This window comes from Bos taurus, chromosome 15, assembly GCF_002263795.3.
Source record: "Bos taurus isolate L1 Dominette 01449 registration number 42190680 breed Hereford chromosome 15, ARS-UCD2.0, whole genome shotgun sequence".
Classification (NCBI taxonomy): Eukaryota; Metazoa; Chordata; class Mammalia; order Artiodactyla; family Bovidae; genus Bos; species Bos taurus.
The window spans coordinates 44,751,200-45,904,632 of record NC_037342.1 but is presented as its reverse complement, the minus strand read 5'-3'; the positions used below and the strand labels follow the sequence as shown (position 1 = coordinate 45,904,632).

Genomic DNA, 1,153,433 nt, shown 5'->3' with positions numbered 1-1,153,433 from the left:
GTAGAGCCTGGGAAATCCCATATGTCACTGTTACTAGTGGTGTCAGTGCTGCTATTGCTTAGGTAGATATAAAATAAAAGAGGAACCACACGCCAAAGTGGCCATATATATCCTTATGGTATAGCAAAGAGTGGGTATAATTCCCTTGATGTCACATAGGCCGCTCAAGCATAACATGTCTGGAAAATTTTTCCTAAGTCTATTTTCCTCTATCACAATGAATGATATTAGTTTCTCTGCAGTGTGTACCACACCAGAGATCTGGAGGTTTCTTATATCTTCTATACCTATTCTACCCACCCCAACCCCACAACTAATCCAAGTTTTATCTAAACTTCCTCTTTAATTAATCTCCTAAATTTGTCCCATTTCTACTGTCTTCTCCTTAGTCCTTTATACCAATCAGGTCCTTGTTATTTCTTGACTTATTTTTCAATAGCCTATTACCTGGTCTTTTTTCTTCCAACCTCAGCTCTTATCAATCTAATTTCTACTTGTTTCTGAAGCTGCTGCTAAGTCACTTCAGTCGTGTCCGACTCTGTGCGACCCCATAGACGGCAGCCCACCAGGCTCCCCCGTCCCTGGGATTCTCCAGGCAAGAACACTGGAGTGGGTTGCCATTTCCTTCTCCAATGCATGAAAGTGAAAGGTGAAAGTGAAGTCGCTCAGTCGTGTCCAACTCTCAGCGACCCCATGGACTGCAGCCTATCAGGCTCCTCCGCCCATGGGATTTTCCAGGCAAGAGTACTGGAGTGGGTTGCCATTGCCTTCTCTGTACTTGTTTCTAGAGTGAAACTTTATATAGATATCTCATCCCAAGAGCATATGATTTGGGGGAAAACACACAAAATCCAACAGTGTGTCAAAATGTATTTCCTTCAACTGTCCTGCAGTAATGTCATTGAACACTATTTTTCTTTTTCTAAACATATTGTGCTATTCTCTCTAATTCTGTGATTTGCGTATGTTCTTCTCTGTCAAAATTGCTCCCAGGAACAAAAAAAGAAAGAAAGAAAAAATAAACTGTTCTTAGGCATTATTTACTTTTCACGTTTTAGTTTCTCAATTGTCATCTTCCAAAACTACCCATATTTCTACAGTAAAGATTATTTACAGGAATTTTTGTCTCTTCTTTTGACAGTGATTCTCATTTTAGGGTCTGCTTAAGAACTGAATAGTAAAGGTATTATAATGGTTGTATGGACACATGGATGGAGGGGAAAATGAAGAAAGGAAAGATACGGATAGAACAGATGAATTGGAAATGATAGGAATCAAATATAAAGAAAGAAAATGGATGGAAATGATTGAACAGAGAATTTAAATGAACTACCAGAAAATTTGACAGAATTGGAATAACGTATAATGAAAACAGACATTGAATATAGAAGAATGAGTAGATCTACAGGGACAAGATAGAATATAAGGAAGTTAGATTAAGAGCAGAGAACTTGTACCTTCTGTTGATAAAAAGGATGGTATTTAGGTAAAATAAATGTGCTATAATAGATAAGAGATCCAATGAGAGAAGATTAGGTGAAGATAAGTATAATATAGAAAGAATTAGGAATGAGAGATCATAAAAGTTATAGGGAGGCTAGGCAGAGTGTGAATAAATACAAAGACAGCCTATGTGTGGAAAAGATAAAGAGAATTACATTGGTCTAAGTATCAGAATGGACCAGATGTGAGAAATGCTGATAAGGGTTTGGGTTTTATTAGATGTAGAGGCAACTAGGAAGATGGATGTATTGAGTAGAAAGAAAACATGGGAGACTTGACTACTAAAGAGGAATCAGGAGATAAAATCCACTTACTTTATTCAGATGTCTTTGACTCAGTGTCTTCCCAAGATGACCAGCTGGCTAGGAAACCACTTAAAGAGCACATATGAAGGAAAATTAAAGCATCAGGACAAAGAAAGATGCTACAGAGACTCCGCCTTCTCTTCCTCCCATGGTCAGAGAGCACTGCCACACCAGGAAAGGTTCTTTTATCTTGCACCTCCCTCCTGTAGTCTCCATTTGCCCTCCTCCTTCTGATGTTTGGGATGACTTTAAAGCCAGACCCCAAGAGACCAGTAGAGATACAAGGGTGGGGGGGGAAGCGAAAGAGAGAGAGACTGGGATAGAAGACAGGAAAAGGGTGTGTTTAAGAAACAAGAAATAGAAGTTTATCAGAAAAGTTCATCAGAATAGCAGACGGTGTTCACAATACTCCTACAACCTCGTAGCTTCTCCCCTTGCCCTCCCCTTCCTTCTTTCTATCCTGCCACTTTCCTGCTTTGGCTTTAGGCCAGGCCAGTCTGGGCTTATATTCTAGCTCAAGTATGTTATCTTGGGCAATTTACTTAAACTTTGTGAGCCTTAGATTCCTAACCTAAAAAATGAGAATAATACACCTCACAAAGTTGTTAAGAGAAATAAATGTCATGATATAGAGACAACGCTTGGAACATGAGAGGGTCTCAACAATGCTACAAAATTTCTTCCTTACCTTCTAAACTCATGGGTGACATCTCTTATTAATAGTTCCATGATGTCATAGAACGAGCACTGAATTGAGAGTTTCTGGGTTTTAGTTCAATGTTTGTAATTTATATTCTGTTTAATAAGGATTTTTTATATATCAGTTGATTTGCCATAAAATGATAATAACATATTTTACAGATGTTTTGAGGATTAAATAAAACAAAATTTGTGAAAAGGTTTGTCACAATCTCAGTCCCTAGGAACAGTGTAAGTAGAGATTAATAATGTGGTCTCCATCATCACACTGCTTGTTTTCAACTATGTGACTTGAAAAAATTATTTAACATCTCTCTGCCTCTTTTTTCTTACCTGTGAAATGGAAATGATTCTAATATCCATCTCACAGAATTATGAAGATTAAATATATGGATGGAAGTTTCTTAGAACACCTGGAACATAGTTTTTCTCAAAAAAATGTTAGCTAGGGTTCAAGAAATATTTGTTGAATTTCAGCCTGTTGAAACTAGAGAAGAATTATTAGTGGGAACATTTGAGATTAAGAAAAGGGTCTTTGAGATTCTGAGTTTGAGAGATTCTTTTAAGTAATTGGGAGGAAGCAGTTCCCAATGTTTGAATAATCAGGACAAAATAAGTATGATTGGACAGTTATCATTTTCTAGTTTAGTGTGCCATCCATAAACCTGACTATGTGATAGGAATAAGACTCATTCTCCAGGAACAGAAAAAATGCTGAGAAAGTCAAGAGGAAGTAATCACAAGAACATGATGCAGCAGTGAGGAGAGAAAGAACATCTACAAATACTCTTAAAATGAAAACCTAATTTTGAGTGCCATAGACATTGTATTAAACCCCATTTTGCATAAAGAAAAATATGTATGCACATAAATATTATTGCCATGCTTATTGCCATGCTGTTAGTTGGAAAAACTGTCAAAACCAACAGCTGCTTGAATTACATTGATTTGGTGGATATGGTAGTATTACTTAAATGAGGAATGTTTGCAAACCTCATTAAGACTTAGAAGTTGATGTCAGTTTGCCTTTGGTGATTATTATCAGCCAACAGACCACACCAACAGGATAAATAAAACAGCCATAATCATTTCAATATATGTACTATTTTTAAAACATACTTTTATTTATTGATTTACTTTTGACTGTGTTGGGTCTTTGTTGCTGCGTGGACTTCTAGTTGTGGTGAGCGGGAGCTACTCTCCAGTTGCAGTGCACAGGCTTTCACTGTAGTGGCTTCTCTCGTAGACCGTGGGCTCCATAGTCATGGTGCAGGGGCTTAGTTGCTCTGTGGCCAGTGGAATCTTCCTGGATCAGGGATCAAACTCGTGTCTCCTGCATTGGCAAGTATATTCTTTACCTCTGAGCCACCAGAGAAGTCCCAATATATATTTACTATGAAATCCATTTGATAAACACTCATGAGGATAAAGGGGATACATCCTTAAGATTAAAAAAAAAAAGGTACAGGTTTAAAATTCTTCATTCAAAACAAATGGGGCTCTTGAACTTTTCAGGTTTTAGAAAAATAATATGCTGCATACACCATTTGTTTCCAAAGAGTTCTATAATCAAATGCATCAACATATCTACACTTCCCTGGTGGACATGACTGAGCGACTTCACTTTCACTTTTCACTTTCATGCATTGAAGAAGGAAATGGCAACCCACTCCAGTGTTCTTGCCTGGAGAATCCCAGGAACGGAGGAGCCTGGTGGGCTGCCGTCTATGGGGTCGCACAGAGTTGGACATGACTGAAGCAGCAGCAGCAGCTGGTGGCTCAGCTGGTAGAGAGTCTGCCTGCAATGCAGGAGACCTGGATTCGATCCCTGGGTTGGGAAGATCCCCTAGAGAAGAGAACAGCTACCCACTCCAGTATTTTGGCCTGGAAAATTCCATGGATTGTACAGTCCATGGGGTCACAAAGAGTCAGACATGACTGAGTGACTTTCATTTCACTTCAATATATCTACAGCAAAATATATGACTATACAATGTGAATTACATCAGTAAATAATCAGTTTATAACAGATTTTTTAGTCCAGTGTCTTAAGACCCCAAACATAGGAAAAACTGCTCAGTTTCAAAGCTGCTTGGATTTTTGAATTGCAGATAAAGGCTTATGAAATCTATTCCTATTTATAACCAAATGTATGTGCCAAGTGGAAAAATGTCAGGTATGTTCTTTTTTTTTTTTTTAACTTTTTTTAAATTTTATTTTATTTTTAAACTTTACATAATTGTACTAGTTTTGCCAAATATCAAAATGAATCCACCACACATATACATGTGTTCCCCATCCTGAATCCTCCTCCCTCCTCCCTCCCCATCCCTCTGGGTCATCCCAGTGCACTAGCCCCAAGCATCCAGTATCGTGCATCGAACCTGGACTGGCATCTTGTTTCATACATGATATTTTACATGTTTCAATGCCATTCTCCCAAATCTTCCCACCCTCTCCCTCTCCCACAGAGTCCATAGACTGTTCTATACATCAGTGTCTCTTTTGCTATCTCATACACAGGATTATTGTTACCATCTTTCTAAATTCCACATATATGCGTCAGTATACTGTATTGGTGTTTTTCCTTCTGGCTTACTTCACTCTGTATAATAGGCTCCAGTTTCATCCACCTCATTAGAACTGATTCAAACGTATTCTTTTTAATGGCTGAGTAATATACTCCATTGTGTATATGTACCATAGCTTTCTTATCCATTCATCTGCTGATGGACATCTAGGTTGCTTCCATGTCCTGGCTATTATAAACAGTATGAAAAAATAAGATGGCAAAAATATTCTTATTCCCCATTATTTCATGTTGCTTTGGCAACTTTTGTAATAAAATATAACCTGAAAAAGTGAATAATAAATATTGAAAATATAGATATAAAATATTATTTGAATGTATGATTATACTTAAGAGAATTCTGACATACATCACAGCAGAATCCTCTATGACCCACCTCCCAGAATATTGGAAATAAAAGCAAAAATAAACAAATGGGACCTAATTAAACTTAAAAGCTTCTGCACATCAAAGGAAACTATTAGCAAGGTGAAAAGACAGCCTTCAGAATGGGAGAAAATAATAGCAAATGAAGCAACCGACAAACAACTAATCTCAAAAATATACAAGCAACTCCTACAGCTCAACTCCAGAAAAATAAACGACCCAATCAAAAAATGGGCCAAAGAACTAAATAGACATTTCTCCAAAGAAGACATACAGATGGCTAACAAACACATGAAAAGATGCTCAACATCACTCATTATCAGAGAAATGCAAATCAAAACCACTATGAGGTACCATTTCACACCAGTCAGAATGGCTGCGATCCAAAAGTCTACAAGCAATAAATGCTGGAGAGGGTGTGGAGAAAAGGGAACCCTCTTACACTGTTGGTGGGAATGCAAACTAGTACAGCCACTATGGAGAACAGTGTGGAGATTCCTTAAAAAACTGGAAATAGAACTGCCTTATGATCCAGCAATCCCACTGCTGGGCATACACACTGAGGAAACCAGAAGGGAAAGAGACACGTGTACCCCAATGTTCATTGCAGCACTGTTTATAATAGCCAGGACATGGAAGCAACCTAGATGTCCATCAGCAGATGAATGGATAAGAAAGCAGTGGTACATATACACAATGGAGTATTACTCAGCCATTAAAAAGAATACATTTGAATCAGTTCTAATGAGGTGGATGAAACTGGAGCCTATTATACAGAGTGAAGTAAGCCAGAAGGAAAAACATAAATACAGTATACTAACGCATATATATGGAATTTAGAAAGATGGTAACAATTACCCGGTGTACGAGACAGCAAAAGAGACACTGATGTATAGAACAGTCTTATGGACTCTGTGGGAGAGGGAGAGGGTGGGAAGATTTGGGAGAATGGCATTGAAACATGTAAAATATCATGTAAGAAACAAGTTGCCAGTCCAGGTTCGATGCACGATACTGGATGCTTGGGGCTAGTGCACTGGGACGACCCAGAGGGATGGTATGAGGAGGGAGGAGGGAGGAGGGTTCAGGATGGGGAACACATGTATACCTGTGGCGGATTCATTTTGATATTTGGCAAAACTAGTACAATTATGTAAAGTTTAAAAATAAAATAAAATTAGAAAAAAAAAAAATAAGAGTACTTAATGAAAAACTATTAAGTAATTGTAAGAAATACCACAGAAAGATTCCATGTGCTCTTTGCCTATTTTCTCATTTGAAACTATAGTACATTATCACAAACAGGGTATCCACTTGGTAATACGTACGGCTTTTGTCATTGTTCAGTCGTTCAGTCATGTCCAACTCTATGCGACTCCATGAACTGCAGCATGCCAGGCTTCCCTGTCCTTCACTAACTTGTGGAGCTTGCTCAAACACATGCTCATTGAGTCAGTGATGCCATCCAATCATTTTGACCTCTATCGTCCCCTTCTCCTCCTGCCTTCAGTCTTTCCCAGCATCAGGGTCTTTTCCAATGAGTTGGCTCTTCATATCAGGTAACCAGAGTATTGGAGCTTCAGCTTCAGCATCAGTCTTTCCAATGAATATTCAGGGTTGATTTCCCTTAGGATTGACTGGTTTGATCTCCTTGCACTCCAAGGGACTCTCAAGAGTCTTCTCCAGCACTACAATTTGAAAGCATCAATTCTTTGGCATTCAGCCTTCTTTATGGTCCAACTCTCACATCCATACATGACTACTGGAAAAACCCTAGCTTTGAGTGTAAGGAGGATACAGAATATCTTCATCACAAGAGTCTTCCTATTGCCCTTTGCAGGCAGACCCATTTCTCTTCTGACCTCTACTCCTTCCTTAAGCCCATTTCTATAATTTACCATTTCATAAATATTATATAAATGGATTCATATATTATATAATTATTTGAAATGAACTTTTTTCCTTAGCATAATTCTCTGGAGATTCATTCAGATTGTGTGTATTCGTAGTTCATTCTTTTTTTTTTTTTAATTGCTGAGTAGTGCTACATGCTGTATATACTTCAGTTGGTTTAAACATGCAGCAGTTGAAAACATCTGGGTTTTTTCCAATTTATGTTATTATGAATAAGGCTGCTAAAAACATTTATGTAGAAGTTTTTATGGGACAATAATTTTACTCTGATTTTGAGAAAAATAGTATTAAACTTGTATATCAATTTGGGGAGAATTGAGCATCATGCTACTTCAATATCTCAGTCCATGAACACAGTATGTTTCTCCTTTTATTTAGATCTTCATTCATTTCCTTCATCAGTACTTTATACTTTTCAGCACAAAGTCTTGTAAATATGTTTTTATATTTATATAACTTAAATATTTCTAAATATTGTTATTAATTTCAATGTCTTTGTGTTCATTGCAATTGCATAGAAATAAACTTGATTTTAAAAAATATTTTATTTTATTTATTTATTGGACACACAGCATGTGGGATCTTAGTTCCCCAACCAGGGCTTGAACCCATGCTCCCTCCCTCCATTGGGAGCTCAGAGTCTTAACATTGAACCACCAGGGAAGTCCCCACACTTAATTTATTTATATGTTTATTTTGTATCCTATGGTCTTTTTGAACCCACTTCTAGTTCTAAGCTTTTTTGTTGATTCTGATTTCCGAGACTTGATTCTCTGCATTTTCTGACACAAAGTTAGTATGGGATTTCCCAAGCAAGATTAGTGGAGTGGGTTGCCATTTCCTTCTTCAGGGGATCTTTCCAACCCAGGGGTGGAACCCACATCTCCTGCATTGGCAGTTGGATTCTTTGCTATTGAGCCACTGCTGCTGCTGCTGCTGCTAAGTCGTTTCAGTCGTGTCCGACTCTGTGCGACCCTAGAGATGGCAACCCACCAGGCTCCCTCGTCCCTGGGATTCTCCAGGCAAGAACACTAGGGAAGCCCATTAAGGACAAAGGGCACCTTGTCACTGCTCAATGGGTATGACAGTCTGGGCTCTCCACTGACACCTGGTGGCAGGGGAATGAAATTCCTGGCTCCTACTCACCATGGTGAGGATGAAAGTAGTCTCCCCTGCCTTTGACCACAGTTTTTCCTATTGCATTTGGAATAAGTAGAGTAGTTATCATCTAAAACATTTCTGTGTTACTAAGTTGCACCCTTTCTGGGTCGTTTGGCTACAGAGAGCACATTTTGGCTGGGGCTTTTGTGTGTGAAAAAGGGGATAAAGTGAAAGTCCCTCAGTAGTGTCCAACTGTTTGCGACCCCATAGATTGTAGCCTGCCAGGTTCCCCTGTGCATGGAATTCTCTAGGCATGAATACTGGAGTGGGTAGCCATTCCCTCTTCAGGGGATCTTCTCGACCCAGGGATCTAATCAGGGTTCGATTGCAGGCATATTCGTTACCGACAGAGCCACCAGTAAAGCCTTGATTACATTGACACGGCAACCGTTATGGTAGAAGGCAAAGAGGAACTAAAGAGCCTCTTGATGAAAGTGAAAGAAAAAATGAAAAAGCTGGCTTCAATCAACATTCAAAAAACTAAGATCATGACATCTGGTCCCATCAGTTCATGGCAAATAGATGGGGAAACAATGGAAACAGTGACAGAATTTATTTTCTTGGACTCCAAAATCACAGCAGATGGTGACTGCAGCCATGAAATTAAAAGACACTTGTTTGCTCCTTGGAAGAAAATCTATGACCAACCTAGACAGCATATTAAAAACCAGAGACATTACTTTACCCACAAAGTTCCATATAGTCAAAGATATGGTTTTTCTGGCTCTATGGTGGGTTAATGGCGACCTCGCCCAAGAGGGCTTATGCCGTACCCAGGTCTGCTGCATCCCAGAGCCCCTGCCCCCGCAGCAGCCCACTGCTGACCTCCTCAGGAGACACCCAAACACAGTTCTGTCTCAGTCTCTGTGGGGTCTCTGGGTCCTGGTGCACATAAGGTATATTTGAGCCCTCTGGGCGTCTCTGGCGGGTATGGGGTTTGATTCTAAATGCGATTTTACCTACTGTCTTGCTGGGGCTTCTCCTTTGCCCTTGAACATGGGGTATCTCCTCAAAGTCGCTCCAGCGCCGCCCAGCGCCGCTCCAGCTGGAGCTGAAGCAGACCAGAAGCTGACTGTGGCTCAGATCATGGACTTCTTACTGCCAAATTCAGACTGAAATTGAAGAAAGTAGGGGAAACCAATAGACCATTCAGGTATGACCTAAATCAAATCCCTTACAACTATACAGTGCAAATGAAAAACAGATTCAAGGGATTAGATCTGAAAGACAGAGTGCCTGAAAAACTATGGATGGAGGCTCATGACATTGTACAGGAGGCAGGGATCAAGACCATGCCCAAGAAAAAGAAATGCAAAAAGGCAAAATGGTTGTCTGAGGAGGCCTTACAAACAGTTATGAAAAAGAACAGAAGAGAAAGGCAAAGGAGAAAAGGAAAGATATACCCATCTGAATGCAGAGTTCCAAAGAATTGCAAGGAGAGAGAAGAAAGCCTTCCTCTGTGATCAGTGCAAAGAAATAGAGGAAAACAATAGAATGGGAAAGACTAGAGATCTCTTCAAGAAAATTAGAGAAACCAAGGGAACTTTTCATGCAAAGATGGGCACAATAAAGGACAGAAATAGGATGGACCTAACAGAAGCAGAAGATATTAAAAGGAAGGTGGCAAGAATACACAGAACTATACAAAAAAGATCTTCATGACCCAGATAATCATGATGGTGTGATCACTCACCTACAGCCAGGCATTCTGGAATGGAAAGTCAAGTGGGCCTTAGGAACCATCACTATGAACAAAGCTGGTGGAGGTGATGGACTTCCAGTTGACCTATTTCAAATCCTGAAAGATGATGCTGTGAAAGTGCTGCACTCAATATGCCAGCAAATTTGGAAACCTCAGCAGTGGCCACAGGACTGGAAAAGGTCAGTTTTCATTCCAATCTCAAAGAAAGTCAATGCCAAAGAATGCTCAAACTACTGCACAATTGCACACATCTCACATGCTAGCAAAGTAATGCTCAAAATTCTCCAAGTCAGGCTTCAACAGTACATGAACTGTGAACTTCCAGACGTTCAAGCTGTGTTTAAAAAGGCAAAGGAATCAGAGATCAAATTGCCAACATCCGTTGGATCCTCGAAAAAGAAAGAGAAATCCAGAAAAAAAACATCTATTTATGCCTATGCCAAAGCCTTCACCTGTGTGGATCACAACAAACTTTGGAAAATTCTTAAAGAGATGGGACTACCAGATCGCCTTACCTGCCTCTTGAGAAACCTGTATGCAGGTCAAGAACCAACAGTTAGAACTGGACCTAAAACAACACACTGGTTGCAGATTGGGAAAGGAGTAAGTCAAGGTTGTATATTGTTACCTTGCTTATTTAATTTATATGCAGACTACATCATGAGAAATGCTGTACTGGATGAAGCACAAGCTGGAATCAGGATTGCCGGGAGAAATATCAATAACCTCAGATATGAGGATGACACCCTAATGGCAGAAAGTGAAGAACTAAAGAGCCTCTTGATGAAAGTGAAAGAGGAGAGTGAAAGGGTTGGTTTAAAAATCATCATTCAGAAAACTAAGATCATGGCATCTGGTCCTATCACTTCATGACAAATAGATAGGGAAACAGTGGAAAGACTTTATTTTCTTGGGCTCCAAAATCATTGCAGATGGTGACTGCAGCCATGAAATTAAAAGGGATTTGCTCCTTGGAAGGAAAGTTATGACTAACCTAGACAGCTTATTAAAAACCAGAGACATTACTTTGCCAACAGAGATCTGTCTAATCAAGGCTGTGGTTTTTCTAGTGGTCATGTATGGATGTGACAGTTGGGTTCCAAAGAAGGTTGAGTGCTGAAAAATTGATGCTTTTGAACTGTGGTCTTGGAGAAGACTCTTGAGAGTCCTTGGATAGCAAGGAGATCAAACCAGTCCATCCTAAAGGAAATCAGTCCTGAATATTAACTGGAAGGACTGATGCTGAAGCTGAAGCTCCAGTATTTTGGCCACCTGATGGGAAGAACTGACTCATTAGAAAAGATTCTGATGCTGGGAAAGATTGAAAGCAGGGGGAGAAGGGGACGACAGAGGATGAGACGGTTGGATGGCATCACCGACTCAATGGACATGAGATTGAGCAAGCTTCGGGAGTTGGTGATGGACAGGGAAGCCTGGCATGCTGCAGTCCATAGGGTTCCAAAGAGGGACACAACTGAGCAACTGAACTGACTGACGAACAACCCTAAATTCGAGTGCCTCTATAATCACAGCTTCAGGATACACGAATCCAAAATGACAGAATTTAAAAGATAAATAGAAAATTCTTAGAATCCAGGAGGAAATTTGTCTAATTCTCTCTCAGTAATTGTTATAGTAGCTAGAAAAACTCAGTAAGGACACAAAAGACTTGAGCATAATGTGCATTTTTTCTGTATAGAGATAAGTGAGTATGCTAAAATAAAAAATCTAAATCTCTATTATCATTGCTTGGGCAGTCAAATTTAACATTTCATGTTATAGTTCATATTATTTTCCTTTTGTTTAAGAATAGAATTTCTGAGTTCCCAACTTTAATCTACAAGTATTTTTACCTGATATGCATCATAATATCATACTATCATTCATTTATCATCAATAATCCACAGAGTAAATTTTGTAGACATGAAGATATTACACAATGATTCCTTAATTATGAGATAATAATTATTTATTTTTGTGAACTTATGTCAGTAAAAAAAACAATTTTTGTAACAATTTGTGATTTGTCACATATACATTATTTGAACAGGTGTAACTTCAGATATAAAATACTAAGAGGTTAAATTTATTTCCAGATGTTAGATATAAATTTTAGTAAAGTATCAGTACTTGAAAAGAAAATATTTACAGGAGAAAATGAAAAGCTATTGGCTTATCAAATATATTTTTAGAGGAAATAGATGCAATGTTAAAAAAAAGAAAAGAAAAACAGAGCTCTTAGTTTCAATGAATGTAGCACAAATATATCATTGATGTAATAGTACTTCCTGCCTCTCAGTAAAATCATACTGATGCAACAACAAAGACAAGTGAAAAAACTCAGAAATCTATTACAAATGAACGTACTTTCTGCCAATCTAGTTACATGACTATATTATCCATATATTAAACAATAAGATATTTGTTGAAAAATACTGTTTCAATCAAGAAATTTTAACGTTCTAGAAGACAATACGGAGAGTAGGACACATTACATTACAATGTACAGTTCTTTTCTCTGTGAACCATTTATATATTCCTGCACTGCAAGGGTCCAACTTGACCATGTGACTTGCTGTACCTCTCCTCTGTGCAAGAATTTTACATCTCTCTCTGCTAATTTTGCCCATGTGACCTCCTTTGTTCTGTGAATGTGGGTTTGAAGTGTTTGTCCTTTCAGAGCTGAAACTTTTAACAGTTATTTTGTGGTTTACCAACTCTGTATTCTTCCTCAGCCATGAAACAATATTTGAGATAGAGAATGCTCCATTCACACAGGTCTCCTGTGAAAAGAACATGGAGTAAGACTGCAGTAAACCCACACTGAAAATGTAGCATAAGTAAAATATAAGTCAATGTTGATGAAAGTCACTGAGATTTTAATGGATGAGGTACATCACCACCTATGCTATCACTACTATCCTGACTTACAGCTAGATGACAGATACTCCTATGGACAAACGTGTTGCCTGCCACTTCAGTAAACAAAAGATGTTGCCTGCTATCAAGCCACCAGCCACTCCAGCCAAACCTGACAGTGAGGAGAGTTTGGGGGGAGAAAAGCAGGATATTGGCCTTTGATGAGCTCCCCTCATAGCTCAGCTGGTAAATGCATATCAAAGGAATAATTTCAATGAGCCCAGAGTCTTGCATCTTCTCATACATAGAAAAACACTAAAATCATTCATTTGAAATGTCTATTTCTTATGATTAGCGGTAATGTTGATCTTCAACTACATGGTGGGTTTTTTTGTTGTTGTTTGTTTTGTTTTGTTTTTCCCACCAAAACCTCCTGTATTTCCTAGCTCCTCCCTTACCTCTTTGGAACAGTTCCTCAGCGGTATCCGTGAGGCTGCATCCTGGGCTATAGTCCTCAGAAAGGTACTGAACAAAGCATAATTCTAAACTTTTAGGTTGTACGTTTTCTTTTCAGTTGATGCTTCCATAACAAATATTCTGAAAATTCTCTCCTTTGGGGCAAAATGTCTGGGGAAAAATAACACAGATGCAGGCCTTCAATAGATGACCATGAGCAATACTTCCAGTTAAATGTAAAGAAAGAGATTCATGGGAGCTCTGGTTCAAGATGGCCACATAGACAGGATCCTGAACTCACATCCTCCCACAGATGCACTAACTCTACAGCCACAGATGGAAGTTTCCTCTGAAAGAAACCCCCTAATTAGATGAGTGATCCCCGCACATTGGAATAATGAGGTAAAAACAAAAAATCAGCTAGGAGAGACTGAGACACAATCTTATCATAACCCAACCCCCAGCACTATGGCCACAGTTGGGAGAGAACTCACAATCCTCCACTTCCCTGAGGAGTGAAGAGTTTAAACGCTATACATGGTACCCCAATTTTAAGACTTGTGCCTAAGAGACAAGCCCTCAAAATATATAGCTGCAAATGCCAACAGAGCTTGTGTACATGAGGCCCACAAGGCTATAGCAACCTGAGAAATAGTTCTTAAATGGCTCACACAGAACCTCCCACCCCAAGGCCCCAGGGTTCAGCAGAGGCAGCCAACTGAAAAGTGCTCAGACTTTCCATGAGATAGACCTATTTGCTTATCTTAAAACATCAGCCTGAGGGGCAAGCATCTAATTTAACACACATCTAGAGACTTCCTGAAATACTCTCCAAAGATGGAGGCCAGTGGGCACTATCTTTGCACTCTCACTCTGCCTCACACCAGTTCCCAAGTATCTCTTGAGAAGGAGCTTGTGCATTTGTCTGGTACCCCGATTTGTGTGGGTGTCACCCCAGGGACACCTCTTGATCACCTGGCTCTGGTGGCCAGCTAGGTTTATATTCTCAGGTCCCTTAGGACTTAATAAACAGAGAAAGAGTTCTCCACTGGCCACATCCCAAGGCACAGCAGAAAGGCAATAGACTAAGGTGCCCAGTCTTTCTGTAAAAGAGGCCTGTTAGCTTATCTTCATAGGTGCAGCCTTGGGGACAGGCTTCATATTAAACACACATCTAAAGGCCCCTTGTGACCCTCTCCAGAGACCTCAGAGAGCAGGCACTATCTTCAAGCTCTCCCTCTGCTGCACTGCAGATTGCCAGTATCTCCCAGGAAGGAGTGCACATGTCCAGTGCCCTGGTTTTTGTAACTAATGCCCAGTGGATGCCCCCTGATTACACAGTGACCAGTGGGGTTAGGTTCATGGGCCCCATAGGACCATAACAAACAGAGAAATAGTTCTTAACCAGCTGCACCTTAGGGCACAGCAGAAAAAAGTCAATAGACTACGACATCCAGCCTTTCTGTGAAAGAAGCCTATTAGCTTATCTTTAAGGACGGTAAAGAATCTGCCTGCAATGCAGGGCGAACCTGGGTCTGATCCCTGGGTAGGTAAGATCCCCTGGAGGAGGGCATGGCAACCCTCTCCAGTATTCTTTTCTGGAGAAAGAGAATCACTATGGACAGAGGAGACTGGCAGGCTACAGTCCATGGGGTCGCAGAGTCAGACAAAACTGAGAGACTAAGCACAGCACAGCACAAAGCTTTGACCTAAAGGGCAGGCTTCTAATAAAATACAAATTTAAGGGCCAACTGTGATCCTCTTCAGAGACCTTCAAGGGCAGGCACTATCTTCACACTCTCCACCCACCACACTCCAGATGGCCAGTATCTCCCAGAAAGGATTGAGAAATGGACTACTGCCTGCCATATCAGCAAACACAGATGTCACAGTCATCAGGGATTGCAGCCTTCCAATGTGAGCTCCAGAACCCTCAGGGCACTCAAAAAGGAGAAGAATACCTGCTATCTGATAGCCATTAGACTGTCATACCCGTCATTCCTAGGATGAGCTCCAAGGAAGCTCAGAATGTGAAAAAAACACAGGACACTGGCCCGGGATAGCTGAGATGCATATGAAAGGAATGATTTCCACTGAGCCCAGACTCTTATACCTTTCCATACATAGAAAAGTGCTAAATTCCATAGCTTGGGATATCTGGTTTTCTTTCATCAACAGTAATCTATTGATGTTCAGACAACCTGCCATTTTTGCAAAACTTCTATATAACCTGACTCCTCCCCTTACCCTCACCTCCTCTCAGGGTCATTTGAGATGCTGTCTCCTGGGCTTGAAGTCCCACCAAATAAAACATAGCTCTCAAATTTAGTGTTTTTTTAAGTTGACAGGAGTCTGTGTGAAAGTCTTGTGTCCCGCCCAGTTGCTGTGGCTGCCACCCAGGTAATGCCCCTGGATTGCCTGGCTCTGGTGGCTGATAGTTCTTATGTTCATAAGTTCCCTCAGTTCAGTTCAGTTCAGCCGCTCAGTTGTGTTCGACTCTTTGTGACCCCATGAATCGCAGCATGCCAGGCCTCCCTGTCCATCACCAACTCCTGGAGTTCACTCAAACTCATGTCCATAGAGTCGGTGATGCCATCCAGCCATCTGATGCCATCCAGCCATCTCATCCTCTGTTGTCCCCTTCTCCTCCTGCCCCCAATCCCTCCTGGCATCAGAGTCTTTTCCAATGAGTCAACTCTTCAAATGAGGTGGCCAAAGTACTGGAGTTTCAGCTTTAGCATCATTCCTTCCAAAGAAATCCCAGGGCTGATCTCCTTCAGAATGGACTGGTCGGATCTCCTTGCAGTCCAAGGGACTCTCAAGAGTCTTCTCCTAGGACTATACAAATAGAGAAACAGTATTTAACTAGATATTGCCCCCAGAACATAGCATAAAGATAGCAGGCTGAAATATACCTCTGTCTTTCTGGGAAAGAGACCAATAAACTTATTTTCATAGCCGTGGCTTAAGGGACAAGATTCAAATTAAATATATATTGAAATGTATATAATTCTCTCCAGAGATTAAGGAAGCTAGTGGGTGCCATCTTTGCCTTCTCCCTTTGTCCCTCCCCCAGGTATCAGTGTCTCCGAGAAAAGAACTTGTACATAAAGCTCATACACTGACATTGTGACTGCCACCCTTGATAACCTAGCTCTGGTGGCCAGTGAGATTTGTATACATGGGTTCAAGGGATGGTAGTAAACAAAAGCAGCTCTGAATTGGTTATAGCCCCAAACAGTGAAGAAGGAACAGATAGAAATGTTCATTCCCAGTAGTCTCCTGAAAGAGGTATATTTGAATACTTCAGTCCTTGTTGCCTATGGGTCTGACTTCCAATTAACCTGAATCTAGGTGCTAACAGCGATCTTCCCCTTTGGGACACTGATAACTCTTAGCATACCCTCAACTACTGGGAGCCCACTAACAATAAAGCAGGTTACTTGGACAATCACAAGAGTCTGAGAGACAACCGAGGGCTAGGGCAACATTGAACAAGAAGTTTTATCTCATATATCTCACTCATATCTCATATCTCATATATCTCATATATCTCACTCACTCATATCTCACTCCTTCAAGACTGAGCAAGGTGGCTGTTTTATCTGGTGTTAAAAAACCCACACAGAGTCAAGGAAAATGAAACAGAGGGATATGTTCCAAATGAAGAGCAAGCTAAAACCTCAGGAAAAAAAAAAAAAAACTTATGAAATGAGATGTTATTTACCAAATGAAGTTAAAAATAATAGTCATAAAGATGCTCACTAAGTTCAGGAGAGAAATGGATGAACAAAGTGAGAATTTTAATAAAGAGACAATATAAGGAAGTAGCAAACAAAAGTCACAGAACTGAAGAATACAATAACTGAAGTGAAAAATATACTGTGACTGCTACTACTGCTAAGTCACTTCAGTCGTGTCCGACTCTGTGAGGCCCCATAGATGGCAACCCACCAGGCTCCCCGGTCCCTGGAATTCTCCAGGCAAGAACACTGGAGTGGGTTGCCATTTCCTTCTCCAATGCATGAAAGTGAAAAGTGAAAGTGAAGTCGCTCAGTCGGGTCCGACTCTTAGCAACCCCATGGACTGCAGCCTACCAGGCTCCTCCTTTCAGGGGATTCTCCAGGCAAGAGTGCTGGAGTGGGGTGCAAAAGGATCAGTGAGCTCAAAGATAGGTTAGTGGCACTTATCTAGTGGCACTTATCTAATTACAGCAGCAAAAAGAAAAGAGAATGAAAAATAATGGAGATAGCTTAAGGAACTTAAAGGACACATTGAAGAGAATAACATTTACATTAAAGGAATCCTCCAGGAGAGAGAGAAAGAGGTATGAATATAGTGAGACAGTAAAAAAGTTATCATATAATGATAAAAGGGTCAAATCCAATAGCATTTGTAAATATTAGTGTACTCAAATATGACCACCAGAATATATAAAGCAAAAATTAAAAGACCTTAAGAGAGAAATAAATAGCTATACAATAATACTGCTGCTGCTGCGGCTAAGTCACTTCAGTCGTATCCGACTCTGTGTGACCCCATAGACGGCAGCCCACCAGGCTCCCCTGTCCCTGGGATTCTCCAGGCAAGAACACTGGAGTGGGTTGCCATTTCCTTCTCCAATGCATGAAAGTGAAAAGTCAAAGTGAAGTCTCTCAGTCATGTCCGACTCTTCACAACCCCATGGACTGCAGCCAACCAGGCTCCTCCGTCCATGGGATTTTCCAGGCAAGAGTACTGGAGTGGGGTGCCATCGCCTTCTCCGATAATACTAGGTGACTTTAATACCACAATTTCATCAATGGATATATCACTCAGAAAAATCAATAAGGAACATTGCCCTTAAATAACATGATAGACCAGATTGCCTTAACAAACATATAGAGAACATTCTATCCAAAAACAACAAAATTACACAGACTTCTTAAGTGCACAAGGAACATTCTCCAGGATACTTCATAGGCTAGGGCACAAAACAAATCTTAATAAATATAAGACTGAGATTATATCAAGCATCTTTTCTGACCACAATAATATGAAACTAGAAACCAACTACAAGAAGAAAACTGGAAAATTCACAAATATATGGAGATTAAACAAACATCATCCTACTGAATGGGTCAAAAAAGAAATACAAAGGAAAAAAATACCTTGATACAAGTAGAAATGGAAATACAACATAAAAAAACTTATGAAATGTAGCAAAAGGAGTTCTAAGTGGGAAGTTCATAGCAATAAATAGCAATAATAAAAAAAAAAAAGAGAGAAAGATTTTTTATTGACCTAAGTTATTTATTTGAGATAAATACCCTAACTTTAAATCTAACCTAACTTTAAATTTCAAGAAACCATAAAAAGAAAAATAAATGAAGCACAGAGTTAGTAGAAGCAGGGAAATAACAAAGATCAGAGTAGAAATAAATGAAATAGAGACAAAAAGACCATAGAAAAGATAAAAAATTAAAAAAAAAAACCAACTATGAGCTGTTTTCTTGAAAAGAAAAACTAAGTAAATCTTTAAAAAACCCGAGGGAAAAAAGAGGCTCAAATAAAATCAGAAATGAAAGAGGAAACAGTGCAACTGATATTACAGAAATACAAAAGCTCATAAGGGATTACTACAAATAATCACATATCAACAAACTGGGCAATCTAGAAGAAATAGATAAGTTTCCAGAAGCATACAATTAAGATTGAGTAATGAAGTTGCAGAAAATCTGAACAGACCAGTTTCCAACTAGGAGCTTGAATCACTAATCAAAAATCTCAAAAAACAAAAGTTCAGGAACCAGAGAGCTTCACTGGTGAATTCTACCAAACATTTAATAAAGAATTAATACCAATCCTTCTCAGCCTCTTCCAAAATATATGTGGAGGGAACACATCCCAACTCATTATGTGAGGTCAGTGTTACCCTGACACCAAAACCAGAAGGAAAAAAAAAAAAAGTTTCTGAATAAGGACAAGAGAAGTGAAAATTACCTGTACAGGCAAGAAAAGGGCAGACCATTCAGAACTTCTTTTTGATCATGTTATAGAGTTTAAACATTAATCTAAATGACATGGACCACCATTGAAGCATATTAAGCAAGGGGCAATTATTTTAAAAAGATAACTATGTCTCTTGGGTGGAGAATTTATTGTAGGTAGCAAGAATGTAAAGAGAGAGACTAGTATGAAATGGCAGTAGAACAGAGCTGATAATGATTTAGTATTGGGAAGGTGCCAATGACTATACTCAAATTTCTTACATAATGAATCATATTGATAGAGATACTTTTTATTGAAATGGAAAAGTAAGGAGAAAGAGCATGTATGGCTACAGGGACATGGCTGTGGGAGAGAGGTCAAGAATTTAGTTTCTAATTTCTCAGAGAGAATACAATACAGTATGTGTTTAAAATAATATAATAAATACGAAAAGATTCAGTTAAGACCACAGTAATGTTTGGCTTCCTTGGTGGCTCAGATGGTAAAGAATTTGCCTGTAATAACCCAGGTTCCATCCTTGGGTTGGGAAAATCCCCTGGAGGAGGAAACGGCAACCCACTCCAGTATTCTTGCCTGGAGAATTCCATGGACAGAGGAGCCTGGCAGACTACAGTCCATGAGGTCAAAAAGACATGACTTAGCGACTAACACTTTCCCAGTAATGATTACTGAGCCCAGCTCAATCCAAGTGCAAGAACTTTCAGTTCAATGGAAGCAGGCTGACATATAAACATTAGGACAATAGAAAATAACACATGCATAATGATTAGAAGTGGTGGCAATGTAAGAAGTGTAAGAAGGAGTCAAGGTTTAAAATTGTATGCGAGATAGGCATTCCAAGACAAATGAGTAGTAAGTGCAAAAGGTAACAGAAGCAAGTATTCCTAGTTCGTAAAAGCATAAACTCAGAAGCCTAAATGCCTGGACTGTAATCCTGCCTCTCTTCCTGAATAGCTGTAAGATATTGGACAAGTTACACTGCATATCTTGACTCTGTGTCATCTATTGTTGCTGTTTAGTCGCTTTCGTGTCCAACTCTTTGTGACCCCATGGACGGCAGCACACCAGGCTTCCCTGTCCATCACCAGCTCCCAGAGCTTGCTCAACTCATGTCCATCGAGTCAGTGATGCCATCGGACCATCTCATTCTCTGTTGTCCCCTTCTTCTCCTGCCTTCAATCTTTCCCAGCATCAGTGTCTTTTCTAGTGAGTTGGCTCATCGCATCAGATGGCCAAAGTATTGGAGCTTCAGCATCAGTCCTTCCAATGAAAATTCAGGACTGATTTCCATTACAATTGACTGGTTTGATCTCTTTGCAGTCCAAGGGATTCTCAAGACTCTTCTCTTTTCTGAAATATCACATTTCAGAAGCACCAATTCTTCAGCACACAGCCTTCTTTATGGTCCAACTCTCACATCTGTTCATGATTACTGGAAAAACCATAGCTTTGACTAGATGGACCTTTTTGGCAAAGAAATTTCTGTTTTTTAATATTCTCTCTAGGTTTTTCATAGCTCTTCTTCCAAGGAGAAAGCATCTTTCAATTTCATGGCTGTAGTCACTGTCTGCAGTGATTTTGGAGCCCAAGAAAATAAATTCTGTCACTGTTTCCATTGTTTCCCCCATCTATTTGCCATGAAGTGATGGAACCAGATGCCGTGATCTTAGTTTTTTGAATGTTGAGTTTTAAGCCAGCTTTTTCACTCTCCTCTTTCACCTTCATCAAGAGGCTCTTTAGTTGCTCTTTGCTTTCCGCCATAAGGGTGGTGTGTCATCTGCATATCTGAGGCTATTGATATTTCTCCTAGCAATCTTGATTCCATCTTGTGCCTCATCCAACCTGGCATTTCGCATGAGGCACTCTGTGTATAAGTTAAATAAGCAGGGTAACAATATACAGCCGTGACATACTCCTTCCCCAATTTTTTTTTTCTGGTTTTTATGTTTTTTTTTTTTTCCTTTTATTTATTTATTTATTTTTTAAACTTTACAATATTGTATTGGTTTTGCCAAATATCAAAATGAATCCGCCACAGGTATACCCGTGTTCCCCATCCTGAACCCTCCTCCCTCCTCCCTCCCCTACCCTCCCTCTGGGTCGTCCCAGTGCACCAGCCCCAAGCATCCAGTACCATGCATCGAACCTGGACTGGCGACTCGTTTCATACATGATATTATACATGTTTCAACGCCATTCTCCCAAATCTCCCCACCCTCTCCCTCTCCCACAGAGTCCATAAGACTCATCTATACATCGGTGTCTCTTTTGCTGTCTCATACACAGGGTTATTGTTACCATCTTTCTAAATTCCATATATATGCGTTAGTATACTGTATTGGTGTTTTTCCTTCTGGATTACTTCACTCTGTATAATACGTTCCAGTTTCATCCATCTCATTAGAACTGATTCAAATGTATTCTTTTTAATGGCTGAGTAATTCTCCATTGTGTATATGTACCACAGCTTTCTTATCCATTCATCTGCTGATGGGCATCTAGATCGCTTCCATGTCCTGGCTATTATAAACAGTGCTGCGATGAACATTGGGGTACACGTGTCTCTTTCCCTTCTGGTTTCCTCAGTGTGTATGCCCAGCAGTGGGATTGCTGGATCATAAGGCAGTTCTATTTCCAGTTTTTTAAGGAATCTCCACACTGTTCTCCATAGTGGCTGTACTAGTTTGCATTCCCACCAACAGTGTAAGAGAGTTCCCTTTTCTCCACACCCTCTCCAGCATTTATTGCTTGTAGACTTATGGATTGCAGCCATTCTGACTGGCGTGAAATGGTACCTCATAGTGGTTTTGATTTGCATTTCTCTGATAATGAGTGATGTTGAGCATCTTTTCATGTGTTTATTAGCCATCTGTATGTCTTCTTTGGAGAAATGTCTATTTAGTTCTTTGGCCCATTTTTTGATTGGGTCATTTCCAATTTTTAATTAGTCCATTGTCCCATGTCCGGTTCTAACTGTTGCTTCTTGGCCTGCATACAGGTTTCCCGGGAAGCAGGTAAGGTGGTCTGGTATTCCCATCTCCTTAAGATTTTTCCACAGCTTTTTGTGATCCACACAGTCAAAGGCTTAGTGTAGTCAATGAAGCAAAAGTAGATGTTTTTCTGTAATTTTCTTGCTTTTTCTATGAACCAATAGATGTTGGCAATTTGATCTAAAAAATGCAGATAATCACAGCAGCTATTGCCTTGCATTGCTGTGAGATTTAAATGAATTAATATGTATAAAACACTGTTGAAGACTAAAAAGTGCTATGGAAATGTTAAGTATGCTGGTATAATCCTGACAATGATGATGGTGATACCAGCAGTAATAATAATGAAAATGATAACATAGGAGAAAAGTCTAGAGGAGATTAGGGTGGGGAGATCAAATATTCAAGTTTTCTTTGCTAGGACTTTAAATCTTACTCTGTGAACCATCTCCACTAAAAAGTTTTGAGTATGAAGTAACAATCGGCTATGTGTTTGGAAAGATTGTCCTGGTTGTGGAGAATGGGTGGCAAAGGAACCAAGCCTATGAGACAGATACAATTATCCATGAGCCGTAAACTCAGGGCAACACAAAATTACTTCTTAATCTCAAATTTTGTAGCCCTCCATCAAAATGAGTCAGCAGAGGAAGCATTAAGCAGACCTGACTGATAGAGGAAATCACTGCTGCCCTGGATCCCACCCAACCCTGTAAGCCTGCAGGCTATCAGGGGCTTGAGCCTCAGAGCCAGCCTGCTTGAATTTCATTAGATGTGAATCTGCAGCCTGAGTTCATTACCCTCTCCCCAGATCTGATCCTGTCTCTTCATCTAAGCTCTCCTTTCTGGCCCCCAGAGAGGCCACTGGGAGCCTCCCTCAGCTGTACTCCCTGAACAGCAGTATGTCTCATTAATAAATTTTTAATGAGGTCACAGCCTGTGACTGCTCATTAATAGGCTGGTTAGTCTGCAACCCCAGGGGTGGAAGAGACTGAAGATAGAAGCCAGTGAGAACAGAGCTCAGCCTATGGAGAGCTGAGGATAGGGAGAGAGAACTAACTTCCTTTTAGCAGAGATTCCAAGCTTTTACTCATGGGTCTCCCGGGTCCCTTCGAGCTCTCAGTGACTATGATTCTGCAAACTGAGGTCTGGACAGAGGGTGGGAGGATTTTCAACAGAACCCAGTAATCCCAGACTTGGACCAGCTCTTGGTCTTGAGAGACTCTTGAGGAAATCAAATGCTCCTCAAATTTTCTTTGATGATTGCATAAAAGGAATTTTGCTCTTGAAACTTTTTATCATCTTGCCTTACATAATCATGGATTCCTTTGCTATCTCCCTACATGTCTAAGTGGAGACTTTTTGTGCTATTTACCAAGTTCATTTAAACTGTATTTGTCCTGGGAGTTCAGTATTGGTCCTCTTCTAATTTTCTTGTGTACTATCTCTTAGAGATTCCACCATTGTCAAGATTTCAACAAATCACTCCTGTGGCAATGAAACCTGAGTGTTGGCTTATATCTCCCATGAGAATTATTACTAGTAATAACTGGCTTCCTAACTGGTCTCCCAGCCTTTGGTCATACTAAGTGTGTGTGCTAAGTTGCTTCAGTCATGTCTGACTGTGTGCAACCCTATGGACTGTATCCCACCAGGCTCCTCTGTCCACGGGATTTTTCAGGCAAGAATATTGGAATGGGTTGCCATTTTCTCCTCCAGAGAATCTTTCTAACCCAGGATCAAACCTACGTCTCTTGCGTCTTCTGCACTGGGAGGTGGGTTCTTTACCACTAGTGCCACCTGGGAAGCCAGTCATAATATAAAGACTTCTATATAGGCTCCACCCTCGTTCATCCTTCTCACCATCTCCAGAATTCTTTCTAAATATGCATGTAATGATCCATCAAAATGATGTCCTAAATCCTTACAATTCACCCTCATCTACAGAATGGAAGTATGTTCTTAGCATGTCATGCAAACCTATGTGTAATCCAGCTCAGGCTTATCTTTCCAGGCTCCATCTTTCCATACTCCAACAGTTGAGTGCATATCCAACAGTTGTCACACTGGTCTATTTTCTTTCTCCTTATATCATGCATTTCTAGTTTTTCTAAGCATAGTCTTTTTTCATTCTCTTCAACAATTTCAAATCTGAAAAACCTGTATTCAAATCCTATGCCTGCTACTGAACAGCTTTAAATATCTATCCTTATATTTAATAATCTGTAAATGGGATACAATATAATAATATAACATATGCATAACCAGATTTAATGTATTTTGATATACAATAGAATTAAAATTACATGAGCCAATTACTCCTATTCCTGGAACTGTTTGATCTTTCTATAGTATCTTTTTCAATTCAAAGTGGAGGATGGGTTATATAGAATTCTCAAGGATTTTTGCTATAATTGTAACATGAGAAATCTAATAAATGCTATCTCCTCCCAAGAAGCAGAGTGAATTAAGTAACTAACATTTATTGATAGGCAAATATGAGTTACACATTTTAAAATACAGTATCAGATTGTTGAGGAGCCAAGATGGCGGAGGAGTAGGACGGGGAGAACACTTTCTCCCCCACAAATTCATCAAAAGAGCATTTAAACGTTGAGTAAATTCCACAAAACAACTTCTGAATGCCGGCAGAGGACATCAGGCACCCAGAAAAGCAACCCAACTCTTCGAAAGGAGGTAGAAAAAAATATAAAAGACAAAAAAAGAGACAAAAGAGGGAGGGATGGAGTTCCGTCCCGGGAAGGGAGTCTTAAAAAGAGAGAAGTTTCCAAACACCAGGAAACCTTCTCACTGCCGAATCTGTGCCGAGCTTTGGAAGCACAGAGGGCAACTTAAAAGGGAGAAAAAATAAATAAACAATTAAAACCCGCAGATTGTGAGCCCTACAGTAACTCCCCCAGCGGAGAAGCAGCGCAGACACCTGCACACGCCACTGGCAAGCGGGGGCTGGGCAGGGAGGCGCGGCGCGGGCTGCATCGCTTAGAGTAAGAATCTGGCCTGAATAACCTGAGCACTATCTGAGCGAAATATTTTGGGCTAGCAAACCAGACTGTGGGATATCTACCACGCGAAAAGCCAGCCCCAACCTAAGACACCGCCAGGCCTGCGCATGGAACAAAGGACTGAACAGAGATAGCCGGCTGCAGACCTTCCCTCTCCGATGACAGGCAGCCAGAGCCAGAAGGGGGCAATCGCAGCCCCAGAGAGACATTATCTATAAAACTGTAAGCAGGCTTCTTTGCTAACTAAAACTTCTTGGGGGTCGGGACGGTCAACATCTGCCTGAGAAGGTGCACCGGTTTTACACCCAGATAACCGAGTGGCGAGGAGGCGATAAGTCGCAGCATTGGCGCTCGCCAAACACCTCATCACCTGAGCTGCTCGGACCTGGGAAGAGCACAAAACGCAGGCCTAACTGAGTCTGCGCCTCTGAGCACTACCCGAGTGCCTGAACCTGAGCGGCTTGGACCTGGGAGGTACATGCAGCCCAGGGCCGGCCTCGGATTGTTCCCGGCAGAACAACCTAGAGCCCAAGCAGTGTGGGCAGGGAGGCTACATGCGCCGTGAGCGGGGGCAGACCCAGTGTGGCTGAGGCACTGCGAGCGCACACCAGTGTTATTTGTTTGCAGCATCCCTCCCTCCCTCCCCACAGCGCGACTGAACAAGTGAGCCTAAAAAAAAAAAAAAAGTTTCCTCCACCATCCCCTTTGTGTCAGGGCAGAAACCAGACACTGAAGAGACCAGCAAACAGAAGAAGTTATAACAGAGGCAAATGCCTTGGAAGCTACAGGCAATAGATTAAAACCCTGTGGTTACTACGGACTACATAGGAAGGGGCCTATAGATCTTGAGAAATATAAGTTGGACCAAGGAACTAGCCAAAAATTAACTGAACCCACAATACTCACAACAAAACCAGAGAAAGTCCTAGATATATTTTTACTATTTTTACGATCATTCTTTCTTTTTTTTTAATTAAAAAAAAAAATTAAGTCCTCTATTGTTCCTTTAATTTTCACTTTTATAACCTATTGCTTTGCAAAAAAAAAAAAAGACCCTATTTTTTTCTTCTTCAGCAAACTTCATATATATATATATATTTTATAATTTTTTGACCTATTTTTTTTCTTCTTTTCTATAACATTGTATTTTTGAGATTCCAAACTCTACTCTAGTTTTTTAATTTTAGCTTTTTGGTGTATGTTATCAATTTTGTACCTATAGTTTTTTTTATAATTTCTGTGACTTTTTTTTTTCTGTTTCTTTCTCTTCTTCTTTTATATAACATTGTATATCTGAAATTCCAAACTCTACTCTAGATTTTTAATTTATGCTTTTTGGTATTCGATATCAATTTTGTACCTGTATTTTCTTTATAATTTTTGCGAAATTGTTTGTGTTTGTTTGTTTTCTCTCTTTATGTTTCTTCTTCCTTTTTTTTAACATTGTATTTTTGAAATTCCAAACTCTACTCTAGATTTTTAATTTTTGCTTTTATGTATTTGTTACCAATTTTGTACCTTTAAGAACCCAATCTTCAGGACCCATTTTTCATTAGGGATTGAGATTGCTGGCTTGACTGCTCTCTCTCCCTTTGGACTCTCCTTTTTCTCCACCAGGTCGCCTGTGTCTCCTCCCTAACCCCTCTCTACTCTACCCAACTCTGTGAATTTCTGTGTGTTCCAGATGGTGGAGAACACTTAGGGAACCGATTACTGGCTGGATCTGTCTCCCTCCTTTTCATTCCCCCCTTTTATCCTTCTGACCACCTCTGTCTCCTTCCTCCTTCTTCTCTTCTCTGTATAACTCTGTGAACATCTATGAGTGGTCCAGTTGTGGAGTGCACATAAGGAAGTGACTATTGGCTACCCCACTCTCTCCACTATTGATTCCACCTCATCTCATTTGGGTCACCTCTAACTCCCTCCTCCCTCTCCTCTTCTCCATGTAACGCTGTGAACCTCTCTGAGTGACCCTCACAGTAGAGAAACTTTTCATCTTTAACGTAGATGTTTTATCAATGGTGCTGTATAGAAGGAGAAGTTTTGAAACTACTGTAAAAATAAGACCGATAACTGGAAGCAGGAGGCTTAAGTCCAAACCCTGACTCCAGGGAACTCCTGACTCCAAGGAACATTAATTGACAGGAGCTCATCAAACGCCTCCATACCGACACTGAAACAAAGCACCACACAAGGGCCAACAAGTTCCAGGGCAAGACATACCAAGTAAATTCTCCAGCAACAAAGGAACACAGCCCTGAGCTTCAAGATACAAGCTGCCCAAAGTCACCCCAAAACCACAGACATCTCATAACTCATTACTGGACACTTCATTGCACTCCAGAGAGAAGAAATACAGCTCCACCCACCAGAACACCAACACAAGCTTCCCTAACCAGGAAACCTTGACAAGCCACCTGTACAAACCCACACACAGTGAGGAAAAGCCACAATAAAGAGAACTCCACAAACTGCCAGAATAGAGAAAGGACACCCCAAACTCAGCAATTTAAACAAGATGAAGAGACAGAGGAATACCCAGCAGATAAAGGAACAGCATAAATGCCCACCTGATAGTGAAATTGATCCAGAATCTTGAAATAAAAATGGAATCACAGATAAATAGCCTGGAGACAAGGATTGAAAAGATGCAAGAAAGGTTTAACAAGGACCTAGAAGAAATAAAAAAGAGTCAATATATAATGAATAATGCAATAAATGAAATTAAAAACACTCTGGACGCAACAAATAGTAGAATAACAGAGGCAGAAGATAGGATTAGTGAATTAGAAGATAGAATGGTAGAAATAAATGAATCAGAGAGGAAAAAAGAAAAACGAATTAAAAGAAATGAGGACAATCTCAGAGACCTCCAGGACAATATTAAACACTACAACATTCGAATCATAGGGGTTCCAGAAGAAGAAGACAAAAAGAAAGACCATGAGAATATACTTGAGGAGATAATAGTTGAAAACTTCCCTAAAATGGGGAAGGAAATAATCACTCAAGTCCAAGAAACCCAGAGAGTCCCAAACAGGATAAACCCAAGGTGAAACACCCCAAGACACATATTAATCAAATTAGCAAAGATCAAACACAAAGAACAAATATTAAAAGCAGCAAGTGAAAAACAGCAAATAACACACAAGGGAATTCCCATAAGGATAACAGCTGATCTTTCAATAGAAACTCTTCACGCCAGGAGGGAATGGCAAGACATACTTTAAATGATGAAAGAAAATAACCTACAGCCCAGATTATTGTACCCAGCAAGGATTTCATTCAAGTATGAAGGAGAAATCAAAAGCTTTTCAGACAAGCAAAAGCTGAGAGAATTCTGCACCACCAAACCAGCTCTCCAACAAATACTAAAAGAAATTCTCTAGACAGGAACCACAAAAAGGGTGTATAAACTCAAACCCAAAACAATAAAGTAAATGGCAACGGGATCATACTTATCAGTAATTACCTTAAACGTAAATGGGTTGAATGACCCAACCAAAAGACAAAGATTGGCTGAATGGATACAAAAACAAGACCCCTACATATGTTGTCTACAAGAGACCCACCTCAAAACAGGGGACACATACAGACTGAAAGTGAAGGGCTGGAAAAAGATTTTCCATGCAAATAGGGACCAAAAGAAAGCAGGAGTAGCAATACTCATATCAGAGAAAATAGACTTTAAAACAAAGGCTGTGAAAAGAGACAAAGAAGGTCACTACATAATGATCAAAGGATCAATCCAAGAAGAAGATATAACAATTATAGATATATATGCACCCAACACGGGAGCACCGCAGTATGTAAGACAAATGCTAACAAGTATGAAAGAAGAAAGTAACAATAACACAATAATAGTGGGAGACTTTAATACCCCACTAACACCTATGGATAGATCAACTATACAGAAAATTAACAAGGAAACACAAACTTTAAATGATACAATAGACTAGTTAGACCTAATTGATATCTATAGGACATTTCATCCCAAAACAATGAATTTCACCTTTTTCTCAAGTGCACATGGAAGCTTCTCCAGGATAGATCACATCCTGGACCATAAATCTAGCCTTGGTAAATTCAAAAAAATTGAAATCATTCCAAGCATCTTTTCTGATCACAATGCAGTAAGATTAGATCTCAATTACAGGAGAAAAACTATTAAAAATTCCAACATATGAAGGCTGAAAAACACGCTGCTGAATAACCAACAAATCACAGAAGAAATCAAAAAGGAAATCAAAAATTGCATAGAAATGAATGAAAATGAAAACACAACAACCCAAAACCTGTGGGACACTGTAAAAGCAGTCCTAAGGGGAAAGTTCATAGCAATACAGGCACACCTCAAGAAACAAGAAACAAGTCAAATAAATAACCTATCTCTATACCTAAAGCAGCTAGAAAAGGAAGAAATGAAGAACCCCAGGGTTAGTAGAAGGAAAAAAATCTTAAAAATTAGGGCAGAAATAAATGCAAAAGAAACAAAAGAGAGCATAGCAAAAATCAACAAAACCAAAAGCTGGTTCTTTGAAAGGATAAATAAAATTGACAAACCATTAGCCAGACTCATCAAGAAACAAAGGGAGAAAAATCAAATCAATAAAATTAGAAATGAAAATGGAGAGATCACAACAGACAACACAGAGATACAAAGGATCATAAGAGACGACTATCAACTACATGCCAATAAAATGGACAACGTGGAAGAAATGGACAAATTCTTAGAAAAGTACAACTTTCCAAAACTGGACCACGAAGAAATAGAAAATCTTAACAGACCCATCACAAGCACGGAAATTGAAACTGTAATCAAAAATCTTCCAGCAAACAAAAGCCCAGGTCCAGACGGCTTCACAGCTGAATTCTACCAAAAATTTAGAGAAGAGCTAACACCTATCCTGCTCAAACTCTTCCAGAAAATTGCAGAGGAAGGTAAACTTCCAAACTCATTCTATGAGGCCACCATCACCCTAATACCAAAACCTGACAAAGATGCCACAAAAAAAGAAAACTACAGGCCAATATCACTGATGAACATAGATGCAAAAATCCTTAACAAAATTCTAGCAATCAGAATCCAACAACACATTAAAAAGATCATACACCATGACCAAGTGGGCTTTATCCCAGGGATGCAAGGATTCTTCAATATCCGCAAATCAATCAATGTAATACACCACATTAACAAATTGAAAAATAAAAACCATATGATTATCTCAATAGATGCTGTGAAAGTCTTTGACAAAACGCAACATCCATTTATGATAAAAACTCTCCAGAAAGCAGGAATAGAAGGAACATACCTCAACATAATAAAAGCTATATATGACAAACCCACAGCAAACATTATCCTCAGTGGTGAAAAATTGAAAGCATTTCCTCTAAAGTCAGAAACAAGACAAGGGTGCCCACTTTCACCATTACTATTCAACATAGTTTTGGAAGTTTTGGCCACAGCAATCAGAGCAGAAAAAGAAATAAAAGGAATCCAAATTGGAAAAGAAGTAAAACTCTTACTATTTGCAGATGACATGATCCTCTACATTGAAAACCCTAAAGACTCCACCAGAAAATTACAAGAACTAATCAATGACTATAGTAAAGTTGCAGGATATAAAATCAACACACAGAAATCCCTTGCATTGCTATACACTAATAATGAGAAAACAGAAAGAGAAATTAAGGAAACAATTCCATCCACCATTGCAACGGAAAGAATAAAATACTTAGGAATATATCTACCTAAAGAAACTAAAGACCTATATATAGAAAACTATAAAACACTGGTGAAAGAAATAAAAGAGGACACTAATAGATTTCATGGATTGGAAGAATCAATACAGTGAAAATGAGTATACTACCCAAAGCAATTTATAGATTCAATGCAATCCCTATCAAGCTACCAACGGTATTCTTCACAGAGCTAGAACAAATAATTTCACAATTTGTATGGAAATACAAAAAACCTCGAATAGCCAAAGTGATCTTGAGAAAGAAGAATGGAACTGGAGGAATCAACCTACCTGACTTTAGGCTCTACTACAAAGCCACAGTTATCAAGACAGTATGGTACTGGCACAAAGACAGAAATATAGATCAATGGAACAAAATAGAAAGCCCAGAGATAAATCCACGCACATATGGACACCTTATCTTTGACAAAGGAGGCAAGAATATACAATGGAGAAAAGACAATCTCTTTAACAAGTGGTGCTGGGAAAACTGGTCAACCACTTGTAAAAGAATGAAACTAGAACACTTTCTAACACCATACACAAAAATAAACTCAAAATGGATTAAAGATCTCAATGTAAGACCAGAAACTATAAAACTCCTAGAGGAGAATATAGGCAAAACACTCTCCGACATACATCACAGCAGGATCCTCTATGACCCACCTCCCAGAATATTGGAAATAAAAGCAAAAATAAACAATGGGACCTAATTAACCTTAAAAGCTTCTGCACATCAAAGGAAACTATTAGCAAGGTGAAAAGACAGCCTTCAGAATGGGAGAAAATAATAGCAAATGAAGCAACTGACAAACAACTAATCTCAAAAATATATAAGCAACTCCTACAGCTCAACTCCAGAAAAATAAATGACCCAATCAAAAAATGGGCCAAAGAACTAAATAGACATTTCTCCAAAGAAGACATACAGATGGCTAACAAACACATGAAAAGATGCTCAACATCACTCATTATCAGAGAAATGCAAATCAAAACCACTATGAGGTACCATTTCACGCCAGTCAGAATGGCTGCAATCCATAAGTCTACAAGCAATAAATGCTGGAGAGGGTGTGGAGAAAAGGGAACTCTCTTACACTGTTGGTGGGAATGCAAACTAGTACAGCCACTATGGAGAACAATGTGGAGATTCCTTAAAAAACTGGAAATAGAACTGCCTTATGATCCAGCAATCCCACTGCTGGGCATACACACTGAGGAAACCAGAAGGGAAAGAGACACGTGTACCCCAATGTTCATCGCAGCACTGTTTATAATAGCCAGGACATGGAAGCGATCTAGATGCCCATTAGCAGATGAATGGATAAGAAAGCTGTGGTACATATACACAATGGAGAATTGCTCAGCCATTAAAAAGAATACATTTGAATCAGTTCTAATGAGATGGATGAAACTGGAACGTATTATACAGAGTGAAGTAATCCAGAAGGAAAAACACCAATACAGTATACTAACGCATATATATGGAATTTAGAAAGATGGTAACAATAACCCTGTGTACGAGACAGCAAAAGAGACACTGATGTATAGAACAGTCTTATGGACTCTGTGGGAGAGGGAGAGGGTGGGAAGATTTGGGAGAATGGCATGAAACATGTAAAATATCATGTATGTAACGAGATGCCAGTCCAGGTTCAATGCACAATACTGGATGCTTGGGGCTAGTGCACTGGGACGATCCAGAGGGATGGTATGGGAAGGGAGGAGGGAGGAGGGTTCAGGATGGGGAACACATGTATACCTGTGGTGGATTCATTTTGATATTTGGCAAAACTAATACAATTATGTAAAGTTTAAAAATAAAATAAAATTTAAAAAAATACAGTATCAGTTATTCCTCTCTGGTTTCATCACAGTTTGTAAAATAGGATAGTTGTTCCAAAAAAAAGCAGGTAACCTGTTCCATTGTCACAACTTTAAGTATCAGACTAAAAGTTTTAATCTTGGTATGAATCCAAAATATCAAGAAGTTTTAAAATATTGCATATGACTTCTCTAAAATATAAAGGTAGAACTTGAAAAGAGTTATATAAAATAAGTAAATTTAAAAAATAATGTTTAACACAAAGATTAAAATAGTTCTTAGGAGAGGGGTAATGAGCAAAGAAAATAAAACACAACAAAAAACAATGTTGACATCAACTTAAATGGAAATTATCTGATCTATTTGGTGATGAACGATTTCTCTGGGAGAATTAAAAGCACTTATAAAATTACTTTTATATTCTGACTGAAAAAGATATCTGGCACAGAATAAATGTTCAGTAAATGGCAGAATTTATGATTAAGCCTTGTGTCTTTATGCAATTTTTCTGTCTCAAATTCCTCCATCTCATAACTTCCTCCCTATACTAAGTTAATTTCAACTTATCTTTCAAGATTCAGCTCTAGTTTTATTCTCTGGAATACAATGCTAATGTTTTCCTTCTAGAAACCCTCTCTGATTCCCGATAGACAAAGGTAAGTTCACTAGCCTTTGTCATGCATATCTTGGGCATTTATTGCTGCTAAAGCATTTAAGAAAATATAGTTAATTGTATTTTACATGCACATCTAATAGATGAGTATAAGGACAATCTCTCACATTTATATTCCTTTGCCTGACACTCAGTAATACTCATAAATGTTGAGTGATTAAGTTCCAAATCATTACCTCTAGCAGTGACCTCTCAGCCAAATGTTTTTCATGTTTTCCAGGTGTCTCCAAGACATTTCTGCTTATATAGCAAAGTATCTATCTAGCACAATGCTCTCAAACTATAATCTGTGAAATAAATTTTATGAAGATGCTTCCTTCTCCCTGATGATAGTACCAATAAACACAGCAGAGAAGTTTCCACTAATTTCCTCCCCAAAATGTTCTTTAAATATGCTTTCCTCAAACAGTCCCCTCCAGTTTTAACCACCCAAACCCACCAGAATTGTTATCCAAAATGCCCAGTAAAAGATGTGAACATGGAAATGCCTTTACTGGTAAGCAATTTTAATAGTTTGTGAGGGTTTATTTGCATACACTGATAAAAACAACTCACCCATAAGTGATAACCATCTGCTGTACTCCAATGTACAGCAAGGTTGTTTAAAACAATTTACATTACCCATAATGAAACCCATAACAAAACATATGAATACCAACAATCAAATATGAATGATGCAACTATGATCCATATAAAGAGAAAGAGGTGCACTTGAGCACCCAACCACCCTGCTCAACATAAATGTCCAAACCATACAGAACATGGAGCAAAGATCTGAGCTTGTTAAAGGCATGCTGAACTGGTTAGCTAAGGGTTATGCACAGTTCATAAGACAACTCCAACCCCTGTGTGATATGCCTTCATGATGAAATTCTGAATTCATGGTTACTTAGAATAAAACACAATCTCATTTCCAGTCATTTTATCTAGACAATTCTTTCTTATTATTTACCCTTATTTTTAATTTAAATTTTCGTTGATTTATGTTTACATTCCATCAGGAAACACGTGTACCAAATTCTCGGAGTACAATGGTGAACAAATGCACTGCTGTTCAGTTGGTGCTTATCCAGTAAATGGATCAGAGAAGTAAAATTAAACATCATTCAATGTACTTTACTCTACCATTAATGTAATGCCACAACTTGATAATTGCTATTATAGGAGTATACAACAAGTCTTCAACTCTGAAATTCTTCCTTGGAGACACTTTTTATTCATCTCTGTTAATTTACATTCCCATTGCCAAAGCTGGTTATTTATTCCTCTTTTTGATTCCCCTTTTTGTTGCCATATCCTTTCACTTAATCAGTGAATATTTACACACTGAGTCCTGAAGGTACAACAAAAAGATAAACAAGATACTGCCCTCTAAGAGCTCCTATGCATAGTGCCTTACTGTGCAATAATTCTACACATTGGTAAGTGCTACACTGGGACTATTCAACCAGTCTCTAAATCCTGCTAATTCTTTCCTTGGCAAAACTCTGCCACATCTTTTGTTTGAATCCTCATTGACATTCCCTCTGTCAATGGCCTCAGTTCAGTTCAGTCCCTCAGTCGTGTCCGACTCTTTGCAACCCCATGAATCTCAGCACGCCAGACCTCCCTGTCCATCACCAACTCCTGGAGTTCACTCAAACTCACGTTCATCGAGTCAGTGATGCCATCCAGCCACCTCATCCTCTGTCATCCCCTTCTCCTCCTGCCCCCAATCCCTCCCAGCATCAGAGTCTTTTTCAATGAGTCAACTCTTAGCATGAGGTGGCCAAAGTACTGGAGTTTCAGCTTCAGCATCAGTCCTTCCAATGAATACCCAAGACTGATCTCCTTTAAAATGGACTGGTTGGATCTCCTTGCAGTCCAAGGGACTCTCAAGAGTCTTCTCCAACACCACAGTTCAAAAGCATCAATTCTTCAGCACTCAGCTTTCTTCACAGTCCAGCTGTTACATTCATACATGACCACTGAAAAAACCATAGCCTTGACTAGATGGACCTTTGTTGGCAAAGTAATGTCTCTGCTCTTGAATATGCTATCTAGGTTGGTCATAACTTTCCTTCCAAGGAGTAAGTGTCTTCTAATTTCATGGCTGCAATCACCATCTGCAGTGATTTTGGAGCCCAAAAAAATAAAGTCTGACACTGTTTCCACTGTTTCCCCATCTATTTCCTATGAAGTGATGAGACCAGATGCCATGATCTTCGTTTTCTGAATGTTGAGCTTTATGCCAACTTTTTCACTCTCCTCCTTCACTTTCATCAAGAGGCTTTTGAGTTCCTCTTCACTTTCTGCCATAAGGGTGGTGTCATCTGTATATCTGAGGTTATTGATATTTTTCCTAGCAATCTTAATTCCAGCTTGTGCTTCTTCCAACCCAGCGTTTCTCATAATGTATTCTGCATATAAGTTAAATAAGCAGGGTGACAATATACAGCCTTGACGAACTCCTTTTCCTATTTGGAACCAGTCTGTTGTTCCATGTCCAGTTCTAACTGTTGCTTCCTGACCTGCCTAGCCAGGCCTTTGTTGCTGAAATATTACTGTACAGGCCTCCTCACTGTGCTCATGGCTTCATTCTTTCTTTCCAATCATCCTTTACACTCACGACTAAGAACTGATTTACAGAATTTATAAATAAATATGTAATTATACAATGCTACCATAGCTATTAAGTAAAATCATAAAGTTCTCTGAAGAAGATTAAGTGAGACTTTTAACATAAGGGAGGCAGGAAACTCTTTTCTTAGAAAGTAATGACCAAAAATCAGAAAGTCATTTCAGAAAATCAAGTGGGAGTTAACCAGGCAACAATTAGTAGGAAAAACATTAGAAACAAATGAATTAACCTATGCAAAGATCCTAACGAAGGAAAGTTAATGAATTAGTTGAAAATAAGGAAGTCAATCTGACAAATACTAAGTGTAGTTGCAGAAACAGCGATGGTAGAAGTAATCAAAGTGATGCTGTCATCATACACTCAACTGGAAAGCCCCTTCCTCTCCCTTATGGAAACCTTCAAGTCTCCACTCAAATAGTGTCTTGATAAAGCCAGCTTTATATGACTCGGCATATTTTCTATACTTAATCCCTTTTCCTTTTCACAACAGGTATTGGGACATGGAGTAATTTTAAGATCTTTCTCTAGGTTATAAGGTTAGAAATTAATAGGGGAGAAACCAGAATGAAAGTATTATTTTGTTTCAAGTATCTTATTTTTATTAAAAAATTAATAAATTTGCGTGATGAAATTAATTAAGAACAAAAGAATATACTATCAAAATATCTCCCTCTCAGGGTTGACCCCTGTTCTTCCCCACTTTCCTGGCCCAAAGACAATGACTATTATCAGTTCTTCATGTATCTTTCAAAAAATTTACTGTTTACACATCGTATATGTCTGCGTATAATATGTAGCTCTATAAAATATATTTTATTTGTATACTGTGTATACAGTTTCTTTCATCTTGCTTTTTTTCAAATAAAATTTTATCTTGAAGTTTATTCCACATTAATATATTCACAGTTACATAGTATTGTAAGGGAGATAAGACTCCATTGGGCTTTCCCAGGGACAGGCCTTCCCCCATATCTCCTGCTTTAGCTCCTCCCTGAAGTAGCTAGGTAATAGTATTTGATCAACATTTCTTGAGTTGTTTTGCAGATGTGAAAAAACTTCCCTCTCTTCAACAGTTGGAAGATGTTACTATTTGACTCCTCCTGGAGCCTAAGGACCAATTATGCTACCCCCTGTGACACTACTCTGTTGCCTTACCATCAGCCATTTGGAGAATTGTGCACAAGTTGATCACAGACACTGCGACACCCCTCCCTTACCTGGCTTTTAAAAGTACTTTGCCACAACTTTTCGGGGAGTTCAGGGCTTTTTAGGGCATAAACCTCCCACCTCCTCGCATGGCCTTGCAATAAACCATTCTCTGCCCCAAACTCCAACGTTTCAGTTTGTTTGGCCTCATTGTGCATCAGGCACATGAACTTGCATTAACAGTATTCAATGGAAATCTACAATTTTTAATCAATTGTCTATTGATAGAATTAAGATAGTTTTTATATTCAGTTCAGTTCAATCACTCAGTCGTGTCCGACTCTCTGCGAACCCCATGAATCACAGCACGCCAGGCCTCCCTGTCCATCACCAGCTTTCGGAGTTCACTCAAACTCACGTCCATCGAGTCAGTGATGCCATCCAGCCATCTCATTCTCTGTCGTCCCCTTTTCCTCTTGCCCCCAATCCCTCCCAGCATCAGAGTCTTTTCCAATGAGTCAACTCTTTGCACGAGGTGCCCAAAGTACCGGAGTTTCAGCTTTAGCATCATTCCTTCCAAAGAAATCCCAGGGCTGATCTCCTTCAGAATGGACTGGTTGGATCTCCTTGCAGTCCAAGGGAATCTCAAGAGTCTTCTCCAACACCACAGTTCAAAAGCATAAATTCTTCAGCGCTCAGCTTTCTTCATAGTCCAACTCTCACATCCATACATGACCACTGGAAAAACAATAGCCTTGACTAGATGGACCTTTGTTGGCAAAGTAATGTCTCTGCTTTTCAATATGCTGTCTAGTTTGGTCATAACTTGCCTTCCAAGGAGTAAGCGTCTTTTAATTTCATGGCTGCAGTCAACATCTGTAGTGATTTTGGAGCCCCCAAAAATAAAGTCTGACACTGTTTCCCCATCTATTTCCCATTATTTTACTATTAAAAAAGATGCTATAATAAGAAAGAGTTTAACTTTTCCTGTGTTTAAGATTCTGTGACTCTTAAAGCTTGAATCACTAGCTCTATTTTGTACTGCTCTCTGCTGCTGCTGCTGCTCAGTCGCTTCAGTCGTGTCCAACTCTGTGCAATGCCTATGGACAGCAGCCCACCAGGCTCCTCTGTCCACAGGATTCTCTAGGCAAGAATATTGGAATGGGCTGCCATTTCCTTCTCCAGTACTTCTCTCTAGGCTTTTCAAAAGCCAGTAGCCTCAATTCACTTGATCAGCCTCTGGGTTGGTCATTATAACAATGACCAGCCTACTATTAGCAAAAAAATAAAAAGATCCTATAAGAGAGGAAGCCTGTTTGAGTCTTTTCAGCAGTTTTCTTTTTCTTCCATCCTGGATTTTGTGTATGTTGTTTGGTCACTAAGTGGTGTCTAATTCTTTGCCACCCCATGGACTGTAGCCCTCCAGGCTCCTCTGTTCGTGGAATTTCCCAGGGAAGAATACTGAAGTGGATTTCCTTTTCCATGGGACCTTCCTGGATCAGAGGTCAAACCTTTGTCTCCTGTTTGACAGGTGGATTCTTTACCACTGAGCCTCCTTGGAAGCCACAATAATTATATAAATGCAGTTTAAAAAGAATGCAGAGCAATACGAATTTCATTATACAGGTAATCTTCTCTATGATTGTAGAAAAAGTGTGACAATAGTTGAAAGAAATCACTGCAGTCTACCTTCTTCCTGCAGTAAGACTAGTTGAGGTCCCATGACACATAGCTTGGCCTCAAAGATAATTTAGCTTTCCTCTGCCCCCTTTTTCTCTTTCCAGATTTGCTTCTCAAGGCTCCATCTGGCCTCCATTTCCTTTCTTCTTCAATTTTTTTTTTTTTTTTTGGTCCTAGGTTATTGTTCAATCCCTTTGCTAGGAGTTCAGAGTCATTCTTTCCAAGCATTCTTAAGCTCTTTTTACAAGCCCCAGTGTTCAACACAAACATGGACAGGATGGATGAATATTATAGGTTACAGATCTCTATGGCCAAATTTTAAAAGTCACATAGGACCCACTATCTTTTCCAGTGAGGTTTTATTGCCTGATTAATCTACAAAAAATAGATATTAAGAGGCTTCTGAGCCAAAGCCAGGAACCAGTGAAGTTTGTCCATAGCAACTACTTAGTCTTAAATGCTTAATTGTTTATTTGTTCAGTGCCTAGCTTCCCTCAATCAAATGTAAGCTTTAAGAGCACAGGGACTTTGTTTTGCTTATTTCTCTCTTTGAGCGTCTATAACAATGCCTGGTATATAGTAATTACTCAGTATTTGTTAATGAAAAATTATTGGGAAGGTTATTATGATATTCATGATACAGTAATATATATGCTGTGTGTGTATGTTAATCTCTCAGTTGTGTCTGACTCCTTGTGAACCCATGGAATGTAACTCGCCAGGCTCCTCTGTCTTTGGAAATCTCCAAGCAAGGATACTGGAGTGGGTAGCCATTCCCTTCTCTGCGGGATCTTCCCAAGCTAGGGGTCGAACCCAGGTCCCCTGCATTGCAGGCAGATGCTTTACCATCTGAGCCACCAGGGAAGCCCCATATATGCTATAATAGAATATATTAACATCCTTGTTAATATATCCCATCCTGTTCATACCAATCCTATAAAATAAGCATATTTGTCTAAGCAATATGGAAATGGAAACTCAAAGAATTTAATAAAATTGCAAGGCATCAGCAACCAGAGAGTTCCAGTGCTGGGATTAAACTTAGGTCACTCAATTCAAAACACTTGTGCTTTTCTCTACACAATACTGCACTCCTCGAGTATGGTTTTCCTTTCTTGAACTTCATCCTATTGGCATCTGACATTCCTTAGGGACTCAAAGAGTAGTGGAATCAAGAAAGGTCAGGTACCCTTGAGGAAGGGCAGGAAGAGGAGCAAAGTTGAGCCCAGACACCCTGGGGGAAAATACAGGTGCCAGCCCTTTATGTGGCCCTGAGGACCAAAGAGGCACAGCTGGGAACAGATCTCCTGTCACGACTGGGTGCAGGGCCAACCCATCTGGTCTGCTCACTCACACCAGACACAGGCTGCAGTGACCTGGTTTCAGGGACAATCATTAATGACTCACCCAGAAAAGGGAGTAAGACTCCCTGGTACTTTTTCTGGTTCTCTGACAGCAGAGCCAGAGTTTGTCAAACACTCAGGGGCCTGCATGAAGTACAGGTATCAGGTAGAGCTGAACAAGGCAGATCTCCCTACTGGGCACAGGTAAGGATCTCATCAAGGGCCAAATCAACCCAGGCCTCTCTCAAGGTTCAGGTGCTCGGCTAGGCAAGTTTTGGTGGAACACCTAATTCCATTCCTCTGTCCACACTGGGACAATCTCATCAGTTTTCCCCCTTCCTGAGCCACAGTTTCCCCTTTCTTTGTCATAAGTTACATCTAAGACAACAAACAGATTGAGATTATCCAGGGTTTTTTTTTCTTTTCTCCAATTCTGTCCTGTAAATCTTTCTGGGTCAGAAAACTTCCAGTCACTGTAGCTTTGACAGAACATATGTCTCCTGAAGTCTTGACTGTCCTCTAATTAACTCAGGGAAGACTTGCTTCAGTGGAACAAGACAGTTCACATCAAGTACACTATTTGCTTAGGTCGATTCTGTGGGTGCAGAAAGGCTAGAAGGGTGGGTTCCTCTTCCTAGGACAAGTCAGTGAATGATTAGAAGAATGTTTTTCTGGAAGTTCTGGAAGGGACCGCAGGAGCCTGAAAGGTCTTTTGAGTGTGATATGTGGTCTTGCCTTTTTGTTTTTATTTATTACCTGTCTGACTGCTTAAAAGATAATTTCCCTATTCTAAGATTTTTCTTAAAAATAAATGACAAAGATCAAGGCATATTGGTATATTTCCATTTGTGTGTCTTAATACACACCTGTGAATCTGTGTATTAAGGAATGCTTTCAGTTAAAAAAGTTAGCTCTGTGATTTTTACTTTTCCCTAATTCTTTATTTTTATAATATTGTCACAATAAAGTGCACCCTAGGTGTTCTGCACACCTTCAGCCAACTTCATTTTCATCCTCATTTCTTAGAAAGCCATCAAAGGCTTTACTAGGTATCCCTTCTCCTTATACATTACCCCCACCAAGATGCTGTATATTTACTGTGTCAAGACCTTCTCTGTGATTTTAATATAACTGATTATTTAAATATATCCTCCATTAGATTCTAAACTTCATGGAGGAAGAAAGCTTCACATCACCAGTACCTCAATAGAAGTGGAATAGATATTGAATTTTTTCATATGATTTAAGAGTCTCTTATTTAATATAGTCCAGGTTAATTTTTTATGAATATTATCTTTTGAACATTCCCTCTAATCTTCCTCATATTTTTCACAGAATTTTTCTGAGGATCTGCTTCTTTTTTCCAATTTGTCCACGCTTGAAAGAGACGTAGTTGGACTTTCCTGGGACACAGTGTTTATCTACTTAGGTGTACTACAATTCTCCTCTCATATCTTAATGTTGAAAGCCAGTGCATATTCTGAATTCTGACAATCAATTATAGTTTTGCTGGAATGAGGAGAAAGATCCTAAGGTCATTACCTCATAATCTGGTTAGGCAAGAAGGAATAAGCATTACATGACTAGAAGTATTCTACAGTTCTTATACTGAAAGGGGAGAGAAAGTGCATTAAAACTACTACAGTCTGTAGATATCCTTCCTTTGCATCTCACTGCCACATTTTCTACTACTTTGAGTCATGTCAAAACAAAACATGATAAAACAGTTGACTTTTTCTACTCTATACCCTCTCAAATACTCTTAATGTTTGCAGTCCTTAAATGCGTGCTGCTGCTGCTGCTAAGCCACTTCAGTCGTGTCTGACTCTGAGTGACCCCATAGACAGCAGCCCACCAGGCTCCCCGTCCCTGGGATTCTCCAGGCAAGAACACTGGAGAGGGTTGCCATTTCCTTCTCCAATGCAGGAAAGTGAAAAGTGAAAGTCATTCAGTCATGTCCGACTCAGCGACCCCATGGACTGCAGCCTACCAGACTCCTCCATTCATGGGATTTTCTAGGCAAGAGTACTAGAGTGGGGTGCCATTGTCTTCTCCACCTTAAATGCATACATAAAGGTAAATCCTACTTTGGCAGTAGATGGAGAATATAAACACCATGAATCTTTACAGAAGGGGGGATATATAATAGGTACAAATGGAAAATTTCTACTGTTTTTCGATCTGACTCCACTCCATTGCCTTCAGGACCCATCTCACTTAACCCCACTACAAAGGGATTAAATGTGCAGCAGAAAATGAACGTGTATAGATTTGATCCAAGTTGTTTTAGTAAATATGGTAACAAAGTAGAAAATGGATCATAAAGAATAAGAGTGGGGAAGGATGAGACATTGCCCATTTCAGAACTCAGACTCCATTCTTTCTTCCTTGTGTTGATTCTTAGATAACACAAGGCACTTTCTGTTACAACTGAGATCCTGATTGTGCTTCTTTCCTGACACTAAGAAAGAGTCTGAAAACAAATCCAGAATCTGATTCTTCCAATCAAGAGTCTCTCTCCATGACCACACCTCCATTCATTTATCAATGGCTGAAGGAAACTGGACAAGAGTAAGTGAGTTTATCCTCATCAGTTTCTCTTCCTTACCTACTGAAATACAATCACTGCTCTTCCTGACATTTCTATTCATCTACCTGGTCACTCTGCTGGGAAACAGCCTCATCATTCTGGTTACCTTGGCTGACCCCATGCTGCACAGCCCCATGTACTTCTTCCTCAGGAACTTGTCCTTCTTAGAGATTGGCTTCAACCTAGTCATTGTGCCCAAGATGCTGGGGACCCTGATTGCCCAGGACACAACCATCTCCTTTCTTGGCTGTGCCACTCAGATGTATTTCTTCTTCTTCTTTGGGGTTTCTGAATGCTTCCTCCTGGCCACCATGGCCTATGACCGCTATGTAGCCATCTGCAGTCCCTTGCACTACCCAGTCATCATGAAGCCAAGGACACGTGCCAAACTGGCAGCTGTCTCCTGGTTTCCAGGCATTCCCATGGCTACTGTGCAGACCACGTGGCTCTTCAGCTTTCCATTCTGTGGCATCAACAAGGTGAACCACTTCTTCTGTGACAGCCCACCTGTGCTGAGGCTGGTCTGTGCAGACACAGCACTGTTTGAGATCTATGCCATCATTGGAACCATTCTGGTTGTCATGATACCCTGCTTGCTGATCCTGTGTTCCTACATTCACATTGCTGCTGCCATCCTGAAGATTCCATCAGCTAAGGGGAAGCATAAAGCCTTCTCTACCTGCTCATCCCACCTACTTGTTGTCTCCCTCTTCTATGTATCTTCAAGCCTCACCTACTTCCGACCAAAGTCCAATAATTCTCCTGAGATCAAGAAAGCGCTATCACTGTCCTACACTGTTATAACTCCCATGTTGAACCCCATCATCTACAGCTTAAGGAATAATGAGGTGAAGAATGCCCTTGGTCGGACCTTCCACAAGGCTATGGGTGTCAGAAACTGCTTTCTGTAGACATTTTGAGGTGGAACTATAGTTGTTGTTTTTTATTTTATTTTATTTTATTTAACTTTACAATATTGCATTGGTTTTGCTATATATCAAAATGAATCTGCCACAGGTATACATGTGTTCCCCATCCTAAACCCTCCTCTCTCCTCCCTCACCATTAGAAAGATGGAACTAAAGGTTATTAAGTGAGGAACAATCAATTCCATGTTTGGGATTCCTCTCTACCTCTGTTTTCATCTTTTCGGAGACAAAAGCCAGCTGGTGAAATGGTTGTTGAAAAGACCAGTGCGGGGAAGGAGCACAGAGGTATAGTCCACCTATCAGTATTATGTGCCATTTTCCTCTGTTTGCCCAATATGGACTTAACCTTCCTTATCTTACTGGTACAAATGCTATTTTGAAACTTCTACAACCAATGTATTCTAAGTATTTACTTTGCTAATGTGCACCAATGTGGCATACACTGGAGACAGTGTGAAATTTCTTCTGATGCGAACTTGGGGACCAAGAGTCTTCTTGATACTTTACTTTGTGTTCTGCAAGACTGACTCCATCAGGAGAAATAAAGGCATAAATCCCCCATGCATTATTTGTCCCGTTTATTCATTTCATTTCACATACGTGAGGCAGTTTTGGCTTTAAATTTGTTTGTATTTAGCATGGTAGAGAAAAGTGGATCACTAATCCCCACAGCTATCCTTTCATAACTCCAATATCCTTAATCACCTCCTTTCAAAATATTTTTCTGAGATAGAATTGTCAGAGTTTCCAATTTTCACTCTTGTTCTATATTGAGGTTTTTAAGCTTTGTCGAAATAATTCCAAATTTTCACAAACTTAATTTCAGGCATGGTGCTGCTTTCAAGCTTGCAATGGATCCTAGCTGTTCCTCTATGTCTTGTTAACAACTCTGTTATGCTTTGCTTCCTTTAGTGCCTTTCGGTTTTCAACCTTTGTGTATGTTGCTGTGAAAGTACAAAAGACCATAAAACACAATTACTGAGTTCAGAAGTTTATCATTTCATCAACATTTGAAATTATGAAAGAAAAACTATGAACTCCTGAAATAATGAAATATTATACAACATAAAGGAGCCTTGCCTGTGTTCATACTCCACTCTGCCATTTATTTTTTGGGTGAATAGAGGAAAGTCAATAACTCTTCACACCTTTTTCCTCATCTGTAAAATTATGCAAATAATAATCATATCTATCCTATAGGTTTCTTAAGACTTGCTATTAATAATGTATTTATGACAGCCCAAGCATATTGCAGGTTCATATATGGGTTTTGATTCTTAGCAATTACTTCATCTGAATACCTTTATGAACTTACTTCTAATAATCTCTGACAATTATAGACATACTGAATGCACATTTTTATAATTATTTTTATCACTTAATGTCATAACCAAGGTTAACAGATTAGGCACCCAACAAGTTATTAGGGTAGATAAAGCAGTTTTCTTATCTAAAAACAGGTAATCATGGTTAATTTCCACATAGAGTTGGTATAAGGATTAAACTGGGTAAGGAATATAAAGCTCCTGATACCAATCATAAACATTTATTTTCATGCTGTGACAATTATTTGTAAGAATAATACTTGAAGGCTATAAAACATGTCACCATGTATAAGTTCCATTACTTTATATGATTTATATTCTCCATAATTCATTGTTTCTTGTATTCCAGTATAAGCAGTCATGTAGTGAACATTTTAAAGTTTTAAGGTTTTTTTTTAAAGTCTTCTTCAGCTACCATATTGAGATAAAATTCCAACAGTATAATAGTGGGTCAAAGTCCCTGAAATTTTGTTTGTTTATTTTTCCTCTAATTATTGATCTATTCCTGTAATTCAAGCATTGTGTTCATTAGTATTTCCAGTGATAAATAGGCATAAGTTTTAATGGCAAAGAGGACAATTCATCAAGTAACCATAATCAGCCTAAATGTGTAATCACCTGATAAGTGCTTCAAAATATGGAGGAAAAAATGGTAAAGGTGAAATGAAAAATAGATAAATCCATATACAGTGGGAGATTTCTATACTCATTTCTCATTAATGAGTAGGACAAGTAGAAAGAAAATCAGTAAGAACATAAAACAATTGAGCAACACTAAAATAAACTAGTCTAAAATGATATTAAAAGATACCATACTATACATCTCATACCAAGTTAGTGTCTGCTGCTGCTGCTGCTGCTGCTGCGTCGCTTCAGTCGTGTCCGACTCTGTGCGACCCCATAGACAGCAGCCCACCAGGCTCCCCCATCCCTGGGATTCTCTAGGCAAGAACACTGGAGTGGGTTGCCATTTCCTTCTCCAATGCATGAAAGTGAAAAGGGAAAGTGAAGTCGCTCAGTCGTGACTGACTCTTCACAACCACATGGACCGCAGCCTACCAGGCTCCTCCATCCATGGGATTTTCCAGGCAAGAGTACTGGAGTGGGGTGCCATTGCCTTCTCCAAGTTAGTGTCTACGTATCATTTAAGAGTAAATTCCAGTGTTTTCTATCAATCTCTCTTAGATTCCTCCAAGCAAATCCAAATTCACTCTCCTTTGAACACATGTGGCATCTAGCATGTGTTAAGCTCGGTTAGCACTAAGTTAATAAGTTAGCACTGTTAAGCATTAAAGATATCACAATTGTATTTTTCATATGCATAGAGGACACAGTAAGGACAGTTCATCATTCATGCTTGTATTACTGAGGCCTAGTCCAATGCCTGGAATACAATAGGTACTTGGTTAATAAATCAATGATTAAATGTATAAATCCTAAATTGTTTCCCTAGCTCTGACCTCTCACTGAAATGTGAATTCCAGGTTTGCAGCTAAATCCAAGACATCTCTGCTTGGGTGTCAAAGCATATATCTAGCACCATCCTCCCAGAGAATTTCCAAATCTTAAAAAGCGTTTTCTTTTTAATTATCCCTCTTTTTGACCTCATCATTTGCTGACATTTTCTTTCATTTAATCAGTGGATATTCACAGACTGAATCTTGGTGTAACAGTAAACCAGGTGCTGCCCTCTCAGAGCTCCTGGTTGTGAGACAGACAAACTCACAAACAGCTACAGATATAAAAAGTGCCATGAAGAGTGCAGTACCATGTTGTAATTCTGCACTTCAATAAAGGCTATCACAGAAGCATTCAACCAGTCTCCTAATCCTGCTCATTCTTCCTTAGCAAAAGTCTTCTTGCTCTAACATTGACTCGATTCACATTTTCATTGCCAGTGCCATTGTACACTATTATATGACACTAGCTAGGCCCTCATTTCTAAATTATTTTCATGAGTCTCCTCAGTGTTCTCATTGCTTCTGAGCACTTCCCATTCCTGCTTTATGCTCACTAATAAGTACTGAATTTACAAGGATGAGCAAAACAGAGTCCTTGCCTCAGGGACATTACAGTCCAGTGGAGAGGAAAGACTGCACAAATAATTATAATTTAAAATTGATATCATCGTTATCAAGGAAAAGGTATATTGCTCTGGAGAAAGAATAAAAGCAGAGAGTCATAATTTATAAGCATGATTCAGAGAAGACTTCACTGAGGAAGTAATATTTAGAGTGATAAAAGAAAATTAAAAATAAAAAGGAAAAATACTCAAAGCAAAAGAATTAGTATAAAGATTCTAAATCAATGATTGCAGAAATAGTATTGTGGAATCATAATGATGTTGACTCATCATATAGTCCGGAGAAGGCAATGGCAACCCACTCCAGTACTCTTGCCTGGAAAATCCCATGGACGGAGGAGCCTGGTAGGCTTCAGTCCATGGGGTCGCTAGGAGTCGGACACGACTGAGCAACTTCACTTTGACTTTTCACTTTCATGCATTGGAGAAGGAAATGGCAACCCACTCCAGTGTTCTTGCCTGGAGAATCCCAGGGACCGCGGAGCCTGGTGGGCTGCCGTCTTTGGGGTTGCACAGAGTTGGTCACGACTGAAGTGACTTAGCAGCAGCAGCAGCAGATAGTCAACTGGAATGCTTCTTCCTCACCCTAATGGAAACTTTCAAGTCTCAGATCAGGTAGTATCTTGATGAAACTTGCCTAACATGACATTCACCTAGGTTTATCAAGTTTTCTGTGCTTAAACTTATTTACTCTTCACAACAGGTATTGGGACATTGAGTGATTTTAGTATCTTTCTCTAGATCATAAGACTAGCAATTAATAGTGGAGGGATGAGATAAAACTAGAGTATTATTTCAAGTATTTTTTATTAAAATTTTAATAAATGTACATGATAAAATTAAGTACAAAATAATATATAATCAAAAGATTTCCTTCTCAGGGTTCACCTCTGTGCTTTCCCACTTTTCTGCACCAAGGAAACAATTATAATTAATTCCTTGTGTATCTTTCTAACAATTTACTATTTACATATTTTATATGTATATATGTGTAATGTTAGTTCTATGAAATATATGTAATTATATTTTATAATTTTGTAATGTTTGTATCATGTGCTTTATTTGAAACGGCTTTATTTCAAATAAAATTTTATCTTGGAGTTTATTCCACATTAACATAATATATTCACAGAAAAATAGTATTACAATGGGAAATCTATAACTTTTAAGCCATCACCTGTTAATAATTATACTATAATAAGAAATAATTTAATCTTTCCTGTGACCTAAAACTGTATGATTCTTAAAACCTGAATCACCAGCTCTATCCTGTACTGCTCTCTAGACTTTTCAAAACCAGTAGCCTCAATTAACTTGATCAACCTTTGGACAAGGGCTTATATCATCTGCTTATATGACTGCTTTAACAATGACTAGCCTACTATTAGCAAAATGATCAAAAGATTCTATGATAGAGAAGTCACTTCTTTCAGCAGTTTTCTATTTCTTCCATCCTGAATTTGTGTATAGCAACTACTTAATCTTCAGTGCTTAATTGTTTATTTGTTCAATGCCTGGATTTCTTGTTCATTTCTCTTTCTAAGGGTCTAGAACAATGCCTGGCATGTAGTAATTAGTCAATATTTGTTGATGAATAAGTACTGGCTATTGGGAAGGTTGGAAGGTTATTATAACATGATATTCATGATATAGTAATACATATGTTATAATAAGACTTCCCAGGTGGCTCAGTAGTAAAGAATCCACCTAGAATGCAGGAGACCCAGGTTTGATCCCTGGGTTGGGCAGATTTCTGGAGGAGCGAATGTAAACCCACTCCAGTATTCTTGCCTGGAAAATCCCATGGACAGAGGAACCTGGTAGACTACAGTCCATGGAGTGCAAAGAGTCAGATATGACTTAGTGATTAGCATGTGCACACACATACATGCTGTAATAGAAAACATTAAAATCCTTTTTAATATATCCCATCCTGTCATATCAACCCTGTAAAATAAGCATGTTATCTTTGTCTCAGCAATATGGAAATGAAAACTCAGAGAGTTTAATAACATTGCTAGGCATCACAAACCAGAGATTTCTAGTGCTGGGATTACATTTAGGTCACTTAGAATCCAAAATGTTTATGCTTTTCTCTATACAATATCACACTCCTAGAGAACGGTTTTCCTTTCTTGAACTTCATCCTATTGGCCTCTGACATTCCTTAGGGTCCCAAAGGACAGTGAAATCAAGAAAGGTCAGGTACTCTTGAGGAAGGGCAGGACGAGGAGCTAAGCTGATACCAGAAACACCTGGGGGGAAATGCAGGTGCCAGCCCTTCATCTGGCTCTGAGGACAAAAGAGGCACATCTGGGAACAGATCTCCTAAGTCAGGACTGGGAAACAGGGCCAACCCATCTAGTCTGCTCACTCACATCTGACACAGAGAAGGCTGCAGTGTTCTGGCTTCAGGTCTAGTAGCTAATGGCTCATCCAGGAAAGGGAGTAGGACCTCCCTGGTACTTTTTCTGGTTCTTCTGACAGCAGAGCCAGAGTTCATCAAACTCTCAGGAGCCTGCACGAAGCATAGGTATCAGGTGGAGCTGAACAAGGCAGATCTCCCTACTGGGCCCAGGTAAGGATCTCATCAAGGGCCAAATCAACCCAGGCCCATCTCAAGCTTCAGCTGCTCAACTAGACAAGGTTTGGTGGAATGCCAGGATTCTATTCCTGTGTCCACAGAGGAAAAATCATATCTGTGTTTTGCCTCCCTGAGCCTTGATTTCCCATTTTTGGTCAGAAAGTAAGATCTGAGACCACAAGAAGATTCAGATTACCCAAGTTTTTGTCCAACTGTGACTCCAAATCTTTCTGATTCAGAAAAATTCCAGTCTCTGAAGCTTTGACAGGACATAACACTCCTCCAACTCTGGACTTTCCTGTAATTAACTCAAGGAAGACTTGCCTCAGTGGAAACATTCATGAGGCAGAGCGCACTATTCTTTAGCACAATTCTGTGACTGCAGAAAGTCCAGAAAAGTGAGTTCCTCCTCCCGGGACAGTCAGTCAGTGATTAACAGAAGGCCTAGAGACTGTCATACAGAGTGAAGTAAGCAAGAAAGAGAAAAGCAAATATTGTATATTAACGCATATATGTGGAATCTAGAATCTGGTATAGATGAACTTATCTGCAAAGCAAAAATAGAGACACAGATGTAAAGAATAAACATATGGATACCAAGGGGGAAGGGGAATGGGATGGATTGGGAGATTGGGATTAGCGTGTATACACTACTATTTATAAACACATAGCTAATAAGAACTAACTGTATAGCACAGGGAACTCAATGCTCTGAGGTGACCTAAATGGGAAGGAAATGCAAGGAAGAGGGGATGTATGTGACTGATTCACTTTGTTAGTTAGTTTCACAGAAACTAACACAACATTGTAAAGCAAGTATACGCCAATAAAAAATAAAATAAGGAAAAAAGAAGAATGTTCCTATGGAAGTTGTGGATGGTCTGGCAAGGAGTCTGTGCATTGACCATGGACCAGAAGGTTCTACAGTGTCTTCCGTCAAGACAGTCTGCCATCTCTCCTGCCCAGCAGTTTCCAGAAATTCTTTGGAAAGCCAATAGTCCATTTCATCTCTACTCCCTCCTCCTTCCGGTCCTTCTCCACCAGAACCACTCACCATGTTTTGTCATGAAATGAAACTTTTAGTGAAAGTCGCTTTCAGTAGAATAATGTGAGTGGACATGAAATCTAATGAAACTCGAGGAATGATGAACTTTCTGAAATTCTTGTAGTTATTTATCATAAATAGCTCAATCTGGATTTGCATTGGTCTTGTTCCAAATAGTAAACAGTTCCTTGTCTGAAAGAGTTTGCAAATTAAAGTAGGAAATTCCGATTCAATAGATAATTAACATAGAAAATTAAAGATAATTATTTTTAAAGCCAGGAATAACCCCATCTGGAAGCAGCACAGGGAAAACATATCTGAGTTTTAAAAAAGAGAAGGAAGAGGTCAGCAGGATAAAGGAGGCAGGTGTGCCAACAAGTGAAGTTGTGTGAAAAGATACAGAGCAGGACTGGCAAACTTCCAGCTAGCCTCCTGTTTCATATGGCCCATGGGCTAAAAATGGCTTTTAAATTTTTTAAATGATTAAAAAAATCAAAAGAAGAATAATAGTTCATGGCATCTGAAAATTATATGAAATTCAAATTTGATAAATAAAATCAGTATTCGGACATGCTCATTTGTTTAGGTTTTGTGTATATTTGTGTACCTGCCGTTTGTATGGGCTTCCCAGGTGGGGCTAGTGGTAGAGACCTGGATTTGATCCCTGGGTGGGGAAGGTCCTCTGGAGAAGGGCGTGGCAACCCGCTCCAGTATTCTTGCCTGGTGAATCCCATGGACAGAGGAGCCTAGCAGGCTACAGGCCCTAGGGTCGCAAAGAGTCAGACACAGCTGAGTGACTAAGCACAGCACATTATAATATAGATTCAGTATTTTGTATGTGTGCACTAGTTTAGATGTTGTATAGTTGCAACAGAGATCGTATGGTCCATATAGCCTAAAATATTTTATGTCTGTCCTTTTATGGAAAAAAAAAAACATCACCAACCTCTGTACAGAATCATGAAGGGAAGTAATTCATCCAATAAGTGCAGAAAAGCTGATAATGAAAGACAAAAGGTGAGACCTAAAATGTATTCTGTGTTCAAAACGTAGTCCTTGTTCAAAACTTGTGTTGCTTTTACTATTTTTTTTCATTATGATTCTAATTGCAGGACCTGCGTTTTCCTGCTGTGCAAACAATTTACCAAACTCCTTAACTAGGAAAGTACTTAACCTCTCCAAACTTCAGTTCATCCATTAGCAACATAGGGAGGATAATAATAGCATTAAAATCAGACAGTTGTTGAAGAGAAGCCTATTAAAGAAGTAAAAATACTAGCATAATTCTATTATGTATTCAGCAAATAGTAACAACATACAGTCATCATTTTCATTTTTATCATTACTGCTTTGTTGCTGTTATATAACAAAATGTAGCTCACTGTTGAGTGCTTGAATACTCAGAAAATAAAATTAGGAAGCAACTCATTCCTTTCCCCACCACTTAAAGGTGATTTTTGCTAAAACTGGCATATTCTTTCAGTTGTTTTTCCTATTTTTCTTATTTACAAAGTTAGAATTTACATGTACACATTTATTCTTGTTTTTTAATTTTCATATTATGTCATGGATATTATTCAATAGCCTTTCTTCAAAAAAGGTTTAGATGATTACATGATATTTAATGAAGTCTTAGGTCATAATTGACCTAGTCAGTTATTCATTAGTGATTGTTTCCAGTTCTCACACTATAGAGATACAACACTGAATACGTTTATAAGTGAAATCTTTGTCTAAGGCTCTGATTATTGGTTTAAATTAGAAACACTGAGTTCTTGAGACAAAGGTATGAAGACTTTAAGAGATTTCATTTAAATTTTCTAAATTGCTTTTCAAAAAAATTATACTATTTTTTACACCAAAATCAAAGATATTTTCTTCCATACCACCTCCCTTATTAGCACTGAGCATTATGATTATTTTTACATTTCCAAGTTTCATGAGCAAAATTGAATTCTAGTGTTATTTATTGATTTGTCTAATTTGTATTTATTTTTAGTACTGGGAAAATAGAGTAATTTTATATGTTAATTTCTTATTGACGTTTCTGGTGAATTTAATCTTCATTCCCTATGTTTTTAAGGGAGAGAGATCATTTTTAATTGAAGTATAGTTGATTTAAAAGGTTTTATTAGTTTCAGATGTACAGCATAGTGATTTATTTAGTACTTTATAGATTATATTCCTTTCAAAGTCATTACAAGCTAATGGCTATAACTCTCAGTACTATATAATAATATATCCTTGTTTCTTACCTATTTTATACATAGTAATTTTTTATTTTTAAAATTTTTATTTTATTTTTTAATTTATTTATTTTAATCGGAGGTGAATTACTTTACAATATTGTGGTGTTTTTTGCCACACATAGACATGAATCAGCCATGGGTGTACATTGGTCCCACCATCCTGACCCTCCCCCCACCACCTGCCTCCCTACCCATCCCTCCGAGTTGTCCCAGAGCACCAGCTTTAAGTGCCCTGCTTCATGCATGGAAACTGCACTGGTCATTCTGTTTTATATATGGTAACATACATGTTTCAATGCCATCATCCCACATCATCCCACCCTTGCCTTCTCCCACATAGTCCAGAAGTCTGTTCTTTACATCTGTGTCTCTTTTCCTGTCTTGCATATAGGGTCATCCTTATCGTCTTTCTAAATTCCATATATATAATCTATACTTTAATAGATTATATTCTATTCAAAGTCATTACAAGCTAATGGCTATAATTCTTAGACTATGTAATACATCCTGTTTCTTACCTATTTTATACATAGTAATTTTGTATCTCAGTCTCATACCCTTAGTTTGCCCCTCCCTATTCCCCCTCTCCTTAATAACCACTAGTTTGTTTTCTATACCTATGAAGTTGTTTCTTTTTTGTTATATTCATCAGTTTGTTTTATTTTTTTAGGTTCCTTATACAGTGATACCATACAAAGTTGTCCTTCTCTGACATCTCACTAATCATTGTTTTCTAGGTCCATGCACATGGTTTCAAATAGCAGAATTTCATTCTTTTTATGGCTGAGCAATATAGTCCATTATATATGTGTGTGTGTGTGTGTGTGTGCACACAAATACTTTTGAATCAATGTTTTTATATTCTTAGGATATATACTCAGCAGTGGGATTGCTGGGTCATACGGTAGTTCTTTTTTTTAGAGTAACCTCCATCCTGTTTTCCATGGTGGCTGCATGAATTTACATTCCCACCAACAGGGTACAAGAGTTCCCTTTTCTCCACATTCTTGCCAGCAAATTGTTATTTGTAGACTCTTTGATGATAGCTACTCTGACAGGAGTGAGGTAATATCACGCTATGGTTTTGATTTGCATTTATCTGATTATTAGCCCAAGAATACTGGAGTGAGTAACCTATCCCTTCTCCAGCAGATCTGCCCAACCCAGGAATTGAACCAGGGTCTCCTGCATTGCAGGCAGATTCTTTACCAACTGAACTATCAGGGAATCCCCCCAATTATTAGCCATGTTGAACATCTTTTCATATGTTCATTAGCCATCTGTACATTTTTGGGAAAAAAATACCTATTCAGGCCTTCTGCTCAGTTTTTGATTGGGTTGTTTGGTTTTTCTGATATTGAATTGTACAAGCTGTTTATGTATTTTGGATATTAACCGCTTGTTGGTCCTAATGACATTTGCTGGTATTTTCTTCCATTCTATGTGTTGTCTTTTTATTTTGTTGGTGGTTTCTTTTGTTTTACAAGGGATTTAATGTTTATTAGGTCCCATTTATTTTTGCTTTTATTGATAACAGTTTTCCTTATTGCTCTTGTGACCCCTCCACAGACCAATAGACAGTTTTTATTATTTGTTAAATAAAAATTTTAAATAAAAATTTTAATAAATTTATTTAATAAATAAAATTTTAAATAAAATTTAACAAATAATAAATTTGTTAAATAAAAATATTATTTTGTTGAATAATAATAATTTGTTTTATCTGTTACTACAGATAAAATTTCAAATTTATCATTGTATTTTAAAATGTTAAGTGTTGTTTTGGGTAGCATGAATATTTCATTATAATATTTGTGTTTATTCAAATACAAAGATTACAACATCAAGATAAATAATATAGATACAGGAAACAAAAGAAAAAAGTTAACACTTATAACCACTACATTAGTATTTTAACATTTAAATGAGTGCAATTGAGTTTTTCTATTTATGGATACGGTCTTCCCTCATGGTGATAAAGAATCCGCCTGCAATCCAGGAGACACAGATGTGGGTTCAATTCCTGGTTGGAAAGATCCCCAGAGAAGGAATTGATAATCCACTCCAGTATTCTTGCCTTGAAAAGCACATGGACAGAGGAGCCTAGCAGGTTATAGTCCAAAGGGTTGCAAAGAGTCAGACACAACTGAGCACATATACACAGAGCACACACTTATGGATGTAATTTATATTTTAAAATAAGTATCTTTACACTGAACATATTATTTTATAACATACTCCATTCACTTATATGCCTCCATGTTATTAAATATTATTTTATAACATAATTCTAAATTTCAGCTTAGAAATTCGTAGCAGAGATATAACAATTTATTTAACTGACTTGCTGTTTTTGTTCTTTTGGTTCATTTGTTTGCAACTACACTATCATAAATAAGGTTGAGAAAAACATTCAGGTAAACACAATTTTCACCCAAACTTAGTCTAAAATTGCAGAAAAGATATTGTTAGTTCAAAGTTTCTTTAATTTATATTGGGAGATTTATTTGTCATTTCTTACCTATCATGTTTATTTCCCTTAACTTTTAACATAACTGAGTACTGCAATTGTTTAGTCTTATTTTTAACTTGTACTTACTTTTTAGTAACTTTGAACATCTTCCCATGTTTTATAGCCATTTTGATTTCAAATGTATGATTATATTCTTTGCAAGATTTTTTTCTTTTCCCAATGTCTTTTTTTTAAGAATTTTTTTTATTGTGGCAAGAACACTGAACATGAGAACTTTGTAAAACATTTTAGTTATACAATACAATTTGTTAACTATAGCACATTAGATTTCTAAAAGTAATTCATCTGACAAAACTGAAACTTTATACCCTTTAAACAGAAACTCCCCTTTTTTTCTTCCTTCAGTTCCCTGGATGTCAATATTCTACTCTTACAGTTTCAGGCCTTACATTTAAATCTTAATCCATTTAGATTTAGCTTTTTGATTTGTGTAAGATAGTTTTGTGTTTTTGTGTGTAGTGGAAAAGGTCTTTTTGTTGTGGCTTTTGTGATTTTACTTTTCATTTTTATTTGTTTTCTATCTAAATGGTTAAAGAAAAATTTCCCTATCCTCAAATTTAACAGAAAAATAGCACAAAGATAAGGACATACTGGTATGAGTATATTTCCATTTATTTTGTTGTATACTGAAGGAATACTTTCAGTTCAAGTGTTAGCTTAGTTATTTTGATATTTTCCATAGTCATTTACTCTTGATTAAACTTCATAATTTCCTACAGCACCCTAGATGTTTTGCCTGTCTTTCAGCAAACTTCATATTCACGCCTGTTGCCTGTTGCCTAGAAAAGCCTTCATAGACTGCAGTAGGTACTCCTATTTCTCACACATCCCACCCAAGGTACCATGTATTTCCTGTATCATGTCCTTCATTGTGATTTAATAATTGATTATTTGAATATCTCTTCATTGGATTCTAAAGTTAAAGGAGGCAATCAATCATCATATCACCAGTGCCTCAAAAGAAGTAGAATAATTTTTTCATATCATTTAAGGCTCTATCTCTTATTCATATAAACCAGGTTGTTTACTTAAAACAGTTTTTCTTTGCACACTGACTCTAATGTTCCTCATAATTTTTGCAGAATTTTTGTGAGAATCTGTTTCTTTTTCTTTTTTTGATTTGTCCAGTCTAGAAAGAGAAGTAGTTGGAACTCTTGAGACACACCCACTATCTGCTTAGGTATACTAAAATACTCCTCGCAGATTTTAATTTTGAAAGCCAGTGGATATTCTGGGTCCTGATAATCAACTGTCAACTATAACTTTGCTGGACTGAGGAGAAATATCCTAAGAGGGTCACCTCATAATCTGATTAGGCAAGAAAGAATAAGCATTGTATGACATCAGGTACTCCACTGTTTGTACATTGAAAAGGGGGGAAACTTGCATTAAAACTGCTACATCCTTTCTTTGCGTCTCCTTGCCACTTTTTATACTACTTTGAGTCACCTCAAAACAAAACATGATAAAACAGTTGAGTTTTTCTATTTATATACCCTCTCAAGTTGTTTTAGGATTACAGTCCTTAAATATGTACAAAAAAGTAATTACTGGGACTTTCTGGTGGTCCAGTAGCTAAGAATCTGCCCTCTCAATGAGGGCAGCCAAGTTAGATCCCTGATCAGGGAACTACATCCCTCATGCTGAAAATAAGACCTAGCACAACCAAATAAATGTAAATGTTTTTTTAAGTTAGCATTATTTTTAGCAATAGGTGGGGAAGTCATACACCATGAATCTTTGAAGAAGGGGAAGACATAATAGGTATAAATAGAAATTTTCTACTGTTTCTCCATCTGACTCCACCCAATTGCCTCAGGACCCCTCTCACCTAACCACACTGTGAGGGTATTAAGTGTGCATCAGAAAATGAGTGTGTGTGGATATGATCCAAATTGTTTTAACAAACACAGTAGCAAAGTGGGAAATGAATCATAAAGAGTAAGATGGGAAAGATGGGACATCACCCATTTCAGAACCCAGGCTCTGGTCTTTCTTCCTTGTGTCTTTATTCTCAGAAAACACAAGACCTTTTCTCTTACAACTGAGATCCTGATTATGCTTCTTTCCCTGACACTAAAAGGAATCCCAACAACAAATCTAGAATCTGACTCTTCCAATCAAGAGTCTCTCTCCATGACCACACCTCCACTCATTTATCAATGGCTGAAGGAAACTGGACAAGAGTAAGTGAGTTTATCCTCATGAGTTTCTCTTCCTTACCTACTGAAATACAATCACTGCTCTTCCTGACATTTCTATTCATCTACCTGGTCACTCTGCTGGGAAACAGCCTCATCATTCTGGTTACCTTGGCTGACCCCATGCTGCACAGCCCCATGTACTTCTTCCTCAGGAACTTGTCCTTCTTAGAGATTGGCTTCAACCTAGTCATTGTGCCCAAGATGCTGGGGACCCTAATTGCCCAGGACACAACCATCTCCTTTCTTGGCTGTGCCACTCAGATGTATTTCTTCTTCTTCTTTGGGGTTTCTGAATGCTTCCTCCTGGCCACCATGGCCTATGACCGCTATGTAGCCATCTGCAGTCCCTTGCACTACCCAGTCATCATGAAGCCAAGGACACGTGCCAAACTGGCAGCCTTCTCCTGGTTTCCAGGCATTCCCATGGCTACTGTGCAGACCACGTGGCTCTTCAGCTTTCCATTCTGTGGCATCAACAAGGTGAACCACTTCTTCTGTGACAGCCCTCCTGTGCTGAGGCTGGTCTGTGCAGACACAACACTGTTTGAGATCTATGCCATCATTGGAACCATTCTGGTTGTCATGATACCCTGCTTGCTGATCCTATGTTCCTACACTCGCATCACTGCTGCCATCCTGAAGATTCCATCGGCTAAGGGGAAGCATAAAGCCTTCTCTACCTGCTCATCCCACCTACTTGTTGTCTCCCTCTTCTATGTATCTTTAAGCCTCACCTACTTTCGGCCTAAGTCCAATAATTCTCCTGAGAGCAAGAAAGTGCTATCACTGTGCTACACAGTTGTGACTCCCATGTTGAACCCCATCATCTACAGCTTGAGAAATAGTGAGGTGAAGAATGCCCTCAGTCGGACCTTCCACAAGGCTATGGGTGTCAGAACTGCATTCTGTAGGCATTTTGAGGTATAACTAAATTTATTAAGTGAGGAACAATCAGTTCCATGTTTGGGATTCCTCTCTGCATCTATTTACGTCTCCTCTAGGCCAAAAAATAGCTATTGAAAAGGCTGTTGAAAAGCCCAGTGAAGAGAAAGCAATATAGAAATAGATTAGTCCTATCTCACACCTGCCTCTTGAGAAACCTATATGAAGGTCAGAGCAACAGTTAGAACTGGACATGGAACAACAGACTGGATCCAAATAGGAAAAGGAGTACGTCAAGGCTGTATATTGTCACACTGCTTATTTAACTTATATGCAGAGTATATCATGGGAAACACTGGGCTGGAAGAAACAAAAGCTGGAATCAAGATTGCTGGGAGAAATATCAATAACCTCAGATATGCAGATGACACAACCCTTATGGCAGAAAGTGAAGAGGAACTAAAAAGCTTCTTGATGAAAGTGAAAGAGGAGAGTGAAAAAGTTGGCTTGAAGCTCAACATTCAGGAAACTAAGATCATGGGATCTGGTCCCATCACTTCATGGGAAATACTTGGGGAAACAGTGGAAACAGTGTCAGAGTTTATTTTTGGGGGCTCCAAAATCACTGTAGGTGGTGATTGCAGCCATGAAATTAAAAGACACTCCTTGGACGGAAAGTTATGACCAACCTAGATAGCATATTCAAAAGCAGAGACATTACTTTGCCAACAAAGGTCCGTCTAGTCAAGGCTATCGTTTTTCAACCAGAGGATGAGATGGATGGATGGCATCACTGACTCGATGGACGTGAGTTTGGGTGAACTCCGGGAGTTGGTGATGGACAGGGAGGCCTGGCATGCTGTGATTCATGGGGTCGCAGAGTCAGACATGACTGAGCAACTGACCTGAACTGATCATCACAGCTATCAAACTCCTCTGCTTGCTTGTTATGCACTTATTTTTTTTCTCATTTGACATTTCTGTGGCGAATACATTCCAGAGTAAAATACATGGCATATTTACTCTGTAAATTTGCGCCAAAGTGACTTACTTTGGGAGCAGGGCAAAATTGTTTGAAATGTGAACTTGCAGACAGGAAGTTCTCTTGGCATTTACTGTGTTTAAGACAAATCTAACTCCATTTAATAGAAAAAAAAAAAGTCTATAATCCCTTAAGGTCAAAATACTTCTCATTCATTCACTTCATTTTGCATGCCCCAAAGGCAGTATTGGCTCCTAAATTTGTTGGTATTTAGCATGGACAGAGAAAAGTGTATCACTAATCCCTGCAACTATGCCTTTCAGTTCAGTTCAGTCACTCAGTTGTGTCCAACTCTTTGCGACCCCATGGACTGCAGCACACCAGTCTTCCCTGTCCATCACCAACTCCTGGACCTCACTCAAACTCATGTCCATCACATCAGTGATGCCATCCAACCATCTTATCCTCTGTTGGCCCCTTCTCCTCCAGCCTTCAATCCTTCCTAGCATCAGTGTCTTTTCCTGAGTCAGTTCTTTGCATCAGGTGGCTAAAGTATTGGAGTTTCAGCTTCAGTATCAGTCCTTCCAATGATTATTCCTTTATAACCCAATATCCTCAGCCAACTCTTTTCAGGCTATTTTTCCCAGGTAGAATGATTGGAATTTCCAATTTTCTCTCTGAGTTTTTCTCCAAGTCTGTAAGCATTGTTGAAGTAATTTCAAATTTTCACAAACATAATTTCAGTCATGAGGCTTTTTTCTTCAAGGCTTATAATGGATCCTATCTACTCCAATATAGGCCTTATTAACAACTGTTATGTTTTGCCTGAAAAGTAAAAGTGTTATTTGTTCAGTCTTGTCCAACTCTTTGCAACCCATGGACTGTAGCTTGCCAGGCTCCTCTGCCCATGGGATTCTCCACGCAAGAATACTAGAGTGGATAGCCATTTCCTTGTCCATGGGACCTTCACAACCCAGGGATCAAACCCAGGTCTCCTGGATTACAGGCTGATACTTTCCTGTCTGAACCCCCAGGGAATCAATCCCCTATGTTTTGGCTACTGCTTTTCAATTTCAAAAATTTGTGTTTGTTGATGTGAAAATACAAAAGACTTTAAAACATAATTACTGCCTTCAGAACTTTATAATTTAATCAACAATAAAAATTAGAAAAGAAAAGCCATAAATTGCTAAAATAAGGGAATATTACTTTACATAAAGGAGCTTATATCATATTCTGTCATTTACTAGGAGGGTGACCATGGGAAAGTAAATCAAATTCTCTATGCCTCTTTCCTCATCTGTAAAATGATGCATGTAAGAATAGTGTCTATATGATAGGTGTGTTTTTAAGAGTAAATATTACATATAAAGCATTTATGATAGCACTAAGCATATTGTAGATCCAAATATAGGTATTTATTCTTAAGATCAGATCAGTCGCTCAGTCGTGTACGACTCTTTGCCACCCCATGAATCGCAGCACGCCAGGACTCCCTGTCCATCACCAACTCCTGGAGTTCACCCAGACTCACGTCCATCGAGTCAGTGATGCCATCCAGCCATCTCATCCTCTGTTGTCCCCTTCTCCTCCTGCCCCCAATCCCTCCCAGCATCAGAGTCTTTTCCAATGAGTCAACTTTTCACATGAGGTGGCCAAAGTACTGGAGTTTCAGCTTTAGCATCATTCCTTCCAAAGAAATCCCAGGGCTGATCTCCTTTAGAATGGCCTGGTTGGATCTCTTTGCAGTCCAAGGGACTCTCAAGAGTCTTCTCCAACACCACAGTTCAAAAGCATCAATTCTTCGGTGCTCAGCCTTCTTCACAGTCAACTCTCACATCCATACATGACCACAGGAAAAACCATAGCCTTGAGTAGACAGACCTTTGTTGGCAAAGTAATGTCTCTGCTTTTGAATATGCTATCTAGGTTGGTCATAACTTTCCTTCCAAGGAGTAAGCATCTTTTAATTTCATGGCTGCAGTCACCATCTGTAGTGATTTTGGAGCCCAGAAAAACAAAGTCTGACACTGTTTCCACTGTTTCCCCATCTATTTCCCATGAAGTGATGGGACTGGATGCCATGATCTTCATTTTCTGAATGTTGAGCTTTAAGCCAACTTTTTCACTCTCCACTTTCACTTTCATCAAGAGGCTTTTGAGTTCCTCTTCACTTTCTGCGATAAGGGTGGTGTCATCTGCATATCTGAGGTTATTGATATTTCTCCCGGAAATCTTGATTCCAGCTTGTGTTTCTTCCAGTCCAGCGTTTCTCATGATGTACTCTGCATAGAAGTTAAATAAGCAGGGTGACAACATACAGCCTTGACGTACTCCTTTTCCTATTTGGAACCAGTCTGTTGTTCCATGTCCAGTTCTAACTGTTGCTTCCTGACCTGCATACAAATTTCTCAAGAGGCAGATCAGGTGGTCTGGTATTCCCATCTCTTTCAGAATTTTCCACAGTTTATTGTGATCCACACAGTCAAAGGCTTTGGCATAGTCAATAAAGCAGAAATAGATGTTTTTCTGGAACTCTCTTGCTTTTTCCATGATCCAGCAGATGTTGGCAATTTGATCTCTGGTTCCTCTGCCTTTTCTAAAACCAGCTTGAACATCAGGAAGTTCACGGTTCACATATTGCTGAAGCTTGGCTTGGGGAATTTTGAGCATTACTTTACTAGCATATGAGATGAGTGCAATTGTGCGGTAGTTTGAGCGTTCTTTGGCATTGCCTTTCTTTGGGATTGGAATGAAAACTGATCTTTTCCAGTCCTGTGGCCACTGCTGAGTTTTCCAAATTTGCTGGCATATTGAGTGTAGCATTTTCACAGCATCATCTTTCAGGATTTGGAATAGCTCCACTGGAATTCCATCACCTCCACTAGCTTTGTTTGTAGTGATGCTTTCTAAGGCCCACTTGACTTCACATTCAAGGATGTCTGGCTCTAGGTCAGTGATCACAGCATTGTGATTATCTGGGTCGTGAAGATCTTTTTTGTACAGTTCTTCTGTGTATTCTTGCCATCTCTTCTTAATATCTTCTGCTTCTGTTAGGTCCATACCATTTCTGTCCTTTATCAAGCCCATCTTTGCATGAAATGTTCCTTTGGTATCTCTGATTTTCTTGAAGAGATCCCTAGTCTTTCCCATTCTGTTGTTTTCCTCTATTTCTTTGCATTGATTGCTGAAGAAGGCTTTCTTATCTCTTCTTGCTATTCTTTGGAACTCTGCATTCAGATGTTTATATCTTTCCTTTTCTCCTTTGCTTTTCGCTTCTCTTCTTTTCATAGCTATTTGTAAGGCCTCCCCAGACAGCCATTTTGCTTTTTTGCATTTCTTTTCTATGGGAATGGTCTTGAGCCCTGCCTCCTGTACAATGTCACGAACCTCATTTACTCTTAGCAAGTACCTTATCTGACTGAGTCCCTCATTTTATAGCTAAGGAAAGGAAGGTTCAAAGATATTTTATTACATATGTTTAAACAAAATTCAGATGCCTTGAATCTCAGTTCTCTCTTTTTTTTAGTACCATGCCCTGTGGGCTACAGTCCATGGGGTCACAAGAGTCAGACATGACTTAGTGACTAAACCACTGCCACCACTGAATAGCTAATTAAACAAGTAATTAACTCAGATTCAAAGTAAAAGAAAACTTTAAAAAATAAGAATGGGTGCTCACTTCGGCAGCACATATAATAATATTGGAATGATACAGAGATTAGCATGGCCACTGCACAAGGATGACATGAAAATTCATGAAGCATTCCATATTTTTAAAACCAGACAAAGACAATACAAAAAAAGAAAACTACATACCAATATCACTGATGAACATAGATGCAAAAATCCTCAACAAAATTTTAGCAAACAGAATTCAGCAGCACATCAAAAAGCTCATACATCATGATCAAGTTGGGTTTATTCCAAGAATGCAAGGATTCTTCAATACATGCAAATCAATCAATGTGATATACCATATTAACAAACTGAAAAATAAAAACCATATGATTATCTCAATAGAAGCAGAAAAACCTTTAACAAAATTCAGCACCCATTTATGATTAAAACTCTTCAGAAAATCAGCATAGAAAGAACCTACCTCAATATAGTAAAGGCCATATATGATAAGCCTACAGCAAACATTATTCTCAATGGTGAAAAACTGAAAGCATTCCCCCTACGATCAGGAACAAGACAAGGGGTCCAGTTTCACCACTATTATTCAACATAGTTCTGGAAGATCTAGCTACAGCAATCAAAGAAAAAGAAGTAAAAGGAATCCAGATCAGGAAAGAAGAAGTAAAGCTCTCACTGTTTGCAGATGACGTGATACTGTACATAGAAAACCCTAAAGATAGTATCAGAAAATTACTAAAGCTAATCAGTGAATTTAGCAAAGTTGCAGGATACAAAATCAATACACAGAAATCACTTGCATTTCTATATAGTAAAGATGAAAACTCAGAAAAAGAAATTATGGCATCAATCCCATGCACCACTGCAACAAAAAGAATTAAATATCTAGGAATAAACTTACCTAAGGAGACAAAAGAACTGTACACAGAAAATTTTAAGACACTAACGAAAGAAATCAAAGATGACATAAACAGGTGGAGAGATAGATATTCCATGTTCCTGAGTAGGAAGAATCAATATTGTGAAAAAGACTGTACTCCCAAATGCAATCTACAGATTCAGTGATCTCTATCAAATTACCAATGGCATTTTCCACAGAACTAGAACAAAAAATTTCGCTATTCATATGGAAACACTAAATATCCTGAGTAGCCAAAGCAGCCTTGAGAAAAAAGAATGGAGCTGGAGGAATCACCCTTCCTGACTTCAGATTATACTACAAAGCTACAGTCATCAAGAGAGTATGGTATTGGCACAAAAACAGAAATATAGACCAATGGAACAAGATATAAAGCCCAAAAATAAACCCATGCACCTATAGGTACCTTATTTTTGACAAAGGAGGCAAGAATATACAATGGGGCAAAGAAAGCCTCTTTAATAAATGATGCTGGGAAAACTGGACAGCTACATGTAAAAGAATGAAATTAGAACACTTCCTAGCACAATACACAAAGATAAACTCAAAATGGATTAAAGACCTAAATGTAAGACCAGAAACTATAAAACTCTTAGAGGAAAGCATAGGCAGAACACTCGATGACATAAATCAAAGCAAGATCCTCTAGGACCCACCTCCTAGAGTAACGGAAATAAAAACAAAAGTATACAGTGGGATCTGATTAAACTTAAAAGCTTTTGCACAGCAAAGGAAACGATAAGCAAGGTGAAAAGACAATCCTCAGAATGGGAGAAAATAATAGCAAGTGAAACAACTGACAAATGATTGATTTCCAAAATATACAAGCACCTCATACAATTCAATACCAGAAAAACAAACAATCCAATCAAAAAGTGGGAAAAAGACCTAAACAGACATTTCTCCAAAGAAGACATACAGATGGCTAAGAAACACATGAAAAGATGCTCAACATTGCTCATTATTAGAGAAATGCAAATCAAAACTACAGTGAGATATGACCTCACACCAGTCAGAATGGCCATCATCAAAAAGTCTACAAACAATAAATGCTGGAGAGGATGTGGAGAAAAGGGAATGCTCTTGCACTCTTGGTAGAAATGTAAGCTGACACAGCCACTTTGGAAGGCAGTATGGAGATTCCTTAAAAAACTAGGAATAAAACCACCATATGACCCAGCACTCCCACTCCTAGGCATATACCCTGAAGAAACCAAAATTCAAAAAGACACATGTATCCCATTGTTCATTGCAGCACTATTTACAATAGCTATAACATGGAAGCAACCTAGATGTCCATCGACAGATGAATGGATAAAAAAGTTGTGGTACATATACACAATAGAATAGTATTTAGCCATAAAAAGGAATGCCTTTGAGTCAGTTCTAATGAAGTGGATGAATCTAGAGCCTATTATACAGAGTGAAGTAAGTCAGAAAGAGGAAGATAAATTTCATATTCTAATGTATATATACGGAATCTAGAAAAATGGTACTGAAGAATTTATTTACAGGGCAGCAATGGAGAAACAGACATAGAGAATAGACATGGACATGGGGAGAGGGGAAGATGTATGGAAAGAGTAACATATAAACTTACATTACCATATGTAAAATAAATAGCCAATGGGAATTTGCTGTATGGCTCAGGGAACTCAAAGAGGGGCTCTATATCAACCTAGAGGGGTGGGATGGGGAGGGAGATGGGGGGAGGTTCAAAAGGGATGGGATATATATATACCTATGGCTGATTCATATTGAGGTTTGGAAGAAAACAACAAAATTCTGTAAAGCAATTATCCTTCAATTAAAAAACAAATAATTTTAAAAAATAAAATAAAAGAAGAATGGGGGAGAATATTAATTCTTCAATCAGTTTAAATTCATTATTAACTCTGAATAAATAACAACAAATGAGCAGTCCCAGTAACATCAGTAAATTCATCAAAAGCCACAGAAAACCACTCATAATCACTTGCTTTACTTTTTAATTGACTGGTACTGATACTGCTCCCGAGGTCTTCAATTCTTCAAGGATCAGTTCTCACCAAAATGATAATTGTTTTAAGCAAGTTTATTTTCTCTAGACACATTTGTTTTGGTTGTTCCAGTCAAACATAATTTTATCAACTCATCATTGGTAAAAGGCTTTCCTTGTTTGGCTAACAAATGAGCCACTTGGAAGCTTTGCTTGCAGCCCCACTTTAATTTTTTCTTTTTCGTAAAGACATTCTGCCATAATAAGATATTCCACTGAGTTTTCAAATTTCTCTGACCGTTGCTTTCTGTAAGTTGGGAATATTCCAGTGAGTACTTGGTGTAGTAGTGTCTACATGTATCATCTATGCTTGGCAAAGCCTGAATATCATTACATTATAAACACAATGATTTACCATCTAATTTGATGTCAGAATATTCTACACTCCTCTGCTCTTTAAAATGTGACATTTGATATAACTTTTTTCTCATTCTAACTTGATGTCTATGCACTGGTAACAAAATAAATGTTACAGTACAGAAGTACACATGGCACTCAAGATGTCAAGCAGTAACCTCATCACTGTGCATTTCTCTTAAACTTGTAATGTTTATTTTTTGCAAGAGTAATTCACTCTTAGCAGCAAACAGGGCCGTGAACATACTCTTATAACTTGAAAACAGCTACAAAAAAGAACTGACCAATTAAGCTGTGACCATTTCCCTCCTATGTTCACCTCCTGGCTCCTGGAAATTTTTTTCCAGTTTCATTTAGATATAATTGACATATAACATTTTATAAGTTTAAGGTACAGCATAGTAATTTAATACATGTACACATTTCAAAATGATTACTGCAATACGTTTAGTTAATATGTCGCTTCAGATATTTACAGCTTTGTTCTTGTGCACCCCCATGATTTTTAATGCCCAAGCAGAAGACGAAAGTACCACTAATGTATGAACTTCAAACAACCATTCAGTTTTGATGTTATAGCATGAAGTAACTACGATATGTAAATGAATGAGCATGGCTGTGTTCCAATAAAACTTTACTTCTAGGTACAAGAATTTGGATTTTATATACCTTTTTTTTTTGCAGGATACATGATGAATACACATAATTGTACTTTTATACACTTGCAGTGAACAACCTGAAAAATAAAATTTAGAATTTCTGTTTGCAATTACATAAAAAAGAATAAAACATATAGGAATAAATGTAACAGAAGTACAAACCTTATACTCTGAAAGTTGTAAAACATTGAAGGAAATTCAAGAAGATCTAAATGAATGTAAAAGTATCCAAGGTTCATGAATCAAAAAAACTTATTGAGATAGCAATGTGCTTCAGATTCATCTACAGAGTCAACACAATCCCTATCAGAATCCCAGATGACAGAGATTTTTACTTCACATCATAAACAAAAATTAACTCAAAATGGATCGATGACTTAACTGTAAGAGTTCAAACTACAGAGTTCCTAAAATACAGCACAAGTGTACATCTTCATGATCTTAGATTTGGAAATGGATTCTTAGATATGACACCAAAAGCACAAGCAAACAAAGAAAAAACAGCAAATACGTTCAGTTCAGTCGCTCAGTCGTGTCTGACCCTTTGCGACCCCAGGGACTGCTGCACACCCGGCTTCCCTGTTCTTCACCAACTCGCAGAGCTTGTTCAGACTCATGTCCATCGAGTCAGTGATGCCGTCCAACCATCTCATCCTCTGTTGTCCCCTTTTCCTCCCATCTTCAATCTTTCCCAGCATCAGTGTCTTTTCAATTGAGTCAGTTCTTCGCATCAGATGGCCTGGATTTTATATACTTTTTATGTGTCAAGGAATATTATTTTTTTAATTTATTAACCATTTAAAAGCCAAGTAAAAACCATTCTTAACTCATGAACTATATAATACCCATGGAGGGTTGAATTTGGCCTGTACAGTTTGCCAATACCTGGGAAAGAGCATGACCCAGAAGCTAAAATGCTTGGGTTTTATCCTTACTTCTGTAACTTGACAACTTCTGTGATATTGGGCAAGTTATTTAGCACCTCTGCAACTGTATTTCGTCTTCTGTAAAGTGAAGATAATCATAAAACCTATTCCACATTTTTGTTGAGAGAATTAAATGAGTGAGTATATGTAAATCACTAAAAACCAAAGCTGAGCACATAGTAATTTCTATGTAGAAAAGTTAAGCATTATGAAGATGCTGATGACAGTGGTGGTGATGTCGATGATGATGATGAGAATAACAAAAGCCAGGGTGTTTGAACACTGTTTTGTGAACTGGATGGACTAATTAAGAGGGTTTTTAGTATGAAGAAACTGTCAAGTGTGTATTTTGGAAAAATTACTTTGGTAGTGGTATGGAGAATGGGTGGCAAAGGGACACAGTCTATAACATAGACATCAGTCAAAAGCCCTTTGTAACTGGTCAGAGGAGAGATCATGAAACCAAAATTCAGTGCAAAGGAAAACCACCTCTTAATCTCAGAATTTTTTTTTTTTTTTAAATCTCAGAATTTGAAGTCCTCCATCATAGTGGGTGAGCGGAGCAGGCAGCAAGCAGAGCTGAGAGCTCAGAGAAAATCACTGCTGCTCTGGATCCCACCCACTCTGCAGATCAGCAGGGACTTGAGCTTTAAAATTGGCCTGCTTTCTAGCAGGATTTCATTAGGTGTGACTCTGCAGCCTGAGTTCATTAGCTGTGACTAATGCAGCCTGAGTTCATTACCCTCTCCCCAGATCTGATCCTGTCTGTTCACCTAAGCTCTCGCTCCAGGCCCCAGGAGAAGTCACTGGGAGCCTCCCTCAGCTGTGCTCCCTGAACAGCAGCATGTCTTATTAACAACTTTTTAATGAGGTCACAGCCTGTGACTGCTCATTAATAGGCTGGTTAGTCTGCAGCCCCAGGGGTGGAAGAGACTGAAGATAGAAGCCAGTGAGAACAAAGCTCAGCCTAAGTAGAGTTGAGGATAGGAAGAGAGAACTAACTCCCTTTAGCAGAGATTCCATGCCTTTACTCTTGGGTCTCCAGGATTCATCCCTTCCAGCTCTCAGTGACTGTGATTCTGCAGATTGAAGTCTGGAGGGACCAGGGACAGATGTGGGAGGAATTATAACAGAGCCCAGGGGTCCCAGGCTCAGACCAGCTCTCAGTCTGGAAAGACTGTTGAGGAAATCAAATCCTCTTCAGGTTTTCTCCAATGTTTGTGTAAAAGGAATTTTGCTTTTGAAGTTTTATCATCTTCCCTTCCATAATCATGGACTCCTTTACTATTCCTCCATCATGTCCAACTTACTATGAAAGCATTAAAGCTGGGTATCCTGTGGCAACAACTGAGGCCCCATATAGGCAAACATTTCCACTTGTAGAACTTTGCAGTTCATTATACTCTATACTATTCTTGCAATTTAAAGTAGGATATGAGTTTTCAATTAGTTTCCTTTTAATTATCACTTAGGTAAATTATTAGGTTCCCTCCTTTTGCCAGAGAGCAGAGTAAAGAAAGGAATTAACATGTGGTTACTGTCTGTTACCTATTTGTGTACAAAGCATCATTTACACCTCAGAGATAGCATCAGGATGTATAGAATAGGACAAAGGAATAACCAATAAGTGTCAGAGCTTAGGTATGAATCCAGGTCCCTATGATCTAAAATACCATGTTCTTTTCAATATAGTATAAATTCTCTAAAATATAAAGGTATAAATTATAAATAAGTTAGAAGGAAAAGGAAAGAATGATCTGTAACATAGAAGGCCAAGAGGCTTCAAAAGGATCATAGGAGGAAAATATTTTAAGATATATATAATCTATGCTGAGCTATTAATATTTCTTTGGGATCACTGAAAGGACTAATAAAGTTTTTTTTTCTCTAAAAAAAGCTACATGTGATACATTGTCTTCAACAAGAGGTAGACATCATTATTATTACTAAATTTTTACATCTTTACTCATCTCTCTATAATCCTACCTCTCATTCCATAGTCTGCATACCAAGTTAATATCTCCATATCACTTAAGAATAAACTATAGTGTTTCTTCTCTCTCTAAGCAAATCTAAGTTCACTTTCCTTTGAACACATGTGGCACCTTGCGTACATCACTATTAAGCATTAAAGACATTGCAACTGTATTTTTCACATGCATGGAGGACACAGTAAGAACAGTTAATAGTTTATGTTTGTATTTCTGAGGCCTAGTTCAGTGTCTGGACTATAATAGGTAGGGACCGACTGAATAAATGAATGTATAATTCCAAAATTGTTTCCCTAGCCCTGATCTCTCACTGAAATTTGACTTCTGTATTTACAGCTGCCTCCAGGACACGTCTGCATAGCTATCAAAGCATATGTCTAGCACCACGCTCCCACACAATCTCCAAATTTTGAGACGAATTTTCTTGTTACTTATCCATTTTTTGTGACCTCATCATTTGTTGACACTTTTTTTCATTTAGTCAGTAAATATTCACAGACTGGATCTTGGTGTACCAGTGAACTAGGTGCTGCCCTCTCGGAGCTGTGAGACAGACATATACACAAATCGCTGCAGACTAAAAAGACTGTGCCGTGTAGAGTGCTATGTGCACGTGTACACGTGCATGCTCAGTTGTGTCCGACTCTGCGACACTATGGACTATAGCCCACCAGACTCCTCTGTGCATAGGATTTCCCAGGCAAGAATACCTGAGTGGGTTGCCATTTCCTCCTCCAGGGGATCTTCCTGACTCAGAGATCAAACCCGAGTCTCCTGTGTCTTCTACATTAATAGGCAGATTCTTTACCACTGAGCCACCTGGAAGCCCAGAGTTCTGTACCGTGTTTTAATTCTCCATTTAATAAAGGCTAACATAGAAGTGTTCAACCAGTCTCCTAATATTGCTCATTCTCCCTTGGCAAAATTCTCCTTGTTCAAACCATGGCTTAATTCTCATTTTCATTGCCATTGTCTTTCAGTTCAGTTGAGTTCAGTTCAGTCGCTCAGTCGTGTCCGACTCTTTGTGACCCCGTGAATCGCAGCACACCAGGCCTCCCTGTCCATCACCAACTCCTGGAGTTCACCCAGACTCAAGTCCATGGAGTCAGTGATGCCATCCAGCCATCTCATCCTCTGTCGTCCCCTTCTCCTCCTGCCCCCAATCCCTCCCAACATCAGAGTCTTTTCCAATGAGTAAACTTTTCGCATGAGGTGGCCAAAGTATTGGGGTTTCAGATTTAGCATCATTCCATCCAAAGAAATCCCAGGGCTGATTCCTTCAGAATGGACTGGTTGGAACTCCTTGCAGTCCAAGGGACTCTCAAGAGTCTTCTCCAACACCACAGTTCAAAAACATCAATTCTTCAGTGCTCAGCCTTCTTCACAGTCCAACTCTCACATCCATACATGACCACAGGAAAAACCATAGCCTTGACTAGAAGAACCTTTGTTGGCAAAGTAATGTCTCTGCTTTTGAAAATGCTATCTAGGTTGGTCATAATTTTCCTTCCAAGGAGTAAGCGTCTTTTAATTTCATGGCTGCAGTCACCATCTGCAGTGACTTTGGAGCCCAAAAAAATAAAGTCTGACACTGTTTCCACTGTTTCCCCATCTATTTCCCATGAAGTGATGGGACCAGATGCCATGATCTTCGTTTTCTGAATGTTGAGCTTTAAGCCAATTTTTTCACTCTCCACTTTCACTTTTATCAAGAGATTTTTTAGCTCCTCTTCACTTTCTGCCATAAGGGTGGTGTCATCTGCATATCTGAGGTTATTGATATTTCTCCTGGCAATCTTGATTCCAGCTTATGTTTCTTCCAGTCCAGCGTTTCTCATGATGTACTCTGCATATAAGTTAAATAAGCAGGGTGACAACATACAGCCTTGATGTACTCCTTTTTTTATTTGGAACCAGTCTGTTGTTCCATGTCCAGTTCTAACTGTTGCTTCTTGACCTGCATACAGACTTCTCAAGAGGCAGATCAGGTGGTCTGGTATTCCGATCTCTTTCAGAATTTTCCACAGTTTATTGTGGCCCACACAGTCAAAGGCTTTGGCATAGTCAATAAACAGAAATAGATGTTTTTCTGGAACTCTCTTGCTTTTTCCATGATCCAGTGGATGTTGGCTATTTGATCTCTGGTTCCTCTGCCTTTTCTAAAACCAGCTTGAACATCAGGAAGTTCACGGTTCACATATTGCTGAAGCCTGGCTTGGAGAATTTTGAGCATTACTTTACTAGCATGTGAGATGTGTGCAATTGTGCAGTAGTTTGAGCATTCTTTGGCATAGTCTTTCTTTGGGATGGGAATGAAAACTGACCTTTCCCAGTCCTGTGGCCACTGCTGAGTTTTCCAAATTTGCTGGCATATTGAGTGCAGCACTTTCACAGCATCATCTTTCAGGATTTGAAAGAGCTCAACTGGAATTCCATCACCTCCACTAGCTTTGTTTGTAGTGATGCTTTCTAAGGCCCACTTGACTTCACATTCCAGGATGTCTGGCTCTATGTCAGTGACCACACTATCGTGATTATCTGGGCCATTGTCTTTACACACCATTATATAACACTTGGCGGGACTTCATTTCTAAAGTAATATCATGAGAATCTCCTCAGTGTTCTCATTGCTTCCAGTTCTGCAATCTTTATACTCATTGGTAAGTACTCAATTTACAGGGATGTGCAAAACAGAGCCCCTGCCTCAGGGACATTACAGTCTGAAGGAAAGGAGAGATAATAAGGAAAGAACTACACTAATAAATATATAATTACAGTTTGGTATCATTACTATGAAGGAAAAGAACATACTAATCTGGAGAAAGAATACAAGGAGGGAGTCCTAATTTGCTTTTGGGATCAGAGAAGACGTCACTCAGGAAGTGATATTTAAAGTGCTATCAAAAGATTGTGTAGCAATTAACCAGCTAAAAACAAAAAGGAAAAATATACAAAGCAAAAGAATTAGTATATACAAAGATTCTAAGTCAGTAATTACAGAAATAGTGTTGGTAGAAATAGTAGTAGTTGAAGTTGGTCATCATATAGTCAACTGAACTGTCCCTTCCTCTCCTTAATGACAACCTTCAAGACCCAGGGCAAACAGTATATTAATGGAGCCTTATCATTTATGCCTATTGCCAGCACATAGCGTATTTCCTGTACTTTGCTTCATTTCCTTCTCATAACAGGTACTGGGCATTTTATAGAAGAGTAACTAAGACATGGAATAATTTCCCCGGGTCTTGATATTAGGAATCAATGGAATAAACTAAAATGGTAGTTTCCTTTTTTTAAATTGAAGTAATTGATTTACAATGTTGTGTTAATTTCAGATGTACTGCAAAGTGAATCAGATATTGATAGATAAATAATGTGTGTATATGTATACATATATGTGTATATATTTATGGGCTTTCCTGGTGACTCAGTGGTAAAGAATCTGCCTGCCAATGCACAAGATGCACGTTTGATCCCTGGGTCGGGAAGATCCCCTGGAGGAGGAAATGGCAACCCACTCCAGTATTCTTGCCTGGGAAATCCCATGGACAGGGGAGCCTGGCAAGCTGCAGTCCATGGGGTCACAAAGGTGTTGGACATGACTTAGTGACTAAACAACAACATACGTATATCTATTCTTTTTCATTACATAGGTTATTACAAGGTATTGAATATAGCTCCCTGTGCTATACAGTAAGTCCTTGTTTATTTTATATAATGCTGCTGCTAAGTCGCTTCAGTCATGTCCGACCCTGTGCAACCCCATAGACGGCAGCCCATCAGGCTCCCCCATCCCTGGGATTCTCCAGGCAAGAACACTAGAGTGGGTTGCCATTTCCTTCTCCAATACATGAAAGTGAAAAGTGAAAGTGAAGTTGCTCAGTCATGTCCGACTCTTAGCGATCCCACGGACTGCAGCCTACCAGGCTCCTCCGTCCATGGGATTTTCCAGGCAAGAGTATTGGAGTGGGGTGCCATTGCCATCTCCGTATTTTATATACAGTAGCATGTATTTGTTAATCTCATACTCCTAATTTATCCCTTCCCCATATTACTTTTGGTAACCATGAATTGATTTTCTAGATCAGTGAGTCTGTTCCTGTTTTGTAAGTGAGTTCATTTGTATCACTTTTTTAGATTCCACATATAGGTGATATCATATGATAACTGTCTTTCTCTGTCTGACTTAACTTCACTTAGTGTGATCATCTCTAGACACATTCATGTTACTGCAAGTGGCAGTATTTCATTCTTTTATGGCTGAGTAATATTCCATTTTGTATATATACCACATCTTCTTTACCCATTCATCTATCAGTGGACACTTAGATTACTTCTATTTCTTGGCTATTATAATTAGTGCTGCTACAAATATTTGGATGTACGTATTTTTTTTAAATAGTTCTTGTGTTTTTCAGATATATGCCCAAGAGTGAGACTGCTGGACCATATGGTATCTCTATCTTTAGTTCTTTAAGGAACCTCAGTACAGTTCTCCCTAGTGACGGCACTAGCTTACATTCCCAACAGTGTAGGAGGGTTCCCTTCAGAACGGTAGCTTTCTTTTGTTTTAGATATCTTTCCATTTCACTAAAACCACAAAATTTGCTATGACAAAAATTCACCAGACTTCTTCCTCCTAGAGGTGGAAATTAATTCCCCTTCCTTGCATGTGGGTTAGACTTAGTGACTTACTTCTGTGCAACAGACCATGAAAAGGAAATTGTAATAAGTCATGTTCATATATCATACACACCCTGGTGTGATGTGATGAGAAGAATGCTTTACTCCTGTGATATGGTCCCCACCTCATTCCCCCAAAAAGCCTAATCATGAAAAAAACAGCATATAAACCATAATTGAGGGTGACTCTGCAAAATACCTTACCAGTTGCTATTCAAAAATGAAGAATAAGGGAATACTGAGAAAAAAATCACAGATTGGAAAAAATGAGAATATATGATGACTAAATACAACATAGGATTTTAGAATGAATCTTGGTACAGAAGCCAGACATTTGTGAGTAGAGTGAATTCAGCTAAGGCCTGCAGTTTAGTTAATAGTATTGTACCAATGTTAATTTTTTAGTTCTGACAAATGAACCACGTTCATGTAAGGTGTTTTACAATTGGATGGGAGAAAATGGATGGGGTATAGAAATAATTATTATTTCTGACTCTAAGTCTAAAATTATTTTAAAACTTAAAGTGGTTTACATAAAAATTCAATCAACATAAAATTGTATACAACCAAAACTAGAATTCCTTCTATTACCCAAATTCATTGCCTAGTGGCAACTATTATCAATTTTTTATATCCTTACAGCAAATTTTCTAATAAATAATTTCATTTATATATTTTATATATTTCATTATATATAATTTCATTTTATATATTGACATTTTCCTTATATAAAATAAATGCAGTTTACATGGTATAATGTATCATGTTCTCTACCTTGATTTTTTAATTCAAAAGCATAGCTTCTACTTTGTCCATTGGTCTTACACATATGAAGAAGTTAGGATATTAGAACCAACTCCAAACACTGTCCACAAAACAGAATCTGTTATTTTAAGTGGTCATTTCAAGAAGTTGACAAGCAAAGTCCTGAAGATTCTGTAATGGATATTATTGATCTTGTTCACCTTGATTTCTTAAGTAAACTTTTTAAATTGCTAAGCATCACAAAACAGCAAGGTCTAGTGCTGGGATTAAATTTAGGTCACTCAGAATCCAAAACATTTGTGCTTTTCTCTACACAATTCCACATTCCTAGAGAATGGTTTTCCTTTCTTGAACTTCATCCTATTGGCATCTGACATTCCTTAGGGTCCCAAAGGACAGTGGAATCAAAAAGGTCAGGTACCCTTGAGGAAGGGCAGGAAGAGAAGCTAAGTTGAGCCCAGAAACACCTGGGGGAAACTATATGTGCCAGCCCTTCATGTGGCCCTGAGGACCAGAGAGGCACAGCTGGGAACAGATCGCCTAAATCAGGGCTGGGAGCAGGGCCAACCCATCTAGACTGCTCACTCACACCTGACGCAGAAGGCTGTAGTGGCCTGGCTTCAGGTCCAGTCAGTAATGGGGGAGTAGGACCTCCCTAATTCTTTTTCTGGTTCTTCTGACAGCAGAGCCAGAGTTTGTCAAACTCTCAGGAGCCTGCACAAAGCATAGGTATCAGGTAGAGCTGAACAAGGCAGACCTTCCTATTGGGCACAGGTAAGGTTCCTATCAAGTGTCGAGTCAACCCAGGCCCTTCTCGAGGTTCAGGTGCTCAACTAGACAAGGTTTGGCAGGGTTTGGTGTGGCATCTAATTCTATTCCTATTCCACACTGAGAAGACATCATCAATCTTCTCTCTGGGCCTTAGTTTCTCCTTTGTATGGCATGAGTGAGATCTGAAACTGCAAGAAGATTGTGATTACCCAGAGATGTGTGTGTGTGTAACTTCCAATTCTGTCCTCTAAAGCTTTCTGGGTCAGAAAAATCTCACTCTCTGCGGATTTTGACAAAACATATACCTCCTCCAAGTCTTAAGTGTCCTCTCTTGCTGTGGAAGTTCTGGAGGGACTGACAAGGAGACTGTGGTCCCGCCATGGGCCAAGTTCTGCTGTGTGCCCCACCTCAAGTCAGACTGTGTCTCTTCTTCCCAGTAGTTTACACAAGTTCTGGTGTCAAAGGTTGACACTGAAATGTTTAGGATGGGTTTATTTTATACACTTTGTCAAAAACCCAAGTGTTGTTTTTATTACAAAGTTTTCTGATTATGGTTTTAAGTGCAGGTTCAGTCATTTCCATGTAATTTCCATGTAATTACAAAGTTTCTCAACCTCAAAATTATGTATCTGCATTAAAATTCTGCATTCATCTCCAGTATGGGTAGGATAATGATGGCATTTAAATCACAGTTGTGAGAAGAAAATGAGAGAATGAATGTAAAGCATAAAGCATAAATCTATTACATTTTTAGTAAATATTGCAGTTTCATCATCATTATGATCATCATCATTTTCATTTTTAATGTTATTACTATCATATAATAAATGTAGCTCATTGTAGAAAATTTAGTAATCCATAAAAATAGAAATAAGAAAGCACCTTTTTACAGAACTTGGAAATAGATCACTTTAAAATTTTGATTATAACCTTTCAGCCTTTTTATACAAAAAATGTATTTACAAAATTAGAAATTTAGCATGTATGTGCAATTTTGGCATCTTATTTTTCATTAATATTATACTGTGATTAGGAGAAGGCAATGGCACCCCACTCCAGTACTCTTGCCTGGAAAATCCCATGGATGGAAGAGCCTGGAAGGCTGCAGTCCATGGGGTCGCTGAGGGTCCGACACGACTGAGCGACTTCACTTTCACTTTTCACTTTTCATGCATTGGAGAAGGAAATGGCAACCCACTCCAGTGTTCTTGCCTGGAGAATCCCAGGGACGGGGAAGCCTGGTGGGCTGCCGTCTATGGGGTCACACAGAGTCGGACACGACTTAAGTGACTTAGCAATAGCAATACTGTGATTATTGCATTACACTATTAAGTGAAGTTGTGAAGTTGCTCAGTCGTGTCTGACGCTTTGTGAGCCCACGGACTGTAGCCTACCAGGCTCCTCCATCCATGGAATTTTCCAGGCAAGAGTACTGGAGTAGGTTGCCATTTCCTTCTCCAGGGGATCTTCCCGACCCAGGGATCAAACTCAGGTCTCCCGCATTGCAGGCAGACGCTTTACCGTCTGAGCAATTATTTAAATGATTGCCTGATTTCCTTAAATTCATGCTGTATAAGTGAACCTTTCATTCACCTATCTATTAATGATCATTTTCAAAGTATCACTGTAATGATCAGCATTGAACATACACGTAAGATCATTGCCTCCAATTCTTCTACCAGAGGAGTTCTTGAACCAAAATGTATGAACATTATAGGATCCTCACACAATTTGTGACAAACTGAGGCTAATTTGCATAGCCTCAAACAGAATAAATTGCTTACTAACCAACCCTTACTAGCACTATTATATTTTTCAATATTTCAAATTGAAAAGAAATTTAATTTCTATCTTAATTTTTAACTTTATTATTAGCAAAATAGAGTAATTTTCATATGCTTACTGGCCATTGGAACTTTTTGGTGAAATAAATCTTTGTGTCTTGTAATCTTCTTTTAAGGAGATTGTGTCATTTTAAAAGGGATTTCTATAGCTTATTATATATTAGGTAGCCAAACACTTTTTATTATTTGTTGCCATTATTACAAATATTTTCCCAGCTTGTCATTAAGTTTTCCCTTTTGTGTATGGGTTGTTTTGTGTTATAAGTATCTTGTTCTTAATAATACTCAAGTATTCGTTCTTCAAATTTAAAAAAATACATTTTCACTGTGGATAATGTAAAAAATATAAAATGTGAAGAAGAAATTTAAAACTCTTGGAATTATACCACTAAGATGTCAATGAAGAAACAGAACTGAAGGCATTCTATATGTATTATGTAATATATATATAAATTTCTATTTAAAATAAATGTTTTATATTAAATATACTATCTTGCAGCACACTTTATCAACTTAGCAAAAACTTATTGAATATTTTCTCATGTCATTTGTTATTCTTATAGCATATATTTTAATTACTTCATAGTATTCATAATATAGATGTGTAGATGTAACAGTTTATTTCACAATCTATTTTTATATAGTTAGATTGTTCTTTATCATTTATTTGTTTTAATTACACTGTTATAAATAAAGCTGAGAGGAGCATCCTGGTATATAAAATTTGCAGATAGTCTAAAATTGTAGATATGAAATTGCTAGTTCAAAGAATCTCTGATACATAGTGTAAAATCCACTTATTGTTTGGACCTATAGTGTTTGAATATTTATATTTCACATTTATCCAAAATAAATACCATGTTTAAAATTTTTTAAGAAAAAATGATCTCCTTTAAAAAATTGTACTTAATTTTTTTAACTTTGAACTGTTTTTCTCTTCTGGCATTTGATTTCTGATGATGTGAACTGAATGATTATAGATTTACCTAGTTTTCCCTTGGGTTATTTGTAACAATGTGTTGACATTTATCTTGTACACATTGTCTCCATTAAAATGTATCTTTTAATTTCTATGTTAAACTATTAGTGTTTAAAATTATTTGATTTTTATATGTTAAAATCAATGAATATTTTCTTTTCTGGATTCTGCTTTAGCATACATGCTGAGAAAGAACTTCAGAAAGCTAAAGTAAATAGTTACCTATATCTTCTTCAATTCAGTTAAAGCTTCATATTTACATTTAAGTCATTTTCCATGTTGGGTATATTTTATTGTGTTATTTAATGTAAGAATATGACATTTATTTTCCCCTCGAGTTGCCCCAGAGCTGTTTATATATGCATTGGTCCAGGGATTCATTCTGTTTCAGTTATGTGCCTAGAGTGATAGTCTTCAAAGCATGCACAAATAAACATAATAAAATATTATAATACTATGAGGAAATATCATATTGTATGGTAACATTATAACATGTTTAAACACCTGCCGATGTATATGATCCCCACCTTTCAGAATTTTATGTTTCTTTGATGAGTACTATCTAGGGTATTTAGTTATTTAGTTAATTAGTGGGAAGGAAAAGGAAAAGCCTGCCTACTCCATCTTATAGACACAGAACTTCCCGATTTACTTTTTTCCTTTGCAGTTGGGCCAGAGTTTTTGTTTGGTTGCAGTTTACAGAATTTGTTTTAATTTGTTGTTTTGTTTTAACCTTTTGCTATGTTGGTTAGTGAATAGAATTATTCCCCATCCTCAAAATTTTTAAAAATTCATATAAAGACATATGTCTGTGTGAATCTTTTATTTTTTTAATTTATTATTATTATTTTTTTTTTACTTTACAATACTGTATTGGTTTTGCCATACATCAACATGCATCTGCCACGGGTGTATACGTGTTCCCCCTCCTGAATCCCCCTCCCACCTCCCTCCTCATACCCTCTGGGTCATCCCAGTGCACAAGCCCCAAGCTTCCTGTATCCTGCATCCAACCTGGACTGGCGATTGATTTCTTATATGATATTATACATGTTTCAATGCCATTCTCCCAAATCATCTCCCTGCCCCCGTCCCAGAGTCCAAAAGACTGTTCTATACACCTGTGTCTCTTCTGCTGTCTCACATACAGGGTTGTCGTTACGATCTTTCTAAATTCCATATATATGCGTTAATATACTGTATTGGTGTTTTTCTTTCTGGCTTACTTCACTCTGTATAATAAGCTCCAGTTTCATCCACCTCATTAGAACTGATTCAAATGTATTCTTTTTAATGGCTGAGTAATACTCCATTGTGTATATGTACCACAGCTTTCTTATCCATCCATCTGCTGATGGACATCTAGGTTGCGTCTATGTTCTGGCTATTATAAACAGTGCTGTGATGAACATTGGGGTACATGTATCTCTTTCACTTCTGGTTTCCTCAGTGTGTATGCCCAGCAGTGGGATTGCTGGTTGTATGGCAGTTCTATTTCCAGTTTTTTAAGGAATCTCCACAGTGTTCTCCATAGTGGCTGTACTAGTTTGCATTCTCACCAACAGTGTAAGAGGGTTCCTTTTTCTCCACATCCTCTCCAGCATTTATTGCTTGTAGACTTTTGGGTCACAGCCATTCTGACTGGCGTGAAATGATACCTCATTGTGGTTTTGATTTGCATTTCTCTGATAATGAGTGATGTTGAGCATCTTTTCATGTGTTTGTTAGCCATCTGTATGTCTTCTTTGGAGAAATGTCTATTTAGTTCTTTGGCCTATTTTTTGATTGGGTCGTTTATTTTTCTGGAGTTGAGCTGCAGGAGTTGCTTGTATATTCTTGAGATTAGTTGTTTGTCAGTTGCTTCATTTGCTATTATTTTCTCCCATTCTGAAGGCTGTCTTTTCACCTTGCTTATAGTTTCTTTTGTTGTGTAGAAGCTTTTAATTTTAATTAGATCCCATTTGTTTATTTTTGCTTTTATTTCCAATATTCTGGGAGGTGGGTCATAGAGGATCCTGCTGTGATGTATGTTGGAGAGTATTTTGCCTATGTTCTCCTCTAAGAGTTTTATAGTTTCTGGTCTTATGTTTAGATCTTTAATCCATTTTGAGTTTACTTTTGTGTATGGTGTTAGAAAGTGTTCTAGTTTCATTCTTTTACAAGTGTTTGACCAGTTTTCCCAGCACCACTTGTTAAAGAGATTGTCTTTTCTCCATTGTATATTCTTGCCTCCTTTGTCAAAGATAAGGTGCCCATATGTGCGTGGGTTTATCTCTGGGCTTTCTATTTTGTTCCATTGGTCTATATTTCTGTCTTTGTGCCAGTACCATACTGTCTTGATGACTGTGGCTTTGTAGTAGAGCCTGAAGTCAGGCAGGTTGATTCCTCCAGTTCCATTCTTCTTTCTCAAGATTGCTTTGGCTATTCAAGGTTTTTTTGTATTTTCATACAAATTGTGAAATTATTTGTTCTAGCTCTATGAAAAATACCGTTGGTAGCTTGATAGGGATTGCATTGAATCTATAGATTGCTTTGGGTAGTATACTCATTTTCACTATATTGATTCTTCTGATCCATGAACATGGTATATTTCTCCTTCTATTAGTGTCTTTGATTTCTTTCATTGGTGTTTTATAGTTTTCTATATATAGGTCTTTAGTTTCTTTAGGTAGAATTTGTTTGCCTTTAGGGATTCTTTCAGTTCAAAAAGTCATGTCTTCTCTTAGCTCAGAGATGTTTATTTTTCCTCTGATACTTCTTTGAATATTCTTTGTCTTTTCTTCTTTGTTACATATTCTCGAATGCCTATTAAATTGATTTTATTTACCATATTTTACTTCATTATTCTTAATATTATTTTTGTCTCTTTATTATTCCTTCTCAATAATTTAGATATAAATTCTCTTGTGTTCTAACTCATTAATTCAGTTTTCTTAAGTTTCTAACACTGGACTCTATAATCTTTCAATTTTATTATCATGATTTCCCCCCAGGTAGTCTTTTCTAACTATATCCTTGTTTCTGTTTTACTTTGTGTCAACTTTGGTTTTTACTGCTCCTGGTAATATTTTATTTCTGTTAGTAAGTGTGTTTTTCTTACTGTAGTTCTCCATCTCCATCTACTTCCCTTTCATTTATCCCAGTCTCTTGGCCCACATCATTCTCCAACTTTATCTCATAATGTCTTCATTAAAATTTAGTACTTTAGATTACCAAGATGACAAGAGAAGAAGAACCTCTTGATAACCAGTTGCAAATTAGAAACAAATAATGTAAAATAAGGATCCAATTGAGTTTGGACACCTTGATGTTAGTGGTGTTGATTCTGCTCTATCTTGGCAAAAATTCCAATTGTAATTCTTGTAACCATTAATGACATAATCCCCAGATCAAGTCAAAACTGTTCAATGAAGCATAGTTTAATAGAAATCAGAGTACTTCAGAATCCAACAAATGTAGTTTAGACTCCAGATTTGCCACTTTAATTGTTATTTATTAACTTCTCTGGGGTCAGTTTCCTCACCTGTAAAATGCACATGTACAAGGATAAAGCAGATGCATGTGTTAATACATACTAGCTCCTCGTTCACCTCCCAAATTCTAACCAGGCAAAAAAAGATTTATGAAGAGGAGAAAATTAATTAGATGCATTGATCTGCATCATAATCATAAAGATACTTCTAAAATTATGATAAATTCACGTGTATGTGTTCTTTAATGAAATCATGAACATTGTGCTTGTTTCTCAAAAGTCTATGTGTTTTTAGGAATATCACTGCCTCCCAAAATAGACACTTTGGTGGCTCCTTCAGGAACGCATGGTTCTGATTAGGTATAAACTTTCCCTATATGTCAACGTACAAATAGAAATGTATCAACTCTTCTGAAACCTGACCTAGAGCCATTTCAGAGCTCATGCTGTGGCCATTCTTCCTTGTGCTTTTATTCTCAGTGAACACAAGATAATTTCCCTTGCAACTGAGATCCTGATCTTGCCTCTTTCCCTGACACTAAGAAGAATTCTGAAAAACAAATCCAGAATCTGACTCTTCCAATTGAGAATCTCTATGACCACAGCTGGGGGTTCATTCCTATATTTATGGCTGAAGGAAACTGGACAAGAGTTAATGAGTTTATCCTCATGAGTTTCTCTTCCTTACCTACTGAAATACAATCACTGCTCTTCCTGACATTTCTAGTCATCTACCTGGTCACTCTGCTGGGAAACAGCCTCATCATTCTGGTTACCTTGGCTGACCCCATGCTGCACAGCCCCATGTACTTCTTCCTCAGGAACTTGTCCTTCTTAGAGATTGGCTTCAACCTAGTCATTGTGCCCAAGATGCTGGGGACCCTGATTGCCCAGGACACAACCATCTCCTTTCTTGGCTGTGCCACTCAGATGTATTTCTTCTTCTTCTTTGGGGTTTCTGAATGCTCCCTCCTGGCCACCATGGCCTATGACCGCTATGTAGCCATCTGCAGTCCCTTGCACTACCCAGTCATCATGAGCCCAAGGGCACGTGCCAAACTGGCAGTTATCTCTTGGTTTCCAGGCATTCCTGTAGCTACTGTGCAGACCACATGGCTCTTCAGCTTTCCATTCTGTGGTAGCAACAAGGTGAACCACTTCTTCTGTGACAGCCCACCTGTGCTGAGGCTGGTCTGTGCAGACACAGCACTGTTTGAGATCTATGCCATTATTGGAACCATTCTATTTGTCATGATTCCCTGCTTGCTGATCCTATGTTCCTACACTTGCATTGCTGCTGCCATCCTGAAGATTCCATCGGCAAAGGGGAAGCATAAAGCCTTCTCTACCTGCTCCTCTCACCTGCTCGTCGTCTCCCTTTTCTATGTATCTTTAAGCCTTATCTACTTCCGTCCAAAGTCCAATAATTCTCCTGAAAGCAAGAAAGTGCTATCACTGTCCTACACTGTTGTGACTCCCATGTTGAATCCCATCATCTACAGCCTGAGAAATAATGAGGTGAAGAATGCCCTTAGCCGGACCTTCCACAAGGCCCTAGGCCTTAGAAACTGCATCCCATAAACATTAACAAATAATACTGCTGCTGCTAAGTCACTTCAGTAGTGTCCAACTCTGTGCAACCCCATAGATGGCAGCCCACCAGGATCCCCCATCCCTGGGATTCTCCAGGCAAGAACACTGGAGTGGGTTGCCATTTCCTTCTCCAATGCATGAAAAGTGAAAAGTAAAAGTGAAGTCGTTCAGTCTGTCCGACTCTTCGCGACCCCATGGACTGCAGCCCACCAGGCTCCTCCATCCATGGGATTTTCCAGGCAAGAGTGCTGGAGTGGGGTGCCATTGCCTTCTCCAGCCTCCCCTACTGAGAGCATCCTAAACAAACTGCTTATGGTTTTCATTAATATTTTCCAGTTTGCTTAGACAATGATTATTGAATTACCCTCTTCATGCCTCTTCTGACCTCTCCTGAGTCCAGGTCAGAAACAGTCCTAAGAACCAAGCCCAATAAGAATCAAAGTGAAGGGAAATGTAAAAGAATACTAGTATGGAAGAAATTAAATCACTACCTTGAAGATACCTGCACTCCCATATTCACTGCAACAATTTTCACAATAGCCAATTCATGGAAACCATCTAAGTGTCCATCAACACATGAATGGATAAAAAAAAATTGGCATATGTATACATATATGCAATGCAATATTAATCAGCTGTGAAGAAAAAAAAAGGAAATCTTGCTACTTGCAACATCATGAATGGAACTTGACAGCATTATGCTAAGTGAGATAATTCAGACTGAGAAAGACAAATATTGTGTGATTGCATTTATATGTGGAATCTGAAAATACCGAACTCAAAGAAACAGAGATTAGAATGATGGTTGCCAGGACCTGGGTATGTTGAGGTTGGTCAAACGGTACAAACTCAGTTATAAATAGTTAAGTTCTGGGGATCAAATGTACTGCATAGTTACTCTAGTTAACAATACTGTGTTATATACTTGAAAGTTGCTAAGAGACTATATCTTAAATGTTTCACCATACACACATAAACATACAGCTACTTATGTGAAGTAATGGGCCTGTTAACTAACTCTATTGTACTCATTTCACAATATACACATGTATCAAATCATCACATTATACACCTTAAACTTACACAATGTTCTATGTTAATTATATCTCAGTGAATCTGAAAAAAAAATAGAAAATACTGGTATGCTCCTCTAGTCTCTCTCTGGTGGAAACCTTGGAGAAGAGACAGACCACTGAGTTTTGTTCCTTTTCTCTAGTAGCCTCACAAGTGCAGGAGAAGTTGAAGCTGCAATAAAAATCTTCCTCCACGGAAGGTTTCATGCAGAATCTTCATGAGATTTTGTACTCTTGGGAACCTCTCAAAACTCATACTTGTCAGAAAGTGAACCTATGACTTCTCCTGAAGAAGAGGAAGTATTGGAGGAAGTCACTTCCTTAGAGTAAACAGCAGGGACCAGGGAGTCCTGAGACCCAGCCTGGAATCCTCTAGAGGGAATGGCACAGGCCCAGCCCAGAGCTTCTCTGGAGTGACTAACGCTGCACAGCTTAGACTGCTTTACAGCTGCTGGCCCCTCGTAGCTACCCGCAGTGTCTGAGACACTGGGACAAAGCTTCTTTGAGAATGTGACGAGGCAAACCGAGTTCACCAGCAGTGTGGACCAGGACAAGCACAAGCCAGAATGTCTTTGGAATGACGGGTACAGACGCAGTACAGGACTTTTCTGGGGTGGCTTGAACAGACATCACCATAATTTAAAACTCCCCTGGAGTTACCCATTCAGACATAATCCAAAGCTGTTCTAGAGCGACTGACACAAACCAGGGCTTCTCTTCAGTGTGAAACAGACAAACCTCACTCACAGGAGGTAAGTGAAGGATGAGAAGGCAGGGCTCAAACTTGAAATCTCCTGTAAAGAGGATGATGGCTCACCACCAACAAAGGTGTCCTCTTTGACACATTTCTGAGAGATAAGAAAGGTGATCAGAAGTCTCAAGTAAAACACATGGGGTTTTATAGAATTTGACAAAAGAAATAGGACAAAGGGAATCTGCTAAAGAACAGAAAACAGTAATAAAACGTGTATTGTGCTTTAGACTTTTCAAAGTGTTTGCACATGAATTCTCTCATTTCATACCCACAACCACCTGTCAGGTGGGTAGGGCATTTATAATAACTGCCATTTTATAGTTGGAAAGAAACAGAACTCAAAAAATGTCATGTCAGCAGCTCTGTGTCTCACATCTAAAACACACAATAACCAGAACTTGAGCTCCCCCCAGATCCTTGTCATGATAACTATGTGGTCTCAAAGTATCACTTATGTGGTAGTTTCCCAAAGTTCTCTTAGGTGCATTAACTAGTTCTTCCTTGTTGAAACAAACACAGAATCTCCAAGATGTCATCCTTGAAAGGAGACAATCTGGATAGAGACATAGCTAGTCACACAACCTCAACTGAGAGGAGCAGGATTTCAAGCTTCCCCATGATGTCCCCTTCCCCTAGGAAAGGGACTCTCTTCCCCTCTATCACCCCTTCCTTACTTACCGGGAGAAAAATATTACAAACAGAAGAGAAAGGTGAAAGGCATGGAAGAGAAAGAGAAGGAAGTCTAGGTCAAAAGAAATGAATATAGAGGAAGATGAAGGCAAATGAAGGATAACATGACATGAAAACTGTGGGAAGGAGGCAGACACAGAGCCAAGAGTCCTGCTCTCATATCGCGCTTCGTGCAGCCCCAGGGTCCTAAGGAGAGGCATGAGGGGGCCTTTTCAGGGGCCAGGAGAAAAGTGAAAGCCAAGCAAATTGGTCTCTTAGCCCGGTCCCTGCCTAGTTCATCCTCATTCGACTTCGAGTCTTGAGAGTTCCCGAAAGACTCGGTTTGAAAGAAAAGGGAAGGAGATCCTCTGCTTTAAAAGTCAGAAAAACTACTGTTACGCATATGCAAGTTCCCTCAGCTTCATTAACTAAGTGTTCAGAAATTCTTTCTGATAACTTCTGAATTTGGAGCCCGAGAACCTTTTCTTTTCTGGACTCTTGTCACATACTATCTAGTGTCTAAGTAGTATCACCAGGAAATTCTCAAACTCTGCTGCAATATTCCTCTGGTTTCAACCTGTCACACGACTTGGCCACACCTCATTGGATTGCTTTCTATCTGCCTAACACTGCTTTACCAAAAGGCTGGATTTAGAGGCTTCTTGTAACTATAGAAACTGTAGTATATATTTTTATATATGTATATATAAATTATATATATTTTTGTATATGTGTATATAAATTATATGTATTTTTATACATGTATATATAAATTATATAATGGGCTTCTCTGGTAGCTCAGCTGGTAAAGAATCTGCCTGCAATTTGGGAGACATGGGTTCCATCCCTAGGTTGAGAAGATCCCTGGAGAAAGAAATGGTTACCCACTCCAGTATTCTTGCCTGGAGAATTCCATGGAGAGAGGAGGCTGGAAGACTACAGTCCATGGGGTCACAAAGAATCAGATACAACTGACTAACACACATGTTATTTATCATAGCAATAATAATAATGACCAATAATTCAAATGTTTTATAATTTTACATTTATTTCCATATCTCTTCAGTTAAGTTCAGTTCAGTTGCTCAGTTGTGTCAGACTCTTTGCGACCCCATGGACTGCAGCATGCCAAGTTTCCTTGTCCATCACCAACTCCCGGAGCTTGCTCAAACTCATGTCCATTGAGTCGGTGTTGCTATCCAACCATCTCATCCACTGTCATTCCTTTTTCTTCCTGCCTTCAATCCTTCCCAGCATTAGAGTCTCTTCCAATGAGTCAGTTCTTCTCATCAGGTGACTGAAGTATGGAGCTTCAGCTTCAGCATCAGTCCTTCCAATGAACACCCAGGACTGATCTCCTTTACAATTGACTGGCTTGATCTCCTTGCAGTCCAAGGGACTCTCAAGAGTCTTCTCCAACTCCACAGTTCAAATGCATCAATTCTTCGGTGCTCAGCTTTCTTTATGGTCCAACTCTCACATCCTTACATTACTACTGGAAAAACCATAGCTTTAACTAGATAGACCTTTCTTGGCAAAGTAACATCTCTGCTTTTTAATATGCTGACTAGGTTGGTCATAGCTTTTCTTCCAAGGAGAAAGCGTCTTATAATTTCATGACTGCAGTCACCATCTGCAGTGATTTTGGAGTCCAAGAAAATAAAGTCTGTCATTGTTTCCCTATCTACTTGCCAGGAAGTGATGGGGCTGGATGCCATGATCTTCATTTTTTGAATGTTGAGTTTTAAGCCAGTTTTTTCACTCTCTTCTTTCATTTTCATCAAGAGGCTCTTTACTTTCTCTTTGCTTTCTGTTATAAGGGTGGTGTCATCTGTATATCTGAGGTTATTGGTATTTCTCCTGGCAGTGTTGATTCCAGCTTATGCTTCATCCAGCCTGGCATTTCGCATGATGTACTCTGCATGTAAGTTAAATAAGCAGGGTGACAATATACAGCCTTGATGTACTCCTTTCCCAATTTGGAACCAGTCCGTTGTTCCATGTCTGGTTCTAACTGTTGCTTCTTGACCTGTATATAGATTTCTCAGGAGGCAGGTAAGGTGGCCTGGTATTCCCATCTTTTTAAGAATTTCCCACAGTTTGCTGTGATCCACACAGTCAAACACTTTGGCTTAGTCAATATAGCAGAAGTAGATGTTTCTCTGGAACTCTCTTGCTTTTTCTATCCAATGGATGTTGGAAATTTGATCTCTGGTTCCTCTGACTTTTCTAAACCCAGCTTGAACACTTGGAAGTTCTTGGTTCACGTACTGTTGAAGCCTAACTTAGAGAATTTTTAGCATTACTTTACTAGTGTGTGAGATGAGTGCAATTGTTCAGTGGTTTGAACATTCTTTGGCATTGCCTTTCTTTGGGATTGGAATGATAAGTGACCTTTTCCAGTCCGATGGCCGCTGCTGAGTTTTCCAAATTTGCTGGCATGTTGAGTGCAGCACTTTAATAGCATCATCTTTTAAGATTTGAAACTCAACTGGAATTCCATCACCTCCACTAGCTTTGTTTGTAGTGATGCTTCCTAAGGTCCATTTGACTTCGCATTCCAGAATGTCTGGCTCTAGGTGAGTGATCACACCACCACACCATATCTCTTACCAGCTAATAATTTAAAACACTGTTAAAAGGATTTTTACAAATACCAAAAAAGATAGTGATGAGTTTAATCCATGATGGAATCCCCAAGAATTTCATGACAAAAAGCTCCATTAACTTTTTAAGATATTAGTGCACATGGACATGTTCAGTTGCTCAGTCTTCAGACTCTTTGCAAACTTATGGACTATAGCTTGCCAGGCTCCTCTGTCCATGGGATTCTCCAGGCAAGAACACTGGAGTGAGTTGCCATTCCCTTCTCCAGGGGATCTTCCCAACCCAGGAATTAAACCTGGGTCTCCACATTGCAGGCAGATTCTTTGCCATCTATTTACTGTTATTTTGTGGGTACTGGATAATGTAATGTGAATATAGTGATGGATACCTTTTGGTTTGTGGCTTAAAGAAGTGTACAGTTTGCAGGCAAGGGCACATATAAAGATAACTGTGACACAAAACCATTATTATAATAAGAGTATTTTAAAATCCTGGTAGAATACAGGGAAAGAGTAATTAGTTATATCCAGTTAGGGGTTGGGAATGATCAGAAAAAGTTTTACTAGGAACTTGACATTAGACTTTGGGTTAAAAAGTAAGTATTTATATGGTTTACATGTGTTTCACCTAAGGCATTTGATGAACTTTTTATGAGACCTTTGTTACTATTTTAAAGAGATGTATTCCAGATGAGAGTACATATAACTCTGTTTATTTATACCCAACAATGTCCAAAATGATTTAAGGTCGCTGATAAAAATATAAGGTAGTTTTGCTATTTGTCTAAAGAGTAAAGAACAAAAATTAGTTTCAAACCATTTGGGAATAAGCCTTAAGTTACGTGCCTTAGAGTCTTGGCTCTGTCCTAAGAAATATTTTGATTAAATATGCGAGGGAACCAGACTTTTATGGCACACTGAGTAATGCAATGCTGTTATAATGGAGTAAAGCCTTAAAAATGTCTTCTCAGTACACAGCAAAAATAAAAATAAACAAAACAAATATAACTTGGAAGATAAAATCTAATGTATCAGTTAGGATACACACACACACACACACAGGCCTTATATGACTATATTGGTTCAACTGGAGATCCAATAGTATCATCAAACTGCTTTGAAAATAGTTAAACCTTAGGCTACATTAATTATTAAGCACTTAGAGTTAAGCAATGGCAAACCACTCCAGTACTCTTGCCTGGAAAATCCCATGGACAGAGGAGCCTGGTAGGCTGCAGTCCATGGGTCGCTAAGAGTTGGATATGACTGAGCAACTTCACTTTTACTTTTCACTTTCATACATTGGAGAAGGAAATGGCAACCCACTCCAGTGTTCTTGCCTGGAGAATCCCAGGGATGTGGGAGCCTGGTGGGCTGCCGTCTATGGGGTCGCACAGAGTCGGACACGACTGAAGTGACAGCATAGAGTTAAGCATTCTGTTAGTTGCAAAAGATACAGTGATGAATGAATACATTTGTCCTCATGATGTTAATAATTACATAACAAAACAGATGCACACATACACAATTATAAAGATGCTCTAATAGCAGTTTACATCAAGTGTTGAAAGAATAAAAGAATAATCCCTTGATCTGGCCAAGGGAGGACAGGGAAACTTCACAAAGAAAATTATGTTTCCACTGAGACTTGCAAAATTAGCAGAAAGTTATACCTAGTTGTGAGAAGAGGTTCCCAGAGTAGAGAGCCGCAGGCACAAAGGCAAGGAGGGGTGAGAGAGCACCATGTGTGCACAGAACAGAAAGTATTTTGGTGTGATTAGAGCATCAGCTCTGTAGGGGATTTCAAACTGGAAAAATAAGCAGAAATCAAAGAAAAAGACCTTTTAAGAATTTTACTTATTCCAAGAACAGTATGGAGTGACTGAAAGACAGTTAGCAAGTAAAGAACCTGGTTTGAGCCACTATCAGATCACATCCAAGTCAAGAATGGATCGAAGAGAATGAGATAGAGTCGGATTCCTCGAAGATTCTAGGCCAAAGGAAATAAGAGCCAAAACCTAAAGCCATGGTGATAGAGATGGAGAAGGTGATGTTGAATCAGTATTTAAGAAGAAAAATAATCAAGTTTGGGGATTAAGAATTAAGAATGAATTAAGAATGAATTAAGATGAATTAAGAATTTTTAAGCCAGTTCCTGGGGACACAGCCAGGTGGCATCATTTCCTGAAATGAGGTACATGAAAGTGGGGAGGAGAGGGTGACGGAGGTTGGGCAGGAGGAAGATATGACTCATCAATGATGTATGCAGTCTTTTGTGTCTAAATTCCTTATGAATGTGGCTCACTGTGCCTATACACTCCCTGTATAGGTATTTCCCAATTATTTTCATATCTTCTTCATTCTTCAATTAATAACAAATTACTGGGCATCTGCCTTGCAAGGTGTTGGGACAAAAAGTTGAATAACACAATTCCTGCTCTCAAGGAATATACCCCCTAGAATATGAGATGGAGACATATATTCATGATTATTATAAGATAAGGACTGTGAAAGTGGTATTCAGGTCTCCAGTGGTGCTAACACCTTGAAATATTCTGCCTTTTTAGAAGTAATCTTGCTTCTTTTCTCCTATGCCAAGCACTCCAGCTTAGTCTCACATGTGAGTTCAGATTCATTTCCGTTCTCAGAGAGGGGCTGAAAGTTCCACCTAACAGGCAAACCCATGGTTTGCAGTCAGATGCCAACACTTGCTGGCTGCCTAACTTTAGGAAAATGATGCCCTTCTCTGGGCCTCAGATTCCTTGGATGTAAAGTGAAGCTAGTAATAGTCCCTACATCTTCTGGTAGTTGTGAAACAACCACAACACTTGCAAACACTCGGAGTGCTGTCTAGTACTGACTTGGTGCTCGATTTCTACAAAGTAAGTAAGTGATGCCCAGCTTGAGATTTTTAAAATGAATAGGAATCAGGAAAAAAAATTTAAAAGACTCTTTCTCACTATTTTTGCTCTTTACCTCCCTCTTTCTTTCACCACCTTGACTTCATGTCTTGCACCTGCTCAGGACATTACTCATCTTCTCAGTGAGACCTTCTGTGACACACCCCACACCCTAAATCCTGTCTTCTCCACTGCTTTATTCTTCTCATCATCTAACATAATAAACATTCTATTCATATAACTTAATCTAACCCACATTTCCTGTTAAAAAGTGAGTTATATGAGGGTGGAGATTTTTGTTTGCTTTATTTACTAGTATATTATCTTCAATATCTAGATCAGTGTCTGGCACACTAAAGATAATATTTATTGAATAAATTATTTTTTTCTCATAGGGATTGAAAATAAAAGGCTACAGTGATTTGGGGCAATAGATTATATAAGAAGTAGGTTTTAGAAGGTAGATCTAGCTTTAAATCATCATAATTGTAATGATTAGCATTCACTGAGAGTGTATTATAGGCCAGTCACCATGCTACGTGCTTTAGATTTATTCCTTCATTTAAGTTTATAGTCATTGAAAAAACTTTCAGGGTTCCAATTTTGAAGCTTAGTTATTGACACAATGGTGAAACCTTCTGATTCTTTTTCACAGGATTTAACATTATTAGTCACACTTGCATATTTGATTTGGTCTTTATTAATGTGTACAATTTGTTTCATATTTCCTGAGAGTCAAGATCTAAGATAACCAGTAGAAGCTGATGAAAGGGTTCATTCATAACATACCTGGCTGCTCTCTATGGTCTGACAGTATTTTGAGTCTATGTTCTCTTTGTCTGATCACATATAGCCACATGCAGGGTATTTAATCCTGTGATCAAGAGAAGCCACAGTTCCTATATTATTCATCTTCTTGTTTACAATTGTCCAAGTTTAGAAATGTCTGAGTTTAAAATTGATTGAGTTTAGAAATGATTCTTCCAGTATACTGAACTCTTTCCATGTATGAGCTGCTCCAAACTGGGACACATTCAGGTTTCCTCCTCAGGGATCATTGGTAATGGCTGACTCACTTTCCTTGACTTTCTCCTTCCCTCTTTCATTTTGCAGAAAACACACCCTCGCCATCTTTCTGTGCATTAAGACCCTTCTCTTCAGAAATGGTTGGCCTGGCTTCTTTTTTAGCACTACTGACTGTTGAAGACAGATAGGATAGAAGCACAAAAATGAAGCTGTGTCTTTGACCATCCTCTATTGAGTAAAGAAAAATTAGGACATCTATAGATATATATGGTATGCCTCAGTTCAGTCTGAAAAAAAAGTTGGCATTCTTCAAAAAAACAAGTGACTCCCATAATCAGACTTGTTTTTACCATTGGAAAGTATAGCTGTTTGAGCTTCAACAATAATAACAAGAGGATGAAGAATGAGGCCATGGGAATTTCCCTTTCTAAGGGTGTAATAAAGTCTAAATAACATATGGAGACTGCCACCTTCCTGGGGTGTGAATCTCCAGTGAAATCCTGAGCAGAGGAATGATGCAGGGAAACTGGACAGTTGTCAATGAGTTTGTTCTTGTGAGCTTCTCATCCCTGTCCTCTCAGCTACAAGCTCTGTTGTTTCTCCTTTTTTTGACCATTTACCTTGTTACCCTGATGGGAAATGTCCTCATAATCCTGGTTACTACAGCTGACTCTGCCCTCCAAAGTCCTATGTACTTCTTCCTCAGGAACTTGTCTTTCCTGGAGATAGGTTTCAACTTGGTTATTGTGCCCAAGATGCTGGGGACCCTGATCATCCAGGACACAACCATCTCCTTCCTTGGCTGTGCTACCCAGATGTACTTCTTCTTCTTCTTCGGAGCTGCTGAGTGCTGCCTTCTGGCCACCATGGCGTATGACCGCTACGTGGCCATCTGTGACCCTTTGCGCTACCCAATCATCATGGGTCGCAGGGCCTGTGGCCAGCTGGCAGCTGCCTCCTGGTTCTCAGGATTCCCAGTGGCTACTGTGCAAACCACATGGATTTTCAGCTTCCCTTTTTGTGGCCCCAACAGGGTGAACCACTTCTTCTGTGACAGCCCCCCTGTCATCGCACTGGTCTGTGCTGATACCTCTCTGTTTGAACTGGAAGCTCTAACAGCTACTGTCCTATTCATCCTCTTCCCTTTCTTGTTGATCCTGGGATCCTATGTCCGCATCCTCTCCACTATCTTCGGGATGCCCTCAGCCGAGGGGAAGCGCAAGGCCTTCTCCACCTGCTCCTCCCACCTTCTGGTTGTCTCCCTCTTCTACAGCACTGCCATCCTCACATACTTCCGACCCCGGTCCAGCAACTCTCCTGAGAGCAAGAAGCTGTTGTCGCTCTCCTACACGGTGGTGACTCCCATGTTGAACCCCATCATCTACAGCTTGAGGAATAGTGAAGTAAAGGCTGCACTAAGGCGGGCCATCCGCAGGACCTTGGGCTTTCGGAAACTATGACTTAGATGGAAACTGAGGGCTTAGAACACACAGACAAAGGAAAGAAAAGCAAGGTCCCCAAATATGCCTTTGGTCTCTATTCTTTCCAAGAGCCACGGTATACACACTGGGACTTTGGACTTTTCCATTGGGATCCATTAATGAGTGAAAGAACATGCGTGATGCAATAAAGAACTTCCGTAGGTCCAGTATTCTCTGGGACTAGGGTACCGATGTCTCTGAGGATGCTATATCGGTTTACACAGATTAGCAGTCTGGTGGTTGACAACTTCATTACTTTTTGTCATTTCTTATTTGCTTTAACTTTTCTTGAACTTCTTCATGTCATTTTATAATTTTCTGCTGTATTTTCTTTTGTACATCCAAGAATTCCACCAGTAACTTTCAAAGATCCTTCTGTTTAGGGGATAAATTGATGATAATTGTGATAATAAACAGTAGAGTTTGCTTCATTCTTTCACTTTTTTTTTCAAAATCTTTGGGTTTAAAATCAAACTTTCAAAAATTTAAGAACTCAAAATGTCAACAGATTTTTATTCAGCATATGTCAGACCTTATTTAGACCCTGAAGACATATGGGTGAATAAAACAAATTTCTTCCCTCATGGAATTTATATTCTAGTGAGAACGAGAGAAAATAAAATGATACTTTAAATCCTCCATTTGCTTGTAAAGTACCCATGTTTAGAAGGGTATGATTTCAGGACTTCCTCTGCTACCATAATTGGTCTGTGCCTCATATGGGGAAAACTAATTCACTACATGGAAAACTGCCTTAATCTCAAACTATCCACCTTGGATATGGGAGTTGCTTGACAGAAAGGGTGTAAAAGAATCCCAATTAACTAGATATGGACAGATTATGGGAAACTACTGTGGATAACCCAAAGATTTTTTGTTTCTAGATTTTTGGGGGGTAATGTCATTATGATTGGATGGAATCAACTGTCCTTCTTAAGCTTGCATATCCCTCAGCAAATTTTGCTGCCCCTTTATGACTTTGTCAGTGAACATAGCTCACTTCTAGACTCTTGGCAAATAGCAGACTTGGGACATGGGCATGGTAGCTTTGTGTAAAGTATTCATAAGAATTTATTGATAATTCATTGATATATTTATTGATATAAAATGGGAGTGTTTCTCAGGTGATTTTTTTAAAAGACTGACCAGAAGGAAGCAGAGCATCCTTCCTGATACTCCATGAATTATTGTCTTTCTTCCTCTACAAAGGGAGTGCTGGATAAAGGATGGAGCGTGGGTCCACAGACAAGTACCAAGGATGAAAGTTACCATATTCCAGTCTTGCAGAGGCACCTACTCAGCCAGTCTTAGAAGTAAACAACCAGGAGGTTCTCGGTGTCAGTGGAAAACTCCAAACCTGCATGGGAAATTCCTTATGACTACTTTCCTCAGAGCTCCCTTCACATCCTTGTTCCTCAGGCTGTAGATGAGGGGATTAAGCATGGGGGTCACCATTGCATAGAACACAGATACCAGCTTTTTCTGTTCTTTGTAAGACTTTGGTGTCATGTAGGTGATAATTCCTGACCCATAAAAAAGGATGACCACCACGAGATGGGAGCCACAGGTTGAGAATGCCTTGAGCTTGCCCTCAGCTGACCTCATCCTGACCACAGTCACTATGATGTGGCCATAAGACACCAGGATTAGAGAAACCGGTATGAGGAGAATCACAACCCCCATGAGGAAAATGGCCATCTCTGAAGTGTGGGTGTCTGTGGATGCCAGGATCAATATTGAAGGGGCCTCACAAAAGAAATGAGCAACGTTATTGCTGCCTTGGTAGGGCAGCCTTAGTGTGAAGGTGGTGTCCACCGCAGACACCAGAATGCCACTGGTCCATGATCCTACAGCCAGCTGGATGCACACCCTCCAAGTCATGGTGCTAGGGTAATGCAGAGGGTTGCAGATAGCCACATATCGATCACAGGACATCACCGCCAAAAGGGCACACTGGGTACACCCAAAAATGAGGAAGAGTAGAAGCTGAGCTGCACAACGTGTGAATGAAATCACTTTCTTTCTGGATAGCAGGTGGACTAGGGCTTGAGGAACGATGTTGGTAGAGAAACAGAGGTCAGCCAGAGATAAATTGCAGAGAAAAAAATACATGGGTGTGTGAAGCTGAGAGTCAACCTGAATAAGGAACATGAGAAGCAGATTTCCAAGCACAGTGACCAGGTAGACACCTAGGAATAAGGTGAAAAGCAGTTTCTGGGTGTGTTGGTCATCAGAGAGTCCCAGAAGGAGGAATTCTGTCACCTGCGTTTGATTGGTCTGTCTCATGGTTTTATCAGTGTGAAGTCACTATACAGTATATATAGGTGGGTATAGCCTATACGATTATACAATTCAGAACTGGAAGGCTTAGAAATTGCCCCAAGTCATACCAACTATTTTAAGAATTCCCTTTATTAGGCTGTTAGAAGATGACTATACTGCTTTTTTGGAATGTTTTCAATGTTGTAAAATTTAATACTTCATAAGAAGGTACATTCATTTCTAGTGTCATCTGACAAGCATATGATAGATCAAAAGAATCATCTTCTCTATCTGAACATCATACTTGTAATGATAAAAACAATAGGTTGAATTCACCTGTAAAGTCGTGAAATTTAATTTCTCTTTATTATCAGCAAAAATATGTGAGTCTTATTTTGCTCTTGTGACACCTCCCCCATCTCATGATGGTGTAGATATTTTTTTTAGTTTTTCAAACACTCAAATCTTCCTATTGTTTCTTCCCTGAAAAACAAAACAAAACAAACAAAACAGTCACCCACCAAGGTATAAGTAAAAGAACCAAAGTACCTTGTAGAATTGATTTTTTTTTTCTTGGACAAAATAGCCTATTTTGAAAGAGCTAGGAAACCAAGGGGTAACTCTGCACGGTGTGCTATAATCTTTCTGACAGTCCTGTCCCCCACTTCAACTGGAGCTCCTGAATATAAATCTTAGCCATCAGTGAACTTTCAAAACACCATTATAACATAATTTCCATTTTAAGCCAGCATCCCTGTCTGGTTTTGTTCAGACTAAGCAGCACTAATCTACCACTTCCAGCCCATCATCTCTCGCTTATTATTGCATTATCGTCTGTCTTGCATTATCTGTCTACTCTTCTCAGAGACTAAAAACTCCTTTGATAACTGTGTCTATGTTTTTTCATTTTTGTGTTCTTTAAAAGACATAGCATAGGACTGTATTCGATAAATTATGTTTCATGAAGTAAATAAAAATAATTTGACCGCATAGTTTTTAGTCGAGTTGTTTAGAAAGCCTAGAGAGACTTACAATAATGTGGGAACAATAATAAAATTTTTTGTGGAGCTGTTGCAAAAAAGAAAGGAAAGAAATTTACTGAAGACTAAACTTTAGAAGCCTTTGCAAGTTTCCGTCTACCAGTCCTTTATGTGTTTGGTAAAGGTGATTCAAAGTATTTTTAAAAATATATCACATTAAAAATAAATTTAAAAATACATGCATCAAGTAGAATGCATAAGATTACCAAGGAAACAGTTACCAAAATAGTTTTGGGGAAAAAAAAAACTATGTGATATAATAATACTTGTGGCTCTTTAACACATTAAAACTTAGGCAGATCTAATAATCACCTTAGTTTCAAAATGATGAACTTAAATAAGATTTTGAGGTAACTTCAACAACTGAAATATTATTTTAAAATACTTCTAATTTCTGTTGGTGATAAAGTCATGGATACTGCTATATCCAAACAAGAAAGAAATTTCAGTTAAAGTGAAAACAAAGAAGTAGCATTTATATCTAAATTGAAGAACCCTCATGGAATTGAATTTCAACTTAGGAAGTTGGGGGCTAAAGGAATTCCCAGGAGTTTTCTCAAAAAGTCATAATTACATTCTGTGTTATCAGATAGTGGAGTCTTAGTTTTCTGGATGGTTCTAGATGGGTCAATATGATGAAAGATTTCAATTCAACATTGAAATAATAAATGAACAAATAAAACATTAATAAGAACAATCTCATCTCTGCTTGATTTATGGCTTCCTTATCCGACCCCAAGTCACTTTTCTAGCTATTTTTCCTGCCACATACCCAGGACACACTGCATTTTTAAACCTCATTGGATTTTGCTCAGCGTAGTCTCTCTATTAACAGGCAAGCCGGCTTGCTACACAGAGATAGCATTGTTTTCCTTGAGCATTCAACACTCTTGCAATATTCAATTACCTGATTTCCGAGCATTATTGGCCAAGCGCATGCTTAGTAAAGGGGATACAGATAGAAGACCCAAAGCAGAGGCCCTCAGATAGGAGGGACCAAACTATAGCCGTGTTTCATCTCTAGTGCCATAGTCGTCCCTAGAACATAGATTCACAGCATATCGTGGTTTAATGAATGAATGCACTGGGCCAAGTTAGTCTGTATCACCTAACAATTCCTTACATCAAACTGATATAGAATTGCTTCTAAAGGGAAATATAGTCTGTTGTCAAAACAGCTGATATAAAAACAAGATTTGAGAACACAAGCTATGTTAAGATAGATACTTTTGGAATTGTTACCCATTTAGTGGAAGTTATTACTTCATAGGTTCTTAGTCTCCAGGATATAGTTCAGTTTGGGTCCTTTAGACTTAATTTATTTCTCTGCCACACATCCTTCCCAGAATAGAAATTAGTGCAACTGTATCAATCATGTGACTAGATCTCAGGGAAAATTAAATGGTAAGCAAATATCTTTGTGTTTTGATGCAAAGAAGTAGAGAGCATAGAACTAAACACTTGTTGCAAAGTTCAAAGTGATGCCTACAATCAGTGGTTAACTTATTGAATGGGCAGTTACAGGATATTGGTAATTTCTATGCCTTCTTCATCTGCTACAGATTTTTCAAGATCCCGTTTGGGAAAAAATATTATTTTGGAACATTTTCTTTTCTGACCCACACATTTTCCCCACTCCTCATTCCCAGCCACTCCCAACAAAACAGACATAGACACACACACAAATACACACATTCTCAAACATCTAGTCTATCCTAGATACATAAGTGTACCTATAGCATCATAATTCTTAATGAATTATATTGAAATTATTTTCTTTCTCTGAGACTGTAAGATGTTTGGGGGCAGGGACCTCAACTAAATCATCCTTATTTAGAGTAAATAAGATAAATCCTGGTACAGAAATAATTAACTCAGCTTTTTCAAATTGATTTGACCTGAGCCAAAGTAGCAGGAGACAGAGAGGGCAATGTGAGTCAGAGCTGAGTGTGAACTGTCAGTGGGCAGCAGCTCCCATGGACCCTGGGAGGCAGCATTAGAGGGCTACACTCTGACCTTGCTTGATTTACTTTTAAAAGCGTATTATTCTCCCATGCAAGCATGGAGAAGAAAATGTTCCCCCAGGTGACTGCAAATGTGCCCCTAGGGTCAGGAAGCCTTTGTAAGAAAATGATGTTTATTGTCAATCTTTCTCTTGTGTTATTGTGCCTTTTCCTCAGATTCAACATAAGATTGTAAGTTCATTTCTCTAAAAATGACATGTGTTACTGGATATGGAACAGGATAATAGGGTCACAGAGCCAGTCATTGTCTAATCTGACATTTCTTTTAGGAAGAGGACACTGAGGAAATCCATAGGAACCAACAAAAGAATATACTAAATTTATTTTCTGAGGCCAAGATCTTTTGGGCTCAAAATCACCTAGTCCCTGTTTCCCATATCTATTTACCGTCTTCCATGCCCAGCTCAACAGAAGCATGAGAAGTGTAACAATCCCCATGGAAGTCCTGCTTATGTTTCCGTCAGGTAAGAACCACAATTCCTCGTCACAAAGAATTTGACATTGTAATTGTGGTTTGATAAGGTAAATTCACTGTGGAAAAAACCTTGCCTAGATCTATGCCAGAAGATTTAGCAGTAAGAATCAGACTGTTGGGACAAAATTATTAATAGTTGAATTTTAAAAATCGAATCTATGAAGAGATTTAAACCAGTACACTCCCAATATATGGCAAGTTATCCACTTTGTTCAACTCATACCTTCTCTTTTCCTTCCTCTAACAATCATATCAGCATTTTCTCATCCAGTGGAGAAAAAAAAAAATCACGTTAGCATATTAAAGCCAGTAAAAACATCTCACTGTTGAGGGGGAAATTGCTGCAGGTGTATTGGTTGCAGAATTAGAAGAGTGGAGACTGGGGTATTGTGTTATCAAGTTAAATTGCTCAGTAAAATCTCTGAAGTCAAGATCAAGGACAAAGCAGGAAAGGGAATCCCCACATCTCCTGTGTCCTCCTGCTCTATCCAAAGCTCTTATTGATCTGGGGGCATATTGGCAACAATAGTTCCTTTTAAATGAGCTAAACACCAGGATACCAGGAGCAGCCTCTGGAGCAGCTGAAGTGCTCAGGAGAATTTGAACCATTAGGGTGGATCCTGAGCTGCATTCCTCTCAGAAGGTTCCCAAATGGTTATAAGGAGAACAGAAAATAACATTTAGTAGTAAGTACCCACATCTCCATTTACAAGCCACATTACCAGTTCTTCTAACATGTCTTTTCTTTGGAGAAGTGTTGTATTTTGTAATTAAGTATTATTTTCTGGGGATTCCCTGGTGGCTCAGATGGTAAAGCATCTGCCTGCAATTCGGGAGACCGGGGTTCAATCCCTGAGTCAGGAAGATCCCCTGGAGAAGGAAATGGCAACCCACTCCAGTACTCTTGCCTAGAAAATTCCATGGATGGAGGAGCCTGGTGGGCTACAGTCCATGGGGTCGCAACGAGTTGGACATGACTGAGCAACTTCACTCACTCATTCACTCATTGTTTTTTGGAGGAAAAATTATCAGGTTGCAACCCCAGGTCTATCACATAGTCTGTGTATGATTTTGAGGAATTTTATAATTTACTCCTTGGAAGGAAAGTTATGACCAACCTAGATAGCATATTCAAAAGCAGAGACATTACTTTGCCAACAAAGGTTCATCTAGTCAAGGCTATGGTTTTTCCTGTGGTCATGTATGGATGTGAGAGTTGGACTGTGAAGAAGGCTGAGTGCCGAAGAATTGATTCTTTTGAACTGTGATGTTGGAGAAGACTCTTGAGTGTCCCTTGGACTGCAAGGACACCCAACCAGTCCATTCTGAAGGAGATCAGCCCTGGGATTTCTTTGGAAGGAATGATGCTAAAGCTGAAACTCCAGTACTTTGGCCACCTCATGTGAAGAGTTGACTCATTGGAAAAGACTCTGATGCTGGGAGGGATTGGGGGCAAGAGGAGAAGGGGCCGACAGAGGATGAGATGGCTGGATGGCATCACTGACTCGATGGATGTGAGTCTGAGTGAACTCCGGGAGTTGGTGATGGACAGGGAGGCCTGGCATGCTGCGATTCATGGGGTCGCAAAGAGTCGGACACGACTGAGCGACTGATCTGATCTGATCTGATCTGATAATTTACAGAATGCAAATGTAGTATGTCTCAGAAAACAACTAGATCCTCTAATTAATAACATTTAATAACACTTTATTTTCACATACAGTATTTTAATAATTTAATAGTAAGCTATAGACATGATGCCCAGAATATATAAAGAACTTCTACAAATTGATTAGAAAAGTCAGACAATTCCAGTTTTTAAAATGGGTAAAAGACCTGAATATGTGCTTGCAATATAGAAAATTGTTCATAAGCACATGAACAGCATAATTAGACACCAGAGTGTATAAATTTAAACCATAGTGAAATCCCACTAACCCTTAATAAAAGTCCATAAAATGACTGAGGATGTGGAAAAATTTTTATTGCTGACTAGAGCATAAATTGGTACAATGAATTTTAAAAGTCCATTTGGAAGTATCTTTGAAAACTAACCTAAGCATATGTCTTCACTCCAACACCCTAGTAAATTTTTTCCTGGATATATACCATATAGAGATGCATGTTTATATTTATTGCAAGATATGTACAAGGATGTCATAACTCTATTCATAATAGCTACAGGTGGAAACAATATAAATTTCCATAGACAACAGAAAAGATACACTGTGGTACAATCAAGCACTGCGATACTATTAAATAATTTTAAAAGGAAGAACTACTGCTATATACAATCACACAGATGAAACTCACAGCATGATGTTCTGTAAAAGAAACCAGACATACAAAGAAGTATGTACTGCATGGTTCCATTTATTTGAAGCACAAGAACAGAAAAACCTAATCTTTGCTTTTATTTTTTTATTTTTTTTTAACTTTACAATATTGTATTGGTTTTGCCATATATCAATATGAATCTGCCACAGGTATACACGTGTTCCCCATCCTGAACCCTCCTCCCTCCTCCCTCCCCGTACCATCCCTCTGGGTCATCCCAGTGCACCAGCCCCAAGCATCCAGTATCGTGCATCGAACCTGGACTGGCAACTCGTTTCATACATGATATTATTCATGTTTCAATGCCATTCTCCCAAATCATCCCACCCTCTCCCTCTCCCACAGAGTCCAAAAGACTGTTCTATACATCAGTGTCTCTTTTGCTGTCTCGTATACAGGGTTATTGTTACCATCTTTCTAAATTCCATATATATATACGTTAGTATACTGTATTGGTGTTTTTCCTTCTGGCTTACTTCACTCTGTATAATAGGCTCCAGTTTCATCCACCTCATTAGAACTGATTCAAATGTATTCTTTTTAATGGCTGAGTAATACTCCATTGTGTATATGTACCACTGCTTTCTTATCCATTTGTCTGCTGAGGGACATCTAGGTTGCTTCCATGTCCTGGCTATTATAAACAGTGCTGCGATGAACATTGGGGTACATGTGTCTCTTTCAATTCTGGTTTCCTCGGTGTGTATGCCCAGCAGTGGGACTGCTGGGTCATAAGGCAGTTCTATTTCCAGTTTTTTTAAGGAATCTCCACACTGTTCTCCATAGTGGCTGTACTAGTTTGCATTCCCACCAACAGTGTAAGAGGATTCCCTTTTCTCCACACCCTCTCCAGCATTTATTGCTTGTAGACTTTTGGATCGCAGCCATTCTGACTGGCGTGAAATGGTACCTCATTGTGGTTTTGATTTGCATTTCTCTGATAATGAGTGATGTTGAGCATCTTTTCATGTGTTTGTTAGCCATCTGTATGTCTTCTTTGGAGAAATGTCTATTTAGTTCTTTGGCCCATTTTTTGATTGGGTCATTTATTTTTCTGGAGTTGAGCTGTAGGAGTTGCTTGTATATTTTTGAGATTAGTTGTTTGTCAGTTGCTTCATTTGCTATTATTTTCTCCCATTCTGAAGGCTGTCTTTTCACCTTGTTTATAAAGTTTACTTTGTTGTGCAGAAGCTTTTAAGGTTAATTAGGTCCCATTTGTTTATTTTTGCTTTTATTTCCAATATTCTGGGAGGTGGGTCATAGAGGATCCTGCTGTGATGTATGTCAGAGAGTGTTTTGCCTATGTTCTCCTCTAGGAGTTTTATAGTTTCTGGTCTTACATTTAGATCTTTAATCCATTTTGAGTTTATTTTTGTGTATGGTGTTAGAAAGTGTTCTAGTTTCATTCTTAGAATTCCAAATAATGTTTACTGTTGAAGGAGTGTTGACTAGGTGCATTTTGATATGCTGTGAATCTTCTACATTCTGACCTACATAATGGTTATGTAGGTATACATATATGTAAAAACTTCTTGAGCTATACTTAAGATTGGTTCACATTACTGTGTATAAGTAACACCTCATTAAAAGAAAGAGAGGTGAGAGAGAGAGAGGAGACAGAGAGGAGAGAGAAAATGATGCATTTAATTGAAGCTGCTGGGGGCAGAAGTGTGAAGTGGCAGAGCAAATTCAAATTCAAAAGAGGAGATCAATTAAATAGACAACAAAATATAAACATGATAAGATTATCAAAATACCAAACTGGTTCTCTGTAAAGATTACTAAGATAGTCAAAGTTCTGTCCAAAATTATTTTTAAGAGTGAAACAGTAAATAGAGGATCCCAAAGGGCCATCCCGCCAAAGAAATATAAAAGAAAAAATGACAAATACTGTCAGAAAAAAAAATCTTTATCTGGACTCTAGAAAACACCAGAAGCTTACAATAAACAGTTGCACGTTTAATCAAGAAAAAGACAACTGGAATCCAATTAAGAGAGCTTTGTGCTGTTTTAACCAAGAAACTGAAAAGGACAACCTATAGAATAGGAGAAAATATTTGCAAACCATATAGCTGATGACGGTTTAGTATCCAGAATGTATAAAGAACCCAGTCAACTTAAGACAAAAACAACCAACCTAATTTTAAAGTGGATTAAATCAATAAAGTAAAAATGCACAAAGCACTTAAAAGGCATGTCTCCAAAGAAAATGGCTAAGCAGAATATGAAAAATGCTCAACACCATTAGGCATTTGGGAAATGGAATTTAAAACCACAATGAGATATCACTTGACACCCACTAAGGTTACTATAATAATAATAAAGACACGAAGGAAGGAAGACAAGAACCAGGATTGGTGAAGATGTGGAAAAATTGGAACCCTCATGCATTGCTGTTGGGAATGTAAATTTGTGCAGCTGTTGTGAAAAAGTTTGGCAGGTCTTCAATAAGTTAAGTATAGAACTACCACACATCTCGGCAATTCCACTCCTTGGTAAACACCGAAGAGAACTGAAAACAAGAACTCAAACAAATACTTGTGCATAAATATTCATAGCAGCACTGGTCAAAATACCCTGAAGTTAGAGACAACCCAAATGTCCACCAACTGAAGACTGAAGAAGCAAAATATGTTATACCCATAGAAGGGAATTAAGTACTGATATTTGCGACAATATGGAAGGACTCTGAAAACATGTACAAGGCTCTCAATACCTTTATCAGCCTATGGTTTGCAAATATTCTTTCCCATTCTGTGACAAATTCATTTGAGGGAAAGAACTAAGAAGCCCCTATCCCATCCTTACATCCAAATACATTCTGGATGGAGCAAGATATAAATGCAAGCAAAAATATGAAAATCTTAGAAGAAAGAAATTAATATTTTTAAAAAGCATAATGATTTTAAATATCAATAGAGACCTTTTAAATATTAAAGACTGATTTGGTTAAATTATAAAAACATGTGTGATATAAAAATCCATAAAGTAGGTCAACCAGCAAAATGGAAAAATACTTATTTCTGAAGGAAAATCAAAGAGTCAATTTTTCAAAATATTCAAGGGTCTTACAAAGCAGTTAAAGAAAGTTGGGGTTTCCCTGGTGGCTTAGCAGTAAAGAATCCTCCTGCCTACGCAGGAGATGCAGTTTTGATCCCTGCGTTAGGAAGATCCCCTGGAGAAGGAAATGGCAATCCTCTCCAGTATTCTTGCCTGAGAAACCCCATGGACAGAGGAGCCTGGCAGTCTACAGTCCATTGGGTTGCAAAAGAGTCGGACAGTACTTACTGACTTGACAACAGAAAGAAAATTGAACAACCTAATAAGAGAAAATGAGTAAATAGTCCCTTTACAGAAAAGGAAATGAAAAGGATGAATAAACATATAAAATTATGCTCATCCTCATATATAATTGAAGATTATATAATAAAATAACAGTGAGGGTTTTTTCCCTAATGGATTAGCAAAATTGAAGAGCATGACATACCAACTGTAAGGAAAGATGTAATTAAATAGGAACTTGAATGCAATTAGGATGGAAGTATAAATTAATGAAACTGACAATATTTGTTAATATTTTAAAGAAATATACTTTTAGACCCTCAGGAAACTTACTCATCAAATATATTTGAAAAGGACACAAAGATGTGTATTCAAAAGTATTCATCATAGCACTGTGTTGATATCTAAAGATTGGAAATAACCCAGAAGTCCATTAACATGAATACAGTTAAATAGATCACAGCATATTTATTCCACAAAACAAAATCCATTTATTTTTAATGAGTTACATTTATATGTTCTGTGAAACCTCAACTAAACTACCAATAATGCCTAAGCCAAACCACAAAGCCAATAAAACTATAGAATTCAAATTAATAGCATTTCCTTAATGTGACAGATGATGTCTTGCTCAAACTAAATTGCCACTTGAACTATGATTGGAGAACTAACAGCTTCAGGACATTTTCTAGAATCTTATATGCCTACACTATCCTTTGATAACTCGATTCTTCCATCATTTTTATCTTGCATTGCTTGGCCTTTAGATAATATGTATGCCTCATTTAGATACATTTACTTTTTTTTTCTTTAGCTTGAGAGAACTGTAGCAGTAGTTCCATTTTCACATAGTCAAAGCAGTCTTAATAGTTTAAGAAACAAAGCTAAAGTTTCATTCTACAAAACTGTCTTTTGATTGTAAATTTTCTTCACAAAAGAAAAGCTTTGACTTTGTGTTCAGTAAAAGTATACAATTTTAATACAACAGCACACCCTGTTCTCATGTGATATCAGACAGCTCTAACCAAATTAAACTCTACCACTTAAGGTGATCACACAGCACCTAAACCACCATAAATTGAAATGAAAATACAAGCCCTTCACCCAAGTTGCATAACTCAATTAGAAAGCTAGCATCTGCATAGTCCAGTATCTACTCATTTTCACTTCTATTTAATTATCATATGAACGAAGACATAATTTTTGATGATTTATGAACCTCTAAGATTATATGTGCTGACATTATTTGAATAATATTATAAGGTTTAAAAGAGAGATGATTATGATTTGAAGGCTTTAGTCTGTGATTTCAAATATAACATGAAATGCACTAGGGTGCCTCAAAGGATGGAAAGTATTAAGATAATAAGGTAAAAAGGCTGAGGGTTCTTGGACTCCAGGGATTGCCCTGTTTACATCACTTTCAGGACCTCACCTTTAAATGTTCCCTGGAAGGAAAATCATCTGTTCGGAACTGGGACATAGAGAATGGGAATTCATACCTTGAATTAAGTGAGGCAGAGAAGCTTGGGTTGGAGTGACACTCACAGGATGACTCCAGTACAGGACCTCGAGAGGCACTGCTTAAAAGCCTACCTACAGTTCTTCAAGAATGGCTATGCAGGATACAGGAATCGCTCCTTCTGGCTCTTGATCCTCATTTCCTTTACCAATGACTCCTCAGCCTTTTTCTATTTTCTCTCTGCTCTCAGGTAAGAGTAGGAAAGTCTCTGATGGACCTCAGTCTACAGTTCTGCAGTACAGGTTGGGGACTGGGTTGTGGGCATGGTGTTGGCAAAGATGAGCTTTGTCACTTCTCTTACCCATTAATTTTTTCCTTGCTAGACTCCCAGAGACAATTCTATCTCCAGTCTTCTCCTCCAGAATCCCAGTCCCAAATCCTCTTCCAAAATTTGTCCTTCTGGGATGAGGTTGTTTCCAAAGATGTCACATTGACTTCCCTTTTGCTGTTGACAAACAACTCTGTTTGATTCTCCCCTGCCCTCTGCTGTCAGCCCTTTGGTCTTCACTGTTCCCCCACCGTCTCCTCTTGAATAGGCAGGGAGCTGGAAGGATACTGGGAATCTTGCTTTGAGGAATCCCTTCAAGAGTTTCTTGTCTGTGAACATGCTCTGGGTGTAGGAGACGTGAAGGAACCTGGACTAGGAATACACTGTTCTAGGAATGCTAGCACTGCCACCTCCAATCCCCTTGATGAGTCGGAGCAGATGGAGGAAAGCTACAGTCAGCACTGTCCTTCCAGGCTGGAGGAGGACACTAGCCCCCACTGCTGGGCCATCACACGTATACCACATATTCCAATACTCTTCTCATACGGTCAGGCACAGTGACTTCCCATATGACCCAGCCTTGGTCAGGATCCAGTTGGCCCAATACTTACTCTGCAACTCCTTTTGTTATGGTAAAGATTTGGGGGCTATGAGAGTAAGTATATAAGGATACAAAATACTCATGTGAGTCTATCTGTGATGTGTAGCTGTCTGTGTGTTTGTGTGAAATTGACCGAGTAGGTATGCATAGCATCATTATCTGTGTATGACAAGGAGTCATTCCCAAGTTTGCAGTTGTGTGTACATAAGATTAAATCACTAAGAGAAGATATCTGGAAAGACCATACTGGTTATGATGTTATTAGGGCCTCAGAGGTATAAAAGATTCACTGCCTGTCTTTTTTGTTTGGGAAAACAGCCAGACTTACAGATCTCCTCCTTTTGCTTTTCTCCACATCTCTGGCTTCCTGTCCTCTATGTTCAGCCTCCCCTCCCTACTTTCTTCTAACTTAAATTCCCATTAATATTTTTCCCATCCATTTTTGCTTCCTCATTTTCTATCTGTATTTAAGAGAATTATTTAGTCAAGTTGACAAAGTTATACGAAAATTTAGAGAGTAAAGGAATAATTTTCCCTGACCTTCCTTGGGATATAAAGGTACTACATTTCATCTTATTTGGCTCTTTTTTTCACTCATTTATTACTCTCTCTCTCTGCTTGGAGATTAAACCAAATTCTTCCCCAACCCACATATATACACACACGTATGTTAAATGTACAAATCCTAGCTTAGATAGAGAGATAACCATTCTTCATATATACAGTACAGTTTCTACCTGAATTCCTAGTTTTGTTGTGTGTTAAGTTTATCAATGTGATAAGGGTGTTATTTAAAGGATTCATTGAGATACACACACACACACACACACACACACATGTTATTTTGCAACCTACTTTTTTGATGCAACAGTGTCACACATCTTCCTATGGAAAATATAAATCTACTTACCTTTTAATGGTTTATCGCATCATCATCACCCTAACGGTAGGCAGGCATTTCTTTAATGTAGTTGCCAGACATGAGCAAACCATTTTCCATTAAGTTCTTAATTTAATCTTGATAATCATACAGTGAATTTGTGTTATGTCCATTCTATGTTAGGAAACTGTCACATGCAAGCAAGAGATAAATTGTCCAGGGATACAGAGTTAAGAAATAAGGGGGAAAGGACCCGTTACATCTGCGAGACTCAGACATCTTTACTCTTACCTGTTTCTCTTGCTATATTGATTACATTAAATAGTAAATCTAGAATTTACTTAACATATCACCTATTGTTAGACTTTAAGTGGTTTTCTTCTGGAAATAATTATATATTTGAATATCATTTGAGACAAAGATGTTGAATATCTATAATGATTTCCAAAATATAAAGATCTAAAATTAGCATTGTTCAGAAAAAAAGATAAGCTTATTTTAGAATTTTGTGATATTTTGAGATTACTTACCAGGGATATTTTGGTAAATGTACATGCTACATACTTCAAATCTGTTTGCCCCACTCTCCAATACACAGTGGGTGGCTTCAATCTATTTTCACTTTTGCTAATCTTCTTATACGGGATTATATTCTGAGTTGGCTATTGTCCAATGTCTGAAAAATGATTGTTCTATATATTGTTTTATATTTGCTTCCAGCAAGATGACCAGTTCTATACCACTTATTTTATCAAGACTAAAAGTAGAAGCAATAAAATGACCTTAGTTTAAACATCCTCAGTTAAATACTGAGATTTTCCTATTTTCATATTTTTTCCTATATTGTAACTATGTGGCCTTTAAAGAACAACTTTAAAGCATCACAGTATTAGAAAAGAAGAAAAATAAGCCACCTACAATTCCAGTACCCGTAGTAAACTGCTCTCAACATTTTGGAAAATTTTGTTCAATATTTTCTATACATTTTGAATGTGTGTGTGTGTGTGTGTGTGTGTGTGTGTGTTTGTGCTCAGTTGCTCAGTTGTGTCTGACTCTTTTGCAACCCCATGTTCTGTAACACACCAGACTCCTCTGCCCATGGAATTTTCCAGCCAAGAATACTGGAGTGGGTTGCCATTTCCTACTCCAGGGGATCTTCCCCACCCAGGGATTGAACTTGCATCTCCTTCATTGACAGGCAGATTCTTTCCCATTAGGACCACCTGGGAGATATTATTTTTCTCTCTCACACCAATGGAAGATTATTGTCCTCATTATCATTATTGATACTCACTATTTGTAGGGTATAGAAGAAATGGTGCTCAGATAACACCTAGACAAGAGAACGGAAAAAAGAAAATGACAGACTTGACTTTGAAGCTGAGCTGCTGAGAACAGGTAAGTTATTCCCTGTGGAATTTCAAAAATAACTGGAAAAGGAAATATTTCTTTGAATAACTACAAGAACTATGCTATACAGTACATCTCTAGGACTTATCTTGTCTAACTGAAACTTCGTATCATTTGACTAATACTTCCCCATTTCCTCCTCCCCACAGCCCCTGGCAACTCTCTGCTTCTATGAATTTGACTATTTTATATCCCTCATATAAGTGATATTACCTATTTGTACTCCTGTGTCTGGCTTATTTCACTTAGCATAATGTCTTCTCAGCTTATCCATGTCATCACAAATAGCAGGATTTCCTTCTTTTTAAGGGTGAATAATGTTCCACTGTGTGTATATCCAACACTTTCTTTATCCATTTTTTATTGAGGTATACTTGCTTTATGATATTATATTAGCTTCAGGTGTACAACACAGTGATTCAGTGTTTTTATATACAGATTATACTCTAAATTTACTATAAAATGTTGACTATATTCTCTGTGCTGTAAAATATACGCATGTAGCTTATTTACTTTATACACAGTATTTGGTTTCCTTTTAATCTCCTACTTCTGTCCTGCCCCTCCCTCTGTCTTTATCCCCTTCAGTGACCACGAGTTTGTTCTCTGGATCTGTGAGTCTATTTCCGTTTTGTTATATTCCTTCATTTGTTTTATTTCTTGGATTCCACATGTAAGTGAAGTCATACAGTATTTGTCTTTCTCTGATATATTTCACATGATACCTTCTAGGTCCATCCATCTTGCTGCAAATGGCAGAATTTCATTATTTTTCTGGCTGAGTAATATTCCTTTGTGTGTATATACTACATCTTCTTTATCCATTCATTTGATGGATATTAAGATTGCTTCTATATATTGATAAGTAATGCTGCTATGAACATCAGGGTGCACTTATCTTTTCAAATTAGTGTTTTTATTTCCTTTGGATATATACCCAGGAGTAAAATTGCTGGATTATAGGATAGTTCTATTTTCAGTTTTTTGAGAAACTTCCATGATGTTTCCTATAATGCCTGCACCAATTTACATTCTCACAGTGTTGAAGTGTTCCCTTTTCTCTACATTTTTACCAACAGTTACTATATCTGTTTTGTTTTTTTTATAATAGCCATCCTAACAAGGATGAGGTAATCATTGTGGTTTTGATTTACATTTCGATGTTGATTAGTGATGTTGAGCACTTTTTCATATACCTGTTGGCCATTTGTATGTTTCTCGGAAAAACATCCATTCAGTTCCTCAGTCCATATTTTAATTGTGTTATTTGCTCTTTTGACGTTGTGTGTATGATTTCCTTATATACTTTAAACATTAACCTTTTTTCTAATAGATGGTTTGCAAATATTTTCTCCCATTCCATAGGTTACCTTTTCATTTTGTTAACTGTTTCTTTTGGATGTAGAGGCTTCTTAGATGTAGTTTCACCTGTCTACTTTTGCTTTTGTCGCTTGCGCTTTTACTGTCATATTCAAGGAATCATTCAGTTCAGTCCAGTCGCTCAGTCGTATCCGAATCTTTGCAACCCCATGGACCACAGCACGTCAGGCCTCCCTGTCCATCACCAACTCCCAGAGTTTACCCAAACTCATGTCCAATGAGTCAGTGATGCCATCCAACCATCTCATCCTCTGTCATTCCCTTCTCCTCCTGCCTTAAATCTTTCCTAGCATCAGGGTCTTTTCAAATGAGTCAGCTCTTCACATCAGGTGGCCAAAGTACTGGAGTTTCAGCTTCAACCTCAGTCCTTCCAATAAACACTCAGGACTGATCTCCTTTAGGATGGACTGGTTGTATCTCCTTGCAGTCCAAGGGACACTCAAGAGTCTTCTCCAACACCACAGTTCAAAAGCATCAATTCTTCGGTGCTCAGCTTTCTTTATAGTCCAACTCTCACATTTATACATGACTACTGGAAAAACCATAGCCTTGACTAGATGGATCTTTGTTGGCAAAGTAATGTCTCTGCTTTTGAATATGCTATCTAAGTTGGTCATAACTTTCCTTCCAAGGAGTAAGCAACTTTTAATTACATGGCTGCAGTCACCACCTGCAGTGATTTTGGAGCCCAGAAAAATAAAGTCTGTCATTGTTTCCATTGCTTCCCCATCTATTTGCCATAAAGTGATGGGACCAGATGCCATGATCTTAGTTTTCTGAATGTTGAGTTTTAAGGCAACTTTTTCACTCTCCTCTTTCACTTTCATCAAGAGGTTCTTTAGTTCTTCTTCACTTTCTGCCATAAGGGTGGTGTCATCTGCATATCTGAGGTTATTGATATTTCTCCTGGCAATCTTGATTCTAGCTTGTGCTTCTTCCAGCCCAGTGTTTCTCATGATGTACTCTCCATATAAGTTAAATAAGCAGGGTGACAATATACAATCTTGATGTACTCCTTTTCCTATTTGGAACCAGTCTGTTGTTCCATGTCCAGTTCTAACTGCTGCTTCCTGACCTGCATACAGATTTCTCAAGAGGCAGGTCAGGTGGCCTGGTATTCCCATCTCTTTCAGAATTTTCCACAGTTTGTTGTGATCCCCACAGTCAAAGGCTTTGGCATAGTCAATAAGGCCGAAATAGATGTTTTTCTGGAACTCTCTTGTTTTTTCGATGATCCAGCGGATGTTGGCAGAGGTTTCCCCCCATATTTTCTTCTAGGAGTTAAGTCTTTATTTTGAGTTAATTTTTATATGATGTGATATAAAGGTCCAATTTCATTCCTTGGTGTGTAAGTATCCAGTTTTCCCAACAACATTTATTGAAGAGACTATCCTTTCCCCATTATATATTCTTGACACCTTATTAACCATATATGTGGGGGTTTATTTGGGGCTCTCATTATTACATTGCATTTGTCTGAATGTCTGTTTCTAACCATTATTTCACTATATGATATGAGAATGTACTTTCTTGTGAATATTTTCAGAAATTTAGAGTATTTATTTAGAATGGACTCTTAGAGTCGGATTTAGAAATTGGGATAATGTTTGGGGGAGTTAGAAGATATTAGGCTTAGGAGGCCTTAATACTACTCTATTCCTAATAAATCCTCCCCTTGCTGCTGCTGCTCAGTCACTTCAGTCATGTCCGACTCTGTGTGACCCCATGGATGGCAGCCTACCAGGCTCCCCCGTCCCTGGGATTCTCCAGGCAAGAACACTGGAGTGGGGTGCCACTGCCTTCTCCAATGCATGAAAGTGAAAAGTGAAAGTGAAGTAGCTCAGTCATGTCTGACTCTTAGCGACCCCATGGACTGCAGCCTTCCAGGCTCCTCCATCCATGGGATTTTCCAGGCAAGAGTACTGGAGTGGGGTGCCATTGCCTTTTCCGAATCCTCCCCTTAGAATTCTATAAAAGAAATACGAATTAATGAAAACTAAGATGCCACTTTTTATTAATCAGGCTAGTCCCTAATGCCACTGAAGTTCAGAGCTCTGAAGAGCATGGATTGGGCTACATGGTCTAGTCTAAAGTTCTTTAAAGTTCCCTTATGGCTTAAATCCATATTGTATCATAGTATTGCTTTCTGGCTGGCAAAGTGATGATGAGTACACCAAGGAACTAGTCAAAAACGAGCAAATAGAGCAAGTAAAGTTCTAAAGCACAACCTTGTTCAAGGTCCATTAAGGGACCTTAACAGTCCTCTCTTTGGAAGAAGAGAAAAAATAGAAATGAGCATGGCCTTTTAAAGCACAATAACTCTACTTAGTAGTAAACATGAACCAATCGACATCCTTAAGTTACAAATCAGATTTTACTCCTCCTGGGGAGAAAGGACTAGTAAAAAACTGTTTCTTCCTTACCCATACTACTGGAAACTGGGTCAAAGCATATGAGTATTTGAGTCATTTAATGTACTTAACAAAATTGCTTCTCAGAAATACAATATTAACTTTACTACTTACATTGTACAAAAATGCCTTTTTCTCTGCATTTTTGTTACACAGCTAATTAAATCTGACATTTATTAATTGGGTGATTTAACCTCTTTGTGCCTCAGTTTTCTCATCTGCAAAATAAGACAGTGTCTACTTCAAGATGCTATCAGGACAATTTTATCAAATAAAACCCTTAAAGGAATGCCTGATATGTGTTAAATGCTCAATAAAATACTAGTTATTATTTTTTGTTGTGACTTTTTCTATTAAAACCTTAGCTAATTTCCCAGGTAAAAGCTGTATCTCTCATTGTTGTAATTGTACTTAGTCATGATAATGTTGAATTTTTTTCTTGTAGTTAGTATTCGCATTTTTTTCTTTGTAAAGAGTCTGTTCATGTCCTTGGCCCATTGTTTCCTAGACTCAACAATTTTCATAGTGTTTTATATAGAATCATAATGTAATAAGTATTTTAAGTTTTTTCTGATATCTCCCTCAAATATTTTTCTCAGTTTGTAGTTTAATTTTATTCATGATGTTATTATCTCACTGAAGTCTTTCAATTTATGTTGTAAATTCTACACTTTTCCTTCAAGGTTTCTTAGAAGGCTTTTGTGATTTTCAAGTCTAATCCTAATCATATTTCACAGCTTTAACCTATTTTTCCTTTTTTGTGTTGTTTACTTTTACTATTTTATTCTTTAATCCAAACAGAACTGTCCTTAGTGCTGACATGCTAAGGCTTTATTTTTAAACCCAAGAAAGGTTTGCTGTTTTTTAAGAGGTCAAATTAAATTTGATGCCTGAAACTGTTTCATGCTTTTCAAGCATATTTTATAATTTAACACGTAGTGTTTTGAACAGTTAGGGTACAGTTGTTACACACAGTGATAATCCTAAGAGTACACACAGTCATTTCCTAATAATCTGTGTATAGCCATTTAGTAAAGTTCATATGAACTTTAATATCCTCATATCAGAACATACAAAACCCAAGAAGGTTTTAACAACATCATATTTTATCTGTAAATAAGTGGTACTGGGAAGGGAGATTTGGGGGAAAATAAAGTGAATTTAAATCATAGCCAACTAATAAGAATAAAATATTCTGCTTAGTATCAATTAGAACAAGTTGGATAGCAGAAAGCTAGAAATATCCAATTAGGTCTCTAAACTGAGCTTTAAATGAGCCTTTTCTACAGGTTGTTGTTTTAAGTGAGTCCACCTCTTTGCAACCTCATGGATAATAGCCTGGCAGGCTCTTTCTGCCCATGGGATTTCCCAGGCAAGAATACTGGCGTGGGTTACCATTTCCTTCTCCAGGGCATCTTCCCCACCCAGGGATTGAAACTGTGTCTCCTGCATGGCAGGCAGATTCTTTACCACTGAGCTACCCAGGAAGCCTAATATCATAAACCCAAAGTTTATTATTTTTGTTTGTGCCAAACAGGGAAACAAACATAAACTTCAATGGGAGAAGAAAACCACACTTTTGTGGCAGAATTTATCTTCCTTGGCCTTTCACAGGACTCACAGATCCAGATCCTGCTGTTTATTCTTTTTCTCATCATTTTTCTGTTAACTGTGCTTGGAAACCTGCTTATCATCGTTCTCATCTTCATGGATTCTCGACTTCACACCCCCATGTACTTTTTTCTTAGAAACCTCTCTTTTGCAGATCTTTGTTTCTCTACTAGCATTGTCCCTCAAGTGTTGGTACACCTCCTGGTGAAGAATAAAACTATTTCTTTCATGGGGTGTATGACACAGGTCATTGTCTTCCTCCTGGTTGGGTGCACAGAATGTGCACTTCTGGCAGTGATGTCCTATGACCGGTATGTGGCGGTCTGCAAACCCCTGCACTACTCCACCATCATGACCCAACAAGTGTGTCTCCAGTTGGCCACAGGGTCCTGGGCCAGTGGTGCAGTAGTGTCTCTGGTAGATACCACCTTTACTTTTCAACTTCCTTATCAAGGACAAAACATTATCAATCACTACTTTTGTGAACCCCCTGCCCTCCTGAAGCTTGCTTCAGCAGATACTTACAGGACAGAAATGGCCATCTTTGCAATGGGTGTGGTCATCCTCCTAGCTCCTGTCTCCCTGATCCTGGCCTCCTACTGGAATATCATCTCCACTGTGATCCAGATGCAGGCTGGGGAGGGGCGGCTCAAGGCTTTTTCTACCTGTGGCTCCCACCTCATTGTTGTTGTCCTCTTCTATGGATCAGGAATATTCACCTACATGCGGCCAAATTCCAAGACCATAAAAGAGCGGGATAAAATGATATCTGTGTTCTATACAGTGGTGACTCCAATGTTGAATCCCATAATTTATAGCCTGAGAAACAAGGATGTCAAAGGAGCTCTCAGGAAACTGGCTGGAAGAAAGTCCTTTTCTCAGAGACGGTGACCTTTAGGTTTGACTTTTGGAGGCATAGTAACATCCTTAAAAGAAGAACAGTCAATAGTTATGAATTAGGTAATTTCAGGAAGAAGGATAAAATTAAGGGACACATTTCAGAAACTGTGACTATCAACAAAGGGAAGAAATAGAAGGATGAAAAGTTAGGTTACTTCTTGATTATGAAAAGGATTAAGTGCTATTTTGAAGGTGCTTTTGGTTAATTCAGTTAACATGGATGTGTTCGAAGCATAGTCACTGTTGAATCTACAAGGTTTAAACTGGATTATCCTGAGATAATATCTAATATGAGTTGAATACATTATTTTAACATCAAAGACATTTCAAATTTGGATGTCCCAGTCATACAAACCTATGAATAGTCTGATCAAAACAATCAACGTGTTTGGAAGAGTCTTTAATACTGGGATCATTCACGGCCCAGAGCATTCCAGTTGCAAAAATGTTCCAGAGGCAACACTACTTCCTAGCTCATGATGTTCTTTTCTGAAAGCTCCAGAAAATTTACTTCATTACCCCAAAGTGCATCTAGCACAGATTATCAGAGTAAAAAGGGAATTCAGTCATCTAATCCAAACATATGTCTGAGGCTTAAACTACTCTATAATATTTCTATTAATTGTCCATCATCTGTCTAAATAAGAATGATACAGCTAGCTCCCTATGCTCTAGGATCATTCCCTTTCATATATAGACAGTTTTTTCCTATTAGAAAGGTCTTCCTTCAGTTTTCCTATGTTTTCAACCAACTCTCACTAGTTTTACTCCTAGAATAATTTTTCATCATCCTTCTATACTAAAACTCACTGAAGTCAATTTCTATATCTACCCAAATTCATTTCTCACAGCCGATCACCCACTTGTTCTTTTAAAATTCCTTTATCTAACATTCTTTGGTACCTTATATTCATTCGGATCATCTTCCTTTGAATGATCCCAATTTACCCAATGAATATCTCTTCTGAAAGTAAAATAGAATTAGAATTTTAGAAATTGGAGTTTACCAACTCTAGGTTGGTACCTCCATAAGCTTAGCTGTCTCTAACTACATCTCACCGTGGCTCATCTTCTTTAGAATGGTCAATTCTGGAGTTCACTTCAGGTTCTCGTGAAATCTTAACCCAAATAAACTGGCTGACAACTGCTTGGCTCTCTTACCCAAACTTTAATCAGTTACACATTTAGAGGAGATTCCATGGTAACCATTCCACAGTTACCATAAACATGGGTCAGGAACAATATGCCTCAGATTGATTTTGCAGAAGAATATCTCCCCAGTGAAGAGATATCTAGCAGCTAAAGTTCTTATTTCTTTCATTTATGTATCCATGCAATCATTTTAAAACCATTTATTGAGCTCTTATTTCATTTTATCTTATCCAACTCTGAGTGCATGCAATACACCCAAAGAAATGACTGACATGTAATATGTTTCCATACACATTTTTTTGCATTTGTCACTATCCTTTTAAAACTACTAGAACTGCACTACAATAGACAAACTCTAACTGGAGAATAAGGATCAGAGAAAACCCCTATTCAAGCTTTTGATAATTGAGGTGATATAGAAAAGGACAAAAAATTAATAGTTGAAGTTTGTGACTTGGCTTTGTGATGATCCAGATGAAATCTAATTCAGTAACTGGAGAAAAAAGAAAAAAAAAAAACAGAAAATGTACGCAGAAAATGCAGACACTAATTTGGAGAAGTTTCGCCATGAAGGCGAAGGAAGAAATAAGATATGACTGTGAAAGTGGGATTGTGGACTTTTAATTTTCCTTATTTTTCTTTTATTTATTTATTTTCTTTTAGATTTCTAGGCCCCTTCCCTTTTCCTTCAGACTTTAACCCCTTACTCACTGCCACTTTCCCTAACACACTGCTCTTTTAAAAGCTCTTGGTTACTTTAATTTTCACAGAGAATTAAATATTCAGATATTTTGCATTCTCATAATTCTTTGATCTTCATTCCTTCAATGATTTCAACTGTGGTCATATCTTAAATATTGTCGTTGCCAACAGTTGTCATCCCCACTTTCCAAATTGTGAAGCCGCAGAATCCTGAGCAAATAAAATGACTGCTGCTTTAAGGCACAAAGTTTTGAGATGGCTTGTTATGCAGCAATGGATAACTAAAGCTCGAGAGAATCATGCTCCATCCCATTCAAATAGATGTCTATGGGGCTTTTTCACATTACCAATGAAAACTACTATCTCTCCTGCTATGGAGGGAGATGGGGATAAAGGACCAAGAGGCTTCCAAAGAATTATAACAAAGATGATGTATCAGTCAGGGTTTTTAGTTGCAAGTAACAGAAACTGACTATGTATGATTTAAGCTAAAAGGAAAAATTACTGAATAATATTAATTCCTATCTTCAGCCAGAACCACAGGTCTAATTCATTTGTCACAGAATGGGTCAGAATCCCATGCACAGAGGAGCCTGGTGGGCTACAGTCCACAGGGTCACAGAAAGTCAGACACGACTGATAACTGCACGCACGCATGCACGCACTGGTCAGCTGAGGACATTACTGCCATTCAGCACTAGGTGGCGCAGTCTACACAGTCAATACCGTCTTCAGGCTGGCGCAGCAATTCGCTGAACCTGGAAATCGGACTATTGCGGCTTCCTCTACCGCTGACAGAAAAAAAGAAATTGCTGACGACACAACCTCAACCAAGTGATCAAGGTTAACATCAGATCAGGTTAACATAAATAGTGTTAAATCCTGTTAACAGTATGTTCCCTTGAGATGATGTGATGGAAAAAGCACTTTATGATCGGAAGATCTTCAAACCCATAACCTCAGTCTCATCAGGAGAAAATTAGCAAATTCTCATACATGGGCTTCCTGTAAAATGTATAACCTTTACTCCTCAAAACTTTAAAGGCCCTCAAAAACAAATCCAAGAAACTGTAACACCCAGGAGGAGCCCAAGGAGACATGACAACTTAATGTAATATGGTATCCTGAGTAGAATCCTGGATCAGAAAATAAGGATAAAAAACAAAACTTAAGGAAATCCAAGCAAAGAGTAAAGTTTAGTTAATAATAAGGTATCATTCTTATATTCTTAATTGTAGTAGATGTGCCGTAATAATGTAAATAATAATAATGGACTGTGGATTGTGACTGAAGCCATGAAATTAAAAGACTCTTGATCCTTGGAAGAAAAGCTATGGCAAACCTAGACAGCACATAAAAAAAGCAGAGACATCACTTTGCCGACAAAGATCCATATAGTTAAAGCTATGTTTTTTCCAGTAGTCATGTACGAATGTGAGAGTTGGACCATAAAGAAGGCTGAGCACCAAAGAATTGATGCTTCCATACTGTGGTGCTGGAGAAGACTCTTGAGAGTCCCTTGGACAGCAAGGAGATCCAACCAGTCAATCTGCAAGGAAATCTGTCCTGAATATTCATTAGAAGGACTAATGCTGAGGTTGAAGCTCCAACACCACAGTTCAAAAGCATCAATTCTTCAGCACTCAGCTTTCTTTATACTCCAACTCTCATATCCATACATGACTACTGGAAAAACTATAGCCTTGACTAGACGGATCTTTGTTGGCAAAGTAATGTCTCTGCTTTTTAATATGTTGTCTAGGCTGGTCATAACTTTCCTTCCAAGGAGTAAGCGTCTTTTAATTTCATGGCTGCAGTCATTGCTGCTGCTGCTAAGTCACTTCAGTTGTGTCCGACTCTGTGCGACCCCATAGACGGCAGCCAACCAGGTTCCCCATCCCTGGGGTTCTCCAGGCAAGAGTACGAGAGTGGGGTGCCATTGCATTCTCTGGCTGCAGTCACTATCTGCAGTGATTTTGGAGCCCAAAAATATAAAGTCTGACACTGTTTCCATTGTTTCCCCATCTATTTGCCATGAAATGATGGAATGATCTTAGTTTTCTTAATGTTGAGCTTTAAACCAGCTTTCTCACTCTCCTCTTTCACTTTCTTCAAGAGGCTTTTTAGTTCCTCTTCACTTTCTGCCATAAGGGTGGTGTCATCTGCATATCTGAGGTTATTGATATTTCTCCCGGAAATCTGGATTCCAGCTTCCTCCAGCCCAGCGTTTCTCATGATGTACTCTGCATATAAGTTAAATAAGCAGGGTGACAATATACAGCCTTGACGTACTCCTTTTCCTATTTGGAACCACATATAAATTAAATAAGCAGGGTGACAACATACAGCCTTGACGTATTACTTTCCTGACTTGGAACCAGTCTGTTGTTCCATGTCTAGTTCTAAGTGTTGCTTCTTGACCTGCATACAGATTTTTCAGGAGGCAGGTCAGATGGTCTGGTATTCCCATCTCTTTCAGAATTTTCCACAGTTTATTGTGATCTCCACAGTCAAAGGCTTTGGCATAGTCAATAAAACAGAAGTAGATATTTTCTGGAACTCTCTTGCTTTTTTGATGATCCAGCGGATGTTGGCAATTTGATCTCTGGTTCCTCTGCCTTTCTAAATCCAGCTTGAACATCTGGAAGTTCACAGTTCACGTACACTGTACTATAGCTTCTCATTTTTTCATTAACTCTAAATCTGACCTAAAAAATAAAGTCTGTTTTTTAAAAAGCAAAGGAACTGATGCTCTTCCTTTTAACGTCACTAGCTCTTAATTTACAGTCTAGACTGGGTATATCTAATTGATTAAGTCCTAACTCCAATGCAGACCAAGGCATTTAATATCAGATGTATTCAATTTCTATGGACAGAGACAGACTCTAACTCTCCACAACACTCAACAGAAGACTATAATTATAGAAAGGTTATTCAAATGATCAGAAGCCTAAAACTAACAAATATCCATGACACATAGCCCATGAAACTACCCCTTCTCGTATCTTGACAATCTACAAATTCCTGACTGCTTTTTGATTCCAGAAGAAAGGGGAGATGAGTAGGTGGGGCAGTGAAAACGTGTAAGAAAGATATCCGCCAGTTTTAGATGTAGATGGAGGAAGGCACAGAAGTTTGATAAGCCGTTTTCCCACCTACCGTAAGGACGGCCCTCGGTTCTAGGCCCTACAGTCGGACTCAAGACTACAAAGTGGGAGGGGCCTGGGAAGGGGGCGGGTCTGGGAGAGGCCCCACCCCCTGATCAACTTTACAAATGGGTCGCGGGTGCTGCTGGGGGCTTCAGCCAAGCCTGGTGAGCATGTGCAGGTGTGCCGGCCTGCTCCTGGAATTTAAGAGGTACGGAACCGGCGCCGGCGAGTAACGGTCAAGTGTGACCCACGGTACTTCAGTTCTGGAGTGTTTACCAACGCAAGCTCCCTTCCCCGACCGGGCGGGCGACTTGTGCAGCTCCTCTGAAGTGGCTCCTGGGTGTGACTGAACCCAGCCCTGGCTGGGAGCGGTACTTGCAGGTATCACGCGGCTCAGCGGGCAGTGAGGAGGCGGGTGAGTGGAATTGGGAATCTCGCTAGAAGGCATCCAGGCGGAACGCACGGGCCTCCGGTTTGTTTGCAGTTGCTCGGATTCCAGCTCTGCAGTTTCTGCTAGAGACGCTGGAGGAGGGCGCGACCAGACAGGGGTGGAGGCCTGGGCTGTGGAAGGAAGTCAGCGCGTGGGAGAGAAGTAAGCAGGGTATGGGTGGGCAAGGCTAGGTTCCACGTCCAGATCCCCTGTCTCCCCGTCAGTTCTGCGATGCGGGCGGTCTCCAGGCGCTTACCCTGGCAAATATATCTTGCGCATGCGCAGCTTGATTTTGGAGTGAGTCGTGGATTCCAGATCAATGGAGGAAAATTCATTCCAACTTGCCTTGCTTTCTCAGTAATTCCTGGCCACGCGCTGAAAGTAACTTACTAATTTTATATTTAGTAGTAAATATAATGAGTAATTTATTAATTTTTAATCTATAAATCCCTATTTTTTTTCTCACTTTAGAGTTGAATGTGTAATTCATCTCATTCTTGTTTATTTATTTATTTTTTTGACACTATGGAAACGCTTTAATGGTGATGGCTGTACAGCGCTTGTTTATATACGTAAGGCTTCGCCATTGCCTAACAGTAGAACTGGAGCTGTGCTATATAGATTTTGAAGTGCAATGTTTGAAGTGTTTTTAATTTGAGTTGTATTTTAGAAGCAAAAGTTAAATTTCAAAGTAGTTGAGATTGTTTTTTCTATTTCTACTTGGTGTTAAGATCTAGTCTTCATTCTGGTAATAAACTTGGTTTGTACAACTTTTATTTACTTTTTGTTTATTGAAGAATTTTTTGGTACCTTAATAAAATAGCGGCTTTTGTAAGCATTCTCTTTTCAAATGCTTACTGACACACTGCTTTATGCTCCTTTTTACAAGCTAATCTCGGAAGATAAGATTCTCCTTACCTCGGGGTATTGCTCTGCCTATGACGTATTGGATTAAAAACAACCCTTCTTACAGATACTACCTATTCCTCATAATTAGCGTCTGTTCCAGTTCCTTGACGCTGTAAAATCATTTGAACTTGTGTCAGCTGGCTATTTAATCTAACTCCCAGATTCCTGTCACCTGCGCCTTACTGCGCCCTTCCTTTAGAGTTACTGGCTTAGCGCCTTAACTCTTCATCCTGAGTTAACCATCGTCCTTAAAGGTGTCTGTTTAGTACTTTAGAGTTTAAACTTCAACAGTTCTTGACTATTCCATTGCTCGTCCCTTAAACAGACCACTTAAGCTATTTGCAGTCATGGCGGTACCTTGGTCCGTTTATCATCCAGACTGTTCCTCCTTTGAAATCTTCAAGAGCCAGCATGTCATCCTGAGCATCTCTAACCTGCCCTCGTAGCTCTATAATTATTTATACTGAGTAATTTATTAATTTTTAATCTATAAATCCCTAGTGTATTTTGATGCTTTTTCTCTCTTTGAGTTGAATGTGTAGTTCATCTCATTCTTGTTTAATTATATATGTAAAGCTTCACTATTTCCTAACAGTAGAACTTGAGCTGTGCTATATAGATTTTGAAGTGCGGTGTTTGAAGTGTTTTTTAATTAATTTGAGTTGTGTTTTAGAAGCAAAAGTTAAATTTCAAAGTAGTTGAAATTGTTTTTTCTATTTCTACATGGTGTTAAGAGCTAGTTTTCATTCTGATAATAAATGTAGTTTGTACAACTTTTGTTTACCTTTTGTTTATTGAAGAGTTTTGGTACCATAATAAGTAGCGGCTTTTTTAAGCATTCTCATAAAAGCTTGGTTTTATATATCAAAGTAAGCATATTCATGTCCACTGTGCTGTTAATTTTAGTTTATTTGCTAAGGACTGAAAAAGTTGTCTTAGTCTCCTATTTATATTGTGCTATTATTGATCACCTCTCTTGTCTGAAAGTTTTGCTATAAATATATTTCAGTTATGTGATTTGATACAGATAGTAGTAGTCATAATGTCATGAGTTGTGCCTTCAATCATTTAAAAGTTTTCCTCCTTGTCTAATTTCATTCATTTGAGCTTTCAATTCAATATATATCTTAATTCAGTTTATGCCTGCATATTTTATTGTTTACATTTGCTTGTTATTTTTGTAATCATCCCTTTAAGCTTTGGAGTTCTATTGGATGTCTCTTGAGTTTTTATGTAATTGAGTTAAATTTTTACTCAGTGCATTTATCATTACAATGGATATTCTTGTTAAATTTACTTTTTTTTTTTTAATGCTCCCTTGGTTTTTGTTTTTAACATGTGATCTGTGAACTGTTTCTCTTTTTTCTCCTTGTATATTGTTAATTCTTAAAGTGTCTGGGCCCATAGTTCATTCTTCTGCTGAAACTCAGTGAGTGATACCTCTTCAGCACTTGGAACTTTTTTTTTTTTTTAATAAACCCGTACATTCCTAAAGTTTTGGAGGTTTGTGTTGGATCAAAGACTCTCTCCTCAGTTGATCCACTTTGCCCTGTGTCCCCATTTAATGGGGATCTTAATGAGTATATAAATGGTTTCAAATATTTCTACAAGACAGTGAAAATATGGTTTAAAGAAACAGTTTAGCAAAGGCTACCACTTAGAATATGCTAGGAGGTGACCACAGTGAAGGTGGAAACTCATCTGCCTGTGTGAATCCTAAACTTTCAACAGAGCAGGCAGGCCGAGTCAAAAAGAAGATAGGGATTGAGTGAAGGGTTACATGTGAAACATCTATTCCAGTTATCTCCCCAAACTCCCAGCCCTCTTCACATGCATAGAGAAGCAGTTTAGCTCCAGCACCTTCTTCCCACAAAAGGTTCTTTCCTAAATAAATTGAATAAACCATCTGAGGATAACAAAGACTTTTAGCTTTGGTGTTGACATTTTTTATAGTAAAATCTTTTCACTCTGTTGTGTAGGGAGCCCATAGCTTGACAGCCAGCTCCTCCTCTCACCCTAAATCAAAGCCTGCCAATGTGTATGTCTCACTGATATTCACATCAGTTCAGTTCAGTCGCGTCCAACTCTTTGCAACCCCATGGACTGCAGCACACCAGGCCTCCCTGTCCATCACCAACTCCCAGAGTTTACTCAGACTCATGTCCATTGAGTCAGTGATGCCATACAACCATCTCATCCTCTGTCGTCCCATTCTCCTCCTGCCTTCAGTCTTTCCCAGCATCAGGGTCTTTTCAAAGGAGTTAGTTCTTTGCATCAGGTGGCCAAAGTATTGGAGTGTCAGCTTCAGCATCAGTCCAATTCAGCAACCAGTCTAATTCAGGACTGGTTTCCTTGCAGATTGACTGGTTGGATCTCCTTGCTGTCCAAGGGACTCTCAAGAGTCTTCTCCAGCACCACAATACGGAAGCATCAATTCTTTGGTGCTCAGCCTTCTTTATGGTCCAACTCACATCCGTACATGACTACTGGAAAAAACATAGCTTTGTCTATATGGATCTTTGTTGGCAAAGTGATGTCTCTGCTTTTTTATATGCTGCCTGGATTGGTCATAGATTTTTTTCCAAAGACCAAGCGTCTTTTAATTTCAAGGCTGCAGTCACCATCTGCAGTGATTTTGGAGCCCCCCAAAAATAAAGTCTGTCATTGTTTCCATTGCTTCCCCATCTATTTGCCATGAAGTGATGGGAACAGATGTCATGATCTTCGTTTTCTGAATGTTGAGTTTTAAGCCAGCTTTTTCAGTCTCCTCTTTCATTTTCATCAAGAGGCTCTTTAGTTCTTCTTCACTTTCTGTCGTAAGGGCGATGTCATCTGCATATCTGAGGTTATTGATATTTCTGCTGTCAATCTTGATTCCAGCTTGTACTTCATCCAGCCCAGCATTTCTCATGATATACTCTGCATTTAGGTTAAATAAGCAGGGTGACAAGATATTCACATAGCTCTTGGTAAGTCTCCCATTCAGGGCAAATACCCATTAGGAAACCAGTCTATTGATACAGAAGAAGTAGAAATTCATATGACAATCTAGAATAATCAACCTAATGCTTTATTCTTAAATATGAGCAGAAAACTGGGGAACACTAGATGTCTAAAAACCATGATGATTAAAAACCTTGATCACAGAATCAAAGGGAATTTAGGAAACAGGAAAATCTTCAGAGAAATTTGAAATGATATTGTAACTGTACAAGCACAATGCTATGGGAAGAGAACCATCAGTAAGGAATAGTTTATAAATTTAAAGTGACTAGTAGAAACATTTTTTGTTTCTTCATAAAAATAAATTCTTCAAAGTGAAAGAAATCCCCCGTAACTCAAAGAAAAAAACATAAAAGCTTTCATCAGTTTAAAAAAAAAAAAAAAAAAAAAACCACTTCTGTGGAGTAAATCTGGACATAGAAATTAAGGTAAGATGGAAATGGTTGATTTTTATCATAAAAGTTCTCATGCGCCATTTGATTGTTTTCCTTTTGCCATGTGCATGGATCACTTTGATTTGAAATTTTTTTCTCCTGTTTTATTTTTTACCGTAAATTTTTTTTCTCCCTTTTCCTCCATAGTTTGGGAGACATTTTTAGGCTTCTCTGTCATATCATTGGTTCGATGAAGTATCACTTCTGCTTTCTACTGCTTCCAATCAAGATTTTAAGTCTGCTAATCTACTTTGATACTTACTTTCATCTCATTCCTGTTTTACCAACAGGATTTTTAATTCTCTTTTGTTACAATACATCCTTTTGAATCTGTAGACATCAGGCAAATGTCTTCTTATTTTTTTAAATAAAGATTGTGTTTTAGAACAATTTTACATTTACAGGAAAGTACAGTTTCCATATACCCAAACCATTTCCTCTATTAGTGACAAATTAGTATGGTACACCTGTTTCAATTAATGGGATAATGAAATACTATTTATTATATTTCAATTAATGAAATAATATTGATACATTAACTGAAGCCCATACTCTATTCATATTTCTTTAGTTTTTACCTAATATCTTTTTTCTCATCCGTGGTCCCAGCCAGGATGCCATATTTTGTTTATTTGTTTTATATCGTTAAGCTCCTTGGCTATAACAGTTTCTCAAACTTGCCTTTAATGACCTTTACAATTTTGAGGAGTATAAGTCAGGTATTTTAAAGGAAGCCCATCTATTAGAATTTGTCTGATTATTTTTCTCATGATTAGATTGGAGTTATTGGTTTAGAGAAGGGAGCTCACAGAGAGAAAAGTGCTATTTCCACCACATTGTCTCAAGGAAACATACTGTCAATGTGACTTACCACTATTGATGTTACCCTTCGTCACCTGGTTGAAATAGCGTTTGTGAGGTTTCTCCTGTGTATGTGTGTTAGTTGCTCGGTCATGTCTGATTGTTTGCAACCCCAGAGACTATAGCCCACCAGGCTCCTCTGTCCATGGAATTCTCCAGGCAAGAATGGAGTGGGTAGCTATTCCCTTCTCCAGGGGATTTTTCTAACCTAGGGATTGAACACAGGTTGCCTGCATTGCAGGCAGATTCTTTGCTGTCTGAGCCACCAGGGAAGCCCTTTCTCCACTATAAATGCACTTTTCTCCCTCTCCATAGTGTACTCTTTTGGAAGGAAATCACTACAAAGAGCCCACACTCAATGGAGAGTTATGCGCTACCTCCTGGAGGGCTGAGTACGTAAATATTTGGAATTCTTCTCGTGGGAGATTTGTGTATTCTTCCACACTTATTGGTTGATTCAGTCATGTATATTAGTGTGGCTTAAGGGTATTTATTTTATAGTTTGCGTTATAATCCAGTATTACTTCATTCACTTGTTCATGCTGCTCCAGCTTTGGCCATTGGGAGCTCTTTCACTTAGCTTCTGTGTGCCTTTGACATGCCCCAGTAAATGTGTTTTGTTTTGTTTCTGAGCATTTCTTTTCTTTCTGGCACTTTAAGATGTGCCAGACTCATCTTATATATTTCCTACTGAGAGGGTAACAGGCAGGAAGGCCAGGGGTCTCCAAATGGAGGAAATAGGCTGCAAGTGTAAGACGTTTTTATCTCTCTTAAGCGGCAGGAGGAAACAAACTAGTGTATTTTTTCCTTCTCTATACAAATTTAAAAGGAGGTTTCTCTTAAAATAATGTGTTGCCATAATGACACCTGGTTTCACCTGAAGTTAACTATTCTCACACCTTGAGTTAACCAATGCGTTTTTCTTATGGAAATGTTTCTCTTAAGCTATGCTAATATACTATGCATTTACCCCAGACTCTGTCCTCAAGTCCTTTCCGCCTAATGGCTCAGAACCTACTTGACAAACCAGTATGTTATACTCAGATATTGTTCCCCTAATCTATGTAAACGAAACTATTTGTATGGTAATCTGCCCATCCACAAGATTCAAGTCAATCGTTTTATGGCCTGGGATGAATCATCTGGTGCCAAGATTATCCCAAAATGCATTTTATGGATGAGGGGCCTGGTGCCATTCTGAGTTTTAAGACATTCCTTTCTTTCGTTAACAGACTGCTAGTGACTATATAACATCCAGCTGAAGACTAGCAGGGGGGGTACTCTTTCTACCCCCTTCTGATGTCTGTGTCAGAAGCTTTCTCTATCTCCTTTAGACTTTAGTAAAACTTACACAAAAGCTCTGAGAGATCAAGCCTTGTCTCTGGCCCTGGATTGAATTCTCCTCCAGAGGCCAAGAACCCCCAGGTCTTTCAGCAACAACCTTTCACTACCCCAGTCCTCAAAGCATCCATTTGTCCATGGAACTCTGGTTCCTCTTATTGAAGAATGGTTTTAGAAACCAAGATCTGGGAGTTAAGTGTTCTTCTATGCCTACTCTGCTGACAGAGCAAGGAAATATATGTGTGTATACTAACCCCTATATAGTCATATATCTGTAAATATTTCTATATGTAACCTTCTTTAACTGTATTAAGCTAAACATAAGTTCATACTGATATCTCCAGCTCTAATTCATTACCACATGGATCATTTGGCCTCCTTCCCTTGGTTATCTGAAAACTCCCACTCAAACACTGAGAAACCTGGCTCTCAGAAACTGCACTCCATTTACTTATAATTCAGTTCCAGCACAGTGTATATCAGTATCAGAATTGTTCATTTCTGCCTTCGTGGAAAATAACTATCAACTGGAGCATGTTTTCTTATGCCTTAAGTCTTATGGATTCTGCTTATTTCCAAACTCCTTTTCTTTTCCCCCCTGGAATGTCGTATTCTAAAATGTTTTCTTGTCCTCTTTCGCATTGTGTATTTTTCCTTCTATTGCACCATCATTTCAAAGGCCTTCATATATCCTTCTCCTACTTTGTTTATTAATCCTTACTTGAATGTTGATTGATCTATTCAGGTGGACATTGCCAGTAGATGAGGTCAGGAAATACTTTTATACATAAACTTTTGGCCAGATTGTAAGGTATACTTATAGGCAGACATATCTGTGTTGTATATGATAATATATGATAATCTATTGAATGCTTACTATCTGCTGAGAAGTGAGGTGAGTGTTCTTTTAATCCCTATAATTCAATCAGACAGATTTTGTTACATTCATTTACAGTTGAGAAAACTCAGACTTTGGCTAAACAATTTGCTCAGGTTCATACATGTAGTAACTAGTACAGTCTGGATTTAACCTCATGTCTACGACTCCAAAGTGTGTACTCTTAACTACTATATATTGACTATATCAGGGTCTCTTAACTTCAGAAGTATTGACATTTGGGGCTGGATAATTATTTTTTATAAGGGGATGTATGTGCACTGCAGGGTGTTTAGCAGCTTCCCTGCTATACCCACTAGATGCCAGTAACAGCCCCCACTTGTGACAATCAGAACTGTCTCCAGGCATTGCCAGATTTTCTGTGTTGGCAGAATTGCACCTGAGAACCACTAGCCTAGTGGCTTACAATAAACATGACTCCTGAATGGTAAATTGCATCTGGACTGGGAGAACTGTAAACCAGATGGAAAGTTGGATCTGAACTTCTCTGACTGTAGTGACTCTTATAATCAGGCATGCTCTTTTGGGGAGCTCTGAGAGCTTCACTTGTAGAGTTGTTAGATATTGGTCCTGTGGAAGGAACCTTTCAGTCAAGATGCTTTCTGCCCAACCTGCATGGGCCACATTGCCTTGCACTTGAGCTATACTCTGTGAGAACTCCCACTGAAGAAAAATTCTAGTTCCTCAGTCCTCTGCTAGCAAGCTTTGTTTTCTGTCTAGTAGCCTTCTTAGTAGCTGGCGCCAAATATGATGTGTGGTAGACTTATAAGTCTTGAATGCTGGGTTGAGCCTAAGATCTCCCTGTTGCACATTGCAGACTGGTTCATAGCAAATCCTAACAAATGAAAACTTTTAATTATTATAGTCTAGGAATATACTTTTTGGCCTAGATCTCATTTGTGTCTTTTTTTTTCTTTTCCCAGTTTCTCAGTTACCTGAATATTGGCTGTGTGTCTGAAGCTCCTGGAACTTTTCTCACTGCATATATACATTGTACACAAGTGCTTAGCTCCAGCCTGAGAATTATTAGAATCTTCTGGTAAGACAAATTTGAACTGCAGTGGGAGTTCTGTGGAGGAGGATGCAGCCTTTGAGCAAGCTGATGACTATCTCAAAGCCTCATAACCTGACTCCTCATGAACAAAGTGAGGTCCTGAGAGCAGATACGTCTTGGCAGCAGGAAACCATCGCAGTCATGGAGACAGATGACTGTGAGGCCTCTCGTCAGAAATTCAGGCATTTCCAGTATTTGGAAGTGTCTGGGCCTCGTGAAGCCCTGAGCCAACTTTGGGAGCTCAGTCTTCAGTGGCTGAGACCAGAAATTCATACAAAGAAGCAGATTCTAGAGCTATTGGTGCTGGAGCAGTTCCTGACAATTCTCCCTGAAGAAGTCAGGACTTGGGTGAATTTACAACATCCGAAGAATAGCAAAGAAGTGGTGAGCCTCATACAGGATGTGATTGATATGCTTGAGGATGAAGGTGAGAATATAGAAAATTGGAGGTAGAATAGTTGACCCTCTCCCATATGAGGAAAAATTATCTTAAAAATTTTTTTATTTGTATATAGTTGATGTACAATATTATATAAGTGGGAGATTTATGATATGTTATTGTTTAGTCCCTAAGTTGTGTCTGACTCTTTGCAACCCTGTGGACTGCAGCATGCCAGGCTCCCCTGACCTTTTAACAGTCTCCCAGAGTTTGCTATACTATCCAGCCATCTCATTCTCTCTCACTCCCTTCTCTTCCTGCCCTCAATCTTTCCCAGCATCAGGGTCTTTTCCAGTGAATTCACTTTTTGCATCAGGTGGCCAGAGTACTGGATCTTCAACTTCAGTATCAGTCCTTCCAATATAGTGATTCACAATTTTATAAGATTATACTCCATTTATAGTCATTATAAAATATTGGCTATATTCCTTCTGTTGTATAATATATCATTGTAGCTTATTTTATACATAATAATTTTTACCTAATAATTCTCTACCCCTTTACTCCCCTGTTCCCTCTTCTCACTGCTAACCACTAGTTTGTGAGTCTGTTTTTCTTTTGTTATATTCAGTAGTTTGTTGTATTTTTTAGATTCCACATGTAAGTGATATCATAGAGTATTTGTGTTCCTCAGTCTGACTTATTTCACTTAGCATAGTAACTTTTTCTGAAGCTGAATGGTGTCAAGGGCCAGATCATAAAGAACTTTACTATACTAGGAAGGCTGAACTGAGAACTCAGAGATTGAGTAGGGGAGTAAAACAATTTGATTTGCCTTTCAAAAACACTCTGTTGGTTTCATTGTAGAGCAGGGGTCAGCAGACCATGACCACAGGCCAGCTGTTTTTGGAAATAAATTTTTATTGGAACACGGGTACATCCCATTTGTTTACATTTTGTCTATAGCTGCTTTCCTGCTATGACTAGAGTTGATTGTTATAGCAGAGACTGTATGGCCTGCAAAGCCGAAATAAAATATTTATAATCTGGATCTTTATAGGAATAGTTTATTAACATCTGCAGTAAAGGACAGCACTGAGAGCTCTGAAAATAGGAAAACCAGTTAGGAGCTATTGTAGTAGATCAAGTGTTAGAGAATGAGGAAGCATTGGGAAAACAGGAGACTGAACCTGAAGGATTTACATATTATCTGTGAATGGGATAAATGTTCTGGCTTGCATGAATGGGGTGTTAAATAACAGATTTTGTTGGAAGAGAGATTGATATATTAATTATGTGACACATTGAATTTGAGGTCTTTGTGCGACAGCCACAATGAACCATCTAATATGTAATTAGCAATTTGGCTTTAATGTTGAAGCCATTTTAGTAGAAGTTTAGTAGTTTTTGTTGCTGCTATAACATGTTACCATTAATTTTATTACTTAAAACAATATGAATTATAGTCCTAAATGTCTGTAAATTAGTGGGTCTTTTTGCACTAAAATCAAGAAGGAAAAATATGTAAACTTATAGGTATGAACAGGAGTAGAAGAAATACAGATTCTTAAGAAGACCCAGTATTTAAGAGTTGGTATAGATATAACTCCCTGGAGGAAGAAATGGCAACCCACTCCAGTATTCTTGCCTGTAAAATCTCCTGGACAGAGGAGCCTGGTGGGCTACATCCCATGGGATTGCAGAGTCAGACATGACTGAGCGACTGAGCACACACATAGCTTCAACTACCATTAGAGAAAACATAGATCGAGGATAGAGGAACATGTTAAACTATACCATGGGAATGCCATTAGTAAAATCTAATTTGTCACAAACTGCAAGACAATCCAGTTTCTAGAACAAAATTCTAAGGAAGTAGGGAGGGGCCTGGAAGAGGGATTTAGAGATTAAAAGAAACATGAAAGATATGTAACTGATCATGTGAATGTGTGGACCTTATAACAAACATGTGAGGCAATTGACTGGATATTTGACTAAGAATTATTAATTAGAAACAGTGATGATATAGGTGTTGGAGTTATATTTAGTCTTTATCTAAAAAGTAAATAAAATGAAGGACTGAGAAAAATAAGAAAACTCAAAATAAGGTAAGCAGGCTAGAAAGGTAATCCAGAAAGTCAAAGAACCAGGCAAGATTGGTGTCTTGAGCTAAGAAAGAAGAAATCTGAAAGAAGGGATTGTTGAACACTGTTGCAACCAAAAAAAGTCTTATAAAAATGAGTACTGAAAATAATTGACTGAAATTGTTGGTTAGATCAGTGGTCCAGCGTGGGTCTGTCTGGGCTAAAATCAAGGCTTCAGCAGTTCTTAGTTTCTTTTTGGGTCTCCTGCTCCCTTTCCCCCATCTTCAAACTGGCCATGGTGAACTGGGTTCTTTACACACTGCCATCTCTCTGACACTCCATTCTGTTGTCACGGTGTGTGCTGGCACACATGCAGTTGCTCACACTCATTCTTTCACTTTCTCTGTTTCACTGACCACAGCTGGGAAAGGTTTTCTGCTTTTCAAGAACTATGTGATTTGATTGAGACCACCCAGATAATCCAGAATCATTTCTTCATCTCAAAGATCTTTAATGTTACAGAATCCCTTTTGCCATACTATCCAAGGGTTTGGGCATGAATATCTCAAGAGGCCTATTATTCTGCCTATCACATGGGTAAAAAAAAAAATGAAATATGAGGTGAGAGTGTGATAATGATTATAGACTATTCCTGAGAAGTTTAGTTGGGAAGGAAATGAGAGGTTGCAGGGTAATACAGGACTGGGAAAGGCTTTTGGTTTCTTATAACGTGCTGTGGATCCCTGAAGAATCCACTTAAAGGGTTTGCCTTTATTTTTACTTAACTTAGGTCTCTCAGGAGGGCTTCCATAGTGGTTCAGACAGTAAAGAATCTGTCTGCAATGCAGGAGACCTGGGTTCAATCCCTGTGTTGGGAAGATCCCCTGGAGGAGGAAATGGCAACCCACTCCAGGATTCTTGCCTGGAGAATCCCATGGACTGAGCCTGGCAGCTACAGTCCATGGGGTTGCAAAGAGTTGGACAGGACTGAGTGACTAAGCATACACAGACCTCTCAGGGCTGAGAGGCTACTGGCTAGCATTTGTTGAAAACATTTAATGAAAACTATATTAACTACTGCCACCTAGAACAGCAAATAAACAGTTGGGACAAACAAAAAGATTGGGAGGAAAGGTGCTTTAGGGAGTAAAGGATTTGGAAGCTCCTACAAATTCTTAGAGATCTAGGAGGCTGGGTATGTGTTCTAAAAGACCTGAGGATTCCCTGATTCTCACCTCTGTCCAGTCTTCAGGCTCCGCTCAAGCAGAGGTGATAACTATCTGGCTAAATGTTGAAGGCATTCCCTGTGCAGACAGCCCATCTACAAAGGCTAGGGAATGGTTTTGAGGTTTTCCCCCCTCCACAGTTCAGTTCAGTCGCTCAGTCATGTCTAATTCTTTGCAACCTCATGGACTGCAGCACGCCAGGCTTCCTCTCCCTGTTTCAAGCATTTAAGGGAATCTCTGTGGAATCGCTAGCTAACCACTAAGCTGATGAAAGACACTTAAGTGGACACAGAAAACAAAGAATATAGGCTTTATAAAATTTTTTAAAAGTTGAAGATTAGCAATATTGATAAAAGTTTAGCTACAATGATCAAGAAAAAAAAAGACTAAAATCACTGAGATCAGGAATAAAGGTAGGGGGATTATTATTAAACTTGCATAAATCAAAGAGGACACTGTGAAAATTTAGATGAAATAGAAAATTTTCCAAAACGACCCAGACTGATTCTGAACCCATAGCTGAAGAGATTGAATCAGTAATTTTAAAAATGTCAAGCAAGTAAAAAATCTTTTTGAGGAAGTGGAGATGGAGAAAGTATGACTATATCTAAGCAACTACCAAGACCATAGTAGTGGAGAATGAGAAGAGGTGTGTTTGGTGGGCAAGATCCATTTTAAATTAAAAGGGAGAAAGAATATAAAAAGAGCTTGGGAATGTATTAATTTGTGAATTTTTCTTTGAATGGCATAAGAGTTTCAGAGAACACAGTTGTAAAGGTTTAGAAAGGAGGTCAGGAGGGAAAAGAGTTATGGAAAGGAAACAGTACTCAGTGAGAGTGATAAAATGGAGGATGGTTGATTTAAGGCTTTTGCATCTTTTCAAGATATATCTTGCATATTTCTAAGAATGACAAGACTAAAAAATGCAGTAGTCACTGTCTGAAGAATTATGGGACCAGGGTTTCACAAAGTGTTATAGGCCTGAATAAAGTTAACAGAGTATAATCTTACTGGCAACATTCAAATGGCATGTTGCTGAAATTTTGGGGTTTTTTCCCCTCAATTTTGCCTTTATTTACAAAACGGTCTCATAAATATTTCTTGCATTGTTTTTGTTTTTTCTTATTTCACCCTGAATCAATAAGGGTGAAATAGTTACAGACCAGTATTGGTCCATAGACTGACATTTGAGGATTAGTGGTGTAAGTAATGAATCTTGGAGTAACATTAGAAACTAGCCCTTGGGTGTATATATATATATATATGTGTGTCTCACCAAAGGGCTGGAGAACAGAATTGGTTGCTGCAAAGATTTTTATGTCATAGAAGAGTCATTAAGTCTGTGTGTAGTATACACAAAGCAACTTAGAGGAAAAGAATCCTTGCGCAAAGTAATCCCCAGTGTCTTTGAGGAAGTGATTGGTTAGGTAAAATATCATTAGCTCCCAGTAGAATTACAGCCTGTGGTGGCTCAGCCTTAATTAGGATTTAGTTTTGACAAGATTATAGTTATTATTTTTTTGATCTGCTATAACCACAGATGAGGCATCAAAGTACTATTTTCCCTCTTCTCTCTGATCTAGTAGTTCTCCACCCCTAATAGAATATCAGAATCACTTTTAGACCTTTTTAAAACTATAAGATCAGGGACTTCCCTAGTGGTCCAGTGGTTTAGACTCCTTGCTTCTACTGCAGGGGTTGTGGTTTCCATCCCTGGTTCAGTGAACTAAGATCCTGCATGCTGCATGGTGCAGTCAAAAAGTAAATCATAATAAAGAATTAAATAAAAATCTGGGCCCCACCCCTGGAGATTCTGGTTGCTGGTAGAACTTGACATTTTTTTCAAGCTTCTGAAGTAGCATGGTGAAACTGCTGTAATTATTAGAAGTTTCTCTGGGGAAAAATATTTCTCCCTAATGTTTTTTTCATCTTCAGGTATAACCTGCAAGGATTCTGTCCTACATCAGAAAGGGAGCTTCAAGAAAGAGAAAATGGAAGCTGACTTAATAACAGGCAAATCCCAGGTAAATTAGGATTCCAGTCTTTATTGAAACATCCTGCCTTTTCTCTCTTGGTCTTTGAACTTTTGCCAAACATAAGGGCATGACTGTTACTCTGCCACAGGACACTGGACCCATTTTAGTTGATGATACACTTTTTGGAAAATATTTAATTTTGTATATTCTCTGTGCATCTATGCCCTCAAGATTGTAGATGATAACTGAAACTGTAGGCATAGGGCCTCCCCAGGGAATGCTTAGAATTCAAAGTGAAGAAAGCCAAGGGCAGAATCCTGAGCAATGTCAGTTAATAGGCAAGAGCAGAAGAAACCTCAAAGGATACTGAAATGAAGGGACCAAAGTTGTAGAGGAAAACCAGGTCAATATGATGTCACCTTGAAAGCAAAGGATGAGCATTTTCAAGTACATTTCATATTTCAGTTCTTCAAAAGTTCAGGAAAGTACAGCTGAGTAGTGTCTGTTCTCTTAGCGTGAAGGAGATATACTCATGCATGCGAACAGAGGCCAGATTGTTGAGGGTTGAGGAGAGGAAAAGTGAGGAAGTAGGCAGAACACATGTAGACAGCTTATTCACAAAGACTGGCTCTGAGGTAGAGGACGGTTTGTGTGATTTGTATTTCAGTGTGATTGGTGGTGCCTAGAAGGACAAGGTTAAGAGTGCTGAACAGAGAAGTGCAACAACTAATGGGATGAGGACCTTTATAATAAGTATTTTTGCAGTACCTAACATTTCTAAGGGCTGGGAATATGACAGAAAACAAAACACCTGCCTTCATGGAGATTATATTCTAGTAGAAGTAGACAGACAAATACAAGCAAATAAGATAATTGCAGATAGTAATAATTATTACAGAGAAAAATAAACATAACCCAGTAGACTGATTAGGAAGAAGGCCACTTTGTTGGGTAATCAGAGGAAAAAAAAAAACGTATTTAACAGAGTGACACTGGGCTCTGAGACCTGAAGGATGAGGCATCAAAAGGTTGCATTTCCTAATTAGAGATGCTCCCTCTTCTAGCAGAGCCTACATCTTCATTACAAATTTCCTACAATTCTACCTTAAACTCTTCCTGTTCTGAACTCTTTGTGTAAGTTATTTGTACTCTATAGTAATTTTTTGTTCCACAGTTATTCCAACTGTTTTTTCTCTTCAATTAAAATATAAGCTCATCTAGAGTTAGGACGGCCCTTCATTTTCCTTTTGCAGCCCTCACAGAGTACCAAGTTGATAGGCCCTCATGTAACTTGATTTTTAACACTTAGAACTCCCAACACTGTCCTATCAATTATTTTTGTATATTTGTATATATTGTGACCACCTACCCTATTCTTTCCAAATTCATTTCTTCTCTAGTAATACTGATATTTTGGAGACCTTTATTTAAATAGGAACTTAATGTTTTAGGAACCAGTGAAATTAGAAGATGTGGTTGTGGAATTCAGCAAAGAAGAGTGGGGGCAACTGGACCCTGCTGTAAAGAACCTGTACAGGCATGTGATGCTGGAGAACTATAGGAACCTGAATTCACTGCATAAAGGTAGTATCTGTGTATTTACCTAATCTGCCCTTTAGTAGTCTCTTCATGCATGCGTGCTCAGTTGCTTCAGTCGTGTCCAACTCTTTGCAACCCTACGGACTGTATGTAGCCTGCCAGGCTCTTCTGTTTATGGGGATTCTCCAGGCAAGAATACTGGAGTGAGTTGCCATGCCTTCCTCCAGGGGATCTTCCTGACCCAGGGATCCAAGCCTCATCTCTTATGTCTCCTGCATTGTTGGGTGGGTTCTTTACCACTAGCGCCACCTGGGAAGCCCAGTAGTCTCTTCAACTTCTGTTAAAAACTAGGACTGCTGAAGTGGTTGAGGATATTTGAGTTTGGGTTTAGATTTTCTAATAACTTTTGGGAACAAGAGCAGATGCTCTTGCTGAATGTGATTCAAAGTCCTTTCTGATGCAGAGCTAGAAATGCACAGGTTCACTGGCCTTATCTTTTAGCAGCTCAGAGACTACTACTTTGGGATTGAATTCTCTTCCCTATAAAAATGTCTGAAATGTCTTTGTTTCCTTTTCCCCATGAAAAGAGCATCTACTTTCCAAACCAGTTGAGACCTCCAAGTTGGAGAGTAAGAAAGAAAGTTGGATAATGGAGCAAGAAATCCCAAGAACAGCTGTTTTTGGTAAGAATCAGGCAGATCTGAGGCATTTGTAAGAAGCTTCTGTTCATTAAATACACAGATAATGTATGACCCAGTTTGAGTTGGGTTTGAGTTGATAGTTAGGAGGTGACAACAAACCAGCTAAACTTTGAAGAAAAAAAGTCATTGCTTTTCATTCACAGACTTTTTTTTTTCTTATGTGAACAGGCAAAACAGTGGTGTGGGTTAGAAACACAGACTCCTTATTTTTTTTTTAATTGGTGTGTAGTTGATTTACAATGTTGTGTTAGTTTCTGGTGTACTGAAAAGTGATGCAGCTAGGCATCACTTATATTTATCAAAATATATCCTCAGTATCAAAATTATTATATCTGTTAAGGATTTTGTAAGATGGCCAGATATAAAAATATATTAGTAGGTTTTCTACATCTTAGAACTAAGTGACTTGAAAATAACAAAATACATTAAAGTGATTTTTTAAATAGGAGTAAAAAATGTGAGAAATTTATGTGAAAAATGAGTTGTACAAATGTAAGGAGAACATACTTATTAGGGAAATACAACCAGGAAATTTGCTGTTCAGTAAATACTGCTAGAACAATTATGGTTTTGATCATCTTTTACTTCTTACAGATCATCCTAAAACTTAGTGACTTAAAACAGTTATCTTAGTAATTCTCACAATTTTGTGAGTTGACTTAGGAATTCTTACATTCCATATGATGTTGGCTGAGGATGGGTGTTCTGGCCACTTGAGTGGGATGGAATGGCCAGGATGACTCATCACATAGCCGGAGGTTGATGCAGGCTGTCATGGGAATTTTGCTGGTCCTGTGGACCAGAATACCTGTACCTGGCCTCCTGAGGCAAGGGCTCCTCACAGCACAGCAGCCATGCTCTGAGAGGAAACTTCCTGAGAGGAGTTGGAAGCTGTCAGTCTTCTGAAGGCCAGGCCCAGAAGTAGCCTAGTATCACTTCTGCTACATTCTGTCGGCTAAGCAGGGACAGGACCAGCCCAAATTCCCGGGGAAGGAAAAAAAAACACTAAAAAACCCTGCACTTCTCTCTGAAGAGCATATCAGAGAACGTGCCATAATTTTGATCTGCTGTAGTTTGTCCTCTGACCACAAATTGACTTCATTTTCCTTGTTAATTACATTTACTCTCTCCCCAGATGTCATCTCATTATGGCATCAAGTTTGAAGTCCAGAAACTCATTCTGTGAATTAAGTCCAGGTTTGGAAGAGATTCCTCTTGCTCTGAAAACCTGTGACTTCAAGGAACAGGTTATCTGCTCCCACACATCCAACATACACTGGTGAGGTGGAGACAGGAAGACTGCAGTCAGGATTCCCAGTATATGCCTGGGCTCCACCCTGGGACACTCTGTTTAATAGTCTACGTTCTAGCATGGGCATTGTATAGACAAATGATGATTGCTCCTAGAAATTAGACTAAAGGAGGCTGAATTGATATATACTTGACAAAGTTGGATGTATCAGTGGGAGCTGCTTTGAGGTAAAAGTCATTTCATCAAGTAAAACAGTATTACCTAAGGACAGATTAGATGTGAGAGATGAAGAGCCGTGGTTATTCAAGTTTTCTTTATAAACTCCAGTGTAAATGTTAAAAGACCAGTGACTCATTGAACAAAAATGAGGATGTCAAGGGAAGCTGTTTCCACATGGAGGGAGATAGTCTCTCATTTGTTGAGTTTTGGAAGAGAGTAGGAATAGTCAAGCGGAGATGTCCTAGAAACTGTGTGAAACTGCAAAGCTGAAGATCTTATTTAGCTACTGATAAATCATGGAAGACAACAGTGTTAGACATATCTGAAATTATGTGGAAAAAGAGAAAGAAAGTTCATTTAAATTTAATTTTTAAAGAAATGCTAGAATGCACAGTTTACTGGGTGTGTGTATGTGTGTGTGTGTATATATATATATATACACACACACAGAAACTAAGTGAAAGGGAATTTAGAGAAGGGAAGTGAAACTTTATCAAAAGAAATACAGAAACTTAAAGAGAGGTGAAAAGAGAAAAACCCAACCTGAATCAGGTAAAGTTTTGAGTCCTAAGAAACACATAGAAAAATGTTTGAGCACTTTTAGAATCAGGAGTGATTTTTGCGCCCAGAATAAGAATAGTTTCCATGCTATCATATATTTCAGTTCTTTCTGCCTCTATTAAATACAGGGAATAACTGCTGCCATAAGGATAATAGGGGCACTATGATTGCAGGTTTGCTTTCAGATGGTTAAGGTACAGGGCCTATAAATTTAGACATGTTCCTAAAGAAATGATTAAATTGGTATTTTAGAAGGGCTTATTTTTTCAAACAGCTTGGGTTAAAAGAGACAAGTTATTGGAGAAAGCAATATTAGGTATAACTCTTACAGACTAGTTATGAACCAGTGATGGCTTGAAATGTGATATGCCATGCCATCTCTGTATATATACTGATATTCTGCCAAGTTCTGTGTATTCTCCTTAGTATTCCTAAATAGCTCTCCTCATATTTTATGATCTCATCCTCTTTTTAATATTTTTATCTCATTTATTTCTTCTATAGTCCTTGTTTTCTAACCCCACCTCACATTTCAATTCTGTATTTAAAGATCCATAAGATAATGTGTATACCATTATGTGGCTTAGCATTCCTTTCCTAATTAAGCAATTTTCCTTCCAGTTCATGGCATTTTTTTATTTATTTCTAGACAGAGAGAGAATTTCAGAAAATCAGGAATTAGTCCCAAAACAGAGAATTTCTGGAGAAGAATCATCCCATGCAGTGATTATGACAAGATTGACCGAAGGTGAACATTTTCCTGTAGATGCCTGGAACAGTGATGACTGGTTATATAGGAATCAGGAACCCTGGGACACAAATTTGCCACAAGAAGTTTTCATTCCTAATATAATGTACACTGAGGAGGGAGACTTTGAATATAGTGAAAATAAGGTAAGCGCTGATGTTAAGTCAGTTAAGTCAATTTTTGATACACAACAGGAAATTCCTATGAGAAAGGATTCCCCAAAGTGTGATCAGCTTAAAACTAACTTTGAATTTAATTTAGACTCAATAGGTAAGCAGCATTCAGAATATAAGTGTGGGAGTGCCTTGAGCCTGAGTACAGATATTCAGCACCCCAAAAGTCATACCACCGTGAATTTCTATAAATGTTATCAGTGTGGAAAGGCCTTCAGCCGCAGTTCATCACTCATTCGACATCAGATCATTCACACAGGAGAGAGACCCTATCAATGCAGTGAATGTGGAAGATGCTTCAACCGACGTTCAAACCTTACAAAGCATCAAAAAATTCACGCTGCAACAAAAGCCTGGGAAGGCAGTCAATGTGGAAAAGCCATCAGTGAGCATGAAGACAGTAATAAAAATCCAGGACTCCATTCTGCAAATAATCTCTATGAATGTGTTAAGTGTGGAAAATCCTTCACCCGTGGCTCCTCACTTACTCGACATCAAACAATTCATACAGGAGAGAAACCATTCAAATGTAAGCAATGTAAGAAAACCTTTAACAGAAGTTCAAACCTGCTTAAACACCAAAAAATTCATACTTGAGAGAAGTCCTGTGATAGCAACAATGTGGGATTCCTTCAGTCAGAGTGCAAAACTCGTTCAAAGTCTGTGAATTTCTTCTGGAAGGAATCCTGTGCATATAGTAAATGGAAGAAAATATTTGTCAGAGAGTATTCTTTAATTGATATGAATGAATTAATACTGGAGATAAATTGGATAGAAATCTGAGGGAGCTTTTCCAGGTTTCATATGAAGCCATAAGGGTTCGGAATTAAACACAGCAACGTGGTAGTGTTTGTTGTCATTCTGATGTCCATTTACCAATGAGAGAGTCATTTCCTAGGCAGGTTGATAAGGAGTCTAGGAGTCCCCAAGGAGAGAGGGGTCTGGAATTCTCAAGGAGGAAGGAAGGACAAACTTTTTTTCTTTCTCCACATTCCTTAGGATTATATAACAATAATGTATCCTGCCTAAGGACAGTCTCTGGATTAAACCTTCTGGCTAATTCTGTTATCTTAAAATGTAAATTATGGGAGTAGGTCAGGTGAGGTCTTTACAACCTCCAGACATTCTTTGGATTCATTGGAGAGTATATAACTTCATTGCTAACACTAGCAAGCGGGTACTCTTTCTGCCCCCTTCTGATGCCTATGTCAGAAGCTTTCTCTATCTCCTTTATACTTTAAAAAAACTTTATTACACAAAAGCTCTGAGCAATAAAGCCTCGTCTCTGGCCCCAGATTGAATTCTTCTTCTCCGGGGGCCAAGAATCCCGGTGTATTCGCGTGATTCAACAACAACCTTTCATCTTGGGGGCTCGTCCAGGATCCTTCAGGACAGGGTAAGGATGCTTGGAGCTTTAGTTCTTTGTTCTCTTAGTGAACACGTTTTCTGCCATGCTTTACTAACTCTACCATGTGCTTGTGTGAATGAATGGCATGCCCTGCATGAAGCAAGTAAGGAGCCCTGCTCTGCGGTTCCACGGTGATCTCATACAGCTTATGGCAGAAACCTGTCGGGGTGTTATACCGACCTGCCAATGCCAAGAGGCGCCCAATGTCTCCTTCGGGAACCGACCAGAAATGGGCAAAGCGTGTGGACCGAACTCTCCTTTCTCGGTCAAACTTTTCGGTCTCTGACCATTTCATAACTCTTTGGGAATTAGAAGTACTAACCTAATCTATTGGATCATAGACTTTCAAGGGACTTGTGATCTATACTGTTATTGTGTACGGTGGCTTAGGTCCCAAACTTGGATTGGTGGCCAGTAAAGCGCCTAGCCTCGCTAGGAATCGAAAGTTCGGAAGCTAGATGGAGCTCTAGCTCCCAGAACATCTCTGAGGTTAAAGGTTACTCAGATTGGGACTGCACTGGGTTTTTTTTCTTTGGTAATGCCGGCTCTTAGTGGATCAGAGGAGGCTGTTATAATGGTGTGGTGATGCTAGAAAAGAACATCTCAGTTTTATGTTCGTGTCAGTCTTATTGTGGTCAGGAAATACTCAGGGTCGTGCACAGGCACTCAGGTGATGAATGTTTCCCACAGCGGTCTTAGCTTGGGAGGCATTCCGGAAGGTTACTCTGATTCACCCCGGGTGACATCAGAGGCAAACAAGGTTAAAGGGGAAGAGCTGGACGTCAAGTAGGGATGCTATCAAGTCTACCCCTGGTACATCCCCACCCCATCGGTGGTAGAACCGGGAGGGACGAGTACAGCGCCTGCATCGGTAAGGGACAGACTAAGTCCGACCAGGAAGGAAAAGCTTTTGGTGTAACGTCTGTCTACACCCCCATCTAGAGCAGGGAGGGACGCCTCCGGTAGAAAAAATGGCGCTGGTCGCTTTTTTTTCTCTCTTACAGATGGGAGCTAACAATTGCAGCCTCACTCCTTTGAACTGTATCCTGAAAAACTGGGATAGATTTGATTCCCAAGCTCCCTCCTGTCCTCTTACTTTGCCCCTGTACCGGGGACTCCAAACTGGGATTCAAACTGCCCACATGGAGGTCCAAACAACTCCTGTCTCAGTACGACCTCGGACTACTCTGGTTTCAGTAGAAACTCAGACCATCGAAGTAAGAGATGAGATGGAGGACAGGAGGCAGAGAGAAAAAGAAAAACAGGTTTCTCCAATCTATCCCTGGGATCATATGCGCAGAGCAGCCAGAGAGACTGAGGAATAGCCACACAAGCTGTTGCCTCTTTATGAAACACCCACTGGGAAAAATAATCAGTCTGTGAGAGTTAATAAGCCTTTCTCTTATCAAAAAATACAAAGAATCAAGGAGGATCTGAGAGACTATTTAGATGACCCAGAAAAATATATTAGAGCTTTTAAAGGTGTTACTCTGCTTTATGACCTCACTTGGAAGGATGTGATGTATATCTTGGGACAAACGCTGGCTCCCAAGTCAAAGATTCAAGTTTTGGGAAAAGCGGTTGCTTATGGAGATGAATGGCTTGGTAATAAATCAGTAGGGAAGAGGGAGAACGAGATAGTGGCCCTCCTCACTGGGAGTCAGGCGGTCCCAACTATAGAACCAGACTGGGACTACAACACAGCTAAAGGAAGATGGGATCAGAGTCATTTTGTTAGATGTATTCTTGAAGGACTTAGGCAGGCGCGTTCTAAGCCTTTAAACTATGGCAAATTGGCAGACATAGAATAGGAGGAGAAGGAAGCTCCTGGTAAATTCCTAGATAGACTGAGAGAAGCCTTTCGCAGATTCACTGAGATTGATCCCGAAAGTGAAGAGGAAAAAGTGATCTTAAAGGATAGATTTCTCACTCAGTCGGCTCCAGATATCCGCAGTAAGCTATTAAAACAGGCCTATGGACCAAATCAGTCTTTAGATTCTCTGTTACAACTGGCTCAGACAGTCTTATTATGGTAGGGAATATGAGGAAAAGAAAAAAAGGCAAAAAAAAAAGACAGGAAAAGGCGGAAGCCTTCGCCATGGCTATGAAAAACGTTCTTAAACAGCCTGAGAAAAATGCCCAGAGGGGCCCAGGTGAAAAGGGATGGGCTTACTATTACTGTGCAAAGGAGGGGCACCAGAAGTGGGATTGTTCTGTGCTGTTTTCACACGAGTTTCTGATCCTGCCAAAATCTCCCTCACCCCTTTTGGGAAGGGATATACTGAGCAAGGTCCATGCCTCTGTTTTCATGAATATGGAGCCCTTCCTTTCTCTCCCTTTAGTTGAACAAAATGTAAATCCTAGAGTATGGGCTGATGGAAAATCTGTGGGTCGAGCACAAAATGCTATTCCTGTAGTTGTTAAGCTCAAAGACCCACACGTATTTCCGCATAACAAGCAGTATCCACTGAAACCTGAAGTTAAGAAAGGGTTAAAACCCATCATCAAAAATTTAAAGGAGCAGGGACTATTAATTCCCTGTAACAGTCCTTGCAACACTCCTATTTTGGGTATAAAAAAATCAAATGGTCAATGGAGACTAGTTCAAGATTTACAAATAATAAATGAGGCTGTAGTTCCTTTACACCCCGTGGTGACTAATCCTTATACTCTATTGTCTGAAATTCCTGAACGGGCCAAATATTTCTCAGTAAGTCTTTGAAGACCCTACGCAGCCAGCTTCTCAGTTAACCTGGACAGTTTTGCCCCCAGAGATTTCGTGACAGTCCTCACTTATTCGGACAAAGTTTGTCACGGGATCTACAAAACTTTAATAGCTCTGAAGCGGTGGTGTTACAATATGTAGATGATATTTTGCTCTGTGCTGAGACAGAGGAAGCTTGTTCGCAAGCCTCAGAAGATTTCTTAAACTTTCTGGCAGGCTGTGGTTACAAGACATCAATAAAAAAGGCTCAGTTTTGTCAACAATCTGTTAGATATCTGGACCTAATCATATCAGAAGGGACTAGGGCCATAGGCCCTGAGAGAATTAAACCTATACTAAATCACCTCCTACCTATGACTTTAAGACAATTGAGAAGATTTTTGGAAATCACAGGTTACTGTCACATTTGGATCCCGGGTTATGGGGAACTTGCCCGGCCTTTATATAAACTTATAGCTGAAACTCAGCAGGCCCAAACCAACAAACTGGTTTGGTCTCCAGAAACTCAAAAGACATTTAAGGTTCTTCAGACTGCTGTCCTGCAAGCTCCAGCTCTGAGCTTGCCCACAGGGTCAAAATTTAATTTGTTTGTCACTGAAAGAAAAGGTGTGGCATTGGGAGTTTTGACACAACCCCGAGGGCCTCACCAGCAACCTATTGCTTATCTAAACAGAGAATTAGATGTAGTTTCACATGGGTGGCCCCACTGCCTAAGAGTAATTGGGGCAGCGGCTTTATTAGCACCTGAAGCTTTAAAAACAGTTAATGGACAAAACCTTACTGTACTGACTTCTCATGATGTGAGTGGAATCTTAAATTCTAAGGTTAATATTTGGATGACAGACAGTAGGCTTCTTAAATATCAGTTATTGTTGTTAGAAGGACCAGTAACTAAGCTTAAAGTTTGTGGAAATCTAAATCCTGCCACTTTCCTTCCTGAAAAGGAAAATGAAACACCTGATCACGATTGTTCTCAATTCCTAACTTTATGCAGCTCGGGAAGATCTAAAGGATACCCCATTAGACAGTCCTGACATGGAAATATTTACAGATGGCAGTTCTTTTGTTCAGGATGAAAAGCGTAAAGCAGGTTACGCCGTGGTGACTGCTGAACAGGTTTTGGAAGCAAAATCTCTCCCCTAGGAAACCAGTGCTCAGTTAGTGGAGCTTGTGGCCCTGACCTGAGCCCTAGAGTTAAGCAAAGGGCAGCGGGTAAATATCTACACAGATTCTAAGTATACTTATTTGACTTTACATGCTCATGCTGCAATATGGGAAGAGAGACACTTTAAAACAGCAACAGGAGAACCTATTAAGCATTTCAGAGAGATTGAGAGACTTTTAACTGCTATATATTGTCCTAAAGAAGTAGCTGTTATGCACTGCAAAGGGCACAGCAGGGATGGGAGTAAAATAGCCGAAGGTAATCATCTGGCTGACTGTCAAGCCAGAAAAGTGGCCTTTGATCTGGACAGGTCCTGTGGAACAGGAAAAACCCCAATATACTGAGAAAAAATTAAAAGAATATGAGAAACGAGGAACAAAGATTACTGATAAAGGATGGTTACAGTCCGAGGATGGACGATTAATAATTCCTAAAAATGCTCAGTGGAAAATTCTTAAGGGTTTACATCAGAGTTTTCATTTGGGTGCCGAGAGTACTTACCAGATGGTTTCTCATTTGTTTAAAGATAAAAATGTAATGAAAACTTTAAAGAATATTATCAAAAGGTGTGAGATTTGTCAAAAAAATAACCTAAAGACTGAAAAGCTAACAAAATCTGGATTACAACGAAGTGAGAAGTATCCTAGAGAGGATTGGGAAATCGATTTTACTCATGTGCCAAAAGCTAATGGATATTCTTGCTTACAAGTTTGGGTAAATACCTTTACTGGATGGATTGAGGCTTTTCCCTGTCGTAGGCTAAAGAAGTTATAAAGATTTTAATCCATAAAATTATCCCCAGGTTTGGGCTGCCACGGAGCCTTCAGAGTGACAATGGCTCTGCCTTTAAAGCTGCTGTAACTCAGGGGGTATCTAAAGCTCTAGAAATAAAATATCACTTACACTGTTCCTGGAGACCCCAATCCTCCGAAAAAGTTGAAAAAGCTAATGACATTATCAAAAGACATCTGCGCAAATTAACTCAAGAGACGCAGGACAAATGGATTAAAGTCCTACCATAGCTTTAATGAGGGCTCAAACTACCCCCAAAAAGGAGGGACTGTCCCCCTTTGAATGTATTTATGGAAGGCCTTACTCACAGACATTGTTATAGACCCTGAAGCCTTGGAATTAACTAATTATGTACCTCAGCTCTTCAACAGGCGTTAACAGAACTCCGGGAGACGACTCCTGCCTGACCCAGCCTCCGAGACAAGCAAGCCTCTATTTGAGCCAAGAACCGAGGTCCTTATAAAAACATTGGGATCTGGGGGCCCATCCCTCGAGCCTCTCTGGGAAGGTCCTTACCAGGTTATTCTTTCTTCTCTCACAGCTGTCAAAGTGCCAGAAATTGATTCATGGGTACATCATCCTTGAGTTAAGAGGTGGCACCCTGACCAAAATTAAGTGACTTCATTTTATGTCTTTACTTTCTGTGCTCTGACTTTGTACCTCTTAGATGGACCTGATAACCTATGTGAGCTTACTTCTGCTGACTCCAAATATCCTGAGTCTGCCGTTGGCTCCTCAAGACAATGTCTTCCTGTCCTGGGCTCACTCCTATGCTGCATTCCACAATCGGTCTAACTGCTGGGTCTGCAGAGCGCTCCCCTCTTCGTCAGTAGAAGGCGTCCCGTGGTAGACATCCCCACTTCAAGGAAAAGACTTTCTCCAAGTCTGTGAATACCTTCGACAACAATCACATGCGATGCCTCTTCTTCATCTGATGACATGTACCAACCCTAAAATGGACTGGTGCAACACTTTACACTTTAACTATGGACATAATGTGACTTTTAATTTCTATTTTAACTTGTTTTAATGACTATGTTGCTTGCATCTGTAATTGTAAAACTGGATTTGTTTCTAGCCACATGAAAGCTTTTAAGTTACAAATGGTTGCTCAAACTCCTGCCACTGCTGTAGCTTCCTCCAACTACTATTTGGGGCCCCTGGATAAGATATCCTCAATATGAGGATTAGGAGAATATGTTGCCTCACCAATTTAGGGACAACGCCCCTTGTCAGCTCAAAAGTAGTTATGGAACGAGAACGACGCCCCTTTTCCCTAGACAACATAATTCTCCTAAAAGAAAAGGGGGGAATGAGAGAGTCATTTCCTAGGCAGGTTGATAAGGAGTCTAGGGGTCCCCAAGGAGAGAGGGGTCTGGAATTCTCAAAGAGAAAAAAAGGACAAACTTTTTCTTTCTCCACATTCCTTAGGATTATATAACAATAATGTATCCTGCTTAAAGACAATCTCTAGATTAAACCTTCTGGCTAATTCTGTTATCTTAAAATGTAAATTATGGGAGTAGGTCTGGTGAGGTCTTTACAACCTCCAGACATTCTTCTAGACTAGAGAGTATATAATTTCATTGCTAACACTAGCAAGCGGGTATTCTTTCTGCCCCCTTCTAATGCCTATGTCAGAAGCTTTCTCTATCTCCTTTATACTTTAATAAAACTTTATTACACAAAAGCTCTGAGCAATCAAGCCTCGTCTCTGGCCCCGGATTGAATTCTTCTCCTCCAGGGGCCAAGAATCCCGGTGTGTTTGCGTGATTCAACAACAACCTTTCACCATCATCTCTCCCTAGTTCATAAATGAAACCTATGGAATACTTACATTCACCTGATCTATTGATGAAGTAGATATTAGGGCGGAGCCAAGCAATACCCTTGGAGTTGACATCTAATAAAACTCAAACTTTCAGTCCTTATAAGAAGATCACAAGCAACCAGGAGCTCATGAGAATATAGAAGGACACTTCTAAGGACTGACTCTGAATTAATGCAAAGGCCACAGAGACCGCCAGTTACCCCACCCGTGGTGATGTCTTTGGGTGTCCTGGTGCTGAGTGGGGCCTGGAACTGAAAGAGTATTATCAGCTGCAGTGGTGGGTAGATATGTTATTAATCTACATGTATTCTCAATATCTGCATTTGTTTAAGTACTCTGGGATCTAGGCTTGAGAGACATCCATAACCCTAAGGCTGTCATTTATCCCAAACATTAAAAGGTCAACAGAGTCCTAATCCTCTGTGTACCAGAACTGCCTTTCTTCTGTAAGCTGCCTCGGGATCCCAGAGGATTCTTGAACCAATATGCTTATGTTAGTTTGCCCCCAAAGAAACACACTGGAGACATGCCCAATGAATGTTGATGGTGGCTTTTGTCAGGGTTCATACCTTATCCAAAGGTGGAAAATGTATTCTGAAGTGAACCACTCCCTGCTGCTGCTGCTGCTACTAAGTCACTTCAGTCATGTCCAACTCTGCGACCCCATAGATGGCAGCCCAGCAGGCTCCTGCATCCCTGGGATTCTCCAGGCAAGAATACTGGAGTGGGTTGCCATTTCCTTTTCCAATGCATGAAAGCAAAAAGTGAAAATGAAGTCGCTCAGTCATGTCTGACTCTTCGTGACCCCATGGACTGCAGCCCACCAGGTTCCTCCATCCCTGGGATTTTCCAGGCAAGAGTACTGGAGTGGGGTGCCATCGCCTTCTCCGGAACCCCTCCCTAAAATGAGTTAATAAATGTGAAAAATTATTGTGTGTTCATTTGTTCATCCTTTATACCACAAAACTTAAGACAAATCCCTACAGAAGTAATTGATAGGATTCTCCACAAGTTGTCTTTTATTTATATGAATTTCCCGAACAAAAGCAAAACACTCCAAATATAAATTCTTGAGGTACATAGTTCAGTCATTCATCAAAGCAATGATATGTTTAATATAATGGATTACGACATTCTCATTTTAGGCATTCTGAGTCTAATAGTTTACCTTTTTTATAAGCTATTTTATTTTGGGTAATTGAAAGATAAAAGTACTGTTTTCATTTTTTATCTTTTTTTCTCAGGAAAATGCTTATTTTACCTCCTAGATCTCTAAGCTTTCCAAAAAATAAAAGATATGTATACTAAGTTAAACATACTTAGCTTCAAAGAAAACCATAGATTTAATAAGTGAATTTAGATACACTATATACATCCCACTTCCCTCAAAAAAATACCTTGAGCAAGTGGGAATATGTTTCTAGATGAGAAGATTATTGTAGAGATGTTGAATCTCCCCACATTAAACTATTAAATTTTAATTAAACATTTCATTGGGAAGATTTCTTTCACAAAGTGATGTAAGGTTCATTTTGTAGAAGAAACACGTTAAAATAACTATAAACTTTTTATTAAAGAGAAGCGATAATAGGAACCTTAGTATATCATAAATTATCACTTCACATTGGTGTGGGGAAAAAAAACTAGTTAATATTACATAGTATGGTACTAACCTAGGAATTGAAATCTCTGGAACAGAACTGTAACTAGACCTAGGTGTTTGTAAGAATTTAGTATATCATAAATTATCACTTCACATTGGTGTGGGAAAAAAAACTAATTACATTTTTATCATGCAGGTACATTCATTAGATGAATTTATAATGTAGGTTGATATTTACTAAAAGCAAAAATTAAAAGTTGAACATCAGTGAAAGCTGGTCTAAAAAGTGAACTGTCAATTCATGAAAAAAGGATAACCAGTAAACAGGAGATATACTGTTTTTACTAATAATAAAAACATAGCATTTGGTGCTCATAACATATGAAAGGAATAGTAAAGCTTAATTTTAACAGGATTGTCAAGAAATGGCAACTATAACCATTGGCATAATGGTTAACCAAATGGCAACTAATAACCACTGACTTACTAGCTTTTCTGGATAGCCAATTTGACAACGTGTATGAAGAACCTTTAAAAAGAATACATTGAAGGGAACAGGTCAGGAGTTAAGGATTCAGGAACCTCAAGAATTCATGACTTTCCCTAGAGGGCAGGCAGCACAGGATCACAATCTACAACAGGAAAGCACAGAAGAGTTGCAGAAAGGACCAGGCATCCAGCCTATAAAGTAAGGGAGTAAGCAGAGCTCAACCTGAGATAGCAAAAAAACAAGCATGATTCAAGAACCACCTGACTCAGCAACAGCAGCAACAATCAGTGAGGGACTAGGTCAGAGATGAGCTGGGGGTGAGCACATCACACGGGTTCTCTGATACCTACTTAAATGTAACAGTAATCACTTAAATATTTGTCCATCTGCTTCATATTTAGGGAGCTGTGATCAAGTTTTCATTGGCACAGATTCCTCTGGATCAGAACACTGATAACTCCTACCTTCCCATAACTTATTTCAGTAATTATGATCCTTTGTCTCTAACACATGCCCACTATCTGTCATCTGCCTCTCTTGAATTATATGATTACCATTAAGATCAAGAAACCCATTTCCTTTGCAGCAGTTTTCACCATCATCTCTAGCTTAGACTGCAAAACTCTTCAAGAATGTCTTTACACCTTTTTCAAAACATCTCTTATCTTTGGAGAAGAGAGTAATAATCCATTACAACATTCCATCACCCTGTACCTCTGAACACTGTTCCCTATGGTATTTGAGAAGTTATTAGAAGTAGGCCCAGTTTGATTCCAGGTTTTAATTAACCAGTTTAACAGAATAGGTTGTTTTCTTGTGTTTAAAGTAACACATTAAACTCCAGGCCCCAGATGTTTGCACCCATGACAGTGAATTCATTCCAAGTGTAATTTACATTTGGTCCATCTTAGAATCTATTCCCACCATTTCTCTCATGGCTTTTGCTAAAACAGAGATCTTGCAGTTTTTACAGTGCTAACAACAGGTATCTCTAGGATCTGGGAATGCTCGCATTTTTTTCTATTAGGGCTAAGTTGAGATCTAAGTCTCATTATGGGCCTGGAGCCAGTGACAGTGGTAGGGGTGAGTAGTGGAGAGGTGTGGTATCAGCTTGTGAGGCAAATGCTCCAGGTGTAGTCAGGAGTAAGCTTGAATCGTCTGGAGGTGTGACATGCTCAAATAAGTAGATAAAGGATACTGTTTCATCCGAAGAGGTTCTGAGGAATGGGGTGGCCGTGTTAGCCTCATTGGTGTCTACCCAAGTGCCTTCCATTGTTCTTCACCAGTTTTCTTAACCGTATCTCATACCAAGTTCTGAATTTAATTGGTACTGCAATTCTGCAACCATTTCAATCAGAGTGGGGTTCAATCCTTAGTCATATTTGCCTTGCAATTGTTGAAAATCGGAACTACTTCAAAATTTCCATAGGGTCCTTCTGGTGATCCTCTTCTGGGTCTGAATTGTATGCTCACAGCTCTTGGTTGCTCCTGTTCTCTGTGTTTATTCTCTAAGGTGACTGAAAATCCAGACGGCTCCACATCTTTAAAATCATTATTTTCACCATAGCAACTAAATGCCATGGCCACTTGATCTCTTAACACCTTGCCCTCACCTGCACTTTTATTCACTTCTACCACTAGTGATAATTGGAGAAATCTCTATGCCCTAAAATTATTTTCCTCCCAGCAAGGAGGTTATCTCTGTGCTGCTCCTAGCAGCCCAATGAACCCCATTTAAAGGATCTGTTTTGTATGTCCACATTGGTCCCAGTAAATATTTCAGTCTGGGTCCTAGCCAGAAACAGATTCTAATTTTAGAATAATTTGATGACAGTTTGACAATATAGGACTATTTAGGAGGTATGGACAGAGTTTAGGGAAACCCCAAGAAATAGGGGAATATTCCAGGGGTAGTAACAAGGGGATATCTTATCGCTAGGCCTGCCTGAAGAGGCAACAGCAAGGAGAAGCTAGAAGGAGGTCATGTAAAGAAGGCACTTTGGTAAGAAATGTGACTTCAGATCTAGAAAAGTAGCCTGTCAAAATCAACCCTCCAGTCTGTCAGGGCTCCCCACTGGCCAAGCCTAGTCAAAGCTGGAGTCCTAGGGGAACCATTTAGGTCAGTCTTCTCATGTTAGAGAAGGATAAAGAGTGGATTTAGAAAGATTAAGCTAGAGATGATGGTGAAAACTGCTGCAAAGGAAATGGGTTTCTTGATCTTAATGGTAATCATATAATTCAAGAGAGGCAGATGACAGATAGTGGGCATGTGTTAGAGACAAATGGAAGACATCCTGGCAATGGACAGGATCCAAAATGATCTGATGAGAGACTTTTAGTGGACCTCAGTCTTTTCTTGATATATCTGTGATATCTATAGGGTGACCAGATCTCCTTGGAGTGGCTTCTGTACCCAATTAGATTATCTGTAGCATAAATAGAAGTGTTTTTGTTTTTGAGATACAGTTGACGTATAACAGCTTCAGGTGTACAACATGATGGTTCATTATTTGTATATATTGTGATGACCACAAGCAGACTAGTTAACATTTGTCACTGCACGTAACACATTTTTTTTTCTTATAATGAGGATTTTTAAAATTTACTCCTAGAAACCTTGAAATACCCAATACAGTATTATTAACTATAGTCTGTTCATACTGTACATTATATCCCCAAGACTTATTTATAACTGGAAGTTTGTGCCTTTTAACCACATTCATTCATTTCATCCATTCCCTGCTCCCTGACTCCTAATAACCACCAATCTGTTCTCTGTATCTGTGAGTTTGTGGAGTTTTGTTGTTGTTTAGGGGTGGTTAAATTTTTATTTTTTTTAGGATTCCATATATATGAGTGACATCATACAGTATTTGTCTTTCTGTGTCTAACTTACGTACCTTATCATAATGCCATCAAGACTTCCCAGGTGGTGCTGGTGGTAAAGAACCCCTCTGCCAGTGCAGATGATATAAGAGACATGGGTTCAGTCTCTGGGTTGGGAAGATCCCCTGGAGAAGGAAATGGCAACCTGCTCCAATATTCTTGCCTGGAAAATTCCACGGCTAGGGAAGCCTGGTGGGCTATACTCAGTGGGGTTGCAAAGAGTTGGACACGACTGAGCGCTCACACACAATGCCATCAAGATCCATCTGTGTGGTTGCAAATGGCAAGATTTCCTTCTTTATGGCTGAATAATATTCCATTATGTATAAATATACATACCACATTGGACACTTAGGTTGCTTCCATGTCTTGAGTATTGTAAGTAAAGCTGCTGTGAATATGGGAGTGCAGGTATCTTTCTGATTTAGTGTTTTGTTTTTTGGCTAAATACCCAGAAGTGGAATTGCTGAATCATACAGTAGTTCTATTTGTAATTTTTTGAGGAACCTCCATATTGTTGTCCAACAGTAATGGCTGTACCTATTTACATTCCCACCAGCAGTGCACAAGGGCTCCCTTTTGTCCACATCCTTGCTAATTCTTGTTATTTCTTGTCTTTTAGATAGCCATTCTAATAGATGTGAGGTGGTATCTCATTGTGGTTTTGAGGACATTTCCTTGATGATTAGTGATGTTAAGCACCTTTTCATGTACCTTTTAGCCATCCATTTGTCATCTTTGGAAAAACATCTGTTCCAATCCTGTTTTTTCATTAGATTGTTTTTTGCTACTGAGTTGTGTTTATGTATTTTTGATATTAACCCCTTATCAGATATACATTTTTTTTTTTTTTTTCACAATTATTGTCTCCCATTTGGTAGGTTGCCTTTTCATTTTGTTGATGGTTTCCTTGGCTGGGCAGAAGCTTTTTTAGTTTGATGTAGTCTCACTTGTTTATTTCTGCTTTTGCTGCCTCTGCTTCTAGTGTCAAATCCAAAAAATTATCTTTCAATAAGTCAGATAAAACTGTGAGATGCTTATACATCCTGGTGATTTGCTACCTGTACATTGTGAAAGGATTCCTCCCATCTAGTTAGTTAACACATCATCTCCAGGCCAGCCAAACTGCTTGAAGGTGTTGTCCATACTGGCTCTGGACTGATGATTCCACTAACATATACCAGTATTTTTTTCAAGTTTATATGTTTCTTTGAATTAAAAAAAAAGTATTTCTATTGTTCACACTAAATTATGACTGGATTATGAACAGTGGTCCTGGTATCTTCATGAGTGAGTGTGAAAGTTGCTCAGTTGTGTCTGACTCTTTGCGACCCCATGGACTATACAGTTGATGGAATTCTCCAGGCCAGAATACTGGAGTGGGTAGCCTTCCCCTTCTCCAGGGGATCTTCCCAACCCAGGGATTGAACCCAGGTCTCCCACATTGCAGGCAGATTCTTTACCAGCTGAGCCACAAGGGAAGCCCAATTATCTTCATAGATGTGATCTTTAAAGTTAGTAATTTACCAATACCAGTTGTGCTCTGTCAGTTTTCTCTTAGAACTCTTTGATATCCATGTTGACTTCTCTTGCTCTTATTACTTCATTTTGATGCAGTAATGGCTGAAATTGGTTATTTCTTACAAGAAAGATTTACTTTTGTTTGTCAGAGATAACTAGGTTACCGTTCTAGCAAGTGAAGAAAATCATAAGCGATACCACTTACTAAATATATCTGACAATGAGTTTAGTGACTAAAAAAAAGTTTCTGAGGAAAATATGTAGGATTTGTATTTTGATACTCACTTTTCAATGAAAATTTTTATAAAACACCTACATCTCCTAATATAGTCTTAGTCAAACTTCTAGGTTTTAATTCTCAATTTGCCACTTCGTTGTTGTTGACTGAGCCACTTCAGTTGCTCAGTCATGTCTGACTCTCCGTGACCCCATGGACTGCAGCACACCAGGCATCCCTGTCCTTCACCATATCCCGGAGTTTGCACAAACTCACGTCCTTTGAGTCGGTGATGCCGTCCAACCATCTTGTCCTCTGTTGTCTTCCTTTCCTTCTGCCTTCAGTCTTTGCCAGCATCAAAGTCTTTTCCAATGACTTGGCTCTTCGCATCAAGTGGCCAAAGTATTAGAACTTTTTGTCCCATAACCAGTTATTTAACTTGGGATTCTAATTTTTATTTGAAAAGGGATAGTGGGTCCACATTTTGCTTGTTATATAGCTCAAATGGAATAATATTATTATTTATTATGTAAGTACAGGAATTACAAATAAAATGCAGATATATCATTTTTAGCAGTGTTTGACTCATTGTAAATGCTAAAAAGTCACAGCCATTATAGATGTTAATCATTGACCAAAGAAGCAACAGCCTGGCTCAAAATTGTTTAACAGTCAACCCTCTAAAATATCAAATGCAATAAACAATAAATTCTAGCTCCAGGGACAAAGGATTCCTCAACTTATGTGTTCAGATTTTCTAAGAGTGAAATTTATTCTTCTCTGGGAGAACCTTTAGCCCTAGAATTCATCACTGATACAGCAATTCACTTTTGACAGGGATAGATCCCACTCTGCCCCCACTATTTACTTTAGTATATTTTCAGCTGTGAAATGGTTTTTTTTTTTTTTTTTTTCCAGAAGGAGAGAGGCTTACCTTTACTTTTCCTATCTATCACTGAACTAGAAAAGGAAGGTAACAACTCTTGGAGACCTATTCAGAGATGAATATCAACTATGGAAAAATCCATTCAAAAATCCTATGCCTGTGGCAGTACTCTCAATAAAGTGTGTCTGTGTTTACACATTCAGACTTTATTTTTGGGGCTCCAAAATCACTGCAGATGGTGACTACAGCCATGAAATTAAAAGATGCTTACTCCTTGGAAGGAAAGTTATGACCATCCTAAATAGCATATTAAAAAGCAGAGATACTACTTTGCCAACAAAGGTCCGTCTAGTCAAGGCTATAGTTTTTCCAGTGGTCATATATGGATGTGAGAGAAAGCTGAGTGCCGAAGAATTGATGCTTTTAAACTATGGCGTTGGAGAAGACTCTTGAGAGTCCCTTGGACTGCAAGGAGATCCAACCAGTCCATTCTAAAGGAGACCAGTCCTGGGTGTTCATTGGAAGGACTGATGCTGAGGCTGAAACTCCAATACTCTGGCCACCTCATGCAAAGAGTTGACTCATTGGAAAAGACCCTGATGCTGGGAGGGATTGGGGGCAGGAGGAGAAGGGGACGACAGAAGATGAGATGGTTGGATGGCATCACCGACTGGATGCACATGAGTTTGGGTGGACTCCGGGAGTTGGTGATGGACAGGGAGGCCTGGCGTGCTGCGATTCATGGGGTCGCAGAGTCGGATACGACTGAGCAACTGAACTGAACTGAATGTTTACACATGTGAATCCAGGCTTACCAAGGATAGCAGATACTGACTAGATCAAAGAAATTGTTTTAAAAACAAGAAAAACCAGCAGAAACTAACACATGGGAGCATACTCATCTGTTGTCTGACAGTCGGAAAGTGGGCATTGATAAGGATCTGCCCAGGTGGAAGACAACAGGAAAGCAAAGGGGCCTTTTGCCCATTGGAAGATAAAACCAGCTATCTGGTCTAATAATAAAATACAGGCATACCTTGGAGATACTGTGGGTTCGGTTTCAGACCACCTCAATAAAGCAAAAACTGTGGTAAAGCAAGTCATTTTTTATTTTTTGGTTTCTCAGTTCATACAGAAGTCATGTTTACACTGTACTATAGTCTATTAAGCGTACAACAGCATTATTTCTTTAAAAAATGTATATAACCTTAATTTAAAAATAGTTTATTGCTAAAAAATGCTAACCATCATCTTACAATGCAGGGTTGCCACAAACCTTCAATTTGTAAACAATTAAAAAAAACCCAAACCTCAACGTCTGTGAAGAACAGTTAAGGGAGGTATGCCTGTATGCACGTCATAGAGGAAATCGTAACTAAAAAGCACAAGAGATAAAAGGGTTGAGGGAAGAAAAGGAAGAGGCTATTAGATTAAAATTCCCAGAATAACAGGATTTTCCTTTGTGTTTTCATGGATACAAAATGGTAATATCTCAGTGGTTTTGATTTCTGAATGAAAATGTGTAATCCCTTGGAATTAAAAAAATCTAAATCAATATTCTGCATCAGCTACTATTTGATTCTTTGATCCTAAAATAATTCCTTCATGTTCACTATTTAGTGAATACAAAAATGGAGAGAGAAAGTGGACATGAGGACAACCTGCACAGTGATTTGCTTGATGCTGTTTTAAAGTTTTATTTCTTCTCAATTGCATTATGAATATAAAAAATGCTGTAGTTTAAAGAGGAGGAGAGTTTTTAAGTCAGGTTTTTCTTCCTATGACTCAGTTTTCATACAAAAGGAACTGGAAATACAGGCTTCCTTGGTGGTTTAGACAATAAAGAATCTGCCTGCAATGCAGGAGACCTGGGCTTGATCTCTGGGTGGGAAAGATCCCCTGGAGAAAGGAATGGCTATCCACTCCAGTATTCTTGCCTGGAGAATTCCATGGACAGAGCAGCCTGGTGGCCTGTGGGGTCACAAAGAGTCAGATGTGACTGTGCAACTAACATTTTAACTTTTTGTGGGGCACCTGTAAAGACTTTAATGGATTCTTGGCTCCTAAACCCCCAAAATTCTTTTCCTCTCAATAGACTTGAAATCATTCAAAGATGTGAAGTTAATTAAGATGATGTCTCTTTAACAGTATCCACCCCTAAAACATTTATAGTATGTCAACACTGTGCTAGAAGTTGGAGACCCTCCAGGAACTCATGATACCTATATAGAAGGTACTGTACAAATGATGTGACAGCACAGGATTCCAGAGACCAGATTTGGCTAAGTTTAAGCCTCCACCTTGGGGACAAGATCTTTGAGATGACTCTGAAACTGCATTTCAGCATGAAGAAAAGCTAAACTCATTTTTTAGTGACTGTGTTTTCCAGTTTTACTCTGGTAGGCATACTAATGAAGTGAAAAATAAATTCAACTTTTATAAAAGGAAACTGCTTCCTATTATAAAAACTCATTGACACCTCCTGGTTGTCATGTCTACTATATGGCCTCATGACCTCCATGCTTGCTCCTTCTTTGATAGCAGCTGGCTGTATACATCATGTAATTTCATTATTCCATTTCTTTACCAAATTATATTTCTGCTTCCTATCTTTTAACCCAATAACTGAATATATAAAATCATTATAGAAATTACCTAAAGTAATAGAAAACTTGATACATGAGCACATTTATGGTAGTTCAATTCATGATATAAAAATTAAAAATGTAAATCCCTGATAATATAATTACGTATTATGACACAGTCACACAATGGGATATGTAGCCACTATTTACATTTTAAATTTTATGTAAAAAAGTTTATATGAATCTAAGACACCAATAAAAATATAAAAGATACAGAAAAACATGAACATTAAGAACCACAATTCAGCCTATCAAACTAATAACATTTTTGTATATTTCCAATATTCTCTCCATGAAAATATAAATATATATTTATATATAAATAGAATCCTCTCCTATATAGAGTTCTATATGTATCTTGTACTTTTTCTCTTAATACCATAAGTATATCCTTATCCTTACAACATTCTTGGAAAATATAAGTTTTAATGACTGCATAATATTACATCATGTAGATGCATCATAATTTGACCTTTCATCTATTTTGGGGGGGGAGGACAGCATAAAAATATTTTTGTGAATATCTTGAACACTTATCTGTGTGTGTGTTCTAATGTAGTTCAGAATGCTTGGCCCAGACTCACCACTTTCTGGAGAAACCTAATTGAACATCAGTGCTAATCACAATTATATACCTTATCAGTTCTTCCCTGGGCATGTTTGAAAACACCAGAGTTAACATCTGAACAAAGCTAGCCAAACCAAAGGCTTACCTACTAGCCTATGGTTTGGCCCAGACTAAAAGACTTGTCAGGAGGTAGTAATTGTAAGTTGAGCCAATCATCTCCTTGCCACTCAGAAATCTGGAGACCAGAAAGAAGTTATAAGTTAGTGGTGGGCAAAAAAATTGAAAAAATATATGTATATTCAAGGGTGTGGTGCGATTATAAGCATGCACAGAGTGAGTAAACAGTCAGTCTGTAGAGGAGTGGATAACCAAAGAGAAACAAAAAGAAGTTCTTGAAAGAGTAGCCTCATTGTCTAATGGCTTTCTTAGAGCAAGTTCTTACATTTAAGCTTCTGTCCCTGTGGGTTTTGTTGTTTTGGTGAGATTCAGAAACATAATGTTATATAACACTTTTTGTATGAAATAAGTAGAGCTTTGCTCTTTGCAAATAGGATTTCCCTAATAGTAGGTAACTATTTCCATAGAATATATGCCTAGATATGAAATCACTGTAGGAGAATGAGTAATAATGATTTTAAGGCTTATGATTCACCAAATAGCTTTTCCAAAGTCTATCAATTTACTCTCAACAAAAGCAGTATATAAGTATCAATCATTCTGTACTCACTGAAAATAGCTTTTATAATTTTTGTTAATTTAAAAAATGGTATTTCATTGCTTTAAGGGGCTTCCCAGATGTCGCTAATGGTAAAGAATCCACCTGCCAATGCAGGAGACAAAAAGAGACATGGGTTTGATCTCTGGGTTGGGAAGATCTCCTGGAAAAGGAAATGGCAACCTGCTCCAGTAATCTTGCCTGGAAAATTCCATGGACAGAAGAGCCTGGTGGGCTACAGTCCATGGGGTTGCAAAACGCTGGAGATGACTGAGTGCACATATACACATCGCTTTAATCTGTTGATGTCCTGTGCCATTTTTTAAGCTAGCTGTCCATCTTTTATATTAATTTTATAAATTAAGCTTATAACTACCATAATCATAGCAAATATTTTCCCTGTTGTTTTAACTCCTGTATGTTCTTAACCTGTAGTTTAAAATTTGTTAATGTGGTCAGATTTCTGAGTTCCATTTCATCAAAGTTTAAAAAAGTGTGTGTTTTCAACTATATAAAACACACTTCAGTGAATTATAAATAGTTTATGTTTAAAGTGATAGGAAAGTGAAAGTGAAGTCACTCAGTCGTGTCCGACTCTTTGCAGCCCCATGAACTGTAGGCTTCTCCGTCCATGGGATTTTCCAGGCAAGAAGACTGGAGTGGGTTGCCATTTCCTTCTCCAGGGGATCTTCCCAACCCAGGGATCAAACCCGGGTCTCCTGCATTGTAGACAGACGCTTTACCGTCTGAGCCACCAGGGAAGTCTCAAAAGTGGTAGAACCTCCTCTAAAAAAAAGAGAAAGCAAAATCTTGGTCTAATATTGAATACAAATCAGAAGAAATGGATGGGGTTAACTTGTGATTCGTTTTTGATGAAGCAGACTTCATGAAACCATATACAGTTTCATGGAACACAGTTTGAAAACTTGTGCTTTAATCAATACATATTAGATCAACATCTATATGATGTTGGCCATGAGACGAAAGCCTAATTTTATTCTTCTCCAAAGAGTTAAATAATTTTCTCAGCACCACTTACCAAATAATCCTATTCATAAATCTTTTATCATATGTAAAGCATCTAAGCATTGTTATATACACATATGTAATCCACACACTGATTTGTTTTTTAGTTAATAATAACTGAGCATTCTAACCATTTTTTTCAAATGTATCATCAAGTTCTCAATATTTTAACTTCAATATATCATTTATTATGCATTTTCGTCTCTAGTGGCTCAGATGGTAAAGAATCTGCCTGCAATGTGGGAGACCCAGGTTCGATCTCTGGGTTGGGAAGATCCCCTGGAGAAGGAAATGGCAATCCACTCCAGTATTCTTGCCTGGAGAATCCCATGGACAGAGGAGCCTGGCGGGCTACAGTCCATGGGGTTGCAGAGAGTCAGACATGACTGAGCGACCAACACACACACATATCATTTACTATATGTTAGGGCAATCTCATTAATCTTTCTTATAATTGTCTTTGCTCTTCTCAATACCTATTTTTCTTAAACTTTTTTTCAGGAAAAAGAATACCTTTTTCAATTTCAAATCTCATTAGGATTTTGATAAGATCTGAAATAAATCTGTACATTAACATTCCAAGAAAATTATGACTTCTCTATTCAAGTCCCCTTTTATTTTCAATTAAATGTTTTTTCATTATTTTCATTCTACATTTTTGCTATTTGTTCCTTTTAAAGAAAACTTAGTATTACAAGGGCTTTCCTTGTGGCTCAGCTGGTAAAGAATCTGCCTTCAATGTAGAAAAAGAAAGGGAGAAGGAAATGGCAACCCACTCCAGTATTCTTGCCTAGAGAATCCCATGGACAGAGGAGCCTGGTGGGCTGCTGTCCATGGGGTCACACACAGTCGGACAAGACTGAAGCGACTTAGCATGCATGCATGCACTGGAGAAGGAAATGGCAACCCACTCCAGTGTTCTTGCCTGGGGAATCCCAGGGACAGGGGAGCCTGATGGGCTGCCATCTATGGGGTCACACAGAGTCGGACACGACTGAAGTGACTTAGCAGCAGCAGCTTAGCAGCAGCAGCAAAAAAAGAAAATACTTTAAAATACTGTCCTAAGCATCTCTTCTTAAAGCAAATGATTCTTAGTAGGAATTAGAGGAAATTTTAAATGATGCTTGGGATTATTTGGGTTATTTATAGCACTTTTTTCCAGCAGCATTTACTAGGCTTAAAGAGAAGCTTTGATTAAAGCTGTTACAACAAAATGAACAGAATTACAAGGTTTCTCTTCTGCAGTTATTGTAAAGATGTGAATTCTGATTGAACCCCTTGTAATACTCATGGCATTTATAAGTTTTCTCTCCTGTGTGGACTCTCTGATGAATTCGAAGAGCTGAGCTGTGGCTGAAACCCTTACCACACTTAGCACATTGATAAGGCTTCTCTCCTGTGTGGATCCTCTGGTGAATATGAAGATTTGAGCTGTGACTAAAGCCCTTTCCACAGTCATCACATCTATAGGGTTTTTCTCCAGTATGGACTCTCTGATGAATGAGAAGATGTGAACGCTGACTGAACCCTTTACCACACTGTTCACATTTATAGGGTTTCTCTCCAGTATGCACTCTTTGATGAGTGTGAAGTTTTGAACTCTTGCTGAAGCCCTTCCCACATTCATGACAAATATAGGGTTTCTCCCCCGTATGGACCCTCTGATGAATGCGAAGATCTGAGCTGTGACTAAAGTCCTTCCCGCAGTTGTCACATTTGTATGGCTTCTCTCCTGTATGCACTCTCTGATGGATTTGAAGATTTGACCGCTGGGTAAAGCCCTTACCACAGTCACCACATTTATAGGACTTTTCTCCTGTGTGGACTAACTGATGAATTCGAAGATTTGAGCTCTGACTGAAGCCTTTACCACACTCATCACGCTTATATGGTTTCTCTCCGGTGTGGACTCTCTGATGAACATGAAGTACTGAACTCCGACTAAAACTCTTACCACACTGATCACACTTAAAAGGCTTCTCTCCTATGTGAAGTCTCTGGTGAATGTGAAGCAATGAATTTCTACCGAGGTCCTTATCACACTGCAACTTATAGAGTTTCTCTTCCAGGTGGATTCTTTGATCATGGTGAAGCCTGGGGATCTGACTGAAGCTATTACTACACAGGTTACATACATAAGGTGCCTCCCCTGGGTGGGCTCTCTGATGAAAGTGAACACCAAAGCTCTGACTAAGGTTACTGGCAACTTCGTCACATCTGTACAGCTGCTTACCTGTGTGGATTCTTGGATGTCTGTATAGGTCTGATCTCTGAGGGAACCATGTGGGGCTGATGGAGCATGGATAGAACTTTTCTCCAAGTTGATTTCTCTTGTGGAGAACACACTGTGAGTTCCAGTAATAAATTTCTTTACATTTTTTACATCCACAGTATTTCTCTTCCATAGAGCCTTTCAGCAGGTCATTTTGGCATATCTCCCCAATGTACTCTGGAAAGGCTTCCTGTCCTGGGATAGAATGCTGACGTATGAGCTTCTGTTCTTTCTCCAGAGAGAGATTTTTCCTGGATATGCCAACAGGGTATCTGAGTCCTTGAAAACCACATGAATCACTCACATAGATTTTTCTACCATCATCTTCAGAGTGTTTCCTTTCTAAGGACTGACAAGGTATACACTTGGTATATTTTAAGTTCCTGGGACTTTTGCTTTCAAAAGTCAGTTCATAGTTCCCATACCCTGCTACTTGTGTGGGGAGTGTTGACCATTCTTGGTAGTGAGAAAGGTGTTGCTGCTTTAGGGCTTTGGAATCTATACCTTGAACCATTTCCACATAGTTTTTATTTTCATATATTGGAGTGCGGGCAGTCTTCCAGCCTTGCCAGCAGGAAAGATTTTCATGGTCTAAATATCTGAATCTTTCTTCCTGGGGTTTGCAGCTCTCTTTCCAATTTCCTAAAATATAAGCAGATAATCCAGTGGTAAGATGAGAGCTATGTTTAAAAATTTCCAAGTATCTCAGTCAACAAGCCCCAGAATTATAGGAATATATAATTTCTCACAAGTGAGAAAGAAGGGTTATGACTTAGACTGCTCCATATTTGGGTGTGAAATTCATTTGTTTATTCATTCATAGAGGTATTCATTTCACTCATTCATTCAATAAACATACCTTGAGCATCTACTACTTACCAAGTACTGTTAGAAATAAAAAAGAAAGTGATTGGCTGCATGGAAATCATCTTAAAGACTGAGATTCAATTAGATTACTCTATTTGGGAAATTATTATAAGAAATAAAATACCTGTTTCTCTTTTTTGCTCTAAAATAGTGTAGTAGATTGTGTTTAAAAAAAAAAACTCTGCTTATTTACATTTTTGGGTGTTCCTCTTACATACTGACTCTATAATTTGCTTTGGCCACTGGGACAAAAGTGAGACAAACAGAAATCTGTAAAGTACTTGTACGTTGGGGTTGGTCTCTTTTGCTGGTTTTGATAGTCCTGTGATCACAAAATGAACCTGGGCTGACCTCCTTGAAGAGAGACATATGGTCAACACATGGCCATTATAACACTGATACTGACCAACTGCCAGACATGTGAGTCAGGCTATTCAGCCTTATTTTAGACCATCTAGCCCCAATCAAGTCACTCCTGATAGAAGATCCATGTAACCAATTGGAATCATGAAACATAACAAAGTTTTAAGTTACTAAATTTAGGGTAGTTTGTTATATAGCAAAAGCTAACTCCTACAAATAGAACATGAAGCGAGAACAAATTTAGGACTGCACAAAATTATAGGTGGAAATCTGTGCTTTATGTGTAATCCAGAAAATATTCACAAATAATCACAGACACCTATTAATTACATAGCTAAAATGTTTTGGAAGATAACTTGTTTTCTTTATCTGTTATTTTTCATGTGATTTAAGACCCATTTTTGAGAATCTCTTTTACCTCAATACAGCAATCAGAAAGAACCAAAATACTCAACAAAACAGGTCCCAGAAAAAAACTAACCTTATTCCCTAAGAGTTGGGAAAACTTTACCTACTAACATGACATTTGTGTAATTCTCCCACATGACCTCTCTGTAGAGCTTTTTCTGAGAAGAATCCAAGAATTTCCACTCCTCCCAAGTAAAAATAACAGTCACATCTTCAAATGTTACTGCCATCTGGTCGAAGATTAGCTTTCCAGGAAGAAGCAATCTAAATAAGAAGATGGACAAGGAAAAAACATTCAGCATGTAGCATAGTGGTAAACCAAAAAGAAGTAACTCTAATAATGAAGAAAAGCAAGAAAAGTAAGAAGAGACATAGGTCAAGTGGTTAAATAATGTATACAATCACTGAATACCATCACCATCATAAGAAACATTTATATATATACCATTCGCCTGCTAACCACTGGGCCAGGTAAGTGCTTCACATATATCTCAAGTAATCCTCATAGTGATCCTTTCTTGCAGATACTATTATTACCCCCATTTACACATTAGTAAATAATGGTTGAAAAAGATTAATTCCCAAGATCATGAACCTGGAGGTATTGCAGCTAGGATCCAGGTCTACACACTTTGAAAAAGAACTGTGTGCCAACTAACAATATCGCTTCATGATTGGTCATTTTAGACATTATCTATTTACTTCCTACCTCTACTTTTCATCCTCCTATAGCATTATTGCTAATTTTCTGGTTAAATCAGTAAGCAGCACTTGTATAATTTTGAATATGATTATATACTTTTGGGGGGATTACCTGTTTAATTTTCACTTGATAAGTTTACTGTCCTCAGATTCTTGATTTATTTAAAAGGCTTTATATAATCTTTTTTTTTCAGGTGTCTCATTCCCTTACCCACCCCTTTTATTCTGGAAAGTCTATCTTCCTGCTCCAGTCAGGGCCTGCTACTCTTTAGTGCTCCATTATCAAAATCACACGACTCTTCCTCTTTTGTGATTTACTCCATTAATTGGGAGGCGCATAACAACGTGAGTTCAATCAAGCCTGTGAACATTACACTTTTTAGCCCCTGAAAAAAGCAAAGGTGAGAAACAGGTGAGGTTTTCTTTAAAGGAGAATCTCCAAACATAGTTACTAGGAAAGATACTCAAGAATCATTTGAATCACTGTATACCTGAAGTCTTTCTGTCCCTCACAAGTGGCTGAGTATAGAATTCTAGAGTGAAAATATTTTTCCTTAAAACTGTTTCACTGTTTTATAAGCTTTTACTGTTGCCAAGACTGATTTAAAAAAAAAAAAAAAAAAAACTGTAATTCCTTTGTAGGCAACTTTTTCTTTCCTCTCTGGAAATATTTTAGGGTGGTCTTTAATGTCTGGCCTTCTGCCCCAAATGATGTATGGATTTGAGCTTCTCCAAAGTTCACAGGGCTCATCAGTTCCTTTCTTGTCTGTATTACTCTGCTGTACTCTGGGATGTAACATCTTTAGCCCTAAATGGCTCTTATCACTATTCCTGTTGCCATCCAGGTTTTTGTTGAAATTTCTCATTTGCTGCTGGCTCTTCAGTTTCATCATTGTAAGTTCATAAATTTTTTGGTTTATTATTATTATACAGTTTTAGAAAGTTGAAGAAACATGAATAAATGCATGTTTTCTGTCTAAAAATAATTATTTTAGTAGAACAGATCATAAGTTGGTTATGTAACAAATTCATTTTATTTCTTTGATGACATATTCTTAATTGTAAAGTTAAATTTAAAATGTTCAATAAATATTAAGAATAAAAGAAATAGATACTTTTAAGGAGATTACAATAAAATGAAGAAAACTAAACTGTCATCATCATAAAATTATAATCATAGCAGCAGCTAAATATTATCTAGCAGTTAGGAGCAGTTATGTGAAATAGGCTATGTTATCTCATTTATCATCACAACAATCCAGTAAGGTATTATTATCAACACTAAAGGAAAGAGGAATCTAAAATTCAGCAAGATTAAGTAACTATTACAAGGTCCTGTAGTTACAAAGTAGTGGTTTTTTAACACAGGCCTACTGCTGCTTTACCTCCTAAGCAAAAGTGAGAGAAGTTAAAAACAACTTGTGAAGGGTGGTAAATCAAAATTTCCACATATAACCATATGATGTTAATATAGAAGGACAAAAGGAAGATATACTGAAATATTGAAGGATTCAAAATATACCACCCAGATACCATTTTCCAAATAAACTAAATAAAAACCCATGCCTCAAAAGTGAAACATTAATCACAAATATGAATTCAAGAATGAAAAAATACAGTGCTTTTTATTTTTTAAATGTTTATAAATGCTAAAAATTTTAAAGACAGCAAGTCTACTTAACACATACAAATTGGGATTCTCAGAAACTGACAAACTGGTGTCAGTATGAAAAATAAATGAACTCACTGGTCCTTCACTTTTTAAAAAGTACAGCATATAAAGACCAGTCTGCTGTTACTGGTTTTGATTGTCATTTTAAGAAAGATTTAAGAATTTATTTTTAACATATACTAGAGATAAAGAGTCTAGTATCTTTTACTGAAAGTAAGTTCATAAAAATTGTAACAATGCTAAAGTAATGTAAGTAAAAATTAAGTCTACCCTCCACAAATAACTTATGAAATAACCACTATTATTTTCATTGTGTCCTTTCTGACCTTATTTTCATACATACCCCACTAATGTTTTTTTCATAACAAAGAAATCATAATTCTGCAGTTTGCTTTTTCAGGTAATGTGTAGTGTACAACTTCCCATTTCAGTACATATAGGCCTGTGTTATTTGTGGTGATTTTTAAGTATGTCCAAAATTATTTGATTTTGTCCAAAAATTATTTGCTATGCTTCCCTTCAAAAGGTGGAGCCTAAATCCCCACCTCCTTGAATGTGTCCTGGTCTTAGGGACTTAGTTCTGATGAATAGAAAAAAATGCAGAAGGGGAAGCCATGGTGTGCAACTTTTAAGACTAGCCCATAAAAGGCACTACATCTTCCTCCTTGTGCATCCCTGATAGCTCAGGTGGTAAAGAATCCGCCTGCAGTGCAGGAGACCCCAGTTCAGTTCCTGGATTGGGAAGATTCCCTGGAGAAGAGAAAGGCTATCCACTCCAGTATTCTGGCCTAGAGAATTCCATGGACTGTATAGTCCATGGGGTCGCAGAGTCGGACATGACTGAGTGACTTTCACTTTTCTTCCTCCTTGTTTTTTTCTTGGATCAATTACTCTGGGAGAAGCTACCTAAAATACCGTGAGAATACTCAGGCAGTCCTGTGGAGAGGCCCATGTGGTGAGGAATTGAGGCCTTCTGTCCTCAGTGAGAAATGAGGTATCTGCCAATAGCTATGTGAGAACCATCTTAGAATTGGATCCTCTAGCCCCAGTGAAGGCTTCCAATGAACTGTAGTCCTGCTGCCGGCTTGACTGCAAGCTCATGAGAAACCCTGAGCCAGAACCACATTGCTATGCTCCCAGATTCCTGACTCAGAAACTGAGTAAGATAATAAATGTTTGTCATTTTAAAAAGCTTCTACATATAATTTGTTATGCAGAAATACATGGTTAATGCATTGTTGTAAAAGTTGCATAGCATTTCATGTTATAATGTTCTTTTTTTTAAAATATAAGTTTATTTATTTTAATTGGAGGTTAATTACTTTACAATATTGTATTGGTTTTGCCATACATCAACATGAATCCACCACGGGTATACACGTGTTCCCCATCCTGAACCTAAAATTTAACTGTTCCCATACTAATGGACATTGAGATAATTTCCACTTTTCTGGCTATCATAATATGGTAGTAAACAACTCTTAAATACATCATGGAACACTCACTTGAACCACAAGGCATGTGTATTTCAGTTTACCAAAAACAGTATAAGACTCCTCTTGAAAATACTTTAAAAAATATGTTGAAACACTTTCCTCCACTAGAAAAGTTAAAAGCTGAATACCTACATTCAAAATTAGTAGGTAGAAGTCTATAGAGGAAAAAAATGAATTATATAAAAGGATAAATTAAGATGGCAAGTAAAATTCTTAATAGACAAAAGGATACTAAAATAGTTTTAAAATATAGAGGCATACGGCGTAGAAGAGACACACATGACAAGACAGGATAATCTAACAGAAAATTGTAGACCAAAATAAAGTAGGCTTTGCAGTATTAATATTACATGAAGTAAAATCAAAGGGAAAAGATTACATTAAAATCATTTAATGAGAAATGAAATGACTGCCCTTCGAGTACCATCAACCAGAATTAAAATTTTGTCAGAATTTCTCCAACTTTATATTGGTAACAACTGAGTATAGAAAATTTCAAACAGTCATGAGTAATAAAGAGGACAATAAAATGACATCCCATATAACCACTCAATAATTACCAACGTTTTATGAATCTTGTTTTAATCCTCTGCTTCCCCTATTACTATTATTGTTGTTATTATTATTGGCTGGAGTATTTTAAAGAAAATCCCAAATATAAGGTCATTTCACATGTAATTATTTCAGGAATAGTCCAATATGTATCTTTCATTAACTGATAGGGACTTTAAAAAATGTAATTGCCTAACAAGATTACTATTCTATTACATAATATCATCTAACACTCACTTCATATTTAATTTTTCTAATGTAAAAGTATTTGTTAGTTGAATTGTCTAAGTCAGGATCCAAAAATGGTCAATTTGTATTTGGTTACTGTGTTTCTTAAATCTTTCTTGTTCTGTAAGTCACCTCCTACCTTTTAAAAAAAATTTATCACACCATTGATTTGTTAAAGAAACCCAGACATTTATCCTGTAAAACAATGGTTTTCAAACTTTATTAAGCATTGGAATCACCTGGAGAACTTGCTAAAACACAGTTTCCTGGGTATCATCCTCAGAGATTCTGATTTATTAGGTCCTAGATAGGAGTCAAGATTCATTTGTAATAAATTCCCATGTGATGACAGTGCTGCTGTTCCAGGGACCACAGTTTATAAATAGCACTTCTACAGAACATCCACATGTTTGGCTAATTTGGCTAATTGTTTCCTTGTGGTGTTTGAACTTGTTCTTTATTCCATTCCTGGTACTTGGTCCTTTTATTCCAGAAGCCTGTGAAGACTAAAGTTCTTTTTTTTTCTTTCTAGAAAGAATACACTTTCCAGAAGTATATTCTGGAAAGTGTATTCTGTAGTGTATTTCTGTTATACACTTCCTGTTACAATACTTGAGGGCTGCTAAATTTACTAAGTAGTGGGTTCAGGTGCTTTCAAGTTCCGACCTTCATTCTAATGTTTCCCATCAATCTTTCACTTAAAGTTTTGCAAGTAAATGATGATCATTTCTTAGATATGTCATTAAACATTGTAAATTGATTTCCTAATTCTCTCACTTGTACACATATAAGCTATAATTCTTCTAAAGAAGTCCCCATCACAAATTTTCTGGTTACCCTGAAATGTAGTCCAATCAAAAAAGTTAGGATAAATATTTATTTCCCAAACTATCCCCTTAAGAAAATTAATTTGCAGAGTAGTTAGATGGTAGATTGGGGCAAAGTAACCACCAAATGTGACTAGTATGATTTGAATTGTTTTGCTTTTAAGCATTTTTATGAATTCATTGATTTTTACATATTTGATGTGTTTCGGTCAAATTGCAGTCATTTTACTTTTAGATATTCAAACCTCTCTTATCTTAGGCTAGTGGGAATTCTTTCAGGTTGGCCTCAAGTTCTTGTGACATGACCATTTCTAGTGTTTGAAAACATCCTTACTTTCTTGCACAAGTGATTGAGTTTTGTTGCTTTTCCAGTACCAACCAAGATTCACCATTTCTCCAAAGTGTTTGAAAATCTCAGTTTTTTCTTTTCTATATAAATGAACCTCCCCAACAATATGTAAACTTGACAGCCCTCTTGTCTTCCCATCCATAAACATAGTTATCTCTCCAATAATTAAATTTTTCTTTAAAGGTCCTTTTCAAGATGTTAAAATTATTCTCTAAGTATCTGAAATTTTGATTCCTTATAATTTTGTCAGGTTTTGCTATATATAATTTGAAACACATTCTTAGCTACATGTTTTGTTCATGATTAATACATCTAACCTTTTTCATGGCATTACTTTAGCTAGGTCTCCAGTAAATAGCACAGAGCAAGATCATGTTTTTCATCAACTCTCTATGACTCAGTTTTTTTATAGGTAAGTTTTATCCATGTTCATTTATTGTGATTACTAATATATTTGGACTTATTTCTAAAATCTTATTATTTAAAAAAATTCTTCCATCCATTCCTGTCTTTAGTTTTTATTTTTTCATTTCCTCCCATTTTGTCCTCTATGATTTTGATTCCATACATATATTAGTAATTTATATTCTTTAAGAGTCAACCTAAATATGCTTTAAACATATACACTTACCTATTTTTCTAGTAAGTCATTTAAGAAAAGAAACAAATCCAGGAAAGGCTGCATGAGATATAATAAGGAAAGATGATCAAATGCCTTGGTAAAGTTTATTGTTATCATAAAACAAGTAAAAACCATAAAACAAAATCTAAGAACAAAAAAGGAAAAAGAGAGCACATCTACACCTACCCTACAGTTCTTGACAATACGAGCACTGATGAGTGGGAGATAAGAGAAAAGGGACGTGGTGGTGGGGGTTTAATCACTCAGTTGTGTCCAACTCTTTGCGACCCATGGACTGCAGCCTGCCAGGCTCCTCTGTCCATGGGATTCTCCAGGCAAAAACACTGGAGTGGGCTGCCGTTTGCTTCTCCAAAAGGGACATGAGAGTGTGCCAAAGTACTTGTCTGTTTAGAAAAATGACTTAGATATAAGTTTAAGAAGTCAATAGGAGTAAATAAAAGTCAACATGGGTTTTAAGAGCAATTACCAGAAGAACCATAGTAGAATCTATAAAAAATAAAGCAAGAACAGAAGACAGCCTGTTTCAAAGGAAAACAGAAAAGAGGAAAGGCATACGATAGTAAAAATAATAGTATAGCTCAATCTCACAGATTAAAAGACACAGATTTGTAGGTTAAAAAAAATAAAATTCAATATGTGGTTTAGAAGAGATACACTAAAAAGAAAAAACATGGGAATAAAGGGATGGAAAAACATATTCCACACAAATATGAACCAAAAGAAAGTTTTAATAACTAATTTCAGCTGAGATAAAATTTATAGCAAAAAATTTGTAACTGTGTATGGCAATAGATGTTAACTAGACATTGTGATCATTTTACAACATATACAAATGTAGAATCATTATGTTGTATACCTGAAACTAATATAAAGTTATATGTAAACTATATCACAATAAAAAAATGTATGGCAAAAATACCATAAGGAACAGAAATATAGGTTTTTATATATTAGTAACCCTGGAGAAGGGAACAGCTACCCACTCCAGTATTCTGGCCTTGAGAATTCCAGAGACTGTATAGTTCATGGGGTCACAAAGAGTCAGACACGACTGAGCGATTTTCACTTTCACTTTCACTTTCACTTTCAAATAAATAGTAAGAAAATATCCAAAATAGTTAAATTGCATCCACAAATAAAATTTCAAAATGTATGAAGTAACAATTATCGTAAGTTCAAGGAGATATATACATCATTGATGGTAATTATGGATATTAATACACTCCTCAGAAAATGATAGATCAAGCAAAACCAAAGAACTCAATATAAAGACTAGACAGTACACTACGCTAGTTATTTTATCTGTGTTGAACTCTACTTCTGAAACACTAAAAACACATTTTCATGCACCTACAATACTGTTACAAGATTGGCCATGTAGTGGTCCATTAAAGAAATCTAAATAAACTCCAAAGGATTAATATAATGCAAAATACATTCTTTACATAGAATGTAATAAAATTAGGAACTATTAACAATAAAAAACCAAGTAACATATTAAATAGCCCTTAAAAGGAAAACATAATGATAAGAAAAATTTGAATTGAATAATAATAATTACATATCAACTTTTCAAGATTCAAATAAAAAAGTACTTAAAGGAAATAAGAATGGCTACATATAATCAACCTAAGTATTCAACTCAAAAACTTAGAAAACAGAAACCCTCCCACTTTAAAAAAATAAGCAAACTTTAGAAATGGAGAATAAAGCTGAGAGTCAAAGGTACAATAAACAGATGATGAGAAAATCCATAAAGTCAAAAGATACTCTTAAAAATTTAAGAAGTCAATTCTTTATGTCTGTTTCTCCACTGCTGCTTTGCTTTGTTATGGACATGGGGAGAGGGCAGCAGAGGGTGAGATGTATGGAGAGAGTAACACTGAAACTTACATTACCATATATAAAATAGATAACCAAAGGGAATTTGCTGTGTGGCTTAGGAAACTCAAACAGGGGCTCTGTGTCAACCTAGAGGGGTGGGATGGGGAGGGAGATAGGGGGAGGCTCAAAAGGGAGGGGGTATAACGTATACCTGTGGCTGATTCATGCTGAGGTTTGACAGAAAACAACAAAATTCTGTAAAGCAATTATCCTTCAATTAAAAAAATAAATTTTTAAAAATTTAAGAAGTCAGATCTCTGCAAGTTTGATTTTCTTAAAAAGATGATTACAAACAAAATAAAAGACAAAATGAGGAAATAACCACAGGTATAAGCTTTTAAATAAGACAAGGGCATTATGAACTGTCTGCAAATACACTTGAACATCTATATAAAAGGACAAATTCCTAGTAAAGTACACAATGCCAATATAAAATGCCAAAATAGATTTTAAGAGTAATATATAATTATAGACCAGTAAGTATTAAGGAAACTGAAATGGCAGCCAGGGTTCTTTCTCTCTTCCCAAAAATCACAGGCCCAAAGAGTTTTATAGTTGAGTTCTAGCAAATGTTTAAATACTATTACAATCAAATTATTTTAGAAAATAGAAAGTGAAAATTATTGACTCATTATATGGTCAGTGTAATCTTGATTACAAGACCTGATAAGAACAATACAAAAGAATAAAACTATAGGCCCATTTTTAAGTTTGATAAATATGTAGAAAGTCCTAAATAGATATTAGCTAACTTAATTCAGAAATATATGAAAACTGTGCATCATGATAAAGCATAATTTATAACAGGAATGGAGAACACTTCAACATGAAAAATTAATCAACATAATTCACTCTAGTAATAGACTACATAAGAAAACCATGATTATCTCAACTGATGCAGAAAAATTGTGTACTAAAGATAATAATTTTTACCACCTATATGTCCTAAAAAAACTTTTAGCTAACTAGAAATAAAAAGAAACTACCTAAATCCGTAAAGATTATATACTAAGAATCCACATCAAACAATAAGCTTAATGGAGAAATTGTATATGTAGTCCTTTTATGATGGTACAAGATAAGGATATACACCATCACCACTGCTTTCAAAATAGTACCAAGGGTTCTGACAAATACTAGAAGAAAAAGAGATAAGCATAAGGATTAGAAGAAAAAACATAAAATGTCATTATCTGCATATATTATGGTCATTTACCTAGGAAAACAAAAGTATATGGATAAACCATAAATTAATGAGCAAGCTCAGCAAAATTACCAGACAAGATAAAGCAAAAGCATCATGATAGCAGCAATCAATTCCAGGAAATAAGATATCATTCACAACAGCCAAAAAAAAGCTAACTTATAAAAGTTTTATCTTTGACGACAACTTTCAGATTCCAATGAAGTAGTAAAAAGATTATCTGAATAAAAGAAGAAGCATGCCTGCATGTTCTTGGATGTGATGACTCAAATTCATATACCTCCAGTCAAATTTCTAGCTGGATTTTTTGAGGAATATACTTTTTCCCCTAAAATTTATAGGGAGGGAAAATAAGTCTATAAAGACTTAAGTAAACCAAGGAACACTTGTCCTCCCAAATATCAACATATCAACAAACAGCAGCAGTAAAATCAGAATAGGCCAGTAGAATGGAATTGAGGATTCAGAGAGTAAGGAATGTACTTGTTTATATATGAAAACTTATTAACAATAAAGATGGTATTAAAAAGCAAATAAGGAAGAATAGATTACTTATATTAGATAGTGGTAAAACTGATTATATGAGAAAAAATAAAGTTGGATTCCAACTTGATAGCATATACAATGAGAACACTAGATGGGTTAAACATTTAAATTTTAACGTTACAAAGTCAGTAAAATAAAGTGTTGGAATTGAGAAACATTTACCACTGTTAAATGAATCCAAGGGCCAGTTCTTTGTGAGAAAAATATTAACAGGAAAATATATCAATCCCTGACTAGCAACAACAAAAAAAAAGCAAAAGGGGTGGGCATAAACAAAAAAGTTAGAAATGAGATTAGTGAAAAAACAATAGATAAAAGTTTAACTGAATATTAGGTGGGCACTTTCCATAATTCTATAGAAAATAAATCTGAAAATCTGGATGGGAATTTATCTTCTCCTGGAAACCTTTTGATATGGCCCCAAGAAAAGGGAAAAGCCATGAACAGATCAGATATTTTGAAACAAATTGGTTAAGTTATTGAAGACGTGACTTTCACAATAACAACCCAAAAGTTTCCTTAAATAAATTCTTTCAAATTTTCAAAGAGCAGATTATATGATTCTATTAAATTATTCCAAGGTATATAAAAAATTAGCAAAATTTTAATAAACTCAAGAAAAGAGATGGCAACAGTCACAAGACCATAGATTTATATTACTAATGAATACGGACAAGCTTCAGAAGTAAATAAAGTAAAATATAAGGTCAATAAAATTCAGCAACACCTGTATTTATAATCTACTGCCACATAACTAGTTACTTCAAAATTGAGTGGCTTAAAACAGTGATTATTATCTTTCATGGTTTCTCTAGGTCAGACATTCAAGGGAGGCTTGGCTGGGCAGTTCTGATTTGGACCTCTCAGGAGATTCTGTGGAGTTGTCAGCTAGCTCTGCAGTCATCCATAGGCTTGAAGGATTCATTCTCAGGGTGGCTGTCTCAGTTTCTTTCTACTTGGTCCTTTCTTGTGGCCTGAGCTACCTCTCAACATGGTGGCAAGTTTCTTGAGTGAGACGGGCAAGCAAAAGTTGCATCCTTTTAATGACTTAGCATGGGAAGTCACATAGCACCACTTCTGCTGTTGTGGTTTTCTCCATTGTTCTTCAGTGTTCTCCAATTGTTCTCCAATGTTGTTCTCCATTGGCTGAGGCACACACTCACCCCAGCCAGATTTGAGAGGAGGGGTCATAGATCCCATCTTTTGGTCAGAAGCGTGAAAGTCATATTGTAGAAAGAGCATGAAGGATAGGATAAATTATAGGTATGGCCATCTTTGGAAAATGTAATCTGGTACAATACCAAAGTATATTATAGCATGATGAAATGGTGGCTCATTCAAAAAAAGCAAAGGAAGGTTCATAAGAGAAAATCTATTAGTTATAAGCCATAATCATAATGTCAAATAAGAAAAGCCATATAATTATTTTAATCAATGCCCAAAGGGTATCTCTTAAAGTTCAACATTGGTCCTTCATTTAAAGCTACAAACAAAGCAAGTTACCAAAACAAAGACGTGCAAAAACAGTTCAAATCCAAAGGTAAAACAATAAAGGCATTCCCATTAAAATTGGAAACAAGGATACTACAAATTCACTATTTTACAGCCATTAATATGAAAGTATTTACTAGTGCAAGCAGACAAAATTATCTGTAGAGGGTGTGATTGTTTTTTTCTGGGAAGTCCAAGAAAATCAACTGAAAATTATGAGCAATTGTAAGGGAGTTCAACATCCTAGAAATTCCACTACAAGGTTTGTATCCTAAAGAAACTTACATATGAATACCAGAGGATATGTGTAAGAGCATTTAGAGTATGACTGCTGTAGTAGCAAAAACACTGGAAATAATCCAGAAGGCACAATTTATGTTGGATAAATAAGCTGTTTTTTTATACTGTGAAATAGTACACAGCAGTGAAAATAAACTACAGTTACATGAATCAACATGGTTGCACTATAAAAATCTAACGTTATGCTAAAGTAGCCATTCACAAAATATATACAGTGATTCCATTTATCTAATGTTAAAAATAGGCAAAACTAAACAGTTTCGTTTAGCGATACAGACATAGGTAGTTAAAACTACACACACACACAAAAGCTGGGGAATGCCAAACACAACATTTAAGATATCAGTTGCCTCTAGGAGAAGGAAGAGTGAAGTTGCGGGCTTATCAGGGGGCTTTTAAAAGTATTTGCTGGTCTATATGGTGGGTACCCATGCTATCATTGTATTTTAAATTGCACATATATGTTTCCATATATTCTTTGTATTTTTTTCTCACACCAAAATAAATACCTGATAGGTTTAAGAGTTAAATTGTAAAAATACTTGAAACCATAAGAAATAATTGAGGAAAAGTAATTATGTACTATTAGACTTGGAATGAAGAACTTTCAAAGTATAAAACTATACATATAAATAAAAAGAAATAAGATTCACTTTATGCAAATTTAAGTTATATAAACAAAGTCCTTAAAAGTAAAAGACAGATAACTTAGAGTAATGCTTATAGCATACGACAAATGGTTGCTGCATTTTACATACAAAGTACACCTTTTATCATATGGAAAAAAAAATCAATAGGAAAAAAGGTAATGTATGTCCAGTGGTTTTATCAAAGAAGGAATCCAAATGATCAAGAAGTATATGTTTAAAATGATCAATCTTAATAAAGACTGAAAAGATGCAATTCAAGGCTAAATTTTAAAAATAATATTCAATGCTGGTAAAGGTTCAACAACACAAGATCTTTCATTATATGGTTGTACCGGTTAGTTTATGCAATATTTCTAAAAAAGAACTTAAGTTTTTTAAAAGCCTAAAACATGTTTGTATTCTTTGACTCTATTATCTTATTTCCTAGAACATATCCTGAAGAAATAGAAATACACTTGATAAATTATAAGAATATTTATTGGAAGTTGCTTATAATAGCAAAATATTGGGAAATACTTAAGTTTTTCCCAATAAAAGAAAATTTCAATAAAGCATGATATACACTTGGAATGAAAGATTATATAGCCATTAAAACTCATGCTACCAAAACATACTTGGAAAAATGTCCACTTCATATGTTAAATGAAAAAATGAAACATATAACAGCCATTCACATATTCAACAGCTATTCATTGAGTGCTTACTAATATGCCAGGCATTGTTCTAGATACTGGGAACATTCTCTGCCCTCATGGAGCCTATCTATCATGATTCGAACTTTTTTATATATACTTATCTTTCCATGTGCATGTGTGCTAAGTCACTTCAGTCGTGTCTATTTGTGACGCTATGGACTGATCCTGCCAAACTCCTCTGTCCATGGGATTCTCCTGGCAAGACCCCTCCAGGGGATCATCCTGACGCAGGGATCAAAACTGCGGTTCCTGCAGCTCCTGTATTTCAGGCGAATTCTTTACCACTGAGCCACCAGGGAAGCCCCTCATATTCTGCCGGAGACTAAATGATGGTCTTCTTGCTGGAATGATATCTTCCAATTCATAATAATAATTCAAATTTGAGTACCTGCTCCTGTCTTTTACTTAAAATTGCCATTCATTCCAGCACCGTTTAACATATGGTAACTTTAGAAATTCTTGTTAACCTCATGTGGTTTATTTGCCCAAGGTTAAGGAAATACCCGAGAAGGCGATGGCACCCCACTCTAGTACTTTTGCCTGGAAAATCCCATGGACGAGGAGCCTGGTGGGCTGCAGTCCATGGGGTCGCTAAGAGTCGGACACACTGAGCGACTTCACTTTCACTTTTCACTTTCCTGCATTGGAGAAGGAAATGGCAACGCACTCCAGTGTTCTTGCCTGGAGAATCCCAGGGACGGGGGAGCCTGGTGGGCTGCCGTCTATGGGGTCGCACAGAGTCGGACACGACTGAAGCGACTTAGCAGCAGCAGTAGCAAGGAAATACATTCTGACATTTATTTATCTCAGAGTATCAAAGGCAGTATGAATTATATAGTAGACCTGAATGGTTGGCTGGCTCAATGAGTAAATGTTAAGAAAAGACCCTGGGCGGGAGGCAGGGGCTTGCTGTGTAGGAGGCTTGAAAGCTTCCCAGGCGAACGAGGAACAAGTTCTACTCAGTCTGGTCCGTCCATCCCTGCTGCCACTTCTTCTCCTGCTATCCATGGAAAAGTCAGGGGAATTTTATAAATAAGAGAAGACAGTCCTACTCACCCAGGATCAGACTGTGAGGGAAAGAGTGACCATTCTTTCCTCCTTTGTGCTCCTTTTCTAGGGAAGTGTGGAGTGTTGAGAAGGCTGAGCTGAGAGAGGAGAGAGGAGGAATGAAAGACTGGCATGACTTGAAATTCCCAAACTCACTACAATCCCCATGCACTAAGATTTGAGTGTGACCCCCAAAACTCCCAGAAAGATGTCAGAAAGAGCCCAAGAACAGAAAGGAGACTTATATTAACTTACACTCAGGACGTCATTTATGAATATCTAGAAAAGTACAGTTCTAGCCTGGGCATGAAAACATAGAATTTGATCTCAAAGTTTAGTCTCTCCAGGAATACAGATGCTTTCCATGTAATTTAACCTCTCTGAGCATCAAAATTTGCCGAGTTTACGATTAACAAGAAAAATAAAAACAATTGGAATAACAGCACACTTAAAAAGCTTCTTTCTAAAAGTATTTTTAAAATTTTGTTCAGTCAGTTAAGTAGAAAGGTTAATTCCATCACCCTCTCCCGCCCCACTTCTTACAACATAAATATTGGATTTACTATTAGATCAGAGTAGAGAGTCTCAGCAGAAGATCCCAGATCTAGGGCTTCCACGATGTGATGATAATCCCACCAACCACTTGTAGAACTCTGAAAAAGACCAAACTTCTAAACCTTCTAGGACCTCACTTTCCTCACCTGTAAAATGGGGGCATTAGTCTTTGACACTCTGGTCCTCCCTTGCTGATCACAGGTCCCTGGAGAAAATGATAAACAGTTAAGAGCCCTCCTTCTCTAGAGAGAAAACTGATTCATGGTGTTCCAGGAGCAGGACAGGTTTGCACTCCCCTCTAGGCACCAAGGGCCGCCAGAGTTTGTAAATCTGAAGCTCCGGGTTCAGACATACAAACTGTTCTTGCAGAGCAGGATCCACAGGGCCTCCGCTCCTGCCGCGGAGACACGGGCGGCCTCCGTTCCGCATCCAGACCTCCGTCTCAGCACTCGCAGCCCCGAACACCCCGGCCCGAGGATCCAAGTTGCCTCTGCCTCCTCTCTCCTTCCCCTTCAGTTTTAACTTGGGGAGGGCGGTTGTGAAGGACCTACCTACACTGGAGTCCGAGATTTCTAAGCCTGAACGACTTCTCGACACCTGGCCCTCTCTCTTCCGCCACAGCTCTTCTCGTCCTTGTCTGCTTCTGGTTCGGTGCTCCTGAGAGTCCGCGTCACCTACGGAGCCTCTGGAGAGGAACAGGGACCAACTCAAATACTCCGTCCAAACAATGTCTGCCACCCTGTTTGACCAAAACCAAAGCCTCAGGCCTGGGACTGGACACTCAGAACGTTCCCATGGAGACGGGAGGGGGCGGGGCAGGAAAGGAGCGCGCCGGAGGACGTGTCTCCTGATTGGCCAGAAAGATCGGAGCGGCGGCATAGTCTTAAACCACCAGTGTTCTAGGGCGGGAGGACCGTGCACTACTGAATGCACTTTGAACCGAGGATGGGCTTGAGCCATCTAAGATATTACTAACGTTAATGGACAATTCTAGGAGGTTTTTTTAGGACCCCTGGGAAGCGGGGCAGGGCTGAGGATTCTGGGAAATAGTCACCCTGGGGGGCGAGGGGTGGTAGCGCTTGCTGTCCGCGCATCCAGCGAAATGGGCACCCCACTAGCCTTGGTTGTAGCATCCTCCCCAAATTCGAGTTACAGAGCCGCGAAGAGGGCTTTTCAATTTTCTGTTTATGGTTGCCGGAACCCGCTTCTCTCCTGCTAACTCGTTGGTCGGGTTGGGCTTTTCTCCGTCTTCTCTTCCTGCTAAGTCTTAGGCTTCTCTGGTATCATCGTGTTCTCTCACCTGGATTCAGTCTTTTACTGCCTCAGTCGTGTCCGATTCTTTGCGACCCCGTGGACTGCAGCACGCCAGGCTCCCCTGTCCATCACCAACCCCTGGAACCTGCTTAAACACATGTCCATCGAGTCTGTGCTGCCATCCATCCAACCATCTCATCCCCTGTCCTGCCTTTTCCCTCCTGCCTTCAATCTTTCTCAGCATCAGGGTCTTTTCCAGTCAGTCAGATTTTTTGCATCACGTGGCCAAAGTACTGGAATTCCAGCTTCAGCATCAGTCCTTCGAATGAATATTCAGGACTAGTTTCCTTTAGGATTGACTGGTTTGATCTCCTTGCATCCAAGGGACTCTCAAGAGTCTTCTCCATCAGTGTGGAGATTCCTTAAAAAACTGAACATAGAACTGCCATACGACCCAGCAATCCCACAGCTGGGCATACACACCAAGGAAACCAGAATTGAAAGAGACATGTGTACCCCAAAGTTCATCGCAGCACTGTTTACAATAGCTAGGACATGGAAGCAACCTAGATGTCCATCGGAAGACAAATGGATAAGAAAGCTGTGGTACATATACACGATGGAGTATTACTCAGCTATTAAAAAGAATGCATTTGAATCAGTTCTAATGAGGTGGATGAAACTGGAGCCTATTATACAGAGTGAAGTAAGTCAGTAAGAAAAACACCAATACAGTATATTAACGCATATATATGGAATTTAGAAAGATGGTAATGATGACCCTATATGCAAGATAGCAAAAGAGACACAGATATAAAGAACAGACTGTTGCACTCTGGAAGAAGGCGAGGATGGGATGATTTGAGAGAATAGCATTGAAACATGTTTATTACCATATGTGAAATAGATTGCCAATCCATTGTTGATGCATGAGTCAGGGCACTCAGGGCCACTGTACTGAGATGACCCTGAGGGATGGGATAGGGAGGAAGGTGGGAGGGGGTTTCAGGATGGGGAACACACATACACCTGTGGCTGATTCGTGTAAATGTATGGCTAAAGCCACTACAATATTGTAAAGTAATTGGCCTCCAACTAAAATAAATAAATTAATTAATTTTTAAAAAAGAGCCTTTTCCAACACCACAGGTCAAAAGCATCAATTCCTTGGTACTAAGCTTTCGTCTAGTCCAACTCTCACATCCATACATGACTACTGGAAAAACCATAGCTTTTACTAGATGGACTTTCGTTGGCAAAGTAATGTCTCTGCTTTTTAGTATGCTGTCTAGGTTGACCATAGCTTTTCTTCCAAGGAGTAAGCGTCTTTTAATTTCATGGCTGCAGTCACCATCTCCAGTGATTTTGGAGCCCCCCAAAATAAAGTCTGTCATTGTTTCCATTGTTTCCCCATCTATTTGCCATGAAGTGATGGGACCGGAAGCCATGATCTTAGTTTTCTGAATGTTGAGTTTTAAGGCAACTTTTTCACTCTTCTCTTTCACTTTCATCAAGAGGCTCTTTAGTTCTTCTTTGCTTTCTGCCATAAGGGTGGTGTCATCTGCATATCTGAGGTTACTGATATTTTTCCCGGCAATCTTGATTCCAGCTTGTGCTTCTTCCAGCCCAGCGTTTCTCATGATGTACTCTGCATAGAAGTTAAATAAGCAGAGTGACAACAAACAGCCTTGACGTCCTCCTTTCCTGATTTGGAACCAGTCTGTTATTCCATGTCCAGTTCGAACTGTTGCTACTTGACCTGCATACAGATTTCTCAGGAGGCCGGTCAGGCAGTCTGGTATTCCCGTCTCTTGACAAATTTTCCGCAGTTTGTTGTGATCCACACAGTCAATGGCTTTGGCATAGTCAATAAAGCAGAAGTAGATGTTTTTCTGGAACTCTCTTGCTTTTTTGAGGATCCAACGGATATTGGCAATTTGATCTCTGGTTCCTCTGCCTTTTCTAAATCCAGCTTGAACATCTGGAAGTTCACAGTTCACATACTGTTGAAGCCTGGCTTGGAGAATTTTGAGCATTACTTTGCTAGTGTGTAAGATGAGTTCAATTGTGCATTCTTTGGTATTGCCTTTCTTTGGGATTGGAATGAAAAGTGACCTTTTCCAGTCCTGTGGCCACTGCTGAGTTTTCCAAATTACTGTGGGCAAGAATACCTTAAAAGAAATGGACTAGCCATCATAGTCAAAAAAAAGAGTCTGAAATGCAGTACTTGGATGCAATCTCAAAAATGGCAGAATGATCTCTGTTCATTTCCAAGGCAAACCATTCAATATCACAGTAATCTAAGTCTATGCCCTGGCCAGTAATGCTGAAGAAGCTGAAGTTGAACAGTTCTATGAAGACCTACAAGGCCTTCTAGAACTAACACCCCAAAAAGATGTCCTTTTCATTATAGGGGACTGGAATGCAAAAGTAGGAAGTCAAGATATACCTGGAATAACAGGCAAATTTGGCTTTGGAGTACAGAATGAAGCAGGGCAAAGGCTAATAGAGTTTTGCCAAGAGAATGCACTGGTCATAGCAAACACCCTCTTCCAACAACGCAAGAAAAGGCTTTACACATGGACATCACCAGATGGTCAATACTGAAATCCGACTGATTGTACTTTTTGCAAAGATGGAGAAGCTCTATACAGTCAGCAAAAACAAAACTGGGAGCTGACTGTGGCTCAGATCGTGAACTCCTTATTGCCAGATTCAGACTTAAATTGAAACAAGTAGGGAAAACCAGTAGACCATTCAGGTATGACCTAAATCAAATCCGTTAAAATTATACAGTGGAAGTGAGAAACAGATTCAAGGGATTAGATCTGATAGAGTGCCTAAAGAACTATGGATGGAGGTTCGTGACATTATACAGGAGGCTGTGATCAAAACCACACCCAAGAAAAAGAAATGGAAAAAGGCAAAATGTTTGTCTGAGAAGGTCTTACAAATAGCTGAGGAAAGAAGAGAAGCGAAAGGTAAAGGATAAAATGAAAGATATACCTGTTTGAATGCAGAGTTCCAAAGAATAGCAAGGAGAAATAAGAAAGCCTTCCTCAGTGATCAATGCAAAGGAATAGAGGAAAACAATAGAATAGGAAAGACTAGAGATCTCTTCAAGAAAATTAGAGATACCAAGGGAACATTTCATGCAATGATGGGCACAATAAAGGACAGAAATGGTATGGACCTAACAGAAGCAAAAGATATTAAGAAGAGGTGGCAAGAATACACAGAACTGTACAAATAAGATCTTTACAACCCAGATAATCACAATGGTGTGATCACTCACCTGGAGCCAGACATAAAGGTTGTGCATTTATGTAAACTCAAATATGGCCAGATATTTGTAAATTAAATAAAAATGCAGATGTCTAATTCATTTTTACTAATGTACAGTTCTGGGATCCTCAGTTTCTCAAACTTTGTTTCTTTAACAGTTTCCTTTTTAAATTTTTCGTGAAATAAATGTTCTATTTTATGAGCATGTTAGAAATGGTTTCAGAACCAAAACTTCTAACATACATAGCTTCTCTTAAGATGTATGGACTTGTGAATATGATATTTAGCACATTACTTGGATAGCTGTTATATAGCCAATACATATAGTAAGCTGGAGTCAAACCAAGAGAAGGTACTTTGTTTTCTCTCACCCTCACACTATTGGTTATCCTTTTAATTTTTATATGAATCTTTACAATCTAGGACTCTCATCTCTCAGTGTGATTGAGGTTGTTGGATCCATCTTGCTAACCAGCATGCCTGAACCCTTAGTATCAGTTGTCTAGAGTTGTATATTTACTTAATGACAATGAATGCTGGCTCCTACTTTGCCAATAAGGTTTAAAACTCTCCATGAAGATTCCAGCTGGAGAAATACTACCTTAAATGAGATTATGGACAATTCTAGAATCTCCCAAATCTTTCTGCTGTGTCAACCAGAAAAGGTCTTTAGAATGGTTAATCCTGAGAAAAAGGAAGCCATCCTAAAGGGACACATGTTTGCCTTTTTGATCTAAGGTCTCCCATCCAAGAATTTGATGATTCTAATTCCATTTATTAGGGTGGAAGTCAACTTTGAAGGACCAAGGCCATATTCATACAAGAGCAGTTCTAGTCATGTGGGATTTGGATGAAATTGCACTATCTATATATCAACATGGAGTCATGGCGACCATGATGTTTGATTTAACTCAAATGTTCCTCATATCTATCAGTCAGGCTCTTGCTGGAGGGGTTCCCTGGCTGCTCCATCATCAGGATATCTTATCTGCATGGCCCATGCCCTTTCTGCAAATGTTACTTTAGCAGAGTGTCTTCCCTTTCCACCATAAGAGAATAGGACCCTCACTATCCCCCACCTACCAGGACTAGGTCCCTTACCCCACTGTTTTTCTCCTTAGCAAAGATAACATATGATATACTACAGTTCTGATAGATCTCTGCTGCTGCTAAGTCACTTCAGTCGTGTCGGACTCTGTGTGACCCCATAGACGGCAGCCCACCAGGCTCACCTGTCCCTGGGATTCTCCAGGCAAGAACACTGGAGTGGGTTGCCATTTCCTTCTCCAATGCATGAAAGTGAAAAGTGAAAGGGAAGTCGCTCAGTCGTGTCCTACTCTTAGCTACCCCATGGACTGCAGCCTACCAGGCTCCTCCGTCCATGGGATTTTCCAGGCAAGAGTACTGGAGTGGGGTGCCATTGCCTTCTCCGATAGATCTCTACTTCTTCAATAGACTGTAAACTCCATGGGAGGGGTGGGAGTAAGGGGGATGGGAGAAAAATTTGGATATTTTATTCCCTTCAAGAGAAGACCAAGAAAACTGTCAGACAGGAAACAGATGCTCAAAAATTACAGGAATTATTGGATGGATGAATAAAGGTACGCGGTTTATTAGGAATCCGCCAGTCTAGGAAAGGTCAGATGAGCTAGGGCCCAACTCCCAGACTCTCTCTTCCCCACGTTATTTATAATCTGGAAAGAAAGGAGGCCGTGTGCCTCCAAGGTGTGCTGCACACAGAGGATCCTATAATGAACAATGTATCTTTTCCTAGCAGCAATGTGTCATAAAGCTGTTCGGAGACTCAGGCAGGGAGCGGAAGAGTGAGAGCAGCCCCTTGCCCCGCTAACTAATGGGAAGACTCTCTGGGCCCGGCCTTGCGTGTCCAACCGCCCCAGGCGGTCCACGCTGCCCTCGGCGCGCTTTTGCAGCACTAGCAGCTCCGGAGGGAGTTTTAGTGTAACGATCTAAGAATGAGTTTCCCCTTCGCATTAGAGGGTACCCCTTCTCTTTTTCCTTTCTCTCTTTGGTTCGGGTTTTCAGAGCTGGAATTGAATCTTCGCCACCAATGTCCACCGTGTGACACAAGGTATGGAATTCTCGGCGTGTGTTTTGCCCGCTCTAAAATACAAAGTTAACATCCCGTGAGAGTCTTGCCAGAACCCGCATTCTGTGTGGAAGACAAGGAAGGGCAGGCCGACCCCAGCCCGAGGCCCAGGAGGGGAGCTGCTAGGACCCCCAGAGTGGAGAACGCAGCCGGCTGGAGGGCGCGGGAGACGACCCGGCGGGAGAGGCCACTTCCCAGGTTCCAGTCCGCCAGACCTGGGGAGGCGGGGAGCCCAGGACGAGGTGCGCACGTGGGTAAGGAGTCCAGATTGGTCGAAGACCTAGTGGCCTTTAACTCGAGTGCAGCGCCCGCTTCGTAACGGTCAGGTGGTATGATTTTACCCCCTTGCGTGAATCCTAATAGAGTCAGGCACTCCTCGGGCTCTCTGCCCCCGCAGGTGTTTGCCCTTCAATCCCAGAGTCTTCCCTCCACCTGTGCTTCGCCTTTATTCCTCCACCCCGTGCAGCCTCCGCCCCGTTCTCGCCGCACTGAAAACAAAACTGTCAGCTCTGCAGTCTCTGGGCTCCTCGCTGAAGTTGTTTCCCCCAGTAAGTAGCAAAGTTCTGAAAAGAATAGCGCGTATTTGCTCACTGCATCAGTCAACCTCTACCCCCATAGTATTGAGAGTTTATCACTCACACTCCTTCTCCCCCAGCAGAGACCTAAAATTGCTCTCTTCACAGAAGTTTCCCTTGAACTCCCACTGGCCAAATTCAAGTACAGGTATTCATTTCTGTCTTTTTTAACATTTGACAAATATATTGCCTTTCACCTTTTTATTTTTTTCACTTAAGTAATGTAATCTGATTAAAGAAAGTTGTCACAAATTGTCCGAAGCCCAAAACACAACCGTGGTTGATACTTTGGTGTATTTTTTTTTTTTTTTTTAATGCAGGGGTTTCAGTTCTTTGGTTGTAATCTTTACACTCTTGCCATTTGCTTTTAACCATGCATGTGTTGCATATTGCTGTATGAAGAGATCATTTTAATAGCTGAAAAAGTGTTTCATTTTTTATGCATTCATTGATCATCTTTAAATTTTAATTAGTTGACAATTATTTATGTTATGCACAGAAAATTATTCTGTTTTGCCCAATACTTTCTTTTCTGTATTTGTAATTCTTCTCATTGGTTAATTTCCCAGAGAGAGGTTACTGATTGAAAAGTCATGCATGTTTTTGAAGTGCTGCATAGTTGTGTTAAACATGCAGCTTTCCAAGAGTGTAGCAAATAACATTTACACTAACAATGTTCCATCCCATTCTCATTGTCAATGTGGTGGTGTTTTTAAAGTTTATTTTTGCCATTTTAGTAAGTGTGGAGTGGTATCACCTGGTTTGTGTTAGTTTGGTATCTGCTTAAGTTTGGCCATTTTCTGAAATATTTATTATCCATTTTCCCCTCTGTCTGTAGCGGTTATTTGCAATAATTTTATTTCAGTGCTTTTCTAATATATTTGTCTTATTTCTTTCTGATCATATGAACTAAAATCGTTGTTTTAGAGGAGACTATAACTCATATAGAAGACAGTATTCAAAATAAATGTGCATTTAGTGAGTGATAACTGAATGATTACCCATGTAAACCATCACCAGATCAAGGAATAGAATATTACTGTTACTATACTACACTATATTAACTTATTACCATTACTATAGAGTGCCCAAGAGCCCAGGGGATCTTTCCTGATTACAAATTCCTCCCTCCCTGCAGAGGTAACAATAAACCAGTTTTTATGGTAGCTACTTCCTTACCACTAGCCCATTTTTTAAATATGGCTTTAACACTTATACATATATATGTAAACAGTATACCAGTTTCGTTTTTTTTACTTTTTTAGTTTTGATATTTTTTATAAATTGAATTATATGGTATATAATCTTTGGGGGGTTGACTTCTTTCATGGGTTATGTTTGTGTGGTTCATCCTAATGGCATGTAGCTACAGGTCATATATTTTCTTTGCTGTCTAGGATTTTGATGTATGAATTTATTGCAGTTTATTTATTGGTTCTACTTATAGGTTTACTCTGGATCTTTTCCAGTGCTTACGAATTGGCAAACAATGCTGATGTGGCTATTTTTGTATGTCTCTTGGCATATACTTGCACACACACATTTCTGCGAGGTATATTCTGAGGACTGTAATTGCTAAGCCATAGGGTATACATAAATTCAACTGAAAATAACCATTTTGTTTTAGAATAGTTTTAGATTTACGGAAAGAGTTCTCATGCACCCATCACCCTATTTTCCTTATTTTTAACATCTTGTATTACTGTAGTATGTTTGTAACAGCAAAGATATGAACTAAAACAATTAATTCCCACTTAGTTCAGCTTTCACTATTTTTCCTGGTATTCTTTCTGCTCTTGAATCCTTTCCAAGACACCATATTGCCTTTAGGCATCTTGTCTCCTTAGTCTTCTCTGGTCGGTAACAGTTTCTCAGTCTTTCCTTGTTTTTTTTCAGTTTTGTGGTTTTTATGGGGAGGGGCAGGGTGGGGGCTCCAGGATGTACAAGTTACTTAATTAGGTTCTTTGTAAGAAGTTCAGAACACTACTTAGCAAGGATAAATTCCATTTGTGAAAGCAAAGACAGAGTGGGGGTAGCCCTGGAGCTGAGGAACAGCTTTGATTTCTTTGCAGAATTTGTGAGTCCACACCCTTTCTGATGAGCCTTGTGCTGCTCTGTAGTCTTCTATTTCTCCCTCTGTGGGTCAGAGATCTCACCTTCCTGTTGCCTGGACTTACACAGCTGCTTCTTGAAGTAAGTATCAGTGAGATGTTCTGGGATTTTCACTCCACTGATATCAATTTTAGAGGAGGTGGTAATGACAGATTTCTGGTGTGTTCTGTGCAGAGAAACTTGATTGAGGGACAGAGGCCCAGTCACAAGTAGCAAGCTGCTGCTCGGCTTGCTTCAGGAAACTGCCCCTCTTGCCTCTGTGGCGCCCAGTGAGGGTGATCTGTATGGCCCCTGGAGTGATGCTGGTGCCCTGCTTTCTCACAGGCTTACTGAAGGGTTTTCTGCCATGACTCAGCAGCTTTCCAGGCACATCTTCAGTACAATAATACCTAAGCATTTTGCGCAGTTTGACCACTCAGGTACCACCATTCTTGTCACCACCAACTGGTTTTGTGACAGTAGCAAGAACCTGCATCTTCTTTTTCTTTTCAACCTTGGATTTTGCCACTGAGTACTTCCTCTTGTACAAGGCCTTTCTGCAACACATAGCCGATTGGGAATATCTACCAATTCCTGTGATCTGGACAGGGTTTCAGCTGCAGTGGGGTTTCCCCTTCTTAACCTTCTTCACCTTTCAAATTTTCTCACCAGCATCAGCCTTCTTGGCTTTAGGTTTTCTTACCCTTAGTATCTGGCTTCTCAGCCTTTTCACCCGCCATCTTGCAAGATAGGAAAGAGCTCAGTCTTTCCTTATTTCCGATCTTGATAGTTTTGAGAAGTACTGGCCAGGTATTTTGTAGCATTTTATTTAAGTCTGTCTAATATTTTCCTCATGGTTAGACTGGATTACAGATTTAGGAGAAGAATATCACAGTGGTTATAAGCCTTTCTCATCAGTCACATCAGTGGTATATACTGTCAGTGGTGACTTATGGTTGATGATATTAACCTTCATCACCAGTGTTTGCCAGGTTTCTTCACGGTTCACAGTCCTAGGTGGTAGTGGGCTGGGGGTAAGATCTACCTCCTGGAGGAGGAAACTGCTATGTAAAGTATTTGGAATTCTTTTGTAAGATTTGTCTCTCCCCACCCCACCCCCATTAATTTATTTTTTCAGTCCTTTATCTATCAGTTTGGACTTATAGACACTTAGCCTTTAGGTTATAATCCAATACAATGTTATTTACTTTTGCCACTGGGAGCTCTTTTGGGTTTGTTCTTGTGTATTTCTGATGTTCCTAATCCTTTTCCTTTCCTTACTTTCTGGCATAACAAGAAGCTCTAGACTCAGCTCACGTACTCCCAGCCTCAGCTCTAGAATCAACAGTTTCTCCAAGGAGCCCTCATTAATAGTTAATGCCAACAGTTCTAAAGTGGTTTTACTAATTTAAACTTCAGCCCTTTACTTGTCAAATTTCCTATAAACATTAGCTGTTTTCAGTTTACTTTTTGCATTTGAATTCCTATGGACAAGAAGTTTTATTTTCAACATATTTAACAATGTATCTCCTGATAGTTATCCTGATTCTTGATCATTTCCCTTAATTTTCCCAAGCTGCTAAGTTCCTGATCTCCTAAGGTGTAATGAATATACTCTGCTTTATCCCAGTCTGCTTTAACAATGTACTGATTTATGTATCTGAGATTTGTTATGTGAGGATAAGAATTTTTGTCTGAATGGTTTACAAGTTGTCCTAATAATCTTCACTGAACGTTTCCCTTCACAGTTACATTTCTTGTCTTACATGCTGCCTTTTCCTGAGCTGTCTACTGTTTCTTTGATTTGTTACAGTAATGACATAGAGAAGGGCTGATGAGTTGTATATACAGCAGTGGAGGTTAAAGCTTTGAAATTGGTTTCAGCTGGGGCAATATGCTCCCCTGGGGACATAGGGCAATGTCCAAAGACATATCTTCACAGCTGTGGGAGATTGAGGTTCTAATGGCATGTGGTGGGCAGTGTGCATCCAGGAAGGCCACTGAACATCATACAGTGCACTTACAGTGTCCCCCAAATAAAGAATCATCTGGCAAAAGATGTTAATGGTGGTGAGGTTGAGAAACTGTTATAGGAGATTCAAGTGGCCCTATAAAGGAAGTCAGGCAGAAACACATGAAAAGGGTAGGAATATCCTGTTTCTTACATAGAATGCAACTTTTCCAAGACCTTGTCATCTCTACCCTCTTTGGAAAAGAATCCCTCCTTCCTTATGTTCTGCCATTGTATATTTAGAAGTCTTCCCTTTCCCCTAGCCCAGTGTTGAGCAAAAGTCAGGTATCAGAGCATAGTCATGCAGATTTCATTAAATCAGAATTTCCAGTCCCTGAAAAATAAAATTAAAAGGCAAGTGGTTGATAGTAGAAAGAAAATGAGCTTTGTAGCCTGATAAGTTCCTTGTCAACTCTGTAACCTGGGCAAACTTATTAAGTTCTAAGTCCATGTATCTGTAAAATGTAGATAAAACCAAGCTTTGGGGACTAGAGAACATTTTCATAAACTATCTCAGTAGGTTCTCAAGAAATATGATAATTATTAATACATGCTGAGAGAATAACTTATTTTGAGCAAATATTCTTTAATTATCATAGGTGGTAAAAATTTCCATCAATAAATTTGCAAATTGAAATAGATCCTCTTAGGCCATGGGTTTCTATTCTAGTTCAGAACATTTTGGAATTTATGAATGCCTTTCCAGAAACAAGAGTCACACCAGATAACATCTGCTTTCTTCTTCCCAAAAATATAAGCAAAGGATGATCACAAAACAGGAAAAAAAGAAAAATCCTTAAAGAACAACATAAAATCTTTGGAAAAGAGGCCAAGGCATATTGTACTCTATCAGAGTTGTAGATATCATTCTGTAGAAACCCAAGTGATTCAGAAGTTACAAATCTTGGCTCAAAGGAACACCTAGAAAGACAGGAGGAAGATGAAGTATGAGGTATTATAAGAGCCAAAGAGGACATCAAGAATTAAGACACTGTTAAAATTGTAATATTATATATATGGGACCCTATAAATTAGGGGCATGCATTATCTTCTAATCCTTGCAGAGGTAGGTAGTTATTTTTATTATTTAAAAATATAAAAATTGAATCCCCCAAATGCCTACCTATTGGGTTTTACAACAGTGATCATTGGTATGAGTTTTCTCAGTGAAACTGGGATAGCAAAAGTTAGATTACAAGGGACTGAGGAGGTATAATAGGGAAAGTATAGAAGACGGAGGATGTTTGAAGATGAAGGAGATGTGGAGTAAAGGAAATATTTGTAAAATACTAAGGTGGACTTGGGCATGTTTAAATGCTGGTGAGAAGGACCTAGAGGACAGGGAGAAATTGAGGCTCGAGAAGGGAAGAGAATTTTTGATGGACTAAGTCCCTTAATTCCTGATGCTGATAAGATTCAGATCACAGGTGAAGGAATGAGCTGTAGAAAAGGAGCTAGCGCTCACATCTTTTGTTACAGGAAAAGAAGGAACAGATAAGCCCCCCTGCAGTGATAACTGTACATTTCTGGGCAGGAAGTTGAGGGTGTGGTATTCTATATCGCATTTTCCCTCACCTACCATATTTTGTATGTTCTGGAGAAATTGTAGTGTTCCTTTGAAATTTCCTCAAATTGCCTCCTTTTTGCTTCTTTTAAAAAATTATTGTAGAACCTGTTTTGGTTGGATTCTATCGATAATGTAGAGTATTTCTACAGTGCCATTAAAACAAACAAAAATAATCCTGAAACAGCTGATAACTCACCAATTACTATATGAGAAAGTCCTAATTTACCTTGTAATTTTGAGATAATTCACCTTCTGTTTAAGAAGTAAAATTTCCCTCTGTACATTTTTTTCTTCCCCTATTCATCTTTTCCAGTTCCGCTGGCAAGAGTAGCAGGTGGCCTATGAAAGGCTGGAAAGGAGAGGAGGGCTTGAAGAAAGATCTAGGATGAGTTCCAGGTGTATCACTTACTAGCTCTGTCTCTTTAGGCAAATCACTGAAGAGGTAATGGGGAACTTGAACTTAAGATTTAAATGATTAACTGGAGTTCCTGTGCTAAATGAGAAATTGAATAAGGCTCTTAAGATGGCTGATAAATAAGGAAAACACAGGGCTCAGAAGACTAAGATTTAATAGCATCTGAAGAACTGTCATGGGAGTGAGGGGATGAAACTGTTCAGTTAACTAGAAAGTATTAGTTTAAGAGTTTAAAAGATTCTACAGAGTTTGAGTAGTTGTTGATGATAAAGTCTGAGTGAGAACATTGGAGTGAAGTGCTGGAGTGGAATGAGGTCATGAGAGTCGAGGTCAGGGATGGGTGAGAATGCTCTTTTGGAAGGGCTTTACATTTGAATTCACCTATAATAATTTTGGTATTGAATAGATGTGAAAGGAGCTTGTGAGCTCGGGAACACAGATTATCAGGAGCTGGTATGGATTTATGACTAGAGTTGACATGACCAGACTAGGAAAAAGATGACATATGCCAATTGCATGTCATGCTTTAAGAGTAATGGTGGAGGTACAATAATAACATTTTATAGTTTGAGATGTATGCTGGGTGTTGGTAGGGGAGAGAGTGAATGAAGAAATTTGCCAGTACTTAGTAGGAGCCTGTTCTGAGCCAGGTGATACATGAACTCTACCTCATTTAATCCAGACCATGGTCCTCTGAAATTGGTTCTGATGTCCTTGCTTTGCAGAAGAGTAATGAGAGATGGATTGCCTTCCTTGATTTCTTACAGCTCATAAGCATGGGGCTGGGAGAAACTCTGGGGAAGGTGAAAGAAACATAATTAGAGAAATGCTTTTATGATAGAAAATATATTACAGTAGACAGGAGGTTAGTACTGAGCCTGAAACAGTGGGCTTCAATAAGTTTGTTGAATTAGTCTGTGTTTTTAGAGGTATTTCATTCTCTAATCTTACTTTTCCACAGGTCCCAGTTATCCCATGTTCTTTGGATTATCTTCCCCACTGAAGCTTGAATATTAATCCATAGACAAGATGACGCATTTGTCGTCTTCCTCCTTCTTTTCTGATTTTGGGCTGCTGTTGTATTTGGAGGAGCTAAACAAAGAGGAATTAATTAGATTCAAGTCATTTCTAAAGAATGAGACCCTGGAACCCAGGTCCTGCAGGATACCCTGGTCTGAAGTGAAGAAAGCCAAGCGGAAGGATTTGGCTGACTTGATGAGCAAGTATTATCCAGGAGAGCAAGCCTGGGAGGTGGCTCTCAGTATCTTTGGCAAGATGAACCTGAAGGATCTGTGTCAGAGAGCAAAAGCAGAGATCAACGGTGAGTGATGTTGGAGACATACCTAGGGGTGGGGAGAAGGGGGTGCTTCCTGGAGCCCATTGATTCTGTGAAAGGGATTTGGGAATGCAGTCCAGGCCATTCTCTGGTACACAAGTTCCATGGTGGTCAGGTATATAATGGGGGTTTGTTAGGTCATTTGAGGAGCACTAAAAGGCTGAAGAGTTGTGAGTACTGTTGTTCAGTATGGCTCCTTAGGATATGCTATGCTAAGTCGCTTCAGTCGTGTCCGACTCTGTGCAACCCCATGGACTGTAGCCTGCCAGGCTCCTCTGTCCATGGGGTTCTCCCGGCAAGAATTCTGGAGTGGGTTGCCATGCCCTTCTCCAGAGTATGGCTCCTTAATTGGCAGTAATTCATCCATCTGGTACCGATTAAAATGATTAAAAGAACAGAATGATTAGAAAGAATTACCCCACCTAGTGTTCTTTTGCCTAAACTACAAATAAAGTAATTGCTGCTGCTGCGAAGTCGCTTCAGTCGTGTCCGACTCTGTGCGACCCCATAGATGGCAGCCCACCAGGATCCCCTGTCCCTGGGATTCTCCAGGCAAGAACACTGGAGTGGGTTGCCATTTCCTTCTCCAGTGTATGAAAATGAGAAGTCAAAGTGAAGTCGCTCAGTCGTGGCTGACTCTTAGCGACCCCATGGACTGCAGCCTACCAGGCTCCTCCATCCATGGGATTTTCCAGGCAACAGTACTGGAGTGGGTTGCCATTACCTTCTCCAAATAAAGTAATTAGGCTGGCCTAAATTTTAAGAATACTCAAATATGACCTTAAATTTTTGCTGAAATATGAGGAATGGGCAAAAAAAAATATTAAGGGACATAAAAACTATTTTTTGTCATTCCTAGGTGTGAAATACTGTAGACATCTAAAATTCCTTACTCACATTTAAGGCTTTACAGCTCCAAAATGTATATCCATTGTTTCTTTTGAGCCTCACCACATCCCTATGAGGTCAGTACAGACCCTTACTTAGGCTTAGACTAGACCACTTGCCTTAGAGTTACAGGATGGGAGGCATGGCGAGAAGTGTCCTGCTTCAGTGTTCTCACCACATCACTTTTCCGTCAGCTAAGCTGGTGGAGTCTGGGGCTCTGTTGGCTCTAGTTTCTTAAATCCAGGTGATCATAGAATTGGACCACTGAGGAAAATTCTGGCCCCTGTGTGGCTGTCAGCAAATTCTTGTGTTTGGTAAATCTCATGTTCCTTTTGGAATCTGTTGCAGGGACTGCCCAGACCATGAGAACAGAGGACACCGAGGCCAGAGAGGTACAGGGTGATCAGGAAGCAGTGCTGGGTAAGTAGGTGGGCTTTTTGTCAGATTTGGGAGGTTTGAGCTTTTGAAGCATAATGGGGGAAGATTATCTCTCAGGAGACTTTTGTTCAACTCCTGCTAATTTCTTACGATATACTACCTGCTCAGTGATTATCATGGAGAAGGCAATGGCACCCCAATTCAGTACTCTTGCCTGGAAAATCCCATGGTCGGAGGAGCCTGGAAGGCTGCAGTCCATGGGGTCGATGAGGGTCGGACACGACTGAGTGACTTCCCTTTCACTTTTCACTTTCATGCATTGGAGAAGGAAATGGCAACCTACTCCAGTGTTCTTGCCTGGAGAATCCCAGGGATGGGGGAGCCTGGTGGGCTGCCGTCTATGGGGTTGCACAGAGTCGGACACGACTGATGCGACTTAGCAGCAGCAGCAGTGATTATCATTCAGAAAGAATTGACAAAACCAGCTCTCTGGACAAAATCAGACACAGGACCGTGTTAATTCAGAGTCTTTAGAAATGACCCTGTCACTTGATGAACAAAGGTATCTTAATATCTTGTTTTATGGACTGAAGAGTTCATAAGAGTTCGTAAGAGTTGGCAGGGAAAATTTGGCTTGTTGCATCTCTTCTGTTCAAAATGATACTGTAATTGAGTTCCAGGATGGTGACCAACTAATCTACATAAAATGTAATTTCTAGGACCAGGTTTTCTTAGTCCTAATTCAATACCATTTCCAGTCGCCCTGCTTTGTTTTGAATTCTATATTAGCTGAATCCCAGTTTCTATAAATTGAAATATAATACACAGAAAATGGGACCATATGAGAAGCCTTTGTTCTTAACTCAGCTATGCTGCTTTTTAATGGGCTACATTATTTCATTCAAGAAATAATTGAGAGTCTACTTTGTTCCAAGAACTAATAAATAAAAATTTCCTATTGTATCAAATGATTCTGAAGATAAGTTCCTGCTTGGGCCGTGATTTCTGATACAATATAAGGAGCTGTAAATTTAGGAAACCAAGATTCTACCTCCATAGAAATTTACTTTGTAAAATTTGGAAGATAGATAAAGTATTACAAAGAAAGTAGATTATCCTTGTAACCCTGATTTTTATAAAGTGCAGCAACGTCTGAGATGTTATACCATAAAAAGGAGTATCTGACTTCTAATACCATACCTTCTCCTGAGGGAGAAATAAGGATAATTTAGTGGGATCTGAACTTTGTTAGATGTTTGTACTGAAGGCCTTAGTAGAACAAAGAAAAGAATGATATACTTTAAAAAAATTAAAGTAATTCCAGCTTGAGATGTGTGCTGTGAATGAAAAATATACTATGTTCTGAGAGAATGTATGGAGGAAGGAATCCCATTAGTATTCAGATGGGGATTGCATTGAATCTGTAGGTTGCCTTGGGTGATATGGTCATCTTCACTTTCTGGAGAGTTTTTATCCTAAATGGATATGAATTTTGTCAGAAGCTTTTTTGGCATCTAAATAATTGTATGATTTTTGTTATTTGTTAATGCAATCTCACACTTATTGATTTGCAGATACTGAACTCTCCTTGGGGATAAATCCCACTTGATCATGGTGTATGATCCTTTTAATGTGTTGTTGAATTTGGATTGCTGTGTTTTGTTGTGGGTTTTTACGTCTACGTTCAATGGTGATATTGGCCTGTAATTTTCTCTGGGATCTTTGTCTGATTTTGGTATCAAGGTTATGGTGGCCTCATAGAATGGATTTGGAAGTATTACTTCCCCTGAAATTTTTTGGAATTGTTTCAGAAGGTTAGATTTTAAGTCTTCTCTAAATGTTTGATGGAAGTCACCTGTGAAGCCATGGTCCTAGACCTTTGTTATGGTCCACAGTTTCAACTTCAGTACTTGCGATTCATCTGTTCATGTATTTTATTTATTCATGGTTCAATCTTGGGAGATTGTATCTTTCTAAGAATTTGTCCATTTCTTCCAGGTTGTCCATTTTATTGGTATATAGTTTCTTGTGGTAGTCTCTGCTTATCCTTTCTATTTCCGTGGTGTCCCATGTAATTTCTTCTTTTTCATTTCTAATTTTATTGATTTGAGCCTGCTCCCTTTTTTTCTTGGTGAGTCTGTCTAAATGTTTATCAATTTTGTGTATCTTTTCAAAGAATCAGCTTTTAGTTTCATTGATCTTTGCTATAGTTTTCTTTATCTCTGTTTCATTTATTTCTGCTCTAATCTTTGTAATTTATTTCCTTCTCCTATTTTTAGGTTTGTTTGTTCTTCTTTCTCTAGTTTTAGATGTTAGGTTGTTTGTTTGTGATTTTTCTTGTTTCCTGAGGTAAGATTTTATTGCTATCAACTTCCCTCTTAGAACTGCTTTTGCTGGATCCTGTAGGATTTGGATCATTGTGGTTTCATTTTCATTTATCTCTGGGTATTTTTTGATTTCCTCTTTGATTTCTTCAGTGATCCATTGGCTGTTTAGTAGCATATTGTCTAGCCTCCTCGTGTTTGTGTCTGTGTCTATGTATTAGGTAGGTCTGTCCTACAAGGCCCAGCAGCACACTTCCCCCTGGTCAGCAGAGCCCTATGGTCTGGGGGTGGCCCCTGTGCAGGCCCCATGGGCCCTTCTGTTGTGGCAGGGCTGGCTACTGTGGATGCACTGGTAGGCATGGCTGGCCCCTGGTCCAGTTGGTTGCTAGGCCCTGCCTCATGCAGAGGCTACTGGCTGCTGGTGGAACTGATCTCAGAGGAGCTGGAGGCATGGCCTGGGGGGTCCTTGTCTGGTGCTGTCCCACTGGTGAGGGGGGCTGGGTTGTGGCTGGCTTGAAGCCCAGGTTTGCTAGAGCTGATGTTGACCTGCCACTGGGTGGGGTTGGGGCATGTTGTGACTGGTTACAGAGTCTGGGATGACCTGGTGGTGGGTAGGGCCAGATCACAAGTGCCTGGCTTTGGGAGTACAGGGGTGCCAGGACTAGCTGGTCTGTTGTTGGGTGGAGCCAGATCCCGATGTGACCAGCTGTGGAGCTCTGCGGGGTTCCAGGGCTGGTGCTGACCCACTGATGGGCAGATCCAGGTTTGGCTATGGACTGGGGGTCCTACAGGTGGTAGATGAGACCAGATTCCAGGGCCATTGCTGGCCCACTGGTGGTTGGGGCTGGATTCCGGGGAAGCTGACTGAGGAGCCTAAGATATCTTAGAGCTGGTGTTTCCCTGCTGGTGGGTAGGGCCCCAGAGACTAGTGCTGACTAGCTGGTGGACATGGCTGGGTCCTGGTGCTAGTGAACTAGGGGAAGGATTCCAAAATGACTCTTGCCAGCACCCGTGTTTTCCTGGTAAAATCAACTCCCAAAGTGGCTGCTGTCAGTGTTGTGAGGGTAAGTCTCAGGTGCCTTCTGCCTCCCTGGGAGGCTTTCCAAGATCAGCTACTTACTCAAGTTCCTTTCATATTACTGCTTCTACTCTGGGTCTCAACATGTGAGATTTTGTGTGTGCCCTTTAAGAGCAGAGTCTGTGTTTCTCTCAGCCTTCCAGGCTCTCCTGAAAGTAAGCCCTGCTGTCTTCAAAGCCAAATGTTCCATGGGCTCATCTTCCTAGGGCAGGACCCCAGGGCTGAGAAGCTCAGTGTGGGGCTCAACTCTTGCTCCTTGAGAAACATGTTGGCAACTGTTCATGCCCATTAATGTTTTATCTGTATAAAGCAGATTACTTTAATCTGTAGTTCAGATCTGTCTTCAGATCCTGTCTGGCTGTTAGTGTTAATTGTTGCCTTTGTTCTCTTTTTATCTGGAGAATGGCTCTGTTCTCCATACATACCATTTTTTTTTTTTCTCTATAGAAGTACAAAGAAGAAAAAATACTTCTGGAATGAATCTAATTTTTATTTTCCATCATAAATTTCTGCATTGTCAATTATTTTTTTCCACAATTTATAATATGAGTTTTAAACCCACAGAAATATTTTTATTTACATTCTTTTCTCATCTAAACCAGCTGTGCTTTGATTTCAGCCTGTATCACTCCTACTCTATGTCCAATATTCTTAACATTGCAAATCATAGAATTAATTTTGATCATGTGTATCTTTTTTTTTTTTTTTTCAATCTCCCTCCTAACTGACTTAGGTGATGGAGCAGAATACAGAATTCAAATAAGGGAAAAATTTCGCAACATGTTAGATAAGAACCATTTGCTTGGGAAATCTGGAGATTTCTGTCATGAAATTGCTCAGGAAGGCCGAGAACTGTTGGAACGTTTGTTTGGTGAAGAAGTTGGAACCGAAGAGCAGCCACAGACGGTGGTCCTTCAAGGGGCTGCTGGAATAGGCAAAACAACGTTGGTGAGAATGATGATGTTAGATTGGGCACAGGGCAACCTCTACCAGCAGAAATTTACCTATGTTTTTTATCTCAATGCAAGAGAAATCAACCAGTTGAGAGAGAGAAGCTTTGTTCAGTTGCTGTCAAAGGACTGGCCCAGCACAGAAGGTCCCATTGAAAGGATTATGTCCCAGCCAAGTCGTCTCCTTTTTATTATTGATAGTTTTGATGAACTGAACTTTGCCTTTGAGGAGCCTGAGTTTGTGCTGTGTGCAGACTGGACCCAAGTACATCCTGTGTCCTTCCTCATGAGTAGTTTGCTGAGAAAAGTGATGCTCCCTGAGTCATCCTTGTTGGTGACGACAAAACTCACAGCTTGGAGGAAACTAAAGCCTTTGTTGAAGAATCGGCATTCTATACAGTTACTAGGTATGTCTGAGGATGCAAGACAGGAATATATTTACCAGTTTTTTGAAGACCAGAGTTGGGCCCTGCAAGTATTCAGTTGCCTAAGAAACAGTGTGATGCTTTTTAACATGTGCAAAGTCCCCGCAGTGTGCTGGGTCGTTTGTAATTGTCTGGAGCAGCAAATGGAAAAGGGTGCTGATATCACGCTGACTTGCAAGACAACCACTTCTCTGTTTGCCTGCTGTATCTCTAGCTTGTTGACACAAGTAGATAGAAGCTTTCCTGGTCTACCCAGCCAAACCCAACTGAGGAGCCTGTGCCACTTGGCTGCCAAAGGAGTATGGACTATGACATATGTATTTTACAAGGAAAATCTCAGAAGACATGGGTTAGTGAAATCTGATGTTTCAATTTTCCTAGACACAAATATTCTTCAAAAGGACACAGAGTATGAAAACTGCTACGTGTTCACCCACCTACACATTCAGGAGTTTTTTGCAGCAATGTTCTATGTGTTGGAAGGCAATTGGGACGCCAGGGACGATTCCCTTCAGTCTTTTGAAAATTTGGAGCTGGTGCTTGAAAGCAGCAGTTATAAAGACCCCCATTTGTCACAGATGAAATGCTTTTTGTTCGGCCTTTTGAATGAAGATCGAATGAAACAACTGGAGGAAACTTTTAACTGTACAATGTCACTGGAGGTGAAATGGACAATACTTCAGTGGATGGAAACACTGGGTAGCAGTGAACAGCTTCCATCACACCTGGTTTTTCTGGAGTTGTTTTTCCACTTGTATGAGACTCAAGATGAAGTATTTGTAAGCCAGGCAATGAGATATTTCCAAAAGGTTGTCATTAATATTTGTGAGGAAATCCATTTGCTTTTGTCTTCATTCTGCCTGAAGCACTGCCAGTGTTTACGGACCATGAAGCTGATGGTAACTGGGGTATTTGAGAAGAAGATGTTAAACTCAAGCTTCCCACCTGAAACTTGGTAAGTGGGTTAGGTCAGTTCCCTGGAAGTGCCCTGAAAGGGAATGCAGGACGTAGATGTTGTCAGAGGGAGGGGAGGAGTTGTTTAACTGAGGTCCCAGAGCCAGGATAACCTTTCAGAATTGTCCCACCTTGAGACAAGGAGGCCAGGCACTGAAACCCCCTATTGACCAGTCACAGCTACTGGTAAGGAATGGGCAAAATGTGCCTGCAGTTGCTGTCTTGGCCTGAGGGCAATCCCCAGAGAAGCACTTGGCTGAGAGCTTCCAGCAACTAGGGAATGAGTGTTTCAGGTCTCAAGGAGGGAGGCAGCACGGTGCTAACTTCCGTCCACTATAATATATTCTTTTTAAAAAAATAGAGACCAGGAATTTCTTGCTGAACCCAGAGTACATAGCTCATTTGTCTGGGCTGTTTCACTTTACTGACCTCACTCACCTTCCCTATTACCTTGATATAGTTTGGCCTTTGCATGAAAGATTTAGCCCTTTAACACCATAAATAGTGAGATAAGAAATAGTAGGTGCTGAAGGAGTGTTTTGAAAGACTAAATGCACCTTCAGCATTTTATGCATATTATTTTACCCTCTCTCCTTTCTCAAGTTACTTTTTCTAACTCTCTTGAACTATGGTATCAGTTCCAGATTTAATTGATTAAGGGCTTGGGGCTTCCCTGGTGGCTCAGAGGGTAAAGCGTCTGCTTGCATTGCAGGAGACCTGGGTTCGATCCCTGGGTCGGGAAGATCCCCTGGAGAAGGGAATGGCAACCCATTCCAGTATTCTTGCCTGGGAAATCCCATGGACGGAGAATCCTGGTAGGCTACAGTCCATGGGGTCACAAAGAGTCGGACACGACTGAGCAACTTCACTTCACTTCATGTGGCACACAGCTATATAATCACAGAATATTTAACATGTTATCCAAGCTCATGCTGGTCAAAACCATATCTCAATTTATTTTTAAGATTATAAAACTGAAACTCAGAGAAGTTCACCCAGAAAGTTACAGTTATTAGTTATTGATTCAAGCACAGATCAAATAATAGCTAACATTTGCTTAACACATACCCAGTATCCCTCTAAGTACCAGCTCGTTTAGTCTCCAATAATCCTACGTAGGTGCTGTTATTTCCATTTTACTTATAAAAAACTGAGGTACCAAGAAAGAACATAACTTGATTGAGGTTACACATCTGATTATAGGTATTTGGTTTTCCAACTTTACCCAAGTTTTCTCATTGCCATTACATACAAATGTATTCCTCTTATAAGAACATACATTTCATTTCTCTTGGAACTGTGGAAGTAGGAATTGTAGGCTGGGATGCTATGACCTTTCCTGTCCTTAGGGAGTTGTGAGTAATCACCTGCAGTCAATTTTCTTAATTCTGACTTCATAGTTCTACTTATAGAAGACATGATTGAACCCAGAACATTAGAATGTATTTTATGCCTAATAATAAGTATTAGGAAGGAATTCTAGCAACTGTATTGCTAGTCTTTGTGCTACTTTTCCCTCATCTATGTTATAGTGTTATCTGATACTAGAGTTGCCATTGTTGTGAAAATAAGAGACCGAGAATCCTGTGTTTTTTTAAGAGACATTATAGGTGACCTTAGCCTATTTTATGACATAACTACATTGTAAACCTCACAAGAGCGGGATCTCTTGTTCACCATTTTATACATCGTATGCAGTAAGTACTTGAATGTCTGAATGAATGACTTACCACCTCAATCTCAAATTTAAGACCCTGAGTGATGTAGAGACCACCCCTCTGCAATGTCATTCATCCCAATTTAAGCAAGGCATGGGGGAACCAATATTTATTGAGTAGTGAAGTGGATCACTATATTGCCATTTCAAACTACGCAGTTTTTACATATGAATTATTTTGAATTAAAGGCATCTGAGTTCTCAAAATTCCTTATTTGCCTAAAAGCAGAGCCTTCCAAAAGATCTCAGCTTTTTAAATTAGCTGTCATAAATCCCCTCCCCAGAGTAACTCTAATCTTGTCTTTGTGAAGGCAGCAGTTGGCACCACACTCAGACATTATTATCACCATGATATCTTCAGGCTCTCCTCTAAGGGGCCCGTTTACCTTACCAAAAAGCCATTTGTTTTCCTGTAAGTGCCCTTTCTCCCTCTGCCTTTCCTCTAGTAATTGAGGTATGTAGACTCCAAATTCCAACCACTCCTTTGAGTTACTCCTAACTGAGTAGCAAAGGACACTTGTTTTCACTCAGTACCATCTTCTGAGAGTTGCCTGAGCGGAAACAGATTTGTTGGTCTTTTCTTTTTCTAATCATTTAGGCAAAGGGCTGGCAGTCACATTTTTCATTGGTGGCAAGACCTCTGTTCTGTGCTTCATACAAACAAACACTTGAGAGAAGTGATCTTGTGTCACAGCAACCTTGATGAATTAGCAATGAAGATTTTTAATCTAGAGCTAAGACACCCAAACTGTAAACTACAAAAACTACGGTAAGTCTGGCATGAGAACATGGAGTTCTTCTTCTTTCTTTCTTTATCCCACCTCCCACTCCTACTCATTAGGGGGAACTAGTAGTAAACAGAAATTAAAATCTACTGCATAAAATACTCTTAAGAACACCACCTATGGAAACGTCTGGAGTTGTGGGAACATAAGTAACTTTTTCTGGGGAAAACTGCACAGAGCATAGAAGTGGTTGACCTGGTTTTTGAGGCTTGATTAGGAATTTTCTAGATAAAAAGGAACATAGAACTAAGGCATTCTACTCAGGTCAACAAAGCATTTTCAAAGATAAGTTCTGTTTTTTCCCCATTCAATACAATGCACAGATGTTAAGTGTTTAGTTCATTAGGTTTTGACAGTTGCATACACCTTTGTAACAAATACCCAAAACAAGATAGAGAGTAATTCCCTCCCCTCGTAAAGTTTCCATGTAATCTTTTCTCTATTTACTTCTCTCACTCTGTCCTGTCATAAAGGCAACCACTTTCTGACCTCTATGACTGTACATTAGCTTTGTCTATTCTTGGAACTCATTTAGATTGATTCATGTGTTCATCTTATTTTGCTCAACAAAAGGTTTTTTGAAATTCATGTTATTGCATGTTTCAGTCATTCGTTTAATTACTGATTAGCATTCCCTTGTAATGATATACTACAACTTGCTTACTTATTTTCTTATTAATGGATCTTTGGGTTATTTCCAGTTTATGGCTGTTATGAATAAGGCTTCTATGAATATTTTGTACCAACCTTTTTTTATGACATGTTCTTATCTCTTGGGCTAATACCTAAGGATGGAATTATTAGCTCATAGATATATATTTAACTTTTTAAAAAATTCCCAACCAGTTCTTCAAAGTGGTTTTACCATTTTATAATCTTGCCTGCATCGTGTATACGTTCCAGCTGCTCCTCATCCTTGCCAACATTTGCTATTTCCTTTTCAAAATTTTTATATCTTCATTTTATTTTAGATACCCTACCACTTTTTTACATTTGCTTGTTCACATCTCTCTCTCTTGTCTGTTGGCTCCACCAGGAGCTGGAACCTATCCTATTTGTCTCTGTATTCGATGCCCATCAGTGTGCCCAATGCCTGATTGGTGCTCAATAATATGTAGTGAATGCTGAACAAATAATTGAGACTTGTTGTTTCCATTAGCACTGGAGATGAATGTTCTTTTTTCAGGAAACAGGTTTCTCTTTAAATATTTCCCTTAGAATCTCAAGTAAGTAGATGAAGTCTGGTCTTGCATATATTTATAAATGTTGTTGACATATGCCCATATGTGATGATGACGTAGTCAAGTCCTTTTCACTTACCCGCCTTCATCTCCCCCACAGTGACCCTTCACTGGATGCCACCAACTCAAATTTCAACAACAGCTGATACTGGGGCTTCCCAGGTGGCGCCAGTGGTAAAGAACCTGCCTACCAATGCAGGAGATATAAGAGACGTGGGTTTGATTCCTGGGTCGGGAAGATCCCCTGGAGGAGGGCATGGCAACCCATTCCAGTATTCTTGCCTGGAGAATCCCATGGACAGAGGAGCCTGCTGGGCTACAGTCCAAGGGGTAGCAAAGAGTTAGACACAACTGAGGCAACGCAGCATGCAGTGTCTTCTCTGGGCTTAAATGGCTCCCTCTTTTAGAATGCGAGAGTCTCTTATGGGGGATAACACCATGAAGACGGCTCTCAGTCTTTCTCACCTTAGTATCACCTTACTCAAATCCCTTTTCCCTGACAAGGGATTTCAACTTACGTTTAGTGAGTGCATTAGGCACCTTTACTATATGATGATACCTAGCACTCTAAATGGATATAAAGCTTTATTCTTTTGGTGTGCTTGGCTGGATGAGGGGTGAGGGTGAAAGGTGCTGCTGAGTCACTTCGGTCGTGTCCGACTCTGTGCGACCCCATAGACGGCAGCCCACCAGGCTCCCCCGTCCCTGGGATTCTCCAGGCAAGAACACTGGAGTGGGTTGCCATTTCCTTCTCCAATGCATGAAAGTGAAAAGGCAAGTGAAGTCGCTCAGTCGTGTCTGACTCTTGGCGACCCCATGGACTGCAGCCTACCAGGCTCCTCTGTCCATGGGATTTTCCAGGCAAGAGTACTGGAGTGGGGTGCCATTGCCTTCTGCTAAAGTGAAGGGAGATGATATCACAGGTTTCTGAACGGTTAGAAATATGACTATACTGGGCATTTGGGGCCAGCAGTGGCACTGGAGGACCCAGGCTTAAGTCTCTGACAAAGTTAGATGGAAACTTAAAAATTGGCCGATTTAACTTACTTCATATTTTGCTTTCCGTTGTCTCTCTCTCTACACCTAACAAAGCCCATGAGGTGACAGGAAATATTTTGAAAAAATGTGTTTTGCTAATTATGCATATCAAATAGTTGATATTAACTGTGAACTCACGTTGGCTTATTTAAAGGATTAATGTTGTGAATTAATGTTGTCATGCAGTATTTGGAATAGCCCCAATAATATTTGGTCATTGTTCCTAAGACTAAAGAGTTTAAAAAAAAAAACAAACAAAAAAGAACCCTCTTCTGCTTTCCTTATGTTACACCTTCTTTTCCTTCAAGGTTGAAAAACAAATTGAGAGTATTGGTTGTCAGGATATAATGGACATCTAAGTCATAACTCAGTCTTTTTCCTAGGCAGCATGCTGAATCCTGAGTATATGATCTTGACCTGGAATATGAGAAACCTAGTGTCAAATAAGAGATGGCAGAAATAGTTAGACAGTGTCTAAGAGCTGGGCTTGAAAAGAAAAGGATGTTGTAATCAGGGACAGAGATGATGATGTAATCTCTCCTGTGTATTTTTCTTCTGAAGGTTGAGATTTACTTCTTTCCCTGACCTTTGTCAGGGTATCTCTGGTTCTTTGACTCACAATCAGAATCTGATACATCTTGACCTGAAAGGGAGTGATATAGGGGATGATGGAGTGAAGTCATTATGTGAAGCCTTGAAACACCCAGACTGTAAACTACAGAGTCTAAGGTAAGTCATGAGTTTTGTGCTTGTGTGTGTGTGTTTATAATTGAGACTTTTGTCTGTCCAAATAGACTCTTACAGCCTGGACTTGCTATTCTTTGGGCTAACTTAAATTTACTTTCCTGATACAAAATAGCAGGGATTAATAGATTCAGGCTTCTTTCCTCCCAATAGGACCTACAACTCCTCCCACCTCCCCCACTGAAGAACTCCATTGTATAGTTCTCTGTGTCTCCATCTTCTAAGTCTGGGGGAAAAAATGGGAGCAGACCCAGAATTTGTAAGTTTTTCATATTTAAATGCAGGCATACTCACTGTATCTTTGAACTCTCACAGAAAAGAATGCACCACAGGTGGGTGGGGTGTGCAATGCTGTGGTGGACTAAACTTTTTTAACTTAATTTTGGATAATGAATCCCCCTTACCTTGTAATTGCAACACAGTGACCAGGTCAGAAAGTTGAGGAATATCAGTGCAGCAGCTGTCAAGACACTTGCTAGCTCTCACACACTACTGACAGGCCTGACCTTCTTTACAAAAGTGAGAAGGTTAGCAATCATACTTGGTCTCCACATTGTATAACAGGTTTCAAGAAAGATCTTATTTTTCCAAGGAAAGGCACTTAAATCAACTTCTCACAAAATAAAAACAACCAAAAAAGAAAAAAAATCATTACAGTAAGTTTTACCTTAGAAGTTTTTGAAATCCTTAGGTTCAGTTCAGGGGAGCAAGACTGAACCTTGATACATGAAGGGCCAAGGTAAGGCTGTATTTGTGGGGAGCAAATTATAATCTCTATGTGGACAAAAACCAGTGAAATCTGAAACAAGACCTTCTTTTTAACAATAGGCAAAAGTATCATTGGGATTTTTTAAAGTCTCACCAGTTTTTATGGGATGAAATTCACAGGATATCTGCAAAAGTTTTTGGTTAATTCTTAATCATGTGTAGAGTTCAATTGTCAGCAGGCCAGCCTAGGGTATTGGTTTTACCAACTACAAGGACATTTTAGGTCACTTTGAGGAAATTTCTCCTCTGTCCAAGCATAAAACATATTAGCAGCAAAGGGTTGTTAAATGGAGGGAAAGATGTTTTCTTGTAGTGGGACCCATGGAGCCAAGAAAAATGCCTTGGCACTTGACAGATCAGCAGGCTGTGATAAGATTCCTTTCATCAGTTGAGATTTGAATAAGGCATTCCACTGATGAACCTTGATGTAGGCCCAAGTATTAGACTTTCAAATAGGAAACCATTTCTCCAAGTCAACTATTACAGGGCTGTTGCACCAGTGCGTAGAATGTTTGGAGGCAGAAGTCATCAGAGCTTTGTATATTGTCTAACACTCTATTCTGTAGGACTGGATGTTTTCTCAGTGTGGGTGGCCACTGGGGAGTAATCAGTCTCATAAACATTTCATATCATGAAATATTCCTAGGAAAAACTCCAGTTCTGTGTTTGCTTTAGGCCTCCTGTTATGAGAGTTAGAAACAGCCTGAGTGGCCACGATTGCCTTGTTCAGGCATAGATCATGCTGAGCTTAACATTTTAGAATTGCATTTTGATATTTCACTCCCCCTGCTGAATGTAGATGATGCGGGCAGCGAAAGTGTTGATAAATTAGTGGGTCTTTGCCAGTTTGTTTCACCAAATATGATCCCCAATTGCTACAGGGACTTAGCAAATTTAGAAATAGTGTTTTAAAACGATTTAAATTGTAAAGAGACTCATATCAGCCCTTGCAAATGAACATATTGGAAAGGTACACACAATCACTAATTTTCGTGTGAATATTTCACGATGATATTTACCAAAGGTTTTCCCCCACAAGAAAAAGATCTTGTCTCCCTGTCTTAATAACTTCTTCCACATTGTGATAACAGGGTAGCTCTTAAAATATGTTGAACACATGGGAGGGGGAATGTTGGACATGCATTTACTGCCTAATTGTACCCGGAATCCTGTCTTAGTTTGCCTGTACTCTGCTGTTGTGGTTACAAGCAAGGTGAGGGAGCAATCATTGGTTCCACCAAACAGCCACCTGAAGAATGCCAAAATGGTATAAATGCAAAACACCCCTTAGATCCTCAAAGGTTTTGAGTTAGGACTAACATTCTAGAAAGAGAGCATCTAAAATGGTTGCTAGAAGAAACTGACTAGTTGCCAAATATAAACAGAAGGTACTTGAGAATGTCAGATATCCACTCTAATATCAAATAGAGTCACAATCTTGGCTCTATTATTAAGTAGAATAGAATACTTTATAATATAGGTAGAGTGCATATGGTCCAGTAGAAATGTTTGCTTTTCCAGGCTTGAAGAACTTGCAGTTTATTACACTTGTTTACAGTCCTTAAGAGCCCAAAGCATAATGAGCCATGATAAACATGCACAGACTTTGGCAAAGTGAGAGTATACGCTTTGAAACTGAAAGTTCTGCCATCTGCATAGGTGATACAGCAGGCAGAGACTTGAAAACTGAACTGCCAATCCTCTCTTCTCTCTCACAGAAATCTTTCATTCATCAGATTTAATAAACCTTCATATGTATATTTATACAGCTTCATAATCACCCCAAATAAGGTTTAAATGAAGTATCATTTAAACATTTAAGCCCTAACTTTTAAAATGCATATAATATGGGACATAAGACAATTCATTGATTTGGGGGAATTATTTGATCTATAAGGGAACTGTAAGATTTTGCTACTATAATTTGAGTAATATGAACAAGAAATGGTAACAGAGTATTGTTAAGAAAGTAATTTATTTTCTGTCTTTGAAGTTTAATTTCTGTATATGCATTTATCTAAGCACACATAACTAATTCTTAAAATGTTACATTACTCTGAGCCTCCAAAATCAATGAGTAGGTTTAGAAAATATATTTGACATTCAGTTCAGTTCAGTCGCTCAGTCGTGTCCGACTCTTTGCGACCCCATGAATCGCAGCACGCCAGGCCTCCCTATCCATCACCAACTCCCGGAGTTCACTCAAAATCACGTCCATCAAGTCAGTGATGCCATCCAGCCATCTCATCCTCTGTCGTCCCCTTCTCCTCCTGCCCCCAGTCCCTCCCAGCATCAGAGTCTTTTCCAATGAGTCAACTCTTCGCATGAGGTGGCCAAAGTACTGGAGTTTCAGCTTTAGCATCATTCCTTCCAAAGAAATCCCAGGGCTGATCTCTTTCAGAATGGACTGGTTGGATCTTCTTGCAGTCCAAGGGACTCTCAAAAGTCTTCTCCAGCACCACAGTTCAAAAGCATCAATTCTTCGGTGCTCAGCCTTCTTCACAGTCCAACTCTCACATCCATACATGACCACAGGAAAAACCATAGCCTTGACTAGACGAACCTTTGTTGGCAAAGTAATATCTCTGCTTTTGAATATGCTATCTAGGTTGGTCATAACTTTCCTTCCAAGGAGTAAGCATCTTTTAATTTCATGGCTGCAGTCACCATCTGTAGTGATTTTGGAGCACAAAAAAATAAAGTCTGACACTGTTTCCATTGTTTCCCCATCTATTTCTCATGAAGTGATGGGACCAGATGCCATGATCTTCGTTTTCTGAATGTTGAGCTTTAAGGCAACTTTTTCACTCTCCACTTTCAATTTCATCAAGAGGCTTTTTAGTTCCTCTTCACTTTCTGCCATAAGGGTGGTGTCATCTGCATATCTGAGGTGATTGATATTTCTCCTGACAATCTTGATTCCAGCTTGTGCTTCTTCCAGCCCAGAGTTTCTCATGATGTATTCTGCATATAAGTTAAATAAGCAGGGTGACAATATACAGCCTTGACGTACTCCTTTTCCTATTCGGAACCAGTCTGTTGTTCCATGTCCAGTTCTAACTGTTGCTTCCTGACCTGCATACAGATTTCTCAAGAGGCAGGTCAGATGGTCTGGTATTCCCATCTCTTTCAGAATTTTCCACAGTTTATTGTGATTAACACAGTCAAAGGCTTTGGCATAGTCAATAAAGCAGAAATAGATGTTTTTCTGGAACTCTTGCTTTTTTGATGATCCAGCGGATGTTGGCAATTTGGTCTCTGGTTCCTCTGCCTTTTTTAAAACCAGCTTGAACATCTGGAAGTTCACGGTTCGTGTATTGCTGAAGCCTGGCTTGGAGAATTTTGAGCATTACTTTACTGGCATGTGAGATGAGTGCAATTGTGCGGTAGTTTGAGCATTCTTTGACATTGTCTTTCTTTGGGATTGGAATGAAAACTGACCTTTTCCAGTCCTGTGGCCACTGCTGAGTTTTCCAAATTTGCTGGCATATTGAGTGCAGCACTTTCACAGCATCATCTTTCAGGATTTGAAAGAGCTCAACTGGAATTCCATCACCTCCACTAGCTCTGTTCGTAGTGATGCTTTCTAAGGCCCACTTGACTTCACATTCCAGGATGTCTGGCTCTAGGTGAGTGATCACACCATCGTGATTATTTGGGTCATGAAGATCTTTTTTGTACAGTTCTTCTGTGTATTCTTGCCACCTCTTCTTAGTATCTTCTGCTTCTGTTAGGTCCATACCATGTCTGTCCTTTATTGAGTGCATGAAATATTCTGTGCATGAAATCTGTGCATGAAATATTCCTTTGGTATGTCTAATTTTCTTGAAGAGATCTCTAGTCTTTCCCATTCTGTTGTTTTCCTCTATTTTTTGCATTGATTGCTGAGGAAGGCTTTCTTATCTCTCCTTGCTATTCTTTGGAACTCTGCATTCAGATGTTTATATCTTTCCTTTTCTCCTTTGCTTTTCGCTTCTCTTCTTTTCACAGCTATTTGTAAGGCCTCCCCAGACAGCCATTTTGCTTTTTTGCATTTCTTTTCCATGGGGATGGTCTTGCTCCCTGTCTCCTGTACAATGTCACGAACCTCCGTCCATAGTTCATCAGGTACTCTATCAGATCTAGTCCCTTAAATCTATTTCTTACTTCCACTGTATAATCATAAGGGATTTGATTTAGGTCATACCTGATGATAGTATAATCACTGTTGGTAACTACGAATTTAGCAAAACAGTTTTATATCTCAAAGCTTGACCCAGATATCATGATGTTTATAATATTATCTGATTCCAAGATTTATAAAATTATAATTTATAAAGATGTCATTTATTTAACTCATTTAAATTATACACACAGATTTACATTTATATTCTTTTAAATATTAGCATAATAATTTGATCTATAAGAGAACTGTAAGAGATTTAAGTTCTTTAATTTAGATTTATTGTTAAAGAGATGGAAAACCTTGTGTGATCTAAAAAACCATGTGTGCATTTTTATTTCTCACTTTCGTAAAATCAGGGAGAAGTCCCATAGACATTTTAAGTCTCAAATTTTGGACCAAATTAACTTATCCCATGATTTATCTTGTTTGTGGTGCAGACGGTAAAGCGTCTGTCTACAATGCGGGAGACCTGGGTTCAATCCCTGGGTCGGGAAGATTCCCTGGAGAAGGAAATGGCAACCCAGTCCAATATTCTTGCTAGAAAATCCCATGCTCGGAGGAGCCTGGTGCAGGCTACTGTCCACGGGGTCGCAAAGAGTCGGACATGACTGAGCGACTTCACTTTCTTTCACTTTAGAACAGGCCCATGAAGCCTATCCCACTAACGGAAAGGCCCTTTCTCTTGTGAGCATCATTTCCCTGGCACCTGTGGTACATTCAGCCCCTATGTGGATAACAGACAACTTCTGCAACCATTCTGCTTTGGCAACAACTCCATTCTGCTGTATCTCAATTTCTAGTTCATATCAGAAAACTCATCTCATACTCAGCAACAAAAAGAAATAACCTGCAAATAAAACACGCATTTTTAGAAAAGATAAATACACTCATACAGCTGTTCTGAGCTCCCCAAGAGTTCATGCTCTAGGACAGCAGGTCCTCCTCACCGAGGAATGGTGGCTTTCTTGGGTGATGCCTTTTGAGTGGCAGTTTTCTTACCGTAATCCTGTAGCACAGGACAGCTTAACTCCACTGGGTCTCAACTCATGAATGAAGCTGTAGCAGCTTCCATCAGATAAAATTCGACCCTGACCACCTCTTGAACTGAGATAACTTATTCTAGGAGTGTAGATTCCTTCCTGTCAGTCCCATTGCCTAAGGACCATTTTATGGACCAGTGTCCCATGACAACTCATAAGAGCCACAGACAGCAATCAATAAGAACAACAAAAAAATAAAAATTATAATGTGTCTACTTTAAAGAGGCTTTGGAAGTTTTCAGCCAAGGGCCTCATTTTAGTGGCAACATTAAGAGACTGGTTCTCCAGCAAGACCTAAAAGTAAGTTAGTGCATCTTCTCTGTTTTGCTGGTTCATTATTTAGGGGTTAAGTATGGAGTCAGAAACCTCAGCTCTCACCTTCCCTTTGAGTCACTGGTGATTGAGTCACTGGTGATTGATATTACATATTAATAATAAGACAGGGCCTTCAAACTCTAGAAAAAGATTATACATTTTTATTATCGTAATGTGAGATGAGAATACTGATAAATCTTTTTTCTGATTTAACAAAATTCTTTCAATATTTGTAACATTTAGGAATTCCAAAATATCAATTTGAGTATTGAAAGAAAGACGTTATTATACAGGGCAATCAAAATTACAGACTTAAAAGCACTTAAAGGTTGATCTCACAAGACATAGCAACAATCGGTAAGGTTCAGGTACCCTATAAGATTCCCTTGTTATGATAAAACAATAAAACACAGCAAAAATGTTCTTACAAAATATTTTCTGATTTATGATACCATCTACTTTTCTTTGCAGATGCAAGGGAATGAGGGATCATTTTCTTTTTATGAGGCTGATATTTCATTCATCAAGCATTAGGAGGTCCATAGCTTAAATTCTATTAATTGGCACAAAGAAAAGAGATTGAGAAACTCAAACTTATAATATGGAAAAGATAAGAGCGAAATAGATTATGAACAAAGGGACTCTGGGTCATGTACTGTTTATATCTCCAGTCAGAAGCATTTTTTAACGTTTCAGTGCCACTTCTATTTCTTGATTCATAAATGAGCTGCATTTTGTCTCATGTCCAGCAAGTTATAGTGCCTGCTTTTAATTGGTAATTATTAGTTATTACTCTTCAGGGTTCCCGCTCATATGTATGCTTGATCAAATTCAACAGGATTACAGCATTTAAAATACCCTATGTAAAGCAATACATTTAGTATACCTCTGTCATATAATTTCCAGTATGTTCATTTAATCTAGGATTACAAGGGCTAGATATTCTACCTTTTGAACTCTTCTAAAACTTTCTATCATGGCAAGACACATGATTCCAGAAATTATTTATACTTAATTCTTTAAATTTAATTTTTAATCAGTGTGTACTGCTAGTTTTTTGGTTTTGTTTTCTTAAACTCACCTTTCTCACTGTATAAGATCTTAATTTTGATTCATTGCACCATTGGCTAGTACAATTTTAAACTAATGTTTTCATGCAGTGTGTGTGAATGATACATTTGCCAACTTCCTTTATATACTTGGATTGCCTTCATAGATGAATTACAGCATATCTGGGTCTCAGGCCTCCACTCTCTTCTGCACACTTTGACTTAGCTATATTACTTTCTAACATCTAGGTTTCTAAAGAGAAGTCTGAGAATAATCTGCCACTTCAGCTGTACCTTCCCAGACTTTCTCACTCGTGTTCTCAGAATTTTTTAAAATTAGCTTTACATTTTGTTACTTTTGACCCTGATGCTAGGAAAGATTGAAGGCAGGAGGCGAAGGGGATCACAGAGGACCAGATGGTTGGATGGCATCACTGACTCAATGGACATGAGTTTGAGCAAGCTCCAGGAGTTGGTGATGGACAGGCAAGGCTGGCATGCTTTAGTCCATGGGGTTTGCAAAGAGTTGGTCACAACTGAGCAACTGAACTGAACTTTTGAACTGCTGGAAACCTTTGTTTTTTCCCTGTCAGAAATGATTTCTTTAAATTTTTTAAAATGACTTCAGGGCTCACTCTCTTGCATGTGCTGTCTCTGTGTCTCTTTTTTAAGAGCATCTGATAGTCTTGAGAGTCCCTTGGACTGCAAGGAGATCAACCATTCTAAAGGAGATCAGTCCTGGGTGTTCATTGGAAGGACTGATGCTAAAGCTGAAACTCCAGTACTTTGGCCACCTCATGTGAAGAGCTGACTCATTGGAAAAGACCCTGATGCTGGGAGGGATTGAGGGCAGGAGGAGGAGGGGACGACAGAGAATGAGATGGCTGGATGGCATCACCAACTCGATGGACATGAGTCTGAGTGAACTCCGGGAGTTGGTGATGGACAGGGAGACCTGGCGTGCTGTGATTCATAGGGTCGCAAAGAGTCAGACATGACTGAGCAACTGAACTGAACTGATAGTCAATGGCTGTAGCTTTCTTCCTATATAATTCTTACTTTTGTCCTCTTAATCTTTTATCCTCTCCTACTAGGGGAGTTTCTTAGATTTATTTATGTTGATTTTTCTCTGTTGTGTCAAATACAGATTTCAGTTCTCTGTTTTTGTTTTTCCTTCATTTTTGTTTTTTTGGTTGATTGAACCCATGTGAAGCATTCTCACTTCTGATGTGCTATTCTTGTTTCACAGAGTCTGCATTGTCCTATACATTTAAAATGTAAAAGAAGCCTTTCTAAACATTTTCTTCTGTTTCCTAGTTTTGTTTTTTATATGTGTCCTTATTTTCTGTCCCTTGGTATAATGTATCTTTTTCTGTTAAGCTTTAATATTTTATCCACAGATCCCATAATACTGGAATATCTTTTCTGTCTGGAACAGCTCTATCTATACCTAGTTTATAAGATTTCCCTTGTTTCCCTAACTGCCTGGTTGGCTGCTGATATAATATCTTTTTGCATTAATCTACTCAGGATCCCATAATAAAATACCCAAAATAGCACAGACTGGCAAGCTTAGAAAACACAAATTTATTTATTACAGTTCTGGAAGCTGGAAGGTCAAGATCAAATGCTGGCAGTGTTGGTTTCTGGTGAGGCCTCTCTCCCTTGCTTATAGGTGGCTGCCTTCTTGTTTTGTCTTCACATGGCCTTTTTGGGCATGTACTCACTCCTGGTGTCTCTTCCTCCTCTTATGAGGACACCAGTTCTATTGAATTAGGGAGTCTACTCCTATGACCTCATTAACCTTAATTACCTCCTTAGAGGTCCCATCTCCAAATACTGTCATCCTGGATAGGGAACATACAAATTTGGGGAGTGCAATTCAGTCCATAACAACTTTTCAGAACAAACTAAGGTTTTTCAGCTTTAGGTCATGTTCTAGGTCATCCACTAAGGACTAATTCTGGACTGAGGAGGGAGCTGCTCCTGTTCCTACCGCTCTGTACCCTGATTTTGATGTAGAGATCCAATTCTCAAGGGACTCAAGTTGATAAGTCCTTGATTAAAGGGAATAAGTAGAACAAGTACAAGTTCCAGGAATGTTACTGCCTGACTCTGCTTACAAATAGCTGATATTACTCTCAGCCATGTTTAAAGCCCAAGTTGTATGTAAATACGAGTCTCTAAAAATAAGTGCTCTACATGCACTTCTTACTTTCTTGTTGTTTCCCTTCCTCTTTTAAGAAATACTTAATTTTATTTCTAATTTACTTCTTATTTTCACTGTTAAGGACAGGGTTACTCAGAAAACACAGGTTGGCTGCCATGAATAAATGAAATCTTGACAGTAGTTTATGGTTGCTTCAGCTTTCGCCCCTGGTTTCCTGCCCATCTCAGTTCTGTTTCAGAAGTCAAAGTGTGCAAGGAGGATAAGGAGGATACGGCCATCCTTCCGTCTACCTTCTTCATGTTGTTGTTAAAAGAAATTCCTCCCAGATAAAAAAACAGATTATTATTTAAAAATACTCTTTTGAATGCTTTCATACATATTTTGTAAGGAATTGGGGAGGTAGGGATGGGAGAGACAAGCTTCCTCCCCTCCCCTTCCTAACTGTCTGTCAGAGCCCTGTGCTTCAGATGAATCACTCTCATTCTGTGTAGGGAAGCTGGGTTTTCAGAACAGGTCCCAAAGACCGGGAAACCACACCCTGTGGCTGAGTGAGTTGGGGTTATAATTCTTCTCTGAGGAGTGGTCATTTCTATTTTTCTGTATCGTTTTCCAGCTTGGAATCCTGCGACCTAACTACGGTTTGTTGTCTGAATATCTCTAAGGCTCTCGTGAGAAGCCAGAGCCTGTTATCTCTGAATCTGTCAACTAATAATCTATTGGATGATGGAGTGAAGCTGTTGTGCGAGGGCTTAATGCATCCAAAGTGTAACCTGGAGAAACTGTCGTGAGTCTTTCTGTACTGTTTTCTACAGAGACATTTTGTTCAGTTTTTTTTTGTAACTTATAATTATGAACTGAGTGGGGAAACTGGGTCTTGACATTAATCGGCTCATTTGTCAATCCTGGATGACTTCCTCCTTCTACCTCCTTCCCCCTTTCACTTGACTTTTAGACGTTTCTTTTGTTTATGATAGAGGTCTTATTTTCATTCTTTTCCAGGCTCTTCTCTGTCCTCTTATATTTTGTTTCACCATACCTTGTCCATGGCTGCAATGAAATTCATGATTTAAGTAGGTTTGATGAGGTTGCTTCTATAGTAGAGATTTAGGGGTTGTTGGTACCAGCTAACTTCCCTCTAAAAGGGGAGAGAAGCATGCACTTTGGGACTTGACTGACCCCTCTTCATCTGTGTTTCTGCTTCAGCTTAGAAAGCTGTGGCCTCACAGTAGCTTGTTGTGAGGATCTGTCTTTGGTTCTCATCAGCAACAAAAGGCTGACACATTTATGCTTGGCGGACAACATGTTGGGAGATGGTGGAGTAAAGTTTATGAGCGAGGCCTTGAAACATCCACAGTGCATTCTACAGAGCCTAGTGTAAGTGTCTACTAGTTTTTAAAATATATATATATTTATTGTTATTTACTTGGCCATGCTGGGTCTTAGTTGTGGCATTCGGGATCTTCGATCCTCATTGCAGTGTGTGAACTCTTAGTTGCAGCTTGTGGGATCTAGTTCCCTGACCAGGGATCAAACCCAGGCTCCCTGTGTTGGCAGTGCAGAGTCGTAGCCCGTGGACCACTAGGGAAGTCCTAGTGTCTACTAGTTTTCATCATTCCCATGTAATAACATTTTGAAATATATTTAAACTAGGAAAATATTACGGACATGTTATGTCCCTTGCTTTTTCCCTGTTGTCTACAATGATGAGGATGATGAAGATGATGATATTAATAATTGCCATTTATGGTGACCCTACTCTGTGCTGGGCCCTGTGCAAAATTTGTTTAACCTGCACAGAAGTACCCGTTGGTGTCAAATTGGTCACCTGAGTTCTAAGTGCCTCACTGAATAGGTGAGGATTGTGAGGCTTAGAAAGGTTATGCAACTTGCATAATGCTTACAAGAAAATGATGTATTTAATTAAAGTCCACCCATCCAACTCCATATTCTGGATTCCAAACAGTTAAATATGTATCACTACCATTAAACAAAGACAGTATTCCACGGTGTGGCTGGGTTATGATGTGACTATACTGTTCATTGCTGTTAGGTAATGTGAGAAGTATGTGAGTTCTTGTTGCTGCATAGGATGAGAGAAGACAACACCAAAACAATGATTTTATTTGATTTTTGGTCAGCTCACAAGGCACCCACTTATTGAGCTTTTTCACCTTTCCAATTTGCTTCAAATGCTGAATGACCATAGAATGGTCGACATTGAGTTCTTGGGCAAATTCTCACATAGTTGTAAGAGGATCAGCTTCGATGATTGCCAGCCACTGCGTTCCTCATCTTCAAGGCTCTTGTCGCCTTTGCACCAACTTCTTGAACCAACACTGCACTGTACATTCATTAGCAATTCCTGGGCCAAACATGTTGTTGATGTTGTGAGTTGTCTCTACTGCTTTATGATCCATTTTGAACTTAAATAAGAAAATTGCTTGAATTTGCTTTTTGTCTAACATCAATTCCATAGTCTAAAATAAATATAAAATAACCAGCAATTAATAAGTCATTAGCAAAAAAACATAAAGTGAGAAATGTGCATTAAAATGATGTATAACATAATCACATTTAAGAATCTATTCTGATATCAAATGGCAAATTTCAACACTGCAAAACCCACAATTACTTTTGCATCAACCTATACAAGATTCTTTATCAATATTAATTAGTTGAAAATAACTTTAAAAATGATTTGTGTTGAACATCTTTTCAAATTTTTTGGTTTCTACTATTCTGGAAATTTCCTCTTCCTAGGCTTAGCTTTCCCCTGATTTTTTTTTTTGTTATATCTATTATGGTTATTAATGTCACATATACATTATCACTATTATTTTTATATATTATAAATAACTTACCTGTTGTATTTCTAACTTTCTTTATGGTTATTTTTAGAATATAGAAGTTTAAAGCTTTCGTGATGTTGAATTATCTTCCCCTTCATGACTTAAGAATTGTTTAATACATTAAAAAAAACCCCACTTCTGTCATCTTTTTCATACTCATGTCTTGTGAAAGTCAGCCTGCCAGGCTCCTCTGTCCATGGAATTCTCCAGGCCAGAATGCTGGAGTGGGTAGCCATTCTCTTCTCCGGGGGATCTTCCCAACCCAAGGATCGAACATAGGTCTCCCACATTGCAGGCGGATTCTTTACCATTTGAGCCACCATGGCTTAATTTTTAACATTTATTCCAAATTAATTTTGTCATAAGATTTAAATTTACTTTGCCTTACATATTAGGGGACATTAAATGTCCCCTACATAAAGTAAAGGACATTAAATGTCCCTAAATCATTTATGGCATAATGTATCTTTTCCCTTCTGATTGAAAATGCCACATTTAATATGTACAGAAAGTCCTCATTTAATTATGATTCCTCCCTTTCTACTCCATTTGCCTGCTCCTCTGCTCCACAGAGCTACTTCTGTAATAGGATACTATATTTATGTACAAGATAGGGAAGTTAGCATGGTCTTTTTAGTAAGAAAAATTCTGAAGAACAAGAATCCAGTTTGAAGCCAAATTTGGCACAAACTTCAGGATCCCAAGTGAGACAGCCAAAGAGGCAATGAGGAAGGGGAGGGTATTTGATCTGAGATAGATGGAGGGTTGGCGAGAAAGATAGGGGATTAGAAACCTCTTCAAAGATGTATAAATCTAAGTAGTAGAGCGGTGATTCCATCTTTCCTCACATTGTCCTTCCCGCAGGCTGAGGCGCTGCCATTTCACTTCACTCAGCAGTGAATCTCTCTCTGCCTCTCTCCTGCACAACAAGAGCCTGATGCACCTGGATCTGGGGTCAAACTGCCTGCAAGATGATGGAGTAAAGCTTCTGTGTGATGCCTTTCGGCATCCAAGTTGCAGTCTTCAAGACCTGGAGTAGGTGTTCTGTGACCTTATTTTTGTGTAGCTTTAAGTACAGTGAGGGCAGGGAAGATGGAAAAAGAAAGTCTGAGAGCAGAGTACCTGTCAGAGAAGAATACACAGCCAATTCTCTCTCATTCTGCATGAGAAAAGCTGGAGGAGTCTATTTATCAGATTTTTGTTAAACAATTATTACAGTAATTACAGTCAGCTTCTCTCATTCCCTCGGTTAAGGAGGGTCAGAGACATCAGGTTGATCTGCGTGTAGCCATTTCATTTTTGCCTTGGTTGTGCTTCAGGGAGTCTGTTGTGTGTCTTCTACCCAAATCCAGGAAGCTGAATTGTGCTTTACTAGTTTTTCTTTCTTAAACTTGGGTTTATACTTAGGTCAACTTTGAAAGGAACTGGGAATGAAGTTTTCAAGAATATCCAAGAATCCAATCATTCTTGAGCAGCAACCATTTTTAATTCCATTATAGCCTGTCTTACTCTGGGAGTGGGTACACAAACATTTGCGTTATATGTGTATGTATAATTGGGATTACATGACTTTGAGGTTTCCTTTTTACATGATCGTATTTCAGATAAATGTATTTCATTTAAATACTTACATATAATTATTTATTTTAATGGCTACATAATACTTAGTATTTCATTAGGTAAATATTGTGGCTCAAGTGAAGCAAGATAAGAGATGTCACTTAGAAATCTCACTTTCCCACTAGGGCCTCCCATGGGACTAGTAGCCTGGGTGAGTCATTAAGGGTCTAAGCCCAACACTGTTTTCCTAGAACTATAAACTGAAGATCAATGGTATACCTAGAAGTGTTTGGCCAGATTGGATTGACTTACGATAACCAAATTTTCAAATGAGTTTAATAGTTGATTGTCATTTCTATAAACCCTGAGGTGACTGAACTCTTGGATTCAATAAGTACCTGTACTTCCTGTGAGAAAATGTATATGATATGGGTTACGATGTGATTTTCTGGTTTCTTTGATTATTATTCACCTGGAAGGCAGAAATTTACTTCATGGAGTTTATCATTAAATCCAGTGCCTTCATTTCAGCTACAGAGATATAATTTCTATGTGGCCTATGCACACAAGATGTTTGCTTAGCCTGCTTTTTTCTCCTAAGCATTGCTGTAAACACATAGACAAATTTGTGCTTCCTTAGCCACTTTCAAAGCCTCTGCAGGCATGCCTATTCTCTCAACCAATCTTAACAACAGATATGAGCTAGATGCTCAGAGGACTAAAGGCTTTCTCTAAGGTTATGCTCTTGTCCTAAGGAATTTACAAAGTGCTGACAGCAGGGAAATAAATATAAAGCCAATTATAATAGATTCCATATGTTGTTATAAGGATGTGGCCAAAGTCCCAAGGAGCAAGGAATGGGACAAAGGAAACTTATTTAATTTAGGCTTGAAAGATAAAGAGGATTTTGTTATGTGCAGATATTCTAGGCAGAGAGAAAAGATGGAGAATGCAGATAGATGTGATATATTTAGGGTAGGTTAAATGGATGTGTATGGTTGGAAAATAGGGTGGGGACAAAATATGGAAAGAGAAAGAAAGGCCAGATTGTGAATGCTCTTGAATGTCCAAAGGACTTGAAGGAAGTACCTTTTTGTATGTAGCTTGCTTCTTTCTTCTTTGGAAACAGTACTTTTAGATTCCTTAACCACATTTTAATTTGAAAAATATATTGGAAACTGAAGACATAGAGATCTGTGGATTCCTCAGGGAAGTTATATCCGATCCTTTTTTTTTTTTTTGGCAGAGGTAGAAATAAGTGTTTATACCCTTGACTTGGGAAGCTTACTAGAAAACAGCCTATTTGTGGGAGAAAGCAGTTTTACCTGTTGGTTTTTTCTTGCTTACTAAGCAATCCCATCTGTTTTTAGTGGTTTAACATTAGACCTTCCCGTGTGCATCCTAGGTTATAGATAGAAAAGGCTTAGGGAAAAAAAGGCTCCCCTGGGCGTGCCTTCCAGGAATAAACTAATAAAGCCTCACAACTGAAAATCTCACTTCTCTTTTTTATTTCTCACAGATTGATGGGCTGTGTTCTCACTAGTGCATGCTGCCTGGATCTGGCTTCTGCTATTTTGAACAACCCAAACTTGCAGAGCCTGGACCTCGGGAACAATGACTTGCAGGATGATGGAGTGAAATTTCTGTTTGAGGCTTTGAGACATCCAAACTGCAATATTCAGAGGCTTGGGTGAGTTTGGTTTTCCTTAGGAAAATGATACCTATTTGGTGGCTTGTATACCTAGAAGAAATTTAGATATGCAGAGAGGATGAAAAATTAATGGGGCTAGAAGGTAAATTATTCTCAAAAATGAAAATCTGAATTTCATATATATAAATTGGTGTATTACATGTTATTAGTATAGAAGCCACACTTCACATTTCTTTGTGTCCCCCTTAGTGCTTTGGACACGGTATGCTGCTAAGTCGCTTCAGTCGTGTGTGACCCCAAAGACAGCAGCCCACAAGGCTCCCCCATCCCTGGGATTCTCCAGGCATATATTAAGTAAATAGTGCTAATTTAAGTCTTCTATGTTCTATTATCCTTCAGATATTCCATCTGTCCTTGAATTAATTTTTCTTAGTAACTCAAAGGTTTTACTAATCATTTTCTACCTGGAAAAAGGCTGTCTGTGGTCTCAAGGAGCTTGTAATCTAACAAAATCTCATCCTATATTCTGAGTACTTTTTATGTTGAATAATGTTTAAATTTTTATTTTCTTTAAATCTTGAACGGATTGCTATTGGCTAGTATATTTTTACTTACACAGCATGAATTATTGACCTCTGGGTCAAGAAATTTGCTCTACGTGTGGAAACTAGACACTATGATATATCTTCCTGGCTCTTCTAAGAAAGTGTTGCTTTTTCTATGTTTCCATTGACAATTTACAAATACACACACACATACAAATACATATAAATTATATATATATATTTCACAATAATTATGATATTACTTCTGGGTCTGACTTTTGATTTTATTCTGCCTGTTTTAGCCAGTCACTGTTTACTGCATCCTGCCAGGAGAGTGGGGTCCTATCAGAGACAGAGGACTTGATTACTCAGAGGATAGCCACATAAGCATAGGGCATGTTTGTTGGCAGTCTCCCTTGCGTCCCAGATCCCACAGGGTCGATGTGGAGGACTCGATGGATGCCTGCGCAGGCAGGTGTTGCATTCCAGGAGAGGAGCGTTGAGTTTGGGGGACCCATCATTTCATAGTAAGCAGGGAGCAAGCCTGCCCTTTGTCCTGGAGGGAGACATTTCTTCATCCCTCCAGGTTGCTCACTGCACACACATCCCAGGAAACGATCAGGTAAAGTGTTGTCAGGACCTTGCATTTTTGTCAGTAAAACATGTAGGAGGGTGACATAGCCATAGAAGAATGTCTCCCAACAATTTCCAACAATTTTTCTACACAACAGAAAAAGTTTTCTACAGAAGTCTTGGCTTCTGGTGAATTTTCGCACAGATATGCCACTCCTCTGGCCACTCTGATTAGTCAGACCAACAAAGGCTGGGCCCAAATTTGTTCAGTTTGCCTCTATGCCATTTAAGGTCACTATCAACTGGACTCCCAAGCACAGGATGAGGCCAATTTGCAGTATTGATTTAAAACATGCCCCAGGGCCCTGGGCTTTGCCAGCTGAGTAACAATAAAAGGAACAATGTATCCAATTTTTTATTATAATTCAAGAAAGGGAATTTAGAATGACTGCTGCTCCTGGTCTCATTGGCAATAAATAAAGGAGGCAAAAGATGGGCCAGAAGCAATGCTTTCACCATTAAAGAGCCATTCAGTGGTCTGCACTCCCCGCATGCAAACATGTAACCTGAAGGTGCACAGGTGGCTCCAGTGTGGGGTCTGTTGTTATATTCGATTTGGGTCACCATTGCCTTGCTTTGGTTGTATCGGGCAGGCACTGCCACTGAGGAGTTACAACTGCTTTGTTTGCCATATGTGGCATAATCCAGGCTGTTCCAGCATTAAGAGAATCTTAGTGAATTTGCATCAGACAGATTGAAACAAGTTTATACCAGTCGCCCTGTGAAAGGGATCTTACATTTGGGATCTGCCTTTGACGGCCACAGGCATAACAGAATAGTTGAGGATCTGCCGTGTCCATATGAGATTTTCTGTTTTCATAGCACGTAGACAGGCATGACAACTGGGCAGTGGGTCCAGGTGCCAGCTGCTGCTTGACTCAAGCAAACCACGTAATTATTTGTCAGGTGGCGGTGTTGCATCCAGGGTGACAGAGAACCGTGGTGGTTCTTCCCACTTCCTGAACCTCTCAGGTTCTAAGGTGTTCCTTCCCCAGGTATTAGTGTTAGTCTTCCTCCCAGTCATGAACTCAGTGTGCCCCATCCCAGTGTCTATAACTTCACTTTTTCTCTAATCATCCCCCACCAGCACCAGGCCTTCAGTCCAGAGGGATCAGGCAGGAGAGGAACAAAAGAAATCTTACAGTATTTATAGAAACCCGTATATCTCACATCTTGGCTTGTTGGGGAGTTGTCCAGCATTGTACTCAACCAAACGATTGTTATTTTCACGAGCTATGGCCTTGTCAGTCCAAAAGAGAATCCAGGTATCTGATCTAAATTAAGTTTGAATCCCAAAGTCCTTTTTTGACTGACCTGCCACCTGGAGGGTGTACCAGTCAGGGTCGCCTGGAGTTGCTTTAAGGGCGAGAAAAGCATCATGACCAAGAATGACCAGAATACAATCCTGAAACTTCAAAATAGTTTTTTATAGAAGCTGCCATCCCTTTCATCCTAATCATTACCCAAGAGGTAGCCCAAGAGAGATGAGCATTTCAGGGGATTGTCACATTTAGTGACTAAACTGCCCCTCTAAGGAATGTAGACTAGGAGTTAGTGAGGGATATTGAGTCAGTAATCTTTCTTATTTAATTTTGAGGGGAAGTCCAGAGATATTTTATTTTTTTTGCATGTCTGAAAATATCTTAGTTTTCTGTGAACTTGAATGAACACATTTGGTTTTTTCATAATATTTTGGTTATCCTCTTAGAGTTCTGAAGAGTCCACTGCCTGCTAGCATTGAATCTGGTTGTAGAAAAGTCTGAAATCAGTTGGTTCTTCCCCTTTAATATCCTTACTGTTCTAAAAAAAAAAAATGGGGGAGGGGGACTATATGTCCTTCGAATTTTTCCTTTGGCCTTTGTTGGATTTTCTTTAATAATATTTTTCTGGGGAAACGGTGTGCCATTAAGAATGTAGATTGTGCTTTTTTTTTTTTGGTAGGCTTTCCTATCTTTATCTATTTGACTTAATCTTTTTTCCGGATTACTAATTATGCTTATGTTGGATCTGTTTTGTTTTTCTGTAATTATGGATAATTCTTTATCTATATTCTTTAATCTTTTAAAACTCACTCTTCTTTTGCTGGATCTTTCTAACTCATGCTACATATTCCTAAGTGTATTTTTAGCAGTTGTGACTTATTTTAATGTGGGCTTCATTCTATAATTTTTTTCTTCTGTTACTTTTAAGCTCTGCCAAATCATATTTTTAAAATTTTATTTATAAAATAAAATATACAGAAAAGTAAATAAAACTAATGTTTTTTAAAAAGGATATATGTAACAATCATGGTCAGGTTCACATATTGAATTTTCCCAGTAAACTAAACTCCTCTCAGTTACCCCTCCCAAATCACAACAACAACTCTCCTGTTCAAGAAGTAAACATTGTCTTGACTTTTATAGCAGTAATTTGTGTTTTCCTCTGTAGATTTATATAATATATGTAATCATAAACAATATATTTGAATTTTGCTTGATTTTGAACTTCTATACAGGGAATCATACTTTATTCTTTTGTGTAATGATTTTTTTTTTTTTTTGCTTAATGTTATGATTGTAAGAGTCATCTAGTTGTTTCATGCATCTGTTTTTACTCATTTTTATTGCTATGAAAGATTCCAATGAATGACCGTACTACCAACTATTGCTAACCTGAAACAAATAGACTGCCAGATATTTCTCTGGCAAAAATGGATTTGTTCAGGATCTGCAGAGAATTGTAATTTGGGCTGTGCAACCATGATGAGCCATGTGCAAGTCTCCACATGGCAGGGAAAGGAGACCGTTTTTACGGGGAGGAAAAGGAAGCTGGAGGGCTACAGCAAACTAGGAGTCTGGCTTTTCACTGGCTGAGTCCTTACCAGGAAAGAAGTTCTTGTTGGGCTGCGCTGTCTTTGCAGGGTGTGAGAGCTCCCCCTTCTGGTCTCCCAACTCTATTTAATTGAGGTTTGTGTTTATCATAGGTTTCTTCTGTACTGTGCTGGGCTTAATTGCTCAGTCTATTTTGTTGGTGGACTTTTGGATTGTTTTCTTTAATGATTAACGCTGCTATGAGTATTTTAAAACATGAATTGTAAGATATGTGTTTACACATTTATCTCCACTAAATAATGTCCGACTCTTTGCGACCCCATGGACTGTAGCCCGCCAGGGTCCTCTGTCCATGGGATTCTCCAGGCAAGAATACTGGAATGGGTTGCCATTTCCTTCTCCACAGGATCTTCCTGACCTAGGGATCTAACTCGGGTCTCCTGCATTGCCAGAGGAGTTCAAAGGCTACCCACTCCAGTATTCTGGCCTGGAGAATTCCATGGACTGTATAGTCCATGGGGTCTTAGCGTCAGACATGACTAAGCGACTTTCAATTTCACTTTCTTTACCACTAGCACCATCTGGGAAGCCCATTTTAATACACGGATTGTAAGACAGGTGTGTACACATTTATCTACAGTAAATAATTAGGAGTGGAATTATTATATTATCGGGAATATCTCCAAGGATTACACCCATTATGCTACCACAGGCAGCGTGTAAGAGTTCTTGTTACTCTATTCTTGTCAATTTTGTCAAACCTAATTTTTAAAATTTTAGCCAATCAAGTATGGTTTTAGCATAAGACTGTGTAGAACTAGAATTATTTCTTCCTTGAACTTGGCAGAAATTTCTGGTGAACTTCTGGCAAGTGATGTTAGCCATTTCATCTGAAATTTAAAACTTACTGGTGAGGGTCTGATATTATCTGCTTAATTTCTAAGTCATATTTAGTGTTTAGATAGCCATGTTTCATTAATTACTATATTTTTCTATTTTTTGTTAATTTTGCCATTATTTTTTATTTGGATGTTTATCTCATAAATATTTCCTTCTTTTCCAATAGACTTCATTAAGTCATTAAGTTCAAAATTTATATTATATGTGATATTTTTACTTTTGAGTTTAAAATATTTATGATTTTTTTGTTCAACATATGGATTATTCTAAAGTGTACTACTTCATTTTCAAACATAAGAAGGGTTTCTTATTATCTTCTTATATTTAACCTCTGGCACTGTAGTCTGAGAATATACTGTACATGATTTCAGTGTTTAAAAAGTTGTTGACACTTGTTTCATGGCCCTTATATAGTCAGCTTTTAATGTGTGTTCCATAGTGCACTTGGAAAGATTATGAAGAGTTGTGAGTTGCAGTATTTTGTATCGGTTAAGATTGTTAGTTCCATTGTTTAAATCATTTGGTATTTTTAATGATTTTTTCCAGATAATTCTATTATTGTGAAAAATGTTAAAATCTCTGCTATAGTTACAGATCTGTGTATTTAACTTCGTAGTTCTGTTTTTATTTTCTGTATTTGAGACTTTTATTAGTGACCACACATTTAGAATGATTATTTCCTGATGAATTCTTGATAGTGTTTTATATCTCATAATGCTTTTATTCTTATAATGCTTTTATGTCTTATGTCTTATATGCTTTTACTATAAGGTTTGTTTTGTGTGATATTTAGGTACCTTGTGTCATAATTATTGGGACTGTTGCCCCACCACATTTAATGTGTGTTTCATGTAGACAGTAACTGAAAAACATTATATACCCAGCACCTATATAGGCATTCAAATGTTGAATAGCTAGATGAACAGAAGGTGAAAATTAAAATTAGTTGGTAGAGGGTGATCATCAGTTCCAGAAGGTTGAGTTTAACATACTTCATCAGTTCATGGTATTATATATATTTTTTCTTTTTCTTTTACAAATTTTGTATTGAAGTATAGTTGATTTACAGTGTTAATTTCTGCAGTATAGCAAAATGACTCAGTTATACACATTTATGTATTTCTTTTTATATTCTTTTCCATTATAGTTTATCCCAGAATATTGAATATAGTTCCCTGTGCTATAGAGTGGGACCTTGTTTATCCATTCTGTATGTAGTAATTTGTATCTAGCAACCCCCAACTCCCAGTGCATCCCCTCCGCACAGCTTCCCCTGTGGTAACCACAAGTCTGTTCTCTGTCTGTGAGTCTGTTTCATAGATAGGTTCATTTGTGCCATATTTTAGATTCTGCATATAAGTGATACCAGAAAGTGTCCTCTTTGACTTACTTCACTTAGTATGATAATCTCTGGGTCCATCTGTGTTGCTGCAAATGGCATTATTTCATTCTCTCTTATGACTGAGTAGTATTCCATTGTGTATATATACCACCTCTTCTTTATCCATTCATCTGTTGGTGGACATCTAGGTTACTTCCATGGCTTGACTATTGTAAAAAGCGCTATTATGAATAAAGGGGTACATGTATCTTTTCAAATTATAATTTTGTCTGTATATATGGCTGGGAGCAGGATTGCTAGATCATATGGTAATTCTATTTTTAGTTTTCTGAGGAACCTCTCTACTCTTTTCCATAGTGGCTGTACCAATTTACATTCCCACCAACAAGGTAGGAGGGTTCTCTTTTCTTCACACTCTCTCCAGCATCTATTATTTGTAGAGTTTTAAATGATGGCCATTCTTCTGTTGTCAGGTGGTACCTCCTTGTAGTTTTGATTTGCATTTCTCTAACAATTAGCCATGTTGAGTATCTTTTCAGGTGCCTGTTGGCCATCTGTATGTCTTTGGAGAAACGTCCATTTAGGTCTCCTGCCATTTTTTGATTGGGTTGTCTTGTTGTTGAGTTGTATGAGCTATCCGTATATTTTGGAGATTAAGTCCTTGTTGGTCACATCATGTGCAAATATTTTCTCCCATTCTGTAGCTTGTCTTTATATATATACATACATATATATATATACACACATATACATACATACATACATACATACACACACACACACACACACACATATATATATAGTTTCCTTTGCTGTGTAAGAGCTTGTAAGTTTAAGTCCCATTTATTTTTATTTCTATTGACTGAAGAGGTTGACCAAAAAAACATTGGTACAATTTATGTCAAAGAACATTTTGTTTATGATCTCTTCTAGGAATTTTATGGTGTCTTGTCTTATATTCAAGTTTTTAAGCCATTTGATGTTTATCTTTGAGTATAGTGTGAGGGTGTGTTCTAATCTCATTGATTTACATGCAGCTGTCCAACTATCCCAGCATCACTTGCTGAAGAGACCATTTTTTTTTCTTATTTTGTATTTTTGCCTCCTTTGTTGAAGATTAATTGACTCTAGGTGTGTGGATTTATTTCTGGGTTCTCTATTCTGTTCAATTGATCCAGTTCGTGGTATTTTATTATCCTTGTTTTATGCAAGGGCCCTGGTTGGTTGATTAGTTGGTTAATTTATCTCCATTAACTATGTCTCCTTTCCATTTATAGGCAGTTTACCTAGTTTTTTTGAAATATGCCATAGAATTGTATTACCTTATAGAAGATGTAATGTTTTGGGGCTTCCCTGGTGTTTTTAGGTGTATACATTTTTTTGCATAACTGGCATGGTGCCATTTATTTACCTTACCCATTTTCCATAATTTCTTTAATATACACATGACATTTTTAAAAATATTAAAAAATTCTTTTTCATTATGGTTTATCACAGGATATTGAATATAGTTTTCTGTGCTATACAGTAGGTCCTTGTTGTTTATCCATTCAATATATAATAGTTTGCATCTGCTAGTCCCAAATTCCAAATCCAACCCTTCCCCACCTCCACTCCTCCTTGGCAACCGCAAGATTGTTCTCTATGTCTGGAGTCTGTTTTATAGATAAGTTCATTTGTATCATATTTTAGATTCCACTTATAAGTGATATCATATGGTGTTTGTCTGACTTCACAGTATGATAATCTCTAGGTCCATCCGTATTGTTGCAAATGGCATTATTTCATTCCTTTTATGGCCGAATAATATTCCATTGTATATATGTACCACATCTTGTTTATCCATTCCTCTGTCCATGGACATTTAGTTTGTTTCCCTGTGTTGTATACTTGGACTTTAACACTCAATATCATATTTCTAAAATCTACTTACGTTGCTGTGTTTTTAATTCTAAGCATTCAGTTGCTTCAGTTTTCCTTGGTGTGCTTCCACATTTTATTTATTCCTGGACCATAATTATGAACCTGTAATTCATGATTAAGGAAGGGATATATTCAACCCCAAAATATCTAGAAATAATGAATATTATATACCTTGATTTTACCCTATTTGTGCTCATTTTTTGAACTTCTGGAGTTACCCTACACTCCCAGATCACAGATCGCTTGTGTGCATGCTCTCTATCATGAGATAAAGTTCATTTATCTTTAGTCTCTCTTCCCTGCAGGTTGGAACACTGTGGTTTGACTTCTCTCTGTTGTCAGGATCTCTCTTCTACTCTTAGCAGCAACCAAGGCCTGATAAAAATAAGCCTGACACTGAATACCTTACAGTGTGAAGAAATTATGAAGTTAAGTGAAGTCTTGAGGTCTACTGAATGTAAACTACAGGTTCTAGGGTAAGTCTTCATTGGCTTCTCAGGGGAGAAGTTTCCTGGAATGAGGCATTTGGGGAGCCATTCATTAACGGCAAGCCTCAGCATCAACCTGATTGTGAATCCTTGGGTATTTTGCAGGCCCTTATTTGTTTTTCTCACATAGAAGAGTGAATTTCAAGAGGTGCAGTGTAGCATAGTAATTAAGAGCCGAGAATTCTAGAGCCAGACTATCTGAGTTTGAACTTTGGGCCTGCCACTTACTAGATATTTGAACTTGTACTAGTCCCCAGATTCTCTGTGTTTTGGTTTTCTTTGTCTGTAAAATTGATGAAATGACAATATTTACTCATAGGGTTACTGTGAGCATGGATCACCTGAGTCCATACAGGCGGTGTTTAGAACAGTGACTAGCATATAATAAACAGTGTATGTGTTGGCTGTTTTCATAATCATGAATAGAGCTATTTTGCTTGAATAGGAAAAGTCTCTTGACGGATCCTTTAAAAATCTTAATCTATCTTCCCTTTACCTTTTGTAGTCTATTTTCCTTCAACTTCTATGTCTCTCTCTTTTTCCTTACCTGCTGCCCAGCCATGTTAATATTCTCTAACAGGTTTTTTCTTTCCCTGAAATAAATTCTCCAGAGAAAGTAAAGGGCTATGGGAAAATTGAGAGGTGTTTTTGTGGCAAGAAGAGGTGTTCCCTTGTCTTCTCAGGTTGTGCAAAGAGGCACTTGATGAGGAAACACAGAAGCTGCTGGAAGCTGTGGCGAGTAGCAATCTACGCCTAGCTGTTAAGCAGGACTGTAATGATCATGAGGAAGAAGATGGTTCCTGGTGGCGGTGTTTCTGATTTGAAGAACCTGATGTCCTTCAACGAAGTAAAATGAAGGCCTCAGAGTGACAAGGTGGGGTGGGAGGCTCTTAGCTTTAGGTACTCCATGCCCAGACATATAGCATGTGATGTCTGTCAGATATGGGTTAGTCACTGCTCTGTAAAATGTCTGTTCTACTTCACGTGGGAGTTAAGAGGCTATAATAAAATGGAAAACATAAAGCTCTGTGGAACATACAACATGGTTTGAGTTGAATACAAAGTTTAAGGATTCAGATGTGAGAAGCCTGGAAATGAGACTGGAGAATGGGCCAGGGAAGATTATGTTAAAACCCCTTATTTTCCTTTCTCTCCATTCCTGTTGCTGTGGCTCTCTTCACAGCCTCACCATCTGTGGCACATTTTATTGAATGCTCCGCTGTGTGTTCTTGGGACCATTCGGGGCAAAATCACTTGGTGTTTTCTTAAAATGCAGATTTCTGAGCTCCATACCAGATTTATTGAATTAAATTACTGGGTGAGGTTCCCAACCACTGGCATGTTTAATAACTTCCCAGACAATTCTTTGGTACATTACTCTTTAAGAATCACAAGTCTCAATAGAAATGGGAGTTGCCTTTTCATTGTGAAGATAAATGAAGATATAAAGATTATTGGAGTTTCTAGAGCTAAAAACAGATTCCTTCCTTTGGCAGAAACATGGTATACTAAAGTTTTCAGTGAGAGAATGTCTTGTCATGCAATTTATTGCCAAATAACAAACCATCCAAAAACACAGTGGGTTAAAACAGTAACCACTTTGTTATATCTCATGACTGGATGAATTAGAATCCAGAAAGGGCTCAGTTAAGCACTTCTTATGCTCCACATGACATCACCTGGAGTCTTGTGATATTTAGTTGACAGTCATATTGCTCTGCTCTATAAGACTGAAGAGGACTTCTGTCACATGCCTGGTGCCTTGCAGAGGATGGCTGGCTGGCAGGCTGTGTTAGGCTGGGCCCCTCTTCCCTCCAGTCTTAGGGCCTCTTTAGCAGGGATGGAGTAATGAATGGAATTTCGGGCTTTGACGAAGTCAAGGGGAAGTTGCCAGTTCTCTTAAAAGGTAGACCCAGAACTGGCATAAAGCCAGTTCTCTCTTACTCCATTGATCTAAACAGTCCAAGCCAATCTAGATTCAAGGGCAGTCACTGGTTGATGGGAATGGTGTTAGAGAATTTGTGGCCTTCTGTAGTCTACCACAAACTCTTATCCTTTTTCTCCCTGTCTGTCTCTTTGCTGGTATAATAGCTCCCAAGTCAGCATAGCAGGGCTGGAGACAAGAGTGAACCATGGCAGGTAGAAGGGGGCAGATGGCAATCGGGTAAGAATTTACAAGTAATGTTCCTGGAGCTGATACATGCACACAGAACAGTGATAACAGGTGACATTTGGCAGAGATGATACCTAGAGAAGGGTCAGTATGAGGTTAACTCCCAGTGATAGAATTGTCCTGGCTAGATAAACATAGAAAATAAAGCATACATCAAAGAAGTGGCATTCCTTTCATAGGGCAGCCCTGAGCTGCAGTGAGCAGCATCTTATCCTTCATAAACAACAGGATTTGTTGTTTATGAAGGATATAAATGTGCCATTTTATTCCATTCAATAAAATGTGCCACAGATGGTAAGGCTATGAAGAGAGCCATGGTAGCAGGAATGGAGAGAAAGGAAAATAAGGGGCTTTAACATAATCTTCCCTGGCTCATTCTCCAGGGCCAAATAAAGCTCCACCCAAGGACTAATAAATGCTGCTGCTTTTTTTTTTTTTTTTGGTTGCACTGTGCAACCTGTGAGATCTTAGTTCCCTGACCAGGGATTGAACCCTGGCCCATGGCAGTGGAAGTGCCCAGTTCTAACCACTGGACCACCAGGGAATTCCCGAAAACTGCTTATAATCAAGGTGATGTCTACCAAACTTTAAGATAAAGGAAACTTCTTTTGTCTTTTAACTAAATTTCAGAGCATTACAGAGGAGGAAAACTTTCCCATTTCATTTTATAAAGTTAGAAAAACTTTGATAATAGAACTTACAAAGATAACACTAAAGAGAAATTTATAATTATTTGTCACTTATGAATATATACTCAAAGACAAAATATATTTGAAAATTATTTCTAACAATTAAAATATACCATGGCTATTGTGATTTGTAACAGAAGTACGAGAGGACAAGTACTAGAAGTAATTTTATAATTTATGACATTAGTTGACTAATGGAGAAAGACCAAATAATCATCTTAATATATATTGAAAGGAATTTAATAAAATTTAGTCTTTTTGGTTGGAGAAGGCAATGGCACCCCACTGGTACTCTTGCCTGGAAAATCCATGAACAGAGGAGCCTGGTAGGCTGCAGTCCATGGGGTCGCTAAGAGTCAGACATGACTGAGTGACTTCACTTTCGCTTTTTACTTTCATGCATTGGAGAAGGAAATGGCAACCCACTCCAGTGTTCTTGCCTGGAGAATCCCAGGGACGGGGGAGCCTGGTGGGCTGCCATCTATGGGGTCGCACAGAGTTGGACACGACTGAAGAGACTTAGCGGCAGCAGCAGCAGTCTATTTGGTCAGGTACTTCCGTAACATAAAGACTGTTTACACTACAGATGGTGACTGCAGCCATGAAATTAAAAGACGCTTACTCCTTGGAAGGAAAGTTATGACCAACCTAGATAGCATATTCAAAAGCAGAGACATTACTTTGCCAACAAAGGTCTGTCTAGTCAAGGCTATGGTTTTTCCAGTAGTCATGTATGGATGTGATTGGACTGTGAAGAAAGCTGAGTGCGGAAGAATTGATGCTTTTGAACTGTCGTGTTGGAGAAGACTCTTGAGAGTCCCTTGGACTGCAAGGAGATCCAACCAGTCCATTCTAAAGGAAATCAGTCCTGGGTGTTCTTTGGAAGGACTGATGCTAAAGCTGAAACTCCAGTACTTTGGCCACCTCATGCGAAGAGTTGACTCATTGGAAAAGACTCTGATGCTGGGAGGGATTGGGGGCAGGAGAAGGGAACGACAGAGGATGAGATGGCTCGGTGGCATCACCGACTCAATGGATGTGAGTTTGAGTGAATTCCGGGAGTTGGTGATGGACAGGGAGGCCTGGCATGCTGCGATTCATGGGGTCGCAAAGAGTCAGACACGACTGAGTGACTGAACTGAACTGAACAGTATATAGAAGCAATGCTATTTACATTTTGCACATGTGCCTGGTATCACTGCTATCAGGTAACCCATGAGCCAGGATAAGGATGAGACAAGTAAAGCACTTATTCTTCTGACTGTGCAAGTTCCAGGTCAAACACCATCTTTATTTAAATTTTAAATACTGGTTATCATGGATTTTTTGCACTAATTTTTATTTTTAAAAACATTTCACTAAAATATTATTTATCTTCATTCCTGAGGGGCTTTTTGGCATCTTCTTAAATTTTGTGCATCAGGAAAACCACTTCCCTCATTCTAAATAGAGCTCTATGTTAGGATAGGTTTGCAGTTTTAAATAGTATAGTTAAGGAGTCAAATACGATAGCGAAAGGATCAAATAGGGCGGTCAAAACAAATGTTATATTTGATTCTTTACATTTTGTCTGTTTTCTTTTTATAGATTTGTATTGTAAATTCTTATTTTATTTCTATTATCTTTGAATTTGCTTTGTTAGTATGCTAACTTAAGTTAGATTCTTACTGATTTCCAACCTTCTCTTTTATTATAAGCATTAACAATATACATTTCCTTCTATTTGTATTTTAATTGAATTCCCATCATTGACCATGGAATCTTTACTGAAGTAGAGTTGATTTATAACATTATTTGTTTCAAGTGTACAACATAGTAATTGACCATTTTAAAGTTTATATATTCATAGCTATTATAAAGTATTGTCTATATTCCCTGTGTTGTACAGTATATCCTTGTAGCTTATTTTATACATAGTAGTTTTTATCTCTTAATCCCCTGCCCCTATATTGTCCCTCCCTCTTTTCTCTCCCTACTGGTAACCACTAGTTTGTTCTCTGTGTCTGTCTTTCTTTTTTGTTATATTCACTAGTTTTATTTTCTAGATTTCATATATAAGTGATATCATATAATATTTATCTTTCTCTGTCTGACTTCTTTCACTAAGCATAATACCCTTCAAGTCCATCCAGAGTATGAACTATTTTCATTAGCATTCATATCCAAATATTTTTATTTACACGAATTTATTTTTCTGTAACCCACATGTCACTTATAAATTTTCAAACTTAGGCATTTTTAAAGCTACCTTTTTGTTATTGCATTTAACCTAAGAGAGTTCAGATAATGTGTTCTATGTGAAAACATTTTTTGAAATTAGTTGAGATATAATTCAAGGCCTAGTATATAATCAGTTTTCTACTTGAGCTTGAAAAGAATGTGTTTTCCCATGACTGTGTATGTATGTATATATACCCCTTAAATCAAGGTTTTTAATTATTCAGTTCAAATCATCTTGTACTAATTTTTGCTGCTCAAACTATAAATTATTGAGAACATTTTAACTCTTTTAATGGAAAATTTTTCTTTTTTTCTTAGAATTCTTTAAAAATTTCCTTTAGATATTTTGAGGCTATGGCAATGGGTAAATGTAGTAGAGATATGTCACAGGCAGCTTTGAGCTCACATGCTTTCAGCTTAGCAACCAAGGAGAAAAGATTTCTTTTATTTCCCTGCTTTAGTTTTAAATGTCTTCCAAAGATTCTAATTGGTTCATTGAGAATCCAGTGATGTAGTAAAATAATTTTCAAGGATTTTAAATCGTGGCTCTTATACAAATGCAAAATGAACCCTTATCAAAGAATATTATCAATTCATTAGTAAGAGAACCAGTGAGATACTGGTTAACAAAGCATTTGAAGAAGGATTTATATATCCATCATGAAAAACATTAAAAAGATTTTTAATTTTTATATTGGATTATAGTTGATTTATAATGTGTTAGTTTCAGATGAATAGTAACGTGATTCAGTTATACATATCTCTATTGTTTTCAGATTCTTTTCTCATATAGGTTATTACAGAGTATTGAATAAAGTTTCCTTCAGTAGAATCTTGTTGATTACCTATTTTATATATAGTAGTGTGTATATGTTAATCCCAACCTCTCACTAAACAACTGTAATTTCTACTCAATACCTTGAATGCTCCCAGTTTTTTACCACTGGTCCTTTGTGTACTTCATCCTCTCTGCCTACTCTGGTCTTCACTTTTCACTGTAGTTTAAATATCACTTCTTCCTGCAGGTTGAACCCTATCTTAACTATCACCATCCTCTTTCCTTTTCCTAACACTGCATCATGTTTCTTTCCTACCACTAAGACAAAGATTTCCTTATTATTATTATTATTTCCCTCTATCTCACCCCAGTGTAAGTTCAGTAAGGGTGGGGACAATGATTCTTTGGTTCATTATTAATATTGCTAGCCTACAGCACTGTGTCTTTAATATGGTGGGTTCTCGATAAATGAATGTAAGCAAAAATACCCTATTCCTTCCCAACTTCCCAGCAACTCAGTGAAGTAGGTGATCTTGTTGGCAGGGGAATATCTGCTAACACCCATTGGGAGCGCACTAACCGGGGGCTTCTGGAATCGTGGCATTCACATCCGGGCGGGAGTGCCTAGATTCTATTCCTGAGGCCAGCGCCCTGCGTTTCCAGATGGCTTTTGAGAATGGTTACTCTAAGTGAGGCGAATCTGCCGGCGAGTCCTCTGAGAAAACCAGGAAGGAAGGCAGGGTCAGGACAGTGGTTCCGGGGCACTTACGGATCCTGCGTAGTGGGAGGGTAAGAAACAGCTCAGAGGAAAGCATTGTGCTGCGCTGCTTGCGGACCTAGCTTTCACAGGGTCCTGGCCAGGCTTCCAGGGAGCGCAGGGTTTGTCAGGTCCAGGAACTCAGCGGCTGCCAGCCTTCGTCCCTAACTCTGGTGCTGTCAGAACTATGCACGGGGTGGGGCGTCTGGTAGGGGCAAGCCTGGAAGCGACCCCAACTCTGGTCTTCATACCAGAGAAAGCAGAACCCTGGACAGCGCTTTGAGGCAGAGACCTCTTGGCTTACCCCTTTTAGTTCCCAGATCTTTTGTTTGCTTGGTCAGTCTCACCACTCATAATAAATCCTGAGGTCCCTGTCTGTGAAGCCATTTTCCTAAAGAAATGAAATCCTCCAAAGTGGACACCTGTTATCATTCATTGAAATAATATAAATGTAGACTAAAGGGAACATTAAAAGACAAACCCCTTCCAAATATGCACAATCCCCCTGGTTCTATAATTCATTAGTATGACTGACAGAACTAAGGAAAGTGATATACTTAGGATTCCAGTGTATTATAAATGATACAAGTGAACAGCCAGATGAAGAAGTATAAAGAGCAAGTTTGAGGGAGGGGGGTGGTAGTGAATGCACAGAAATTCCATGCCCCGTCCAAGTACGTGATCCCAGCACATCCATGTGTTCACCAACCCAGAAATTCCCTGAACCCTTTTTAGGGTTTCTAGATGGGGTTTCACTACATAGGCAGGACTGACTAAACCATGTAGTCATACTAGCATTCTCCTCCACCCCAGATACACCAGGCAGGTGGGGAAGGGGAGACTCTAGTCAGGATACTCCCTTAGTCCTGCTCATGTTAAGTGTGAGCACACACTCATGAAGGTGTATAAACCAGCTCTTCATGCCTGTATCTACCCCTCAGACAATGATGCTTTAATTCCCCATTGCAATTCTCTATCAAACTTACTCTGAGCAGGATATCTCTGTCCATCTCTTTTCATTATGGGTTGTAAAGTATGTACCTTGGTCTGAAGCAATGTCATTCTGTGATCCAAAGTGGTGTAATATTTGCTGTTGCTGTTCTTTTATAGTACTCTGAGCATTTGCATCTACCACTGAGTAAACCAAGTCTGTGTCAGAATCGGGATCTATTTTCATCAAGACCCATTAGATACCAGCATCTGACTCACTTGCCACTATGTTCATGGTCTTTTCCCCTTTGAGGTATCTGCAACATATCCATCTGCAGGCTCTATTTTGTTGGCAAACAAAGCAGTTCTTGGTGGCATTTTGTGCTACAGAGGTGCAAGAGGAGTATGTCTAGACTGGGTCCATCTCCGTATTGCTGTAGTCCCTCAATGTCCATTCATTTCATGCACAGGTGTTGTCCTCAAGCAAGCACACCAGGGTATCCACTGGTCAGTTCCAACCACCTTGTGAACCTGCAAGTTGGTTCTTCCTATGAGCATCACCATATCTATTATAACGCATCCCTTGAAGTCTCAGTAATTTTAATACAGCCATGCCTCATACAGGCATCTCTTTAATAGGCCAACTTTCCATTCACTTAAGACCAGGCCATTACCTAGGAGTTAGTTCAAACATAGGGACTTTCTATCACTGTTCATTTCTTCAGTCATTGCTAGGAAAATAGCATATAATTGAGCTCACCAAACTGGTTTTTTTTTTTTTTTCATTATTACATTGGACTCCTACTCAAAAGGAGGAGCAAGAAGTCCTGTTGAACTGATTGGTTTTTACCTTCTATAAACACAGTGATAACCTTCCAAATAGGATGCTATCCATTCACCTTGGAACTGCCATCCATAAACCAAGCAACTCTTTGTTGATCAGCTGAAAAACCTTACAGGGCACTGTTCATAGAATAGATTCTGACAGCTCCTCATGCATTTCCAAAGTCAGTCCTGGGACAAAGAGTCCACCTGCTTGTGAATCCATTGAGTAGCTCTCTGCATTTCCCCAACAGTATATACCTATACAAACATTTCCATTTTATTATGGAACTCTTCTAGGCACTATCTTCCCCCTCACATGCTTCTCTGGCCTTACCTAAGACATCACTGATACTTCAGGCTTTGGAGATCAGCCCTGGGATTTCTTTGGAAGGAATGCTGCTAAAGCTGAACTCCAGTACTTTGGCCACCTCATGCGAAGAGTTGACTCATTGGAAAAGACTGATGCTGGGAGGGATTGGGGGCAGGAGGAAAAGGGGACGACAGAGGATGAGGTGGCTGGATGGCATCACTGACTCGATGGACGTGAGTCTCAGTGAACTCCAGGAGTTGGTGATGGACAGGGAGGCCTGGCGTGCTGTGATTCATGGGGTTGCAAAGAGTCGGACACGACTGAGTGACTGATCTGATCCGATAGTTTTTATTTACAGATTTTTTAGTTGTAGTTAAATACATGTAACATGACGCTTACCATCTTAATCATTTTTAAATGTACAGTTCAGTAGTGTTAAGTATATTCATACTGTTCTGCAACAAACCCCTAGATATGTTTCTCAGGCAAAACTGAAATTCTATACCAATTGAACAATAGCTCCTTATTTCTCATTCCCTCCAGCCTCTGGCAACCACTTCTCCACTTTGTTTCTATGAACTTGACCATGCTAGGATACCTTTATAAGTGGAATCATCATACAGTATTTTTCTTTTTTGTGACTGGCTTATTTTTCTTAGCATAATGTCCTCCAGGTTCATGCATATTGTAGCAGGTGTCTTCATTTTCTTCTTAGTTTGAATAATATTACACTGCACATATATACTACATTTTGTTTATCCATCTATCAATGGACACTTGAGTTTCCACCATTTGGCACTGTGAATAATGTTGCTATGAAAATGGGTATAAAATATCTGAGATTCTGCTTTCATTCTTTTTTATGCATACCTCAAATTAGATTGCTAGATCATATGTTAACTTTATTTTTAATTTTTTGAAAAGCCACCACACTGTTTCCCGTAGTGGGATGCACCATTTTACATTCCCACCACTAGTGCACAAGTGTTCCAATTTTTCCACATCCTGCCCACTATTTGTTTTTTTGTTTGTTTTTTTGATAGTAACCATATTAATGCATGCAAGGTGGTAAGATTATTTTATGTCCTTCAGTCATAAGGACAATTTCAATTAATGTCCAAGAGCAAGCTAGTAACTGCCCCTCAAATGGAAATTTTCTAGTCCAAAGTCCCAGGAGGCATTACTGTGGGGGTGTTCACAGGCTTTTGCTATAAGCCACAGTTTACCCTCCACATCAGTCTATGGTTCAGAGAACTCACTTATACCAGCACACAAGGTTTTATTCTATACTGTGTGGGCAATCTTAAAAGCATTTTTTAACTGAAGTATAGTTAATTTACAGTGCTGTGTTAGTGTCAGGTGTACAGCAAGGTGATAAACACATACTCTTTTTCAGATTCTTTCCCATTATAAGTTAGTACCAGATATGGAATATGGTTCCCTGACTGTACAGTAGGTCCTTGTTATCTATCTAAAGTATTTTATATATAGTAGTATGTATATATTAATCCCAGATTCCAAATGTATCCCTACTCTACTCCTTCCCCTTTGATAACCATATATTTTCTATGTAAATAAGTTCACCTGTATAATTTTTTAGATTTCATATAGATAACATGATATTTGTATTCCTCTGATTGACTTCACTTAGTATTATAATCCCTAGGTTCATTCGTGTTGTTGCAAATGGCATTTCATTCTTTTTATGACGGAGTAGTATTCCATTATATATATATATATTCATCTGTTGATGGACACTTAGACTGCCTCCATGTCTTGGCTATTGTAAATAGTGCTGCTGTGAATATCGGGGTCCATGTATCTTTTTGAATTAGAGTTTTCTCTGGATATATGCCCAGGAATGGGATGGCTGGATCATACGGTAACTCTGTTTTTTGTTTAGTAAGGAACCTCTATACTGTTCTCTGTAGTGGCTGCACCAACTTACATTCCCACCAACAGGGTAGGAGGGTTCCCTTTTCTTCACACCCTCTCCAGCATTTATTATTTGTAGAGTTTTTGAAGATGGCTATTTATCTGAGGTGAGGTGGGACCTCATGATAGTTTTTATTTGCATTTCTCTAATAATTAGTGATGCTGAACATCTTTTCATGTGCCTGTTTGGACATCTGTATTTCTTCTTTGGAGAAATGTCTTTTTAGGTCTTCTGTATATGTGTGTGTGTGTGTGTGTGTGTATATATATATATATATAGCTATAGCTATTAAGCTGTATGAATTATTTGTATATTTTGGAAAGTATTCTCTTATTGTCACATCACTTGGGCTCAGGCAATCTTGTTTACTCCCATTTAGCATATCTGACTGATACTTCTTGAAGGGCAATTTATAGTACTAGGTAGGGGAAACATTCCTCAGTCAGATATAATTTCCACCCACATAATCCATTCAGATAAAAGAGACAAAGAGACCCAATCACTTGATGTTAAAGCCTGTTTAAAAATTCCATTTCTCATCCAAACCTCCTCTTAAATTCTATCAACCCTGCATTTCTATATTCTCTCAATCCAATTGCAGCTCCAGTTATGGATCACCAGTGGGTTTTGATACTTGACAAGGAGCTTGAGGTTCTCTAGTGAAGGAGTCCCAGATAGACCCTTGGGACCACTGACGTTTTAAAATGTCCAAAGGACCTAGGTAGTTTGTATGAAGGTGATAGCAGTGCATAAATAGTTAAGTGAATGGTTCTGGATGTATTGTGGGATCAGGGACTGATTATATGCGGAAAGGGCATTGTGAGAATGGGAGAAAAATAGGAATCACTCCCCAGCAAGCCCCTATGTCAGTCAACAGAAAAATGGAAAAAATCAAATCAGTATAGTCATACAGTGACTAAAAAAATCTAACGGAAGTACAGACAACAACTGGTGTGTGCAATACATGGATGAATCTCAAAAATATACTGAGTGCCATAAGCCAGACACAGATGAGTTCATTCTATTTTTATTCCCTTTATGTAAAGTCTAAAAATAATCAAAACTAAATTATCATTGATATATCAGGAAACTGGTTATCTCTGAGAGGAACATATTGTTTTGAAAGGCAGGAGGGAACCATTAGGGGTGAACAACCATTATGGAGACCAATATATTATAAATCTTGATATACATCATCCATGTTTACATGGATGTACACATGTATAAAATTAATCAAGCATTAAATTTAATATTTTATAAGTAAACTTGTAAATTTTGTGTTTATAAGTTAGAACTCAATAAAAACATTAAATGTAGTAATCATTCTTAGAATAGAAATAGAAGACATAACTTCTTTCATATTATTAGAGAAAAAAGAAAGGAATGAAATGAAATCGTGATAACAAGAGAGGGCAAGAAGGATGGAACAAAGAGGCAAGAAAGAAGTGGTTAAGAGACAACACACAATAAGCTGGCAGAAAAAAAAATTTGAAAAATATTGAGCTACATTAAGTATCAGAAAAAACAAATTAAGGTAAAAGATATGAATAATGAGGATCATTACATAATGAAGTCATTCACCAGAAACACATAGCAATTCTCAATCTTTATGTATTCAAGAATATAACTTTAAATTACATGAGGCAAAGTAGACACAAACATAAAGAAAAATTAACAAATCCACAATTATGGGATTTTAAAACAATTCTCAGTGATTGACAACGCTATCAAATAAAAAGTAAATTAGAATAGGAAAGACTTGAACATCACTATACAAGGAAAGAACTGGACCTTAATATTTAGAGAATATACTTTCCTCTCAAGCATATTAGACACACACAGGCACTCATGCAAGTTTCAGCCAACACCAATGTATGAATATCATATAGAACATGTTAAAAATAACACCAAAAATATCCATGTTTGTAAATTTTAAAAACATATTCTTTATAATTCATGAGTCAAGAAATAAAGAGAATGAGAAAATGCTTTAGGAACTGAACAATGAAAATACCATGTATCACAGCTCAGGGAATGCTGCTAACTAGTAGAGAATAAAATTTAAACTTAGATACAACAATTACAAGAAACTTTTTTTTAAATTCTTAATGCACTAAGTACCTTATCTAAAAATCCAGAATGAAAACAATACAGATCGCAAATCCAAAGACTATGGAAAGAACGTGAAAAAGACAATAGCAGCAAATAAAATCAAAAGAGAGGATGAGTAAAGAAAAAGGCTAGTTCTTTCAAAAGATACATTTCTGGCAAGAGTGATCACATAAAAGAGAGAAAGCAAAACAGGACATGGCTATTGAAAAAATAAATTTTCAAGATGAACAAAAATGGTAACTTTAGAAAAAAGTATATCTTAGAAAAACTAAGTCGTCAAGAAAATTTAAAAAATCTAACTAGACTGAAAATCTAAGAGAAATTTGGGCAAAAATCTCCTCAGCTAGGTATGGAGAGAAAATTATTGGCTAAGACCTTTTATGCTTAGAAATGTAAAATTTCTAAGTACGAACAAACAAAATTCATTAATATATTTAAAAATGAATACCTCCCAAACAGGTAAGTTTACTTCAGAAATATATTAATAGTGAATATACTAAAATTATATATTAATATTAAATAAAAAATTGTTACTGTAAACTGATGTGATGCATTTAAACTTTCACTTCCATTCATGCATGCTAAAAAAAAATCACAAAACCTTAGAAGAGCCCATATTAAAATCAGAAACATCATAAAAATGCCTTTTACTACCCTTTTCAAGATTAAATGCTATTGCAGTAAACAAATGTAGCATTATTCCCACACACAGTCAATATAGTAAAAAAAAAAAAGTGGTTTTAGACCATTTACTCTCAGGTAAAGAGAGTTCACTAATTTACTCTTCACACTTCTTCCATTCAGAGGATATCATAAGGAACAAATTTGAATTGTGTAATTCGTTTAAATGAACCCAGAATGTTTTATTTTCCTGACGTGTGCCTCTTCTCTCAAGATTAAGAGGTGAAGCCTTTAGTGTTCTATGCTTGCTTAGGTAGTACTTTGATAGGTGTCTACGTGCTTTCACATTTGTCTTCACTTTGTCCCTGAGGTGACTTTCTGGTCAATACTTATCTGAAAGGACAGTTTCAATACTACGCAACTACGAGTCCTTCGAAGGCTGAAAAACGGAAGAAAATGGAGAAGGGAAAGATGGTGCATCCAAAGAATGACTCCCTCTCTTTCCTATTCTACCAGGGAACCTTCCACTTACCAAGTTCTCTCTTCCCCCTTGGCAATGCAAAACATCTTATTCTTAATACATTTTATGTACAAAATTCAAGGATAGATTAATCAGCCGAAGTTTAACGACTGGAATAAAAGTTACAAAACCGTCAATCTTCCTCGACGGGGAACTACGGCCCTGGCACTACCAACCAATCACAACCAGCTAGAGCCGAGAAGGCTGAGGGAACCAGATCAGAGAGGCACAAACCGGAGCGTTCCGCCTGCGCAGCGAGGGGCGAGACTGCAGTTCCGGGGTTTCGCGACGACGCGGCGCCCGACCAGTAGGAGCCGCCCTCGACCAGCGGGCTCAGAAGGCACGACGACTGCTCGCCTTCGCCACACCGCCACTGACCGACCACCCGACCGGCAGACATGGTGGAAGCGGATCGCCCGGGGAAGCTCTTCATTGGAGGACTCAACCTCGAAACTGACGAGAAATCCCTCGAGGCTACGTTTGGCAAGTATGGCCGCATTTCCGAGGTGCTGTTGATGAAAGATCGAGAAACCAACAAGTCCAGGGGCTTCGCCTTCATCACCTTCGAAAGTCCGGCAGACGCGAAGGCCGCCGTGAGAGACATGAACGGCAAGTCCCTGGATGGTAAGGCCATCAAGGTGGCCCAGGCCACCAAACCAGCTTTCGAGAGCGGCCGGCGGGGCCCACCCCTGTCCCGCAGCCGGGGCCGCTCGAGGGGCCTGCGCGGGGCCCGCGGCGGCGGTCCGCGGCGCCCCCCGTCCCGCGGAGGGCCTGCGGATGATGGCGGCTACGCGGGCGACTTCGACCTGCGGCCCTCCCGGGCCCCGCTACCCATGAAGCGCGGGCCGCCACCACCACGGAGGGCCGGCCCGCCCCCCAAGAGGGCCGCGCCGTCGGGCCCTGCGCGCAGCGGCAGCGGTGGTGGAATGCGCGGGCGGGCTCCGGCCGCGCGAGGTCGAGACGGCTATGAGGGCCCGCCGCGCCGAGATCCGCCGCCCCCGCGCCGGGATCCCTACCTGGGTTCCCGGGAGGGGGGCTACTCTCCCCGAGACGGCTACTCCAGCCGCGACTACTCGAGCGCCCGCGACGCCCGGGATTTTGCCCCCTCGCCCAGAGAGTATACCTACCGCGACTACGGCCACTCCAGCGCCCGGGATGAGTGTCCATCGAGAGGCTACGGCGACCGAGACGGCTACGGGGGGCGCGACCGCGACTACGCGGATCACCCTAGCGGAGGCTCCTACCGAGATCCCTTCGAGAGCTACGGGGACCCGCGCAGCGCCGCCCCCGCGCGTGGGCCCCCTCCATCTTATGGTGGCGGCGGCGGCCGCTATGAGGAGTACCGCGGCTGCTCGCCCGACGCCTATGGCGGCGGCCGCGACGGTTATGCTGGGGGCCGGAGCGAGCGCTACTCGGGGGGCCGCGACCGGGTAGGCAGAGCGGATCGCGGGCTGCCGCAGTCCGTGGAGAGGGGGTGTCCGCCCCCGCGCGAGTCTTACAGCCGGTCGGGCCGCAAGGTCCCCCGAGGCGGAGGCCGCCTGGGGAGCCGCTCGGAGAGAGGAGGAGGAGGAGGCCGGAGCAGATACTAAGACCAGCAGACCTTGGGACCAAAACCATGTTTCAAAGAAGTTCCAGAGAAGAGCCTGTTCTGTGGTAACTACCCAAGGACTAGTGCAAGGAAGAATTGTTTTTCACTTTTTAAAAGTTTCCTGTTAACTTCTCCATGATTATTTTTGTGTGTGTGCATTTGAGAGGAAAAGTTTAAACTCGTTTTGATTTCGTTCTGGAATTGTTAACGTTTCTTTCAACAAGCTCATTTAAAAGCATACGATTTGAACCTGCTTACTAGTCGTCTTATGTTTCCAAGTAGAAATTCTCCTAAAGGCTTTCTTCCTTCTAAATTTTCCTGATAAATGAGGCCGAAAGTTCTAAGATCTTTTACAAAGAAAATTTTACGAATTTTCCTAAGATGGAAAATTGGACCATTCTTTACATTCAACCCAACTAGATTGGAGCGTGGGGGTGGGGGTGGGGTTGAGTGGGAGCGACTGGTGTGTGCTGCTCCTGAGATTTCAAGGTGTCTTTCAAACTAAATCTCAGTGTTAACTTGTATTAAAAAGCAAACAACTGACAGCAACAACAGAAACCGCTTAGATCAGTATATATAAAGAAAGAAAGTTCTGTTCACAAGTAAGTCTTAAAAAAAAAAAAAGAAATTGCTGGGCATATTTTGCCTTTTTTCATACTTTGAAATCTGCAGAATTTCCTATTCTCTTGCTCCCCAAAATACCATTCTTGTGTTGAAGTAGGATGGAATACTGTATTAAAGATTTGGCCAGCCAACCACAAAGCTGCAAACCACCCCTCTTAAAATCAATACCATTCATTTTCACCACCAAATTATTAAGAAACAAATAGAAAATATACCGTTGGTGGATTTGGAAATCCAAATGGCTTCTATTCCTAACTGCGAGCTACTTGCCCTTTGGCTCTAGGAAGTTGGAGAATTGGGCTTCTCCCCACTAGGGGTGGAAGAATCAAAAGTAAGCATCATTAGAGCTCAGAAACTCAGAGAGCCCCTGAGAGCTTGGCATTTCAACATCTGAGGAACTCAGTCTAGTATGAGACACTTGGGTCTTCCTGTCCACAAAAGGCAAGGATATGAGTTGAGTGGTCCATACATTTTTGGTGGGGAGAAGGGCTTGAACACAGATTTTAGAGGCTTTCTCCAAAGTGGCTCACGAATGATATGAGAGTCTCCTTTGTTTTGCCTCAAGTGCAGGGTAAGAAACATTTGTTCCATTCAGCTCCTGTGGAATTTCTCTGTTTATCTGAAAGAAAGGTAATTGTACAGTCAAATGTCTGTAATGACCAAATGAAGAATCAGGTCAAAACATTAGGAGCCACGTTCAGTGTAATAATTGCTGGAGAAACAGATGAACACATGAACAACAACAAAAGTACTTACAGAGATCTGAATATAACATACATGATTCTAAAAGCATGATTTTTTGATTAAATAATAAAGTGAGTGAGTTAAAGGAAAGGCTGTGGTAGTGGCCCAGAAGATCAAAGGCAACTAATAGCTCAATAAAAAAAGATCCAGGAATTAATCTGGCAAAAATGTGTAAGACCTTTATGGAAAAAATGTTAATCTTTATTTAAGGACATAAAAGAAGTCTAAATAAATGGAGATTTATGCTATATCATGGTTGGGAAGACTTTATCATAACTGTTCTCAACCTTGCCGAATTAATTTGGAAAATCAATACAACTTCAAGTGAAATTACAACATGATTTTTTTCCCCACACAGCCCCTCCCCTCCTTCCCAGTATTTGTGTTGATCAGCGATGGAATACTAAATAAAAGGTTTGGCCAATCATCCACAAAACTGAAAAAAAAATGTAGCTCCCATTTACTACCAACAAATTATTAAGAAACAGATTTTTTAAAAAAACACTAATGGGAGACTAAACTAATCCTGAAACTTACATGGTTGAATAAAGAGAAAAGCAAAACAAGCAAAACAATTCTGAAAAAAAAATTAGAACTTACTCTATCAGATACCAAGACTTAATGGAAAGTTCTAGTAATTTAAGCTGTGTGACATCTTTGGACAAATATAAGACAGATCAGTAGACCAAAATAGCCTAGAACAGGCCAAGCTGTATGTGAAAATATATGATAGCTCTAAAAGTTGGTGAAAGGATGGACTTTTTAAAAATGGCTCTCTTTGCAAAAAGATAAAGTAAGGTTCTCTTAACAGCATACACAAAAATATACTGTAGATGGTTTGAAGATATAAATGTGATATGAAGAGGAAAAAACACTTGAAGAAATATGTCACACTGAGGTAGAGAGTTTCTTTAAGATAAAAAGCACAAACCTAGAAGGAAAATGTTGATACAGTTTTCCACATTAATATTTTTTGTAATAGTCACTGATAAAGTGAAATATTAAACCATAGATTGGAAGAATTGATTTGTGTTGAAATAATTTGGAAAAGAGTACTTAGAAAATGAAAAAAAAAAAAAGTGGGCAAAAGAACTTAACCTTTCTGATAGATGTGTAAATTGACACAATCACTTTGGAAATGATTTTGGCAATGCCTAGTACAGTTGGAGAATACATATCTACGACCCAGAAAATCTGCTTCAAGGAGAGGACCTAGAGAAATTTGCACATGTACACAAGGAGATATGTACAGGATTGGTTTTTACAACCCTTGAATGTTAAAAAGGTAGAAAGCCTACTGGAGAGGATCAACTGAGAGTTATTCTTACACTGAAGTTCAGTGTAGAAGCTAATGTGAATCAACCAGATCCACAAGAATCAACAGGTAAATATCAAAATATTTGTTGGGTGAAAAAGGCAAATTGCATAAATACAGGTACAGTAAAAGGAACAAGAGATTGGAGTGATGACATAAAAATGATACTTAGTGTGAGGAGGAAAGGATGGGATGAGGACTGAGCTTTAGGTGAATTGTAGTGTTTTATCTCTAAAAAGAGATGGATTTTAAGCAAAAATGGCAATGTTATCTTAATTTCTATAGTCTATGCATTGGCATCTCATTGTATAATTTCAAAATGCTTTATAATACAAATATTAGTATGAAAAGGAGAGCTTAGTAAGCACCAGAATATAATGACTACTTAAAAAAAAGTTAGCTAATGAATATTATTCTGAAACTGTCTTACTTGACAGTGGTCCTCTCTCCCAGCTTTGTTCTTTCTGTGTGGGTGATACCTTACTCTTTTTGATTCAATTTGTAGAACCTTCCTATACTAGATTGAGTTCATGGCCAGCTCATGGTAAATACAGGGTGGAACTTTTATAGCTAACCAAAACTTAGATGAAAATGCAGTTTTCCCTTTGATACTCTTTAAAGTATAATAGCAGTGAAAACCTTTTTTCTAGTTAACAGAATAGTTACTTCTAAAGAGCAATGTTACGTCTATTGAAACTGCTAATAAATAGCTTTTTAAAAAGTGAGATGCAAACATTAGGAAATAAAGACTTAGCCAGAATTTAAATGAGCTCAAGAGATCATAGATTACAAAGGCTGTGGGTTTCTCATGTATGTATATAATGTAACAGACACAATATTTCCTCAGTGGAAATTAATGTATTAAGACTATCTTTGTAGGAAAGTAAGCAAGAGAGCTAGTCAATTAAGATCTTGTTCATATCTCTTTCATGAGAGAGGGAGAGATGGGGGGAGCACATGAGTGCAGATCAGCTGTTTGGCAAGACTGATTCACTGGGTATAATTTAAGGAATGTGCATCTCATAACCAAAACTTTTATGTTCTCTGTCTTGAACTTGTCTCAGCCTGTTTCTGAGACCACCTTCTTCATATTCCTTCTGTCCAAAATGGTTCCAGAGGCATCCAAACTGTCCATGTGACAACCGACAGTATTGCTGAATATTTCCCTATCAGGTGAGGCCCGAACTCTTCCATCTCTAATTGCAACCTGAATCCTGGGATTTTAAAGCTCTGGAGGGATACTTGTTTCCTGTAGATAAATAGCTCCCCTTTACCACTTGCCTCAGGACAGGTAAGATGGAGAATTTTCTGGATGTAGTTTTGCAACCTGGGACCTCTCTAACATTCTCAACCTTAAGTTTATGTGAGGTCCATGCTGCCTCCCTTTTTAGCCTTTACCTTAAATATGTGATTATCCTCTTTGTACAGAGAAGTTTCCTCTTGGGGGATGGTTAAACTCTGTTTTCCTCTTTGGATCATTTCTCAAACTCAGCAAGTAGACTGTTGCTTTTGCTGTGTACACATGAAATCCAGTGGTGGTGGAAATCCTTTCAGAACCTCTGTGTTCTGTTTGCATTGATGTTATTTATGAAGTAATTTATCTCATAATGTAGCACATCTGAGAACTCTAAAGATGATTATGAGTCCAGATATTTTGTGGGTGACATTGAACATGAGTATCAAGTACAAAAGTAAATTAAAGGAGGTACAGAGCAATGATGACCATGTGGAATGTATTCCACCATCATATTTACAAACTCAAGAAGAATGAAGAAACTGAGGATGTGTTATAAGTTTTGGGGGAAGAAATTAGGAAAAAAATAGTATAGCTTCCCCATAATGTTTGGAGGCTCCTTATTACAGTAGAAGCGTACATTCTGGTCACAGTATGAGTCCTCATTCTGTTATTTGACTTGGGCAATTACCTTCTATAAATTTGACCTTTGGTCTTCTTCATATGCCAGTGCCGATAATCATAGAGTTTAAAATAAGGCATGTAAGCACACAGCATGGTGCCTGAAATGATTGGGGTTCATTAAGTGGTAGTGCCACAGCATGCTACACACAGCAATAGCAGTTTATCCTTGCCATTGACTAATAAAGCTGCTTATGTGTTAGAAGTCTTCAGGAAAGTTCAACTGGAGAGTTTTACTGTATTCACTCAACTTGAAATCTTAAAGATGTACTTGAGTCTTTATGCCCCAGTTTATATCCTGCTGCCTCTGCCTTCTTAACTTCTTGACAGCTAAGGTGACCAAGAACCTGCATCACCAGGCACAGTGTCCCATTCCTAACCAGTTTGGAGTGAGGCAGATACATGTTATTGTCAAGATGATTCCTTCAGGGAAGGGAGTCAGGAAGGGGAGGAAGATGAAATAGGTGAACAGGATTAAGAGGAACAAGCCTCCAGTTCTAAAATATTCTAAAATAATGTAACTTGCATCATGAGGTATACAGTCAAGAATATCATACTAATGTTATATTGGGACACACTGATCTTGCTAAGTCGCTTCAGCATGTCCGACTCTGACCCTATGGACTGTAACCTGCCAGGCTCCTCTGTCCATGGGATTCTCCAGGCAAGAATACTGGAGTGGGTAGCCATTTCCTTTTCCAGGGGATCTTTGTGACCCAGGGATCGAACTTGTGTCTCCTGCATGGCAGGCACATTTTTTGTCTGAGCCACCAGGGCAGCCCAAATCACTATGTAGTACCCCTGAAACTAGTGGCTCAGACGGAAAAGAATATCCCTGCTGTGCGGGAGACCCAGGTTGAATCCCTGGGTCAAGAAGATGCCCTGGAGAAGGAAATGGCAACCCACTCCAGAATTCCTGCCTGGAGAATTCCATGGACAGGAGCCTGGTAGCCTACAGCCCATGGGGTCGCAAAGAGACAAACATGACTGAGTGATTGAAACTAACATTGTACATCAAAATATTTCAGTTTTTAAAAAGAGAGGTTAAAGACCTTGAATTCCTTCAAATCCAGTAGGGTTTAGAATTATTACTTTCTGGCATAATTGACTTGGATTTTACCTCATAAATGAAGTAGCTAGTACAGTGCTAGCTCTTGTCGCTCATTGCTCATGGTTGGGATTTGAAGCAGTTGGGATCTTGATAATAAAATGTTATCAGCCTTGACCCCTGCTGGAGATTTTTGGCCCACCCAACTGCAAATGACTAGAGAAAGCAGAGACAGTAGAATATAAATAAAGACTGCAGAGGTGTTACTGTGACTAGCACCAGGTCTTAAGATATTACAGGGCTGGGGTGAAAGTCTTGGAACTGAAGCTGTATGACAGCAAACTAATGGCAGGATGTGCTACGTCAGTGTTTATGATTGGGGACTGTTAGCTCTTTTCTAACATTGTAACTGTAGAGGCAACTGTTGTCCAAGCTGTGTAGCTGATCAGGACTAAGTGCCTTAACCAGTTTTCATTGAACTTTTCATAAGGCTAGTTTTTTGTGGGAGGCCACTCTGCTAGGGATTTTGGACAAGATCATTCTTATGGTTTAGCTAAGAAATGAAAACACTGTGGTGAACAAAAGTAGATTATTATTAACCCTCAAAGAGATTTAATGTTCAAATGGGAAGATACACCTTGGTTAAAAAATGTAAAATTTTCCCAGCACCACTTATTAAAGAGACTATCTTTGCCCTATTGTATATTCTTGCCTCCTTTGTCAAAGATAAGGTGCCCATAGGTGTGTGAGTTTATCTCTGCGGTTTCTGTCTTGTTTCATTGGTCTATATTTCCATCTTTGTGCCTGTACCATACTGTCTTGATGACTCCAGCTTTGTAGTACAGTCTGAAGTAGGAAGATTGATTCCTCCAGCTCCATTCTTCTTTCTCAAGATTACTTTGGCTGTTTGGGGTCTTTTGTGTTTGCATACAAATTAAGAAATTTTGTTCTGGGTCTGTGAAAAATGCTATTTGTAATTTGGTAGGTATTACATTGAATATGTAGATTGCATTTGGCAGTATAGTCGTTTTCATAATGATTCTTCCAACCCAGGAATATGGAATATCTCTCTATCTGTTTATGTTGTCTTTGACTTCTTTCATCAGTGTCTTATACTTTACTGTATACAGCTCTTTTTTCTCCTTAGGTAGGTTTATTCCTAGGTATTGTCACAATAGTAAATGGTATTGATTTCTTCATTTCTGTTTCTGATTTTTCATTGTTAGTGCATAGGAATTCAAGTGATTTCTGTATATTTACATTGTATCCTGTGACCTTATTAAATTCACTGATTAGCTCTAGTAATTTTCTGATAGTATCTTTAGGGTTTTCTATGTATAGTAGCATGTTATCTGCAAATAGTGAGAATTTTATTTCTTCTTTTCCAATCTGGATCAGTTTAATTTCTTTTTCTTCTCTGACTGTCTTAACTAGGACTTCCAAAACTATGTTGAATAATGGTGAGATTGGGTACCCTTGTTTTGTTCCTTATCTTTGAGGGACTGCTTTTAGTTTTTCACCATTGAGATTAGTGTTTGCTGTGGATTTGTTGTATATGACCTTTATTATGTTGAGGTAGGTTCCTTTTCTGCCCATTTTTGAAGAGTTTTTACTGGACAGGTGGTGTGTAAAAGAATGAAATTAGAATGCTTCCTGACACTGTACACAAAGATAAACTGAAAATGGATTAGGGACCTAAATGAAAGACCAGAAACAATAAAACTCTTAGAGAAAAACATAGAACACTGTATGACATAAATCACAGCAAGACTTTCTATGACCCACCTTGTAGAGTAATGGAAATAAAAAGTAAGCAAGTGGGACCTAATTAAATTTAAAAGCTTTTGGATAGCAAAGGAAGCTATAAACAAGGTGAAAAGACAGCCCTCAAAATGGGAGAAAATAATAGCAAATGAAACAACTGACAAAGGATTAATTTCCAAAATATACAAGGAGCTCATAAAACTCAATATGGGAAAAAGAAAACAGCCCAATCAAAAGTAGGCAAAAGACCTAAACAGACATTTCTCCAAAGAAGATATACGAATGTCTAATAAGCACAGGAAAAATATTCAGCATTGCTCATTATTAGAGAAATGCAGATCAAAACTATAATGAGATATCACCTCACATCAATTAGAATGGCCATCATCAAAAATCCATAAGCAATAAATGCTGGAGAGAGTGTGGAGAAAAGGGAATTCTTTTACACTGTTGGTGGGAATGTAAACTGATGCAGCAGCTATGGAAGGCAGTATGGAGATTCCTCAAAAAACTGGAAGTAGAACTAACATGACCCAGCAGTCCCACTACCTGCCATATATCCTGAGGAAACCAAAATTGAAAAAGGTACATGTACCCAAATGTTCGTTGCAGCACTGTTTACAATAGCTAGGACATGGAAGCAACCTAGATGTCCACCATCAGATGAATGGCTAAAGTAACTGTGGTACATATATAGAATGGAGTATTACTCAGCTATAAAAAGGAACTTGTTTGAGTCAGTTCTAATGAGGTGGATGAACCTGGAGCTTATTATACAGAGTGAAGTAAGTCAGAAAGAGAAAAATACTGTATATTAACACACATATGTGGAATCTAGAAAGATGATACTGATGAACCTATTTACAGGGCAGCAATGGAGACAGACAGAACAGACTTATGGACAAGGGCTGGGTGGAAGAAGAGGGTGGGATGGATAGGGTAACATGAAAGCATATACACTACCATGTATAAAATAGATAACCAATGGAAATGTGCTGTATTATTCAGGGAACTCAAACGGGGGCTCTGTAACAACCTAGAGGGGGTAGGAAGGGGAGGGAGGTTGAAAAGGAAGGGGACACATGTATACCTATAGCTGACTCGTTGATTATGGCAGAAGCTGTGAAGTAATTTTCCTTCAACTAAGTTTGGAAAAAAATGTAAAATTTTAACTGCAATAAGTATTATGAAAGAACTGTATAATGCTACTAGATGCAGTATTTAATAAAGTTCAGTGTAGTATGGGACATCAGAGAATACACCCTTAAAGAAGTGATGATTGAATTAAGATGTGACAGATGAGTAAGAACTAAATTGCTTTGAAAATTAAGCGAGACAATATATTAAAGCATGTAGCAGGTAGTAAGCTCTTAGTAAATAGAGGCTGTGGTTTTCTTATTGCTATTCTTTTTTAAATTGAAGTACAGTTGATTTGCAATGTTGTGTTCATTTCTGCTATACAGCAAAGTGATTCAATTACATATGTACCCATTCTTTTTTTTTTCCTTTTCTTTCTTTCTTTATTTTTTTAATTTTATTTTTAAACTTTACAAATTGTATTAGTTTTGCCAAATATCAAAATGAATCCGCCACAGGTATACATGTGTTCCCCATCCTGAACCCTCCTCCCTCCTCCCTCCCCATACCATCCCTCTGGGTCGTCCCGGTGCACTAGCCCCAAGCATCCAGTATCGTGCATCAAACCTGGACTGGCAACTCGTTTCATACATGATATTATACATGTTTCAATGCCATTCTCCCAAATCTTCCCACCCTCTCCCTCTGCAACAGAGTCCATAAGACTGTTCTATACATCAGTGTCTCTTTTGCTGTCTCGTACACAGGGTTATTGTTAGCATCTTTCTAAATTCCACCATTCTTTTTCATACTCTTTTCCATTGTGCTTTAATCACAGGACATTGAATATAGTTCCCTGTCCTTTACAGTTTGACCTTGTTTATCCATTCAGTTTGCATCTGCTAATTTGTTTTCATCTGCTAATTCCAAACTCCCCCTCCACCTCTTCACCGCCTACCCTCACCCTTGGCAACCACCAGTCTGTTCCCTATGTCTGTGAGTCTTTTTCTCTTTGGTAGACAAGTTCATTTGTGAGATAGCTTAGATTCCACATGTAAATGATATCATATGATATTTGTCTTTTTCTTTCTGACTTACTTCACTTAGTATGATAATCTCTAGGTTCATCCATGTTGCTGCCGAAGGCATTATTTTATTCTTTTTTATGGCTGAGTAATATTCCATTGTATGTATGTAGCACATCTTTATCCATTCATCTCTTAGTGGACACTTAGGTTTTTCTGTACCTTGGCTATTGTGAATAGTACTGCTTTGAACATAGGTATGCATGTATTTATTTTTTGAATTATAGTTCTGTCCAGAAATATGCCCAGGAATAGGATCATAAGGTACCTCTAGTTTTTTGAGGAACCTCCATACCATTTCCCATAGTGGCTATACCAATTTACTTTCCCACCTGCAGTGTAGCAGGGTTCTCTTTTCTTCAGATTCTTCCCAGCATTTTCTATTTGTAGACTTTTTAATGATGGCTATTCTGACTGGTGTGAGGTGGTACTCATTCTAATTTTGATTTGTATTTTGCTAATAATTATATTGCTATTTTTTGACATCAGGGTAGTTTTGCTGAAGTTTAAGCTGTACAGATGAGTGAAGGTACACAGATGAATCACTGATACACTAACTTAAGAAGGCATGCATATCTTAAGGTTGATTAATAGCGGAGCAGAAATGAGGAATACCAAGATGTGAATCACAAATAAGAAAGATAGGAAATTATGAGATAAGTTTGAACTCAAACACATAAGAAAAAAAAATTAACAAGTAAAATGTAGAAACTGGGAGATGGACATAGATTGTCTGGATTAATACCCTGAAATGAACTGCATATGCCCTGATTGTTGTTTAGTTGCTCACTGGTGTCCAACTCTTTGCACCCTCATGGACTATAGCCCGCTAGAGTCCATGTGTGCATGGAATTGTCCAGTCAAGAATACTGGAGTGGGTTGCCATTTCCTTCTCCATGGGGATCTTCTCTACACAGGATCAAATCCACGTCTGCTGCACTGGCAGGCAGATTCTTTACCTTTGAGCCACCAGGGAAGCGCCCTTTAAAATCCCAGAATCACCTTCAACAAAGAAAGTCACTCTTATTAAAAGTATCAAGACTAGTTAAATATGAGATGAACCAGATGCTATCTTTATCCCTAAGGCATTCACAGTCTAATATGGTTAACAGGATGTCCTGAATCAAACTACCTAGACTGCAAAAGAGAGAAGTGCTATGAGATGGACATAGGCAATGTGCTAAGAGAACAAATAAATTCTGATTCAGTTCAGTTCACTTCAGTTGCTCAGTCGTGTCTGACTCTTTGTGACCCCATGGACTGCAGCATGCCAGGCCACCCTGTCCATCACCAACTCCCAGAGTTTACTCAAACTCATGTCCGTTGAGTTGGTGATGCCATCCAACCATCTTGTCCTCTGTCGTCTCCTCCTCCTCCTGCCCCCAATCTCTCCCAGCATCATGGTCTTTTCAAATGAGTCAGTTTTTTGCATCAGATGGCCAAAGTATTGGAGTTTCAGCTTCCGCATCAGTCTTCCAATGAATATTCAGGACTGATTTCCTTTAGGATGGACTGGTTGGATCTCCTTGCAGTCCAAGGGACTCTCAAGAATCTTCTCCAACGCTACAGTTCAAAAGCATCAATTCTTTAGCACTCAGCTTTCTTTATAGTCCAACTCTCATGTCCATACATGACTACTGGAAAAATCATAGCTTTGACTAGATGGACCTTTGTTGGTAATGTCTCTGCTTTTCAATATGCTGTCTAGGTTGGTCATAACTTTTCTTCCAGGGAGCAAGCATCTTTTAATTTCATGGCTGCAGTCAGCATCTGCAGTGTTTTTGGAGCCCAAAAAAGTAGTCTGTCACTGTTTACACTGTTTCCTTTTCTATTTGCATGAAGTGATGGGACCAGATGCCATGATCTTAGTTTTCTGAATGTTGAGCTTTAAGCCAACTTTTTCACTCTCCTCTTTCACTTTCATCAAGAGGCTCTTTAGTTGTTCTTGGCTTTCTGCCATAAGATGATGTCGTCTGCATACCTGAGGTTATTGGTACATCTCTCAGCAATCTAGATTCCAGCCTGTGCTTCATCCAGCTCAGTGCTTCTCATGATGTACTCTGTATAGAAGTTAAATAAGCAGGGTGACAATATACAGCCTTGACGTACTCCTTTCCTGATTTGGAACCAGTCTGTTGTTCCAAGTCCAGTTCTAACTATTGCTTCCTGTCATGCATACAGATTTCTGAAGAGGCAGGTCAGGCGGTCTGGTATTCCCGTCTCTTGAAGAATTTTCCAGTTTGTTACGGTCCATATAGTCAAAGGCTTTGGCATAGTCAATAAAGCAGAAATAGATGTTTTTCTGAAACTCTCTGGCTTTTTTGAGGATCCAGTGGATTTGGCAATTTGAGCTCTGGTTCCTCTGCCTTTTTAAAACCAGCTTGAACATCTGGAAGTTCATGGTTCACGTACTGTTGAAGTGTGGCTTGGAGAATTTTGAGCATTTACTAGCATGTGAGATGAGTGCAATTGTACGGTAGATTGAGCATTCTTTGGCATTGCCTTTCTTTGGGATTGGAATGAAAACTGACCTTTTCCAGTCCTGTGGCCACTGCTGAGTTTTCCAAATTTCCCTGGTTTATTGAGTGCAGCACTTTGACAGCATCATCTTTTAGACTGGAAATAGCTCAACTAGAATTCAGTCATCTCCACTAGCTTTGTTCGTAGTGATGCTTCCTAAGGCCCAGTTGACTTCACATTCCAGGATGTCTGGCTCTAGGTGAGTGATCACACCATTGTGGTTATCTGGGTCATGAAGATCTTGTTTGTATAATTCTTCTGTGTATTCTTGCCACCTCTTCTTAATATCTTCTGCTTCTGTTAGGTCCATACCATTTCTGTCCTTTATTGTGCCCATCTTTACATAAAATGTTCCCTTGGTATCTCTGTTGTTCTTGAAGAAGTCTCTAGTCTTTCCCATTCTACTGTTTATTTCTTTGCATTGATCACTGAGGACAGCTTTCTTATCTCTCCTTGTTATTTTTTGGAACTCTGCATTCAAATGAGAATATCTTTCCTTTTCTCCTTTGCCTTTAGCTTCCCTTCTTTCTTCATCTATTTGTAAGGCCTCCTCAGACAACCATTTTGCGTTTTTTCATTTCTTTTCCTCGAGTATGGTCTTGATCCCTGCCTCCTGTACAATGTCATGAACCTCCGTCCATAGTTTTTCAGTCACTCTGTCTATCAGATGTAATCCCTTGAATCTATTTGTCACTTCCACTGTATAATCGTAAGGGATTTGATTTACAACATACCTGAATGGTGTAATGGTTTTCCCTACTTTCTTCAATTTAAGTCTGAATTTGGCAATAAGGAGTTTATGGTCTGTGCCAGAATCAGCTCCAGGTCGTCTTTTTGCTGACTATAGAAGTTCTCCATCTTTGGCTGCATAGAATATAATCAATCTAATTTAGGTATTGACCATCTGGTGATGTCCATGTGTAGAGTCTTCTCTTGTGTTGTTGGAAGAGGGTGTTTGCTATGACCAGTGCGTTCTCTTGGCAAAACTCTGTTAGCCTTTGCTCTGCTTCATTCTGTACTCCAAGGCTAAATTTGCCTGTTACTCCAGGTATTTCTTGACTTCCTGCTTTTGCATTCCAGTCCCCTGTAATGAAAAGGACATCTTTTTTGGGTGTTAATTCTAGAAGGTCTTGTAGGTCTTCATAGAACTGTTCTGCTTCTAAAGCATTACTGGTCAATGCATAGACTTGGATTATTGTGATACTGAATGGTTTGCCTTGGAAACGAACAGAGATCATTCTGTCATTTTTGAGATTGCATCCAAGTACTGAATTTCGGACTCTTTTGTTGACTGTGATGGCTACTTCATTTCTTGTAAAGGATTCTTGCCCGCAGTAGTAGATATAATGGTCATCTGAGTTAAATTCACTGTTTCCAGTCCATTTTAGTTCGCTAATTCCTAAAATGTCGACATTCACTCTTGCCATCTCCTGTTTGACCACCTTCAATTTGCCTTGATTCATGGACCTAAGATTCCAGGTTCCTATGCAGTATTGCTATTCACAGCATTGGACTTTACTTCCATCACTGTCACATCCACGGGATGTTGTTTTTGCTTTGGCTCTGTCTCTTCACTCTTTCTGTGGTTATTTCTCCAATAATCTCCAGTAGCATACTGGGCACCTACCGACCTGGGGAATTCATCTTTCAGTGTCCTATCTTTTTGCCTTTTCATACTGTTCATGGGGTTCTCAAGGCAAGAATACTGAAGAATTCTGATTAGAGGAAGTCTTTCCAGAGGAGATGAATTTCAAAGTTTTCCTTGAAACAAAAAAGGTCGTCTTTAGCATATATATGTTACCCACTTTAAACAGGGCTAGGTCCATTTGTTTTCTATTACTGAATTTTAGAATTTTCCTCCTCTTTGATTTTCTCCATCTCTGCTAATTTACATGAGGCTTACTCTATTGCCAGTTGGCAGCCACTGAAACTTCTAAAGACAGGAGTAGTGATCTGAGCCGCTCTTACTATTATATCCATGGCATCTGAAAGATGGATTATAGATAAAGGTCAGAAGCAGGATGCTATCCTGTACATGATTTTATATACTTAGAATTGCCCTAGTGGGCAATTAAGAAGGAGAAAAGGATTTTCCTAGGGCAAAGTGTTTTCTGACTCTGAACACAGGTTAACCCATAAAGACAGTCCTCTAGGTGGCACCAGAAGCTTAAGGATTGTGGCCTCATGTTTCCTTCCTTGTAGCTGCCTGAAGCTCCAGGGCCAATGACTTTAGGGCTAGGTGATGTCTTTTCTTCTGGATAAGATGAAAGTAAAATAGAGGCAATTGAAAATCTTTATCTAATCAGATTATGAGGATTATATATAGTTGGAAAGACCAGAAGTATATACAAGTATACAGATTTGTAGGAACAAATGAATAATTCAGTAAGTGATACTGATTCAGTTGGCTAAGGACTTTTGGGAAAAAAATTTATGTATACTATTATTATACTCCAGTAATTCCCTGGTGGCTTAGACAGTAAAGTGTCTGCCTACAATGCGGGAGACCTGGGTTCAATCCCTGGGTTGGGAAGATCTCCTGGAGAAGGAAATGGCAACCTACTCCAGTATTCCTGCCTGGAAGATCCCGTGGATGGAGAAGCCTGGTAGGCTACAGTCCATGGGGTCACAAAGAGTCAGACATGACTGAGCGACTTGACTTTACTATTATACTCCAAAATAAGTTCCAGGTGAATTAACTCCTTTTTTTCTTTAGGTAAATTTTTTCTTAAAATTTTTAAAATTGTGATAAAATACACATAAAGTTTACCATCTTGACCATTTTCAAGTGTACAGTTAAGTGGTATTAAGTGCATTCACACAGATGTGTTGCCATCATTATCATCCACAGACCTTTCTTCATCTTGTTAAATGGTGGATTAACTTTTTCAGTATAAAAAATAGAAACTTCAAAAAGCTTAGGAAAAATATGTGTGTTTTTATAGCATCTTGGGGAGAATTTTTTTTTCGGCCCCAAAGCAGAGGTATCAAAAGTTAATATATTTATTCATTTGATTGCATAAAGATGAACACTTTCCATTTAAATAAATAACTTTATTGGTTTATCATATATATTCATACATACGTATATTCCTTCTGTTGGCAGAGTTCAGTAAGTAAGACTGTTTCCTTGCTGGTTGTCAGCCAGAGGCTGCTCTCAGTTCCATGAGGCCACCTGCGGTTCCTTTCCACATGACCTTCTCACCCTCTTAAACATGGCAGCTTCTTTCTTCAAAACTTGAAAAAGAGTCCCTAGGTCTGCTAATGCAGACTATTACATAACAACAAAACATTAGTCTTATATAACATCTATGTAGAATCTCTGTACATCGATATAGGTCCATGTATATAGGTATATATATATACACACACACCTGCATGTAATCATGGAGACCCCATATTCCAATCCATAATCATGGACTTCCATCTCATCATCTTTGCCGTATCAGTTCAGTTCAGTCACTCAGTAGTGTCTAACTCTTTGTGGCCCCACATGCCAGGTCTCCCTGTCCATCACCAACTTCCGGAGTTCACTCAGACTCACGTCCATTGAGTCAGTGATGCCATCAAACCATCTCATCCTCTGTTGTCCCCTTCTCCTCCTGCCCTCAATCTTTCCCAGCATCAGGGTCTTTTCAAATGAGTCAGCTCTCCGCATCAGGTAGCCACAGTATTGGAGTTTCAGCTTCAACATCAGTCCCTCCAGTGAACACCCGGGACTGATTTCCTTTAGGATGGATCGGTTGGATCTCCTTGCAGTCCAAGGGACTCTCAAGAGTCTTCTCCAATACCACAGTTCAAAAGCATCAATTCTTCGGTGCTCAGTCTTTATAGTCGAACTCTCACATCCATACATGACCACTGAAAAAACCATAGCCTTGACTAGATGGACCTTTGTTGGCAAAGTAATGTCTCTGCTTTTGAATATGCTGTCTTGGTTTGTCATAACTTTGCTTCCCAGGAGCAAGTGTCTCTTAATTTCATGGCTGCAATCACCATCTGCAGCGATTTTGGAGCCCAGAAAAACCTTGCCTTATAATGTAACATAATACAGGGAGTACCCCTACCATGTATGTTTATCAGATGGAGAAAACATGCAATATGAGTTTTAAGAAGATACAAAAAAAATTGGATGAGAATAGGAATTTTGTGGGGCTTTGTTAAATAATATATTGACTACAATTGTATTTTATTCTTAAATTTAAAGTCTAAATTCTTCTTGGAAATTATTGCTGAATAGAAAGTATACAGACTTTTAAGAGGTTTTATGTACTTAGGATAATATCAGAATATTGGTAGAGATTATCAATCATTTAGTTTGTTTAGCTTAATATTGTTCAAAAATAAAGGATTGACCGAGGTTAAGATAATTTTGATCTATATAATCTCTAAATTTCCTTTCTGACTCTAATGATAGTAACAGAAATAACTCATATTTTTGAATGATTCCTCTGAGTAAGCATTGAGATAGATAATTCACCTCATTTAGTCTTCACAGTGGGGCTTCCCTGGTATCTTAGCTGATACAGAATTCACCCGCAATGCAGCAGACCCCGGTTTGATTCCTGGGTCGGGAAGATCTCCTGGAGAAGGGACAGGCTACCCACTGCAGTACTCTTGGGCTTCCCTGATGGCTTAGATGGTAAAGAATCTGCTTGCAATGTGGGAGACCTGAGTTCCATCCCTGGGTTGGGAAGATTACCCTGGAGAAGGGAAAAGCTACCCACTCCACTACTCTTGCCTGGAGAATCCCTATGGACAGAGGAGCTTAGTGTGTTGCAGTCCATCAGGTCACAACGAGTTGGACAGAGCGAGTAAGCAGAGCACAACAGCACAGTCTTTACAGTGACCCTATGAATTAGATGCCTTTTTGATACCCATATTGCAGATGAGAAAACTGAGGCCTAGAGAAGGTAAGTAATTTGTCTAAGGTTACAGAGATAGAAATTTAGTATCGTAGTAATTTTATCCAATTAAGTGGCCTCTAGAAGCCCAAAGTTATACTGCCTAAAAAAAATCACCTGTGCCAGTCTGGCAATGCATAAGAGCCAGATCTCCATGATGTCAATCCAAGTGACTCAATTAAAAAAAAAAATGCTAAATGAGGACTGTTCTTCCCCTATTTAATAACCATGTTTCAGAACTACAGGAAATGCTTATTGAGAAATAATATTAAAAATTATGTAGATTACTTAACAAAGATGAAGCTCTACACAATCCCTAGTATCTTTTCATAACTCACACTTCATCTTTGGAAAAGATAGAAGGATAACAGAGAGAGACATATTGGGGGCTCTTGTGGTATTCTGGCTTCTGCCTGTTTTTGATTACTTTTATCATTAACTTCTTTACAATTAGCATTTTACCCCTCAATCACGTTCAGTCTTGGTTCTGAATTAAGAAATCTCACAATAAATCTTGAATTGTAATTGGTTATGTATGTTTTTAAAAAATCCTATAGTGACTTGGTATCAAATGCAGAGTTAAGCTCAACTTGGTCAGACTCTTGGGGGACATACTACTTTCATATTGACCAATTTCTGGTGGCAGTTGTCTGGATGTAATTTGAGATAAATCCTTGGTATGATTCCTTAATCATTCCCTCACTTGAATTCTCCAACTGCCTCAGAGGCAGCAACTCATTGACTCTTATCTGTCTTGAGATTATAAACTCATAAATGTCTTAATTTTTCCATTACATTATAGTACCATCTGTTTTTCCAATAGCAACGTCAAGACACATAATAGGATTCTGTTGCCAATCTCAAATTTGTGCTAGACAGCTCAATCACTGTAACATTCTTGTTTCATTTGTGTTTTATTTTGTTATTGAGGCTACATGTTTAGTTTTAGCCTTCTTTTTAGTCTGGAAATTGGTTTTTTGTTTTTAATTTAAATTTTATTTTATATTGGGATATGGTTGATTTACAATGTTTTGTTAGTTTCAGATTTAAAGCAGTGATTCTGTTTCACATATATCCATTCTTTTTCAGTCTGGAAATTTGTTACAAGCTTTTCCCCCAGACCTTATGTGAAGTTATATCATGTTGTGTGTTTTCACTAAAATTAGAGACCTGGGAAAATAAATCATTTGTATAATATTTAGTTGGGGGAAATATTCTTGGGATAATAATCAGTCTGGGCATTTAGACAGACTGGAAATGCAGTTCCACTTTTCAGATGCTCAGTGTTTTTCAAGAGAACATCCAGCCCACTGGAGAGGAATGAAGGGGCATGGGGCTTGTGAAAGGGGACTACTTCGTGTTTGCAGTTGTCCTCAAACTTCCATTCACTCATTTTTTGTAAATGAATTCAACACTTCTGGCTGAGCATGATACTGAAAGGTGGAAATGCACACAGATGACACCTATTATAGCCTCTAACTTCGAATATTTATCTCTCAGTTCAGTGGGAAAGAAAAATTAAAAAACTAAAAGTTGTAACCCAGTTCACATGTAAAAGTACAGGTGAAAACACTTTACACTAGCAGTGGAAACTTGAGCTTTGGAGTAGAAGGGAAATTGCAGACTAAAGATGAACCTAAATAAAATTCTGAAGTGAAGCAGGGATTGGATAAAGCTGTTGTGTATTTTCTCTTTTATGTCCAGAGAAATATTTTTAACAGCAGAACTCCAAAAGCACAACAGTGAATTGAAAAATCGGTTTCTAGAAGCTTTGAAGAAACCGTATCACTGATGTAAGAAAGTCATAAATATTATGAGTGTTTTAATACGCTAAAATAACAAACTAAGAAGATTAGGTTTTATCAAATGGATTTTATGGCCTCAATAGTAACACTGCTTTATTTATTTTCATTATTTCCAGTGGAATAAACACTCCACATGTAACTAATATATTTGGATTAACTCCTCTGTGCTTTATTTGTTCTGGGAAGGATTAGCAACAAAGCTAGATTTATGAACCTTGGGGGAGGGATGTGCTTTGTTGAAATAGTCATCTGATTTTAGATGTTCTAAACAACTGTTTTTAGAGGCTCAGAAAGATACCTAATACCCAGGAAAGTTGAAATTAACCAGGCCTCAGCTCCTTAAGAGTATAACTACTGGCTAAGCAGCACAAGGGTGCTTCCTTGGTGACTCATTGGTAAAGAACCCACCCACCACTGAAGGGGACGTGGGTTCGATTTCTGGGTTGGGAAGATCCCCTGGAGAAGGAAATGGCAACCCACTCCAGTTTGCTTGCCTGGGAAATCCCATGGACAGAGGAGCTGGTGGGCTACATACAATCCATATGTGACCATGGGGTCACAAAAGAGTCAGTCACAATTTAGTGACTGAACAACAGTGACAGTAAAGCAGCATAGCGTAATAACTGCAAAATTTAGAAAAGCAGTGGAATAGTTTTCATTCTAGGACTAATCTACTGTTGTGGCAACCAGCACTTCCTTTGGTTCCAGGATGAGGACCTGGGACTGTTCTCTCCTGAGTCTTTTGGATGGTGCTTTCCCCAGCCTCAGATAGTTTCCTTATATATCTACACTGATCAGTGTGTGGATACCCTAGGTGGACCTTCTGCAGATGTTCAGGGTTCATTCTTTGTGCTACTTTCTTCTCTCTGGTCTACTTTATTGTCTCTGGACTTTTGTCTCTATCTACTAAGGGTTTCTTAGTTAAGGCCAGGCTTGGCCTCAGTTCCCCTCCCTGCTCTCAGTAAAACAGACCTTTTAGTAGAAAAATAGAAATTAATAGATTGAAGAACACTTAGAATATATAAATAAGATGATAACTATGGATGCAGTTTAAAATATGTGAAAGAAAGAATTCTAAAAGCACACTTTTTTTTCCAGATTTTAAAGAAATGGTTCCCATGCTGTGTAAATCATTGAAGAATATTTTAAAAGATAGACAGTGTCTAAGTTCATTTTGCAAACCAATATAAACTTCTTACCAAAACATGACAAAGATACAAAATTAAAAAAATTATAGGTACTTTTCATTCATAAATAGAGATAAAGTATATTCAGAATAATTTGAGAGTAAGCTGAACCACTCAGTGTTTAGAGAATAATACACCATGAACAAATAGGAATGTAGTTTGATAAATCTTATCAATTTCTTTTATATCAGTAGGCCAATAATTGTGATTATAGATTCTAATGAAGCATTAATAAAAATTCAATATCAATCTTTGATACAAACTCTTAGCAAACCAAAAATATAACATGATAAAAGGTATCGTGTCTTAAGGTATCAACTGATAATATTTTAACAGTGAAATGAAATCTAAAGTAAGAAGTAAGACAGGGATGTTGTTTCATAGTTATTCAATATTGGCATATGGAAAAAGGCAAATCAAAAGGAATTGAAGATAAAGTGTAATTATGTTCTGATAGCATAATTGTTTACATTTAACTGTTTATAAAAAGGAGCTGCACTTGCAGTGTTGAGAATGAAACAGTATTTTTCACCCTCCCTCATTTTTCAAAAAGAGAAAATTAGAATGTTTCTACTCCCTAGTTTGCTGCTGTTTTTGCAGTTTTGAATAAAATCATAGGAATTTTAATTTTTAATTATTTAATATAGCTGCTCTATCAAAAACAGTGACTGCTGCTGCTGCTATTTAGTTGCTAAGCTTGTCTGACTCTTTGTGACCCCATAAACTGTAGCCTGCCAGGCTTCTCTGTCCATGGGATTTCCCAGCAAGAATACTGGAGCAGGTTGCCATTTCCTTCTCCAAAAATAATGACAATTGCATTCAGTTCCATTAGAATATTTTAAAGCTATGTAGTCTAAGTTTTCTTTGTTTTTAGTACTTACTGACAGTTTTTATACTTCTTTCCTTTTATTAAATTAAAAAAAAACTTCAAATTCATTTTGTGGCCAGCTAAAGTAGAACCTGGAATAGCTTTTAAGGATGGAAATGTGGTTGGTAGAATTTCTAAGTTCTTATATGGTGGGGAGTATCTTTCAGTGGATTCTCAAATGAATGCTTGTACAACCACATAGAAAATGTTGGTACATCTGTTGTTTTCAAGATTCTATAGACAAAGCTAAGTTGTTTTCAGACTGTTATTTTATGGAGCAGAAATCTGACGTCATCAGAGCTTTATTTTTCCTTTGTGGTTCATCTTTTCGTTTTACTTGAAGCTGGTTTGAATTTATTTAACCCATAAAATTCACAGGTTTTATGAGGATATATCTTTTATTTTCATTACATTTGCTTATGAGTAACATACAACATATTTAAAGTATAGTATTACCACGAATAAACAAGAATGTGGCTTTATAAAATCTGTTGGTATAATCTTTTATATCAGTGGTTCAAAAGAAAAAAGTCACACAGTCATATCCAGAAATTCCAGTGAGACATGAAGGAATATTCAATATCCATTTTTTTTAATTTTATTTTTAAACTTTACAATATTGTATTAGTTTTGCCAAATATCGAAATGAATCCACCACAGGTATACCCGCGTTCCCCATCCTGAACCCTCCTCCTTCCTCCCTCCCCTACCCTCCCTCTGGGTCATCCCAGTGCACCAGCCCCAAGCATCCAGTACCATGCATCGAACCTGGACCGGCGACTCGTTTCATACATGATTTTATTACATGTTTCAATGCTATTCTCCCAAATCTCCCTTTTGATACAAGCTGTTAGTAAACTGAAACCAGAACATGGTTCTGTTTCTCTTTTGAGAATACTTTTTATATGTGTATTTCATGTGCTTGATTTGTTCTCCATATCTTTTATTTTCTCTCATCAATTCTGTCTATATTGGGCCGTTTTTTTTTTAGTTTTTCTTGAGCATGTATTTACTTTGTCATCTCAGTTTGTCACTCGTAGCAAATCTCTTGTTTGCTGATTCTTTTAAAAAAACTCAGCAGTCAAGCTTTTCAGACCTCAAAAAATATCTCTTAATATTGTTCTTAATTTTCTGTTTTCATAAAACAAACTGTACGCCCCAGATCTTGTTAACTATAGATTTTTTAATGACTTTTTTAGGCAAGAAGTCAGTTTTCTTGAGGTGCTGGGGGCACGACGTTGCTTGGATTTGTCAGTTTGGTCCCTCTTTTTCACTGCTGAGTATTTTCACAGTCAAATTATTATTGTTCTTTTCAATATATTTGCTGAGAGATATCTCTGTTTTATCAGTGGGAAACACTGATGGTGGCTTTTGTCGAGATCATGTTAGTTCCTTTCAAATACATGAAACACCAACAAACAGGAGTTATTTTAGATTCTCTCAAGTTTTACTTTGCCATTTTAGAGGTCCAGAAATCTAGAAGGAAGATGGAAACTGCAGAACTAGGAGCAGGCAGAGCAGGGAGCATGGTCTTGATGCTCAAAAACTAGGTTTCCATGTTTATTGTGATAAGAGAAATGTGCACCTTGTCTCTAAGACAAATTAAAGAGCTGTGCACTTTCATCTTTCCTCCTTTTCTTCCTCTTCCTCTGCTGTCATCCTCATTCTCTTTTAAGTTTTACTTATTTTTGTCTTGGTTTCCTTTTTAATGTTTATTGCTAAATACATGCAAAAAAGAGTATATAGTTATTTGTGCAGTTTAGAGAGAAATTGCAATGTTAACATGCATAGATAATTACTAACTAAATCAAGCCAGCACACAAGAGGTCCCCATTGCCCCTCCTCACATGTAACTCCTCTCTCTCTCCTGGAGGTAACCACTTTCCTGACTTTTGTATAATCATGCTCTTGCTTTTCTTGTATATGTACATGTACATATACATTGGAGAAGGAAATGGAAACCCACTCCAGTATTGTCTGGAAAATCCCATAGACAGGAGCCTGGTGGGCTACAGTTCATAGGGTCGCAAAGAGTCAGACACAGCTGAGCGACTGAGCACAACCTAAGTATATTCTTATACAATATGAGATAGTTTTGCTAGATTTTATAATTTTACATGAAATTATGCTGTATATTTTCTTTTGTGACTTTCTATTTTTCACTCATTATTGGATTTGTGAGATCTGTTTCTTGAATGAGGTAGTAGTTTCCTAATTTTCACTGCTTTTCAAATGTGATGTCCTTAAGATAGAGTTCACCTAGTGAATACCTATTGTTTTACCTCCTTGCAGCTCTTGGTATCATCACACATTTATTTACCAATCTGTTTGATGGATGCGCAGCTTAGTGTGAAAGGTTCTGTGAGATGGGGGAGTCATCTTTGTGTCTTACCCTTACACTGAGGATGGAGCTCTTTGGAGGGAGGCTCTCCTCTTAGAATCCTCACCTAGATGTACCCTTGCTTTGATCTTTTGACTCCCTAGAGAAAGCAAGCCATGGAAACTAAGTTAAAGTTCAGAGATTTGGCAAAAGTTTTCGTCACTTATATTTTGACATGGTTGTTGTTCAGTTGCTCATGGAACAACAGACTGGTTCCAAATAGGAAAAGGAGTACGTCAAGGCTGTTTATTGTCACCCTGCTTATTTAACGTATATGCAGAGTACATCATGAGAAACGCTGGACTGGAAGAGGCATAAGCTGGAATCAAGATTGCTGGGAGAAATATCAATAACCTCAGATATGCAGATGACACCACCCTTATGGCAGAAAGTGAAGAGGAACTCAAAAGCCTCTTGATGAAAGTGAAAGTGGAGAGTGAAAAAGTTGGCTTAAAGCTCAACATTCAGAAAACGAAGATCATGGGATCCGGTCCCATCACTTCATGGGAAATAGATGGGGAAACAGTGGAAACAGTGTCAGACTTTATTTTTCTGGGCTCCAAAATCACTGCAGATGGTGACTGCAGCCATGAAATTAAAAGACGCTTACTCCTTGGAAGGAAAGTTATGACCGACCTAGATAGCATATTCAAAAGCAGAGACATTACTTTGCCAACAAAGGTCCGTCTAGTCAAGGCTGTGGTTTTTCCTGTGGTCATGTATGGATGTGAGAGTTGGACTGTGAAGAAAGCTGAGTGCCAAAGAATTGATGCTTTTGAACTGTGGTGTTGGAGAAGACTCTTGAGAGTCCCTTGGACTGCAAGGAGATCCAACCAGTCCATGCTGAAGGAGATCAGCCCTGGGATTTCTTTAGAAGGAATGATGCTAAAGCTGAAACTCCAGTACTTTGGCCATCTCATGTGAAGAGTTGACTCATTGGAAAAGACTCTGCTGCTGGGAGGGATTGGGGGCAGGAGGAGAAGGGGACAACAGAGGATGAGATGGTTGGATGGCATCACTGACTCAATGGACATGAGTCTGAGTGAACTCTGGGAGTTGGTGATGGACAGGGAGGCCTGGCGTGCTGCGATTCATGGGGTCGCAAAGAGTCGGACACGACTGAGCGACTGAACTGAACTGAACTGAACTGAACTTGATGCATTTGTTGTTGTTCAGTCGCAAAGTCACGTCGGACTCTTTGCAACCCCATGGACTGTAGCATGCCAGGCTTCCCTGTCCTTCACTATCTCCTGGAGTTTAGATTTAAGGTTTATTATTTATTATTGTTACTTTTATTTTGTCCAAAATTTCAGTGTCTGTTTTAGTCTCTCCAGAGCAGATCGATTAGTTCAAATAGCCTTAAGCCTACACTTTTTTCCTTTCGTAATTGGTGTGATTGCCTTTTTTTTTTTTTTTTTTGATGACATTTTTCTATTTTGTATTATGGCAGCACTCACATGACTGTATACAGTGACTAAAATTCATCATGCCTTTTTAAGATATCACCACACCAGGATCCTCATCTTAATTAGGTGGTAATCTGTGCTGTGGGGTTAAAATATTTCTTTGGACAATGTCATTTCCTCTAGGTTCAAATAGGATTTAAATAGGCCTCTTTTCCTGCAAACACTCCGGTCTGTCCTTTCAGCATCAAATAAAGGCACAGTAAAGCTGACTAGGGAACTAGTTTTAATTAATTAGGAATTACCTTGGCATTACTTTCTTTGTATTCCCAGAAAGGCCTTTCTGTTCCTTGAAGGAAGTTACAGTTTAGTGTTCCTTTTTCCTGTCTTTCATCCATTATATCTTTAAACATATTCTCAGTGTAACTACAGGTAAAACCTTCTGTAGTCCCCTCCCTGGCTGATTTTTCCCTTTCATTATATCCTTTGGGTCCATTCAGTGAGAACTTGGAAGGAACTGAAGCTAGGAGTTAACTAATGTATTCATTATGCCACCCTAAGCAAGAGTTCTGTTTTGTATATTCTGAAATGTTGTTATTCAAATTGTAAGTGTTCTTTTTGTTGTAACTTTATTGTGAATGTACCCTGCCCTTCAGCCATTTAGGAAATTTGTGCTGTTAATTTTTCCAATTTCAGTTTCTCCTCCTCTACTAGCTTTACCCCATCAGCATTCAAACATGCTAAGTCTCTTAAAAAAAGAAACCTGTTCATCATTAAACCCTCTTTAGCTACTGCCCACTCAAGTGCTCTTGCCTGGGGAATCCTATGGATGGAGGAGCCTGGTAGGCTACAGTCCATGGGGTCGGTAGGAGTCAGGCGCGACTGAGCGATTTTGCTTTTGCTTTTCACTTTCATGCATTGGAGAAGGAAATGGCAACCCACTCTGGTGTTCTTGCCTGGAGAGTCCCAGGGACGGCGGAGCCTGGTGGGCTGCCATCTATGGGGTCGCACAGAGTCGGACACGACTGAGGCAACTTAGCAGCAGCAGCAGTAGTAGCTACTGCCCTATGACTCTCCTTCACTGTACAATCAAAGTTGTCTGTAATTTCCTTATATCCTAAATCTTCTGGGGTTTTCCCCTGAATGATAAAATTGAAAATCAATTAGTCAAGTTCCTTAAAAAATTATTTTGTATTTTAATTGAGAATACACCAAAATAGTAGATAATTTTGTATGAATTGATATTTTAATAATACTGCATCTTCTCATCTAATAATACCATTTGCTTTTCTATTTAATAAAGTTTCTTTCATATTTTTAAGTAAAATTGAGTCATTTTCCTCATATAGATTTTGTTACATTTGTTCTAATGTATTTAATAATTTTTCTTCCTGTAGTGAATGTTTTCCTTCTCAGTCTAATTATTATGGCTGGTTGATATTGCAGACTATTGATCTTTGTAGACGTCCCTCATATAGGGCCAGTTTACTCAACACTCAACTCGTTAATTCTAATAGTTTTTCAGTTGATTATCTTGTGTATTCTGAGGAGACAGTCATATAGTTTGCAAAATTGCACTTTTAATCTTGTTTTTTCCTAATATATTTATGTTTTCCTTGTCTTATTGAAATGAGTACTGCTCCCAATAAAATTTTTACTAGTAGCAGTGGTAATGAGAATCCTCATTAATCTTACTGTTGTTGTTTAGTGGGCATGATTCTAATATTTAATTTAAGGTGTGGTACTTGCTGTGGGGTGTTTTTAAGGAGTTTTACTTTATTCCTGGTTTCTAAAAGTACTGGGATTTTTATTTGTTCATTTTAACCAAAACTGGTTGTTGAACATTAACCACCACTTGTGGGATATCTATCAGTCAGGTCATATGTTTTCCTTTACATCATCAGATAAACACTAACATAGTCATGATGTATTATTTTTTAATGCATTGCTGGATTTGGTTTTTCAATATTGATGTGTAATGTTTTCATCTATGTTCAGAAGCGAGTCTAGTCTGTAGTTTGTGTTATGTTTGTTTTTCCTTTCTAGTTTAGATTTCAGGGTTAGGTTAGCCAGGTATAATGCTACTGTTCTAAGTCTGTGCATTAGTTGCAGGTAATAAGATAATTTCCATATAATACTCTAAAGAATCAATAGATAAAGTATTATAAATAATAAAGGAATTATGCAAGATTGCTGGATATCAACTTATAAAAATATATACCATCCCTTTTCATGGACAATTACTATTTGTAGAAAACAGAAAATGAGGTAACACTGCAGTGATGACAAAAAATAAAAATTATATGGAAACTAGCCAAAAAGTCTTCATAAGACCTTTAAATCAAAAAACCATTAAAAGCTAAAGACCTAAGAAAATTTCGTATGCCGTGTTTAAAGACAGACTGACTTAATATTATGGTGATTCAAATTCTTTATATGATAAGATATAAATAAAACAAGATTTTAACAAATATTTTAAGAGTTTTTGAGAAACTCAACATATATAGTCTATGTGTATCTATCTATCTGCATATATTGATCTCTTCTCAGTTTTAGATGTTGCAGATATCTTTGTCTAGATGACAATCATCTGTTAGCTTTGTCCGGGGCAGTCTTCACTAAAAAAAGAATCCTTAATTTTGCTGTAGTCAAAGCATCAGTGCTTTTTTCACTGATTACAGAATGTATTTTCCACCTCAGAGTTATGGAGATATTCTCCTATATCTTAGAAAACACAATATATGTGAGATACTAAATAAGTGTAAAATAATAAAGATCCACAACTAGCTAAGAAACTTTTGAAAAAGAACAAAAGAGGAGACCTATTAGGTCTTCAAGTAAGTTGTGGTGGTTGTGATTTAGTCGCTAAGTCATGTCTGACTTTTGTGACCCTGTGACTGTAGCCTGCCAGGATCCTCTGTCCATAGGATTCTCCAGGCAGGATTACTGGAGTGGGTTGCCATTCCCTTCTCCAGGGAATCTTCCCGACCTAGGAATCGAACCTGGGCCTCCCATTGCGGGCAGATTATTTACCGACTGAGCTACAAGGGAAGCCCTTGTAAGATAGGAATGGCAAAAAGAATAATGTAACAGAGTAGAAGGCCCAGAAATAGGTATGCTGCTGCTGCTGCTAAGTCGCTTAAGTCGTGTCCGACTCTGTGCGACCCCACAGATAGCAGCCCACCAGGCTCCCCCGTCTCTGGGATTCTCCAGGCAAGAACACGAGTGGGTTGCCATTTCCTTCTCCAGTGCATGAAAGTGAAAAGGGAAAGTGAAGTCGCTCAGTCGTGCCGACTCTTCGCGACTCCATGGACTGCAGCCCACCAGGCTCCTCCGTCCATGGGATTTTCCAGGCAAGAGTACTGGAGTGGAATGCCATTGCTTTCTCATATTGTAAACTAGCACTAATGTTTATATGATACTATATTTTTCATGAATATATACACATCAGGACTTTATGGAATACATTTGACTGAGTGTCCATAAAGCAGAATAGGAATGTGGGTAGGGAATTAAGAGAAAAGTACAATAAACTGTAACAAGAGAATGGCCTTGCACAAACACCATCACCTATGAAGTTTGATCATCTCAATTTCCTGCACTTGGAGTTTATTTTTTCTATATTAAAAAAAATAAGCAGTCTGTCCAGGAAAGTCAAGGGCAGCTAGTGTGGTCTGATGCTTCGGAATAAAGTCCTCTTTATCCTAGTATGTAAGGATTCTCCAGCAGAAATTTCAGCCTCATGCTTGCTTGCTGTTAAGTAGATATATTAAGTTCCAGTGTCAGTATGAACCAGATACGTCACGTATACACACGTGTTTAAAATGGGCTGCAAGCAGAATAGCCACCAACTCTCAGCCAGCTGACATTTGTGAACATGGATCAAGTGTTGCTCGATAGTCTATTTTTCAAAAGAAGCCAGAAATATAATTTTCATGTAAAAATCTCCCAGTTTTTAGTTATTTACAATCTAATTTATAAAGTTTATATCACTATGTGAGACCTAATTAGGCTCATAGGACAACAATTTAATATATCTTAACAGATATGAACCTTATCAGTTGCTAAATTCTGCCCACATGTACAGAAATTCTAAGTCGCTTCAGTCGTGTCCGACTCTGTGCAACCCCATAGATGGCAGCCCACCAGGCTCCCCCGTCCCTGGGATTCTCCAGGCAAGAACACTGGAGTGGGTTGCCATTTCCTTCTCCAGTGCATGAAAGTGAAAAGTGAAAGTGAAGTCACTCAGTCATGTCTGACTCTTAGCGACCCCATGGACTGAAGCCTACCAGGCTCCTCTGTCCGTGAGATTTTCCAGGCAAGAGTATTGGAGTAGGGTGCCATTGCCTTCTCCACAGAAATTCTAGTCATTCTTATTCCCTTATTGCAAAATATGAATGGACCACTGTGAATCACCACTTATTTAAGGAATACCTGCATCATGACCAAGGTTGACAGAATAAAAACCCCTCTCTCGAGAAACAGAAATAATTCTGGAAACAGAAGACAAGTTTAAGTGTATCACACATAGTAATTGCCTTTCCAGGTCTAATAATTGTTTCTGCTTTCCTAGTCTGTAACTTCCAGAAGATCAGAATTCTTATAGGCTTGGTGGGCTTATGGGTAATTAGTTGCCTAATCTAGAATGTAATTCACAATGCAAAATCCTATTGCATTGATGAACTGACCACCTATGACACCAGTCTGAAGAATTAAAGAGGACTGTCCCTACACCACCACAGAGTGCTCAAGTGCATTAAAATTGATGACAGATTTCATTGTTACGGGAGACACCATCACGGTGCTGTGCATTGTTCTTGAAACGCTGGTGACAAGACACTTTTTTTGTTGCTTTTGCTTTTATATTATCTTGGGATATTTGTAGAACGCTATAAAAAGAATGTGTCAGTTCCTTCATATCTTATTTCATGTGTTAGAATAATTAGACAGAATAAGGCCAGGAGCAAATATTTTATTATAATAGACTATATGCTTTTAAAGAATAATTAGAGCAAGTCACAGATTCTATAGTTTGAACTAGAGTCTTACCAGGAATTTGTGCATTAAGATTGATGAATTCTGAGCTCTTAATGCAAGAACTGAACGGAAGAATTTACTTGATTCTCTTGGTCATTTACTGTGTAGATAAAATTCTGTGCCTTTAGTGATTCCTTTAGTGACAAAGGTCTACATTTCTCCATTCAAAACTATTTGCCACTTATGATAGGGTCTTGTTTTCTTTTTTGTTTGACTAAAATACACTGAGAAAACCAAAAGCACAAGCCTGATGTAGGGTGGAGAGGGATACAAAATAAATATGATGTAAGCTTCGCACTCAAAATGCTCATACTTACAGCGTTGAAAATTGCTGGTTGTTTGCATCAAGTCCAAAAAGAATGCTATATTATAGTTTTCCAGAAATAGAATAAGCAGTGGTTAAAAACTGTAGGCACTGTAGTCAGACTGCCTGAATTCTAATTAGCTCCACAGTATAGTAGCTGTATGACCTTGGATAGATTACTAAACCTTTGTTTCCTCACTGTAAAGTTGTAGTAAGAAATACACATAGATTGTTGTGAAGATTTAATGTAATACTATTTGTAAAAGGTTGAGAGCTGCTTCTGGACTTTTCACATTATATGGAAATTTAGGATATAACTCTTGTAATCACCCTTTGAAATAGACTTTATTATGCCTTTGGATGATTAGAAAACCGATGTTTAAGAAGATCAAATGACTTTTAAATAAATCCACACGTACCAGATCTGAGTCTGAAGCCCTGTTCAATTTTCACATTACAAACAAGGTTCCAGAATTTTCTGAGGAAGTAACATTTTCAGATACTCTTTTTCCTTATGACACTGTATCCCAGTTTGAGGTTTGTAAACTGTAACCTCAATAATCCTCACTACTACTTTTGAATGACTGGGATATTCAAGGTTCAAGTCCCAGAAAGTGATTAGAGCAGGAGAAACTTGAAAAAAAAATAAGCAATGCTTTCCTTTTCAGGGAAAGTTCTTCCTTTTATCCCACAGTTCTGGTCTTGCACAGTGATGCCAGTTGGTGTGACTTAAGGAAAACCTCTTTCTACCAATGTGTTTTCCTGAGAGAGTGAATGAACAAACATCCCAGAGGAACATAAATTGCCTCTCAGAAACAAAGACCCTTGTGTGGCTTGATTTAATCAATTTGCTTTTCTAATGCAACATTGAGCCATATTGAAAGAATTAAAAGAAATGCTAGAATAAGAATAAAATGAGGAAGACAGTGGCATTTTGAATGCCATAGTAAAAATAATGGATGCATAGTGGATCAGAAGAAAAGAGGAGAGAACATAGGTTGAAACAGGCAGCTGAAGGGTAATAAAATGGACAGAGACTGAGGGAGAGTATACAGAAAGGTTATGAGGGAAGCACAGAGTACTCTAAACCCTTGCTACTCAAAGTGTGGCCCTTTGATCTGCCGCAGAACATCACCTGGTAGAAATGCAGCATCTCAGACTCCATCCACAATTAGGACCTGCATTTTAACAAAATTACCAAATGACTGAATGCACATTAAAGTTTGAGAAGAGAACATCGAAGACATACAAGTTGAGTGATACAAGGAACATGCAGATGGGTGGTCGATGGGATGGTGGCAGAAGTGAGCAGCCTAATGGATGAGATGAAGATGAAAATAAGGGGATCCCAAAATCTTCTAGGAAAGAAGTGGCCATTAAGTATTCTATGAATAGTTGAGTTGATTGTCAATTACGTATTCATCTCCATTTGGGCTTTCAGAACCTCACTGGTATAAGATGAAGCCTGGAAGTTTCTTGAGGAATAGTTATTAGATCAGATCAGATCAGTCGCTCATCGTGTCCGACTCTTTGTGACCCCATGAATCACAGCACGCCAGGCCTCCCTGTCCATTACCAACTCCTGGAGTTCACTCAGACTCATGTCCATTGAGTCAGCGATGCCATCCAGCCATCTCATCCTCTGTTGTCCCCTTCTCCTCCTGCCCCCAATCCCTCCCAGCATCAGAGTCTTTTCCAATGACTCAACTCTTCGCATGAGGTGGCCAAAGTACTGGAGTTTTAGCTTTAGCATCAGTCCTTCCAAAGAAATCCCAGGGCTGATCTCCTTCAGAATGGACTGGTTGGATCTCCTTGCAGTCCAAGGGACTCTCAAGAGTGTTCTCCAGCACCACAGTTCAAAAGCATCAATTCTTCGGCGCTCAGCCTTCTTCACAGTCCAACTCTCAAATCCATACATGACCACAGGAAAAACCATAGCCTTGACTAGATGAACCTTTGTTGGCAAAGTAATGTCTCTGCTTTTGAATATGCTATCTAGGTTGGTCATAACCTTCCTTCCAAGGAGTAAGCGTCTTTTAATTTCATGGCTGCAGTCACCATCTGCAGTGATTTTGGAGCCCAGAAAAATAAAGTCTGACACTGTTTCCACTGTTTCCCCATCTATTTCCCATGAAGTGATGGGACCGGATGCCATGATCTTCGTTTTCTGAATGTTGAGCTTTAAGCCAACTTTTTCACTCTCCACTTTCACTTTCATCAAGAGTTCCTCTTTTGAGTTCCTCTTCACTTTCTGCCATAAGGGTGGTGTCATCTGCATATCTGAGGTTATTGATATTTCTCCCGGCAATCTTGATTCCAGCTTGTGCTTCTTCCAGTCCAGCATTTCTCATGATGTACTCTGCATATAAGTTAAATAAACAGGGTGACAATATACAGCCTTGATGAACTCCTTTTCCTATTTGGAATCAGTCTGTTGTTCCATGTCCAGTTCTAACTCTTGCTTCCTGACCTGCATACAGATTTCTCAAGAGGCAGATCAGGTGGTCTGGTATTCCCATCTCTTTCAGACTTTTCCACAGTTCATTGTGATCCACACAGTCAAAGGCTTTGGCATAGTCAATAAAGCAGAAACAGATGTTTTTCTGGAGCTCTCTTGATTTTTCTATGATCCAGAATATGTTGGCAATTTGATCTGTGGTTCCTCTGCCTTTTCTAAAACCAGCTCGAACATCAGAAGTTTACGGTTCACATATTGCTAAAGCCTGGCTTGGAGAATTTTGAGCATTACTTTACTGGCATGTGAGATGAGTGCAATTGTGCAGTAGTTTGAGCATTCTTTGGCATTGTCTTTCTTTGGGATTGGAATGAAAACTGACCTTTTCCAGTCCTGTGGCCACTGCTGAGTTTTCCACATTTGCTGGCATATTGAGTGCAGCACTTTCACAGCATCATCTTTCAGGATTTGGAATAGTTCAACTGGAATTCCATCACCTCCACTATCTTTGTTCATAGTGATGCTTTCTAAGGCCCACTTGACTTCACATTCCAGGATGTCTGGCTCTAGGTCAGTGATCACACCATTGTGATTATCTGGGTTGTGAAGATCTTTTGTACAGTTCTTCTGTGTATTTTTGCCATCTCTTCTTAATATCTTCTGTTTCTGTTAGGTCCATACTATTTCTGTCCTTTATCGAGCTCATCTTTGCATGAAATGTTCCTTTGGTATCTCTGATTTTCTTGAAGAGATCCCTAGTCTTTCCCATTCTGTTGTTATCCTCTATTTCTTTGCATTGATCGCTGAAGAAGGCTTTCTTATCTCTTCTTGCTATTCTTTGGAACTCTGCATTCAGATGTTTATATCTTTCCTTTTCTCCTTTGCTTTTCACTTCTCTTCTTTTCACAGCTATTTTTGTAAGGCCTCCCCGGACAGCCATTTTGCTTTTTTGCATTTCTTTTCCATGGGAATGGTCTTGATCCCTGTCTCCTGTACAGTGTCACGAACCTCATTCCATAGTTCATCAGGCACTCTATCTATCAGATCTAGGCCCTTAAATCTATTTCTCACTTCCACTGTATAATCATAAGGGATTTGATTTAGGTCATACCTGAATGGTCTAGTGGTTTTCTCTACTTTCTTCAATTTAAGTCTGAATTTGGCAATAAGGAGTTCATGGTCTGAATGTACATATTTTGTTCCCCTTTTGTTTGCTTAGTTACTTACCTGGGAACATTTTATTATGGGGGGATATCCAGAAGTAATTTGAAGTGAAAAGTAACTCCCATCAGCTTAGCTCTGAACATTTTTGCTTCTCAGCCTTATTCTCAAAGGCCCCTTTGCAAGTCCTACTTCTTTTGAGCATCCCTTGGGTATTTTTGTTTCCAGGCTCTGTCATTGGCCACCCCTTCTCTCTTTTCAGAGAACACACTTCTGTAGGTTGTGTCATCTGTTATTGTGCATTCCACTATCACTAGTACACTAGTGACTCTAAGAGATCTGTCTTCAGTATTGTTCGGTCTTCAGGGCCCCAGACCTACTGCTCAGTTTCTTACTGGCTATTCAGTAGGCAGCATAGACTCAACAGATCAGAAACTGAATTCATCATCTTCTCCTTGAAACACTTTCTCTTATGTTTATTCTCAGTGAATATCACTACCATGAACTTAGTCTCCTATGTGAGAATCATAGATATCCCTCTACATTTTAACTTTTCCACACTGTGGAAAGTTTCACCTCTAGTCACCTGTAATAAAAACACATTGATTTTATCTCCTTTACATGTCTTACATCCACGTTTATGATTTCTTCCCTGGAGTGTTACAAATCTCATACTGTTTCTCATCTTTAGTTTGCTGCTGCTGCTGCTAAGTCGCTTCAGTCATGTCCGACTCTGTGCGACCCCATAGACGGCAGCCCAGCAGGCTCCCCCATCCCTGGGATTCTCCAAGCAAGAGCACTGGAGTGGGCCTCATTTAAATTGTAATCTCAATGCTGCAGACAGTGTAAAATTTCTAAAATGTTAAAGGATATCCTGGTTCTTCTGTGTTAAATCTAGATAATATCTCATTTTTCCTAGATGGCGCTAGTGGTAAAGAACCCGCCTGCCAGTGCAGGTTAGATACAAGAGACATGGGTTCAATCCCTCAGTCGGGAGGATCCCCTGGAGAAGGGCATGGGAACCCACTCCAGTATTCTTGCCTGCAGAATCCCATGGACAGAGGACCCTGGCAGACTACAGTCCGTAGGGTTGCAGAAATGGACATGACTGAAGCGACTTAGTATCCATGCATGCTAGTGATAAAGAACCTGCCTGCCAATGCAGAAGACATAAGAGAGGAGGGTTTGATACCTGGGTTGGGAAGATCCCCTGGAGGAGGGCATGGCAACCCACTCCAGTATTGTTGCCTGGAGAATCCCATAAACAGAAGAGTCTGGCGGGCCCTGATATCGTTGCCTGGAGAATTCCACGGACGGGGAGTCTGGCGGGCTAAGGTTCATAGGGTCTCAAAGAGTTGTTCTGAAGCAACTTAGCACACATGCCCTATTGAGTAATTTTTAAACCTCTTTGTAGATCATGTGAAAAAGCCCTATATCCTGCTTACCTATATACCTTCTTATCTCACTGTAGCTCTATGAAGACATTGTCTTCTTAAAATTTCCTGAATAGAAACGTGTTTCATATCACCGTACCTTTTCTTGCATGCTGTGCACTGTCCCTTCCTCCTCCCTTCTCTGCCAGATATAATTTTGAAGGGCTGATTAGTGGTTGTCTTATGCATAAGATCTTTTTTGACCACCTCCTCCATCTTTTGTCTGTACACTGAACCTTGTATTGTCTTGTGTCATAGCTCCCAGATTCCACCAGCATGCCACACTTCCTCTGTTGCTGCTGATGCTGCTAAGTTGCTTCAGTCGTGTCTGACTCTCTGCGACCCCATAGATGATAGCCCACCAGGCTCTCCCGTCCCTGGGATTCTCCAGTGCATGAAAGTGAAAAGTGAAAGTGAAGTCACTCAGTTGTGCCCGACTCTTAGCGACCCCATGGACTGCAGCCTACCAGGCTCCTTCATTCATGGGATTTCCCAGGCAAGAGTACTGGAGTGGGTTGCCATTGCCTTCTCTAGTATAAAACTAGTGGGTGAAAATTTGATGAGAAATGGGATAGTAATGTGATCTCAGAGGATCTCCCTGTAAAATACTTATTAATTACAAAGCTAAAATCTTAACTTTACAGTGAAGAAATTTGATAGATACCACCTTAACCCAGTGATGAAAGTTAGCATTACTAGAAAAAGATACAAATCAACATTACGTTTTTGTGTGACATTCCTGCCAAAAGTGAATAACCTAAATCTAATATTGAAGAAACATAAGTAAAATAAAATTGATAGGAATTCTAAAAAATAACTCTCTTGTATGATTCAAAATGTCAAGATCATGACCCAGGAAAGACTGAAGAACTGTTCAGATCAAAAAAGAATGAAAAAAGATGACAATGAAATGTAATACTTGATCTCCAGATGAAACTTGAACCAGAAGATTCTTGCATTTTCCTTTTCTATAAAATACGTTGTTGGAACAAATTGTGAAATTTAAATGAGATTTGTGGATTATATGATCTCAATATGGATTTTCTTAATTTTGTGGTTAGGAGAATTTCCTTTTATTTAGGAAATAGCAGTAATGGGTCATCATGCCTGATCTATTCTCAACTAATCTCTTCTCAACTAATTTGGAAAGAAAAAAGTGTACACACACATACACATATATCTAGACAGGAGAGGTGTGAGGGAGGGAGAATGATGAAGAAAATGTGTCAGAGTTAACCCTTGGAAAACCTGGCTGGAGGCCTATTGGAGCTCTTATATTCTTGCAGCCTTTGTGTAACTTTGGAATTATTAAATAGTTAAAAATAATTTTTTTAATCAATATTTCTCTGACACTTTATTCACCTCCATTTTCTCTCCTGACTTTAACTTCCTTCTAATAATCCCTAAAGGCACATGGAAGAAAATTAGTAGAATATAGAAATAAACTCAGAATTAAAAGAAGTATAGTAAAATGTGTGGTTTTAAGCTTCTGGGCTCATGATTAGACTGCCTAAGTTCAAAATCGCATCTCCAGTGTGGTTTGAGGCAAGCTGTTGAACCTCACCATGTCTATTTTCTAATCTGTAGGATGAAAATGTGAGAATGCCCACTTAATGAAGGTTTGGGAAGGATTAAGTCGTTTGGCACATTTAAAATAGCACAGTACTGGACGTATGGTAAAAATCAACTTAATGTATATTCAGTTTTTTCCAAAGGACTTACTGGGGGATATTAGCGCTGAAGAATAGCTGGTTTGTGTGGCATTTTGTTTACTGGAATCTTTATAGAGCCCGGTATGGCTGACAATTCTAAAAAACCTCTGGTATCCATGCAGTATTGAATTAATTTATTATTTCCAAGCCATGAAGATGCAGGATGTTTGTATCACAGGCTGAGGATCACTCCTAAGTGGTTTTTGATTATGATAATAAATGAATTTTCTTAATATCACTTAAAATCTACTACCACACTGCCCAGTATCATCAGATAATAGGGAGGATACAAGAAGAGTGAAGCAGTTACTTTTACTGAGAGATTCAGAAGGACCAAACAAACTCTGGGTGTTGCAGGCAATGCCTGACAGTGATCCCATGAGCTATTTAGGAGCTTATTTTAAGAAATATTGGATTTTATCAGGGCAGTCAGTGAAGCAGAAAAAGCTCAGCTTGCCTGTGATGCTTCTGGAATACAAGAAATATATCTGCACCAGAGCAGTGTAGGGAAGAAGCTACAAGAAAAGACAACTGGATGAGAGGAAAACATAATTAAAATCTCATGCTCCTAGCTCTAAGTCCAAAATAAAGTACTGTGAAGTGGTGCTCAACATAGATTGGTGTTATTACAGCATTAAGAACACGAGTTTTTGAGCTAGGCAGGTGTGCAAGTGAATCTTGACTTTGATGCTTGATAACTAACTGTGTGATCTTGGACAAGTTATTTAAACTCTCTAAGCCTTACATTGGAGAAGGCAATGGCACCCCACTCCAGTACTCTTGCCTGGAGAGTCCCATGGATGGAGGAGCCTGGTAGGCTGCAGTCCATGGGGTCGCAAAGAGTCAGACACGACTGAGCGACTTCACTTTCACTTTTTACTTTCCTGCATTGGAGAAGGAAATGGCAACCCACTCCATTGTTCTTGTCTGGAGAATCCCAGGGATGGGGGAGCCTGGTGGGCTGCCGTCTCTGGGGTCACACAGAGTTGGACACGAATGAAGTGACTTAGCAGAAACCTTACATACTGCAAATATGAAGTGGGATAATATTACTTGCCTCACAGCGTTATATGAGCATTAAATGAGGCAGTATTAAAATACCTGTCACATACTATGTTGAATCAATATTTATTGTTCCTATTCTGCTACAAAGCATAAAGCAATGACAAAATAAATATGGAATTTGAAAGAAAACATTTCTACTCATCTTTGAAGATTTAGTTAAGTTTTTATTTTGAAATAATTGTAGATTCCTATGCAATTGTAAGAAATAATACAGAAATAACACAGGAAGAGACTACTTTGGAGAACCTTTACCCAGTCTACTTCAGTTCACAGTACTCTTTCTTTAAGCTCTGGGAACCTCTAGTTGACTCTCCAGTTCTATAATTCTGTAATTTTAAGAATATTGTATAAATGGAATTGTACAATAGATAACCTTTTGGAATTAGCTTTTTTACTCAACATGATTATCTGGAAATTTATCCAGATTTTTGAGTGTATCAGTCGTTTGTTTCTTTTTATTAATGAGTAGAGCTTCCCAGGTGGTACTAGTGGTAAAGAATGCACCTGTCAATGCAGGAGACATAAGAGATGTGGTTTCCATCCCTGAGTCCAGAAGATCTCCTGGAGGAGGGCATGAGGACCCACTGCAGTATCCTTGCCTGAAAAATCCCATGGGCAGAGGAGCCTGGCCGACTAAATAGGGTCACAAAGAGTAGGACACAACTGAGCTGACTGTGGCTCAGATCATGAACTCCTTATTGCCAAATTCAGACTTAAATTGAAGAAAGTAGAGAAAACCACTAGACCATTCAGGTAGGACCTAAATCAAATCCCTTATGATTATACAGTGGAAGTGAGAAATAGATTTAAGGGCCTAGGTCTGATAGATGGAGTGCCTGATGAACTATGGAATGAGGTTTGTGACATTGTACAGGAGACAGGGATCAAGACCATCCCCATGGAAAAGAAATGCAGAAAAGCAAAATGGCTGTCTGGGGAGGCCTTACAAATAGCTATGAAAAGAAGAGAAGCAAAAAGCAAAGGAGAAAAGGAAAGAGATAAGCATCTGAATGAGGAGTTTCAAAGAATAGCAAGAAGAGACAAGAAAGCCTTCCTCAGTGATCAATGCAAAGAAATAGAGGAAAACAACAGAGTGGGAAAGACTAGAGATCTCTTCAAGAAAATTAGACATACCAAGGGAACATTTCATGCAAAGATGGGCTCGATAAAGGACAGAAATAGTATGGACCTAACAGAAGGAGAAGATAATTAAGAAGAGGTGGCAAGAATACACAGAAGAACTGTACAAAAAAGATTTTCACGACCCAGATAATCACGATGGTGTGATCACTGACCTAGAGCCAGACATCCTGGAATGTGAAGTCAACTGGGCCTTAGAAAGCATCACTACGAACAGAGCTAGTGGAGGTGATGGAATTCCAGTTGAGCTCTTTCAAATCCTGAAAGATGATGCTGTGAAAGTGCTGTACTCAATATGCCAGCACATTTGGAAAACTCAGCAGTGGCCACAGGACTGGAAAAGGTCAGTTTTCATTCCAATCCCAAAGAAAGGCAATGCCAAAGAATGCTCAAAGTACCGCACAATTGCACTCATCTCACACGCTAGTAAAGTAATGCTCAAAATTCTCCAAGCCAGACTTCAGCAATATGTGAACCATGAACTTCCAGATGTTCGAGCTGGTTTTAGAAAAGGCAGAGGAACCTTGCCAATCAAATTGCCAACATCCGCTGGATCATGGAAAAAGCAAGAGAGTTCCAGAAAAACATCTATTTCTGCTTTATTGACTATGCCAAAGCCTTTGACTGTGTGGATCACAATAAACTGTGGAAAATTCTTCAAGAGATGGGAATACCAGACCACCTGACCTGCCTCTTGAGAAACCTATATGCAGGTCAGGAAGCAATAGTTAAAACTGGACATGGAACAACAGACTGGTTCCAAATAGGAAAAGGAGTACGTCAAGGCTGTATATTGTCACTCTGCTTATTTAACTTATATGCAGAGTACATCATGAGAAACGCTGGGCTGGAGGAAGCACAAGCTGGAATCAAGATTGCTGAGAGAAATATCAATAACCTCAGATATGCAAATGACACCACCCTTATGGCAGAAAGTGAAGAGGAACTCAAAAGAGGAACTCTTGATGAAAGTGAAAGTGGAGAGTGAAAAAGTTGGCTTAAAGCTCAACATTCAGAAAACGAAGATCATGGCATCCGGTCCCATCACTTCATGGGAAATAGATGGGGAAACAGTGGAAACAGTGTCAGACTTTATTTTTCTGGGCTCCAAAATCACTGCAGATGGTGACTGCAGCCATGAAATTAAAAGACACTTACTCCTTGGAAGGAAGGTTATGACCAACCTAGATAGCATATTCAAAAGCAGAGACATTACTTTGCCAACAAAGGTTCGTCTAGTCAAGGCTATGGTTTTTCCTGTGGTCATGTATGGATGTGAGAGTTGGACTGTGAAGAAGGCTGAGTGCAGAAGAATTGATGCTTTTGAACTGTGGTGTTGGAGAAGACTCTTGAGAGTCCCTTGGACTGCAAGGAGATCCAACCAGTCCATGCTGAAGGAGATCAGCCCTGGGATTTCTTTGGAAGGACTGATGCTAAAGCTGAAACTCCAGTACTTTGGCCACCTCATGGGAAGAGTTGACTCATTGGAAAAGACTCTGCTGCTGGGAGGGATTGGGGGCAGGAGGAGAAGGGGACGACAGAGGATGAGATGGCTGGATGGCATCACTGACTCGATGGACATTAGTCTGGGTGAACTCCGGGAATTGGTGATGGACAGGGAGGCCTGACGTGCTGCGATTCATGGGGTCGCGAAGAGTCTGACATAGCTGAGTGACTGAACTGAACTCAAGCGACTTATCGCATATCCATAGTCCAAGGTATTGATGTACCATAGTTTGTTTAACCATTCACTTGTTGAAGGACTTGGGGCTTGTTTGACTACTGTGAATGAAACAGCTATAAGTTGGGGTGAACCTAAGTCTTATTTCTCTTAGATGAATGCCCAAGAGTGCAGCTGCTGGATCATGTGGTAGTTGCATGTTAGTTTTTTGAAACACAACCAAATTGTTTTCCATAGGGTCTGTACCTTTTTACATTCAGACTAGCAGTATATGAGTGTGATTCAGTTTGGGTGTCTATTTTTCATTTTAGCCATTTTGATAGGTGTGTAATGACATCTCATTTGTCATTTTAGTTTGCATTTCCTAAATAGCTAATTATGTTGAATGTTTTTTCATGTGCTTTTTTGCTCTCTGCTTTATCCTCTTTGGTGAAGTCTTTTCATGCCTTTTTTCATTTTTCTAATTGGATTCTTGGTTTTATTACTGATGAGTTTTGAGAATTCTGTATATGTTCTAGATACTAGTCATTTGTCAGATAATGTGGCTTGCAAATGTTGTCTTTTACTCTATAGCTTGCCTCTTCATTCTAACAGTTTTTCACTGAGAAAAAAATTTAATTTTGATGAAGTGAAACCTACTAATTTTTCCTTTTATGGATCATGGTTAGAAGTTTAGGAAATCACCTCACCAATGGTTCCTTAAGATTTTCTTTAAAAATATAGTTTTAAAATAAAACAGTATAGTTTTACACTTTACATTTAAGCCCATGACCAGTTTGAGTTAATTTTGTGTAAGATGTGAAATTTGGTCAAGGTTTTTGCCTTTGGATGTCCAGTTGTTCCAGCACCATTTGTTGAAAAGTCTGTCTTTCTCCACTAAATTACTTGTATCACAGCTTTTGAACCTTTGTCAGCAATCTGTCAAGCATATCTGTTTGGGTCAATTTCTGGATTCTTTGTTGTCTTCCAGTGTTCTGTTTGTCCATCTCTTTGCTAATGCCACACAGTTTGGGTATGTTTCTCTTCCTTTTTGCTTTGAGTTTATCTTGCTTTTCTTATTCCAAGTTCTTGAGGTGACGGTTTAGATTATTGATTTGAGACTTTAACTAATTTCTAATATATAAATCATCAATGGTATATTTGTTTTATTTATCCATATTTTTGCTTACCACCCTCTTTCTTCCTCCCTCATGTGCCTCTGTTACTTCCTTTCTGCTTAGAGACTTCTTTTAGCCATTGTTTTAAGGTAACTTTGTTGGTAACAAAATTTTCATTTTCCTTCATCTGAGAATGTTTTGATTTTCCCATTTAATCCTGAGGAATGTTTTCATAGGCTATAGGCTTCTGGTTGACAGTTCTCCGAGTAGTTGACAAATATTGTGCCACTACTACCTTTTGGCTTCAGTGGTTTCTGATGAGAAATCTGTTATCCAAATAAGTGTCATTTGGACATAAGTTGCTTTCATGATTTTCCCTTATTTTTGATTTTCAGAAGTTTATTTATTTAAGTTTGGGTGAGTTTAGGGGTTTATCTTGTATGAGATTTACTCAGCTTCTTAATTCTGTAAGTTAATGGCTCAATTTAGGAAGATATCTATTACTTCTTTGGTACTTTTTTCAGTTACTCCTTCTTTCTCCTCTCTTCTGGGGACACCAGAGGTTTCTGGTTTGTTTTGTCTTTTAGTTTATTTTTTCTTTTTTTTCCAATTTGATTTTATTGTTCTTTCTTCAAGTTCACTGATTCTTTCTTCTGTCTTCTCCAGCAGGGAAGGAGAGAGGCAGCTCTTCAGTGTCAGGTAGAGGTAGGCTTTCCATGTAAATTGCTGCAGGTTTAACACAGAATCACTTAGAGTAAAACTTGGTATCCCATTGGGAATTTGGTTTTCTATTCAGATAGATCCCTTTGGATAGGCATTTCCTTGGAAAATTCAAAACCCAAGCCAGGCTCTCAAACTATCAGCTTGGAAACATGATTGTCGGTGTGGTGAGAGCTAGATGTCTTTCTCAAAGGGACTCCCTTTAAGAAGGCTTATAGAGGCCAATGACTAAAATATAAAATGCTGATTAATTAATTTAAAGTCAGTTTATAGTGATCATCAGTCGGGAGAGGGAAGAAGGGAAGGGGCAAGTAGGGTAAGGGATTAAAAGGTACAAATTATATAAAACAAACAGGCTATAAGGATATATTGTACAACACACTATTATATAGGGAATATAACCTATATTTTTATAGTAGCTACAAATGTCGTGAACCACTGTGTTTTATACCTGAAACTTACATAATATTGTACATTAATTGTACCACAACTTTTTTTTAAAAACGTGTAACCATTAGGTAGATAATGTAAATGCCTTTTCTGGAGATCAATGGAAATGGAAAAGTTAATTATAGCTAGAAGGCTGCTTAGTGAGCCTGCAGTTTAGAAAAAGAGCAGCCAATTGGAGATCTTAATGCCTGGTATCATAGAGCCCTGAAAATTGCCAAGTGCACATGGTCATACCTGCTATAGCACCTGGCTGGTCATCATACTGGGCCAGGACACCCTCTCTGCTGACCATGAAATAAAACACTACCAATGTCTGACTTTGCCTTTGCTGAATTTACTTTGCCAATTAATCTCTTTAAAATTGTCATGTTTTTACCCTGTATGTGTTAGTATATTTAATAATATAGTTTTGTTCCAATCTTTTTTTTCAACTTTTTTTTTATTATTATTATTATTTTTTTTTTTACTTTACAATATTGTATTGGTTTTGCCATACATCAACATGCATCCACCACGGGTGTACACGTGTTCCCCATCCTGTCTTGATAAGAGCTTATTCTGTCTCTGTTTTGTGACTTTACATATCTCTAATGCAAACCATCATTTAAAAAAAATAATTTAAAACTCAGTGTGCAACCTTCTTCCCAGGTTCTTAAAGGGAATCTTATTGTCCCTATAAACAACCTACTGTTATAAAATTAGAAATATTATTTTACAATGAAGACCAAGTGAAAGTTAGTCCTTTGCTTTTCCCTGAAAAAAGCATCTTCCTCTTAGGGGAATAGAGCTGACAAGCATATGTCTCCTCTGTAACATCAACTTTAGGAAATACAAAGAAAGAAAAGTTAGAGATTACCCTGGCAGTCCAGTGGTTAGGACTCTGTGCTTCCACTGCTGGGGGCACAGGTTTGATCCCTGTCAGGAATTAAGATCCAATATGCTGTGTGGTGTGGCCAAAAAAAAAAAAAAAGAGAGAGAATTTAGAGATCTTAGAAGGTGGGAGAGAGTAAGTTTGGTTCCATGCCTATATCTCTGCTATTAAGATCTTGAGGAAAAGAGTGTTTGGAGGGGACAGAAGTTGGGGTAAGGGCATAAGCTTTCCTTTTCCATGTAGATATCCTCCTTCAGGTTCTCTTTGAAGAATTATGGATTGACTTTAAAGGAGCTGGGAGGTTTCCTTTAGTATATGTTGATGAATTGGTTGCTCTGGTTGGATGGTCATCATGTTTAGTTACAATGAACTGATTTTTTAAAATCATCAATCTAATCATTTAGTTTAAGTTCTTTTCCATTTAGGGAGAGAGTTAAAATTTTCTATGTTTAGGGAGGAAATTCAGATTCTTTCCTGTTTAATTATTCAATAACAACTTATTTGCTCCTAATAGAATTCCTGACTTTAGGGGGCGTGTATCTAGGTGAAAGACTTCAGTTAAACAATTACACAAATAGAAGAAATACCTCAGTATAACAAATGTTATGAAAGGGAAAAGCATGCTACTATAAGAACATAAAATAAGATATATTTTATGTTATCAAGGACATAAGAGAGATCAAGAAAGTCTTCTCTGAGGAAATGATAATTGAGTTGAGATCTGAAGGAAGAGGTAGAGTTAATAAGGCAAAGGGATAAGGGAAAATATTGAAGTCAGGAGAAAATGATATATTCAGAAGTATGTAGCAAGAATGCAAGCTGTGGTGCACAAAAGACCACTGCAGCTTGCTTAAAGTGGGTAATGGAGGTATGTGTTAGTTCAGATGTAACTAGAGAGAGAGGTATAGGGTGAATTATGTTAAAGGAATTTATCCTTATAAGAGCATTGGGAAGCTGCTGAACAGTTTTGAACAGAAAAGTGACGTGGTAAAATATATGTTTTCAAAATAACACCCTGGCTGCTATGTGAAAAACAGATTGCAGAGGGACAAAAGTGGATTCAGGAAGATCATTTATTTATGAGTCTGTTGAAATAGTCTAAGCAATTGACGACAGTACCTTGGCCTAGCCACACAGTGTGGTAGAAAAGAGGCTATTATGGATCTTAGAGATATTTAGGAAGCAAAATCAAATAGAGAGGTGGAGTGGAAACCCTTCATGACTGCACACTCCCAAAGACAGGGTTAGGAGCTCCTCTTGTTTATATCCATAACTCTTTATACTTGCCACCATCACAGACTTTTTCATAAGGCAGTGAAAATTGCCGGCCTGCTCCATGTAGTGTAAGCCCCATGTCTTGCTCGTTATTATATCTGTAGCACCTAACACCACACCTAGTACACATCAGCTCTCAGAATTTGTACAGAGAAAAAGTAGAATTAGACTTTGAAGTGGAGCCCAAATAATGTTAATAGATTTTAAGGGGAAAAAAAGAGAAGTAATTTTAACTATGAAAAGCAGTAAGGTATCCTCAGTGTTTAAGTCTTGGTTGTGCTACAAATATTTACAAGTTCAGAAATGGAACAAACATGCTTTTGTACTCCAATAATGCCCACATCCAGTGTGGATGCAAAATGAACAGCAGTTCTAATTGCAGTTATACAGTTATACAACAGGACCCCCAGGAAGGGGCTTAGAACAAACCGGACACAGGCACTAATTCTAAGACCTGAAAAAATGCAGATCTCTTTACACTCGCTTCCATGAGTTGTACTCAGAGCTCAAGTCAGTTCTTAAGGCTGTATTGATGGTGCCCCACTCTATAGGCTACTTTAGAATATAAAAGAATGCCTGTACATACTTTTGTCTAATGCAATACTGTTTGCAAAATCCTGTTCTTTTGTTTTAACTCCTGTCTTCTTTTGGCCTATCACTCCTTGCTGCTTATAAAATATATCTAAGGATACTCATCTGTTCTTCTAACAATGTATTTCTGGAGTGGCATTGTACATTTGATGATTGGTTTTTCCTTTGGTGCTTCAGGTTTTCGCCACATGTCTGGTAATCATTTTTGCCTACTGTGGCAACCAGCCTCCTATTTGGTGTTCAGTGATGTCACCTTCTGATATTCTTGTCCTTGTGTACTTCCCTCTCACATGGTATCAAGGTTGGTCTGTGCAAATAGTAAAATAGGGCTTATATGATGGTTTGCAGTTTCACAGTTTAGGCCATAAAAAGCACTATGACTTCCTGACTCCTGTTTTGTATTTTCTCATGTGTTTATCTCTCTGGAAGAAGTTAATGACTGCCATTTGAGGAAAGACATAGCACAGGAGTAAGGCCTGGCTGACAGCCACATAAGAGAGCTTAGAAGCGGATCCTTCAGTCCCAGTCAAACCCTAAGATAACGGAGTGTGCTGTGCTTAGTCTCTCAGTCATGTCCAACTCTGCAACCTCATGGACTGTCCCCCACCAGGCTTCTCTGTCCATGGGATTCTCCAGGCAAGAATACTGGAGTGGGTTGCCATTCCCTTCTCCAGGGTATCTTCCTGACCCAGGGATTGAACCTGGGTCTCCTGTATTGCAGGCAAATTCTTTACCACTGAGCCACCAGGGAAGCCATAGACCCAGCCAAGATCTGGACTGCAACCTCATGAGAGAACTGAGTGAAAATGACTCTGCTAAACTGCTTCTGAGTTCCTGACCCTCAGAAACTGTGTAAGATTATTTTAAGCCACTAAGTTTTGAAGTGATTTGGTAACAGCAGTGGGTAACTAAAACACCTCTCATATTTAAGACTGGCGGGAATAAGAGGGCTGACCGGGAGTCCTGTGTATTTGGTAGGGCTTGTTGACTGGAAGTTTTTCTTTAAAATGAATTCTTAGAAAGAGAGCAGACTAGAAAAATAGGACCTAACTTTTGTGTGACAATCGTATCATTAGGCACCCTGCTGCTGCTGCTGCTAAGTCACTTCAGTCGTGTCTGACTCTGTGCGACCCCATAGACAGCAGCCCACCAGGCTCCGCCGTCCCTGGGATTCTCCAGGCAAGAACACTGGAGTGGGTTGCCATTTTCCTTCTCCAGTGCATGAAAGTGAAGCTGCTCAGTCGTGCAGATCTTAGCAACCCCATGGACTGCAGCCTACCAGGCTCCTCCGTCCATGGGATTTTCCAGTCAAGAGTACTGGAGTGGGATGCCATTGCCTTCTCCCATTAGGCACCCTAGTTCTCCCTTAATAATTCATTTAATTTCTTTAGAGATTTTTTTTTTTTTGTCCTGGTGTCAAATGCTGGGCTGCCTAAGCTCTTCCTATAGCAGCAAGGGCTTGAAGAGTGTTCTATACAGATTTTCGATTAACCTTTTTGTTTTCAAACTCACATCTAACCCTCACCTTCTGATCATAGGCTTTGGCCAGGCATATGATTTCCTCTTCCCTGTGGTACCTTGCAGCTCTGTGCAGGCTGTGACTTCCTCCAGCTTATTGCATTTGTCAGCGCTTTTTCACCTGTTTTCAGAAATATGTTGAAATATTTTGTCTCCCAAGACTGCATCCTTGCACTTCCTCTCTACCTTATATTGTTCTCTTTGCTGTTATTTGTTTATTCTATTTAAACCTATTAGTTTACTCTTATTTTAGTGGGATTTAAGGATTGGGAAAGGCAAAATATGCTCAGTCTGCCATCTTGAACCAGAAGTCTTCTGTGTAACATCTTTTTTTCCCCATTCATTCAGCACACAACACTTCACACTTTTGAAGATTTAAGGCAGGCTGCTGTTACGTGGTCTTTTCTAAGAGGTTTTCTGAGCCATTGCCCTCTCTTAGTTCACTCTTCATTGAGCCCCACCATGGGGGGGGGGTCACTGTCCTCTCCAGGCTGTCTCTTCATTCTCTCCAACCTTTCCCTCACCCCCCAAATAATTGCATATATTTTATGGAACTCCTGTCTTCTGGAGAAATTATTATTTCCTGTCTGATGTCATGTAGACCTCTAGGGAAGTCCTGCTTAGGAATGGTCTGGTGACATGGGCCTCTTGTCAGTCCTGGCCTTCCTCACACACCTGTGTGAAATGGGGCTGGAGGAGGTAAGCCCTGCTGGGGCTGGCAGAGAGCACCAGTGTAATGAGGGATGAGGATTCCATCCACATTTCTCCTGTCAGAAGTCTTTCTGAGTCACAAGATCCTCCTTCCCATATATCGATGTATCGTAGGAAACCCTGGACCGTGGAAAAAGAAAGCACAGTTCTTTGAATAAAAGAATCTTCCCCACCTTCAATATACTGGCTCCCTAAACCACAGAGAAAGGAAAGTCTGGGAGAAAAAACTTTTGATAGCTGTTCAAGGTCCTAAGCTAGTTCTATATTTTTTCACATCAAGGTTTATAAAATAACAACTGCCACTTTGATATTTTAAGTTTCTGATAGTGCTCTTTTCTATGTGTGAACTGTCTGTGACTTCTCCTTTCTACATGTAGAATATTGATAATAGAGTTAATAATTTAAAAATTTGAATGGGTGGCCTTAATTATCATAGTATTTATCCCAAAAAGGTGTATTTCATGTAAACATCCAGTGACAAAGAAATAGTATCTTAACATGTAGGTGAATTATTGTGTTGAAGAGTACAAAGCAATTGATACTTGGAAGTATCTGGGCCTGTTTTTGGCATTTCGAAGGTCTGATCCCAGAGGTAGTTTCCCAGTTGGGGACTCATTTTTGTAATTAACGCTAGTAATGAACTTATCAAGAACGTGAAAAAAAAAAAGTGTCACTCAGTTGTGTCCGACTCTTTGTGATCCCATGGACTGTAGGCCTCCAGGTTCCTCTGTTCATGGAATTCACCAGGCAAGAATACTGGAGTGGGTTGCCATTCCCTTCTCCAGGGGATCTTCCCAACCCAGGGATTGAACCCAGGTCTCCTGCATTCCAGGCACATTCTTTACCATCTGAGATACCAGGGAAGCCCAAGAACATGACAGAACCTCAATTCAGAAGGGGAAGGAGGAGGAAGCAGATCACAGGTCTGAAACTTAAGAACTGAAGGACTCCGGTCACATGAGAGACCTTGGGGAAATGCCAAAATCAGGTCATGTGAAAAATGTATGTTATGCTTCTCTTCCTGCTTGAACTAAGTTTTAAAGAATGTAACCTCATTAAGTAAAGTAAAATCCAGACATTTGGTTTATCTCTGGAAGAAAAATTGCTAGGACTAGAGGAGCTGCTTAAAAATAGCATTGGCTCTGTGCCCTGAGTTTCATTGACTCTCAATCCAGCTTCATCTGAGCACACCCCTCTGGGCTTATGGATCACCAGGTCTTCATTCTTAGCAGATAATAAAACAGACTGAAACTCCCAAAGACTGTTAGATATGAGGGAAAAGTATAGAGAATAATTAGTAAATAAATAGAATGTCAAAGCATTTAATTTAACAAATCCAAGGAGGGATTCAATCCCATCATATCTGGTCTGCTGAGATCTCTACCAGTTCAGTTCAGTTGCTCAGTTGTGTCTGACTCTTTGAGACCCCATGAACTGCAGCACGCCAGGCCTCCCTGTCTATCACCAACTCCTGGAGTCCACCTAAACCCATGTCCATCGAGTCAATGGTGCCATCCAACCATCTCATCCTCTGTCGTCCCCTTCTTCTCCTGCCCTCAATCTTTCCCAGCATCAGGGTCTTTTCAAATGAGTCAGCTCTTCTCATCAGGTGGCCAAAGTATTGGAGTTTCAGCTTCAACATCAGGCCCTCCAATGAACACCCAGGACTGATCTCCTTTAGATGGACTGGTTGGATCTCCCTGCAGTCCAAGGGACTCTCAAGAGTCTTCTCCAACACCACAGTTCAAAAGCATCAATTCTTCGACACTCAGCCTTCTTTATAGTCCAACTCCCACATCCATACATGACCACTAGAAAAACCATAGCGTAGATTAGACGGACCTTTGTTGACAAAGAAATATCTCTACTTTTTAATATGCTGTCTAGGTTGGTCAAAGCTTTCCTTCCAAGGAGTAAGCGTCTTTTAATTTCATGGCTGCAGTCACCATCTGCAGTGATTTTGGAGCCCAGAAAAATAAAGTCTGACACTGTGTCCACTGTTTTCCCATCTATTTCCCATGAAGTAATGGGACCAGATGCCATGATCTTAGTTTTCTGAATGTTGAGCTTTAAGGCAACTTTTTCACTCTCCTCTTTCACTTTCATCAAGATGCTCTTTAGTTCTTCTTTACTTTCTACCATAAGGGTGGTGTCATCTGCATGTCTGAGGTTATTAATATTTCTCCCAGCAATCTTGATTCCAGCTTATGCTTCTTCCAGCCCAGCATTTCTCATGATGTACTCTGCATATAAGTTAAATAAGCAGGGTGACAGTATACAGCGTTGCCATACTCCTTTTCCTATTTGGAACCAGTCTGTTGTTCCATGTCCAGTTCTAACTGTTGCTTCCTGCTGAGGTCTCTATATTTGGTCCTAATTCATTGAAGTTTTATCTGTGTCCCTTTCTCCCTAGTTTCTGGCAAGTCTCTGTATGTCACTTTGATTTTGACTACCTTATTCCCATCCTTCACTGAGGAACTCCAGAAAAATCTAGTCATTTTTCAGTGCAAACTATATGAAAGACTTTGTATATCTGTTATATCTGCATCTTTTACATATCTGTTTTCTACTTTTTCCATTCTGTTCTTTAGCCTGAAAAAAATAGGTTTATTTCTCATGTTACTGACACATAGAATAAGTTTCAGGTGAGACTTTGACTCACCTCCCGCTCTGCAGACCGACCCATGGCTTTATATTGCAGGCTGAGAAGTTTTAACTGTCTTCTTCAAATGGCAGGCACGCTACCTTACAACTGGGTTACACACATACAGTAACAGGCGAGTTGCTCCCTCATATAGAGGTCAGTTATATACATACATATTGAAGGCAGGATGATCATTCTGTTTCATGAGAGGTAAAGGGGGTGTAAGAAGAGTTCCCCTACTCTTCCACTTACAGAGAAGAGGAAGAGTTCCCAGAGATAAGGGAGGAAGTACTACAGATAGTAAATCTGAAAGTACAGGATTCTAATGACCTGAAGAAGAATTAAAGCCTGATCAGGAGTTCAGAGTATGGAGAAAGGTCTCCAGAGGAGGCAAAGATGAGGAAGAAACTCTAAATAACTGAAATTGCACAATCAGGATGATTCCCATGGAAGCAAAACCGATTCTGAAGGAGAAAGCTCAGATTAAGGAATGTCCTTGTCAGGAAAAAAAAAAAAAAGGTGTCATTTGGTGAGCTATAGGTATTACTATTTTCAGGAAACTGAGGAACAACTGAATTACACACCAGATGATAGCTACACATCCCTGTGAAAAATCTGGCTACGAGGAATTATGAGAATTAGGAAGCAGAATACAACTTGTTTCCCAGGCTTGGACCCTGGGCCTTAATGCTGGTAATTCTTATAAATTGTACTAGAGGACACAGTTTAAAAGGAGCCCTCATCAGGCTCCTTCTTAGAAACCCAAAGCTTCAACCTCAGAATTGTCCGCATATTAGAACAGAGTAGCCCTAAGACCACTTACTCTTTTGTTGAAGTGGAAAAGAGAGGAACCAATATATGGGTAATCTATAAATCTACAGTGACCCTTTATCCATATTAAACGTGACCCAATTAATGATGTGGATCCAAATATTCAAAACAGTTTTTTCCTTAGCAGAAAGAATTGAGAAAACTCATTGTTGGTATGAGAGTAGTTTTGAAAATTTTACAATTCTCTTTACGGTTCTATTCGTAGTCTAGCAAGAGGCATGGATAAAAAGGATGTTCTGGTGAATGCTTGTTTTTAATCATGTTAATCTAACCCATGCTAGTTCTCTTGGTAATACTTTATTTGACTGCTCACCAATTCTTTGTTTCCTCTACAACTGTTTCTCTGTTTCTCCCTCTTATTTCTAATTTTTTTCTCTTCTTGAACGTTTGCCTCAGAGTTAGATTAAAATCTCCTCTTGTGATAGTGAATTTGTTGATTTTCCCCCTATAGTTTCAATAAATTCTGGTGGATATGTCTTAAAGTTATATCATTAAGTACCTGCAGTTTAAAATTTTTTATGCTTTCCCAGTGACTTGAAACTTTTATTAACAAGTCAAAATAAAAATGAGAGATAACAGATACATGCATCAACTAAAGACAGTGCTGAGAAAAACATGCAAATTACAAAAGCGTACAAGCAGTTTGATTCCACACACATAAAATTCAAAGCCCTAAAAACTGTGTTGTGTGTTGTTTAGGGACGCATGTACAGGTGGTGAAAACCTCTGGGAAAATATAGGATATTGGTAACTTATGGGAGAATAGGAAATGTTATGATTAGAGAAGAGTTCATGGGGGACTTCAAAGATTCTGGTAATGTTTTGTAATTTATGTTGGTTGCTAGATGTTCAGGTGTATGTCTTATTATTAGCCTATATGTATGTCATATATGCTTTTGTATTAAATATGTGATAAATTTAATAATGAAAATGATTAAATAATAGTATGGAAAAAGAAGTCAAACAGTTTCAAAACTACTCTGTATGCATCCCCAAAGCTGGGACAGTTTCCTCTCCATCTGAGATTGTGAGCTATCTGCTCATAAGGTCAGGTATATCTTTAAGGTCTCAGCTGAACCAGACCTTCTAGGCCTGGCCAAGTGTACCAGGGTGACTTTTTCACTCCCATATTTATGTCCATATTGTAGGAGTTCAGTCATCTATTCTAACAGAAACAGTCTTTATTAAATTTTCAAAGCTGAAAACACTGCCAGTTCTCATCCCCATTTACTTCCTATCATTAGTATTCCACATTAGTTCCTATTTAGACAACCTGTAAAAATCATAAGAACTAAATTGAAATGCTTACTTTGTGCTAGACTTTAGATTTCTAATTTACATATGTTCATTTAAACTTCACAACAGTCCTGTGAAATGAGTACTGTTAGATTTTCCACTTTACAGATGGAAAAAACAGGGTAAAGAGATACTGATTTTCCCAAGATTTTTCAGCTCTGAAGTGGATCTAAAATCAGACACTCTGGCTTCAAATCTGTAATCTGAACAACCAAGGTCAGGCCTGCTCTTACCAGTTCTTACGGTCTTTTTCCTGAACTTGCATCTGGCCAACTAAAAACAAATATCTTGGGTTCTGGCAGACTCTCTCCCAGTCCTTCAGAATTCTGCTCACCATACATTCTCTGTACTACTTTCCACCCTCTGTTGGTTTAGCAGTTCTTTCAGTGCTGTCATTTTACCCAAAACTTAGTGTTTCTGAGACACCATAAATTCTGGATGCTTCTTGACAACCACTGTCAGTCAAGAAGGTGTCAGTCTATCTCTTTGCCCCTTTCAGGTGAGTGAATCTTATTTCCAACTTGTGGCTCCATTTGCTCCCTGCATTTATCTTGCTGTGAGTAAACCACTACCTTTGTCTATGAATTATAAGCCACAACAATTTTGAAAATAAATAATCCATCTGCCCAGAAAGTGAGAAAAATACTGCTTGTATTTAAAAGCAGTATACTGCTATTCTTATGTGCTTGCGAGAAAAGACAGAGACTGAGAGTGGACCTTCTCCTCAGATCATGTGCGTGAAGCCATCAGTTCAGTTCAGTTCAGTCACTCAGTTGTGTCCAACTCTTTGTGACCCCATGGACTGCAGCATGCCAGGCCTCCCTGTCCATCACCAACTCCCAGAGTTTACTCAAACTCATGTCCGTTGAGTTGGTGATGCCATGCAACCATCTCATCCTCTGTCGTCCCCTTCTTCTCCCGCCTTCAATCTTTCCCAACATCAGGGTCTTTTCAGATGAGTCAGTTCTTCTTATAAGGTGGCCAAAGGATTGGAGTTTCAGCTTCAAATCAGTCCTTCCAATGAATATTCAGGACTGATTTCCTTTAAGATGGACTGGTTGGATCTCCTTGCAGTCCAAGGGACTCTCAAGAGTCTTCTCCAACACCACAGTACAAAAGCATCAATTCTTCGATGCTCAGCTTTCTTTATAGTCCAACTCTCACATCCATACATGACTACTGGAAAAACCATAGCTTTGACTAGATGGACCTTTGTTGGCAAAGTAATGTCGCTGCTTTTTAATATGCTTTCTAAGTTGGTCATAACTTTTCTTCCAAGGAGCAAGCATCTTTTAATTTCATGGCTGCAATCATCATCTGCAGTGATTTTGGAGCCCCCCAAAATGAAGTTCTGTCACTATTTCCACTGTTTCCCCATCTATTTGCCATGAAGTGATGGGACCAGATGCCATAATCTTAGTTTTCTGAATGTTGAGTTTTAAGGCAACTTTTTCACTCTCCTCTTTCAATTTCATAAAGAGGCTCTTTAGTTATTCTTCACTTTCTGCCATAAGGGTGGTATCATCTGCTTATCTGAGGTTATTGATATTTCTCCCAGCAATCTTGATTCCAGCTTGTGCTTCATCCAGCTCAGTGATTCTCATGATGTACTCTGCATATAAGTTAAATAAGCAGGGTGACAATATACAGCCTTGATGTACTCCTTTTCCTATTTGGAACCAGTCTGTTGTTCCATGTCCAGTTCTAACTGTTTCTTCCTGACCTACATACAGATTTCTCAGGAGGCAGATCAGGTGGTCTGGTATTCCCATCTCTTGAAGAATTTTCCACAGTTTATTGTGATCCACGCAGTCAAAGCCTTTGACGTAGTCAATAAAGCAGAAGTAGATATTTTTCTGGAACTCTCTTGCTTTTTCGAGGATCCAGTGGATGTTGGCAATTTGATCTCGGGTTCTTCTGCCTTTTCTAAAACCAGCTTGAACATCTGGAAGTTCATGGTTCATGTACTGTTGAAGCCTGGCTTGGAGAATTTTGGGCATTACTTTACTAGGGTGTGAGATGAGTGCAATTGTGCGGTAGTTTGAACATTCTTTGGCATTGCCTTTCTTTGGGATTGGAATGAAAACTGACCTTTTCCAGTCTTGTGACCACTGCTGAGTTTTCCAAATTAGCTGGCATATTGAGTGCAGCACTTTCACAGCATCATCTTTTAGGATTTGAAATAGCTCAACTGGAATTCCATCACCTCCACTAGCTTTGTTTGTAGGAATGCTTCCTAAGGCCCACTTGACTTCATATTCCGGGATATTTGGCTCTAGGTGAGTGATCACACCATCATGATTATCTGAGTCCTGAAGATCTTTTTTGTATAATTCTTCTGTGTATTCTTGCCACCTCTTAATATCTGCTGCTTCTGTTAGGTCCATACCATTTCTGTCCTTTATTGAGCCCATCTTTGCGTGAAATGTTCCCTTGGTATCTTTAATTTTCTTGAAGAGATCTCTAGTCTTTCCTATTCTACTGTTTATTTCTTTGCATTGATCACTGAGGAAGGCTTTCTTATCTCTCCTTGCTATTCTTTGGAACTCTGCATTCAAATGGGTAAAAAAGTCTTTGCTTTTCTCCTTTGCCTTTTGCTTCTCTTCTTTTCACAGCTATTTATAAGGCCTCCTCAGACAACTGTTTTGCCTTTTTGCATTTCTTTTCCTTGGGGATAGTCTTGATCCCTGCCTCCTGTACAATGTCATGAACCTCTGTCCATAGTTCTTCAGGCACTCTGTCTATCAGATCTAATCCCTGAAGCCATCAGGAGAGGAGAACTGAAATGAGATAATCATGGGTGCCCATAGGTCACTGAATGAGATGAAAGATGATTCCTGGCACAATACCTGCTGCAAAAAGGTGATCAATACACATTTTTTTTTCTTGTGAAATAAATGACTGGATGAGGCACACATCATGCAAAGTATAAACTTGGCAGAGACATGATGTCATCATGAAAGAGGATAAGAATTAACTAGATCTCTGGAGGAAACCTCTGGCTGAAATTGGAGTGTGGAAGGACCTTGATTCCTCTCTGAAATTTTATTCTCCAGAAGTAAAGAAAGAATTAAGGGATCTGGCAACTAAGGGCCTGTGATGGCTAATTTATGTGTCAGTTTGGCCATGGATTGCCCAGATATTTGGTGAAACGTTACTCTGGGTATATCTGTGAAGCTGTGTTTGGACAAGATATAACAAAATTCAATAAAGACTTTAAAAATGTTCCACATCAAAGAAGTCTTTCACACACGAACAATATACTAGGAAGGAAAAAATGAGGCACATGTAGATGTCAAGGAGACTGTAGAGGGAGCTATCTGATCAGCTCAGATATTAAAAGACAATTCAAAGAGGAGAGAAGAGCATATGACTGTGAAGACTGCCTTGCGTGTACTATTGACTGAGAATTAATTTAGTAAACATTAATATGAATAAAATTGACATGAAGAAGAATGATAAGACATACAAGAATTGTGTCCAGAAAAATGGCATCCAAATATGCTAGAACTGCAAAAAACTTAAGCATAAAGAAGTAGTGGGGCTTTGTTTTTAGCCATAGGCCTATAATAGATCAAAACCTGATTTAAGAAAAAGCAAACCCTGCCTGAAGACCATGCTCTAATATAATATTTATGGGGACAAATAGAAAGATGTCTCTGTCCTGAGTTGTTCTGTCTTGTCTTTCAAGGTATCATATTAGGCTGAGAAGGGTTCCTCTCTGGAGAGGGGAAAGAGAGTGCATAGCAGAGGTGGAGCTTTGAAAGCCCCAGCCCATCTCCAGGCTCAGGACTTAACATCCCACATTCCAGAGTTTGTGGAGGGGATTCCTGACATACATATCAGTCATTTCAACAATTAGTTTTCAAATATGTGTCCTATACCTGGCACCAAGTCTGACACTCAAAACACAGAGGTGAATACTACACAGAATAGTCTCCCTGGGAGCTTGAGAATTTCCAGAGATGGAACAGGTACTGAGGATCAAGAAGTGTTTTGATTTCCATAAGAGGAATGAATTGGATTCCTGAAACTACAACCTTCCTGGTTCTAACACAGTCAGGCTTCAAATCAAGTTGACTTACTCCGTATCACACAACTTGGGAGAATCAGTCTTTTGAACCATGAACACTTCGCACCTGGTTTTTACACTAGTTCCTAGTCCTTGTACTGTCACTATATTCTCTTGGCTTCTAGCCCTTAGTTTTGTCTTTTGATTGTAATTCTGTCCTTTTTCTCTGAATATAATGCCAAATATGGCTTTCGTTTATTTCTTCAACAAATATTTATTGAATATCTTATGTGCAGACTCTGTTCTAGGTGCTGGGAATACACCAATGAGTAAAACAAAATTCCTGCCATAATGGAATTTGCCTTCTGGTAATGATTATCATGGTGGGACAAAATATAAACAATATATATATTTATGGATACATAGGTGTGTTTTACAGTAGTTCTATGAAGGAAAATAAAATATCTGGCTAAGAGGGACAGGAAATACTGGGGGTTACTATTTTATGTAGTGTATCAGGGAAGTCTCCTCACATAAGGTGACACTTGGACAGAGACTGGAAGGAATTTAGAGTGAGAAGATGCTTCTGTCCGGTATGTAGAACATCTCATTAGGGGGAAATGCTAGTATAGATGCTGGAACAGACTGAGTGGAACAAGACTGGTAAGAAGTAAGATCCAAAAGACTGGTTCCAAATAGGAAAAGGAGTACGTCAAGGCTGTATATTGTCACCCTGTTTATTTAACTTATATGCAGAGTACGTCATGAGAAATGCTGGGCTAGATGAAACACAAGCTGGAATCAAGATTGCTGGGAGAAATATCAATAACCTCAGATATGCAGATGACACCACCCTTATGGCAGAAAGTGAAGAAGAGCTAAAGAGCCTCTTGATGAAAGTGAAAGAGGAGAGTGAAAAAGTTGACTTAAAGCTCAACTTTCAGAAAACTGAGATCATGGCATCTGGTCCCATCTTCATGGCAAATAGATGAGGAAACAATGGAAACAGTGGCAGACTTTTTTTTTTGGACTCTAAACTCACTGCAGATGGTGACTGCAGCTATGAAATTAAAAGATGCTTGCTCCTTGGAAGAAAAGTTATGACCAAACTAGACAGCATATTGAAGAACAGAGACATTACTTTGTTAACAAAGGTCCATCTAGTCAAGGCTATGGTTTTTCCAGTGGTAATGTATGGATGTGAGACTTGGACTATAAAGAAAGCTGAGTGCTGAAGAATTGATGCTTTTGAACTGTGGTGTTGGTGAAGACTCTTGAGAGTCCCTTGGACTATAAGGAGATCCAACCAGTCCATCCTAAAGGAGATCAGTCCTGGCTGTTCACTGGAGGGACTGATGTTGAAGCTGAAACTCCAACACTTTGGCCACCTTATGCGAAGAGCTGACTCATTTGAAGAGACCCTGATGCTGGGGAAGATTGAAGGCAGGAGGAGAAGGGGATTACAGAGGATGAGATGGTTGGTTGGCATCACCAACTCAATGGACCTGAGTTTGAGTAAACTCTGGGAGTTGGTGATGAACAGGGAGGCCTGGCATGTTGCAGTCCATGGGTCACAAAGAGTTGAATGCTACTGAGTGGCTGAACTGAACTGAAGATCCTAGTAGGAGTTTGGGCAAGGGGAGCACAGGATCAGGGGCCCTGTAAGCCATAGTCAAGACTTCAGCTTTAATCTGAAGCCATAGTGCAAGAAGTGCTGTCATCTGATATGTGTTAAAAGGATAATTTGGACTTTCATATGGAGAATAGGCTAAGAGTAAGGTAGATAAAATTAGAAGAGAGAGCAGTTAGGAATCTATCAGAATTACTTGGGAAGGAGTCAGTGGTGGCTTGTACCAAGTAGTGATGGTAGAGGCAGGAAGAAGTGATGTAATTCTGAGTACATTTGGAAGGTAGAGCCAACAGGTTTTGCTGTTGGACTGGATGGGGGGCATATGGAGTATTGAGATAGTATGTTCCTGGCCTTGGCCATTAGACTTTCTAAGGTATGGCTTATTCTCACCTTCTGATGTTACCCACTTCTAGGTGCTTTGGTAGCTGACTATTTCTACCCTTATTAAGAACCCCAGCACCCAGCTCTGACCAGTGACCTTCCAGGGCTTGCTATAACCCCCAGAGGAGAATTAAACAGGTGTATTCTTCCCTTAAGTTAGAAAAAAACTAATTGAAATATCTTCCTTTGTGTCCTGAAAATGTATATCAGTGTAGGGAAAAATGAGATTAACCATGAATGAAAATGTAGCATTTTATTTATTTTTTTCTTCTTGACTGAGGAATCAGTGCTTAGGCACTTAAGTGATCATAGAATAAAAGTGAGCATATAAATTTTGACTAAGGAGGAAGATATCCTAAGGAAAATGAACCTGTTTCTATATCAAGTTAAACAAAATAGAACATGTTTCAGAAGCAATCTTTTGGTGTGGTAATGAGTTTAGCCCAGAAAATGCTGATTCTAGCAGTAGTCTAGTGATTACAAAAGAAACTAAGTTTTGATGCCTGTTCTAATTTTTAACAGTAAAAGTACCTGCACTACCCCTACTTTCTCCCCTTGTACAACAATTGGAACCCAGGCCAGGGTCTTTGAAATAGGCACTGAAGATGGGGTTACTGCATCCCTGGGTCAGACTGGGCGAATCTAGCTTTGCTTCTTGGTTTCAGCTGCTACCCAGGTGGCTTGCCATTCCCATACATGAACAGGAGCTGATTAGCACTCCAGTGCCCTATTTAAGGTTTCTGGCTCCAGAGAGAAGCTATTTTGAAAAGTGAAAAGATTATACTCCGATAATAGACCAGAAGCTTTACACATGTGGATGGCTCATGGAGGATTAAAAGAGCAGGCCCAGAATAAATACAGCTCGCACCTGAGAGAACAGTGAGGGTGACTGCTCTCACACTGATTGTAGGGGCTGTTTGAAGGAAGTTCCCTGCTCGGATCACGGATGCCTCTGTGAGCCAACACAATGGCGGTTGGTTTAGCAGGCCGATGTCTGAACCAACTACTGTTTTCTCGAGGAACCAATTAGACCACTTCATACTCCTTTGATGTTTCAGGGATCTTAGGTCCTAATTGGTAGATTCATCTCTCCAAAATTTGATCTTTTTCTAGATGTTCCTGCATGGAAACATTTCCCCAGGCTCACTAATCATCTGAAGAAGTAGATGACTGGGGAAATTCACACTTGTTCTAATTAATTTAAAACAAACATGTTACAGATTAGAATTTTGTTACTAGATTCCCTAGAAGCTGCTCCTTAGCTGCTCATGGCGGGACTGGGCCTTTATGTAGTGTATGTCACTTTTACGTAGATCAAGGTTTTGGGAGACTAGCTCACTCTGTTGTCACAATAAAGGTGGGCGGCAAATTTCTTGGGCTGGAGAGTCAGGCAGGATGGCCTCTGCTGTCTCAGTTTTCAGACTTGCAGAACTTGATGTCTGTCTGGTGGACCTGACTACTTGGAAGGCAGACTGGGCTTTTTTGGGGAAGCTTTCTGATATGCCTGCATTGGTATGAAACTAGGTAGTCAGGATTTGCTGTCAAGAGATTTGTGATCCTGGGACTGCCCTTGTGGTCCAGCAGTTCAGACACCATGCTTCCAATGTAGGGGGCATAGGTTCAACCCCTCGTCAAGGAACTAGGATCCGACATGATGTGTGGTGTGGCCAAAAAAAAAAAAAGGTGTGTGATCCTTTGAGGAAGTATCTCCATGCCTCCAAAGTTGCATATTATGACTAGTTACTATCCACAGCGGTTTTTTTGTCCTTGTCTTAAAATTTGAGAGTTAAGAGGTATCAATGGTGTTACGAGTCCAGGAAGGAAACATCAGAATATATATCCCTCAGTTTCAGCCATAGTCAAGAAGGAAGCCACATAGGTCTGATGGATACAGTGAGAGCTACTCCTAAGGTCCTTTCAGTGTATTTTACTTCTCCATATGTCTGAGCATGAACTTGAACCCTTCTAAGCAAGAGTGGCATGATTAACTTCTAAGTAGGTTTTAATTTTTTTAATAAACATTAAATTTTTTAATAATGTTAGATTTACAGAAAAGTTACTAAGATACCGCAGAAAGTTCCCATATATCCCTGAGCCAGTTTTCCCTATGTTTAATATCTTAGATTGCTATGCTACATTTTGCCACAACTAAGGAGGCTTCCCTGGTGGCTCAGAGGATAAAGCATCTGCCTGCAATGCAGGAGACCTGGGTTCGATCCTTGGTTTGGGAAGATCCCCGGGAGAAGGAAATGGCAACCCACTCCAGTATTCCTGCCTGGAGAATCCCATGGACAGAGGAGCCTGGTGGGCTACAGTCCGCAGGGTCACAAAGAGTCGGACACGACTGAGTGACTTCACACACACACAAGGAGCTAACAAACATTGTTAAATTACTGTTAATTCAATTCCACATTGTTTGGATTTTATCTGTTTTTTCCCAATGTAGGGTTTCTGAATCATTATTTATGCACACTATGCATTGGAGAAGGAAATGGCAACCCACTCCAGTGTTCTTGCCTGGAGAATCCCAGGGACGGCGGAGCCTGGTGGGGCTGCCGTCTATGGGGTCGCACAGAGGCAGACACAACTGAAGCGACTTAGCAGCAGCAGCAGCAGCAGTTGGTAATGTACTGTATAGTGATGTCTTTGTTCAATTTTGGGCTTCCCTTGTAGCTCAGTCGATAAAGAACCTGCCTGCAGTGCAGGAGACCTGGCTTCGATCCCTGGGCTGGGAGGATCCTCTGGAGAAGGAAATGGCAATGCACTCCAGTATCCTTGCCTGGAAAATCTCATGGACAGAGGAGCCTGGCAGGCTGCAGTCCATGGGGTGGCAAAGAGTCGGGCACAACTGAGCAACTAACACTTATTTACACTCACTTGTTCAATTTTGTTATCAGTGTTATATCACCTCCATAACCTTATTCTAAGCTTTGCAACAGTTTAAAATGGATTGAAACTGTTTACTGACTAATTTGAAAGAATTGACCTGTGAATTTATGTGTGTCTTAGTACAGTTTGTTGCTGTTCAGTTGCTCAGTCATGTCTGACTCTTTGTGACTCCATGGACTGAAGTACACCAAGCCTCCCTGCCCTTCACCATATCCTGGAACTTGCTCAAACTCATGTCCATTGAGTCGGTGATGCCATCCAACCATCTCATCCTCTGTTGTCTTTCCCAGCATTAGTATCTTGGCTAATGAGTCTGTTCTTGGAATCAGACTTTGCAGAAGTATTGGAGCCTCAGCCTCAGCATCAGTCCTTCCAATAAATACTCAAGACTGATTTCCTTTAGGATTGACTAGTTGGATCTCCTTGCAGTCCAAGGGACTCTCAAGAGTCTTCTCGAATACCACAGTTCAGAAGCATCAATTCTTTGGTGCTCAGCCTTCTTTATGGTCCAACTCTCACATCCATACATGAGTACTAGAAACCATAGATTTGACTGTATGTACCTTTGTTGGTAAAGTAATGTCTCTGCTTTATAATATGCTGTCTAGGATGGTCATAGCTTTTCTTCCAAGGAGCAAGTGTCTTAATTTCATGGCTGCAGTCACCATCTGCAGTGATTGTGGAGCCCAAGAAAATAAAGTCTATCACTGTTTCCATTGTTTCCCCATCTATTTGCCATGAAGTGATGGGACCGGATGCCATGCTCTTCATTTTTTGAACGTTGAGTTTTAAGCCAGCTTTTTCATTGTCCTCTTTCACTTTCATCAAAAGGCTCTTTAGTTTTTCTTCACTTTCTGCCATGAGGGTGGTGTCACCTGCATATCTGAGGTTATTGATATTTCTCCTGGAAATCTTGATTTCAGCTTGTGATTCATCCAGCCTGGCATTTTGCCTGATGTACTCTGCATAGAAGTTAAATAAGCAGGATGACAATACACAGCCTTGACATACTCCTTTCCCGATTTTGAACCAATCTGTCGTTCCATGTCCAGTTCTAACTGTTGCTTCTTGACCTGCATACAGATTTCTCAGGAGGCAGGTCAGGTGGTCTAGTATTCTCATCTCTTGAAGAATTTTACAGTTTGTTATGATCCACACAGTCAAAGGCTTTAGTGTAGTCAATGAAGCAGAAGTAGACGTTTTTCTGGAATTCTCTTGCTTTTTCTATGATACAACCATTGTTGGCAGTTTGATCTCTGGTCCCTCTGCCTTTTCTAAATCCAGCTTAAACATCTGGAAGTTCTCGATTCACATACTGTTGAAGCCTAGCTTGGAGAATTTCGAGCATTACTTTGCTAGCATGTGAAATGAGTGCTGTTGTATGGTAGTTTGGAAATTCTTTGGTATTGCTCTTCTTTGAAATTGTGACAATTTGGGGAAAGTTATATCCATTGAGACAGTGGCCAAGGGAGGAACATTAGTAAACTATCCAGGACTTTGGCCCCACACTTCCATGGAATCCCTAGTTGAGGTATGCTGGAGCCCTTGGGGAATTCTCCCCTAGACCAACTTGACCTGTGCTTATAGAAAGCAAACTGAAATACCCACTGACCCTCTTCCCACAAAAGAATCTGGGGTTTTATATCTCTTTGGTAAAGAACAGCCCCACACCAGAGCTGTGTTACTGGTGAGAAAATAACAGAACAAAAACAAAAGAGAGTTTGATCTAATGCTCAGAGAGCTTATTCTTAACCCTTTCAGACTCAGGATCTTTCCTAGAATTTTGATTCATCTAAAGTGGGGCTCAGAACTGCCTTATGATCCAGCAGTCCCACTGCTGGGCATACACACTGAGGAAACCAGAAGGGAAAGAGACACGTGTACCCCAATGTTCATCGCAGCACTGTTTATAATAGCCAGGACATGGAAGCAACCTAGATGTCCATCAGCAGATGAATGGATAAGAAAGCTGTGGTACATATACACAATGGAGTATTACTCAGCCATTAAAAAGAATTCATTTGAATCAGTTCTAATGAGGTGGATGAAACTGGAGCCTATTATACAGAGTGAAGTAAGCCAGAAGGAAAAACACCAATACAGTATACTAACGCATGTATATGGAATTTAGAAAGATGATAACAATAACCCTGTGTACAAGACAGCAAAAGAGACACTGATGTATGGAACAGTCTTATGGACTCTGTGGGAGAGGGAGAGGGTGGGAAGATTTGGGAGAATGGCATTGAAACATGTAAAATATCATGTATGAAACGAGATGCCAGTCCAGGTTCAATGCACGATACTGGATGCTTGGGGCTAGTGCACTGGGACGACCCAGAGGGATGGTATGGGGAGGGAGGAGGGAGGAGGGTTCAGGATGGGGAGCACATGTATACCTGTGATGGATTCATTTTGATATTTGGCAAAACTAATACAATTATGTAAAGTTTAAAAATAAAATAAAATTAATTAAAAAAAATAAAAAATTAAAAAATTAAAAAAATAAAGTGGGGCTCAGATTTTACGTTTTATACAAGGAAGATGGAGGTGCTACTGCTGGTCCAGGGACCACACTTTGAGAAATACTACCTTAAGGAATGTTTTGTGTAGAAAAGCCACAATAAATACTTACTATTTCTCTTTATTTCCCATCATTCTAAATAATAATTCAGTTCCCTAACAGCTTCCAAAAGAGATCAGTGATTTCTATTTTCGTAGCATTGTGAACTCAAGCATTGTTTCTAACATATTTAACACATTTAGTGTGTTTTAATGATTTCCAATATATGTTTTCTTTTTGAAACTCAAGTTGTTTCATATTTGGACTTTGAAGGCTTCTTAAAGTTGATCTGTGTTCTTTTGACATTATCCATCCCAACAATCTTTGAAAATTTTCTGATTTTCAGGTACCAACAAAATGCTGTAGGTTCATCTTATAAATTTAAGACCCCAAACTTGAATTCACTTTTCCAAAGAACTTGGTTCCTTTTCATGTGAATCTGTACTATTTTTGGCCATTATTCTAATTATAAAACCATATTGTCATTACAGAAAGTGTGAAAATGTCACATTAAAGAAGTGGATCAATAATCCAGTCATTTTAAAACAACTACTGACATTTTAATATGTTCAGTTCAGGTCCTTTTACAATGAAATTCTACATGAAATTACATTATATAAATATATATAAAGTAATATCTTAAATTTTTCATTTTTAAAAGAACATGCATAATGATTTTCTTATCTCATTAAAAACTTTCATGAGCATCATTTCAAGAGTAGTATTGTGTCACACTATATGAACTTACCATAAATTCTTTAGTCATTCTCCAAATAAAGGACTTATTTTTGAAAATTATGCTTCAAAGAACAGCTGTATGCTTATCTTTCTTCCCATTTTATACTGTTTGTTTTGAAAGAATCTATTCTAGAAGTAGAATCAATGGGTCAGAGAATATGAACATATTTCAAGTTCTTAAAATCGAGTTGTTGTTGTTCAGTTGCTGAGTCGTGTCCAACTCTTGGTGACCTCATGGACTACAGCACTCCAGGCTTTCCTGTCCATCACTGCCCCCCACAGCTTGCTCAAAGTCATGTACATTGAGTTAGTGATGCCGTCCAATCATCTCATCCTCTGTTGTCCCTTTCTCCTCCTGCCTTCTGTCTTTCCCCAAATCAGGGTCTTTTCGGATGAGTCAGCTCTTCGCATCAGGTAGCCAAAGTATTGGAGCTTCAACCTCAGCACCAGTCCTTCCAATGCGTATTCAGGATTGATTTCCTTTAGGATTGACTGGCTTGATCTCCTTGAAGTCCAAGGAACACTCAAGAGTTTTTTCCAGCACCACAATTCAAAAGCATCAATTCTTTAGCACTCAGCCTTCTTCATGGTTGAACTCTCATATGTGTACATGACTACTGGAAAAACCATAGTTTTGACAATATGGACCTTTGTCAACAAAGTGATATCTCTGCTTTTTAATATGCTGTCTAGGTTTGTCATAGCTTTTCTTCCAAAGAGCAAGTGTCTTTTAATTTCATGGCCGTAGTCACCATCTGCAGTGATTTTGGAGCTCTTTTGCTATTTCGATAATCCAGTGGATGTTGGCAATTTGATCTGTTTCCTCTGCCTTTTCTAAATCCCACTTGAACATTTGGAAGTTAGTAGTTCACGTACTATTGATGCTTGGCTTGGAGAATTTTGAGCATTGCTTTGTTAGCGTGTGAGATGAGTGCAATTGTGCCATAGTTTAAACATTCTTTTCATTTTCTTTCTTTGGGATTGAAATGAAAACTGACCTTTTCCAGTCCTGTGGCCACTGTTGAGTTTTCCAAATTTGCTGGCATGTTGAGTGCAACACTTTAACATCATCTTTTAAGATTTGAAAAATCCTACTCTAATCCTCATACTATAATCTATGTATAGGAGGCTTGTGGTTCCTCCATGTGGCCACATGTGAGTGGGGCGCCATCCTCGTACTATAATCTGTGTGTGGCAGGGCCCTTCCCAGTTCTGCTCGTCTCTGATAGGCAGTTGAGTCTTGCATATTTGGAGGGGGTAATCTTTGTTGAGATAGTCTGTGCTAAAAACCAGTTGTCATTTAATAATCCACAGGGGCCAAAACCCTGTGGTGATATTCAAAAATGTCACAACCAGAGCCCCAACAAAATTGCCCTCTGGCCATTCTGTCTGAACCTCTCCATTCTCCATCTGTAAAACAGGCAGCCCTGTAATAATAGAAGGATGACATCATCTCAGCATAGGAGCACAGTGTGGGAGGAACAGGCTCAGAACTCAGCTTGTGCCATGGAAGCTGTGCTTCATCCTCTTTGCAGGTGTGCCCCAGTGGTCCTTCCCTCCCCTTGACTCTACTTTCTCTGTGTGTCAGCTTCCCCTTTTCCTCATCAACCCTCTCTCCTGAAGTCATTCAGTACCATTTCCACACCCTTCCTCTTCCCTCAGGGAACTCCCTGCATACTTCAGGATGCAGAGTTTCATTCTGTGCATTTTGCAAACTCTAGTAGTGTCTGGAGTTCCTCTAGTGTGCTCAGTGCAGTTACCTTCTGCTCAATTCTATGCTGAGCTGGGAGGGTGATGTGGGGTGAGGTTTAACTTTAATTTCCTAAAGAGAAAACTAGATTTTCTTTTCTACTATTTAACTTAACATGCAGACAAATCAAGGTCAGTGCTATTTGTGTTAAGGGCATTACAGTTGATGGTACTCTGAGAGAGAAATAATTTGTGTCAGCATGACTTGGGTCTTGTCCGTCTTGAAATGATAAACGTCACTATTATTGTGTTAAGGAGCATTTGGCAGTCTTGGGGCCTGGCCTGCTTTACAGAAGGAACCACAATCCCCTAAAAGGCCCTTTCCTTGCTATGCAGAGTGGATACTGCCTGTTCCAGTTAATCTGAGCATCAGTTCATCTTCCCTCAAAATGGCATCCTCCCCACCTGCCACCAAGATAAATTGTGTTCCAGAGGATTGTCAGTCTCTGTATTTGCTTTGGCTCATTTACTGCTTGTATTTTTGTACACTTTTTAGGGGGAAAATATAAGTTTAATTTTGCTTGTATAAGTAGATAACTTACAAGGTAGATAATTTGGCTTTATGTAGTCTTCTGTTTCTACTGATGGAAATGGCAGTTGCAAAAATTTTCCTAATGGTGAGCAAAACATTTGGATGGTTATTTAAAAAACCAGTAGATTTACCTTGCCCTGGAAATAAGTTTAAAAGGACATTTTTTCTCTCCTTATGTAGCTAAGCAAAAGCTATGGTCCTGTCTTCATGGTGTGCTGAGCTCAGAGGATGATGTGGAATGATATACGTGAAGAGATTCATGGACAAGAAAACTCCTGGAGTCCAAACTTAAGGCCAAGGGCTGGAAATGAAGCAAATGGCACCAGACAGGAGCTCTCCCTGGGTAAGTCTGGGCTGCAGCTGAGAGTGCGGCATATGCGCCTTGAGTGGGTTGGGGGTTCTACTTGCATCTGTGGTGAAGTTGGTTAATGCAGCAGGTGCAGCCACCCCAGCAGCCTGTGAAACTTTGGCAGAAAAGACTAAACACGTGATTTTGAGCTGCTCAAGTTATCAGCTTAGGATCCAAGATGAAGTGCTGTGGATGTGAAGAAGCTTAATAGAGATTGTTGCTGCAGCTGTAGACAAGCATCCCTCTGGTTTTATGAAACAAGTGCTAGAGTATATGAGGCAGTGGTGGAAGAGTAGACATTGTGGGATGATCGTGTTTTCCTGCATGTTTGTGGAAGCAAGATGGATCCCTTCAAACTGAGCTATCCCCTGGTGTTCTTGGACATTTGGGCATAGCGGGGGGTTCAGTAGGGGAGAGACTAGATTTCTTAAAGCTCTCAAGCCAGAAATCTTGGATTTCTTCTTTCCCTTGCCCTACTTCCAATCTGTCAATAAGTCCTAATGGTTCTACCTGTAAAATTAAAATGAATTCATCAGCATCTCTTTACTTCTGCTTCTATGATGCTAGATAAACTGCTGGCATTGCCTTCTTGGTTACTAAGCTCCTGACTGCTGTTTCAGCTCTCTTCCCTGAAACAGTACTATTATTATTATTCACTGTCTATACAGAGTTAACTTCTAAAAATAAAGATCAACATTGTCATTTGCCTACTAAAATGCACCAGTGACTTAACATCCTGCTGGTTATAAACTCAAATCTCCTTACATTTGCCTATAAGAACCTAAAGATCTGACCCCCTCTCCAGTCCCTTCTCTTACCATTCTTCTCCTTGCTCTCTGCACTGGAGCCACAAGACATTTTGTTTCAGGAATGGGAAAGTTCATTTCCACCTCAGGGCCTGGGCACCTGCTGTTTCCTTTGCCTACACTGAGCTTCTCCCAGCTCCTAAGTGTCTGTGTCCAGCAACAGAGAGCCTTTCTTGGACACCCAACTTAAAGTAGCCCCATTTCCATCATTCTGATATTTTCACATTAGCATTTGCAACCACCTAATAGTTGCCAACAAAGGTCCGTCTAGTCAAGGCTATGGTTTTTCCTGTGGTCATGTATGAATGTGAGAGTTGGACTGTGAAGAAGGCTGAGCGCCAAAGAATTGATGCTTTTGAACTGTGGTGTTGGAGAAGACTCTTGAGAGTCCCTTGGACTGCAAGGAGATCCAACCAGTCCATTCTGAAGGAGATCAGCCCTGAGATTTCTTTGGAAGGAATGATGCTAAAGCTGAAACTCCAGTATTTTGGCCACCTCATGCGAAGAGTTGACTCATTGGAAAAGACTCTGATGCTGGAAGGGATTGGGGGCAAGAGGAGAAGGGGACGACAGAGGATGAGATGGCTGGATGGCATCACTGACTCGATGGACGTGAGTCTGAGTGAACTCCGTGAGTTGGTGATGGACAGGGAGGCCTGGCGTGCTGCGATTCATGGGGTTGCAAAGAGTCGGACATGACTGAGCGACTGATCTGATCTGATCTGATCTGATCTGAATAGTTTATTATTTTTACCTTCCTATCTATCATCTCTCTAATCTAAGCTAGCTACTAGTTTATGGTATAATTTATGGGGTAATTTGAATAGTGGCTAGCTGTGAACTAATTCACTAAGCATTTCTGCAAGTGTTAGACTGTAATACACAGGAGTAAGGATTTTGAATCGATCCTCAGATCCTGAAACAGTGCTCAGTACATAGTAGTCATTCAGTAAATATTTGTTGAATAAATGAAACAGCCGAAGTGAGTAATCAAAAAAAGTAGAGGATAGACTCATCTTTATTTTCTGAGCATATGAAATGCATCTTACCTGTCACACATATTTAAAATGTTTTAGTGTTTTCTAGGAAACACTAGTTTCCTGGGAGACTAGTGTTTCCCAGGTAATGTGCAAGTGCTCTTCTAGTGCCTCTTTTAATACTTAACAGCAGCCATCTGAGTTACATACTATATTATTTCCATTTTATAGATGGGGAAACTGAGGCTTAAAGAGATTAAGTGAAAGTGAAGTTGCTCAGTAGTGTCCGACTCTTTGCAACCCCATGGACTGTAGCCTACCAGGCTCCTCAGTCCATGGGATTTTCCAGGCAAGAACACTGGAGTGGGTTGCCATTTCCTTTTCCAGGGGATCTTTCCGACCCAGGGATTGAACCTGGTCTCCCGCATTGTAGCCAGACACTTTACCGTCTGAGCTACTGCTATTTTAAGTGAAAGAGCAGCATCTTTGATCACTTGATGTTATCTAGTAATCTGTGACTATGGTTTCATTCCAGTAAAGTGATTTTTAAAGTTATAATTTTTTAAATAAAAATTTATGTCTTATAGCAATAAAAATAATCATAATTATAGAATAATAAATGGTCAAAAGCATCTTTTCTTGCTTCTTTCCTGTTCTGGGTTGAAGTACTACCTTTTGGCAGAAACAGTTGTCAACAAATGACCAGATTATAAATATCAAATATGGGAACAGGACTCTGTCTGCTCCATTATATATTGTTTTTTCAGCTTTCAGGAAAGGAAGAAATACAGTGAAATAATCTCAAGTTAAAGGGTATGATAAAGAGACCTAAAATACTTACTAATCCCTTCCTGTCCAGTAGGAAAAACACTTAAAAAAAAAATTCTGGGCCCCTTTTGGAGGCAGTTTGGAGGCAGTGTGGGCCCCTTTTGGAGCACCTAACTCCACAGGGTGCTGGGCTCCCAGGAGCAGCCTGCTTTGGAAGGCAGCCCCGCAGCCAGCTTTCAGTAGGCCTGGCATTTGTCTCCTTGTGTCCATCCCACTGGGTTCCATGAAAACAGATGGAGTTGATTCCTAATCGACCTGCTGTGCTTGGGTGTGATGCTTTCAGACATGAAATCTTGATTAACAGCAAATGTTAATTGAAGCAGTGAATTATTAAAGTGTTTTTCCATAAATGATAAATGCTGTTGGCTCTTTTTCCTCTTGTGATATTTTGAAACTTTCCAAAAAGTTGCTAGCTTTGTCCAGGGAAAATGGGAAGTGGTGGCTGCATTTGATGGCATTTGTAGTGACCTGTTTGTGCTCTGTGGCCAGGTTTCACTGGGGATGAACCACCTTTTCTCTTGGAATCACCTCAACCAAACAAGGAAATCATCTTTCCCTTAAACACAGGATTCTGTCCAAATGAGCTCATCCAGCCTTCTCACTTCGGTGCCCATCAGTTAGCTGATGACTCCCATTCTTTACCTTTTCCCCTGAGCCCCAGACTTACAAACAGCATTATTATTTGACAACTCCACCTGATCCCCCATGGGATCTCAAGGTCATATTCTTTCATTTAATTATCTAGCACCTATTATATGTCCCCAGGGCCACTTTGTTCTAAGCACTGGGAAAACATTAATGAGCAAAACAGATATAACTCCTTGTGGCACTTACATTCTAGTGGGGAGGGGAGGAGATAAATAAACTAAAGCAACAAAAGGGGCTCAGGGAGTGCTGAGCACTGGAGGTGGTGATGGCAGAGTAGAAGTTTTTACAAAGTGCTCAGGGAATGTCCTGTTAGACGGTATTTGAACAGAGACTTAGAGCTAAGATTTAAACATAAAAAATGAAAGTATATTATATTCCAAATTGTCTTTGCTTAGAAATTTCCCCTTTGTCCTGCATTCACAATCCCCAGGAATGTTGCATATAATCACTAGAGTCACATCCATGGGGTCCTCCTCCCCACTTCTGTGTTTTTAGGAGAAATCATCCTCTCATCTGTCCTAAATTCTTGCTAGCCCTAAGCAGGAGCTTACAGAGGCATCAGGTAGAGTCTTATGCCTCTTGTCCACCTTTCACTGGCTCCTCCCATGAGAGAAAGAAGAATGGATCTAACAGACCAAATGGAAAGAGTCTGTCACCTTTTCATCCAGTTTCTCTAGTGCCCCCTGGTTACATTTCTCAAACTTTAATGTTCTTAGGAGTGAGGCAGAGAATCTTACTCAAATACAGACTCTGATCCAACAAGTCTTTGCCATAGGTCTGAGGTTCTGTGTTTCTGTTAAACTCTCAGGTAATGCTGATACTGCTGGTCTGTGGGCCATACTCGAAGGGGCCACCAGAGTCTATAGGGTGCGAGAAGGCTTTAGTCCTTCTTGCTATGTACTTTTTCAACAGCTCCAACTCTCCTCGTGTGTAGGATCCAATATATTGGCTTTGAGAGCAAGTATTAGGAAGCCCATTTTCACTCTAAATTCAAGCCATATACTCCAATCCACATTTATCAGATTAAAGCCTTTTGCTTGATTTCTGTTTGACCCCTGTCTATTATTCTGTTCAGAAGTCAGGAGAGCGAGAGAAAGATTTTGTTTGTTGTTATAATTTACATTTTATGTGTGAGGAAATAAAATCTTAGTAAAGTTGAACAACTGATGTAAAGCCAAACAGGGAGGAAGTGCAGACTAGGGTTTGAAGCCTGTCACTTTGATCCTAGCATTTACCCGCTTACTGCTGTTTTATACTGCCTCTACGAAGCTGCCCTGCCTAGGGGATCTGGTCCCTCTCTACCATGTGATTCCTGTCTCTACCCTCTGCTTTGTGCACCTCCCCACTAGTCACAGTTTCTTTACCCCTTTTTGCTCTTTGCCTCTCTTCTTACCTATCAATATGCAGATCAAGGTCTAACGCCTTTATGAAGTGTTTCTTTTGATGCTTCAGCAGGAAATAATCCCTTCGTATTTGTTGGTTTACTGTGCACAGAAGTCCATCGTTTCCTTTGCAATGGTTATTTCATTTATTTGTTACATGACAGTTTCCTCCACTGTTTTGAAAGATCAGAGTAGTGCTTGATTCCTCTTTTCTTCCCAGCACCCTGCTCAGAGCTTACACTTATTAAAAGCTAAATATATATTGAATGAATGTTTAATGCTTGAACTTAGTGGCCAAATGCTTCTGTGCTCAGCCTTCCTATTTCAGTCTCCTCCTCTTTATTTCCTTGCATTTTGTTTGAAGTGTCTGTTTGCTTCTGTATGAGCAAAAATGAGCAAAAATAGGGAGGGCAGTGGCAATGCCTTATTATGTTAGAGACCTCATTGTTTGGTAAGGACCTTGCAAAACTTGTGGTAAAATAAAAGCTTGATAATAAAATATTTTTGTATCCTAAGAAGAGCAGAATACAACCTTTAACTCACAGTTAAAAGAACCAGCTCTTCCATTAACAAGTATATTACCTTGGGCTAGTTACCTAAATTATATGAACTTTACTGTCCTCATCTGTAAGATGGTGGTATTGACAGCTGTATCACAGAGTTATTGAGGGATTAGATGAAACAGCGTCTTAAAGAATAGGAGGGGCTCAAAAACTGTCAATCCCCCAGCTTCCTCTTGTCTGTTCTTGCCACCAACATGAGGGTTAGTCCCTCATCAGATTTGTTTCTCTCTACTTCCTGTCTCTCCCTCTTTTGTCCATTTTATATTTGCTGCCATGGTCCTCTCCCTAAATCCAGTTTTTATCCTGACCCTTTTGCTCCAAGATTCAATCACCAACAAGATAAAAATCCAAGCAGTCTTATTCCAAGGGGCCCCCTTCCTGTGCCCCGGGACCAGCTCCTATTTCAGGCAAAGTAGAACCACATACAGTTCTACTTTTTCATCCCTAGGCCATTTCTCCTGAGGTTCCATCTGCTAATTATGCCCAACTGTTACTTAGAATCCAAATCTTATCCTGAAAACACAGTGCTGGTCTTAATTTCCCAGTTACAAGATAGAATGTATGCTTGCTTTTCTGACATGTGTAGCCCAATTAAGATAATTAGTTTTGCATTTCCTTGTTGGAATAGTGCTTTTCCTATTGTTTGAAAAGGTCCATTTAATCTTGCCTCACCATTTTTCCTCTTCTACCAGATGTTAAAATCTTCAGGAACAGGGACTATCTTGAATTTCATGTATCTTGGTATTTCAGTCACTACCTAACATGCAACCTTATGTTTATCCAACCCTATGTGGAACAGTTTACTCTGTGCCAAGCATTCAGTACATGAAAATAAATACCAAGACAAGACATATGAAGATTTCTCACCATAATTATGGAAACAGACAATAAATAGGTGGAATACCATGGATGTAGCAGAATGAAGTGTCCATGGATTCTTTGTAACTCCTTTCTTTAAAATGGTGAGGTATTTTCCCTGTCCCTTGAATCTGGGTGTTCTTATGATCTACTTTTCCAAAAGAATGTAGCAGAGCTGACACTGTGTGAGTTTTCACAGCATATGCTCTTAGGAGACTGGAATAATGAGAACAAGTCAAGGCCAGATTTGTTAAGGATGAGAGGCCATGTGAAGAGATGGAGGCCCAGCCTTTCTGGCCATCTCTCCATGAATGAATCCAGGCAACCATGTGGAGCAGAGATGAGCTGTCCCAACTGAGAATCGCAGTTGCTGCTCACTGAATCATGAGAAATAAATGATTGTTATTTTAAGTAGCTGAGGTTTAGGTTTGTTTTTTTTTTTTTTTTTAATGCGTCAGAAACTAACTGATACAGTGGAATAAGTACTATTATTGTCTTATTCAGTTGCTAAGTCGTGTCCAACTCTTTGTGATCCCATGGACTGAAGCATGCCAGGCTTGTCCTTAACTAACTTGTCCTAACTAAGGACAAGCATGCCATGCTTGTCCTTAACTATCTCCCAGAGTTTGCTCAAACTCACGTCCATTGAGTCAATGATGCCATCCAACCATTTCATCCTCTGTCATTGCCTTCTTTTGCCCTCAATCTTTTCCAGCATCAGGGTCATTTCCAATGAATCAGCTCTTTGCATGATGTGGCCAAAGTATTGGAGCTTCAGCATCAGGTCTTCCAATGAATATTCAGGGTTGATTTCCTGTAGGATTTACTGGTTTGACCTCCTTGCTGTCCAAGGGACTCTCAAGAGTCTTTTGCAACACCATGGTTTGAAAGCATCAGTTCTTCAGCACTCAGCCTTCTTTATGGTTCAACTTGGACATCTGTACATGACTACTGGAAAAACCATAGCTTTGACTATACAGACCTTTATTGGCAAAATGATGTCTCTGCTTTTTAATATGCTGTCTAAGTTTGTTGTAGCTTTGCTTCCAAGGAGCAAGCGTCTTTTACTTTTGTGACTGTAGTCACTGTCCACAGTGATTTTGGACCCAAGAAAATAAAGTCTGTCACTGTTTTTGAGCATAATCTTGCTAGCATGTGAAATGAGTACAATTGTGTGATAGTCTGAACATCCTTTGACATTGCCTTTCTTTGGGATTGGAATGAAAACTGATCTTTTCCAGTCCTGTGACCACTGCTAAGTTTTCCAAATTTGCTGGCATATTGAGTGCAGCATTTTAACAGCATCGTCGTTTAGAATTTGAAATAACTCAGCTGAAATTCCATTCACCTCCACTAGCTTTGTTCATATTAATGGTTCCTAATGCCCACTTGACTTCATACTCCAGGATGTCTGGCTCTAGGTGAGTAACCACATAGATCGATGTAATATACCCAGCCTATTAGGGGCAGAGTCCAGACAGGAAAAATCTTCTAGAAGTGATGTTTTACCTTAATATTTCATATGCAAAAGTTTTCAGAATTAATAGTTACGGGGAGACCATATAGTAGGTTTTTAACGAAATTATATTGCTTTAATTATCTAATTTATTTACCTACCTTAAATAAACAAGGATCATGATTGTGTCATTTTCTCACATTTAACAAAGAGGTAAGTTATCAGAACATTGTATGGGGAAAAATTTTTAACACAATTTACCATGAACAGAGGAACCTGGTGGACTACAGTCTGTGGAGTCACAAAGCGTCAATACAACTGCACAACTAAGCAGAACACAGCACACCTTTATGAAACAGCTAACACTCTGACATATAGTGTGCTTAGGACAAAAACAAGATAAAAATTCAAAACATACATAGTAAATGGAACAGGCAGTGGAATTAGCTGGTGGGAAAAGGAAAGAATATTAAAGAACTAGATTTCAAGAGAGCTTCATGGAAAAGGAAGAATAAGGAATAAGTTGTAAAGAATAGGGAATGCCTAAAACTCAGAGAAAATCAGGTTCCATTCAGAATAGAACTAAGAGGAGAGAGTGTTTCATAAGTAAAAATGGTAAGAGCAAAACATGGAGGCAAGTAATGGCCCATCTGCAGAATAAGTGAACACTTGGAAGTAATAAGAGTAATGGGTAGGGGTTGGTTTTGGAAAGATATATGGCCCTTATGGCAGTGGGTCTTGAATACTAGAATAAGGTAGTATTTTGTATTATTTTGTATAAGGTAGTATTATTGTATTTTGTGGAAATGGGAGCCGTTGAATATTTTTAGTAAGACCACAACATTATCAGGGTTCTGTGAAAAACCCATCCTATGTGAAACTGTTGTACCTAGTGGCAACACTAAGGTTTTTTTCCTGAAAACCAGAGGCAATTCTCCTAATGTCCAGTTTGCCTTTTTTACCTCCAAACTTTTGTGATCAAGTTTAAGAAAATACTAGGAAAATGTTTAGATATGGAGTTTGGGCATATTCCAATCTAGAAAGTGGTTAATAAGCATACACTTCTCATTTGAGAAGCACCTGACTTAGGCATGATAGATCTAAATTCCTATTGCTCTCCTGGTCCATACTCCAGCTTTTCGGGTTCAACTACTTGCTTCTCAGTATAGGCCAAGTGTGTCAATTCAGTGATAGGCCCAGCAGTGCCCCATATTCTTTATTGACCATGGTAGCAAAATAGGAGATAGTAAAGAAAGGCAATGCCAAAGAATGCTCAAACTACCACACAATTGCACTCATCTCACATGCTAGTAAAGTAATGCTCAAAATTCTCCAAGCCAGGCTTCAGCAATACATGAACCATGAACTTCCTGATGTTCAAGCTGGTTTTAGAAAAGGCAGAGGAACCAGAGATCCAATTGCCAACATCTACTGGATCATGGAAAAAGCAAGAGAGTTCCAGAAAAACATTTATTTCTGCTTTATTGACTATGCCAAAGCCTTTGACTGTGTGGATCACAATAAACTGTGGAAAATTCTGAAAGAGATGGGAATACCAGGCCACCTGACCTGCCTCTTGAGAAACCTATATGCAGGTCAGAGCAACAGTTAGAACTGGACATGGAACAACAGACTGATTCCAAATAGGAAAAGGAGTCATGTCAAGGCTGTATACTGTCACCCTGCTTATTTAACTTATATGCAGAGTACATCATGAGAAACGCTGGGCTGGAAGAAGCACAAGCTGGAATCAAGATTGCCGCGAGAAATATCAATAACCTTAGATATGCAGATGACATCACCTTATGGCAGAAAGTGAAGAGGAACGAAAGAGCCTCTTGATAAAAGTGAAAGAGAGTGAAAAAGTTGATTTAAAGCTCAACATTCAGAAAATGAAGATCATGGCATCTGGTCCCATCACTTCATGGGAAATAGGTGAGGAAACAGTGTCAGACTTTATTTTTTTGGGCTCCAAAATCACTGCAGATGGTGACTGCAGCCATGAAATTAAAAGACACTTACTTCTTGGAAGGAAAGTTATGACCAACCTAGATAGCATACTCAAAAGCAGAGACATAACTTTGCCAACTAACGTCCGTCTAGTCAAGGCTATGGTTTTTCCTGTGGTCATGTATGGATGTGAGAGTTGGGACTGTGAAGACAGCTGAGCACCGAAGAATTGATGCTTTTGAACTGTGGTGTTGGAGAAGTCTCTTGAGAGTCCCTTGGACTGCAAGGAGATCCAACCAGTCCATTCTAAAAGAGATCAGTCTTGGCTGTTCTTTGGAAGGAATGATGCTAAAGCTGAAACTCCAATACTTTGGCAACCTCATGCGAAGAGTTGACTCATTGTAAAAGACTCTGATGCTGGGAGGGACTGGAGGCAGGAGGAGAAGGGGACGACAGAGGATGAGATGGCTGGATGGCATCACCGACTCGATGGACATGAGTTTGGGTGGACTCCGGGAGCTGGTGATGGACAGGGAGGCCTAGCGTGCTGCAATTCATGGGGTCGCAAAGAGTCGGACACAACTGAGCGACTGAACTGAACTGAACTGAAAGAATTATTCTTTATTACCCAAATATAATACTTTTTCTTGGCTAATGATCTAGGATTTTAAAAACAAGTAAGATGTTTTTGCTCTCCCTTATGAGTTATTAAAGAAAGCAGATACTTCAAAAAAAAAGTAAGAAAAAAAAGCAGATACTTAAAAATACAGCCTTCAAGGTGCTCTGATAGGTGATATGAATGGAATTAGCTTCAGTTTTTTTCTTTCTGGTGATCCTTGCTGTTTGCAAAGGTTGGAACGCCAAAAGCTTATTTTCCTAGACTTACTTTCAGAAAGCTAGGGTTCTTTGTAAATTAGGTTCACCAAGTTGATGCATTGGAAGGGCAAATTCCTGCCCCTTTGTTTTTTTTCAGTTGGCAAGCACTGTCCTGGGGCATGTGGTTATTCTGCTGCACCATGCAAAGGCCCATTTGCCAGTTTTGTGATGGGCAAGAGGCAGTTTCAGTTGAAATACTGGAAACTTTATATCTTTGATTTCCTGATCCCTGGATCACTGGTATGGTGATCCCTGGATCATTGGTATGGTGTGTGCTCTTGTACTCGGTTCTGTGGTGCTCTGAGAATCAATTTTAAGAGAGTAGCCTGAAACCCTTGAAACAGTGTACAAGTCTAATTTCTGGTATTAAATCTGCTACTTAAAGTACTTAGTGTGGTCTCTGTTTTGTGCACTGAACATTTACAGATGGTATAAAAGATGTATAAACAAAGCAATTGAGAATCCAGCCAAGTGCATGACTAATTCCGCTTGGGAGATTTAGAGAACTTTCCATGGAGGGAGTGACAATATTATGTATCTTGAAGGATGACTAGTAATTATTATTCAGTAGGCAGCTACGTGTGGAAAGGGCAGTCTAAGCATTGAACAAAACTAGTGTAGAAGCACAAAGTTGTCAAAGATAATAGTGTTCAGGGAATGATAAGTAGACTACTGGAATATCTACTGCCATGTTAAGTCCATCTTTTAGTACATTCTTTTAATGATACAGTTATACCTCAGTTAATGTTTGCCATAGACTGCCAGTTTTACAGTGCTTTTCATGTTGCAAATATGTATATTGGTATATGTATCGCTCATGTCTAGTCAACCAGTATATAGAGAGGGTCAGGGAACAGTTTAATAAAGTGATTAGGATGTGGGCTTGGCAATCAGACTGCCTTGATGTTGTTGACTCTTTCCATTTTCTTCTCTGTAAAAATAAACCATAATAATACATTTCCACTATAGAATCGTTTTGAGGATTAGAATTAACACATGTAAAATATCCAGAACATAGTAAATATGCAGTATACCCTCAATAAATGTTAGTATGGTAATTCATTTTTCTTAGAATTTCACTGTCTCGGCTGGTGAGTGCTGCATGTGCCAACTTGTACTCTTTGCAGTTGAAATGACCTTCATAGATCTGTTTGTTTGCTGCCCCATGGTATTTCGTTATACTGTTATTAACTTGTTTTTGAGAACTATTTTGACATTTTCTGGCTATTAAAAGGTATTCCAAGAGAGTACTCATAGTGCCTAAAAATTGCCAAGAAAGATTTTCATCCTGGATGTGAAAATGCAAAGTTTATGATGGTTCAGGGCATTTGATGTAGTAGGTAAGGCAACAGAAGATAAATATCAGTAGAAATTGGCGGAAGTCCTTTGACATTTTAAAGGGTATTGTAAAGATGACAACAGAACAACAGTTGTTTGACAGAACCTGAAAGGAACTATGGAAGTGGTTCAGAGATTCTGCTAAAACAACTCTGAGACTTTTTAATATTCTCACTTCCAAGAAAATATTTCCTACACTAAAAAAGCTATACTATATTTTCTGTATAAATCTATGCTGTCTATTGTATTGTCTTCTTTCATCCTTGTCAGCTCTTCCACACTTCCTGAGACCTTTGGGACTTGACTTATTACCATTGATACCATAGACATTCCTGCCAACACTCAGAAAAACTTCAGCTGACAAGCTTCGGATCTCTCCAGTTTCAGCTATATGGCAGTTCAGTAAAACTACAACATAGGCCCCAGTTGTCTAGCAATTTTGACCTTCTCTTTACATTAGGAGGGCTTTCTTGATAACTCAGTTGGTAAAGACTCTGCCTGCAGTGCAGGAGACCCCATTTCGATTTCTGGGTCAGGAGGATCCCCTGGAGAAGGGAAAGGCTACCCACTCCAGTTTTCTGGCCTAGAGAATTCCATGTACCGTATAGTCCATGGAATCACAAAGAGGCGGACACGACTGAGTGACTTTCACTTACATTAGGAACTTCTACATTCAGTTCAGTTCAGTTCAGTTGCTCAGTCGTGTCCAACTCTTTGTGACCTCATGGACTGCAGCACTCCAGGCCTCCCTGTCCATCACCAAGTCCCAGAGTTTACTCAAACTCATATCCATTGAGTCGGTGATGCCATCCACCCATCTCATCCTCTGTCGTCCCCTTCTCCTCCCGCCTTCAATCCTGTGGCCACTTCTGAGTTTTCCAAATTTGCTGGCATATTGACTGAAGCACTTTAATAGCATCATCTTTTAGGATTTGAAGTCTCTCAGCTGGAATTCCATCACCTCCACTCGCTTTGTTTGTAGTAATGCTCTCCAAGACCCACTTCACACTCTAAGATGTCCCTTTTATTGTATAGTTCTGTGTATTTTTGTCAACTCTTTCTAATCTCTTCTGCTTCTGTTAGGTCCTTACCATCTCTGTCCTATATCATGTCCATCCTTGCATGATTTTCTTGAAAAGATATCTAGTCTTTCCACTTTTATTGCTTTCCTCTATTTCTTCGCATTGTTCATTTAGGAAGGCCTTCTTAACTCGCCCTATTATTCTCTGGAACTCTGCATTCAGTTGGGTATATCGTTCTCTTTCTCCCTTGCCTTTTGCTTCTCTTCTTTCTTCAGCTATTCATAAAGCCTACTCAGACAATCACTTTGCCTTCTTGCATTTCTTTTTTGGAGGGATGGTTTTGGTTACTGCCTCCTGTACAGTGTTATGAGCCTCCATCCATAGTTCTTCAGACAGTCTGTCTACCAGATCTAATCCCTTGAATCCCTTCATCACTTCTACTGTATAAGCATAAAGGATTTGATTTAGGTTATATCCTAATGACCTGGTGGTTTTCCCTACTTTTTCAACTGAAGCCTGAACTTTGTAATAAGGAGCTCATGATCTGAGCCACAGTCGACTTCAGGTCTTGTTTTTTACTGACTCCATAGAGCTTCTTCATCTTTGGCTACAAAGAACATAATCAGTCTGATTTCAGTATTGACCATCTAGTGATGTCCATGTGTACAGTTTTCTATTGGGTTGTTGGAAAAGAGTGTTTGTTACCACCAGCATATTCTCTTGACAGAACTCTGTTATCCTTTACCCTGCTTCATTTTGTACTCTGGCCAAACTTGCCTGTTATTCCTGGTATCGCTTGATTCCTACTTTTACAGTTCCCTAAAATGAAAATGAAAAGGACTAACACCATGAAAATAGTATTAGTTCTAGAAGGTGTTGTAGGTCTTCACAGAACCAGTCAACTTCAGCTTCTTCTGCATCAGTGGTTGGGGCATGGTCTTGGATTACTGTGATGTTGAATGGTTTGCCTTGGAAATGAACCAAGGTCATTCTGTCATTTTTGAGGCTGCACCCAACTATTGCATTTCAGGCTCTTTTGTTCATTATGAGGGCTACTCCATTTCTTGTAAGTTGTTCTAGCCCACAGTAGTAGATATAATGGTCATCTGAATTAAATTCCCTTATTCCTGTCCATTTTAGTTCACTGATTGCTAAGATTATTGATGTTCACTCTTGTCATCTCCTGCTTGATCACATCCAATTTACCTTGATTCATGGACCGGACATTCCAGTTTCCTATGTATTATTGTTATTTAGAGCATCAGACTTTACTTTCACCACCAGACAAATCCACAACTGAACCACATTCCTGCTTTGGCCCAGCCTCTTCATTCTTACTAGAGCTATTTGTAATTGCCCTCTGCCCTTCCCCAGTAGCATATTGAACACCTTTGGACCTGGAGAGCTCATCTTTCAGTGTCCTGTCTTTTCATATTATCCATGAGAATCTCCAGACAAGAATACTGGAGTAGTTTTGCATTTCCTCCTCCAGTGGACCATGTTTTGTCAGAACTTTTCACTATGACCCATCCGTCTTAGGTGGCCCTACATTTCATGGCTCATAGCTTCATTGAGTTACATAAGCTCCGTTGCCACAACAAGACTGTGATCCATGAAGAAGTGTCAAGTATTAGTTGATTATATATTCACGGGTTATTTCCTCTCAGTCAGTACGTTGTCTTCATTTTCTTGATTGCTTTCTTTGCCATGCCTTCCTTCTGTGGTTCGTCTAAGTCAGGGGAAAGAGATTCCCTTTTCATGTTCACGTCTAAATCCTGTCTAGGCTCTGAGCCTCACTTCTTCCTTGTTTAATGAATTATCTGTATTACATTGACATTTTATTTAATTATTAATGTATTGACATTTTATCTCTCACATAGTCTTAGTTATTATCTTAAAGCTAAGATTTTCCTTTAACTTTCATTTCCTTGTTTAACTGATACCCTGTTTTGTTCTGTCTTCATAACTAAATTTCACCTCCTGTTAATGATACAAATCATAGTAATACGTTATCCACAGTATCTACTTACTGAAATGACTGTTGCTAAGTTCACAAACCTCCACTGAATGGCCAAATGCAATAAATCCATTTCAGTCCTTTTCATATTCAGACTTTTTACTGACTGTTCCGTCTATCTTGAGATGCTACCCTTGTTTGAGTCTCTCAAACTACTTTCTTTTCTTACCTATGTTACTAACATAGGTACTTACATAGTTTACTAACATGCTTACATAGTTTACTAACTATGTTAGTTCTTTTCTAGCTTCACCTTTTCCATTTAGCTTTATATTTTGGCATTAAACTAGCATCCTGTTTTTGGATTTGTTCTCATTCTAGATACTTGAGAGATATTATATTCACACTCATAGCTTCAATTACTACGTAATGAACTGTCAGCTTCCAAACAAGTCTCTAGACTTTCTTGAGTTTAAATATATATATTTGCATGTGTTTACCTGTCATTTTTCACATTAATTTACCAGAGACATCTAAAATTCAACATATCTCAAACCATAATGTTTACTTCTCAATTTATATTTTCAGCTCAGTTCATAACTATATACAGATGGTCCCCAACTTATGGTGATTTGACTTAAGATTTTTCAACTTTATGATGGTGTGAAATCAATACAAAGTCAATAGAAACTGTACTTCAGATTTTGAATTTTTGTCTTTTCCTATAATAACAGTATGTGTATTGTTTTTGTTAATAATGATATTCTCTCATGGAGCTAGGAGGTGACAATGAACAGAACTCCTGATCAGCCATGTGATCAGGAGCATGAACAGCCAATAGTTACAACCATTCTATATCCATGCAAACATTTCATTTTTCACTTTTAGTACAATATTGAATAAATTACATGAGATTTTCAATACAGTCAAAGTCAGTTCAGTTCAGTCACTCAGTCATGTCCAACTCTTTGCAACCCCATGGACTGCAGCACGCCAGGCCTCCCTGTCCATCACCAACTCCCAGAGTTTACTCAAACTCATGTCCATCGAGCCGGTGATGCCATCCAACCATCTCATCCTCTGTCATCCACTTCCTCCCACCTTCAATCTTTCCTAGCATCACGGGTCTTTTCAAATGAGTCAGTTCATCAGGTGGCCAAAGTATTGGAGCTTCAGCTTCAGCATCAGTCCTTCCAGTGAATATTCAGGACTGATTTCCTTTAGGATGGACTGGTTGGATCTCCTTGCAGTCCGAGGGACTCTTAAGAGTCTTCTCCAACACCACAGTTCAAAAGCATCAATTCTTTGGTGCTCAGCTTTCTTTATAGTCCAACTCTCACATCCATACATGACTACTGGAAAAACTATAACCTTGACTAGATGGACCTTTGTTGGCAAAGTAATGTCTCTGCTTTTTAATATGCTGTCTAGGCTGGTCATAACTTTTCTTACATGTGTAAGTACAGTTTGGGCTTATATCAACATTAAGATTGGTTATTAATATTGGTTATTGATATTTCTCTTGGCAGTCTTGATTCCAGCTTGTGCTTCATCCAGCCCAGCGTTTCTCATGATGTACTCTTCATATAAGTTAATAAGCAGGATGACAATATCCAGCCTTGAAGTACTCCTTTCCCTATTTGGAACCAGTCTGTTGTTCCATGTCCAGTTCTAACTGTTGCTTCCTGACCTGCATACAGATTTCTCAAGAGGCAGGTCAGGTGGTCTGGTGTTCCCATCTCTAAGAATTTTCTACAGTTTATGGTAAATTAGTGGTAAATTTCAATACAGTGTTTTATTATAAAATAGGCTTTGTATTAGATGATTTTTGCCCAACTATAGGCTAATGTAAATGTTCTGAGCATATTTAAGGTATATGAGGCTATGCTGTGACATTTAACTTAGCTACATTAGGTAGGTTAATGCATTTTTATTTTACAGAATATTCAGTTTGCAATGGATTTATTGAGACATAACCCATCATAAGTCAAAGACGATCTGTATTGTGTCCATTTAGGCTAATCAAAAAATAGGATATGATAAGCATCCTATTTTTTTCTGCTTCTTATCTCTAATATTAAACCTTGTCAATAGTTTCTGTTAATAAGTCAAATCTGTCACCTTATCTCAATTCCCACTATCTCTGCCTTAGCCTCTGCCTTAGGTTATTATTATTATATTCTATTGAAATAGACTAGACTAAATGTAGACTAGTGAAATACCTTGTCACTTTCTCCCCTTTAAGCCTCCATTGCATGACCATCATGGAAGTCTTGCTTTACAGTATGTGAAGATACTTGTCCACTCATTAATATGCCTTTATGCCCAGAAGGAGAAATAATTCTAAGTAGAGAGATTAACCATATCTGTTGATCCAAAAGTAGCTGGCATAATCAGTGGTCCAAGTCAAAAATAAAGTGGTGCTTGTTTTTTTTTTTTTTTTTTGGCCTAGCAAACAAAAGTCTTGTGTGTAACTGTCAAAGAGAAACAGAGCTGGACAGTGGTTAAAGTGGTAGAAACAGGTTTTGTTCAGAAGCTATTTCAATAGACTGAAAAGAGATCTCATTATTGAATTGCACTCAGTTCTGAACACAACAAAGACAGCTGGGGATTTATAGTCACTGAGCCAAACAAGGTCAGGGGGTGGAAAATAAGTAAGAAGAGACATCAAAGGTAGGGGGATTGTTGCTAATCCTACTTGACAGGATTCTTATTGAAGGCAGGACAGACTGATCAGAAATCAAAGTTAAGTGATTCTCTTTAAACTGACTTAGCAGTATTCTAGCTAAAAAGGAGAAGGAAATGGCAACCCACTCCAGTATTCTTGCCTAGAGAATCCCGTGAACAGAGGAGCCTGGTGGGCTGCCGTCTGTGGAGTCTCACAGAGTCAGACGTGACTGAGCAGCAGCAGCAGCAGCTAAAAAGGTGCTCTGAAGATGCCCTGCCCTCTACTGTGGGGTCCAAGGTTAAGGTCAGTCTAAAAAGAGGGCTAGGAGCTTAATCAGAATTTGGTCATGGAGAATGTCTTTGTTAGTATACAGATTGTCAGTAATGTGGATCATATCCATATCAGATAAATGATCAATTAATCAAACAAATATGAACACTAGTAGAATGGAGAGCAAGAATTTGATTTGACCTCTTTCATGAATAAATAATAATAAGGGATTTGATTTAGGTCATACCTGAATGATCTAGTGGTTTTCCCTACTTTCTTCAATTTAAGTCTGAATTTGGCAATAAGGAGTTCATGATCTGAGCCACAGTCAGCTCCTGGTCTTGTTTTTGCTGATTGTATAGAGCTTCTCCATCTTTGGCTGCAAAGAATATAATCAGTCTGATTTCAGTGTTGACCATCTGGTGATGTCCATGTGTAGAGTCTTCTCTTGTGTTGTTGGAAGAGGGTGTTTGTTACGACCAGTGCATTTTCTTGGCAAAACTCTTATTAGTCTTTGCCCTGCTTCATTCCATATTCCAAGTCCAAATTTGCCTGTTACTCCAGGTGTTTCTTGACTTCCTACTTTTGTATTCAAGTCCCCTATAATGAAAAGGACATCTTTTTTGGGTGTTAGTTCTAAAAGGTCTTGTAGGTCTTCATAGAACCATTCAACTTCAGCTACTTCAGCATTACTGGTTGGGGCATAGGCTTGGATTACTGTGATATTGAATGGTTTGCCTTGGAAATGAACAGAGATGATTCTGTCGTTTTTGATATTGCATCCAAGTACTGCATTTCGGATTCTTTTGTTGACCATGATGGCTACTCCATTTCTTCTAAGGGATTCCTGCCCGCAGTAGTAGATATAATGGTCATCTGAGTAAAATTCACCCATTCTAGTCCATTTCAGTTCGCTGATTCCTGATCATGGAAAAAGCAAGAGAGTTCCAGAAAAACATCTATTTCTGCTTTATTGACTATGCCAAAGCCTTTGACTGTGTGGATCACAATAAACTGTGGAAAATTCTGAGAGAGATGGGAATACCAGACCACCTGATCTGCCTCTTGAGAAATTTGTATGCAGGTCAGGAAGCAACAGTTAGAACTGGACATGGAACAACAGACTGGTTCCAAATAGGAAAAGGAGTATGTCAAGGCTGTATATTCTCACCCTGTTTATTTAACTTATATGCAGAGTACATCATGAGAAACGCTGGACTGGAAGAAACACAAGCTGGAATCAAGATTGCTGGGAGAAATATCAATAACCTCAGATATGCAGATGACACCAGCATTATGGCAGAAAGTGAAGAGGAACTCAAAAGCCTCTTGATGAAAGTGAAAGAGGAGAGTGAAAAAGTTGGCTTAAAGCTCAACATTCAAAAAACGAAGATCATGGCATCCGGTCCCATCACTTCATGGGAGATAGATGGGGAAACAGTGGAAAAAGTGTCAGACTTTATTTTTCTGGGCTCCAAAATCACTACAGATGGTGACTGCAGCCATGAAATTAAAAGACGCTTACTCCTTGGAAGGAAAGTTATGACCGACCTAGATAGCATATTCAAAAGCAGAGACATTACTTTGCCAACAAAGGTTCATCTAGTCAAGGCTATGGTTTTTCCTGTGGTCATGTATGGATGTGAGAGTTGGACTGTGAAGATGGCTGAGCGCTGAAAAATTGATGCTTTTGAACTGTGGTGTTGGAGAAGACTCTTGAGAGTCCCTTGGACTGCAAGGAGATCCAACCAGTCCATTCTGAAGGAGATCAGCCCTGGGATTTCTTTGGAAGGACTGATGCTAAAGCTGAAACTCCAGTATTTGGCCACCTCATGCAAAGAGTTGACTCATTAGAAAAGACTCTGATGCTGGGAAGGGTTGGGGGCAGGAGGAGAAGGGGACGACAGAAGATGAGATGGCTGGATGGCATCACTGATTTGATGGACGTGAGTCTGAGTGAACTCCAGGAGTTGGTGATGGACAGGGAGGCCTGGCGTGCTGCGATTCATGGGTTCGCAATGAGTCGGACACGACTGAGCGACTGATCTCTGATGAATAAATAGTTTTAAGCTATTTTAGAACAGATTAAAGGATATCATCTTTCATTTTTAAAAAATCCTTTTTGCATGCTCATGATTTGTAAGAAAAATTCCAAACTTACCATCTTGACGTATAAAATCCATTAAGATCTTTGCCATGAGTATATTCCACTCTCATTTCCTACCTCACCTCAACATGCTTGTGAATTGTAGGCAAACCAGACTATACATGATCTTTTTCCTTTATGTGATCTTTCTTAAATTTAAGACTTTGCTCAAGATGTTCCTTCTCTCTTACATGGCCTTGTCAACTTGGTAAACTCTTATATTACCTTTGAAGACTCACCTCAGTGTCACCTGTTCCATAAGGCTGTCTCTTGCTTTCCTAGTCAAGTTTAAGTGGACCTTCCTCATTACTCCCTTAGGATCCTATCCATACATGTTATAGCATTTGCAATATCATACTGCAGTTACTAGTTTACATGCTTATCTGTCCCCAAAGACCCTAAAGTTCAGGGAGACAGTGATGTTGTTTCACTCATACGTGTGTACCCACACCCACCTCAGTGCCTGCCACCAAGTAGATGAACAATACATGTTGCTGAGTGAATGAATGAAAAAGTATTTTATAGCTGGATGACTTTCCTAACATCTGGCAGTCAGTAAAAACAATTGTTGATATCAACTAAAAGCCTCTATTTTTTCCATGTCACAAGGAACAGACTTCTGTAATTGTTATGCATAGACAGCTCCAGAAAACATTAGGATTGCAGAGGAAAATCGGCACAGTGCCAAATATTAATCCCTTGAGTTTTAATCCATTAATCCCTTGAATCCATTGAGTTTTTGAAAGGCTTTTTTATAGCCAAACAAACTTCTTCAAGCCTTTTTATACATAGTTAAAAGTTCCTATAACTCAGAATTTTATCTCGTCAACCACCTAAACCATTGTGTTGTAGTGGCACTGGGAAAAGAGAATATGCAAACAGGACTGGGCTAAGCTCTTTTGTTTGCTTTTTTTTTTTTTTAAACGGAGACCAGAACAAAAAACATTGATTTTCAATAAACTGTCCACAATTATAATTCCCATTCTTCCCCCACCAACTCAGCCAGCTGACTAATTGACAGGGTAGTATCTGCTATCCCAGATTGAAAGGTAGAACCGAGAGAAAGAGGAAGGAGAATATTCTTAGATAAATAGTTGGTATGAATAGGAAAAACCTGAATCTGTATAAACTTTGGTCACAGGCAAATCAATATTGCATATATAATTATAGATGTAAAATTTTGTGTGTGAAATTTTACTCCAGATGAGAATTTTGGAAAACAACAATTTTACATGTTTAAGAAATTAAAGATATTATAGATTCTGTAATAATGAAGATCAAATCTGAAAGCTAGAAACAGAAATAGCTGGGAAAGCTAGAGAGGAAAGAAGAGAATGAGAAGGAGGGAGGGAAGAAAGAAGCGGGAGAGAGAACCTATTTTAAAATAGATACAGTTGTAAAATGGATTTAGGAGCGATAGAGATCAGAAACATTAAAGACAATTAGAGGAAGAGAGGCTTGAGAAAAAGGTATGGGGATTCAAAGCTTTTTTATTCTGCACTGTCATTGTAGTAGGATTTTAGGAAGGAGGAAAGGTAAAAGCTATGGTTAAAGAACCACTGTTAACAAGACATCTTCGACTTCACTTTTGAGGAAGCAAATAAGACTGTTGAAAGAGAAAAATAGGGCATGAGTCATTAGGTCATGTTAATGAGCTCCAGTACTCTTGCCTGGAAAATCCCATGGACGGAGGAGCCTGGTGGGCTGCAGTCCATGGGGTCGCAAAGAGTCGGACACGACTGAGCGACTTCACTTTCACTTTTCACTTACTTACATTGGAGAAGGAAATGGCAACCTGGTGGGCTGCCGTCTCTGGGGTCGCACAGAGTCAGACATGACTGAAGCAACTTAGCAGCAGCAGCAGCAGCAACACTGAATGACTATTATTGAAAAGGAGTATTTCTAATCTAGACTACAGACGACTTTTCTATTTTATGTGAAACCCTTGGCTGGATAGTGCATGGCTCAGAAACTCTACTTGTGAGTGAATCTTAAGCATTATCTTATTGAACTTGTCTCATATATGTGCCATCAGCTGCTCAAAATCTGATGCCATTCTGATACACGATACTTTGTGTGTGACCTCTTTTTTCATTAAGAAGGTTTTAGTATCTTCTCTTTCTTGTCAATATCCTGAAATTTTATAGTGATGTTTTTTTGCTTGAGACTTCTTTCAGCTACTGTCCTGTGTACTTGGTAGGCCTTTTAACATGGACATTCATGTCTTTTAGATCATGGAAATGTTCTTGAATTAATTCCTTGATAATTTATTTCCTCCATCTTCTCTGTTTTCTTTTTCTGGAACTATTATTAATCAGATTGGGGGAGGGAGCACTTTTGTTTAGAAAACAAAAAAAGAATATAGCCTCTATTTTTGTTTTATGAATATAATCTTTCAGATCTTTGAATATATTAATTATCATTTAAAAATATACATTTTGGTCTCTTCATTGTCTTTGTTTCCTCTTGCGTTCTGTTTTTTCCTTCGGTTTGTGTCATTCCTGTTAGAAGCTTTTTAAAGTGTCTGACAGTCATTGGCTATCTATTCATATTTAAAGACAGCATTGTAGTTCACTGGCATTTTCAATTGGATGAACCAGGAAGTGCAAATCTGTTTCATTGGAAGAACACAAAATGTCAATATCCAGATGTTTTCTCTTGGTCAGGTGCTTTCCTAGTAAATGAACCCCTAGTCTCCTTTGAGAATGTGGGAAGGGGCCTAATTTGGTCTGTCACAAACCTGGAAGTTGAGAAGTCAAAAATGATTGGGAGGGTCTTACTGTTTGTTTCCATTGTAGTGTACCGGTTATTATGTGTGCTTGGTGTCCTCATATCAAATCCCTCTAGTTTATCTTCACATAATTAACTTTGAATCTTCTGCTGAGGTAAAAGGCCAGGCCATCAACCATAAAAGGTCAAAGAGAGAATATGGACACTTATTGCTTCTTTTGTGGATTTTTTTTTCTTTTCAAGGCCATATGCTACATTACTAAAGAATACACAGTTTTAGAGCCTTTCTGGAGTTTGAGGGGATGAGTCAGTTTTCTTATGGGACTCCCCCCATTTCTGGATTTGGTTGCAGTTTTCTGCATAGCAAAATCAGTTATATTTGTTTTCCAGCCCCTAAATTGTATCACTTGTTACTTCCAATCATTTTTTCTTTCTCCTTGTGAATTTTATCTCCCTTCTGTAATTAGGGTAGAGGCATAGAAGAGAAGAAAACTGGATGCATTTAGACAATCTGCCATTAAAGTCCTAATTCATGCTTGCTCCCAACTCTGTTTGAAAAACTTCAAACATAAAAGTTGAAAGAATAGTACAATTAACACCCATCTACCCTTAACTCAGATTTTCCAGTTAATAGCCTTTTGCCCCCGTTTGCTTTCTCTCTCTCTCTCTCTGTGTGTGTGTGTGTGTGTGTGTTTCTCTTCTTTATAGTAAGGTGACTCTTTTGGCATTTCAATGGAAAACCCAAAATGTTTACCAAGTTCCTCTAACTTGTCATGGCTTAAACTCCAAATTTTACCTCCCAAGAAAATGCTGAAATATCTGCTTAGCTGTTTTAGCCTGCCCTGTTCTGCTTTCTGCTGGGTTTCTTGGACTGTTGCCTTATGCCTGCACAGCTGAGGAGCTACTCAAGAATTTGAGGAGTTTTACACAGATCTTGAGACCCCTTCCTTTGGCTACCTCTTTGCTAGGATCTCTCCTCATTAATTTCCAGTCACTTCAACAACCCCAAACTCTGACTCTGAGTCCCCGGCCCAGTGAGCCTGCTGCTCTCTGCTGGAGCTCTATTTCCAACACTGAATTAGGGGAGCTCTTAGGTGAGAAGTCAGTAAATGTAAGTCAAGACAGTGTTTCCCTTCTTGTGAGGCTCATGTTGCTGTTGTTCAGTCGCTAAATCCTGTCCAACTCTTTGCAACCCCATGGACTGCAGCACACCAGGCTTCCCTTTCCTTCACTATCTCCTGGAGTTTGCTCAGATTCATGTCCATTTAGTCCGTGATGCTAACTAATCATCTCATCCTCTCCCTCCCCCTTCTTCTTTTGCCTCATATCAAAAGAAGATATATCTGCCTGCATTTGGTCATTCTTGTGTCCAGAGTTTATAAGCATCATAAGAAGGAGATCTGTCTGATACAGCCTATTCTACCACCACTGGAAACGGAACCTCTGACTGGCTCATCTTGTTTGGAATTTTGCATTTATGTTCATAAATGACATTGACCTATAATTTTCTTAAATCATCCTTGTCAAATTTTGGAGTCAAATTTATTCTGGCCTTATCAAACATGTGGGGAAGTGTTACCTCTTTTTTTTTTTTTTTTATTCTCTGGAAAAGTTTCTACTATGTTGGTGTTACTTCTTCTTTATATTTGGATAGAATTAATTCATTAAGACATTTGGGCTTAGATTTTTGTCTTTGGAAAATTTTCAAGTTACAGATCAATTTGATTACTTGTTATAAAGCTATTCAAATTTCTTTATATCTTCATAGATCAGTATTATGAGGTTTCTGCTCTCTCTCTGCTCTCTCTGGCTAAATTTTGGGCAATTTGAACATAAAAAAAAAAATGATCTACTTTTACTCATCCTTGAAAGTAAGTTGCAGATACCATGAGCTATGCTGCAAAATACATACATAGCCTTATGTATCTAAGGAATAATATATCCTACTGTGCTTGGCTAAGTCCCTTCAGTCATGTCCGACTCTTTGTGACCCCTGTGGACCATAACCCTCCAGGCTGTTCTGTCCATGGGATTCTCCAGGCAAAAATACTGGAGTGGATTGCCGTTTCCTACTCCAGGGGATCTCCTGACCCAGGGATCAAACCCACGTCTCTTGCGTCTCCTGCATTGGCAGGTGGGTTCTTTACCTGGTGCCACCTGGGCACTGGTAAATCCTACTATGTAAGTAAAATATCATTTTCATTTAAAAAATTACAGTAATCCATAACATCATCTAATATCCAGTTCATATTCACCTGACCCCAAATGACATAGAAAGCATATATGTAAAATTATTTATTCCTACTAATATTCCCCATTAAGATTTAACATCTTAAACAGCTTATTATATTTGTTTATATAATATTTTTTGTTTCTTTTTTTCTTAAAATGGAAATCTTGATATCTCCATATTCCCTTTATTCCACATGATACATAAAATTGCTTCAGAATTACAATACTAATGTTACTACTAAAAATTGTTGTTTAGTTTTTCAGTCATATCTGGCTCTTTGTGACCCCATGAACTGCAGAATGTCAGGCTTCCTTGTCCTTTACTATTTCCTGGAGCTTGCTCAAACTCATGTCCATTGAGTTGATGACGCCATCCAGCCATCTCATTATCCTCTGTCGTCCCCTTCTCCTCCTGCCTTCAATTTTTCCCAGCATGAGGGTCTTTTCCAAGTGTCAGCACTTTACATCATAAATAGCTCGTTTCTTTTCAGTTCATTTTTACCTCAGAATAGGTGTTACTGAGATATAAAGCCACAGTTCAGTATCAAAAGTCATTTGAAAAAATCTTATTTCCCTGTGTTATATCATCAACTTAATATAGAGTTAGATTTATTTCTTTAACTTTATAATCAATTATCAGTTCAGTTCAGTCGTTCAGTCATGTCTGACTCTTTGCGACCCCATGAATCGCAGCACGCCAGGCCTCCTTGTCCATCACCAATTCCCAGAGTTCACCCAGACTCATGTCCATCGAGTCAGTGTATAGATGCTATCTTTTTAGATAGTTGTTATTTAATTTTATTTTTTGAATATATAAAGCATTCACATTATTCAGAATACTATAGGAAAATATATACTCAGATAAAGGTAAATTATATGAAAAGGTATATTTAAACAAGGATATACTTAAAAAATAGCTCCTAACTTTATCTCCTCCACTCTGTTCCCACATACTGTATAATCATATGAAACAACCACTGAATTTAAATAATCACTGTCGTTAGTTTATGGTTTATCCTCCCTATGTTTCTTTTTACAAAAGTAGGCATATATTTATTTTCTTATTCCACCTTCTTTCTTATATAAAAAGAAACATTCTCCATTTACATTCTTTTGCATTTTTGTCCCTACATAATTATGGAAACTAAGATGGAAATTATTCCATTTTAGAAATTACTCATAGTAACTCCATTACTCATAGAAATCTTTCTAATTATTTTTATAACTGCATAGTATTCCATTAGGTGGATGTAGTTCATTTAACCATGCTCCTCCTAACAGTAATTTGCTTTTGTTCATATTTCAATAATTTTACTATTATAAAATGCTTTAATAAATAATCTTGTGTATATGTTGTATAATATTTGTGGAGGTGTATCTGGGGGGTAAATTCTACAACTAGGATTACTCAATCACAGGGAGCCTATCAATTTTGGGGAAAAAAATCAAAGCTTCATACCTAACTAGCTTTATTTAATTTTGGTTGTCTCTTTATAAATAGTTGAAACATATTTGCATACACCCTTCACAAACATTTACTGAAAATGAATTACAGACCTAAAAGTAAAGCACAAAGCTGTAAAACTCCTAGAAGATAGCTTTGGAGCAAACTTAAATGATCTTGGGTGTGAAGATGACTTTTTAGATATAACAACAAATGCAGAATTCATGAAAGGAATAACTGATAAGCTGGACTTGAGTAAAATTGAAAGTTTCTGCTCTGCAAAAGACAGTGTCAAGAGAATGTGAAGACAGACCACCGGTTGGGAGTAAGGATTTGCAAAAAACACGTGATAAAGGACTGTTACCCAAGTTACAAAGAACTCTTGAAATTCGATAAGAAAGCAAGCAATCTGATTAAAAATATGCCAAAGACTTTAATAGATACCTCATCAAAAAAGAAATATGTTGGCAAATAGGCATGTGAAAAGATGCTCCACATCATGTCGTCAGGGAAGTACAATTTAAAACAATGCACTCTCACTACACGCCTATTAGAATAGCTGAAATCTGGAACACTGATAATACCAAAGAAGATGTGAGCAATAGGAACTTTTATTTGTTGCTGGTGAGAATGCAAAATGATGCACTCACTTTGGTGTGTGTGTGTGTGTGTGTGTGTGTGTATTTTGATTGCACTGTGTGGTTTGTGGGATCTATGTTCCCTGACCAGGGATCAAAACCAAGGCCCTGGCAGTGACAGAGTGCCGTCCTAACCACTGGACCACCAGGAAATTCCCACGCACTGACATTGGAGGACAGTTTGGTGATTTCTTATAAAACTTAAACATACTCTTATTAAATGAGTAAATGATATACAATTGCACTCCTTGGTATTTCCCCAAAGAAGTTGAAAGGTATGCCTGCACAAAAACCTACACAGCGGATGTTTGTAACAGTTTTATTTGCAACTGCCGAAACTTGGAAGCAACTTTTAATAAGATGTCCTTCAGGAGGTGAATGGATAAATGAACTATGACACATCTAGATGATAAAATATTATTCAGTGCTGAAAAGAAATGAGCTATCAAACCATAAGAGGCCATGGAGGAACCTTAAATGTGTACTACTAATTGAAAGAAACCTGTCTAAAAAGGCTACATACTGTATGACTCCAACTATATAATGTTCGAGAGAAGCAAAACTATGAAGACAGTAAAAAAGATCAGTGGTTGGCAAGGGTTGAAGGGAATGAAAAGGTAGAGCATAGTGTATTTTTACAGGAGTGAAAATTACATACATACATCTGTATGACCCCGTAAAGACTGATCCATGTTATTATACATTTGGCCCAACCTGTAGGATATAAACAGCAAGAATGGATTATAAGGTAAAGTATGGACTCGGATGATTATGATGTGTCAGTGTAGGTTCATCAGTTGTAACAGATGTACCACTTTGTTGGAAGATATTGATAATGGGTGGTAAGATGGGCTACGCATGTGTGGGGGCATTGGAGTAGATGAAATATCCACCCAGTCCCCAGTTTTCTCTGAACATTACATGGCCTTCTGGAGAACTAGAGTTTTGTTTTGTTTTACTGTTTAGCCCTTTTTCCTTAACTGTACTGATATCCACCTGTACCCAGCCTTTCTTGTAATTTCTCAATAATCTCAAAACCTTGTATGGCTCCATTTCTCATGCCCTGTAGTTAGCAAACTGTATTTTATACTGCACAGTTGTCTCTCGTTAGATCACCCATGTTTCCATGTTGGCCCTTGTTCTTTCAGTGTATGCCTCTGTGTAAAACCAGCTCGATAAATAGTATTCACCAGAGGCAGGGAATTTTCTGCTGTCATGATTTGGGAATTGTTTTCTTTCTTCCTTAAAAGAGAAAAGCAACTTAACAAGATAATTGATCTTTGGTGAAAAAACATATCCCATAAGTGTTCTCTAAGGTTTTTTACCCAGTCTCTTCAGTCCTCTAATCTTTCAGTTTCAGTTCAGTCGCTCAGTCATGTCCGACTCTCTGTGTCCCCATAGACTGCAGCATGCCAGGCTTCCCTGTCGATCACCAACTCCCGGAGTTTACTCAGACTCATGTCCATTGAGTCGGTGATGCCATCCAACCATCTCATCCTCTGTCATCCACTTCTCCTCCTGCCCCCAATCCCTCCTAGCATCAGTCTTTTCCAATCAGTCAGTTTTTCACATCAGATGGCCAAAGTATTGGAGTTTCAGCTTCAGCATCAGTCCTTCCAGTGAATATTCAGGACTGATTTCCTTGAGGATAGACTGGTTGGATCTCCTTATAGTCCAAGGGACTCTCATGAGTCTTCTCCAACACCACAGTTCAAAAGCATCAATTCTTCAGTGCTCAGCTTTCTTTATAGCCCAACTCTCACATCCATACATGACCACTGGAATAACCATAGCCTTGACTAGACAAACCTTTGCTGGCAAAGTAATGTCTCTGCTTTTTAATATGCTGTCTAGGCTAGTCATAACTTTTCTTCCAAGGAGTAAGCATCTTTTAATTTCATGGCTGCAGTCATCATCTGCAGTGATTTTAGAGCCCCCCCAAAAATAAAGTCTGCCACTGTTTCTACTGTTTCCCCATCTATTTGCTATGAAGTGATGGGACCAGATGCCATGATCTTCATTTTCTGAATGTTGAGCTTTAAGCCAACTTTTTCACTCTCCTCTTTCACTTTCATCAAGAGGCTCTTTACTTCTTCACTTTCTGCCTTAAGGGTGGTGTCATCTGCATATCTGAGGTTATTGATATTTCTCCCAGCAATCTGGATTCCATCTTGTGCTTCCTCCAGCCCAGCGTTTCTCATGATGTACTCTGCATATAAGTTAAATAAGCAAGGTGACAATATACAGCCTTGACATACTCCTTTTCCTATTTGGAACAAGTCTGTTGTTCCATGTCCAGTTCTAACTGTTGCTTCCTGACCTGCATACAAATTTCTCAAGAGACCCAGAACCCACTGGAGTGGGTTGCCATTTCCTTTTCCAGAGTATCTTCCTGACCTAGGAATTTAACCCAGATTTCCAGCACTGCAGGCAGGTTCTTTACCAACTGAGCTAGGCAGGAACACCCTCTAATCTTTAAGTTACGAAAGTAAAGATTTTCTCTTCTTCTCACCTTTGAATGTTAGGTCTCCTTTAATCCTGGGTGCATGTACTTCAAATTCTTTGAATCTGTAAGCTGAAAAATTAAGTACTGAATTGGTGACTCTCTACCTTTCTTTATGTTAACGATGAAAGAAATGTTAAATCTGTCAGACTCTAGGACACAAACTTTTTTATCAATTCAAGAAAATCATATTAGGTTAGTGTCTTACTTTCATAATTGTGATTTATTTAATTTTTCCTCACATCTTGTTTGGCACACAGTTGTACACAGATTAGATTAAATGTGTGATAGATCTCAGGTTTTATTTTTAGCTGGCTGTGTATGGTTAATGTCCATTCTAGTGGTGACATCCATTCTCATTGGTTAGTATCCATTCCATTACAGTTGTAAAATATTTTTAATGTCTCCCTAATGTGGTATCTTTATACTATTCAGTAGGCCATTGTAAGTCCCTGATGAAATTTGCATTTATCTCTGGCTAATTTAGAAATATTAGAACATTACAATTAGTTTCTAATAAAGATATGTGTTTTCAATTTATAAAACTATTCATAGCCTGTGGTGTGCCTAAGTTTTGGTTACAAAATGTTTTTTCATTTTTGAAAAAATGATAATGTTTGGGCTTTCTTAACATTCTTACTTGGCTTTCTAGAAAGATGACAACACTATATAGGTCCTCAAAATTTTAAAAAGGAGGGAAAAAACAGTTGATGAAATTCAAAAGTCTGGGAACACTAAACCTTTGCCATTGTTTTCTAAGTTAATATCTAGACCTGCTAGCTGTTCTTTATGCCATTTCTCTAGGATTGAGATTTGAGGTTTAAATTTATCTTTTGAGTTATTGACTTTTTTTTGCTTTCTTCTTTGCTATTTCCAGTAATTTTTATAATTCATTTTTTAGCTTTCATTGAAATGGTTCAGTTCTTATATACTTTCCTAGTTGATGTTGCCTACTTCATATTTCTCTGGTCACAAAGGCCAAGGGAGTATGTCAGCAGTAATGAACAGGATCTAGGAATAAATTAGATTTGGGGGCTCTGGTCTGTAACAACTACTACATATTTCCCACACTGTAAATTCTCCTTTTATTTTTTCTAGAAGTCTGCATGTTGGAGAAGGAAATGTCAACCCACTCCAGTATTCTTGCCTGGAGAATCCCAGGGATGACGGAGCCTGGTGGGCTGCCGTCTATGGGGTTGCACAGAGTCGGACACAACTGAAGCGACTTAGCAGCAGCACATGAGCATTTCACATATGTGCATTAAGTCTCTTAGGTCTGCTGATTGCATGTATCTGTGTAGCTTCCATTGTTAATGAAAGTGCTTTGTCATCATCAGTGGCACCAAAGCTCACTGTTGTGGATATGATGTCTGGCTAGTGATGTTACATTCTCTTACTCCATTAGATAAGGGCAGTAAATACTGGAAAGAATGAAGCAATATTTTATTATCTTAGATAGTAACTGTGTATTTAGAACATTTTTAATAATTGGTAAAAACTTTAATTTTAATATGGAGAATATGCCAGTTTCAAGACAAAAGAAATCAGTAATATTTTAATATATTAATAATAATAATAAGTGGAGAGACTGAACAGGGTTGACTGCCAATTCTGCCATAGAATGTAAGAGATCATTGGAACAGAGTAGAACTCTAAAAACCATATAATCAATCAGTATCATGAAAACCTGAAAAAAGAGCCCTTATTAGATGACAGATTGATAGCTGGATTATAATTTAAGAAACCAGTAATTTAAATCCAATACAAACTAAATATATATCTCTCATGAAAATCAATTTTGGAAGAATAAGTGGGTAAACATTTAATAATGTCAGATCATAGAATAGCCAGATAAAAAGTATTTAGGTATTTGTATGTACAGATTCTTTTAAGGATATGTCATAAAAAAAAACCAGTCTCAAGATATCACGTTTTAGGGGAACCTTAACTTTGACTGACTTTTCTGTATCTGGCCCCACTTTTCCTCTTCCCTGTGATTCTTATATGTCTTCTCTCATATAGGATTCTCAGATTCCAGAGAATTGATATAAAACACACCAAACATATATAGCTAGAAACGTAAAATAAACATAACATTTAAAATCAGCTGCACTGACTCAATGGGCATGAGTTTGAGTAAACTCCAGGAGTTAGTGATGGACAGGGAGGCCTGATGTGCTTCAGTCCATGGGGTCTCAAAGAGTCGGACACGACTGAGCGACTGAAATGAACTGAACTGAACTGATACCATATTTTTATTTGTAAGAAAAAGATACACATATGTTTATGTGTGTAAATATGGTTTTGCTTTTCGTATGCTTAGGGAAAAAAGGGAGATACATAGATATCACAAACATATTTATCACTGGAAAGTAGGATTACTCTAGGATAGTGGTTTTTGTTTTTGTCTTAGAACTCCTTCAGACTCTTAAAAGTCACTGAGGACCCCAAGGAACTTTGTTTATGTGAGTTGTATCTTATCTGTTAAAGAGGAAAAATGATACTACTATGTAGCATCTTTGTAAAGAATATATGTAAGGTGCTTAGAATAAAAGTAAGCATACCTCAGGCAATTAGTAAATGATAGATTTTAATTATAATAAGCACTTATTATCAGTTCAGTTCAGTCGCTCAGTCATGTCTGACTCTGCACCCCCATGAACTACAGCACTTCAGGCCTCCTTGTCCAAAAACAACTGCCGGAGCCTACCCAAACTCATGTCCATCAAGTCGGTGATGCCATCCAACCATCTCATTCACTTATAATGGTGATGGCTAAATTCAAAGCCAGGATAAAAAGTTCTGAATTTAAATCCAGTGTTCTTTAAACTGAAGCTACAATATAGCTTAGAGGCTGTAGACAGGAATTCAAGGGCTTCATATCCCCTTTCGGAAAACTATTGAGTTTTGAGGCAGATGTAGCCGCATTTCTGGGTGGCAGAAATGCTCAAGCCAGTCTCAGATACTGATAGGTCTTAGGGCACTGATGCTTTCAAACAAAACAGAGGAGAAAGGTTACCCAGACCTCTGAAGAAAAAGGAGGTCTGGAAAAGCATGAGTAGTGAAATGAGGCCCAGGCAATCAATTAATCAACTCAGGGCCATGGTCTGTGGAGGTCACACAAGAGTTTACATGCAGGGTAGGATTGGGGATAGCCTAAAGAAGTTATTAGGGCTGGGAGCCTAAGAAGTGAAGGTTGATATGATGATGCTGAAAAGTGAAGTGGACTGGTCAGAGTACAAACATGTACTGGGGCCATGACAGAGGCAGCAGTGCTCTCCCAAAATTTCACCTGTTCCCCTACATTTTCAACACTCTTGTGGTTAAGTGGGGTCAATAAGACTGGTTTGGACAGTGGACACAATAAAAAAGGATAAAGAATTTAATATATACATTGTGAAATGACAGTTAAGGGGCTGGAAGGATATTTATTTGATAAAAGTTCCAAAGAATCTAATGGAGGAAATGAAAGATAGATATCAGAGGAGATAAAAAATGTAAAACTTCAGAATCAAATAAATATAAGTCTTGAAACTGAAGTAAACTGAAGTACTGTGGCTCAGATCATGAACTCCTTATTGCCAAATTCAGACTTAAATTGAAGAAAGTAGGGAAAACCACTAGACCATTCAGGTATGACCTAAATCATGACCCTTATGATTATACGGACTTCCCTGGTGGCTCAGACGGTAAAGCGTCTGTCTACAATGTGAGAATTCTGGTTTCAGTCCCTGGTTTGGGAAGATTCCCTGGAGAAGGAAATGGCAACCCACTCCAATACTCTTGCCTTGAAGATCCCATGGACGGAGGAGCTTGGTGCAGGCTACTATCCATGGGGTCGCAAAGAGCCAGGCACGACTGAGTGATTTCACTTTCACTTTCACTATGATTATTCAGCGGAAGTGAGAAATAGATTTAAGGGACTAGATCTGATAGATAGAACACCTGATGAACTATGGACGGAGGTTCGTGACATTGTACAGGAGACAGGGATCAAGACCATCTCCGTGGAAAATAAATCCAAAAAAGCAAAAGGCTGTCTGGGGAGGCCTTATGAACAGCTGTGAAGAGAAGCGAAAAGCAAAGGAGAAAAGGAAAGAGATAAGCATCTGAATGCAGAGTTCCAAAGAATAGCAAGAAGAGATAAGAAAGCCTTCCTCAGCGATCAATGCAAAGAAATAGAGGAAAACAACAGAATGGGAAAGACCAGAGATCTCTTCAAGAAAATTAGAGATACCAAGGGAACATTTCATGCAAAGATGGGCTCGATAAAGGACAGAAATGGTATGGACCTAACAGAAGCAGAAGATATTAAGAAGAGGTGGCAAGAATACACAGAAGAACTGTACAAAAAAGATCTTCACGACCCAGATAATCGCGATGGTGTGATCACTCACCTAGAGCCAGACATCCTGGAATGTGAAGTCAAGTGGGCCTTGGAAAGCATCACTACGAACAAAGCTAGTGGAGGTGATGGAATTCCAGTTGAACTATTTCAAATCCTGAAAGATGATGCTGTGAAAGTGCTGTACTCAATATGCCAGCACATTTGGAAAACTCAGCAGTGGCCACAGGACTGGAAAAGGTCAGTTTTCATTCCAATCCCAAAGAAAGGCAATGCCAAAGAATGCTCAAACTACCACACAATTGCACTCATCTCACACGCTAGTAAAGTAATGCTCAAAATTCTCGAAGCCAGGCTTCAGCAATATGTGAACCATGAACTTCCAGATGTTCGAGCTGGTTTTAGAAAAGGCAGAGGAACCTTGCCAATCAAATTGCCAACATCCGCTGGATCATCGAAAAAGCAAGAGAGTTCCAGAAAAACATCTATTTCTGCTTTATTGACTATGCCAAAGCCTTTGACTGTGTGGATCACAATAAACTGTGGGAAATTCTGAAAGAGATGGGAATACCAGACCACCTGACCTGCCTCTTGAGAAACGTATATGCAGGTCAGGAAGCAATAGTTAGAACTGGACATGGAACAACAGACTGGTTCCAAATAGGAAAAGGAGTACGTCAAGGCTGTATATTGTCACCTTGCTTATTTAACTTATATGCAGAGTACATCATGAGAAACGCTGGGCTGGAGGAAGCACAAGCTGGAATCCAGATTGCCGGGAGAAATATCAATAACCTCAGATATGCAGATGACACCACCCTTAAGGCAGAAAGTGAAGAAGTAAAGAGCCTCTTGATGAAAGTGAAAGAGGAGAGTGAAAAAGTTGGCTTAAAGCTCAACATTCAGAAAATGAAGATCATGGCATCTGGTCCTATTACTTCATGGGAAATAGATGGGGAAACAGTGGACACAGTTTCAGACTTTATTTTTGGGAGCTCCAAAATCACGGCAGATGGTGATTGCAGCCATGAAATTAAAAGACGCTTCCTCCTTGGAAGGAAAGTTATGACCAACCTAGATAGCATATTCAAAAGCAGAGACATTACTTTGCCAACAAAGGTCCGTCTAGTCAAGGCTATGGTTTTTCCAGTGGTCACGTATGGATGTGAGAGTTGGACTGTGAAGAAAGCTGAGCACCGAAGAATTGATGCTTTTGAACTGTGCTGTTGGAGAAGACTCTTGAGAGTCCCTTGGACTGCAAGGAGATCCAACCAGTCCATTCTGAAGGAGATCAGCCCTGGGATTTCTTTGGAAGGAATGATGCTCAAGCTGAAACTCCAGTACTTTGGCCACCTCATGCGAAGAGTTGACTCATTGGAAAAGACTCTGATGCTGGGAGGAGTTGGGGGCAGGAGGAGAAGGGGATGATAGAGGATGAGATGGGTGGATGGTATCACCTACTCGATGGACTTGGGTTTGGGTGAACTCTGGGAGTTGGTGATGGACAGGGAGGCCTGGCGTGCTGTGATTTATGGGGTCACAAAGAGTTGTACACGACTGAGCGACTGAACTGAACTGATACTCCCAGAACCAAACAGGATTCAGATTATGTGCCACATATAGACATTTCACAGTGAATCTGCAGAAAATCAAAGATAAAAGAATCTTTAATAGTGTTAGAAAAAAATAGAGAGATTACACATAGAGCAGCAATTATCTTGATATCAGGCAGCATAAGATTGTGTGGTACTGGCATAGGATAAATATATACATCAACAGAATAGAATTGAAAGTCCAGAAATAAAACCATACATATATAGTTAATTGATGATCAACTAGGGTAGCACGACTATTCAGTAGGGAAGAAAACAGTCTTTTCAAAACATAATGCTTGGACAACCAGATTGCCACACACAAAGGAATGAATTGGGACCCCTACCTATATCATGTACAAGAAAGTACAAGACCTGCATTTAAGAACCAAACTATAAAAACTCTTAGAATAGAATGTAACAATAATCTGTGACCTTGGATTAGGCAATGTTTTCTTAGATGTGACACCTAAAGCACAAGCAACCAAAGACAAAATAAATAGACTGGATTTCATCACAATAAAGAACTTACGTGTTTCCAGAGGCACAGTGAGAAAGTGAGAAGACAAACCAAAGAGTAGGAGAAAATATTTGCAAATTGTGTCTAATAAAGGTCTGGTATCTCGGTCATATGCAGATGAATGAGAATAATACAGACAGTAGATTTCTCAGCATCACTGAATGCAAATAGCCATCATCTTAATTAAGAATATGTTAGAGGAATTCCCTTTGAAAACAGGAACAGAAGAAATGTTCTATGTTCTCATAAAGAAGAAAATTCGTTCCAAATTAATCTATTGATTCAGTGAACTTTCAATTGAAATTAATATAGAGCACTTTTATAGAACTTACAAGGCTAATTAAGGGTCAAAAATAAAAAAGCCATTTTGCAGACGAAGACGAGGGGAAAGATATGACTTATCATTGTGAAGTTACTTTATTCCAAATGATGTCTATGCAGAAAGAGGAATAAACACTATTATTTATAATTAGTTTATTTTCTAATTTATTAATCATATGAATCTAGAATTCATTTAATATTTATAACATCCCACTGAATATTTACACAGCATGTGTATAAACCGATAAATCAAACATAGGCATTAAACAGATTAAATTTCCCAAAACATTTAAATGTTGATTGCAAACTTAATCAAATACTTCTAAACCTTTAATTAGAATCTCTCTGAATATATGAGTCTCTCAGATGCTCTAAAATTTCAAAAAGCTCTCAAAATGTACATGCAGTAGAATTATTATGAAACTGATTAGATTATCACCAGAAAACCTGAGTATAAAGTGTTGAAACCAGGATTTTGAAATTATTTCTTCGTTATCTTCATTATTATACCCATTTCTTACTATAATTGCCTTCAAGTTGAAGTTTATTAATATTACTTTCATACCTTCCTAAATTTTCATTAATTTTTCATACCCCCAAAGAAAAGAGGTGCCCAATGAGAACAGTCAAGATTATAGGATCTGGATACTTGCTCAAACACATTTGTCCTTTATAGTAAAGCTTTGCTTGTTATGTCAGGATATATTTCCATTCTCCATCATGTTGATACTAATTTTTGACACTTGGTATCTTTGTCAGAATGATGTATTCTTTAAGTTTCAGGTGACCAGCATTTGTCCATTGTCCCATTATCATGATATGTAATGTAGATCTGGTGTAAGATTTTCTATGATACTTACAATTAGAGGCATCTAAGGCATGATGGCATTTGATGTTGTCCAAGGGGTCAGAATAGAAAGTCCACAAATAGACCCAATACAGAAACTTAATTTTTTTCAGAGTGGCAATGATCATAGGGAAAGTGATGGGTGACTGAATAAATGAAGCTGGGATACTTGGTTACCCATATTAAAAAATGAGAGGTTTTTTCCCTCACAATATCCATAAAATAAGTAAATTCTTGGTGCATTAATATGTAAATGTTAAAAACTTTAAAATTTGAGAAGAAAATACAGCAGAATATGACACTGGGATAGGAACAAATTTAACACATGACACAAATACACCTTTAATAAATATTATTGACATATTTTACTGTGTTCAAGTTAAAAATTCTCCACAGCATAGGCAAATTTAAATTTTATTGAATGAGCTGGACTTAATAGAAAAATAGAAATCAACCCTTTTATATCACCACTTGAAATCTGCATTTCAACTTGTTCTTTCACATCCCTTGATGAAATTTCAGTGAGTACCCCTAGTGTTTGGTCACTATCAGAAAATAAAATGAATCTCTACTTATTCTTGGTATTTAAAATGCCAGTTCTCTATACTATAAAACTCTGAACTCCAATTAAATGTGATTTTTTTTTTTTTCCCATTTCCAACTTGAGCTTTGCTTTAGACATAGTACCCTGATTAGCAGTAATCAGGAAAGGAAGGATTTCCTCTTTGCCCTCTCCTTTCTCCTGTCTTGATCCTTAGGTAATATTTATGACTTCTCCAGGGTGGAGTGAGAAATATAAAATTTATAAAATTATAAAGTGTTAGCAAAGACCATAAATAAATAGGCTTATATTGCTTTACAATAGAAAGACAGAATGTATGTAAAGGAAGAGGTCAGTATCTGACATACACATATTCAATGCAATTCCAGTAAAAATTCCAATAAAATCTTTTTCAGCATTACAAAACAATTACATACTAAAAAATTTCTGAAAAAGTAATGAGAGCAGCTTGCTTTAGCAGATATTAAAATGTGTTTTAAAGTTAAGGCAATTATCACTTCAGGCTATACTACAAAGCTACAGTCATCAAGACAGTATGGTACTGGCACAAAGACAGAAATATAGATCAGTGGAACAAAATAGAAAGCCCAGAGATAAATCCATGCACCTATGGACATGGGAGGCAAGAATATACAATGGAAAAAAGACAATCTCTTTAACAAGTGGTGCTGGGAAAACTGGTCAACCACTTGTAAAAGAATGAAACGAACACTTTCTAACACCATACACAAAAATAAACTCAAAGTGGCTTAAAGATCTAAACGTAAGACAAAAACTGTAAAACTCCTAGAGGAGAACATAGGCAAAACACTCTCCGACATAAATCTCAGCAAGATGCTGTATGACCCATCTCCCAGAGTAATGGAAATAAAAGCAAAAATAAACAAATGGGACCCAGTTAAACTTAAAAGCTTTTGCACAACGAAGGAAACTATAAGCAAAGTGAAAAGACAGCCTTCAGAATGGGAGAAAATAATAGCAAATGAAGCAACTGACAAAGAATCTCAAAAATATACAAGCAACTCCTGCAGCTCAATTCCAGAAAATAAACGACCCAATCAAAAAATGGGCCAAAGAACTAAACAGACATTTCTCCAAAGAAGACATACAGGTGGCTAACAAACACATAAAAACATGCTCAACATCACTCATAATCAGAGAAATGCAAATCAAAACCACAATGAGGTACCATCTCATGCTGGTCAGAATGGCTGCGATCCAAAAATCTACAAACAATGTGGAGAAAAGGGAACCCTCTTACCCTGTTGGTGGGAATGCAAACAAGTACAGCCACTATGGAGAACAGTGTGGAGATTCCTTAAAAAACTGGAAATAGAACTGCCTTATGATCCAGCAATCCCACTGCTGGGCATCCACACTGAGGAAACCAGAATTGAAAGAGACACGTGTGTCCCAATATTCATTGCAGCACTGTTTACAATAGCCAGGACATGGAAGCAACCTAGATGTCCATTAGCAGACAAATGGATAAGAAAGCTGTGGTGCATATACACAATGGAATATTACTCAGCCATTAAAAAGAATACATTTGAATCAGTTCTAATGAGGTAGATGAAACTGGAGCCTATTATACAGAATGAAGTAAGCCAGAAAGAAAAACACCAATACAGTATACTAACGCATATATATGGAATTTAGAAAGATGGTAACGATAACTCTGTATGTGAGACAGCAAAAGAGACACAGATGTATAGAACAGTCTTTTGGACTCTGTAGGAGAAGCGAGGGTGGGATGATTTGGGAGAATGGCATTGAAACATGTATATTATCATATGTGAAACGAATCGCCAGTCCAGGTTTGATGCATGAGACAGGGTGCTCAGGGCTGGTGCACTGGGATGACCCAGAGGGATGGTATGGGGAGGGAGAGGGGAGGGGGGTTCAGGATGGGGAACACATGTAAGCCCATGGTTGATTCATGTAAATGTATGGCAAAAACCACTACAATATTGTAAAGTAATTAGCCTCCAATTAAATAAATTAAACAAACAAAATATATAAATAAGTCCTTGTATATGGTTTTAATGTTATGAATCATTGTATGCCAACTAATATAAAGCACTCGTATCTTCTTTACATTTTGTGAAAAAAAAAAGTTAAGGCAATTAAAAATACACACTACTGGTACAAAAACAGAAAGAGCAATGGAAAGAATGCAATTCTAATGTTAGAACTAAATGTATATGGGGAGTTTGTGTTTGATAAAGTAACTTTTTTAATTAGTAGGGAGAACAAAGATTAGTAAGTGAAATGACAAAAATTAGCTAGCTATTAAAAAATCTGTATTCTTCCCTCACTTACTACAACAAAATGAATTCTTGCTGAAACCATAAATACTAAACCATTGGTGAATACTTTTATAATCTTGGGTCAGGAAAGACCTTTCTAAGCTTGTCTCAGCATTGGAAAACAAAATAGGATTGGTAAACTTGACTACTTAAAAAAAGAGACTTCTGTGTAAAAATAAACACCATAAAAGGCTGAAAGATAGAAAGCAAATTGAAAATTATTTGCAAAATGTTAAGACAGAATCAATATCTTAGATAGAGAGCTCTTAAAAATCAATAACAAAAATATTTAATGTTTTAATGGAAAAATGGGCAAAATACTCTTTAAGTTACCAGAAAAACAGAAAAAATGTATGAAAAATGTTCAGCTTTTTAATGAATCAAGGAAATGTTCATAAAAGGTGAATAGTCTTCTCCCCTCATCAAACTGGCAAAGATTAAAATTATTGACAAATTCAGATTTGCAATTGTGAGGGGCACTAAGTCTTCTTCCGCAATATTGTGGAGAGTGTAAAATGGTCATATCATCTTAGGAAAGGAGTGCAGCAATGTATATGGAAATGTAAAGCAATTTTTCTGGTAACATACTTCTGGGAATTTATCCTAAGGAGGTTAATGCACATGAATACTTTATTGACAATATTAAACATATGAGACAATGTCCATTAGTAATGGACTGGTCAAGTAAATTATGACATAGGAATTTTATATATCTCCTAAAAGTGGACTCTATTAAGTGGAAAGATCTTTTAGAATGAAAAATGAAGGTCTCAATGAAACAAATAGGCCACCTTACTGAGTGGAATAAGATATTTGTAAACAACATACCTGATAAAAGGTTAATAACCAAAATATACAATTAACTCACAATTCAACATCAAAAAAACCTGATTCACTTAAAAATGAAGGTTTCCAGCGAATTTCCTGGTGGTCCAGTGCTTAGGACTCAGCATTTTCACTGCTGTGGCCCAAGGTTCAATCCCTGGTTGGCAAACTAAGATCCCACAAGCCCAGCAGTGTGGGGCAAGAAAAAAAAGGTTCCCCTCCCAAAATGAAGGTTTCAGAACACATGCTATGTAAAATTATAGTAGATTTGTGTGCTTACTTATTAATAGAGAAGCTTGAAAGAATGTTCACCTTCTTCCTAGAAAAAATAATTTAAGATGATGCATGTTTCATGTTTTAAAAAATCCAGTGCTACATACATGTAAAAAGTAAGAGGTAAAGGTGCTTTTCTTCTCTCACAAACTCCATAACACCCGTCCCCAGGATAAGCAGACTTAAACGTAGTCCTAACTTTAAAATCTTAAAATCTGTATCTATCCTTATGCTAGTAGGGATGGATATAGAGATATACTGGTATTTAGAAATATATATTTTCTACTTTTAAAAACATCTGATAGAAATATTGTTTGCATACACAATGTGCACATAATCACAATTGTATATCTCAATTTTCACAAACTGCATACACCTGGATAACCAGTTCCAAGATAAAACGATAGCAACAACAAAACCCCAGGATATTACCAGCATCCCAGAAGACCCCCGGGGCCCCTTTTCCAGTCACTACTATGAATTGTACTGACTTCTAACAGAAATGATTAGTTGAATACTCTGTATTTTAAAAATTTTGACGTATAGTTTATTTTCAGTGTTGTGTTAATTTTTGCTCTACAGCAAAGTGATTCAGTTATATATATATTCATTTTCATATTATTTTCCATTATGGTTTTTCACAGGATATTGTATAGAGTTCCCTGTACAGTAGGACCTTTTTGTTTATCCATTCTGTACATAATAGTTTGCATCTACTAATACTAATCTCCAAATCCATCCCTAGCCCACACCCTCCTTTGGCAACCACAAGTCTGTTCTCTATGTCTGTGAGTCTGTTTCCGTTTCATAGATAAGTTCAATTGTGTCATATTTTAGATTCTGCTACTTGTCTTTTTCTGCCTTACTTGACTTAGTATGACCATCTGTGGGTCCATCCATGTTGCTGTAAATGACATTATTTCATTCTTTTTTATGACTGAGTAGTATTCCATTATATTTATGTACTGTGTCTTCTTTATTTATTTTTTAATTGAAGGGTAATTGCTTTATAGAATTTTGTTGTTTTCTGTCAGACATCAACATGAATCAGCCATAGGTGTACAAATGTCCCCTGCCTCTTGAGCCTCCCTCCCATCTCCCTCCCTATCCCACCCCTCTAGGTTGATACAGAGCCCTTGTTTGAGTTCCCTGAGACATATAGCAAATTCCTATTGGCTATCTATTTTACATATGTAAGTTTCCATGTTACTCTCTCCATACATCTCAGCCTTTCCTCCCCTCTCTGCATGTCCATAAGTCAGTTCTCTATGTCTGTTTCTCCATTGCTGCCTTGCAAATAAATTCATTGGTATCATCTTTCTAGATTCCATATATATACATTAGTATGTATACGGAAAGATATTTATCTTTCTCTTTTTGACTTCACTCTGTATAATAGGCTCTAAGTTCATTTACCTTATTAGAACTGACTCAAATGTGTTCCTTTTATGGCTGAGTAATATTCCATTGTGTATATGTACCACAACTTCTTTATCCATTCATCTGTCAGTGGACATCTAGGTTGTTTCCATGTTCTAGCTATTGTAAATAGCGCTGCAGTGAACATTGGGGTACATGTGTCTTTTTCAATTTTGGTTTCCTCAGGCTATATGCCTCAGAGTGGGATCGGTGGGTCATATGGTGGTTTTATTCTTAGTTTTTTAAGGAATCTCCATACCATCTTCCATAGTGGCTGTATCAGTTTACATTCCCACCAACAGTGCATGAGGTTTCCCTTTACTCCACACCCTCTCCAGCATTTATTGTTTGTAGACTTTTTGATGATAGCCATTCTGACTGGTGTGAGGTGATATCTCATAGTTTTGATTTGCATTTCTCTAAGGATGAGCAGTGTTGAACATCTTCTCGTGTGTTTGTTAGCCATCTGTACGAATTCTTTGGAGAAATATCTGTTTAGGTCTTTTCCCCACTTTTTGATTGGGTTGCCTGTTTTTCTGATATTGAGTTGTATGAGCTGCTTGTATATTTTTGAAATTAATCGTTTGTCTGTTGTTTCATTTGCTATTATTTTCTCCCATTCTGAGGGTTGATATGTACCTTATCTTCTTTATACATTGATTTGTCAGTGGACATTTTGTTTTTTTTTTCCATGGCTTGGCTATTGTGAACAGTGTTGCAATGAATTTTTAGGTGCATGTATCTTTCCAAATTATAGTTTTCTCTGGATGTATGTCCAGGAGTGAGATTTCAGAATCATATGGTAGCTCTATTTTTAGTTTTTTGAGGAACCTCCATAGTGTTTTCCACAGTGACTACCCCAACTTTTATTCCTACCAACAGTGTTGAGGGCTTCCTTTTCTCCACACCCTCTCCAGCATTTGGTATTTGTAGACTTTTTAATGATGGCCATTCTGACCAGTGTGAAATGGTACCTCATTGTAGTTTTGATTTACATTTCTCTAGTAGTGAGCAATGTTGAGCATCTTTTTCATGTGTCTTTTGACTGTCTACATGTCTTTGGAGAAATGTCTACTTAGGTCTTCTGCCCATTTTTCAATTGGGTTGTTTGGGGTTTGTATGATCTGTTTGTATGTTTTGGAGTTTAAGCTCTGTTGGTTCAATCATTTGCAAATATTGTCTCCCAGTCCATAGGTTGCCTTTTCATTTTGTTTATGGTTTCCTTTGTTGCACAAAAATGTACAAGTTTGATTAGGTTCCACTTGTTTATTTTTGCTTGTGTTTCTATTGCCTTAGGTGACTGACCTAAGAAAACATTGGTACAATTTATGTTAGAGAATGTTTTTGCCTGTGTTCTCTTCTAGGCATTTTATGGTATCGTGCCTTATATTTAAGTCTTTAAGCCATTTTTTAGTTTATTTCTGTATATGGAGTGAGGAGGAGAAGGCAATGGCACCCCACTCCAGTACTCTTGCCTGGAAAATCCCATGGACGGAGGAGCCTGGTAGGCTGCAGTCCATGGGGTCGCTGAGAGTTGGACACGACTGAGCGACTTTACTTTCACTTTTCACTTTCATGCATTGGAGAAGGAAATGGCAGCCCACTCCAGTGCTCTTGCCTGGAGAATCCCAGGGATGGGGGAGCCTAGTGGGCTGCCGTCTATGGGGTTGCACAGAGTTGGACACGACTGAAGCGACTTAGCAGCAGCAGCATGGAGTGAGGATGTGTTCTAACTTCGTTACATGTGATGATACAACTTTCCCAACACCATTTGCTGAAGAGACTTTTTTCCACTGTATATTCTTACCTCTGTCAAAGATTAATTGACCATAGGTGTGTGGGTTTATTTCTGGGTTCTCTGTCTGTTCCATTGATCACTATCTCTGTTTTTGTGTCAATACGAGAGTATTTTGATTACTGTAGCTTTATAGTACTGTCTGAAGTATGTCTCCCACTTTGTTCTTTTTCCCCAAGATTGCTTTGGCAATTCTATGGTTTCACATAAATTTTAGGATTATTTGTTCTAGTTCTGTGAAAAATGTCATGGATAATTAGATAGGGATTTCATTACATCTGTAGATTGCTTTGGATAGTATGGCTATTTTAACAATATTAATTCTTCCAATCCAAGAGCAAGAGATATCTTTCTATTTCTTTGAATCATCTTCAGTTTTCTTTATTAATATTCTACAGTTCTCAGCATATAAGGTCTTTGACCTTCTTGGTCAGGTTTATTCTTAAGTGTTTTTTTAATGTGATTTTAAAAAGTATTTTTTTGTATTCCCTTTCTGATATTTCATTGTTAGTGTAAAGAAATGCAACTGATTTCTGTACATAAATCTTGTATCCTGCTATCTTGCTGAATTCATCTATCAGTTCTAGAAGTGTTTGTGTGAAGTCTTTAGGTTTTTGTATAGATGGTGTCGTGCCATCTGCGTATGACAATTTTACCTCTTCCCTTCCAATTTGGATAACTCTTATTTCTTTTTCTTCTTTGATTGCTGTGGCTAAGACTTCCAGTACTATGTTGAAGAGAAGTGTTGAGAGTTGGCATCCTTGTCTTGTTCCAGATTTTAGTTGAAAGGATTTCAGTTTTTTACCATTGAGTATTACATTGGCTGTGGATTTGTCATAAATAACATTTAGTATGTCGTAATTCATCCCTCTGTACCCACTTGGCAAGAATTTTTATCTTGATTGATGTTAAATTTTATCAGGTTCTTTTTTTTGCATCTATTATGATGATCATGTAGTTTTTGTCTTTTATTTTGTTGATGTGTATCATATTGATTGCTTTGTGTGTGTTGAACCATCCTTGTGACCCTGGAATGAATCCAACTTGATTGTGGTATATCATCTTTTTGATATGTTGTTGGATTTGATTTACTATTATTTTGTTGAAAATTTTTGCATATATATTCATCAAAGATATTGGCCTTTAATTTTCTTTTCTGGTAGTGTCTTTGTCTGGTTTTGGTATCAGGGGGATGGGGACTTCATAGGATGACTTTGGGAGTGTTCCCTCCCATTCAGTCTTTTGGAAGAGTTTGAGAAAGTAGTATAAGTTCTTGTATGTTTGGTAGTATTTATGTGTGAAGCCATCTGGTCCTGAACTCTTGTTTGTAAGGAGCTTTTTTCGTAATCCATTCTATTTCACTTCTAGGGATCCACCTCTTCAAATTACCTGTTTCTTCTTTTTTATTAAAAATGCATCTTTCTTTATTTTTGGCAGTGCTGGGGCTTAGTTGCAGCCAGTGTGGGCTGCTCTCTAGTTACGGTGTGCAGGCTTCTCTTGTGAGCACAGTCTCTAGAGCGCAGGGACTTCAGTGGTTGCAGCATATGGATTTCAGTAGTTGCGATTCATGGGCTCTAGAGCACAGGTTCAATAGTTGTGGTGCACAGGCTTCATTGCTCAGTGGCATGTGAGATATTCCCAGACCAGGGATTGAACCTGTGTCTCCTGCATTGGCAGGCAGATTCTTGACCTCTGAGCCACCGGGGAAGCCCAGGTATTTCTTCTTGATTCAGTTTTGGTGGACTGTATGTTTCTGAACCCAGTAGTCATGTACAGATGTGAGAGCTGTAAAGAAGACTGAGTGCCAAAGAATTGATGCTTTTGAATTGTGGTGCTGGAGAATACCCAGGGATTGAACATGTATCTCCTGCATTGCGGGTGGATTCTTGACTGCTGAGCCACGAGGGAAGGCCCCAAATACATACCAGTATGTATTCCTGCTAGTAGCAAATAAGAATGCTTAATTCTCCACACCATTATTAAGTAAGATGTATTTTTAAGGCCTGTCTGGTTTTCATTTTTTATTTCGCTTGCATTTTTTTGGTAATTTGCTAGGTTGACTTTTTAAAATATGTATTAGTCATATATAGTCTTTTATGGTTTTTCTGTTTAATCCATTTTTTCCATTGAATTGGTTTTTATCTTTCTAAATGATACATAAGAGTTCTGTTGGCATTACAGATTGTACTGCATTGAAGATTTTATGATGCAAATATTTTTCCTTTTTTGTATTAAGGGAGCAGTGTAGTATACTTGTTAAGCAAATAGGTTTTGGAATCAGAATTTGTTTTAAATCGAAGATTTATTACTTAGTGACACTTGGATAATCTTAGTGAAATCATTTACTACCCTCCCAGCATCTCAGTTTTCACAGCTGGAAAGTATTGGAAATAATTTTCCTCATAATGGGATGATTATAAGAATTAAGTGTTGCATGTAAAAATGTAAACACCTAGCCATTATCTGTCATTCAAAAATGCTACTTATTGTTATTATCACTATTTGTCCTATAATTTTGTATGTGATTTCTTAAACAGTTGAGTTTTAGTTTTTAAGTGAAATCAGTTAACCTTCTTCGTGACTTCTAGGTTTTATGTCATCCTTTCTCTAAGATAACAAGATAACAGCTGTTTGGTTTCTTCCAGTATTTACATAATTGAATGTTCTTCTTTTAGATTATCAAGCCATGTGGAAATTATTTTTTGTATGTTATAGAGATTTACCTTCATCTACTCCCAAATGGAAAACCAAATATCCAAACACCAACTTTCTAATAATCAGTCATTTTCTCATCTATTTTAGTATGAAAATATTTGTACTTGGATGTGTTTCTGGGCTTTCTTTTCTGTTCTGATTGACCTATTGTTTCATTCCTACACTGGTACCATATTGTTTAACATTATTAGTTTTATGGCAATTTTTATGCCTTCTGCTCAAACCAACTTTTATTTTTCTTCTTTAAGACAGATTCTCAATGGTTACTACAGATTTATGCTTTCAAATAAAATGTAGAATCAGCTAGCCAAAACAACCTCCTGTGGCATGACCCCACTCCTCTTCATTGGTTTTTTTGTTTTTAATCTTATTGATCATTTAATCTCTCCATTGATGTTTCAATTCAAAAAAAGATATCCTCATTAATTTGCCTAAGAATGTAGATGTTCAGATTTCAAGTTTTTCTTTTTGAAGTTTTTATCCATATGTCTCATGTTATTTCCTTTCTGCTAATTATCTGGAATGAGGGAAGAGGGCTGACATCTCTAGCTGTATGGTTATGTACGCCACAACTCTAGAAGGCATCCTTCAAGTAGAGGCAGTGCAGATTGGTGACTGAAAAAGTAATGCACAGCCTAAAAGCTGAGAGTTATATTTTATTCAGGGACCTTACCAAGGACTGTATCCTGAGAAACATCTTGGATAGCTCCAGGGAATAGTTCCAAATTGGTAAGGGAGGAGTCAGGATATATAGGAGTTGTTGTTGGAGAAAACAAAACATGTAGTCAAACATCAAAGGATACTGATAATCACAAAAAACACAGACATCTCAAGTTAATGATTTTAGTACTTTGCAGTGTATGGGAAAATGTAAGAGTCTGGGGTCTTTGAAATTATCCCTTTGATATGATTGATGTCTTAAATGTCAGGCAACATTAGTTGTTTCCTGAAATTGCAGAGAATATTCTCTGTCCTCCAAAGCTCGCAGAACTGATACACAGCAGGCCTAGGGGTCAATTTATGGATTCTTCTATTTCCTCAAGGAAACATGCAGTCATTCTCCTTGAGTTTTCTCTTTGGTCACCTGGATACTTCTAATTATGCCACTATAGACTGAGCTAGAGACCATTTGTGTCACAGTTTGTAATCCCTGTCTGGTCCTTCAGTTTTGTCAGGGGTCAGAAAGCAAGGATTGGAACAACTAGTATACTGAGACAACCGTAATTGAGAAAGATTGTGTCACAGCACAGTGACAGACTTGACCTGCACACACACCTACTGTTTGCTGCCCAGCTTCCATTGCCGTTAGATGTGAGCATGTGAGAAGTTCTCAGCAAAGGAAAGTGAACTGTAGTCACGGTTGTCTCTGTCAAGATGAAGTAGTAATACTACTCCACTGTAGTATAATGAAATATTTATATAGCCTTTGTCCTGGATTCCTGGCACAGGTTCTTAAAACCCTTGAAATCTCTTGAGTGAGAAGAGTGTCTTTTGTATGCCAATGAGATGATTCCTTGCCAGAGGGGTTGAGTGAGCTAGATAGCTTCAGGATGGAGACTGGTGGCCTCTATTTTTCAGATGTCACAAAATACAGCACATTAATCCTAATACCTAAATGTAACACCAAATTCTGAACTGGATCCTTTTGCTGTTGAGACAGTTGGGAGAACTCAAATGGGATCTGAGTCTTTTGTTTCCTGATTTTGATGTTCATATTATGATTATTAAGACAATGTCCATGCTTGTAGGAAACATACTAAAGTATTCAGGGAGGAATGGGGTATCAAGTCAGCAGTTCACTCTCAAAGTATTCATCCTGTACCTTTTTATAAATTTGAGATTGTTTCAAGATAGAAGATATATACCCAGAAAGAATAAAATAGTTGTGGGATTTTCTGTCACCTTAAAATCAACTACAAAGCTTCATTTTTAGTCCCAAATATGTTTTCCTGCAGTGTGTCACCTCCACAGCTGTGAGCAACGTCCTTTCTTAAATGGCTCACCAGGACAGTGGTCAACTCAGCACGCCCTCCTCCTCTTCACTACTGTTCACTGGACCGTTTCTCGACTTAGGATATGCTTATTTTTAGAACCTGTATTTTAACCATCTAAAGAGAGGTATGTAAAAATTAATGAAGAGAAACCTCCAAATAAAATTGAGGCCAGGAGAGGGAGCTCTCATGACCTGCAACCACAGCAGAGCCCAATAGGAAAAAGAAAGACTTGCACTTCTTGCCTGTCCACAGCTCAGCCAAGAGACTGTCATAACTCAGCCAATGGAAAGCCGCTATACTTTGAACTCTCAATTCCTCCAGTGGCTCTGTTTACTTTAGGCCTCCCAGCTTCCTTTTCCCTCATAAAGAAGTTCTCCTCTTCTTGTTGAGTGGGGTTTGGTGCAGCTCACTGTGGTTACAGACCTCAAGTTACAATTCTTTCCTGATCCTGAGTAAACCCATTTTTGCTGGAGAAATAACTGACAGTCTGTTTGTTTAAGGTCAACAGATGTAAATGCCTCAGGCACATTTCAGCACATCCTGTGTTCTTGTGGATAGAAACCTGATGGCAGGTTGTCAGGCCCTTAGTAGATACGATATTATAATTTGTGTTTTTTATCCCATTGCAGTATATTGGTCCTCATGAAAATTACTATTTATTATGTAAACTAAATGATGTTACATTATGCATTTTATCACAAATATTCAGCTTTTAAAATTTACATATATAAAAATATTATCTTATTTTGATAATGAAAACATTTGAAAATTGCTAATATCATTAAAGTTTATAAATATATTTAGCCTTAAGTGAAAAATAAATATTGCAGTGTATTGATATAAGCATAGTATACTCTGTGTAGGAAAACAAATTATCTGTCAAGGAAAACACAGTATTTTTATTGCCATCTGCCTGGATAAAGTCAAGTAACTGAAGGAAAAATGAAATAGCCAAAGATATTCCCTCATATATATTTGGGGAAATAATATGATTGCTCAGCTATATGGATTCTTCCTTTGGAGTGGAGAGAGTTATTAGCTTAAGTATGCTCCTTATAACTCAGTTTGAACTGAATGTAATTATTATTAGCACCATATGGTTGTTTAATGTAGTATCTAAAAGTGATGTATACATCACTAGACCATAAAATAGGAAACTCGTTTGGCTACCTTTTTTGTCACCATGATGGTCTAGTGCGTGTCAGCGTGCGGATACTGTGACATTTCAGTTGACACTAAAGTACTGCTGTATGTTTGCCTGCCTATACCGTAATGGCCCCATATATGCCATATCAGCCAAAGTATGTCCATGTGTGTGCACGATTCCAGTCCATAACACACTGTGACAGTCCCATATTATCAGTCTGCATTCACCATGACGACCAAGTATTTATATGACAGCACAGCATATGTTAGCTTGTATGTACATTAAGACCATTTTACGCTGTGAAGGACGTGTGTGCCTCCCAGCCTCACACCATGTGACACTCTTGTATTTGCTTTTACAGCCTAGAGTATATCTGGATGTATGTATCATGACAGCCAACATAAACCATGATAGTTCAGGATATCAGCCAGCATGCACTGTGACACCCTTCTGCCTTGAAAGCTCAGTTTATACCATGACAGCCTTGCAAGAAACTGCAGCCATTTTACATGAGGAGGGGGCAGACATTTTATGTCAGTCTATATGTATCATGACTGCTCAGGTAATGTCATAACATCTTTAGCAGAGCGGTATGCAGCTTGACAGCCAGAAAATGTCAGCCTGCTTTTATTCTAAGAGTCCATATACACTGTGACTGTACATGGTTTATCAGCTTGAATGCTCCACTGCAGACACTGCATACTATAACAGCCCAGCACAGGACATTCTGCATGGACAATGACAGATACAGACTGTGACCATCAAGTGTATTGAAGTCTGTGGACCAGGACAGTCAGTACATACTGTGACAACTTATGATAATGTCAAGCCTTTCATTCTAGCAATGAAGTGTGGTGTGGTGTGGTGTCCACGTGAATGTACTTGTATGCGTGTGCTTGATTTACCTAAACTGGTTCTAGCTGAATTTCTTTCTAGTGCATTGGCTTGTGTTTTAGATTACTTGCTTCCTGCTCCCATTTCCTTCAAGTGGTTATGTTTCATTTTTCTGTAACATCTCTCTTACAGAAAAGAGAATACAGCATCTGCCTTCCTCAGCCTATTGAACAGCTATCTATTAAATTCTTCTTTTGAACTACTGCTGCTAAGTCACTTCAGTCATATCTGACTCTGTGCAACCCCATAGACGGCAGCCCACCAGGCCCCCCCATCCCTGGGATTCTCCAGGCAAGAACACTGGAGTGGGTTGCCATTTCCTCCTCCAATGCATGAAAGTGAAAAGTGAAAGTGAAGTTGCTCAGTCGTGTCCGACTCTTAGCGACCCCATGGACTGCAGCCTACCAGGCTCCTCCGTCCATGGGATTTTCCAGGCAAGAGTACTGGAGTGGGGTGCCATTGCCTTCTCCCTCTTTTGAACTAAGGCACAGTATTAACAAGTAAAGAAGGCACAGTATAAACAAGTAAATAAATAAGGTCATTTTGGGGTCTGAAAAATTTTACCTGCTAACTTCTTTTCCTCTCCTTTGATTTTGTACAACTCCAATCATCATCATCAACACACACATACACCCACACATGGAACTGCACATACATCACATCTTTAGAAACCCTCAAGGCTTCCTAGTGCTGAGGGAGTGATTTAGCATCACTGCCATAACCTCCTGTGTTCCTTCAACTATTCTTTACATCCCACTTTGTATTACATTTTTCTTCATCCTGTGAACAACACTGCACTTTCCTACCTCTGACCTTAGTTTGACCTATGCTGTCTTGGTATAAAGTCATACATTTCCAAAAAAATCTCTTTAAAAGTTTGAGATCCTTCACTCTTTCTGCCCAGTTTTCCCCTTTCATTGACTCAAATATCTGACTATCTGACAGTCAGAGGAATAGTATTTCACTAAAAGAATAGAGCTCACATTAAGCATTTGTTTCTAATTAAAAGGGAATTTAGAGCTATATTAGTCTACCACAATTACTTCTAATAGGTGGCACCCCCTCTCCATCTTCAGGTTCAAAAAGGAAGATTTCTCTATTGAATATACCTCTTAATCAGGCAGTATTCTGAGAGGTATGCATGATTTACTAAGATGATTTCATCAACTTGTAATAGAAAGAAAGCAAGTAGGTCATACCTATGCCAAGTCATTGAAATCAGTTTTTGGAACCTCCCTACCCTTTGGAAGAAATCATCATTATTCACAGGTATTGTGTATAACCATATTTTATTTAGGTAATATAATAAAAATCTACCTATTGTAATCAAGGTTTATGATTTATTGAAGTTCAAACTCTTAGTAGTAATTTTTAATGTTCTATTCAGCATATTAATAAATTTGAATTTCAACTCTACCACTTAACAGCGCTTTGACTGTGGGCCAGATGGTATATCTAAACCTCACATTCTTCCTTTGTAACATAAAAAACATTGATAATACCTATCTCAGATGATTGTGAGAATTAAATAAGATTATTCACTCAGCAAATATTGAATACCTGCTACATGTCAGTAACTGCTCTTAGTGCTGGAGATATGTTGGTGAACAACAACAGCAAAAAAGCTCCCTGCCCTAAAGAAACTTGCATTTCTAGTGAACAGTAATGATTGCAGTACACTAGAAGTGCTGTGGAGACACAGAGAAGGTTGAGAGAGACTGTGAGTTGTAAGGTGGAGAAAGTAATGTTTCAGCAGAGTCTGGGAAATGCACTGGGCTAAACCAGACAAACACCTGCAGGGAGAATGCGCCAGGTATGGGAACCAGCCTTTACAATGCTCTTAAGGTCAAGGAACCCGAAGCATATTCCAGGAATGGCAAGGAAACTGGTGTGGCTGGAAAGGAGTGGATAGGAGGGAAGGTAGGAGATGAAATTAGAGAGCTAGCCAAGGCCTAGATCATGTGGGTGATGTTAGCCCTTGTAAGGCTCTTCACTTTAATTTGAATGAGATGAAAGACCATTGGAGATTTTTGTGTGGAGGGTGACATGATCTCATCTAAATTTTAATAGGTATACATTGGCTATTAAGTTGAGAATGAACAATGGGGGAACAAAGGTAGAAGCAGTGAGAACAGTTAGAAAACTCATCCATATGAGAGAGGATTATAAAAGTGAATGTGGAGAGAAGTGGTCAAAGTCCAGATACATCTTTAACACAGAGCTCAAAGGACTTCTTGGTGAAAGATGTGAAATATGAGAGGGAAAAGGAGGATAAATGATGACTGAGAAGTTTTTGGCTTAAGTAATGAGAAAGAGGCCATTAGCTGGAATGGCTAGAAAGAGTACAGTGAAGCAGAATGTGTCTGGGCAAAGGCAGAAGCTCAGTTTTAGACACAATAAATTTGAGGTGCTTATTCAACAGTCAAGTGTAGATGTTGAGAAAGCAATTGGATATATGAGTCTGGAGTTCAAGGGAGAGACATAAATTTAGGAGTTGTCCTTTTATAGATGATATTTAAAGCCATGAGACAAGTCACCAAGGGAGAGAGTGTAAATAGAGAAAAGCAGTCTGGTCTGAGCCCTGAAGTACTCCAGCATTATGAAGTTAAGACTGGAGGAAGAATCAACATAGGATGTTAAGCAGTAGTCAGTAGTGCTGGAGAGAAACCAGGAGACCAAAGTAGCATTGGAAGCCAAGTGTCCAATACTGCTGAGGTCAGTCAAGTAACATGAGGATGTAGAGTTAAATTCGGATCAAATGGATTTAAAATATGGAATTAAACTTTGTATTACTGCATTTAGCAACAATGAAGTCATTATTGATCTTGGAAAGAGTAATTTTAGTGGAGTGGTAGAGGCAGAGTCTGAGTTTGAGGAAGAATAGAAAGAGAAGAACTGTATGTAGCATGTATAGGTGCTTTTTCTGTAAGGGGAGCAGATGGCCTTAGATAAGCATAGGAAATACTCATCTATGTGAGAGAAAGAAGAGAATGAATAAAGGTGCAGATTCTAGTAGATGGAGAGGTGTTTGTAACATGCTTGTCCCAGTGACTAGCACAGAGTGATTGTTAACGTTTATCACTTCATTCAATCATGCCGCTTTGCTTCTAGCTTCAGCAGTGTTCCCCGGCTATATGGTACAGCACTATGTCTTTGAAAGGAGGAAAGTGAAGTATTCAGTCTCTGTGGATTAAAATGTTAAGCTAATTAATTCACTGATTTTTTTCATTCAGTAAACATCTGTTGATTATCTTTTAGGTGCTCCAAATTATGTCTTAGATTTAATTAAATAAATCCAATAAATATTTGATAAGAAATCACAATAGGCAAAATACTGTAGTGGGTACAGACCCAAGATGCTTCCTAGTAAAAAAAAAAAAAAAAAAGGAGTAAATTTATACATAAATTCTTAAACAAGTGTGTATTGTATGGTATAAACATATAAAAACAAAATAGTCAAATGCTTATAGCAGAAATAAGTCTGTTATATATTATTTTGTGAATTTAAGGCATAGGATAATCATCACTTATAAGTATGCATTTTACTTTTTAATAATTCACTGAGAATAATTCTACCCAATTTGGGAACAGAAACTGTTAAAGAAAACTAGAAGCCAGAAGAAAGTTTAACACCAGTTATTTTCTAGTTGTTATCTTATTGCACTTGTCTATAGCACATTTTCTGTTTTATTCAATTTTTGAAGCTCTCACACTTGGTTTCTGTAATTACACCATATTTTGGTTCTTCTGTATCACCGACCTCTATTTTGAAGGAAGAAGGGTCTTCTTTCTCTGCCCTCTCATATTATTTTTTGTATCCCAAGAATATGGCCTTTCTTGAACTGCTTTCTTTGCAAGATGTTCCTGGGCAGTCATACCTATGCAATTACAGTTTCAAGTTTTATGTATATTCAGGCAAATAACAGCTGTGTTTTTCACTTTGTAAATATCCTGTGCGCTATAGCTGTGCATCCCAACCAGCCACTTGAAATCCTCCTCAAGATATTTCTTAGGCATCTTAAACTCAATACATTCACCTCCTAGAAACCAAGGAATTACCTGAATTCCTCCTCTCTCTCTCTACCACATCTGCAGAGACATCAGTTCTTGTACTTCTCTCTTTAATATTCATTATCCCTGCTAATTCTTTAGTTCAGTAATTATTATTTTTACTTAGGTTATTGTTAATAGTTTCCTATTTTGTTTACCTATTTGCAATTCTTTTTTCATTTTATCAGAATTGTATTTCTAAGATACTGATATGAAAAGATTACATTTTTCTCAAAGTTCTGCAACTATATATTCTAAGGATATAGTATAATTTTAATACAAACATACATGGATTATGAAGAGCTTAATCATAGTATAATATTAGTGGACAATGGAAATGACATAAATTTTCAACAGTAAGAGAATGGGTAAGTTGGCTATAATGTATCCATTAAACAGAATATCCAGCCACCAACAGTAATAACTTTCCAGGAAACTAGAGCAGACTGAATCTAAGGGTTGCATATTAGAGCTAGCGTAAACTATGTCCTCATTTTTTCTACAATTTTGACTTAATACTACAAGAAAATCACTTCATGCTCATGGAGGTCACCTGCAACTTCATTAGATCTCAGAAACTCTGAAAATATTATCCCAGGTATACTCTAATCACTTTCATAAAGGCAGTCACCAAACTTTTGTACCTGTTGCTCTTGCCTTGTTCATCACCTGGTTTTATCTCCTGGACCCATACCCTATATTTAATATTCAACTTTGGTCTCATTGGATTTTAGCAGATTTAGGAGAGATCCTTCTGGCTCTCTTCACAGTTTATGTTCCCATGTGGACTTTATGAATGCCTTTGTAGTGCCTTCTGCCCCTATTTTTCTGAGTAAAGATTTCCTTGCTCCAACCCCTAGGTCTATGTAATAGAATACATCTTTAGAATTTATACATGAGATTTTGAATTCCCAGTCTTCCATCGCTCAAGGCAGTGGATGAAAGATGATCACTGTGCTACCCCTGCAAAGAAATACAGCATAATTATATGAAAAAGTGAAGTTAGACAGGAAACTACTATCTATCACTGAACAATTGACAGCTGTGGAGTTTAAATTAATGGTAAAGTATTCACAGGAACTGCAAGAAAAGGTGTCCCTAATCCTTCCTCAGTCTCCTTCCAAAGATAGATTTGAGGTGGATGAGGTGGAGGGAGAGGAAGGGATGTCCATAAGAAATGCATGAGAGACCTGTAGTATGTAGGGAGCCCTGAAAGAGAATATTTTCTTGCTGGCTGCTTATCTAAGCAGAATAAGAATAAGAATGAATAAGTGGGTGGGCTGCATCTCCAGTAAAAGGGATGCCTAGGATTCTGAAACTCAAAGTGTAATATGGTTGACATCTTATAACCTATATATCCTATTGAATCCTATATATACCAATTACCTTATATTCAGAACATACTAAATACTGATAAAAATAAACATTTCTTTCTGGCAAGGTAAAGCAGATGAAACCTTATATTGCTGCATTTATCTTTCTGATTTAGCATCTATAAAGAAACCTCTCTCTTGTGTATCTCACTGTGTGTGTGTTTGTGTATGTGTGTGTGTATATATATATCTCTCACATCTTCTTAATCCATTCATATGTTAATGGGCACTTGGGTTGCTTCTGTGTCTTGGCTATTATAAATAGTGCTGCTTTGAATGCTGGGGTACATGAATCTTTTTGAATTCGAGTTTTCATTTTATCCAGATATATTCAGAGGAGGAGAATTGCTGGATCAGGTGGCAGGTCTGTTTTTAGGGGTTTTTTTTTAGGACCTGCCATTGTTGTTGTTGTTGTTGTTCAGTTGCTCAGTCTCATCAGTCTCATCAGAGCGACTTTGCGACTCCATGGGCTGCAGCACAACAGGTTTCCCTGTCCTTCACCATCTCCTGGAGTTTGCTCAAACTCATGTCCCTTGAGTCATCATGCCATCCAACCTCTGTTGTCCCCTTCTCCTCCTGCCTTCAACCTTTCCAAGCATCAGGGTATTTTCCAGTGAGTCACCTCTTCGCATCAGATGGCCATTGTTTTGGAGCTTCAGCTTCAGCATCAGTTCCTCCAATGAATATTCAGGACTGATTTCCTTTAGCATTGACTGGTTTGATCTCCCTGCTGTCCAAGGGACTCTCAAGAGTCTTCTCCAGCAACACAGTTCAAAAGCATCAATTCTTCGGCACTCAGCCTTCTTTATGGTCCAACTCTCACATCTATTCATGACAACTGGAAAAATCATAGGTTTGACTATATGGACCTTTGTCAGTAAAGTGATGTCTCTGCTTTTTAATATGCTGTCTAGGTTTGTCATAGCTTTTCTTCCAAGAGTAAGCATCTTTTAATTTGATGGCTGCAATCACCATCTGCATTGATTTTAGAGCCCAAGAAAATAAAGTCTCACTGTTTCCCCATCTATTTGCCATGAAAGTGATGGGACCAGATGTCATGGTCTTAATTTTTTGAATGTTGAATTTTAAGCCAGCTTTTTCACTCTTCTCTTTTACTTTCATCAAGATGCATTTTAGTTCCTCTTTGCTTTCTGCCATTAGTGTGGTGTCATCTGCATGTCTGAGATTATTGATATTTCTCCCAGCAGTCTTGATTCCACCTTGAGCTTCATCCAGTCCATCATTTTGCATGATGTATTCTGCATAGAAGTTAAATAAGCAGGGTGACAATATACAGCCTTGTCGTACTCCTTTCCAAGTCGTACTCCTTTCCAATTTTGAACCAGTCTGTTGTTCCATGTCCAGTTCTAATTGTTACTTCTTCACCTGCATACCGGTTTCACAGGAAGCAAGTAAGGTGGTCTGGTATTCCCATCTCTTTAAGAATTTTAAGCCATTTTTTGTGATCCACACAGTCAAAGGCTTTAGTGTAGTCAGTGAAGCAGATGTTTTTTTGGAATTCTTTTGCTTTTTCTGTGGTCTAGCAAATGTTGGTAATTTGATCTCTGGTTCCTCTGCCTTTTCTAAATCCAGAAATTTGTATATCTGATAGTTCTCAGTTCATATACTGTTGAAGCCTAGTTTGAAGGATTTTAAGCATCACCTTGCTAGCATGTAAAATGAGTGCAATTGTGCAGTACTTTGAACATTCTTTGGCATTGCTCTTCTTTGGGGTTGGAATGAAAACTGACCTTTTCCAGTCCTGTGGCCACTGCTGAGGTTTCCAAATTAGCTGGCATATTGAGTGCAGCACTTACACAGCATCATCTTTTAGGGTTTGAAATAGCTCAACTGGAGTTCCATCCACTCCACTAGCTTTGTCAGTAGTGATATTTCCAAGACCCACTTGACTTCACACTCCAGGATGTCTGGCTCTAGGTGAGTGATCACACCATTGTGGTTATCCAGATCATTAAGATCTTTTTTGTACAGTTCTTCTGTGTATTCTTGCCACCTTTTCTTAATATCTACTCCTTCTGTTAGGTCCATACCATTTCTGGCCTTTATTGTGCCCATCTTTGCATGAAACATTCCCTTGGTATCTCTAACTTTTCTTGAAGAAATCACTAGCCTTTCCTTTTTTGGTGTTTTCCTCTATTTCTTTGCTTTGTTCACTTAGGAAGGCTTTCTTATCTCTCCTTGCTATTCTTTGGAACTCTGCATTCAAATAGGTATATCTCTCCTTTTCTCTTTGCCTTTTGCTTCTCTTCTTTTCTCAGCTATTTGTAAGGCCTCCTCAGACAACCATCTTGCCTTTTTGCATTTATTTTTCTTGGGGGCGGTTTTGATCACTGCCTTCTGTCAGTCAGTTCAGTTCAGTCGCTCAGTCGTGTCCGACTCTTTGCAACCCCATGGATCGAAGCACACCAGGCCTCCCTGTCTATCACTAACTCCCAGAGTTCATTCAGACTCATGTCCATCGAGTCAGCGATGCCATCCAGCCATCTCATCCTCTGTTGTCTCTTTCTCCTCCTGCCCCCAATCCCTCCCAGCATCAGAGTCTTTTCCAGTGAGTCAACTCTTCGCGTGAGGTGGCCAAAGTACTGGAGTTTCAGCTTCAGCATCATTCCTTCCAAAGAAATCCCAGGACTGATCTCCTTCAGAATGGACTGGTTGGATCTCCTTGCAGTCCAAGGGACTCTAAAGAGTCTTCTCCAACACCACAGTTCAAAAGCATCAATTCTTTGGTGTTCAGCTTTCTTCACAGTCCAACTCTCACATCCATACATGACCACTGGAAAAATCATAGCCTTTCTTTTGACTAGATGGACCTTTGTTGGCAAAGTAATGTCTCTGCTTTTCAATATGCTATCTGCTGCTACTGCTAAGTCACTTCAGTTGTGTCCGACTCTGCGCGACCCAATAGATGGCAGCCCACCAGGCTCCCCCATCCCTGGGATTCTCCAGGCAAGAACACTGGAGTGAGTTGCCATTTCCTTCTCCAATGCATGAAAGTGAAAAGTGAAAGTGAAGTCGCTCAGTCATGTCCGACTCTTAGCGACCCCATGGACTGCAGCCTACCAGGCTTCTCCATCCATGGGATTTTCCAGGCAAGAGTACTGGAGTGGGGTGCCATTGCCTTCTCCGATATGCTATCTAGGTTGGTCATAACTTTTCTTCTAAGGAGGAAGCGTCTTTTAATTTCATGGCTGTAATCACCATCTTCAGTGATTTTGGAGCCCAAAAATATAAAGTCTGACACTTTTTCCACTGTTTCCCCATCTATTTGCCATGAAGTGATGGGACCAGATGCCATGGTCTTCGTTTTCTGAATGTTGAGCTTTAAGGCAACTTTTTCACTCTCCACTTTCAATTTCATCAAGAGGCTTTTGAGTTCCTCTTCACTTTCTGCCAAAAGGGTGGTATCATCTGCATATCTGAGGTTATTGGTATTTCTCCTGGCAATCTTGATTCCAGCTTGTGCTTCTTCCAGCCCAGCGTTTCTCATGATGTACTCTGCATATAAGTTAAATAAGAAGGGTAACAATATACAGCCTTGACGTACTCCTTTTCCTATTTGGAACCAGTCTGTTGTTCCATGTCCAGTTCTAACTGTTGCTTCCTGACCTGCATATGGCTTTCTCAAGAGGCAGGTCAGGTGGTCTGGTAGGTATTTCCATCTCTTTCAGAATTTTCCACAGTTTATTGTGATCCACACAGTCAAAGGCTTTGGCATAGTCAATAAAGCAGAAATAGATGTTTTTCTGGAACTCTCTTGCTTTTTCGATGATCCAGCGGATGTTGGCAATTTGATCTCTGGTTCCTCTGCCTTTTTAAAACCAGCTTGAGCATCTGGAAGTTCATGGTTCACGTATTGCTGAAGCCTGGCTTCGAGAATTTTGAGCATTACTTTACTAGTGTGTAAGATGAGTGCAATTGTGCAGTAGTTTGAGCATTCTTTGGCATTGCCTTTCTTTGGGATTGGAATGAAAACTGACCTTTTCCAGTCCTGTGGCCACTGCTGAAGTTTCCAAATTTGCTGGCATATTGAGTGCAGCACTTTCACAGCATCGTCTTTCAGGATTTGAAATAGCTCCACCGGAATTCCATCACCTCCACTAGTTTTGTTCGTAGTGATGCTTTCTAAGGCCCACTTGACTTCACATTCCAGGATGTCTGGCTCTAGGTGAGTGATCACACCATCGTGATTATCTGGGTTGTGAAGATCTTTTTTGTATAGTTCTTCCGTGTATTCCTGCCACCTCTTCTTAATATCTACTGCTTCTGTTAGGTCCATACTATTTCTGTCCTTTATCGAGCCCATCTTTGCATGAAATATTCCCTTGGTATCTCTGATTTTCTTGAAACGATCTCTAGTCTTTCCCATTCAGTTGTTTTCCTCTAATTCTTTGCGTTGATCGCTGAGGAAGGCTTTCTTATCTCTTCTTGCTGTTCTTTGGAACTCTGATTCAGATGCTTATGTCTTTCCTTTGCTCCTTTGCTTTTCGCTTCTCTTCTTTTTACAGCTATTTGTAAGGCCTCCCAAGACAGCCATTTTGCTTTTTTGCAGTTCTTTTCCACGGGGATGGTCTTGATCCCTGTCTCCTGTACAATGTCATGAACCTCCGTCCATAGTTCATCAGGCACTCTACCTATCAGATCTAGGCCCTTAAATCTATTTCTGACTTCCACTGTATAATCATAAAGGATTTGATTTAGGTCATACCTGAATGGTCTAGTGGTTTTCCCTACTTTCTTCAATTTAAGTCTGAATTTGGCAATAAGGAGTTCATGATCTGAGCCACAGTCAGCTCCCGGTGTTGTTTTGTTGACTGTGTAGAGCTTCTCCATCTTTGGCTGCAAAGAATATAATCAATCTGATTTTGGTGTTGACCATCTGGTGATGTCCATGTGTAGAGTCTTCTCTTGTGTTGTCGGAAGAGGATGTTTGCTATGACCAGTGCATTTTCTTGGCAAAAGGCTATTAGTCTTTGCCCTTCTTCATTCCGTATTCCATGGCCAAATTTGCCTGTTACTCCAGGCGTTTCTTGATTTCCTCATTTTGCATTCCAGTCCCCTATAATGAAAAGGACATCTTTTTTGGGTGTTAGTTCTAAAAGGTCTTGTAGGTCTTCATAGAACCATTCCACTTCAGGTTCTTCAGCGTTACTGGTTGGGGCATAGACTTGGATTACTGTGATATTGAATGGTTTGCCTTGGAAACAAACAGAGATCATTCTGTTGTTTTTTGAGATTGCATCCAAGTACTGCATTTCGGATTCTTTTGTTGACCATGATGGCTACTCCATTTCTTCTAAGGGATTCCTGCCCGCAGTAGTAGATATAATGGTCATCTGAGTTAAATTCACCCATTCCAGTTCATTTTAGTTCACTGATTCCTAGAATGTCGACGTTCACTCTTGCCTTCTCCTGTTTGACCACTTCCAATTTGCCTAGATTCATGGTCCTGACTTTCCAGGTTCCTATGCAATATTGCTCTTTACAGCATTGGACCTTGCTTCTATCACCAGTCACATCCACAACTGAGTATTGTTTTTGCTTTGGCTCTATCCCTTCATTGTTTCTGGAGTTATTTCTCCACTGATCTCCAGTAGCATATTGGGCACCTACTGACCTGGGGAGTTCCTCTTTCAGTATCCTATTATTTTGCCTTTTCATACTGTTCATGGGGTTCTCAAGGCAAGAATACTGAAGTGGTTTGCTGTTCCCTTCTCCAGTGGACCATTCCCTTCTCTACTGCCTTCTGTAGAATGTTGCAAACCTCCGTCCATAGTTCTTCAGACACTCTATCAGATCTAATCCCTTGGATCTTTTTGTCACTTCCACTGTATAATCGTAAGGGATTTAGTTTAGGTCATATCCGAATGGCTTAGTGGTTTTTCCTACTTTCTTCAATTTAAGTCTGAATTTTGCAGTAAGGAGTTCAGGATGTGAGCCACAGTCAACTCCCGGTCTTGTTTTTGCTGACTGTATAGAGCTTCTCCATCTTTGGCTGCAAAGAACGTAATTAATCTGATTTCCATGAGTAGAGTCTTCTCTTGTGTTGTTGGAAGAGGGTGTTTGCTATGACTAGTGCCAATTCTCTTGGCAAATCTCTCTTAGCCTTTGCCCTGTTTCAAACTTGCCTGTAACTCCAGGTATCTTTTGACCACCATACTATTCTCCATCATGACTGTACCAATTTACATTCCCACCAAGAGTGTACAGGGGTTCTTTTTCACCACTGTATCCCCAGAGACTAGCTTAACGTGTTTCTTGAATGAATGACTATCTCTTTGGACAGGGCTTGTGTCCTGTTCCTAGAATGTTATTACATGTGTGAAGGTTCTGTCTACACAGAGACAGGTACATTCTTCCCTGATGGTAGCTTTTCCCAGGTAATGTTATTAAGTGTAGCCATCTGATTCTCCATGCTGCCAGGGTAATTACCTTTTCTGTCACCTCTTCAGTCTTCTATGATAGAGCTTATTTTCACCAAGTTACTAGTGATCTCCTAGTGGCCAAATCAAACAATTTTATCCGATCTTTCTACCCGACATTACTCTGATCCTCCTTCTGGAAATTCTCTCATGCTTTAACTACATCTCTGAATTTCATATTCAAAAATATATGCCCCAATCCTGATCTCTCTCTCTCTTAAATTGAATTCCAAATGTCCAACTAACTGTCCAAGAAGGATGTCAAATGCAGTGTATCCAAAATTTGATATGTAGTCATACCCTCTGACAGCTCCTTATGCTGTATTTGTCATCTTGGTTAATTAGTTAGATTAATTAAATAGTGTTTGTTCCCCTTTTCTCGATTGATTTCAAAGTTCCATAACCTATTTCAAGTTTTCGACTGGCTTCCTTAATTTAAATAAACGTTTTCAGTGTTTGTTTTTTCCTAGTGGTATTAATAATAAAATATTAATTATGTTTCTGCCTCTCAGTGATATAATAATAATAACCATGATGATGATGATAGTGATACTTATTAAGCACCTACTGTATGCTGAATACTCTTCTTAGCCATTTATGTGTACTAATTCATTTATTCCTCGCAATAGCCATATGATGCAGATACTATTATCAATCCTATTATACTGAGGAAGAAATCAAGGCAAGAGATTAAATTATTTGTTCTTGATTATAATAGCTAAATAGCAATGTAAGTAGAGTTAAGCTTGAGAATCTGCACTCTTAAATTTATTCTTACACTGTTATTCATTTTTTCTTACATTATGTCCTTTCTATTTCAAGAATTCTTAACAATTCCCACATATTTCAGGATGATAGTACCAACTGTTATTTAGATTGAATTATCACTAGTCTCATTGATTGCTACTGTTTCTCGTATGCTAAATTTTCACCATCTTGAGATCCTTATGCTAATGCAATTTTCATTTGGCTCGAGCACTTTTATGAGTATCTCTTTTTTAGAAAGGAAATATGGATACAATACTTTCTAAGTGCTTGCATGTCTAAAAATCCCTTGCCATCACAAATGAACAAAATTTGGTTTGATGTGGTCATACAGAATTACTATCTCTTTTCCTTAAAAATTCACAGTAATCCTCCATTAATACTGTATGCTGCTGCTAAGTCGCTTCAGTCGTGTCCGACTCTCTGCGATTCCATAGACAGCAGCCCACCAAGCTCTGCCGTCCCTGGGATTCTCCAGGCAAGAACACTGGAGTGGGTTGCCATTTCCTTCTCCATTGTGTCAAAGTGAAAAGTGAAAGTGAAGTTGCTCAGTGTCCGACTCTTAGCGACCCCATGGACTGTAGCCTACCAGGCTCCTCCGTCCATGGGATTTTCTAGGCAAGAGTACTGGAGTGGCTTGCCATTGCCTTCTCCGATTAATACTGTATATCCAGTATTATTTGAAGATATTGGTTCCAATCTGATTGCTTTTCTTTTCACGTAATTACTCTTTCTGTATGGAAGCTTTTAGAACTTTATCACTCGATTCCAAAATGTCACCAGGGTATGTTAAAATATACATAGGTATTTTTTCAGTAATTTTGGCCAGTGTTTGGTTTTTCAGCTGGGAGAAATTTTCTTCCAGTTCAACTTTTATTGCCATTTCTTCTTCATCTGCCCTTTTCTCTCCTTTCAGTCCTCTCATTGTTCAGATTGGAGCACTGGGTTTCTCCTCCATGAGTGTACCCAAAATTTCTCTTTGTCTTTTTGCTTTGCATTATGTAAGGATTATTTCAGTAACTAAACTAATTTAATTTAGTGTCTGGTAGCATACACTCTTCTGTTCATTGCCTCTATTAAAATTTTCACTTTGGCAAATATGATATTTTTTATTGAAAAACACTTTGTTATTGTCAAATTGCTCTTTACTGTGACAGCCAGCTGTGTTTTTTCAGTGCAGTATCCCATTAACAGAGAATAGAATTTAGAATTATTTAAAGTTTTCTCCTATTTTCTTACATGAACTCTTTTTAACAATTTTGACCTATTTTCCCTCATTATTCAGTTTAATACTCTATTTTGAGGTACTGATCTGTTTTATTTGCCCCATGATTTGCCTCCTAAAGAGTTACATTTTTTTTTCTTTCCACTGGGGTGACTTCCTTCAAATCCTATGTAATTCTGGCAAAAGAAGCAGCAGTTGGGTTTATTTCCTAAAAGATCATAGATGAGAGAGGTAGACAGGCCTTCCCATGGAAGGTAGATGGATATGTAGGTCTTCAGCTTAGGTGGGTAAAGAGGCAAATGACTAAGATCCCTCAGATCAGTGACTGGGAATCTCATCCAATGGGCGTATTAATTCCTGTCTTAAGAAAACAGCTTTGACTATACAAATCTTTGTTAGCAAAGTGATTGCTACTTTTTAATATGCTGTTTAGGTTTCTCATAGCTTTCCTTCCAAGGAGCAAGCATCTTTTAATTTGGAAGGTTGTAAAAGAGGGAGGAACCAGAAATTTTACTTGTAAGCAGGACCCTTTGATCTAGGCAGGCAGTTATGGATGGGTTTGGCTCACAGGTTGCCCATTTCCAGGAAAGCAGGGTGGCTACACTCAGGCATCATGAGCTGGAGAAAACCAAGAAAGCTGCCACCTGGCTGGCTTCTATGTGCATAGTAGAGCTAATGGCATTCAGTGAGCATTTTGTTGCCTTTAATCCATCCTCCTTTGAACATCTTTTTATGAACCTAAAGTCGCAGATATGTTGGTTTGATCGCTTTCTCTTTTCCAATGGTAATAATTTGGCTGTGTTTTCCCTTTAACATTTGTTGCATTGTATTGGTAGCAAATTGAATTTAGATTCCTGTCTTCTCAGAATTGTAAATATCCTTTAAAATTTATTTTTTCTAGCTTTAATTTTGAAGCCATGGAGGTATATTTCTTTATCTCCAGGAATTGACCATAGTTTCTGTTCATCTTCATCCCTCCAATCATATGTACCACAAAATGCTCAGGTGTAACCTACCAGCTGGCCCTTGCCCTTGTAGTACTTTCCTTGTATAACGTGGTCAGATGAGAAATGCTATGAAAATATAACTCGCTTCTGAAAAAGTCTCCATATGTGAGAAAAGATGTTTCAAGTGCATCAGTAGAAGCAAGATATGGTGGAATAAGAAACATGATAGATTCTGGAATTACAAGGATGTGTACAGTGGAGTATGGAGCTAGAGAGCTGGGAAAAGGCCAGATCATGAGGTTTTTTGAAAGTCATGACAAAGAGTCTGACCATTTTCCAGAGGCTGTTGGAAGTTAAAAGCTTTTAAAGAAGGGAGCAGCAAGATTAGATGTGTGTTTTAAGCAACTCACTCTGGCAGCAGTGTGGAGGATGAATTGGATGAGGGGAGAATGGAGTGAAGAAACCCATTAAGAAGTTATTAAATAGGTTTAGGTGAGAATTTATGAGGCTTCTACTAGGGCCAGTAGCAATGTGGAGAATAGTGGAGAGTTTCAAAAGCTACTTAGCAAGTAGAATAGACAGACTTGGTGTTTGATTAGATGTGGAGTGAGAGGAGAAGCAGGAGCCTTGAATGGCTTTGTGATGGGCCTGTCTCCTGATACCATACTTGAAGCCAGGAATATAAGAGGAGAATTGGGTTTATCCAAAAGGAGGATATAGTGTTTGTAACTTGTCTAAGATATTTGAATGCAAATGTCCAAATATGTCCAGCATGTACACCCACATATCACACATACATAGCAAAACTGCTCACTAAGGATATATGAGCCAGATTTAAAGATATGGACAGATATCAACAGCATATGGTGGATGTGTAAAGAAAGAATAATACTGGCAAATATAATTTGGAGGTTATTACTCCAGTCTAGATACTGTTCTGGTGCTTTAGGGATAACAGAAGAGAGGAATCTAGAATCTCAGAGATAAGATTAGGTAAACAGAACATGAAGAGAATATGAGGTCAAAAATGTGGGGGAAGGAGAAAAGGGAATTTCGAAGTGTAATATAAAGGCATATGCTAGAGATGTCCAACAAACAGATGTCCAACATGTGGACAAAAATGTGTCTTGGACTTTGATAGTTAGAAGTTGCTTAACTTCTAATAAAAGGGAAGGACAGACACAGGGTATGAAAGCATTCTAGTCTCTTTCCTTAGAGTTTCATTTGACTTTGATTGCTGCTAAGCTGCTAAGTCGCTTCAGTCGTGTCCAACTCTGTGAGACCCCATAGACGGCAGCCCACCAGGCTTCCCCGTCCCTGGGATTCTCCAGGCAAGAACACTGCAGTGGGTTGCCATTTCCTTCTCCAGTGCATGAAAGTGAAAAAATAAAGTGAAGTTGCTCAGTCGTGTCCGACTCCTAGCGACCCCATGGACTGCAGCCCACCAGGCCCCTCTGTCCATGGGATTTTCCAGGCAAGAGTACTGGAGTCACCTTTTTAACAGGTTTTGGAGGAAAGTACCTAAGATTAGAAGGAGGTCTCTGAACAGAAAATGTGTAGTTGTGATTGCTTACTTTTGGAAGTGAAGAGAGCCAAATTCCTGGAGAGGAGGGAGGGGATGAAGCAAATCCTGCCCTCACAGAGCAGGTTGAGGCAGATGAACTAAGTTGCCTCAGTGTTGTGAGAAGTCCACCAGACCTGAGCATCAGAAGGGCTGGGCAGGGCTGGGGGACTTGAATAGGCTTGCGTATGGGGACTTAGAGGGAGGAAGGTGGATACACTAGGTGCTGAGACCTATCATCTAGATCCTTCTTCCAGCAGCGAGACACTTATTCTAGTCACCAGGAAGGTTGACTGCTAGTTGCTCATGGCTGAGTCCCTCTGCAGAAATTGTCCTTGTTGAAGGGTATGCTCCCTCCCCAGGAGCAGCCTGCATTCAGTGGCCAGTTGATGCAAAGATATCAGAACCCAGGCCCCTTGTCTCTATTTAGCACACCTCTGAAGGGCCAGCCCAACTTCAGAGCTCCAGTGAAGTTGGTTAGAACCTCAGGGCAACCACGTACCACTTGAACTTTTTTCTTAGCAGAATCTAGTTTTTCCTATTTGCTTACAGGTATTGTTCATAAGAACAGTCTTTAATAAACCTACCTGCATCAAATCTTGGTTGCAGAGTCTTATTTCTGGACAACTCAACCTAAGAGGGTGAGTAAATATGTTTTAATCAACTGTAGGTCTCCCAGATATGGATCTAACTAGCAGGAACAGAGTTTTGATTTCATCATTAGAGGACTGATCAAAACACTCAACAATGAGAAGTTAATACAATGTAATTCTACAGCATTTGTTCTCAACTAGGAGTAGAGGTGAGAAATAAGGAGGCCATACTCTATAGCTGTGCCCATCTGTGACCTTGATACCTTTCTTCTCCAGATTTCTGATACCCAATGCCTCCTTGAGAAACACAGTTTTGATACTATGGAACTGTCTGCACACTGGGATGTACTTATTCCTGGTGGGTCACTGAAGATGGAAAACCTATTGGTGAGACAAGGTTGTCATTAGAGGGGAGGGGAAGGGTAGAGGAGAGCTATTTCAGTTTTGCTTTGTTAAGGGAAGTATTTTAGTTTATTTCCACTCAGTTGAGAGAGAGAAGTTGTGAATACAAAGACCACTTTGTCTGAAAAGACCCTCTACCAACCAAGACATACAAAATTTTCTCCAGTAGTCTCATATCCACAATCATAACACTGAACTCTCTTTCTGCATCTTAAGAATTAGAGTTCCCATTTCCAACCCCCTAAGATTGGAGGTTGGTGGTATTTGACAGAGACTTCCAATGTTGTTCTTTTTCTAATAGCAAAGAGAAAATAGTCTTAAGTATTGCCATACTTCGGGCTTCCCAGGTGGCACTAGTGGTAAAGAACCCATCTGCCAATGCAGAGATGCGGGTTTGATTCCTGGGTTGGGAAGATCCTTTGGAGTAGGGCATGGAAACTCCAGTATTCTTGCCTGGAGAATCCCTGGACAGAGGAGCCTGGTGGAGTACGGTCCGTAGGGTCACAGAGTCGGACACGACTGAAGTGACTTAGCGTGTGTTGCCATATTTTATGGCTTTTTTAAATTGAAGCACAGCTAACATATATCACTATATTAGTTTTAGGTGCACATCATAATTACTCAGTATTTGTATACACTGCAAAATGATCACCACAATATCTAGTTAACATCTGTCACCATACATAGTTAAAAATTTTTTTTCTTATGTTGAGGACTTTTAAGATCTGTTCTCTTAGCAATTTTCAAATATGCAATACAGTATTATTAATTATGCTATAAAATACATCCTTCTGACTTATTTATTTTACCACTGGAAGTTCATACGTTTTGACCCCCTTCACCCATTTTATCTACCCAGTGTTTTTCTGACCCATTTCTAAATGACCTGGTCATCCTAGTCCTTAACTGCTGGGGTCATCATGAGCCTGGCAGTTTCATCCTCTTTGGGAGATCTGTTTATGACTCTGTACTTCTTGTTTACAGCTTTCCTGATGGTCCGAGTACTTTTGCAGTGGCAATCCTTTCCCTTGACTCAAAACCCAAAGGTTAATAACTCCCTTCATATCTAACAGCTGATTTATGCTGTAATTATGATGAAACAGAACTGGAAGTCCAGGTAAATGTTTTTTACCAAGGAAGGAAGCCTGTGTTCAGGAGTGGGCATGCGATAAGGCTTCACTGCAATTAGAAATCACTCCTGGATGTTGACACCTCCCTCTGAGTTTCAGTGGGAGAATAAACTGAATGAGAGTAAAGGGACAGGACATGTAAGAGAAGGAAAAAAATTTTTTTAAGATGTCTGACAATTCACAGGTGAAAGTTGAATTTTTTTTTAACTGCTTTGGGGGAATGAAAGCAAATTTCCCTGGTAAGAAATCATTTCCTTGCAGGATCGACTTGGGGGCTATTAGCCAGATATGACCTGAGTGCAGCATTCCCCATGGGTCATAAAGGTGACTATATGTAGGAACTGATCATTAGAAAAATGATTAAAGCTATTATTAACCCATTACTCAATTACTTATTAATTACTCTAAAATGTGGCTAGAAATGAGGCAATTAGGAGTTCACAGTTTTAATTGGTATTTGAAATCACAGAGGGTGAATTGATGAGCACCAGCTGCTGTGACATTTTGCCTGGTGATGAGCTACTGAAGAAGCGGCTATAAAGCAGTACTCTGTAATCTCTCTTTTCACAGTATGGCCGCACTCAGGGAGGGCAGATGTTTCCCCCTGGGAGAGAAAAGGGGCACTCACACTTCCATTTGACTAGAGAGCCATGAAGTCAGGATCATGCCAAAGCATGCAGCCCTGGGAAGAAAGTAGGAGGAAAGATATGTGGTGGTCTTTCCCATAGTAGATGCTGGATGGAAAGCTGCATCCAGGAAACTTGGGATGACTGTTCAAAATTAAACTTCTGGCAAAAGTGGGGTCTTAGCAAGCTAGTATCAGTGCCAGTGATACAGCCTTCAGAGTCCTCTTGCTTGTTTAGAGTAGGTGGGCTAACCACTCAAGACATCCTCTGTTCCTCATTCAGGCGTTCAGAAGCATTTTGGTATCTTTTGATCATTTGTCTGTCAGCTCTGTGATAAGAAGTTAAAGTGCTTGAGGAATGGCTCCTTCCTATGAATTTCTCAGAGTTTTGTTTCTCCAGAGATATCTTTATGACATTAAATATGTCTTAATATTGTTATGCATATCTATGGGATATATGCCCTAAGGATCTTTTTCCTTAAAGATGATGCTTTTTTCTGAGAAATTTTAAAGATATGAAAAACACAAAGAAGTTATGACAAATACCAGTTCTCTACAACCCAGAATTATTGATGGTTAATTGACTATAGACATAGATTATCTCTATATAGTTCAAAAGTTTTATTTACTGTAGAGTGTTTCATAGCATGAATATAAACGTAAGTTTTATTTGTCAGTTTCCTTTATAATAGACATTTATGTTGTGAGGTTTATAGTATCACAAGCAATGAACTAATCACTTTTATCATACATGTTTTGTGATTACATATATGTGACTGCTGGATCAGAAAGTTTGTTACTGTTGTTTAGTCACCAAGTCATGTCTGACTCTTTTGTGACCACCATGGACTGCAGACTGCAAGGCAACTACTGTCTGTGGGATTTCCCAGGCAAGAATACTAGGGTGGGTTGCCATTTCCTTCTCCAAGGGATCTTCCTGACCCAGGGATCAAACCTGAGTCTCCTGCATTGGCAGGTGGATTTTTTACCACAGAGCCACACCAGGGAGTAGTTTTAATTTTGCTAATTGCTACCAGTTACTTTTCAAATTGTAATGCCAGTTTATATTCTTACCAGTGATGTATGAGAATTCTGTGGTCCCCAAATTTTTGCAAAAACTAATATTGTCAAATTTTTTAGTGTTTGCATATTTGATAAGAGAAAATGGCATTATGTTGTGCTTTATTTTGCATTTTCCTGAGTACAGATGAGGCTGAACATCTTTTTGCCTTTTCATTGCCCATTCTGATTTCTTCTTCTGTGTTATAACCTGTGATGATTTTTCTGTGTTTATCTTCTTGATTTGTGGGAGTTCTTTATATATTCTGCATAGGAATCCTTTGATGGTTGCAGAATATAGGGTTTGACTGAATCTGCCTCTGTTTGAATTCTGATTTATCACTAACCCAGTAAATTACTTATTTACTCTACGCTCCAGTTTTATTATCTGTAAGCTAGAGATGATGATAGTTTCTTATTCATGGTGTTATCATGAAGATTTGTTGAATTAATAGCTATAAAAGGGATTTAGAATAGTGCTTGATAATTTGTCAGAATGTGGAGGAGTAGAAACAATGAGAAAAATACAAAGAACTCACAGTCTTCCCAGTTTTTTTTTTTTTTTTTTTTTTTACAGCTGCGGAAACAAGACAACCATTAGTGGCTCAATAAATTATCCTAGTGCACACTTTATGGCATTCTTACTGGGTTGCTTAACTTGTCAGGTACCCCTTCTTCGCCTGTGTTTATTTTGTATACCATTCAAGTTTCTAGACCACCTGACCTGCCTCCTGAGAAATCTGTATGCAGGTCAGGGAACAACAGTTAGAACTGGACATGAAACAACAGACTGGTTCCAAATAGGAAAAGGAGTACGCCAAGGCTGTATATTGTCACCCTACTTATTTAACTTATATGCAGAGTACATCATGAGAAACGCTGGGCTGGAAGAAGCACAAGCTGGAATCAAGATTGCCAGGAGAAATATCAATAACCTCAGATAGCAGATGACACCACCCTTATGGCAAAAAGTGAAGAAGAACTAAAGAGCCTCTTGATGAAAGTGAAAGAGGAGAGTGAGAAAGTTGGCTTAAAGCTCAACATTCAGAAAACAAAGATCATGGCATCCGGTTCCATCACTTCATGGGAAATAGATGGAGAAACAGTGGACACAGTGGCTGATTTTATTTTTCTGGGCTCCAAAATCACTGAAGATGGTGATTGCAGCCATGAAATTAAAAGATGCTTACTCCTTGGAAGGAAAGTTATGCCCAACCTAGATAGCATATTAAAAAGCAGAGACATTACTTCGTCAACAAAGGTCCGTCTAGCCAAGGCTGTGGTTTTTCCTGTGGTCATGTATGGATGTGAGATTTGGACTGTGAAGAAGGCTGAGTGCAGAAAAGTTGATGCTTTTGAACTGTGGTGTTGGAGAAGACTCTTGAGAGTCCCTTGGACTGCGAGGAGATCCAACCAGTCCATCCCAAAGGAGATCAGTTCTGGGCGTTCATTAGAAGGACTGATGTTGAAGCTGAAACTCCAGTACTTCGGCCACCTCATGCGAAGAGCTGATTCATCGGAAAAGACTTTGATGCTGGGCGGGATTGGGGGCAGGAGGAGAAGGGGACGAGAGAGGATGAGATGGGTGGATGGCATCACGGACTCGATGGACGTGAGTCTGGGTGGACTCCAGGAGTTGGTGATGGACAGGGAGGCCTGGCGTGCTGCGATTCATGGGGTCGCAAAGAGTCGGACATGACTGAGCGACTGAACTGAACTGAACAAGTTTCTGTACATTTTTGCAAGTTTAGCATCAGTTCAGTTCAGTCGCTCAGTCATGTCCGACTCTTTGCGACCCCATGAATCGCAGCACGCCAGGCCTCCCTGTCCATCACCAACTCCTGGAGTCCACCCAGACTCACGTCCATCGAGTCCGTGATGCCATCCACCCATCTCATCCTCTCTCGTCCCCTTCTCCTCCTGCCCCCAATCCCGCCCAGCATCAAAGTCTTTTCCGATGAATCAGCTCTTCGCATGAGGTGGCCAAAGTACTGGAGTTTCAGCTTCAACATCAGTCCTTCTAATGAACGCCCAGAACTGATCTCCTTTGGGATGGACTGGTTGGATCTCCTCGCAGTCCAAGGGACTCTCAAGAGTCTTCTCCAACACCACAGTTCAAAAGCATCAACTTTTCTGCACTCAGCCTTCTTCACAGTCCAAATCTCACATCCATACATGACCACAGGAAAAACCACAGCCTTGGCTAGACGAACCTTAAGAAAATTTGTGAGATGATCTCTCCTTTGGTTCCCAGTGCTTCTTGAACAAACCATAAACATAACCCTTAGCTCAAAACATTGTTCTCTTCTCTACACTCTACACTCTACACTCAACCCTGGTAGGGACATAAGGGTAAAGACTGCCTCGTTCCTCTCAATATCCCCAGTGGCTAGGATCGTTCTGCCACTTAGAAGGGATTCAGTAAATGTTGACTGATTTCCTGACAAAAGCTGTTTCCAACTGGAGGAAAAATATGCTTTAAAATTTTTCCCAGCTAATCACTAATTAAAAAGGCAGCAGCATTAGTGAAGGTTAATTTTGGAATCATTTATTAAAATATTTTCATAAATTTTAAAATTTCATTTGGGAAATATAGTGCACATAGATTATGTGTTGAGCACTTATGCACTAGTGCATTGTTGATACACACACACACACACACACACATGCACAATATTGTAGAAATAACAGCAAAATCTTGAGGGAAAATGGTTTACTGCAGCTCTTCCTAGAACTCATCTTAGAGCTTATTTAAAAAAAAAAAAACAATTCATTCCTTTAGGGACCTCAGCACAGATCTCTGCTAAACTGAGCTCCTGGGCTGATAACACATCAGAGAGAAAGGAAGGTGTCATTTGGCAATTTGGCTGCTGCTGATGACACAGTCATCTTTCAGAAAAAAAAAAGTTAGCTCCAGGGGAGGGCTGCCTTTGAGAGCAAAAGGATAGGAAGTGAAGAGAACTGGTTACTAGGTTTTCTTTGCAGGAAAGCAAGCTATTTTTTTTTTCTGAGTATAAGAAAATGCTACCTATTTATTCTGACTGAGATAATACTAGAAAAGGAAAAGCTGAGAACCAGAAATAGAGATCTTGAGAGGCACCTGGACTGCAGGTCACTGGGGGAAGGAAGCATGCCTACTTTGTTCAGCCTTTGTTTTCTGAGGAATTGACACAGTGTCTGGTACTAGTAGACATTTGGTAAATATTTGCTCAGAAAGTATATGAATGGATGTGTCCTGGAGTTTAGAAGTATTCCCTTATCCTTCATCTCAAAATTAAATGATAAAAATATAGTATTGGATGAAGGCAGCCAAAAAATACAAACTTCCAGTTTTAAGATAAAGGAGTACTAGCATCGTTAAGTATTTAATACACCATAATAAATATAATTAACACTTCTGTATGCTATATGTGGGAGCTTCCCAGGTGGCACTAGCGGTAAAAAACCCACCTGCCAATGCAGGAGGTGTAAGAGACATGGGTTTGATCCTTAGGTCAGGAAGGTCCCCTGAAGGAGGAAATGGCAACCCACTCCAGTATTCCTGCCTGGAGAATCTCATGGACAGAGGAGCCTGGTGACCTACGATCCATGGATTTGCAAAGAGAGACGACTGAAGCAACTTAGCACACGTGCATGCACACATGCTATATATGAATGTTGTCAGGAGAGTAAATCCTAAGATTTCTCTAAACAAGAAAAAAATTTTGTTTTCATTTTATTTTGTATCTATATGAGATAATAGCTATTCAGGTAAACTTGTAATAATCATTTTATGATGTGAGTGAAAGTTGCTCAGATGTGTCGGACTGTTTGTGACCCCATGAAATTCTCCAGGCCAGAGTACCGGAGTGGGTAGCCTTTCCCTTCTCCAGGGTATCTTCCCAACCCAGGGATCAAACCCAGGTCTCCTGCATTGCAGGCGGATTCTTTACCAGCTGAGCCACAAGGAAAGCCAATCATTTTATGGTGTACATAAGTCAAATCATTATGCTGTATACAATAAACTCATACAGTGCTGTATCTCAATTATATCTCAATAAAAGGATATTATTGAGATATTTATTTATATAAATAAAATGGAAGGAAAATATATTTTCATAAAAATATAGTTTCAAAATTACCAAAAAAAGAGAACACGAGAAATATAGTAATATGAAAGTGTTGGTCGCTTAGTTGTGTCTAACTCTTTGTGACCCTATGGACTGTTGCCTGCCAGGCTCCCCTGTCCATGGAATTCTCCAGGCAAGAATACTACAGTGGGTAGCCATTCTCTTCTCCAGAGGATCTTCCTGACCCAGGGATGGAACTGGGTCTCCAGCATTGCAGGCAGATTCTGTACTGTTTGAGCCACCAGGGAAGCCCCAAATATAGTAATGTGCTATGCCATGCTGTGCTTAGTTTCTCAGTCGTGTCCTACTCTGCAGCCACATATACTGTAGCCTGCTGGGCTCCTCCATCCACGGGGATTCTCCAGGCAAGAATAGTGAAGTGGGTTGCCATGCCCACCTACAGGGGTTATTCCCAACCCAGGGATCGAACCCAGGTCTTCCGCATTCTAAGTGGATTCTTTACCAGCTGAACCACCAGGGAGGCCCCAATAAATAGTCATAATCCACCCATAAAGATAAAACTAGGTTTTGAATATTTTCCCATAGTCATTATTATGTATGTACATGTTAGTATTTGCATATGTGTGTGCATAGATACATACAAATTTATGATTATGCTTTGTAAGTGACTTTTCATTCTAATTTTTATTTCTACTGTGAATATTTTTCAATATTATAAAATAATTTCTCTGAGAATGGTTCAAACTGATTTCCTTTAGGATGGACTGGTTGGATCTCCTTGCAGTCTAAGGGACTCTGAAGAGTCTTCTCCAACACAACAGTTCAAAAGTATAATTCTTCGGCGCTCAGCTTGCTTTATAGTCCAACTATCACATCCATACATGACTACTGGAAAAACCATAGCTTTGACTAGATGGACCTTTGTTGGCAAAGTAATGTCTCTGCTTTTTAATATGCTGTCTAGGTTGGTCATAACTTTTCTTGTAAGGAGCAAGTGTTTTTTAAATTCATGGCTGCAGTCACCACCTGCAGTGATTTTGGAGCCCCCCCAAATAAAGTCCGTCTCTGTTTCCATTGTTTCCCCATCTATTTGCCATGAAGTGATGGGACCAGATGCCGTGATCTTAGTGTTCTAAATGTTGAGTTTTAAGCCAACTTTTTTGCTCTTCTCTTTCACTTTCATCAAGAGGCTCTTTAGTTCTTCTTCACTTTCTGCCATAACGTGATATCATCTGCATGTCCAAGGTTATTGATATTTCTCCCGGCAGTCTTGTTTCCAGCTTGTGCTTCATCCAGTCTGGCATTTTTCATGATGTACTCTACATATAAGTTAAATAAGCAGGATGACAATATACAGCATTGACAAAAGCCTTTACCTTTTGGACCAGTCTGTTCTTCTACATCCAGTTCCAACTGTTGCTTCTTGAGCAGCATACAGATTTCTTAGAAGGTAGGTCAGTTCAGTTCAGTCACTCAGTCACATCCAACTCTTTCCAACCCCATGAACTGCAGCACGCCAGGCCTCCCTATCCATCACCAACTCCTGGAGCCCACCCAAACCCATGTCCATTGAGTCGGTGATGCCATCCAACCATCTCATCCTCTGTCGTCTCCTTCTCCTCCTGCCCACAATCTTTCCCAGCATCAGGGTCTTTTCCAATGAGTCAGCTCTTCGCATCAGGTGGCCAAAGTATTGGAGTTTCAGCTTCAACATCAGTCTTTCCGATGAACACCCAGGACTGATCTTTAGGATGGACTGGTTGGATCTCCTCGTAGTCCAGGGAACTCTCAAGAGTCTTCTCCAACACCACATTTCAAAAGCATCAATTCTTCTGCACTCAGCTTTCATTATAGTCCAACTCTCACATTCATACATGACCACTGGAAAAACCATAGTCTTGGCTAGACGGACCTTTGTTGACAAAGTAATGACTCTGCTTTTTAATATGCTGTTGGTCATAACTTTCCTTCCAAGGAATAAGCATCGTTTAAATTTCATGGCTGGAGTCACCATCTGCAGTGATTTTGGAGCCCAGAAAAATAAAGTCAGCCACTGTGTCCACTGTTTCCCCATCTATTTGCCATGAAGTGATGGGACTGGATGTCATGATCTTTGTTTTCTGAATATTGAGCTTTAAGCCAACTTTTTTCACTCTCCTCTTTCACTTTCATCAAGAGGCTCTTTGGTTCTTCTTTGCTTTCTGCCATAAGGGTGGTATCATCTGCTATCTGAGGTTATTGATATTTCTCCTGGCAATCTTGATTCCAGCTTGTGCTTCTTCCAGCCCAGCGTTTCTCATGATGTACTCTGTGTAGAATTTAAATAAGTAGGGTAACAGTATACAGCCTTGACGTACTCCTTTTAGGTCAGGTGGTGTGGTATTCCCATCTCTTGAAGAATTTTCCACAGTTTGTTGTGATCCACACAATCAAAGGCTTTGGCATAGTCAATAAAGCAGAAGTAGATGTTTTTCTTTCCTTTTTTTTTTTTTTTGCATTTCTTTTCCATGGGGACGGTCTTGATCCATTTCACGTACAATGTCACGAACCTCCGTCTGTAGTTCATCAGGCACTCTATCTATCGGATCTAGGCCCTTAAATCTATTTCTGACTTCCACTGTATAATCATAAGGAATTTGATTTAGGTCATACCTGAATGGTCTAGTGGTTTTCCCTACTTTCTTCAATTTAAGTATGAATTTGGCAATAAGGAGTTCATGATCTGAGCCACAGTCAGCTCCCGGTCTTGTTTTTGCTGACTGTATAGAGCTTCTCCATCTTTGGCTGCAAAAAATATAATCAATCTGATTTCGGTGTTGACCATCTGGTGATGTCCATGTGTAGAGTCTTCTCTTGTGTTGTCGGAAGAGGGTGTTTGCTATGACCAGTGCATTTTCTTGGCAAAAGGCTCTTAGTCTTTGCCCTGCTTCATTCCGTATTCCAAGGCCAAATTTGCCTGTTACTCCAGGTGTTTCTTGACTTCCTCATTTTGCATTCCAGTCCCCTATAATGAAAAGGACATATTTTTTGGGTGTTAGTTCTAAAAGGTCTTGTAGGTCTTCATAGAACCATTCAACTTCAGCTACTTCAGCATTACTGGTTGGGGCATAGGCTTGGATTACTGTGATATTGAATGGTTTGCCTTGGAAATGAACAGAGATGATTCTGTCGTTTTTGAGATTGCATCCAAGTACTGCATTTCTGATTCTTTTGTTGACCATGATGGCTACTCAATTTCTTCTAAGGGATTCCTGCTGTTTCCACTGTTTCCCCATCTGTTTCCCATGAAGTGATGGGACCAGATGCCATGATCTTCATTTTCTAAATGTTGAGCTTTAAGCCAACTTTTTCACTCTCTTCTTTCACTTTCATCAAGAGGCTTTTTAGTTCCTCTTCACTTTGTGCCGTAAGGGTGGTGCACTCATCTCACACGCTAGTAAAGTAATGCTCAAAATTCTCTAAGCCAGGCTTCAGCAGTACGTGAACCATGAACTCCCAGATGTTCAAGCTGGTTTTTTAAAAGGCAGAGGAACCAGAGATGAAATTGCCAACATCCGCTGAATCATCGAAAAACCAAGAGAGTTCCAGAAAAACATGTATTTCTGCTTTATTGAATATGCCAAAGCCTTTGACTGTGTGGATCACAATAAACTGTGGAAAATTCTGAAAGAGATGGGAATACCAGACCACCTGACCTGCCTCTTGAGAAACCTATATGCAGGTCAGGAAGCAACAGTTGGAACTGGACATGGAACAACAGACTGGTTCCAAATAGGAAAAGGAGTACGTCAAGGCTGTATATTGTCACCCTGCTTATTTAACTTATATGCAGAGGCATGGTGAGAAATGCTGGGCTGGAAGAAGCACAAGCTGGAATCCAGATTGCTGGGAGAAATACCAATAACCTCAGATATGCAGATGACACCACCCTTATGGTGGAAAGGGAAGAGGAACTAAAAAGCCTCTTGATGAAACTGAAAGAGGAGAGTGAAAAAGTTGGCTTAAAGCTCAACATTCAGAAAACGAAGATCATGGCATTTGGTCCCATCACGTCATGGGAAATAGATGGGGAAACAGTGGAAACAGTGTCAGACTTTATTTTTTGGGGCTCCAAAACCACTGCAGATGGTGATTGCAGCCATGAAATAAAAATATGCTTACTCCTTGGAAGAAAAGTTATGGCCAACCTAGACAGCACTTTGCCAACAAAGGTCCATCTAGTCAAGGCTTTGGTTTTTCCAGTGGTCATGTATGGATGTGAGAGTTGCACTATAAAGAAAGCTGAGTGCTGAAGAATTGATGCTTTTGAGTTGTGGTTTTGGAGAAGACTTTTGAGTGTCCCTTGGACTGCATGGAGGTCCAACCAGTCCATCGTAAAGAAATCAGTCCTGAATGTTCATTGGAAGGACTAATGTTGAAGCTGAAACTCTAATACATTGGCCACCTGATGCAAAAAGCTGACTCATTAGAATAAACCCTGATGCTGGGAAAGATTGAAGGCGAGAGTAGAAGGGAACGACAGAGGATGAGATGGTTGGATGGCATCACCGACTCCATGAATGTAAGTTTGAGTAAACTCCAGGAGTTGTTGATGGACAGGGAGGCCTTGTGTGCTGCAGTCCATGGGGGGCGCAAAGAGTCAGACACGACTGAGCGACTGAACTGAACTGAACCATATTTTGGATTCCACAAATAGGTGAAAGCATGATATTTCCTTTTCTCTTTCTGACTTATTTCCCTTCGTGTGATAACTCTGGGTCTATCCATGCTGCAAATAGCATTATTTCATTCTTTTTAGTGGCTGAGTAATATATCATTGGGGGCTTCCCTGGTGGCTCAGATGGTAAAGAATCTGCCTACCGTGCAGAAGACCCGGGTTCAGTCCATGGGTTTGGAAGATCCCCTGGAGAAGGAAATGGCCACCCACTCTAGTATTCTTGCCTGGAGAATTCCATGGACAGAGGAACCTAGCAAAGTATATCCATGAGATTGCAAGGAGTCATACACGAGTGACCAACACACACACACAGAGAATATGTCATTGTGTATTTATACCATATCTTCTTTATCCATTCATTTGTCAAGAATACTAAATCTATCAATAATAATTACCCAGTTTGTCAAATTTCTTTTAATATTATTTTTTGGTAATTTACAAGAAACAAGTTTTAAAGTAATTAAATCCACTGTTTTTTGCTTTGTGATTTCTGTGTTTTTCATTCTTAGAAAAAGTTTCCTCTTCTGAGGGTTTACAGAATGCTCATTTACAGTTTTTTTCTAGTTTAGTTTACTTTATGTTGCTTTAGTTTTATTTTGTCTTAATTTTAAGCACATCACTAAGTCATTTCAATTTAGCTTTGCTGCTGCTGCGTCGCTTCAGTTGTGTCTGACTCTGTGCGACCCCATAGACAGCAGCCCACCAGGCTCTGCCATCCCTGGGATTCTCCAGGCAAGAACACTGGAGTGGCTTGCCATTTTCTTCTCCAGTGCATGAAAGTGAAAAGTGAAAGTGAAGTCACTCAGTCCTGTCTGACTCCTAGCGACCCCATGGACTGCAGCCTAGCAGGCTCCTCCATCCATGGGATTTTCCAGGTAAGAGTACTGGAGTGGGTTGCCATTGCCTTCTCCGCAATTTAGCTTTATTTTACCCCAAATACCTAACCAATTGTTCCAGAGTCATTTATTGAATACTTTTCCCTTTACATTACTCATTTTTGGTGGAAATTTAGCTATATATTAAATTCTTACATATAAGAGTATTGGTTTCTGAAATGTTTATATTACTCCATTGATCAAACTGTCAATTCTTGCCCTAGATACATAGCATCTTGATAATAAAGGTTTATTGTAGGCTTTATTATATTGTAAGACAAATTTCTCTTCATGACTCTTCTCATCTCATTTTATTTATCTTTCTGGAATTTTCATACTATTCAAGACTATATACTTTAAAAATGAGCTATATTTTTACTTTGTCCAGTGAAACTTAGAAGAACTCGAGAAAAATTATATTGGAATCACATTAAGCCTTTAAATTATTTGAAAAGAATTAAATACCTTCATAATATTTAACATCTCACTCAGGAATATGGTATATCTATTTATATTCTCCTTTTATATCTCTCCATATATTTTCTAATTCTCTTCATATAGATAACACACAATTCTCTAATTTGTTTTTCACTGATTTCTTATGAAAGTTACTTATAAATTTGCCTAATTACTTTTGATGACACAGAATAAAATAATTTCACCATTATAATTTTTTCATCTTTGTAATTTGACTAAATTACTGCTGGTGAAAAGAAGCAGCTATTCATATTTTGTGTTTATCTTTGCATCTGGACATTTTCCTAACTTCTCTAATTAGTTTGAATGATATTTGTTAAAGTTTCTTGAGTCTTCTAGGCTGCCAAATCAATAATTTATAAAATATTTTCTCTTTAATAACTGTAGCTTATTTTCCTTAGCTTTATTATTGTTTTGCAAAATTACTAAGTGTAATTAAATAATAATGAAGATATTAAAGGTGATATTTTGTTCCTGAATATAAACATATATATGTGTGTATATATATATTTCTGAAAATATATTTCAGAATGCTGCCTCTAGATTTTGTTATTCATTGAAATGTTAAGGAAATTTCCTCCCTTGCTTATTTTCTAAGAAGACTTTCCTAAGGAATAGATATTAAATTTTGTTGAATAATTTTATAGCATCTGCAGGAACAATTATGTTGCTTTTCTCCTCTGACCTATTACTAATGGACAATATTAATAAATTTACTATTAATAAGTGAATCTTATATTCTCAGATTAAAAACTACATACTATTTTGGGAATATTATGTTTCTAATAAAGTAGTGTATTGTTTTCATTGGTTTATTTAAGATTTTTTACATTTATCTCTGAAGTGTCATTGTGGTAATGGTGACAGGGACCCACGTTCCCTATATTCTAGGGTCCTCTTACCAGGAATCCTTTTTTTAATGGGATTGGCTAGCATATTATGATGTAAGTTCTATAAGAGCAGAGAGCCTTGTTTTGTTTTTTGTTTTGTTTTATTTTAATTGAAATGTAGTTGATCTACAATGTTGTGTTAATTTTGCTGTACAGGAAAATGATTCAGTTGTACATATATATGTAATCTTTTTTACTTTCTTTTTCATTATGGTTTATCACAGGATATTGAATATAGTTCCCTGTATATACAGTAGGAGCTTGCTGCTTATCCATTCTGTATTTACTAGTTTGCACCTGCAAACCCCAGATTCCCACTCCTTCCCTTTCCCACCCACCTCCCCTTGGCCCCCACAAGTCTGTTCTCTCTGTCTGTGAGTCTGTTTCTGTTTCATAGATGAGTTCATTTGTGTCATATTTTAGATTCCACATAGGAGTGATATCATATGGTATTTGCCTTTCTCTTTTTGACTTGCTTCACTTAATACGGTTATCTCTATTTATATCAATGTTGCTGCAAATGGTATTATTTCATTCTTTTTTATGGCTGAGCAGTATTCCATTGCTTATATGTGGCACATCTTCTTTATCCATTCATCCATTGATGGACTTTTAGGTTGTTTCCATGTCTTGGCTATTGTGAATGGTTTTGCTATGAACATGAGGGTGCATGTATCTCTTTGAATTATACTTTTGCCAGTTATATGCCCAGGAGTGGGATTGCTGCATCATATGGTAATCCTTTTTTAGCTTTTTTGAGGAACCTCCATACTGCTTTCCACAGTGGCTATACCAATTTCCATTCCCACTGACAGTGTGGAAGAGTTCCCTTCTTTCCTTCTTTCCACGCTTCACACTGTCTCAGCATTTGTTATTTATAGAGTTTTTAATAATGGCCATTTTGACCGGTGTGAGGTGTTACCTCATTGTAGCTGTGTTGAGCATCTTTTCATGTGCTTGTTGGCAATCTGTATGCCTTCTTTGGAAATTTACGTCTTCTTCCAATTTTTTGATTGGGTTATTTGGTTTTATGTGACTGAGTTGTATGTGCTGTTCATATATTTTGGAAATTAAGCCCTTATTGGTCTTATTGCAAATATTTTCTACTAGTCTGTAGGTTGTCTTTTCATTTTGTTTATAATTTCCTTTGTTGTACAAAAGCTTATAAGTTTGATTAGGTTCCATTTGTTTATTGTTGCTTGTATTTCTATTGCCTTGGGAGGCTGACCTAAGAAAATATTGGTACTGTTTATGTCAGGGAATGTTTTGCCTATGTTCTCTTCTAAGAGTTTTATGGTATCATGTCTTATATTGAAGTCCTTAAGCCATTTTGAGTTTATTTTTGTGTATGGTGTAAGGGTATATTCTAATTTCATTGATTTACATGCAGCTGCCTGACTTTACCAATACCATTTGCAGAAGAGACTGTCTTTTCTCCATTGTATATACGTGCCTCCTTTGTCAGAGATTAATTGCCCATAGATATGTGGGTTTATTTCTGGGCTGTATTCTGTTCCCTTGATCTGTCTGTCTGTTTTGTGCCAATCCCAGGTTGTTTTGATCACTATGTGCATGCATGCTAAGTGGCTTCAGTCGTGTCCAACTCTTTGTGACCCCATGGGCTGTAGCCTGCCAGGCTCTTCTGTCTGTGGGATTCCTCAGGCAAGAATACTAGAGTGGGTTGCCATGCCCTCCTTCAGGGGATCTTCTAATTCCAGGAATTGAACCCGCATCTCTTATCTCTCCTGCATTGGCAGGCATGTTCTTTACCAGTAGTGCCACCTAGAAAGCCCATGATTACTGTAGCTTTGTAGTATTGTCTGAAGTCTGGGAGGTTTATGCCTCCTGTTGTGTTCTTTTTCTTCAAGATTGCTTTGGCAATTCTGGGTTTTTTAATAGAGGTCTTTGTTTCATTTGCTGATGACTCATTTAAGACCTTAGAAGTATACCTGATACAGAATTGGTATTCAATTAAATACTTGTCGAATGGATTAATGAATTCTCTGTTTTACTGATATTTACCTTCTTCAGTCATTTTATACTTGACATACATTCTTTGTTTCTTTATTTTGAGTCTTTACCTAAGGAACTGAAATAAAACATAGAAATTCAGATATCATATGTACACATTTTCTTCCTGATGAGTATGAGCATGGTGTACTTGTTGAGCCTTTAAATGCTAGAAGATATCCTTCTGTTACCACAGGAATGGAAAAATAGCTGTTTGTGCAAAATTTTGCCATCAAAATTATATACTATATGTTCCATTATTTTCTGGTACTTAGCATTGCTGGGGAATAGTGTGAAGCTGACATCTGTTTATTTGCCTATTCTTTTCTTTAAAGCCAGGATGCTTTATTACTAACTTTTAAATACAATGACAAAAATACTACATTTGTTTTTTAAAAACCTACATATATAGGCACTGTGTTAGTTGCTCAGTCATGTCCAACTTTTTGCGACCCGATGGATTGTAACCCACCAGCCTGCTCTGTCCATGGGGTTTTCCAGGCAAGAATACTAGAGTGGGTTGCTATTTCCTTCTCCAACGAATCTTCCAGACCCAGGGATTGAACCCGGGTCTCCCACATTGCAGGCAGTTTTTTACCATCTGAGCCACCAGGGAAGCCATATGTGCACTATATAAAGTAAAAATCCCTCTACTTAGTCCTTCTATTTCCCCAGCACAGAACTCGTTCAAAATAACCTCACTCCTCAGATATAGCTTCTCTACCAGTTGTTTTTTCCTCTAGATTTGTTTTATATATATTATATGGATAGGTATTTTCTTCTTTCTGAAATGAGATTACACTCTTGTAACCGGTGCCTGAAAGAGAACTCCAAAAACATTTTGGAATAGAGACTGCCATTTTCTTCTCCATCTAGATGGCACAGAAATTAACAACGAAACGAATTTTCTTGACTCACTGCTTGAAAAGCCCTTCCTGATTGTGTAAATATTAGAGGAGTAGGCACATGTCACCCTGAGGAAAAGGCATTGTAGGTATTTTTGTGTCTTTACCAAAACTGCCTTTTCTCATTGTCCCTAGGTATGTGGACATTATCTGGTCTTTGAGTGGAAAGTGGAAAATTTTACGTGGGGCCCATGAAGCCCCATTTAATTGAATGGATGGAAGCTTCAACCTCTTCTCATTCAAGAATCAACCTTACTAAAATCTCAGAGGTGGATTAAGATGGTCCCACCTAGCACAAGGATCCCAAAATAAACAAAGAAGAAAATTTGAGTTTCCAGAAGATTAGGAAGTAATATATGTATGACAAAGCTGGAGAGGGAAAAGAGCCCCAGCAATCTATCAGGAGGTTAAGATAGAATACCATAGTACACAGGTTCCCCACCATTGATAAGCACCTAAAGAGGGAGAATGGCCAATATATTTCTAGGAACAATGATACCTTCTATGAAATTTGAGCATGTTTTCAATAAGACTGTAATTACCTTCTATATTCTGCTTTATTGATTATGCCAAAGCCTTTGACTGTGTAGATCACAATAAACTGTGGAAAATTCTTCCAGAGATGGGAATACCAGACCACTTGACCTGCCTCTTGAGAAACCTATATGCAGGTCAGGAAGCAACAGTTAGAACTGGACATGGAACAACAGACTGGTTCCAAATAGGAAAAGGAGTACATCAAGGCTGTATATTGTCACCCTGCTTATTTAACTTATATGCAGAGTACATCATGAGAAACACTGGGCTGGAGGAAGCACAAGCTGGAATCCAGATTGCTGGGAGAAATATCAATAACCTCAGATATGCAGATGACCCCACCCTTATGGCAGAAAGTGAAGAGGAACTCAAAAGCCTCTTGATGAAAGTGAAAGAGGAGAGTGAAAAAGTTGGTTTAAAGCTCAACATACAGAAAACTAAGATCATGGCATCTGGTCCCATCACCTCATGGCAAATAGATGGGGAAACAGTGGAAACAGTGTCAGACTATTTTTCTGGGTTCCAAAATTACTGGAGATGGTGATCGCAGCCATGAAATTAAAAGATGCTTACTCCTTGGAAGGAAAGTTATGACCAACCTAGATAGCATATTCAAAAGCAGAGACATTACTTTGCCAACAAAGGTCTGTCTAGTCAAGGCTATGGTTTTTCCAGTAGTCATGTATGGATGTGAGAGTTGGACTGTGAAATAAGCTGAGCGCCGAAGAATTGATGCTTTTGAACTGTGGTGTTGGAGAAGACTCTTGAGAGTCCCTTGGACTGCAAGGAGATCCAACCAGTCCATTCTAAAGGAGATCAGTCCTGGGTGTTCTTGGGAAGGAATGATGCTGAAGCTGAAACTCCAGTACTTTGGCCACCTCATGCAAAGAATTGGCTCGTTGGAAAAGTCTCTGATGCTGGGAGGGATTGGGGACAGGAGGAAAAGGGGATGGCAGAGGATGAGATGGCTGGATGGCATCACCGACTCAATGGACGTGAGTTTGAGTGGACTCCGGGAGTTGGTGATAGACAGAGAGGCCTGGCGTGCTGCAATTCATGGGGTCGCAAAGAGTCGGACACAACTGAGTGACTGACCTGAACTGAACTGAGCTCTAAAATTTAAATAGAAATCTGTTAAATAAAATAACCTAGTTTTTGGTACTTCAGGATATGAAAGAAGAGGAAAAGAATCCATTGCAAACCCCAAAGTGAAGAAAAGCTATCAGGGGCAGGCTATGATGAGGAACTGATGAATGGACTCATCTGAACGTAAGCCCTCCATGGAAATCTAAGAGATTATACTAGTGGCAGAGGTAGATGTAATTAATACTTCGTACAGTATTGAGATAGCTGCACGAACCGTCTTATTTTGATATTATGAAAAGTGTAGGTCTCAAAAGATGGGAGAGTTTGGAGAGCATCAGTTTACAAGTACTTGACTACAAATGATTCTCATCTGTCCTAATAGGTACAGTGAACAGCCTCTAGGAGGGCCCCGGTGACCCCACTTCCTTGTATCATCCCTCCCCTTGATTGTGGGCTTAACTTAGTGGTTAACTTCTAGTGAATAAAATGCAGCTAGAAGGTGATGGAATGTCACATCCAAGATTAGGTTATGAAAGGACTGTGGATTTCATTTTAGGCATTCTCTGTTACTCATCCTGAGGCAGGCAAGCTGCAGTGTTGTAAACTGCCCAGTGGGGAGACCCACCTGGCAAGGAATTGAGGGAGGTCTCCAGCCAATAGTCAACAAGAAACTAAGGCTCTCAGTTCAACAGCTTACAAGGAACTGAAGTGTGCAAACAGCAACATGAGTGTGCTTGGAAGGAGATTCTTCCGTTAAGCTTTCAGATGAGAACGTAACCCTGATTTATGGCTTGACTACAACTTCATGAGAAGTCTTATGCCAGAACCTAACTAATACCTGGATTCCTGAACCATAGAGACTGTGAAAAACTAAATGTGTGTTGTAAGTTGGTGAGTTTGGAGGGTAATTTGTTATGCAACGACAGATAATTAATTCAGTTAGAAAAATAATCAAATGTGTGTCACAAATAGTTGATTGTTTGGGCAAAGATTGATTTGGGATTCTGCATGGAATCAAATGTTTAATCAAGTCAGAGTTAGGAAATACAACGATATGTTCAAGGATGCATCATCATACAGAGCAGTAAGCCATGGGATATTATAACAAACCATCCATTTCCATGATTCCACTGGCTTCTTAAGATATGTATATAAATATGTTTTAGAAGAGACAAAGGCTTTGGTGGAGCCTAGTGAGACAACCCTGACTTGTCTTTCCTCCCCTCCCAATGACATCCCATGAAAACACAAAGTTACTTAGGAATATTGGTCAAAAATCCAGTAGATCCCAAGGAAAGCCACTAATCAGAGTACAGAGGGGGCCTTAAATGAGAATGCCTAGCAGTCCAGGGCTTTCACCTGCCAACAGCTGCAGAAGAGCCACTGTCCTTGCACTCCTCCCCCTTCCAACCCCATACAGTGGTCTCCTCATTAATAAGTCTCTTTCTGCATACTTTTAGGGAATTCAGTTTCCAGGATTCAACATAGCTGATGGCATATGTAGACAGATGGTGGAGCAATGTATCCAGAGATATCAAGTTGATAGCATAAAAGAATAGAGACAGAAAGCACTGAAGCCTCCTTGCTCTGATCAGTACTTTTTTTTATTATAGCCATAGGCTGTTACAAGGTACTCTCAATGTTTTCCATCCTTACATTTGTCATGTTATAATCCTAAAAATTAATCAGTCTTCAAATACATAATTGCAGTGTTCTAGTCTATTTTTAATCTGTGATTTTATATAATATTCACATTACAAGTCTATTTCTAGAATCTGCCTGCAACAGGGCCTGGTCAGTCAGATGATGTGGTTTTGCAGTTTGCAAAGCAAACTCTAGGTTCTAGACTGCCTGGGTTTGAGTGCCATTTCTCCTGCTTACTGGCTGTGTCACTTTGGGCAAGTGACTTAATCTCTCCAGGCTTCAGCCTCCTTACTTTTAAGATAGAGATAATAATAGCACTTACCTGAGAGCATTATTCTGAGGATTCAGTGAGTTATTCTTTATAAATTGCTTAGACAGCAACATCTCCACAAATGGGTTTGCTCTGTTAGCCATTAGTTTCATCATAGAATAGCAAATGCTGGGGGAGAGCAGGGGTGTTGGTGGACAAAAAAGAAACCTTCAACTTCCTCAGTACAGAGAAGTTCCTTTGCCTCAGGAGTCAGCCTGACCCAGAAACAGTGTTAGTGGTGTGACATAAAGCTGTTTCACATTCCCTGAAAATCCCAGATTAATATTAATACTCATGAGGTGGTCTCTGGAGGCCCAGACTTGGACCTGCTTCCACCTTAGTCCTGTTGGGCCTTATTTCATACATATTCACTCAGACAAGTATGGCTTAAGCGGGGGGAAAAGTCAGCTTATTGGTCCTTTGTTTTTTATTTTATGGTTCTGTCTTTTCTTTTGGAAAACAAATAATATATTCTCTTGCCCCTCAGGGAGCAGAGCAGGTCCTACACTGAAAACAACTGTCTATGGAAAAAAGGACAACAGTTTTTTTTCAGACAACAGTTCTTCTAAAAAAACATCATCTCTTCAGTAGAGAAAATCAAGCTTGCTTGCTATTTTCTCAATACTCTAAAAACAAACCAAAGACAGCTCATGAGACTGGTAGTTTTCTTGTGATTATCCTTATCTCAAGCTTCATAGTGAATGGAATCCTCCCTCCAGGAGTAGGGATGGAGGCCCAAGTACTGAGTAGCAAGAGGCATGAGACACTCCCCACCCCCCCAGCCCCCTTACCCCACCTAAGGCGTGTTCTCTGGGATAAACTCTGCTAACTTGAAGGAAGACCTCTGGTTTGAGGTTGGGCTGAGAGTTCTGCAGAGCATTCCCTTCTTCTAAAGAACTCCCTTCTCACTGGACTAATCAACACACATAAGCCTATGCTTGTGTGCACGTACTATTCTGCATTTCACAGTTACTCCCTTACAGTTTGTGTATTTGTGTGTGCACACACACTCTGCTCTCCTATGAATGTATCTCTGAGACACATTCACACATACATGCACATGGTGGTCATGTCCAAGGTGTTAGTGTCAGAATCATGGAGGGGTGAGGGGCTTACATCAGTTCAGAAAAGGAAGCTTCGTAATAAATTTTGATCAAAGTAAAACTGAGACACAGTCCTTCTCAACTCCTTTGGCAAGATTCATGAGGTACAGTGCTAGGCCAGGAATAGCTACCTGCAGGGATTTAATGTTTATCTTTAAAGTCAGTTGTTTGAAGTCTTATCAATTTGAGGCAAGCAATATCTGCCTGTTTCTGAGATATAAGAATAGGAGCGAAAGATGAATTTCAGTCATTAGCCAGTCAACATGCATTTAACTGATGCCTGCTGTGGCCCAGGCAGTACCCTGAACACTAGGAGAGAAAGATGATTGAAACACAATTCCTACCCGTCATAGTAATATGGAAGATGAGACTAACACACAGAAAGCAGACTACTCCAAGATCAATGTTACACTGTCAGTGTCCAAAAGGACCTTATCTCATCAAACACATTAATTTTAGCAGTGGGTCGCTGATGTCCACAAGGTCACTTTCTTATGGCCATACAACCAGGTAATAAATGAATGTTTCTTGATGAAATTACTCTCTCCATCCTTCTGCATTGTTCTGTAATTCTACGAAAAAACTTTACATAACCCTGTGTTTTAGCCAGGTACCACCTGTCTGTCCTTCCCTAATCCAGGATTGTGAGTTGCCACAAGATGGGAACCTGATCTTAGACACTTTCAAAGCTCACCGTGACTGACAGAGTCATCATTATCCATAAGGTGTGCAATTCGTCAGCCTAAAGTGATCTGAAATAGTCTGGGTGATATTGCCCTTGGCCCAGGGCTCCATTCATTACACAAAGAAGCAGCACAGACAGTAAAGAACTAAATCCTGGATACAAACTCAAGGTAAAATGCTTCAACCTTGTCATAAAAATTACAGGTATATTCCAGGCCCTTCTGTTTTCTTATCCATTTTGACCTCAGTTCTTGTATAATTTTACAGACAAAGGTAATGCATTCTCATTTCAGCCAGCAGGAAAAAGGTCAGGTTCCTCAAGTGCGTTTGACTCTTCATATTCAAAGACAGAACCATTGAAAGGTTTTGGTATATTTCTCCTAAGGGTTTTTAAAATTTATGCCAAGTCACCCAATCATCAAATATTGATTTCAACAAGAATTTAAAAAAATAGCCTGCTCTTTGCCAAATACTAGGCAAATAGTTGGCTAGAAATTTGCTTAGCTGAATTATTGAACACTTTAGGCTCAGAAAAAAATAAAAAACAACAGTTATTTTCCTTGTGCTACTGTGACAAATTGCCACAACCTTCGTGGCTCAAAACAACAGAAAATTATTCTTTCACATTTATAGATGCTGGAAGTCCAAAAACAAGTTGTCAGCACAGCCACACTCTTTCTGGAAGTGCTAGGGAAGAATCCTTCCTTCCTTCTCCTAGTTTCTGGTAGCTCCTGACAATTCCTTAGCATTCCTTGACTTATCAATGCAGTACTCCAGACTCTGCCTCTGTCATTTCTGTATCTGTCTGTGCATTCTCTCCTCTGCTTAGAAGGAGCCCACCCTAAATCCAGGATGGCTTCCTTTCTAGATCTTAACTAATTGCATCTGCAAAGACCTTGTTTCCAAATCAGGTCACATTTTTAGGCTCCAGGTGGGCATGAATCTTGGGGGGACACCATTCAACAGCTGTCATTGCACTTTGCTTGCTGGAGTCTGCATTGTGGACCGACAGTAAATGAGCTGACAGTGGAGGGAAGCTTACCTTTGTTTCCATGAATGAGTTCCTCCCGTCTGACTTCTGATTCTTCACAGTCTTACGCTCTGTCCTGTGTATCCAGACCCATACCGCTCACTAGGATTCTGAACTCCTGATTCACATGATTCTTTTTTTTTCCTGCCACTTTATTTGTATTTGTAATGGAAGGATATTGTTTTACAGATTTTTGTGGTTTTCTGTCACACATCAACAAGAATAAGCCATAGGTATACCCATGTCCCCTCTCTCCCATCTCCCTCCCCATCCCACCCTTCTAGATTGTCACAGAGCCCCTGTTTGAGTTCCCTGAGACATACAGCAAATCCATTGACTGTATATTTTGCATATGGTAATGTAAGTTTCCATGTTACGCTCTCCATACAGCTCACCCTCTCCCTCCTCCTCTCCGCCCCCATCCATAAGTCTGTTCTCTATGTCTGTTTCTTTATTGCTGCCCTGAAAATAAGTATCAGTATCATCTTTCTAGATTCCATATATATGCATCAGTATATGATATTTATATTTCTCTTTCTGACTTCACTCTGTATAGTAGGCTCTAGGTTCGTCCACCTCATTAGAACTGACTCAAATGTGTTCTTTTTTATGGTTGAGTAGTATTCCATGTATATATGTACCACTGCTGCTTTATCAGATGATTCTTTTACATATGACACTGGTTGTCATGTGTTTGCCAAGCTACTGACCTATGCTCTCATGAGTACCCTGGCCCATCTGGACCTGAGTATTGCCCTTATTTCATTCAAAAAATATTCACTGGACACTTCCAAGTGTCAGCCACTGTCTTGAATGCTGGATTCTCGGCAATAACAGACAAGGTCTGTACCCCCATGAGGAATAAGGGATGGAAATAAGCCCAAAAGCAAACAGATAGTGGGTGCCCTAAATAGTATCTGACACATAATTGTTGTTCAGTGAGTATTTGTGGTTTGACAGAATGACTGGGAAAGTTTCTGGTAGTGACAGTGATATGAAGGAAATAGATTTAATGTGAAATAGAACATTTAAATAAGGTCAATATAGAAAGTTTCTCTAAGAATATGTTGATTAAAGTGAAGTGTGAAGAAAAGGGAGGGGCTAGCTGGGGAGAAGGTATGTCTAAGGTAGAGGAAAGAACAAGTGAGTTCTGAGAGAATATCACTGAATTGAGAACAAACGGGGGGTGGGGGGTAGAAAGAACAATTTGACAGAGGTAAACTGAGCAAAAGTGAAAGTGTGAGTTGTTCAGTCATGTCCAACTCTTTGCAGCACCATGGATTGTAGCCTGCCCAGCTCCTCTGTCCATGGAATTCTCCAGACAAGAATACTGGAATGGGTTGCCATTCCTTTCTCCAGGGGATCTTCCCAACCCAGGGATCGAATCCAGGTCCCCTGCATTGCAAGAAGACTCTTTACCATCTGAGCCACTCTGGACCTCCAAACTGAGTAAGGGGAAGATAATTCACGATGGTGTCAAAAAGGAAGAGGGAAGCTTGGTTATACACTGGAGATCAGACAGAGAAGTTTGGGCTTACTTTCCAAGGCAACTGGAAGCCATTTGAGGTTTAAGCGATGAATCAATCTGATTTAACTCATGAATTGAAAGATTGCTGTAACTACTCTGAGGAGAAAATACTGTCAGAGGCAAGATTTGAGGAAGGAAGACAGTTTAGGAAGTGCATCAGTTAGAATGTTTTTGCACATAAACAGGTCATCGGTATAAAAGATATTGATCCCTTCAGTCCTTAGTGTAACCAGGAAAGGACAGGGCTGGCCAAAGCCACAAGGTTGGTCTATCTACAAATAGATCCATCCATTAACCTGAATAGATAGCATCATTTTCTGTGTGACACGATGTGAACAACACTGGAAAGTACTGCTCTAAAGAATATTTTTCATGTTTTCTGTCTATGCAGTTTCTTTTATACACTCTGTGTCTGGAGAATTTCTCACTGTGGCACCCAGTCTCTGAGATGTCTTTCAATGATCCCCAAATCCTGGTATTTACACTGCCATGTAGTCCCCTCCCACACCGTACCAAGGTTTAGTTTCTGTAAGTAACAGAACATGACAAGTCACTTCTAAGATTAGGTAGTAAAAGAGTGCGGCTTATATCTTGCCCTCTATCTCTCTTGGGTCACTCACTCTGGGGTAGCCAGCTGCCATGTCTTGAGAATATCCAGGTATCCCTGTGGAGAGCCCACATGGCAGGGAACTAAGATTTCAGCCAGCCAATAGCCAACCAGCAAACCTTCTTGAAAGCAGCCCCAGTCAGGCCTTCAGGTGATATAGCCCTGGCTTGACTGCAACCTCATGAAAGACCTTGAAACACAACCACTCAGCTAAGTTGCCCTCAGGTTCCTGAGCTCAGAAACTATGAAATACCAAATGTCAATTGTTTTAAGTTGCTAAGTTTTGGGCTGATTTGTTACATAGCAATAGATAACTAAGGCATCCCCACTCTGAGCCGTGCCACTCCAAGGTGGAAGCCAGAAACTCTTTTTACTTGCTTCTGTTACAGCTGGGGTGAAGGCAAGTGGCCTGAACTTTGCCAGACTAACCCCTCTGACCCAGTTCAGGAAATGATGACATGAAGGAGAACTGATTCTGGGATAGGTGGTGGAGGGAGATTCAGCTTCGAGAGGAGCTAGTGCTAACTCTCAAGCCCAGCCTTAGTCTCTGTGGTCTGCTTTGTCTGCCCCAGGGGTGGCAGAAGTGGTAAGGTGTCCATTGAAGCTGTCCGCTGATGTCTCATGGATAGTGTCCTTGGATTCCAAATCTGATGCACTCCAACTCTAGGACATTCTTTCACACTTAAAAACTATTTAGTGGGCTGTGTTGTTGGCAACTAGGAACTCAGATGGACACAGAAGTCTTTGAAATCAAGAAGACACTGCCTCAGAGTGGCTTAGATAATGTGGAAATGAATTGCCTCCTATCACAAAAAGGCTGCAGAGGTATGCCATCAAGACTCTGGGTCCACTTATCTAGAACTTTAGAGGCTGCGCCCTTCTCTCAAAGTGCATTCCATCCTCCCTGGCTGGTCACAGTTTGGCTGTGGCATTTCTGGTCATCAGATTAGACACAACAATGTCCAGAGGTTGAAGGAGGCTATATTTTCCTGTATCCCTTTTGTAAGAGTGAAGAACCTTATTCAGGAGCCTTCCATAAACTTTCCTTCATGTCTTATTGGCCATAATGTGATCAGGTGCTCCATCCTTAAGCAGTCACTGCTTTAGGAGAATGGAATACCACTGTTGCCTTGGATTAATTAGGTTCTACCTCCAGGATCTGGGGATGGAGCCAGACTCCCTTAAAGCACCTGGCCAGAAGAAAGAAGGTGGCTACATGAAAAACATTAGAGCTTTCCTAGAGATTCTAGATTCTGAGTAAACAAGTGACAGTCTATTATTGGAGGTTATTACAGTGTCCAGGCAGGAGATTGCAGTGGTTTACATTAGAATAATGGAGGAGGGAACAGAGAGAAGAAAACAGATTGGGATATATTACATACTTAGAAGCAATAAACTTTGCTGGTGGGTTGAATCAGGAAGAGAAACATGGAGAAGAGATAAAGGGAATGATGCATTCATTACTTTATACCTGAGCATTTAAATATATAATTTAATTATAGGAGGCAGGTTGGGAAGAAACAGGTAAGGATGAAGTTGCACCTTTAAATGGTTTCCAAGTTAGACAGTTTCACATATGAGTTTAGAGATGAAAGGGAAATCGTCGATGGAGATAGGAACTTGAGAATCATATAGAGAGAACCCTATATAACTTTAAAACCCTACCACCAAATGAAATGCCTTGAGGAAAAGTATAATAAGACAGTAGAAGTCCAAGAACCCAGCTCAGGCCAGGGAGAACAGCTGGAGGCCAGGAAAAAGAGGAGATGTCAGTAGAGAAGAATAAAATTGAGTAGCCTGGGGGAAAGAAAACGGAGATAGACCTCAGAGTTCAGGGGATGGTTCCAGTCATTGTCCTGTAGCCTCTCCTGTCCTGATTCTTCCCTTCTACCCTACTCCATCCCCAGATGTCTGTGTTTGAAGATAACAACCATCTTCTGCATTTTAACGTGCATCTGCATTTGAAGTTTTATGTAATAGATTTAAGTGAGTTTCACTCCCAGTTGAGCCTAAAAAAATCACTGGAGATTGAAGGAAAATAGGAACATAATTGAGGAGAAAAAAACACTTTGGAAAACATATCTCCTTTTTCTTTCTTGAATAATATATTCAAAACATTTTTCTCATAACCCACAAAACAAGCATTGAATATATCTTTTACTACCTGCAAATATTTTAAAATTTAAACAAATGAAGACTAACTCTTACTATTTTATTGAGGCAATATCTTTAAAGCAGTGATTATTTTGCAGTTATTGAAGAGGAGGAAAACTTATGTCCAGTTAGAGGAAACTTTCTGCAAAATCTCAACTCTGGTGAGTTGAGGTCTCTGCATTGGAGGAAGGCAATTCTAATTCCTACACAAAAGGTCAAAGTGGATAAGAGAAGTAGCAAAAGAATGCAGACCAGGACATCAGTGGAGAGATCCAGACCACAGTGGGAGCTCTAGTTTATTACTCAGGTGGGACTGGGTTAGCAGAATAATAAGAGCATAGGGTGTTTTGCTTGTAGTTTATCATGTAATCACCTGGGCTTTAATCAGTTCTTTAGTAAGCTTATATAATTTTAGAGTGTGGATTTGGTTTTCCTGTAGTGACCCAGAGGGATCATAAGAGGCTCTAAGAATGTATTTTATGTAGTGTTAAGTCGAGTCTGGCTCTTTGCGACTCCATGGACTGTAACCAGCTAGGCTCCTCTGTCCGTGGGATTCTCCAGGTAAGAATACTGGAGTGGGTTGCCATTTTCTTCCCCAGTAGATCTTCCTGACCCAGGGATTGAATCCGTGTCTTCTGTATTGGCAGGCGGAGGATCCATTACCATTGAGCCATGTGGGAAGCCAATAAGAATGTATATAAAATTTAAAAATCCTGCCAGGCAACTCTGAAATGAAATTCATTGGGAGCATACTGTGTGATAGTCAAATTTCAGTCTTTGGAATCTCCCTAGCACAGATTTGAATCTTAATTCCATTACTTGCTAGCTGTGTGACCTTGAGCAGGTGACTTGTGCCTCAGAGTTTGTGTTCCCATCTAAAAGTCACGATGATAATAACAGTATCTATTTCAAGTGGTTAATTCAGTTAGACAATAAAGCATACCAGACTCTGTGTACTGCAGAGCAACTACTCAATAAGTGTTGACTATAAATGGCCAGTCTGGAAAGACCACATGGGACGTAATGCACATTGATAGACCCTATGCATCCTCATACGCAGGAAACGAAATCCAGGGGTAGGTCTGACTGCATCCATCAGAGCTGGTGAAAGCACAGTGCCTGTGCTGCTCTTTTGGCCATTTGGGCCCTTCAGCCTTAGCACGTGGATCCTGTGCTCTCACTTGAACCCACTGTACCCACCTGCAGAGGAGGACTGGGCTCAGGAGTCACATTAGCCCATCACTACTACTGATCAGCTGTGTGACCTCAGGAAGGCTACTTAATTTTAGTGTTTATGGTACCTCAGCTGAAAAGTAAAGATAGTTAATAATAATGCCCTTCTTATAGGCTTGTTATGCAGATCATGTGAGCTAATCTCTTTAAAGAAGGGCTTTCCAGGTGGCACTAGTGGAAAAGAACCCGCTTGTCAGTTAAGGAGATGTAAGAGATGTGGGTTCGATCCCTGGGTTGGGAAGATTCCCCTGGAGGAGGGCATGGCAACCCACTCTAGTACTCTTGCCTGGAGAATCCCATGGACAGAGGAGCCTGGCTGGCCACGGTCCTTAGAGTCACAAATAAGAACAACTGAAACGGCTTAGCATGTAGCATTTAGAGTATTTCTAGAGTTTCTGGCACATAGCATGAGCTAAAAATCTATAGTAAAGATGATAGGAATATGATAATTGTAAAATAATTTTCAAATGGACCCCTAGAATGACAAAATCTACTTTGCTGCCTGAAAAAAAGCTTTGCAGAATAGATTTATGAAAAGAAAATGAGAAGAAGAAAATAAGGAGCAGATAGATTCAAGATGGGAAAGAGAAGTCAAGAAAGTATAAGCACTACTAAAAGGATGAAGTTTTGACTAATGAATGTAAGAATAAGAAAGCTTAAAAAAAAAAAAGCTTAATATGGAAATTTAATATTCAACCCTGAAATTTTATCAAAAAACTCTTGCATTAAGTGATCCCCAATAGACATTTGAAAAAAAAATAGGTATTTGATTAATTGATTGGTTAATTAAATGTGACTAAGTACTTATCTCTTTAGCTGATAATCTGAAAGCTGGTTCTTTGGACAAACTGTTGTTGTTCTGTGCTCAGTCATGTCCGACTCTGTGACCCCATAGCCACAGTCTCCTCTGTCCGTGGAACTCTGCAACCCCATGGACTATGGCCTGCCAGGCTCCTCTGTCCATGGAATTTTCCAGGCAAGAATACTAGAGCAGGCTGCCATTTCCTTCTCCAGGGTATCTTTCCAACCCAAGGATCGAACCTGTGTCTATTGAGTCTCCTGCATTGGCAGGTAGATTCTTTACCACTGCAGCACCTGGGAAGCCCCTGGGACACAGTGAGGGCTGAGAAAAACATGTGGTCTCCGTGATGCTCTTACCACATTTTGTACAAATCTCTACACGTGAATTAGGCTAAAGGCAATAAAATGGATGCTTCTGTGTGTGTGTGTGTCTGTGTGCGTGTGCGTGCGTGCATGCGTGCGTGTGCGCGCGCGCGTGTGTGCGCGTGCATGTATGTATGTATGTATGTGTATACTCAGAGATTTTTGTCAAAACTATTTGTTGCTAAGCAAAGATCATGAAAGGGATGCTGAAATTCTTCTTTAAGTGCTTAATACCTTAATTAAGGTATAAATATCCACACTGACCTTAATAAGCAGGCACCGGAGTCCAGGTCAGCCTACTCTACACCCATTTTCGGCACTGAGGAGGGAAGGAAGCTTACTGTGGAAGATAATGAAAGGTGTGGGTTATATGGAATCTTTTCTTCTGGCCCTTCTTCAGGTAACTGGACATTCCATGACCACTGTGACACAATCTAGCCGATTTTGGACTCCATCATCTTCTCTTTTTCCTGCGTCCAGAGTCATTCTTAACAGTTTCCCAGACCTGTCCAGGGTGAACAACATCAGCCACTTTGAAAGGCAGCTCCAGGGATGCAAAATGTATTTTTTTTTTAAAGTTATTTGGTGACGGAGGGTCCTAAGGTCCAAGTTTCTCTCAGCGAGCACAAATCTGACCTCTGCTCTCTCTGACCTCATTCTGAAAAGCTGAACAAATGGAGAACCGTGAGCATCTAAGAGTGGGGGAGTGCCAAGTCCTCTGACCCAGAACATCGCCTTCTGCTCCTTTCAGTATATCCTTTTATGGTGTATCTGTTAAATATGTGCTCTTGTGCTCAGTTGCTCAATCGTGTCTGACTCTCTTCGACCACATGGACTATAGCCCGCCAGGCTCATCTGTCCATGCGATTTCCCAGGCAAACATACTGGAGTAGTTTGCCATTTCCTTCTCCAGGGACCTTCCCGACCCATGGATCGAACCCAAGTCTACTGCATTGGCATGTATGCATGTTCAGTTACTCAGTCACATCCAACTCTTTGTGACCCCATAGACTATAGCCTGCCAGGCTCCTTCATCCATGGGATTTTTCAATCAATACTGGAGTGGGTTGCCATTTCCTTCTCCAGGGAATCTTCCCAGCCCAGGGATTGAGTCTCCTGCGTCTCCTCCATTGGCAGGCAGATTTTTTACCACTGCGTCAGCTGGGAAGCTATTTTTTAAATAGTAAAGCTAATAAAGCTCTACTTTATTTAAAGTCAAAGAAATTTGAATGATAACTTTGTTATTAGCAACCATAAAACTGGGAAGGAACCCACACAGCCCAGGAAGGAAAAATCAAGATAAAGCAGAACAACCTGCTTCATGATGCAGTGATAGCAGACACACGGACAAGGTGAAGTTACCCAACTCAAATTTGCTTTAATCTCTCGAGAAAAACTTACCACAGATGGGGAAGGACCCAGCTCACAAGATATTGAAACCCAAGATGAGAGAGTGGTTGTTATGGAATCCGAACTCAGTTCTAATTTCTTGGTCCAAGTGAATTATATTTCAGGCTCTAGAGCAGGTGTGAGGATGAATCCCTGTTTGGCATAATTAAGCAGGAGGTTTGTGAGTATTTCATGGGAGTGCTAATCGCTGGGAGAGAGAACATGGGCTCACTAAGAACAACATGCCAGCTGAATATTATTTTCTTTTGCTAAAGGCAAGAAACTGAATCAAACAGAATGCCCATCAATAGGAAATGCTGCCATTAGGAGTCCCAAACCACTTCCCAAGTACAGAATCTAGATCTTGGGAGTAGGAGTGAGTATATGGTCTAAGAGCAGCATGAACATCTTATGGGACTTCTTTTTAAATTTATTTTTTCCAGCTTTTTGGGGGAATAAAAATAAAAAAGTACATATTTGAAACCCAAGATACTGTGTTTCAATATCTTATGAGCTGGGTCCTTCCCCATCTGTGGTAAGTTTTTCTTGAAAGATTAAATTTGAGTTGGGTAACTTCACCTTGCCCATGTGTCTGCTATCACTGCATCAAGAAGCAGGTTGTTCTGCTTTATCTTGATTTTTCCTTCCTGGGCTGTGTGGGTTTAAAGTGTACATGACGATTTGACATACATATACATCTGGAAATGATTACCAAGATGAAGTTAATTAACACATCCCATCACCTTGTAACTTTTTATTAAACTTTTGTGCTGAGAATGTTTAAGAGCTACTCTTGGTAAATTTCAAGTATACAATACTGTATTATTAACTACAGTCACCTATGTACATTGGATCTTTGTAACTGAGAATTTGTACCCTTTGACCTACATCTCCCCATTGTACCTTCCCCTAACCCCTGGCCACCATCATTGTGCTCTGATTCTATGAGGATCATTTTTTGAGGTACCACATATACACTACCCAGTATTTGTACTTCTCTGTCTGAATATTTCATTAAGTATAATGTCCTCCAGGTTTATCCATGTTGTTGCAAATAGTAGGATTTTCTTCTTTCTAAAGTTTAATTTTCCATTGTGTATCAGTGTGTGTATATATATACACACACACACACACATTATGTGTGTGTGTATGTGTCACACTTTCTCTATCCATTCATGGGTATCTAGATTGTTTCCTTGATTTGGGTATTGTGAATATGCTGCTATGGAGATGTGAATGCAGATATTCCTTCACGATAGTGATCTCATTTCCTTCAGATAAATAGCCAGAAGTGAGATAGCTGGATTACATGGTAGTTCTATCTCTGATTTTTTGAGGAACATCCATAGTTGCTGTATCAATTTACATTCCCACCAACAGGGCACCTGGGTTCTTTTTATCCACATCCATTTCAACCTCTGTTCTGATACTGGAATGTCACTTCCACACATTTTGTTGATTAAAAGTCACAGGTCAGCCTAGATTCAAGGGGAAGGGAAACAGTCTCCACTTCTTGGTGGAAGGAGTGGTAAAGTCACATTGCAAGGGGACGTATGGAATGGGAGCGAGGGTCTTGGCTGTCCTCTGGAAACAGTCTGCCAGCTTGTCCTTGGGAAAATTACTCAACCACTTGATTTTACTTTCTTTACCTTTAAAAGAGGAAATAAAAACATCCATCACTTAGCAGTGTTGTAATAAATTCAGAAAGTGTGTTTAGCACAACACTTCCAACAACAAAATCATATACTAATTGAGTCTGTACTGTGTGTTGGCAACTATTCCAAGCATTTTATGTAATCTTTATTCAGTGATGCTCATATTAGTTTTATCTGATGAAAAATCTAGGTACAAAAATGTTAAGTAACTTGTGTTGAGTTGGTTGCACAGTAACTAGTCTCTCTAAATCATGACTGTCTTACAGACATAAAGGACAAATGTATGGATACCAAGGGAGGAGCAGGGCGGTGGAGGGGAGAGAGGAATTGGGAGATTGGGATTAACATATATGCACTACTATATACAAAATAGATGACTAATGAAAACCTACTGTATAGCACAGGGAAACCTACTCAGTGTTCTGTGGTGACCAAAATGGGAAGAAAAATCCAAAAAAGAAGGAACATATGTATACTTATAAATGATTTGCTTTGCTGTACAGCAGAAACTAACACAACATTGTAAAGCAACTATACTGCAATAATTAATTTAAAAAAATCATGACTCTCTTACTGCTTGCTGTATCTGAAAGACACATCTTAGTTTTTTTGCTTCCAATTCTGTTGATAGTTGATGCTGTTGATCGTGCCCTTTGTTTTGGCCCATGACTCCCCTCTGTCAGATTTTCCTCTTCTCTGATTGCTACTTTCAATCTCATCCTTGTCAAGCCACATTTTGAATGGTAAAGCTCTCTCCCATTTTTCAGTTCTTCTTTCCTGGAAGAATCCATCCAAAGTGGCAACTCAGTTTCTACCTTTTTATGGTTGATGGCCATCCTTTTATGTGGTCAAAGTCTCCCTCTCCTAAAACTCTGGGCTTATAATTCTAAATGTCACCAGATGCTCACAGTGTATGACCTAGGTCAGTTTTTGGAATGTCTATAGCTTTCATTCTTTCTCATTCCATTGGTTGCAATCTTGTTGATTCATACCTAAAATATTTTTCGAATTTGGATGTGCCTGGCAATCAGCCAATGCCTTTGGCCTGATCTAGGCCCTTGGATATCTTGCATGGCTTATCAAAGTAATTTCTTAACTGAATTTACTACTTTCAGATCCTCTCTGACACAGTCACATCAGTGTTATTTTTCCACATGTTTTAATGCATGCTCCTCCTCACCATTACTACACCAACTTTAGCATCCACATCCTCCCTCCTACGTCTGTCTCTAGGAGTTCCCTCTTTTTAAAGACCAGTTTCTGCTCTACCTCCTCCGAGGGCTGACTCTCTCAGTGAATTTATTTTCCCTATTAATTTTCCTAAGGCAGAGTCTACTTGTCTTTTCACAACTCTCTGAAGTTAGCTTTACGTTTACAACCCTGCATTTTCTTCATTCTAATGTAAGGTCCTTGAGGCCCCAAGCACCATGTGCAGTAGTATTCAAAAGCTTGTCTACTGGGTGAACACTGTGGCATCCTGAACTACCTTTCTGCACAGTTTGATTTGCTATGAGATACTCTAGCAACAGCACAGCCTTATGGCTGAGAGTATCAGTTGTACAGATTCTACTCTTCTTTAGAGTAGGACACTAGTGTTAAGTAAAGGCAAAGAAAAAGAAGGTCAAGATTACCCTGCCTCCCCATGTATGAACTTGGGCAGGTGCTAACTTCCTGAGTCTCAGGTTTGTCATTGGTAAAAATAAGCGTAATAGTTATGCAGACTTTGTTGGGCTATCAAGGGAGTTAAATGAGATTATGTAGCCAAAGACTTGTCACACACACAGGAGCTCAGTATTCAAGGGAGTTAGATTATATAGCTAAAAGACCTCTCTATCTCACAGACACACACACACAGACAGAGCTCAGTATCCCCTGGTTATTTCTAGGTTTATTGCCTGAAAGGTTGAAGAGGTTGGTGTATGAGAGGTGCCCTGTGTTCCCTCCCAAACATCCCAGATTCTCTGATACTCTTCCTCGGTGGGTGCTGGAGAATCATTGGCAATCCTCAGATATCAATTCAGTTGCTTAGAAAACCGACCAGGACCTTTGAAGCTGCAGCTAAGTCCCAGCGTCTTTCTCAGGAGCCATTTATTTCCCCTTATTTCTGCTTTGAGAGCCTTCACCTTTTTCGAATCACCAAGGTGGTCCGAAAAGGTCCTGCGCTTAAGAAATCTCTCCTTTGTTGGTGAATCTCGGCCCCAAACCCCGCATTTGGGCTTCTAGCATCCGTAGGCCCATGGTTTATGCCCAGACGGTGCTTTTCAAGTTCAAAGCCGGGACTCCATTCTCCAGATGGGGCAGGTGTGGTTCACACTTCACCTTTTCGCGCAAAGCATCCAGGAACGTGCTTTGGATTCCCGCGGCGAGGGGCGATGGGAGAAGGTGTGGGTTTGCCTCGGGACGGAGCGCGCACTCGCTTACAAGCTCCAAACCTGGGCGCGGTCGCTCTGAGCGCGAGGTCCCGAACCGAGTCCCGCGCTCCTCTAGGAGCCCGCGAGCGCCCCCGCCCCTCTCAGGCGCCCAGGCCGGGGCCGCCCGCATCCTACCCCGCGGCACGCACCCCTGACCCGCCCCGCCCCCCGGCGGCCGCGAGTGGCGGGCGGAGCGCTAGGAGAGAGGCGCGCTGGGCTGTGCGGCGCCGCCTCTCCTCGGTGCCGGGGGAGGGACGGAGGGGCCAGGCGGGAGAGAGAGAAAGCCCGACCGACCGGCTGGCCGAGAGCTGCATGCAACCGGTGGGAGGCCGGGCCGACTGGGGCTGGGGCTCGGGCGGTTTCTCCGCGGATCCCTGGCGGCGAGCGCGGACGGCCCGGAGGCGGCGGCTCTGAGCTGGCAGGCGGAGGGTTGTCTCCCGCGCCCGCCTGCCCTGCTCGGTCCGAGGATGCGGGGGGGCGATGCCCGGGGCCAGGGACGCGCTCTGTCACCAGGCGCTGCAGCTGCTGGCCGAGCTCTGTGCCCGCGGGGCCCTGGAGCACGACAGCTGCCAGGATTTCATCTACCACCTGCGGGACCGCACCAGACCCCGGCTCCGCGACCCAGGTGAGTGCCGCCGCCGCTGCCCGGCGCGACCCCAGGGCCCTGGACTGGGAGTTGGGGCCGCGCCAGGGCCTGAAGCAGGGTAGCGAGGCGGACTGGAAGGAGGAGGGCGGGTGACCACCCAGCTAGGGGAGGGGACCAGGAACCAGCGCACCGTGGCCTGATGCTGGACCCGGGCGGGAACCCCGGCGGAAGCTGCTGCGTGGAGGCCGAGTCCGGGTGGGTTGTTGCGAGGTTGGAGGGACCACGCCCGTCACCTGCGCTCGGGTCACCGGGGCTCCTGGGGGCGGCTCCCGAGCTCGGAACCCTGCGCGCCACTTCCCCGGCTCTGCGCTCCGGGCGAGGAGAGGCCGCGGCGGCCTCACGAGTCTAGGGAAGGGGGACGAGGCCAGAGGAAACTCTGGGAAGTTGGGAGTTGGGGACGGCCCTGGGCTGTGGCTGAATCCCACCGGGCGCCTCTCACCCTCCTCCCGGAGCGTCTATTTCCTTTTCTGTCTGGGGTAAGAAGGGCGGGGCGGGAGCCGACGCTGGGCCGGGGGCTGGGAGTTCCAGGTCCCGGGCAGCCGGGCCTGAACCCGTTCCCTCCAGGTCTCTCCTCGTGGAGGCGGCCTGGGCCTGGGCGCCCGGCTCGCCCAGCTCCCGCTGCCGGGCACACGGAAGTCGAGGGGCTCACGGGTCATGCCTTGTGCACCTACAGTTATTCTTAATGAAAGTTTCGAAGCTCCTAACTTTGGAAAGTTCATTTATTTTGGCCTTTGACCAATTAAGGTTGGAAGAGGAAGTTTTAGTGGAGCCGTTTGCTTTTCCCCAAGGGTCCTGGGTCTCTCGCATCTTCTCATCCACTGCCGGTTATTGGAAAACACATTCCTTACAAATATTTACTTGAGATTCTTCTCACCTTGAGGAATAATTTTCTCAAATAGTCTCTCGACCTCAGTACTAAAAAAAAAAAAAAAGTATAATGTAGTTGGGTTGTTAAAGATGGAGTAAGAAAATGGTGTTTCCCCTAATATTCCTGTGTATAAAATACTTGAGCTATTGGTGTGCAAATTATCTAGTATGAATTTTCCTCATTTTAAGCCAATCCATTACATAAAAATCCATTTACCCAAGGGTAAGTTAGAGAATTATTTGCTTCATAAAGAGGTCTACTCTGAGCCTGACTTAAATAGCATTTCCTTGATAATATATCCAAGATAGGTCTGTGGGATGAAGAGAAGTTATCTATTAAAAGTTTATATCAGATTTTTTCTACTCAAAGGCTTTAAAAAAAAAAATAGATTATTGTTTCCCCTTGCCTGTGGTTATATTAATTAAGTGTATGGGATGGTCACTAATGTGTTACTTCAAAGTGGAGAATTAAGTCAAGAAATGCTGTTGATTGCATATCATTTCCCCAGGGGTTTAATGCCCAGCTTTTGTGTGGCTCCTTGCTGGACTGATGTGCTACCAAGACTGCAGACAGGAAATGACAGCACTTCATTCAGGAACAGGGGGCCTGGGATGATGTCCTCATTGGAGGAAAACTTCTTTCCTTAGCAGGAGAAACAAGGAAATTATCTTGCTTGCTTCATCCAAAGCTAGTGTTAAGTGTTGAAACGTGTCACTTCTTTGCCTGTGCCTGTGCCAGGAGTCCCCATCGTTAGCACGCATAAGCAGTCCTCTGTGGGTTCACCAGAGAAGATAGATGAGGCCTCTCGCTGAGTTGAATGTTTAACATGCCATATCTTTTTGTCTGATTTTTGTGCCTCTGCTCCTTTTAATCTACAAGCTAGATCCCATGTTCTTAGGTTTTTTCCTCAGCCCCTGCACTCAGAAGCCCTTACAAAAGTCATGTCTGATTCCTTGGCTGAGAAATAGCCAGTGATATAGAGTATGCCATACTATTCTTTGAGTTCCTGAAAGCACTGCTCTGTTATCTCAAACTAGGGTATAGCAGTTTTGAGGTAGCCCAGTGACCCTCTGGATCTTTGGTTTATGGTCAGGAAGTAGCCTGTTGATGAGGTAGGCGGGGGAGGGGGACTGTGAGTGCAAGATCAGAGGAACTGAGACTGAAGCCCCTATCCAAGGTACACCCTCTTCCAGGGCCCTTCAGCTCAGGCCAGAATCTCTCTTCACTCCCCACCTTTCTCTCTTTACCCACATTAATTCTTACATCAAATGCATTTATCTCCATCCCTTTAAAGCTGTTTGGTTGTCCAAGTCAAGAGTTCCTTTCATTTCTGAGCCTTAAACGCTGAGTGGTCGGAGTAGCTGCACTGCCCAAAGCTGTGAATGGTACCCATGCTGCTGCGTAGGGGAACCAGAGCAACTCCGTACAGCAGCAGTGCTGGTACGTGGGTCCCTAGAGCAGGTCATCTCTGTAGTGGGGGACTTCCTTTTCTGTAAAGGAGCCCACTTGAATGCCATGTTTCAGTTTTTTCTGCCCATTGTCTGTCCCTGACTACCCAGTGGTAATTAGGTTTTCTCAAGCTCAACTGAGGAACTTTGGCTTTGAAAGGAAAAAGAGATATAATTCCCTGTGGATAGCTGAATGACATTGCGTGTAGTATGTTTGTTCATTTTTCCAGAGGTGGGATAAGCCTGGGTCACAGACCAGTGGGCCATCAGAAAGGTTATTCTTTGCCCAGGTGACTGCAGTGCTCTGATGTGGGAGTACAACTCTAGTCTTCCCTAACTTGGTATTAAGAGAGAATTTAGTGAAAATGTGATTTAAAAAAAATGAGGTTAAGTCATAAATTGAAACTTGAGTTTCTCATCCAGTCCTTCATCTGTACCAACTATGGAAAGTAAAGTGTGGGTCTTTAAGCGGAGGGTGAGCATTTTTCCATAGAGAGCAATTAGAATCCCATTAGGTGTCATTATGTTGTTTCCATATATTGGCAATGCCAGGCATTAACTTGTGAATTTCAGCAAATAGCCTTCACAGCAGAGAGAAGAAGAAGTGCAAAGGTCCTGAGATAGAAGTGTCCTTGATGTTATTCAAGGAATAGTTGAGTTCATGGGTGGCTGGCACAGAGCAAATAAGATAGAGAATGTCAAGAAATATGATTAATGGTTAATGGAGGGGGAAGATCATGTAGGGTCTTCTAAACCATTATAATGGCTTTGGTTTTTACTCTGAATAAAAAGGGATTGAACAGAGAAGTGGCAACCCTTTGACTGCTGTGTTGAGAAAATACTGTTGAAGATCAAGGGAAAAAGATAGGGAAACTTGTTAGCAGGCTATTCTAGTAATCCAGACAAAGGGGATAGTATGCACAGTTTGAAGATACAGTGGTCAGATTTGTTGATGGAATGGATGTGAGAAGTGAAAGAAGAGGAGTTAAGGATGACACCACGGCTTTTTTGACCTAAGCAGCTCCATTTACTTATAAGACTTTAGGAGGAGCAGAGTTGGAAGGAAAATAAGTTTTTATTTCATTAAAAATTTTTGTTCACTAAAGATTTTTTGTACTTATTATATATGCAATATCTTTTAGTTAGTTCCACAGTGACCTGAGGCATGAACATCTTCTTTGATGTTATCAGCTGGTCAGTGCTCATACTTTGTAACTGGGGACTACACTCTATCTCCTCAAGAGGGCCTGTTGATTTTAGGAGAGTAGTTATTACTAAAAGGTCTTTTCTTGCATGTAATGAAAAGCTCTGTTTCACTTCCACTCATTGATCTTGATTATACTTATTTCAGTCAAAAAAGAATTCATCTCCTCTCCGTTTGGCTGTTGTGGGGTAGTGATTGTAACTTTTCTCATCCTGTTGTTTCCACATCTGGAAAAGAAAAAGAGGATTGAATCAACTCATTTCTAGGTTTTAACTATGTTTTATAATTTTCTTTGTAAGTCTGTTCTTCTGAAGGGTGCCAACCACATCTGTGCCAAGCACTTTATGTAGGTCATTTCATTTAATCCTCATAACGTCTTCTAAGACCTTGCTGCTCAAAGTGTTCAGCTGTGCACCAGCAGCATCAGCAGCATCTGGGAGCTTGTCAGAAATGCAGACTTTCAGGCCCCCCTCCAGACCTACTGATGTGAATCTGTGTCTCAACAGGATCCTCAGGTAATTCATAGGCACATTAAAGTTTGAGAATCATTTTTAAAAGAGATTGTATATATGAATAAATTGAAGTGCAGAGAGCTAAACTAGCCCAGGGCCATGGGTTTCTTTGTAAGAAAAAGAGAGTCAAGTCTAAGTCAGAGTAGCTTCTAGGTAAACACATCACATATTCTAAGTATCTAGGAGTTACTGTCAATGAAAATTTCCTAGGTTATTTTTTTCATTTAAATGTTCTATCTCTATTCTGTTTTTCTGTAATGGATTTAATCTCTAATTGTAGGTTAAATTCTATGCAGTTATAAAGATTTTCCTCAGTATTTTTACTTTTACTTTTTAAAATTAAAATGTAGTTGATTTAGAATGTTAAGTTAGTTTTAGGTGTGTAGCAAAGTGATTCAGTTTTATACACACACACATATCTTCTTTTCCAATTTTTTTCTGTTTTAGTTATTATATTGATTATAGTTCCTTGGGCTATATAGTAGGTCCTTGTGTTTATTTATTTTTACATATAATAGTGTGTATCTGTTAATCCCAAACTCCTAATTTATTCCTCCCTCTTTGGTTACCATAAGTTCATTTTCTGTGTGAGTCTGTGAGTCAATTTCTGTTTTGTAAATAAGTTCATTTGTATCTTTTTACAATTTCTAAAAGATTGCACATATAAGTGATATTTGTCTTATATGTGATATCATATCATATGATATTTGTCTTTCTCTTTCTGACTTACTTTACTTAGTGTAATATTCTCTAGGTCCATCCATGTTGTGGCAAATGGCATTATTTCATTCTTTTTCCTGGCTGAGTAGTATTTCATACTCTGTGTGTGTGTGTGTGTGTGTGTGTGTGTGTGTGTGTGTGTGTGTGTATACACACCACATCTTCTTTATCCTTTCATCTGTTGATGGACATCACTCAATATCTTGGTCATGAATTCTTTTATTCATGATACTAGTTTTCCATTGATATTCCAGCTCAATTCATATTTCTTTTTTGCAAAATTAGGAAAGATGGTATCAAGGCAGGCACTTTGACTGTTACCTTGTACAGTTACCACCCAAATCAACTAACTGATTCTTAAATTTCTTTTGACAATATTACCCCCAATTTTTATTTTGAGGACTCTTTAAAAATATCATGAGAATCCATTATATTCACTCAGTGTAGGGGAAAAAAAGAACACATTGAGAAAATCATGTCCAAATTATTAAAAGGCCAGAAAGTGGAACTGTCATTAATTAATGTCACCTTACATTTATTTAGAGTGAAGTAACTTGTTAAAAGATGTACGTGTAAAATAATAATTAAATATAGTTTGTAAGGAAAAATTTCCAAAATAATCACTGAGATTAAACATTAACCTTAATTCAGAGTTTCAAAGAAAGTCAACGGAAAAATCAGCCTTAAAACACTGAATTTTTATGAATAGACATTGGTGTGATTATGCACAATGGGATTAATTTTTAAAAATTAATGTTAATTGCAATCAGGAACTGGAGAGTCTTATAAGGAATGAGTGACATATTGGATGCACAATCTGTGAAGATTTAATTTGCATTTACTTCAGTGACATTTTAGGGCTTCTTCATAAATATTTTATTTAAACAAGTGTGTTTTCATCTCCGTGGGATTCCTCTACATGGATCAGTGAGTGCTTTAGTCATGAGGTAATTTTCAAGAGGGAAAAACAAAAGCAAATTCTGGTAAAAGCATCATAGGCAGCTTTGTGGCCAGCCACCTCTTTCAGAGTAAACAATGAAAAGCACACACTTTTTATGTAGGCTAAACTTTCAAGGAAAACTTAATCTGACACCTAAGGGAAATCACCCTAACATTCCCTGTTATGTATAGAATATGGGCATTGCTTTCACTGTAAAAGCATACTGGCTCTTTCGTGTTAGTGTGTGTATGTGGACTTTCTCATACGGTTGGCTTAAAAAAAATATATATCAGAATCCCTTCCTAAGTGACTTACTTGAGGAAACTAACAAGTTCCAGGGAAAGAGAAGAGCTTAATGAGAGGCACCAGTGGGAGGGCAGTCTCATTTTCCAAAAGACAACTCTGGAGTCTGTATTTCTGCTTTCTAAATGAAATCACATTTGAGCCATAAATGTTTACCACTTAAAGTGTTTCGTTGGGCTGGCTCAAAGTACGGCTTTAAACCAAGGCAAACTCCAACAGCTAGATTCTGCAGGTCTTGAAATATTCCTCGTGCATGTATTTTATCACACAACAACTTTTATACCAACACTGGTAGAACTGCATTCGAAAGAAAAAAAATCTCCCCCAGGAAATCAAGATGACGAAGTGGAATAAGCAAGAACTTTGGAATCAGAATCTGGTCCTGCCCTTACTAGTTTTATGACCTTGAGCAAAATATTTAATTCTTCACATTGTTCGGGGCTTCCCTGGTGGTTCAGTTGGTAAGGAATCTGCCTGCAATGCAGGAGACCCAGATTCGATCCATGTATAAAATGGGAGTGGAGGGCTGTTACAGCACAGCACCCAGAGTAAATGCTCAAGTGAATGCTCAGTAAACGGATTTGGTGGTGGTAGTATCATCTGTCCATGATTCCCTCAGCTGCTGGATCATCGAAAAAGCAAGAGAGTTCCAGAAAAAGTCTACTTTTGCTTTATTGACTACGCCAAAGCCTTTGACTGTGTGGATCACAACAAACTGTGGGAAATTCTTAAAGAGATGGGAATACCAGACCACCTGACCTGCCTCCTGTATGCAAATCAAGAAGCAACAGCTAGAACTGGACATGGAACAACAGACTGGTTCTAAATCAGGAAAGGAGTACGTCAAGGCTGTATATAGTCACCCTGCTTATTTACCATCTATACAGAGTACATCATGCGAAATGCCGGGCCGGAAGAAGCATAAGCTGGAATCAGGATTGCTGGGAGAAATATCAATAACCTCAGATATGCAGATGACACCACTCTTATGGCAGAAAGCAAAAAAGAACTAAAGAGCCTCTTGATGAAAGTGAAAGAGGATAGTGAAAAAGTTGGCTTAAAGCTCAACATTCAGAAAACAAAGATCATGGCATCTGTTCCCATCCCTTCATGGCAAATAGATGTGGAAACAATGGAAACAGGAAGAGACTTTATTTTTTGGGGTTCCAAAATCACTGCAAATAGTGACTGCAGCCATGAAATTAAAAGACACTTGCTCCTTGGAAGAAAAGCTCTGACCAACCTAGACAGCATATTAAAAAGCAGAGACATTACTTTGCCAACAAAGGTCCCTCTAGTCCAAGCTATGGTTTTTCCAGTAGTCATGTATGGATGTGAGAGTTGGACTCTAAAGAAAGCTGAGTGCGAAAGAATTGATGCTTTTGGACGGTGGTGTTGGAGAAGACTCTTGACAGTCCCTTGGACTGCAAGGAGATCCAACCAGTCCCTCCTAAAGGAAATCAGTCCTGAATATTCATTGGAAGGACTGATGCTGAAGCTCCAAAACTTTAGCCATCTGATGGGAAGAACTGACTCATTGGAAAAGACCCTGATGCTGGGAAAGATTGAAGGCGGGAGGAAAAGGAGACAACAGAGAATGAGATGGTTGGATGGCATCACTGACTCGATGGACATGAGTTTGAGTAGGCTCCGGGAGTTGGTGATGGACAGGGAAGCCTGGTGTGCTGCAGTCCATGGGGTCACAAAGAGTCGGACATGACTGAGCAACTGAACTGAGTGATGTTGTGGGTTTGATTCCAGATCAGTACAGTAAAATGAATCACATGAACTTTTTGGTTTCTCAGTACCTATAAAAGTTATGTTTACACCATTCTGTGATTTCTTCAGTGTACAATAGCACTATGTCTTTAAAAAGTACATAATTTAAAAATATTTCATTGCTAAAAGATGCTAACCATCTTCTCAGCCTCCAGTGAGTCGTATTTTTTGCAGTAGTAACCTCAAAGATCACCAAAACAAATATAATAATGAAAAAGTATGAAATATTGGGAGAATTATCAAAACATGACAGAGAGACATGAAGTGAGCTAGTGTTGTTGGAAAAATGGCCTGATAGGCTTGCTTGATGTGAGGTTGACACAAACCTTCAATTTATTTTTTAAAAAATGCAGTATCTGTGAAGTGCAATAAAGAGAAGCACAACAAAATGAGACAAGCCTGTAATCATTCATAGACAAAATTTACTATTTTACTTTTTTGTAAACTTAACATTTTATCACCACTTATTAGCTCTATGACCCTGTACAGTTATTCAGTCCCTGTGTCTTAGTCTTCTCATGAATAAAGTGGAGTGCTATTACCCAAGCAAAATACAGGATGCCAAGGTATTCAAATTGTTCAAAATTATTCAAATTCAAATTTGAATTTCATATAAATAGCAAGTATCCATTGTTTATCTGAGATTCAAATCAAATTGGGCATCTTACATTTTTATTTGCTAAATATAGCAACCCTACCTTAGTATCTATCTCTTAAGACATGTGAAATACTTATCATAGTACCAGGCACATGGTAAGTGCTCAGTAAATATTAGACATTGTTACTACTATTTTTATCATTTTTCAGTGATGAACAATCATTATCATATAATTATTGTCATGAATATATACATATATTCCAAAAGGTAGGTAAGTCTTTTTTTACTTAACCTTTCTTTGGGGTTATTTCTAGCATCTGATTTTTCCTTTCTATAAATAATATTTTATATCTATAGTATCCCACTCTCTTTTAAGAAAATTTCTTAATAATTAATCATCACCGATGGATTCCAATTGCTTTCCAGCATATCTAGGCCAGTTAGCACTGCTACCTGTCAACAGTCAGTATACTACCATTGGGAGGTACAATGCAACAAAAGGTGGCTAATTCAACACGTTTTGAGTGCCTACCTGGTTGTTGTTTCAACTTGAATTTTTTTTGTTGGTAGTGAATGCCTTTTTAAACCAGTTTATGTTTTCTGTTATGTGGATTTTGTGTGCTTATTCTCTACCATGTATAAATATATGTTTTGAGACTCCTAATGTATTTCTTACCAATTTGCATTAGTTGGATGATAAATATTCTGTCAAATTAGCTTATAGAAGCAGTGTATAGTCAGTGTACTCAGGTTGTCTGTCTATACTCAATCCATTCCACTAGACTGCCTTTTAAAATGTTATAAGTCCATCAAGAAATGGAAATTCTTTGTAACATTCTTCCCATGCAAAGTGCCTTTATTTATGTGAGGTATGAAAAAAATTGTTATGTGACTTGAATCTCTTTTTCCTTCCCACTGTTCAATCTCCCCCAGGACTGTAGCCACATGATCTGGTCATTGTTCTAATTAAGTTAAATTAAAAAAAAAAAAAAACATCCATTGAGTGCCTCTTAAGTGCCAGGTGGACTTTCCTGGTGGCTCAGATGGCAAGGAGTCTTCCTGCAATGCAGAAGAGCTGGGTTCTGTCCCTAGGTCTGGAAGAACCCCTGGAGAAGGAAATGGCAACTCCTTCCAGTATTCTTGCCTGGAGAATCCCATGGACAGAGGAGCCTGACGGGGCTGTAGTCCATAGGGTTGCAAAGTGTTGAACATGACTGAGCAACTAACACGAAGTGCCAGGTACTAGGTTGGGTGTCACTGATTCGAAAATACATTAGACATAATTACTGCCCCTGAAAGTGAAGAGGAACTAAAAAGCCTCTTGATGAAAGTGAAAGAGGAGAGTGAAATAGTTGGCTTAAAGCTCAACATTCAGAAAACGAAGATCATGGCATCCGGTCCCACCACTTCATGGGAAATAGATGGGGAAACAGTGGAAACAGTGTCAGACTTTATTTTTCTGGGCTCCAAAATCACTACAGATGGTGACTGCAGCCATGAAATTAAAAGACGCTTACTCATTGGAAGGAAAGTTATGACCAACCTAGATAGCATATTCAAAAGCAGAGACATTACTTTGCCAACAAAGGTTCGTCTAGTCAAGGCTATGGTTTTTCCAGTGGTCATGTATGGATGTGAGAGTTGGACTATAAAGAAAGCTAAGTGCATAAAAATTGATGCTTTTGAACTGTGCTGTTGGAGAAGACTCTTGAGAGTCCCTTGGACTACGAAGAGATCCAACCAGTCCATCCCAAAGGAGATCAGTCCTGGGCGATCATTGGAAGGACTGATGTTGAAGCTGAAACTCCAGTACTTTGGCCACCTCATGCGAAGAGTTGACTCATTGGAAAAGACTCTGATGCTGGGAGGGATTGAGGGATTGGGGGCAAGAGGAGAAGGGGACAACAGAGGATGAGATGGCTGGATGACATCACTGACTCGATGGACATGAGTCTGGGTGGACTCCGGGAGTTGGTGATGGACAGGGAGGCCTGGCGTGCTGTGATTCATGGGGTCGCAAAGAGTTGGACACGACTGAGCAACTGATCTGATCTGATCTGATGGAACTGAGAAGGCAATGGCAACCCACTCCAGTACTCTTGCCTGGAGAATCCCAGGGACGGGGGAGCCTGGCGGGCTGCCGTCTGTGGGGTTGCACAGAGTCAGACAGGACTGAAGTGACTTAGCAGCATGGAACTGAGAAAGCAATAATTACAATTGATAAAGATCACAAGGGAGACATGTACTGGATACAGTGTGGGAAAAGAGAGAAGTAATTATTCAGTGGATCTATAGAGAACTCCTGGAGAAGTTGATTCTTGGGTGGAGCACTTTGCTTGGAATGTGTAGGGGAGAAAGACATTTTAGAAATTTACGAACATTATAGGATGAGAGAGAATGGGTCTTTGGTAATAGTAAGTGAAGCGTGTGTTGGGAATGTTGAGAGTTGAGCCTGCTCTAGTAAACACTAGTTGTCAGATCATGGAAGTCCTTGTTTGCCATTGTCAAAGTCCCACAGAGGACTTGGGCTGGAGTACTCTGCTGCAGGTATCTTGAAGGAAGTACAGTTTAGAGTGATGAGCCCAAAGGATCCCTTCTCAGCAAAGTAGTTTGGAGATTTGAGGATGGGGCAAGTTCTGTGGGTGCACATCTCAAGTCTTCCTAGTTCTCATGGGAAAAAAGCTGGTGGTGATGTTCCTCCTTACTGAGTTAGGGTCCTAACAGATTAGAATCACTGCATGGATGATCACCTATTCAGATCCCCAAATGTGTCACCCTGAAACTCAAGTGTAATTACCTCATCTAGTTGTAAAAACTGCCTTTAGCAAGTGTAGTCATCTGGTTCAAACATCTGGATTTCAGATAAAATTTCAGACTGTGCCAACAGTAACATCTTGCTTCCTTGCCTGTTTATTTAATAATGAAAAAGCAGTGTGTTCAGTTGCATTGCAGTCATTCAGTTTGAGGATATGCACAGTCTGTTTTCTCTGATGTTATAGGGCCGTGAAGGGAGCAAGCATGGCAAGCCTAGTGCCTACCAAGCCATGCTATGGAGATGGTGGTTTATTCTATACACAGGGGCTGCCAAGAGGCCAGTACAGTTCTTTAAATGAAATGAATGCCCTTAGGCAGGTCCAACACTTTTCCACTTTTCGTATCGCCCCACCTCCCCTGTGCCACACACACAAATTGAGTTTGCATTAGCTGCAGCACTGCACACCAACTGAAGAGTTTTAAGCTGAAAACTGAGGTGAGCAGATTTGTCCCCTGATGAGATGACTCTGGAGGCAGGATGAAGGTTGATTGCAGAGATTATGATTAGAAATGCCATTCATTTACTCATCAAACGTTTATTAAACCTCTCCCAAGTACAAAGCTCTATTCGAGGTATTGTACACACCTTGGTACCTTGATACAGTATTGTACATACACTAAGGAATCAAACAGAATATAAAAAGCTTGCCTTATGAAATTTACAGGTTGACTAGAGGAAAATACTATGTAAATAAGCTAATTACAGAGTATGTTAGCTACTGATAGTGCTAAGGAGAAAAATAAAGCATGGAAAGAGCATAGGTGTGGGAACTAAAATAGCATCACTGAGAAACTGATGTATGAGTAAAATCCAGAGATGTGGGAGCAAGATGTGCATGTATCAGGAGGAAGAGCATTCCAGGCAGCAGAATAGCAGGTGGAAAGGTCCTGAGGCAGGTGCATGCTTGGTATGTTTAGGTATTAGCTGGGGGCAGTGGGACTGTGGTAGAGTTGGCAAGGAAGAGGAAAGTTTTAGGTTAGGAAAATATTATGTGCAAATGTAATTGCAGTTTTGGACCATGAATTTTAAATCATTTTACCTAGGCTCAAACACTAATCTTTACTAATCAAAGTAGGAACCATTACAATCAGCATATTTTTGCCAATAATATGTAAGTTTGACCATTCCTGTAGAGTAAAAATCCATGCTTTGAGATTCAACAAACTCTTGGAAAGCATTTTCTGCTTCCTGCTGGTTGTAGGAGTGTTTTCCTGCAAAAAGTTGTTGAGTTGCTTAAAGAAGTGGTAGTCAGTTGGCAAGGGGTCAGGTGAACATAGCGGATGAGGCAAAACTTCGTAGACTAATTCATTCAACCCCTGAAGCATTGGTTGTGTGACATGCAGTTGGGCGTTGTCATGGAGAAGAATCGAGCCCTTCCTGTTGACCAGTGCTGGCTTCAGGCATTGTAGGTGCATCTCATTGATTTGCTGAGCATACATCTCAGATGTAATGATTTTGCTTTGATTCAGAAAGCAAAAAAAGTGGACCAGATGGGCAACAGGCCACCAAACAGTGACCATGAACTTTTTTTGGTGCAAGCTTGGCTTTGGAAAGTGCCTTGGAGCATCTTCTCAGTCCAGCCACTGAGCTGGTCAGTGCTGGTTGTCATATAAAATCCACTTTTCATTGCACGTCACAATTTGATTGAGAAATGGTTTGTTGTTGTTGTGTAGAATAAGAGAAGACGATACTCAAAACGGATGGGTTTTTTTTATCTTTGTACAGCTCATGAGGCATCCACTTATCAAACTTTTTCACCTTTCCAATTTGCTTCAAATGCTGAATGAATTTTACAGTGGTTGACGTTGAGTTCTTGAGCAACTTCTCATGTAGTTGTAAGAGAATCAACTTTGGTGGTCCTCTCAGTTGGTCATTGTCAACTTCTGATGGCCAGCCAGTGTTCCTCATCTTCAAGGGTCTCACCTCCTTTGCAAAACTTCTTGAACCACCACTGCATTATATGTTCATTAGCAGTTCCTAGGCCAAATTTGTTGTTGATGTTTCAAGTTATTTCTGCTGCTTTACGATCCATTTTGAACTCAAGAAAATTGCGCAGATTTGGTTCTTGTCTCCCATCATTTCCCTAGTCTAAAATAAACATAAAATACACAGAAAGTAATAAATTATTAGTAAAAAAAAAAGTAAAGTGAGAAATGCACATTTAAAAATGTGTAATATAACCACATTTATTTAAGAATGTATTCCAATTTCAAATGGCAAATTTCAACAGTACAAAAACTTCAATTACTTTTGCATCAGCCTAATAGTAGTTGAGATCAGAGAAGTGATGTCATGCTGATTGAGGCCCTAGAAGCTACTGCCATTTTTACTCAGAGAAAGATGGGAAGCCATCAGAAAGTTTGAAGCAGAGGAGTAATAATAACTGAGTTAGGAATGGAAAGGATCACTCTCATCAGCATATAGAAAATAGGCTGTTAGAAGGGTGGAATCAGGGAGAGCAGAGATGTGGATGGTGTGAGAGATGATGATAGCTTAGACCAGAGTGTTAGCATTCGAGATGGTAAGAAGTGGCCAGATTCGAGGTAGCTGGAAGGTAGAGAAATAAGTTTGAAGGGAAAATTGGGAGCTCAGTTTTGGATATGTTAGGTTGGAAATGCTTATTAGAGTGTCAAGTAGGGAACAGACTAGGAAGCCAGACTTAAAAGTGTGTGAGAAAGATGACTGTCCTGGAGACACAGATGTGAGAGTTGTAGATTTGGTGGTGATATTTAAAAGGAATCATCTGGGAAGGTGGTGGTGCCTAGAGGTGAGAAGAGGACTGAGTTCTGGAACTCTCCAATATTAAAAGGATGGACAGAAAATGAGGAACCAGCAAAAGAAGTCTAAGAGACCAGAAGATCCAAGCAAGAATATTGACCTGAAAGCCAAGATGAAGAAGAAATTGTGTGAAAGAGGAAAAAGTAAACATCTGTGTCATATGCTACCATTAGGTCAAGTAGAATGAGCGCTGATCACTACCACAGCAGTTAAGTGACGTAGGAGTCATTGGTCATGAAGTTGATTAGCCATTATCATTGAGAGGTGAGAACAAGCCAGACTGGAGTGGCCTTAAGAGAAATTGATGGGAGAGGAATTGGGGGCAATAAAAACAAAACAAACTACTCTTTAAAGTGTTTCTGTAGACAAGAGTAGAAAGAAATGAGTTTGTAATCACTGGTGAGGAAAGTGAGATTAAGGGGTTTTTTTTTTGTTTGTTTTTTCTTTTTAATTTTTTAATTGAAGGGTAGTTGCTTTACAGAATTTTGTGGTTTTCTGTCATACATCAACAAGAATCAGCCATAGCTACACCCATGTAACCTCCCTGCCATCCCTCTCCCCCTCCTATGCTTCAGCCTGTCATAGAGGCCCTGTTTGGGTTCCCTGAGTCATATAGCAAATCCTCGTACCATATGTAAAATAGATAGCCAAAGGGCTTTTGTTTTTATTTAAAGTTAAAAGAGATAACAGCACTTAGGTGAAGGGAATGATCTGGTAGAGAACAAAAATTCATGGTATAGGGTAATGAGGGGAGACTTACTGGAGGGATATCCTTGAGTGGGCATTGGGATATGCTCCTGGAGGTCAAGGAGCAAGTCTAGACACACACACACTGTCAGCATAAAGATGACAGTTAAAGCTGAGAGATTAGATGAGTCTACCAAGGAGTAACTGAAGATAAAAGAAGTCAAACAACTAGTTAGAGGTAAGGGAGGGAGAAGGAACCAACAAACGAGATTGAATAGCAAGTAGGGTGGGAGGAAAATCAGGAGTGTGGTGGCCTAGAAGTGCAGAAAGTATTCCTAGGAGGATGGCATGAGACCTTATGTGAAATGCAGCTGGTGGGTCAGGTATGTTGAAGACCAAGGACTGCTCATTGCATTTAGCAATGTGGTAGTTCACTGGTGACCTTGAACTGAGTGGTTTTGAAGTGGGGATAGGTGAATAGAGTGGGTGAAAGTCTGATTATAGTCTCTTTAAGAGATTATGAGAGGAGAGAAGTTGAAGAAAGAGAACATACCCTGCTTTTTTGTTTCACTGTGAAGGAAAAGGGAGGAGAAAATGATTCAAAAGATGGTTTGTAAAGAAAGAAGAAAATAATTGTTGGTATGCTGGAGAGATGTTAAAAATGATGCAGAGGGTTGAACTGCCTGAGTGATGTGTTTGAGTTGGTGTGTTTTTCAACCAGTTCATTTGTTGTCAAGGAAACAGGGCAGAGTATGTGGTCCCAGGTGAGTAGGTTGGTATGGAATCTTATAGAATTGTCTTCTGTTTGCTCTTCTGTTATCAGTGAAGAAAGAGGCTTCAGGGTTACCATCTGAGAGTGAGAATGGGGTAGAAGATGCTGAAAGTTTGAAAAGAGTGAAAGGTAGAAATAATAGTCCAGGAGGTAGGAGATTGAATGGATTAGGGAAGTAGAGGATGCCTGCCAGACAACATTAAGGACCCTCTTGAAGGTGGTGCTTGTGAATTTAAAATGATATCCATCAGCGTGGATATAAGGTTTTCTCTCACCACGTGCAGCTGTGTCTGTACAGGCATGAGGTGACGGGAGCAGCCTTGTGCTTATGTATGACAATGAAAGTGTGGCAAAAGAATTGACAGTATATAGATAACCTACTGAGTGGGAAAAGATATTTGCAAATGATATGACCAGTAAGGGGTTAATATCCAATATATTGGATTGGCCAAAAAGTTCATTTGGGTTCTTCCAGAAGATGTAACAGAAAACCCCAAATGAACTTTTTAAGCCAGCTCAATATATAAACAGCTTATATAACTCAACGTCAAAAAAACCTGATTAAAAAATGGACAGAAGACCTCAGACATTTTTGCAAAGAGAACGTGCATGCGCAGGGCCACCAGGCACATGAAAAGGTGCTCAACATCACTAGTCATCAGAGAAGTGCATATCAGAACCACAGTGAGGCATCACCTCATGCCTGTCAGAATGGATAGCATCAAAATGGGCATACATGACAAATGTTGATGAGGATGTGGGAAAAAGGAAACCCTCACAAACTGTTGGTGTTGGTGGGAATGTACAATGGTGCAGCCACTGTGGAAAACAGAATGGAGGTTTCTCAAAAAGCTAAATAGAAGAACTACCATATGACTCAACAGTTTCACTTTTGGGTATATATCCAGAAAAGAAAACACTAGTGGGAAAAGATTGCTGTACCCCTGTGTTTATACCAGCATTATTTACAGTAGCTGCTTTCAGGTATGGAAGCAACCTAAGTGTCCATCAGCAGATACATGAATAAAGAATGTGCATATATATACACGGGAATACTACTCAGTCATAAAAAGGAATGAAATGTTACCATTTGCTACAACATGGATGGACCTAGAGGGTGTTATGCTCAGTGAAATTAGTTAATCAGATAAAGACGAATACTCTTTAAGTTATCACTTATGTGTAGTATCTAAAAAATACAGCAAACTAATAAATATAACAAAAAAGAAACAGATGCATAGATATAGAGAACAAACTAGTAGTTACCAGTGGGGAGAGGGTAGGAGAGAAGGGCAATATAGTGGTAGGGGATTTAGAGATACAAACTATTAGTTACAAACCAAGCCACGGGATATATTGTACAATACAGGGGACAAAGTCAATATTTTATAAGGCTATAAATGGAGTATAGTCTTTAAGAACTGTGAATTACTATATTGTATACCTGTAATTTATTTAATGTCCAGGTGTGCAAGGTGGATTTAGAAAAGGCAGAGGAACCAGAGATCAAATTGCCAGCATCCACTGGATCATAGAAAAAGCAAGGGAATTCCAAAAAAATATTTACTTTTGCTTCATTGACAATGCTAAAGCCTTTGTGTGGATCACAACAGACTGTGGGAAATTCTTAAAGAGATGGGAATACCAGACCACCGTACCTGCCTCCTGAGAAGCCTGTGTGCAAGTCAAGAAGCATCAGTTAGAACTGAACATGGAGCAATGAACTGGTTCAAAATTGGGAAAAGAGTACATCAAGGGTATGTATTGTCACCCTGTTTATTTAGCTTATGTGCAGAGTACATCATGTGAAATGCCGGGCTAGATGAAGTACAAGCTGGAATCACAAGATGATACCACGCTAATGGCAGAAAGCAAAGAAGAGCTAAAGAGCCTCTTGCTAAAGTTGAAAGAGGAGAGTTAAAAAGCTGGCTTAAAACTCAACTTCAAAAAAATAAAGATTATGGCATCTGGTCCCATCACTTCATGGCAAATAGATGGGGGGGGGCGGGGAATGGAAACAGAGACAGATTTTATTTTCTTGGGCTCCAAAGTCACTGTGGATTGTGACTGCAGCATGAAATTAAAAGACACTTGCTCCTTGGAAGAAAAGCTATGACCAACCTAAACAGCATATTAAAAAGCAGAGACTATACAAAGGTCCATATAGTCAAAGCTATGGTTTTTCCAGTAGTCATGTAGGGATGTGAGAGTTGGGCCACAAAGAAGGCTAAGTGCCAAAAAACTGATGCTTTCAAACTGTGGTACTGGAGAATACCCTTGAGAGTCCCTTGGACAGCAGGGAAATCAAACCAGTCAATCCTAAAGGAAATCAACCCTGAATATTCATTGGAAAGACTGATGGCTGAAGCTGAAGCTCCAATACTTTGGCCATCTGATGGGAAGAGCTGACTCATTGAAAAAGATTGAGGGCAGGAAGAGAAGGGGGTGACAGGGGATGAGATAGTTGGATGGCATCACTGACTCAATGGACATGAGTTTGAGCAGACTCCCGGAGATGGTGAAGGACAGGGAAGCCTGGCGTGCTGTGGTCCTTGGGGTCTCAAAGAGTCAGACACGACTGAGAGACTGAACAACCATTTTTATAATGTTGTACACTAACTATATTTAAAAAACACGAAAAGACTTGAGGGTATATAAAGTGGAGTCGTTAGAATGATTGAATTTGAGGTTTCATCTAAGTAAGGAAAATACAGTGGACACATGGTGAGTTGGGAATAGTGAAGAGGTGGTAGGGTTAGTGGACTGCAGGTGCTCTGGGGGAGGTGATTACTGGGAATGCAGTGAGGATGGAGCCAGACAGAGATTATAGAAGGTTACAGCTGCTCGATGACTGGGTCTAGGGTGTGATCATGGGAATGAGGCTGTAAGGCAGGGTGGGGGACAAGCGATTGGAGGAAGAAAGGGAAAGAACCAGAGTTTGGGAAGTATTGAACTAACCAAAAATTAAGACAGAAGTAGTGTTGGAGAGAGTGACAGCAGGCCAGGAAGTAACCTGCACGAGGAATGTCTTCGATGAGGATGTGTAGGATGATACAGTGGTGCAGTTGGGTACCTGCAGAATCAAAGCTGGGGGATTTTAAGGAAAACACCAGAAATAGTAGACTCTTAGTATTTATCCAGGCAGAAGTGTTGAAGGGATGTTTTAAGACAGTGGAGTTGGAAAACTGATGATAGATGTAAAAATGTTTTTAATTGGTTTTTTTAAGTTCATTTTTAACTGTATTAGGTCTTTGCTGCTTTGTGCCGGCTTTCTCCAGTTACGGTGAGTGGGAGCTACTCTTCGTTGTGGTTCATAGGCTTCTCGTGTGGTGGCTTCTCTTATAGTGGGGGCATAGACTCTGCAGGCTTCAGTAGCTGCAGCCTGCAGGCTCTAGGGTGTGTGGCCTTCAGAATTTACCACACAGGGTCTCGGGAGTCGTGACCCACGGGGTTTAGTTGCCTGAGGCATGTGAAATCTTCTCAGACCAGCAATTAAACCCGTGTCCCCTGCATTGGCAGGCAGATTCCTATCCACTGTACCACCAAGAAAGTCCAAAAAATATTTGCTTTATTAAACTTTATTTTGTATTGAAATGTGGCCAATTAACAGTGTTGTGATAGTTTTAGGTGAACAGCGAAGGGACTCAGCCATACATATGTATGTACCCATGTCTCCCCTAAACTCCCCTCCAATCCAGGCTGCTATTATAACATTTATATTACAAATATTAAGAGGTAAAATGGTTGGTACACTGATAAGAATTAGAGGAATCCTAATTTCCAAATTTCTGGCATAAGTACCTGGAAGATGGTCATGTGATTTATTAGGTTTACTGTTGGAGGTCCAGCAATTTTTGTGGGAAATAATACAATTATTTTTAAATCCTTGAAGTATAAGAATGTATTGAGATCTGATGCAGATGTCCAGGCAGATCTACCAGTCAACTGGTAGGTCATTGGGAAAAAGTTAGTGGAAATCAAAGAAGGTGAGGAAAGGTTGAATGCTAAGGCCCACTAGAAACTTATTTAAGAGTTTTGGAAAGTGATTCTTAATCCCAGCTGTGCATCAGAATCAATTGGGAAACTTTTGAAAACACAACTGCCCAGTCCCCAAACTGACTAAACCAGAATCTTCTGTAGTAACACCTAAAGTATCTCTGCATGTGAGTCTGGTGTGCAGCCAGGGTTGCACATGACATGCATTTATAGCTTTTATGGATTGAGATTACTTTTTACAGCCCCATTGTCAAAATAATTGCTCCAGCCATCTGTATAAAACCATTATAAAATGTTAGGGAAGGAAATCTAAGCATGAAATGCCTTTACTGATATCATTTATCTTTTTTTTCCTTACCACAATAAGTTATCTCCCAATTATTAGTAAGTACAGCTGCTGTTGATGCAACTGATAATAAATTCTATAGAAAATTTAGCTGTAGGATGTGGCTGTAGCATTCTGGTGCTAACTAAAATCATGCTCTTCTTTATTGCTGCTGCTACTGCTAAGTCACCTCAGTCGTGTCCTACTCTCTGTGACTCCATAGACGGCAGCCCACCAGGCTGCCCCGTCCCTGGGATTCTCCAGGCAAGAACACTGGAGTGGATTGCCATTTCCTTCTCCAGTGCATGAAAGTGAAAAGCGAAAGTGAAGTCACTCAGTCGTGTCCAACTTAGCAGCCCCATGGACTGCAGCCTACCAGACTCCTCCGTCCATGGGATTTTCCAGGCAAGAGTACTGGAGTGGGGTGCCATTGCCTTCTCTGTCTTTATTGCTAGGCATGTAATATGATTATCACTTATTTTTAATTTAGGATAAGTATACTGTAAATATGGAGAAGGCAATGGCACCCCACTCCAGTACTCATTGCCTTCTCCGTCTTTATTGCTAGGCATGTAATATGATTATCACTTATTTTTAATTTAGGATAAGTATACTGCAAATACGGAGAAGGCAATGGCACTCCACTCCAGTACTCTTGCCTGGAAAATCCCATGGATGGAGAAGCCTGCTAGGCTGCAGTCCACGGGGTCGCTAAGAGTCGGACACAACTAAGCGACTTCACTTTAACTCTTCACTTTCATGCATTGGAGGAGGAAATGGCAACCCACTCCAGTGTTCTTGCCTGGAGAATCCCAGGGACGGGGGAGCCTGGTGGGCTGCCATCTCTGGGGTCGCACAGAGTCGGACACGACTGAAGCGACTTAGCAGCAGCAGCAGCAGCAGCATACTGTAAATAAGGTCTGTAAAAATTCTAATGAGGCTCTGAGCTTAGAGAATGTGTTTGCTTGATTCCTATAGGCTATCAGTTCTTCTTTCCGGTATGTTTACTTCCCATCAGAAAAACCTGGGTAACAAAGAAATAGGCATGAATGACAGTATACATTAGAACCACTTGTGACACTTTACTCAGAAAGTCTCAAGTTAAGCATATTTTCAGTTCTGATGTTTTCGAATAGTATGGATGTCAGTTGATGGCATAGCTGAGCTAGCTCTAAGGACTTCCCAGATTATTTCATAGGGAGTGAGAAAACTCTTGTTTGTTCTTCTCTAATCTGTTCCATTGTGACTGATACTTAGATTTAATGTCACCATAATATCCTGAATTTATAGGTCATCCTTCTTCTGGGGCTTTGGAAATGCTTTGTGTGGATTACTTTAATTTTGATGCAGCTAAAATTCATCATGTTATGGAACCTATTTCAGAGAGAGTCTACAAAGAGAACTAGAAAATCCCCCAAGCGTTTCTTTTTTACTTCCAAATACCATTGGTAGAAGCATCCATTGATCCTAACTCCATGCTGCTGCTTTAGAGGCCATTTGTGTGTGGATTACTGGAGGCTTCTCTGGGAGGAATCTAATCCCCATAGGTTTGGTTTGAGAGGATCCACTCTGCAGCTGATAAAGATTAAAATTGCAGCTCTTTTCCATTACATTGGTTTTTTGATCTTTTAATTTTTGTATTATTTTACACTTCAGTGGCTCAATCACAGCTGTCTTTCCCAGTGTCTCAGTATGTGGGAACTGGGAAGTTAAATTGGACAGATTCACAAAACAAAGGTTTTATAGCATATGCTAGTACAGTAAAAGGTGATGTTTTAAGGTATGGGCAGTCATCAGATTTAATCCAGGGAAGCACATGGAGAGGAGTAGGTATTAAATAGTGCCCTTACAATAATGCGACTTAGAGCACAGTGGAATGTCAGAGAAGGGTCAGAATTGGCTGTTATACTGTTTGATTCTTTTAAAGAAAATTTAAAAAAATTATTGATGTATAGTTGATTAACAATATTGTCTTAGTTTCTGGTGTACAGCAAAGTGATTCAGTTATATATGTGTGTGTGTATGTGTGTACACGTATATATACACACCCACATGGGCTTCCCTGGTGGCTCAGTGGTAAAGAATCCACCTGTGATGCAGGAGACACAGGAGACCCCGGTTTAATCCCTGGGTGAGGAAGATCCCCTCTTGCCTGGAGAATGCCACGGACAGAGGAGCCTGGCCAGCTGCAGTCCATGGGGTTGCAAAGAGTCTGACAGAACTGAAGCAACTGAGCATGCATGCATATATACACATATCCTTTTTCATATTCTTTTCTATTAAGATTTATTACAGGATATTGAATATAGTTCCCTGTGCTATACTGTAGGAACTTGTTTGTTTATTTTATATACACAGTAAGTCCCCTACATACATATGAGTTCTGTTCCAAGAGCATTCATAAGTCCAATTTGTTCCAACAAATTGTTAGCCAGTAAGTCCAACAAAGTTAGCCTAGGTATCCAACTAACACAATCAGAGATAGTACTGTACTGTAACAGGTTTATAATACTTTTCACACAAATAATACATTAAAAAACACAAAAATATTTTTAATGTTATAGTGCCTTGAAAAGTATAGTGGTACAGTACAGTGCTGGCTATACAGGGGCTGGCATAGAGTGGACAAGCAGGAAGAACTGTAGACTGGAGGAAGGAGAGGATGTGAGAGCTGGTAGAGCTGGTAGAGCTGAAGGATCATCAGCAATAGGAGGTGGAGAGCAAGCCGCAGTTGCACTCACACCTGAGGGTGACGGCACAGGTTCTGGTTCCTTGCTGACACCAAATGCATGTTCCCATCTTTGAAAGTTTGCAACTTCAGGGTTCAGCTGTAGCAGTTTGTATCTGCTAATCCCAATTCATCCCCCTTTTCTTTGCTTTTCATGTCTGTGAGTCTGTTTCTGTTTTGTAAATAAGTTCATTTGTATCATATTTTAGATTCCACATGTAAGTTGCATCATATGATATTTGTCTTTCTAACTTGGGAGACCCTGGTAGCTAGCTGGTAAAGAATCCACCTGTAATGCAGGAGACCCTGGTTCGATTCTTGGGTCGGTAAGATCCACTGGAGAAGAAATAGGCTACCCCTTTCAGTATTCTTGGGCTTCCCTGCTGACTCAGCTGGTAAAGAATCTGCCTGCAATGCTGGAGACCTGGGTTCCATCCCGGGGATGGAAGATCCCCTGGAGAAGGGAACGGCTACTCACTCCAGTATTCTGGCTTGTCCATGGGGTCGAAAAGAGCTGGATACAACTGAGCGACTTTCACTTTGACTTACTTAGTGTGCTAATTTCTAGGTCCGTCTATGTTGCTGCAAATGATATTCTGTCTTCTATGGCTGAGTCCCTAGTATTCCATTGTAAATTTAACACATCTTCTTTATCCATTCATCTGTTGACAGGCATTTAGGCTGCTTCCACGTCTTGACTATTGTAAATAGTGCTGCTATGAACATTGGGGTGCATGTATCTTTTTGAATTAGTTTTCTCTGGATATATGCCCAGGAATGGGATTGCTGGATCATGTGGTTAACTCTATTTTTAGTTTTTTGAGGAACCTCCATACTGTTTTCCAAAGTGACTACTGACTTACATTCTCACCAACAGTGTGGGAGGGTTCTCTTTTCTCCACACCCTCTCCAGTGTTTATTATTTGTAAACTGTTTAATGATAATCGTTCTGACCAATGTAAGGTAGTTTCTCATCATAGTTCTGATTTGCATTTCTCTAACAGCGATTTTGAGCATGTTTTCAAGTGCCTGTTGGTGATCTGCCTGTCTTCTTTGGAAAAATGTCTGTTTAGGTTTTCTGTATGTTTTTTGATTTATGTTCTTTGAGTTTTTGATATTGAGTTGTATGAACTCTTAGTATATTTGGGGAATTAAGTCCTTGTTGATTACATCATTTACAAATATTTTCTCCCAGTTAATACATTGTCCTTGTTTTGTTGATGGTTTCCTTTGCTGTGTGAAAACTTGTAAATTTGATTAGATCCTATTTGTTTATTTTTGCTTTTTATTTCTGTTGTCTTGGGAGACTCACCTAAGAAAACATTGCTACAATTAATGTCAGAGAATGTTTTTCCTATGTTCTCGTCTAGGAATTTTATGGTATCATGCCTTATAAGTCTTTAAGTCATTTTGAGTTTACTTTTGTGTATGGTGTGAGGGAGTGTTTTAGCTTCATTATTAAATGTTTGAGAAATTTTTTCATTTAACATTAAAATAACAAGTGCAAAGTATCTGTGGGTTTTATATTGTCTTTGTCGCCTCTTTTTCCAAGGCCTTAAGCTAATTAAACTAGCATTCCTACAGTAAATATACTGGAAATGATGTAGAAGTCATTAAATGTGACTTATTTTAGGCTAATAAATAGTACAATAAACAATGATGGCTTAGTAGGCATAAACTTTTACTTTTAATAAATGAAGAAGGATTTAAATATATAGAAACAAGTTTGTTAAAACTTCAGAGGTTAGAAAAATCAGAATTATAGTGGGAGACCATCATACTTCACTAATAATACGACACATCAAATAGACAAAAAATAGAGGATAGAAGTAATGTAGTTAAAGGTTCGATTTATATGAAATACTTATGGAATTTTCTACTCACCAAGAGAAAAATAACGTTCATGGACCATTTCAAAAAAGTGCTCAATATATGATCAGACTGTACAAAAGGAGCATTAATTCCTAAAGATCAGAATATTATGGGCTATATTTACTGACCATAATGAATAAAACCATCAAGGAATGAGTAACAGGTAGCAACAATTACTCCAAAACCTCAAATACCTGAAAACTGAACTCTTTCAGAAGTCTCTTGAATAAAAAAAAGTCAGAAATGGAAACTGAAATTATAGGCACAAGGAGACAATGGAAATGAAAGCATGTATATAAGAACTGTAGAGTCTAAAAAAGAAAAAAAAAACCCTGCAAAGTCCAGCCAAAGCTGTACATAGATGAAAATTCATAACTTTAACTTGTTATAGTATATAGAGTGATATAAAATAAACTAGGATTATATTTAAGAACCTACAAGTTGGAAAATGAAGTATACCAAAAAATGTAGGAGCAAAGCATTAGTAAAATCAAAAGAAAAAAAATAGTGCTTAGAAAGTGGAAAAAAAACAAAACCAGCTTGTCTAATTTTGTATCACAATTACACTTCAATTTAAAAAACAAAGAAAATGGTGTTAGTAAATAAAATGAAGATAAGTTTCTTTGAATTATAAATAAGTAAATACTTTGCTCTTTTGATCAGGAGAAAATTATGAGAAAATGTGACTATAAAGCAAGAGGAATGAGTAGGGGGTTTAATAAGAGATATAGAAGGGATTAAAAAACATAAGAAAATGTGTTTTTCTTATGCTGATGATGTGGAAATACAAATTGAGTGGAAGGTGTAAACATCTCAGAGCAGGTATAAAAATATATAGAGGAAACTGAAAGGTAATCCAAGAACTATTCCGCACAAAACGTTTTAGGCCCAGCTATTTGTATGCGTTGCTGCTGCTGCCTTATGCGTTAGGTCTATCAAAATATCTAATAATGCATCATCATCTCATTTGTTGGAACTGTAATATTCATTGCAAATTTGTGTCAAATTCTCATTGTAAATTTTTTTTTTTTAATGAGCACAAGAATTCAGTAAAGGTCACCAATATGTATGCTACCTGGAAATAATCATTGTTACTATTTTCTTTTTTTTTTTTTTTTCTATACATCAGTGTCTCTTTTGCTGTCTCGTATACAGGGTTATCGTTACCATCTTTCTAAATTCCATATATATGCGTTAGTATACTGTATTTATGTTTTTCCTTCTGGCTTACTTCACTCTGTATAATAGGCTCCAGTTTCATCCACCTCATTAGAACTGATTCAAATGTATTCTTTTTAATGGCTGAGTAATACTCCATTGTGTATATGTACCACAGCTTTCTTATCCATTCATCTGCTGATGGACATCTAGGTTGCTTCCATGTCCTGGCTATTATAAACAGTGCTGCGATGAACATTGGGGTACACGTGTCTCTTACTATTTTCTTTTTTAACTAGAAGTAGAATTGCTTGATTCAGCCTTGGCACATTAAATATTTTCCAACAAAATCATCAAATTGTCCTCTGGAGAGGTTTTAACAGTTCATATACTTACAAAACTATTCTGTACCAGAGAAGAATACAGAAAGCATTCCAGTTCACTTTGTGAAGTTAGTATCATACTGTTATAAAATCTGGCAAAGACAACAGGAAAAAACTTTTCATACCAGTCTCATTTAAGCACATAAATGCACAAATTATATGTTAAATAGTAAAACTATTATTGCACTAGGAGATTTGTTTTTTCTTTGTTTTTTATAATTTTTTTAAAGTTTTTGACCATGTTTACACAAAATAAGTAACATAAGCTTCATAACTTTTCAATTTGTCTCCAATAATTCTCTCATTTAAAAAAATTATTGAGGTATATTTTAAATACACTATAATTCACCCACTTTAAGTGGTTATTATTTAGTAAATCTTTGAAACTATGTAAGCATCACTATAAATCAGTTTAAGAGCAATCCCATCACCCCAGTGAGATCCCTCATGTCCATTCACTGTTAACCCCAGTTCCAAGAGGCCACTAATCTACTTTCTGTCTCTATAGATTTGCCTTTCCTGGACATTTCATATAAATGGAATCATATAATATACAATCTCCTTTGTAACTGGATCCTTTCAATTAGCATACTGTTTTTGCAGTCCAGCCAAATTGTTTTAAATTTGGGGTTATTATGAATAATGTTTTTAAGAACATTTGGGTGCAAGTTTTTGCATAATACATGTTTTTATTTCTCTTTATACCTACCCTGATAGCTCAGTTGGTAAAGATTCCTCCTGTAATGCAGGAGACCCAGGTTCAATTCCTGGGTCAGAAAGATCTGCTGGAGAAGGGATAGGCTACCCACTCCAGTATTCTTGGGCTTCTCTGGTGTCTCAGCTGATAAAGAATCTGCCTGCAATGCGGGAGACATGGGTTCCATCCCTGGGTTGAGAAGATCCCCTGGAGAAGGGAAAGGCTACCTATTCCAGTATTCTGGCCTGCAGAATTCCATGGACTATATAGTCCATGGGTTTGCAAAGAGTTGGACACTACAAAGCGACTTTCACTTTCACTTTATACCTACAAGTGGAATTACTGGGCCGTAGATGGTGACTGCAGCCATGAAGTTAAAAGACGCTTACTCCTTGGATGGAAAGTTATGACCAACCTAGACAGCACATTGAAAAACAGAGACATTACTTTGCCAACAAAGGTCCGTCTAGTCAAGGCTGTGGTTTTTCCAGTGGTCATGTATGGATGTGAGAGTTGGACTGTGAAGAAGGCTGAGCGCCGAAGAATTGATGCTTTTGAACTGTGGTGTTGGAGAAGACTCTTGAGAGTCCCTTGGACTGCAAGGAGATCCAACCAGTCCATTCTGAAGGAGATCAGTCCTGGGATTTCTTTGGAAGGAATGATGCTCAAGCTGAAACTCCAGTACTTTGGCCACCTCATGTGAAGAGTTGACTCATTGGAAAAGACTCTGATGTTGGGAGGGATTGGGGGCAGGAGGAGAAGGGGACGACAGAGGATGAGATGGCTGGATGGCATCACTGACTTCGATGGACGTGAGTCTGAGTGAACTCCAGGAGTTGGTGATGGACACGGAGGCCTGGCGTGCTGCAATTCATGGGGTCGCAAAGAGTCGGACATGACTGAGTGACTGAACTGAACTGATGGTAACTCTATGTTGAACATTTTGAGAAACTGCCAAACTGTTTTCCAACATGGTTGTACTATTTTACATTCCCACCAGTAGTGTATGAAGATTCCCTATGTGCTCACCAACATTTGTCATTATCTGTCCTTTTTATTACGGTCTTTCTGCAGCTGCTGTCGTTTCAGTCGTGTCCAACTCTGTGCGACCCCATAGACAGCAGCCCACTAGGCTCCTCTGTCCCTGGGATTCTCCAGGCAAGAACACTGGAATAGGTTGCCATTTCCTCCTCAAATGCATGAAAGTGAAAAGTGAAAGTGAAGTCGCTCAGTCGTGTCCGACTCTTAGCGACCCCATGGACTGCAGCCTACCAGGCTCTTCCGTCCATGGGATTTTCCAAGCAAGAGTACTGGAGTGGGGTGCCATTGCCTTCTCCTGTGAAATTGTGTCTCATTCACAATATGTTTTGGAGAAACAAACAGTCATCTCAAGTAATGCCAAAAAAGCATCTGATTCTTAATAATACCTTAGAAAACCAAAAAAGCCACTATCTTCATATGTTAAGGAATGATGATATGATCATATGATGATTATAATGATAGAAAATTACATTACAGCTAGTATTATTAATAATAATGATAAAACATAATAGAACTTAATATCATTTTATAACTCAATAACTCACTTTAACACAGCACCCTTAAGGTAGGTTCTAATATTATCTCCATTTTACAAAGGAGGAATCCAAAGCAAACATATGAAGTGACTGAATGACTCCACACATCTAATATGTCAAGGTGCTGGAATTTGAATCAGGCGTTCTGATTTCAGAGTCCACACTGTTAATCCTTATGCTATCATCTGGAGAGTTTTATCAGCTGGGCCCTCATTGCTGCTTGATGGTTTTTCCCTGGCATTTGACCTCTTCCTTGTCCTTCTCCCATTCATCTAAAGCTCTATTTCTACTCCCAGTTTTCTACAGAAAACTGTCCTTCTCACTTCTCAGAGGAAATAAAGACTATACCAAAAAAAAAAAAAAATTAAACAGAAACTGCACAGTATCTAGTGTATGTTATTTTCTCAGTCGTGTCTGGCTCTTTGTGATCCCGTGGACTGTAATCCCTTATGTTCCTCTGTCCATGTAATTTTCCAAGCAAGAATACTGGAGTGGGTTGCCATTCCCTTCTTCAGGAGATCTTCCCTACCCAGGAATGGAACCCAGGTCACCTGCATTGCAGGCAGATTCTTTACTGTCTGAGCCACTCAGTTCAGTTCAGTCACTCAATTGTATCTGACTCTTTGTGACCCCATGGACTGCAGCATGCCAGGCTTCCCTTTCCATCATCATCTCCTGGAGCTTACTCAAGCTCATGTGCATTGAGTCAATGATGCCATCCAACCAGCTCATCCTCTGTCGTCGCCTTCTCCTCCAGCCTTCAGTCGTTCTCAGCATTAGGGTCTTCAAGAAATGAGTCAGTTCTTCACATCAGGTGGCCAAAGTACTGGAGTTTCAGCTTCAGCATCAGTCCTTCCAATGCATATTTGGACTGATTTCCTCTAGGATGGACTGGTTGGATCTCCTTGCTGTCCAAGAGACTGTCAAGAGTCTTTTCCAGCACCACAGTTCAAAAGCATCAATTCTTCAGCATTCAGCTTTCTTTATAGTCCAACTTTCACATCCATACATGACTACTGGAAAAACCAAAACTTTGACTAGACGGACCTTTGTTGACAAAGTAATGTCTCTGCTTTTTAATATGCTGAGTTTTTAATATGTTCCTTATCTTCCAAGGAGCAGGTATCTTTTAACTTCATGGCTGCAGTCACCATCTGCAGTGATTTTGGAGCCCCCCAAAATAAAGTCTGTCACTATTTCCATTGTTTCCCCATCTATTTGCCATGAAGTGATGGGACCAGACGCCACTAGGGAGGCCCATAATATCTAGGTGGCATTTCACATCAGTAGAGGAGAAAACGGATTATTCAGTAAATGGTGTTGGAATAATTGGTTACTTCTTAGGGAAAAACACTATATTCTTATTCCATTTCCAGACATTTTCCTGTGGTTTAATTTTTACAAAAAATAAAACCATTAAAATTCTAGAGGAAATTTTGCGATAAGCTTTAAAATCAGGATATTCTATGTAGGACAGAAAAGCAGTAACAGTGGCTTAATTAAACATGGATGGTAAATTCTCTTTGGGGAGGAGATCTGTAGACAGGCCACACAGGTCTGGGTGGTTCCACGTAGTCGTAAGGTTCTTTCCATCTTTCTGGGGAGGAGATCTGTAGACAGGCCACACAGGTCTGGGTGGTTCCACGTAGTCGTAAGGTTCTTTCCATCTTTCTGGGGAGGAGATCTGTAGACAGGCCACACAGGTCTGGGCGGCTCCACGTAGTCGTAAGGTTCTTTCCATCTTTCTGGGGAGGAGATCTGTAGACAGGCCACACAGGTCTGGGCGGCTCCACGTAGTCGTAAGGTTCTTTCCATCTTTCTGTTTTACCTCCTTTAGTGTACCTTCTAACTCAAAAGTCACTTCATAGTCTCAGATGGCTACTGAAATTCAAGCACTCACATTTGAGTTCTTGGAAATGACAAAAGACCTTACCTCCCACCTGAGTCTGCGATCTTTTTGGAAATGCCACTCAGCACTTGTGCTCTCATTGATCAGAATTTAGTCAATATGACCAAGATACAAGGAACGTTGAGAAATGTAGTCTTTGACTTGATATATCGTAATATCAATACAATTGAAGTTGTTGTTTTTTTTTTTTTTAGAAGAAGGAAAAAAATAGATATTGGATGGCAGCTACCAGTTTCTGTCATATTTTAGGTAGACTAAGCCTTCCTTAGCATGACCCCAAGGTCAACAACTGCAAAAGGACAAGGTCGATGGATTTTGACAAACACAACAGCAGCTGTTGTTTTTTCCCCTTGTGCAAAAGGTGTTATTAACAAAATGAAAACAAACTACAAAGTAGGACAAAATAATTGCAATAAATGACATATAATTCATATTCTTAATGTGTAAACAAATACAGTATTGGTAAGAAACTTGATTGCCTGTGCCTTTTGGAGAGAAAATAATCAATTCTGTGATTCTTTCTTAAATGTACAGTAATGCATTATGTTGTTGTTCAGTCACTCAGTCGTGTTCAATTCTTTGTGGCCCCATGGACTGCAGCATGCCAGGCTTCCCTGTCCTTCCCCATCTCCCAGAGCTTGCTCAAACTCATATCCGTTATAGATAGTGTTTAATCTTACATTCGTGCTCAGTCTCTAAGTTGTGTCCGACTCTTTGCAACTTCACAGACTGTAGCCCACCAGGCTTCTCTGGCCATGGGATTTTTCAGGCAAGAATAGTGGAGAGGGTTGCCAGTTCCTACTCCAGGAGATTCTTGAACCCAAGTCTCCTGTGTCTCCTGCACTGGCAGGCAGATTCTTAACTGGTGAGACACCCGGGAAGCCCTATGTTTCATCTTACGTATATTTAAAAATTTAAAAATCCACATTGACCTTTTAGCAAGAGGGAGCATTTTCTGTTTTGTGTGTCTTCATTTTAATTCTCTGCTCCTTAAAGGCACATTCTAGGCTCATTTGTTAGATGCTGCCCTGCATTAATACATGTACAGTGATGAGATACTTGATTTAGGACAGATTCAGCTAGATTACCTGAATGCTCAGTTATCGGCCTTGGTGAAAATCATCTGCTTTCAGATTGATAAGAAGATAAAATCAGTGGCCATTCTCAGTTCAGTGCTTCATCAGGAACTGAATTAAAGTGAAATCATTAGCGGTCATTTTTTAAAATACTAATCACAGAATTTCAAATTCTGGGGAAAACTTTGTATGTTTTTAGTGGTTATTATAGACTGGAATGTTTTTAACTGAGTTCAGGACTTGGAAACATTGGGAGGGGACGTTGTTTCTGGCCAGATTACTTAGACAACCATAATTTTTCACAGCTTTCTGTTAATATCTCTTGATTAACAAGCAAGTTGGAGCCAAGTGATTTGGCTGTTTGGTATCCTTGGTAACTACCATTAGATGATAACTTGAATCAGTTAAAATTAATTTCTTGTAAAAATCTGCTTCCATGAGAAAGTATTGACTTTGATATTTAGATGCACAAGAAATATATTTATATTAGGGTCATCAGATATGGAGAATTTTTGTAGATAAAAATCTACAAAGCCTAGTAAAGTCAAAAGGTGGAGAAGATAAGGAAGGCTGCCAGGACTCTGCCCTTAAGGACTACCTGGAGAGGGAGTACTTCCATAAATGAAGGAACCTGAGGCAAAATAGCCATTGTGTGAGCTTTTTTTTTTTTTTTTTTTTTATTATTATCATTTTTTATTTTTTTTTTTTGGTTTTAATTTTATTTTATTTTTAAACTTTACATAATTGTATTAGTTTTGCCAAACATCAAAATGAATCCACCACAGGTATACATGTGTTCCCCATCCTGAACCCTCCTCCCTCCTCCCTCCCCATACCATCCCTCTGGGTCGTCCCAGTGCACCAGCCCCAAGCATCCAGTATCGTGCATCGAACCTGGACTGGCAACTCGTTTCTTACATGATATTTTACATGTTACAATGTCATTCTCCCAAATCTTCCCACCCTCTCCCTCTCCCACAGAGTCCATAAGACTGTTCTATACATCAGTGTCTCTTTTGCTGTCTCATACACAGGGTTATTGTTACCATCTTTCTAAATTCCATATATATGCGTTAGAATACTGTATTTATGTATGTGTGAGCTTTTGTTCAGTAGAGCTATTATTAATAGCCTTCTTTCCCTTCCATTTGGGAATGCTGTCACGACAATGCTATTTTATTGTTATAGAAGTTTGGGAAAAGGTAGGAAACACTTTTTTTCCTAATATAAAATAACAATACATATTTTAGCTCCAAGCCTATTTTTAGTGTCAGTTTAGGAAACATCTCCCTTTGGTCATGATAGGTATCTTCAACTGACGCTTGTAACTGCTACAAACCTCTCGTTTCCGGACGTTAACATTTTAGGGGTGTTACAAGAAGGTGGAAAAGCCAGTGCTGAACTGTGTAACATGGGCTGGGACTGCTGCTTGGTGGAATAATAGCATTTCCATCCTCCCATTTGTAGCCTGTATTAAAGGGTGGGCCAGACCATTGTGCAGAATATATCCTGACTCCCTGCAGGCTGTGCTTTTGCCCAGGGTACTGGAGAGTCCTGATTTCAGTTCCACATAGGATTTTGTCTGCTACTGACTTCATGTATTCTGTTTGCTCTCAGAGGAGCTAAGGATAGAAATTTAAAGGAAAAAAAGCAGAAGTTGAGCTATAACAAGGTAAATCACAGCTTCCTTTATATGATTAGGTGCTTAGAGCCTTTTAGAAATAATCAGATCTACCTGTTCTACAGTTAAGTGGCTCCTGAATGAATGTTTCCAGGAAAAAACATGGACTCTGGGCAGTCCATGTAAGCTGAGTTCAAAGACTGCTTCACCACCTACTAGCTGTATCGTGTAGGGATAGACATATGACTTCTTGGTGTCTCAGTTTTCTTATTTGCAAAATGAGGTAATGATGTTTATAGGGAAACTTTATGGTATATATGAGATCATGGATTTGGGATAGGGCCTGGCACTTGGAGCTCAGTCAGTGCTGGTTCCCTTATTATTCCTCTCAGAAGAGACTTTACTGAGTTTCACAAAAAACCTGCTCATCCTTTATTTTTGCTTACTTTTACTTCTTCCACTAATCTCTCTTCTTGTATTCCACCCATCTTCTGGCACCCTACTTCATTATTATTTTCTGTCCTCTTTCTTCATCCTTTTGATTCATTTTATCCTCCAAACTTGTTATTGGCTGTTTGCTGCTGCTGCTGCTTATAGTGAGAATGTAATGTAATCTAGCTGTTACGTTGTGAAACAGTAATGTACCAAATGCTATGTTTGGTGCTGAAGTTATACTGAAGGAGTATATATGGTCCTTGTAACCAAGGAGATTACCTTCTAGTGGAAGATGTAGACAAGTCCAGTGGGCCCTTGGTATCTTTGGGTTCTGCATCTGCATATTCAACCAACTGAGGATTGAAAATGTTTTTTAAAAAATTCCAGAACTTTCCAAAAAACAAAGCTTGAATTTGTTATGTGCCAGTAACTATTTACATAGCATTTACATTGTATTATTAATTACAAATAAACTAGAGGTGATTTAAAGTATATGGGAGAATGTGCAGAGGTTAAATGCAAATACTGCATTATTTTATATAAGGGACTTGGGCATCCATGGATTTTGATATTCATAGATGGTCCTAGAGAGCCAATCCCTTATGGATACCCAGGGACTACTGTAAACAGGGAATTACAGTTCAGGGAAATCGTGGTGGATTATGGAAGCACATAGGAGGGACACCTAACTCAAACTTGGTAGGAGTGGTGTCAAAAACAGCTTCCCTGGAGAAAAACAAGCTCTGACACGTGATGGAAGTGAGAGTTTAAGCAAAACATTCAAAGGAAGAGTTTTTAATAGAGGAAGCATATGCAAAGGCTCAAATACTTGAAGTGGTATGTGACCTTAGGGAGCCTAAATGAGTTCAGGGTTGGTGGAGTTGAATTTGGGAATTAGATTGGGGGATGTTTATATGATGAGAGATAAAATCAGAAAGGTAAATAGGGGTCTTATCATGAATTTGAATTTTATTCTACTGGTAATAGTCATCTATTTTATGATAGAATCCATAGGATGTGGATTACAATAGGAGAGAGGTATAAAGGAAGTCTGAGGCTTCTGATTTAGGCAGCTTGGTCATACAGAATGCAGAAGGAGCAGGTTGAAGGAATGGGACTGAGTTGGGTTTTAGAGATGCAGGTCTGTGATATGTTGTAGTTGTAAATATGGGTCGGAAATGAAAAAGCAATTTCAGATCTTATTTTGAAATTGTAATGGGTTGCCTTTGTTACTCCCAACTGTTTTCTTGTGTTTTTTTACACGATTCTGGTCCTTCTGCCTGTCCTTACATTTTGGTGCATATTGTTGGGTAATTATGATTCAATTGGCAATGGCATCCCACTCCAATACTCTTGCCTGGAAAATCCCATGGACGGAGGAGCCTGGTAGGCTGCAGTCCGTGGGGTCGCTAGGAGTCGGACACGACTGAGCGACTTCACGTTCACTTTTCACTTTCATGCATTGGAGAAGGAAATGGCAACCCACTCCAGTATTCTTGCCTGGAGAATCCCAGGGACGGGGGAGCCTGGTGGGCTGCCGTCTATGGGGTCGCACAGAGTCGGACACGACTGAAGCGACTTAGCAGCAACAGCAAGAAGGATCAAAGTGTAAGAAGAACATAGTTGAGGTAGATGAGAGAACCCAGTATGCATTTCCTGTGAAGGCAATTAGAATAAAACAGAGAGTGTTCAGTCTCTAGTATCATAGAAATTGTTTACAGGAACTTGGAGGTTGGCTGATTTCCAAGAAGCAGAAGTGCCATTCTGAGAGAGTTCCATGGCTAGAAACCTGTGCTGATTGATGGTGGTCCCAAGGGAAGTGTATGAAGGAGGGCTTGGGGGTGAATGATAAATAAAATCTTATCCTGCCTAAACTCAGTCTCCAAGATGAGAGATGTCTCTAAATCAGCTATTTTCATTTAAGAGACAGTTGTGGGTTTGTTATTTCCAAATTTATCAAAAATATTTGGAGTCTGTTTTTATTTCTGACTTGTATGTCCTCTGAAATAAAGTTCTATGAGAAGTTTACTACCTGCTGGGCTATGTAGAGCTGCATTTGATTAGCAAAGCCTGACTTCTCTTGTTTCCAGCAGCACTGTCTCATTCTGATATTGCAGGATTTGTTGACCAAGTCTATGTTTCTGTAGTTTACACCTGTCATGATTGTATAATCTTTTATCAGATCTCTCTTAACTTCATATTTTCATGATTTTGTTTGGTTGGTTGGTTTCTCCCCACAGAGCTGGGCTCTTGTCTTCATCACTTACTTTGATTTTCACTTTCTTTACCTCTCACATCTCCCCTGATACACAGAACTGGACCTGACTTTGAATTTCTGGGGCTGACGTTCTGTGATGCAAATAGGAGAATGGGGAGTTTTCCCTTAGATGGTGCAGCAGCCACACGTCAGGCCACATAAGTAGTCACACATAAGGCCACCTTCTCAGGAAGCCTAGCGGAAGCTTCCTGACCCCTTCTTCATGGCCAGCCCCCTCAACTGACAGACATCATTTGTTTGCTTATCACTTGTCTCCTGTTACACCTGGTCCTTCATAAAGATCTGAGAGAACTTCTGTAGGTTCTTGCAGTCCATTGGAGTGAGGAATGCTGGGTGATCTAATAGCTCCATCTTGGCCCTGGGAAGTCCAGGTCACAGGCTGGAATTAGTTCCAGGCAAGGCCTCACAAAGCCAGCTGGCAGAGGTGCTAGGCCTATGCTCCAGTTCAGGGTGCGTCCCTTGCCTGGCCAGCTCTGCTCCTGCTGACTTCTTCTGACTTGCTGGGTTCTGGACTTTTCTGGTGTAGATATTCTCTCTGCTACCCATCACAATCTGTCTTCACAGCCACACTTCTCATAGGAAGTCTTATCCTTGCTGGGTTTCCCCCCCATCTTCAAACCACTGTTATCTAATTCCCACATCTGCCACTCCTCTGAGGTTGCTTTAACTGCAGTCATCAATGACCTGCTAATTGTACATCCCAGAGGGCCACATTTCAGCTACTGGAATGCTGCTGCTTTTGAAATGGTGATCATTGCTTTCTCCTCTCTTGAGTTTTGCAACATTGAATCTCATTGTTCTTTTTCTTCTTCATAGGTTTCTATTCTTCTTGTTCAGTTACTAAGTCAGGTCCAACTCTTTGTGACCCCATGGGCTGCAGCACCCCAGACCTCCCTGTCCTTCAGTGTCTCCTGGAGTGCTCAAACTCATGTCCATTAAGTCGGTGATGCCATCCAAGCATCTCATCCTCTGTCACCCCCTTCTGCTCCTGGGTTCAATCTTTTCCAGCATCAGTGTCTTTTCCAGTGAGTTGACTCTTTTCTACTTGCCCCTTAAATGTTGATGTACCTTAACTCGCTTGACTGCTGTTTTTCTTACTTTTTGCCCTTCTCCCCAGTTACTCTCTCTACTCTCAAGATTTGTCAGCCTCCAGTATGCTGATGGTTCCAGACCTATATTCCAGCCCAGATTCTGCTGAGCTTCAGATCTGCATATGTAACTGCCTCCTGAATATCTCCATCTGAATAGACAAAAGTCACTTCACATTCAACATGTCTAAAACTGGAATCATTCCTCTGGCCTTTTCTCTTGATGTTCATTTGCCTGAAATATTCTATACAGTGTCTCAGAAGGCTCACTATCTCTTCAGCAATGAGTTTCTCTGCTCAATCAGCATTTTCTCAGGAAGTCCCCATATGTACCAGTTTTCCCTGGCTTTATTTTTCTTTGGGGGCTTCCCAGGTGCTGCTAGTGGTAAAGAATCTTCCTATCAATGCAGGAGACATAAGAGACATGGGTTCGATCCCTGGGTTGGGATGATTCCTTGGAGAAGGAAATGGCAAGCTACTCCAATATCTTGCCTGGAGAATTCCATGGACAGAGGAGCCTGGTGGGCTACAGTTCATAGGTTTGCAAAGAGTCAGACATGACTGAGCAACTAACACTTTGACTTTGACTTTTATTTTTCTTTGAAGGACATATATCTGAATTTACATGATAGATTAGTGTTCACCTTCCTCCATTAGAATGTAAGCTCTATTTATCTGTCTAGTTCCCTATTATGTTTATAGTACCTGGACCATTTCTGGAACATGGTAGGTGCCCAAATATTGAGTGAATGAATAAATCTTCCTTCAACCCCAGACTGATTTCTATACCTTTTATCTTGATGAGTGCCACCACCCCTATCCTCAGTCCCTTACCTCAGAAACTTGGGTGTAATTCCAGAAACATCTGTCACTATCACCACATCTCTGCCTCCCTTTGTCCAACAGCCACCAATTCCAGCCAGTTTTTTCTCATAACTGTTTCTCATATCTGCCTCCCAACTCCATATCTGTGATTACCACCTTGTTTCAGGCCCTCAAACCTGTCTCTGGGAAAAAGAATTCATTGTACTTTGTTGATGGGAATGTAAAGTAGTACAGCCACCATGGAGAACAGAACGGAGGTTCCTCAAAAAACTAAAAATAGAATTACCATATGATTCAGCTATTCCACTACTGGGCATATATCTGAAGAAAAGAAAAACACTAATTCGAAAAGAGACATGCACCCCTATATTCATAGAAGCATTATTTACAAAAGCCAAGATATGGAAGCAACCCAACTCTTAACAGATGAATGGATAAAGAAGATAGAGTGTATAATGGAATACTACTCAGCCATATAAAAGAATGAAATTTTGCCATTTGCAACAACATGGATGGACCTGGAGGTTTTTATGCTTAGTGAAATTAGTCAGATACAGACAAATGCTCTGTGCTGTCACTTATGTGTGAAATCTAAAGAGCAAACAAATGTGCTCACTTTGGCAGCACATATACTAAAACAAACCCCAAACAAGTGAATGTATGTAGCAAAACAGAAGCAAACTCACAGATACAGAAAACTAGTTAGTGGTTATCAGTGGAGGGGGAGAGGGAAAACAGAGGTAGGTGATTGAGAGGTTCTATGTATAAAATAGAGAAGCAACAAAGATACAAAGCATAGCACCAGAGATTATAGCCATATTTTGTAATATACCAAATACATTTACAAAATATTACATTTTGCAATAACTTTAAATGGCATATAATCTATAAAAATGTAGATTATATTATTTACCTGAAACTAATATAATATTGTATATTAACTATATTTGAATTTAAAAAACCCTCTTTCTAGTGTTACTAGAGCTTCTAATGTGCTTCCTGCCTTTGTTGTTAACCACCCAAACTGAGTCTCCACAGAAGCCAAAATGGTCTTTCTAGTGGTCTTTCAAATCTAGAAAGCGGATTTGACCCTGCTGCTTTCCTTTGTGAAACTCTTAGTATCCCAAGCAGCCAAAGGGTCCTATCCAAGCTCCTTAGTGACCTACGAGAGATGAATGCGGTCACACGGTGTGCCATCCCTTGCTTTACACTCAACAGTTGGTGTGCCGTACAGTTGCTTGCCTCCAGCTTAAACTGTCCTCCAGCCTAGCATGGCTCTTCTCCTGACCCCTCTCTTCCAGTGGATTTAGCTCATCATTCTTATAACACTTGCCTTGGGGTCTCTTTCACCTGGATTCTCTGTACTCTTCTATCACTGTCCCTGTAACTAAAATGTTACCTGTCCTTGCCTCTGCCTTCTTCATTTGGTGGTGAATGCTCTGCAGGAAGAGCTGTGTTTTATCCACCCTTCTATTTCCCTCTTCTAACCAGTGATTGAAGCATAAAAAGCACTTGATAAATGTTTGAGTAGAGGGAAGAATGATTGAATAACTGTCTAGATGGATGTTTCTGGCTGATTTCTGGTCATTGTCATCAAGTTACAGCACAGAATTGCATTTCCAAAACCTAGAGATATTAGTTCCTTGTGTTCTCTGTGCTACAGAACATCCTTCTTACATTTGTCAGAAAGTGGCCCTATCTAGTCTCCTCTCTTGTCCTTTTAAAACCAAAAATCAACTTAATAACAACTGAAAAGAGAGAAGAAAATAAAAAATGACCATTGGAAGAGGTACATCCATTTGTTTCTGGGTCTTAAGAATCTGAAAGGTTTTCTTGAAGAATGGAGGGACATTTTTTTGCAATAGTAAAGTAATTGTATAGTTACTATAATATGTGTTTTGTCAGTCACATGGACAGTATGGTTTAGCAGGTGATTTCTGAAGGATTTAGAGTATGCTTAGTTGAAAGTTATTACTCCTTCCCTCAATACATGCTAGATTTGGGTTTTCAATGTGAAAACAAATATTTCTGTCGTAGAACATTATTATCAACTTGTTGGAATTCACACCCAGAATATTTTGAGTTGAACAGTTCTGACTCAGTAACATATAAATATTCTCTAGGACAGACACTGTGCCAGTGATGCTGTAAACTTGTTAAAAGCTGGGAATGCTGCACATTAATTAAATGGCAGAGAAAAGCCAGTCCCAAACGGAAGTAAGTTTTTGTATCTGCACAATGGTTTAACCCTCTTTTGCTTAGTTCTGAGACTCTGCATCCTCCTGGCTACACACGGACCTAAGGGTTGAAACTGAAGCTGCACCTTACTCCCCCAGTGGAACCGGAGCAACAACACTGGTATCTGGTTTATAGAGGGTGGTTCTTTACCATAAGATTGTATTTGACTTGAATTGGCTGAATGTGGCTGGACTTGTATCCTATAATGCAGGGAAAATTTTAAGTATAATTCATGCAGTCAGATTCCAGATAGTTCAAGAGGAATGAAAAAACATAAAGGATCTTTTAGATTCTCACATTCAAACTCTTAAAAGTGGAAAAGAGAAGGAAGACCACACCCCCCCACCCCCCCGCCCCAGCTTAGAAACTAGTGCTAATGAGCACAAATTTAACTAATACAATTATGTAAAGTTTAAAAATAAAATAAAATTAGAGGAAAAAAAATAAAAAAAAAAAAAAATAAAAAAAATAAAAAAAAAAAGAAAGTGAAAAAAAAAAAAAAAAAATAAAGGGTTATGGGCACACACGTGAGTGGACCAGGCAGATACACATCTGGGAACTTCCGTGGGGCATATGCAATGAAAATATTTTCAGGAATGCTGATGGCAAAAATTAGTTCTTTGGAAACATCCAAAGAATGATCGATAGAAATGTATTACTTCAATTTATGTTCAAACCAAGAAGGAAAACATCTCCCTGCCTGGGGAGAGGGAGTGATAACAGATGCCAGGAGACATCCAGTAGAGGCAGGAGCTATGCCAGAAGATAGAGTTGGGCAGGTAGCCCAGTCCTCACAGTGGAGGATAAGTGGAATCTAGAAATTCAAGGCTTTTGATCTTGGTGTCCATTCCTGGTGAAGTCCTAAGCTAATTTAGCAGATGGTTGGTGAGCACCTAGAAAAGGTGCCCCATAATTGGCTTATTAAAACCAAGTCATGGGAAACTTCCTGTGCTTCTATTATTGGTAGGATCACTCTTGATTTAGCAAGACGTTTCATGAGATTGCTTATGATAACCAGCAAAGTCCTTTTTTTCCCACTGGAAACAAAGAAATCTAGTTGGTGAAAGGGTCAGTGGGGGTGAGGTTCATGTCAACTGAAGAGAGAAGTCAAGGAGGCAGGAAGATACCTCCAAGCTTGATGGAGTAGGTTAGAGTCAGCTTAAAAGAAAGGAGTGGGGAGCTTAGATGTTCACTTTTGAAGCATCTGGTAATACTGCATTTTTCAAACTAAACCGTGATCAATCTGCCTTTAGAGGTAGGTGGTTGTTTGTTGGTGGTGGTGTTATTTAGTTGCTAACTTGTGGGTGTTCCTATCTATCAGGGCTAACTCTCAGGGCTTCCCTGATAGCTCAGTTGGTAAAGAATCCACCTGCAATACAGGAGACCGAGGTTGGATTCCTGGATTGGGAAGATCCGCTGGACAAGGGATAGGTATCAACTCCAATATTCTTGGGCGTCCCTTGTGGCTCAGCTGGTAAAGAATCCGCCTGCAATGCAGGAGACCTGGATTTGATCCCTGGGTTGGGAAGATCCCCTGGAGAAGGGAAAGTAATACTACCCACTCGAGTATTTTGGCCTGGAGAATTCCATAGACTGTTTAGTCCATGGGGTCCCAAAGAGATGGACATGACTGAGCAACTTTCATTCATTTGTGAGTGTTTATTTAGAATGTAGATACCTGAGCCCCACCCAGAATCAGTATCTCGGGAGGCACCCTAGAAATCTATAGCTTTAACAAGCTTCCCTAACAATTATCAGCACATGTATATTTCAGAACTGTTGCTTTAAAGATAAGATTATCTGCTGTAAAGAGTGTTACCTAGTTAGAGAAGTATAGAAATTCTCTAGTTTTATAAACAGTTCAATGTTTTTTATATGATTGTGGCCCAGAAATTTCTGATCTTCCTGTATCTGCCCAGGGTCAAGCCCAACTCTGTTGCCATCTGCTGACAGCCACTTATGCTATAAAAGCAGAACTTAAAAGGCAGATCTTTTGAGCTTAAAATGATAATTTTGCATCAGGTCAATACCTTATGTAAAGAACAGTGAGGCATTTGCAAGAAGCTTAATTCTGTACAGTTTCTTAAGAAAGTTAGTCTCCATGCTGCCTGGATTGAGGACAGCAGCTTACTGCTACCTGTGTGATAACAGTTCTCCAGAGTTAAAAATGTGTGAATAAATATAAATGCACGAGCTTATTATAAATTTTACTGTTACAAAGGATGTGTATTATGTAATTCATAACAAAATATATATTACAGCTTAGTGATTATATTAATATTACAATTGATTCTTATAAAGTGTTTGTCTTGATCTTTGTCAAATTTCTGTATCTATCAAACTTTGGTTGCAATTGACAAATGAGCATAGGTACAACATGCATGGTGGTTGATAGTTTCATTTATGTGAGCAAGTAAGGCAAAAGTGAAGCAACAGTGGCACATGTCATAACTTTACCCATTCGTCAGTAATGTGAGCAGCTTCCTTGTTGAGTTAGATAATAGCTTTTAGAATAGTAGGATTTATCTTCAGTCTTTTGTGCTATTCACGATATAATGGCTACAGACATGACACACTTTTAATCTGTTATTGACAATGTCTCCATCACTTTCTTAAAATGAATTCAACAAAATAACAAATCAAGCCCTGATTTGTGGTATTTGAAATATCTGTGATGTAAATGCTCCCACCATAGCCCTTTTCAGTCTAGCAAGATGGCATCACTGAATGCAGAGTTGGGAAGAGACATGCAGAACCACATCTGGAAATATTAGTTATTTCACCAATACAGATGTGAGATACATTCACATTGAGAGCACAGATAATTGTAAAGTGTAGTCAAATGAGTAGGAAATGGTGGCTTTTGAGTGTTTCTTACCTTTGTTTTCAATATAATTTATAAATTATAAATTTATATAATTTAGTTTTTAAGTAATGGCTGTGTTTAATACCTAGGTCTCATAATACCAAGATTAAAAATTTCTGACTATTTAACAGTTGGCTCTTTCAAGCTGCTATTAGCTGGCTCTTGCCCTCTACTGAATGGGGCCAGGTTTTCTGAGCCAGCAGGTGTGATTGGATGCATCCCTGCTTTTACATGGGAGCACAGATAGAATATTCAGACACATTTTCATATTTGCATAAAATGCAGCTCTTCTAAATTAGAGCATAGCAGAAACATGCTTGACAAACGTGTCGCACTCCTGGGCATAATAGTGAAGAGCATTTCCTTAACAGATGCGGTGAGATCCAATAGAAGAGGTTTCCCCTGGCATGTCTGGGAAACTATTTATGACTCATGTTCTTGCCAACTCCGTGATTTGCATCAGTACATGTAAAGGTACATGTAAAGGTACCTCTCTTGTGTTGCATCCTGCTGATTTCAGCAAAACTGTTTTTTGTTACTTTGACACTCTCCATTCAAGAAGCCCTTTCAAATACAATTATGCTATTATTTCTTACTTTCTCCTTTTTGTCTACATCAGCTTGTAATTAAAATCGGATAGCAGGCTGGCTGTGGCCGCTAGAATAGTTTTTTTTTTTTTATTCATTTGCTCAAAGCCAGGTACAGAATTTATTTGCAGTTTGTAAGTTCTTGGAGCTGGAAGTTTGAGACTATCTGCCACGTTTGACTATACTAGGATTTGAGTCACACTTTTCCGTAAATTCTTGTTAAAGTCAACCATGCTGTGGAGCATTGTATTTTTGACAAAATTTTTGGATTTTCAGGCTGTAAATAATATGCCTTTAATGCACAATCATATTCTTTCTTCCTATTTTCTTGCTGTTATGCTTACAAGCAAATTGTGCATTTCATTCTGTGCTCCAAGAGCATTTCCTGAGGTGTATTTGGATTTCCCACTGTAGGGACCTGGGCTCTATCAATATTTTCTGTACTGACCCTTGTAATTATGGCACAGGGACCTACTTAAACAGAAGTTTGCTTACCTAACGAATATAAAAGCAAGATTACTTCAAGTTGCTGATTGTTCTTTCCTGCTGTGGATATTGGTTATGTAATCTCACAACTCAATTGTTATTTCAGCCATCAGAGATCGTCTACAGGCTCTCAAATATTTCAAGTTAAAAATTTTATGGTGCCCATTGACTCTTAGTTGGAATAAGAAAGCTTCCTTCCTAGTACTGTAATAAACCTATACATTTATAAAATGAAAAAGCAACTTTTTGCATAATATAAAAAGAGTAAAGTGAAACCAATTTCTTGGCTTGCAGGCAGAACCTATACCCATTTCACAGTACTGATGCCATCTCTCTATTTTTCTTTCAAGACAAGTCTATGTGTATGGAAGCTCTCTTAGTGTATGTGCAGCTGATTCTGTAGTTCAGGTTAAGGACAAAGAATGGAAAAACCATGATGGAGGTTCTTCTATAAAATACCCTTTGGCCAGGTAGGTATTAGAGTGAGTTCACAGAGGGAAGCAGATAGGCAGATGGCAGCTAGGCACCCTGGGCTTCACGTGCCGATGGCAAGCAGTGCCTAATTACACTTGCTCCAGGGCGCGCCTCCCAGGGTACTCTGCGCAGGCGCAGACTCAGGCACTCCGTGCTGCCATCTGGGTCCTCCACCCCGGGGTAGCTCCTAGGCAGCACTGTGGGAAACAGAAACCCTCCCAGTGCTTTTGGTGTTTTTTGGCGTCTGTTTCAGTTGATATAGAGCCCCTTCGGCCCTTAACTTTTTAGTCAGAGTTGGGGATGTTTCAGCTTACTAATTTAAAGTATACTTTCTTTATATTTCATTCATCCACATTTTATTTATAATTATAATTGTCCAAGTAATACACACACACACACACAGTGTTTAAAAAAGTGAGTGTTGAAAAGAGAAAGAAAAGTTTGCTTACTTGTGGATCTACTCTCAGAGGCAACCATTTATATTCAGTCTTTTTTAGTTTTAGGTTTCTGAAGGTAGATAATTACCTTCATACTCTAATACACTTGTACTTTAGGGGTTTTTTTATTTGCCAACTTCAGAATATTTGTAAATGAGTTTTCCTATCTCCAGTCTGTGCATTATGTTATTTTGAGTTCTTCTATTGGTTACATTTTATACTCTAAAAATATTTTTTAAATATCCATTTCCTATTGTATCAACATTAGACATTATCTCTGGATCTTCTACTTTATAAAATAAGGATATTGGTTACCTCTTAAGCTTTTATTATACTGATACTAAAATTTTTACATACTATATTATAAATCATTCTTGTTTTGCCTATATGTTAATTTTGAACAATACATATCAACAAACTATGTTTTATGGTACAGTTGAAGCTTTCTTAGCCAATTTCCAGTTACCTAACTGGCCGTTATTATCAGAACTTTAAATTTCTTCTAGAAAACATCAATAAATGCTGAATGCTAATGGATAGTAGGCTATTCACTTCTATTCCTGTTTATTCCTGCTCCCATAAATTAAGCTGAGTATTGACTAAGAAGTAGTTATTTTTGTCCCCAAACTTGTTTATTCTGATTGTACTTACTATTGAGATTATATAATTTAGTTAAATATTATGGGCTTTCCTGGTGCTCAATGGTAAAGAATCTGCTTGCCAGTGCAGGAGACACAGATTCAATCCCTGGGTCGGGAAGATCCCCTGGAGAAGAAAATGGCAACCCGCTCCAGTATTCTTTCCTGGGAAATCCCATGGTCAGAGGAGACTGGTGGGAGTCTCCAAAGAGCCAGACACAACTTAGTGACTAAACAACAGAAGCGTGCTGATGAAGTATGAATACTAAGAGAAACTTGTTTCTTTGAAAACGAAATTGAATGCTTCAAAGACTCAGTAAAGGCAACTTATTTTTGTTAATGGTGCTGAGTTAGGAGTAGAGGAGCATTTGTGGAAGATTAAAAACTGATAAAAATCTAAAAGGATTCTCCTCTCAGATTGCTTTCCAAATGTCTTTAACTTTTTATTCTACTTTAAACAGACTCGAGTTGAAGGCAAACTGCATTATGAGTGTTTTCAATGTAAAAAAGAAAACACAAAACTATAATCAAAGGACTCATTCAGAGAAAATAATTTTGCCCTGTACCAAAGGATTGGTAAGTTAATATTTTAGGTTAAGATAAAATTTTTATGTTAAGATATTTAAGGTATAAGGGGGTGACTTTTCACTTTTCAGTGACTTTCAATTAACTGGTGCCAACCACATTAGCTAAGAGTGTTATTAGCTTCTACTGTTAAGAGTGTGGTGATTAAAAGTAACCTTCAACAACTTGCTTTACCTTTCTGTACGTAGATTTCCTCATCTGTTTAATTGTGATAATCATAGGGTTTTACGAATTAGCACATAAGTGATGCTTATCACAGCATTTGCACGTGCTAGAGACTCAAAGGTGAAGCTATTGTTATTGCTATCACAATATTGTGATTTTGTTAAAATTAGTAACAGCTGAGCCATGAAGTGTGATTGGACCCTCGGGAAAGGAAGCATAGTTTTATATTGTTAATATTTTGCCACTTGAAGTATTCAGTTCCTATATCCAGAGTCTTCAGTTGTATGCTCTCAGTTATTCAAAATCTGATCACATTTTAATAGGTTTGATATTTGACTGTTACTCTCTTTAATGGCATTTTGTTTTTCTTAGACTCTAATATTTTCTATCATAAAATTACTTGGGATATTTTGTAAACAAAGAACAGCATTTTTTGTTGTTGTTGTTTGGTCACTAAGTCGTGTCTGACTTTTTGTGACCTCGTGGACTGTAGCCCACCAGGCTCCTCTGTCCATGGGGTTTCCCAGGCAAGGATATATATTTCTATATTATTGAATATACCCAGTCTCTCAATCATACATTTGATATTGGGAACCTACTTTCTTCTTGTTGGTATTCTTCCTAGGAATTCTGCTTCCATCTAGAAATATTCTCTAAGCTACACAGAGCTGATGTCCTGGGACCCCATATTACTGGCACTGAAAGTATGGGTACACTTTTATTCGTTTCCTTACTTTCTCTTTCTTTGATTCCCCCCTTTTTTTTTTTTTTTTCCCCATTTAGCCAGAGTAATACATAGTCAAGTAAACTTTTCAGAAGATGGACATAGGATGTAAATAACCAGTCCTTGCATTGCTAAAAGTGCTTTTATTTTGCCCTCATTTTTATGGATGATTTGGCTGAGCATACATTCTGTAATGAAAATCATTTTCTGTTGGAATTTTAAAGATACTGTTTCATGGTTTTGCATCATAGAATTGCTTAAAAGGAGTCCGAAGGCAGCCTGCATCTAGGTCTCTATATGGTGTCTCTCTAGCCTTCAGATTTTGAAATTTCACAGCAGTGTGCCTGGGTATATGCCCTTTTTCATTCATCATGCCCAGCATTTCCTGAGATATTTAATCAAAAACCTTATGTCGTTTTACTCTGGGAAATGTTATTTTATCTTTATGAGGATTTCCTCCCCTCTGTTTCCTCCATTTTATATTTTGGGGGAACCTTCTAGATTAATCCTCTGTTTTTCCTAACTTCTCTACTGCTTTTTGTCTCTCCTCTGCATCCAGTTTTGTCTTAGAAGAGAGATGTTTACCACGGAATATTGTAGTATGGATGAATCTTTCGTTCCCTCTTTCCATTTTTCATGCTTTTTCCTCTTTACCAGCATTTTCCACACCCTCCCCCTCATGTCACCATGGCATTTGAACCTCAAGCAACAAGAAGGCAACACAGTATGGTTCTGCCCAGGCCACCCTCTCAGACCATTTTGTTACTCTTCCTCAAGGGACCTAGTCGTGTTAGTCCAACTGGGCTGCTATAAACCACTTATCATAGACCAGGTAGCTTGCAAACAACAGAAATTTATTTCTCATGGTTCTGGAGACTTGGAGTTCAAGATCCAGGAGCAGGCAGATTCAGTGTGTAGGGATGGCCCACTTCCTCATAGAAGGTGTCTTCTCACTGTGTTCTCATGTGAGTGAAGGGAGGAGGGAACACTCCTCGGTCTCTAATAAGGGAACTAGTCCCTTTCATTAGGGCTTCACCTCCTAATACCATCACATTGGGTGGTCTTTGGATTTAACCTATGAATTTTGGTGGGGACACAGTCAGTCTATAGCACCAGCTATCCTTGGACCCTATTTGAGGGGAATTTTGAGGTAAAAGATCAGGTGGGTTTCTCTTTCAATGCCCATATTAATTTAATGTTTCTTTTTATAAATTCATAAGTGGAAGCTTCAGAACTCTGTGACCAACACTGCTCAGAAGAGGTTTCAGCAGAGTCCACTTAGTCCTCAAGATAACACCAAGTAATACTTGGATGTAATTATCCACATCGACTTCTCAGTTCACTGAAGTTGTGGTCTCAGTCCTTAATTGTTCAAAGATCTGAGAAAAAATTGAGTGACTCCCTGTTTTAGAATAGTGTCAGACTCCTCACTCATAACTTTTTTCACCTTGAGGTAATCTATACCCTGATTTTATAACTAACTTGATTAATAGTTGATGACACCTAGTTGTAACTTTTTCTTTCTCATTTTGGGGCAGTGAGAAAGGGGCTCTCTTCTAGTTTCTAACAAATTATGAGAAATTCCTAAGGTGGTATGCAAGTTATAAAGACAAACAGACACCTTACGCCTTCACCCCATTTCCTTGCACAGTTTTTATAAGTTGTTTTTGGAAGTCAAGTTGTTTAAGCTCTGATGTACCATGCCTTCCAGGTGACATATAGCAGTCCCTATGTTTACAGTAGAAGAAAGCATCATAATAGATAGCGTGACTAGACTTAATTCCGCAGGGTTGGCCAAGCATCTTTTGACACAGACTCCCAGAGTCACAGCCTAGGGAATCAGGATGTGACTCTTAGGGCCTTGAAAACCCTGGAAGGAGCCCCAGGCCCTGTGGGGGTGGTACTCCATTTGAAGTACTTGGCAGAAGTACTTGGATTGAAAGGGACCATGCACCCTGCCTAGTTTTGATGTTTAGTGAAGCTTACAGAGTTATATGCATTTGTTAAAAACCTAACTCTTTGTCAGTCTTATCCTGGCTTAGTAATTCTCTTGTATTTTTTATGATGATGATGTCTCATACTCTCTAATATTTTCAAAACTTATTTCTATTTCGTTTATTATTAACCCAAATATCTCCCTGAATATCACCAACTCCTGCATCAACTTTAGCATTTTTAAATGTAGGCTTGCTGTATCAGCAGCCTTTAACTGTCAAGCAGTAGGAAGGGTCCCTGTCAGTTTACTACTTGTGTTTCCCTGTGGGTCTCCCATGGAGGATGTGGAGGAGAGTACTATCCCACATAAAATGAGGCTCTTCCTTTGGCTTTGCTGTCTTTCGGCCGTGCCTCCTGCTTTTGTCATCCTTCTCAGCCATACTTGCTGTTCTTGCCATTTCTCTCCTCCATCACAGTCCCTGTTACCCTTGCCTTGGCTTCCTGCTAATCTATGCTCTGTAGAGCCTAATCTCTGTAGGCTCCTGTCTGATCTAACAGTAGTGATTCACCCTCAATTTATTCCACCCCTTTAAGTGTGAGTACCTTGCCCTCTCGACTTCTGCTGTTTGGAGTCTTCTTTACTCCTGAATCCAGTGCTCACATTTTTGGTCTTCAGGGAAACACTTTTCCTCTCTCCAGCCCTGCTTGTGTAGAGTATGTCTCATGGCAGTGTTGCTTGGGCCCTTGGTGATAAAACTATGCTGATGAATTTATAAAAAAGTGGGACTAGTTCCATGCATCCTCAGAAGAGTGCATTTTCGTCCAAGATCAGAGGACTGATGGATTGTTAGTGGAACATCTGTTTGTAGCCCCTTTCCCTGCTTCAGTCTCCAAAGCATCATGTGGGATGTGTCCCAGACTCTCCTCTCCTCTGTGTTCATGGAGGAGCCTGCCTGTGCTATCTGGTTGTGATCATCTCCTGTTCTTCTCTATGTACTTTTGGGAGGTGAAGGGTCTGTCTTGTGACCCAACTTTCATTAAGATGAGGCAAACTACTCAGTCTGTTATGGAGAGAGAAAGCAGATGACTGGTTACCAGGAGCTGGGGGTGGGGAAAGAAAGGAATGGTAGGTTTTGGTTTAATAGGTGGAGAACTTCAGTATGGGATGATGACAGAGTTCTATAGATGGGTAGTAATAGTGACTGCATAACAATGTGATTGTACTTTTGGCATTGAACTGTACACTTAAAAATGGTGAAAATGTATACAGAATCTAGAAGAAATGGTACTGAAGAATTTATTTACAGGGCAACAGTGGAGAAACAGACATAGAGAATAGACTTATGGACATGGGGAGAGGGGAGGAGAGGGTGAGATGTATGGAAAGAGTAACATGGAAACTCACATTACCATATGTAAAATAGATAGCCAACGGGACTTTCCTGTATGGCTCAGGAAACTCAAACAGGGGCTCGGTATCAACCTAGAGGGGTGGGATGGGGAGGGAGAAGGGAGGGAGGTTCAAAGGGGAGGGGATATATGTAATCCTATGGCTGATTCATGTTGAGGTTTGACAGAAAACAGCAAAATTCTGTAAAGCAATTATCCTTCATAACAAATAAATTAAAAAAAGTAAATAGAGGGTATATACATTTGAAAAAAATGGTGGCAATGATCAATATTATGTAGATTTTACCACAGTAAAAAAAAAAGTGAAAAAAATAAGCCTACCTGGCTTCTAGAGAAGTGAGGATTGCAGAAATGGGAAAAACCATCAGTGTCTGCTTATAGCTGTGTCTCTGTCCATGGCCACTAGGCAGAATTTCTGTGAGTCATAGAGAGGGCTGTCATAAAGAGAATGCTTCTGAGAAGAATTGGTATTCCTTGTATCTTCCTGTTAGAGTTAAGAATAATTTGTATTGAAGTCTAAGGGTTCTTTCTTTATTTGTCAATACTGTTTAGAACAATTACTACATTTCTTGGTCATATGCCAGTATTATTCATCATTCTGATGATGAATAAATGGCAGTTTCTATGCATGACTACTGATGAAAATCAGTGATTTAAAAGAAACCATCTTCATTTCAGCCGCATGAAATATTCGCTAAAAGGAAATTGACTTAAAAAAATAATTTTTAGAAAATTGACAGTTAAATGCAGAGACACGAGAGCCCAGGCTTTTTATCAATTGTCAATAGTCTAAGCTTGATCATGGTTTTAGCACAGGCAGATCAATGACCATGGGGGTACATTAGGATTTTGAGTATAAAAGTCCAAGCTAGTAAGAGGTTATATGTTGGAAAAGAGTCTGTGTCTTTAACCATGGGCTAAGGTTCAAGCCAGACAGAAGAGAAAGAAATAAAAATAGGGAACAGTATGCTCCAAGAATCCACTTTCTGCTCTGACTTCAAGTAGCCATGTGACTTGGAACTGTTTCTTAGGAGAGATATTTCTAGGGTTAATGTTGGCCATAGAAAAGCAAGACTATATGGAGACATCATCTGGCTGAAAGAGTCTCCTGAAAATTTAGTTTCTTTGGCACACTCTGAATAGATCACTCTACTCCCAATTACATAAAATCTTCATAAAGGCAGCTCAGTATTATGTGTTGTAAAGTTAACTTAATAAATGATGGCTGTCTCCAGAGCCCATGCTCTTCCAAGTACACAGCACTACCTCTGTGGAGTCTTAAATGTCAGAGAAGCATAAAATATATTATTATCAGTCATGATGAAAAGGTAATCCTAATGCTCATTCTGTATACTTAAACACATGGTTTATTTGGCATTTTCTTTTCCTGAAGTACATTTTTAGTGGATATAAAAAGGGAAGTGATACATAGCTTAGAATTTTATCAAACACTGAATGCCTTCTGTATGTTAGATATCATGCTAGGTTGTAGAAGATACTTTGGATATAAAAGCTCTCTAATAACTTTAAGAATATGAGATCTGGAAGAGTTTTTACATTTCATCACCTCTCATTTTATGTATTAGGAAACTTAGGCCCAGATACAAGGTCAGGTTCCCAGAGATTATGCAGGAAGGTTACACAGGTTAAGACAAGAGGTAGCACTTGGAACAGAAAACAAGTCATTAATACAGAGAATCAGTCTGAGTCCCAGTGGAAACATGCAGCATGGTCAAGTTAAGAAATTTGAGAAAAGCTTAATACAGAGACTTTTTCCAGAGGTGTAGTCAGGATTCAGGGAAACAGTGAGGGATAGTACATTACTTCAGGCTAATAATAGTAGGGAGCCATTGCTACCCATAGGCCTCAGAGAACCCAGAAAAGAGCTGTGGATTTCAGTAGAGGAACACGTCAACATGGTAACCCAGCAGGAAGAAAGCTGGGGAGGGAAATACTGTGACTACTCTCCCTCCACTCTCTAATTTCCCACGAGGGCCTCCTATTGGCTGAATTCAGCAGACCCCCCTTGACGAACTCCCTCTAGGTCAGCCTCCATGGCCCAGAGCAGGGTGGAAAGGGAAGGAGAGTGGGTTTGGAGTGGTGAATGGAAGGTGCACGACACAGAGTTCCTGTTAGAAGATAGTATGTGTCAGGTGTCCACATGTTAGGACATAAGTTAACCAGACGTTGGAAAAAAGTCTTTGACTCTCTTTTAAAGGGCATCACATATAAGCACTACATTATTTGAGTACAGGATTTTTAAACTTTTTTATTTGAAAGGGAAAAGATTGTTTTAGAGTCATAGAATTCTAATAACAGAAATGCCTAGAACTCAACTGCCTAAAGATACAGAAAATGCATTGACCCGTTTCCTCTAACAGTTCACCAGGACTCACTGGGACTCTTGTCCTTCTTCTAGGGATTACTGGGAGACTCTTGGGGAATGTCTCACATGTGTTTAAAAACAAGTCAACACCCAGACTCCAGGTGATTTCCTCATATATCCTGTCTCTTGCTGAACTATTGTGCTATAAAAAGAATAACACCCATGGAACTCCCTTCATGCTAATGGAAGCCTGGCAGTTCTGTTTCCTTACCTGTATAGACATAGCATGTGCCCAGGGCTGCTATCAGCCAGGACATATGTGTAAAGATCAAGGCCCTGTCCTACAGGTGTCTGGCTGTGCCTGAGGAAGAACCAGGAGAGAGAGTCTGTCTTATTCTGGGGTCCAGCCGCAGTAACAGACTTCCCAGTAAAGGTACTGTAAATGCACCATGCCCCATGCAGGCAGACAGGTACCCCATAGAAGGGAGACGTAGGGCTGCCTCACGCTAGTTAAGTAACCCACTTCCCCACTGAGTGGAGCAGGAAGAGGCAGGAGAAGTGACCAGGAGCATTTGGGGAAAAGTCACTCCTCAGGGGAGCCAGGAAAGGGAAGAAGCATTCATACCACATACTGCTTTATGAGATTTTTTTCTAAAAATGCTGGTTCACAAAGGTGGTTGTCAGCAACCTTTTGATCTTGTTCCATAGGGTAGACAATAGATTTAAAAACTAATTGGATCAAAGCAAGACCAGATCTAGCTTGGGAAATGACTCTGAATAACAGAGTTTGGAAAGAGGTCCTGTTGGGGGTGTAATTCTTAGGCCAGTGCAGCAGTGCTAGGCTAGAAAAGAATTTTAAGTAACACTACTTGAAAGCACTGTGACAAGCTCTTAATACATATAGAAGTGTATGTACCTAATTTTCAAAAGAGCCAGGCAGGGAGGAATTTCCACCCCAGCTTCCCCCCACCCCACCCCCCCATTTTAGAAGTGAGAAATGGCTTCTAAAGAGAAGTTGCAGGCAGCCCAGAGTCTCATAGAAAGTTATAGAGCTAGACACCAGACCTCCGAGGTGCCCACTCTCATCCTATCCAGTGCTAACTGGACCTAGACTCCAGTTTCCCGCAGGCACACCGGGCAAGGTTACTAACCTCTTGGGCCTCTACTTGATCGCCACATGTTCTTAAGATTTGTTTCGTGATGTTCTTTTCAGGCAAAAAGTCCCCATTATATAAAACCCTACACATCAGATTTTTTGTTATTTCTTAAGAATCTTAGCACATCTGAATGTTTTATTTACTCTGCACAGACCAGAATCCCATGATACAGAAAACTGTAGATTTTGGAAGCACTTCAATTGAAGCTACAGTGGGTGGTAAAATATTTTCTTACATGGACTTTTTTTTTCAATTAAATAATACCTATAGAAAATGAAGAGAGAATGGAAACCCAGCAGCAAACCTGAGGATAGTTCCCAAGCCTTCCTGTTACACAGACAACAGAGGCCCAGGCTCAACAGGGGTGGGAGCTCAGGGATTTTGGACGCAAGAGCCAAAACGCAGCTCTTAGTGTTTGCAGCTCCAATCACCATGTAGCCTGAGCAGCCTCTGCCCCATCTGACCAAGGCAGAGGGGTGATGGCAGTGTGAGGAGGTGCCGGTCACACTGATGAGGCTGCACTTTGTAAATAGAAGGTGCAACAGAACGTGTTCTCTCAATGCTAATTTTAGGCTGACTGCTTCCTTAACACTGGCAGAATCACCTGGACAGCCTTCTGAGGAAAGGGTGGAGGGTTTGTATATTCAGACCACTCTAGGTGGTAGTCCTCTCATATATTACCTGCTGGACCAGTGCCGGCTTCATCTGCACCCTAGTCACAGAACTGACCTTCCTACATACTTGCCGCAGTCCCAGCTGATGATTGTTCCAATAGCTAATCAAAGGGGCGTGAAGGGGCATGCCCCTCAGCTGGTTTCCCCGGTAACTGATAAGCTGACCTGATGTAATTTCCTCCTGTAACTGGTAACCTAGTCCCCAGAGCAAAGTCTGCCACCGTCCTGCTATGTCTGCTGCACATGGTAATGAATTGCTCCAGGATCTTGCTTCAGACATGTAAGCTCTCCCTACCTGTTAAACCATCAATGTTTCTGTTGCTGACTCTAGATTTTCCCTTCGGTCCTAAAGCTGGGCAAGTAATGGTCTTGTAGGCCTATTGGGTAGAGAGGCCTTTTAGGCCTGCAGGGTGAAGGCCTTGTAGGCCTGTGGGGTGCAGCCCAACAGGGCCAGAGACCCAGTCCTTTTAAATATGTTCCTCTCTTTATGTCAGTTACAGTAGAATCCAGTTATGCCACTTGGCAGTTACCATGTCCTAATTCGATGGACTTCTTAGAGTTGAGGCCTTGGAGTGATCTGTTTACCTGGCTCAGTACCTTAATAATGGTATGGTCCCTGCAGACCCAAGTTAATACCCCTTAATAATCCTTGCAGTTTGCACTGAATACATGATAAGTCACTTCAGTTGTGTCTGACTTTTTATGACCCTATGGACTGTAGCCCTCCAGGCTCCTCTGTCCGTGGGATTCTCCTGGCAAGAGTATTAGAGTGAGTTGCCATGCCCTACTCCTGGGGATATTCCCGACCCAGGGCAGTTTGCATTAGGAGGCAATGTTTTTCCATGAGCTAAGACAACCTCATGTCAGCTGCAAGAATGAAAACCAGGAATGGCCCTAAAACATAGCTTCCAGGTAGAGAGCAACAATTGACTTCTGGTCACTAATAGGAATTATTACAATGGCTTTAGCTCTAGAGAAACATTGCTGTGAGCTCAAGGTCATTTGGCAAGTCCACAAGAACCACAGGATATAAGGACTTTGCCCAGCAGACCCTTTATGACAGATGAGGAAGACGATACAGGAGCAATGACTTACCCAGGGTCACAAAATATAAATGGTGGCAAAGCTGGCCTGAGAGGCCTTGGAACATGCCAGTCTTTCCCAGGGCCTCCGTGTACAATTGGGCAAGTTATGCCCTATGCAGCTTGGAGGCCATATGCAGAAGCCCTGGCTTTCCCTTCCTCCTGGTGAAGTCTTGACCACATGCCAAGTGACCTGGGTTCTGCCTTTGTGTAAGAGAAGAGGTTATAAGTAGGACTTGGCTCACTCCCGTTTTATGGGAAGCCTTCTCTGAACTCTAGATTGGGTTATATATCCCTCACTTCTGGTTTTCAGTAGCACTCTTGAGTTGTAAACAGCATTACTGCAAGGACTAGTGATTCCTTGAGGGCAAGGTCTAGTCTTATTTACTTTGTGTCCATGGTATGGTCCTTAGCAAATATCAGGTGCTCAATAGAAGCTCTTTCTCTTGTTCTCCATAATTCAGCTCAGTAAGCACCATCTGGGGCTAAATATTTGCTTATTGGTGGCCCATTTCATAAAGCTGTGGGAAGCCTTGCTATTCATTAACCATGGTGACCACTTCTTGGCAGTAAGAATAAGTCTAGATGTGGAGTGGGTGAATCCTGAAATGCCTCATGAAAAAAACAGTAACTTACATTTATTGACTGCCAGTACCTTTCTAAACAACTCTAAGGGATAAATAGTATTATTGTCCTAACGCTGCTGTGAGAAAACAGAATACCAAGAGATTTATGTCGCACAACTGATGTTGGGCTGCAGACCTTGGCTGTGTGTTTCTAGAACTTGTGTTTCTACTAGTGTGCTTTGGTGCCTTATAGTGTATTAAAGAGCAAGGTTCTGCGAGATTATGTATTTCCAAGACAACTTAGGTTCAAGTATTTAAACACTAAAGCATTTAATTGTAGCTTAACATCTATTATGTACTTTTTATCCGAGATAAAGATTACCACTCAGAATCCTCTGGGCTGTTGACGTATTGGGGGGACTAAGTTCCCCTTCACTGAGTAACATCAGACTTCTGTGATTTTTGAATGTAATAATTTTATTTTTATTATTATTACCTTTAAAATTGCACAGTAATACATGTTCATTGCATTAAGTTTAAAAAAATACAGAAAATAATGTATTCAAATAAAGTCCTTATGGTCACATGGAAGGGATTGTTGATGAGGGAATTCTGATACTGTTCTGGATGACTTCTAAGGTTTATTCTAGTACAGTGTTTCCACATTGATTTGGTTTCCTGAAACACCTAACATCTCATCATCAGAGCTGTCTGGTCTTGGCTGTTTCCTCCATCTGATTACATTATCACTTTCCCTACAAGCTACCATGTGATAGCTTCAAGTTCTCCATGGCCCAATTGTCTAACTGAATTTCCCAGTTTTGTCTTTATTAGGCCCCCAAGACATAGCTGTTTTAGGCAAGCGTCTTGTGTTCTGAACCATATATACAGGGTTTACTTGGTCTTGTTTACTCAGTGTTATCTCGAGACTGTTGGCATCAGGTTAATCTGAGATTTGAGATGCTTGTTAAAAATGGAGATTAAAGGAATCTCACCCAAGACCTGCTAAATAAGAATGTCTAAGACTGAAGTCAGAAATCAACATTTTCTCCAACCAAAAGGTGTTTTGTTTTTTGTTTTGTGTTAGGAATTTGTCAATGGAGAAGGCAATGGCACCCCACTCCAGTACTCTTGCCTGGAAAATCCCATGGACGGAGGAGCCTGCTAGGCTGCAGTCCGTGGGGTCACGAAGAGTCGGACACGACTGAGTGACTTCACTTTCACTTTTCACTTTCATGCATTGGAGAAGGAAATGGCAACCCACTCCAGTGTTCTTGCCTGGAGAATCCCAGGAACAGGGGAGCCTGGTGGGCTGCTGTCTCTGGGGTTGCACAGAGTTGGACATGACTGAAGCGACTTAGCAGCAGGAGTTTGTCAAACATATTCAAAAGTAGAGAGAATAATATAATAAGCCACATGTACTCATTACTTAGTTTCAAGAATTATTAACGTGTGGCCAATCTTGATTTATCTGTAATTTGAAGTAAATTCCAGACATGATATCATTTGAATGTTTACATATCTGTCTATACAACATAACCACAATACAATTATCATATCTAAAAGTAATTAATAATAACCTCTAATGTCATTACATTTCTAGTGCAGATTTTCATTGTCTCAAGTATTTCTTAATTGTATAGTTTTCTAGATGCTGAATCATATCATTGGTTATATTTCTTCTTTTCTGTGATACATGGGATGTTGGGAGCCAATTCTGTAGCCACCTCTGGCAACTTTACAAAACCTCATGTATGCATTCTGGCTATTTACTTCCCCCTGACTTCATCTTCATTTTACTTTTATTTTTCTTTGGCCCTGATTTCCTTGGAAAGTTTCTCCTACCATGCTGCATTATATTTTTTAAGCTGTCTCAAATCCTTTTGCAGAAAGGTAAATCATATGTTAGTGACTGTATCAGTGATCTTGAGCTACCTGCTTTACTTCATTTTGCACTATTCTTTTAAACCAGTTCCTGTCATCCCAGGTTCTGACCATGAGTTTCCTCTCCCTTTTTATGTCCCATCCACCTCAGTCTCCATGCTCAGCACCTTTTTTTCCAGCTCTGATCTTTTTTATTTCCCTCCTCAATTGTGGTTCAAGGTTTCCTCTGCCTGCCCTGGAAACACCTTGACTGACTCGGAGCATCTTCACTGGCTCTTCTGTGCTGTCACCCTAAGTGACTAGACACAGACATCAAGTCTTCAGTTTCCAATATAATCCCTTTGAAAATTCCAGTCTTCTGGGACAACACAAGGTTGAGAGAACAGTTAAAGTTGGGAGCTCAGGACAAGAAGACTGGGTGGATATCAAAAATGTCATCTATTTTCCTGTTTTGCCCTGAGCTACACTGTTGTCGTAAGAAGTAGATACGGGGCCAGACTGACATTCAAGGGACTAGGGCAGTAGTTCCCATAATCTCCAGTGCCTTATTTATGCAGGACAGAGTTCTCAAAGCTCTGAGAAGACACAAACAGATGGAACAATATACCATGTTCGTGGATTGGAAGAATCAGTATTGTCAAAATAACTATACTACCCAAGGCAATCTACAGATTCATTGCAATCCTTATCAAGTTACCAATGGCATTTTTCACAGAATTAGAACAAAAAGATCTTAGAATTTGTATGGAGACACAAAAGACTCTGAATAGCCAAAGCAATCCTGAGATATAAAAAGGGAGCTTGAGGAATCAGGCTCCCTGACTTTGAATTATTGTACAAAGCTGCTGCTGCTGCTACTGCTACTGCTAAGTGGCTTCAGTTGTGTCCGACTCTGTGCGACCCCACAGACGGCAGCCCACTAGGCTCCTCTGTCCCTGGGATTCTCCAGGCAAGAATACTGGAGTGGGTTGCCATTTCCTTCTCCAATGCATGAAAGTGAAAAGTGAAAGTGAAGTTGCTCAGTCGTGTCCGACTCCTAGAGACCCCATGGACTGCAGCCTACCAGGCACCTCTGTCCGTGGGATTTTCCAGGCAAGAGTACTGGAGTGGGGTGCCATTGCCTTCTCCATACTACAAAGCTACAGACATCAAAACAGTATGATACTGGTACAAAAATAGAAATATAGATCAATGGAATAGGATAGAAAGCCCAGAAATAAGCTCATGCACTTATGGTCAATTAATCTATGATTAAGGAGGCAAAACTACACAGTGTTGGAAAGACAGTCTCTTCAACAAATGATGCTGGGACAGTTGAATGGCTACATATAAAAAAATGAAACTAGATCATTCTTTAGCATCATACACAAAAATAAGCTCAAAAAGGATTAAAGACCTAAATGTGGGACCAGTCACTATAAAACTCAGAGAAAAACAGAACACCCTCTGACATAAATGACAGTAATATCTTTTTTGATCTGTCTTCCATAATAATGGAAATAAAAACAAAAGTAAACAAATTGGACCTACCTAAACTCAAATTCTTTAGCACAGCAAAGGAAATAATAAAAACGTAAAGACAACCCACAGATTGGGAGAAAATATTTGCAAATAATGTGATCAACAAGGGATTAGTCTCGAGAATTTACAAACAGCTCATGATGCAAACATCAAAACAACCCAATCAACAAATAGGCAGAAGACCTAAACAGACATTTTTTCCAAAGAAGACATAGATGGCCAAGAGACAGATGAGAAGGTGTTTGCAAATAAAACTACAGTGAGGTATCACCTCACATCAGCCAGATGGCTATCATCAAAAAATCCACAAACAACAAATGCTGGAGACGGTATGGAGAGAAGGGAACCCTGCCCCTACACTGTTTGTGGGAATGTAAATTGGTACCACTGCTGTGGAGAACAGTACCAAGGTTCCTTAAAGGACTGAAAATAGAGCTACCATATGACCCTGCAACCCCACTCCTGGGCATATATCCAGAGAAAAACATGATCTGAAAGAATACATGCACCCCAGTGCTCATTGCAGCCCTGTTTACGATAGCCAAGACATGGAAGCACCCTAAATGTCCATTGACAGAGGAGTGGATAAAGAAGATTGAGGACATATATACAATGGAATACTACTCAGTTATTAAAAAGAATGAAATAATGCCATTTGCAGCAACATGGGTGGACCTAGAGATTATCATACTGAGTAAAGTACGTCAGAGAAGGAGAAATATTGTATGACATCCCTTGTATGTGTGACCTAAAATTATATAAATGAATGTACTTACAAAACGAACAGAGACTCTCCAACTTAGAGAACGAACTTTTGGTTACCAGAGGGACGGATGAGGGGAAGGGATAGCTAGAGAGTTTGATGTGGACTTGTACAAACTGCTTTGTTTAAAATGGAAACCAGCAAGGACCTCCTGTGTAGCGCATAGAACTCTGCTCAGTGTTATGTAGCAGCCTGGGCGGGAGGGGAGTTTGAGGCAGAATGGATGCATGTACACCTGTGGCTGAGTCCCTGTGCTGTTGACCTGAAACTTACAACATTGTTCATCAGCTATACCCCAATACAAAATACAAAGTTCAAAGCTCTCACAACTCTGAAGCAATTAACAAAATAAGGACAGTGTAATAACTTTATTCATAAAGCTCAATATAGTATTTTAAGGGAATGTCATTTGTTTCTGGGGTTAAAACATCCCTTCTTGTATGAAATGAGCATGAGAGTAAAGAGTTGTAAGTTTAAAATAGGTATTAGCAAGGTGAAAAGTTGATAGCCTGTGTCAGTCTTCTGATATTTCGTTCATGAATCTAAAAGCCTGAACAAAGATGAGCAGACAAGGGTAAAAATGGCTTTTACGGGTTTGACTTGGAGGGGAAAATGTGCTGGGGAAGCTGAGATGATCATTTTTGTAATGATTTTCATGATATTCACTGCTTTGTTCTTCATAAACTAAGGAGCAGGGTTACATAAAGACTGTCTTTCAGAAATGTTTGGAGATTACAAACCCAAGTTCACCTGAATGTGCTGCCACATGTACTTCATGTACTACAACAGCTTAAAAAATGTTTTTCACTTTTTTCTCAGTAATATTTACTCTTTATAAAAAGTTAACATGGGAGTGAAAGTCTCCTCTAATTTCATCCCAACAGAAATGGTTTGCTCTATCTCCATGTGGTTTTTAATGTAGAAATAATTTTAGCATAATTTTGCCTAAGTTTTATGAACCTTTGGTTACCCTCTTTTGAATTTATTTGTTTTGGCAATGGTGTTATTTTTTTCTAAGAAGATTGTCTTATTTTCTTCTCCATTTCATTTTAGTAGTCTGCCCTTGCTTTATAGAGGAAATACGTCACGGAATTTTAAGTGAATGTAGTTACCATTCCTTTGCTCTTTTAAGTGGATTTTTTTCCTTTACAGTTCTGTTAAACTTTTTTTGCCTCAAAACCAGCAATTAGTTTTAATACACTTTTTACTGTTTTCTTTGATTATCACTAATTCTTGTGATATCTAGTATCTAAGTATATGTCTTATCTAGAAAGCTCTTCTCTTCTTGGGTTATCAATTCTAACGTAAAATTTTGTTTGTTTGGAGAATTCCATAGATTTTATGCAGGAAGGGATGCATGAATCACATATTTTCTGAGTCACTCATGGCTGAAAATGCCTTTCCTCTTGTGATAATGTGGCTGGCTATGGAGTTCTAGGGCTACAATCTCATAGTTAGACCAGGTGAGATCTTAGGGGAGTCTGATTCTGGTTACTGCTGCAGCCATACTTCTCTCTCTTGGCCATAGTTTTAAACATCTCACTGAATATACGAGTTCATTTGTCTCTCACATTGATTTCTTTTATGTCAGGTGTCATTTATTCTGATGGCTCAGCTGGGTTAGCCTCTTTCAAGTTGCTGATTTTGTCCTATGACTCTGTTGCTGTCATCAGTTTACATGTTCTTCCCATCCTTTCACAGTTCAGCAGGGCAACTACTGTTCCTTTCCACATGATGTGTAGGTGCTCAAGCCATGTGTTCTTTGGGCAATAATATTTGTCATTCTAGAACAAGTCTTCAGGCTAGCAGGGATCCCTTTGAATCATAGGTGTCCAGCTGGGATGTCTGCTGGGTCTAGGGGTGTCCTGGTTCCTTGTGTCCAGGGTCCAGGGATGTTGCTGCAGTACTTTGTGTCCTATAGCGAGGGCTAGTGGCCTGCAGAAGAGGGTTCTGATGGTCAGGCCTGATGGCAGGACACCCGCTCTGCCTCTTCCCTGAAGGGGTGTTTTTCAGCAGCTCTGGGTACAGACTGATGCACAGTCACCCCAGCCAGCAGCACCTCTGAGGATCTGGATCCCAGCTGCGTTACCTGCCATGTGCCTCATTTCATCCTGGATCACCAGCTGGTTATTCTCTTGACTCTTGGACAGAAGGGCCAATTACACTTCTCTATTTTTCAGAAAAATTATCTTTAATAACTTTTTGATGGTACTATTTACTTTTTTCAATTTTTATTATAGAATATACGTCAGTGCCAAAGAATATATATGTGTGTGTGTATGTGTGTGTAATACATGTAGTTTAAAAATCAATAATAAAACAAATGGCCATGTACCTACCACCTTACTTAACCAATAACTCCTTTGAAAAAGCTATTTTGTGGTTCTAAATGAATTCTCCCTCTTTCTTTCCTCAGGCTGGGGCTCAGAGGTGGATGGTATGTGTGGCCTTAGTGAGGCTGAAGCAGCTTTCTAGTACTTCTTTCTGAAAAAAGAGAGAAAAGTACAAGTAGAGTGTGTAAAGAGTACCCTGAGCTGTTTGCTATCAAGAAGTCCTGATGACTGCACTTAGTGGTTGGTGTGGCTGTGTAAGTCACTGTTGGTTTCTCCTGGTGCTCTCTGACCCCTTGCTCACCTATAGGGCACCTTTGTGCAAGTGAGGAAAAGCCCCTCTTGCTGTTTGCCAGTTATTTTCTGTAGTACCTGGGATGCACAGACGTCTGTCAACAACTGTGAATGTGACTAGTGGCTCCTGGAGCTTATGGGCCACACAGCCTTAACTCACAGGAGACCTGGAGGTGACCACAGGGCTCTCTGGTGGGCTGCCTCAAATGTACAGTGAATGTGTGCCCTTTAAATGCCTGGGATTCAGTCCTAAGAGGGACAGACAAAACCCCTGCTTTCATGGATCTCCCATTACTGGACTTGGGAGAAAGGTGGTTTGGGGGTACATGAACTGAGAGTCAGCTAACAAGTTGAAACAGTTCTTGAGCTGGGTCAGGCCCTATGGTGACTAGCAGAAATAGATCTAGGATTTACTCTATTTAGCATGTTGTCAATGCCAAGTAAACCCTGAGAGGCCATATTGTACCAAGCGGATGAGTTCAGAGCTCAAGTAGGATTCTGAGTGGAGGGTGACCATAGGCCTAGACAATCCTGGGTAAAGTGTCTTATCAATGTGATTATTGATTTCACCTCTTTTCCCTCTTAAAAATATCTTAGTTTTGGACAGTATATGATCACATTTATTAGTCAACTTTTTGCTGTAGGGACAGACACATTGAAAATCTTGGTGACTTAAATAAAACATGAACTGTTTAAGTTTTGCTCATGGATCTATGGATCGTTTTGCTGTCCTGCCCAGTCTGTGCATCAGGTTTAAATTTGCTCTTCATTCTGGACGCTGGGCCTGCACCACAAGTCTTCCATTGTGGCACCTAGGCTGAAATAGCAGCCGCCTTCTCATGGCAGAAGATGGGAGCCCAATAGTCCTCTGCTCCAAGGTGGCGTGGGCCATATCTACACATACTTTATTGACCAGAGTAAGGCATGTGGTCAAGACCAACGTCAAGGGTTTGAGATTTATGATCCATCGTTGGAGGGGGCACTGTGGTGTGGAAAGGTGGATATTTGGTAAATGATAATATATAATCATCATATCACACTTGTAACCTTTCTGCCTTCCAGTGTATCCAGCCTCTGCCGTCCTCCTAGTGGTGTATGTGTCAGGCTGGTGCTGAATTGATTAACATGATGCAGAGAAGGGGTTTTGCCTCTGTTTGGATTACAGAATGTATTAAGGGGTTTCACTGTGTTGTACAGATTGTTTTATTTTTAAATTTCATTGGAGGGGGTAGAGGTTGATCTTTGCTGTGGCAGCCTGATTCACTGGGAAGGGTTTCCTCCTTCCCGGCACTCCCAGCACTACCACCTATCATAGAAGTTTTCACCACCAAATTTTCCATCCTGCTGTGTGAGCTGTTAGAACCAAGTAGACCTTATAGCCAAACCACGTTCTCTCCCTCCTCATGTCGGGGCGCCATGATTTGTGATTTCTAGTGCCCTTTACTTTGCCCCCCTCGACTCTCTTCCCTGTCCCCCATCCCTGCCTTTTTTGCTCTGCACCTGAGATTTTTAATTTCTATTTTTCCCTCAGCATTTCTTCATTGTTGTTTTTTTGTTGTTCAGTCGCTCAGTTGTATCTGACTCTTTGCAACCCTGTGACTTCAGCATGCCAAGCTTCCCTGTCCTTCACTGGCTTGTGTTAAATGTTCAGCCCTGATTGGTTTTTCATTTAAAACAAACCCCAGAAATGCCTCAGTGTTAGACTGTCCTTGTTTTCCATAGTTATATAGTTTGCTTATCCTGTTTCAGTGATATTTGAAGAGAAATGGGATAAGCAAAGATTTTGAGCTCAATTACCAATGTTGAAACTGGAGCCCCTGTGTTTCCAAACAGAGATATGATGTTGTTTCGCCACAAGGGCAAAGATTGATTGGGAGGCATAAAGGAGATACATCAGATCCATCACTAGCCCTGGCAGCTGGCTTTCTGTCAAGGGCAATTTTTCATGAAGAAATTGTCTTATCGTTTCATAAGAATGATCGAGTACCTTAAGAATCATGTTGAAAAGCGCACAGACAGCAGGTGGTCAGCGTGATTCCTTAGGGAAGTGACTTGCAGGATGGGTTCACATGCATGCCTCAGCTGTCTCATGTCATGGATTGTTGGCGTGCTGTGGATCGTTGACATTGTGACTGTTAGGTAACTGATTCTCAATTTCCCCTTCACTAGAATAGGAGTCTGTGAAGGTTGGAGTGTGTCTGGCATGTTCTCCATTGTGTCTCCAAAGCCTGCCACAATCCCTGGCATGCAATGGACATCCAGAAAGCTTTGGCTGAAGCAATGCAAATATTAATGATGGACAGTAAAGGCAGAACCTGGGACGAATCCTTGGGGCCTCAGACTGTAATGGAGCCCAGTAAGGGCACGTAGGGGTGTCCTTTAAGGAAGGAGTTTATAGTACCACGGTGCCAGGAATGAGTTCAGGCTGATGCCTCAGCCTCTCCCTGGCTCCACTGTAGGGTGGGGTGGAAGCCTGGATGGGCTTTGTTCCGAGAGTTGGGTGCACACACGCTAGACATGCACTGCCACGGACCCTGGCTGAGGCCGTGGGGCCATGCTCCGTGCAGCAGATGTTGTTGTTGCCCCACACAACCTCTCTCCCTTGGCACTTGAGCATCTGCCTACTGACCTCCTAGGCCAGCCCTGCATTATTTGAAATGTGGAAATTTTCTGGCCACAGAAACTTACTTTCCTACCCACATAGCAGATGCCCCTTGAGAGCTGCCCTCAAATCAATTACTGAAGGGGATTGATGCTATAAGCAACCCAGGCCCTGGGGTGTGGACCCTTTGCAGCAGTTTAATCTCTGTTCCTCCACTGTGGTAGCTGGCTTGACAAAGTCCCCTCCCCCTACTGGCTGCTTTCTTACCCCCCTGAATTACTTCCCTCTTCTAACTGGGTCACTTCCCTGTTCCCCTACCTATGTTTTCTTCACCTTCTAAATAAACCTCTTGCCCTTGACCACTTGTCTCAGCTCTGCTGCTGGGGAAACCCAAACTGTGACTGTTGCCCACTGGTCCTGGGCACCTGACCACCAGGTGGTGGGTATTCTTGAGGCTCGAGAGGCCTTGAGCTGCAAAATGCTTAGACCCTTAAAAGCTCATATCAAAAAGAGGGAAAACCACTCTAATTTTCTCTTGTTTTAAAAAAGATGTTACTTAAACGACTCCCAAATTACACTGCTCTCTGAGATGACAGAGGAATTTTTAATGATAGTTGAAACCACTCTATTCCCAGAATATCAGTGATTTTTATTGCTGAGGGGACAGGGTCTCAGTTGCCTTGGGGCATTCCTGGTCCCCTGAATACACCCTGCCTCTTGCTATCTCAGGCTGTTGTTTCTAAACATGCCTGCATGTTACACCCTCTGTGCTTGTGTCTGAGTCCTCGTTGTCCCTGCCTCCGAATCAGCAGGGACGTTCAGCGTGCATCCCAGGTGATTCAGCAGCATCCCAGGCCTGGCCTTCCGCCGTCACTCCTGAGGGGTGCGTGAATGAGAGGGTCATTCTGCCCACACCATGCAGTAGGGGGGCACGGGAGGAGCAATCCCACTGACCTTTGATCTTTGCTTCTTTGCAGATATCTCAGTGAGCCTGCTGACCCTTGTAGTCACTGCCTGTGGCCTCGCTCTCTTTGGTGTGTCTCTCTTCGTGTCTTGGAAACTCTGCTGGGTTCCATGGCGAGAACGAGGCCTGTTCTCTAGTAGCAAAGACAACAACCAGGAGCCTCTTAACTACACGGACACAGAGACCAACGAGCAGGAGAACAGTGAGGGCTTCCTAGACCCTCCCACCCCTTGTCCAGACTCCTCCATGAAGATCAGTCACACCTCCCCAGACATTCCCCTCTCAACCCAGACGGGGGACCAAGACAACTGTGCCCATGGCATCCGCGTGCAACGCCAAGTCACAGAGCCAACCTCATCAGCTCGGTCAGTACTGCCCCCTTCCTTTCTGGATGCAAGGCAAGCACTGTCCTGCTTCCTTCTCATGGCAGCAATGGCATTGATTTAGCCAAGGAGCCTGTAACCTTTCACATGTCCCTTTGGTATCAGAGACACGAATGTGGAAAAACTTGTTGCTTCGTATACTCCAGTCAGGTTCCTGAGCACTGCTTAATCTCTCCTTAGTTCATAATAACAGTATTTAACATTGCTAAGACTTTCCATATCAAAGACTGTCCAAGAACTTTATGTGTATTATTTTATCATTGCTCACAACTTTGTGTGAAACAGATCCTATTATCATTTTCATCTCACAGAAGAAGAAACTTAAGGAAATTAAGAAACAAAGTCATAAATTGGTAAGCACCCAGGTCAGGGTTTGAACCCTTGTTCAAACACCACCAGAGCCCAAGTTTTTACCCTCTCTTCCATGCTACTCTTGTGGTGCTATGAAATTGATTCCCTGTGCCTCTAGCCTAGCCCAGCTGTCACACACAGGGTCTCCATAGAGTCCTACATGGTGGCTGGAGATCTTTGCCCATCGCCAGGCTTTTCAAGGACTACAGAGTGCCTAGGCCTAGTGTCACTGTCTTTCCATGGGCCAAATCTTTGTGCTTTTGCACTGTAGAGAAGTAATACAGTGCAGTGACAAAAAGCAAGGGCTCTTCGGTCCAGTGAACTAGCTTTACCTGCACGTGTGCTATTGGACAGATTAACCTTCATCTGTTTCTGTTTCCTCTTGTGTGAGAGGAACGGTGATAGGTGGTTTTGAGAATGAGACGATGACGTGCGCATCACAGGCCTGCACCTAGTGGCTGCTCCACACCGTGAGCTGCGGTTTTGTTTTTGGTGATGCTGTCATTATCATCATCATCACCGAGACCTGCCTCTACCAGGACTCTGATGCATAAAGGTAGCTTTGAGGCTAAGCAGCCAATTCTGAATCACTGTATATAAAAATTCACTCTCAATAAGGCTTCAGGAAAAGAGACTAAGAAAGCAACTTTCTTTAAAATGAAAATATTTGCTTGAGTGATAGCTGGAGGAATAGTATGTGCTGTTATTTGAAAAGTACAAGCCCAGTTTGCAGTTATTTTTTTTTTTAATCTTTTTTATTTGTCCTCTAGAAGCAGAAATAAGATTTTACCCTTTTTATGTTAATCAAGTTTATCCTAGAGGCTCTGCTCATTCACATTAAGTGGGATGCAATATGACAGTCTGTAATTTAATTTTTTCCAAAACCTATTTTAGCATCATTTCCAATTCTGAATCAAGAACTTTATCTAAAATATTCCTCTGTGAGGAAATGGATGGTTGTTTGCCATTTGGTTTAGAAGAAATCTTCAGATTTTATCATTAGGGCTTCTCTTCAGATTTAAGACTTAAACATAACTAGAGCTCTGTCTGATGCTGCTGTGGAGTTTGTGCATTGGTGCAGAGTCATAATAAAATCCTCTCAGTGCTTCAGTAAGTAGGCCCTTCAGATGGAGTCTCCACTGAAATTGTCTCCTGTTTGGTTTTACTCTGCATGTTAATTTTTCTGATCTGGGTTCCATCAATATGGTGTAACAGTACTGTGTTTATATTAGATGAAAGGTCTGAGGACTCTGCCATAATTCTAGAGAATTGATAGCAATCATATCACTATAATTGTTAGTGTTTATTCTAGAAAATATGTATGTAACCTGCATCTCAAAAAATAGATTTTATTTAAAACTAAAAACTGTAGATATCTTTACCACTGACCTATAGAAACTGGGTAGAAGGAAAACAAAAATAAAGAGAAAGGGAAAGAATTATCCGTGCATTTACCTTTTGATGTATTTTAGTTTTGAAGTCATGCAATTAATTCTGTCTTCTGATGTCTAAAGTTGTTTAGTAACATTTGAGTCCCATATGACAACTAAACTCTTTCCAGCTGTATTTGACCTAATACTGATAATTTGCATCATTTCGCATTTCAGACATTCTTATCTAAATTACTGCTGACCTGATTCTGTGGGTTATGTCTGGAAATACGTATCTTTGACTCATGGTCTTACCATAATGAGAAGGATATGGTCTTATAATTCTTCAGAGTTGTGCTATAAACACACACACACACAAAGCCTTTTTACTGACAAAGTGGGGGAAATGAATGAAATTTCCTTGATACTCCAGAACATTTTTAACATCCTTTTTTTTTTTTTTTTTTTAATTTTATTTTATTTTTAAACTTTACATAATTGTATTAGTTTTGCCAAACATCAAAATGAATCCACCACAGGTATACATGTGTTCCCCATCCTGAACCCTCCTCCCTCCTCCCTCCCCATACCATCCCTCTGGGTCGTCCCAGTGCACTAGCCGCAAGCATCCAGTATCGTGCATCGAACCTGGACTGGCAACTCGTTTCTTACATGATATTTTACATGTTACAATGTCATTCTCCCAAATCTTCCCACCCTCTCCCTCTCCCACAGAGTCCATAAGACTGTTCTATACATCAGTGTCTCTTTTGCTGTCTCGTACACAGGGTTATTGTTACCATCTTTCTAAATTCCATATATATGCGTTAGAATACTGTATTTATGTTTTTCCTTCTGGCTTACTTCACTCTGTATAATAGGCTCCAGTTTCATCCACCTCATTAGAACTGATTCAAATGTATTCTTTTGAATGGCTGAGTAATACATCCTTTTTAAGTAGCATTTTTCATACCATATTTGCGGCAGGTGGGAAAGTTACTCTTGCTGAGATGGCTCTAAACAATCTGCGTTGCTAGTTATTATTTCTACTCCCTTCTTTCTCATTATGATCTTTACTTTCTCACTGCTGTCTCTTTCTTACTGCTTCCCTCCTGCTGCTGTTACCGTTTTCCCAACGTTCCCTGGGCACACACTCAGCCTGGACTCCCAGTTAAGGCCTCCCCACTTGTCACAGAGACTGGCACAGCTTCTGCCATGGCATTTGCTTTGGAAATCCTGCTGTCACCTGGCCCCTTCAGCTTAGATATGTATGGCTCCCACCACTGCCTTTGGGAACGTCCTAACAATGAGTTTTGCTGCATCTTCTAAGAATATTTCTGGTAAGGATGACTTTCTTTTGTTCTTCCAAGATCAGGCATGTTTGCCTTCTGTTTCTGATTAGCTCAGTTACTGTTAGACCCTCCAAAACTCCTGCTAATTCCTTTCAATTTAGATGAAATCCCTTTTGTATAATGACCTAATATCCTGGGAATGTGGATTTTTTTTTTTTTTTTTAGAACTTTTCAGTACCAGAACATTTTAAAGATCTCTACTCCAAATATATGAAAGTCCCTGAGTCCTCAAAATAGAAGGATCCTTGAAAAACCATCTAACCCATTTCCTGATTCATGACCCAACATGAAAGGCCAATCTGTTTTAAGTCTTCTCAAATTTATTTTATAACACTTGGTTTTATAAAAATTTCAATTTCCACACCACAAACTTCTTATCAGGTCTGTTAAGGCCCTGTGTCATACTGTCATAGTCTCTTGCTACCAGCTATAGGCCTCACCTCCAGCCAGGGCCACCATGTGGCACAACTCCAGAGGAGGCCACTAGCCTGGACTCAGAGACCCTACCCGAAAAAGCTCATCACATTCCATCTCCATCTACACCAGCTTCGCTCTTGCTTTCTTCAGTATACCTGCCATTTCCTGCCCTGGGACCTTCATAAATGCTATTCCATCAGCATGGAGTGCTTCTCTCCATGTCATGCTCCTTTGCAGCCTTAATGTTCCATCTTAGATGTCATCTCCTCAGAAAAGTTTACTTGAATGAATGAAAGTTGCTCAGTTATGTCCAACTCTTTACAACTCCATGGTCCGTGCATGAAATTCGCCAGGCAAGAATACTGGAGTGGGTTGTCATTCCCTTCTCCAGGGGATCTTCCTGACCCAGAGATCAAACCCAAGTCTTCTGCATTGCAGGCAGATTCTTTACCATCTGAGCTACAGGGAGTTCCCTGACCACCTGTCTGAAGTATGTAGTCTTTCCTCCACTCCTTCCCACTCTTTATTCTTCTACAAGTTGCCTTACTTTCACTTCCTCACAGGATTAAAATCTATTTCTAACTATACAATTGTTTGTTTATTATCTATATCCCACTCTAGACTATGAATTCTGTGCGTTCAAAGACCAGATCTGCTTTGCATCTCCTTATGTAGGTCAGGAAGCAACAATTAGAACTGGACATGGAACAACAGACTGGTTCCAAATCAGGAAAGAAGTACATCAAGGCTGTACATTGTCACCCTGCTTATTTAACTTATATTCAGAGTACATCATGAGTAACGCTGGGCTGGATGAAGCACAAGCTGGAATCAAGATTGCCAGGAGAAATATCAATAACCTTGGATATGCAGATGACACCACCCTTATGGCAGAAAATGAAGAAGAACTAAAGAGCCTCTTGATGAAAGAGGAGAGTGAAAAAGTTGGTTTAAAACTCAACATTCAGAAAACTAAGATCATGGCATCTGGTCCCATCACTTCATGGCAAATAGATGGGAAACAATGGAAACAATGACAGACTTTTTTTTTCTGGGCTCCAAAATCACTGCATATGGTGATTGCAGCCATGAAATTAAAAGATGTTTGCTCCTTGGAAGGAAAGTTATGACCAACCTAGATAGCATATTAAAAAGCAGACATTACTTCATCAACTAAAGTCTGTCTAGTCAAAGCTGTGGTTTTTCTAGTAGTCACGTATGGATGTGAGTTGGACTATAAAGAAGGCTGAGCGCTGAAGAAATCATGCTTTTGAACTGTGGTGTTGGAGAAGACTCTTAGTCCCTTGGACAGCAGGGAGATCCAACCAGTCCATCCTCAAGGAGATCAGTCCTGGGTGTTCATTGGAAGGACTGATGTTGAAGCTGAAACTCCAATACTTTGGCCACCTGATGCGAAGAACTGACTCATTTGAAGAGACCCTGATGCTGGGAAATACTGAAGTCGGGAGGAGAAGGGGATGACAGAGGATGAGATCGTTGGTAGGATGGCATCACCGACTCAATGGACATGAGTTTGAGTAAACTCGGGGAGTTGGTGATGGACAGGGAGGCCTGGCGTGCTGCAGTCCATGTCACAAAGAGTTGGACACAACTGAGCGACTTAAGTGATGTATCTAACACCTAGTGCAGCCTCTCACACATAGTGGAATTTTTCATGAATGACTGACAAAATGCATTCATCAATATCAGGCCATTTTTCTTGTGTTCTGATGACGAAAGTGACAAAGCACTGAAAGTATAAACTGAGTGGAGCCTGTAATGATACGAAACCAATGGAAGGTGACTTGTCCCAGGTCTCACGTTCATTCAGAGCCTTACTTTCGAATTAAGTAAATTCAAAAAGTAAGTTCAGAGACTTTTGAACTTGCCTCTCTGATCTAAGTAATCTGTAGAGTCACAGAAATAACTCTGGCAGAATTGAAAGAAGGCGACAATTTGAGTCCTCTAAATGTCATTACTGGCCACAACTCCAGTAAGCGGTACGTTAGGATTAAATGTTCTAATTACTCCAGGAGTAGCACAGGTTTATTAAGCTATATATATTTTTTTATATGTTGAGAACATTGATTAGATGTAAACATTTCAAACGTAATGTTTTGAATTAGTCTTTTAGTTATGTCTTCAGATTTTAATAAACTGCCATCTTCAAAAATAAAAGTTGCATAGACCTCTCTCAACTTCCATGAGACCCTGAAACGAGATATAAATGTGTGTTTTCTCTACTGGAATAATTATCAGGAACTGTTATGTCCATGGCATTTATATATTTAGACACGTGAACACTTCAGAGAAACTGTTGGTGGACATAGGCTCATTTTAGAAACAGAATAAAATATTTGAAGGTGACACCAAGGTTTCGTGCCTTTTTATCTTGGCTGAGGGTGGGGGGAGCAAGACAGGCTTCATGTCTGCAGCAGCATTTGAGCCCACTCCTCCTCCCACCGAGGCCCGATACCTGCATCTCCATCATCTCGCTCACGCGATAAGCCTCTGAACCCCGTTTGCTCCTGCCTTTGTAGTCAGTTAACTGTGTCTGTCTGTCTACTACTCCCCCTTCTTCTGTGTCCATTTGTGATTCAGAACAACCCAACCCTGCCCTCTCCTTCACAAGGGAAGATTCCAGGAAGGCCAGTTTCCTGTTTCCAAAGTATCTTGATTTGAACTTTGTAAAGAAACCCATGATGGTTCTGAAGTCACTATTTGCTTCTTTCTTTCCTGTCTTTGGACCCCAAAGCCTTAAAACACTAGTGTCCCAAACCAGGGAAGGGATAAGCCAAGTTTCCTCTCTGAGATGTGGTCCCAGAGATAAGAGAGGGTGAGAGAGTATACTCTTGTCTGTGGTTGCATGGGAAACCCAGCGATGGAAGGGAAATTCTGAACTCTGGTTCTTAACACAGAACCTGGAATGGAAGATGTGGGCATGTGTGAGGGGAAAGCTGCTGGGGCAGAAGAGCTGAAGGTCCCATCATGCTGAAGAGCTGGGCCCCAAGAGGAAAACTTAATTTCCCCATTGAGGTCTAGAGCATCAGCTGGGAGGCTGAGAAGTGGGAAGCCAGGTCAAGTAGGCAGGCTCAGCTCAAGTACAGTCTCCAAGTACCGTGACAGCTTCCCAAGTCAGAGGCCTTTCTTTATCCCTCTCCCTAACATCCAGTCAGTTCTTATCCCCTCTGCCCTGTTATGTTAGTGTACAACTCTCTCTCCAGCCCCTGGCCAGGCATTTCCTGAAAGGCAGTAACAAGGCTTTGCCTCTCTCTCCCTTCCTCCCTACCTGACCTCTTACTTCGCACATTCAAATTTGTTGAATTGTAGTAATGTCCTCTTTCTTAAGATCCAGTGGAGGTGGCTGGTTTTTTGGGTGACTGAGACTTTATCTGGAGACTCAGAGTGGGATGCTGGAACTGGTTAATTCAAATTTGATGGAAGGAGAGGGGGAATCCTTTTGTGTGTAGGCATCTACCTACCTCTCCTTACCCTTGGCTCAACTCAGCACGGGCTCACATTCCTTCAGGCCTGAAAGTGTGTTTTTGAACTTGTTGTGGGAAATCAGCTTTGCAGATTTGGTTGATCATCTTGGAAACTGGGCATTCTCCAGGGTCAGACACGAGTCCTCCGGCTCAGGTCTGGGACAGCCAAGTCCAATGGTGACGTCCTCTACCTTGCCTGTTTCACAACAGGAAAATAGCTTCTGCCCACCCTGAGTGGGGCAAGAGGTGGAGGAAGCTGAGAGCTCCAGCCCTGGGGCCAGCTCCTCTCAGTCAGCACTAGGGTGACTTCCTTACTGAGAACACCATTTCTCAGCTTTCCTTCTTGGCCACCTTCATTGGGGCCCATCATTCCTTCCATTCATTGTGCATATTAAGTGCTGAAAACATCAAAATACAGGACTCCCCAGACCTACTTAGAGGACTGTCTGCTTCAGACACACATCCCTCCTTGCTACACTCATTCTGCATCCGTAGGCGGAATTCCAGATCCTTACCCTGGGGAGGGGGCTCTACTTTACACTGCAGGCCCACCTCCACTGACTGTTTCGGACCCTTCATCTTGAGGGGAGCTCAGGTAATGACATTCTGCTCTTTATCTTTCCTCTTTTCTGCTTTTGATTTGCTTTTTCCTCCTGCCTCCTTTTAAGTAGCTCATGGAAACTGTGGAATATTGATTTTCCAGTTCCTCCGCCTCATCTTCTCCTTTGTGTCCCTGGGGGAAGCCTCCCTGCTCTCCTTTCTAGCGGCTGACTTTAGGCAGCAGGATGATGGGTTACCCTGGTTCTCTGCTGCTCTGAGCTTTGCTGGTCCATGCCCCCAACTCCAGTCACCACTCACTCTTTCCTGAGGGAAATTGGAAGCGACCAAAAGAAAGCCCCAGGGAGTGAGCACTGTCATGGCCTGTTACAGTCTTTGCCATCTGCTTTAAGCCACTTCCTTACAGTTGAATTCAACTGGTTTCCCAATAATATGTGTGATCTTGAATAGGAGGAAAAAGGTTGAGAACTGAAACTAGTTGCGTAAAACATTTGGGTAGACAGTAGTATTCGTACCTGTGCTTGATTTTTAAAAAGAATCTTCAGCTCTCTTGGAACTTGGAATGGAGTCCTCCTGTGCAGTTGGATTCTGAGGTAATGGGCTCTTACTGTGGTCTTTGAAGTACAAATGTCTGCATAATGCCCTCCCTAGCCCATCCCCTCCACCCCCTGGCAATCCATTCTGGTGAGAAGAGCAGAACATGTAGGATTTATTTCTCTCCAGATTTCATGTCTAAGAAAATGTGAGAGTAAAACAGAATATGTTCCATTGCCAAGCAGCCAAGTTCATATATTTTAAATTAAAATGTACATGGCAGATTTAGTCTTGCAGATGAGAGATAAGACAAAATGCTGCTGTGAGGAGTCCAAAGCCCTGACTCAAAAACCTCGCAGTTAAGCCGTTAGGCACAGAGAGTCTGCTCAGGCAACCACCTCAGGAGAAAAGTGGCGGCAGAGTGGCAGGAGCTGCGCCGGAGGAGACGCAGGACCCGTGTCCATCATGGCGTTGGTGCCAAGATGGCACATCTAGTAGGTCTTGAAGATGCACTTTTAGTGTTTAAACTGCACCCCTGACTAACTGGATGGCGCCCAGAATCGCCCATCATAGGTGGGAACTGACTCCAGACTCAAGCAGGGCCCTTGTTTGAACCCAGCTTGGAGAGAGAAATCACCAGCAGAGGAAACCAAAGCTGATTCCAGCCACTTATGACCCCTGCATGGAGATTGAGGCTTGCTGCCCCCTGGGGGCCTTTCTGCCCAGAAATCCCAGTAGAGGAGGATTAAAACTCTGTAGTCTAGCACTGCAAAGGTTCAGCATCTAGACAGGGACTGACCTGGGTGCTAGCACAGAGAGCTTTATCATTGTCCCCCCGACTCTTCCCTTCCTTCCTGGAAAAATCAAAAGATAGAGAAAACTTAAGATGGTGAGTAGATTTCTTTGTAAGAAATTAAAGTTCCACAAGAGAAGTGTTCAGGCCACACAGTTTTTGCACATGTGGGGATGTGTGTGGCTTAGTGTAGATGTGTTGGCTGTGACAGGTGCAAGTGACGGCTCTGTGATTGTGCTTTTGTACCGTGTGAGTGATTAGTAATCAGGAGGGTATTTTAGGATGAAGAGAAATGTTTAGCATCATAGCATCTGTATGACAAGGGAGAATAATTTCAAATATGTTTCAGGGCATATTAATCCCATATTTGCACCTTCATTTCATAAAGTAGTCTTAAGAAAGGAAAAGAAGGCAAACTCCAATGTTTACTGTGTCTCTTCAACTATTTACTAACGCCTCAGAGACAGTTTGACTGTTCCCTTTTACCTTCTGGTGGAGAGGAGCTATTTTAATTAAGGTGATGGAGAGACAAAATACAATATAATAGCTATGAACTAAAACGAACAAAATAATCTTAAAGACAACTTTCTGTGTAATGACTACTTCTCTCAGTTTGTGAGGACCCATACATATGGCAGAGATTTTCAGGAAAACGTTTAACCCAAACCTGCAAGCTTATAGGGTGAAATATCGATTCTGATAGCAAATATTTAATTTGTAATACCAGTGTCCAACCTTCTCTAACTGAATCCATATATAGATTTATAATAGCTTACCTTTAATTTTTATGTCTCAGTGTTTATTATAGAAATAAAACCCTCCCTCCTTATCCCTTGTCGCCCACGTGGTACAGTGGAAGCACAGTCACGGAGCTGGCACTTGTATCTTTCAGAGTCAACAGAATCCCCTACAAACAGATGCATCCTGTCACATACATTTCCAGAAGAGCAAAGACTATATTCTTGTGATGAAATGATCTGATTTATCCCATGAGAATGTGAATCCTTAGTAGGCTAAAAACCAGTGCCAGGAAATTCTATATAATTTAGAAAAATATCCATTCTTTTTAAGATACCACATAGCTAACTATTTCAGTTTCAAGACCATACTATATATTAAGGAGAATAATTTTATTTTCTAAACCAGTTTGTATAAATCTTTACCTCCCACCAGCTGAATAAGCTTCTCTAATGTCATATTAGACAGTTTAGAAAGTGCATTAAACCCTCCAAGCTCCAAGGTCACATGTTAGTAAGAGCACTTCCAGATGCCCAAGCCTCAGTTTTGAGCTTCAAGCCTTGGGGAACAGCTTAACTCACATTGATAGGCATTTTGAATTTAGATTAAAAAAATGCCTACAAGTCTAGACTTTTAATAGTATGTAGCAGTCTACAATGGCACCCTACTCCAGTACTCTTGCCTGGAAAATCCCATGGATGGAGGAGCCTGGTAGGCTGCAGTCCATGGGGTCGCTAAGAGTCGGGCACGACTGAGCAACTTCACTTTCACTTTTCACTTTGATGCATTGGAGAAGGAAACGGCAACCCAGTCCAATATTCCCGCCTGGAGAATCCCAGGGAGGGGGAACCTGTTCAGCTGCCGTCTATGGGGTTGCACAGAGTCAGAGACGACTGAAGTGACTTAGCAGCAGTCTACCCACATCCCAGGCACAGGTTTGTGAAAGACCCAGAACTAATGAGGTTTTAACTTTGTTCTCTCTTGCTCTTCATTCAAGGCACAATTCAATCCGAAGACAACTCAACCTGTCAAACCCAGACTTCAATATCCAACAACTTCAAAAACAGGAACAGTTGACTGGCATTGGTCGAATTAAACCAGAGTTATATAAGCAGAGGTCATTGGATAACGATGACGGGAGAAGGAGTAACAGTAAATCCTGTGGGAAACTGAACTTCATTTTAAAATATGACTGTGACTTAGAGCAGCTCATAGTGAAGATCCACAAAGCTGTCAACTTGCCCGCCAAGGACTTTTCTGGGACTTCAGATCCTTACGTCAAGATCTATTTGCTTCCTGATCGGAAGACAAAACACCAGACTAAAGTTCACAGAAAGACCCTGAACCCGGTGTTTGATGAGGTGTTTTTATTTCCAGTTCCCTACAATGACCTTGCAGCCAGGAAGCTTCACTTCTCTGTCTATGACTTTGACAGGTTCTCTCGCCATGACTTAATTGGCCAAGTGGTGGTGGATCACTTCTTAGACTTGGCTGATTTTCCCAGGGAGTGCATCCTGTGGAAGGATATCGAATATGTCACCAACGTGAGTCTAACATTTCTTCATTTGGGATGAGGGTGGGGAGGGGGGAGCTTCTTGGTCAGCATGCAAACAGATTACTTATACCTTATTTTATTTGAAGGGTAGAGTACAAAATTTATCTCACTGTACTTAAAGCTATTGCTTCAAATCTCCTTCAGTTAAGTTTAGTCACTCAGTCGTGTCCAGTTCTTTGCGACCCCGTTGACTGCAGCGTGCCAGACTTCCCTGTCCTTCACCAGCTCCTGGAGCTCAAAATCATGTCCATTGAGTCGGTGATGCCATCTAACCATCCCATCCTCTGTTGTCCCCTTCTTCCTCCTGCCTTCAATCTTTCCCAGCATCAGAGCCTTTTCTAATGAGTCAGTTCTCATCAGGTGGCCAAAGTATTGGAGTTTCAGCTTCAGCATCAGTCCTTCCGATGAGTATTCAGGACTGATTTCCTTTATGATTGACTGGATTGATCTCCTTGCAGTCCAAGGGACTCTTAGGAGTCTTCTCCAACACCACAGTTCAAAAGCATCAATTCTTTTGTGCTCAGCTTTCTTTATGACCAACTCTCACATCCATACACAACTACTGGAAACACCATAGTTTTGACTAGATGGACCTTTGTTGACGAAGTAATGTCTCTGCTTTATAAATATGCTGTCTAGGTTGGTCATAACTTTTCTTCCAAGGAGTGTCTTTTAATTTCACACCTGCAGTCACCATCTGCAGTGATTTTGGAGCCCAAGAAAATAAAGTCTGTCACTCTTTCCATTGTTTCCCCATCTATTTGCCATGAAGGGATGGGACCAGATGCCATGATCTTAGTTTTTTGAATATTGAGCTTTAAGCCAACTTTTTCACTCTCCTCTTTCACTTTCATCAAGAGGCTCTTTAGTTCTTCTTTGCTTTCTGCCATAAGGGTGGTGTCATTTGCATATCTGAGGTTATTGATATTTCTCCCAGCAATCTTGATTCCAGCTTGTGCTTTATCCAGCCCTGCGTTTCTCATGATGTCCTCTGCATATAAGTTAAATAAGCAGGGTGACAATACACAGCCTTGACATACTCCTTTTCCAATTTTGAACCAGTCTGTTGTTCATGTCCAGTTCTAACTGCTGCTTCCTGACCTGCATGCAGGTTTCTCAGGAGACAGGTAAGGTGGTGTGGTATTCCCATCTCTTTAAGAATTTTCCACAGTTTGTTGTGATCTACACACACAAGGTTTTAGCCTAGTCAATGAAGCAGAAGGAGATGTTTTTATGGAAACCTTCTTTGTACCTTTCCAGAAACAAGCCTTTCACAATACTCATTTTGTGGTTTCTAAGAATTACCCATGAAAGCAATATTGAAAAGTAACATTCTCTCTTTTCTACTTCCTAGTTCTAAGCAATTCCCTAATAGACATTAGATAGTATCTGCCCTCCTTACCTCATTTTCTTTAGAACTTTCTTCGGTTTGTTTGTGTTAAATGGATCTTGGCATCCTATTAGCTGCTATCTGTAGTTGAGGGCACGTTGCCTGACTCTCTGAGAGCATTAAGCCCTTGCCATGGTCTCAGGTCGGCTCAAGAGCATTTCTCATGATCATCACATCTTCAGCTTTAATCCCAGAAGTGAGAATGATGGAGAAGAGTTGGCACCACATTTTTAAATACAAAATCAAAGTTGCAAGGAGGTCTGTCTGAAAAGATCTACAGATATTGGCAAAACTAATCTATACAAGGTCAAATCCTTTTTAGAGCCCAGGAGAGAGGGCAGAAGTACTGTGTATTGTTGCCTTATATCCATGTTTACATCTAGACATGAGATCGCAATGGTGGCATTTTCACTCCGTTTGTATCTGTTTCACTGTCCTGCAGAGGGGGACTGACACTCCTGAAATAGAAAGGAAAATTGTGCCTTCTTAGGGGACTCTGATATTTTAAGACCACTCATGTCTTTTCCCTATGCAGATTCGCTCAGGTAACTTTGTTAGCTCATCTTCTGAAGGGAATATCATTCTCTTTCTCTGCCTTGGCATCCAAGACACCAAGCACCATAGCCCTTATGCTGTTGGATAAGGATCTAGCTAGAGTTTGGAGCCCATTTAGTGAAAAACTCTCACTCCACTCAAGAAGAGAACACACAAAATCTCTGCCTAGTGACCCAATACCCACTCTGATACTCTGTTATCTCAGCCACTGTTGTCAACTGGGGACTCATGTTCCAAGGGACACCTTCGCTTCACGTGCTGTGTGATAGCAGGCCAACTTTGTCCTGCTACTCAGATAAGCAAAGTGAAGCATGGAGTTTTACTGGCCCTTATTGTAATGATGAGGAAAGAAAAGAAGAAACTGGAGAAGAAGCAGAGAACATCAGATGATGAAATTAAGGTGACTAGGGAGATTGGGGAAGGAACACACCTCTTAAAACTTGAAAGGTTGTGATATTTGTAAACCCAAAAATGGTTGCTGTCAGTGGCAAGGGTTGTATCCTAAATCCCAATTGGCAAAATCAGAAGGCAGTGCTAGAAACTTAAAAAAAAAAAAAAAAAAGAAGGCAGTGGGGGCAGGCTGCTGATATTAAGCAACGAATGGCTCAAGAATGAACCGTCTCACTGGAGTTCTTATCAAATCATCTGTGTGTAAGCTAAGAGACTTCTGGCCAAAAATGATGAGCCTTGGTACAGAGACATCGGTCACATCATCTAGTGTGACATCTTTTTTTTATTTTTTGACTAATGGATTCTAGGATTCCGTAAAATAACTGGAATGTTTATTAGAAATCCCATCAGGGGTCTTGCTGTGAGTTGCCTTCTAGAGATTTTGTGGGGAGCGTAACACTGAGTGCACAGTGGCTGATGAAAATCTGCATAGACTGATCCCTGGTGGACAGGACTCCTCAAGCAGTCTCCCATGGGGTGAAAATATAGAAGGAGGCCTGCAGAGGCCTTTGGGCCCTGAGATCACTGCCATTGTCACACTTTGCCATGACTGTGGTGGGAGACTCCACTGATGGAGAATCCTGGGCTTCCACAGAGTTGAGGAGAATGTGAAATTATTTATCAAGGAGGCAAACCATTAAGGCTAAAGGCCTTGAAACTCTGAGTTGTTTCCTCAGCCAACAATAAATATTCTGAGCGTTGATGGCGTTTGGATGGCCAGCAGGAGAGAAGATGTCTTAAGAAAGGAATTACGGGTTGCTTCATAATCTACCATTTAAAAAATTTTTGTTTGAAACATTACAATTTGGGGCTGTTTTAACTGTGCTTGTTTTAAATGTGACTTTGTACAAAGACTGAGGAGGAAAGTCTGAGATTTACCAAGGTTTCGTTTTTATAATACACATGTATGCCACACAGTGCACACACTGTACATGTACAGAGTAATGAGGGAACAACAAGAAGAACAGGCACGACCCAGCCCTCAGCTGAAGTACTGAGGATGTAGTACTTGATCACCACCAAGTACTGATGATGACCCCTGGGCTGTGCTCCCCCATCACATTCTTTTAGCCCATTCCTGCCAAGAGGAAACCACTATCCTGAATTTTATTTGTAAGATAATATATTCTTCAGTTTTGTCTGTTTCTGCTTTGCATAGCTCTTCTTTGCCCTTTTTCTTCAGTCCACATTGATCGTGACATTTAGCAACAGAGATGAATGGAGCCGTGGTTCATTTATTTTCATTACTGTGTAAATTTTCAATGTGGTATATACATTAATTAGCTCTCTTGTATTGATGATATTTAGGTTGTGATTCGATTTTTTATGATTCTGAATAATCCTACAGAGAACATGTTTTGTGCACGTCTCCTGGTTCACACATGCATTAATTTCTCTAGGAAGTAGCCCTGATAGAGGAAATGTACACATGGGTCTAAATTTTCTAGGCAGTGCCAAGTTCGTTTTTCCATCGTGGCTGTACATACCTCCCACTGAGGTATGACAGTTCCTAATGGTCCACATTCTCACTGACTCTTGGAATTGTCACACTGTTTAATATGCAAACATGCATGTAAATATGATTTGTGTGTACATGCATGTAAATATGATTTGTATATTCTTGGTTGCTAAGGTTAATGGTCCTTTGATAAGTTCATTGGTCATTCACATTTCCTTCCTTGCTAAATGTTTGTTCAGTACTTTTTATTGTTTATTTTTAATATATATATATAGAGAGAGATGTAATCCTTTGTTGGTTGTATGTATTACAAACATCATCTCTCCATTTATGGCTGCCTTTATACTCACTCGATGGTGTATTTTGATCAATAGAGGTTCTTAAATTTAATGCCGTAAAATATATCAATATTCTCCATTGTAAGTTAGCACTTTTCTGTCTTATTTAAAGAAATCCTTTCTTACCCTATTCATATTTTTCCAATGTTTTTATTAGAAATTGTAATGTTTCACTTTTCTTAATTATGATTTTAGTCCACCTTGCCTCTTCTTAGAAGGACAATAATCTCACCATGAGGGCTTCACCTTCCTGATGTCATTTAAGCATAATAACCTCCCAGAGAACCCAAATACCACCATATTGGGGGTTCAGTCAGTTCAGTTCAGTCTCTCAGTTGTGTCTGACTCTGTGACCCCATGAATTGCAGCACGCCAGGCTTCCCTATCCATCACCAACTCCCAGAGCTTGCTCAATCTCATTTCCATTGAGTCAGTGATGCCATCCAATCATCTCATCCTCTGTCGTCCCCTTCTGCCTTCAATCTTGCCCAGCATCAGGGTCTTTTCCAATGTGTCAGTTCTTTGCATCAGGTGGCCAAAGTATTGGAGTTTCAGCTTCAGCATCTGTCCTTCCAATGAGTATTCAATACTGATTTCCTTTTGGGTGGACTTGTTGGATCTCCTTGCAGTCCAAGGGACTCTCAAGAGTCTTCTCCAACACCACAGTTCAAAAGCATCGATTCTTCGGCACTCAGCTTTCTTTGTGGTCCAGCTTTCACATCCATACATGACTACTGGAAAAGCCATAGCTTTGACTAGACTGACCTTTGTTGGCAAAGTAATGTCTGCTTTTTAATATGCTGTCTAGGTTGGTCATAGCTTTTCTTCCAAGGAGCAAGTGTCTTTTAATTTCATGGCTGCAGTCACTGGGGGTTAGGACTTCAGTATATGAATTTGGGGGACACAAACATTCAGTCCATAAGACATCCATACTTCTTTTTCTATATGAATAAGCAATTTTCTGGCATATTTTCCCGATATATGCCAATAATCTGCTGTATAAGCTCTATCCTCACTATGTCTCTATATATGAAGAGTCTGTTTCAGAATTCTGTCTTTTATCCGTATTTCTGTTTGAGTGTCTCTCCCAATAGCACTGTTTGTAAATTACTACCATTCTATGATAAGCTTTAATGTCTAGAAGAGAAAATCATCCAGCCTACTTTTTCTTCAGTTCAATCTTGGCTGACACTTGGCTTTTCTCATAAATGTTAGAATCATATTGTCAAATTAAAATTTCTTTCTGGTGTTTGTTTGAACTTTTTACGACGTCTATAGGTAAATTCATGGAATATTTACATCTTTTGTGATACTGAGTCTTCCTATTCATGATCATGGTACATCTCTCCATTTATTTGCTGCTGCTGCTAAGTCGCTTCAGTCGTGTCCGACTCTCTGCGACCCCAGAGATGGCAGCCCACCAGGCTCCCCCGTCCCTGGGATTCTCCAGGCAAGAACGCCAGAGTGGATTGCCATTTCCTTCTCCAATACATGAAAGTGAAAAGTGAAAGTGAAGTTGTTCAGTCGTGTCTGACTCTTAGCGACCCCATGAACTTCAGCCTGTCAGGCTCCTCCGTCCATGGGATTTTCCAGGCAAGAGTACTGGAGTAGGATGCCATTGCCTTCTCCGCTCCATTTATTTAGTTCTCCTTTAAAGTCTTTCATTCAAAGCTTATACTTTTCTACATGATGATGTCTTTCATATATTGAATATTTTGTTAGTTTGATTACCAGGTATCTTACCTTTTGTTATTTTAAGTAGTATCTTTTCTAAAATTGCATTTTCTAACTCTTGTTGCTGTATAGTAATGCAGTTTAAATTTTGTATGTTTATCTTCTATTTAGCCATTTTGTAAAGCTCTTCTTACTCTTATAATTTATAGACTCTTCTGAATTTTCTTTGTAGATAATCAGTCATGTGGATTATGATAGTTTTTTTTTCCAATCTGTGTACTTATTTTTAATGTAGTGCACAGGCTGGAATTTCCCATACAATGCTAAATAATAATTGTGGTACTAGTCATTCTTGACTTGTTCCTTCTTTTAAATGGAATGTCTTTAACATTCCCATTGAGTATGGTTTTGATACAGATGTATCATATCTGTATCATCTACATCACGGATGTCTGTCATGTTAAGAATGTATTCCTCAAGCACTTCCCTGGTGGTCCAGTGGCTAAGACTGTGGTCTCCCAATGCAGGGGACCAGGTTTCAATCACTAGTCAGCAAACAAGAACCCACGTGCTGCAACTAAGAGTTTCCATGCCACAACTAGAGACCCACGTTCCACAATGAAGGTCAAAGATCCCAGGTACCACAGTTAAGACGTGGCACGGCTAAATAAATGTTTTTTAAAAATGTACACCTCTCTTCCTAGTTGACGGAACCTCTAATTAAACTGAAGTATAGTTGATTATATTGTGTTAGTTTCAGGTTTACAGCATAATGATTCAGTTATTCTTGTGATTATATTCCATTATAGGTTATTATAAGATACTATTTTATTCAGTAAATCCTTGTTACTTTTTTATGTATAGTATTTGTGTTCGTTAGCTCCATATTCCTAATTTTCCCTCCCTCCTTTGGTAACCATAAGTTTGTTTTCTCTTGCCTGTGAGTCTGTTTCTATTTTGTATATAGATTCATCTGTATTATTTTTTAGATTCCATATGTAAATGATACCATTATCCTATTTGTCTTTCTCTGTATGACTTCACTACATACAATTTTCCTAGGTTCATCTATGTTACTTCAAATGGCAGTATCTTGTTATTTTTATGGCTGAGTAATATTCCATTGGATATATACCACAGCTGCATCCAGTTGTTTGTTGATGAGCGCTTGTGTTGTTTCCGTCTCCTGGGTGTTGTAAATAGTGCTGCGGTAATCCTCATGGTACACGTGTCTTTTCTACTGAAGGTTTTCATCTTTTCTGGATGTATGTCCAGGAGTGGCATTGCTGGGTCATATAGCAGCTCTATTTTTAGTTTTTAAGGAAACTTCTACTGTTTTCGGTGGTGGCAGCACCAGTTTACATTCCCACCAGTAGTGTGCAAGGCCTCCCTTTGCCCAAGCCTTTTTATCACAAACATTCATTTTATCAAATGCTGTGATCTTATGGGTTTCTTTTTTTTTTTCATTCTGATCTACTATTTTGGTCAGTTATATTGATCAGTTTCTAATTTTAAGTCAATCTTGTATTCTTAATATGATCCAGACTTGCCTTGATATATTGCATTTTACACATTGCTGAGTTCAGTTTGCTATTTTGTTTAGCATTTTTTGCATCTGTGCTCATGAGCAATATGTGTAATTTACTTTCTTGAATAGCCTGAAATCAAAGTAATTCTTGATTTATAAAACTATCTGGGGGACTTCTCTGGCTGTCCAGTGATTATTACTCTGCACTTCCACTGTAGGGGGCGAGGGTTTAGTGGGGGGAACTAAGATCCTACATGCTGTGCAGCTTGGCCAAAAAAAAAAAAAAACTAATCTATTTGAGAGAATGATATTGAATGCTCCCATTTGTTCCTATTCAGTGCCCCTAGACACTTTGGGATTTTTGTTTATTTTTCTTCAAACTGAAAAGGCTGCCTTAGTCTCTGGCTTCTGATTTGTTGTTATTGTTCAGTCGCTAAGTCATGTCCAACTCTTTGTGACCCCATTAAGTTCAGAAAATAAGGAAGAGAGGAGAGTGAGTTCAGGATATTTACTCCCCTGGATGCCTTCCTTGGAGTATCCATAGGCTGGCAGTAACCTTAAACTGAAAGCCATAATCCCGAATATCCTGAATATATCTTTATTTTGCTGTCATTCTTAGATCATTTCTCTGGATGTAAAAATTGGGGGTTGGGGAATAAAAGTCTCAATTTACTCTGATTTTGGCATTGTATAGCTATCATTCCGTAGTTTTCCAAGCATCAGTTCCTTCAGAAGTCAACATTTAGTCTAAGATTTATTCCTTCGTATGTAATTTTTCTTTTCTTTCTTACTGGTTTCAAGATCTTGCTTTCTTGTTTAGTGTTCTGTAGTTTAACTGTAACACTGCTAAGTGAACCTTTATTTTCTTTATCCTGATTGGGATTTGCTGGGTTTCCTGAATCTGAGATTGTTTCCTATTACCAGTTCTGGAAAAGTCTTGGCCATTTACTTTTTTCCATTTGTAGAAGTATTATTTGCTGCATTTTCACATTTGCCTAATACACATTTGAGAGCCTCTCTCTTTTTTACCATGCTTTCAATTTTTTTTTATAATTTGATATATAAGTATCTTATACTCTGCTGCTCATAATTCCAGTAGCTGTAATCTTTGCAGCTCTGCTTTTGTTTGGCATTTCCATCAGCTCTTACCATCGTGCCTTGTTGACTCTTGGATTTAGTTATTTGTGATTGTGAGCTCATCTAGCTTAGAACTTTATCAGTAGACACTTGCAAGCTTTTAATATAAAGTTCATTCCTTAAGATATTATTTGTGATTGCTTCTACCAAGTGCCTAGGAGAACTACCAACATGGAATAATTTTAAATTATTGAGCTTGGGTCCTTTTTTTTTTTTTTTTTTTTTTAACAACAAGGTAGGCTGGATATAGACTCCAACAGTGTAAGTGCAGGGTTGCATTAATAGTTAGAAACTGAAAGTTTTGTGTGTTTTTTTACTTCAGTTCAGTTCAGTCGCTCAGTCGTGTCCGACTCTTTGCAACCCCATGGGCTACAGCATGCCAGGCTTCCCTGTCCATTACCACTCCCAGAGCTCACTCAAACTCATGTCCATCGAGTCAGTGATGCCATCCAACCATCTCATCCTCTGTCATCCCCTTGTCCTCCTGCCTTCAATCTTGCCCAACATCAAGGTCTTTTCAAATGTCACTTCTTCTCATCAGGTGGCCAAAGTATTGGACTTTCAGCTTCAGCATCAGTCCTTCCAGTAAGTATTCAGGACTGATTTCCTTTAGGATGGACTGGTTGGATCTCCCTGCAGTTCAAGGGACTTTCAAGAGTCTTCTCCAGCACCACAGTTCAAAAGCATCAATTCTTTGGCGCTCAGCTTTCTTTATGGTCCAACTCTCACACCCATACATGGCTACTGGAAAAACCATAGCTTTGACTAGACAGACCTTTGTTGGGAAAATAATGTCTCTGCTTTTTAATATGCTGCCTAGGTTGGTCATATTGGAGAAGGAAATGGCACCCCACTCCAGTACTCTTCCCTGGAAAATCCCATGGATGGAGGAGCCTAGTGGGCTGCAGTCCATGGAGTCGCTAAGAGTCAGACACGACTGAGCGACTTCACTTTCACTTTTCACTTTCATGCATTGGAGAAGGAAATGGCAACCCACTCCAGTGTTCTTGCCTGGAGAATCCCAGGGACAGGGGAGCCTGGTAGGCTGCCATCTCTGGGGTCACACAGAGTCGGACACGAGTGAAGCGACTTAGCAGCAGGTTGGTCATAACTTTTCTCCCAAGGAGCAAGCATCTTTTAATTTCATGGCTGCAGTCACTATCAGCAGTGATTTTGGAGCCCCCCAAAATAAAGTCTGTCACTGTTTCCATTGTTTCCCCATCTATTGCCATGAAATGATGGGACCGGATGTCATGATCTTAGTTTTCTTAATGTTGAGCTTTAGGCCAACGTTTTCACTCTCATTTCACTTTCATCAAGAGGCTCTTTAGTTTTTTGCTTTCTACCATGAGGGTGGTGTCATGTACATATCTGAGGTTATTGATATTTCTCCCGGCAATCTTGATTCCTGCTGTGCTTCATCTGGCCCAGCATTATTCATGATATAAGAGAACTTATCCGCATATAGGTTAAATAAGCAGGATGACAATATACAGCCTTGACGTACTCCTTTTCCTATTTGGAACCAGTCTGTTTTTCCACGTCTAGTTCTAACTGTTCCTTCCTGACCTGCATATAGGTTTCTCAAGAGGCAGGTCAGGTGGTCTGGTATTCCCATCTCTTTCAGAATTTTCTACAGCTTTTTGTGATCCACACAGTCAAAGGCTTTGGCGTAGTCAATAAAGCAGAATTAGATGTTTTTCTGGAACTCTCTTGCTTTTTCGATGATCCAGCAGATGTTGGCAATTTGATCTCTGGTTCCTCTGCCTTTTCTAAAACCAGCTTGAACATCTGTAAGTTCACGGTTCACATACTGTTGAAGCCTGGCTTGGAAAATTTTGAGCATTACTAGCATGTGAGATCAATGGTACCCCACTCCAGTACTCTTGCCTGGAAAATCCCATGGATAGAGGACCCTAGTAGGCTGCAGTCTGTGGGGTCACTAAGAGTCGGACACGACTGAGCAACTTCACTTTAACTTTTCACTTTCATGCATTGGAGAAGGAAATGGAAACCCACTCCAGTGTTCTTGCCTGGAGAATCCCAGGGACAGGGGAGCCTGGTGGGCTGCCGTCTATGGGGTCGCACAGAGTCGGACACGACTGAAGCGACTTAGCAGTAGCAGCAGCAGTGTGTGAGATAAGTGCAATCATGCGGTAGTTTGAGCATTCTTTGCCATTGCCTTTCTTTGAGATTGGAATGAAAACTGACCTTTTCCAGTCCTGTGGCCACTGCTGAGTTTTCCAGTTTTGCTGGCATATTGACTGCAGCACATTCGCAGCATCATCTTTCAGGGTTTGAAATAGCTCAACTGGAATTCCATCACCTCCACTAGCTTTGTTTGTAGTAATGTTTTCTAAGGCCCACTTGACTTCACATTCCAGGATGTCTGGGTCTAGGTGAGTGATTGCACCATCGTGATTATCTGGGTTGTGAAGATTTTTTTTGTACAGTTCTTCCATGTATTCTTTGCCACCTCTTCTTAATATCTTCTGCTTCTGTTAGGTCCATACCATTCTGTTCTTTATTGAGCCCATCTTTGCATGAAATGTTCCCTTGGTATCTCTGAGTTTCTTGAAGAGATCTCTAGTCTTCCCCATTCTGTTGTTTTCCTCTGTTTCTTTGCATTGATCGCTGAGGAAGGCTTTCTTATCTCTTCTTGCTATTCTTTGGAACTCTGCATTCAGGTGCTTATATCTTTCCTTTTCTTCTTTGCTTTTCACTTCTCTTCTTTTCACAGCTATTTGTAAGGGCTCCCCAGACAGCCATTTTGCTTGTTTGCATTTCTGTTCCATGGGGATGGTCTTGATGCCTGTCTCCTGTACAGTGTCATGAACCTCCGTCCATAGTTCATCAAGCACTCTGTCAGATCTAGTCCCTTAAATCTATTTCTCACTTCCACTGTGTAATCATAAGGAATTTGATTTAAGTCATACCTGAATGGTCAAGTGGTTTACCCTACTTTCTTCAATTTAAGTCTGAATTTAGCAGTAAGAAATTCATGATCTGAGCCACAGTCAGCTCCCGGTCTTGTTTTTGCTGACTGTATAGAGCTTCTCCATCTTTGGCTGCAAAGAATATAATCAATCTGATATTGGTTGTTCAAGGCCTCTTCAAAAGAGCAGTTTTTACTTGTACTAACTAAATAATAATCTGTGTATATGTGTATCTATTATTTATTAACATAACTGCCTCACAGTTAAGTGCCTCACAGTCCAATACAGAAAGATCCTTAAGAGATCCTATAATCCAAAATCTTCATTTAGCACATTAAACTGAAGTGGAAGGCCATTGAGTCAGCCAGGGTCATGTAGCTCAGTCATGACCAAATAGGGCTTCAGATTGTTTTTCAATAGCCATTTTAGTCTGTTCAAGAAAAGGTGTCTCAAAATTGCCATGTATGCTGTTTTACTTTTCTTTCCCCTCTTTTCCTGGTTAATTTCATACTAAGCTTTTAGATTCCAACTTAAATGCCACTTCCTTGAACAACTCTTATATGAGCCCTGGACTGGGATAGGTTTTTTTGGTGAATGCTCCCATGATATTCTATATTTTTATTATTACATCATCATGTCTTTTTTGTCCATATATAAAGACTTTAAAATGCATGTTTATTTACTCGTATTATTATTGTTATATGAGTAATGTATGTGTTTTTTTAAAAGATTTAATTGTGTAAATGACAAATAACATTAGTTTCAGGTGTACAACATAATCATGTGTGTTCGTATATATTGCAAAATGATAAGCATAGTAAGTCTAGTTAACATGTCACCATACATAGTTACAGATTTTGTTCTTATGTCATTATACTTTATGTATTTGTTCAATTCTCTTTCTTCCCTGTTACACCTGTAAGTGCAAAGACCTTACCAACTTGTTCACTACTCTGTACTTAGCCTCTGGAATTATATCTGGAAATGATAATAATTAATAAGCACTAACTGACTACAATGAAGTTTCTCATGAGGGGCTAATCTGGTGAGGCTCTAGGGACTAGTTTGGGGGAATGTTATGCAAAGCTGAATCTATTAACTAATTTTTAAATTTTTTTCTTTATTTCTCTAAGGAGATTATGAGTTTTATAAATGGTAGCAGTCAAAAATTAATCCTCACACCTTCCTGTGAAGGAACAAAAGGCAATTATTGAGTGTAAAAATGGTAGTTTAATTAAACTCTCAACTGCTGAAACCAGATCAATCAATAATAGTATATAATGCAGTTTTGTAGCATGTGTATCAGTCAGCGAGAGGATATGGTATCTGGGGAAGCCAAAGTTATGAGGGCATGAGTTCAGTGGTCTGGTGAGTGTTGACTGCTGTGTCTGTATGCTCTTTGCAGTTTTAGTACACCCCACTCATCTCTGGCTCCCTGGGAAATAGGCAGTGAGCACTTCAGGAACTTCTCTCCGTGACTCACATAGAAACTGGTTGAGAGACTTTCTCTAGGACCTACGGTTATCTCAGCTAGACTGTAATTTGGAGGAGGTGCTAGAGCTCTCACATGGCACCAGTAGAAGTCACAAGATTCCCTCTTTGCCAGTATCGATCCCAGTTCATAAGAGGATAGGGTGCACTTTACAGCAGCATAGACCTTCTTTTGGTGGCTCCCCTGGTGGCTCAGTGGTAAAGAATCTGCCTGCAATGCAGGTGACACAGAAGAAGTGGATTTGACCCCTGGATCAGGAAGATCCCCTGGAGGAGGAAATGGCAACCCATTCCAGTATTCTTGCCTGGAAAGTCCCATTGACAGAGAAGCCTGGTAGGAAGCAGGCTTCGAAACCATGGGGTTTCAAAGAGTTGGACACGACTGAGTGACTGAGCATACAGACCTTCTTTTTTAATGTTATAAATTTTAAAACCTTGCATTTCCACAAAAATTGGACTTTGTGAGTGGTTGCAAAGTCTAATATTTACAGTAGTTGATTTAGGAGTCTCCCTGTTCCATCTGCCAAGGCCCTGGGGCCATTTCTATACCTGATAAATGTGGATACTTGGAAACACTCAGGGAAGATGAAAGTAAACAGGGAAGCCCAGGATGCTTGCTTCTCACAGTTGAATGCATATGGGGCAGGCAATCTCCTGACTGAAGAAGTTTGTTAATTTAATTCTGTTGCATTCCATTATACTGTGAGTCCTAAGTTGTTATCATATGATTCTACAACTTTGTCACATTCAGTGGTGTCGTAGATGTATTAACAACTGGCTGGAGTTGGGCAATTAGAAGGGGACCTGATGTGCAGCATTTGCTCATTTCCGTGGTGTAAATTCTCCCAGAAGGGCTGATTTCAAGCTACCAGTGTGACATCACTGAAGGTGGAGTTGGCAAAAGATGTTCGTATTGGTTCTGGCAAGCTGGTGCCAGCTGATAGAAGCCTGCTCAGTACCATGGCATGTAGTGCTGAAAACACTAAGGCTAACTGATTCTAAGAAACCAACTGTGTGAAAAGCTCCACAGAAAACCCTGGTTTCCAGCTGGCAACAGAGAAGCCAGATTCCTTCTATAATGTGAATATGGGTGGATTTCAACCATCACTAGGGTCTAATGAGCTGTATCTTCTTAAGAGCCCACTGAAGTCCACCCTACCGTTTTTCCCATTCATAATCCTTCACACATACTATCCCCTGGATATTTAGATTATTAAGAGACAGTGAAAAGGGGCAGAACTGCAGAAAAGAACATCTGAAGGAAGGGATCAATAAAACTATAGGTCTCTGACAAATTGACTTTGATAGCTTTTATCATAGTTTAAGTGCCAGGACAATGCATTTGCTTTTTTAAATGAAATACGTTACATATACAATAGTATGTATAATGTATATGTGTTACTGAACCAATTGGGTCCAGTTGCCCTGTGTGCAGTAAAGCCAGTCTGCTGACACCAGTTTGTGGTGAGGGAAAATACAGCGTTTATTACAAGGCACCCAGTGTAAGGTCAAGCAAGAATAACTGGCAGCTCATGCTCAAAAGGCCAGAACTCCCCAGTGGGTTTTAGGGAAGTGCATTTAAAAGAAACATTGGGGTGGGGCCTGCAGAGCTCCTCATCAGCTCATGGACATCTTTCTGATCACTTGGTGGTGGGGTAACAGGGTGGTATTTCGAAAGTTAGCATCATCAATCTTCTGGTTCCAAACTGTCTGGAGTCATTGAGCTTGTGGTCATCATGCAGATAACTTATTCCTGGTGAGGGTCTTAGTGTCTGCAAAACAACTCAAGGATATGGCTCAAAATATTATTAAAACCTTTAAAGAAGAAATAAAAAGTCCTTGACTTTGTTTTATGGCTTAACTAGTACTGTTTTCACTTACTTGACTGTTTTCCTTTGTTCCTGCATCTTTTTCACTTCTCTGATTAAATTTGCTCTTTGGAACTCAGGGAAAAGGCCAGGAGGCCTAAGCTTTTCTACAGACAAGAAATGGAGGACATTGGGGAGAGGGAGGGATCTGTCCCTGGGGAGACCCCACAGGGTCCTGCTTGGTTTCATATGTATGATTTAAAAATAATTTTTAAAATGTATATCTGTCAGTCTAGAGTTTAGCTGACAAAAGAGAACATTATCAGTCTCTCTGAAGCTCCCTATATGTTCCTCCTCTGTCCCCAAGCTTTGCCTCCCGGGTAATCAGCATATTGAACTTCTTATCTGTAATTCCCTTGTTTTTAAATCATTTTACCACATAAGAATAGGTTGTTCTGTTTTGCCTATTTTTGAAATTTATGTGAAAAAATCATATTTTATTTATTCTGCAAACTGTTACATTCAGCATTATGTGTATTGAGTCTCTTACATTCACCTGCGCACTGCCAGACTGCCAGTTCTTTCCCCTCCGCCCGCCCCCCGAAGGGTGTTTTAGCATTTCATTGTGTGATGTACCATATTTTACTTATCTGTTCTCTAGTCAATGGCTATCTGAATTAATTTTTTTTTTTCTGTTTTAGAAAATGCTGCTATATGTGTAATGTTTTATAGATGTCTCCTGGTGAATATATGCAAGAATTTCTCTAAGATGTATACCTAGGAATAGTGTCGCTAAATTAAAACACTACCTCTTTCGTTAATATAATTTTTAAAGATTACACTCCATTTACAGTTATTGTGAAACATTGGCCGTGTCCCCATGTTGCGCAGTGTGTCCCAGCAGCAGTGCCTAAGCCCATCTTAGTCTGTGTTCTCTCCACCCCTTGGTATTGCTGCATACTTTAAGTCTGGGCTTAAAGAATCTGCCTGCAATGTGGCAGACCTGGGTTCAGTCCCTGGGTTGGGAAGATCCCCTAGAGAAGGGAACAGCTACCCACTCCAGTATTCTGGCCTGGAGAATTCCATGGATCCTGTAGACCATGGAGTCACAAAGAGTCAGACATGACCGACTGACTTTCACTTTAAGACTGTGACCACAGAGTTTTTTGAGTTTTGTACATTGACAGTTATACCGTGCATCAATAAATAGGTGCTTTTTGCTACTTTCCTTTTTGGTTCTTTTGACTTTTCTCTACAGCTCCCCCTTTACTTGTTTTATTACATTTATCTGGACTGCCAATACAAAGACCAGTCTAATAATCCTTGGCTTGCTCCTAATCTCAAAAGGAATGCTCTGAATTTCCACCACTAAGTAGGACATTAGCTATAGACTTTGAACACCTGAATGGATACTGAATTTTATCAGATGATTTTTCTGAGTTTGTGGAGGTAATCATATGTTTTGCTTCTCTTATCTTTTAATGTGATGAATTACATTGCTTTATTTTCTGATTTTGGTGAGAACTTGTATTCCTGGGATAAATCGGGCTTGTACATGATGTATTTTTTTCATCTACATGGATATATGTGAATGTGTATGTTCACCTGCTTAGTTTATTAATATTTTGTTAAAGATTTTTGCAACTAAATTAATGAGTAAGACAGCCCTCTGATTTTGTTTTATTGTTCTCTATTTGGTTTCATCATCACAATAAATGATGGAGCATTCTCTCTCTTTTTGGTTTTTCAAAGATCTTGTGTACAATTGAAATAATCTCTTGCTTCAGTGTTTAGTAGAACTGACCCACACAACGTTCTGGGTCAGGTGTTTACTTTGGGGTATAATGATTCCATTCCTTTGGATATAGCAGTATACTGTACAAGTTTTCTATTTCTTTATGAAATGATTTTGCTGATATAGATATTTTTAGAAGATTGCTTGTTTCATTTATGGTTTAAATATATTGACTTGAAATTCTTCATAATCTTATCATTTTACTTTCTGCCTCATCTGTTCAGTTCAGTTCAGTCGCTCAGTTGTGTCTGACTCTTTGTGACCCTATGGACAGCAGCAGGCTTCCCTGTCTATCAGCAGCTCCCGGAACCTGTTCAAACTCATGTCCAATGAGTCGACAGTGCCATCCACCCGTCTCATCCTCTGTTGTCCCCTTCTCCTCCTGCCTTCAGTTTTGCCCAGCATCAGGGTCTTTTCAAATTAGTCAGTTTTTTGCTTCAGGTGGCCAAAGGATTGGAGTTTCAGCTTCAGCATCAGTCCTTCCAATGAATATTCAGAACTGATTTCCTTTATGATAGACTGGTTAGCTCTCCTTGCAGTCCAGGGGACTCTCAAGAGTCTTCTCCAATACCAGTTCAAAAGCATCAATTCTTCAGCACTCAGTTTTCTTTATAGTCCAACTCTCACACCTATACATGGCTACTGGAAAAATCATAGCCTTGGCTAGATGGACCTTTGTTGGCAAAGTAATGTCTGCTTTTTAATATGCTGTCTAGGTTGGTGATGACTTTTCTTCCAAGGGACAAACGTCTTTTAATTTCATGGCTGCAGTCACCATCTGCAGTGACTTTGGAGCCCAAAAAAATAAAGTCTGTCACTGTTTCCATTGTATCCCCATCTCTTTGCCATGTAGTGGTGGGACCAAACGCCATGATCTTAGTTTTCTGAATGTTGAGTTTTAAACCAACTTTTTCACTGTCCTCTTTCACTTTCATCAAGAGGCTCTTTGATTTGTCTTCTCTTTCTGCCATAAGGGTGGTGTCATCTGCCTATCTGAAGTTATTGATATTTCTCCCATCAATCTTGATTCCAGCTTATGCTTCATCCAGCCTGGCATTTCTCATGATGTACTCTGCATATAAGTTAAATAAGCAAGGTGACAATATACAGCCTTGACGTACTCCATTCCCAATTTGGAGCCAGTCTGTTGTTCCATGTCCAGTTCTATCTGTGGCTTCTTGACCTGCATACAGATTTCTCAGGAGGCAGGTCAGGTGGTCTGGTATTCCTGTCTCAAACAATTTCCCACAGTTTGTTGTGATCCACACAGTCAAAGGCTTTGGCGTAGTCAATAAAGCAGAAGTAGATGTTTTCCTGGAATTTTCTTGCTTTCTCAATGATCCAGTGGATGTTGGCAATTTGATTTCTGGTTCCTCTGCCTTTTCTAAATCCAGCTTGAACATCTGGAAGTTCACAGTTCACATACTGTTGAAGCCTGGCTTGGAGAATTTTGAGCATTACTTTGCTAGTCTGTGAGATGAGTGCAATTGTGCAGTTGAACTAACAGTCAAAAAGATGTCCTTTTAATCATAGGGGACTGGGATGCAAAAGTAGGAAGTCAAGAGACACCTTGAGTAACAGGCAAATTTGGCCTTGGAGTACAAAATGAAGCAGGGCAAAGGCTAAAAATTTTGCAAAGAGAATGCACTGGTCATAGCAAACACCTTCTTCGAACAACATAAGAGACGACTCTACACATGGACATCACCAGATGGTCAATACCAAAATCAGATTGATTATATTCTTTGCAGCCAAAGATGGAGAAACTCTATCCAGTCAGCAAAAGCAAAACTGGGAGCTGACTGTGGCTCAGATCATGAACTCCTTATTGCCAAATTCAGACTTAAATAAAACAAAGTAGGGAAAACCACTAGACCACCTGTATGCCTTCTTTGGGGAAATGTCTGTTTAGGTATTCTGCCCATTTTTTAATTGGGTTGTTTGTTTTTCTGATATTGAGCTGTATGAGCTGCTTGTGTGTTTTAGAGATTAACCCTTTGTAAGTTATTTCATTTGCAATTATTTTCTCCCATCCTGAGGGTTGTCTTTTCATCTTGTTTACAGTTTCCTTTGCTGTGCAAAAGCTTTAAAGTTTTATTAGGTCCCATTTGTTTATTTTTGTTTTTATTTCCTTTTAGAGGTGAGTCAGAGAGAATCTTGCTGAAATTTATGTCAAAGAGTGTATTGCCTATGTTTTACTCTTAACAGCTTTAGGTTTCCAGCCTTACATTTAAGTCTTTAATGCAATTTGAGTTTATTTTTGTGAATAGTTTTAGGAAGTGTTCTGATTTCATTCTTTTACACGCAGCTGTCCCATTTTCCCAGCACCACTTAATGAAGAGGCTTTTTTCTCCATTGTATGTTCTCGCCTCCTTTGTCATAGATTAGTTGACCACAGGTGTGTGGGTTTTTCTCTGGACTTTCTATCTTGTTGCATTGATCTATATTTCTATTTTTGTGCTGATGCCATACTGTTTTGATTACTCTGGCTTAATAGTATAGTATGAAGTCAGGGAGCCTGTTTTTTCTAGCTCCATTTTTCTTTCTGAAGATTGCTTTGGCTACTCAGGGGTCTTTGTGTTTCCATACAAACTGAAAATTTTGGGGTCTCATTCTGTGAAAAATGCCATTGATAATTTGATAGGGATTGCATTGTATCTGTAGATTGCTTTGGCTAGTATAGTCATTTGTATAATATTGATTCTTCCAATCCAAGGACATAGTATATCTCTCTAGCTGTTTATATCATCCTTGAGTACTTTCATCAGTATCTTATGGTTTTCTGAGAACAGGTCTTTTGCCTCCATAGGTAAAGTTATACCTAGGTATTTTATTATTTCTGATGTGATGGTAAATGGGATTGTTTTCTCCATTTCTCTTTCTGATCTTTCATTGTTAGTGTATAGGAATGCAAGAAATTTCAGTGTGTTCATTTCATACCCTGAAACTTTACCAAGTTCATTAATGAACTCTAGTAGTCTTCTGGTAGCATCTTTAGGATTTCTGTCTATAGTATCATGTCCTCTTCAAAAAACTGACATTTTAACTTCTTTTTTTCTCATTTGGAGTCTTTTCATTTCTTTTTCTTTGATTGCTATGGCTAGGACATTCAAAATCATGTTGAATAAAAGTGGTGAGAGGTGACATCCTTGTCTTGTTCCTGATTGTAGAGGAAATGCTTTTAGTTTTTCACTGTTGAGAATGATGTTTGCTGAGAGTTTGTCATATATGGCCCTTATTATGTTGAGGTATGTTCCCTCTGTGCCCACTTTCTGGAGAGTTTTTATCATAAATGGGTGTTAAGTTCAGTTGCTCAGTCGTGTTTGACTCTTTGAGACCCTATGAACTGCAGCACACCAGGCTTCCCTGTCCATGAGTTTGGAGTCCACCCAAACTCATGTCCATTGAGTCAGTGATGCCATCCAACCATCTCATCCTCTGTTGTCCCCTTCTCCTCCTGCCCTCAATCTTTCCCAACATCAGGGTCTTTTCCAATGAGTCAGCTCTTCGCATCAGGTGGCCAAAGTGTTGGAGTTTCAGCTTCAACATAAGTCCTTCCAATGAACGCCCAGAACTGATCTCCTTTGGGATGGACTGGTTGGATCTCCTTGCAATCCAAGGGACTCTCAAGAATCTTCTCCAACACCACGGTTCAAAAGCATCAATTCTTCAGCACTCAGCTTTCTTTATAGTCCAACTCTCATGTCCATACATGACCACTGGAAAAACCATAGCCTTGACTAGACGGATCTTTGTTGGCAAAGTAATGTCTCTGGTTTTTAACATGCTGTCTAGTTTGGTCATAACTTTCCTTCTAAGGAGTAAGCATCTTTTAATTTCATGGCTGCAGTCACCATATGCAGTGAATTTGGAGCCCAGAAAAATAAAGTCAGCCACTGTTTCCACTGTTTCCCCATCTATTTGCCATGAAGTGATGGGACTGGATGCCATGATCTTAGTTTTATGAATGTTGAGCTTTAAGCCAACTTTTTCACTGTCCTCTTTCACTTTCATCAAGAGGCTCTTTAGTTCTTCTTTGCCTTCTGCCGTAAGAGTGGTGTCATCTGCATATCTGAGATTATTGATATTTCTCCCAGAAATCTTGATTCCAGCTTGTGCTGCTTCTAGCCAAGCGTTTCTCATGATGTACTCTGCATAGAAGTTAAATAAGCAGGTGTTAAAGTTTGACTGCAGCCATGAAATTAAAAGACACTTACTCCTTGGAAGGAAAATTATGACCAACCTAGATAGCATATTGATAAGCAGAGACATTACTTTGCCAACAAAGGTCCATCTAGTCAAGGCTATGGTTTTTCCAGTAGCCATGTATGGGTGTGAGAGTTGGACCGTAAAGAAAGGTGAGCACCAAAGAACTGATGCTTTTGAACTGTGGTGTTGGAGAAGATTCTTGAGAGTCCCTTGGACTGCGAGGAGATCCAACCAGTCCATTCTAAAGGTGATCAGCCCTGGGTGTTCTTTGGAAGGAATGATGCTAATGCTGAAACTCCAGTACTTTGGCCACCTCATGCAAAGAGTTGACTCATTGGAAAAGACTCTGACGCTGGGAGGGATTGGGGGCAGGAGGAGAAGGGGACGACAGAGGATGAGATGGTTGGATGGCATCACTGACTGGATGGACGTGAGTCTGAGTGAACTCCGGGAGTTGGTGATGGACAGGGAGGCCTGGCGTGCTGCGATTGCAAGGTGTGCTCCCTTGCAAATGGGGTCACAAGGAGTCGGACACGACTGAGCAACTGAACTGAACTGAAACTTTGTCAAAAGGCTTTTCTGCATCTATTGAGATGGGTCATAGAGTTTTTATCCTTCAGTTTGTTAGTGTGGTGTATACCACTGCTTGATTTATGGATATTGAAAAATCCTTGTGTCCCTTTCCAACTAGGTGTTATTCATTTGAGAAGTTCTCCTACAGTTACTCACCTCACTAAAAAATCCCTCCTTAGGTCTACCCAGAGCAGATTAGGTATCCTTCATGTGCTTTTAAAGTTTCCTTTTTGTTCCTATTCACAGCAGTTATCACATTTGATTGAGTGTCTGTTTATCCTTGGCCATTCCGCTAAACAAGATACTCCTCAGGCCAGGCTGTGACTGTACCCTCAGTACTTAACCTAAGAGTTGGATGTTAAATGCATTTTGAGGGAATGAATGAAGATAGATCCAATATAGTATGTGTGTCTTTAGTGTGATTCTCTAGAAACAGAGGCTGAGAGGATTCTTGTTCAGTGATTTATTGAGGGACTGCTATTCTGTAAGGAGGTAAGGGGAACAGAATAGGAAAAGAGAGGGGTTCCACTAAAGCCTGTCCCGAGCCTGATCCCACAGGGAGCTATGGAATATGAAAGGCACCACCACAGAGGTATCCACCCTGAGACAAGGGAGCTGCGTTTTAACCCTATACTCCTTTGTCATTGGCTGCAGGGCAAGGGAGTAACTTGCCAGTCATTTGTAAGGTGGCTCGCATCAGCTGAGGAGGATTCCTTTAAGAAAGATGCAGCTGTGAGCTGTGGACAGCAGATACTCCCAGTAGCTAAGGATTGGGTGCACCGGCCTGGTAATGGGGGTCTAGGCAAGATTCAGTGGCATCTACTGCAGTGTGATAGAATAACAGGAAAGGGGTTACAGAGACACAGGAGAAACATTGACTCATGTGACCTCTGAGGTGGAGGGAAATGATGACAGAGAGAAAGGACGCTCTCCCTCCCTCACTACCCCTACCTTCTGTACTCCTTTCCCAGACAAGATTCTGCTTGCTGCCTTGGTGTGGGTACCAAAGGCAGGTGTCTGTGTAGCCGACTGGATGCTCCTGAGAGGGAGGCTGGCTTTGCGGGGAGCTGGAGTGTGCTCTACTTGGTCCCCTTACACAGTCAGATATCTCCCTGACTGAATACATGAGGACAACACAGTTCAATGAAAAAGATCTGCACACCTGAAGGAGAACTTAATAGAGTTGTCAAGGACAGCAATTTCATTTTCGAAAAAAGGTGAGACCAGTCAGGTAGAATGTCCCTGGACCACTGTTACTCTACCTATGGAAGCATTATTGTCCAAAATAGCAAGCCAGTTCCCTGACAGAAAGCTTTGTCCCATGGATTGGCATTTGCTTGCTTGGAAAATGAGTTTTGAGCCTTTGGAGAATCGAAGTCATCTGTGGTATTTACAATACAGCCTTACTGTCCAGCAGCTAAGTGTAGTCTAATTCTGACAGATGGCTCTCAAGGGAAATTTTCTTTCAGATTGGATTATGCTTCCATGCTGAAATGCTCTAATTAAGGGGAGTCTATAAACATAGTGGGGAGGGGAAGAGAGGGTAAGGTAGGCTGTTTCTTAGGAAGCTGTTTTGGAAAATGGCCATGTTTGCAATCTTTATCCTCCCAGCCCCACACGCACATCTACACTGAGAATCTAGGCCACTGCTCTGCTAAAAGCATGGTAGCACTGGATCAATGGTCAGCTTTCACCAAGGAGCCCTGACTTCACTTCCTTCAAGGTCCTGCCCCTCTAGCCTCATCTCCATCTGGTTTTGGCTTTTAACAGTCATGTTAACTATCTTGAGGTGTAATTTCCAGGATAATTGTTTCATCAACATGATCAGGACTGACTTTTTAAAACCCCAATTGATCTATCAGGTCAGTTGTCTTAAACATTGCTAACCATTCTTTTATAAGTCTAATACTTTGATTTTAAGGTTCCACTCTGTTACCTTTCTCTTTCTTTTTCTCTTGTCCTTTTTTTTCTGTTTCCTTTCTTAATCCTTACCAATTCAATACTGAAGTAGCTGTAGGAAAAGGCTACTTGACTGTCAGATAAAAAAGGATGAATATTGCATGAGCGAGTTTGGGAAAATCTAATCTGGAAGTTATGGAGTGGGTTCAGTTAAGAAGAGTTCCAGTTCTGTCTCTATCATTTATTCAACAAGTGTTTTTGGATACCTACTGTGTGCCAGGTTACATGCTAGGCATTGAGTGCATGTGGTCCCTGCTCTCTTAGAGCTTAAAGTCCTGAGAGATAGGGTTCAGATAGGAAACAAAAATTTTCACAGATAATTATTTACATATGTGATTGGTACTATGAAGAAGACATAGGTGAGTATTACTTTCAAGACCTGACCTAGCCTGGTGCATCAAAGAAGGATGCTTGGAGGAGACAATATTGAAGCTGAGGCCAAAGGAAAGTTAGGTGTTGACCTGGAGGAGGGCTGCTGCTGCTGAGTCACTTCAGTCATGTCCGACTCTGTGCGACCCCATAGACGGCAGTCCACCAGGCTCCCCCATCCCTGGGAGGAGGGCAGAGTTCCAGAAAAAAGGAATTGGCATGTGTAGAGGTCCTGAGACAGAAACAGTTTTGGGAAGTTCCAGGAGCACAAAGCACAGACTGGTTAAAAGGAGGAAACAAGATGGAAAATGGACCAGAACTCAGAAAAGAGCAAGATTAAATAGAGTCTTATGGCAAAATAAATCTTTGGGTCCTGATTTTCTGAGTAATTTTTGAAGGATTTTGAGCAGTGAGACATATAGATTTATGATCTTAAAAGATCACTCAGGCTGCAGTGCAGAGAATGGACAAGAAGGAACAGTGAGGAAAGGGTCAGGCTATTGTAGAAAGCCAGAGGATTTTTCTCACCAGGATGGTGGTAATAGGAGAAAAGTAGCAAATTACAAATTTTTTTTTATTGAATAATTGGTAGACAATAAATTTTATGTTTAGGGTACACAGTTTGTACAGTTTGACATATGTATTGACATACATATACATTTATGAAAACATCATCATAATCAAAATATTGAATATTTTTATCACCCCTAAAACTCATCTTAGGCCGTTTTGTGTCTCCTCCTTACCTCCCCTCCCCACCAGCCATTCTCCAGTCTCCAGGGAACTATTGATCTGGAGTCTGTCAGTATAGATTAGTTGGGATTTTTCTAGAATTTTGTATACATAAGAACCATACAGTGTGTTCTTTGTTTTGTTTAGATTTTTTTTTCCAATCAGAATAATTACTTTGAGATTCATCCATGTTGTTGTATTAATAGTTCAGTCCTTTGTTGCAAATTACTACTTCAGTGCATGTGTGTGTGTAATAACACACACCACTATTTGTTTATCCATTGCTCATTTGGATTCTTATTATTGAAGTATTTGGATTATTTTCAGTTTGGGACTATTACAGGTAAAACTCCTATCAGCATTTATGCGCTTTGTATGGGCATATACTTTCATTTTTCCTGCATTATTTTCTAGGAGTAGAATGGCTAGGCCCTGTGGTAGGTGTATCTTTACCTTTTAAAGAAACTGCCAAACTGTTTATTTTACCAAATTGGTTGTACCATTTTACACCCACACCAATGATGATCAAAGTTCTTGTTGCCCTACATTCTCACCAACACTTGGCAAGGTCAGTCTTTAACTTTAGACATTCTAAGGAGTATAAAATGGAATCTCATTGTGGTTTAATTTGCATTTCCCTGATGACTTATGATGCTGAGCATCTTTTCATGTGCTTATCTACCATCTGTTTATGTTCTTTGTTGAAGTGTCTATTCAGATCTTTTGTCAAATTTTAAACTTGGTTGTTTGCTTTCTTTTTATTGAGTTGTAAGTGTTCTTTCTATATTTCAGATGCCAATTACTTATCCTAATACACGATGTGTAAATATTTTCTCCCAAACTGTGATTTGTATTTCTGTTCTCTTAACATTGTCTCTTGAAAGGAAGAATTTCTTAATTTTGCTCAAGTCCATTTTGTCAGTTTAACCTTTTACAGAGTGTGCCTTTAGTGACATATCGAAGAAATCTTTATCTCATTCAAATTCATACTGTATGATTTATATGGTTTTCTTTTAGAAGTTTTATACTTTTAACTCTTATAGACTATGAGCCATTTTTATTTATTTTAATATGTAGTGTGAGATATGGATTGGAGGGTTAGTTTTTTTGCATACAATATCCAATTATTCCAGCACCACTGTTGTAAAAATTATACTTTTTCTGTGTAACTATCTTTTGCATTTTTGAAGAAAATCGATTGATCATATATACAGGTCTATTTCTCGACTCTCTTCTTTTCCAGTGCTCTATTTGTCTATCTTTACTCCCATACCACAGTGTCTTGATTATTGTAGATTTATTTTAAGTCCTAAAATCAGGTAACGTGGGTGTTCCAACTTTGTCCTACTTTTTTCAAAGTAATTTTGGTTTTTCTAGGTCCTTCACATTTCCATATGAATTTATGATCAGCTTATCTGTTTGCACACATAGGCACAACACACAGTTGGAAGCTTGATTAGGGTTGCACAAGATCGATTTGGAAAGAATACACATCTTAAAAATATATTTTGAGTCTTCCCAGTCACGGTATACATCTCTCCATTTAATATGTCTGCTTAAATTTATTTCGGCAACACTGTGTAGTACAGATATCTGCAGCTCTCTCAGTGTTCCTCTTTCTCCTTCCTGGTACTGTGCCCTATAAACTGTAGCTGCAGTGGACTTTCCAGACCCCCAAGTCCATTTTCTCAACTAAGGCTACCACTGGGCTCTTCCTGGGTCTCCACCTCTGTGTTATATCTTTCCAGGGGGTGAGCTGGGGCAATCAAAGACCCCTTGTTTGTTTCTTGTTTTTTAAGTATCACTTACCTTCATTGTCTGGTGTCCAGTGTCTTCTAACCCATTGTTTCATGTACTCTGTCCAGATTTTTGCTTGTTTAAAATGTGAGGGTAAATTCATTTACTGTTTTCCCATCATTGTCAGAAGCGATTAATTGTCTGTGAGATTTAAAGAAATTATGTTGTTGTCCAGTCACCAAGTCATGTCTCACCCTTCACGACCCCGAAGGCTGCAGCACACCAGACTTCCCTGTCCCTCACCATCTCCCGGAGTTTGCCCAAGTTCGTGTCGATTGAATCGGTGATGCCATCCAACCATCTCATTCTTTGTTGCCCTCTTCTCCTTCTGACTTCAGTCTTTCCCAGCACGAGGGTCTTTTCCAGTGAGTCAGCTGTTCGAATCAGGTGGCCAAAGTATTGGAGCTTCAGCTTCAGCATCATTCCTTCCAAAGAATATTCAGGGTTGATTTCCTTTAGGATTGACTGATTTGATTTCCTTGCTGTCCAAGGGACCCTCAAGAGTCTTCTCCAACACCACAGTTTGAAAGCATCAATTCTTTGGCACTCTGCCTTTTTTTACTGTTTAGCTCTCACATCCATACATGACAGCTGGAAAGACCATAGCTTTGACTATAAGGACCTTTCTCAGCAAAGTGATGTCTTTGCTTTTTAACATACTATCTAAATTTGTCATAGACTTAAAAAATGGAAATAGTCAAAATGATTTTTTGGTTCCCAGCATGAGCAGCCTCAAGGAAGGTATTTACTGAAATAGGAAGCAATAGATGGAGAATAGATTGGGTATTTTTTTTTTTATGTTGATAAGACCATTTTTAACATACTGAGTTTGCACTTCTGGTGAAATATTCAAGAAAAAAGATTTAAAAAGCAGTTGTATATACAGATATACAAGGCTGGAGCTCAGAAGTGGAGGACGAGTTGGAAATACGAATTTATAAATTGTCTACATATATTGTTAATGGTATTTGAATCATAGAGGTTGATGAAGTTACTTAATAGAGAATCTATAGTGAAGAATGCAAAGAACGTGGGACAATTTCCTGAGACCTTAAAGTAACTTGAAGTGGGACAGCCAAAGAGGTAAAAGGAAAACTGATACTGTATTGTGGGAGCCCCTGGAAGCATGTTTCAAGGAGCTGTGAGTGGTCAGGTGGGTCAGCAGCTGCACTGATGCCAATTAACAAAGGCCTGAACAAATCCATTGGATTGTGCAACATGAAAGTCTTTGGTGACTCTACTTACTGGAACCAGCAGCAAGGACAGAAGCCAGAGTGGAGTAGACTGAATAGCTAGTCAAGTAGGGGAACTTAAAGATGCAGGAGAAAGCTCATGAGCAGTAGAGGGCACCCTGTGCCCAGGAGCCCGTGGGAAGGTAAGAATGAAAGCGATCCAGAACAGAATTGGTGGGTCAGCTTCCAATAGGACACTTCCTCCCCCGTCACAAGTGGGAAGGAGAGGCCCCACACAAGCAGGAAGCGTCATGTAACCCCATCTGCTGACACATCTTGTGAGTATGAAAGGGCCCCTTCCTCTAGGAAGCTGGTGATCCTTTGGGATGTACTGGTCTGATTGCTTTTACAGCAACTACAGAATATAAACTTGTTGACTCAGCCTTAGTTCAGTTCAGTCGCTCAGTTGTGTTCAACTCTTTATGACCCCATGGACTGCAGCACACCAGGCTTCCCTGTCTATCACTAACTCCCAGAGCTTGCTCAAACTCATGTCCATCGAGTTGGTGATGCCATCCAACCATCTCATCCTCTGTCATCCCCTTCTCCTGCCTTCAGTCTTTCCCAGAGTCAGGGTCTTTTCAAATGAATCAGTTCTTCTCATCAGGTGGCCAAAGTATTGGAGTTTCAGCTTCAGGATCAGTCCTTCCAATGAACATCCAGGACTGATCTCCTTTAGGATGGACTGGTTGGATCTCCTTGCAGTCCAAGGGACTCTCAAGAGCCTTCTCCAGCACCACAGTTCAAAAGCATCAATGCTTCAGTGCTCAGCTTTGTTTATAGTACAACTCTCACATCCATACATGACTACTGGAAAAGCTATAGCTTTGACTAGACAGACCTTTGTTGGTAAAGTAATGTCTGCTTTTTAATATGCTGTCTAAGTTGGTCATAGCTTTTCTTCCAAGGAGCAAGTATCTTTTAATTTCATGGCTGCAGTCACCATCTGCAGTGATTTTGGAGCCCAAGAAAATAGTCAGTCACTGTTTCCATTGTTTCCCCGTCTATTTGCCATGAAGTGATGGGACCAGATGCCATGATCTTAGTTTTCTGAATGTTGAGTTTTAAGCCAACTTTTTCACTCTCCTCTTTCACTTTCATCAAGAGGCTCTTTAGTTCCTCTTCACTTTCTGCCATAAGGGTGGTGCCATCTGCATATCTGAGGTTATTGATAATTTTATCAATAAAAAATATTTTTTTTAAAAAAGTATTTTACTTTTCAGAAATCATTTGTTGACTGTTTCCTTTATCATAAAGAAAACTTGAGTAAAAACAGAAGGTTGGATAATCCTGAGTACAAAGTCACTTGTGATTCCTCTGCCCATAGACAGGCACTGTAAATGTTTGGACATGGCTCTTCTGTTATTGCCTCGGTCCATGGCTCTTCAGTGCAACTTTTATATGTTTCTGACATGATTTGGCCCACTTCTTTGCTTTTCTTTGTGTAAGAGAAGAAGCAGAATGTACAGCTGTGTCTCTCAGAGGACCCTCCCTGCGGGTGGTGGGGCCCCTGCCCCTCGATAGCTGGTCAGGGTTTCTCTGGCAGCCAGGCAGCCCTGGGCAAACACTCATTCCACGTGCAACCTCCAGAGGAAGCTTGTCTGGCTGCTTCTGTTTTGGAAGCCGAGAGGTCCCAGTCATTGCATCCGAAGGAGAAGCTGGCACTGATCAGTTAGCCAATCCTATTTTCAGATAGTCTTATGAAAACATTCAGCTCAAAGCAGGGTAACACTTGGAGGACCAGTGCTGGGGCAAGTCTCATATGCAGCTTTGGGGATCTTAGGGCCAGTGTCTCTTCAGCAAAGGTTGCTGCTGCCCTGGGGAATAAGGACATTTGCAGATATGCGATGCTTCCACTTAAGCCTGGAGGGAAGTGTCTCACTAGTTATTCACAACAGGATATGGACAGCAGCTTGTTGAAGGGATGGGAAGCTGAACAGAAGAAATGTTGGAGTTTTGCCATATTGAGACAGAGATCAGCAGCTCAGTGAAAGAGGGCATGCAGGGATGGTCAAGTCCCAGTGGAGCACTGATCTTTCAGCAGACATTGCAGGTCAGGCTCAATGCTAGGCACTGGGATGCTCATAGCAATGGAAGGAAGAAACCACACCCTGGCAGAGGCTTGTGTCTGTGGCATCAGAGTAGGCAGCCAGTTCTAAGAAGAAGCAACTCATCTCTAGCCCTGTTTATTCCCTTCTCACGCTAGAAGAGTGAGGTGCGAGGAAAGAGAGAAAATTCACTGATAAGGGACTTTCCTTAATACCTGGGTTTCGTATTCTAGATTCTTTCAGAATGAAACGGCACACTTTCAGCATAGAAGGAGTCCCCCAGTCAGGTCATGCACTGCATAAGAACTATAGTTTGAACACACTCTTACAGAAAAAATAGGCGATTTTCCCTTCAGAGATAGGCACGGGCTCCAGGAGTCCACCTGAGAGTCTTGTGTTGGCCTCTTCATCAACCTCATCACCCTCCCCAGTCCCTATTAATCTGTTCCCAAAAAGAAATGTCACCAGATGGCCCTGCAAATGTTACCTGGCCGTCAGCATGGCTTCACCCAAAACAGGGAGGCTTTAGAGAATTTAATCCATACTTCATTTCTTCCATTTCAAGTCAGTTTTGGACCCTTTATGGGCATTTATTACTTTCTTAACACACTGGGCTGGACAGTAAGGTCCATAATCCAACTGTTATTAAAGAATCTTGCTTTTACATTTAGTGGGGGAGGGTCCAGTGACTCACAGATCCAAGTCTCTTGTAAGAACTCCTCTCTTGTTAGCATGTAATACCAGATTTTACTGCCCTCTGCTTCATGAGCTGCACACTCCCTCAGCATCCTCAATACCTTGAGCTATTTTTAGCATTTAATCCTTTCCAGATAGAAGAACCATCAAACCTGCTCTTCTTTTTTTCCCCCTTTTTTGTGAAGAAGAGTATCCTTCTATATTTTCAGATTGTGGATGGGTGGTTTTTAGGAATTGAGCTGGTCTTTTTGAACAATGGCCTTTTCTCTTGCTGTCTCTTAGATTCCACACCCAGGTGTGGGCACCAGGTCTGGTCCTGGCCCTAGTCTGTGTTTTTCTCAATGGCAGCAGTTACAGAAAAGTAGCAGAGGTCAGTTCGGCTGGTCCTGGAGGAAAAGATAGAAGCGGAACTCCACCAGCTGAGATGACGACATGGCCATGGCCAGGCAAAGGGACCACACTCTGGCGTGGTCTGAGCTCCCCACATCTTTGAAGTGTCAAGTCACAAAATTCAGAAGTGAATTTGGAATAGGATATTTCAAGTGGGTCCCTGCCTGCTGTTACCACCCGTTACTCTCTTCACAATGGGGTTAAAAACTTCTCAGGGTTGCTAGGGGCTGGGAAAGGGGGACACGGGGGATCATTGGTAAATGAATAGTGGCTAGGGTAATGCAGAAGTTCTGGGAATGCATAGTGGTGACGGCCACACATCACTATGAATGTACTTAGTGCTACTGAATTGTACACTCAGATAGGTAAAGTAGCAAGTTTTATGTAACATATTTTACCACAGCTTGAAAAATATTCAGAAAAATAAACTCTCTGCTGGGATATGTAAAAGACTTAGAGGCAGCAGAGGAGAGCCCAGACCTGAGCACCGAGAGCTGTCTCCTGCTGTGCACAGGAACAGCATCTCAAAGGATGGCTCCTCTTTGTTTCAGAGGAGGCCCAGGCAGTGAGGTCTGGAGACCCCACCAACACCTGTACTAACATAATTCACCCCTTTTATTTCACTCTCTTCCCCTATTTCTCACTTCTGTCACTATCTCTATGCAAGGTTCTCTCCTGGACACTGAGTACATCCACTGGAAATGCAAAACCAGACAAGAATCTTAATTTAAAAAGAATTTTCCTTTTTGCAAATCCTCAGTGAAGTCAAGGAACAGCTGCAAGGTGGTTGAACCCTTTAGACTCTGGGTGCCCACGTGGGACTGGCGTCCTAGCAAGTTTCCGCAGGAGGAAGAAGGGACTCAAGAGTAATGCACATCTCCTAGATGTCAGACCCTGGGTTCGGCTCCCCATCCTGAACCCTCCTCCCTCCCCTCTCCCCATACCATCCCCCTGGGCCGTCCCAGCGCACCAGCCCCAAGCATCCAGCATCGTGCACTGAACCTGGACTGGCATCTCGTTTCATACATGACATTTCACATGTTTCAATGCCATTCTCCCAAATCGTCCCACCCTCTCCCTCTCCCACAGAGTCCATAAGACTGTTCTATACATCAGTGTCTCTTTTGCTGTCTCATATACAGGGTTATCGTTACCATCTTTCTAAATTCCATATATATGCGTTAGTATACTGTATTTATGTTTTTCCTTCTGGCTTACTTCACTCTGTATAATAGGCTCCACTTTCATCCACCTCATTAGAACTGATTCAAATGTATTCTTTTTAATGGCTGAGTAATACTCCATTGTGTATATGTACCACAGCTTTCTTATCCATTCATCTGCTGATGGACATCTAGGTTGCTTCCATGTCCTGGCTATTATAAACAGTGCTGCGATGAACATTGGGGTACACGTGTCTCTTTCCCTTCTGGTTTCCTCAGTGTGTATGCCCAGTAGTGGGATTGCTGGATCATAAGGCAGTTCTATTTCCAGTTTTTTAAGGAATCTCCACACTGTTCTCCATAGTGGCTGTACTAGTTTGCATTCCCACCAACAGTGTAAGAGGGTTCCCTTTTCTCCACACCCTCTCCAGCATTTATTATTTGTAGACTTTTGGATCGCAGCCATTCTGACTGGTGTGAAATGGTATCTCATAGTGGTTTTGATTTGCATTTCTCTGATAATGAGTGATGTTGAGCATCTTTTCAAGTGTTTGTTAGCCATTTGTATGTCTTCTTTGGAGAAATGTCTATTTAGATCTTTGGCCCATTTTTTGATTGGGTCATTTATTTTTCTGGAGTTGAGCTGTAGGAGTTGCTTGTATATTTTTGAGATTAGTTGTTTGTCGGTTGCTTCATTTGCTATTATTTTCTCCCATTCTGAAGGCTGTCTTTTCACCTTGCTAATAGTTTCCTTTGATGTGCAGAAGCTTTTAAGGTTAATTAGGTCCCATTTGTAACATTTTCCCAATTAATTTTTGCAAAAGTGGTGTAGGTATTATGCCCATTTTACAGAAGAGGAAACTGAAGTATAGAGGGGTTCTTTACAGAAGAGGAAACTGAAGTATAGAGGGGTTCATTAATTGCCTAAGGTCACACAAGTAATACAAGGTGGAACAAGGTTTATATGTAAGCCTATTTAGAGCCCGCATTGTGAAACTTACGATTATTTCATTTTACCACACTTCAGAATATCTGTCCTAGTATAAAAATATGCTTTGAACAATGCCTTCATCAACTCCAGAGTAAAAATTTGTTTGTATCATAATATGTGTCCAGCACACTTAATGAGAGCCGCTAGTGTTTTTGGTGTTTTCATCTTAGGCTCCCTCCCCCGCGTGAGTCTCATGCCTCTGGAACCCAGCCACCATGCTCTGTCCCTCCAGTGTAATTTTTAATGACTAGCTGATACATCACAGCCTGCATAAGGGACAGGCTGGCCAGACAGTTGTCCAGAGAACTAATCAATAAACGATGCCAAAGCACTGAGGTGGGAGAAAACTGTTAATCAGTATTTCTCTCCAAGAGAATATTGCATATAGTTGGAAATAATACTTTAATAAGTCTCTGAGGGAGAGCAGTGACATTCCCAAATAACCCAGGTTGCAGGGAACGCTCCCTAAGCTGTCTCCTGAAGATGTCGGTCCTGTTACCTGCAGACTTCAGACTTGACTGTTCAGATGATAGAGGAAGACCCGCACTACCTCCAACAACCTTCTTTCTCTCCCCATCAGAACAGTCAGTGTCTCTTCCAGTTAACACTGAGCAGGTATTTAAGCAATACCAGTTGGAAGGACAGCCAGCGTTGACTCCTGCCTAAGCTGCCCACATACATTGGTCTGGCCTGCAGGCCTCGTCTCCCTCATAGACACACCCCCCCAGATGCAGTTCCATGGCTTGTCCAACTGACTCCCCTTCATCTTCCTTATTCTCAAGGCCACTCCCCAAACACTCCTTTCATGACTGGCTCTGCTGTTGCTGCCATTACCAGCTTTCAACCTAAGAGCATGATTTTTCCAGAAAATAAGAGGGTGGGGCAAGAGGGAGAAAAGCAGTGCTACATGCATTTTGACACTAACCCAAAAACAGACAAACTCCAGCTTTAATAGACTTTTTAAAACAATGTATAAAATCATTGTTTTAGCAGATTCCTGACTCTGACCCCATTGCTAACCTTCATCCTCTTTGTGAGTGGCAGTCACTATCGAGTTAGGGTCAGAAAGCAGTAATGTGTATGATGCTATATGCTCCTGTCTTACACCCAGATCAAAGGGGCCACCTTAAAGAAGTTCTGTTTCCATAGAGCTACAATTTAAAAAATGATTTTGAATTATGTTTTTTGCACCTTGCAACACCATGGTATATATTGCCTGTTTCTTATCAGTTGACGCTGGTGAGCTTTGGTGGGGAAAGGAACTAATAGCTCAGTAGTTCCTAAGATCTTCAGTACCAATAAGTGTTAACCATGTGTCATCTGGGGCACTGGTTACATTTTCTAAAGTCTGCCATCTGTGCTAATTGGCCAGCAATGTGGCTAGCCCGGGTCAAGATCCCGCAGTCATTGCAAGAGGGCCCTGAGGCTTTGGGCAGGCTGGGTGATGGCAGTCCCCAGATGCACGATGCAGTGATGCTGGCCTAGTTTTGGGAGCAGCTCCTGCGGTATCAGCCCCCCGTGTGGGAGCTGCGTGTGGACTGGAGTTCCAGACTGCTTGTTCCCTGCCTGGAGTCTTAGCCTGTCATCATTGATTTTATGGGGAAAGAAAGCATTTCCTTTTGTAAACACCACACCAGTGCCTTCAATAAGATGATGTAATGGGATTAATGATGCACTTTCCAGAATCCTCATCGATTCTAAAGATGGAAGTAGAAACTTGAGATGAGGCTAAGCTATGTTTTGTCAACATTTGGCCGCTCTATTAAGCAAAGTATCCTCAGACAAACAGCGGGCTTACTTGAAAGCTATGCTGGTATTTGAATACTCGGGGCTGGGAAGATTCTGCCTGTGAAACAGACATCACCAAGAATGTAAGTGTCAGGCCTGAGAGTGAGGAGAAAAGAATGAAAAAATAAAGAATGACCAACCACTCTATGTCAGAGCCTGCTGATGGGTGAGCAGGTGGTGATTCGCTTGTGAATGTGTTGTCCAGGAAATAAACCTTGAGGTGTAAGAATAAAACATTAGAACTTCTGATAATATTATCTCATCTCTGTCATTCTCTTTGACCTATGTTTATTGTATATAATTAGAATATTCTAGTTGTATGTAAGTTTTAAGTGAGTAAATATATATATGTTGGGGCTGTATGCCCCAATCTGTTTTATACCAAATGTGCCAATTATATTTCATCTGAGGTCCAAATGTCATATTCATTACCTGCTCTGGAAAAATAAGCATTGCTGCTGCTAAGTCGCTTCAGTCATGTCCGACTCTATGGGGTCGTCTATGCGACCCCATAGACGGTAGCCCACCAGGCTCCCCCGTCCCTGGGATTTTCCAGGCAAGAACACTGGAGTGGGTTGCCCTTTTCTTCTCCAGTGCATGAAAGTGAAAAGTAAAAGTGAAGTCGCTCAGTCGTGTCCGACTCTTTGTGACCCCATAGACTGCAGCTTACCAGGCTCCTCCATCCATGGGATTTTCCAGGCAAGAGTACCGGAGTGGATTGCCATTGCCTTCTCGGAAAATAAGCATTGGGACCTCTTAAACAGGTTTCCTTTCCATGCGGCACCATGTTAAGATGTCAGTAGAGGGCGCTAGAGGGACAACGCGGGAAGAAGGGCCTTTTCTTCTTTGATCTGGAATCCTGTCCTCAGGCTCCTACAGAGAACCAGCTTCTCCAGCACCCAGTTCCTGCAACACCTGCAGCTTACCTCGAGCCCTGCCCTTGCAGTGGGGGCAGCTGCTCCACACCACAGGTGGCCTCTTCAGGACCTGGCCTCTGCAGCGCACAGCAATCTGCAGCCCTCACTAGCGGCTTCCCTCAGGTGGTTTCGTAGCAGAGTGCCTCTGCTGAGACATGTTCCCCTGAAGAGCTCTTTCTGGCATCTAGATGGCAGATTTCTGGCAAGCTCCAGAGGGTGGATTTCCAGTAAGTTCTGCAAGTGCAGTACCATGACGACTTCTTTCATTCAGTGAGTGACAGCTGTGTCCTCCCCTACAGGGTCTGGGACCTAGCCTCAGAAGCAGGGAGGATCCTGTCCTTGGGTGCTCTATCTCAGCCCAAGGGGAAATGGTTGCTCTTTGTATCTGCTATTCCTCCATTCCTTAGATATCTGGTCATTTCTTGCTAGCCAGTACCTCATTACTCAAGCCTCTGTTACAGTTAGTGATTCTTCATATTAAACTCTCAATTACTGGTTTCTATTTTTTGTTTGGACCTAAATAGATACAATGTACTTCTGTTAGTAAAAAGAAAAAAATTGTGTATGCATTTCCAGCATATTTACATTTTATTATTTTGCAAGTATATTTCTGTACTGTTTTATTAATTTTAATATATTGAAGCATACATGAAAAATTTAATTAGACAAAGATGAAACATTATATATATTTGATGATGTGGACCATTTTTTAAGTCTTTATTGAATTTTTTACAATATTGCTTCTGTTTTGTTTTGGTCTTTTGACCATGAGGCGTGTAGGATCTTAGCTCCCTGATGAGAGATCGAACCCACACACCCCCTGCATTGGGAGGCGAAGTCTTAACCAACAGACTGCTAGGAAAGTCCCTGAAATATTTTAACTGTCTTGTTATAATGACATTATACTGCATTAGCAAATATTTCAAATAACAATATTTGACTAAGTATGGTTAATCACTAATAATAGTAAATATCTAAATTTCATACGTTTTTGATCAAGACTGAGTGAGGTGGCCTGTGTCCATCTTTATATTAAGAATGAACAGATTTTATTTTTAAAATAATGAATGAAGAGAAGCTGTTTTATTTCCTTACCCTACTTGAAGATAGGGTACCATATTGCACATCTCTGGGATACAGGAGCTCTCTTTAGGTACTCTTGATCTAAGGGGTGCTGATTTTTCCCTCAGCTTTCTGGGATGCCAGGTGGGCCCCTTTCAAGGGCCTCCAGTCTTACCTCCTCACCTAACTGGTTCACCCCAGTGTGCACTGCAGATAGGACTTTGTACATTTGCCACGATATAAAATGTTGGGGAAGCGCTATGTTAGCATTGCCTTTTACGCTTCCTCTCCTATCCCTTCTGTCAGTCTTTCTGGCCTCAACTCAGATCCCACCTTTCCCTGAAATTTTCCCCTGCCTTCCGTTAGCCAGAGGAATAGAAACATCCAGTCAACAAAGATTACCCCAGTTTCTTCCACAGACTTGTGCAGATTTTTCTGATCCATCTATTAGACAATTGACCAGATATTTAGCCACTGCTTGGGATACCTCTTATATTGGTGTTAATGAGTTAAAGAACAGGAAGAAACCAGTTGGTGGGATTGACCTTAGAGATCATTAGGTCAAATGATACATAGAGGAGAGGGGCCCTATCAAGCTTAAGTGGAACTTCTCCAGTATCACTTGGAGCTTGAATTGGAGTTCCAGATTCTCATAACTAGTCCACAGCTGTGTTTCTCATACTGTGTTTTCTCTCACCAGTTATTTCAGGATTCCTTGGGAAGCCATTCCTTTCCTTATTGACTTGTATTTGCCGTGGTGAGCTTGGCCCAGGGCCCTGTACAATTAGGAGCCCATGAATCAGTCCTTATTTGAATTTATTTGCTCACAAGCAAGCCTCTTCCTTGGATTTCATTTGGGGATCAAACCTCAATGATTCCAATGGCTGATAGTTTCTCTTAAGCTCATTAACTGTCTAAGGTCTAGGCTGAGATAACTGATGATGTGCTTGAGCCTGTCTAGGAACTGAGATTTGTCACTGAGTTTCAAGTCAACAAATGGTAATGAGCCCGTCAATGGATGGAAGAAGCAATTCTGAGGCTAATTGTCTGGGAGCTACTTGCAATTTTAGCACAGAGAGAAAAACTGAGTGTTTAATGTGTCTACCATCTGCATCTTCAAACTTGAGTCGTCTCTCCAGTTCTTGAAATTTAATCTTAATGCTTTCTTTGAAATTCTGACACTCAGTATCCAGATCTTCCCTTGCAAGAAATGGCTCCTTTTGTATTTCAGTGTTGTAAATCTGAGCAGTTAGCATCCAGGCTGTGCCTAGGACACCTGAGCCTGGTGTGGGGGCTTTGCCTCTCTGCTCTTTCCTCTCAGTCCCAGCCTGACTTGACTCTGTGTAATGCAGCCCCCAGGGAGGGCAGAAGTAGCAGAGGCTGCCCTTTATCCCTCTGTACTCCACTAATGATCCTTTCCCCCTGTGATTCAATCACTTAAACCTCTGTCTTGAGAGCTTTTGAGATAACAAGAAAAACCACTTATGGAACCTTATCATATGAGTCCTTTACAGACAATTGTCACCTCTTTAACGGCAGATCCAATTAAACAGTAATTGTGATCACTAATAATTGACGGTCCACATGCAGATTCTGTTACTTTGAGAACAGTTATTTTTACTTCACTTTTTCTCTAGTTTTAATGTTAAAAACATGCGCATTTGTGCGTTCTACTGGTCCATGTTGAGTAATTACTACATGCAGGTCCTGTGCTGCTATGTCCTAGGGTTTCTGCCTTCGTGGTGTTTCAACTAGGCGAGGAGGTGCATATTCAACAAATAATTACACCAATTACTATTTAATTAAAACTGTGAGAATTGGCACAGGAGAAAATACGAGGTACCCCAATAACCTGTAACAATGGAGCAGAACTTGGTCTGAGGGGTCAGGGAAAGTTTCCCCAAAGAAGCAGTGTTTATGCTGAAGCTGAAATGTGGCAAAAAGGTCATAGAAGTTCTGGAAGAGCACTTCACTATGGGAAAACAAGCCATGTGAAGCATTTGGGATTTTCTTCCCTGAACAACAGTGGCAACCTACTGAAGGAATCTTAGGAAGAGAGTGACTTGAATCTATCTTCTTTTAAAAGTAATCCTCAGGCTATTATGTGGAGGAGATTGTATGGTGTCTAGGGGAAATTGTCAAGGACTATATTGATATTGTCTTAGATTTGGAGATTAGGAAAAGGGAGCCAGTATCTGGTTGTTTGGAAATACAGCATACATAAGACAATAGATAGGGAAACAGTGTCAGATTTTATTTTTGGGGGGCTCCAGAATCACTGCAGATGGTGACTGCAGCCATGAAATTAAAAGATGCTTACTCCTTGGAAGGAAAGTTATGACCAACCTAGATAGCATATTGAAAAGCCGAGATATTACTTTGCCAACAAAGGTCCGTCTTGTCAGGGTTGTGGTTTTTCCAGTGGTCATGTATGGATGTGAGAGTTGGACTGTGAAGACAGCTGAGCGCCGAAGAATTGATGCTTTTGAATTGCGGTGTTGGAGAAGACTCTTGAGAGTCCCTTGAACTGCAACGAGATCCAACCAGTCCATTCTGAAGGAGATTAGCCCTGGGAATTCTTTGGAAGGAATGATGCTAAAGCTGAAACTCCAGTACTTTGGCCACCTCATGCGAAGAGTTGACTCATTGGAAAAGACTCTGATGCTGGAAGGAATTGGGGGCAGGAGGAGAAGGGGACGACAGAGGATGAGATGGCTGGATGGCATCACTGACTGGATGGACGTGAGTCTGGGTAAACTCCGGGAGTTGGTTATGGACAGGGAGGTCTGGTGTGCTGCGATTCATAGGGTCGCAAAGAGTTGGACACGACTGAGCGACTGAACTGAACTGAAGACAAATACAGCACACAGGATACAATACAGAATACAGGATACAAATACAACATATGACAAAAATAACACTAAGTGTACACTGGTCTTCAAGACTTGATAATAAAAATGCTTTACATTTTTAAAAAGTTTAAAATTATTGGCATTACTAAACTTTGTCTCCCTAAACAAGGTAATGCATGTGAAGCAGTCATAATTAGACCCCAGCTTCTCTGAGAGGCTCCTGGAGATAGCAAGGCAAATGAGAAGTAAACCCTTGATATAATAATTTTGAAATAAGTGGATAACCAGAGACCCCAAACCTACTCCTCTTACTTTTCCTAATAGTCACTTTGGTAGGAACCTCACCCAGTTGGGCATAATCCAGGAGGAGCCATGGTTTAATCTCTCACCAGCCATATCCATCTAAGAAAAAAATGCATAATTTTATTAAAGCTATCCTGCCCTGGAAGTGGATATTGAGAAGAGGAAGGAGAGATAGTTGACCAGGACCATTAATTCCTTCCACTTTCTTTTTTATCCATCTTTTATTCTCAACATTTTAACATACAGAAAAATGCAGAAAATGTAACAGATGCTCATATAACATTTTGTCGTATTTCATACTAAATGTTTTTATAGATATAAAATAGTACAGACAAAGTCCTCCCAGTCCCCTGAGATAACCACTGAAGTTGGTCTCCTTTCCACAAAAATTTTTATTTTCATACATGTGATTGTATCCATAAACAAAATGTAATATTGCTTCTGGTGTGTATTGGAATTTTTGACAAGTAGCATCACAATTTAATGTCCTTTTGTAACTTGCTTTTTTTTCTTTTAATATTATTTTCTCAAGGTTTATCCACACTGATACTTGTACATATAGATCGTTTACTTTATTTGTTAGTTAGATTCCATTCTGTGAAAAAATTAGCTTGCTTAACCATTCCTTATGACTGATGTATAGTTTTGTACTTTATGCTAAAAAATACAAAAAAAAATCTGAGATGAGCATCTTATATGCATGTCCCTTTAGGGCATTAGTGGGAATAAAATTGCCCAGACTTAGAGTATACACATAATTCAATTTTATTAGGTGTTTTTAAATTGCAAATATTTATGCCAGTTTATACTCCCACCAGAAATATATGGGCCTAAGTGTCTGTACCTGTTTCCCTAAACTTAATTGGTTAATTTTGACAATCTGACTGGTACTAAATTGTATCTTATTAATTTATATATATACTATTAGGACTTCTTATGGTTTTCCTGATCATATACTTTGGTCATTTTTCTCTTGGGGTAACTTTTTTTTCATTAATTGTTGATATGTTTTTACTTTCTGATAATGTCATTTTTCAATTATACAGGTTACTTCTGTCAAAGCTTAACTTTTAACTTTCTTATATTTTTTGTCATTCAGAAGCTTTTAATTTTAATACATTCAGATTTTTCTCATCATTCCTTATGGTCTGCAGTTTTAGGCTCTGCTTTAAGAAGTCTTTTCTTACCCCATCATCGTAAAAAGAGCATCCTAAATTATCTTCTAAAACTTCTTGCATTTTACAATTAATTGTTCTATCTAAATTTTGTTTTTATGTGTGCAGTGTGTGAGTTAGAGACCTAAGTCTGCCTTTTTCCATAGGGATGTCTATACCCATTATCTATTGCCACAGTAATGTTGCATAACCACAAAACCTCAGTGTCATATTTATTTTGCACACAAGCTTAGCTGTTCTGCTGATCTGAGTTGGGCTTAATGGGCCTCGCTCATGGGTCTCTTGTCTGCTGACCTTGGCTATGCACTTCACATATAGTGGAGAATAAAAGCAGACTTCTGTTGAGACAGCTGTACTTAGGTATACTCCACACACTTCTCCAGACTTGTTTTTGTGGCAGAGGCTCAGGAGTAGGAAAGAAAACAGAAACCTGGGACATTTTGAAGCCTGGATTTGGAACTGACACACAGTCACTCCGGCATCATTTTGTTGGCCAAATCAGTTTGCTAGGTGCCCAGATTTAAGGTATGGGGAAAGAAATCACTTTTTTATGGGAGGTGTTACAACCTCACGTGCGTGCTCAGTGGATTCAGTCGTGTCCAAACTCTGCGACCCTATGGACTGTAGCCCATCAGGCTCCTCTCTCCCTGGGATTCTCCAGGCAAGAATACTGGAGTAGGTTGCCATTTCATCCTCTAGGGGATCTTCCTGACCCAGGGGTAGAACCTGCATCTCCTGAGTCTCCTGAACTGCAGGTGGATTCTTTACCCACTGAGCCACCTGGGAGCCCGAGGCATATATGAAGAAGGGTAGGGAATTGGAGCTGTTTTTTGAAATCAATTTACCAGAATTGTCCCAGCACCATTTATGAATAATCAGTTCTTTCTTTGACATGACAAATTCTCATATGTACTTTGATTTTTCTCTTGATACTCTTTTATGTTCCATCATTTATATTTTGTTATTTTCTATGTTATTTCAGTAATTATTGAATCCAGCAGTGTAAGTCTCCTCCCACTCAACTCTGTTCTCAACTGTCCTCTTTCTTACATGAATTGGCTACTTTTAGGCCTTCATTATTCCCTAAGAATTTAAGGGCCAGTTTACCCAGTTTCATGAAAAACAATGTAGACATTTTTATTTAAATTGCCTTGATTTTGTATATCAATTTGACTAAAATTAACATACTTATAATATTGATCCCTTTTTAACTATAGACCATTTATTTCTCCATTGATTTTCAGTGCAGTTCAGTCGTTCAGTCGTGTCCGACTCTTTGTGACCCCATGAACCACAGCACGCCAGGCCTCCCTGTCCATCACCAACTCTCAGAGTCAACCCAAACCCATGTCCATTGGTCAGTGATGCCATCTAACCATCTCATCCTCTGTCATCCCCTTGTCCTTCTGCCTTCAATCTTTCCCAGCATCAGGGTCTTTTACAATGAGTCAGCTCTTCGCATCAGGTGGCCAGAGTATTGGAGTTTCAGCTTCAACATCACTCCTTCCAATGAATATTCAGGACTGATCTCCTTTAGGATGGACTGGTTGGATCTCCTTGCAGTCCAAGGGACTCTCAAGAGTCTTCTCCAACACCACACTTTAAAAGCATCAATTCTTCGGCGCTCAGCTTTCTTGATTTAGATGTTTATTAATTCATTGAAAAAGTATTTGTTGAGCCATACTCTGTGCTAAGCACTGTTCTAGAAGCTGTTATACAGCAGAGAATAAAAGTAGAAAAAGTGACAGCTTTGAGGGCTAAAAATGCAAATACTAGGAGGTGCTAAGTACTGAAGAAGGAAATGGCAATCCACTCTAGTACTATTGCCTGGAAAATCCCATGGACACAGGAGCCTGGTAGGCTACAGTCCATGGGGTCGCAAAGAGTCAGACGACTAAGCAAAGGCAATCAATCAATCAAGTACTATGTAAAAGAAGATGATGTGCAAAGAGTTAAAAAATGATAATTAGGTTAGCATTAAAGTTTTATAAATGATGCTCTGTTTTCTGTCATTCAATAATAATATTCTCCTTAAAAATTTTTATAATGTTTTTACATTTATGTTAATGCAATATAGTTTTTGAGGCCATTCTGAAAAGTTGCCATCTTTTAAAATTACAGACTTTTTGGCTGGTGAATAAAAATGCTGTTGATTTTTAAATAGTGATCTTATACCCAGCAAACTTATATTTGCTTATTGTTAAAATGGTTTGCAAAATCTCTCTATAATTGTTTTTAACAGTATACAATTTCGATTCTCTTTATTTCTCCTACCTGTTGCTGTTTTTCTTAATGAGAACAATGTCAGGCCATTCCAGTACAACACTGTATAGAAACAATGAGAGCAGAGAGGTTGTCTTCTTAAAGGGAAGGTTTCTAACATATTACCATTAAGCATGACATTCTCAGTGAGTGAGTGGAGACACCTTTTTATCAGATTAAACGTTCATAGTTTGCTAAGCAAGATGAATTTTCGTGAATGAGTGTTAAATTTTAGTAACTTTTTTTTTCTGAGTCTTCCACCATGCTTTGTGGTGGATTACAGTTTATACTGTCTAGACAGGAAAAGGTCAGTTTTCATTCCAATCCCAAAGAAAGGCAATACCAAAGAATGCTCAAACTACCGCACAATTGCACTCATCTCACACACTAGTAAAGTAATGCTCAAAATTCTCCAAGCCAGGCTTTCAGCAATACGTGAACCGTGAACTTCCAGATGTTCAAGCTGGTTTTAGAAAAGGCAGAGGAACCAGAGATCCAATTGCCAACATCTGCTGGATCATCAAAAAAGCAAGAGAGTTCCAGAAAAACATCTATTTCTGCTTTATTGACTATGCCAAAGCCTTTGACTGTGTGGATCACAATAAACTGTGGAAAATTCTGAAAGACATGGGAATACCAGACCACCTGACCTGCCTCTTGAGAAACCTATATGCAGGTCAGGAGGCAATAGTTAGAACTGGACATGGAACAACAGACTGGTTCCAAATAGGAAAAGGAGTACGTCAAGGCTGTATATTGTCACCCTGCTTATTTAACTTATATGCAGAGTACATCATGAGAAATGCTGGGCTGGAAGAAGCACAAGCTGGAATCAAGATTGCTGGGAGAAATCTCAATAACCTCAGATATGCAGATGACACCACCCTTATGGCAGAAAGTGAAGAGGAACTCAAAAGCCTCTTGATGAAGGTGAAAGAGGAGAGTGAAAAAGTTGGCTTAAAGCTCAACATTCAGAAAACTAAGATCATAGCATCTGGTCCCATCACTTCATGGGAAGTAGATGGGGAAACAGTGTCAGACTTTATTTTTTTGGGCTCCAAAATCACTGCAGATGGTGATTGCAGCCATGAAATTAAAAGACACTTACTCCTTGGAAGGAAAGTTATGACCAACCTAGATAGCATATTGAAAAGCCGAGATATTACTTTGCCAACAAAGATCTGTCTTGTCAGGGCTATGGTTTTTCCAGTGGTCATGTATGGATGTGAGAGTTGGACTGTGAAGACAGCTGGGCGCCAAAGATTGATGCTTTTGAATTGCGGTGTTGGAGAAGACTCTTGAGAGTCCCTTGGACTGCAAGGAGATCCAACCAGTCCATCCTAAAGGAGATCAGTCCTGGGTGTTCATTGGAAGGACTGATGCTGAAGCTGAAACTCCAATACTTTGGCCACCTCATGAGAAGAATTGACTCATTGGAAAAGACCCTGATGCTGGGGGGGATTGAGGGCAGGAAGAGAAGGGGATGACAGAGGATGAGATGGCTGGATGGCATCACTGACGCAATGGACATGAGTTTGAGTGAACTCCGGGAGTTGGTGATCAACAGGGAGGCCTGGCGTGCTGCGATTCTTGGGGTCACAAAGAGTCGGACATGACTGAGCAACTGAACTGAACTGAAAATTAAGTTATCCTTAAATGCTGATGATAATCATCCCTACTTTGTTACAGTGTATTTTTTATGGTATGTTGCTTTATTTTGCTTTCTTATAATTTCTTTAGCATTTTTGCAACTGTGTTCCTAAAGCAGTTGGCTTATAATTTTCCTGACTTGTACTCTCCATGTCTAGTTATCATATCAAGGTTATACTAGCTTCATAAAGCAAATTGGAGAAAGTTGCTTTTAAAAACCAACCTACTCTCTAAAAAAATTTGTATAAAATAGAAAATATTAGTTCCTTGAAGATTTGCTAGAATTTACCCAACAGATTATCTGTTTTAGGGGGCTTTTTAAGGTGGGTTTTAAGTAATTGATTTGATTGACCTAATGGTTATCTATTCTTGATGTGAACATTCTTAATTTTATTATCCTAGATAATTTTCTGTTTTACTAAGTTTTTAAATTTCTTGGTATTGGTAACTGGTATTCTCTAACATTTCTAAAAGTTTTAAACATAGGCGTGGTTATATGGCTTCTTTGTCATTGATGACATTGTTTCTTTACCTCCTTTTTCTTGATCAACTTTGTCAAGAATTAATTTGTCAGAATCAGTCAAAGACTCAGTTTTTGTATTGTTAATCCTTTTGTCTTTATTGCTGATACTCTCCATTTTCTTCTTTTTGTGTTTTGTTTTGCGTTCGTTTTTGGTGTGATTAGCCTGTTATGCTTTTTCTAACTTTCTGATGTTTTTTGTTGCATCCTGTGAGTCATTCAACTGTAAGTAGCTTCCAGTCCCCATTATAATCCCTGTTTTGGCTGGTGAATTATTTAGAAGTATGCTTTTTAATTTCCAAATTTATGAGCTTGTTTGGCTTTTTATCATTGATTTATAATCTTATTGCATTTTTCTCAGAGAACATGATTTGAAGAATATCATTGTTTTGGATTTACTGAGACTTCCTTTGCAGCTTTAAATGTGACCAGATTTTATAACTGCCCCATGGTTCTTTAATAAGAATATGTTTTCGACTTCTGGTTTCTGGTTCTTCATGTGAGGAGCTTGGAGACTGCCACTCCATCCTAACAACAAGTAAAAAGCTGAGCAGACTGAAAAATCAGCGATTGTTTTAGAATCTGAAAGACATGTGAGGACAGCCTGAAAGACACAGGGCATCAAGAGTGGAGAGACCTACAGGTGAATACAGAGAGTAACTGTTCCCTGGAGTAGAGACTCTAAGTTGAAACCATCCCTAAAACCAGTGTCAAGATAGGAAAACCTGATGAATTGCTGGAGGCTCAGTGTGGACAACTCTGAGAATTAAAAGCTCCAGAGAAACCCAATCATAGTGGAGCCGCAAAATTTTATGAGGTTTGCCTCAGGAGCTCAGTCAGATTTCCACAGTAGATGTCAGAGAGAAATCCTTTCCTCCTTTTGGCAGGCAGAGAAGAAAAAGATCCATTTTGAAATGCACCAGAGTACTTTGTTCTTCTTAACAAGGACTGCCGATGGAAGGAGCTGTTTCAGTTCAGTTCAGTCTCTCAGTTGTGTCTGACTCTTTGCAACCCCATGGACTGCAGCATGCCAGGCTTCCCTGTCCATCACCAACTCCCTGAGCCTGCTCAAACTCATGTCCATTGTGTTGGTGATGCCATCCAACCATCTCATTCTCTGTCATTCCCTTCTCCCACCTTCGATCTTTCCCAGCGTCAGGGTCTTTTCCAATAGTCAGTTCTTCATAGCAGGTGGCCAAAGTATTGGAGTTTCAGCTTCAGCATCAGTCGTTCCAATGATTATTCAGGATTGATTTCCTTTTGGATGGATTGGTTGGATCTCCTTACAGTCCAAGGGACTCTCAAGAGTCTTCTTCAACACCACAGTTCAAAACAATCAGTTCTTCGGCTCTCAGCTTTCTTTATGGTCCAACTGTCACATCCATACATGACTCCTAGAAAAGCCATAGCTTTGACTAGATGGACCTTTGTTGGCAAAGTAACATCTCTGCTTTTTAATATGCTGTCTAGGTTACTCATAGCTTTTCTTCTGAGGAGCAAGGGTCTTTTAATTTCGTGACTGCAGTCACCATCTGCAGTGATTTTGGAGCCCCAAAAAATAAAGTCTCTCACTGTTCATTGTTTCCCCATTTATTTGCCATGAAGTGATAGGACCAGATGCCATGATCTTAGTTTTCTGAATGTTGAGTTTTAAGCCAACTTTTTCACTCTCCTCTTTCACTTTCATCAAGAGGCTCTTTAGTTCTTCTTTGCTTGCTGTTTAACCAAAGCGTAACCTGCTGGAGCAGTATCAGAGCCTAACTGAAGCAACTTCAGTTAGCTTTAGCTGTCTTCTGCCACCTAAAGAGGGGAGGAAAAAAACTTTAAACACTTGTGAAGTTCACAGTCCAGAGGCACAGGCTCCCTAAAAGTCTATGAGACCTAATCACAGGACTCTAGTACACTTCCGCTTCCCCCACAACTCAGCACCACATTATCAAAGATCTGTTCACAGCAGTTCTTTTTACCCAGTACATCATGTCCAGCTTCTCTGGCGGCTCAGACAGTAAAGAATCTGTCTGCAATGTGGGAGACCCAGGTTTGATGCTTGGGTCGGAAGAATCCCCTGGAGGAGGAAATGGCAACCTACTCCCATATCCTTGCCTGGAAAATCCCATGGACAGAGGAGCATGGCGTCACAAAGAGTCAGACATGACTGAGCGACTAACGCTTTCACTTTCAGGTCCAGCTATCAAGAAAAATGGCACACCAAAAAGCAAAAAAGCACAATTTGAGGAGACACAGCAAGCATCAGACCCAGATATGACAGGGATATTGGAATTATCAGATTAGAAATTTAAAACAACTGTGATTAATATGCTAAAGCCTCTAATGGATAAAATAGTATGCAACAACAGATGGGCAGTGTAAGCAGAAACATGGAAATCCTAAGAAAGAACCAAAAGAAATTCTAGAGATTAAAAAAAAAACACCACCACTTAACAGCGGGGCTAGCCTGAGCATGTTGAAGGCATGGGAAAGGATCACCTTAGATGACCTAGAGTGAAAAGGAAGCAATGCCTAGTAAAGATCCGGTGGACTAGAAGCTGAAAGGAGACTGAAAAGGTTGAATCAAAAAGAAAAGCAAGAGAATCTAACGTTGTGGAATCCAGGGGAAGTGAGTGATTTCACAGGGAGGGAGTGGTCGTTTATGACAAACACCTCTGAGAGGTCAAGATGGAGAAATGTCCACTGTCTTCAGTTATGTGGAGGGTACCTCCTGAGAGCAGTTTGGGTGGAGCTCTGGTGCATAAGCCAGGTAGAAGCAGCTTGAAGAGTTAGTGGGAGATAAGGAATTGGAGCCATGTTGCCTAAACAACCCTTCAGGGAAGTTTGGCCAGACAAGAAAGTATCGCTGGGAGAAGATCATGTTTACAGGAGAGAGATTTATTTAAAAATCAATAGAAAATATTTAAACAGTGATAAGTGGGACCCATTGGAGAGGATAACCTGAGTTTCTGAGAGGCCCTAACGGGGTGGGGTATCCATGCCACTTGCTGATGAGGAGCACATCTTTCAGTGCAGGGAGGAGGATGGATATACAGGCGTCTTTGTAAGGATGACCAGCCTGTCATTGTGGGAGTTCTTATCTTCTCCATGAAGCAAAGTTATTTGCTGATATTCAATAAGATGAAGATGAAGGTCAGAGGTTTGAGGAAAGCCTAGAAAGCCTGAGTGGTTGGTGTATAATAGCTACGTTTTGTTGACTTTCTAGTGTCAGGGACATATATTATTTCTAATAATCACAAAAACCTAGTAAATCCTGTTGTCCTCAGTCTACAGAGTAGAAACAACTGTTAAAGAATTTTATCCAGACTTATCCAACTAGTGGATGGCCAAGTTGGGATTGAATGAGGTCGAAACCCAAACAGATGTGTTTGGGTTTAAACTGACACTTTAATTTGAAACAGTAGACGAGTCTGGCACAGACAAAAATTATCTCCTCCCACTTTTCACTGGCTTGCCTACAGCTCATCAGATAGTTAAGATCCTTTGTGACCCAGTTTGAAAAGTCTAACCTGCGCGAGCAGTAAGTCGTCTTCAGTGCTTACATTTATTATGTTAAATATAAGGCATCAGTAAGACGAAAATAGAATTTGGGGTCAGATTCCTTCATGGCTGGGGAACTCTGCCGCTGTGACAGATGGATGAGGGAGCAAGTGCTAGAGGGGGAAAGGAAAGAAAAAAGAATCTGTCCTAAACTGAACCTTCTGTGCAGAGAAGACTTCCCTCCCAGAGCAGGTTTTCCAGATTGCTGGGGTCTCTTGTTTTGTGTCCTGAGGTATCTGAGTGATGCTTTTCAGGTTTCCAGGGTTCCTTCTCCCAGCACTCTTGCACCCTTATCTCCAATAGCCAGTTTCTAAGGAAATGGAAAGCTGTGAAAATGGTGTGTGTTTTTGTCTTCATAATTGTGAAGAGGAAAATAACCTAAAGAAATTAGAAACCCTCAAGATGAGATGGGAGAATGAGAACAGACGACTCATCAGGAAAATAGGCACTCCAGCCTGAAAAGTACCTCTTTCATTCTCCTCCCAATTTATTCAGAAAATCACGTTTGATACGTTTTTCTCAGCCAAGAATGAAAAAAAATTTTTTTTACATTTCTTTTTCTATCTTTGCAAGCCTAAAAATATGTTTAAGACTTTCTAGTATGCTGTGTTCTGGTAATGTTTGCATGATGTTTAACTGTAGGTTGTATTTTATTTGCACTTCTGTGGCCTGGAACTCCACAGTCAGGGGCTCTCACTCACCTCTGCTTATCCCCAGATTCTAGCACATTGTGCCATGCCTGCGGTCTTGTGGGTAACAACTTTTTTAAAAAAAGGAATGAATGAGCTCATTAAACTTTCCTTGCAGAGTATTCTCACCAGTATTCATTGCCTTCTGGTTCTCATTGCTTTCTCTTTACTGACATTGTCAGGGAACCTCTTACCTGTTTTAATTTTTGCTTTTTCTAGTTGTTGTAGTTACTGTTTTCGTAAGTGTAGATATCACAGTTTTCTGTTATTTTGATTTTATCATTCTCTAATAGGCAATGTATGGCATGATTTGACTTATGATACTAGTGAAGATAAACATCTTTTTGCACATGTATTGACCATTTGTTTTGCTTCTTTTGTGATTTGTCTGTTTCTTTCTTTTACTGAGTTTTATATTGGAGTTTACTTTTGTTTTTTCTTAGTAATATTTAATATCTCTTTGAGATTAAATAGATCAGCCTTTGTTTGCTTTTTGACTCATTAAATGTCTGTGTCTTCACATATGTAACATTCTTCCATCAGAAGTTCTGCCTTTGGTTAGCTTGAAAAGTCCCTCCCACCTCTGCCCTCATTCCTGAGATTACAAAAATCACCTATATTAACAATAGCAACTTCAAGGACTAACATTTACTGGTACTTAACCATTTGCCAGACCCTGTTCCAAGAACTTTGTATGCTCTGGCTTCATTCATCACAAAAACCCTGTGAGGCACTTGATCTTATAATTCATTTACAAGTGAAGAATCTAAGACTCAAGTAAATGAAGTGACTTGCTCAAAGTCACGTGGTGAGTAGCAGAGACTGGAATCCAACCTAGATAATCTAACCCTAGAGGCCACAGTCTAAACTGTAATCTCTGCTTTAAAACTGGAATCCATTTGGAATGAATTGGTATGTATATGTATGACAGTGATCTTGACTCATTTTTCCCAAATACTCACTTACCTCAACCCCATCTGAATAAACCAGTACTTCCTAAATTACCAATATTATCATATAATAAATACTCATATTTTTAACTTTTGTGCAGTCTGCACATTTGAACCTTATACACTGACATCGTTAAACCAGCTTTTACAACCCAAGTCTGACATTGATGCATTAGTTGATAAAGCCCTTGGAAACTATTTTATGGTCATTGCTGAAACAACTCAGTTTCAGCAGTATTTTCCTGAAGTCGCACAGTCATGTCTGACTGTTTGTGACCTCATGGACCTACCAGGCTCCTCCGTCCGTGGGATTTTCCAGGCAAGAATACTGGAGTGGGTTGCCATTTCCTTCTCCAGGAGATCTTCCTGACCTAAGGATTGAACCTGGGTCTCCTGCATTATAGGCAGACGCTTTACCGTCTGAGCCACCAGGGAAATCCAAAAATCATATTTCATCTCACCCTTATTTTGAAGCCAGACACAATAAAGCACATATTGTATGATTTCATAAATGCAGAATGTCCAGAAAAGGTAAAGCAGATGAGTGCTTCTTTAAGACTGGAGGTGTCAGTGGCCAGTGATTGTAAAAAGGCTTGAGGTATCTCTTTAGGGTGATAGCAGTGCTAAATTAAATTGTGGCCGAAGGTGGTAAAATCCTGTGTGCATGCTAAGTCCCTTCTGTTGTGTCTGACTCTGCAACCCTATGGACCGTAGCCTGTCAGGCTCCTCTGTCCGTGGGATTCTCCAGGCAGGAATATTGGAGTGGGTTGCCATTCCTTCCTCCAGGGTATTTTCCGAATCCAGGGATGGAGTGTCTCTTAGTGTATCCTGCATTGGCAGGCAGGATCTTTACCACTAGCACCACCAGGGACTCCTGTAAAATCCTACAAATGTATTAAAATCCATTGAATTTTACACTTAAAATAGGTGAATTTTATGGGATGTGAATTATATCTCAATTAAACAATTTTTTAAAAAAGCAAAAACCTATACCCTGCACTCTCTCTCTCACACACACATACACACACATGATGGGAAATCCAAAAGTTCTTATATTAATCAAAGTATAAACCTCAAAAATATAATAAAGTTGAGATAAACATGGAAATAATTAGAACTTGAAAGCAGTTAACTGTTTTTCTCAAACAGATGCTCCCTTAAACTTAGCCTGTTGATACTGGATCTACCATGAATGAAAGAAAATGTTGGGAACATATTGTTTAAAATTGTGCTACTAAAGTAATGTGTGATTAGAGTTTTAATAGAATTTTTAGTTCTTTGAAATTAGAAACCCTGTATAATATCTAAGTATGTTTTTCAGTTTTGTGCATTTGTATTCTATTTATTTCTGTGAGATAATTATGTACCAAAGTTGGGAGCTGTGTATTTTTATGCTTTTTTTAATTCATTTATCTTCTTCACTTTTCTAGTAGCAATATTCTGATATTATAATTACAGCCTCTTAATAATACGTTTTTGCTACCTAGTAAGGTAAATCTCCCATCTCATTCTTACAAGTGATAAAAAATTTGTGGTTTGTCCATTTAATCTTTTCTTTAAAGTTTTTTGGGGGACGTGGGCTGTGCTGGGTCTTTGTTGTGGCGTGAGGGCTCAGCAGTTGCAGCTTGGGGCCTTAATTGCCCTGGGTAAGACCAGGGGTCAGACTGCATCCTCTGTGTTGGAGCGAATTCTCTGCCACTGGACCACCAAGGAAGTTCCCCATCCATTTACTCTTGCAAGCAAATCTTAATATCGTTTAGGAATAATATTTAAAAAAGAATTGTGATATTGGTCTAGGATTTACTCGTATTTATATACAACTTTGGTATGAATGAACACCTTTATGATATTAAATATTCCCATCTGGAAACACAGAATATCTCCATTTATTCCAGTTTTTTTTTAAAGAGTGATTTAATAAAATTTTATAAAATTTATCTGTATTCACTGTATTTCTTTTTAAGATTTTTTTTCCTCCGTGCTTTGTATTTTGGCTGCCATTGAGAATGGGACTTTATTTTTAAAATCTGTTTTGTTCACTGGTATGTATAGAAAAGACTTTTAAAATTGAGATATAATTTACATTGGATAAAAAGCATCTATCTTAAGTGTTCCGTTTTGATGAGTTTTGACGTTTGTGTTCACTCATGTAATCACCACCCAAAACAAGGTATAGAACATTTCCACCACTCCAGAAAGGTTCCTCATGCCCTATTCCAGTCAATCCCTCCACTCTCCTAGCAGTAGCCAGTTGCTGACTTCTGTCACCATGGTTTCCTGCTGGCTTCTTCATACTTTTGTGTGTGATGGGTTGGGAGGAGGGGAGATTCTTTTGCTCAGCATAATGTTTTTAATATTTAACGATGCTGTAGAGTGTATCAGTAGTTCTTTTTTTTTTTTTTTTTTTTACTGAGTATTATTAAACTGTATGAGTATACTAGATTTTATTTTTCTGCTTTTGGACTTTTGGGTTGTTTCTAATACTTTTTGGCATGAGGTCCTGCGTTTGCTTTTGGTTTTTGGCAAATATGAACACAGCTGTGACGAACCTTCTTTTTCAAGTCTATGTGTGGATATATGATTTTATTTCTCTTGGGTAAATATCTAGGAGTAAAATTCCTTGGTCATAGGGTAGGAATATGTTTATGAGAAATGCAAATTATTTTTCAAATCAGTTGTATTATTTTACGTTCTCACTAGCACTTCTGAGTTCCAGTTGCTTCATATCCCTGCCAGTGTTTAGTCTTGTAATCTTTTAATTTTAGCTATTCTAGGGATGGGATTTCACTATAGTTTTCCTTTTTTGACTCATGATGCCAAGGGCCTTTTCTTGCTTTTCATCTATCTTCTTCTATAAAATTTATGTTTTAGCCTTTTGCTCATTTTTTATTGGGTTATCTCCTGCTTTGTGATTTGTAAGAGTTTATTTGTAAATTCTCATTAGATACCTGTTTCATTAGTTTTAATAGTTACTCACTTGGTTATCTTAGATTTCCAATTAAGCAGTTATATGTTCTGTGAAGAATCATATTTTTGCCCTTTTTGTAATAACTTTACCTTTATATATTTCTTTATTTTATAGCATTGGCTAGAACTTCCTAAGCTGTTGAATAATAGGAATGATAGCAGGAGTTTTTGTCCTGGTCTTGAATTTAATGATAACGTTTAAAGTGTTATATTATTCTATTATTGGGAATGGATGTTTAATTTTATCTAATATCTTTTCTGTTGAGATGTTGGTGTGATTTTTCTTCTTTAATCCACTGATGTGATTTATTACTTTTGAAACATCCATGCATCTTAGAATAAACCCATCTTGGTCCAAAGTGTATTATTAATGCTGATAGATTTTATTTGTTGATACACAGGAATTTTCCAACTGTACTCTTGTAGGAACTGGCCTGTAATTTTGCTTGTTTGTTGTTGTTTTGGTGGAGGTGTTTACTTCTGTGCATCTTTGCCAGATACTGTTTTTAGGGTTATACTAAACTAAATATTTGGAACATATTTTTAAATAAATCGATTGTGTTTGACACCTTTCCATTCCCATCCACCTATCCACTTTATCCTCGAGTGACTTCCTTCATCTCACTCCTCCCTTCCCCTTGTTTCTGGCCAGCGCTGAGCCCCAGAGAACCCTAAGCCCTCTGCTTAACTGCACTCAGTCTCACTGCTGCAGGTGAAGGCATCTTTGGCTCCCTTGAGTTTTGAGATTTGCATTTTCTTTTGGAATGAGTTCTCATGTACTAAATTGGAGGGCATTTAATGATAGCACCTAGGGAAGCAGCAATCCCAGCCCACGTGCTGGGCCTTAAAATAGACTGAAGTATGTGAAATCACTGGGAGTCCTCTTTTGACTAACCAAGGCGGGGCAGTTTCACATAGTTCAGCATATACCTGGACTCTCTCCCAGATGTCTGGAAGCAACTGGAGGCTAGGGAAGCCTTCACTTTTTGTCTTTTGGAGTCCCTGGAGGGAGATACTTACATCAGTTGTGATGGGGGCCCTTGGCCTTAGGGAACAACTACCTAAGGAACATTTTTAACGTTGTATTTAGATTTTTCTAGATTGTCTTAGAGCCTTTTGGTTTGATTCCCCTGAACTCCTCAGGAGAATATTCAGTAAGGCCCCTGTCATGAATCTTCCTAAACAGAAGGAACATCCCGCCCACATTACAGGATCTGACTAGAAGCAATGGCTAATGCAATAAGCAATTGAAATTCTTCTTAATGAGTAAGGAGACCTTATAAAATCTAAGACAGTCTTAAGAAATTAACTAAAAACAACGGAACCTTGAACAGCATAGGTTGCAAGTTTTTGCAATGGCTTCCTTCTTCGTTATCCTGATCCTACTTTGCCTACCGCCTCAGTTAAGTTCTCTACACAAAAACTAGGCTAATCTCTTTGACTTCTAGACTGATTCTTACTATTCTTGCCCCTAGTCCTCTAGTAACTCCCCATTTCATCACAATAGAAGCCAAGGTCCTCCAGGATTTGGGCCCCTTCCCCCATTATCTCCGACCTCCTCTCCCACTACTGTAGCAAGCATTTTCCCTGCTCACCTGCACTGGAGCCTCCTTTCTGATGTTCAGACCCACAGTTCCACCTCAGCACCGTTTTCTCTGCTGGAATCACTTCCCCTAGCTGTCTGTATGCCTTGCTTCCTCACTTCCTTTAGGTCTTCTTCTTTTTGGGGGGATGGGGGGGCTGCACCATGCAGCATGTGAGATCTTAGTTCCCCAACCAGGGATCAAATCCATTCCCCAAGCAGTGGAAGTGCAGAGACTTAACCATCAGACCCCTGGGGAAGTCTCCCTTAGATCTTTTTTTAACCCTCCTCATCTCTGAGATCTTCCCTGACCATCCTATTTAAAAATGCACTTCTTTTCACAGTCTCCTATCTCCCTATAATTTTTGACAGCTTTTTTTTACCATTTAATATCCAATATCATTTATTTGTTTAATTTGTTTATTGTCTAAGTTCTAGAATGTTACCTACAATGGCAACTCCATTACAGCAAGGATTCATATCCTTTTTTCCTCCTTTATATTCCCAGCACCTAGTATAGTGCCTGTTACATGGCATGTGTTCAACAGATACTTATTGAATAGATTAATAAATATATTTAAAGAGACTTTTTAAAAACATGCCCAGGTTCTCCCCTGCCTCCCACATAGCTGCCTTTGTTCTCATCTTAGGTGGGTGAGAACTGTGCCTTCTGAGAGAAGAGAGAGTTCCTGATACATTCTAAAATGCACCACCTTTGAATGAAGACTTAGGGCCGGAGAAAGCACAGAGGGGGAAGACGCATTCTTGACACTGGTGAACTTCGTGACTGCAGACAAGGTGTTTAACCTCTCTGCTGGTGTCTGAGCACCTCCTGTAGCAAGGAGGGCCATACCATTTCAAAAGAATATCTTATTGCCTTATTTCCTGTGTAATTCTTTCCATAGCCTAGGACATTCTTTTTATTGAATTTAATTTTGTACCTTGGACCATAGTTGATTTACAATATTGTATTAGTTTCAGGTGTACAGCAAAGTGATTCAGTTATACATATATCCATTCTTTTTCAGATTCTTTTCCCATATGGGTTCTTACAGTGTATTGAGTAGAGCTTCCTGTGCTGTACAGTAGGTCCTTGCTGTTTATCTATTTTATATATAGTAATATGTATCTGTTAATCCCCAACTCCTAATTAATCCCTCCCTCACTCCCCTTCCCCCTTGGAAACCATAAGTCTGTTCTCTATGTCTGTGAGTCTATTTCTGTTTCGTATATATATTAATTTGTGTTCATATTTTAGATTCCACATATAAGTGATATCGTATGATATTTGTCTTTCTCTCTGACTTACTTCACTTAGTGTGATAATCTCTCTAGGTCCATCCATGTTGCTGCAAATGGCATTATTTCTTTCTTTTTATGGCTGAGTAATATTCCATTGTATATATGTAGGAAATTCTTGTAGCATCTATGTGTCTCCTGTATTCATGTAGTTTGTACATCAGGATGTAAGAGTGTCTTCAAATGTAGGTCACCCTGATAGAGAGGAGTCTTTGCTCTATGTTCTCCCTGATGAGTCTCTCTCTCCTTTCCTGTAGAGACTACTGCTTATTCATTCATTGATGCATTGCATTTAATATTTATGGACCTACCCTGTACCAAGCACTGCTCTAAGAAGTATGGGAGCAACACAGATAATGAATTCACACATGTATTTCAGATACTGTGCTAAATGCTTTCCATGTATTTTATTTATCTTTGCTCTTTGAAGTATAGTTGATTTGGGGCTTCCCTGGATGCCCAGTGGTGAAGACTCTGTCTACCAATGCAGGAGATGCAGATTCATTCCCTGAGTTGGAAAGATTCCTTTCCAACATTCCTTGGAGATGGAAATGGCAACACATTCCAGTATTCTTGTTTGGGAAATTTCATGGACAGAGGAGCCTGGAGAGCTACAGTCCATGGGGTCACAAAAGAGTCAGACATGAATTAGCGACTAAACATCAAATAGTTGATTTATAGTGTTGTACTAATTTCTGCTGTACAGCAAGGTGACTTAGTTATACACACATATACATTCTTTTTCATACCCTCTTACGTTATGGTTTATACCAGGAGATGGGATATATTTTCTGTGCTGTACAGCAAGACCTTGTTGTTGATCCACTCTGAATGCGACAGTTTGCGTCTACCAACCCCAGACTCCTAGTTCATCCCTCTCCCTCCCCACCCCTTGGCAACCACAAGTTTGTTCTTTATCTTTACATGTATTTTTAGTTTGTTATTTTTTAGAGAAGGAGACTATTACTGGTGTTTTTATTGGAAGTACATCTGAGATGCCCCCTAATTACACCTACAGTACCCTTTATTGTAACAGAATCTCTTATTTCCCTAAGGAGTATTAGAAAATGTTAGTGGAAATGGAGGGAAACTGTCTAATGCTTGTGTGTGAAAGAAAGGCAGATCCTCTTTTGCTAAAGCCCCATTTGCCCTAGTTCTTAAATAGAATTCAGTCAAGGTAGCTTTCTTCTCTCTCTTTTTTTCTTTTTTCTTCTCTAGCTGCAAAGGCAAAAGCAAGTTCCTGCTGATGAAAGGTATGAGAAGGTCAGCCCTGAGGCTGGAAACCTGTGGTAAGAGAAGGATCTGGAGGCTTGTAGCACCTCCAAGCTTCTCAAGTCTCCAGGAGAATTTAGCCACCTTCCCCTTCCCCAGTCCCCCAGTCCCCAGTTCTCTTGTACTCTGCAAGAACCCCCCACTTAGGAGCGCCATAGGCTCTGCAGTCAAGCTGCTTGCTTGGGGTGTGGCTCTAGCACTAACCAGCTGTGTGACCTAGGGAAGATTGCTTAACTTCTCCGACCCAAGGTTCTCTCCCGTAAAATAACCAGAGCCCCAGATAAAAGTACCAAAACAAAGAAAATATAGCTCCAGCCTTCAGCTTTTCACAGCCTAAAACAAGTATCTCTAATTGCACATGGTAATAGAAACGTGGACAGAGGGCTGCCAGAGCAGAGAGCACAGGGTTGGAGAGACAGGATGCCTGCACAGAAGGGGAAACTTGTAAGCCACGTCTTCAACGCAAAAAAAAAAAAAAAAATTTTTTACCAGCAGAGAAATGAGTAGAGTTGTTCAGAAATGAAAGGGTAAGGTTTGTGTAGGGAATAAGAATAGTTCAGACTGACTGAAGGACTGGACGTGTTAGGCAGGAGAAATAATAGGAGTTATCCTCGGAGTCATCTCGAAGGATATGCTAAGAGGTTCACATTTGAACCTAAGAGCATCTGGGATCTGTCAAAGGATTTAAGCAAGCAAGCGAAATGGTCAAGTCTGTTTATGTGAAGGACGGATTGGAAAAGGTAGAATTATCCCCAAGTAATCTTGCAGAGACTGAGGCAGAGGGAATAGATAGGAAGAGTTGTAATCAAGACACATTTTGGAGAACAAATGAAATGGCTTAGTGACCCATGTACTAAGCCCTAAGAGTGGCAGTAAGGATGGAGCAAAAGTTCATGGGGCCAGATGAGGATCGTAGTGCTTATCTCCAAATAAGGTTAAAAGCACCCAGTGTCCCGGGATTATCTGTGGAGCAGATCTCCATCCAGAGTAGAGTAAAAATAATGTTTTTTTTTCTTTATGATTGTTCATTCCACTGAGCATGTTGGTTTAATTCACTAAGGGTCATGTTTCCCTTTAGAGGGCATCTTTACTAGAGAATCTCATCCTCCCATCTCCCCTAAACTGTGTGAATTCTTAGTTTTGATGGAATGTTTGGGATGACAAAGATGCTTACAATGCTGGGTGAATTCTTAATTATTTCCAATGCATCTTAATGTTTTTTGGGTTTTTTTTTTTCCTTCAAAAGCCAGCGAAACGCCTTGTAACAGTCAGAGTCATCACACAATGCCCAAGCTTCTAAAGACACTCTGAGTGAGACTTTTTCTTTAAAGAAGAACAAATTTTCATCTTGTTCCTTTTTTTCTATTAAGAATTGATGGATCTCTAAAATGTCTTAGAAGAATAGATTGTTTTACCTTCAACTTAAATACAAAAGTCTTTTCTGTAGCCCTTTAACTTTTGAAATTCTCCTTGTGTTCACCAAGGACAGTCCTTGACTAGACATGCTCCCTGGGAAAATAGGACTTATTAAAAAAAACTCATGTGTAAGTCTTAAAGAATTTATTAGGGCAGCAAGCTGAGAAAGAATAAGAAATCTCATCAAGACTTCAGTACCCGAAAGTCTTGTGCTTGGTGCACCAAGGCTGGAATTCACCTCCTCTTTTCTGTGTCTCCTTTTAAAGTTCTCGTGTTCCTAAGATGCTGAATTAGGCAGCTTTAGTCAGGAGCCCTCACCGTTTCTGACCTCCTCAGTTCAGTTCAGTTCAGTAGCTCAGTCATATATGACTCTTTGCAACCCCGTGAATCACAGCACGCCAGGCCTCCCTGTCCATCACCAACTCCCGGAGTTCACTCAAACTCATGTCCATGGAGTCAGTGATGCCATCCAGCCATCTTATCCTCTGTCGTCCCCTTCTCCTCCTGCCCCTGATCCCTCCCAGCATCAGAGTCTTTTCCAATGAATCAACTCTTTGCATGAGGTCCCTCTAGATCTTCCCCTCAGAGATAGTTGCACACTCCACCAAGTCCTATCTCCTTAATCACAATGTTGATAACATGGTTGCCTTGCTCCAAAACTTGATTATCTCCTCTTGCCTACCAGTTGATGTCTGAAATCAGGGAGGTGCAGGACATAAGGGCTAGGAAAGACTACGTTGTTAACCGCTCCATTCCTCTCTAAAGCAGAGAAATCTGCCAAACAGATAGTAAATTATCCCCCTTCAGAGACAAACAGACCATGATTTTGGATTGTGATAGAGGAGAATATTCTAAATCTTCCTATGTCTTCCCCTTGTTGGCTCTGGTTCTAAACCTTGGAACCGTTAAGAGTGAGTTTAGTCCCTCTTTTGTATGCTGCTGCTGCTGCTGCTAAGTCGCTTCAGTCGTGTCCGACTCTGTTCGACCCCATAGACGGCAGCCCAACAGGCTCCCCCGTCTCTGGGATTCTCCAGGCAAGAACACTGGAGTGGGTTGCCATTTCATTCTCCAATGCATGAAAGTGAAAAATGAAAGTGAAGTCTCTCAGTCGTGTCTGACTCTTCGCGACCCCATTGGACTGCAGCCTACCAGGCTCCTCCATCCAATGGATTTTCCAGGCAAGAGTACTGGAGTGGGGTGCTCTTTTGTATGACTCCACTTCAAATCTGTGCTGACAAGAGTCTTGTCTTTCTCAACCCTTTTCCTGAAAATTTAATACCTCCTCATTGTTCTTCATGTAATACTGATCCCGTCCGTCTCATGGTAGTTGCTCTTCTCACCATCTTTCAGGTGATCATACATCTCTAAACTGCAGGTGTCCAGAACAGAATTCAGGTTTCAGGTGTGTTGTGGCTGATGTATAACCTCCCTCCCTAGACTGTACCTCTACTGAAGTAGCCTAAAGCAAAATTGGGCTTCCCAGGTGGTGGTAGTGGTAAAGAACCCACCTGCCAATGCAGGAGACTAAAGAGACGTGGGTTCAGTCCCAGGGTTGGGAAGATCCTCTGGAAGAGGGTAGGGCAATCCACTCCAGTATTCTGGAAAATCCCATGGACAGAGAAGCTTGGCAGGCTACAGTCCTTGGGGTTGCAAGAGTTGGACATGACTTAGTGACTAAATCTCCTTGATGGGAATTTGCTGGACTTCCCTAGTGACTCAGCAGTAAAGAATCCACTGGCAATGCAGGAGACACAGCAGACGTGGGTTTGATCCCTGGGTGGGAAAATCCTCTGGAGGAGGGCATGGCAATCACTCCAGTATTCTTGCCTGGAGAATCCCATGGAAGAAAAGCCTGGCAAGTTACAGTCCAGAGGGTCATAAAGAGTCAGACACGACCGAAGCAACTCAGCACGCATGTACACATGCAAACTTGTCAGCCAGCCCCTAGATTATACTCTTAGAAGCCTCTAAGGGGAAACCCTAGTCATGTGGGGTGGTCAGGAACCACACCATCCCTTCGCCAGTGGAACCAATCCTCTGAGTCCTCACCAGTGCACCAGTCCAGACGGGAATCCCAGACTCAGTCACATTGCAGGGTAAGCATGAGGATATGTAAGCAAGCAACGGAGGCTTCCTTCCAGCTTGAGCAACTGTGAGCCATATAGCATCATGTGATATGAACATATCATAGCAGCCATCCTGACTCAAGGACTAACTTCTTTTGCCTTCATGATTCAAAGGGAGTTACATGAGAAGGTGATGGTATTTTGGTATAGGATAGCAACATAGAGAAGGATAAAATTGGACAGACTAGATATTTTTGGAGGGAGAAATAACATGACTTGCAGATGTGGGAGGGTGAGAGGAGAGGAGGAATACAAAATCTAATGACTACCAGATTTGGTGAGCTGCTTGGAGGATGTGTTTACCAAACTGAAATGGAAAAGATGGGTGGGATGGCTGGGAGCAGGAGAGGGAGATCAGTTCCAGTTTTGAAATATCAAGATTGAGATGCCTATTAGATGATTAACTAGACATCTAAAGAAGGCACTTGGATGTATGAATTTATAATGCAGGAAGAGGTGGGGATGGAGACATAAATGTTGGAGTCATCCATGTACACATGTGGCATTTTAAACCAGGGAAGCAGACAAAATCAGAAAAGATAGTGCTTTCAATGTTTTTGATCAGCTGTAAAGTGATCTAATGTATATGTGATGTTATTATCCTATGTATTCCTAACTGAGCATATCATTAGTCAGAGTAATACTTTTTAATGTAGGGCCAATCCTGTGGAATTAGATCTAGAATCGTTTGAGGGAATGATTCAACAAAGGAAAAGGAGTGGGCTGATGGCAGTCCTCTCCCAGGGCCCTGTGAGGGCTGCTGGCTTCTCTCGTCCCCCAGCACCAGCTCAGAGAGCGTCATCCTCCAGGAACACTTCCAGTGCAATTAATCATGTTAATATCTATAAATAAAGTGCAATCAACAGTTACTTTAACAGTGCATGCTAATTATTGGTAGGATCTGTCACTGAAAAAGGATGTTTTTGCCAATTTTGTCACGTCTGGGTCAAGTATCAGGAATACGGAGGGAGTTTCTGAGAAAACTGAATGACCAAATCATTGCAAGCTTTCATTTACAGGTGGGCCAGGTTTGGGCCATCAGTGTGATTGTTACAGTGAAAATTAACGACCCTTGAGAGAAATGTTGCAACTGGAATTTCCTCTCTACCTGATAAATAATTATTTCACCCTGCTTTATCTCACAAGTGGTTTTTGTTTTTGTGAGAGACTCTGTAAGAACAGGATTTCTCAGTGAGTCAGTAGTGCTGGGGGATACAGGGTGGGTGGTAACCAGATGTCCCATAGCTTAGTGGCTTCCTGGAAATTTGACCCAAGGTCTTGAGGAAGCTAGGCTACGGGGGCTGCAGCAGATATCCAAGAACTCTTGCACCTCTTCATGTGTGCATTGATTCAAGAAATACTAAGCTACTCATAAGTGTCTGCCACTAGGAAAGATGGAGAAGTCAGACTCCCTCTAGAAGAGTGCAGAGACCAGTGAGAATAAAAAGCATACATCAAATGTAGTAATATTAGTCATCTCTTATTTACTGCAGATGCAGACTGTAAATGCTGGAGAGGGTGTGGAGAAAAGGGAACCCTCTTACACTGTTGGTGGGAATGCAACCTAGTACAGCCACTATGGAGAACAGTGTGAAGATTCCTTAAAAAACTGAAAATAGAACTGCCTTATGACCCAGCAATCCCACTGCTGGGCATACACACTGAGGAAACCAGAAGGGAAAGAGACACGTGTACCCCAGTGTTCATCGCAGCACTGTTTATAATAGCCAGGACATGGAAGCAACCTAGATGTCCATCACAGATGAATGGATAAGAAAGCTGTGGTACATATACACAATGGAGTATTACTCAGCCATTAAAAAGAATACATTTGAATCAGTTCTAATGAGGTGGATGAAACTGGAGCCTATTATACCGAGCGAAGTAAGCCAGAAAGAAAAACACCAATACAGTATACTAACGCATATATATGGAATTTAGAAAGATGGTAACCATAACCCTGTATGCGAGACAGCAAAAGAGACACACATGTATAGAAGAGTCTTTTGGACTCTGTGGGAGAGGGATAGGGTGGGACAATTTGGGGGAATGGCACTGAAACATGTATAATATCATATAGGTAACAAATCGCCAGTCCAGGTTCAATACAGGATGCTGGGGCTGGTGCACTGGGATGACTCGGAGGGATGGTATGGGGAGGGAGGTGGGACGGGGGTTCAGGATGGGGAACACGTGTACACCCGTGGTGGATTCATGTTGATGTGTGGCAGAACCAATACAATATTGTAAAGTAAAAAAAAACTAAAAAAAAAAAAAAACACTAGACCTCAGATTGGAGAAGGAAATGGCAACCAACTCCAGTATTCTTGCCTGGACAATCCCCTAGACAGAGGAGCCTGGCAGGTTACAGTCTACTGGGTCAGTAGCACATACACAGGGCTTAGATGGTAAAGCACATACACAGGGCTTAGATGGTAAAGAATCTTCCTGCAATGCGGGAGACCTGGGTTCCATCCCTGGGTTGGGAAGATTGCCTGGAGAAGGGTGTGGCAACCCACTCCAGTATTCTTGCCTGGAGAATCCCCATGGACAGAGAAGCCTGGCCGGCTACAGTCCATGGACTCACAAAGTCAGACATGACTGAGCAACTAAGCACAGCACAGCACTAGTTTCCAAATGAAGAAACTAAGAGCAGAGAACTGATAAACTGAGAAATTATGTAGTTTATCTAAGGTTGCATAATAAAGAATCACTAAGACTTCACCCTGCTGTTCCACACGTCCAGACTTCAGGACTTCTAAATAAGAAATCCTCTATATGTTTATACCCCTAGTTTCAATTCTGTCTTCAAACCAAACACTTTCAACTGTTTTGTTTCAAAGTATGCCTCCATATTTTTTAATGCTCTATTTTATTTTTTAGTTTTAGATTTCTATCAAATTTTGTTATGAAAGTTGAAGATTTAGCTCATAAGTTCACTACACAAACACAGCTCCTCCAACTTCTCAAAATAGTAATATTACAAATTTGTTGAGATAGTTATTGCTATCTGTATCATTATCATGTAAACTTAATTTATAGCTGAACCATATACTGTGATTATGTTCTTTGTTCCACCCAGGAGTTGGTCATTTGTATTTCTAGATTGGCTCTTACCCCTGATCTCCATACTCGTATTTAATTGGTTCCCTGACCTTCCCATTTGGATCGCACATTTAATGTATACAGAACTGAGTTCTTGGTCTTTACCATAGCCTTCCCTGGTGGTTCAGAGGGTCAAGAATCTTCCTGCAATGCAGGAGACCCGGCTTCCATCCCTGAGTTTGGAAGTTCCCCTGGAGAAGGAAATGAACATCCATTCCAGTATTCGTGCCTGGAGATTCCATGGACAGAGGAGCCTGGTGGGATACAATCCATGGGGTCACAAAGAGTCGGGCACAACTAAGTGACTAACACTTTCACTTTCCCATAGCCCAGAGCCTTCTCCCTCTCCATTTAGAAATGCAAGTTATATCAATTCCACCTTCTCATTAACTCAGATCAAAAGTACTGGAATCATCCGTGACTACTCTCTTTCTATCATTTATTCTATTAGAAAACTCTGTTGTTTCATCTTCAAAATTTGATGATCTCTCTCCACTGTTTTCTGTAGACCAATCCACATCACCTCTCACCAGGTTTGTTACAGTCATCTCCTAACTACTGGCCCTGCTGCTGCCCTTGTCCCCTCAGACTCATCTCAACACGGAAGCCTGAGTGATCACATTAAAATAAAATCACATTATGCTGTTCCTCGGCTTTAATCTTTTAATGACTTCCATTCCCACTTGGAGGAAAGTTCTTATGACAAGCTGCATGATTCAGTCCCTCACAACCTCTGTGACCGCACCATTTTTTCCTCCCTTCTCTTCTTACTATCTCCTTTCTCTTCTGCACACACAGCAGGTACACTCCCACCTCATGGCATCTGTACTTGCTCCTTGATCCGTGTGCAGTTCTCCCCAGTTAGCTGCATGACAGCTTTCCAACCTCATTTCTAAAGGTTTTCACTCAAAAAGGAACTCTATTATGAAGCCTTCCCTACTTAACATTTTATTTAACTCTCTTCAATACTATTTAATCCCTCTTCTGGACTTTTTTCTTCTCTGCATTGTATTACACGTGTGTGTATTATATGTATATTTATATGTGTGTGTGTATATATACATGTATATGTATGTCTGTATATAGTTGGTTTTGCTCATTGTCAAGCTTTACACATAAGAAATAAAGACTCATGATGGCAAATGGCTTTTGCCTATTTGGTTCCCTGATGGGTTCGTAGTAGCCTGAAGAGTGGTGGTGGTGGTGGTGGTTTAGGCACTAAGTCGTGTCTGACTCTCTGTAGCCCTGCCAGGCTTCTCTGTCTATGGGATTTCGCAGGCAAGAATACTATAATGGGTTGCTATTTCCTTCTCCGGGGGATCTTCCCAACCCAGGAATTGAATCCGCATCTCCTGGATTGCAGGTGAATTCTTTACCACTGAGCCATCAGAGAAGTGAAGTTGCTCAGTCGTGTCCGACTCTTTGCGACCACATGGACTGTATCCTACCAGGCTCTTCTGTCCATGGGATTTTCCAGGCAATAGTACTGGGATTGCCATTTCCTTCTCCAGGGGATCTTCCCAAACCAGGGATCGAATGCGGGTCTCCCACATTGTAGACAGACACTTTACCACCTGAGCCACCAGGGAAGTCCTGAACCATCAGAGAAGCCCACCCTGAAGAGTACCTGACAAATAATTGTATCCCATAAATGTTTTTTGAGTGAAGAACAAGCAAATGAATTATCTTGATTTTATTTGCTGTGTGGGTTGTGTGTGTTCACATGCCTGTCACTAACTCGTTCCAAACTCTGTTAGATGTTTAAGTTTCTTAATAAGTACATTAAGTTTTATTTCTTTCTGAGGAGGACAGCGTTTGAGGGCAAAGAGCAAGGAGTAAGTGGAGAGGCAAATGAAGAGAACTGGCACATAAGACAAACGTCCATACAGGCATGAGTCAGTTTCTGAGCTCTCTATACAGCTCCATGGGTTTATTTGCCCCGCACAAATGCTCCACTAGCCCAATAGCATTCTAGGTAAGTTTTCCTATCAGGTAGACTGCTGCTGCTGCTGCTGCTAAGTCTCTTCAGTCATGTCCGACTCTGTGCGACCCCATAGACGGCAGCCCACCAGGCTCCCCCGTCCCTGGGATTCTCCAGGCAAGAACTCTGGAGTGGGTTGCCATTTCCTTCTCCAATGCGTGAAAGTGAAAAGTGAAAGTGAAGTCGCTCAGTCGTGTCCAACTCTTAGCAACCCCATGGATTGCAGCCTAACAGGCTCCTCTGTCCATGGGATTTTCCAAGCAAGAGTACTGGAGTGGGTTGCCATTGCCTTCTCCGATCAGGTAGACTAGGATCTCCCAATTTGTTCTTCTTCAAGAGAATCTTGACTGCTTAGCACTTTGCTTGTCCAGGTTAAATTTAGAATCAGTCTGTCAAATTGTAATTTGATTGGAATTACATTTAGCCTGTAGATCAGTTTGGAGAATATCTATGTAATATTGAGTTCTTCCAATCTCTGGACATAGTATATCTCTTCATTTATTTAAACCGTCCTTAACTTTACTCAATCATGCTTTACCTTTTTTCTATAAAGAAATAGTATACAGTTTTAGGTAAATTTATTTCAGGGTTTTGATTTTTCTGATGCTGTTTTAAGTAAAGGTGTTTTTTTTTTTTCTTCTATTTTTTAACCTTTTTTTCAGGTACATAAAAATTAAATCCATTTTTATTTACTTATAGCCATCAATCCACCAGTCATCAATAAGCATGCTTATTAATTGTAATAATCTATGTATAGCTTTAATTTTTTTTTTTTTTTTTTTTGCCATGCCACATGGCTTGTGGGATCTCAGTTCCTTGGCTAGGGATCAAATCCAGGCCCTTGGCAGCAAAAGCACACTGGACCGCCAGGGCATTTCCCCAGGATTTATTTCTTTATACAGGAGAAATAAATGACAGAATGAATTCTTCGTGTCAAAACTTTATACCATTTATTTCTTTTCCATACCTTATTTCCCTAGCTAAGGCCTGAAGTACAGTATAGAATATAAGCAGTAAAGTGTCTTATTTCTTATGTTAATTGGGTAGCCTTTCACATTTCACCAGTAAGTACATCAGTGCTGTAGCCTTGCTTTTAGAGGCCCACCATCAGACAAACACATTCGTCTTCTATATCTGGTTTGTTAAAAACTTTTACCATAATAGATGCTTGACTTTTATCATATTTTTCTACATTCACTTAGATAATTATGTGATTTTCCTCTTTATTACTTTACTATGAACAATCGTATTTTTAAAACGCCGTGTGTAAATTAACCTTATAAACGAGGTAAAACACAAGGAAGTGAAGTGCTGTCATTTTCATGGTTTTCTTCATTCAGTTTTCTCGTATTTTGTTTAATTTTTTAAAAATCTCACTTCAAAAAATTTGTACATTGTGTCTAATTTTTATCATTTATAAAAGTGTAAAGGTGGATGTAAAGGCGTTTACAAAATAATTTTATTATCTGTTTAGTGTGTTTAGTAAAGATCCATAGTGGTGTTGCATTTCAGCCATGACATGATTATTTTTGCCTTTCTCCCCTACCCCCTTTTTTACCTATTTTAACAAAGGTTAACAGTTTTTATTTAGCCTTTTCAAAGCTAACTTTTGGCTTCGTTGATTTTCTTTAAATATACTGTTTTTATGTCATTAATTTCTGCTTTTAAATTTATTATTTCCTTTCTTCTACTTAGTTTGGGTTTAATTTGTTGTTCTTTTTCCAAGTTCTTTATATAGATACTTTGATTATTTTGTTCCATACTACAGTTTTTAAATCTAAAAATTTTCCATTAATTTGATTCTTAAACATTTGTGTGGGGAAAATCCTCCAGTTCTCTTCCTGTGTGTTTCTTTTACTCTCATACGACTACCACACTCACACCTCTGACACCAAACATGTTGGGGTTTTTCTTATATATTTCACAGGCAATTCTGAGACCAGCTGGGTGTCTTACAATCTAACTCAATTTGACACTGTCTACCTGATTAAGGACTCAGTCCCATGAGACTTACCTGGCTTCAAATGCCAGTCACAAGTAGCAAGTGCCCAGAATATCCACAACTTCTGTCCCACTTGGCTACAGTCAGACGGTCCCATTACCTCCTCCTTGGATTCCATTATTTGCTAGAACAGCTCACAGAACTCAGGGAAACATTTACTTGCTTTACTAGTCTATTAAAAGATGTGATAAAGAATACAGTTGAAGAGAGATACATTGGGTGAGGTCTGGGAAGGTCCTGAGCACAGCAGCTTCTGACTGCATGGATCTGGGGGATGTGTCACCTTCCTGATATATGGATGTCTTCACCAACCTGGAAGATCTTTGAAACCAATACTTTAAATAATTTATGGGGGCTTTCTAATGTAGGCATGGTCAATTATCAGCTTCATTTCCAGCCCTCTCCCGTATCTGGAGAATGGGTGGGGAGTGGTACTGAAAATTTTGAGTTTCTAATCATGGCTTAGTCTTTTTGGTGACCAGTTCCCATCCAGAAGCCATCAGGGAACCTACCCACAGTTGCCTCACTCAAACAGAAGATGCCCCTAGTGTTCTTAGTGCTCTTATCACTTGGGGATTTACAAGGGTTTTAGGAAGCCTGTGTCATGAGCAGGGATGAGGACCGAATTCCATTATGATCAGCCCTTATCCTATCTAATATCTCTGCCAGTCCCTGCTGTTAACCTAACTTCCTTCCAGAATGTCTTCTGTGTCATCAACTGTTGATCTCTGGATGAGAATGTGTGATGGTTAGGTACATAAGCGATGGACCACAACCACTTCTCTCCTTATCAGTACAGAAAGATATGTGTGAAAAGGCAAGCTGAAAGGAGGGTACTGTGTATGTATAGTAAAGGACTGGCTCAACAAGCTTGGGGTACCTAAACCCTGCACATTCTACAGAAGGGACTAGACCTTGACTGAAAGAGTGGGTTGTCATGCCCTCTTCCAGGGATTCCCACCCCAGGGATTGAACCCAGGTCTCCTACATTGCAGACAGATTTTTTAACCATCCGAGCCACCAGGGAAGCCCATAATTTATGATGGTTATTTGTTTTTGTTCCTTTAAGGGCTCTAGGCTACACTGATCCCCCTCTGATGAAGGGAGTAAAGACTGAGCAGCTAAGATTAGTCATGTGGGTACTGCTTACCTCCCGCAGTAAGAACATTGGGCATCATGGTTTAGGCGAGCTTTCCTCATTGGTGATACTTAGTATGTTTTGTCACACATCACTGTGGGGAGTACCAAGTGCTGTATGTGTGACTCCATTGGAAAAGCGCAACTGGAAACTAATGCCTGATTTCTCTCGGACTCCACCCCATGTAATATTTTTTTTTCTTTGCTGATTTAAATCTGTGTCCTTTTATTGTAAGAAACCATATGAACATGACTTAGCAACTAAACTACTACCACCACTATGAGTATAATAGCCTTTCTGGGTCTTTCTAATGAATCATCAGACATGAGGGTGGTCTTTTGGACCCCCTATACGTGTGTGTGTGTGCAGAGTCACTACAGTGGTGTCCAGCTCTTTGTGACCCTATGGACTGTAGCCCACCAGGGTCTTCTGTCCGTGGGATTCTCCAGTCAGGAATACTGGAATGGGTTGCCATGCCCTCCTCCGGAGAGGAACTTCCTGACCCAGGGATCAAACCTGTGTCTTTACTGTCTTCTGCACTGGCTTGCTTGCTAAATCACTCCAGTCATGTCCGACTCTTTGTGACCCCTTGAGCTGTAGCCTGGCAGTCTCCTCTGTTCAAGGGGTTCTCCAGGCAAGAATGAGGTGGGTTCTTCACCACTGGCGCCACCTGGGAAACCCAGTACAGTGGTGCTTAAAAATGATTGAGACTGGGATATCAAAACTCTGTTGATAATGATTCCATGCCTAACTTTATAACCTACTATACAACCAAAGTTCATTAATTTTGGCAATGTTAATATCATACAAGTAGTATTAAAGAATAATTATTCAAAATATCCAGTTATATATATATAAGATGAAAATATGAGGTTGCCCCCACTTCTTCATGAGGATCTTCACAAAATGACAAGCAGTAAAAGATTTTTGCTTTGACCCTTCAGTTATAAATACAGACAATTAAGGATGTCCTAGAATCTGAGGAAAACCAACATCGTGAAAGAGAAGGTCCAAGGTAAACAAACAGATCAACTGGTCACTGGAGAAAAAGAGATTAAAGCAAGAGAAAAAAAATCCAATTAACATCAATCACTGAGGACCAGGCAAAATCAGTGAAAACAAGATATCTCAATACCTTTTGGGGAAATTACAGAAGATACAAGTACAAAGTAAAAGTACAAAGAAACAATCTTAAAACCTCCTTGGGGAAGGGCAGGGGAATCTACAAAAGAATCGCATCAAACACCCTAGCTAGAACATGAAGTACTAGAAGGTATTGTGACAAAGTAGAAGATTCTAAGATAAAATAATTTTAACCTAAATTCTGTGCCCAACTAACTTTCTTTTAAGAATTAGAGCACAGTAAAGATTACTCTAACTACCTGTGAACCCTCACTGGAAAAAAAGTACTCAAGGACTCACACAAGCAAAATGTACCTTAAAATGGGAGATGATAATGGGTTTTATGAAACTGCAGTGAGCATTGAAAGAAATATGTTGACCATAGTTTAAATGTTTGCTAATACTCTGACTGTGAAACAATGGAATGGGAATAAACCATATTTTGAAAGACAATGTCATAATAAATTCCAAGGGGAAGAAGATTTGGATACAAAATTAACAAGCTTGACTTAATAAAAATATAGAAATAAGTCCCTTGTGAATAGAGGATAGGCATTATTTCTAGATACATTTGAGCACAAATGCATGGGATAGGATAGGATAATTTTTAAGTGGTTGAAACCATCAAGGCATTCTCTGAACTCAAGACAATAAAACTAGAAGACAAAAATATAGTCCTCTGTAAAATCTGTCTTTTCAGAATTTTAAAATTTCCATTAATTTATGTACAGCAAAATTAATCAATTTTAAAAAAGTGTGCAAGTTTGTCACATATATATAGTCACATAACCACTACCATTCGTTCAAAATAATTTTTAATATCTCTTATGACTTTTTTATTTGACCTGTAGATAATTTAGAAAAGTATTGTTTAATTTTCAAAAATTTAGAGATTTTCTAGATATCTATGGTTGAATTCTACTTTAATTTTATTATTGTTAAAGAACATACTTTGTGTGATTTCATTCATTTTGAATTTAATGAGAATTTTTTAATGACCCAGAATCTGATTCATCTTGCTGAATGTTTATATTTGAAAAGAATGGGCATTCTGATCATTTGATGGAGTATTAATAGGTAAAGTAAGTATCAATTACGTCAGGTTAGTCAATAATATTGTTCAAGTCTTTTATATCCTTAACTTCTTTTTTGCTTGCTTGTTCAATGAATTACTGATAGAATAGTCTTGGACTCTCTAATTCTACTTGTGTGTGTGCCTATGTCTCCTCTTAATTCTATCTCATTTGTTTAATATATTTTGAAGTTCTGTTATTAGAAGCATATGTTTTTAAGATTACGTCTTCTTGATGATTTTAGCCTTTGTCAATGAAATATCACCTTCCTCCCTGGTAATATTCCTTGGTCTGGAATCTTGATATTAATATAACCACTCTAGCTTTCTTTCGGAGAAGGCAATGGCACCCCACTCCAGTACTCTTGCTTGGAAAATCCCATGGATGGAGGAGCCTGGTAGGCTGCAGTCCATGGGGTCGCTAAGAGTCGGACACGACTGAGCAACTTCACTTTCACCTTTCACTTTCATGCATTGGAGAAGGAAATGGCAACCCACTCCAGTGTTCTCGCCTGGAGAATCCCAGGGACGGCGGAGCCTGGCAGGCTGCCGTCTCTGGGGTCACACAGAGTCGGACACGACTGAAGCGACTTAGCAGCAGCAGCAGCTTTCTTTAGATTATTGTTTACATGGCCTAATTTTTTTCATCCTTTAAACCTGTCTTTGTCTTGATATTTTAAGTGGGTTTCCTGTAGACCCACTTAGTGGGTATATAGTTGGGTCTTAGTGTAGTGTATATAGCTGGGTCTTGCTTTACTGTCCTATCAGAAAATTTATATCTTTTTAATTGAAGTTATCAGGTATATACATTTAATGTAATTATCAATATGGTAGTGTTTAAGTCTGTCTTTTCTGTTTGTTCCACCTGTACTTTCATTCCTTTTTTCTGTGCCTTTTTTTGAATTGAGCATTTAGAAGTGTGTTATTTAGTTTCCAAATATTTAGAGATTTCCCAGGTATCTTTTTGTTACTGATTTCTAATTCATTTCCATTGCAGCCGGAGAATATACTTTGAATCTTCTCAAGTTTAGTTGAGACTTGTTTTATGGGCTATAATATGATCTTTCTTGTTCAGTGTTCTGGGTTCACCTGAAAAGATGTGTATTCTGTTGCTGTTTGGTGTTTCTTTAATGCCACTCATTAGGCCAAGTGGGTTGATAGTGCTGTTCAGGCATTCAAATCTCTGACTGTAATTTGTTTATCCTCCCAGTTCTACAAGTTTTTGCTTCAGATAATGAAATGACCCTCTTTTTCCTGATAATATTCATTGCTCTTACATATACTTTGTCTGATATTAACTTAACCACTCCAGATTTCTTTTTATTAGTTTAAGTGTGGCATATTGTTTTTATTCTTTTACTTTTAATGTACATATACCGGTATATTTAAATTATATTTCTTGTAGAGAGCATAATATTGGGTCTTGCTGTTTACTAAATTAGATAATCTTTGCCTTTTATTTGGATGCTTAGATCTTTTACATTTACGTGATTATTGAAAGTATTTTGTTTAAATTTACCATCTTACTATTTGTTTTCCATTTCTATCATTTATATCTCTTCCAGTCTTATTCCCTTTTCCTTTTTTTCTGCTGTCTTTTGGATTAACTTAATATTTTTAAAGCATGTATCTTATCCCTTTTGTTGGCTTATTAACTGCTGCTGCTGCTGCTGCTGCTAAGTCGCTTCAGTCATGTCCAACTCTGTGTGACCCCATAGACAGCAGCCCACCAGGCTCCCCCGTCCCTGGGATTCTCCAGGCAAGAACAGTGGAGTGGGTTGCCATTTCCTTCTCCAATGCATGAAAGTGAGAAGTGAAAGTGAAGTCGCTCAGTCGTGTCCAACTCCTAGCGACCCCATGGACTGCAGCCCACCAGGCTCCTCCATCATGGGATTTTCCAGGCAAGAGTACTAGAGTGGAGTGCCATTGCCTTCTCCAGCTTATTAACTAATTTATAGGTAATAAATTATGTGATTTTAGTCATTTCTTTTGGGTTTATGGTATATGTTTTTAATATACAGCGCCTAACCTAAAGTGATAGTACACTACTTATCTTCAGTACAAGAACCTTACAGCAATGCTAGTTTCATATCTTTCCAGTGAATAACCCCAAGAAAATTAAAATTTCTCTTTCTCAATATTAATTTTCTTAGTCCCAGAGAAGACTCTGAATCTCCCTGTGTGGGTACATACTCATCCCTGAACAGAGGACAGTAGACAGGGGCATGAATACTTTGGACTGAATTCCTGCAGCAGCCCTTGTAGAACTTTATGGAACTGGGAAGGATTTCACAGAAGAACCCAAGGATAGGAATACAAAAGTGCGCTAGCTAGACAAAAACTAGAACTGTCACAGACCACTACAGGTAAACACCACAGAAAGAGTTTACAGGTTTTGCAGGTATAGAATTCACACACATTTGCTATCAGTTCCCTATATATCTTGCAACAACACTGACCTTGGCCACACAAAGCAGAAGCAAATGAAGCATTTCTTTGCATGACATTTTCCTTCCCCTTGTACCCCTCCAGGGCATTTAGCCACCAGTGACACCTCTGCATATCTGATTTCTGTCAAGCTGGAAAAGAAGCCAAACACTCCATACTCTTTTGTATTTGACTTTTATCAGCATTCTGGAAAATTTTTTACTAACAATATAAGTACTTGTGTGTAAGGCAGTGTTCCTCAACCTTGGCACTACTGACATTTTGGACCAAATAATTCATTGTAGTGAGGGGCTCCCCTGTGCATTGTGGGATGTTTAGCAGCATCCCTGGACTCTACCTACTAGATGTCAGTAACGCCTGCCTCCCCAGTTGTAACAGTTACAAATTTATCCAGATAACACCAAATGTGCCCGGAGGGAGCAAAATTGCTTCTGGTTGAGAACCACTGATTTAAAGGGAATGTTTATACACATCAGGAGCCATAGATTCTTAACCCCAAGTTAGTATGGGCTGATGGGGAAAAAGCAGAGTTAGCATTAGGTTCCATAGCCCACAAACTGGTCACTTCTCAAGGGACCACATCTGTTGTCACCATGGCAAAAACAGCTTCCGGCACCTGGAAGAGAGCAATGCTCAACAACCACAACAGATGTTAAAAGAGAAGCAGATGGATGGATGAATGGATGAAGGACAAAAAGAAAAATGTGCGTGATTATTCAGTGTTGCTCTGGGGAAAGGAGTGACTTAGGTGGTATGTATGTAAGAAAAGGAGATATTTTACTATTACACTTAAAAACATTTGTACTTGAATTTTATCACTCTTACTTTCATAGTTTTGATAATTTTAAATGATTTATTTTTAAAGCACTTGGAAGTCAAATCAAGCCTTTTCTCCCTAATAAATCTTTAATTTGCCTAGGTTTTTCTTTTAAGTACAGAAGTGGACTTTAGCCCTGGTTCACATTCTGAATATACAACCAAATCTGAAGCATATTTTTTTTCTTTTAACTCATGAGCAAACAGCAATATAATGTAAATATTTGTGAATGAAAGAGGTTTATGTTGGAGGAAAATGTACTTAGCACAAAAGTAACAACACAGTACATTCAATTGTGTGCCTTGGCCTTGAGGGTGGGGACTGGAGTAGATACATCGTCACATCTCCAGCTCTACAGAGCTTGTGCAGTGAGGGCCCTCAGAAATCGTATGCTGAAAAAAATGATGCTAGAGCTTCATACCCGTGGCTTTGGTTGCTCCTGTTTTACTTTGTTCAGACCAAGATTATTAGGGCAGGATGAGAGGAGAGCGGGCTTGAGCCCTCTGAGAAGAGTCCTCTGAGAAGAACAGATGTCTGGGCCTTTCTGCTTAAAGCAGACAGAAGAGGCCCAAGGGCAAGGGATAGGCCAGGGAGTGTAAAGAGAAAAAGGTCATTTATGGGGACAGTTGTTGCTCCTCTTTTTCCTCTGCTACTAGCCAGAAACTGGATCAAACCCTTCAGTGACAGCAGACCTTCCTTCTGCAGTCGAAACCCCAGCAACACAAAACTGTCTAGCCCCAGCCCATGTGACTCCCCACTCCTGTAGAACTGTCATCTCTTCCCTCACCTCCACCCCAGAGGTGAGGCCCAACTACCTAGGTCTCTTGATATCAGAGCTTTAGGAGCCAGAAGAGCCTGGCATGCTTTCGAGGGGAGGTCATTTATTTACACAAAGCAGGCAGAGCTCAGGGATACAGAGCAATCCATCTGCCTTAGCGACCAGACAGGCTCCCTTCACCTCATCCTCCTGCAGAAGCAGTCAAGGAAGGAGGTTGGGTGAGGTGACTTTCCAGAGCTGAATCTGTGCTTCTAAAAATAGAAGCATCCTTGGAGAATCAAGGAGGGGAGGAGAGGCTATGGATGTTGAGGGCAAAAACCGGAGACCCCAGAGCATTATCATTATGAAGCTATATTAATTAGACCCAGACACCCAGCTTGATAACCTCAGGTATCGCAAAAGTTGAAACGAACTGGCTTTTTTCTTTTTTCCCCCATTTCTGGTTGTATTTTCCCTGGGCTAAAAAGGAGAAAGAGAATGGTGTCTTCTGACCTATTTGATTGGCTGCACATTGCCCGAGATGTTTTCCCCAGCAGAGGAAAGTGGGGCTTCTTAGAGACACACCAAGGGAAAGCAAAAGCTTAAGCAAAGTGGGAGCCAAGCAGTCAGCAACTGGGGGCTGTGGGACCTGGATCCCCTCCTATGTCTGCCTGTCTGGAGATTGCATAGGGCTGGGCAGGTGTCCAAGTGTGTCCAGGGCTAGGGATGTGTGGGCTCAGGGCTGCTGCTCTGCAGGGTCCGTGTCTAGAGAACTGTAGGGACTAGTGTTTGCAGGCCTCAGTGAAGTCACATCCTGGGTCTGCACAGGTTGTGAGTGACCAGGTTATGTGCAGGGTTCTGGTGGGTAGAGGGGTGTGTGTGTGTGTGTGTGTGTGTGTGTGTACGCACTCGCATGTACGTGTGCATGCACTCATGTGTCGGGATGGAGAGTGTTAGCAGGAGCGTATGGAAGTATTGCAGCAAACTTGGTGGGGCCCATGTAGGGAAGAGTGAGGGATTGTCGGGGAGGGATGCATCTGGATGGTGACTATCTGTGTGCCTGTATGAGGTTTGCGGGAAAAACTGCGGGCAAAGCTATGTAGGAAACCAGGGATGAGGAGTCTCCAAGGGGCTGTATGGAGACCCATTTGAGAGCATGCACGAGGCTGTGGAGGGTATATAAGAGCATGTCTGGGATGCCTGTGAGGCAGACAGCACTGCTGGGTACTCTGTGTAGCTTTGTCCCAGGGGCTGTGTGGACTATGGTGGGGATATGAGTGAAATCTCATGGGGGTCTCCATGGGGATAGTTAGGCTGTGGGGGCTTCTGTTCTCTGTGCAGGGCTGCAGGTAATGAGACAGAAGGGACAGAACCCAGACGGTCTGCAGTTCTGCCATCTAAAATGAGTGTGTTTCCTTAGGGAGGGGGCTCCGGAGGTAGGAACATTTATTCTTCTTTGACGATGTGAAGGGAAAAGACATGAGGGATTTGGGAGATGAGCAGAAGGACCAGTGCAGCCCCTTGCAATGCTGCCCTGCCCCTGCTTCTGTGTGCACCAGGCTAAAGACACTTTCTTTATTATGATTATTATTTTATGTTTAAGATTTGTTTTTTAATTGAAGGATAATTGCTTTACAGAATTTTGTTGGTTTCTGCCAAATGAAGATATTTCTAGTGCTTCAGTTTGTGCTTTCTCAACAGGACAACGTGGATCTTGGAGAACTGATGTTTTCCCTCTGCTATCTTCCCACGGCTGGCAGGCTGACCATTACCATTATAAAAGCAAGGAATTTAAAGGCAATGGACATAACAGGAGCATCAGGTGGGACTATCTCAAATTCACATTTCCTCCTACAGTTCTTATATAGCACCTCATGAAGCTTCCAGTAGAGTAATAAAGGTACATGGACTTTGGAACCAAACTGCCTAGGTTAAAACCTAGTCCTAGACCTAATAGCTGTGTGACTCTGGCAAGTCAGTCTGTCTGGGTTTCAGATTCCCCATCTGTAAAAATGAGGATAATAGTAGTGTCTGGCTGTTTGTGTTGTTACAGGATTATGATGCCTAAGAATGGTGCCTGGCGCACACTGAATGCTCCTCAGTGTTAGCTCTCATTATTACTACCAGTATTCCCTCTTAGGTCTTCTCCTGCACGTGACTGTGGACTGGACCCACAGTTTGCACATGCTGATATATCTAATTGGGTCTTTCCTCAGATACAAGCAATTGTCACCTCAGGCTTTTAGAAGATTGATATCCTATATCCTTCTATCAAAGGTCCATCAGTGAACTATGCAGTTTGGTTTTTCCAATGAATCAAGCATGCACCTTTAAATTTTGAACCCTCACAGGGGGACTTCCCTGGCAGTCCAGTGGTTAAGATTCCACACTTCCAATGCAGGGGACATTAGTTAGATTCCTGGTGGAGGAACTAAGATCCCATACTGCTTGGCATGGCCAAAAAAAAAAAAAAAAAATGAAATCCTAACAGAAAGTATCCTGAAATGGAATTCCTTTGTATAAGTTCACAGGCCACCTCGCAGGGGTTCCCAAAGTGTGGTCACAAAATGCCCAGTCTATTGGCTTTTGGTCACTGAGATCAAAAGATGAAATATATTGCCTCCTGGATACCAGTGTTTTATTCAACCGGAAAAAAAAAAAAAAAGATGTGACCCCTTCTGGCCCTCTAAGTCCTCCTGGACAGTGTATGAGTGTCAGGGCCACCCATGGTTATGCAGGTGAAGCAAGAACTCCCCACTGAGCGGGAAAATAGTGAGGTGAAACCAGGGATGTCCCAGCAGGCGCAGAGACCAGCCTTGTCGCCTGTCACCCAGTCGCAGCATGGCCCCACAAGCAAGCCTGCGTCCTTTCTCTCCCTGACCTGCTGAACTGCTTCCCCCTTCACAGCTCGACCGCAGGCAGCTCAAGAGCTTGAAGCCCCTGCACTGAAGGACGTCCACCCGCAACATAGCTTCTTGCTATGTCCACGTGTTTAGCTTCTCCCTTTCCTAAAGGCCTGAGTTTTAGGAAAAGACTCCGTGGGGTGGCTCCGAGTCAGAGCGTGCCACCTCTTCCCCCGTGCCTTGAAAATGGCTTGCGTTTCCCTTCCTGTGGCAGCCTGGCAAGTCTGTGATCCTAGCTGGAACATTTCTAATTTGATGGCAGATATTTTCACACTATTTTTAAATTCCACACATTTTGAGACGAGTGTGTCCTGTGCTTTCTCCTGAATGAATGACTTACTTACCCCAACTCCAGTCGTTGCCCAGACATTGTATAAATAGTGAAGCAAATCAGAGAGAAAGGCAAATATTCTGTAATAGCTTATGTGTGGAATCTAAAAATAAAACAAACAAATGAATATAACAGCACAGAAACAGACTCACAGAAAACAGAGAACAAACCTGTGGTTACCAATGGGGAGAGGGAAGGGGGCAAGGCGGTAGAGGATTTAATAGGTATGAATTACTATGTATAAAATAAGCTACAAGGATATATTGCACAACTTTGGGAAACATAGCTATTATTTTGTAATAACTTTAAATGTGGTATGATCTATAAAAATATTGGGTATGTTTTACACTGTATAATGTTACAAATCTCCATTCATATTTCTTCAGGAACCCTGTCTGATCCCTTGAATCTATTTGTCACCGCCACTGTATAATCATAAGTGATTTGATTTAGGTTATACCTGAATGGCCTAATGGTTTTCCCTGCTTCAATAAAAAAAAAAAAAAAAAATCTTCAGACTCCATCCACAGGCAGGTAAAGGGCTTCTGCACCCTGTGGTCCTTGAAACCCCACCATGACGAAACTGCCGGCCTAAATCTGCATGTCTCCTCACAGTACTTCTGCTTCTCATGGTCTGTGCAGATCCCTACGTGAAAGTCTCACTGATGTGTGATGGCAGACGACTAAAAAAGAGGAAAACATCCACCAAGAGGAACACTCTGAATCCTGTTTACAATGAAGCCATAGTCTTTGACGTCCCTCCCGAGAACATTGACCAAATCCACCTGTCCATAGCAGTCATGGACTACGACCGGTGAGATGCCTGGAGCTGTTTCTCACTGCAAACCCACTGTGCCCAGGTCTGGGGGAAGGGGTGGCAGCCGCGGGTTCTTAGCTGCTGTCCCAGTGCAGCCACTAAGCAGCACCCTGAGAGCTGATTGACAAGGAATCACCATTTTGCAAGCCTCTGAGCTCTCCTATTTCTCATTTCTCTCCCCTCCTCCGTCCTTCTGTCTGCTCCTCGCTTCCCCTCTCCATCCCTGTACACGCCCTAGAATCTTAGCTTGGAGAACTGTGGGCCCCACAGATCTTAATCTTCCCTCAGGCAGTCCTACCTGGCCTTTATCAGAAAAATTCCACTCAAAACAGCAAAATGATTACTTGAGCCAGACCATCAACATTTCTAAATACACAGCTTCATTCTTTTTTTTTTTTTCTTTCTCTTCTCCCAATATGTTTAATAAAGATCATTTCTATCCACTTAAGTCTGAAAGCAAACACAGAAATGTTCTCTTGAAATTACTAGAATCAGTATGGATGACGGGGTACATTAAAATGTATAAGATGCTCGACTTTCTAATTAATACCGCACAGAAGAGATATTTATAGCCTGCATTGTAGCCAATTGTGTATTTAAAGGACTGATTTGAAAAACAGTCATTTTAATATGCAAAGGAAGTACCAACAGGGAATTATACATGTTAAACCAGTCATTAGACAAAAATGCAAAGTCTTTTTTTAATTGGAAACCTCCCACGTGGTCTGGGCACAATTATATAAAAAAAACAGTATTCTGACTTCTAATGTCTTACAGTATCATTTGCAGCTAAAAATTTTCCCACAGACCCCGAAATGTCAGCCCAGCAGCCTCAGTGCCCTGAACACTCTTTCCAGCAGATTTCTGGGTGAAACATAATCGTCTTGCAACCTAGGGAGCACGTTCGTTGGCTTGGCTGCACATGGGTGTGACAGCACATGCTGGGCTGTAGACCTCATCCTGTCCCTCTGGATGACACACAACACCAACAGTGTCAGGCCACAGGAGGGAACATGGCCCACCAGCCGTGGAAGGCTGGGCCAGTATTTTTCAAGCTATTGCCAAGTTTCCCACATCGACAAATCTGATTATGTGAGCTCTGCTTCAATTTAATTCTCAATAAACTCATGAATCTGGTCTGGAAAAATCCATGGCAGAATTCATGGGGCTTCTGCATGCAACTGATTTTAATGAGCATAGAATCCAATATCCTTCACACTACTTCTCCACCCTTGCCTCCCCCTTGCACTGTCCATAGGAGAAAAATCCCTCATCTTTGCAGGAAGGAAAAAGAAAGAGCCTGTGAATTTGGATCCCAGAGAATTAAAGGATGAGCCATGTAATTCTGGATGCGTGCAAAGGACTTATAATCAAAAACTGGAAGGAAGGAAAAAAGAAAAAAAGAGCCAAGGCAGAGACCTATCCAAGGATGTTTCAGAAATACTAGCTAGGTATTAAAGGATCTCAGTGTTTTTCTACAGTAGGAAACTGAAGTTGGGTCAGAGAAGCAAAGCTGGGCTTGGAAGGAAGGAGAGAAGAGCATGAAAACATGTTTTCTAAAGAGAGGTCTTGCAAGAGGCAGGAGCCACCTCCATTCTGCCCTTGTCAGCTCAAGGCTACAGCTGACAGACTCAGAGCTCTTCCATGACCCATTCTTGATTCCCACCTGTTGAAGTGAAACAGCTATCAGTGCAAGAAACTCCTTTCAGTGCCCCCATTTTTCATTACATAGATCTGAAGGCCTGAAGTCAGCCTTGTTCCAGAACCAGAGGTGGCATCCTTTGTCTGCATCAGAGTTTTTCCAACTCAGGGTTCTTGGGAACAAGCTGAGTTCTGCCAGTGTTAAGACAGCCCAGGTGTGTGAGGGCCAGACTCTGGGCTTCCTCTCTGTGACCACAAGTGCCATATCGGTCCCCAGGTTGTAGTGGCTGTTCAGGTTAACCTGTGCTTTTACATTCAAGAGTGAAAAAACCAACCCTTTCCTAATTCCTATATGTTGAATTGAGTAGTTGCTGTTCTTACATACCAAAATTTTAGGGAAAAAATAACTATTGTGGACCATTTCACAGTGTAGGTCACAATGAGATCATCGGCGTGTGTCAAGTAGGCAACGAAGCTGAGCGGCTGGGCAGAGACCACTGGAGTGAAATGTTGTCATATCCACGCAAGCCCATTGCACACTGGCATTCCCTGGCGGAGGTAAGACCCCTCCCATGTGCACCCCCTTGCAGAAGGACAAATGCTTTACAGTTGAAATGCAGGAGCCACCAGAAATGTGAGTGTACCAGGTCTGTGGTCTTCGATGGGTTTCCCTGGTTGTACTTCCTGGGACTGCTCCTTGGGAATTGCATTCAGTCTGCTCCCTGCCAGTCTGCTAGGTTTTGAACGTTGACCAGGGATCATCCTTCACTTTGAATGCTTTCAAAAAAAGATCTAGATTCTCTTATTTTATGTCATGGCTTTGGATTGACATTTGGAGGGCATCTGCAAGATCTGGGTGAGTGTGGCATGTCAGGCCATCATAGAGTGACTTACAGCTGGCGTCAGAAAGAACTGGAGACTGGGAGAGATGAAGCGTGGGTTTAGGACCAACTCCACCATAAACCTGTGAGTCTGGATTAGTATCAATTGTATATGATGAAAAAAAAAAGCCAAAATAACAAGTGAAATGGAAATTTATTTCTCTCTGACATAGAAAAGGTTCAGAGGAAGGCTATCTAGGCTGTTATAGTGGCTCTGTGATTAACAGAAATCAAGACTTCTATCTTTCTGCCTCCCGGTCCCAATGTGGGGTTTTGGGGGGGTTTTTTTGTTGTTATTTTTTATTTTGTTTGAGGTTACCTCATTGAACATGGCAGCTAAGCTCCAGCCATCACATATCTTCTGGTCATAGAAAGATGAAGACACAAGCCAAAAGCACATATATTCCTTTTTAAAGGATTTTCCTTGATGTCTTATGCAACACTGCTACTTCTATTTAATTTAGTCACAGAACTTAGTCATAAGGTTATGTCTGGTTTCAGTGGAGGGTAGGAAGTGTATTATTTTTGTTGGTGGCAGTGTGTACAACTGAAAAAGCAGGGTTCTGATTCGGTTGCAAGGTAGAAGAAGAGTGGGTACTTGGAGACAGTGGACCGTGGTTCTGCCTCCGACACTCCTTCGTTCACTCACGCCCCTGTCCTTTCCTTCTCATTCTCCCCCATTCATCCTTAACTCAGTGACACACTCTTTTTTTATTTACTAACTCGTTCTCTCAGAAATAATTTGCATTCACTGAGTGACATTTCTGTGGGTCAAATGCCATATTAGATAGAAAAAATATATAGATATAAGAAACCTTATAGATGTAAGAAACCTTTCCTTTCCTCGAAGAGCTTGTATACTCTGAGAGGATGGCGTGTAAACTAACCGCTGAAGTGCACGACTGTAAACATTATCGTCCCCATCAGGTACTAAGAGGCACAAAGGAAGGAGGTGTTTGTCATGCTTGGGTGAGCTTGTTCGCGAAGTCTTAGTCCCTCCTGCTCTTGGGAAGTGAACTGAGCCCCTGGGAACAAGAATATGAGGGAGTGTGGGTTCCAGGCAGAGAACTCCCTCTTATTCTCCCAGGGCAGGCAGCTCTGTTCCCTGCAAAACATCTTGAGAGGCCGAGATGAGAGCCTTGCTCCCTCAGTGTGGGTTTCACTGCCCTGGACAGTCAGGAGAGCCTCAGTAAACATGCAGGGCCGCTGGGGAGAGGCAGGAAGGCCCCAGGGGATGAAGGGACAGTCTTTGTTGGAGATGGTACCAGAGGGGAAGAGCAGGACATGGTCGGAGGGCTGATTCTAAGCTTCAGGGCCTCCAGGTGGTATAGTCCAGGAGGGCCTGGGGCCCCCTAGTTTTCAGGTCCCTGAGGACACTTCTGTCCTTGGGCCACAGAAGTGAAGACTCTTTCTTGGATTCAAAATTAATCCCTGCGGGAGACCATCAAAACTGTGAACCACTTGAGAAGTAGCTGGGGGACTGGTGCTGACTACGACGCACCTCACTTCTTCAGGTCCTGGTGGAATTCTCAAAGGAGTCCCATCTGTGGGCTTATAAAGTTGCCGGAGCCTGTCACTAGCAGCGGCGCAGCATTTGTAATAGACTTTTTGCACCCTTACAGAGTCACTGCCGACTTTCATTCTTATTTGTAACCTGGAGCGTTAAAAAATGTCAGAGCTTCTGAACACAAGGAATGGGAAAGGAGTGAGGATCAGGGTGTGGCCTGGAGCTGAGACAGGAACCTGATTCTGTGCACAAGCACTCCCCTGTCCGTGGCCTTGCCAGGGAGTGACTGGGGGTGGCACGCTGTACACGAGCCCCCAGGCATGGCGTGTGCACCTTACATGAAGGCACATGTAGAAAGCGGGCCTGGGAGGCTCTGCTTGCTGCCCAGGAGAAAGTGCTGTGTGACTGGCCACTCAGGAGACGAGCCTTAAACCCTGAGCACTTGGCTTATTGCAAATCTGTGTTTGACAGTTATATGAGAAATAAGTGTTTTTAAGGTTAAACCACTGAAACTCGGGAGTTGTTTGTTAACAGCAGCTAAAATTACTTCAGTGATTACAGTGGTCTTTTCTCAACCATTGCTGAACCAAGGAAATGAAATGTCCCTTATATGAAAGGCAAATGGAGGGAGGCTTTCCCTGCCCTGTTGCTTCCTGTGTCTTTGAAGTACATGCCCGAGACTTTGAATCCATCCTAAGCAGGGAAGCAGTATTTTCTCTTTTTAGAACAAATGTGTAATGAGCAGAAGTGCGGCAGAGGGACTGGATGAGGTGAAAGCAGTGTCAGAGGGGTGACCACGCTTTGCTGACAGCTGTCAGGATGGAGGAGGCTATGGGCAGAGTGGTGGGAAGTGCCCAGTTTGGGCTTGGATGGACCTAGACTCAAATCCCTGTGCTCCCACTCGGTTGCGTGTGTCCGTCCCTTTCTGAATCGATTTTCTCCTCTGTCCAGTGGCTGTAATAGTGCCTGTGCCACAAGGGTGGTTGTGAGGATTAAATGATGTAGCGTATGTGAAGTGCCGTGGCTGGCACCCAGTACATGTTCAGTAAACTTCCCAGTTACCACCGTTAGTATGTAGGTCCTGTGCTGCTGTGTGTTCTCATGGGACTGGTGCACAAAGAAATGTCGTAATGTTTGTCACGGAGGGAAAAAAGCTTGGACCTCCTCCACCCCCACATGCTGGTGAGCGGTCGCCTCAGGCTGGAGGAGGGGTCGCCTGTGACTTGGCTGGATGTAAGTGCAGGTTATTTCAGTTCTGTTCTCTCTCCTTTCTTCCTTGGCCTTAAAGACACGTTACTGTTATACTAAGAACTGTTACATTTTCTACTTTAAAACAAAAATAGCAATCAAGTTGCTGTTCTCTGTGTGTGTACATAAGCATAAGTGTAAAAACGAAAGAGAGAGAAAAAAGAGAAGATACAGGGTAGTTAGGATTTAGTATGAAGGGAGGCTGGCCTGGCAGAAGCTCTTTGCTGCTGGGGGCTGAGGGGCCAGGTTAGGACTGAACCCTGGGACCTGTAGAGATCTGGCAGCCTGCCTGGGGCTGCATCCGGCACACCCTGACTTTGCCAGAGCAGGTGGCAGATGGAGTCTTCAAAGCCAGTGAGTTCAAAAATCCGTTTCTCTCTCAGGAATTCTGGATGGCTTCACTGCACACTCAAAGGTCAGCCAGTGCCGCTTCACTCTCTTAACTCCCCACGATCTCAGTGGCTCAGAAAGCTGTGTCAGTTCCCTCCGAGCAGCTGCCTGGGCCCTGGGGACAGGAGCATTCCCTCCACAGGCCCTCAGGAGATGACAGAGCTCTCAGGGCTCCCTCCACAGTCCCCTCCTCCGTATAGCCAAGACAAGATGGTGCTGAGCACCTTTCCCACCCCCACATGTGGAGCTGATCCCACCATGCGCTCCGGGGAGAGTGATAGAAATAGCTCCAGGTTTCCGTCGCTTCCTTGTGAAATGTTGTTTGACCTCTGGATTAAAAAGTAGTGAATTTCACTGATGGAAAGACCAGACCACAGACACCACTGGGTTAAAGCAGTTTTTACTTTTCTCAAAGGGATAGAATCTGATCAGAATGCACAATGAAGGTCAGCAATATTCGCCCTGATTGACAGAGATGCAACATTCTAAATCCCAAAGCCCTGCGCAGGGGGTACTCGAGTGTAAGTCTTCCTCTCTCCAAGCTCAATCTGTTCCCTGTGTACCTGGTTAGACTTGACTATCTGCAGGACCACCTAGAGAGCTGAAAGCCCCTGCAGCTCTAGGTTGGGCAGTTCCTAGCATAAGTGGTGAATGTGGCACCGTACGCCCTGGGGTGAGCAGAGTCCTCATCTGCCAGCCACTGCCCCCTTAAGGGTGTAAACTTCGACCTGTGTGACTAAAGCAAATGTCATCACCCAGACTGGGCTGGGAGTTACCATTGCAGGCCCTTTAAACCAACTCTAGATATTATCCATCAAAGTGCCCAGCAGGCCTACCCAAAGTCTTCGAGGGCCACATATTCCCAAGATTGACCAAGCTGGATTAAGTGTCCGCTCTTGGTCCACTTTGCTAGAGGTCAAGGTCATGGAAATGCAACCTGGTCCCATTCCAGCAGGAGTGTTGAAAAGTAGACTTCCTGAGAAAGGTCCGCCCCTTCTGAGGGAAATGGACACAAGTGACCTCACCTGATTCCCAGAAGATTTTGAAGTGAGGAAGTCAGAGGCTTTAGCACTCTGGGCCAGCTGTTGCTCATAGTAGATTTAGGAAAGAGGAGAGATTCCCCAGAAAGAGGAGGGGTTGAGTGGAAGAAACCAAGCAGGAGATCAAGTTTCCATCATGGAGTCTGAGCGTGTGTAGGGCTTGGGTCCCGGTAAGGATTAGACCCGCAGAGAAGGAAACAGAGACCAGGAAAACAAAAAAACAAAAAAAACCCACAATGCTAGGCACAAAATGGGAAGGCCCAGGGAAAGTTGCCGCTCTCTCTCCTTCCTCCTCCCAAGCTGGCGCCTGGTGAGGAAAGCATAAAGGCCCTGGTGATGGGGGAGAGCAGTGTGCTTGCATCTGACTGGGCTTGTTGTCCTGCTTGTCTTTGGCCAGCAGATGCTGTTGTCACTGCCTGTGCTGATGGAACCCCCTCAAAGCTGATGAGGCCCCACTGCACCTCCCGACTGCCCTGAGGTCTCTGAGGCCTGTCAGCACCTCATTTGATGCCAGGCTCAAGAGGTCTTCCGTGCAGCCCTGGTGGTACAGGGTCGCTTTCCGCACTTGCTGGATGCCCGCCCCCCAACAGAAATCTTGTTGGCCAATTTGTCATCTCCTTTTCACATCCTGGGAGCATTCAGGGACGTGCAGGAACTGCAGGAGACTCAGGAGTTACGTGGCCATTTCTACCTTCTTCCTCTAGCTTCATGTTGGCTCAGGGGCCATAGGTGCCTTCAGCTCCCTCAACCCACCTGAAACTTGAGGCTTCAAGCTTGAGGGGTGAATCTGTACCTCACATCAAGTACCCTCCATCTCTCCTAACAGGCTCTCTGCTTCCTCTTTCTGACTAGTAGAAACTTCCTTTATATCAGAGCGTTGTTTCCTTTAACCTATAACATGTTCAGATCTCCAAGGTTTCCTCTCAACATTGGGATTCCAATGTGTCTCTTTTCTCTTGACAAGGCCTAGCTTTAGAGACTCCATTTTGGAGGGGTTGTCTGATCATTGACCTCATGCTGTTTGTCCTCAGTTTGCAGGACATGTAGCATTGATGCCTTTGAATGTAACAACATAGTTTACAGAGAACCGAAATACTGTCCCTGTTACACAGGCATTGAATTAGTATCTGTGGAATGAATGAATGAATGAGACATAATGAAAGCAGTTGTGTTCCTTTAGTTCTAAAGTTCAACAGTTTCTCAGTCCAAAGTAGAAGTCAGTTCAGAGTAAAATATAAAAGGTATTAAGACTGAATTTACAGTGAGCTCTTCAAATGGAGATGGTCCTTATTAAGCTCCAAGCTCTGATTACCTTTTCTTTATTTAGGAGAAGAATGTGAGAAGAGCTCATTTCTGCACCCCCAACCCTGTCACTTGGTTCCCATGAACTGCCCTCTGATGGTAGTGACTGTATTTCGAGTGCACTTGGGAAATGTTCATAACAATAATTTAGGCACCTTAGTAAATTATGAAGGTCCCCCCTCATGCTGATATGGGTGGTCAGGTTCTGAAGAACTTTGTATCTTCTTTCATAAGAGACAGAGGAGCAGAGACCACAGATGTCCCTGTGGCAAATGGCAGAGTGCTGCACCCCACATAAGAATTGATCAGGAAGGGTGACAAGGACATCAGTCTGCAAGTTGACTTTTCTCACCAGGGAACCATTTTAGCAGCAATTTTACATCAGGCAATGATTAGCTCGGCCTACCTGTGAAAATTTTAAAAAAAGAGGAAAGTAGTGGGAAGGTACTTTTTGGACAAAATAAAGGCCTTATGATTGAGATTTTTTTTTTTTTTTTCAAAAACTAAATTTTTTATTGGGGGATTTAATATGCCAATATCCATAAACACCTGCAAAGCCCCTGAAGCAACACTGATTGCAAAGAACATAGAAATGTACTTCATGTTGGGATCTGAAAAACATGTAACAAACTTGTTAGAATCTGTGCCAGTTGATGTAAGTGGCCAGAATGCAGTTTGGACCAGGAGGCATGGTTAGTGTTAATGGGGCCTTGTGTTTCCAGCTGTGGAGGGAATGGTCAACAAACAAAGCAAAGAGCATTCAGTGTTTCCAAGCAAGTCCTCTTTCCTATGTAGAATTATCTGATTTAGGGGGGGAAAAATGGATGCTAAGCATTTTCTCATCTTTAACTAGTATACAAAATCTATGACTCTTCCAGTGGTCTGTAGAGATAGGAATCATATAAACCATGGAAGCATTAAGGTAAGAACTAGAGGTATGAATACCTTGGGAAATACCAAATGCAAAAGTAGAAGTCAGGAGATACCTAGAGTAACAGGCAAGTTTGGCCTTGGAGTACAAAATGAAGCAGGGCAAAGGCTAACAGAGTTTTGCCATGAGAACGCACGGTCATAGCAAACACCCTCTTTTAACAACATAAGAGACAACTACACATGGACATCACCAGGTGGAAATACTGCCCCTGTTATATAGGCATTGAATTAGTATCTGAGGAATGAATGAAAAAATGAATGAATGAGACATAATGAAAGGTCCGTCTAGTCAAAGCTATGGTTTTTCCAGTAGTCATGTGTGGATGTGAGAGTTGAACCATAAGGAAGATTGAGTGGTGAACAACTGATGCTTTTGAATTGTGGTGCTGGAGAAGAGTCTTGAGAGTCCCTTGGACTGCAAGGAGATCAAACCAGTCAATCCTAAAGGAAATCAACCCTGAATATTCATTGGAAGGACTGATGCTGAATCTGAAGCTTCAGTACTTTGGCCACCTGACACAAAGAGCCAACTCATTAGAAAAGACCCTGATGCTGGGAAAGATTGAAGGCAGGAGGAGAAGATGATGAGATGGTTGGATCACATCACCAACTTGATGGACATGAGTTTGAGTAAGCTCCAGGAGATGGTGAAGGACAGGGATGCCTGGCATGCTGCAGTCCATGGGGTTGCAGAGAGTTGGACATGACTGAGTGACTGAACAGCAACAGAGGTATGAAAGATATTAACACTGCATTGGAAAATACCACTGCTGCCCAAGTAGACAGTCAACTGCATCTTGACTCTGCTCTCTTAGAAATGACCTTGCCTCAGCAGTCACTGCCCTGGAGTGTTCCTGAAGCACACGTGAATAGTAATTAAATAAGTGAGTGGTTAACAATGGGGTTGGGCCTGCAGCAGTCTCAGCTCCAGGAATGACGTTAGAGGTGACTGCTAATACTGTGGGCTGATAGCCAGTTCTTCCCCCACAGTTGAAATGAACTAGCATGATTTATGCCAGCCTCTGAAAGAACCACACTCCCTCATGATTGATTATCTGTGGAGAGAAGAGTACTTCCTCGGTTGGGTCCAAGGCAAAGGTGGGGCATCCTGTGTTGAGTGAAAAAAAAAAAACAAAAACACAACTTAAAAGTTGAGAGTTATGTTTTACCCCGCAGACAAAACTGAGGACTTAAGCCCAGGATGTAGCCTCTCTGATAGCTGTAAGGAACAGCTCTAAAGAGTCAAGGGAGGATCCAAGATATACAAGGATAAGCAAAGTCAGAACATCAAAAGATTACTATGAATCAAAGAAAACCAGACATTTCAAGTTAAGGAATTTAGCTCTTTTCTGTATATTGGAAGGTTCAAGCATCTGAGCTCACTGAAATCATTCCTTTGGTATGTACCTCAGCTATCTAGGGCCAGTGTCCTCTGCTTTCTCATCCTGAGTCTCCTCTGGGTGCATCGTTGGGGTGGCTGCAGTGTCTGATCATTTGATGGTGGACATCCTCTATTGGGGAGGCTATGATGGCTTGTGATTCGAAGTCCTATGATGGCTTGATGGCTACAACATTATTTGTTTATTTTTAAGGCAGACAACATTTTTTTCATTGATAACTGCAAAGGCCAGAATATCTGGAATTCCAGTGCTCCTGGAAATGAGCCTTTCAGGAGATGCGCCAATTGAATGCTGTGTTCCAAATATCAGCAGAACAAACTTTTGAAAGGCAGAGCTGAGTTTATATCTTACCTGGTAATGGAAGGGGAAGGGCAGGGACCAGTTGATTGATATTTTGAAGTTTAGTTTAAGGTGGGTCTTTCAGTGCGGCAAGTGGGGAGGGAATTGAAGGGATGAAGAAGGTTGGTTAGAGTTGGGTCAAGATTGTGATATAATAGTGAATACAGCAAGGTGAAGATTTTGAGGCCAGGATTCAAAGAGCTTGGGGATATAAACTGTCTGTTGATGCTTTCTAAGGAAGAGTTGATGGTTTGGGGGTAAAGTCCCTTTGATGAGCAATGATGTTATGTGCAACTTCCATCTCTCTGGGCCAGAGTCTCTTGGAATAGTAAAATTGTGTTAATGAAGCCAGTAAAAGAGTAAAGTCAAGCTAATGTGGAGTGCATTCTATAGACAGCTAGCTATGTTGGCTAGATGGCTTTAGTTCTCATATCCCAAGAACAAAAAGCTGAAGAAGAGATGACGAGGGGCCTCCCTAGTTCTGCAGGTACCCACATAGACAGCAGGATGTCTTTCTGATGGCCTTGATTTCTGCTTGGGGATTCTAGGGAGCCTGACTCCATCCTTGGCTCCATTAATGGAACTAAGACCTAGTCCCAGGCTAAACCAGCCAAACCAACCATGGGTATAGGCTTAACTTATATGCAGAGTACATCATGAGAAACGCTAGACTGGAAGAAGCACAAGCTGGAATTAAGATTGCCAGGAGAAATATCAGTAACCTCAGATATGCAGATGACACCACCCTTATGGCAGAAAGTGAAGAGGAACTAAAAAGCCTCTTGATGAAAGTGAAAGAGGAGAGTGAAAAAGTTGGCTTAAAGCTCAACATTCAGAAAATGAAGATCATGGCATCCGGTCCCACCACTTCATGGGAAATAGATGGGGAAATAGTGGAAACAGTGTCAGACTTTACTTTTCTGGGCTCCAAAATCACTGCAGATGGTGACTGCAGCCATGAAATTAAAAGACGCTTACTCCTGTGAAGGAAAGTTATGACCAACCTAGACAGCATATTCAAAAGCAGAGACATTACTTTGCCAACAAAGGTCCGTCTAGTCAAGGCTATGGTTTTTCCTGTGGTCATGTATGGATGTGAGAGTTGGACTGTGAAGAAAGCTGAGCACCAAAGAATTGATGCTTTTGAACTGTGGTGTTGGAGAAGACTCTTGAGGGTCCCTTGGACTGCAAGGAGATGCAACCAGTCCATTCTGAAGGAGATCAGCCCTAGGATTTCTTTGGAAGGAATGATGCTAAAGTTGACAGTCCAGTACTTTGGCCACTTCATGCAAAGAGTTGACTAATTGGAAAAGACTCTGATGCTGGGAGGGATTGAGGGCAGGAGGAGAAGGGGATGACAGAGGATGAGATGGCTGGATGGCATCACTGACTCGATGGATGTGAGTCTGGGTGAACTCCGGGAGTTAGTGATGGACAGGGAGGCCTGGCGTGCTGCGATTCATGGGGTCGCAAAGAGTTGGACACGACTGAGCAACTGAACTGAAGCTTATTCAGTCAGTGAGTATTACACAGCATTTGTTGTGAACGCTTGAACAAAGATACGCTGTCTTTCTTGTTGGATGTACACAAAGAAGCAAACTTTGGAGCAAAATTCCTAGGCAAACTTAGGAGCAGCTGTAGCCCTTTTGGACCTTTGGAGGAGCCAGGGTTCGAGTGAGGCCAGCCCATGTGTGGCAGACTAGAGAGAGAAAAAAACCCAGACCCCATATGGTTGAGTTGCTGAATCAAGTTTCCTCTGAACATGATGCTACCTCTGGCCTTTCTGAATATATAAGCATGTAAGTTTCCTTTGTTTTGTAAGCACTGCAAGATAGGATTTCTGTTACTTGAGATGGAAAATATCTGAGATACAAGTGAACACCCACCCGGCTGGTGTTCCCTTGCAGTGAAGAGCACTATTCCCAAAGCTGTCATGGTATCAGCTCATCCGTCTTGCTCACTGTGAAATGTCCAGTGCCTACCAGAATAAGTGGCACGTGATGACTCATTCAACAGAGTTTTCCTAATGAAACAGATTGTCAGTGTTTGATTGATATTGTGTGTTGGAACAGTTGTGGCCAAAAGAAAGACTCTCTGCTCTTAGTGACATACAAATGCTGTATGAGGTGAGGGGGAAAGCTGCTTTCCTGTTGTACTTAGGTCTTATTTTTCCAAAGGGAAAATCAAATCGTGGGTGGATTTGAAGTACCTGTGGGCAGCTCTCTGTCTCATGATGTCTCCCTTGGGTTGAAGAAGGCCCAGTTCCTCAGGACTGAAGATCAGTCACACGACTGTCTCCTACTGATTTCAGGTGGCCTCGACCTGCAGTGACTTGAAGCAGGATTTTGGTTACTTGGTCAGAGGTTGAAGTTAGGCCATGTCAGTGAGAGTACCTAATCCTAGCCACTTCACCAGTGGTCAGCAACAAGGCCCTGGCCCACACAACTTTGCAGAAAATTAACTTCCACAAAGAAACTGAAAGTAGTGGAACAAGTAAAGTCTTTCTTAGGAGGAAAAAGAGTACGTATGGATAGACATAAAGGCAGGCTCAGAGAGGGAGTCGTGCCCTCATGGAGGTTCAGATGACTAATATGGGGCATTTTTTTCTGGGTTTCCTTCGGCCAATCATTTTGCTTTGCCTGGTTCTGAGTCTGTGTTTGGTTTGTCACAGGGTCCTCCCAAGTGTGCGTGTACATTTCTTAGCCAAGATGGAATCTAGTGAAGAGGCCTGTGGGTAGGCTGACATCACTCCCTTTTTTGCCTGCAAAGAGCCTTTCTGCTCAAGTATAGTCGGCAAGATCTCCTTGACCTCAAGAGTGAGAAATATGTGATCTCTTATCTAGGCAGGGCTCAGCTCCTCCTCCTCTTTATCTTGGAATATCTCCAGGCGCTCAACCTGGGACCCATAGATCTCCTGCCTCACTACCATGTACTGCAGTTCATTTGTTTAGAATGAAAATGAAAATCTGTAGTCTTTTAATGATAATATTCTAGCAGCTCTATCATTATCTTTAATTCTATGCCTATTTATTTTATTTTTATTTACAAGTTAAAGCATAAAAGTTCGTAATCCATGGTAGTTTTGTCACTGAATCCTGTCCAGCCCTTTGCAGCCCTATTGACTGTAGCCCACCAGGCTCCTCTGTCCATGGGATTTCCCAGGCAAGATTACTGGAGTGGGTTGCCATTTCCTTCACATCTTCCCCTACGCCCATTTTAAATAAAGATCAGAATGAAATGTGATGCCATTGATCATTGAAATGCTGAAAAATAAGGGAAGGGGATTTTCTTTTAAAAAGCAAGGGAACTTTGCAAATCATTGAACAATCCACTGACTGTCATGAGTTGTGCTCATATTGTCAAAAAGAGAAGCAGTTGTGAATGAGGAGCAGGAAAACATAGGTGTGTTTTTTCCCCCTCTGTAGCTGAGGATCTGAGTGGAGCTACTTAAATAGTGTGCATACTGACAGTAAGTGTCCAGGTTGAAAAAGTTTCCTAGAGAAAGGTCATAAAATCAATCAAGACAGCAAATGCCATCCGAAGGGATTAAGATTGATGAAAATTAAACAATGTAAACATCCCAGGTCTTCCTTCCTGTGCAGAATGCTTAATGAAGTCTCGAAGGGGACGGGAGGTGCGGATCTAAACAGAATGCTCTTTGCTGGGCTCCTCTGCGTCTCCCTCCTTGCTGACTGAGTCGGGCGTCTGGGGAGCAGCACTGAACTGGAACAGGTGGCACCTCCTCGTGCAAGGGGCATGGGCAGGGAGGGGTTGGCCTGACTGCAGAGGGGTCTACAGCGTTCATCATCAAGATATGAGGCTGAGCGTCTGGTGCGCCCATCCTATTTCTGGAAGCTTCCATCCAAGGATAATGAATGAGGCCCCCCCAGTGGCAATGACTATGGCCATAGATCCAGCCTCTAACTAAAAAACCAAGAGCCAAGCAGAGATCAGAGTGGGCTTCTGAGTTATAGAGCATGATGGCAGGGCTCTTCCTGGCAAGCTTTCAGGACTGGGGTAAGATCTAAACAGGAGTTCAGTCTAGTGGTAAAAGTGAGGGTGTGGGAGTTGCCCTCAATTCAGCACAGAAAGTCCAGGAATGAGTTGACAACCCAGGTCCCTTGGCAGGAGAAGATTATAATCACAGGACCTGAAGCCTGGCAGGGGAGCAACAGTTCTGCCTCTCTAGCCTGCAGGGTCAAGTCAACATTGTCTTCATAGATGAGTAGCTGGGGTGAAACAGTCTGATCTCTCACTTGCATTAAAAAGTGTATGTTCCTTAAAGATGCGAAATGTCCATTCTCACTATGAGCACTAATGGCTTTTATCCTACTGCTTAAAAATAATCTGACCCTTCCATTGCTCTTCAAATATGGAACCAGAGTACCAAGTAAGCGTGGGCTCACCTAGAATTAAGTCCTATATCAGAAGTGAGGATGCAGCGGTCCTTGATGAAAAAGGACTAGTAACTCAGAGGGGAACTCTACACTCTCAGGATAGTAAGAGGAAGTCAGGGATACCACCTCAGCCACACTGATGTGTCTGGTCCTCATACCACGCACCCGTCCTCTCTACCTCTTGTCCTGCTTCTCTCGCACATCAGCAGGCACCAAAGAGTTAATAACAGAGAGGCCTTGAGAAATCTGCACTTTGTTAGAAGGAATAGCTCTTAGCTCCAGCTGCTGCCGCTGCCAGAGGAGATGCTTGAAAGCAAGAAAGGGAATAATAGGAAAGAAAAAGACTTTTGAATCACATGGGAGTCCTCAAGGACTACTCAGCCCAGAAGATGTATCTCTTATCATTTCAAGACAAAAATTTTCTGAAGCCCCCCAGCCCTGATGTAGCTTCCTTCACTGTCTTTATAGGTTGTGTTTGAGTTCATTGGAGCCCAGAGGACCCCTCTGCTGGGTTTAGACTTCCTCCTTAGCAGGAACTAGGGACAGAATTAATAATAGCAGTGTCACTGAACTCTGCATTGTCATTGAGGTGGGTGGCTCTGAACTTTAGGAGGGTCCTTGAGCAATTGCACACAGGGACACCTGCAGCTCTTTGATTAGTGGATCAGATGTTGAGTCTAGAAGGGGACTCCATGAGTCAGGAAATGATGGGGAACCAGGGCTATAAGAGAAGGAAAACAGATCTGGACCAGACTCAGAGCTTCGCCCATTCACATCCAGAGAAGAGCTTTAAATTTAAGCATGGGCCCTCCCACCATCACCACTCCTCCGTGTTCAGAGACCATCAGGTGGCCTGTGTTTCTGAAAGGCTGTTTTGCTGAATGAGATGTGCTTGCTGAGTGGGGTGGAGTTGGGAGGTTTTATAAGGGGTCCTCCGTGTGGTTGGAGAAGCTGGAGAAAAGTAGGTTTGGGGCGAGGAGAGGTAGTGGAGGGCAGCCAAGCACAGGGGAAGGAGTTGGATGTTGGGGGAGAAGAGGAGGGAGGGCAGCAGGGAAACAGAAGACATTTAAATAAGATTTAGACTGCTTTGCTGGCAGGAAACAAGTTCACCTTCACAGCTCCAGGGAATCTTCAGTAGGATTGACATGGATTTGCATTTGGATTGTAATACGAGAACTTGCTGAATCTGACTCTAAGACTGGAGGGTCCATAGGAGGGTTCAAGATTATTTGTAATCTGCTGTTCACATGCATCTATAGATACATAAATTTAAGGTAGTTCTTAGCAAATTGAAGCATATGCCTAAAGGTTTCAATTACTAGCTCGCCACAGTGCTGTGCAGTTTTGGGAGTTTGGCACTTTTTCCCCTGAATTCTTTGCTGAAGTCAAATCTAATTTGGAAATTGAATATATAAAACAGATAAATGCAAGAGCTACTATGTTCAAAGCAGACAGAAATTGAGGAGCACAAATTCATTTAATCAAAGAGGGAGGTGTGACCCAGTTAAACGGCCTAGCGGACCAGTCCAGTTGGCTGCATTAGTGTCTAAAGGGAGGGGGCTGACAGCTGACCCTGGGCCAACAGCTGACTCTTAGAGCTGCTGTTGGTGGTGGTGGTCAGTGCCTTAGTTGTGTCTGAGTCTGAGACCCCATGAACGGCAAGCATGCCAGACTTCCCTGTCCTTCACCGTCTCCCAGAGCTTGCTCAAACTCATGTCCATGGAGTCAGTGATGCCATCCAACCATCTCATCCTCTGTCATCCCCTTCTCCTCCTGCCTTCAATCCTTCCCAGCATCAGGGTCTTTTCCAGTGAGTTGGCTCTTTGCATCAGGTGGCCAAGATTTTGGAGCTTCAGCTTCAGCATTAGTCCTTCCAATGGATTTTCAGGGTTGATTTCCTTCAGGATTGACTGGTTTGATCTCCTTCCTTGATTCTCCAGGATTCCCTTGGAATAGAGCGGTGTGCCCCCTAGTGCTTTTGGATATGATTTACAGTAAGAAGGAAATTTTGCATCACAACACACAGATTACAAAAAAAAAAGTTTCGTGAAATAGTATATATGCATGTGATGCATTTAGGGAAAAAATTATTCCATTAAGATAAAAGAATACTGGTCACAACCATTAAATTGATTTCACAAACCCAATGATGGGTCATGATCTACACTCTGGAAAACTGAAATAAAGGATATATGCTTTTAGAGAGGCCAGTGGAACTTTGATGCCGTGTGGGAGTATTAAGAGGGAAGTGTGGAATCATAACCCCAGCTGCATGCATGTTTAGGGCCATCCAGAATGCATTTTCTCCAAACAACTGGAATTGTAGACTTTTCATCACATCTGTTTGTCAGGAAACAACACCGTCCCTTGGTTTGAGCTTTTCTGTATCAGTTGCTGCATGCCTGAGTTTGTGTTGCCACAGTTGCATAAGTGCACAAATAGCTTATTTTTATCACAAATATAACCTTCTGGTTTGGAGCTGTGCTTCCCCTACAATGATTAAACAGCACAGAGACATCCAACTGTGTGTTTATAATTGAAGAAGAAGGTTGAGTAAAGCCACAGAAGGAAGGAATGGCGACTCTTATTCGACATGTGTGTTCCTTGCTATGAGAGAGTTCCCTGAGGTAGCTAGCTCCAAGTTGACTCCCTGACTCCTCCCGGGTGCCAGCTGCTGTCAGAAGTCTGAGAATGCAGGGCCCACCTCCATGGAGTTGATGGAGTCTGACAGCAAGTTGTGTAATCAGTGTTCTCAAATTTTTATGGGAGCACAGATAAGAGAGTTCCCAGCCACCTGTTGGAGAAGGGTCATGACCAGAGAGACATGGTGACCCACTAGGGCAGGGTCTAGAAGATATATAGGAATCTTCCCTTTGAGCAAAGAGGAAAAGAAAAGGAATCTCAAGGAGGAAGGTAGGAGGCACATTCAAAGGCCTGAAGATATGAAAGAGAAGGGCTGGTGCCTGGGACACCACGGAGTTCAGGATGACTGACACCCAGGGAACAGAAATGAGGCCAGAAAGGGAAGGATGTGATAAGGAATTTGAACTTTCTACTGAGGCAGTAAAGGAGCTTTGGGGTGATTTTAAGAAGAGCTGAGCATGCTCAAATGTGTGTTTTAAAAGGATCACACCGCCTATCTGGAAAAGCACGATCAGGAATGGTTAAGAAGAGTTGTGTCGGGCCTGGAGAGGGCACAACCAGAGGGGATGGGTGGGAATGGAAGCCTTTGCAAAGGGTTATGAGAGGTCAGGAGAGGCAGGAGCTCAGGACAATGACCAGACCTCTCAGTTGGCCAGATGGATGGTCCTAGCATCCACTGATCTGCAGAACTGCAGAGAAAGGACAGGGTAAGTTTGGGGCAAGGGTCAGGGAAGCGGGAGCTGACAGGAAAGAGGGGAGATTAAAGAGGTTCAGTATGTGTTAAGAGCAATAGAATTTGACAAATTATTACCTCCCAAGATGTTCTTCCGAAAGATATATTGCAATTCTAACCACCCACCTCTCTCACACGTCCGTGCATACACGCATACACACGTGTGTGTGTGCACCTGCCTCCTACCCTTCTCTGAGCTGACAGACAGCCAGTCCAATTCTGTTCTGGGCCACAGCTACACAAAGTAGGCAGATTGGTTCACCTAGTCTTTAAATGAAAACACCAGTGCCTATAATCCGCTGACAAAAGGTTAATTAGCCTGAATTTTAAGCCCCGCATCCCTCAGGGAAGAGCATGTCAGAAAGCACCGAGCTTTCAGAACAAAGCTTTCCCTCAATTAAGGGAGGGTGCAGATTTTGTCACGTGGCTCTTGTCTCTGACTCTGCTGTGACCCCACTGTGAGGAGAGGGGACCCGGATTCTGACAAGCAGGCACTTCCTATTAACAGCCCTCTCCCTGCTGAGGCCAAGAGTGAGAATTGAAAAAAGAAAATTCTGGAACAGCAGTCATGAAGGGCACTCACACAGATGGATGTCCTATGAATGAGGAGTCGGGGAGCAAGGACTGAAGAGAGGCACAGGAGACAGGGTCCCACTAAGAGAGGTCACAGGGCAGCCAGGACAAAATCTGTTCATACCAACTACAGATTAAATTCTGCGATACTTTGAAACCATTCCTCAACACTGTGCCCCATTCCTCTGTTCCCCTTCAGATTCCTTAATTGTCTAGAGGAAGAGAGCACATTCCGGTGGTCCACTGTGCCCAGGAGGGCTGGGCAGGCTCCCCCAAGGGTATGTGTCCGCAGTCTCCCATCCCCAGAGCAGGGCAGCATCAGCAGAGCCATGGTGTCTGGGGGCGTCCAGGCAGAAGACAGACACAGCCTGAGGAATTAATGAATGCGGACAGCTCTTTCCAGCTTCTTGGCTGAAAGGGGAAGGCAAGTCAGGCCAGTCGCTAGAAAAGGGTGAAGAATTTTGAGGGCAGGATTTTGTTTCTCAGAAGCAAGAAATGTGAGCATTTTTATAAGCTGAGGTAGAGGCCAATAGGGAAGGAAAAATGGAAGAGACAGGAGAGAGGGCATGACCAACATGTGGGCTTTACCTGGGGAACACGTGGCCCTGGTCTCTGCCCAGCTCCTCTCACTGAGCACCAGGGTGTTCCTTCCCTGTGTTGGGCGCAATATGGCTCTGTCTCACCTCTGTGGTCTAGGGAAGCAGATTGACTCCGCAGGTAGGGTTAGGAGTAGCCTGGGGCTGCTCTGGATAGGAGGTGTGGACCCAGCATCTATGCTGTGCTCCTTCCCACCGCCGCCAGATGGAGGCCCAGATGACCTCCTGCCTCCTCTTCCTGCGTGTCCAGGTCCCCAGGTTTCCTCCATGTACTGACCACACACTCTGGTGTCCTGGAAGCAGCTCAGCACTTTTCCAACCCAGCTCAACCTTGAAAGGGCCTCTCTCTCCACCCGGATCCTGCTGGGCTTTTGGCAGCATGCAGAGGCTGCTCTTATTCTGTTACCAACTTTGATCAGGTTGTCTGGAACAAGCCCACCTCTTCCCACTGCTCTGCAGTTTGCCAGCACACCCCTCAGATCAGAGACCCACTCCCTGTCATCTGGCACGCCTCCCTTATCTCAGCTCTGACACCTGAATGGGCGTGCCACACCTCTGCTTCCACCTCACCGCTGATTTCAGCGTCAGCTCTTGATGTGATGGCTTCTTCCTGTTAAGTGCTCTCCTCCCCTCTCTAATTCACAGTCCCCACCTCCATTCACCTCCAGCCAGTCCAGCTGTGGGCAGTCTTTGAGCATTTATCCTAAAATCCTAAAGGGTCCAGCATTGATGTGAAAGGCAAGCCCTCGCCACTCAGAATGCAAACACTCGCTATGCCCTTGTGGCTTCCATCAAACAAACCCCAAGACGTTCAGAAGGATGAAGCTGCTGAAAAACAGTTTAATAGAAAGGACAAAGGTCTGGGGGAGAATGGAAGAAATTATACAGACCATTGGAAAACCGCACATGCACACAATACAGAAGAAGGCACGCTGTGATTGTGGTTTCATGAGCACTGGAGACCTTCACCTGTAACCTGAATCTAAACCACGTGAGAAGGTCTCTCTGTTCTAGCAAAAGGGAGGTGAGGGGAGTCTGTATTGGAGCCGAGGGCTAATAGAAAGAGAGCCTCGGGAGTGCTGGGTTCTACCTGCCAAGGCTGCTGTGGACGTGTTAGACCCCACTCACAGCACTGCCCCATCTCAGCCCCCTCACATGCACACGCAGCTCCACTCCCTTAATGTGTCGAAGAGATGGTCCCGACCACTGGGGTTTGTACAGGGTAACTCTGGCCCCAGGTGATGGGATCCCTGGGGGCGTATGCTCTCAGCAGTCAGTCTATGGGCTGCCCAGTGACAAATGACACAGTCTGAGACCCCAAAGATTGGCTGAGTCAGTTAAATACTACTTCTGAACCTGGTAGATATCAAGAAAATGAGGCATCAGCAGAACCATGAAATAAAGGGAGGCTTTAGAGGTCTTGACAGGATATGAAAAAAAATCACATTATAAGTACACTGAAAGTGTAGTGAGTGGAAATACTTGCTCAGTAGAGGATTAAGAAGCCAGTGGTGAAGAGAGAACAGAGAAGTCTCATTAACTGCAGACCAGAAAGGACCTACTGTATAAAACAGAGAACTCTTGTCAATCCTCTGTAATAACCTATGTGCTAAAAGAACCAAAAAGAGTGTATACATGTGTATGTATAACTGATTGACTTTGCTGTACAGCAGAAACTAAGGCAACATTGTAAATCAACTATACTCCAATATAAAATTTTAAAAAATAGCAGGCCAGAGACAAGATCCAGAAGCCTGGTGCTGATGTTCCAGGGGTTGCCTTGGGCCCAGAACAAACCTCACGCCTGGTTCTTCTCAGGGCCCTCTGACCATGGTTCCTGCTCGGGAACCTCTGAGAACCCATTTCCATTGTTGCCCGTGAGTGCTTTTACAATAAGTCACCACCACCACCCAGCTAACCTTTTATCGAGCTGTCTTGAGTGAGTCTCTGCCTTGCAGCCCACAGCCTGAGCAGGACACATATGGACTGCCCAGGAGCGCATTTGACGGATGGTGGGTTTGGGCTGCTCTGTTTGTTTTCACAACGTTTGCTGCAGTTTAGCTTAAGATGAAACCTTAAAATGGTGAGAATGTCTCTGAATAAAAAAAAAAGAATGAGCCTAACAACACAAGTAGAAATGAGTTCTACCCCATTGAGAGGAGTCCAGAATCTCTGGAAGACAAACATAGATGAAGAAGAAGCCCTAAGAACGTGGGAGTGAAGAAGGCTGCTTAGAGGGAAGCTTAAAAAGACCCTGGTTGGTGACTCTCTATTGAGAGTCACTGTGCATGGGACCCAAAGTTCTGAGAGCAAGATGCCTTCCTGATGCAACTAAGGTATAACAGAGAGTCAGCTGAAACTGGGCAAATTCATTGCTTCTCTTGGTTAGAGACAACCCACTAGGAGCAAACACAGATGTGTCTTCAGACACAGTGATTTCGAGGTGGAAGATGAAGGACTTGAGAGCACAGGCACTCCATCACTTCTCTCCCTGCCCTTAGGAACTCTGGAAGACTGAGGAACAACTCAAAGGTCATCAACAGTTGCCAAAAAGATCAGGGTGATGTTTAGCTGAGGCTCAGAATCCTGGCTTAATGTACCAGAATAAATCATTCTTAGCCAAGAGTGCAAATCTTACGAAGACATGGAGGACTGGTGATTCATGAGTTATTCTTATCAAGACAATTTAACAGTGAATATCAGAAGGTTGGAGAATGGAGAAGGAAATGGCAATCCACTCCGTTACTATTGCGTGGAAAATCCAATGGACAGAGGAGCCTGGTAGGCTACAGTCCATGGAGTCGCAAAGAGTCGGACATGACTGAGCGACTTCACTTCACTTCACTTCACTAGAAGGTAAAGAACAAAACAGATAACCCATGAAACCAATTGCTACAACTGATAATAAGTGGAAGGTAGAAAAAAGAGTTTCAGGACAGGCAGTGCCCCGGAGGGAGGGCCAGAAGCCCAGCTGTAAGTGGCCTTAGGTATCCCAGTGTACCGCTCACAGCAAACAGACACTAACCCAGAGCATTGTCTGCAGACACCCGAGGAGGTCAACAGACCGCTTAGAAACAGGCAGACTAATGTGCTGTGCCTGTCTGGAAAGCTGTGCATGGAAGGCTGAAGACTCATTGAAAAGCAAGTGCGTGAGGCTTAGCAGAAATGGCCGCGCTATGGAAGTATCACAGAGGGAGGCGATGCTCTCCTGAAACAAATCCAAGCATGAGCGCAAAGATAAAATCTTACTGTGAGGAGCAGCCCACTGAGGAGGTCTTCCTGGAAGTCTTCACTGGTTGAAAACGGAAGATCTGACACATTCTTGAGTTGCTTTTCTGGCAGGATAAATCAGAATACCTTTGATGTAACAAACAGAGGAAAGTGGGGGCAAATTAAGGATATGGGATTCAGAGATACGAACTGCTGTGTATAAAATAGATAAGCAACAAGGATATATTGTATAGCACAGGGAATTAGAGCCATTGTCTTATAATAAGCTTTAATGGAATATAATCTGTAAAAATGCTGAATCATTTGCTGTATACCTGAAACTCATATTGTAAATCAGCTATACTTCAATTAAAAAAAAAAAAAAGAAATCCTGACACAAACTGGACTAAACCATGAGAAAATGTATCACCTGGCTAAGGAGTTAGAGGTGGGTAGGGATCAGGGTTGGAAGATTCAGGAGCTAACGATGGGGCAGGAACATGGGATCTTTCCAGGCTGCTGTCTTCAGGTTAGCAGAAAGGTGGATGCACTTCCAGGCATTGTGTCCAGGTGTGAAAACAACCAGGTGAAAATGCACTTTCTGAAACTAAGGAGCAAGGAATAAATTCTCAAGTCCCCAACAGACTTTCCTTTTGTATGTCATGGTCAAAAGTATGCCAAGTTTTGAATCAGTCACTGGCCGAAGGAATGGGAATACATGGGCAAAGCATGCCCAGCCCTGGAGTGTATACCTTTTCCATGATATGCCTTGGTTCGTGGGGAGAGGTAGCAACCTTGAAAAATTCAGGGTTCACTTAGGAAGAAGGAAATAGGGGGGATGGGTGCTGGATGGGTCATTAACAGTGACTTCACCAGGCATCTTCTGATAAATGTAGACAGTAAGAAAAAGTATATATTAAAATATGAAGGAGGAAAAAGAAAATATGTAGAAAAACAAGAACTGTTTGGCAAAGTAGAAGTAATGAGACCTTAGGAGAATTGCTCTGTCATCAGAGAGACGAGACCAAGGCAGTGAAGGGGTGTTTGGGTATGGTCAGAGTCTCCCATCAGCTTTAGAATAAAGATTTTCAAAACTTCAGAAGAAAAAATAAAGGCTTCTGTTGTTGGGAACCTAGATGGAGAGACTTGAAATATTTGAAAAGCTCTTCAGAATGCTATTCTGACTGTGCAATCAGAAATGACAGTAAGGGAGGTACTCACAGAAACACTCAATTACTGACACTTTACATGGACGTGTACAAAAGATGAAAAGAGACAGGGGGGAAAACGCACTCTTGCCTTCTTCTTTCTGCCGGGTCCCTCTCAGCACCGCTTCTGCCTCTCTGCAGCACTTCTGCTGTCTAGAACTATGAAGTTTGCCTATTTATCCACTTCCCTAAGCGACGCACTGAACCTAGAAATCTGTTCGTCTGTCTTCTGGGAAGCTGAGCGTCTTCAAAGAACCAGGTACTTGATACAAGGCCACAGGTTTTTCATTGCTGGGACACTGTGAGCTTCATGCAGCAGATTTCTTTGGTTTAAATACCAAACAGGATGTGTCTTCTCATATTCTCCTGGGCTAAGGACTCCCAAGACCACTGATACTCAGAGCACCCCACAGGGACATATGCCCTACCGTCTGGGTTAGCTGACCACATCACATCCACCAAGCCCCAAAGACCTTCGCCTGGTTTCGAGAACATTGTTTTCCACCCGGGTCAGAATCTAGTCGTCAGACAGACAAAAACACCGTCCTCTTGTCCCTCAGCGATGTCCATCTAGCCTTCTAGCTGTGACCCCCACCATTCCCCCCATGTCTGCAAATCTGGGCTCTGTCATCTGCCCTCCTGATTTTCTAGCCAGTTCCAGAAGGCTCAAGCCAACATAGCCAGGACAGAAGATCAAGTTTGGACCAAAGCTCACCTGCTGGTCTAAGACCAGCAGACCTGGCAATCTGTGTTCCAGGGGAAATCCACTGAGAGGGCCCTTCTTCCAAGGCCCCAGGTCTTCTAAGGCCCACACCTGGGGGTGGGATGAGCCTTGAGAGCATCCTTGACAAAACGAGCTGGGTCTGGTCTTAGCCCTCCTTCCCACTGTTCTTGAGCCCAAACTAGAGTAGAAGATGGTATCAGACCCAACTTTCAGGACATTTGTCACCTTAAGGACGAGACTGGGGGTAGGTTTGAGGCTCCCAGGGACGCTCAGCACAGGGCTTGTGCTGCCAGCACTGCGGCTCTAGACCACATACTTCACCTGTGATGCTGGCCTCAGCACATCTCCACACAAACCCCAGCACTGGCCACCAGCCTCTGTAGCTCCCTGCTCAAACTGACCCATCTCTTTACTATCCTGGGATTCACTGGACTTCTGTCAGAAGTTTTCTCCAGTCGTTATGCTCTCCCCTGATATTCACATGGGCAATAGAACCTATGGGTAATAATAAAGTAATAGGACTTATGGGTAATAGGGGAAACGATGTAAACAGTGACAGACTTAATTTTCTTGGGCTCCAAAATCACTGCAGATGGTGACTACAGCCATGAAATTAAAAGGCACTTGCTCCTTGGAAGAAAAGCTATGGCAAACCTAGACAGCATATTAAACAGCAGAGACATTAGTTTGCTGACAAAGGTCTATCTAGTCAAAGCTCTGGTTTTTCCAGTAGTCATGTTTGAATGTGAGTGAAGTTAAGTTGCTCAGTCGTGTGTGACTCTTTACAACCCCATGGACTGTAACCTACCAGGCTTCTCCGTCCATGGAATTTTCTAGGCGAGAGTACTGGAGTGGGTTGCCATTTCCTTCTCCAGAGCATCTTCCTGACCCAGGGATCGAACCTGGGTCTCCTGCATTGTAGGCAGATGCTTTACCGTCTGAGCCACCAGGGAAGTCCCCATGGATGTGAGAGTTGGAACTCTGAGCACCAAAGAATTGATGCTTTTGAACTGTGGTGTTAGAGACGACTCTTGAGAGTTCCTTGGACTACAAGTAGGTCAAACCAGTCAATCCTAAAGGAAATCAGTCCTGAATATTCATTGGAAGGACTGATGCTGAAGCTGAAACTTCAATACTTTGGCCACCTGATTTGAAAAGACCCTGATGCTGGGAAAGATGGAAGGCAGAAGAAGGGGACGACAGAGGATGAGATGGTTGGATGGCATTACTGACTTGATGGACATTAGTTTGAGCAAACTCCGGGAGTTGGTGATGGACAGGGAAGCCTGGTGTGCAGCAGACCATGGGGTCGCAAAGAGTTGGACACGACTGAGCAACTGAACTGAACTCAATAGGATCTTAGTGATTTAAGAGAAGATAGCCCTTTCCTTGGGCCTCTGCCATCAGCTCTGCTACCCTCTGCTGCCCTCCCCTGGCCATTAATGTCACTGCAGGTGACTTCAGTACTCTGATAGCTTCATTGATAGGCTGATTTTTAAACACTTACTGAGCGCCAAAGAATTGATGCTTTTGAACTGTAGTGTTGGAGAAGACTCTTGAGAGTCCCTTGGACTGCAAAGAGATCCAGCCAGTCCATCCTAAAGGAGATCAGTCCTGAGTGTTCATTGGAAGGACTAATATTGAAGCTGAAACTCCAATACTTTGGCCACCTGATGTGAAGAGCTGACTCATTTGAAAAGACCCTGACACTGGGAAAGATTGAAGGCAGGAGGAGAAGGAGACGACAGAGGATAAGATGGTTAGATGGCATCACCGACTCAATGGAGATGAGTTTGAGTAAACTCTGGGAGTTGGTGATGGACAGGGAGGCCTGGTGTGCTGTGGTCCATGGGGTTGCGAAGAGTCGGACACAACTGAGCGACTGAACTGAACTGAAACACTTGGTCTTCCCAGGTGGCTTGGTGGTAACGAATCTGCCTGCCAATGCAAGAGACAGGGTTTGATCCCTGGGTCAGGACAGTCCCCTGGAGAAGGAAATGGCAATACACTCTAGTATTCTTGCCTGAGAAATCCCATGGACAGAGAAGCCTGGCAGGCTGTAGTCCATGAGGTTGCACAAGAGTCAGACACAACTTAGTGACTGAACAACAGTAACAAACACTTATGTAGGGCCCCTCTATAGATGTGATGTGTGGACAAAGGATTCGGTGATACAAGTAGGTGAAGCTTGCCTTGCGTAAGCACATGGTCTACTGAGGGAAGGTGAACAGACAGAGGGGAAATGAACGAATATAAATGAATGGGAGTGGAGTGAATGAATTCTGGAGTACCCCTGTGAAGCCTGGATTTGCTTATCATTCCACAGACTCCTCTGCCTTGCACTTTCACCTGACAAAATCCTTCCCCTTGAAGTGGAATTGGGGACCTTTGACCATCCCCCCAACTAGTGGAACGTGTTGGTCACATCCGTCTTCTTTCTCCCTAGCATTTGATGGTTTGTTTTCATTCATAAACCAAATATTTCTGAGCAGGTGGTGAACATTCTGCCAGGCACTGAGGATACAGTGGGAAAATGCTGATCCCATCCCCCATGGAATTTGCAGTCCAGCTCAGGATGTCTACATAGGTAGATCATTAGATTGATAGAAGCTTTGGATCAGTGTTCCCTGGTGCCATATTCTGTCTTGTTCACACCTAATAAGAGCCCTACAAGAACAGGGCATGGAGTCCATAGAGTAGAAGAGATGAACCGCAGAGGCGCACTGCCCGTGTACACAGTAGGCATCTCAGGAAGTGCTGAATGATGAAAGTGGCTGCAGAGACCCAAGCCCATTGTTTCCCATGCTGCTGTTGCTGCTAAGTCGCTTCAGTCGTGTCCAACTCTGTGTGACCCCCATAGATGGCAGCCCATCAGGCTCCCCTGTCCCTGGGATTCTCCAGGCAAGAATACTGGAGTGGGTTGCCATTTCCTTCTCCCTGTTTCCCATGATCTCTGCTGAAATCAGCAGCTCCAGTGTTCACCCCTCACCTGCAGCACACCCACAGAAGCCTCTTCTGCCCACCTACTTCCTGTCCAGATACAGATCCACATGTATGAAACTGCAGACCGGGACCTTCACCAGATTCCTCGTCGAGTCGAGAACAATTCAAGAGCCACAGTCCAGTATTGCGGGGGCTATGTCTGCTCTGTTCACCAGGATATCCCAATCTTCCACACAGCACCTAGCATATACAGGATGTACTCAGTAATTCTGTGGTGGTTGTTGAATTAATACATGAATTCTGCATCAAGAGCTTAAATTTCTGCAAGGAGTTTAATCGTGATTGGGCTCATTTTATCAATAGAGACAGCTGTCCTGGTTCTCTGTAGCCAGAAGTGGATTTATAACTTAAGTTGATGTATGGCCACCAACAGGGTGTAGACCTGAGTTGTAGTGACCCCATGGGTTAACCTCCAGCACAAGGAAAGCTCTGCCATCCTCCCTGAGCTGAGATTTAAGGGCTCCCCATTGTTCAGCCTGCTTTCAGGAGTAGATCAGTGTGAGCTGGCTGATCTGAGGAATCTTCCTGGTAAAGAAGGGGCAGGAGGAAGAATCACCAGCAGCAAAGAAGAGAGAGCAGCGTGCAGTGAGGCCCGGGATGCAGAGCAACCACTGGGAGGACATGCTCCTGAGGTTTGGAAGAGGAGCCTCTGCCAGGGCTGGACTTCAGTGAGTGGGCCTAGTGGGCCCTGGGCTGGGAGTGACCAACTTTTACTCAAAGATCCAGCAGGGACTGCAGCACATTTTGCTTAAAACAACAGCTGGTTTGTAATTTTGGCCTCAGACAGTAATTATAGCTGCTGGGGCTCCTTGGAGAGATAATTACAGAAAGGATTCAGCACATTCATTTTATCTACACGCTTAACCATCAATTAAATCATTACCATCTAATCCTATTCCAGAGTCTAGAAATGATCTGTGAATGTATAATTTTGAAGGCTCTGAAGTTTGTTTGCAGATGGTTTTAAGTGAAAAATTGCCCCATTTCCAGAGCCAGCAGAGGTCCACATGTGTGCTTTCCCATGGAGGCAGAACCCAGGGAAGTTCCATGTTGGCTGTCCTGTCTCCCCCGGTCCTGCCGCAGGAGGGCAGGAGGCGCTGTGGGCCATGCCTTTCATCTCCCTGTGATTGTGCAGAGTAGGATTTCACTGGGACCTAGAGGAACCTGGGGGCAGAAGGCTCGGTGTTTTGTTTGCCAAGAGGCTTCCAGGAGCATCCCCTGCTGGGATTTTGCAAGGATCCTGGGCCACCACCCCCTAGCTCAATGGCAGGGATGAGGGCTTTTCACTGTGGGAACCAGAAGCTTGTGATATTTAGAAGCGGGGGCTCTGGAGTCAGACCACTGGGCTCACGTTTCTGTTCTCCCACTTTCCAGCTGTGTGTCTTTAAGCCAGTCTTTGAACCTCTCCATGCCTCAGAGTATTCAGCTTTTTGATGATACAATAATGGGCCCTGCCTAGTGGAGCTGTTGAGAGACTTAAGCATGAGAAAATAATGTAACATGTTCAACACACATTGTCTGACATTCAGTGGGTGCTAGGGAAATTGGAATCATTAGGCTCCGTAGCATACAGTGGGTACTGGGGAAGGAGAAAAGCAGAGGGAGAACCAGAATGTCCAAAAATGTGCTGCCGAGGGGTCCAGTGGCCTCTGAGAGCGTGTGGCTCCAGCTTTGGACTTCACAGCTGCTGCTTCTCCGACCCTGACCTCCATGGTGACCCACCCCGGAGTCCCTTGCTCTCAGAACCCGTCCTTTCTGATCCTGCCCTCCCTCAGCTGCTGCCCCTGTGCTTCTCCAGAAATTGACCTCACTGCCCTGCTGATTCCCTGAACAAGCCTGCATCCCTCCCAAACCTCTGATGGCCTTTTCTGTCACTCTTGGATGTTTTTGTGGGCTCACAGTTGCACACAATTATGCCTCAAGTTTCTGTCTTAAGCTACTTTCTGTTCTTCATTGACATGCAGAGCAGCTTTGCAGGGCTAAGATCCACAGGATTGAAATTGCTTCCCTGCCTCTTGATGCCTGAAAGACAGCTTCTCTTGGGCCATACCAGCTCTTCACACCTGTGCCTAAAGCTGGGATCCCAGAGACACTGGCTATACTCTAGGGCACTGGGCAGGTCCCCTCTTTGGGTGCCGACTCTTCCAGACTGCTGCAGCAGCCCCCTGGCCAGTGTCAGACTCCGCCCATCCTGCCCTCCTGCTCATACCGTGGGCTCTTTCCCCTGAGGGTGCTAAAAAAAGCCCCACTCTGGCTGGTATGAAATTGGCCTCAGGGCTGGCTTTTGCCCCAGCAAGAGCAGTAACTGTGTGGCAGCCCCAAGCTGGGAACCAGCTCCCAGCACAGCATCATCCAGGTGCCAGACTGACCTGGAGGGCACCCATCTCATTTTACAGCCATGCCCAGCCCCGAGCCAGGGCTGCAGAGGAAATGAAAGGCTCCCAACAGTGCTGTGACAAAGCCAGATATCCCATCTTCAGATTCATTGTTATTGTTGGAAAAATTGTAAAGAGCTTATTTTCAACTACTTTCTAAAGTTGTAAGAATTAAGTTAGTAAATATAAAGCATTTACAAGAGAGCGTAGTACTAGTATAAACTTAAAAGATATCATTAGATTGGTGCAAAAATAATTATGGTTTCAGATCCTGAATTTTAAATTATTACAGCTAGACTCAAACACGTCTTTATTAACCAAAATAGGAACCATTACAATCAACACATTTTGCCAATGAGAAATGCTTATTTATTCCTGTAGCATCCATGCTTCAGGATTTGATGAATTCTTGGAAAGCATTTTCTGTGTCCTGCTGGTTGTGGAAGCATTTTTTCCTACAGAAAGTTGTCATGATGCTTGAAGAAGTGGTAGTAGGTGAGAGGTCAGGTGAACATGGCAGATGAGGCAAAACTTTGTTCTCGGTTGTTCAGCTTTTCAAGTGTTGGTTGTGTGACATGTGGCCGGGTGTTGTCGTGGAGAGGAATTGGGCCCTTCTGTTGACCAACACTGGCTGCAGGCGTTGCAGTTCTCCATACATCTCATCGATTTGCCGAGCACACTTCTCAGATGTGATGGTTTCACCAGAATTCAGAAAACTAGTGGATTTCAGAGCAGAAGCAGACCAACAAACAGTGACTGTGACCCTTCTTCTGGTGCAAGTTTGGTTTGGGCAAGTGCTTTGGAGCTGCTTCTTGGTCCAGCCAGTGAGCTGGTTATCACCAGTTGTCTTATAAAATCCACTTTTCATTGCATATCACAATCCAATCAAGAAATGTTTTGTTGTTGTTGCATAGAATAAGATAGGATGACACTTCAGAACAATGGTTCTGTTTGTTTTTGGTCAGGTCTTGAGGCACCCACTTAGCTGAACTTTTTCAGCTTTCCAATTTGCGTCAAATGCCAACCAACGACAGAATGGTGGACGTTGAGTTCTTGGGCAACTTCTTGTGTAGTTGTAAGATGATCAGCTTTGATGATCCTCTCAGTAGGTTGTCAGCTTTGGATGACCAGCCACTGCACTCCTCATCATTAAGGCTCTAGTCTCCTTTGCGAAACTTCTTGAACCACCGCTGCACTGTATGTCCTGCTAGCAGTTCCTGGGCCAAATGCCGTGTTGATGTTGCAGGCTGTTTGTGCTGCGTTATGACCCATTTGAACTCGAATAAGAAAATCACTCAAATTTGCTTTCAGTCTAACATCATTTCCATAGTCTAAAATACATATAAACAGCAAGTAATAATTCATTAGCAAACAAGCAAGAAATGACATTAAAATGATGTATAATATAACCAATTTTATTTACAAATGTATTTCAGTATCAAATAGTAAAGTCAACAATGCAAAACAGAAATTACTTTTGCACCAACCTAATAGCTGTGGTTATTGCAGGCTTCCCTGGTGGCTCAGCAGCAGAGTATCTGCCTGCAATGCAGGAGACTCGGATTCGATCCCTGGGTCAGGAAGATCCCCTGGAGGAGGAAATGGCTACCCACTCCAGTATTCATGCCTGAGAAATCTCACAGACAGAGGAGCCTGGCAGGCTGCAGTCCATGGGCTTGTAAGAGTCAGACACGACTTAGTGACTCACCACCGCGTTGTTATTGTCCTTACCCTCTTCTCTGTGTGAATACCCACATGATCGCTCCCGAAGGCTACACTGTCTTTGTGTTTGTTTTCCTGATTAGACGCGAGTTCCCTGATTAGACATGAGTTCCCTGGGAGCAGAGATGGAATCTCCTGTGTCTCTGAATCCCTCAAGCCTTGTGTAGATCCCCAGCTCTTGAGGAGGTGCTCAGTATTGGCTGAAGGAGAGAAAGAGAGATGGAGGGAATACAGGAGGCAGGGAAATGGGGCCCAGGTTCCCACATGCTCAGCCTCAGGTGCCCCTTTCCTGACTCCCAGGTGGGGGGTCCTTCACTGACACTCATTGCGTGCTTCTGGAAGTTTTCATGTTTTAACTTCTACTGGATGAAAAGGTAGATGGAAAACCGCACTGACAACATCTAATGCTTTGACCAACAGCATGGGATCTCCGGCTCTGGAAAGGCTTCTAGGAAAAGTCTCGGCAGTTCAGAAAAGGAAAAACAGCTGGGTTTTCAGGGTCCCGTAAATTTTGGGAGATTCCACATTTCAAGATGATTTTGTAACTTTGCTTGTCAACCTGAGGAAGTGCGAGAAGGAGAGGCAGCAGGGAGGGAGGACGGGAGGGAGAGGAGGCTGTGGCCTCTGGAAGGGCTTCAGAACCACCAGCTTCTGTCTCAAACCTCTTCTGCAAACAGCCTTTGCCATGCAAGGAAGCTGTGCTCAGGTGCGGGGACCTAGCCCGAGGCTTGCAGGAAGCATTACTGCCTTTGAAGTTTCTTGTGAAAGAAGCGGTGTGTGCACCACTGCGTGCCCCGGGGGGGTCTTATCGTCTCCACTCAGAGCTCTAGTCCCGGCCACACTGGCCACATGGCAGAGACCAGGGTAGCAGCACACACTTCCTGTTCCATAGGAGAAAACATCCCCTTCATGTGCTTGTGCCAGCTCCGTCGAGACTGCTGTGCTTTATTTATTGCAGTTTCATGCTGCGATTATCCCACTTCAATCTATGCTGAAAATACCAACTGTACCCACTGTCTCCAACCATGTGCAGCACATGGATTTTGTTTTCTGGACTTCACTAAAATCATTTGATAAAGTTGCACAATCCCCTCTGCTGCAGAGCACAAAGAACTGTCTCCAAATAGCTCACCTTTCATATAAATAGCTCACCTCCTAGATAGTTCTGCAGTGGGCATACTGAGTCAGAGGCTGCATCTCCACAGCTTTTCCAGAGATCTGAGTCACTCTCCTCACCCCCACTGCTGCCATATGCCCGGCTCTGTTGTCGCAGTGGGACGAGTTGGCACCCAGGTGGGACAGCTCCCTGGCCTGGTTCCTAGTGTGGGACAGGGGTGGAAGGGAAAACCAGAGCAGAGCAGATGCAGGGGGCGGCTAGGGGTGTTCCCTGTGAGAGCACAAGAGGCCCCTGGTAGATGAGCGGTATTACAAGAAGGTGTTAGGAGCAAAGGAGATGAAGGGGAGTTTGAGGGGTCAAAACAGAGGGCACAGACTTCGGGAGAAACAAGGACTGACTTAGGGGGAAGAGCGGGATGGAAGCTTTGATAAAGATCAAGGATGGAAAGGACAGCAGCTAGGAGCCCCAGAGGAGGGTTAGAGATGGTTCAAAGGGAGTAGGGTTCATCTGGGGCAGGCTGTGCAGGCAGCAGAGAGAGGAGAGGCTGCTGCACAGTGAGGGTGGTGGGCGGGGCCTGGCAGTGAGGGTGGAGGGCGGGGCCGTGAGGCCGGGCAGGCTTGGTCTGAGGGGCAGAGTCTGCCTTCTCTAGGGTGACCAGGCTGCCTTGGGGGTGGGAAGATAAAACCACAAGCTCCCTCAGCCCAGCTGCTCTCCCAGAGTTGTTGCGAGGCTGTCTGAGCCACCTCTCACGCGCACGTCCATGTGTTCATCACCCTGTGTTCACACGCTTTGGTCTCCTGTGCCCTTGGCCTCCCCACCACCACCTTCAACTCTTAGGCACCTGCCTGCCCACCACCTCCTCTTCTGCTGCCCTGGTCTGTGCCCACGTAACCTGCCAGTCCTGTGTCCTACCTTCTCTCCAGTGCTGATCACTGGGCTCCTGACAAGCAGGCATGCCTTGCTTATAATCCGATACCGTGGATCAATAATAAGACGAGGGACTTCCCTGGGGGTCCGGTGGCTAAGACTCTGTGCTTCTAATGCAGGGGGCCCAGGTTTGATCCCTGGTCGGGGAACTAGATCCCACATGCCACAACTAAGACCTGGTGCAGTCAAATAAATAAATAAATATAAAAAGTAATAATAATAAGATGACGTTAGCTGTCCCACATGGAACATCTGCTCCATCAGGGCTCTGTGTTAAGTGCTGTACTTAAGTCATCTAATTTAACCCATGCCCTGTGAGGCAAACGGTATTGTCTCCCCAGATGAAAAAAGTTGAGACCAAACTAGCTTGTCAAGCATCAAGAAGCAAGTAAGTGGTAGAGCAGACCTACCGGAACAGATGGCGTATCCATCCGTTGCCATGCACCATCTCCACATTCCCCGAGGGCCTTATATCCAATGCCTTGGACTTGGCCATGGGACTTCATTGTCCAGTAGACTATGGGCAGGGTGACAGTTCCAGGTGAGGGCTTTAAGAAGTATCACATATTTGTGTTTGACTCCTTGAGCTTTTGGCCTGCGCCATGGGAATTCCCTGGGTCCTAGAACAATAAGACCCAGAAACAGACCTCTAACTGTGTGGAGCCAGGTCCAGCTGAGCCCAGCAGAGCTGTAGCCAACCCACAGACTTACTGTTGAAAGCAGCTAAGATTTGGGGGTTGCTTGTTATTGCAGCAAAACTTGACACATACAGATTTAAATAGATCTTTCTGATTCCATACAGAGCTTTTAAAACCAGAGTATTTGTCCATGTCACTGCTTCTTGGGCATAGAAACCAAGGCGATTTGGACTGGATCCAGAGGGGGGACCTCTCTGCACACCTTAGGGAAGGCTGTCTCTTCACCGCTTCGCATCAAGTTGAAGTGGGTAACCTATATCCATTTCACTTGCTCTCTTCTTTTCATTCTCCTGCCTTCTTCCTATAAAAACTTTTTTTTGCACAAACCTTCATATCCCAGCAGATCTGTAGCTTGGAAGAAGATACAGCTCTACCAGTCCAGTACAGCCAAGTTCTCACATGCTTGGTCAGCTCTGCTGGTTCTAAAAGATTTTTTCCCTTCTGTGCAGTTGTTATTCAGCTCAATGAAGATGGTAAAAACAAAACAACGCCTAAAAACTCTCCAGAAATTTCTTTTGTTTTCATCCCACTGGCACTGATTCACTATTCCTTAACCTCACATTCCCAGATGATTTATCATGTAGGTTCTTTGCTAATTTACTTTCAGTTGTTTTGCTTCTGCTGTTTGTCTCCACCCCTGTGCTGTGCTGTGCTTAGTCACTCAGTCGTGTCCGACTCTTTGTGACCCCATGGACTGTAGCCCACCAGGCTCCTCTGTGCATGGGATTCTCCAGATAAAAATACTGGAGTGGGTCGCCATGTCCTCCTCCAGGGGTTCTTCCGATCCACACCCCTGTCCCCTGCCTAAATCATCTGCTTCAGTGTTACCATAATTTTCAAAACCGGTCTCATGTGCAGTGAACAGTATGTAGTAAAACCGATTAACTGAAAGCCCCCTTTAAAAGAAACCCAAAAGCTAATAGAATACTCTTTTTCATTTTAGAAGTCATGTTATATTCTGTGGGGTTTTCCCACAAATGTGTTTTTCAGTGTTATATTCTAATAAGGCTAAACTTTGTAGCTACAAAGATTCGATTCCTTCAGATTGGAACATGATGTTCCCTATTTATGTTAGTAGGAAGAGCTCTGAAGTGAAAACTTAGGGTCTTTCTTACAGTGTTTCTTCTCTCTTCTGGCAGAACCCCGTTTTTCTTGAGGACCTACCCACTTCCCTCTGTCCTTGTGGTTTGGGTAGACCTGGCCTCACCCTCCGCTCCATGCTCCATGTGTGCCTGGTCTGTGTCCACCCAACAAATCAGGAGCTGGTTCAGGGCAGCCCCGTGACCCAGTTAAGGGCCGGGAGTTTGGCTGGAACTGTCAGGAGGAGTCACGTCTTTCCACTGGACCCAGCTGTGAGGTTGCCAGTGTGGAGCAGTCAGCGGTAGTCTTGCCATCACAGTAGCTGAACCTAGCCCAGAGTGGAACCAATCAAAGGAAAGCAGAGTTGAGTGGTGGGGAAAGTGCTCGTGAGTCCTGAGGAGGCTGGGAGACAGACTGAGGGACAGGGAAGCGGCACTGCTCACGTCACCTCGCATCTCCTCACCCAGCACGCCCCAGCTTGGGAGTTGGGGGTCGAGGGGACCGAAGCCACACGAGGAGGGGAGGAGAGAAGTGAGAGTGGGAACAGGGAAGAAAGGCTCAGAGAGCGGTGCACGATGGGTAGCTGACGGGATGCTGGTGCGGGACTTGTGCCAGGGACAGGTTGCCAGGCTGGCAGGGGCAGGCAGGGTGGTGGGACCTCCAGAGTCAGGCACACGGAAGTCCTAGCACAGGACTGGAACCATGAAGTGAGAACAGTTAGGACAGGGGGCACTGGGACCTGCAGGTGACGAGCACTGCCCAGCTGCAGACTGCAGGAGTAACTCTCAGCCCCACCTCGTGCAGGGCATGGCTTCACCCCCTGACACGGCAGCTTCTGGCTCAGGCTGTGGAGAGCCTCGTGGGCTTCGGGCAGGTTGGGATATGGCAGGACATGCATACCTAGAACCTCCTCCTCTAGTTGAAGTTCTGTTTAGATAATAGAAAACAAATGGAACTAGCTTGGGACTTTTTGTAAGAGTTGAGGGAAGTTTCTTGGAATTCGAGGGTGGGGAGGTATCTATGTTCCAGGAAGGACTGGGGCCGAAACTGGAAACTTTAGGAAAACCAGATGTTTGTTTATTTTTTGCTTTGACTCCGCTCTCTCCTTTCATCATCTACTACATTCGTCTCTCCCCACCCCCGCCCCACACATTCACATCCCTCTGTCTTTTCTCTTCCGTACTCTTTTACATTTTCCCGTTGAAGGCTCTCTCATTGCCCATCTTGACTTGGGTGCCCAGTCTTGGTCCAGATAGCTGACAGTGGGGTTGGGTGGAAGGGGATGAAGAGAGAGCTGTCTTACTTTCAGCATCTCAGCGCTGTGGTGGAGAGGTGATGGAGGGGGTGGTGGCCGGGTGAGCTGGGAACACACTCCAGGCTATGTTCCTCTAACTGCTGGGGGCTGGCCTTTGGTGTACGTCAGTCCCCACCGTAGTCTTCAGCTGTGCTGATGATGTCTGCTCTCAGCATTTATTCAGTCCGTGTTCACTGAGCACCTGCTGCCTGCTCTTCCACTCTCGGGGAACCAGTGTTCAAGCAACAGGCAAAATGCCTGGCACCATGGAGCTTTCGTTCTGGCGAAGGAGACAGATATTCCGTAAAAATAAACAGAAAATGAGTCTCGATGAGATGGAGGATGGAAACACAACAAACGTGATAGGAGCGGGTGGGAGCCGGCTTTATGTGGGGAGGTGGGGAGATGACACTGGACAGAGACCCAGAATGAGAAGTGGACAGCAGAGCAAAGACTTGGGAAGAGCTGTGGGTGGGATGCAGAGTCCTAGGGAGTCAGGGGCTGCCCCTGCAGTCTCGTGTCCCACCCTCACCCTCGTCAGGAGCCCCAGGGAGAGGAGCTGAGTTCAGCCTCCTCATCCAGTCCCCTCTGCTTGCTCCTCGTCTGACAGGCCAGGTGCTCCTAACAAAGCCAGGTGAGTGCAGCATCCCCACAGGTAACACCAATCCCCACTTCATGCAGCACCAGCCACTGTTTCCCTGGCCTTGCTATACTCTCAGTCACTTTTCTCCCTTATCACTGTATTTCCATCCCCTTGATGAAAGACCAGGGTCCTCAGATCCTGTCTGATCTGAGCCTCTGCCCTTTCTGCTGCCCTAAGTTGACTTCCTGTCCTCTCTTGGCTCAACCAACCCCTAAACAATGCTTGTCTGCGTGTCTCATGCGTCTCACTGTGCTCACCCTTTCTCCTTCCAGCTGCGCCTGGGTTTCTCTGCTGCCCGTCTTTGGAGGTCTTGGAAATGCTGTTTCCAGCCCCCAGCTTCTCTCTGCCCTGCTTTCCCCAAGTGTGGACATAGCGCTGCCTCAGTTCTCCCAAAACACAGCTGGAGCCAGGCTCTAGTGTTGAATGAAGCTTTCCTAAGGGTTGGGGAGTGACTGCAGAATCAAAACAGCTCATGGGAAACTGAAAGTTCTATAACCTGAGAAAGAAGCATCCACCTAATACTGTCCCTGCCAATAGGAAGCTGCGTGGAAGGAGCGCACTTCGCGTCATTGTGCAGAATAATCCTGCCTCTCCTGACCCCAGCTTCTCAGGCTAACAACATAGGATCTGGACTCTACCTTTAATAACTAAGTCCCCACAGGAGCTTCTTCCCCAGGGCTATGCAGACTGCCCTGTAGGCAGTACCTTCACCAGGGAGCGGGGCTGAGGAGAGCTAGGAAGGTGAAGGTCACCTCTCTCCTCTCCACTGACAAGTGGTGGGTGTGCCGGGCAGGATTCCTGTGTCTTAATTCACACAAAGCCTCAAGCACAAATCTGACATGTTGCTCTCATACTTAAAATCCTTCAGTTACTCTGCTTTGTCCTGAACAAGATCAAGTTCTTTATCTTGACATTCAAGGTCCTCTGTGACTCCTCCCCCACCTCCTCCTGTTATGTTGAGGCTGGGCCCAATTATCAGTGGTCCACATCATGCTTTTTTATTCACTCCGTGGCCCCTGCTCCTGCTTTCCCTTCTTTTTGTGTGTGTGCTGTCCTGTCCACCCCTTTTTGCCTGGCTGGATCCAGCTTATCTTTTAAGCATCTTATCACTTGTCATTTTCTTCAGGAAGCACTCTGAAGATCCTCCCACTATGAGTTAAATGTCTCTGGTCTGAGTTCTCCTGGTCCCCTGTGTTCACCCCGTACTTAGCATTTGATGACACTTGATGTTATCTGTGTACGAGTCACCTGCAGCACATCCAATTGCTCCCTGAGGATAGAGACTGTTATTCATCATTATGTAACCAGTACCTGGCAAAACGCCTGGCACAAAGTCAGTGTCGAATAATTTCTTGTTGGATAGAATTCCGGTTTCTTCTGTCTTACAACTTGGAAAATGATTGCTGATTTGTTAGAAAGACTCTGGATGTCATATTTTCAAACATACAGGCATATGGTTCTATTAATGTATACAAGTAACCCAGTGCTAGCTCTGAAAGCTGAAGAAGCTCCCTTTTTTTGAGGACTAAATGAGCTCTACCTTCCTTCCAGCACCCAGTTCTCCAAGTGAAAGACGGCAGCCATAGAGCTATTCAGTGCAGGCAAGTTCTCAGTCATCGTCTCAGGTGATATTTGTGGCAAAACAAAAGAACAGACAGTTCTCACAAAGATCTCTGCAAAAGAATCACCTGAGTTTAAAAGTACAATGGAAGATCCGTGACTGTTTCCTCCAGGAAGCTCAGAATTCCTTCACCCTTGTGCTCACCATACTGGCTGCTTGTCTCAACAACCTTTCAAGATTCTCCTTGCATTCCTGCATCATTTGTTATATTGTGGCATTCTGTCCAAGTAATGATCAGTCCAGCTGCCTTTAAAACAATCACTTTGAGAGGGAAGTGGGGGACTCAGTCATTTACTTATTCATCAGTGAATATTAATTGAGTGCCATACTACTCTGAGTATCCATCTGCGAGAAAGAAATAGACAAAAACTTTTGTCCTCATAAAGCTTATATTTATGATGCTGGGAGGGATCGGGGGCAGGAGGAGAAGGGGACGACAGAGGATGAGATGGCTAGATGGCATTACTGACCCGATGGACGTGAGTCTGAGTGAACTCCCGGAGCTGGTGATGGACAGGGAGGCCTGGCATGCTGCAATTCATGGGATCACAAAGAGTCGAACACAACTGAGCAACTGAACTGAACTGAACTGAAAGCTTATATTTTAGTAAGAGGAACAAAAAAGAAACATTGTAAGTGAACATTGTGTTGGAGGTAATAAGTACTGTGAAAAATATAAGAAAACGAGGAGAATCAGAAATGTGGTAGTGATTTTTCTTTCAGTTTTTTTTTTTTTAATTAAAATTTTTTTTTAATTTTTAAAAAGTTAAAAAAAAAATTTTTTTTTTTAATTTGGCTGCACGGGGTCTTAATTGCTGCACACAGTATCTAGTTCCCCGACCAGGAATTGAACCTGAGCCCCCTACATTGAGAGCTCAGAGTCCTAACCACTGGATCACCAGGGAAGTCCCAGTTGTTGTTGGTTGGTTAGTTGGTTGTGTGTTTTAAAAGAAGGTTTATTTTAATATAGGTAATGGTAGGCCTTGAGGAGCATTAAAACATTTGAGCAAACACTTGAAAGAGATTAGGGAGCAAGCCATGTAGAAATACAGGCTGAGGAACAGCCAACACTGAGGCCTGTAGGAAGCCTGTACAAGGAGTGAGGTAAGCAGTGTGGGAGAATAATGGGGCTGAGAGGGAGCGTAATAGAAATGAGATCAGAAAGGTACACGGGGTGGGTGGGGCCCAGTTGCACAGAACCTAGTGATCTTCATAAGTACTTTGATTACCACTCTGAGGTGAACGGAAAAGCCATTGCAGCATTTTGAAGAGAGATGTGACGTGATGGCTTACAACCATTCCCTCTGGTTCTGTGTGTTTGGAATAGACTATATCGGGGCAAGAGTGAAAGTGGGGAGAACCTTTAGGAGTCTGCCACTACGATCTAGATGGAAGCAGTAGAGGCTTGGGCCGGTGTAGAAGCAAGGGTAGAGTTGAGAAGTGGTTACATTCTGGATAGATTTTGGAAGGAGACCTAACAGGACTTGCTGATGTAGGGTGTGACAGAAGTGAAGGGATGGAGGTAACAGAAGTGAAGGGGTAGAGTTCCCACAAGTGAGCTGAGGAAGGCCACAGGGGGAGTGCCTATGTAGGGCACTCTGGAGTTGGACTTAACTACATTTGACTTAACTACTTAACTACATCCACTGGATGCATCTACAGGGAGATATCACGTGGCAGTTAGAGACAGAAATCTAGAATTCCAGAAGTAGGTCCAGATGTAAATGGAGAAGAGAAGAAGCCCAAGGACTAAAAATTGGGACATTCCAACACTTAAAGGTAGGGGAAAGAAGAGAAATCAAGGAAACTAGTATCAGTTCAGTTCAGTTCAGTTCAGTCGCTCAGTCATGTCCGACTCTTTGCGACCCCATGAATCGCAGCACGCCAGGCCTCCCTGTCCATCACCAACTCCCGGAGTTCACTCAGACTCACGTCCATCGAGTCGGTGATGCCATCCAGCCATCTCATCCTCTGTCATCGCCTTCTCCTCCTGCCCCCAATCCCTCCCAGCATCAGAGCCTTTTCCAATGAGTCAACTCTTCGCATGAGGTGGCCAAAGTACTGGAGTTTCAGCATTAGCATCATTCCTTCCAAAGAAATCCCAGAGCTGATCTCCTTCAGAATGGACTGGTTGGATCTCCTTGCAGTCCAAGGGACTCTCAAGAGTCTTCTCCAACACCACAGTTCAAAAGCATCAATTCTTCGGCACTCAGCCTTCTTCACAGTCCAACTCTCACATCCATACATGACCACTGGAAAAACCATAGCCTTGACTAGCTGGACCTTTGTTGGCAAAGTAATGTCTCTGCTTTTGAATATTCTATCTAGGTTGGACATAACTTTCCTTCCAAGGAGTAAGCGTCTTTTAATTTCATGGCTGCAGTCACCATCTGCAGTGATTCTGGAGCCCAAAAAAATAAAGTCTGACACCATTTCCACTGTTTCCCTATCTATTTCCCATGAAGTGATGGGACCAGATGCCATGATCTTCGTTTTCTGAATGGTGAGCTTTAAGCCAACTTTTTCACTCTCCTCTTTCACTTTCATCAAGAGGCTTTTTAACTCAGACTGCCATAACAAAATACCACAGACTAGGAGGCTAAAACAACAGAAGCTTATTTTCTCAGGGATCTGGAGGCTAGAAGTTAGAGATCAGCATGATTGCATTCTGGTGAAAGCTCTTTTTCTAGATCAAAGATGACAGCCTTCTCACTGTGTCCTCACATGGTGGGTGGACAGAAGCAGGGAGAGAGCAGGAGAGAGGCTCTCTGGTGACTCATCTTATAAGGGCACTAATCCCATCATGAGGGCCCCACCCTCATGACCTCATCTGACCCTGATTACCTGCTCTGACCACATCTGCGGCTCAATAGACATGAGTTTGAGCAAGGTCCATGAGTTGGTGAATGACAGGGAAGCCTGGCATGCTGCAGTCCATGGGGCCACAAGAGTCAGACACACAGAGCAGCTGAACTGAACTGAAGCAGTTTAGTTGGAAGCACTTGGTAAGGCACTTATTTGACATCTATGTACCTCAGTTTCCTCATCTATAAAATGAGAATAATAACAGGACCCACCTCAGAGAACTGGTGAGGAGATAAATGGATTAATACATGTAATATGCTTAGAACAGTACATACTAAATCCTGCATAGTGTTAACTATTATAATGGTTATAAATCTAATCATTTAGTTGTGAAACTAAAATGCTCAGTTTTACTTGTTCTTTGCTTAATTCTCAATTAGCTCATTAATTTGACAGATTAAATTTCCCTAGAGTTCTAAAGCCAATTTCACACTTAATCAAATTCTCTTAAATATTTCAAATTAAAGGGAAAAAAACTTTATAAATCTAGCAAAAAAAAAAAAAAAAAACTACTCTTCTAATATTTAAGTACTGTTTAAACAATGATTGACTATTTTCCCTTAAACATTTCAAACTAAGGTCACAAGTTGTTATGTCAAACATTTCAAATATCTAACACAGTAGGTGTTAAACCAAATTGTTCTCAAGGAATATTAACTCTTATAATGCTAATAAATAAAATCTTATACATTTGGCTTAAATTACTTTGAGCATTTCAGCATCTTAAAAATCAAACTCAGGACTTCCCTGGCAGCTCAGTGGTAAAACATCCACCTGCCAATACAGGAGACATGAGTTCAGTCCGTGATCCAGGAACATCCCAAATGCCACTTAGCAACTAAGCCCATGCACCTCAACTATTGAGCCACTGCCCTAGAGCCTGGAAGCTGCAACTGCTGAGTCTACCCCATCTAGAAAGGAGCTCCCACCTCGGGCAACTAGAGAAGAGCCTGTGCAGCAACAGAGAAGCAGCAAAGTCAATATTAAATAAATAAAATCTTTGAAAAACCAAGTTCATAAATTTAGTATATTGGATTTTCCTAAACATTGGAATATTATTGACTATAAATTTAGCAAGTTAAGTTCTCCTAAATATGTGCACTAAAATCATAAATCTGGTAAATTTCTACTATACCATTTCATTAACCATTGACCTTAAAAGCATAAACAAAGCAAAATTGTGCTATTATACTCAAATAAATATAACTTACACAAAAGCATCAATTCATCATTTGTAATTCTTGTTTGTTACATCTTTCTGGCATTACAAAGTTACTATTCCTAATGACAGGAATAGAATTATCTCTTCAAGTCCTCTACAGTGACTGAGATTACCCAAGATCTGAGTTCCAAATTACAAAGACAGGATACCTGTGCCAGGACCTGGGATGGGCATGGTTGCCTCCCAGGGAGGTTTCACCACAGCTGTTCATTAACAAGGGCTGTATGTTCTCCTGATTGGTTTCTCCTAGCTGCATTGCCAGCAAGAGACTTCTTAGGCTTTCTTTATTTATTGCTGTGCTGGGTCTTTCTTAGCGTGCACAGGCTTCTCATTGTGGTCGCGTCTCGTTGCAGAGCACAGGCTCTAGGCTCTCAGGCTTCAGTAGTTACAGCAGTAGTTGCAACACATGGGCATGGGATTCTCTAGGCAACAATACTAGAATGGGTTTCCAGTCCCTTCTCCAGGGGATCTTCCCAACCCAGGAATCGAACCTGGATCTCTGGCATTGCAGGCAGACTCTTTACTGTTGGAGCCACAGGGAAGCCTGCCTTGAAAAGTGGATTCTTAACCACTTGACCATCAGGGAAATCCTCATCCTCAGACTTTTGAAGTGGAATTTTATTGCTCAATCTAGTGTGTCACATATATCCTAAGACCCTTTCAACATTAACCCTCACCCAATTTTTTTATCATAACTTTTTTCTTCCTTCTCTGATTTGAGTAGATGGAGCTACCACTGCACACGCATGCACACACACATACACAGGCGTGTAGCACTTAGCAGTTACAAATGAGCTTCTTGATGAGACTTCATTTACTTTCCCTTTTCTTTCTCATCAGCCTTAGTTCTCAAGTCATCTACTGACAACTGTGAGCTCTTCAAGAGAAGGGTGTGTATTGGTCATCTTTGTGTTTCTAGTGCCTGGTGCTCAGTAAATGCTTGTGGGACAAATTAAGAATAAATGTACTGAATGTAAACTTGGAGTAACCAACCCCAAAAGTCCTCTTCATCAACTGGAATAAGTTTTTCCTTGCAGCAGTTCCCTAACTTGCCCCTTCATCTGAAAAGCCATGACAACGGTCTTCTTATCTTTTGAACAATGCCACACTTATAGCCCTTGCTTCTTTTTTCTGATGAATCCCTCTTAGTAACAGCCTGTATGTCACACATGTCACCATTCACCGCCTTCCCTTCAAGGTTGACTTGACAGTGGATCTTAACACTTTCCTATGAACTCTGGACTGTTCAGAATTCCTTTCTGAACAGAGATTCCTTTTTAGAAGGGCACCATAATGGAGTTGGCATTCAAGGTGTCATAATTTGCTGTCCCGGGCACAGGACCTAAGAGCACACATTTGGATCCATACACATATGATGGCAGCTCCTGGCTCTGCTATTTACAACCTTTGTTGTTGTTTGGCTTTTCTCAGACTCAGTTACCTTTGTAAGAAAAAAAAAAAAGCAATTTAACATCTATCACAGAGGGTCAAGGCAAGGACTGAACGAGATAAGGTTTGCAAATCTCTTAGGGCAAAGCAGGGTGCTTGAGTGCTCAATAAATAGTAATTAATACCCAAATGGATGTTTCCGTTTTCTGTCTTTGGCCCCAGTCACCTGGCTGGGTTTGATCCCTGGGTTGGGAAGATCCCCTGAAGAAGGAAATAGCAACCCACTCCAATATTCTTGCCTGGAGATTCCATGGACAGAGGAGCCTGGCAGGCTCCAGTTGCAAAGTGTTGGACACGACTGAGCAACTAACACAGCATACACACACCTGGCTGGAAATGCAGTTACCTTCACACTTTCTTTAACATGCTGATTCTTCAAGAGGCAAAGGAAAGTGAAGACAGCCCTCCTTGGGGAAATTGAAAAGGGAAGACTCAGATTTTAAGCGGGCAGGGGATGGTGTTTCTTCATATATTTGCAGATCTGTGTTAAGTAGTAAATAAGAAGCAAAATCCCAAGATTTTTATGCTTTTTAAATAAAATTTTAAAGTACAAGTTTAACAGTTTTAAGTACAATAAGATTGAATCATGTAATGAGTCACTTCAATTTTCAACAGGCTTCCTATTTCAAAGCCCTTAGATACTTCCTGTAATCAAAACCCATTTTCCAATTCACAGGCAGATATTATCTAATGATCCACTCAATCTTTTCATGTTCTTAATTTGGGGTCAGTCTCAATGGCCTGACTCACATCAGCTGTCATTTTTGTGATCGAAATGTCACTTCACATTACAGTTTTCATCGGGACAGTTCTCATCTTTGGTTTCAATTCAATTTCATTCAAATCAAATCCATATGTCTCAGGACAATTGAATTTGCTTAAAATCCCCTCTGTTCAGATAAGACTGTAACCACCACTTCCTGTTGATGCTACTGAAGTTCCTAATACCTTCTAAACACCTGGTACTGCCTGATAACAAGGACGCTGCTTTTCTTCTGCCCCCTGGTCCTGACACCGGCACTGAAACCAGCCACACAGCCTCATGGCCACCAGAGCTCGAACCATCACTGCTGTCTCTGGTCTGGATGCCACAGTCTCCACCACCCCATCCCACCACCACCCCTGCTGGGTCAGTGCTCTTCTAAACTGTGGAAAAATCTTTCCTCATACCTCATTTATTAGAAATCTTGGCTAAGTAACCACTTATTAGGTTATAAGTGTTTAGAAAAGTATTATTTGCTTTTTGGGTTTTTTTTGTTTGTTTGTTTGTTTGACATTGGTTGAGTTTTTCAAGTCTTCCACAGCACAGACAAAAGGAACTGAGCCACAGCACAATCCACCCATGGCATACTCAAAATTTTATATTTAATCAGTCAGTTTCTGAGCAGATTGTGTTAAAAATATTCAGCTGTAATGATTATTTCATGTATTTGTCTGTTTTTCATTTGTTCTCTTTTTGAAGAAAAAATGCTAAGATTCCTGGTAGAAGTGACCATACCCCTCCACCAAATGTGTTGAAACTTCTTTATCCCTTCGTCTTGTGGGCTGGCAGACTTCATCTTGTGGGCTGGCACTCTGGGGACTTAGTGGCACTGTTCAGAGTAGGGAAACAAGGATGCTGAGATCAGGCAGGATCAGGACCCAGAAAATTCACCCAGCTGAAGAAGGGGTAGACCAGTAGGGCCCTCCGCAGTATTCCCAGGGGCTGAGCTTGAGTCACATAACAAAATTCACCAAGTGACCAAAGCCCAGCTAAAGAGGTCATCTTGGAGCTGTGCTGTGATTTGGCCATTGGCAGCATGGCCTCTGCTGGTAGTATTCCTGGGTATGGGGACTGGTAAAAAAAAATGGGCTGAGGTCATAGCCCAGCCCTCTATACATGCCTTAGGCAACAAACCAGATGCAAAAGTAGTCCAAGAGGCTGAATGTTTAGGAAGAGCTCTACCCAAAGCAGTCTGAAGGGACTCTGCAGATGAAGAAATGAAACTAAGGTCATAATGGGGAAGGATGAGATCGAGAACTGAAGGGACAAGTGAGATACATATGCAGGCCACTGGCCAGGGGAATCCAGAGAAATGGAATAAGAAGGTGGGAAGCTGTAAGTGGAATACAGCACCTGCTGCATGCTACTATCTTGGACTAGGGTTTCTTAAAGTTTCCCCATCTGGCTAGGTTCAGAGTGTCTAGAAAACCAAGACGGAAGCTCAGATGTATAGACTGAACTTGTACAGTGCACTTAGAAATTATGCAATTGCTAAAGCTTCCACTTTTTATTTAATTTCATTTTAAAAGATTTTTAATTTGTGTAGTTGATTTACAAGGTTGTGTTTTTTTTGGTGTATAGTAAAGTGATTCAGTTTATATATATTCTTCATATTCTTTTCCCTTATGGTTTATTGTTGGATATTGAACGTAGTTCCCTGTGCTATATAGTAGGACCTTATTCTTCTCTATTTTATGTACAGTAGTTTGTATCTGCGAATCCCAAACTCCTAATTTATCCCTCTCTAACCCCCTTTCCTTTGTTTCTATGTCTGTGAGTCTGTTTCTGTTTTGTAGATCAATTCATTTGTGTCATATTTTAGATTCTACATATAAGTGATATCTTGTATTTATCTTTGTGAACATGCACTTAGTATGATAATCTCTGAGTCCTCTATGTTGCTGAAAATGGCGTTATTTCAATCTTTTTTTTTTGGTCAAGTTGTATTCCTGTGTGTGTATCACATCTTCTTTATCCATTCATCTGTTGATGGACATTTATGTTCCTTCTATGTCTTGGGTATTGTAAATACTGTGAAGCTTAAACTAGTTAGAAGTCTTGGGATCAAATTCCAGCTCCGATAACATGACTTTGGGAAAATTAATCTCTCTACATCCCTGTATCCTTCAGTAAAGAGCTTCAGACGGTTCTTTTAAGGGTTTGTAAAGTTCATATCACTATAGTTAATCAAAAACTGAAGGCATGTGGCCGCCCTGGCTAATATCAGCACACTAATTCCAGACCACATGGCATTCATTGGTGGGCCTGAGCCTGTTGATGGCTTGCCTTCCTGATAAGAAAAGATTCAGGAACTGGCAAGCTGCCCTGCAGGTATGAGTCTCACAGCTGACAAAAGGGCTTTTGGGAACCAGCACCTAATGTGGATGGTGGGTTGGGAAGTAGAGCCAATTGGAGGGTGCTCCAGAGTATCTGGGAACTTTTGTTGTATTTGAATCACAATATAGGGGAAGTATCCATTCACATTTTCCTCCTTATCCAGAGAATAATATCCTTTCCCAGGGGTATGGGTATGCCCACACCCATGCACACACTTTAGAGCCAAAGGTCAGAGACAGACTCGTTTTCCTTCTTCCGGGTACCCTCTGGCTTGTGTTACCTTCTGTGATGGCCTCACACATGAACATTTGATCTTTGAAATGCACTCCAGACATTCCAGTTTGAGAATGTTTGCAGCTCTCCTATGGTTTACATGTTTGATTTTTGTTATTGCTGTGTCCATGGAAGTAACTGCAGTTTTCTTTCTCTCTGTAACTGCAGCATGAATACTCTTAGTCTGTATTGGAAGATGCCCTGAGTTTAAATTAAGTTGAATGCTGGGCTGAGTGTGACTCACAAGAGTTCCTCCTACTCTTAAGTCTGGGGCTCCAGTCAAAGAGCCCATCCTCACAGCTTGAGAACAGGGAAGGTATGTCACCCCACGCAGACCCTCTGCTCCCCAGTCTTCTTAATTTCTCCTACTCCACTCCTCACACCACATTCTGATAGTTCCTTCAATGCCATTTCCTGCCTCTGCACAGGCTCTTTCCTCTGCCCACAGTGGCCTTCCCTCTTTCACTCCTGATGACCTCCTCTTCAGCCAAAATGGCCCAGCTCAAGACATCTTATGGTCCTCTCTATAGACCTCAGTCCCCTCAAAGTTAGCTCTTCTCTCCTCTTTGCTCCTACACATTTTACACATATCTCTGTTGTTCAGCTTCTCATGTTGTAATAATATCTCCCACTGTGAGCTCTTTGAAAGCAGGATATGTGTCTTCCTCATGGTATCTCTATCAACAGAATCTGTCACAGAGCCTGGCACTTGTCTGATACACATTAAAAACATATGGATGACAGACATAGAAGACAAACATGGTTACCAAAGGGAAAGGGGAGAGGGATAAACTGGGAATTTGGAATGAACAGATACACGCTAGCATATATAAACAAGGAACTACTATTAGCACAGGGAACTATATTCAATTATAATAACCTATAATGGAAAAAAATCTGAAAAAGAACATATATAAATATGCATAACTGAATCATTTTGCTATATATTTGAAACATTATAAATAAACTATACTTCAATTTAAAAAATAAAGGAAATATTTTTGTGTATGGTGAGAGGGTGTATTCTAACTTCATTGATTTATGTGCTTTCAATTTTCCAAACATCACTTGCTAAAAAGTGTTTTTTTCACTTTGTATATTCTTGCCTCCTTTGTCAAAGATTAACTGAGCATAGGTGTGTGACTGCCCTGGTGGCTCAGATGGTAAAGCGCCTTGCTTACAATGCGGGAGACCTGGGTTCAGTCCCTGGGTCGGGAAGATCCTCTGGAGAAGGAAATGGCAACCCACTCCAGTACTCTTGCCTGGAAAATCCCATAGACAGAGGAGCATGGTGGGCTACAGTTGTATATTCACCTTGTATATTCTTGCTTCCTTTGTCAAAGATTAACTGAGCATAGGTGTGTGGGTTTATTAATATTTCTGGGCTCTCTATTCTGTTCCATTTACTCATATGTCTGTTTTTGTGTAAATACCATGCTGTTTTGATTACTGTGGCTTTGCAGTATTGTCTGGATTCAAAATGGCTTAAAGACATAAATATAAGACCTGACACCATAAAATACCTAGAAGAGATCATACACAAAACATTCTCTGACAAAAATCATAAAAGTTTTCTTAGGTCAGTCAACCAAGGCAGTAGAAATAAAAACAAAAATAAACAGATGTGACCTAATCAAAATTACAAGCTTTTGCACAGCAAAGGAAACCACAGACAAAAAAAAAAAAAAAAAGGAAAGACAGTGTATAGAATGGGAGAGAATATCTGCAAACAATGTGACCAACAAAGTCTTAATTTCCAAATATACAGCTTATGTAACTCAACAACAAAAAACCAAACAATCCAATCAAAAAGTGGACAGAAGAACTAAATAGACATTTCTCCAAAGGCCAATAGGCACATGAAAAGATGCTTAACATTGTTAATTATTAAAAAATGCAAATCAAAATTACAATGAGGTAGCACAATGGCAACCCACTCCAGTACTGTTGCCTGGAAAATCCCATGGACGGAGGAGCCTGGTAGGCTGCACTCCATCCGCCAAGAGTCGGATACGACTGAGTGACTTCACTTTCACTTTTCACTTTCATGCATTGGAGAAGGAAATGGCAACCCAGTCCAGTGTTCTTGCCTGGAGAATCCCAGGGATGGCAGAACCTGGTGGGCTGCTGTCTATGGGGTCGCACAGAGTCGGACATGACTGAAGTGACTTAGCAGCAGCAGCAACCACCTCCTAACAGTCAGAAGGGCCATCATTAAAAAGTCTACAAATAACAGATGCTGGAGAGGATGTGGAGAGAAAGTAATCATCTTTCACTGTTGGTGGGAGTGTAAGTTGATGTAGCCATTGTAAAAAAACCATATGGAGTCTCCTCAAGAAAACTAAAAAAAGAACTAACATATGGTCCAGCAATCCCACTTCTGGGCATTTATCCAGACAGATCTCTAATTCAAATATATACATGCACTCCTGTGTTCATAGTAGCACTATTCACAATAGCAAAGACATGGAAGCAGCCTAAACGTCCATCAACAGATGAATGGGTAAAGAAGATGTGGTACATATATACAATGGAATATTACTTGACCATAAAAAAGAATAAAATAATGCTGGACCTAGAGATTGTCATACTGAGTGAAGTAAGTCAGGCAAAGAAGAACATATCATATGACTTCCCTTATGTATGGTAAAAAAAAAAAAAAAAATTGATACAAATGAACTTGGTTACAAAACATAAAGAGACTCACAGACTTAGAAAACAAACTTATGGTTGCTGGGGGGCAGAAGAGGGATAGTTAGGGGGTTGGGGATGGGTAGGTACACACTATTTAAAATGGATAACCAACCAGGAACTACTGCACAGCACATAGAGCTCTTGTTATGTGGCAGCCTGGATGGGAGGAAAGTTTGGGGAAGCACTGGATACATACATATATATGGATAAGTCCCTTTGCTATTCATCTGAAATCTAAAACATTGTTAACTGGCTATACCCAAAAACAGAATTAAACAAAAAATAAAGTAAAAAAAGAACAAGACATGGCACATATATGCAGTGGAATACTACTCAGCTTTAAAAAAAGAATGCAGTAATGCCATTGGCAGCAACATGGAGAACGACTCCATGTTCTCATATTATCATATTAAGTAAGGTAAGTCAGAAAGACAAATATGTGATGCCACTTATATGTGGAATCTAAAATATGACACAAATGAATCAATCTGTGAAATAGAATCATGGACATAGAGAACAGACTGATGGTTGCCAAGACAGGGAGGACAGGCTGGCGGGGTTGGGAGAGGGGTGGAGTGGGAGGTTGAGGTTAGCAGATGTAAACTTTTCTATATAGGGTGGATAAACAACAGACTCCTACTGTATAGCACAGAGAACTATATTCACTGTCCTATGATAAACCATAATGGAAAAGAACACTTTAAAAAGAATGTGTAACAGAACAGCTTTGCTGTTTAGCAAAAATGAAGACAACATTCTAAATCAACTGTACTTCAATTAAAAAGAGAAAACTGAAATAAAATATATTTATATAAATGAAAACCAAAGCATTCTTTTTGTTTCTTTTTCCTACAGAAACGATGACTGTGGGTAAGAGGACCACTTATGTCAAGAACCCAATAAGACCACCATCTTACAGAGATCTTCAGTAACTTTTCCCATCCAACAACATCCAGATGACTCTAGTGACCAAATGCTCAGCTGTAAACACAGCAATAACTGGCCCTCTTTCCAGGTTGGGTTTGCTGAACGTGGATGGTCCAGCCATCTTCAGGTGGCCTAAGGTGGTGTGCTGTAGGGGAAGCACATCTCTTCTGGCCAAGAATCAAGACTGGACTGAGGAAGAACCGCCTGACACAGTGAGAGTACTAAAGCACCTAGTGCCAGGACTCGCAATGATTAACACGGGGCCCTTGGTGAGGGGTTCACAGCAGCTGCCCCGGCAGTGTCACTCTGACATGGTGTTTTGCTTGAAGGCCCTGGAACGACAGAGTATCTTAAAATCTATCCAGGTGCTAAGTAGGCAGCAGATCTAATTCACACTGGACTACTACTGAGCTAATAACTATCTCCAGAAAATAATTTCACCCAAGAAGTACTCCAGCTTTGCAAAGAATAGCCCCAGGAGAGTAATAGGATAAGCAGGCCATTACCCTGGAAAAAATCGAGTGCAAAGCGGTCTAGTTCACAGCAAATTCACTGCCTACTCCCTTGTCTGTGGCAGTGAGTACCAGTTAATTGTGGCCCTCTCTTCTGCTAAACCCAGAGTCAGAATCCCCAGCACTGTTTTCAGAATAGCCAGCAGCCACTTCCTTTCAACTGGTATTGGCAAGTAGAATGAAAGTTCATTGTCATCCCTGTTAGAGAGGCATGCATCTCAATGGCATAGGCATCTGAAATACCCTTTCCCAGGTACATTTGTCTTCTAAGGGAAGAACCTCAGAAACAGATGTACCATTGAGTGAGCTGAGTTCGTGAAGAAATGACACAGCTGGTCCCTGATTGAAGGCACAGCTTTGGGGGCCTTCTTGGCCTGAGTGCCTTCTGGGTATTTCCATATGCAACAGCCCAGAGGCATAGCCTTGGGCAACCACAGACAGGTTTCCTTTCCTTTCCAGATACATATATCACATTCATAGCACTTGGGGAATGGAAGTACCTACTAGAGTGAAGGTCAAGGGCTCTCCCCGGGTATCACATCCATTACTCAGCTTCCTTTGTGACCACATCAGCCAACCCACTGCCAGATGTGTTCCACATCCTCCTTGCTTCTGCTTCTATACAAATGAAACCAAAGGTCTCAGCATGCCCTGAGGCTGGGGGTGTTACCTAGTAATCCTCTGTTCCCCAACATTGGTGTGAGGTATCCCGCCCATACATTTGCACCATTTCTCCAAGGTAGCATTTCTCTTTCATACAGCCTCTCTGCAAAAGAATCCATAGTTGGGCTGTAGTTTACCTTCCTGGGAAACTCGTTATCTTCATTTGAATTAACACTTCCATACAGGATTAACTGGGTAGAAGCACGGACTAGGCAGGTCTTCAGAAAGTTCTTGTTGCCAAGGCTGCCTGGTACAAGAAACTACCTTGATGTCACATCTTAAAAGGATGGAGATCTTTGGTTGTATGAGGCAGTGTTACTACGTTCCAGCTTCACATGTTCCCCAGCCTGTGTATTCCATTTCCATCTCTGATTTGCTTTCAGCCTCAAAAATCGACAGGGAACCCAGGGTTCTGCCTGTGTCTGCTGACATGAGAAGAATTCAGTTTCTTTGCCCAAGGTTCCCCTCTGCCTATTCCTCCACATTCAGACATCTTCCATCATACCAGTGTTTAGAACCAAAGCATGAAGGACTAGTGCCAGCAAGATAGTCAGCAGAAATATTATCTCTAGATCCTGGCAGATGAGCCCAGAAAGGTGGTCCCAGAGAAACCAGACTGGCCCCAGTAGATATCAGGCAGCCATCCCAATAAGCTTTGACTTGTCCTTGGAATGGGGAGCCTTGGTAGGAGATCCTGGGGTAGCTGAGCCTATTGTTCCCCTGCTCTCAAGATCTTCCTGCCTCGAGGGCTGAGTATGCCACTGGCTTGCTGGTATGAAATAGAAGGTGACTTTAATAAGGGCCAGCAGGCAAGTGGCTTGTATCTGGAAAGCTTTGCCTAGCAGTCCAGCTGTGGCCAGAGGCTGGTTATAAATTTGAACTCCCTGAGCCCATCTGCAACTCTGCCTCTGTTCTCTTGTATTCTGTTTGGTTTCCCTTTAGTTTCCTAGTAAATGTTCCTTTTGAAAAATTCCAACCTTGTTTCATTGAACTCGGGGGGAAGGGGAGTCTCCATTGTCTTTTCCAGAATAGAGAAGGAAATTAAAGTATCATCTTAAAAAAAAAAAATATGGTAATGTCAGTGGAAAGGGATACACCCTGGTTGGATCTTTGGAACAGACCTTCAGAAAAGCTGGTTCCAAGAGATGAGGAGAAACCCAGTGTCTCCCTCTGCCACCTGGCCCTGATTCTGAGCCCATTCCTCTCACTGGCTTTGTCTTCAAGGAAACCTGCCTTGGATGCCTGTTGCTGCAAAAGCATCGTTGCAGCCAGTGAACTGGGCACATTTCACAGACAATGTGATATCCAGGAAGTATACTGGTGCGTGACGAGGGGAGAAATAATGGAGGGGAGGGAAAGGACTATTTCTACAGTGTGGATATTTTCAAAATGCTCCCAATAGTCATGACTCTAAATGGAATGATTTAGCCCTCATGGCCATTGGTGGAACTACATTTCATATGAAGAGAAGAAAGGCATACTCTCATACTTACGTCAATGAGACTGACAAAAGATAGATATGGAAAATGCCTGGTTATCTTCATGGCCATCCTGTCCTACAATGGTGGGTGTTCCAAGTATCTATTGCTGCACAGCAAAGCACTTCAAAGCTTAGTGGTTTAAATAGCAAGTCATTATCTTTCATGATTCTGTGGGTTAGCAGAGGTTAGGTGATTGCTCGCTCTTGGAGTCTCGGGGTTGCTATCAGATGGCAGCTGAGACTGGTATCATCTGAATGCCAGACTGGGCAGGATATCCTTAGCGGACTCTGCATCCATGTGCGGCTCCTCCATTGGGACAGCAAGAACAGCTGAAGGCTGATTGGGCGCCTCTCTGCACATAGTCTCTCCACGTGGTTAGCTTGTGCTTCCTCACAACATGGAGGTCTTGAGGCAATCAGACTTGTTACGGAGTGGCTGGCTTCTCCCAGAGTCAATGTGGCAATGTCCCAGGAGATGTTGCAAGGCTCTTCTAAATAACCTCAGAAGTAACACAGGGTCATTCCCACCACAGACTATGGGTCAAGAGCAAGTCATAGGGCCAGCCTAGATTCAATAGAAAGGAATTACCAAAGAAGGAAATACCAGAAAGCGTGGCTCATCAGTGCCACTTTGGAGATAGTGGGGATAGGACTGGAGGGGGAGGGATTCCTGGATTGCTGTCACTTTAAAAACACATGCATTAGTTAACATGCGTGAAGCGGGTGTAATAAGGGGCAGAGGAGAAGGGGAAGGGCTATCCATGAATACTTCAAGAAAGCATAAGCCAAAGAAAAGTGAATAGTTGTGACTGAAACAGTTTATAATGTCATAAGAAAGCCTGGAGGAAGATTGTAATTCTAGTGATTGTTCAAGAGCTTGAGTGGAATGCTTTTTCCCCCTCATCTTTACTGCCAAAGTAAAAGTGCAAACAAGACATTCCCATGCTTGGGAACATACTTAGAAATGAAAATGCAAAGTATATGAGCAGAGGTTGTTTGCCCCTTTTCTTAAGACTTCAGAGAGAATCACTGAAGGTAGGAAAGAGGGAACTTATCAAATCTAGTCTAAGCATCCCTCTGCCAGTTGTCCGCTGGCACGAGGTCCTCACGTGGCTACTGTTGCCGCGGTGCCTTCTCCACTCCGCCCCTCCCTCTCCTGCAGCGGTCCTGCTGTATGGAGTAATCAGAGTCAGTCCACTGCTCTTCCCTCCACCCTGGGCTCCTCCTAACTCAGCCACCTTGCCAGAACTTGCAAAGTTATAGAAACGGCTTAATGAACTGAGAAAAGGATGTTACTGTGGATGCGTGTATGGCCAAAAACAATGTCTGCGACTTGTATGTGGATCCTGAGAATTCTGCAGCCCATTTAGCTGCCCATGGCCACCATTGCTCTGATGGTCACTGAGGGTTATGAGAGTGTCCAGCCTGGGAGGGTCCTAGAATGCCACCCACACTCAAGCCAGAGAGGATGGACACTTGCTTTACTGTCCCATTCTAGATCCCTGTGAAAAATATCTCTCATACACTAGATTCCTGAGCACAACGAGAGGCTGAGTGGCCAGTGAGCCTTCTCTGAGTCTCTAGTTTTCTCACTGACAGGGCCTTCCAAGTCTCTTCCCCCTTCAATTCTTAGGGCCCAAGAGAGGCCATAAACCCCTCACTGTCTTTTAACAACCACCTTTGGCACTTTCTTAACTGCAGATCCAGTGATGCCCACCACAAAGGTACTGCTTGGCACCTTATCTTCTCAGCCAGAGAATAGTCATGGGCAGTGTTCAGAGAATGCTAGTGTCTCTGAGATGCCCTTTCCAAAGAAGAGGCACAGAAGAGTGGAGCCCTACCATTGTAGCACAAGCTACTCTATCTTCTGTTCAACTGCATATCAAATAGGCTGACCTGCATGGAGAAAGTGAAATAGTAAAGCCCAGGAAAGACAGTAATCAGAAAAATCACCCCTGCAGTTGAGGAAATATCCCAGGGGAGACCTGCAGAGCACTCCAAGGCAAATAGGGGGAAAAAAGAGGGTTGCTGTTACACTGTGAGCTGTGGAAGATGAGCCCTGGTCCTCTCCGCTAAGCCCAGATGTGAGGCGAAGGAAGCTCAGTCAGTGCCACGCGCCTGCCTCCACTGTTGATGATGTCAGTAGAGAGTTTCCCGTGAACAGATCACGGCTCTTCAGGGACAATGGCAGAGCCCACTTCTACCACTCAAGAGGCTGACTTGTCACCTGCTGCTTAGGTTCCCTGGACTTACAGCCTGTAAATTAAACCCGCAGTATGATCACTTCTCTCCCCTCACTCCCTAATGTCTTCTTGCTGTGTCCAGGAGCTCTGGGCACGGGAAGGAATAATGATCAAGATTGAAGAATGCCTCAGAGGATCAAGAGCCAGCCCTGAAGTCCCATACTTTGGCTAAGTTTCAATGGCATCAGGGTCCCCCATCTCATCCACAGGCCAGCTGATGAATTCTCATGTACCTCCTCCTGGTAGATAAGAGGCCAGAGAGACCTGGGCCACAGAGGCTGTCGCCCTAACTCACTGATGCTGCCTCTCCAAAGTCCATCATAAGATAGACTTCTCTGTGAAATGGATAAGCATTGCCAGACAATTTTTTAAAAACTATTTATCAATATGAAGATTATTGATAATACCACATCTTATAGTTTACAATGCATGGTATCATTTTTATCCATTTTAAAAATATTTTTGAAAATTCAAATTTTGATTCCAAATGATAAAAGTAGTACACACACACACACAAGTATCATCTTGGCTCGATACTAAAGTTATTGTAGTTATTTTAACAGTTATCCATTGCATTAAAGCTATTTCCAAACCAGCATTTGACATAGTAATATTGATGGGTTTTCCTATTAAGGAAACATCATCTCCAATACACTGACTTTTTCACAGTTTAGATAGAATTCTTTTTGCATGTCAACAGTATCTTGAATTTTCAAATAAAGACAATTTTCTAATTCACTAAACTCAAAGCTTTCAGATAATATTAAATTAATTTCTTCAAATACCTGAAGATACTTGTATTCAGGGCCTCAGAGATGAACATATGGACTATATAAACTGGTGAATGAATCTTCCAGAAACAAGTTTTACCTTCATCTCAAACAAGTAATGATTTTTTAAATACAAAGTTTTCCTCAAGAAATTTCTGAACTAATTAAATATTGTCTAAAATAGAGTTTTCAAGTGATCTTTACCTTCAAAGTGTGCTAGTAACTACAAGCAAGGTCAGAAATAAAGAAAAACATTGCCATAAACCATACCTTTCTTAGAGGCAAACAAATGTGCTCTCCCTGCCTGTGTGTCTGCAAACTCAGATGGGAACTCTGCGGAGGGCTCATTCGGCTTCTTGGATCCGAAAAGACTCATAAACTTTCTTAGACAAGCCACATTATGTCCCAACATTATGGTCAGTAATTTAAAATTTTGTTTTCTGCCTAGAAAGAGTGAATACAGAAATGTTTCATTGAGAATAAGACCCAGGAGGTCCTAGGCTAAGTAAGCCCTCTGGAAAAAAGAAGGTGTCTCAGCTACTGTGCAAAATGAAAGAGGAACACTAAATGCTATTTTCCAAGTTAGAACTCCTGGGGTTGAAAGCGTTTCAACCAAAGTAAATATTTTTCAAAAATATGTATTGATTTTATTTTGTTCTCTGCAAAGTGAAGTGTCACACTATCTTGAACAGCACTGATAGGTTTTGAAGTAATTGCATCTGTTTGAGTCACATTAACAAGAGGACATTTAAACTTTGCCTCCGGGTGTTTTCCACACTTGAAATCCTCAGGAAGCAGCCTGCTTGATGCTGGCCCTAACGAGTGCTGTTAACACCTGCTGACCCTTTCACGGTGACAACTCCCCAGCGGATGACCCCCCTCCACTCCACCAGCAGTCACTTAGCAGCTTCCACAAACCCAGGGGCTTCCGGGTCAAGATAATGCCATTCCAGCGGCAACTGCCACTTGGTTTTGAGTCTCCCCACTCCGAAAGGTGACTCTCTTTTCTTCTTCCCCCAACAATTCGAAGCAAAGGAGAACGAACCTGTGTCACCAAACAGAAGCAGAACAAGGTCAACCACTGAGTGTGCGTGCAGGGGCTTGGGGGGAATTCTAGAGCCAGCCCAAATGCCATATTCTTTATTTTTTTGTATGTTTTAAGTTTATTGATCTTGAATTTTTAGGGGACATAAAGATGGAATTTCAAAGAACATAAGCAGTGGACTCAAAGGAAACCCAAGGGGGCTATATCTGTGACTTGAAAGAGTCATAAAACCAGAAAAGTTCGGTAGATTATTCAAATACTTATTCTGTCTGGTAGACCTACTCAGAGAAGGTGATGGCACCGCACTCTACTACTCTTGCTTGGAAAACCCTATGGATGGAAGAGCCTGCAGTCCATGGGGTCGCAAAGAGTCGGACATGACTGAGTGACTTCACTTTCACTTTTCACTGTCATGCATTGGAGAAGGAAATGGCAACCCACTCCAGTGTTCTTGCCTGGAGAATCCCAGGGACGGGGAAGCTTGATGGGCTGCCGTCTATGGGGTCGCACAGAGTTGGACACGACTGAAGTGACTTAGCAGCAGCAGCAGCAGCAGCAGACCAAGTACTGACATTTGGTTGAATGGCTCCCTTACATCAGTGTTCCCAGTCCAGGTTAAAAGTTGTTGGCAGACTCCTTCTTAAAGGACTGTTTCTATGCCTGAAGCCTCAGGGGGACCCACAGTCCTTCAGAGGGGCCCTTTCTGGCTTGGGAGAGGAGAGCAGACTCAGGAGACCCCAGTGCTGGCTTCAAGTCTTATGCTTCCAAGTGCAGAGGGCAAGTCCTTGTGGGGAAAGGCATTTATGTAAATGAGGGGAGAACTTATGACCTTTTCTGACTCCAGGGAACAAAGTAAAATCACTAGTTTGGAGAAGGCAGATTTCAGGTTTGAAGCTGTAATTATGCAGGAGTTAAGGACTGGGAAGGAAGATTAAACTTTTACCCACCACTTGAAGCTATTCTAGTGCATGATCTCACTGCTTTGGGCCCTAATCATAAAACACGTGCCTCATTCTGGTAGACAAACTGGCAGAGACCAGCTGGTCCTAGAAGATGCAGAAGGAACTCAGACCAGTTGAGTGCTGATTAGAGCGCTGCCCACGGTGGAGCTGAGCATCTGCTCTAACACTGACCAGCTCTGTAACCTCCAGCCCTCATCTTCCTGCTGCTCTCCCAGCCTTCAAGGGGCCCTGCCTGGACCCTTGTAGGTTCTGGCGCAAGCAGACCACAGACACAGCCGAAGGAGAACAGCAGTGCGCCTGTGGCTGTACTTGGCTCCCACTCTTCTGGGCTTCAGAGGTCTTCCTGGAAGAGGCAGTCCCCAAAGGACTCAAGCTCACAACAGAAACAGGGCCATGGGAAACCTCTGCCTTGAACTTCCTCCCCTGCCCCAGCCCCTCACTCATCTTTACCTCGTGATGCTTGGTATCCCCAGGCCACTGTGCACAGACACACACAGACAGAAATGCAGTCATTGCACAGGTCCAGCTCAGAAGAGGCTGGTGCTGGGCTTCGAGTCTCTTCTTGCCAGAGGGGAATGACTTAGAAGAGCAGGTCCCTGTGCTGAGCCAAGAACAAAGCTCCTGCATCTCCTTGTAGCAAGGAGCCCTCTGGTTCTTCCTATGACCCTCAGTCATGCAACTCTCTGCCCTCATTTTATGCAAGATTCTACAGCCGCAACCAGGAAAGAAGTCACTACGGTTGACTCTACCTCTCCAGGGCCATGGTATGTAGGTTCAAGAAAGGATCAAGCGAAAACTACAGTATCAGGTGGAGGGTTTGTCAGGCTGCCATTTCTGATGAAAGGCTGCCACTCACATGCAGGGTTTTTAACTGGATTGCTAGCCTGAGGAAGGCTGAACAAAGACAAGGTATAGCAGAACATAGCAGAGAGGGCCGCAGGCTGGGCTGGGCCCTAGGACTCTGCTCCTGTCTCTGAAGCTGGGGCCACGCCAGTTGCTCCCAGCTGCTTCTCACATGATGGCTGGCCTGTTTGTTCTGTGCTCCTTCCATCTCTTGGGTCAGTGTGTCCCTGAGTCTGAGGAACTGCTGTGCCTGTCACAGGGAAAGCCGTATGGCTAGGGTGGAGCCCAAGCAGTTTGAGATTCCTATTGCCCAGACACCCAAGTGCATACCCTCTGGAGGATGGTTTTCTGATTCTCAATGAACATCAGCTCTCTGTCCACCTCTTTCATTATTTGATCTCCTTTTTCTGTGGGTTTGTATTTTTAACAAATGAAAGGAATTTGATTTTGAGAATCTCCCGAAGAATCTTTTAATGATCACTGATGTCTCCTGTGCATTGTAAAACCAGAACTGAAACCCTCAAAGCAGAGGAAATTCCATTCTGAATTAAATACCAGTACAGATTCTCTCCATCCACCCGCGAGAGTTCATCCTTGTTCTGCTTCTTAGCTGGAAGGAGGGAAGAGGGCAGCTGCAAAGAGAGCTCCCTGCAGAAGGACTTCTAGATGTAGCCATGTGAGATGAAGAAAGGGGAAAGACAGTCTGCATTTGGTTCAGAGTCAGGGCAGGAAAGAGGGGAGATGCTGAGGCTCCTTCCTGGACTTTCGTCTTCAGCAACAGCCTGTAATTCCTCGCCTCCGGCTGTAATAGAAATCTTGATCCCAGAAAGCTCTGTGGATTTGTCCATAACTCCCGGGAAGCTCATCCCTGTGCTCCTGATAACATCAAGTCAGAGCTGTCTGGGGCACGTACCTTCTCCAAACTGCATAGCTCACACAAGCCAGCACTGCCCATCCACCAGGCCCCCATGAGCATAGCTTAAGGTGTGGATTTCTAGGGTCTAACGCTCTGCAGACTGTGGGAACGATTTTGAAAACAAAACCACTCCATCCATTCTATCTGTTTAGTCAGTCTGGTTGAGAATATCAATTTTGCAGGGGAGGAGGGAGAAAAGTGAGAGGGTTTGTGGGCACTTTTTGTAGATGCTCATTCAATTTTTTTTTCCCCCTTTGGTAAATTCTGATTGAAATCTAAATAGGAAAAGGACTAGGACCCTAGCCATAGTCAGAAAAGCCTCTGCCCTCTAGTGGAGAAAGGCTCAAACAAATACTTGTGTTGGATATTTCATTCAGTGTTTGGGCTTGGAACCCTGAACTGGTACCACCCAAGCTGGTGCTCTCTGGGGACATCAGGCGAACCCTTGGCTTTAATTCCTGGGGCTCTGTTCCCAGGGGGTTAAGTGCTCACAGGGCCCCAGAGGCCTCACTTACTTGGAACCTGCCCAGCAGAGAGGGAGAGACCAAAAGTAGGTCCTATTCTGGGGGAGACCCGGAGCCTGGATGAGACTCAGGTTCCCTCACCCCAACCCTGTATGCTAACAACCCGGCCCCAGGGGCCACTGGGAAAGGAGCCTCAGCTGGTGACGTCATCTCCCAGCCAGCACGTCTTCTCCAGCTGTAGCCACTTCTCTCACACCACCTGAAATCACTCATCTCATTCCATCCTGGAGCCCATTAATTAGTTCCCGCCCCCCAGCTCTCCACCCTCCATTCCCAAACATCCCCAAGCTAAGCAGACATCGGCAAGACTTCAGAGGCTTTTGGCTGAAATGAAGTTACCAGGCCTGTAGGAACAGAGACTCCAAATAGGCCACCTGAGCCTGACCAGCCACAGCTGCCTTGTACAGCATTTGACTGGTGCCAGTTGGGACACTGTCCCCCAGGGAGACTCAGTTCATAGGCAACTGGCAGGTGGGTTTCCAAAGCCAAACCAAAGTGATCACTATCCAGGGACTCTGGTGCATGTGGTATTTATTTCATAGAGCAGAGTGAGGGAAAGAGGCCCCAGAACTGAGAAGTCTGTGCTCTGAGTGGACTCAGGCCAGGAATGAGGAGGGCAGAGGGTAGGAAGAGGTGAGTGAGATCAAGGGAGCATCTTGAGAATTTCTCACTCCTGTCAGACTGAAGTTAATGATAAATGAAGAGGTTGGTGGCACAGGAGAGGGTGTGTGTGGGCGAGAGGGTACCATAGGTGTTTAGACATAGCACAAGCATTTACATATGACTGTCTTGTTTGTTACCTTCTTGGGGATTCTTCCGGACTTCCCATTTCTTCACACAAATATCTAAAGAGTTTGAAATGATTCCCCAAATATCTCATTATCCACTAGAAAAATACCAACCTGCTTCAATAATCTCTTACCCCTCAATTCTCAGAACACTCTTCTTACTGTCTAATTTAAGTCCCTTCTGCAATGTGTCTGTTCCTTTTTATTACATCCTGAAATGGCAGTTAGTTTCTGTGGCCACTTCCTATGGCTTCATTTCCACCTCCTTCCTTTTCACATAATCCAAAGATTTGAAAAGATGAGAAAAGCAAATTAACATGAAAATTAATACGTGGAGGGGAAATCACAGAACTTAAGAAAGGAAGAGGCTGTTTCAAGTCACCCAAGCTCATCATATTTACATACAAGGAGAAGACTCTTAAGAGTCCCTTGGACTGCAAGGAGATCCTACCAGTCCATCCTAAAGGAAATCAGTCCTGAATATTCATTGGAAGGACTGATGCTAAAGCTGAAACTCCAATAGTTTGACCATCTGATGCGAAGAACTGACTCATTGGAAAAGACCCTGATGCTGGGAAAGATTGAAGACAGTCAGAGAAGGGGATGACAGAGCATGAGATGGTTGGATGGCATCACTGACTCAATGGAGATGAGTTTGAATAAACTCCAGGAGTTGGTGATGGACAGGGAAGCCTGGCATGCTAGAGTCCATGGGGTCGCAAAGAGTCAGACACGACTGAGTGACTGAACTGAAACCCACATCATCAGGCTTACCTGGTGGCCCAGCGGTAAAGAATCTGCCTGCAATGCAGGAGCCACAGGAGATGGGGATTCGATCCCTGGGTCAGGAAAGTCCCCTGGAGTAGGAAATGGCAACCCCCTCCAGTATTCTTGCTTGGAAAATTCCATGGGCAGAGGAGCCTGGCAGGCTACAGTCTATGGGGCCAAGAAGAGTCAGACACAACTGAGCGACTGAGCCACCAACCCCCATCTTCACAACTGGATTCTTTTATATTGCTAAGTGGGTGGGTGGGTTAGTGAGTGTGGGTATGTGTGAGTGCTAGTAAATTATAAGCTCCTTGAGGGCAAGGTCATGTCCTCTTATTTTCATAGCACATTGGCTTCAATAAAAGGGATTGGCTTCATGCAGCCATCCCTTAGCATGCTTATTATAAACTATGCTTAACATTCTTTTTCCTGGAGGGAGAAGTGGCAACCCACTCCAGTATTCTTGGAATACTTGGAAAATTCCATGGACAGAGGAGGCTGGCGGGCTACAGTCCATAGAGTCACAAAGAGTAGGACACGACTGAGCGCCCACACACGCATGCACTGTCCTTTTTTGGCACTAAAACCAGCCTCTGAAGGATTCTAGCTCTGGTTTTCTTGTATACTGAAAGGTACTAACCCCGATATTTTTTGACAATATGGTATTTCAGTTGCCCTCTTCATTCAGTACCCCCCTCCATTTTCAAGGTTTGACCAGCGTCCTCCAATCATGGAGGCTCGAGGATTCAGATTTATCTTTTGCTGTCTCTCTGAGAGTGGAACAGAGGTAGAAAGGAAGATGGTTTCCTTCTTGAAATGTAGGAGACCCTCTGGAGTTTTATGCTCCCTATTCAGGGAATCCTTTACAGCCCAGTGAGTGAGTGATAGTCACTCAGTCATGTCCAACTCTTTGTGACCCCATGGACTATAGCCTGCCAGGCTCCTCTGCCCATGGAATTTTCCAGGCTAGAATACTGGAATGGGTTGCCATTTAGCCTAAGAGGAAACAAAACAAACTTCAGACCCTGAAAAGTCCTTCCTGACCTTCTCTGCCTGTCAAAACCGGCAGAGTTTCCTTGGGGCAACTTGGGGCAAAGATTGGTGAGCAGTGCAGATGGTATTGGGGCAGCACTTGGAAGACAGTGAGAGAGAACAGAGTGAGATTCCGAAGTTAGCCTATCTGAGCAGGTCCCAAAGGACTCTACTGGGGTCACTCAGTTGGGTCCCCCTTACCCACTACTAAGGCATGAACCTGGAGTAAAGATACTAGACACCAAAGTCTAGAAAGGTGCTAAGACTGAAATCAGAATAATGAGCCCCAATCCAGTTCTAGATTCTATTACAAGGCAGAGCCAGAAGGAGTTACAGAAACAGATCATGAGCCCAGGAGACGGGGAGATGCAGAGAAGCTAAGTAGTACAATTAGGAAGTAGCCTCAAATATTTTGTGAAGCCTGAGTTTAAATAATCCCAGACTATTTCACATGCCTTGAAGGTTGTGTTTAGTCGCTAAGTTGTGTCTGACTCTTTGAGACCCCATGTTCTGCTAGGCTCCTCTGTCCTCTACTATCTCCAGGAGTTTGCTCAAATTCATGTTCATTGAGTTTGTGATGCTATCCAACCATGTTATCCTCTCCCATCTTCTTCTCCTTTTGCCTTCAATCTTTCCCAGCAATCTTTCCAATGAATTGGCTCTTTACATCAGGTGGTCAAAGTATTTGAGGGTACCAGCATGATAATGAGCCAGTTTTTTTCTAAAAGGATTGGGTGAGTCAGAGAAGGAAAGGGAAAAAGATAAAATATAAAAAGCAGACCCTAGAACTAAAAATCCCAGTTGTCCTTATCCAGTAAGTACCAAAGCAAATGCCTCAACATACCTTAATCTCTGAGAGACCCCTGTACACAGTATGATAGCTAATCTTCATAATGTCATCTTATGTTGTTAAGAAAATAATAATTGGCTTTTAAAGAAAATAACGAATGGCTATAAATATTTGAAAGATAGTTGGGAAGATTTCCATGAAAATATTTAAGGTTCAAAATATTTTTACATTTTCCAAGGAAAGAAAAAATTTGTGCTTTCTGAAAATTGGCTTATGAAGAATATCTCATTCCCCAGCAAGGATAGAGAAATGAAGCTTTGTGTCCTTAGCAATGCATGGCTTTTAAAACTGACACGACTAGGGCTCAGTCTTTGTAGGCTTGTGGGCTGTGTTGAACCACAGTGAAATGGGCTCACATCTGTCCAGCTTTCTGGGGGGTGGAAGGCCCTGAGCCCTTCAAAATAAAATAAGATTTTAAGTCAGTGCTAAAATCCATGAAGTGGGCATGGGTGTCTGTAATGGAGCTGATGTTTGTACATCATCCGTGTGAATTTCCACGTGTCTTTCAGAGAGCCTGCTAGGTGGCATGTCCTGGCTGCCAGATGGGAGTGAGCATGGTTTAGATAAGGGACCAGTTCTGGAGGCAGTTCTGAGCCCAGCTCAAGAGGAAAGGTGCCTTTCTTTCTTTTAGGAGTTAGTCTAAGCAGGGTTGTATGTCTGCACAAGGTTCTAAGGGCTGAGTGGGAAACCTATGGCAAACACAAGCAGAGTAGCAGAAATCAGATCCCAAAGAGGCATGCTCAAGCCTGAGAGGTGTCTTGCTGGCCAGAGCTATTCTTAAATGGCTATCTGCACTACCTCTACCAGAAGGGTACCTCACTCACCCCCACTCCTTGGCCTACTTTCTACTTCAGCTATAGATCTTCGTTCAGGGGTAACTTACTTGCAAAGCCTTCCCTGAGCCTGAGGAATTTATTAAGGAGGAATAGGCAGACAGCCAGGGCTTCAAAACAGCAGAATTACATAATGAGGTTTGCAGACTGTCTCCATCACCCTGTCTGCTGTCTGAGTGTAGACTAGAGGGGTCTGCGTGGAGGCTGTTGGAAACAATGCAGAATCTGGCCATCAGCCTGACTCCCCCCTCTCCTTACCCCTCATTTGGTCAGGAACCAAGTTCTGTTGATTCTATATTCTAATATTTCTCAAAGACTTCTGCAGTTCTTTGATGTTCTTTACAATGCATGTTATCTCCCCCATACCACCAATTCTCCAGCATCAGCCAGGTATCCTCCAATTCAATTCTGATACCATCTACCTGGGAGTAGGGTCAAGTCCCATAGGTTCAGGCCTCAGTCCCACAGGACTGTCCCACTTCAGATGCCAGTCACAAGTCCAGGTTGTCACGTCACCTGTGCTTCTGACCATCTGGCTATCAATCAGTGGTTCCCACAATCACCTTCTTGAGTTTGCTTAATTTTCTGGAGCAGCTCACAGAACTCAGAGAAACATTTTACTAGATGACATGTGTTTTATAAAAGGATGTAACTCAGGAGCAGTCAGATGGAAGTGGTGCAGAGTGCAAGGCGTGGGGAAAGGACGTGGCCCTTCCCTGCTCTCTGGGTCAGCCTCTCCTCAATCTCCACATGTTCACCAGCCAGGAAGCTCTCTGAACTCTTTCTCCTTTTAGGATTTCCTAGAGGCCTCATTACAGAGACATGGTTGATTAAATCATTGGCCATTGGCTTTTGTTTTTCAGTGGCTCAGTGTGTGTGACTCTTCGTGACCCCATGGACTGCAGCACCCCGGGCTTCCCTGTCCTTCACCATCTCCCAGAGCTTGCTCAGACTTATGTGCATTGAGTTGGTGGTGCCATCGGTGACTAACGTCAACTTCCAGCCCCTCTTCCCTCTCCCAGATAAGGGGATAGAAGCGAGAATTTCAACACTTTAATCACAAGATCGGCTCCACCAACAACCAGCCCCCATCCTTAGGTGATTTCCAAAGCCACCTCATACATAACAAAAGACACTTTCATGGCTCTCATTAAAAAAAAAAAAAAAAAAAACCCTCCAAGGATTTTAGGATCTCTGAACCAGGAACAGTGATGGAAGACTGAATGTATGTATTTCTTATCATCAATCACAATACCACAACATCCATTTGTCTCTCACTCCGATGACACTACTTTGATTCTGGCCCTCATGATCTCTCCATGAGCCACTACAGCGTCCTCATCTCCCACCTTGAATTCAGTCTTGTTGCTTTAACCTAGCCAACAACGGTCCGTCTGGTCAAGGCTATGGATTTTCCTGTGGTCATGTATGGATGTGAGAGTTGGACTGTGAAGAAAGCTGAGCGCTGAAGAATTGATGCTTTTGAACTGTGGTGTTGGAGAAGACTCTTGAGAGTCCCTTGGACTGCAAGGAGATCCAACCAGTCCATTCTAAAGGAGATCGGTCCTGGGTGTTCTTTGGAAGGACTGATGCTAAAGCTGAAACTCCAGTACTTTGGCCACCTCATGCAAAGAGTTGACTCATTGGAAAAGACTCTGATGCTGGGAGGGATTGGGGGCAGGAGGCGAAGGGGACGACAGAGGATGAGATGGCTGGATGGCATCACTGACTCGATGGACGTGAGTTTGAGTGAACTCCGGGAGTTGGTGATGGACAGGGAGGCCTGGTGTGCTGCGATTCATGGGGTCGCAAAGAGTCAGACACGACTGAGCAACTGAACTGAACCAAACTGAGCCTCCAGAGAGGTCTCTCTGAAATACAGATCTATTTGTATAACCCACTTCCTTGAAGCTCTAATTTTCTCTCATTCTTCTCCCCATAGCATTAAAATATCTGGTGTGTATGTCTTACAAACGTGGCAAAGTCTGGCCTCTGCTTATCCTCCTGAAGTGGGTGCTATGGCATGTTGCCCAAACCTACCCTTCAGGATAAGGACACTCATTCTCTGAGTTGTGTGAGTGTTGCCACTGACGGCTCACAGCTGAGTCCTTCTCCAGGCCTTGTCCTCAGCCAGAGGAAGCTGCTGCACTTGAGGCTGTATACGCTCCCTTCCCAGGAACAGCCCTCACCACTGAGTGCTCGGTGTGGGCTGCGAAGGCATTGGCCCCTGGCCTCTTTGCAGGACACATCTGAAGGACCCGTCTAGGGCCAGAACTCCTTGTGGGATCGGTTGGGGCCTGTGTTGCAGCTGCATTGCAGTTTAACTTCTCTCTTTGCCCACTCATGCTCCATTCATCCTCCCACAGGTATTGTTCTGGAGAATACAGCCCCAGAAATGTCTTGCATTCGTAGGGGAGCAAAATTTGCCACCCTAAAAGCTCTTTGGCATTTGGATTATTTCAAGTTAAAAGCAATCAAGGCCCAAGACTCAAGAAGAACCTTTGACCTTGCCCCTAATTACCTCAAAGAACGAACATAGAGGACCGCTTCCCTTATCAATTTACTTATTGAGAGCATCCTGCAGACCTCCACTGCAGTTTGTCTCATTTCTGTCCTCATATTGCTTCCTCAGCAACTCAGTGCATGCTCATTAATTTGCTGGGGCTACCGTAACAAAGTACCACAAACTGGGGAGCTTAAAAAACAGGAAATTACTTCTCACAGTTCTGGGACCAGAAGTTCAGGTTCAAAGCGTCAAGAGGTTTGGTCTCCTCCGAGGATTCTCTCCTTGGCTTGCAGGTGGCCTCCTTCTTACTTGGTGTCTCTTTTTAGGTTCAAGTTTCCTCTTTTTATTAGGACACTGTGAGATTAGATTAGGGTCCACCCTAGTGACCTCATTACCCTTTTAGAGGCTCTGTCTCCAAGTGCAGTCATATTCTCAGGCACTAATCAGCTAGGACTTTAACATCTGAAGGTCACAGGGGCACACAGTTCAGCCCATGACACGCCTATGTTTCTTTTCCTCCTCCTTCCTCCCTGCCACCCCAGGGGCAGCCAGCCCACGTCTCCCCATCAGGGAACCCATGACCAAATGAACCTTCCTCTCAAATTGCCGAGATTCAGACTTCAACATGCCCCTGGAAACAGGTAAATGAGGAGGTTTTTCTGCCTGGGATGGAGGTGAGGAGGTGGTAGGAAAACTAGAAGTCTTAAATTTCATAGAGAATGTTGGGGAAATTAGATGTGGCTCTTGTAGAGGATTAATGTGGGGGATGATAAGAGCTAAAGTAAGAGGGTATAGAGGAGCAGAATTTGCTGCCCCAAATTGTGTCACTTTGACAAGAGGATTAATTTAGGCTGATTGTTTTGATTTTCAGGCTGCACCACCCAAACTTAGCTCCTTGACTAGGGCTGGAACCCACGCAGCAGAAGCGTGGAGTACTGACCACTGGACCACCACTGAAGTTCCACTTAAGCTGATTGTTTTTAAGGTCCCAAAAGACTCAGAAAGACCATTTCAGCCTCAGTTCAGTCACTCAGTCATGTCTGACTCTTTGTGACCCCATGGACTGCAGCATGCCAGGACTCCCTGTCCATCACCAACTCCTAGAGTTTACTCAAACTCACGTCCATTGAGTCGGTGATGCCATCCAACCATCTCATCCTCTGTCATTCCCTTCTCCTCCCACCCTTTCCCAGTATCAGAGTCTTTTCCAATGATTCAGTTCTTTGCATCAGGTGGCCAAAGTATTGGAGTTTCAGCTTCAGCATCAGTCCTTCCAATGAATATTCTGGACTGATTTCCTTTAGGATGGATGGGTTGGATCTCCTTGCAGTCCAAGAAACTCTCAAGAGTCTTCTCCAACACCACAGTTCAAAAGCATCAATTCTTCAGCACTCAGCTTTCTTTGTAGTCCAACTCACATCCATACATGACTACTGGAAAAACCATAGCTTTGACTAGATGGACCTTTGCTGGTAAATTAATATCTCTGCTTTTTTATGGAGAAGGAAATGGCAACCCACTCCAGTACTCTTGCCTGGAGAATCCCTTGGACAGAGGAGCCTGATGGGCTATAGTCCATGGGGTCTCAGAGTCGGACATGACTGAGCGACTGACACACAAAATTGAGGAAATACTGGACAGCACAAGGGTGCACTTTATCTACTCTCCCATCTCCTGCAGGAAGCAGGATAGGGCAGGCAGCACCTGGAAGGCAGGATGGCTCCCCCAACCCCCATCCCTTCTGAAGTCTTAGGGCCTCAGTGCCTGCGACAGCTGCCCTTGGGCAAATAAAAGACTAAGTTGTTTACTAGCAAAAAAAATAAATAAATAAAAAGTAATATCTCTGCTTTTTAATACACTGTCTAGGCTGTTCATAACTTTTCTTCCAAGGAGCAAACATCTTTTAATTTCATGGCTTCAGTCACCGTGTACAGTGACTTTGGAGCCCCAAAAATAAAGTCTGTCACAGTTTCCCCATCTATTTGCCATGAAGTGATGGGACCAGATGCCATGATCTTCGTTTTCTGAATGTTGAGTTTTAAGACAACTTTCTCATGCTCCTTTCACTTTCATCAAGAGGCTCCTTAGTTGTTCTCAGTTTTCTGCCAGAAGGGTGGTGTCATCTGCATATCTGAGGTTATTAATATTTCTTCCAGCAGTCTTGATTCCAGCTTGTGCTTCATCCAGCCCAGGGTTTCTCATGATGTACTCTGCATATAAGTTAAATAAGCAGGGTGACAATATACAGCCTTGACGAACTTCTTTTCCTGTTTGGAACCAGTCTGTTGTTTCATGTCCAGTTCTAACTGTTGCTTCTTGACCTGCAAACAGACTTCTCAAGAGGCAGGTCAGGTGGTCTGATATTCCCATCTCTTTAAGACTTTTTCAGTTTGTTGTGGTCCACACAGTCAAAGGCTTTGGCATAGTCAATAAAGCAGAAATAGATGTTTTTCTGGAACTCTCTTGCTTTTTCAATGATCCAGTGGATGTTGGCAATTTGATCTCTGGTTCCTCTGCCTTTTCTAAAATCAACTTGAATATCTCGAAGTTCACAGTTCACGTACTGTTGAAGCCTGGCTTAGAGAATTTTGAGCATTACTTTACTAGGGTGTGAGATGAGTGCAATTGTGTGGTAGTTTGAGCATTCTATGGCATTGCCTTTCTTTGGGATTGGAATGAAAACTAACCTTTTCCAATCCTGTGGCCACTGCTTAGTTTTCCAAATTTGCTGGTATATTGAGTGCAGCACTTTCACAGCATAATCTTTTAGGATTTGAAATAGCTCAATTGGAATTCCATCACCTCCACTAGCTTTGTTTGAGTGATGCTTCCTAACGCCCACTTGTCTTCACATTTCAGGATGTCTGGCCCTAGGTGAGGGATCACACCATCGTGATTATCTGGGTCTTGAAGATCTTTTTTGTATAGTTCTTCTGTGTATTCTTGCCACCTTGTCTTAATATCTTCTGCTTCTGTTAGGTCCATACCATTTATGTCCTTTATTGTGTCCATCTTTGCATGAAATGTTCCCTTGGTATCTCTAATTTTCTTGAAGAGATCTCTAGTCCTTCCCATTCTATTGTTTTCCTCTATTTCTTTGCATTGATCCCTGAGGAAGGCTTTCTTGTCTCTGCTTGTTTTTCTTTGGAACTCTGCCTTCAAATGGGTATATCTTTCCTTTTCTCCTTTGCCTTTCCCTTCTCTTCTTTTCACAGCTATTTGTAAGGCCTCCTCAGACAACCATTTTGCCTTTTTGCATTTCATTTTCTTGGGGATGGTCTTGATCCCTGCCTTGTGTACCATGTCACGAACCTCCGTCCATAGTTCTTCAGGCACTCTATCAGATCTAATCCCTTGCATCTATTTGTCACTTCCACTGTATAATCAGAAGGGATTTGAGGGATTCCCTGGTGGCTCAGACGGTAAAGTGTCTGCCCACGATGCAGGAGACCCAGGTTTCGATTCCTTGGTCGGGAAGATCCCTTGGAGAAGGTAATGGCAATGCACTCTAGTACTTTTGCCTAGAAAATTCCATGGATGGAGGAGCTTGGTGGGCTACAGTCTATGGGGTCACAAAGAGTTGAAGATGACTGAGTGACTTCACTCACTCACATACCTGAATGGTCTAGTGGTTTTTCCTATTTTCTTCCATTTAAGTCTGAATTTTGCAGTAAGAAGTTCATCATCTGAGCCAGTCAGCTCCAGGTCTTGTTTTTGCTGACTGTATAGAGCTTCTCCATCTTTGGCTGCAAAGAATATAATCAATCTGATTTTTCTATTGACCATCTGGTGATGTCCGTGTGTAGAGTCTTCTCTTGTGTTGTAGGAAGAGAGTGTTTGCTATGACCAGTGTGTTCTCTTGGCAAAACTATTAGCCTTTGCCCTGCTTCATTCTGTACTCCAAGGCCAAATTTGCCTGTTACTCCAGGTGTTTCTTGACTTCCTACTTTTGCATTCCAGTCCCCTATAATGAGAAGGACGTCTTTTTCAGGTGTTAGTTCTAGAAGGTCTTGTAGTCTTAATAGAACCATTCAACTTGAGCTTCTTCACATTACTGGTCGGGACATAGACTTGGATTACTGTGATACTGAAAGATCATTTGACTTGCCCTAATTGCCTAAAAGCATGTAGATAGAGGACCTCTTCCAGGAAGGGAGCTATGGCCATAGATAAGGAAGTATGAACTAGGTGTGTAAATAGGAAGCAATCTAGGAAAATTTGTTAAAATCCCTCTGTGTGGCCCAGTGTCTCTACAAAGCCCAGCAAACGTTTGTTTACCAAACACTTGCTTGTTCATCTCTATGTATATTGCCTTCCTCCCTTTTGAAGTCCTAAATCACTACACAACCACTTTTGTCTTTAGCTGAAGATGGTATTTAAGGTAAGAGCTTCAGTCGTTTTGGTGAGTTACTCTGTTTTCCTGGGGTTTTCTCCCATATACACATATGTACATATATTTTTAAATTTTTTGTTTGATTTTCTCCTATTAATCTGTCTCATGTCAATTTAATTCTCAGAACCAGCCAGAAGAACCTAGAAGGATAGAGAAAAATTTCTTCCTCCCCACAAGGGGTTGGCTTGAGGTCACATTTTCAAGCACTTTCCTTTTGGCATAAAAGCAGCCAATGTTTTATCTGAAGAGACATAGGTAATTAGAGACCACTCCACTCAGTCAAGCAGGAAACAATGCAGTTAGTTGTAAAAGGTTGGAAGGTTGGAGGATGATTTTAAGGCAATGAGCTATTGGGGGTGGGGGAACAGGAGTGGTGAATAAAAGATAAAAGGGAAAACCAGGGGAAAAAAGAGAAGAGAGATTTCCTGTTCAGAGCCAAATGATGAATTCTAGTATCCCAGATGGGGTGCTGTTGAGTTGGCCTCTGCCTTCCCAAGAATATACGTTCTCCTCCGTACAGACTTTCCCAGAGCCAGCCAGCACCTCTCAGTAAAGTGGAGGGTGCAGGGAGTAGGGCTCCTGCTGCTGCTGCGTCACTTCAGTCGTGTCCGACTCTGTGCGACCCCAGAGACGGCAGCCCACCAGGCTACCCCGTCCCTGGGATTCTCCAGGCAAGAACACTGGAGTGGGTTGCCATTTCCTTCTCCAATGCATGAAGGCTCTAGAAATCAGTAGGGTCAGTTAATATGGAGGCACCAAGCCAAAGGACCACCAGTGATGAAGATAGCAAAGAATTCCAGGAGGACTGGGAAGCTGAGTGAGATCAGCCTCAGTGGGCTGGTTAGGCTGGGCGTTGATGTGTCCAGTTCTGACTTGTCCCTTAAGGAAAAATAGCAACTCAGGGCTGGGCTTACAGGTCAAGGACTAGTGACTCAGATCCAGCCACACTGGGGACATGGTCGTAATTGTCAAGGGCTTAAGTTTCCTCTCTCAGGATACCAGGGCAGGAGAGCAGAGGATCACAAGTGTCACACACACAAGTGTTAGTCTCTCAGTCCTGCCCGACTCTTTGCAACCCCATGGACTGCAGCCCACCAGGCTCCTCTGTCCATGGGATTTTCCAGGCAAGGATACTGGAGTGGGGTGCCATTGCCTTCTCCAGGGGGTCTTCAGTTGCAAAGGAGAAAAGGGAGTCACTGTGCTTGGCCACTGTCCTTCCTAAGGAGATTGCAGCAGTGATCAAGGCCAGAGATTAAATGTAAGGGAGGCAGAAGGGCCAAATGAATGATTTTATCCCAACAGCAGGCTGAGGGCACCAGGCCATCTTTTCTTTCCATTGAGTTAAGGTCTGCTCTGAATAAGAAAGGCCACGGTTGGCCACTGTATATCAGTCAAAGCTGTGATTATCTCTGAAGTGAGTTTAATTTTCCTTTGTGAGATTTCTGGTCATAAGAACATGAGGGTTTCCATTCTGGTTCTGCCTCATGGCTCATCAATCCTAATGGGTTAGGGGTTCCAGCTGCAGACTTTACTGCCTTGGGAATCACGAGAGTAAAATCACCAAGCAAGACCAGGTGTGGGCAGTTAGAGGTCAGAGGCCAGGTGTGTCTCTATGAAGCAGGTGAATGAGGAGAGAGCGTGTGGGGCAGAGCGGGAGTGTCTGCCAGGACTGAACTAAGGGCCTCTGAGGCCAAGCTCTTTGGAGCTCCTTTCAGAGGCATGTGGACAAGGGCAGCCCTGGAAGCAGCCCAAGGACACATAGTACAATAAGGCCTCTTGCTTCGTTCTGAGTCTCCAGTAATCCTCCACATGCCATTAGTGTTGAATATATGTGTGTGCATCCATGCTCAGTCTTGTCTAACTCTTTATGGCCCCATGGACTGTAGCCCATCAGGCTCCTCTGTCCATAGAGTTTCCCAGGCAAAATTACTGGAGTGAGCTGCCATTTTCTACTCCAGGGGATGCTCCCAACCAGGGATCGAACCCGCATCTCTTTCATTTCCTGGATTGGCAGGCAGATTCTTTACCACTGTGCCCTCTGGAAAGCCTCTAGTATTGAATGTATGCTGCTGTTACTGCTAAGTCTCTTCAGTTGTGTCCAACTCTGTGCGACCCCATAGACGTCAGCCCACCAGGCTCCCCCGTCCCTGGGATTCTCCAGGCAAGAACACTGGAGTGGGTTGCCATTTCCTTCTCCAAATTGAATGTATATTTCATTGTAAAAATAATGTAACCATGCTATAGAAAACCAAGAAAAAGTGTACCCCAGGAAAATGCCGCCTCCTAAAAATTGTGTTTCACCTCCGCTGGATCTTATCCATCTTAGTTCACTATCTCACAGTTAGGAGTTGAGGCATTCATCAAGAAAATCAACCAGACACTGTTGACATAAAACTTTATTTTAAAAAGGCAAGTATGAGAGTTTTCCAAAAGAGCCTTCTTACTTGGGGAAGGAGGCTGAGCGGGCAGTATTTTTAATGAGAATTTAAGAGGAAGGGTGAGCAGAATTTCATCTATTTCAGAGAATTTCTTTGCCTCTTGATGTCCACAGAGAATTTGTTCTAGGACCAGCCCATTCCCTGTCCTTCATCCCAAAGACACCAAAATCCCACAGTACTCACATCCCCTTACATGACGTGACTTAGTACACTTACATCCGCAGACATAGGGGCCTGAACGTTGTCAAAGATAGTTCTTAGAAATAGGGATCGTTCTTAAGGATGAGGAACTGTTGTCTGCGATGATACCAAGAGGGTGAGGAGGGACAGTTAGGGGCTAAAGTCACTTGAAAGAGAGGTAGAGGAACAACTAGTGGGAACAAGGACATGCAGGGGCAATGCTGGAAAATTCTTTTAGTGTCTCTTGCGGGGATCAAATACAAACCCAGGTCTCTGACTCCTGGTCAGAGTTCTTTTCACTTCTCAAAGATGCCCCAACCTTCTCCACTTTGTTTGGTGATTGAGAAAGAACCATGAGTATCCTGGACCCAACCACAGAGAAGGAGAGGTTAAAATAAGTAGGCCTGAACAGAAAAGGCAAAAAATCGAAAGAATTTACCACTTTGTACTAAGAATGTGAGTTGAGTCCTTTGTATGGCTGGCTTGTTGCTTCCGGTGAAGGGAATTCTGCTACTGGAGAGTGAAAAAACTCAAGGACTTCCTCACTAAGGAAGAGTTAGTGATAGTTTGGCTCTGAAAGTGCCCCTGTATCAGCAATTGTTTGGTTCTTAATGAAACTCTTCTGAGCTTGAATTTCAGATTCCTCAGCTATCTCCCTGGGTGGCTAGGTGTGTGGCCCATTGGAGCTCTCTTTCCCAAGGGGCAATGGGGCCTGTGCCCTGCCTGCTCCAAGACGGAGGTGTAAGAGAGCTTTCATTTTTTTTCCCTTGCTGTGCCTTTAAGAGCTGCAGGAATGCAAAGAGAGTCTGGAGGCGGGGTGGGGTCTCCCATCAGGATTTCTGGGAAAAGGATCTCGGGAATTTTGGCCAGAAACTAAAATGGGAGTCCAGCTCTGAGAAGTTGGGGGTGGTGTGTATGGGGTCAGGGCTGTGATTGGACTGCAGAGTTCTCTAGGGAGGAGGAAAGCAAAAGTAAAAAGAAAAGAGCGGGGCAGAGGGGAGAAATCCTCCCGGCCCCCCTCCCCACCCCATGCACACTCACCCATGCCTGAAGAGGGGGTAGCCACTATCTGCAGAGGGTCCCCATGTGTCAAAGGTGATGGCAGCAGATGCTCGACCCAGGGAACTCTCTACCCCGAGTTGGCCTGCAAGGCCTCCAGGGACGACTTGCCAACAGCTGGACTTGATCACCAGTTTGCAAAGTGAGATCACGCATCAGAGGGAGTAACTAGCAGACTTTGCTGTCCGGCTGTTTTTGGAGGATTTTCTCAGCAGCGGCTAGAAAGCAGGAGACCACCACCCTAACCCTTGAGTCTTCTTCAAGAAGCAGCAGCAGAAGAGATTCCCGTCCTGGGTGGTTTGCAGGATGATGCTGGCTCTTAGGCGAGCTTGCATTTTCAGGGCTCTGGTCTTCATGGCCTTCCTGCCCCCACCGCAACGCGCCCAGGACCCGGCCATGGTGCACTATATCTATCAGCGCTTTCAAGTCTTGGAGGTAGGTGGCATCCATGCCCCTGACCCAGGGAACCTGCCTCCCAGAAGTCACTTTTTCTTATCCATGCTTCCCTACCTACTGGGATGTGTTTTTCCAGATAGTGAATGATAAGACTGCTAAGGGTACACTGAATATTTTTCATTGTCTAGTGGTTTCTTGAGCAGTTTTCTCTGTTACCTGATCTGGCAGTTTCTCTCATCTGTAAAATGGGGCTATTAATAGAATTTACCTCTTACTAATATTCAGAAGATTTAATAAATTAATTCCACTTAGAACCTTGCCTGGCATGGTGGTAAATGTCTAAAATGTTATTATTCAATTGCTCAGTTTTTAAAATAGGAAAATTAAACATTTTGGTCATGTTTTCTTCATGTTTTACTATATCAGGAGGACAGCACATTTTAGTTTTCTTTGTATCTTTTAATGGTGAGACTTCAGGTCACTGTAAACAGTCATGATATTGGCTTCCTGAGAAGCTCGTGCTTCTTTTGCTGAACTGGCTTTGGTTTTAGAAATGAGCAGGTTTCAGCAGTGTTAGAGAGGAAGTTTCAGGGCCTTTTTCCCAAGTGTTGTAGCTGCCACTTCATTAAAATTTGCAAAACCCAACATTTTTGCAGCAGAGACAGACTCCCTGGGGCAAATGTAACCCTCTGTCCTAGCCTTTAACACACCCTGGCATGGACATCAGCTATTTCTTATGTCCCGCCTGGCTTTTGTACAAGTTAAATTTTGATAAATTATTTCCCTTCTCTGAAAGACACGCTTATCTCTGGTATTTCGTTTCTACATTTCCTGAAAACTCTTTAAGTCCAAACTATTTGGTTGAAATAGAACTAAGTGTTCTATTCCAGGGTAGAACACTTCCTCAGAGCAGGCTGCACTGGGTTTCTGAGGTTCTGTGATCCGAGGCCTGAGAGCCACAGATGGAATGTTCCCAGGCCAATGGCCTCTTGCCGCTGCCTCACTGGTTCTCTCCTCAGAGACCTTCCCGATCTCACTTTCTTACGTGTGCCTGAATTACGCTCAGCTGTGGTCCCTCTTCATTTGCCGCAGCCCTGCCTTGGGGTTCAGTGCCAGTCTCATCCCTGCAAGCTTTCCACAAGACTTGAGTCTGCCTGCAGACAAGGGTATTGAGTACAGATGGATATGTTCATAGCTATGAACTTGGACTGAAAAGAAGAGGGTGTGATTCATGTAGGTCTTCCCACCCTGACTGTGGTGACCTCAGGAGGAAGCCAAGCCCTGGGTGGCTCCACTGTTGGCCAGGCAAACACGTGCAAAGTGATGCGATCCCACATCCAGGGGTGTGTGGGGTGGGGGTGGGGTAAGAATAAAAGAGGATAGATTTAGGCAATTTCTCTCTCCTCTCTCTCTTTCCCTCTCATCCTCTCTGTTTCTATCTCTGTCTCTCTCCCTCCCTCTCACACACCTTTCTCTCTCTCAATCTCTCTTTCATTCTTCACTGAACAGTCTTACATCCTGCTGTTCAAAGTATATATTTTTACAGCTTTTGTGGAGAGCATTTTGGTAAACCACCAGATGGTCTTTAAGTATACATCCTGATCCAGAAACCCATCCCATTTCCTTCATTCACTTATTCCTTTTTTTAAAAAATATTTTTTTAAGCTATTTATCTTTGGCTGCTCTGGATCTTTGTTGCTCTGCACGGCTTTTCTCTGGTTGGAGCTGGTGGGGACCACTCTTCATTGCCGTGCTCGGGCTTCTTGCTGTGGTGGCTTCTCTTGTCGAGCACAGGCTCACAGTGAGCCAGCCTCAGTACTTGCCGCACGTGGGCCCAGGAGTTGCGGCTCCAGGGCTCTAGCAAGCAGGCTCAGTAGCTGTGGCACATGGGCGTAGTTGCTCCATGGCATGTGGAATCTTCCTGGACCAAGGATTGAACCTGTGTCCCTGCAATGGCAGGCAGAGTCCTAACCACTGGACCACCAGGGAAGACCCCTTAACTTATTCTTTTATTCAGTAAGTTCATATTAAGTGTGACTATGTGCCAGGTGCTGGGGATGGAGCTTACATCTGGAAATGTATCCTAAGCTAATAATCAGAGAAGTTTAAATGTATAAAGATAAAGATTTTCTTCACCATTGTTTGAGTGGCGGATCATTGAAAACTATGTAAATGTCTGTTATGTTTATGTGTATGTCAGTCGCCCAGTCGCATCTGACTCTTTGCACCCCATGGACTGTAGCCCACCAGGCTCCTCTGTCCATGGGATCCTCCAGGCAAGAATACTAGAATGGGTTACCATTTCCTTCTCTAGGGGATCTTCCCAACCCAGGGATCGAACCTGGGTCTCCCACATTGCAGGCAGATTCTTTACCATCTGAGCCACCAGGGAAGCCCAAATGTTCATTAGAAAGACTCTAATCAATTTAATGGAATTATGTTATTAAAATTATGGTATAAATATATATTAATTTGTATTGAAATATGTTCACAATATATCAGCAAATTAAAAATATGTTATAAAACAAACATGTAGCAAAATCACATTAACATATGTTTATACGTGTATGACTAAATGCATAGGAAAACCTAAAGATGTGTACACCAAAGTTTCAATAGTTCTTTGAGTTAAGGAATTATGGGTGATTTTTTTTTTTAATTTCACCCCCTTTTAGCTGTTTGTATTTTAAAAGTCTGTTTCTATGAATAAGAGTTATTGACATTACTTGGGAATTTAAATAACTGGAAATAATTTGAGAATTTATTTTCTGACTGAAGCAAGGACTGCAGAAATGTACCCAAGCAACGAGAGCATACATTCAAGATTTCCAAGAGTTCTCGAAAAACATCTCCATTATGTTGGGACAATGTCACACCTACACAAGTGAGTACAAGAGCGCGGTCCACAACCTGGCGCTGCGAGTGGAGCGCGCCCAGCGGGAGATCGACTACCTGGAGTACCTGCGGGAAGCTGACGCGTGTGTAGAGTCAGAGGACAAGGTGCTGGCAGAAAAGCTAGTCCAAGAGGCTGAGGAAGACCAAAGGATCCGGATGCTACTAAATGCAAGTAAGAGAGCCACATCTTTACCACCCCTTCTGGGGACTTTCAGAACACAGACCTCACACAGGTAGGGAGACCGACCAAGTAAGAACTGGGTATGTGCTCTTGTGGGCACGTGCTGGGAGAGAAATCTTATCAAGGAACAGGTATCCAAAGGAAAATGTATTCTCAGAAAGCAGCTTTCCCTTTTTCAGAGAGTTCCTAAAACCTCCATAGAAGATCAGGGCGATGGTGTCAGAAGTCAACCCAGAAAGGGCTTAGTTTGGTAGAGGTGTGTGGTCCCATCCTTCCATGGAGAGTGGCAGGTGGGTGGATTCTCTCAGTGCCCTGGGAGTAGGGAGAGTGTGCCAAGAAGCAATATAAAATTGGAAATGGCAACAGCCAATCCTCAGGGCCAAGGACTACTGTGAATTATTATTGTTTGTGCTGTTGGGATGCTGATATATTCAAGATATTTATCTCCAATCTTAGGATCCATCAGAATCACTTCCAGGCCATTAAGAATAAGGATTAGGAGCTCAAATGAAAATAACAAGTATCAAGCAACAAAATCATAAATGAGAAGGAAAATTTCCTGTGCATGAGTCCATCTCATTAAAAACAATGAGGGAGACAAGTCCATGCCTCAGAGGCTGTATTCTGAGATGGTTTCATTGAAAATAGAAAAACTTTATGCGCTAACTATGCCTGCCCCAAATATGAGAAAATTCCATCAGGTAAACAAAATATAAGCAGCTGAATGCCGTCTTTAGGCCAAGCGTTGCATGTATCTTTTCCATGTAATCCTTGTAAAAGCTCCTTTGGTCATTTATAAGAAAGGTCTTCCCAAATGAGGTGACTTCTGATCTGAGTTTCGAACATAGTAGAGAGGATAAGCAGAGGCCGAGTCAAGCGAGAGTGGCAACAGATCAAAAGCAAGTAGCACTTGCACACACAGATCTGCAGGGGTGGCTGAGTGGAGGCTGTGTGGGGCAGGAGAGTGCCGGGGGGGGCAAGGCTGAAGGGTCAGTAGCACCCAGATAGTGAAAGATCTTGCTTGCCAAGTTCAGAGGGTTGAACTTGACAAAAGAAACTACTGAGAACCATTGAACAATGTTTGAAGGGTGTTTAAGATTTTCGTTTTTTTTTTTTTTTTTTTTAATTTTATTATTGGAATACAATTGCTTTACAATGTTGTCTTAGTTTCTACTGTACAACATGAGAGAATCAGCTATATGTTCAGTTCAGTTCAGTCACTCGGTCGTGTCCGACTCTTTGTGACCCCATGGACTGCAGCACGCCAGGCCTTCCTGTCCATCACCAACTCTCGGAGTTTACTCAGACTCATGTCCATTGAGTCGGTGATGCCATCCAAACATCTCATCCTCTGTCGTCCCCTTCTCCCAACTTCAATCTTTCCCAGCATCATGGTCTTTTCAAATGAGTCAATTCTTTGTATCAGGTGGCCAAAGTATTGGAATTTCAGCTTCAGCATCAGTCTTCCAATGAATATTCAGGACTGATTTCCTTTAGGATGGACTGGTTGGATCTTCTTGCAGTCCAAGGGACTCTCAAGAGTCTTCTCCAACACCACAGTTCAAAAGCATCAATTCTTCAGTGCACAGCTTTCTTTATAGTCCAACTCTCACATCCATACATGACTACTGGAAAAACTATAGCCTTGACTAGATAGACCTTTGTTGGCAAAGTAATGTCTCTGCTTTTTACTATGCTATCTAGGTTGGTCATAACTTTTCTTCCAAGGAGGAAGCGTCTTTTAATTTCATGGCTGCAGTCACCATCTGCAGTGATTTTGGAGCCCACCCCCCCCCAACACCAAGAAAAAAAGTCTGTCACTGTTTCCCCTGTTTCCCCATCTATTTGCCATGAAGTGATGGGACCAGATGCCATGATCTTCGTTTTCTGAATGTTGAGCTTTAAGCCAACTTTTTCACTCTCCTCTTTCATTTTCATCAAGAGGCTTTTTAGTTCTTCTTCGCTTTCTGCCATGAGGATGGTGTCATCTGCATATTTGAGGTTATTGGTATTTCTTTCAGCAATCTTGATTCCAGCTTGTGCATCATCCAGCCTGGCATTTCACATGATGTACTCTGCATATAAAGTAAATAAGCAGGGTGACAATATACAGCCTTGACGAACTCCTTTCCCGATTTGGAACCAGACTGTTGTTCCATGTCCAGTTCTAACTGTTGATTCCTGACCTGCACACAGATTTCTCAAGAGGCAGGTCAGGTGGTCTGGTATTCCCATCTCTTGAAGAATTTTCCACAGTTTGTTGTGATCCACACAGTCAAAGGCTTTGGCATAGTCAATAAAGCAGAAGTAGATGCTTTTCTGGAACTCTTGATTTTTCAGTAATCCAATGGATGTTGGCAATTTGGTCTCTCGTTCCTCTGTCTTTTCTAAAACCAGCTTGAACATCTGCAAGTTCACGGTTCACATATTGCTGAAGCCTGGCTTGGAGAATTTTCAGCATTACTTTACTAGCATGTGAGATGAGTGCAATTGTGTGGTAGTTTGAGCATTCTTTGGCATTGTCTTTCTTTGGGATTGGAATGAAAACTGACCTTTTCCAGTCCTGTGGCCACTGCTGAGTTTTCTGAATTTGCTGTCATATTGAGTGCAGCACTTTCACAGCATCATCTTTCAGAATTTGAAATAGTTCGACTGGAATTCCATCCCCTCCACTAGCTTTGTTCGTAGTGATGCTCCCTAAGACCCACTTGACTTCGAATTCCAGATGTCTGGCTCTAGGTGAGTGGTCATACCATCGTGATTATCTTGGTCGTGAAGATCTTTTTTGTATAGTTCTTCTGTGTATTCTTGCCACCTCTTCTTAATATCTTCGGCTTCCGTTATGTCCATACTGTTTCTGTCCTATATGTATGTGAATATATATGTGTATATACACATATGTGTGTGTATGTGTGTATATATATATATATATACATATACATATATATATACACACACACCCTCCCTCTTATGCGTCCCTCCACTATTGAGCAATTTTAAGCAGAGCCCTGCGGAGTGGGCAATGGCACCCCACTCCAGTACTCTTGCCTGGAGAATCCCGTGGACGGAGGAGTCTGGAGGGCTGCAGTCCATGGGGTCGCTGAGGGTCAGACACGACTGAGCGACTTCACTTGCACTTTTAACTTTCATGCATTGGAGAAGGAAATGGCAACCCACTCCAGTACTCTTGCCTGGAGAATCCCGGGGACGGGGGAGCCTGGTGGGCTGCTGTCTATGGGGTCGCACAGAGTCGGACACGACTGAAGTGACTTAGCAGCAGCAGCAAGCAGACCCCTGAGAGGTAGGAACAGGGCAAGACTAAAGAGAGGACACTTATTAGGGAAATGTTGCAGTAAATGGGCAACAAGTTATCATCTCTGCATGAAGTGTCAGTGGGGTGGAGAAGGACAGATGGATTTGAGAGTCATTGAAAGTCGGCATAGGCATGGCTTTGTGACTGATAATTGAATGTGAAAAATAAGTGAGAAGGGTAAGTCCAAGATGCTTCCTAGGTTTGGCGCTTAGGCCTTTGGGTGGTTGGTCTGAAATATGTTGAGATAGGAAACCCAGGAGACATTTTGGAGCACTTACTACTTCACTCTTTTTGGGTTTTTTTTCCTGGAGCACTTTTTACTCTGAGGTCTTCTAGTTCATTTATTTGCTTGCTGTTCATTTTATGCCTCCTCATCTCATATAAGAGCCTGGATCCTGTGTTTCACATTCAGTGCTGAGTCCCAGCGCCTAGAATACTGTCGATGTTCAATAAATATTTGTCAGTGAGTAACTAAGTGAACAAATGAATGAATGGGCAGGGGGATTATTAGCATGGGCAGAGGAGTTATTAGGTTTTGGTAGATAAAAGAACATCTTATCTGTGAGTCATAAGACAGAGAGGAGAGTGCCTTATCTACAAGAAGAAGCACTTAGTCAAGCTGGTCAAGTGAGTGGTCCTTTTCAGCCTTGTCTTGAGATGAACCTCCTCCTTCTGAGAGGAAGCATGCGTGCATGCTAAGTCACTTCAGTCATGTCCACCTCTGTGACTCTATGGACTATAGTCCTCCAGGCTCCTCTGTCCATGGGATTCTCCAGGCAAGAATACTGGAGTGGGTTGCCATTTCCTCCTCCAGGGGATCTTCCCAGCTCAGGGATCAAACTTGTGTCTCATAAATCTCCTGCATTGGTACACAGGTTCTTTACCACTAGCACCATCTGGGAATACTCAGAGAGGGAACAGCTGAGGGAGAACATGGGTCTATGGATTAGGCATAAGGGTAAGGATGAGCCAGTGGAAAATGAACAGCTCCCTAAAATGCTGACCAGGAGGGAAGAGTGGCTGCTAATGTAGCCTGAGCTAGAATGTGCCTGAACTTTCATGCTGAGGGTCAGGGAGGACCCCAAGCCTGAACTGTGGTGCTGGATTGGATCCCTGAGACACTCTAAACCCCTCAGGCCTTGAGGTGGCCCCTTTCTATTCCACCTAGAGCTCAACAGAGGTCCTGAGTCTGGACTTTCTGTTTTTACAACCCTCTCCTCTGCCTCATCCCTCACACCCCGGACGCCTAAAATATTCCCTCTCCCAGCTCCATGGTGAGTGAAAACTCTTTCAGCGTTTTCAGAATTGCTGCTTCCATGCCCGTTGCCTTGGGAGCCCTCTTTTGATGATCTGTTGGTTTATGATTCAATAAGCACTTTTTGCCCCCTACTCTTGGGTGGGCCCTGTGCTCATAGCAGGGACAAAGGAGCAAGCGGAAACACACCTGTATCCCGCGCTGGCCTTCTCACCGCTTCTCTTGCCTCTGGTCTTACCTCCTGCTGCCGTCCGCTGTTACGTGCATCTTCCCACAACACACACAGATGCTCTCACTCCTCGGTGTAGACTGTTTTTGTTGTTTGTCATCAATTATCAACAGCAACAAACCCACTCAAATGTCAGCATTTTACATGGGGAAGGCCCATCACAAAGTGGCCTGAGCTGATGTCCCTCTTTTTCCCGCATAACTCACTCACATGCAGTAGCAATTTTTGTACATATATATATAGGGTAGCCATTCCCTTCTCCAGGGGATTTCCTTGACCCAGGGATTGAACCTGGGTCTCCTGCAGTGCTGGCAGATTCTTTACTGTCTGAGCCCCCAGGGAAGCCCTGGTGGGGAAACCACTCTAATATATATATAATAATTATATATATATATTATATATATATAATATATATATAATTTTTCTGCCCACCCTTTATGACTCAAAATTGCTGTGGACTCTCCATGAACATTTCTGGGGCCCCCACTAGACAGGTTGGCCCCTAGTGCTCCCAGAGCACCTCATTCAGTCTTCTGAGGCAGCACTAACACTCAGCTACACACATCTGTGTGTAGTTGACACCTTAACCAGAATGTGAACATACCTGACGTCTTCATTCCTGTACTCACAGATCCAGGGTCAGGACCTGCCAAGGAGAAGTCTGTAAAAATTGTCTATAGAAGAGATGCCGATAGCGGGCCCCTCAGAGCTTGGTTTAGGGAAAGATGTAAACAATCCCAACTGTGTGGTTAGTGGGCTTCCCTGGTGGCTCAGAGGGTAAAGAGTCTGCCTGTAGTGTGGGAGACCCGGGTTCCATCCTTGGGTTGGGAAGATCCCCTGGAGAAGGAAATGGCAACCTACTCCAGTACTCTTGCCTGGAAAATTCCTTGGACTGAGGAACCTGGTGGGCCCCAGTCCATGGGGTCGCTCTGACCTATTGTTTGCAGAGGTTCTGTGCCCAGGGATGGACTTTGGGGTGCCAGTGTATTCCCCTTCCATGCACTGTTTGTGTTTTAAATATTGTCCCCTCCCCCATTCCTTGAGCTGTTTCTCTTAGTAGCTTTGCCTGTGTTAGTTGTGCTAATACTGTGTAACAAATTACCATAACTTTAGCAGTTTAAAATAGTATACATTTATTGGCTTAGAGTTTCTGTGGATTCAGGAGTCCAGGTACAGCTTATCTGGACATTTCGTTCAACAGTCTTTCGAGGGTACAGTCAAGGTGTTACCTGGACTACATTCTCACCTTGAGCTCAGGTCCCTCTTCCAAGCTCATTGATGTTGACAGAATTCACCTTCCTGGGGTTGTAGGATGGAGGCCCTCAGCTTCGAGAAGCCACACCTCTCCACAGGCAGCCCACAATGTGGTTGTTGCTCCTTCAAGGCCAGGAGGAGAGTGCTTCTCTTTGGGAAGTGCTCAGCCCCTGTTTTTTATCTGATTTAGGTCAAGCCCACCTATAATCATCTTCCTTTTGATTAACTCAAAGTCCACTGATTCGGGACCTTTAATATTTTTTGGCTGCACTGAGTCTTCGCTGTGGCACTTGGGCTTTTTCTCCAGTTGCAGCACATAGGCTTCTGATGTGGAACATGGGCTCTAGAGCATGTGGGCTCAGGAGTTGCAGTGCCTGGGCTCTGCAGTTTGTGGCACACAGGTTCTCTAGTTGGAGCATGCAGGCATGGTTGCCCTGAGACATGTGGGATTTTAGTTCTCTGACCAGAAATCAAATCCACATCCCCTGCAATGAAGGGCAGATTCTTAACCACAGCACCACCAGGGAAGTCCCTGGGACCTTAATTACATCTACAGAATTTCCTTAGTTTTGTCTTGTAATGTAACCTAGTCAAGCAGAACTATCATATTCACAGGTGCTGCCCTCACTCAAGGGGAGGAAGTTTGTAGGGCATGACCATGGGGGTGGGAGCCTTAGAATTCTGTGCATCCCAGCTGGTGCTGTTTCCTCTACCCACCTTCTTCCCAAAAGGCTCCCATCTTCCTGTCTTCTAACCTTGGCCGCTGGAACTGTGCCAACTCTGGAACTTCCACAGGAATTCTTAAGACTCAAGTCAAAACCCTTGTGTAGCCAAATATGGGATTATGGGCTAGGGAGGGTCACTAGAGGTCACATTAAGAGTTTCATTCATACATACGTGCCGTCTCAGAGAGTGTCTTTGAAAAACTTAGAAAGATAGGATATCATAACTTTCTCAGAAAGTTCAACATTATGCCTTAGGAGATTTCCTAAGAAATTTTGACCATCAGTCTAAATGGGATGCTAGGGATAGTAAATAAGGTAGAGTTGCTCTGTAATTAAGCCATTTTTTTTCTAGAGGTGTCCTCTAGTTTTAGCCTTTATTTAGAAGTAATCCTCAAATGATGTTCATGTGAGGCCTATAATTCCAGGGATGTTTGGGGATAAGGTAAAATTCTTAGAATCTTAACTCTAACTCATATAGACTCTCCTCTTTCTCTTTCTTTCTTTCCCCACCACCCCCCCTTTCTGTCTAACACACAATTTAGAATGCAGTGAGTGAAAGTTACCTGAATACAATTTAACTTACAAAGTCACTCCAAGTCTTTGGTACTATAATTGCTATAAGTAAAAAAATAAATTTTGCATTGCACTTGGCAACTTACGGCAAAGCACCCGCGGCTCAGATGCCCAGATTAAGAATCTATCTAACTAACAGTCTTTGGCAGATTCCACAGGCTCCATTCTTGTGTGAATCAGAATAGTATTAACCTCTTTTTAACTTGTAAACAGCTTGTAAAGAAAAATTCTTGAGGCAGTCAAAACAAGTCATTATAGCATTATTTTATTTCCTGTTTTAGTCCAGCTCCTTTATTTGCAAGGGTGCTTGCAAATAACCTCCAATAACCCTCTCCCTACTGAAGTAAATAACTCATATCTTTTGTTAGATCATGTTTCAGAGAAAAAAGTGTATTGCTGCAAATTCACATGCCTCTGGGATCCACTCAGCTAGTATAAATGTGAGTGCCTCACATTCAAAACTGTTAAAAATCAAACAAAATAAAGCAAACAAGCAAAAATCCCACTGGAAGCCAAATAAAATGTATTTGTGAGCCAACTCCCAAGGTCCATTAGTTTGTGATGAGTGCAACAAAACATTGAGAGATGTATAGCTCTTAAATTGTAACAGAGAAGAATATCTCCCACAAAGGTGTATACACAGGTGTAAGTGCAAGAGAATATGAGAGTACTTGTGTTTGTGTGTGTGTGTATGTGCACACATACACACACAGCAGCTGCATTCACAAGTCCTGGGCAGCAATACCAAAAGTGTACATCCAGCTTATTCTATGCTGCCTACTGGAGAGTCCCATAGGTCACTGTGCTGCATTCAAAAAGGCCAGTCTACTTCTTGTGCACCCACCTGGAAGGCCTGTGATCTATGAGGATACCACTAGGACCATCACACAGGTATTAAAAGAAGGTCCCAAAATTGTTTTGTTTTTTTTTTTAATATATTTATTTAATATTTATTTGGCTGTGCCGGGTCTCAGCTACAGCACGCAGTACCTTCAGTCTTCGTCGGGACATGCAGGTTTCTTAGTTTAGGCATGCAAACTCTTAGTTGCAGCACATGGGATCTTAGTTCCCTGACTAAGGGTCGAACCTGGATTTAATCTCACATTGGAAGTGTAGAGTCTTAGCCACTAGACCACCAGGGAATCCCCCTTAAGTTGTTTTAGCTGATGGCTTTTGGCTCCAGGTGGAGTGAACCTCCCCATTCATTATCCCTATGACTCATTCATTTATTCATTCACTCAACAGAAGTCTAACTGAATTTGAGAAATATGTTGGCATTATGCCAGGCATTTGAACTGGAACTTTGACTAGGATAACATTCTTGTCCTCAAGAGGCTTGCAGCCAAGTAGGGAAACCATCTAAACAAACCCAGAATAATAGATGGGATGATGGCTGCTCTGATGGAAGGTGTCACAGAAGCACAGGGGCAGGCATTAGTGTGTGGACACAGCAGTCGCAGGGCAAGGGCTTAGTTGCTCTGTGGCATGTGGGATCTTAATTCCTTGAACAGGAATTGAACTTGCATCCCCTGCATTGCAAGGCAGATTCTTAACCACTGGACCACCACAGAAGTCTCAAGCTGAGTTTTAATGTTGGAAAAGAACTAATTAAATGGAGAAGAGAGTAGAGGGCCTTTCAAGCAAATGACCAGCATATAGAGGTCCATAGGCCTAATCGGGCTTAGTGTTCTGCAGACGTCTAGTGTAGGGAGAAGTGGTAGAGAGGAGATGAAAGAAACAGACAAAAGCTAAACTCCTTTGTACCGAGCCTCTTCACCTTCTAGCTGTGGAGGATGAAAATACAATGAATAATAGTAGTTAATAGTTAGTGAGTGCTTATGATGTACCTTGTAATCTTTAAGTATTTAAAGGAGTCTTATTGGATTATATCAGGTAATTCTCACAACAAACCTATGTGATAAGTATTAGAATTAATCTTCATTTTATAGATGTGGAAATCAGGGTACTGCGTGAATAAATCATGTGAACTGTGAGGAGCTAATAATCCCAGAGGAGGATTCAAACAAAGACAGGCTGACTCCTACATGTACTAACCGTTCCCACCATGCTGTTTTGCTTACTCCTCTGTAAGCATGTGAGTGTCCGGACTCAGGTCGGTGTTTTCAGATCATTCTGGCCCCAGCGTTCAGAATGGACTGGCAGTAGGGGAGTTTGGGTGCTCATAAGAGGGAGGGACTGGAGCCAGGCAGGCCATCTCCAGGGCTGTCACAGAGGTCCTCAGGTAGAAGCCCTCTGCTCTGAGACTAAATGCCTGCACCCAGGGACCTCATTATTGTGGGACATGCGTGAACACCGTATCACACCTCTTGGTCATTATTTGATGATTCCTACTCATAAACAAATTGCTTTAAATCATTCTTTCAAATCCTGGCCAAGAAAGGTCAACTCCCCTCTCCCTCTAACCCTTGGTTTTTAATTCCCTGCCTTTCCTTCACTTATTTTTAAGCAATGACGTTCCTTTGCTTTCCCCACTGTTTGCTCAGTTAACAGAAGAGCCCCACCACACACTCCTGGGGTGGGAATCTCAGGAGCATTCCTTTGGGCCTCATCTGATAAGTCACCATATCCAATAGATTCTTCCTTCTGAATATCCCTCAACTTTATTCTCTACCTCTACCCTGCTCTCTCATCATCTCTAGTCCTGATTATTGTACAAGACTCCTAACTGATCTTCCTGTTCCAGGATTTCATCTTGTATTGCTACCAGGGTTATCATTGCTTTATCATCTTTCAAGGCAACTACATCCTACAGGGTAAAGCAAACCCCATAAAATAACATTAAGTCCTTTACAATTGACCCCAGTCTAACTTTCTTTAAATAATTTGTTTTGTTATTCTCTCTGAAAGTAATATCTGCTGATTAAATAAAAACCACGGACATAGTATATACTGTATCTATTGTATTTACCATTTTATAAAAGTAGATAATAAGCCAACAATTGAACACAGCACCTTTTTTTTCGTTTTTAAAAAAATTATTTTTTTATTGACGTATAGGTGATTCACAGTGTTTCAGGTGTACAGCAAAGTGATTCAGTTTTATACATAGAAAAATTTGGTTATATGTATATATTCTTTTTCAGATTCTTTTTCATTATAGGTTATTACAAGATATGGAATATAGTTCCCTGTACTATAGAGTAAGTCCTTGTTTTTTATTTAATATGTATATTACTGTCATATCTATTAATCCCAAATTCCAAATTTGTCTCTCCCTCCCTTCCCCCTTTGGTAACCATAAGTTTTGAACACAGCAGCTTTGAACATTTCCCGCTTAGTCTCGTCCCAGTACTGTCTATCCCCATCTACCTGATTCTCTATGCTATGTTGAACCTGCTATTCTGAAAGCTTACTTTCATATAGTATATTGAAGTATACTCCATGCCTCTCTACACGGTGCATGCTCTTTCCCCAAGTCTAACACAGTGCCTGGCACAGAGTAGGGTTCAGTATTTTCTGACATTGAGGACCAGTTTATTGGAAAGTGGAAGCAACTATTTACCAGGGATTCCATTAAGCCTCTTTTGTCTGGTATGTTGTCCAATACCCATGACAACTCAGCTAGGTAGATACTATTATGACTTCTATTCAGATGATGAAACTGTGACTCAGAGTTTCCTGCTATGTTGAAGACTAAGCAGCACCCCCTAGATTCATCTCAGTTTCCCTATCTGCTCACAGTTCCCTTACCCTGGCCCCGCACCAGGTATCTGCCACAACAGTGCTATATGACAAACCACTTTGAAACTTAGTGGACTAAAACAATCATTGATTATTTCCCAGGAGTCCACGGGGCAGCTGCGCAGTTCTGTCAGCCTGGGCCAGTCTTAGCTGTTCCCGGCAGACTCCCTCGTGCATCCACCGTTAGTGGCACGTTCCCCAGGGGATGACCGGCTAAGGACGGCCTTGGCTGCAGTGGCTTGGTTCTTCTCCAGGTGGCATCTGATCTTTTGGAGGTGAACCTGGGCTTGTTCTCATGGTTGAGGAAGATGTCTGAGGGAGAGGGCACATGCATACCAAGATCTGGTTGCTTTCACCAAGTTTTTTTTTTTGCCAAAGCAAGTTCAAGTCTGGCTCTGGAGCCCATCCTTCCAATAAAATCTCTAATAACAATGGTATGAGACTTTTGGCCTTGCTGCTTTGGGAAAGAGGCAGTCATCAAGATGAGTTTTTAAGTATGCAAATATCTATATGAAGGCAATGGATGGAGCACCAGTGTGACTGAGGGGAGACTGAAGAACCTGTAAGAGGGCTGCTGCAAAGTTTAGGATGAGGTCAGCAAGTGCTACACCAGCCTACTTTGAGAAAGGATAGAACAGCATCAGTATGACTGATTGTATAAGAAGAATTCATGGCAAAATGTCAAAATGATTCTGTTTTCTAGCTAGATAAATGGGAGGATGGCAGTATCACACCTTGACACTGAGAAAATTTTCATCCTTTTCAGTTTAAGTAAGAATATTGAAGGAGAAAAAAAAATAACCCACTATGCAGAAACCAAAACTCAGCTCAGTCTTTAAATAAAAATTAAATAAAAGCAGAAAGTTCATAATTATAAGCTTGAAATGCTTAAGATGTCGCAACAGTTAGATAACTAATGCAAAACAGAGGCTGTTTGATCAGAAATTCCTTGGAGGACTGCCAGTTCCATGCTTCACTTGTGCATGAGTGTTGACTAGCCTGGATCCTTTAGGACAACAATTCTCAAACTTTTATCTCAGAAACTCATTACATTTTTTAAAAAATTATTCAGGACCCTAGAGAGTTTTTGTTGATGTATGTTAACATCTCTAGATATTTAACATATTTACAATTAAAATAGAGAAATTGTAGTATGTGCCAGATGCTAATCTAGGACAGGATATCTAGCAGTGAACATAGCACATTAGGCAAAAAGCCCTGCCCTCATAGAACTAATATTCTATGCTATGCTATGCTATGCTATGCTAAGTCACTTCAGTCGTGTCCGACTCTGTGCGACCCCATAGACAGCAGCCCACCAGGCTCTGCCGTCCCTGGGATTCTCCAGGCAAGAATTCTGGAGTGGGTTGCCATTTCCTTCTCCAATGCATGAAAGAGAAAAGTGAAAGTGAAATCTCTCAGTCGTGTCCGACTCTTAGCGACCCCATGGACTGCAGCCTACCAGGCTCCTCTGTCCATGGATTTTCCAGGCTAGAGTACTGGAGTGGGGTGTTAGTGTGAAAATTTACAATATGTCAGATTGAAGTTAAATACTACAGAAGAAAACCAGCTAAGGTAAGGAGGTTATGGAAAGTTGGCCTCTTCTGAAAGGACACACATGAAGGAGGTTGGCTGTGTTGAACTCCAGCTATAGAGACCCACAGTGGAAGCTGTGCACTCACTACTGCTCACAGGTCTTCCCAGCTTCCTCACACTCCATGCTGTTGAGCAGCACATAGCCATACAAACCAACAGCCATGCATCCTCTGTTTTCTTCTCAGACTCAATGGCTAATCACCAATAAAGGAAAGCTGGCAGGGCTCTGTACTGGGTGCCATGAAATACTTCTAGAGTTGGGAACCTAGATAAACCTTTGATGTGGTTTTGCTGGGCTTCCCAGGTGGCGCTAGAGGTTAAGAACTTGCCTGCAATGCAGGAAACATAAGAGACACAGACAGGTTCAAACCTTGGGACAGGAAGATTCCCTAGACAAAGAAATGGCAACCCATTCCAGTATTCTTGCCTTAAAAATCCCATGGACAGAGGAGCCCGGCGGGCTACAGCCCACAGGGTCGCAAACAGTAAGACATGACTGAAGGGACTTAGCATGTGGTTTTGCTAAAGAGTTCTGTGCAACTCATCAGAATACATAGAGCATGTATTGTACGCCAGGCTCTGTTTAAGCACTCACCCTGGACTCACAGCCCTTCTGCAGAGCCGGATCTTCCCATGGCTCACTGAGTACCATTCCATATAAGCTGGTCCTCCTGCCCTCCTGTCTTCCATCTAATCAGGCTTTCTAGACAGTGCAATAGCACTTGCTGTTGTCCACATGTACCTCTTGTGATCTGAATCTACTTGATTTCTAAGTTGGCCTAGCATGCATTGTGGTAGCAACTGACTAATACTGCATCATCTGAACCTAACTGATTCCTGAGTTTGGTCAGTAAGCAATAAGAATTTCAATAGTGAGTGAGATATGTACCCTGTCCCAGGCCCTGTGGATAAAAAGACAAATAAAGGATAGATTCTGCCTAAAATGCTTGCAAGGAAACAGTGAGCAGGCAATTCCAATTCAGCCCAAGAATTGCCCTGGAAGAGGACTGCACAGAAAGCTTTGGACACACAAAAAAGAGCAAGTAGCTGCTCTGCAAGAGTCAGAGATTTTGTTTTGAAGGACAAGAAGATGTATCCTAAGTTAGCGAAGATGAGCTAAGGAAAAGTAGAGGCAAAGTCTCAAACTTGTGAGAGGCCGTGGCAAGCTTGGTGATTACTGATTAGTCCAGTGTGGTGGGGAAGTGACAGAAGAAGTCAGCTTGGTGATTACTGATTAGTCCAGTGTGGTGGGGAAGTGACAGAAGAAGTCAGCTGAAGGACCCTGGGTACTATGCTGACATACCAGAAATGCATTCTGTGGGAAACAGACTCACAGAGCAACTTATGGTTGCTGGGGGAATGGATGCAGGGAAGGGATAGTTAGGGAGTTTGGGATGAACATATACACACTGCTGTATTTAAAATGGATAACCAACAAGGACCTACTGTATAGCACAGGGAACTCTGCTTAGTGTTATGTGGCTTCCTGGATGGTAGGGGAGTTTCAAGGGGAATGAATAAATCTATATGTATAGGTGAGTCCCTTCACTGTTTACCTGAAACTATTACAACATTGTTAATCAGCTATACCCCAATACAAAATAAAACTCAAAAGTTATATATATATATATATATATATATATATATATATATATATAATATGGGGGAAAAGCATAACTGCCACTAATTTCCAGGACACAAATAACTTGAAGTTTTATTATTGACTACTCATCTGAGGGCTGTCATTTTTGACATCCTCATGTAACTGTCATTTGCTAGGTACTGATAAATGTTTATTAACATGAATACAATTCAGGTGGTTGAAGGAGTCCAGATTTATTTATTTTTGGTTGCAGTAGGTCTTCCTTGCTGTGTGAGGGCTTTCTCTAGTTGTGGTGAGCGGGGACCTCTTTTCGTTGTGGTGCACGGATTTCTCATTGCAGTGGCTTCTCTTCTTGCAAACCTCAGGCTCTAAGCACATGGGCTTCAGTAGTTGGAGCACATGGGCTCAGTAGTTGTGATTCGTGGGCTTTAGAGAGCAGGCTTTGCCGTATGTGGCATCTTCCCAGACTAGGGACCGAGCCCTTGTCGCCTGCATTGGCAGGCAAATTCTTAACCATTGGACCACCAGGGAAGTCCCAAGAAGTCAAAATGTTACCTTTCGTTGGTTGGCCTCAGCACTGTCATGGCACTGGTGGCGTGCGTTTAGCTTGCTGATGTATTACAATGAGCGTATAATGAGGATCAAGGCCTAGTGGAAGTCAAGTCTTACGCCATCTTGGGCCTGGTCGGTTCTGATCAGTTTTTGTCATGTCCTCAATGCCATTCTCTTAAAGGTTGTGCTCCGTCCCCTTCCCTCCTGTCTCACAACCTTGAGTCTGGCTTGTCACTCGGTTCCCACAAACTCATCAGTTACCTGACCTCTCTTTTTCTGTTTCTTGAATCTGTGCCCATTTTTTCATTCCCATCACTATTTAGATTTTTCTCATCTGGATTATACTTACAGACTCTCCACCTGTCTCCCTGTTTCCCCTCTCCTCCACCTCTACCCCCAGTTAATTCTCTACTAATAACCAGCACAGTTTTTATTTTTTCTTTTTAAATATTTATTTGGCTGTGCCAGGCCTTTGCTGTGGCATGTGGGATCTTTAGTTATAGCATGTGGGATCCAGTTCCCTGACCAGGGATCAAACCCCGGCCCCCTGTAATAGGAGCACCAAGTCTTAGCTACTGGACCACCAGAAAGTCCCACATCACTGTTTTTAAAATATAACTCTGATTGAGTCGTTCCTTATGGAGGGAAAAGTCTCACCAAGTCTGGAGAGTATTACTATTGAAAAAGGGGGAAAATATTAAGAACTTTCAAATAAGTGATATTTATAAAAGAATTCACTCTGAGGCCTTGGGCCAAATTCTACCCTAATTGCTTGTCTACAGTTCTGCCTGAGGGGTAAACCACAGATTTTCATTCTCTGATTTGCAAAATGTCAGTATCTCTGTTAAATAATTTGCATCTTGGCTGGACTCAAAGGTTTTCAATTTATTTCTTATCCTTCCTCAACCTTTTAGTCCCGCTAATTATCTCTTCTAAGAGAGGCACAACAGGGAGTTTTAACTTTCCCCATTATTCAAACATTGGAAGTATATTCTCCCCAAATTCCAAAAGAAGAGGAATTTATGAAAAAATTATAGAATATTCACCTGAATAAACTGTACAACATCCAGGCTAAACCTCTTATTTTACAGGTGGAAAAGCTAGATTGACCAAGGGACTTTTAGGGAGTCACACAGAGAACCAAATGGAGTTCAGACCACTGAGATCTCTACTCCCAGTGCCAGGTTCCAGCTACGAGGGACAGGAGAAAGCTGAAGGGAGCACACAGGGGAAACTTCTGTGCTTTCTCCCCCAGAACTGTGTTTCCATGATCAAAACCATCTAGCACTCTCGTGTTTTGCTATTTCTTCAAAGAGGAGTAGAAGGAGGAAGAAGAATGTTTGTATGAATTACTGCTGTATTATATTATTTAAAAAACTATTTATTTGGCTGTGCCGGGTCTTAGTTGTGGCATGCAGGTTTAGCTGTGGCTTGTGGGATCTAGTTCCCTGATCAGGGATTGAACCCTGGCCCCCTGCGTCGAGAGTGTGGAGCTTAACCAGTGGACCACCAAGAAAGTCCCATTTCTGCTGTATTTTAAATGAATATTTTATCACTGATGAGACATAGATTGTTCCTTGTTCTTAGCCACAGTCCCTCATAGCTGGCTGCAAGTCTGCTGACTTTCCTCCAAGAGGAATGGGCTGGCTGGGAGCTCCCTAGTCAGGACAGATATCTTATCATCCTGCTAATAGGCCCTGGGGAGTCCATTGCCTTCATTTCTTCCTCTCTAGGCATACCCAGGCTCACCCATTCTCCACCCCTTCCCACCATGTCCACAAGCCCATCCACCATGTCCCTTGGGCTGGCTGGGGGTGTCCGGGCTAGGGGTGTCTTGGCTGGCCCTGCCTTCCAGCTCAGATTCAGCTCAGAGGCTCCCTTAATTGGGTGATCTATCAGGTTACTTATCCAAACCTTTGCTTTTTTTGCTTGGAAGATAGAGATTAAAATATCTACCACTTAGATGAACTATAAGATCTAGATAAGCAAAGAAGTACCTAATCACAGTACCAAGCATATTACATGTATTTGTAGGTATTTATTAATTTTTCAAGCTTTTGGACTTGTTCCTCAATAGGGAACAGCTTCTGAGCTTCTCTCATGGCCCATGGGACCACCCCTTTCCCATTAAAGGTATCTGTGATCACATACAGTCCTAAATCCTTGTTCATTCATCATCTGTCATCACAGAGCTTGTGGGAAGAGGAGAGCATTCACATGAGACAGATTCAGCTGGTGAAACTGAGACAAGGCATACTGAGCCCTGGCAGAGATAGGTCCTGGTAAACAGGGCAGCCCACCCCCTCTCTTCCACACCACAGTGCATAGTCCTCAGAGTTCAGCATGGAGGGGGATCCTTCTGTTAGCTGCTCCTGCAATGCAGACAAAGGACCTTGAGTGCCATGTTGAGATATTTGAAACTTATTCTAAGGTTCCCAGCTGTCCCAGGCTTCTCTACCTTTCCTAGGGATTTGGTCTCTATAACCCAGGCCAACCAGGATGAAACTGACCCAGAGGCCATAGGGAAACAATCCCCTAGTCTGGTAAAACAGGTCAGTAATGGGGCATGGTGGAAACCATTGGCTGAGAGACTTCCATAATGATGCTGAAAAGTCAGCCTCTGTGTACAGTGTAGAATTGAATCTCAGAGACAGAGTTTTGGGTGAAGTAGAAAAGAATAGCTTTATTGGTTTGCCAGGAAAAGGGCACACAACTGACTGGTCCCCTGAAAAACTGTAGTCCTAACCTGGGAGGATTTGGTGGTTCTAGAGCAGTAGCTGACAAGGATCAAGGTGTGTGCAGGGCCTGCCCTCCTTTAATACAGCCTCAGGTGGTTTCTTGATGAGCTTCTCAACATTATCAAACTGTGACCTTCTCTTGATTGAAGAATGCTAACATCTTCCAACCTGACCAACCTAGACAGCAGGTTAAAAAGGAGAGACATTACTTTGCCAACAAAGGTCCATCTAGTCCAAGCTATGGTTTTTCCAGTAGTCATGTATGGATGTGAGAGTTGGACTGTAAAGAAAGCTGAGCGCCGAAGAATTGATGCTTTTGAGCTGTGGTGTTGGAGAAGACTCTTGAGAGTCCCTTGGACTGCAAGGAGATCCACCCAGTCTATCCTAAAGGAAATCAGTCCTGAATATTCATTGGAAGGACTGATGCTGAAGCTGAAACTCCAGTACTTTGGCCACCTGATGCAAAGAGCTGACTCATTTGAAAAGACACTGATGCTGGGAAAGATTGAAGGCAGGAGGAGAAGGGGACAATAGAGGATGAGATGGTTGGATGGCATCCCCGACTCAATGGACATGAGTTTGAGTAAACTCTGGGAGTTGGTGATGGACAGAGAGGCCTGGCGTGCTGCAGTCCATGGGGTTGCAAAGAGTCAGACACGACTGAGCTATTGAACTGAACTGAACTGAGTATCTTCCATTTGTTAGGGATTTTAGTTCTGCTGCTAAGTCGCTTCAGTCGTGTCTGACTCTGTGCGACCCCAGAGACGGCAGCAGGAGAGCTCAAAGATACTATTATATGCATCTCTTGAAGTCAACCAAGACCCTGCCCCAAGGCTGCACTACTGTTTCTTGACTTCGCCTCCCTCTTCCCTGGTTAGCAACTGTTCCAATCTGCCCTTTGGAACTCACGGAAGGTCATGGAGGCTGGAGTCTATTCCCTAGAAACAGGGGATACAGAAAGTCTTCTGAGCCTAGGAGCTCCACAGGGTTCTATTCAGTTTCAATAGCTTGCCCCAAAGTTTGGTCCTGGCCATGGTATGAAACATGCAAGTCCTCTGGGAGCAGCCACAGATGGCATGACTGTTGGAAGGACTGACTCTCTAGGACTTGGTTCTCCCTAACCACATCCCTGCCATATGCTGCCTTGGTGACAATATTGTGTCACGTTTTTAAATTAAATAATGCATTTGAAAGTATTACAAAAACCCTAAAGTGCTTTACAAATTATTATTACTTATGACATCTGCAGTCAGAACTCTGGGTGTGCAGCACTATTTAAACCCTAGAAAAACATCTGCTTGAATGAACCTACCTTCCTTACTAATTCAATAGATGTTTGTTGAACCCACAGAGCTCTCAGGCAGTAGAGTACAATAGCAAACATGAACACAAAAGCCTTGCTTTTGTGGATCTTATAGTCTAGTGAAGGAGAAGGACAGTGCACCAGTAAATAAAACAGATAACATAATTACAAAACTCAATAAATGATCTCAAGGAAATAAGAGAGATGCTACAGAAGATCATTTTAAATTTAGATACAGTAGTCACAGGAAGCCTTTTAAGGATCTGAAATTGAAACTGAGGTTTGAAGGATGAGTAGGAGCAGACTGTGGAGGATCAAAGAAAAGAACACTTCCAGCAGAAAGAAGTTCAAGTGCAAGAGCCCTGAGGCAGAAACAAACTTGACAGCTCCCAGAATAGCAGGAAAGCCAATGAAATCTCCACACAGTGAGGCCAGGTACAGTGAGGCAGGTGGGAGTATAGGGAGGGAGTGGAGGATCAAGTCCGAGAGACTGGGAGAAGCCAAATCAGATAGATGTTTTAGGCCAAGTTAGTGGTAGGGAAAAGCGTTTAGCAAGTCAGTCACATACTTCATGTTTTTATACAGATCACTCGTCCTGCTTTGTGGAGAACATTCTGTAGATAAGCAAAAGTAAACTCAGACAAATTGGTGGTAGTAGTCCAGGCAAAAGGTGAGGATTCACAGAGTGCCGGGGGAAAGGAGGGGGTGGAAAGAGGAGGATATAGAAATATAGTGAGCATTTTAAGTGTAACATCATAATTTAAAGAGAGGTTTACTACCAGCACTTGCCAGTTTGGAGAGATGGAAAGAAAGGAATCAAAGATGACTTCTGGACAGGTAATTTGAGTGATGATTTTTGCTTGAAATGGGGAAAGGAAGAGAGTTTGGGGAATAAAAGCAGGAGTTCTGCTTTGTACAGAGAAGTTTGAAGGTAGCCAAGTAGGAACACGGAGTAGGCAGTTGGATGAAAAAGTCTGGGGCTAAATAGACATCCAGATAAGATGTCATTCCAGATAGGAATTCTTATTTATTCATTATTCAGAATTTACAGTGCTATTCAGAGCCATGGGAAAGAATGAAGTTACTTGGAAAGTTATCATAAATAGAGAAAAGAAAAAGTCTGAGGACAAAACACTTAAAGGTGGATGATAAGGGACCAGTTATGAATGCCAAGAGAAAAAAAATCCAGAAAGATGGGAGCACAAAGAAAAGTAAAGGTGTTCTATAATCAAGAGAGAAAAGAGTTTCAGGGAGAAGTAGCAATCAGGTCATCAAAGTTTACTGAAAAGTTAATTAGGATGAAGACTGAGAATTGACCCTGAGATTTTGCAACATGGAGGTTGTTGGTGACCTTGAGAAAAGCTGATCCAGTGGAGCAGGCAGGGGAATTTAGACCTGTGGAGACCTGGAGCTGATCTGAGTAGCTTAGGGCGTAAGTGGAGGTGAGGAACCTCCTCTTTTAAGGAGTTTTATTATAAAGTGGAGCAGAGAAATGGGGTCACACTAGAAAGCTTCTAAGATGATCTGGTAACCTGTTTGTTTACAGAGGGGGAGGAAGAGACTGTTGGGCAGGAGAACGGAGGTAATTTCAGGTGCTAAGCCCTTGTGTTGGTGAGAGGAACAAGATTCATTGCAAAAGTAAAGAGAGCAGGAGGGAAGGCAAATAGTGTGGGTTCATGTGAAATTGATTAATAGATTGGTTAGTTGGAAAACTCATTCATTCAGCAAACACTGGCTTCCTATGTGCCAGTTGCAATCCCAGGGGCAAGATACACAGCAGTGAATGAAACAGATGAGACAGTGCTCATGCCCTCATGGAGTTTATGCTCTATTGAGGGGAGCTGAACAATAAATATGTTAACAGATGAATTTATATCAGAGAGAAGATGACAAGCACTAGGGAGAACGGTGAGCTAGGGTAAGGGGGTTGTGCGGAGCTGGACAAGGGGGCTGCCATTCTTAATAGGGTGATCAGAGGAGACCTTGATAATGAGGGAGCATTTGTGAGCAGACCTAAATGGAGCAAGGGAGGAAGGCACGTAGTTATCTTCAGGAAGAGGGTTCCAATCAGAGGGAACAAAATGTGCCAATTTCCTGAGGCAGGAGTGTGCTTGGCACAGTCTGAGGCACAGCAGGGAGGCCAGTGTAGCTGAACAAAATGCTCAAAGTAGGGGAGTTTGCAGAAATCAAGGCAGAGAGGCAGTGGGCCGGCAGCCCCGGATGGCCTGGAAGGTAGAGCTGAGCTCTACTCTGAGTCAGATGGGAAGTCACTGGTGAGTTTTAAGCAGACAGGGAAATGATCTGACTTATATTTTTCAAAGATACCTTCGGCAGCTGTGGAGAGTGGCCTCTGAGGTCAAGGATGGAAGTGTGGGAGGCTATTGCAGTAATCCACACCAGAGATGATATTGTTCTCTGATTGCATCTGTTTTCTTAGTGAAATCAGAGGTGAGATCTTCCTAGGAGAGTGAGGAGGCTATGATGGAAGCTTGAGGAACGAAAAGAAGGTACGGTTATTGTGGGTGATGAATTGATTAAAGAACTATGGTAGGGTTCCTCACCTCCAATTATGCCCTAAGCTACTCAGATCAGCTCCAGGTCTCCACAGGTCTAAATCCCCCTGCCTGCTCCATTGGATCAGCTTTTCTCAAGGTCACCAACAACCTTCATGTTGCAAAATCTAAGAGTCAATTCTTGGTCTTCATCCTAATCAACTTCTCAATAAACTTTGATTACTTGATCGCTACTTCTCCCTGAAACTCTTTCTTCTCTTGATTGTAGAACACCTTTGCTTTTCTTTGTGCTCCCATCTTTCTGGATTTTTTTTTTTCCTTGTCATTCATGACTGGTTCCCAAATAGCTGTCAGTACACACAGTTTGCCAAATGCTTACTCACCTCCACCTCGGGGACTTCTCTGGCCATACATCTTTCCTACTGTGTCCACTCTCTCTCCTTTCACCATATTTCTTTTCCTCTGACTCCAGTTGGCCTCCAGTTGGCCTGGAGAACCTATGTATTTATTAAGAACAAAATGACAACCCACTGACACATCCAGTTTCTTATATTGAAGCTTTTGGAAGGATTTGCGGAGGCCCTTGGAATGTTCAGTTCTTAAGAGACTGTTATACATTCGACTGTCACTCCACCACTTCACCCTATAGCAGTCAGTGAGGGAGACCTAGAGACTTCCTGTGCTTTTTTAAGACTTTCCTCTCCTACCTATGATATAGACCTCGGCAGGATTGGAGGGAGACATACAGGATTTCTCATGCTTTTAGTCAGGCCACCACACCCTGCCTCTGTGACATGCCCATCTCACAACAGACATAAACAGGGCAGTCCCAGCAACAAGCTCATGACTGGAACTGATGACCCACTTTTTCTAAAATGGCGAGTGGCATTCATCTAATCTTGACCCATATCTCTCTCTAACTTGTGAGAATCCCAAGACCCTGAGGTCTTCTTGAAGATAGCAGATGTAAGGGCCAGGTGGAAAGGGCTTACACCACCTCTGTCTACATCCCAGTGGACAGGACATAGATCAATAGGTGCAGCTTATGTACAAAGGAGGCTGCGAACATGTGCCTGGAGAAGAGGAAAATGAAATGGTACCTGATGAACGCAGATATTTGTCTCTGTGGTGACACAGAGATCAAGGGAGGGCTTCTCTGGTGGTTCAGTGGTAAAAAATCTGCCTGCTATGCAGGAAACGGGGGCTCGATCCCTGATCCAGGAAGATCCCACATGCCGGGAAGCAACTAGACTTGTTCACCACAGCTATTGAGCCTGTGTTCTAGAGCCCAGGAGCCACAGCTGCTGAGCTAATGCGCCACAACTACCAAAGCCCGTGTGCCCTAGAGCTCACGCACTGCAACCAGAGAGTAGCCTCAACTTGCTGCCTCTAGAGAAAAGCCCGCACAGCAACAAAGATCCAGCTCAGCCAAAAAATATAATAGAAATAAGTAAATATATATATATATATATATATATATATTTAAAAGATCGAGGGAGAAAAAAACCTTTAATAAGGAGGAACTAATCAATATTGCCATTCTACAGAAAGGTCAGCTAAAATACGGACATAAAAGGTTGACATTTTCAGTTAGGAAGTCTGTGGTCATGCTTTAAAGGGTCATTTTTGTGAAGTTATGGTGAAGTGAAAGAATGGGAGGTGAAGAAATGGGTGCAGAGAGTACTAACTATAGGAGAGTCTAGTTCTATAACATGGTAGAGTGAAGGAAGTTGGAAAAGGTGTCTAATTGTGGGAGAATTGATATTTACAAGCTAAAGAACTGGTAGCGAAGGAGAAATCTGAGATGGGAAGGGGGATCATTCATGGAGGGAACTAGAAGGCAGGAAAGGATGAGACAGGAGTGTAGGTGAACTAACTAGTCTTCACAGGAGGAATGACATGGCTGCTTCTAAGATATGTGGGAGGGGAGCAAGGTTAGGAGTTGAAGAAAAAGTCTATAAGTGAGGAGCAGGAAGTCAAGGAAGTTCACGTCTAGTAGTATTTATGTTTGCAAAGGCGTTATTATGAAGGATCGGTGGGCTAGTTGTGGGGCAAAAGGAGGGCTTTAAGATAGCTGCCATGTGGAAGATGGGCTGAGCATGGAGAGCAGTATAGTATTTAGGGCTCAGTTGACGTTGGAGACCCCTTAGTGTAATGATACCAGTAGGCACCAATGTGAGATTTTTTTCACCAACACACAGCTCTCAAGGGCAGAGGCAGATCTTTGAATTGATCTAGGATCAAAGAAGGAAGGGTTTTTTGAGAGAGTAATAGTCTGAGTGGCAGTGAGGAGCTAGAGAAATATAGGCCCCTTCTTTTTACTCCATCTTCCTCCACCTAGTTTAGAGCCCTTCATCCTGTTTGGATTACAGAAATACCTTCTGCTTGGTTTCCCTGATTTTAGTCTCTTTCCCATGTATCTATTGTACACATGACTATCAGCTTAATTAGTCTTGTAGAACAGTGGCCATGTTTCATTCTTATTCAAAAGCTTTAGTAGCTCCCTACCTTCTTGGAGAATTAAATCCATATTCCTTAGCTCCACCCTCAAGATTCCAGGCACAGAGCAGGTTTCAACTAGTTTGTTTTATGCATCTAGTTTTATACACAAAGGATTTAGCTTATACTGGATGAAAAACTGTACTACTTCACTAAGTTTGAAGGACTTTCCCAAATGCAATTTTGTTAACTATTGGGAAAGCTTCTCCTACCACTCTCAGAATGTCCTTCAAGGTGTCTTTCAAGGGCTAACTCAAAGGCAGGTTCTCCCCTGTATCAAATGATATGTCTCTTCTCTGTCCTCTTTTTTGAAAAAAAATTCATTTTAAGCTTTATATCTAGAGTCAGGCACCTATTAAGCAAGAACTGTGCCTAATTTATCATTGTACCCCAGCCCATTGTACCCCCAGCTCATAACACCTAGCTTAGTATCTTGCTTTTTGTTGGTATCCAGAGTCGGCTGACTAAAGGCATGCATGCATTCATGAGTAAATAAGTAATGAGTCAATGGACATGAATTTGAGCAAACTCAAATTTAGTGAGATAGTGAAGGACAGGGAAGTCTGGCATGCTGCAGTCCATGGGGTCTCAAAGATTCAGACACAACTGAGCAACTGAATAATGACAACAATGTTCTAGAAAGTTTAAGAATCAGAATCCTTCCTGGAAGGTCATCTTCTCACGTTGTAGGGTTGATATTATAATTGTTATCCTTAGTACTTAGCACTGTTCTAAGACAGTACTGTAAGTTAAGTATACAGCAGAAACCTAGTAAAATCTTGGCAAACACAATTGAATTAGGTGCTTCCATACTCAGTGCATCACCTGAAGTGCTCTGGAGAGTGAACAGGGCCTAGGACACAGCAAATAGTTGTTTATATCTTGATTTGATTAACTTGACTAATGAATGCTCTTATAACCGGACAGCAACTCCCTTCACAGACTCAGTTATTCTTTAAAATCTTTGACTCATTGAATCCTACAATCATTGACTGATCTTTATGTGATAATTTAATATTAGACACTGAAGGAAAAAAAAAATCAATCTGTGAGAACAGCAGACATCTCATATGTTCATAAAGTAACCTCTCCTTTTCCTCCTTTGTGGCTAGGCTGTGACAATATGCTGATGGGCATAAAGTCTCTGAAAATAGTGAAGAAGACGACTGACACAGATGGCTCTTGGATGAAAGATGCTGTCAGTGACTCTCCAAAGGTTTATGTCTTCATTGGGCCCAGAAACAACACTGTCTGGGAATTTGCCAATATTCGGGCCTTCATGGAAGACAGCACCAAGCCAGCCCCCCGGAAGCTGATTCTAACACATTCCTGGCAGGGAACAGGCCAAGTGATCTACAAAGGTTTCCTATTTTTTCACAGCCAAGGGACTCCCAATGAGATCATCAAATATAATCTGCAAAAGAGGATTGTAGAAGACCGGATGCTTCTCTTTGGAGGAGCAGGCAGAGCCCTGGCCTACCAGCACTCCCCTTCAACTTACATTGACCTGGCTGTGGATGAGCACGGGCTCTGGGCCATCCACTCAGGGCCAGGCATCCGCAGCCATTTGGTTCTCACAAAAATTGAGCCTGACACGCTGGGAGTAGAACACTCATGGGACACTCCATGCAGAAGCCAGGACGCTGAAGCCTCGTTCCTCTTGTGTGGGGTCCTCTATGTGGTCTACAGTTCTGGAGGCCATGGCCCACATCGCATCACCTGTGTCTATGATCCTCTTGGCACCATCATGGAAGAGAATCTGCCCAACTTGTTCTTTCCCAGGCGGCCAAGAAGTCACTCCATGATCCATTACAACCCCAGAGATAAGCACCTCTATGCCTGGAATGATGGAAATCAGATGATTTACAAACTCCAGACCAGGAGAAAGCAGCCTCTCCAGTGATGCATTACAGTGGGGAGGGAGATGGCCAGGGATGCTGTGCTCCAGGATGGGGGGCCAGGGCCCCTCTGCAATATACTATAGTATTAATATATTAATAGCATCCCACTAATGGCACACAGGGAGATGAGGGGCTGCAAGTGGGGATGCACACACATTCTTTTCTAGATGATGTTGCCTTTGGTATCTTCTAAAAGCTTAGATGACAGTCTGTCATTCAGGAATTTTCAGGAAGTTCCATTACCCATCCCAACGCCCTGGTGCTCAAGGCCTTCCACATCCTGATCCAGCTTACTTCCAAACTTTTCTTTTTAGTAAAGCATTTTAGCATGTACTTTAATAATTCTCCCCACTCTCACCTTCTCAGCCATTAGAAATGTAGGCCACACCCTCATACTCCTGGCTTTTCTCCCCTCTGGCCTTTGCCCAAGCTCTTTCCTCTTTTACAGTTGCCTATTGATATTCTCCTATTATTCACTACCCAACTAAAGTACTATTTTTTGGATTAATTTTTATTGGAGTATACTTGCTTTCAATGTTGTGTTAGTTTCTACTGTACAACAGCAAAATGAATCAGCCCTGCATACACACGTATCCCCACCCTTTTGGCCTTCCTTCCCATTCAGGTCACCACAGTGCATTAAGCAGAATTCCCTGTGCTACACAGTATGTTCTCATTAGTTATCTATTCTATACATAGTATCAATAGTGTAAAGTAATATTTCTTGTTGATGTTTAATTTTGATTTCCCCTGGTACTGTCCCTACACCAAGCAAGGCGGTCGTAATAAGAAAGTGAAAATATTACCATTTGAATACCACTTTCCAGTTATAAAGTGTCTGCATCTGTGTTAGAACTCCTCTCACCCTTACGAGATAGACAGGGACAAGCCTTTATAGACAGAGGGTTTCGGTGAGCCATTCAAAGTACCAAAGCTACAAAAGGAAAGAGCTAGAAAAGACCACAAAGCCCATAATCTTGTCATTGTCCAAGGAAGCATCAAATATATGTTTGTTCACCCAACTTTTCTCAGCAATTTGTTAATCATTTCAGCCTAAAAATAACGGCCTGCCTCTTTAGCTAGTTTCATGCCTGCACAAGACCCTCCTGTAGGCCTTTGAAAAGCTACTTCCTCCAGAAAACCAGCCTAAGGCTGAGGACCCTTCTGTAGACTCATCTTGCCTTACCTTCCCCTGCTTCTTTCTTCCTGCCTGAAACACAATAAAAGTGACACTAAGCAAATAAACCTCATCAGGTTCTATTTGCCTACATGCCCTCAGCATGAAAGTTTCAGGGAGTGCTGCCCGTGCCTGGATTTACAGTGAACAATCCCCAACTCACTGAGGCCTTCAGTAAGTATTCTGGAATCTGGATGGATGCCAAATAGCAGGCAAGGGACTCCCTGCCACAGCAGGCGTGCCACGTGGCACAGGGGACAGAGACCACCTGGGCCTGTCTGGAGGGGCTTCTTCAAACTTTCCCGCACAGTTGTTCACTGCAGGCTGTTCAGGTCACAAGTGCAGGCTGTGGTGCCAGTCTGTGTCATGTGCTGGGGCCTCTGTCTTCCCAGGTTGGTCACATGAGAGGGTTTGCTCTGTTTGCAGCTGTTTTCCAACTCTGCCAAGCCCAGGCTGGGACCATAGGCAGTGAAGAGAGGGGTGGGGTTTTTTTTCTTTTTCTTTCCCATGGGATTTGAGTAGCTGTTTGGCAGAATGGAATTGCTAAGCCCATGGACATAGCACAGTTACCCACAGTTCTAACAGAGTGGTACAGAGAGCTCAAATCCATTGTGGAATGAGGCAGATATGAATAAATAAATGTGGTGATATTACCCATTCCATGGACTGGGGGCCATTTGCTGCCCCATGGGTAAAATAACATTACCTATTTCACAGGGAAAAGGAATGTGCCTCACAGATGAGGGTAGCAGGGGAATTAATCAGAGTGGGATTACTCATAAATCCTGCATACATGGTGGCTTTGGAGGCGCAGAGAGGCTACCTGTGTGCTGTCTACCATTCGTCTGTGATAGGCTTTGCTTTGACAGTTATGCAGGGCACACCTGCCACTAACAACCCACTCTCATGCCTTAAATTTCTGTAGCTAGAATCACCTTTTAGGTTAAGACATTTTCTCCTGGAAGCCCCTGTTAACAGGGCACTTTGTTTCCTGGGAGCCAGGGGTAATCATGTAGGTCTGTGGACACTTCTTGGGCTTCTTTCAGATGAACTTTTCAGTTCTGGCTTCTTGTTGGATTTTACTGAGGATTGAAGGTCCTAAGATCTAGACCAGTGGTTCTTAAACTTGACTGCACCTAAGAATCGCCTGAGGAGCTTTTAAAAATCCTGATGCCAAGCCATACCCTCAGACCATTCAATCAGAGCCTCTGGAGGAGGGACCAGACAGTGCTGTGATTTTTAAGTTCCCTCCCCTAAAATGGTCCCAAAGTGTGAATAAGCAGGAAAATCAGTGATTTACACCATTTAAAAAAAATTGAAGTATAGTTGATATACAGTGTTGTATTAGTTTCAGGTGTACAGCAAAGTGATGCAGTATTTTCTTTTTCACATTCTTTTTATTATAGGTTATTACAAAATATTGAATATAGTCCCCTGGGCTATACAGTAAATCCTTGTTTATCATTATATATATATATATTAGTGTGTATCTGCTAATCCCAAACTCCTAATTTATTCATCATTCCCCTTTCCCTTTCGGTAACCAGAATTTATTTTCAATGTCTGTGACTTATACCATTTTTAAAGATGATTTTTAAAAAGTAATGTATAGTTCTAAAGAACAGACTATCATTTTCTGGGGACTGCGGGTCCCCTAGGGCAATAACATGTAGGATTTGGAAACACCCATGAACTCGTGTGAACCATGGCAGCCTCCTCTATAAAAGCCTCTGAGCTGCTATTTTAAGGAAGTGAAAGCGAACTGAAGAGTGTCCTGTTGTAACACAACTCTTGTGGGCCCCAGCCTTCCTCTGCTGGCTTTGCCCTTGGCCTGCCTCTGGCCGGGTTCCTGCAGTGACCAGAGTCTCATGTTTGCCAGGGTGGCTTAAGTTTTGTTCTCATGTACAAGTCTTCTGGGCACACTGGTAATTTCAGACCATCAGGATAATATACAAAAAGATGTGTCTTGTGGAGTTGATGAACAATCCAGCCTGTAGAAATGTAGATAAAAACTGAGGTTAGGGAGATAGTGACTCCTGCCAGAGCTGGGGACTATGCCAGAGTCCTTGGTGTCGATGCCATCTGAGGCCCACAGGGATTTTAATCCGCTGAACTGAGCAACCAAGTCTTGTGGGCCCAGACAGGGCAACAATCTAGCAGTACCACCAAAGGGGATTCATGCCCTACACCGGGGGAAGGCCTTGGCCTAGGTCCCCAAAGGCCCAGTCCTGCCCCGATCCTACAATCCATTCCTGTGCTCAGCAAAGCTTTTGTTGTGCCTGTGGAACCCCCGCCTAAATGCTGGGCACAGGACAGGACTATTTGTCCCTAGCTGTTCACAAGAACGGGTGCCGGCGCCTTTGATTGACGCTGACCGCTAGAGGGACCTCCACTCCAGGTCGCGGGGTTCGAGAGCGGCCAGATTCTAGGGTGACTCAGTCTTCCGAACTGGGGGCGCTCAGAGACAAGAAATGAGATTGCCTTCAGGCCAACCTCAATTTGAACTAGATCGCCTGGGCTCAGAAGCTGGGACTGCCTCTAAAACATTCTTTCTATGACATCTCTTTTTGCAATTCTCGACACAAGTTCCCTTTCTGCTTTTCGCTTTTATTCCCTATGGCCAAAGAACGGTGCTCGAGGGCTGGAGAAGCCCAGGGAACCGGGAGCCCAGGACCGCCAGGCGTCAACCGGGGCCGGAAGGGTGCTGGAGAGGGAGGTGACAAGAGCAGGGGCGGGGCTCCTAGGGGCGTGGCCGCCAGAGAGAGGCGGGGCTTAAGGGAATGGTAAAGTCGTCTTAGGAGGCGGAGCTGGGGCTGGGCGGGGCTGGGGCTGGACCGGCCGGGGCTGAGCAAGTCTGAAGGGGCGGGGTTGACGAGGCAGGTCGCTAAGGAACTGGAACTCTTGGCGGTTGGGTCCCTGCGGGCTGCCACGGAGCCTAGAGGGGAGGGGGCGTGGCAGAGGGGCGGTCCCGGGGGAAGGTGGGACGGTCTGGGAGCGGGCGCTTCGGGACGAGCCTCCCGAGTCTCCCGTGGGTCCCCGCCCCCGTCACGTGGGCTCCGGACGCGGCCGCTGCCGGTCGGTCCGCTGGTTGGTCAGTTAGTTGGTCGGTGGGTCAGTGGCCTGCTACTCGTTTCTCGGCTCTCATGTTCGGAGGTTGGGGGGGACAAGTGAAAGGCCCGCACACCTGAGCTGTCCGGAGAGGAGCCCAACACTCAGGTCAGTGGGTTCTCCCCACGTCCCCCGGGCCCACTGCGCAGGCTGAACTGGGAGCCCCCGCAGGGGAATTGCCTTAGGAACCGAGATCGCCGAGTGTGTCCCAGACGCGAGGGCGGGGACCCTCCTCCCCTTCTCTTGCCAGATTGGGAGGCGAATATAACTCCTGGGGATTTGCTTCGCGTCTCCTCCCAGTCCTGTCCGAAGTCTACGGACTGTCCGCGCCCCTACAGGTGCCGGGATGGCCCTGGAGATGCGCGGGGCGGTTGGTCATCCCAGCTGTGTGTAGTGTGTCAGAGCTCTGCTCATTTGGTTGGAGCAGCGGCGTAGTCTAGAGAGATAGCCCAAGGTGGTCGGGAAGCTTACGGTCCGTTTCGCCCAAGCAAATCGGTGTTCCCCAGAGCGTGCGTGCAGCTGCAACGCCTTAGCAGAAATCAACTCTACTGTAATTGGGAAAATGCAACATGCTTTTCCAAACCTCAAGCCACTGCGTCCCAAAAGACGGCAAGACGGGAATGGTTCTGTGTTCCTCTCCTTCATGACATCCTGACTCCAGACCTTCAGTTGTTCCTCAGATGAAAATAAGATTATATATTTAAAGACCAGGGCTTCCAAAGTGTGCATAAGATCAAAACAGGCACTCTAGCCAGCATTTAGTCCTCTTAAAAAACAAATCCAGAGCATTTTTACTTTTAGAGCTGCTGGATGTTTGTCTCCCTTTGTATATTTTCGTTCACTTCCTGTCTCATATCTCTTTCTCCCAGTTCCTTAATCAATTATACTACAAATCTGCAATGTTACCAAATTTTATGTTGCATTCTATGACGTTTAATGCCCAACAAAGGCAGTTAGCTGTACACAAAATTCGTCTTCTGCGTGTTCAGTCTTTGATTGTTATTTGTACTACCTGAAAAAATACTTGATTTAGGGGTTATTTCTTTTTTACTTGAGGTTTAGGTAGTCTGTATGTAATTTGCTTAAATTCATATTTAGGTGACTTTGAAGTGGGAGACGAGGGGGACTGGTGAAATTTTACTACACTCATTCATAATTTTTACTTAATAATACATTGTTAGTATTGTTAGTAACAATAATACATTATTGTTAGTATAGTTAGTATTACTTAATACTACATTATTGTTAGTATTGTTAGTATACTTAATACATTATTGTTAGTAATCTAACAATAATACATATTGTTAGATTAATAATACATTATTAATCTCAAGTTCAGTATCTCACTGAACTTGAGATTCAGTGATGTGCCAGTTATTAGCATATTGCTACTACAGAGATAAACAGCATCATGGTCTCTTTACTGGGTCAGCTATGTGCTACAGGTGCCTGACAAGCAGAATGAAATAAATGCTATGAAGGAGGTATGAGCAAAGTGTTGTGGGAATTATCTTTCATCTGATTGTGTAAAACCTGGGATAATTTCGGGAAGGCGGTGACATGTGCATGGTGGACCTTGAAGGATTTCTCCGGGCAGAGGTAGGTAGAGTGTGACCTGCCCTGTGAGAACTGTGTACGCAGGCAAGCACTTCATAGCCTGAGAAGTAGCAAGTGGCCCAGCTTGGCTGCAGCGGCAAGTGAGAGACAATAAAGCTGGTGATAAGGAAGAAACCTGTTCCCAGCGGTCCATGAAGGCCAGGTGGAGAAGTCAGGGCTTTGAAATCATGAGCCTCAATAATGGCTTTTAAGCAGGAGATTGATTGATGGTTCTCTGAATTTAAAGTCTGGGACCTTGGCCCTTGACCCTTTCAGCCTCCCAAACCTCTAGCCCAGTGGAGAAAACCCAGTAAATATTTGTGGAATGAATGATCTGGCAACACTTGGTAGCAGTGCTTTTCAACCTTTAACAAGCTTAAGAGTCACCTGGGGATCTTGTTCAAATGCAAATTCTGATTCCTAGGTCGGGGTGGAACCTGACATTCTGCTTTTCTCGAAAGTTCTCAGCAGTGCAGCCCCTTCACTTATCTATAGCAAGGATTAAAAAAAAAAAAGTTTGCAAACCTGGCTGAGCCTCAGAATTGCCTAGGGAGCTTTTAAATTACTCAGATTAAGTAGGTCTGGCATGTTTTTACCAAATTCCTCTGTGATTCTGATGAAGGCCAAATGGAAACTGCTAGGTGAGAGACCCTGGGGTTGGAGAAGCCCAGTGGAAGATCAATTAAGATAGAAGTGACTAGGGCCTGTGCTGGATCCCGGAGAGGATACAGGTAGGAGAGACTAGAGAGACAGAATCTGTGGGCTAGGGGGCCAGATGGAGAAGTGAGGAAGGAGGAGCAGTCCTGAAAGAACTGTGCTTTGGACAAGGAATGCCGTAGCCTTTCGGCTGTCAGATTTGCGGTAATATTTGGAAGCTGTTTTTCACTTGGCTATCAAAAACATTTCCTTCCTGATACATAGATTTGTTCATGACACTCCTGCTTGAAATCTGATGGATCCCCTTTTGCAAAACATGGGAAGGAATAGCTAATACGAACAGCACCGTTGAGGCATTTAAATGTTGAGGCAATAAACTTAAAGGTTTATTAAGTTCCCAGACTGAACACCCTCATTAAAGAAATATCACTCAGGAAAAAAAAAAAGATGTCACACTGTCATCACTTGGTGTGGGCACAACTAGGCTGAAACTCTTGGCAGCTTTGTGTTTTCCTGAGTCACTATTTTTCCTGCTTCCTCCTTCCTCAGAGCAGTTCCACTTGTTTTCCTAGCATCATTCTTCGGTTTCAACACTTGATGACACCTTTGTGTCTCCGTTTCTGCAGAATCCACTGCTGGTCCCAGAAGGGCGGGCTGTATCCTTTATAGACTCTGAAAGCCAGGTCTTGCAGATCTTCATGAGGGCCGTTCTTATCTCTCAAGAGTGAGTACTCTGCTAAGAGATAACATCTCAGAGCGTCTGTTTACCGTTAGACCTAGATCGCCTCAAGGCTTTGAGAGTTCCAGGGTGCTGCTCACTCTCAGCTTTATCTTCGGGAAATTTATGATTTCTATTTAGTGCTCCTAGGTAGTCCTTACTACGGTGCTTCCTTGTAAGTCTTACTTTGATTTCCTCTCTCAGTCACAAACACATTTATGCACACAAGAACACAGCTTTCACTGTGCACAGTGCTTTTAGTCATCATGTTCCATGTTGTGTAGTAATCTTGGCTTCTGTAACACGTTTGTAGATGGAAGGTATAGACAAGATGGGATAGGCTTGCCTCTGAAAGGGATTAAGTATACCATCCTTGTTTGGCATTCAGAGTTCCACAGAGGCTGGCAATAATTTGACTCATCAGCTGCATCTCCACTGTTCCCCAAACCGAGTAGCTTAACAATTTCTACATTTTGTGCCTCTCTACCTTAACATACACTATTTTCTCTTCCTGGGAAGTCCTTTTGTCTCTGTTCTGCAAGATGCATGAACTCTTGCTAATCCTTCAGGAGGCAGATCAAAGTCTTGAAACATCTCTCCCTCCCCAACCCCCAAGTCATTTTTGTTGTAGCATCCGGTTCCGATCTCTGCTGTGGTACATAATGCACATCTTTTGCATGTCTCTCTGGCCACACCATCTCCAAACTCTGAGCTGCCCTGGGGCTGCGTCAGCCCTGATGTTCCACCCAACTCTCAGTAGATGTTGAGGAAGAGTTTGTGACAGAGGAGGGCCTTGAGCTGGGTGGTGTTACCGTGTTGCCTTCAGTTAAAGGGGGAAAGGCAGATGGTTTTGTGCTGGATATAAGGCAAGGAACAAGAGCAGAACCTGAAAGACTAGGACAGGCCTGATGAGTGGCCTGCAGGGCTAGAGTCATAGGGTGAGATGGGGAGAGGACTCTGGGAGAAGTGAGGCTGGAGTCTCAGGCTGGGGAGAGATCCTGGAAGGTCTTGAAAGCTGAAGTTAAAGAATTTAAATGTAATGTTGATGACCTTGAGACTAGGTGAAAGCTGTGCTTTCAGGAGGATTCCAGGCTAAGAAGGGCAGGTTGGAGAGACAGGGAGGGGTTTATGAGAATGTGCTGTTGGAATAACCCATTGCGGTAGATTAGGACCTAAATCAAGTCAATGGGTGGAGAGGAGTGAACAGAGGTGAATGAGCTTGCCAAGAAATCCTGCAGGATTTGGTGACTGATGGGATTTGAGGGAGAGAGAAAATAGTCAAACTGGACACTGACATTTTGTGCTAGTTTGCTGGGAGAAGAATGAAGCAATTGTTAGCAGCATGAAAGCATGGAGGAGCTCCTTGGAAGGGGGAAGGGAGATGAGGGTGGTTGACTCCCTTTGGAGTCAGGAGGGAGCCTTGGGTAGTTTCTCGCATGCTCCCTATATTTTTACCCGTGAGGATGATGACATCCAAAGACACCTACCCAGGGTCACCCAGCTGCTGGTGGCAGAAATCAGGCCTTCTGGCCCTCTGGCCCTGGGTTCTGTCCTATGTAGCTCAGTGGGTTTGAACAGATGAGCGCTATCGGAAAGTCCAGATGGAGACTCCATTAGGCAATGAAAAATGAGAAAGAGACCAGGTTTGGGGCAAATTCAGCCTGCAGAACAGCTAAGGCTGGAGACTTAAAGGTCAAAGACTCAGAGCGAAGTGTCTGTAGCAGCCAAAGCCACTGGGGGTGTGAAGGCTCATGAGATCTTTCTGTTTTGTGGTGATGGGAAGTAGGGAGTGCTTTATGGTATCAGCACTCTTATACTTGTTAGTGCTTAGTGCAAGTACATGGGTATTAAATGGTTTTTCTGGGAATGCAAGCATCAATCCGTCAGTTCCATGGAAAGATGTATTCTAAGGACCCAAATATCCCCCACCCTGCCCCCTCCTTACTGCCAGCAAGTTTTAGGGACACATCCAAACAGTTATGAGAGGTTGCCTGTGTAGTATTGGAGTGAGGGTGGTGGGGATGCCTATCTGGGGAAGGTGGTCAACCTTGAGAACCTTTTCTAGGCAAAGACCTATGTGTAGGGCCAGTGTCAGGGATTTAGATGGTTGAGTGAGGGACACAGCTGTCCGTTAAGGAGGGAAGGCCTTTTCTAGACTCTACACTGCTGCCAAGAGACTCAGTGGCCCTGAGGTTGGATTTCCTCCCCTCCTTACCTTTCCCTTCCACACCTCTCTACCTGGCCAGGCTCCCCAGCCTTTCAGGATGAGTCCTACCTTTGCCCTGACACAGTGGTTACCTCGGTTTGCTAAGGCAGAGCTGGGTTAACACATGTGAAGCCTTTAGATGATTGCCTGGCATATGATACTTGCCCAATAAAAACAAAGACACAAGAAACGCTGGGATTCAACTTTGAGTCAAACTTGCAAGCCTCTTGGTTCTTTTGAGTTATGTAGCTGGGTCTGACAAGTTTCTAATTCATCTTGTTTTGAGTGTGTGTGTATTTTACTGAGACCAAAGTGTGTGCATGAGCCTGCTCACCCATGCTAAAGTATCAGTGACAGCCCTAGATTGCAGACTGGAGATTTGAGTTGTCCCTGTCTCTGAAACAGCTTATTCAGAGTCGAGTGGGTGGCAGGCCTACTAACAAACCTCCAGGAAGAGGTTGTCAAGCCAGGTGAGGCTATGGGGAACTGATCCTGTCACAGCCACTCCCTCACCTTCAGGGCTGTGCTCTTGAACACCTCTGTTTCCTCCCAGGATGAGGACAGGTGTAGGCAAGGAAGTAACCCAAATCCCAGGATTGCTCTGCTGGCTCAGGGACACCAGTGTCTGCTGGTCGCTGGGCATTTTTGGTGGGCATAGTCAGAACCCCCACCCAGACCCCAGCTAAAGACATAAATCCACAGTGCCTTGTGAGCATGGTTGGAATGGCCCACTCAGTTATGGCTGGGCAGGGAGCACTCTGACCAGGAGAACCATTCCTATGACTGCACTGGGGTGTCCTAAGAGGTCTTCTGAGCAAACATCTCCCAACTGCTCCTGATAGAAAGGTCCAGAGAGCCCACCAGAAGGAACTCCTTGTGTTGACGGTATGTGTGTGTATATGAGAGAGAGAGAGAGACAGAGTTGTGTAGGAGCCAGGGGATCTGCTACAGGGACTAAGGGAGCAGAGAAGGGCAAAGCCACAGCTCAGGTTTGGAAGACCAAGAACAGGTTACTTTTGTTCCTTGCATGCACACGTGACAACTCCTCTCTTAGGGCAACTGTTTCCTTCCCGCAACAGGCTGTGTTTCCCCAAATCAGAGGTTTATGCATGAACAGCTAGCTTGACACTGAACTGCTTCCTGGATGAAACAGAGCTGTATGTAGACTGGCCTCAGAAAGCTGCCTCCAGAGGGAAGACAGAGAGGAACTTCTGGCTTTGGTGGCTTTTACAAAGGGCTAGTCTCCTGAGGCGGGCAGTGTTATTCCCATTTATGCGAGGGGAACAGGTGCCAGGGAAGGAAAGTGTGTGAGTGTAAGTTTCCAGAATATTCAATTTAATTTATTGTCCAAACTGGGACACAAGCGAAAGAAGGAGGCAGATGCTGAGCTGGATGGGATCCTGGGATGACCAGACTGTCTCAGGCATCCTGGGATGTGTGGTCTCAAACTCAAATTCAGTAAATAACTGGGAGAGGGGCTGGAGGAATGAGGATTAGTGTAGGGTGGGGGCGGGGAGAAGTTAGAATTCAAATTCGGGTGAGAAAGGAGGATTCTTTTAATTCGACATTTTACCAAAGCAAAGGAGTAGTTATTGGCTCTGACACCTGACCTCGGCTGCTTGTCATGAGAAAGTTTATTACATAAGCTCTTCCCGCAACCAGCCAAGACATCTGGTTCTTTGATGCAATGCCGCTCTCCCGGTAACAGCAGACACCACTGCCCTGTGCGGCCAGCTAGGTTTTCACTGCGTGGCTCACTGGAGCTGCACAAAGCCTCTGACAGAGGTGTTGCCCTGCTGCTGGAGATGAGGAAACTGACTCTTCACCCACCCTCCAGACAAGGGTATGGCGGGCGGCGGGTGTCTGCCACCCTGGGGACTTGGCTTATCTTGTCTCTGAGGGCTCTGCCAGCTCAGACAGTCCTTCATTTAAATCCTGGCTCTTCTCAGACCTGCTGTTGTTCCTTTGAGCCAGTCTCTCCCTCTCTGAGCTTGAAATTCCTCACCTGTCATATGGGAACAATAATAGGTCGGTTTCATTTGGATGTTGTGAGATGATGACGTGTATTAAATGTTGGCTACAGTGTTTGGCTCATCATAAGTACTAAGTGGCATTATTAGCCTCCTTGGCTCAGGAAGCCTAGCAGATCGACTCTGTCAAGAGGAGTGGGTTCCATCACCCAGAGGGTTTATAATGAAATTTCAGGGGGCAAGTAGTATCGTCTGGGCCTCCAGGTGTAACTCCTACAGTGGAGGTAAGCAGGAGGTCCAGGAGGCAAGAGTCCATGGCAGGGTGAGGGGACAGGCTGATTGCTGATGGCCAGTCACCAGCGTGCGGGACAAGGACAACAAACAGAGCTCAGAGCTCAAACCAGCTCGATGGGACGTGGAGGGGTAAAGGCAAAGTCCTGCCCTTAGGCTCCCAAAATCAATTCGTGCATTTTCACCCAGCCTCGTAGAAAAGCCCACAGAACTTGGCTTAGCTTGGCTGCCTTAATAGAAGTCCTGGCTTTAGACCTTGCTGGGGAGGGGGTCGTCCTATTTTTCCCTGAAGTGGCCAAGGCAGACCACACCTGGAGGTGGTACCCTGGGCACCACTCTTTGGGAGCAGGTAGAAGAGAGCCCCTTACTGCATCAAAACTGGAATCCCTGACTTGTAAGTCCTATAAGGTCCTGGGACAAACAGAAAATACAAGGGTTGTGACTGTGAATTTCAGCTGCCATCTCTGTGTTGCTCAGAGGGCAAGACTGAGGAGTCACGGTGGTGACGGTAGACAGGATTACAGAAGAGGCAGGTTTCAGTTTGACATGATGTAAGAGATTCCAAATAACTCAGTCTTCTCTCTAGGGCCAGGTGACTGTTTTAGAGCATGTATTGAAATCTACCTGTAGAGGGTTTTGTCCAGCCAGTATTGACTAGAGAGGAATTCGTAAAATAACAGAGGAGGCAGACTTTGCTATAAAGTTGGTTGTTGTTGTTGTTGCTAAGTCACTTCAGTCGTGTCCGACTCTGTGTGACCCCATAGACGGCAGCCCACCAGGCTCCTCCGTCCCTGGGATTCCCCAGGCAAGAACACTGGAGTGGGTTGCCATTTCCTTCTCCAATGCATGAAAGTGAAACGTGAAAGGGAAGTCGCTCAGTAAAGTTGGAGGTCTTCCTAAAAGTGCTGTACGGTCTGGAGGGATGAATGGTGTCTTCTGAGCAGAGAAGCAGTGACTTGCAGCCAGGGTAGGTGGTGGGGAACCAGGGTGGTAGGCTGGGGAAGGGTGGCCGTGAAGCTGTGAAGAAGCTTCTCCATAGGCTGAAGGTCACAGGCTGAAGTCCCACCCAGTGCAAGAGTTGAGAGACTGGAAAGGCTCTGAGGATGTGCCTTTGTGGGCTGAACTTTCGAGGCCATGATCCCAATGTGATTGCACTGCGTGTATTTCCTGCTGATGCCTTGGCCTGACCACCCAGCTGGGGCACAAAGGCTCTTACAGACTCATGGGCCCTTCCTTGAAGGTTTTGAGAACCCAGAGTCCTGGTACCTGGAGGACCAGGGCCACGTGGTCTGAGACACTGAGCTCATAGCATCCTAGAGGGAACGGCGGGTGTAGAAGGGAGAGGTCCAGGAGGGCGGTGGGCACAACCCCGGGAATTCTGACCGACTGTCTGCAGCCTGGGCCACAGAGCCAGCTCCCAGCCCCGAGAGGAGGCAGGGAAGGGCTGTGGGCAGCAGGGCCTTCTTCACGTAGGCTGAGGTTTTGGGTGGGACGTGCGGTGGGACGATGGAGAGTGCTGTGGTTAAGCAACGTGGATGCCTGACAGGCACACAGTCCCAGCCAGGGTGGCAGGGAGGGGAGCCTGGTAAGGCTGGTAGGAGGCCAAGGAAGCCCCCAAATGAGCATTGTCCCACTGGATCTAGGAAAACTCTTTTAGATGCAGAGATGGGACATAATTCCTAAGTATCCTAGAGTCAATAGACTTGTGACCTCATTTATTATTTCAGTCATTTTTTATGATTTTTTTTTTTAAATCATCTTCCATGTGGAAAACTGTTATGGTGGGAACACAAGATGAGTAAGAACATGTCCCCCACCTGGATGGAATTTAAGGAATGTACCCCCCACTCCAAGTAGACAGTAATAACCTCAAAGAAAGCACAATGGATGCTCAAGAGAAAAGAGAGGTTGGGGCACCTGGCTTGCCAAGGAGAGGGCATTTGAGGTGTGTCTTGAAGGAAGGTTGAACCAGAGACACCCCTTTCTATGAAGGTATGGGGGGGCATTTCTAGCAGAGGGAAAGGCGATGTACAAAGAAAGGCATGGATGGTGACTTAAGGGGCATGTGTGGAAAACAGCCAGTGGTTTGGTTTGGCTAGAGCTGGAGGAGCGAGGGAGGTTAGTGAGGGATCCGGGGACTAGAGACTGTCGTTTACTAAGCATGCAGCGTGCATCAGGTGGGCTCACTTACATCTCGCAGGAGCCTGTCAGGGCTCTAGCTGAGGAGGACACTGACTCAGGGTAAGTGAATTTCCCACGGTTCCCTGGCTGACGAGTGGCTGAAATAAGACTGATGCCCAGTGTACCTGATCCTCAAACCCGTGATCTTTCCACTGTATTGTGCCACCGCATTGAGAGTTCAGATTATTCAGTCTTAGGTTTATCAGGAAGATCAGCTCTTCATGTTGAGGCAGGAAGGTGGTCAGACGGCATTAGCCTGTTAGAAGCACTTGGCGGACAGGGCCAGGTTGACGTGATGTATACTGGCTCCAACGTAATATATGCACACGCTTGCATGCCCACACACATTTATAAACTAAATCTCTAAAATAGCAGGAGGTTGCACAGTAGTACATTGTGTCACAGAAACTGATGTTTCCTGAGCGCCATTGGCACTTGCTGATTTCCTGGCTGAATTCCTCTATTTTCTCTCCCACTCAAAATATAATCCAAGATAAGCCAAAATCTTTTCTAATTTATACAAAAAGATTCTTGACTTTAGCTGCCTTATCATTAGTAACAGGTTCCGTATACCCCACCTGTTAGGACCCCTATGGTGTCGGCTGTCAAGGGATGTTAAGCAAGATGGTAGGTTGGAAGAGTGGGGTCAGAGTGAGAGAGAAACCTGGGTGGTAGCCTAGGTGGAGGTGTGGAGGTGGAGAGGGAGAGGAGACTATTCTGGAAGCGTTTGCTGGGAGCCTGCCTGTGCAGGGGTGTGAGTGGGCACTGGGATACCTGCGTGAAGGGAGAGCATTGTTCGCATTGTTCCCCTAGTGTCGTGTTCAGGGTCTCAGCAGCTGGGTGCTGCTGGTGGCTGCCTGCTGCAATTGGGAGTTCTTTCTTCTCCTGTGTCCTGTGGAGTCTGCCGTCCTCACTGCTGATCAATCAGGCTTACACAGGGCCGCTTTTGTTCAGTTCAGCCTCCCTCCTGGAGCTGAGAACCCAGACCCAGCCCTGGCAGCCACACCCAGCTTTTGTCCTCAGGGCAGTCCTGGAGTCCTTCAGGCTTCTAATCAGAAGGCTTCCCTCAGCCCAGGGAGGAAGCCAGAGAAGACTGCCTAAGAAGGCTGATGTGCTAAGGAGGGTGTACGTGGGCTGCAGTGTCTTGGGATCTCGCGTTAACAGGGCACTTAAGGGGGGACAGTGCTCTACCTTCATGTCCTGTCTGCTCATCCTGAACACTTGGGAAACTGTTAGGGGCTGCTCCAGGGTCACAAATCCAGGCCTCACATGTCATGATTACTTACATTTCAAAGAAAAGTTTACTTTTAATTTTTTTGGCCATACCGTGCAGTTTGCAGGGTCTCGGTTCTCAGACCAGGGATTGAACCTGGGTCCCAGCAGTGAAAGCCTGGAATCCTAACCACTAGGCCACCAGGGAACTCTTGAAAGAGAATTTCAAATAAGCCTGGTTACAATCAAGCGAGGAATGGCATTCCCAAGAGGATTCTACAAGCCACACGAAGCACACATCTCATTGCATCCCTGTCACACACGTGTATGGAAACTGTTCATAATGGAAACTGGGAGTGTTGCCTGTTTGACTCTAGGTGTCTGTGCGAGTGTGATGTCCACTGGGAGCAATCGTGGGCCTCTCTGGGACACCAATACAAGTTGGCTGTCTCCTTGCAAGGCCATTTCAGTGCCCGGGGCTGGGGACCTCCAGCTCCATGGATATGGTCAGGATTTGGTCTTTCCTTTTCTCGACCCCTGGAATTCAGCCTCCGTGTTTGGGATCCCCAAGTCCATCTCCCCAGCTGTGACTTCTCTGGCAGGTGCCTGCCTCCAGACGGCCCTTGAGCATCGTACACTCTGCCTCTCCCCCTGCCTAAGCTAAGTGCTGGGTGGGACTGGCAGAATGGCTGAGGACGGCGCCGAGGTGCCGTAAGAGTGAGCATGTCATCAATAGGAACCTTACCTTCTGAAGGCCTTGCTAGAGAGACTAGAAAGCCCAGAGCATGTGCACTACGTTGTACCCCAGGGTCCCCCTAATTAATTGCAGGCTGGCCTCAGGAGATTTGGCAGTTTCTTAAAGGGAGTCAATGTTGCATATGTATCTTTTCTGGATCCCAACATTTAAGCCCTGCTACGGAGTCTTGGCTAACAGAACAGTGCAGTGGGGAGACGGTCTCCAAGAGGGGCCAGGCTCTGAGCCATGTGGTCGACTCTCTGCCCACTCCTAACCCTCTGACCAGCCCTGTGTGAGACAGATGGTAATACCTCCAGTACACAGTGACCTAGAGGTTAATCTGTGTTACCCAAGGTCAGAAACTAGCCCAGCTCTAAGTAGTAGAGCCAGGATTGAACCCCAGGTCAGTCTGACTCCAAAGCCTGGACTCTTGCATTGTGCTCTGCTCCTTCAGGTGAAGGAGGAAGGAGCCACAGAGACCTGGAGCCCGTATTGGGCTGGGCGCTGGGCCTCTAGTGTCAGGACTGCCTTCCCCTTCTGTGGCCACTTTACAACACACAAGCTTCCACACCTTCCACTTTGAGACCGAGGAACTTTTCGGGTGTCTCCCATGGGGAAGTAATGGCCCTGCTTGATGGAAAAGAACGGTGGAGAAAGATGGAAGAGAGGCCCCCTGGAGCTCTTATATGTGCTCCCACTCCCCTGCCATCAGACTGACAGACTGCCAGGAGCCAGACCTCATGGATGCCCAGGGAGGCGACACCTCGTGCAGGGCAGTCCCCAGCCCACTGGCCTGTGAGTGTGTGTGCAAATAGGGGATTCCTGGATCGCTTTTCTTAGGAAAGTCCCTGAGCCACTCTGGCCTAAGTGCCCTTAAGGGAGGGAAATGATCTGAGTGGCAAGTGTCTTGTGATTGGTGAGCTGAGGTTAAGGGGACTGGCTTAGCCCCTCCCTTCACCCATCAAACGCTGGATTGTTGAATTGCCTTGAAGTGAAGAGGGCTGGGCTTAGGACTCGTGGCTCCTTGAATGCAGCTTGACAGCTGGTCAAGCTGTGAGGTCTTTGGGTTTCCTACCTACAACATACCAATGGCCTCATTGAATGGTCTTCATCCCCAGGCATGACTTGACTCAGAGCTGACTTACAAAGAAAAGAGAGAAAGGACTGCTAGAAACTGTCCTTACCTGGATGTTGTTTAAGGTCTGGAGATGCAAAGCCATCTCTCTTAGACTGAGAGGGAAGAGAAAACCAGTGGATGAGAACAGAAACCCTTGTCTCTGGAGAGGAGACTGCCTTCTTCCCATAGCTTTGCCCAGCATGCTTCCCAGATCAGATGGGGGCATGTGTTATGTACCCAAGATCAGATGGGGGAATGTGTCAGTTTGTTAGGGCTGCCTTAACAAAATAACCACAGACTAACTGGGTTAAGCAAGAGAACTTTTTCTTCTCGTGATTCTGGAAGCTAGGAGTCCAAGATCAAGGAGTCGGCAAGATTGGTCTCTTCCGAGGCCCCACTCTTTGGCTTGTGAATGGTCATCTCCTCCGTGTGTCTTCATGAGGTCTTCCCTCCATATCCGTCTGTGTCCTTATAAGGACACAGTCATATTGGATTAGGGCTCACCCTAATCATGTCATTTTAACTTAATTACCCCTTTAGAGATCTTATTTCTAAATACAGTCACATTCTGAGATCCTAGGGGTTAGGACTTGAACATCTGAGTTTGGGAGAGGGGGGCACAATCCAGGGTGTCCCCAATAACAGGGTGTTTCCCAGATTCTCAGGGAACAAGGCCAGGTGTCATGATGAGGGTTGGAGAGGCATCACTGCCAGTTCTGCCAAGGGACCAGAAGAGGCAGGTAGACTCAGCCCAGCTAGTGGAGGAAGTGTGATTGGCTTCATCCAAAGGCTCAGCCCAGAACAGTCTAGGCCAGACTATTCCCTATATTCTCTCTGGCAGCAGTGGGTTCTGCATGGTGTCTTCACCCAATTTCCATGCCCCCTCAGACCTCCAGGGAAGACAGAGTTGCTAATCCTCCACTAACACTCTAGCTGGGCCTACAGAGAGAGCCCCCTTCTCCGCTAACCGAGGCAGGAGCCAGGCTGTTGCTGGTGCACACATCCTGTCTTTAAGGGAATCTTTGGTTGTCTCCTACTGGTTTAAACTTTTTTATATACAAAAGGAAAGCTATTGCATTGTTTCAAAACTAAACTCTTTAACACATGTTGAAATGAAGGTTCAAAATACAGAATAAATGTTGATTAATTCAATTAGTATTTACCAGGAGCCTGCCAAAATTCTGGGGCCTGTGCTCCTCCCCAGGCAGCTTGGGAGGCTTGTAGGAGGTAGCTGGCTGAAGGCGAAAGTTATGCACGAGGCCCCGAAACTCTAGATGATAGAGAAAACTTGCCAGTTCAGATCTGTTTATTTCCTTGTTGCTTAGCACTCTCAAATAATAGAATCAAGAGAAATGCCTGGTTTTATCATCCATTAAGGGAAGTTACATCTTCTCCCATTGGTGCTTTGTGACTATAATTGCATTCATCAGTTAGCTCACGCCAACACCAACCATGGCCAGGTTCCTCTTATGGCACAGCTGCTTTCGCCTCTGAGTATCAGACCACAAAGAGAGGGGCTTCAGGCGTGGTGAAAGTACGGAAGTGGATACTGGTTGTGGTTCTCTGAGGAGACAAGTGAATAGCACATCCTCCTTGCTCTCAAGCATCTTAATTTGGAAGGGGAGCCAGATATATTGAGAAATCACATAAATAGAGCTGGAAGGGAGACGATAAAGGGGAGTGCAGGTGTGTCAGGAGCAGAGTGGAGGCAGTTAACACCTTGGGGCCCTGGCGGAGGGGTGTCAGGAAAGGCTTCTTCAGGTTGGTGCATTTGTATAAAGACTTAGAATGGGTGAGTTTTGAAAGTACAGATGGAGAAAAGCATCCCAAACAGAGGAAATAGAGAAACAGGAAAACCATTCTGTATTGAGGGAGTAGGAAGTGACTGAGAGGCGGCTCAGTGGTAAAGAATCCTCCTGCCAATGCAGGAGATGCAGGTTTGATCCCTGGATCTGGGAAGATCCCCTGGAGAAGGAAATGGCAACCCAGTCCAGTATTCTTGCCAGGAAAATCCCATGGGTTGGACGGACCACAGTCCCTGGGGTTGCAAAAGAGTCGGACATGACTGACTAACAACAGCAGGTGATGGAGAGCACGGTGAGAAGTGCAGCTGAGGAGGCGGGTCTTTCCCGAGAACTTTGATGGCAGAGCTTCAGCATGCAGCTTTGTTCTGAAACAGTGGAGAGCCATGAGGGGCTGAGAGCAGAGGAGGAATGTCAGGAGCTTCGGGAAACTTACCCTGCTTTCTCTGGGAAAGATGGGTTGAAGAATGGTGAACTAGAAGCAGGAAGTTGAGGGAAACAGCTTTGGAAATCAAGACGAGAGACAGTGAGGGTCTGGACGGTGGTGGGTGAGAGTTTGCTCAGATGTGAGGACTTTCAGCGAGGCTGAACGGCCCTGCAGAAGGAGCACTGTCTGCATTGTCAGGAACTTAGGTTCATATCTCCATTCTGTTGATAACCTGCAAGGGAAGGTAGAATCTGGTGTCACTCTCTGGAAAAGTCTAGATCCCTAAGTGGTGGATTAAAGAAATAAGCAAACTTGTGTTGTTTTTTAAAAGGCTTCAAACATACATACAAGTGGAAGGAATAGTTTAATGAATCTGCTTACCCAGAACCCAGCTTCCACACTAACTTCTCACTGGTTCTGTTTTTTTATGGGGTGATCTTTGAGATAAGGCTTTTGAAAGTATTCAAGCTGAGTCTGCATTGCAGCATGTCTCTGAATCTGTCTACCATCAGGTCCAGGTGGTGAAATGACTTGATGTCCATTTGTTCTTCCCAGGGCCTAAAGTTGTGTGCACGTGTGTGTATGTGTCCATTTTCTCTGCCATGAGAGGAACCGAGAGGGTAGCTGCCTTTGGACGGTGTGTGCTGGGGCTGAGGAAACACCCCCCCACCCCACCCGCCACCAGAGGCTCCTGTCAGTGGGGTAGAGTTCTGTCTGCCCTGGGGACAGGTGGGTGTGGATGGGGAGAGGACAGAGGTGAGGATGATGTGGAGGTTGGTGTGCTGGGTCAGACACCCTCATCTTCCATTCATCCGAGGCTCCTTGTGGCCTGGGGTCTGATTCATGCTGACTAGACTGACAGGGCTGGGCTATAAACCAGACACCAACAGACGTATTTACTTTGGCCAATATCATCCAGTGGCTACTACAAATGCCTGTTTTCCCACACCACCTTCCTGGCATGACCACAGCTGGGAAAGTGAATTGCAAGGTCATCTGCAGGTGGCTGGGGAGCCAGGCTCCCAGAGAGAAGGCACCCTGTGGATGGGGGCATGTCACCCCAGGCTGCCACAGGGCTGCCTTGTAGTGATCACTGCTCGTACCCCCAGAGATGGTGTATCTGTGCCACAGACCCACCCTGACCAGTCCTTCTGTGGGCACTGTTGCTTCATTCTTCACTGAAAGTGACCCTGGTTGTCAGAGTGCAGGTGTGTGTGGTAAGTGTACCACTTAAATGCCCTCAGAGTTTGGCATTAATTGAAAAATAAGACCAAAAGTCAGACAAGTGGAGACCAAGATATCAGTTCCAGGGCTAATAAAGGTGTTTAGAGAATGTGGCTAATAGCACTCTCAGTGTATCCTTTTTTTTTTTTTTAATGTTAGTTTATTTGTTCATTTTTGGCTGTGCTGGGTCTTTGTTGCTGTGTGGGGCAGGGTGGGAGCGGCTCTTCATTGCGAGTGCAGGCTCTAGGGCATACAGGTTTCAGTAGCCGTGGCACACGGGCTTAGTTGCTCCGCAGCATGTGGGATCTCCCTGGACCACTTCCCTCTGGCAAGGCAGCCCTGGAAACAGAGGGAAGGATAAGCCTGGGCTGCACGGCTCAGTTCCTTCTCGCATTCCCACCAACCAGATACTCAGTTGCCCTCAGTGAAAACGATCAGGATAGACAGACTGGCACGGTCCTCCCACTGGCTCTCCCCAGTGGCAACACGAAATGGAAACGGAATGAAGGTGTGAGCGTGTGCTCTGGGTCTCAGCAGAAGTTCTCTTGCACAGGTAATGGTAGGAATGCTATCTTAGAGGAAGGAGACTCATGGACCTTAAAAAATTAGTCCTGTTGGACAGACTGGAGAAAGGACCTTTAGCTTGAGGGGACAACATGAAAAGGCATGGCAAAATGAGAGTGCTCTCCTGTGGCTGGAGTATCAGGAATTCAGAAAGATGTAGTTGGAAGTGACCAGGCTTGGAAAAGAAGTGCTGCAGAATGATTAAGAACATGACCTTGGAGGGAACTCTGGCAGTCTGGTGGATAGGACTCTGTGCTTCCAGTACAGGGGGTGCGGGTTCCGTCCCTGGTTGGGGAACTAAGATCCTGCATACCACATGTCATGGCCAAAAAAAAAAAGAAAATGACCTTGGGATCAGACTGCCTGGGTTCACATCCCATTTCATCTACTCCCTGGTTGTGTGATTCTCCCATCGTGGTTAGTGTCTCCAAGCTTCAGTTTCCTTGTCTATAAAATTTGGAGAGTAACAGTTCTGACTATTGAGATAGGAAATAACATACACTTGCTTAACTCAAAGCAGGGTGGGTGCTCAACAAATGGCAGCCATTATTATTACTGTCCTATGTCTAGGATAATTTGGGATCAGGCTTGGATGCCAGACTGCGGAGCTTGGACTGTCATGGGAGAGGCCAGGTATTGCTCAGGTGAGAGGAGGCCCTTCAGTGTCTAGTTCTGAATACCTGAACCCCAGCTGGAGTGGGAAGGTTGAGACCGAGAAGCACACCCTTCAGAGAGCAAGGCCCAGGGACGTGGCCTCTGTGTGAAGGTGCGGGAGGCGGAGGGGAGAACCCCAAGAAGTTCAGGGTATGCAGTTCCAGGAGGCTTGGAGCTCTCAAGTCGGGGCAGGACCATGCTGAGTGTTTCCGATCATGCTGAATCTCAGGGACTGCTAAAATGTAGCCAGAAAGCTGGTGAGTCTTTGGGTATTTGGGTCTGGAGCATATAGGAACATTCTAGTGTTATATGAGTTATAACCATGGAGATGGAATATGGTCTGTCCAAGGGGGAAACCATAGAAGGAAACAAGAATCAGCCCTCTCACCCGTGCAGTGAGAGCAGCTGAAGTGCAGGGCATTCAGTGAAGGAAGGACCCCGAGAACACTTGTTCCCAAATGCCAGAGGAGGAGAGTCCCTGGGGTTTACCAAGGAAGGCAATCCCAGCTGATGCTGACTGATCACTGGTCTCATTTAACCTTCACGACCACCTTTGAGGAAGTACTTTTATTATTCTCATCTGTATGAGGAAGCGGAGGCCCAGAGAGCAGGCGTCCTACCCTAGGACTTGTGCATAGCCAGTGAGGGTAGGGAGCGGGTATTCTGACCCAGGCAGTCTGGTTCTCCAGCTTGTGCTTTAAACTCACCCTGCACGTGCTGCCCCTCAGGGAAATCAGAACTGAAAAAGCTCTGATGAGAGAGCCCTTCAGGTGTGAAAGTGGAAATCTCATCAAGGAGGGAGTGGGAGGTGAGCTCTTTGGCAGAGAAGGAGCATGAAATGGTAGCTGTGGGATGCGGGCCCAAGGAAGTGTTTTAGGGTGGCAGAGGCTTTGATGTCTGTAGGGTTTAGGAGGAAAGAGCAGAAGCGGGGTAGAGAGGGAATAATTAAATAATAAAAAGCCCAGAGAGGGAATAATTAAGAGGTTGGGCCTCAGGGGTGACAGATTAGGGGGTCAGAGGGGACGCAGGGGAGGTTTGAGGTGGAAAGGGAATTGAGGGATCCCTTTCCTAAAGATGCATGGGCATTTGCTCAAGAGGAGTCTGAGAGGAAGGAAGTTCGAGGTTAAAGATTGGGTGCAAGAGTGTCTGATGGAGCTATATGCGTGGTTTCATGTCGGTGAGCAGGAGGAAGGGGAGACACCTGCTCTCCAGCTCACTCTGCCTTTCTGACCACGACTCGTCCTGACTCCTCCTGACCGACCCCCCTCATGTCTGGGAGGCAGAGTGAACCCTGGAGCAGGTTTGGTGCAGCTGGGGGTGTGGGAGGAGAGAGGCAGGCAGAGATTTAGGGGATGGTCCTGTATGCTGACTGCAAACGGCCCGGAATAAGAGGCCTCCATCCTCACTGTCCAAATGAGGGTGTGGTGAAAGGGGAAGGTGAGTCAGAGAAGCGGGGAGAGTGTTGGAGGATTCCTGAGGCGGGGAAGGGGAGGGAACAGGCTGCCACAGCCTGGTTTACTCCGGGAGGAGGCTTCCATTGAGCCCTGAGAGCTTCTCTGAGAAGGACCCTTCCCCCAGGTCCTTGCTTTCATTGTTGTTGTTCAGTCACTCAGTCGTGTCCGACTCTTTGTGACCCCATGGACTGCAGCACACCAGGCTCCCCTGTCCTTCACTATCTCCCAGGCCTTGCTCAAGTTCATATCCATTAAGTCGGTGATACCATCCAACCATCTCGTCCTCTGTCATCCGCTTCTCCTCCTGCCCTCAATCTTTCCCAGCATTAGGGTCTTTTCCAATGAGTTGGCCTTTCGCATCAGGTGGTCAAAGTATTGGAGCTTCAGTTTCAGCATCAGTCCTTCCAGTGAATATTCAGGGTTGATTTCCTTTAGGATTGACTGGTTTGATGATCTCCTTGCTGTCCGAGGGACTTTCAGGAGTCTTTTCCAGCACCATAATTCGAAAGCATCAATTCTTCGGTGCTAAGTCTTCTTTATGGTCCAACTCTTACAGGCATACATGACTACTGGAAAAACCATAGCTTTGACTATACGCACCTTTGTCAGCAAAATGATGTCTCTACTTTTTAATACACTCTCTAGGTTTGTCATAGCTTTTCTCCCAAGGAGCAAGTGTCTTTTAATTTCACGGCTGCAGTTACCATCTGCAGTGATTTTGGAGCCCAAGAAAATAAAATCTGTCACTGTTTCAATTGTTTCCCCATCTATTTGCCATGAAGTGATGGGACCATATGCCATGATCTTCGTTTTTTTAATGTTGAGTTTTAAGCCAGCTTTTTCATTCTCCTTTTTCACTCTCATCAAGAGGTTCTTTAGTTCCTCTTCGCTTTCTGCCATTTAGGGTGGTGTCATCTGCATATCTGAGGTTATTGATATTTCTCCCAGCATTCTTGATTCCAGCTTGTGCTTTATCCAGCCTGACATTTTGCATGATGTACTCTGCATATGAGTTAAATAAGCAGGATTGCAATATACAGTCTTGGTGTACTCCTTTCCTTGCTTCTGCATTATTGCTGGAGAAGAACAGGCAGCTTCTAGGTAGCTCCTGTCAGTGGTTCCCCGTGTCTGATGGATAAAGGCCAAGTTCTAAGGGTGAGATCCTGTGAGAGGCCCTTCACAGGCTAGTCCTGGGCTCATTTGCTGCCACTCTTTCCCAGTTGTTCTCTGGCCACATGGAGCTCTATGTATACCCACCTCTCCCCATACCTTGAGAGTATGCTCTTTAGTCTTGCAATGTATTTGCACCAATGCCTGCAGTCCACCTGGAGAAATCTCACTTCCTCCATGAAGCCTTCTAGGATTTCCCACATTGCACTGGTCCTTCCTTCCTCCTGCTGCTGCCCTGCTCTGACTCTGCTGAACTTCCCTCTCCCAGGAGCACACCTCCTGCTGTGTTGTTGCTTTGTGTGTCTGTCTGTCTTTCTCCCTGGAAATCCCCAGGGTCTCCATGGTGCCAGGCACCCAGGAGCTTCCACTTGGATGTTGATCAGCTTGAATGAATGGATGACAAGGTGAACCTCATTGTCCATAAGATGCTTAGGAAATGGCTGATTTTCGCAATTCCACTTTTCTGAAACTAATACAAACTTACTTGTTGAGCTAGTGACATCGGAGAATTGACATCTCACAGTTAATTGCCATCTGAACTTAATTTTAGAGAGGATGGGAATTTCAGGGAAATGATGTTTTTCTTTTCACAAAAGCATACCATGGCTGCTTTAAAATTAGACCATTAATTTATGAATTTCTGAAGTCTAAGCTGGCAAAAGACAAGATTTGTTAGCTTTGGCTCACAGATCCTAGATAGAGGCCAAATTCTACACGAAGCCTTCATAGTCTAATTGACATGGATGAGAGATGAAAGATTCGTGGTCTGGGGGAGAGAAATCACAGTCTTAAATTCACTATTTTTTTCCTCTCATAGCATCTACCACAGTGTTTCACTGATGAAAGGGGGGGAAATAGTATTTGTTAAATAGATAATCCAAAAGAAATAATATATTGATTTGCGAGGGGGTTGTACATTTTTATGAGAACTGTTTTCTGTCTGTCTTTTCTCAGGTAAGATACTGTCTTGTAACAGAGTTGGAGGCGGGCAATGGGCAGAGTCCCCATGAAGAATCACAGAGCAGTGATTAGTCTCATGTTTGTAGCGGTTTGAGCTCTTCTGGTTTGGACATGGAAACCAACTTGGCCATCTTCCAGCTCTTTAACTGCATTGAGCAAAGCAGCAGGTTAGGGCAGTATGGCTGGGAGAGCAGATGCGGACTTAGGTGAAAAACAGGACCTTGCGGGTAAACTTCAGCCGTGGGACCTTGGCGCTGTTTTAATATCTTTGTATCTCAGGTGCCTCTTTTGTTGGTGGGGCTGATAACTGCACTACATCCCTCACAGGATTCTATATTACCAAGAAGATTAAATGAGATAATGACGACAAAATCTATTTACAGGGGCTGTTGCCTCTGTAAGAGGGAGGGTGGAAACCCTCTGTGACCTTCGAGACAGGTGGCTTTTACAGCTAAATGGAGACTGCACTAGCGTGGTGGGAACTGCCATCATTTGATGGACGGTGGCTGGCCAGCTGTGGGGCTCACCACGGTCTCAGTTACATCTTCCAGTGGGGGAGATGTTTGTTGTCTGGTCTGGTCCTTCACATCCCAGCCTTGATGGGGACACCCTCAGACAGACTCTTCTGAGACTCGGCAGGAAGGAGAAGAACCTCCCATCCCGACTTCTCTGGGTGGCTGTAGTGAGGATATGGATGTACTTGTCGTAAGCACAGTGTTGAGGAGCAAACTGATGGGGGGCTTGGTGATGCTCTGCCCCCTGGACACTGTCCAGCTCCCCATCCCACTCCTCCCAAAAGCTCAGATTCCTGCCTCATCACCTGGTCTCCCAATTCCTCTCCTTGATGGAGCACCTGTATCCTTTGTCCTTTGAGATCTGCCCAAGCCATTCGTTGACAGGCTCACTTTAAGGCCCATGGCCTTGATCCCTGAGATTGTTGTGGCCTCTTTACACAATAATAAATCCTTGAATTGGGGGAAAAGACCAGCTTGGGGGCGGAAAGTCAAGAGCAGAAAATGGGAAGTGAGAACAGTCAGGCAGGTAAAGCAGAAGCAGTGAAGGAAACTCAATGTCGGCTCTCCCTGTCCCTTAGCCTGGATGTCTGCTGTGCTGTCTGGGTGTGAGCCCGACAACCTCGCACCTTCTCACACCCATTTCCCAACCAGGCCCCTTGCTCCTCCTTGTGGGTGGGGCTTGTGTCTCATGCTCCTGTCTTTGGGGTGGCGTTTCTCTGAAGAAGCCTGCCATTCCAAGGAAGAGAAGCATGCCAGTCCTGCATCTGGGGAACAGCTAAGCCGAGGGGAGTCAGACTCTGGTGTCTGGAGGTGAGGTTCAGTACCCGGTGCTGTTCGTTCCTTTCTTCAGAGAATAGTGTTCAGCTTTGGGACTGAATCCCCTATGACGCATTGGTGGAAGAGCTGTTTGGGATCATGCAGCCCTATTTAAAGGGCTGTGGTTTGGTGAGAAGGGTGAGTGCTTTTGGGGTAAATGCTAAGTGGAAGCATCTGGGTTCAGATGTGCCAAAGGAGGCTGTTGGAGGAGCAGTGACGTGACAGGAGCTGGGCAGGGCTTTAAATGGAAGGGCCAGAAAGCAAAAGGACTCCTTCCTGTGGGTTCAGCAGATCTGGGCTCCAGCACAGATATTCTTAGGGATCTTTTGGAACTCGCCCAACAGGGAGTGGCTGGGAATGCCCAGCGCACATAACTCACTAACCTGGTACAGCAGGAAAAAGACACCAGGCAAGAAATATTGCATCTGTCCATTGTTGCCAGCTTGCAACTCCAGCCTGCACCTAGGTTTTGGACCCTTCGGTGAGTCTGAGGGATCTTGGCACCCACTGGGCTCAGCTTAACTGTGTCACTAATCTGAACAGTCTGATCTGGGATGTTTAGGTGGGAATGAGAAGCCTTGTGTGTGAAAAACATTTCTGCAGCCAAAAGCTTTAAACAAATGCTTGGTATTAGAGTGACTGATACCATGATTAGATGAGGACAAGTTAAACATGCTTGTTCACCTTAAGTGGCATTCTTTTATTTTCTTCTGTGCAGTTTTTCTTAGGCTGTTTAAGCTTCTATTCACTGACAAAAGAAATCAAGGCTCCACCTCTTTGCTTTTATTAGACTCAGAAAGGCAGTCACCAATTCTGATGGTAGCTTTCTCAGTATCCAGGTCCCTCTACCCTGCTCTAACTCCTCTGGAGTGTTCTGACAGGATGTCTCTTTGTGTCTGCCTCCTCTGTCCTGGTGGAAAAATAATGGCCGTGGCCTCGTCCTTGGGTCCTGATACTGCGTAGGTGTCTGTGGGCCCTGCCATGGCCCTGCAGCCAGGTGTGATGCTTTTCTGCACCATCAGGCCCGTCACCTTGTGGACAAAGACCTCAAGGCTGGACAGGACCTCAGCTGGCCTCAGGGTCCCGTGTGCAGACTTGCCTGCCATCCCTGGAGCCTCTCAGCTTCCAGTCAAGACTGCTGCTGCTGCTGCTAAGTTGCTTCAGTCGTGTTCAACTCTGTGTGACCCCCATAGGCGGCACCCCACCAGGCTTCCCCGTCCCTGGGATTCTCCAGGCAAGAACACTGGAGTGGGTTGCCATTTCCTTCTCCAACGCATGAAAGTGAAAAGTGAAAGTGAAGTCACTCAGTCCTGTCAGACTCTTCTCGACCCTATGGACTGCAGCCTACCAGGCTCCTCTGTCCATGGGATTTTCCAGGCAAGAGTACTGGAGTAGGTTGCCATTGCCTTCTCCGCCAGTCAAGACTAGTGACCTTTATTCTTCCATTTTTTCTCTTCTGGAATGGGAATGTCTATCCTGTCCCTGTCCAGCTGTATTTTGGAAGGAGACAACTTGTTTCACTGATAGACAGAAAGGAATTTTGCTCCTGGTCAGCCTCCAGCTGCCTTCCTCAGACAAATGTGTGGTTCTCTTCATCCATCCAACAAGTGTAGCTGACTGGCTGCTATGGGCCAGGTGCTGGGCCCCACTCTGGGCTCAGAGACATGGCTCTGCCCACTAGGAGCTACTGCTCAGACAAAGGACCCCACATGGCTAGTGCTCTAGAGAGTTCTATGAGGGAGTGTGGCATGAGCAAGGAGAGGGGAACCGAGCCTGGGCAGTCACTTCTATCTGTGGGAAGAAGAGGATCCTGGAATCAGTGATGCTGGAATTGGGCCTTGAAAGAGGAGAGAGAATGGAGCAGGTGGGAAGGGGGTCTTGGCCAAAAACATTGCATCCTGAGCAAGCCTTAGAGTAAAGGCAGTGGGGGTAAAACCAGTTTGGCTGTTGTATCTAAGGAATTTTAACTGCTGTGGTTGTAAACTCTCACCCAGTTATATGCAAAGGGCTTCCACATGCATTGTCTCATGGAATGTCCACAATCCTACCACATGTATGTTTCCACCTACATTTTGTAATAGGGAAATAAGCTCAGTGTGCTAGGAACTTGTCCAAGGTCTGGCCCCTGATGGGAAAAAAGTGGCTTCAAACGGAAGCCTGGCTACAGAGCACACACTCGACTATCTCCTGGGTCCTTAACTCCCTCTCTGGGTGGTTTCCTGGGTGACAGGAAGCAGGTGAATTATTGTACAAGAGCTGAGGTACTATGGTTAGATTTGTGCAAGACCCAATGTGGAGGATGAGTTGGGCATGGGTTTTCCTGCAGGCAGGAAAACCAGCCAGGAAGCCATTGCAGCCATTCTGATGGGAGACGATGGGGCCTGAAGCCAGACAGATGAGGATGAGAGGACAGATCAGAGAGTGGGTGAGGAAGGAGACTTTACTGGGCACGGTGACCAACTGGATGTGGGTGAGGGACAGGAAGGCTAGGGCTGACCCCTGGGTTTCTAGCTTGGAGACTGTGGTGGCATCACTGAGGTGGTTTGGGGAAGACCCTATGTATTGGGGCCTGCTGAGTGTGAGGCCAAGAAGGAGGGAGGTGGGTGTCAGGTGTGGGGAAAGTGGTGGGCCACCTGCTGCCACTCCTCCTCCAAGCCCCCACAACCTTCCAGGCTTTAGTTTCCTGCTGTTTTATGTTTGTTGTTCAGTTGCTAAGTCGTGTCCGACTCTTTGCAACCCCCTGGACTATAGTCTGCCAGGCTCAGCTGTCCATGGGATTTCCCAGGCCAGGAGGGGGGATGCTCTCAGGGGCCCAGTCACAAGGAAGGCTTGCAGGGAGATGGCTGTGCCGAGCTGCTCTCAGCCTTTTCCTGCAAGATCAAAGATGGGGTGATCACATTTAGGTGAGCAGGTTAAGCATGGTGCATTTTGTAAGCCTGTAAGGCCTGTGCTTGCCCAGCTTCAAGACCAAAGAAAGAGCCCAGAGTCAATAATAGAGATACAAACATGAGTAGTTTAACAGAATTGCTTACATGTCTGAAGCAAGGTCCTGGAGCGACTCCCTACCCTGTACAGCAGACAGCAGGCAGGACATGGTGGCAGTCTTTGCTCCCGGGAGAAAGAGATTACTAATTATAGGGGGAATTGATGTCAGGTGGGCTCATTAGTTACCGGGAAACCACTAGAGGGACACGCCCCTCACCAGCCCTTTGATACACTATCATTACCTGGGGCAAGTATGCAGGAAGGTCAGTCATGTACTTAAGATAAGGGTGAAGCAAGCACTGGTTGGGCAGAGGATGTACAGAGAGCAAGAGAACAGCCATCTCAAGTGACCTGACTGTACACAGGGTTTTCTGGAAGAGTTGGCTCAAAGAGAAGATGGAAAGTTAACCAGCATGGGCATAAAAGCTGGAAAGCTCCTGGATTCAGACAGTTAATGCTTAGAATCTGCCTGCTAATGGTAAGACATTGGTTGGGATGGGGCTGAGGTTTGCCATGGTGTATGATGGACACGTAGAGCTGCAGCTGAGTAGGTTGAATCAATTTGGTAAGAATCATAATTCTACCCTGGCTGGTGGTGGGACCCTGAAACTCTCCACAAGCAGTTGAGTGCCCGGTTGGGAGCTGTGTTTGCATTCCATCAACTTTGGTCAGTCTCAGGATCACCTGAGCCTCTTGCGCCATTAACTCTCCAGGTGCTTCTAACACGAAGGTTTGAGGAGCGTTGAGTCAGTGAGCCTGCAGTGCAGGGCGAGTGGAGAGGCTGTCTGGAGGCAGGGCAGTCAGTCAGGCTCTTGCCATCCAGGGTGTGGTAAGGCCGGGGCAGGTGAGGTTGTGGAGCAGGTGAGGTCACCCCCAGCGAGTCGCTGGAGAGAAGATGGCCTCTGGGCTGACTCAGCAGCACGTGGCACCCCTGGTTTTGTCCTCGGCTGCTAACTTTTCACATGGTTTATGCTGCACCCCTGTCTCAGTTCTCCTGGCTGTTCCTCCTCCGTCCCTTTCATTGATTCTCCTCCCTGACAGCACATTTGGAGTGTTTCAAAGAGTCCTGGAGCCTCTTTTTTTTTTTTTGTCTTACACTATTTTTTAAGTTACTTCCTGTGGTTGTTCAAATACTGCCTTTATGCAAACGGTTCCCAGAATATCTCCAGTCTAGATTTCTCCAAATATCTTGAATTTCCAAATGGCTACTGTACTCAGCATCTCTCTCTAGGTGTCCCTGGGCATCTTAAACTGAATATTTCCAAAACCAACCTCCTAATTTCACACCCTTCCCACCCCACCCTCTCCAGCATTGTTGCTCCCACAGTTCTCCCCACTCTCCCAGAAGCTCAGGGCAAAAGCCTGGGGTTTCACTTTCTCCTGCCCACACCCAGCCTATCAGTAGAGCTTACAAGCTTTGTCCTCAACATATATTAAGGATCAGAACATCTACCACAAGCATTCTGGTCCAAGCTACCTTTATCTCTTGCCTAGTTTTCTTGTGTTCACTGCTGCACCCCTCCCCACTTCTTCACCCCGCTACCCCCAGTTCAAGCAGCAGCCAAAATAATCCTTTTAAAAGGTAAGTTAGACCCTCCTGTGCTCAAAGCCCTCTACTAGGTGGGTTCCTGCCTCAAAGGAAAAGTGGAAGGAAGGGAGGAAAAATGGGGCGAATCCTCAGACACTTTGCTTTATCTGTCTGTAAAGGGGGAGAATAATTCCTAAGTGGCACGTGGGGATTAACTGAGAGAATGTTGGATAAACTCTCAGCAGGCAGCTACAGACACTTGCCTGATATACAGCAGCTACAAGGAGAAATGAGTGCCCAGTAAGCAATCAAATCTCGGCTCTGTGCCAGGCACACCACACACGTTCTCTCTTGTAGTCCTTCTGATTGGTTTTTTTATCACTACTATATATATGCGCAATGTGAAGGCTCAAATAATTGTATACGATTTGTTAAAGTGGCCATCTCCCCATCTGCACACCCCTATTGCTCTTCCTGAGATGGAGCCACTTCAAACTCTTAGTATTTTTATCCATGATACTAGAAAAAATGCTTGTTCTGCTACTTTATTCTTTTTTCAGTTGTCATTATCTGGTGACTTCTGAATTCCCACCCTGGAAGATGAATCAGCTGTCCCTCCAGTCTTGCTGCCATCACTCACAAGCACTTTTCCATCCCCACATCCGTCAGTGCCATTTCTGTTAAATCCATGTATATGCGGTGTTTTGGTGCAAGGACTAATGTTATTTTTGGTTTTCTCGGAGTTCTTTTGTCATTGCTTGGTTTGCATTTTCTTATCATGGAATTAAATTCTTCAACTTTATAAATTTCTTAAGCTGTTTCGATGCATTAGCTAGTCCGTTAATTTCTTATTACTGAAGAAGTCTTTCAGAGCTTTTGGAAGCCCTCCCGCATGGACCCACTGCCCTTTCCTGCTTGCTGCATAGCTATTGCCCTGGCATCTCCCTTGTGTCCCTTATCACATTCTCCATGTCCTTGTGGGCTTATGTCTTTCAAAATAAATTCCTCTACTATTGTTTCAGTGGTAGCTAAATTAGATGTTTGACTTCAATCTCCTGTGTTTTTCTGAGCTCTGTCTCTTGTTTACTTTTGCCCATAACAATGGTGTCAGTTTTATACTGATTTTATAGATGAGACAGTTGAGGCTCAGAGAAGTTAAGTAATCTGCCTAAAGGCCCACAGTCGTCATGCAGCAGAGCCCAGGTTTTAACTCAAGACTGTCAGGCTATAAACCCTACGTTCTTTCTTATTTGTCCTTTAAAAAAGAACCTTAATCTTGGTTGATATGGGATATGATAGAAAATGTAGGCACTGCCATCAGCTGTCTTTGTATATCATCCTCCGTCTTTATTGTTGTTATTTTTTAATGCTAAAAATGGCTTCTTGCTCTATTATCCCAAAGATAGAAGTTTCCCATATACTTTTAAGAAGCTGTCTCCTCAGCTTAGGAATAAAAACAGATATTCCTTTAAATGACCATTTGAAGAGCCAGCCGCTGTGGTTTATGGATGACCAGTAAATTGTGGGGAAAGTCTCCGGTTTGTGGCAACAAACCACAAAGTATGTGGTGATACTTCTTTACCACCTGTTGGCCGCTGAGGGCCGGAGAGGTCTGAGATGGATCTGAGTTCAGTGGTGGTGGGTTCTTGGCTGAGGGTTCCTCCCCGGGTCTTGCTTTGTACAGGAATGCTGGGGCGCGTCTGTCTGCTGCTGTGAGGAGTCAGCAGACGCTGGAGGGACCAGGACTGGAGACCTATTCCTGATTCCTCCAGCCAGGACACTCTGAGCCTGCCCAAAACACTTGGCATCTCTAACCACCTTTACTAAATGGAATGGCAGCTTGCATTCAGCCTGGATGGAGACAAGTTAAGATTTACTTGCTCAAGCCTTACCTTAGTCAGCTGTTCCTGCCTACTTCTGATCCTCCTTTGCTGAACACAAAGGTAGTTAATACCGTATCTAAGTAACTGCCTTAGAGGCCACCAGGCGTTGGGTGGCTAATTGTGGCTCATTTTCTAAATGTCACCTAACCCTGCCCCTTATTCAAGTTCAAAGTGCCAAACAGCCCTCTGTGTGGTGCAGATCACTTGACTCTGGTACCTATCACAGCTGGACTCACAGCTGCACGGTGGTTTCCTCCCTGGCTGGTAGCAGAGGGGAGGGTCTGTTGAGGGGAGCCCAACATCAGGCACCATGACAGGTAGGAGGATGACAGCATCTAGAGAGGCCTGTGGGAGAAGAGAAGGATGCATGAGCAATGGACCACACCTTTCCTTAAACAACATTCCTTACCTTATCTCTGCAGCTCGGTGTGAGCCAGTTTCTTGGTGTGAGAAGACTGCCAGCTCGTCAGGGTCAAATGCAGGGCTCTGTTAATAGTCCAAGTGTCCAGAGAGAAAACAGCTTTTGGCCAGTTTAGCTACTGTCAGTAGACAGTAGATGGTGTTAAGAGCACCATGTCCTCCTCTGCCTGCACCTCTCTTTCCTGGGCTTGTGGCGGTGCCTTCAAGTCCTCAGGGCACACCATCAGTTCCTCTGCCTGAGTGGCTGCCACAGCCTGCTCTCACGGGTGACGAACACGATTTCACTTCCCCTCCCCACCACCTGCTTGGGGGCTGTCCTGGATCCTGCTCTCTTTCCCAGCCCTGGGGTTGCTGCCTTTCCCGGTGCACCCTCATCACCTTGCTTCTCTGAGGAGTCATCCTCGCAGGCAGCTGCTGGTGCTCTGTGCACTTAACCTCCACATCCCCGACGAACCCAGGTTCCTGGGGAGGTGCTGTGTCACTGTGGGGGTGAACAGACACACTGAGTTCAGCTGGATGACACGTTTGCTTCTGAGACCCCCAATTCCTTGAGAGCAGGGACTGTCCCAGGGTGCGTTACTGATGGGGAGCTCCAAACTGGTGAGGGGAGAAAATGGCTGAGGCTGCCAGAAAGGGAATGGTTGGCAAACGGAATCATGGCTTCCCTGTTCAATCAGAGTGTCCGTGTTCACAGATGGGCCTGGAGACGTCACTCCTGTGGTGTGTTTGGCCCTTCAGCGGTTCCCCCGGTACCTCACACCACTGACTCCTCACGGGCTGGCAGAGCCTGTTCTCCCTGCATCCTGCCATCACCTTAGACCCAGTACTGAGCTCATCAGTTGCCCAAAGCAGGTTCCGGCTCCTGAGCACTCCCAGTCTTACTGGCCCAGGTTCTGGACCGTAAAGATGATACACCTTTGACTCATGTTTCACTTGTTGCCAGCTCCCACGGGTCCACCCAACTTGCCATCTGCCAAGTACACACTCATCCTTAGGCAGAGGGCCTGTGGGTCGTTTTTATGGCCCTTCTGTTGCAGGTGTCCTAAAGGGCTCGGCACTTTCTAACTGATCTCTCACCTTGCACCCCAGGACTAAGACCCCCAGTGGAGCCAGTCTACTGAAATACAAGGTCCTTCTCTTAAAAAAATCTCTATCAAGTTTACACCTGAGGCCACTTGAGCTGCCCAGCACGCATCCAGGTCCCTGATGCTGTGGGTGTGATTCCCAAGCTGCTCTTGTTGAATTGCCCGAGTCACGCTTACGTAAATCCCGTGGAGGGCTTTGACTCACAGTGAGCAGCTGGGTGCTCCTGTATAATCTTGCCGACCGTTTTGACGTTTGCCACCTATATCTTGTCTTTACACGCTTCCTTCCCTTTCACACACTGCCCCTCTCTGCCTGGAATCACCCTTATCTGCTGAGAAAGTTCCTCCTCAGCCCTTATGGGCCAGGGAAACTACATGCCAGCCTCTATCAGCATACCTCACATTGCATCCTAATTATTCCTAATTCTGTCTTCTCCACTACACTGCGTGGTCTGAGGGAATAGGGTTGAGGTCTGATTCATCAATGTCCCCTCCACACCAGTGCCCAGCACAGCAGGGTTTAAGCAGTGTTGCCCATACAGCTCTATCATTTATTCACAACTATTTACTCTTAAGTTTCCTTGGGCCAGTCACTCTGCTGGGCACACAGCGGTGAACAAAGCAGACAGGGTCGCCAGCTTCCAGGCAGAGGGTTTGCAAGGCCAGTCAGCGAGGAAGCATAGATGGACGAGACACTTTGGAACTGCTGTGCTGCCAAGGGGCTGCTTCAGATGCAGGTGTGCAAGGAAGGCGTCTCTGAGAAGAGACTTCAGAGCTGAGGCCTGAAGGATGAGGCTGGATCAGCCGTGCAGAGACCCGGGAAGGTGATCTCAGGGCAGAGGAATGGTAGGTGCAGTTTCAGGGGAGGCAGAGGGGCTCGGAGTGCTGGGGGAGTGGACAGGGCCTGAGGCTGCCAAAGCAGGGAGGTCAGAGGGGCAGGCCTTGTGGGGTTGTCCCGGCCAGATACTGCCGAGCTGCTTCTGCAGGTCATGGTATGGACTTTGGATTTCTTCCTGGGAGTGGTTGGGGAGGCCTTGGAGGGTAGGATGGGTTTCACTCTTGTACTGTCTGTATGGCTAAGCAGGTGAAGGTGCTGAAACCGGCCCTCTTCTTTCCTCCCCTTTTCCTGCTGCCTCTTCTCCAACCCCCACCCCCCAGCCTCACTTCCACTCAGACCCTGAGACCTACACTCGTGTGTGCTCTGAGCCACCTGGCTGCTCCTTGCTGCAGCCTGCCTGGCTCCTGCCATGGCTCCAAGGTGCCAGGGAGGCTCCCACCTCCTCCACGAGCCCCCATTCTCACTCCCCTGAGCTGACTGCACCCTGGTTCTTGCATTTCTGTCCCTTTTTGGCCTTTGCCCCTGTGACTCAGAGCCCTCCCCCTCCCCCCTCCAACTTGCTTACCTTGCTTTGCTGTGCCTACCTCCCCCACAGGGCCAGCCTCTTGGACATACCTAGGTTCCCCCTCCCTAAACCTGACCCACTTTAAAGTCCCTCATCCTGTGAACTATCCTGGCACAAATATGTCATTTAAAAATGGCTGTTTATTGGAACTTCCCTGGTGGCTCAATGTTTATTGAGCCCTTACTACATGGAAGGCCTGCATTTTTAATGAAATGTTAATTACTCATTTAACTGTGACATCAACTCTATGAGTTTGGTACTGTCATCCTCCCCACTTTACAGAAAAGGATACTGAGGTTCAGAGATCACACAGGAAATGGCAGAGGCAGCTTTGAACCCAGAGTATTTGACTGTTTCTGCCTGGTGCCATTCAGCATGGTTCTTTGTGGTCTGGACATCCTTATCCACACCCTCTCCAAACCACTTGCCTATGGTTGCTCACGTTCCTCTCTTCACTCTGAAGATGTAACTCTGTGGGGGAAAGGAGCAACAGATCTCGTGTTGCCTGACCTGCTCTATCCACCCTTGGATCTGGGAGCCCTGCCTCTGTTCTCCACAGCACTTATGCCCATTGGGCACACATGTGGGCTCTGCTGAATGAGCAGACAAACAATAGCACCTGCCTCCAGTTTACAGATGCGAATTAAATCTCAGAATTACAACTGCTCTTGTAAGTCTCTGCCTGACACCCAGGGAGAGGGTGGGAAGTAAGAAAAATGAGACGAGGCTGCAGGAAGACAGTCTAGCTTAAAGACCTTGCTGAGAGGCAGAGTTGTCTGGAGATGGAACCAATTGCCACCTCTCTCATTAGAAGGGAGGCCCAGCATCAGGGAAATGGCTAGACAGTGTATTTTTGGAGAAATTCTTCCGTGCTGAGAAGATGGGATTCTGCGCCTTGAATGGTCCTGGGTGGAGTAGGAAGGACTAAAATGGTAAGGGACTGTGCTCTCCCCCAACAGTGTGCCTGAAACCTTCCTAGACGGGGCCCACTGGCCCACGTGAGAAGTGAAAGTGGGAGCTGAGGCCTCTCAGCCTGGATCATACCTGCCCTAGGAGAGCACCTCAGTAGTGGGACAGATGCAGGTATAAGACCACAAATGCCTGCTGTGACCCAGGGCTGCAGGGCACGTCCCGATGGAGTCCTCGCTAGCTGTGTGCGATCTGCAGCCCTAGGGGAGCCTCGAGCCTTCCCCGGGGTGGCTGCAGCTTCTGGAGCTGGGACTGTGATGATGGTGGCAGTGGTAATCGCCACCTCGCTGCCACAGGTGACCCTGGAGAGCCCCAGTGGCTTTTCGTGACAGAAACAAGTGGGATCACCTGCTAAAGATTCATGGAGTACCCATGCTGGAAGGTGGCAGAAACCCACTGTGGGCTACTCAGATTCCTATGAGAGTGCAGTTACCGTGGTGGAATGAGAGGGCTCAGTGGTCTTGGGTATGTAACATGAAATACTCTAATTTTTCCTTTGTGCTGTGTTTGAATCTTCAGTAGAAGGAGACAAAGGAGAGAAAAGGACTCATGGCTTCTGACGCCAGTCACGTGCTAGAAGCTGCCCTGGAGCAGATGGACGGAATCATCGCAGGTATGCTCAGGGGTCCTGGCGACCTCCGCACTGAGAAACCATTTTCCTCTCACTGGACTTCTCTTTTGGGTGCAGAGACAAGGCCCCTGTTGGATTTCTTTTGCGCTGTCTTTCAACAGTGCAAACTCAGACTCTTTGATAGCTGGTAAGGGTCTAGGTCTCTGCTGAGACTGCGGCTGTGCCGTATATTAGCACGTGAATAACTGTCCCACTTTGGATCCTGGCTGCAACAGGTGCAGTGGCACTGATTTTATCATGAAGTTTTCACAGTACGGCATGGTTTCAGTCAAGCTGAAACTTGCAATATTGCAGACTTTGCCCTCTAACACCGGTGTCGTTTCCCTTCCCTGGCTGGTCTCCAGTATGTCTGTCAGGAAGTGGTTTTGTATTGATTCACTTAATCACCTGAAGAATGTTCTTTATGCCATATTATTGCAACTGTTTGGCTTCATGTTTGTGTGAACCAGTTAGGAACATTCTCTTGAAAAGATCCAGCAAAGCTGTTTAATTGGAAAGGACTGCCATGGGCTGTTTGGGCTGATTAACTCCTTTTTGGGGGACAACTGAAGCCCGTACTGATTGGAACGAGCCTGTCATTGGAAATTTTTCTCTGCAGGTCACAGGCCTTCTTTCTGTCCTTACTTGATACAAGTCAGTGACCTTATTTGCTGACTGGGCATTTCTTTGGGACTTTGCTCCTTGTTGTGTGGAGCTATGGCTGCAGGAGTCATGTTTGGGCTGAGTGTGACTAGAACCCAGGGCGTGCACAGGGCACCTGACATTGCCCGGTGTCTGTCCTTCCATCCTGCAGAGAGACACCCGAGGCACTGGGGGTCCTGGGTGTTTGCGCCTGGGGCAGAGGAGGTAGGTATTCCATGCCTTGAAACTTCTGCATGTTGTGGTGCACAGATGACGTGTTCCAGCTGTCATCTGTCAGGCTCTTAATTTCTCAGTGAACAGAAAGGGTCCTCAGGACGCCGACCAACATCCGGGTTTTCAGAGACTCTGGAGATTGGGATGTCTTGCTCCAGGTTAGGGTCCCGGAAGCCCTATTGAGAGGAGATGAACAACAGTGTGGGTTTCCTGGCAGTCTTTTCAGAGAGTCTCCCCCGGAAGTTTCCAGGGTCTCCTGTGCATCGAGATCATAGTCACAGAATCAGACTAGCTCAGGTGGTCAGCACTGCCGAGCCCCCAGCCCAGGGGCAAGAAGGAGACTGTGAGAGCCCCTGGAGTAGGCGGAGCTCTTAGACAGCTGGGACAGGTGAGTGGGACACCTCCTAAAGAAGGCAGCCTGTGTGGGGTCACTTCCTCCTGCCTCTGAAGTTCCCCACGCAGACACCCCTGAAATGACAAAGCGTCTGGCACGGTCCCCTCCGTCTGTGAGCGAGGACTGTGGGTCTGAATACTTGGGGCCTTGGCTTGGTCAGGGACCTGCGGTGGGTGTGGTTCCTGGAGCAGAACCAGGAACTCCCCTCCTGTTCCCTTCCAGCATTGTGTGCTCCCTCCTTCTCCTGTTTCCTTAGGCCTCCACCCTGGCAGACTCCTTCTGGAAGGGCTCCCTGGGCGTCTCTGGAACAGATACAAGAGTTTTGCTGAGAGGTGGTCTAAAACATTCCAAGGAGTTCTTTGGTTGGAGGAACACCTGTAGCCAGACTGCTTGTTTCAAAACCTAGCTGTGCATCAAGTTACCTGCATGATATGTTCTTCAGCTTCCTCATATTTAAAATGGGTATAATAATAGAACCCACCTAAGAAGGTTGCTGTGCTTATACATGTAAGGGCTTAACACAGAGCCTGCCATATAGTAAGCACTGGATGGCATCACCGACTCGATGGACATGAGTTTGAGTGAACTCCGGGAGTTGGTGATGGACAGGGAGGCCTGGCGTGCTGCGATTCATGGGGTCGCAAAGAGTCGGACACGACTGAGCGACTGAACTGATAAAGTGTCAGCTCTTGATAAATTGAGTTCTCATGTATTCAGGTCCTTATTTCACCCATTTGCATGCTGTGGTTTTCATTGTCTAGCTAAGGCTTGTGCATGCCTCTTAGGCTCGCCTGGGGTCTACAAGATTAACGCAGAGTCTCTGAGTGGGCTCTGCTCTGCTCTGCTCTTGCCGCCTTGTCTTCCACAGAGCAGTGGAGGAATCAGGTCACACCACTCTCCCCACAACTCTTCAGTGGCTTCGCATTTCAGGATAAGCATCTGAAGTCCCCATTATAAGCAGCAGTGCTGTATGCGCTTGGCCTTTGGCTGCCTGTGTGGCTGCACCTCCCACACCTCCCATCTGCTTGTCTTGCTTTAGCATAGGCTGTCTCAGGGCCTATGTGCTTGCTGTCCCTCTGCTGGAATGTTCTCCAAGTACACTGAGGTCAGGTCTCTGCTGAAATGTCACCATGCAGAGGCCTTCCCTGACACTCTCTCATGTAGCGTCCCTACATCCCTCCCCCCATCCTCGCATCCTGTTTTTATTTCTTTATAGAACTTACTACCATCTGACCCATTAGGTTCATATTCATCTGTTTATTATCTGCCTCCTGCACCAGGATGTAAGCTCTGTGGCAGCAGAGGCTTTGCTGGTGCATCTCCAGGGCAACACAGAACATGTGCTTAATAGATGTTTGGGTCCCATGTGTATTTGATTTACTTCTGTGAATAAGCTCCCCTTTTCATTTATTAGGTGGCAGTTACTGGTTTCTGTACCTATCCCCTGTCTGTCTGCATGCTGAACTTCATTGATTATTTTCTCTCTTGTGTCTTTGGCTCATTCTTGGGGAATAATAAATCACTAATTTTTTTTTTTTTTTTTGAAGACTCTGTGGTTAGCATGTCCTGTGAGCCATCTCTTAAGCAGTAATTGGCTCACCCAGACATTTGACAGGAGCTATTTGGCAGATAATTCAACACTGAGGTTATTAGCGAGTATCTGGAGGGCATATGTTCTATGCCATTTGCGATGAAAAGAATAATAATTACTGAATGCTTTTGTATGGGATACTTTTCCTCAAGATTATTAAAGCCATCCTCATTTTCAAGTTGACTGGGCCAAAGAGCTTAGGGATTTTTGTGGTTATTAATGTAAACTGCAGTTAGACTGTTGGAGTTTGAATCCCAGCTCAGCCACTTATTACTGGCTGTGGAGTCTTTGCGCAAATTGCTTGATCCCCTTGAGCCTCAGTTTCCTCATAGTGTATAGACCTTGGTAATAACAGTGCCATCTCATGTTATTGGGAGGATTAAATTAAGGTAAAGAAGGCACTCAGAATAGTGCCTGTTACCTAGTGAGTGCTCACCAGCTCTAAATTACCTTGGTTTTGTTGATACGACTACTGACAGTATTTTTGCCACCCGAGCTATAGTGCTGGTAAATGACGGAACTAAGATTTGAGTCCAGGCTATCTGAGATCCAGATGTCTTCCTGGCTCATTTCACTCCTGGGTTCATCTCATGGTGATGTGCAGCAGAGCCCCTGGGGTTCTGCAGGGCTGTCTAGGGAGTTCACTAGGAGGAGGGTCCAGTCCTGTCCTTGTCCCCAGTCTGTTGGTCACACTGGCTTTGCTCTCTTCCCTTCTACATTCAACTTCCAAGTAAGAGCTTGTTTGCTTGAGCATAGAGCAGCTAGAAGGAAGCTGAAGACTGTGGCACCAACATCATGAATCACAGATTCTGTAGGGGTTGTGTCTTTGTGTGAACATTTATATTGTCCTTTCTTTATTTCTATTCTCTCACTAATTTGAAGTCGAAGGGTGTCAAGTACTACTTCTAGCTGGTAAAGGACTCAAACCACTGCATCCTCTCACTTTATGAAAACACAGTTATGCTTATCTTAGTGAAGAAGTTTTTATGGGCTTCCTGCGTGCCCTAAATAGCAAGCATTTATGTAGGCTATTAGCCTATTGAATTCTGAGATCTCTATGATGAGAAAGGCAGTGCTACACAACTGCAAGACCCTTGACACCTTACAGCATCTCAGGGAGATACCTGTGCTGTAACTCAAACTCAATGCTGTATTTTTGTACCTGATAAATCCTTTAATGTAACACATTTGAACCACATGAAAAATCAGATTTCTGCTGTAAGTGACCCATTCCCTAGTCTTGACAATCTTTAAAAAAAAAACTGGTGTGGGAGGCTCATGGCTAAAATATTTACTTTTAATTCCACTAGTGTTATTAACTATACCATTTGTATTTTGCTTGTTTCACAAGATTATTATTTCTTGTATTACCAAGTATATGACTGAGCCTTCAACGGAAATGATGACTAGACTTGAAGCAGTTGATCAAATGTATAGTTTGATATATGATCAATGATTGTAATAGTGTAACTCTAGAAGGCAATGGCACCCCACTCTAGTACTCTTGCCTGGAAAATCCCATGGACGGAAGAGCCTGGTAGGTTTCAGTCCATGGGGTCACTAAGAATTGGACACGACTGAGCATCTTCACTTTTCACTTTCATGCATTGGAGAAGGAAATGGCAACCCACTCCAGTGTTCTTGCCTGGAGAATCCCAGAGATGGGGGAGCCTCATGGGCTTCCATCTATGGGGTCGCACAGAGTCTGACACGACTGAAGTGACTTAGCAGCAGCAACATGTAGAAACAAATGGATTCCTACTCAAATGGACACAATTTCCTTCAGTAATGATTATTAATGATTATAACACTGTATAACCAGAACTTCCCCTTATTAATTACTGTACAGTATGACAGGCTACTCTTCACTTTCCAAAACTCTTTCCAAAAGAGTTTCCAGAAGAGTATACTTAGGGCATGTGATATCAATGTGTATATAATTAAGCCTTTAATGCAAAAAAAAAAAGTGCCCTCTTCTTGTGACCAATGTAAACAGTACAGATGGTGCAAGAGATGATCACTCGCAGAAGCAACCAGGCCAGGAGAACTCAGAGGACATCCTGATACACAAGTGCCCAAAACGCCCCTGCAGAGGCAAGCATGGTGACCCCCATCATCGGCAGGCATTCGTCTGCTCTGGAGACATGAGACAAAGAAATGCCTTCTAAGCAGAAGTAGGAAATGAAGCAGAAACATGAAGTGAAAACAGCTGAATTCTTGAAATCTGAAGGGGTGTATCCCGAATGTGATTGTATTTAATTAGGACCCAAGAATTTTATACCAGAAAGTTAGGACAAGGTGACTTAGAAAACCCAGAACCTTTGTCCAAATGAGTTGTTTCTAATACAAAAGACCAGTATTATAAGTTCCAGTAAGATGTTAACCTTTGATCTGGTCTTCCTCTTGATTAGTCCCTGTGATTCAGCCTACAAATAATACCATAATTGAATTACAGTGTTGATGATTGAAATTGAACGCTATGCTGCTTAATTGCATCCCTGTGGATGACCCTGAGCAACAACCACATACACTAATTTTGTGTAGGGCTTCATCTGTGGGCTAATGGGGTCAGTGGCTGCTCCAGGAGGCTGTGTGTGTGTGTATATGACCAGAGAACCCCTGGTCAGGACACAGAGGGCCACTTATTTCTCTTCACTGTGCGGGAGGTTACTCATGGGGTTATCTACAAGCTATACCCATCGATGGAGAACAGTTAAAAGGAATCTGTTTAATGACAGTTGAACAAAGAGGTTGTTCTGTCTGGGCCTTTCTTCCAACTGTTTCTTTTTTAAAGATTTTTTTGATATGGACCTTTTTCTTTTTTTAAAGTATTATTGAATTTGTTACAATATTGCTTCTGTTTTGTGTTTTGGGTTTTTGGCCTCAAGGCATGTGAGGTCTCAGCTCCCCAGGACTGGAAACTGTACCCCTTGCACTGGAAGAAGTCTTAACCACTAGACCAGCGAAATCCCTCTGCCAACTCTGATTAGTGTCCATTTTTTGGTTTTTTTGTTTGTTTTCAAGATTGTGTGAGGGCAGAGAAAGTTCTAATCAAGACTGGAATTATTCATGTGGGCCCATGAATGACTTTAGCTGTGGCATTCAAGGCTGATGATGCACCCACAGTCTGAACAGTTAGTTGGCCTTATATCCAGCCTCTCCAAGGCCAATCAGTGTGGAGTGGTCATCAGTAACAAAGCCACCTGTTTTCCAGTCAGGACTCAAGTTGAGAGTCCACTACTTTGACACTGACCCAAGGAGAGTCGGCAGAATTTTGGAGGTGTCTAGCGGGCTGACACACGCAAAAGGCTGCCCTTTGCGTAAAGAGGTTGAGATGGCCCACAGTGGGGCCGGGAGCCCTGTTGAACAGCTACATTCTGTTTTTTACCCTTGCTGGCAGAGCCCACATCTCCAGCCTCCTTTTCTATTCTCTTAAAGTGTGTGAGTAAATTTGGAATTATCATTTGTTCATTAAATATTTGCTTATAGTTTAAATTATAGGAACTGACCTGCAAAACCATCTGGACCTTGTATTTCCTCATGTCTTTTCTTAATGGTTAGGGATAGTCAGGGTTTAATTTTTTTCTCTATTGAGTTCTGACATGCTGTATTTTTCTAGATATTTGTGTATTTTACCAGTATTTTCCATTTTGTAAGCATATGGTTGCTTATTGTGTTTTATCTTTTTAAGATCTGCTACACTTGTTATATCTGTATTTATTCCTAGTATTGCTTATTTGTTTACCTTCTCTTTATTTTTTGATCAGTCTTTCCAGAGAGTATTTTTTAATGACTGTTTTTTTTTTTTAAGTTATCTAATAGTTTTTTTTTTTTTTTTTTAAACTTTACAATATTGTATTGGTTCTGCCATATATCGAAATGTATCCGCCACAGGCATACACGTGTTCCCCATCCTGAACCCTCCTCCCTCCTCCCTCCCCATACCATCCCTCTGGGTCATCCCAGTGCACCAGCCCCAAGCATCCAGTATCGTGCATCGAACCTGGACTGGCGACTCGTTTCATATATGATATTATACATATTTCAATGCCATTCTCCCAAATCATCTCACCCTCTCCCTCTCCCACAGAGTCCAAAAGACTGTTCTATACATCAGTGTCTCTTTTGCTGTCTCGTATACAGGGTTATTGTTACCATCTTTCTAAATTCCATATATATGTGTTAGTATACTGTATTGGTATTTTTCTTTCTGGCTTACTTCACTCTGTATAATAGGCTCCAGTTTCATCCACCTCATTAGAACTGATTCAAATGTATTCTTTTTAATGGCTGAGTAATATTCCATTGTGTATATGTACCACAGCTTTCTTATCCATTCATCTGCTGATGGACATCTAGGTTGCTTCCATGTCCTGGCTATTATAAACAGTGCTGCGATGAACATTGGGGTACACGTGTCTCTTTCCCTTCTGGTTTCCTCAGTGTGTATGCCCAGCAGTGGGATTGCTGGATCATAAGGCAGTTCTATTTCCAGTTTTTTAAGGAATCTCCACACTGTTCTCCATAGTGGCTGTACTAGTTTGCATTCCCACCAACAGTGTAAGAGGGTTCCCTTTTCTCCACACCCTCTCCAGCATTTATTGCTTGTAGACTTTTAGATCGCAGCCATTCTGGCTGGCGTGAAATGGTACCTCATAGTGGTTTTGATTTGCGTTTCTCTGATAATGAGTGATGTTGAGCCTCTTTTCATGTGTTTGTTAGCCATCTGTATGTCTTCTTTGGAGAAATGTCTATTTAGTTCTTTGGCCCATTTTTTGATTGGGTCATTTATTTTTCTGGAGTTGAGCTGTAGGAGTTGCTTGTATATTTTTGAGATTAGTTGTTTGTAATGACTGTTTTCAAAGAATTATTTTTCCTGATCAGTCCCCATAGTAGGTGTGTATATTATTTATTCTATAAATAGATAAATGTGTATATGTATTAGCTCAGGTTCTTCACAGAAACAGAACCAATAGGGTGTGTGTGTGTATGTATGTATGTGGAGAGAGACAGAGCAAGAGACAGAGAGAAAGAGACATTTATTTTAAGGAATTGGCTCACATGAATGTGGAAGTTGGCAAGTTCAAAGTCTGCAGGGTAAGCCAGCAGCCTGGAAGGCCAGGAAAGAGCCAGTTTTGCAGTTCAAGTCCAAAGACCATCTGCTGGCAAATCTCCACTTCTTCCAGAGAAGTCAGTTTTTTTTTTTTCTATTAAGATCTTCCACTAATTGGGTGAGGCCCACCCATGTTATGGAGGACAGTCTGCTTTGTCAAAGTCTACTGATTTAAATGTTAATCTTACTGAAAAACATATCTTCACAGAAACATCTAGAATAATATTTGACTAAATATCTGAGTATTGTGACCTAGCCAGATCGACACATACAACTAACTATGCTTATATATATATAGACATTATGTATTTATGCTTTATATATGTACATACTTAACTTCTTTGAATATATATTCTTTATCATTTTCTGTTCTTACTTGAATCTATCTGTTCAGCTTAACAAATCAATAATATATAATATTATGTATTTAAAATTGACTAACTTAATTGTAGTGGTTAAAGCGGTTTCTGATCCTTTTTGGAATTTATTGATTCTTGCTTTGTCACTTTGACTAGAACATTGCCTGTTTCTGTTTTGTAAATAAGTTTATTTGTATCATTATTTTAGATTCCACATTTAAGTGATATATGGTTTTTGTCTTTCTCCTTCTGAACTTCACTTAGTGTGATAATCTTTAAGTCCATCCACGTTGCTGTAAATGGCGTTATTTCATTCTTTTCTGTGACTGAGTGATATTCCATTCTGTGTGTGTGTGTGTGTGTGTGTAGAAAATCTTCTTTATCCATTCTTTCGTCTGTTGATGGACACTTAGGTTGCTTCCATGTCTTAGCTATTGCAGATAGTGCTGCTGTGAACATTGAGGTGCCTGTATCTTTTCAAGTTACAGTTTTCATCCTTTCCAGGTATATGCCCAATAATAGGATTGCTGGATCATGTGGTAACTCTATTTTTAGTTTCTCCGTGCTGTTCTTCACAAGGGCCCCACCAATTTACATTCCTACTAACAGCACAGCAGAATTCTTTTTTCTCCACACCCTCTCCAAAATTTATATTTGTTGACTTTTGGATGATGGCCATTCTGACAGTTGTGAGATGATATCTCAAGTAGTTTTGATCTGCATTTCTCTAATAATTAGTGATGATATTGTGCATCTTTTCATGTGCCTGTTGGCCATCTGTATGTCTTATGGATAAAAGGCTAGGTCTTTTGCCCTTTTTGGAATGGGTTGTTGCTTTTTTGTTGTTGAGTTGCATAAGCTGTTTGTATATTTTGGAAATTAATCCGTTTCAGCAGTGTCATTTGCAAATATATTCTCCTGTTCTTTAGGTTGTCTTTTTGTTGATGGTTTCCTCTGTTATGTGAAAGCTTAAGTTGATTAGGTCTCATTTGTTTATCAACTATTTTATTTTTTTATTTCTGCACTTCTCTTTCTTCACTTCTCCTACCCTTCTTTTAATGTTTGAAAACATAGAATTGTTTATGTGTGTTCATATTCCAGCATCAAGGCCAAGATCAGTGGGTGATTTTTTCTGGTGATAGGCTGAGGGTATTGCCCTTTGCTTCCTGGCCTTATGCAAAGGTCTCCCATTTGACCTCTCCCTTTGCTCTGGCCCTACACTTTGTCTCCTGTCTCCTCAAGCGGCCCATTCAAGCCCAGGTGTGCCAGGAACATCAGCTCAAATGCTCTTTTTCTCCTGAGCTACTGAGCTCTGGAAATTTCCTTCAGTTCAGTTGCTTTAAAAAGTATATGTATTTGTGTTTTTTAATTTTAGGGTGTCCTTTGGGATTTTTCTGAGTACAACTAGTCTGTCATGACCTGCCCTATTGTAGCTGTAATACCATCACCTTCCTTGGTTCACAACCCCTTCCTCCATCTTCAAAGCCAGCGGTGGCAGGGCGAGTCCTCATGTCACATCTCTCTGACCTATTCTTCTGCTTCCCTTTTCTAAGAGCTCATATGATTAAAAATCCAGGATAGTATCTCCATCTCATGATTCTTAATCACATGTGTAGAGTCCCTTCTGCTATATTAGGTAACAAACACACCCATACTTTCCAGGGGTGGGATGTGGACATCTTTGGGAAGGTCATTATTCTACCACAAAGGTAATAACGAACATCCCTTAAATGTTGTAAATCAACCATACTTAAATAAAAAATTTAAAAAGAATGCCATCCATTTATTCCCCTGCTTATTTGGTTCCGATTAAGGAACAAAGGAGTCAGATAGAAAGAGATCAAAGTATCAGCTTTATCATTAGTTTAATTGACTAGGAACCTTAACTTGACCTGAAGCCACAGTCAAGATCTTGAATCCACTCATCCTACACCCTTCCTTGAATTGAATGTAATCCCAAACTTCTAACTTCCATCTTGCTGGGGGTGGAGCTGGTCTCAGAAAGCTTCCTTGGAAGATAATGCCTGCATATGGGGACAGGCATCTCTAGGGGAGAATTCCATCTTTCAGTTCTGTCATCAGAAGGGGTATTCCTCTGTTGAGGAAAAGCTGAGTGAGGGGAGATAGGTGAAACCATTCTCTCCTCCCACAGAAATATGGAGACTGGAATAGTACCCATAATAGCAATTCTTGATTTTTGCTGAGACTTTCTGGATGGCCTAGTCTATGGTCATTTTTGAAAAAAGGCTTTATATGTGCTTGAACACAATGTACCGTCTCCAGTGTTTAGCACATAGTTCTTTATATGTCTTTTGCTGTATCACCACTATAGTTTTTAATTTTGGGTCTGCTCGATCTGTCATTTCCCAAGGGAGAGGGTCTTTTTAATACACTGTGGGATTTGGTTTGTAAATTTGTATTTAGGATTTGATATGTAGGGCTTCCCTGGTGGCTCAGACAGTAAAAAATCTGCCTGCAATGTGGGAGATCCAAGGGAGAGGGTCATTTTTATACACTGTGAGGTTTAGTCTATAAATTTCTGTTTAGGATTTGATATGTAAGTTCATCAGTGAGAAGGCTTGTAATTTGCCTTTGTAAATTGTTTAGTGACAGGGGTCACCATTCACATTCTGGTTTATAAGTTGTACTGGCAGCTATCCTTACTGAAGCCGTTTGGAACAGTCCCTCTTTTTCTATACTGAACACAAGAATTAGATGAGAATCATTCACTTCATGAACACTGGCTAGAGCTAACTTGTAAAAGTATGTGGCCTGGTATTTTCGCTGTGGGAACTTATCAAATTATGGTTCAACTTTTTATAGGTTTGTTCAAATGTTTTTTTTAATCATTTTATCCAGAGATTGTGTGTATATGTGATTAGTCTTAATTTTTTTTTTGCTCAAAAGTACCTACATCAATGCACTCTCCTCTTTCACCATCATCAAGATGCTCTTCAATTCCTCTTCGTTTTGTGTCATTAGAGTTTGATTATCTGTATATTCGAGGTTGTTGATATTTCTCCTGGCAATCTTGATTCCAACTGGTGATTTATCCAGCTCAGCATTTCACATGATGTGTGTATATAAGTTAAATAAGCAGGGTGACAATATAAAGCTTTATCATACTCTTTGCCAATTTTGAACCAGTCTGTTGTTCCATATCCAGTTCTTCTGTTGCTTCTTGACTCACATACAGGTTTCTCAGGAGACATGAAGGTGGTCTGGTACTCCCATCTCTTTAAGAATTTTCATGATTTGAGAGAAGAGCATTGAAACATATACATTACCATATGTAAAACAGATAGCCAGTGGGAGTTTATTGTAAGATGCAGGGAACCCAAAGCTGGTGCTTTGTGATAACCTAGTGGGTAGGATGGGGAGGGAGATGGAAGTAGGTTTGAGAGGAAGGGGATATATGTATACCTATGGCCAATTCATGTTGATGACACAAATGACATGAATGTGATGGTATGACAAAAACATCATCATATTGGTAAGGCATTTCAGTTCAGTTGCTCAGTTGTGTCCAACTCTTTGCAACCACATGAACTGTAGCATGCCAGGCTTTCTTGTCCATCACCAACTCCTGGAGCCTACACAAACTCATGTCCACCATCAGTGATGCCATCCAACCATCTCATCCTCTGTCTTCCACTTCTCCTCCCACCTTCAATCTTTGCCAGCATCAGGATCTTTTCCAGTGAGTCAGTTCTTTGCATCGGGTGGCCAAAGTATTGGAGTTTCAGCTTCAGCATCAGTCCTTCCAACGAGTATTCAGGACTAGTTTCCTTTAAGATTGACTGGTTGGATCTCCTTGCAGTCCAAGGGACTCTCAAGAGTCTTCTCCAACACCAAGTTCAAAAGCATCAATTCTTTAGCACTCAGCCTTCTTTATAGTCCAACTCTCACATCCATACATGACTACTGGAAAAACCATAGCTTTGACTAGATTGACCTTTGTTGGTAAAGTAATGTCTTTGCTTTTTAATATGCTATCTAGGTGAGTCATAGCTTTTCTTCCAAGGAGCAAGTGTCTTTTAATTTCATGGCTGCAGTCACCATCTGCAGTGATTTTGGAGCCCCCCCCCCCCCCAAAAAAAGTCTGTCACTGTTTGCCTTGTCATGTCATGCATGTCATGTCATTGCATTTGTCTGTCACTTATTTGCCATGAAGTGATGGGACCGGATGCCATGATCCTAGGTTTCTGAATGTTGAGTTTTAAGCCAACTTTTTCACTCTCCTCTTTCACTTTCATCAAGAGGCCCCTTAGTTCCTCTTCACTTTCTGCCTTAAGGGTGGTGTCATCTGCATATCTGAGGTTATTGATATTTCTCCCATCAATCTTGATTCCAGCTTGTGCTTCATCCAGCCCGGCATTTCACATGATGTACTCTGCATAGAAGTTAAATAAGCAGAGTGGCAGTATACAGCCTTGACGTATTCCCTTCCCCATTTGGAACCAGTCTGTTGTTCCATGTCCTGTTCTAACTGTTGCTTCTTGACCTGCATACAGATTTCTCAGAAGGCAGGTCAGGTGGTCTGGTATTCCCATCTCTTGAAGAATTTTCCACAGTTTGCTGTGATCCACACAGTCAAAGGCCTTGGTGTAGTCAATAAAGCAAAAGTAGATGTTGTTTTTTTTTTGAGTTCTCTTGCTTTTTCGATAATCCAGCGGATGTTGGCAATTTGATCTCTTGTTACTCTGCCTTTTCTAAATCCAACTTGAACATTTGGAAGTTCATGGTTCACATACTATTGAAGCCTGGCTTGGAGAATTTTGAACATTACTTTGCTAGTGTGTGAGATGAGTGCAATTGTGCTGTAGTTTGAACATTCTTTGGCATTGCCTTTCTTTGGGATTGGAGTGAAAACTGACCTTTTCCAATTCTGTGGCCACTGCTGAGTTTTCCAGATTTGCTGGCATATTGAGTACAGCACTTTCACAGCATCATCTTTTAGGATTTTAAATATTTGAGCTGGAATTCTCTCACCTTCACTAGCTTTGTTCATATTAATATTTCCTAAGGCCCACTGTGGAAAATTCTGAAAGAGATGGGAATACCAGACCACCTGACCTGCATTTTGAGAAACCTATTTGCAGGACAGGAAGCAACAGTTAGAACTGGACATGGAACAACAGACTGGTTCCAAATAGGAGGAAAAGGAGTACGTCAAGGCTGTATACTGTCACCCTGCTATTTAACTTCTATTCAGAGTACATCATGAGAAATGTTGGGCTGGAAGAAGCACAAGCTGGAATCAAGATTGCCGGGAGAAATATCAATAACCTCAGATATGCAGATGACACCACCCTTATGGCAGAAAGTGAAGAGGAACTCAAAAGCCTCTTGATGGGGAAATAGTGTCAGACTTTATTTTTGGGGGCTCCAAAATCACTGCAGATGGTGACTGCAGCCATGAAATTAAAAGACGCTTACTCCTTGGAAGGAAGGTTATGACCAACCTAGATACCATATTGAAAAGCAGAGACATTACTTTGCCAACAAAGGTCCATCTAGTCAAGGCTATGGTTTTTCCAGTGGTCATGTATGGATGTGAGAGTTGGACTGTGAAGAAAGCTGAGCACCGAAAAATTGATGCTTTTGAACTGTGGTATTGGAGAAGACTCTTGAGAGTTCCTTGGACTGCAAGGAGATGCAACCAGTCCATTCTGAAGGAGATCAGCCCTGGGATTTCTTTGGAAGGAATGATGCTCAAGCTGAAACTCCAGTACTTTGGCCACCTCATGCGAAGAGTTGACTCATTGGAAAAGACTCTGATGCTGGGAGGGATTGGGGGCAGGAGGAAAAGGGGATGACAGAGGATGAGATGGCTGGATGGCATCACTGACTCGATGGACATGAGTCTGAGTGAACTCTGGGAGTTGGTGATGGACAGGGAGGCCTGGTGTGCTGCGATTCATGGGGTCGCAAAGAGTCGGACACGACTGAGTGACTGAACTGAACTGAACTGAAGGATCACAGTCTTGTCATGGCAAAGGGGCTTGGGTAACTGAATGAAGCTATGAGCATGCTTACAGCCACCCAAGACAGATGGGTCATAGTGAAGAGTTCTGACAAAACATGGTCCACTGGAGGAGGGAACGGCAACTAATCCCAGTGTTCTTGCCTAGAGAATCCCATGGACAGTATGAAAAGGCAAAAAGATATGACACCAGGAGATGAATCCCCTAGATTGGTAGGTGTCCAGTGTATTCCCTTGTGGCTCAGATGGTAAAGAATTCACCTGCAAAGCAGGAGACCCAGGTTCAATACTTGAGTCAGGAGGATTGCCTGGAGTAGGGAATGGGTACCCACTCCAGTATTCTTGCCTGGAGAATTTCATGGACAGAGGAGCCTGGTGAGCTATAGTCCATGGGGTTGCAAAGAGTAAACACTGGGGAAGATCGGAGGGCAATTACTAATAGCTCCAGAAAGAATGAAACCACTGGGCCAAAGTGGAAAAGATGCTCAGCTGTGTGTGTCGCTTCATTCAGTTACCCAAGCCCGTTTGCCATGACAAGACTGTGATCCTTCAGTTCAGTTCAGTTCAGTCACTCAATCATGTCCGACTCTTTGTGACCCCATGAATCGCAGCACACCAGGCCTCCCTGTCCATCACCAACTCCCGGAGTTCACTCAGACTCATGTCCATCGAGTCAGTGATGCCATCCAGCCATCTCATCCTCTGTCGTCCCCTTCTCCTCCTGCCCCCAATCCCTCCCAGCATCAGAGTCTTTTCCAATGAGTCAACTCTTCGCATGAGGTGGCCAAAGTACTGGAGTTTCAGCTTGAGCATCATTCCTTCCAAAGAAATCCCAGGGCTGATCTCCTTCAGAATGGACTGGTTGCATCTCCTTGCAGTCCAAGGGACTCTCAAGAGTCTTCTCCAACACCACAGTTCAAAAGCATTAATTCTTCGGTGCTCAGCTTTCTTCACAGTCCAACTCTCACATCCATACATGACTACTGGAAAAACCATAGCCTTGACTAGATGGACCTTTGTTGGCAAAGTAATGTCTCTGCTTTTCAATATGCTATCTAGGTTGGTCATAACTTTCCTTCCAAGGAGTAAGCGTCTTTTAATTTCATGGCTGCAGTCACCATCTGCAGTGATTTTGGAGCCCCCAAAAATAAGTCTGACACTGTGTCCACTGTTTCCCCATCTATTTTCCATGAAGTGATGGGACCAGATGCCATGATCTTCGTTTTCTGAATGTTGAGTTTTAAGCCAACTTGTTCACTCTCCTCTTTCACCTTCATCAAGAGGCTTTTGAGTTCCTCTTCACTTTCTGCCATAAGGGTGGTGTCGTCTGCATATCTGAGGTTATTGATATTTCTCCCAGCAATCTTGATTCCAGCTTGTGCTTCTTCCAGCCCAGCGTTTCTCATGATTTACTCTGCATAGAAGTTAAATAAGCAGGATGACAATATACAGCCTGGACGTCCTCCTTTTCCTATTTGGAACCAGTCTGTTGTTCCATGTCCAGTTCTAACTGTTGCTTCCTGACCTGCATACACGTTTCTCAAAAGGCAGATCAGGTGGTCTGGTATTCCCATCTGTTTCAGAATTTTCCACAGTTTATTGTGATCCACACAGTCAAAGGCTTTGGCATAGTCAATAAAGCAGAAAATAGATGTTTTTCTGGAACTCTCTTGCTTTTTCCATGATCCAGTGGATGTTGGCAATTTGGTCTCTGGTTCCTCTGCCTTTTCTAAAACCAGCTTGAACATCTGGAAGTTCACGGTTCACATATTGCTGAAGCCTGGCTTGGAGAATTTTGAGCATTACTTTACTAGCATGTGAGATGAGTGCAATTGTGCGGTAGTTTGAGCATTCTTTGGCATAGCCTTTCTTTGGGATTGGAATGAAAACTGACCTTTTCCAGTCCTGTGGCCACTGCTGAGTTTTCCGAATTTGCTGTCATATTGAGTGCAGCATTTTCACAGCCTCATCTTTCAGGATTTGAAAGAGCTCAACTGGAATTCCATCACCTCTACTAGCTTTGTTTGTAGTGATGCTTTTAAGGCCCACTTGACTTCACATTCCAGGATATCTGGCTCTGGGTGAGTGATCACACCTTCGTGATTATCTGGGTCATGAAGATCTTTTTTGTACAGTTCTTCTGTGTATTCTTGCCACATCTTCTTAATATCTTCTGCTTCTGTTAGGTCCATACCATTTCTGTCCTTTATCGAGCCCATCTTTGCATGAAATGTTCCCTGGGTATCTCTAATTTTCTTGAAGAGATCTCTTAGTCTTTCCCATTCTGTTGTTTTCCTCTATTTCTTTGCATTGATCGCTAAGGAAGGCTTTCTTATCTCTTCTTGCTATTCTTTGGAACTCTGCATTCAGATGCTTATATCCTTCCTTTTCTCCTTTGCTTTTCGTTTCTCTTCTTTTCACAGCTATTTGTAGGGTAGTATATAGATAGGTAAGTGCTTACTTCTCCATTTTATGTTTTTGTTTCTTTTTAACTTTTTTTTTTTTAACTTGGTTTTGGTTTTGCCTTGCTGGCCTCTGTTGTATTGATCAAGTTGTTTTTATATCTCTGTTAGAAAGTCAAACATCTATTTCTGTATTTTTAATGCTCATCCTTACATTTTTAGCACAAATCCTTACCACAAAGGTGAAATACAAATATCTTTATAGAATAATTGTCTTCCTCTTCAGTAGTACGTGAGTCTTAGAATGCTTTAATTCCCATCAGTGCCCCGTCTTCCATAGTTTTGTATTCTGGTATCATCTTTATTTATAGTCCCCCAAGTATTGTGCTATTTATTATTATTCATTGAACATTTATTTTTTATCAGATATCATAATGCATTATTTGACCTAATCTTTATGAAAATTGTGAAAGATAAACAGTGTTGCTATCCCTTTTTTATAGACAGAAAATTGAGGCATAGATTAACTGGAAAGCATAATTAGGAAAAAATACTAAATCCATTGGATCTCAAAATCCAAGTTTTTTTCATCATCCCATATTTCATAAACTAGTCTTAGCTCTCAAAGAAAAATGTTGAAATAAAGACCTTAGGTCTAAGTAGTTGTTAGAGAATGTACAGGACATGTGGTCCAGTGGTCTCCATTCTGGGTCTTCAGTGGAGGTGTCTGGTGCCCGAGGGGCTGCAGATCTGTGTCTTGAGGGTGAAGCTGCAGCTTCTCTCTATTTCAAAGGCTCTGCCTAAGTAACGGCTATCTATAAATACTCCTGTCATATACATTTTGCCATACTGTATACCACTGAAGAGCATCAAGAAGAAATGGAAAATAGTTCTGGAGGCCGAAAAATCTGAGATCAAGGTGCCAGCAGGGTTGATTTCTGGTAAGACCTCTCTAACTGCTTGTGGACTGTTTTTTTCTCACTGTGTTCTCACATGGTCTTTCTTCTGCTTGTCTTGGAAGAGAGACAGGGGGCGGCTGCAGCTGGCCCTGGGGAAACAGACCCTGGGTTCAACCACTCTTCAGAGCTGCCCCTCTCCCCTGCCATGTGTGTTTTTTAAACTGACAGTGTTTATTTTGTTTAGTGAACAGTTTAAACAACTTCTCTGACAGAGTTGATTCTTCTATCCCCCTCCTTTTTAGTTGGTGCAGTTTTTCCTGCTTCATGAAGTAGATCTTTTAAAATCCCTTCAGAAATACTCTGCCAGTAATAAATTGCATGCATCATTTATGTGAAAAATGTCCTTATTTTATTCTTAAATCTTGAGTGGTAGTTTATCTTGTACAGATTATAGGTTGGTAGCTACCTGAAGATATTTTGTGGTCATCAGGACTTACTGCTGATGAGAAGTCTTTGACAGTCTAATTGTAGAATATCTTTTATCTCTGGTTGCTTTTAAATTTCTTTTATCTTTGTTCTTCAGTTTCACTGTGTTGTTGCTAGGATTTGTTTAATGTATCCCTTTGGGGACTCAATGTGTGTCTTTAAACTGAGAAGACTGAAGGTTTGTTTTTTTTTTTTTTGGCTGTTCTGGGTCTTGCTTGCAGCGAGGGCTTTTCTCTAGTTATGTTGCACGTTGCACGGGCTTCTCATTGTGGTGGCCTCATGTTGCAGACCACAGGCTCTAGGGCGCTTCAGTAATTGCAGCATGTGGGCTCAGTAGTTGTGGCTCCCAGGCTCTAGAGCACAGGCTCAGTTTTTGTGGCTTAGCTGCTCTGCAGCATGTGGGGTCTTCTTGGATCAGGGATGGAACATGTATGTGTCTCCCGCTTTCGCAGGCACATTCACTATCACTGAGCCACCAGGGAAGCCCGAATGAAGATTTTATTGGTGATAAATCCATAACCATTTTCTCTTTCGCCTCTGCTTCAATAGCTTCTTCCACCTTCCATTCCAGTAATTCTCTTATCTGTTGTTTAACCTATGCACTTCATTTTCTAACCTGAGTAACTGTATTCTTTGTGTTTTGGTTTCCAGTTGGTTCTTTTTCAAAATTTTCTGTTCTTTTCTCATGCTTTCTTGTCCTTTCATTAACGTTTCTACATCTTTTTTACTTCCTTTTAGGTAAAACATATGTCCAAATATATTCCCAAATAGACAAGTACTCATAATATTGATTTAGTCACATGTGTATTTACAGGCACTAATTTGCAAAAAATTACGAATTTTTTGTCTCACCAGTACATTTTAAATAATACTTTTATTCAAGCATTTTACCTTTATCCGAACATACTATTTCTGTCATTATAAGAGCTAGTTTCTGAATAAAAGTATAGCATCCCAGAGCAGTTGAGGAGCATTTGGTGATGTCGATAAAATGTGGAGGTGGGGCCTGAGAGTCTGCATTTGCACCACACTCCCAGGTAGTCCTGGAGCTACCAACGTGCATCACGCTTTAGATGTGCAGAGTTTGAGAGTCCATATTTTTACTTTTAAGTGTTGTAAACACAGCACTTTGAAAATTCACATACAAGGCTGTCATCAATTATTTCATCTCATGTTGAAGAACCCCATTTGTATGATAAAAATCATTTTTAAAAAGTTTACCTTGTTTGTATGTACGTATTTCTGAATTGTGTAACATACATCATGTAAATGAAGACAGGCTAAGTCGTCATGCTGCAGTAACAAACAGTCCCACAATATCAGTTGCCTTGAAACAGCTTAGACCACAAGTTCCCCCACTGCCCCGGGTCTGCTTAGGGCTCTGGTCTGTGTCATCATCTCTTTGGAACATGGGTAGATTCAGTTCCCACCATTGCCAGAGGCCGGAGCAAGTGAAAGAGATAAAAGGAATTGTGTTCTTGTTCCTAATGACCTTCTTCTAGAAGTGACAATGTCACTTTTCATGTTTATTGGTCAGAGGAAGTCACGTGGCTGTGAGTAGCTTCAAGGGGCAGAAGTGTTGTCCCAGTGTGAGCTGAAGTGGAGGAGATCCAAAACATTTCTGAATAATCCTAGTAACTGCTACACATACTTAGTTGCTTTTGAACATGACCATTGAAAGGCTTTCGATAAAATCCTATACTTGCATTTTGGGTTGTTTCATCTCCCCCTAACAATTACTGAATCTGTATTAAATTTTGGTTTTAATGTGCTTCAGATAAAAATTCTCAGGAGTGTCCTTCCTAAACATCAAAACTTGGCATTGATTAATTTGATGTGCTAGTCAATGGTTTCCACTTAAACTGCACACTGGCATCACCTGGGTAGCTTTTTGTTGTCCCAGATCAGCCTCAGACCAATCAAACTAGAACCCTGGAGGTGGGACTCTGGCATCTGTAGAGGATTTCAGTATGTATATAAAACTGAAGCCCTTTGTGTTAATCTATCTTCTCCAAAGAATGCTTTATTGTTCAAGATAAAGTAATTGAGAGATTGCCCCCAAAGAGAAACTCTATTAGGGCTTGAACAGGAGGTGAGTTGCTGTTTTCTGAGAGGCACTTTAGGGATCAACATCTTGCCTTCTGTTATTGTCACTTTTGTTTTGTTAAACCAGGTATGGGGGTATGCATTTTCTTATTTGTTGCGTCTGATAGTCCTGTTTTTGTGTGTTTGCCTCTGTGATTGTAGTTTTTCCGTAGCCGTCAGTTGGCTGTAGAGAATGTGTGTGGCATGTGGAATTGAGTCTTCTGGGTAATTGTTACCTTTGCTAGTGCTAGGCCTAAGAAGTTTCACCATTTTGGACCATTTTCTGAGCCTATGTATTGATGTAAATTGTAAAGAAATAGAAATTAAAGTCTTTTATGTATGTACACATTACATGCAAAAATGGACACAGATACACGTGCACTCATACACCTTTACACACACGTAAAATATTTGAAAAGTAAGAAAAAATCCCAAGGCTTTAGGGGCAGGGAGTGGCCCACAGAATGGAAGGGACTTGTCCAAGGCCTCACTGATAGAAAATGAATGAAAATCTCAGTCTTCCCACATACTTCTGGCCTGACTTATCCTACATTTGTAAGTGTGTGTGTGTGTGTGTGTGTATGTGTGTGTGTGTTGGAGTGTATTCAGGATGGAGAGGCATGACTTAGCATTTGTTTAGAGATTGGGGGTCTTGCTCTACTTCTGTCCATTTTCTCTCCTGAAGGTTTTGACTGTGACCTTTCCTAGGCAACTCTTAATTGGATTTGTAGAAGCCAGAAACTGGTGAGCACACATCAGAGTGGGGGTAACGGGGCCGTCTCCTAGCTCCCCAGAGCCACGGACTTGTTTGTGGATTGTGATCCACAATTCCCTCTAACCTGCACTTTCAGAAAGCAAACCAGCAATCTAAAAGTAATTGTTTCCTTCTGTGTGGATTTCTCATTCCAAAGACTGCCATGGCAAGTAGGAAGTTGGCTTTGGAGAGAGTAGAGGAACCTGGAATTAGACGACAGGCCTGCAGTGTAACCGTGGGTATGGTGGCTCTACGGCCCACATTTTCCAGCAAGAGTCCTGATTTCAAGGATTTTATTCTGTTGGCTTTATAAACAATTCAAATGCCCTGGAAATTCCACCATGAGCCATATTTTCTAAAATGTTTCTTAACTGATGAAAGAAGCACAGAAATCCTTTGTTAGACTCTGTTGCCCCAGTTTTGGTTTAGAAAATATATCACCATCTATGCAAAGAAGGCTTTTTTCCCCTTCTTTTTTAATGGTGGGGTTTAGAAAGGCAAACACAGTCCTATTTGGGACATACCAATTTAGAAAAAGCTGACCCAGTATCCCAGATCTCTGTGGAAATCAGGCATTCTTCCTCTTAGCTATTCATCCAAGCATATGTACAGACATTCAGCCAGTTCCCCTCACAGTCTACTGGGCAGGGGGCACGATAACTGTGTCAGCCACTGATGACAGGGGCTCTGCCCTCAGAGACGTCACTGTCCATGAAGGGAGATGAAATAAGGATACACACAGAGTTAAATACGAGTCAAAGGTGTGAATGTATCAGAGGACGTAGAATCGCCCAACGGGGAAGATCTAGAAAGATTTTGATTTACTCATTCTCACCAGATCCCACGCAGCATGACTTCCTCTGCATCCTGTTGATCAGAGCAAGTCACTAGACCAGCCCGGAGTGAGGATCCACCTTGGGGTGAGGGGGTGGAATGCGCACACAAGGATGCGTGGCTCTCTGTGCATACAGTTTACCACTTTAAATTCAAAGAAGACACATTTATTCATCTCACAGCTGGGGACTGGCATCTCACTGTTTCAGCACACAAGTACTTAGTCGCAGGTAAGTTCTGGCTGTGCCCTCCCACTTGTCTGAGCATGTGAGCTTCCTCCAGCCAGTCACAATGGGTACAGTCATCTCTCTCTCATGCCCAACCCAGGATGAAAGATGATTTCTGCAAAGTTCACTTTGTGAGTGATTCTGCGAGATGGAAGTGGTCATCTAGTCTTCTGATCCATCCATCTCCCTTTCCCTTTCACTAACTTTGCTCTTTACCAGTTCCTTGCCCATGGCATCCACAATTCTCACCCGGATTCCCACCTCTCTCTTGTTCCAGGAACTAAAACAGGGGCAGATATTAGTGATGGTACCTGTGAGCCCGGACCGACTTCCCCAGGCTCCTACATGAACCCCTTCCCAGTGCTCCATCTCGTCGAGGACTTGAGGCTGGCCTTGGAGATGCTGGAGCATCCTCAGGAGAGGGCAGCCCTCCTGAGCCAGATCCCGGGCCCCACAGCTGCCTACATAAAGGAATGGTTCAAGGAGAGCTCGGTGAGTAGGCCCATGGCCTGGGTAGGGGAGCACAGTCACGGAGCCCGTGGAATGCCATCAGGTTTATCTGGGGTGTCCTAGCTCCTCCTCTTCAGGAGTCCGTTGATAGTCACATCTGCATGCCTTCCTCTGAACACTGATGAATTCTTTATCATGTTCATGATATGTGTTGTTCAATATTTTCGTTACATGGGCTGTCAACCTAGGGTTCTGTAACATGCCAATACCAGTGTGGTAGGGAGAATAATGATCTTCTGAAGATGCTTACATCCTGATTGCCAGAACCTGTGAATAAGTTTCCATACGTGGTGGAAGGGAAGGAATCAGGTGGAATTAAGGTTGCTAATCAGCTGAATTTAAAGTGGGAAGAGTGGCCTGAGTTATCCAGGTGGGCCCAGTGTGATCACTGGCGTCCTTGTAAAAGGAAGGCGAGGCAGAAGAGTCAGTGTTGAAGTAATGGAATGGGCGAAGGACTCACCCCCCACCCCCCCGACCGCTGCTGTCTTTGAAGGTGGAAGGACCAAGAACCAGGGAACACAGGCAGCCACCAGGAGCTGGAAAACTGGCCTCTCCTCCAGAAAGGAAAACAGTCTTACCCACACCTTGATTTTAGCCCAATAAGAACCATTTCAGACTTCTGACCTCCATAACTGTAGGATAATGAATTTGTGTCATTGCAAGTCACTGAGTTTGTGGTAATTAGTTACAGCAGCAACCAAGATTGCCCACAGAGGAAGGTGAAGGCTCCTGGGTGGGTCTTGGGTGGGCCTGTACAGTTCTGGTTTGCAGACCAGCTTCTCATCCCAACCCCCCATGAAGATGGTTCTTGGTGGTCCTCTCAGACTGATAATAGAAGCCCCAACCTGCTTCTCCACGGGCTCTTTTTATTTGTTTATTTGCTTCTTTATTTTTGGCTGTGTTGGGTCCGTTGCTGCATGTGAGCTTTCTCTAGTTGTGGTGGGCGCTAGGGCTACTCTGTAGTTGTGTATGTGGGCTTCTCATTGCAGTGGCTTCTCTTGTGGAGCACGGGCTCCAGAGGATGTGGGATCAATAGTTTTGTCTCGAAGGTTCCAGAGAGAGGGCTCAGTAGTTGTGGCTCATGGGCTTAGTTGCCCTGCAGCACGTGGGATCTTCCCAGACCAGGGCTCAAACCCATGCACTGGACTACTGGGGAAGCCCTCCACGTACTCTCTTAACTAGGTTGGAAGTTGCCGGGGAATGGCTTAGGTAGGTTAGTCCTCTTTTTCCCCAGCTAGAAGATCCCCTTAGCCTCCCTAGAGAGGCATGCTCTGGCTATTTCTGTGTTTGCTTTATGATGCTGGTCCTGGCTTCTGCCCTGCCATATCTGACCATCTTCTGCTCACCTCTTTGTGTGGCTGCGACTCTCTAGCTCACTTTATTCCTGGCATCAGCATCTATCCCTCCTTGCAATTCTGCTAGTACTGACTCAGGCTGCAGTGTTTACAGAAAATTTTATGAAGCCTCTAGAAAATGATATAGGTTCATAATTCATCAGCCTGAAATCCTTGGGTCTAGATGCATTTTGGAACTCCAAGCTTATTAAACTTTAAAAGGTGAGACGGTGCACATGTATAATATGTACCATTTCTAGCCAGTGCAGGGCAGGAAACACTGAACAGTTTTCCAGCAACACTTGTGAATATCTGCATGAAGCAGGATAAAGACAGACTATCAATACATAATTTTCAGTGACTATGTATATTTACCTTGTACAGATAGGCCTGAATTTATGTAACCATTCCTCTAATATTGAATTGAGATATTTTTTAATCTTTCACTAGTAACGTGGCATTGCTGTAGAGACTTTGTCTAGAAATATTTATCTCTAAATATTTTCTTCAGATGGACTCGTGAAAGTAGAATAATAGTTAAAGCAGGCTTAACAGATAAAATGCAGAATGTTCCGTTAAGTTGGAATTTTAGATAATATTTTTTAATAAGTGTGTTTCATGCAGTTTGCTAAGTCTGGCAAACTCTGATCAAAGGTATTAATATCTTTAAGCCTTGTGACACATTTTTTCCAAACCGCTTTTCAGGAAGATTTTGCCCATTTATATTTTCTTTGGCAGGGCTTGAGGTACATCCTGATCAACAACAAGCACTAAGATTGAAAAAACAGCTAATTTCATAGGAAAGAGAGTTTCATTTTATTTTTCCATTTCTTTGTTTAGTAGAAAGGCTGAATTTTTAAATAAACTTATTTATTCTTCTGTATGGTTTCCAAACTTTTGATCTTATACCCCAATATGAAAAACAAATTCATTCTCCAAATACACATATTCATATATGGAGAATTGTCCTCATATATTAAGTTATAAAACATAGTCCCAGATAGATCCTTTTTAAAAGACCAGTTAAGAAAATAGTTTTAATATTTTCTTCACATACATAACCCAGCGATTATTTTGAGTCTCTTGGCTGTGCCTGCTATAGTCTGATCTGTTAGCATCTGTATTCTTGCCTCCCTGACCCCATTTGGGTTTTAGTGCTTTTCTTATATTTAATGACTTTTCACTAGCTCTTTGCTTTGTGGTGTTCCTTTTCCTCTCTTTTGTTTTTAAATGTTGTTTTTGGTGGTTTTTTTTTTTTTTTTTAAATTATAAAAGAATTGTAATTTTATCAGTCTTTCCTATTTGAGCTTCTTTTCTTTCTACAAAGGCCCTACCTGACCTCAGATCAAATAATATTCACCTGGATAGTCTCTCCAGTAGGTTTATAGTTTGATTTGTATTCATCTGCAGTCTTTTTAGTGTGTGGTATGAAATAAGGATCTAACTTTTATAATTTACCAAAAGAGATTCTTAAAAACTATTTTGGATCTAAAAGTAGTCATGGTGGTGGTTGGTTTTGCAAGATCCATCCCAGAAAACAGCTTGCGTTCAAGATTTGCAGATCTGTTTTGGTGGCTTTTTATAACCGTTGGGGAAATGCTTGCCTTGGGATAGATGTTTCTAAAAGTTGTTGCATTCATAAATCTTTTGGAGTAATTATGGCCGTCAGCAACCTATGAGTGGTGTACTTTGAGGGGGGCGGGGTCAAAAGTTCATATAAACATTCCAAGATACCAGGGCTGGTTGTTAAGGTTTTGATTCTGGACAGAGACCACCTGTGTGTATTTTCATTTTCCCAGATTTAAAGTCATTTTACAATCTGGTGCACACACAGTTCATAGCAGGTCTTATCTGTATGGAAATAGAATTCAAGGCAGTGAACAAACGCACAGCTCCTCTTCAGATTAATTTTAGATTGCCTTAGGTTGGTACTTCTATTTATTTATTTTTGGCTGCGCTGGGTCTTTGTTGCTGTGTGTAGGCTCTTCCTATTTATGGTGAGGGGCTACTCTCTAGTTGCCACGCGTGGTCTTCTCATCGCGGTGGCTTCTCTTCGTGCAGCCTGGGCTCAGCAGTTGTGGTGCACGGGCTTAGCTGCCCCGTGGCATACGGAATCTTCCCAGACCAGGGATCAAACCCTTGTCGCCTGCATTGGTGGGCAGATTCTTAACCACTGGACCACCAGGGAAGTCTAGATTGGTACTTTTAATTAGAAGGTATTGCTGCTCAAATTGTAGTTTATGGACCAGCAGCTTTGGCATCCCCTGATAGCTTGTCTTAAAGAAAAAAAAACGTTAGACTTTGCCTCTCCCCTCTCCAATCCACTGAACCATTTCCAGGTGATTCATATTCACTTTAAAGTTTGTAAAGCACTGCCTTAAACCACAGAGACTCAGGCTAATTATTACCCTCCCCCCCCAAAAAAGACACACAAAAACACATGTGACTCAGAATTGGAACTAATAAGATAGCTTGAAGCCAGGCTTGTGCCTTCTCATTTCTCATTCATGGTATCTGTGCATCCCTTGGATGTTTGCACTGTTCTCCTTCGTCATAAACCTCAGTTGTCATAATCTGGCCTAGCATGACCCAGCCCTTCCTCATGACATCTGTCAGTGGGGATTCTTTCTCAATAAAATACGAACAGTAAGGAGGTTTATATGTCACTAACATTATATGTTATGTTACTAACATATAACTAATATATATGTAACTAACATATAACTAATAATACATGTATTAGTTATATGTAACTAATATATGTCCAGGGGATGGATGGTCCCAGAGTTAAATCAGTGGCTCTGGGATGACCTCAAAGACACTGACTTTTCTTATCTTTCTCCCTCCCCATGCTCAAGGGTTGGTTTTTCCTCAGATATGTCCCCTAACACAGGGGTCCCCAACCTCCAGGCTGGAGACCAGTACTTCCTGTCAGATCAGCAGTGGCATTAGGTTAGAAATAAAGGCAATGGCACCCCACTCCAGTACTCTTGCCTGGAAAATCCCATGGATGGAGGAGCCTGGTGGGCTGCCATCCATGGGGTTGCTAAGAGTCAGACACGACTGAGCGACTTGGCAGCAGCAGCAGCAAAGGGCACATAAAGGTAATGAGCTTGAATCATTCTGAAACCATTCACCCCACCCCCACCCATGGAAAAATTGTCTTCCATGAAATTGGTCCGTGGTGCTGAAAAGGTTGGGGTACTGCTGCCCTAAGAAGTAGGGCAAGTTGCAAGAAGGCTACTTGCATCTCTGGGCAGCCTCCCTTCACACAGATAGATGTGTCCAGAGGTAGAACATGTCCTCCTCTTATAAACTGGGGAGGAAAACCTCTATCTGAAACCTCCCAGCAGCTTCCCATATGGTCCCAGTGGTCAGGATCTGTTCGCATGTGCGTACCCTAGCTGCAAGGGAGGCTGGCACTCTCATCACAGCGGAGGGGAACCCCTGTCAGGGAGCAACCAAGAAGTAGGGGAAACGAATGGCCCTTAGGAAGAGAGCTCATGGTGACTGCCACACTTCCTTTAGGTTTGATGTTAGTTTTCTTGTTCATTGACAAGTTCATGTTTTCTATATATGTGTGTTAACCTCCGAAGGAGAGAATCTCATTGACCTAATTCTCAATTTTTGCACTAAGTCCTCCAAGTATAAGAAGAAATGTTAAATGCAAAAGAAATAGAAATTAAAGACATTTTCACTTACACTCAGATATGGACTAGCTGCCTTTGGGTCAGGTGTCCACCCAAGGGCCAATAATTAGCTGTGGTGAGAGGGGAGAGGATCATGTGGTAGGAATTGCAGTCTTCTGTTCATTAGTAGCTGCAATGGGGATCTTCAGGCTCAGATGATGGCGACTGTAGTGCACAGAAACAGGGGCTGCTGGAGGGGCCATGGTGGGTATAGGGGAGTGGTTGGTGGTTACAGCAAACAGCAGACTCGTCCTGGGCCTCTGCCCTTACATCTTAAGTGGAGAGGGAGCTCTGGTCCTAGTACACTGTGGTCAGAAAGACTGTGTGTGGGCAGCTGTGTTTCTTTACAGTGGGGCTGGTTCCTCCTCTGCTGGGTGCTGGCAGGGGTGGGCACAGTGGCCATCAGCAAGGATCCTTGGCCTGGAAATAGTTATAAATAGGCCAGACTTGTGGTAAAAATACAAGTGGAACAGAACTGCCCAGGATTCAGGGGTAACTGGATTGTGAGCATATTTCCAGAGCTTTGGGCCTAAAATAGGATCCTCCCTTTCTGGGCAGCCAATAGAATGAGGAAGAGTAGGCTTTAGGTCTGGAAGGGTGTGTGGGGGGGCTCTCTATGCTGGAGACCCTCTGGGGCTTCAGTGATAAAAGGAAAAAAGGGCCTGGATTCCCTTGTTCTAGGATCAGTGCGTGCTCAGTCGTGTCTGACTTTTTGTGACACGTGGATTCCTCTGTCCATGGAATTCTCCAGGCAAGAATACTGGAGTGGGTTGCCATTTCCTCCTCCAGAGGATCTTGCTGACCCAGGGATTGAACCTGTGTCTCTTGCATCTCCTGCACTGGCAGGTGGATTCTTGACCACTGAGCCACCTGGGAAAGGAACAGTACTGTTACCCAACCAGATCTGTTTGTCTGACACACAACAAGTCAAACACTGAGGTACCATAGTTTACAGCTAAGGAAGAGTTTATTCTCAAGATAGCTGAGAAGACAGGAGACTGTGTCTCAGATCTACCTCACTAAAGGTGAGGGAGTTGGAGTATTTATGGGATAAGCAGGGTGGTCTTAGGGGAGAGGTGACTGTGAGGAAATCGCGTTCTGTGCAGGTGCGTCTGGGTTCATGTTTCCACATATTGGAGCTGGAGACCCTTAGCATCGTCGGAGGGTGGAGTTTTCCAATCCCCTGACGTCAAAAGGCCATTCAGACATCTGCACAGACTCAGCTTTAGGCTGGTGCTAACCAGCCCCTGCCCAGCTCATGCTGGTCAGGTAATGATTCCAAGTAATTGGAAAACAGCTGGGCTGCGTGAAGCTGGAAAGATACGCTGTTAAAGGGAGGAAAATGGAAGGAAAGAAAGAAACCAAGTGAGCTTAATCAATGAGGGCAGTTTATAAGCAAGAGAGTTTTAACAAGCTACTCCCTTATCTGTTGTTCTATAAGACAAATTCAAGAATTTCTATTATTAGCTTCTGTAAACTCTGTGGGGCACAGTTTCAGTATCTGTGTCTGAACTCTGGGCTTATCCTCAAAGTTGGTGGCACACCATGGAGCTTTGGACAGGGCTTTTGTACAGGAAAGTTTCCTGAAGTCCAAGGCAAGCAGGCTTCATGGAGCCTGGCCTGCAGAGTAGCATCAGTGAGGCCACCCTTTGACAGTATAAGATTGAGCCCCTCTTTCATTGCTGGCAGACCAGGCCAAGCTCAGGGTCAGGACTTTCAGGAGATGAAGCTGAGGCCCATGCCAGAAGGCTGCAGCATCTCTGCTGTGATGGGAATGGAGCTGAGTTCCAAAAGGGGGCCACCTCTTTCCCCTCCATGCAGGTAAGCTTGTGGTGACCTGGGGGTAAAGCCCTCAGGGAGAGTGGAGCCCGTAAGGGGCTGTAAACAGCCAACTAGTAAGAAGCCAACCAGTAAGACCCTGGTGCTATGAAAGATTGAAGGCAGGAGGAGAAGGGGGCGACAGAGGATGAAATGCTTGGATAGCATTACCAACCTAATGTCCGTGAGTTTGAGCAAACTCTGGGAGTTGGTGATGGACAGGGGAGCCTGTGTGCTGCAGTCCATGGGGTTGCAAAGAGTCAGACATGACTGAGTGACTGAACTGAGTGAGAAAGGGAGGGGTGATTAGACCCAGTGAGCCTGGTTCCTGGGAGATGCCCAAGCGATACCAGAGCCAGCAGAGTCTCCAGATGGAGTGTCTCTGGGGGCTTCTCTAATAGCCAGGTACATGCATTCTTCATCCACAAGGCACCAGACTGTCCCATTGTTTAATCACTTCAGATGTGGGTCCATGGGGTATTTGGTGAAGACCTGAGGTTTCAGGGGCTAAAGTCTGAGGAAAGACAAGTAAACCCAGAAGCAGCAGAGGGGAGGGCGAGTAAGGGGAGAGCTTGGCAGAGACCCTCCAGAGGGACTGTATTCTGTGCTACTTTCTGGAAGCGGGGTTCACGGAACAGGCCTGGCCTCCTGGGGGAACCCAGACTCTCCTTGGCCAGGCTGCAGGTGTCCTGCTCGGCGTGTTCAGGCAGATGGAAGAGAATGGACCAGGTGAGGCAGTGTCGGAGGGAGGGATGAGCCAAAAGGCCAGCTCTGTGCCACCCTCATGTGGACGTGGGTGAACCTCATTTCCCTCCTCTGGGACTCAGTTTCCCTACTGGAAATAACAGCTGGTTTGACAATCCCTCTGTAGGATCTGGCCACGCATTCCAGTCCTGCAGTTAAAGGGCTTTAGAGCAGCCCCCTGGTAGCCATCAGTCCCTGCCTTCCTCAGTCTGGACTTTTGTTAAAAATATATTTATTTATTTAGCCGTGCTGGGTCTTAGTTTCGGCATGCAGGATCTAGTTCCCTGACCAGGGATTGAACCCTGGGCCCCCTGCATTGGGACTGTGGATTCTTAGCCCCTGGACCACCAGAGAAGTCCCTCAGTCTGGACCTTTAAGTTTGGAAAGTAGAGACAGGTTAGGGAACCTCTCCTGATATAGCTGCTCCATGTCAGGGCTCAGCCGAGGCCATCATCTCTGGAGCGGTGAAATGGGATGCCCTGACCAGGGAGCCTCCTCTGAGCCTGCCTGGCAGGTCCGGGGAAGTGAACCCCATCTTGGGTCTCACCTCTGTCAGTCTGTATATCAGATATTCATGTGCCCTCAGTTACCTTCTTAATCAGACTCTCCAGAAACAAGGAAATAGACCAGGCCCAGGAGGGCACATGGCCACCCCCCGCCCCCCATCCGCTCAGCCACCTTGTCACAGATGGCGGCTCCTCAGACAAAGCCCCTGCGTTCCTGCCAGAGTCAGCCTGCAGTCTTTCATTCTGACCAGAGGAGCAAATCTGTTCACCATATTGAAAAGCCAGAGTTTAGGAAGAAAAAAAAAAAAAAAGCACGGGGAGAAGCTGTTTTATGAATTATAAGCCGTCAGCTTGCCCTGCAATTCTCTGTGTCTCTGTCCTCCACCTAGGGCCTGGAGTAAGAGATGGATGGGGTATTTGTGTGGCAAACACGTTCATTTTGAAAAGTTACAGGCAGGAGTTATATAGGAAAACGTTGGCTTTCTGGATGTTAGAAAAGGGGAAATTTGGTGATTATTTTTCATTAAAAAAAAAAGTGAAGGTTTTTGTGAGTCAGTTTCCAGTGTGTGTCCCTCTGTAGGTGTGAACTTGAGAGCTCAGACTTGTAGGTACTTTCTCTCCTGTGCTTCTCTCTCCGGATGGACTCACGCTGGGCCGGCGTGCTGGTTGGAGGAGGGCCTTTGTCTCTGTGCAGTACTGGAAAACGCCACTAGATGGGAGTCAGGGACAAATGCTGGAAAGTCTGAAGCTCAAGGAACCCGCTTTTGTGAGAAAATAGCTGCCTGCTTCCCCTCACCCTCCGCCAGCCACGTAGAAAGAGGACATAAGCTCCTCTCATTAATGAAGTTGCTGGACAGTGTACCTGAGTCAGCTGGCAAAAACGATTCTTTTCCTTGGAAGCCAGTGGACAAAGGGTAGGCCTGGGATGCCTCCACTGCTTGAGCCCACCCTCCTTCTCCTTGGGGGAGGAGACCATAGGGATGACTGCTGGTCCTAGGAGCACAGACCTGACCTTCCATCATCAAAGCTAAGAAGCTCTCTCCAGACACCTTTAATCCCAGCGCCTTTTACTGGCACACTATTGCTTAGGATGGCTCTCCATTTCCTGACCTGTGTTTTTCAGGCCCTGTCCTAGAGAGGTTTCCTATACCTTAGGGATTTTGAAAGTATTTTTTTTTTCCTGGCATAACGCTCCAGACTGGGGGCCTTCAGCCATTGCAAACTTAGCAGTTTTAATTTTCCTGAATTTGCGGGGGGTTTTTGTTTTTTTTTTGTTTGTTTGTTTTTTTGCCTCTTCCAAGTAATTGTACCTTACTAAAATTCTGGAGATCTGGATTCTTTCAGACCTGACTTGAGACTAGTTCAGTCCCTAAGAACCAATGTTTATAAATGAGCAAGAATGTGCAAACACTGGTGGAAGAGCAAATAAATCCTTCCCCACTCAATTTCCTGCTCGAGGCCCAGGGGACATGGTGGGCGATGTTGCCGGGTCAGCATGACCTGAGGTCTGAGCATGTAGACACCCGCCCACCCTCTGCCTGCAAAGAGGGCATGCCAGAGCCACAGCGCCAGGCGTCCTGCCCTTTCAGGCAGGTAGGAAGGCTCAGGAGGAGTCGTACTTAAGGCAAACTGCTCAGTAGCCTGTGCTCCAAGGAACTTCTGAAAATAGTTTCCTTTTACTCCTCAAATCGGAGAAGGCAATGGCACCCCACTCCAGTACTCTTGCCTGGAAAATCCCATGGATGGAGGAGCCTGGTAGGCTGCAGTCCATGGGGTCGCTAAGAGTCGGGCACGACTGAGTGACACGCTTTCACTTTTCACTTTCATGCATTGGAGAAGGAAATGGCAACCCACTCCAGTGTTCTTGCCTGGAGAATCCTAGGGACAGAGGAACCTAGTGGGCTGCGGTCTATGGGGTTGCAGTCGGACACGACTGAAGCGGCTTAGCAGCAGCAGCAGCACTCCTCAAATATGGTCATTAATACTGGCAGGATGAGCATCACTGGGGAGACTGTTAGTGATGCCCAGTCTTGGGCCCGATTCCCAACCTGCTGGGCCTGAATCTGCATTTTTACAAGAGTACCCTCTGTCCCTGGAGATTCATTATAGAGAGAGAGACATCATCCTCACCTGGGGGTCAGCAATCTAGGGTCTGTATTTGGCCTGCTGCCTATCTGTTATTCCCTGAAAACCAAGCATAATTTTTTGTGATTTCCAGTGATTGATGAGAAATCATAAGAAGACTAATTTGTGATGTGAAAATGATGTAAAATTTAAATCTTACTGTTCACACACACACAAAAAATGTCACTGGAACACAGCCACCCTCACTGGCTTCCACGTTAGCTGTGGCTGCTTTTGTGCTGTAAATGAGAGAGTCGACTGTAACAAACCATATGGCCCGCAAAGCCTGAAATGTTTGCCATCTGGCCCTCTACAGGCAGAGTGTGCCACCCCTTCTGTTACCCGTTTTGGAGACAGATCTTCATGCCTGGACACTGTGGGTACCTGGGCTATGGGGCCAGGATGCTGTTGCACAAGCAGGACCTTGCAGCCCAAGGACCGGGGTCTTCAGGCCATCCCTTCCTCTCCCCAGAGGTAGGCTTATGGTGCAGTGTGCCTGCTGAAGGACATAAGCCTGTATCTGACGTATCAGGGTGTCCTGGCACCTATCAACATGGCCCAGAGACCAAGGCTCAGCCCTGAGCTGGAGCTCAGGATGCAGGCCAGAGGTCAGCTGACTAGCTCATGCCCCTTCTCTGTCCACAGTTGTGCCTGATTCCTGGCTGCCAGCAGGAGGAGCAAATCTCAGAGCTCCATCCACAGTCATTCCCGCGTACATGGGATTCCAGCCAGATAAGCAGCCCTCCTGAGGTCTCCCCACTGGACCCTGGGATGAATTCACTGATGGCTCCGGCCTCGTAGGTGTGTTTTTACTCCCACAAATGATCAGGTGCCTGCTCTTTGCCCTCAGCTGGCTGCCTCATGTTCCAGACAGTAATGAGTTGTCTCACTGACCTTGAGTTGCTTTTGGGAAGGCTCTGAGGGCTATAGGGTCACTGTAATGAATCTTACTGGTGTATCCTGTATGGCTCCTGAAGACTTCTCTCTTTAGTGATGGATCCAGGGAGTCCCTGAGGCTCTGCCTCACAGGGCAGTACCGTAGAAGTGGGACCACCCCCACCATGCTTAATAAGGGCAGCCTAATCCTTTCCAAGTAACTACTTAGATGGGATAAAACCCAGGCTTTCAATCTTTGGGGAGTCATGGATCATTTTGATGATCTGATGAAAACTATTTCAGAGAAATAGTGATTTATACATACTCATAGTGCTTTGTATACATTTTATGGACGTAGTCAAGAGCCTGTCTGATCCCCCAAAGCCCCTCTGTGATTCACTGTGAGGAGCCCCTGGCTGGGTGGCCTTCTGAGTGAGGGGGCGCAGCTATGGGTTTGATCCTATGCCTTTAGCGTGCTATTTGTGGATTGAGTTAATTACAATATAAAATTTAGGGTTTCAAAGGAAAACAAAAAAGGACTGAGGTAAGAATTACTACTTGAGGGTACCATAAAAATATGTCAAGAATTTAGCTGCAATTTATCTGGATTTCCTCCCTCTTCCTCTCCGCCCTCCTCTCCTCTCTCTTCCCCTCCTGCCTCCTGTCTGTCTCTTCTCCTCCCGTTCCCTCCTCCCCTCCTTCACTCCCCTTCTCTATGTCCCCTCCCATTCCACGCTTCCCCTCCCTCCCCTTCCCTTCCTCCTCCCCTCCCTCTTCTCTTTCCCCCTTCTCCCCCTTTCTTGCCCCCCAACCTCCAATTCATCACACATGAATTGAGCTAATAGATGAAGCTGACCCTATCTCTCCTTTCTGAGTCAAGCATCTTTACCTCTGGGAAACTCATTCCCTCCAAGTAATTTCAGGCTTATCTTGCCAGTTTCACCATTTGAGCCTTATTCTTTCATTCAGAGATCATTGAAGTTGTTACTGTGTGCTAAGAATTGTGCTAGGTGTAGAAACGAGAGCTGTGAATCAGAGCTCAGACACATGTCCTCCTGTCTGAAGTGGGAACAGGTGTGGTTGAGTACCTGAGTGATGTGGGGAGGGGCATGGGTACCAGGGAGCCAGCCCACGTGCAGTGGAAGGCAGCTACATTGCTGCCCAGTCCCCTTTTCTCCTCTCACACTGGAACCTTCCAAAGGATACCAGTCTTTCTCCAAGGGTGTACAGGCCTTTCCCCATACAGACCCTCAAGTTGACTTTGCTTCTTCCTCCACAGCACCCCAGAAATACCTTTATTATGTGCCACGTGGAAATTCTTCGTTTGCCCAGAGCAGGAAGTTGGTTTCAGTTGCTTTGGATACTGGGCAAATATGTATTGACCAAAATGAAGACTTTTCCAGGTTTTTAGACAGGAGAAAAAAAAAAAGGTCTAGCTACCCCTGCAAAGTTAGGGATCTGGACTAGCACATCCTGCCCTAGTCCAGGTCAGGGGACCTCGGCGAGTCGGGCCTGCACTGCACTCTGGAACTGGGCCAGAGGCCAGAATAAGGCTATAGAGCTCAGGGCATGGGCAGCTGAGCCTGCTTTTTCTTCCTGGCCTCTGATCTGGGTGTGTCTCCAGGAATCTACTCCTCCCCCTCGGGCCAGCTGCTGGCCAGAGCCCTCCTCCTGCCGCCTCTGTGCTCTCTGTGGACGGGGCCAGCCTGTGGGGGACTGTGCGTGTTTGCTGCTTTGTCCTCAGGCCCTGCTTCTGGGTTGTGGACAGCGAAGATACCATGATAAGTGGCATGCCTTCTCTTCAGGCTGGGAGCTCCAGGAAACTCCCTGCTGACCCCCAAGGTGCGCCGGGAAGGCCCACACAGTCACAAGATGTGTGTCTGCAAGTCATTTATGGCAGCGGAGCTCAGAGCCCTTGCATGTAACCACAGTTCCCCTTGCACCCACATCAAAGACCGCTTTCATAACCAGTCAGAGCCAACGGCCACACGTTGCGGGCTGGGCAAGGGAGAAAATCTGTTTTAAAGAGAGCTCTCAAAGGAGGTGGGAATGTGAAGAGGAGGGGGTCAACATGTGGGGAGTGCTGGGGAGACCACCCTGGAAAGCCAGCATGGGACCTGCCAGTAGGAAGGCAGGCCCAGCTCCCCGTTTCTTCAGGCTGCTGCCTTCCCAGAGCTCCTACCCAGAGCGCTCCCTAGACCTCACGGACACACATCTGGGGTGGGGACCAACAGCGAGGCATGCCTGGGACTCGCTCTTTCCCACCTGTCCCTGTGCAGAATGCGGCCTCAGGGAGCCCTGGAGCGACGGCTGGCAGCAGAGCTCTCCAAGGCGGCAACACCGGATGGTGCCGCCAGCGCCCAGGATGGCAAACCCCCAGCCGGGCCAAGAAGCCGAACTGGAGCTGGTTCTGAATCTGTTCATTTTTGGAAACAATCAGCTTCCCTCAGGGCACAGCCCGACGCCGGCCTGGAAGAGAAGGGGTAGGCGTGGGCTGCTGGGTGGGGGTCAGGCTGTGTGTGGGAACCAGCAGTCCTCCAAGAGCTGCACTTATTTTTAGTCCTCTCCCCAGTCCCAGATAAACCAAGAGCAGCTGGGAGCCTGTGGGTAAATGCAGAATGGAGCAGAGACAGGAAACCGGGGTCTCTCCCTAATGAGTTCCAGCCACTCCAGAAGGGGGAAGCCAGACGAGGAATTTTCTTCAGGACTGTTTCCCTCTGGCAGCCTCTGGTATTATCACCAAAAAGAATGTTCCTGTGCGTGTGTGTGCGTGTGCGTGTGTGTGTGTGTGTGTTTACAACTCTTGTCCAAGTCTGTCTTTCTCCCCCACCTTTTGCTAGGTTCCCTCACTCTGCAGGCTCTGCGTCCCAGAGCTGGTGCCTGTGTGCGTCTGTGGGGGCGGATACGGGAGCAGCGCGGTCTGGTCTGAGCTGCTGTGTCTCTGAAACCTCTCAGGGCAAGGCTGAAGGACGCAGGCCAGGGACGTGGGGAAATCTGAACAGGGCTTGACGTTCCTGAGGGGGAGGGGGCAGAGACAAGAAAGAGGAGCGAATTTGGTATCCAGCCAGAAATAGGGCTTTTTCAACCAAGGAATCTAACTGCTGACATGGGTGCCCAGCATGGATGGGGACATTGATGTTTACAAGCATTTCACGTGGCTGAAGCGGGTAAGTGACTGACTGCTTTGTGTGGGTCTCCGTCGAGATGAGTGAGGAGAGAGACTGTGTGTGTGTGTGTGTGTGTGTGTGTGTGTGTGTATTGAGGGAGGAGGTATTTGTCCAGCGAAGCCCTGTTGCCGCCAAGTTCTCCATGAGAATCTAATTATAGATACTAGGGGAGAAAACAGTCAGCTGTCTTTGTTTCTCCTCTGACATTCTAGTGAATGAGCCTCTGTGCAGAAAGGCAACAATGAAGTGAGAAAAGTTCCTTATTTTTGACTCTGGCACTTGAACAGTTGGAGGGTCCAAACACCGTGGTCAGAAAAAGGCATCTGCCGCTTTTTGGTGTGAGGACTCGGAGAGGAAGCCGCTGCCTTTCAACCGCACAGGGTTCACAAGATACCGGGCTTCTCTCCTGCTCGGAAGTTATCCGGCGTGGAGATTAGTCAGCTGTCAGCCGAAAGAGCTGCCGCGTTTCCGGGGGAGGCCCTCAGGAGTTCTGCATGTTTTCCAGAGGCCAAGGGTTTGGGTTTCAAGTTGCTCCTGTCGACTCTTTAGGGGTGAGCATGAGTGTGTGGGGTGAGTGACAGTGGGCGAATGTTGGGGGCTGGAGTTGCATCCACGTTCACAGAAGCCATGCTCTTGCTTTTTTTTGTCACCATCTCTGAACTGGCAATGGCAGCCCACTCCAGTATCCTTGCCTGGAGACCACATGGACAGAGGAGCCTGATGTCGGCTACAGTCCATAGGGCCGCAAAAGTGTCGGGCACAACTTAGCAACTAAACAACAACTGAACTGGCAAAGATGGGTATCCATTAATTTTCACATGGAGGCAGGATGTTTCCAGAAGCAGGAAGGGCAAAAGCAGCTGACAGATAAGAGATCTGACACTGTAGAACAGGAGGGACACGAAGTGCCCGGCTTGGAAGGTCCCTGACCTCCACACTCCAACACTAGGCCTGCTGGCTTTTGTGGGCATCCTCTGCACCTCTCACTCAGCAAATACTTACCCAGTTCTGGGTACTGGGTGTCCAATCGTAAGCAAAAAAGTAGAACCAGTCTCTGCTCTTGTGGATTTTCCATACAGTGCTTGGGAGAAGGCAGTTAAACAGTCCCCAGGAAATAAGCTTGAAATTTACAAGTTGATAGAAACGGCCAAGAAGAGGAACTGTTAAGTGGCCATCCCAAAGGACTATTACTGATTGAGAAAGAGTGATCAGGATCCTCTTTGTGGAAGTAACACTTCATTGAAAAGTGAAGGGAGAAGTAGGAGTGAGTCTGGTGAAAAATGCGGTAAAGAACACATGTCTGAACTCAGTGATGGAGGGGAGACGTGGGCGGGTCCCGGAGCACACAGCACAGGGAGGACAGTGGGCAGGGTTGTGGGGGACAGGGTTTGTATAATGGGATACTTGCTGCTTGGAAGTGGCATGAGATATGTTGAGGGATATAATTTGTATTTTAAGAAAATTACTCTAGCTATGATGTGGTGTATGGTAAGCTGTGCTGCGAAAAGCAAGGCAAATGAACCAAATTAGCTCAAGGGTTTGTTGGGATCAACTAGTACAAACCCCTCATTTAAAAAAGTCCAAGAGGCTAAGAACCTCATGGCTATTAGTGGTGCAGCCTGATCTTCGACCCTGTTCTGTCTCCCAGTCCAGTTCTCAACCCTCATTTCTTCGACCAAGTATGTAGAAAATTATGGGTTTAGAACCCAGCAGGAATCCTGTTTGTGCTCAGCCTCTGTCCAGCTTTGGAATGGGGTCATTGCAGTCACCAAAGAGTGTGCTGAGGTGACCAGATATTTTGGCAAAGATTCACATCATTGTCTTAAGAATTGTAAAAACGTCACTGAAGAGGTTTTGGAGGAGATAAGAAGTGCTGTTCCCATCACTTCGTCTTTATTGTCCTGTATCCAACTGAAGTTCTTTAACCAGGAGGTCTTGGGACCAGCAGCTATGATATGCTTGGGATTACGCAGTGTCCTAGCTGCTGGGATAGATGTTGTGCAGAAGTTCTGTCTGCAGAGAAATGAATCCTGCATGTGAGGCAATGTAAGAAGGCTCTTTCTGTCCTGAGGCCCAGGTTGGCAGCTCTGGCTCCCGTGGAAGGAAGGGAAGCGCTAGGTGAGGAGACTTCAGACCCCCTGTAGGTAACTCATAGCAAAACATATTTTTCTTCTAGTTTTAAGGAGCATTAAAAAAAGCGCACAAAATATTAGATATGTCATAGGCAGTATAATTGATATCTTTCCTATTTTGTAGCTGAAACACTACTGTCAGATTCTTCTTTTTAAAATCCCCTTAAAAAACAAAAAACAAATTCCCTTTCATCCTGTGACCCTGATCAGAAGCCTAGGACTTGCCCTTAGTCTGAATGAGAATGCTCAGAATTTTCTGCCTGGTGGGATTTAAGACACTTTTTTAACCTGGCCTCAACTTACCTTTCAGTTTCACCTTTTATATCTACTCCCATGAGCTCCCAGGTATACTCCCTGCCTTCTGTGTCCTTTGCTGACCTCGTCCCTGTACTGCACCTACTGGACTCCGGCCCGAGTCTCTAGTACTTTCCATTTGCCTGGCTCACCCACAGCTTCTCACATGCTTTCTTAAGCCTCAGTGGCTTAGAGAGCAGGTTTCTCTTAGCCCAGGTTTTTTTTTTTTTTCTATTTGGCTGCGCTGGGTCTTCATTGCTTTGTTGTTGTTGTTGTGTGGGCTTTCTCTAGTTGCAGTGAGTAGGGGCTACTCCTCTCGTGGTTCTCGGGCTTCTCATTGTGGTGGCTTTTCTCGTGGAGCACAGGCTCTAGGCGTGCAGGCATCAGTAGCTGTGGCATGCAGCTTAGTTGCTTTGTGGCACGTGGAATCTTCCCAGACCAGGGATTGAACCTGCATCCCCTGCGTTGGCCGGTGGATTCCTATTCCCTGCGCCATCAGGGAAGTCCTTAGCCCAGGTTTTTGAAGATGGAAACCTGCTCTTTCGTGTTCCTGTGCAGAGGGGGTGGTTGTGGCAGAATTGTGACCTGGTAGCGTAGGAACACTTGCTCTTGCACCAGTCCAAGAGGGTAATGCCTCAGAGCAAGACAGTCTTTGAATTTGGAAGCTGTAAGGGAGATGTTTATGGCCAAGAATGCACTGAGATAGAGGAAAGCATTTGTGAGAAAAGAGACATTGTTTTGTGGCCTTTAGGGGATGGGATACTACATGTTGTTTTAGTTAAGAACATGCAGTTTGAAGTAAAGCCTAGGTTGGGCTCTTGGCTTTGCTGTGTGATTTTAGGCAGATTACCTCAAATCTTGGATTTCTCCATCTATAAAATAAGGAAGATAAAAGTGCCTGCCACATACAGGTTTTATGAGGGTCAAGTAAGATAATGCATGTCAAATGCTTAGCAGAGTACCATGCACGAGGGAACATTCAATAAAAGTTAACTGCTACTGGCCATAACCAGGAAGGGAGATCTTGAGCAGATGGTATGTTCTCTTCTCTCCTTGGAGTGAAGAGGCCATCATTCCTTCCACTTAGGGCCCCTTTCCACATTTTAGGTCAAAGTTTCAAACCAAAGCCCTATGGGATACAGCTGGGACCTGGCCCACTCTGAGTAGCCAGAGGCCCCAGTGGCTACTGTTCTGGCCAGCTTGGCTATGGCTACTGAGAGAAGGCTGACCAGGGCTGGTCCTCCAGCTCCTTCCCCAATAGGCAGAGCCCTGAGATAAGGTAATCTGCCACAAGCATCCAGAGGGCCTCCGCTGTTCAGCTATCTGGTTCCTGACTGACTCACAAACAGTTAACACCTGCCCTGCTTTGAGATCCAAGTGGCTCTAACCCACATAGTCCTGAAAGGGCCTCTTAAAATAGCTAGAAGCAGGGTCTGTGGGGTTCACTCACTGCTCCCTGAGCAGGAGCTATTTCCCAGGAGCAGAAACCCCAGCATTTGTCAGCATCTTGATACTGCTGCTGGCTTCTAGAACTCTGCTGAAACTGAATTCCAAACTAAAGTCATAACCCTGTCCACCACCCCTCCCCCCTGAAAAAAAAAAGTCAAAAATGGAATCACCATGACTCCTCCATGCAATTGTCTTGGGTTCTGTAGTAGAATGTGGAATGAGGTCAGACTGTTAATGTAAGCCTTATACTGTGTCATCTGGTGCTCAAATGGTTGATCCAGTAGCCTGGCCACTTGGGCCAGAAGAGCTGGGAAGACATCCTGGCCCCAGACATTGACTTGTCTTGCTCTCAAGTCAGACTGCAGTGAAATTGAAGTAGGCAGCGGCTTCTGTGACAGCTGTTCCTACTGGCTAAGAGCACAGATCCCTGCGTCCAACTCCTTGGGTTCGTATCTCAGCTCTGTGTGACCTTGGACAATTGATTAATCTCCCTGATATTCAGCTCTCTTGTTTGTAAAATGTGGATAAGTAATTCAATGTCTGTAAAGTGCTTAGAAAATGCTTCCTAGGTGTTACGATGATGATCACCTTGGCCACAACTGACAGCCTCTGGTTATTCCAGAGTCATGTGACCAACCTTGATTCTGAACAGAGGTATTTTCAGACCAGAAGGAGGGTGACAGTGGGTATGGCTACCCAAAGGTTCTTCTGTGCTGTGCTTAGTCTCTCAGTCGTGTCCAACTCTTTGTGACCCCATGGACTATAGCCCTCCAGATTCCTCTGTCCATGGGGATTCTCCAGGCAAGACTACTGGAGTGGGTTGCCATGCCTTCCTCCAGGGAAAGGCATGTCCCCTGTTCTAGCTGTCCCCAGTTTCCCAAGAGTACATCCCATTTTTAGCCAATGCACCCAGTGTACCTACCCATCATATTCCCCAATATAATTTAGGAGCTCAGATTCTGCCATCTCTGACCACCAGCACCTGTGACTCCCGTGTACCAGCTGCTTGAAGAGGGCCTCATGCCTCTTTCCCAGCAGGGTTTAACAAAGTGGCATCATACCAGGGTCATTTGCTGAGCAGCTTGCAGGTTCTCTAGAGCAGTTCAGCCACTGGTAGTTCTGTGAGCGGGCAACAGCACAGTGGTGGCGGTGGTGGTGGCGGTGGTGGTGGCGGTGGTGGTGGTGGTGGCGGTGGTGGCGGTGGTGGGTGAGTAGGTGGGTGGGGCTGGGCGGGGCGGGGGGTGATCATTTGACTCCTCCCTGCATTCTCTGTCCACCTCATCCCAGTATCAGCTCTTTCATACTTTTCCATGGGTCCCCAACTTTGACCCCCTCTCACTTGATGTTACCACCTACTAAGAAATTTGCCACATATAGATGAGTATCTCATCTTCCCTCCCCTTCACCACAAAATGTAACAGTGTTCACAACCATTATTTTTTAGCTTCCTTTGATTTCGTAGGTCAAGAGTCCCTTCTCTCTGCCAAGGCTATCCTGGTATCCTGTCCTCCTGACCCAAAGCCGTTCCACACCTTCTTGTTCTGTGATTGTTTCTTCTATTTATTTACTCGGCCCTGCCTACTTGTCCCTTGTCCTTGGCAGAAAATACCTCTGTAATTCTTAGAGAAAAACAAAACTCTGACTATGTTCTCTCTCTATGCTGCCTTATAGAACTTAACGTTCCTTTCACCATTGGGAATCTTGAAATCGAAAGCAGGCTAAAAACTCACCATCTGCACTCCTTCCTGGTTACTTACCCCCAAACCCACTTCACACTGGCTTTGTCCCTAAGAAAGCTTTCAAAGTTCTTCTGTAATGTTATCACCTCTAGTTCCCAAGCAACATTTCTCATTCATTTCCCCTAGAATTCATTCCCATTTGGGCATCTTGTAGGGCTAATAAAATTCTTGTGACCAAAGGACCAGCCCCTTACTTTGGCCTTTACCTACTCACATATTTTCCACCTATGGATCTTGCATGCCTGTTTGATTCTTGGATTGTCTGACCCGAGCCAAGAAGCATCAGGAAGTTTGCTTCTAATGATTCCAAGTGAATCATTAAAACAATCACAGTGCCCCTGCTATCCCCAACCCTGACACCTGATGCTGCCCGTCTCTGATGGGTGTTTTTAATAATCATGAATTAAGTTTGGAGTTGGCAAGATGAGGAAAGAGCACTACTCAAAGAGGCTCCTGTTTTTACTGTGCTCCTGGCTTTAATATAATCCCTTTGCAAGATACCAACACACTTATAAATACCACTTCTATAGTCAAGTGTTGTAGGTTCCTTATGCGTCCAGCCATGTGATCAAGAGAATTGAGCAGAGACTAAGCTCATGCAAGGCTATTATTTTGGAACAAGATCTTGGTTAATCAAATGCATTCCTCTCTCTTCCTCATTCTACTTTCCAGGATGATCAATTACAAGCCTTCATGTACATCACACCAGCTCCTTGGTTGGAAAGCTTACAGACAGTCTTCAAGACATCCTTTGTTTTCTGTGTTCTTGGAGACCAGAGTAGTGAAGGGTGGCAATTGTCATGGTTTCATGGATAGCCTAGCTGTATCAGGAAGACTCTTTCCAAAGGTGCTGGTCTCTCTCTTCTCCTGGGGGAATTCCTTCATTGTTTTCAAGACAGTCTTTCAAGTGAGGACTCCACTATAAATCCTCTCCACTCCCTTGAAAGTATTATTGATTCGTCCATCCCCTGTGCCACTCCTGCTGCCTTATGACATCTAACTGTACAACTACAGAGCTTTTTCAAGGCAGGGACTGCCTAGCACAGAGCGTGGCACCTCATAGGTGTTCAGGAATATTTGAGTCACTGAATAGATAAATGAATGAAACATGATTGCATAAACATTGGTTGACCCCATATTTAATTTTCTATTTGTGAACTTTGCTTTGCTCTTCCCTAATGGTGAAATATTTGATAGTGATGACCCCACTAGCAACCCTCAGTCACCTCTTACAAAATTGCAACCAAGGGCATAAGGAGGTCAAAGTCAGGATAAGATCTCTCTTGCTGGAGTCCTGGTAGCTAAGGATTTGATTGTGCTCTGTTCACACTGCATTTCAAAGAAGCTCTGTGCCAAAGATAGTGGATTGGCTTAGCTGTTCCTTATCTAGAAAAAGTGGCTTTATAATAACTGCCAGAAGGCCCTTAAACTCCTTAACCAGAATATTGAGGAGAGGCTTTCCTTTTTACAAGCACCTTCCTGCACTCATTCCATTTGGCTTCCTTGTCTGTTACACCTGAACCATGTAAAAGGAATTGTAGCTTTTATGATCTACTTTTTATTTTTAAATTTTTTGGTTTCTCCCTTTTTAATGTGTAATTTTATTATTTTTTAATTTATTTATTTTTGGCTGCACTGGGTCTTCATTGCTGCACGCATGGGCTTTCTCTAGTTGAGGTGAGCGAGAGCTACTCTCTAGCTGTATGCAGGCTTCTCATTGTGGTGGCTTCTCTTGTTGCAGAGCACAGGCTCCAGGGTGCCACAGGCTCTAGGGTGTCCGGGCTTCAGTAGTTGTGGCACATGGGCTCTGTAGTTGCAGCTCCCAAGCTCCAGAGCACAGGTTCAGTAGTTGTGGCACATGGGCTCTGTAGTTGCAGCTCCCAGGCTCCAGAGCACAGGTTCAGTAGTTGTGGCACATGGGCTCTGTAGTTGCAGCTCCCAGGCTCCAGAGCACAGGTTCAGTAGTTGTGGCACATGGGCTCTGTAGTTGCAGCTCCCAGGCTCCAGAGCACAGGTTCAGTAGTTGTGGCACATGGGCTCTGTAGTTGCAGCTCCCAGGCTCCAGAGCACAGGTTCAGTAGTTGTGGCACATGGGCTCTGTAGTTGCAGCTCCCAGGCTCCAGAGCACAGGTTCAGTAGTTGTGGCACATGGGCTCTGTAGTTGCAGCTCCCAAGCTCCAGAGCACAGGTTCAGTAGTTGTGGCACATGGGCTCTGTAGTTGCAGCTCCCAGGCTCCAGAGCACAGGTTCAGTAGTTGTGGCACATGGGCTTAGTTGCCCCGTGGCACGTGGGATCTTCCCAGACCTAGGATTGAACCAATGTCCCATGCATTGCAAGGCAGATTATTATCTACTGGACAAGGGAAGCCCCCTCACCCTTATTTTTTAAGGTCTACATTTTCCTAGTTTCTAAAAAGCTTGATATGTGAGTGGTGGTCCTAAGCTTAAAGTATAGCCTTAGTGACTTGGACATCTCCCTGGACCTGGCAGCCATGGCTCCCTTGAGATGGGTTTTCTGGATTTGATATGATCCCCTTGACTAGGCAGCCTGGAAACATGACTGGAGCTGTCTCACTGGGGAGCTGACTGCTTTAGACTTTTCCCACACTCATGCCCGCATACCAAATGACACCCCCATGCGACCTCTCCTTCACCCCACTTGACTGTTCTGGAACCAGCTCTTTCCTCATATTCAGTGAGGTGCCATGCTGACAGGAGGTCCCCTAGGACACGCCCCCAAAGGAATGCTGCAGAACTGCCCTCACTCAACACCCCTGAGGATATACCAGAGCACAGGAAGAAGGCGCACCCTCCCAGCAGAGGCCAGCCAGCCCATGAAAGAGTCAGATTCCTGGGGATTCCTCATGGCCTGCATCTGTGGCACTCACCCCCTCCAGAACTCTGCAGAGACCTAATATGGCCATCCGTTGGCCAAGCTACTCAGTACAATGGAGGGACCAGGCCAAGAGTGAGCAAGCATTGGGGAATCTGACTGTTCACTAGAGTCAGAGGGTGATGACTCTGAGGAGGCTGCCAGGGGCCTCAGTGGGGGTTCAGCTGGAAAACTCATGTTTAACTAATTGACCTGAGTTTCAGATTGGAACAGAAAAAAAATTTAAGTATTTATGGTCAGTCATTATTAACTATTGAAATTCTCTTTGTGGTGATCATAAGCATGTATGTAGCACGGAGGACTTATAGTATGGTAGGACACGACTGAAGTGACTTAGCATAGCGTAGCATAGGATGCTCATAGAAAAGAAAGACTGTGGCCATGTAGATATGACTCTGAACATGGGCATGTTTTCAGGGACAATGGAAAGAACAGGTTCTCATGTTGGCACCGCAGGCATGAATCCAGAGCTCTTAGCTGACAGTGGGTTCTGTTGTTCCTTAGGCACTTTGTTTCTTTCCAGCCCCAACGCATTTGGGTTATTCCCTTGGGTTGTTTGTTCAAATCTTTAGATACTTCATAGGTGTCTATGGGAAATGTTGCCTTTTTTTTGTTCTCTTGCACAAAAAGAATGAGTTAATTAAAGCCGACAGTACAAGGGATGAGCTGTATCTAACTATGTTTTGGTCTTTTAGCTTAAACAAAGCCATTTAAATGAGTTCCATGTTTCCACGATCATTCAAAAACTGTTTATATTACACAAAGGAAGCATTAGAGCAGCATCTTGCTCTGAAGAGCACTGTGCGCATTTATTCCCACACGTCTTTGTGTTTAATGACCTAATTGACCCTCTGGGCCCCTCTGTGAGGTATGACTTCCTCTATTTAAGCTTGAGATGAGGTGACCTACCTGAGCTCGTGCATGGTTAATGCAGCCTCGCCTCCTGATTATTCTCAGCTGTCATTCTGCACAGGAGGTTCTGCATTTTGGAGGAGGAGGCTGTAGGAATTCTGTACATGAATATGGAAGCCCCCTCCCAACAATCTCCCCGGGGACCCCCTGCCTTGAAGTCCAGATTAGCAAAGGATGGGAGCAGGGAAGCTGCAGCTTTCAGACCTGGCATTTGTACAGCTATATAGGGCATGTTATTCTTTCAACATAACTTCTTTTTTTTTTTTTCAACATAACTTCTTAAACATGTCGTTAGGTATTTTGTGTTCTTTTTTTTTGGCTGTGCTGGGTCTTTGTGGTGGTGCGTGGGCTTTTCTAGTTGCAGCACATGGGTTCTGCAGTGTGCAGGCTTGGTAGTTGCTCCGCAGCACGTGGGATCTTAGTTTCCCGACCAGGGATCGAACCCATGTCTCCTGCATTGGAAGGCTGATTCTTAACCACTGGACCACCAAGAAAGTCCCCGTTTTTGTAGTCTTATTGCCCTTCATTTATTCATTACCCATCCACCCTGTGTCTTTTAGCCCTAGTTTAGATTCCTGTTCCTTTTTTTTGTGCTTTAACCTATTTTTCTTTATTTCATCTCTCCTCTACACACATCTAGTTGATGCCCACGGGCTTAATGCATCTTGTATTATTCCCTTCTTAACCTTCTTGCTCTACTGGAGAAGTAAGAATGGAGGCAAACAGGTAGTGGAAGTAAAGTCACCTGTTTCACACACAAAGGAGAATGGGTGCCTCTTTCATCCCCATGCATCCCACACAGACACACCCTGTGCCACAAAGCAGATCCCTGTTAGCCCTTGATGATAATCCTGGTTTTAACTATACTTGGCTCTGAACTGACAATTCTTTCTTAACAATTGCCAGTTCAAGCAATTCAGGAAACAGTAGGCAGAATCCCTTTGTAATTCAGTACTATATCCAAGTAGCAGGAATGCTTTCTAGTAAGTGTGTTTCCACAGGAGTAAATTTCACTTACTGGACTGATCACCATTTGAGACAAATGCTTTAGCCAGGACTTTGGTTGCATGTAACTGAAACTTGGTTTGAGCCACTACAGCCCAACAGGGGACCGACAGGAGACCGACAGGAAGGGCAGGGTTATATCATTGTCTTTGGACAGCAAGAACCAGGGTGAGAATGCCATCAATCTCTTTCGTGGCTTTCATTTGTGTTTCCATGAACGCTGGCTTCATAGCTGACTCCTGTCACAAACCAACTTCCTCCATGTGGAAAAAGACACGGCCACGGACAACCTCAGAGCCTTCTAGCACAACTGCCACCATTTTCTGTTCCTCAGTTTAAAAATTCAGAGGAAGGGTTCAACCATCCAAGCTTCACATCAGAGGCTGGGAAAGGTGAGAAATCTCCAAGAAGATGGCAACCCTCACTTGTGCCAAATAGTTACAGCGAAGGTAATGATCCCAGCCTGTGGTTTTCTCTCCGCAAGAAAGCAAGAGGGAAACTGAGGAAACAGCTAATGATGAGGGTTTGAGGGGGCATCTTAAATGTTCTCTGATAACTTAAATAGCCTATCCCAAATAAAAATGCAACACCCCCAAGATATGGAAAACCTGTGTTATTTCTCAAGTCTGCTAACATCCAGCTCTTGGTGCATGAGGAACTTCACCAAGGGTAAACCCCATATTCACTGACCTATGGAAGAGGTAGGGGGCAGGACTCAGATTAAGCTTTGTGTAGCCCCAAATGCCCTTCCTATAGAGACTCTGCTCATGCTGGAATCTTGGTGGTCAGTCCTATGCTTCCTGGGCCCGTACAGCCCTCTCTCCACCCTCCCACTTCTCTCCTAATGACTGAGGCTGATGAGCTACCGTGCTCAACTCCATGACCCCCAGCCATAGATCACCTGCATGCCTGCTCCCTCGTCGTGAAGCCGCTCTCTTCCGTTTAGAGATGGCTTAGAACACAACCCCACTCTAGGCTGTTGACTGCTGGAGCTGTACATTAGGCCTGCCCAGTCCCAGCATCAACAGCATGTTGGGTCTTCTAGAAAGAGAGCCACAGCCTGTAGGAGTCAAGATGCTGTATTGTCTCTGTTCCTGAGGACTCACCAATATCATTCTCAAGGCCTGGGAAATAATTTTTTTTTTTAATTGAAGTATAGTTGATTTTATAATGTGTTTCTGTTATACAGCAAAGTGATTCAGTTATATAGACACAAATATTCTTTTTCAGATTCTTTCATAGTTATTACAAGATTTTGAACATAGTTCCCTGTGCTGTACAGTAGGATCTTGCTGTTTATTGGTTTTATGTACACTAGTGTGTGTATGTTAATCCCCAATTCCTAATTTATTCCTTCCCTCCCCCCTTCCCCTTGGTAACCATAAGTTTGTTTCTATGTCTGTTCAGTCGCTCAGTCATGTCCAACTCTTTTCAACCCCATGAACTGCAGCCGTGCCAGGCTTCCCTGTCCTTCACTGTCTCCCAGAGCTTGCTCAAACTTATGTTCATTGAGTCAGTGATGCCATCCAACCATCTCATCCTCTGTCACCCGCTTCTCCTCCTGCCCTCAATCTTTCCCAGCATCAGGGTCTTTTCCAATAAGTTAGCTCTTCACATTAGGTGGCCAAAGTGAGTCTGTTTATGTTTTATAAATAGGTTCATTGGTATATTTTAGATCCATAAGTAAGTGATATTATATGATATTTGTCTTTGACTTGCTTAACATGATAATCTCTATGTCCATCCATGTTGCTGCAAATGGCATTATTTCTATCTTTTTACGGCTGAGTAAGACTCCATTATAAGAACATGTCACATTGGAACCTCCAAACTGTTAGTGGCTGCAGCAGGTTACACTCCTATCAGTAGAATCGGCAGATTTCTTTTTCTCCACACCCTCTCCAGCATTTATTATTTGTAGACTTTTTGGTGATGGTCATTCTGACCAGTGTAAGGTGGTGCCTCATTGTTTTTTTCTTTTTAAATTTTATTGATTTATTTAAGCCTGTGCTGGGTCTTTGTTGCTGTGCCCAGGTTTTCTCTAGTTACGGTGCGCCAGGGCTACTCTCCAGTTGCAGTGCATGGACTTCTCATTGCAGCAGCTTCACTTGCTGAGGGCACGGGGACTCGGTAGTTGTGGCACACGAGCTTAGTTGCCCCGTGGTATGTGGGATCTTCCCAGAGCAGGAATCAAATCCATGTCCCCTGCATTGGCAAAAAGATTCTTAACCACTGAACCACTAGGGAAGTCCTCATTGTAATTTTGATTTGCATTTCTCTGTTAGAGATGTTGAGCATCTGGGGAAGATGTGGTATTCCTGAGTTGTGTTTTATATTTCCCTTGGAGAGATCTGGGTTTTACAGGATGGATTCCTTTATCCAAGACTTTGCTGAGCTTCTTGATAGCAAAGCTTTGATAGAAGCAAAGGTGGCTTGGCTTCAATAGTCTTGGCTAAAGTTTCTGTACTATTGACAATATACACACAAGAACACCCGTGCTGATTCATTGCTGTGATATGAGAGGGTGTATATGTCACTGTGGCATCCCTCAGTAAGAGATGCGAGAGGAATGGCAGCGGCAATCTGCAGTTGCCGCTTCGCTTCCGCAGGATACACAGGCCCCGTGCCTTCACGATATCTCTTGGTCCCACAAAACATTATATCAGGTAACTAACATGAATTGTAGTTTTAAGAATAGCTATAGTCATGGAAAGTTTGGATGAGAAGATTCAGTTTTCCCCTCTGTCACATTTGTAGAAATAACCATCAAAAGAGAAGAGGAGAAAATTTGATCAAATATATGTGTAGTACACCTTAGTACATCAGAATTTCATTGTATAGATCCAGCCTAGGGGCTAACAATGAGTTGAACAATGACCTCTTTTTTTAAAAAAATTATATTCATCAATGGGATGAGCATCCTTAATAGGATAGAACTGTACAGAACTCTCTTTAGATCACTTGCTGTCCCAGATGGGGAGAAATAGAAACTTAGCATTTTCTATTAGATTCCTTCAGAATTCAGTGTGACTTTCTCCTCCTCACTGGAATGTTGACATGGTTCTCTCTCTCTGACTTCATGCATGGAGAGCTGGGCAACTGCTCTACCACCGATTTACCTAATAGAGAATATGGACCAGACTTTTCAGAGACTCCCAAACCTTGGAATCACTCAGGGATCCAGTTGATGATCTCAGTATTGATCCAAACCTTCTACCACAATGCCACTGTTATAATTAAGGAAGCAGGTGTACCCTCGGACAAGCAAGCTCTTCTTAAAGTGTGGCAAAACAGAGTTGTGTCCCAACTCTGTCTTTTTAATTGTTTTTCAATAATTTTCATAGCCATCTGGCTTTTTAATGCCCTGATGGTACTGACATTTTATAATCCAAGAATGATGCCAACAAGTGACTGAACTTATTGCTTAATTATTGGAAGGCAGAATGCATTTATTCACTAAAGCTCAAATCCACACCTTTGGCTGATAAGTGTTGGCATTCAATAAGGTGATTCTAAAGTAATCTTCTTGGCCCTGTTTTCTGATGCTTTCCAGGTTCTTCAAGTAGAAGTGGTATTTTATCCTGGTCTGTGCCTGGTTAAGGTTTGTGTGCAGTTTTTCTGAGAGCTGTCAACCTTATGTGGAAGAGAAAACATAGGACTTTGAACTTTACCAAAAGCAAAGGATGATAATACAGCAGACTTCTGTCTGGGACATTGTCTCACTGCTGTTTATTTAATACCTTTTAAAAACTTGCTGGAGAAGAACAGTGACTTTTGCATACTATATGAGAGGAAGATGCCCTGTTCCTCTAGAATGGTGACTTGGGTCGAGGGAAGGACTTTCCTGCCATGAGCAGCAGTTACACGGGCAGGCTGCCAGCAGAGGACATGCCCCTCAGGTCCGCTGTGTGTGTGCTCAGTTGCTTCAGTCGAGTCCAGCTCTGAGACCCTATGGACTATAGCCCGCCAGGCTCCTCTGATGGGATTCTCCAGGCAAGAATAGTGGTTGCCATTTCCTCCTTCAGGATATCTTCCTGACCCAGGGATTGAACCGGTGGTTCTTAGGTCTCCTGCATTGGCAGGTAGGTTCTTTACCACTGTGCCACCTGGGAAGCCACTCAAGTCTGTTGGGGGAGGAAAAAAGCTCCTAGAACTACTCTTCTAGTTTCTCAAACAGTGCTTCTAGCTTTTGAAATGTATTTTAATTACTTGTGTAAATATATTTTTGTAAAAAGCTCAATTATTGTGGTTAAAGTAAAAACCAATCTTGACCAAACCTCCCAGTCTTAGCTATTCATAGCCCAGAAATTTCCCCAGAAGAGAGCACTGTTAAGGGTTGTTCTGTAACCTTCCAGACAGTTGATTTATTTTCATACATATATCAATACTTATGGAACTGGATAGTAATTTTTTTTAATATTTATTTTATTTGGCTGTGCCTGGTCTTAGTTGCAGCATGTGGGATCTAATTCCCTGCCCAGAGATCGAACCTGGGTCCCCTGCATTGGGAGCCCAGAGTTTCAGCCACTGAACCACCAGGGAAGTCCCTGCATAGTATTTTTTCTAGTATCACACTGTATGATTCTTTGAATCTTGCTACTTTCACTATCCAGTATGTCTTTTATTTGTAGGATGGTTCGTAAATACCTGCCTCATATGTTAAGATGCTACAAGTTGTACATAATATGGGTGAACTGTAGTTTTTTTTTTTTAATCCACTTCTCTATTAAAGAATATTTAGGTTCATAGAGCATTTTTAAATATTGTACTTTAAGTGAACTTTCATACAATCCCAATGTATGAAACAAAATTTATACTGATCTGCTCCTCAATTAAGCTATAACAGAGAGCTTACTTATTTAATATGTAGTAACTTAGACAAATAATCCATTTGTGCCTTGTCCATACATTTTGCACGGCAGTTTCTTTCAGTGTAAAATTAGAATACAAATAGCACCCTGTTAGCAGAGTTGTGAGGAGCCCTGCTCTGCGGTTCCACGGTGATCTCATACGGCTTATGGCAGAAACCTGTCGCGGGTTTATACTGACCTGCCAATGCCAAGAGGCACCCAATGTCTCCTTCTGGAACTGACCAGAAATGGGCAAAGTATGTGGACCGAACTCTCTTTTCTCGGTTAAACTTTTCAGTCTCTTTGACCACTTCATAACTCCTTGGGAATTAGAATTACTAACCTAATCTATAGGAGAAGGCAATGGCACCCCACTCCAGTACTCTTGCCTGGAAAAATCCCATGGATGGAGGAGCCTGGAGGGCTGCAGTCCATGGGGTCGCTGAGGGTCGGACACGACTGAGCGACTTCACTTTCACTTTTTGCTTTCATGCATTGGAGAAGGAAATGGCAACCCACTCCAGTGTTCTTGTCTGGAGAATCCTGGGGATGGCAGAGCCTGGCGGGCTGCCGTCTATGGGGTCACACAGAGTCGGACATGACTGAATCGACTTAGCAGCAGCAGCAGAGTTGTGGGAAGGATTAAATGAATTAGTAAATGTAAAGTGGTCTCAACAGTGCCTGGCACATGGTGATCTCTGCCTTACTGCCTGCTTTGGGTCTAGAGCACAGTGCTTGGACCACATTGTATTGGTTTCCATGGAATTGTTTCGATCTCTGGCCCATGAATTTACTAACCTTTGACCTATTTGAGAGCATCGTAGGAGAGCAGTGAGTTCTGCTTGGCTCTGTTTATTGTGAGGCTATCACCATGAATATTATTTATCCCACTACACAGAGTCTCTCTGTGAAAAGAAGGGAAGTTTCTCCCTTCCTTAGGAAGAGTTGCTCTTCTCCTAGAGTCACCTGGAATTTCTCATACTAATCTGTGCATCTTTTAAGTCAATTGTGCTTCCCTTTTCCCATTGGCTGCTAGAGTGGATTCAGATCTTTTTTTTAAAATCTACTTCTATGACTCTGTGCATGCAGTTTGTGTATTAACTGAATTTACGATGTCAACTTCCTGACTTTTTTTTTGTCAACTAGCTGCTTCTCTGGGTGATTGTGTGTAGATCTTTTACTGCATGAACACACCACTGCATCTGACAGAGGCCCGGGTGGTGAGGTAGTTTACTGGAGTCTTGTGGAAGGAGCCTTCTCTTCACCTCCTGCGGGACAAGTGGCAGGTGCCAGTGCTGGTGGCCCTGTGCACGTGCTGACTTTGGCACTGGGTTTGGACATGCACAGCTTCACTTGGATGCCTTGGGTCCTTCCCATTTTCTCTCTCCTCTGAAAATCGCCATCATGTGAGTTCTTGGACATAGAAGCAATTGCCCTGCTGTTAAGAACTATTTTCCTCTCTCGTTAGGTTCTGAGAAAAAGTTGGTTATAATTATATCTTTGGATACTAGTCAGTGTTTGACCATGTGATGACTGGAATATGGATTAATGGAATAATAGTAAACTGCTGTCAACACAGAGAAGCCTTTGGTGATTGTCAAGGCCCTTTGTTTATGATATGAAAGAGCGTCCGTAACAATGGACAAGATGCAGACTGGAGAGGAGCTGGAGGAAGAGGCAGTGGCAGGGGTGCCCTGTCTGTCTGGCCTGTGTCTGGCACAGCCGCCCTGGGAAATGGCCCCTGAGCTCGCCCGCCCACTGTACCTTCAACAAACAGCTGGTGCTTCTCTCACAAGTGACACTCCAAGGCTTGAATAAAGAATTCTTGTTCCCTGTTTCTTTTTTAGAGCCAGGCCTGGCTCCACCACCTGCCCTCACCTAGGCAGTGCACTGGGGAAGGGACAGGACAAGGGAAGGAAGGTGATGTCTCTTCTTAATGAAAGAGGATTGGAAAGTGCAGTCTGAAGGTTGGAATGTGGTTCTGATTTGGGCCTTAAATTCATTGTGAAGGAAGGGTGTGTGGGAGATGCTGGTCCACTTTAGTTCCATTAGCAGCCACCTCCCTCCTCCCTGCCTACAACCAGGGCAGACACACCCAGAAAGTGACTGCAGCTCCTGTCTCTAGCTCAAGACATTTTATTAGATTTGCCTCTCCTTTGCTGTATCAAACCTCCCTCACCTCTGATTTCCATGGTTTCTGGCTTCTTTGTATTTCCTGTGTTTTCCTTCTGCTTGGCCCTGGAGATCCCTCTGGCTGTCATTTGGGTTCTTCTCAGGATGTTTCATCTTGGCTTACTCTTCTCAGCTCTAGCACTGCAGCAACTCCATGTGCTACCCTGGCTGTCACAGCCCTTATTGAGGGGTGGGATTGTCCATTCCCAGAAGGGAACATGTGAGTGGATGAAGAGCCTTGCAGTTGACATCCCTCATCCTTCATGCTCTCTGCAATGTTCAGGATGGATCTGCATGCTGTAAGGTGTGTCTCGGCTTTGGAGAACCCTGGCAGGAGAGTCAGGAGAGGAGGTCTGTTCCGGAGTTGTTCCCATATGGTTCCTTGGTGAATGGTATTAGCTCCCTGGTCTCCTCAAAGAGGCGGACCCTTATTGCTGTTGGTGCAGCTGGCAGGCTGTGCCTCCAACCAAACCAGACCCAACACGCCCAGTCATGTCAAGCACCGCCGAGTCTGGAGTTCATGAAAGCCTCTCTAGCCAAAGGTGAGGTCATCCAGGGGGTGGTTTTGCCAACTTTCATGGCACACCTATCGCTGGCATCTAGTCTGGTCCTCGTTGAAGTGGTTTCGACATCTTGTGGTTTCCTGTTGAGGTGGGTTGTTTTGCATAGATAATCAGTGAAACTGTCTTCACCAGTTGCATACTTCATTTGGAAGTTGGTAAGATGTTTTGCCAGCCTTTTAAGTGTGTATTTTTTCCTTTTCCCCTTTAGTCCCAGGTAAATCACCACAGTGCTGCCGGTAATGAAACGTATCAGGAACGCTTAGCACGCCTAGAAGGAGATAAGGAGTCCCTCATATTACAGGTGAGTCCTTTCTGGTGGGAATCACTTTGTTCTGTTACCTCCAACTCCCACATTGCAGTAGCTGCTTTAAGTGGGAGGGAAGTACTAAGGGTTTTCTCTGTGGGGTATCTCCTGTTCCCAGAGTGTATGTTTCTCAAAAGACTTTTCCTGAAACAAAGCAGAAAGTAACTGGGGACACAGTTTAACTCTGACCTTGGCTCTGGGAGGCTGTGAATGGATTCATTTATTTATCACAGACGGGGAGGCCTGGCGTGCTGCGATTCATGGGGTCGCAAAGAGTCGGACACGACTGAGCTACTGATCTGATCTGATCTGATCTGATGAGAGTACTTGCCTCTATGCACTGGAAGCTCTATGACCAGGCTGATTAAATGGGGCCCTGTCCTCCAGGAGTCTTGCAAAGGAGATAAGATGTGTCTCCATGGCATTAGTAAAATAAAGCCTCTTTAAAAGCCCAAGGATGGATGTGTACAGGATCAGTCTCAATTCATCTGAAGTTGGATCCAAACTGATCACTTTGAGCCCAACCCCCCTGGAGCTGTTAACATGGGTTAATAAGCCTTTGGTGACTCTCTTACTTTGAAGAAAAGTGAAAGTGAAAGTCACTCAGTCATGCCTGACTCTTTGCAACCCTATGAACTATAGTCCGTGGAATTCTCCAGGCCAGAATACTGGAGTGGGTAGATGTTCCCTTCTCCAGGGGATCCTCCCAACCCAGGGATAGAACCCAGGTCTCCCGCATTGCAGGCGGATTCTTTACTTCGAAGAAAGGAACTCCACAACTTTTCAGAAACAAAGAGTCAAAGATAGTTTCGGGTCTGAAAACTTGCTTCGCATTCTGAAAAGCTGAGTGCTGTTCACGCATCAGACACTGTGACTGATGATTTGGAGAATAATAAGACTAATATCCTAATCCCAGCTCCTAAAAAGCTTGGAGGGTGGTGGTTAAGACTGATAGTGGAACAGAAGGGAGGAGGCAGGTGTAGGATTCTGGGCCTCTCCCTAGACTGTGGGCCTTAGCTTAGAGTTCGTACTAGTGTTTAGAGGCTACAGTATGTTTGGCTTTTTCCCTTCTATTTTACCTTATTTCTTTATTCATTTCACTTTATTTTATGAATGGAAGTATTGATAGAATATACGATTATTTTAGAAACTTTGGGACATCAAAAAGAATTTAACACGTTGGCTTTTTCTTCCAATCTTTTTATTTCTCCTGTCCCCCTATTTTAAAAAATTAAGCTCAGGCCAAATATACAACTACACAATTTTGCATCCAAGGATTTTTTTTCTTCACTTCATTGATTTGTTTATTAAAAAATATTTGCATGCCCACAACTCAGTAGACACTGGTTTTAGGTGCTGGGGAGGTAGCTGTGAAGAATATAGACAAAGTCCTTGTCTCGAGCTTCCATGCATGTGTGTGTGTGTATGTGTTCACAATATATTTCCAGTGATGATAAATACCATGGAAGAAAATAAAGAAGGATAAGGACTGTGTAGTCAGGGAAGACTTCCCTGAGAGGAGGAGACCTAAGGAACTGGTGAGGGAGCCCCATGGAGACTGGGAGAAGCACATTCCAGGCAGAGGAGGTGGTCTATCCCGTGCACACCCTGAGGTGGGAGTGATCTTGGTGTGTGCGAAGAACAGGAAGGGCCTGTGTGGCTGGAGCTGGTGACCATGAAGAAGCCTGGGAAATGCCTTCAGAGAGGTAGCTGGTGTGTAATTTTAACCTCCATCCCAATGACATGACTAATGAAAGTGTCCAATTTAGAATTTTGCTACAAACAGCATGAAATTGCAAGCTATTGAACCAGGAACCTTCATGGCTGAAATAAGACATTCCTATTTAGAGTACCTGGAGAAGGAAATGGTAATCCAATTCAGTATTCTTGCCTGGAAAATCCCACGGCCAGGAGGAGCCTGGCAGGCTTCATAGGGTTACAAGAGAGTCAGACACGACTTAGCAACTAAACAACCACAGCAGTTTAGAGGACTACAGTTTAACACAGAAGTACTCTCGTTGATAGTTTTAAAATCCCAAATTCTTGAATAATCCTTATTAAAATAATTCTAGCATAGTCGGGAAGCTGCTTACAAGAAAAGTCAGAAGTGGATTGTTGTTGTTCAGTCCCTAAGTTGTGTCCAACTCTTTGTGACCCCATGGACTGTAGGGTGTCAGGTTCCTTCTGGCCATTGTAGTGGTTTCTATTCCTCCAGGAGCTTGTGGACAGGCTGTCAGAGTTGCTCTTACGTGCTCACCCCTGTCTCTAGAGGCTCCATGGAAGGGGCATGACCCCCAGCATGGGAGAGCCTTGCTTAATTCACAAGGCAGCTCAGCCAGACCCAACTCACTGGAGCCCTTGGTCCAGAACGTTCTCCTGGGTTTACCCGCAGAAGAACAAGGGGAATCAGACAGGACAAAATTTGCTGCCTCCAGAATTAAAAGCAAATAAAACCGAAGTCTTTTATTAATATATCTTCATTAGAATGTACCTTCTGAATGCAAGGATTGTCATCTTTTTTTTTTTTCCCTTCTTCTTCTTTTATATCCCCTCAGTTTCTAAAATTATTTCTAGCATGTAGTAGGGGCTCAAAAAATATTTTTCTTGAATAAAGGTCACATTTAGAATCTACATATTTCGTCCCAATTTTCTACACCTTTCCGTTCATAACTTAGACTGAATATTCATGTTCAGAGTATTTGTAGCCCTGTGTATCTTGAGTCATATGAGTAGTTGGCCTACAAGCTATAGGAGGCCAGAGACCATGCATTGTTCTTCTGGGTACCCCAGTGCATGACCCCACAGTTGGTACAGACTCTTTAGGTGTCAGTCTTCACAGTCAGATTAATCACAGCATATCCTTCCCAAACAGAAACTCTGGGACCCAAGGAGCAAAGGCCACCCCTGGAATGCTACTGTTTTGAAAGTAGAGTAAGTAGTTGGAAAGGCCCAGACTGCTGATCACGTTAGGCAGCAAGGATAAGGTGCCATTTTGGGATTATAATCGAAATGTTAGCACACCATGCATCAGCTCCAGGAATGTTTCAATGATTCATTAATCACTTAGGAACATAAAAATGAAAGACTTAAAGCAGCCATATTCATTAAGATTAGTTCCTCTGTAAAAGGGAGCCTTATAATTCATAAATTTTGTCTAAACACTCATAAAGGAATTCACACTAAGGCTCATGCTCCAGCTATCTTTCCTTTACAGACAGAGAAATAATTTACCATCATGTATATGTAAATAGCGATGAGTCAACCATTGGTTAAAAACAAGAAGGCTATAGAGGATTTCAGTTTACCAGTACTTGATTTCTTTATTTTGGCAGAGGTTTCTCAGGCTCTTTCTTCCTCTTTCTGCTCTGAGTCACCTTTTAATAACAAACAAGGAAAAGGGTCCTGAGGCTGTTTGCTGATAGAGAAGGCTATGAAAATCCTCTCAATCTGTATTTCGGGTGCAGTTTAAATGACTTATTGTAAATGGATTTTTATGAACTAACAATTCCAATAGACAGTCTCACTGTTCTTCAGAAAGACAGTTGTTTTCCTGCCACTGTCTATGCAGTGTGGCTTGTATATATTTATGACTTAGAGTCATGTTTTGGCCTGTGAAGCGCAAAAACCTCTCTGCAGCCAAGTGTTGTCAGTGCTAATACATGCCCTTTACATCCCACATTCCTTAATTGCTTCAGAAGCCTTGCCTGATAGGTGAGCGGTCCTCACACCCTGATGAGAGGGGGAAGGTCATTGGCTCATCTGCACAGAAGTTTGGATTGTGCTTCCACGTGAAGTGGCAGAAGCCCTGGCAAGCCAGCCGAGAGAGCCCTTGGAGGCACAGGGAGCCAGAGTCTAGCCCGGAGGCCACTCTTGTGGCTGCTGGGTGTTTTCCCCCTGAGTCTGTCAAGAGCCGGAAATGTGACTGACCTTGTCAGGGTGGTGGCTGAGACTTCCCGGCCAGGTAAGAAAATAACCTGGGTTTCCTTCATCTAGGACATTTCCACCACCTGCCACCCGCCAAAAAGAACGGTCATTCTTCTCGCATCCAGAGTCAGTGGTGTGTGGGGAGCCAGTCCTGATCCTCAACCTGTGCTTTATCTCTTGGGACAGGTGAGTGTCCTCACAGACCAAGTGGAAGCCCAGGGAGAGAAGATTCGGGACCTGGAAGTGTGTCTGGAAGGGCACCAGGTGAAACTCAATGCTGCCGAAGAGATGCTTCAGCAGGTACGGGCGGGTGAGGCCCAGGGCCTTGGGTCCTGCCGCTGCTCGTGTGGGTGAGCCCCTTTCTGGGTCCAGCTTGAAGAGCTCCCTGCTTCCTTTCCAGTCCTGCCTGCAGGGACGGTTGGACGCCCAGCTTGCGGTGTTTACACAGCAGGTGAAACCAGAGGGGGAGGGCGGGGAAGGGCAGGCCTGAGAGGAATAACCTGTCGGGCTGGTTCCACAGATCCCCAAGGTACTTTCTCCAGGCCTGGTTTAGTGAGGAGCTCTCGGCTGGCAATTCCCCCTCATCTTATCACGCCAACCATATGGGACACGTTGGCTAACTCCTCGTGACCAAGTAGCCCACGGTCCTGGCACAGCCCTGCTACCGCCTTTGCCCTATGAGTGGCATCTGGGGTTTCTGAAAGTCAGTGAGCTTATTTTGCGCCTCTTTCCACCCTCACTCTTCCCCTACTTGCTCTGTGTGCCTTTCTTTGATAAAATTGACCACATTATTACATAAATAATATTTTAATATAGTTTAATATGTATCAAAATGAAAAAAAAAATTAGCTGTTCTTTTACCATTCAAAAAGATCTCTTAAATGTCTTCTTGTTTCTCATTGGTCCTTTTAGCTATGTGTACATATGATATACAAAACATATTTGTACCAGAGATATGATTTCGTTCTCAGATTTTCTATGCTTAACATCATAGAGGGAGTGTTTTTTTTTTTCCATTTTTAAATGTTGCTGTTGTTGTCTTTACTATCACTTAAAGATTTTTTTTTGGTAAAAATATTATAGTTAATTGACTTCCTGAACAATCTGACCCCATTGTAAATAATGAGCAACAATTTTTAGGAAGAGGTGTTGAATTTTTGTCAAGTGTTTTTAGAATCTGTTGAGATGCTAATTAGAAGTTGTATTTTATGAACTAATGTGATATATCTAGTTAATAGGTTTCCTTAACTTGCATTATTTTTGCATTTCAGTTATTTTGAAAAATAAACCATTACTGAAGTTTATGTGTGTATACTTTGTAGCTCTTGGTATAGTACCTGGCACATAAAATGTGCTCACTAGTTATTTAAAGAAAGAAAGTCTTTATTTTAAAATGAGTGGGTTCAATTAGAAGACTGCTTATAATCCTTTCCCCCAAGTTCTAACTTTTTTTTTTTACTGGTCAGCATAAAATTCAAATTATTTCTCTACAGAATAGTAATGAACACAGGCTTTGACTATAACGTCTGGTCTCAGGATAAGTGTCTTATTTCCCAGGTATTAGCTTTGAGTGCATTTGAGGAACTTTAAAAAAAAATAATCAGTATTTTTATGCAAATGTCTTTGTAGAAACTAGTTCCAACAGCTCTGAAACTGTTTTTAGTTTATCCTTTCACTGCTGATTAATAAGTTACCATGTTCTTGGCTTCATTTGATTTTCTGTTTAAATTGTGTGCCATTTCTCTTGCTCATCATATTCCCTGGAAATCTGAATAGCAATAGGAGTTCTTTTTATTTTTAAAAGCTGAATCTTCCTTTTGAAGACTCAGGAAAAAAAAAATAGCCTGGTGGAAAAATCTCAAATAGCAGAAAAGCATTTTCACAGGAGTGCATGGGACAACCCACTAGATTATATTTTCAAGAAGGCAGAAGGTGCAGTTCTGGGACGAGCACCAGGGAGGAAGATGACGGAATGCTGTTTAAAAAAAAAAAAAAAAAAAAAGAACCTAGACAGACGTAGACCAGGAAAACTTGCGTGTGGAAAGGAACGTGTCAGAAAAATGGCAAAAGGCTGATGCTTCAGGAAAGTCGTGCCTGGTGAGCAACCAGTCACATAATCAGAGGTCACAACATGGTCCATTGTGGTACCTGAGCTCTCTGACCACCGTCCTTCTGCTCTTCCAGGGCCCCCCTACGCCCCTCTCATGACAACGTTTCTGCTTCCTTGTTGAGTCTCTGTACCAAGAAGTTCAATGTTGGCTCCCAGCCCCACCTCAGGGAGGTTGCCTTGTCCTCCTAAGCATTATCCCATAGACTGGATTTTAGATGTTTAAAAAAAATTGTTGTTTTTCATTTTTGGCTGTGCTGGGTCTTCATTGGTGCACAAGGGTTTTCTCTGGTTGCAGCGAACAGAGGCTACTCACTAGCTGTGGTGCTCAGGCTCTGCGTGCTGGTGGCCTCTCTTGGTGCACAGCACAGGCTCTAGGGCGCAGACTCAGTAGTTGTGGTGCACGGGCTTAGTTGCCCTGTGGCATGTGGAATCTTCCCAGACCAGGGATCAAACCCTTGCCCCCTGCATTAGCAGGCAGATTCTTATCCACTGGACCACCAGAGAAGTTCGGATTTTAGACTTTTTAAAAAACTTGTAAGTTCAACTACCCCTTTCATCGTGTTTATATTCTAAATCTTCTTTCTTGTGTGCTGTGGGTGAGGTGGCAGTCATGTGGTTTGCATGTACCATAGGTGGATGTCTTGGCTTGGTAGATTTTAGAGGGTAGTAGGTCTTATTTGCTCCCTCTGGGGCTGAAAGATCTTCCTGAACTTAACCAAGTTATTTTTACGCCCATAACTTTGACCATGTTCTCTCAGCCTTCAAGGGTAAAATGAAAGCAGTGTGCTACTGCACTCCTCTCCTGGAGGATTCTGAGTTCAGTTCTTATGGGGCCTCTGAGGCACCACTCCCACTCATGTTTGCTGGGCTTGGTGGTGCCTGAACTGGAGATGGTTGGGTTGCCAGCTCTAAGTCCCACATTGAATGTTCTGCGTGTGCTAATGCTTCTCGGAAATCTGCTTGATGCTGTTTGAAAAGATGCTAATTCTTGCACCACAGTGCTGATGTAATGCCATCTATAGCTTGGAGTGTGTACATAAGTGTCCTCTTAATTGGGGACAGGCAGAGACTTGCTTGATCTGACTGTGATATCTTGGGCCCCGGGCTCATGGTAGAAGCAGGCATGACTCATGTCATTGAGGCAGAAAATGGACACAAACAATTGCCTCTTTCTGCCAGCCCTCAAGACCAATCTTGCCTGAGCCAACCTGGCCTCCTGTTAAAGGCCCAGGAGCTCTGAAGGAGCATGGGGCTGCTGACTGCACAGGGACACTGCTTCCCTTGGGGATGCGTTCCTAGCAGCCCTGCCCTTTGCACACATCCTGTCTGAAGTGGCAGCTGACTGCCCATGGATGCCCAGTATTGCTAGATATTCTAGTTTTCACAAGAAGCTGGGAATTCACATATAAGGATTTAAAGATTGGTCTTTCTATTTTAACATCTTACCGACCAGAGATATATTAATATGTCTTTTGTTACCTGAATGCTATTGACTCGAGTGTTTCAATATTATTCACTAACATAACAAATCAGCTGCAACAGGTATTAGTGTCTGTAAAAATTCCCAATAATGTGTTAAAAAAAAAAATTGGCAACCAATTTAATGGCAACCAATGGGAAAAAGAAAAAAAGTTTGAAACACACAATATTTACCATCAGGCTAAACCTGGCCCATGGACCTCTGATCTTGATTCCAGACTTGGCCCCTTGGGCCAGCTGGAAGACCACTGTTGAGGCAGGGTAGACTTAAGGAAACTCATACTCAACCACGTAACCCAAACCCCGTGCATCCATGGGCTCCAAACCCCACTGTGCTGTCTCTCCCCACAACTGTTCTCCTGACCAATGTCAGCTTCCCTCCAGGATCCCAAGAGAGAGGAAGTTAGTTTCACACCTGACTTATGAGCCAAGGACCCCCTCAGCCTGGTTTGGCCTGCCCCCTCTCCTAAGTGCTGATCTCTTTGTTGTTGTTCAGTCACTAAGTTGTGTCTAGTTCCTTATGACCCCATAAACTGCAGCATGCCAGGCTTCCTTGTCCTTTATTATCTCCCAGAGTTTCCTCAAACTCATGTCCATTGAGTCGCTGATGCCATCCAATCATCTCATCCTCTGTTATCCCCTTCTCCTGCGCTCAATCTTTCCTAGCATCAGGGTCTTTTCCAATGAGTCAGCTCTTCCCATCAGGTGGCCAAAGTATTGGAGCTTCAGCTTCAGCATCAGTCCTTCCAGTGAATATTCAGGGTTGATTTCCTTTAAGATTGACTAGTTTGATCTCCTTGCTGTCCAGAGACTCTCTCCAGCACCACAAATTGAAAGTATCAAATTTTCATCGCTCAACCTCCTTTATGGTCCAACTCACATCTGTACATGACTACTGATGTCTTAGCTCTCATCTGTTTTCTTCTACACACTTAACCATCTGGTCTCCAGAAAGGGAGAGCATGAAGACCTATAGGGATAGACAGGTGAATCAGGACCAAACAGAATCAGCACAGAGACAGGGCTACGTGAGATACACATAGATTATGGATACGTTTGAGGGCAAAATACTTCTTATCTGTAGTCTGTTGCAGAACATAGGGTGGGAACGGAGCATCCATAAGTACCCCTTAGGACTGACTGTGGTAACACCTACTCTGGTATGGTCTCTGGCTCACTGAGCATGTCTAGATTCCCCAGGGAACCTTCCTCATTAGGAAGGTTCCCAGGAAATGTACAAGTGGGTCTTGTACAACTGGTCTGAATATGGAGCCCACAGGGCTGAAATTTGCCCCTTGGTTCCTTAAGCAGGTCATGAAGTCCCTGGTGGCTTTTTCTAGAGCAGCCTCCGTTGGTTCTCTGGGAGGTTCCTCTGCCTCTGATTGCTGACCCTTCTCCAGAGGGTGATGATTTCAGGGAAGAAGCCAGTGCATTCAGTGGAGAAGAGCTTTCATACAGAGCTGGCAGCCAAAGGGAGTACTTTCCAGAGACTGGCCGTCAGCAGATGTAATCAATGTCAAGAACAGAAGCCATGTTTAGTGCCAAGAAGGAGAAAGGATAAGGAATCTGAGGTGGGAGGAGGAAAGGCTGCTGAGCTCCTTGGAAGACACAGTCCAGCTTTGGAGAAACTGGGAAGGACCCCTGGCTCTATTTCAGTCCTCCTACCTGACCTGGAGCTCCAGGCATCAGGTAACCTCATTTGTGTTGGCTGCCTTTTAGGTGAGGTGTGTGCTATGCTTAGTCACCTAGTCATGTCCAACTCTTTGCGACCCACGGACTGTAGCCCTCCAGGCTCCCATGTCCATGGGGATTCTCCAGGCAAGAATACTGGAGTGGGTTGCCATGCAACTGATTTAAATGAAATTTAACCCAGGGATCGAACCCAGGTTTCCTGCAGGTGGGAATCTGCAGGCAGATTCTCTACCCTGTGAGCCACCAGGGAAGGTGACGGGTGGAGAATGACAAATGGAGGGGATTTGGAGTCTGCAGACATGACTTTGTACAGATTTAACACTTGAGATTGATCTGGATAAGTCAGTGAACCTATGTTCTTATTTATAGAGAATGAGGATGACAGTGTGGACTCTGCTCTGTCCACCTCTTAGAGCTGTAGTACAGTTCTTCCAGTTTTGTAAAAACTGGACCATCGCATAACGGCCAGGAGAGTGCAGGACCTAGGCTCAGCTCCAGCCCCTGAGTCGAGTGAGGGACCAGTGTGCCCAGATGTGTGAACACAGCAAAGCGTCGTCAGCACCCAGTTCATAAATTCCTAAAGAGCACCTTAAGGAAGGTATTTCTGCCTCAGAAAGGACATTAAACAGAGCTATGCACATGCTCCTGTGGAACACAAATCTGTCCAGGGAGACAAGGGCACTTGAGTCATGAGTGAAGAAAACAGGGATTTGCCAGTTACTCCCTAAAACTCCCCATGGGAGATTCATGAGGCAGATAACTGCTTTCCTCAGGTTTATCTCATTTGCTGTTGAATTTCCAGACCACAATGCGAAGTAGGTGCTTTGTCCCTTTTTACAGATAAAGTAGAGGGTCTGAGGTTCAGGGAGATGATTTAGTGGGGACTGAGTCAAATCCAGCTTGAGTACGAGCCCCTCTCCCTGAAAGAGACTTCCCGGCAAGGCCTCGGCCTCTTACCTCAAAGGGCAAAGGGACACATTTTTCCTTTCAAGTCTTTCTGTGGCCCATACTCTCATTCTGGTTTCAGGTTGCCAGTCTGGCTACAGCCCTCCATCATTGGCCAGTAACTCCCTGGGTCAGGTTCCACACTTAAAGATGGAGGTAATTGCTTCAAGATGTGGCCCTTTAAGGAGAGCCTAGTTGAAAGGCAAGCTCTTTTTATCAGCCCCACTCAGACTCTGAGCTTTGGAAAAAGGAAATGACCGTTTGCTCTGAGAGGGAAGCTTTTTTTTTTTTTCATCTCCAAGAAGGGAGATGTATTTGCCCTTCTGGAAGAGATTACTGATCGTGGTGAAGTGAGGGGGGTGGGTGATAATTTTATTTATTGGTTTTCTTCCTAAAGTTTCATTATCCAGTTTCATGGCCCTTCATAGAAAGAAACACAAACCACCCTCGTCTCATACCACCCTCTATTTATCCCCTGCCTTCTCTCATTTATACAGGCAGCCTTGAAACAATCAGAACACACGTTATGAAACCGTTGCCTCTCATCTCCAGCCCCCTGCCTGCTCATACTGCCCCCACCCCCACACATTATAGTAGCTGTGTGGTTGGGATAGATCCCAGCAGGATCCCACCCCGTGGGGCTGAGTAGGTGCCCAACCTTCTAGACAAAGAGGCTGAATCCAGAAATCACTCCAGTCTTGGGGATGGGCGCTCAGGATCCAAGAATGTCATTCTTAAAGGATAACCAGGATAAAAGAAGCTAGCAAATGACAGGAAAAAGAAAAAAAGAAAGGTCAGGGGAATGGAAAGGGAGGATGGGGTTATACTGATGAGAGGATTCAGGGTGAGTCAGTGAGTTGAGAGCTGAGAAGTGGAAGTGTGGGCATTGGTCCCCGGAGCCAGGACAGTTTCTGTGTTCTGCCCGCTGAAGGCAGAAGCCACGTTACAGGCATGCAGATTCTTGAAAAGTAACAGGAAGATGAGGAAGAGGCGGCAAGAGTAGATTATTCTGTTCAGGGCTTGGCTGAGAGGGGAAGAAGGGACTGGAGAGAGAAAGAGAGCCAGTGTTCACACTCACACCACACACAGAGTATGCCTGCCCAGTCCAAGAGCTAGGGAGCTGATGGTGGTCGCTGGAGGGGAAGGAGGTCAAGAGGGAAGGTTCTTTCAAATGTCAGAAATTTGATCATGTTTATAGCCTGAGGGATGGAAGCTGATGGTGAGGGAGAGATTAAATGCCTGTCAGATCGCATGATTAATGGCCCTACCCTAGAGTAGCCCAGACTTGGTGGGAACTTCCTCTAAGGCAGTACAGAGGTGAGGGAGGGCCCAGGTCCCTGTGAGCAGGCTTCACTCTGCTCTACCAGCTAGAGGGAGAAACAGGACTAGGACTCAGAACAAAGCCCAGCGCTACTACTGATTAACCAGGGAGTAACCTGAGTCTTCATTCAAGCTGAGTGAGGATGGCGTGGAGGACTGTTCAGCCACAGGAAGGTGGGTCAGGTGGGGCAGTTCAGAAGAAAACTCTGGAATCTATGTATCTTTTAACATATGCTTTTACTGTGCAACCTGAAGACTTACTGGGCTCAGGAGCAGTTCTTTTTTTTTTTTTTTTTTAATTGAAAGATGATTGCTTTACAGAATTTTGTTGTTTTCTGTCAAACTCGGGAACAGTTCTTAAGATGGTAGAACCTCACAGAGGTTCTGACGGTTGCATTCAGTCGTGTCAGGCTAGCCTCAGAAAGGAGGTGTGGGCTTGCTTTCTCTTAGACATGATTCAAGAGAGACAAATAAGGGATGATTCCAGGAAACTTTGAAACAGAAGGATGTAAGTTCAATGACTGATCAGATGATCTTTAAAAATCTTTTCAGTAAATATGAGGAGAGGTTATTTGAGGAGAAGAGGGGAATAGGGTGGGGTTTAGAGCTCAAAGAGAATGGAAAAGATTTGGAACAATCTCTGAAAGAAACCAGCCAGAGATGAATACAAGTTTTGCCAGGCAGTGTTGGAACATCAGCTGTAATTAGATAGAGTAAATTTGTGTGGAAACAAATTGGCATCATTAAGTGACTTTTACCAGCAGTTCTCAGGCCGTGGGGAGTAGAAACATAGGCAAAAGTTTTTGAGGTTTGGCACGGACTGGGCACTGGTGAAGCAAACACACTTCAGACCTAGGGGCAAGAATGAGTTGGGAGAAATTGGTACAATGGAAATGATAAGCCTTAAGGTATACGGCGGCTATGGAGGCAAATACTGCATAAAGGAAGTTGATAAACTAGGAAAATAGGGAGTTATTAAGTAACTGGTAGCCGCAGAAGTTGAAATTAAAGATGTTTTGAGTAAGTAAAAGTGCTAGTTGAAAGGTCAGAGGATTGTGGCTAGAGGAGAGAATTTCAGAGTTGAAGATTTTAGAAGCAAAACACATACATTCTGGATCAAGATGAGGGTCAGGTAGTAGATGGTAAAGAATCCGCCTGCAATGCAGGAGACCCAGGTTCAGTCCCTGGGTTGGGAAGATCTCCAGGAGAAAGGAATGGATACCCACTCCAGTATTCTTGCCTGGAGAATCCCATGGACAGAGGAGCCTGGCGGGCTGTAGTCCATGAGGTTGTAGAGAGTCGTACATGACGGGTGACTAAGCACACACATGGGAACTAGGATAGGGGTCGTAGTACACAACAATGGCTGGAGACTGCTGGGCCTGGAGATGAGGAGGTGGAGCTGGGCTGGGATAAGACTGGCGAAGGCTGATTTTGAGTTCAGGGACTAGGATGGTACTTCTCAATATTAATGACAAAGACTGGGGTGATGATAATGAAAGGGGGAAGCACATGCTAATAGATGCAAGCTAGGAGATAGTAGGTAGAAGTTTTACTAACAGTAGCCTAAGTGAAATAAAGCAACTCCAGGTTTCTAATTAAGACGTTGGTGTGTCTAGTTGAAATGTCCACTTGGAAGGTTAGTATGACCAATCAGAGCCCTGGTATTATCAATTGGAATGCTATTGGAACTTTAATGCAACCAATTTGAACATTATCTTTGTCAACTTTAACATTGGTATGACCAGTTACAACCTGGCAGTTAAAACAGCCAGAGGGATTCTGGCAATAAAGGAAGCAGAGTAGATTCTTATCTTCAAGAGAGATACCTTCTGAAGCTTTTTTGAATCCCACCTGTCTTGGTAGGATTGGGTCAAGATATTGTATATTGGGTCAATATCTAGGTCAGGATATTGTCTTATATCTTGACCACTAGACAATAGATGACTGCATAAATACCATCTTAAAAGACTCAAGTACTCCACAGGAGCTGTGTTTTTAACTCTCCTGTCCCTAGGCCTTGGCATCTGATAGTTGAACAAATGATTGAAGTCTCATGGAAGAAAATTTTCTCAGTTCTCAGCACTCCAAAGCAATTGTTACTATCCTATGGACTATGGATAGGATTATCCTATCCTATCCTGGAGTTCTAGAATCATCCCTTTTTCCTTTTGCACTCATTGTATTCAATTTGCACACATTGTACTCAATCTCTAGCTGTGAATAGAACTTTCAGTTCAGTTCAGTCGCTCAGTCATGTCTGACTCTTTGCGACCCCATGGACTGCAGCACACCAGGCATCCCTGTCCATCACCAACTCCCAGAGTTTACTCAAACTCATGTCCATCAGGTCGGTGATGCCATCCAACCATCTCATCCTCTGTCGTCCCCTTCTCCTGCCTTCAGTCTTTCCCATCATCAGGGTCTTTTCCAATGAGTCAGCTCTTCACATCAGGTGGCAAAAGTATTGGAGTTTCAGCTTCAGGATCAATCCTTCAATGAATCTTCAGGACTGATTTCCTTTAGGATGGACTGGTTGGATCTTCTTGCACTCCAAGGGACTCTCAAGAGTCTTCTCCAACACCCCAGTTCAAAAGCATCAATATAGATAATATTGATCACCAATAAAGAATAGAACTTTAGGGTCTGAGTTTTATGCCAAAAATCACTCTGGCTTCATCTTCTTTCCTTACCTGCTTTAATTTTTACAACTTATTTTTTAACTTGAATTGTCTATTTGCAGATTGCCTCAAGTAGATGAAAGGACCAATAAATCTTGGGCCTGTTTCTTCATCTTGAAATAGGGGTGATAATGTTGACTGCTTAGTCCCTGGGTGGGGGTTTATTGAGATAGTATATGTAAAGCACCCAGCAGTGTTGAGCACAGAGGAGGTACTCAGTGAATCTGTGTCCACCCACCCCTGCTCTCAACACTGGGCTCCCTTATCTGGCTAACTCCTCATGACCAAGCAGCCCCACCTTTGCCCTGTAAGCCATCTTCACATCTGGCTGGCTCAGGAAGAGCTGGCCTCCTCAGCCTAGTGAAAAGCTCATTTTGCTGAATTCTCTGGGTTCTAGATACTTACTCCCTCAGGTTAGCAAATGGACGGTTTGAAGCCTGGCTTTCAGCGATACTGACGGCCTTTGGCCTAGGAAATCATCTTGTCCAAGTTAAAATCTGTGTCTCATGTGGTTTGGTTTTATGAGTTGAAGACGGTTCAGAACACATGAAATTGTGGCTGTAGGGTCAGATTGTTGATATCACCATTCTTGTACTAGGGTTGGGTTGCTTAAGATGACACAGAAAGTTCAGACCATGGCAGGATGTCCTTTCCACCTGCTCACGTCAGGGGTTACCTTCCTAGGGCCTCTGAGGACCATATCATAGTCTCCTTGCCCGGACTTGTGTGTCCAGTGTCTGTTGGGTGGCAGGATTTGGGATCTCGTGGAACATTGCCTTTTTGCCCATGGAGAAATGTTACCCCTGGACGACGGGACGTCCGCCTGGCTTTTGAGATCCTTCATAATTCCTAGTAGTGCTGAGCAGGTGTTTCACCTATCACCTTTGTTTCTCATCTTATTTATGCTTATTAAGTGCATTAATGGCAGGTTGTTGTCTGCTACTATTTTAGGCTTGGCAGGACTACTGGGAAAGATACATATCACAGAAGATTATACTATAACTATTCAGTAAATAATAACCGAATATCTGCTTTATGTCCTAGCTCCCTTCTAGGTTCATTGCAGTGAGGTCTTACAGTGAGATGTGTGGAAGACTGGGCTGAATATTGAACTAAGCCCAGGAGATGATATGGAGACTTTGGTTTTGAAACATATATTATTAACATTAGCTTGTTTTTTGTTTGTTTATTTGGTGCAGAGAATCTGCTGCCTTTGCTTTAAAAATAGACATGGAGAAATTTTGTTCTCTGAGCCAACCCATCTATTTTTCTCTAACCTGGAAATAATGAATAATGGTTTCTATGGACAAATGTGTTTTCTTGAGAAACGTAGCTCACATTGACTCTCAGAGCACAGAGGATAGGATCAGGAACTGTGCAATCCCTGAGTGACCCACCATCAACACAGGCCTGTCCCAGAGAGAAGTGTGACTCACATGTAACAGTTTCAATGTACAATGTAGAGACTGCCTTAAGTGCTATGAATGGAATTACAGTTGTTCCTACTGCCATGGAGGTTTATGATTTTGAGATCTGTTTTTGCCTGCAGGAGCTACTAAGTCGTACATCTCTTGAGACCCAGAAGCTCAATTTGATGACCGAAGTGTCTGAGCTGAAGCTCAAGCTGGTGGGCATGGAGAAGGAACAGAAAGAGCAGGAGGAGAAGCAGAAAAAAGCAGAGGTGAGTGCGATAAACCACATTCTGGGGAGGACCCATACTACCCTAAACTCAGATCAGGGGAAGCTATCCTAGTGTGGCCTCCCAACTCAGATCAGGGGAAGCTATCCTAGTGTGGCCTCAGGCCATCTGGTCAACCCCACGCCTGACAGCCACTGAGTGCCAGAAACATCTATACATCAGAGACCCAGTGATCTGTTAATACCAAGTTATCGGGTTTTGCTGTGGCTGCAGATTTCAGCAGTGCCCAAACCACCCCATTTTGGCTCTAGGTTTTATCCTCCCTCAGGCTGCTGGCAAGGATGGAAAGGAGCAGACAAGACTCAGAGGGACACAAGAGGTCTCCTGCGAGAGATGACCATGTGCTGGGATGGCCCCTGTCATTGTTCATGGAGCCTGGAGACATTCTTTAATATGCATTTCAGTGACCCAGTTGTGGCCCATAGATTTTGTGTTTCTTTTCTCCTGATGGCTCCTGTGGGTGAGCCTGTAAACAGGCTTTCTCTTAGAGAATGTTTTCCTGTGACTTGTTTTGGTTTATGTTTTCTCAGGCTTCATACGCCATTGACTGGAGCATGCCAGATAGTTTTTTTTTTTTTTGATAAATGTTTTGAATAAAGTTCAGGCTCAAGCTCAGAACAGTCTGCTTTAACTTAATATAACCACCTTCTGTGTGTTTCTACCCACAAGCCTCTCCTTTTGTATACTGTGCATTCTGAGATGTGGCATTGTGAGATGTGACAAGAAGAGCAGCCTTTAGGGTTAGAAATGCCTTGGCTCAATTAACTGACCTAACTGGTTAATACCTCTTTGAATTTCAGCAAGTTAACTACTTAATCTCTCTGAACTTCCATTTCTTTATCTGTAAAATGGGTAATTGTGTTATGAAATCAGAAAAAAAAATAACAAAAGTTAAGTCTCTATCGTATGATCTGGCATCCTTGCTTCCATTCAGGCATATCTAAAATCTAAAGATGGACATTGTTCCTTTCAATTAAGCACAAACATCATTGTCCTCTGAAACCTGGCACATTTGTGTTTACTGGGTAAATGCTGGCGATGGAGACACTGCTAATATGCGGGGCATATTCCTTGTGTTGCTTTTGAGAACATGCTCATTAGTAAGAGGTATAGTTGCCAAAATAAAATTTATCTCCATTAAGCTGAGGACACCATCTTCCAGGGATTAAGAGTGCACGCTCTTGAATCAGATCTCTTGGCTGTAATCCAAGCTCAGCTACTCAGTAGCTCTGTGATCTTAGAAAAGTAATTGAACCCTGCCCCCGCAAACCTCTGTTTCTTCTTCTGTGAAATGGAGATTAGCAATACTTGCTATTTGCTCAGTTGTTCTGAGGAAGGAAGGACATCATGTGTATGTATAGTCCTTAGCATAGTGCTGGATAGCAAGCTTTTATTAGTTATTACTGATTGTGTTGTTGAGCATGCAAGAAATGGAAATGTAGACCTAGCTACATTATTGACTGACTGCAGAGTTCACACAGACTGAAAGCTTATCTGTGTGAAGTGTCAATTGAATAGACTATACTTCTTCAATGTTCAGAGAGAAGCAACTGGATTTTCTCCAGATGTAGAGTTCTTTTACCAATATTTCAAGACATGTGAATATACATTTAGGCTTAGGGGCGGAAGACTTAAAACCATAGAGATCAAAACCACGGAAAGAAGGAAGGAAAAAGAAAGAGGGGGGACTATTAAGTCACACAACTGGAACAGTCTAGGGTTTTAAAAGCTGATCTCACTAGATCCAGTTGGCTTCACCATGTCATTAGAAATCAGGTTTAATGTCTCATTTGGTTCTGTTCCATCCTTGTTCTTGGCTTCCCAGATGGCTCAGTGGTAAAGAATCCACCTGCCAATGCATGAGGCATAAGAGATGCCAGTTAGATCCCTGGGTTAGGAAGATTGCCTGGAGAAGGAAATGGCAACCTGCTCTAGTGTTCTTGCCTGGAAAATTCTGTGGACAGAGGAGCCTGGCGGGCTACAGTCCATGGTGTCGCAAAGAGTCAGACATGAGCATGCACGCACCAGCCTTATTCTCAGGAAGGCTCTCCCACGTGTGACGAAGGTGGCCAGAGGTAGCCTTAGAGCCTACTATAGTGGCATAGTGCATAGAGAGATTCTCTCTTTCAAAGGTTCCCCAGGATTGCATCTCATTGGGCTAATTTGGCTCAAGTGCTTTGTTCTGAACCAGTCACTGTAGTGGGTGTGGGCCCACATATGGGTGTGTGTGCGTAAGCCTTAGAGTCAGTTCATGGCAGCAGAATGCTGGGTTAGCACTGAGCTGGATCAGTTCAGCTTCTTTTGGATAAGGAAGGGGAGCCCCCACTTCTAGGCCGAGTACCACTAATGCAGTCATTTTACTGTTTGCTTTATTTTTTCTTTTCTGAAGGATTATTTTTCAGTCTGAGTTTTTGTTTTTGTTTTCCATTAGGCTGTTCATGTATGGGGCACCATAAGCCCTAAGCCCCTGGCCTCAGTTCTACCAGATAACAGCCCTTCCCAGCTGCTAGTACAAGCATTAGGTTTCCTTCCACGTGGAGGAATTTTTTAGGCTGTTGAAACTTGTGAAATTCAGCGACCAGCCCCTCTAACCTGAAACAACTTTCTCATTCTTGTAATTGAACAGGATCTTTGCTGGTATGTTGAGACCCAGCACTCCTGTCTGTAACTCTCTGGAGCATCTGAGGCTCAGAGCCATGCGAAGGGCTGCTTAAGCTGCACTATTGTCCTGTGTGTGAAGGTGTTTGTTTTGTGTGAGATGTTTGGCCAGCTCAGGTCACTGAGGGCATAGGAGCATGATTAAAGGGAATGTTGCTTCTCATCCTGTGCTGCTGCTGTTTTTCTAGTGAATGCCCTTAGCTTAAGGTTCAGCTGATTGCTTACAGTTTGAAAGAGGCAAGACTTTTTTCTTTTTTTCTTTTGAGGTCTTTTGAGCCAGATCTGAACAAACTTTCTCTGTGTAGCTCAGGATTTATCCTAAGCCAGTATCCTGCTGCCCTATAGTCAGTATCAAAGTGATTACAAATATTCATATATAAACCCGAGGACTTTGAGGTGTAGGTTTCCTGTTAGACGAATACAATCCTGACAGCCAGCTCACTCAGGAGTCACTGGTGACCCTTGTGAGACATGGGTGAATACTGGGTTTCCTGTTTACTGTACCTTTTCTTCTGAGCCTTTTGCAGTGGTTCTGGGTCATTTCAGGGGACCCATGTTTGGGTCTGTTAGGTTTATGCCTGAAAAGTAGGATGATAGGAAAAGTGACCAGTGCGAAAAGTGATACCACATTTAGGAGGATGGGACATGAAAGAAAGCGATCCAGAGACAAAGGAAAACCTCTGGGTGGCGCACCTATCAAAGTCACGGTCCTTGGAGAGATCTTCCTTGGAGAAGGGCATTTGGCTTCCAGCACTGGGTATGCAGCGAGGCCTGCAGCTGTGTGTAGGACCAGAGCAGCCTTCCAAAAGGGGACCAGGGACCCGGCGTGTGCTGGGAAATGGAGTCAGCCCAATGGGTCAGGAATATCTCAAAGAGAACCAGAAGCAGTCTCTAGGATTTCCTGACAGAAAATGGAATATCTTACAGCACAGATGCTGTTGTCATGCTTACTTTCTTCCTATTGGTGGGACTTTGGAAAGGAAGGGTTCTGATTTCTGAACTGGGGCAATTAGAATGATGGACTTGGAGTACAGAGCAAAGGCTGGGATCATTGTGTTTGCTCCGAGAGGCGCTAGCCTGACTTAGAGTTTTACTATTCTTGTTTTTATTTTCTGTATTTTATTTTATTTACTCATTTTTATTTGTATAGGAAATATACTCCAACAATTCATATAAGTTAAGAGTTCAGAAAGGTAACGCAGCAAAATCTCCTCTTCCGTGGCTGATCCCCGGCCAGCAGGCAGGCGCCAGTGTTGTCAGTTTGTTTTGTATGCTTCAGAGTTATCCTATGTATGGATGAGCAAATTTAGGTGGATTAATTATTTTCCTCATTTTTGCACAGATACACATTACTTTAGATCTTTCTCTTTTTTAATGAGCAGTCAGAGTTTGTTTCATATCAAGCACATTAAATTATTTTTTTCCTCATTTATATTTATGTTTATATATTATTTCACTCTCTACCCTCATTTAGCTATTTCTCTCTTTTTGGGTGGACATTTGTTTCCAAGTGTTTGCTCTTATAAGTAATGCTGTTGTGAATAAATTTGTAAATGTGTGAAGATATTGAAGTGAAATTGAAGGGTCAAAGGGTACATGCATTTGACCTTTTGACAGGTGTGGAGGTGGTATTCCTGCCCTGATGTGTCAGAGTGCCAGGATGGTCCTAAACTGAGCATGAAGTAAGAGGGAGAAAAACAGCTAAGTAAAACTGTGAACAAGTTTAACAGGTAGGGTAGCATAGGAAAGACTGATTATGGGAGCTGCCCAGTAGTCTCACATAGAAAAGTGCCATTAAAAAAAAGAAATTTGATGGTTAGCAAAGCAGGAGGAATAAATAAAATGAGCTGAGATTACAGAGCAGTGATTAGAACCTCATAAATCACCTGGACTTCATGACATGAGGCCCGAGAACGGAAACACTGTGACAAAAGGCTCCACCAAATGGGAGAGAGACAGACCTGTTGAGAGAAGAGATGGGCTAGCTCTGAAAGTAAGGATTTTAAAGTACACTGAAGTGGCAGGCCTGAGGATGCACACACTGGAGAGCAGCACTGCCACATGGATAGGAGGTTGAGAGGAGAGTGTTCAGAATTGCTGGGCTGCACCACGTGGTTACAGGAAGCAGAGGAGGAAAATGGGTGCACTCCTAATACAGATCCCCAGACTGATGGAGGCAGACAAAGGACAGGAATGGGAGGGAGTGGCAATTTGGAGAGTTCCTAAAAAGACTACTCCAGGCTTCCCTAGTGGTTCAGACAGTAAAGAATCTGCCTGCAATGCAGGACAACCACATTCAGTCTCTAGGTTGGGAAGATTCCCTGGAGAAAGGAATGGCGATGCACTCCAGCATTCTTGCTTGGGAAATCTCCTGAACAGAGGAGCCTGGCGGGCTACAGTCCACAGGGTTTCAAAGAGTCGGACAGGACTGAGCGACTCACGCTTTTACTTTCAAAAGATTCCTTCAGCTAAACACCTAAGTATCGAAAGGCTGCTTTTTGTTTTTGTTTCTTCCCTACCCTCTTGTTTTTAGTTTCTGCCCTGAATGTAGATAAACCAGGAAAACTCCCACTCTGGCTCTAAAGCTAAAGCAAAGCTAGAAACTAGTTTATGAAGTAGAAGTGAAGAGTATCTTGGGAGTGAGTGGCCATTGCTATTTTGAGAATTCATGACAGTGGAGGAGGGGAAACTCACCATAGACTGCCATGCACTGTAGACTTTGGTAAAGCTTACCTTTGAAAGTTCAGACAAAGAAGAGATGACTCAAAAATATTGAACTACTTAGAAATATAATTATTTCTGACTGTGTAACCTCACAAGTAATACCAATAAAAAGGAGAAGCTTAGAGATACCTGAAAGAAACTATAGTTTTCAAAGGGGCTTGTACCAAAGGTCGAAAAGACAAATGAAAGTGCACCTGTATGAACAGTAATCAGGAAGGGCAAACCCCACTCAAAGGGCCAGTGCCTAGGGCGATAGGGAGGTTTCCCTTTAAAGTCACACGCTCAGCGAGAAGGTCAGAAGAAAGAATGGGCTTGGTTCCGCTGATGCTTCTCACAGGTGCACAAGTGCTTGCTGTGAGTGAATTTTAAGGAATCTGAGAAATCAGTGAGTTGCTAAAAAAAAAACTGGAAGTAACCATTTTCTACTCCTCCTCTTTTTTTCAAAATGGCAAAGAAAGAAGGGTTCTACAAAATTCATTCTGCTGAGTTTGAAGTCAACCCTGTGATGGTTTGTGAGAAGCTAGAAGACTAAGTAGGGGTCTGTGTCTCTTAAGAGTGAGTCATGTCTGTTGGGCCTCACTGGTTTCGCCAGGAGTACATCTTGCAGCATTAGGCCCGGAAAATCCCCACTTTAGTGAGGCATCACATGTGGAAACACTGCTTGGGATAAGTCTTGTGGATAAGATATAGGAATTTAGGATGAATGCCAAAATAGGCACCAGTTCAGTTGCTCAGTCGTGTTCGACTCTTTGCGACCCCATGGACTACAGCACACCAGGCCTCCCTGTCCATCACCAACTCCCAGAGTTCACTCAAACTCATGTCCATTGAGTTGGTGATGCCATCCAACCATCTCATCTTCTTTCGTCCCCTTCTCCCACTTTCAATCTTTCCCAGCATCGGGGTCTTTTCAAATAAGTCAGTTCTTTACATCAGGTGGTCAAAGTATTGGAGCTTCAGCTTCAGCATCAGTTTTTCCAATGAATATTCAGTACTTATTCCTTTAAGATGGACTGGTTGGGTGTCCTTGCTGTCCAAGGGACTCTCAAGAGTCTTCTCCAACACCACAGTTCAAAAGCATCAATTCTTCGGTGCTCAGCTTTCCAACTCTCACATCCATACATGACTACTGGAGAAACCATAGCTTTGACTAGACGGAGCTTTGTTGGCAAAGTAATGCCTCTGCTTTTTAATAAGCTGTCTAGGTTGGTCATAACTTTTCTTCCAAGGAGCAAGCATCTTATTGGTACCGAAATGATAATGAACAGTGCCGTAAGATTCCTGCTAGGAAGATTTTTTTGTAGAGGGTCATGTCATCTGCTCTTAGTCCTCCTGCCTGGTGAGCATTTTTAGTCCATAATTTGGATGCTGAAATAGAAGGACTTGAAGTTGTGATGACAGGAAGCCAAATAAAAACTAAACGAGTCAGTTGACATTGGGATTCATGAAGACCCTCAGGCTGGAGTGATGGATAGGTTGGCAGAAAAAGAGTAAAAGAGAGGCCAGAAGAACCTGAGTAGTTCAGAGTTGCTGAAGGTAAGGAGTAAAAAGAGGGAGCCACATAGCTTGAGGACAGAGAACACATGTGTGGATCTGACGAGGAGGCCGGTACTGACCCCTTGTGTGGTGGAGACAGAGCTCCAGCTCATTTGCCTGGAGACTGAGGTGGGGATGAGGTGATGAAAATCAGGGTCAGTGGGTCTAGACCCCTCACTTGAGAGAGATACCAATGAAGGGAACAAGAGAAGAGTAAGGGCAGCAAAGTTCTTGAAACTTACATAAGCGAGAGAAGAACAGGTCTGATGACAGGCAGGGCCAGTGACTAGGAAAGACTAAAGGTTCTGGAAGAGTGACCAGTATGGGAGCATGCCTGGGCTTTTGTTGTCAGTGCTCAATGTCACGTAGGTCTTCACTATGTCCTGTGACCTTGAGATGTTTTTGATTGCTCTCCCAGTTTCTCTCCTTCATTCCTTACGGGTCAAGTACTTGGTGGCAAAAGGAGAAGCACTGGGGGAAAGTGAACTCCCTTTTATTGAAGGCTCCCGTGTGCCAGGCACCATGCAAGCTGTTTACCAAAGTCAGCTGAGTCAAGGGCGGCCCACCTTCTGACGCTGATTCTGGGTTAAGACAGGGTGGGGCCATCTCCAGGCTGATTTAGGTGAGCTGGCTCCAGGGCAGAGTGGCCAGGAGGCCAGGGGCCCGCTTACAACAGCCATGCCTGCCGCTCAGCTCCCCAGGTTCAAGTGGAGTGGCTGGCGTAGGGCCCAAGCCCAGTGTCCTCTCAGCCCCAAGCTGCCACCTGGACCCAACAAGGTTTAGCAGGGAGGAGCTTTTCTTTTTAAACAAAACACAATTTCTACTGGGGATGGAAAACGTTGCATGCCTGGGCAGGTACCAGGGGGCAGACCCCTCAGCACGGTGCTTAGAACATCAGTAAAGGTGGGCAGAAAGGGGCTAACCACTGTGATTGGCTGCCACCCTGACCACCCTGGGCTCTGTTTAGATCTATTGGCAGCCATCTCCTTCACTCTGCCCACAGTCTTCCCCAGCCTCTCGGGTATCTTGTTGATGTGAGCAGTACCGTCATCTACCATATCACCCAGTCCCTGACTCCTCGTCTCCTTTACCCCCACCCAGGTGAGAGGTCTAGAATGTGCCTACTTGACATCACTGAGACTCGTCCCATCTCTGACCTGACCCAGGCAGAATTAGTCCCTCCCCACTCTCTGAAAGCCCCGCCGTCTTCCTGGCATAGCACTTATAACCATTTGTGATTTTTATTTGTGTGTTTCTCCTCACTCACCCATGAGTGCCGCTGCTTACTGTGGCCTTGGGTCCCTGAAGAATGGCACTAAATGTCTGTGGAGTAGATAAAGAAAAGCCCAGTGGAGCTGCTAGTCCAAGAGATTCAGAACTAAGTAGGTATAAATTCTAAAAGTTGCAGTATTTTTCTGAAGTTGACATAAAAGGTCAAAATGTTCTTGAGGCTTCAGAGGAGTCAGGTGTGGTGTTGGGCGTGAGGGAGTGCTTAGGGTTGGGGACCTGTGAACATGTGTGCTGTATGTCTCTGGTACTCAGGTGTTGGTATGTTTGGGGAAGGAGTTGGTGTGTGTAGAAGGGGTGTGTCCACATGTATGCCCATCTCTGCTGTTGCTGGACTCTGCATCTTGGACCCGGACAGGTAATGATGGCCCCCAGTATGGCACGAAGGCATTGCTGAGGGGGTTGTTCAAATTGCAAGACAGTCCTGCGGATGGGACAGGTGAGGGAAAACACTGCATCTTTTGGTTCCTGTGAAGAGAGCAGGTGGTCGTGGAACAGTGACCCCCGGGTGCCCCGCTGCACACTTCCGTCCTTCTGTTCTGCTTTCCCAGGGAGTTCCGCGTGTGAGTGCAGACTGACGCTGAGTGCTTTTTTCTCCTCTCTCTTCCTTCCTACAGTCGGTTCTGAATGTGATCAGTGAGCTGCAGGAGCAGATGTGTAGGCTGCAGCTGGACATCCACAGGCAGATGCAAGAGCGCCTCTCTCTCAGTAGGGACTACCCTGAGGAGGTGGCGGCCGGCGACGGTGCGGCCCGGCCCCAGCCCTGCGGCCAGGACTGTGCCCACGGGGAGGGGTCACCTGTAGGCACCACACTTAAGTATATGGGCGCATGTGTGTGTGGGGCGTCTCATGGCGGAGGGACCGGGGTATCTCCTAACCAGAACCGTGTGCGCTAGCTTAACATGGATCTGCAGTCACCTCTGGGCAGAGCTTGGGACTCCCCCTGGGGGACGTGAGCTGAGCTCTGTGACACTCCCCCAGCAGCATCTGAGTAGGAGAGGCCAGCCCTCTGACTGCCGACTGCACTTATCTGCCTCAGGGCTGGGAGTGAGCTGTGTCAGGTGCCCCAAATGATGGGGCATTGGTATAAAAGGAAGCTTCAGGAGTTCCCGTCCCAGGTCTGACCAGCTCTTCCTCCTGGGCTGGGAGATTAAATGAAGTTTTGTCTCACGTGATTTCTTTTTTTTTTTTAATTTAAGAAAAAAATAGCATCATGAAAGAATCCTTTCAAGTTTATACTTAAAGGGATTTATCCCCAGTGAGAAAATAGAACACAAGTTTCCGTATATTTGACAACTGTCATCGTCTCAGTTTCTGGGGGAAATTCTCCCACATGATCACGTTTGCGGGATCTCACCACCTCTGGGCCTGTGGAGTGTATCTGACTGGGATTCTAGACTTGACCCCTCACACTGGTGTCACCAGTGTTTTGTGATGGCAGCTGCACAGCCATGATCCTGTGCCTCTAGTGCTCCCTACTGAAGAGGACCGGGAAGGTCAAGGTCACGATAGCCACGTCTGTAGGAAGTTGCCGTGATGTTATATTCAACTATGAGACGTGTTGAAAAATCTCTACTCTGACTTGGGCATGAGAGGACAGGGCTCGGTGGGGAAGAAAATGAGAGTCAAGATGAGGTGCAGATTTGGAAAGGGGAGCTCTGACAGGGTGCTGGCCCCATGGAGAGCGGGTCACCCCAGAAAGACTTGTGAGAGAAATGAGAGTGGGCACCAGTGCTAATAGCTCATGATGGGCAACAAATAGTTGAGAAGGAAGAGGCTGGGCCCCAGAGGTCCCCAAGCCTGGAGATGGTCCTGCTCGGTGTCCCCATAATGGCTGCTCCTTCAGCAGTAACCTGCACACTTTGGGTTCTGCCATCAGCAGGCTTGGAATCCCCCTCAAGCACAGCTAGACTCAGAAAATGATCTTGGATCTGCTACAAGTCACAACAGGCCTTAAAGTCTAATGTTGCAGATCAAGGAGGCAATAATCTTAGCTTGGAAGACTTTTTTTTTTTTAAGGGCAGCAACAAATGTTCACCTCATTTATAAAAAAATATCTTAGTAAAGATTTTTAGTAAAAAAAAAATTTTAGTTAAAAAAAAAATCTTAGTAAAACCTACACAGTTCAAGTGGAAGCGATGTCACTTTCCGGTGGATTGTCTCAGAATGCAAAGAGCTCCAGGCCAGTTAATAGATGGCTTGAGTTGCATGTGTTCATTCATCAAGAAATAATGCATACTTGACTATGTGCCAGAGGTTAGCAAAGCTCATGGAGTTCACAATATAGGAGGATAACTAGCCACTAGCAGTCACACCGGTAAATGTTTAATTGCAAATGATGTAAAAGATGATACAGATACCACAAGAGTATAGAAGGGAGATCTGAGGAAGTGTGGAGGTTGGGATAGCTTTGCTCAAGGCAGTCTGAAGGATGGGCAGGGATTAACCTGGCAGACAACTCCAGACTGAGGGAGCTGCAGGTGCAAGGGCCCAAGTCAGATGGAACTAACAAGTACGGGTGTGGCTGGAGTAGACCTGGGGAGAGCTAGTAATACAAGAGTCAGGGCGCAGGGTCAGGCCCAGCTGTGTTGGTCACGGGTTAAATTTCATGATCTTTGAAGAGCAGGGAAGGCCAAGATCAGACTTGTGCTTCAATCGTATTGTTCCCCTGGATGCCATGGGGCCAGGGGATTCAAGAAGGGCAAGACGACAGAGGACCAGCCAGCAGAGAGACTGTCCAGGCTGTCAGCACTGACTGCTGGATCAGAGTAGCCACAGTGGGGTTGGAGTTAAACAAGAGACTCAGGCAGTTTCCTTGAAGGTAGAATTTACAAGGCTCTGTAGATTACGTATGTTGGGGGGAAAGACCAAAGAGATGCCAAGGAGGGATCCTGGGTTTCTGACACAAGATGGAGATGTCATTTAGTGAGACAAGGATATCTAAAAACGGGAACTGAGAGTTCCGCTTGGGCCATGACAGTTGGAAGAGGCCCAGATGCCATCCATGTGGAGATGTTAAGTGGAAAGTTACATGAGTCTGGAGTTCAGAAAGTCTGTGGAAGTAATCACTTTTATGCTAATTTTTCTGAATGAAACCAGTCAACAGGACCATTTGTCTGTTAAAGGACCCTAGGTTTGGGACAGTGGTGTCTGTACTAAGGGGTACTGTAGAAAGCAGGGGCCCTGGGGTCAGAAGATAACAGGCCTGATTTCCAGCTCCACCATCAGCAAGTTGTTTAAATGTCACCTTCCCACTCAGCAACCTTCAATGGCTTCCTATAATACGATCTAAAGAATGGCTTCAGAATTCTTTATATTCTCATCCAACAGCCTTTACAGTAAGGTTCCACCTTATCTCCTGACCTTATTCCCACTGAAGGCTGCCCATCCCCTGCTCCAGCCCAACAGGCTGTCTGCCTTCATGCTTCCTGTCTGCCCTCTCCCTAGATGCCTCCCCTCTTCCTCCTTTCTTCAAGCCAACTCCCTCCTCAGAGCTAGAACACCCAGGCCAGCCTTTACATTTCACACTTGAGCATTTGACCTTGCAGTGTTTGATTTCCATCCTCCTGGCTTGTCACTTCCTCCCTGACCCTCCCTTTAGGCTCCTCAACTCCCCAGGCAGAGAGATGCTCCCACTTAGCTGCTTCCTGTCCCTTTGTCTATTAGAAGCTGCCTTGTTTTTGTTTGTTTTTTGCATCTCTGTTTCTCTTGCTCCAAACCCTACCTCTCCTGTCCTTTACACGTGTGTGCATGGTTTGGGTACCCCCTACAGGGAATGCAGATGCTAGAAAGGTGGAGGGGAACAGGTTCTAAAAGAAAAAATGTTCTCTTCCTTATGTCTGAAACTCCAGGCCTTTGTTTTGTAATAGGCACACAGCTCTTCCTGAAGCAAGGACCGGCCATCTTTAAAGATTGGAGCCAGCCGCAGTGCAGAGCCTGATGTGGTGGCTCCTGCCTTGGCGTCATCCTCTGTGCATGTGCTTATTATGCAGGATTGTAGATCCTGGCAACACCCTGCTCTTTAACCATCAGAACTCTGTCTTGCTCACTCGTCTAGGAGTTGCTTCAGGAGCTCCGGCACCTCAAAATCAAGGTGGAAGAGTTGGAAAATGAACGGAATCAGTATGAATGGAAACTGAAGGCCACCAAGGTAAGAGGCAGTCCTGCTGTTTAAGGAGAGGCTTTGAGCCCCGTGGGGAGGGTCTGTGTCCGAGCCTGGGGTGTGCAGTAGCCTTAGCTTGAGAAATGTGAATTGACCCCATTGTATGCATAGGTAACAGTGTGCAGATTGTGTGAGCAGATGGATCTAATCCAGGAGGGCTCTTCCCCTGGAGAAAGCCCCCGAGATTATGAGTTGCTGAAGTCACAGTCTCTATGTCCCACAGCAACCCCCAGGCTGAGGCGCTAGATGAAGGCCAACATTATCTTGGCTGCATTGTTTTAAATGTAGCAGTCCTTCTGCTGTAGTAATCAGTTTCTAAAAAGAGGCATGCTTTATTTTTAGCAATTCCTAAAAATATGTACTTGTCTTTTTTTTTTTTTTCCCAACCAAACCATATTTCTATTGAACTGAGGAGCTTGCTGTTTAAAGGATACCAGTGATATATTATTTTTGCAAAATAAGTGTTATCCTTCCCTCTTTTGTTTCTTCTTTCATTTTCTCTACTAGTTGAAATGGATTCAACCCACACATTTATTGTCTTGGCCAGAACACTGTATTTTAAAACTTTAAATTAGCTTGCACTTAAGCAATAGGAAATTTCACATTAAAATACAGAGTTAGACTTCCTTGGGAGCAGAGGAAGGACGATCTGGGGTTAAGGGAAGGAAACCTTAAAACCTGAAGCAACTTTTTCCTGCCTGAGGAACTGGCCTGGGCTACCTAGGGTGCACACACGCCTGCCTTTCCACCAAGAGCTGTGCAGCGCCACCCACAGGCGTCACCAGGTAGTCCCGTAGGCATTTTCATCTTACTGCTAAGCGAAAGTCGCTCAGTCCTGTCCGACTCTTGGCGACCCCATGGGCTATACAGTCCATGGAAATTCTCCAGGCCAGAATAACGGAAATGGGTAGGGTAGCCTGTCCCTTCTCCAGGGGATCTTCCCAACCCAGGTATCGAACTCAGGTCTCCCGCACTGCGGGTGGATTCTTTACCAGCTGAACCACAAGGGAAGTCCAAGAATACTAGAGTGGGGAGCCTATCCCCAACAGATCTTCCCAACCCAGGGATCAAACTGGGGTCTCCTGCATTACAGGAGGATTCTTTACCAACTTATCTATCAGGGAAGCCCATTTTCATCTTAGGATTTTTTTTTTCCAACATCTAGTTTATACTTTATTTTTCTATAACTTTAAGTGATTATAAAAACAATAATGATCATTAGATATAAGTTTTAAATCACAAAAATTTAAAGGAGTAAAAATCACTCGTATACCACCCAGGAGATAACCACTATTAATATTTCCTTCCAGGCATTTCTCTTTTTTTGGAGGATGGGGGTCTCTCTGTTAATTTTTGGTGTTGATAATTTATTCACAATTTTATACCATATTGTTAAAAAAAAAAAACTCTGAATGCGATGTTGATGTATATATAAGTGTAAATAATTTTCTTAACTACTTTATTGATGAGGAAGCTGAGGCACAGAGCAGTTAGGTAACTTTCCCCAGATCTTATAGCTATTCAGCAGCAGTGCTGGAGAATCTGCTTGTTCACTTACTGCTCTGTCTTTATCTAAGTGTCCCCTTGTATGCTCTATGCGGCCCAGGCCCCAGTTCTAGGAACACTGTTTCTCTAACATCTCGGAACCTTCCATCACTATGATCCACTCAAGCAAGTCCTGTCTTGGTGAAACCTTTAAAGTTATACGCACCGCCTTCTATTATAAAACCAAGTAGCTCTTAAATCACCAAAGCGCTCTGCCTTGGCACATAGACCTTTGAGATACTAAGGGTTATTTAATAACCACCAGGTCTGAAACCCCTCTTTGTGCCAGGATGTGTCAAGCCCTTTGCACACGTTTTCTCATTTGGGCCATAAAGTAACCCAGCGAGGTCGGTTGATTTATTATCTTCCATTTTTCTGCTAAGGAAACAGGCTCAGAATGGCCAAGGTGAGGTTTTGATCTGGGTCTGTGTCATTCCGTCATCCTAATTTCCTGCGATTGAAACCTGTCTTGTTTGTTAAAGTTCTTTAGTTTTCTGTGCAAAGCTTCTCAGTCCCTAAATGTGGCAGTGCAGTGGCTATAGGGCCTGGTCCCTGGGTTTAATTAAGGGAGATGGAGCACCCCGTCTCTGCTTGGCACCGGTCTGCATGACTTTGTCCCAAACCTCTTGCCACACAACTCCAGTCTCAGTGGCCATGGAAGTACCATACTTTTTCTGATGGTCAGATGCAGGGCCTCTGCACTGTTGTAGACTTCCCAGCTTTGGAATAGACACCTCTCTGAGCATAAGAGAGCACCTGTCATTTCTGGCCTATTCTGTGAAAATTGGCATACAGGAAGGGGCACCCAGCCAGTTGATCTGTAGAGTTGTAAATAAATGACCTTGCCCAGATGCAGGCCTCAGAGAGAAGAGCCTGGGTTCTGCCTTGATAGATCGGCCCCTGGACGTCACTGGTGTCCACTGTGAGGCCTGCAGACAAGAATTGGGTATGCGGATTCCTAGCAGAAACTAGATTTCGCCCTATCTGCAAAGAAGGGGAGAAATGGGTGTAGAAGTTGCAAGAAACGTTAAGAGACTATCTTCCAAGATTAGTCTGGCCCTTACAGAAATGAGACAGTGAAGAATCTGCCTGCAATGCAGGAGACCCCAGGCTCAATCCCTGGTTCAGGAAGATCCCCTGGAGAAGGCAGAGAATGGCTACTCACTCCAGTATTCTTCCTGGAGAACTCCATGGACAGAGGAACCTGGCAGGCTACAGTCCATGGGGTCACAAAGAGTTGGACACGACTGAGCTAATACTTTCATTTTTCACTATAGAAATGAGAGGCATTTGGATCGAGTCTCAGAGCTAAGGGGTTTCCCGGGTGGTGCTTGTGATAAAGAACTCACTTGCCAATGCAGGAGACGTAAGAGATGCAGGTTCAATCCCTGGGTCAGGAAGATTCCCCTGGAGGAGGGCATGGCAACCCACTCCAGTATTCTTGCCTGCAGTATCCCATGGACAGAGGAGCCTGGTGGGCTGCAGTCCATAGGGTCGCACAGAGTCAGACACTACTGGAGAGACAGCATGCACACAGACAATGCTAATGTTTTCTGAAGCCACTGTCACCATTAATTATAAGCCCATGGGCTCCACAGCCCTGAGTTAGCTGTGACAAGCTGCCACCTAACTGCAAGTCTCCACAAACCGTTTGGCACATCTGGCCCCGGCTCTCCGTACTCTGTGGGTGGAAGCCAGGCAGAGGGACAGTGCTCTGTAGGGACTTCAGGTAAGGAAACCCACTCCTTGCCACCTCTTTGTTTTTACCTGGTCCCAATTAGGGGACATTAAGGAAGGTTTGTCCAGACCCTTGGAGGAAGGCTCTGGGTGCCCTAGCCCCATAAGAGCAGCCTTCATCTGTCTATCCTCAGTCGAATCCTTCACTGCTCCTGCTTTCTCCCCAGTGATGTACAGGGATAGTTCTTCATCCCTTGGTTTCCTGTGAGGATTGAGTGAGGGTTGATGTAAGAATGCAATGTGCACTCCATCCATGTGTCCTGAAACTGAACACAGGAAGAGCCACCAACAGGCCAGTGCTCATTTGGTTACTTGAGTTGTTCAAAGATGACCTCATGAAAGGACAAGTCCATACCATAACCTTGCAGAATTAAGGTGGGACACCACTGGGCTACCATGGGGGAGGGGTGCTCAGAGTAGAAGCTGTTGCTGTGTGTGCTGTTGTCTGCCTGGGAGTCAGTTCTCACCCCCTTTCTTAGTCTGGCTTGATGCTCAGAGAACTAACTAGCTATCCATAAGGGAAGGAATAGGATGAGAACAACAATAGAAGTAGCACTGATTGAGGCCTTACTGCCTACAGAGCATGAGGCTAAGTTGTTTGTAACTACTATCATATTTACTCCTCACTACAGCTCATGAGCTAAATGCTATGCTCCTGGCTTTGTAGATGAACCAAGACTCAGAAAAGCTAAACCACTTACCCAACTAGGAAATGAGAGAATCCAAGTTTGTTTGACTCCAAAGCCAGTGTATCTCTTAGGATGGCACCCACCCAGTTCTGATTTTCTTATGAGTATGAAAGGCAGGGACAACCTCATGTGTGCCTGCATGCTCGGTCATATTCGACTCTTTGTGACCCCATGGACTGCAGACTGCTAGGCTCCTCTGTCCATGGGATTCTCCAGGCAAGATTATTGGAGTGGGTTGCCATGTCCTCCTCCAGGGGATCTCCTTGACCTGGGGACTGAACCCGTGTCTGCCTGCGTCTCCTGCATTGCAGGCGGATTCTTTACCCACTGAGCCACTTGGGAAGCCCCAGGAACAACCTCACCTCCTATTACGTGTGAAATTTAATCTGCTGTACTCGGTAGACATTTGGGTACCACCCAGTGCAGCTGCCTATATGAATGTGTGCACACCTGTGTTGTACTCACATGCTTGATTTACACAAGTATGTCCACTCAGCATACCTGAGTGCTTTATGTAATTACATTTGAGGAAAGGAGCATCGGTGCCTGAGGTTGGGCTGAGGCAGTGACTGTGCATTCAGGGTGGGAGAGTTTGAGGGAGGGAACTCGGCTCACGCATTATCTACTTGTGGTGATTTGCTTTCCACTGTATTTCCTGTATGGGGTGGAAAAATGAAAGATGCACGTACTTATTACAGTGGTGTACGTACATGCTGTCGCAGGAGTATCTTGGGAGGAAGAAGACCATGTCCAGAAAGAGAATTCATCTTTGGACCAAGGGCAGCCCTCCAATTACACACGCTCGCACCTCCTCAGGCCTCAGTGGTGTGTGGACTACAGAAGGCAGGGGAGGGAAAGAGTTCAGTCCAGTCAGGGAGGAAGAAGCAGGAGAAAGAGCAGCTAGGATGGTCAGAGCAGGGTGGGGAAGTGGAGAGGGGAGGGCCAGTGTCCAGAATGGCCAGGAAGAGCATGTTTATTCCCCAGAGCGCCACCTTGTGGGGAGGGCGGTAAACACCTCTCACTGCTCGCCTCTTCCTACTTTGCTCTGACCTGTTAACTTCCTAACGGGTCCTAGGACCCGTGGGCTCTGGACTCTGACTGGAATTGCTTTCTTATGGTCTGGTGGTCCCTCTGAGCTGGTTGGATGCCTTTTTCTCTTCCAGGCTGAGGTAGCCCAGCTGCAAGAGCAGGTGGCCCTGAAGGATGCAGAAATTGAGCGTCTGCACAGCCAGCTCTCCAGGTCAGCAGCTCTGCACGGTGACCACGCAGAAAAAGGTAACTGGCTCGGCCGTGACAGAGTGCAGTCGCCCCTCGGCCTGGGTTCTCTCTTATAAGTGGGCTTGTGAGTCTCTGGGTATGTGAACAGCTGTGTGAGGAGGCACGCGGTGTGCACATACATGTGTGTATGTTCGTGTGTGCACGCATGGGTCTGTAAAGCCCAGCTCTCTTGTTGAGCCATGGCCGTGAACTCTTCCCTGTTCGAGGCCTCACCTCTGGAGGCTTTCCTCAGATGTGCCGTCACCACTGGAGCTCTCTGGGCCTCTGCCTCTGGAGCGTTTACTCTTCCCCTTCAGTGCAAGGACTTGTCTTTGTGTCATCGCCACAGAAGAGGCTTTAGCAATTCATTTGGTCATGGAATGGTTCCCCGCCTGATACACACTCAAGGGCCAGAGTGATGAAACAAATCCATCATTTCTCGTCCTTTGGATCTCAACTTAAGTGTTAGCTCTCGGAAAGACCTAACCTGGCCATCCTACCTCAACTAGGTGCCCCTACTTTTCTCAGAATCATCATTCCTGTTGTTTCTCTCATAGCATTTACTATAACCAGTGCTGTGTTTTTTAAAGTCCCTTTGAATAGACTGTCATCCTTCCTTGGTGGCAGGGACTGTGACTGTCTTACCTGAGAGCATATCCACAGAGCCTCACACAGCATTCAGCCCATAGCTGCCAAGGAATATTTTTTGAATAAATGAAAGGATAGTGAATGGTTCCTAGGGAGTTCAAGTCTTGCTGATTAAAAATAGAGGCTAAATCCTCAAATATTCTTATTAATGTGTATTTAATATTTGCAGTTGTTTGCCTTACATGCAAAATGATCACACACCTTCCAGCTTCTCCTCTTGCCCTCAAGCTTCAGAGTGTTGCTGGAGAAGGTCATGTGGCCCTGTGAACTGGCTCCACTACTAAGTCTCCTCCGGGCCTCAACACCACTTAGCTTGGATCCCTGGCAGGGGTGGGCAGCCATGCAGCCCTGAAACAGTGGCTTAGGCTGGAGAAGGAAATAGTGACACATATGCTCATCCCTCCACCAGCCTTTCTCAGTGTTTTCACCAGCCATTGAGTGTGTCATCTATCTCCCATGGTCTAATGTGGAGGATGCAGACCCCTAAGATACTCTAGACTATCTATGATGCTAAATTTGGATAGAGAACTCCCCAGGCCATGATTTCAGGTCAGGCAGGTTTCCCCCTGCACCCTGTGCCTCCCCACAGACCACACTTTCCAGGGCCTGCCTCGGGTACCTCTTGGAGCTGATCTTTAGAGCCTTGTTCCGGTTAGGCCCTGCCCAAAGCATCAAGATTTGCAGTCTTCATCTGGAGCTTACCACCCTTCACTCCACAAACCACCAAGAGCCTAAGACACCAAGCAGCACTCTATACCTTCCTCTGAAAAATGAATCCCTACGTCTATTTACACAAAGTCTGTCAATCCATTCTTCCTGCTCTTGTTGGCTGTAGCAGGCAGCCAGAGGAGATGGGGTGCCCATTCGTGCTTTTGTCCCTTGTCTCCTGAAGTTTACTTACATTGACATACTTATTCTCTGTAGGATCCAGTTCGGGATGGGTATGGGGCTTTGTTTTGGAAAAACTATGTGCTAATTCCTCAGTTCGGTTCAGTCACTCAGTCATGTCCCACTCTTTGCGACCCCATGAATCGCAGCACGCCAGGGCTCCCTGTCCATCACCAACTCCTGGAGTTTACTCAAACTCATGTCCATCGAGTTGGTGATGCCATCCAGCCATCTCATGCTCTGTTGTCTCCCCTTCTCCTCCTGCCCCTAATCCCTCCCAGCATCAGAGTCTTTTCCAATGAGTCAGCTCTTCGCATGAGGTGGCCAAAGAACTGGACTTTCAGCTTTAGCATCAGTCCTTCCAATGAAACCCCAGGGACTGATCTTCAGAATGGACTGGTTGGATCTCCTTGCAGTCCAAGGGACTCTCAAGAGTCTTCTCCAACACCACAGTTCAAAAGCATCAATTCTTCAGCGCTCAGCTTTCTTCACAGTCCAACTCTCGCATCTATACATGACCACTGGAAAAACCATAGCCTTGACTAGACAGATCTTTGTTGGCAAAGTAATGTCTCTGCTTTTTAATATGCTCTCTAGGTTGGTCATAACTTTCCTTCCAAGGAGTAAGTGTCTTTTAATTTCATGGCTGCAGTCACCATCTGCAGTGATTTTGGAGACCCAAAAAATAAAGTCTGCCACTGTTTCCCCATTTATTTCCCATGAAGTGATGGGACCAGATGCTATGATCTTTGTTTTCTGAATGTGGAGCTTTAAGCCAACTTTTTCACTCTCCTCTTCCACTTTGCTCAAGAGGCTTTTGAGTTCCTCTTCACTTTCTGCCATAAGGGTGGTGTCATCTGCATATCTGAGGTTATTGATATTTCTCCTGGCAATCTTGATTCCAGCTTGTGCTTCTTCCAGTCCAGCGTTTCTCATGATGTACTCTGCATAGAAGTTAAATAGGCAGGGTGACAATATACAGCCTTGATGTACTCCTTTTCCTATTTGGAACCAGTCTGTTGTTCCATGTCCAGTTCTAACTGTTGCTTCCTGACCTGCATACAGATTTCTCAAGAGGCAGGTCAGGTGGTCTGGTATTCCCATCTCTTTCAGAATTTTCCACGGTTTATTGGGATCCACACAGTCAAAGGCTTTGGCATAGTCAGTAAAGCAGAAATAGATATTTTTCTGGAACTCTCTTGCTTTTTTGATGATCCAGTGGATGTTGGCAGTTTGATCTCTGGTTCCTCTGCCTGTTCTAAATCCAGCTTGAATATCTGGAAGTTCACGGTTCATGTATTGCTGAAGCCTGGCTTGGAGAATTTTGAGTATTACTTTACTAGCGTGTGAGATGAGTGCAATTGTGTGGTAGTTTGAGCATTCTTTGGCATTGCCTTTCTTTGGGATTGGAATGAAAACTGACCTTTTCCAGTCCTGTGGCCACTGCTGAGTTTCCCAAATGTGCTGGCATATTGAGTGCAGCACTTTCACAGCATCATCTTTCAGGATTTGAAATAGCTAATTCCTAGACCTCCACCTGTTTGGCGGAATGACTCCCAGCCCATTTAGGCCTTGTCCTTTGACCTGGCTCTCCAGACTAGTTTGTGAAGAATTCCAAAGAGTCTCTGTTGGGTCCAGAGTGGGAGAAGGACAACTGTCATCTACCACAGACTGACAAAGACCCCTGGGCCCATAGGGAAATTCTGTAGGTTTATGATGAACTAAGACTGTTTTCCTTGACTGTAGAGTTTGTTTCAATATATTTATAGATCCAATTAAACATTGTTAGTCAATTCTGACTATGCCTTTCCTAATTGAGCCAGGTACCTGGCTCTTTTTACATAATCATTCTTTCCCTGTCTCTCTTTGGCTGGAGACTCTTTCTTCCCATTTTAAATTCTCCTCTGGTATCATCCATGGGACTGTGTGATTTTTGATTCTCTCTGAAACTAGTTAGCAGCCCAAGTACCTGCTTACTCAAGTTATAAAGAATAAATGTCAATTTTCTTCTGGGATATCAATTGTAGAAAGTTTGGGGGTTCTTCTACGACACCCTTGAGTAAATGACATTTTGTTCCCCCCAAAAAAAGTGTCTATAAAGAGAAGACAAAATACCAGGTTAATTTGTTGAATTATCCAATAAATATTTAATGAGACTGACTGTGTGCCAGACACCATCCTGGGCTCTTTGAAGAAGTAAGGAGTGATGTATAATTTATTCACACAGAAAGTTGTAGCATCTTAGCAGGTAGAACTAGTTGTCTGCATTTTATGTAAATAATTCTTCCTACACTTAAATTCTTTTAGACCAAGAAATTCAACGTCTGAAAATGGGGATGGAAACTTTGCTTGTTGCCAATGAAGACAAGGTAAGATGGCCACTGAGCCGCCCTGTCCTTTCCCTGCAGACCTTCCTGGTTCTGTTTGCTCCCTTCTGGTCTCTGATACTTTGGGCAGGGCTGTGCCCATCAGGACACTGACTCAGGGAAGTGTCAGGAGATCCACCTCTGCTTCCTGGAGACTCAGCTCAGTTACCTGCTTTTGATTTTGATGCCTGGGAATTTTGCCTAAATGGAATCTCTCAAAGGCAGAGTAAAGCCATGTCTGTTCAGGCTGGTTTGGGGGAAAAAAATACACTAGGGTTACTGCCTATGTCATAGCTGTTGCTCAGACTCCTAACAAAACTTTAGAGCCATCCACCAATCAATCCCCCATGTTCATCATCTGGTGATAGACCCTTCATAAAACTGGGACAGACCCATCAGCCTTCTTTGTTCTTCACGTTGAATCCCTGTACAATCGTAACATAGCCACCTCCATACTACAGAGCACCTATCTGGCACAAAGGTCAGCTCTAAGGATCACAGGCCCTGCATTTTACAGACCAGGAAACCGAGATTCAAAGTGCTTGAGTAGTGTTGCCCAATGGTCAGGTAACAGCAGATAGCGGAGCCAAGGTCATACCCACGTTTATCTAACTCTGAAATTCGTGTGTCGTCCCAAGTCCCCAGCCTTTGCTGGGGAAGAATTGATCCCCTCCGGAAATTTCCTCTGTTATGTAAGGAATCTCAGACTCCTTAGGTATTGAGATAAATATGACAGCTTTATTTTAGTCTTTTTTTTTTTTTTGGCATGTAGCTTCAGAGGACAATGGGCTTCCCATGTGGCTCAGTGGTAAAGAATGTCACCTGCCAAGCAGGAGGCACAGGTTCAGTCCCTGAGTTGGAAAGATACGCTAGAGAAGGAAATGGCAACTGACTCTAGTATTCTTCCTGGGCAATCCCATGGACAGAAGGAGCCTGGCAGGGCTACAGTCCATCGGGTCACAAAGAGTCAGACATGACTGAGAGACTAAGCAACGGCAAATAGAGGACAGTACTTGGGTCAGGAGGCAGGTTTCAGTGGCTACATCAGGGGGGTAGGGAGACAGTTTCTTGCTTCAGGAAACGTTTGAGACGTTCGAAGGCTGTGTCAAATGGGGGTTGTTTTATAAGTAGAGATTGGACTCCTAGCCTTTAGGGAGAGCAGGAGTGTTTACGACGGCCAAGGAGGCAGACCACTGAGAACCCAGGGCCTGGGCACTCTGTCTCCCTTTGAGGTGTTCTAGAGGTTCCACCCAGCTTTTCCTTTCTGTGTGCGCAGAACGTAGCCTGGGCCCCACATGAAATCGCCTCAGGTGCCAGTGTTGCTGTTTACATGGTAATCTGTTTTGCCCTGTGACAGGACCGTCGGATAGAGGAGCTTACGGGGCTGTTAAACCAGTACCGAAGGGTGAATGAGATCGTGATGGCAACCCAAGGTAAGAGCAGCGGGGAGCTTACCATCTTCTCCCCAAGGTATTCCATCTCCACTGTGTTAAATGCCGGGCAGTCCTGCCAGAAGAGTCTTCATTTTCATTTGGAAAAATGCTCTGCAGGAAGATGGAGCTGGTTAGACTGCCCTGGATGGTGGGAAACTGGCAGCTCTTGATTTCCAGAAATTTTGTCAAATGGCAGACAGTTCAGTACTTCCAGGGACTAAACTTTCCAGACCATCAAGAGAAGAAAGCCTTCAACTTGAACCACTGGGAATCCCCACCCTCAGGAGATCTGTGCATCTGCCTGGCATACTTCTTAGAGGCAGTGAGTGTAGCCAAACCTGGATCCGAAGGCAATTTAGTACCCTCACTGGGAATTAGAGCCTATCCACCTCCTGGAGAGTCTAAAAGCATCCCTAGCAGTGGCCAGGACACTCGGGGAGCCTTCTTTGAGTTTCTGGGTGCTTGGGTTCCCATAGGAAGTCACAGGGCAGGGAGAGCTGTTTGTGTTTCATACTTGCTGCCCAGGCAGCATCCGTGTTGTGTGGGCACCCTGGGGCAGATGCCCGATGGCTGCCTTGTTGGTCACGCTGTTGACCCGGGCTCCCATTACAGATCCCGAGAAAGCAGCTGTTTCACAGGAGAGGGCTGCTATGAGGGTGCTCAGGAACCTCTCATTCGGGCTGAGCTGCTGCTCCCTCTTGGGGAAGAGCCAACCCCTAGTTTGGGTTGTGGCTGCCGGTTGTCACCCAGGGCCACTGCCAGCCCTGCACGCATGTCACAGGCTAATTTCCTCTAATCCTTCTGGATCTTGGGTTAGGTGAGGGCCTGAATGCCTGTGGCCAAGGAATGAGAAGATTGGAGAGGAATAATTGGGGGGTGGGGACTTCTCTTGGTTCCCCCAGCTTGAGCTTTGACCTTGAAACGGCCTCCTGGAAGCCCTTGCTTAGATCTGAATCACACTTTTAATGTCCCTTAATGTTTTTCTTTATCCCTCTTAATGAAGGAGAGACTGTGTTAGAATTTTGTGGTACAATTATAGGTTTCTAAACAAGCCATGTCGTGGTAATGATCTGCATTAATGCTTCCAGGGCCTTCAGAAAGAACTCTCTCCATCAATGAGGAAGACCTGGAGGGAGGTTTCAGGAACTGGAACACTGCGAATAAAGGCCCCGAAGACCTATTTAAATCAGAGGTACTGTGTTTCCATTAATGATGTGGGGTTTCAGCAGGCCCCGGGAGCTTGCCCTGAACCTGGGGGAGGATCAGGAACCTGCCAGGTATAAATCTTGACAGGTAAAAAAAATTAAACCAGTGGAGTCACCGCAGAGGCTTTGGGGAGACACTGAGGGTGGAAGGAGCCAGGGCATAGGCCTGTGTTCCTGTTGGGGAGAACAGCAGAGTGGATACTAGACTTCTGAGGATGGGAATTTTCTCTTTTCTAAGCTTTGTTTTGGCCATGCTGGGTCTTGGTTGCTGTGAGGGCTTTTCTCTAGTTGCAGCCAGTGTGGGCTGCTCTCTAGCTGTGGGGTGCGGACTTCTCTTGTCGCCGGGCACAGGCTCTAGAGCGCATGGGCTTCAGTAGTTGCGGTTCCCGGGCTCTAGAGCACAGGCTCAGTAGTTGTGGTGCACAGGCTTCGTTGCTCCGTGGCATGTGCAGTCTTCCCAGACCAGGGATAGAACCCATGTCTTCTGCATTGACAGGCAGATTCTTTACCACTGAGCCACCAGGGAAGCCCCAACTTTTCTTTTTCAATTGGTTTCCTTGTTTATTTTTGCCTTTACTCTCTGGAATTTGAGCATAGACCAAAGGGGTATTTTTATTTACCACTGCCTCTCCAGGATCTGCAGTGATGCCTGATACCCAGTTGTATTCAACAAATATTTCTTAATGAATGCATCTTGCACATTTGGAGGGATAATGAACTTTTGAAGTGATACATTCCTGTTTCATAGACAACCTCTCTTCCCTGTAGCCAGCATGCAGATTTCCTTTTCTCTTGTTACAATTTGGTCCAGTTCTATGGCTGCCTCTGGACTTAGTCTAGATACACTGGGCAAATAAACTTGTAGTTACAGATCTCAGATGGAGGAGGGACTTCAGCCCAGAATTTAAAAGGTTCTTAAAACTCCAGAACAGTCACACTGAGGAGGCTTAGTCCAGCTAAACCCTTTTAATTAAGGGAGGGGCAAATGTGTCACCTGGTGGCCCAGTTAGGTAGTCAGAGCAAGCACCCCAGATTGCTGGCAATGGTGGCAATAACTGATATCCAGTACCGGTGTGATTAGCACTGTACATGACTCACCTCATTTATGCCTCATGACACCCCATAAAAGATTCTTCTTTTATTGTGCCGTAGCTGAGGCTCAGAGAGGGTAAGTAATCTGCTCTAGGTCACATAGCAAGTGGGTAGCAGAACTTAGACTTGAACCCAAAAGCCCAGGCTTTTAACAACACTACATACTATAATGCCAGAGTTCTTTCTAAATAGACCAGGAAGATACCAGGCTCTAAAGAAGACAGCCATTAAGTCAGTGAAGACATTAAATTGCGTCCTTGTCTACCACCATTAGCTTGCGTTCATTCCACCTGTGAGACCCTTGCTTTTCTGACCTTGCTAAGCCCATTCTCATCTCTCAAGATTCAGCTTAAGTTTCTCCCCTCTGAAGCCTCCCTGACCTTCCCACCAATGAGAAGGGTCCCTTCCGTTCCCATACTATTAATATATTATAGGAGTGTTGCATTGATCTTTCATCCTAATTAACTTACCCACCTCCCTGATGGCCTGTCAGGCAGTGGATGCTGCTCCTGTTTGTTGATTGACTGTATGAATTACAGTGTTGCTCATTGCAAACAGAAATCCACTCTGGCTAAGTTACAACAAGGTGCACAGTGGCTCACTGAATGAAAGGAAAAGCTCGAACCAAGCTCAAAGAGGACAGGGCGCAGGGATTCGGGTGTCAGGACTAACTGGTCAGGACTCTACTGCAAGGATGTGAGCTTGGGCCCTAGAAGGAGAGGCAAGTTGGCCATGGCTTTCAATATATCTTGCTTGTTGGCATCTTAAAAAAGCAAGGCACCAGTGTTGCTGTACCCCCCGTGGCTATACCCAGGGCGGGAGACGTGCCTCCCCAGGAGGAATTGTCCAAACAAGGGGAAAGGATGGAGGCCGGTCTCCAGGCAGCGACTGTTCTTTCCAGTGACTCTGGTTCCCATGCAGGTGTCTCCAAGAGGCAGCCCTCCCACGGCGGGGCCACCCCCACTACCGCAGAAATCACTGGAAACCAGGTAGGAGGCCCAAGCGTTTCCGTGAAGCTGCTGTGCTCTCAGGCCCCTCTCAGGGCTCCAGACGAGGCGGTGATCACAGCCACCCTGTCCTGGGCCCACCTGCCCTCCCGTAGTCAGGGCAGCACTCCAGGCCCAGCAGTGGTCACAGCAGGGCCAAAAAGGTGGTGCAGTCATGAACCATGCCCATGTTCCCCTGCTGCAGAAGGGCTTCCCTCCCCACAGGCCGAGGGGCCGGGTTCTTGTCACTGAGAGGAGTTCTGGCCAGGGCCTGGGGCCTCGGGGAGGGGGCTGCATCTTCTCTGTGCCCCCAGGGGCTCCTCAGAGCAGAGAGTGCCCCACGCCATGAGCCTGTCATTGCTGCCAGCAGCTCTGGCATGGCCTTCCTGCTCTCAGAGGGAGGCCAGCCCTGTGACAACACTCCACTCTCTCTCCAGGGAGGGCCTTTTCTCCTCACAGGGAGGTTGGTCCAGTTGCTTTGAGGAAGCTTCAGATAGCAATGAGCTTATTGTGGGCTGGCCTATGTGGTCACCAACTGCCTCCTGACTGATACCTTCGAAAATCAACCTACTTCTAGTTACTGATGTCAGCTCTTGAGAACACGTTTCCAAGGAACAGGGATCTGGAGCTCCACTGCCAAGGGCAGGCTGTCCTTCAGCCAAGTGACAGGAGTTTCCCCAGAAGGGCACTGAGTCTCCAGAGCCTAGGCACTCAGAACCCCCCATTTTCCATAAAGCCATTGTTACTGAGCTTTTAGCCTCAGAGGAAAGCAGTCATGCCACGGATGGCGACTGGCCAATTCTTAGTTTTGCAGAATAAGAAATTTGCTTGATGAGTTCACTCAGAATGAAGTCAACACTGAGTGACTCGCACTGACTAGACTCATAAGAGACTAATGTAGCAACAGATGCTGATTTATTCATATGAACTGAGAAGTATCACTGCCAAGGAGACTTGTCACAGGTAACCCTTGTGACCATGGGTGGTGGTGCCGCTTCTCTATCCAGTTGGTTCCCTTCTCTGCAAAATAGTGCCCGAGAAAGCTGATTCCTCTGAGCAGACTGCTCAGGGCTCACAGAGTTGGAGCAGAGGGACAGAGGACCCCAGCGGGTGATGCTTTGAGCTGTGGCCGACGTGCTCATCTCCACTCGCAGGTGGCACGGCCTCCCTCCCTGGATTTCTCTCACACTCACAGACCAGGCAGTATTGGCCCCTTTTCCTCTCTTTTGACTCCACAGACATTGGCTTTCTCTTATGACCACACAATAGCCAGTGCCCACTGATGCCACTGAATTGTGTATTCTTGGTTTTTGAGGACTGTCAAGGACTTTTGATTTGGATTTCAGTGATGCTCTCATGCATTACCAACACATGGTCAGACCAGACCATCCCCAGAGTGGGCCAGACTCATCTTACATGTAACAGTTATGATGAGAGGGTGTTGAGTTTTTTCCTGACCTTGACTCTGAGCCCAGGATGGAATACCAGTTAAATGTTGAAATATCCTCTGTATGAATGATACTACGTTCCTCCTCCTCCAGTAACTGTTTCCTTTTTTATTTTCTTTTGTGTTTTTCCAGGACTCAGAAAAAACTCTCCTGTAGTCTCGAAGACTTGAGAAGTGAATCTGTGGACAAGGTCAGTCCGTCAGTCTATCCATAAAGATGACTGAGTTATTTCTTTGAGGTCAGCACAGTGCCGGGACATGCAGGCCAGGCGCTGTCCCTACCTGATGGAGGCTTTTATCAAGTTGTTGAGGAGGCAGGAATTTTATGAACATTTTGAGAAAACTGGTCAGCTATGGCCCAAGGCATCCTAGAGGCACGGTGAGTCAGAACACACTGCCTGGAGTTGATGAGAAAAGATGTTGAGGTGGGCATGGGTAGGTTTGGAGAAATGGTTTGGGGAGCAGGAGGCGGTAAGGTCAGAGGCGGGAGTCAGATGGAGCCAGAGTTCTTAAATCCTGGCCCTATTTCCCCAGGGCACTTGGAATGTTGCAGAGGTTTTGAATGAGGATATAATGTGGATAAAGATGCCCCTGGGAGTGGGTTATGGAATAAAGTAGAAGATTGGAGAGGAAGCTTCTTAAAGAGTCTAAAAAGACAGGAGGAGGGCTTTGTGGTTCCTTATATGGGGCTAGCCCTTGACCACGTGGGTGCCCCTGTGCTGGAGAGGAGGGTCACAGATTCTTGGGCAGCGAGGTCGTTGGATACACAGGGGTGCTGCCCTGTAGAGCACCCCAGTGACCTTACTGCGTAGATCCCTTGGGGTCCAGCAGTGGGCCAGGCTCCCTGGTGATACAGTGGGAAACCAGGAAGGCAGGAGCCTGCAGTGGCTTTGTTCCATCACGTGCCTCAGGCTCCCTGCGGTCTGTCCAGGCCGTTAGACAGTGACCTGTGTTCCCTCCACCGATTGTGTTGATCTGACATAGAGATGGGGAGGGAGCGAGGGGTGAACCTTGCAGATCCAGGCCAGCGGGTGGCCCTGAGTTGCTGCCATGACTAACGCGGGTCTCTTTCTCTCCACATAACTGAAATGCTCCTTGCCGTCCCCTAGTGTGTCGGTGGGAACCAGCCCTCCCCTGTGGTAGAACCCAAGGTATTATACATTAACCGCATGTCCCTGTTGTCTGTATGAGGCTGCGCTGTTTGCTGGTCTTTTCATTTAGCAAGTTACAGCTTTAGTAACCTTAAAATATGTTACCTGTAAGGGGTAAAAGAAAAGATGAAACCTCCTCTCCTGCTTTCTTCTTCCATGCCCTCAGCTGGATACTGTGCTTTCATCTCCCTTATCTGTGCAATAGGACTTCTTATCTCCCCCATCTTACAGGCTCTGAGAAATCCGTTTTTAAGGCAGAGTTGTTCTGATCTCTGGGGAGGGAGAAGTTATGATCTCAGCACACAAGCAGAGGAGTGAGACCGCTCTCGTCCTTTCTGTGGTGATAAGTCACGGTTAAACACCCAGGGGCACACTCAGAGCAGGCGCACGGATCCTTCTGCAGTGTCCCCACATGTGGATGTCTGGCCTTTGCTTTCTAGGACTAAGAACTCATGACATTGTAAGACACCCTCTGTATTCTTCTCCAGCCCCGTTAGATGCACGTCTGGACTTCCCTAGAATGTGCCTCCACTGATGGGCTCTCCCTGTGGAGTCCACGCAATGAGTCAGTCTCCCCTGCTCCTGACAGCTCTGGAAGTGGAGTCCCTCAGGCCCTCTCTCAGTTATCTCCTGTGCACATTCACAGGCCCTTAAAGGTCCTAGTCCATATCCTTGGAGCGAGCAGTGAGTCCTCTCTGTTGTGCCGGGACCACACTTGAGCCTGGTGTAGGTGGGGTCTGCCCGCTGCCTTCCTCGCTCCAGGGACTGATCTTGTCGTTAACTGCTGTTACTGTAGACCTCGGGTGTATGATATTCTCTGTGCTTCTATGTCCTCATGTGCTAGGCCAGGGGCAGAAATTGTTATTCTCTGTTTAGAAACAATAAAATGGAGGTTATGAGGGGCTAAAGAGAAAGAACTTGGCCCAAGTTGGTCTGACTCCCGGCGTTGGGTCTCCTGCTCAAGGGCGCTGCCTCTGTGCCCTTTCAGGGCAGCGCCGTCTTCAGCCGTCTGCTGCTCCTTGCCTGGGATTTCCATCCCCTGACCAGGGTCATTCTTCTCAGAGACTGCAGTGCAGTTCTGGCTTCGGGCACTTCCGTTTCCCCTGTGTTGTGTCCTGATGTTGCATTGCCTTCTCCAGCAATGAGTGCTTCCTTCCCAGCGTCTCTTTTGGCTGAGCAGAGCTGAGAGCCCTTTCCAGTGCCCTTGGTTCTTTCACTGTCTTTTTCATGTGCCTGAGCTGCCTCTGAAGCCTTCTTCCACAAGGCTCTGCCCTCTGTAAGTCTCAGCTCTCCAGCGAGCTCCTAGGGCAGCCCTCGGGGGTAGCCTCGGCTGTCTCTGCCCTGTCTTAGAGGAGTGTGTATGATGGTACGGCAGGATGTGTTTCTGAACCCTTCTCCACTCCCATATTTCCTGTATAAAATGGAACTTTGGAGCCATGCCCTTTAGCTGTCGAAAATTTGTGAATGCTGCCTTCCCCACAGTCAGTGGTTCCTGGGTCTGACTATGCGTCAGAGCAATCTGAGACGCATGTTAAAAACACAGACTCCCAGGGTGCACTCCCACAGGGGCTGATTCATGGGTGCGGTGGGACCTGGGTTTTTATATTACAAGTGTCCCAGGTGATTATAAACCAGCCCGTGTCAGGGCTGGTGTTTGGAAACTGTTGCTGTTGATCATAAGTCTTAACAGGTCCCATCTGTCCCTCATGGGTCATCATGAACTTAAAGACTGTGCGGTGTCCATCTCTTCAAGTTCCAGTTATTTCTCCCTTACCAGCCAGTTCCTTCAGAACCCCTTGAAAATTTAGCCCACTATTCTCATCTCTCTCCTTTCTGAGCTGATTTATATAGGATTAGTATTCAGTTTTCAATGACTAAATTGAGTTTCAAACAATTTCCAAGGCATGCCTTATAAGGAAAGTAAATTCAGAAATTTACTGGGCACTTGGCTTTTAACTAAATGAAAGAATCGCAGTCACTGAAGTCTCCCACTACTCTTCTGACTTGTTCGTTTTGAAATCGGTTTCATCTTTCTTCTTTTCTACTTCTGTGTCCGATCAAGTGATCCACAAGTGATTCCCTTGGTTACATTGCTTTAATTTCTCTTTTCTTTTCACTCAAATGAATTTACTACTGTGTTTCCCTCGGGTTTGTGGGTTTAGGGCCCATTAAATCCTTCTTGACCAAATAAGTGCAATTCTTTTTTTTTTTTAAGTGCAATTCTTCTTCATCTCGAATCACCTTTTCTTTTTGGGACCCTTTCCATGGCCAGAGTCAGCACAGGGCCCACTGCCCTGGACTGAACCTCACGCAGACTGTGACCCCAAGTTCCCGGGGAACTTCGTGCTGGCAGGCGGCCCTCTGACCCACTTTCTGTTGACACCTCCCCTGACTGTGTTCTTACCTTCTCGCTTCACCTTAACCTGCTGCTTTCAAAATAACTATTATTGTAATATATAAATACGATCAATAGATAATATTATCTATAGGGTAAAGCAATAGGTATAACATTTATTGGAATTCTGGTTTGTATGCTCAGAGAGCTTGAAGGTAATTCTCGTCTGTTGATTCCTTAACCTCTGAGCACAAGGCCAGACAGCAAAGGCTTCGCCTTCTGTTCAGACATGGCTTCTGTCAGCCCTCGATTTGAGCTCGACTCTGTCCCCATCTCGCTATGCGGCTTTGGGCAAGTTTCTTTCTCGGAGCTCTGGTCCTATTGCCTGGCCTAGACTAAATGACCTTTGAGGAGTCTTCGAGTTGGCCTCAGTTTACAGATGGTTCTTGAAGAAAAGCGAGTTGTTCCTGCATCCAGAGATTTCCTAACTGGGTTTGAGCTGGAGAGTGACAGCTAATTGAACATCTCCCTCCCTTTCCTTCCCTTAGGATGGCCCTTTCCTGGCGGAGCACAAGTACCCCACATTACCTGGGAAGCTTCCAGGAGCCACGCCCAACGGAGAGGCTGCCAAGTCTCCACCCACCGCCTCCCCACTGGACCCCGCAGGGAGCAGCCCGCTGAGGCTGAGTGAGTGTCCAGACCCCAGGCTGGTGGCTTCTGGTGCCTCGGCCTTGGCACTTCCATTGTTGCACGAGGTCCCTGCACCCTCCCCACCACAGCCCACAGCTGGAGAGCAGTGGGGGTGGGCGGACGGGGCAAGTCGTACCTCAGGGTGGTCCCATGTCCAGAGACTATGGCTGTCTTTCTGGGCTCACTGTTCCCTTCCAGAGCCCAGAGAATCAGGGTGTGTGCCCACCTTCTTTCCACCTGTGATTATTCTACCCCCATTTTCTCTTCTCCTCTGTTCCTCCTCTCTCGACTCCTTCCTGACCTTCCTATTTTTCCTCTTTCCCTCCCTGCTAGATACCACACTCCACCCTCCCTGGCCCTCCCCATTCCTCCTCTGCCTCCTGATCTCTTTCCTGTCTCTGCCTTCCTCTCTGCAGCCTCTCTCTTACCAGTAGGGTGATTATGTGCTCTTCCAAGGAAGAGCATTTCCTTAGAGAAGTGGAGTCAGTGGGCAAGGATGCCAGTCCACCAGTAGCCTTTTGGTGCTTAGGATCTGATGGAGGTCTTTGCACAATAGGCTGTATTTCTCCAATAGCAGCAGCAGATTGGTAGGGGGAGGGGTGGGTGGGTGCTAGAAGACCGGAGCATTCTGGTCCTGACAGAGCTTTCCCCACCCTTGACTCCTCATCTCTGGCTGTTTCCGAGCCAGCCAATGTACAGGCTTCTGCCCTTGGCCAGTACTGCCTTTGGCTGCAGAAACTCCAGATAAGCCCTTGAATGAATGTGTCCTAGCGACACTCAGACTGGACTTTCCTGCAGCTTCGGATCATTGTAGTTTGATCTGAGTGAGCTCTGGCATGTGCACAAGAGCAGTGGGCGGCCTGGCATATTCGGCCCTCACAGCTGCCCCTCTCCCTCCATGTGTGTGGATGCCTTACCTGCCAGGAAGTGGCACCAGGAGCATTTGGTCCCCTCACTGTGTGACCCTGCAGGTCAGGCTCAGTCACCCTTCACCCCCACCCTTCCTTGTGGGATTATTTTTCTTCCTGTTTGAGTTTTTCCCTCTTGCTCGATGACTCTTGTTTATTTCTTTGCTTCCCTATGACTCTGTTGGGCTGGACTTTGGCCTCTCTTGCTTCTTCATGTGGCTTCTCTGCTTCTTGGTTGGCTGGAGACCGTGGCCGGAGTGTCAGTGCCCCCGTATTAGGTACTGTACCCTTCCAGGTGAGGTGGAGAGTGAGACGCCCTTGCTTGCCTCCCGGGACACCCTCCCTTTTCCAAACATTCAGCCAGGTCCCCCTGCTGCCTGCACTCCCGCGTCTCCCTGGGGGGAGAGAGAGGAAGCTCCTTGCTGGAGTTATCCTGCAAGTACTGGGGCCCCGTTCGAAGACATTGCTCACCCAGATTTGAAGCCTTAAGCTCACTAACTCCCCAGAGAGAAAACCTGGAATGTGCCTGAGCCCCTACTGGTCTCCGAGATCTTGCTGTAAAGTTCTGCCCTGAAAGCAGGGCTGGGCAGACTATTCTCGACTCCCACTGAGGGAATGGCCCAGGCTTGGGGATAAGGTTTGCAGAGGTCAGGTTCCTTCTTGTCATTCACATGTCATTTCATTCTTTCAATCTCAGGAGACACAGAAAGTGGCTGGGATGACACTGCCATGGCCAATGACTCATCCATGTCATCGGGCACCGAGTCCAGCCCCCAGTCTCCCCTGACACCAGATGGTAAACGGAGCCCCAAAGGCATCAAGAAGTTCTGGGGAAAGTAAGTTGGTGGTGATGATCATTAATTACATTGTTCAGAATTAATATTCTTGGCTGAGCAAAGTGTCTCCATAACCCTCCTGTTTAATTAGATTTTGGAACAGCAGTAAGCACAGAGTGGTTACATGTAGAGAGAAGACTTTGAATTATTTTTTAAGGCCCAGAGAAGGAGAACTATGAAAGGCACCCCTTAAGTATAGCCAGTTGCCTTACATGTCATTCATTTTAGGCATCAGTCCATCCCACAGACCCTGAGAACATCCTCTGCAGCTTATGCCTCATGTGCTTTGGAGAGATGCATGGGTGAGACCAATTTCTTCCTCCTCAGGGCTCAATCTGTGTCTTAAGCGATCTTTGAAGATAGAGTGCTGAGTCTTTGCTGGCCTTGGTGACCCAGTCTGCAAAATAAGGCAGAAACTGGGGCCACCTCCCAGGCAGCAACCTGCACTTTGACCCCTCAGGGAGAGGGACCCCATCCTAGAAGCAGGGTTAGAATTGAGGCTGGGTCTTGATGCTGGCCCTCAGGGGAGGCACTGGGAAGCAGGGCCATCCAGAGCCCTGGGTGTGGCTTGTGAGGCCCTATGTAGGGGGAGTGCACTGACCTCAGGCTTCCAGTCTGCCCTCTGATGGTCTCCATGGATTCCTGTCCACACAGGATCCGAAGGACTCAGTCAGGAAACTTTAACACCGATGCTCCAGGGGTGGCCGAGTTTCGACGAGGTGGGCTCCGGGCAACTGCAGGGCCAAGACTGTCCAGGACCAGAGACCCCAAGGCTCAGAAAAGGTAAGGCTCCCTCCAGTCCATCTGCAAAGAACCATGTAAAATCCTGCCCAGGATGGAGTGGGGATGGGGGCTGGATGCCCCAGAGCCTCCAGAGATGGAAGGCAGGAGCCCCTAGGCCAGAGCTCTATCCCTTTGACACGTGTGGACATTGCTCATGCTTATTTCTAGGTGCACTGAGGCAAAGGCAGGGGCTGCCTACAGCCAGGGTGTGGGGTGGGAGGCGGCGCTCCAGCCCCACGAGTAAACCTCAGTCTCAGAAGTGTGGGGTCAAACACAAGTGCTTGTGAAAGTTCTTATGAGGCTCACGTGAGCTCCTCCAATTTAACCCTGGCGTCAGCTGGCCACATTCAAGGGTCCCCTTCCCCCGGGAGACTGGTGGAGAGAGCACGGCCTGCTTCTGGGGAAGCCCCTCCTTTCACACAGACCTGCAAAAGGCTGTGGGGGCAGCAGGCAGATCTGCCCTGATCCCTCATGACACACTGTACCAAACCCTCCTGCAGGGGCAGCTTGGAAGGGTTTATCAGGGGATCAGAATGGGAGATTTTTATACAACTGTTCCCCTCACACCCTAATAAAAAAGCATTAAGAAAAAAAAAAGAAACTTTTCCAAAGATCGCCCTGGTGGACACCCTCTTGCCACCAGCTTTATCCCCCTGCTTTCCCCAAATCTCCCTACTCGGAGAAGAGCCTCTCCCTTCTGACCTGCCCAGGTGAACCTTTAGTCCTGTGTCTTAGGGAAACCCTTTTCCATAACCTCTGCTCCCATCAGATGATCCCCACGATATATCATCTCCAGCAGAATATCTCCTACTAAAGTCTGAGTTTCTTAGCCATGAACAGGCTCCAGGGGGGCCTTTCTCAAGATTGGGCTGTGACATTTTAAATTTAACCAAACAGTAAAAAGTCAGGATTTTTTTGTTTTTGGCTGCGCTGGGTCTTCACTGCTGTGCGTGGGCTTTCTCTAGTTGCGGTGAGTGAGGGACTACTCTTCATTGCGGTGCTCAGGCTTCTCATGGTGGCTTCTCTTGTTTGCTGAGCACAGGCTGTAGGTACACAGGCTTCAGGAGTTGCAGCACATGGACTCAGGAGTTGCGGCGTGTGGGCTTTTAGGGTACACAGGCTTCAGTAATTGTGGTGCATGAACACAGTTGCTCCATGGCCTGTGGGCTCTTCCCAGACTAGGGATCAAACCTGTGTTCCCGGCATTGGCAGGCAGATTCTCATCCTCTGTACCATCAGGGAATTCCAAAATGTAAGGTTTAACCCTCTTAATTTTCTTCCTCCTGAGATTGCCAGACACCAGTGGCAAGTGCACGTAGGACTAAGATGTGCACAACTTGCAGACTAATTCTAGTTACAACAGTCCAGACCTTGGTGAGGGGGGAGTGATGTTTCCCTGGTATGGCATGCTGTTCACAGACCTGCACCCCTGCGGAAGGGAGCATGTGTGGACATACCCTGCTTCCCCACCCAGCCCCCTCAGGTTCCCAGGCCTTGCCAGGCTCTCCCATGTACACTCTCAGGACCTTCGGTGAGTGTCCCCAGACCCATCCTCCAGATGTCTTGCAGAGAAAACCCGAGGATGCGTAGCCCTCCTGGTCCTGCTCTGCGAGGGTCGTGGATCCGTGTTTACCTTTCTATTCAGAAATGTAAATGCTCAGCAAATGTTAGTTTTTAGAGGCTAGAGAATCTAAGGATGTGGTCTAAGAAGGCAGAGACCAGTTCAGAGCCATTAGAAAATAAGCCACAGGAAGCCTTTCCATATATTCCATGAGTATTCTAATCTACTTGGCAGTCTTCTGACCTTAGACATTAATGGTTCTGGGATGAAAAAATAAAGCCATCATAAGCTTGAATGATGAAATTTTGTTCCACTTCTGGCTTTCCTTTGGATTTATTTTTGAAGAGGGGATCATTGGTTGGGTGTAAGAACTTCTCTAAGACCCTTAGGCGTTTTTCCTTAGAGCAGGACTGCCTGGTTAAGGGGCCCATTCACCGTCTGCCAAGTCACTTGGGTGTGGGGCGGCCAGGGTGGGGAACTTTCTCTGCCAAAGGCAGAACTGCAGTTCCAACCACAGAGTTGCTTTGTTTGGATGTCTTTGTGCTTTGTTAACAGTAACAATGGATGACAAGGAGAATGGGAATGAAGGCCTGATAAGACTGTATGTTTATCACAGCTGTGCTTGTGGTAACAAAAATGAGCTTGCTGGTGGGAAAGAAAGGCCTTTATTACTCTTTAACAGAAGTGTGATATAATTATATGCTAATACTCTCTGGTATTTATAGTTTATAGATATTTAGGTGTAGCCTTTAAAAAATATTGTCACCAATATTCGTATAGGAAAAGTTCATTGTTACTGAAAGTCTCCAACCCTAATCCTTTCTTTTTTTTTTTTTCCAGTGGAACAGTTGTTTGCTAATATAGTATTTGATAATGACGTTTTATAGGAACTCTCAGGTTATAGAAGAATCCATGTTTAAAAATTTTCCTGTTTTGCTGATTTACGTTCCAATGGACAGAGGAGCCTGACTGGCCACAGTCCATGGGATCGCAGTCAGACATGACTGAGTCATACACACACACACACACACACACACACACACACACACACAGAGCACTGCTGTACAGTGAGTGCTTGTTGCACCTACAGCCTTCTCAGCATTAACTACTTGCAGCTTTTCTTTGTTTAAACTTCTAGTTTTATAGGCCTCCTCAAATTATATTCTTATTGTTAATTTTGTTTACATGTTTATTTCTTTTGTGAATTGTGAGCATTTTTGCCCATTTTTATTTAGTTATGAATATCTTTTAGTTAATTTCTATTTGTTCTCTATACAGTATATTAAGATATTAAGCCACATCTAAAAATTGTGATAGATCATTTTTCAGGTTTGTTGCAGACTTTTCTTTGATATATGAAATTTTTAGGTTTGTGTACAATAAGTTACCAACTTTTCCTTTGTGATGTCTTTCATTATTTTGTTTTAAAATTTTTCAATAATGTTTTTTAAACTGGTTTTAAACAATGAATTTTTAAAAAGTAATTTTTAAAAACTTCAAAAGTCATCTATTTAGAGATTTATTTTGACGTGCAGTGACAGAGTTTTTTTTCCCCAAGAGAAAGGAGAGTGTAAATGTTTAAGTCAGCCAGACTTTAAAGCCACACGTCTGGCCCCCATCTCTGGAGGGGTTTTCTGAGTTCGTCTACAGAGTGTATTGTCTTAGTGACTCTAGCTTATGAGGAGTCTCTGATCAGAGTGCTTCCCTGCCTCAGACCCCATCTCACTGCCTTTATCCCAGGGTCATTTACTTGTCTGGGCCCCTTCCACAGTCCAGAGAGGGTCCACCCAATGTACTGACAAAGCCCTGTGTTGAAATTTTTTCATAAGTAAGACATTTCAAACACAGTTTTGAGACTGCTGACTCTTTACTCCAACTTCCCCTTGGTCTATGCTTAGACTAATATCAGATGACACTGGAATAGCCGTGGGCATTCTTGAGAGCTGACTTAGGGGAAGTTGAGTTGGGAATCCATTTAGTTTGGGTTTGGTGGAATTATGTTGATGTGGTTTGCAGTCCCTTCGTGTTTAGCTTACTAAGGTTTCATTAATTAGCTGTCCTACTATAAAAATGGCTGCCAGTGTGCCAGTGTGCCCAGCGCTCTGACGCAGAGACTCAAAGTCAGAGATCTTGTTCCAAAACGAACTTGTCCTCTGGCATTTGGTTTCAGAAGTATGAGGTAGTGGGAAAAGAAAGAACATTTGAAATATACAAAACCAGAAGCTAGTCTGTGGGAAGTCTTTCCAGTCATCAGATTTGCATAATCCTAAACAGGAGAGATTTGGTTCTCTTGGTGCTTATTCAAAACAGAAGTCCTCTCTTTTCAGAAAAGGACTAATGAAATACGTGCAATGGTAAGGGCACCCTGTGTTCTCCATCCACCATGGGAATGGCCTGTTTGATAAATTGCACGTACATCATTTTAACTGCAATTTGGAAAGATGTTTTGGAGCATGTTAGTAAAACAAGTGGTTTGGCTGTATACGAAAGGTACTTTTCTCTGTCATCTCTAAATCACTTAACACCATGTTCAGCCCCGGACCAGAGTATGGGAGACCCTGGCACTGACAGAACCCCAGGAGGTGGGAAGGTTGGGTTTGCTATTGTGGGAATACCACAGGCTTAGGAGAGCAGAGACCATTCACAAAGCGAGAAATGGGAATATGATTAAGAATAGAGGAGTATGTCAAAGCTCTAGGATGTTTTGAAAAGGTCTACACGACAGAGGCATTCAAATTACAGTCTCAAAAACACTATTTCACCTCAGAACTAAAATGTCTGTCTGATATGTAGAACATTTGTTTCTTCCCAATTCCCAGAAACTTAGAAACTAAAATTAAAAGCTAATAGAATGTGAAATAAAAGTGATAAAGTGAGCACTGAAATTAAAAGAAACTAGTCTGATATTAAGAAAAATATATACACAAAAAATCCCAGATCAAACCAAATGCAATAATTCACCAAGAGCAACAGATAAATTCCAAACAAAAATAGTGAATTTTGTGGTTGTTGTTCAGTTGCTAAGTCATGTCTGACTCTCTGCGACCCCATGAACTGCAGTACGCCAGGCTTCCCTGTCCTTCACTGTCTCCCTGAGTTTGCTCAAACTCATGTCCATTGAGTCAGTGACGCCATCCAACCATTTCATCCTCTGTCACCCCCTTCTCTTGCCTTCAATCTTTCTCAGCATCAGGGTCTTTTCCAGTGAGTCAGCTCTTTGCCTCAGGTGGCCCAAGTATTGGAGCTTCAGCATCAGCATAAGTCCTTCCAGTGAATATTCAGGGTTGATTTCCTTTAGGATTGACTGCTTTGATCTCTCTGCTGTCTAAGGAACTCTCAATAGTCTTCTCCAGCACCACAGTTTGAAAGAATCAGTTCTTTGGCACTCAGCCTTCTTTATGATCTCTCACATCTGTACATGACTACTGGAAAAACCATAGCTTTGACTAGACAGACCTTTGTCAGCACTGAAATTAAAAGAAACTCTCTTTTAAATAAATGTAATTAAATAAGTGATGTCTCTTTCTAATACGCTGTCTAGGTTTGTCAGCTTTTCTTCCAAGGAGCAAGTGTCTTTTAATTTCATGGCTGCAGTCATTGTCGGCAGTGATTTTGGAGACCATGAAAATAAAGTCGGCCGCTGTTTCCATTGTTTCCCCATCTGTTTGCCATGAAGTGATGAGACCAGATGCCATGATTTGCGGTTTTTTGGTGTTAAGTTTGAAGCCAGTGTTTTCACTTTCCTCTTTCACTTTCATCAAGAGGCTCTTTAGCTCCTCCTCGCTTTCTGCCATTAGTGTGGTATCATCTGCCTGTCTGAAGTTGTTGATATTTCTCCCAGCAATCTTGATTCCAGCTTGTGCTTTATCCACCCCCACATTTGCATGATATACTCAAAATAGTGAGTAGGTTCCTTGATTGTTGTTCAATAAAGTGAATCAAATTTCTTGATGATTTTACATGATATACTAACTTTGACCAAGATGATGTTGCCTAATATGCAACAGCCACAGGGACGTTAAATAAATGTCAATTCAAAAAATATTTAAGAAACACCAGAAAGCTTGAATGCTGTGGAATTTTACAGCTTGTATCTAAAGGACACTTGATAGTTTTCCTAAATTTAATGATTCTAAAATTGTATTTAACAATACCATTTTTAAATTGTGAAGCTGAAAGGATTTTTTAAAAAACTATCAAAATAACAAACATTGGTCCATTGTGCTAGAAGGAAGGTGGAATTAAGCTTCTCACAGAAAATACAGCCCTGCCCTACCCACAGATTCAAATAACCACATATCAGATTTCTACTGGTTGAATCCATGGATGCAGAACTCACAAATACAGAGGGCTGAATGAACTATGCCATTTTATCTAAAGGGCTTGAGCATCCCTGGATTTTGGTGTCTTTGGGGTCCTGGAACCAATCCCCCAGCAGATACAGAGGGACAGCTGTGTTATTGAGTTGTTGACATATGAAGCAAGCAGAGTTACCAAATATGAAGGTAAAGCACTATAGAAGTGTATTTGGAATTAATAAAAACATTATTTTTCTGGATTCCATGATACTTTTACGTTTTTGTTAGATTTGTAACTTTTGTGATTTTTTTAAATTCTAAATACACCTTTTGTTCTTAATTTTGTATTCAAATTGTGTATTCACATAATCCATCTGCACTCAATTCTTAAAGAGGTCCCCCGCCCCAAATTTTATAAGTTCCAGGTCTCAAAAAACCTAGATCTGCACTTATTCATGATTTGTTAGAAACCTAGGCTCCAGGCTGAGTGACCAGCACCTGCTCTAAGGCACACATCATCTCCTGCATTAGTTCTAACATGGTGCTTCCTGGTCATCCTGACTCTTTAAGAAATCCTCTCACTTTCAAGGAATTTTTTAATGCCTCATTCAGGCATAAAAAAAATTTTTATTTTAACCAGCATTTTAGAAGTACTTCCTTAGAAACAGTCTTTTGGAATAGCCAGTCTTCTATATTCCATGAATCCACCTTTATTTAAAAAAAAAAATGGATATAAAGTTGCTTTGTCAACCTCCCCCCACCCCCCACAGCTCAACTGGGATTTGAGTGTGCCATTATATTCAGACTTTAAATGAAAAATTGATGTCTTTAAGAATTGATGGCTTTGTAAAGCCCAGGCTTCCTGTCTAGGAACATGATCTAGCTCTTCATTTATTCATATCCTTTTTATGCTGCTCAGTTGAGTGTCATCGTTACCACCTCCCCCATCTCCACACACAAGGACCCACTCAATTCTCGTAAAGGCAGCACTTAGACATTTTATAATTTTGGTTGCTATCAGTGGGATTTAAAATTATTTTAACAACATATTAGTGTCTGTGCATTGGTATATAGAAAATCATGTATGTCATGTAAATATTAGGAATATGTGTATTTTATAACTAGCCACCTTACTGAGTTCTCTTGGGGTTTCTAGGTAGACAATCATGTCTTTCTGAAAAGAGTGGCTTTATTTCTACCTTTCTAATAGCTATATTTTTGCTTTTTATTTTATCTCTTCTTATACTCACTGCAACTCTGACCAGTGTTACTAGTGTGATAAAAGTCTTTTTATTGCCTTTAATGTGAATGCTCCTAGTATTTCATCAGTAAATAAGATTTTAACTACTGATAATTGGAGTTTTTTTTAATGTTTGAGTACTGATACTCTTTCTCTAGCTTTCTAAGCATTTTGGTAAAAATGATATTAAACATTATGTAAAACATGATTCAGGTGTGGATCTAAATCCTAATCGGCTTTGGTTCAAGTGTGTATGTATGTGGACTGCGTGTTCGTGTGAGCACAGCTTCCTGTGTATGTGTGTTAAGTACCTCAGTCGTGTCTGACTCTTTGCGACACCATGGACTGTAGCCCTCCAGGCTCCTCTGTCCATGGGATTTTCCAGGTAAGAATACTGGAATGGGTTGTCATTTCCTATTCCAGGGGATCTTCCCAACATCAAACCCATGTCTCCTGTGTCCCCTGCATTGGCAGGCAGATTCTTTACCACTGCGCCATCAGTGACGCTCTTGAGCACAGCTTCCTGAGGCACATATAACTGCCCCAAGCTGTGAGCAGCTGCAGATCTGAGATTCCCACCAGGTGTTATCCCAGGACACTCAAGAGTCTATCTTGAATGAGTATGTTGTGGTTCAACTGGATCCCATTATGGGGGTTGTGTGTTTAAACCTGGTCCTTTTTTGTGAGGCACTGTTCAGATGGAGCCCAGGCGCTCATGCTCACAGGGTCATTTCCTGCTTCCAGTGACGCCAACGCCCCCTTTGCCCAGTGGAGCACAGAGCGTGTATGCACGTGGCTGGAGGACTTCGGCCTGGCTCAGTATGTGATCTTTGCGAGGCAATGGGTGACTTCTGGCCACACTTTACTGACAGCTACCCCTCAGGACATGGAAAAGGTATGAGCCCTGGGTGAGGAGGCTCCTATTTCTCCCCAAACCAATGCATGGGAAGATGAATTCCCCCCATTCCTTCCCACCTACCACCCCGACAACATGCCCACACGTAGGAAGATGGGCAAAGGAGGCCAAGATTCTGTTGCTGCAGGTTGATCCCAGGGCGGTGGGCAGAGGTCTGCTGTTATGCTCCACCCAGTGGAGGATCTCCACCCAGACACAGGAGCCTCTGAGAGCTGGGCTGCCTGCTGAGATTTCACAGCCGTCTCCATCTTTCTCTTTCAGGAGCTGGGAATTAAGCACCCCCTTCACAGGAAAAAGCTGGTTTTAGCAGTGAAAGCCATCAACACCAAGCAGGAGGAGAAGTCTGCACTGCTGGACCACATTTGGGTAACACGTAAGGACAGGCAGATGTGTGTATGTTTCTGGCAGCTCCCTGGGAATGTGTGCCTCAAAGGCAGCTGTCTCCTTGGGATAGGCAGACAGATTACTAAACTTTAGGGGAAACACAGCTGGAACTTGAATGATAATTTGCTGCTGCTTTCTTTTTATGTGTTTTTTGCATCCACAGTCTCTGATTTTCACAAGTCTCACTTCCCCATTTGTGTAGGTTGGCTTGATGATATTGGCTTACCCCAGTACAAAGACCAGTTTCATGAATCCAGAGTCGACGGGCGGATGCTGCAGTACCTGACGGTGGTGAGGGCTCTTCCTCCAGTGTTTCAGTCCCTATGAGCACCCAGCTCAACGTGGGTGTCCCCAGGGAGGTTATTTTACACTTGATTCCACCACCTCCAGCATATCCTTAAGGTCTTAAAACAGTGTCATTTGTCACATAAGATGCCCCAAGTAGCGAAGTACAAACTATTGTGCCAAGGAGAACTGTTGCTGTGTCCATGTTGTATTGTATGGTCTGGAAAGGATCCTCATGGGGTGTTTGTCACTTCAGAAGCTCTGGTTCATGCACCAAAACTTTGTTCTTCCAGAATGATCTCCTCTTCCTAAAAGTCACCAGCCAACTACATCATCTCAGCATCAAATGTGCCATTCACGTGCTGCACGTCAACAAGTTCAACCCTCATTGCCTGCACCGGCGGCCGGCTGATGAGGTAAGGGCAGGGCGCTACCTGTCCAGGTAGCCCTGAGCCAGGACACCTGTAAGATAGGGCGTTAGAAAGCCGGGACATTATCGTCACTAAGTGGCTGCGTTTGGGACCATGGTGCTGTGGATTCTTCCCTTTGCTAGGGCTTCATGATGCCCCAACATGCCTGTGGCCTGGACTCTGTGTCCCATCGCAGCCACTATACCTCCAACGTCCATCTCCCTGGGGGCGATACATGCTATGGGCTGGAGGGCAGTGGCAGCAAGTCTTTTAAAGGTGTATAACGATTAAAGGGGACGAGGAAGTGAAGCAAAGGAGAGAGAGGGGAGAGTGGTGAGACAAAATGGAAAGATGGTGTCAAAGTATGCAGAGGAGTGGAAAAGAGCCTATGAGGAAACCAGGTGTTTCAGAATCTCTGGGTAGGTAGAACATTAACTGACCTCCAGCTCCAGATTCACAGGGAATCCATGAGCAGGTTTTGCTAGAGAAGAAATAGTAGCGGTAAACACAGCAACCCACAGCCTGGGGAATTCCCTCATAATCTTCCGTGAACCTCAGAGTTCTTCTACAAGGTTGTCGGTAACACCCTGCCTCCTGTGTTCTGGGAACTGAGTCCAACCCTGCTTTAAGAGTATGGTCTGGAAAGGATCCTCATGGGGCGTTTGTCACTTCCCAGGGGATTGAAAACTCCTATTTGTACTCTCCATCCCCTCTTTTCTTCCTGTTCAACAAAGCACATTTTGAATGCCTTCTATATGTCAGGCACAGTGCTGAGCATTTTGAAGACCCAGATGCCACTTGAGGGCACTTAGGTCTAAGTATCTTAATGTGTATTCTCCAAAAACATTTGGCCACGCCAGTGAGATCTTTATTCTATAAAACACTCAGCTCATCATTGGTAGTCCTCTTTTAAAGTGCTTCTGCATCACTGAATGAATAACTCCATGCCTTCATGTGTTAGTCTCGAAGTAATCAGAGAGTCAGGGAGTAACGGGATTCTGGAATTAGATATCTCAGAGTAAGAAGATCCTGCAGGTTGAGCGAGAGCTTAATTTCTTGGAAACTAGGCAGGCTCTCAGGCAGCTGGCATGGAGGCCCGGGTCTGTAGGCATAAGGGAAGGCCTGGGTGAGGCGTCTAGGGCTGACTGACTCATAGGGGCTGGCTCCACAGAGGAGCCTGGTAGGACCTGTAGGCCTAACTTCTCCACTCTCCTTCTCCCCTCTCACAGAGTAACCTCTCTCCTTCAGAAGTTGTGCAGTGGTCCAACCACAGGGTGATGGAGTGGTTGCGGTCCGTGGACCTGGCGGAATACGCGCCCAACCTTCGTGGGAGTGGCGTCCACGGAGGGCTCATTGTGAGTGGCTCTTTGAGCTGGTCCACTTGCCTCAGTGCTCCTGGGGTATTCAGGAACTGACGTCTAAGGGCTGGACATGCATCCCAGTAAGAAAGTTGATACTTCATCGGAACTCCTTGCATAAATTGAAATTTCAAAGTAGAATTTGGTCTGTTGTGGCTGAGATTTAATAGGCTTCATGGAAATAAGATGGGCTCTGGAAAGACTTTCTCTGCTACAGGCCCAGAGCAGTGCAGGACAAGGGGTCTGCATGAAAACTGCCCATTAACGAGGCAGCTCCACCTGCTGCTAGAGGAACACGGGGCTGGGCAGGGAGAGGGCACCTAGGTGTCACCTCCTGCTTGTCATGGGACGATCTGTCTCAGCACTCAGCGCCATCAAGAGGCAAAGCTAGCAGAGAAATGAGGAAGGGGTGGCTTGGCCATCATCCAGAGTGGACCCTGGATGACAAAGGATGAGAAGGGAGACAGCCTTGGCTAAGAGGGCACAGCTCTCCATTGGCACAGTCGGGCCCGTGCCAGGAAGCAAGCAGGGTGGGGACACAGGACAAGTGCCCTCAAGGCACCTGGGTCGATGGGGGCCTGTTTCTCAGTGTCATCACCTGCAAGCGCTGGTGGTCATCACTGGCTGACTTGTCTTGTTTCTTCTTAGATCCTAGAGCCACGCTTCACAGGGGACACCCTGGCCATGCTTCTCAACATCCCACCACAAAAGACGCTCCTCAGACGTCACCTGACCACCAAATTCAATGCCTTGATTGGCCCTGAGGCTGAGCAGGAGAAGCGAGAGAAAATGACCTCACCTGCTTACACACCACTGACCACCACAGCCAAAGTCCGGGTGAGTTGCCAGACCCTTTCTGGGGTGGCCACAGGGACCTGCTTTCTGCCCCTTAACTTGGGCAGCAGATAAGCCCGGACCTGGTGCCAAACCCAAGTGGGCTGCCTGGACGAGGAGGCTCTCGTGACTTCTGCTTTGGCTTCTACCTTTGGTTTGATTTTATGTTACTCTTTGTTAGGCCAGTTCCCAGCCACCCTTGAGTCCAAGGGTGTGCAGGTTTCTTTATACAGAAATGATGTGCAGGCAGCATCCAGTCCTCTTTCCTGATGTTACCTTGACTCGTTTTGCAAAGCAGACAAGTTCCCAAGTGTAGGTGCCCTGTGCCAATTAGAGCTGTCTTGCCAACTCAATGAGTGGCCCCGTCGGCAGCCAGCCCTGAAGGTGGCCAGCACACAGCTAGCAGAGGTCCCGAGGTCATCTAAGCACCAGCACCACTCAGTGGGGCTCTGAATCTCACAGATCCCCCCTGCCTGAGCTGTCCTGCCAACTCAGCACAGCTCCAGTGCTGGAGCAGGCAGGAAGGGTTATCTGTGTGGCTGCCCTAAGTGCTGTGAGAAGGTGGGCAGTGCTCCCCGTGTGGTGCCAAGTCCTGTGAGCTTGACCTCTGTACAGACTGCAGCATCTTCAGGGAGCCCCGACTCCTCCCAGGGAATGTCAACATCACAGGGCAAGAGTTTTGGGCACCGAGCCTTGGAGGAGCAGCTCTGCTTGCTCAGGACGATTGATCTGTTGGCCTCTCCCCAGCAAGCCAGTTGTTTCCAGGAGTGCTATTTTGTGAAGAGAGTTTTCTAGAAGCAGTGTCGCCATATTCCTTCCCTCACAGGCCTGCTCTAAAATGTATTGTCAGGGTAGCTGCATACCAGCTCAGTCATCTCTTTCTTATCACTTTGCATCTGCTGTGTTTTAGCCAAGGAAGCTGGGATTTTCACATTTTGGAAACATAAGAAAAAAGAAGTTTGATGAATCGACGGACTACATTTGCCCAATGGAGCCCGGCAACAGTGTTGGTGACGGTCACAGGGCCTACAGTGGCACCCGGGGCCTCAGCACACTTGATGCCCCTGAACTGGACGGGTTGGACCAGGTGGGACCGATTAGCTGATGCCCTTGTCACCTGTACTGTCTGTGCGTCCTGAGAGCTCACAGTAACTCCGTGTGTGTCACCATGTAACTCACCTCACCCCCGCGTGTGCGCATGACCTGCAGAGAACATTCCAGCCATTGCGCACCCCTGGGCGTCTTTCTCCGAACCCTGCGGGTGGCCAGGTATGGAGCCGCATCCTTGCTAAGGGCCCAGACTTGGGGACTCAGAAGGAAAGACACTTTAGGATGCTTGTACATTTTCGGTAAGTCTGAATGTCCAGCTATAGCACTGGTGGCCACGCCTGAGCTTGGACACACGTGCCAAGACTGCAGACAACCCCGAGGGGCTCAGCTCTCAGGCCCCTCAGCTGCTCCCCCATGGAGGGCAGTCCCAAGTGCCTTGGGCCTGTGGCCAGAGTTTTGGCTGCAGGGACAGAGCAGGGCCTTCTGCTGTGGGGACAACGGAACTGTCGTGACTTCATTCAGAGGTGGTCTCTTCTTTCGGTAATAAAACCCGTATTTATGTAGAAAGCGAGCAGCACAGCCTATCTCTAAGCGTGTCCAGGGGAGTGAGGTGGGCACATTGACAGCTGGAGTGCTGCTCAAGAGCCCACACTGCTGAGCTGGGCTGTGATTTGCAAGTGTCCTGAGCAAGGGGGATGGGGCAAGGAGGTACCCCCTCCCAGCCTTTGGAGGAGCCTGTGGCCTCACTTCAGGTTGCACCGCCCAGTGGGAAGCCCAGAGGCATTTTGCATCTCACATTCTGCTGTCGTGCAGACCCCGAAGCTGGTTTCCATTCTGGTGAGGGGAAGCCAGCCTGCCTGCTGGCAGGCCTGTGTTCTTGCGTGCATTGTGCGGGCTCTGCTGTGACTGCCCTCCCTGGGCCTGTGTAGGGGTTGCTCTGTCTTGGCAGAGCTGGAACAGACCTGGCCTCCTGATTTAGAGGCTGACTGACTGAAAGTGGGTCTTCCAGCCGGGCCTGGTCTGGCCAAGGACAGGGGAGGGACGCACCTGCCAGTCTGGGCTCCTGCTCATGAAATCCCAATTGGGCCCAGTGCAGCTTTTGGCTCCACTGGGTCCCCTGGGCCTTGTCTGCAGAATCCGGACAGCAGCCTCATAACTGGTGGCCGCGGCAGGGCCTCACGAGCCCAGTTTGAACTCTGGTTCTGTTCCAGATGGAGGCAATGCAAAGTACCAGCAGCCTCAGGCCATGGCCTCCCGGCCTCCTTTGAAGTCCAGTTAGCAAGGAATGTGGGCACCGGCTTGGAAGTTGTTAGCACGGCTGCTGTTTGATCCCAGGGCCGGGACTACGAGAGGTGCTCCTCGGGGCTGATAGCTGGGCACGGCAGTTCAGAGCTGTAGTCAGGGCAGGCTTTACCCCTTGTTCCTTTCTTACGTCCTGGTGGGAGACTCTCTGCATGTGCCTGCTTTCAAACCCTGCATGGGACTGTGATGTCACTAACTCTGTGCGGCCTGTGCAAGTCCTGTATCTCTTGGTGGGGCCCAGTTTTCCCACCTGTAAAATGATGGGTTATATGCAGTGCCCTCAAAGGGCAAATCTATGATGTCCACAAAGGTTTAGGGGAGGAGGAGCAGACCGGCATTGCCTGAGCAAGTGGGGCCGGAGGTTCCTGGCAGTGAGGATACTTGGCTATGCCTACATTGGGGCATCAGTGTCTGAGGTCCTGCTGGTGCCAGAAACTGTCGGTATGTTCAGCATCAGAAAGGCCTTCATCCCACTCTCCCTGCTCCTGTGTCCCCTCAGCTGGCACTGAAGTGGGAACGCGGGAGTGTATGTGACGGTGTGGGACAGTGGAAGCTCTGCCTCTCCCCAGGGACGAGCAGTGCATGCTTCACCCATGTGTCGCTCCCTAGGGCCTGGCCCACTCCTTGCCCATTCTCCCGGGGAGCAGGCCCAGGCAGGATAGGACTTGCAGGCCACCTCTGCGAATCCCGAGCTTAGTCCACGAGCACTGACCAGGCCACTACCCGTTTTACAGATGGCACCTTCGGAAGGCACCGTGACGCAGATAGGGCTCCTCTCCCAAGACATTCACCGCCTCACGGTAGGACTCTGGCCCTCTCTCTATAGTAGGACCCATGCTGGGGAGGCCCCGGGAGTTTGGTGTGGGGCTGGCTTAGCCCCCCTGCCTAATCCAGAGCCTGTAGTGCCAGCGCCCCTGCTGGGGGAGAGCAGACGGGACTGGGGGCTGGTGCTGGAGGTGAGCCAGCCCTGAGGCAGATAGAGGCCCAGAGGCCTTCTCCACTGACCTGTCTTGAGCCGAAACCAGCTAGTGTCCTAGGTCTCAGGCCCTCTGTCCAGGCCTAGGGCTGGTGAGGAGACCAAGATACTCAGCAGTTCTGGGTCACCTGCCTCGTCAGCCCAAAGCCCAGGCCTCACCCCTGCCTGATGGACAGGGCTCTGCCCTCTCCGCTCATGAGACACACATTTCCTGTCACGCCTCTGACTTTACGGACTTCACAGGCACGAGCCCATCCTGGCATGTCCACTTGGGACAAACTGTACCATGTGAAGCAGCTCAGACCCAGGGGAGAGGAGCCACTCTGGAGGGAGACTGACTGTCCCTGTCTGCGACCTTGGGCAAGTCACTGTCTGTCAAGCAGGGCTGATAACATCCTCCTTTCCAGGCCGGCAGGCAGACCAGAGCTGGCAGAAAAAGACCAGAGAACAGAATCGCATTGGTGAGGCCCAGTGCCTCCCAGCGCCTCTCAGTTCTGGACTGCCCCAGCATCAGCCCACTGGCCACAGCGTCCACCTCGCTGAGGCCTTTGCTGGTTTACTGAGCAGATTATAAAGGCCGAACCCAAGACAAGACTGGGGGTCGGGGGGGCTCTCCCTGAGTCCAAACAGGATCACTTTTGTCAGTTTGTTTTTTCCTGGCTCGCACACTGAAATGAACCCACCCAGCCTTGTCCTTCTCACAGACCTTTGGTGGCCATGAACTGGCACCTTTAAAGGTAGGAGCAATCTATTGTTGATAGTGTTGGTGTCCCTGGGACACCATGAACTTACAGGGCGCTGGTGTCAGGGCCAACTCAGGCCCTGCTGCTCCCCATGGAGCAGCCGCAGGGCAGCCTTGACCTGTTGAACGCTGTTGAGCGGGGTCTTCGGCCGTGTCCTTTCAGACGATGCTGAGCCAGGACCAGCTGCTGACCGACTCCTGCCTGGCCACTCCCAGATCTGAGGACTGGAGATGACTCTCTTCATGGCTGGCTGGCAGCCCAGAGAGGCACGTGTGTGGGTCCCAAGTCCGCTTCGATGGGAAGCTGGCCCACAGCCACCCACAGAGCCCAGACTGGGCCCCAGGGCGTCTCTGACGTGGGTGCTGACAGGACAACGCGAGGCTGTGGAACAGATGTCCACGAGGTGGCCCACAGGTTTCCAGCTGTGCTGTGCTCTCCACCACAGCTTTTGTATTTTTGTAAGTGCACTGTAGAGCGCTTTTGCAGGGAGGGCAGTGAGATGCCCACGCACACTCAACGACTCACGCCATCCCTAGCGACAGCCGGGGGCTCTTACACCAAAGGGGAAGGGCTATGAGTCACAAAAGCTTTGCTGGAAAAAAAAATATGGAATGTTCTGAGCTGACGGAAGGGGTAGGAAGCCCCCTCCTGGGATGCTTCCGTATGAAAGCTTGTAGTGCATTTCCGTTCCCAGGAATCTGGCGGGAGTGACTGACAGCAAGGAAGGAGGAATGGACTTCCTTGACAAGGCTGCCCTTTTCTGCAGTGGTGTCTCAGGTTCTCAGGGCTGCGGGGCCTCCCAGCACCTGAGCAGACATCTCTACTTCCCTTCCCTCGTCAGCCTAAGAAGCAATTTATCTGATCAAACAGCTCCCTCGAGTGGAAGGCCCTTTCCACTGCAAGACATCTCAAGTATGTCCTACCTCAGGGAGAGGCGCCTGCTCAGCAGCCACACCTCACCCTCCCAACCAGCCTTCTCCCCCCACCACCCCCACCCCTGAGCAATGGCCCTAACTCCTCCCTGTGGCGGCTCTAGCTCTGGCCTCATCTCTCTAACTTCCTCGGCAGGGGGTCTCCCACTTGGTCCCCTCCGGGTGTTCTCTGCACCATCCCTGCAGGTACTGTTTTCATCCTGCCAAGAACTCAGTTCTGCAACCACCACAGATTAGCATTCAAAAGCCTTAGCACCCAAGACCCCTCTGAATCATCAGCATTCATGAACCCATGCTCTAGCCATGGCTCCTACTGTTCCCTCTCCGAAATGTATTTTTCTCCTCCGCCCTGTCACGAGGCTGAATCCTGTCTGCCGAGGTTCAGATCAGCCCAGCCTCTCTCAGGAGGCTTTCACTGAGGGTTGGAGGTCCGCACGCCATGGTGCTGTCTGACCTGAGCACCTCCTGGCTCTCCTTGAAGTGGTGTGGCACCTTTCTGCACCCGTGCGCAGCACAAGCTCACTGAGCATCTGCTACGGACAGGCCCCTGCAGACAAGAGTAAGAGCCTTCCGCATCGTCTCATTCCCTCACATGTGCAGGTTAAATACCTTCCATTCTGGGCCAAGGAGCACTGGGGATACAGGGGTGAATGCCAAGGTCTTTGCCTGAGGGTGTGGATGGTCCAGTGTGGGAGTACAGGTCTGTTTCAGACAAGAGCGTGTGCTGAGCGTTACAGAGGCTCCAATAGAAGTGTCTACAGCCCCAAACAGCAAATTGTCATTTTTAACGGAGCACTGGGGAGGGGGACTGAAAAGGCTCCAAGGAAGAGGTGATCCTTGAATTTTTGAAAGATGAGTCAGGGCCAAGTATGCCAGAGGGGAAAGGCACTCCAGGCGGATGGACCCGAACCATCCCAGCACGCCCAAAGAGGTACCTGAAGTTGGTATGACAAGAGCAGAGCTTCTTGACCCCTGCACCGCGGTCTGGCAAGTCACTGTGCTGGGGCCATCCCGTGTGCTCTAGGATGTTTAGCAGCATCCTTGGTCTCTCCCTCTAGATGCCAATAGCTCCCTTCTAGTTGATGACCACTGGGCCAGAGAAGGAGGCCCAAGGAAGGAAGGAAGGATCTGGTGAGGTCAGCTGGAGCCCAGATCAAGAAAGGCTTTGTAAGCCAGCCTCCTGGAATTGACCTTGGAGACACACGGTGTCCAGGGAGGGAGTACTGAAAGCAATGAGAGGCTTAAAGCAGGGGACAGGCATGGTAATTTGTGTTTAAAAGAAACGTCTGAAGGGAGGACCTACCTTACTCATCGTGCAGTGCCCAGCACTGTGTCTTTCTCTGAGTAGGGACCTCACTGAGGATGAGTTCAACAGGTGGATGGATGAAAGCTAAGCTGCCACCATCTCCCCCAGCCCCCACTGGCCCTCTGAGAGACTGACCTGTGTTACGCCACCTATGAATACTGCACCACTGTACTTCAGAGAATTCTCTTGAGCTGTCTTCCTCTCTCTCTCTCCTGTATCCCTTCACTCTGCCCTGCTACCCACATATACACGTGCATAAGAAATCCAGTGACATCAAGTTCAAACAATGTTACTACTATGCCAGTTTTTGCAAAAAGTGAACAACTTGGAGTTAAACTTAAGTTTGAAGCCCAGCTCTGCCACCTACTGGCTGAATGACCTAGGGACAACAGCTTCATGTCTAAGTTGCCACGTCTGTAACCTTGGAGAACAAAATCCGCATGGGATTTATGGCTCAGCAGAGGGGAGCGCAGCCAAGATGGCAGAGTAACAAGACCCAGAACTCACCTGCTTTCACGAGCACACCAAAATCACATCTATCTGCAGAACAGCCATCGATTTAAAAAAAAGACCGTAGAGACTTTCTACAGTTAACATAAAGAAGGAACCATGACAAAACAGGTAGGAAGGATGGACTTGCAGTACAATCAAATCCCATACCACCTCCCCGGGGTGGGTGACCCACAGACTAGGGAATAATTATGTTGGATTCTCCCACAAGAGCAAGAGTTCTGAGCCCCACGTCAGGCCCCCAAGCCCAGGGCTCTGGTCAAATCTCTTCAGAGCAGCTATTTCTGAAGCCAGTGGGGCTTAACTGCAGAAGCCCCCCCCACAAGCCTGGGGCAAACAGAGACTCCATTCTTAAAGGCACATACAAAACTCCATGTACACAGGGCAAAGGAAGTAGTTTGTTAAGAGCCTGGGCCAGACCTACCTGCTGGTCTTGGAGAGTCTCCTGGAGAGGAAGGGAGCGGGTGTGGCTCATGCTGGGGACAGAGACACGAGTGGCAGCCATACCCGGGAGCATTAGGGAGCTTGAACATGGTTGACGGTGGCAGCTGACAGCTTGGCATAGTAGCTCAAGGACCACACCCTGCCCAGTGGCCTACAGGCAACATTACTGGGCCACCTCAGGCCAAAGAACTGGGTGGGGACACAGCCTTACCCATCAGCAAACAGGCTATCTAAAGACTAAAGAGCCCACAACTGCCTCTGGGTTTATCCTTCAACACAGCCCAACTCACCAGAGGGCTAAGACCTGGCTTGTAAAGCAAGAAAAGTACAATTCCCCAATGCAGGCCAGACTATACCCTGGGACCAGGTGGGCCCTGAACACTAATAGACCAACACAACCTTTCAGGACACCCCAGGTCCCATGCCCAACTGTGTGAGGAACCAATGATCTCAAGCTCTAGGGTCCTTGGCCTTACAGTCAGACTTCAGGAACTAGCTCTGCCTGCTAGTAGTCTGGCCCTAACCCCAGGAACTGGTTTCATCTGTCACCAGGTGGGCAACAGCCCCAGGCTCTTTGTGACCCTGATTCTGCCCACCAGTGAGCCAGCACTAGCCCTGGGGCCTCCTTGGGTTAAGCCACACCCAACCAGACCAGGAGGGCATCCAAGCCCAATGCACCACAACATAAAGACCCATGCTGCCCTCTTGGGGGAGCCCTAGAACATAGAGCTTGGGTAAGGAGAGGAATACACTGCTAGGATGCTGCCTACACAAGGCCACTTCTCCAAGGTCAAGAAATGTAACTAACCTACCGCTTACATACAAATAGTAATTCAGATAGAATGAGGTGGCAGAGGAAACCACCACTGCTGAAAAGAATGAAAAGAAATGAGGTGAGTTTAAGAGAACTCTGGGACAACATCAAGCACACTAATATTTGCATTACTGGGGTCCCAAAAAGAGAAGAGAGAAAGGGCTCGAGAAAATATTTGAAGAGATAATAGCTGAAAACCTCCCTAACCTGGGAAAAGAAATAGTCACTCAAGTCCAGGAAATGCAGAGAGCCCCAAAGAGAAACATAGCAAGTCACACTGTAATCAAAATGACAAAAATTAAAGCTAAAGAGAGAATACTAAAAGCAGCAAATAACATTAAAGGGAACGCCCATAAAACTACTAGCTAATTTTTCAGCAGGAACTCTGCAGGTCAGAAGGGAGTGGCATGATATATTTAAAGTGTGAAAGGGAAAATGCAACCAAGAATACTCTACCCACCAAGGCTGTCATTCAGATTTGAAGGAGAAGTCAAAAACTTTAAAGACAAGCGAAAGCTAAAAGAATTCATCACCAAACTAGCTTTACAACAAATGTTAAAGGAACGTGTCTAGTGGAAAAAGAAAAGGCTGCCAGTGTAAATAAGAAAATTATGGAATGAAAAACTCACCAGTAAAGGCAAACATACAGCAAAGGTATGAAATCAGCCTCCCGCAAAGCTAGTAGGGAAGATAAAAACAGAAGTAGTAAAGTCATCGCTATCCACAATGAGCAATTAAGGGATATACCAAACAACTAGATGTAAAATGTCAAAAAGAGTAATTGTGAGGGTGGGGAAAGTACAAATGCAGGGTATTTAAAATGCAGTTGAAAGAGATCAACAACTTAATCATATATACATACAGACTGCTGTACAAAAACTTCAAGGTAACTGCAAACCAAAAATCTATAATATAAATACAAAGGACTCCAAACGTAACACTTAAGATAGTCATCAAGTCACAAGAAAACAAAAGGGGGGAAAAAGACCTTCAAAAACAAATCCAAAACAACACAATGGCAGTAAGAAAATATATATTGATAATTAAGTGTAAATGGTCTAAAGAAAAGACACAGACTGGCTGAATGGACACAAAAAAATGATCCATGTATTTGCTGCCTACAAGAGGTTCCTTTCAAATCTAGGGACACTTATAGACTGAAAGCGAGAGGAGGAGAAAAGACATACCATGCAAATGGAAATCAAAAGAAAGCTGGAGTAGCAATACTTAGAGACGAAATAGACTTAAAGACTGTTAAAAGAGACAACCAATGAATCACTGAAGAAATCAAAGAGGAAGTAGATACCTAGAGACAAATATGAAAACACAATGTTCCAAAACCCCGAGATGCAGCAAACGCAGTTTTAAGAGGGAAGTTTATAGTGATACAGGCTTACGCAGCAAACAAAAGTTCTCAAACAACCTTACACCTAAAGCAGCTAACGAAAGAAGAAGGAACAAAACACAAAGTTAGCAGAAGGAAAGAGCATAAAGATGAGAGCAGGAACAAATGAAATAGAGACTACAAAAAAATAGAAAATATCAATGAAACTAAAAGCTGGTTCTTTGAAAAGATACACAAAAATTGCTAAACCTTTACCAAGATTCATCAAGAAAAAAAAAGAGAGGCCTAAACCAGTGAAGTCAGAAATGAAAGTTACAACTGACACCACAGAAATGCGAAGGATTACAAGAGGCTATTTCAAGCAGCTATGCACCAACAAAGTGGACAATCTGGAAGGAATGAACAAAGTTAGAGAGGTCTGATCTCTCGAGACTGAACCAGGAAGAAAGAAGATATGAACAGACCAATTACCAGTACTGAAATTTGAATTAGTAACTTTAACTCTCCCCCAACAAACAAAAGTTACACATGAATTCTATCAAACATTAGAGAAGAGATAACACCCTTCTGAAACTATTCCAAAAAACTGGAGGGAAAGAAACACATCCAAACTCATTATATGAGGCAACCGTTATCCTGATAATGAAAATCAGACAAAATTATAATAAAAAAGAAAATTAAAAACACTTATCACTGATGAGCATAGATGCAAAAGTCCTCAGCAAAATACTAGCAAACCTACTCATAACAGTACGTTAAAAGGATTGTACACCATGATGAAGTGGGAATATCCAAGGGCTGCAGAGATTTTTTTTCAATATCTACAAATCAATCAGTGTGATACACCATATTCATAAACTGAAGAATAAAACCCACAGGATCATCTCAACAGATGCACAAAAAGATTTTTATAAAATTGAACATCCATTTGATAAAAATTCTCCAGAAAGTGGGCATAAAAGGAATATACATCAATATAATAAAGGCTATACATAGCTTTTCATGGCTAGGTATAGCTAACATCATACTCAACAGTGAAAAGCTGACAGCATTCCCTCAAAGATCAGGAACAAAACAAAGTTGTCCATTCTCACTTTTTTTATCCAACTGTTTTGGAAGTCCCAGCTGCAGCAATCAAAGAAAAAGGAAATGAATCCAAATTGAAAAAGAATTAAAACTGTCACTGTTGCAGATGACTATATATAGAAAATACTAAAGGCAGGACCAGAAAGTTACTGGAGGTCATCAGTGAATTCAGTAAAGTTGCAGGATACAAAGTTAATACACAGGTATTTGTAATAACCACCCCTAACCCACCGCACTCCAGAATAGGACTTGGCATTTAGAGGACGCTAACAAAGACGCACCTCTTACCTCCATTTGTTGTGCCGAGTACAAGCAATCTAGTATTCCCGGGGCCCACCTTGACTATTGCCCTGATGTGTATTTTAAACACTGTTCACATTTCAAGGGTCTCCTACAAGAGAGGAAAGAGTGCATGTGGAGGGCGCCTGAGCACTCTAATAGGTCTGACCTTAAAAACTGCACTGTAGAAAAAAGGGGGTCAAGAGAAATGATCACAAGTTGACGTGACCCCGCTTGGATTCTGCTGGAGTTCTGCCCCAGCATTTTTGACAGTTCTGACCTCCCAAGGCACAAGATGCCAGTTCAGATGTGGAGCAAGCCAAGGCCTTCTACCTGTCCAGCGGGTCACCCTCAGACCCACACTAATGGGCTATCTGCCTTGCACTGAATTTTATCTCACTAAACTATGGGAAAAGACACTGAAAGGGAGTGCCTTCAAACCTCACCAGGCAAGGAGGCCCCAGAAGCCCCTTTATCTCCTGCCTCTCGAACCACACCAAAAGAGGAGTGCCAGCGTACCCGAGGGTACATGACAAGGGTCTTTGGATACTTCCCAGTTTAACGTGGTGAAGCTGAGCTCACTGTGAACTATGAACAGGACCGGGCAAATTTGGAAAGAGCAAGAGAGGCTTTAGTAGGTGAAAATCATGTCCTTGGTATAACCCAGTTTCTTCAGGTTAGGGTGCGCAGCTGTCTGGATCAGGGGCAGTGGGCCACACACCAGGATGAGCGTGGACTTTCCAGGAGGAGGGAGGTGCTCCTTGATCATGTCCTTGGTAATGAAGCCTGAGCTGTACTTCCAGTCTGAGGTTAAGCATAAAAAAACTGTTGGAGGAGCCAGTTTGCATCCTTGACCCCAGGCCTCCTACCCTCCCTCCCTTAAGCCTGGGAGCTTTGTTGGCCAAAGCTTAGACATCTGTCCTACTGGTTTCTGCAGAAACTTGAGAGAGTGGAGGATGTGGGTGGGTCCAGGCAGCCCTCGTAAGTATTTACCCCAGATCCCAGGCTCACTGCTGGGATTCTGAGTCCTTGGCTGGTGTCTGCCGGCTGTAAGCACTGACAGGGTGAACAGTGCAGTGAGACAGATGCACCCATGTGTAGTGTGAATCCAGGCAGAGAGCGGGAACTGTGCCCGGCAGAGGACGCGGTGGTGGTTGGGAGCCGGCGCAGTTGGGTGGCGCCCTCTGCTGGCCAGAGGGCTCTATGACAAGACAGGCATAACAGCGCTGTGTGGGAGAGGCACCTGCCAGCAGTGTGAGGGCTCTGTGGGGTGCGGTGTGCACTGCGGCGGCTGGGTGCTGGCTGGGGCTGCGGCCACTGTCTGTCGTTCAACTTGCGAGGACTGCTGTCCTAGGTGAGGTGAACGGTGCCAGGTGAAGGGCTAAGTGGCCATACTGGATGCAGTGAGTGATGACTCTATGGGATGCTGTGTGGAGTGGGTGTTCAATGTGACCCAGGGATCCCTCTGTCACAGGGCAGTGTGTGGAGTGCCGCTGAGATGCAGACACCTACTCTCTCCTTGCCCTTACAAACAAGTCAGCCCAAATCGTCTGTCCCTCAAATTCCCAGTAGGGACATAGCCCAAGGTTTCAGCCACCAAGCTCACAACCAATCAACCACCCCAGGGACTGGCTCCTGGCTGGGTCTAAGGTTGGAGCTGACCCCTGGTGGGGACAAAGGGGCCATACCAACAGGAGGCCTGTCCAGCGTGTACCACAGGTTGAACTGCGTTGGATGAGTTCTGGCAATTTCTTCCAGCTCGTTTCTCATCAAGATATCCTCCTCTGTCTTGGAAAAATAAAAAAAAGCAGCATGAGCCGAGCTCCTCCAGGGCATCCTACTTGTCCCCCACACTAAGCACGTGGGTCCGCACACTCCTGTGCCAGTCCTCCAGTTCTAGCTCAAGTGCTACCTGCAGACTCTGGGGCAACAAGTTCTGCTGAGGCTCCGGCACCACAAACACCCTCTGGTGGAGGGAAGCGGTGGGTGACTGCCCTCCACCTGGAAGGCTGTGTCTGAGCACTGGGCATCCCGGCCCAGCTCCTGCATCCACCCTGAGTGCCAGGCAAGGCAAACTCCAATGACCCAGGATTTCCTGCAGGGAATGCAAGGGGCTAAGGCAGTGATATAGGACACTATATGTAATGTACAGCACTGGAGAGCTACTGCAGAGGAAGACAGAGGCTGTAGCCCCCACTAGGGAAAGTGAGCAAAGCCAGAAGATCTGTTGCAGGCTCAGAGATTTGCTGCACACGAGTCCTGGACCTTAAAACTTGTCACAATCATTGTCCTAACAATCTCACGTCTAGGATTCTGTTTAAGAAAATAATCCAACTGTGATCAAGCTTAGGCACAGTTATTCATCACTGTATCATGTATAACCATGAAAACTGAGAATAGCCTGGAAAAGGAGATTTAGTAAATGATGGTACAACTTGATATAGACTGAGAAGAAAATGCCTGTGAGGTAATGTTGAGTGGAAAAAAATGAAAAACTAATTGTGACTATACAGCACGTATAGGACAAAGACAAGAAAATGAAGTAAATTATTTATATGCTTCTGTATTTCCCGAAATTTCCACTAAAGGCATCTATGATTTTATATTGGGGAAAAGCACAGAACTATGTATTAAAGAAGGAAAGCTTAGTGCCTAGACTCAGTTTCTCTGGCTGCCAGCAGCCCTCCTTGAGCCCAGTAAGCCCTTCCACAGCCACAGGCACAGATCAGCATGAGCTCGGTGAGCAGGGAAGGGCCACAACAGTGGGACATTATTTCCCTGCTCAGGGCTGATTTAGCAGAACTGACCTGGTTGGCGAAGATGAGGGACATCACGGTCTTGTCACTGGGCTTCCTGGCGATGCAGCGGATGAGCTGCAGCATAGGCGTGATCCCTGGAACACAGAGAGCAGGCAGGCTGGCTTCCCCTCCCCCTGATGCCCATAGTCTCTGCTCTGCAGCAGCTTCACAGGTTGCCTTGATCTCCATTACTTTTCTCACTTCTGTGCCCAAAACTCAAAGTGCAGAACTACCCTTCATCTTGGTTTTCTCTTCTAATGCAATAGTCCATCAAAAGCCCTTCTCATTTTCACATGGCAGCATCGGCTTTGAAACTGGACTGCATGTTCCGTCCAGCTCCCTCACTGAGCTTTTTAGTGTCTTCGTTTGTAAAAGAGAACCAATGACAAGTAAATGTGGTAGTTTTTTTAAAATGCCCATTATGGTGCCTGGCGCGTAGTAGTTCACATTACATGATTGTTCTCCTCTTTCAGGCATTCATTTTCAAGGGATAGGGAGCATTGGGCTTGAATAGGATCCAGGAGCCCTTGGGAGCCCACGTGTGGGCCAGCCCAGCCTGCCCCCCAAACTCACCTTAGAAGCTCCAGGGGCCCCTGCTGTAGCCCCCATGTTGGTTAAGGGGAGCAGGGCATCCAGGGTCAGAGTCAAGAACTGTCATTGACTTTGTATCCCCATTTCAAACAGCCAGGGAAAGAATCTCTTCCATCGCCTCTTCCAGGACCATGACTCCAAAGTGAGAGAGGTCTCAGGGTTCACCCTGGATGAAGCCCCCAGCTCCCTCTTACCTGTGCCCCCAGCAATCATTCCCAGGTGATGCACCAGTTTAGTTTCGGGCTCACTCGTTTTGTATGGCTTGAATACAAACTTCCCTGAAATCACAAGAGGGTACTTCTCATGTCTACAACTTGCACAAACATCATCTTGGGCCTCCTCAGCCAGCCCTGGCCCACCAGGGCCCAAAGCGGGAATAGAGCGGGGGCATTCTTGGGGAATAACTGTATCTTTTCTCCTGAGGAAGGAGGAAGGCACGCTGAAGTTAACATGGAGCCTCACAGAGCACTCTCACCCGTGCTAGTGAATGAGTAAGTGATGAGTGTGTGAGTAAATGGATGAGTGTGCATTCCTTCCATCCATCAACCCTTTATCCATTTTTTCAGCACTAGCCAAGTGCCTTTTGTGTATCAGGCATTGTGCTGGAGATACAGTGATGAGGAAATACCAAATCACCGCCTTACCTTCATGAACTCTCATAAAGTGGGTATGTGAATGAATGTATGACTTCAAGGACAAGAGCATGTGACTCAAATCTTAGGAGTTTTCTAGAATGATGCAACAAGAGTGGGGATATTCCTCCCAGCTGGAGGCCTAGTGTGAAGCTCCCAGTACCTGACCCATGATAGAACAGGCACCCAGATGGCCCTTGAAAAAGGATGGTGTCCCCAATTTTCATGTTCTCCAAGTACTGAGTCATCTTCCCCCCTTCTGGGTAATTAGGATGTACATTTTTGAAGTAGATCTGAAAAATAAAGCAGCACAGTTTTCACACCTTTAGACCCGAGACTGCAGCCACATACAACTCAGGAATATATTTGCTACCAGAAACTGTGAAGAGCAAATCCACTGTGCTCACGGTTGCTCTGAGCAACCCCTGAAGACTTCACTAGGAAACAGCTTCACTGTTAAATGACACTGCCAGGAAGCCCTATCCAGGGCATGCACCCCTTCTCCACCCACTACCCTGAACAGGCTTGTGACAGTGAGGCAGCTGGGCGTGGCAGGCATCCTTTACCTTGATGATTAAGTCCACAAAGCCTAGGTCGTCATCACTGGACACAGGCGTGTAAGCCCTGACCACCAGAACACCGTCAATTTCGGCCAAGAGATGAACATAGTTACCTACAGAAAAGACACCAAATGTTAAGACTGAGCAGGGCCAGCCTAAACAGGACCAAGGGTTTCTCTAAAGCAGCGGCCCCAGGGACCAGGGACCGGTTTCGTGGAAGACAAATTTTCCACAGACCAGGGCAGGAGAGTGGTCTGGGGAGGATTCGAGGACATTACGTTTATTCTGCACTTTATTTCCATTTCATGGCAATCTCAGGATGTTCCACTGTGACTTTAGGGCTAGGATTTGGGCTCCTATGGGAATCCAATGCTGCTGCTGATCTGACAGGAGGCGGAGCTCAGGCAATAGTGTGAGCGATGGGGAGCAGCTGTAAATATAGATAAAGCGCCACTCACTGGCCTACCGCTCACCTCCTGCTGTGCAGCCCGGGTCCTAACAGGCCACGGACCAGTACCTGATCATGGCTGGGGACTCCTGCTCTAAAGAGTTGAGCTTCGAGGGGTGAGGGGGTGCATATTGTGGCAGGGCGCATGGGAGGAGGACCAAGAAGGAGTGGAGTCCAAGTCCTGGATGCCTGGATCCTAGGCCTGCCCTTATCACATGTGCAACCCTGAACAAGTCACTTCACCCCATACATCTGCCCTGACTCCGTCATAGTGCAGTTGTGAGTTTCACTGACTAGAAACCTACTGTTGTGTGCTTACTGTGTCCAAGTACTCTGTGGAGCAGGAAGAGCTAACTAAAGTTGGAGGCTGAGTATTAAGAATTACAGAAAAGTATTTCCTTTTTAAAGCAAAACATGCTGCCTTAATAAGTCATTGCTTCCTTTATCACTGGGGTCTATGAATGAATCACAGCCCCCTCATCTGTATCCTGCTGCCTGGGATGGAGCAGGCCTGGGCTCACAGGTATGTGCAGCCTCAGGATTTACATATCCATAGACCATGAGTTCCAGCAGAAGCACTGTGTCTCCCTGGCCCATGGCTCTGCTGAAGGGCAGAGTGAAGTTTTGAACCATGTAATTCTGCCTCTCAAGGGTAGACATGAGCGGACCACGGTGGCCAGAGTCCTATGGATCCAACATCACATGATGAGCTGGGCCACTCAGGTTTCTGTTGGATCCAACCTGGGAGACTTAAGTGACTAAGGCAATAGTGGTGAGGTCAAAAGCTGCAATTAAGAGATGGCAAGAGGAAGTTCTGTGCCAGAGTATCTGAGGGAGAAGCTGTGTGTGCACAGGACAGAGAGCATATGCAGACAGAAGCAGAGATCCAGGGAGAAGGAGGAGAAGGGAAGGAGGAAAAGGATGGAGGGGGCATAAACCAAAGTCTTTGAGGGGCTCTGAAGCCTGACTATGAGTTAAGAAAGAACAGGCTTAGGATGGATAGACAACAAGGTCTTAACTGTATAGCACAGCCAACTATACTTAATATCCTGTGATAAACCATCATGCGAAAGAATATGAAGAAGAAGATATAAAACTGTGTCACTTTGAAATTAACAGAACATTGTAAATCAACTTTACTTCAATAAAATTTTAAAAAGGACAGGCTCAATGTCTCTGGCTATGGCCTGGTTGGACACCAGGGATACCCAGGAATAAACACCTGCAGCAGCTTCCTGCTGAGAGCTCATTTGATGCTGGAAACCTCAGAAAGGCTCTTTCAGATGCAGACAACCTGGGCCTGGCGTGGTGGCAACCTCAGAGAAAATGGGTCCGCACAACTGGTCCCGAGCCCCCATCTCTGACCAGCTTCATTTCAGCAGAGCTGGGACGCATGAGCACTCTGAGTCTTCATAGCCGACTCTCCCAGAAGCCTCTAAACTACTTTTCCCACTAACTGTGCCCTGCCCACACCAGGACTGAGGAGAGTGGGTCATGGCAGTTTCTAAGAAATTCTACTTCTCAAAGGTTTTCATTCTTTAGTTTTCTTGCCAATAGGACTGGCCTCAGAGGCCAGGCAGCGGGCTGGAAAGCAAGCTGACACTCAGCTCTTAGGGCTGAAGAAGAGAGGAAGCAGCAAGGAGGCTCAGGGGCCAGGCTGGCTGCCTGGTGGGTCGTTTCCTCACTTGAAGAGATGACGTCAACGTCTGTCCCCTGCACACAGGACAAGCAGGCTCTGGATGAGGACCCCACCAGGAAGGCAAACAGCACTAGCAGTCTGTACAAAGTTTCAGGCTCTGGGCCTAGCAGAGACTAAGACTGACTCAGCCATCTGGTGGTGGTACAGATTGGCGTTGCTGTGCTCAGTTGCTCGGTCATGTCCGATTCTGTGTGACCCTATGGACTGTAGCCCGCCAAGCTCCTCTGTCCATGGAATTTTCCAGGCAAGAATACTGGAGTGGGTTGCCATTTCCTACTCCAAGGGATCTTCCTGACCCAGGGATCAAACCTGCATCTCCTGCATTGGCAGGTGACTTCTTTACCGCTGTGCCACCTGGGAAGCCTGGTGGTACAGATTAGAAATGGCATTAACTCGGAACTCTAGGACTGTTGAGGCTTGTACCCACAACGGGTATCTCTGTGTGCATGGGTCTGAAGCCCCCGCTGAGAATCCATGTAGTGGGCTGGGGGGAGGACACCAGTTCCTCCTGCCTCTCCAAACATTCAGGGCCTTTCTCCCTACATAGGGGAACATCAATTCCTCCCATCCCTCCCAAGTGCACAGCACTTTACAGTTTGAATTTCACATCCATCCGTCCCTTCTCACAATACCACCAGTAGCAGACAGGCCTGGGAAACCCCATATTATAGACAGAGGCTCAGAGAGGTGAGGGACTTGCCTAGAGTTGCACAGCAAGGAGCTGACAATGGGATCTTAGACATTCTGACTCTAGAGGTGCTTCTTTTCAATGCTTATTACAGTATCAGTTTTGTGTCAGCCCAAATGGAACAATGAGAGAGGGAATGGACCGTCCCCAAGCCCATCTCCCCACCTCTCAGAGCTTATGTGGCTCAAGCAAGGTAGCAGGGTAACCTCTGCACCTCAGCCAAGTTTCTGATGGGAGCAGAGTGCTCCCGGTGGTGACAAAAGCCCACTCACCTACAGGAAGCCCTAAGGCATGGTCCAGGGAGGGCAGTCCAAAGCGGAACCTCCGAGTGTTGTGGCTGATTTGCTGATAAAGTAGAGACAGGCTCTGTCAGCTTTCTGGAAGTCTTGCTGGGCAGCTCAGATGCCTGGGAAAGGAGCTCTCCACACGCATACACAGACGTGTGTGCTCTGGGGAGCAAACCAGAGGCCACGAGGGCCCACCCCACTGCCCTGGCCTCCCCAGCCACCGCATGCCCTACACCTTGTCTTCCTCTCGCATCACCCCACCCCCATCCCTGACAGCAGACAGGGGAGGGCTGCCCCATCACCTCTTTCTCAATCAAAGGCAGCGGGTACTTGGTATCAGAGTTCTGTAAGGTGATGTGACGACTCTTCATCACGTTCTTGCTCTTCCGGGCAAACAGGAGCACGGTGATCCCAATAACAGTGACAGCGAAGAGCAGGGACGGGTCCTCCTGGACACAGTGTGAGCAGGCCCCTCAGGTCCTGCCTGCCCTAGGCAGGACAGCCCTCAGGCACGGCGGAATCCTCTCCACACCAAAGACACGTGTGAAGCTGGACTGTGCCTGAAAGAAGCTAGGCAGAGGTAAAGGTACCAGAATGGAAGGCAGGCTGAGCCTCGGGTGGACCTGGAGTGTGGGAAGAGGCCAGCTGCAGATCAGACTAGCTGGGAGGTTCTAAACTCCCAGCCAGATGGCCCAGAAGTGCTAATGTCACCAGGCCTTTCAAGCCCATCTGTCTCGATTTTGGCTGCAGTCTAGGGTGCAAGCCCTGGAAGTCTCTCCCTTGAGGTGGAGGGGGTGCTTCTAATACGCAATTTGGAATGAAAGCCTCAATCCTCAGGGACAGAGCTAAAGAGGGGGGATTAGTTGTTGACATCTAAGAGGTATAGGGCTCCCCTCCCCTACTCCCTCCTTCCAGGTCTGGCTAAGGCAGAGGTAGGGGTGGGGTGAGTACCCCTGGTGCCAGAGCTGCTCCAGGTCTTTGCTCAGAATCCACCAACTCCTACCCTTAGCAAGAGTGTCCTTGCTCACAACCTGCCAACTCCCACCCCACCCACCCTTAGCAGGAGTGGACATAAATCTTTAAGTTGAAGAGTTCAGAGATAAAGGAAGTTATACGCACACACAAAAGGAAAAAAGAAAAAAACAGATGGAACCAGTTGAGACCACAATGGCAATGAATCTGAACTCCAGCAGACCCTGAGTCCTCATTTTACTATATGAGCATATTAAATGACACACCTATTAGTAGCTGGGCTTCCCTGGTAGCTCAGCTGGTAAAGAATCCACCTGCAGTGCAGAGATCACTGTTTGATTCCTGGGTCAGGAAGATCCCCTGGAGAAGGGGGGATAGGCTACCCACTCCAGTATGCTTGGGCTTCCCTGGTGGCTCAGAGAGTAAAGAATCTGCCTGCAATGCGGGAGACTGGGTTTGATTCCTGGGTTGGGAAGTTCCCCTGGAGGAGGGCATGGCAACCCACTCCAGTATTCTTGCCTGGAGAATCCCCATGGACAGAGGAGCCTAGTGGACTATAGTCCATGGGGTCACAAAGAGTAGGACATGACTGAGCGACTAAGCACAGCACAGCATTAGTAGCCAGGACCAGACATTAGGACCAAAAATGGATAAAAAGGGGGTAGCACCCCACTCCCTCATAAAAAGCCCTGCCCCTTCCCCATAGACTAATGCATTTTATCCTTGTTACTCTAAATACCTACTGCCAGGTGGGCAAGGAGTTGATCTGTGAACTTAGTTCCCTCTTCTCCATTCTTTGGCCACTGAATCAAGCTTGTGCCTTATACTCTCCTACGCAAACCCGAGTGGAAAAGGCACTCTCCCTGCCACCAAGCGAGGGCCCCAACTGAATTCTGTAACAGCTGATTTGGGATACTCCATTACCTTAGCACCCAGGATACACCCACACCCTTCGAGGCAGGCCAGTGAGGCCTTGGCACTCACCTGCCAGGGACTCCGCGGGGCTCCTGCATCCGCCCCCCACCCTGCCACCCCTCCAGCGAGAGGCCCGCCGGCGGGTGGATTTGGGAAAGGTCCTCCCGGCCCTCTTCTCAGGCTGGGAGATCCCCGCCCCACACTGGGCCTTCTCAGGCTCCGCCCGCCCAGTGCCGGCCCCTCCCAGGCCGGCCGGGATAACACCGTCCCCGGGCTCCTCAAGGCCTGCGGGGGTCCCGGGGACTCTGCCCGGCTCCCGCCCTGGCTTCTCTGGCCGCTTCCTGCCAGGCCCCCGGCTACTGGGAACCCACCCGGAACCAGCCGCTGAACATGTCGAAGGGGCGCTGTCTGGGAGGCCGGGAGGACTCCAACAGAAGCTAGGCCTGGAAACGGGCACCCGGGACGGGCGGTGGGCCCCTCCGTCGTCCCCACCGTGAGGGCCAGGGTTCCGAAGCTTCTTTCTCACGGGATTCCGGATCTGCTCCAGCCCTGTCCCCAGGACCCCAATCCAGGGGCTTCCAGGGCGGAGCTGAGGCCCCGCGCTGGGATCTGGGGGCTGCCTCGCTTCTCGTTTAACATCCCTTGTTTATTACGTGGCTGCGTCTGTATCCTGGTCCTCTCGCCGGACACGCTGAGCAGCTCTGGTGGAGAACTTCCTCTACTTGCTTGTTTACACCTGTGGCAAGGCTGGAGGAAGGCTCTGCTGGTCAAAGAAATGGGAATCCACTCCAATTCAGAAAGCACAGAAATATATACAGCAGACATCCATAATGAGCTCCTACTCTGAGCCTAGTCCTTGACCAGGTGTTTGGACGGGGCGGGTGGTGATTGAGTTAAAGAGAACAAAGCATTCATTCATTCTCTGTTGGGAGAGATGATAGGTACCCAACACAAGCCCAAAGAGGGTGCAGAATGGCAGGTGTAGATAGCTTTGGGGGGACTTCACAGCAAATTTCAGAACTTTGGTGATCCCCTCCCCCATCAATTCTCCCATCGCCAGTGGCAAGGGTGAATCCCTGCCTCCCGGCCTGAGTAAGACAGAGAAGCCAAGAAATGGACTCCACTCCCAGCCCCACACAGCACCACAGGCACATGCATAATGGAAGCCCCCCACCCCACCACCTGCAGGTGCCAGGATATCACTGTCAGACACTTTTCTGACAACTTATTAATTGTAACATGATGGCTTGTGAACTAATTTTATTACCTAATTACTAAGGAGGTTGAACATCCTACGTTTTTCTCATGGAGTTTCTTTGGAAAAAAAAAAAGTGCTTGCTTATGACTTTTGCGCATCTTTGTATTGAGTTGTCTTTTTCTCACCGATTTTTAGGAGTCATATATATTTTAGAGATTGCTTCTTTGCCAATTATATCAGTTACAAATGTTTCCTCCTAGTTGGCAACTACTCTTCCTTCTTTTCTTCGGTAGTGTTTTTTCTTTCTCCCTCCCTCTTTGGATAGAAGTTTGTCCTCATAATGTGGTCAAATGTATCAATCTTCAATCTTTTTCCCTTTATGGTTAGTGCTTTTTGTGACTTATTTATTCCTAGAACCGTTCAACTGTTCAATTTCAGCTTCTTCAACGTTACTGGTTGGGGCATAGGCTTGGATTACCATGATACTGAATGGTTTGCCTTGGAAATGAACAGAGATCATTCTGTCGCTTTTGAGATTGCATCTAAGTACTGCATTTCGGACTCTTCTGTTGACCATGATGGCTATTCCATTTCTTCTGAGGGATTCCTGCCCACAGTGATTACGGTGAAGATCACTCAGTCGTGTCCGACTCTTTGCAACCCCATGGACTGTAGCCTACCAGGCACCTCTGTCCATGAGATTTTCCAGGCAATAGTACTGGAGTGGATTGCCATTTCCTTCTCCAGGGAACTTCCCTACCCAAGGATCGAACCTGGGTCTCCCACATTGTAGACAGATGCTTAACCGTCTGAGCCACCAGGGAAGTCCTGCCTACAATTATCTATTCCTACCCAAGGTCAAGATATTCTGTATTTTCTCTGGCAAGACTTAAAGTTTTTTCCTTTTAAGTTTTTCAATCACCCAGAATTGATTTCTGTGTACGATGTGAAGTAGGGATCCAGTTCAATTTTTTCTATATGGATTATGCATTGTCTTGGTAACATTTATTGTGTTGCTCACACCTGATCACTAACCTGCAATGCCACCGCTGTCATATATCAGTTGTTACCTATTTATGAGTCCAGTTCTGGCCTCCCTGTTCTCTTACATTGATCTAGTTGCCCATCTCCTGTGACAATGCCATAGTTCTCTAATTGCAATAGTTTATAACAACTGTTTATATCTTTTACTCTTATTTGGGTCTCAGTTCCAATATTACTTCCTTAGAGATGCCTGTTCCAATGCCCCAATTTAAGGAGATGTACATATTACATTCTATTCATAGCTGTTACTTTGGTTTGTAGCTGCTATTTCTGAGTATTTAATTGTTAAATGTCTGACTCACATTAGTCTGGAAATCCCACTATGGCAGAGATTTTGTGTCCCCAGGGCTTAGTACAGTGACTGTCACGTAGATAACATTTAATAAATATTTGACAAAGGAGTGAATGCATTCATCTCTGCCCCATAGCATTTAGCACACTGCCTGACACAGAGTAGATACTTATAAATACAATGCACGGTAGATGCTCCAGAAATACTGAAGAAAGAACCAATCCTTTCCGAAAGTACTCTGTATGCCTTGCTTGCTTAATTTGTCTCTGTAAGATGTATCACCAGATGATAAACTACATATTTTACCTACTAGCCTACTGTCTTTCTCTTCCTGCCAGGATATAAGCTCCATGAGGACAGGATTTACTTTGCTTTAACTCCTAGAACGGTGCCTAGGATTTATTGTATGCATGAATGAATGAACTTCATTTTTTCCCTTTGATTCAATTAAAAGTCTTTATTGACTTTGGAATCTAAAGATGCCTCACTTTGTTCTATGGCTTTCTTAGTATTTTGCCTTTATCCTCTATACTCTCTTGTCATGTTCCCTGCATATCATGGTCCCTCTGTGTGACCAGAGGGCCAGATGGCACATCTTGCTCTCCTTAATCTTGGGGCAGGATGAAAGTGAAAGTGTTAGTCATTCAGTCGTGTCTGACTCTTTGCAACTCTATGGACTATAGCCCGCCAAGCTCCTCTCCAGGCAAGAATGGTAGCTATTCCTTTCTCCAGGGGGTCTTCCAGACCCAGGGATCAAACCAGGGTCTCCTGCATTGCAGGCAAATTCTTTACTGTCTGAGCCACAAAGGCAGGCATTTATCTGGGCTCCCAGTAATTTCAAGAGGGTGATGATTCCCCTATCTCCTCAGCTCTTCTACACACTTTATACATGTCCCTCAGATGCTTATGTGTGGCCAGATTTTGGTTCATCTTCTACTCATTTCCTGAACTAGACCATGAGCACATGTCTCACTCCCCACATCCCCAGTTTGGTAAGAGAGCCCAGCAAAGAGAAGCCCCTCAGCAAGTGTTTGCTGGAAAAAAAAAGAAAGAAAGAACATCTGTTGTCACTATTTGAGCCTATATAACAGTACTGAGCCTCTCTCATTGCTGAGAATTCCCTGGGGTAAACCAGTGCTCTGACTAAGTTGATGTTTGGAGTATGTGCTTCTTAAATCACCAGCTTGTTGTGGGCTTTTCATTAGCTTTTAACTTTGGAAATGATTTATTTCTATTTTATCCTTTGAACAAATGAGCAACTCTGGCCATTTTAAGCTTAAATTGTGGTAGGCTCAGTAAGAGTCACCCAAATGTACCACATCCCAATCCTGCCTAATGCTGCCTTATAGCTGCAGTGAAGTTAACGATTTTGGGTTAAGACTGTCCTGGACTGTCTCATGGGCCCACACAATCATGATATTCTTTATAAGAAGGATACAGGAGGGAATTCCCTGGTGGTTCAGTGGCTAAGACTCCATGCTTCCAATGCAGGTCTGGGTTTGATCCCTGGTCAGGGAATTAGGTCCCACATCCTACAACCAGGGTCCTGCATGTCACAACTAAAAGATCTCGTATGCCACAACTAAGACCCAGCACAGCCAAATAAATAAATAAATATATATTTTAAATAGAAGGACATAGGAAGGGACAGATAAGAAGGTGATGTGATGCCAGAAGCAGCAACTGAAGTGACATATTTTGAAGATGGAGGAATGGGCCAGAAATCAAAGAACACAGGCACCACTAGAAGATGAAAAGGGAAAGGGAAAGGATTTTCCCCTTGAGCCCTTGAAGGAAGTATCTTTACTGATATCTTGACTTTAGCCCAGTGAAACTGATTTTATAATCCTGGCTTCTAGAACTGTAAGGGAGGGACTTCCCTGGTAGCAGAGTGGTTAAGAATCTGCCTTTCAACACAGGGGACGCTGTTACGATCCCACAAGCTATGGGGCAACTACACCTGAGCACTGCAGCTAGAGAGGTCATGTGCTCAAGAGCCCACGTGCCACAATGGTCGAGCCCACACATCGCAACTACTGAGCCCGCAGGCCTCCGTGAAGGTCCTGTGTGCTGCAACTAAGACCCAACGCAGCCAAATGAATATTAAAAAAAGAACTGTAGGAGGATAAACTTGTGCTGCTTAAAGGCAGTAGATTTGTGGTAATTTGTTCCAGCAGCAATGGGAAACTAATACACTGAATGAACTATTGGTTTTGTCTCTTGTTATTCAGTTGCCAAGTTGTGTTCGACTCTTTGCGACTTCACGTACTGCAGCATGCCAGGCTTCCCTGTCACTCACCATCTCCCAAAGTTTGCCCAAGTTAATGTCCATTGAATCAGTGATGCCATCCAACCATCTCATCCTCTGTCCCCCTCTTCTTCTGTCTTCAATATTTCCCAGCATTAGGGTCTTTTCCAATGAGTCAGCTGGCCAAAGTTTTGGAGTTTCAGCTTCAGTCCTTCCAAAAAGTATTCAGGGTTGATTTCTTTTAAGATTAACTGATTTGATCTCCTTGCTTTCCAAGCACTCTGAAGAGTCTTCTCCAGCACTACAGTTCAAAAGCATCAATTCTTCAGCTCTCTGCCTTCTTTATTGTGCAGCTCTCATATTTGTACGTGAGTACCGGAAAGACCATAGCCTTGACTATATGGATCTTTGTCCACAAGTCTCTTAGGACTTGTTCATTTATACTTAGATTTACTTAAGGATATATTTCCTGTAATTTGGATAAGAGAAGGCAGTAAGTGGCACTGGCCTCTGATCTTGATGTTCTCCTTGCTCTAAGTACGGGTATCTTTTTTTAGTCTTAGCAGCCTCCTGCTGCCTGGCCACAGCTTCAACTTGTCTCTGCCAGGCCACGTGAGCTGCTCACCCACTCCACCACTTCTGCACCCTGGCTCTCTCCTGTCCTCTGTGCATTGTCCAAAAGTGTTATCCTGAACAGAGCACCTTGGCAGGCAAATTTAGTCAATTAGGGTGAAATTTATAAGAGAACACAGATGGAGAACTCAAGCAATCAACCATGACCTAGGCAGAATATTACTTGAATTGGAGTTTCCTTGGTTTTCCTCTTCAAGGATTTTAAACTAAAGTATATTGATGCTGGGCTTCCCTGGTGGAGCTGTGGTAAAGAATCCACCTGCCAAGCAGGAGGCCTGGGTTCAATCATTGGGTGAGGAAGATCGCCTGGCAAAGGAAATGGCAACCCATTCCAGTATTCTTGCCTGGGAAATCCCCTGGACAGAGGAGTCCGGTGGGCCATAGTCCATGGAGTCACTAAAGAGTTGGCTATGACTGAACAACCAAACAGCAACAATATTTATGCTACCTGATCAGAATTCAACACTGAGCCCTGCAAATGGACATAAAGCAATAGTAATGCTTTGCTTTCTGGAATGTTTCAACCTGGACTTGTAGAACAGAAATGTGGCATGAAAAACTTTTGGCAAGCTCCTGGCAATTTGGGGCTGACACAGGCCTGATGGGATAAGACTTTATAAAGACAAAAGGCTTGAGACCCTGGGAGTGACCAGAACTTGCCAAAAACAGTTATCTTTGGGAGGAATCAAAAGAATAGCTTGAGACAGTGTCATTAAATAGAAACAATCATGGACATAGAGAACAGATACGTGGTTGCCAAGCGGGAGGGGGTTGGGGGTAGGATGGAGTGGGAGGTTGGGGTTAGCAGATGTAAATGTTTATACGTAAAATGGATAAACAACGAGGTCTGAGCATATAGCACAGAAAACTATATTCAATATCCTATGATAAACCATAACTGGAAAAGAATATAAAAAAGAATGTATGCATATATGTAAAACTGAATCACTTTGCCATATCGCAGAGAGTAGCACAACACTGTATATCAACTATATACTTCAGTTAAAAATATATATATAAAGAGAGAGAAAATAAAAACATTCCAAAAAAGGAGACTAGCTTGAGGAGTCCTGTGCCCGTTGTCCCTCCCACACCCAGAAGAATCCTCCCTGAGCAGCTTTGTGGGCAGAGCTTCACCAGTGATGCTAGTTGAGTTCCCCTCAATGTTTATAGCAGTTGCTTCAACTCTTCCCAAACAGCATCTGCTGTGCCGGGGCTGGGGTAGAGCCTCCAGAAGGTAGTGTGTAATTGTGAGTTCACAGCTTGGGCTGTGGAGACAATAGGGAGTAACCAGGACAGCAAATGAAGCTTCCAGGGGTGGAGTTCCACCTACACAGGCAGTTGTGGCTGCCTGCCTGGTCTGGGAGCCTCAGACCTATATTAGGAGAAAGGCTGGTCTCCAGCAAGGGAGAAGGGGGAAATGTCCCAAAGAAAGATATGGAAGAAGGCATTCCTATCTCCTAGTTGCATACAATCAGCAATTTCTGTTTTTTTTCTTTTTTTGAAAGCAATAACAAGTGAAGATGGAACAAACCAGGCTAAAGCTTCCGTTCTGAGAATCGTGATAGAACATTCTTTCTCATGGAACTGCAGGGTTTACAAAGCACTTCCCAGAGTAGAAGATATCTCTCTGAAACTATTGTGATCCTTTTACGACCACTTTAGTTTGGAATAAAGAACCTCCAAGAGATTCCATGTCTTGTGCAAGGTCACAAAGCTAAGACACAGGGCCATGTAGGTCTTTCTCCTATACCACGGCAATACATGATACAGTCAATGCATAAAAAACATTTTGTTCGTGAGCCATACAAACTTAAACTCAATTCCTGACTTCAAATTTAAAGAAACCTTCCATTTTTCAGCTGCCAAACCGAAGCCCAGAAATGTCAAATGATGCTTTTGGAGAAAGGACTGTAATTGGGTCATTAGTACTGAGATTTCAGTCTTTCAGAGCCTGCAGTTTGATGAATAGCAAGTGTAAGCTTCTTCCATTGTGGAAGAGAACTCAGATGGTATAAAGTGTAGAAAGGCGTCTTTTTTCTCTGCCTTCCCTCCTGTTACTGTGTATCACCTGCCATAGTCCCATCTAAGTTCTCTTCCCCTTTGATCTGCTAAGGAACATTGCCCCAGCAATTCTTCCATCTTTTCCTTTCAATATCAGTTCCGTCTCTCTGCTTGACAGTTCCTGGCAGAGTACATGTGTTCTGTAATTTTTCTCATGTTAAAAAAAGTTGGTGGTCCAGTGGTTGAGAATCCACCTGCCAAGGCAGGGGACACACCTCTAGAGCCCTCAAGCTACAAATACTGTGTTCACATGCTACAATTGCTGAAGCCCATGCCTAGAGCCCGTGCTCAGCAACAAAAGAAGCCACGCAATGAGAACCCTGTGCACCCCAATAAAGAGTAGCTCCCACTCTCTGAAACTAGAAAAAACCCATAGGCATCAATAAAGACCCAACATAGCCAAAAATAAATAAATAAAAATTTTAAAAAGTTATAAAACCTTCTCTTGACTTCCATACCTACATTGAGATGCTATTCCATTTCTGAGTTTCCAGTTACAATAAAATTTCTTGAAGGAGTTACCTGTACACATCATCTTCAAATCTGTCTATCCCATTCTCTCGAGTCTACTCCAAAAAAGCTTTCACTCTCACCACCATTGTTGAAATTTCAATATGCCAATGGTGCAAAACCTACCGATCAGTTCTCCATCAATTCCTTCTCGTTTCTACCCCCTGTAAACATTGAAGTGCTCCAGATCGCAGATCTCAGCTTCCTTGGCAATTTTGTCCTATGACAGTTTAAATATCAACCATATGCTTATTCTACATATGCAGGCTGGATCTTTTCCCCTGAACTCCATGTTCATATATTCAACTGTCTACTTGATATTTCCTCTTGAGTGGCAATAGGCAATTCAGACTTAAGGTTATCAGATACAAAGTCACAATTCTCCCCCAGAATCCTGTGCCTTATAGCCATCTAAGGAAGTCATCTCAGGAGGAGAATATCCGAGATCAATATAGTCATATGTAAATAGTTCAGATCCTTTCTTTGCCATGTTGGTTAGTATACATTGTTCAAAACATCTCATTTCAGGAAATGGCAGCATTGTACTTCCAGTTGCTCAGGCCAAAACCACTGGGGTCATTTTTTACTTCTCCTTTCATACCTTAATTCAATCTTGTCATGTTGGCTCTTAGTTCAATGTCTATCTGCTTCTCACCACGTCCACTGCTTCTACTCAGATGTCAGTGTTTTACCCTGGTTATTGCAATAGTCTCCCAACTGATCTTGCTTTGTCCCATGCCTTCTCCCAGCAGTCTAGTTTCAACATGGGAGCAAGAGTGAACTTGTTTAGATGGGTTGAGGCCCTGCTTCTCCACTTGATGTCTTTTCACTTGGAGGAAAACCCAATGTCTTTCCACTAGCCCATAAGGTCCCACACAAGCTGCCTTCCCACCCAGCTTCTCTGATCTCCCTGTGTCCATGCCTCTCCTGGCATACTGGCTTTCTGGTGGGTTTTGGTATCTCAGACATGCTCCCACCTCAGGTCTTTAGCACTTGCCATTCTCTGTGGCTAGAATGCTTTAGTCTCCAGATATCTGCCTAGCCTTCACCCTCACCACCTTCAGATCTTTTCTCAGATGTCTCCTTATCAGTTTTCCCTGGACCATAGTTTTTTTTAAATTGCAAACATCCTTCTATTTGGCATTCACTATCGCTCATCCCTGATTTATTTCACTCTATCATTTATTACTAACTGCTGTATTTTTTTTACTTCTTTATTATCTGCCTCCCCATCTCCACTAGATTTTTGTCCATTTTGCTCACTGAAGTATCCCTTGTGACTAGATACCTGATTCAGATAGAGCCACTTACAAATGTTTGTTGATTAAATGAAGAGAGAAATCTAATAAGAGCCTAAAGAGCACCCATATCCCATCAAAAAGAAAAGCCCTACTAGCCCCTTGCAATACCTCATTTTAGAGTTCTTATTCTGGATATTTATATTATGACCTGGGCAGGAATTAGTGGCATAAAAGCAAGTCAGCCTCCCCCACCCCTTAAGTTAGGGGAAAAAAAAAAACACCAAAACTTTTTCAAGATGTGAAAAGGTGTATAAAATACTCCAGAGTATATTAAAATTATTGATAAACAGCAGTGGTTCAAAATACTTATTTTTGAGAAAACATTATTTCAACTACATTGTCATGTTCATAATCTTGTTTCAAGTCAATTTGATTTCATTCAGAACTATTTGGAACTACAGTCTTGTTGGAATGGGTTTTCAGGATGCCAACAACAATACAGTCGTGTAACAGTAGTTCAAATCTTCCCTATTCCACTTTTGTTAATGTATATTGTTCAAAGCAAATATTATTCTAAGAAAACTAGAATGCCTACTATGTGTGTTGATTGTCTACAAGGGCAAATTCATGTGGCCCTAGAGCTCCCAAGGATGACCTGAATTGACGCATAATGAGTGAGACTAGCTTGCCTGGAAAATCCCATGGATGGAGGAGCCTGGTAGGCTGCAGTCCATGGGGTCGCTAGTAGTCAGACATGACTGAGTGATTTCAGTTTCACTTTTCACTTTCATGCATTGGAGAAGGAAATGGCACCCCACTCCGGTGTTCTTGCCTGGAGAATCCCAGGGACGGAGGAGCCTGGTGGGCTGCAGTCCACGGGGTCGCTAGTAGTCAGACACGACTGAGCGACTTCACTTTCACTTTTCACTTTCATGCACTGGAGAAGGAAATGGCAACCCACTCCAGTGTTCTTGCCTGAGAATCCCAGGGACGGTGGAGCCTGGTGGGCTGCCGTCTATGGGGTCACACAGAGTCGGACACAACTGAAGCGACTTAGCAGCAGCAGCTTTCTGTAACAGGTGGCACTTTATTAACCATCATTGAATGTCTACTATATGCAGGCACTGGGCTAGTCTCATTACAATCCAGGACATTGCTTATAAATAGATGATGGTGGATATTAGGGAATACCTGAATCTGATCACACTGTTTAGGGTGCAGTATACTGTGCATAGCACTACTATGTGTCTATGGTTAAGAAATCTATGCCCTGAGTCATTGTGTTACAGTCTATCCTGAAGACAGACTGTTAATATGAGATGGGTATTCATGGAACCTGAGAGAAGGGAAGTCAGAGAGCAGGGCTCAGCTCCGGTGTTTGCTACCCTGTTTGGCATCAGAGCGTTCTGCTTACTGGAAGGGTGACGGGGCTGCCCCTGAGGGTGATGCCTGGTCCCTGTTTGTCCTTCAAAAAAGTGTGGCAGCAGAAGTTAGGAAGAGTGGATGTACATATCCCATATCACATATTCCGTTCACTAGAAGTGCACTGCCCAGCCCTGCATTAAAACACCCACCTTTGTGTTTATATATCCTCCCGCTGATCCTGGGACTTGTTTCCAGGAGCCTCCTCACTGAGAAAATCTTGACACAGTTGAGTTTCTGGTCTGACAGGGCTGAGGACCTGGACTCGTTGGGCACCTCCAGGACTTCGTTTGAGGAGCCAGACACCCTCCCTGAAACAGAAACATTTTTTTCATTGGCTCTTAAATCAAGCTTCAACAAGCGTTAAGAGCTTATTTCTTACTTCTTTCTTCTTACTTTTTGATCTTGTGCCCAGAATCTTATGTGTAACACAGAAATTAACCCCAATAATTATGGTGTATGGACTTATAGTCCATAGTTAATTTTCTATAGGACATAGTTAATTTTCTTATGTAGGAATGGGTTTCAGCTTGAGTCCAAGTGGTTTCAGACTCTTCCAGGGATGTTTGAACAGGGATGGGATGGAATTAACAGATGTGTATTTGCTTAGGGCTAAAGAGATTCCTGAGAAAGAATTTATAGTGAGGGAGAATGATCCAGGTATAAAAAGTCTGAGGAGATGACAAAAACTTAATCATTTTAAGGGGGTCAATTCTGAGAACATCATGGTGTCTTCTGTTCTTTTTTTCCAATTAAAAAAATGTAATAAAATACATGTAACATAAAACTTACCATCCTAACCATTTCAACTGTATAGTTCAGTGGTATTAAATACATTATTATTGTGCAACCAATATCACCATCCTTCTCCATAACTTTTTTTCATCTTGAAAAACTGAAACTATGTAATTTTTAAATAATAACTCGCCGTCCCTCCCTCCCTGCTTCCAGCTCCAGTAAGCTGACCCAGGGATAGAACCTGCATCTCTTGCGTCTCCTGCATTGGAAGGTGGATTCTTTTACCACTGCACCACCTGGGAAACCTCAATTATTAACACACAAAATTTACATGTGTTAATAATAAGTCTTGTGAGAACTGAGGAGGAACAATGAATGCATGATTTATTGACTACAGTCTACCTGTCCAAATAGGATGAAATAGATCTTTTGGAGCCATAGAGTTGCCTGTCCTACTCTATGCTGCAATCAGTAGTGATCTGATTCTGGAAGCAAGGAGAAAGGAAACTGAACCCTGAAAATGTAAAAGGAAGATCCTTTTCCTTATTTCCTATCTGGAGTGGGATGCTTCTGAAAAATCCCAAAACAGTGCTTTTATAAAGGACTATTCCAATCTCAAAAGAAGGTCCTTAAAACTGTCTACAGAGGGTCCCTGAGCATCCTGGAGATTCTAACCTCCCATTGTTCCAGCAGCTCCACTAGAGGCCCCCTTACCAAGCCACCAGGTGACAACTAGAGTCTTTCCCACAGGCTGCCAACTCCCCAGTCCCCCATGAGCATTGTGAGAGAGGAGAGAGACGGTGGGTGGAGAGCGTACCAGCAGGAATCTGTGCCTCCCAAGAAGGGAAGCCACAGCGCTGTCCACAGCGTTCATGGAGAGAGGGAGGCACTAGGACCTGGCAGCTTCAGAGGCAAGGATGACGATGCTGAGCTGCAGTAACTTGTTGGACTTCTCTCCACCTTGAAGGCAAGAAATCTCTTTGTTAAGGTCAATTAATGTCTAGGAAAAAAATGGCATATATTTTTAAGGGATATTTGGGCATTTTATTTGTAAAGACAAAGGGAAAGAGGATTCTACTGTGTGAATTAAAAGGTGTGTGATGTTTCTTGGCAAGCTGTCAAAGAAAATTATATTACCCGAAACATTTATAAGAAGTGATGGCTGTGAGAATAAGAAAGAGGGCCTACTACATGATTTTAATACAGTCCCTTCAAAGACTAAGGCTGAGAAATAAGTGGTTATCAGGATCATGCTGGTGTATTAGTCTACATCCGTGAATCCTGAAGCCAGGAGCATCAGCAGCCCAGAAACAAGCCACTGTACTTGGAGACCATTCTTCAGAAAGGGAAGTCTATCTCTCTTGTGGCTTCTTTGTCAGCTCCTCTTTATTCTCCTTCTTGAGCCATCAGACATGGAATCTTGACTTACTGAGATTACCCACAAGCTGCCAACGGCCAAATCAAAAGACCTCTTTCCCCATTCTTACAGGACTAGATTTTGTCCAGCATTTTACATTATTGACCATCCTTTTTCTTGAAACCTAAGCTCTCTCCCCAGCTTCCATGCTCTGTCCTGCTTCTCCCCCTCCCCTTCTGCTCACTCCTTCAGCCTTTCCTCAGCTTCTCCTCTCTACCCTCACCCTCACCCTCACCCATATCTGCCACCTCTCAAATCTCATCACCCCTGGCTGTTTTCTTAATCCCTAGACATCTGTAGCTGGACATCCCACAAGTATCTCTAAAGTTACCTGATATAAACTTAATTCATCTGTACCCCTCACACCCTCCCCACATCTGCTTCTGCTATGATATTTCTTTTTTGGGCCAAGAGCACATGCAGAAGCAGTATAGTATAGTGGTTAGGAGCACCAAGTTCTGATTTCAGACAGTCCTGGCTTGGAATCCCTATTAGGCCACTTACTGGAGCAAAGAAATTGATCACTGAGCTTTGGTCTCTTCATCTGTAAAATTAGGGTTAAGAATAGGACCAATTTCTCAGGTTTACTGAGAGTATTATATGCACATAAAGGGTTTGGCCCAGAGTAAGGAATAAATGTCAACTATTATTATGGTTTGAGCTTCCTGGGTGGCACTAGTGGTAAAAAACGATTAGCTTTTATCTACTCAGTCACTTGAGTCAGGTACCTGGAAGTTATTTGCATATGTGTGTGACTTTTTCTTTCCTCCATTTTAAGCATTATTGGTCATCAAATCTTATTGAATCTGTGGACCCAATGTTTTTTGAAACTACTTTTTCCTTTTTGTCACCCTTATAGTCCTTAGCATATTTTATTTGGGCTCTTACATCAATGCATCTTCTCTACTGTCAGAGTAGTTTTTCTTTAATACAGGTCTTCTTTCCCCCCTGTGCTAGAAGGGCAATAGTTCCCATCTGTTGGCTACAAGATAGAGTCTAACATTTTTAGCACCAACATAAGACCCTTTACAACTGGAACTCAGGCTGTAATTTAAGGTAATCTCCACTCAATTCCCCCTGTCAAAGCACCAGATTCATAGGACTGCCCCCTTTGCCCTGACTATCCCTCTGCACAGCCTTTCTGATCCCTTGTTCGTGCCATTCCCTCTGAATGGAAAGCCTTCCCTTCTGTTTCCCTAAATATTTTCTGATTCTTTTAAGACCCAGCGTAAGTGTCTAATCCTTAGTTAAGCCTTCCCTGATAGTTCTAGGAAGTCACTCCCTTCTCTTCGTTCCCTCTGAACACAGTTCTCACGTATGTCAGTGTTTATCACCTTGTACTGAGGACAGCGGCACACCCTTCGTAAACCCTATGCTAGAAATCATGGGTTGTTTTATTTGCTTTGGTGTCTCCAGAGCCTAACTGAGAGTCTGGCAAAAAGATGGCACTCAGTGAAGACTTGCACGTGACCATGGAAAATAATGAATGAAAAAGGGATCAACTGTGGGCTGGGAAGGGTGGCACAGCACCAGAGCAGTGTGGAATTCGTCCCAAAGCGGGGCTGTGCAAGGATGGCTGGGCTTAAGCTGAGTCTAGTGCAGGCTCTGTCTCTGCAGTTGTCTGACTGTCACTTCAACTTTATCAGCCTCAGTTTCTTTTCGTGAACACAGGGTAAGGGTCCTCACCTGTTCACACATCAGGGGCAGTGTGAGAGACACTGAGAGCAGGTGTGCAAGTCAGGAGTCTGTGAAGGGCTGTGGGGATGGAAGGTTCCCGGGACACTCGTGTGAGGCTGATCACAGACCTGGATGGGGGCCCCCATCCTGTGGCTGTGCCCCATGCTGGAAGCAGCTGCCCATCGCCTCTCACAGGCACTCGGGCTGGAAGGTGGTGATTCAAGTGAAGCAAGTCTACCGGCTGCGGTGGTGCCAAGTGGTAGTCCGCAGGGGTGCCGCAGGACGCAGGGTAGCTTGCGAGTTAGGTGATGGACCTTTTCTAATAAGACAAAAGGAGTGGTAAATAAGCCCATGGAAGAAGGGAGGCTCATGGAGCCTGAGTGCTTGAACTCCCTCTGAAGAGGAAACATCATGAAGTGAGGGCACCTGGTCACCGTGTGGGATGCTGTCAGACTGCCCCTTGTAAGTGCCCGCATGGCTCCAGGCAGACAAGGGCGTCAGGGAGGGATTCCTAAATGACTGTAGCTTGTTCTACAGTCTTACAGGGCGGGAAACAAGGGAAAGCTGGCCTGTGGGCAGTAGAGGGTTCCCAGGAGAGGAAGAGGGCCTCGACTGTGAAGCTAGACACAATTGACAAACTTGGAATTGGCTCTTAAATCCTGTTTCTCTTTTTATAAAGAGAAGGGAGACTCAGTCCAAATCCTGTACTCTGGGCCAGAGACATCTATGAATGACCAACCTCTGGTCAATGCTGTGGGAGGACCACGATCTGTGGGGCTGCGGCAGTCACAGTGGTGCTGGTGGCCAGGCAGGCTGGAGAGAAGGGAGGCACCAAGGTCTCTTACCTGAGGGGAGCCATTGGCCAAATCATGGATGCTTGCTTTCACCACCCAGGTAACTAGAAAGTGAGAAGAAAAGAAATCACAGATATGGTGCTTGCTTCGGCAGCACATATACTAAACCTGGAATGAAACAGAGAAGATTAGCATGGCTTCTGTGCAAGGCTGACACACAAATTTGTGAAGCGTTCCATATTTTTATGTAAAATAGATGACCAGTGCAAGTCGGATACATGAAGCAGGGAACCCAAAGCCAATGCTCTGGGACAACCCAGAGGGATAGGGTGGAGAGGGAGGTGGGAGGGAGGTTCAGAATGGGGGGACACAAGTGTACCCGTGGCTGACTCACGTTGATGTAAGGCAAAAACCATCACAATATTGTAAAGTAATTATCCTCCAATTAAAATAATAATAAAAAAATCACAGATATGGCCTCATTAAGAAAATATGGGGTTAGGGGACTTCTCTAGTGGTTCAATGGCTCAGAAACCATGCTTCCAATGCAGGGGCCCTGGGTTTACTCCCTGGTCAAGGAACTAGATCTCACATGCCATGACTGAGTTCACATGCCACAACTAAGACCCAGCACAGTGAAATAAATATATACATATTAAAAAATCTGGGGTTAGGAGGTGGCTCTCCAAGGAGCCCTAGAATCAGAGGGAAAGCAAGGCCACCATCTTGACCACTGCAGTAAAGGCAGCAGCCATTCCTTCCAGAAGCCCAGCGAGGCTCTAGAGACTGCTCTCTTCTCTATGTATATAGATGATCCTAGGGCTCAGGAACATGAAGCAGTCTGTTTGACATCATTTGATGAGTTAAAAGCTCTAACAGGAGCATAATCAAGACTTGCAGCTTCATTCTAAAGGTTATAGCTATGCATGTTCATCATCTGCAGGAAATAACTCAGAGCCACGGTCTCAAGGCCCTGGTTAGCCTGCCTGTCTGGGTCAGCTGAAGAGACTCAAGAGGGTGCAGCCAGAGGAAATAGGTTAATTACCAAACAGTTTTCTGAAATAAAAATAAAATTTCTATAAAATGAGAAGATACTAGGCTAGTCTAATTTTTTTTTAAAGATTTTGAAAATATCCAAAATTGGGAAAGTAGAAAATATCACAAGGTATCATGGGGAAATATTTTGTACAACACAAAGCAATTAGTAGGAAAATCTGAGTGTTATAGCTGTTACTAGATGATAAAAGATCAAAATTGAGTGAAGGTGACATTTTTAAACCTAAAAACTAGTAACCAGGAAAGAAATTGAGAAAGTTACTGTTGGCATCTTCAAGGAGTAGACGGCTAGTATATTTAATCACATGACATCATTATTTATTATTCTCCCGTTGTAAGTTTATGCACAGCATAGAGCAAGAAGGAAAGCGCTAAGAGAAAGTTGCTAAAAGAACAGATCTTAAAAGTTTTCATCACAAGGAAAAACAATTGTAATCATGCAGGGTGGTGGAAATTGACTACATTTACTGCAGAGATCATTTTGCAAAAATACAAATATCAAATGATTATATTTTATACTGGAAACTAATATGTTACACGTCAATTATACCTCAGTTAAATCAAAGGCGTGTTCTCCAGTTCTTTTCATGAAGAATGGTGATACCAAAATCTGACAAAGGCAGATGATAGAAAAGTATAGCCAGTGGTTCTCAAACGTTTTGGTCTCAGGTCACCTTTACACTTTGAAAAATATCACTGAAAATCCTAAAGAGCTTTTGTTTATGGAAGTAATATTTATCAATAGTTAACATGTTAGAAATTAAAGCAGAAATTGTTTAGATTATGCCTTTTTAAAGATAACTACAATAGAACTATTAGGTGTTAACATAAATAACATGTACTCAAAGAACCAAATCTTCCAAAACAAAAAAAATTTACATTAAACTGGCATTGTTTCCCATTTCTTCAAAACTGTTTAACGTCTGACTAAACAGAAGACAGATGGAACTTCCTATCCGCTTTTTACATGCAGTCTGTTGAGATATCACACGTTATGTAGTCTCTAGAAAACTCTATGACACATTCCTGAGAGAATGGGAGTGAAAGGGGATAGTACGTCTTAACATTACTATGAAAGTGTTAGGTCCTCAGTCATGTCTGACTCTTTGTGAAGCCATGGACTGTAGCCTGCCAGGCTCCTCTGTCCATGGAATTCTCCAGGCAAAAATACTGAAATGGGTAGCCATTGCCTTCTCCAGGGGATCTTCCCAACCCAGGGATTGAACACGGGTCTCCTGCACTGCAGGCAGATTATTTACCATCTGAGCCACCAGGGAATGCTGGGAAAGGTTGAGGGCAGGAGGGAAAGAGGGTGACAAAGGATGAGATGGTTGGATGGCATTACCGACTCAGTGGACATAAGTTTGAGCAAACTCCAGGAAACAGTGAATTACAGGGAAGCCTGGCATGCTGCAGTTCACAGGGTGGCAAAGAGTTGGACACAACTTAGCAACTGAACAGCAATTACTATGAAAAGCATTTTGACCTTGCAGACCCCCTAAAAGGATCTTGGAGATCCCCGTCGGTCTCCAGACCACATTTTGAGAACCTCCACTGTAAGTCAATTTCAATTATGAATGTTGATGAAAAAATCTGAATGAAACATTAGTAACAGAGCCCAACAGTACATTGAAAGATGAATGTATCATGTCCAAGTGGGATTCAGAACTGTAGGAATGTTAACTCTGCCAGGCTTCTCCATCCATGGGATTCTCCAGGCAAGAATACTGGAGTGGGTTGCCATTTCCTTCTCCAGAAGAACTTCCAGATCCAGGGATTGAACCCAAGTCTCCTACTTTGCAGGCCAGTTCTTTACCATATGAGCCATCAGGGAAGCCCTTAGTAAACCTATTAACATAGATTTAATATACTAATAAGTCAAAGGAGAGAATCACTTAGTCATTACAATAGATGCTAAAAGTATTTCAAAAAATTCAATATTCATTTCTGGTTTAAAGATCTTAGGAAGAGAGGTATAATAAAATATATCTCCAAAAACCAGCCTTCTGTTTAGTTTAAATATACTAGAAGCATATTTTAGTGTGAAATAGTGTGAACGGGCAGAAATTTCCCAAGCACTCGGGAACTCAAGTTCTGCTGGGGAAGCAGATTGCCTGTGATGGTGGTGAATGGGAAAGCAGCAGCAGACCCTAGTGGATGTCAGAGATGGTAGCTGAAAAATTAATGATCAGTCAAGTTAAACCACGCGCTTCCACCATGCTCCATTCCCCAGGTGTACTTACATATTGGTGAAGCAACAAGCAAGGGTGACTACCTGGTCTTCCCAGCAATGCTTGGTGGCAATCTGCACACTGACCTGCTATGGCCAAGAACTGACCATGGCCTCCTGCCTCCCACAATCTGCCTGGGAAGGGACCTGGAAAGGGGGAGAGAGAGCGGTGCTGCAAAGCCCACTTGGAAGGGGGCCAATGAGACACAACTTAGCTACCCATGAAACCTCCTCATCATCAAGTCCAGGTCTGAGCATCTCCCTTGGACTGGGAACTCTAATGATACCTGGAAATAATGAGAAATCCTTATTGAATTCTAGAAATTATATATATATATATATATATATATATATATATATATATATATACACACACACACACACATATATATATACAAACACACACACACACACACACATAACTTATATATAACTAGAAATGATGTTTTACCCAAGAGTAAAACATCAAGCTCACTCTTGCCTTTTTTTTTTGGTACCACTTATCAAGTCTCCAAACACTTTAGATCCTATATTCACAGTATATCTTGAATCCATCTTTTGTCTTTGAGCTTGGATCTTCAACATTGCTCACCTGGACTACTCTCCCTGGGGTTAATCTCTCCCTGTCCTCTCACTCCCAAATTAACCATTGAAGAGTGCTTTTTTGATTATATCACTCCCCTGATTATAACAATCCAAGGTTCCCCACAGTGTATGGAATAAAGTTCACATCGTATTTTTCTTCATCAAATAGCCCCAAACAGCAGTGTCCTAATTTTCTCAGAAGTTATTTCTTGTATTTTCTGGCATTCAGGATTTTCTTGTATTGTGGTTTTTGGTGCACATTTCCCAATTTGTTGTCAACTTTACAGCAACCCACTCCAGTACTCTTGCCTGGAAAATCCCATGGATGGAGGAGCCTGGTAGGCTATATAGTCCATGGCGTCATAAAGAGTCGGACACGACTGAGTGACTTCACTTTCTTTCACTTTGTCAACTTTATTAAAGTAACATCCACACAGAAAAATACTCAAATAATAAAACACTTTAAATGAATTTCTAAGAAGTACAGCTGGAACCCAGATCAAGATTTAGACTATTAGAATCTCTAAAGACATTTCAGGAGTCCAGTCCAGTCAGTATGCCTCCAAAGCATAACTGCTATCCTGACATCTAACACCATCTATGTTTCCGATGCTTTTAGTTTTACATAGCAACCCACTGCAGTACTCTTGCCTGGAAAATCCCATGGGCAGAGGAGCCTGGTAGGCTGCAGTCCATGGGGTCACTAGGAGTCAGACACGACTGAATGACTTCACTTTCACTTTTATGCACTGGAGAAGGAAATGGCAACCCACTCAGTGTTCTTGCCTGGAGAATCCCAGGGACCGGGCAGCCTGGTGGGCTGCCGTCTATGGGGTCTCATAGAGTCGGACGCGACTGAAGCAACTTAGCAGCAGCAGCAGCAGCTCTATTCCCTGGCATAGGAAGTGGCAACCCACTCCACTGTGCTTGCTGGAAAACTCCATGGTCAGAGGAGCCTGGTGGACTACAGTCCATGGGGTTGCAAAGAGTCGGGTATGAATGAGCACACAAGCACTCTCTCTGTACATGTAACTTTCATTATTAGGATATAAATCCCTTTACGACATCTAGGTTAGTACCTATGTAGCTCTCTGTACCTATCTCCCCCATGCCCTGGGCTCTGGTACAGAGATTTATCCAAAGAGGACACCAAATCAGGGCACCGTATCAAGACAACGTGACAGAATGTCAACAGTTGAGGAATATATACAGGAGTTCATTGTATTATTCTTCTATCTGTTCTGTAGATTTGGAAATTTTCAAAATAAAAGTGAAAGACAAAATAGCTTATTGGACGACTTATGCAATCCAGTTTAGGTGTGCTATTTAAAACAGGACACATGTAAACTCTTTATCTTATCCTTTGTAAGTTTTTGTGTATTTGTATAAGGGAAGAAACCCCTAAATGTAGGTGGGAGTTCAGTGAGAGGGAATCAGGAAAGCCTCCCTTACTGGAGCTATTTGTGGATTATTTACTTTTATTCATCAAATATTTATTTGGCATTTCTTGTGTCCTGGGCACTGGGATAGGTGCTGGGAATAAAATGATGAATAAAATCTAGCCAAGAGTAGTAATGAGACTCCTTGGCAGATATCCTGTGTAGGTCAGGCTGAGAGAAGACTTTGTTGACTATATCTCCCCCTGGTGGCCAAGAGCAGGAACCGCTGCAGACACACCACAAAGAGGTTCCACCAGGGGTTTCTATGACTCATGCCGTCCAAGCCAAAAAACAAAATCCAGAAAATTCAGACTGCTTCTATCCCTCCTCACTAAAAGAAATACTTACCCACCAGACTCTGTTTTTCTGTGCTCCACGTGTCAGATAATTTATAAAATTAAAAAATTTAGTTAAAAATAAGGTGATTTTTCTTTAGACAAAATATCAAAATGGCAATTGGAAAGTTCCCTTACCCTCAGCCTCTACTGCCCCTTCATCATGTTTCCCACAGGGACCTGGATGCCACACGTGGATGTCAGTGATGTTACAGGGGAAACAAGGAAAAGAGAAAGCCCAGCTTCTCAATGCTTACCTGCATACAGACATAGCAGTTCACTCACTTTGTTTGCAGCGGATGGATCTTGTAAGTCAGATCAGATCTGGCCAACTATTTACCCAACCCTACTGAATGAATATTTGGATTGGGAATTTGATTCTGTGATTTCAGTGCTGCTTTGAGCAAAGGGACAGTGACCGCATCCCATCCAGCTCTATGTGACGGCTTTTTTGATGTGGCAGCTTGGCCAGGCTACAGCCTCCAGTTATTCAATAAAACATTAGTCTAGATGTTGCTATGAAGGGATTTTGCAGATGTAATTAAAGTCCCTAATCAGTTGACTTTAGGTAGGGAAGACTGTCTTGGATTGTCTGAGTGGGCCTGACATCATTAGTTGGAAAGGCCTTAACACAGAAGGCTCCCCAGAAGAGAGAAGACACTCAGCTTGTGGAGAATGGCCTCAGCCCACATCTGTGAAATTCCAGAGTCCTGTGATCTTCCCTTTCTGCCTGCCTGCCTTATAAACAGACTTGCTTAGTCAGCCCCCAAATATCCCGTAAGCCGGTTCCTGGCAAATAAACTTGCTAGATCTACCATAATAAAATATCACAGACAGGGCGACTTAGACAAAAATTTATTGCGTCACAGTTCTGGAGCCTAGAGGTCTGAGAGGAAGGTGTTGGGAAGGTTGAGTCCTTCTGAGGATGAAGATGATGATGATGGACAGCCTGCTCCAGGCCTCTCCTCTAGCTTCTGGCGTTTTGCTGGCCATCTTCAGCATCCTTTGGTTCGTAAAAGATGCATCACTCCAGTCTCTGCCTTCATGTCCGCGTGGCCTTCTCCATATGCGCATGTCTCTCTCTCCAAATTACCCCTTTTATAAGGATATCAGTCATATTGGATTAGGGCCCATACTAATGATATCATTTTAACTTGATTGCCTCTGTAAACACACTGTCTCCAAATAAGGTCATAAAACGTGTCCTTAGATACTGGACATTAGAATTCCAATATTATCTTGTGGGGGTTCTTGGTTGAACCCTGGACTAATACACTGCATGTGCTTCTCATGGTCATGTTCTCCAAAACAGCTTACCAGAATCACTGGATTCTTTCAGGTGGTACATTCCATGTCTCCAGAAACACGGATTCATTCTCTAATCCAGAGATGTTGAAATCTGTGTATAAGCATAATACAAGTGCTCAGATCATGCAAACAAGGTCAGTGTTTAGGGTTTATCAGAAAATTATTATTGTTAGAATTCTGGGGGCATCTCGTCAGTTAGATTTTATGGGTATTTGAACTGGAAAGTGGAGTGTTTTAACTATAACCTGGGTTTGCCATAAGCAGCTATTTATCACTTAAAAAGAATGAACATCTTGAGAAGCTAGTAACTAGCTTTCTAGGATTTGGACAGAGTGCTCATGGGTGAGAGAGCTTGGAAGGAAGCTGAATCTTCTGGTGTCCAGGGACCAGGGGTCAGTGACAATACTTCATGTCTCTGAGCCTCCCTCGTGTGTCACACACCCTGGCTCCTGACCAACCATATCTTGTCTGATTTAATCCTTGCTACATTCTTATCATGTGTTTATTACTCTCCCATAATAAGACTGAGGAGGACGAATCTTAGGGGACACTTAGGTCACACATCTAGTAAGGAAAGGCCAACATTCAGACATACAGTTGATCTTCATTCTTTGTGGATTCCGAATTTTCAAATTCACCCACTTGCTAACATTTATTTGTTAATTCAAAACCAATCCCCCTGGCACTTTCACAGGCATTCACGGACATGTGCAGAGCATGAAAAATTTGAGTTACTTGAAGCATGTGTCCTGGCTGAGGTCTCAGCCACACTCCGTTGTCTTGTTTCAGCTCTCGCAGTGTAAACAAGTGTGCTTTCATGGGTCTGCTAGCACCATTTTCTGTTTTGTCTTGCTTTTTGTATTTTTGTACTTTTGTTTTTTCATTTTCAGGCATGCTGCTGTTTTTTATCACCTTAATTATTTACTTTTTAAAAATGTTTTACTTACTTTTAAATGAATTTTTATTGCATTATAGTTGCTTTACAATGTTGTACTAGTTTCTGCTGTACAGCAAAGTGAATCAGCTATCTATATCTATATATAATATATATACATACACATATAAGTGAGAGTTGGACTATGAAGAAAGCTGAGCACCGAAGAATTGACACTTTTGAACTGTGGTGTTGGAGAAGACTCTTGAGAGTCCCCTGGACAGCAAGGAGATCCAACCAGTCCATCCTAAAGGAAATCAGTCCTGAATATGCATTGGAAGGACTGATGTTGAAGGTGAAACTCCAATACTTTGGCCACCTCATGCGAAGAGCTGACTCATTGGAAAAGACCCTGATGCTGGGAAAGATTGAAGGCAGGAGCAGAAAGGGATGACAGAGGATGAGATGGTTGGATGGCGTCACCGACCCAATGGACATGAGTTTGAGTAAATTCCAGGAGTTGGTGATGGACAGGGAGGCCTGGCGTGCTGCAGTTCATGGGGTCACAAATAGTCAGACACAACTGAGTGACTGAACTGAACTGAACACATATATATTTCTTCTTTTTTGGACTTCCTTTCCGTTTAGGTCATCACAGAGCATTGAGTAGAGTTCCCTGTGCTACACAGTAGGTTCTCAATTAGTTATCTAGTTTATACATAGTATCAATGGTGTGTATATGTCAATCCCAATCTCCCAATTCATCCCACCCCATCCCCCTTCCCCTCTTGGTATTCATCTGTTTTCTCCATCTATGTCGCTATTTCTGCTTTGCAAATAAGATAATCTGTACCATTCTCTAGATTCCCCTTATATGCATTAATCTATGATATTTGTTTTTCTCTTTCTGACTTGCTTCACTCTTAGTCACTAGTACGCGTCTCTGCATTTTTGTGCTTTTTTTGGTGGTTGAAATGGCCCTAAACATAGTGCTCCAGTGCCATCTAGTGTTCGTAAGTGCAAAAAGGCTGGGTCGTGCCTTACAGAGAAAATACCTGTGATGGATAAGCTTTGTTCAGGCACAGGTTACAGTGGTATTGGCTGTGAGTGAGTTCAGTGTTAATGAACCAGCAATGTATATTAAATAAGGTGACCTGAAACAGAAATACAAACAAAACCAGAGGCTGATAGGAACCTAGCTCCTCCGCATTACCCCAGGAGCAGTGGTTCAGGGTTCACAGATTCGGTGAAAAAAGAGTTGACTGTACCCAGGCCGAGCTCTAAAGCTTGCTCTATTTACCACATCAGGAGGATGAGACTCAGAGTTGGTACCTCCGTCCTCTTACCTGTTTCATGAACGAAGGAAACTGTAGCCTGGAAGCCTCTGAAGTTCGCGTTTTCATTGGACTGGAAGCTGATGGACATTACCCTGGTGATGCTCACCACGGGGGTGGGGACAGCAAAGCCACACAGCCGAGCTGATTCAAGCCCAGCCCAGGCACGACCGGATCAAGGGCCCAGCAAACAGACATGGCAGTGGATAGAAGAAAAAAGATTGTCCTTCAGGTAACTGTTAAGAAATAAACTTTTCCGGTGGATGTCACAATTCATCTTCAAAATGGAAAAGGCATACTGCTTCTTTGTACTACATATTTAACCCTGCTAACATTTCAATTCTGTTAATCTCCCAAATACCCCCATTGGGAATGCCACTAAGAGAGCTGATTCCAGCCACAGGGCTTATTTCAATGGCATTTTCCCCTCTGACCCCTAGTCTACGTGGGCCTTCCATTCAAATGGTTCTCTGATTTTCCCTGAAGCTCTCCCCACCCTCGCTCCATGCCTCCCCCCACAACTGGGGAGAAGGAGGAGAGGTGATGAGAGCACAGAGAAGGATGGAGATGATGCAGGGAAAGGAACACTGAGCCACATCCCGTTTATTCCCTAAAAGGATTCCCAAGAAGGACCAGATCCAGATGCAAACTGGAGGCTCCCAGGGAACACAAACCTATTTCTTTGTTTTTTAAAATTTATTTATTTTTTTAATTGAAGGATAATTGCTTTCCAGAATTTTGTTGTTTTATGTCACACCTCAACATGAATCAGCCACAGGTATGCATATATCCCTTCCCTTTTGAACCTCCCTCCCATCCCCTCCCCATCCCACCCCTCTAGATTGATACAGAGCCCCTGCACAAACCTATTTCTTTCTTCCTTTCTACATCCCTGTGCACGCTCACATAGTCGGAAGTGCAGTCTCCATTTTCTTCTATTTTTAGGTCCTGAAATGAAAGCTGAGAAGGCTCCACTTTACATTTAGAGTTGACAATATGAATACATTAACTGATTTTGATCAAGCAGAAGAATTTCAGTTGTTCAGCTTGCTCTGGAGCAAGATGAGAAAGGTAACGGGCATTCGTGAATGAGTTATATTACTTAGGAAAAGATGCTAAACCATAGGCTCCCAAACCTCTCGAAACATGTAAGCACCCCACTATGGGCCAAATGTAAGGGTGGGAAAACGCGCAAATATTTGAGCTCCCCAGCTGCCTCCTTAGAGGAGCAAAGAAACTTCAAAGAACAATGTTCAAGCAATCTGATATCCCTAACCAATTGAGTTTAAAGAGAGGAGCAGTGGGAGATAGAAATGATGGGGTAGCAGTCTAGATTTTATACACGCATGTGACGGGGATTCAATGGATCCTAAACACTCGGCAAAAGACACAGAGGCCTGTATGTCGGACAAAAATGGAGTCAAATGATGATTCATGGTCACAAGACATGGGATCAAGGAGACATGTCAGAAATAGGATTCACTCAAACATTTCTTAAATCCTTCCTGGAATTCTTTCTGGAAACAGATACTTTCAGTTACTCTGACCATTCTGTCTTATGGAAAGAGGTTTTAAAAAAGGAGGAAAATTACATAAATCTTTTTTAAACCAGAAATTTCCCACACAGGGGATCTATAATCCCTATAATAAATAAAGAAAGTTAAAAATATTTTTTAAAGTGAGGGGGTTGCAGAGGCTGAGATGGTTAGTTAGCATCACTGACTCAGTGAACACGAGTCTGAGCAAACTCCAGGAGATAGTGAAGGACAGGGAAGACTGCTGTGCTGCAGTCCATGGGGCTGCAAAAAGTTGGACATGACTTAGCGACTGAGCAATAACAACAAACCTGTTTTGTTTAATATCAATAATATTTAAAATTTAGAATTTAAAATGTTCAAAGTTGGTGAACAGGACATGCAGAGCCATAAAACTTATGATGAATAATAAAAATAGACTCTTTTCCCTTTGAGTCAAATGGTGTGCATATAGTCATGACCCGTCACAGCAACTTACAAATGGCTGTCTCAAATGGGTCCTGCAGGGCGATGCTGCCGCTGGCGGATGTGAGCGCAGCTTTTCACTGACGCGGCACTCAGCGTACTGGCTGCACAGGTGTTTTTGAATCACTTCTAGCTCTTGTATGTTTAGACTTTCAACTAAATTTTGTCTTCTTCCTCTTTTTGGAAATATGCTCACACTTCATCTTTTCTCCTTGGTCACTATAAGGTGGTAGTGGTCTAGTCACTAAGTCGTGTCTGACTCTTGCGACCCCATGGACTGTAGCCTGCCAGGCTCCTCTGTCCAGGGGATTCTCCAGGCAACAATACTAGAGTGGGTTGCCATGCCCTTCTCCAGGGGATCTTCCCAACCCAGGGATCGAACCCGGGTCTCCTGCATTGTAGGCAGATTCTTTACCAACTGAGCTACGAGGGAAGCCCTGCCACTACATAGCTTCCCTTAATCTCACTGCTTCTTGAACTGTCTGCCTGACTCCGCTTGGGTTTCAGGAACTTTTAGAAAGACAACAGCTATATTTGCCTTACTTCCTCTGTGTCTTCTCACATTTAAAACCTGTGTGATCTCATTCTACTACTGACATCTGACCTCACCTGACCTTTCAGATGCCACCACCTCCACCTCCTTTCAATTGTCCATCTCAATTATTCTACCTTCTTTATGAGGGATGACGTGGGGACTGGATAATGCGCTCAGTCCTCCTTATGTTTTAAAAATGTTCTGTCTTTTTACTTTGTTAACATTTAAATGCACATTTGAAAAGAACAAAAGGTTTCAGAGCTGTACAATGGTTTCTCTGTGGAAGGAAGAGAGAAAAGAGGGAAGGAGATCAAGATATATCAAGAGAAGAGGTGGTGGAGGGAGGGAGGGAGATGAAGGAGAGCCAAGGAAGGGAGGAGTCCTCCTTCTCTTCAAATTCTAACTTTGTGTGGGAAATTCAAGCTATTAGCCATACCTCTTTCTTTGTTTTGTTTTTTGTTTTAAAAGCTCTCTTCTCTGGACTGTCATAACACTGCACCAATTTGGTTTTTCCTAGGTCAGATCTTTTTTTTTTTTGGCCTCAAATATACAAGAACTTCTAGGTCTTGTTCACCCTTGCTGCTTCCCCATTGTTTTATAATCTACTTTGTCTCCTTCATATACTTTCTTGCTTTCAATAATTAAAGAGAAAATGTTCTAAGTAAATGTTAATTCCACCCTTCCCCTGACTGCAGCACCATCTTCCTGAAGGCATGTCTGCAGACAGCGCACTAGTGTTAAGTGAACAAGCATGCAAAGAGAAGGCTGAAACACCGGCGCCGAAGGCTGAATACTTTCTGTATCCTGACATTTAAAGCCCTCCACACCTTGATCTCAGCCTCGCCTTCTGTCACCCCTCCTGCGACACATTATGCTAGTCCCTGAACCTGTTCTGCTCTGCACTTTTGTTATCTACGTCCCACAGCATGTTTGGTAACAGTTTAATTAATAAGGAAGAAATACTTATTTCTTGAAAGGACTAGACATTGATGGAACAAGTTAACCTGGTACAAAGGTAAAGGCAGCTTTTCAACAAAAAGTAAAGTGCACAGTTGCCTCTGCAACTCAAAAACGACAAAAAGTAAAGTGCACAGTTGGACAAAATGGCAAAAAGTAAAGAACACAGTTGCCTCTGATCTAAAAAATGAAAGAATGATCTCTGTTCGTTTCCAAGGCAAACCATTCAATTTCACAGTAATCCAAGTCTATGCCCCAACCAGTAATGCTGAAGAATCTGAGTTGAATGGTTCTATGAAGACCTACAAGACCTTTTAGAACTAACTCCCCAAAAAGACGTCCTTCTCATTATAGGGGACTGGAATGCAAAAGTAGGAAGTCAAGAGATACCTGGAGTAACAGGCAAATTTGGCCTTGGAGTACAAAATGAAGCAGGGCAAAGGCTAACAGGGTTTTGCCAAGAGAACACATTGGTCATGGCAAACACCCTCTTCCAAAAACACAAGAGAAGACTCTACACATGGACATCATCAGATGGCCAACACCAAAATCAGATTGATTATATTCTTTGCAGCCAAAGATGGAGAAGCTCTATACAGTCAGCAAAAATAAGACCAGGAGCTGACTGTGGCCCAGATCATGAACTGCTTATTGCAAAATTCAGATTTAAATTGAAGAAAGTGGGGAAAACCACTAGACCATTCAGGTATGACCTAAATCAAATCCCTTATGATTTTACAGTGGAAATGACAAATAGATTCAAGGGATTAGATCTGATAGAGTGCCTGAAGATCTATGGACGGAGGTTCATGACATTGTACAGGAGACAAGGATCAAGACCATCCCCAAGAAAAAGAAAAGAAAAAGGCAAAATTGTTGTCTGAGGAGGCCTTAGAAATAGCTGTGAAAAGAAGAGACGTGAAAGGCAAAGGAGAAAAGGAAAAAAATACCCATTTGAGTGCAGAGTTCCAAAGAACAGCAAGGAGAGATAAGAAAGCCTTCCTCAGAGATCAATGCAAAGAAATAGAGGTAAACAATAGAGTGGGAAAGACTAGAGATCTCTTCAAGAAAATTAGAGATACCAAGGGAACATTTCATGCAAAGATGGGCACAATAAATGACAGAAATGGTATGGATCTAACAGAAGCAGAAGATATTAAGAAGAGGTAGAAAGAATACACAAAAGAACTATACAAAAAAAGATCTTTATGACCCAGATAACCACGATGGTGTGATCACTCACCTAGAGCCAGACATCGTGGAATGTGAAGTCAAGTGGGCCTTAGGAAGCATCACTACGAACAAAGCTAGTGGAGGTGATGGAATTCCAGTTGAGCTATTTCAAATCCTGGAAGATGATGCTGTGAAAGTGCTGCACTCAATAAACCAGGAAAATTTGGAAAACTCAGCAGTGGCCACAGGACTGGATCCCAAAGAAAGGCAATGCCAAAGAATGTTCAAACTATCACACAATTGCACTCATCTCACATGCTAGTAAAGTAATGCTCAAAATTCTCCAAGCCAGACTTCAACAGTACATGAACAATGAAGTTCCAGATGTTTAAGCTGGATTTAGAAAAGGCAGAGGAACCAGAGATCAAATTGCCAACATCCTTTGGCTCATTAAAAAAGCAAGAGAATTCCAGAAAAACAGATTTCTGCTTTATTGACTATGCTAAAGCTTTTGACTGTGTGGATCACAACAAACTGGAAATTTCTTGAAGAGATGGCAATACCAGACCACTTGACCTGCCTCCTGAGAAATCTGTATGCAGGTCAAGAAGCAACAGTTAGAACTGGACATGGAACACCAAACTGGTTCCAGATTGGGAAAGGAGTATACAAGGCTGTATATTGTCACCCTGCTTATTTAAATTTTTTGCAAAGTACACCATGGGAAATGCTGGGCTGGAAGAAGCACAAGCTGGAATCAAGATTGCCACAAGAAATATCAGTAACCTCAGATATGCAGATGATACCATTTTATGGCAGAAAGCGAAGAACTAAAGAGCCTCTTGATGAAATTGAAAGAGGAGAGTGACAAAGTTGGCTTAAAACTCAACATTCTAAAAGACAAAAAAAGAAAAAAGAAAGAAAAAAAAAGAGAAACAACAACAACAAAACTCAACATTCAGAAAACTAAGATCATGGCATCTGGTCCCATCACTTCATGGCAAATAGATGGGGAAACAATGGAAACAGTGAGAAACTATTTTGAGGGGCTCCAAAATCACTGCAGATGGTGACTGCAGCCATGAAATTGAAAGACGCTTGCTCCTTTGAAGAAAAACTATGACCAACCTAGATAGCATATTCAAAAGCAGAGACATTACTTTGCCAACAAAGGTCGGTCTAATCAAGGCTATGGTTTTTCCCGTGATCATGTATGGATGTGAGAGTTGGACTGTGAAGAAAGCTGAGCGCCAAAGAATTGATGCTTTTGAACTGTGGTGTTGGAGAAGACTCTTGAGAGTCCCTTGGACTGCAAGGAGATCCAACGAGTCAATCCTAATGGAAATCAGTCCTGAATATTCTTTAGAAGGACTGATGCTGAAGCTGAAACTTCAATACTCTGGTCACCTGGTGTGAAGAACTGACATTTGAAAAGATCCTGATGATGGGAAAGATTGAAGGCAAGAGGAGAAGGGGGTGACAGAGGACGAGATAATTGGATGGCATCACCGATGAACACAAGTTTGAGTCAGCTCCGGGAGTTGGTGATGGACAGAGAAGCAGCTGTGCTGCAGTTTATGAGGTGGCAAAGAGTCGGAGACGACTGAGCGACTGAACTGAACTGAAAGCGCACAGTTGCCATCTAGTGGCAAGTGTGGGTAGTTGCAGGACAGAATACGCCGGTCTGATACCAAGTATTTATCAAGAGATTTGTGTGCCAGGTGCTAGGTTCTAGGTACAAGGAATACAGCAGGAAATGCATCAGATAAAAGCCTCTGCCCTCATGGTGTCCATGTAAGCGATTCTGTGGAGATCCACAGCCAAGTAAGGGTACCTTAACTAGATAATGTTTGGGGGCTTGAAAGACCCAGTTGCAGCTGGCCATGTTGCTGTAGTCTTCAGGATAGTGAGGACTCTGTATGAGGCCTTCTTCAAACAGGATCGTTAAGGAGTCGCAGCCAGAATCTGCAATACAAAGGAGAAGGTCCAAGCAGTGGCATCACCGTGGACAGAGGGGACCTCTTTGTTCTCACCCTTGTGTCCCCCATGAAAGATGCCTGAACTGGCTCTTCAGGCAGAGCCATCAAGAAGGGGGAGGTCTGTGCACTGGTTCTGGAGAAGTCATCAAGCTGTCTTGGCTCATGTGGGTGGGAAACAAGCATGCATTTGCAAGACTGCACGAAGAGCCCCCGTACCCCGTGTCTCACTGACCTAGGGCTCTTCTTTGCTGTGGAGCTCAGTGGGCCTTGGTGGTTTCCCTACCCATCATCTAATTCCTATGGGGCCTCAACTTCTGCAAAAGGTCAGCATAGTGTATGATAAGAGTAAACAGTTTTACCAGGAAGGTAGTTTGGTTTAACAGCTTTATAGGTGAGATTGAACCCAACGGCATTATCTGTGTTATCAGAGATGAAGCTCAGCCTTATAGCGTTGGAGCCAACAAGAACTGATGAAGCCAGTCTCTCTCCACAGAATTTCGCTGCAAAATAAGAAAGGAGAGTCTTTTCTCAGAGCCTAGAAAACAGCACCCATTAAAAGACTTACAGGTTCCTGAACATTCATGACAGGGCAGGCTTGTCTGAATCAGGGCTTCTCAACCTTGGCACTACTGATGTTCTGAACTGGAACGTTCTGTGTGTTCAGGCTGTTCTGCACATTGTAGGATGTTTTGCGGCATCCTGGCTGCAAAATTGTTTTGCAACGTTCCCTCTAGTTGTGACCACCAAAAATTGCTCCTGAGACATTGTTAAAGGTCTCCTGGGGGAAAGCGGGGACGGACCATACCATCTCTAGTTTAGAACCACAGGAATGCGCCTCCATTTCTGTTTCTTACATAAGTAACTTTTGTCTCCGACTTGTGGTTATCTGTTGCTGTCTTCCTTCTGAGCTGGATGAGGCAGGTAAAGGTTATTTTCATGCTCAGGAGAGCAGCATTCTGCCCGAGAGGCCCTGAGAGGCACAGCTGTAGATCTGCATTTTACTCCCGATGGGTACCAGGTCTGGCAAATGAGTCTAGGAAGCCTGGTTCCATGGGAAGCAAAGGCAGTAAGTGAAATGCACTGTGGCCTTCCAGCCCTCACACAGGCTCAGATTGCGTTCCTTTCCACCATCAATTCTAAGTCTCAACAGTGGAGAGAGGAAGTGTGCTGTTTATAAATGCCTTGGGGCTAGACATATTATAACCAGGCCCCGTTAAGTAATAGCATAGTGTCCATTTGACAATGTGAAAATCCACTCACCAATAAGTGTGTCTTCTAAAGAATATATTGACAGGTAATTATGGTCACAAGACTCTGCATCAAAGTGGGAAAAACTGAGGAGCACATGCATTTCCTCTGGTACCAACAGGGTCCAGGCACACTGTCTGCAGGTAGACACATTGAGAGGGTATTATTTTCAGGCAGAAAGTGGCTGTCACAGTCCAATGAGTGGGGCAGAGTCAAACTGGAGGTGGGACAAAGGAATGGATAAAGAAGATACAGCACATATTTTTGATGGAATATTACTCAGCCATTGAAAAGAATGAAATAATGCCATTTGCAGCAATGTGGATGGACCCAGAGATTGTCATACTGAGTGAAGTCAGAGAAGAATATTGTATGGCATCCCTTATATGTGGAATCTAAAAAGAAATGATACAAATGAACTTATTTACAAAACAGATTCACAGACTTAGAGAACAAACTTATGGTTGCTGGGTGGTGGGGGGAGAATGGAGGAGAGGGATAGTTAGGGAGTTTGGGATGGACATGTACACACTGCTAAGTTTAAAATGAATAACCAAGAAGATCTTACTATATAAGCACAGGGAACTCTGTTCAATGTTATGTGGCAGCCTAGATGAGAAGGGAGTTTGGGGGACAATGGATACATGTATACGTATGGCTGAGTCCCTTTGCTGTCCACCTGAAATGATCACAGCATTAGTAATTGGCTCTATTCCGATATAAAACAAGTTAAAAAAAAAAAAAACTAGAGGTGGGAGTTGGGGCAGGGGTGGCAGTGGGGGCTACTCACTGCTTGCTCTCATAATATAGGAAGGGACTTTCTGGGAAGTGCAGGTCCCCCTCCAATGCTCTGACCACGCGGTCCTGCTCACTGCACGTGGCTGGGAGGGAAAGCCATGAGAATTAGGACTAACAGTGATGGCTAGCCACAGCAGCCCTCTCCCTCCAGAATACACACAGACACTGGGACCCCTTGACTCTTCTTCATGCACCCTTCCTTTCTCCATGAAATCTTTTCCTGTCTTGGCTTCTGTGACACTTTATTCTTTTTTTGTTCCTTGTAGATTTTGCTTAACTTTGAGATTCTATGATTTCTTCTCCTTTACTATTCTTTCTCTGACCCCAGAAATCCACTCTGCAGATGCAGGTATTTCCTAGGTTTTGTTCTGAGTTTTCATTTCTCTATACATGAGCCTTCTGACCTAGTTCATTCACACTCTCAGTTTTAATTATTATGTCTACCTAAACTTCTGATTTTTCAACCCCCTCATAGGTCTCTTCCTCTTAAACTTGCTGCTGCTGCTGCTGCTGCTAAGTCACCTCAGTCGTGTCCGACTCTGTGCGACCCCATAGATGGCAGCCCACCAGGCTCTGCCATCCCTGGGATTATCCAGGCAATAACACTGGAGTGGGTTGCCATTGCCTTCTCCATTGTGTGAAAGTGAAAAGTGAAAGTGAAGTCACTCAGTTGCGTACGACTTGTAGCGACCCCATGGACTGCAGCCTACCAGGCTCCTCCATCCATGGGATTTTCTAGGCAAGAGTACACAAATAGAATTCCTTTGGGTCTTCAAAACTGCATGTACTTCTGATTTGAATATTTTTGTGTTCTTAGCTTTTCATGCTCAGAGATTTGGTGTCATCCTCCACTCCTTTTTTCTCACCATCCTTAACTTTAGTGACTATCCAGTCCTAGTTCATCCTATTTCTATGCCCTCCTTTTCATTCTCTGGCCATTGCCCTAAATAAAGCCTTATTTTCTTATCTCTTGAACTAATGCATAATCTCATAATTCTACTATGCATTATTTCTCCTCCAGTTTATTCCCTATGTACAGTTCTTATAGCAATTCAGTATAGCTCTAATCTATTTATCTAGTTAGTCAACTCCTATTACTCAATAAAATCTAAATTTTTTTGACTGGTGTTCAAAGTTTCCATAATTTGGTCTCAAGTTATATGTTTAATCTTCTGTCTCATAAAATCCCTCACATATCCTACACTTTAGCTGCTTTGACTTACTGGGTCTCTGCTGCTGCTGCTAAGTCGCTTCAGTCGTGTCCGACTCTGTGCGACCCCATTGACAGCAGCCCACCAGGCTCCCCCGACCCTGGGATTCTCCAGGCAAGAACACTGGAGTGGGTTGCCATTTCCTTCTCCAATGCATGAAAGTGAAAGTGAAGTCGCGCAGTCGTGTCCGACTCTTAGCGACCCCATGGACTGCAGCCCACCAGGCTCCTCCATCCATGGGATTTTCCAGGCAAGATTACACCCTAAATTTTCCTATCTTCATCTTTTAGTATCCATCTTCTGATAAGAATGATTCCTTGAGCTGGAATATTTTTCTTTACCTGTATCCCATCCCCACCTGACAAAATTTTATTCATCCTTTATTCTCTAAGGTTCAGGTTAAAAGATGTCTGTGCTTCAAAGCCTCCTGTGTCTTTTTGTCTTTTTCCAGCTAGAAGCAGCCATTCTCTCCACTGAGCTCTCAGGGTACTCTTTTCCCACTTTGCTCTTTGGAGTTGGTTCCACAGGCTCACAGAACTGCTGAGCTAAAGATGCCTTTGAGACCATCTGGTCCAAACTGCTTCCTTTTCGGATAAGGAGACTCAGGTTCAGAGGCAGAAAGGAGCTTGCTCCAAATCAGAGTGAATTCACTGAAGACTTGCAATGTAACCCTGGGGTGGGTTCCCTGTGCTTTCTGAACAAGCTGAGCTCGGAAACCTGACCACTATCCACTTCACCTCCTCCCTCATGTCTGAGATCCAAACTGAGAATTTGACAACTGTTTGTTGACTTGAGCTGGAGCTCTGGATTGACAAGAAGTGAACTGGAAGGGAGTGTGGGCTCCTGCTGGTGAGGGTGCGCCCTCACTGGCTGGGGATGAATGACCGAGTGTGCCCAGTGGTGTTGTCATGCATAGTCAGTATGGAGAACTCTTGCAGAGGAAGACTTCTGATTATAAAGGGAACCGATATTCAGAAATAGTAGAGATTAATTCATGCTCCCAGAAGAGCAGGCGATGAAAAATACCCACCTCTGGAGCTCTTTCTCTGCTTCCCTGGGAAAGAAAAAGAAAGATGGGATTCAATGTTTGTGGTATCTTGAACAATATTTCAAGAAGTTAGCATCTCCCTGGCCCAAAAGTACAGAGGTTTTTAAGTCAGTTTGCAACTAATGAAAATATAATCTGTGGAGAGAACAGAAGGGATAAATTGACAAAGCAGCAGAGGAGCCTTTGTGTTTTAAGAAAATGGTTCACTCTCTTTATTAAGTGTGTTCATTGGCTTGGGGATTATGCAAAGCAAGAAGAGGTCATCTGGGCTACCCTTCTAATTTTTCATGAAAAGAAAGGCTGGAGATGGAAATAACGTACCCATAATCACAAAAGAGATGCTGAGGTAGCTATGGCTTGAACTGAGGACTCAAATACCTGTGAGTGTTCCATAAACGTGAACACAATCACAAGTTTTTCCTGAACTAGTTTGAATTAACCCCTTTGGGAAGAACATAAGTCCTATCGAGGTTGGAAGCCACCAGTTAAGTTGGATTTGGAGGCAAAAAAATGAAGTTTCAATTAACTCATTGGTCAGTCTAGTAGAAGGATATATATAGACCTTGGCCTTTTCAGATTTACTGTACCTGGCTCTAGGTCAGGCCTTCTCAGCCACAGCATTATTAACATTTGGGGCTGAATCCTTCTTTGCTGGGTGGGAGTGGGGGTGCTCTCCTGTGCCTTGTAGGATGCTTAGCAGCATCCATGGCCCCCTACCCACTAGACACCAGTGGTTCCTCTCTCTCCTGTTGTGACAACCAAAAACATCTCCAGTCACTGTCCCCTGAAGGGGCAAAATTCCCCCTGGTTGATAACCACCAACCTATGCTACAGCTTGCTGAATCTTGCTAGCACAGTAAGTGAGAAGTAAGTGGTGGAAACATATCACCAGCTGAGACAGTTTCAATTAAATGCAAATTGGACAAAATCTAGGATGGATGTACTCATGTTTCATTGAATAGCTGTATGCTGTGTGAATCATAGTTGGTCCTTTTTTTAGACTCAGTAAATACCACAATCCTTATGCGAGACACTCAGAATGAAAGCAGAGTCCATCTGCTCAATGATCTTGACTTGCCTAGACTCTGCTGATGTTCTCTCCTTCCCTAGCTTCTTGACCTTATGTTTTGGCTTGATTACCAATTCGGATGTGTTTGTGGATCCACGAAAGCACTTTAGTAAGATCTGTGAAGATCCCAGGGGATCCTTGATCATCTTTCTGCAGATTGTTTTTCCAGCCTCGACCACAGCCCAAACCCCAGGAAGTCACACCAGCCATAGTCCAAGTCCCTTTCTTATTCCGGCACATGAGGGAACCTCCTGAGTCTCCCTGTAGGGAGAAAAGATCTCTGTTACCATCGTTGTCAGTGTCTATGCCCCACAAAGATGTTAGACAAAGGTCAATAAATTGATCAATGAATTTCTTCGCTTCTAATACTTTGGACTCAAGGACCTGAGAGAACAGGCAAGTACAATTCACATTCGCCCCTGAAATACCACTGGAGTCCACCAAATCCACCTCCTTCTTCCCCATCTGGGGCTTTCATCAGACATCACATTGTTTCCCTCTCCTGTCTCATCCTACAGACTCAGAGAAGTTTTGTCCAGTAGTCATATTGACCTTAGTTCCTGGTTGGCAGGAGGGACGGAGAGAAAGAAAAGCTCCCATTATACACAAACCAGAAATCTCTAAGTAGGAAGGAGCCACCTGTCCTTCAGGCTGGAGAACTCTGAGTTCATTGTTGGCATCATTTTCAATGTTTGGTCTTTTGGAAAGAGCACAAGACCTCCTCTGAAATCACAGTCCTTGCTAAAAACAGGTTGTTTAAACTGTCCCTTTAATTTTGTCTTTTCAAATCAGTTATTTATTGGTAATAAATAACCAAGAGATATCATTGACAGTCACCAAAAAGTTTAGAAACTAGGTATTTGATAACATACACACATTGGAAATATCATTATGATGTCACTAATAATTATGAATACTTTTGATATTTTAAACAGATTTATACTCTTTCTGGAGCCTGAAGCTTTTTCTTTTTTTGAACTTTTTATCTTGTATTGAGGTATGAAAGTGAAAGTCACTCAGTGTGTCCGACTCTTTGGACCCCGTGGACTATACAGTGACTAGTCCATGGAATTCTCCAGGCCAGAGTACTGGAGTGAGTAGCCTTTCCCTTCTCCAGGGAATCTTTCCAACCCAGGGATCAAACCCAGGTTGCTGATTAAACATGCTGTGATAATTTCAGGTGAACAGTGAAGGAAATTGTCCCTTTATTTTGACTTGACCTCCCTTCTCACTCCTGATCCTTCTTCCCAGAGTCTAGTCTTTCCTATAGCCTTATTTCAGCCTCTCATCTGATGACAAATCTGAGGGAAGCTCTGTCTGGGACCTGTCAGCCCGACCACTCCCACCTACCTGACATGCATCTCTTCCTCCGTCTGGGAAGCCTGTGCAGAGAAAGGTCCGCCCACTGATGGGTTTCTCTAGGGTCAACAGAGCTGTAATACACTCATCCTGGGTCAAAATGGGCAGGTTCACTTCCTGCAAGACTTGCGGAGAGATGCCATCTAGAAAACACAGAACCCCAGCAGGGTACTCTTTCACCTCCCTGCATTGAAGATGCCCCATTCAGGCTTGTGTCTTTTGGAAAGATTTGAATTTTTAAGTACAATGTGGCATTCTCTATTTTTAAAAATGTTTACACATGGTCTTTTACAAATAGGTTAAAAATTCTATTTTCTGATTACCTACCAGAAAGTTCTGATATCAGATTAAGAGCAGAATACGGAAGTTCTTACTTTCACTCAAGCGGCCCCAGCCTGCGGTTGTACAAATGAATCCAGGCTTAAATCGTTCCCCTGGCTCTGGAAGACACATGGGCCCCACAAACTGATCTGAAGAAAAAGAGCAAGGCAGGGCTCGTTTCATTCATGGGGGAGAGACACCACAAGCCACTCACCAGTGGGCATCTAGGTGGATCCCCCAAGGCCTTGTGATGTCTCTGGCACCTCCAGGGGTCTCTTATCAAAGAAAGACAGACTCTTTCTTGACTCCACTTAATTGTATCTCTAAAGTCACAAGCAAAATGAGTTTCAGGTAGGGGAACCCCACCTTGATTTTCTGTCTCAAAGTCCATGATCCAGAAATTTTGGGCACATGCTACATAATTTATACTTTAGTAACTGTGCTATGGAACAGAAGTTCTGGAGAACATGGGGTGGACAATTCAGAGTAAACTTCAAATGTTTACCAAAACGGAAAGCTCCAGCCATCTTCAAAAGAGCGATATCATAATCCATTGGTTTCTTGGTAGAGAAGTGTGGGTGTATGATGATGGTCTCAATGGTGAGGGTTTGCTCTCCTGGCTCCACATATCTCAAGTCATATTCACCAGCAGTAACATTGAAAGTTGATACAGTATTTCTATGAGGAGGAAAGAGTAAAAGGGATGGATTTCACTGAAGCTGAGTACAGTTGTAATGGTTGACAAACTGACCTCTTCAAAATGAGATGAATGGAGAAGGCATGTGTGCAGCTTCTGAACAGAAAAATGATTCCAAATGTAGAGGTTCCCAGTGTGAGTGGGGGACTAGTGAAAGTAGCCTCATGGGGAACTAATAATAAGATAAACTGAATACTTTGCAATGTTATTTGTTAAGCATCCAAGGGTTTGTGTATACACTGTAATTCAGAGATCTGAAGCTACCCCAGATGGTTGATTTGGTCTCTCTTTTTAAAATATAAATTTATTTATTTTAATTGAAGGCTAATTACTTTACAATATTGTAGTGGTTTTGCCATACATTGACATGAATCCACCATGGGTGTACATGTGTTCCCCATCCTGAACCCCTCTCCCACCTCCCTCCCCATCCCATCCCTCTGGGTCATCCCAGTGCACCAGCCCCAAGCACCCTGTCTTATGCATAGAACCTGGACTGGCGATTCGTTTCACATATGATAATATACATGTTTCAATGCCATTCTCCCATATCATCCACCCTCGCCCTCTCCCACAGAGTCCAAAAGACTGTTCTATACATCTGTGTCTCTTTTGCTGTCTTGCATACAGGGTATCACTGATATCCTTTGGGAGTATTTGGTGATTCTCATCAAGAAGGCTGCTTTAATGCCAGAGATCTAATACATAATGCATACCATGAAAGACATAATAGCATCATAACTCTGATATCCCAGAGAGTATGCACACTCAGAGCTTTGGGACTGATTGCAGTAATGGGAAGAGGGGATCTTCCCTTACTTCCTTCGTGTTTGTATTTTAGAGATCTAACATGGGAAAGACTGAAGACCTATATTACTTCTACCTGCTGCAAAGGTATCTGAAAGGAACTTGACAGCATGCACTGAGGTGGATTAAGACCTTAGGGATCTAGAAGGGGATCTCTGGGGATCCAGAAAAGATGATTTAATACAACATTGGAAAAGGCATCATTTTCTCTTGGCATACTTCCCTAGCATCTTTCTAGCCTAACCACATGCCACACTGCAGTGAAATTATCAGTTGACTCTTCTTTAAACAATCAACTCTCGGAGGGCAGGGTTCACCTCTGAGTCATCTTTGTATCTTTGATAGCTATTAGTGTACAGCTTTAAGGAAATATCCAGGAGATGTTTGCAGACATGAAATGAAAGAGGGAAAATAGGGGGACGCGATCTTGAGTGCTGCTTTATGCGCATCAAGAACACTGGCAACAATAGAACATTTGGAGCACACAAGAGAATGGATAAAAATGGAAATCGTTCAAGTTCAGAGAACCAGGATCAATAGGAAGGAAGACACAGAAGCCTTCTTCATGTTTTATTGGCCTCCTTTTGTTTTCTTTTATTCATTTATTAAGATGCATAATGAGCTGGATGGTTTTTTCATTGGAATTTAAGAAAACTAGGGGAGAACTTTCACAAATCTATCTTTGTGATGCTTTTTTTTCTCACTTGGATATTATTCTTTATTAATCCAGTCATTTTAATTATCAAAGTATTCACTCCTATAAGGAATGCATGTTTTCTATCAAGTTTAGAGCCCTTGACAATGTCTTTGAGCCCTATTTATATTATGCAACCTGCATGTCTTCCCTTAAGCAATCATTGCACCATCCCATATTTTAAGAGAGTTATTGCTGCTGATTCCCAGGAAGAAGAAAGGTAATCTGACCTTTATCAATCGGCTGGACTTTCCTTACCTGTTTGCAACGCAGTGAGCAGCCGTGATCACCCACTGTGGAGAGATGATGGTCCCACCACAGACATGCTTCTGCCTTTGTTTCAGAGACACCTGAGTTACAAAGACCTTAAATGGGAGCAAGTTAATGCCCTGGGATCCCCCCAGATCTGGAGACTGAGCATATTCTGAAAAAGAGACCCAGATATCTTACTCATAAATATCAGAAATCATGAACTGTGAAGGGGTAGACCAAGCACACTATAGTTCAGAAAGAAGGGCAAAGCCAGACTCAGAATATTCCCACCCCTGGTCCACAAGAGAGGTAGTTCACTGGAGGCTTTAGCAAGCTGGTAGCAAAAATTGGGGGTATTTATTTATATGATAATGCTCAGCCAGTCTGTTACTCTAACAATGTGAATGATATCTGTGAATGGAGAGAGAGAGAGAGAGAGAGAGAGAGAGAGAGAGAGAGAGAGAGAGAGAGAGAGAGAGAGAGGACATAAGATACAGCATAGACCAGATGAAAAAGTCTGGGATAAAGACAAAGGTGAGGGCTAAGGGAGTCTTCCAAAGTCTGTTCCAATTCCTCTAGGTATCCCAGAGAAATAGTTTGGATTTATTGCTTTCTTAACAGTCTAACTATTTAACCTTTACAATTTCTTCAATCTTATTTTTAGATCAATCTCTGCAGTAAATTTTTTTTTTTTTTTGCTTTTTTTTAAAAAATTAATTTTATTTTATTTTTAAACCTTACATAATTGTATTAGTTTTGCCAAATATCAAAATGAATCCACCACAGGTATACATGTGTTCCCCATCCTGAACCCTCCTCCCTCCTCCCTCCCCATACCATCCCTCTGGGTCGTCCCAGTGCACCAGCCCCAAGCATCCAGCATCGTGCATTGAACCTGGACTGGCATCTCGTTTCATACATGACATTTCACATGTTTCAATGCCATTCTCCCAAATCTTCCCACCCTCTCCCTCTCCCTATCATATCCTATCCTGCTCATGATACTTGGCTTGACTCCAACATGACTTAGAGGGTACAATAAATACTTTTACTTCCATTGTTGGAATTAGAAAAAAGCAATTTTTTAGAATTGTCTCCTTTTTGATCAAAATTTTTTCTATGAGCAATTAAAACAAATAGTACAGAGAAAAGGCTAAGAATAGAATAAAGCACAAGTAAGTAAAAGTCTGTGAATCTGTGACTATGATTTAAATGTGAACTTCTGAAATGACTGGCCAACTAATTGACCAAGTAAGAAACTGATAAACCAACTCTTCAACCAAATAATTAATTCATCAGTTAATCAAATAACAATGATTCAGCCATTCCATCACCCACTGAACAAAAATTCAATCAACCAATCGTTGCTAAATATCCACTGATAAAAGTTAATATGACTGACTCAGAGAAGTGAAAATAAAAAACTATCTCTCTACTTACAAAATGAAGAGACAAGATGGGTCCCAGGGTAAAGAAAATTGGGAGACTTTCAAAGATGATAAATGAGAAAACCATAGTCTAGGGGCAGAAGCAGAAACTTGTTTCTATAGGCACAGAAGGACCAGGAAATTACATTGACACAGAATTCTGAGGACACCAACTGTATACTAAGGAGACTGACTATATACTATAAACTCTTGATTGTTCTCTGAAGGGCCCTATGGTATAGGTATGAACCTTACACCCCAAACATAAAGTAGACCCATGGATATGACACCTTTGACTTCCCTCATCATCTTTAACGATAACAAGATAGGTATATTTTAAATATGTTTATTGAATCAGAAAATTATTTTTTAAATTACAAATTTGAAGCGGGATTTTTGTCTTAGGGACTGAAAGTTTGGGATGGCATTTCTAAATTTTGGAGTCAGAGAATAGTGCTTGTAACTATTCTGAACACATCTTTTCTAGAAGTCAACTAACGAACATCAGGAGGCTCTTGGATCCTTGTACACACTCATGAGATCTCTGGTGATGAACTAAGCAGAACAGAGCATACTGATGAGTAGCATGGGATTCTGAGAGATCCAATTGAGGCAGCTCATAATCCCACCAGAGAAGGTTTCCTGAACTCACCTGCCAAGGGTAGGAACCCTTTGCCACTTGCCTTCCCCCAACGATGCGACTGAAAATGTTCAGGTAATTCAAAGGCTGTGACTTCACTGGACTCTGCCCACAAGTGGAAACTGGGGAGGGCAAAGACAAAAATTTGGAGATTAGATAGCTCTTAGTTCTGAGGTATATAGGAAACTCTTCCGAGCAAGAAATACTGGAAGACATAGAGCAGGTAGAAATAGTACAAAATGGCTTTAAATTACTTGTGGGATTTACTGTGATTTGCAGTATAAGCAATTGTTCAGCTTTTTCACATAGAACCTGCATATTGTGAAGATCTACTTTTCAGATATGAAGATTTAGGGCCTTAGAGGTAGATCTCCACCGGGTTAGCACGAATGCAGTCCCCTTTTGATTCTAAGCCATTTGGCCCCTTACAGGCTCCTCAGAGCGCTCTGTGCTTCTGTGTCACTTATTACATTCCATTGTGGTTATTCTTTCAAATCCACTAGACTGATGCCCAGATGTTGCTCAATTAATTGGTTGAATGGGTGATACTACAATTTGCTTTAAACTTTTTTAAAAAGTAATTTTATTTATTTATATATTTCTTTGGCTGTGCTGGGTCTTTGCTGCTCTGTGGGCTTTTCTCTAGTTGCGACAAGCGGGGCACTGTATCTCTGGTTGCAGTGCACAGACTTCTCATTGCAATGGTTCTCTTGTTGTGGAGCACGGGCTCTAGGGCTTGCAGGCTTCAGTAGCTGGGGCACATGGGCTCAGTGGTTGTGTCTTCCAGACTCCGGAGCAGAGGCTCAGTAGATGTGGCGCATGGGCCTAGTTGCTCCATGGCCTGTGGGATCTTCCTGGATCAGGGATCAAATCCATGTCTCCTGTATTGGCAGGCAGATTCTTTACCACTGAGCCACCAGAGAAGCCCCTGTAGTCTGCCTTTCACTGTATTTGTGTTAGCATCTTTCCCTCTGCTTGACCCAGGAGATGAAGTCTCTGATCATGGTCAGTAGTGCCTGGCACAGTCAAATATTAGATTTAATTCTAAGAGTGGAAAGTAACAGATTGTTTAATGATAGTGGACTAGAAAGGAGACGGTACGTTAATTCACATACTAGAATGGTGTTAGGGTAGAAGGGTTACTGCTGCTGCCGCTAAGTTGCTTCAGTCGTGTCCGACCGACTCTGTGCGACCCCAGAGATGGTAGCCCACCAGGCTTCGCCATCCCTGGGATTCTCCAGGCAAGAACACTGGAGTGGGTTGCCATTTCCTTCTCCAATGCATGAAAGTGAAAAGTGAAAGTGAAAAGTGAAAGTGAAGTCGCTCAGTCGTGTCCGACTCTTTTCGACCCCATGGACTGCAGCCTACAAGGCTCCTCCAGCCTTGGGATTCTCCAGGCAAGAGTACTGGAGTGGGTTCCCATTGCCTTCTCTGGAGAAGGATTACTAGGTAATGGGAAAAAGAACCCTTTCCTTTTTATGGAAAAAACATTTTATCCTTGAAAAATCTGCATTTAGTTACTCTCAAATGTTTGTTCTGCCTTTTTTTGTTTGTTTTATTTTGGACTCCTCAGCTAAGAGATGGACTAGATTAAGATGCTTAAAATGCATTGTTAATTTTTAGTTTGCCTAATTATCGGTGACATCAAATTTTTCAAATTTATTTACATGGAAAAATTTATTTTTCCATGTATTGAAGTTTTATATCTTTGCTCCTATTTCTACTTGGTTGTTTATGCTTTTACCTTTTTGTGATGGAAAAGTGAAAATCTCTCCAAAAGTAGAGAGAACAGTATAAGTGAACCTCCATGTACTTATCATTCTGCTTGGTAATCAGGGAAGATCCACCTTCTGTCCCTACTGCAGGTCATTCTTCTCCACATGTTCTCTTGGAAGGCCTGAATGCCCTGCCTCACATTTGCCCCACTTCTTTACCTAGTTGAATCCTCTAATCCCTATTCTTCAGCTTGGAGATCACTTCAATTGAGGCGTCTTCCTTGATTTCCTCAAACTGTCTTAAGTGTCTCTCCTGTGTAAAACCCTTTCCTCTCCCTTTTTATAGTTTTCACCATGAAATAGTGGGATAGAAAATTCTTTTCCTGTATCCTCATTTACTATGAAAATGAAAAAAATCTGTTTTATTCATCTCTGTATTTCCAACACTTAGCACATTCCTAGCATACAGTGGACACTTAGAAAAATTGGAAGGATGGACAAATGACTTTTCTTGAGAAAATATCTGTGAAAGCATAGCTATTTAGATCAATATGTTAAAATATCCAAAACTTTTTCAAATAGCTTCTCATTTAATTTCCATTCTCTGACTATAAATCAAGCACTATTATCCCCACAGTACAGATGGGAAAATGAAGAATCAAAGAGATGCACAGTTAATTAATGACAAAGCACGGATGTAACCCTGTCTTTTGATTCTGAATCCAGAGCAGGCATAATGCTGAATCAAAAGCTTATTTTCTAGCTGTTTCAGTTAACTGAATCATAAATACCTTTGTATACATAACATTTAGTATTTCCTGAACCCATTGAAGGAAAAATAAAAAAATACGATGATTCTTGAAGTACAAATCTGACTATGAAGAAGATTGCCAAGAACTGTTCTTAGCTTATGTTACTTGAAGAAAAAAACATCATTTATATACAAAATATACTGCAGTAAACAGGCTTCACACCTTCTATTTATAGCAGTATATTGTATAAAGTACAGTAAGTGCAAGTTGCTCAGTTGTGTCTGACTCTTTGTGACTCTATGGACTATACGCTCCGTGGAATTCTCCAGGCCAAAATACTGGAGTGGGTAGCCTTTCCCTTCTCCAAGGGATCTTCCCAATCCAGGGATTGAACCCAGGTCTCCTGCATTGCAGGTGGATTCTTTACCAGCTGAGCCACCAGGGAAGACCAAACTATAGTAAAAAGTATAATTTTTTAAAAGATTACAAATTCTTCCAAATTTATGCTCATTTCTCGAATTTGTTCCATTAAAGGAGATGGGATTGTAGAATGTGTTCAAATAAATGAATAATTCCAGTCTTTTCCAGATCAGTGCAACTTATCCAAGTTGTATTTTGTATTCCATAAATTTTCTATTCACTTTAATATGATGATTGCAGGCTGCTGCTGCTGCTGCTAAGTTGCTTCAGTCATGTCTGACTCTGTGCGACCCCATAGACGGCAGCCCACCAGGCTCCCCTGTCCCTGGGATTCTCCAGGCAATAACACTGGAGTGGGTTGCCATTTCCTTCTCCAATGATGATTGCAGGAGAGAAGTCCAAATTAATTACATGAAATCTAATTAGATCTCCAGAATATATTTGCTTCTCCTGTTCTCCCAAAGGAATACGGAGTGAAACTGTAATACCCACTGCCAGCAAAGGTTATTTCTTCAAAGATAGTGATAGACTTCCTAGAACTTACCTTTGGGGAGAGAGAGAGTTGCAGATTTACTCTGTTCCAAAAAGATTATTCCAAATAGTAAAATGAGCTTCTTCTTGCTTATATGCATTTTGAAACTCAGAATTTTTCCCTGAAATTTTAGAGAGACTGAAGAGAACCAAAATAGAAAGCTTTGTGAGAGCAGAAATATACCAACTTAAAAGAAGGTTACTCATTAACCAAGACATGAGGCATTCAACCATGTCCAAATGATGTTTCTGAATGTGGTTTCTTGCAAAGATCTTTGAAAGATGTGGGGAGTCAACCACAGAAGCATAGTCTTGATCAAGCAATAGTACATGTCCCTTTACACCCACATCAATTCATTGCTTCCCCCAGAGTTCATCTGGCAAGCCAAGAGGTTGGTGACTTAAGGCTTCCATTTGCAAACAGTACTTGCTTCTTAGGACAGGTTACCATGTTCTACAAGAGGATTGAATATCAAAGTTGTCCTCATTTGCAATGATAGACTCTCCTACATGCTTGCAAATAACCTATCAGAATATCCTGAAACATCTGTCTTTCTCTTGTTTTCCAAATGTAAATGGATGGTTATAGCCATGTGTTAGAGGAAAGATAATTTGGTAGCACACTCAGGAAATCAATTTAGGATACTATTCATTGAGGTATTGGTGAACTGCATTCTTTCACCATTTTTTGAATTTGTGGAAGGCAAAATTAAATTACCTTGATTTCTATACCTGGTAGATGATGTGGCACAGGGAGGAAGCTCTGATTATATCTGTCTTCCTTTTCCTTGGCTGAGTTTTTGGGATGCAGTCACTGTGTAAGAGGCACCTGTGGATTGGCCAATGCCCTATGTGACCACATAGCAATATGAAAAATTTTCTATCAACTCTTACAAATTACCTGCCCAAAACAGAAATGTCAAACTAGAAGTCTCTTTCATGTGCCAACTTATACCCCTCTACAAAATAAGTCTATAAAAATATAACACAGACAACTAATACACATGCAAACAAAGACGTTTTAAAACCTAAAGTTTGTGAGACCTGCAAATTTAGGGAAGAGTCAAGACTTCCTTATGAAAAGAAGGATACTCGAACATCATTTGAGGCTTTATCCACAAACAGAAAGAAAATAATATTTTCAAAGAGCTGAGGATTAACCTAGAGTTTTATGCCCAACTAAGTGATGCTTTAAGAATAAGAGTAAAATAAAGACATTTTTTTGGGGAAAAGAAAACCACTTAAGAGGGTTTAATATCAGCAATCATTGATAAGAGATCCAATAAATGAAGAAAGTATATCAGAAGAAACTAAGTCCAGAAGGAAGGAGAGAGATGTAAGAGGCCATGATGAATAAAGAAAAAAATATCTATAATATATATAAAATAAAATATAAAAAGTATAAAGAAAAATATAAAAATATAAATATATATATAAATATAACCAAGCACAAAGTAACAATAGTAATGACTAATCTGAAATTATAGGGTGAAGTTTTCTGGTTGTATATCCTATGTATATTCACCCCTTTTTTCTTGGTAATAGAACCCTGATTTTGTTGGGTTCTTCAAAGTGCCTAATTTAAACACAAAACCAATGACATTTTCCAGCTTCCTCTGTATATGAACAGGCCTTGTTACTGAGCTCTTTTTGTTGACTTAGGGTTCAAGGGATACTCTAAAAAAGTTTAGATGGACTCAGCTGACATAAATCTTTTGGCTCTGGACTTCTCCCCTTCCTCCTTCCTGAAAAATGAACAAAATGGTCAAAGCTGGAGCAATCATTCTGTGGCCCCAAAGCAAGGTAAGGATCACTGAGTGAAAAGACAGAAGTCTAGGAACCTAATACCTTGTAGAGTTGATGTATCAACTTTCTCATTATGTGCAAAGATATAACCTGTACCATACGTCACCATTGTTAATTTTTAGTTTGCCTAATTATTGGTGACATCAAATATTTCAGATGTATTTAGTGGTAACTAGTATTTGTTTTTCCAGTTATTATAGTTTTGTATCCCCTGCTCATATTTCTACTTGATTGTTTATCCTTTTAACTTTTTCTGTTAAATCTCTTTAACAGAAGAGAGAATAGTGTAACAAACCTCCATGTACCTATCACTTTTCTTCAACAACTACTTATATTTGGCCCATTTTATATCTTTTACAACCCTATAATTTTATATGTATTTTTGAAGTATAGTTGACTCACTATACTATATTAGTTTCAGATGTACAACAAGTGGTTGAAATTTTTATAGGTTATGCTCCATTTAAAGTTACTATAAAATATCGGTTATATTGCTTGTGCTGCACAATATATCCTTCTAGTTTATTTTATACATAGTAGCTGTACCCCTAAATTCCCTATCATGCCCCTTCTATTTTCCCTTTCCCCACTAGTAACCACTAGTTTATTCTTCATATCTGTGGGTCTGTTTCTGTTGTGTGATATTCATTTATTTTTTAGATTCCACATATAAGTGATAACACACAGTAAATACTCTTTCTCTGTCTGGCTTATTTCACTAAGCATCAGTTCAGTTCAGTTCAGTCACTCAGTCGTGTCCGAATCTTTGTGACCCCATGAATCACAGCACACCAGGCCTCCCTGTCCATCACCAACTCCCAGAGTTCACTCAAACTCATGAACGTCAAGTCGGTGATGCCATCCAGCCATCTCATCCTCTGTCGTCCCCTTCTCCTCCTGCCCCCAATCCCTCCTAGCACTGGGGTCTTTTCCAATGAGTCAGCTCTTCGCATGAGGTGGCCAAAGTATTGGAGTTTCAGCCTCAGCATCAGTCTTTCCAATGAACACCCAGGACTGGTTTCCTTTAGGATGGACTGGTTGGATCTCCTTGCAATCTAAGGGACTCTCAAGAGTCTTCTCCAACACCACAGTTCAAAAGCATCAATTCTTCGGCGCTCAGCTTTCTTCACAGTCCAACTCTCACATCCACACATGACCACTGGAAAAACCATAGCCTTGACTAGACGGACCTTTGTTGGCAAAGTAGTCTCTGCTTTTCAATATGCTGTCTAGGTTGGTCATAACTTTCCTTCCAAGGAGTGTTTTTTAATTTCATGACTGCAGTCACCATCTGCAGTGATGTTAGAGCCCACCAGAATAAAGTCTGACACTGTTTCCACTGTTTCCCCATCTATTTCCCATGAAGTGATGGGACCAGATGCCATGATCTTAGTTTTCTGAATGTTGAGCTTTAAGCCAACTTTTTCACTCTCCTCTTTCACTTTCATCAAGAGGCTTTTTCGTTCCTCTTCACTTTCTGCCATAAGGGTGGTGTCATCTGCATATCTGAGGTTATTGATATTTCTCCTGGCAATCTTGATTCCAGCTTGTGCTTCTTCCAGCCCAGCGTTTCTCATGATGTACTCTGCATAGAAGTTAAATAAGCAGGGCGACAATATACAACCTTGCCATACTCCTTTTCCTATTTGGAACCAGTCTGTTGTTCCATGTCCAGTTCTAACTGTTGCTGACCTGCATATAGGTTTCTCAAGAGGCAGGTCAGGTGGTCTGGTATTCCCATCTCTTTCAGAATTTTCCACAGTTTATTGTGATCCACACAGTCAAAGGCTTTGGCATAGTCAATAAAGCAGAAATAGATGTCTTTCTGGAACTCTTTTGCTTTTCCCATGATCCAGCAGATGTCGGCAATTTGATCTCTGGTTCCTCTGCCTTTTCTAAAACCAGCTTGAACATCTGGAAGTTCACGGTTCACGTATTACTGAAGCCTGGCTTGGAGAATTTTGAGCATTACTTTACTAGCGTGTGAGATGGGTGCAATTGTGCAGTAGTTTGATCATTCTTTGGCATTGCCCATCCTCTAAGTCCATTCATATAGTTGCAAATGGCAAAATTTATTTTTTTTTATGGCTAAGTAATATTTCATGGTATATATATATACCACTTCTTCTTTATCCATTCACCTATTGATGGGCACTTAGATTGCTTCCATATCTTGGCTGTTGTAAATACTGCTGCTGTGAACACTGAGATTCATGTACCTTTGTGAGTTAGTATTTTCATTTTCTTTGGATATATACCCAGGAGTGGAATTGCTGGATCATAGAGTAGTTCTATTTTTAGTTTTTATAGAAACCTCCAAACTATTTCCACTGTAAATTGACTGCACCAATTTACATTCCCTCCAACAAAGGCTTCCTTTCTCCACATCCTTGCTGCAATTTGTTAAGAGTGGTCTTTTTGACTATATCCATTCTGACAGATATGAGGTCTTGATTTGAATTTATCCGATGAGTAGCAAAGTTGAACATCTTTTCATGTGCCTATAGGCAACCTATATACATTTGGAAAAACGTTTATCCAGGTCTTCTGCTCATTTTTTAGTTAGGTTTTTTTTTTTTTTTTTTTTTTATGTTGAGCTGTATCAGCTGCTTACATATTTTGGATATTAACCCCTATCAGTCATATATTTCCCACCATTCAGTTGGTTGTCTTTTAATTTTGCTGATGGTTTCCTTTGCCGTACAAAAGCTTTTCAGTTCACTTAGTTCCCCTTTGTTTAATTTTGCTTTTGTTTCCTTTGCCTTAGGAGATAGATCAAAAAAAACAACGCTATAATTTATATCAAAGAGTGTTCTGCCTATGTTTTCTTCTACTAACTTTATGGTTTTCAGTCTTCATTTAGTTCTTTAGTCCATCTGAGTTTATTTTTGTATACAGTGTGAGAGAATGTTTTAGTTCTCTCGTATGCAGCTATCCAGTTTTTCCAGCATCATTTACCGAAGAGACCATCTCTTCCTCATTGTACTGTCTTGCCTCCTTTGTTGTAGATTAAATGACCATGAGTGAGTGGGTTTCTGAACTATTTATACTGTTCTGTCTGTGTGTCTGTTTTTGTGCCAATATCATGCCGTTTTGATGACAGTAGATTTGTGGTACTGTCTGAAACCAAGGAGCATCTATATCTCCACCTCAGTTTGTCTTTCTCAAGATTGTTTTCTCTGCTTGGGTCTTTTTGTTTAAATACAAATTTTAGAATTATTTATTCTCAGTTCAGTCACTCAGTCATGTTTGATTCTGCAACCCCATGGACTGTAGCTTGCCAGGCCTGCCTGTCCATCACCAACTCCTGGAGTTTACTCAAACTCATGTCCATTGTGTCCGTGATGCCATCCAACCGTCTCATCCTCTGTTGTCCCCTTCTCCTCCTGCCTTCTCTCTTTCCCAGCATCAGGGTCTTTTCAAATGCCACTGGCATTTTAATAGGGATTAAATTAAATCTATATATTGCTTTGGGTAACATGATCATTTAAAAATATTAATTCTTCTAACACATGAACAAGGTATATCTTCCATATGTTTGTATTGTCTTCAGTTTTTTTGTCAGTGTTCTATCATTTTCAGAGTATAGGTCTTTAAATTCCACAGAGATTTATTCCAAGTTATTTTATTCTTTTTGATGCAATGGTCAATGGGATTATTTTCTTAATTTCTCTAATAGTTCATAGCTATAGAACTGCAACAGATTTCTATATATTAATTTTGTATTGTGAAACTTTACCAAATTCATTGATGAGTGCATTTTGGTGTGTCTTAAGCATTTCTGTCTACAATCTTAATTTGAATTATTTTATTTCATCTACAAACAATTCAGTATACACCTTATGCTGCTGCTGCTGCTAAGTCGCTTCTGTCGTGCCCGCCTCTGTGCGACCTCATAGACAGCCTCCCACCAGGCTCCCCCATCCCTGGGATTCTCCAGGCAAGAACACTGGAGTGGGTTGCCTTATAAGGACTCATAAAAACATGATCAAAATAGCACTGGTGGTGGTGGTTTCATTGCTCAGTTGTGTCCAACTCTTTGTGACATCATGGACTGTAGTCCACCAGGCTCCTCTGTCCGTGGAATTTTCCAGGCAAGAATACTGGAATGAGTTGCCATTTCCTCCTCCAGGAGATCTTTCCAACCCAGGGATCAAACCCGCATCTCCTGCATTGGTGAGCAGATTCTTTACCACTGAGACCCTGGGAAACCAATATCATTATTAACCCCCAAACTGATAATTCTTTAATATCAAATATCTGGTGTTTGAGGGACTTCCCTGTGGCCTAGTGGTTAAGAATCCACTGTCAATGCAGGGGACACGGGTTTGATCCCTGGTCTGGGAAGATCCCACATGTTGTGGAGCAACTAAGCCTGTGTGCAACAACTGCTGAGCCCACAGTCTAGAGCCCGTGCTCCGAAAGAAGAGAAGCCAGTGCAATGAGAAGACCAGGCACCACAATGTAGTCCTTGCTTGCTGCAACTAGAGAAAGCCTGTGCACAGCAATGAAGACCCAGTGCAGCCATAAATAAATGTTTTGTTTTTTTTTTTTAATTTGGTGTTTGAATTTCCCCAATTGTCTTAGAATTTTTTTTTACAATTGTGTTATTAAAATTTAAAAGTGCTCTACTCATTTCATTTAGTTGTTATATGTCATGTATTTTAAAGCTATAACTTCCTTTTCTCTTGTTCATACAATTATTTTTGTTGAAGAAATTGGCTATTTAGTCCTCTAGAATTTTCTACATTATGTGTTTCACTGATTACATAACTATTTCCTCTAATGTGTTCCTATGACCTCTGTGTGACCTGTGAGCTGATAGGCACATCCAGATAGAGTCTTAATCAGATTGAGGTTAGATTTTTTTGGCAAGAAATTTTATAGTAAGTTTGTATACTTCCTATTGCATCATATCATGAGGCACATAATGTCTGATTGTCCTTTCTATGACTTTAAAATTAGTAAGTGGGTTCAGACTCATTCAGTACAAAGTTCCTCATATTTTTTCATTTAATGATTTTAAATAGCCCTTGATAATGATTGCCTAGATCCACTGTTTAATTAATGGTTATAAAATGATGATGTTCTAATTTTATTTTTTCTTCTGTGTTTATCAACTAGAACTATTTTATAAAGATTTTTTTTCATCAACTCTCTAAGTACCTCACAGTATATTTGATATTGGAAAGATAAGACAAATACTTGTTTCTTTTTCTTTATCAGTCATTTTGAAGAATAATGAGTCATTTTCTGGCATCCTCTAAAGATGATCAACTAATATTTCTAGTATCATTGTGAAGTAATGTAACATAGTACAATCTAAATAATCCTTGTAGCATATTATCCCACTAGATATTCAAGAAAATCCCAATCTGGTTTTATCCATATTTTACAAATATGGAATATAAGATTCAAATAGACTTTCCCAAGGTTAGACAATTACTAAATATTGGAGTGTTGATTTCAATTTATGCCTTTTGATTCCTCATCCTCATACTGTAATCATACTATTATGTCAACTAAGTCCATGAAAGTTTCCTTATGTACCTTTTCTGTTTTTCTCTGGCAGACCAGGAGGATTCAATCTCCTTTCTATTTTCTTTCCTTCCTTCCTCCCTCCCTCCCCTTTCTTTCTTTCTCTCTCTTTTCTTCCTTCCCTTTTCTTTCTTTTTTGGCTTTCATTAATCACTTGTCTCAAAATTTGCACAAAATAAAGATGCATTTGCACAATTTCTCTCTTAAACCAGATTTCTATGGAAAAATAATACAACCTCCTTTCTCATTTTATGCTTGTGAGACTTTTTTTTGTTGTTGTTGTTGTTGTTCTAAACTACTCTTTCTCTGGCTTTCTCACTAACCTCCATATTCCTTGATCCTCTTCCTCTATTGCACTACCAAAGTTTGGTGTTCATAAACACTAGTATCTAGGAGAAAGCTTTCTGAGTTAGAAGTGTAACGCATAAAGTTTTCATCTTGAATTTTGGAGCTAGTTATGTCTCTTCTACTTGCAAACACAATCTCTGTCCAACTTCCTTTCCTCTACCTTCTTTCCAGTGTGTGAAATTTTGCTTTTCAGCCTTGCCTTGGGCAAATCCATGTGCCATTTCCCCCTTTCTTCTCATACTTCTGACTTCCTCACTTTTGCCCAAGTTTGTTTCTCTGCTATACATCCCCTATGTCTACTACCTCTGGGAACACCCTTCCCACTCTTCCTTTCCCCAATATTCCTGAAATTCCTGGACATAATTAAACCTCTCTCCTCCCTGGAATCCTCTTATTTGTATTTTAAAACTCACAGTGTGAAGAGAGGGATGCACGTATTCCTTTTTACAGTTTCTCTCCATTAACACCTCTTATTTCCAAATCATCTCTTCCATTTTAGACTGGATGTTTTGAAATAACAGCCTCATTGTTTTTGATTGCTCTCATTGCATTCTCTGCTTGCCCTTAATTATTTTACAATTTGTCTCACAATCTCCCTTTTTCACTTGGCTTCAGGGTCAAGTGTGCTTTCTCCTGTCCAACAGGGATTAAACAAGACATCTATAAAGACAGAGTCCATGACTCCCACCTAGAGATTGGATTAAAGTGACAACCTGAGAGCATATTGTAACTTCTTGTTCCTGATCCAAATTCATGATAAGAAATGTATATGAAATCAGTGAACTAATAGCAATTCTAGAAAACCAGAAAAGGATATTTAATGGGTCCAAATTACTAGTATTCCTAGAAAGATAAAAAGCAGATGAAACTGAATTGAAGCAAAGTTAAAGGAGAAAACTACTGAGAAAGTTCTAGAATGATAGTGCTTTGGAAGCAGTAGTAAAGGTGAGAAGAAGAAATCTACTGGACAATAAATAGGGTCATTTTCTGAGATATCCCAATAGAGAAATTAGGCACTTTAATTTGTTCCACTCTAACTTACTTCAAACAGGAATCTGTTTCAGGCCTTTTCCCTGGGAGGGAAATGCAAAGGATTATTTGGGTCCAAGTAGCAAAGGTAGCATTCCAAACGGCTGGCAGCATCCAGAGAGAATAAGAATAGGACAAAATTCAGAAGCCCAGCCCCTTAGAATTCCTATCTGACAGTACATCTTGTCTCAGAGGCACTGAGGTAGCATTGGTAAATGTTTATGGCATCCATATAAAGGCTAATAGATAACTGAAAACATAAAGTTGACCAAATAACAAGAAAGAGTTAATCATCAAGAAAAAAATAAAACAAAACCCAATGCTATGAAAGAAAACACTAAATGTAATCATCAGAAGATCCAATGCCTAAGGGAAGGAGTTAATAAAATAACTAGAATGAAGAATTTAGAATAAGTATAATTAATATACTCAGAGGAAAATAAGAATATATTACATGCATAAAAATCAACTTGAGATGTTGGAGAAGTTTACTGTTGAAATAAAAAAAAAAAAAAAACCCTCAACAGATGAGTTAAACATCCAAATGGACATAGGAAGGGAGGACTCTATTAGTGAGATAAAAAACAAAACTGAAGAATATGCCCAAGATGTAGCACAAAAGGTCAAAGAGGTGTAGAAGAAAGAAAAGAAAAGGTAAAAGCTGTGGAAGACAGATCAAGAAGCTTCAACATTTATCTAGTGGGAGTCACAGAGACAGAGTGAAAATGGAGAAGTGAGAGATGAGAAGTAATGCATAATGACATAATTAAAGAAAACATTTTAGTGCTGACCAGACAAGAGTTTGCAATGAGAAAGATCTCCTTCAGTACCAAGTATGAGGAGTGACACAAAAGCGCTATCTTTAAAATTGTGTGATTAAACATAGAAAACACTCTGAACGTTTCTGTAAGTAGCAATGTCTATCTCCAGAAGGACAGAATATTGATATCAGACTTTTCATCAGCAATGTAGGAGGCAAGAAGATAGGAAGCAACTTTAAGTTGTGAGGTGGGAAATTCTTATCTACACAAAATTTTATATTTTAAAACTATATGATTCAAGCAAGAGGGAATCTAGAGACATTTTCATATCATGGAAACACACCAACATGTTTATTTTGCACAATCCATATTTTTCTGGATGAAGAGAGAGAGAAACTAAGGAAACACAAAAACACAAGAAGATGGAATGAACAAACAAAATTATAGAAACAAAATAATTCCAGACCTTGGTAGATAATGTAAACAAAGCATTAAAATTTGAGATGTGAAAGAACAGAAATAGGATGTATACATGGACAAGTTTGACAATACCAATGGTTAATTAAGGAGTGAGGGAATGTATATGCTCAGATACTGCAGATGAAAAACAAATCAACACAGATATTTTTAAAGGGTTTATAAAAACAAAAGGCCTAATTTGCATGGAATTTAGGGTAGTGTTAAATATTTATATAACTGATAATACAGTGTCTAAATATTTAAAGCAAAATCTGAAAAGACTATGAAACACTGAAAAATCTACAATCATAATGTAAGACTTTCAGAACTTAGTAGATCAAATAAACAACTAAAAATTTAATCTAATAGATTATTAATGTAAAACATTATTTTAAAATGATACAATTTTTTAAAAGTTTAATTTGGCAGTATCTATTTGAATTTAAACTGTATAAACCTTTTGACCCAGTAATTCTACTTCTTAGAGTACATCCAGGTAGGAGGGGCAAAATCGTGTTTAGAAACAAACCCCATACCTGCCAGAGATGCTCAGAGGGCTCAAACAAACCTTGTGCACACCAGGACCCATAGACCCCACAGAGACTGAGCCAGAACTGTGTCTGAGTGTCTCCTGTAGAGGTACGGGTCAGCAGTGGACTGCTGCAGGGGCAGGGGCTCTGGGTGCAGTAGACCTGGGTATAGCATAAGCCCTCTTGGAGGAGGTTTCCATTAACCCCATCATAGAGCCACCAGAACTTACACAGGACTGAGGAAACAGACTCTTGGAGGGCACAAACAAAAGCTTGCATACACTAGGACCCAGGAGAAGGGAGCAGACCCCACAAGAGACTGACCCAGGCTTGCCTGTGTGTGTCCAGGAGCCTGTGGCACAAGAGAAGACTCTACCCATGGATAACACCAGATGGTCAATACCAAAATCAGATTGATTATTTTCTTTGCAGCCAAAGATGGAGAAGATCTATACAGTCAGCAAAAACAAGACCAGGAGCTGACTGTGGCTCAAATCATGAACTCCTTACTGCCAAATTCAGACTTATATTGAAGAAAGTAGGGAAATCCATTGGACCATTCAGGTATGATCTAAATCAAATCCCTTATGCTTATACAATGGAAGTGAGAAATAGATTCAAGGGATTAGATCTGATAGAGTGCCTGAAGAACTATAGATGGAGGTTTATGACATGTACAGGAGGCAGTGATCAAGATCATCCCCAAGAAAAAGAAATGCAAAAAGGGAAAATTGTTATCTAAGGAGGCCTTACAAATAGCTGAGAAAAAAAGAGAAGTGAAAGGCAAACGGAGAAAAGGAAAGATATATCCATCTGAATGGAGTTCCAAAGAATAGCAAGGAGAGATAAGAAAGCCTTCCACAGCGATCAATGCAAAGAAATTGAGGAAAACAATAGAATGGGAAAGACTAGAGATCTCTCCAAGAAAATTAGAGATACCAAGGGAACATTTCATGCATAGATGGGCACAATAAAGGACAGAAATGGTATGGACCTAACAGAAGCAGAAGCTATTAAGAAGAGGTGGCAAGAATACACAGAAGAATTATATAAAAAAGATCTTCACGACCCAGATAATCATAATGGTGTGATCATTCACCTAGAGCCAGACATCCTGGAATGTCAAGTGGGCAAAGTCAAGTGGGCCTTAGGAAGCAGCACTACAAACAAAGCTAGTGGAGGTGATGGAATTGCAGTTGAGCTATTTCAAATCCCAAAAGATGATGCTGTGAAAGTGCTGCAATCAATATGCCAGCAAATTTGGAAAGCTCAGCAGTGGCCACAGGACTGGAAAAGGTCAGTTTTCATTCCAATCCCAAAGAAAGGCAATGCCAAAGAATGTTCAAACTACTACATAATTGCACTCATCTCACATGCTAGTAAAGTAATGCTCAAAATTACTTGAAGCCCAAAATTGTTGAAGCCCAAGCTAGGCTTCAACAGTATGTGAGCTGTGAACTTCTAGATGTTTAAGCTGGATTTAGAAAAGGCAGAGGAACCAGAGATCAAATTGCCAACATCTGCTGGATCATCAAAAAAGCAAGAGAGTTCCAGAAAAACATCTACTTCTGCTTTATTGACTACACCAAAGCCTTTGACTGTGTAGATCACAACAGACTGTGGAAAATTCTTGAAAAGATGGGAACACCAGACAACCTGACCTGCCTCCTGAGAAATCTGTATGCAGGTCAAGAAGCAACAGTTAGAACCGGACATGGAACAACAGACTGGCTCCAAATTGGGAAAGGAATATGTCAAGGCTGTATATTGTCACCTCTTTATTTAACTTATATGCAGAGTACATCATGAGAAATACTGGACTGGATGAAGCACAAGCTGGAATCAAGATTGCCAGAAAAAATATCAATAACCTCAGATAAGCAGTTGACAGAAAGCAAAGATCTAAAGAGCCTCTTGATGAAAGTGAAAGAGGAGAGTGAATAAATTGGCTTAAATAACATGGTCTGTCCAAGACCCGAGAGCTGTGACACGCCGAGGGCTTTAATGTCCGTCACTCCAAATCTTTGTTGTGATGAGACAGAACTGAGGAGTATACACTCGCCTGACAGTACAATATCATATGCAGGTATATAATACAGTAATTCACATTTTTAAAGGTTATATTCCATTTACAGTTATTATAAAATATTGGCTATATTCCATGTGTAGTACAATATATCCTTATAGCTTATTTTATACCTAATAGTTTTTACCTGTACTCCTCTACCCTTGTATTGCCCCTCCCTGCTTCCCTCTCTCCACTGGTAACTACTAGTTTGTTCTTTATGAGTCTGCTTCCTTTTTATTATGGGAAATAAGTATTTTTGATAATTCGGCATCTATCTCAAGAATTCAGGATTTGAGGAAACCCTATGATAAGTGGGAAATGCCAAGTCTGAATTAAATTGTGGGTCATTTTGACACAGAGAAAAGCATCTGACTCTTCCTGCACTTTCCCAGGTATGCCTAAACAGGAACCATAGGACTGAGCTCAAGAAAATAGTTCTAGGTACCTAGTCATGATTGCTTCTCAGAAATGTCACAGATGATCACAGCATAGCCTATGTTAATTATATTGGTCCGAATCAAGTTTCAAACCTAATTAGATCTTTGTAGTTATAATGTGTATGTAAATAATAAAGAGAATAAATGAAGCCCTTGAGACCTTAATAAATATCTTAGCAAGCATAATCATGTAGGAACATGAAGACACATCTAATTTTCTCAATCTCATTAGATTTTCTCCCACTGGATTTTCAATAGGATATTAACAAACCTGTGTATGTCTGATGCTGAGGCATTTATGGTCTTTCTTGTACTCTAATGCTCCTAAATCCTGCAAAAATAAGCCCTGCTATACACGAGTGATTCCTCGAGTCTGTCTCCATCATAATGGTAGACAAGTAGGTAACATTCATCCACTGTTGTTGATTTATAAATGTCCTTTTGCACTGGTAGTGGAAGCTTATACTTACTTCACATGATTCTCATTTATGAATTATTCATTCATTGTCATCCATTGCTAGGTGTGTTAACCTATACCATTTAACACAGTGACCATGTGAAATAAGTATTATTATTTTCTCAATTTTTAAAATAAGGACATTGCATCTTAGAAAGATTTTGTAACTTTTACAAGATCACCTAGTTAGTAAGTGGCAGACCTGGATTTTATCCCTAGATCTTTTGGCTCTGAAATCTTCTCTTTTCATTGCAGCCCTGTATGTCATGCTTTCTATATCATACCAGCATTCGTATCATATTTTGAATTCAACTGAGTCTTTCATGTATATATTTTCTTACACAAATATAAGATTTATTATAGATTTGTGTCTTTTGAGCCTCTGACACAATCCTGAGACTAATTAATGAAACCAGAGGTTTAGCTTGTGTCCTTAGTCACTCGGTCATGTCTGACTCTTAGCCTGCCAGGCTTCTCTATCCAGGCAATAACACTGGAGTGGGTTACCTTTTCCTACTCTAGGGGATCTTCCAGACTCAGGGATCAAACCTGAGTCTCCTGTGTCTCCTACATTACAGGTGGATTCTTTACCCATTGAGCCATAAGGGAAGCCCAGAGATATAGCATTCTTACATTATTATTATGAAGTTAATTAATATAAATATTTGATTAATTGCATTGATTTTAATTATCGCTTCATAGAGTATGAAGTTTTCATAGCTGACTAAGAATCAGGTGAAAATAAAGTACTGATAGTTATTTATCTGTGTATTTAGTGGAAGATTTCAATGTTGAGGTTTTTTTTTTTTAAGTAGGAAATGTTCCAATTGGCAGTTCAGGAGTCTACACATGATCAACTCTGTTCCTTTCAAAATTGATGACATTTCTTGTCCCTCCAGTAGCAGGTTTTGATATTTGATAGTAGTGTTTCTGATGTACTATTTGATATTTAGTAGTACTTGCTGATTTTTTTCATTGTTTTGTATTTGCTTTTTCAAGTGGTCTGGCTTGTTTCTTCCTGGGATCCTGGAACAACCTCAAAACTATAGGTAGCTGCAGTTTAGTTGAGCTTCTTCTCTTTTAAAAAAATTCTTATATTGGCATTGTCTTCACATTTCTCTTGACCCAACAACAAATTACTCTTTAACACATCAATTATTTCTCTAATCTGCCCACTGTTCTCATTCCTTATTGCTGCCACCCAAGCCAGCATCATACTGCACTTGGACTACTATTGATAAAACATTCTAGCAAGGTTTTCTGCTAATTCTCTTACTCCTCTACAGTTTAGTCCCCCTAGATTTGCTGGAATTATCTTATTATTAAGTAAATTAGAGTATGACTTTCAGTTTAAAACTTTTTATTGTTCCCATTGCACTTAGAATGTTCCAACTTCATCTTCACTTGTGTCATTTATACTTTACTTCAAATGTTCCCTCTGCTGCTGCTAAGTCATTCCCTCTACACAGAGGTTTCTCCTGATAAATTTATTTTATTTGTATTATTTATTTATTTTTGACATCAGGTCAAGATGTCACTTTTTGACACAACTAGGACATCAGGTCTTAGTCGTGGTGTGTGGATCTTTTGTTGCAGTGTGTGGGCTCTTTGCTGTGGCACAGGGATCTTTAGTTGAGGTGTGCGGGCTCAGTAGTTGCAGAGTTTGGGCTTAGTTGCCCTGCAACATGTAGGATCTTAGTTCCCCAACCAGAGATGGAACTGGAGTCCCCTGAATTGGAAGGTGGATTCTCAACCACTGGACCGCCTGGGAAGTCCCTTGACCAATTTAAAATCAGCCACAAATTCATTATCGAATCACCATATTTTAATTCTCTGCATGGCACTTAGCATTGTCTAAAATTTCTTGCTTACTTACTCTTATTTTTTCCTCTTTTCAAATTGTTTGCCCTCCACAATAGAATGTACAATGTACGAGGGCAGTGTTCTTGTTTCTTTTAGTGAAGCTCAAGAAGCTCACAAATACCTAGATGAGTGTTTGATAAATACAAAGTGTTCAATAAATATTTTTAAATGAAAAAATAATTTGTCCCCCTTCAGATATTTTCCCAGATATAATAAATCCAGTATGAATTATGATATTTGATTTTCTTGTTTGGACGATTGCATGGAAACTATGTGCTTTCAGCTGTAGTCAACAATTAGGGAATGGAATATAGGTTCTAGTTTTGAGCTTAGTTAACAATAACATATATGACAATGATGAACTTTTCAAATCTCTATAGACCACAGTTTACTCACTCTTTATGAGACATAAGGATGGAATGGAAGGTTTAAAAATGAATTTACTAGGAAAATATAGTATATCTGGGCATCTATGTAGGCAAACTTAAAGATTGCTGTCATAACCTAAAGTGATACTAGTCAACGTATTTGGTTTTTCTCAAGACACAGTTTGATATTAGAGTATACGTGTACATAAGATGAAAAGTGCTTTCAACCACAAGTTACTTTTCTTAGATGAGAATAGAGAGAAGGGCAGCAAGGAAATTGAGATGTAAGCATAGGAATGCTTATAATGATGATCTGTGGAATCTAACTAGGTCAGAAGGGATGTAGAAACAGAACAGAGGGCAGAGTCTGGACTTGGAAAATATAGATGCATCAGTGATTGGTGCTTTCAGTGGAATCAAAAAAATTTTGCATAATGGACCTAGAGTTGATACTGAAAGAATGGGATGTTTGAAATTACTATCATGGAATTGATAAAATTATTGGTAATGACAAAACCTGTAATCATATGGCATAATCATATGAATTGCTATGAAAAGTAGAAGTCTTTTTCCCTTTATGTCTCTTTAATCTCCCTGTTAATTATACAATTATTTTAAGTATTTCTTCTACATATTTTAAGAACCATATCGGATAGCTTTATAAGTTTTGCTATGATCATCATAGTTTATAAAACTTAGGAGAAGGAACATGTATTCTGTTTATCCATATTTTTTACTTATCATGTTTTATTTTCTTGCTTTTTGATGTTTCAATATTCTTTCTTTTATTAGTTATTTTATGTTTAAGAAATTTCTTCTAGCCATTCATTTAGGATATGTCTGTTGGTAATCAGTTCTCTTACTTTCCTTTCATCTGAGTATGTCTCAATTTTCTCCTTACTCCTGAAAAACACTTTTGGTGGATATAGAATTCATGGTTGACAGTTTCTTTCATTAGCACTTAATTTTTTTCATTCTAACCTCTATAGTTTATGATAATAAATTGGCTATCACTTGAATTGGTTTTCTGCTATAGGTAAGGTGCCATTCCTCTCTCACTGCTTTCAATTTTTTTTCTTTGTTCTTAGTTTTCAGAAATTTGATTATTATATATGTTGGTGCAGATGTCTTTGGGACTATCCTCTTTGATGTTTTCTCAAACACTTCTGGAATGTATAGGTTGAGTCTTTTGCCAAATTTGAAAAAGTTTAAGTCAGTATTCCTTCAAATATTTTTTCAATACCACCTTTTTTCTCCTTTACTTCTAAGACTCTGACTATACAAATGTTAGATCTTTGATTACAGTTCCATAGCTCCTGAGTCTCTATTCATTTTTTTTTAGTCCATTCTTTCTCACTGTTTGAATGTTTTTTCTTTTGTTTTAGCCACAATTTTAGTGATTTTTCACATATCCTCTCCATTCTACTGTTGAGCTGATTTACTGAGTTTATTTGGGGTGTATTTTTCAATTCAAGATTTCCGTTTGTTTCTTCCTTGTATCTTCTATTTCTTTGCTGAGACTTTCTATTTAAAAAAAAATTTCAACTACATTTTTGATTGCTTGTTGAAGCATTTTTATGGTGATTGCCTTAAAATCCTTGTCAGATAATTCCAAACTTCCAACATCTCTGTCATTTTGGCACTGGTGACTATAATTTGTTTTTTCTCAAATTGATATTTTTCTGGTTCTTGTTATGATGAGTGACTTTTTAATTGAATCCTTGACTTTGGGGTATTCCATTATGAGACTCTGTATCTTCCTTAAATCTTCTGTGTTGCTGGCTTTCTCCAAAACTGCTCTGTTGGGTAAAGGAGAATGGTGAGGGTGCTACCTTATTATTGTCAGATGGGGACTGGCACTGACAGAGTGGCCTTAAGGGGAGTGGCGGAGATGAAGGTTTCAGTTTCCTACTCAGACTTTCCTGACACAATCTTAGTAGAGGGCTGAGATACCTCATTATGTCCTGGTGAGTATGAATGTCTAGGCTCCTCATTCATCCTTTTCTGATGGGAATGGAACTCCCTTGTGTGTATGTGATGTTTACCTGTAATAGAACATTTATCCTTTTTTGGTAGTGTTGGGTGTGTGTGTGTGTGTGTGTGATGTTAGGCTGGAGTAGAACAGTTATTGTCCAAAAGTTTTCCGTTTTGCTAGGTTTCCCCCACCCTAGTCTTTTGGTTAGAAAGAACTAAACTTTGTTGGAGCTATTTTTTGTTCTTCACCTGTTGGTGTTTCTAAGTTGCTGGCTTTGCCAGCCCCGTGTCTGGGATAAAAGAGACAAAAAGAAAACCCTGGGAACTCATTTCCATGTCATTCTTTTGATCCTAAGGTTTCTAGAAGTTTGTATTTCATTCTCCACTTTCAGAGTCTCTTTATGCTTGTTTCATATATGATATCCAGAGTTTTAAATTATGCTTAATAAGCAGAATAGGGAAATGTACTTCTCCTCCATCCTTCTGGAAGTGGAATTTTGTCATTTATTTTTGTTTTGATCTTGTATATCAAAACATTGCCAGGCTCGTTAAACACAGTAATTAATGTATATACTTTTTTGAATTTTCTTACGTATCAGACTATGATACTACCTATGTATTATGAGAGTTTTATTTTTGTCCCCCAGATCATGTTTGTTCAACCACTTCTAGAATATGTAGATCTGTGTCTTATATTTTGTGGGATTCAATTTACTAATGCTTTTTGAGTATTTTTGCATCTCTATTCTTGAGAAATATTATTCTATAGTTTTTTTACTTGTGTTTGTCTAGCGATAATGTTGTTCTCATAAATGAATTAGGAAGTATTCCCTCTGATTTCATCTTCTGGAAGAGATTGTAAATAAATGGTATAATTTCTTCTATAAGTGCTTGATAGAACTCATCAGTGAGGCAATCTGGACATGGTGTCTTCTGTTTTGGAAGATTATTAATTTTAATTCCATATCTTCAATAGATATAAGCCTATTTAGATAATCTATTTCTTCTTGTGTGAGTTTTAGTAGATTGTATACTCAAGGGATTTGTTTATTTTATCTGGGTTATCAAATTTACAGGCATAAAATCATTGATAGTGTTTCTTAATTACCATTTTGATATCTATGGGATCTGTAGGGACATCTCTGGTCTGATAATTACATTTCTAGTCTGCTAATGCCAACATTCCTGCCATATCTGACTCTGGACCTGATGACTTTTTTGCCTTTCAGCATGCTTTGAAAACAAATTTTTTAATGGCAAACATAATATACTGGGTAAAAGAAACTTCAGTAAACAGGACTTTAGTAATGTCATGGTAAGGTGTGGGGGATGAGGAAGTGTTCTACAGTCCTATGCTGCTGCTAAGTCACTTCAGTCGTGTCCAGCTCTGTGCGACCCCATAGATGGCAGCCTATCAGGCTCCCCCGTCCCTGGGATTCTCCAGGCAAGAACACTGGAGTGGGTTGCCATTTCCTTCTCCAATGCATGAAAGTGAAAAGTGAAAGTGAAGTCGCTCAGTCGTCTCCGACTCTTGGCGACCCCATGGACTGCAGCCCACCAGGCTCCTCCGTCCATGGGATTTTCCAGGCAAGAGTACTGGAGTGGGGTGCCATCGCCTTCTCTGACAGTCCTATAACTGGTTTCAGTTTTTGTTGAGTCTATGCCCTGGACTGTGAATTTCACTAATGCTTCTCAGTTTTTTCTCCTCAGAGTGACAGAATGACTAGAAGGGGCTGGAGTTGTGTATTTTCCTTATCGCAAGTAGCTTAGGCTCTGGTTGAATAGTTTCTCCTGAGGATAGACCCCGTAAAGAAGGACAGAACTCGCTGGCATATTTCAGAATGCTTCCTTTCTTTCCTTCCCCTGTTGGAAGTCTGAGGGGATTTTTCTGTGATGCTTGCTATCAGGATATGGTAAGAGCTCCTGGAAGTAAAACACTTAAGTGAGGTACCCCACATGACTGAGCCCCTTGGAGTTTTTATTTCTTAAATTTGTCTACACTGAGCCTCCAGAAATTCATCAGTTACATTTAAGGGTTTCCTAACCGAGTAGTGATTCCTTAGGAGATTTCTACTCATGAATTTCTGTTCCACTAAGGTGTGATCCTCTGTAGCTACCTGTCTGTCTTTCCAACTTAGGGGGCAGTGTGTTGCCCTGTAATGTCACTTCTCTTATGGACTGAGAAAAGTTGTTATTTTGTCAGTTTATTCAGCTTTATATTGTTGTTAAGAAGGAATGATGATTTCTAAACTCCTATATGCTGTTCTACAATCCAGAAGTCTAGCTTTACTATTACTTTTATCTCCAAAGTAAGCATAATCCTTGCTTTATTAACTCAGTGTTTGTTTGTACTTATTCAAATATTTGTCATATATTTATACAACATTCTATCCTGTGTATTAAGACCTTCCTTCTGGTTCATTTTCTTTCTTTCTTTACTGATTTGAAAACCCTTATTGATGTTCTGTTGTGATGTATATTGCAATTTTTCTTTCTATTTATTTTCTTTAAGCTACCTCTAGTTATTGATTTACAGATTGAAAAATGTCTCCAGACAATTGTAGTTCTGCCTTAGATTATCTTGTTGGCCATTGTTTTCTCTCAAGCTTTTGAAGTTATTACTTCAGTGTCTTAGAGTTTCATTGTTACCGATGAAGAGTTAGTCTGGACTGGATAGGTGTTGTTCAGCCATTAAGTTGTGTCTGGTGTTTTGTGACACCATGGACTGCAGAACTGCAGGCTTCCCTGTCCTTCACTATCCCCCAGAGTTTGCTCAAATTCATGTCTATTGAGTCGGTGATGCCATCCAACCATCTTATCCACTGTTTTCCCCTTCTCCTCTGCCCTCAATCTTTCCCAGCATAAGGATCTTCTCCAGTGAGTCAGCTCTTTGCATCAGGTGGCCAAAGTATTGGAGTTTCAGCTTCAGTATCAGTCTTTCCAATGAATATTCAGAGTTGATTTCCTTTAGGATTGATTGGTTTGATCTCCTTGCAGTCCAAGGGACTCTCAAGAGTTTTCTCCAATACCACAATTCAGAAGCATCAATTTTACAAGGCTCAGCCTTCTTTATGGTCCAATTCTTACATCCATACACAACTACTGAAAAAACTAGGGTCTTGATTAGACAGATCTATGTCAGCAATGGACAGGGAGGCCTGGCGTGCTGCGATTCATGGGGTCACAAAGAGTCGGACACGACTGAGCGACTGATCTGATCTGATCTGATGTCAGCAAAGTGGTGTCTCTGCTTTTTAATATGCTGTCTAGGTTTGTCAGAGTTTTCCTTCCAAGGAGCAAGAATCTCTTAATTTTGTGGCTGTAGTCATCATCCACAATGATTTTGGAGCCCAAGAAAATAAAATCTATTACTTTTTCTACTTTCCCCCCATCTATTTGCCATGAAGTGATGGGACTGGATACCATGATCTTATTTTTTTGAATGTTGAAGTTTAAGCCAGCTTTTTCACTGTCTTCTTTCACCCTCATCAAGAGGCTCTTTAGTTCCTCTATGATTTCTGCCATTAGAGTGGTATCATCTGCATATCTGAGGTTGTTGATATTTCTCCTGGCAATCTTGATTCCAGCTTGAGCTTCATCCAGCCCATCATTTCATTTGAATGTACTCTGTACAGAAGTTAAATAAACACGATGACAATATCCAGCCTTTAACATACTCATTTCCCAATTTTGAACCAGTCTGTTGTTCCATGTCTTGTTCTAACTCTTGCTTCTTGACCTACATGCAGGTTTCTCAGAAAGCAGGTAGGGTGGTCCAGTATTCCCATCTCTTGAAGCATTTCAAGAGTTTGCTGTGAACCACACAATCAAAGGTTTTAGCATAGCCAAGCAGAAATAGATGTTCTTTGGGAATTCCCTTGTTTTTTCTAGTTGTTAATGTTAGCTATCTGCTGGGAGTGCAGCTGTATGTAGCTATCAACTGGAGCAACTAACTATACATTGTCACTCCAGGTGGGTGCTTAGGCTTCTTACAACATGACGTTGGGCTCCCAGAGGGATGAAGATGAATATTCCAAGAATCCTAAAAAAAATCTGCAAGAGGTCCCAGCTTCAGAGCTCCCAGTATTCTGGGAGTGATATTTCACTTCAGCTTGTCAAACAAGTTACTAAGTCCCAATTAAACTGAGTAGTAGGGAATTTGACTCCCTCTTCAATGGGAGTAGAAGCACAATACTTGCATTCATCTTTAATCTACTGCAGATATATCACATCTTTAATGAATTACAGTAATCTGTTTTACATTACTGCCTATGCATGACTTATGATAACTCAACTTGGGGTTTTACACTTTACACTAAACAAAGAATGTAAAGTCAGATCCCAAACCTGTATCAGGATAAACCAATTCAATTACTTCCTAGATAGGAGTTTGTTGCTTTTATTTCTCCAAAGGTCAAAGAAGAGACAGAAAATTCTCCTTCTCATCCACTTGGTTAGTAAGAGGATATTACTATTACCAGTTAACTATCATTACAGTGAGGCTGAAGGAAAAGATCCTTGAATTATGAGTACAAATGTGGAGAAGGGTGTCAAAGTCTCAGTTTAAACTCTCCAACTTGCAGTCTTACCAATCCCTTATTTCCAAAGTCTGCACAGCTATTAAAGCATTTGGTTCTAAGTTGTGGAGATTAGCATGTGTGTCCAGATAGCTGCATTTCTGCTTCATCTTATTTTGCTGATTATCAGCTCTCACAACATTTTTGGCTAGTGAAAATTTCCTTTATTATATTAAAGCTCATTTTTGTATTCTGAACAATTAAAAAGATTTAACAGCTTATCCAAGTATTTTGTTGAAAAAATTTTCAGATATTTCATATACACAGTGTTGCTTAAACTGAAAGCTTGATTTAATTTTTGCATTATCATGATTAAACCATTAACTTTTGATTAATGGTTTCATAATCATGAGTAATAAACTCATGATTACTCATTAACTTTTTCAGGTGAAAAGATTTCTTGATTTTTTTTACATTTGTGTATTACTCTTTTGATCTCATGTGACTGGTATAATATACATATGTAGGCATTTTTCCAACATATTTTAATATATACCTTATTAATGTATGACTATGAAATGTGTTCTTTATTAGGTCTGTACAGTACCTAAAATACAGTTAACAATACAAAGTGTGTTTATTTCTCATGTTGCTCTCAGGATTAAACTCTATACACAATTTCATTTCCTGCCAATATACAATTATTAATATATTAATCAGATTAGGTGATGTTATGCTCTAACAAATTAACCCTGGAAACTCAGTGTGGCCGAACACAACACATGTTTCTCTCTCATTTCCAGTATATTTCTGGTATATTCTCTGTTCTCTATATTCCCTCAAATTGCAGGCTAACAGGAGACACCACTATCTTATTGTATTATATTTAATCAGTTCAGTCACTCAGTCATGTCCTATTCTTTGAGACTTCATGGACTGCAGCATGCCAGGCTTCCCTGTTCATCACCAATTCCAGGAGCTTGTTCAAACTAATGTTCATCCAGTCGGTGATGCCATCCAACCATCTCATCCTCTGTCATCCCCTTCTCCTCCCACCTCCAATCTTTCCCAACATCAGAGTCCTTTCCAATGAGTCAGTTCTTCACATCTGGTGGCCAAAGTATTGGAGTTTCAGCTTCAGCATCAGTCCTTCCAATGAATATTCAGGACTGATCTCCTTTAGAATGGACTGGTTGGATCTCCTTGCAGTCCAAGGAACTCTCAAGAGTCTTCTCCAACACCACAATGCAAAAGCATCAATTCTTCAGTACTCAGCTTTCCTTATAGTCCAACTCTCACAACCATACGTGACTACTGGAAAAACCATAGCCTTGACTAGATGGACCTTTATCAGCAAAGTAATGTCTCTGCTTTTAAATATGGTGTCTGGGTTGGTCATAGCTTTTCTTCCAAGGAGCAAGCGTCTTTTAATTTCATGGCTACAGTCCCCATCTGCAGTGATTTTGGAGTCCAGGAAAATAGTCTGTCACTGTTTCCATTGTTTCCCCATCTATTTGCCATGAAGCGATGGGACCAGATGCCATGATCTTAGTTTTCTGAATGTTGAGCTTTAAGGCAACTTTTTCACTCTCCTCTTTCAATTTCATCAAGAGGCTTTTTAGTTCCTCTTCACTTTCTGCCATAAGGGTGGTGTCATCTGCATATCTGAGGTTATTGACATTTCTTCTGGTGATCTTGATTCTAGCTTGTGCTCATCCAGCCTGCATTTCACATGATGTACTCTGCATATAAGTTAAATAAGCAGGGTGACAATATACAGCCTTGATGTACTCTTTTCCCAATTTGGAACCAGTCTGTTGTTCCACGTTTGAGCATTCTTTGGCATTGCCTTTCTTTGGGATTGGAATGAAAACTGACCTTTTCCAGTCCTTGTGGCCACTGTTGAGTTTTCCAAATTTGCTTGCGTATTGAGTGCAGCACTTTCACAGCATCATCTTTTAGGATTTGAACTAGCTCAACTGGAATTCCATCACCTCCACTATCTTTGTTCGTAGTGATGCTTCCTTCACTTCAAAGTGAAGTGAAGCCCACTTCACTTTGCATTCCAGGATGTCTGGCTCTAGGTAAGTGATCACACCATCGTGGTTATCTGGGTCTTGAAGATCTTTTTTGTACAGTCCCTCTGTGTATTCTTGCCACCTCTTCTTAATAACTTCTGCTTCTGTTAGGTCCATACCATTTTTGTCCTTTATTGTGCCCATCTTTGCATGAAATGTTCCCTTGGTATCTCTAATTTTCTTGGAGAGATCTCTAGTCTTTCCCATTCTATTGTTTTCCTCAATTTCTTTGCATTGATCACTGAGGAAGGCTTTCTTATCTCTCCTTGCAATTCTTTGGAACTCTGCATTCAGATGGGTATAGCTTTCCTTTTCTCCTTTGCCTTTAGCTTTTTTCCACAGCTATTTGTAAGGCCTCCTCAGACAATTATTTTGCCTTTTTGCATTACTTTTTCTTGGGGATGGTCTTGATCCTTGCCTCCTGTACAATGTCACAAACTTCCATCCATAGTTTTTCAGGTACTCTATCAGATCTAATGCCTTGAATCTATTTCTCACTTCCTCTACATAATCATAAGGAATTTGATTTATATCATACCTGAATGGTACAGTGAATTTCCGTACTTTCATTATAAGTCTGAATTTGGCAATAAGGAGTTCATGATCTGAGGCCACAGTTAGCTTCAGGTCTTGTTTTTGCTGACTGTATAGAGCTTCTCCATCTTTGGCTGCAAAGAATATAATCAATCTGATTTTGGTATCGACCATCTGGTGATGTTCATGTGTAGAGTCATCGCGTGTTGTTGGAAGAGTGTGTTTGCTATGAGTAGTGCATTCTCTTGGCAAACTCTGCTAGGCTTTGTCCTGCTTCATTTTTTTTCCCAAGGCCAAACTTGTCTGTTACTCCAGGTATCTCTTGACTTCCTACTTTTGCATTTCAGTCCCCTATAATGAAAAGAACATCTTTTTTGGGTGTTAGTCTGGAAGGTCTTGTAGGCCTTTATAGAATGGTTCAACTTCAGCTTCTTAAGCATTTGTGACTGGGCTATAGACTTGGATTACTATGATATTGAATGGTTTGCCTTGGAAACAAACAACAATCTTTCTGTCATTTTGGAGATTGCCCCCAAGTACTGCATTTCAGACTCTTGTTGACTATGAAGCCTTCTCCATTTCTTCTAAGGGATTCTTGCCCACAGTAGTAGATATAATGATCAGCTGAATTACATTAACCCATCCCAGACCATTTTATTTACTGATTGCTAAAATGTCGATGTTCACTTTTGCCATCTCCTTTTGACCACTTCTAATTTGCCTTGATTCATGGACCTAACATTCCATGTTCCTATGCAATAGTGTTCTTCACAGCATTGGACTTCACTTTCATCACCAGTCAAATCCACAAGTGGGAGTTGTTTTTGCTTTGGCTCCATCTCTTCATTCTGGAGTTATTCCTCCACCAATCTCCAGTAGCATATTGGGCACCTACTAACCTGGGGAGTTCATCTTTCAGTGTCCTATCTTTTTGCCTTTTCATACTGTTCATGGGGTTCTCAAGGCAGGAATACTGAAGTGGTTTGCTATTTCCATCTCCAGTCGACCACATTTTGTCATAACTCTCCACCATGACCCATCCATCTTGGGTGGCCCTACACATCTTGGGTGGCTCATAGTTTCATTGAGTTAGACAATTCTGTCGTCCATGTAATCAGTTTGATTAGTTTTATGTTATTGTGGTTTTCTGAGGATTCTGTCTGTCTTCTGAGGGATAAGGATAGGAGGCTTATGGAAGCTTCCTTATGGGAGAGACTGACTGTGGGGGAGACTGGTTCTTGTTCTGACGGGCAGGGCTATGCTCAATACATCTTTAATCCAATTTTCTGTTGATGGGCAGGGTTGTGTTCCCTCCCTGTTATTTGACCTGAGACCAAACCATGGCAGAGGTAATGAAGTTAATGGTGACCTCCTTCAAAATGTATTATGCTAATATATCTCTTAATGAAAGAGAGAGACTGACCCACTGGTAATTTAATTTGATTCAGAAGAGAGACAGGGCATGTCCTTCCATCATGCATTGGCATGTACTGTTCACAGTCTCACCTGTGTTGGGGCTGGAGAGTGACCAATGTGACCAAGAAACAGATATTATTTAAACAATATTACATTCTATTAATTATACTATAATATAATTGTAATAAAAATATGGATATAGTTAAATACTAGCAAAGTGATTATGTTTCACCTCTGACTCTCATCAAATTTCCAAACATCATTGCTTTGATCAAATGATACAAATGTGAGTGCCCAGTGTGTTCTGATCTGAGCCACTGGTACTTTGAGAGTATCTTTGGACTAAGATAGTGTACATTAATATCGTCAAATCATGAATAATGTAAATATATTTGGGAACATTTTGTAAAGTATTAGCATTAGGCTAAATTGAGATCAATGTTCTAACTTTTTTGATAGGTTGTCTGGTAAAGTAAATATGTGAATTATGAGATCATTCCATTTAATTTAATATCCACTGATTTTCATTTCAAAAGGCATCATTCCAAGTAAGATGGAGATTGGAAACCACACAATGGTGACAGAATTCGTTATTTTGGGGTTAACAGACCATCCTACACTTTGCTCCATCTTCTTTTTGGTTTTTCTAGGAATCTATGTTGCTACCATATTGGGCAATATCAGCATCATCACATTAATTCACAGAAGTCCTCAGCTTCACACCCCAATGTATCTATTCCTCAGCCATCTGGCCTTTGTGGACATTGGTTACTCCTCATCAGTCACACCTATTATGATTGTGAGTTTCCTAGAAGTAAGAACTACTATCCCAGTTGCTGGCTGTATAGTTCAGCTTGGCTCTGATGTTATCTTTGGAACAGCTGAGTGCTTCCTTTTGGCTGCCATGGCCTATGATCGCTACGTGGCCATCTGTTCACCACTTCTATACTCTACATACATGTCTCCCAGGGTCTGCGTCATCTTACTGATTGCTTCCTACCTGGGAGGATGTGTGAATGCTTCATCATTTATCGGATGTTTACTGAGCCTGACGTTCTGTGGACCAAATAAAATCAACCATTTCTTCTGTGACCTGCCACCACTAGTGAAGCTCTCTTGTACCCATGTTTATGTTGCCGAAATATCTCCTGCCATCTCAGCTGGGTCAATAATTGTAATCACACTGTTTACCATAATTGTTTCATATCTATACATCCTCCACTCAATTCTGAAGATGTGCTCTACAGAGGGAAGGTCCAAGGCCTTCTCTACTTGCACTTCCCACCTCACTGCAGTCACTTTGTTTTATGGGACAGTCACATTTGTTTATGTCATACCGAAGTCAAGCTACTCACCTGACCATATCAAAGTGGTATCTGTCTTCTACACAGTGGTGATCCCCATGTTGAACCCTCTGATCTACAGTCTGAGGAACAAAGAGGTGAAAGAGGCCATGAGAAAACTGATGACTAAAATACATCAGTCATTTTGAAACAAATGCAATGTGAATCCAGAAACTGCAAAAAAATAATTTCAAGAACTTTGGATGGGGACTTCTATGGTGATCCAGTGGCTAAGACCCCACACTCCCAATGCAGGAGGACCTGGTTAGGGAATGATCCCACATGCTGCAACCAAATATCCTGCATGCTGCAATGAAGATCAAAGATCCTGCGTGCTGCAATTAAGACCCAGCAAATAAATAAAAATAAATATTAAAAAACATACACGATGAGTGTTTATGTTGTCCATTAGTCTTATCATTTTATGTGAAGACCTATCTTAAACATAAAATGCCCAAATATTGATTAATGCCAATTTTAACTTATAATTTTCTAGATTCACAGAGTACAGCATTTTTGTGAAAATCTGCTAGGTTCAAATGAAATGTGTGTATTTCAGGATGAGGATATCTAGAGAATATATTTTTACTTCTTCTCTTCTCTGTTCATTATTTAGAGAGTTTGACTAGAGGATGTTTTTTTTTTTCTTCTGTTAAATTATACAGTTTAAAAAGTCATCTTATAAATTAACATCTCAAAAGGCATCATATACGCAACTAGAAATGCAACTGATGGTGGTGTGGGCAGTGCAGGTTACTTTCTATGGAAGACTTGGTTTCTCTCATACAGGGTTATTATTTTCTTTGGGAATAGTGATGCTGAAGTCTAGAAAAGCTTCATTCCCATCTAATCTAAGCCAGACCAAAAGAATTTGTTCTACACTTTTGCCACCAGAAGACTCAGTCAGATAATAAAGAAATCCTGAAGGCTTAGCCTTTGAGAGTTCCCTTAAGTTTCTCCTACTTTTCAAAGGTTGGTTTGCAAAGCTTGTTTTGCAAAGTTCAGCTTGAACCTTTGCCGACAAGCCTTTGAGTAGTAGGAAAAACTACTGGGGAGTAGTGGGCAGGAATGGGGGTTAAGACATAGTGGAGCTTTCTTTTAGCAAGCTAGTTGGCATTTTCAGAGTATAAAATTACAGATTAAGACCCTCGGCTGATGCAGACATAGAATATACCTGCCATCCCTCTTTGTAATATGTCTCAAGAAGATGTTTATTGCCACTACTTCTGTTACCATTTTTACATTTGGGTTTCTTCTAAATTTCTATTTGTGCAGACAATTTATACTGTCATCAAGAATTGGCTAATGCCTTTTCTTCCCTTCAAAGTGTCTCTGTAAGGCAGATGAGACTATGCATTTGTCCTTAGGTGTGCAATCTGCTCACCTATATAGATGTCATTTCATGAAGGCTTTCTTGAATCCTCTGCTCCTAGTTCATCGAATACATAAATATGATCTTCATTTCTTTGAGGTTTTTCTTGTTACCATATGATCAAATGTTTTTCATATCCTTGTACATTCTAACTCAGATATGAAAGTATCACTTTGACTTATGAATATTAAAGCAATCTAGAATTGCTGAAATAAACCCAACTTTGGTTGCATTTTTATTCATCTTATTATCATTGGCTTTGATTTCCTAATATTTGGTTTAGGATGTTTGCATCTTTGTTTGTGAGAGAAATTGGCATATCATTTTCCATTCTTGAAATTTACAAGTGGGGATATCAAAATATAAAAATGATTTGGAAAGGATTTCTTTGTTGTCTGTTCTCAGAAGAACTTTTTATAGGATCAGTGATATTTATACCTATAATATTTGTAAGACTTCAATGGTGAAGCCATTTGGGCTTTCCATTTTTATAGAAAACATTTTTACTATAAGTCTCATTTTCATTAATGAATAAAGAAATATCTAGTTCCTCAATTTATTTATCATTTTTGATAACATATTCTTAAAAATAGTTTTCCAATTTATTTATATTTCAAAACTATATTTTATTTTTATTTTCCATAAGATATGTAATGTTCTATTTTCAATATTGTATTTTCTATACATGTTATTAATAAATCTTGCTAGTCTTTTATCAATTTTATCAGTATTTTCAAAGGATAAAATTTTGATTTGTGCTTTTTTGCACTGTACATTAATTTTCTATTTCATAATTTATATTCAACTTTTACTATTTTCTTCTTTATTTCTTGGGTTTGTATAATTTAAAGTTTTTTATTTAAATTCTTGAGAAGCCTTGAGAAAGACATTTTGATAACAGTTTTCCATCTTTTTTGCAATATACCATGTAAAAAATCAAGAAACTCACTTTAGTGGCTCTGCTAACATCAAAGAAGACTTTAAGTTATAAAGACTTTTGTCTCTAGAAACAAAGAAGATCATTACATAGCGATAAAAAGATCAATTCAACAGGAAAATATAACAATTGTAAATATATTTGCACTCAACAGGGGCTTCCCTGGTGGCTCAGGTGGTAAAAGAGTCTGCCTGCAATGCGGGAGACCCAGGTTTGATCCCTGGGTCAGGAAGATCCCCTGGAGAAAGGAATGGCTACCCACTGCAGTATTCTTGCCTGGAGAATTCCATGGACAGAGGAGCCTAGCAGACTACAGTCCATGGGGTCACAAAGAGCCGGACGTGACTAAGCAACTAACTCTTTCACTTTTTATGCACTCAATATCAAAACACCTAAATGAAACAAATATTGATAAACCTGAAAGGATAAATTGACAATACAATCATAGTATTTTTAAATAGTCCAGTTTCAATAATGTACAGAACACCTGGACAGAAAATTAGTAAAGAAATGACAGATTTGGACAACATTATAGACCAAAGAGGGGCTTCCTTGGTGGCTCAGTCGGTAAAGAATCCACCTATAATTCAGGAGGCCTCTTGCAGTGCAGTAGACCCGGGTTCATCCGTGGGTCAGGAAGATCCCCTGGAGAAGGAAATGACAACCCACTCCAGTGTTCTTACCTGGGAAATCCCATGGACAGAGGAGCCTGGAGGGCTAGAGTCCATGGGGTCCAAAGAGTCAGACATGACTTAGCAACCAAACCAACCAACCAAACAGACCAAGTGAGCCTAACAGACATACACAGGACTTTTCACCCAATGGCAGAAGGAAACACATTCTTCTCAAGCACACATTTCAGGACTGACCACATATGAGATCACAAAATAGTTCTTAACAAAATTAAGAAAATTGAAATTATACTAGTTATATATAAGTATCTTTTCCAACAGCAATGGAATGCAACTTGAAATCAATGACGTCGAGAAAAGGAAAAAACTCACAAATACATGGAAGCTAAATAACACTCTCTTGAACAAACACTGAGTCACAGAATATCAAAAGAAAATGTATAAATATCTTGAGATAAATGAAGAGGGAAATGAAACTAATAAAACTGATGATATGCAGCTAATGTAGTACCAAAAGGGAAGCTCATAGTGATAAATGTCTACATTTAAAAGGAAGAAAAATTTAAAATAAAGAACTGAACTTTATATCTCAAGGGACTAGAAAAAGAAGAAAAAACCCAGCATTAGCAGAGGGAAGGGAATAGTAAAGATTACAGCAGAAACAAATCAAATAGGGAACAGAAAAATAATTTTAAAAATCTATAAAGTTAAGACTGAATTTTAAAAAATAAACCAAGTAGACAAATCTATAGTTGGACTAAGGAAAAAAGAGGGCTCAATAAATAAAATCATAAGTGAAAGAAGAAACATTAAAGGGATGCCTCAGAAATAAAAAAGTATCATAAGGGATTAATATAAATGTATGTGAACAAATTGGATAACCTAGAAACATGCATAAATCCTAGAAGCAAACAACTATTAAGACTGAATCAAGAATAAATAGAAAGTTAAAATGAAATTACCATATGATTCAACAATACCACTTCTGGATATATATCTGAAGGAAACGAAAACATTATCTCAAAGGAGATACATGTGTTCCCATGTTTACTGCAGCATTATTCACCATATCCAAGACATAGAAATAACCTAAGTGTCCATCAACATATAAATGGATAAAGAAAATGTAATATATATGCCACAGTGCACACATACAGTGTAAGACAATTGACAATTGTATTGGTCTATACAAAAGAATCAACTCAAAATGGATTAAAGACTTAAATGTAAGACCTAAAACTGTAAGAATAAAACCCCTAGAAGAAAACATAGGGGAAAAAGATTCATGTCATTGGCTTTGGCAGTGATTTCTTTAATACCAAATGGAAAGCACAGGCAATAAAAATAAAAATGGACACATGAGACTGCGTCAAACTAAAAAGCTTCTGCACAGCATGGAAATAAGAGTGAAAAGACAACTATTGAATAGGAGAAAATGTTTGCAAACTATGCATCTGATAAGGAGTTGATTTCCAAAATATGTAAGGAATTAATACAACTCTACAGCATACAAACTAATAACTCGATTCAAAAATGGGCTAAAAACTCGAATAGACTTATCCAAAGAATACATAGAGGTAGCTACCAGGTATATGAAAAGGTGCTGAACGTCACTAATCATCAAGTAAATACAAATCAAAACCAGGATGAGATATCACCACACAAATATCAGGATAGCTGTTACAAAGTAAAACAAAACCAAGACAACAAGTATTGGCGAGGATATGGAGAAGGAGGAAACTCTTGTACAATTTTGTGGGAAATGAAAAATGATGCAGTTGGTATGGTAAACAGTGGGACGGTCCCTCAAATAATTAAAAATAGAACTACCATATAATCTACTAATCCCACCTCTAGATATTTACCTAAAACAAAACTGAAATCAGTATCTCAGATATTAGCACTCTCATGTTCACTGTGGCACTATTAACAGCAGCCAAAAATATGGAAGCAATGTAAATATCCACCAACAGAGAAATAGATAAAGAAATTTTGGTAGACATGGAATAATAATGGAATATTATTGTCTTAAAAAGAAAGGCATTCTGCAGTAGTGATAACATAGATGAACCTGGAGAACATTATGCTAAGTGAAATAAGCCAGTCATAGGACAGGACTGCATGATTCTAATTTATAAAGTATCTGAAAGAGTCAAGTTCACAGGAGAAGCTGCAACAAGATGGCATGATGATTCTCAGGGGATGAGGTTCAAGTGAAATGAGGAGACATAAATCAATAGACATAAAGTTTCAGTTAAGCAACATGAATAAGTTGTAGAGATCTGCTATAAACTATTTTATCTATACAACAATATTATACTGTATACTTTAAAACCCATTAAGAGAATAAGTCTCATGCTAACTGTTCTTATCACAATAAAATAAACATTAAAAATAGATTATTTATTCACTCATTCATTCATTCATTTAGTACTGCTATGTACCAGGTAAGGTGCAATATTCTAAATATAGAGTGTTGACCAAGGTAGATAGGACCCCTTCCTCATGGAAGTTGTAGGACAGTGGGTAAAAAAGACATCATGCAATTATTCACTACAGTACCTATACAATTAAAAGTGTGCAAGTGTAAAACATATTTCAGAATTCTATGAAATTGTTTGCCAGGAGAATATGACTTAGTCTAAGGTATCAGGGGAGGTTTCAGTAGTGAAATAAATTTATTTAAACCTGAGATCTAAGGTGACTAGAAGTTAGTCTTTCACTGGAAGGGGTTGAGTGATGGATACAATTATAAAATGGTTTGTAGTTGGGTAAAGAGAGAGATGTGGGAGTATCTATCTTTAGGTCATAGCACAGTGTATGACAGACAGAAAGACTGTTTTAAAAATTGTTGAACACTAAATTAATAAATATCTATTTACTGCCACCTATATTCCCAAATCAAATCCAAGATGGTGGAGTAGAAGGATGTGCACTCATCTTCCCCTGTGAGAACTCCAAGATTGCGATGAGCTGCTGAACAACTACTGACAGGAGAATGTTGAAACCCACCAAGAAAAGATACCCCAGGACCAAGGGCAAAGAAGAAGCTGCAGCAAAATGGTGGGAAGGGGGTTTAAAATCAAACCTCATAGCCACCAGAGCTGCTTGGAGGGCACAAACAAACCATGTGCACACCAGGACCAAGGGAAAGGAGCAGTGACCCCAAAGAGACCGAGACAGACCTGCTTTTGAGTGTTTTAGGGTCTCCTGCAGAGGCATGAGTGAGCAGCAGCCTGCTGCGGAGACAGAGGCTCCAGCAATAGCAGTCCTGGGAGGTGTAGTGTGTAGCACAAATCCTTTTGAAGGAGGTGGCCATTAGTTCTACTATAGAGCCGCTAGGTAGGCGACTCACAAACTGAAGAACAATCATACCAAAGAAGTTCTCACACTGCTGCTAAAGTTCTAGGCCACACAAGAGACTCCCCAATCTGGGGATCTGGTAGAGGGACTGAGTATAGCCAGGGACTTTGACTTTGATGGTCAGCAGGATTTAATTACAGAACTTCCAATGAACTGGGGAAACACAGACTCTTGGAGGACACAAACAAAACCTTGTGTGCACCAGGACCCAGGAGAAAGGAACAATGACCCCACAAGAGACTGAGCCAGACTTGCCTGTGTGTGCTTGGGAGTCTGTGGCGGAGGCATGAGTTGACAGTGGCCTGCTGCAGGGTCAGGGGCACTGACTATAGCAGTCTTGGGAGGCGCAGCATGCTGGCATAAGTCCTTTTGGAGTAGGTCACCATTACCACCATTGCCCCTACCAAAGTTTGGCCTCAGGCCAATCTACAGGGAGGGAACACAGCCCCACCCATCAGCAGAAAATTGGACTAAAGACTTAGTGAGCATGGCTTTGCCAACCAGAACAAGACCCAGTTTTCCCCACAGCCAGTTCCTCCCATCAGGAAGCTTGCACCAACCTCTTATTCTAATCCATCAGAGGGCAGACAAAATGAAAACCACAATCACAGAAAACTAACCAAACTGATCACATGGACCACAACCTTGCCTAACTCAATGAAACTATGAGCCATGCCGTGTAGGGCCACCCAAAATGGACAGGTCATGATGGAGAGTTCTGACAAAATGTGTTCCACTGGCAAAGGAAATGGCAAACCACTTCAGCATGCTGCTGAACAGTATGGAAGGACAAAAAGATACGACCCTGAAAGATGATGTTTCCAGGTCGGTAGGTGTCCAATATGCTACAGGAAAAGAGGAGAGAAATAGCTGCAGAAGGAATGAAGAGGCTGAGACAAAGCAGAAATATGCCCAGCTGTGAATGGGTCTGGTGGTAAAAATAAAGTCTGATGCTGTAAAGAACAATATTGCATAGGAACCTGGATTGTTAGGTCCATGATCAAGGTAAATTGGAAGTGGTCAAACAGGAGATGGCAAGAGTGAACACTGACATTGTAGGAATCAGTGAACTAAACTGGACAGGAATGGAGTAGCCCTCACAGTCAACAAGAGTCTCAAATGCAGAACTTGGGTGCAATCTCAAAAACAACAGAATGATCTGTTTGTTTCCAAGGCAAGCCATTCAATATCGCAGTGATCCAAGTCTATGGCCCAATCACCAATGCTGAAGAAGCTGAAGTTGAATTGTTATATAAAACCTTCAAGACCTTCTAGACTAACATCCAAAAAAGATGTCATTTTCATCATAGGGGACTAGAATGCAAAAGTAGGAAGTTAAGAGACTTAACAGACAAGTTTGGCCTTGAAGTAAAAAATGAAGCAGGACAAAGCCTAGCAAAGTTTGCCAAGAGAACACACCCTCTTCCAACAATACAAGAGAAGACTCTACACATGGACATCACCAGATGGTCAATACTGAAATCAGACTGAATATATTCTTTGCAGCAAAGATGGAGAAGCTCTATACAATCAGCAAAAACAAGACCAGGAGTTAACTGTAGCTCAGATCATGAACTCCTTATTGCCAAGCTCAGTCTTAAATTGAAGAATGTAGGGAAAACCACTAGGCCATCAGGTATGACCTAAATCAAATCCCTTATGTGAAGTGAAAGTGAAAGTGAAAGTGACAAATAGATTGAAGGGATTAGATCTGATAGACAGAGTGCCTAAAGAACTATGAACAGAGGTTCATAACATTGTACAGGAAGTGGTGATCAAAACCATTCCCAAGAAAAAGAAATGCAAAAATGCAAAATGGTTGTCTGAGGAGGCCTTAACAATAGCTGAAAAAAGAAGAGAAGGCAAAGGGAAAAAGGAAAGATATAGCCATCTGAATGCAGATTCCAGAAAATAGCAAGGAGAGATAAGAAAGCCTTCCTAAGTGAACAATGTAAAAGAGGAAAACAGTAGAATGGGAGAGAATAGAGATCTCTTTAAGTAAATTAGAGATATCAAGGGAATATTTCATGCAAAGATGGGCACAATAAAGGACAGAAATGGTATGGACCTAACAGAAGCAGAAGGTATTAAGAAGAGGTGGCAAGAATACACAGAACTATACAAAAAAGATCTTCATGACCCAGATAACCATGATGGTGAGATCATTCACCTAGATCCAGACATCCTGGAATGCAAAGTGAAGTGGACCTTAGGAAGCATCACTATGAACAAAGGTAGTGGAGGTGATGAAATTCTGGTTGAGCTGTTTCAAATCCTAAAAGATGATGCTGTGAAAGAGCTGCACTCAATATGCCAGCAAACTTGGAAAACTCAACAACGGCCACAAGGCCGGAAAAGCTCAGTTTTCATTCCAGTCCCAAAGAAGTTCAATGCCAAAGAATGTTTAAACTACTGAACAATTGCACTCATTTCACTTCCTAGCAAAGTAATGCTCAAAATCCTTCAAGCTAGGCTTGAAGAGTATGTGAACTGAGAACTTCCAGATGTTCAAGCTGGATTTAGAAAAGGCAGAGAAACCAGAGATCAAATTGCCAACATCCACTGGATCATCAAAAGAGCTAGAGAATTCCAGAAAAACATCTACTTCTGTTTCATTGACTATGCGAAAACCTTTGACTGTGTAGATCAAAGCAAACAGTGGAAAATTCTTCAAGAGATGGGACTCCCAGACCACCTTACCTGCCTCCTGAGAAATCTATGCAGGTTGAGAGGCAACAGTTAAAACCAGATATGGAAAAACAGACTGATTCAAAATTCGGAAAGGAGTATGTCAAGGCTGTATATTGTCACCCTGCTTATTTGACTTATATGCAGGGTACATCATGCAAAATGCCAGGCGGGATAAATCATTGCTGGGAGAAATATCAATAACCTCAGACATGCAGATGACACCACCATTATGGCAGAAAGGAAAGTGGAATTAAAAAGTCTCTTGATGAGGGTGAAAGAAGAGAGTGAAAAAACTGGCTTAAAACTCAACATTCAAAAAAATAAGATCATAGCATCCTATTGATGCTATAGATCATAGTGATGGATCATAGTTCCATCACTTCATGGCAAATAGATGGTGAAACAATGGAAACAGTGACAGACTTTATTTTCTGGGGTCCAGAATCACTGCAGATGACGACTGCAGCCATGAAATTAAAAGATGCTCCTTGGAAGAAAAGCTATGACCAACCTCAGTTCAGTTCAGTTCAGTTCAGTCGCTCAGTCATGCCCGACTCTTTGCAACCCCATGAATCGCAGCACGCCAGGCCTCCCTGTCCATCACCAACTCCCGGAGTTCACTCAGACTCACGTCCATCGAGTCAGCGATGCCATCCAGCCATCTCATCCTCTGTTGTCCCCTTCTCCTTCTGCCCCCAATCCCTCCCAGCATCAGAGTCTTTTCCAATGAGTCAACTCTTCACATGAGGTGGCCAAAGTCCTGGAGTTTCAGCTTTAGCATCTTTCCTTCCAAAGAAATCCCAGGGCTGATCGCCTTCAGAATGGACTGGTTGGATGTCCTTGCAGTCCAAGGGACTCTCAAGAGTCTTCTCCAACACCACAGTTCAAAAGCATCAATTCTTCAGCACTTAGCCTTCTTCACAGTCCAACTCTCACATCCATACATGACCACTGGAAAAACCATAGTCTTGACTAGACGGACCTTTGTTGGCAAAGTAATGTCTCTGCTTTTGAATATGCTATCTAGGTTGGACATAACTTTCCTTCCAAGGAGTAAGCGTCTTTTAATTTCACGGCTGCAGTCACCATCTGCAGTGATTTTGGAGCCCCCAAAAATAAAGTCTGACACTGTTTCCACTCTTTCCCCCATCTATTTCCCATGAAGTGATGGGACTGGATGCCATGATCTTCGTTTTCTGAATGTTGAGCTTTAAGCCAAATTTTTCACTCTCTTCTTTCACTTTCATCAAGAGACTTTTTAGTTCCTCTTCACTTTCTGCCATAAGGATGGTGTCCTTCAAATCCTGAAAGATGATGCTATTTCAAATCCTGAAAGATGATGCTGTGAAAGTGCTGCACTCAGTATGCCAGCAAACTTGGAAAACTCAGCAGTGGCCACAGGACTGGAAAAGGTCAGTTTTCATTCCAGTCCCAAACAAAGGCAATGCCAAAGAATGCTCAAACTACCGCACAATTGCACTCATCTCACACACTAGTAAAGTAATGCTCAAAATTCTCCAAGCCAGGCTTTAGTAATATGTGAACCGTGAACTTCCTGATGTTCAAGCTGGTTTTAGAAAAGGCAGAGGAACCAGAGATCAAATTGCCAACATCCGCTGGATCATGGAAAAAGCAAGAGAGTTCCAGAAAAACATCTATATGCAGATGACCAACCTAGACAGCATTAAAAAAAAAAAGACATTACTTTGCCAAAGAAGGTCCATATCATCAAAGATATGGTTTTTCCAATAGTCATATACAGATGTGAGAGCTAGAGAATAAAAAAGGGTGAATGCCAAGGAACTGGTGCCTTTGAACTCTGGTGCTGCCGAAGACTCTTAAGATTCAGTTGGACAGCAAGGAGATCAAACCAGTCAATCCTAAAGCAAATCAACCCTGAATATTCACTGAAAGGGCTTATGCTGAAGCTGAAGTGCCAATACTTGGGCCACCTGGTGTGAACAGCTGACTCATTGGAAAACACTCTGGTGCCGGGAAAGATTGAAGGCAGAAGGAGAAGGGGGCGACAGAGGATGAGACGGTTGGATGGCATCACCAACTCGATGGACATGAGTTTGAGCAAACTCCAGGAGATGGTGAAGCACATGGAAGCCTGGTGTGCTGCAGTCCATGGGGTTGCAAAGAGTAGGACACTACTGAGTGATTTAACAAGAACAACAATATTCCCAACACTGCATCATCAAAGAGGGATACAAAATAATTAGCCATTGACATTGCATTGTCACTTCAGGGACAGAGTAAGGTCTTCAACTATAATGGATATTAATCAAGTGATGTGAACAAAATATTAGGAGGAGGGCAGGGGTGAAGGGAATTTAATTCTTCCAGATGTCATCTGGAAGGTTTTTGTATCTCTTATCAGCCATAGTTGGGCTTTCTTAATGCCTAATGGAGGTATGTCTTTCTAGGACAGATGGAACCTTGCCGCATGTCCATTTCCTAAATTGTTGGAGTAGAGGTGTTTGAGCTGTTAGAGCCTCCTGATGTAGGTTATCAGGCTTACCTTTGTTCTGAAGGTTATTGATCTATAAGTTTCTTCAAGCCCCAAATCAAAGGAACCTGATCTTCAAGCTAGAGAATGTTCAGCTATATGGCCATGATCTAAGAATACAGCCAGAATCAACTGTGGCCATGTATCCTGGACAACCTGCTAGTCAGTGTGGCAGCTGTGATAAGAAAATGTGGCAGAATGATAAGAAAAATGTTAGTGTGAACTTCATTTTCTATTAGAAAGCACACGGGTTGGTAGGTCAATGGGGAGAGAGAAGACTTTGCATGTGAGCAATGTCTACTGCCAGGAGAAGGAAATGGCAACCCACTCCAGTATTCTTGCCTGGAGAATCCTGTGGACAGAGGACCCTGGAGGGCTGCTGTCCATAGGGGTGCACAGAGTCAGACACGACTGAAGCGACTTAGCAGCAGCAGCAGTGTCTACTGCCAACAAGCCTGGTGTGTATCTCAAGTGCCCTAGTATAAACCTATAATACATGTGGAAAACTCATATGATTTTTAAAAATGTGTGTCAATTTCTATGTTGATAACAATACTCCAATTCCATTAGATGTATGTTTGTAAACTAAATTGTAGTAACAAACCCAAATTATCTCTAAATACAGGTGGTATGAAAATCTGGACCACTGAATATAGCCGCATTTCAGAACCACAAGTTGTCAGAACCGTATTAGTCATATTGATCTAATAATCAATTTTAAGGATAGTAAAATGTTATGTTTTTCAATTTAATGAAATAAAATTTTTCATTTCTTCCATTTAACCAAAAAATAAATAGAACTTGAAGGTATTGAGAAAATATTTTGTTCATACATTTTTACATAATTATGTTTACACAATATTTCTCTGTCCCAGTAGATATATACCTATAATTTCTCTGTCCCAATGGATTCTCAAAGTAGATTTCCAAAACAAGTGAAGTAATTAATTAGTAATTACAAGTGACATAGGTGATTGGGCCTTATCCCAAATGACACCAACCTCACTTAAATACGCCTTGCTGTACAGCAACAAATCCTTGAAGACTATCGCTAGTGTTGCCGTGGATATATCACCAGTGCATACTTGTTCTTTTTTAAGAACACAGAAATAGTTGATTCTCTTCTACGTATCAGAAATTACAAGTTATTTATTTCAGGTCAATTATTAGTAATTGAGCATTTATTTGTTGTATAAACAGCGCTATGAGTAATCACCAATATCATGTGGTTTAACCTAAGAATCTCATGAGGTATGTATTATTTTCTCATCTTCACAGGTAAGGAAACAGAAGAGCAAACATTTCTTATAACTTGCCTATGATTTAATAGATAGAGGCGGAGCTAGAAACGAATCCTAGGTCTGCATGGCTCCAAAGTCCATGGTATTCTGCATGTCCCTTTGCCTTCCACACTGGCACTCATATCTAACTTTCAAAACGTTTGTGTCTTTCATACATCTATTTTCTTTAAACATATACAATTCACTTCAGGTTTGGGTCTTTGTCTAGTTTAAATGGCCAGAATTTGATCATTCATTTACATAATCCTTCCCTGGTGGTTCAGACAGTCGAGAATCTGCCTGCAATGTGGAAGACCCAGATTTGACTCCTGGATTGGGAAGATCCCCTGGAGAAGGGAATGGGTACCCACTCCAGTATTCTTGTCTAGAGAATTTCATGGACAGAGGAGCCTGGTGGGCTACAGTTCATGGAGTCGCAAAGAGTCAGACGCAACTGAGCAATCAACACTTCACGTGTACGTAATCTTGGTACTACTCATACGATAGCATGCCATTGTCATGATTCACATATAACACTGAGTAAAATGTTTGTGGTTGCTGATTGTATGTATATACGTTTTTTTGTTTTTGTTCAGTTGTTAAGTTGTCTGACTCTGTGACCCTATGGACCACAGCACGCCAAGTTTCCCTGTCCTTCACTATCTCCCAGAATTTGCTCAAACTCATGTCCATTAAGTTAGTGATTCCATCCAACCATCTCATCCTCTGTCACCCCCTTCTCCTCCTGCCTTCAATCTTTCCCAGCATCATGGTCTTTTCCAATGAGTCAGCTCTTTACATTAGGTGGGCAAAATATTGAAGCTGGAGCTTCAGCATCAGTCCTTTCAATGAATATTCAGGGTTGATTTCCTTTAGGATTGACGGGTTTGATCTCCTTTCAGTCCAAGGGACTCTCAGTCTTCTCTGGTACCACAGTTCAAAAGCATCAGTTCTTTGGCTTTCAGCCTTCCTTATGGTCCAACTCTCACATCCATAGATGACTACTGGAAAAATCATAGCTTTGACTATATGGACCTTTGTCAGTAAATTTATGTCTCTGCTTTTTAATACACTGTCTAGGTTTATCATAGCTTATATGTTTTCTTAATCCTTGAGATAGAGGTTCTTTAAAAAACAAATTATTAATAAGAGTATGTTGATCATTAAATTAGAGGAATCATGGAAATGTCTGAAGGTAATTAATACATTCTCACCTGCCCTTGATCTGTGTGATCTATTTTGAAGTAAGGGACCAGTATTCTGAAGTGCTAATCTTTCAGTCCAGTTTCCTAGCTTTCTTCACTTTGTCTCAACTTCTATAACTACCCTTTCCTCTTATCCTCATCATATGCCCCTGTTTATTTCTCTGTAGTTGCTTAATAGAACTGAAGAAACCAAAACATAATTAATCCAAGTTCCCAAATCTTTCAGTTTTCTTGCATTTAATCCTTGCCCATAAAAAAAGTCTAGATAAAAGTATCTAGACTCTTCGTATTGCTTCATACAATCCCATAAGTATAAAAAGGTATGGTATAGAAGTGAAGTCCTGGATGATTCTGCAAAACATCCAGGCAGTTTTGCTCACAACAGTAAAAGTTCTACTTCCATTTTTCATCTTGAACATGGACACCTTTCAGCCCTTGCTATCAAATTTTTTTTATTCCAGGAAAAAGATCAAGTAAGAAAGAGATGTCAAAGTTAACATCATATTTTTTGGCCTGATCAGTGGTTAAACAGAGACAGCATTTACTAAGACAGAGATTACTGACTAGAGGTATACTTGGGATGGGGCTGAAATATCAAGAGCTGCTCTTTCTATAAACATTCATGTTATTTACAGTTCATGTTATTGCAATCAATATTGCTATAAGCATTCCTTTGCATATCTCCCTTGCACACAGGTAAGACTTATTCCATGGTATACACATAGGAATAAAACAGCTGACTCCTAAGGTAACTGAGGCTTCAATTTTAATATTTGCATGGAAACTGAAAAGAAAGCTTATGTGCACAAAGTACTCTGTAAATAAGGCAAATTTACCATTTGAAATATGTATAAGATTATATTTAGGTTATGCTTAGGTATGCATATAAAATGTAGGGTCATTCCAGTCAATTTAATCTCCTGTGGTTCTGATTTCAATAGGCACTGTTAAATGAACAGATGGAGGCTGCAAACCACACAAGAGTGCCAGAGTTCATTATTTTGGGATTAACGGATAATGTGACACTATGTGCCATCTTCTTTGTGACTTTTCTAGGAGTTTACGTAGTTACCATAGTGGGAAACATCAGCATAATCACCTTAATCCGAAGTAGCCCACAGCTTCACACGCCTATGTACCTTTTCCTTAGCCATTTGGCCTTTGTGGACATTGGGTATTCCACATCAGTTACACCAGTTATGCTGATGAGTTTCTTAAAAGAGAGAACTGCCATCCCAATCACTGGTTGTATAGTCCAGCTTGCCTCTGATGTTGCCTTTGGGACCACGGAGTGCTTCCTGCTGGCCACCATGGCCTATGATCGCTACGTGGCCATTTGTTCTCCCCTGCTCTACTCCACCCAGATGTCCCCAGTGGTCTGCTTCTTCCTGTTGGGGGCCTCCTACTTGGGTGGTTGTATGAATGCTTCATCATTTACCGGCTGTTTGATGAATCTCTCCTTCTGTGGACCAAATAAAATCAATCATTTTTTCTGTGACCTCTTCCCGCTCTTGAAGCTTTCTTGTGGCCATGTTTATATTGCTGAGATATCTCCAGCCATCTCCTCAGCATCAGTCCTCATAAGCACACTGTTTACCATAATTGTGTCCTACAGCTACATCCTCCACTCAATCCTGAAGATGCGCTCCACTGAGGGGAGGAAGAAGGCCTTCTCGACCTGCACCTCCCACCTCACTGCAGTCACTTTGTTTTATGGGGCAGTTTTATTTGTTTATGTGATGCCCAAATCGAACTATTCAGCTGATCAGGTCAAAGTGGCATCTGTAATCTACACGGTGGTGGTCCCCATGTTGAACCCACTCATCTACAGTCTGAGGAACAAGGAGGTGAAAGAGGCTATGAGAAAACTAGTGGCCAGAGTACACTGGTTTTTCTGAATTAAGCAGACATAAATCTATACATAACAAACTATTCATTTGGGGGATATTTTTGCTGGATATTTTTATTGATACTTATCATGACTGAGTGGCTAACATACATACACATACATACATCACTAACTTTATTGCTTTAACTGTGATAAGCTTCTGTAAATATAAAAGACCATGTATAAAGTTAAGTGTATCACTAAAATGTGTGTTTGCTTCAGTTCAGTTCAGTCGCTCAGTCATGTCCGACTCTTTGTGACCCACGAATTGCAGCATGCCAGGCCTCCCTGTCCATCACCAACTCCTGGAGTTCACTCAAACTCATGTCCATCGAGTCGGTGATGCCATCCAGCCATCTCATCCTCTGTCGTTCCTTTTCCTCCTGCCCCCAATCCCTCCCAGCATCAGAGTCTTTTACAATGAGTCAACTCTTCGCATGAGGTGGCCAAAGTATTGGAGTTTCAGCGTTAGCATTATTCCTTCCAAAGAAATCCCAGGACTGATCTCCTTTAGAATGGACTGGTTGGATGTCCTTGCAGTCCAAGGGACTCTCAAGAGTCTTCTCCAACACCACAGTTTAAAAGCATCAATTCTTCTGTGCTCAGCTTTCTTCACAGGCCAACTCTTGCATCTATACATGACCACTGGAAAAACCGTAGCCTTGATTAGATGGACCTTAGTTGGCAAAGTAATGTCTCTGCTTTTCAATACGCTATCTAGGTTGGTCATAACTTTCTTTCCAAGGAGTAAGCATCTTTTAATTTCATAGCTGCAATCACCATCTGCAGTGATTTTGGAGCCCCCCAAAATAAAGTCTGACACTGTTTCCACTCTTTCCCCATCTATTTACCATGAAGTGATGAGACCAGCAAATTTGGAAAACTCAGCAGTGGCCACAGGACTGGAAAAGGTCAGTTTTCATTCCAATCCCAGAGAAAGGCAATGCCAAAGAATGCTCAAACTACTGCACAATTGCACTCATCTCACACGCTAGTAAGGTAATGCTCAAAATTCTCCAAGCCAGGCTTCAGCAATATGTGAACTGTGAACTTCCTGATGTTCAAGCTGGTTTTAGAAAAGGCAGAGGAACCAGAGATCAAATTGCCAACATCCGCTGGATCATAGAAAAAGCAAGAGAGTTCCAGAAAAACATCTATTTCTGCTTTATTGACTATGCCAAAGCCTTTGACTGTGTGGATTGCAATAAACTGTGGAAAATTCTGAAAGAGATGGGAATACCAGACCACCTGATCTGCCTCCTGAGAAATTTGTATGCAGGTCAGGAAGCAACAGTTAGAACTGGACATGGAACAATAGACTGGTTCCAAAGAGAAAAAGGAGTTCGTCAAGGCTGTATATTGTCACCCTGTTTATTTAACTTATATGCAGAGTACATCATGAGAAACGCTGGACTGGAAGAAACACAAGCTGGAATCAAGATTGCCAGGAGAAATATCAAGAACCTCAGATATGCAGATGACACCACCCTTATGGCAGAAAGTGAAGAGGAACTAAAAAGCCTCTTGATGAAATTGAAAGTGGAGAGTGAAAAAGTTGGCTTAAAGCTCAACATTCAGAAAATGAAGATCATGGCATCCGGTCCCACCACTTCATGGGAAATAGATGGGGAAATAGTGGAAACAGTGTCAGACTTTACTTTTCTGGGCTCCAAAATCACTACAGATGGTGACTGCAGCCATGAAATTAAAAGACGCTTACTCCTTGGAAGGAAAGTTATGACCAACCTAGAGAGCATATTCAAAAGCAGAGACATTACTTTGCCAACAAAGGTTTGTCTAGTCAAGGCTATGGTTTTTCCTGTGGTCATGTATGGATGTGAGAGTTGGACTGTGAAGAAGGCTGAGTGCTGAAGAATTGATGCTTTTGAACTGTGGTGTTGGAGAAGACTCTTGAGAGTCCCTTGGACTGCAAGGAGATCCAACCAGTCCATTCTGAAGGAGATCAGCCCTGGGATTTCTTTGGAAGGAATGATGCTAAAGCTGAAACTCCAATACTTTGGCCACCTCATGCAAAGGGTTGATTCATTGGAAAAGACCCTGATGCTGGGAGGGATTGGGGGAAGGAGGAGAAGGGGACAGCAGAGGATGAGATGGCTGGATGGCATCACTGACTCGATGGACGTGAGTCTGAGTGAACTCTGGGAGTTAGTGATGGACAGGGAGGCCTGGCGTGCAGCGATTCATGGGTTTGCAAAGAGTCGGACATGACTGAGCGACTGATCTGATCTGATCTGATGGGACCAGATGCCATGGTCTTAGTTTTCTGAATGTGGAGCTTTAAGCCAACTTTTTCACTCTCCACTTTCACTTTCATCAAGAGGCTTTTTGGTTCCTCTTCACTTTCTGCCATAAGGGTGGTGTCATCTGCATATCTGAGGTTATTGATATTTCTCCCAGCAATCTTGATTCCAGCTTGTGCTTCTTCCAGCCCAGCATTTCTCATGATGTACTCTGCATACAAGTTAAATAAGCAGGGTGACAATATACAGCCTTGACGTACTCCTTTTCCTATTTGGAACTAGTCTGTTGTTCCATGCCCAGTTCTAACTGTTGCTTCCTGACTTGCATACAAATTTCTCAGGAGGCAGATCAGGTGGTCTGGTATTCCCATCTCTTTCAGAATTTCCCACAGTTTATTGTGATCCACACAGTCAAAGGCTTTGGCATAGTCCATAAAGCAGAAATAGATGTTTTTCTGGAACTCTCTTGCTTTTTCCATGATCCAGCGGATGTTGGCAATTTGATCTCTGGTTCCTCTGCCTTTTCTAAATCCAGCTTGAACATCAGGAAGTTCACGGTTCACCTATTGGAAAATTTTGAGCATTACTTTACTACCATGTGAGATGAGTGCAATTGTGTGGTAGTTTGAGCATTCTTTGGCATTGCCTTTCTTTGGGATTGGAATGAAAACTGACCTTTTCCAGTCCTGTGGCCACTGCTGAGTTTTCCAAATTTGCTGGCATATTGAGTGCAGCACTTTCACAGCATCATCTTTTAGGATTTGAAATAGCTCCACTGGAATTCCATCACCTCCACTAGCTTTGTTCATAGTGATACTTTGTAAGGCCCACTTGACCTCGTATTCCAGGATGTCTGGCTCTAGGTCAGTGATCACACCATCATGATTATCTGGGTCATGAAGATCTATTTTGTACAGTTCCTCTGTGTATTCTTGCCACCGCTTCTTAATATTTTCTGCTTCTGTTAGGTCCATACCATTTCTGTCCTTTATCGAGACCATCTTTGCATGAAATGTTCCCTTGGTATCTCTAATTTTCTTGAAGAGATCTCTAGTCTTTCCCATTCTGTTGTTTTCCTCTATTTCTTTGCAATGATCGCTGTAGAAGGCTTTCTTATCTCTCCTTGCTATTCTTTGGAACTCTGCATTCAGATGTTTATATCTTTCCTTTTCTCCTTTGCCTTTCACTTCTCTTCTTTTCACAGCTATTTGTGTTTGCTTGGTTAAAACTAAATATGGATTCTTCAAGCTGAGAACACCTTTGAAAAATAATTTCTATTTAAAATCCCCCTTTCCAATTATAGAATCCTATTTAAATCTAAAGAGGCCTCAATGATCAAATTTAATTGTATACCATCTTGTAAAATATCATTTGGAAAAGAAACTTCTCATCAACAGCATGTAATAGACAATAATATTGACAAGTCAGCAGTTCAGGGTACACCCTTAAAGGTACTGCCCTCCCTTGGTAAAGGAATAATTCAACTTTTGGCAACATTGTTAGTGTCTCAGAAAAGCTTTTGTTTATTTTTACTTTACTTGAGCCAGAGAAAAGATCATGAATCCTCTGTTTGACAATTAAGAAATCCAACCCAGACAGCACAGAAGAAACTCTATAAATTTCAGCTGACTCCTCTCACAGCCCGTCTTAGCAGATGGCTACTAGAGTGAGATTTTGGACACTGACATTTCCCTGGAGCGGGAGACTGGGTTGTTGGGGCTTTAACAACAGTTAAGAGATAGGAGATATGAAATCATGGTTTAGGCAAAGAATATCCACCACCTACTTTGTACATTACTTAAGGAGTTGTCCACTGTCGCTACTTCCATTGCCTTTTTCCAAAGTGCTTATGATCTAGTTAGGTTATGGTAGCTGCCTCTGAACCAATTCCCTTCCTCCTATATACCTTTCATGATGATTATGATTAAGATTTTAGCTAATGTATTTTATTTATAGCATATTAATAATGTCAGACAAATTCTGTGTGGCAGTGTCCCTATCTCCGAATACAACCTTCCTTGGAGGATCAATGAACTTCTTCACTGGCCTATGATCCAAGACTCTCAAACTCAGTGTTCCCTCACTGACTTCTTTGCAAAACTGTTTCTTCTCCTATGTTCCTTCTTCAATAAATGATAATGATAAATCTTTCTGAAGTTTAGTACTCCAGCAAATTTGGGGTGATCCTCACTGCACACCCATCAAAATGGTCAGCTCCCCCCTCCATCCCTTTCCTTCTACGCATCACACATTGACCTCTTCCTATCTAAGTTTCTTTGGGTAGACCCTTAAACACTCCCTGGTAGATTATGATAAATCCATGCAGAGATTGCTCCCTTCATTTTTCCACTCTAAGGGAATTCAAACACTGTAGTCATCCAGATGTAGGGAGTGAGGTGTGGCACTGCTACAGTCTTTATTGGAGAGGATATACGTTGATACACATCTTCTCCTCCTAAATTATAAATCAGCTAAGGAAATGACAAAAAGAGAAGATATATGGGAGAGCAAAATATTACCTGTATGAATCAAAGAGTTATATTAGAGAATGGGGTACATATATATGAACACATATATTTTTGTGTCCTGAATCCCAGAATTTGACTCTCTTTCCTTCTCTGTCACTGGCAGTAATGGAAACAGACCTCCCCATTGAGTTTAGGCCTTTACCCATCAGCTATGGCATGACCAAGAGCAGTCAAGAACACTGAAGCCAGGCTCAGTCGCAAGAGAAAGGGTGAAGAAGGAGTGCTGAGGTGGTTATGGGTTGAACTGTGTCCCTCCAAAATTCATATGTTGAATTCTAGCCACCAGTACCTCAGAACATAACCTTGAGTGGGAACAAGGTTCTTTCAGATGTAATTAAGATGAAGTCATATTGGAGCAGGCTAGGCCTCTAATCCAATATGACTGTTATCCTTCTTTTAAAAAGAACAATTTGGACACAGATAACAGACAGAAAGAACATCATGTGGAGATAAAGGCAGAAATATGGGTATGCTTCTACAAGTTAAGAAACTTCAGAGATTGCCAGCAAACGACCAGAAGCTAAGCATGAAGCACAGAGCAGATCTCCCAGCACTTGGAAGAAACCAACTCTCCTGTCACAGTCATCTTGGACTTATAGCTTCCAGAATTGTGAGACAATATGTTTCTGTTGCTTGGTCAGTTCAGTCACTCAGTCATGGCCGACTCTTTGCAACCTCATGGACTGCAACGCCAGGCCTCCCTGTCCATCACCAACTCCCGGAGCTTGCTCAAACTCATGTCCATCGAGTTGGTGATGCCATCAAACCATCTCATCCTCTATTGTTCCCTTCTCCTGCCTTCAGTCTTTCCCAGAATCCTGGTCTTTGCCAACGAGTCTTAATTCTGTTAAGAATTAAATCTTGATTTTGTTGCTTAAGATAGCTCATTTATTGTATTTTGGTACCACTGCCCTTACAAATGAATACAATCGCATATCTAGTTTTCTGTTCAAAACCTACCATCAGCTAATTTATTCCTAGAGGAAGAAGAAGCAAAGGCTTAGATGTCAGGAGTGTTATGCTAGTGATGCCTCTCCAAAAGTTGGGGAAAATATATCAGGAATGGTAAAAAGTGTCTTTCCTAAACAGTGTACCCAAAACTAAGGGTCAAGGACACCCCTGCAGGAACAATAAAAAAATCCTCTGCATAATTTTTTGGGGGAAGTTTCCTACTTATTATGGGTTGTAGATTGTTACATATTAATAAAAGGCAGGATTTGAACTTGGGGAAACTGTAAAAGATCCTGAATTGTTCTGATATTTAAAGACAGTCTATATAAATTTCAGGAAGATGTTCATCTGATGTGGATTAGAATTTATGAAATTACTGACATTTCTGAGATTCCACAAAACACTTATCTGTAGTGGAGTGTTGGAGAAGACTGGAAGCAAAGGGCCAAGAGATAATTCCTTAGGGGTGAGGAAATCATTGTATATTGTGACTCAGTTGGTGGTTTCAAAAGTGTATACGTTTGCCAAAAGTCATCAACCTGTATACCTAAATTGTGCATATGTAAATTATACCTCAATAAAGTTGCTATTTGGTGTTCTATAAGAGGATATTCTTTCTTTTTTCTGTTTTAATCTGAGGCCATAGAAGTGGTAAGACAGTATCGTTATCTACCTACCCATGTAGGTCAATTGAGTTTCTTAATTATTTCTCAAAGCTATTCCCTCATCTAGGGTACCTCTTCTGCTGCTGCTGCTGCTGCTAAGTCGCTTCAGTTGTGTCCGACTCTGTGCGACCCCATAGATGGCAGCCCACCAGGCTCCCCCATCCCTGGGACTCTCCAGGCAAGAACACTGGAGTGGGTTGCCATTTCCTCCTCCAATGCATGAAAGTGAAAAGTGAAAGTGAAGTCGCTCATTTGTGTCCAACTCTAGCGACCCCATGGACTGCAGCCTACCAGGCTCCTCCGCCCATGGGATTTTCTAGGCAAAAGTACTGGAGTGGGGTGCCATTGCCTTCTTCGGTACCTCCTCTAGGTTCCTATATATTTATTCTTTTGGTGTCCTTCACTCCTTTCTTTAAACCTTACATTAGTTTTACTACTGCTTTTAAAAAACCATTTTTTCTCTTTTAAGGCAAGTTTTCTGGTGATGAATTTTAGTAGATTTTTAAAAATTATAAAATGATCTTTATTGAACCTTCATTTTTGAGAGAGATTTCTATTTTAGGTAGAATTCTAGGTCAGTTCAATTCAGTTGCTCAGTCATGTCCGACTCTTTGTCACCCCATGGACTGCAACATGCCATGCTTCCCTGTCTATCACCAACTTCCAGAGTTTACTCAAACTCATGCCCATCAAGTTGGTGATGTCATCCAACCATCTCATCCTCTGTTGTCCCCTTCTCCTGCCTTCAATCTTTCCCAGCATCAGAGTCTTTTCCAAAGAGTCAACTCTTTGCATGAAGTGGCCAAAGTACTGGAATTTCAGCTTCAGCATCATTCCTTCCAAAGAACACCCAGGGCTGATATCCTTCAGAATGGACTGGTTGGATCTTCTTGCAGTCCAAGGGACTCTCAAGAGTCTTCTCCAACACCATAGCTCAAAATCATCAGTTCTTCAGTGCACAGCTTTCTTTATAGTCCAACTCTCACATCCATACATGACTACTGGAAAAACCATAGCTTTGACTAGATGGACCTTTGTTGGCAAAGTAATGTCTCTGCTTTTTAATACTCTGCCTAGGTTTGTCATAGCTTTTCTTCCAAGGAGCAAGCGTCTTTTAATTTCATGGCTGCAGTCACCATCTGCAGTGATTTTGGAGCCACCCAAACATAAAATACAATAAAATAAAAACACTGTTTCCACTGTTTCCCCATCTATTTGCCATAAAGTGATAGGACCAGATGCCATGATCTTAGTTTTCTTAATGTTGAGTTTTAAGCCAACTTTTTAACTCTGCTCTTTCACTTTCATCAAGAGACTCTTTACTTCTTCACTTTCTGTCATAAGGGTGGTGTCATCTGCATAACTGAGGTTATTGATATTTTTCCCGGCAATCTTGATTCCAGCTTGTGCTTCATCCAGCCCAGTGTTTCTCATGGTGTACTATGCACAGAAGTTAAATAAGCAGGGTGACAATATACAGCCTTGCTGTGGCTGCTGCTGCTAAGTCGCTTCAGTCGTGTCCAACTCTGTGCGACCCCGTAGACGGCAGCCCACCAGGCTCCCCCGTCCCTGGGATTCTCGAGGCAAGAATACTGGAGTGGGATGCCATTTCCTCCTCCAATGCATGAAAATGAAAAGTGAAAGTGAAGTCGCTCAGTCACGTCCGACTCTTAGTGACCCCATGGACTGCAGCCCATTAGGCTCCTCCGTCCATGGGATTTTCCAGGCAAGAGTACTGGAGTGGGGTGCCATTGCCTTGACATACTCCTTTCCCGATTTGGAACCAGTCTATTGGTCCATGTCCAGTTCTAATTGTTGCTTCCTGACCTGCACACAGATTTCTCAGGAGCCATTTCTCAAGGTGGTCCGGTATTCCCATCTCTTCAAGAATTTTCCAGAGTCTGTTGTGATCCACACAGTCAAAGGCTTTAGCATAGTCAATAAAGCAGAAATAGATGTTTTTCTGGAACTCTTGCTTTTTTGATGATCCAATGGATGTTGGCAATTTGATGTTCTGGTTCCTCTGCCTTTTCTAAATCCAGCTTGAACATATGGAAGTTCATAGTTCACATACTGTTGAACCCTGGCTTGGAGAATATTGAGCATTGCTTTAGTAGTGTGTGAGATGAGTGCAATTGTGTGGTAGTTTGAACATTCTTTGGAATTGCCTTTCTTTGGGATTGGTATGAAAACTGACCTTTTCCAGTTCTTCTGGCCATGGTTGAGTTTTCCAAATTTGCTGGCATACTGAGTGCAGCACTTTCACAGCATCATCATTTAGGATTTCAAATAGCTCAACTGGAATTCGATCACCTCTGCCAGCTTTGTTTGTAGTGATGCTTCTTAAGGCTCACTTGACCTCATATTCCAGGATGTCTGGCTCTAGGTGAGTAATCACACCAGTGTGATTATCTGGGTCATGAAGATCTTTTTTGTATAGTTCTTTTGTGTATTCTTGCCACCTCTTCTTAATAGCTTCTGCTTCTGTTCGGTCCATATTATTTCTGTCCTTTATTGAGCCCATCTTTGCATGAAATGTTCCCTTGGTATCTCTAATTTTCTTGAAGAGATGTCTAGTCTTTCCAATTCTATTGTTTTCCTCTATTTTTTGCACTGATCACTGAGGAAGGCTTTCTTATCTCTCCTTGCTATTCTTTGGAACTCTGCATTCAAATAGGTGTATCTTTCATTTTCTCCTTTGCATTTTGCTTCTCTTCTTTTCACAGCTATATGTAAGGCCTCCTCAAACAGCCATTTTGCTTTTTTGCATTTCTTTTTCTTGGGGATTGTCTTGATCCCTGTCTCCTGTACAATGTCACAAACCTGCATCCATATTTCATCAGGCACTCTATCAGATCTAGTCTCTTAAATCTATGTCTCACTTCCACTGTATAACCATAAGGGATTTGATTTATGTCATACCTGAATGGTCTAGTGGTTTTCCCCACTTTCTTCAATTTAAGTCTGAATTTGGCAATAAGGAGTTCATGATCTGAGCCACAGTCAGCTCTCGGTCTTGTTTTTGCTGACTGTATAGAGCTTCTCCATCTTTGGCTGCAAAGAATATAATCAATCTGATTTTGGTGTTGACCATCTGGTGATGTCCATGTGTAGAGTCTTCTCTTGTGTTGTTGGGACAGGGTGTTTACTATGACCAGTGCATTCTCTTGGCAAAACCCTATTAGCCTTTGCCTTTGCCGTGCTTCATTCTGTACGCCAAGGCCAAACTGGCCTGTTACTCTAGGTGTTTCTTGACTTCCTACTTTTGCATTCCAGTTCCCTATAATGAAAAGGACATCTTTTTGGGGTGTTAGTTCTAAAAGGTCTTGTAAGTCTTCACAGAACCATTCAACCTCAGCTTCTTCAGCATTACTGGTTGGGGCATAGATTTGGATTACCATGATGTTGAATTGTTTGCATTGGAAATGAACAGAGATCATTCTGTCATTTTGGGGATTGCATCTAAGTACTGCATTTCGGTCTCTTTTGTAGACTATAATGGCTACTCTATTTCTTCTAAGGAACTCCAGTTCTTCTAAGAACTCCATTTCTACTTAACACTATACACAAAGATAAACCCTAAATGGATTAAAGATCTAAATTTGAGATCAGAGATTATAAAACTCTTAGAGAAAAACATAGGCAGAACAGCCCATGACATAAACCATCACAAGATCCTCTATGACTTATCTAGAAAGATGGTACTGATAAGACGCTACTGATGAATCTACTTGCAGGGCAATAATGGACACACAGACATAGAGAACAGATTTATGGACATGGTGGAGGAGAGAGGAAGGAGAGGGTGGGATGTTTGGTGAGAGTAACATGTAAATGTATACATAACCATACATAAAAACAGATAGCCAATGGGAATTTGCTGTATGTCTCAGAGAACTCAAACTGGGGCTCTGTAACATCCTCGAGGGTTAGGATGGGGAGGGAGATGGAGGGTAGGTTCAAAAGGGAGAGAACATAGGTATACCGATGGCTGATTCATGCTGATGTTTTGCAAAAACCAACACAATATTGAAAAGCAATTATCCTTCAATTAAGAATAGATATGTTTTTTTTTTTTTAAACATTTTAGAGGTTCTAGATGAGCTAATCTTCTTCCATAACGTATTCAATTTTATTCTGGCAGGAAAATAAAGCACTAGCTTGATCCCTCTGAGGAAATGAAAACATAGTGCCCAAAGGGTCATTCAAATTAAAAAAAGGACTGATGTCTCCAGGTACAGTATGATTCCTAAAGGTGCATCCTAATAGAAAGTGGTGGTGTTTCCAGTGTAGGTTGGGTGTTGTGCTTTGCTGGGGATGATCTATTTCTGGCTTGACCTTGTTCCTAGGATGTAGCAATTACTCCTAAGGTGTAGTATTTCAGGACTCCCAAAAGTATATGGAGCTGTGGGTCCCCTCTACCTTAAACAGCGTATATACCAAACGCTATGAAACCAATGCTGCAAAATGCCCAAATCTCTGCTAAGATCTTCAAGCTCTCAAAAGCTGATTTACACTTGGTGCTTGATATCTCACAAACCCATGTGCAACTTGGAAGTAGTCAAATTCCATAATGAGAAATTATACATAGAATTTCAGGCTCACTGCTCTATAGGTTTTGTTTTTCTTTCCCCTCGCCAGTATCGTGGCCTCACAAGTCTTAGGCATCTTTGACCTCAAAGTTCTATGTATACCCCACCTCACTACCAAAAGCCCCAGGTTGTATCTTTTTGCTCTGTCTCTACTTCACATAATATCATTTGGCAAATGCATTTATTTGTGAGGCTCAAGAAAAGCTTTACTGGGGAAATGACATTTAAACTGAGACATGAAGGAAAAAAAGAGTTAACTGGTCATTGAGAGTTGGAAATGCAGTTACAGAAACTTTGGTGGGTGGGTAAAAGTAGTAATGTGGGAGGTTGAACTAATTATCCTTAACTCAAAGTACAGTGTCTGGTACAGAGCAAGCATTCAACTAGTATCTGTTGGTTAAACATTAATTCTAATCAATGAATTATTTATTTAGTGTCTCCTTTATTCCTAGCACTAGCTTATGAACTGAGGAAACAAAAGTTGAGCATGTTATGTATTTTTCACAACAATCAAAGAAATGTTTCTTAAAAACACAATGGTTTCCATTCAAATGATATGATATAAAGTGCTAGTTGCCATGTTCTTTTTAACCTCTAAAACAATTTTAAGACTTTTAAAATGAAAATTTTACGTGTTTAAAGTGTTCAGCCTGATGTTTTGACATACATATACATTGTGAATTGATAAATACAACCAAGCTAACGACTCGATGGACATGAGTTTGAGTAAGCTCTGGGAGTGGGTGATGGACAGGGAAGCCTGGCATGCTGTGATCCATGAGGTCACAAAGAGTTGGACACAACTGAGTGACTGAACTGAACTGAACATATTCATCTCCTCACATCTTATCTTTTTCAGGTGTGAAAGGAGTAACTTAAATTGACGCTTAGAAAATTTCCACTGTAAAATACAGTGTTATGAACTATAGTTATAATATTACATTCAATCTCTAGAATTTATTCATCCTACATGACTGTAACTTTGTACCCTTTGACCAACATCTTCCCATTCCCCTTACCTCCCCAGCACTGGTAACTACTATTCTATTCTCTACTACTTTGAATTTAACTTCCTTTGTCTCCAGATACATCCATGTTGTCACAAATAGCAACATTTCCTTATTTTTTTTAATGACTGAATAACATTTCATTGTGTGAATATGCCATATCTATTGACCTGATCATGTGGTTTTAGCTTTCATTCTGTTTCTGTGATATATTACATTGATTTTTCATGTGTTAAACCAAACTTGCACCCCAGAGATAAACTCAATTTGGTCAAAATTGGGGGACTTAAATAATGAAATAAAACGTTTAGATAATTATATGAGGAGTTAGAGATTTTTCACACTAGCAGGGAAATTTGTGAAAATGGAATGATGCAGTTTGTGAAATGGCTGGTCAGAGAACTCTAGCCAAACTTTAATTCAATGTTGAGCAAAGAATGAGAACCACAAACCCAATAGTCTCTGACACTACCTACAATCAATGAAACTGTGATGTGAATCCCAATTGCAAGCCATTTGGGAGCTCTTTTCACCAGTACTCACTCATACACAACTCCCTGCTTTGTCTCGTCAAAATTCTCTTTCCTTGCTAAGCTTTATCCTATAGGTTTAACTTTGATTCTGAAATCTTCTTTCTATTCCACCTATCAGCTTCTCACTAAGTACATGATCTACCTTTCCATCTAAACCAAACCTAGCTATCCAAGGAGGGGCCTTCTCAGCTCTACTGAAGAGAAGTTGCTCACTTCCCAATTCTACAAACACCTGCACACAAGGTTGACATCCTCCTAGCCCCTCACCACATTGCTAAATCATTTACCAACAATCTTCATGACATAATGTTTCACTTATCGACACCAATACTATCCAGCAATGAAACAATATACCACTTTTTCCTCAGAGTCCTTTACTAACCATCCAGTTTCTTCTCATTTATTAAGGACTTTGCCACCAGCCCCTTGATTCTTTCTCCCATCTCAGTCCCTGAGTCCAGCTCCAACATCGGGAATGTCACTCACCATATGGATGTGCTATTAGACAATATGGCCTCAGATGTCCAGCCTTCCCTACAGCCTCTCCCTTAGTTCAAGTGGCCTCAGATTCAGTTCTTTATAGCACATTCCACTTCTGTGGTTTGCATAAATTCAAAGCTCTTTATCTTTGTCTATGCTCTAACTCAGCATTTCAGTTATTTGCCTTTTGAGGACTTGTGGAAGTCCATTATGAAATCATCTAGCATACTCCTTCCTTGGGGTTGAAAAGAGTAGCTCTTTGACAGGTATCTGTCTTATTCCTGGAATTTGACATGCTAAAAGTGCCTATTAGTTTTGAAGTAACTTTCATCACTTTATTTTTTCAGAAATTCATCCATTCCCACCTAGTTTCCTTATGTCTTTGAATAGAGTTAAACAAATATTTTCTCTTTTTTTCCTTGTATTTTTTAGTTTTTTAAAATTAATTTTCTCTGGGCATATACCCAGAGAAAACCATAATTCAAATGGACACATGCACCCCAATGTTCATTACAGCATGATTTACAGTAGCCAGGACATGGAAGCAATCTGAATATACAGCAGAGGAATAAATAAAGAAGATGTGGTATACATAGTCAATAGAATATTAGTTATAAAACGGAACAAAATTGGGTCATTGGTAAGGACATGGATAGACCTAGAGACTGTCATACAGAGTTGAACTCAGTCAGAAAAAGAAAAACAAATATCGTACATTAACACATACATGTAGAATCTGAAAAAAAAATTGGTATAGACAATCTTATCTACAAAACAGAAATAGAGAGACAGACAGAGAGAACAAATGTATGGATACCAAGGGGGAAAAGGCGATGGGGTGAATTGGGAGATTGCGACTGACATATATACACCACTGGTACATAGAAAATAGCTAACTAATGAGAACCTACTCTACTCAGTGCTCTGTGGAGACCTAAATGGGAAAGAAATCCAAAAGAAAGGGAGATGTTTGTATATGTATAGCTGTTTTACTCTGCTGTACAGTAGAAACTAACACAACATTGTGAAGCAACTATACTCCAATTTTTTTTTATTTTTATTGGAGTCTAGTTGTTTTACAAGGCTGTGTTAGTTTCTACTGTACAGGTAATGAATCAGCCTACATATGCATATATCCTCTCCCTTTTAAAATTTCTCTCTATTGTGGTCTTTCACTCATTTCAACACTAAATTTGTGTGTGTGTGCTTTCTCCTTTTTTGATTATGTAAATTACTGATCTTTCTCTTTCCTCTCTTTCTCCCTCTTTCATTCTCTCTTATCCTTTTTTAATATAATTTTCTTCCTTCTCCAAAGGAAACCAAAATTATGAAAATATAGTATTCCCAAATCATCTATACTTGAATAAAAAAAGAAAATACAATATTCTAAAACATTTTGATACACTTACTACATACATATATGCTTGTGTGTATGCATATACCTGGGCTTCCGTGATGGCTCAGATGATAAAGACTCCACCTGCATTGCAGAAGATCTGGATTTGACTCCTGGGCCTGGAAGATCCCTTGGAGAATGGAATGACTACCCACTCCATTATTCTTGCCTGGAGAATCCCATGGACGGAGGAGCCTGGTGGGCTACAGTCCATGGTGTTGTAAAGAGTCAGACCAACTGAGCGACTAAGCACGCGCACACACACACACACACACACATGCATATATATGTGTGTATACGTATGTATGTAATAAAATTTTTTAATATTTTGTTTAAAAATATTTTAAAACTACACCTAGTTTTTATGGCAGAAAAGGAGTAAGACCAGAGCATATTAGCCATTAGAACACATTTTAATTGCTTTGTATAACAAAGTGATGATTTGTATTGGAAGTACTCCAGGTGAAGGCAAAAGAAGAGGGCAGCAGAAGATGAGATGGTTAGATAGCATCACCGACTCAATAGACATGAATTTGGACCAACTCTGGGAGACGGTGAGGACAGAGGAGCCTGGTGTGCCACAGTCCATGGAGTCACAAAGAATTAGACACAACTTATCGACTGAATAAAAATAACTTCACTTTCTCTACTTTTATTTATCAACGCTTGCACTATAAAAATTTTAGAAGTGTTCAGGGCTCTTTTATTTACTACCTAAGGGGAAAACCTACATATATTGCCTAGTGCTTTCTTTAGGGCTGTTTGCATTTCTTTGTTTCTTAGACTGTAAACAATGGGATTAAGCAGAGGTGTCAGCACTGTATATGTCACAGCCATCAGCATATCTTCACGGAATGAGTCACGGCTCTTGGGCCTCAAATAGACAAAGCCAGCAAATCCATAGTGTGTGCACACCACAGTGAGGTGGGAGGAACAAGTTGAGAAGGCCTTATACCTTCCCTTGGCTGAAGGCATCTTCATAACTATGGACCCAATGAAGACATAGGAAATCATAATTAAAATAAAGCTGCCCACCAACACAAAGGCAGTGAAGGCAAGAAGAATCATTTTCTGAAAAATGGTGTAATCACAGGCAAGGGAGACTACAGGTGTAATGTCACAAAAAAAATGCTGGATGATGCTGGAGTCACAGAAAGACAAGTTGAATACTATGAGGATGATGCACAGTGACACCACAACCCCAGTGATGCAAGAAGCCATCATCAGCTGAAAGCAGATCTTCCGGGTCATGAGGATGGAGTAGTGCAGTGGGTTGTGAATAGCAGTGTAACGGTCATAGGACATGGCGGCCAAGATGAAGCAGTTGTTGGTTCCTAAGCCAAAGAAGAAAAACATCTGTGTGGCACACTCAGGAATAGAAATGGACTTACTGTCTGATAGCAAGTCCACCAACATGCGAGGGATGACTACCACAGTGGTACAGGTTTCTGAAAAGGAGAGGCCACAGAGGAAAAAGTACATGGGAGTGTGAAGGTTGTGACTGAGCTTGACGGCCAGCATTACGGATGTGTTTGCGGCTAGGATGGTCACATGGGAGAAGAAAACCATCACAAAGAGGAGATCCTGCAGGTCTGAGAAACTGGAAAATCCCCACAGAAGGAAGGTGCTCACTGTGGTATGATTGCCCATTCTCTTGGTGTATGTAGCAACTCTCCTCCAAAGGTACAGAGGTTCTTGGGGTTAAGACTCTGATAAGACTGCTGAAAGTACTGATGCCCTTAATCATAGACACTGACAAGACAACTCTTAACAAAAAAGCCTGAGAAATGGAAGTTAAATGTAGTTGGCTTAATTCTACGTTAGGACTTAGAGTGATGAAGAAAAAGATTCTCATAGGAGAGTATATATAAATTCCATAGAGTAGGCCCAAATATATATTCTAGGAGCTCCCTAATTTATCACCCCTTTCCAGCTTCTACAATCAGAATCTTCAGGAATGAGAGAAATATAGAAAATGTTTATTTTCTCACTTACAAGAGTATGAGGAATAAAGGATATAAAATGTTTTATGCGTGGTCTAATTATAACTTGGCATAGAGAAGTACTTAACAATGTTGACTGAATCAATATTAAAGAGAAGTAAGGAAAAACTTTTGAATAGCTTCCAAACATTCTTGGAAAATAATTCTATCCTTAGAGGTGCTCTGGAGGAGGCAGTGGCTGCTTGGCTGACTATTATGTCAGTGAATGGACTTAAGAATGAGTGGACTTTCAAATTTATGCCAGTTTGAAATGTATGCTAATTTTCTGTACATAACTATGAGCTGAAGCAGAGTTGTTCAATAATTGTCTGTCATTCAGGCAGATCATGGAAGCAAAATGATCATGGAGACTATTCTAATCCTGGATGGCTCATCTGGTTCATGATGTTCTGATCAATTCTTGAGCTTTCAGGAAAACTTCCAGGATAAAGCTAACTGATGTACTGGTGGATAGGGCTTCTTTGCAGCATAGTTCTTATAAGAACTCAACTATCTCACGTTGTCTTTATCAGTTGTTAAAATATCTATTATGTGTTTGAGATTACAGCATGAAGGTAACATACAGATGTTCCAAATAATACGGAGCTTGGTTTCAGGCACTGTTTAGGGAATGAAAGAAAAAGAGTGAGAAGACATTGGTGTGGAGTTGTAGACTGGAGATAGACTGGTAGAAACACACTGGGAAGTATTTTTGCAGGATCCACAAAGCTTGAAGAAAAGAGAAAATATATCATTATCTGCAATGTTTGTGTGTTGTTTAAGTACTGAATTACTGGGCAAAAAATATACAAGGCAGTGATGTAGGTAACCAGTATTTACTCATAATTTCAAATACACTGGAAAAAATTCCATGTGTTTTTCTCACTAGATTTCTCCCAACAATTATGTATGGTAGTATTTCAATCCTGATGTTACAAAAATTGAAACCAAGGTATGGGTTGCTTAATTGACTATCTAAAGTCAATACATTGATTCCAAAAATATTTAGTTACTGTATACAATGTGTTAATCAATTCTTAAATGGGAAATATAATACAGGATAAGACACACATGACCTTTCCTATCTCAGATAGAGAAAAATGCCATGAAGAGAATTAAAGGAAAGTGATATGGAAGTGAGGGACTGGGTGGCTCCATTGGACTATAGAGTCAGGAAAGCCCTTTCTATGGAACTGATGTTTGTGATTAGAATGTGGTAAGCATGCCCCATATAAGATCTAGGGGTAAAACATGATACATGCAGGAAACAGCTACTGCAAGGATCCTATGGTGAGAATGAGCTTGACAGGCTTAAAAAATATCTAGATATCCAACACATCCAGAGGGGGTTCCCTGGTGGCTCAAATGGTAAAGAATCTGCCTGCAATGCAGGAAACCTGGGTTCAGTCCCTAGGTCTGGAAGATCCCCTGGGGAAGGGAATGGCAACCCACTCCAGAATTCCTGCCTGGAGAATTCCATGGACAGAGGAGACTGGTGGACTATACTCCATGGGGTTGCAAAGAGTGACTGAGCGACTAACACACACACACCCACCCCAGTATGCCTGGAGAATTCCAGGCAGGCTACAGTCCATGGGGTCACAAAGAGTCAGGTGTGATTCAGTGACTAACTCTTTCTAATGTACCCAGAACACCTCTGTCATATAGCCTCTTAAATACCTTACAGGATAAATAGTAGTATTGTGTCCATATTTGAGATAAGGAAACTATAGTCCAGAGAGTTACTTAATTGTGAAAGTGATAAAGTTTGCTAAAGGAGGAGCTGACATTTATGCCGAGACAGTTACTCAGGTGTAGATCTCCTTAACTAGTGGGTTAAAAAGTGTTCTTTGCGAGTGCAAGTGCCCTCGCATGGCACTCAAGATTTACCTGTCCATCTCATCTTCTGCCACTAAATTCCTCTATGTGAAAAGCATCCCATTCTCCCCCAAGCATGGAGAGCTCCTTGGTGGCTCTCCTACTGTATACACATATACACACTGTTTCTCTAATTGCAACGTTCTCCCTCTGTGCTTCTTAAACCACAGTCTTTGTTCCAAACCCAGTTTAAATGTCACCTCCCTAAATGTAAATTGGTGCAACCATGTGGAAAGCAGTATAGAAATTTCTCAAAAAACTAAAAATAGAACTGCAATATGACCCAACAACTCCACTCCTAGGTATATACTCCAAAAAAACAAAAATGCTAATTTGAAAAGACATATGCAACCCAGTGTTCATAGCGGCACCATTTATAATAGCCAAGATATGGAAGCAACCTAAACATCCATCAACAGATGAATGGATAAGAAGATGTGGTATGTGTGTGTATATATATATGTGTATATATATATATATATATATATATATATATATATGTATATATATACACACACACAATGGAATACTATTCACTAATAAAAAAGAATGAAATAATGTCATTCACAGCATGTGCTAAGTGAAGTAAGTCAGAAAGAGAAAGACAAAGGACTTCCTTGATGATGCAATGAATAAGAATCGCCTGCCAATATAGGAAGCACGGGTTTGATCCCCGGTCAGGGAAGATTCCACATGTCTCAGAGCAACTAAGCCTGTGTGCCACAACTACCGAGCCTGTGCTCTAGAGCCTGCGCACTGCAACCACTGAGCCCATGTACCACAGCTACATAAGCCTGCACACTCTAGGGCCTGTGAACCACAACTAATGAGCCCCTGTGCCACAGCTACTGAAGCCCATGCACCCTGGAGCCAGCAAGTCACAACAACTGAGCCCTGTGCTCTACAAGAGAAGCCGCTGCATTGAGAAACCGCGACTAGAGAGTAGCTCCACTCTCCACAGCTAGAGAAATCCTGCGTACAGCAGCAAAGACCAGTGCAGCCATAAAGAAATAAATAAAGACCCAGTGCAGCCATAAAGAAATAAATAAAGCATGTCCAAAAAAAGAGACAAATATCATATGATATCACTTACAGGTAGAATTTTTTTAAAAGATACAAATGAACTATTTATGAAAAAAAAATAGACTCACAGGTATAGGCACAGAAAACAAACTTATGGTAGCCAAAAAGGGAGGAATAAATTAGGAGTTTGGGATTAACAGATACACACTATTATATATAAAAATAGATAAACACAAAGACCTACTGTATAACACAGAGAATTATATTCAGTATCTTGCAGTAACTCATAATGGGAAAGAATCTGAAGCTGTACACCTGGAACTAACTCAATATTGTAAATAAACTATAGTTTAATTTTTAAAAAGACAAGCAAAATAATAGGGAATTAGAAATGAAATTAGTTAAATAAATGCAAGACTCAGCAAAGAAAAAAAACATACAAAACTATTTAATATATGCCTGTTTAATGAATAAAGTATATTTCATATTCTACCTTGGCCCCATGCCCCCAAATCCCTCTAAATTCTAGGAATGGTTTGCTTGGAACAAAGCAAAAAGGATTATTGCTTTCTGACCTGGACAATGTACTTCACTTTCTGTGGCATCAAATAAGACACAGTTGCCATAACTGCTCCTGGTGGCATTAGTGGTAAAGAACCCACCTGCCAATGCAGGAGACATAGAATAAATAGCAGGTTTGATCCCTGGGTTGGGAAGATCCCCTGGGGGAGGGCATGGCAACCCACTTGTTTTCTTGCCTGGAGAATCCCATAGACAGAGGAGCCTGGTGGGCTATAGTCCATGGGGTCGCAAAGAGTCTGATACAACTGAAGCAACTTAGCACACACACACACATGCTCCTATAGTAAGGGAGCATATCAGAATCACCAAGGGAGCCTTCTTGAAAGTTACATGACCTCACTCACATCCATCCCAAGTTTCTGTTAGGTCTTTCCAAGAAGAGAAAAAAAAAAAAAAAACTAGAAAAAAGTTGGCATGTCCAGGGTTTGATAAACTCCCACTGTGACTCTGTTACTTCCTTTTTCCATTTACATTCATAAAACCTACTTTTCTCATAACACTCAAGGGAGCTAGTGATTGAAAACATGTCAATATGACAATATTCCCATTATTTCTGGTCACTCTCCAAGGGACAGAATTTGAAGGAGTTCTTTTCTGGCCCAGCATTTTGTGATAAATTTATCCTCCTTGGGCTAGACCACTTCTATAGACATAAAGGGACAAAACTGATTTATTTACCTGAAAAACCAATTTTGCAGTTTGTCCATTACCCATCCTTGCAGAGAGATCTAGCAGATTTAGTAAGTCTAATTTCTTTGGGATGGCAGTGAGACTTGCAGAAATTTTAAGGTTCTTTCTTAAGTTACCTTTCAGACTCTCTTGTTTCATCACCATAACAAAATCCTGGACAATGGACCCTGTAAACCAATATAACTCCCAAGAGGTACATCAAAACCATAGCCAGCCTGGGGGCTATGTCACTATGTCACTATGTCACTATGTCATTCATCGTTCCCTTCCAGGCTGAACTAGAGGAATTTTCTGGCAGTTCCACTTAATTTCTGTTCATGGGGTAGCATTGAAAGCTGGAGAAACAGTAAATATTTACCATCAAGTCTTTAGAAAAATGCATTTAACTTTCTTCCAACCCAACTAAAATGAAAGTCAACTTTGAATCAGTTTTTCTATAATTTTCAGGAAAGATACCAATATTTTAAATGAGAAGATCAAGGAGTATGCTTTATTGAGTAATAGATATGCATTTTGATAGAAAATTTAACAAAATTTACACAATTCAAGTTCCATGATGCTTATGCTTTTTCTAGTTATAAATGACTTTTGTAGATAGATGAAAATTTATTTCCTTGCTTCTTTCAATAAGCCTATATATTAGACCCACCAAAGGAATGCTTGTTGTGTTACATAAATCACATTTAATTATGAAGCCAAATGGCCATACTGTGTAGCCAAAGGAAAAATGGAGATGCAGGAGGAAAACACAAAAAATTCAATTGCCAATGGTTTACAGTAAAATTTACAATTAAATAATGGAAATGACATAGGGATTTTATCCATGTTTTTCTTTACTCTTTCCTGATTAACTGTATTGATAGAATGAAATCACTTAATTAGCCTTGAGATTAGATCTAGAATTATACAGGAGTGTATTTTTGTAAAGGGATAGTTGATAGAGAAGTTAGAAAGGCTTGTGATCAAATCCAACCTCTGCTTCTATTACTTACAAAAGAGCATAGTTCAAAGTCCCTAATGAGCGCTTCTCTCCTCTGTAAATGGCCTTAAATATACCTCCTTGCCCAGTGACAATGTTGCACATATAGACCTATCAGATGAGAAGTACCCAGTTCCTGCTAGTTCATTTACTAAAACATCATGTGTAGGTGCTCAGCAATACTGACCTGTTCACACGTGGTCTTGTAATGTGGTACCTACTCTTCTGCTGAGTTGGCTGTGTGAAGTCAGTCTTTCTCCGCACACTTCACTTTGGTCTGAAGTTTGCAAACTGTTCTCAGTTTGCAGCTTTCTAACCTTCTCTCATTGCTGTTGTCCATGTGGAATAGCAAAAAACAGTATTTATCTCCAGTCCAATTTAACTCTTAGTATTTTCGGTATCTTCTATTAACACATACATCTATTTGTTTATTATTAGTGGATAGAGCACAATGTTTATGGAAAATAAAAATATAAAATAAAATCCTACCTTAATGCCAAAGAGGAATCACTGCCAATCTGTTAAAAAGAAGAAAACATTAAGTTGAATGAGGAAGTCATGGCTCACTTACATCTTTCTACAGTTTTTTTTCTAACATCATTTAGGGGTAAATTTTTAGGCCACTTTGCCCTTTGAATGTCTGTGATGCATTAACTCTATACCTGAAATTACAAAGTGTCTTATAATAATATTGTGGAGTCTTCTCTATTCCTCATGGCTGGAGCTAAGTTTCATGCACATTCTAATAAGAATTCTATGGTCACCTGAGACCATTGCCCCTTGACACTACTTGGGAGTTCCTTCCTTTCCATTAAATACCAGGAAGATTGTTCTCTGTGGACCCAGAACTCATTGTGAAATTCACAAAACATTGTTTTTATTCTGAGGTAGCATCTTGATTATTCAATAAAGTATGTTCTTATTTGTTTGAAAAAAAAAATCAAGTAACTGAAATTCAACTTCTTCAAATATATTTTGGAATGTGGATGATTATATCATATATATTTTTTAAGTCCTTCTTAATACCAAGTCCCACAGGCATTCTGTCCTATATACAATGCTAGGGACAGGCCAATCATGTAGGGTATTGCCTCGGGAATCAGTCAGAAGAAAGATGGAAAACAAAAGGAACACACAGAATGATTCTGGTGACAGCATTCTCATGAAGTAAATCTTCTCTAGAAGGCCTTGCTGAAGAGGAAAATCCATTGTAATTGAAATCTCCATTTACTGCAGTGCCATTCAAAATTTTTTCCAGTACTTCATGAAATTTTGAAGACATAAAGTCATTCTGAAAAAATTATACTCTTAGCATCTGTATATACACTACCTAGAGAATTTGTAGTATCTACTGTTGTATAAGAAAGAGTTGCAGGGAAGAGCCAATTCTGACTCCATGATGGATCTGTTTCACTGATTTTAGCCTTTGTTTTTTGCTTTTTTTGTTACTATAATCATACCTAATGTCTGCTTCAGGGAACCCTGTTCTTCCTCCTGACTGATTTTTTAATTATAATTTAAAAAAATTTTTAATTGGAGTAAAATTGCTTTAAAACGTTGTGATGGTTTCTGCCATACAACAATGCAAATCAGCCATAATTATCTCCCCCTTGAGCCTCTTTCCCCTCCTCCCACTCCACTCCTCTAAGTCATCCTAGAGTGCCTGGCTGGACTCCTTGTGTTATACAGTAACATATCACCAGTTATCTATTTTACATATGTATTATATGTATCTTTATGCTACTTTCTCCATTCGTCCCACTCTCTCCTTCCCCCACTGGGTCCATAAGACTGTTCTCTATAGTTGCCTCTTCATTCCTTCCCAGCAAATAGGCTCATCAGTTCTATTTTTCTAGATTCCATACACATGTGTCAATATGGAATACTTGTTTTTCTCTTTCTGACTTACTTCACTCTGTAAAACAGGTTCTAGGTTCACCCACCTCACTAGAACTGACTCAAATTTGTTCTTTTATTTTTAAATGGCTGAGCATTTGTCGTGCTGCAATTCATGCGGTTGCAAAGAGTTAGACACGACTAAGCGACTGAACTGAACTGAGCATTAGAGAAAAACATAGGCAGTACACTCTTTGACATAAATCACAGCAAGATTCTCTTTGCATGATTGTTAAACTAAAAGTGCCTTTGCTTGGCTCACAGGGAGATAATCTGACCCTGCCCACCTGTGAATGACTATAAGAATTAGTTCAGTTCAGTTGCTTAGTCATGTCCAACTCTTTGTGACCCCATGGACTGCAGCACACCAGGCCTCCCTTTCTATCACCAACTCCTGGAGCTTGCTCAAATTCATGTCCATTGAATCAGTGATACCATCCAACCATCTCATCCTCTGTTGTCCCCTTCTCCTCCCGCCTTCAATCTTTCCTAGCATCAGGGTCTTTTCAAATGAGTCAGTTCTTCACATCAGGTAGCCAAAGTATTGGAGTTTCAGCTTCAGCATCAGTCCTTCCAATGAATATTCGGGACTGATTTCCTTTAGGATAGACTGGTTGGATCTCCTTGCAGTCCAAGGGACTCTCAAGAGTCTTCTCCAGCACCACAGTTCAAAAGCATCAATTCTTCAGCACTCAGCTTTCTTTATAGTCTAACTCTCACATCCATACATGACTACTGGAAAAATCAAAGCTTTGACTAATTATAAGAATAAAGAGATTAATACATCCCCTCCCCAAGGTTGGCCATTCCAGGAGATATTTGCAAGATAATGGCCTTTTTACTTTACTTTCTCAACTCATCCTACTCTCTCTGGCATCTAGACTCCCTACAAGATGGTTATTTTGAGAAGAATCTGGCATCTAGACCACCCCCCAACAAGATGGTTGTTTTGAGACATTAGTCTACCATCTTCTTGGTCAGCCAGCTTTCCAAATAAAGCCATATTCCTTACCTCAACACCTTGTCTTTTTATTGACATGTCATACAGATGTATTGGCCTGTCATGCAGTGAGCATAGCAAGCTTGAACTCAATAATAAACATACCACAAAACTTAGTGGACTTAACTAAATTCATGTAGACATGGCTCAACAGGGATAATAGAAACATTGGCTATCTTGTTCATTATCAGATCTGGCTGCTTATACTGGCTGTTGTCTAAGATCTTAAATGGGGATTCAGCATTTCTGCATATGCATGGTGATGGGTTCTGTAGGTGAGCATTTCATGAGAGCCAAGTGGACACCATACCACCTTTTATTCTCTATTGCACTTGCACTGCATTCTTTTCATTCAGACATCTTTGGAGTACTATCTAGTTTTAGGACATTTACATAGATTCAAACTCTTGATGGGGCAGTGACAAAGTTCTGGAAGAGCATCTGAAACCGGAATTACTGCTATCTTTATTTTGGGAGACACATTATGCCATCCATTAATATTTTATTATCTTTGGTTTGTCTCATCTTCTTGTACTTTATCCATCTATTAGTTCATCTGATTTTATGACACATGTCAAAGGAAATTACAGGTATCAGTACACTTCCTCATAAGTACTGTTTTACTCATATCAATAACTAGAGTTCAATACTTGTTACAAGTTATGCTTTATGCAATTTTACAGAAATTTACATAAAGTGAAATATGCTAATCTTAAGTATATAATCAATATATATTGGTGAATATATTAAGCTGTGTAACTCAAACACCTCTCATCATATAGAACACTACATCAGCCCAGGAAATTTCCCCATACCCCTCTCAAGTTAGTTGGAGATCCCCCATATAGAGGTATTCATTATTCTGATGATTTTTTTTCACCCAGGCTTAGTTTTGCAGGTTCTAGAATTTCATACAAATGGTATCATACAGTATGCCCCGTTGTTTTGTAAGGCTTCCAGGCTGTTTCTTTTCCCAGTATATACAAAGGCAACTGATTTTTTTTTTTTCATATTTGGTGGTATTTATTAGTTCTCTGTCCAAAATGGAACAATAAACTTGACAAAACTGTCACATAGTCATCAGAAACCAGCCACCTATCTCAGCCAAGCTCACCTGACGTCTCTATGTAATTAATTAGTACTCAACAGCTGGTGGCAAAAGGAAAGGACCACTTTCACGTGGAAGGAAGGACAAGCCAAGACAAGACCACTAGTGTCTGTGAGGCATGGAAGGCAGCTGATTTTTGTATGTTGATTTTATATCTTGAAACTTTACTAAATTAACATTAATTCTAACAGATTTTTTGTGGAGTCTCTAGTATTTTCCACATATAAGGTCACACCACCTGAAAATAGAGACAATTTTACATTTTCCTTTTCAATTTGGATGCCTTTTAAAATTTATGTTTTAAATTTTGTCTAATTTCTCTTGATAGAACTTAAAGGATTATAAGTTGAAAGGAATTGGTATGAATAGGCATCCTTGACTTTTTCCTGATATTAGAGGAAAAGCTTTCAGTTTTTCACTGGTGAGTATGATTTTAGCTGTGGGCTTGTCATATGTAACCTTTCATTATGTTGAGCTACATTGCTTCCATACATAATTTGTTGAGAGTTTTAGATCATGAAAAGATGTTGAATTTTGTGAATGCTTTTTCTGCATCTATGGAGATGATACAATTTTTATCCTGCATTTTATTAATGTAGTGTATCACAGTATCAATCAATAAAATGAAAAGGCAACCTATGGAGTGGGAGAAATGCTTGCTAACCATATATCTGATAATGTACCAAATATTATAAGGAAATCATAAATCAGAGCACTTCCCTTGTGGCTCAGTTGCTAAGGAATCTGCCTGTAATGCAAGAGACCTGGGTTTGATCCCTGGATTGGAAAGAATCCCTGGAGAAGGGCATGGCAACCCACTCCAGTATTCTTGCCTGGAGAATCCCCATGGACAGAGGAACCTGGAGGGCTATAGTTCATGGGGTCACAAAAAGTCAAACATGACTGAGTGACTAAGTACATAAATCAGTAGAAAAATAAAATTAAATAACTTGATTAAAATGTCATTAAAGGAATGAATAGGCATTTCTCCACAGAAGATATACAAATAGCCAACAGCATTATGAAAAGGTGCTTAATATCATTAATCATCAGGAACGTGCAAAGTAAAACTACAATGAGATACCACCTCAATTCTTGAATGGTCAAGGCACTCAAGATAGCTGTTCTCTTGTTCTCTGTACATCCTCTGTTGGATCAGTGTCTGCCTCACCTACACCCTACTCATAAGACTGACCTTCTTGTGTACTTGCCCCAGGCTAAGGTTACTACTTAATATTCGATGTTTAGTATTCAGTTCAGTCGCTCAGTCGTGTCTGACTCTTTGCGACCCCATGAATTGCAGCACGCCAGGCCTCCCTGTCCATCACCAACTCCCGGAGTTCACCCAAACTCATGTCCATCGAGTCGGTGATGCAATCCAGCCACCTCATCCTCTGTCGTCCCCTTCTCCTCCTGCCCCCAATCCCTCCCTGCATCAGGGTCTTTTCCAATGAGTCAGCTCTTCACATGTTTAGTATTACTCGACCTTAAACAAAGTAAACTTATAATCAATATTTAGCTTTAAGATAATTCATTAAGAATCAGACACAACTGAGCGACTTCACTTTCACTAACTACCAGTTGAAAGTGTACAAAAATCTGATAAAAAGAAATGATTAGTTCAGAATTGACAGAAACCTTAAAGATTACTTGTTTTTATTTGAAGTAAATTGTTTCATACTCACTTGAGAATGTAATAATGACCTCTGGTGCTTTTGAATTCACATTTGAATCTCTAAAATCTTCAGAGATTTATCCCTAAAGACAAGTGATAATAAAAGACAGGATGGCTGCTATATAACAATAACTCTGAATTTATTGCTATAAATGAACAAATTTCAAGAGGTAAGACTTTGCTTTGTGAATTAATCTGTTGTACTGAGTTTCATTTACTGTTTGAGAATATTTTACCCTAAAGTTGCATCTGTACTCACAAGTTGCATCTGTGCTCGGGCAGAGGTAATCCAGCAGTCAGCTAGCAAGTAACATTAGCTGAATTAACCAAAGTTTCTATAGTCTATTTAATGTGTATAAACAGGCATAATTCAAGGTACTAGGATTCATCATTTTCCACCAATAAGATCAGAAGCTCACATGGTCTTTTGACACTATCTACACTTGGCATTCAGTCATTAAACTAACAGATTCACTAGCTTTGAGATACTTTGCAGATTTACTGTTTTTAAATATCTTGTGGAAAGATTTCCTTTGTTTATTGCTCTGTAGACTTTAACTGATAGGCAACCAGAGACTTTGGACAAAGTCAACAAAATGAATCCAGAAAATCTGGAGATGATTTGCAACCTGGGCACTCACTGGATGAAGCTGGGTAAACTTCTTTTCAGGCTGTAATTGTATTCAGCTGTATATCGTGTTGAACCTAACATTATTTTGTTTCACAGTACTCCATGGGCAAAGGAGCCTGGTGGGCTACAGTCCATGGGGCTGCACAGAGTTGGACGTGACTCAGTGACTGAGCACAACACAGACCCCATCCATAACTTCAATTTGAAATTTATCTTTATTTCTTCTATTGTATTTCTCTTTTCAAAAACATGGTCCTGTTTTATTGATAGAAAACGTAAATGTTGTGACTAGGCACCTTATTTATACATTAGCTGTCAGAAAGTGGAAAGGTAATTTGTTATCCATCCTTATCCAAGAGATATGACTTCATCTTAAGTATTGTTTAATTTCATTTAGAGTGTAGTTTCTAAAGGAATGTACTGGTTTCAAACTACCTGAAATCCACATTTTGATTCTACCACTTGTTGTATAAACTTAGGTAAGTTTCTTAACATTATCAAAGTCAGTTTCTTCTTCTAAAAATAAAAGTACTTAATATTATTTCATGGAAACTAAAAATAGAACTTAATATATAAAACTCTTAATATTGTGCCCATCATTTGTTAAGCATTTCATAAATATTAGCTATTGAGTTCCCTTAATATAATCCTATATGTATTTATACATTTTAATCTTTGTTATACTGATCATTCCTTTTTGCTCTTCTCATGTCTTAATTTTTTAAATCTTTAGCTTTAAAGTCTCTTAAGTACATTTTATCAATATTAAATATAGAGGGAAAGAATCTACATTATTTGAAGACAGTTTTTTTTAAGTGTTTTTACTAAAAACAATTTTTTAAATATAGAAGACACACATGTATAAAACGTAGAATCTAAAGTTAAAAAATCCAAGCTTAGCTTGAATAATTTATTTGTTTATAATAACTTCTATATGTGTTCATGAAAATGGAACCACTGAATTTACAACTTCTTTAATGCAGTGTTTCATCATAGGTTCATTTTGGTAGCAGCTACCTTATCTCATGGATTCCCTGTGGCAGAGGAATGATACTACAATGACAGGATTCATTTTACTGGGCTTAACAAATGATCCAGTCCTTCGAATCATCCTCTTCATGATCATCCTCTGTATCTACCTGGTGACCATATGTGGGAATCTCAGCACAATCATTCTTATCAGAATCTCGTCTCAGCTCCATCATCCTATGTATTTTTTCCTGAGCCACTTGGCCGTTGCTGATGTGGGCTATTCATCTTCTGTTACACCCAATATGCTTGTAAACTTCCTGGTGGAGAAAAATACCATCTCCTATCCTGGATGTGCCATCCAGCTTGGTTCAGCTGTTTTCTTCGGGTCAACTGAGTGCATCCTTCTGGCTGCCATGGCATATGATCGCTTCATAGCAATCTGCAGCCCACTGCTTTATTCCACCAAAATGTCCACACAGGTCTGTGTCCAGTTACTCATAGTGGCTTATATAGGTGGTTTTTTTGATGCTTCCTCCTTTACTATTTCCTTCTATTTTTTACTTTTCTGTGGACCAAATCGAGTCAATCATTTTTTCTGTGATTTTGCTCCTTTGGTGGAACTCTCCTGTTCTGACATCAGTATCCCTGCAGTTGTCACCTCATTTACAGCTGGCTCCATCATTGTGGTCACAGCAGTTGTTATAGCTGTATCCTACATCTACATCCTCATCACCATCCTGAAGATGCACTCCACCGAGGGGCGCCACAAAGCCTTCTCCACCTGCACGTCCCACCTCACAGCAGTCACTCTGTTCTATGGGACCATCACGTTCATTTACGTGATGCCCAAGTCCAGCTACTCAACTGACCAGAACAAGGTGGTGTCTGTGTTCTACATGGTGGTGATCCCCATGTTGAACCCCCTCATCTACAGCCTCAGGAACAATGAGATTAAGGGGGCTCTGAAGAGAGCTTGGCAGAAAAATACTTTCTTAGTGAAGTCTGTTGTTTTGTAGGAATTGATATAATAAAATACCATAAATATAATAATAAAAAGAAATCGAGTAGTTGTGCTCTAAATATGATGGTCCATATGTAATTAGCCAATGTGGAGCTTCTTGGTGAAGGTAGAAGGTGGAATTTCTGCGACCAAATTATTAATCAGAGGCTAATAGTAAGTTCTCTTTAATAAAGCAAAATTGAAGTTATCATAACAAACATATTTGTTCCTATGTAAAAAACACTTGATATGCTAAAAATTCTTTCAAAATTGTATTCATACCTTTTCAAAAGAGCTTCTCTGCTGTAAGTTAGGGGTTTTGTACTTTCAAACCTTTCAGACTGTGTCCATCTTCAACAGCAGCTTACCATGAAATAAGCATGAGAATTACAGAAATGACTAAATACATTCTATGGGGAGATGACCAAGTAGAACCAGACAGTAAAACTGCTGGAGCCTTTCTTCTTGCAGGAAGTTTACCTTCTAGCAGGGGGACTTTTGGACCCATAAATTCTGGTCTGTGTTCTTGATCTCTGGTGCCAGCCTAGTCATAGAGGACCCATTAAAGAATAGGATGAGATGCCCCTGTCCAAACCAACTGTGAATTCTTCTTTCAGGTCAAAACTGGTGACTTCTCCGTATAAGATAAGCAGGGTTTCTGAATTCCTAGGGAGTAAGTAGGCAAACTCTTTAATTCCTAGGGAGTGTTCATAGTCAGATGGACATCCTACTAAGAAAGCTTGAGCGAACTAGACTGTGTTTCCCCTGTGAAATGTATCTGTATATACTGATGACTATCATATCTATTTCTCTTTCCCTGTCTTCTAAAGCTTCAGATAGAAATATTTTTGTTTGTTGACTCTCAAGCACAAATTATCTGAAACTAAACTAATTATATCCTTATACCTCCAACTTGCTCCCCTCCAATGTTCCATACCTCAATAAGGAGCACCATCATTCAATCAACATATTGATTGATTCAGAAACCTGAATTGATTTCTTTTCTTCACTTTCAGACACCTACATTTAACTACCAAGTATTTATATTCTGAGTCCTAGATTTTTCTATTTCTCTTTACTTTCACTGTCAGCAGCTCTATTTCCAGCAATCAATGTATACATTTTACAGTAATACTCCTGAGATAGCTAATTTTATGTGTTTATTTGAGTGACCAGTTGTTTGGTCAAACACCAGTCCAGATATTGCCATGAAGGTATTTTTATATATGGATGAAGGAGATTGGTCCTGGGTGTTCTTTGGAAAGAATGATGCTAAAGCTGAAACTCCAATACTTTGGCCACCTCATGAGAAGAGTTGATTCATTGGAAAAGACCCTGATGCTGGGAGGGATTGGGGGCAGGAGGAGAAGGGGATGCCAGAGGATGAGATGGCTGGATGGCAGCACCGACTCGATGGATGTGAGTTTGAGTGAACTCCGGGAGTTGGTGATGGACAGGGAGGCCTGGCGTGCTGTGATTCACGGGGTCGCAAAGAGTTGGACACGACTGAGCGACTGAACTGAACTGAATATTTATATCAAAAGACCCGAGTAGATTATCCTCCATTATGTGAATGTCCTTTGTTTAATCAGTTGAAAGCCTTAAGAGGGAAAAAACTGAGCTCTCTTGGAAAAGAGGGACTCTGTTTTCAGTCTGCCTTTGACTTCAAGACTATGCCTTCAACTCTTACCAGAATTTGCAGTCTGTTGGACTGCCTGTTGATTTTGGAATTGACAGTTTCCACAATCATGTAAGCTAACTCCTTAAAATATATCATTTTTATCTGCTACCTATCTATCATCTATCTACTAAAGGCAAAAAAAAATCTTGAATGTGGCCCATTTTATTTTTCTTTCTTATTACTCTTCTCTCAGTCTTCAAACACTCAAACCCTAGAAAATAAATAAATTGGTCTTTTAAATCCTTAAGCAAGTCCATATTATTTTCTGCCTCAGGACCCTCTCAAATGCAGTAACTCTACCTGAATGCATTTTTTCCCCTTATCAGGGTAATACCCACTTAAACCATAGGTACTAACCTAAGTGTTTTTCTCACCCTTTTTGGAAATCTTCTTAAGACTTCAGACCAAATAAGTACACCTATTATCTCCCCACAGAAACCTGCATATTTTCTTCAGAATGCTCAGTGCACTTGCACTTACAGATTAAGCATATATTTTCTCCAAAATATTAGAAGTTGTATATAGACATTCCAATGTCTTTCTCCTTTCCCCATGCATCTAATTTCCACACAATCCTTGGAACATTGCAAGCATAAATGCACATTCCAAATGAAAAAATAAAAATGAACAGATGGTTGAATAAAGCTTTCGCTCTAGCATGAACCACTGACTATGTTGCCTTTTAATCTGTTGAATGTCAGCCTGATTCAAGTGATTGAATGTTTATGTCTGATCCTATTAAAACTCTGACAGGGTTTTACACAACCCCTTGCTCACCACAATCATGTCACTGCCTTGACAATGTTTAACTCATTTTGGCAACTAGAATTCCAGGCTAGTTTAGTGAAATTTTTGTAGCCAACCTCTGCTGAATAATGTCTCCCTTATGTCTCCTCATGGTAGGAGAGTTAGAAAATGTAGAAGTCAAATGTTAGTAATAGTAGCAGTGGCAAGAGTATTAACAAAGGAACTAATGGTATGAGACTATTTACTACTTTCCAGTTACTATTCCCAGTGATTTACAAGTATTAACCCAATTAATCCTCAGAATAACAAACTTTTTTCCCCCAATGTGTATTTTACAGAGGATGTTACTGATGCATATAAAGATTAAGCAAAAGCTCAAGGTCATGAATATCCTCTTATTAATCTGATTTCTCTTAAGGCACATACTCTTTCTGGAGGGGCAGAATGAGGGGCTCTTTGAGAATATTTTACCACTAGAGGACTCTCATTTGACTTTGACACATTTCATTCTAGCCAACTCTCTGTTCAAAGTAAATGTGCAAACTTCTGTAGCTGGATATGTTAGCCTAACTCGTATTAGACCAAATTTCTGGCACAAAATAAGAAGGTTTATATGGCTGCACCATGCAGCATGTGGGACCTTAGTCCTCCGCCCAGGGATTGAACACATGCTCCCGGCATTGGAAGCATGACTGCTAGGAAAGTCCCAGAAAGTGGATAAACACTGATAAATGTTTGAAGGCATAGACTTCTGGTTCCGTTGAAAATGAAGCTCTATTCCCCTTAGGTCCTCCCTCTTATTGCTAAAAATAATCCTGGATGCAACCCAACAGACAAGCATACGGAGACTCTACAAAGGACAAAGAAGAAGGAAGACTCTAGGACTTTGAGACTTGAGGAACAACACAGTTTGAGTCCCTGTATTTCCGTATTGCTTCTGTATACCCTGGAGAGGGTGCTGCCTCCCCAAACTGCCAAGAGACACAGACGAAAAAAGCTCCAAGAAAATCCTATTCCTTTTAGTCAGAGGATAAGGAAAAGAGCAGCCTCAAGAGAACAGAGAACCTTCTGGTAATACATGCCCCGCTCTAGATAAACACTGATGGAAAAATCACACCTGCCTCCCTACCCTCAGTGTCGGTGGGGCCAAGAAGGGAACTGACCTTCATCCTACCCACTGTCTGATTCCCTTGCCAGGGCATGCTCAGTGGGGCACAGGGGAGAAATGAGCCTCCCCTGTTATTTGGCAGCAATGAGACATAGGGAGGAAGTGTGAGGTGGGGCTAATGGTCCCCTGCTCGCCTATATCCAATCCTACTCATAAGTGGGAGTCCTACTCATAAGTAGGGAGGAGATGAGCTTCTACCTTGCTGCAACTACAAAGCAGTGTGAACCAGCTCTCCACTTCTCTAGGGACAATAGGGCTCAACAAGGTGCCGGCCTTACCTAGATAGTCAGCATCAGATCACTGCTGGGGAAAAGACAGCAGGGCAGTGGGAGGAGCTGAGCCTCCACCTTACTCATTGCAAGGAGGCAGGGGAAGTCAGCACTCCATCTTTGCCAGAGCTGTGTCAGTGGTGCTCAGCAGGAAGCTGAACACACACACAACCTGAGTAGTTGCAGTGACACCTCAACAGGGGGACTTCCTCCTAAAGAGGATTGAATATGACCCAGAGTCTCATAATACAATATCCGAAATGTTTATGATACAATAAAAAAAAATCACTGTCATACCAGACGTTGGATTTCTGAATACAGGATATATTAAGTCACTGATTCTGTCAAAAACAGTGACTAGCTGCACACTACTGTGGGAGGAAATTCAAGCACTCCAAGAGGATATTTGATGCTCATCACAAATGGATCCCTAGACATTGCTCCTGGCTCTGTTTCCACCACATCCCTCTCTGCCCCCTACACCCACATCAGACAATATTCCTGTCTTTCTGCAAACACATGGTGATCCTTCATGTAGCTGTGCCTTTGCAAGTGGTGTTTCCTCTGGCTCCTCGGCAGCCCCTCCTCTTACTGTGTTAGACTTTTACTCAGTTTTCAGGCCCTAGCCTGAATGACTTGATTCCTCATCCTCTCTTGTCACCCACATTTTCTAGATTCCAGAATTCTGACTAAACTATGTCTCCTGCATTCTACTCTGTCATGTATTTGGATTTTTGCCCCTGCCTCTTCCAGACCTGACCTCCACCTCCTACCACTTTTTCTATATCAAATTTACAATCAAGCTACATCTTCTCATTTTCAACATGCTTTAGCTAGCCTTTGCTTATACACTAGAGAATTCTGATAGCTTCTAAACCTCATTGCATGCTTCAGTTATACCATCTCATATACCCTTATGGCTATCCTGAGAGATAAGTGCTATTATTATGACCATGTTTGTAGTGAAGAAAGAATGGCCTAGAGAGTTACTTACTTTACCAAGGTGATGCAGCCAGTCCATGTACATGTATAACAGACACAGCAAGAGTCTGCAGAGTGTCTGGAGACCCATTTGCGTGGCTAGCTGATATGAAGACCTGTGTCACTGTAAATGCCCTAGCACAGCATTCAAGGTCTTATCTGCAGCCTCATTTCCTGCCACTGAAACTGAGCAGGACCCTGCAGGGTTTCCCTAGGGTCAGACTCCCACCTTTTCCTCCACCTGCCTCTTGTTTGTAGAAAAACTTTAGGCTCCTAGGCCTTCCTTGAGTTTCAAAGAGCAAATTTAATCAGAGAAGTATGAAAATGCAGAAACAAAAGAGTCAAGCAAGATAAAATAATAATAGTTTATGACAAACATAATAACACAGAGTCAAGGATTTTTAGTTCCTCCTCAGGAGCTACAGATATTTTTCTGAGCTTCATCCTTGAGTTGTTTTGCAAATACTAAAGCTCCCACCAGAGGGAAGAAGTTAACTGCATGCTGAGAAGCAGCACATAGACCCAGAAGGGTTGGAATCAGAAGGCTGATGAAACATCGCCTTATTACCTCACCACCTCCAATCAGAAGGTTGTGCACAAGCTGATCACGCACTCTGCGACCCTCTCTCTTGCCTTGTCTTTAAAGAGCCTTCCTGGAACCATCAGAGTTCAGATCCTCTGAGTATGAGCTGCCCATTCTTATTGCTTGACCCCACATTGGGCACTTGCAATCAACACCATACTTTTCTTCACCTGGTGTCAGCATGTTGGCTTTACTGCTGGCAGACTAGAAGACTCAAGTTTGGTTCAGTAATTGTCCATATACGGAACATTCCCCTGTTTCCCAAACATCATACATCCTTCATGGTTTCTACTTTGCACAAATTATTTTCTCTAACCTGCAATGCCCTTCCTTTTTTGTCAGCTAAAGGTCTAGCATTTCTAATGAATCACTAAATGGCACTTTTCTACTAACCCTAACCCCTCCCCACTCAAAAAGGAAAAACTTTGGAATGCTTCCCACAGAAGTCTACGCAGTTTCCCTAGTTTGGTTAGTGACTTCTCCCAAAGTCACATTCCATTTTCTTGAGACAGGGTTCCCCTCCCTTTCTTCTTCTCCCCCTTCTCTTTCTTTTTTTAAAGTTTAACTCATATACTAGACAGGTGGAGACCAGTTTCAAAATTTTGCATCCCCATTAGACAGCCTAAGTCTAGTAAATGTAGGCTTTTGGTAAGGTTATTTCAGTGACTGTAGGAAAAAATGGAATTCGTTCTTCACCAGAAAGCCTCTTATGTTTGTTATTTGGGGGCATTTACTAATTACTCTATAATTTATTTTTGGTTTATTTAAAATTTATTGTATTTATACTAAAGTAATTGGCTGCTTTCTAAATAGGTTTTAAGAATCTTGTCACCTAGCATGTGAATGCTGTATGGAAGTTTTATATGTACTCTCTTAATGGAAATAACGATGGTGAAAAATCCAACAGACTTCTGAAAATGCCAGTAGATAGAGTCTAAGAGGATGAGACCAGCATTTTCTCAAGTTAGAAAATTTACTGTAAAATCAAATCACACTTGACCTACAACAGCGGTTATCTACTAAGAGGCACATTAGACTCTCTAGGGGAGCTGTGTCAAAAAAAACAGTACATCTCTATCTATACCTACAACAAGTTCCTGGCAGATCTCCCCCAAAAGGAAATCTCCAGCATATGAGGGTACATATACTCTGCATATTCTTTCTCACTAATTTTGGTTGAGAACTTTTGACATAATTTTCTTGCATTTTGATGTGAAGCTCTGGTCTTTAAAAAAATACTATTCTAGTAGTACAGTAATGATGGAAGATGATGTTAAGATGACATTATCTGGATTCTTCTTAATCACCCCGGAGGCACTGGAGATAAGATGCCTATACCATCTTTTCAGCCCCCTGTTTTTTTTTTGCAAGCATTACTCTCTTTACTGCGATGGCTTTTGCCCTGAGTTTGCCATCCTAGGCTTTGTTTGAAGTTCTTCAACGCTTTCCCAATACTGTTTTCTGGGTTCCAACTCTACCAGGAATAGAAACTTGACAAAATTCCTAGATTATCCATGCCTGTATTTTCTTCAATATATCCCAACATGTTATTTACATCTACAGGTACATGATCATTAAAAGACAGAATATTAATTTGTATAGAGAAATAAAACTAAAATTCCCACAATCTACAGAAGGAAAATAATTTTCTAGTCTCATGAATCGTACCAATGTTTTCTTAGGCCATTCTCCCAAGTCAATAGATATAAAAGCAAAAATAAACAAATGGGACCTAATTAAACTCAAAAACTTTTGCAAAGTAAAGAGAACCATAAATAAAATGAAAAAACAACCCCTAGAATGGGAGAAAATATTTGCAAATGATGCGAGTGACAAGGGCTTAATTTCCAAAATATACAAACAGCTAATACATTTCAATAACAAAAAAATAAACAACCCAACTGAAAATGGGCAGAACACCTAAATAGACATTTATCCGAAGAAGATATACAGATAACCAAAAGATACATGAAAAGATGCTCACCATCACTAATTACTAAAGAAATGCAAATCAAAACTACAATGAGATACCACCTCACATCAGTAAGAAAGGCCATCATTTAAAAAGTCTATAAATAACAAATGCTGGAGAGGGTGTGGAGAAAAGGGAACCCTCCTTTAATGTTGGTGGGAATGTAACTTGGTGCTGCTTCTATGGAAAATAGTATGGAGGTTCCTCAAAAACTAAAAATAGAGTTGCCATGTGATTCAGCAATCCCATTCCTAGGCATATACCCAGACAAAACTATAATTGGAAAACACACTTGCACTCTTATATTCATAGCAGCACTATTTATAATAGCCAAGACATGGAAACAAACTAAATATCCATTAACAGATGAATGGATAAATAAGTCGGGTACACATACACACACATATACACAAATCAATATAACTGAGCCATAGAAAAGAGAGAAATAATGCCATTTGCAGCAACATGGATGAACCTAGAGATTATCAGACTAAGCAAAGTAAGTCAGAGAGAGAAAGACAAATACCATATGATATCACTCACTTGTGGAGTCTAAAATATGCTACAAATGAATATCTCTATGAAACAGAAACAGACTCACAGACATAGAGAACAAACTTGTGGTTGCCAATTCTTCCCCAACAGGGGGTTTGGGATTAGCAGATGCAAACTATTATACCCAGAATAGGTAAACAACAAAGTTCTACTGTATAGCACGGGAAACTATATTCAGTATCCTGTGATAAGCCCAAGAATATATATATATGTAGAACTGAATCACTTTGCTGTATAGCAGAAATTAACACAATATTGCAAATCAACTATCAGTTCAGTTCAGTCGCTCAGTCATGTCTGACTCTTTGTGACCCCATGAACCGCAGCATGCCAGGCCTCCCTGTCCATCACCAACTCCCGAGGTTCATCCAAACCCATGTCCACTGAGTCGGTGATGCCATTCAACCATCTCATCTTCTGTCGTCCCCTTCTCCTCCTGCCTTCAATCTTTCCCAACATTAGGGTCTTTTCAAATGAGTCTGCTCTTCACATCAGGTGGCCAAAACACTGGAGTTTCAGCTTCAACATCAGTCCTTCCAATGAACATCCAGGACTGATTTCCTTTAGGATGGACTGGTTGGATCTCCTTGCAGTCCAAGGGACTCTCAAGAGTCTTCTCCAACACCACAGTACAAAAGCATCAATTCTTCAGAGCTCAGCTTTCTTCACAGTCCAACTCTCACATCCATACATGACCACAGGAAAAACCATAGCCTTGACTAGATGGGCCTTTGTTGGCAAAGTAATGTCTCTGCTTTTGAATATGCTGTCTAGGTTGGTCATAACTTTCCTTCCAAGGAGTAAGCGTCTTTTAATTTCATGGCTGCAGTCACCATCTGCAGTGATTTTGGAGCCCAGAAAAATAAATTTAGGCACTGTTTCCACTGTTTCCCCATCTATTTCCCATGAAGTGATGGGACCAGATGCCATGATCTTAGTTTTCTGAATGTTGAATTCAAAGCCAACTTATTCACTCTTCTCTTTCACTTTCATCAAGAGGCTCTTTAGTTCTTCTTCACTTTCTGCCATAAGGGTGGTGTCATCTGCATATCTGAGGTTATTGATATTTCTCCCATCAATCTTGATTTCAGCTTGTGCTTCCTCCAGCCCAACGTTTCCCATGATGTACTCTGCCTATAAGTTAAATAAGCAGGATGACAATATACAGTCTTGACGTACTCCTTTTCCTATTTGGAACCAGTCTGTTGTTCCATGTCCAGTTCTAACTGTTGCTTCCTGACCTGCATATAGGTTTCTCAAGAGGCAGGTCAGGTGGTCTGGTATTCCCATCTCTTTCAGAATTTTCCACAGTTTATTGTGATCCACACAGTCAAAGGCTTTGGTGTAGTCAATAAAGCAGAAATAGATATTTTTCTGGAACTCTCTTGCTTTTTCGATGATCCAGAGGATGTTGGCAATTTGATCTCTGGTTCCTCCTTTTCTAAATCCAGCTTGAACTTCTGGAAGTTCATGGTTCACATATTGCTGAAGCCTGGCTTGGAGAATTTTGAGCATTACTTTACTAGCGTGTCAAATGAGTGCAATTGTGTGGTAGTTTGAGTATTCTTTGGCACTGCCTTTCTCTGGGATTGGAATGAAAACTGACCTTTTCCAGTCCTGTGACCACTGCTGAGTTTTCCAAATTTGCTGGCATATTGGGTGCAACACTTTCACAGCATCATCTTTTAGGATTTGAAATAGCTCAACTGGAATTCCATCACCTCCACTAGCTTTGTTTGCAGTGATACTTCCTAAGGCCCACTTGACGTCATATTCCAGGATGTCTGGCTCTAGGTGAGTGATTGCACCATCGTGGTTATCTGGGTCGTGAAGATCTTTTTTGTATAGTTCTTCTGTGTATTCTTGCCACCTCTTCCTAATATCTTCTGCTTCTGTTAGGTCCATACCATTTCTGTCCTTTATTGAGCCCATCTTTGCATGAAATGTTCCCTTGGTATCTCTAATTTTCTTGAAGAGATCTGTAGTCTTTCCCATTCTATTGTTTTCCTCTATTTCTTTTCATTGATCGCTGAGGAAGGCTTTCCTATCTCTCCTTGCTATTCTTTACTATACTTCAATAAAATAAAAAAAATCACTTTCTAGTCTTAAATTCATGAGATATTAAACTGGAGGAAGAACAGTCTATATTAGAGTCTTACAACTCAGTTGTGGCTTTCTGCACTACTTCCTGTGATTTCATATACTTCATAATTCAGAAATAAATTTTAAGGCAATTTTTCCTTTTGAATGCCTATGATGAGTCCCTCCAATGTTAGACTCCTTGACATAAAAGGTAGTGTCTTCTCCATTCCTTAAGAGTGGAGCTCAATACCATAAAATTTTTAATGAGAGTCCTCTGGCCACAGGAGACCATTTTCTTGAGACTATTGCTTTAGATACCAGGAGTGTTTCTGTGACTCTAACACCCAATGTGATGTCCTCAAAAATGTTTTTAAATCCTGACCTATCATAGGGAATGTTTGGTGATGTTTGCAGTTATAATTCTGAATAGCAACTGAAGTAATGGGAAAATCAATTCACTCAAAATAAATCTTGAGATTTAGATGATTCCCTAGGGGATATTTTCCTTCCTGCACAACATCATTTCTTTTTTCTGAAAGCTTTCCAAGCCCCACAGGATCCCTCTGTGCCATACATGGGATGGCATGCCATGAGAAGCTACTGTCTAGGGAATCATTTAGAAGAAGATAAATAGGAAGAATATTAACACACAGTGCAAGTACTGTGATTTCTCTCTCAGAAGCAACTCTGCAGTAGAAGATCTTGCTGTGAAGGAAGATCCCTTTCATCTAAACCCCCCCCCCCCCCCATTAAACCCTCTTACACTGTTGGTGGGAATGCAAACTAGTACAGCCACTATGGAGAACAGTGTGGAGATTCCTTAAAAAACTGGAAATAGAACTGCCTTATGATCCAGCAATCCCACTGCTGGGCATACACACTGAGTAAACCAGAATTGAAAGAGACACGTGTACCCCAATGTTCATCGCAGCACTGTTTACAATAGCCAGGACATGGAAGCAACCGAGATGTCCATTGGCAGATGAATGGATAAAAAGCTATGGCACATATACACAATGGAATACTACTCAGCTATTAAAAAGAATGCATTTGAATCAGTTCTAATGAGGTGGATGAAACTGGAGCCTAATTATACAGAGTGAAGTAAGTCAGAAAGAAAAACACCAATACAGTATATTAATGCATATATGTGGAATTTAGAAAAATGGTAATGATGACCCTATATCCAAGACAGCAAAAGAGACACAGATGTAAAAAACAGGCTCTGTGGGAGAAGGTGAGGGTGGGATGATTTGAGAGAATAGCATTGAAACATGTATATTATCATATGTGAAATAGATCGCCAGTCCAGGTTCGATGCATGAGACAAGGTGCTCAGGGCTGGTGTACTGGGATGAACCTGAGGGATGGGATGGGGAGGGAGGTGGGAGGGGAGTTCTGGATGGGGAACACATGTACACCCATGGCTGATTCATGTGAATGCATGGCAAAACCCACCACAATATTGTAAAATAATTAGCTTCCAATTAAAGTTTTAAAAAATTAAAAAAAAAATCCCCCCTTTAATGTACTGTCATTTGTAAAATCTAGAAATGCCTCCCAATTTCCCCTCTCATCAGCCTGGCCTGCAAAGTCATCCACCACCTGTACTACCTTGTAACTGACATGCTACCGTGTCTTTTCTCTAACATCTGCTTTCAGAACCTCAACACTTGATGTAAACTAGTCAAAACATTATCTTCTGATTAACATCTGTACCTTCTTCATTCTATACATTATTCTATCTGTCTGAAAATTCCTTCTCTTGACTTTACTCGCCCAAACTCTTCCCCATTTTTTAAATGTTCAGCATAAATCCTACCTCATCCAAGAAGCCCTTAATTAAGTAAACCTTATGGACATAGAACATCAAGGCTAGCAGATATGGTGTACTAGTTTAGGTAATTGTATAGAAAATAAATTTGGATTTCTTGGGTAGATAATTTGTGCCTTTCCTCAGTCTCCCTTATCAGACCAGTGAACATTTCATCAACTTGAGACCCAGCTGCTAATATATTCTTTCAAGAATTACTCTTTGATAAAAGGAATGTAACTGACTGCAAATGTCTGGGAGTACACTCCCAGGGTGTCCCATAGCCAACAACTTAATGATATAGTATTAAAAAATAATGGACAAAAACACTCTATTGTCACACGGTAGGAGAAGTCTGCCATGCCATTCATGCTCCACTTCTCCCTGTGGTTTCAGACTAAAGCTACACCTTCAGCAGAGCCCACTTGTTCATCTGGCTTCTCTTCATGGCTGTCTTGCTTCTCTCTCTCCTTACAGTTTTTCCCTGAGATCACTCCTCACTAAATCACTTACATATGAATTGCAGTTTAAGGTCCTGCGCTTGAAGAATTTGTGATAAGACAAGTCTCGACGTATACACAGGAATGAGGACTATATATACTTAAATAAGCACACTCGAAATACAAAAAAGTTTATAGGTAACAACATCAGTTTCTGCTTGTTGACTCAGAGTCCTCCTCGCTGAGGAACTATTATAGTTATAACCCTTCAACATCATTGACAGTCATCTAGTCATACAGACTGAATTTCTGTCTCTAGATCTTATTCCGCTTGCACCTTCTACTGCTGGGACTTCTGCTTCCCCCTAAATAGCTCTGATTACTAGAGATTGATATTTATCTTTCTTATGCATCTATTCAGAGGACAGTTAGTGAATTCTAAGTTCATACTATTGATTTTCTATGGATGCCTGCAATACAGTCTGTCAAAGACAGACGGGACTGCACGATGCTGCTGCTCTGTGTCTCTCTACCCTGAATCATCAGTCTATCTTTCCTATTATCTCATCTATTATACTTTCAAATGCAATATAAGTCAGCTACAGAAATGGTAATAGGAATCACAGTGTCATTTCTGGCTTGAAAACGAAGTTACAGACACCACCCCCACCCCTCACTTCTCAAATTTGAAAAAGCATTTGCATGTTACATTTTCTTTATAATACTATTAACGATCTTTCTAGGGATACTAATATAGAGCATTAATTGCTTCATTCATTCTTTTATTCAAAATTTATATCGACTGCCTCATATTTCAGGCATTGTCCTAGACTAAAGGAAATACAAGTAACAATCAAAGATGTCTGCCCTCATGGAATTTATTGTCCTTCATTTCCAAGGCAGAAAGAAAAAACTATGGCCTGCTGCTGCTGCTGCTGCTAAGTCGCTTCAGTCGTGTCCGACTCTGTGCGACCCCAGAGACGGCAGCCCACCAGGCTCCCCTGTCCCTGGGATTCTCCAGGCAAGAACACTGGAGTGGGTTGCCATTTCCTTCTCCAATGCATGAAAGTCAAAAGTGAAAATGAAGTCACTCAGTCGTGTCGACTCTCAGCGATCCCATGAACTGCAGCCCACCAGGCTCCTCCATCCATGGGATTTTCCAGGCAAGAGTACTGGAGTGGGGTGCCATTGCCTTCTCTGAAACTATGGCCTAGGATTAAGCAAATATACCAAAAAATTAAGATAGTAAAGAATAATTCTATAAACCTTTCAAGCAGAGTAGTCACCAATTAACTTCAAATCATTTAAACAAACTATACTAGCTTCTAGAAAGGAACAGAGAGAGAAAGATTAATAGTGAACATGTAGAAAGAGAAAGCAGAGATATAGCATATGCAAATATGGTCAGAGTGAGAATGACTTCTTTGGCCATAAAACCCATATTCTTGGATGCAGAAATATTCTATATGGATCATGAAATTGTCCCGGAATAGAAAAAAATTATTTGATAATAATATTCTATGTTATTCATTTCAATAACTAGTTTTGAAAGCCAGAACACTTTTATGACCTTCTAAAGATTTCTTATGTCTGTGTGCAGTCCTTGCTTCCCTTTGCCCCTGGCTCCAGGTAAGGGTTGATCAGCTTTTTAAAATTTATTTACTTTTAATTGGAGGATAATTGCTATAAAAGGTTGTGTTGGTTTCTTCTGTACATCAACGTAAACCAGCCATAGTTATACATATGCTCCCTCCCTCTTGAACCTCCTTCCCACCTCCCAGCATATTCCAACCCTCTAGGTTGTCAAAGAACACTGGGTTTGAGCTCCCTGTGTCACATAGCAAATTCCCATGGGCTATCTATTTTTACATATGGTAGTATATATGTTTCCATGCTCCTCTCTCAATTCATCCCACCCTCTTCTTCCCCTGATGTGTCCACATCTATTCTCTATGTCTGTGTCTCTATTCCTGCCCTGAAAATAGGTTCATCAGTACCATTTTTCTAGATTTCATATATATGCATTAATAAACAATATTTGCTGTTCTCTTTTTGACTTCACTCTCTGTTCCTCCACCTCACCAGGACTCAAATTTGTTTTCTTATGGCCGAGTAATATTTCATTGTATATAGGTACCACAATTTCTTTATCTATTCATCTATTCCATTGTATATATGTACCACAACCTCTTTATCTGTTTGTCTGTTGATGGACATCTAGGTTGCTTCCATGTCTTGGTTATTGTAAATAGTGCTGCAATGAACACTGAGGTACATGTGTCTTTTTCCATTGTGGTTTCCCTCAGGGTATATGCTCAGTAGTGGGATTGTTGGGTGATATGGTAGTTTTATTCCTAGTTTTTTATGAGGAAACAGTGGAAACAGTGTCAGACTTTATTTTTTGGGCTCCAAAATCACTGCAGATGGTGACTGCAGCCATGAAATTAAAAGACGCTTACTCCTTGGAAGGAAAGTTATAACCAATCTAGACAGCATATTCAAAAGCAGAGACATTACTTTGCCAACAAAGGTTCTTCTAGTCAAGGCTATGGTTTTTCCAGTGGTCATGTATGGATGTGAGAGTTGGACTGTGAAGAAAGCTGAGCGCCGAAGAATTGATGCTTTTGAACTGTGGTGTTGGAGAAGACTCTTGAGAGTCCCTTGGACTGCAAGGAGATCCAACCAGTCCATTCTGAAGGAGATCAGCCCTGGGATTTCTTTGGAAGGAATGATGCTAAAGCTGAAACTCCAGTACTTTGGCCACCTCATGCAAAGAGTTGACTCATTGGAAAAGACTCTGATGCTGGGAGGGATTGGGGGCTGGAAGAGAAGGGGATTACAGAGGATGAGATGGCTGGATGGCATCACCGACTCCATGGATGTGAATTTGAGTGAACTCCGGGAGTTGGTGATGGACAGGGAGGCCTGGTGTGCTGCAATTCATGGGGTCGCAGAGTCGGACACGGTTGAGCAACTGAACTGAACTGATTCCTAGTTTTTTAAGGAATCTCCACACAGTCTTCTATAGTGGCTGTATCAATTTACCAACAGTGCAACAGCGTTCCCTTTTCTCCACACCCTCTGCAGCATTTACTGTTTGTAGATTTCTTGATGATGGCCACTCTGACTGGTGTGAGAAGACATTTCATTGTAGTTTTGATTTTCATTTCTCTAATAATAAGTGATGTTGAGCTTCTCTTCATGTGATGATTAGCCATCTGTATGTCTTCCTTGGAGAAATGTCTGTTTAGGTCTTCTGCCCACTTTTTGATTCTGTTGTGTGTTTTCCGGGTATTGAGTTGCATGAACTGCTTATATATTTTGGAAATTAATCTTTTGTCAGTCGTTTCATTTGCTATTATTTTCTCTCATTCTGAGGGCTGTATTTCAGCTTGTTTATAGTCTCCTTTGTTGTGCAAAAGCTTTTAAGTTTAATTAGATCCCACCTGTTCATTTTTGTTTTTTCTCTTCATTACTCTAGGAGGTGGGTCATAGAGGATCTTGCTGTGATTTATGTCATATCGAGTTTTGCTGTGTTTTTCTCTAAGAGTTTCCAGTTTCTGGTCTTACATTTAGGTCTCTAACCCATTTTGAGTTTATCTTTGTATATGTTGTTAGGAAGAATTCTAATTTCATTCCTTTACTGTATCTGTCCAGGTTTCCCAGCACCACTTATTAAAGAGACTATCTTTTTTCCATTGTATATTCTTGCCTTGTTTGTCAAAGATAAGGTGTACATAGGTGCTTATCTGAAATTTGTCCACTTTTACTTTGTAATTCTCTACATGATTTTCAAGGCTTTTATTTTCTTAGTCTTCATATGATTGTTGTTCAGTCACTCAGTCGTGTCTGACTCTTTGCAACCCCATGGACCACAGCATGCCAGGCTTCCCTGTCCTTCACCATCTCCCAGAGCTTGATCAAACTCATGTCCATTGAGTCAGTGATGCCATTCAACCATCTCATTCTCTGTCATCCCTTTCTACTCTTGCCTTCTATCTTTCCCAGCATCAGGGTCTTTTCCATTGAGTCAGCTCTTTGCATCAGGTGGCCAGAGCTTCAGCCTCAGCATCAGTCCCTCTGATGAATATTTCAGGATTGATTTCCTTTAGGATTGACTGGCTTGATCTTGCAGTCCAAGGGACTCTCAAGAGTCTTCTCCAATGCCACAGTTCAAAAGCTTCAATTCTTCAGCACTCAGCTTTCTTCACAATCCAACTCTCACATCCATACATGACCACTGTAAAAACCATAGCTTTGACTATATGGACCTTTGTCAGGACAGTAATGTTTCTGCTTTTCAATGTGTTGTCTATACTGTGCTTAGTCACTCAGCCATGTCCGACTCTTTATGACCCCATGGACTGTAGCCCACCAGGTTCCTCTTTCCATGGGGATTCTCCAGGTAAGAATACTGGAGTGGATTGCCGTGCCCTCCTCCAGGGGACCTTCCCAACCCAGGGATTGAACCCAGGTCTCCCACAATGCAGGCAGATTCTTTATTGACTGAGTCACCTGAGAAACCCAAGAATACTGGAGTGGGTAGCCTGTCCCTTCTCCAGGGGATCTTCCCGACCCAGGAATCAAACTGGGTCTCCTGCATTACAGGTGGATTTTTTACCAGCTCAGCTACACTACAAGGGAAGCCCCTTGTAGCTGTCTAGGTTTGCCACAGCTTTTCTCCTAAGGAGCAAGCTTCCTTTAATTTTATGGCTGCAGTCACCATCTGCAGTGATTTTGGAGCCCAAGAAAATGTCACTGTTTCCTTTGCTTCTCCATCTATTTGCCATAAAGTGATGGGACCAGATGCCATGATCTTAGTTTTTTGAATGTTGAGTTTTAAGCCAGTTTTTTCACTCTCTTCTTTCACTTTCATCAAGAGGCTCTTTAATTCCTCTTCGTATTCTGCCATAACAGTGATGTCATCTGCATATCTGAGGTTATTGATATCTCTCCAGCAATCCTGATTCCAGCTTGTGATTCATCCAGCCCAGTATTTCACATGATGTACTCTGCATGTAAGATAAATGAACAGGGTGACAATGCCTTGACACACTCCTTTCCCAATTTGGAAACTGTCCATTATTCCATGTCTGATTCTAACTTCTGCTTCTTGACCTGCATACAGGTTTTGCAGGAGGCAGGTAAGGTGGTCTGGTATTCCAACATCTTTAAGAATTTTCCACAGTTTGTTGTGATCCACATAGTCAAAGGCTTTGGCATAGTCAGTGAAGCAGAAGGAGATGTTTTTTTGGACTTCTCTTGCCTTTTCTATGATGCAACAGATGTTGGTAATTTGATCTCTGTACCTCTGCCTTTTCTAAATCCAGCTTGAACATCTGGAAGTTCTCAGTTTATGTACTGTTGAAGCCTCAGTTGGAGAATTTTGAGCATTACTTTGCTAGCATGTGAGATGAGTGCAATTGTGCTGTAGTTTGAACATTCTTTGGCATTGCCTTTCTTTGCAATTAGAGTGAAATCTGACATTTTCCAGTCTTGTGGCCATTGCTGAGTTTTCCAAATTTGCTGGCATATTGAGTACAGCACTTTAACAGCACCATCTTTAGGATTTGAAATAGCTCAGCTGGAATTCCATCATCACCACTAGCTTTGTTCATAGCGATGCTTCCCAAGGCCCACTTGACTATTTTAAATTCAACTTTATATCAAATTCCACCACATATTCCCCCAAGGTAGTTAATAGCATATTTTATAGATGCACAAAATACTTATCAAAAACATATATTGAGGGCTTCCCTGGTGACTCAGTCCTGAAGAATCTGCCTGTCAATGCAGGAGACACAGTTTTGATCCCTGATCCTGAAAGGGATCCATGCAGCAGAACTACTAAGCCCATGTGCCACAACCATTGAGCCTGTGCTCTAGAGCTGGGAGCCGCAACTTCTGAGCCCACATTCTGCAACCACTGAAGCCTGCCCACCCTAGAGCCCATGCTCTGCGACAAGAGAAGCCACTGCAAAGATGCCTGTACACAACTAGAGAGTAGCTCCCACTAGCCACAACTAGAGAAAAGCTTGCAACAGTGAGACCCACCCAGCACAGCCAATAAATAAATAAATAAACTTTTGGAAGGAAAATCACATATTGAATGGATAAATCTAAGTTTTTTTTTTTAAACCTCAAGTTTAGTATCAAGTGTTTCTTAATCAGAAATGTCAAAGAAAACTTGAAACCAATATTATCTCTAGGAAAAGTTGTTATACTTTCTGATAGAAGGCTATAGAAAAGTATATAATCACCTAAATAGAAGTAAAAGAATAAATTAACCCCTTGAGAATTGATAACACTTAAAAGATTAGTTGTCTTTGCATGTGAATTGAGATGTTCAATATCCGCTATAGAACATGATGTTCCACATGCTTTTAAATTCACATTTGAATCTCAAGAATCTCCAGAGATTTATCCCCAAAGGCAAGCAAAAATTGAAGATAGCTTTATAACCACAGCTATGATTTGTTGCAAATGAATGAGCTCTTATTCTAAGAGGTAAGATTTTGGCTTTTGTTAATGAATCAGATATATTTATTTTCATTTATCATTTGAGAACATTCTGCTTGCATGCTAAGTCACTATAGTCATGTCTGACTCTTTGTGACCCTGTGGATTGTAGCCAACCAGGCTTCTGTGTCCATGTGATTCTCCAGACAACAATACTGGAGTGGGTTACCATTTTCTTCTCCATGAGAATATTCTATTCCTTGGTTATTAATATTAATATACTCACAAGTTTTGTTGGGGAACAGGGCAGATATAATCAAGCAATTATTAGTAGCAAGCAACTTAGGCTGAGTTGCTGTTTCCACCATCAATTTTATGTGAATTAACAGGCATAGTCCACAACAAGGATCCCTTGTTTATCAATCCATAAGATGGAAAGCGATATGGTCTTTCAACATTCACCAAATTCAGCACTCCAACATAATGCTAATATATTTATTACCAGAGATGCTTGAGCATTTATTGATGTTTAAAGACTTGAATTTAAGTTTTAAATTTGGAAAGATATTGTGAACATCTCTGATGCTTTAGCCTCAAGATTATCACATCATGGGTAAGATGAAGGACCTTTCATTCAAGATATAAGTCAGAAAATTTGGACATGAGGATCATTATCTGGGTGATAATTCTCAAGTTTTCAAACACACTTTATTTATCTTCATATTATGTTGAAAATATTTCATTCTACAAAAGTCCAAATGCTGTTATAGTAGGAAGTGATTTGATCTGTTTGAATAAATGTATCTGAATAAATTATGTGCTAAATATCAATCATGATTTTTGCATAGTGATTACATTGATATTTCAAACTAGTTGTTAAAACAATATTATTTTTAATTTAAAAATATCCAACAAATTTACAGTAGTAACTTTATTCATATTTGAAATTTGTTTCTGTTACAGTGTCAAGAACACTTCTATTTCTCCTTTCAAAAAAATTTAACTGATAGATATCACGAAATATATAACTAACTAGGTATCTCTTCTCCAAATAACTGCCAGAAGGCTTAAAGGATAATCTGTTGTCCACTCATTGTCAGGTGTATTAGACTTTATGATCAGTAATTATTTACTGCATAGTTACTAAATGAGTCACTGCAGATGGTGATTGCAGCCAGGAAATTAAGACTCTTGTTCCTTGAAAGAAAAGCTATGACAAACCTAGATAGCATATTAAAAAGCAAAGACATCACTTTGCCAACAAAGGTCTGTATAATCAGAGGTATGGTTTTTCCAATATTCATGTACAGATGTGAGAGCTGGACCATAAAGAAGACTAAGTGCCACAAAAGTGATGCCTTTGAATTGTGGTGTTGGAGAAGACCATTGAGAGTCCCTTGGACAGCAAGGAGATCAAACCAGTCAATCCTAAAAAACATCAACTCTGAATATTCATTAGAAGGACTGATACTGAAGCTGAAACTCCAGTATCTTGGCCACCTGATGTGAAGAACTGACTCACTGTAAATGTTCCTGATGGTGAGAAAGATTGAGGGCAGGAGGAGATGGGGGCAACAGGGGATGAGATGGTTGGATAGCATTACTGACTCATTGAACAGGAGTTTGAGCAAACTCCAGGAGATAGTGAAGGACAGGGAAGCCTGGCATGCTGCAATCCATGGGATCACAAAGAGTTGGACATGACTTAGTGACTAAGCAACAACAACTAAAGGAATGGGTAGTCAGGCATTCCTGGGCTTCATATTCTGACTTTACTTTTAAACAACATAGTGCAACTTATAGAGCCTTCTCAGACTCCATTTACTCATAAATAATGAAAGTCATTAATTAATACTTCGTGAAAACATAGACTATATATTGGGTTGCCCAGGTGGCTCAGAATCCATCTGCAGGAAATACAAAAGATGCAAGTTCGATTCCTAGGTCGGGAAGATCCTCTGGAGAAGGAAATGGCTACCTGCTCCAGTATTCTTGCCCTGGAAATTCCATGTACAGAGGGGCATGGCAGGCTATGGTCCATGGGGCCTCAAAGAGTCGAACATTAAGTAGTAACTAAACAACAAACAATAACAGACTATATCACACACTAAATATGTATATACACTAATTACACTATAAATATAGACTAAAATATAAGCATAGGCTATATATGATAAATGATAAACATATAAATATAAAAATTTAACCCTATCTTGCACTTTAGTAAGCATGTAATAATTGTTAGCTATTACTCATCTTTAGTATAAAACCCTACACATTTTTTTCCTATTTTATGTCTTACTCACCTATCCTTTTTGCTATTTTCATCTATCATATATTATTTGTTCTTTGACTCGAAGTTTACTTTAAGCACATTTTTGGAAAAAATATAATACAAAAGGTAAAAGCCATTATTTCAAGAAGTTTTTGGGAACTTAAGCTGAAAACAATTTTAAAAATAAAGTAGGCTCATGATTACATGTAAATATGCTTTGATTCTTTAATATCTTTATCTGTAATCAATTTCTGTATATGTACTATATTAATAGAAAATGAAATAATCAAATTTATAGCTTCTTTGATGTATTGTTCCATCACAGGTTCATTTGGGTAGCAGCTACATCACCTGATGTATTCCCTGATACATGGGAACCACACTGCAGAGACAGAGTTCATTTTATTGGGTTTAACAAATGATCCAGTCCTTCGAGTCATCCTCTTCATGATCATCCTCTTTATCTACCTGATGACCATATGTGGGAATCTCAGCATAAATCTTCTTATCAGAATCTCGTCTCAGCTCCATCATCCTATGTATTTTTTCCTGAGCCACTTAGCCATTGTTGACGTGGGCTATTCATCTTCTGTTACACCCAATATGCTTGTAAACTTCCTAGTGGAAAGAAATACCATCTCCTATCCTGGATGTGCCATCCAGCTCGGTTCAGGTGTTTTCTTTGGGTCAACTGAGAGCTTCCTTCTGGCTGCCATGGCATATGATTGCTTCATAGCAGTCTGCAGCCCACTGCTTTATTCCACCAAAATGTCCACCCAAGTCCGTATTCAGTTACTCATAATGTCTTACACTGGTGGTTTTCTCAATGCTTGCTCTTTTACTATTTGCTTCTATTCTTTACACTTCTGTGGACCAAATCGAGTCAATCATTTTTTTCTGCGATTTTACTCCTTTGGTTGAACTCTCCTGTTCTGACATCAGTATCCCTGCAGTTGTCACCTCATTTACATCTGGCTCCATCATTGTGGTCACAGTGACTGTCATAGCTGTATCCTACATCTACATCCTCATCACCATCCTGAAGATGCACTCCACCGAGGGGCGCCACAAAGCCTTCTCCACCTGCACGTCCCACCTCACAGCAGTCACTCTGTTCTATGGGACCATCACGTTCATTTACGTGATGCCCAAGTCCAGCTACTCAACTGACCAGAACAAGGTGGTGTCTGTGTTCTACATGGTGGTGATCCCCATGTTGAATCCCCTCATCTACAGCCTCAGGAACAATGAGATTAAGGGGGCTCTGAAGAGAGCTTGGCAGAAAAATACGTTTGTAGTGAAGCCTGTTATTTCATAGGATTTGATATGATAATATGCCATGAAGATAATAAAAAGAGGAAATTGAGTCTCTGTGGTTTAAATATATTTATTCCATGTCTCTAGCCAGGGAGCAGTTTTTTAGTAAAGGTAGGGAATAAAGTTTCAGATATCTAATTTTAAGTTGGAGACCTATAGTTAGTTACCTTTAGTGAAATAAAATCAAATTTTAATTACAAAAAACACATCAGTCACATGAAAAAATATTTCATCTTCTGAAAATAGTTTTAAAATGTCATTCATATAATTTTTCCAAAATTGTACCTCCAGACCTTTAAGCCTGTGTCCATTTTCAACTGCAGTTTATTCAGTAATGAGTGAGATCATTATACTTTTGCCTGTGTACGTTCTGAGAGGAAATGACAAAGCGGAGTCAGAAAGCTTTTGGAGATGTTCTTGTGGGAAGCTTATATGATAAGGATGGACTTTATGGATCCAGAAATTCTGGCCTATGTTCTTAGTCTCTGGCTCCAGTCACCATATAGAGGGTCCCCAAGGAAGAACATGAGAAGTCTCTGACTGACTTGTGAATTCAGTCAGGTTCAAAGATGACTTCTCTCTGGGAATAAGCAGGGGTTCTAAACTCTTCAAAGACTGAGTGGAACAAACTGTTGGAGCGACTTTTTCATTGCTAGGTTTACCTTCTACTCAGTAAGCCGGAAGGAACTGGATTGTCTCCCCCCTGATTTTGTAACTGTCCCTTGGAGAGGTTTAATTGACCTCCATGTGCTCTTGAAAGAGCCTGTTGATGAAAGTAAAAGAAAGTGAAAAGGTTGGCTTAAAACTCAACATTCAAAAAACTAAAATCATGGCATCTGGTCCCATCACTTCATGGCAAATAGATGAGGAAACAATGCAAACAGTGAGAGACTTTATTTTGTTGGGCTCCAAAATCACTGCACATGGTGACTGCACCACGAAATTAAAAGACACTTGCTCCTTGGAAGAAAAGCTATGACAAACCTAGACAGGGTATTAAAAAGCAGAGACATTACTGACAAAGCTATGTTTGTTTGTTTTTATTTCCTAGTCAAAGCTATGGTTTTTCCAGTAGTCATGTATGGATGTGAGAGTTGGACAGAAAAGAAAGCTGAGCACCAAAGAACTGTTGCTTTTGAATTGCGGTGTTAGAGAAGACTTGAGAGTCCCTTGGACTGCAAGGAGATCAAACTAGTCAACCCTAAAGGAAATCAGTCCTAAATATTCACTGAAAAGACTCATGCTGAAGCTCCAATACTTTGGCCACCTGATGTGAAGAACTAACTCATTGGAAAAGACCGTGATGCTGGGAAAGATTGAAGGAAGGAGGAGAAGGGGATGACAGAGGATGAGATGGTTGGATGGCATCACCAAACAATGGACATGAGTTTGAGCAAGCTATAGGAGTTGGTGATGGATAGGGAAGCATGGTGTGCTGCAGTCCATGGGATCACAAAGAGTCAGACACTGCTGAGCAACTGAACTGAACAGAACTGATATGCTGACAACAACTGCATTTATTGACCTTTCCTGTCTCTTCTTTCATGTTTTAGACACAGGTTCTATATATTTGCTAACAGACTCATGGGGCATTTGTCATCTCCTTCAGTTATTTATTCTTTCATACATTCAAAAATTATTCTGAACTATTCTTATATTCCAGAGATAGTCATGGGCCATTGGAAATATAAGTGACAAGCATCTAATATATTTGCCCTAATAGAATTTATCTCATAGCATGCGAGACTGTAAAACTAACAAGTTAGTGATTCAGACTATTTGAAGTCTTTGCTGTGGAAAAAGAAAAAGCAGACATAGTAATGGAGCTTAACATGCCAGGGCACGAAGTGTCACTGCAGACCTCATGGAAAAGATAACGTCTGAGCAAGGATGAGGACATTCACTGCCTGTTTTATTTAGTGTTACCTGGTACATTTGTGCAAGTCTAATCATCCACTCACATGCATATAATTTACTTTGGGGGCTTCTGTTCCAATTATGGCAGGGTCAATAATTTGAATCAATCCCATGATGAGCATAACCAAAACAAAGGACAGGATGCTTCAGATATCTTAAATATCACAGTAGAAGTTACAGGATAAGAAGGAATTGCTTCCCCAGGAACTGTGAGAACCCAGAGAAGTAAACCTAACACTCACATACACTTCAGCAGTTGAAGAATTTGACAGGTCAGAAGGGAGTGTTAGCAATCCAGGTTTGCATTTAGTGATGGGGGGAGCATACATCAATGCCTAGGACAAAACCAGATGAGAATTATGATTACAACCTCCCATATATCCTCAGGATGAACAGAAATGCTCAGAGACCAGGTTTTACACAGATCTCTCAGATCTCTAGAGATCTAGAAAGCCTCAAGCCTTGAACTTGGATATAAGTGACCAAGGATAGGTGATACCTCAGGGTGAATTGAATAAGCAGACAAACAATTTGAGCCTCAGTTATTTCTGCTACTGCTGCTAAGTCACTTCAGCCGTGTCCGACTCTGTGCAACCCATAGACGGCAGCCCACCAGGCTCCCCCATCTCTGGGATTCTCCGGGCAAGAACACTGGAGTGGGTTGCCATTTCCTTCTCCAATGCATGAAAGTGAAAAGTGAAAGTGAAGTCGCTCAGTTGTGTCCGACCCTCAGCGACCCCATGGACTGCAGCCCACCAGGCTCCTCCATCCATGGGATTTTCCAGGCAAGAGTACTGGAGTGGGGTGCCGTTGCCTTCTCCACAGTTCTACCAAACATTAAAATACAGTAACCAGTGCACATTGAAACGTAATGACCAGCACAAAGGAAACAAGATACCAAACATACAGTAGGAGCCAGTGGAAACAACCAACAAGAGAAGCAGAACCATTAAGTGTTAAGACAAGGGAATCGATAGACACAGATTATATTATTTTATTTAAAAAGATAAAAGACTATTTGAAAACATATAATCACAGAACCAAAAGTAATGACTTATTATTATACAAAACAACCACATGGAACACGATAAGTGGAAAAGTCACCATGCCAGCATATGTACCAGGTGTTTCTCTCTGGTGAGCATAATCCTCACAGGTATTCACAGAGGATCCCAAGAGAGCCTGGCAGAGGAGCCATCTTCCTTGAAAAGCCTCATGATCATAATTAAGACCATTCTATCTCATAATGCTTCCAGATATAGTTTCAGGGTCCCTACATGCACTGTGTCAAGTTCTCAGAATCACTCCACTCAAAGAAGCATAAAAACATAATGAATATGTTTCATTTATTGTCCTCCCACTCCAGATGCATTTTACAATTAAATAATCTTTTTTAAAAAAACCATTGTTGCATGGATGGCATGCACAGATGGCACTGAATTTTTCTCAAGATTTATGGGGAAAACAGTATGGAGGTTCCTGAAAAAACTAAAAATAGAAATACAATATGATCTAGTAATTCCACTGCTGAGTATATATCCAAGGAAAACAAAATTACTACTTTGAAAAGATACAGACACCCCAGTGTTCATAGAAGCATTATTTACCATAGCCAAGATATGGAAGCAACCTAAGTTCTCATGAAAAAAATGAAAAAAGATGATGTGGGATATGTATAACAGCAGAATATTACTCACCCATAAAAAGGAATGAAATTTTGCCACGTGCAGCAATGTACATGGATATAGAGAACATTATATTTAGTGAAATAAGTTAAACAGAGAAAAACTTATACTCTATGTTATCACTTATATGTGAAACAAATCAAGTGAAAGTATATAGCAAAACAGGAACACACAGATATAGATAATAGACTAGTGGTTACCAGTGGGGAGAAGGGTGGGAGGAGTGGAGAGATAGGAGTATGGAAAGAGACACAAACTATTATGTATAAAATGAATAAGCAACAAGAATGTAATGTACAGGCTTCCCTGCTGGCTCAGATGGTAAAGAATCTGCCTGCAATACAGAAGACCCAGGTTTCATCCCTGGCTCAGGAAGATCCCCTGGAGAAGGGAATGGCTACCCACTCCAGTATTTTTGCCTGGAGAATTTCATGAACAGAGGAGCCTGGTGAGCTACCGTCCATGGCAGGGAGGAGTGTAGAGATAGGGGTATGGAATTAAGAGACACAAACTACTAGGTATAAAATGAATAAGCAACAAGAATATATTGTACTGAACAGAGAAATATAGCCATTGTTTTGCAATAACTTTAAGTGGAGTATGAGCTATAAAAATACTGAATGCCTCAAATGAATATAATACTCTAAATCAACTGAACTCCAATAAATAAATAAATTTTAAAAACTGAAAATCCCAAGTCCTCCGCATGACCAATGGGAAAGAGAAATGAGATCAAACCCACAATGAGATATTACCTTATATTTGTTAGGGTGGCTGTCAAGAAGATAAGAGATAATAAGTGTTGCAGGAATACAGAGATAAGGAAATATTTATACACTGTTGTGGCAATGTAAACTGGTTTAGCCACTATGGACAAAAGTATGGCAATTCTTCAAAAAATCAATGATATAACTACTATGTAATCCATTAATTCCACCTCTGGCTATATATATCTAAAGGAGAGAAAAACAGGACTTCAAAGAAACACCTACATTCCCATTCTTATTGCAACATTATTCCACAATAGACAAGATATGAAAACAAAGTGCTAGTCAACAGATGAATGGATAAAAAGTTGTGATAAATCTATATACCACAATGGAATATCATTCAGCCTTGAGAAAGAAGAAAATCCTGTCATTTGTAACAACATGAATACAACTTGAGGGCATTATGCGAAGTGAAATAAGTCAGACAGGAAAAGAATCAAACTATACAGACTATGACTTCCCAGGTGGCACAGTCGTAAAGACTTGCCAATATAGTCGATGCAGAAAATGCAGGTCTGATCCCTGGGTGGGGAAGATCCCCTGGAGTAGGAAATGATAGCCCTCTCTAATATTCTTTTTTTTTCTTTTTAAAAAAGTTTTAATTTATTTTAACTGGAGGCTAATAACTTTACAATATTTTAGTGATTTTTGCCATACATTACCATGAATCAGCCATGGGCGTACATGTGTCCCCATCCTGAACCCCTCTCCCACCTCCCTCCCCATCCAGTTCCTCAGGGGACAACCCACTCTAGTATTCCTGCCTGGAAAATTCCATGGACAGAGGATCCTGGTGGGCTACAGTCCACGGGGTCACAAAGAGTTGGACACAACTGAGCAACTGAATTGGCATGCACTCATACGGACTACGCTATCACTTATAAGTGGAATCTAAAAAAGCCAAACTGATAAAAACAAAGACTAGGCTGGTGATAACCAAAGGCTAGGAAATAGGGTAACTGGAGATACGCTGTTCAAAGATACAAAGTAGAACAGGTACATAGTACTAAATCCTGCAGAGCTAATGCACAGTACCGTATTGATTGTTAACAATTCTGCATTACAAACTTCAAAGTTGCTAAGACTCTAGATCTTAGGTTTTCTCACCACATAAAATAAATGATAATTATGTGAGGTGATAGAAGTTTTAGCTATGCTTGGGTAGAAATCATATTGCAATATGTAAATGCAGTAACGGAGAAGACAATGGCACCCCACTCCGGTACTCTTGCCTGGAAAATCCCATGGACGGAGGAGCCTGGTGGGCTGCAGTCCATGGGGTCGCTAGGAGTCAGACACGACTGAGCGACTTCACTTTCACTTTCATGCATTGGAGAAGGAAATGGCAACCCACTCCAGTGTTCTAGCCTGGAGAATCCCAGGGACGGGAGAGCCTGGTGGGCTGCCGTCTATGGGGTCACACAGAGTCGGACATGACTGAAGTGACTTAGCAGCAGCAGCAGCAAATGCAGTAAATCAATGCATTGTACACCTAGAATATATGGTCTTATTTGCCAATTATATTCCAACAAAAAATACAGTAAATAATAAAAATGCAAAAAGACCTAAAAGATTTAAGGGAAGAAATAAGTCTTCATCTGCAAATGACCCTAGAAAAATTTTTAAATATTTCAAAAAGGAGCAGTATTTAAAAGGTCCATATACAAAAATCAACTGTCCGGTAGGACTAAAAGAGTTAAAAATTAAGGTAAATTAAAATTCAAAGTTAGTGTTGTTTACAATAACATCAAAAGTTAAGATGTCATTTCTCCCTTAAAATGATCTATAGATATATTGCACAGGCATAAAAATGTTAATGTTTTGTAGAAATTGATAAACATTATAAAATTTAATTGGAAAAGAAATGGACACAGAGTTTTCAAAGTATATTGGAAAAGGAAAATGAATTTAGATGCAAAGTAACAGCTTAGGCTTGATTACCTTGCTCAAGTCTTCTAAATCAATAACAGTGCTCAAGTCTTTGGACTGATTGTGGCTTATAGTGTAGGTCAAGTGCATGGAGGACTTGTCTCCAGAACAAACTATGGATCTCTTTAAGACTCAACATTCTCATCTGTAAATTGAAGTATTTATAATACCAGCATCATGAGATTGCTATGAAAATCAAATGGGAAATATTGTAGGTTTGCAGCCAGACTTTCTACAATCAAAGACTAGTCCCACAACTTCCTAGCTGCATGACTTGGGGGCATTCTACTCTGTACATGATTCATTTGTAAAATAAAAGTAGTAAGTACTACTTCATATGATTTTTGTGAGGAACAAACCAGCTAATATACATAATATGCTTAGAACAGGGTTGGCACATAGAAAGTGCAAGTTATTATTGTTTGCTACAAAAATTAAAGGAGCAAAGGCATCTACAAGTATTAATACCAGTGACAAATATTGCTGCTATTGTTGTTGACTTCAAGGCATCTCCCATTTGGTGTACAAATACATAAAATGAAAGAAGTATGACTTTAATTGAAACAATTAGTTAAGCTATATTTGGTAGGTCCTAATATCAATAACCTCAGATATGCAGATGACACCACTCTTATGGCAGAAAGTGAAGAGGAACTAAAAAGCCTCTTGATGAAAGTGAAAGTGGAGAGTGAAAAAGTTGGCTTAAAGCTCAACATTTAGAAAACTAACATCATGGCATCTGGTCCCATCACTTCATGGGAAATAGATGGGGGAAACAGTGGAAACAGTGTCAGACTTTATTTTTCTGGGCTCCAAAATCACTGCAGATGGTGACTGCATCCATGAAATTAAAAGACGCTTACTCCTTGGAGGGAAAGTTATGACCAAACTAGATAGCATATTGAAAAGCAGAGACATTACTTTGCCAACAAAGGTCTGTCTGGTCAAGGCTATGGTTTTTCCAGTGGTCATGTATGGATGTGAGAGTTGGACTGTGAAGAAAGCTGAGCGCCAAAGAACTGATGCTTTTGAACTGTGGTGTTGGAGAAGACTCTTGAGAGTCCCTTGGACTGCAAGGAGATCCAACCAGTCCGTTCTGAAGGAGATCGGCCCTGGGTGTTCTTTGGAAGGAATGATGCTAAAGCTGAAACTCCAATACTTTGGCCACCTCCTGTAAAGAGTTGACTCATTGGAAAAGACTCTAATGCTGGGAGGGATTGGGGGCAGGAGGAGAAGGGGACGACAGAGGATGAGATGGCTGGATGGCATCACTGACTCAATGGACATGAGTTTGAGTGAACTCCGGGAGTTGGTGATGGACAGGGAGGTCTGGCGTGCTGCAACTCATGGGGTTGCAAAGAGTCGGACACAAATGAGGGGCTGAACTGAACTGAACTGAACTGAAGTGTGATATTGTAAACAAAAAATTTTATAGGTCACCTGAAATGTTAAGAATGGATCCTAAGAATATATTCTGACCATTGCCTTTCTCAGGGCCTCCTTTACATCTCTGTTCCTTAGACTGTAGATGAGGGGGTTCAACATGGGGATCAACACTGTGTAGAATACAGACACTACTCTGTTCTGCTCAGTTGAGTAGCTGGATTTGGGCATCACATAAATGAAGGTAATTGTTCCATAGTAGAGAGTGACCGCGGTGAGGTGAGAGGTGCAGGTGGAGAAGGCCTTGTGTCTCCCTTCAGTGGAGCGCATCTTCAGGATGGTGTTGAGGATGCAGATGTAAGAGAGAGATATGACAGACACTGTGATCACAAGGATAGATCCAGAAGAGATGGAAGGGATAATTTCAATAGTGGAGACATCTGAGCAGGAAAGTTTCAACAAAGGGGAGAAATCACAGAAAAAGTGATCTATCTGATTTGGTCCACAGAAAGACAGAGTCAATAAACAACTACCAAATGTCCAAGCATTGACACACCCACCGAGATAGGAACCCCCCACCAAGAGGACACACACTCTGGGGCACATACGGGTGGAATAGAAAAGGGGCAAGCAGATGGCCACACAGCGGTCATAGGCCATGACAGCCAGCAGGAAGCAATCAGTTGACCCAAACATCACCATAGAACAGAGCTGGGCTTCACAGCCAGCAACTGGGAGGGCTAGTCTATGTCTAAGAAATCCTATAATCATCATAGGTGTGACAGATGTAGAACAACCGATGTCAACAAAAGCCAAATGGCCAAGGAAAAGGTACATAGGGGAGTGAAGTTGGGAACAACTTGCTATTAAAATAATTATGGTGATATTGCCCACTAAAATAATAACATATATGCCTAGAAATAGCACAAAGAAGATGCCACAAAGTGTAGGATCCTCTGTTAACCCCAAAAGGATGAACTCCGTCACGCTGGTGTGGTTTCCAGCCTCCATGTCCTCTGGGAATTGTTCCTGTTGAGGGAAATGTTCATTTCTTTTATGCACTCATTCTACACATTTTCAGTTCTCTTTGCTTATTCCACAGACTCATTCAGAGTGATTTCCTCTTCTGCGCTGCCTGTAAATATAGTGCTTTACAGGATTTGTGTGTGTGTTTCCTCTTTGCATAAAAGGAGAAGGGTTCAACCTCACTTTCCAGGATCTCAATTATGTTCTTTTTTTTTTTTAATTAATTATTTTAAAACACCTCTCCAATCTTGACGCCTACAAGGATCTCTCTCCCGAATTCCAGATCTATGTTTCAGTTGTTCTTTAGAAGTCTCCAGTTGGAAATCCAATTAATACCTGAAACTCAGCCTCCTCCAAACCAAACTCATCCTTCCTTGGACCGCTCTTCCTATGCGTTATGTCTGCAGAATGACACCATAATCTACCCAATCTTACCTTCTGTCTCTCTTTGCACCACATCTAATAAAATCCTATTGATTCTATCTACAATTTAGTTCCCAATTTTATTTACTCATCTCCACAATTTCACTGCTAGGCTCCCTACTTTAGTTGAGACCCTGAAATGTAAACAATTGCCATTATTTATACTAGGTTGTGACTTTTGTTGTTGTTTGCATGTTCAAATTTCACTATCCCCAGTTTATACACATTCTCCTCAACAACAGTGTGTATTTTATCTCAGTACTGCAAGTAACTAGAGCTTGGGAACAAAATGTCCTGAAGAAAGACTTGTTAAATAAATGAATGCATGATTAGTATAGTGAATGTGCTATAGGAAGCCAGAGAAGAATATAGTTTCCCTGTCCAGAGAAACCAGGTCTTGTGGATAAGGTCTTATAGAGATAACAGTGAAGATATTGTTAGTGTATTGAAAGTCTGTAATAATGGTATAAGTAATGGCTTGTGTGTTTCTAAATAATAATTATGTAATCATGTATGTGAAAAACACTTGAAAATTCAAAAGAAATGTAGCTTTCAAATATAGTCACACAAGTCAACTATTATAAATTTGGTAATTTATTTCCAGGCATTTTTCCCTTTGGATGCATTTTAATTGAGCTTTTATAACATTGCAGATAAAAGTTCAATACTGCTATTTTTACTTGGCATTTCAGTATAAAATCTGATCACATTATTATTCTTCAAACATCATTTTTGAGATGATAGTGCATTGAGTAACTAGACCTTAACTTAATTAATCATCCACTAAATTTGGACATTTAACTGTTTACAAATTTTTTACTATCAGAACTAGTAATCTTACAAATTGGATATAGAATTGGGAGGACAGCATTACAAAATATAATAAAATTTTAAAAATAATCCCATTCCTAGACATTTTTCTTAATCCATAATTCAAAGGAAATACACACTGTCCATTAAGATAAGTGCATCCCCATGATTTGTGATAAACCAATGTCCTAAACTGTGTTCATTGTTTTGTTGAGTATTTGGCTGCATTTTCACTAAAGAGTTTAGTACCCTGTTCATGTTTTGCCATTATGTTGTGACAAAGGCTAAGTTCCTATGTCTTAAAGCAGTCCTGAGAAAGAGGAGTTAATGATAATTTAAAAGGGAAGATGGAGAAATACTGCAATCCAAGGCAATAGTTTCAGGGCATACTAAAGGTTCAGTGAAAGTTGGAAAAGAAAGTTGTATTTATCAGAATAAGAAAATAGTATATATTTAAAGTATTATAAAATTTAAAAAGTTACTTGAAATTCATTTTAGTGATCTGAACATTTCACTTATGCACATCTTTTCTTCAGCAAAATATCAATCTCTTCTGGTAATTTCTACAGTTTTACAAATTTTTTTGTTTGCATTTTCTTTTAATTTTTTAATACAATTAGCTAACTGTAGAAAGGCTCACCTACAAATCCTTAATTCTAATTGTGCCTCACAATCCATTTTGATTTAATTTTGTAGCATTTGCAAGTAGTATTTACATATTTGTAATCATATTATATATTACATTTTATAATTTACATTTTGGGGTTTCCCTGGTGGTTCAGTGGTAAAGAATCCACCTGGCAATGTAGGAGGCAGGAGTTCAATCCCTGAGTTGGGAAGATCCCCTGGAGAAGGAAATGGCAATCCACTTCAGTAGTCTTGCCTGGGAAATCCCATGGACAGAGGAGCCTGGTGGGCTTCAGTCCATGGAGTTGCGAAAGAGTCAGACATGACTTAGTGACTAAACAACAGTAATTTACATTTTTACTTAGCATTATCAATAATATATTTCTTGATTTCCCAAGTACTATTCATAACTGAAATACTGGATATACTATATTTCAAACTGTTTAATATGGTATTCATGGAGCTTTATAACCTATTTCTAATCACTTTTCTAAATGTGTCTCGCTATGTATGCTCCTTGGTTTTAATAGCCATGCTAACATGACATTGAAAATTTCCACTATTTTTGGTTCTGATTTTCAAAGAAAGACATTTTTCTGCTAATGACATTATTTCAGTTCTTAAGGTTTGGAATATTTGACACAAATAATAATATATGCACCAAAGTATCTTTGAATGTCTTATCTTAAAATTTTAAAATATCTTACTTTAGAATGAGAAAGCATTTAATCTTTACAATAGTGGGGCTTAGTTCTTTGACAGAATGAATTGTGAAATATAATGAATCAATGGTTGAGAACCTACAGCTCATTAAAAACTGTGTTCTGAATAGTCTTCATTAAGTGCATCTAAATTACTCTAGTGACAGGAAAGCTAATCACCACAAGTGTTAGCTCTATCGTGAAAAATATATTTATAATCTTATCACTTAATCCCCCACGACTTTAATGGTACAAACAATCTCCTTTATATATCAAAACACTGAAATGTTTGAACACAGCCAGCATTCTCCTTTTCGAAAATGAAGCATCCATAGATCCTTCACTATTCCACCTGTGGCATACTTTTCAGATCCCTCACAATTCTCCTTGTCACTCTCTGAACGTACCCTGGTCTAAGGAATGAGGCAAAGTCCTAAATAGGATTGTGCTCTGCCTTCTGACTGAAGCAGAGTTCATGGGGCCAACCCTGCCTTCACTGTGCATAGCGCGAGCTTCAAAATGTGTGCTGACAGTAGTCATGGAGACTGGGAACAAAAATACCCAGATGCCCAGCCTCCCAGTGCTCAGCTGTTTTAACTTACACTGACACTTAAATCTCTTGGACTCCCAGTTTTGTTTTGTTTGTTTGTTTAATGGAAATAATTGTCCCTGTAATGCAGCTTTGTTGTGAAATTAAAAGAAATGATATCTACAAAGTACTCAAAAGGGTTTGGTTATGCATCAGAGCTAAGGAACTATTTTTGATTAAGAATTTTTTTGATAAGAATCATAATATAATTTTTCTTTCAACACATGTCAGAAGATTTTTGCAGATCCAAAAGAAGTCAGAAGTACAGTATATGATGCCTTCTCTGTTTGGGGCTCTACCAGTCACAGTCATACGCATAATATGAAGCTGATTCTCCCCCTTCCCTTCCATTCCATTGGCTACCTAGGGATCTTTCTAGAGCTCTTAATTTTGGCATTACATTCATGCTTGCTCACCTGAGTCAGAGATTCTGACTCTCCCCAATCCTTTCCCTCATTGCATGCATTGTTTTGATGATGAATAGAGGGCATAAGTCTATAAGCCTCATACAATGTGAACATCAGGTGATTTCTTCCTGATTTCCTTTTCATAGTCGCAGTTACACAAGCTCAGCAGTGGCTTTGGCTGTGCATTCTGGGGACTCCTGGGCAGCCTGGTTTGGGTGCACAGACTGACCATTCTTCCGTTTAAATCTTTCTAAGGTCATAGTTTCTGCAGGAGTCAAGAGATAACGCTGGTGAAGGTTTATCTTTAATTTCCCATTTAACAAACAAAAATTTATTTAAACAAAAGCCATGACTATCGTACTTACCTTTCAGAATCAGAATTGCTGTTGCTGAATTCTGAAGAGAACTTTATAAAGTAAATGTTTTCTATTTACTTTTATGGTAGTTGTGCACTGAATATCTGACAATGAAAACCATTGACAGCTCCCCTTGTTTAAGGAGCATAGTTATGTTTCCTTGTTATGAAGTGCTATGAGGATTGAGGCTGGGTGTCTTTGTGTGTGTGTGTGTGTTGGGAGGAAAAGAAGGGCTCTCACAGAATATGGAAAAATCTCCTAGGACTGTTGTTGTTTTCCCCTTTGAGGAAAAGGTTCTTTGATTTGTTCTCCAGAAATGACTGTAGAGCCACGTGTGTCATTAACGTGACATAAACAGAAGGTCCAGGTGTAACAAAAGGATCTGAGGACCCGGATGGAAGCCTTGTGCAGAGACTTGGACAAAAAAACCCCTGCTGAATAGAAAGCTGGTGGGAGATGCAACAAGAGTCAGTACCGCCAAGGCTCTAATTTTATCTCTGTAGACTGTTGAGTTGAGGGTATGAGGTGGTGAGGAAACAGCCATGGAGTACTATGAGTAAGTAAGCAGAAACAAAGCACAGTCTATTGTTACTCAAAGTGTAGTCCTCGGGCTAGTTGGCAAACTGTTGATTATCAGTCCAGGACCCAATAAGGATAGGAGTTGAAGGGTACTTTTTATACCAATTTGAGAAAGTAAATTTAAGTGTATTGACTCTGGTGGTGGTGGTGCTCAATAACTAAGTCATGCCTGACCCTTTGTGACCCTGTATACTGCAGCACGCCAGGCTTCCCTGTCTTTCACTGTCTGCCAGAGTTTGGTCAAATTCATGTCCACTGAGTCCATGATGCTATGTCACCCTCTCCTCCCTTTGCCTTCAATCTTTTCCAGCATCAGGGTCTTTTCCAATGAATCAACTCTTCACATCAGTTGGCCAAAGTATTGAAGCTTCAGCTTCAGCATCAGTCCTTCCAGTGAACATTCAGGGTTGATTTCCTTTAGGCCTGACTGGTTTGATCTCCTTGCAGTCTAAGGGACTCTCAAGAGTTTTCTCCAGCACCACAATTCGAAAGCATCAATTCTTTGGCCCTCAGCCTTCTTTATGACCAAGCTCTCACATCCATACATGACTACTGTAAAAACCATAGCTTTGACCAGACAGACCTTTGTTGGCAAAGTAATGTCTCTGCTTTTTAATATACTGTCTAGGTTGGTCATAGCTTTTCTTCCAAGGAGCTAGCATCTTTTAATTTTATGGCTGCAGTCACCATCTGCAGTGATTTTGGAGCCCAAGAAAATAAAGTCTCTCACTGTTTCCATTTTTTCCCCATCTATTTGCCATGAAACGATGGGACCAGAAGCAACGATCTTAGTTTTCTGAATGTTGAGTTTTAAGGCAGGTTTTCACTCTCCTCTTTCACTTTCATCAAGAGTCTTTTTAGTTCTTCTTTGCTTTCTGCCATAAGGGTGGTGTCATCTGCATATCTGAGGTTACTGATATTTCTTGCAGCAGTTTTGATTCCAGGTTTTGCTTCATCCAGACTGTCATTTCGCATGACATACTCTGCATGTAAGTTAAATAAGCAGGGTGACAATACACAGCTTTGACATACTCCTTTTCTGATTTGGAACCAGTCTGTTGTTCCATGTCTAGTTCTAACCATTGCTCCTTTTTTTAAAAAAAAATTTTATTTTATTTAACTTTACAATATTGTATTGGTTTTGCCAAATATCAAAATGAATCTGCCACAGGTATACATGTGTTCCCCATCCTGAACCCTCCTCCCTCCTCCCTCCCCATACCATCCCTCTGGGTCGTCCCAGTGCACCAGCCCCAAGCATCCAGTATCGTGCATCGAACCTGGAGTGGTGACTTGTTTCATATATATTATACATATTTCAATGCCATTCTCCCAAATCATCCCACCCTCTCCCTCTCCCACAGAGTCCAAAAGACTGTTCTATACATCAGTGTCTCTTTTGCTGTCTCATATGCAGGGTTATTGTTACCATCTTTCTAAATTCCATTTATATGCGTTAGATACTGTATTGGTGTTTTTCTTTCTGGCTTACTTCACTCTGTATAATAGCTCCAGTTTCATCCACCTCATTAGAACTGATTCAAATGTATTCTTTTTAATGGCTGAGTAATATTCCATTGTGTGTATGTACCACAGCTTTCTTATCCATTCATCTGCTGATGGACATCTAGGTTAACCATTACTTCTTGACCTGCATACAGATTTCCCAGGAGGCATATAGGGTGGTCTGGTATTCCCATCTCTTGAAGAATTTTCCACAGTTTGTTGTCATCCACACAGTCAAAAGCTTTGGCATAGTCAATAAAGCAGAAATAGAGGTTTTTCTGGAATTCTCTTGCTTTTTTGATGATCCAATGGATGTTGGAAATTTGATCTCTGGTTCCTCTGCCTTTTCTAAATTCAGCTTGAACATCTGGAAGTTCATGGTTCACATACTGCTGAAGCCTGGCTTGGAGAATTTTGAGCATTACTTTGCTACTGTGTGAGATGAGTGCAATTGTGCAGTAGTTTGAACATTCTTTGGCATCGCCTTTCTTTGGGATTGGAATGAAATCTGATCTTTTCCACTTCTGTGGCCACTGCTGAGTTTTCCAAATTTGCTGACATATTGAGTGTAGCACTTTCACAGCATTATCTTTTAGGATTTGAAACAGCAACTGGAATTCCATCTACTCCGTTAGCTTTGTTCATAGTGATGCTTTCTAAGGTCCACTTGACTTTGTATTCCAGGATGTCTGGCTCTAGGTAACTGATCACAACATCATGATTATCTGGGTCGTGAAGATCTTTTTTGTATTGTTCTTCTATGTATTCTTGCCACCTCTTAATATCATCTGCTTCTGTTCAGTCCATACCATTTCTGTCCTTTATTGAGCCCATCTTTGCATGAAATGTTCCCTTGGTATCTCTAATTTTCATGAAGAGATCTCTAGTCTTTCCCATTCTATTGTTTTCCTCTATTTCTTTGCATTGATCACTGAGGAAGGCTTTCTTATCTCTCCTTGCTATTCTTTGGAACTCTGCATTCAGATGGATATATCTTTCCTTTTCTCCTTTGCCTTTTGCATCTCTTCTTTTCTCAGCTATTTGTAAGGCCCCCTTAGACAACCATTTTGCCTTTTTGCATTACTTTTTCTTGGGGATGGTCTTGATCTCTGTCTCCTGTACAATGTCATGAACCTCCATCCATAGTTCTTCAGGCACTCTGTCTATCAGATCTAATCCCTTGCATCTATTTGTCACTTCCACTGTATAATTGTAAGGGATTTGTATTAGGTCATACCTGAATGATCTAGCGGATTTCCCTACTTTCTTCAATTTAAGTCTGAATTTTGCAATAAGGAGTTCATGATCTGAGCCACAGTCAGTTCCCGGTTTTGTTTTTGCTGACTGTATGGAGCTTCTCCATCTTTGGCTGCAAAGAATATAATCAATCTGATTTTGGTGTTGACTATCTGGTGATGTCCATATGTGGAATCTTCTCTTGTGTTGTTGGGAGAGGGTGTTTGCTATGACCAGTGTGTTCTCTTGGCAAAACCCTGTTAGTCTTTTCCCTTGTTCATTTTGTACTCCAAGGCCAAATTTGCCTGTTACTCCAGGTATCTCTTGACTTCCTACTTTTGCATTCCAGACCCCTATGATGAAAAGGACATCTTTTTACATGTTAGTTTATAAGGTCCTGTAGGTCTTTATAGAACCATTCAACTTCAGCATCTTCAGCATTACTGGTTGGGGCAAAGACTTGAATTACTTTGATGTTGAATGGTTTGCCTTGGAAATGAACAGAGATCATTCTGTTGTTTTTGAGATTGCACCCAAGTAGTGCATTTAGGCATATTCAAAAGCAGAGACATTACTTTGCCAACAAAGGTTCGTCTAGTCAAGGCTATGGTTTTTCCTGTGGTCATGTATGGATGTGAGAGTTGGACTGTGAAGAAGGCTGAGCGCCGAAGAATTGATGCTTTTTAAGTGTGGTGTTGGAGAAGACTCTTGAGAGTCCCTTGGACTGCAAGGAGATCCAACCAGTCCATTCTGAAGGAGATCAGCCCTGGGATTTCTTTGGAGGGAATGATGCTAAAGCTGAAACTCCAGTACTTTGGCCACCTCATGCGAAGAGTTGACTCATTGGAAAAGACTCTGATGCTCGGAGGGATTGGGGGCAGGAGGAGAAGGGGATGACAGAGGATGAGATGGCTGGATGGCATCACTGACTCGATGGACGTGAGTCTGGGTGAACTCTGGGAGTTGGTGATGGACAGGGAGGCCTGGCGTGCTGCGATTCATGGGGTCGCAACGAGTCGGACACAACTGAGCGACTGATCTGATCTGATCTGGGGAGTTCATCTTTCGGTGTCCTATCTTTTTACCTTTTCATTCTGTTCGTAGGGTTCTCAAGGCAAGAATACTGAAGTGGTTTTCCATTCCTTTCTCCAGTGGACCATGTTTTGTCAGAACTCTCCACCATGGCCTGTCCATCTTGGGTTGCCCTACATGGTATGGCTCATAGTTTTGTTGAGTTAGACAAGGCTATGGTGCATGTGACCAGTTTGATTAGTTTTATGTGACTGTGGTTTTCATTCTGTTTGCCCTCTGAGGGATAAAGATAAGAGGCTTATGGAAGCTTCCTGATGGGAGAGACTGACTGTGGGGCAAACTGGGTCCTGTTCTTATGGGCAGAAAATTAATCCAATTTTCTCTTAATGGACGGGGCTGTGTTCCCTCCCTGTTGTTTGACCTGAGACCAAACTATGGTGGAGGTAATGAAGATAATGGCGATCTCCTTCAAAAGGTCCCATGCTTGCACTGCCATACTCAATGCCCTTGACCCTGCAGCAGGCCACCGCAGACTCACACCTCCTGGACACTCACAGGCAAGTCTGGGTCACTCTCTTGCGGGGTCACTGCTCCTTTCTTCTGGGTCCTGGTGTGCACAAGGTTTTGTTTGTGACCTCCAAGAGTCTGTTTCCCCAGTCCTGTGTAAGTTCTGGGGGCTTTATGGTGAGGTTAATGATGACTTCCTCCAAGAGGGCTTATGCCACACCCAGGTCTGTTGCACCCAGAGCCCCCTACCCCTGCGGCTGACCCATACCTCCACAGGAGACGCTAAAACACTCAAAGGCAGGTCTGACTCAATCTCTGTGGGGTCTCCTGGTGCATACAATGTTTTATTTGAGCCCTCCAAGCATCTCTGGTGGGAATGGGGTTTGATTCTAAATGCAGTTTTGCCCCTCCTACTATCTTGCTGGGGCTTCTCCTTTGGCCTTGGACATGGGGTATTTTGTTTTGGTGGGATCCGACATTCTCCTGTCCATGGTTGTTCAGCACTGAGTTGTAATTTTGGAATTCTCATAGGAGAAGATAAGTGCATGTCCTTCTACTCCACCATCTTGATTTGATCATGAAAAATTGTTCATAATTTGATCACAAAAAATTGTTCATAATATCTATTTTAACTATTTGAATATCTGCAGAATGTGAGGTTATGCCTCTTTGCTTGTCTTTTTTGGATAGTGCATATTTTTGCCTTTTTCTTGATTAATATTCCTATGGGTTTTTCAACTTTATTAATATTTTTGAAGAGTGAAATACAGATTTATTTTCTCTATGGGACATATATTCTGTTTCTTTGATTTATAGTCTATCATTTTTTTATACTTTTTCTTATTTATTTGTTATTCCTTTTGAAGCTTCCTGTGATGGAAGCTTTCCTTTTATTTTCAGCCTTTCCTTGAGGCTGTTTTCCAACCCTTTATCTTAAATAAGGACCTCAATTCCACACACACACCCCCTTTTTTTTGCTAGTAATTTTGAATGATGTCATGGAAACTGTGAAGGCTAGGTTAGAGAGAGTCTGGATTGCGTTATGATCCTCTCAAACATAACCACTGCATGAATGTACCACCATTTTTTTTTTAACCTGTCCTTTTAATGATGGACATTTGAGAAATTTCTAGATTTTGACAATTAAGAATAAAGCTTCTAAAAGATCTCCATACAGGTCTTTGTGTGTTTTCATTTCTCTTGAAGAAATACCCAAGATTGAAATTTCTGGGCAGTATGGTTGGTGTATGTTTATAAGAATTGAAATTTTTTTTAAATGGTAATAACATTTTGCCTTTCTTCAGCATTGCATTTCAGTTCTCTTTGCTCTGCATCTTTTCCAGCACTTGCTATTGTCAGTACTTTTTTTTTTAAGTCATTCTACATATTAAGGAATAATTACACTAGGAAAGGAACAATAAGAAAAGAAAATAGAACAAAAACAAAAAATCAAAAGAAAAAAAATTTTTAAGAGAAAAATCCACAGCACTGCAGAAGGCCAACATAGAGGTAGAAGTACGTAAGGGAAATAAAAAGTGTGATTAAAAAAGAGAGAGAGAGAAAGAAAGTTTCAAGGTGGTAGTTCTTCTTAAGTGTAAAGTCTGTCCCCCATGGGTGGGGTTGGGCAGTGTCCTGTGAAGGTTTCCTGGTTGGGAGGACTTGTGCCTGGTCAATGGAGCTGGAGCTTGTCTCACCAGTGGGCAGTGTCATGTCCAGTAGTAGCTTTAGGGTGTCTATGGGTTTCATATAGCTTTGGGCAGCCTGTCTGCTAGGGTGCATTGAGTTTCTGTTTTGTTGAAGAACCGGCGTGGGGTGTCTGGGCACTTGTGCTTGCTGACTCTGCTGGTAGGAATGCAAACTGATGCAGACTCTATGGAAGACTGTATGGAGATTCCTTTAAAACCTAGAATAAAACTACCAGATGACCCAGAAATATCACTTCTAGGCATATACCCTGAGGAACCCAAAATTGAAAAAGACACATGTACCCCAGTGTTCATAGCGGCACTATTTACAATAGGTAGGACATAGAAGCAACCCAGATGTTCACTGACAGATGAATGGATAAAGATGTTGTGGTACATATATACAATTGGCTATCTATTTTACATATGGTAGTGTATATGCTTCCATGCTACTTTCTCAATTCATCTCACCCTCTCCTGCCTGTGTCCATAAGTCTGTTTTCTATATCTGTGTCTCCATTGCAACCCGCAAATAGGTTCATCAGCACCATCTTTCTAGATTACATATATATGTGTTAATATAGGATATTTGCTTTTCTCTTTCTGACTTACTTCACTCTGTATAATAGGCTGCGAACTCATTTGAGTCAGTTCTAATGAGGTGGATTAACCTACAGCCAGTATTCTGGCCTAGAGTGTATTCTGGCCTACAGTGTATTAACCTACACTCCAGTATTCAGGCCTAGAGAATTCCATGGACTGTACAATCCATGGGGTCGCAGAGTCAGACACAACTGAGTGACTTTCATGTCAATAAAATTTTGTCTTTTTTTTCTTTGAAATTTTATGATGTTGGTTTACATTTCATTCTAAGATCTCATTAAAATTTTATTTTATGTGTGAAATAAGTATTGAGGTCTTCTGGGTATTTGCTTATTTAATGAATGTTCACTTATTCTCACACACTTTGTTGAAAAGTTTATACTTTTCTCCATTAACCTCCATTATCTTTTCTTTTGAGAAGCCAATTAACCAGGTAAAATGTATGAATCTATTTCAGGAACTCTATTCTGTTCCATTTATCTATATGCTTATCCTTGTGGTAATATTGCATGTCTTGATTACTGCAGTTTTATTATAAGGCTTTAAATTAGGTAATGTGAAACATGCAAATCTATTTTCCTTTTCCAAATTTTCTTGAACTTCTCCAGGTCCATTTTTTCCTTATGAATTTTATAATGCTTGTGAGTGTCTAAAAAGCAAAACTAAACTTTTTATTGCTGTTGCATTCAATCTATGATAACTTTAGGGGAGAATTGACATCTTAACATTTGGCATTATTATAAATGGTGCTAATTTTTAAATTTTATTTTTTTATTTTCAGCTGCTTGTTGTCTATGATAGAGTTGATTTTCATATATTGACCTTATATGCTGTGACTCTGTTAAGGTAAATTAATTTAGTTACTTTTTAAAAATTGCTTTTTTTGGATATTTCTATAATCACTTGCAAATGAAGTCTGGCGGGTTTTCTGCTCCTGAAAAATTTCAGGTCTTTGGTTTGTTTTTACTTTTTATTGTTCTAGCTGGTATTTAAAATACAGTGTTTAAAATGGAGGCATGAGGAATGAGAGTGCGTGCCCTAATCTTGTTCCTGATCTTTGGAGCAAAGCATTCAACTTACATTGCACTTAATAACAAAAGATTGTATGCTGAAAACTATAAAATGCTAATGAAAGAAATTAAAAAATTCTCAATGAATAGAGAGAAATACAATACTTATGAATTTGATGATTCAAATTTGATGACTCAACATGACAAAGATGTCATTTCTTCCCAAATTGATCCATAGGTTTAATGCAATCTCTATAAAAACTCCAGCATGATTCTTTATAGTTAGACAATCTGATCTTAAAATTTAAATGAAGAGCAAAGGAACAGCCCAATATAATTATTTTTAGAAAGAATGACACAGCCTGCATTTAGACTCACTACTTATCAACAATAATCAAGACAGTATAGTACTAGTGTGGGGATAGGAGGTGGTGAATTCATGGATTAACAAAATACAGTGAAATTCAGAATTAGGTCCACACAAGTACAACCAACTGATTTTAAACAAATGTACAAAAGCAATCAATGGAGAAAGGACAATCTTTTCAATAAATGGTGTTGGAATAATTGGACTTTCATGGACAAAAACAGACAAACTAAGCAAACTTCAACCTAAACCTCACATCTTATACAAAAATACACTCAAAATGGAGCATAGATCAAAATGTAAAGTGTTAGAGTTTTGGAAAAAAGCACAGAAGAACTATTCATGAGTAGTGTTAGGCAAAATGTTCTAAGATAACATGAAATGCATGATGCATATATTAAAAGATTGAGAAATTGGATCCATATCAAAATTCAAAAATCAACAGCATAAGCAAATACCACTATACACCCATTAAATGATACATTTAAAGAGGACTAATAATACTAAATGTTGGCAATATACTGAAGCAATTGGGGCTCTTCACATCACAAATGGGAGTGTAAATTAATACAATCACTTTGGAAAATGGTTTGAAAAATTTTAAAGATAAACACCCTATCTCCAGCAATCTCAATCCTAAATATTTACCTAAGACAAACCAGAAAATATATTCACACAGAAATAAATCCAATGTTCATAGCAGTCTCATTTACAATAGCTGAGACCTAGAAACAATTCCCACTAACTGGTGATGGGATTAAAATAAGTCATACATCTATACAGTGAAATACTACTTGCCAATAAAAAGAAATAAAATGGTGATACTCATTATAATGAATCTTAAAATAATTATGCTGAGAGAAGTCATTCACAACAGTGTATATACTATATGATTTGCATTTTCTAAGTTTACAGGAAAGGGAAGCTAATCTGTATCGTCAAAAGCATATCAGTAGTTGTCTGTGGCCAGCGGCACAGAGAAAAATGGATTCCAAAGGAGCAGAAAAAATCACTGGGAGGTAATTGAAATGGAAATGCTTGATTGTGATTGTGGCTTGATGGTTTCAAGTTAATCACTGTGAACTTTCTATTTCCCCTAAATCCTGACCAAAATGACAATGTCAGCTGTGTTACATGCAACACTGTAAAAAAAAAAAATGATTCTTTAATTGTAAAATGAACATAGAACAAATATGAAATATATATTTTTAGGCTTTTCAGGGTGCAGTGATTCTGGTAACTTGAAACAATGCTTTCAGGGACTCTGAAACTCTATCTGGCAGCATTATAATATAAATATATGATTTATATCATTATAAATATATGATCCCAGTTATGATCATGAGGCTTGCCAGGTAGGATGGGTCTTCTGCCAGTAATGTCTCTTGGGAGTCACAATGAAGAACTGTGAAGATTACGCTCACCAAAGAGAAATGAATGCCTGATATACACACTGGCATGGCAAAATTTTCACTTTTGAAGTTCCATGTGGCTCTTTTGCATATTACAAAGTCATCATTTTTGGTTTTATGTGATTATATGTTTTCAAATTGTATTTTATCTTTTTAAATAAAATACTATAGTCTGTGTCTATTGATTCCCATATCTTAAATCTTAATGATTCTGTTTCTGTTGTCTCCACTGACGCCCACCGTAGGTTTGTTATTTAGTTACTTCCTTGGTGCTGTTCTTTATTTTTCAGTATGTACTTGTTATCATATTTATTGTTCAGTAGGAATAACAGGCTTGAGTTGTTTGTTTATTCAGTTCACCAAGAGGCACCACCTGTCCTTGACCATCTTATATTCAAGTTCAAGGCTTGAGACTCTCTAGATCTCCAGGGATCTGAGAGATCTGTGCAAGAGTTGGTCACTGTATGTTTCTCTTATCCTAAGGATATATGTAAAATTTATCCATCAGAATTCTCATCTGGTTGTGTCCTAGGCCTCGAAGTATATTCCTCCCCTCCCAAGGCACCACTAAATGCAAACCTGGGTTGATAAGACTTCCTTCTGGCCTGTCAGATTCTCTCATTGCTGAAGCATATGTGAGTGTTAGGTTTATTTCTCTGGGTTCTCACAGTTCCTGAGGAAGCAATTCCTTACCATCCTGTAACCTCTACTTAAGAGATCTTAAACATCTTATCATTTGTTTTAGTTGTGTTCACTATATGATTGATTCAAATTACTAAACCTGCCATAATTGGAGCAGAAATCTCAAAGGTAAAGGTAAATTATATGCATGTGAGTGGAAGATTAGATTTGTACAAATGTACACAGGTAACAACATATGCAACAGGTGATATCCTCACCTCCTCCATCCTTGCTCAGATGTTATCTTCCCAAAGAGGCCTGCACTGACACTTCCTGCCCTGGCATGTTAAGCTTCATTGCTCTGTCTTCTTCTTCTTTCTTCATGACCTATCCCCTTCAAATTGTCTGAATCACTAACTTGTGGATTTTATTATCATTTCTCTGCTATCAGATAAATTCTATGAGGGCAGATACATTGGATGCTTGTCATTTACATGTCTAATGGCTTATGATGTTCTTGTAATACAAGAACTCAATATAATTTTTGACTGAAACAACTGCAGTTGGTGTCACAGTTTCACTGGGAAGGAGACAGCAGTGCAGTGGGGAAAGCTGAACTTGCATCTCACTCCTCTACAAGTAGGTGGTTGGAGTCAGTACTCCATTTTTGCCAGAGCTGTGTCAGGAGTGCTCAGCAGGAAATTGGAGAAACACATACACACCCACCTGGTGTTATAGCAACAACACAACAGGAGACTTCCTCCAAAAAAAATCTGGAATATGATCCAGAATACAATCATCTTCCAAATATCTATAACATAATCAAAAATCACTTATCATACCAAGAACCAGAAAAGTAAAAACTTCAGTGAGATTAAACATAGTATGTCCACATCAAGACAAAAAGAATCTAGAAATCATCTGTTAAGGATTTAAAACAGCCTTCAAACAAATGTTTCAACAAGCAACCATTAATTTCCTTGGCACAAATTTTAAAAATAGAAAATTTCAGCAAAGAAACAAAAGTCGAAAAATAATAATGTGAAAATGACATAACTGAAAATACAAACACTGAAGTTAAAAAATGAAACTTGCTGGATGATCTCAATAGTCTACTGGAGATGACAGATGATAGAATCAATAAACTTTAACAAAGATAAATATAAATAACTGATCTAAACAAAAGTAAAATAGACTGGAAAAAAAGTTCAGATCTACAGGGATTTGTGGGAAAACAACAAGCTAAAGGAGATCAGTCCTGGGTGTTCTTTGAAAGGACTGATGCTAAAGCTGAAACTCCAGTACTTTGGCCACCTCATGCGAAGAGTTGACTCATTGGAAAGGACTCTGATGCTGGGAGGGATTAGGGGCAGGAGGAGAAGGGGACAACAGAGGATGAGATGGCTGGATGGCATCATCGACTTGATGGATGTGAGTTTGAGTGAACTCTGGGAGTTGGTGATGGACAGGGAGGCCTGGCGTGCTGCAATTCATGGGGTCGCAAAGAGTTGGACATGACTGAGCAACTGAACTGAACTGAACATTCATATTTGGGGAGTTCTAGATGAAAGGAGAAAGGGGTACTGAGTAAATATTTAAAGAAATGAAGTCTGTAAACTTTTCAAATTTGATGAAAGATATAGAGCTACAGGTGTAGGAAGTTGAGCAAACTCAAACAGGATAAACCCAGAGAAGTCCATACCACAACATATATAAGTAAAGTTCTGAAAATTAAAAGAAAGAAAAATCTTAAAAGCACTGATGGAGGAAGTATCATTACTTTTAATAATTACTATTATTATTTTAAAAAGCCATAGTATTTTTCAAGTACTAAAACCAAAGATACTCAAATGTAAATTCTACATCTGGCAGAAACAGCCTTCAGAAACGAAGGTGAAATAAAGACACTTCAGATGAAGGAAAACTAAAAGAAATTTTCCCCAACAAATCCACCTTTAAATGATGGCAAAAGAAAGTTCCCTGAACAGAAAGCAAATAATAAAAAGAAGACATGGGACTCTAGCAATTAAAAATAAATAGAATGAAAATAAAAAGGGAACATATCAAAACATGTGAGATTAAGTTAAAGGAGTGCTGAGGGGGAAATTTGCAGCACTGAATGCTTACATGACTAAAGAAGAAAGTTCTTAGAATATATGTAGGATTTTTGAAAGAAAAGAAAAAAGTAGAAGATGGCTCTACTTGATATTAAGACTTATTATACAGTTGAAGTCATCAGAATGCAGTGGTACTGGTGGAAGAAAAGATACATTGATCAAATGAAGCTAAACAAAAAATCTAGAAAAAGACCTACATAAGTATGCCAAACACTTTTTTTTTTAAGGTACAGAAGCAGTCCAATGAAAGAAGGAAATCTTTTCAACAAAGGTTCTGGAGTAACTGGACAACCATAGATGGGGGAGCCACCTCAAGCCTAAATGCCACACCTTACACAGCATTACTCAAAGTAGATCTTTTTTTTTTTTTTTTTTTTGGACTTCAATGTATAATGTAGAACTATAAACTGTAAACCTTTTTAAAAAAGGAGAAAATGCTCAAAATAGGGGACTTTCAAAAATTTCTGGGAGTTGACACTAAAACTACAATCCATAAACAGAAAGATTCATCCAACTATTATTTTGAAAATACTGTGTTCCAAACATGTTTTGAATCATTTACTACATATATATATATATATATACACACACACACATAGACACATACATACGAAGATGCACACATACATGTATTTTAAAACTTTTTTAAAATGTGTGGAATTAAAAAAAAAAAAAGGTGATACAAATGAATTTATTTACAAGGCAGAAGCAGACTCACAGACTTGGAGAACAAACTTGTGGTTGCCAGAGGGGGCAGGTGGGGGTAGGGATGGATTGGGAATTTGGGATTGACATGTACATAGTGCTATATTTGAAATAGATAACCAACAGGGACCTACTGTAAAATGAAATAAAATTATAAAATAAAAAATTAAAAAAACTATTTTAAAATGGTATCCTCTTTCTATTAGAAAAATAGTGATGCCAGGGCATATAAGTTAATTCTATAATATTTTAAATGCTTTGTACACAAAGAGATTATTTTGTTGGAAGCACTCTGATTTTGAAACCAGGCAGGACTCTGTGGGGCTCCCAGGCACAGAAACCTTTCTGTGTCCCCTGTTTCTTGTTTGTTGGGAATAGGCTTCAGCCTCCACAACCTTCCCTGAGTTCCAAATGGCAGGTTCAAACAGTTGCTAATCAGGAAAAGGAGGAGACACAAAAGCAAGAGAGGAGAAGTCAAGAAACAAAAGTGCAGCCTTGGGAGAATCCTGGTACCAGCTCAAGGGATACGCATAACAATATTTTTGAGCTCTTCTGCAGAACTAAAATCTCCAACAAATGGAAAATATTAACTACTTGATGACATATTATTTATTCCAGAAAGAAGGTCACGGTTTAATAACCTTGAGAACCACAGAAGCTCAATGGGAGACCAAATGAGGCCAGATTAAAGGAATGCAAGCCCTGCACACATTTTAATTCCTATCAACAACTTCACCCTTGAAACAGTGCCATAAAACTCCTTAAAAATCCCCCTTGGTCGGGATACACAGTTTTGAGGCCATGAGTCCACTATGTCCCCTTTTGCCTGGCAAAGTAATAAAGCAATTCTTTTCTTTTTCATCCAAAACTCTTCTCCAAGATTTGATTTGCTACCAGTGCACAGTGACTGAGTTTTGGCATCAATTTTCCCATTTTTATTTTCCATCAGTCTGTAATTTTTAAATGTTCAGGGTTCTTTTATTTACCACCTGAAGGATGAACCTACTTGCACTATCTACTATCTTTCTTAAGGCAATCTGCATTTCTTTGTTTCTTAGACTGTAAACAATGGGATTAAGCAGAGGTGTCAGCACTGTATATGTCACAGCCATCAGCATATCTTCACGGAATGAGTCACTGCTCTTGGGCCTCAAATAGACAAAGCCAGCAAATCCATAGTGTGTGCACACCACAGTGAGGTGGGAGGAGCAAGTTGAGAAGGCCTTATACCTCCCCTCGGCTGAAGGCATCTTCATAACTATGGACCCAATGAAGACATAGGAAATCATAATTAAAATAAAGCTGCCCACCAATACAAAGGCAGAGAGCACAAAAATAGCCATTTCATAAGACAGAGTATAGTCACAAGCAAGGCAGACCACAGGCGAGATGTCGCAAAAGAAGTGCTGGATGGTGTTGGAGTCACAAAAAGATAAGTTGAATACAATGGTGACGATGCACATAGAAACCAGGAACCCAACCAACCAAGCAGCCATCATTAACTGAAAGCAGATCTTCCGGGTCATGAGGACGGAGTAGTGCAGTGGGTTGTGAATAGCAGTGTAACGGTCATAGGACATGGCGGCCATGATGAAGCAGTTATTGCCTGACAAGCCAAAGAAGAAAAACATCTGTGTGGCACACTCAAAAACAGAAATGGACTTACTGTCTGATAGCAAGTCCACCAACATGCGGGGGATGATTACCATAGCGGTACAGGTTTCTGAAAAGGAGAGGCCACAGAGGAAAAAGTACATGGGGATGTGAAGGCTGTGATTGAGCTTGACGGCCACCATTACGGCCACATTTGCAGCTAGAATGGTCACATGGGAGAAGAAAACCATCACAAAGAGGAGATCTTGCAGGTCCGGGAAACTGGAAAATCCCCACAGAAGGAATGTGCTCACTGTGGTATGATTGTCCATCCTCCTGGTGCACGTAGCAACTCTCTTTCAAAGGCAGAGGGTTGTTGAAATGAAGACTCTGAGATGAGTATAAACTGTCCTTATGGACTGATGTCACCTAGACTGTAATCAAGGGAACCTGAACTTCAAGGCACCTCTTCATGAGAGAGTCTGAGACAGTGATTCCAAAGGCAGTTGACTGAAGTCAAGTTTAGAAAGCAGAGTAGTGAGAATGATTCTAGTATGGGACTCTGTATTAAGGACATAGAGCGAGCCCAAATATCTTCTTAGATTATACTCACAAAGCCATTCTAATCTCTCTTTTCCAAACTATATCTGCATGTAAGAGGAAAATATGAATAAAATTTCTTTGTTCTCGTCCACAGGATTTATTGATTGTATTCAATGCTTCTTGAGATATAATGTTAACCTGGTACTCACAGGTGTTTATAAACTATTGGCTGAATGAATAGAATAATCTAATCATTGAAATCACTTAAAATAAATATTAAATTTTTAAAGAATTAGGGATATGTGTGAAATTATCCAAAAGACCTCTGACTTTCCCTTCAAAGAATCTTTTCATCAGTGCACTAAAAGTCACAATGTGACAATGATCTGACCACAAAATTAATTTAACATGTTGTAATTTCTGCAGAGTTTCTAACCACACTAACTTTTGGAGCTTGAGATATATAATATCATTAGTTCTTAAGACATAATAATTTTCAAATTTCTTAATTTCTCATTGAAGTTCTTTCCCAGATGCCCAACATAATATTAATGGACTAGCTTGGAGTCAAAATGATTTTGAAGGCACTGTCTCATTTAGAATGGCATATTCTGGTAATAATGTTCTAATCAAATTTTGACTCTTTTAGCAAAACCTCCAGGACATTTCCTAGCAGATGTACTTGTTATGTGGTCTGCTTGGAAGTGCAGACCTGAATGGAATAAACTCAAATTCTTCAGATCAATTTGGCAAATCATATCGCTATTTCAATTTTTCATTAAACATTTGATCTCATAAGAGGTAAGGGGAGAAATGTGAAATGAAAAATCTCCATAGAATTTTGATTTTAACTTCAGTCATTGTTAAAGGGAATGGGGAAGAAAAATAGTAAGGAATCAGTGGTGGAAAAAGAAGAGTACAAGAGAAATAGAGAAACACTAGCTAGAAATTATTCTGCAGGACTAACACATATTTTGCCATTTGAAGAGTTACCATTTTCTTTTTGCACTGTAGTTATGGGGATAGAATACAAGAGTCAGGCTAGGTGACCAGCACCCATCTATTACCCATAACGTGTCAGACATGAGACAGAGAGAAAGCTACTTCATGTAGTCCTCACAAATCTCTGTGTTTGGAATTTTTCATTCTGATTTTATAAAAGATCAAGTGAGTTATAGAGTGGTTAAGCGATTGTGGAAGTCATCCATTTGTTAACACATATTGACTAAATGAATACAATGGGCTAGACAATGTTGTACATGAGAAACACAAAATGTAACCAGACACATAGGATCTCTGTGATGTGAGAGCGAATGGCTACTTTGGTTTGTGGAGTCTGGGACACCCTCTCTGGGGAGGTAACATGCTTAAATGGAGAACAGAATGGCAATAAGCAACCAGCAGGTAAAGATTAGGGGAGAGAGCATTAACCACATGGTTCACAACCAATTCAATCACTCTAAGGTGGCAAACTCATCCACCCAAGCAATCTTCCTAGACCCAAATGGCTTGTCTCTGTGACCACTCCACTCTCCTCTGAAGGTTTTTGTCCATTTACCTCTAAAGGAAACTTTTTCAATTTTATTGCTTTAGCTATCACTTACCTTGTATGACTCTCCAATTCTGACCTCTATCATATAGAAAACTCCAATTTCCTTTGGCACATTTCCAGGCCAAAATGTCCTCAAAGTATTGAATGTAAGATTTTCAGACCAGAATTGGCCACATTTCCCATACATGTCAGAGTTCCCTCCCGTACTTCCTACTTGAGTTAGTTACCGACATCAGAGAGCTACCATAAGATTCTATTTTTTACTCCTTCTCCATTTTCATAATTCCAGATGACTTGTTTGCCAACATCTTTATCATCTTTTTTAAAATTACCCCCGTTATTTTCCTGGACCTATCCCACAGAGTGTATATGGTGCTCCCTTGGTTGGTTATTTGTCACAAGTTCCCTGTGTTTTCATTTTATTTACCACATTGTGACTTGTTAGATTTCCAAATACAGAATATATCGCTGCTGCTGCTGCTAAGTTGCTTCAGTTGTGTCCGACTCTATGTGACCCCATAGACGGCAGCCTACCAGGCTCCTCCATCCTTGGGATTCTCCAGGCAAGAGTACTGGAGTGGGTTGCCATGAATATATCACTAATAGTGTCAAAAGCAGTGAATAGATGCATATTCCTTATAGAAGGAAATCCAAATACCCCGACATGCTATTTGATGCTCATCAAAAATGGATCCCTAGGCACTGCTCCTGGCCCAGTTTCTGCTACATCCCTCTGCCCACCCTACACTCAAATCAGACCATGGTGCCCTCTATTTTCCAAACACATCATGATCCATATTGCTGCTGCACCTTTGCACATGGTGTCCCCTCTGCCTCAGTTTCTCCTCCCCTATTTTACTTCTATTAGACTTTTACTAAGTTTTCGGGCCCTAACTTGAATTCCTTTGATTCCTCACCTTCTCTTTTTATCCACATTTTCTAGATTCCAGGATCCTAACTATAAAATGTCTTCTTTCTATTCCATCACTCATGTGTTTCTTTTTCTTTTTTGCCAGTCTCTACTTTTTCCATCTTCTAGATCTATCGTTCAGCACCTACCACATTTTCTCTATCAAGTATATGATTATGCTATATATCTCATTTTCAACATGTTTCATATATCCTTTTCTTACAAACGCGATAATTCTAATAACTCCTAAACTTCATTGCATGCTTCAGTTATTGCTGTTGTTCAGTCACTAAGTCATGTCTGCCTCTCTGTGACCCAATGGACTGCAGCACACCAGGCTCCTCTGGCCTCCACTATCTCCCAGAGTTTCTTTAAATTCCTGTCCATTGAGTTGGTAATGCTATCTCATACATCCTCTTCGCTATCCTAAGAGATAAATGCTATTAATATGACCGTATTGCCTGGAAAATCCCATGGACAGAGGAGCCTGGTAGGCTGCAGTCCATGGGGTCGTGAAGAGTTGGACACAACTCAGCAGCTTCACTTTCACTTTTCACTTTCATGCATTGGAGGAGGAAATGGCAACCCACTCCAGTGTTCTTGCCTGGAGAATCCCAGGGATGACGGAGCCTGGTGGGCTACTGTCTATGGGGTCTCACAGAGTCGGACACGACTGAAGCAACTTAGCAGCAGCAGCAGCTGGTGAAAAAAGGATAGCTTAGAGAGTTAGTTTGCCAAAGGCAATACAGCTGGTAAGTGTACATGGATAATATTTACACAGCAAGGCAGTGACTATCTGGAGACCCATTTACGTGGCTACTTGATTATTAGGCCTACCCTCATTGCAAGTGTCCTAGCATGGCATTCAAGGTCTTAACCTGTCCAGCCACATCTCCTGTTGCCCTAGATGGGGAACATTCCTGTTTCCCAAATACATGTCCTTCAAGCCTTCTAATTTGCACACATTATTTTCTCTAATCTGCAATATCCTTCCTGAACTTTCCTGCCTGATAGAGGGCTAACACTCTTGAAAATACAGTTCCAATGGCACTTTCCCACAGAAAGCCTACCTAAAACTCCTGGCTGTGTTAGTCATTTCTACTAGATTCACATGTCATTTTATTAAGATGAAATTTTGTTTTAATTTCCTCCTTCCTCCTACACTAAGACAGGCAGAGACCAGTTTAAAATCTAGTGAATGTAGGTTTTTGAGTAATTTCAATGACTATTGAAAAAATTGAAATTTCATCCTCTCCAGAAAGCCACTCATTATTATTATATTGCTCGTTTGCTAATTACTCTATAATCCATTTTTAAATGTATAAATAAAATGTATTTTGTGTGCACACATACTAAAGTTATAGGCTGCTCCCAGGAAAGTTTTAAGAATCTTGTCACCTAGCAATGGGAATGCATGTATAGAAGTTTTCTACACGCTCTCTTAATTGAAATAAAGATGGTGAAAAAAAAAACAACAAACTTCTGAAAATGTCAACAACGTTTGCTTAGAGTCTAAGAGAATGAGACTAGCATTTTCTCATGTTAGGTACTACCCCAATTTCTGTTGAATCAAATCACACTTGAACTGCAACAGTGGTCATCTACTAAGGGGCATATTGAACTCTCCAAGGTAGCTTTGTCAAAATCATGCATGTCTACCCATGTCTACCACAAGTTCTTAGCAGGCCTCTCCAAGAAGAGATATCTCTGGCATATGAGGATACATGTCCTCTGTATAGTCTTTCTCACTAGTTATTGTTGAGAACTTTTGACTTGGATGATTCTTTTCAAATTCTTGGCTTTTTCCCATACAATTCTCGTACAGTAATGATAGAAGATTATGTCGGTATGATACTATGTTCATTTTTCCCAATTGCCCTGGCAGGAACTGGAGAAAAGAAAATCTGTAACATATTTTCATCCCTTCTGTTTGTTTTCCCCAAACACTACTCTCTTTATTAATCTGGATTTTGCTTTGAATTCAGCATCCTATTCAGAACTGTGAAGTTCTTCAAAGCTTCCCCAGTACTGTTTCCTGGGTTCCAACTCTACCAGGCATAGGGAACTTTCAACATTCTCACTTCCTAGATTGTCTATACCCATATTTTAATACTTTCCAACAGGCTATTAATATCTACTGGCACTTGATTATTAGAAGATACAGAATAATCACTGTAAAGAGAATAAAATCCTATAATGTCCATGTTCTACACAAGGAAAACACCTTCTAGTCTCTTAAATTCATGAAGTAGTAAGCTAGAGGAAGAACTTACAGTCTCATATCTCAGATGTGGCTTTCTGCAATACTTTCTGTGATTTCAAATATTTCATATTTCAGGGATAATTTTTAAAGCAATTTTTCCTTTTGAATGCCTGTGATGAGTCCCTCTGGAATTAGTCTCCTTAACACAAAAGGTAGTATCTTCTCCATTCATTAAGGATGGAGCTCAGTACCATAAAAGATTTTAATGAGAGTCCTCTGGCCACAGGACTCTCTTAGACTCTCTTAGACTACTGTTTTAGATACCAGGAGTCTTGTGCTCTGTGATCCCAATGTGATGTCCTCCAAAAATGTTTTATAATCCTGTTCTACATAAGTGTAATGATGTTTATACCTAAAATTCTGAAGAACAAAGTGATGGAAACAAGTTGCTAAAAATAAACCTAGGGATTTAGATGATCCCCTCAGGCATATTTTACTTACTGCACGATACCATTTCTTTTATAATTCTGAAAATTTGCCAAGTCCCTAAAAACTCCACTACCCTATACACAGGTCAACTGGAATGGCATGCCATGAGAAGTTATTACCTGGAGAATCATTCAAAAGATTAGTAAAAAGAAGATTTTTTTCTGGATCACATTAAACTGTAGAAAATGCTTAAAGAGACAGGAACACCAAACCACCTTACCTACCTCCTGAGAAACTTGTATGCAGGTCAAGAAGCAATAGTTAGAACTGGACCTGGAAAAACAGACTCATTCAAAATTGGGAAAGGAGTATGTAAAGTCTATATACTGTCACCCTGCTAATTTAACTTATATGCAGAGTACACCGAGTGAAATGCCGGGCTGGATGAAGCACAACCTGGAATCAAGATTGCTGGAGAAATATCAGTAACCTCAGATACGCAGATGACAGCACCCTTAAGGCAGAAAATGAAGAACTAAATAGCCTCTTGATTAAAGTGAAAGAGGAGAGAAAAAAGCTGGTTTGAAACTCAACATTCAAAAAACAAAAGTCATGACATCTGGTTCCATCACTTCATGGCAAATAGATGAGTAAAAAAGTGGAAACAGTGACAGACTATTTTCTTGGGCTCCAAAACCACTGCAGATTGCAGCCATGAAATTAAAAGATGCTTGCTCCTTGAAAGAAAAGCTGTGACAAACCTAGACAGTGTATTAAAAAGAGAGACATTACTTTGCTGACAAAGGTCTGTATAGTCAAAATTGTTTTTACAGTTGTCATACGATGAGAGTTGGACCATATAGAAGGCTGAGTGCCGAAGAAGTGATGCTTTTGAATTGTGCTGGAGAAGACTCTAGAGAGTTCTCTGTACAGCAAGGAGATCAAACCAATCAATCCTAAAGGAAATCAACCCTGAATATTCATTAGAAGGACTGATGCTGAAGCTGAAACTCCAATACTTTGGCCACCTGATGTGAAGAGCAGACTTGTTGGAAAAGACCCTGATGCTGAAAAATACTGAGGGCAGGAAAAGAAGGGGGCAACAGAGGATGAGATGGTTGGATGGCATCACTGACTCGATGGATATGAGTTTGAGCAAACTCTGAGATATAGTGAGGAACAGGGAAGCCTGGTGTGCTATAGTCCATAAGGTCACAAAAAGTCATACATGATTTAGAGACTGAACAACAACAAAATATAAGATTAACACACAGCATAAACACTATGATTTCTCCCTTAGTGGCAACTATTCTATAGAAGACCTGGCTGTGAAGGAAAATTCCATTTCATATAAATCCCGTTACTGTACTGCTGCTGCTGCTGCTAAGTCACTTCAGTTGTGTCCGACTCTGTGTGACCCCATAGACGGAAGCCCACCAGGCTCCCCTGTCCCTGGGATTCTCCAGGCAAGAACACTGGAGTGGGTTGCCATTTCCTTCTCCAGTGCATGAAAGTGAAAGTGAAGTTGCTCAGTCATATCTGACTCTTCGCGACCCCATGGACTGCTGCCTACCAGGCTCCTCCCTCCATGGGATTTTCTAGGCAAAAGTACTGGAGTGGGGTGCCATTGCCTTCTCTGCATCATCTGGACTACCATCTACCTAATGTGCTACTAAGTCTTATCTCCAATAACAATCCAACACTTGATACAAACCAGTGCACATGTATCTTTTGCTTAATATTTGCGCTTTCTTCATTTTGTACTCTGTTCTGTCAAAAAAAAAAAAAAAATAGCTTCTTCTGATTTGACTCATCCAAACTCTTGCCCACTCTTTTTTTTTTTCACTCTTTTTAAGGTTCAGAAATGCTACCTCATTTTTAAGAAGCCCCTTGCTTGAATGATGCATAAAAACAGAGAGAAATTGCAGTCATTAAGTATGAGTTCTATGAGGAGAGACACTTTGGATGACCTCCACTGGACACAGAACCTCAATGCTAGCAGATGTAGTGTTGCAATCCAGATAGCTCTACATAGCAATAAATTGGGATTTTCTGAAGCTAGGCAGAGAGTTTTGTGCCTTTCCCCAATCTCCCTTACCAGGCCAGTGAACATTTCAACTTCTTTGAGACTCAGCTGCTAATATATCCTTTTGAGATTTACTGGTGGCTAAAAAGAATATAATTGATTTGAAATATCTGAAAGAGCATGCCCTCATTCCCACAGTGCCCCATGGCCAACAACTTAATGATATAGTATTTAAAAGCAACAATGACAAAAACACCCTGTTGTCACATGGTAGGACAACTCTGCTGTATCATTCATGGTTCAGTGCTCCTACGGTTTCAAACTGAAGCTACACGTCAGTAGAACCTGCATCTTTATCCAGCTTCTCCCCACGCCTGTCCTGCCTCTCCCTCTCCTTACGTTTTCTTCTGAGCTCATTCCTCAGTAAATCACTCACATATGAATTACAGTTTAAGGTCCTGTTTTAGAGACACTGTCTTCATTAAAAAAAAAAAAATACTTTCACTAATCTGTTTAGTTTGCACACATAGAATCAGCTTGTATATTTATACAAACTGTCTTTCTAGAATTTTGACCCATATTCATTGAATGCATGCATCAAGTTTTGGAAAACTGTCACCTTACTTTTTTTTACTTACTTTACTTTACTTACTTCCTTATTATATTGTGTCTTCCAATCATGAACATGGTATATCTCACTCCATTATTTATGTCTTCTTTCTCTCAGCTGTTCTGTAACTTTTAGTGAAGACATGTTGTATAGCTTTCCATAAATTTATTCCTAAATACTATGGTTTTTAACATGTTTTATGAAATACATTTTTATTTTAATCTTTCCATTGTTTGTTGGAGTATATAAAAATAAAATTTCTTTTATATATTAAGAATGTTATCCTGTGATCTTACTAAATGAGTTATAGTACATGTTTTATAGATTTCTTAGAATATTCTGCATGAACACATCTACAAATGGAGGCAGTTTCACTTATTCCTGTTTCAACTACATACTTTTTAAATTTTTTGTTGTCTTTTATAAATAGCTGGGACCTCCAGTAAAATGCTGAATAAAAGTAGTGATAGTGAACCTCCTTATTTTTTTCCCAAGTGTAGGTGAAAGTCATTTAATCTTTTACCTTAAATTAAGAATGATGTTAGCTGAAAGATTTTCATAGATGTTCATTATCAGTATTATTGTTGGTGCTGATATTCCTCTCTTCTCCTTTCCTGCTTTCTTTTGGGTTGTTTGAATTATAAAAATCTCACTTAAATCTTTCCACTGGTATTTTGGCATACTTCTTGCATTATGCTGCTTAGGAGTTATTCTCAGAATAAGAATATATGTTGCCAAATTCAGTTGTCAAATATATGTAAACTCAATTCAGTTTACTTAGGACCTGAGTCTCCTGCATTGCAGGCAGATTCTTTACCTTCTGAGCCACCAGGGATGCCCCAATAATGTAGTAATTCACACAAAATATGGAGACCCTGCAATCCTATATGCTGATTTTCCTCCTTCCACCTTTATGCTATACTTGTCAGACATATATCTTATGTCTCTATTCATAAAGACCCCACTTAACAATATTACTTTTTTTGTTTTGGTAAGTTTTATGTACTTTAAAGAAATTAAAAAGGAAGAGAGTTCCAGAAAAACATCTATTTCTGCTTTATTGACTATGCCAAAGCCTTTGACTGTGTGGATCACAATAAACTGTGGAAAATTCTGAAAGAGATGGGAATACCAGACCACCTGACCTGCCTCTTGAGAAACCTATATGCAGGTCAGGAAGCAACAGTTAGAACTGGACATAGAACAACAGACTGGTTCCAAATAGGAAAAGGAGTACGTCAAGGCTGTATATTGTCACCCTGCTTATTTAACTTATATGCAGAGTAAATCATGAGAAACACTGGGCTGGAAGAAGCACAAGCTGGAATCAAGATTGCCGGGAGAAATATCAATAACCTCAGATATGCAGATGACACTACCCTTATGGCAGAAAGTGAAGAGGAACTAAAAAGCATCTTGATGAAAGTGAAAGAGGAGAGTGAAAAAGTTGGCTTAAAACTCAACATTCAGAAAACTAAGATCATGGCATCTGGTCCCACCACTTCATGGGAAGTAGATGGGGAAACAGTGTCAGACTTTATTTTTCTGGGCTCCAAAATCACTGCAGATGGTGACTGCAGCCATGAAATTAAAAGACGCTTACTCCTTGGAAGGAAAGTTATGATTAACCTAGATAGCATATTGAAAAGCAGGGACACTACTCTGCCAACAAAGGTCTGTCTAGTCAAGGCTATGGTTTTTCCTGTGGTCATGTATGGATGTGAGAGTTGAACTGTGAAGAAAGCTGAGCACCGAAGAATTGATGCTTTTGAACTGTGGTATTGGAGAGGACTCTTGAGAGTCCCTTGGACTGCAAGGAGATCCAACCAGTCCCCTTTAAAGGAGATCAGTTCTGGGTGTTCTTTGGAAGGACTGATGCTAAAGCTGAAATTCCAATACTTTGGCCACCTCATGTGAAGAGTTGACTCATTGGAAAAGACTCTGATGCTGGGAGGGATTGGGGGCAGGAGGAGAAGGGGACGACAGAGGATGAGATGGCTGGATGGCATCACCGACTCGATGGACATGAGTTTGAGTGAACTCCGGGAGTTGGTGATGGACAGGGAGGCCTGGCGTGCTGCAATTCATGGGGTTGTAAAGAGTCGGACATGACTGAGCAACTGAACTGAACTGAAGAGGAATACAATATTTTTTATATTAAACCAGTGTTTCTCATTTTAGATTCTCTTCATTCATTTTTGAAAATCAGACACTTCCATTCTCTCCTTGAGGTCTTGCTCCTCCTGCTTGTATTACAAAGGTCCTGCTATGGCGACAGTGGCTTGGTTTCCTAGGGATGTATGCAAAGCCCAGAGATTCTCTTTTAGAAATGATCATATAAGGAACTGGAGAAGAATGTCTATGTACTGAATCCTAGCCTCCACTGGTTGGAGTTGCCCCTGGGGCCATAGCTTCTTCCATATCTGGGAGGCACTTGTTTTTGGACTGAGCAGACTTCTCATGCCTTCCTAGAAGGTCTTGGGTTTCAGAGAAGGAATGCAGCAAGCATTAAAGTGAAGCTGTCAGTCAATAGCACTGAAAGTGGGAAACTATCAATATGAGTCAGAACCATCCAGTACAAGTTGCTTGAGTTCATCAGTTTCAGTTCTCTTATCTGATAAATGAGGATAATAAAAGTACCTACATCATAAAATTGTCAAGAGAATTAAATATGTGAAAACGGTTAAGCACAGTTCTTAGCAAAAGTGAACCCTGAATGATTGATTGTTCTTACCATTTCATTGATGGCAAATCCCAGTTCCTCAAAACAAAGCCTAAGAGGCTGATATAGGAGATAACAGATTTAGGATTAGCAAGAGAATTCATTTGGGATTGAATATTAGGGTTGAAAATACCTGTATTGTACTACTATCCATCTACTTAAAAGGTACTACTCAGAAATGGATTGCTTTAAGGTTACTGACAGTGAGAGACTATTATCCTGAACCCTCCTCCCTCCTCCCTCCCCATACCATCCCTCTGGGTCGTCCCAGTGCACCAGCCCCAAGCATCCAGCATCGTGCATTGAACCTGGACTGGCATCTCGTTTCATACATGACATTTCACATGTTTCAATGCCATTCTCCCAAATCTTCCCACCCTCTCCCTCTCCCACAGAGTCCATAAGCCTGTTCTATACATCAGTGTCTCTTTTGCTGTCTCGTATACAGGGTTATCGTTACCATCTTTCTAAATTCCATATATATGCGTTAGTATACTGTATTGGTGTTTGTCCTTCTGGCTTACTTCACTCTGTATAATAGGCTCCAGTTTCATCCACCTCATTAGAACTGATTCAAATGTATTCTTTTTAATGGCTGAGTAATACTCCATTGTGTATATGTACCACTGCTTTCTTATCCATTCCTCTGCTGATGGACATCTAGGTTGCTTCCATGTCCTGGCTATTATAAACAGTGCTGCGATGAACATTGGGGTACACGTGTCTCTTTCCCTTCTGGTTTCCTCAGTGTGTATGCCCAGCAGTGGGATTGCTGGATCATAAGGCAGTTCTATTTCCAGTTTTTTAAGGAATCTCCACACTGTTCTCCATAGTGGCTGTACTAGTTTGCATTCCCACCAACAGTGTAAGAGGGTTCCCTTTTCTCCACACCCTCTCCAGCATTTATTATTTGTAGACTTTTGGATCGCAGCCATTCTGACTGGTGTGAAATGGTATCTCATAGTGGTTTTGATTTGCATTTCTCTGATAATGAGTGATGTTGACATCAGTTTGTAACTATGTCTCTTAAAATCTAAGATCCCCTTTATGGCTTTGGATTTAGAGTTGCTTTAGAGATTGATTCTTTATAAAGTTTTGCTTTTTCTACTTTAAGTATAGTCATTAATTTATTCACATGTTATTTCTTATCTAGAAGTCATCCCTTTACTTTGTAATTCTCTAGAAGACTTTTAAGCTTTTGCTTTTTTACTTTAAGATAATTAATACACATGTTCAATTTTTTTTGTTATTTAAAATTCAACTTTCCATCATATTCTACAACATATTATCCCAAAGTAGTTAATAACATGTATTATAAATATCAATATAGATTACTTATCAAAAAACATATATTGAATGGATAAATCTAAAATTACCTTTTTATACCTGAAATTTAGTACTATTTCTTAATTGGAAATATCAAAGAAAATCTGGAACCAGTGTTTATCTCTAAGACAATTTATTGTATTGTACTTTCCAGTAAATTATTAAATGAAGGTTGTAGAAGTATGTATAAATATCTCAATAGAAGCAAAAGAATAAATTGACCACTTGAGAATTGAAAGACTCTTGAAATATTAGTTGCTCTGGTGTGTGAATTGAACTGTTGAGTATTCACTATGGAACATAATGACATTTCAACATTGCTTTTGAATTCACATTTGAATCTCTAGATTCTTCAGAGATTTACTCCCAAAGGCAAACAAAAATTAAAGATAGCTTTATAATCACAATCACCATGATTTGTTACAGAAAGATGAATTCTTATTCCAGGAGGTAAGATTTTAGCTTTTGTTAATGAATCTGTTGTACTGATTTTCATTTACTATTTGAGAACGTTCTACTCCCTAAAGTTGTCTCTGAATTCACAAGTTAGAGTTGGGGAACAGGGCAGTTTTAATCAAGCAACTAGTAGGTAATGTTAGCTACAGAGCTATTTCCGCCATCAATTTCATGCGTAGTCAGTTTCAAGCATAGTCCATAACAAGGATCCTTTGTTCCTGATCTATAACAAGGAAACTCATATGGCCATTCAACACTCTCCAAACTCGGCATTCCAACATAATGCTAGTAACTTTACTCTAGAGATGTTTGGGCATTTACTGGTGTTTAAAGATTTCAATTGAAGATTAAAAAATTGAAAGATATTATATCTATTTTTGTAAAAAGAATTATTTTGTTTATGGATCTGTTGCTTTAGCTTCAAGAGAATAACACATCATGTAAAGCTCAGGGCTTAAGTCAGCAATTTCAGAAATGAGGACCACTAACTAGGTGATCATTCTTCATTTTATTCAGTTATAGATTATGTTGAAAATATTTCATTCTGCTGCTGCTGCTAAGTCACTTCAGTCGTGTTCGACTCTGTGCGACCCCATAGACGGCAGCCCACCAGGCTCCCCCGTCCCTGGATTTCTGGAGGCAAGAACACTGGAGTGGGTTGCCATTTCCTTCTCCAGTGCATGAAAGTGAAAAGTGAAAGTGAAGTTGCTCAGTCATGTCTGACTCTTAGAAACCCCATGGACTGCAGCCTATTAGGCTCCTCCATCCATGGGATTTTCCAGGCAAGAGTACTGGAGTGGGGTCCCATTGCCTTCTCCAATTTCATTCTATAAATAGTCCAATTAGAAAACACTGTTAAAGTAGGAAGTAATTTGGTTTGTTTGAATAAATGTATTTTAATTATGTACTTATATCAATCATGCTTTTTGCATAGTGATTACATCAATATTTCAAACTACCTAATAATCTTTTTAATTTAAAAAATCCACAACCCTAATTTGAAATTGGTTTCTGTTATACTATCAAGAACATTTTTATTTCTCCTTTACAAAAGTTTTAAGGGATAAATATTATGAAATACATAACTAGAAATACATAACTATGTATAAAAGAGATTTACATAACTGCCAGAAGGCTTAAAGGATAATCTGTTATACACTCATTGCCAGGTGTATTGGACTTTGTAGTCAGTATTATATATTGCGTGGTTACTAGAGGAAATGGGTAGTCAGATTTTTTTGGACTTCATATTTTGATTCTATCAATTGCTATATAATCTTGTACAACTTATATAACCTCCTCAGATTCAGTTTACTCACCTATAAAATAATAAAAATAAATATTTGATGAAAAATAGACTATAAACATCTACTATATATATACTAAATACCAGACTAAATTATAAGCATAGACTATATATACACACACATACTAAATTATAAGCATATAAATATAAAATGCTTAAATTGATGCTTATAATTTATAAGCATATAATAAAATTTAGCTATTAATCAAATCTCTATTACAAAACCCTACACATTTCTTTTCTAATTTTTTAATTATACTCATTGATTTTTTTTAATCTCATTTGTTATATTTGTTCTATGAGTTTAAATCCACTTTAAGTGCATTTTGGACACAATATGATACATAAGGTAAAAGACATTATTTCAAGAAAGTTTTCTGATAATTCTGCTGAAAATAATAGTCTCACAACTGCATGTAAATATGCACTGATTCTTGAATATCTTTATTTATAATCACACCCTATATCTGTACTAATAAAAATGAAATTATCAAATTTACAACTTCTGTAATAAATTGTTTTATCTAGGTTCATTTTGGTAGCAGCTACCTTATCTCATGGATTCCCTGTGGCAGAGGAATGGTACTACAATGACAGGATTTATTTTACTGGGTTTAACAAATGATCCAGTCCTTCGAATCATCCTCTTCATGATCATCCTCTGTATCTACCTGGTGACCATATGTGGGAATCTCAGCACAATCATTCTTATCAGAATCTCGTCTCAGCTCCATCATCCTATGTATTTTTTCCTGAGCCACTTGGCCATTGCTGATGTGGGCTATTCATCTTCTGTTACACCCAATATGCTTGTAAACTTCCTGGTGGAGACAAATACTATCTCCTACCCTGGATGTGCCATCCAGCTTGGTTCAGCTGTTTTCTTCGGGTCAACTGAGTGCATCCTTTTGGCTGCCATGGCATATGATCGCTTTATAGCAATCTGCAGCCCACTGCTTTATTCCACCAAAATGTCCACACAAATCTGTGTCCAGTTACTCATACTGGCTTACATAGGTGGTTTTTTCAATGCCTCCTCCTTTACTATTTCCTTCTATTTTTTACACTTCTGTGGACCAAATCGAGTCAATCATTTTTTCTGTGATTTTGCTCCTTTGGTGGAACTCTCCTGTTCTGACATCAGTATCCCTGCAGCTGTCCCCTCATTTATGGCTGGCTCCATCGTTGTGATCACAGTGACTGTCATAGCTGTATCCTACATCTACATCCTCATCACCATCCTGAAGATGCACTCCACTGAGGGGAGCCACAAAGCCTTCTCCACCTGCACGTCCCACCTCACAGCAGTCACTCTGTTCTATGGGACCATCACGTTCATTTACGTGATGCCCAAGTCCAGCTACTCAACTGACCAGAACAAGGTGGTGTCTGTGTTCTACGTGGTGGTGATCCCCATGTTGAACCCCCTCATCTACAGCCTCAGGAACAATGAGATTAAGGGGGCTCTGAAGAGAGCTTGCCAGAAAAATACTTTCTTAGTGAAGTCTGTTATTTCATAGGATTTGATACAATAATATGCCATATATATAATAATGAGAGGAAATTAAGTGTTTGCGGTTTAAATATACCCATCACATTATCCTGGTTGCTATCTTTTAGTAAAGGTAGGGAGAAGATTTTCAGATACCTAATTGTGAGTCAAAGACCCATAGTAAGTTTCCTTTAATAAAATTAAACTTACAATTAAGAAAAAAATTGGTTCATATAAACATATTTCATCTTTTAAAATCATTTAAAATGTTATTCATATATTTTTTCCAAAATTGTACTCTACCATAGGATTATTGTATCTCCAAACATTTAAGCCTGTGTGTATTTTCAACTGCAGTCTATTCTGTAATAGGGAGATAACTATAGTTTTGCTTGTGTACATTCTGAAAGGAAATGACAAAGTGGAATCTGAAAGTTTCTGGAGACGTTCTGCAGGAAGCAGAACAGAACATATATCTGTTCTCTCAGATATATGCTGAGCATGGACTTTAAGGATCCATAAATTCTGGCCTATGTTCCTAGTCTCTGGTTCCAGTCACCACCCAGAGAATCCCCAGGGAAGAACAGAAGTCCCTGACTGACTTGTGAATTCTGTCAGGTTCAACAGTGATTTCTCTCTAGGAATCTAGGGTCCTACTTGGTGTGCTGTGGTCCACGGGGTTGCAAAGAGTTGGACCCAAATCGGTGACTGAACAACCAAAAAACTCCTCAGGGACTGAGTGGAACAACCTCTTGGAGTGACTTGTTCATGGTCAGGCTTACATCCTTCGCAGGAAGCTGGAAGGAACTGGATTGTTCCCCCTGAATTTGTAACTGTTTCCTGGAGATGCTCAATCAACCTCTCTGTGCTGATGACAACTGAATTTGTTGGCTTTCCTGTCCCCTCTTTAACGTTTCAGGCACAGATTCTATATTTTTGCTCCCAGAGTCATGGGGCATTAATCATCTCCTTCATTCATTTATTCTTTCATACATTCAAAAAGCATATTGAGTTACTCTTGTATTCCAGAGACAGTCACAGGCCATTGGAAATAGAAGTTACAAGCACCTAATATATTTTCTTTCATAGTATTTATTTCTGGAGAAGGCAATGGCACCCTACTCCAGTACTCTTGCCTGGAAAATCCCATGGACGGAGGAGCCTGGTAGGCTGCAGTCCATGGGGTCACCAAGAGTCGGACACGACTGAGCGACTTCACTTTCACTTTTCACTTTCCTGCAATGGAGAAGGCAATGGCAACCCACTCCAGTGTTCTTGCCTGGAGAATCCCAGGGACAGGGGAGCCTGGTGGGCTGCTGTCTCTGGGGTCGCAGAGAGTCGGACACAACTGAAGCAACTTAGCAGCAGCAGCAGCAGTATTTACTTCATAGCATAAGCATAACAATAAAACCAACAAGTTAGTGATTCAGACTATTTGAAGGGGGTAGGGGTATAGAGAAAGAAAAAGCAGACAGAGTAATGAAGCTTAACCTGCCAGCGCAGGAAGTGTCAGTGTTGACCTCATTGGGAAGCTAACATCTGAGCAACATCTGAGGTGAAGACACTCACTGCCTATTGTATAGGATGTTACCTGTGTACATTTGTGCAAGTCTAATATTCCACTCACGTTTACCTTTAGGGTTATGACAGGTTTGGTAATTTGAATCAACTCCATGGTGAGCACAACAAAAACAAATGATAGGATGCTTAAGATAAATTGTCACAGAAGAGATTATAGTATAAGGAATTGCTTTACCAGGGACTGTGAGAATCCAAAGAAGTACACCTAACACTCACATATGCTTCAGCAATGAGAGAATTTGACAGGCAATAAGGAAGTGTTACCATCCCAGGTTTGCATTCAGTGATGTTTGGGGATGGGTGGAACAAATATCAAAGCCTAGGGTACAACTAGATAAGAATTATGGGGATGAGTGTAACATATATCAAGATAAGCAGAAACCCAGTGACCAAGTCTTGCACTTATGTGCAGCCCTGGAGATCTAGAGAGTCTCAAGCCTTCAACTTGGGTATAAGGTTCTGTCAAGCACAGGTGGTACTTCTGAATGAACTGAACAATCAAATGAATAACTCAAGCCTCAATTATTCCTACTAAATATTAAACAGGATAACCAACACACACTGAAAAATTGTGACCAGCACCAAGGAAATAAGGTATTACACACATCGTGGGAGTCAGTGGAAACAGCAGACAACAGAAACAGAATCATTAAGATATATGGGCATCAGTCTCAGGAGGTTGAACTTTTCTAAGAATCTGTCCATTTCCTTTAGGTTGTCCATTTTATTAGCATATAGTTGCTCATAATATTCTCTTATGATCTTTTGTATTTCTTGTTGTCTGTTGTAACCCCTCCTTTTTCATTTCTAATTTTGTTGATTTGATTTTTCTCCCTTTTTTTCTTGCTGAAATAGAAATTATGAACAACCTAATTACAAACACTGAAATCAAAACAGTGATCAAAAATCTCCCAAAAAACAAAAGCCCAGGGCCAGATGGCTTCACAGGGGATCTCTAGCAAACATTTAGCGAAGAGCTAATGCCTATTTTTCTGAAACTCTCTCAAAAAACTGCAGAGGAAGGAACACTCACAAACTCATTCTACAAGGCCAGAATCACCCTGATACCAAAACCAGGCAAAGACAACATGAAAAAAGAAAATTACAGGTCAATATCCCTGATTAACATAGATGCAGAAATCCTCAACAGAATTCTAGCAAACAGAATTCAACAACACATTAGAAATCTCATACACCATGATTAAGTTGGGTTTATACCAGGGATGCAAGGATTCTTCAATATACACAAGTCAATCAATATGATATACCATATTAACAAATTGAAAGATAAAAACCATATGATCATCTCAATACATGTACAAAAAGGCTTCAACAAAATTCAGCACCCATTTATGATAAAAATGTTTCAAAAAATGGGTATAGAAGGAAGCTACCTCAATATAGTAAAGGCCATACGTGAAAAGCCAACAGCAAACATTATTCTCCATGATTAGAAGCTAAAAACATTCCCTCTAAGATCAGGAACAAGACAAGGATGTCCACTCTCACCACTATTATTCAACATAGTTTTGGAAGTCCTAGTTATGGCAATTAGAGAAGAAAAGGAAATAAAAGGAATCCAGATCAGAAAAGAATAAGTAAAACTCTCACTGTGTGCAGATGGCATGATACCATACATAGAAAACCCTAAAGAAACTATCAGAAAATTACTAGAGCTGATCAGTGAGTTCAGCAAAGTTACAGGATGTAAGGTCAATACACAGAAATCATGTGCATTCCTGTATACTAACAATGAAAAATCATAAAGAGAAATTAAGGAATCAATCCCATTTATCATTGTAACAAAAAGATAAAATATCTAGCAATAAACCTACCTAAGGAGACAAAAGACCTGTATATGGAAAATTATGAAACTGGTGAAAGGAATCAAAGATGACATAAACAGATGAGAGATACTTCATGTTCCTGGGTAGGAGGAATCAATATTGTGAAGATGACTATACTACCTGGAGAATCCCAGGGACAGAGGAGCCTGGTGGGCTGCCGTCTATGGGGTCGCCCAGAGTCGGACACGACTGAAGTGACTTAGCGGCAGCAGCAGCAGCAGCAGCAAGATGGAGACAAAACCAATTATTTCTCTAAATACCAGTAGCAAGCAATTAGAAATGAAAATTTAAAAAAATTATAACATAAAATAATAAAGTATCTAAGGAGAAAAAAATTCCAGAGAAAGTGAAAGTGAAGCCGCTCAGTCGTGTCCGACTCTTTGCAACCCCATGGACTGTAGCCCACCAGGCTCCTCTGTCCATAGAATTCTCCAGGCAAGAGTACTGGAGTGGGTTGCCATTTCTTCCTCCGGGGGATATTCCTGACCCAGGGATTGAACCCAGGTCTCCCACATTACAGTCAGACACTTTACCGTCTGAGCCACCAGGGAAGGAGAAAAAAATCCCAGGGAAGAGGAAAGGAAAAAAAGCCATAGAATAATTTAAGGATTAAGGGTTGAAATGTCCCAAATCTGGTTTAAAAAAAAAAAAAACTTACCTAAAAATCCCAAAGCATAGTGAATCCCAAAAAAGATACATACACATACATACTCACACACACACTTAGTCTCATAGTTGTGAACATAATAGCAGAGTACTGAAAACCAAAGTGAATCTTGAAAGCAGCAAGAGGAAAACATATGTGATGACATTATATGCAGGGAACTCTGATATAATTGGGCTTTCCTGGTGGTTCAGATGGTAAAGAATCTGTCTGCAATGCAAAGGCCTGGGTTGGATCCCTGGGTTGGGAAGATCCCCTGGAGAAGGGAATGGCGACCCACTCCAGTATTCTTGCCTGGAGAATTCCATGGACTTAGGAACCTGTCAGTCTGTAGCCCATGGGGTTGCAAAGAATCAGACCTGACTGAGCAACTAACATTTTCACTTTCTTTCTAATATAATTAATGCCTGATTTCTAATCAGGAAAAAAAAAAAAAAAAGCCATGGAGATCAAAATCCATTTGAATGAAATATTCAAAGCTGTAAAAGGGAAAATAAACTTTCAACAAAAAATTTTATAATTATAAAACTACCTTTTAAAAATAAAGAAACAATTAAAATATCTTCAGACAAACCACCCTGGAAAGATATGTTGTCCACAGACCTAAGCCACAATAAAAAGCTAAAGGAAAAATTATAAGCTGGAGGAAAAAATTCTAAGATTTAGTTTTGATGTATATGATGTAGTAAAATACATTAAAAATGAAAGATATGTGTGTATAGTATGTATGTGTGGTTTAAGCTGCTAATTGATCATTCTCTATGCATCAGTAGAAGCACAATGCAAGAATCAAAAAGCACCAAAAATAAGACATATTATGATCTGGGTTGAGAAACTTAACAAAGTTGTCAATTCTACTTATATTAATCTCTAACACGCATGCAATCCTAAATAAAATTCCAAATGGATTTTTTTTTTTTTAGAGAACACAAAAATTAATTCTAAAACTCGTATGGAATCAGGGACTTCTGGGTAAAGATGAAATAAATACAAGCATCCAATTTTATAACCCTCTTAAACCCCATTAAAATGACAAAAGGGGAATTTTTAATTTTTGTTACTTTATTCATTGAAGGATACCTATATATAGCAAAATGCATAAACCTAGGTATATGTTTGGACAGTTCTGACAAATGTGTACACCCACGTAACCAACACACTAGTCAATATGAAGAACAATGTCATCACACAATAAAGATTCTATATATTCCAAACTGTAGGCTTTTTAAAAAAATATTTTCTAAAGTATAATAACCTTCAGTAAAATAAGCAAATCCATTTAAAATGGATGATTTAATAATATTTACCCATTTAATCATTAAACCGCAACCACAGTCAAACAAAAAAGCGTTTCAGTTATCTCTCAATGATTCCTTCTGCCCCATGGCAATGCATTTTCTCTGTACACCTAATGATTTGTTTAGGTGGGACAACTAATTAGAGACAACTAATAATTTGTTTTCTGACAATATAAATCAGTTTCTTTTTTCTGTAAATTTGTAAGATGAGGCGTATATAGTATATACACTATGGATTTCTTATACATATACACTATATTATTTCTTATACAGTATATAGAGATTTCTTTGTCTAATCATAATTATTTTTATGATAACTTTATAATTATTTTATGATTATTTAATCATAATCATTTTGATATATACAAATACATTAATAATTTATATATCCACAGTTTTGCTTTTTATTGTAAAGTAGTATTTCATTGTATAGATACACCACTTTTCTAAATCTACTCTCCAGTTGGTGGGAATTGTTTCCAGTTGGGACTACTGTGAATGATGTTGATATGAACATTTGAATCATTTCTGTGTGGACATTATTTTTCATTTATTTTAGGTAAACACTTAAGAGTGGAATTTCTAGGAGATATGCTTTTGCTTTTAGAATTTTCAAACTATTTTCAAAGTGATTGTACTGTTTTATATTCCCATTTGCAATGTTGAGAGTCAAATTGGTTCACAATCTTGCCAACATTTGATATTATTAGTTTTCTCTAAATGGTATCTATTTATGCTTTTAACTTGCATTTTGATATTTCCAACTTATCAATTTTTTGATATGTTTATTGGACTTTTGGTGTCAAGAACTTTTTGCATAACCCTGATCATGAGTAACTCTATGCTTTCTTCTGAAAATCTTACATTTCACATTTTGGTCCATATCCATCTTGACTGTATTTTTGTATAAGGTGAAATTTAGGTTGAGGTTTGTTTGGTTTTGCCTATGAAATTCTAATTATTCCAATTATTGCGACACTATTTATTAAAAAACTATCTTTTCTCCATTGAACTATCTTATCTCCACTGAATTGTAATTTTGTTTGAAGTTAGTTGGCTATACTTGTGTGAACCGGTTTCTGAATTTTCTGTTCTATGCTGTTGATTTTTTTTTTTTTAACACCAAAAATGTTTTGTATTTGGGTATAGCTGATTACTACAATGTTGTGATAGTTTCAGGTGAACAGTGAAGGGACTCAGCCATATATATACAAGTATCCATTCTCCCCCAAATCCACCTCTTATCCAGGCTGGCACATAACATTGAGCAAAGTTCCATGTGCTATACAATATGTTTTTGTTGGTTGCTACTGCTGCTAAGTTGCTTCAGTTGTGTTCGACTCTGTACGACCCCATAGACGGCAGCCCACCAGGCTCCCCCATCCCTGGGATTCTCCAGGCAAGAACACTGGAGTGGGTTGCCATTTCCTTCTCCAATGCATGAAAGTGAAAAGTGAAAGTGAAGTAGCTCAGTCGTGTCCGTTGGTTATCCATTTTAAATAAAGCAGTATATACATTACCTTCTAAAAATCCTTGACTATCCCTCCCCACCCCCACAACCCCACCACCCCACCCCCTGGCAACCATGAGTTTGTTTTCTCAGTCTGTGAATCTCTGTTGTGTAAGTTCATTTGTATCATTTCCCTTTAAAAGTCTTTTTCATTTGCAAATGATTGTAGAGAATTCAAAAAATTAATTTTTAAATACTGACTATAATTATATTTAATAAATTTACTTCATACAAGGTCAATATTTAAAAAATCAACTGTATACTGACACTAAGCAACTGAAAATTAAAAATAAATTTTAAGGAGTTTCCTTATGGTTCAGTGGTTAGGGCTCAGTGTTTTCACTGCCATGGCCCAGGTTCAAATCCTGGTCAGGGAACTAAGATCCCTGCAAGCCACAGGGAGAGGCCAAAAAATAATAGATAAAATTTTAAATTATTATCATTTATAAAAGCACCAAATATTAAAGTGTCATTTCTCCCTAAAATGAACTATAAATTCAATGCAATAGCAATGAAAATTTTACTGGGTTTTCTGTGTGTGTGTGTAAGTTGATAAACATTTAAAAATTTCTATGGAAAATAGACGAACTTGGAGTACCTAAAACAAATTTTGAAGAGGAAAACGATTTTCAGTCAGTTCAGTTCAGTTCATTCATCCAGTTGTGTCCGACTCTTTGCGACTACCTGAATTGCAGCACGCCAGGCCTCCCAGTCCATCACCAACTCCCGGAGTTCACCCAGACTCACGTCCATCGAGTCGGTGATGCCATCCAGCCATCTCATCCTCTGTCGTCCCCTTCTCCTCCTGCCCCCAATCCCTCCCAGCATCAGAGTCTTTTCCAATGAGTCAACTCTCCGCATGAGGTGGCCAAAGTAATGGAGTTTCAGCTTTAGCATCATTCCTTCCATAAAAATCCCAGGGCTGATCTTCAGAATGGACTGGTTGGATCTCCTTGCAGTCCAAGGGACTCTCAAGAGTCTTCTCCAACACCACAGTTCAAAAGCATCAATTCTTCGGCACTCAGCCTTCTTCACAGTCCAACTCTCACATCCATACATGACCACAGGAAAAACCATAGCCTTGACTAGACGAACCTTTGTTGGCAAAGTAATGTCTCTGCTTTTGAATATGCTATCTAGGTTGGTCATAACTTTCCTTCCAAGGAGTAAGCGTTTTTTAATTTCATGGCTGCAGTCACCATCTGCAGTGATTTTGGAGCCCAGAAAAACAAAGTCTGACACTGTTTCCACTGTTTCTCCATCTATTTCCCATGAAGTGGTGGGACCGGATGCCATAATCTTCGTTTTCTGAATGTTGAGCTTTAAGCCAACTTTTTCACTCTCCTCTTTCACTTTCATCAAGAGGCTCTTGAGTTCCTCTTCACTTTCTGCCATAAGGGTGGTGTTATCTGCATATCTGAGGTTATTGGTATTTCTCCTGGCAATCATGATTCCAGCTTGTGTTTCTTCCAGCCCAGCGTTTCTCATGATGTACTCTGCATATAAGTTAAATAAACAGGGTGACAATATACAGCCTTGACGAACTCCTTTTCCTATTTGGAACCAGTCTGTTGTTCCATGTCCAGTTCTAACTGTTGCTTCCTGACTTGCATACAAATTTCTCAAGAGGCAGGTCAGGTGGTCTGGTATTCCCATCTCTTGAAGAATTTTCCACAATTTACTGTGATCCACACAGTCAAAGGCTTTGGCATAGTCAATAAAGCAGAAATAGATGTTTTTCTGGAACTCCCTTGCTTTTTCCATGATCCAGCGGATGTTGGCAATTTGATCTCTAGTTCCTCTGCCTTTTCTAAAACCAGCTTGAATGTCAGGAAGTTAACGGTTCCATATTGCTGAAGCCTGGCTTGGAGAATTGTGAGCATTATTTTACTAGCGTGTGAGATGAGTGCAATTGTGCAGTAGTTTGAGCATTCTTTGGCATTGCCTTTCTTTGGGATTGGAATGAAAACTGACCTTTTCCAGTCCTGTGGCCACTGCTGAGTTTCCAAATTTGCTGGCATATTGAGAAATGCAAATTAAAAGACTTAAGGCTACACACATATTAGAATAGCTTTTCTTTTCAACTGAGTATACCAAGTGCTGAAAAGGACTCAGAGCAAACAGAACTTGATACAATGCTGGAAGGAATGCAAAAATGGTACAGCCATTCTGAAAAAAATGTTTTGCAGTTTCTTATAAATATGCGCTAACCATAACACCAAGCAGTTACAACCCTAAGTATTTATGCAACAGAAATGAAAATGCATTTCCAAAGACTCATATAGAGATATTTATAGAAATTTTATTCATAACTGTCAAAACCTAGAAAATCCTCAAATGTCCATTATTGAATGAATAGGTAAATAAATGGTAGTACACTAATACAGTGACTATTACTGAGAAGATTAGAACACAGTCCAGACACTCTAAAACCTGTCCTTCACAATATCCACAACATCATTTGAAATTGCTGTCACATAATAAAACAAACAAAACTATAGAAATATGGTCCAAACTCAAAATAAAGGTTTGGAAACTAATCTCAAGGAAAGGCTGAAAACAAAATTATAGCTTGCATTTCAGGAAACTTGAAAAGAAACTATAATTGTTTCAAGTATAAGAATTGAAAGAGCATAAAGGAACTAAAAACAAAACTGACCCAGAGTAAAATAAATCTATATTTCATTCATTGAAAAGATTAATAAAATTGAAAACACATAGGAATAATGAAGGAAAAGGCAAAAATATTAATTAACCAAATAAGACACACAAAAGAGGGCATAACTCACTCTGTAGATATTAAGTTAGTTAAAAATACATAGTATGAACAATTTTATATCAGTAAATGATAAGAAATGAGTATTTTCCAGAAAAACAAAACTTTCTGGGATTGAAAAACAAAAAAAATCCATCAATCTTCAGGCTGAGAGGAGAGACACAGAATAACCTACCAACAAAGTTAGTAGAAAATGTTTCTCCCAACTTTATGCAGCAACTATAAAAATACCAAAATGATCTAATTTTTCAGTGACTATTGCTTTCTTAGTATGGTGTACCCAAGCCTGAAATGTTATTTCTATTACTCGAGATACCCAACTACTAAATTGTTATCATTATGTGACAGCATCCAATCCCTCCTCCAGTAACAGCAAACTCTCAGAACTGAATCCAGAACCTCTTGCTCTTCTTCAATATACTTAATAAGAAGCCAAACCCTTCAAAGCTCCTGTACCTTCTCTCGATTGTTGAGAGATATGTGACACTTCTCTGCAGAGCCCTCCCTCGCTACACTGACCCAACAATCTTGATTTTGTTGGACTATAGGTTATTTCTGGTGGCCTTTGGCTGATTAAGCTTTGCCAACATAGTAGTACATATTTTTATTTTAGTGGTGGAATAGAGCTGCAAATTAATGAGATTTCAAGTATGAATATGATTAAAGTTTTCCTAAGTAAAGTGTGGATAAACAAAAATTATTGAAGTCAAAAAAGTAAAGGAAATTTGAGGTTAAGTGGTCAGTTGAGCTATTTTAATGGTTAGAAGTTGCCTTCGCTCATGACAAAGACAGAAATGGAGAGGAAAATGGTCATGCAGGTGATAAAGTCTTCGAGGGTTGAGGAGCAGCATGGAAGTACCATAGCTGGAAAGTCATGAATCTCAAAGGAGGAAGCATCTGGGACTGAGGATGTGTGTGCTATGCTGTGTTCCTCGGTCGTGCCCGCTCTTTGAGAAACCATGGACCATAGCCCTCCAGGCTCCTCTGTCCATGGGGATTCTCCAGACAAGAATACTGGAGTGGGTTGCCATGCTCTCCTCCAGGGAATCTTCCCAATTCAAGGATCAAACCAGAGTCTCCTCCACTGCAGGTGGATTCTTTACTGTCTGAGCCTCCAGGGAAGCCCAACACAATAATTTGCAAAAGGTAACAGGCTCCTCCCGACTCGAGTGAGTGTGACTCATCATAGCCAACACATCCAGGAACTTTGTTCCATTTGTCATATATTTGAGACACACCGATAACTTAAAATAACTTTTCTAGTTTATTTCTCTTTTAAATCACACAAGCCTATAAAGTACAAGTTCCTAATCACACTAATCATAAAATTGAGTCTCAAAGAAGTTAAACAATTTTATTGAATTTATATACCTCAAACTGAATGCAGGCTTCCTGGCTACAAAACCACATCTAGTATTTCTTAAACTATTTAAATGAAGGATCCCTTTTTTCCCAAGCATCCATGGGTGAATATTTTTAGGAAGATAATAAAATGAGGTCTATTAAAAAAATTTAGTAAGAAAAACCAAAATATAAATGTATAAACCCAGTTTTCAGATTACTGGAGTCAACATACAAAATTACTTTCTCAAATTGCTATAAAGGATATAAATGATTCCCCACAACTCCCACTGTTATTTGGTCCTGGACGGACAGTAAACAGTTTGCCAGCCAGCGCCAGTCCAGGCACTACGCTTTGAGTAATACTGGACTGTGCTTTTTTTCTGTGTACTTACTCTTATTACTCTGTGGCTTTCCCCACTACCTGAAGCCCTCAATTAAAGGAACTTTTGTCCACAGAGATGTAATTAGAGCCCTGGTGGCACTGACTCTTGTACTGATCTCCCACCAAATTTGTATTTCAACAGTTTTTTCTCCAAGTTTCTGGACAAAGCTTCCATCAGGATCCTCAGAAGTATCCCTTTTGTTAGGAACTGGACTTTCTACTTATGCCACCTTAATGAGACACATACCACAAGTCCCTTCTGGAGAACAGACCTAGGAAACTTTATCTCACAGGGGCAAGTAATAATGCCCAAGGGGATCCATCACATTCTATTACAGCCTTCACTTTCCTCCCAGCACACACACACAGACACCCACCCTCATCCTCACAGAATGTAACTATGTTCTTGATAGAGGGGGAGGATTCAATGGTTTTCACTGTCAGGCATTCAGTGCACAACTACTTGTAAATGTAGTGGAAAACATTTGCTTTACTACATTCTCTTTGGAATCAGTATCAGCGATTCTGGCTCTGAAAGGTGAGTGCAATAGTCATGGATTTTATTTAAACTTGTATTCACTCAATGAGAAATTAAAAATAAAAGAAACTCTGGCAACAACTTTAGCTCTTGAGTCCTGTTGAAACTCTGGCCTCAGCAAAACTTGCACTGCAGAATGGTCATCCTGAACACCCAAAGCAAGCTGCCCAAGAGACCCCAGAGAAGTGTGGATGGTCTGCAGAAGTCAGAGCCACTGCTAAGCTTCTATCACTGCAGCTATGATAATGAAATCAAGAAGAAACCAACTTATATTCAGGTTGGATGAGGCACAGAGCATAGGGGGCTACGCTTTCTCTCTATCATCAAAGTGACCAATGCATTGAAGGAAGGGATATTTGAGCTTCAGAACCCCTGAGCCAGCTGGAGAAGCATCAATAGGATGTTTATAGAAAGAACCCTAAGTAGCCAGCAGAGAGGACAGGGAGGGCAAAAATTAGTTATGAATCATTACACTTCTCATCAAAAATTAAATAATTGAAAACCTACCAACACATCATTTTTACTTAATTAAAAATAATTATTTAGCTCTGATATATGACCAAACACCTTTGAGTACTTTGTAGATATCATTTCTTTTAATCTCACAACAAAGCTGCATCATAAGGACAATTACTCCCATTTTAAAATGAAACAAGGAGTCAGAGATTTAAGTATCATGTGCAAGTTACAATATCTGGTCACTGGGAGGATCTGAGTTTTCCATCTCCAGTCTCCATGACTGCTGTCAGCAAGATTGAAGCTCACACTGTGTGCACAGTGAATGCAGGATTGGTCCCCCTTAACTCTTCTTGAGTCAGAAGGCAAAGAGCACACATGCTGCTCAGTGCTTGGCTCAGTCCTCAGATAAGCGTATGTTCAGAGGCTGAGAGCAGAACTGTGGGGGATCTGAAAGTATACCATGGGATGAATGGGAAAGGGATTTGTGAATGTTAATTTTTCAAAAGGGGAGGCAATTAGGCATGCTCTGCTTAGTTGCTCAGTTGTTGTCTGACTCTTTGACTCTTGGCAATTGCATGGACTGTAGCCCACCAAGCTCTTCTGTCCATGAGGATTCTCCAAGCAAGAATACAGGAGTGGGTAGCCATGCCAGCTTCCAGGGTATCTTCCCAACCCAGGGATCGAATCCAGGTCTCCTGCACTGCAGGCAGATTATTTACAATCTGAGCCACCAGGGAAGCCCAAGAATACTGGAGTGGGTAGCCTATCCCTTCTCCAGTAATCTATCCAGGGTCTCCTACATTGCTGGTGGATTCTTTACCAACTGAGCTACCAGGGAAGCCCATATTCAAGTATTAGCGTTTTGATATTGAAAGGAGATGATTTGTGCCAACCACATAGAGAATCAAGTGAAAAACCAAAAACAGAGTTTTCATGACTGAGCCAACATACCTTGAAGTAAGCTTGACTCTCACTAGGGTAATTTAAGTGTGCTTACAGAAGATGAATCAAAAAGAACACATTGTTTAATGAATTGAAGATGCTCAGCTATTGGTTCATAATACCTCACAATTCATTCTGTCAAAATCCCACCACTGGAAACAATAAAGGCTTTCATATTCTAAAGTAAGACATTAAGAATGGTGAATATATTTTATACTTAAATTTATCTTTATGGTAAATGTTTCAAATCTTAAGAACTGCAATAATGTTAGCAGAAAATTATCTTTCTATGAAAATAAGAAATAATAACACTAAATAGAACATGTCATGGTTGGGTTAATGTGACTCTTAAAAGTACAAAAGTGGTAAAGAAGTGTGTAGGGATATATGTTTCAAAAAGTAGTTAGGGACAGAATATGAAGCTCCATGAATATTGTACTAAGGAGTTGGGCCATATATTCCATCTGGCATATTCATTATACAAATCATGCCTAAATTCACTTAACATGTTCTCTTCAGCACATTTTACTCCCACACATTAGTTATTTGTGATGCAGGGATACACACCATTTTGAGATGACTATGTATTAATTGAGAAGAATAAAATATAAACAAGCAAAAACCAAACAAAACAAAATCCCATAACCCAGTACAAAGAATGGCAATCTAGACATCTTCAAAGCATGATGTCTACCCAAAGGAAATTTTTCTGAGGTGTAAACCTTAGATGTCAGAGCAGATTTTGTAGAGAAATGAACTTGCAGGATGAGTGGAAGTCACCCAGGATAATGATGGTGGGAAGTTGGGGACCATCCAAGTGAGAGTATAAGGATTAAAGGTCAGAAAGGGTAGAGTGCACTAAGGGGACTCTAAAGTGTTCAGGAAGGTTGAATCAGTGCAAGTGTTGGATGGAAACGTCCTGAGAGACAAGCAAAGAGTCATATGCAGGGGATACATCAGAAAGCATACACTGTGCTGTGCTAAGGAGGGTAGGTTTCATCTTGGAGGCCAAAGAAAGTATGAAAGACTTGAAGAATCACTTTCGCATTACCTTTTACTTCAGTAAGAGATCACTTTGGCAGATGTACTGTGAATTATAAAGGCACAAGAATGAAGACAGGGAGGCAAACAGATAAATATAATAAAAGAACAAATAAACAGGGCCTAAAATGATTAGGGATACTAGCAGTGCAAATATGGGAATGGATAAATAAAATGGAGAGCTAAATTGTAGATAATATCAATAGGATTTTATTAGATGTGGTACAGTGAGAAGAAGAAGCTAGGGTCACTTCCGTGTTTCAGACATGAGAGATTGGGTGGATTGTAGTATCATCCCACAAACGCAGGACATAGGAGTGGTCTAACGAAAGGGTGAGTTTGGTCTGGAGAAGGCTGAGTTTAAGGTATATGTGGGATTTCTAGCTGGAGACTTCCAAGATAACTGAACTTATATAACTGGATTTTGTGAGACAGATATTTCTAGAAATAAGGTTGGAAAGATATTATAAACATCAGACAAATAAAAGAATATAATGAGGTCCCAGAAAGTGAGATTGAATCATTCTTCTTTTGTGAAAAAAAGAGCCCCCCCCCCAAAAAAAAAAATCCTGTTCAGCACCATATTTACAGCTAGGCAGAGGGAGAAATCATTGTGAATAAGTGTAATGAATAACCAAGAAAAAATAAGAATGTATAGAATAAAAACATTTTTAATGAATTTTCAAATTACCCTCAACAGGAACAATTCCCAGAGGAGATGGAGGCTGGAAACCACACCAGTGTGACAGAGTTCATCCTTTTGGGGTTAACAGAGGATCCTACACTTTGTGTCATCTTCTTTGTAGTATTTCTAGGTATCTATGTTGTCACCTTAGTAGGCAATATCAGCATAATTATTCTGATAAGAAGCTGTTCCCAGCTTCAGACTCCCATGTACCTCTTCCTGAGTCACTTGGCTTTTGTAGACACCCTGTTTTCCACATCCATCACACCTATGATGATTATAGGATTCCTGAAACGTAGATTGGCCCTCCCAGTTGCTGGCTGTGAAGCCCAGCTTTGTTCTGTGATCACATTTGGGACAGCTGAGTGCTTCCTGCTGGCTGCCATGGCCTATGACCGCTATGTGGCCATCTGCTTGCCCCTGCTCTATTCCACCCGTATGTCCCCCAGAGTCTGTGTCCTCTTGGTAGGGGCTTCCTATGTGGGTGGATGTGTCAATGCTTGGACATTTACTAGTTGTTTATTGACTCTATCTTTCTGTGGACCAAATCATATAAATGACTTTTTCTGTGACTTCTCCCCTCTGTTGAAACTTTCCTGCTCAGATGTCTCCACTACTGAAATTATCCCTTCCATCTCTTCTGGCTCCATCATTGTGGTCACAGTGTCCGTCATAGCTCTCTCTTACATCTGCATCCTCAACACCATCCTGAAGATGCACTCCACTGAAGGGAGACACAAGGCCTTCTCCACCTGCACCTCTCACCTCACTGCAGTCACTCTCTACTATGGAACCATTACCTTCATTTATGTGATGCCTAAATCCAGCTACTCAATTGACCAGAACAAAGTGCTGTCTGTGTTCTACACAGTGTTGATCCCCATGTTGAACCCCCTCATCTACAGTCTGAGGAACAGAGACGTAAAGGAGGCCCTGAGAAAGGTAATTCTAAGAATATATTCATAGGATCCATTCCCAACATTTCAGATGCTCGTTCATCAGCATTACATTTGTGTGTGTCTGTGTGTTATTCGCTCTGTTGTATTCGACTCTGTGCAACCCCATTAACTATAGCCTGCCAAGTTCCTCTGTTCATGAAATTCTCCAAGCAAGAATGCTGGAGTGGCTAGCCATTTCATCCTCCAGGGCATCTTCCTGACCCAGGGATTGAATCAGAGTCTCTTGCATTGCAGGCAGTTTCTTTACCATCTGAGCCACCAGAGAAGCCCACCCACCAAATACTGCTTAACTGATTGATTAAATTTAATCATAATACTTTTAATTCTCACTTATATACACTTATAAACCAGTTGGGAGACATCTTGAAATCAGTAAAAATGACAGTAATTACTTTCACTATTACATGTTAACACTTGCAGATGCCTAAAACTTTTTCTTTAATAATTTCTACTTATAATATGCCCAGCCCTATTCTAAGTACATTGGTATATTAGCTGGGTTATTTCTTGTAAAAATCCTACATTAGTAGTTCTTATTTCTATTTTATAAATAAATTATCTGATACAGAGATATTAAATAGATTGCCCAGAATGATACAGCTAGGAAGTTTTTCAGTCTTTGAATCTAGAAAGTCGGAGTTTAAACCACCATGCTTCATCATTTAATTTTCACAGCAATATCATGATGCTGCTTATTTAAAAATTACCCTAATTTACAGATGAGACTACCAAGTCTCAGAGGGATTCAACAGTTTGTTGAGAGATATGGACCCGAGTCTCTGATTCACTTGGAATCAAGTCCTCTCATTCCATGCACTTGATCTACTCTGTAAAACATTATCAGTTCAAGGACTTCAGCACTGTTACTGATCTAGAGGATTTGAGCAAGATAAGAAATCCTAAGCTGTTTCTTTTCATCAGCCTTCTGAAAAAACTCTGCTGTCAGTAAGTCTAGGTTGTGAGGACTCCAAAAACAAGTATGAGAATGGGAAAACTGGATTGGTTTACATCTATAAAAAATGAGGTCTAGACATGACAATTACATGATTTGACTGAAAGTCTAACTATATTTAAGCACATACTACAAACAAATATTCCCACTTGGCATAATGTAGTTTCCCTTAGCTGTAGAAACTAAAAAGCATATCTGAATTAACATTCCAACTAATGTGATAACATTCAGAGTTCCATAATCCAGATTTATAAAAACCTTACTTAAGAAGTGCTGCCAAAGAGTGTAGTAAATGTATTTCTTACATAATAATCTACCCTCATTTTTTTCTGGAATTCAGGAACTCCCAATTCAATGTAAATATGGAGACAACTTTTTAGAGCATCTGAAAGCAAGACTTAGATTATAAAAGTCCTTGACTCAGTGTAATGGGGTGAAACAAGTGAGGATTGGGAGACATAGTAAGAAAAAAATGGGATATTATTTATAATACATTGCTAAGTTAAAATGTAGATTATCTGTCATATTCTGGCAAATTTTAGGTGGGAACACAATGATTAAATGAAACAAGAATAAATTAAAACGTGAAATGATCCAATAATGGATAAAGAAAAACATTCTCTAACCACAACACATCTGACACCAAATTTGTGGTATTTTTTCCCCCATATCAACCAACTGGAATACCAGTATGTTCTAAATATCCAGACGTCAAATTGATATTCTATTCTTTCAATCAATTCTGACACTAACTCCCTGGAGGTACAGTCAGATTTCACAGGTTTAAGACTCAGTTCCACAACTCTGCCCTCCGTTCTAACACCAGTCGCAAGTAATGGGTCCCCAAGGTATCCACATTTCCATCCAACTTGGCTACAAGTTAAGGATTTCCACAGGCCTCTTCCAGGTTTGAGAGTTTGCTAGAATGACTCAACAAAATTCTCTGAAGCATCTGCTTACATTTACCAGTTTAACATAAAAGATATTATAAAGAACAAATTAACAGCCAGATGGAGAGACACACCGCACCAGGTCTGGAAGGGTCTCCAGGGCAGGAGTTTCTATCACCAGGAAACTGAAGTGTATAATCTGGAGTGTATAACCCTTCTAGCACGTGAATCTGTTGTCAGTTTGTAAGCTTTCCACCCCATAGTTTAGGAGTTTTATGGAGGCTATGTAAAAAGTCTCCAGCCTCTCCAACCTCACTGCAGAAACATGTGTGAATGTAAAGTCCCAAGTCTGTAATCATGGTTTGATCTTTTTGGTGACTAGTCCTTTTTTTTTTTTAATTTATTTAAATTGGAGGCTAATTACTTTGCAATATTGTAGTGGTTTTTGCCATGGGTGTACATGTGTTCCCCATCCTGAACCCTCTCATCCAGAAGCTAAACCAAAATCCCACCGAGAATCTTCTCATTCCAACAAAAATACTCCTATCACCTAGGAGTTTCCAAGGGATTCAGGAGCCCTGTGTCAGGAACCGGGTTTAAAGAACAAATATTTGAACAAAAGATGCTTCTAGCACCCTTTTCATTCAAGAAACTGCAAGAGTTTTAGAGCCCTATGTAAGGAACTGGGGGTAGAGACCAAAGATTTATTTCTATTATGTCACAGTCAACTACCTGGTATGTGGCTATGGACCACTCATAACAAATGACCATAAAGAATGAAGATACTGGCACACTGTTAGAATTTCATTTGGTCATTAATAATTATTCAGCTCATTATCATAACATACGAAAAGGTCCCCCAGGGTGAGGCTATTCAGGTTTACAGGCTTCCATTTAATCTTTGGTCTCAGCAACATATGGCTTCACTCTTCCAGGAATCAGGTTTAATTGAGCTAGGAGTCAGAATTATCACTTGCTTTGAGTCTCTTTTGAATCTCTTCTATTAGTAGAATATTGGATTTTTAATAAATTGCAGTTGTAATTGTCCTGTAAAAATCCTAAGTACATACTGACTAGTATGACCAGAGCTTTAATTATGTGAACTTTGAAGCCCTGCATACATGATTAGCTTCCCTCTGGACATTTTGTACCCATATCTCAGTGGTCAGAGTGTCTGTATTTTACCTCAGGTATCATATGAGCATTGCTAGTTGGGAATTATGTGACAAACAATAATTTTTAGATCTGTTAAGATTTATATATTTATCTCTTCGCATGTGTGTGCTAAGTCACTTCCGCCATGTCTGACACTTTGTGACCCCATGGACTATAGCCCCAGGCTTCCCTCTGCATGGGGTTTCCCAGTCAAGAATACTGGAGTGGGTTGCCATTTCTTTCTCCAGGGGATCTTCACAACCTAGGGATCCAACTCACACCTCTTACCTCTCCCTCATTGGCAGGCAGATTCTTTACCACGTGCGCCACCTAGGAAGCCCATCTCTGGACATATTTATGAGTAATTCTTGGGAAAAGAGGAGGCAGCCTCAAACATTGACAATTCCCTCCCACTGTGACCTCCAAATACAAGAGGAACATTTAGTCAAGGCCTTTTGGTTATTTTACATGTAAATATGGGATAGTTATTCATTCATTTCAAAAATATTTGTTGAGCCTTGATTATATTCTAGAAACTAAACACTGCAGATGTCTTAATAAATTGATAGAGATATAAGGTGTAATAGAACAGAATTCTCATGTAGCTTAGATTTTAGTCGGGGAGACACTAGGGAATAAATATTATAAATGCAGAACATATGAGTGGCAGGATGATACAAATCAGTTGAGTTGATAGGACTTATAAAAGGTAACTCTGCTGGTATGGGTGGTGACTCCTAGTGATAGTATGACAGGGAAGGCCACTGGAGCAAGTGATAGTTGAGTAGAATGTTGAAAGATAATAAAGACCAAAGCTGCTAGACAGAAAACAGCTTGTGCAAAGATTCTGAGACTCTCATGGTAAACAAGGAGGAGAGCTACACAGAAAGGGTTCAATCACAGGGTGCTTCACTGGCCATGGAGAAGTGTTTGAATTTCACTCTACAAGGAATGGGAAGCCATTAAATGGCTCTTTGACAGTTCTAATGTTCTAATAGTCTTCTAAAGAAACCTCTGTAATTTGGGGGCTCAGATTATTTGGTGAATGTGAATGGTGTGTCAGTTATTAGCTGAAGTAATGTGATATGCTGATTATCCATGGCTGCCTGACAAGTCACTCAAAGCCATTTTATTATATTACATTATTGTGAGTCAGGAATTCTCATTGGGTTTGGCTCAGCATTTCACCTGCCCCACATGTGTTAATGAGAGTCACTGAGTGATACTCAGGTGGCATCTGGGCACGTCTCAAGAATCCAAAGTGGCTTCACTCAGATGCTTGGAACCTTAGCTGCTGCTGCTAAGTCACTTCAGTCATGTCCGACCTTGTGTGACCCCACAGATGGAAGCCCACCAGGCTCCCCCGTCCCTGGGATTATCCAGGCAAGAACACTGGAGTGGGTTGCCATTTCCTTCTCCAATGCATGAAAGTGAAAAGTGAAAGTGAAGTCGCTCAGTCGTGTCCGACCCTCAGTGACCCCATGGACTGCAGCCTACCAGGCTCCTCCGTCCATGGGATTTTCCAGCAAGAGTACTGGAGTGGGGTGCCATTGCCTTCTCTGTTGGAACCTTAGAGGAATGGCTAAAAAGTCTCTCCTTCTCCATGAGTCTTACTTAAAGAGTCTCTCCATATGGTCTTACCATCAGAGTAGCTGAATTTTTCACATGGTGGCTTAGGACTCTAGCAAATGTCCCAAGACAGTAAAAAGCTGCTGTGTTTCCTATGAACCAGCCCTAGGAGACTCAGGGCATCATTTACAGTCATCTATGTGTAAAAAAAAAAAAATTCACTGAAGCCAGTTCAGATTCAAGAAAAGGGTTATGTGGGTCAATTCTAAAGGATGTAGGATTTCTTTATCAGGTGATGAAACTGCTCCAAAACTGATCATGGTGATGGTTGCATATATCTGTGAATACTCTGAAAACTGCTGTTTACTTTAAATGGGTTAATTGTTGGTATTGAGTTACATCTCAAGAAAATTGTTTTTAAAAAAATTTATATGGCTTTCAGTGTATCAAATTATAATTCATTCAGTCAAACAAATCTACTGCTTGATTCTCTTCAAGATAAGTCTCCCTCTGGAGCTTTGTGAGGCAGCTATGAGAAAGTTCCCTTAAGATTTTAAAAGTCTTATATTTTAGAAAGAGAGGGTCTATGACCCATGCTATCAAGATTCTTAGAATGAATTCTGTATAGCTGAAAGGGGCAGTGTTGTCATAAATCTTTCGGAGATTTTAACACAGAAAATTACCACTCCAATCTGGATTTGACCTTTCATTTGAAGCCATTTCTTATCTTGAGAAACTTTTCTCTGGAAGGTATTTGGGTGAAAAGTAGCCTTATTTTCAAACCTAGGAAGGTATGGCATCCTTATTATTTTTCTGAATTTTTTTCTTGAGAATCAATCAAATAAATCCTTTCCATAGTTCACATATTTCTTCACATACATTAGCTTAGGCAGCTATCTATCAGATACTAGATAGAAATTTTAACATTCTTCCTGGAAATCTTCCCAGCAAAACCCAGGAGTATATTAGGTATCCTTTATATTTTCTGTTTTATCCCAGGTGACAATATTGACAAACATTTCACCACTGCCTGGCAAATGTCTTTTCTTCCGCTTTTAAAAATATTTTTCTTACTATCCTACAGGCCCTCCCCACCTTATAAGAACATTCCAGATATTGCTAAAAGTCTCACCATGGTCCTTCTACTTCACCCCACTATGCAGTCTCAAAGCCAATGCCATATGACCTCAGGTTCTGTGAAAACAAAACCTCTTTCAAGCCTTAATGTTGTTTAACACTACATAAGAAACTAGTGTAAGCCTTAGTGTTTAAAGTAACACCTGTTTAACAATATATTAGGATGTCATGATTCGACTTGGCTGTGAGATTCCGGTGGTGAGTCTCCTGTGCCTCCCAGCTTTACTGAGATTGCTTGTCAGTTGAGATGACAGCTGGCCTAGTTGGGAAAATAATGTGCTTTCATTCATATGCCTGGTGCAAATGGGGGAGAATTTGGTTTACCTAGTCCCCTCTTTCTGTTTCTCTCACGTGATTTTCATGGCAACAGTCAAATTTCTTATATGGCACCTCAAAGCTCCATGAGGAAATCTTCCAGGAAACCCAAGCAAAGGCTTCAAAGCTTCTTATCACTGAGTTTCAACATTTTCAGATTATTATTTCCTCTATATTCTACATGTATGGCATACCATGAAAGTCAGTCCAGATCAAGGGAAATTAAGTAGCCTGAATCTCTACTCAAGTTGAGAGAAATTGTATTAAGTTTTCATTTAATCTGCCACAAGATGGGAAGTTAAATTTTTGTGAGTGGTGTGAAAAAAAGAGTATTTCCATTTGGGGCTCATTACATTTAAGATGCCTATTATTGCCAAATACACATATCTGTTAGCTCACAGAAGAAATCAGGGTTAGAGATATTAATATAAATTAGGGACCAAACAAGTGTAGATCAAGATGGAGGAGTAGAAGCAGTCTGAGCACACCTTTCCTCTAAATACATAAAAATACCTCCACATGTAGAGCAATACTCCTTGTAAACAAACTGGAGACCAGTAGAAAGACTCTTGTACAGCCAAGGCTCTGTCAACTACAAACTTACACTTGCCAAGAGCATCGCCAACAACTGAACAACAAGGACATTTGCCATCTGCCTCTGCAGAGATTGAACCCTGTGCTGCTGCAGCTGTTGACCTTCAACAAGCTCTTAGGGAGTTCAGGGTGGAGTGAGGCATGCTGTGCTCCAGGGAAACTGGTGGGGCAGGTCTTTAGATAGTTAGATGTCTTTTCAGTTCAGTTCAGTTCAGTCACTCAGTCCTGTCTGACTCTTTGCAACCCCATGAATCGCAGCACGCCAGGCCTCCCTGTCCATCACCAACTCCTGGAGTTCACTCAGACTCACGTCCATCAAGTCAGTGATACCATCCAGCCATCTCATCCTCTGTCATCCCCTTCTCCTCCTGCCCCCAATCCCTCCCAGCATCAAAGTCTTTTCCAATGAGTCAACTCTTCGCATGAGGTGGCCAAAGTATTGGAGTTTCAGCTTTAGCATCATTCCTTCCAAAGAAATCCCAGGGCTGATCTCCTTCAGAATGGACTGGTTGGATCTCCTTGCAGTCCAAGGGACTCTCAAGAGTCTTCTCCAATACCACAGTTCAAAAGCATCAATTATTTGGCGCTCAGCCTTCTTCACAGTCCGACTCTCACATCCATACATGACCACTGGAAAAACCATAGCCTTGACTAGACGGACCTTTGTTGGCAAAGTAATGTATCTGCTTTTGAATATGCTATCTAGGTTGGACATAACTTTCCTTCCAAGGAGTAAGCGTCTTTTAATTTAATAGATGTCTTTAGGAACAGATTTTATGATCTCAATATTTGTATCTCCTCACATCTAGAAAAGCACTAAATCCCTTCATGGTGACAACAGATCCTCATGACTATCAGAAAACTGTTTGTAAAATGAGTGCTTGGTGTTTAGTTGCTAAGTCATGCTCAACTCTTGCGACCCCATGGACTGTAACCTGCCAGGCTCCTTTGTCCACGGGATTCTCCAGGCAAGAATACTGGAGTGGATTGCCATTTCCTTCTCCAGGGGATCTTCCTGATCTGGGGATTGAACCCGGGTCTCCTGCATTGCTGGCAGATTCTTTACTGACTAAGCTACAAATGGTACTGAACTCTGTTTTCACCAAAACCTTATATATTGACTTTCCTCCCACTGCACCTTTGGAGCAGTTTCTCAGAGCTATCTGAGGTGCTGCCTCCCAGGCTGCAGTCTTCATTTTGCCTCAAATGAAACTTAACCCGCAAGACTCAAGTTGTTCACCTTTTTTTAGTCGACAGTTATAAAGAAAGATCCACATAAAGTCAGGTAGGGCAGGAAAGGAAGTGATTAGGGCTGGACCTGTGCACCTAGCAGTGAACACAGAAGAGGAGAGGACTGCATGGGCTTGGACATTCTCCCTTGGGAGAGAGCTGTTTGAACCACATATTGGGCACCCCAGGCCTGGGTTCTAACACTGGAAAGGCAAGTCTCCTTAGCTGTTTGAAAACCAGCACAGCATCTGACCTACAGCAGCCACAACCAACTTGGGAGCTGACACTGCCCCCAGTAGGGCAGTGACAGCCACTGAGTATAGGAGACAACCCTCCTTATGTCTGGCTCTAGATTCTAGCCCTGCCATCTCCAGCCCTACATCCCACCGTGGTGGTATCCACCAAATTCTGGGGGAAGATGTGACAAGTGCTGATGTCTGATTGAGCTATTCCACCAAATCACTGGGTACACCTGGACTGCCTAAGGGCACTCTCACAAGAGAACATCAATTCAAGACCAGGAATAGGGAATTGTTGCACCTAATTTCACAGAGACAGAGAAAGTTAGGCAAAATGAGAAGACAGAGGAATCTGTACCAAACAAAAAACAAACAAAGAAAAAAAACTAATGAAACAGAGATAAATAATTTACCAGAATAAGAGTTCAAACCGTTAGTAATAAGACTGGTAACTGAACCAGGGAAAAGAATAGATGAACAAAGTGAAACTTTTAACAAGGATACACACACACACACACACACGCACACATACACACATGATACCTACAGTGGAATATTACCCAGCCCCCCAAAAAGGAATGGAATTCTGCCATTTGCAACAATGTAGTGGCGCTGGAGTGGTAAGCAGCCGAGAGGAGATACCCCACGCCCAAGGCAAAGAGCAACAGCTGTGCTTTGCTGGAGCAGCCCTGAAGAGATATCCCACGTCCAAGGTAACAGAAACCCCAGTAAGACAGTAGGTGCTGAGAGAGGGCATCAGAGTGCAGACAGACTGAAACAACCACCACAGAAAACTAGCCAATCTGATCATATGAACCACAGTTCAGTTCAGTTCAGTCGCTGAGTCGTGTCCGACTCTTTGTGACCCCATGAATTGCAGCACGCCAGGCCTCCCTGTCCATCACGAACTCCAGAGTTCACTCAAACTCACGTCCATCAAGTCGGTGATGCCATCCAGCCATCTCATCCTCTGTCGTCCCCTTCTCCTCCTGCCCCCAATCCCTCCCAGCATCAGAGTCTTTTCCAATAAGTCAACTCTTCGCATGAGGTGGCCAAAGTACTGGAGTTTCGGCTTTACCATCATTCCTTCCAAAGAAATCCCAGGGCTGATCTCCTTTAGAATGGACTGGTTGGATCTCCTTGCAGTCCAAGGGACTCTCAAGAGTCTTCTCCAACACCACAGTTCAAAAGCATCAATTCTTCGGCGCTTAGCTTTCTTCACAGTCCAATCCTCACATCCATACATGACCACTGGAAAAACCATAGCCTTGACTAGATGGACCTAGTTGGCAAAGTAATGTCTCTGCTTTTGAATATGCTATCTAGGTTGGACATAACTTTCCTTCCAAGGAGTAAGCGTCTTTTAATTTCATGGCTGCAGTCACCATCTGCTGTGATTTTGGAGCCCCCCAAAATAAAGTCTGACACTGTTCCCACTGTTTCCCCATCTATTTCCCGTGAAGTGATGGGACCGGATTCCATGATCTTCGTTTTCTGAATGTTGAGCTTTAAGCCAACTTTTTCACTCTCCTCTTTCACTTTCATCAAGAGGCTTTGGAGTTCCTCTTCACTTTCTGCCATAAGGGTGGTGTCATCTGCATATTTGAGGTTACTGATATTTCTCCCGGCAATCTTGATTCCAGCTTGTGCTTCTTCCAGCCCAGCGTTTCTTATGATGTACTCTGCATATAAGTTAAATAAGCAGGGTGACAATATACAGCCTTGACGTACTCCTTTTCCTATTTGGAACCAGTCTGTTGTTCCATGTGAGAGGGTAACAGGCAGGAAGGCCAGGGGTCTCCAAACGGAGGAAATAGCCTGCAAGTGTCAGACATTTTTATCTCTCTTAAGCGGCAGAAAGAAACAAACTAGCAATATTTTTTCCTTCTCTATACAAATTTAAAAGGAGGTTTCTCTTAAAATACTGTGTTGCCATAATGACACCTGGTTTCACCTGAAGTTAACTATTCTCAAGCCTAGGCAATGGCAACCCACTCCAGTACTCTCGCCTGGAAAATCCCATGGACGAAGGAGCCTGGTAGGCTGCAGTCCATGGGGTCCCGAAGAGTTGGACATGACTGAGCGACTTCACTTTCACTTTTCCCTTTCATGCAATGCAGAAGGAAATGGCAACCCACTCCAGTGTTCTTGCCTGGAGAATCCCAGGGACAGGGGAGCCTGGAGGGCTGCCGTCTCTGGGGTCGCACAGAGTAGGACAGGACTGAAGCAGCAGTAGCAGCAGCAGAGATAACCAATGCGTTTTTCTTATGGAAATGTTTCTCTTAAGCTATGCTAATGTACTATGCATTTACCCCAGACTCTGTCCTCAAGTGCTTTCCGCCTCTTGGCTCAGAACCTACTTGACAAACCAGTATGTTATACTCAGATATTGTTCCCCTAATCTATGTAAATGAAACTATTTGTATGGTGGTCTGCCCTTCTTCAAGATTCAAGTTAATCATTTTATGGTCCAGGATAAACCATTTGGTGCCAAGATTATTCCAAAATGCATCTTATGGGTGAGGAGCCTGGTGCCACTCTGAGTTTTAAGACATTGCTTTCTTTCATTAACAGACTACTAGTGACTATATAACATCCAGCTGAAGACTAACAGGGGGGTACTCTTTCTGCCCCTTCTGATGCCTATGTCAGAAGCTTTCTCTATCTCCTTTATACTTTAATAAAACTTTATTACACAAAAGCTCTGAGCGATCAAGCCTTGTCTCTGGCCCCAGATTGAATTCTCCTCCTCCAGGGGCCAAGAATCCCGGCGTCTTTGTGTGATTCAACAACAACCTTTCACATGTCCAGTTCTAACTGTTGCTTCCTGACCTGCATATAGGTTTCTCAAGAGGCAGGTCAGGTGGTCTGGTATTTCCATCTCTTTCAGAATTTTCCACAGTTTATTGTTATTATATGGACCACAGCCTTGTGTAACTCAATGAAACTAAGCCATGTCGTGTAGGGCCACCCAAGACAGACAGGTCATGGTGGAGAGTTCTGACAAAACATGGTCCACTGGAGAAGGGAATGGCAAACCACTTCAGTATTCTTGCCTTGAGAACCCCATGAACAGTATGAAAAGGCAAAAAATAGGACACTGAAAGATGAACTCTTACCTACCGAAAGGTCGGTAGATGCCTAATATGCTAGTGGAGATCAGTGGAGAAATAACTCCAGAAAGAATGAAGGGACAGAGCCAAAGCAAAAACAACACCCAGTTGTGGATGGGACTGGTGATAGAAGCAAGGTCTGATGCTGTAAAGAGCAATATTGCATAGGAACCTGGAATCTTAGGTCCATGAATCAAGGCAAATTGGAAGTGGTCAAACAGGAGATGGCAAGAGTGAAAGTCAACATTCTAGGGATCAGCAAACTAAAATGGACTGGAATGAGTGATTTTAACTCAGATGACCATTATATCTACTACTGTGGGCAGGAATCCCTTAGAAGAAATGGAGTCGCCATCATAGTCAACAAAAGAGTCTGAAATGCAGTACTTGGATGCAATCTCAAAAATGACAGAATGATCTCTGTTCGTTTCCAAGGCAAACCATTCAATATCACAGGAATCCAAGTCTATGCCCCAACCAGTAATGCTGAAGAAGCTGAAGTTGAACGGTTCTATGAAGATCTACAAAACCTCTTACAACTAACATCTAAAAAAGATGTCCTTTTCATTATAAGGGACTGGAATACAAAAGTAGGAACTCAAGAAACACCTGGAGTAACATGCAAATTTGGCTTTGGAGTACAGAATGAAGCAAGGCAAAGGCTAATAGAGTTTTGTCAAGAAAATGCACTGGTCATAGCAAACACCCTCTTCCAACAACACAAGAGAAGATTCTGAGGATGGACATCACCAGATGGCCAACACCAAAATCAGATTGATTATATTCTTTGCAGTTAAAGATGGAGAAGCTCTATACAGTCAACAAAAACAAGACTGGGAGCTGACTGCAGCTTAGATCATGAACTCCTTATTGCCAATTAGACTAAAATTGAAGAAAGTAGGGAAAAGCACTAGACCATTCAGGTATGACCTAAATCAAATCCCTTAAGATTATACAGTAGAAGTGACAAATAGATTTAAGGGACTAGATCTAATAGACAGAGTGCCTGAAGAACTATGGATGGAGCTTTGTGATATTGTACAGGAGACAGGGAGCAAGACCATCCCCAAGAAGAAGAAATGCAAAAAAGCAAAATGGCTGTCTGAGGAGGCCTTACAAATAGCTGTGAAAAGAAGAGAAGCAAAAAGCAAAGGAGAAAAGGAAAGATATACCCATTTGAATGCAGATTTCCAAAGAATAGCAAGGAGAGATAAGAAAGCCTTCCTCAGTGATCAGTGCAAAGAAATAGAGGAAAATAATAGAATGGGAAAGACTAGACATCTCTTCAAGAAAATTAGAGATACCAAGGGAACATTTCATGCAAAGATGGGCTCGATAAAGGACAGAAATGGTATGGACCTAACAGAAGCAGAAGATATTAAGAAGAGGTGGCAAGAATACACAGAAGAACTGTACAAAAAAGATCTTCATGACCCAGATAATCACGATGGTGTGAGCACTCACCTAGAGCCAGACATCCTGGAATACAAAGTAAAGTGGGCCTTAGGAAGCATCACTATGAACAAAGCTAGTGGAGGTGATAGATTTCCAGTTTAGCTGTTTCAAATCCTAAAAGATGATTCCTTGAAAGTGCTGCACTCAGTACACCAGCAAATTTGGAAAACTCAGCAGTGGCTAGAGACTGGAAAAGGTCAGTTTTCATTCCAATCCCTAAGAAAGGCAATGCCAAAGAAGGCTCAAATGACTGCACAATTGTACTCATCTCACATGCTAGCAAGGTAATGCTCAAATATCCCCAGGTGATGCTTCAACAGTACATGAACTGAGACTTCCAGATGTTCAAGCTGGATTTAGAAAAGGCAGAGGAGCCAGAGATCAAATTGCCAACATCCAATGGACCTAGGAAAAGCAAGAGAATTCCAGAAAAATATCTAGTTCTGCTTCATTGACTACATGAAAGCCTTTGATTGTGGAGATAACAACAAACTGTGGATATTCTTAAAGAGATGTGAATACCAGACTACATTTACTTACCTCCTGAGAAACCTGTATACAGGTCAAGAAGCAACAGTTAGAACCGAATATGGAACAACAGACTGTTCATATTGGGAAAGGAGTGTGTCAAGACTGTATATTGTCACCTTTTTTATTTAGCTCATATGCAGAGTACATCATGCAAAATGCCAGGCTGAATGAAGCACAAGCTGGAATCAAGATTGCCAGGAGAAATACCAATAACCTCAGATATACAGATGACACCAACCTTATGGCAGAAAGAGAAGAGGAACTAAAGAGCCTCTTAATGAAAGTGAAAGAGAAGAGTGAAAAAGCTGGCTTAAAACTCAACATTCAAAAAACAAAGATCAGGGCATGAGGACCCATTGCTTCATGGCATATAGATGGGGAAACAATGGAAACAGTGACAGACTTTATTTTTGGGGGGCTCCAAAATCACTGCAGATAGTGACTGCAGCCATGAAATTAAAAGACACTTGTTTCTTGGAAGAAAACCTGTGACAAACCTAAGCAGTGTATTAAAAAACACAGACATTACTTTTCTGACAAATGTCTGTATAGTCAAAGCTATGGTTTTTCCAGTAGTCACGTACAGATATGAGGGTTGGACCATAAAGAAAGCTGAGACCGAAGAACTGATGCTTTTGAACTGTGATGTTGGAGAGGACTCCTGAGAGTCCCTTTGGACCCAGATACAAAAGGCAAGCCTAGTGTTTCTCAAACTATTTAAATAAAGGATCACTCTTTCCTAAGCATCCATATGTCAATACTTCTTAGGAAGACAGTAAAAGGAGGACCACTGCAAAAAATAATAAAAACTAAAATACAAAATATAAACTCATTTTTTAAAATTACTGGAGTCAACACACTTGAAATTACTTTCCCAAATTGCTATAAAGAGTACAAACAGTTCCCTACAACTCCTGTTCTTATTGGGTCCTGGACTGACAATAAAGAATTTGCCAGTCAGCACCAACTCAAGGACTATTAATACACTTTGAGTAACAGTGGACTGTGCTTTGTTCTGCTTACTTTCTGCTTACTCAGGACTTTCTCCACTACTTGATGTCCTCAAATAAATAAACTGTTTTGTCTACAGAGAGGAAATTAGAGCCCTGGTGGCACTGACTCTGATCCCCATCTCCCACCAAATTTCTATTTTGACAGTTTTTTCTCCAAGTTTCTGGACAAAGCCTCCATCAGGATCCTCAGAAATACACCTTTTGTTAGGAACTGGACCTTCCATTTATGCCACCTTAATGAGACACCTGGCTCCATGAGTCATTTCTGCAGAACAGTCCCAGGAACTTATCTCAAAGGGGCAAGCAACAAAAGCCCTAGGGGATTCTATTAGAACCTTTCTTTTCCTTCCAACACACATTAAAAAACAAACAAACAAACAAAAATGCTCATATCACAGAATGTATGTAACTATGTTCCTAAATGGAAGAGAGCATTTCACGGTTAATATTGTCAGGTAGTCAGTGCACAACTGCTTGTAAAAGTAAGTGGGAAACATCTGCTTTATAAAATTCTATTTGGAATTCAGCAACAGCAATTTTGGCTCTAAAAGGTGAGTGTAGTAATCATGGATTTTATTTAAATAATTTAAATTTTTGTTTGTTTAATGAAAAATTAAAAATAAAAGAAACTCAACAACTTTGTTTCATGACTCCTGTGGCAACTGTGGCATTAGCAAGATTTGCACTGCAAGGACTAGAGACACAGACATGGAAAACAGACTTGTGGACATGGAGGAGGGAAGGAGAGGGTGGGGTGAATTGAGAGAGTAGCACTGAAACATATACACTACCGCAAGTAAAATAGATGGCTAGTGGGAAGTTGTTAGGTAATAGAGGGAGCTCACATTGGTGCTGTGTGATTACCTAGAGGGTTGGGGTGGGGTAGGTGGTGGCAGGGAGGTTAAGAAGGAGGGGTCATATGTATATGTATGGCTTATTCATTAGGTTGTATGCAAGAAACCACAACATTGTAAAGCAACTATCCTCTAATTAAAAAAAAAAATTAAGGGGAAAAAAAAAAAAAGAAATGTACTACAGAATGGTCATTCTGTGTCCCAAAAGCAGACTTCCTAGGAGACCCCAGAGCAGTGTAAATGGTCTGTGGCAGCCAAAACTACTGCTAAGCTTGTGCAGCTGTGCAAAGGAAACCAGGAAGAAATTGTCTGATATTCAGGTTGCATGAGGCTCTAAGCCTAATCATCAACGACCCCTAATCATCAACAAATGTGACCGAATCATTGAGGAAAGGATTGGGGAGAGTCATAATTCCCAAATCAGAACCTGAAGCATGAATGCCACAAAGATGCATCCCCAGAGATGCCACAGAGTTCTAGAAAGTTCCCTAGGTAGTCAGTGAAGAGGAAGGGAAAGGCAAGAATCAATTGTCATATTATTCATGTGATTATGAATGACATGGTCCAGAACTAAGAAGCCATCAGATCCTATACTTCCTGACTTCTTTTGGATTTGTGGAAAATCTCCTGATGTGTTGAAAGAAAACTTACATTATACTCCTCATAAAAATTTTAAACAATTGAAAATCTATCCAAATTTCCTTTTTACTTAATTAAAGATAGTTACTTAGCTCTGATGTATGACCAAACACCTTTAAATACTTTGCAGCTGTCATTTTTTTTTAATCTCACAACAAAGATGTTATATGGGGACAATTCTCCCATTTTATAAATTAAAAAAAAAACCTGGGAGTTAGAGAGATTTAAGTGTCATATGCAAGTGAAAACAAGTGGCCACTGGGAGGATCTGGACTTTCCATCTCCAGTCTCCGTGACTTCTGTCAGCACAGACTGAAGCCCATTGTGTGTGCAGTGAATGCAGGATCGGCCCCACTTAACTCCGCTTGAGTCAGAAGGCAAAGAGCACACATGCTGCTCGGTGCTTGGCTCAGTCCTCAACTGAGAGTATGTTCAGAAGCTGAGAGCAGAACTGTGAGGGTTCTGGAAAGTGTGCCACCGGTGGAATGGGCAACGGGTCTATGAATGTTAATTTTGGTAAAGGGAAGGCAGTGGAGGTGTGCTGGCTGCAATCAAGTATCATTGCTTTGATACTGAAAGGAGATGGTTTGTGCAATTAAACTCATAGAGAACATTTCATAAAACTAAAAACATAGTTTTCATGATAGAATTAACACTCCTGGCAGTAACCTTGCTTGCCACTAGAGAGTAATTTAAGTGCACTTAAGGAAGATCAATCAAAAACATATAACGATTCTGTAATGAGCTGTACATTCTCAGCTGTTGGTTCATAATACCTCACAACTGATTTTGTCGAAGTCTCACCACTGGAAACACTAAATGCTCATATTCTAAAGTAAGGAATTTTTAATAAATTAAGAATTGTGAAAATATTTGGTACTTATATTTATCATTTATGGTAAATGTTTCAAATCTTAAGAACTGAAATAATGTTAGCAGAAAATTGTCTTTCTATGAAAAATAAAAATAATAACACTGAGTAGAAAAACACTGGTTGGGTTAACATGACTCTTAAAAGCACAAAAGTAGCAAAGAGGTATATAGGGAGATATATTTCAAAAAGTAATTAAGAATAGAATATGAAGCTCCATAAATGAAGGAGTTGGGATGTATATTCCACCTGGCATATGCATTATATTAATCATGCAGAAATTCACATAACAAGTTTTCTCCAGCACATATTACTCCCAAACACTAGTTATTTGTGATATAGGAATGCACACCATTTGAGGAGTCTATGTATTAATTTGGAGGAATAAAATGTAAGCAAGCAAAAAACAAAACAAAATTCCATAATCCAGTACAAAGAATGGCAACCTAAACATCTTCAAAGCATGACGTCAACACAAAGGAAATTTATCTGATTACACCTTAGATGTCAGAGTAGATGTTGTAGAGAAATGAACTTGAAGAATGAGTAGAAGTCACCTGGTATAATATTAGTGGGATGTTGGGGACCATCCAAGTGGTAGAACAAGAATTAAAGGCCAAATAAGATAGATGGACTAAAGAGACTCTAAATACTTCAGGAAGATTAGATTTGTGGAAGTGTCGGATGGAAACATACTGAGACGCAGAGTCATATGCAGGGGATACATCAGAAAGTGTATACTGAGCTGTGCTAAGGAGGTTACGTTTCATCTCGGAGGCTACAGAAATCAGGAAAGACTTGAAAGGACCACTGTGGCATTGCCTTTTTACTTCAGCAAGAGATCACTTTGGCAGATGTACTGTGAATTATAATGGCAGAAGAATGAAGACAGAGACAAACAGATGAATAAAATAAAAGAAAAAAATGAATAAGGCCTCACCTACAGTAGGGACACTAGCAGTGGAAATACAGGAATGGATAAATAGATTGGAGGAGTAAATTGTAGACAGTATCAATAGGATTCTATTAGATGTGGTACAATGAGAGGAAAAAGGTTAGGATCATTTCCATGCTTCAGACATGAGAGATTTGGGGGATTGTGGTATCATTCCATAAACACAGGACATAGGAGGATGGTTTAATGAAAGGATGAGTTTGATCTGGAGGAGGCTGAGTTTGAGTTGTGAGATTTCTAACTGGAGACTTCCCGGATAACTGGAACTATAGACCTGGATCTTGGGAGACAGATCTTTCTACAAATAAAGCTTGGAAAGGGATTTTAGAATAAACATTGGATAAATAAAAGAATATAACTGAGTTCCCAGAGACTGAGGTTGAATCATTCTTCTTTTGTGTAAAGGGACAAAAGAATCCTGTACAGCACCATACTTACAGCTAGGCAGAGGGGGAAATTATTATGAATAAGTGTAATGAATAACCAAAGAAAACCAAGAATGTATAGAATGAAAATATTTTTTTAAAATGAATGTTCAAATATCCCTCAACAGAAACAATTCTCAGAGGACATGAAGTTTAGAAACCTCACCAGTGTGACAGAGTTCATCCTTTGGGAGTTAACAGAGGATCCTACACTTTGTGTCTTTTTGGTGATATTTCTAGGAATCTATGGGAAATAGATGGGGAAACAGTGGAAACTGTGTCAGACTTTATTTTTGGGGGCTCGCTCCAAAATCACTGCAGATGGTGACTGCAGCCATGAAATTAAAAGATGCTTACACCTTGGAAGGAAAGTTATGACCAACCTAGATAGCATATTCAAAAGCAGAGACATTACTTTCCCAACAAAGGTCCATCTAGTCAAGGCTATGGTTTTTCCTGTGGTCATGTATGGATGTGAGAGTTGGACTGTGAAGAAGGCTGAGCGCTGAAGAATTGATGCTTTTGAACTGTGGTGTAGGAGAAGACTTTTGAGAGTCCCTTGGACTGCAAGGAGATCCAACCAGTCCATTCTGAAGGAGATCAGCCCTGGGATTTCTTTGGAAGGAATGATGCTAAAGCTGAAACTCCAGTACTTTGGCCACCTCATGCGAAGAATTGACTCATTGGAAAAGACTCTGATGCTGGGAGGGATTGGGGGCAGGAGGAGAAGGGGACAACAGAGGATGAGATGGCTGGATGGCATCACTGATTCGATGGACATGAGTCTGTGGTGATGAACAGGGAGGCCTGGCGTGCTGCGATTCATGGGGTCGCAAAGAGTCGGACACGACTGAGCGATTGAACTGAATTGAACTGATGCTGTCACCTTAGTAGGCAATATCAGCATAATTATTTTAATAAGGAACTGTTTCCAGCTTCACACTCCAATGTACCTCTTCCTCAGTCATTTGGCTTTTGTGGACAGTGGGTGTACCACATCCGTCACACCGATGATGCTTATAGGATTCCTGAAACAAGGAGTGACCTTCACTGCTGCTGGCTGTGAAGCCCAACTGTGTTTTGTGGTCATGTTTGGGACAGCTGAGTGCTTCCTAATGGCTGCCATGGCCTATGACCGCTATGTGGCCATCCGCTTGCCCCTGCTCTACTCCACCCACATGTCCCCCAGAGTCTGTGTTCTCTTGGTCGGGGTATCCTACCTGCGTGGGTGTGTCAATGCTTGTACATTTGCTAGTTGCTTACTGACTCTGTCTTTCTGTGGGCCAACACAGGTAGACCACTTTTTCTGTGACTTCTCCCCTCTGTTGAAACTTTCCTGCTCAGATGTCTCCACTATTGAAATTATCCCTTCCATGTCCTCTGGACCTATCATTGTGGTCACAGTGTCTGTCATAGCTCTCTCTTACATCTGCATCCTCAACATCATCCTGAAGATGCGCTACACTGAAGGGAGACACAAGGCCTTCTCCACCTGCACCTCTCACCTCACTGCAGTCACTCTCTACTATGGAACAATTACTTTCATTTATGTGATGCCCAAATCCAGCTACTCAACTGAGCAGAACAGGGTAGTGTCTGTGTTCTACACAGGGGTGATCCTCAGATTGAACCCTCTCATTGACAGTCTGAGGAACAGAGATGTAAAGGAGGCCCTGAGAAAGGCAAATGTCAGAATATATTCTTAGGATTTGTTCTTAACATTTCTGATGACCTATAAACCTTTGTTTATCAATAGCACACTTAGAACCTATCAAATACTGATTTACTGTTTGCTTAAAATGAAATCATAATACTTCTTGTTCTCCCTTATATGCACTTATAAACCAGTTGGTAGATATCTTGGAATTAGTAATAATGATAGCAATTATTTTCACTATTACATATTAACTTGTAGATGCCTAGGACTTTAATTTACTTAGCAAACAGTAAGTTCTACTTATAATATGCCAGACCCTATTCTAGCACAATGGTATGTTAGCTGGCTTATTTCTCATAAAAATCCTATAATGATAGTTCTGTTATTTCCATTTGACAAATAAATTATCTGGCACACAGAGACATTAAATAGATTGCCCAGACTGATGCAGCTAGGAAGCTGTGCAATCAGTCTCTGAATCCAGAAAGCCTGAGTCTAAACCACAATGTTTCTTCAATTAATTCTCACAGCAATCTTATTATGCTGCTTACTAACAATTTACCTCAATTTTACAGATGAAACTGCTGAGTCTCAGGGATATTCAATAGTTTGTTTTGAGAGACATGGACTCAAGTCTCTGATTCACTTGGAATCAAGTCCTCTGATTCATGCATTTGATCTGCTGTAAACAACAATCAGTCCAAGGACTTCAGCACTGTTACTGATCTACAGGATTTGAATACGACAAGCAAGCCTAAAGCTATTCTTTTAAGTCAGTCTTCTGAACAAACTCTACTACCAAGTAAGTCTAAACTGTGAGGACTCTAAACACAAGGATGAGAATGGAAACCGGATTGATTTATACTATAGTGAATAAGATCTGGACACCACAATTACATGATTTGACTGGAAATCTAACCATATTTAGCTCAGATGGTAGAGAATCTGCCTGCAATGAAGGAGACCTGGGTTCAATCCCTGTTTTGGGAAGATTTCTTGGAGAATGGAATCCAATCCACTCCAGTATTCTTGCCTGGAGAATCTCATGGACAGAGGAGCCTGGCAGCCTACCATCCATGGACTTGTAAAGAGTCAGACATGACTGAGCGACTAACACTTTCTTCTAATCATATTTAAGCACATGTTACAAATAAATACTCCATTTGGAATAATGTAGTTTTCCTTAGCTGTAGAAATTTAAATCAGTATCTTTGAATTCTAGAGATTGCAATTAATATGCTAACATTCATGGTTCCATAAGCTAGATGTATAAAAAATTAATACCCATTAATTAAACTAGAAGTGTTGCCAAAGATTGTGGTAAATGTATTACTTACATAATAATCTACATCATCACCATGAGACTGGAAGGGTGAAGAGGGATTTTTCTGGAGTTCAGGAACTCCAAACTCAATGTAAATACTGAGACAACTTTTTAGAGCATCTGAAAGCAAGACTTAGATTATAAAAATCCTTGACTCAGTGTAATGGGGCAAAACAGGTGAGGATTGGGAGACACAGAAAGAAGCAAATGGGATATTATTTATAATACATTGTTATGTTAATGCTGCTAAGTATAGAGGTTTTTGAACTGTGGTGTTGGAGAAGACTCATCAGCTTCAGCAGAAGCTACAATACTTTGGCCACCTGATGCAAAGAATGGACTCATTAGAAAAGACCCTGATGCTGAGAAAGATTGAAGGCAGGAGGAGAAGGGGACAACAGAGGATGAGATGGTTGGATGGCATCACTGACTCAACGGACATGAGTTTGAGCAAGCTCCAGGAGTTGGTCACGGACAGGGAAGCCTGGTGTGCTGCAGTCCATGCGGTTGTAAAGAGTCAGACATGACTGAGAGACTGAAATGAACTGAAGTTAAAATGTAGAGTATGTATCATATTCTGGCAAATTTTAAGTGGAAACATACAAAGACTAAATGAAACAAGCATAAATTAAACATGTGAACTGATCAAATAATGGATAAAGAAAACTTTCTCTAATCACACTTTTGACACCAACTTAGTGGTCTTTTCCCCCCATACCAACCAACTGGAATACCGGTATGTTCTAATATCCAGACATCAAACTGATGCTTTATCCTTTCATTCAATTGTGACACTAACTGCCGGAGGTAGGGCCAGACTTCCAGGCTTAAAGCTCAGTTACACAACTCTGCCCTCCCTTCTGACACCAATTGCAAGTAATGGGTCCCCAAGGTACCCACACTTTTGTCCAACTTGGCTACAAAGTCAAGGATTGCCATAAGCCTCTTCCAGCTGTGAGAGTTTGCTAGAATGACAAGAAAATTCTCTGAAGCATCTGCTTATATTTACCAGTTTAAGATACAAGATACTATCAAGGATAAATTAACAGATGGAGAGACACACCGCACCAGGTCTGGAAGGGTCTCTAGGTCAGGAGTTTCTATTATCAGGAAGCTGGAGTGTATAATCTGAAGTGCATAACCCTTCTAGCCTGGGAATCTGTTGACCAAATTGGAAGCTCTCTGCCCCATAGTTTAGGAGTTTTATGGAGGCCATGTAAAAAGTCTCCAACCTCTCCAGCCTCACTGAAGAAACACATGTGAACATAAAGTTCCAAGTTTATAATAACGGTTTGATCTTTTTGGTGACCAGTCCTTATCCAGAAGCTATAGAAAATCCCACTAAGAGTCTTCTCATTCAAACAAAGACACTCCAATCACCTAGGGGGTTTCAATGAATTCAGGAGCCCTGTGTCAGGAACCAAGGTTAAAGAACAAGTATTTGAACAAAAGATGTTTCTAGCACCCCTGTCATAAGCAAATTACAAGAGTTAGAGCCCTGTGTTAGTAACGGGGGGCAGAGACCACAGATTTATTTCTATTATCTCACATTCCACCCCCTGCTATGTGACTATGGAAACCTCACTGCAAATGACCATAAAGAATGAAGTTTCTGGCATATTATTAAAATTCCATTGGGTCATTAATAACTATTCAGTTCATCATCATAACATATGAAAAGGTCCCCCAAGGTTAGGCTATTCAGATTTGCAGGCTTCCATTTGATCTTGTCAGGTTCTAAACACAGGAGTAACCTCAGCAATACATAGCTTCACTCTTTTGGGCATCTGTTTTGAGCTAGAAGTCAGAATTATCACTTGCTTTGAGTCTCTTTCAAGGCTTTAGTAGAATACTGAATGGCTGATAAATAGCAGTTGCAATTGTCCTATAAAAATCCCAAGTGCATACTGACTCACATGACTTCTGGAGCTTTAATTATGAACTCTCAAATCCTGAATACAAGACTAGCTTCCCTCTGGGCATTTTGGACCCATAATTCAGAGGTCAGTGTGTTCATAGGTCTTTTGTATTTTACCTGAGTTATCATGTAAGCATTGCTAATTGGGATTATGTGACAAACAATTTTGAGATCTGTTAATATTTATAGATATCTCTTGGCATATTTATTATAGCAATACTGGGGAAAAGTTAAGGAGGGAGCCTCAAACATTGACAATTTCCTGCCATTGTGACCTCCAACTACAAGAGGAACATTTAATCAAGGCATTTTGGTTATGTTACATGTAGATATGGGATAGTCAGGCTTGCCTGATAGCTCAGCTGGTAAAGAATCTGCCTGCAATGCAGGAGACCTTGGTTCGATTCCTGAGTCGGGGAGATCTCCTGGAGAAGGAATAGGCTACCCACTCCAGTATTCTTGTCTGGAGAATCCTCATGGACAGAGAAGACACGACTAAGCAACCAAGCACAGCAGAGCATATAGGATAGTCATTCATTCATTTATTTCAAAAACACTAGTTGAGCTCTTACTATACTCTAGAAACTGAGTAAGCACTGAAGATATTTTGATAAATTGAACAGAGATATAATGTGTAACAGAGTAGAGTTCTCATGTAGTTTAGATTTTAGTGGCAGAGACACTAGGGAATAAATAAACATTATAAATGTAGAACACATTAGTGGATGGAAGAGACAAATCAATTGGGTTGATATGACTTAGAAAAGGTAACTGTTGGTATGGGTGGTGAATTCTTAGTGAGTACGACAAGGAAGGCCACTTGGAGGAGGTGACAGTTAAGCAGAATGCTGAAAGATAAGAAAGACACATTGACATGGAGACTAGAGAGAAAGCTGCAGTGAAAAGATTCTGAGAAAACAGCACGTGCAAAGATTCTGAGAATTTCAAGAAATAAAGAGGCCATGGCAAACCAGGAAGAGAGAGATACACAGAAAGGATCGATCATGCGGTGCTCCATTAGCCATGGAAAAATATTTGAGTTTCACTGTAAAAGGAATGGAAAGCCACTAAATGTTTTTTAAATAGTTCCAATATGAATGTTTTTTAAAGATCATTCTTGTTAATCATAAGAGGGTGAAGGGGGAACAGAGGGCAGTGAAGTTACTAGTGAAGATCTGAGATGCTGCCGCATTGTGCTAGGGTGGTTGCAGTTTTGCTGGAGAGGAATTCACCTATTCAACATTTAGTTTAGGTAAAGATTCAAAAAGGGCTTGCTGATGAATTAGTGTGAGAGGTTAAAATGAAAAGGAGTTAAGAGGACCTCAGAAATTTTGGGGTTTAGACTATTTGGTGAACGTGAATTGTATATCATTCATTAGCTGAAGAAAAGTGATATGTAGGTTATATATGGCTGCAATTATATTGTGACTCAGGAATTTTAATTGGATCGGGCTCAGCACTCCACCTGCCCCACATGCATTAATAAGAGTCACTAGGTGAAATTCAGGTGGCATCTGGGCATGTCTCAAGAATCCAACATAACTTCACTCAGATGCTTGGCATCTTGGCCAGATGGCTTAAAAGCCTCTCATTCTCCATAGTCTTAAAATCTTTCTATGTGGTCTTACCAGCAGAGTAGCTGGATTTCTCACATGGTGTCTTAGGACTCTAGCAAGTCCTTAAGAGAATAAAAAGGAAGGTGCAGTGTTTTCTATGACCCAGCCTCAGGAGACCCACAACACTATTTATACTGTCTTCTACTTGTAAAACAAATCACTAAAGTCAGTTTAGATTCTAGAAATGGGGTGTGTGGGGTGATTCTAAAGGATGTAGGATTTCTTTATTAGGTGATGAAACTGTTCTAAAATTGACCATTGTGATCATTGCATATATCTGTGAATAGTCTATATAAACTATTGACTTGTATCCTTTAAATGGGTTAATTGTTGGTATGTGAGTTATGTCTCAAAATTGTTTAAAAAAAACTTAGATGTTTTTTAAAAAAACTCCAGTGTATCAAATTATAATTCATTCAATTAGACAAATCCACTCTCATAATTCTCTTCCAGATAATTCATCCTCTGCAGTTTTTTGAGGTGTTTATGAGAAAGTTCCCTTAAGATTTTAACAGTCTCATATTTTACAAAGACATGGTGTATGAGATATACCATCAAGATTCGTAGAATGACTTTTGTATAACTGAAAGTGGCAACGTTGTCTTAAATCTTTCTGAGATTTTGACATGGAAAATTATCACTCCAATCTGGATTTGACCTTTGATCTGGAACCATTTCTTTTCTTTTTTTTTTTTTTTGTGCTCTCTTTTTTTTTTTTCCCCTAATTTTATTTTATTTTTAAACTTAACATAATTGTATTAGTTTTGCCAAATATCAAAATGAATCTGCCACAGGTATACATGTGTTCCCCATCCTGAACCCTCCTCCCTCCTCCCTCCCCATACCATCCCTCTGGGTCGTCCCAGTGCACTAGCCCCAAGCATCCAGGATCGTGCATTAAACCTGGACTGGCAACTCGTTTCTTACATGATATTTTACATGTTTCAATGCCATTCTCCCAAATCTTCCCACCCTCTCCCTCTTCCACAGAGTCCATAAGACTGTTCTATACATCAGTGTCTCTTTTGCTGTCTCGTACACCGGGTTATTGTTACCATCTTTCTAAATTCCATATATATGCATTAGTATACTGTATTTATGTTTTTCCTTCTGGCTTACTTCACTCTGTATAATAGGCTCCAGTTTCATCCACCTCATTAGAACTGATTCAAATGTATTCTTTTTAATGGCTGAGTAATACTCCATTGTGTATATGTACCACTGCTTTCTTATCCATTCATCTGCTGATGGACATCTAGGTTGCTTCCATGTCCTGGCTATTATAAACAGTGCTGCGATGAACATTGGGGTACACGTGTCTCTTTCCCTTCTGGTTTCCTCAGTGTGTATGCCCAGCAGTGGGATTGCTGGATCATAAGGCAGTTCTATTTCCAGTTTTTTAAGGAATCTCCACACTGTTCTCCATAGTGGCTGTACTAGTTTGCATTCCCACCAACAGTGTAAGAGGGTTCCCTTTTCTCCACACCCTCTCCAGCATTTATTATTTGTAGACTTTTGGATCGCAGCCATTCTGACTGGTGTGAAATGGTACCTCATAGTGGTTTTGATTTGCATTTCTCTTATAATGAGTGATGTTGAGCATCTTTTCATGTGTTTGTTAGCCATCTGTATGTCTTCTTTGGAGAAATGTCTGTTTAGTTCTTTGGCCCATTTTTTGATTGGGTCGTTTATTTTTCTGGAGTTGAGCTGTAGGAGTTGCTTGTATATTTTTGAGATTAGTTGTTTGTCGGTTGTTTCATTTGCTATTATTTTCTCCCATTCTGAAGGCTGTCTTTTCACCTTGCTAATAGTTTCCTTTGATGTGCAGAGGCTTTTAAGGTTAATTAGGTCCCATTTGTTTATTTTTGATTTTATTTCCAATATTCTGGGAGGTGGGTCATAGAGGATCCTGCTGTGATGTATGTCAGAGAGTGTTTTGCCTATGTTCTCCTCTAGGAGTTTTATAGTTTCTGGTCTTACATTTAGATCTTTAATCCACTTTGAGTTTATTTTTGTGTATGGTGTTAGAAAGTGGTCTAGTTTCATTCTTTTACAAGTGGTTGACCAGATTTCCCAGCACCACTTGTTAAAGAGATTGTCTTTAATCCATTGTATATTCTTGCCTCCTTTGTCAAAGATAAGGTGTCCATATGTGCGTGGATTTATCTCTGGGCTTTCTATTTTATTCCATTGATCAATATTTCTGTCTTTGTGCCAGTACCATACTGTCTTGATAACTGTGGCTTTGTAGTAGAGCCTGAAGTCAGGTAGGTTGATTCCTCCAGTTCCATTCTTCTTTCTCAAGATCGCTTTGGCTATTCGAGGTTTTTTGTATTTCCATACAAATTGTGAAATTATTTGTTCTAGCTCTGTGAAGAATACTGTTGGTAGCTTGATAGGGATTGTGTTAAATCTATAGACTGCTTTGGGTAGTATACTCATTTTCACTATATTGATTCTTCCAATCCATGAACATGGTATATTTCTCCATCTATTAGTGTCCTCTTTGATTTCTTTCACCAATGTTTTATAGTTTTCTATATATAGGTCTTTAGTTTCTTTAGGTAGATATATTCCTAAGTATTTTATTCTTTCCATTGCAATGGTGAATGGAATTGTTTCCTTAATTTCTCTTTCTGTTTTCTCATTATTAGTGTATAGGAATGCAAGGGATTTCTGTGTGTTGATTTTATATCCTGCAACTTTACTATAGTCATTGATTATTTCTAGTAATTTCCTGGTGGAATCTTTAGGGTTTTCTATGTAGAGGATCATGTCATCTGCAAATAGTGAGAGTTTTACTTCTTCTTTTCCTATTTGGATTCCTTTTATTTCTTTTTCTGCTCTGATTGCTGTGGCCAAAACTTCCAAAACTATGTTGAATAGTAATGGTGAAAGTGGGCACCCTTGTCTTGTTCCTGACTTTAGAGGAAATGCTTTCAATTTTTCACCATTGAGGATAATGTTTGCTGTGGGTTTGTCATATATAGCTTTTATTATGTTGAGGTATATTCCTTCTATTCCTGCTTTCTGGAGAGTTTTTATCATAAATGGATGTTGAATTTTGTCAAAGGCTTTCTCTGCATCTATTGAGATAATCATATGGTTTTTATTTTTCAATTTGTTAATGTGGTGTATTACATTGATTGATTTGCAGATATTGAAGAATCCTTTCATCCCTGGGATAAAGCCCACTTGGTCATGGTGTATGATCTTTTTAATGTGTTGTTGGATTCTGATTGCTAGAATTTTGTTAAGGATTTTTGCATCTATGTTCATCAGTGATATTGGCCTGTAGTTTTCTTTTTTTGTGGGATCTTTGTCAGGTTTTGGTATTAGGGTGATGGTGGCCTCATAGAATGAGTTTGGAAGTTTACCTTCCTCTGCAATTTTCTGGAAGAGTTTGAGCAGGATAGGTGTTAGCTCTTCTCTAAATTTTTGGTAGAATTCAGCTGTGAAGCCGTCTGGACCGGGGCTTTTGTTTGCTGGAAGATTTTTGATTACAGTTTCAATTTCCGTGCTTGTGATGGGTCTGTTAAGATTTTCTATTTCTTCCTGGTCCAGTTTTGGAAAGTTGTACTTTTCTAAGAATTTGTCCATTTCTTCCACGTTGTCCATTTTATTGGCATATAATTGTTGATAGTAGTCTCTTATGATCCTTTGTATTTCTGTGTTGTCTGTTGTGATCTCTCCATTTTCGTTTCTAATTTTGTTGATTTGATTTTTCTCCCTTTGTTTCTTGATGAGTCTGGCTAATGGTTTGTCAATTTTATTTATCCTTTCAAAGAACCAGCTTTTGGTTTTGTTGATTTTTGCTATGGTCTCTTTTGTTTCTTTTGCATTTATTTCTGCTCTAATTTTTAAGATTTCTTTCCTTCTACTAACCCTGGGGTTCTTCATTTCTTCCTTTTCTAGTTGCTTTAGGTGTAGAGTTAGGTTATTTATTTGACCTTTTTTTTTGTTTCTTGTATTGCTGTGAACCTGTATTGCTATGAACTTTCCCCTTAGGACTGCTTTTACCGTGTCCCACAGGTTTTGGGTTGTTGTATTTTCATTTTCATTCGTTTCTATGCAAATTTTGATTTCTTTTTTGATTTCTTCTGTGATTTGTTGGTTATTCAGCAGCGTGTTGTTCAGCCTCCATATGTTGGAATTTTTAATAGTTTTTCTCCTGTAATTGAAATCTAATCTTACTGCATTGTGGTCAGAAAAAATGCTTGGAATGATTTCTATTTTTTTGAATTTACCAAGGCTAGCTTTATGGCCCAGGATGTGATCTATCCTGGAGAAGGTTCCATGTGCGCTTGAGAAAAAGGTGAAATTCATTGTTTTGGGATGAAATGTCCTATAGATATCAATTAGGTCTAACTGGTCTATTGTATCATTTAAAGTTTGTGTTTCCTTGTTAATTTTCTGTTTAGTTGATCTATCCATAGGTGTAAGTGGGGTATTAAAGTCTCCCACTATTATTGTGTTATTGTTAATTTCTCCTTTCATACTTGTTAGCATTTGTCTTACGTACTGTGGTGCTCCCGTGTTGGGTGCATATATATTTATAATTGTTATATCTTCTTCTTGGATTGATCCTTTGATCATTATGTAGTGACCTTCTTTGTCTCTTTTCACAGACTTTGTTTTGAAGTCTATTTTATCTGATATGAGTATTGCTACTCCTGCTTTCTTTTGGTCCCTATTTGCATGGAAAATCTTTTTCCAGCCCTTCACTTTCAGTCTGTATGTGTCCCCTGTTTTGAGGTGGGTCTCTTGTAGACAACATATGTAGGGGTCTTGTTTTTGTATCCATTCAGCCAGTCTTTGTCTTTTGGTTGGGGCATTCAACCCATTTACGTTTAAGGTAATTACTGATAAGTATGATCCCGTTGCCATTTACTTTATTGTTTTGGGTTCGAGTTTATACACCATTTTTGTGTTTCCTGTCTAGAGAATATCCTTTAGTATTTGTTGGAGAGCTGGTTTGGTGGTGCAGAATTCTCTCAGCTTTTGCTTGTCTGAAAAGCTTTTGATTTCTCCTTCATACTTGAATGAGATCCTTGCTGGGTACAATAATCTGGGCTGTAGGTTATTTTCTTTCATCATTTTAAGTATGTCTTGCCATTCCCTCCTGGCTTGAAGAGTTTCTATTGAAAGATCAGCTGTTATCCTTATGGGAATTCCCTTGTGTGTTATTTGTTGTTTTTCCCTTGCTGCTTTTAATATTTGTTCTTTGTGTTTGATCTTTGTTAATTTGATTAATATGTGTCTTGGGGTGTTTCTCCTTGGGTTTATCCTGTTTGGGACTCTCTGGGTTTCTTGGACTTGGGTGATTATTTCCTTCCCCATTTTAGGGAAGTTTTCCACTATTATCTCCTCAAGTATTTTCTCATGGTCTTTCTTTTTGTCTTCTTCTTCTGGAACCCCTATGATTCGAATGTTGTAGCGTTTAATATTGTCCTGGAGGTCTCTGAGATTGTCCTCATTTCTTTTAATTTGTTTTTCTTTTATCCTCTCTGATTCATTTATTTCTACCATTCTATCTTCTAATTCACTAATCCTATCTTCTGCCTCTGTTAATCTACTATTTGTTGCCTCCAGAGTGTTTTTAATTTCATTTATTGCATTATTCATTATATATTGACTCTTTTTTATTTCTTCTAGGTCCTTGTTAAACCTTTCTTGCATCTTCTCAATCCTTGTCTCCAGGCTATTTATCTGTGATTCCATTTTAGTTTCAAGATTTTGGATCAATTTCACTATCATTATTCAGAATTCTTTATCAGGTAGATTCCCTATCTCTTCCTCTTGTGTTTGGTTTGGTGGGCATTTATCCTGTTCCTTTATCTGCTGAGTATTCCTCTGTCTCTTCATCTTGTTTAAATTGCTGAGTTTGGGGTGTCCTTTCTGTATTCTGGCAGTTTGTGGAGTTCTCTTTATTGTGGCGTTTCCTCACTGTGTGTGGGTTTGTACAGGTGGCTTGTCAAGGTTTCCTGGTTAGGGAAGCTTGTGTCGGTGTTCTGGTGGGTGGAGCTGTATTTCTTCTCTCTCCTTTCGAAGAGTTGGGTTGCTTTTCTGGGTGCCTGATGTCCTCTGCCGGCATTCAGAAGTTGTTTTGTGGAATTTACTCGACGTTTAAATGCTCTTTTGATGAATTTGTGGAGGAGAAAGTGTTCTCCCCGTCCTACTCCTCCGCCATCTTGGCTCCTCCCCTGGAACCATTTCTTATCTTGAGAATCTTTTCTTTGGAAGGTATTAGGGATGAGAAGCAGCCTTAATTACAAACCATGCAAAATATGGCTTCCTTATTTTTTTAATTTTTTTTTCTCAAGAATCAATCAAACAAATCCTTTCCATAAGTTCATATATCTCTTCTTATACATTAGCTTAGACAGCTATCAGACATAGATAGTATTTTTAGCATTTTTCTTGGAAATCTTCCCAGCCAAACCCAAGAGCATATTACGTATGCTTTATATTTTCCATTTCATGGCTGGTGACAATACTGACAAACATTCCACCACTGCCTGGCTAGTGTCTTCTTTGCTTTAACTTTTAAAAATATTTCCTACTATCCTACATGCCCTCTCCACCTTATAAGAACATTCCAGATATTGCTAAAAGTCTCCCCAAGGTTGATTCTACTTCATCCCACTATCAAGTCTCAAAGCCAATGCCATATGAACTCAGCTTCTGTTACAGCAAAATCTCCCTATCAGGTGTCAAGTTGTGATAAGCTGTTCTACACTGCATAATAAACGACTCTAAACCTTAGTGTTTAAAGTAACACCTATTCCACTATATATTAGGATGTTATGGTTCAGGAATTAAGGCGAGTCTTGGCTGTGAGATTCCAGGGGTGAGTCTTCTGTGTCTCCCACCTTTACTGAGATTGCTCTGTCACGGTCAGCTGACAGCTGGCCTAGTCTGGAGAATCTAAGATGGTTTCATTCACATGCCTGGTGACAAAAGGGGGAGAGTAGGAGGTTTGGTTTAGTCACCTCTTTCTCTCTGTTTCTTTCTCATGTGGTTTTCATCAGTTCAGTTCAGTTCAGTCACTTAGTTGTGTCCAACTCTTCGTGACCCCATGAATCGCAGCACACCAGGCCTCCCTGTCCATCACCAACACCCGGAGTTCACTCAGACTCACATCCATCGAGTCGGTGATGCCATCCAGCCATCTCATCCTCTGTCGTCCCCTTCTCCTCCTGCCCCCAATCCCTCCCAGCATCAGGGTCTTTTCCAATGAGTCAACTCTTCGCATGAGGTGGCCAAAGTACTGGAGCTTCAGCTTCAGCATCATTCCTTCCAAAGAAATCCCAGGGCTGATCTCCTTCAGATCAGTGGTTTTCATGGAGGTAGTCAAATATCTTTCTGACCTCTCAAAGCTCCATGAAGAAATCTTCCAGGATACCCAGGCAAAGGCTTTAAAACTTCCAATCACCAAGATTCAATATTCTCAGTTTATTATTGCCACTATATTCTACATGTATAGCATACCATGAAGATCAGTCCAGATTCAAAGGAAATAAATTAGGCTGCATCTCTATGGGAAGAATGGCAAAGAAGTTGTATGTTTTTATTTAATCTGCCACAAGATGGGAAGATAAATTTTTGTGGTTGATGTGGAAATACGAATATTTCCATTTTGGGCTCCTTACCATTAAGATGGCTATTATTGCCAAATACAGATATCTGTTAGCTCACAGAAGAAATTAAGGTTAGAGATATTAATATAAGAAAAAGTGAAAGTGAAGTCACTCAGTCATCTCCGACTGTAGCCTACCAGGCTTCTCAGCCCATGGGATTTTCCAGGCAAGAGTACTGGAGTGGGTTGCCATTCCCTTCTCCAGGGGATCTTCCCAACCCAGGGATTGAACCCGGGTCTCCTGCATTGTAGGCAGACGCTTTACCCACTGAGCCACCAGGGAAGCAGGATTACATGGGCTTGGACATCCTCCCTAGGGAGTGAGCTGTTTGAGTCATATACTGAGCCCCCCAGGCCCAGGTTCTGACACTGGGAAGACAAGTTTCCTTAGCTGGTTGGACAACTAAGGGACTTGCAGGAAGGCTGTACAAAACCTAAAATCAGTTCATGGAGAACATACACACTGTTGCCTACTCCTGGGAACAAGGCAGAAGAAGCAGACTGAAACTGCCTGGGACTGTGAGTGGTTTCCAGCAAGCACCCTGGCATATGGTTGATGCCAAATGTTTGCCCCATCACCCCTAGGCTCCAGCACAGTTCCACACTAGGGTGAAGGTTGTGGTTGCTGATAAGACTGTGCAGTCTGAGAGGATGGAGCTGGCTTGGATCTATGCAGCATCTGAACAAGACTACAGCAGCCATAACTACCTTGGGAGCTGACCCTGCCCCTAGTAGGGTAGTGACAGCCACTGAGGATAGGAGACATCACTCCTCATGTATGGCTCTAACTCTAGCCCCTGCATCTCTAGCCCTACATCCCACGACAGTGGTAGCTGCCAGCACCTTCTGAGGGAAGATATGACATGTGCCCACTTCAGATTCAGCTCTTGCACCAAAGCTACTGGTTACACGCAGACTACATAAGGACACTCCCACACAAGGACACCTCTTCAAGATCAGGAATAGGTAACTGTTGCACCTAATTTCGTAGAGATAGAGAAAGTTAAGCAAGATGAGAAGACAGAGAAATTTGTACCAAAGAACAAGGAAAAAAGAAAAAAAAGACGGTAAAGTGTCTGCCTACAGTGCAGGAGACCTGGGTTCGATCCCTGGGTCAGGAAGATCCTCTGGAGAAGGAAATGGCAACCCACTCCAGTACTCTTGCCTGGAAAATCCCACGGAGGGGGAGCCTGGTGGGCTACAGTCCATGGAGTCGCAAAGAGTCGGACACAACTGAGCGACTTCACTTTCACTTTTCACTTTCAATGAAACAGATAAATAATTTATCAGAAAAAGGGTTCAAAGAATAATATATATATATATATGTATGTGTGTATACACACATACATACACACACATTTACATATACACAATGAAAAATTACCCAGTCAGAACAAGAGATGGAATTCTTCCATTTGCAGCAACATGGTGGACTGAGAGGGTATTATGTTTATTGAAATAAGGCAGAGAAAAACAAATACTGTATGCTGTCACTTATGCATGGAATCTAAAAAATAAAATAGGCTGCTTTCATCTTTTGAGATGGACTACATTCTGCCTATGTGGTATGTATCTCTCTCAATAAACCTGCTTTCACTTAAAAAAGAAATATAATAGGAATTCCCAGGTGATTCAGTGGTTAGAAATCCCCTTGCCATTACAGAGGACATGGGTTCCCTGGTCCAGGAAGATACTACACACCTTAGGGCAACTAAACCCATATGCCACAAGCACGGAGCCCATGCTCTAGAGTCCACGAGCTGCAGCTACTGTGCTTTGCACCACGACTACTGAAGCCCACACACCCTAGAACCCAGGCTCCACAATGGGAAGCCTGCGCACCACAACTAGAGAGCATGCATGCAGCGACAAACACCTAGCACAGCCAAAAATAAGCAAAATTTTAAATAAAATTTACTTTTATATAAATAAAAATTTAAAATAATAATAAGTTAAAAAATTCACAAGTGAATATAACAAAGCAGAAACAAACTCATAGACAATAAAATAATGGTTATCAGTGGGAGTTTGGAAGGGTGGAGGGGCAACATAGCAGTAGGGGGTTAGAGGCACAAACTACTATGTATAAAATAAATAAGTGAGACCTCTCTGGTGTTTAGTGCTTAAGAATCTTCCTGCCAATGCTGAGGACATGTGTTCAATCCCTGGACCAGGAAGATCCCACATGCCCTGGAGAACCTAGGTCCTTGACCGCAACTACTGAAGCCTGCATGCCCTGAAGCCCAAGCTCTGCAACAAGAGAAGCCACCATAATGAAGAGTGGCCCCTGCTCACCACAACTAGAGAAAGCCCATGCACAGCATCAAAAACCGAACAGAGCAAAAACAAATACAGAAATTATATTTTTAAAATAAATAAATAAGCTATAAGGATATATTTTACATCATGGAAAATACAGTCAAGATTTTATAACTTCAAATGAAATATAATCTATGAAAATATTGAATCACTATGCTGTTCTTAAATTAATACATTATAAATCAACCATACTTTAATAAAAAATAATAAAGTTAAAAGTAAAATCTTTAAAGGAAAAAAAATAAGACATCCAAATGCCCAACAGTAACATGAAACAGGCTCTTTGCTAATTACGAAGGTGATGCGAATCAAAACCACAATGAGATATTATCTCACACCTCTTAGAATGGCTATCAACAAGATAAGAAATAGCAGGTATTGGCAAGAATATGCAGATAAGGAAATCTTTGTACACTGCTAGTTGAAGTGCACATTGGTATGAAGAAAATTAGAACTATGTGTGATTCAGCAATTCCACTTTGGGGTATATATGAAAAAGGAAATGAAAAGAGGAGTTTGAAGAGACATCGGCACTCCTACGTTTATTGCAGCATTACTGCACAATAGCCAATATATGAAAACAAACTGGCCATCAACAGAGAAGTAGAGCTGAGAAGAACTTCAAATTGAAGGGATGTGCAAAATAAATTGAAAGACTTAATGCTACCCACATATTAGAATAGCTTTTTTTTTTTTTTTTTTAAACTGACAATAGCAGTCCTGGAAAGGACCCAGAGCAAATAGAACTTAAATACAAACCTGGTAGGAATGCAAATGGTACAGCCATTTTGAAAAAACAAGTTTTGCAGTATCTTATAAACATATACTAACCATAACACACAGCAATTACAATCCTAAATTTTGTCAAAGAGAAATGAAAACACACAACTACACAATGACCTACATAGAGATATTTAGAGAAGCTTTATTCCTAATTGCCAAAACCTAGACAATTCTAGAAAATGTGCATCACTGACTAAACAGGTAAAGGTGCTGCTTTCATGCAATGACTATGTTTGAGAGAATAATAACACAGTCCAGACTATAACCTGTCCTTCACAATAGCCAGCACATCATTCAAAGTTGCTGACAAATTACAGATAAGAGAGGGGATATATTGTCTATACTCAAGATACGGATGAAAACAAACCTCAAGGAAAGACTGAAATCAGAAATGTAAGCTTCCATCTCAGGAAGCTTGAAGAGAAACAGCAAATAAATAACAAAAAAAATATGGAATTCCCTGGCAGACCCATGGTTAAGACCCAGGTTTCCAGTGCTGGGGTCATGGGTTCAATCCCTAGTGGGGGAAGTAAGATCCACAAGCCACACAACATGGCCAAAAAAAAAAAGAGTAATGAATAAACATAAATCAAAGAAATAGAAAACATTCCCCATAGAGAAAATATATTTATAATTTAATTCATTGAAAAGATTAATAAAATTGAAAAATCCATAGGAGTATTAATTAAGGAAAAGGTAAAATATTAATTATCTAAATAATACATGCAAAGAGGGGCATAGAAACACATTCTGCCCACACATTAACATGGTTAAAAACAGATAGAACTGCCTTATGATCCAGCAATCCCACTGCTGGGCATACACACTGAGAAAACCAGAAGGGAAAGAGACACGTGTACCCCAATGTTCATCGCAGCACTGTTTATAATAGCCAAGACATGGAAGCAACCTAGATGTCCATCAGCAGATGAATGGATAAGAAAGCTGTGGTACATATACACAATGGAGTATTACTCAGCCATTAAAAAGAATACATTTGAATCAGTTCTAATGAGGTGGATGAAACTGGAGCCTATTATACAGAGTGAAGTAAGCCAGAAGGAAAAACATAAATACAGTATACTAACGCATATATATGGAATTTAGAAAGATGGTAACAATAACCCGGTGTACGAGACAGCAAAAGAGACACTGATGTATAGAACAGTCTTATGGACTCTGTGGGAGAGGGAGAGGGTGGGAAGATTTGGGAGAATGGCAATGAAACATGTAAAATATCATGTAGGAAACGAGTTGCCAGTCCAGATTCGATGCATGATGCTGGATGCTTGGGGCTGGTGCACTGGGACGGCCCAGAGGGATGGTATGGGGAGGGAGGAGGGAGGAGGGTTCGGGATGGGGAACACATGTATACCTGTGGCGGATTCATTTTGATATTTGGCAAAACTAATACAATTATGTAAAGTTTAAAAATAAAATAAAATTAGAGGAAAAAAAAAAAATAAAGATAAAGGAGCCAAAAAAAAAAAAAAAACAGATATTATGAAAAACTTATATCAATAAATTTAGTAATTTAATTGGAGGGCATCACCAACTCAAAGGGCATGAGTTTGAGCAGGCTCCAGGAGTTGGTGATGGACAGGGAAGCCTGGCATGCTGTAGTCCATGGGGTCTCAAACAGTTGGACATGACTGAGCAACTGAAATGAACTGAAATTTAGTAAATAATGAGAATTAAATATTTTCTAGAGAAACACAGTTTGTGGGACTGAAAAAGAAAAACATCCCTGTCATTCTTCAGGCTTGGAGGATGGACATAGAATAATCTAACAACAAAATTAGTAGAAAACATTGTTTCTTCAACTCTTATGCAGCAATTTTAACAATGTCATAATGATCTAATTTTTCAGTAATTACTGTTTTCTTATCAACAATATACCTAAACCTGAAATGTTCTTCCAAACTAATACAAGAGACAATCAAATGTTAGTTCAGTTCAGTTCAGTCACTCAGTCATGTCCGACTCTTTGCGACCCCATGAACCACAGCATGCCAGGCCTCCCTGTCCATCACCAACTCCCGGAGTCCACCCAAACCCATGTCCATCGAGTCGATGATGCCATCCAACCATCTCATCCTTTGTCATCCCCTTCCCTTCCTGCCCTCAATCTTTCCCAGCATCAGGGTCTTTTCCAATGAGCCAACTCTTCGCATGAGGTGGCCAAAGTATTGGAGTTTCAGCTTCAACATCAGTCCTTCCAATGAATACCCAGGACTGATCTCCTTTAGGATGGACTGGTTGGATCTCCTTGCAGTCCAAGGGACTCTCAAGAGTCTTCTCCAACACCACAGTTCAAAAGCATCAATTCTTCGGCACTCAGCTTTCTTTATAGTCCAACTCTCACATCCATACATGACCACTGGAAAAACCATAGCCTTGTTAAATTGTCATCATTTCATGAGAACTTTCAACCTCAGATTAGTCCCTCTTAATCTCACCACCATGTCAGCAACCTGTCCAGAACTGAAGCCCACAACACCTAATCCCTCCTTGGTATCCTTCAATAAGAATCCAAACCTTTCAAAAGTCATGTGCCCTCTCTCCATTGTCAGGATACATGTGATAATTATTTGGAGAGCTCTCCCTTGCTGTGCTAACCCAATAAACTTGATTTTGTTGCACTATAGGTTTATTTCTCATGGCCTTTGGCTGGTTAAGCTTTAACATGGTCATTACACATGTTTACACTTAAGTTGTGGAACAAAAAAGACAATTAGTGAAATTTATGATATGAATATGATAGGTTTCATAAAGAGACTATGGATAAAAGTTATTGGAATCAAGAAATTAGAAGAAATTTGAGATCAAGTTGTCAGTTGAGATATTCAAATGATTAGAAGTTGCCATTGCTCATGACAAAGAGATGGAGAGGAAAATGGTCACACAGGTGCTAAATTCTCAGGGGATGAGCAGCAGGGAGATCAATTAGGGTTAGGTACGAGAGATGCCAGAGTTGGAATGTCTTGAATCTCAAAGAAGGAAGTATCTGGGACTAAGGATAAAATAGAGTAAGTGGCAAAATGTAACACATCCAGAAGCTTTGTTCCATTTGTCACATATTTGAGACACAACAATAACTTTAGGTAACTTTTCTAGATAATTATGTATTAACCCTTTGAAATATCATGAATAGACTATAAAATGTGAATAATCAACCCCATTTTACAGATCATAAAATTGAGTCTCAAAGAAGTTAAAAACTTTCACTCAATTCATCCACCTCAAACTGACCCCAGGTCTCCTGGGTACAAAAGCCACATCTAGTGTTTCTCAAACTATTTAAATAAAGGATCACTTCTCCCGGGGTGTCCATGGGTCAATACTTGTTAGGAAAATAGTAAAATGAGAATTACTAACAAAATAAGAAAAACTAAAATACAACAGAATAAACCCATTTAAAAAAGTTATTGGCGTCAATACACTTAAAGTTACTTTCTCAAATTGCTATAAAGAGTACAAATGGTTCCCCAAAACCCCTGTTCTTATTTGGACAGGGACTGACAAGAAATAGTTTGCCAGCCAGCACCTGCCCAGGGACTATTAGTACAGTTTGAGTAACAGTGGACTCCGCTTTCTTCTGCTTACTTTCTGCTAACTGACTCATATTACTCCAGGGCTTTCCCCACTACCTGATGTTCTCAATTAAAGAAAATGTTTTTTTCTACAGAGAGGAAATTGGAGCCCTGGTGACACTGACTCTGGTCTCCATCGCCCATCAAATTTCTATTTCAACAGTTTTTCCTCCTGGTCTCTGGACAAAGCTTCCATCAGGATCCTCAGAAATATACCTTTTGTTGGGAACTGGACCTTCCATTTATGCCACCTTAATGAGACACCTGGCTCCATGAGTCACTTCTGGAGAGCAGTCCGAGGAATTTACCTCAAAGGGGCAAGCAGCAACAGCCCTGGGGAATTCCATTAGAGCCTTTCTTTTCCTCCCAATACACAAAAAAGACCCTATCACAGAATGTATGTAACTATGTTCTTAAATGGAGGACAGCATTTCTTGTTAATATTGTCAGGTAGTCAGTGCACAACTGCTTTAAGAGTGAGTGGAAAATGTCTGCTTTCTAAAATTCTCTTTGAAATTCAGCAACAGCAAATCTGGCTCTAAAAGGTGAGTGCAGTAATCATGGATTTTATTTAAATAATTTAATTTTTTTGTTTGCTCAATGAGAAATTAAAAATAAAAGAAACTCAACAACTTTGTTTTGTGACCCCTGAGGAAACTGTGGCCTTAGCAAGGTTTACACTACAGGGACTAGAGACACAGACATGGAGAATAGATGTGTGGACATAGAGGAGGGAAATTGAGGGTGGGGTTAATTGAGAGAGTAGCATTGGAACATATACACTACCATATGTAAAACAGATAGCTAGTGAGAAGTTGCTGTATAATACAGGTAGCTCAGATTGGTGCTCTATGATAACCAAGAGGAGTGAGATGGGGTAGGAAGTGGGAGGAAGGTTCAAGAGGGAGGGGTCGTATGTATATGTATGGCTGGTTCATAAGGTTGTATGCAAGAAACCAACATAACATTGTAAAGCAATGATCCTCTAATTTAAAAAAAAAACAACTATTTTTAAGGGGAAAAAGATATGCACTGCAGAAAGGTCATTCCAGGCATGCAAAATAGACTTCCCAGGAGATCCCAGAGAAGTGTGGATGGTCTGTGGCAGCCAAGCTGCTGCTAAACTTGTGTAACTGCAGCTATGAAAAGGAATTTGGCAAAACTAATGCAATATTGTAAAGTTTAAAAATAAAATTAAATTAAAAAAAAAGAAAAGGAAACCAGGAAGAAACCACCCGATATTCAGGTTGCATGAGGCTCTTCGCCCTATGACCCCTAATCATCAACAAATATGACACAATCATTGAAGGAAAGGATTGGGGAGACTCAGAATCTGAAGCATGAATGGGATGACATAGAGCTCTAGAAGATCCCTAGGTAGTCAGTGGAGAGGAAGGGAAGGGCAAGAATCAGTTCTCATATTATGCATATGATTATTAATGACATGGTCCAGAACTAAAAACCATCAGATCCTATACTTCCTGACTTCTTTTGGATTTGTGGAAAATCTCCTGATGTGTTCAAAGAAAATTTATATTATACTTCTCATAAAAATTTTAACTAACTGAAAATCTATCCACTATTTATTTTTACTTAATGAAAAACACAGCTCTTATGTATGACAAAACACCTTTAAATACTTTGCAGCTGTCATTTCTTTCAATCTCACAACAAAGATATTATATGGGGACAGTTACTACCATTTTACAAAAAAAAAAAAAATACTGAGAATCAGAGAGATTCAAGTGTCATGTACAAGTGAAAATAATTGGCCACTGGGAGGATTTGAACTTTCCATCTCCAGTCTCCGTGACTTCTGTCAGCACAGACTGAAGCCCACTGTGTGCGCAGTGAATGCAGGATCGGCCCCACTTATCTCCGCTTGAGTCAGAAGGCAAAGAGCACACATGCTGCTCGGTGCTTGGCTCAGTCCTCAACTGAGAGTATGTTCAGAAGCTGAGAGCAAAACAGGGAGGGCTCTGGAAAGTATGCCACAGGTGGAATGGGCAACAGATCTATGAATGTTAATTTTGGTAAAGGGAAGACAGTGGAGGTGTGCTGGCTGTATTCAAGTATCATTGCTTTGGCACTGAAAGGAGATGGTTTGTGTCATTAAACTCTGAAAGGAGGTGGTTTGTGCCATTAGACTCATAGACAGCAATTGAGAAACCAAAAACAGATTTTTTTTTTTTACATAGAATTCATAAAATTAACACGCCTGGTAGTAACCTTGCCTGTCACTAGAGTAATTTAAGTGCACTTAAGGAATAATGAGCTGTAGATTCTCAGCTGTTGGTTCATAATATCTCATGATTCATTCTGTTGAAGCTCCACCACTGGAAACACTAAATGCTCTATTCTAAAGTGAGGAATTTTTAATAAATTAAGAATTGTGCAATGGCACCCCACTCCAGTACTCTTGCCTGGAAAATCCCATGGATGGAGGAGCCTGGTAGGCTGCAGTCCATGGGGTCACTAGAGTCAGACATGACTGAGCGACTTCACTTGCACTTTTCCCTTTCATGCATTGGAGAAGGAAACGGTAACCCACTCCAGTGTTCTTGCCTGGAGAACCCCAGGGACGGGGCAGCCTGGTGGGCTGCTGTCTATGGGGTCACACAGAGTTGGACACAACTGAAGTGACTTAGCAGCAGCAAGAATTGTGAAGATATTTGGTACTTATATTTATCATTTATGGCAAATGTTTCAAACCTTAATTGAAATAATGCTGTTAGAAAACTGTCTTTCTATGAAAATTAGAAACTATAACACTGAATCACAGGGTTGGGTTAACATGACTCTTAAAAGCACAAAAGTAGATGTCGTGGGAGTTTGTAATTTCCTAGGTTCTGTCTCATCACAACAAAAATCTGAAGCAAGGGACCAGCTCTTGGATGGACCAGTATTACAGCTCCGTGTTACAGCTCAGTTTTATTTAGAAAATAAAGGAAAATACATCCTCGAGGTGTGAGAGCATGCCAACCCAAAAGACGTGAAGAGAAAAAGAGAGAGAGAGCGTGACAGCGAAAGAGAGCACGTGCAAGTGAGCGAGCAGTTCAGAGAGACCCCGGCCTTTTGGCTCCTCTTTTTATGTGTTTTTCCTCCTCCCCCTGGGCCTTCCCTATGTAAATTGGGCTAGCCAGGAGTGCTGTTTGTTCTACGTGAGGTCTTCACTTTGGTCCTCGGACCTTCCTTTGTTCTATTTTCATGAGTGTTTCCCTTCCTTGTCTTTTAGCCACCACCATTCTGGACTCCTTTTCCTATTCTAACTACCTAACATTAGCAAAGAAGTATATAGGGAGATACATTTCAAAAAGTAACTAAGGATAGAATATAAAGCTCCATAAATATTGTACAAAGGAATTGGGAAGTATATTCCACCTGGCATATGCATTATACAAGTCATGTATAAATTCTAGTAACAGGTTTTCTCCAGCACATATTAGTCCCAAACACTAGTTATTTGTGATACAGGAATAAACACCATTTCGAGGAGACTATGTATTAATTGGGAGGAATAAAATGTAAGCAAGCAAAAAACAAAACAAAATCCCATAATTTAGTACAAAGAAACACAATCTAAACATCTTCAAAGCATGAGGTCAACAAAAAGGAAATTTATCTGATTATACCTTAGATGTCAGAGTAGATTTTGTAGAGAATGAACTTGAAGGAGGAGTAGAAGACACCCAAGGTAATGATAATGGAAAGTTGGGGGCCATCCAAGTTGGAGAACAAGGATTAAAGGCCAAATAAGACAGATGAACGGAGGAGACTGAATAGTTCAAAAAGGTTGGATTAGTGCAAGTGCTGGATGGAAACATCCTGAGCGAGAAGCAGAGAGTCATATGCAGGTGATACATCAGAAAGCGTACACTGTGCTGTGCTAAGAAGAGTAGGTTCATCTTGGAGGCCAAAGAAATCATGAAAGACTTGAAAGGATCACTTTGGCATCACCATTTTACTTCAGCAAGAGATTACTTTGGCAGATGTACCGTGAATTATAATGGCAGAAGAATGAAGACAAGGAGGCAAACAGATGAATAAAATAAAAGAGAAAAATGAACAGGGCCTCACCTACAGTAGGAAAACTAGCAGTGGAAATATAGGAATGGATAAATAAAATGAAGAGCTAAATTGTAGATAGTATCAATAGGATTTTATTAGATGTGGTACAATGAGAGGAAGAAGGCTAGGATCACTTTGAGAGGATAATAGGCTGGAAGGCCAGGGGTCTCCAAATGGAGGACATAGGCTGCAAGTTTCAGACATTTTTTCTGTCTCTCTTACGTGGCAGGAGGAAACATATTAGTGCTATATTTTTTCCCCATCTCTATACAAATTTAAAAAGAGGTTTATCTTAAAATTCTGTGTTGCCATAATGATACCTGGTTCCAAGTGAATTTTTCTCAAACCTTGAGTTAACCAATGCATCTTTCTCATGGAAATGTTTGTCTTAAGCTATGTTAATGTACTATGCATTTACCCGAGACTCTGTCTTCAAGTCGGTTCTGCCTAAAGGCTCAGAACAGACTTGGCAAACCAATATGTTATACATTGTTCTCCCAATCTATGTTAATGAAACTATATATTTGTATGGAAATCTACCTTTCTTCAAGATTCCTGTCAATCATTTTATGGCCCTGGATGACCCACCACAGCATGTTGTGGGTGAGGGGCCTGGTGCCAGTCTCTGAGTTTTGAGACATTTCCATTCTCTAATTAGCAGACCGCTAGTAGCTATATAACATCTGGCTAAAGAATAGCAGGGGGACATTCTTTATGACCCTTTCTGACGTCTGTGTCAGAAGCTTTCTCTATCTCTTTTATACTTTAATAAAACTTTATTACGCAAAAACTGAATGATCAAACCTTGTCTCTGGTCCCAAATTGACTTCTTCTCCTCTGGAGCACAAGAATCCCAGCATCTTTCATGGTTCAGCAACAACCTTTCAACTTCCATGTTTCAGACATGAGCAATTGTGTGGATTGTGGATTCCACAAACACAGGACAGGAGGAATGGTCTAATGAAAGGATGAGTTTGGTCTGGGGGAGGCTGAGTTTGAGGTATTTGTGGGATTTCTAACTGAAGACTTCCAAGATGACTGAAACTATAGACCTGGATCTTGGGAGACAGATCTTTCTACAAATAAAGTTTGGAAAGGGGTTTTAGAATAAATATTAGATAAATAAAAGAATATAACTGAATTCCCAGAGAGTGAGGTTGAATCATTCTTCTTTTGTGTAAAGGGACAAAGCAATCCTATACAGCACCATATTTACAGCTAGGCAGAGGGAGAAATTATTATGAATAAGTGTAATGAATAACCAAAGAAAACCAAGAATGTGTAGAATGAAAACATTTTTTTTAATCAATTTTAAAATTTCCCTCAACAGGAACAATTCCCAGAGGACATGAAGTTTGGAAACCACACCAGTGTGACAGAATTCATCCTTTTGGGGTTAACAGAGGATCCTACACTTTGTGGCATCTTTTTTGTGGTATTTCTAGGAATCTATGCTGTCACCTTAGTAGGCAATATCAGCATAATTATTCTAATAAGAATTTGTTCCCAGCTTCACACCCCCATGTACCTTTTTCTAAGTCATTTGGCTTTTGTGGACAGTGGGTGTACCACATCCGTCACACCGATGATGCTTATAGGATTCCTGAGGCAAGGAGTGACCATCACTGCTTCTGGCTGTGAAGCTCAGCTGTGTTTTGTGGTCATGTTTGGGTCAGCTGAGTGCTTCCTGCTGGCTGCCATGGCCTATGACCGCTATGTGGCCATCTGCTTGCCCCTTTTCTACTCCACCCACATGTCCCCCAGAGTCTGTGCTCTCTTGATTGGGGTATCTTACCTAGGTGGATGTGTCAATGCTTGGACATTTACTAGTTGTCTATTGACTCTGTCTTTCTGTGGACCAAATCACATAAATGACTTTTTCTGTGATTTCTCCCCTCTGTTGAAACTTTCCTGCTCAGATGTCTCCATCATTGAAATTATCCCTTCCATCTCATCTGGATCTATCCTTGCATTCACAGTGTCCATCATAGCTCTCTCTTACATCTGCATCCTCAACACCATCCTGAAGATGCGCTCCACTGAAGGGAGACACAAGGCCTTCTCCACCTGCACCTCTCACCTCACTGCAGTCACTCTCTACTATGGAACGATTACCTTTATTTATGTGATGCCCAAATCCACCTACTCAACTGACCAGAACAAAGTGCTGTCTGTATTCTACACAGTGGTGATCCCCATGTTGAACCCCCTCATCTACAGTCTGAGGAACAGAGATGTAAAGGAGGCCCTGAGAAAGGTAAGTGTCAGAATATATTCTTAGGATTTCTTCTTAACATTTCTGATGACCTATAAATTTTTGTTTACCAGTATCACACTTAGGACCTACTAAATACTGCTTTACTGGGTGCTTAAATTGAAATCAAAATATTTCTTATTCTCATTTGTATATACTTATAAACCAGCTGGTAGGCATCTTGGAATTAGTAATAATGATAGCAATTATTTTCACTATTACGTATTAACATCTTTAGATGCCTAGGACTTTATTTAGCAAACAATAATCTCTACTTATAATATGCCAGGCCCTGTTCTAGCACAATGATATATTAGCTGGCTTATTTTGCATAAAAACCATATAGTCGTAGTTCTATTATTTCTATTTGACAAATAAATTATCTGGTACACAGAGAGGTTAAGTAGATGCCCAGAATGATGCAGCTGGAAAGTTGTGCAATCAGTTTCTGAATCCAGAAAATCTGAGTTCAAACCACTATGTTTCTTTATTTAATTTTTACAGAAATCTCATGATGCTGATTATTAACAATTTACCTCAATTTTACAGATGAAACTGCTGAGTCACAGAGATATTCAATAACTTGTCTTGGGAGATATGGACTCAAGTCTCTAATTCACTTGGAATCAAGTCCTCTGATTCTATGCCTTTCTTCAGCATTGTTACTTATCTAGAGGATTTGACTAGGACAAGCAAGCCTATAGCTGTTCTTTTAAATCAGTCTTCTGAACAAACTCTACTACCAAGTTAGTCTAGATTGTGAGGACTCCAAAAACAAGGATGAGAATGGAAACCTGATTGGTTTATATCTATAGAAATTAAGGTCTGGACACCACAATTACATGATTTGACTGGAAGTCTAACCATATTTAGCTCAGATGGTAGAGAATATGCCTGCAATGAAGGAGACCTGGGTTCAATCCCTGTGATGGGAAGATCCTCTAGAGAATGGAATTCAACCCACTCCAGTATTCTTGCCTGGAGAATCACATGGACAGAGGAGCCTGGCAGGCTACCATCCATGGACTTGTAAAGAGCTGGACATGACTGAGCGACTAACACTTTCTTCTAATGATATTTAAGGACATGTTACAAATACTCCCATTTGGCATAATGTAGCTTTCCTTAGCTGTAGAAATTTAGAAGGGTATCTTAAATCTAAGCATTGCAATTAATATGCTAACAGCATTCATGGTTCCATAACATGGACATATAAAAAATTAATACCCATTCATTAAACTAGAGGTGTTGCCAAGATTGTGAGACCAGAAGGGCAAAGAGGGCTTTTTTCTGGAGTTCAGGAGCTCCCAACTCAATGTAAATACTGACACAACTTTTTAGACCATCTGAAAGCAAGACAGATTATAAAAGTCCTTGACTCAGTATAATGGGGTGAAACAAGTAAGGATTAGGAAACATAGAAAGAAGCAAATGGGATATTATTTATAATACATTGCTAAGTTAATTCTGCTAAGTATTGGGGCTTTTCAACTGTGGTATTGGAGAAGACTCTTGAGAGTCCCTTGGACAGCAAGGAGATCAAACCAGTAAATCCTAAAGGAAATCAGTCCTGAATATTCATTGAAAGGACTCACGCTGAAGCTGGAGTTCCAATATTTTGGCCACATAATGCAAAGAACTGACTCATTGAAAAAGACCCTGATTCTGGGAAAGATTGAAGGCAGGAGGAAAAGGGGACAACAGAGGATGAGATGGTTGGATGGCATCACTGACTCAATGGACATGAGTTTGAGCAAGCTCCAGGAGTTGGTCATGGACAGGGAAGCCTGGTGTGCTGCAGTCCATGGGGTTGCAAAGAGTCAGACATGACTGAGAAGCTGAAGTTAAAATGTAGAGTATCTATCATAAAATTGCAAAATTAAGTGGAAACATACAAAGGCTAAATGAAACAAGGATAAATTAAACATGTGCAATGATCAAATAATGGATAAAGAAAACTTTCCCTAACCACAACACTCTTGACACCAACTTTGTGGTCTTTTCCTCCCATACCAACCAGCTGGAATACTGGTATGTTCTAAATATCCAGACATCAAACTGATGCTTTATTCTTTCATTCAATTGTGACACCAACTGCCTGGAGGTAGGGCCAGACTCCACAGGCTTAAGGCTCAGTTCCACAACTCTGCCCTCCCTTCTGACACCAATTGCAAGTAATGGGTCCCCAAGGTACCCACACTTTTGTCCAACTTGGCTACAAAGTCAAGGATTGCCACAGGCCTCTTCCAGGTATGAGAGTTTGCTAGAATGACTCAACAAAATTCTCTGAAGCATCTGCTTACCTTTACCAGTTTAACATAAAATATATTATAAAGGAAAAATTAACAGTCAGATGGAGAGACACACCACACCAGGTCTGGAAAGGTCTCCAGAGCAGGAGTTTCTATCACTAGGAAGCTGAAATGTATAATTTGGAATGTAGAAGGAAATGGCAACCCACTCCAGTACTCCTGCCTGGAGAATCCAATGGACAGAGGAGCCTGGTAGGCTACAGTCCATGGGGTCGCAAAAAGTCGGACACGACTGAGCGACTTCACTTACTTTCACTTACTTAACCCTTCTAGCACATGAATCTGTTGACCAAATTGGAAACTCCCCACCTCATAGCTTAGGATCTTTATGGAGGCCATGTAAAAAGTCTCCAACCTCTCCAGCCTCACTGCAGAAACACATGTGAACGTAAAGTTCCAAGCTTCTAATCATGGTTTGATCTTTTTGGTGACCAGTCCTCATCCAGAAGCTGTACAGAATCCCACCGAGGGTCTTTTCATTCAAACAAAGACACTCCTACCACCTAGGAGGTTCCAATGGATTCAGGAGCCCTGTGTCAGGAACCAGGTTTAAAGAACAAATATTTGAACAAAAGATGCTTCTAGCACCCCTGTCATTCAGGAAATTACAAGGGTGTAGAGCCCTGTGTTAGGATACGGGAGTAGAGACCACAGATATTTCTATTATGTCACATTCCACCCCCTGCTATGTGGCTACGGAACCCTCACATAGGGTTCCATAAATGACCATAAAAGAATGAAGTTACTGGCATATTATTAGAATTCCATTGGGTCATTAATAACTATTCAGTTCATCATCATAACATATGAAAAGGTCCCCCAAAGTTAGGCTATTCAGATTTGCAGGCTTCCATTTGATCTTGTCAGGTTCTAAACACAGCAATACATGGCTGCACTCTTTCAGGCATCTGTTTTAATTGAGCTAGAAGTCAGAATTATCACTTGAGTCTCTTTCAAGGCTTCAGTAGAATACTGAATTTTTCATAAATAACAGTTGCAATTGTCCTGTAAAAATCCCAAGTGCATACTGACTCACATGACTTCTGGAGCTTTAATTATGTGAACTCTCAAGTCCTGAATACAAGACTAGCTTCCCTCTGGGCATTTTGGACCCATAATTCAGAGGTCAGTGTGTTCATAGGTCTTTTGTATTTTACCCGAGTTATCATGTGAGCATTGCTAATTGGGAATTATGTGACAAACAATTTTGAGATCTGTTAATATCTATAGATATCTCTTGTCATATTTATTATGGTAATTCTAGGGAAAAGGTAAAGAGGAGACCTCAAACACTGATAATTCCCTGCCACAGTGACCTCCTACTACAAGAGGAACATTTAATCTAGGGTTTTTGGTTACTTTACATGTATATATGGGATAGTCAGGCTTCCCTGGTAGCTCAGCTGGTAAAGAATCTGCCTGCAATGCAGGAGACCTCGGTTCGATTCCTGGGTCGGGAAGATCTCCTGGAGAAGGAATAGGCTACCCCCTCCAGTATTCTTGCCTGGAGAATCCTCATGGACAGAGAAGCCTGGTGGGTTACAGTCCATGGGGTCACAAAGAGTTGGACACGACTAAGCGACAAAGCACAGCACAGCATATGGGATAGTCATTCATTCATTTATTTCAAAAACACTAGTTAAGCTCTTATTATACTCTAGAAACTGAGTAAGCACTGAAGATATTTTGATAAACTGAACAGAGATATAATGTGTAACAGATCAGAGTTCTCATGTAGTTTAGATTTTAGTGGCAGAGACACTAGGGAATAAATAAACATTATAAATGTAGAACACATTAGTGGATGGAAGAGACAAATCAATTGGGTTGATATGACTTATAAAAGGTAACTGCTGGTATGGGTGGTGAATCCTTAGTGAGTGTGACAGGGAAGGCCACTGGGAGGAGGTAGCAGTTAAGTAGAATGCTGAAAGATAAGAAAGACATATTGACATGGATACTGGGGAGAAAGTTGCAGACAGAAAACAGCACGTGCAAAGATTCTGAGAAGCTCAAGAAATAAAGAGGCCATGGCAAACCAGGAGGAGAGATACACAGAAAAGGATCAATCATGCGGTGCTCCATTAGCCATGGAAAAATATTCGAATTCCACTATAAAAGGAATGGAAAGCCATTAAATGTTTTTTAAATAGTTCCAATGTGAATGTTTTTTAAAGATCATTCTTGTTGTTAATCATGAGAGAGAGAAGGGGGAACAGGAAGCAATAAAGTTATTAGTGAAGATCTGAGATGCTGCCGCATTGCACTAGGGTGGTTGCAGTTTTGCTGGAGAGGAATTCACCTATTCAACATAGTTTCTGTGAAGAACAACACTGCATAAGCAGAAAGTGAAAGTCGCTCAGTCGTGTCTGACTCTTTGTGACCCCATGGTTTATCCAGTCCATGGAATTCTCCAGGCAGAATACTAGAGTGGGTAACCTTTCCCTTTTCCAGGGGATCTTCCCAACCCCTGGAATGGACCCAGGTCTCCTGCATTGCAGCCAAATTCTTTACCAGCTGAGCCACAAGGGAAGCCCTCTTTACCTAAACTATATGTTTATCCCTGCAATGCAGGAGACCTCAGTTTGATTCCTGAGTCGGAAAGATCCTCTAGAGTAGGGATAGGCTATCCACTCCAATATTCTTGGGCTTCTGTAGTGGCTCAGCTGGTATAGAATCTGCCTGCAATGCAGGAGACCTGGGTTCGATCTCTGGGTTGAGAAGATCCTCTAGAGAAGGAAAAGGCTACCCAATCCAGTATTCTGGCCTGGAGAATTCCATGTAGTATAGTCCATGAGGTAGCAAAGAGTTGAACACCATTGAGCAATTCTCACTTTCACTTAGGTAAAGAATCAAAAAGGACTTGCTGATGTGTTAGTGTGAGAGGTTAAAATTAAAAGGAGTTTAGAACTCTGGAGTTTGGGGGTTTAGATTATTTGGTGAATGTGAATGGTATATCATTTATTAGCTGAAGAAAAGTAATATGTAGGTTATGACTGCATGACAAGTCACTCAAAGCCATTTTATTGTATTATATTGTGAGTCACTTCACCTGCCCCACATGCATTTATAGGAGTCACTAGGTGATATTCAAGTGGCATCTGGTCAAGAGTCCAAGTAGCTTCACTCAGATGCTTGGTATCTTGGCGGGAAGGCTTAAAAGCCTCTCATTCTCCACAACTCTTACAATCTCTCTCTATGGTCTTACCAGCAGAGTAGCTGAATTTCTCACATGGTGTCTTAGGACTCTAGCAAGTGTCCCAAGAGAATAAAAAGGAAGGTGCGGTGTTTCCTATGACCCAACCTCAGGACCCCTGATGTTATTTACACTGTCATCTATTTGTAAACAAATTATTAAAGCTAGTTTAGATTCTAGAAATGAGGTGTGTGGGGTGTTTCTAAAGGATGTAGGATTTCTTTATCAGGTGATGAAACTGTTGTAAAACTGACCATTGTGATTGTTGCATATATCTGTGAATATTCTATAACTATTCACTTGTATTCTTTAAATCGGTTAATTGTTGGTATGTGAGTTATATCTCAAGAAAATTGTTTTTAAAAACTTAGATGGCTTTCAGTGTGTCAAATTATAACTCATTCAATTAGATAAAGCCCTAAAGCCCATGCTCTGCAACAAGAGAAGCCACCACAATGAAGAGTGGCCCCTGCTCGCCACAACTAGAGAAAGCCCATGCACAGCAACAAAGACCCAGCCGAGCAAAAACAAATACAGAAATTATATTTTTAAAATAAATAAGCTATACAGCATGGAAAATACAGTCAAGATCTTATAACTTCAAATGAACATATAATCTATGAAAATATTGAATCACTACGCTGTCCTAAAACTAATACAACATTATAAATCAACCATACTTTAATAAAAAATAATAAAGTTAAAAGTAAAATCTTTAAAGGAAATAAGACATCCAAATGACCAACAGTAACATGAAACATGCTGTTTGCTAATTACAAAGGTGATGTGAATCAAAACCACAATGAGATATTATCTCACATCTCTTAGAATGGCTATCAACAAGAGATAGCAGCTGTTGGCAAGAATATGCAGATAAGGAAATCTTTGTAGACTGCTAGTTGAAATGCACAGAGGTATAAAAAATTTTTTTAATTAGAACTATGCATGATTCAGCAATTCCACTTTGGGGTATATAAGAAAAAGGAAATGAAAAGAGGAGTTTGAAGAGACATGTGCACTCCTACGTTTATTGCAGCATTACTCCACAATAGCCAAGATATGAAAACAAACTGACCATCAGCAGAGAAGTAGAGCTAAGAAGAACTTCAAACTGATTCTTAACACAGTCAGTCAAAAGGGATGTGCAAATTAAATTGAAAGATTTAATGTTACCCACATATTAGAACAGGGTTTTTTTTGTTTTTTTTTTTTTAACTGACAATAGCAATCCTGGAAAGGACCCAGAGCAAATAGAACTTAAATACAAACCTGGTAGGAATGCAAATGGTACAGCCATTTTGAAAAAACAAGTTATGCAGTATGTTATAAACATATACTTGGAGAAGGCGATGGCACCCCACTCCAGTACTCTTGCCTGGAAAATCCCATGGACAGAGGGCCTGGTGGGCTGTAGTCTGTGGGGTGGCTAAGAGTCGGACACGACTGAGCGACTTCACTTTCACTTTTCACTTTCATGCATTGGAGAAGGAAATGGCAACCCACTCCAGTGTTCTTGCCTGGAGAATCCCAGGGACAGGGGAGCTTGGTGGGCTGCTGTCTATGGGGTCACACAGAGTCGGACACGACTGAAGTGACTTAGCAGCAGCAGCAGCATAAACATATACTAACAATAACACACATCAATTACAATCCTAAATTTTGTCAAAGAGAAATGAAAACACAAGACTACACAATGACCTACATAGAGATATTTAGAGAAGCTTTATTCCTTATTGCCAAAACCTAGACAATCCTAGAAAATGTGCATCACTGACTAAACAGGTAAAGGTGCTGCTTTCATGCAATGACTATGTTTGAAGAAGTATAACACAGTCCAGACTATAACCTGTCCTTCACAATAGCCAGCACATCATTCAAAGTTGCTGACAAATTACAGATAAGAGAGGGGATATATTGTCTATACTCAAGATACGGATGAAAACAAACCTCAAGGAAAGACTGAAATCAGAAATGTAAGCTTCAATCTCAGGAAGCTTGAAAAGGAACAACAAATAAATAAGAAGAAAGCATATGGAATTCCTTGGCGGCACAGTGGTGAAGACCCATGTTTCCACTGTTGGGGTTATGGGTTCACTCCCTAGTGGGGAAAGTTAGATCCACAAGCCACACAACGTGGCCAAAAAAACATGAGTAATGAATGAACAATATAAATCAAAGAAATAGAAAACATGCCCCACAGAGAAAATATATTTGTAATTTAATTCATTGAAAAGATTAATAAAATTGAAAAATCCATGGAAATATTAATTAAGGAAAAGGTAAAATATTATTCAAATAATACTTGCGAAGAGGGATATAGAAACACATTCTGCCCACATATTAAGATGTTTAAAACAGATATTGTGAAAAATTTATATTGATAAATTTAGTAATTTAGTAGGATGGCATCACCAACTAAAAGGGCATGAGTTTGAGCAGGCTCCAGCAGTTAGTGATGGACAGGGAAGCCTGGTATGCTGCAGTCCATGGGGTCACAAAGAGTTGGACACGACTGAGCAACTGAACTGAACTGAAATTTAGTAAATGATGAGAAGTAAATATTTTCACACTTAAATTCAGACTTAAAGATTCATTTTGATATTTGGCAAAACTAATACAATTATGTAAAGTTTAAAAATAAAATTAAAAAAAAAAAGAATAGAAAGGAGGAATATCTCGAATAAAAACCTGGTTAACAACCCCCCAAAGGGAAAAAAAAAATAAATAAAGCCCTTCTTTTAAATTCTTGGAATGAACCCTTCTTGGCCATGTATATTATTCTCTGTATCTACTGCTAGATTTGATCTATTTGAACCCTGTTTTTCTTTTTTTAGGTTTTGATATCAGTGTTATGTCAGCTCTGTAAAATAAATATTAAATTGTTCAAAAAAAAAAAAAGAAAGAAAGTAGGGAAAACCACTAGACCATTCAGGTATGACCTAAGTCAAATCCCTTACGATTATACAGTGGAAGTGAGACATAGATTTAAGGGACTAGATCTGATAGACAGAGTGCCTGTTGAACTATGGTCAGAGGTTTGTGACATTGTACAGGAGAGAGGGATCAAGACCATCCCCAAGAAAAAGAAATGCAAAAAAAAAAAAAAAAAGCAAAATGGCTGTCAGAGAAAGCCTTACAAATAGCTATAAAAAGAAGAGAAACAGCAAAAGAGACACAGATGTATAGAACAGTCTTTTGGACTCTGTGGGAGAGGGAGAGGGTGAGGGTGGGATGATTTTGGAGAATGGCATTGAAACATGTATAATATCATATAAGAGACGAATCGCCAGTCCAGGTTCGATGCAGGATACAGGATGCTTGGGGCTGGTGCACTGGGATGACCCAGAGGGATGGTATGGGGAGGGAGGTGGGAGGGGGGTTCAGATTGGGGAACACGTGTACACCCATGGCGGATTCATGTTGATGGATGGCAAAACCAATACAATATTGTAAAGTTAAAAAAAAAAAAGAATTCTATCTAAAATATATAAAGAATTCTCAAAACAAAAGCAGAGGAGAAAAGGAAAGATATACCCATTTGAATGCAGAGTTCCAAAGAATAGCAAGAAGAGATAAGAAAGCCTTCCTCGGTGATCAATGCAAAGAAATACAGGTAAACAGCAGAATGGGTACGACTAGATATCTCTTCAAGAAAATAAGAGATACCAAGGGAAACACTTCATACAAAGATGGGCTCAATAAAAGACAGAAATGGTATGGACCTAACAGAAGCAGAAGATATTAAGAAGAGGTGGTAATAATACACAGAAGAACTATACAAAAAAGATCTTCATGACCCAGATAATCATGATGGTGTGATCATTCACCTAGAGCCAGACATCTTGGAATGTGAAGTCAAGTGAGCCGTAGGAAGCATCACTACAAACAAAGCTAATGGAGGTGATGAAATTCCAGTTGAGCTATCAAATCCTAAAAGATGGTGCTGTGAAAGTGCTGCACTCAATATGTCAGCAAATTTGGAAAACTCAGCAGTGGCCACAGGACTGGAAAAGGTCAGTTTTCATTCCAATCCCAAAGAAAGGCAATACCAAAGAATGCTCAAACTACCACACAATTGCACTCATCTCACATGCTAGTAAAGTAATGCTCAAAATTCTCCAAGTCAGGTTTCAACATTATGTGAACCGTGAACTTCCAGATGTTCAAGCTGAATTCAGAAAAGGCAGAGGAACCAGAGATCAAATTGCCAACATCTGCTGGATCATCAAAAAAGCAAGAGAGTTTCAGGAAAACATCTATTTCTGCTTTTTTGACTATGCCAAAGCCTTTGACTGTGTAGATCACAGTCAACTGTGGAAAATTCTGAAAGAGATGGGAATACCAGACCACCTGACCTGCCTCTTGAGAAACCTATATGCAGGTCAGGAAGCCACAGTTCAAACTGGACATAGAACAACAGACTGGTTTCAAATAGGAAAAGGAATATGTCAAGGCTGTATATTGTCACCCTGTTTATTTAACTTATATGCAGAGTACATCATGAGAAATGCTGGGCTGGATGAAGCACAAGTTGGAATTAAGATGGCTGGGAGAAATATGAATAACCTCAGATATGCCAATGATACCACTCTTATGGCAGAAAGTGAAGAAGAGCTGAAGAGCCTCTTGATGAAAGTGAAAAAGGAGAGTGAAAAAGTTGGCTTACAGCTCAACATTCAGAAAACACAGATCATGGCATCCAGTCCCATCACTTCATGGCAAATAGATGGGGAAACAGCGGCTGACTTTATTTTGGGGGGCTCCAAAATCACTGCAGATGGTGACTGTAGCCATGAAGTAAAAAGATGCTTACTCCTTGGAAGAAAAGTTATGACCAACCTAGAAAGCATATTAAAAAGCAGAGACATTACCTTGCCAACAAAGATCTGTCTAGTCAAGGCTATGGTTTTTCCATTAGTCACATATGGATGTGAGAATGGACTATAAAGAAAGCTGAGCACCAAAGAATTGATGCTTTTGAACTGTGGTATTGGAGAAGACTCTTGAGAGTCCCTTGGACTGTATGGAGATCCAAACAGTCTACTGAAGGAAATCAGTCCTGAATGTTCATTGAAAGGACTGATGTTGAAGCTGCAACTCCAAAACTTTGGCCACCTGATGCAAATAACTGACTCATTGGAAAAGACCCTGATGCTGGGAAAGATCAGAGGTGAGAGAAGGGGACGACTGAGGATGAGATGGTTGGATCACATCACCAACTCAATGGACATGAGTTTGAGTAAACTCCTGGAGTTGGTGATGGACAGGGAGGCCTGGCGTGCTGCAGTCCATAGGATCAGACACAACTGAGCGACTGAACTGAACTGAAATATTTTCTAGAGAAACACAGTTTGTGGTACTGAAAAAAAAAATCTTGTCATTCTTCAGTCTGTGAGGACATAGAATAATCTATCAGTGTTTTCTTCATTGTCATTACCTAGTTTCAAATGTGTGATTAAAGCACTTAAACATTGAAAAAAAAAAGAAGATTAGTAGAAAACATTATTACTTCAACTTTTATGCAACAATTTTAACAATGTCATAATCATCTAATTTTTCAGTAATTACTGCTTTCTTATCAACAATATACCCAAACCTGAAATGCTCTTCCCATCTAATACAAGAGACATTCAAATGTTAAATTGTCATAATTTCATGACAACTTTCAACCTCAGGTTAGTCCCTCCTCTTAATCTCACCACCGAATCATCAAACTGTCCAGAACTGAACCCCACGACACCTAATCCCTTCTTGGTATCCTTCAATAAGAATCCAAACCTTTCAAAAGGCCATGTCCCTTCTCTCCATTGTCAGGAGACATGTGGTAATTATTTGGTGAGTTCTCCCTTGCTGTGCTTCCCTGATGGCTCAGTTGGTTAAGAATCCTGCCTGCAGTGCAAGAGACCCAGGTCCAATCTTTGAGTGGGGAAGATCCCTAGAGAAGGAAATGGCAACCCACTCCAGTATTCTTGCCTGGAGAATCCCATGGACAGAGGAGGCTGGTGGGCTACAGTCCATGGGGTTGCAAAGAGTCGGACACGATTTATCAACTAAACCACCACCCTTGCTGTGCTGACCCAAAAAACTTGATTTGTTGCACTATCGGTTTATTTCTCGTGGCCTTTGGCTGGTTAAGCTTTAACATGGTCATCACACGTTTACACTCAAGTTGTGGAACAAAAAAGACAATTAGTGAAATTTATGAATATGATAGGTTTCATAAAGAGACTATGGATAAAATTATTAGAATCAAGAAATGAGAATAAATTTGAGATCAAGTTGTCAGTTAAGATATTCAAATGATTAGAAGTTGCCATTGCTCATGACAAAGACAGAGATGGAGAGGAAAATGGTCACACAGGTGCTAAATTCTCAGGGGATGAGCAGCAGGGATATCAATTAGGGTTAGGTACCAGAGGTGCCAGAGTCGGAATGCCCTGAATCTCAAAGGAGGAAGTATCTGGGACTGAGGATAAAATAGAATAAGTTGCAAAATGTAACATATCCAGGAGCTTTGTTCCATTTGTCATATATGAGACACAACAATAACTTTAGGTAACTTTTCTAGATAATTATATGTTAACTCTGAAATCTCATGAATAGCCTATAAAATGTGAGCTTTAAACCCCATTTTACAGGTCATAAAATTGAGTCTCAAAGAAGTTAAAAACTTTCACTCAATTCATCCACCTCAAACTGACCCCAGGTCTCCTGGGTACAAAAGCCACATCTAGTGTTTCTCAAACGATTTAAATAAAGGATCATTTCCCCTGGGTGTCCATGGGTCAATACTTGTTAGGAAAATAGTAAAATGAGAACTACTAACAAAATAAGAAAAACTAAAATACAACAGAATAAACCAATTTTAAAAACTTACTGGAGTCAACACACTTACTCTCTCAAATTGCTATAAAGAGTACAAATGGTTCCCCACAACCTCTGTTCTTATTTGGACCTGGACTGACAATAAATAATTTGCCAACCAGAACCTGCCCAGGGACTATTAGCATACTTTGAGTAAAGTGGACTCCGCTTTCTTCTGCTTACTTTCTGCTAACTGACCCATATTACTCCAGGGCTTTCCCCACTACCTGATGTTCTCAATTAAAGAAACTGTTTTGTCTATAGAGAGGAAATTGGAGCCCTGGTGACACTGACTGTGGTCCCCATTGCCCACCAAATTTCTATTTCAACAGTTTCTCCTCCTGGTCTCTGGACAAAGCTTCCATCAGGATCCTCAGAAATATACCTTTTGTTGGGAACTGGACCTTCCATTTATGCCACCTTAATGAGACACCTGGCTCCATGAGTCACTTCTGGAGAACAGTCCGAGGAATTTACCTCAAAGGGGCAAGTAACAACAGCCCTGGGAATTCCATTAGAGCCTTTCTTTTCCTCCCAATACACACAAAAGACACTCATCATCACAGAAAGTATGTAACTGTGTTCCTAAACGGAGGAGTGCATTCAATGGTTAACACTGTCAGAGATTCAGTGCACAACTGCTATACAAGTAAGTGGAAAACATCTGCTTTATAAAATTCTCTTCGAAATTCAGCATAAGTAAGTCTGGCTCTAAAAGGAGAATGCAGTAGTCACAGATTTTATTTAAATTTTTATTTTTCAATGAGAAACTAAAATAATAGAAACTCAACTTTATGATTCCTGTGGAAACTGTGGCCTCAGCAATATTTGCACTGCAGAGAATAGAGACACAGACATAGAAAACAGGCATGTGGACCCAGCAAAGGGAAGAAGACTGAGAGAGTAGCACTGAAACATATACACTACCATATGTAAAACAGATAGCTAATAGGAAGTTGTTGTATAACACAGGGGCCTCAGCTCAGAGCTCTGTGATAACCAGAGGGGTGAGATGGAGTAGGGGATGGGAGGGAGGTTCAAGAGGGAAGGGACATATGTATACTTTTGGCTGATTCGTGTTGTTGTATACCAGAAACCACACAACGTTGTAAAGCAACTACCTTCAAATTAAAAAAAAAATTAAGAGCAAAAAAAAAAAAAAAAAGATTTTCACCATAGAATGATCATTCTGGGCACCCAAAGAAGACCTTCCCAGGAGAGCCCAGAGAAGTATGGATTGTCTTTGTCAGGCAAAGCCACTGCTAAGCTTGTGTAACTGTAGCTATGAAAAGGAAATAAGAAAGAAATGACTTGATATGCAGGTTTATGGGGCTTTTAGCCCTATGCCCACTGATCGTCTTCAAATGTGACCTATTTGTTGAGGGAAAGTACTGGGAAGAGTCAGAATCCCTGAGCCAGATAGGGAAGCATAAGTGGGATGCCACTGAGCTCTAGGAAGACCCATAGGCAGCCAGTAGAGAAGAAGGGAAGGGCAAGAATCAGCTGTTATATTATGCATATGACTACGAATGACATGGTCCAGAACCAAGAAAGCAACAGATGCTATACTTCCTGACTTCTTTTGGATTTGTGAAAAATCTTCTGACATGTGTTAAAAGAAATCTTATACTTCGCATAAATATTTTAAGTAACTTAAAATCTATCCACTCTTCATTTTTACTTAATGAAAAATAGTTACTTAGCTCTAATGTATGACTAAACACCTTTAAATACTTTGCAGATGTCATTTCTTTTAATCTCACAACAATGATGCTATATGGGGACAATTATTCTCATGTTACAAATTGAAAAAAAACCAAACTGGAAGTCAGGGAGATTTAAGTGTCATGTGCAAGTGTCACTGGGAGTATCCGAGTTTTCTTTCTCCAATATCCATGACTACTGTCAGCACAGATTGTGCTCACACTGTGTGCACAGTGAATGCAGGATTGGCCTCCCTTAACTCTGCTTGAGTCAGAAGGCAAAGAGCACACATGCTGCCCAGTGTTTGGCTCAATCCTCAGATAAGCGTATGTTCAGAGGCTAAGAGGAGAAATGTAACAGATGGGAAAAGCATGCCACAGGTAGAATGGGCAGAGATTCTATGAATGTTAATTTTGGAGAATGGAAGGCAGTGGAGGTGTGCCGGCTATATTCAAGTATATTGGTGTTTTGATACTGAAAGGAGATGATTTGTGCCATTAAAACTCTTTGAGGATCAAATGATAAAACTAAAAACATATTTTTCATGATAGATCTAACACCCCTGGCAGTAAGCTTACTTGTCACTAGAGTAATTTAAATGTGTTTAATGTAGACCAATCAGAACACATTCTTTAATGAGCCACAGATTCTCAACTATTGGTTCACTATATCTCACAATTCATTCTGTAAAAGAACTGAGTTCTGCCACTTGAAATACAAAATACTTTCTTATTGTAAAGTAAGAAATTTTTAGGAAATTAAGAATTCTGAAGACATTTGTACTGATATTTATCATTTGTGTTAAATATTTAAATCTTTAAGAATTGAAATATTGTCAACAGAAAATTTTCTATGAAAATTAGAACCAATAACACTGAATAAAAAATGTCAGTGTTATATGACTCTTAAAAGCACAAGTTAAAGGAAGCTAAAGGAGATGTTTTATTTATTTTTTAGATATTATTTATTTAGATATTTTTAAGCTTATCATTTGGATAAATATAACTTTCTTTTATAATTTTCACTCATTCTTTAGTAACCATGAAAATATTACAGTGGAGTGTAGTAATTTGTTTAGTCTCTTATAATTTATCATTAATTCTGTTTTCTCAAGACTATCTCAAAACACAAAAACTTTGCCTTTGTCACAACACAATGGCAAAACATGAGAAGGTACTAAGCTCTTTACTGAAACTACAGCCAAGAAGTCAACAAAACAATGAAGATAGTTTAACATGTTGATTCAGTATTTTCATTACTGTAAATCATGGGGATACTCAAATTAGAGCACAGAATATACTTTTGAATTATGCCTTATATATCTAGGAATGTGTGTTTTGTAATGTTATCCTCCTGATGTTTATCCAATTTGTGGGATTGCAACAGTTTTGACAGTTAAAAGTTGTGAACAGTTATGTGTCCAAAATTAGTGGGTGATTAAATTAAGGGCTAGTAACTCATTATCATTATCTCTAGTAACTCACTATTACTAGTAACTTCATTATCATGAAGATCTCAAATATCATGTGAGGAATTATAATGTGATAAACTTTTTATGAGTTTCCCTGGTGGCTCATGGGTAAATAATCTGCCAGCCAATGCAGGAGACACAGTTTAGATCCCTGGGTTGGGAAGATCACCTGGAGAAGCAAATGACAACCCACTCCAGTTTTCTTGCCTAGAAAAGTCCTTGCACAGAGGAGCATGGCAGGCTACAGTCCATGGGGGCATAAAAGTGTCAGACACAACTTAGTGACTATACAACAACACACCTTTTACATGAAATGCAAAGAAAATAATGACATTATACTTCCATATACAATATCATAGAAGTTGTATTAAAATATATATTGTGTGTGTGTGTGTGTGCTCAGTCACTTCAGTCATATCCAACTCTTTGAGACCCTATGAACTCTAGCATACCAGGCTCCTCTGCCCATGGGATTCTCCAGACAAGAATACTGGCATGAGTTGCCATGCCCTCCTCCAGGGGATCTTCCCAAACCAGGGATTAAGTGAAGTGAAAGTCAGTCATGTTCAACTCTGTGTGTCCCCATGGACTATATATAGTCCATCGAATTCTCCAGGCCAGAATACTGGAGTGGGTGGCCGACCCCTTCTCCAGCAGATCTTCCCAACCCAGGAATCAACCAGGGTCTCCTGCATTGCAGGCAGATTCTTTACCAACTGAGCTATCAGGGAAGCCCATCTAAATATACTAGAAGAAAAAATTCATAGGAATAAATACCAAGTTTGTAATAATTAACTTGTGTAATAGTAGCCAGATTTCAGATGAATGTTTCTTTTGAATTTTCAAGTGTTCACCTTCAATGTAATTATATGATTTTCATTTAGAAACAGCACAATTATTTTACTTACACCTTTTATACATTAATAATATGTTTAATGTCTTTCTTCTCTACAAGACTTGGTTTCTCTCAACAAGGAACCTAAATTTTATTCATTTCTGGTTCCCCACAGTGTGTTCATTGTATTGTACAAATCACGCATGAATTCATTTAGCAAGCTTTGCTTTAGCACAGTTTGTTCCCAAGCACTACTTATCTGTGACACAGGGATAAAATGCATCATTGTTGAGGAGAATGTATATTAATTGGGGGTAGCAAAATGTAAAAATGCAAACAACAACAAAAACCATAACCCAGGTATAAACAGTGGCAAACTAGACAACTTCAAAGTGTGATATCAACACCAAGGGAAGTTTTCTGATTGTCCCTTAGAAGGCAAAGAAAGCTTTGCAGATAAATGAATCTTAAGGATGAATGAAGTCATCCAGGGTAATGACAGTGGGAGACTGGAGAGCCATTCAAGTGAGAGAGCAAAGATTAAGGCCAGAGAGGGTAGAGTGCACTGAGGGGACTCTAAATAGTTCAGGAAGTTGGATTAGTGCAAGTGTTGGATGGAAACACCCTGAGAGACATGCAAAATGTTTGAGGCAGGGGACACACCAGAAAGTGTACACTGTCCTCTGCTAAGATGGTTAGGTTTCCTCCTGCAGGCTGGAGAAACCATGAGAGTCTTAAAAGCATGCCTTCGGTATCACCCTTTGATTTGAGCAAGAGATCACTTTGGCAGATGTATTGTGAATTATAAGGATACAAGAATGAAGACAAGGAGGTAAATAGATGAATAAAATAAAGAGGAAAAATGAACACAGTCTCAACTAAAGCAGGGACACTAGCAGTGGAAGTATGGAGATGGATAAATAAATGGGGAACAAAACTGTAGATAGAATCATTAGGATTTTATTACATGTGGTCCAATGTGAGGAATAAGATGAGGACCACTTGCATATTTCAGACACAAGAGATTGGGTAGATTGTGGTATCATTCCACAGATACAGAACATAGGAGGAGTGGTCCAAGGAAGGGATGAGTTTGGTCTGGAGGAGGCTGAGTTAGGGTATTTCTTGGATCCTCAACTGGAGACTTCCAAACAATTATTGAAACTATGCATCTGGATAGTAGAAGAGAGTTCTAAGATTCAGAGTTAGAGAGGTGTTTTAAAGTAAATGGTGGATAAATAAAGGAATAAAATTGAGACTGCCAGAGAGTGAGGTTGAATCATTCTTTTTTATGTAAAAAGCAAAGAAACAAAAAATCAAAACATCATCTACAGCATCATAGTTACAGACCAGGCAGAGGAAGTAAACACTATGAATGGCTCCAAGGAATAAGCAAAGAAATTCAAGAACAGCTAAGGAAAACCCGAAATGTGTAGGAAGAAAGCATAAAACAAGTGAACATTCACATTTCCTTCAACAGGAACAATTCCCAGAGGACATGGAGGCTGGAAACCACACCAGTGTGACAGAGTTCATCCTTTTGGGGTTAACGGAGGATCCTACACTTCGTGTCATCTTCTTTGTGGTGTTTGTAGGCATTTATGTCATCACCTTAATAGGCAATATTAGCATAATCATTTTAATAAGAAGCTGTTCCCACCTTCATACTCCCATGTACTTCTTCCTCAGTCATTTGGCTTTTGTAGACATGGGGTTTTCCACATCCATCACACCTATGATGATTATAGGACTTCTGAAACATAGATTGGCCCTCCCAGTTGCTGGCTGTGAAGCCCAGCTCTGTTCTGGGGTCACATTTGGGACAACTGAGTGCTTCCTGCTGGCTGCCATGGCCTATGACCGCTATGTGGCCATCTGCTTGCCCCTGCTCTATTCCACCCATATGTCCCCCAGAGTCTGTGTCGTCTTGGTTGGGGCTTGCTATCTGGGTGGGTGTGTGAATGCTTGGACATTTGGTAGTTGCTTACTGACTCTGTCTTTCTGTGGGCCAAATCAGGTAGACCACTTTTTCTGTGACTTCTCCCCTCTGTTGAAACTTTCCTGCTCAGATGTCTCCATCATTGAAATTATCCCTTCCATCTCTTCTGGCTCCATCATTGTGGTCACAGTGTCCGTCATAGCTCTGTCTTACATCTGCATCCTCAACACCATCCTGAAGATGTGCTCCACTGAAGGGAGATACAAGGCCTTCTCCACCTGCACCTCTCACCTCACTGCAGTCACTCTCTACTATGGAACGATTACCTTCATTTATGTGATGCCTAAATCCAGCTACTCAACTGAGCAGAACAAAGTGCTGTCTCTGTTCTACACAGTGTTGATACCCATGTTGAACCCTCTCATCTACAGTCTGAGGAACAGAGATGTAAAGGAGGCCCTGAGAAAGCAAGTGTCAGAATATATTCTTAGGATCTATTCTTAACATTTCAGATGACCTATAAATTTTTGTTTACCGGTAGCATACCAATTGCTTAAATTGAAAACACAATGCTGCTGCTACTACTGCTGCTGCTAAGTTGCTTCAGTCGTGTCTGACTCTGTGTGACCCCACAGACGGCAGCCCACCAGGCTCCACCATCCCTGGGATTCTCCAGGCAAGAACACTGGAGTGGGTTGCTATTTCCTTCTCCAATGCATGAAAGTGAAAAGTGAAAGTGAAGTCGCTCAGTCGTATCCGACTCTTCGAGACCCCATGGACTGCAGCCCACCAGGCTCCTCCATCCATGGGATTTTCCAGGCAAGAGTACTGGAGTGGGGTGCCATTGCCTTCTCCTGAAAACACAATACTTCTTCTTTAAAATTTTATTGAAGCATAGTTGATTTATAATATGTTAATTTCTGATGTGCAGCAGAGAGACTCACAGATACATATATATATTCTTTCTCATATTCTTTTCCATTATGGTTTATCACAGGATATTAAATATAGTTCCCTGGGCTATACAGTAGGACCTCGTGGTCCTATTTTCACTAGTTTGCATCTGCTTGCTAATCCCAAACTCCCAATCCTTCCCTCTCCCACTCCCCATCCCCTTGGCTAGCACACGTCTGTTCTCTATGCCTGTGAGTCTATTTTTGTTTCATAAATACATTCATTTATGTCATATTTTAGATTCCACATATAACTGATATATTGGTATATATACTACATCATTATCTATTCATCTGTCAATGGACATTTACATTGTTGTCTTGGCTATTGTAAATAGTGCTGCTATGAACATAGGGGTGCATTACTTTATTGAATTATAGTTTTGTCTGGGTATATTCCCAGGAGTGGGGTTGATGTATCACATGCTGCTGCTACTGCTGCTAAGTCACTTCAGTCGTGTCCGACTCTGCTCGACCCCATAGATGGCAGCCCACCAGGCTCCCCCGTCCCTGGGATTCTCCAGGCAAGAACACTGGAGTGGGTTGCCATTTCCTTCTCCAACTGCATCATATGGCAACCTCCATACTGAGGAGGTTTTCAGAGGAACCTCTGTACTGTTTTTCATAATGGTTGTATGGAAAACATTATCACTTCTAACTCTCAATTTTATATACTTATAAATCAACTGGGAGACACCTTAAAATCAGTAAAATGATAGTAATAGTTATTACTATTATGTATTAACACCTGTAGTTACCTTGGATTTTTCTTTGTCTCTCAAACAAAAATTTGTACTTACAATGTGCCAGGCCCTATTTTAAGCACACTGGGATACTAACTGGTTGACTTCTCATAAAAATCCTATGAAGCAGTACTATTATTTCTATTTTACAAATGAATCATCTGGGGCACAGAGACGTCACATAGATTGCTCAAAATCATGCAGCTAAGAAGTTGTGGGACCACTGTCTGAATCCAGAAAACCTGGTTACAAAACCACTGTGCTTCTCCATTTAATTTTCATAGTAATCCCATGATGCCACTGTTATAAATTTACCTCAATTTACAGATGAGAAATGTCGAGTGCTAGAAAGTACCAATAGTTTCTAGCTGGAGAGATATGAACTCAACTGTTCTAAGTCTAACAGCATCAAGTCCTCTGATTCCATGCCCTTGACCTACTCTACGAGCCACAATCAGTCCAAAGACTTCAGCACTGTTATTGATCTAAAAGATCTGAGCAGGATCAGCAAGCCTAACCTGTTCCTTTGCTTCTGAACAAGCTCTACCCCCAAGAAGATCTAGGTTGTGAGGACTACAAAACAAGGAGAAGAATGTGAAGACTGTATTGATCTCTAGCTACCTATACAAAATAAGGTCTGGACCCCACAATCACATGATATGACTGGAAGTCCATCCGTATTTAAACACATTAAAAGCAAATACTTCCATTTTGCACAATGTAGTCTTCCTTATATATAGGAATTTTAAAGGGTATCTTTAATTCTAAGCATTGCAATTAATATGTAAACAACAATCATAGTTCCATAGTCTAGATTTATAGAGATTATAATCTAATTAAAAACTAGAAATATTGCCAAAGACTGTACTGTTATTTCTTGTATAATAATGCACCCTTATAAACATCACCACTGGAAAGGGTGAGGAGAGACTTTTCTGGAATATAGGAACTCTCAACAGAAGCAAATATGAGGCAACTCTTTAAAGCATCTGAAAGCAACACTTAGATCCTAAGTCCTTGTCTCAGCATAATGGAGTGAGAGAAGTGAGGCCTGGAAAACATAATTGAAAAATTAACAAAATGGAAAATATTTATAATATACTGCTATATATTATCTTGGAGAAGGCAATGGCACCCCACTCCAGTACTCTTGCCTGGAAAATCCCATGGACAGAGGAGCCTGGTAGGCTGCAGACCATGGGGTCGCGAAGAGTCAGACAGGACTGAGCGACTTCACTTTCACTTTTCCCTTTCATGCATTGGAGAAGGAAATGGCAACCCACTCCAGTGTTCTTGCCTGGAGAATCCCAGGGACAGGATAGCCTGGTGGGCCACCATCTATGGGGTCACACAGAGTTGGACACGACTGAAGCGACTTAGCAGCAGCAGCATATATTATCTATATAAAACAAATATTAAAGGCCACAGAGATCATTAAAAACACATGACATTATTAAATAATGGGCAATGGGACCCATTATTCTCTACTCACAGCACACCTTACAAAAATGTGTGGTGTTTTTGCCTTCCATACCAACCAATTGGAAAATAATATATAGTCTAAATATCCCGATACCAACCTACTGCTTTATTCTTCCATTCAGTTGTGAATTCTAACTGCCTGGGGGTAGTGTCAGACTTCAGAGATTTAAGGCTCAGTTCCAAAACTCTTCCCTCCCTTCGGACACCAACTGCAAGCAATGGGTCTCCATGGTATCCACACTTCTGTCCAACTTGGCTACAAAGTCAGGGAGTCCCACAACTCTCTTACAGCTTTGATCATTTGCTGGGATGGTTTACAAAACTCTTGAACACATTTGCTTACATTTTTCCAGTGTATCATAAAAGATATTATAAAGGAATAATAATGTCTTTATTAAGATAATTAAAACTTAACTGCCAGATGGAGAGACATGATGCACTGGGTCTGAAAGGGTCCCCAGGGCAGGAGCTTCCATCACCAAAAGTTGGAGTATATAGCCCTTCCAGCAAGTGGATCTGTTCACCAACTTAAAAGCTTTCCACCAGATAGTTTAGTATTTTATGGAGGCTATGTAATCAATCTCCAGCTTCTCCATTCTCACTGCAGAAATGGATATGGATGTAAAGTTCCATGACCAGCCCTCATCCAGAAGCTATACAGAATCCCACCAAGGGGGATTCCAATAAAAGACACCCACCCAGAAATTCAAAGGGGTTTAGCAGCCCTGTGTCAGGAACCAGGGTTAAAGAACAAATATTTGAACAAAAGATGCTTCTAGCACCATTGTCATTCAGAAAATTACAGGAGTTTCAAGCTCTATGTTAGGATCTGGGGGCAGAGACCAATGGTTTATTTATATTATGTCACAGTTCACCCCATGGTTTGTGGCTATGGACCCTTCACAAGAACAAATGACCAAAAAAGAATAAAATTTAATTCAGTTCAGTTGCTCAGTTATGTCCAACTCTTTGTGACCCCAAGGAGTGCATCATGCCAGGCTTCCCAGTCCATCACCATCTCCTGGAGCCTGCTCAAACTAATGTACATCGAATCAGTGATGCCATCCAACCATCTCATCCTCTGTCATCCCCTTCTCCTCCAGCCTTCAAACTTTCCCAGCATCAGGGTCTTTTCCAATGAGTCAGTTCTTCGCATCAGGTGGCCAAAGTATTGGAACTTCAGCTTCAGCACCAGTCCTTCCAATGAATATTCAGGACTGATTTCCTGTAGGATTGACCGGTTGGATCTCCTCACAGTTCAAGAGACTCTCAAGAGTCTTCTCCAACACTACAGCTCAAAAGCATCAATTATTCAACCTCAGCTTTCTTTATGGTCCAACTTACACATCCATACATGACTACTGGGAAAATCAAAGCTTTGTCTAGATGGACCTTTGTTGGCAAAGTAATGTCTCTGCTTTTTAATATGCTGTCTAGGTTGGTCATAGCTTTTCTTCCAAGGAAGCATGTTTTAATTTCATTACTGCAGTCACCATCTGCAGTGATTTTGGAGCCCCCCAAAATAAAATCTCTCACTGTTTCCATTCTTTCCCCATCTATTTGCCATGAAATGTAGGGACCAAAAGCCAAGATCTTAGTTTTTTGAAGGTTGAGTTTTAAGTCAAGTTTTTAAATTTCCTCTTTCATTTTCATCAAGTTCATTTAGTTCCTCTTCACTTTCTGCCATAAGGGTGTTTGTGGAGTGGCCACAGGACTGGAATTTCTCCTGGCAATCTTGATTCCAGCTCATGCTTCATCCAGCCCAGCATTTCATATGACATGCTCTGCATATGAGTTAAATAAGCAGGATGACAATATACAGTCTCAATGTATTCCTTTCCCAATTTGGACCAGTCCATTGTTCCATGTCTTGTTCTAACTGTTGCTTCTTGACCTATATACAGATTTCTCAGGAGACAGGTCAGGTGGTCTGATATTGCCATCTCTTTAAGAATTTTCCACAGTTTGTTGTGATCCACACAGTCAAAGACTTTGGCGTAGTCAATAAAGCAGAGGTAGATGTTTCTCTGGAACTCTCTCACTTTTTTGATGATCCAACACTTGTTAGCAATTTGATCTCCGGTTCCTCTGCCTTTTCTAAATCCAGCATGAACATCTGGAAGTTCATGGTTCATGTACTGTTGAAGCCTTACTTGGAGAATTTTGAGCATTAGTTTGTTAGCATGTGAGATGAGTGCAATTGTGCAGTAGTTGGAACATTCTTTGGCATTGCCTTTCTTAGGGATTGCAATGAAAACTGACCTTTTCCAGTCCTGTGGCCACTCCACAATAGCCAAGATTGAAAACAAACTTACCATCAGCAGAGAAGTAGAGCTAAGAAGAACTTGAAATTGATTCTTAACACAGTCAAAAGGGAAGTAAATTAAAATAAAAGAATGCTATGCACATATTAGAATAGCTTATCTTTTTTAAGTGACAATAGCAATCCTGTTAAGGACCCAGAGTAAATAGAACTGAAATACAAAGCAGGTAGGAATGTGAAATGGTATAGCCATTTTGAAAAAAAAAAAACAAGTTTTGCAGTATCTTAAAAACATACACTAACCATAAATTTGCAGTATCTTAAAAACATACACTAACCATAACACCCAGCAATTACAATCCTAAGATTTTGTCAAAGAGAAATGAAAACACGTGTCCACACAGAGACCTATATGGAGATATTTCAGAAGCTTTACTCGTAATTGCCAAAAAACAGAAAATCCTCAAATATGCATCACTGACTAAACAGGTATAGGTTCTACTTTCATGTAGTGAGTATGTTTGAGAGGATTATAACACCATCCAGACTATCTGTAACCTGTCATTCACAATATTCATGACGTCATTCAAAACTGCTAAGAAATTAAAAAAAAAAAAAGCTGGAGAAGAGGAAATATGGAGGAGCCTGGTGGGCTGCAGTCCATGGGGTCACTAAGAGTCAGACATGACTGAGCGACTTCACTTTCACACATTGGAGAAGGCAGTGGCAACCCACTCCAGTGTTCTTGCCTGGAGAATCCCAGGGAAGGGGGAGCCTGGTGGGCTGCCATCTATGGGGTCAACACAGAGTCGGACACGACTGAAGTGACTTAACATAGCTCAAGATAAAGGGTTGGAAACCAACCTCAAGGAAGACTGAGAACAAAAATATAAGCTTCATCTCAGGAAGCTTATAAAGGAACAACAATAAATAAGAAAAAAGCATATGGAATTCCCTGGCGGTTCAGTGGTTAGGACCTGTGCTGCTAATACAGGGAGCACAGTTTCAACCTCTGGTGGTGGAAGTAAGATCCACAAGCCACACAGCATGGGCAAAAAATATATGTGCATATATGAGTAATGAACAAATATAAATCAAAGAAAAAGAAAAATGTTCCATCAGTTCCGTTCAGTTCAGTCGCTCAGTCATGTCCGACTCTTTGCGACCCCATGAAACGCAGCATGCCAGGCCTCCCTGTCTATCACCAACTCCCGGAGTTCATTCAGACTCATAAATTTGCAGTTTCATTCATTGAAAAACCCGTAGGAGTATTTATCAAGGAAAAGCCAAAATTTTTAACTATCTAAATAACACATGCAAAAGGGGGCATAATTACACATTCTATATATATTAAGATGGTTAAAAACAGATATTATGAACAGTTTATATTAATAGATTTAGTAAATAATGAGAAGTAAATATTTTCTAGAAAAACACAATGAGAAAAAGGCTAGAAAAGAAAAACAAATATGTCTTTCTTCAGGTTCGGAGGACGGACATAGAATAATCTAGCAATAAATTTAGTCGGAAACATTGTTTCTTCAACTTTTATGCAGCGATTTTAACAATGTCATAATGATCTAATTTTTCAGTAATCAACAATATACCCAAACCTGAAATGCTCTTCCTACCTAATGCAAGAGGCACTCAATCGCTAAATTGCCAGCATTTCATGACAGCATTCAACTTCAAATTAGTCCCTCCTCTTACTCTCACCACAGAATCAGGAACCTGTTCAGAACTGAACCCCACAGCACTTAATCCCTCCTCGTTATCCTTTTTTTTTTTTAACTTTACAATATTGTATTGGTTTTGCCATATATCAAAATGAATCCCCCACAGATATACATGTGTTCCCCATCCTGAACCCTCCTCCCTCCTCCCTCCCCATACCATCCCTCTGGGTCATCCCAGTGCACCAGCCCCAAGCATCCAGTATCGTGCATCGAACCTGGACTGGCGACTTGTTTCATATATGATATTATACATGTTTCAATGCCATTCTCCCTTCATTAAGAATCCAAATCTTTCAGAAGGCATGTGCTTTCTGTCAACTGTCAGGAGACATGTGGTAGTTACTTAAGAGAGTCCTCCCTTTCTACACTGACTCAGTAAACTTAATTTTGTTGGACTATACGTTTATTTCTAGTGACCTTTGGTTAAGCTTAAACGCAGTAATTTCACATGTTTAGATTGAACTTATGGGACAAAAATGAAAAGTAGTGAAATTTAGGATAAGAAAATGATAGGCTTCATAAGGAGACTATGGATAAATGAAAGTAATTGAAATCAAGAAAGTAGAAGAAATTTGAAGTCAAGTTGTCAGTTGAAATATTCAAATGATTACAAGTTGCCTTCACTCATGACAAAGATAGAGATGGAAAAGAAAATGATCACGAAGGTGTTAAAGTCCTCAGGGGATGAGGAAAACAGGGAGATCAATAACAGACAGGAGGTCCCATAGCTGGAATGTCATGGCTCTCAAAGGAGGAAGTAGTTGGGATTGAGGATAAAATAGAACAATTTGCAAAAGTTAACAGGGCTCCTCCCAAATCTGGCGAGTGTGACCTATCACAGTCTATACTTCTAGGCACTTCATTCCATTTGTCACATATTTGAGACACATCAATAACGTCAGATAACTTTTCCGGATAATTATGTGCTATCCCTTTGAAATCTCATGAATAGACTATAAAATATGAATTATTAACCTCATTTTACAAATCATAAAATTGAGTCTCAAAGAAGTAAAACAATTTTAAAGGATTCATACACCTCACACTGAACCCATGATTGTGTGCGCTCAGTTGCTCAGTCATGTTGGACTTCTTGTGACCCCATGGACTGTAGCCCGCCAGGCTCTTCTGTCCATGGGGATTCTCCAGGCAATAATACTGCAGAGGGTTGCCATGCCCTCCTCCAGGGGATCTTCCCAACCCAGGGATAAAACCTAGGTCTCCTGCATTGCAGGCGGATTCTTTATCATCTGAGGCACCAAAGCAGCCCAGGACTCCTGGATACAAAAGCCATACCTAGTATTTCTTAAGCTATTTAAATAAAGGATCAATTTTTACCAAGCATCCATGAGTCAGTACTTTTTAGGAAAACAGTAAAATGAGGACTATTGAAAAAAAAAAAAACTAAAATACAAATTATAAACCCATATTAAAAAATTACTGAAGCCAACACCCTTAAAATTACTTTCTAAAATTTCTATAAAGAATATAAATGGTTCCCCACAACTCCTGTTCTTATTGGGTCCTGGACTGACAATAAGTAGTTTGCCAACCAGCACCAGCCCAAGGACTATAAATACACCGAGTAATAGTGGACTGTGCTTTGCTCTGCTTACTTTCTTCTTGCATACTCATATTACTCCAGGACTTTCCCCACTACCTGATGTTCTCAACTAAAGGAAATTTTTTGCTACAGAGAGGAAATTAGAGCCCTGATAGCATTGACTCTGGTCCCCATCTCCCACCAAATTTCTATTTCAAACTTGGTTTTTTTCTCCAAGTTTCTGAACAAAGCTTCCAACAGGATCCTCAGAGATACACCTTTTGTTAGGAACTGGACCTTCCACTTATGCCACCTTAATGAGATACCTGGCTCCAAGAGTCATTTCTGGAGAACAATTCCAGGAATTCATCTCAAAGGGACAAGCAACAACAGTCCTAGGGGATTCTATTAGAGCCTTCCTTTCTCTCCCAACACACAAAAAAGGCACTCATCCTCACAGAATGTATGTAAGTAACCATGTTCCTTAATGGAGGAGAGCATTCACTGGTTAATTGACATTGTCAGATATTCAGTGCACAACTACTACACAAGTAAGTGGAAAACATCTGCTTCACACAGTTCTCTTTGGAAATCAGCATCAGCAATTCCGGCTGTAAAAGGTGAGTGCAGTAATCATGGATTTTATTTAAATAATTTAAATTTTCACTTGTTCTATGAGAAATTAAAAATGAAAGAAACTCAACAACTTTGTTTTGTGACCCCTGTGGAAACTGTGGCCTCAGCAAGATTTGCACTGCAAGGAACAGAGACACAGACATGGAGACCAGACGTGCGGACACAGCTGAGAGTAGAAGAGGGTGGGACAGATCACGAGAGTAGCACTGAAACATATACACTACCAAATGTAAAACAGAAAGCTGGTGGAAAGATGCTGCATAACCCAGGGAGCTCCGCTCAGTGTTCCGTTACACCTAGAGGAGTGGAATGCATGGGGAGTGGGAGGGACGTTCAAGAGGGAGGGGACGTATGTATGCTTATTGCTGATTCATGCTGTTGTATGGAAGAAACACATCATTGTAAAGCAGCTATCCTCCAATTAAAAAAAAATTTTAAGAGAAAAAAATATATTTGCACTGCAGAATTTTGGGTGTCATCTGGACACCCAAAGCAGACTTCCCATTAGAACCCCAAGTGCAATGTGGAGGGTCTTTACAGTCAAAGCCACTGCTAAGCTTGTGTAACTGCAGCTATGAAAAAGAAATAAGAAAGAAATGACTTGATATTCAGGTTTATGAGGCTCTTAGCCCTATTCCCCCTGGTCATTATCAAACATAACCCATTCATTGAGGGAAACTTTTGGGAAGAGTCAGAATCCCTGAGCCAAATAGGGAAGCATAAATGGGATGCCACAGAGCTCTAGAAAGACTGGTAGGTAGTCAGTGGAGAGGAAGGAAAGGGCAAGAATCAGCTGCTAGATTATGCATATAACTATGAATGACATGGTCCAGAACTAAGAAGGCATCAGATACCATGCTTCCTGACCTCTTTTGGATTTGTGAAAAATTTTCTGACATGTGTTGAAAGAAAATTTATGCTTCTCATAAAAATTTTAAATAATTGAAAATCTATCCACTCTTCATTTTTACTTAATGAAAATAGTTACTTAGCTCTAATGTTTGGCCAAACACCTTTAAAGATTTTGCAGATGGATATCATTTCTTTTAATCTCACAGCAAAGTTGCTTTATGGGAACAATTATTCCCATTTTACAAAAAACAGAAACAAAAAAATGACAGAGAGATTTAAGTGTTATGTGGAAGTGACAACAGATGGACACTGGAAGGATCTGAGTTTTTCATCTCCAGTATCCATGACTGTTCTCAGCACAGACTGAAGCTCACACTGTGTGCACAGTGAATGCTGAGTTAGTCTCCTTGAACTCTGCTTGAATCAGAAGGCAAAGAGCACACGTGCTCAGCGCTTGGCTCAGTCCTCAGATGAGATTCTGTCAAAGAACTAAGACCCACCAATAGAAATACTAAATACTCTTCTATTCTAAAGCAAGAAATTTTCAAGAATTTTGAAGACATTTGTATTGATATTTGTCATTTTTGCTAAGTGTTTCACGCTTTAAGAATTAAAATAATATTTTAAGCAGAATATTGTCTCTTTACAAAAATTAGAACCAATAACACTGAATAGAAAATGTTAATGTTCATGACTCTAAAGCACAAGTTGAAAGGAAGATATAAGGACATACATTTTGAAAAGTTATTAGAGACAGAATATGAAGCTCCATGAACACCAACCACACTTGAGTTGAACATATATTCTATCCAGCATTTCAATTATGAAGATTATTCAGGAAATTGGGACATCAGTTCAGTTCAGTTGTTCAGTCGTGTCCGACTCTTTGTGACCCCATGAATCACAGCACGCCAAGCCTCCCTGTCCATCACCAACTCCCAGAGTTTACCAAAACCCATGTCCATCAAGTCGGTGATGCCATCCAGCCATCTCATCCTCTGTCGTCCCCTTCTCCTCCTGCCCCCAATCCCTCCCAGCATCAGAGTCTTTTCCAATGAGTCAACTCTTTGCATGAGGTGGCCAAAGTATTGGAGTTTCAGCTTTAGCATCAGTCCTTCCAAAGAACACCAGGACTGGTCTCCTTTAGAATGGACTGGTTGGATCTCCTTGCAGTCCAAGGGACTCTCAAGAGTCTTCTCCAACACCACAGTTCAAAAGCATCAGTTCTTTGGCACTCAGCTTTCTTCATACTTGATTGATACAACTAAGTGAATATGCAAATTACAAAATGTAATATATACATGATTACAAATATGTCAATGTGTGCCTGCATGCATGCTCAGTCATGTTTGACCCTTTGCAATACCATGGACTGTTGCCTTCCATGCTCCTCTGTCAGATTCCCCAGGCAAGAATACTGGAGTGGGTTGCCATTTCTTTCTCCAGGGGATCTTCCTGACTCAGACATCAAACCTGTGTCTCCCAAATCTCCTGCATTGGCAGGTGGATTCTTTACCAATGAGCCACCTCAGAAGCCCCAAATATGTCAATACTATTAACATATGCCTCATAATTAAAATAAATCCATATGGATTTTGATGATTGTTAAAGTTGAATAGTAGGTAAAATTCTCTTTTGTTTTTAACTATATGTGAAAAATTAAAAGAAAATGCAGGTAAAAAGAATTTGTAGATCTTCAGAATTTAACTACATTTAGCTGAAATTAATGGAAAGAAAAGTGTACATAAGTGAAGTTTTCAAATCTCGAGAGTAAATCTCAGATTAACTTATTTCATTTTATAATACTTTCTTACAGAAACATTTTAAAATTATTTCTATACTTCTCATTCTAATAAGTATAACCTTTTAATATTTTCATTGAGTCTTTAATACAGCTCCAAATGTTACATTGGACTGTAGTGATTTCTGTTTATTCTCTTAATAATTTGTCATTAATTCTACTTTCTCAGGACTGTCTCAAAACAGAAGAACTTTGCCTTTGTCACAACACAATGGCAAAACATGGAGACAGTACTAAGCTTTTTAGTGAAACTACAGCCAAGAAGTAAACAAAACAATGAAGATAGTTTAACATGTTGATTTAATATTTTCATTACTGTAAATCATGGAGATACTCAATGGAGAACACAGAACATACTTTTGAATTATGCCTTAAATAAATAGGAATGTGTCATATTTTACAATATTTAGCCTCACTATTACTTTATCCAACATGTGGGATTACAATAGTTCCTATAGTTAAAAGTTAAGAACAGTTATGTGTCCAAAAACAGTGGGTGATTAAATTAAGGGCTGTAAGTAGAAGTCTTAGTCACTCACTCATGTCTCAGACTCTTTGTGACCTCATGGACTGTAGCCCATCAGGCTACTCTGTCCATGGGATTCTCTAGACAAGAATACTGGAGTGGGTTGCCATTCACTTCTTCAAGGGATCTTCCCAACTCAGGGATCGAAGCTGGGTCTCCTGCACTACAGGCAGATTCTTTACTGTCTGAGCCACCAGGGGGCTAGTGACTCATTATTATGAAGCTCTCAAACACTATGTGAGGAATTATAATGTAATAAACTTTTTATGGGCTTCCTTGTCTGCTCAGTGGTAAAGAACCCACCAGTCAATGTAAGAGACATGAATTTCCCAGTCTGGGAAATCCCATGGAGAGAGGAGCCTGTGGGCTACAGTCCACGGTGTCACAAAAGAGTTGAACATGACTTAGCAACTAAACAACAAAGTTTTTATATGAAATGCAAAGAAAAATAATGACATTAAACTTTCATCTGCAATGTTATAATAGTTATATTAAAATATACAAAGGAAAAAAGTTCCTGGAAATAATTACCAAATTTGTAATAGTTAACTTGTGTGACAGTAGCCAGTTTGAGAGGAATTTTTTTTTTTAATTTCCAAGTGTTTTTCCCCAATATAATTATTCAATTTAGAAACAACATAAGCAATTATTTTATTTATGCCACACTAACAGACTTTCTATATACTAATACATATTTAATCTCTTTCTTTTCTATAAGACTTGGTTTCTCTCAACAGGGAACCTAAATTTTATTCATCTCTGGTTCCCCATGGTATAATCATTATATTGTATAAATCATGCATGAATTCATTTAACAAGTTTCTCTTCAGCACACTTTGCTCTCAAGCACTACTCATTTGTGACACAGGGATAAAACACACCATTGTTAAGGAGAATCTGCATTAACTGGGGGTAGTGAAATGTAAACACACAAACAACAACAACAACAAAACCCATAACTCTATTATAAATAATGTCAGTCTAGACATCTTCAAAGTGTGATATCAACACAAAGGAAAGTTTTCTGATTAATTCTTAGAAAGCAGAGGCAGATTTGGAGATAAATCAATCTCAAGGATGAGCAGAAGCCACCCAGGGTGTGACGGTGGGAGGTTTGAGGCCATCCAAGTGGGAGAACAAGGATTAAAGGCCAGAGAGGGTAGAATTCACTGAGGGGACTCTAAAGAGTTCAGGAAGGTTGGATTAGTGCAAGTGTTGGACGGAAATATCCAGAGAAAGCAAAGAGTCATATGCAGAGGATACATCAGAAAGTGTACACTTTCCTCTGCTAGAGAGGTTAGGTTTCCTCCTAAAGCCTGAAAAAATCATGACATTCTTAAAAGAATCCCTTTGGCAAAACTTGCTCTTAATTTCAGGAAGAGATTTCTTTGGCAAATACATTGTGAATTATAAGAACACAAGGATGAAGACAAGGAGGTAAAGAGATCAATGTAAAGGAAAAATGAACAGGATCTCAGCTAAAGTAGGGACACTAGCAGTGGAAGTATAAAAATGAATAAAGTGGGGAGCTAAATTGTAGATTTAGAAATAATCAAAAAATCATCCACAGTGCCATATTTACAGACTAGGAAGAGGAAATAATCAGTGTGAGTAGCTCTGAGGAATAACCAAAGAAATTTAGGAACAGCCAAAGAAAACTGGAAATGTGTAGAATGAATGCATTAAACAAATGAACATTCACATTTCCCTCAACAGGAACAATTCCCAGAGGACATGGAGGCTGGAAACCACACCAGTGTGACAGAGTTCATCCTTTTGGGGTTAACAGAGGATCCTACACTTCGCGTTCTCTTCTTCGTGGTATTTCTAGGCATTTATGTTGTCACCTTAATAGGCAATATCAGCATAATCACTTTAATAAGAAGTTTTTCCCATCTTCACACCCCCATGTACCTCTTCCTCAGTCATTTGGCTTTTGTAGACATTGGGTATTCCACATCAGTCACACCTATAATGCTTATAGGATTCCTCAGACATAGACTGCCCCTCCTTGTTGCTGGCTGTGAAGCCCAGCTCTGTTCTGTCGTCATGTTTGGGACAGCTGAGTGCTTCCTGCTGGCTGCCATGGCCTATGACCGCTATGTGGCCATCTGCTTGCCCCTGCTCTACTCCACCCACATGTCCCCCAGAGTCTATGTCGACTTGGTCGGGGTATCCTACCTGGGTGGGTGTGTCAATGCTTGCACATTTGCTAGTTGCTTACTGACTCTGTCTTTCTGTGGGCCAAATCAGATAGACCACTTTTTCTGTGACTTCTCCCCTCTGTTGAAACTTTCCTGCTCAGATGTCTCCATCATTGAAATTATCCCTTCCATCTCTTCTGGCTCCATCATTGCAGTCACAGTGTCTGTCATAGCTCTCTCTTACATCTGCATCCTCAACACCATCTTGAAGATGCACTCCACTGAAGGGAGACACAAGGCCTTCTCCACCTGCACCTCTCACCTCACCGCGGTCACTCTCTACTATGGAACCATTACCTTCGTTTATGTGATGCCCAAATCTAGTTACTCAACTGAGCAGAACAGAGTAGTGTCTGTGTTCTACACAGTGGTGATCCCCATGTTGAACCCCCTCATCTACAGTCTGAGGAACAGAGATGTAAAGGAGGCCCTGAGAAAGGCAAGTGTCAGAATATATTCTTAGGATCCATTCTTAACATTTCAGGTGATCTAGAAATTTCTGTTTGGCAGCATCACACCAATTGCTTAAATTGAAATCATAATACTTTTAAAATTTTATTGAAGTATAGTTGATTTACAATGTTATGGTGATTTCTGATGTACGGCAGAGTGACTCATGTATACATATATATTCTTTTCCATATTTTTTTTCTTTTATGGTTATCACAGGATATCATATATATTAATAGTTCCTGTGCCATACAGTAGGACCTTGTTGTTTACGCTTTCTATATATACTAGTTTTAATCTGCTAATCCCAAATTCCTAATCCTTCTCTCCTCTGCTCCCTTTCCCCCTTGGAAACCACAAATCTGTCCTCAATGTCTGAGAGTCTGTTTCTGCTTCACAGATATATTCATTTGTGTCATATTTTAGATTCCACATACAATTGATATTCAGTTCAGTTCAGTTCATTCGCTCAGTTGTATCCGACTCTTTGTGATCCCATGGACTGCAGCACGCCAGGCCTCCCTGTCCATCACCAACTCCCAGTGTTTACCCAAACCCACGTCCATTGAGTTGGTGATGCCATCCACCCATCTCATCCTTGTCATCCCCTTCTCCTCCTGCCCTCAATCTTTCCAAATGAGTCAGGGTCTTTTCAAATGAGTCAGCTCTTCACATCAGGTGGCCAAAGTATTGGAGTTTTAAGCTTTAACAACAGTCCTTCCAATGAACACTCAGGACTAATCTCCTTTAGGATGGACTGGTTGGATCTCCTTGCAGTCCAAGGGACTCTCAAGAGTCTTCTCCAACACCACACTTAAAAAGCATCAATTCTTCGGCACTCAGTCTTCTTCACAGTCCAACTCTCACATCCATACATGACCACAGGAAAAACCACAGCCTTGACTAGATGGACCTCTGTTGACAATGCAATGTCTCTGCTTTTTAATATGCTGTCTAGATTGGTTATAACTTCCTTCCAAGGAGTAAGCACCTTTTAATTGGTATTATTTGGTGTGTGTGTGTGTGTGTGTGTGTGTGTGTGTGTGTACCCACACACATCACATTTTAATCTATTCATGTGTCAATGGGCATTTAGGGTTTTTCCATGCCTTGGCTATTATAAATAGTGCTGCTATGAACAGAGGGATGCATTATCTTTTTTATTTATAGCTTTGTCTGGATATATGACCAGGTGGGGGATTGCTGGATCATATGCCAACTCTATTTTTAGTTTTCTGAGGAACCTCATACTGTTTTCCACAATAGCTATACTAAAAATATATTACTTCTAACTCTCAATTTTATACACTTGTAAACCAGCTGGGAGACACTTTAAATCAGTAAAAATGATATTAATAATTATCAATATTATGTATAATAATAATAACCCACCTGTGGGTTTCTAGGATTTTTTCTTTCATTTATTTAGCAAACAAAATTTGTACTTAACTATGTGCCAAACCCTATTCTAAGCACATGGGATGTTAACTGGCTGACTTCTCATAGAAATCCTTTGGGAACTCAGTTGGTTCAGTCATGTCCAACTTTTTGTAATCCCATGGACTGTAGCACACCAGGCTCCTCTGTCCATGAGATTTTCCAGGCAAGAATACTGGAGTGGGTTGCCATGCCGTTCTTCAGGGGATCTTCCAGACCCAGGATTTGAACCAACATCTCCTGCATACTGACAGAGCCACTAGGGAAGCCCCCAAAACCCTGTGAAATAGTACTATTATTTCTATTTTACAAATGAATCATCTGTGGCACAGAGACATCATGTAGATCACTCAAAATCATGCAGCTAGGAAGTTGTGGGCCACTGTTTGAATCTAGAAAGCCTAGATCCAAAACCACTATGCTTCTCCATTTAATTTTTCACAGTAATCCCATGTTCCTGGTGTCATAAATTTGCCTCAATTTACAGATGAGTATATTGAGTGCTAGAGAGTACCAAGAGTTGTCTGGAGAGAGGTGAACTCAATTCTTCTAGATTTAACAGCATCAAGTCCTTGGATTCCATGCCCTTGATCTAAACTCTGAGCCACAATCAGTCCAATGACCTCAGCACTGTCACTGATCTAAAGGATCTGAGCAGGATCAGCAATACTAAACTGTTCCTTTCTTAAGTCTTCTGAACAAACTCGACCCCAAGAAGATCTAGGTTGTGAAGACTCCAAAAAAAAAAGGAAATGAATGTGAAAACTGGATTGATTTCTATCTGTCTATAGAAAATAAGGTCTGGACACCACAATCACATGATTTGACTGGAAGTCTACTCATATTTAAACACGTTAATAACAAATACTCCCATCTGGTACAATGTAGTCTTCCTTATCTGTAGGAATTTTAAAGAGCATCTTTTAATTCTAAGCATTGCAACTAATATGTTAACAACAGCTATAGTTCCACAATCTAGATTTATTAAGAGATTAGAATCTATTTTAAAGGCTAGAAATGTTGTCTAAGATTGTACTAAAGTGTATTTCTTATATAATAAGCCACCCATATTAACATCACAACTGGAAAGGTGAGGAGAGATTTTTCTGGAGTATAGGAATTCCTATCAGAACAAATACTGAGGCAACTCTTTAAAGCACCTGGAAGCAACACTTTGATCATAAAAGCCCTTGTCTCAGCAAAATGGAGCAAGAGAAGTGAGGCATGGAAAACATAATTTAAAAACTAATAAAATGGAAAATATTTATAATGTACCACAATAAAGTGTATTCTATCTATAATATCACAAATTTTAAGTGGAAAATATGTAACAAATACTAAAAGGTAACAAAGATCATTTAAAACACATAAAATTATTAAATAATGGTTAATGGGATCCATTATTCTCCACTCACAGCACATTTTACAAAAATATGTAGTGATTTTGCCTTCCATACCAACCAGTTGAAAAATAATATGTAGCTTAAATATCTAGATATGAACTTGAAGCTCTATTCTTTCATTCAGTTGTGACATGACTGTCTGGAGGTACTGTCAGAGTTCACAGATATAAGGCTCAGTTCCACAACTCTGCCCTCCCTCCGGACACCAGCTGTAAGCAACAGGTCTCCAGGTCTCCCACTTCTGTCCAACTTGGCTACAAAGCCAGGGAGTCCCACAACAATCTTTCAGGTTTGATCATTTGCTGGGATGGCTTCACAAAACTCTTGAAAACGTTTGCTTACATTTTCTAATTTATCATAAAAGATATTATAAAGGACAAATTAACAGTCAGATAGATATAATGCACTGGGTCTGAAAGGGTTTCAGGGTAGGAGCTTCCATCACCAGAAAGTCAGAGTGTACAACCCTTCTGGCATGTGGATCTGTTCAACTTGGAAGCACAACACAGTTTAGTATTTTCGTGGAGGCTATGTAATCAGTCTTCATCCTCTCCATCCTCCCTGCAGAATAGGGTGTGGACATCAAGTTCAAAGCTTCTCATCATGGTTTGGTCTTTTTGATGACCAGCCCTCATCCAGAAGCTATACAGAATCCCACCGAGGGTCTCCTCATTCAAACAAAAGATACCCACTAGAAGTTCCAAGGGTTTGGAGCCCTGTGTCAGGAACCAGGGTTAAAGAACAAATATTTGAACAAAGGATGCATCCAGCACCCCTGTCTTTAAGGAACTTACAAGAGTTTTAGAGCCCTGTGTTAGGAACTGGGGATAGAGACCAAAGATTTATTTCTATTATGTCACATTCCACACCCTTGTATGTGGCTATGGACCCCTCACAGAAATGATCATAAACGAATGAAGTTAGAATTTCACTGGGTCATTGATAATTATTCAGTCCATCACCATAACATATGAAAAGGTCCTCCAGGGCAAGGCTATTCAGGTTTACAAGCTTCCATTTGATCTTGTCACATTCTAAACACAGGAGTAGTCTCAGCAATATATGGCTTCACATTTTCACCTTTAATCGATATCATCTCTTGCCCTGAGTGTCTTTTGAGGTGTAAATGTAATATTGGATTTATTACAAACACCATTTCTAATTGTCCTGTAAAATCCCAAATGCATCCTGACTCCCATGACTTTTTGGAACTTAGTAACATAACTTATGTTACTTATGTAACATAACTAAGTTCCAAAAAGTCATGGGAGTCAGGATGCATTTGGGATTTTACAGGACAATTAGAAATGGTGTTTGTAATAAATCCAATATTACATTTACACCTCAAAAGACACTCAGGGCAACAGAGGGATGGTATGGGGAGGGAGGAGGGAGGAGGGTTCAGGATGGGGAACACATGTATACCTGTGGCGGATTCATTTTGATATTTGGCAAAACTAATACAATTATGTAAAGTTTAAAAATAAAATAAAATTAATTAAAAAAAAGAAAATAATAGCAAAAATAAAATAAAATAAAAGTCCTGAATATAGAACCAGTTTCCCTCTGGATATTTTGGACCCATATCTCAGAGCGTTCATGCTGCTGCTGCTGCTAAGTCACTTCAGTCGTGTCCGACTCTGTGTGACCCCATAGACGGCAGCCTAGCAGGCTCCCCCATCCCTAGGATTCTCTAGGCAAGAACACTGGAGTGGGTTGCCATTTCCTTTTCGAATGCATGAAAGTGAAAAGTGAAAGTGAAGTCGCTCAGTCGTGTCCGACTCTTAGCGACCCCATGGACTGCAGCCCATCAGGCTCCTCTGTCCATGGGATTTTCCAGGCAAGAGTACTGGAGTAGGGTGCCATTGCCTTCTCCGCAGAGTGTTCATAGGTCTCTGTATTTCATATCAGATATCCGAGCTTTGCTAAATGGGAATTACTGTGACAAAAAATAATTTCCTGATCAGTTAAAATTTACATATATCTCTTGGCATCTTTAGGAGAAATGCTGGGGGAAGTGGAGGAGGGACCTCAAACATTGATAATTTCCTGACATTGTGACCTCAGTATACAAAAGGAGCATTTGATCAAGGTCTTTAGGTTATTTTATGTGCAGATGTGGGATAGGCATTCATCCACACTTGCTGAGCCTTTATTATATTCTAAGAACTGAGTAAGCACTGAAGATATGTTGATAAATTGAACAGATATATAATGTGTAATGGCACAGAGTTCTCATGCAGTTTAGATTTTGAAGGGAGAGACTCTAGAGGATAAATAAACCATATAAATATAGAACATATAAGTGGTTGGAAGAAACAAGTAAATTGGGATGGTATAATTTATAGACGGTAATTGTAACGGTGCGAGTGATTTCCTAGAGAGTATGACAAGGAAGGCCACTTGCAGGTGGTAGTTGAGTAGAATGTTGAAATATAAGAAAGACCCACTGATATAGAGACCAGAGGAAAAACTGCTAGACAGAAAACAGCTAGTACAAAGATTCTGACAATCTCAAGCAATAGAGAGGCCATGGTAAACCAGGAGGAAAGAGACACAGAAACAGTTCATGGAGAGCTTCATCAACCATGGCAAAGTGTTTGACTTTTGTTGCAAAAGGAACAGGAAGCCAATAATTTTTTTAAAAAAGAAACTACTAACCTAATGTGAATATATTATTAAAGTTTACTCTGGTTGTTTTCAAAAGTTGATTGTAGGGAAGTGGAAGTAGAGGACCAATAAGGTTAATGGTCAAGATCTGAGATGATGATGCATTAGGCTAGGGGGGTTGCAGTGTACTTAGAGAGAAATTCACCTGTTCAAGATCCAGTTTATGTAAAGGACCAAAAAGGAATTGCTGATGAATTAGTGTGGAAGTTTAAAAATAAAAAGAGTTGAAGATATCTCTGAAATTTGGAGGCTTAGGGAATTACATTAGCTGAAGGAAAGTGATGTACTATAGTTGTGTAACAAGTCACTCAAAATCATATTATTATACGCATTATTTTGCGAGGCAGAAATTCTGGTTGCATTTGTCTCATTTCTTCAATAATGACTTCTGTGTGTATGTGGTCACTTGCTCATTCATGTTCAACTCTTTGCGACCCCTGGAAAAGGAAGAGTGATTCAGAGGACAGAATTAAAAGCCCAAAAGGAAGAGCTAAGAGCCACAGAGACTTATTACAGGGAGTAGGATTGGACTCTGATCAGAAAAATAGCAACATGTGTCTTGTGGATTTTAAAATTTCTATGGGCTGGTGTTTCTATGTGACTCCTGTATTCCATCTTTATGAACAGAAGTATTTACTGCAGATTTTCTACCCTGTATCAGTAGAGTCTTATAGATAGGTGGCACAGTGGTGAAGAACCTACCTACCAATGGAGACATAATAGATGCAGGTTCGATCCCTAGGTCGGGAAGATCCCCTGGAGGAGGGCATGACAACCCAGTCCAGTATTCTTGCCTGAAGAATCCCATGGACAGAGAAGCCTGGCAGGCTACAGTCCATAGGGTCGCACAGAGTCAAACCCTACCCACTGAAGCAACTTAGCATGCATACAAAAGGAAGAAACATCAATTTAAAAATTTAATTTAAAAAAAAGGAAGAAACAAGTCAAAGGTCTATCAACTTAAGAGTAGATAAATAAAAAGTGGTCTTATGCAACAGGACATTTTTCAGCCATTAAAAGTGTTGAAGTACTGATGCATCCTACAACATAAATAAACCTTGAAAACATTATGCTAAGTGAAAGAAGCCAGTCACAAAAGACCACATATTATGGGATTCTACTCACATGACATGTTCATAATAAGGAAATCTATCGAGACAGAAATAGATTGTGGTTGCCTATGGCCAGGGGCATCTGAGATGACATTAAAAGATACAGGATTTCTATAGAAGGTGATGAAGGTGTTCTAAAATAGGCCATGATGATGGCTGCATATATCTGTGAATATTTAAAAATCATTGACTTGTACACTTTAAATGGGGGACTAGCATGGAATGTGAATTATATGTCAACACAGCTATTAAAAACAACTTTGTGGGCTTTCTGTGTATCAGATTTAAATTGATTCCATTATACAAAATCCATACCCATAAATCTCTTTCAAATAACTCTTCCTCTGGTATTTTGTGAGAAAATCCCCTTGAGATTTTTTAAACTGCTTTAAAAAAAAAGTCTATGAAACATGCCATTAAGATTCTTAGAATGACTTTCGTATAGCTGAAAGAGTCAGTAAGGTCTTAGATCTTTCTGAAGTCTTAACAAAGGCTCTTACAGCTCAAACCAGATCTGATCTTTGATCTAAAGTCATTTCTTACCTTGAGAATATTTTTCTGGAAGATAATGGGAGTAAGAAATAGCCTTATTTTCAAACTCAGCAAGATATGGCTCCCTTTTATGTTTTTAAATTTTTTCAAAAGAACCAAAAAATCCTTCTGTAGTTCACAACTCTCTTACATTTTAGCACAGGCAACTATAAGACACTAGATAGAATTTTTTACATTCTTCCTAGAAATCTTCTCATCAAATTCAAGAGTATATAAGGCATCCTTTATATTTTCCATTTACGCTCAAGTGACTATACTAACAAACACTCCACTACTACCTGTCAAGTGTCTTTTCTTTAATTCTTAAAATATTTTCCTCACTATTTTTCAAACCCACACTATCTATAAGAACCTTCCAGATGTCAATAAAAGTCTCCCCAAGGCTCTTTCCACTTCTACCCTTAGTTCAGTCCCAAAGCTAATGACACAATTTTGGTTTCTGTTACAACAAAATCTCTTTCAGGTGAAATTTTACATAGACTTGGACTGCATTTACTATTTTCCCATTTAAAAAAATGAAACATAATCTTTATCTATTCAGTATATTTTAAGAATGAGTTAGATTTAAGTGATGATAGTTGCATAGATTTTATTATCTAGACAAGTTGGTTAGTGAATTATGTGGCAGGAGCTCATAGTGAGAAGAGACAGTAAAATTGCCTTCAAAATGATTATTAAACCGGTTGATTCAGGTCAGTCTTCAGAGGTGCTGTGGAAATAGCCAAGAAGCACATGAAAAGATGTTCAACATCACTAATTATTAGAGAAATGCAAATCAAAGCTATAATAAGATATCACCTCATACCAGGCAAAATGGCTACCGTCAAAAAATCCACAAACAATAAATGCTGGAGAGGGTGTGGGGAGAAGGGAACCCGCCTACACTGTTAGTGGAAATATAAATTGGTACAGCTACTATGGAGAATAGTATGGAGGCTCCTTAAAAAACTAAAAATAGAGCTACCATATGACCCTACAATCCCACTCCTGGGCACATATCCAGAGAAAAACATGTTCCTAAAGGATACATGTATCCCAGTGTTCATTGTGCACTGTTTACAATAGCCAATACATGGAAGCAACGTAAATGTTCATTGACAGAAGAATGGATAAAGAAGATGTGGTACATATAGGCAATGGAATATTAGTCAGCTCAGTTCAATTCAGTCACTCAGTCGTGTCTGACTCTTTGTGACCCCATGAATCGCAGCACGCCAGGCCTCCCTGTCCATCACCAACTCCTGGAGTTCACTCAGACTCACATCCATCGAGTTAGTGATGCCATCCAGCCATCTCATCCTATGTTGTCCCCTTCTCCTCCTGCCCCCAAACCCTCCCAGCATCAGAGTCTTTTCCAATGAGTCAACTCTTCGCATGAGGTGGCCAAAGTACTGGAGTTTCAGCTTTAGCATCATTCCTTCCAAAGAAATCCCAGGGCTGATCTCCTTGCAGTCCAAGGGACTCTCAAGAGTCTTCTCCAACACCACAGTTCAAAAGCATCAATTCTTCAATGCTCAGCCTTCTTCACAGTCCAACTCTCACATCCATACATGATCACATCCATACATGACCATAGCCTTGACTAGACGGACCTTTGTTGGCAAAGCAATGTCTCTGCTTTTCAATATGCTATCTAGGTTGGTCATAACTTTCCTTCCAAGGAGTAAGAGTCTTTTAATTTCATGGCTGCAGTCACCATCTGCAGTGATTTTGGAGCCCAGACAAATAAAGTCTGACGCTGTTTCCAATGTTTCCCCATCTATTTCCCATGAAGTGATGGGACCAGATGCCATGATCTTCGTTTTCTGAATGTTGAGTTTTAAGCCAACTTTTCCACTCTTCACTTTCACTTTCATCAAGAGGCTTTTGAGTTCCTCTTCACTTTCTGCCATAAGGGTGGTGTCATCTGCATATCTGAGGTTACGGATATTTCTCCCTGTAATCTTGATTCCAGCTTCTGCTTCTTCCTGCCCAGTGTTTCTCATGATGTACTCTGCATAGAAGTTAAATAAACAGGGTGACAATATACAGCCTTGACGAACTCCTTTTCCTATTTGGAACCAGTCTGTTGTTCCATGTCCAGTTCTAACTGTTGCTTCCTGACCTGCATATAGGTTTCTCAAGAGGCAGATCAGGTGGTCTGGTATTCCCATCTCTTTCAGAATTTTCCACAGTTTATTGGGATCCACACAGTCAAAGGCTTTGGCATAGTCAATAAAGCAGAAATAGATGTTTTTTGGAATTCTCTTGCTTTTTCCATGATCCAGCGGATGTTGGCAATTTGATCTCTGGTTCCTCTGCCTTTTCTAAATCCAGCTTGAACATCAGGAAGTTCACAGTTCACGTATTGTTGAAGTCCGGCTTGGAGAATTTTGAGAATTACTTTACTAGCATGTGAGATGAGTGCAATTGTGTGGTAGTTTGAGCATTCTTTAGCATTGCCTTTCTTTGGGATTGGAATGAATCCCACTGACCTTTTCCAGTCGTGTGGCCACTGCTGAGTTTTCCAAATTTGCTGGCATATTGACTGCAGCACTTTCACAGCATCATCTTTCAGGATTTGAAATAGCTCAACTGGAATTCCATCACCTCCACTAGCTTTGTTCATAGTGATGCTTCCTAAGGTGCACTTGACTTCACATTCCAGGATGTCTGGCTCTAGGTCAGTGATCACACCATCATGATTATCTGGGTTGTGAAGATCTTTTTTGTACAGTTCTTCTGTGTATTCTTGCCACCTCTTCTTAATATCTTCTGCTTCTGTTAGGTCCATACCATTTCTGTCTTTTATTGAGCCCGTCTTTGCATGAAATGTTCCCTTGGTATCTCTAATTTTCTTGAAGAGATCTCTAGTCTTTCCCATTCTGTTGTTTTCCTCTATTTCTTCGCACTGATCGCTGAGGAAGGCTTTCTTAACTCTTCTTGCTATTCTTTGGAACTCTGCATTCAGATGCTTATATCTTTCCTTTTCTCCTTGCTTTTCGCTTCTCTTCTTTTCACAGCTATTTGTAAGGCCTCCCCAGACAGCCATTTTGCTTTTTTGCATTTCTTTTCCATGGGGATGGTCTTGATCCCTGTCTCCTGTACAGTGTCACAAACCTCATTCCATAGTTCATCAGGCACTCTATCTATCAGATCTAGGCCCTTAAATCTATTTCTCACTTCCACTGTATAATCATAAGGGATTTGATTTAAGTCATACCTGAATGGTCTAGTGGTTTTCCCCACTTTCTTCAATTTAAGTCTGAATTTGGCAAGAGGGAATTCATGATCTGAGCCACAGTCAGCTCCTGGTCTTGTTTTTGCTGAGTGTATAGAGCTTCTCCATCTTTGGCTGCAAAGAATATAATCAATCTGATTTCAGTGTTGACCATCTGGTGATGTCCATGTGTAGAGTCTTCTCTTGTGTTGTTGGAAGAGGGTGTTTGCTATGACCAGTGCACTTTCTTGGCAAAACTCTATTAGCCTTTGCCCTGCTTCATTCCACGGAGAAGACAATGGCACCCCACTCCAGTACTCTTGCCTGGAAAATCCCATGGATGGAGGAGCCTGGTAGGCTGCAGTCCATGGGGTTGCTAAGAGTCGGATACGACTGAGCGACTTCACTTTCACTTTTAACTTTCATGCATTGGAGAAGGAAATGGCAATCCACTCCAGTGTTCTTGCCTCGAGAATCCCAGGGACGGGGGACGCTTGGTGGGCTGCCGTCTATAGGCTCACACAGAGTCAGACACGACTGAAGTGACTTAGCAGCAGCAGCAGCTGCTTCATTCCATATTCCAAGGCCAAATTTGCCTGTTACTCCAGGTGTTTCTTGACTTCCTACTTTTGCATTCCAGTCCCCTATAATGAAAAGGACATCTTTTTGGGGTGTTAGTTCTAAAAGGTCTTGTAGGTCTTCATAGAACTGTTCAACTTCAGCTTCTTCAGGATTACTGGTTGGGGCATAGACTTGGATTACTGTGATACTGAATGGTTTGCCTTGGAAACGAACAGAGATCATTCTGTCGTTTTTGAGATTGCATCCAAGTACTGCATTTCAGACTCTTTTGTTGACCATGATGGCTACTCCATTTCTTCTAAGGGATTCCTGCCTGCAGTAGTAGATGTAATGGTCATCTGAGTTAAATTCACCCATGGAATATTACTCAGCCCTTAAAATGAAAGAAATAAGACCATTTACAGCAACACTTATGGACCTAGAGATTGTTATAGTAAGTGAAGCACGACAGAGAAGGGGAAATATCAGATGGCATCCCTTTTATGTGGAATCTAAAAAGAAATGATAGAAATGAACTTATTTAAAAAATAGAAATAGATTCACAGACTTAGATAATGAACTTATGGTTGCCAGGGAGAAGAGTCAGGGGAAGGGACAGAGAGTTTGGAGTGGACATGTACACACTGCTATATCTAAAATAGACAAACAACAAGGACCTACTGTATAGCACATGGAACTCTGTTCACTGTTGCGGAAGCCTGGAGGGGAAAGGAGTTGGGGCAGAAGGGGTACATGTATTAATATATACAAGGCTGGATCCCTCCACCGTTCATCGGAAACTATCACTACGTTGTTAATTGGCTATATCCCAACACAAAATTTAAAGTTTTTCACATTTTCATGGTAGAGTCTTATGGTTTTCTTTATATATCATATCATCTGCAAACAGTGACAGTTCTGCTTCTTCCTTTCTGATTTGGATGTCTTTTGTTTCTTTTTCTTGCCTAATTACTCTGGGATTCACCATTACTCATAATACTATCAATATCCACCAATCTGTACTTACATCCACTTTTACCTTCCTTGTATTGGTTATTTAGACTTTCTATTCTTAAAAAAAAATTAGCACAATAAGTCTAATACAGCACCATAAAAATCGAATATTTAGCATTTTTGGTCCTCTCTATTGTGTGGTTGATTTTGTTTAAAGGACCTACAAATGCATCCCCCTTTTTTTGTTTGTTTGTTTTGGTCACTGTATGGCATGCTGGATTTTAGTTCCCTGACCAGAGACTGAACCGATGCCCCTTGCAATGGAAGTGTGGTGTCTTAACCACTGGACCACCAGGGAAGTCTCTGTGTGTTGATTTTTCTTTTAATATCTGCTGTTTTATCATTTTTTTATGCTACAATCCTGGGTTTTATTTTTCAACTAATGAAAATTAACACAGATGTTACTGATTTTAATTTTTTTCTTGTCTAGTATTTCTATTAAAACTTTCCTTCCAAGAACTGATATATATATATATATATATAGTAATATATCTAAATATATATGTTTTATATGTATGATTCAGTTGTTTTATAATTTCCATTTGATTTTTTCTTTGATTGAGGGGTCTTTAATGGTATGCTAATTCATTTCCAAATATATGAGTGTTTTCTAGTTGTCTTTTATTGTTGATTTCCAGCTTTACTGCATTACATTTAGAGAATGCTATTGAAAGCTATTAAAATAAGTTGAGTCTTGCTTTATTTCCTAATTTCTGCTCAATTTGAAAAATATACTGGTAGCATGTAGAATTGTGCTCAATATGTTATGTGGCAACCTGAGTGGGAGGGGAGTTTGGGGGTGAATGGATACATGTGCACATAGGGCTGAGTCCCTTAGTTGCTCACCTGAAAATATCACATTGCTTGTTAACTGGTATTCTTCAATACAAAAAAAAAGTTTTAAAAATATATATATACTGGTTCTTGATTAATGCTCTGTTTCCATTTCTAGGAAGATGGTTAAAAGTGTTAGTTAAAAAATCTGACATACACATTTCCTCATAATTGGGAAGAATTACATGACTGTAGTTCCATTTTCTAACAGGAAATGACACTGTTATCCCTATTACCCTTCCTGTAGCTAACTTACATTGCATTTGAAAGAATAGTGGCTGAAAATAAGAGCAAAAATAGACTGATGATCTAAATAGAGAGACAAAACAGCCACAACATGCAGCCTCCTCTGCCTTCAGCAGATCATATCACAGACATCCATAGAAAATCAGTTATATTAATTCAGAATTCATAACTGTCCTCTGAATAGATGCATAAGAAAAAAGTACCAACTCTACTAATTAGAGCTATTTAGCTGGAGGCAGAAATCCTAGCACCACAAAAGATAAATGCAGTTAGTCTCATAGACAGAAATTCAGTCTGTATGACTGGCAATGATAGATAAGGGTTTCAACTAGCTCCTCACTGAGAAGGAATCTGGGCCAGTAATCAGAACCCAATGCTTATATTTGAAATGGGACCTAATTAACCTTAAAAGCTTCTGCACATCAAAGGAAACTATTAGCAAGGTGAAAAGACAGCCTTCAGAATGGGAGAAAATAATAGCAAATGAAGCAACTGACAAACAACTAATCTCAAAAATATACAAGCAACTTCTACAGCTCAACTCCAGAAAAATAAATGACCCAATCAAAAAATGGGCCAAAGAACTAAATAGACATTTCTCCAAAGAAGACATACAGAGGGCTAACAAACACATGAAAAGATGCTCGACATCACTCATTATCAGAGAAATGCAAATCAAAACCACTATGAGGTACCATCTCACACCAGTCAGAATGGCTGCCATCCAAAAGTCTACAAATAATAAATGCTGGAGAGGGTGTGGAGAAAAGGGAACCCTCTTACATTGTTGGTGGGAATGCAAACTAGTACAGCCACTATGGAGAACAGTGTGGAGATTCCTTAAAAAACTGGAAATAGAACTGCCTTATGATCCAGCAATCCCACTGCTGGGCATACACACTGAGGAAACCAGAAGGGAAAGAGACACGTGTACCCCAATGTTCATCACAGCACTGTTTATAATAGCCAGGACATGGAAGCAATCTAGATGTCCATCAGCAGATGAATGGATAAGAAAGCAGTGGTACATATACACAATGGAGTATTATTCAGCCATTAAAAAGAATACATTTGAATCAGTTCTAATGAGGTGGATGAAACTGGAGCCTATTATACAGAGTGAAGTAAGCCAGAAGGAAAAACACCAATACAGTATAGTAACGCATATATATGGAATTTTTTTTTTTTTTTAGTTTTCTCACCTTTATTTTTTTTAATTTTACTTTATTTTTAAACTTTACATAATTGTATTAGTTTTGCCAAACATCAAAATGAATCCATCACAGGTATACATGTGCTCCCCATCCTGAACCCTCCTCCCTCCTCCCTCCCCATAGCATCCCTCTGGGTCGTCCCAGTGCACCAGCCCCAAGCATCCAGTATCGTGCATCGAACCCAGACTGGAATTTAGAAAGATGGTAACAATAACCCTGTGTACGAGACAGCAAAAGAGACACTGATGTATAGAACAGTCTTATGGACTCTATGGGAGAGGGAGAGGGTGGGAAGATTTGGGAGAATGGCATTGAAACATGTAAAATATCATGTATGAAACGAGATGCCAGTCCAGGTTCGATGCATGATACCGGATGCTTGGGGCTAGTGCACTGGGATGACCCAGAGGGATGCTATGGGGAGGGAGGAGGGAGGAGGGTTCAGGATGGGGAACACATGTATACCTGTGGCGGATTCATTTTGATATTTGGCAAAACTAATACAATTATGTAAAGTTTAAAAAAAAAATTTTGGCTGTGAATAATGAAGTGCATGCTGTCGTCATTCCTATGTATGCACTGAGACTGTCCCTGGACAAATTCTCCAAAACCAGAGTTTTAGCCAGCAATTGTATGCAAGTTATTTGGTGAGGAATAATCTCAGAGAAAAACTGTAGGGAAGAGAGAAGCAGGATAGGTAAAGGAATTTTCAGACATAACAGACTTCAGAACAAGGAAGGTGTAGAATTTAATCAGGAGATGGTACATTGAGTGGCTTGCCACAACTTTGAGGTTATGAGAGCAGATATTAGAGACAAGACTTGATAGTACATTAGGCAGAAGATAACACATGGTGGTGGGGAAGACTCTAAAAGCCAAAGCTGATGATAAAGGCAAACAGGAGCAATTTGTGGATGTCACATAGGCAATCAATAACTGAGTATTTTCTTTTTCAACAAGGTCTTTCCCAGCAGAGCCACCTCATTAGAAAGTGCTCAGATTGTGTGTTCATTCTCTTCTACTTTCTTTTTTTGAATGTTTCCCCCAGCAATAGCTTCTCATGCCATGCCATTCCCTTGCCCTGTGTGTTAGGAAGAGGAAACCTGAGAGATGGCAAATTTTTAGAATTATAACATAAACAATATTGTGTAGGAGGCAAAATATCCCTGAGGGAACCATCTACATCCCAATATTTTTTTAAAAACAAGTTGAGTTTCCACCACTTCAATTGTTATTCAGGATCGTAAATGAAGCATCACTAAAAAATTCTCTATGGTATGTCAGGATTTAAAAAACATTTTTGACAACATCACATGAGATAACAGATCGACAGAGCACAAGATGCCTGGTATCTAAAGCAGTAGTCTCAAAATAATGGTCTCTGATGGCCTGAGGAATCTCTTTAAAATCTTTTTTAAGGAATGCAAAATACAACCTTTATGTTATACGGGCTCTAATGTCAGAGGGAATACTCACAGACATTCAAAGGAAAAAAGCAGCCTTAAAACTTTCCCCTGAATTACGGGATACATGAAATCACAAGAACTGCAGAAAGCCACACCTGAATTGCAAGACTGTCAGTTCTTCCTCCAGCTTAATAAACTCATGATTTTAAGGAATTGGAAGGTGATTATCCTGCTGTGAAAGGTGAGAATTTTAGAGCTTTTTCTCTTTAGGATTATTGTATATCTTCTAATTTTTATTCTATTGAAAAGGAAAAGTTAAAATTCTGCATAATCTCCTTCTCCCTCTGCCTCTGTAACTCAGCTTGCCCCTTGCAAAGTCTAGATCACGTAGGTCACATAGGTCACGTAGTCTCAGAAAGTGGGGACTTGCAATACTAGGAGCTGGAGTTTATCTCACTCATCCTTGTCCTGCTCTTTGCAATCGCCTGGCCCCTGCAAACTTGCTTAATCATGCCTGTCTGTGTAAAGGTCAGGCATTCCCCTCCCATCTTGATTGCTGTTCTCGCACACTCGAAACCCCTTAGTTTAAACCAACCTATTAACATCTAGTGTTGCCCACTATAGTCTGTCTATAAAAACTCTGTAATCCCTTTGTTTGGGGCTCAGAGCTTGGAGTGTTAACTCCTCTGGGCCTGCCAGTGTAAATAAATCTGAGTTCTCCAACTCTCTGAGTGTGGTGCTTGGTTTCTTGAGTACTGGTTTCTGTAACACTGTATCTTCTAAAGGAACATTTCATGCAAAGATGAGCTCCATAAAGGACAGAAATGGTATGGACCTAACAGAAGCAGAAGATATTAAGAAGAGATGGCAAGAA

The 1,153,433-nt window shown here is 41.1% G+C and overlaps 26 protein-coding genes, 2 long non-coding RNA genes, 5 other non-coding genes and 3 pseudogenes across 69 annotated transcripts; 23 read left to right on the top strand and 13 right to left on the bottom strand.

Annotated features, from left to right (window-relative positions):
* Positions 1-40,033: 40,033 nt before the first annotated feature.
* TRNAC-GCA (transfer RNA cysteine (anticodon GCA)) lies at positions 40,034-40,105 on the bottom strand. The gene has a single exon. It is a non-coding gene; the product is annotated as a tRNA-Cys (tRNA).
* A 3,026-nt stretch (positions 40,106-43,131) lies between these two features.
* On the top strand, positions 43,132-44,085 carry OR10A5G (olfactory receptor family 10 subfamily A member 5G). Its single transcript, NM_001389854.1, has one exon. The coding sequence runs from the start codon at positions 43,132-43,134 to the stop codon at positions 44,083-44,085; it is 954 nt and encodes a 317-aa protein (NP_001376783.1).
* A 13,999-nt stretch (positions 44,086-58,084) lies between these two features.
* Positions 58,085-59,161, top strand: OR10A5L (olfactory receptor family 10 subfamily A member 5L). Its single transcript, XM_002693143.6, has one exon. The coding sequence runs from the start codon at positions 58,085-58,087 to the stop codon at positions 59,051-59,053; it is 969 nt and encodes a 322-aa protein (XP_002693189.4). The 3' UTR covers positions 59,054-59,161.
* Positions 59,162-63,664: 4,503 nt separating this feature from the next.
* LOC112441696 (U6 spliceosomal RNA) lies at positions 63,665-63,768 on the top strand. The gene has a single exon (XR_003029557.1). It is a non-coding gene; the product is annotated as a U6 spliceosomal RNA (small nuclear RNA).
* A 19,892-nt stretch (positions 63,769-83,660) lies between these two features.
* Positions 83,661-84,614, top strand: OR10A5 (olfactory receptor family 10 subfamily A member 5). The gene has a single exon (NM_001390640.1). It carries the CDS (start codon positions 83,661-83,663, stop codon positions 84,612-84,614), a length of 954 nt encoding a protein of 317 aa, NP_001377569.1.
* Positions 84,615-94,166: 9,552 nt separating this feature from the next.
* On the top strand, positions 94,167-95,114 carry OR10A4 (olfactory receptor family 10 subfamily A member 4). The gene has a single exon (NM_001390244.1). The coding sequence runs from the start codon at positions 94,167-94,169 to the stop codon at positions 95,112-95,114; it is 948 nt and encodes a 315-aa protein (NP_001377173.1).
* Positions 95,115-96,473: 1,359 nt separating this feature from the next.
* Positions 96,474-117,251, bottom strand: OR2D2 (olfactory receptor family 2 subfamily D member 2). 4 transcript variants are annotated; one of them, XM_059874590.1, is made up of 3 exons: positions 117,164-117,251; positions 111,121-111,159; positions 96,474-97,880 (listed from the first exon to the last, which is right to left on the bottom strand). In XM_059874590.1, the coding sequence occupies exon 3, from the start codon at positions 97,419-97,421 to the stop codon at positions 96,474-96,476; it is 948 nt and encodes a 315-aa protein (XP_059730573.1). In that variant the 5' UTR covers positions 97,422-97,880; positions 111,121-111,159; positions 117,164-117,251. The 4 variants fall into 4 exon arrangements, with proteins under 4 accessions (XP_059730573.1, XP_059730574.1, XP_059730575.1 ...); XM_059874591.1 differs by lacking the exon at positions 111,121-111,159; XM_059874592.1 differs by lacking the exon at positions 117,164-117,251 and having other exon boundaries at positions 111,121-111,961.
* Positions 111,136-150,109, top strand: ZNF215 (zinc finger protein 215). Of its 7 annotated transcripts, none has more exons than XM_005216121.5 (7): positions 122,481-122,922; positions 131,341-131,898; positions 137,096-137,184; positions 138,588-138,720; positions 139,263-139,358; positions 142,058-142,302; positions 149,087-150,109. In XM_005216121.5, the coding sequence occupies exons 2-7, from the start codon at positions 131,499-131,501 to the stop codon at positions 149,267-149,269; spliced, it is 1,146 nt and encodes a 381-aa protein (XP_005216178.1). In that variant the 5' UTR covers positions 122,481-122,922; positions 131,341-131,498; the 3' UTR covers positions 149,270-150,109.
* OR2D3 (olfactory receptor family 2 subfamily D member 3) lies at positions 116,585-117,529 on the top strand. The gene has a single exon (NM_001389927.1). The coding sequence runs from the start codon at positions 116,585-116,587 to the stop codon at positions 117,527-117,529; it is 945 nt and encodes a 314-aa protein (NP_001376856.1).
* Positions 150,110-158,944: 8,835 nt separating the features above from the next.
* Positions 158,945-182,452, bottom strand: ZNF214 (zinc finger protein 214). Of its 4 annotated transcripts, none has more exons than XM_002693140.6 (5): positions 182,110-182,452; positions 181,705-181,763; positions 181,013-181,101; positions 166,821-166,981; positions 158,945-165,721 (listed from the first exon to the last, which is right to left on the bottom strand). In XM_002693140.6, exons 1-5 carry the CDS (start codon positions 182,435-182,437, stop codon positions 164,031-164,033), a joined length of 2,328 nt encoding a protein of 775 aa, XP_002693186.2. In that variant the 5' UTR covers positions 182,438-182,452; the 3' UTR covers positions 158,945-164,030. The 4 variants fall into 4 exon arrangements, with proteins under 4 accessions (XP_002693186.2, XP_024831602.1, XP_024831604.1 ...); XM_024975834.2 differs by lacking the exons at positions 181,705-181,763; positions 182,110-182,452 and adding exons at positions 167,635-167,805; positions 173,175-173,222; XM_024975836.2 differs by lacking the exons at positions 181,705-181,763; positions 182,110-182,452 and adding an exon at positions 173,175-173,222.
* An 8,302-nt stretch (positions 182,453-190,754) lies between these two features.
* On the bottom strand, positions 190,755-191,614 carry LOC782439 (large ribosomal subunit protein eL6-like; annotated as a pseudogene).
* Positions 191,615-195,726: 4,112 nt separating this feature from the next.
* On the top strand, positions 195,727-234,350 carry NLRP14 (NLR family pyrin domain containing 14). The gene is given in 11 exon segments (XM_024975633.2): positions 195,727-196,193; positions 197,436-197,507; positions 201,601-203,197; positions 205,518-205,682; positions 208,539-208,706; positions 218,842-219,012; positions 219,432-219,602; positions 221,942-222,112; positions 224,157-224,327; positions 232,750-232,920; positions 233,616-234,350. Coding segments are annotated over 11 exon segments (3,294 nt in total). The 5' UTR covers positions 195,727-195,892; the 3' UTR covers positions 233,752-234,350.
* A 12,716-nt stretch (positions 234,351-247,066) lies between these two features.
* RBMXL2 (RBMX like 2) lies at positions 247,067-248,629 on the top strand. The gene is given in 1 exon segment (NM_001046610.1): positions 247,067-248,629. A coding segment is annotated over 1 exon segment (1,191 nt). The 5' UTR covers positions 247,067-247,201; the 3' UTR covers positions 248,393-248,629.
* Positions 248,630-249,463: 834 nt separating this feature from the next.
* On the bottom strand, positions 249,464-252,635 carry LOC112441630 (uncharacterized). Its single transcript, XR_003029475.2, has 2 exons — positions 252,473-252,635; positions 249,464-249,634 (listed from the first exon to the last, which is right to left on the bottom strand). It is a non-coding gene; the product is annotated as an uncharacterized lncRNA (long non-coding RNA).
* On the top strand, positions 249,628-631,164 carry SYT9 (synaptotagmin 9). Of its 4 annotated transcripts, XM_059875115.1 has the most exons (9): positions 249,628-251,143; positions 252,139-252,247; positions 315,697-315,859; positions 486,124-486,475; positions 497,089-497,635; positions 574,889-575,009; positions 577,064-577,235; positions 579,308-579,437; positions 628,942-631,164. In XM_059875115.1, exons 3-9 carry the CDS (start codon positions 315,745-315,747, stop codon positions 628,948-628,950), a joined length of 1,446 nt encoding a protein of 481 aa, XP_059731098.1. In that variant the 5' UTR covers positions 249,628-251,143; positions 252,139-252,247; positions 315,697-315,744; the 3' UTR covers positions 628,951-631,164. The 4 variants fall into 4 exon arrangements, with proteins under 4 accessions (XP_059731098.1, XP_059731099.1, XP_015330198.2 ...); XM_059875116.1 differs by lacking the exon at positions 252,139-252,247; XM_015474712.2 differs by lacking the exons at positions 249,628-251,143; positions 252,139-252,247; positions 315,697-315,859 and adding an exon at positions 419,550-419,989.
* LOC112441572 (uncharacterized) lies at positions 370,358-415,057 on the bottom strand. The gene is made up of 3 exons (XR_003029385.2): positions 414,174-415,057; positions 383,664-383,709; positions 370,358-370,593 (listed from the first exon to the last, which is right to left on the bottom strand). It is a non-coding gene; the product is annotated as an uncharacterized lncRNA (long non-coding RNA).
* On the bottom strand, positions 602,884-602,956 carry TRNAC-ACA (transfer RNA cysteine (anticodon ACA)). Its single transcript has one exon. It is a non-coding gene; the product is annotated as a tRNA-Cys (tRNA).
* Positions 631,165-653,726: 22,562 nt separating the features above from the next.
* OLFML1 (olfactomedin like 1) lies at positions 653,727-684,291 on the top strand. 2 transcript variants are annotated; one of them, NM_001035385.2, is given in 3 exon segments: positions 653,727-654,253; positions 656,993-657,281; positions 682,258-684,068. In NM_001035385.2, coding segments are annotated over 3 exon segments (1,209 nt in total). In that variant the 5' UTR covers positions 653,727-654,124; the 3' UTR covers positions 683,049-684,068.
* Positions 684,292-687,317: 3,026 nt separating this feature from the next.
* PPFIBP2 (PPFIA binding protein 2) lies at positions 687,318-854,048 on the top strand. 17 transcript variants are annotated; one of them, XM_024975813.2, is made up of 28 exons: positions 687,318-687,439; positions 720,397-720,487; positions 742,768-742,982; positions 775,476-775,568; positions 779,682-779,795; positions 791,272-791,403; positions 800,244-800,426; positions 803,684-803,776; positions 808,923-809,034; positions 812,860-812,921; positions 814,276-814,351; positions 815,440-815,543; positions 817,570-817,637; positions 819,215-819,272; positions 820,191-820,232; positions 823,116-823,254; positions 824,411-824,443; positions 824,863-825,001; positions 825,656-825,784; positions 833,628-833,778; positions 834,061-834,172; positions 834,386-834,474; positions 834,762-834,884; positions 836,108-836,233; positions 836,885-837,073; positions 837,981-838,157; positions 840,157-840,222; positions 841,304-854,048. In XM_024975813.2, the coding sequence occupies exons 2-28, from the start codon at positions 720,424-720,426 to the stop codon at positions 841,373-841,375; spliced, it is 2,961 nt and encodes a 986-aa protein (XP_024831581.1). In that variant the 5' UTR covers positions 687,318-687,439; positions 720,397-720,423; the 3' UTR covers positions 841,376-854,048. The 17 variants fall into 17 exon arrangements, with proteins under 17 accessions (XP_024831581.1, XP_024831580.1, XP_024831587.1 ...); XM_024975812.2 differs by having other exon boundaries at positions 720,394-720,487; XM_024975819.2 differs by lacking the exon at positions 800,244-800,426 and having other exon boundaries at positions 720,394-720,487.
* CYB5R2 (cytochrome b5 reductase 2) lies at positions 847,386-858,175 on the bottom strand. 4 transcript variants are annotated; one of them, XR_009490668.1, is made up of 10 exons: positions 857,819-858,173; positions 855,863-856,009; positions 855,546-855,618; positions 852,445-852,551; positions 852,042-852,171; positions 851,441-851,524; positions 850,665-850,750; positions 849,546-849,645; positions 847,867-848,661; positions 847,386-847,617 (listed from the first exon to the last, which is right to left on the bottom strand). XR_009490668.1 is itself a non-coding variant. In XM_010812555.4 (10 exons), the coding sequence occupies exons 1-10, from the start codon at positions 857,837-857,839 to the stop codon at positions 847,952-847,954; spliced, it is 849 nt and encodes a 282-aa protein (XP_010810857.1). In that variant the 5' UTR covers positions 857,840-858,175; the 3' UTR covers positions 847,386-847,951. The 4 variants fall into 4 exon arrangements, 3 of the variants coding, with proteins under 3 accessions (XP_010810857.1, XP_005216170.1, XP_002693169.2); XM_010812555.4 differs by having other exon boundaries at positions 847,386-847,969; positions 848,579-848,661; positions 857,819-858,175; XM_005216113.5 differs by having other exon boundaries at positions 847,386-848,661.
* A 14,688-nt stretch (positions 858,176-872,863) lies between these two features.
* Positions 872,864-872,970, top strand: LOC112441695 (U6 spliceosomal RNA). The gene has a single exon (XR_003029556.1). It is a non-coding gene; the product is annotated as a U6 spliceosomal RNA (small nuclear RNA).
* A 6,240-nt stretch (positions 872,971-879,210) lies between these two features.
* OVCH2 (ovochymase 2) lies at positions 879,211-903,703 on the bottom strand. The gene is made up of 16 exons (XM_024975811.2): positions 903,533-903,703; positions 900,114-900,223; positions 898,041-898,132; positions 896,090-896,262; positions 895,638-895,733; positions 895,255-895,406; positions 893,976-894,165; positions 892,818-892,841; positions 890,569-890,659; positions 889,791-889,915; positions 888,890-889,030; positions 888,386-888,516; positions 882,753-882,846; positions 881,899-882,030; positions 879,688-879,769; positions 879,211-879,465 (listed from the first exon to the last, which is right to left on the bottom strand). Exons 1-15 carry the CDS (start codon positions 903,618-903,620, stop codon positions 879,693-879,695), a joined length of 1,716 nt encoding a protein of 571 aa, XP_024831579.1. The 5' UTR covers positions 903,621-903,703; the 3' UTR covers positions 879,211-879,465; positions 879,688-879,692.
* A 26,552-nt stretch (positions 903,704-930,255) lies between these two features.
* On the top strand, positions 930,256-931,194 carry OR5P5 (olfactory receptor family 5 subfamily P member 5). Its single transcript, NM_001390344.1, has one exon. The coding sequence runs from the start codon at positions 930,256-930,258 to the stop codon at positions 931,192-931,194; it is 939 nt and encodes a 312-aa protein (NP_001377273.1).
* Positions 931,195-945,996: 14,802 nt separating this feature from the next.
* Positions 945,997-946,935, top strand: OR5P4 (olfactory receptor family 5 subfamily P member 4). Its single transcript, NM_001390052.1, has one exon. The coding sequence runs from the start codon at positions 945,997-945,999 to the stop codon at positions 946,933-946,935; it is 939 nt and encodes a 312-aa protein (NP_001376981.1).
* A 15,117-nt stretch (positions 946,936-962,052) lies between these two features.
* On the bottom strand, positions 962,053-962,988 carry OR10AB2 (olfactory receptor family 10 subfamily AB member 2). Its single transcript, NM_001390340.1, has one exon. The coding sequence runs from the start codon at positions 962,986-962,988 to the stop codon at positions 962,053-962,055; it is 936 nt and encodes a 311-aa protein (NP_001377269.1).
* A 12,819-nt stretch (positions 962,989-975,807) lies between these two features.
* OR5P76B (olfactory receptor family 5 subfamily P member 76B) lies at positions 975,808-976,770 on the top strand. Its single transcript, XM_024975578.2, has one exon. The coding sequence runs from the start codon at positions 975,808-975,810 to the stop codon at positions 976,768-976,770; it is 963 nt and encodes a 320-aa protein (XP_024831346.2).
* OR5P90P (olfactory receptor family 5 subfamily P member 90, pseudogene) lies at positions 998,134-999,097 on the top strand (annotated as a pseudogene).
* OR5P1C (olfactory receptor family 5 subfamily P member 1C) lies at positions 1,006,859-1,007,791 on the bottom strand. The gene has a single exon (NM_001390334.1). It carries the CDS (start codon positions 1,007,789-1,007,791, stop codon positions 1,006,859-1,006,861), a length of 933 nt encoding a protein of 310 aa, NP_001377263.1.
* An 18,157-nt stretch (positions 1,007,792-1,025,948) lies between these two features.
* Positions 1,025,949-1,027,346, bottom strand: OR10AB6 (olfactory receptor family 10 subfamily AB member 6). Its single transcript, XM_002693116.5, has one exon. It carries the CDS (start codon positions 1,027,022-1,027,024, stop codon positions 1,026,059-1,026,061), a length of 966 nt encoding a protein of 321 aa, XP_002693162.4. The 5' UTR covers positions 1,027,025-1,027,346; the 3' UTR covers positions 1,025,949-1,026,058.
* An 11,487-nt stretch (positions 1,027,347-1,038,833) lies between these two features.
* OR5P86 (olfactory receptor family 5 subfamily P member 86) lies at positions 1,038,834-1,042,295 on the top strand. The gene is made up of 2 exons (XM_002683748.2): positions 1,038,834-1,038,842; positions 1,041,351-1,042,295. Exon 2 carries the CDS (start codon positions 1,041,366-1,041,368, stop codon positions 1,042,293-1,042,295), a length of 930 nt encoding a protein of 309 aa, XP_002683794.2. The 5' UTR covers positions 1,038,834-1,038,842; positions 1,041,351-1,041,365.
* Positions 1,042,296-1,057,367: 15,072 nt separating this feature from the next.
* Positions 1,057,368-1,065,174, top strand: OR5P1G (olfactory receptor family 5 subfamily P member 1G). 2 transcript variants are annotated; one of them, XM_059874540.1, is made up of 2 exons: positions 1,057,368-1,058,276; positions 1,064,928-1,065,174. In XM_059874540.1, exons 1-2 carry the CDS (start codon positions 1,057,368-1,057,370, stop codon positions 1,065,087-1,065,089), a joined length of 1,071 nt encoding a protein of 356 aa, XP_059730523.1. In that variant the 3' UTR covers positions 1,065,090-1,065,174. The 2 variants fall into 2 exon arrangements, with proteins under 2 accessions (XP_059730523.1, NP_001377697.1); NM_001390768.1 differs by lacking the exon at positions 1,064,928-1,065,174 and having other exon boundaries at positions 1,057,368-1,058,300.
* On the top strand, positions 1,077,112-1,077,936 carry OR5P1FP (olfactory receptor family 5 subfamily P member 1F, pseudogene; annotated as a pseudogene).
* TRNAC-ACA (transfer RNA cysteine (anticodon ACA)) lies at positions 1,090,596-1,090,667 on the bottom strand. The gene has a single exon. It is a non-coding gene; the product is annotated as a tRNA-Cys (tRNA).
* An 11,828-nt stretch (positions 1,090,668-1,102,495) lies between these two features.
* Positions 1,102,496-1,103,428, top strand: OR5P1D (olfactory receptor family 5 subfamily P member 1D). Its single transcript, NM_001390157.1, has one exon. It carries the CDS (start codon positions 1,102,496-1,102,498, stop codon positions 1,103,426-1,103,428), a length of 933 nt encoding a protein of 310 aa, NP_001377086.1.
* A 17,853-nt stretch (positions 1,103,429-1,121,281) lies between these two features.
* Positions 1,121,282-1,122,226, top strand: OR5P1E (olfactory receptor family 5 subfamily P member 1E). Its single transcript, NM_001206666.2, has one exon. It carries the CDS (start codon positions 1,121,282-1,121,284, stop codon positions 1,122,224-1,122,226), a length of 945 nt encoding a protein of 314 aa, NP_001193595.2.
* A 13,765-nt stretch (positions 1,122,227-1,135,991) lies between these two features.
* On the top strand, positions 1,135,992-1,136,924 carry OR5P1 (olfactory receptor family 5 subfamily P member 1). The gene has a single exon (NM_001390235.1). It carries the CDS (start codon positions 1,135,992-1,135,994, stop codon positions 1,136,922-1,136,924), a length of 933 nt encoding a protein of 310 aa, NP_001377164.1.
* Positions 1,136,925-1,153,433: the final 16,509 nt, after the last annotated feature.

What these genes read in the sequence shown, in the direction of transcription:
- OR10A5G (NM_001389854.1), top strand. Translation starts at nt 43,132, where the DNA reads ATGGCTGAAGGAAACTGGACAAGAGTAAGTGAGTTTATCCTCATCAGT.
- OR10A5L (XM_002693143.6), top strand. Translation starts at nt 58,085, where the DNA reads ATGGCTGAAGGAAACTGGACAAGAGTAAGTGAGTTTATCCTCATGAGT.
- OR10A5 (NM_001390640.1), top strand. Translation starts at nt 83,661, where the DNA reads ATGGCTGAAGGAAACTGGACAAGAGTTAATGAGTTTATCCTCATGAGT.
- OR10A4 (NM_001390244.1), top strand. Translation starts at nt 94,167, where the DNA reads ATGATGCAGGGAAACTGGACAGTTGTCAATGAGTTTGTTCTTGTGAGC.
- OR2D2 (XM_059874590.1), bottom strand. Translation starts at nt 97,421, where the DNA reads ATGAGACAGACCAATCAAACGCAGGTGACAGAATTCCTCCTTCTGGGA.
- OR2D3 (NM_001389927.1), top strand. Translation starts at nt 116,585, where the DNA reads ATGGGAGAAGAAAACCACACTTTTGTGGCAGAATTTATCTTCCTTGGC.
- ZNF215 (XM_059874760.1), top strand. Translation starts at nt 131,499, where the DNA reads ATGCAGCCTTTGAGCAAGCTGATGACTATCTCAAAGCCTCATAACCTG. An exon ending in CCTGAATTCACTGCATAAAG is followed by an intron (nt 138,721 to 139,262) that starts GTAGTATCTGTG and finishes CCCCATGAAAAG; the next exon opens with AGCATCTACTTTCCAAACCA. An exon ending in CCCAAGAACAGCTGTTTTTG is followed by an intron (nt 139,359 to 142,057) that starts GTAAGAATCAGG and finishes ATTTATTTCTAG; the next exon opens with ACAGAGAGAGAATTTCAGAA.
- ZNF214 (XM_002693140.6), bottom strand. Translation starts at nt 182,437, where the DNA reads ATGCCGCCGCTCCGATCTTTCTGGCCAATCAGGAGACACGTCCTCCGG. An exon ending in CTAATGCCCCCATTTTACAG is followed by an intron (nt 181,102 to 181,704) that starts GTGAGGAAAGTG and finishes CTCCTCTCTCAG; the next exon opens with CTCAGCCTTCTCAACACTCC. An exon ending in CACAAATGTCATGTTAGTAG is followed by an intron (nt 165,722 to 166,820) that starts GTAAAGTTTTCC and finishes CTTATATTTTAG; the next exon opens with GAAATTGGAAAGAGAGCTGC.
- SYT9 (XM_015474712.2), top strand. Translation starts at nt 419,845, where the DNA reads ATGCCCGGGGCCAGGGACGCGCTCTGTCACCAGGCGCTGCAGCTGCTG. An exon ending in ACCCCGGCTCCGCGACCCAG is followed by an intron (nt 419,990 to 486,123) that starts GTGAGTGCCGCC and finishes GCTTCTTTGCAG; the next exon opens with ATATCTCAGTGAGCCTGCTG. An exon ending in GGACATAACAGGAGCATCAG is followed by an intron (nt 575,010 to 577,063) that starts GTGGGACTATCT and finishes TGGTCTGTGCAG; the next exon opens with ATCCCTACGTGAAAGTCTCA.
- OLFML1 (XM_059874777.1), top strand. Translation starts at nt 657,276, where the DNA reads ATGCAAGTAAGAGAGCCACATCTTTACCACCCCTTCTGGGGACTTTCA. An exon ending in AGAACACAGACCTCACACAG is followed by an intron (nt 657,343 to 682,257) that starts GTAGGGAGACCG and finishes CTTTGTGGCTAG; the next exon opens with GCTGTGACAATATGCTGATG.
- PPFIBP2 (XM_024975813.2), top strand. Translation starts at nt 720,424, where the DNA reads ATGGCTTCTGACGCCAGTCACGTGCTAGAAGCTGCCCTGGAGCAGATG. An exon ending in AGAAGCAGAAAAAAGCAGAG is followed by an intron (nt 791,404 to 800,243) that starts GTGAGTGCGATA and finishes TCCTTCCTACAG; the next exon opens with TCGGTTCTGAATGTGATCAG. An exon ending in CCCCTGTGGTAGAACCCAAG is followed by an intron (nt 820,233 to 823,115) that starts GTATTATACATT and finishes TCCTTCCCTTAG; the next exon opens with GATGGCCCTTTCCTGGCGGA.
- CYB5R2 (XM_005216113.5), bottom strand. Translation starts at nt 857,839, where the DNA reads ATGTTCAGCGGCTGGTTCCGG. An exon ending in TGCCTTTGATTGAGAAAGAG is followed by an intron (nt 855,619 to 855,862) that starts GTGATGGGGCAG and finishes CTACTTTATCAG; the next exon opens with CAAATCAGCCACAACACTCG. An exon ending in AATGATTGCTGGGGGCACAG is followed by an intron (nt 850,751 to 851,440) that starts GTAAGAGGGAGC and finishes TCTGTGTTCCAG; the next exon opens with GGATCACGCCTATGCTGCAG.
- OVCH2 (XM_024975811.2), bottom strand. Translation starts at nt 903,620, where the DNA reads ATGCATATAAGCAAGAAGAAGCTCATTTTACTATTTGGAATAATCTTT. An exon ending in GCTCACTGCGTTGCAAACAG is followed by an intron (nt 896,263 to 898,040) that starts GTAAGGAAAGTC and finishes TCCTCCTCATAG; the next exon opens with AAATACTGTATCAACTTTCA. An exon ending in CCAAACATTATCTAGTTAAG is followed by an intron (nt 882,847 to 888,385) that starts GTACCCTTACTT and finishes GAGCCTTCTCAG; the next exon opens with CTTTCATTTCAGGACCTAAA.
- OR5P5 (NM_001390344.1), top strand. Translation starts at nt 930,256, where the DNA reads ATGGAGATTGGAAACCACACAATGGTGACAGAATTCGTTATTTTGGGG.
- OR5P4 (NM_001390052.1), top strand. Translation starts at nt 945,997, where the DNA reads ATGGAGGCTGCAAACCACACAAGAGTGCCAGAGTTCATTATTTTGGGA.
- OR10AB2 (NM_001390340.1), bottom strand. Translation starts at nt 962,988, where the DNA reads ATGGGCAATCATACCACAGTGAGCACCTTCCTTCTGTGGGGATTTTCC.
- OR5P76B (XM_024975578.2), top strand. Translation starts at nt 975,808, where the DNA reads ATGGATTCCCTGTGGCAGAGGAATGATACTACAATGACAGGATTCATT.
- OR5P1C (NM_001390334.1), bottom strand. Translation starts at nt 1,007,791, where the DNA reads ATGGAGGCTGGAAACCACACCAGCGTGACGGAGTTCATCCTTTTGGGG.
- OR10AB6 (XM_002693116.5), bottom strand. Translation starts at nt 1,027,024, where the DNA reads ATGGACAATCATACCACAGTGAGCACATTCCTTCTGTGGGGATTTTCC.
- OR5P86 (XM_002683748.2), top strand. Translation starts at nt 1,041,366, where the DNA reads ATGACAGGATTTATTTTACTGGGTTTAACAAATGATCCAGTCCTTCGA.
- OR5P1G (XM_059874540.1), top strand. Translation starts at nt 1,057,368, where the DNA reads ATGGAGGCTGGAAACCACACCAGTGTGACAGAGTTCATCCTTTTGGGG. An exon ending in TAAAGGAGGCCCTGAGAAAG is followed by an intron (nt 1,058,277 to 1,064,927) that starts GTAATTCTAAGA and finishes ACTTGCCAAGAG; the next exon opens with CATCGCCAACAACTGAACAA.
- OR5P1D (NM_001390157.1), top strand. Translation starts at nt 1,102,496, where the DNA reads ATGAAGTTTGGAAACCACACCAGTGTGACAGAATTCATCCTTTTGGGG.
- OR5P1E (NM_001206666.2), top strand. Translation starts at nt 1,121,282, where the DNA reads ATGGAGGCTGGAAACCACACCAGTGTGACAGAGTTCATCCTTTTGGGG.
- OR5P1 (NM_001390235.1), top strand. Translation starts at nt 1,135,992, where the DNA reads ATGGAGGCTGGAAACCACACCAGTGTGACAGAGTTCATCCTTTTGGGG.